The sequence below is a fragment of the Brienomyrus brachyistius genome, chromosome 2 (assembly GCF_023856365.1).
Source record: "Brienomyrus brachyistius isolate T26 chromosome 2, BBRACH_0.4, whole genome shotgun sequence".
Taxonomy (NCBI): Eukaryota; Metazoa; Chordata; class Actinopteri; order Osteoglossiformes; family Mormyridae; genus Brienomyrus; species Brienomyrus brachyistius.
The window spans coordinates 16,544,080-17,682,962 of NC_064534.1; the positions used below are offsets into that span (position 1 = coordinate 16,544,080).

Below are 1,138,883 nucleotides of genomic sequence, written 5' to 3' on the forward strand. Positions count from 1 at the left end.
CTAAAATGCATTACCGACTTGTCAAATTCGTTCACATAGTTACAAATTCAACACGAGTGTGACTTTCACAAGCATTTATTAGAATAAGTACGTTTTAATTTTTTATAAATAATATACATATAAAACTAAGCATTCGATTTCTACATATGCCGAAAAGTACTAATTCGCGGAATGCCAGTATACCGATACGAACTATCCACACATATCGCAGGAACTCGGGATTGCAGTTTCACGCATCTTGCAGAGCTGTCCTCCAGGTATCTGAAAGACTTCAGGGGGAAAAACAGTAGTAGAACTGGCAATGATCTTATTTCGACAAAACATGGAAAAAGAGCATAAAATAAACACTCACGCCAAGAATAATTGGTTAAAATTAGGAATGTAAGCGCTTTAATTTTGTTTTGTAGGATTTACGCGGACAGTATCTGAGTGCATGGTCTTTGCTTGAGCATGCACGACATTCCAATGACGTAATTGCAGCAGATTGCAGCGAGGACAAAAAAAAAAATCACGACGATACAGGCAAAGGAGTAACCGGGACAAGTTATTAGGACACACTTCCATATGGCAAGGCATCCAATAATAAAATAATATTAGTAATATAAAACAACTGCCAAGGATTTTCATACATATAACTTAAATTTGAATGACTAATATGGGTGCACAGAAATTTAAAATATTGTATATATTTTTAAAATGTTGCCGACAACTATGTTTATGCTTTGGAATCCTCAATTAGGCGACAGGAAACGCCCAATTTATGCACAATGTTGTAATTGAGTGCTGCCTGAAAACGAACACCATGCAGGCGAATACTTCAGCTGTAAAACAAAATAAAACCGTGCTAAAATCAAATTATTTGATAACCATTTCGGTAAAACAAAGCAGACAAAAATATCATCGGGAGGAGCCATCGCGAATTTCACTACATAAACTGTCAATTTTGACACATGACTGCCACTTAGCGGCCAAAGCATACATTAGGTAAACTGTGTCCTGCCAACAAACTTGGACGTCTCCTCCTTTTAACGTGTTTAAACTTCATTTAAGCGTCGACTGCCAAAACTATATTCACCACAAGGTAAGAAATAGATCAAACCTGTATTTCTCGTCAGTAGTTTCACATGTTTCCGAATGTCGCGACTTCTATGTATTGGTATGTCTACTACAAAGCTTTCCAAAGTAGATTAGAAAAACTAGCGATTATTTAAACATGAGACCACATTTCCAGTACCAAATATTCGAGACAAACTAAATAATACGTAGTGTATTATCTGGACATTATTTCAGCCCATTAAAATACAATGGGATAACTGAAGCTTTGGAAATTGCCGCCTAAGCACTTCTGAGATGAAAGCAAAGCTGCCTCGTTCTCTTTCAGCAGCGTGTTGGGCTGATATACGAACGGTTAGGGTCACACCGCCAGCCCACATGACTACGGTTAGTTGAAATACGCGAGATACTCGCGATGTATTTCTCTCGGCAAATCTCCGAAAACGTCTCAGGTACATTATTTAACGTGGTATCCCAATAGCTTCAAAATCTTGATTGTTTAACTCCCCCCCTCCAGTATTAGATGTTCAGGCATTTGTCGCATGGTTATCGCTCCCTCATTCTTAGGTAGACTCAAATCGCAGCATCGAATAAGCATCAGAAAATAAGGAATAGCACAATTATGAGAAGACAATGTTTTATTGAACGAAGCAAAGTACAATGAAATAAAATTTTAATGGAAAATAAATAAGATGGTTTTGTCCCGTGAAGATCCAGAGTGTGTATTTTTGTAGTTCTTTGCCATGGAAATACCATTATACAGGAAAATTGATTCCCCTACTTACACAAATACCCTTAATTTAGGTAAAATTACAGTTTTTGGCACAGCGGGGTTAGTAAAAAGGGAGGGGAAGGGAGCGGAACCTTAATGCGCCAAAATCACTGCCGTGAGGGAGCAGACAGCAGGGGGCGCTGTGGAGTGCTGCTGAGCCCCTTACCCTTGGGAGTGACGCTCAGCTTCACTCCCAGTCAGCTCTTGCCCCATTGATGTCACCCCCATTCCCTGTATTCACAATGTACAACCTCTAGTGGACATATTTATATACAGCTACAAATGCAAATCATACAAGTTAGTTTTTTTTTTTAGCCATTCCATATCCTTGGTATTTCAGCCAGGGAGAAAATGTGCACAACAGCTGTTTTGAAACCAGATTTCAAATACAAAGGCATGTTTTTTGACAGCTCCTTGCCACTAGGCAAACCGGGACCATGAAAAACAAGAATGTCATCCAATTAAGGAAAGCCATAAACCTTGAAAAAAAAATAAAAATAAAGCAAAAACAAGTAAAACCTGGCATGGGGAAGCTGGTGGGCTGACAGTGTGATGTAGGAGTGCAGCAGCAGCAGCTGCTAGGCCTGCTTGAGAGCAGCCGGGCCCACGAGGTGACGCAGCTGGCAGGCCTGGGCTATAACACTGCAAGGCGGCGATCAGGAGGATCAAAGCTTTCAAGATGCCTGCCGTGCTGCCGCCGAAAGAACAGAACTCAATTTGTGCCGAGCTCCTACTTCCCACTAACAGACGACAGGGCAGCATAGATACAGCAGGAGGCCACTGGCCACGTGACCAGTCCACGCACTCCCGACACAGTTATTAGCTGAAACGATGGCTACGGCACCTGGTCTGAGCGATGAGAGCAAACGGAGAAGTGGTGAAAACTGCTGGAGGTGGCGCTAAGCATCCACGGAGAAGAGCATGGTCACTGTCAGAGTGCTTCTAAGGGAGACAGCGAGGTGGGCGGGGTGGGGTGGGGCGGGCATTGCCAGTATGAGCAGATGGGACGGATGTGGGGATGTTGAGGAGAAGGCTTCCCTGCAGCCAGGGACAGCGCAGGAAGGACAGGGGGGCTAGACCTGGCCCTTGAAGGCATCCAGGTTGAAGGCAGTGTCCAGGAAGCGAGTCAGCTCCAGCAGGTGGGCCTTCTTGTTCCCGGTGGCAGGCGCAGCTGCAGGGTCACGACCGGCATACCTGTGGTCATGGAGAGACACGCGCACGCGGCATGCAGACACAGGGGTGAAACACACAACACAGAGGCATTTAGGTGCAAGGCATACGGAGTACGGCGTGAATGAGCTGACAGCGCTACCGCAAGGCCTGAACACTGCCGGATAGAAGCTACTGTTAGGAAATGGGACAAAACTAAGTTGTAAAGTTTAGCTACAGGGCTCCACTCGACACTTACCAGACTGGCCGGGTGCGGTTGATGGTGGTGCGGATACGAGGCTTCACGTAATCGTAGTAGCCCTGGTTCTTGTGCTCTTCCTGGCACCACACTAGGTCTGCGTCCGGGTACTTCTCCGTCTCCGCTTTCACCAGGTCGAAGGGGAACGGGGACAGCTGCAGAGACGGGCCGCCGCGTCAGAACGGCGCACTGAAATGGACCTTGGGCTGCATATGGTTAAACCACGTCATTTGTGTCACAGGAGATCACCTGCTCGATGCGAGCAATGGCCACCGTGTCCTCCAGGTCACGGGCCTTGCGCTCCCTGGTGAGCTCGTAGTACACCTTCCCTGTGCAGAAGATGAGTCTCTTCACGTTTCCGGGCGTCTGAGTGGCGGGGCCCTCCTCCGGGATCAGGCGCAAGAAGTGAGTGCCTGCACAAAACGCCCACAGCGCCATGAAAATGACCTCAATCATAATGAATGGAACGGATGCCAATCCTGACTAAGGGCATCGGTGAGCAACACCTCCTCTCACCTGGTAACATGTCGTCAAAACTGGACTTAGCCTCAGGGTGACGCAGGAGAGACTTGGGAGTGAAAATGATGAGCTAGAGGAGACACAAACTGTCAAGGAGCGCAAGTAAAAGCACCCCGCCCCATCAAGGGTACCACTCCGTTTAAGGTTTGGGGTGTCGCCTGACCCCACATACTCACTGGTTTCCTGAACGGCTGCAGGATTTGCCTCCTCAGCACATGGAAGTAGCTGGCCGGGTTGGAGCAGTTCACCACTATCCAGTTGCAGTCGTACAGCTGGCGCACGGCAAAGTCCTCTGTGATTTTCTGTGGTAACAGGACAAGCAGCAAGCCATCACTTCCCAAAAGGCCTCTACATCTTGAGAGCCCCACCCGCTGTGCGAGAACCCTACCGGGAAGACATCCGGGTCATCATTGCACATCTGCAGGAACCTCTCCGGACGAGCAGAGGAGTGCTCCGGACCCTGGAGAGGGGGGGGGGGGGGGGGGGGGGGGGGAAGGATCATTGAGTTGCGGTTCCCATCAGCCAGAGCTAACGGAGCTGTCCCTCACATAGGCACTCAGGCAGTTTTAGGGAATAGAAATTATAATCGATGGGGCAGAACAGGTGACTGATGAAGCAGAGAAGGCGAAGGGGAGCAGGACAGAGAGACGGCACAGTGGATAAGGAACCCGGGTGTGAGTAGAACATGATGCTCTGTTAATCTGTCATTGCTGTCCTCCCCAGCAAGGTGACGGACTTCAGCAACTCTGTAAAATGGACACAGTGTTACCCCCAGAGATCCGGTTACGCTGGCAGCGGACGGAGAGGGAGGTGGAGGGTACAGGAGTACAGGAGCAGTCACTACGCACAAGGGGCAGGGGGAGGTCTGTAGGTTGTAAAGTGGTAATAAAATGGAACTGAAATTTCAACAGTGCCCCATTCACATAACTTTGAAGGGGTCGACGCCTCATACGCCGTACAACAGCAAGCCTTCACAGCACTAGGGAGACCCTGCTGTAATCCGCAGAGATCACAGTGGCTTAGAGGCCCTGAAGAGCGGTAATGAAGCGTGGCCTCACCATGCCCTCCATGCCGTGGGGCAGCAGCAGTACGATGCCGTTCTGACGAACCCACTTGGCCTGGCCGGGGCTGATGAACTGGTCTATGATGCACTGGGCCGTGTTGTGGAAGTCTCCGAACTGGGCCTCCCACAGGACCAGGGCGTTGGGACTGGCCATGGCGAAACCCAACTCAAAGCCTGGGGAGATGGGGGTACAAGGCAGGGGGTCAACCGCGAAGGAGGGCAAAGAGAGGGAGTGAGGAGAAGAGACCATAACGGGGGGGGGGGGGGGGCGGGAAGACTGACCCAGTACGCCGTACTCAGACAGGGAGCTGTTGCACACAGTGTAGGGGGCCTGGTTGGGGGACAGGTGGTTCATGGGTATGCAGGTCCTCTTGTCCACATTCTGATCATGCAGCACATGGTGACGGTGGCTGCCGGGGACAAAAAACACAAATATTCCATTAGGAAATCACCACGGATGGGACACATTTAGTAATTAGTATGGTTTTCGTTGGTGAACAATGACAAAGGGAGTCTGAGGTTGACTGACCCACCTGAAGGTACCCCTCTCCACATCCTGACCACTGAGGCGGACGTGGATGCCCTCCTTGAGCAGTGACCCAAAGGCCATGTACTCCCCGAGGGCCCAGTCCACCATGCGGTTCTTTATCATCTCCCCTCTGCTCTTAAGGATGCGGGTCAGCCCTGCGGCCATATACAGGGGTGTATGGTGAGTGAGCTGAAAACATGACCCTCCCACCACGAAAATAAATCCACCAGGTTATAGGCGGTTCTGCCCATATTAAGGGAGCACAAATATTCATTAAGTGACGAGTCAACCTGCGTGTGAACACCTGTCCTCAGGAAGCAATAAGGTTTTCAAAGTGTTGTAGTGTGTTTGTCTGCCTACCCCCATGGATGGTGAAATCCTCCACAGGCACAGAAGAGGCCACCTGCCCAATGTGGCAGAGCTCCTCCTCACTGAGCCCGGTGGATGGGCAGCTCATGCTTTTGGGCTGGCCATCCAGGGTGAAAAAACCTGCAGGACAGAAGAGGTGAGGGTCCACCCTCCACTTCCCGACCGCCGTCATAGGGAGACCCAAAGGGAGCCCAGGCCTGGCACTGCTCACCTTTCTAACAATCCCGAGTTCTACTCCTGGCAGTGAGACTGAACTCGATAGAGAGTCTGATCCGATTAAATGCTGTAACGTGTCATTAATGTGTACGGTGCCCATAGGTATGATAACCAGTCTGTCTCTTTAAGGCGCTTTATTTTTTTAGGTTAGAGAGAGAAATCTGAGTGCAACAAAAACCTTTCTACAGAAAAGTTTTTCACAATAAACACACATCTATGCCTACAGGAGACATCCTGCAGAAAGGAGAATGTCTAGCGCTCACAGGCATGGTGATGACCGTCCCACACTCACCGGGCCAGGGGGAGTCAAGCCAGTGCTTGATGTGGAGGATCTTCTCGTCTTTAGAGCGTGTGTACGCCTCCTCGCAAATCTTGTCATATTTGGCGATCTCCTCCTGCAGGAGAGCCAAGCGCAGAGGCGATGAGCCAGCGTGTACGTATGAGCGCAACACAGATTGAGATTGGTGCGGTGTGATAGCAAGCCCTCTCACCTCGTACTCCTGCCGGGTGACGGCACCATCCGCGATCAGTTTCTCCGCGTACTTCTGGAGGACGCCTTTTTGCTTCTTGATCTGCTTGTACATGAGGGGCTGCGTGAACATGGGCTCATCCATCTCGTTGTGGCCATTCCTGCGGTAGCACACCTGGGGACACAGTCGTCGTGGGTTCAGTATTCCTCCTCAAGCATCAAGCAAGCCATGGAAGCAGCTTGCTCATCGAACCCCACTGTCACACGAAGTCACCCATCTTTAGCAAATTCTCTCTACCTTTGAGTACATGCCCCTCAGGGCATGGGAACCAATCGGGCTTCAAGCTGTGGCGAGCAGAACCTACCAGATCCACGACCACGTCCTTGTGGAAGGTAGCCCTCCACTCGGCAGCCACATTGCACACATACATCACAGCCTCCGGGTCATCCGCGTTGACGTGGAAGATGGGGGCGTTGACCACCCGGGCCACATCGGTGGGGTAGGGGGAGGACCGGGCCATACGGGGGTCTGTCGTAAATCCGATCTGACAGGGAAAAAAGGAGAAGCTTATGCGCCAAAATCAACAAATATATGAAAAATGCCTGTCTGCATAGGCTTTCCAACAAGTCAGTTGGCCAATTTCCTGCTCTGGTCAGGCACTGTTGCTTTTCCACTCCCACCAAGGTCCAAGCCATAACTTGAACTGACATTATAAATTATGCGGGCCGCACCCCTGCTAACATGGCCTCGCCTGATCTGTTCATCTCACAATTTTACGGCAAACCACATTGTCTGTATTTGCAGCAAACTGCAGGCGTCGCTTAATTGTTTCCAGAGGACGGGTGATTCTGCTGACTTATGTTAAGTGTTCACTCTGGTCGTCCATTTCTAGTTTTTGGATCAACACTAAGCATCCCACATCTGAAATATTCCACAACATGGCATTTCTGTATATTTACAGTTGACCCATAAACATGCACTCAGACAAGTGCAGGTGTTATGCAGAACTTTTATTAAACAGACAAAAAACACAAAGAATCTGAAATCACAATGTCTGGTATAATATCCCACTCTGGGGCTGGTGGAGATCGCTCACAAGCAGCCTGTAAAATGAACCTGATAATATCACTGGGATCACTGCTGTGAAACGAACTGGCACATATTGGACACCATCGTAAAATATGCCACAAAGTGTAACGCTGCGCATGCGCAGATCTGCAAGGTGCAAAGAAATTTCACAAAGCAATCTGTAAACTACGCTGAGCCAAAGCTGGCACTTTGGAGCAGGAGGTAGTGCTATTGTTCGGCAACCGGAGGGTTTCAGGTTCGAGCCCTGCTTCCTCCTGACCCCATCAAAGTGTCCTTGAACCAGACACTGAACCCCAAATTGCTCCCGGTGTGCAGGTTGGCACCTTGCATGGCAGCCTCCGCCATCGGTGTGTGAATGTGTGAATGTGAGGCATGAAATGTGAAGTGCTTTGAGTACTCGTAAGAGTAGAAAAGCGCTATATAAATGCAGTCCATTTACCATTTCACTTCAGGATGTAATATGACAAATATATTCAACAACTTCAAAAGGAAGTATCTCACAACTTAAATATTTTAAATAAAGTTTAAGTCAGCATTTAATTACCATTTCGAAAACAGTGCAATATTATGTTTTAAATGGTGTTAACAGATAAATCCTTCGGCTCGTTTGAATCTGGATATTCTTGATGGTACTTTTTAAAACTGGGAACGGAAATTGCAATTCAGATCGTAGATCACAATTGTGTGTCATAAAGATCACGACATGGACTTTTTGGGAAGATCCCAATGTAGTGATACAATGTATAGTACTTTTGTACTATACAACAGCTGAACAATCAATACAACAGCTGAACAAATGGATGCATAATGCAAATTTATGCAACCTAAAGCTAATTCTGTTAGTGTTTGATGTAGACATAACAGATTATTACAGACATGCTAGCAAAAATTAGCACGTAGTAAGTCATGATGTACATGGCATTAACAGTAAAGTGTCGCTTCGGTTACATCACGGTTGCTCTGCAAACCCGACAACACCTCAACCGAGCAGAGCCATCTGTAGTGGAAAACCAAAGCGAGCTGGAACCGTGCTGTAACTAGTCTCTCTTCACGGTATGAGTAGGGTACGGCTTGGTTCCTGTATGCCAGTAGAAAAGCTGAATTGTGAAGTGGTAGACCACGCGAACAGAAATGGACCTGGTCACTCAGCATTGCCAACTGGAAGGCAGCATATTCCACCAGCAATGTTCCAGCATCCATTGGAAAACCTTCCCAGAAGAGTACAGGCAATTTTAACAAAGCAAGGCCCAACTCCATATCAATCCCCTTGGTTTTGGAATGGCGGTCAAGCTGGTGTCCACATACTATTGACCATACAGTGCATCTGGAAACATGCCCCGAGTGTCAGAGAGGCCGTGCTGACCTGGTTGTTGACAACGACATGCACCGTGCCGTGAGTGGTGTAGGATGGCAGGTCGCTCAGATGGAACGTCTCGTACACGATGCCCTGGCCAGCGAAGGCAGCGTCTCCGTGCAGCAGGATGGACATCACCTGGAAGACAGGCATGCATGTTGAGGGATCATATCCCACACACATATGGGAGACATGCGCAGACAGACGCCTACACAGGTATACGGACCATACAGGGAAGGCATGGCCAGTTCGTACCCTGTTACCCTCAGTATCCCCGCAGTAGAACTGCTCAGCTTTGGTCTTCCCTTGCACCACGGGGTCTGCAGCCTCCAGGTGGGAGGGGTTGGCCACAAGAGATAATGTGATGTTGCGATCCGTGACTCGGTTGATTCGTCGGTGGTACATCCCCAAGTGGTACTTTACATCACCAGACCCCTAAAGCAAGGCAGGGAGAGAAAGAGAGGCATGAATAAACATGTCCTGTATCAAAGGAGATACACCCTGACTAGGGAAGGGCTTTAGAGCCTTCTGCTGAACCCTAACCCAACACGGCATTAAGAGATGGTGAAATGGACACAAAACCATAGAGTAAAGAAACGGACCTCATCTGCTGCCTCCAGTTTGGAGTCGAACTGACAGAAGATCTGCTCCAGCTCCTTGCGGATCACGTTGGCCAAGACATTGAGGCGACCTCTAGCCCAGGTCAAAAGAATGAAGAAGCCAATCAGCCTCAGCAATTGATAAGCACTGACCAGCACCCTGTACCTAGGAGTCACTCGTCTTTAACCCCGAAGCAGGTGTATGAATTCCTAAACAGTCTCTGACATGGAGTGGGGCCGTTACTGGGGCCGTCCTCCTTACCTGTGGGGCATGCCCATGATGACATTCTCCACGCCGTTCTCACTGGATTTGTCGATAATGGTCTTGAGGGCGGGTATCAGAGACTCGCACCCCTCCAGGCCAAATCGCTTCTCAGACGACCACTTCCGCTGCAGGAACTCCTCAAACCTGCAGCACATCACACAGATGCACATGTCAGTAAGCACTTTTGTTCCCTTGAATCATGGAAAACTATTACATACAGCAAAAGCTCAGCGTGACGACCCCTTAGGGGACCCATTGCAAGGGCACTCTTTAGAGAGCAGAACAAAGGGGAGGTGAATGGATGAATGAATGTTACATTTATATAGCGCTTTTCAAGACACCCAAAGCACTTTACAGAAGCAATAGGGAGCCACTTTACCCACTACCACTGTGTAGCACCTACCGGGAAGATGCAACGGCAGCCATTGTGTGTCAGTACGCTCAGCGCACAGTAACTAAGGTGGTGAAGGGGCAGGAGAGAATTCACCAACTTGATATAGAGGATGATTAGGAGGTCAGATCTGATAGGGCCACATTGGGCAATTTTAGCCAGAACGTCAGGGTACCAAGGGATCTTTTATGACCTCGGGTTTTATGATTCAGCACCATTTTTACAGCGCAGTGTCCCCATCACTGCACTGGGGCATTGGGATCCACAGTGCCCACAGGATGGGCTAACCTGTTGGCCACACCAACACCTCTTCCAGCAGCAACCCAGCTTTCTTAGTTGGTCTCCCATCCAAGTACAGGCTAGGCCCAAACCTCATTAGCTTCAAGTGGATTACTTGGTCTGAACTTAGTCTGAACTGGCTGCTTACAACTGCTGAGGTCACCAACCTGGTAGAGCGGACCATGCGAGCCAACAGTGTTCTCTTCTCCTCCAACGTGAACTGCATCACCCCGGGCTTCTCAAACTTCTGTCTGATCCACTGACACTGGTCCAGGTCGTTGATGAACATGAACTCTACCCCAATGTGCTGGCAGTATGCCATCTGAAGAAATAGAAAACCCTTGGTGAAGATGCCCTTCTGCTTAGATGAAACACAATCATGGCTTCATACTTAAGGGTGAATGGTGATAGACGAACACGTCTTTTTTCCTAACTGTACTATAAGATTTTCCCAATGAAATGGGAAACTTCACAAAGACGTTATATTTTAAGGAGCATATTTTAATATCGTCAGAGGTTCCAGGAAAAGAGGACAGTGTTTGATGAGTCATGCATGTTTTTAAGCGCGGCAGATAGGGTGCAGCACCTCCAGCCGTCGGATGATCTCTCTCAGAGGGAGGGCACTCTCATTACCCCCGATGAAGGTAGTGGTAGGCAGGCGGAACACCTTATCCAGGTCGGACTCTTCCAGCCCATAGAACCCTGAGGTCAGCGGCGGTGTCATCACCGGATATGGGATACAAGGACAGGAAGGCGGGGGGGAAGGGAATGAGGGTAATGAGGTTGATGAGGAATTGTGGGAGAGTCACAAAACAAAACAAAGAGCACAGAGGAAACATAACACAAGCCATCAAGGCCACATCACGAGGCGAAAACAGAACGCAGAAGTTCACGAGTTCGCCGTGTGGAATGGGGCGGGGCAGTGCGGAGACGGAACAAGACAGAAGACAGACAAAGAGCAGCAGGGAAAAAAAAAAACCATACGAGGGTTGATGGAGACCCATTGTGAGACACGAACATGACGGACAGATGCGTAAGAATCAAATGGAGAGCAGATTGAGGGGGAGAGTGTGCCAGCGAAAAGAGCAATCAGAAATCAGGGGTTAGGAAAATGCGAGGAAAAATATGAATAAAGTGAGACTTATTAATATTATGATAATCACGTCTGAAGCTTAAAATGTTAATGAAAAGACTGGCATTTTCCCCAAGGCAAAACTAAGCTGGCAGATCCAAGGTAATTATTCTTTTCTGGGTGACTGAAAAAAATGAGGTTTTCATGTCAGGCTACAGACACACAATACAGTTGTTGTGAAAAGCCTGCAGTGTTGCTGTCCCAGCGTGCTCAGTCCTGGGGTCTTTACCAGTGACTCTTAACAATACCACTGCAAAGGGCCAGCATCCTCAAAGCATGGTGCTAGCAGGAATGAGGGGTGACATGGTGCCACATTCAGCTGCCCGTTGGTCTTCACACCTCAGCCAACACACAACTGTGAAGGCCTCACTCTGACCAGGCCACTGACCCCAACAGTCACTCTCCTACCCCCTGTGATGACAGCAGCCCCCCCCCCCCCCATCTGACCCTAAACACCAACTCTCCAGCATCCCCAGACAATCCAGGACCACAACTCACTGTCTGGCTGTTAGTCTGCAACAGGTGCATCCTTTTGCTTTTGACTGGTAGTGTGCAATTCCACATACTACAAAGATTTGATACAGTTAGTATTTTCATGTATCAATACAATTCATTAATTTACTTTTAGCTCTGCTTTAGGATCCTCAGCATGATGGAGAATGCAAAATTCAAGTATGCAATGTTGTATAGCATTTATGTTTACTAAACAAGGAAAAACATTATTACGACATACAGGTAATTCCATCCTAAGTAGTACTGATGGCTGAACGCAATTTAGCAAAAACTCTCCACATCAATACCTTTTGCCACTGCGTTTCGAACAGAACTCACACAGCCAATTCAGCAAGCAGGCAAAGCCAGCACACAGGCAGAACAGCACGTTCAGCACTGCAGGCCAGAGAGCCGAGCAGCTGCATATACAGGTTTCCAAAGACAACTCTGACCTTTAGATATTAGCAGCACTGGCTGGGTAAGACTCAGGTCTGGGGAAAAAATCCTTACAGAAGCCATCAAAAAGGCATCCATTTCAATGACCATGAAAACACCCAAAGTGCCAAACATTTTGATTAAATTTGAGGTCTTCTCCTATAAGTTCATAGAAAAGGAAACCTCCCTCAACATTTAGTGTTCTTTCACCCTTGAAGACGCAAAGTCCTTAGTTTAAAAGCAACTTTAATGAAGACATTCACAGGATGATAGACAACAGCAATATGAATGAACCCAGAACATAAACAGCCCCAAAATTCCCAATATTTGTTTGGCACGAAATAAATACTAGAGAACCCGATTTGTACGTCGTGATATTTTAAGCTTCCAGATTCAGTAGTAAAACTTCAAGCAGCTCTCTGTGTGAACACAGCTGGGATTAAATCTTTAGTGTGATCAGCTACGACCAGAGCACCACATGCCAGGAGACAGAGGGGAAGTTAGACAGGAAAGGGAACATGGGAAAGCAGGAGAACACAGGGTAGGTGGAGAGGAATGTGAAGCATGTAAATATCTCCAAGTACTGGAGCCAAAGCCAGAACAAGTGGGACAAAAAAAAAATGAGAATGTTTTGCCAAATGGAGGCAGTGAGAAAATCCTAACTGATCCTTGTCTCAACACGAAGGAAATAACCATTTATGCATGATGAGCAGATATCACAGGGGTGGTGGTCTTGGATTCTGGCATCTTCTTCGAAGATGAACAGCAGTGATGGCAGAAGAGGACAAATGCAGCCAGTCAACCAGTCAGACGAGCAGAAAGAGTGGCGCTGTCACAGTCAACCACTGCGATGTGCCCGAATTGTTTCAAGGCATGAAGATGGTCTCCAGAGGTGAGGGGGTAGGATACCTGCTCAACGCCAGCGCTCAGCTCGGAAGGGACAGGATCTCCTCAGACTACTCAGCAGAAGCAGACATGCGATGAGAGCAGTGCCTTCAGCAGCAGTGCAAGCCTCACCCTACGGCCTAAAGCGCCACCTTGGACATGGTGGGTTTTTCTGAAGCGGTCCATGTGAACCCAGGTGACTCGCACACAACCAGCTTGGCTGGGTTACACACAGCGCCACCACCTGGGCAGTCACCTAATTAACACATTGATTCCAATGCGTTAATTTTTACAGAGCAGTGGTGACTCCTCCCAGTGTAAGCGAACGCTGCTTCACCGCTGAATTCACACAGCATGTATGGGCTGCAGTCCCAGAAAGCAGGCAGAGGGACCCCATCCAAATGCATTCAAGACAGAGCACACTTCACTTATTACCACTTTCCCGGTGATTCGGACAAGTTTTAAAAAATGACTTAAACTCTGAAAAACAGAAAATGAAACAAGATTAATATGTGAATTGTATTTTGCTAACAGAGCCCATGAACCATTAAACAGTCTTGACAGCTGTAACGTATCTGAAGCATTCCCAAAAATGACAAGCTCCTGGCTGCTTCAAGAGATAATTCTTGACTAGACCATTAACAGAAGACAGACAACCAAGCACAAGGGAAACGCACCAACAAGCACCAACTAGGACATATTTACCCATTTGAAACAATCCGAATCACCTAAGAATGCACAGAAAGGCCAGGGCGAAAGACAATGGCTGCCCTCATGAATGCCTGATTGAGAATAAAGCAGATTAACTATTCTCTATATATGCTATGATACGTCAGTGACTAAATTTTCCCAGTGGGCATAACGATTTGTCTGAGAAGGTACTCTCTCCATGTCAAAACCAGAAGGCGGAAGATAGGGCCATCTATTAATCACCACAGCAAAGAATGCCTGGCCTGTAGTCTGCCACATCGCTCCGCAGTGAGCATGCATAAGTGAACTCCACACCCCCACGAGGACATCTATGCCTGCACGTGTGTGTGTGTGTGTGTGTGTGTGTGTGTGTAATGTGACCGTCAGGCTTCCGAGACTATGAGCTGGCTAATGGTCTTAATAATTCAACAGGACTCAGAAGTGAAGTGTGGATCATTTGGTCTGATGCATTTAAAACCGGCACCACGAACACCAAGTACTTTGTCTACTGACAAAGCTAGACCACAAACAAAACGTGGGAGTAGGCAGTGAAACAGGGAACGGGACCAGGAGGGCGGAGCTGACGGATGTGATTTGTGCGACCGTACCTCCGACTGTTAGAATACTGAGACGCTCCTTGAAAACGCTGAGGTCTGGGGAGAAAGGCAGCACGGGGAAGAGAGAGCCAGAACGGTTAGAGTGCCTTAACCATGGTAGGGGCTCGCTCACTCCAGCCATCTACCAGGGGCTACTCTTGAAGCTAGGGGGTGCCACACAGGCAAAGGTGCAGAGCACTACATCTCAGACATGCAACTCGCAGCTACAGCCTCTAATACGCTAATGGCACTCAGGCCGACCGGTGGGCCTAGTCTCAGCCACTGCATTGGGGACCTCCGCCTGGCAAGCTGGGTGCCATGGAAGCACTGGGAAGGCCAAAGGCAGCAGCGAGCTGACATACTGAGCTCTGCCACGTAAAGCTGAACACCATACAGGGTCTCACAACATGACAAATGACCCCTTCGCTGCAAAACTAGAACTACAACAGCAAAGCGTAAAGTGGGAGGGGGGGAACTACCTCAAGAACTAATCATGCAGCCTAGGGAATAAAAGCAGATCGACAGATGATTTCAGGCACTAGTCAAAGAGGAACTCTGCACGACCAGCATTAACAGCCAGATTCATCAAGGAGGTGAGGATGAGGCAACCGAGGTAACTGGAAGCTAATCCAAAATTATTCAATCCATTTGTACACAAGGCAGTATTTGGGGAAACATCAGCAACAGGAAAAGTTTGGATTCTTTAAAGTTTGTGTGTGGCCTTAAGGAGAATGTAGAACACTTTCTCTAAAAAAAAAAAAACCTTAGAAAAAAATAAGCTTGGGACAGAGTCTGCGAGTTTCAGACAGAACTACCCAATATAGCTGGACTGGCAGCCAGGAAAGATGGAGACCGTGAGAGACTGTTCCAGCGAGATCATCTTGCAGCCAAAGTTCCGGCTCTTAAATTAGAGTCACATACAGACAGTTCACAAATACGGCAGGCAGGAGCGGCTATACAACTCAACTGCAATTGAGTCAGAGCCATTTTTTTCAGGAGGCTTGAGATGGGATTCAAGCTCCAGTGCAGGGTCAACCACTGGCTAGTTTAACCCAGAGGGACGCAGTGGAGAGTGGATTAAACCCTTGGGTGATGACCATGCACAGTAATGACACCCACCATGAGGAAGGAAGCCCAAAGTCTCCTGTAACATCTTAGGAGCTTGAGGTCCTTGGTCACACCAGCATGCTGTACTTGCAAAGAATCCTCACGGTTCCTTGCCATTCTTTTCAAAAGTATGAGTTTTCAGCTGATATGTCATCGGACTGACTATTTCTTACAAGGTTATCCAATAATATGTGCAGTTTTTAATAATGCAGGGGATGTGGGACTTGGTTTGACACAACAGATACAATGAACTGGGCTGCATACTAATGGATAACGAAGGTCTTGAAATTCACTATACTGTGAAGAATTCCTTGCCTACTGGCCTGTCCTCACACTACACAATGACAAAACACACTGCAGGAGTCATGCATATAATCACTGGCTTGTTGGGTGTGCAGGAACAAACCCCTCCCATGATGCTGAATGTGACCCTCTTGCCATCTGATCAGTTTGATTAAGTGCAAGTGAACTTAATGCGTTAAAAGCTATTCTATGGCACTGAGGATTGCCTCATCCAAACCACTCACAGAGGACACCAAAGTCCATCTTAAGCATATCCCACAGTAGCACTATGCTGAAAACAGGACCTGCGAATATCTATAGTAACAGTAAGGATGTCCTGAAATGAAGTGAAGCTCGTTTTATACTCCATAAGTAATGACATTTGTCCCCATGAGTGGAATTTAACTTACATGCACTGTCACCGTTGTATACTGTTTCAAAACAGACACCTTGTAAGTGAGCGAGTAATGTGACAATCCATCAGACTGGCTGTATTGATGAGGATGTACAGGACATATGACCTATTAACTATGAACTATTATACCTTAGATGAGGTTTCACATGTACACTGACGACAGTAAGCAAATGCTCGTTTGTGAACCCTAATGTTCAATGATACCCTCCTCAGGAATGAGCAGTCATCCAAAAGTCTCCCCCATTCTGGAGACCAGCTGGGGATTGAGTAGGTCACCATGTCTGCAGTCATAGGCTTCACCCAGTAAAGGCCCACAGCCCAGCAGCCAGGAGCCATGGCTGTAGATCAATGGCCCAATGGAAACCAGTCATTCGAAAACATCTAGCTAACTTCTTTGCTACAGGAGGTTAACAAGGCATATTGGGGACCAGACCGCTTGCTTCAGAACACACCGTCCTTTATCTTGTACACCACCAGGAGGTCCTGTTACTATCTCCATCAATACAGTCGTGTTGTAAAGCAGGTGAGTAATTGCTGGAAAATAAGCAGGAAGCCTTAGCTGGATGCATGACAGCATTAGCGCAGACTACATCAGCCTAGGGAAGAGCCCCGATTCTCAGGTCCTCCTCTGAAAAGTGCGAGCTTGCACATTTGTGCAAGTCGCAGGGAATTGGAAATCAGCTGTGCGGGCAGTTAGCAGAACTGCAGCCAAAGCGAGGAGGAGGAGCCTGCCTTCCACTGCAAGGTCGAGCACTGGGGCTGGCAGGGTGCACTGCCCAAAAGGGCATGCAGTGCCAGGCACGCTGAGGACCACTATTGCCTGGGAGAACAGGGATGTTTCCAATGGGTAAATGCAGCAGAATGTGAGGCTTCTCCGACCCTGTAAGAGGCTGAGAGGCTCAGTGGGGAGCCCAAACAGCTCAGACGTGGCACAACCCACCCAGAAATGGTGCACGCAAGGGCAACTGGCTGGCACTACAGCCCATGGCCCTTTTCTACCGTCTGACAAAAGGCCTCAGATGAGATGATCAACTAGAAAGTGGTTCATTTACCCTAATCACTGCTCATTGCGAGCAGGGGGTCACGGCTCAATGTCCCAGATGATGTCTAGCAGATGTGGCGTTTCAGCCAGGTTGGCTTAAGGAGGAAAACCCCAGCTTAACCCCGGATGTCTGGGCTGTTTACCCATTGCAAAGTTCCCTGGTGGGAGCAGAAGGTCACAGAGAAAATAGTGCACACACAAAAAGGGGAATGGTGATAAAACAACAGCTGGGATCCAGAGTTCTCCTCCCCAGGGGGAGGTAGGGAGAGAGAGAGAGGAGAAGTGGCCGGCAGAGGTAGGTATGAAGATGCAATGTTCAAGAGGAAAAATGCAGCTGATCGGCTGAGCAGTTGCTAAGGCAACAGGGTCTGGATATTTCACTAACGCTTCCCCGCCCCGCCCTGCCTCTCAGGCGGCCCCCTCACCGAGTTTATCCGAAGATGTGATTATGTCAGCGGGGACGCAAGAATCCAGATCGGCGTCCATGATCCCGAGGGGGTCCAGCTGAGCAACATGGTGCCCGCGGATCTACAGGAGAGCACGCGTTGGAGAAACCGGGGGGAGAATGATAAACGGGGCAGGGGAGAAAGGAGATGGATGGGGTGTGAAAGGTGGGGGGGGGGTGGGTGGATGTTAAGGTGGGAGGGGAGGTTAGAAAAGCAGAGATATGAGGAGGAAAGAGGAGGAGGAAGGAGAGGGAAAAGCTACATTAAACACAAACAACATCATCAGTGCACTGCAGCCATTGGCCACATGGGGGCTGGGCTGTTCTCACCGACTTCCTGGAACCCAACAGTTACTGGGGCATCGTCAAAATTTACACAACTGATGCCCAGTGGGTCCAGATTGGCACTGCGATGCCCCACCACCTGAAAACAAGGCAAGATGGTGATGCGATGACAAGCACAAGTGCGCAGAGCTGGAAGGAAACATCCTGGGTTCAGAGGGAACAGCATGACTACATTGATTACAACTAGGCTATGTACATACAATAAAAAAATCAACTCATCAGGTATACTTACCGGGGGGGAAAACGTTTCTGTGCAAAAACACGTATTTTAGCATGCACATATATGGGTATGTGCAGATGAGGAACTAGATGAGGAACTACACAAACACTGCAGGGCGATGTTTACTTGTCCTTGGTACAAGAAGCTCTAGTAATAGATAACTAGGAAATGAACCCTACGACGTAAATATGACAGAGGCCACATCACAGATAATGATATCAAGGTGACATTGCAGAACAAAGTGGCGCTGAAGCTCTGGGCTGAGGCCCGGAGAGCGAACAGGCCTGACCTGGTAGGCGCGGATGAGGGACTGCACAGCCAGGTGGTCCTCCACCAGCTTCTCCACATTGGGCTGCGCGCTCACTAGTGTCTGCACATGCGGGAGCCCTGACAGGCTCAAGCCCAGCGGAGGGGGGCTCTGGTAGGCCATGCCAGGGGGAGCACCAGCGTTAGCATTGCGGAAGAAGATGTCCCAAGACTGCAAGAGAAAGACGGAGAGATTATGCCGAGGCAGAATGGGCCACAGACTTTCACAACATTTCCCCATTCAATGCAGAAGGTATGGAAGCTCTGGCAAGTGTGCCCTGCCAAACCTTTGCCGGTGTATGGGAGACCAAACGTGGAACATGGGCTGGTAAAGACTCAGCAAGCAGGCCACTAGGGCTGGGTGAAATTATCCGCATTTGACATTATCAGACAAGTAACCTGGTGCTGGTAGTGACTAACCAGCAATTATTGCTTTTGTCAGGGACATAGGCTTAAGCTACACACAAACCAAGGTAGAGGAAGAAATAATAATTTGGCTTTCAGCCTTCTAGTACAAGGTCTTGACTTTTTACTTTAAACATGGCTATTATTGTCCAGAGTTTCACAAACATTGCCTGTTGCAGTTACAGTGTGTTCGCCAGTCTTGGAAGTCTGACACTGTCACAACTTCTATTTTACAATCAGCATCCAGAATGCCAGCCTTTCAGGTACAACTTCCTGGTTTTAACCTCAAGCTTCCCAGCTTGTAGATGAACTTTTTGAAGTTTTGAAAGCTTTTTGAAAGCCTGTCTGTTGTGGTCCGTAGACTGTCCATGGTGATCTGCAAAAATATGCCATTTGTCCTGGAATTATGATGACTCACCCCTACCCTCCACTTGGCAGGTGGCGACCCACCATTTTCATGCATCCTTTAAACAAAAAAAAAAAAAAAAAAACAGTAACAGCTTACATATTACACTCACCAAGCTGCTAGCACTGTCTGTAGTTTCCTCTAACTTGGCTAATGTATTTTTAAGCCACCCTCATCCCTCCTGGGGTGTGCCACATGGAGACCCAAAAAAATAAACAATGAATAAATGAATGAATAAATAAATAATAATAATAGAAAAAGATATCCTGCCGGCCCTGCGGCCCGTGACACCCTTGCTATCTGAGGCTTCCTTCCTATTTGCTCTTTGGCCAGTGATGTCCCTCCTTTGCCGGTGACACCTCTGCTGTCTGGACCACACCACCACTCATCCTGCCATTGGAAGCAGCACCATCACCTCTCTGCCCATACCATAACTGAATTGGATCTTCCGCATTTACACCTGGGATTTGAACAATTCGGAACATATAAATCCGAACTTTGCTAATCTGACTTCCACTGCCGGCCCCTGAAGGATGGGCTCCCCCTCTTTAATCTGGTTCCTCCCAATGCTTCTTCCTACTAGGGAGTTTTTCCCTGCCACTGTCACCTCTGGCTTGCTCTCTGGGGGGCTCTGTGTAAGGATAATGCAAAGCATTTTGAGACAAAGCTGTGAAAATGTGTTCTGTAAATGAAATTTAATTGAATGTGGAAGAAGTGGGGGGGGCAGGTTGAAGATTTTATATTATTTTTCAGATATCGCCCCACCCTAGGGGCCAACGCATCCCATAGCGTATGAGAAGCAAACATGAAAAACAAGAGTGGAAAGAGAATTCTAGGATGCAGAGCAGCCTTTCAGCTTCACACACTTTATTTATGTGACTTTACACATCCCAAAGCTAAGGATACACACAAAACCACATAACAACCACGAGACTGCTTAAATCCTACTGAGAAATTCTAGCTGTTAATGACAATGCAGACAGCAGGGTACTGAAGCCATTTTTGTGGACTAAATATAGATGCATTACAGAATGGTGTACCTTGGATCTGCAGCACTCCCTAACGGGAACTGCAAACAACCCTTTAACCCTGCAGAGAACCGCCTTTGAATAAGCAGAAAGTACATGAGAACTATTATGATAAGATTACTGTACTTTCGCAATGAGCAGACTGTACCTTATCGAATACATAGCGTGACAAGCATTGTTAAATATTAAGAAACAGTACTGTGCGATGGTTTTAGGCACTGTGGGGAAAAAAATGCTGTTTAATGAGGATGCTTTCAAAAGTGTTATGAGTTATCTATTAATATAGTTTTTGCTTGAGTAGCGTTTTACTGGATGACTTGTACTTTTGAGTAACACTTCAGTGTGGAATCAGTACTTTCATTTAAGTATGAGTACTTTTTTCCGGCACAACTGATTAATTCTGACAAACTCCATTTGAAGAAACAGCCACAAACCTGCAAGGAACCACCACCATGCTTCAGCATTCCCTGCAGATCGTCGCACTCCTCTCCAGCCCCTTGGCACACAAACTACCTTCTGTTACAGACAAATATAAAATTTTTTGATTCCTCATTCCAAAGCACCTGCTGCCATTTTTCTGCACCTGGGTTCCTTTGTTTCCATGCATAGGCGAGTTGCTTGGCTTAAACATCAGAGGTACGGCCTTTTGGCTGCAAGTCTTCCATAAAAACCATTTCTGACCAGAGTTCTCCAGTCTGCAGAGGGGTGTACCATGGTACCGCTGCTTTCTGCTAGGTTTGATGGTGCCACTGGACCTTATCTGACAGTGAGGGGGATTTAGCATTATGTCTCCTTGGCTGACCACTGATTTTTTGGTTCTCAACACTGCTCATTTCTTTGTGCTTCTCCAGAAAATCTTGGACAGTATAACTGGAAACATGTGCCTGGCTTGATATTTATGCCTAACAGACCACACCACGTCTGGTTTCTGTGCCTTGCCATGGTATAAAGATTTTTTTCATTGAACAGTGTTCAGCTCCCTCACCTGGTTAGTAAACCATGCCTGTTCCCCACCCAATTTCTTTTCTCCTACACAGCTATTTCTTAGTAATTATGTTTCAACCTATACATCAGATGTTTCGTGCAATTGCTTAATCATGCACTGGACTATACACTTACAGAATCCATAACTGTGCACAAGGCAAAGAGTGGTCATATGAATTACCGATTGCATTTCATGTCGATTTCTGAAAGCATGTTCTCTTTACAGCAATTCTTTCCAAGAATGCCTAAAACGTTTGCATAGTTCTCTACAAAATGAAGTGTACACGTCAGACCCATATTATCAGTGAGGATTTTATGCTTAATAGACGCATTTAAAAATACCAGTGTGTCTTTTTAAGCTTTGATGGGGGGGGAGTTAACAGGTTCATTTTGGTCATGAATGTTAGATTTACCTAGAATGTAAATGACAATATCATGAAATATCTCCATATGTAGGGTCCATATAAAATCTAAACTATTTGTTAACCCTTATTGTGCAGCCCGATTCGTCCTCACATTCTGATCAGCGTGCAGTAGCTATGTTTGCCATCACAGCCAACGTTGAAGCTCTCGGCTTCCAGCTTCATGCTCTTATTGGAAATTTCCGTCTCCAGTCACTCCTGGGCTGCATGATACCATGAGGCTGCACTCCCACCCTGTGTCCTGCCAAAGGACAAAGTGGACTTTTGCCCATTCCCAGAAAAATACCACAAGTACGGTGTCACGTATGATTTCTGTCGGTGTGACCTACTTATACTGGGATTCACTGTTTTTAAACAGTTCGCCATCACTCTGATAGGAGGTACAGCTCCTATGGTACAAGGCGACAGGCTTGTACCATCAGGTCTGGAATGAGGGAGTTGGCTTCGCTGGGTATACATAAGCAAGTGGCAACAAAGGAACGAGATCCAACATTCAATTCTACCAAAGGAAATAGCATTTTTACCCTTCTCTACTCGCATCTACTAACTTGTAATGCTAGTTAGATATTTAGCGACAAAAAAAACCTCCCAGAAATTGAACGTGTCAGAACTACATTCACGTTGTGTAGTTGCTTACACGCATGACCCTAGAGAACAACAGCTAATAAAAACTACTCTATAAAATTTATGCAACTGCATCATAAACATAAACCACACCCCACAAAGCTGACAGGTTTCTGAAAGGTTGTAAATAAACCCAAGACAGAGAGCTTTAGCTTTCTAAAGTGCTATATTTCCACAAGATCTTCCAAGGGTGAAATATGAGAAGGTACAGCCATGATATTCCAGCACTGACACCAAGCTCCTGCAGCTCCTTGGATACATCACGTGGGCCGTCGTTCTGCTGGACTGTCCCACGCTTCACCCCAAATCATTAATCATTACTTCGTGGCATCCTACAAGTCTGCCTCGCCACCCAAAACCGCCACTCCAGGGAGGAATACGTTAGGATCTCACCGACTGAGCACATAACGAGGGGACATGGGGTCATAATTGGGTTGCCCGAAGCAGATTGTGTTTTGGAATGCAGGTTGGATGATGGTTGGTCAGGGTTTAATAGCGCCATGTGAATTCTCACACTGAACAGATTTTCAGTGTCAGTCCGTAACCAGGCCTTCATAAACTTTCACATTTTTTAATTCCAAATGCCAGCAAAGAGGTCCAGCTTGAAACTCACTTCACTCCATACTTACAGCTTAATCAGGCATGTCTCAGTAAGCAGGGCGGGACTCAGTAAGTCTATATTTTACACAGATTTATAAATCACATCCAGCTCTGATATTTTAACTGTTAAGGAGCTGGGTCACTGTTAACGGCTGACATGATACCAGAGCATTTTTGGATATTTATCAGTAAATAACTGAAGGAATAGTTTCATGAAATAGGTTTAACGAGAGGCTACAAATATAATAAAAATGTGAAGTTTTTATAGAAACTGTTGCAGGGCTGATGAAAAGCGCAAATTTACAACCTTACTGCTTGAATGTGCAGGTGTGGTAGCATGGCTTTATTTCTTCAAACAAACCAGGATATAACAGCTTTGATGGAGAAGCAGAAGGCCATTAGCTCACGGCATGTTGCCTTCTGCACTCAGCACCATGCCCGTATCTTTTTTTTTTTTTTTTTTGGGGGGGTGGGGGGTGTAAATAAATCTATTCACACATGGGACATTTGAGCAGTTTGTGGAAATGGTATGAGCTGGTGCCCCCCTCAGGCACACTGATGCCAGCGCTTCCCCTTGGCACTGCCCTTGATTGTGTCACCTGATGCCGTGCTGCAGTCTCACACTCCCGCAGGGGCACGTGGATGGCTGCGGGGTGTGCACACACGGTGCTGAGCCAGCCCAGGGACAGGAGCAGGCTGGTCCAGCCCACGGCAAGAACAGAACACAATGTTAAGGGGGGGCGGGGGACGACAGACCTAAGGACTGATAGGGGAATATAGTCTATTATACGCAGAGAGGGCATCTAAAGCGGAATTCAAACTAGGGACTGTTGAACTTGCTAATCTGTCCTGTAAACTGAAGGTAGAGAGCTGAAGGAATCCACAGTCAGACACACCCAGCATGTGTGTATAACAGGCATCTTTGACTTTAAGACACGTTGCATGAACAGGGCTATGGGTCACAGCACTCCACTGGCACTGCCCTAGCTGTCCTTGGCAGAAGCTTCCGCCCTGGATGCCGGAGCCACCATGGGCCCGCCTCTTTCCCGCACACAGACTGTGTGAACACCTACTTTCCTAACCAGCCTCCCGGGAGGCGAGCGTCACTAAACCCAAGAGGGTTTTCACGGTTCTTCTGAAATAAAATGCTTTGAAAGGAAAAGCTGGCCTTAAAACCAAACTACTTCTGCAGAGTTCAACTTTTTCCACTTATGGGGCAAACATGAATGAAGCCAAACCAGACGGATGCATTTTCTATGGGTCCCCTTGCAGTATGGAACTCGATGTGCGCCAAAAGGCAAAAGCACAGTAACACGACAGAAAAGATGCGGTTCCTCATGTTTACCCTCTACAAAGCATGAACACTCACTCAGCGTTTCAGTGCTTCTTGCAAGATACCTTTCTTTAAAACAGAGACCCTTGGGGCGACATGATCAAGACAAACAGAAAATGACTGAACTTAATAAATGCCCATTTGGCAGAATGAAACGCACATCTATGGGTACAGGGTGATTATTCTGCATATATCACCATCTGCATCTATAGCAAGACACACGGCGATTAATGTCGTGTCATTTGCAATCGACCAAAGTTAATTCACTCAAAGTTGTATCAATCCAAAGATGAAAAATGAAGGCTGTCACCAACTTCTTTTTTAATACACAAAAATGCCATATCTTCAAATGTGTATATTCAAGCAATCCTAGGAAGTGCTAAAAAGAAAGTTGTGTCACATACGTGCATTTGGGAAAACTGATTTCCAAATTCTATGACTGACATCGCTGAGAACCAATACAAATGGTATGGGGGGTGCCCAAGGACCCAATAAAATTCCGGGGAGGGCGGGGGGCAGACTAAGAGACACTAACTCTAGAAGAGAGCAAAACCATTAGCTGGTCTCTGACGCATTAGCTAACAAAAGTATACTAAGCAGCCTTTTCCCTGGGCACGGCTCCAAAGAAAATGAGTGTGTTCCTGGGATCGCTGTGGTTTGCTTTCCATACTGCTGTGGGTGGATCAAGTATCCCTGCCTGAAGCGCTTTTTCATTTAAAACACATTTCAAGTCACTTTCAAAGTTTTAAAATCCGGTTTCATCCTGCTGGTTTAACGCCTCCCTCAGATGTAAAAAACCAGATGAGTAGCAGGAAGCGTCTGAATGCTGACTCCCGTGACCTTGAGCCCTTTGTGATCCCGAAGGAGCAGGCACTGCACAAAGAGCCCGTCTGAGGCGTGCAGCATAGGTGGCCCTTCACACAGGCTAACGGCTAATATTAGCAAGACTGTCAGGCTTTGCGACACCAGAATTTGACACGACCGTCACCCTCGGGCTATTTATAGCACCCAGGGCTTCAGAAATGTGATCTTCACCAGAAGGTCCTGCCATGTGGTCACTGCAAACTGACAGCGAACTCCAAGCCGAGAGCCTGCAAGTTACGTACACAGCTTCACAGAGTTCAGGAGAGCGATTCTGTGAGGAGAAAGCGACTTAAGATGGCAGTCGTGGAAGTGGGCCGCAGTGCACTTTTAGGGGTCCTCAAGAGGCTTGCGAGCAAAAACTGGAACTGACATGAAGGAACGAGCAGTCGGAGGAAACACAAATCTAACCGCACCCCCAGACACACATCATTACACGCAGAAAGCAATGCAGCTGCGTATCATTGTGATCAATCTGAAGGCAAAACAATGATCTGCAACATATCAGTAGCAGCTTTTAAACTCGGTCCTTGAGCCTGGATCTCAGCACCTTACAAAGAGGCATTCTGAGGTAGGAGTGTCCTCTGTGGTCAGACCGACTGCCTGCATTGCTGCAGTTCGGCGTTCCCTCCTTCTGCAGAATGGGGTGGGGATAATCTTGACCGCAGCGCCCCCCCGTGGATGACGTGGGCAAAGCTGAGAGTGCCACACTGCCTCTGTGCATTAGGTGGGGATATCCGGGAGCACCGCAGCACCCCCTGGTGGATGAGGTGGGGATATCCGGGAGCACTACAGCGCCCCCTGGCAAATGGGGTGGAGATATCCAGGAGCACCGCAGCACCACTTTCCTCAGATTTGGCCTTACCTTATGTACACTCTTGGGGTTCTCCAGCCAGGCATAGTACATCTCCTCCACATAGTTGGAGCTAGTCCCATTGAGAAAAGGCTCTGCGGCCACAGGCGCCGTGTAGCACCTGACAGGCCGGAACGTCCTGGGAGTGGCCTGCTGCCTCTGCCATGGCTGGCTCTGAGCAGTTTGTGAGGCCGTGAGGGGCCGCAGCCGCGCAGCACAAGTCCTTAAGCGGTGCATCGCTGTCCGTTAGAACGCAGCTCTCCCCCGCTTCGCCAAAACTGCGACCGTGCACGTCTGAGCTTCTCAGCGCTCACAGCTGGACACCTGGACACCGGAAACGGACCGCTCCTCTGGCCTTCACGTGCAGCGTCCTCTTCCTGTCTCGACCTAGAGGAACAGAGAAGTGCGTGAGAGTCTGGAGCGTAAAAGGCGGGGCAGCGCTGTGAGCTGGTGAACGTGACGCGCTCATCCTGCTAAACCCACCTGACAAAGGGTCACTGCATTTGTAGCGGGAAAGGGGCTGGCTGGCAGCCACATTAAACAGAGTGAGAACAAACTAATGCAAATAAACCACAGAGCTGACCACAGAGTCACATGGGGGGACGGCAGGACCTTCACCAAGAAATTATGTCTGTCTTATAGCACAGGCCTGGTAACGCTTTGGGGGGGTGGGGGAGGGGGGTTTCACCCCACGAATAAAATGTTACTGCAAAACAACACCGGCTAAAATAGCTTAGAGCTTAACTTGTTTCTGGTAAGCCATCTTTAGTCCGACCACAATTAGTAAAAATTACAATACCACCATATGACAAAATCATCTGGAGAAACTTGTCAGACAACGAACAAAGCAGGGTGGAATACATATGCATGTTGAGACTTAGTCAGCACCTCGCCATCATGTGCCCTGGAGGAAGAACACTCTGGAAAAATTATGGTATTTTTTCCCCCAAACATCAATGGAATGTCAGTCCCTGTCAAGTCCTGTTCCAAATGTCCTAAAATGTCAGTCTCTGTACATTAACAAACACTAATGTCATCTACATTTTTTCCATTTCTCTACATGCTTATACAGTCTTAAGCTGTTCAAAAATTATTTAGAAGACATTGCAGAGAAAGTCCTCCAAAGAACACCCAGTCCTAAACCAGGGATTCCCAACAGTGCAGCAGTTTGGGTCGAGCAAAAAATTTATTGACTGGTAAAACCTGATCAGGGAATTGACTGACATGACAGATTTTATGCATTTAACTGTCACCATAAAATCTTGTGCCATGCCTTGGTGAAACAAAAGGTGTACTTGGCACATATTTTATATTACATACATGTACATGTGTGTGTGTGTGCGTGACCCAGTGAATTACTCACATTGACTGTCCAGGAAAAGTAGAAAACAACTCTACCCTTTCTACTTACCCAAGGGATTCACAGTTTATTACTCTAGACAAATCACACGATTCATAAAGATTTACATTTTTAAAACAATTGATACCTACTGGCCTTTTTAGCATATACCCATACTGACAGTGTTGTGTAACAGATTTTTAAAGCAAACACTGAAAATCCCTTTCCTCCATAATTTCAGGACTATAGACTTTACCTCCTGTCTGGGACCTGGAGAATTACCGAGGACGTTCCATTTTAATTCTTGAACAATTGTTTCTTTGTGTCTGTGCATAGAGGAATGTATGTTTACACAGAAAACTGGAAAAAGGAACTGTGGTTTTAACTACACTAAACCATCATATTTTAGACAATCTTAGATCAAACGAAGATAAAGTGAACTTCTTGTAGGAAAAATACAATGTGTACAAAGGGCGTGGCTCTGACGCAGGACTGGAGTGTTCAAAGTGTTCAAAATGATTCAGGGGCGGCGCACAAAACGGAAAGCACTGCTTGGGTCCAGTTTCATGAGTCAGCAGAACCAAATGGAGATCTAATGACCGCAAATAAGGTGTAATTTGACAGCACTTGCAGTGACAAAGGTCGCTTAAACTGGCATCTCATGCGAATCTGGTACCACAGTTAATGAAGTCTGAGGAAAATGAGATGGGACAAAGTATAAGAAAGGAGTGGAACTGTGTCTTCTACCACCTCTGATAGTATTAGAGGCAAATTTACCCTGAAGGGATAAATAAATAAATAATTCCAGCAGGCAGCATGGGCAGTGTGAGAGTCTGACCATCACCCTCAGTCAGTCTCTCCCGTTGCAGGTCCTGCAACACCCAACCACTTCATTTTAAGCCGGTCACACGCAAGCACTCAGCCAGCCTTCACTTCCCCAGTAGATAAGTCATGTGGCTAGAGGGCTCCTGGGTCAATCACTGCGGCTGGCCTGTCGCCACAGCCAGGGACTACCTTGAGGTGACCCTTATTATATATATAAGTTGCTTTTAAGCGAAAACATTTATTCATTAACACATATTCAGAAACATAACACACGTTACTGAATAGAAACATGACAGATCCAAGGTCTAACTAAAATTTTAAAGGTTTCTAAAACAAAAAAACTTTCTGTATAATGCAATTTCTAAGGACAAAGACAATGACAAAGTATCATTTTGTTAATGGACGCCAACCTAAAGCAGAGAGCAAACTGCTTGAAACAAAAGCGACTTATATTTTAAAAAAGCCCAATATTTAAAATAAGATTAATATTATGAACCTCAGATGCACATAGCGAAGTCTTCCTACTGGTGCCGCAGGGGAAAAACGAAACGAAGAGAGCCAAGTGTGACCGATCTTTATAATAGGTTGGGAACTGAGGCCTTGCATTGCATAAATGATTCAAACTAAGCCTTTTCCACTGAGATATGGTGAAGGCATAAAATGCAACCGGACGGTAAATCCAAAACAATCATGCGGTCCACGCGTGTGTGAAGTATGCGCCACCGCAGGACAATGTCGCAGAGCCATCCGGAAAATGAAGGGGTTATGCAAAGCATTTGGTTCGGTGTGAAGATAAACAGCAGAGGCAATGGCATAAAGCCGCACGATTTCGACTTCATTCATGGACCTCTAACTCCCAATGTAGTTATGTTTTGACCTTGTCTTGACCACATTCTAAAATCTCCTTCATGCCCCTAAGCCAAGCCAGGTCCCGCCTTTTTGTGTGACTGCGCCACGCTCATTGGCCGCCTACGTAAGATCCCGCCTGAATGTCGTCACTACGTGGCAACTGATTGGTCTCGGAGTCCGTCAAAGAATTTGTCCTTTTCCAAATGCTAACGTTTTCTAAACGAGCTAATTTGTAACTAGCCAAACGGGAAATCTTACAACCACTACTTTCTGTGTTAGGAGCAAGATTCGTTATGTTTATCATCGCAGCTTGCTATTTATGTCTTACCGTACAGGAATTACTTCCATGCGTACATAATTATATAACGATAAATGGCGTTACTGTTAGAGATTAAGAAAATTAGCTAGTTAAAACGCAGGAAAACCAAATAGTACCTTAATATGTGTTTTAAACACCCCAATACGCATTTTCACTCGTCATACTTAGCCACCTAGCTTGTGCCGAACGTAACATAATGTGCTGCTACCGCACTACTTCTGAAATGCCTACAGAAGCCGAAAATACTTACTTTGTTTTTGTCTTTTTCCAATTACTTACGACGCTGAATCACACAGTTCTTTCCAAATGATATATTTAAGACAAGTAGCTATATGTACAAAATTCTGCAGGACCGGCGTGCCCTCCGTGTCTCCTGACCAGAAACGTCGGCGTGAGCAGAAACTACAATCTCGGGCCTCATGCGTCATGACGTTCTGACGTTAGTGTCACGTGAAGATGACGCTGCCACCCGCGCTCTCTTCCTTTGCTATAGAATTCTTAAATTACGTTTCAAAATTCCTAAATCTAATCTCCGTTACAATAGAATTGTGTTATTTAGATTAAACATACCGCTGCACCCCCCTCTCATCACCCCAGTATCCAGTATACTTCTCGAATTTCAACAAGCACGACCTAATAATGGTAGATTATCAGCTCTATCTTATCCTACCGAAGACTGTCTACACGGCTGGGAGCTCTGTTGCTGCTTCAGGCTTCAGATATTACCACTACAACGTCCTCATGGATGGGCTTCTGATGTATCAGACTTAATGTATCAGATTTTTTTTTTATGGTGGTTGGCCTGTGGTTCTTCGTGTTAAGTTCTACCTGGCCATGTACCAAAGGAACATCAACACCATATGTTAATACGTCATAAAAATACTCTTGTGAAAAATAAAAACAGAAAACATGCTCTTCATATATGGATTAAGATCTCATATTTTGGTCTGGGGTGGCACAGTGGCTAGCACTGTCACCTAACAACTCTTGAGATCAGGGCTTGAGTCCCCCCCCCCAGGTCTGTGTTTTTGTAGTTTACATGTTCTTCCTGCGTCATCTTGATTCTCTCTGGTTGGTTCTTCCCCACATCCTAAGGTCAACTGGGGTTGCCACATAGCTACAAATGGTGTGTGGGTGTGTGTGTCCTGCGTTGGGTTGGTGTCCCATCTCGGGTTATTCCTAGGCTCTGGGTTAGGCTTCAGTCTTCCAAGACCCTGCATGGGACTCCTCATGCTTTGACAACTTTATGTCTTTTAGGATATATACCCTGGGTACCAACTTTGCACTGAATTTTGGCTGTAAGTGTTTAGAATGGAGTCAGACAATACTTTTCAAATAGTATCACAGTTGGATTGAGATCTGGCCCAGTGAAAGACTGTTGTTTGCAGCACATTCACCATCACAGGGTTAGGCTTAGGGTTAGGGAACATGCTCCTGAGGTTCAGGTTTTTACTCACACTGCGACAGGCTCACTGATTGTACTTCCCTATATTTTGCGCCATGAATTCTTTTATTTATTCTAACAAGATGCCCAATTCAAAAGCAACCGTACAGCATACTGTTACCACCACCAGGTTTCACTGGGTGCCATTTTTTAAGTTTTTTTATGCCAAGGTTATATTTGCGCTATACAAATCACTCTGACTAAAAAGCTGTATCTTGGTCTCATTTCACCACAAAATAATCTTCCATACTGCACCTAGGTCATACTTTTATTTGCTTGATTCCTTTTCCATGATGGTTTCTGCCATTCAATATGCATTGATATGCAGAGCTCTTGATAAAGTTGACTTAGGTAATGAATTCTGTGGCTCCTTCAGAGTGAGTCAGCACTGGCCTCCAATACCAGGATAATGTATAGTGCTTAGAGACAATGTAATGTTGTGAAAATCGGTTATACGAGTATATTTTAACTGAATGGAATTGAAATTCATTTTGTTCGGTAGGGAGTGATAAATTTTCCAGGGCAATCCAGGCTTGTAACTAATAAAGAAGGAGAAGGGAGTGGGCTATGCAGAAAATAGCCAGATTTTGGAAGAGGTAACAGGTTATGGGATGCAGGTTTAAGGAGCAAATGGCAATATAGCGGAACATTAGAGGACAAGAATGAAATGTTATGACAGCAACAGTGAGAAATCCATCCATTTTCTGTAACCACTGGTCCCAATCACGGTCACTGGAGCCTATTCTGAAATCTACAGGCACAAGACAAGGAACAACCCAGAATGAGGTGCCAACCCATCACAATTTTGGACTGTGGGGGGGGGGGGGGGAAACCAGAGTACCCAGAAAAACCCCTCAACAACCAATGGAAGAGTTGCAAACTCCATATACCAACCCATGGCAGAAATTCAAACCCTGGTCCCAGCAGAATGCTGTGACAGTGCTAACCACTGCACCACCATGCTGCCTAGTAAGAAATCTAGAAACAATATACTAAATGTAGGCCTAATTGTGTAATGTAAAAATGTAATCATTATTATGGTCAACAAACCAAATGTGATTTATGTGATATAATTATGTATGTAACAGCGCTATAAATAACTGTCCTATCTCATTAAAAGCAAGAGTAGATGAGGCTGAACCTGTCAGAAGGAAGAGTTCAACCTCAAACTTCAAGGTCCATAACAGAGACAGCAACAGCTGAGGAGGACAGAGACAAAGAGACTCAGGCAGGATGCACAGAAGATTCCTGCAAGCTGTGATTATGTCTCCTACACCCAGTCCAAAGACCATGATATATCATCATGTCATGCTGTAATCTCTTGACTGATGCATACCATGTCTTCATCCTGGCCTACAAGCTTCTAATGACCTTATCCATTACTCATGTAGACTGTGGGAGAAGCATCTCCACACTCAGGTTTGTTAAAAACTGACTTTAGAGGACTTTCACCCAGGAGCAGTTTTGGACAACGTCAACAAAGGTACTCTGACATCCTCAGAGACTGATAGGGTATATAACAGTTGCAGAGACAAGTGATTTGATTTTCTATTAGTTTCTCTGTGGGGTGGCATGGTGGTGCAGTGGTTAGCACTGTTGCCTCATACCTTTGGGACCCGGGTTCGAGTCTCCACCTGGGTCGCATGTGTGTGGAGTTTGCATGTCGTCGTGGGGTTTCCTCCGGGTACTCCAGTTTCCCCCCACAGTCCAAAGACATGTTGAGGCTAACTGGAGTTACTAAATTGCCCATAGGAGTGCATGTGTGAGTGACTGGTGTGTGAGTGTGCCCTGCTATGGGCTGGCCCCCCATCCTGGGTTGTTCCCTGCCTCGTGCCCATTGCTTCCAGGATAGGCTCCGGACCCCCCGCGACCCAGTAAGATAAGCAGTTTGGAAAATGGATGGATGGATGGTTTTTCTGTAGCTTCTCTGTTCACTAAGTTTTGAGGGACAACGTTCTCCAGCCAGGGTGTGGATGCTTTGACTCATTTGTCTCTGACAACGCCCCCTAGGACATCCAAACACCCAGATACCATTTTGTTCCCTTTTTATTCCTAGTTTATGCAGTTGATCCACGTTATCTCTAACTCCTTTGGAATACTCTTTGTGCCACGTTCCAGACACTATGGAATGGCTTTAACTTCCCATCTATTTTTTCTGAAGTAGCCTTTGGTAAGAGAGATGACTTACAATAAATGTGGCAGCTACTCAGAGTGATGTAATCTGACACCCCTACAGCTTAAGAACAAATCCAGACCAGATCTTTAAAGTTGCATGGATGTTATCTTATGAGATCCTCACTTTGTTACATGGGAAATAGATGTTCTATCTTTAAAAGGATACTTTGTCCAATAGGTTTCTGAGGTATGTTCTACCCTTGTCTACCTATGGTATTCATTGGATTTCCTTTTTGGGATCATAGGGATGCCATTACAGTATTATGCTACTAATCAACAGGATTTGATTATATGGGAGTAGGGGATGCTGGAGCATACCCTGGATGGGATGCCATAATTGGGGTATAGTTGACCTAGGTCATAAACAAGCATGCACAATGAGGAGGAAAATATACAACTACAGTCACTACTAAACGTTTAACCACAGCAACTATTTTATTAACATGAACAAGCTGAATGGTAATTGTGATATGAAGTGGAGTATGAATGTATGTTAATGTAAATATGGCCAATTTAAGAATGTTAGCATTGCAAACTACATTGACAGGAATGCATTCAATTAATTGTGATTGTGCAGTTTTATTAAATTCCTTCCTTTCCAATATTCTAATTCTTAATATTGTTAATTGCATATGTTAGTGCATATTGAAATTAATATTTTGTGGTTATGTGAAAATTTTAATATGAAATCTGTTTAACTTATATCATTAAAAGTCTCATATCCTAGTAGAAACCTGCGCTACATTTCATAGCTTTATTTTAGTGAACCATGATTTGAGAACATTGTGCATTGAGCCGTTTATACAGGAAATTTCTTGAGGCAGTTCCTGTTAAATGCTTTTTCCCAGGAGCACCGTTTATCATTGGGGATTTAAACCAGCAGCCCAATAATCAGCAAATTTCATTATCAAGTAGATCATGCTAAAAATACTAGCAATGTACTATTAGCATGCGGTAACAGGAAAAAAAGCCATAATCTTTGCATTGTCCCATTGGAAGGAGGAGCCAGCTCAAGCATTAAGCGGAAGGTGCATTACGAAACTAACTGGCCAGTCTGATTGATTGAAGGCAGGCAAAACTAGCACTTGCACAATATCGATTGTTACCAGGGATAAAAACTCAAAACATATAAAATGGCTTCTAGAACACATTAAATGCACATCTTTTTCCAATACTCTGTACAATTGGAAATGGTTAATACTTACTGATGAAACCATTCTGGCACGTAGTAAATACATGCGTCACATATTTCATAGAAGCTGTACTTGTGTTGGATACGCCCGTAGCTTCCAGGATAGGCTCCAGACCCCTCGTGACCCTCAATTGGACAGTCGGGTTCAGAAAATGGGTGCATGGATGTATTTGTGCTAAACCTTGGAGTTTCCAATGACAATAACAGAGCAGCCATAAATGATGAGAGGAGTGCCCGAGTTACTATGTGTACTAAAACAGTAACTGATATTTTCTTGCTCCACATAATGCTCATTATTTTCTACCTACATTTGGATGCAACTCATATTATTAGAATGTAAGAAAATGTGTCACTATGTCTTAATGGTTAAACGCTACGTGCAGCCTGAACAGCTGCAGGCAGCGAGCAGACATCATCTCCCGGACTGACACAGAAAGATAAAAGGCACGCAAATAATGTCTGTCCTTATCTTACCATTCACTGTCAGTATGATCCGTCTTCCTTTAAAACAGAGAGTGATACTTCCATGCATTCACCCTTGTCTAGACAGAGCTGGCCTTCCACTTATAAGTGCTGATAACAGATAACCCATTCCAAGAAGGTTACCTCAGAGGAGACTGAAGTTCATTTCTATCGACTGTCAATGTTTAAGAAGATAATTGAAAAATACTTGTGGTTCCCATTAGCAGTAATAATCTCTGGCCTGACTGCAGGCTGGACCAGGAGAGTGAACAGGGAGTGAGGAATGGTCCGGGGCTGTGTTTTAGTAATTTTTTATTGATAACATCATAATACATTTCCTTAAGTTAGAGAATACAGTGATCACATTGGACAACAGAGCAGTCATCAGAGGACTCAGTGAAATATAGGATATAATGCTCACTAGGAACCTTCAACTGACAGGAACAGAAACACGAAGGTTCAAGTTGAGAGAAAGACTATATACGATTAAAAAAGGGGAAAGTATGACAGAAACATCACAAAGGGTTAAGCTCAGGGCCGTCATGGCAGGTGGGGCTCACTGCGAAAAGGGCCACGGCACCCAAATCTATACACCTCATCTGGAGAACCACCTTTACTTATTGTCGGTAGCGCCGCACAAACGGTCTATTCTATCATCACAGTGCCTAAGCAGACACCGGTGTCACCAAAAAGCCGCTACTGCAACCACAAAGATTCATCTCAGAGACACTAAACCAGCCATAACCAAAGGAAAAACGTAGTAAAAGTTCCTTCATCGAGCTGCATGCTTTAATATTAGAAATAAAGTTTTATAATATCCCTTTAAGAGAACCCAAACAACAAAATCATACTGTTACTTCCATGCTTAAATACTGTGATTTTCATAAGCTAGAAAACAATATACTTAACCATAAACAGATTATTCAATAAAAAATGAGAAATTAAGTCTTAATCTTTCCAAGTGCTGATAATTTAGTTCAATATTATGAGAAACTGCTATCTGGTAGATTGCTTTTGCGGCCAACACTTAGGGGGTGTTCTTGCCAAATGTGATGCGCACAGATTGGAGGGGGCTGAAATCATAGCCATCCATTCTCTAATGTGTCTGTCTGTCTGTCTGTCTGCCTGCCTGCCTGTCTAACCCACGCGGTGCCACCCTGTCTGCCAGGACAACGATGAGGCCTGTACAAAAGCATGCTGTACAATTGTTATTACACCGTCATCGTTGCATTCTTCATCGTCATCACCACCATCAACATCATCGTCGTTGTCATTTTGAGAACAAAATAGTCTTATGCATTTACAAAGAAAATAGTTAAAGATTAAGTTTACCAGCATTCAGTAAAAAAAAAACAAACAAATCCAGCGTCCCACCGAATGTCATGCAGAGAAACGGCATCCAATTAAACAAGTTAACCGTAATTTTGTATTTAATAGTTTTTTTTTTCCATGATTAACACACTGAAAGCAACATAAAACAGGACAGTTAACATGCTGCGGTCACCCCGGTTTGGAAGGCGTCACATGTTCAAGTTGCTTTTTCTCTTTACTGAGTGAACACATCCAGATCAAGTGGGCGGGGCGGGTTTAAACCATGTGACATCACATCCCAGTGGAAAATGGGAGAGAGACTGGGAACAAAGGTCCGAACACAAAGCCCCTCCCTCATGTTCACATGCCGCTTCTTGAGTGGGGGCAGGTCTCCTGACACTGTCCCAGCCTCCTATCTGTATGCAGGCCACCAAAAAACAACCAAAAAAAAAAACAACAGAACAACAATCAGGCAGCTAGAGCAGGAGCAGACGACGACACGCTGGCTGTACAGTAAAACACAGAGGTAGAGCAGATGAGTTCAGCTAAATAAATAAGAGTATAACACTGGCAAAGGGCCAAGCAGCACTCTCTGCAGGCTCCAGCTCACAGCCCCCACTGTGCCATCCCCCCATGCTGATACACGCAGCCTAATTCATTGACAGCCTCCGTTCTGCTACATATATGTGCGAGGAGCGTGCAGAAGTGTGCGGAGGTGCTTCTGGGGGCCAGCAGTGGCACTGGCACGAGGAGCTGGGGGAGGACGGACGCAAGACATTGATCCAAAAGCAGGGTAAGCTCAGGGAGGGCCTTTTCCAGCCTGGTGCATGCTACACTGGGCGTGACCTCTGACCCTGAGCTTTACACACCCACTCTGCAGGCTTATTCCCAAGTACTCAGGGGGGCGCTGTAGTGCCTGAACGCTGGACAGCTGCCTGCACCAGCCGCCATCCTTTCGCCACGTCTGGCCCGGGAACAACAGCATTCACAACAAAAGAAGCGACGCCAACAGCGAGGACTCCGTGAACGTGACTCAGAGCGAGCGAGGGCAGATTTCACAGATATCTACAGAGACCCCCCTCCCTCCCGCATTAACTGAGACACTAGCCAGCGGAAAGGCTCCCTCTAATGCTAAGGCTCTTTAACTGCGACGCATGCAAGCCGCTGCAGGGCGCAAATCTGGCCCGGAGATGCTGCGTTTACACTCGCGGCGAGGGGATTAGCAGCCAGAGGAGCCCCGCCTCCAGATCATGTGACACGGGGGAAGGATGTACAGCAATTGGGCCAAGCGAGAGCCATCAGCAGATCGCCCACGGGGCTGCAGAGCCTCGGACCGGCTGCCTCACCCAAACACCGGGCCGCTGGAGGCTCTCCGCGGGGGACGTAAGCGTATACAAAACAGCCAAGAGGCAGCCTGTCTGTTTCAAAAGCACAATAGAAAACAGCCACTGTGATACTGAAAAAAATCATGCTTTCTCAAAAAGAGTGTGTGTGTGTGTGTGAGAGAGAGAGAGAGAGAGAGAGAGGTCACCGGGAAGTGTGGGAACCACTGGCATCAAGAGTGTGAACCGTACAAAGTACATGTGCAGCAACCAGAATGTTAATTGTAGTTATTGTAATAATAGCGATTATATTAACAATAATGATAATAAGGAGAGGATCCCCTTTAAAATGAGACGAGGGTGGCTGAGACTGTGCTGGTGCTGCAGGTGCTGTGCAGGAAGCCAGAGTCACGGGGGAGCATCGCGGAACTGCCCCCCCATCTAATGCTACCTGAAAATGCTACTGCCCTAGCGAGTGGCACCATGTAGGGGAGTGTGAGCTGCTGGCAGCAGGGCATGAGATGGGGGGCGGGGCGATGGGGGGCAGGGCGGGGCGGGGCGGGGCAGCCAGGTGGTGGTAGCTACAGGGATGTGTGCATGCGTGTGAGGACGGGTGCCCAGCGTGGGAGGCCTGGTCCCTCCTTGGCTGACGGTCTTCCTCGCTCCCTCCCCCCCAGTCGGGCACTCTCCTCCGGAGGGGCTACAGTATCGCTCCTGCAAGACAGACGGACGAGAGGGGAGCCGACCTCAGCGTAAACACTCTGCCCGTGAGCAGAGACACCTCCCCCCACACACACCCCCGTACCACACACACCCGACCCCGCACCTTCACTGGAGCGGTGCCGCCGGTGCCCCCGAGCAGTGGAAATGCACGTTCTGCCACTTGGTGTCGCGCCGGTGCCACACCCGCGTCTCCTCCGACTGGCTGCTGCGCGGGCGCCCCTGGCCGTCCACGAACTGCGTCAGGCGGATGTAAGCGATGCAGGCGGCGTCTTCGCCGATCAGGTGCACGTGTGGGTTCAGGATGGTTGTGTGGATGGGCTTGCTGTTCTTGGAGAGCACTGCGGGAGGCGAGGTGGCAGCATGGGTCAATCGCTCGCTTCACAGCATAACCCGCAACCGCGTTCCCCTCTGCTCCCGACCCAGCTGCACTTACGGTTCTCAAAGTAGAATCTGTGGAAGTCCATCCCCTCCACCAAGTTCCCCAGGGCTTCGGGTTCGAAGGAGGTCAATCCAGGGTCACAGATCTTCCTGTCATGAAGAGACACGAAGGACGTCGCATTCTGAGAGACGTCAACATGAAAAACTAGACATACAGAAGTTATTGGTTGGACAGGAAAGAACAAGATGGGATCAGGAGTGGAGTAAGCAAAGCCGGTGTGTATGTGCGTGGTTGCATCTCCCAGGCGGACCCGCAGGTGACTCACGCATATGCCTCAAAGTCCCCATTGTTGACAGCCTCGATCAGCTGCTCGGTGATCTTGATGATCTCCTGCTTGCGTGCTATGGGAGGAAGCAAATGGGGAATGGTGAGCTCCGCCAGCCGAGACACACGGGAGGTTCTGCTCAGACCCGTCTCTCCTGGTCTCCTCAAAGTACACTATGCTTGCTACACAGTCTGGCTTGTTATGCTGATACTGGGAACATGTACAGATGTGTGGCAGGATGGTGTGTAATGGAGCCTGCGAACCAGCAGCTGGTACTAAGGTTCCGGTCAGCCAGGCGCCCATGACCGGGACACACCGCCACAAGGCGCCATGCGTCTCCGGCAGCACCTCCAGGGGGGTCTGCCATCACGCAGACCCTCACTCTAATGGTCTCTCTACACCAGCCTGTTAATTAAAGCGGAATTCTGTGACTTGTCATTTCACCCAGATTTTGAATCAACCTGAAATAAGAACCAGCGGCCAACTGGCACCTAGACCTAACTCAGACTTGGCACCTGTGCCAGAGACGTCCCGGTCAGCGCTTGGGCAGACACACCCAGCAGGTTTCCACCGCACGCTAAGGCAATCGCCACTCCACCACCAGCTGTTATTAACAGAGTTATTTTTCATTTTCACCACCCAACGGTTCAACTTAACGGTTCAGCGTTAAGCCCTGTCCTCTAAAGCAGTCACACTCCTCACTCAGACCCAAACCTTGGCAAATAATAACAATAATAATTAAAAACAATCATTATTATGGCCACACATGCACAACTTTTACAAGAAAAACAGAAGATAGAAACCTACAGTAGAGACACCTGCATTAGAGAGCCAGCAAACACTGCAGAAGAGAGGCGAGCATAGCCCAGCATCTTCCTGGTGTATTGATCACGGTCGGCAGGCAGAGAGATGGCAGGGTCTGGACAACACGCTAGTGCTGCCGCCCCTACAGAGCGTGTGCGGGTGGGTGCGCGCCGGACCCCGGCGGGGACTTACCTGACACCGTGTCATTCATGGTGGCCGAGCGCACCATTCATTCCGTCTCACTCATGCTCCAGAGCAGACATGCAGCCACATACCTTCCCCTTCCTCTATTTCCTCCTCCACAGCCAATCCATTAACCTACTTAACGAGCCGCCTCGGCGTGGGGGGGGGGGGGGGGACCGTGCATTACATTCCCCATGAAAAAAAAAGTTGTACGCTTAATAGGTCATAGGAGATGAAATGGGAAAAAACTCCCCCCAACATTGCTACTCTTTCTCATGCAGCACTACTTCTCAGGGCATCCCCCCCCCACTACCCCACGGAGACTGCTGACCTCACCATGCTATTCCTGTCCTTCAGCTCAGATCAGATTTACCCCGCCCCCCGCCTGCTTAAGGGCTTGGCAGGGCCAGCAAACGGCAGAGGGGCCTGTAAGCTAATCCCTGTGCCAGACAGCAGCAATGCCAGTCTCCACATCTGTCCCCCCCGCTTCTTGTGATGGGTTCTCTGGTGCGGCAGGGATTTCCCGCCAGGGAATGTGACTGAACAATTAGTCGTGTGCAGAAAGGCCCCACTGCATGGTCATGTGCCCCGGTCTGAGCACAGCGTGCCTCTACATCAGGTATCAATGGCATATCAGTCCCTCCACTCTCCCGCTGCAGACCCCTGGGAATCAATCCACCCGTCCTAGATACACTTACGGATCAGGAATAAATCCAGCAAAGAGCTTGGTGGAATCAAAACCATTAGCGTAAAAGCACAGGGGCATTAGAGCGTCAATTCGGCTAATGACGACTCCGCCCAGTCCTGTACATGGGGCCGACCAGCCGGGAGACCTGGAAGCTCCCAGCCTCTGGGGAACAGCTGGCGCCCTGCACCTTACGCACTAGGAGACCATACTGCCCCGGATCCTTATCCTCCTCCTGTGAACATCCAACAGCGTTTCCCCTGTGCGGGCTAGGCAGGCCAGAATGGGGCTACAGAAAGCAGGGAAGGAGAGACCACTGTCCAGCTAACCTGAAAGGGTGGCCACCAGGAAACGCCTGCTGCGGGGGAGGGTTGGCAAAGACTGCAGACGTTTGGGGGCAGAAGGACACGGGATGAAGGAGTGAAAGAGTCAGAGAGAGATACATGTGCCATACAAACATCCCTACGGGGACAGAGCAGGGAGCCATGAAAGCAAAGTTAATGTGAGCGACCATCAAGGGAAGATGAGAGAGATCAAGCTGCCAGGGTATGTGTTAGGCATGGACCTCCCTGTGTGTGTGTGGGGGGAGGGGTGGCCCTCTATGTAGGCGTGAGGATGAGGGAGGGGGTATAAATAACAAGAGTCGAACACCAGTTCAATACCAGATATAGACTTCACACCTCTTCAGACGCCATTGATAATTAGTTTATGCACATTATACTGTCATAATGGGGTCCTGGTCTACGTGATGAGGATGGTTTCCTGTTTGAGATTCTGCAGGACCGTAACTGGGGAACCCTATCGTAAACCAGTGTGTCATTCTGTAGAGCTGCTGTAATACTCAGGGATGCCCCTCTGCCTATGCATCAGTGATACACTGGTCACTCAGGGTTACATCTACTAGGGCTGAAAGGCTCTCATTTCACTGATGGCCACAGGGTGGCAGAAGGGTCATAGGACTGTATGAAGATGACGACGTGCTGAGGGTTAGGGTTTCCACTGATGTGTGATGATCCCACTCCGTAAGCAGGACAGCAGGAATAGCTGATATGGATAAATTAGAAGGAAATCTTTCAAGTTATTTACCTGCACAGCCAAACTGCTGACGCTGCTTGCAGAGTCGAGGCAATTATCAAGAGCGAACTGTGGTATTTTCTAGACTTTTGTAGAGCATTAACCCTCTATGTGCTTCATCTGTACATATATTTACTGGGCATGATCCTCTGCATACGCCAGCAGGGTGAAGGGATGTTCCTGCACTTAGCATTGACAGCTACGCCCACACACAGCCGAGGCCAGGCTGAGCCCTGTGCTGATCCTGCTTCTGGCTGCACCCCATCACTGGAACAGACAAGGCTGCCATCTACAACACACACACCCACCTGCACAATGTATGACCTACCCTCCTGGACGCGCGCACACACACACACACACACACACACACACACACACACACACACACACACACAGCTGTCAGATGCTTTAAAGCACTTCCATGCTCCCCTGTTGGTGACCTTGTGTCCGGCTCCCAGCCATGGGGTGTGGGACGGAGCCGGCGTGTGCCGGCCACACTGTGACATGCATGCGCGTGCGACCCGCCGGCCGTCCCCTCCTGCCCTGCATCACCCACCTTTCATGTCTTCGTCTTCGATGGTGGTGTTGCTGCTGTCCGACGACTCCTGCAGATGGAGGATGAGGGGGAGACACAGGCGTTAACAGGGGCAGCGTCACCGCATTTTGCTGCGGACGGACAGACGGGGGAAGCCTGCCGGGGGGGGGGGGCTGGGGGACAGTACGCCCACACACAGGACCTCACCATGACGAATTACGACATCCCTCCTCCCTCGCTAACGCACCACTGGCACCAATGGCACGAAGACACCCCATAAGCACTAAAGCAGCACCGGGAAGGGAAGCCCTGATCAGCTTCTCTTCAGGGGAAATTGGGCCTGGGATACGCTGCCTCTGCACCAGGGCTTCCATTCCCCTCACAGACACGGCACCACACAGAGACAGGCGGAGAAGAGGCGGCGGGTGGCCAGGCGGGAAGTGGCCCTGCAGCGGGGAGACACTCTGCCCTGTAGTTCCAACAAATTCCACCATGTGGCAGTAATGAGCTGAGCATCACACTGCACTACATTTGACCTCTGTTCTTCACTCACATTTCCATATTACATTTTTTTCCCCCTTTCTGCTTGCAACGGCTTGTGGATGCCATAAAATCTGTCAAGATTTGTTACTAGTTTCAAACATTTTTTATTTCGCTGATGTCAATAGATGTCTTTTCTATATTTGGACCAGATTTTATCCATAGGCCGAATCATCGTCAGTGTTTACTCCATGTATATATGTATATTTACCCAGGATGGGCTGATCCCAGGAGACCTGGTGAGTAACAGGCTGCCAGGCAGCAGTCACTATAGCCCTGCTCAAGGCAGTCAGACCTTCGGTGTCACGCCAGTGTCCTGAGCTCAGGACAGAAGAAGGTCACGCTGAGACAGTCAGTGCAGACCCTCGCCTCCCTGCGAAACGGGAGCGAGCTCCCTGGGACACTGCGGGACACTGCACTGAAGCTGGCGTCTCTGACAGCACATTCAGCCGGGGCATACCGGCCGGCCCTCTTCCCCAACCCCTCCACCAATCACAGACGAGCCTTGCCTGTCAGCAGGTGGGCACTCCTACCTTGTTCGCAGCTGATCGGGGTTGGGTGGGGGGGGGGGGGGGGGGGAGATGGGCAGATGGGTGGAGAAACAAAAAGACTCCACTGCAAGGTAACATCCTTTTTGCACAGAGTGTGATAAGCAGGGCCGGGGTGACGGTGAGGTCACCGCAGGGGCATGAGGGGGGGCCGAGAGCAGAGGGGGAGGGGGCCTTAAGGAGACAGAGGGAGCCCTCTGTTAAATAAACCTGCCCATGGAACCACTATACGGCCAAAAATACAGTAGAAATGGGTGTGTGTGGCAGTGCAGATGCTCTCCTGCGGTGAGTCAGGGCCTATAAGAGGCTCCGCGGGCTCATCATGGCCATGATGAGGAACCTTTCAGCAGCATTCGGTGCCGCTCATCGGCCGCTGTCAGCGGATGAAAACGGCATAGTTGTCCTCAGACGAAGTGGGTCAGTCTGCTCTCTGTTCCACAAGCCTAGTCTCCTTTACTCAGCCGGATTAACCAGTGATTTCCTTTGGTTCGTCTGTGGGCCTGATATCACATTTTCGTGAATGGACAGGATGAGAGACTTGAGAATGACCTGGAGGGTCCAGGATTACATGACCGCCCCGTGACGTTCCGACCTGGACTGGTCTTCCCAGAATGGCCAGAGAGAGTTCCTGATCCGCGGCGGGGAGGCCGCTGGCCATGGCTGTGCCACCACATGTACACTTACACAGAGGCACACGCGTAGCCACGGAAAAAAGCACCGGAACTGAGAGTCGGCAGAAGCAAGCTCTGAGCAGCGCGGACAGGCACGCATCTGTGCCGCCCAACGGGCTCTCCAGACGCGGGGGGGTGGGGGAACAGACGGGACTGCGGGGGGAGGGGGGGTGTACCTTGGTCCCATCCACTGGCTTATGGATAACAGTGGTCTGAGCTTCCTAGAGAGGGCGAGATGCAGGCGGAGTGAGGATGAGAAAGAACAGTGAAAGAGAGAGAGAGAGAGAGACAGAGAGACAGGTCACAGGTGGAAGCTGAGGGAGGGGCAGCAGGAGACGCAGGTGTCACTTTGTGGGGGAAAAAAAAACCGACAGACACAATTAGGAGCAGATAGCCAGACTGAAGTTGAGGAACCAGAGCCAGGCTCAGATATGCGGGGAGGCCTGTAGCCTCGGGCCCCTGACCCAGAACCAACCATGGACCACACCCAGCTAGACCTGCAGGTGCCCGATACAGCTCATAAGCAGGGAGCACCGCCTTCTGCCGAGCGTCGTGAGGATCTCCCAAGCAAGGGCCAGTCTGCAGCTGAACCCCAACGGCTGTCTGACGCTCCATCTACGTGCGGGACAAGGTGACCTGCCAGGATCCTTAAAGCTGAGCTAATTATCACTCATTCTGGAAGAAAATATGTCACTCCACTGCCTTCAAGGGACTGGAAATAATTACTGAACAACAGTGTTGAACTAATAGACTTTAATCTGACTGAAGCACCACATAAATGCTGTTATTGAGTAACCCACTAAATAAGTGCATTTTATTGATGCAATTAGACAGTGTGAACAACATCCAGTGTAGCCATGCCTCTTCCCAGAGCTCCTTTCCTAAGCCACTAAGTGCTCGATCGATTTTATTTAGCCATGTCCAAAACTTTGTATGCCAGGAATGCTACTTTAAAACGTAGGACCTGCCAGAAATACCGGTCAAATCTCAGTGCCTGTTCACCATTTTTGACCCTTTCTCAGCTTACAAAGCTGATGCGACCATCAGGCTGCGCTCAGAAACATCTCAGCAGGTTCCCTTTGTGTGATCTACTCTCATCTTAGCTTCCATGTGATCCTGCGGCATCACCTAACCGGTGGATACATCTCTCCTTATGCAAGGCACTCGCTCCACACTGACATCTCCAGCTGCAAGTAACATTTCTTCACAATTCTGGGTATGCGCAATTATTCTGTTTTGCGAGCCACGGACAATTAGAGGTCGATCGCCTGCAGAATGCCCCTGAAAATGACGCCCGGCTGGCTCTCGTTTGATTAAACTATAGAGGGGTGGTAAAAGCCGACCAGTCGGGCTGAGGGGGAGACCGGCAGGTGACAGGGAGAAGGACACAGCTGGTTACTAGGAGTGCAGGAGGGTTGTTTTAAGTCTCCCTCCCTTTTTTGTATTCCCAAGCTTGCATTAAAGCCGCGTTTTTCGATCTGGTCCTCGGGGATCCCCAGAGGGTCCACGTTTTTGATCCCTCCCAGCTCCCTACCAGACAGTCCACAACGTGAACTGTGTGGGGGTCCCCAAGGACCGGTTTGAGAAACACTGCTTTAAAGACCAACCCTTAAGAGACATATACGTGGATGAGTCTTTGAACTGGTGCCTGTCCCACCTGTGGTGAGCACCCAGCCCCACAAACTACACAACTCACACATGTAGTCACTCGGGCTGTCATTCAGCTGCACTCGTGTATAAAGAAAGAATCTCCTATTCCACTTACAAATCTACAAGTGTGACAAGAAGTCCTACGGGAGGCACAGCGCGGGTCTCTAGGCGCAGGCTGTTCCACCTACAACAGTAAGGAGATACCCTTGGTTGAGCCTCGGGCACTCCGATATCAGCAGGACCGACGGCTGACTGTCCAGAGTAGTGTTTCCCAACACGAGCCACAGGGACCCCCAGACAGTCGACGTTTTTACTCCCGCCCCGCTCCCGAGAACTGGGAAGGAGCAAAAATGTGGACTGTCTGGCAGAGAGCTGGGATGGAGCAAAAACGTGGACTGTCCAAGGGTCCCCGAGGGCCGGGTTGGGAAACACTGGTCTGGAGGGCTCAAGCCAGAAGCAGAGTGGGGACAAGCAGGCACAGGTGCGAGCTAGGAGAGCATTTGGGGTACAGAGCTTGCATAAACAATAGTTCAGGTAGTACGAGGACAGACACCAATCATGGTTGAAGCCTGTATCAACCAAAATACACAAAGTGCAAGGAAATGCTGAGACAAAGCAGAGAACTGAAAGATTGTACTAGGATCCCAGACCAATAAATCCAGGGTGAAAGCCCACCAGAACCGGTATATGCCTCCTCCAAATAACCTATGGCACAAGGCCATGGTGAGCCTGGAGCCCATCCCAGGAGGCACAGGGTACGAGGCAGGGGACACCCTGGATGGGATGCCAGTCCGTCACAAGGCACGTGCACACATGTATACGCACGCACACTCAGAACAGCGGATGGGATTTGAACCCACAACCCTGGAGGTGTGAAGCTACAGTGTCAACCACTGTGCCACCTTCCTCATCGTAAACTGATAAACAAATTTACATAAGTTATTCAGCATCTGGGAAACACCTCATGACCATTGCAGCATTTTAGTGACAGATTACCACTAATCACTACATTACATCACTAATGTATTCTGTCAGTGATGGCTTGCCCGGGGAGAGGGAGTGACTGCTTAATGAGGCTAACCTGCCTCTGGTGACGTTATCAGCGAATATTATGTGGCTCTTATAGAAATCCTAATTTATTATCTACATCTATCTTGTCTGCAAAAGGCTGTGGCAGCACAGAGCAATCCCCTAATTTATCTCCGCTCCCTCAGGAACTAACCCTCTCCACTGACCGGGTTTATTTGGAATTTCAGTGACTTCATAACCATGGCAACCATTACCATCGGTAACAACAGATAAAACCTAAACACTTGAGACACAGCCAAGGGCTTTGGTTCAGCACAGTGAAAAGGGTCTACAGTGACAGGCCGGTTATTCAACTGGACAGAGATAAATCCTTTAGTGAAATTAAGGATTAATTTAATTTTTGACATTGCCCCTTTCTCCCACGTAAGACCTAATATTAAACATTCCTAATTCATAGTGGAAAGTTCTCCAATAAAACATACAACCTTTTGTAAGTGATCAATTCTGCCCAAATAAAACAACGTAAACCATATCAGAAAACAACCGCACTAGGATTCAACCCAGTACTTACCAACCATCCTTAGTCTACAAAAACACACATCACAGTCCGGTACACAGACTTCCAGCAATCCTGCCACTTAAACAAATTCATTTTATTGACAAGCATTCCCTATATGGCACAAGCCACAGTAAATGGGGTGACAGCGGGGAGGAGCTGTTAGGTGGAGCTGGCTGTCATTCCAGATTAGCTGCAAGTACACAGTGTGGATATCAGACAGACAGACCCAAGAAGGGGCTTTGGGAACACAGGACTTGGGACAGACCCAGGCCCCGGAGGTGTGATGCCAAGTATAAAGAGTCCCACCCAAACACCTCCCCCACCCCCCCCCCCCCCCCACCAGCTGAGGACCTCCAGGGTGTGAGTCCTGCCTCTGAGGCACAGAGAGACACACAGAGACAGAGACAGGACCAGCATCACTTATAGGCAAGAACGAGGCAGAAGAAAAGGACGGCAGGGTGAGCGCACGCACACACGCACACACACACACATAGTCACACGGCGCAGCTCTCTGCACCTGCATGCTGGTAAGACCAGTCAAGTCTTCCTCTCCTAAAATAACTTCCTTATAATCACAAGATGGAGCGCAGAGAGCCAGTGATGATGAAGGCCAGATTAGCCATCCACAGTGAACATAAACTAACTGGCTCACTAGTCATCCAACATGCATTTATTCCTATGTACGAATGGTGCACTCACCTCACTGGTGAAGGATGTGCATGTTACAGGCTGTCTGAATGGGAATGTCTGCGAACACTGATGATGCTACTCACTCGTTTCCCATAAACCCCTAGTAAGTAACACTACCAAGCCAGGCAGTAGGACACTGGCCAGAAGCAAGTGCACTTCCACAATATCCTGGTGGGATCCCGGTCTATGTGGTCAGCATCATCTAACAGCAGACGACATTGCCAAGATGAGTGAGGACCTCAATGAGCTTGTGTCTTAGGTGAAGCATGCATACCCTATGTGAGTCCTCAGTGGCATGGCGGTGATGGGTGTTAGTGATGAAGAAGCACACTGAAAAGGTGGGGCCTCACACGGCACATGCATGCCTGGGCACGCAAAGAGCACGGGGATTGGGGGAGGGGTCACACGGAAGGGGGGGCATGACAGGTAGAGGTATAGAAGGATAAATACCAGAGCGGGAGAAGGGACGTTTCCTTTGGGGCTGGTGACCGTGCTGTTTTTCGTGCTGTTTGACTGCGGCTGCGTGGGAAACACAACACGGAGGTGCGGAGGTGAGACACCATTAGGGTAGGAGGAGGATCACAGTCGTGCACGAGTGCAGGTCACCGTGCGACACGTGGGTCAGGGGTCACCCAGGAACAGAGAATCAGAGAAAGGACACTCCAGGGTGCAGGAATTCGGGCTTAAAAACCACAAAGAAGAGAGGGGGCGAGTGCTGTGGAAGCTGGTGAAGCCCTGGGCCCTAACAAGCATTCATTCTGCTCACTCTGGCCAATAGGATAGCAGATAATCAGATGTGGGAGGGGCCATGGTTCTGACTGCCTCATCAGCCTGACAGAACACTTATTTTTAAAAACCTTTGTGCAGATGACTGATACAGAGCACACAACAGAAACAGATGTGGCACCACAAACAAAACGAGAGCATCGAGGCAGCTGTTTTCTTGCAGATGACAGAGCCTAAGCCAGTGCTGAGCACCTAAAGCCGGATTCAGGGAGGCGTTGTCCAGCCACACGACAGGTGTTGTGGTGGTTGCCTAGCAACCTACCCCACCGAGGAGCTTCATGCACCTCACAACACACACACAGACACGAGCTGCCACATTCCTCCGCAGAGCTGTTGGAGGAAGGGAGGGGATGATGGCGCAGGGGTCCACTGATCTCCTTAAGCAACACAAGGTTGGCTGACTGCATGGGTCGCTGGGGCCCGGGGACATTCCTAATGAGTACGCTGATCGTACAGTCGCAAAACAGGATCTCTGCAATCCTGAGCACTGTCCCCTCTGAGTACATCATCCTTTAAGTAGAACACTACCACCAGTCCGTCCGCGGGATTCTGCCACCGAAGCTCCTCAGCAAGAAGGGAAAGGCTGAAGGAGGTCAAAAAACCAGAGACACGCCACCCTGAATACATGTGAGTTTAGGGGTAACAGTTAGGGGTGGCTGACATGCAGACGGGCGAGCAGGGCAATTTCCAAGTTTAGAGCTAAAGACCAAACCTGGACGAAAGCAGGGCTCTTCACATCTGGCCCTCGATTTCAAATCCAGGCCTTGTTTTCAGTCCTGCCTGGTAGTCAGTTTAATAGCTACGGATTCTGATTGGCCACAGAGACACGGGTGAAGGAAGGCTGGAAAACCAGGAGTGCACCGTGCTAACCGTGAAGACACAGCGCAGAGTGAATGCTAAAAAAAAACATTCAACATCCCTTGTAATGTTACTGACATTGTTCTAACTAAGCAGAACATACATGCAAGGTAGAAGTACAGAGGCGATCAGGGCAGAGAGATTAGCTGCCATGATATAAAGAAAAATAAAAGAGATGCATGTGTGGAACTGGAAGAGCACGCCTGCTGTATACTGCGGGTTACAGGTGGATTTTTGTTCCTGCAGAGGGAGACAGAATTCCAGTGGAATGTTACAAGGAAGGTGGTGACATCACTCAATGCCGAGTACCTCCTCTTCCCTTTCACAGAACATGAGGACTCGTCCTCGAAGCACTAAAGGCATCAGGCTTGAAAGTACAGTATAGGGTGTGCAGTGTCTCACAAGCAGAGGCCCAAACACTTCACCGCAGAATGGGACGTCACAGGTAGGCTGGAGGAACACTTTCGCAGCGTAGTGTGTGCTTAAATAAGCAATACTGGGGATTCAATCATCTGGGTCTCTGGCAAAACGACAGCTCCTTTCTCCTTGTACTTGAACTTTATTTTTGGTCTTCTGCCATAATACAGGCCCCACATCAGAAGAGACTGATCTCCTCAATGACTGAACATAGCTCTGCTGGGTGTGGGGTGGAGGTCACTGTGATCACATTACGCAGAGGTGGGGAATCACGCAGGCAGCCTGCTCGGTCACATCACCTCGAACGGACGGCTTGGGCCCACGTGCTGAGAGGAACGAGAAGCTCTGAAGCAGCATTATTCCTCACCATGTAAGGCCTCTTCTCACCGCCCTTTCAGCACAGCTAAGAGGTGGAAGCTGCACGTCAAACTGGCATTTATAGTAAATGAAAACGACTCACTCAAATAATTCTGAATGAAACATAATGAAAAGCTTGATTCTGAGCCGATGGTGAGAAACAGGTCAGTGACCCCGTCCACACCAGAGGGACGAAGATGGTGCACCAGGCCGCCCCTGTCACTTCAACGAAACGACGTGTGGATTGATTTTGTAAGACCGCACTTCTGGTTATGGGCTCTTTGAGCCACCGTAATAAACACACACTGGTTATACAGTGACACCCCCACCCGTCAGGAAGGGAACAGGATGGTCTCAGTGAGATGTCACGATGCAGATCTGTCAGAATGCAGGTACGCTGCGAGCCTGTTGCTAGGCGATGGGGACGGCACGGTGGAAGTGTCTATTTCTGGCACTGAGTTTGCAGGGTTGAGAGGCACAGCTAAATCTGGAACAGGAGTCACATCCCTGGCAGCACCTCAGGCTCCCTCACTCTCTCTCCTTCTCTCTCTCTCTCTCTCTCCCTCTTTCTCTCACACACACACACACACACACACACACACACACAGCTGGAGACGGGACGGCTGAGGCCGCGGAACGCAGTGTGGCGAGGAGGGGAGAATACAGAGTTCAGGATGAGCATGGAAGATAGAGAGGACAGGCATCCAGGTGAGCATGTGCTCCTGTGGCACTGTCATTGTCACCTGATGACACAGGCCAATCAGACACAGGGAGTCTTTCTGAGAGTCCTGTTTAACAGGATGAAATCCTAACGAAAATCACGCCACTCGCCAAAATCCGAACTTGATGAGGAAAGATCCTTGTGTGTGGTGGAATTTTACATAAGCTGGCACCGGCGACTTAGACATGCCAACCGGAGAGAATCCTCTTTGGGATTTCACCATGTGGGGGCGCACCTCCAGGCAGACGCAGAGAGGCGAAGGGCCCTTCCTTTCAGCTCCTTCAGCTCCCTCAAGATGGCCGCCCCAACCAGAAGCTGATGTCATCCCTACGGCTGGGAGCTTCGAGCTGCTACATGTGTAGAGTTTCTCAAATGCAGCCTACATTCTGGCTCCGAGCTCTTGGCAAGTGGCCCAAGGGCCTAAAATGTAAGATGAGGGCCTGCAATTCACGGATGGGGGCGAAATCTGCTTATGAGGGGGCTGGGAAGGATCTTGCTTCTTCGACTAGGGAACCTCGATTGCCTGGCGGCTCGTGGACAAACCAAGGAACAACCATAGGGGCCGTTGCTGAGGAAGGGGCATTCACCTCCAAAATGGCTGCTTTCAGGGACTCCTCCATCTTGAAGGGTTCGATTTAAATCCAAACTACAGCCTATAAGCTCACACGCTGCAAAGATATCTGACATAGCAGATAGCTCATTGTTCCAGGGGATGCTGGACTGGGTTATTTCCATAAAAGTGATCATGCCAAAGGTACAAAAATGTGAGTCAGCGTAGTAGACTGTACCCAGCAGTGCAGAGGGAATGCACACACGCAGCAGGCAGATCTACGGACAGCCCTCCCAGCAGGCATGGGGCCTGGCTGTACCAGCATGAGTGTAACTGTGCACCTCCCTCTCTCGCACACGCACTCAACAAATACATAGGGTCTGTCAACGGAAGGCAAAAGCAGCCGTGTCATACGTAATGTCACGTGCTCACACCGTCACAGGCGTGGAAATCAACACACAGAAATGGCAGAAGAGCTACAAAACACAGCTATCATGAGGGAAATGGGGGGGCACTTGGTGAGCCTCACCTTGATGTCTGCTTTCTTGTTCAGCAAACTCTTGGCTGCTATAAAAGGGGAAAAAGAGGGAGAGAGATACTGAGTGTGGACAGCGGATACTGCGGTGCCCATAAAATACGAAGCATTAATCTGCAATCTGAATACTCAGCTACCGAGAGAAGCAGCCGGGGGTGGGGTTATTACAGCGGCAAGTGGCCCCCTCCCCCGAGAACGTGATGGCGACAGCAGCCCCCCCCCCCCCCCCGTTAGAGGACAGCACCGCCAGTTAGGGCAAACGAATTTCCGACAGCAGGGCGATCACATGCTGTAAAATGCATTCGCTGCAACCGATGACTGGTGTGAGTGGAGGGGAGCATGTTGGAGAACATGGCAGAAGACAGTGTCATCGAGACAGTATCGAATGACGGAGGCAATTTTAACCACACATTACAGACTAAACCCAGGTTGCGGTAAGAGAGGTAGCAGTGTGCACAGAGCAGGGCCAAGCATAGACACACACACACATACACACACAAAGCCATCTACATCTCCTTACATCACCCACAGACAGTACTCACTTCCACATTCCCTCGTGCACAGACTATATCCGTTGCTAAAGAAGACTGCACACACACTCCCACACTCCCTCATGCACACAGACACTACACTCATTCTCTAACACACACCTGGTCTTGCACAACCATACAAGCAAAAACTATCCGGCACACTTTCAAGCAAACAAAACAACCCTTCATACTATCTCGAAGCTCGTTACAGGGACACTAACATGCACCCACACACGCTTAACAAGGGCTAAAACACGTGCAAACATCAAGAGATATGGGCACACGAGACCAGGATCCCTGGGCACTGGGAAAACGAGGGGACCGACCCAAAGGGCATCACCCACTGCCACGAAGTCTCCTGGCACGGGGCAGTCTGATTGGCTGAACATGTGCGGGGTTGGGGGCTGGACACAAGACAGACAGACTATAGGACCTCGCTCCCATGGAGCCCCGCACCACGCTGCAGGATATTGGAGCGGCCGTGCAGGATGTCCAGCTCTTAACAGATTCCAATTCTCTAACTTCTTATGCAATGCATAAAATACACGTTGGCGATGGCGTGCACTTAGCGATTCACAAAAAATGAAAACAAACAAATGAATTGTCATGCCGACATGACTAGACCCCAGGATCCCCAGATAATCCGCTGACCTTGTTTCACACACATAAACATTCACTCTCACGATTAATGCACCCCAAGGAACGGAGGCGGTTTTTCTTTGCTGGCACTAGTCAAGGCGCTATGATTATCCAAGTGCCCAAGAGAGGGCGCTGTTTGTCTGCAGCACAGCCCCTGACAGTGAGTCCTTACCTTGGCACACATTACAGAAGCAAGAGGGAAGACAGAAAACGGGGGGAAAAAAAAAGATTAAGAGGAATGTGTGAGAAAAGAACACGGGCGTTCAAATCCAGCTTATTTTAAAGACACGAATCGGTCACCATCAGACGCTGGCCCTGAGAGATGCTGCAGCATGATGACTGCGGCTGATGGTACGAGCTGGAGCGGCGCCTCCAGCGCAAGTCCACAGTCCTTCCCGCTAGCCGACATTACAGCCACTCAAACAAACTACATGCAGCATATTCACACAGGCTCCCCAAGCGACGCAGGGGCCACTGCAGGTGGATGGTGCAATCATCACCCGACAGAGAGCATCAGCACAGGCACGCGATTGGTTCAGATGTTCAGCGTTTCCACCTGCGTGGCACAAATAGTACTGCTCTACCATATAAGAGTGTAAGCTTTTATTAAACAAAATAAATTAAGATCAGAAAATAAGAAACTGTCAGATTTTCTGCATATTTGCATGTATTTGGTATCAGATATTCCACCAAACCTGGATGAAAAAGGGAACCGGGGCTTATAAAGGCACTTCTGTACAGCCCACATAATTTATGAAACCACCCCCATACAGCAGCCACACGGACAGCAAGCAGATGCCTCCCGCAGTTATCGATCGCTCTCCCGCAGAGCGCGGGCGGATCTCCAGCCCTCTCCTCTATACACAACTGTTTCATCTCAAACATTCTGGGTATGAACTGCTTCCCCCAACATCTCAGTGGGGTTCAGCTTTCGCTAGATCAGTCTGAACTGTTAATTTTGCTGATCTCCGGCGATTTTGATGCAGACATGTTACAGAGCGTCGTCTTGGAGTACGACCCAGGTGCAGTTCTCATAAAAACACGATCTGACATTCTCATGTATGTTCTTTTAATGAAGGGAAATGGTCCAGGTTCCTCAAATCTCACCATCAGAGCCATCTGCCGATGTAGCTCATGTGGTGAGAGATCCAGTGGTTTTCACCAGACTTAACCGGCCAATCAGCCAAGAAGTACCACTTTTTATGGGTCCATCCATAAAACAGTGTTGGTTTCTGCATTGACACCACTGATTTCCATCAGAGGTCCTACTGATGGAAGATTAGCAGCCTTTGCAGATGCCTGACTGTTGTTCCAAAGTTTTTGGACAATTTTACACTGGTTCTCACAGGATGGCCAGTCTTGAAAAGACTGAGTTTGAAAATGTACTATCTCTAATCAGACTTTATGGCTTCAGTTGTGGTTTTACTGCAACCCCAGAACTACATACCTGCCTTTCAAACTCTATCTTTTTCTAAAGTCACTGGGGATTCAGAGCACAATGTGAATTTGACCATGCAAATATACTGAAAATCAGACGGGAAGCAAATTCATTTCCACAATACTGCATCTAACGGAGACATTTCTGCATCCTCTTGGTCACACAGAAACCCAAGACGATGAAGATGGCAACAGTGCAGGTGGGGCGACACCAGCGTAGGCTTCCACTGTCAGTGCTCTCGGCGTGAGCAAACCTTACCCAAGTGACGGGGCTAATGACAGCGCCTACAAAGGGCAATGCCACAGGGGGGGAGAGAAAGCCTGGGCGCCGGTCAGGGTCTGGGGATGCAAAGTGACACTTTGGAGTAAACAGCTGGCTGGGAGTGCGGCAATGTGGGGACAGCTTAGTGAACCATCCAGGCCTCGTTGATGTCACTCGACCCATCAAAGTGGCCCCCTGCCCGGCAATCCCGTCACCTTCCCGGACGTGAACGTCAGGCCACTCTGTGTTGTCGGATCACAGTGTCACAGCGCGAACTCGGGTGTTACCGCAGCAAACAGGGCGACTGACCTGATGGAGGGACTCGCCCGACACAAAGCTCTTGACATGCAGCACACCTGAGCCCCCCCCCCCCCCCACAGCACACCGCATGCAGCAGCCCTGGCCGCCGCCACGGCCCCAAGCGACAACCAGCAGCACCGCAGAGGGGCGCTCCACACCCATGGAGGGAGATGCACAGGAGGATAGAGACCAGCCTCAAGAACAGGCAGCCCAAGCCAGTGCTCGGGGAAGCAGAGGAAGAGGAGAGCCATAGGGCGCCAGAGAGGAGGACAGCGAGAGCGGGGGTTTGGCGGGGGGCGGCAGGCGGACGCACACAGGTTATTTTCATCTAAGCGGAGTTGGGCAGACAGTATAACATGGAGGGGGACCAGAGGGCCCGATCATGCGGACCCCGGGGCCGTGCTGTGAGGAGAACAGGACAGAGCTGTTAGTCAGAGGAGCCGCGGGGAAGGAGGTGCAGCTCCACAGGGTCATGAGATCCAGGCTCTCCTCCCGGCCGCAGAGCTACGAGGGAAAGAAGGGGGGTGTGTGGTGCGCTCCATGCCTCATGCTCCATGCGGAGGAAAGGTGGGGCGGGGGCGCGAGTGGGGGAGGGGCTACCTTGCTCCACCAGCCCCGCGGTCGTGCCGGCTGCGGCGGCCGCGGTGATGGTGGCGGGAGCCGTGGTCTGCCGGCCCACTGAGTGTCCAAAACGAATGACAGAAAACGTGAAAGAGAAAAACAAAAAGAGAGAGAGAGAATAACCAAGCATTAGTTAGGAGGGGGTGGGGGACCAGGCTGGGGCGGGAGGATTTTTACTGGTAAGAGAGGAAGATGCCCAAAGTGAGTCTCTCAGCTGCTGCAGAAACAGAAGCGGCCGGTTTAAGTGGAACGCCCCCCCCCATACCCCTAACCCTTAAAGGTAGGGCCATGCCTGACATTGCAGCACAGTACGAGGGCCGGGCCGCCCCCCCCTACACCGAGAGAGAGGATGGCAGAGACCGCCGTCGCAGGAAGGCAGGGCAAGGCACGCAGACAGTAGCTAATTAAGAAGAGAGATGAGAAGGATGATGCGATGGGGGGGAGATGGGTTAGGGCGGGGCTCTCCTGATGTGCCCCGCTACTGCTGCACACCAGCCAATAAGAGATTCTCCCACCTGTGACATCATCACCAAGGTCCTTCTTTCTGACACACACACACACACACACACACACACACACACACACCTCATGAAGGCGTCTATCACCAGCCCGGCTGCTGCGCTTCGAGGAGGAAGGTCATTAAATTCCTGGTGATCGTCTGTCTCGGGGACCCGGAGCCATGCCACAAGGCCCCTCCGACGTGGCGACTGTCCCCGCCTCTGCCCAGTCATCCCCGGATGCCAAGTTAGGGGGTCACCCCCTGGCAATAGTGATGCCACCCCCTCCCCCCCCCCCCCGACAATGCCCCCTGTAGAGCCACTCCTGCTGTCTCCTGAGCTTCTTCGACTTACCAGAGAAGTTTCGCGAAACCAGCATGGTGGTGAGGATGGCTCCCTGTGGGCAGAAAAGTGGCAGATGTCACCCTTGCAAATGGCGGAGTGATTGTTCAGAGACGCCGCTGTCCCAGCCTGCCGCCTGCCAGCAGTCTTATCGGTGCCCCCGGCTGACCTTGAGAGGTCATGGTGTAGCACAAGAGCGGATCAGCGAGCTCCGACTAACCTTGAGCTTCCTCCTGGCATTGAATTTCTTAAGGCACTCCACGGTCTCTTGTCTGTGCATCATAGAAGCCACTGTAGAGCGTTGCTGTAAGACAGGGAGAGAGACATATACGTGTGTGTGTGAGAGCCCCGGGGGCACAAGTACATGTCCATGTGAGTGAGTGGCCCTTCTGCATCTGCAGGACACTCACGCAGACCCAGGGGTGCTTCAGAGCCTCCTGGGCAGTGATCCTCTTGGCTGGGTTGATGGTCAGCATCTGGTTGATCAGGTTCTTCGCCTCAGGAGTGACCGTGTCCCACTCTGGAGAGGGGAACTGTGGGGAAGGGACGAGACACGGGGTCAACGTCAAATGCCGAGGCATGCCTATCAGGACAGACCCGAAACGTGCGGACAGAAGGATGCCTCGGAGTCTATGACGACTAACGGGTGATGGTTGCGGAAATAGTCTATAACATAAAGGGAAGATGCAAAAAGAAGGGAAGAAGATGGAAGAGGAGAGGATGACCGCCCGCCCAGGCCACACTCACGTCATAAGCTCCCGCTTTGATCTGCTGGTACAACTTGTGCTGGTCCTCATCCCAGAATGGAGGATACCCCACCAGCAGGATGTACAGGATCACACCTGGGCACACGGACAGATGGGAATGGACACGGTGCGATCATCTACTACGTCATTACACCTAGGGCCTGTTCCCAGACCCCGGGCTCCAGATGGGACTAGATAAAAGCCTGTCACGTGACCCGCGACTGACGGCAAACGGCCACGGGGGAGAAGGTGCGGCGGAGGAGGCGGCTCATGGGGGGGCCAGCGCTTCGTGTAGTTAGCGCGGGGTGCGGTTAATGCTCGGCACGGCCGGCGCTCCGTGGCCCTGAACTAGCAAGCGGGGGAGAGCGGCAATGTGGCAGGTGTCAGTGTGCGCGTGTGTGAGCGTGGTGCACCCGAGTGTGAACGCGGGCAAGCACGTTTCCCCACCACCCCTCACCACATGCCCAGATGTCCACAGGCTTGCCGTACGCCTCCTTCCTCAGCACCTCAGGGGACAGGTACCCCGGCGTTCCAGCGAAGCCTGCCACAAAGGACACACATACAGGTATCCCATCATGCACCAGGAGCCGACTGAAAAACCTTGTTAAGATTACATCACAACTTAAAGCATATGTATAAAAAAATACCCTTAAGATGCCTAAAACTGTTTTATACTGGCAGTTTGAGTCCTAGAGACTTGCAGTTCATTTTGTAGAAGTAAATTCCACTCCAGCCATGAAAGATCATAAGGATAAGTGACCTCCAACTGGCAATAACCTGGAGAAAAATAACGTGCTGGAAATGACACCAGCTTGGAAATCCACCCCAGGAAAACCAGTTGCTCCCCTACTGGTTGGCAGGTCTCTATAGTGAGGGGAAGGAAGTGGAGGGGGTTGTGGCAGCCACCTACCAAACCAGGCCTGCTGGTCCCCCTGCACCTCGATGGCCAGACCGAAGTCGGCCAGCTTCACGGCAGCATTCTTGCACTTGCTTGCCAGAAGCAGGTTTTCTGGCTGAGGAAGAGAAGTGGGGGGGGGGCATCAGATGTCAGGCACCCCATAGCCAAGCTGGGCATGTGAAGGCACACGGTGCCACCCACACACACACCCACACACACCGCCCTCCGAGTACATCGGCCACATGGAAGGCTTGCCCTATAGTCCAATACTGAGGCTCCGCACATGATCTTCGCTGAGCCAGACAACATGAGCCGTCTCCGTTCTGTAAAGCCTGAGGCTCCTCGCTCTCCCATCGCACTCTGCTGTCACACCTGCCGCCAACTGACCAGCACTGCCCACGGAGCGGAGCACATAGATCTGACAGAACGTGTGCTGGTCTCCATCCCTGTGGAGCCGGTATGGCTGCCACCTGCAGGGCGAATGACCTATCAGCAGAAGGCCGGTGCGACCCGGCAGGAAATGGGCTTACAGAAATGATTCAGCGCCTCATGGCATTTCCACAGGCTGCAGATCGACGCTGCTCGACTCGTGCTGTGAAATCGTGCCGGGAAGATGCTCCGTGCTTCTCTCACGGAGACGGCAGCACAGAGGTTAGCGGAGTCCATCTTGTTCCGCCCTGTCTGCCAGGCCCGATGATTCGCGCAGGCCTTGCAGCCTGTGAACACCCCCAGCTGCCATCCCAGCTCCGTCCGTTCTCAGCATATCCATCTTCAGCGCATGGTTCCCCGAAAGGCATGACGGTCCCAGGGCACCGCCGGGTGCCATCGTGCTTGTGTGCTCCAGTCGTGCCCCACTGCGAGTCCGTGACTTTGGAGCAGAGATAGAGAGCCACAGGTTCGACGTGTCTTTCAGACGCTCCACGTCAATACATCTCAGGGTCACAAAGGCTGCATAACAGACACAGGAGGTGTCCAAAGATGCTACGCTCGCAGTCTCTTTCCTGAACCTCCTTGAAGTTTAACCAGCTAGAATCACACCCTCTGTCCCAGCTGTGGTGGGGTTGATGTGGACCACCTCACATGAGATTCCTCTGGGACATTCAGCACTCTGCTTGCTTGGGCAATACAGTCCATTGACGTGAGCTTGCCTTAAAACAATTGAATGACCTGGTTCATAAGTGTTTTTAAGGACAGCAATGAGGAAACTGGTTCTGATACCAGCCCCTCCACAGAACCAGATCCGCCACAGGTGCGAAGGTGACCGACTTCTCATGTCGCTCAGTGACACGGCCATCCTGCAGGCTGATTAATTTCTTCAGACCTCGAATGCCACTTTTTAGCTTTGGCCATTGTGGAATAATGGCCATAAACAGAAGCCTTGGCTTGATATTCGAACAGAAGACATCTGTTAATTGCGAAGTGTACCTCTGAGCTAGGACCCCCCCTGACAGGCCTCTCCGTACTTTAAGGGGTGGAGGTGGCAGTCAGCTGCTAATTCAGCAGAAAGGGAAACCGGAGGTGAAGCCCACAGTGATGGTATGGCATTGGGCCTGAACAGCAGAAACCAGCAGCACATCAAGCCGGCTCCCCTGCTCTAGGTCTGCTCCAGGCCTCTCTCTAGCACCCTTCTCTGGGTGGCCTTTTGCACAGTGATTGTGGGTCACGCGACACCGCAAGGATGCCATTCTTCAACTATAATCTTGCAGTCATTTCAGAAGCATCCCCAAGATGTTCATGTTAACTCATGTCCTTCATGGAGGGGCAAAGTTCTGGGTGACAGACCGCAGTATGGAACACTCCGAAACACCGCACACTCCATGCAGACCAGGGGTCTGAGGTCCTGCCGTGAGGACCAGGCTTTTGGAGACACTGGTCAGCCACATTGCTCAAAAAAAGCGCACATTTACACACACGTATTCACACAGAGATTTGCTGTCCTCCATCAGAGCATCACGCTTCAAATTACGTCTTTACACAAGAGAGTCCGACCAGACCGCAAGGCTGAGACCAAACGGTGGAGCACTGACGCATGCAGAACGAAGACATGTAGTCACACGGTGCATGCATGGCACAAGGCAACACAGCAGCCCACAAGCTTGTCGCATTGCTGCGACCAAGGCTCACTTTACCAAACAATAATATAACGATTACACACACACACACACACACACACACACACACACACACACACACACACACACACACACACACACACACACACACACACACACAGAGCTCCAAGGACAGTGATATTACCAGGCCTGCCACTCACCTTCAGGTCTCGGTGCACCACGCCCATTTGATGGCAGTGAAGCACCGCCTCCAGGATCTGCTGGATGCAATGACTGCATGCAAACACCAGGGGGCGTGTTAGTCAGAGCAGCGCTACAGTCTCGTGCACAGGCCAGAGAGGGGTGAGAGGGGCGGCTGAACACAAACTCCTGCATCTCCCCAAGTAAGTCCATTCAGACAGACAGACACACGCACCTACAAGTCACAAATACCAGCGACAGAGATCTGTGTGCCAGCACCTCAAAACTGTAGCTCCCTATAGCACCTTAACAAGGGAACGATTACTTTTGCATGACTGTAGTGAGCTGCCAAAAGGGCGGTGCTAGAGAGACCTCATGTATTCTGTTGCACAAGTGCAATCGCAGAAATGCACCCGGGGGAAACACAAGCAAGACAGGGACTTCACAAGGACTTCAGTGTCACACTGTGAGCAGTAAAAGGGTGAGGCGAGTGTAGTGAGACAGAACATACAGTCTGTAAAAATAACACGCTCCTGTTTGGGACTCCCCATACCACCAGGGTCGTTACAGCCAATCAGATTGAAGGAGGAAGTGGAAGGAGTGTGCAAGCATGTTGTGGACGGAGATGTGCAGGTAGGGAGTATCCGCTCCTTCCACAACAGGGTACAAAAGGGCTCCAAACCCAACCCCCCCTATGACAAACCTCATCGATATCATGCCAGTGGACACCCGAGCGGCCAACTCTGGGCCGGCACGCCTACGCTGACCCATCCCCCAGCTGAGCGCTGTACCGTGAAACGGGGCCAGTTTGGAGAGGCAGGGCTATGTGCCCATCAAAGGAGGGGCTTAGCATTGGGAGGGCGGGGGCAACAGGAGTGTCACATCCAATCAGCATCATTTCATGGATCAGTACTGCTTCAAACAGGGAAACATCACAGCAGTGCCATGATTGTGATGTTCAATTGGTCAGAGACACACCGACGACGATGTATATGGACTCAGAAAGGTGGGCGGGGAGGAGGGCAGGGGCTGTGGGCAAGCATGTTATGGAACGAGGAAAGACAAAGGCTTGCCCTTGTTGGCGTGGCGACAGATATAAGTGAAGGATTTGTAGCTGGCCAGTAAGGGTGTCAAGTCACCGGCATAAAACAGCGTAACCCGAAACGACTAAGCTGCCTGAGTGAGGGAGTCACAGCTAACGATAATGACATCAGGAATATAGACACACAGCTGCATGTGCAGCACAGCAAAGCTCCCAACCAGGATCAAACTCTTGCTAGGGGGAGGACGTAAAAACTACCGGCAGCCCATAATATTTACCCGTGTGAATCACAGACATTTCCCTCAGAGAGACGGAGATGAAGACAAACGGTGGGGGGTCTGCTTTATACACACACAGCATGTTTGTGCTCTGTGAGAAACTGATAGAAGTACATCACAATCCAGGCAGGATTCTGCAGGGCAGGGGCGGCCAGACTGGGCTGGACAGGGCCGGGATGGGCTTTGCCAGACTGGACTGGGCGGAGCCAGACTGGACTGGGCGGGGCAAGACTACATTGGGATGGGCAGGGCCAGACTGTGGTGGGTGGGGCTGAGAAGGGCTGGGAAAGACTGGGCTAGGCGTGGCCAGGATGAGATGGGCCAGATTGGGTTGGGTGGAGCCGAGATGGGCTGTGCCAGAATGGGCTGGGCGGTGATAGGATAGGCTGTGCCAGGATAGGCTGGGCCATACTGGACTGGGCAGGGCCAGAATGGATAGAGAGTAGTTATGTCTTTATTTAACCATCGCCATTAGAACAGGTGTGATGGTGGCCCTGTGACCATGTGGTTAAACCTGTGAATAACATCTCTGCACGTGACGCCTGCGTGACGAATCTGTGGGGAGGGCCGCTACTAAACCCCCCTTGTGGCAGAACCTGTGAAGCGGGTGGGCAGGCAGGCGGACATACCACCTCCTCGTGCCTGTTGGGACAGCCCTGTCAACATCCCCCCCCCCCACGACAGCACAGCTCAACGCGGGTCTCCCAGGGACTGCAGTCACTCATCCCCACATCCCCACTGTACATAAACATTCAGCTACATGTATGCAAAGTGCCGGCTATGATTAATCGTCTCCCAGGGGGCCGAGGGTGAAAAGGGGGGAGATTCTTACAGCCTCTTAAAGGGAAACACTGCACAAGGCCTGAAGAATCACCGTCAGAAAGGCAGGGCTGACAAAAACAAGGAGGATTAGATCAGCTAGCTGCCATTATGCAGAAATATGCAGGTGTGTGTATTTAAATATAACAGCCAAAGGCAGAGCAAAGGATAAGTGCTGTTATCTGCTACCAGGGTAACAGGCGAGCTGGAAGGGGGGGGCGCAGGGGGGTCAGTAATACATTACAGGGGGGCGGTCAGTCCAGCAGGGGCTGCTCGAGGTGCCACAGACAGACGACACTACAGACAAATGCAGAGACAGGCACTGACAGGCAGACGGACAGGCTGGGACGAGCACGAACGGACAGGGTGGACACAGGCGGGGGGGCGGGGGCCAGGCCGAGAGCATTCACACTACACATACTGACCTTCAGGTCTCTGTGAACTATGTCATGTTGGTGAATGTAACTGACACTGTCTAGAATCTGATGGATACAGTGACTGTGAAGACAAAACGGAGAGTTTGGGGTGGTGAGAGAGCGGGACGGGGGCGGCAGGGGGCGGGTAGTGAGGAGGGACAAGAAACGGCGGAGGGCGGCGGGAAGCCGTGGGAGGCAAATGATGGGTCAAGTAGTAGACAGGAAGGCGGAAGATGGGAGGGATGGGAGAGGAACAAAATTGGGCATTAAAGCCATGGGGCATTAAAGTGGGGCTTATGGGAAAGATGGGAGGGGGTGAGAGATGGGAAGAGTGAACAGTATGAGAAGACAAAGGCGTTAACATAATGAGACCCTGACATCAACCCACCCACGACGGGACAGAACAGTCAGCCGCAATTCCTCAGGCAGAGTAGGGAGGGGACAGAGAGAAAGAGGGAGAGAGAGAGAGAAAGGGAGGCGGAGGGGAGTGAACAGAGGGAGGTAGGAGGTTGAGGGGGGGAGGTGTTGTTGACGATCAGCTTTCTCCGTAAATTGCAGCGCCCGTCTGTCCAAACCGCTGCATTGTATCTCAGCCGCCCAGGGCCTCGCTACAGGCGATGGCTGGGCTGCCTGGGGGCTCAGAGCAGTCAGCACCACCCTGGCCAGGACCCACAGACGCGGGGATCGGCCTGGAGCTTCAGAAGCCGTGAAGCCAGGAAGCCCGTGACTAAGTGCCGCTGTATGCCCCTCCCCCAGCGCTGTGGAGGTGCAAAAGCAGGCTTCTGTGGGGGGCCTGGCCACAGAACCTGCCCACTTTCTGCTGCAGCTTGTTTCGGGGCAGGGCGGCACACTGGGGGTGGCAGTGACCCCCAGCACCCCTCCACGCCAGGCATAGAACAGGCCGTCCTACTGATCATCTAGGCTAATTAAAGCCCCACTTTAGCTGGGGGTCTCCCTAGGTCCCCCAGGCGAGCCTGTCCTGAATGTGGAGTGCCTGGGGAGGGGTGTGCCTGGGGAGGGGCCCGGGCGGTTCAGGTGTGTGTGCGTGTGTGTGTGTGTTTACAGAGTGAGGGGTTTACCGAGCAATAGAAATAAATAACAAAAAGCCAGGAAAGTTGTTAAAGAAAATGACACAGTGACACAGAGGGCCAGAAAAGGAGAGAGAAGGAGGTGGGAAGGAGGGAGTGGAAAGGAAGGGGAAAAAAGAGGGTAGGGAGGAGAGGAGAACAGAGGAGAGGAGGGGAGAGGTGAGAAAGGGGGAGGATGAGAGGAAAATAGGGGAGGAGGGGAGTTGAGGGGAGAGAGGAGAGCAAAGGAGGGGGAAGAGAAGGAGGGAGAGGAGAGGAAAGGAGGGAAGGGGAGAGAGCCGGCAGCATGTGGCTGGAGGAAGGTGTGAGAGCACAGCACCATCACACATCTGATCTGGATTTACAGACAACGGGCTGGCAAAGAGACCAGCACATGGGAGGGTGTCAGTGATGCTCTCTGGGTTTGTTCTTCTTCGGGTCGTTACTGACAGCACTGGCTAGACAAGAAGTGAGGACAGGGGCTGACAAGGAAAAAAGAGAGGGGGGAGAGAGAGAGAAGGAGAGGAGGAGGTAGGGAGAGCAGAGAGGCGTTGCTTGGGGGTGGGGGGGACCTCTCATACCTGGCATCCGCCTCGCTGTAGTACTCTCTGGCCACAATGTCCTCAAACAGCTCCCCTCCTGTCACCCTGCAGACACATCACAGAGCTGGCTAGTGAGTGATCCTCCTGCACCGCAGTGTCCAGCCAGATGGTGGCGTAGTGCTTAAGGAAGCAGACTCAAACTCTGAAGTATCTGGCCCGTTTGTCAGGAAAGGCTCTGCTGTGCAAAGGTACCGCAGATGAACTGATCAAGAAAAACACCAAGCTGAAGCAGGGTAAAAGAAAAAGGAAGCAGAGGGTCAGCGCCGAAATGTGTCAGCAAACAGGCTGAGTGTGCATTACAAACCAGCTCGCGTCGGCGATGTGTGTGTCGCTCCTCCCCGTGTGCATGAGCACAGGCGTGTGTGCATGCACACACCCACATGGGATAAAGCCCGTCCAACCAAGGAGGGCGGGGAAAGCCCCCTTGCAGGATTCCCGTTCAGCGGATGGTCTTGTTGCCATGGAAGCGAACATACCCATAAAGCCCAGAGGAAATAAAAAGAGGAGGAAGGTGGATGAAAAAGATTAAGGGGTAGAGGAGCAAGGCAGTGCAGCGGTATAAAGGAAAATGAGAAGAGGTGGACGGCCAGCAGAAGCAAAGGAGAGGGAAGGTGAGCGTTACGCGGCCAGGGACTGGAACACACACTGCGCACTACTTACAGGTCAAAGATGAGGTAGTGGAAGCCTTCTTCTGATATGCTGTCATGGAGACGAACTGGAGGAGGGAAGGGGAGATGGTGTCACTCATGGGCACGCTTTGAGGGGCAGAGTGTCCGGCCTAGAGGACCGCGGTGAGCATAGGCTCTTTGGGCCTAACGGTGGAACCTCCCTCCCTGATCTCAGCTGATCTGGCTGCCCCACTCCTGTTAGCTGTATTCCCCTGCTGGAGTCGAGCGCCCCACTGACACTCACCGATGTTGGGATGCTTCAGCAGCCGGCAAATACGAGCCTCACGCTCCAGCTTCTGGTGATCTGTGGAAAAAACGGAAGCATGATGCCGTCCTGTGAGCCTCAGAAATGCAGCCTGCCTGGTCATACACACCTGTGATGTTTCACATTGGAAGCTGTTCAGGGCAGTAATATAATTAGGGACTAAAGCGGGCTGATCAGCAGAGGCGGAGCCTCAGGGGCTCAACTTTCTTTGCCAGAATGTGCAGATAAGCAAAGATATTCGTGCAAACATGTTAATCCTAACAGACAGACAGGCTGAAGCACTGAGGTAGAGGCCGCACTGGGGCCGACTCCGACATGCCAGCTCCTTCACAGGGACTGGCAGCACTGGGCTAGGATTCAGCAGCCACACCAGCAGCTGGTAAGCTGTGCTTCACTCTGATGGTCACATGATCAGAGAAACTGATAGCACTATGCTTCCAGTACGGCAGCTTTCTCTGTGAAAAAACATTTCGGGGAGCATGACATGCTTATGACCATCCGGAGGCATTGTGGAATAATGTACTGTAAAATGCCCTTACATGTGGTTACAGAAAAGTAATAACAGGTTTAATGCATTATTAATGGTGTGTATTTATTTATATTACCAAAACAATAAAAAGGACCTTACAGGCAACAAAATAAACTGATGATGCAACTGTATATTATTATGGGTATCAGGAATCACAATCATGACTTCAGCATGAACTGCTTAGAGCAGTGTTTCCCAATCCAGTCCTCTGGGACTCACAGACAGTCAACATTACCGGGAGCTGGGAGGGAGCAAAAATGTGGACTGTCTGGCAGGGAGCTGGGAGGGAGCAAAAATGTGGACTGTCTGGCAGGGAGCTGGGAGGGAGCAAAAATGTGGACTGTCTGGCAGGGAGCTGGGAGGGAGCAAAAATGTGGACTGTCTGGCAGGGAGCTGGGAGGGAGCAAAATCACCGATGAGACCCCGAAGACTGATGAAATATTGCCTTAGAGTATAAAGGTTTGTCGTTAGGGTTGCAAAAACGTTTATATATGATACAGTTTGTATAAATGACCCAAAATTTCCAGTTAATTCCTATTAATTCCCATATATTGCCATTAAGTTTCCAATGTGGAATATTTCCAAAGTTCCCCAGCTTAACTTCCCATGGAATGTAAAGTTTCCAGAAATTTTCTGCCCCTTTGCAACCCAGCTATGAGGTCGGCATATATAGTTATGATGTCAGCACACACTGTTTAAAAGTATCACGGTTCACAGTTATGACATTGCTTTGCATATCATGGCTCCTACTCCTCGCACGGCTGCAGTTTTGTTAAGAGTCACTGTTGCCTGAAGGGAAGTTGTGTCACATATAATTAATAATTTAAAATGAAAAAGATCACAGAAACTTTGAATGACAAACAGGCAAGGACCCTGATTGTCGACGCCCAGGGGCACATGCTGCGGTCGAGCTTCAAGGTTGGGATGTTACGTGCATCTGGCAATGAGGCCCTAAGATGGCACGCTTATAAACACAGTACCCGGAGGCAGCCTCACTGCTGTCTGTCCTACCAGTGTGGCTGTGAAAGGCAGCCAGGGTGCACTGTGCACCAACCGCCACATTTCTGCATGCGGAGACTCACTTATGACAAATGCAGGCCCAAGAGCGTCTCGCCGTCCCCACGGCACCCCACTTAACGCCTTGCCCTGTACCGAAAGCTCCCCCATTTCTCCACCCTCACATCTCAGGCAGCTCCTGAGCTCATAAACGGCAGAGCGCCAAACTGAGCATTGGCAGCTGGGCCTCGATAATTATCACCGACAGCCCCCGTCGGTTAGGGAAGCAGATGAGCACCGGAGCCACCACTTCTGCCCGAGTCCTGGCCTTGTGTAAGGAGCCCCTGCCCAGCCCAATTCGGCAAACAAATAGTTTTAGTAAACAAGTGTGACACATACTTCATCTCGACAGCCATCTTAAGAAAGGAGCGCACGAACCAGAGGCCTCGCCCACATCGCTCTGCAAGCCCTGGACGCCAAGCCTTTCCTCTAATCTGGGATGGCTAATTCAGAGAAGCCGCTAATCTCGTTAAACCAGTCTTGCGTGGTGCGATAACCACTTAACGGCTCCTTATTACAGTAGAATGGCAGCCCGCAAGCTCACAGCTAATCTTCATCCCGTCGACATTTCTCAAGATCACACAAGCCACTTCCCCCAGAATCACAGACATGGGACCAAAAAAAACAAAAAAACCGATTGCATAATGAGACGTCCTCCTGTCGTTTCGGCGGGCACTTGCCTGCCGTGCTTACCTCTTGCGGAGAGCTTTTTCGTGTTGATTATTTTGGCAGCGTATTCTTGGCCCACGCACAGCTTGACACATCGGCGCACGACTGAAAACGCCCCCCTGGGAGAAGCGGGAAGAAGGGAGGGCACAGTTAGCAGGGGAGTCCAGCAAAATCTATCCAGCTCTTTCCAAGGCCCGTGGTCCTCAGACCAGCTGAAAACAGAAAGAGGGGTTACGCTCACCCAAAGAGTAGCACTGTGCGTTTTGCAGATACTGCTGACGCGACAAAAACACCGTAGAGGTAAAAATGAGCCCCATCTTACAGGGCCGAGAGGCACACGGGGCCTGCTTTCGGATTTCTGTGTTGTTTGGGTCACTGCCCTCTTGTTCTCCTGATACTAGTGTGTTCTCCGGCAGAAGGTTACCCCCAGCAAGTGTACACAGAGAGTCCAACCCTACAGGCAGCCCAGCGTTAATTCCCAGCTCAATTCAAACAGCATGCGGGTCACAGCACCCCAGACAACGACGAGGCCCGCCTCAAATTTCAAGTGCAATCCACAGCAGCCCAGAACCAAGGAACAAGAAGCACGTTCCGAGCAGTTTTGTTTAGGTTGAAATATTATGTCATGACATTTTTCTGCTAAGCCCGCGCATTGGCAGAACCCCACGGGACGATGGCAAAAAGACTTCGGTGTCCTTCCAAAGCACGTTAACCTTGACCTACATTTGTGAAGCGTAAAGCTTGGCTTTGTCTGTCTAACTGGCTCCCTTTTTGCTAAATCAGCTAATTCTCGAATGTATGGGACAAGCTACAAGCCTGTAAATGTACAGATGCAAACAGGCACACATATACACAGGCGTGACCTCACACACACACATATGGACACACTGGAAGTTATTTCTGTGGTGTCTACAATTTTCAGAACTTTCTTCCTAATTCACTCCCTCTATTTATTTTATTACTCGTCGCTAAGTGTTAAGGCACCATTCATTTTCTAAACTCTAAATCATTGAAGTGCTATATAGCAATATTACTCTAAAAAATAAAATTAGAATGTATGGAGACACATTTATTTCCTTGTTTGCCAGATAAGTCTTTTTCTGTTTATAGTCTTAAGGACTGAGGGTTGCCAGTTCTTAATGTCAGCTGTCCTGACAGAAATCCCCATGAGTGTGGAGAGAACATCAGGCCACGAACCATGTGAACACCATGAAATTGAACATCTTCGGCGTTGTCACAGACATTATCAGCAGTGCAAAGCCCGACGTGTCAACCGAGTCAAGACGAGTGACCTGAAATGAAAGACTGCACACGCATTGTACTATAAATATCGCTGACATTTTTATCTCTAAGCACCCCACTGAAATGTCAATTGCAGACAATGTTGGATCATTGAAAAGGTCCTCACCGGCTCTCCGTGACAAAGCGGAGGTGCTGCCAGTTAGCACATGTGAGCGATGCCTCCTGATGGCAAGGGTGGCCCTCCGGAGCCCAAAACGGAGAGGCACACCCCCGGATGCTGTCTGGTAACACTCTGCCAAAGCAGACCATGCCTGTCTATAGAGCATGTGCTGGCCCACAACTGGACAGTGCAAACAGGGCCTGTGTAGAAGTCGAGAGTGTGCGGCATCTTAACTTTAGACCAAAGTCCCGCAAAGGGCTGCTCATTTTCCTTTAGCAGCACCCACTGCGAGGCGCACATGCAGCACCCATGCACCGCTGAGGTGTTAAGCTACACCAATGACATCATGGTTCCATCAGGTGCAGAATGTACCATCTATTAAAGACAGGGGAGCTGTGGCTTGGTTCACTCAGAGGAACTGCCGTGATGCAGTAAGGGTGTCAGTAATGCCAGTTAGGCAACACGGGTAGCCGCCTCAAGCACCATCTTCTGAAGAGGCACTGACATACATTACCGTTTAAAAGTTCAGAGTCACTTAGAAATTTCCTTGCTTTTGAGGAAAAGCAAGTTTTTGTCCATTAAAATAACATCAGATCGATCAGAAATACCGTATAGACACTGTGAATGTTGGAAATGACTATCATAGCTGAAACTGACGTTTTTTAATGGGATATCTACATAGGCATACAGAGGCCTATTATCAGCAACAATTAGTCCTGTGTGCCAGTGGAATGTTGTGTTCAGTAATGCAAGTTTATCATTTTAAAAGGTTAATTGATCATTAGAAAACCCTATTGCAATTATGTTAGCACAGATAAAATGATGATTAAAAACGCAAGAAAATGGGCCTTCTTTTGGCTAGCTGAATATCTGGATCATCAGCAATTGGGAGTTCGATAACAAACAAAAAATTGTCAGAAAGAAAGAATTTGCTTCTAAAATGAGAAATGAAGGTTATTCCATGCAAGAAACTGCCAGGAAATTGAAGATCTTGTACAATACTGTGCAGTGCTGCCTTCACAGAGCAGTGCAAGCTGGCTCTAACCATAATAGAAAGAGGTGAGGGAGGACCCTGAGTGAGAGGATAAATATATTAGAGTGTGCAGATGAGAAACAGACGCCTCATAGGCAGAGGTGGAGAATTCAGGTCCAGAGCACAAAATCCAGATTTAACCAAGCAGTTGAGTACTCTGACTATGAGTCTTTATATTCAACTGGTTGGTTGAAACAAAATCTTGGTCTGGATTTGTACCCTCTGGACCTAAAATCTCTACCTCTGCTCATAGGCTGTCAACTAGCAATCGTTAAATAGTACCCAGCAAAGACCAGTCTCAACATCAACAGTGAAGAGGCAACTCCAGGATGCTGGCTTTTTAGGCAGAATTGCAAAAAGATTGGGAAAAAACTGCTATGAATAGACAAATCTGTTTGAGGTGTTGGGATCACAAAGAAGAATGTTTGTGAGACACAGATTAAATGAAAAGATGCTGGAGGAGTGCTTGGCGCCATCTATCAAGCATGGTGGAGGCAATGTGCTTTGGTGATGCCCGCCAACCCCCATGGAGCATGTAGAGTACCATGTATACTAATTCCAAGAATACCTTAATATAGAAGAGAAGGGAATCACATTCGCCATGGCGGCCCCCAAACCCTGGTCCCCCCACCAAGAATGCAGCATCCCCAGCTCCATCACCAATAGAACAAGACCTCTGACTTCCAGGCAAAGCCAGGTCACCAGCCTTACATCAGGTCTTTCAATGACTGCGCATCAACTCGCATCCCATCTGTAAGGCTGGCCCTTATACGCCTGCGTCCCACTCGTCACCAGATCTTAGGATCTCTACACTACACTACAGAAATAACTGAAACAAGTTTTTTCTCCCAACAAGGGAACTGGTAATTGTACAAATCAAGCAGCACAAACTGTGCTGTGGAACACACACACACACACACAAAACACAGACTGCACCAGATCCTCCAAACAACTAAGCAATAATAGCAACATTCAGCTACTACAGGCACTGAGGAGGCATTACTGCATTACTCACCAGCAAACACTGAAAGTGGTCTCTGTGTTCATATCAATCACTTCTATTCCACTCATTAGATAATTAAGTGGATGATTTAATAAAGTGAATGACAAGCACCAGGAACCCTGAAGTAACTACTGTCTTCATTTTTTGTAATGAAAGAGGTTTGAGATCCAAGTGGAGAGCAAATGGTTTTAATGATTCGCACTAAGGAATGACGAGCAAGCACTAGAGAGAGTCTCAAAACAGAGGCTTGGTTCACAAACCAATCCTGAGGATTGCAAATACCAAGGCCAAATCGCAATCAACAAATAAGATTATTTATTTAAAAGAAGTGTAGAAACCAGGGACAAGCAACCAGAAACCCAGCAAGCCACAAACTGAGCAGGCAGCATGCTCGGTAACACACAAAGGGCCACTTCAGGCAGGCTTCATAGATTTCCCTTAGGTTAATCAAGCAATGAGAACTCTGCGTGCCTGCGGTACTGGTGAGGTGGGGCATAGTCTGGTTGGGTGTGGCTGCAGGCCTTACATGTTCATCACAGCGTTTACCTACTTTATGATTTTCTCTCCTGGATGACAATCAGTTTCCAGTTTTGGCTTTAATAATTAAAGTGAAGGGTCATCCAATGTCTGTTTTTCCTCCGTAAGTGAAACCAATTTACAGTAATTTAACTGATGCTTATCCAAAGCCACATTACATTGAAAATGTGCTGTATCATTATCAGAAGGATTTTTGTTACTGGTGATATATTTCTGTAAATGTCCATACATGCATCCATTAATGCACTCAGCCTGGAGTACGGAGTGCGTCGCAGGAGGCACAGGTCACGTGTCAGGAGACAACCCCCGAATTTAACAGCATTTAAATGAAATGCAAATGTGTCAAGTGGATTGCGCAACGATATGGATGTTGTCAGGAATACGAAGGTCTGCGGCGCTTCTGCGTGCGAGCGCACACGGACGGTAAACCAGGGAGAGCAGCATTATCCCAGGGTATCTCCGGCAGCAGCGTTAACGTTTCAATCTGCCTGAAGACGGAGAAGCGGGCTCACACCGCATAGCGTACAGCAATCGGTGAGCCCACCCCCGCCAAACGGCCCGGAGTGGGCGGGCAGGCGGATCGCTGTAGCGGCCCCCCGCCCTCACTCGCTCACGCACGCACGCTGCCAGCCCCGCAATCCTAGCGCGCGTCGTCAGCGCGGTGTTTCATAACGGGCACCTGAGCAGGGCCAAATATTTAGTGAAAATCCTGAATTGATAAGAAGTCATTACATGCCGAGGAGATAAACAGTCAAGCGACGCTGTTTAATACCGGCTGTCGGTTATCTGGCGTAATGACCAACAGGATCGCTTCTCCATCCGACGGTACGGGGGTCGTTTTAAAAGTGACCTAAACCCACCCCGGAGCGGAGGCGGCGTCCATCGTATTAGAGACTCCCCGACTGAAACCGCCCCCCTGGGTCTGGTACCTCGCAGCTGCGGCGGAGCCGGAGGAGCCGGGAGGCATTGAGGCTCACAGTCCCTCCCGCCGATTAGGTCAGCTGCATCCCGCCCGCCCAGCAACGCGCTTCCCCTGGTTGCTGTCATTATCACCGACAGCCGAGCGTCTACGCCGCCGCTCGCCAGCCACACAGCCCCGTCACCACACGGGGTGCCCAGCGAATAACCCACAGCCTTACTTTCCGAGCTCCTCGTACAGCTGGTACTCGTCCGTAAACCGCGTACAGGTCGTGGTAGCCATGTCTTATCCCGCTGCCGAGTGACACCGCCTCCGAAACGCTTTCCTTATCGGTCGGCGACTGTCGCGCCCGTAGTGTCCTGCCCAGGAGATTCGCCGCTGGCCGGTAGCAGTTGGCCGCCGGGTCCGCAGAGCCGAGCTTCGCTGGCGAGCTGAGCCGAGTGCTGCGCGCCTCCCCGCCGCGTCTATCTGTAGTACGACGTTTGCTCACCCTGCGCTCGGGCTGCAGCCAGCCGGACGCCCCCCCGTGAAACTAAAGCCCGCCACTGCCACCGCATGACCGCTCGCCGCAACTGCACACGCCACTCTGAACATTAACTCATGAGATATATACGCACTAACAAATCATTTAGCTAAATATAATTATTGGTGCTATAACGATCAAATAGAGACTGAAATTCTAGAAAAAAAAACATATTTGATTATTATTGAGTATGGAGGCTGGATAAGTCCTCAGGGTCGTCAAGCAACCTATTCAGTTGAAGTTATGTTAATTTAAAATACAGCTTTAAATTTGAGTGCAGAGATAACTCTGAGATGTTTATTGGAAATCTAAACCAGATATTCACAAACCTCCCCCATGGTATCCAGTCATTCTGATATTTGTCTAGTTTTGCAACCCCACTTTCTGATTAAAGTAGTCAACTAACTGCAATACAGTCAACTGCATTTTCAGTCAGATGTACTGCAGATGAAAAACATGTAATCCACATGTTGGCTGGACGTTCTGAGGGAGAGGTTTGGAAACCGCCATCATATATGCAGCTGTTCATTTTATTTCTAATTCTAAAAAATTACATAAATTATCACTATTTCAACAGTGGGGGATTCAAAGAGGGCCAAAATTAGTATATACCACAATTAAAAATTCAGTTTATTGTATGCTATAAATACAAAATATACCAACGGAGTACTCTGCCAAGGATTATATAACACACTTTGTGGCATTGCTCACTATAGCCTGCATTTCATAACAGTTCTAGATTTTACACATTTCAGATTCCTGCGGCAGGCGCAGTCATGACGACACACTGAGCAGGACAAAAGTAAAAGTCTTACTGGGCAGTAATGGCAACCACATCAGCTAACTCAATTGGGATAGATGGGTCAATGATTCAAGGAAAGGGAACAGATAGAAATTCAGAAAATCTACTCTGCTCATTCAGCATAGTAGTGGAGGTATTCGCTCAGCTTGTAACAGAGGCAGATTGAGCTGCAGTACAACTCCCAGGCGTGCCATTCATTTCCAGTCACTCTCCGGATCCAATGATATCCTGCATGTATATATATTTCTTCAAGAAAACAGGTGACGCAATGCCTCAATAACAAGAAGAGAAATAAAACGTAACAATTCACAAAAACAATAGCGTAAAACCATGCAGGCATGTAGCCATATAGTAAAATAACGCTTTTGAATCCCCCCCCCACCTCAAAAAAAAAATTTGCTTTTGGTACCAATCAGGAACATAGCCAGGTAGTAAAATTACAATGTTGAACACCCCGCTAAATTTTTGTCATGTCCCCGGTCTTGTAATGGTTATGTATTATAACAATGATGTGAAACCAAAAAAGTGCAGTGGCTCAAAAAATGTCTGACAAAGTATTGTGCTAAACAGCACCACCCTTAGCTTGATTAAAGGAACTTCTGTGAAGGAAAACATTTTCTGCTTCAATGAGCTTATAGATTTTAGTGTTTTTCATATCACCTTCTGTTTTGTAGTTGATTGGAATATGATGCTTTTTTAAACCCACCCAGTGAAGCAGTGTCACTCCTAGATGTTGAGTTTTTGCTTGTTCTTGAGCCAAAGATGACTGACACAAGTCAGTCATTCAGAATGTGAGGTCAGTCACCTGCCAAACTAAACTCACCCATCCACCAATATTCTTGCTCAGTTTGTGAACAAGGCATTGATCTTACTCCAAGTAAGAGTCAAGAATTCTGTTTTTTCTTAATTATTTGTAAATACTGATTTTGTTGATTGTAGCTAATCCTGTGTATATACTGTAAATAATACATTTTTTGTTCTGATTTTTTATTTTGCAAAAGAAACACGTCAGTGCAGTCATGCAATGAAGTCTTTTGGGAAATGTGAGGATTACAGTTGCCACTCGTACTGTATATTACGGGATTGTCCCATACTAAAAATAAAATGCTATGTTCCTTTCTTAATCAATACGGAATGTGATTTGTTATATGCTCTTGAATCGCACTAGGGACCCTCCCCCTACTAATTATATGATTGTAGACCTGGAGGGATGGGATGGGGGGGGGGGGGGGGGGGTTGGCCTCCATTATTTCTTCAGACTGAAAGTGGGAACCGCAGTGAGGAATGACAGATGTATCACTCACCACAGCGACACACAGTGAGGAAAAACTGTGAGATTTCATTCTTGGGTCGAGAGCAGTTGGCATTTAGGGGACACAATGAGAGTGAAAACCCTGACAATAAATGTTGAAAAATCCATTGTTTCATTTCTCTAGTGCAGTGGTCGTCAACCAATGGATCACAACTTCCAAAACCAAGGAAGACCCCCCCCTCCCCTATTGACAAAATACACCGAGGGGGACCCCCTACGCAAAATATACCATCACGAGTCATTAGCTAGAGTATTTCCTTTGTAAAAGTATAGCTCTCACTGTAAAAAATGGTATGAGACCATGGCCCATTTGCTTAGGCCCTAGTGTCCTCCACCCCCTTACTGGTACTAGATCATGTCTTGCTTGTTATAATAATATAAACATTTACATCAACAGATAAATCACCAGGCATTACAATTGATTCTCTAAATGAAAAAAACAGGTCAGAAGAATCCTTATTTTAGTGTCTACCTCCACATCCCAAATGTAATTAAATGGGGGGGGCAGTCTAGAGTTTGCTTTAGAGAAGATTTTGTTCAGAAGTCACCACTGTAAATGACACACTGTGAATTACTTTTTCCACGGCTGCCAACCTCAAGTGTTGGCTGCAAGCTAAACCTGGGGCTGAATGTGTATGCTTACAGTGAATGAAAGACTGAGTTGGACGTGAGACGATGAAATTGACTTGGATAGGCTACAGAATGTGAGCGTGGTACCTGTCGTGACTGAAATACACCATCTATACTGGTGTAGTACATAGCCTACATGTGCAGTGACTTCCCTTATATTGCAATTGGACTTTAGGGATTAAAAATTTTCACGGTTTAAAACGATTTTAACCAAGGTTCATTAGCATTTGAATTCTTTAGCTATGTGATGAGATGTTAGGCTTACATTTTTAACAAACATGAGTAGCTAAGGTACAATGTTGAGAGACTTAGACTATAATTCGATAACAAATATTATTTCTCGCATGACTTATTTATACTTAGATTACTGCTTAGCACTATTTAGCCTAAATACTGTAATAGATCTATTTCATGCAAACAGGAAGTGCCACTGAACGAGCTGGTGAACGAATCAGAAGGAATTGTTTAGGTGAATGAAATCAAACGAACTGTGTCCCAAAAGAGTCATTTTAGCTATTACTAATATGCACCTTCACATTGACATGGGATCATCCTCCTTTGAAGAACTAAATGCTGTATTCCATTTTTTTTAACCAGTACTGGAGGTGATTTGTCCTCTATTTTCAGTTTGATACCAATGAGCCCCAAAATTGACTGTGGTTAAGTTAGCCTCATATTTGATATTCAGTTTCCCAGCTGTAATACTTTTTTAACAAAAGCAAGCTAGGCAGGTTTTACTCAAAGACTTTTGGTTTGCCTGTACTATAGTGCAAAACTTATAATTGCGGACTGGGTAGGGGGAATGGCCTCCTTGATTTCTTCAGATTGACAGTGGCAACCCTAGTGAGGACTGATCCTAGTGAGGACAAAGATGTGTGTTCAGCATCTAGCCAACAGAACTACAAAAGCAGCTACAGGGAGTTGATAGATGTGCTTTGTGACTGCAAAGATGTTCTGGCTTTTGTTGGTGTGTTGTGTACCACGTGAAAGTGTGGACCAACTTCTCAGAGGACTCTAGGGTGACATGGGGGTTTTTTAGCGACTCGCTTGGCAACAAAACAACCTGTCTTGAAAATTGTCGCTGAAAATGAGATTAACAGACACGTTGCTTTAACTTAAATTATCATATTATGTTACATCCTTATATGTAACTAATGGAAATTCTGTCTTCATGTGGCCCCTAGTTCTCGGAGGCTCAAAACGGTTGCCTACCTTGCTTAATGGTGAAGTCCGCGTTTGTGCACCTGTAACATAAACCAAAAACATTGTAAAGCTGTGTAGCCGACTCACATTTCACTGAAGTCACTCTATCAGTTTCACTTGTTTTTATATAATGATGGTATTTCAGAGAAAAGTTCAAAACTTAAACATTTTTTGTCAGCATCAGCTCACCAGGTTAACCGTCGCTCAGTTGAAGATGTGATAAGAGTCTAAACACTGGACTGAAATTGAATAATAGATACTTTATTGATCCCTGTGGGGAAATTGTCTTTATGCCTCCCCCAACTTGCACTATTTGTAGAGTAAGCTGGCTGTGAAGGACAGCCACCTGTAGCAGCTAAGCAGCTGGGGGGTTAAGGGCCTTGTTCAAGGTTGGGTTTGAACTAGTGACCTTTTGATTACAGCTGTACAGCTTTAGCCCACTAGACCACATGTGCCGTTGGGAAACATTGTACATTACAATGTAATGTACAATTTAATTTTACTATAATATTTATTGTAAAGGTTAATATATGATTAGGTTTTAAATTAAAACAGAAATTAATTTTTTTTGTCAGCAGCTTCAACTGCCAGGAATATCTGTGTGACAAACAATTAAATTAATATGAGGACGAATAAAATAAAGCAATTATCCGTTGACTATTTTTACGAAGCGCAGAATCCGACGATTTCATACGATGGGTTTAAGGATCATCGGCGAACATTGGTGCGGGAACTGGATTTGTGCGAGCAGGAGCATCCCCTGCAGCTATTGGTTGCTTAAAGCCACGCCCATTTAATTTCTTCCAATGAGATCGCACAACAATAAAGATCCGTCCACTTCAAGATGGCGATGTCCTTCGGAACGCGAAGCGTTGTCCTGGCTGTATGAGTTTTCTTTTGTTATAAACAATAATTTAGTGCATTATCTTGATTATTTCGGAATACATTTAAATTATAAAATATGTATATTTTGCGTCTATTTGACATGTTTTGAACTTAGATTGTTGTTGCTGAACGTAATGTACGAATATTTAATGTTTTTCGTGCGGGGTTTATGAATTAGTTAAATGTATTAGCTGGAAAGCTGCATCAACTAAATTTGCTGCTGTTGTTTTTCTGCAGAACTCTTTAGCTCGGATTAGCAGTGCGATCTTCAATACCCATGGGTTACGAGCCATCCATGCAACCGATACATGCTACAAGGTGCCTAAATGCCCGTTTTCTTTTCGCTTCTTAGCGATTTGTTAGCACTATCTGTGTGAATGGTGCAGTTCTTTTAATCTTATGTATTCAGAAGTATATTATGCGTTGTGGGTTTTGTCAAGACAATGGCCTTACTCTCCTGACTATTTTTATATTTTCGTAGTATGGGGTGGAAAAACATAGATACAAGGTCCGCGTAACACGAAAACCTTGCCAGTTATATAATCGTGTCTTTAATCTGCTGCTTCTGTGTCAAACTGGCGCTGAACAGCAATATACTCATTTTACCGGCGTTTCATTTGTCTGGCCACTGACTAGTGTTTTATTCAGGGTCAGTCTTCGCATCTGTGTATTTCACCGTGTTGTTCGATTTGCAGCACCATGCAGCCAGGATTCGTGTTGGTAAAGGGGACAAGCCAGTGACATACGAACAGGCCCTTCACCCTCATCACATAGCTCATCGCAAGGGCTGGCTGTCTCAGCACACCAGTAAGTGAGAGACATCATGCTGTTTGAGGAAACACATGACATAGTTTAAGCATAAAATGACTCAAAAGACCACATCATTTGTATAATGCAGGATCATTGTATAATGATCTTAATCAGCACAGGCTACAGAAAAAGGGGGAATTTGTGAGCCCTGGTCTTTGCCTTTCGGTCTCCCAAAGCTGACTTTTCCCTTTCCGAATGTTCAGGTAACTTGGAGGGAGAGACCGGCGCGGCTGAGAGGACAGTGGAGGACGTCTTTATAAGGCGCTTCATCTTTGGCACATTTCATGGCCTCCTGGCTGACGAATTGGTCCTCAAGCGCAGAGGCAATGTCATGGTGGTCTGTGCACTTCTGCTCCAGAAAGTGAGCCCTCAGAAGATCTACTTCCTTATAGGCTATACTGAGACCCTGCTGTCCTACTTCTACAAGTGCCCTGTCAAGCTGGAGGTACAGACGGTGAAGGATAGAGTGGTGTACAAGTACCTGTGAGGGCCAGGCTGGGTCTCCAACCTGTGGAGATCACCTCCTGGTGACCTGGAGTGCCCTGGATGTGTGACTATGCTGAATAAAGAGAAGGTGCTTTGGTGACAAACTACCACTGGACTCTCCTATGGGACACGTGCACAGATAATTGTAAATTATCTTCTGAGTGATCTAATAGTCTGAGCCCCCTGCAGACTCTCAAAGTGTTGAAATTCCACAATAAATATCTTGTCCAACTGATGCTGATCAGAAGGTGTGTGCTAACGGGGTCCCTGGAATCATTTTAATACACAGCTGTGGAAAAAATTGAGACCACAGCACAATTTGTTTTATTTATTTCTCAAATTATGGGTGTGTGTCTGTGAATAATATTTTATTTTGTAAACTGCAGCCTGGTTTTCCAGTCCTGCTTCTAGGAGCCTGTTATGAACTGTCCTAGCAGTGCACTTCCCACCTGCACTTAATGTTTCCCATTCCTTTGGAAGGTCACTTGATGCCATCCTCCAATTCATGAGAAACTGTTGGATAAGTTAAGTCATCTCTGGCATTAGAATGTCGCTTCAGCACTCTAACTGGCTGGTTTCTGGTCGTTCCCAGTGTCTCCTGTTTTACCTTCTTTTTGCGTTCTGCTATCAGAAATGTTCAACCTGGAAGCATCCTGCTGCTCAGTGCGTCATTCTGCCAGCAGAACCGTGATTAAACCAGGATTTCAAAATGCAGATTTGTTTAAAGAGTGGTCTCAATTTTTCCACGGCTGTATAAAATATGTGTTTGATATAAGGAGGCGCTACACCATGTAAGGGACATCCGAATGGTTGGTTTATTCCGTTGTGGACATGCAGCACAGGTGGTAAGATGATGGAACCAAGGAATCATTCTGATTTCCCATGTAGAACACAGTAGTATTTTGTAGGTGGAAATGACATCAACATTTAGTTACAAAGGACTTGTATGTTAGAAAAATAATTGGTAAAAATGCAAATATTTAATTATTGCTTTGTTCTTGCATGACTGTCCTACCTTCCACATACTGAGATTTGACAACACTGTACTGTTCCAGTGTTTCTTGTTAAATTAGACAGATTTGAAAATGAGCACTTCTTAAACCAAATATATGGGGGGTATATTTAAAGTAAGGATAAAATGCAGGGTTGTTCAACACTGGAGAGAGCTGTGTTTTCACAGCAGCAGGCGCATTGAGTTAACGTGCAGGTGGTACAGGAAGTCTGGGTAGGAAGCCCCACCGTTTGGACTCTTGTCCTCCACTAGTAAGGGCTGGATAACCTCCTCACTGACTTCTCCCTGTTTGGCCACCACCAGCTGAAGAGACACACACTCGGTGAGTTGCCAGTGGCCACCCAGATGGTCCTGGTGGGCCTCGTGTTCAGTGCTTGAGTGCGATTGGCCGTGTGACACCTCACATGGTCAGGACACTAACCTTGAGCGAATGAGGTGCGTGTGACCGCAGTGTCTGGACGAGGCTCCTCACGCTTATGGAGAGGGGCGTGTCCAGCACAGGTAGACAAGCCTAGAGGATGTACAAACAAAAACATGCTAATGCGGGTAGGAATGTGCCTCATCTTTCCTCATGATTAGAGGGACAAGCGTCATTACTATTAGTTTTAATCATTCTCGTGCAACATTAGGGTCTGGGATAAACATCAGTCCATCTAGTAGCTGATATTCTAATCTGGAACAGTAGTCAGACAAGATGGAATGACTGCACCTCCGCCCAACCCCTATTCCACCACCCTGCTGGCCTGTCCTCACCTCACCAGGGGGCAGCAGGGAGAAGGAGGTGATGTTGAAGAGCTGTCTTAAGGCCCCGGGGCTCACACAGCGGCCCACCCACAGCAGCAGCACCAGGGGCCCGTGGGCCAGGTAGAGTCCCGCCGGGTCCAGGCTGCTGGCACTGCAGCGCACGGGCTCGGCCGGTGCGAGATTGGCACAGTCCTCAGCAGGGACTGGCTACAGATAGAAGAAATGGGTCACATCGACGCAGAGTGAAGACCTCGGGTCTGGGGACGGCGCTCACCAGTTGGAGCAGCAGTGGATAAAAGTGCAGGGCCGTACTCCTGGCGTCCATGCTGACCAGACGGCTGCGCAGCTGCAGACGCTGGGGGATGGAGCTGCGCAGCCCGGGAAGCAGCACCTCACTCTTGCGCAGGCTGTTCAGGTAGACTGGGAAGGCCTTCAGGAACTGAGGCAGCACCAGCTGAACACAAGAGGGCGCCAGAGGAAGTGTAGCATGTGCTATATCATGTCTTCGTCGGTCCCCCCTGCCATCTGTACCTGACCATGTGTGACCACACTGGAGCAGCAGTGCTTCCGGTAGCAGGCCAACGCTCGGGTCACTTCCACCTGCAGTTCCTCACGTAGCTCCTGTGGGGGGCGCTCCAGAGCTCTGGCAAACACTGCGACACACACACAAAAAGATGCATCGAGGGATGCTGTCAAACGTGGTGCCGAGTAAATTTCTGGAGTTTTCGATCATGGATATTTAGCCAATGCACAGCGAAACCATGAACCCAGGTATGTGTGGGCGGGGCGTCCTTACTCTTCTTGCAGTAGAATGTTAGTAGCGTCTGAGCCTGGCAGTTACGGAAGGTGTCCAGCAGGTTGTTCGAGCAATTCACACTCATACTGTGGATCTGCGTCCTCCTCTCCCCCTTGGCGTTAGTGTATGACAGAGCAGCCTAGATGCAGCATGACAGCGCGAAGAAAAGGTCACCTGCACCACACAGGCATGTCTCAGTGGGGATTCCTGCAGACGTCGGCCTTCGCTGATACCTGTATGACCACGCCCCTCCCGTCATCCAGCGGGCCGTCGTGACTGAATTCCAGAGCTAAAGCCGTGCTCCAGTCGAGGGCAGCCATGGAGATGTGGGCGGGATCAGGGCCCGGTATGAATGCGCCGTAACAGCCAGACACACGCAGGCCTGCGGAACGGCATGCATATTTAAAGAATAATGCTTTTTTAAGGGTGGCTTAAAAAGCATGAATGGTGTATAATGTTTGCACTGAACCTTTGCTGACAAAAACTCTGAGCTGAGCTTTGTAGGCCGTATTGGTCTCCACACACCTCCTCAGGTCACGATTTAGCTGCTCCCTGTCTACCTCTGACTGAAAAGATGAATTAACAGAGGAAAAATGTAGGAGGGACTTCAATTTGATTGACACTCAATGCCACCAATTATAATCATGCCATTGGCACTGCCGCACCTGAAGGCCGTTATAAGGGAAGAATCCTCCCCCTGTGAAATGCGTGGTATGTCCTGGCCATGCACCGCCCACATCCTGCTGCAAGAACAGGAAGAGGTGCACGGAGCAGCCTTGACTGACACACTCCTTAGCCAATGAAATGCAAGCATCCGGCGGCTGGAACACGGACTGAAACGCAAAGAGAAAAATGACGGTCGGCATGGATGTCTTGCTGTGTTTTTCGGTCCATTGATAAACATGGATGGGATTCACGCGCCTTGGGTTTCGCAGAGCGTAAGAATCCCGAGGGCCCACGTGTGAGTGCCTCTTCGCTTGGCGGTGCCGCATGGAAGACCAGCAGCTTGCCGGGACACCCCAGTGCCTTAGGGGACACGCACATACGGGGACGTGTGAGGTGGGGGGGGTAATCCGCAAGTGTCTCCAGTCTGTGAGCATGGGGATGTGCGTTACCTGGAAGATCCGAAGTGCTGCACGGATTGGCAGCTCCTGGGACCCGGGGTTGTCCTCTGCTTCCATGGCGAGGCGGGGGACCTGCTGCAGAACGCTAAACACCCCCATGCATCATGAGCCTATAACAGCCTGCTTCCATTGGCCCAGCCGCTCTCCATAACAACTTATCCAATACAGGGTCACAGTACCATGTTCTGCTTCTTATACAATAATAAAGTTACAAGTCACTGAATGGTCCTATGAAATTTGTCTTTTTCCCCATTGAAAGTCCAATTTACTTCTTTAAGAAGTAAATTTATTCTACTTTGTTTTTATAAGCAGCTGACCCAAAAACATGAGCCTTTAAGAGGACAAAAATCTTTTAGTTTTCAGAGTGTGACATGTTGAGCTCTGTCTCAATTGCATGTATCCACTTTAGCCTCCTTAAAGGCTATTTTTTTCAGTTCACTGAAAAAAATCTTTAAAAACTTAGTTCTGGGCTCTTTACCTTGTTGACGGTGCATCTCATCACACCTCAGCTTTTAGGCGGGTTTGCACCCGTGGATACGAGTCAAACAAAAAAATTTTATTTGTGTGATTTGCAGGCGGCTCAGTTTTTAAGCATATGAATTCAGGCATGTAAAATCGAAGCATACAAAACAGGTCAGGAAGTGGGTTGGGCATCATTTTCTCTATATTAATATTAGCGTTCAGGTCTTGGTCAGGTTAAATAAAAGTATTGGGCGAGTTTGGGTCACTCATGAACGGACCCCTGCATCACTGGTTTCCTCACCACAGCGGAGATACAAAAGGCTGATAGGGCCAATTAGAGGGCTGGGAACTGGCCCAAGTTCTCACGGTGGAAATGACCCTTATGGTAACTAGCCAACATCTGACCAGATTTGGATGGAAATCACAGGACCCCACAAATACATACATAACTCCAAAAATCCAAAGCATCACAAAACGCAATTTCTGAGAAAATTACAAAAATAAACATAAAATAACGTGATGAGATACCTATCTTGAAACAGCCATCAGTGAACAACTTAATGTTTTAAATGGATTTAAGACTGTCAGCGAGGAAAATATGTCAGTGTAAACAAGATATAAACTAATCTAATTTTATATACACATTTAACAACAATTTTTGTTAAATAACTATACAGATATCAACAATTAATTGTTAAAATTAGCATTATAATATCATGCATGCAAACAACCATAAGAAATACTGGTGAATGTCAAATAGTACAAATATAAATAGTGATTAAATAGATGACATCATAAAGCATCTTTACATTTAGATGTCAAACACTATCATTAGACAGAGAAGAGTGGGAATATTCCAACTATAGTAAAAACTCACAATCATCAAAAAGTGGACATACACAGTTTTCATCAGACAGCAACGATATGAACAAATCTGCAAATAAATATGCAATAATGATGCTCTACTTTGAGCCCAACAGACGACCCTCACCTGTCAAGGCTGTCCCTGCAGTCTTTTAGTGGTACAAGAAGCCCCGACCACATGGGCAGCTCCAGCTCCTCCGTATCCATGACAACCATCATATGAGGGCGAGACAGGGCGGGGCTTAAGTCATAGAGGTGGACCTTCCTGCCGTAGGTCACCAGGCCCACTCTTAGGTCTGACTGGTCCCCAGCTTCACCCCTTTATGAAATAAACACGTAAGACAGCCACGTATGTTGCATATGACTGTTTGCAGCCACAGATTAGGTATAAATTATCACCCTGTACCAGATAAGTGGCTGCTGAATCATGTGAATGTCTAACTTGTATATTACTTGTTAGTTGTATATAATATTATTTTTGAAAACATTCATTAATGTCAATTAAAATGTATGGATGTATAGTGTGCATGCGTGTGTGCAGGTGTCACCTGGTGAGGAAGCCCAGGAACGTGCGCAGCTGCTGGCAGACAAGCTCCAGCTGTCCTCCTTGGACTGCAGCAGATGACACGTCCACGGCCAGCAGGAGCCCTGGGGGTTGACCCTGCGGACATGCCACGGGCATGGTGAGCACAACGCCGCACCCTTGTCTGCACACGCACACACATTCTCTGGCAGAGCCCAGACCTTCTGCATCTCCAGGACCTCGTATGATCCCCAGCTTAGTTCAGGATTCTCCTCACTGTCCACTCGCTTCCCCTGGCAGCTGGTGGGCTGGTAAGACTGCCACGGAACTGGGGTGGGAGGGAGCAGACAGAGAGGCCACCAGAGTGGAGATCTTCAGCAGCAGTACTGTGCAAACCGAATCTGAGCGTAGGCACCATTTCAAAACCACACACAACACAAAAAAAAAAAAAAAAAACACACACACATACGCAGTTAACACTGCATTCAAACATATCCAGCTAACCTCGCTTTGTGCCACTGAGATGTGAGTCTTGAATGTCACTACATGACAACTCGATGATGTGCAGAGTTATCGTAGAAGACAGGAATGATGAGGGACGGGATTAAGAGATGCAATCTCACGGGGGAAGCCAGATTACCATGACCGCAAGTTTACTCCAAGTTTAACATGCTATTCATAGTCCATGTAGGCATGTTATTGGCTGACTGAGTAATTCACTTATATGTTACATTTTTACAAGATACTGGATAGGCACGTGCCAACCAAAATCGATTGGCACAACCCCACTACACTTCAGGACTGCAGAGCCCTGGGAAAAGCAGTCAGGTGAGGGACGTTTCTACGGTATCTGTACCTTCATTAAGGTTTCCACAGAAGGGGCAGTAAAACCTCTGTCCACAGTCTTGCCAGGCCATGAAAGGGCACATATGAGCACCGCAGTCACCACAGTCTGGTATGTGCCCCTTGTCCATAGCGGCGACACAAACCGGCAGAGGACACTGAGGAGAGAAAAAGTCCCAGGAAAAGGCAAGTGACCCATCTGAAAACAACAAAATACTGATTCTGTCTATCAATCCAACTCCTTATCTAGGACAAGGTCATGGGGAGCCCAATGCCTGCCCCAAGAAACATGTTCATGGGGGTTTTACTTGCACAAAAAAATGTTCTGAGGGCAGAAGTAACAATGATTGGTTATCTCTCTGAACCAATCAAATTGCAGAGGAGGTGAGTCCAATCAACTAGAGGAGGAGGGACCAACCAGCCAGTCTTGGCCCCGCCTCCTCTTGTTGCTTGGATTCACCTCCTCTACAATTTGATTAGTTAGCTCTCTGAAGCAATCATTGTTCCTTCTGCCCTCGAAACATTTTTGTACAGGTAAAACTCCCATGACCAAGGAATACAGGGAGCCCTAGGATTGGATGATGTTCATATTGTAAGTTTACGCATTGAAACTGACCTCAGTTTCCTTCAGTCTGGCCAGTGGGGCCACTATGGCACCCAGGGGCAAGTAACTCTGCTGGGCAGCTGCAGCCTGGCTGGGGAATGCATAGGAGGTGCAGCGGATGAAGTGAGGGCTGGCACTCCCTGAGGGAGGAGGAGCAGGAGAGGGAGGTGTCAGAAATGGATGCCGGACAAGAGCTGTTGCCAGATTTCATCACCGTGTGACCTCAGTGGAGGCCAGGGTGTCCCCGAGAGCCATGCGTGCGATGTCACCAGCCACACCTCTGTCCTCCGTCAAGCAGTCAGTGGTGGCCAGTGGGGGAAGGGGGCCGGTGGGCTCAGACACAAACACCTTCCCCTCCCACTCGGCCTTGTCATCCTGCATAATCTGTACCTGGAGGTGGGAAGAGGGAACGTCTAAGGAACAGAGAAATTAGGAGGCCCGCAGATGTTTAACACAGGCCATTAGTAAGGCATGTAAAGAGAGATGGAAGACTTACGGCACTGGGCAGGAGCTTGGGGTCCAGGCCATAGCGGGACTCGCAGCTGGGGCTGGACACACTGTGGTCCTGAGATGTGAAATACTATAAAAATGCGACCCTTCCACCCCTGCTTATGGACGCTCTACTCTCTGTTGCCCGCTTGCTACCACTACTGAACATAGAAATAGAACGGGGGATAGCACTGTTACCTCACACCTCTAGGATTTCGGTGGAGTTTGCATTTTCTTACCATGTATAAAGACATGCATTTAGAAGTACTGGCCTTTATAAGTTGCTGGTACTGTGTGTTTTTCGTTCTACCCTCGGAAAATTTCTGTGTAAGTAAAACTCCCATGAGCCTATGCTGCCATGATACCATAGATGGGCGTCTCACCAGGTGTGGGCTGCCTCCTGCTGGTAAAATAGTGTAGTTTGAGGAGTCAAGGTGAAGCCCATTAAACAAACCTGAGAAGAAAGTAAACAGTAACAATGAATAAGAAATATACCAAATTACACAAAAACGTCATTCAATATTTATCACCTGTTTCCAAAGATAATATAATGAGTTTTTCGTATTTTATCTCTTAGCAAGTGGGTCACAGTTGGTAATTAATATTACAGTGAATTCCCAGTCGTTGTTTCACCAATACCTAATACAAAGTTTACTGCAGTAGTATGTCACTGGAAAAATATCTGTGGGTGACCTTGTCTTTCAATTCACATGACAATATAGGCATGTTAAAAGCTGAATATATTGGTTGACAGCATAATTATAAACTGTACTCTAAATAAACAATAGAAATAAAAACAGCAGAGTCTCCGGCAGATTTTGAGTAAATTTGTGAAAAGTTACAGTTCTTTATTTAAGGTATACATAGTGGAATTTCTGTATGGCAACATTAGGAGCTAATTTTAAACCCTGCACTGTGAGCAGTGAGACAGCCTGAGAGGTACCATTGATGCAGGGCGGTGAGGGAGTCCAAGCAGGCTGCCGCTGGCTCAGCAAAGAGGGCAGTGCAGTCTGCCCTGTCCCACAGAAAGGTGGAGGGGCTTCAGAAGCAGCACCGAATGGGCCATTGTGAGGAGACTGGTACTGAGCGTGAAACTCAGCTGGGGGGCTGCTGGGAAATGCCCCTGGTGTACTGGTTATGGGGGCACTCTCGGGCCACCCCGCATAACCCTGCCAGGGATAGCCATTGTCATATACGTGAGTGACGGCTGGGACGTCCATTCTCACACACAAACCACAGTGGCGCTTAGTGTTTCCGCATATTTCTGCAGAGGCAAACACAAAAACATCATTTTGACAATGTCTTTAACTACTGCATAACTAATATTAAATAAAACAAATTAGGAACAAATGACAATTCCGCAAAAATACATATTTCAATTAGCATGTGTGTACACTCAATGACACTCAGATGTGTCAATCATTTACTGCTTGCATTACAGACTAATATTTGAAAGAAGTAAAATGTTCAATTTACGCATTTAATATTACACAGGACTACAGCGAACTTATCCCGATACATCTTTTATCGAAATCTTAATATTTCATTTCTGAAGGGCGTCTCTGCAATAATAAAATATTGCCGAAGGGGAAAACATTGCCATAAGCATAACGTTACCCCTTAGTGCGAGGGTTTAGGTCCGAGGATACCGCGGACCTCCGGCTTCCCCACACGGCTCGTCTTTTCCCAGCTGAGATGATGATCCTCCCCACGTCCCGGTTATCTCATGGAAATATCCCCTGACTGCAACGCCATGTCCCCGTGTGATCATTAAATGTCGCCGTGTGTTGGTTGGTCTGAGGACTGCGCATGTGTTGACCAAGAAGGAAGATTTGCGTTAATTTTCGTCCTCCATGCCCGCAGCAGATATAATACCCTTATAATGTAGTCTCTCGCAGGAAGCCGCTACGCCTTCCCCACGGCGAGTCTGCCAACGTCACACACCAAGCAGTAAACCAGGTGATTTAGTTAATTAGCATTTCTAAAATGAAATCTATATGATTTATTTTATATATCACTGGTATGAAACGTATAGTTTTACCTATTGTATCCTAATGAAAACCGTCCCGTGAAAAACGGTCCCATTTGCAAAGTGTATACTACGGATATTTTTTATTGTCGCACAAACACGGTCACTACCAAAGGAGTGTGCAAAGAAGAAAAATGAAGACTGTCATCGACTTGTATTATGCGCACAAAATAAAACGGCACAATTAAAGTTATGGTAATTTTAGCTATGTTTTTATCCAGAAAATGTATAATTTGACTAAAAATCAGACACGGACTCAATTTGTTTTATTTTTTACAGTGAATCCTACAGTCTCTCTCTGCTAGGCGCTACAGGACAATGGCCAGTTTCAAAACGGCTGTATTCTGCGGTACCCGTGTCGGCCACTCCAAAGACTGATTAGCTCCATATCCAAGACACTCGGTATCACGTAGTGTTTTTCCCCATGTTTTAACTATAACGGAACAGCTTTTGCCTAGCCATTTGTTAGTGCATTAAGCCAGCCATACTTACACAGCTAGCAAGCCTACATACTTGAAAACTATCAAAATCAAACTTCTCATTCACGTGTGTCTGGGGAAACTGTCTTCCGCATTTTATGATTGATACACTCGCGGCAAATTAAAATTGGGGAGACAGCCGAGATCGACCAATCAGATTGGAGAGGGGCAGGTGCCCCCCCGTGTCCCCGCATTCGGCACGATCCCTCACTGCATATAACTTCGTCACCAATTTTGCTAACATGGCAGAAAAATTAGAAATACACTGGTTAACAGGAAAGGCAACATGGTTTATAATTTAGTTACCGGTTGCGTACGTATTTTTCATTTTGGTTGTTTTACTCATTTTTATATAGCACTTTGGTAAACATTGAGTGTTTTTTAAAAATGTGCTTTTAAATAAATTTTACTTACCAAAAAATATACAGAAAAAATATCGTAATATGCAGGCATCTTACACAAACCGTGCATAATTTTAGCAATGATAAAATGTCCAAGAAACAACATTAAAGACCGTGAATAATTTAATGCAAACACACTTTACTACACAGAGCTGTGTAGAGGTATTTTTAAAAGAAAGACATATCAACACATTGTGGAAGGTATTATTTAGTGACGAGGGGGGCAACAAGACCCCTCTTTTCTAGCTACATCTCACCAGAACCAGATCACTGATCACAGCTGTTTCCCATTAGCAAGTCAATTAAAGACCTATTGTCATAGTTTACTCTGAATCATCACACATTTTCACACTGATTGCAGTCACACCATCATCAAAGCTTTACATTTTGCCAAGACATCTAACTTTGTTAATTGTGTGAAGTATCCCTACTGTCATTGAGTTGTAATTGTGTCGGTACAGGGTTACAGTAGGGAAGAATAGGGCAGGGGACATGCAGGATGGGAAGCTAATCACACAGATTCACACACCATGGACAGTTTACAGGCATCAGTGCGTGTAACCACGTATTTTTGGTCTGCAGCAAGAATCCAGTCCAAAGTGAATCCATCCAAAGTGAAGCCATCCTGAAGTCATTAAATGTACCGGTGAAATACTGTATTGTCTGTATTGAATAGCTATATCTGGCCATTAGGTGGCGATAACATTCTTATATTGAACCTATTGAGCTTCATGCAAAAATGTTTATCGAAATGATTGCTCCTGTGAAAAAGATTAAAGTGTTACATCAAACCTTCTGTTGTTTTAGGTCAGAGACTTTTCAGTGATGCATTTAATTTGTGTATATTTCTTGAAATGCTCCGTAAACTTGTACAGATCAATGCCTTCTCTTCTATATATATATATATATATATATATATATATATATATATATATATATATATATATATATATATACAGTGAGAGAGAGAGAGGTGCAGTAATTTACATTACTGTGAGCTCTTAAGTGATACGAATATGAATTGATCTCCAAAAGGCATTAACTTGAAGATGAAACATTCTTTTCAACATTTTAAGCACAATTACTATACTATTTATATTTGTGCAAATCTAGAGTGAATAATGAAAAGGAGCATCATGCAAAAGTTTGGGCACCGTGAGAAGTTTGAGCTCTCAGATAACTTTTATCAAAGTCTCAGACCTTAATTAGCTCATTAGGGCTATAGCTTGTTCACAGTCATCGTTTGCAAAGTCCAGGTGATGCAAAGTTTTATAAATATACCGACTGCTCCAACCTTGTCCCAACAATCAGCAGCTATGGACTCTTCTAAGTAGCTCTTTATTGTACTCAGGGCAATAAAATAATTGATGCCTACAAAGCAGGTGAAGACTATAAAAACATGGCAGAGCATTTTCCGGTAGCACTTCCCTCACTTCACAGAGTAAAGCAGAGCTGGACGGTTCAGTGTGTCCTCTGATGGGTTGGTGCCCCATCCTGGGTTGTTCCCTGCCTTGTGCCTGAAGCCTCCAGGATAGACTCTGGACCCTTTCTAATCCTGAATAGGATAAGTGGTTACAGAAAATGGATGGATGGATGGATGGATAGATGGTTGAATGGATGGACATACAGATGGACATTTCACGTGCAGAAAGTACAAACCCAGACCCAAGAGTTTGTTTGGACCAACCAGTTGAGCATAAAGAGTCACAGTCACAGAGGACTTAACTGGTTGTTGGAGCAAAATCTTGGTTTGGATTTTTACCTTCTCGGCCAGAAATGTCCACCTCTGGTAATAAAAATGGGCAGTTAAGAGAAATGGTGGAGGTCAAGTAGAGGTCTGGAAGATGAAGAAAACTTTCAAAGAGAATTGCTTGTAGGATTGCTAGGATTGTAGGGTGACTGCAAAAGACCCTCAGGAAGATTTAGCAGACACTGTGGTGGTGCACTGTTGTACTGTTACTTGTTCTAGTTAATGTGCGCAATGACTTTTTCCATTTATTTATCGTTAAAGCCGTTTTTTTTTTGTTTTCTGTGATGAAAATATAAACAAATACTGCTTTTTCTAATGGCTAAATTCCACATGCATCATTTTAAACTGAATAAATCCAAACAACCTCTTTTTTGTGTTCCAGAAATAATTAATTTAATACTTAGACACATTCAATAAATATTTATATATAATAACTATCTTGTGCACACATATGTGAACAATATGTCACAATTATACATGCAGACACAGCTCATGACATTTTACTTCAGTCTTGGAATGTCTTGCAAAGACATTCTTATTTCAGAGTTAGACTCTTATTCGATATCCAGTTTTCTGACTGTAATATTTTTAAGTAAAAGCAAGCTAGGCAGTTTGTAATTGCAGATTTATGATGTCCAGTGGTCAGACAGTGATGCTCACCGATCCGTTTTGTGATTCAGGCCCTTTAACTATTTGTGTTTAGCTTTGATAATAGCTATGAAAATAGGTTATTTCAACTGTAATGAGATATTGGATAAGTGAGCATTTTGAGTTCATGGCGGCAGATTTCATTACAGGTGAATTTTAATACATTTTTGAATGTTCACATATGCACTGCACATTCACTTTGTGTCCATTCGTAGCACATATGGTGTAATTAATGTACCACAATAACCCCAAAACAACACAAGATAGAGGCATCTGGTGTTATTTGAATAGTGGACTGTGTGGGACAATGTACACCCATTGAATTCTTGGGTTACCAATCTCTATATACATTTACTAATTATTATATCCATATAATGTACAATAGGGCAATACATAAATGGCGTAATGGCTCACATTCAGTATTCAGCCATTTTCCATAGTGGAGGACAAGGGTTTTAGTCAGTTCACGCACCCCTGGGTCTAAAAGTAGCGGCCCGTGAAATGTTTATAATTCATTATTAAATCTGGCACATCGATCGATCTTTCATTTTCCACAGAATAAAAAAGGTGATTCTGCTAAGCTGTGACAGAAAATTTGGTGAGTTTCACCATTTATTTTGAATAAAAAGAAAATATGCAGTTCAGTTTTCCTTATTGCGATGCACTTATTCCTTATTCTGATGTGAACTTACAGTTGAAAACTGTATTCGAATCTGTCTTGAGTGAATTTTAACACAGGTAGCTTTTTGTCAAGATCAATAGATTGGAATGTATAGTACTTTTTACTGAAGTACTTTAAAAAACAGGCATTTGTAACTTGAGTAATATTTTACTAGATGAACTAGTAATATTTTAGTGTGGTGTCTGTACTGTTACTTAAGTATGAAGATTGAATACTTGTTCCACAACTGGGGGGAGAAACCTGAAGGAAACTCCATAATGACACGGGGAGAACAGGCAAAGCCCAGACATGTAGCGCTGGGGCAAAGAATCTAATTCTGGTCTCTGGAGGTGTGAATTTTCATCAATCAGCCTTAACCCATCTGACATAAAGAACACAATCCTAAGGCAAGGGCAACCTTGAAAATGACCTCGACCGAAAAAGCCACAGCTCATCCACGAAGAAGCCACAGCTCATCCAGATGTTTTTACCTGAGGAGATTAACACAGGCTGCTCATCTCAAGCATCAAAGCACCTGGAGGATAGGTATCTCAACACATTTGTATGAATCATTTCATCATGGCAGGCTGATGCACAATAGATTTGGAGTATGATGGTCTTTCTTACCATTACATGATACGTACTGCAGAAACAAGTCTATTCTTCCCAGGGCACCCCACAGTATAACCCAGAGAGACCTTATACCTGTAGCAGAGATGGGATGGATCAGACAGATCTGATCCTACATGCAGACAATGAAGGGCTGTAGACCTGCCGGAGGGCAGTTTTCTAATGTCTAATTAATTGACTGCTCTGGTTAATTAATTATCTATGTTGCTGTCATTGATTTGGACTGTTTCTTACTCTATTCTGCCCATGGCCATTTTAACGTTTTTCAGCCTCCTGTCTCTTTCCTCTCCCTAAACCAAATCATCTTCTCAGCCCTTGCCGGGTTCTCCTGTTCTGTATCCTCTTCTTCTTTTCTTTCTTTTCCCGAGCTTGTTCCATCCATCCCATGCTCCCTCTCCTTGTGCCTTTTTGAAACAATGCGTGAACCAGTGAGAGAACCAATGGAGAACGATGGATGGACTGATGGATGGATTTACACCACCTATGCTATTTCTAGAAGAGTGATTACAGTGTTTCTGAGAGACTGGTGCCAGTTTAATCCTGCGCCCGTGACCTGCTGGTCGACGCCATAGTGCCTGAGTGCAGCTTCCCCATGCTCACCTACCATTCTTTGGTCTTCACTCATGGTTCTGCCTTCAGTCCAAAGTGAAGCAGACTTCAGAAATCCTTGTGATTATATATCTAGAGCCAAACATAACAGAGGTCAGCTAATCCCAGACATGGCCCGAGGTCATCGCCCCAGGCTGCCAGCTTTCTCCACCGCTGCCAGAAGTCTGGCCCGGACAGGAGCTCAAAGCTGTCTTCTAACAAGAAGGAACAGCGCACTGATGAATATTTCATCTGCTCCGTACCGTGCCCTTGGCCTCCGTACTGTAATATTGATAGAGTCCGCGACCCAGCAGCGGCACTCCCAGCCCAGTCCATTAACATCATCATGCCCCCCCCCCCAAAACCCACCTTACCCCTGCCTGCTTCCTCTGCGACGCTGACTACTGTCTGGCCACCATTTTATTACCATACTTAACCTCCCATATGATGCACAGACCTACTGAGTGTTTTTATTTAGTGAAGGCTTTTATTTATGGCCCCAATAATGTGAAGACTAATAACAGAGAGGCAGTGTGAGCCTGGGAGGCTTTTCTGTCATCTTAGCATATCACATCATGTGGTTCTGGCCAAATCTGACCTCCATCCCTGCCAGTAGTAGTACCAGACCTTTGGAATTGGTTAACATTAGCAAATTCCATTAAGAATAAGGCATTTTGCTGACCCTTCAGCTACATGATGACACCTCCCCCTCCCCACACACATGGCTTTATACCTTACTGTTACACCCCATGTTTGCCGCCTTACTGCGTTCATAGCGATCCCCTAGAGGGCCCTGTCTATACTCTATAGTGCAGGCTGCATGGACTGAAAATGCAGAGGCAGGGAGCATGAAATTGTGTGGTAAAGACCTGGGATTTGCACGGACCAAGGTGTTCAAACAAATTTAGCGAAGGACTGTATGAGAGGATAGCATGAAAAATAGTAACTCAATTACATCACTTCGGGTTGAAGCTGCCTGCTTAGGAACAAGGTAATAAGAATGTCTGCAGAGGTCTCCTCCTAGTTTGTAGCTGTGATACTGATTGACTTTTGGTGAGATGAGGAGGTACAGATCTATCAGGGGAAGGGCGGGGAGGAGAAGCAGGTAGGGGCCGCGGGGAAAGCCTGCTCATGGTCACGGCAGGTCACGTCTCATTTTTTGAGGTACAGCTGAATTATTAAACAGCCCTTGCAGTTGCAGTGGGAGCTTCACAACGAGGCCGTCTCCGGGACAGGAACTTCCGCTGCTCCAGGAGGGTGGAGTGAAGAAGAGCAGACATGTCTTACAGTATATGGCCATTCATTATTTTGTTTTATCAAAAATGTTTTAACCCTGTAAAGCCTGAATTATTAAGTTATAGCCAGAAAATTCTAATTTTCAAATACTGAACTGTTTATTGGATGCTTTTAACAATACAAAAACAAATTTCAAACATGACCTGGATATATCATTTTTTTTGTATCATATTTGATACATCAGGAATTTCTGGTTATGTACTGATCATATTTTGTCAACCAACAAGATATATTTTCTGTGCCTTTAGAAAACACTTGGCACACTTAACCATGTTTTACATGTTTACTTTTCATGTAAGGCCAAAAAGTAATTTCTGTCTTTGTTTAGACAAAGGTTGACTTTGCATTTTGCACAGTAGACATGTGAGAAGTGACTTCCAGGGCAGTGCCTGCATCTCTGCCTTGTTTCCCACGTTGGCAAATGGTCAACGCCATCCTTTCTCACATCAAGAGGCACAGCAGAGTCTCCTGAATCATTTAATCAGTAATAAACTGATTAAAATACATGCAAGGAGTCCGTTCTGACCTTTCTACAGAGACGTCCTCAACATATCCATCAAACTCAACATTTGGAGGTTCAAATGGTACTTTTCTCCACCTGTACTCTTTCTGTGTCACTTTGCCCTTTGCTGACTGCTCTGTCATGCTTTGTTTTGACTGAACTGGTGTCTGATTCTGCTACACTTTCATCTCTCATATCTTCATCACTACTATCTGATCCCTTTTCATTAGACACTCCCTTAGGACTCCTTTCTTCACTACTGTCATCGTCTTCCTCCCCTAACTGCTCCAGGTCACTTGAATTTCCATCAATTAGTATATTCAAGACATCTTCTACACTGTACGTTTTTGCCATCTAAATGTGTAAATCAAAATAATACACACAATACATTGTTACATTTACAAACTATATACTGACTATTTGGGCAGCATGGTTGTGCAGTGGTTAGCACTGTTGTCTAGGTTCTCTGGGACCCGGGTTCGAGTCTCCGCCTGGGTTACATGTGTGCGGAGTTTGCACGTCTTCCTCATGTTGTCTTGGGGATTCCTCTGATTTCTCTCCATAGTCCAAAAACATCCTGAGGCTAATTGGGGTTACTAAATTGCCCATAGTTGTGCATGTATAATTGAATGGTGTGTGAGTGAATGGTGTGTGAGTCTGCCCTGCAATGGGCGGGCCCCCCTCCTGGGCTGTTCCCTGCCTTGTGCCCATTGCTTTCGGGTTAGGCTCTGGACTCCCTGACGGATAAGCGGTTTGGGAAATGGATGGATGGATGTTGACTATTCACAATTAGCATAAATGTCAATTTTTCAAAATGAATACTAGAAGAAATAATCAAGCTTAAATCGAGCAATATATTAATTGTTGTTTGGTGTATAAACAGTACAAATTTAATCAAGAAATTGACTAAAACAACACCCAATGCACTGACAAATATAATACATTTACATACCTGTAGACGTGATTTCATCACGTTTTTCTATAAAATATTTCATGATATATTAAGTTATTTCGAATTAGTTCACATTAATAAAGGCTCATTTTGAAATATAATTAATTTTCGCTACATTGCGATTACTGTAACTGCTCCAAAAATAGGACTTCTTACCCCGTGAAAATCCAGCCGGCTACAACTTGTGTGCAGCCGTCTTTGATTCTTAAAAAAAAGACGTTTTCCACCTGCAGTACTTAGGTCATCCACTAGAGGCAGAATACAGGTATAGTATTATATACAACGGGTTTTTGAGGAAAGGTAATCCTATTACTGACGTAGAGGTCTTAGAAATATTGGTATCAAATATGACACATGTGGCGTTATAGGATTAAGCGAAGTGGAGTCACAATGAACATAATGCGAACAAAGGTCCGGGAAAGCTAAGAGATTTGAAGAATATAAGATCAGGTGTTAACAGGTATCAGGCTACCTGACAGCTGCTGCCTTAGACTGCACTGCTTGCCCCTGAGGTGAGCCCTGTACCTTTGTGTCATCAGCCCAGGGATGTTTTCAGTCCATGTAAGAGCCCCTCGAAGCGAAGAAAGGAGCCCTTGGCATCAGCATAAGATGCCTCGATTGGCACTGTGCACTCAGCCCCCTGCCCATCATTTGCCAAATGCCAAAAGATCTATCTATCTATCTATCTATCTATCTATCTATCTATCTATCTATCTATCTATCTATCTATCTATCTATCTATCTATCCATCCATCCATCCATCCATCCATCCATCCATCCATCCATCCATCGGGTCCCAAGTGGAATCATGCTGATACTGAGGATGGCATCACACACTGCCTTGTCCCCAAACATTGTCCACATTTAACTCCCACACGCATGGTGGCCTGAGCAGCAGGAGGGACTGGCCCGTCGCACAATTCCCTTGAAGATTAGCACACAAAGCTCTGCGTTTCAGCCATACAGTCGCCTCCACTTAGCCTACAGAGGGAAAGCAGAGCCTAATCTGCTTGTCCGGGGCAGACAGCCTGACGCGTGTGAGGCGGCCCAGACCCGAGGGCTGCGGTTGTGACGCTGCTGCTTTGAGTGTCTCTTTGGACGCCTCTCCGCCTCTCCCCCCCTTACCCCCCGTCATTGTGTTGGATGCTTCCCTAGCAGGCCAGCTGTCTATGCACATGCATGGCTGCACGCTAAAGTCTCCTCATTTGTACGAGTGTCGCATTTTAGCATGGCATGTTCTGGGTATAATTAACACATCCTTTGTCTGAAAAACTGCCTGCCCGGTCACTGCACTCTCTGCCCTAGCATGAGGAGGAGCTGATGGATATGTGACGGTTATACGAAGCCTGTTAGTGTTGGTGTGGCTACCCCACTGCCCTTTGCCCTCTCTTCCCACTTGTGTTTAAGTCCACAATGGGATTGGGCTTTAGTGGTCCACAGGACATCCCTGACAGTGGCCCAGTGTCCGAGCAGACTCCATGCACACCTTCCCTGTCCAGATAGCATTTGGCCCCCACAAGGTGTTAGTTTGGAACAAATGGCACAGCTGTGATTAGCCTCAGTCTGCGACGTCTCCATCCCCACCTGCTCTTCACCTCTTACTCAGTTTTGCTTCATACACTTGGGTGTAGCTCCCACATCTGAGTATAGTAAGGTCTCTGGTCAGTTACTTTGATCTGATCCAGAAACAAGGGACTAGTGGAACTAACTAATGAAAGGTCACATGGTTACACAATTACACATGCAGGTAACGTATCGTCGCTGTCCTATGAAAAGTGCTCATGTCCACTGGTTTTTAGAGTTTTTACTATAGATGCAATTCACTCCTCCTTCTGTCTGCTAATAGCGATGGACATCTAACTGACCAATGAAAAGATGCTTCATGAAGTCAACAATTTAACTAGCATTTATGTTTGTGCTAGTTAACATTTGTATTCATGATGGTCATTTGAATGGATTACTTTATATTGCTAATTTTGACAACTAAACATTGATAGCTAGCTGGCTATCTAACATCATTGTTAACCGTGAATATAAAGCAAGATTAGTTTGCATCTTGTTGACACTAACATGTGTGACCCTCCAGCACAAAACTGTACACTTGGGTCAAAAATTAGAAATTAGGATTATGGTATCAAATGAAAGAGCACAAAAAATCCTCAAAAAAAATCTAAAAATACGGCCATAGTCCGTACAGTTTTGTGCTGGAGGGTCACATATTTGTCTTGCTGTCAAGAATCCATGTAAGTTAATTTAAAAGATCAAACCCGTCACTAATGGCTGTGTCAAAATAGGTTTCTATTTGTGGCGCTCAAGGTGTCTCATTACATTGTTATAGGTTTGTTTTGTAAAACAGTTTTTCATTAGAGAGCAATGACATATTTATATCCTTGTCCATAATGACTGTTCTGTGAGTCAAGGACTACCATTCAAATTCCTCATAGCAAGGGGTCCATCAGACCCTTCCCTCCGTATATATCTGAAGAATCAAGATCCACTGTTGCCTATTGACCACAATACAGTCACATAATCTCACTGACGTTGATGGCAACGCTACCAAATTTGAGCTCCTTGTAGAAAAGCACAGCTGATTGTATCAGGCCATGTGACGCGAACCTGGCTTTGTGTCTAAATGGCAGAATGGGCGCCAGGTTTCTCAGTGGCACAGCAAACCCAGATCATTTTTGCCAGTAAATGACCTCAGTTTTTTACAGTGTCATTCCTGCTCTTTGTGGTGTGTTGTGGTTTGTTAATTATTCATTTGCTTCTAATACAAACAAAACTCGGCTGGCACAATAGGCAACACTGTTCACATGATCTCCATGTGTTGGGCAAGTTTCCTCCTGCAGTCCAACCCATGCAGTTAGGCTAACTGGCGTCTCTAAATTTCCCATAGAATGCAAATGTCTCCTGTGTTAGACTAGCATCCGATTTAGGCCGTACCCCAGCCTTGCGCTCTATGTTGTGTTCCTGACCAGGATAAGTAGTTAGAAGATGGATAAACCAAGCTTAAAATATTACCTACTATTATTTAGTATGAACGTCAGTCAGTTATGCATCCCTTGTTGCTTGAAAAGCCCTGAGCTGCTGAGCCAGGACTGAACAATTTAATGTGTAATAACATGCTCAAAACAGTAGGGGTCCCCTGACGATAGAGTAATTATCACAGACTGAACTAACAAGCGTAGAAGCAGTGAGACTTTAAAAATAACGCGTTCATCTACCTGAGCATCAGCTGGCTGTTCTGCTTTAATGAAGCTGCGGTGAGGTTGGGCTTCCTGCCTTGGTAAATAATGAAGGTGAGCTACCAGATCTCATGGAAATGAGCTGCACGCTGTTGGATGTGAAGGCGCAGAGAGGGCTGCACTCAGGCATGGCTCAGTACTCTGCAAATCTCATTACGTGGAACATCGTGCTGTTTTTTGCTAATTTCTGCTTTTGGAGCAAATTAAACATCTAAGGTTGACAAATCGCACCCGTGTTTAACATGTCTCAGATTAAATGTAAAGACTTGTGAAGAAAGGCTCTCAGTGCTATCATATATCATTTATGAATATCTTCTCTACTCTGATTATACCATCTTCTCTGATGGAGCTCCTGTTTCAGGAGTAAAAATGTCTACAACATTCAGAATGACTTGGAAACGGGTTTCATAATCTGCAGTGCCTCTCCTCTCACTCATCTGTATCTTTACAGGTGACCGGTGTGTTAAGTGTAGCCGCTGCCCATCGGACAGTGCTGGGCTTGGCCACCGCCTGATGCTGGGATTCACTCGACCATCCTCCCCAAAGCACTTCCACACTGGTGACTTTCAGCCATGATTGGTAGTGTCAACTCATGATGAGTCGACTTGCTACTGATCTTAACAAAGTTCTTACCAATTTCTGTAATGACTGCAAATTCAAGAATCTGGATGTTAATATATCTGGATTTGAGTATTATGTCTTTACGTAACTATTGATTCTAAAATGTCAATATTAATATACTTTTTTTGAGTGGATGGATAGGAACCTTTATAAAATCCAACAAATCTTGCAGTGAAAACTGTCCACAAAAAAGAGAAATTATAAAAATTTCTTCACACCTTAATCTCTCTGACAAGTCGAAATCATGACCAAACTAAGGAAAAGGGTAATGTTTTCATTATTTAGCAAACTTACAGTACCAGGTTCCACTCTCACATTAAGCAGGGTTATCTTCCTTCCTACCTTTTGAAATTCATGTGTCTGTAAAATAAAATATGAAACTTTTCAAAAGAAAAGAGAGAATAACATAAGGTAGAAGCTTCAAGTGGGGAATGAAGTTAGCTAGCTTCTTAGCATGCTGCTCAGTGTGGTTAGCTAGCCTCAGTGCAATGCTGAGCGGGGAGGTGAGGTTAGCCAGCCTCTTAGCACAGCTTTGAGCAGGGAGGTGAGGTTTGCTAGCTTCCTAGCACAGTGCTGAGCAGGGAGGTGAGGTTAGCCAGCCTCTTAGCACAGCTTTGAGCAGGGAGGTGAGGTTTGCTAGCTTCCTAGCACAGTGCTGAGCAGGGAGGTGAGGTTAGCTAGCCTCTTAGCACAGTACTGATCAGGAAGGTGAGGTTAGCTAGCCTCTTAGCACAGTACTGAGCAGGAAGGTGAGGTTAACTAGCCTTTTAGCACAGTGCTGACTAACAGAGACAGCATGAACGCTGGCAGTTAGGAGTGCGTGGGGGTGCTCCAGTGATCCAAAATTTCTGAAGTGAATATATTTATAAATATGTTTCTTGGCCTCTCCCTGCAGACTGGAGCTTAGATATAGTTGAGGGCAGCTGAACGACAGGCCGATTGGGAAGCAGTACATTTTCACAGTCCTGTACATTAATCCTGCTGCAGATCACTGCCTGTCACCGTCCTTCTTATTTTTTCTTGGTCAACCAAAGAATGTTGTCCAGTACATGTTAAATGAATGAAAAAAATAATTGTTAAAAGCAAACGCAAAAACCGCCTGTGTAACTTTGAACGGAGAGACAGGGGTGAACTCAGAGACGAGGCTGGGATGGGAGTGGAGATAAGAACGGCGTTTAGAAATTAATGGCACAGTGGGACTAAGCGAGAGAGTGAAAAGGCAGGGAAGTGAATAGAGGTCAGGAAGAGAAGGAATTGGGAATGAAAGCGAAGCAAATGGAAAGAGGGAGAGAGGGGTAAAAGGCGGGTTAGGGAGAATTTCCCCCAGGAGAAGATATGTTTACGCTCCCTCTCCCCCTACCTCACTCACTCGCTCTCTCGCTTTGCCTGCTCAGCAGCACAGTCTGAGGTTCTCTCTCCCTCTCTCAGTCTCTCTCTCAGTCTCTCTCTCAGTCTCTCTCTCAATTTCTTTTTCTCTCTCTCTTACAGTCCCTCTCTCTCTTTATCTCCCCCTCAGTGAGCTGCAGCCAGGTCCACGCGTTGCCTTCCCTTACGAGTCACAAGTCCCCCAACAGGGCCGGCAGCTGGACACTCAGACAGGGGAAAAAGGAAGAGCTGGAACAAGAGACAAAAAGAGGGATCCCTGAAAAAGTGTCAGCGAAACAAAAGACCCCGACTTGGTGGACCGGGACTGAGAGAGGTGCAGAGGAGCCACACAGACACAGGTAAGCCACCCCTGCGCCTCACAGACTCTGGTCTGGGCCGCCCTCGCTGCTTGTGTAGCAGAAAATGCAGGAGTCACAGTCCTTGGACATGAAGATGTTGAAAACGGGCACCATCTCCGAGGACCACTGAGGGAGGGGGGGAGAGATTTGAGATTCTACTCCTTTATTCCCAAACTGTCAGCTGAAAGGCGAAGTTTAAAAGTTATTTATATGATATTTGAGTGTTGAAGAGTTAATGGATGTTTCCGTGGTGACAGACAGGAGTTTAATGTGAACTCAAGATAACAAAGGCTGCATTCATCTGAGTAAGTGATGCTTAAAGTCTTGCGTTATTAAAATATCATATATCGCGGCGAATGAGCTAATCAAAGGCTAGTACCTCTAAGAATTTCTAAACTAAAAAACTTAAATTCACACACAATTACTTTAGATTTCTGTCCTCATATACAGCCAGGTGTGAGCGCTTAATGACATTCTGCTAAGAGAAACTCTTGAGACCTCGGTGATGAAAACATACTTTGAGTAATCAGAGTCTCTCTGGCCTGCTCTCTGAGAATCACGCGGCAGTCTGTCAGGGAAAGCCCACGGAGAACAGCCAGACTGCGGCGCTAACGAGGCCCACTGGTGGGACAAGTGCGCTGAGAGGAAGCTCACTGTCACCAGACAAAGGGGGAAAACGGGGGATTAAAGCCTTCCAGTGCAAAATAAACCCGCCCGGTTAGAGATTAGCCTCTCCTCCCAAATTCACAGGTCTCATTCAGAGCTCACTGAATTATCATATGGAAGAAAAATTAATCTTTTATGATTTTTTTGCAATTAAGTTATATCCAAGAGTTTAATCTCTTTCTCCATTTCACGCTATATGTATGACCACTGAGCTGAATAATTCACATTAGGAAAGTATGAACCTGGAAGCCATATTCATTTAAGACTGGCGTTACATTGATGAGACCACAGCAGCAATAAGGCATATGTTGTTGAATTTCCCTCATTTGAAATGCAAGACTGCTAGCAGTAATGCAAGCAATGCCTTCACAAATTCATCTCGTGCAGTGACTGAATTGATTTCACTGATCATACACGACTGCAGTGCCATCAGACAGGTTCCGAGACTGTTTATGCGTGATATGGAGAAAAAGTGTGTAACTCTCCAAGAAGAAATTAGCAGGAGGCAGGCTGCAGCGTCTTTACAAGACAGGCCTAAGAACCAAAAGGCTAATGAGAAGTAGGATATCTATTTCAGATGTGTGCCGTATCCCTAGATAAAGCAGCCGCTACTGGCAGCCACTACAAATGCAGGCTGACCTGGATGTGGAAGCATTTAGCCTATTTTCAGGAAAAAAAATTTGTCAATTTCACGATTGAGTCAGTGGACGAAGATGAGTTGTTTGATCCCTCTGGCTTCAAACCAGCATGGTGTCGGTTCCGTCCGGAGAAATTTAGCCCAAAACTTGCAAGCAAGCTTCAGCTCTTGGCTTCCGCGTACATATGAGGCTGACTTTGCTCATCACAAGGCTCACGCACGACTTCCATGCTTCCTGCAGGAGGCAAAACTCTTTACTTTAGGACTGAGGAAATGGTGTGCCTTGAAGACCCTCCCCCTGGCAATACTCTCAATTGATCCACATTCTCCAGGTAGCAAAATGATGCAACTGGGGGGCAGGGGCAATGAAGACCCCAGTACCACCCACTTAATAGGGTTTCCAACACCTCCGGGTATCAGTCCATTACAGGTCCTTAAGCATATTACATGGCATTAAGAGGGAGACAGGATGTGTCAGCATTACTTGTGATTACTTATGGCTGCTTCTGGAGAGGACTGGGGGGGGGGGGGGGGCGGGGGGGCTCAGTCTGGCTGGGAGATTGACCATCAACACGGATGACAAGATGATGCAGGGTTACAGCCCTGCTCACCAACACAGCAAGCCCTGAACAGTCAAAATGTGATACTGTTAAAATGCATTCATTTTCAAAATTTCGTAGCGCTACACTCCCACAGATTAGATTGATTTTCCGGTTAAGCTTTTCCTACAACTTGCTACTTTAGCTGGTTGTCTACTTTGTTCTGGGCTGCTACACCAGTACACATCCAATGACGGCCTCTAAACCATGAGCCAGCTTAATTCTCTCATCCATGCATTTATCATATAACCCCTATTAACCTGATGCAACAGTGCCCCAGATATTACTGGACTGCAATGTTTACTTGATATGCACAGGGGTATTGGAACCATGGGGAAGGGGGGGACATGTACCCCCCTTAATTTAATTTGGCTTCATAGGTGTGTGTAAATGGTGTGTGTTTGCCCTGTTATGAGCTGACATCCCATCTTGGCTTGTTCTCTGCCTTGTGCCTGTAGGTTCTGGGATAGGCTCCAGACCCCCCCGTGACCCTGAATAGGACAAGCAGTACAGAAATAGATAAATAACTACATTTTGAACACCCAGTAATAGTAATTGCATTGGATACGCAGTTAATCAATGTTATTCTTTAATAAAAAAAATATGAATATACCCATGTCTGTTATGCAAATACTGAAACAATAATATACATACTGAATAATAAATAGTTAATACAATGTTAATAAATTGTGAAAACACTTCCAATTTTTAAAGACTACAGAACTTCATTCTAGTTACTGCAGTTACGTATTTTATTGTCCAGTGTATGATATTTGTAGACATTCCTTGATTTCTTTATAAACATTACTGCCAATATCATGTAGTCATTTTTAAAGTGTAATCCCAGAAATGCTAGGTGTTTCCACAATTTTCCCACAATAATTAATTAATCAGTGTTTAACACTGATATATTTCCAGTTGTTGGATTAATTTCATTACATTTCACTAAACATATGATTGAATGATTTCCTTGAATCTATGATACATCACCAGCATGTCATGCATCAGGAAAAATGATAGAAGCCTCATGTAAATGCTCTGATTATGCTGAACAAAAGGTTGCTTCTGGTCATTCTTGACCACTGATGTAAGAGGGAACATTGAAGAGTCTACTGTGGGTCTTATGTAGTTACCCCAGGAATATGTTATTCAGTCAAACTGCCCATTATGGTGTGACTTTACTCATGGACTCAGAGCCTATTATATCTGCCCATCCTCACTGTATCTCACTGTATCACCCCAATTCTGTGAGCCAACCACGAGCCCTTTTAAAGGGATACAGTACATTGCAGTTGAAGACTGACAGCTTCATGATACATCTCCTCTGTCCACCTGCAGGGCTTTCTGCCATCCACATGACAGCCATCAGGGTAGGTTTCTTATCCATACTGAAGAGGGGGACAGTTGACTGATGCATTACTATTTAATGTTTGGTCACTGGGAGGGGAGACCATCTTCATTATTAACCCCACTAATGTGCAGTGCCAATCGAGATCACCTTCCCGTGTAATATGACAGATCATGATTGGGTGGGTTTAATTTTACATGCTCACAAAAATGGGACTGCTGAATAGGGTGTAGAAAATGAGACTGGAGTGTAGAGGAATGTGCTCTATCACCCCCTCCCCCCCATAGCAATTCACTGCTATTGGTTTAAGACTTAGCCAAGACCATGGATTTGGGTATGGACAGTAGGGGCATGTCCCTACCAATAATTTGGGAGGACCATATGTGTTTGGGGGAGATGGGGGGTTAGGGATGGTTTGGACCACATTGATGTGGTCGTGTATGATCAGAGATGACTTTAATGTAAAAAATACCTGGTACGGCTATGCTGGGAGCTGGAAGGGAGCAAAAATATGGACCACTGGAGGACTGGGTTGAAAAACACTGACCTATAGGATGCCAGAGCTGCACGAAATAGGTAGTTTCTTTAAAGGTTGTTTTAGGTACACAGGGTTACCACTATACACCATCGCCATTATTACTGCAATGTAGCCTTGGGGTTTGCTGTGGACATGTTTCAACGTGATGCCATACCAGTGTAGACAATCCCAGACTGCACTGAACACAAGACTGAGGTACATCCTGGAGGGATGCCAGTTCCAGGCATGAGCCGCTATTGTTTTTCTAACCCAAGGCTGCTATAGCAAGTGGCATACCCAGCATGACTGGCAGCCTAACAACAATCTGTTCCTCCCCAAACCCTGGGAGATATGGTATGTTCCTCTTCACCATGTTCTCATACATCTTCAGTACTCATCTGAACTCCTCCCCTTAATCCAACCATAAATATCTTAAGTTTCTCCATTTATCTGTTTATTCGCTTCACAAATGTTCATGTTAAATAAAACAAAGAACAGGGGATGCGATGCTGGAGGTGCTGCTGATTACGAAAGACTGAACCACAGGTGCCGGGCATCACTGAGACGTCTCACACATGGCTACTGTGACTACAAGGCAGGGGACCCAAATCTAATTGTCAGGGACATGCAGCATTATTGACGGGCCCGCAGTCCTTTCATCTGGCTTCTGGGTGGTAGGCTGGCACGAGCGTGACCACAGATCATCAGTGCCCGACACACACTGACAATAGGCAGATGTTGTACGGTAACACTGGTCAGCGGGAGTGGAGCCTGGAAGATATGAGCACTGGTGGCTGACTTTCGGTGATAGTGGGCCAGAGGCTGTAAGGTTTACATTTTGCAGAATCGTGTTAGGATCCATCCCCAGGAAACACTCAAGTCCTATGAAGTAATCTTGAACACTCAACATATTCAGATCAAAGGCTAGTACCTCTAAATAGATTAAACTTTTCCCAGGCAGTACAGGGCATATGGCAAGGGGTAGATGATGGGGTGCCAGGATAATTCATCGACAATTAAAACTGTTAGTTATAAGCTTTGCTAAACCTATGATGTAAAATCTGCTCCAGTACCCAGTGCAACAAAGACAAACAAAGCACCTGCGGCAGAAGTTATCCTGTTCACTGGGTCTCCAACATGCAGAGACTGTTCAGATATTTAATACTTTTCAGTACAATAAAACTGAACATGTTGGGTCAGAATCACTGACTAGGAATGTGGACCAGGAGCATATCCAGAAGGTAACATCAGGGTGAAAAGTCAGATTGGCAGGAGATGCACCACTTATCACAGTTTATTATAGCAGACATTCTCACTGGGTGTTTTATATGCATAGGATGTATAGATACTGTAATGCATAATACCAAGAAGTGAAAAAATAACATACACAGTGTCACAAAGTGGGGGTTACGGAGCGGGGAAGTGGGAGCAGACTTACTGTAAATACGTAACAACAATTTACACAACTAGAAACAGCTGGAAACACGGGGATTCCACACGAGGTAGAGAGGGGGCGTGGCACACAGGAGGATCGAAATGATCGGGGCGTGGCACACAGGAGGATCGAAACGATCAGCGCGTGGCACACAGGAGGATCGAAATGATCGGGGCGTGACACACAGGAGGATTGAAATGATCGGGGCGTGACACACAGGAGGATTGAAACGATCGGACGTGACACACAGGAGGATTGAAACGATCGGGGCGTGGCACACAGGAGGATCGAAACGATCAGCGCGTGGCACACAGGAGGATCGAAATGATCGGGCCGTGACACACAGGGTTTTCCAGTGGTAACACTGCTGCTACCAGCTTTCTCAGTTGGTCGCACCAGCATATGACTTGGTCGCACCCTACTTTTTTGGTGCAGCATGGTAAATAATCAGTGACCTTGCATGCTGTCACTCAGACAGCTGAGTGAAGCTGGTTAGTGAGATGTACGGCATACCCAAGCTAAGACCTTTAATGTGCACTTACATTAATGAATATTACGTATTACTAATATTTATATATTATATGATTTTATGTGACCAGAATCATTTTCGTTATTGTTTTGGCTTACGCATCGTTTGAGTTTCTCCAAAAATATTCCATTTAATTGGGCACGCCAACTCGCGAATGTGAAGGAGGTAAATTGCTGTTCTCGTCAAATATTTGAACCTGAACATTAGCTTTAATAACATGACTCTCATCGTCACTTGTGTCTGCCTCGGGACCTCTCTGACTCTCCGTCTCCACCTGCATCCTCTTCTTTGTATTTAGATTTTTTTTTAATTATCAGCCATAGACCGCCTCCTTTTTCAACACCACGGTTTTGCACGTTTTATCATCGGTGCACATATATGTACATTCTCCCCGATGCAGGTAAGGAGAGACCAATTCAGCAAAAAAGACACACTAAACCAGGGAAGAAGAAAAAAAATCACCCACAATTCAAGTACAAAACAGTGCAGGAGCAAAACATCCTAGTGATTATTATACACCATGGTTATTCAAATCTGGACCTCTAGTCCAAATCCAGGCCTTGTTTTCAGTTCTCCCTAGTAGTTAGTTTAATAATTACTGATTCTGATTGGCCAGAGGCTTCACACCTGGCTCACAGGTAAAGGAAGGCTGTGGTTTGAATAATAGGGTTATACACTGACACAGGTGCAACCAAGTGAAATTTAAAATCTTGTATTCTCAATAAAAGGTCGCAGTTTAGAGCCCGATACAGCCTGCACACCATAACTATTCAAGCCCGCGCAATTTTGGCTGGTTCAGCAAAAATCTCCAGCCCAGTCTGCTTAAAATCCACCCAACGGAAGCTGACATTGGCCAAAAATTTTGAAATCCCAATATACTGTATCTCAAAGAAATAAACCAGCATTTTGCATGCTGATCACATTGAAATATTCAATTCAAAACTTAAAACCACAGTTAAAGACAATGCATTCACATAGACGGACACACTCTCTTTTGCCAGGGTTCCCATTGGCTCCGCCAGTGCAGGGAATACTTCAGTCCAGCAATGCAGATTTGTGTTGTTCTTAAGACGATGCTGTAACCACTTGTAATTTTGACAATGAATACTACATCAATATAATCAGGTACTACTTAGATTATTTTGTATCCATAATACACCACGATATTTTTTTACACTGTTAGTGAAGATGTCGTTTTTACCTATTTTGTACACACACAAAGCTTGCCTCATATTACCAACTAAGTGATCAATGAATTGTCCTCATTAGTAATTAAGATGCACACCACTGCTTCAGCCAGTGGCGAATATGCCGGATAGACAGTTTTGTGAATCTGCTGTGTTAATTGCAAATTTGCTGTGCTACTCTTACTGCAGAAGATGCCAGCGTATAGGTGTTATGACACTGCAGTCCAGTGCCTTACTCAGCGTGTTGCTGTGGGCTGTATTTGCACACTTACAGTTCTGGACTGGGCTCATCTTCTCTGGTTATGTCAGGCGGCAGGGCAGCCATTCTGGTGTGACAGTGCTGACTGCTATCCAGCTGTCCATTTCGTGTTCCATCGTTCAATCATGTCAGTCCGTGATTTTGCTATTATTATTATTTAAATAATTCCCAAAGTGTGCATCTTTTGCTATTGCTGTAATTTAATTGCAACACTATAATCGCTAATGTATATCAGAGTCATTAGCATGCAGTCTGCAATGCATATTGACTGCAAGGAGGCTATTTAAACTATTAAACTAGATTGATTGGGCTAGCTTCAGTGCAGGATCTTGATCCTCAAATATGGCTTTGCTGATTAATAACAATACTATTCCAGAAATGTAGAATAAGGGAGAAAACGAGATACAGGAGTCAGTGGGTGAGCAGTTTGGGCTGAAATGGCTTGTCGCAGGTGCACTGGGAAGGCCTCTGTCCCCTGAGCTCGGTCAGCTCATGTCCAGTACACACTGCAGCACTTGCCAAGGTAATGGAGAGGAAGTCGGCCAGACTCTGCAGGCTGACCCTGGGACAGACCGACTCCTTTCAGACCAGGGCTGTGAGAGATGTCTAATCAGATGGAGAGAGAAAAAAAGAAAGGAATCAGAGAAAAAGGCCCTTTAATCAGAGCCCTGCCGTCACTGAGAAAAGCACGGGCCACGGGGGTCTGTGCAGCCGCTTGATACGATTGAAATCTTCCACGGCCTGCCACCTCCTGGGCAATGGAGCATGATGTATGGGGTCTTCACAGGGAGCTGGGGGGAGATGGCTGATGTCTAGGAGCTCAGCCAGTCAGCCAGCTACAAAGGCTGTAAACATGTACTGAAGGTCACTGTCTATAGGATGTCCAGAGCACAGCTTATAAAACTTGGAGGATGACATTCATCTTTGATGGGAGTTTGAGACAATGGATATCGTGGTTTGATGTCCTAGACGTCTCAGTTTGATGTGCTGGATGTCTGCTTTTATACAATGGTTATCCTGGTTTTAAACACTAGATGTTACAGGTGTACAGCAGAAGTGCAGTGCTTGCTGGATATTTGGGCTGATGAGCGTATCCAGCAACAGCTGGATGCCCGACACAAAAGCTCTGAGACATTTGGTAAAATACGAGTCTGCCTTCTTATATGATGTGCAGTATGATTAAATGAAAATCGTTACTTTGCATACTCAATAAATCTCTAAGAAAGTTGCGTGTCACCATACCCAGAAGTTGCAAAATAAGCACATTACTCATGAACTCCATTGTGATATGTTTTCTTCAATACAAAAAGTTGCATGATGATGATGAAAGCATGCTCGGGCCTGGAACTTTAAACGCAACGTGAATGCAGACCAGTGGGGGAGGGGGGAGAATCGTCCTCAGGCACAGTTCAAGGCAACCAGGCCAATGTAAGTATGTCCTAAAAGCAGAGGTGGCAAGTTCAGGTCCAGAAAGTACAAATCCAGTCCAAGGTTTTGCTTCAATCAACCAGTTGAGTGCTCTGTGACTGTGACACTTTATTCTAATTTATCGATTTATCGAGTATGCAACGCAGCGGTTCTGCAGAAACATCGTATCCTATTTTCAAAATCCATAGAATAAAACAATTATATACATTTTCCTTTTATTACCTTTTGATATGTATCCAAACCATGTATTAACCAATTACATCCATACTCATTCAAATTAGCTCATTATTTGCTATTAGTCTTCCCTGAGTCCATGTGTATCAGTGGATATGACTATTAAGCATTAACTTAACACCTGTTATACCTTATATCCCAACTTACTCTCTGCTGTGAACTGATTTCTAATTTTCTTTCTCTGAAACCTCACTAATACTAAGTGGCTGTTTAAAAGCTTCAAGACACCATGAGAAATTCGTAGTACAAACGTTCCCCTGAAGGATACATTCTAGAGTACGCTAAGGCCCACACCGCCGTGACAGATATGCATGCGATTGGAGGACGTGCTGTTAAATGCATAAGGGACACGGGTTAATGCATGGCGCTGCACTGCAGGGTCGCCGCAGAGGTGGGTGCGCAGGTGTGCAGGGCCGAGGAGCTGTTCATTAGCAGTGCTGGAAGTGGTGTGCAGCTCACCAGGGACCAGGGCACCGGGATCCGATGGGGGAGCGTGATGTCGGGCCTATTGGAGGTCTCTGCTCGATCTGACTCATTCAGAGACCCGTGAGTGTAGAAACCCCCAATGGAGAGGGCGATGCTCTCATTCGAATAACTGAGGCTGAAAAATCACCCACTTGTTATTTAAGTTAAAGCAAATTACATTGACATTGATGATGTGGGTCTGTAAACAATGATTTGCTCCTGCCTTACAGTGAAAGGCATGCGCGCACACACACACACACACACACACACACACACACACACGCATGTCCACTAGAGCCTCAACAAAACACTGAACCTGAATAAATACAACGATACTTAGGAACTTTAAGGGTGTTTTGAAACCACTGAAGACCAAGCAATGAATCTACAGCTGACCGCCCAGCTTCCTGATGGCTGGTGCCGAAATCATTCATGCAACGTCCACAGCAGGAAATGCCGACCATCAGCTGAATATTATGTCGCTGTGGAAACATAAAAGATAAGAGCACACAGATTTGGAAACAAATGAAAGGACACGTTAAAGCAGCATAATGGAGAGCTGATGGTGTGTGTAATGGTGATGATGATGATGATGATGATGGTGACGGCGTCGCTTCTCGCACAGATGCAGACAAACACAGAGCAGGAGACACAGAAGGCAGAGGAGCTGCCATGTCTCCCACAGGGGTAATTATGGTGGGCAAAAAGGAAAAAGGGAAACTGGTGAGGGAGGTTTTTTTGTCCGAGATGAGCAGATTGATAAATGCTGCCACGCTGAAGACCCTTTGGACAAAAAAGGCAAAAAATAAAAATTAATACAAATAAAAACATATTTTGGCAAATGTTCTTGTTAATTTCCCAGCTATAGAGTGCAATACATTATTTAATTTTTGTTTCCATAGTCAGGGTCAGGTTAGGTTCAGGTTTCTTTATTTGTACCAGCAAGGTAAATTTAATCAAACATTTCACAGAGAAATATGACAGTGGGTAGAGGTCCTGCTTTTAGCGGGAGACACAGGAAGCAAACTGGAGGCGTTTCCTAGGTGCTGCGCTGCGTGCAGGTTTGCTGTCCCAGTGAGGCCATTAGGTGTCTCTCGGGGAGTTCTGACCCTCCCCCACCCTCCAAGATGCAGAGCCAGGCGGTTGTTTTGCTGAGACAATGGAGAGAAGAAGAAAAAAAATCACCGATTGTAACTGAGATGGCCTGACAAAAACACTTTATATAGCATTTTAAATATTTCATTTAAGACTATGGCTATATTCATAAATAGAACATAACAGTAAAATATTAGGAATTACAAAGATTTTTGAGTCAATTGCAATGATTGCAATGAATTGCTCTATCAGGCCATGTAGAAGAACGAAGAGGTAAATGTAGGCTTTTAAATACTGTTAAATGATTTGCATCTATGTATAACTATCCGTTGTGATGAGGAGGTGTCCAGGACCATAGTTAGCATGGAGAGAAAATGGGGGACAACCAGGCAGCTGAACCTGGTGGAGGTGCTGGGCTAGATGTCGGATCTGGTTCCACTGATATAGCATAATGAAGTTGCATTAAGAATGAAATATAACTGACAGATATACCTCTGAGACTATGTGGCGGATAGAGTTATCCTTTACTGTCTTTCCATCTGCTTTAATTATGAGGCTGAATTCATGAACTGTGTCCATCCTCCTAGGATTCCAAAATAAAGTATTTATAATCAAACCCTTTGGTCTAATTTTACCGCTCCCACATGGCACGGTTGCCTGCAGATCGGTTTTAAGATTAATGTTTCGGTGCTTTAGTACCAACAGAGAGTATGGGCACTCGTATGGGCGTTAAACACTGTCTGAAAGAGAGAGTCGCCCCCCCCCCATTGCAGCATGTCCGACAGGGTGCTTCTTTGCAAAGAAATGATTTGCTGCTCTTTCAGGACTAAAAGAACATGAAGATGTTTATAACATGATTCATTTGGAAGCATTATGAGTAGTAAGTACTCATGATCTCTAGAAAGTATTCATGATCCTCTGTGAGTATATGTAATACTTGCTCATATAAGTACAATGATGCCCTTCTAAATCCTGCCAGGTTCAGTATTTGGGTGATGATCCGGGCCTGATCGGCAGATCCCCCCCGACTGCTGAGCGCCGCCCGGCTGAGGGGGAGGGGTCATGGTGTGGAACCTGCTTCTGGCCCTCCTGCTGCTGCTCCTCCTACAGGCCCGGCTTGCTGTGTGCCTCCGCGGGATGCGTGGGCTGGCATCCCCGCCGGGCAATGCCACACAGCGGCTTCCCGGCGCCATCATCATCGGCGTGAGAAAGGGCGGCACGAGGGCACTGCTGGAGATGCTCAACCTGCACCCGGATGTGGAGGTAGCTAAGGCTGAGGTGCACTTCTTCAATGTGGATGAGCATTACCACCGTGGGCTGGCTTGGTACCGTGCCCAGATGCCGGTGACCCTGCCGGGCCAGCTGACGGTGGAGAAAACTCCTGGGTACTTTGCGAGCCCTCAGGCCCCAGCGAGGGTGCGAGCCATGGACCGGGCCGTGCGGCTGTTGCTCATCGTTCGTGACCCGGCGCAGCGGCTGGTGTCCGATTACACGCAGGTCCTGCACAACCGCAGGGAGCGCCACAAGCCTTACCCTGCTCTGGAAGAACTGCTGCTGCTGGACGGCGCTGTGAACCCTGCTTACAAGGCCCTGCAGCGCAGTCTCTATCACCTGCACCTCAGTCGCTGGATGGCCCACTTTCCCAGGGCCCAGATCCACGTGGTGGATGGTGACGCCCTCATCCGGAACCCCTTCCCTGAGCTGCAGCGGGTGGAGCACTTCCTGGAGTTGCCGCCGCGCATCAGTGCCTCCAACTTCTACTTCAACGCCACCAAGGGCTTCTACTGCCTGTTCTCCGCTGGCCGCGACAAGTGCCTGGACGAGTCCAAGGGGAGGCCACACGCCCCGCTCAGCCGGCCAGCTCTGCGCATGCTCTGCCACTTCTTGAAGGAGCCCAACCGTCGCTTCTTCAGCATGGTGGGCCGCACCTTCGCCTGGTGCTGAGGCTCCACCCACTGCCCCTCCCATACCCCCACCCACCCCAACCGAACGGTTTCCTCCAGTGCTGGGATGAAGAACAAGGAACGAGGTGTCCGACAGAGAGCGTGACTCTTCTTAACCTACCCCAATTTCTCTCTGCTGTGTACAGAGCAGTTACGGGAAGAAGGGAGAGCAGGGCTGTCAGATGGGTTTCTGCCTGGGTGCATTAAAAATAACTTGCTGGGAATATAAGGACCAATCAGCTTTAGTGACACTGGGGTGTTATAACTGTGACTCAGACCAATAAAAACAGAGTGGAAATGTAGAGGAGCAGTTAAGGGGAAATGAACAGCTACGGATTCTGTCATGTTTGTATACCGAGAACACTTAGCATGATCATTTATTCCCAGGTGATGTGCACATTTTTCTGTAAATTTTAACTGATCCCTATGCAGTCACCTCTCCCAAATTAAGTGAAATGTAGAAAGGCAGAATTTCTACACGCAACTGGGACATTTATGTAAACCATTTAAAGTAACGTAGAATTATATAGTATTACATGAAAAGTGTAAGGGATGTATTCTTCACTCAGTACAGAGCGGACACAGTGGCTGGCAAAACAATAATATAGAAAGTATTGTTAAGCACACCCAGAAATGCAAGCGTCGCAGACAGAATTCTCTAGGCGGTTTGAAAACTTACCTTCAGAGAAAATATGTATATTTTACACCTCACTGTGCCCCACAGTTTGAACATTTTTTCATCGTGCACGCATGATTCCTAGAGAGCCTGCAGAGGCCTGCAGAGATACACAGATACACTTGTAAAGTATTTAAGTGGCTATAATAAAGAATTCACAAGCAGCGGCCCCTCACGCACACTGACGTCCTCATACTGGACAGAATTTCTAACGATTTTATAGACATCCCAGCTAATTGAATATTCATGCATCCACAAAGCCTGGGTATCAGATCCTGGCTACGGATTTTACGGTGCTCATGTGTGCACTTCTAAGCATCTGTATTCCATTTACGATTTGTTGTCTTTTTTATGTTCAACATATAAATATTTCATTGAGAGTATCTTTATTTTTAATTTTCTTCTAAGACAGATATTGCAATGATTTGAATGGTAATTTCACAACTTTTGGCACTGCATTGTTTTCTTGTATATTGTATATTCTCAATACAAACAGGACACCATTAAAGTGCTTTCTAAGTCGAGTCTGCGGTGAAGCTAATTCAATGATCAGTCCTTCCTAAAGTACATGAGCAGCCACTAACAGTAATTCTAACTTCAAACCCTCTGCTGGGATCCTTTTCCTCAGCACGGATTCTCCCAAGCAGATGTGACAGACACTTCAGTTCCACCCATTTTTTAGGTTTTGCCTTCTTGACTATTACCAAATGTCCCTGAACATGTGAAGAACCCCCTCCCAATCAGTAATTCCTCATCCCCTCCAGTCGACCTCCTAAACAGTGCATGTGTGACACAAACTGAGTGAAACAGAGCAGAACCTTGGACTTACTATGGTTTCCAGGGACGTGGAACACTAGGCAGAGCCGCACCAACAGCGGAGACATCCAGCCTTTGGGCCGGGGCCACATATACCCCCATTCTTCTGCTTTGCCGTACCCCTAATTCGACGCGCAAGACCTCCGGCTCATCTTGAGCCTCCAATTGGCTGGAATCAACACTCTTCATCGGACAGAAGACACACATAGAGGAGATGAGGTGCACCAGGGACGTTTTTCACGCAGCCAACTCAACGAGCCTGAGAGAACGTTCGGCATTGTGCTGGCTGTTTACATCATCCCACCTCCGCTCATTTTGCACATTGATTCCCATGATGGTGTCCCCCACTGGGTGATCAACAGCCTCGCTCAAATGACCGGGATCCCTTCCAGATCTGAGAATGTCGGCGTTTTCCCCCCTGAGCATCCACACATGCAACAGCTTGTCATGTCATCACAGGAGGTGTCTTCCTACTGAGTGTGATTACTTACCTTTTTATCCTTCACGAGCTGCCATTGGTAGAATGGCCTGTTTCTGTTAGCAACATGTTGTCAATGACATGATGATTGTCTTTTCTTCTGTGATGGCTGTGGCCTTTTGTCTCTCTGACTAAGCTGTCCAGGCAGCTGAGCCCTACAAACAGTGGCCTGAAGGAGCCACCCTCAGCAGAATTCTGAGCCAGGGGCTAATCCTTTCACTCGGTATGTAGTAATGATTGTAGCGATGTGGGTTCAATCCCGGATTCCCTGCGATGATACATACATAAACAAGAGGGTACTGAGCACCTGTCTGGAATTGGCCAGTCAAAACTCTCCACATTCAAGCACCCAATCAAAACTCTCATCCTGAAAAGGGGGCGCAATTAAACACAAAAAAATGGAGTCGCGTGCAGCCTAAGACCCAATCAAAGAAATGAATGCAGGAGATGGAATAGTCAATAGTGCCAGATTCTGGACATGCTGACATCAGACGTAGGATGTTTAGGTAAAACTACTTAATTTAGAGGATGGTTATTATCTCACTCTGATGTCGGTAGATGCAAAATCCCTCCTCCCCCCCACCCCCCCTCCCACAGGTTGTCGGGTTGGTAATATCTTCAGAATCATTTGAGTGAAGCAGGACATTAAACCACAGGGTGAAGGCCCAGATCTGAAGAATGATGATCTGCTCTTGGAAGATTTCATTTTTCATGTGTCCCCCAGTGTTACTCCCATGTCAATATTTTCTGTACCGTTTGCAATCACACAAACTCAGAACAGAGCTGTTATGAAAATGAAACCATAGTTAAGGGAAAAGCTTTGGTGTAACAGAATGAAAAAAGCAGACTGTGAGAAAAGGCGAAGAACTTATTTAACATAATGATATGTCGCTAATTAATCCATAGTGGTTAGACATGGTAAATGTTGGCAGCTTGCTGCAGGATTTCTGGTCAGTTGCCCACAGTTCATTATATTTTTGTGTAACACAGACAGGGGCACCGCTAGCAATTTTGGGCCCTATGACAAAATATGAGGTTGGGCCCCCCTACCACACCCATTCAGATCTCTGGGGGCCCCTAAAGGGCGTGGGCCCTTAGAATTGTCCCAACTTTCCCCCCCTTAGCGGCGCCCCTGAACACAGATATGGGAAGGTGGTTCAGGAACTGACCTGACTCATTTCCTACCAACATACCAAGACCCACTGAAGAAATTTCACCATTTTGACTGAATACTAACCATCCTGATGCATAGCTGAACTACATTTAAAAAGCCAATTTGGTAAGAGCATAAGAAAACATTGAATTGTGTACTGACTAAGTGCTTTATAAGAGCTTTCAGTGAAAAGTGTCTCAAGCCTGAACATATTTCCTGTAGCTCAAAAACAAGACAATTTCCAAAGTTCCACAGCGTGACTAAACTTTAAAAACTATAAATACCACAGCCACGTCATGCACAATATATGAAATGCATTCGTTTTTAATATTTGTTAATTAATCAGCAATTAATTGATTAATTGGATGCTTAATGATTACAGCAATTAAGGTTAATTAAGTATTCCATAGGCTAACAGCCATTGGCCTTGAAACAGCACAATATGTGTCTAGATTGTCTACATTTAAACTGTACTTTTAAACTTGTAAACAGATGATCCACATCTAACCTGCAGAATGCGGTGTTGGGGAAAATATTTTCAAGAACCTATAGTCGATTCATTTCTAACAAAACAAAAAAAAATCTCCCGCAAATATTAGGAAACCTTTCCAGAAAAATGGTTTTGTTACTCTTCTTCTACGGAGAAATTCTAACACAGAATTTCTAATATTTTCTTATATTTGCTTTATATGCATTCTCTGGATAATCAATGTATTTTACACGTTTCATAGAGCAGCAATAAACCCAGACCAATCTGAACTTTCACATTAAAAACACAATCGCGCCCTCTATAGTCAAAATGGTGCATATCCAGTAAACTAGCGTATTATGGCAAAGGGACTGAAGTAGCAACCAACATAAAACGCTTTTGTCTGTATTAAATTTTGCTTGCTACCCGCCCATTAAAAGATGGGCACCTATTGGATAATATAAAAAAATGAGCCCAAGTTCTTATGATTTCCCACGTATTTTCTGGTATTCGATCCTGAAATCTATTTATGGAGTTGCTGGTGTTTGGATCCATACAGATTTTTTGGCAGGGGTTTGCAAGAGAAACAGATGTTTAGATATTATTGTAAAAACTGACAGGACATTGCAGCTTTAACAAAATAAATTATAAAATGCTAAGCAAAAAGGGAAAACCGAACTGAAATTGGTTACTTGTACATGATGAACAATTTCCGTCGGACTTCAAGAGGCCATATGAGTTCCTATGTTCTGTGAAACCGCTCCGATATACAACGGACCTTGCTGGTTGCAGGCATCTAGCGTGACTCTCACCCTCATGCAAGAAATCTTACGATAAATCTATATAATTCCATTAAACCTAAAATTTACGAAATCAAAAGGGGTGCGGCAGTTTGTAAAACCTAAAGACCAAAGTAATGAAACTGTCATATGCATTTAAATGTAATTGAAAATCTCACTCCAGCTAGTTGACCGAAATTAACAACCCTGTGGTAAATTTCACCAAGCTGGGGAAAACCTCCATTTTAAAGTTTTCAACAGTTTATCTAGTAAACGGCACGGGGTAAAAAACTCATTTAAAATAAAAACCTTAACGTAGAAATCGGGGCGTCAGTCCTTAACGGAACACTCAGTCACACTCTGAAAAAAACTTACTGATTAACCCACAGAGCAGCAGCACTAACGCAAACCAACAACATACAACTCAATGGTTAAATCACTGCGTAGGTTACTGCACACCAAATCAGCGATTTCTTTGGCTTGGTGCCCCAAGGGTGACACCAGTTACGACTGAGCTTACAGGGACTATATCCAACCTCGACATCAAAGCCAAGGAAAGAGGTAAAGAGGAATGTCACGTGCATCTAATCTAGGCGATGCAGCTGTTTTTAGGCACAGATTTTCAACAGTATTCGACATTGAAATATTTCGTATAATTAGCATCTTATCTGAAGAACAAATCAAACTGGAACAGAAAAACATATGGGGTTACCCATATTTAAATGGATCGCTCTTCCAATGAAAGAATGGCTTAATTTGCAAATGAGGATCTTCCCTCTGGTGAATATGCAATTTGATTTTGAATTATACTTGTTTTAACAAGTCAGACTAAACTAAATCTTTGGCAAGATTGAAATCTATCAGAGAAAACACAGGGCAAAAAGCAGGGGTCACACTGGATGGGAGACCAGGCCACTGCAAGACGTTCACACACTGTGCAATTCAGAGATGAATGTTCATGTAACATGTTTTGGGAGGAAATCGGAGCATTTGAACGAAGCCTACATAATGGAAGAACATGCTTAGTCCACAAACACAGAGCAGGGACAGGTCACATGACATCACCTACAGAACCACAGCACAACCAAGTTTTCACTTATCTTCCTAAAACTTGCAAACCTATCGGAAAACTTAAGTACTCAGGTTCCCATGTACAGTGTGTCAAAAGTTTTGACACGCCAAGCTGCCTATGAAGGCAAGCACCCGTGTCACATCACATGACTTGGCCACCTGACCTAAATACAGTAGAAATGGTTTTGGAGGAATTTGTCCAGCGTAAAGGAAATGCAGCCAATGAGTGCTTAATATATTACAGGACGTCCTTCAGGACAGCTGGAAAAACATCCCAGGATGCCACCTTGTGAAACTGGTGTAGCCAATAGGGTTTGCAAATCCCTGGAGAAACTCAGGTTAAGGACCTGGCTCAAAGGCCCAGTGATGGGCGAGTGGTACTATAGTCACCCCATACCATAGCAGCAGAAAAGCACCTCTCACAGTCTGCTGAGCAGCATTCACCTCCAGATTCAGTGCAAGCCGTATGCATCTATAGCCACTGCAAACCTTAATTTTGAAAAACATGTTCAACATAAAAATACTTACCTGAAACACCCACTTTGTGACGATAAGGAAAATCTATGCCTGACAGTACAGAAATAAATGTGAAGCATATTAAATCATCACCCCACACTGGACAAGATGAGAAATCAAGTTCTTGAATTTCTTCACCTACAGTATACAGCACATGATCAAAGGATGCAAGTATACAATGCTGAGTAATGCCCAGTAAAGATACGGAATCCTAAAACTTCCTGGATGTCAAACCTTAGAAAAATGCTGAGTGAATGGATCTATATGCTAGTAACTCATGGCTCCTACTCTTAATGGCTTGTGAAGGACACTCAGAAATACCCTAATCAGCAGCCACACGAGATAAAAGGGACAAAAATAATAACGGTACTCAGAACACTGAAAACAGCTGAAGATGAAGAATCGCAGTGAATGAACTTGAATTGTTATTGTAGTATTGCAGTGCTTTACATCATGTCTTGGCATTAAACACAACAGCCGACAGTTCATATGAATTCTATAGACATTCAAAAAATACACCAAAAATAGGCACAGTACTGCAAGACCAATGGAAAAAGTTATTTTTTTCTTTTAAAGGTTAACATTTCCATCTTAGTATAAAACACTTTACAACCCTCACCAATCAAAATCAGTCACAAGAAATTCAACCCCCCCAAACTGTCAATCTAAAAACAAATGATTCGCTTTAGTATTTGCGTAGATTTTGAAATATTACAATGCCAAATCTTAACACTTTAAACTACAACAAATAAAAATGAAAAACAAAAGAATAAACAAAGGTAGCCTGAGCTGGGTGGCATCTCCATCTGCACAGTTTCAGTGGAGGACACACAACCCAGGTAGCCACATCTCTTATGCAGTCTTCTGCTGGCCCTTCTTCCCAATCAGAGACTTATGGATGTGAGGAATGACACCTGCAGGGAGAGAGAGAGACACACAAAAACACTCATCAACCCACAGCAGAGCTAAAGGGCTTAGCATACATCCAACTTACCAAAGAATTAAAACTGCAACCAATTATTTTTCATTCATCTGTATCCATTTGCAAATTGCATTTAAACACATGCCATCCTCTGATGACTGAACCCCAGTGGACTTACCTCCTCCTGCGATAGTGGCCTTGATGAGTGAGTCCAACTCCTCGTCCCCACGAATGGCCAACTGTAGGTGACGGGGGGTGATACGTTTCACCTTGAGATCTTTTGAAGCATTTCCTGCCAACTCTAACACCTGCAACACAAAAACAGCAATGTGAGTGACCAGCTACTCCCCTGAAGAATGCAAACGTCTCACTGTGATGTTACCGTGTGACTCAATGCTTTCGCATTTCAATGAACTGAAAAAATGCATCTAAAAATTAACCTCCTCACTAAAATGATTACAAAACTGCAAAAAAACGGCTATTACGTCAGATGAGTTCCACTGCAAGCATGGAGGTAGGTTCACAAAGTCCAACCACTGTTTCCACTCTAAAGCATCAATTCATTGTTCCGGTTTCACTTTTCCTGCAAACCTAGTCATTAACCCGCCAAAAAGAATCAATCATTCATGTGTTACTTCCAAAGTATTTATAATTATATTCATACACATTACATGCTGTATGCCTAACTTGAATAGCACCACTGTCTGGGACAAGTTTTTCCAGTCCAGTAAATTTGCCAAGCACTATGTGAAATATTAAATGTTCACATCAGGTTTTTTCTCAATTCCGTTTACTTTTTGTCACAGTATATAACAAAAGGTTGCATATTAGAACAGTGAAAACTGAGTCAAATGAAAATTTGACAGATTGTGGCAAAGAGACACCAGTAACAACTGCAGTCCATTTAATTAAAATATATAACTGAAGATTCATCAGCAGAGTGATCTTTGAAATACCTGCAATATTAAATGTCAACACCATGGATTATAGATATCAGCCTCTGAAGCAACCGGAGACAAAGTCAAGAAATGCCCTAGCAAAGCAGCACATCTCACGAGTGGGTAACGTTCTGTGTCATTGTAATTCAATTGAGGGCTATCGCACAAAATGCAATACAGGGAATACAAATCCATTTCCAATAAAGTGGGGACCCTGTGTAAAATATAAAAAACAGAAAGAAATGATTTACAAATCATATAAACTCATATGTAATTGAAAAAAAGAAGACATCAAAAACAAAATTTCTCAATAAATTTGATGCCAGCTACGTTACAAAAAAAGGTGGGACAGGACGATTCTGATCAGCATCACATTGCCTCTTCCTTTAACACAGTAAACATTTTGAAAACTGAGACCAGCTACTGAAGTTTGGAAAGCAAAATGTTGACCCATTCTTGCCTGATATAGGATTTCAACAGCTTAACAGTTCAGGGTCTCTTGTCATATATATATATTTTTTTGTGTTACAATACATCAAATGTTTTTAACGGGTGACAGGTCTGGACCGCAGGCAAGCCAGTCTAGCACCCAGTCTCTTCTCCGATGGAGCCGTGCTGCCGTAATGCACGTAGTATCGCATTTCCTCGCTGATATATACAAAGACTTCCCCGAAAAAGATGTTGTCTGGAGGCAGCATGTGTTGCTCCAACACCCACATATATATCATTCAGCATTAATGGTGCCTTCCCAGACGTGCAAGCTATCCAAGCCATGGGCACTAATGCACCCCATACCATCATGGATGCCGGCTTTTGTACTGGTAACAAGCTGAATGTTCACTCTCCCGTTAAGCCCAGAGCACACCGTGTCCATGACCTCCAAAAAGAATTTGAAATGCTGATTTGTCAGAGCATAGGACAGTTCACCATTTTGCCTATCCTTCTTAAATGAACTTGGGCCCAGAGAAGTTGTGTTTCTGGGCCCATGTTTAGACGTGGTTTCTTTATGATTTATACTGCATTTGTGGATGCAGCAATGAACTGTGTTCACAGACAGTGGTTTTTGGAAGGGTTCATGGGCCCATGCAGTGATTTTCACTATAGAATCCTGTCTGCTTTTGATGCAGGGCTGCTTGATGACCTGAAGATCACGGCTATCCAATATTGGTTTTTGGCCTAGACCCTCACGTAGAGAAATTTCTCTAGATTCTCTGAATCAGATATTACATAGATGAAATTCCCAAATTCATCGTAATATTATATTGAACATTTGTCTTCAACTGTTGCACTATTTGTCCACGCTGTTTTTCCACAGAGGGGAGAATCTCCCCCCATCTTCACTGTACAGAGACTCTGCCTGTCTGGGAGTCTCTTTTTATACCCAATCATCTTACTGGCCTGCTGCCAATTAACAATTAATTGTGTGATATTCAATCCCGTGTTTTGTTGTAGCGTCACATTACTTTTCCAGTCTTTTCTTGTCCCGTCCCAACTTTTTACGTATGTTGCGGGCACAAATTCAAATTCAGCATTTCTGTCATAAAACAATTTCAGTTGATGTGCTGTCTGTATTTTATTTTCAATTAAAAACGGGCTTATCTTATTTTCAAATGATCGCATTCTGTTTTTATTTACATTTTAGACAGCATCCCAACTTTCTTGGAAACAGGGATGTATCTTAACGAGATGGAAAGGCTGGTATTCAGCCCACCTCAGCTGTAAGATACTCAAGGATGGCGGCACTATAGACGGCCGCTGTTGCCCCGACTCTCCCATGGCTTGTGGTACGGGTCTTCAAGTGTCTGTGGATACGGCCCACTGGGAACTACAGGAAGAACGAACAGTAATTCAGTGGCAGCACACATGTAGCTGACAGATGGATGTCTACTTGCTCATACTGTTAGGCAGCTAAGGCCGCTGAGCTTACCTGCAGTCCAGCCCTCTGTGAGCGAGACACTGCTTTGGCCTTGGCCTTCCCACTGTCTTTTCCAGCCTTTCCTCCAGCCTGAGAGGGAGATGACAAGTCAGACTGACGGAAAAGCCCAACGCTATGGTCCATGAACCCACCGCACATGACATTTAGATGGTTGCAGATGGATTTGGACTACTTGCATGAATCTCTTGCAGGACTTTGTGCGTTCCACAAAAAATTGGGTTTCTACCAGCACAAGTGTCAAATTTATATTAATACACAACCACCCGATAACATAAAACTTCACTACAGAATTTATCCAATCCATGTAGATTGATCAAATATTTTCAGAGCTCTAGACTAACTCTTTGCATTGGTTGCACTGGTGTGCCTAACCTTTTCCATTTAGGTGCACTACCACAAAATTTAAGGTGCACCCAATTTTTTTGAGGCAAAGACTGGCCCCTTCTCTGCCTTGGCTCTGACCTTGATGTTCTTCCATGAGTGTGAGTTTCAGGGGGGAAAAAAACCACACACACATATGCAGGGAAAGAATAGAAAAAAACAGACCTGCAAAACGTTAGGTGCACCAGTGTGAGTAAGGAAATACTTTAGTCACACTGGACAGATTTTTGGTTGCACTTATAACCAAACCGGTCACACTCTGGAACCCTGATTTTGCCTTGAAACAAACAAACAAAAACAAAAAACCATTATTAGTTTTGCAAAAAAGGAAACCACACTTAAATTAACTGCTCAGTTTTTCCATTCTAGCGTAAGTGTCACAAAAAAAAAATCACTGCTATGACAAAAAGTTTTAAAAATGCTTTAAATAGATGGAGGGCAGCATAATGACTTTCCATCAACCAGAGCATAACTAGACGGTGGCATTTCAAACATCTCATTTAGCCTTTATTAAGCAGTTAAAGTAAAGAGGACACGGTCAAATTGATTTTAACACGCAAGCAGTGCACCCTAGCTTCCAGAAGCTACACTAAAGCGGCAATTACACGCTCAACTAATGTGCAGATGCCAAACAAACTCATTCTGTGCTTTACAGCAGGGGATTAGCCTTAGATTAAAAAAGGAACTATCCTATGATCGGTCAGTATTGTCCATAATAAACTGTGCAAAGAGAGAAAGTGCGAGTACCCAAAACTAAGTGCAGATAGCGTCATTCTGACAATTTAACTCACTGATAGTGCACAGGAATAATCAGACCACCTGCCATCGCACTACAGGAGTATTGAATCGTAGCCACATTTCACTTTGATCTTAAATGTATTATTTGCATTTAATCTTCAGAATACCATATCGCACATCAAGAAATACCCTTATCGTTAGCTAACACTTTACCCAAGTACTTTGCATCGGAAAACGGTTGTCAACGACACATTCAAAATCCTTTAGTATAATGCGATTACCAAAGCCCGACTTGATACTGGGAATTATCTGAACGGAACTGAATTTCTTACAAAAAACACAAAATATCCACTTTACGTGCATTTTACGCCAAACTAGCTTTTCCCCCCTCTTAACTGCATTTTAAACGTTGAATGTACTAGTTTACAGTGATGAACCATCCAACCGCGTAGCCAAGTTACCCGCAGATCACGGCGCTGTTTTCCCGCCAACAGAGATCTTTTTCAAATACACACAGGTATAAAGACCCAAATGAACAGACTCCAAAATATGGACATTATACAGTGGCTGCGAGTACAATACAGCAAATCAATGCACTGCAATTCATACACAAAAAAATACAGTGCACGCCAATCCAAGGAGTTTAATTAACGGGTTACGGAGACAAATCACTCCCAACGTCAACCACTCAACTCTAGATGATGAAGCTCATTTAACAAATATTAAGCAAATGAGGTGTAGTTAACTAACAGTTCTACTAAAAGAAACCAACCAATTTAATTAATGGAATTACCGTATTACCACCAAAAAGCAGCCCTATTTGATTAGTTCGCAGAAAAAAAGCCCCGTCCTTTAACCATGAGCACTTATAGGAGTGCAGAAGTTGATCAAAGAGGACTGGATTACTAATCACTTGAATGCTAGAGAAGTTGACCATAGCAATATTAGTAAGCAATCATTTAAAAAAATCACAAAATTGAAAAATTAATTAGCGCCGGCTTACGGAATTAGCTTCTTATAACATTCCAAGCTAGCAAAGTAAAACTTCAAAATCAGCATATGGGGAAATCACTGTTACATAAAGAAATGCAATCGATCGAGCGGGTAAAGTAAAATACTACCATTGTAAACCCTTCTCTGATTTTTCTACTTCGGAATCCAGATCTCAGCAAGAAATTTTCCGTTCGCGACGAAGAGAAACAATAAACCTCCTCTCAAGTCTGTTAGGGAGCAACATCTGAACCAGGCAGGATGACCAATAGCATCACGCGGTGCTGGTTTGAATAATTACTCCAGCCAATCGTATCTCCGTTTGTTTAAATGGCTCCCATCCCCCCACTTCAGCTTCAACTAGCGTTTTTTGCGCACGGATCTAAAACGAGGGAGGGATTGCAAAGACGCCGGAATAAATGCACGCAATTAATAATAGGTAACTGATTATGGTACATCCTATAATAACACTTAAACGGCACAACAAGCCGCTTAAAACCATGTGATAAAATATGACATTACACTTCAACGTCCAAAAAAGTCATATAAAACAGACATACTTTTTTATTTTGCCCTCTTGGGGAGAATAATTGGATGGATGGATGGATGTTTCGTTACAATTACATTCAACTTCGCTCCCTATAATACCAAAAGATAAACACACACTCCTTAGAAGCAAACTTACGGGACATGGATTTTGCTGATTATGAGAGTATCTAAACTTATAAAACTCCAGAAAGGTATTCCAAATGACAACAAAACGGTGACCAATAATAAAACACGTGATGACGGCATTGCATACGTCAGCACGGCGAAGCGTGCCAATAGGCCAGGGGAAATTACCACAATTAACACGTTATTTTACGTCCTGTCATGTCGAATGGATGCGCAGGTTTGCGTTACTGGCAACTGTGCTGTACCCATGAACTGGCGCAGTTAGTAGGTTCTCCGGTAACTGACAAGCCCAAGGCCAATGGAGCCGTACTGGGCGGGACTCCATCGTGCCCGCTAAGTGGGTGTGCGCTGGGACAGGGGGGAGGGAAAGCACGCAAGAGAGAGGAGCTGGCTGCTGGAGGCGAAGATGGCGGATGGAGACAGCGGGAGCGAGCGCGGCGGCGGAGGAGGGGGAGGCGGCGGCAGCAGCTTTCAGCACTTCCAGCGTGAGCAAGAGACCCAGGAGCTCGCCTCCAAGCGGCTTGACATCCAGAACAAGCGCTTCTATCTGGACGTGAAGCAGAACTCTAAGGGTCGGTTCATCAAAATAGCCGAGGTAGGAGCCGGCGGCTCCAAAAGTCGCCTGACCCTCTCAATGTCCGTGGCGGCTGAGTTCCGCGACTACTTGGGGGATTTCATAGAGCACTACGCCCAGTTGGGGCCCAGCAGCCCTGAGCAGATCGCGCAGTCCTCCGGGGGCGAGGACGGCGGGCCTCGGCGGGCCCTAAAAAGTGAGTTCTTGGTTCGCGAAAACAGAAAATACTACCTCGATCTGAAGGAGAACCAGCGAGGAAGGTTTCTTCGGATCCGACAGACAGTTAACCGTGGGCCGGGGTTCGGAGTAGCCGGAGGCCCTGGGGTCGGCATGCAGTCCGGCCAGACCATCGCCCTTCCCGCACAGGGACTCATCGAGTTCCGTGACGCTCTCGCCAAGCTCATCGATGACTACGGAGGGGATGATGAAGAGCTGGCCGGCGGCGGAGGGGCAGGCGGCTACGGCGAGCTCCCTGAGGGCACCTCAATCATGGTGGACTCCAAGCGGTTCTTCTTCGACGTCGGTTCCAACAAGTACGGCGTGTTCCTGCGGGTGAGCGAGGTGAAGCCCAGCTACAGGAACTCGATTACCGTCCCCTTCAAAGCGTGGAGCAAGTTCGGGGGCGCCTTCTGCCGTTACGCGGAGGAGATGAAAGAAATCCAGGAGAGGCAGAGGGATAAGATGTACGAGCGGAGGGGAGACGAGTCTGAGGGCGACGACGTGGACGACGACTGACCGAGACCCACTTATGGGTCCGGACAAGGGGCACGGAAAATACAGAAATAAGGGGGGAAAGTGCATGACGACCCGAACATTCATACTAATATCGTGGAGTAAATAAAGTACACATGACTGAGAGTGTCGTAAAAATATTGTCTACAGAAAAAAGTTTAGGTGGATAGCTAGTTAACTGGCTGACCTGTTAAACTTTCGTCGGTGAGACTTGTAATCGCTTAAGATGTTTTTAATGGTCGCATCTAAAATAGCATTTCTCCCTTTGGAACCAGCAATCGGTTTTACAAACTATATAGCTAACGCAGCAGCTTATTATACTTTGTTTCTATTAAAATATATATTTATACATTTTAAGACATTTTCCTGGACCCAAACAATTAGGTAGAAAAGTACTATAAATTATATAAAATGTGACTTATATTTGGCAGATTAGGGAGAGAGCATTAGTTAAAAATCAGCATCCATTACTATTTGTATCAAACACATGAATGTATCGTAACTCCACAGTAGTGAACAGTGGCTCGATTGGATTCGTTTGTAATGCAATGAACCTGCAGAACAGCCCAGTAGTGACTGTAGGTCCCAAACTCAAAGCTCGATGATTTGGCGGTTTAAGTGATACATGTCAATAGTACATAAAGCACACCACTATGTCAAACAGATAGGAGAGGTGCAAGGACTCGGTTCATGTCACTTTCATGCTGGTGGGGCTGCGGTCTGAGTCTGATTCCTAAGTAAATGATGCAGTGAGGCATTGGGGTTAGACTATCTGGGTGAGCCTGAGTCTGACTCAAGTTTAGGATGTGGTATGCCATTGGGTTTATGTCCCAGTGTGTTCAGAAGACACGCAGAAGATCAGTGCCGAGACAGATAGAGCACGCCGGTCCTGCAGTGACTGGGCCATGGATAACTCTTTGCACTTTCATTTCGCGTGGAATTTTTAAGAACCTGTTCCGACTGAGGAGTTTTTTTTTTTTTTTTTATCACCTTTTCAACTGCTATTAGAATCAACAGCCAATTCTGGACATTGCTTTACACCAGTAATCAAGCTACTTTAAAGGACATATTAATTGGGTTCATGGAACAATTTTGTCATACAATGTGTTTTGGACAAAAAGCATGGATGGGTGATTTTAAAAAGTATAAATGGGAAACGATAATACTTTAAAGGAAAAAAAACTGAATTAACCAACATAGAATTATTTTTAAATAAGTACATGGAAAATATATATGAATATGGGATTCTTAATGCTAAAGGAAAAAAAAACATTTATTTAAACAAAGCTGGGATGGAGAAGATTTGACCTGGAGGATTTTTTTCTCTTGAATTTATTTCATTTCCGGGAAAATATGGATGAGTGTAGCTGCACTGTTATTAAAGAAACAAACAAAAACATGACTCATACATGCATACATACATTACTTTACATTCTTTAGTACCATATTACACCTTCCCTTATCGTACATTTACATCCAATCTCTAATTACTAAACTCGTCCAATCCTGAAGTGAGTCGCTTGCTGTTTATTTCAAGTTATTTTTGTTCATTTAGGGCAACAGTGTAAACATCCAGATTTGTGTCCAGTGGTCCTTTTAATATTTTAAATTGTGCATGTTTGTTCCAGTTTGGAGCTGCCTTGTGTTAATTTATTGCATATTCTGAATGATGTATGTTGGTATTGATTGACTCTGCAACATTTTCTCTTTACTTTGTAAAGAGAAAAGTATGTTTTGAAAATAAGCAACAAAAAAAAAATCATTGTCTGGCAACAATTTGGAGTTCTTGGCACCTTGGATACACCATCAATGGCAGTTATTAGAGAATAGCTCTCATTTAATGATCTCAAAGTCCCTAATAATCTGCAGCAGTCCCTTTGTACCAGCAAATGGAAGTGTTTAGTGTTGTCTCCCACGTGTTGTCGCACTTTAAAACATGGTTTACTGTGCTGTTGACAGTCCATTTACCATGGCGTGGACATCTGCATTATATTTTAGTTTTACTCTTTTCTCCCCAGCTACGGATTTGTCAAACATTATGGGAGCAATAGTGTTTTTTTTTCTTTTTTAACTACAGCTAATGTTTATATATACACGTGTATATATAATTTATATATGCACACGTATGTACTGATTACATCTTTATTCCTGTACTTTGTTACGTGAAATGGCAGCTGTTTCATGTGTGTCCTGCTGTAATAATCTACCGATTTCCTTTCAATAAAAAAAATCAGGAAAAGACTTAACACCTTGAGACCAATGAGGACAAGAGCGTTTGTTAGTGGAATTATGCCCAAGGAGGATGATAGGCTACTGCCATTTTGGATCAAAGGCCTGCATATAAGGAAGGAATGATGTGGCTTGGCGTTGTCCTCAGTAGTATGTTGCTGTACATGATAACACAAAGGTGGTCTGGGGGGTGCTATTTATGAAGACACTGTTAGACATTGAGCCTTACATGACATCTTAGGCACATGAGATGGGTGAAAGGGAGTTAAAATTAGTACATGCTTATTAACTGTTATCTTACACTGAGATATTTAGTGCTGATTCGGGGAACACCATTGAATAGCTGCTGCAGACAGAACTGGACTGTCAGGCTAGTGTTTTGGGCATTTGACATAACGTGTTATTACTTAGTGATTTGGGCTAGTATTTTTACATGACACTGTGTAGAGAGATGACAGTGAGGTATTTTGTTTTTAAAACCCATCACCACAGATACTGCTTTCAAATTTTATGTTTGTGAAAAATGGCCAGCTGGTGGAACGTTTAGTTTTTTTCCTCCTTTTAGCTATTAACCATCTTTCAGTCTTGTCTATGAAACCAGAAATTTAAATAAAGTCAAAAAAAAGTTTTCCCTTTCATTTCAGCAGATTTGATATATAATGTGTTCACCGCATTAATTTCTCAGATAAAAATGTTACGGCAAATGTCCATGTGCTGTTTTTGGTACAGATTTTCCTGGTCTCAAATCACTCAGTGCTGCTTTGCATTGATTAGCAACAGAATGTGAGGTAGTTTAACATAATTCGCAGAGAGAAAAGCCGGATGTTACCATTCAGTGGGGAGAGACTCAAGTCTGCAACAGGTGCTAACTGAGAGAATGGCATCCCAAGCAGCTGCTAACAGTACTCAGCCTTTCTACCCTCAGCTGCCATCTGAACCAGAAAACTGCTGATTATTTATAGAGGAGGAACACAGTTGAGAAGTACAGGGTCCAAGCCTAACAATTGCTAACCAACAATTGACTTGTGAGAATCAAAGGAATATATTTGTCAGTTTAACAATGGAGGGGCATGTTATCCAGTGCTCTAGCTACTCTACAACATGCTGACTGCATTTACCTAAAGACAGCATTTGTGTGCTTTTTGTTTTTGCCACTGGGGTTCTCTGGTTGGGGAGCGTCAGTATTTTTTTGATGAAAATGGCTGATTATGTGGCCCCGTTGAATGAATACACATTTGTCCCAAAATGAGACTTGTTATGCAAAAGTGTGGACCATGTGTACTTCTGATAGAACATGTTTTAGGTTGTAATGCTGACAGCTGGATCAAAGAACGACTTTCCTCAGCTGTGCCTCCCAGTCAATGTGGAAATGACTTTTAGGCCAAAGTGACCATAGTTTACAAGACAAGTCCCTCTGACTAACTGGCTGAGATGTACGGTAAAGGCCAAATCTGACCTCCAGAACATCAGGTCCAGCTTCCCTTTCTTTAAAGCTGTGTGTTGGAAATGCTGTTTCTGTTGAGGAGATCATGAACAAAGATCAGGACACATCTACTGATATTTCACATATTAGCGAAATATTTTTGTTTAATGTTGGAGTACTGAGGACATTTAGAACCAGGTTTAAAATAGCAATAGCAAACAATTTGTATCACATTTAAATCTTACAATGAATGTTTAAAATAATCTACAGCTATACTATTTCAATATGCTACAATACAAAGAAAATCAATAATGTGAAACTTATGTACTAGAATGCAATTGGATTACAGCTCACAGATAAGTGTAATGGGTAGGTCCACATAGGTTACATATAGCCCTCTAAGTTGAGCCTTTTAACCTCAGGGTTCAGCATTAATGTGCTTTGAATCAAAGTAGTATATTGTTATTGATTTGATTAGGGGTAGTAATGAATGAATAAAACTGCTATTCAACCCATAGAAATCAAGCTTGCCATGTTTATAGTGTGCCACTACAGTAGGTGTAACTCATCAGCAATCTGTGTCCTGAACAGAGGCCAGTAGAATCACTGGCAGTGAAGGCACCAAAACACCATTTGAATTGAAACCTGTTTAGCTCACAATGCAGGACAATTACCCAGAATGGTAATTTGGCATATTAAATCAAACAGCATACCTGTCATACTTTAATAAGCAAAACTAAAACTAGACTTATCTTTTTTCGATTGGATATTACTAGAGTATAGTTTAAAAATGCAACGTATGTTTGTATCGAAAAAATCAACTAATGAAAAGTGCAGTGCCTCCATGCCTTGTGTTTGCATTTCGGTAGTTATACGACAGTCCTTCACTATACTACCGGAACATACTGTATACATTTTTAATATTCCTATTTATAGCTATATTAGTGTCTGATTTCTCTGTCATCAGTCATCCAAGCATAATGATGTGTCCTGCCACAACTTTACAGGTAATATAAAATCATGCCATATAGATGTTATTTATATTTATAAGATCTCGTGAAAATTTGATTAAGAGGAATAAGAAAGCTATATGCAGTATTTTACATCAATACTACCACTTGTACAACAAACCCAGGTTTATTTAATAGCTGTGACCCTTTGAGGACAATTAATTTCCATTTCTCTGTAAACTGTCGGAGCTCTTGGGATGATGTTCACATGATTTGTAGGTTGATATGGTTTCTATGGAGATATGCTACATATGGTTTCTATGGAGACATGTGGTGTAGCGTGGGATCAGGAGACAGGTATAAATTGGTGCATTTTAAGTCTACTGAAGAAGACATTACTGTCTCAACAAAAATATGAAAGATGCAAATTTGCCTCCTCTTCTAATGTGCAGCCTTCTTCTGAAGTCAGTTTGTGAATCACCTCCTGTGTCCACCCCCTGTCTGAGCTCCAGTGCTCAGACAGATGATAGCTCACTGGCCCCTCTCGCTGGCGAGTACAAGATTGCGGAAGGTGGGATAGAGGGACACCTCAAGGGCATGTAACACCACACCGGGCTCCCTGCCAGCTATGCCAGTGGAGTATTTTGCACACTTTTGTCAGTCCCCATGATTCAGGATTAGATTCAAACCTCTCTGTAGGCCAATGTTGTGGGCCAGACTGCCATAGAGAGCCTGGGAATCGCAAGATTAGCAGATAGAGAGGCAAAAAGCCAGGGGCATTAGCCTGGTGAGTAACCCCCCCACCCCCCACACACACACATTTTACCCACTGTCATTCATTATGCAGCAACAGATTGTAACCACAAGCTTCCCATTATTCCTGATAGACTCACATAAAGACGGTGGTTATCTATGGACGAAGCAGAGGTCTTCAGCACTGACCAGGATGCATCAGAATCCTTGACTGATCTTTGGCAGCAGACAGACACATGCGTCACATTCTTGTCTTTTAATCAAGAGTAGCATTTCTGTCACCATCTAGTATTTCCTGTGACCATCACAGGTTTTTTATTATGAAAATTTACAATATGTAGCAAAAATGACAAAAGGATAATCACAAAATAAAGGAACAGAACGTTTTTCCCATATTCGCGGGAACGGATTAAATATTTTGCATATTCAAAATTGTGAGAAGAAATGAGCTGCTGTGGATATGACGAGTTTATAAAGTTCTGGCACAATGACGATAAACTTTTAGTATAGGCAGTTTTTAAATGACTACTTAAAGTAGGTAAAGTATGCATATAAAATAACTTTTAACTAAATTTTTTGTTTGATGTAATTGTTCTTTTTTAGTGTTGTCATACTCTCCAATATGTTCAAAGAAAGATAAATTTCATGACATTCAATAATTGTGCTTAAGAAAAGTTTGGCAATGCAGGTAAATTTGTACGCGTGAGAACACACTGATCCGTCGTTTGGTCCTTCTCTCTGCACACACTCCTCTCCCCTCTCGTTGCGCGTACTTGTGTGCCTATCTGTGAAATGGATCCGCAGCCAGTAAAAGAAAGAAGCTCAGCTTCCCCGGTACGTAACGTAATATATTCGACGCCAGCCTTGGCTGCAAGTTTGCCTATGCACTATTACGGTAGCAGTACTCTCTGGGTGTATGACAAACAGAGGATGGGGAGCAGCGAGCAAAGAGACGGAAACTGTGCAGGGAAGCGATCCCGCGCTCCCAGGAAGTCGCCGCAATCGCTGCCGGGCTCCTGGGCTCGCGCACTATATTTAGACCATGTTGCCATGTGCACGGAAGCGTGAGCGTACGCTCGCGCGGGTAGCGGGAATGGTGTGTGCATGCAGACCACACTCCAAGAGACACCGATATCCGCTGAAAAAGTGTCGCTAAAACCCTCACGTCTGTCATTTTTTAAAATGTTTTAGATTGATCAATATTTTTTAATGCTTAATATATACATTTAATTTAATGTTAAAAATGATTCCATTTGTTTTGTGTCATGTCGGGGCATAATAAAGACGTTTCACACTGCGGCTTAGGAGCAACACGGGGATATTTTGTAGAACGGTCTGACCCAACGGGAAACAAAAGGGACAAAAAGTCAAAACAAAAGCAGGTAAAGGAAATAATAGTAGTAATGACACTTTATTGAAATTCTCTTTTCGCCTACCACATCTTGCTCTCCTTGACACATGTAGGTGAGATTAAGCTTGGCAGTGAAAGGCAGCCACCTGCAGCAGCACCCATGGAGCTGGGGGTTAAGGGCCTTGCTTAAGGTCCCACAGACATGGCTACCCTGCTGAAGCCAGGCTTGAACCAGCAATCTTCTAATCACTGCCACAAATGCGTAGCCCACCCAGGCACACAGTGAGGATTACCAAGTGCTGGAATTACATGCCAGGAAAAGAACAGGGACAGCAATCAACAAACATCTACAGCACATACAAACTCCACAATGACTAACTGAGGAACAGGGCAAAGGCAAGCACATGTAGTAAATACACTGGTAACAAGGGTTAAGCAAGACAAGTGTGAACCATTACAATGATCCAAACACTAGAGACTAACAACAAGGAACAGGTAAAGGTCATTAGCAATCACTACGGACTCAAACGCTAGAAATGAGATGGCCAGTGACACCTGCTGGCCAAAGAGGGAAACAACAGACAGGGCATGGACTTACCCTGACATTTTATCTTTCTATCAACCCATCTTTGCCCATCCTAATTCCAGTAGTGGCGTGCCCTGCCAACAACATATCTTCATTTATGCAATCTCAGCCTATACATAGTGTGTGTATATACACTGAACAAAAATATAAACGCAACACTTTTGTTTTTGCTCCCATTTTTCATGAGATGGACTTAAAGATCTACAATTCATTCCAGATACACAATATTACCATTTCTCTCAAACATTTCTCACAAATCAGTCTAAATGTGTGATAGTGAGCACTTCTGCTTTGCTGAGATAATCCATCCCACCTCACAGGTGTGCCACATCAAGATGCTGATCTGACATCATGGGTAGTGCACAGGTGTACCTTATACTGCCCACAATAAAAGGCCACCCTGGAATGTGCAGTTTTGTCTCACAGCAAAATGCCACAGATGCCACAAGCATTGAGGGAGCGTGCAATTGGCATGCGGACAGCAGGAATGTCAACCAGATCTGTTGCTCGTGCATTGAATGTTCATTTCTCAACCATAAGCCGTCTCCAAAGGCGTTTCAGAGAATATGGCAGTACATCCAACCGGCCTCACAACCGCAGACCACGTGTAACCACACCAGCCCAGGACCTCCACATCCAGCAGGTTCACCTCCAAGATCGTCTGAGACCAGCCACTCAGACAGATAATGCACGGCCCCATGTTGCAAGGATCTGTACACAGTTCTTGGAAGCTGAAAATGTCCCAGTTCTTGCATGGCCAGCATACTCACCGGACATGTCACCCGTTGAGCATGTTTGGGATGTGCTTGACCGGCGTATACGACAGCGTGTACCAGTTCCCACTAATATCCAACAACTTCGCACAGCCATTGAAGAGGAGTGGACCAACATTCCACAGGCCACAATTGACAATCTGATAAACTCTATGCGAAGAAGATGTGTTGCATTGCATGAGGCAAATGGTGGTCACACCAGATACTGACCGGTTCTGAGTCCCCAGACCCCCAATAAAGCAAAAAACTGCACATTCCAGGGTGGCCTTTTATTGTGGGCAGTATAAGGTACACCTGTGCACTACCCATGATGTCAGATCAGCATCTTGATGTGGCACACCTGTGAGGTGGGATGGATTATCTCAGCAAAGCAGAAGTGCTCACTATCACACATTTAGACTGATTTGTGAGAAATGTTTGAGAGAAATGGTAATATTGTGTATCTGGAATGAATTGTAGGTCTTTAAGTCCATCTCATGAAAAATGGGAGCAGAAACAAGAGTGTTGCGTTTATATTTTTGTTCAGTATATATATATATATATATATATATATATATATATATATACACACACACACACACACACAATTTATTCACAGTACCGACTTATGTATTTCCAAAAAATTATCCAGTTTTACTCTTGAACACAAAAACAATGCTTTTTTTTTCAAACACATCACTCCCATTATGGGAGAAAACAAATTTGAAAATTGAGTACATATATATTGAACCAGTTGTCATAAACTGAGAAGTATAAGATGGGAGGTCGATGTTCTAGGCGGGGGAAAAGTCAGGTGATGGAATCATTTTGTCCCTGTGCCTAATTATCAATAATATAAAGCAATATGTTTGCTCTTGGGCTCCCAGCCAAGCCTTGCTGCCAAACCACAGTTATTATTATTCCCAAGAGTCAGTGGCAGTCTTGTTTGCCTGCGTGTTTCCCCTGTACGGAAACTGAAATATCTGTCTTTTGTTTTTATTCTGACCTACATTTTTGCACAACCTGTACCAAAATATCCATGTTGCCCTTCCTGCCCAACATCATCATCCCAACCAGAGTAAGTCTTTAAAAATGAATTTTTAGTAATGCATGTAAACAGAAACAAGACTGTGAGACTCCCTCAGGTTAGGATGGGGCACAGAACCATGTGACAAGGAATGACAGAAAGTTTGCTAGAGAGCTTAACTAGAGAAGCTAGCCAGAGTAGAAAAATTTGAAACAAATCGTTGATAGTAATCGGCCAACACCTATCTTTTTGCAGAGGTGGCCATCAATGACTGTTGGATGCCTTGACATGCTGCAGCCAGTCATTACTGTACCCTTTACTGCGGTCTTTCAGATGGTCTGTATTATGGTAAACATGAAGACGAAGCTTGTAATGCAATTGCTGAAGCGTAACCGGTGACTCACACAAACCAAACAGAGGTATGTAAAATTGGCACAACCCAAATGGAAATAAGAAGAATCTGTTTTCTTAGAAGATAAGAGAATCTGACAGTAGCTCTTGGTAAAATGTAATACTGGATAAACTCAAGCTATACCCAAGCGATCTGGAAATGAACTGATATGCATTGAAGTAGATGCTAACACAATGGGGCTATTCTGGTCTCTGAGAGTGTGGTCTCTGTGGTGCCCTGTGGGGTCTGTGTGGCTGGAATTGGAGGGGGGGGGGTTACACGTCCAGGGGCCCTTGCTATGGAATAAGTTTCGCATCACAGGGGAACAAAAACAGTTGGTTCAGAGATACTCCCTCTGAAGCGCTTTACTTACATTTTCTGATCCACTTAGTAGCAGATGCAGTAACTTCCCCTTTATGACCTGCAACATCTCTTCAGCCATGTCTTAATTGCAGTATCTTCATTTACTGCGCCTTGTGCTCCAAAAAAAATAAATAAATACAAAACAGACACAAAACCACACCCTTATCCAATGGAGCAATGAGATCCCATCCCAGTATGAATGCAAGGAGACACAATGATGCTGTGTCAATGCCTACAAGACTGACGACTTGCCAGTCAGGATCTCACGCTTAACCATGTCTGTATGATTGCCTGGGTAATGAAATTAAGCCATTAAGCTTTTGTGTTTTTGTCCCCCCAAGGGTCCAATCATTAGTTTATGATGGGCAGACTTCCTGTCCTTATCTTGATGCCTTTCTGAACCAGCAATGCCATGGTTTGTTATACGTCATTGTAAAAGTAAAGATATGTAATTTCCCAGGCTGGAAACCATGTACGCCCCAGACAATGGTGCATGCATGGTAATACCTAGATCAGTGTCATGCTGAGAGTGTCATCCTATGATTATTTAAAATTCCATGCAGAACAAGGAGAGCATTGACTAGCTGATGTTACCCCCCATCCTATAATGAGGGATATCTATGCCCTAGCAGTATGCATACATCCCCATGAACCAGAAGTCGTTCAACAACGGCCCTCCTATAATTTTTTATCTTTTTTATCTGGGAAAGTCTTTTCCCGGAATATTAGAAAATGAAAGACTCAGGCTGTCTGATGCCAAAGCCCTGTGTAAATAAGCAAGACTTATTGGATTGAATATATATAAATATATTTGTACACAGCCTGGAATTCTACAGATTTGTCCATATCTCCATACCCTACCTAGATCACGCATGTTTTTCAAGCTTTGGAGAATGAGCGATGCCTCAAACTACAAGCCCTTATTGATGTCTGAGCAGCTCAGTAGCTGAGCATGACCAGAGTGTGAGTGGAAGTGGCCGAGAACTTGAGAACTAACGGTCCTGCCTTGTGGTTCTTGCTGGAGCTCCACAGGTTTCTAAGGGGGGCAACTTTAGGGCTGAGGTGAGTTTTCCTTATGCATGAATGAGGTGTGGACTGTGAAGCATTATGGAAGGCTTTCATGTGTGATAAGGGAGAAGATGGAGATGAAGGGTCATGATGGGGGGCAATGGAGAAAGAGTTTTGGAGGCTGCCTCATGTCAGGGCAGATGGCCAGACAGGTGGTCCTCAGCGCACTGGAGACGAGGGTGACGGCACCAGGGATAACATGATGTCTCCTTCAGGAAACGAAAGACAGGCTGTTACAGGGCCACCTGCTCCATCATGTCCTTCACAATATGTCAGTAGCCATCACTGCACTTGGGAGGTGCACATGAGGGACATCAGTGGAGAGCCACATGCAGAGTGTGACATGCATGGGCAGAGTCTCCTGCTGCAGCGGGCAAGCAAGCAAGGCCTGTGGATGCTTCCCTGCACCAGTGATGGTAAGGTGTTCCGGGACTCTGATTCATGTGGGGTAGGGGATAGGTAATGCAGGGAATTCAGGAGTCTTGGGCTGTGACCATAACTATGGATGGGATTACTAGGGGGTGGAAATAAAACCGAAATAAAACCAAATGGACACATTTTATATGGAAAAGGGGGCCGGTGGTACAAATAAAAACAAATCATCTGACCCTCTCTCCTGAGATGGCTAATGTGGCCCCCTGCCTTCTCACAGGGATTAACAACAGCAGACGCAGCAGCAGAAATAATATTAATTCATCTAATAATAATAATAACAACAACAACAATAATAATAATAATAATAATAATAAATCTTGACAATTTTAAGTTTTCCTTGAACCATTCCTAAAAATCCCACAAGGGGGTGCTTTCAGCTCATTCCAAAGGTTTGCATGTGACACAATAACAGCTTGCAATTCTCACGTTTGCCACCCAGGTTCCCATGAGTCTCAATGGTACCCTGGGGGGAGTAGGCTGTTCACAGGAAGTAGTCAAGCTGTTATGGAAAGGAACTGTAAAAACAACCCCACCTGTATTATATTTTGCCATTTCATATGCTATTTACAAGTTTATTAAAAAGTGGTTTGTGTTTTTATAATTAATCCACCACAAAATGCATGATAATCTTTGCTGTGATTGACAAGTAACTACTTTTTATTTTGGCTAAATATCTGGTTAATTGGCAAGTAAATACTTTGTGTTTTGGCTAAATGTCTGTTGTAAACAATATAAAACATAAATTAGTACACCCTCCATGAAAGCTAATGAATTCAGTTATCTCTCTTAACAAACTATAGTCTGTTTTTCAATATGTAATATTGATCAGCAGATTTCTGCCTGTTGAACCATGAAACTCAAACAGGTGTAACTGGTTCATCCTCACCAGAGCATTTAGGCCATTTAATAACATCCAGACATAATGCTCACAATGATACCACTTGAGAGAGAATTGTCTGGAGGCTTAAAACTTTTCTTGCACAAAAAGGACAAGTACTGAAGAGGATTTGCAAATATCTGGTATTTAACCAAAACACAGTAGCAAAAGTAAATGAAAAGGTAGGGGCTCAACTGAAAAACAATATTGAGATGAAATAATTTACCATATCGCCAATCCCCACAAGATCCTACAAGAGAGAACACTACCTTCTCCCTGTGCCTTGGGTTGTTCAGCACTTTTTATGTTAAAAAGTGACAATGTCCCTGAACATTCACTGCTGCAATCCAGAGCAGGTATAAAATGCTGGAGTAGGCAAGTATGTCATCTGACCTCAACACCATTAAGCACCTTCAGGGAAATTTGAAGAGGGAAGCTGCACAGCGTTAGCCCTCAAAAAACAAGGGACCTGAGGAGGTCATTCTCCAAGAATGGCACAGGACAGATGTAACTGTAGGCCATGAACTGGTAATATCATTGCCAGGAATGGCTGGTGCAATGCTAGAACGTAATGATGGACACACTAAGTATTAGAAGATTGCTTATTTGTAGAATTTAATCAAGGGTGTACTCATCTTTTCAATGACAGAATTAAGATATGTTATACTATTTACCTTAAATTCAATTCACTTCCTTAATGTCATTGTACACATCAGCACATGACTGAGTGATGCAAACAAAAACACAAGGCATACAAGATATATAACAACATTCACAGGACAGCCAAAAAAAGGGTGCAAAAATACAAATGTGGTAGATAGTATGTGGGGAGCAGTGCATGGGGTTATATGTGACAGTCATTTAATGCCTGGTTATGTCACAGCTGGGCATAATGGACAACGGTCCACTGTGCAGCTTACAGACAAGGAGAGTTTATTACCAACTTGACTCAAAAGAACAATTAACAAAAGGGACCATGGTGGGTCTAAACTAAGGCAAGTAGGCACTCTAAGAACTTAACAAGGCTGAACTAAACACAAGAAAACACAGAGGGAACACATGGACTTGAAATGACTTAGTGGGGAACATCCAACAGAAGTATGTTCAGGTACCATAGATATTAGCAGGTAACACATGCACTGACCAACAGAGAATCGTGGCATGGAAAGGCACATATATATAGAGAGAACAAGATCTAAACAAGGAATAAATCATCATTAACAATTATTCAAACCCAGAGACTAGGAGCTACGAGGAACACAGGAGATGCAAGGATTACATGACTTAACTACAGAAGTGGACAGAGGCAGGGATAATCAGGAATCAGCCATCTAGAATACAGATAACAGAATGGTGACACCTGCTGGCCAAACTGGGAAACGACGACCAGAACTGGACAAGGCAAGGGACCAATCCTGACAGCTTAGAAGGTCATTTATGCTGCATACTACAGTATATGCGGTTTAATTGCTTCACTAGACCTTTGCCAAAGATGTAGTAACAGTGAACCGCTGTATTAGATTTTCTGTAGGATCAGAGTCAAACCTCTCAGAGCAATACTAGGTCAATCGTGTTTACTGTCAGTTTTGCCATAAATTTGAAAATGCTCACTGGTCTGAGGTATCTTGGATTATAAATAGGTCTTGCACTGATGTGTGCACTGTGTTAGAAGATGGTGAACCAGTTCACATCCTGTAGCTGCCTGGGAGAGCAAAGCCCTTAGCCCCATCTTCTCCAAGGAACCTGTCTGATCCTCACTCGTATGTCACTTTGAGTTGGAAAAAAAAAAATCTGCTTAGTAATAGATGTAATGTAAACGTTTATGTGGCCGTCACCCAACATTCATCCCAGTGTATACAGATGTTCGTACACTGCTGTGTCTCCAGCTGTATGTTATGACATTTGCTCCTGCTTTAGAAAAATCTTGGAGTGGTACTTTAAGTCCCAAAATGGAGCTGTATGTGGCGAGCTTGTTTGATCGAGCAAATAAATCAGCACTCACTGAACTCAGTCCACTAAGTATTGATTTGGAATGACGCACAAATAGCAACAGATTATTTTATTCACTGGAGGTAACAAGCTTTTAATACTGTCTCTCTTAGTCATCTTCTCAAGCAAATGATAGGCAAACCATCAGATAACAAGGTACCTATAACATTAATTGAACTGCACTGGTTCCCAGAATAGATATCATATGTGGAAAGATGACCAAGGGGTCTGATATTTCACTGACACCTATCATTCCAAGCAGTGAGATTAATTAGCATGAATGAGATATAAAAGCGTATCACTCCTAAATTCTCAATAGTACCAATGCAAGGGGTTGGACAGGGTGTCTACAGTCAAGCCTTTCTCCCCTGCATGGGAACAATAATGCCTAGCAGGACTCTCCTTTGCAGTAATTGATGCTATTCCACAAAGCCATACCCCGTGAACTCTGTGCAATCATAAATGGATGACTTCAGCTCAGTGGTGAACCTCGCAGGACAATGCTTTATTGATCTCTTGGGTTATTCCTGCTATTTTCGTTGTCTGCTCTTGATAGTGGTTCAGATTTATTTGGCAGTGATTTCAACATCTTGTTATTGACAGAACAGTGCTTGGGTGACACTTGATGAATTTCTTTTCGCTGCAGGAGACAGAGGCCTGCTGTGAGGGGAAATGCATGGCAATCACTATCGGCCCAGTCTGATGCATCAGTGACAAATGTGTTTCTCTATCATGCCACTAAACCAAGCTGATGGAATCGGCCTTTTTCTCCACTTGAACCAGGGAGAGGTAGATGCCAGCGTTATATAGGGAGTATGGCACCTCTAGGTAGGCTGGGCCACAGAAGCCAGATAACCATTGTTTAATTTGGATGCTTAGACCGATGGCCAAGTCTCTTAAAATTGATGACTAAATTGTTTAAGAAAAACAAAAATACATAAATATTTAGCCATTAATTAAAAATAAAACAACTTTATATTTAACTTTTTATTTTGTCGTTATTGCGTCAGACTATAAAAACCAGACAAAGCTAGGATTCAGTCTGATTTGTTATCATCCAATATACCCCCCTTAGAAAAATGAATACTGTTATGACGCTGTATAATAATACTTCACTATATTATATGAAGTATATATGAAGTATGATATAGGCAGTCTCAGTTCCCAGCTCCAGTATTCAATATCCCATTTACATATTTTTTTTGTAGCCTTACTTGTTCTCTCTGGACCTCAGTCCATTCTGGTATGTTTGTGCATGTTGGCTATAGGGGGCTCTGTTCCTGAGCCGTGCAGGTTTCTTGCTGCAGCCCAAAGACAGGCAGTTAGGCGAACTGACATCCCTAAATTGCTCATAGGCTTGTGTGTGGATGCCCCTTCTCCCTCCCTGATATTACAGCTGGCCATGTATCATTTTCCTCAATGCTGTATTGGAGAAGATTAATCTTTTTCTTTATTTGTCTTCAATTTAACACTTGACAGCAGAGGTAATGGAAAACATATTTGATTAATGGGAAATCAAGACAATGATTTATATTGCCGAAGAGCATGTTGGGGCTGTACAGAATATAGAGTATCTAAATGAATGCAACACGTACATGAATTACCTCTTAGGATTTCGTTTCTTTTTACCTTCATGTGTCTGTAACCCACTTGGCGGTGTTACTTGGGAAGGCAAAGGTCACTGATCCTTTAATCACCATGGAGATATCCTAGCACTAATCTGGAGTATGTGGCGCTTGATTGCGCCTGGGGATTGGGGAATCCGCTGAAGTTGCTTTAGGGTTGCGGCGGGGCTCCCGACCGTCGCTTCCTTTTCTGTCCTCATTCATTACTTCGGCTCGCTGTTGTAGGGCGTCACGCCGTCGCCGAGAACCATGTCCGAATGCGTGCGGCTCTGTCAAGCCTTTTGCCGGATGGGCTTTTACACGGTAAGAGCTCACATCCTTCTTTTACAATAGTCGGCAGCAAAATGCGTTCGCATAAGCTGTTCTTGGCATTTTCAGCACGGAGGAGCTCCTGCTTCGTGAATGAACTGAGTAAAGCTTTTTCCCGTCTGTACTAATGTTTACATCGTATTAAGGTGGAACCGTGGCGAAAGAAGCTAGCAAGGTATTGGTCAGATTTTCAGGAACTGTACAGATATATCCAGAAAACATTAAACGACGCTGTAATATCTTGGAAAAAAATCTTGAAATCGCTTGTCACTGAAATGCTTACTTCTTTTAATGAAGGTCTGTGTTGAAGTATTTTTTCCCCATGAATGTGAAGTAAACTGAAAAGATTTTCCACTTAAAACAACTTGGTTATATATATTTGAAATTATTACAGTATATGTATATATATATGTTCTTCCTCCGACCTGAAGATAATAATACAGAAACATGGCTGAAAGTTTGGGCTGTATCGGGTTTCTGTTGATGGTAACGTGGAAGCTGCCGACAGGTGTGTGTGTGTGTGTGTGTGTGTGTGTGTGTGGCTGCGGTCAAGGTATGATGTCTGTGTTTTGGCCTATAGAAAGAAGATCACTGAAAAGCTATTTTTAGCTATTTGGCCACCATGATAATAACCAGTTTCGGACTTTTAAATAGTGCTGCGGAATTTCTCATTCGCCTGAGTTGTGCAAACTGTTTTACAGTTATTTTCTGTGTAAAGTACCCTGAATGTAATGGCTACCTGAAGTAGAAAGTAAGGCTTTTAATAGTCAGGTAGCTAAATAAATCAAGTGTTCCGGTAAAAATTCCAGTGCAGTTGCCTGTAATGCTTCATAAATAAAATCATAGACAAAGCATCAAAACTATTAAGGTAGCTAATTAAACAAATAGTTCCAGAAATCTGTTCTGAAATCATATGAATAAAAGTTATCAGTGTATGTATGTGTATGTACATCTGGTACTGGTAATGCAGAGATCACAGCCAGCATCCACAGCCATTTTTTTTTTGCATTTCTTGTATTGGTTCTGCAAATTAAATACCATCAAACAGTAACTGTACAGAGAAAATGACTCAGCGCTGGGGTGTGGGTGGAAATGAGGATGACTTTCTGTGGAAACAAAGGCATAATGAAAGAGAGCATCCTCTGTTCCCTTAAAAGCAGACATTCCTGTGATTGGCGGCTGCTTTTCCTGCTTCTCACACTGATCAGCATGTTTGGTACAATAGAGCATCATGTAATATTACATACATCATGATGTGTCTAACTGGCATTCTTCAGCACCGCGCAATAGAACCCACAGCGTCAAAATGATAACAGAATGTAAACGATCCATCTGAATAATGAATGAAAATGATAATGGAAAATGGCCAATTGCATAAATATTTAGTAGCAGTACTTTTGGTAGAGATTATAACTCTTTTAATGTTTCATGTTTCTTCCAGAATCACACCTCTCGATGCTGCAATTTTTGTCTGTTCTGTTCTTAAACACAAGCTTTCACGAATTTAGGCTGAAGTGTTAGAGAACAGTCATTTTCACCTGCTGTCATATATATCTCCAAAACCCAGTTTGGATTCTAAATGGAAATTCCCAGTCGGATGCATTATAAAATGTGAAATGCAACAGACTAGGGAGATCTACTACGTACACTATAACACGTGCATCTCTTTAAACAGCACTTATGACTTATTCTCTTATCAGATTCTTATCTTGTGCAGCTATATAATGTCAACAATTATATAGTCATTCAACTAGTACTGCAATGTATAATGTAACATATGCAGTTACTTTGAATAATAAAATTGACTAAACAGCAAAATAAAAAAAATGCATTACTGTGTTTCAACTGCTTCATGTTTGCAGTGTTTTCTACGACAAAATTAAGGCTCGAATAAATGTCTGTCTGCATGCTCTGTGGCTTAGTGGAGACCCACTGCAGTAACGTATTAAATTTCAGCTTATTAAACGGGCTGTTTCGTGGTGAATCACCCAGGATGCAAAAATAATATGCTTATCCTGTAATTTAGCTGCAGTGAAATTGAAATGGGCATAAGGTATTTTTCCTGGGATAAAGATGCTTATCCAAGGTTCAGGTTTGTGTATATGTGTGTTCATATCACGAATGCAATAGAAAAGTACCAGAACACCATTTGCTTTACTCTTTGATAATAAGCCCTAGACTGTCCACAATTCCCCTCTTTGGTAGATAATGTGGCATCAGACAAAGTGAAGCAGAAGCTGGCCTAGGTGGTGTGACCTTGTTACAGAGGAGGAAACTCTGTGGTTGTGTCCCTGTTTTGTAAATTAGTGAGTGTGTGTTTAGCTTTGTAAATGTTGCTTATACCACACTACTACTTTCTAATTGTTGTAAATAAGGATCAATCACATTCATCAGACACAATTAATTCTTTTTGAAAGTCATCGGTATGTTGTGGTGCAATGGAGCATTGTAAGAAACTCAGGAGGAAACCAAATCACATTTTATCGAAATATGATTCAGGATCTATTCATCTTCCTGTCAAGTACAGGAGGCTCCACACACAGACAGCACATGAACCCCCACCTCTGTAGGTGTGAGGCGATAAAAAGCACGTGAACCCGTATTTAAAATATGAGTTTGAGCTGCAACCCCCCCAGCTGCCATAATATATTGAAGGGGATGGGGGGACACCTCTTGTTTTGCAAAACCTACTGAGAAGGACCATCTTTAATGTAATGAGAATTTAAAATTTCATAAAACAATGAGTATTTATGGCAAAATGGTTGTAATGTTACGTAGCCCTCTTTTTTCCCCATTGCATAGTACACCTATGCAAAGCATTAAATGTACAATAATATGATTCACAAATATAAATGTATAATCAAAACAAATGGTCAAATTGCACCAGAGGTTGATGTAAGAAACCCACGACACTCCTGAAGCCTCTGTAATCTGTGAGGCACAGCAACCAGCCTTAAATCATGGTCAGGACACAGATGAATCCATTGACTGCTGCCAGTGCTCTGAGTCACCAGAGTGGCCTGCAGTAAGGTCAAGAGCTGCTGGTTTAAAGAAACAGTCAACCCTCCTACGTACCACTAAGTCTTTTGGCTAGGACAGTATTTGACTTGTGTCAAAAAGGATAATAAGGTTTTTATGTATGTGCTTTAGCCAGGGATTGACATAACTGGTACACATTCGGCATATTAAGTCATATGTGTGGCACTGCCTGCTTATTTTATGTGCATTTGCTTTGCTAGGACAAGAAATTAGCATGAGAAATCTGCTCTGTAAGCTGACATTTCCCCCGTCTTGCACGAATACGAAGGTTGACAGAACGTGGTGTGGTGCTTGTGGACATGATCGTTTGCGTATTTGGTTTGTAAATGTAATGGGGATGTCGTGTGAACATCCAGATGTATACATGTATGTGAACCATGCAGTATCTGGGGTCTCCTTCCACTTTAGCGCATCCTTTAATTGCGCCATAAAACATGGAAAGCAATGGGGAAAATACATTATTTTCTGATTCTTGTATTTTTGTTTGCATTAAATGTAGAGTAAGGAAGTACAATTAAAAACTAAACTAAAAATAAATAAATAAATAAATTCAAGATGGCATGGTGCACGGATGCAGCGGCTCCGAGTTCTCCTCTATCTGTCAGTAAAACATCTATCTATCTAATTATTTTCTTATTCTTTTGTCAATTTATTCTTTTGGTAACACCGGTATTATGCTCTTAGTTTGTGGTTAATTAATACATAATTAAGTGTTAGTTACAAACTGATGTAGTTTGTTCATCATTAATGAATTGTCGCACATCATTTATATCACGTAAGTACTATGTTTAATGCTATATCTGTTAATTCTGTAAACCTTTATGAACTACTGAAAGAACCACTGTAGGAACTCCTGAAGGAAGTACTACTGTAGGAAGTACTGTAAAAACAAATAAGTAATTTACATGTTATTCATTATCTTATGTTTGTTCATTGTTAATGAATTGTGACACATCAGTTATCCCAAGCAGTTAGTATATATTTTAGTATATCTGTTAATTCTACTGAAGGAGCTACTGAAGGAACTACTAAGGAACTACTGAAGGAACGAGTAACGAATGACACAAATGAAATACTGATGTCATGTTTGTTCATCGTTAATGAATGATGTCATCTTTCATCTGAAGGAGCGACTATGTTTGTTCATGATTTGTTCATGTTTTGTACTTCATTAGTAAATGACCTACTACATATTTGTATCCCCACAAATAAAGCATTACCATTCTTTTTTATGGCACTCCTATGACCCCTATATATTACTCTGCTGACCTGGCAAAGGCAATTCAGCAACACCGCCTGAGTGGTTTTAAACAGGAATGGAAGCTGGTTGTGAAAATTAGTCTGTGCTGGGGAGAGACTCTACTGCCATCTAGTGTCAACTGGGTATAACTCGCATGATCTCTGCATATTAATGGCCCTTCATCCATCCATCCACCCATCCATTTATCCACCCATCCATTCATCCATTCTATGGCATAGGAAAGACTTTTACATGGGCGGGGGGGGGGGGGGGGGGGGGGGGCACAACACGATAATATCAAGTCAAGTGAAACAGCTTTTTATTGTCATTTTGCCCATATCGTGCAGTTGATAAAGTACACAGTGAAATGGTACAATGTTCCTCTAGGACCATGGTGCTACATAAAATAACACAGGACTACAAAGCTACAGATAATGACGTAAAGTGCCTGTTTGTGCAAACGTGTATAGACATTTCAGGACAGTGGCACTAACGATGATAGTGCAACGCCGATCACTGTTCTGATATTTACAGGTGAAAAATGTAGCAGGTTGTGCAGAGACATGACAATATACATATAAAAACATGCATAAACATGAGAGTGGAAGAACTGAAAAGTAAAAATATATGAACAAAATGTAAGGAATAAATATAAATGTAAGATAATCAGTCTAATCTCTGAGGGAGTCTGGTGGCTTGAGGGGTGAAACTGTTGCACAGTTTGGCTGTGAAGGTCTGAATGCTTCAGTACTTTTTTTCCAGATGGCAGGAGGGAAAAGAGTTTGTTTGAGGGGTGCGTGGGGTCAGCTACGATGCTGATGGCTTTGTGGATGCAGCGAATGGTGTAAATCTCTGCGATGGAGGGAAGAGAGACTCCAATGATCTTTTTAGCTGTCCTCTCTGATGTAAGGTCCTGTGATCTGTGATGGTGTAATTCCCAAACCAGACAGTAATGCAGCTGCTCAGAGCGCTCTCAGTAATCCTTCTGTAGAACGTTGTGAGGATGGATGCTGGGAGATGGGCTTTCCTCAGCCTTTGAATGAAGTAGAGATGCTGCTGGGCTTTAATGGCTATCGAGCTGGTGTTGAGGAACCAGGTGAGGTTCTCCACTAGGTGAACACCAAGGAATTTGGTACTCTTGATACTCCACTCTTGGTACTCGACGAATTTGGTACTCCAAGGATGAGCCGTTGATTCTGAAGCCAACCACCATCTCTTTTGTTTATGCTCTGCACCGGTCTGTTAGCCGCTGCAGCTCCTCTTGGCATGCTGACTCATTCTTGCTCTACACCGTCGTGTTATTGGCAAACTTGATGATGCGATTTGAGCTGTGTATTCTTGCACAGTCCTGAGTCAGATGAGTGAACAACTGTGAACTGAGCACGCAGCCCAGTGGTGCCCCAATGCTCTCTGTCGTGGTGATGGAGATACTCCTCCCAATGTGGACTGACTGAGGTCTCTCACACAGGAAGTCTAGGATCCAGTTGCAGAGGGAGGTATCTGGACCTAGCAGGCTCAGCTATCCAATCAGGTGCTGAAGTGAATGTGTCCTCCTTGTCCAGGTGGGTGAGGGCCAGATGGGGAGTGGTGGCTATGGCGGTATCTATTGAGTGGTTTTGGCGATATGCGAATTGCAGGGGGTCCACTGAAAGGAGAAGCAGGGTCTTGTTGTGTCTCATGACAAGCCTGTCAAAGCACTTCATGATGATGGGTGTAAGTGCAATGGAGCGAGAATCATTGAGGCAGGACATTGAAAACTTCTTTGGCAGGGGGGTGATGGTGGTCAGGAAGCACGTTGGACCAAAGGTGTTGCTCAGGAAGATGTTATAGATGTCAGTGAGAACATCTGTCAGCTGGGCTGCAGATCTGTGCTCTCTGCCAGGAATATTGTCTGGTCAGGCAGCCCTTCGTGGGCTGATTCTGCGTAAAGTTTTTTCTCACGTCAGCTGAGGTCAGACACAGCATCTGGTCATTATAAGTACAGTAGGGGTGGTTTTCCGTGTCACAGTGTTGTTTTGTGGTGCAAACCATTAACTAATTAAAACATGTACTTATTTAGGCAGTTTTGATCCTTTTTGGGCTGTATAGAATATGTGCTTAGTCATCTTAAAAAAAATCAGCGACGGCTCCACATTCTATAAAGATATTCCATATAATTATGGCTTGCAAATGGTAAGGAGCACACGCTGATTACGGCATGTTGCCGCACCACCTCAGGGATACGAACCTGAGTGCAGCCGTGTGGTGGGTGATACCTCAGCACCACACCAGTCTGAATGGACCAATATGAGTTGAAGTGCCAATCATGCCAGCAACCTCCAAATTTCCCTGTAAGTTGGAGGACCCTCCTTATAGGGCTGGACGTAGATTAACATTGTACCCAGGACAAAGAAATTGCAGATTAAGGACCTTGCTCAAGGGCCTAACAGAGTAAGACCACTTGTGGGATTTATGGGATTCAAACCAGCAACCTTCCAATTGCTGGGACAAATCCCTAGCCTCAGAGCCACCAATCTGCCCGCACCCTTTTGCAAATGGACTACATAAAAATCCTCAATAGTCTCCCAATCTGGACACCAGGGGTGTCAGAAGCTTTTTGAATGGGGGGGGACATTATAAATATTTTAACTAATATTTTATGTTAAATGTGGGGAGGTCCAAATGAATAATTATGAAATGTGAGGGCGACGTGGCGGCCACGCCCATACCGGACACCCATATCAGCTTGGGGGAGCTGAAAGTGATCACATCCTTGAATGTAGTCTTTCTCAAAACAGTCCTCGTTTTTCCGTTTTTGCGAAAATGTGTACTGTGGGCCAGGGAGCTGGGAGGGAGCAAAGGTGTGGACTTTTTGGGGGTCCCTGAAGACCAGGCTGAAAAATACTACTGTAATGGGACTGCTGTTGGTCAGATGTCCCAATGAGCTGTGGACTTCGCTGAGTGATACACTCAGAGCGTAGCTTTATTCACTCACTTGCACTCATAGCTGCATTAACACCAAGGCAACAGCAGGTGTCACCGTAGGACAAAGAGAAGGTTGACAGAAACCCAAACATCTAACCCACCCCACTGCATGCTGCTTAATTTTACATTTCCTAGGTCTCCCAGTCAGACTGACATAGTGGGGATTAATCACATTCATCCATCTTCTATATCCACTTGTCTTGCTCAGGGATGTATGGGTCCAGAGCCTATCCCGGAAGCAATGGGTGCAGGGCAGGGAATACCTAGCTCTAATTCATCTTAGCATATTTTTGGACGCTGAGTGTGGGAAATGGGGGAGGGGGGGATTGGAGTACCCAGAGGAAACCCCAGAGGGAACCCCAGAGGGAGAACAGTAGTGTGATTCACTGAGAATGGATTCCACACACACACAGCATAGGTGGGATTTGACCATATGTTTGTGGTGTGAGACAGTTGTGTGATTCACTTAGAATGGATTCCACACACACAGAGCATAGGTGGGATTTGACCTTGTGTGATTCACTGAGCCACCCCTCAGAAGATGAATCAGAATACTTTTACATTGGTGAAAGTTAGGGCTCATCCAGAATTTGAACCCAGGACCTCTCACACCTTAAACAAGAACAGAACCCCTGCACCAGCACACCATATTCCTAAGCCTGAACTGGCCATCTATGTCACCTAATGCAATAGAATCCATCTGCAGCCTGCAAGACTACAAGATATGCCCAGTACAAGTAAGGCCTACTACAAGACATGCCCACTTGATAGTAAAATCATGCTACAAATCACGCATACATATTACATCATTTTCTAGACCTACATGAAATGAAACAGGAAAGTTTAACGTCAGCTGCACTCACAATCAATAAATGAATGGAGGACAGTCGTATTGATAAAGGTGTTCGGTCTACACCTGTACACTTATCCAGTAAATCAAAATGAACATTAACAATTATTTCGGTTAGACAGGCTAATGGATAAGCTACATAAATAAAACAGCTTTTTTTAGCTGAGTTGAGGTAGCCTAGTTATTACCATTTCCACAGAAGGCTGATTAAAAACAGATGTGCAATATTTTATTGCTGTATTATTTAAAAAACAGCCTCTGCTACATGTTATGCCCCTAGACGTACCACTTAATCCATTTTTGTTACATTTTAAACTCTGCTGCTACATAAATGCCCTCTGATATTATACTTATATAAGTCGTTATACTGTATTTTCACACGTATCATACTGTATTTGCACACAGATATATTGTAATCCTACCGTATTTGCACAAACAATTTTATTTTGCACTTTGCTTCTGCACCAGAAAGCTGTCAGCGTTCGCTTCACTTAAAATGCTTCTCAGTTCATTTGCACTCTTCTTGTCTCGCACTGTTTTCAGTAGCTCTTACTTACACTGTGTGTAAAATTCAATATGTATGTGATCTGTGGATTCTGAGCTTCGCCATGTCGTTTTTCCGTGTACTTCTATGTGTAAAGATGACAATAAAGTTCACTTTGACTTTTCGACTTTGACTAGATGTGCCACCTGTCTTACAATTCACAGACAGATCCTTCTCGCCTAATGGGTTGAAGGAGGTGTATTTTTCTAGTCTCTTATTGCTTATATTTTGTGTCTTAAAAATAACAAAATATATATTTAGTTAAGTTTAAAATGTTTTTATTTGTGAAGGAAGAGCTTGGCCAACTTCCTCACGCCCTACAAGTACTCCTTCATATCACCAGCAGATGGCGATGCTGCCTCACACGTCGTACGCATTCATCGCCCGTGTCAAATGCCTGCATTGTTTCACTTCACTCCTAATCCATTGACATCTGCGTTTCCTGTTTTGAAGGACACAGATGAAGTCACCGGGCTGATTACACACTTGTGCGTTCTGCCTTTGAGCCGGCTTTGACATTTTTTAATAATCCGACTCCAAGTCAGATCTCATTGCTTGTCATGCAATTTCAGTGTGCTGTAGGGCTGTTTACTAGATCTGATATCTTTAGGTGATGTGATTCAGTGTTTGAAAAAGAGCACTTATGGGCCTCACTTAAGATGGGTGGGCTGTTTTTAATTTTCCATTACAGAGTATTTGGAAGTGTTTTAAAGTAATAAAATAACAAGCGAAATGCCTTCAAAATCAAATGTTGTGTGTAAACAGTACAGAGCCGAGAGACTCCATGTGAACAATAGAGAACCTTCCAAACTGTAATGGGCACGTGGCCTATTGGGTACGTAAAAATGGAAAGGATGCTGAGCTAGGAAGGTCATGCAGGGCGGAGAAGAATCTCATGAGCCGTGGTGAAGGAGGACTGTGCAGACAGACCGTGGGTCACAGCGAACCACAGACAATGCTATTAGTGGGTCCCTGTGGCAGTTGTTTATTATGCATTATTGTGCATTAATTCACTACTGTTGTGTGGATGGGTTTTGGCCTGCCGACCGATATGATTTTTTCAGGACTACACCTGACATAGACACTCTTAAAACCACTGCAGGACAGAGGTCGTAGAGCATTAAATTACAGAGCAATACTGGTTTGGAAGAACATCCGTCCCAGAGATAAAATACTTTTAGCTTCAGCAAAAGGAATTCTGGAATCCGTAACATAAAGAGATAATGCTTTAAACCCGCAGCAAAGATTTTGTGGACTTGGTGATGTATATGAAGCCTATGAATTTTTCTTTATTGTTAATGTGTTTTGTTGTGTTAATGTTAATGTGTCTAGTTGTGCATGTGAACGTGGTTGATAATGTAGGTGCTGAATCCTTCAGATTTGTGGAGCCTCCTGTTGGATAAATGGCTCTATGATACGTTTGTCGTAAAATAATTTTAGACCTCAAGCCAAATGGGGATTGTGACAGGCCGGTGCATGGTATAGAACACACTTGTGTTTCTGCTGATGTTCAGAAATGGATTAAGTGGTGCTTTATTGATGTGCACATGTATAAGACTGGCAGGATTTTTAGTAGCTATAACTTCCTGTCCATTATTCCATCCATCCTACACCCACTCAGAATTGTGTCCCAATAGTGAAATCCCTATATTGGAAAATGGGGAAGAGTGGAGGCTGGAACTGGTTTGGGGCTAAGATCCAGCCAGCCTGGCTAGTTTTTCATTGACTGGCTGCTTGCGTTGATGCCCTTCTCCTTCATGCTGATGTGCAGGTGTCTTTGGAGAGAAGTGCAGCCCTCTACTTTAGATCTGTTGCTGTGGGTGTTGAGTCATAAATTAAACAACTTACTGGACACAGCTGTAACTTATGACTGCATGTAAGATTGTGTCTGATAAGAAGATTGCTATCGGGACACTAAACGATTGAGTGTCGTTCCTGAAACAATGTTTCTCCCATTTGTAACACTTTACGGCTCTCATAGCTAGAAAAAGATCAAATGCATTTCGAAGTGTATTTTAATACTATTTTAACATATTTTGACACCATTTTAAGAGCTTGGTCATCCCATGGGCGTTCGGTGGCCATTGTTTTATTTTCTGTCGGACTCCTACGTTTTTGGCGGTTGGCCTCCTCTCTCCTTGCTCCCCCGGCTTTGGGAACTGTGCCGGAGGTCCTCTGTTGCTCTCGTTGGGTTCGTTCCAGGACAGGGTCAGACAGACAAGATCTTCCAAGCAATGAAACGTGTGCGTGCGTCTAGCGCCACATCCTGCTGGAGATGCACGGACACCATCTGCCTCTTAACTCCTCGCACCATCTGTATCCGTGCCGCAGATGCATCCCCTCCAAACTGTCCACGGCACATCTGCAGATTGAAAGGGGTCACCACATCATGTTGAGGAGGTGACAGAGAGCCTGGAGGCCCTCACATGAGGAGCGACAGTGGATTCTCATAGTCTCGGCTTCCTGGTGACCACGTGAAAAGATCCCTGAATGTTTTATCTTTCTCACCCTACTATGACTAGCGACCTGACAAATACTAATTATGAACCACTGAACGTACATACTCTTATACTTGTCATGCAGGTTTATTGCATAGTGTTGTAAGGGGTAGAAGTGTGGCCACCAGCATTTATTGTGGCAGTTGGGTTTGAAACTGTGGCTTATTTTCTTAAGCCTGTGGGTGAAATGCAATAGACAAATCAAATTTAGACTCTAATGTAATTAGGGATGCAACGCATTGAGAGCATGTAAGCTGCAAGAGGGCTTCCTGTTTGGAGTCAGCCCTAGTTCAGGACAAATTCTTCTGCGGTTTCGTGGAAAGACGGAGGGTTTAATCTGTCGCCATCACGCCGAGGCGCGTTGAGCTGTGTTGTAGCATTTCTCACATGTTACTTTTACCGGTCAGTGACTGCATCATACTCTTATATATTCCACCAATATTACCTGGCTCCTCGCTCCTAAATTGTTATTTTAAAAGTCTGAATTTCATCCCATTTTATGTTTATAAGATTTAATAGATATGGGATATTTTTCTAGACTGTCAGCATCGTTTGTTTCCTCTGAGTTTTTCTTTTGTAAAGACTGCTCTCCTCTCTTCAGCAGTTCAGTGCTTTGCGACATATTACAGGGAACCACGTAAACGGAGCGAGAAGAGAAATGACTTACATGAGGGGCTTATTGTTATGAAAAAGCCTGAAAGAGAGACTTGGTAGAGCTGAGCTGCAAGTGGTGGATGCAAAGATAGTACCAGCATTTCCCATATCGCAGCTGCACAGAGTAACGATTCATTATGTCACAGCCCCATAAATGCAGCAGGCAATGTCATACCACAACAATCTGTCAGGGTTAATAAAGTGACAGGAGCTCATATTTAATGCCTTGAATGCATTCAAACAACCATTTCTAATTTCACCAGTCCCCATATGAAAATATGTGTTTTTTTGTAAGGGAATCTTAAAAAAAAGCAGTCAAAATGTACACTTCTTTATGTTTCAGGCCAACCGTGACGACAGCTCATGTCCAGAGCTGTGGTGGTTTTGTGATTAATGGTGATGGTGATTTAATGATTTTGTACTGATTTCACAGGGCATGGTTATGTGTCCATATGAGATGTTTGGTTTTTTTTAAGATAGGAACATTGTTTAAAGCTTCTACAGGCTGTTTTTCTGGCATTTCAGATGGAAATGTTTATAAGGGAAAAAAACACTAAATCTGTTACATATCAACATATTTTATGTATCACATATATTAATATAACTTATTTTTGTCAACAGTGTGCATCTTTGTGCGATGGGTGAGAGTCACTCATTCTTGCTGTTGTCCTTCTGCATTTGATTGCAATGTGTTTACCTTCAAACGTTTTCCCACACTTGTGGGAAGGGGGCCCAGAGATTTGGTTTTATAAAAAATTGGAGCCATCGCCATTAAATGGAGGTTGCGTGAAAACGTGCGCTAAGTGGTCGAGCATTGCCAGCCCCCCACGTCCCAGGACGGGCGCCCCCACCCCAGGCCCCTCACATTTGTATTAGTCAGGGGCTTCAAAAGGGGGCCCCCCAGGCTTTGATCCTCTGTCTCAGAGCGGAAAGCATCTTTCTGCTATATTGTGTTGAGGAAACCAAAGGTTTTGCCGCCTTATGCTAATATGTCCAAGCTAATCACCCTTCCCAATTACAAGATTTATATTCCTAAATGCCGGACTATTGCTCCGGCGTCCCACCCCCTGGGGAAGCAGGATGGCCTCTGTGTCCATGGATTCAACAGGCCTTGATCCTGGATGGCAGGACGAAGGGAGAAAAACATGAAAACACTTCTGTAGGTGGGCCCTTCTCAGACGCACCCGCCAAGACTCTCATAATGAGCTTTTCAAATGAAAGGATGTTTTGGGAAGTTTGCAAGCGTCTTCCCGCGCTGAATAGCACATGGAGCTGCTGTCCCCTCACATCTCGCTCGAAGATGGTACAGTAGCTCCTGCAGGCTTTGCCGTTCTCTCCGGAGTTATCCGAAGAGAGGGCGTTGGCCAACAGAAACACCGGGGGGGTTCCCTGGCGGGGGGTGCCCATCATGCTGTTTCCTCACGTCACGGTTCGGGAGAGTGGGGAATGCGTGTATTCCGGTCACCGTATGAGGGACGTGTAAGACGTAATAAAAAGTCCGGCGGAGACGAGGTGCCCGAGGAATTAGGGCCGGGATTCCAGGGAGGGGGTTGGTGTCGGGGGAGTGGGGGGGGGGCGTGTGAATAAAAGCAGCCAGTAGCGGCGTGTCGGCCAGCGGCCCTGCCGGTGCCCTCAGATCCGCCCGGCTCTCCTCGCATGAACCCTCCGGGAGTGGAGCACCGCCTTTGTTTGGCTTCTCTCGAGCTCCACTTCATTTCAGGACTAATTAGACCCATTAGTGGGGGGTGCATCCGGCCCCGTCTGCGATTCGTGTCTGAAGTGGCCTCAATGGGACCATTCTGTCCTTGTTGTTTGGGTGCTATATTCCCGGTTAAAAAGGGGCCGGTTCTGAAACAGCATTGTCCCCCACCCCCTCCCCGGCTGTGCTTGCACATACTTCACGCGTGCGTCCGGAGCGGCGGTACGTGCCGGGGTAGAAAAAAAAGAGGGGGGGGGGGCCTTTAAAAGTTAGCGTGATGCGAGGAGGGGGGGCCGGGATCCTGCGCGCCACAATGGCGATGGAAATCGGCCACTTTAATCCGTGTGTGAACGGCGGCAGGTGCCCCTGATTGTCACATCCAGATGGTGCCACTGTGAACAAACTGTCCCGCCGCAGGATCTCTCAATAGGCCGTCTAGACTGGCCTCGGCCCAGACAGATACAGCCTCCCATCAAATTAGCGTTTGTCACATTTATGGTAATGGTTCGCAACAGCCTTCTCATCGGTAACGAGATTTACAAGCACGGGGTGGCCCGGGTGAGCGCCTCCCACCTTCCCGCTGCGCCGTAACCTGGCACTGAGCAAAAAAAAAAACCCACAACTGGGGGGTCCGAGCACCTTCACGGCGACGAGTTTCCCCCCCCTGCTCAGCCTGAAGCATTCAGCAAAGGAGGGCGCAGCGGGACCGGATTCGAACGGACCCTCCTTACATTTCGGGCTGTCCCTCTCCCGTGTATGTGAATTAGGAAGGTGCTTTCATACCACGGTAACCTGATCTGCTTCACCACTCGGTGGGAATCGTCTTCGGACAGACGTCCCATCCCTTCTCGGCCCCAATGTTTTTCCAGGGCTTCTCTGCGTCTTTGATCTTGCCTCCCAGACGTAGGGTCACGGCTACTGTGTTCTGCAAAGGGCAGCAGCTTGTTACTGAGCATAAAGAGGGAGGGGCCTTTATTAAATGACAAATCTGTCTGGGCTGATCTGCTTGTTCCACGCATTAACTGGAATGAGCCCCCCCCTCCCAGCCCCCATCCAGGAGTACAGGAGGTATCTGCTTTTTCTGTTGTGTGTTCCGGCTTGTTTCCTATCGCCCAGATGCTGTTTGGTGCACTGCCTGTACTCAGCAACTCGGTACAGCACCGTGTCCCCAGAGATCGACTTTCAACTTTCGATTTCCACACTGACGTGAGAAGTTTAAGCCATGAAGCGAATGTATTGCTGGGTCCAACAGTCTGAAGTAGGGAATGGTCTTTGGCAGTTAGCCATTCCATTGTTTTCTAGGCACCAGCATGTAAAGTGCGGTTCAGCCACACGGAGCCAGTTTGCTGCACGTCATTTATAGTTTTGCAGGACGTAAATTTGTAACAGGAAATGCACATAAATGAAATAGTTGTGGTTCTGTTGTGTGAGTGTAATTATAGAGAATTAACGTGAATTGCTGATTTTATTAGTGTCATTATTGAGCTGTAGTATTTGTATTTACCATCTTACCATTCTTGGCTGTAGAAGAGCTTTGGTACGCCGGCAAATCAACAACTGATTGCGGCGTCCCTCAGTATTTCACTTGGTACAATCGTATGGCTCAGATTTCTTCAAAATTTATATGAATGATATCTATCCTCCTCTACAACGTTTTTAAGGCTAAATCAAATGTTCAAATTTACTATTGACCACAGTAGCCTATAAATGTTTCTGAAATTGCCTCTAAAGACAACAGTGAAGTGGGTGAATCATAAAAGCAGTTGCGCGCACCCTAGCTGGACGTGACGATCACAGTTTAATTGGAATTTTAAGGACGTTAGACTTAACCAGAAGCTGGCTGCCTTAGCTGACATTAATTAGTGGTGACCCACAGTAGTAATGGTCGTGATTTTCTCTGTGATTCTCTTCTGCTTCAGTGCCCCCCCGCCTTTTTCCCCGCAGGCCCTGCAAGTCGTACTGCTTACACCCCCCCCCCCCCAAGCAGAACTCACTGGTGTTGTGGTTTGACTCACCACCTTTTTCGTGCTAGAAGCGTGAGCCTCATCCCCTGTTGAAATTGTCCTGGAGGCTGAACATCGTTTAGACCTCAGGATTTGGGACGTGCGGGATGAAGGCCGTGGTGTGGAATCGACGCACTGTGGGGGATGCAGAGACTTTACAATCGACCGGAGCACGTTTGTTTGCAAGTTGCACTTTAAGAGCCTCGGCCCACATGTAAGGCAGGGCATGGCTTAGCGTGGCCTTACTGCACTGCAAGTACATATGCAGCACAGGGTTGTCAGGGGCTTGGTGCCAATCCTGGGAAGCATGGGGCACAAGGCAGGAGCTCCCTACCAGGATTGAGTGCTCAGTGCTGTTTGGAGAACAAAGGTTGTGTACTGTAGTAACTAAGTGTTCTTAGTAAGCCATCATGTGCAGATAAATCTGGCTTCTTGCAGGCGGACGTTGTGTTTCCAGTGTGGCCAGAGCGTCATGTGCTTGGCGATGCTGTTTACCTGCCTGGTGGCCGGCGACACGCCTCCCTTCTTCCATGTCACTCTTTTTCTTAAGAAGACAGTGGCGCATTAAAGGTATGTGCTTGGTCACATGATGAACATTGGGAGAACCTCAGGAATATGACGTAACCGAAGGAATGCAGAGACCTGCGGAGATCCCCGATGGGAAGCGGGGCAGCTGGTGGAGTGTCAGGAAGGTGACGTTCCCGCTCCATCCGGAACACGTCTCCCCCATCTGGGCAGGAGCGAGTGCGTATTTCGTTATGTCAAGCTCCGCCGCGCTAAGCCTCGGCTCGTACCCCCGTATGCCCCCACCTCCCCCACGAATCACTTCAAAGTGACTGAAGGAAAACAGCATCAACAAATGAAAGGGAAAAAGATGAATGAGTCCTCACCCTCCGCCAGAGCGGTGCTGCAGCCGCCCACGTCTGTGTTATGGCTGCTGCCGGTGTGCGTTACACACATCCCAGCCAGCGGCCCTGCTCCAGCTGGAGACGCATTTAAAGGTCAGAGGTCACGACCGGGCTCCTCAAACGAGGGCGGGTGGCTGTCTGAGTGGACTGGCTGGGAACTCTGGGTACGGTCACCCAACTGCATCTGCTCGCTATTTCCCACCCTAGATTCACGGTGATGTACATCACCCAAACCTCTGAGGCTCTCTGATAAGTGTAACCGGCAAAATCAGGGGGAAAAGCATGTCTAAGTTAACCACTGTATCTGACGCTTTATTAAGGCCTTTGTAATTGTTTTAAAATACATATTTGTAACTAATTGTCTGAATTTGAAGCAAAAAAAAGCAACAGAGCTGGGGTTTCTGATTACTGATGACTGCTTTTGTATATGTGAAAGTGATTTTCCTTTTTTTCTAGTTGTTTTTTTTTGTATAGCAGATGTTCTGGTTTGTTGCCGGTTCCCAAACTATTTAGTTTATTCACATTAGTGTTTAATGAAAATATTATTTTAAACTTGCTGGCTTTCGTAGAAAGAGTCTTAAACTTGTGTTAAGACGTATTGAAGTTCTGAACTTCTCGCTGGTGAAAACAAACCTCCGTAAAAATACACACAGATTATCTCTTTCCATCGCGTCCATGGTAATCAGGCATTTGTCAATTCATCTGGGGCTTTTCTGAACACAGTGTTATTGCTGCATTTTATGGTCTAAAAGTAACAGCAGCACATTAATAAATCCATCCAGTGTAAAGTCGTCTGTTTTGGCAAATTGCACCGAGTGTGTGTGGCTGCGTACGGCTGCATGTGGCTGCGTATGGCTGCGTGTGGCTGCGTGTGGCTGTGTATGGCTGCGTGTGGCTGCATGTGGCTGTGTGTGGCTGTGTACGGCTGCGTGTGGCAGCGTATGGCTGCATATGGCTGCGTACGGCTGCGTGTGGCTGCGTACGGCTGCATGTGGCTGCGTGTGGCTGTGTATGGCTGCGTGCGGCTGCATGTGGCTGCGTGCGGCTGCGTGTGGCTGCATACGGCTGTGTATGGCTGCGTGTGGCTGTGTGTGGCTGTGTACGGCTGCGTGTGGCTGCGTATGGCTGCATATGGCTGCGTACCTCGAGGTTTACACTGGATTCGACCACGATTGAGTGGCGGCAAAACTTGCCTTTGAGCCACAGGTCATTAGCGGTGATTGCCTCCGCAGGCCCATGTGAATGTGACGCCATGGTCACCACCACAGGCTCGGAGCACTTCCTGCCTTATTTATGGGACGCATGCTCTCAGCGCAAACACGTCACGGGCAGAGAGCTGCATTGTTAATTGGACGGCAAAGCTCTGCCTGCTGGCTGGCACCCTCGAGTCCGCACCAGCACCTAGCTGGAAACAGAAGCCCAAATAAAAGGGGCCTGAAGCTCGGGCAGACGACGGTGGAGTTAATGACCCATGGGCAGCGAGCAGACAGGAAGCCCCGCGTGACGCGGAGGAGGAGAAGGGCCCCGTTTCTCCTCGACGCGACGTTTTACGTTGCCTGTGTTCGCGTGTAACCTCGCGTCATGGCGGGGTAGATTCGGCGCAGCTGTGTCGCACGCCTGCTGAGCCTGGGTAAAGCTCAGATCGGGAGCCAGCGCTGGCCCGCGGCCAGGGGTCCTCATTACATCAGCGTTTCATGCCCTTTTTTTAAAGTGAGAAATACCAAAGGGTCAGGCGAGAGATTCAGAGCATGTTTTCCGAAAAACGCTCAATCTAGAATATAGCTTGGCACGTGAGATGGCTGTTTTATAGTTCTGGTTAAGTGTTTTATATACACAATCCAAAGTATTTGGAATGAAGCGCTTTTTTTTTTTTTTTTGCAGGCAGTGAAGTTATTCTTGAAGGAGTGAAAAACGTTATTTTAGAGAAAAAAAAACAGATGCTCTACATTCTGCTGCCCAGGTTTTCAAGATAAGGACTCGGTGTAAAAACATTTCAAAGGTTAAGGAAAGTGTCATCTCGTGGTGGACATGCCTTACAGCCTCCCCTAGTGATCGTCTTCATCTGAGGAGCTCCATGGCTCTTGAAAGCTTCAGGCTGTGGGCTTTGCCTTTGGTAATATTTATTTTTCCCCTTGGAGCCCTTTGACCAAGCATCCTCGTCAATCACCTTGTCAGCGGGCTGAGCGAGCCTGTCTGGTCCCACAGGGGACCTGGTGTGTCCGGGGCCATGGGGTTAAAGGTCAGACACGTCTTAAGCAACTGCTGCTGCAGTCTGTGCTCCCACTGCACTGTAAGTGATGGGAAGGCTGATCGTTCACGGGACCCACGGCCCCTCTGCTTCTGGGACCATAGAGAAGGCCGTGCCTACTGGCTGCATGAGCCGCACATGTTCAGGGTCCCTCAGTCTGGGACACATGGTCGAGTCATGTGCTGCTGTCCAACCACACAGTCGAGGGACCTTAGGTGTGATCCTGAATGCTTTATTGTGTGTGGTTCTCTGGGTCTTGGATAAGAAACTACCAGGTGTTTATGAGCGAACGTAGAGAAGAAAGCTGAAGAGTATCACATGGTGACTCTGAAACCTTTAATAGGCCTCAGAATCCTTACGGATTGCATCTCAATGACAATAAGCTTCCTGTTGATCCAGGTTCCTCTTTTACATTCGTTATGTCCTCGTTTCATGATATCTAAGAGTGCATCTCCTTGATGTTTCATTCTAGTTTGAGCATTGCAGCTCAGGGTGAGGACTTGCATGTTGAAGAGGAACCAGTTTCTATATTTGAATACCTGTTTGAATTACTGTGGAAAAACACAAAACCCTAGACCTGTGTAGAGGGCCCCCGTCATGGAGGTAGCGTCAGCCATGCAGCAGGACCTGCCGGGACCTACCAGATGTATCCTGATATTGGGTTCTTCTAATAATACATATACGCAGTGGGCAGAAGATTCATCCGTAACTTCAAAGAGACACGTTCAGTATATTTAAATATTTCGCCGCGGTTTCGCCGCAGAGCAGGATATAGCAGCAAAGTGTCCTTTGCGTGAACCAGACAGAGGCGCCGTCGCTGGATGTGCGTGGCTGTCCGAAAGGAAAGATCACACAGAAGGACGGGGGACCTGGATCACAGCGTGGGGCCCGTCTCACCAATAAAAAGGAGCCCGTTTTAGTTCTGCATACTCACCTCTTAAGCATCTCACTGGCGGTTCACACCACCTTTTAGCCTTAATGTCTCACAGCAGGCCTGCGGTCACAGACACTGATTCATGGGCTGACAGGGCCGCATCCATACCTGCGGCAAGTGTGCAGGCCGACGGCACCGACCAGCAGTGCACTGCACTTTAAGCGAAGATAACTTTAATACTCCATTCTGAGAAAATACGTTTCTCTGTTGTTTTGCCCCCGTTGCCTGTGAATTTTCTGTATTAGGTGTTTATTGAACTGTCGTCTGTGTCTTTTTTCTTGAGCTATTAGTTAAGTTAAAAACAAGCTTGATGGGCCGAATGGCCTCCTCTCGTTTGTACATTTCTTATGTTATGTTCTTTTAAACAATTCATGGTATCTCATTTATATCCTTAAAAATGACCAAATATGCCTGGTGTTATTGCTGATTCTCTTCTGTTTGTCCTGCCAGTGTTTCCGTATCCTCTGCTGCAGAGCTCCACCGCCGCCCAGACCTGAGTATGATGTTGTGTGTATAGGACTGACAGGTGCTGGGAAGACATCGCTCCTCTCCTGCCTGTGCAACGAAGGCTCTGACGCCATTGTACCCACCACTGGTGAGGCCTTTTTTATACCTGTATAATCATGCAGAGCCCCATGGATTCGCTCCAGCAATCAACTCTCATTCAAAAACAGCTGCATCACTTTTTAAAGTGTCCAAGTAAATTTTTAATTTTTTTTAATGAGAATATAAAATTGAGATCAGTTGTTAAAAAGCCTGCTTTTCCCTGCATTCTCTGTATGAAGTTTCCTATCCATGCATGTGAAGAAAGTCACACAACCTTCTGTTATATTTGGTCATATGAACGAGCTGATGTTGTGCATAGTGTCATTTATGCATATTTACTGAGAGGGAAATGCTCGCGCCGCATGACTGTGTGTCATCTCTCCTGTGCTTGTCGGCTTTATGACAGAATTAAATCTCACCACAAGTGACAACATTCGTATTACGAGAGCCATACCTTTAAAAACGAACAGAGAAACTAGAAAATAAGGGTGAAATTCTGTTTTCCAGCGTGTCGTAACTGCTGTAAAAAAAAAAAAAAAAAAAAAACCTTTTCTTGGAATGACACGCTAAGGTGATTATGCAATTTTTCCTGTTTTGCTTGTGGTTCTGCTTAAGTACTTGGCTGCTTAAATACTTGGGCTCCTGTTATGTGGAAGCAAGGCATGGATCTGTGACTGGAAATACAAACAAGCCAAAGGGAATTCAATTCAATTAAATGTGAGCGAGTAAATATGTCATGAAAGGAACAGTTTCCTAAAGCGACGAAAGCATTAGATTCGAGTGAAAATGAAATCCAGTGACAACGTTTATGAACATGGTGTCTTCCGGGCAAAGAAATGCAGTAAGTGAAAAAATTTGGGGTGCAAGGATATCAGGCAAAACCAGAATGGCTCAGGAGGGTGGCAGAGAGGATCATGACAACGTGAAATACAAACGACAGGAAGTCATCGGCCGTGAACCAATAATAATACAGCAATAATTAAATAGGTGGCAGTTCTGCACCCATCTGTATTGCATTTACAGTACGTTTAAATTACATATTAGAAAACAATTCTTTGAGACTAATGAGTTTATTGTTATATTCCTATTGAGATTGGCAGCTGTGTTTAGTATATTTAGAAAAAAATGTACAAAAAGTATGTGGCCTCGTCATGCTGACTTTCTGCTGGGTCCTCCCCGTCATACGAATGCTAATAACCATTCTTGTGATTTCTCTGTCTTTCAGGATTCAACATCAAAGCGGTGCCCTTCCACAATGCTGTGCTGAACGTGAAGGAGCTTGGAGGTAACTTCATACCACTGGAGAAAAAACCTTCACTCGGAGTTCCATCCATCTATCCATCCATCCATCCATCCATCCTTACATACATACATACATACATACATACATACATACATTCACTCACTCACTCACGCACTGAAGTTCTTCACCCCCAAAGCTTTGTTCTGTATCAGACCGTGAGCAGATCGCAGAGTGCAGTTCATTTTACAGGTTTTCATGTCCCTAACATAAAAAGCAGTTCACTCTTCCTCTTCTGATTCGGGCTGCAAAATACAGGACATCTCGACCTGGCTGTGCAGTTTCAGTCGGTGTCCATAACATCACCCAAGAGCAATTCTTGGATAAACTGGCAGAGTATAATACAAAACGGATCGCAGTCGAGCTGTGTGTGTCTCAACAGGTTAGGATACTGTGCCTGTAATCAGATGGTCACTGGTTGAAGTCCTGGGGTCGGCATTAGGCCCTTGAACAAGGCGCTTAACCCCCAGATGCTCTAGGGAATGTCTGATTCTGATTTCCCAAAAAAATGTATTTTGCCTTTTGTAAAAGCATGTGCTAAATGTACGTGTCAAGCCCCTTGCTATATAAACATAATGATAGGGTTGTATTGATCACCAACATTTAAGAATTATTTGTAAACGGTTTAAATAAAGAATGATAAGTGGAAGGACAGCAGAGTCGCAGCTCACAGCAGCGGATCACCCCCCCCCGTATCTGCGTCTGATTGGTGTTAGCCTCAGGTCACTTTGGATCTACTGCGATATTAAAAAAGGTATTTGTCATTTAGCAGACTGCTGACAATTAATACTCTGTGGTACATATACTTGTATGTCCTTTATCTATTTTGGAAGAGATTTGATGCAGCCTAAAGTGTTTTAAATTATATGTTTGATGCAGCTCATTTGCAGCAAAATTTACCTTGTTCCTTCGTATTTTTTTTTTTTTTACTTTTATCTGACCCAGTCTGTAGCCAGGCCTAACTGCAATGGCGCTGTACAAAACAGGACATTTGTTTAGTTTCAGCTCATACATCCATGTCATTAAGAAGCACTGTGCCCGTAAAGGCAGTGACCGGCAAATGTCACATTCAGAACGACCCCCTGAAATAGAACTGCATCCACAGTGGAGTGGAAACCAGGGTAACGGTGGTACAGAACTAGGCAGGTCCGTATGACATGAAGGTTATGTGTTTTCCTGCAGGACACACAATGTGTGTGCCATGAGAAATGGCTGAAGGTCACAACAGCAGTCCTGAGAGAAAGAAAAAAATAGACCCAGCACATTTGTAAGGAGTGTTACGAAATTTGGTCAGAGCTTAAAATTATTGAATTGACTAGGTCAGAGCTGTCTGGGGGGCACTCACAGGCCCTTAACAGCTTTCATGCAGGGTTTGCTTACTGGCAGAGGTAGAAAAAAAGTTCAGGTCCAGAAAGTACAAATCCAGATCAAGATTTTGTTTCAACCAACCCGTTGAGCATAAAGAATCACAGTCACAGGGAACTGAAGTGGGGGCAGACTGAATTTGGACCCCCATCCGTGTATTTGAGACTACAGTGGTGCTCTGACATGCAGGATATGTTTTAGGGCTAATTGATGTAGCTCTCTGGGGTCTAGGGGTAGGGAACACACGTTCACTTACATGGGGTTTGATCACACATTTCTTTCAATATCATAAACTTAATTCATGGCAAATAAATTATTTCTTATATATTTGTTTTGGCATTAAACTCATCTTAATTTTAATGTATATTGTAAATATGTCAGATTTATGTTAAGTTTGTAATTTGACATCAGAGTATAGACATCGCAAAATCCAGTTTGAAACACCTGCAGAAACATTATAAAAGTACATAGTAAGCAATGGTGGCAGTTTGTTTTGATACCAGATATCTGATCACCAAAGTCTTAGCTACATGAAGATCACTAAATGGTGTAGTTGCAACATTCAGTTGGATAAATAAATAAATAAATAAATAAATAAGAGAAACCTAACTCATGTCACTATTTCTGGCCTTCTTCCATTGAATATGTAGGAGCTCACATATGTATGCATGAGCCATTCACACCTGGCCACATCCATCCCCCCCCCCCTTACGGTGTTGACGCGGATGTATCTGGGTCGCGTTTCACCGTTGAGTTGTATTCATCTAATTACCATGCGAATGCAATTTGAATATGCGCTAATACGCCTATTTAGAATGTGAATAGCGATCTTCAGGTGAGGGCGGTACTACACGCCCCCGATGCAGGTAAAATAAAGAAAGGTGACATGGTTTACTTTTTTGCCTATTTAATCTAATTTAAAAAACTTTAATACTTCCAACAATGGACATTTTTTTTATGATTCTACATAAAGATTTCAGTGAGATATAAACTGAAATATACGAGAAAGGTATGTGGCATCGCTGACGATGCCCTCGTTCGCAGTGGATTAACCTGGAGTTTGGGATAAAAAAGTGGTGTTCCTGACGTCCTTTGGCAGGGTGAATGTGGCTGGTAAGCAGCCAAGAGCCTCTAGATGGCTACCCGGGACGGGGAATCTGAAAGCAGTCGAGTTAGCTACCCGGGATGGGAAATCTGAAAGCAATCGAGTTGGCTACCCGGGATGGGAAATCTGAAAGCAGTCGAGACGCCTACCTGGGACGGGGAATCTGAAAGCAATCGAGTTGGCTACCCGGGATGGGAAATCTGAAAGCAGTCGAGACGCCTACCCGGGATGGGGAATCTGAAAGCAGTCGAGTTGGCTACCCGGGACGGGGAACCTGAAAGCAATCGAGTTGGCTACCCGGGACGGGGAATCTGAAAGCAGTCGAGTTGGCTACCCGGGATGGGAAATCTGAAAGCAGTCGAGACGCCTACCCGGGATGAGGAATCTGAAAGCAGTCGAGTTGGCTACCCGGGACGGGGAATCTGAAAGCAGTCGAGATGCCTACCCGGGACGGGGAATCTGAAAGCAGCCGAGATGCCTACCCGGGACGGGGAATCTGAAAGCAGTCGAGACGCCTACCCGGGATTGGGAATCTGAAAGCAGTCGAGTTGGCTACCCGGGACTGGGAATCTGAAAGCAGCCGAGATGCCTACCCGGGACGGGGAATCTGAAAGTAATCCAGTTGGCTACCCGGGACGGGGAATCTGAAAGCAGTCGAGACGCCTACCCGGGATGGGGAATCTGAAAGCAGTCGAGTTGGCTACCCGGGATGGGGAATCTGAAAGCAATCGAGTTGGCTACCCGGGATGGGGAATCTGAAAGCAGTCGAGTTGGCTACCCGGGACGGGGAATCTGAAAGCAGCCGAGACACCTACCTGGGACGGGGAATCTGAAAGCAATCGAGTTGGCTACCCGGGACGGGGAATCTGAAAGCAGTTGAGACGCCTACCCAGGATGAGGAATCTGAAAGCAGCCGAGACACCTACCCGGGACGGGGAATCTGAAAGCAATCGAGTTGGCTACCCGGGACGGGGAATCTGATAGCAGTCGAGATGCCTACCCGGGATGGGGAATCTGAAAGCAGTCGAGTTGGCTACCCGGGACGGGGAATCTGAAAGCAATCGAGTTGGCTACCCGGGACGGGGAATCTGAAAGCAATCGAGTTGGCTACCCGGGACGGGGAATCTGAAAGCAATCGAGTTGGCTACCCGAGACGGGGAATCTGAAAGCAATCGAGTTGGCTACCCGGGACGGGGAATCTGAAAGCAGTTGAGACGCCTACCCAGGATGAGGAATCTGAAAGCAGCCGAGACACCTACCCGGGACGGGGAATCTGAAAGCAATCGAGTTGGCTACCCGGGACGGGGAATCTGATAGCAGTCGAGATGCCTACCTGGGATGGGGAATCTGAAAGCAGTCGAGTTGGCTACCCGGGACGGGGAATCTGAAAGCAATCAAGTTGGCTACCCGGGACGGGGAATCTGAAAGTAATCGAGTTGGCTACCCGGGACGGGGAATCTGAAAGCAATCGAGTTGGCTACCCGAGACGGGGAATCTGAAAGCAGTCGAGACGCCTACCCGGGATGGGGAATCTGAAAGCAGTCGAGTTGGCTACCTGGGACGGGGAATCTGAAAGCAATCGAGTTGGCTACCCGGGACGGGGAATCTGAAAGCAATCGAGTTGGCTACCCGGGACGGGGAATCTGAAAGCAGTCGAGACGCCTACCCGGGACGGGGAATCTGAAAGCAGTCGAGTTGGCTACCCGGGACGGGGAATCTGAAAGCAGCCGAGACGCCTACCCGGGACGGGGAATCTGAAAGCAGTGGAGACGCCTACCCGGGACGGGGAATCTGAAAGCAGTCGAGTTGGCTACCCGGGACGGGGAATCTGAAAGCAGCCGAGACACCTACCCGGGACGGGGAATCTGAAAGCAGTCGAGTTGGCTACCCGGGACGGGGAATCTGAAAGCAGTCGAGACGCCTACCCGGGACGGGGAATCTGAAAGCAGTCGAGACGCCTACCCGGGATGGGGAATCTGAAAGCAGCCGAGATGCCTACCCGGGATGGGGAATCTGAAAGCAGTCGAGATGCCTACCCAGGATGAGGAATCTGAAAGCATTTATTCCACGTGGCCACAGCAATGTAATAATTTCTGCCGCAACATGGTTTGTATTACTGTAAAATGTGATGCGGTTTGCCTCGCTTATAATGACTGTGAATGAAGCCGTCCTTCTCCATGTAAAAAAAAAAAGCAGAAATTGACATCATTGGTAAACTGCTATTAGTCTCAAAGCAGAAGGAAACAGGTTGCTTTAATTTAGGGTTCTCACAGCAGTGCTGTTTCTAAAAGATTAGTCATATGGCAGGCCTTTCCTCGGTTAATAAATGGTTTAGGGTACCAGGGCTGCTGTCCATACCCACAGGTCAGTCAAATGTTCATTCTCTGAACAGCTCACAACTGAAACCACATACAGATACTGAGTTATGATCACTGACAATTGCTGTCACCATCTCAGCCCCTGCTGTGCATTATTTTGTTTCCCAGTGTCATCACTTTCCTGCCACATTTTTACTTCAGTTGCAAACGGCAAAAGGCTTATTTTTTTTACTGCTTCATTCAACTGATTTGAGAAGACAAACAGCTTCAAGACTTGATTACTGAAAGGAATTCCGTGATTTAAGATTTCATCAGCATCACACCTGTGACTGAGCATGATTTGAAAAATCAAGAAATAGTGAGACGGACATGTGTCGGATTCACTCTCTACTGCATACTCTGCTTCGGGCACTGCAGTTTTGTTTCATGGTACTTTACCTGGCCTATATTTGTAAATGTTTATAAATGTCACACGTCCTACGAGTGCCAGTAAGGAAAGTCAAGCTTCAGGGCTTGTGCCCTATCTGTTTGGTTTAAAGAGACATTGTTGATGCCTCGGAGTGATAAATGCGTCAACAATGGGAATGTTTGCACGGCTTAGCTAGTGCCGGCTATAGGGAAGGGAAACGGTGCAGGAGCTGCTGCTGTGCTTTGGCGAGGCCCAGGCTGAGACGTGGCCGTGCTGCGGACGGTCGGGCCCAGACACCCAGCCGCACAGCTCCGGGCCCGTGTCGGGAGCAAGCAAGAATGCAGGGCTGCAAAATGTCACCTCTGCAGTGACAGAAATTCATCCCCTGCTTCGGGAAGCTGCCCTTTCTACACACGACTGAAACGCTGCAAGCTTCATTAGCTTGAACGCTGTTTTATATTTCATCAAATCTCAAATTACAGATGGCTGCACTAATAACTACATGCTTATGTTTTTTCTTTTCCGTATGAACTGCCAGGTGGAAGCCAGTAAAAAAAGCCTTCTCAGGCAGTCCCTAATGACCGTTGAACATATAATGTTATGTAAGGATATTACATAATTTCCTAAAACAGAATTAATACATTTTGCGTTTAAGCAGCTGTATATACATTATCCATTATGTCAAGTCGTTACGTGTGCTCTGCGTCTCATGATTTTTTCCCCTGTAGGACAATAGCGTGCGTGCCACTCAATAAAGATGTTTGACCAAAAGCTGTTGCGTCCAAAGTGGCAGCAGATGTGAAAAAGGCCACCACAGGCTGATGTGATTATAATAATTGTAAACAAAGAAAAACAATGTTCTATTTTCAAATGTGCTGGTTTCAGGTAGGGGTGTTTTTAAAAAATAAATATACTTGTTCTGGTTTAAAAATTAAGACCCAACAATAAAAATGCTTTTGAAATAGCATTTATTGGCTAATTTTAAAGTATTGTTTAGTTGCACTATAAACCAGTCGTGTCTCCCTAATTCCGCCCCCAGAAACTAGTTACCAAAACGCCTGTAGGCGTGCCTGTGTGAGTGACTGGTGTGTGAGTGTGCCCTGTGATAGGTTGACGCCCTGTGATAGGTTGGCGCCCCATCCTGGGTTGTTCCCTGCCTTGCACCCGTAGCCTCCGGGTTCGGTTCTGGACCCCCTGCAAACCTGAATAGTACAAGCAGTTTCAGAAAATGGATTGATGGATGCTTTGAGAAACAATTGTATTTCAGTGATAAACGGTGGTGAGGAGTAATTCTTAAATCCAACGTAACAGTAAATACACTGATCCTATTCTTTATTGACTTTTTAAAGCACTTTTCTGTTTGTATGTGCATTTAACTGCTTTCAGGTGTCACACTTGACAGATGCCTGCATGCACACCATTGATTAACATATTCTGCTGCCACAAGAGACCACCCCAGACTGGCTGTCATAATTACTAACGTTTATTTGAAGCTGTCCGGAAAAGCCTGCGAGCTGTCTTTGCGGTTCAGTCGGACTGAAGCGCGGATGAGAAGTTTGGACGGACACGCAGTCAGGGCAGCTGCTGGACAGATTTGCCACACGGAGCTGCCCCCGGCATCACTTATGAACACATCGGACCATTAAGACCGAACAGGCCTGCTGCACACATTTCTGCTGTCGCTCTGATACTCGGGTGGTCGGAATGCAGTTGTCCAGCAGAACCATATTGGCAAGTAATTAATCCAATCCCAGAGAGGCGGTTTCTCATCCGACATCTTAAGGAGCCACTTGAGCATATACAGAGAAGCAGAGGAACGTGTAGGTGACTGATTTATGCGTCTGATTTATTTTCTATGATCGTACAGTATTCTTCAAATAGTGGCACACACACGGTTGCAGTGCCACACTGACTAGGTAGTTTGTCAGCCTGCGATATGGTTAAAAAACAGGTAGCTCACCCAGTGCAAGATAGGAGATGACAAAAGCAGGCTGTCATTTTCACTAAAATGTAAAACTGAGATCAAATACCAGTATATCAAGCAGAACTAGAAATGTGTTTTATTTCCTGTGGTCAAATAATAAACAAATAACCAAACAAGGGGGATATCAGTGTGGTCTTCATTATGCCACCAGCTGCTTTGGTTAAAATGTAAGCCTACAAAGTAATTATCATTATATTTTGTTTCTGGGAAACACTAGGATGCCCTGAGCTAACCGGCGATGTTTTGAGAACAATGAGAATCATTTAAGTTTAGCCCCCAGTGCAATATAGCTGTAACATTTTTGTTTAGATATTTCAGGAAGTGATCATCGGCGAATGAGCTTTCTCAGGCTGTTATAGGGCATTATCGCATTCTCCTTCTGACCAATAGGGGGCAGAAACTGGCCAGAGCCAGTCATTTTCAGATTTCACTTAACAATGAATGGAATAATTGGTACAGCTATATAATGCTTTAGTGCCAGTAAGGAGCATCAGGCTTCAGGGCAGCTATATAAGGATGTAAGCCTGAAAAGTACAGGCATGCTAAACTGAAGAATCTTGCAAGTTTAAAATAACAGATATGATGGTATTCTTGCACCTTGAAAATATTATTTTTTCAGTTTGTCACAGCAGAAATGGACGGCTATTACACAAATCAGAGTAACAGTATTTTGGCTGAAATGACTGCTTTTATTAATTACAGAAGAGAATGTGTAAAGGAGGAAGTATGTAAAATATATGGCAAAATGGCTTGCTGCTGATATTGGGAGTGTCGTGTCGACTCTGCTTTGCTCTTTTCCAACCCCGACACACCTGAGTTATCATGACAACCAAACTACGATAGGCGAGACACTGGAGAATAGCTCATTTTGTTAGCGTGTAGGTTTCTTCCCTTAACAAAGCTGCGTGCATAGGACCTCGGTGAGGGGATCCGTGTGCCCGAATTACCGCAGACAAAAGGAACCATATGTTCACTATAAATTGGGAGGCATTTGAACTTTGCTGTAGAGTTTCCCATTGGAATCTGCACTCACAACATAACTGCGTGCCCTGCTTTTAATGGCTCACAGCGTCGATATTTACTTTGAAGAAAGGCTTTATCTTGAGCAGAGTGCGTTTGGACACTCTTTTCCCCAAGGGCCATGCAAGCAGGGGCCAAACTTGGCACTCTAAGATGAAGTCTGTGCAGTATGTAATGCAACTTCCTGCGTTAAAAAAAACACTGAACCGTAAATTACTTTGGCACATTTCTCTAAACAAAATTTTCTTTTTGTTTTGTAAAGGTAATATTATATCCAAATGTTAATATATGCATGTTTAATGCAAACTGAATGTTTCTCAATGTATGAATAACTTTCTTTGATTATTGTGACTCCTAGTTAATCATAACATTAGTTCAATTTTACTAAGAATGTGTAAACATGGTGCTTGATTGATTACATTTGTCTTGGTCTTTTTTAAAACCTGGGTTGTTTATTCAGGCACAAAACAAAAGGCGAAGGTGATCCGTCAATTTAAGATTTGACTTTGATATTGTCGATTTCAGTCTGATGAATAAAATCCAAAAATACATTTTTGTGGAGAAAATTTCTGTTAGTGTTGAAATATTAATACTGCTGGCGCCCTGCAAAGTGATGAGTAGCCTGAACATGGGGTAGTCCAGTAACATACATCTTGGTTCTTCCATTAAAGGAGCCAACAATATCAAGAAGTACTGGAGCCGCTATTACCAGGGATCACAGGGAGTGATCTTCGTTCTGGACAGTGCCTCTTCTGAAGGGGACATGGAAGTGGCCCGGAAGGAGCTTCACGCTGCCCTCCAGCACCCCCAGCTCTCCACGCTCCCGTTCCTCATTCTGGCCAACCACCAGGACAAGCCCGCCGCACGCTCCCCACAAGAGGTAACTTTCCACACCAAATATAGAGGTGGATTGTTTTCATTCGGAGCTCATTCCACTGCTAAACATCTGTTTAAAGGTTACTTAGCTTGGTCTGTTATCTCATTCTCGGGTGTCTATCTGAGATTGGGGAAAGTTTCTTTTTTTTTTTGTGGACGGAGGTCTTCGTTGGTATGGTCTTTGTCAGCGCTGAAGTGTCGGTCTTCAGCAGGCAGAATCTCCGTCTGTTACGAAGGATGTAAACATGCTGGGCCTGACGGATGTCTGTTTTGCACGTGACTGAGGAATCCCTAGAAAGAGTGTGTCATCTCCATGAGAAGGTGGTGATCTGAAAGGCCTCAGCTCTCAGAGACGCCATGTGTTCTGCTGGTTCCTTGCATCTGGTTCCGCAGTGTTTGCCCACCTGCAGGAGGATGCCACAGTACTTGATTAGAAAACAACTTTCGGTTGTTTGTAAAAATAGCTTTTAATAAGTCACATCTTCTTAGATTGGTGTTACATTCTTATTTAAGCGAATATTTAAGCATATACTTGGTGTGGTATCAAGATGTCATGAAACATCGAAGCGAAGACTTTCTAGAAAAAAAACACGGCGGAAAGGAAGATGACTGAATGGGGTCTTTATGGGTTTAGGTTTGACCACATTGGAATAACCACCATTTTCATACCAGCTCCCTTGTTGGGGGTCACAGTGGCAGCAAGTCAGACTATAGCTCATCCCATCCCAGGGAATGTACTTGCATGCACGCACACACACACACACACACACACACACACACACACACACACACACACACACACACACACACGCAAAAGTTGGTCTTCCTATCTGAATGGACCGTCCATTCATTCCTATGGGAAAGACCCGAATCCCAATCATGACACCCTTAACCCCTACCCAGCCCTAACTTTAACCATAAGTAACCAACCCAAATACAAGACTTTTGGTATTTTTACGTTTTTGATTGCATTCACAGATTTTTATAAAACTGAAGTTATCCAGATGGGGACCTCAAAAGATGTCCCCAAAAGTAGGGAAATTTCAGGTTTTACTACACTTTGGGGACAATTTGGTCCTCAGATGTGATCTATGCAAACACACACACACATATACTTTGAGTTCCATGGGGAAAAGATGCAAACTGAATGCGGGAATCAAATCTCCACTTAACCATCAATATAACATTCCATGGAAATTTAAAAAAATGTAGGAAAGCAATTGTTAGAACAGGAGAAGTCTTTCTCTTTGGATTCTCAAGGTGGTTAACATTTATTTAGCCAACAGAGCGTAGGTTTGAGAGAGCAGAGTCAAACACTCCCTGGGGCAACTTGGGTGAAGGGCATTGCTCATGGGTTCAATGGTGAAATGACTCTGCCAGCCACAGGATTTAAACCAGTGACCTTCTGATCACAAGATCAGTAGCCTAACCACTGAGCCTCACACCGCCTCCAGAATTAACAGCCCAAGTCTGTTAATGAGAGTTCGCCATCCCTCAGAGGTAATGCAGCAATATGCAGGGAAACGAGTCGAGAGGGGATAGTAAAACATGTTTGCAGGAGCATTTTGCGTCAGTGTAGGAACGATCAAAGCCTGAGCAGCACCATGGTGAGGTCTGGGATCATTCAGGATGACGGAGACGCTGCCCTCCCCCCGTATCATAACAAGCCAATGCCGTATGGAAATTCGATTAGAGCATCTTCGACAAGATTCAATGAATTTATTTTGAGTTGATCTGCGCTACACATTTAATCCGCATCTAGATGCAGGGCGGGCTAAGAAGTGACTGTTTGAAGCTTTCCAGAAACAGACTAACTAAGCTTGAGTCTAAGGATACAGCAATTACTGCTCCCGTTTGTAATGGCGACAAAACCAGACCATCTGTCACTGCAGATATGCTGTTTTAAGGCTTATCAATATAATCTACAACATGAATGCTATGTGTAGTTGTAATATTTTTACCTCCAACCAGATGGAAAGTGCTGAGAGATCAGTGAGGTGAAATATGTAAGTAGACTCTCATCTATGAATGTCTAGATACCCTTACAGGAGAGCTGTCTAGGCAGTAATGGTGTTTCTGCTCATTAGACTGTCTGTGTTTTTCTACTTGAGGAATTTGCCGATCATACACTGGCTATAGCGTCCTGTTCACTTTCACTTTTGTCCGGGTGCTTGAATGAATATCTCTCCGAGCCTAATCTGTTGTGAATTTCGGGTTTCTCTTCACTATCAGCTCATTAATTCTCCAAATTGAAAGACCCTGTTGGCCTGTTCAACTCTTTGCAGGCCCTTTGCCGTCAGCTGCTGTTTTTGATATCTGACATCAATTCAGGATATTTAAAAAATATTGTGTTTATTTTGTTTCCTGACTTACTTTGCTGGCTCTCTGTCATATGGCCAGATCAGCTGGGCTCTCCAGATTGTCATGAGTAGGTCTTACTGACTCACCCAGTCCAGCCTGGTAAAGTGCTCAAAACAGCATAAATGAGTCATAAATAATTAAGTGGCATATTTTCTGAAACAGAAACCAGACAAAGGCAGTAATCTGCTTTAAGGTGAAGCTCATTTCAAAGCTCTTCTTTTGAGTGCTTGCGAGTTGTTTAAACAGGGCTTCCTGTCCAGAGGGCATCAACTTTTAAAACCATAACGACCTCTGAGCAGGACTGTATTTTACATATGAAGTCTTGGGAAACATTCTCGCTTATTTTATTTTTTGCATTACAGACAAGCCAGGACTTTTTATATTATTACCCATTGACACAACTAAATATTTTTTTATGAATTTGAAGTAGTCTATGAGCTGCCCTCGCATGTACTTGAAACTAGCCTGTGGACCACATTCACTGACCCTCACACGATGCCATCCTTCTTGGGTGGCAGATTCGGTGCATTTCTGCATAGGACGTGGCCACCCGTCTGACTCAACGTGTCCTGTTACTACGGCAGCACTGACAGCAAGCTACGGCACACTGCTGGGCAGGTGGGCCGCAGCGCAGTCGGGCTCTGACGTCAGTCGGCGATGATTTTATGTCACTCTCAAACAAATAAATCATGGTTTGTGACAAGAACACAGTGTATCCGGTGGGGCCCGACATCGTCTCCGTAAGTGACATTCACGATGTTGCCGTGTGGTTCTGTCTGCAGGGGGGGACACTTCACGTGGAATGTCCTCTCGCTCCTTACTCATGTTTCAGATGGCAGACTTCTGACTTCAAAGGAGACAAAATTATAGCCAGTTACTAATAACTGAGTTGTCAGCCAAAGAGTGTGAACATAAACTGGTACACGTCGGGTGCGGAAATGCGTTGTACGAATGCTGTTGTAGATATGTTCCTGTTGCAGGCGTGAATGAGGCCCTTGACGCACAAAAACGAAACTTCTTTTGCCCCTATGTATTATGTATTCATTACATTTTTTTGTAGTATATAGTAAGCGCTACACGTAAAACCTAAACCTGAGTACTTCCTGTTTTTTGAGGGGCTGTGCAGGGGCTGGATCAGGGGCTTATTTGAAAATGTGTCATATTGCTTAAAATGATACATCCTTTTCATAAAAATTCCGAGAGCGCATGTGTTTCGGGATACTGGCTGGCTAAAATGAACAGAGTGTACCAACACGTCAGCATGCAACAGAAGTTAAAAGTTTCGCCATGGAAATGAAGTCCTGATCTATCCAACAGCATTACACAAGATCCATAGTTGCGATATTGGCGTGCGGCGCTCAAAATACCCAAGTACAGTTAACTTACTCAGCATTTATCACAAGAAAATTGTTGCAGTGGATGTTGTTCATATGCAGCATATTAATGAATGAAGAATGGTTATAGTGACATAAAAAAAAATAAAAATGAAAATGCATGACTGTGCCCTTTGGGTTTTAAAAAAGAGTATTGAACACGCAGAAAGATATGGGAAAATGTAATACAAACAATGTGATAAATTATGCAGGCCTTTGGTAAACTTAATAGGATATTCAATTTCAGGCTTTCAGTGGTTGGCCCAAGTGTGAGTGACTCATGTCTTGGAAGGTCTCAGCACAGCAGGAAATATCAAGCCCTTTGATTGGCTTGGAGGTATGGAAATGTTAAGCATATTATTACATCGGTAGAATCAAGTAAGTTTTGACAGACATTTATAGATGTACTGTCTACATAACAGTAATGAAAGGCATATCATATTGGTAAAATATGGTCCCACACAAAACCAAGAGATACTGGAACTCTGTGAGGTGTTAAGCTGGGGTTACAGCTTACATTAGGATGTTAGATGAAAATTATTGACAAGTGCTACTAAATGAATAATATGGCTCAAACACGCAATTTTGTTACGCGGTATGCTAACTGGGTGATCCGTACTGTGCCGAGTACGTTTGGCCCCAAAGTCTAGTTTGTTTGACTATCCTCTGATTGCTCCATATTGTGCCTGCTCATGGTACATTAATTCAAGCCCAGGCCCGCTTGGATAGGTGGGCCCAGGTTCGGTTCCGTTGGACTGAGGTACGGTATGCATGTGGTGTGAACGCTAACCATGCCTGAGCATGGAACTGAGACACGATGTCCATGATGCGACTGGCACGCTCATGCACACATACACAGTGTGCCTGAACCATACCTGGAAGGAATGGATTGGGTTGGCTGTACAGATCAGGTTGCGACATACATTTAACTAACATGGTGCCAAAGGGATCACTTTGGTCTACGGCAGTGGTGCAAGCGTTTGCTGCAAACTGGGCTGATGAGAGTATCCAGGAACAACTGGATGCAGCACACAAAAACTCTGAGATATGTGGTATAATACAGTACTGTCTTCATACATGCAGTATGATTTAAATTAAAATCACAATTGATAAATCCATAAGAGGATCATGTGTCACGAGTTCTCTCCTTGAAAAATAAAATAAAAACTGCTAACTCGATGTTGGTGACATCACCACCACTGCCTTTCACTGTTGACAGGCAAGATTCATTTGTATCTCTTTCAAGAGACTTCAGTGACCAAGGCCCATCTGTTTACAGGAAACAAGCTCTCTTGCATGCCAGTGTTTAGCGTGCCATACCATGTGTGCCTTATGCAAGATTTAATAATTGTGCCTGCTTAGCATTCCCTGAAGGGACTTAATAGTGCTTTGAGGCATGGTAAATCCAAAGCTCTCTCCAGACTCATGTGTAACATGTTTTAATGGGACAGAAATCCATACACACTTCAGTCTGCTGCTTTGGGGACTTTTGTTGCTCTGTATACTGACATAACAGAGCAGGTTTGGCTGGATGGCAGCAGAATGAACTATGTCCAATGTGCCTATCATATTAAGTGTCTTTGGGTTGTGCGTTTTGGGCTGGTCTTAGACAGAGTTATTTCAGGACAGTCTGAGAAACACAGGACCGAAAATACATTGTGAAAACGGGCTTTGCACAACCTTGTCCTTAAGAGAAGAGACCCTTTCACCTGGAGACTGTGGCCTTGGTTACAAAATTTAATACAGAGGCACAGGATGGGTGACTGATGACATTTCGAGTTATATAGGAGATACAAATTATAAAAATTGTAGAATCGCCACACTTAGTGGATATTCATCTCTCAAATTAAATTAAATTGTTTTAATTATTGATATATTTTTGTCCAGATCAAGTAGAGGAAACAAAATTGGAATCATCAAGTAAAAAAAAAACACAATTATTACTTTGTTGCTCCTCCTCGGGCTTTTATGATGGCCTGAATTCTTGGAGGCATGGACTTCACTATCCATCCATCCATCCATCCATCCATCCATCCATCCATCCATCCATCTGTTAGAGAAATATGCACTTTTTTTATTGTCATTTTGCTAGATGCCATTTCTTAGACATAACACCCTTCAACAGCTTGATCTTAATTTAGCAATAACACTTCTTAAGAACTGTCGCTTGAATATTTCCACCCCATACATGGTGATAAACAATGTTGAATGTAATTTGCATATCCTGTTTGTGTACATCAATAAAAGATACTGCGAGGGGAGTTTCTCTTTCGAAGTTGGCTGTGTCAGGCTGAGAGACTGACACCTCAAGGTCGAGACCGGACTTCCCTTGCAGCAAGTAAAAAGTCATTGCAGCTGTCTGTGTTGTTCTGTGTTCAGAGACTGGTTGGTTTCCAGCGTATCTTTAGAAGAAGATAACCCTAACACCATCCATCCATCCATTATCTTTCACTTATTTGAGGTCGGGTTGTGGGGACAGTAGTCTCAGCAGGGAAAACCAGACTTCCCTCTCCCCGGCCACTTCATCCAGCTCCTCCGGGGGAGGAGTTCCCAGGCTAGCTGAGACATAGTTCCTCCAGCTTCTCCTGGGTCTTCCCCGGGGCCTTCTCCCAGTGGGACATGCCTGGAACACCTCGCTGGTGAAGTGTCCAGGAGGCATCCTGACCAGATGCCCGAGCCACCTCATCTGGCGCCTCTCAATGCGGAGGAGCAGCGGCTCTACTCTGAGTCTCTCCCGACCCGGAGAGAGCATTCCGCCCTTTTCTGGCTGAGGACCATGGTCTCGGATTTGGAGGTGCTGATTCTCACCCCAGCTGCTTCACACTCGGCTGCAAACCATCCCAATGAGAGCCGAAGGTCACGGTCTGATGAAGCCAACAGAACTACATCATCTGCAAAAAGCAGAGACCTAATCCTGAGGTCACCAAACCGGACACCCTCAATGCCCTGGCTGCGCCTAGAAATTCTGTCCATAAAAGCAATGAACAGAATTGGTGACAAAGGGCAGCCCTGAGTCCAACCGTCACCGCAAACGAGTCCGACATATTGCCACCCATGCGGACCAAGCTCTGACACCGGTCATACAGGAACCAAACAGCCCTTATATGGAAGCCCGGCACCCCATACTCCTCGAACACTCCCCACAGGACTCTCTGAGGGACATGGTCGAATGCCTTCTCCAAGTCCCCCCTATAATTGGAGCACACCCTCCGGTCCCCCTTCTTAAAGAGGGGGACCACCACCCCAGTCTGTCAGTCCAAAGGCACTGCACCCGATGTCCAAGCGATGCTGCAGATGCATGTCAACCAGGATAGCCCCACAGCATCCAGAGCCTTAAGGAACTCCGGGGGGATCTCATCCACCCCCGGGACCTGACCACTGAGGAACTTTTTAACCACCTCAACGACCTTCACCTCAGAGATCGGGGAGTCCACTCCCAAGTCCCCAGACTCTACTTCCTCACTGGAAGCCGTGTCAGTGGGATTAAGGAGGTCTTCGAAGTATTCCCTCCACCGACCCAAAACACCCCAAGTTGAGGTCAGCAGCACCCCATCCCCTCCATAAACAGTGTTCATGCTGCACCACTTTCCCACCCTGAGCCGCCGGATGATGGACCAGAATCTCCTCGATGCCATCTGGAAGTCGTTCTCCATGGCCTCGCCAAACTCCTCCCACACCCGAGTTTTTGCCTCAGCAACCGCCGAAGCCACATTCCTCTTAGCCTGCCGGTAGCTGTCAGCTGCCTCTCGAGTTCCACAGGACAAAAACGCCCGATATGACTCCTTCTTTACCTTAACGGCATCCCTCACCACCAGTGATTGGCAGCAGGTTCGGGGATTGCCGCTGCGACAGGCACTGGCCACCTTACGGCTACAGCTTCGGTCAGCTGCTTCCACAATGGAGGCGCGGAACATGGCCCATTCGGACTCAATGTCCCCTGCCTCCCCCGGGACATGGGAGAAGTTCTGCTGGAGGTAGGAGCTGAAGCTCCTCCTGACAGAGGATTCCACCAGACGTTCCCAGCAGACCCTCACTATATGATTGGGCCTGCCAGGTCTGGCCGGCTTCCTCCCCCACCAGTGGAGCCAACCCACCACCAGGTAGTGATCAGTTGACAGCTCGGCCTATCTCTTCACCCGAGTGTCCAAAACATGTGGCTGCAAGTCCGATGTCACGACTACAAAGTCGATCATTGAACTGTGGCCTAGGGTGTCCTGGTGCCAAATGCACATATGGACACTCTTATGCCTGAACATGGTGCTTATTATGGACAATCTGTGACGAGCACAGAAGTCCAATAACAAAATACTGCTCAGGTTCAGACTGGGGGGGCCATTCCTCCTAATCATGCCACTATAGGTCTCACTGTCATTGCCCTAGTGAGCATTGAAGTCCCCCAGCAAAATAAGTGAGTCCCCAGGAGGATTGCTCTCCAACACCCCTTCCAAGGACTCCAAAGAGGGTGGGTATTTTGAACTGCCACTTGGCGCATAAGCGCACACAACAGTCAGGACCTGTTCCCCCACCCGAAGGCGAAGGGAGGCTACCCTCTCATCCACTGCAGTAAACCCCAATGTACAGGCACCCAGCCAGGGGGCAATAAGTATGCCCATGCCTACTCGGTGCCTCTCCCCGTGAGCAACTCCAGAGTGGAAGAGGGTCCAACCCCCCTCGAAAAGACTGGTTCCAGAGCCAAAGCCGTGCGTCGAGGTGAACCCGACTATATCTAGCTGGAACTTCACAACCTCGTGCACCAGCTCAGGCTCCTTCCCCGTCAGAGAGGTGACATTCCATGCCCTTAAAGCAGGGGTCTCCAACTCCGGTTCTGGAGAGCTACCATCCAGTAGGTTTTCTATCCTACCTGTCTTCTGATGAGCCACACCTGCTGTCAGATAAATACCAGGAACAGGCGTGGCTCATCAAAAGCCAAGTGGGACAGAAAACCTACTGGATAGTAGCTCTCCCTGACCGGAGTTGGAGACCCCTGCCTTAGAGCTAGCTTCTGCAACCAATGATCGGACCACTAAGGTCCCCGCCTTTGGCCACTGCCCAATTCATATCGCACCTGACCCTTATGGCCCCTCCTACAGGTGGTGAGCCCATTGGAGGTGGACTTCACTAATGAAAAACAATTTTCTACATCAAGCTAGTTCCATCGTTCTCAAATAGCAGTTGAAAGATCAGCTTTGCAGGATGAGGCCTTGTCATGGACTAAGTTTTCCCATGAAAATTTGACATCTTTCTTGGTCTGTCTATATATTATTTCCTTTTATAAACATTCCCATTTTGTTTATAACTGTACCAATTTTTTGACACTTGGAACAGCCAACATCTTTTGCCACACTCCGCTTTGGATTCCCTTCTTGATTATAATCCTTTCTATTGTTTCAGTTGACAGCTTTCTTGTTTAGGCCATGTGTCTTTTCAATTAGCCAAGTCCAACAGCTTGTTAATGTCTCTAAGCACAGTCTTTAAGCTGCAAATTAATTTGTTTACACATTTGCTAGTATTTGTTTTAGAAATGCAGTTTACAGGGTGATTCCATAGTTATAGTTTTTGTTAACCTTGAGTGATTCCATAATGTTTTTCCCGACTTGATCTGGACAAAAATATGCCATTGATTATATAAATTTAAACATAATTTAATTTGTTTGGGGCATATTTCATGAAGCCTGAATGTTTGACGCTTAAACAAGAATTTTCTATCATATCTGTGATTTGTATACTTGCTACAGAGTACAAATGCTAGGTGAGCATCCTCTAAGGTTGCCGGTTCCATCATTTCTGCCAGGGGTTATAGCACCAGGGGAGGCTGCTGGGAGACATCTTCTGGAAAATGGGAGCTCGTTTTCTGGAGGTCTTTATGTTTCAGTCCACAAGGAAGAAAACAATGACTATAATAATGAGCACATCTGCTTTCTGTGAAGCAAAGTTGAAACTTATGTGGCATCGCATGGTGGTGAAGTCGTGCCACACAGGCATCAAAGTATTTGAGCTGGATTTACCTCAAGGAACCTTTTCATGTTCCTGTATGAAGCAACGTTTTGGTATCTTCTGCCAAACGTTTCCACTGCTCAAAAAAACCTTTTTCCCCCATGTGACCCCTCCCCAAAATAAGCTCAAATAATGATTGGATTTCTTGTTTAACTTGTATAATCAATACCTGTGTTTTGCTGAACTATGGAAATCTTCTGAGAACTCATGATCAGGAGGGCAGTATTTTCCAAAAGGGTATTAATGACTTCTGTTGACATATATCTACAGTCCTTTTTTGATTGCCGATGAACACATCAAGTCTACAATACTTTATTTCACTGTAAACTATTGGAATATTAGCAAATTCTGTTTTGAATTCTGGTACTTAAAGCTGCTCACCCTCTCCACTTCGAGTTCCCGGATAAACAGTGGCCGATGAGGCCTCCTGTTCTTCCTCATGTCCACTATCATCTCCTTTGTCTTGTCCGTCTTGAGGGTGAGGTTGTTGTCCTCACACCATGACACCAGACTGGCCACCTCTCTCCTGTAGGCTGCTTCATCCCCTCCAGTGATGCGATCGATCACTGCGGTGTCAACCGCAAACTTCATGATGATGTTGTCTTTGTGGGAGGCAACACAGTTGTGGGTGAACAGGGTGTAGAGGATGGGGCTGAGAACATAACCCTGTGGGATTCCAGTGTTTGTGGTGATGCTGGCTGAAGTCCTGTTGCCGATCCTGACAGACTGAGGTCTGCCAGTCATAAAGTCCAGGAGCCAGTCACAGAGGGCGAGGGTGAGGTGCTCTGCACTCTGAATGGTTTTCAATTAGTAACTTGCAATCATTTTTCGTTCTGCCCTCAGAACATTTTTGTATAAGTAACGCTTCCATGACTGAATTTGGAGCACACAGCCATGTGGGCAACGATGGGAACAGCTCTCCTTCATAGTTGCTCTAATATACAGACATTTACTCAAGGGGCTCGAAATTCTGCAGTTCAGGTGGTAGATGTTACTCAAGGGTCCTACACAAGGGGCAGTAATTAGTAGTCCACTGGTTATGGGCCCAACATTGACCATGACAGTATCTCTCCAGTTCAGATTCTGTGGAAGAGCAAATTACACCTTTCTGGCTAGGCGTGACTATAGCCGTTTTAGGTCCTCCTCATGAATGAAGCTAGAAGTATGTCTCAGAGAGAGAGACAATGCTTGTCTTAAAAGAAATTTATTTCACTGTGCTGCCAGCATCTCTGTACTGGATGACCCTGCAAGTTTTGCTTATACTGCATCTTGATTTTTGACCCCTTTTCCTTTACAAGCCACCAACCCTTTCAATGTATGGCTACACTGCAAATCCGCAATACATTGCGAATAATTAATAAAAATATATATTTATTAAGCCAATATATGCTATATTGTAATATGGTGTGGAATTCCTTTACAAATTTATGCAATTTACATGTTAAAAACTTTTAAAATAAATAACATATTTGTTTTACTTTATATATTTTGTTTTCTTTGAATGTGTACATTTTCTATACTTTCATATTAGTTTATAATGGAAGGAAAAGCCATATATATCAACAGGAATTTCTTTTTCTCCAGTCATAAATGCAAAAGCAATTCCTGGTTGTCAAAGTCGGCCTGTGCATACTTTGGAGCATGTCTTTGGCTTCCAGTCCCTGAGGCAGGCATGCTAGCTGTCACTGGGCTGACGATGGACGCCCCCTGCAGAGGCAGGAATTAGGAGGCCAGGGTCCCGTGTGCTACGTGTGTGTGTTAGCGATTGGTCTGGATTTGGGGTGGTGCATAGAATCTGCTGTCCCAGTCCTCTTAATATGAAAGTTAGTTACAAAAAGCATCAAAAGAGATGTTAATGGATGCATCTAGTATGCATCCAGTTTTAAGCTCCCCATATAATCTGTGTATTTATTTTGATGTTTAGGTTTTTATTTGTTCTGCTGGTAAAATTGACAGAAAACTAAAATATAAATATATGTTGATTTTGCAGACATAATGGTAATTAGGGCAATAAAGCTTCATGCAGATATATTTCAATTCACTGCTGTCTTTGTACAGGGATGCTTCTGAAATGTATTTGATGATTTTGAATAAATGATTTTGGAAAAGGATTTTTATACTTTTAGGTATTTATTCTGTATTCTGTAAATGTTCTTTGAGAAGTTCAGACTGCATTATTAAGCATGAAGATTTTCTCGTTTTCCATGTATAACCTTTTTCTCAGATTTTTCATAGTTTTTTGGTAAACTGTGTTTCGATTTTCAATAAAACAATGTCTGATAAACATGCATCTGTCGAAGGGATATGTGGTTATCTGCAATACTTTCAAAATTCACTTTATTTGACTGATTTACCCTTTAGAAAGTGATTTCTCACATATTCCTTTGGAACCATCTCAGACGCCGAGTTGAAGGAATTCACTAAGGCTTTGTGTTGTAATATAAAGTGCAGACAGTCAGACCTTTAACATTTGATAAATGGCCTCATAACCTGTTGACTCATAAACAGTGGATGGAAATGAATGATAGCAGTATTACGTAAAAAAGAAAATGGCCACGTAAGAATTCTTAAATGTTTCTCCATCTACATTGCTACAATGCAGCTATAGTTCCTTGTGTGGTGTGTAGCTCCCTGGGCTGTGGACCTGTGCCCATGATTGGAAGGTCATGAGTTCAAATCCCATGATTGGCAAAGTATTGCATGATCCTTGACCTCAACTGCTGCAGCAATGCTGGATGGCCCTGCTCTCTGAATCTTATTTGCATGCTACTTTGGACAAAACCATCTAAAAATGTGTAATTGCGCCTTTAATTTAGATATACCAGCTTGATCTCTAAAGACATACTTCAGACACTTAATTTTCATGAGATTCATATAAGTAGAAGCATCATTATGAAGATATATTCCTCTTACTTCAGGAGTCCTGGTGTTTATGGACAGGAATCAGCCTCAGGGAGAGTTTAGGTCTGGGGCTGTCCTGTAGAAATCTGAACTTTAGATTGGGGGTGTCCCAAATGCATGGGCTGGGAAGTGAGCCTCACCTTGCAGGGGAGGCTCAGGTGCAGAAAGTGGCCCATCCTATGTAGTCAGTGGGTCTCATCTGGGCCCAGATATTGCTGAGTCAGGGTTAATGCTGGGTGGCTGCAGCTATTTGTCGCTCGACTCTGGTGGAGTTTTGAAACAATAATTATCTTGTATTGGGTTCATTTGTTATCCTTTTTTTGCCTTGGAGGGTTGTCTGCAGGGATGAACTGGCAGAGAGTATTTTTAAGTCTGTTTCTTTATTCTTTTAGCTTCTTAGTATTTTGATGATATTGAGATTTTTTTGGGCGGGGGGGGGGGGGGGGGGTTGAACTGTGTATGAAGTAGCGGGGTCTGCTTCCTACCTTTTATGGGTTCTCTCTTCAGTGGGGTTTTGACAAACAGCACGTTGTTTCTTGGAACAGGACAGCATATATGATACAGGTGGAACCAATAGTATTTGTTCTCCATAAAGAGGTTGATGAATAACAGTGCGACGCACTCAAAGGCCTTTGCACGCTGAGCTTGATGTTTCCCATAGAATGAACTACAGGTAAAGATTTATTATGGGTAATATAATTTGTCATCTGATCACTATGAACTATGTTGAGTTACCTTTTTAAGAATAAACCAATAGTGGGTAAGGAATTTAATGAGTACTTTCATCATAAACTGTTTTTAAAATATAGCTTTATATAGTACCAGTGTTACATTAAAGATACTTTAGACTTGGCATTTGCAATGTCATTAACAGAATTCTTTAAGTGAAGTATATGAATTTCTATATGAATATGAAGTAGATATTTAAGTTATGTAATAATATTAGGTCATTGTTAGTCTTAGTTCTACTTGACAAATGTATTATTAATATTGTCATTATTGTTATTTGGATAGAGATAACATGCTTTACTCAGACTACTAAAGTGCTTTAGGGATAGCTTGTCCTCCCCGTCCAGATGTTGCACTATGCAGATCTAACTGCCATGGTGTGTTTCAGGAGCATGCAGCAGTGATAGGCATATCGTCTCCATTCAGTTAGAGTTAAGTGTTAAACTGTGTGCTGAGTCCACGCCTCTCTCTCCCTCCCAGTAACTCTGCTGTTCTGCATTTGCTCCCACTGGAGTCTTTGCAAGCTCCGATTATCCTCAGCTGGAACGGTTTAAAGATGCCAACTCACATAAGCCTGGGACGGAAACCATAAAGCATGTTTTTTATGTGAATAGGAAAACTCAGTGTTAGGTGGATACTGATGATGACAGACAGTGTACCTCCTGCTTTCCTATTGCCTCTGTGATCGTGATTTGGGTTAAAGCTTGTTCATTCATGGAATTATATCTGCATATTCCGCAGTTCGTCTTGCACAGAAGTGTCAACACAACTGTTAAGAAATGAATTCTAATATTACGACAGCAATAGAGCTCTCAACCATTGCAATACATTGAACTCGGAGATTCACAAATTAATATTTAAATTCTGTTTGGGCTTTTACCTAAAGAACAGCTTCCATCCATACTGGGATTACAGACAGACAGACAAGTCTTGAACTGTGTGTATTTGGGGACTGGACAAGATAAAGTTGCAGGAACTCAACTTTCCACTCTGTCCTCTAGAATTTACCATGAAGGTCTAGTGATGTTTAGATCTGGTGATTGATGAGACCCTGAGATGCGCTTGACTTAATCATGGTCTTTAAAAAAAATATTTTTGAACTTTTAAACCTGTATTTATGGGGACAGTAAAATTTTGGCATATATGAGATTTTTTGCACCAGAGAGTGCACAGGGTCCTTTAAAATGGCTTCGTAGACCCTGGCTATTTTGCAAACATGCAGCGTAATCAGTGGACCCAGTGCCTTGTATGCGTTGGCAGCCCATAATATTACAGGTCCAGCATCGTGTCTAACAGTTGCCAGCAGACACTGTGGGTTGAAGGCATCGTTTGGCTTTCTCCTAAAGCAAACATGTGCAGATGAGTAACATATGAGTCAACAGACCATGTCGTTATATCCTATTGCTTAGGGGTCCAGGTCTTCTGCTCTTTATACCATGTTATGGCTCTCTGTGCATTTGCCGTAGAGGCAGGAGGTCTCAGAACAACAGCCTTGTCATGAGTAAAAGGCTTGTGAGGTGCATGACGTAGTTGTTGTTCAGACTGAGTCATCGAGATGTTGATTCAATTCTGTGGTAATTTATAGGGCTGCAGTTTGCTGGCATTGAGCAATTATCCTGTTAAGTGTCCATCTACACTTGTCAGCTTTGACTCGTAATAGCTGGTCCTCATTGCCCATGCAAGTCACTCGCATTTGGAATGTGTTATGGTGATTTTCAGCCCTGCCTCCAGCCACGTTAAGTCATTTAGCAACTTTTGTAACTAACACACCTACAATTCGCTCATCGGCTCTTCGGCGCTCCGGTAGCCCCTCGTGTTGTTACTGAAAGTCACATATCTAGCTGCTGACTTCATGCCTGACACATGCCTCTTGGCCTAATATGAGTAGCCGTGCATGTAATCCCGTGCCTCCAAAGTCACTGTCCTTTTCCACGTGGGGTCTCCGTCAATGTGCACAACCCCTAAATGCGAACTAAATTTGAAGAAAAGGGTCCAGCAGAGGTCTTGCACAGGTGCGTAAGGTTTATCAGGCAGGTCCTTAGGCAGATGTCAGTGGGGAACCTTAATAAAACAAAACAGATATAAAAAGAGTAACGGTGGAAGGAAAAACAGAAAAGTTTAGGCTTTAATTTTCTCACAGGAAATGGTCTGTTTTATACACACACACACACACACACACACACACACAAACCGACATACAATTATGTAGTAATGCTCCTGAAAGCAGTCAGATAAAGCTGGAGAGTGTCCTTCTGGCGTCTGTACAGTTCTGCGGCCCTGTCGGGTGGCCGTAAACAGGATGCTGATGTGCACTGGCCTGTCAGCACCCCGACGTCGCCGCCCAGCCCTGAGCGGCTGCTCTCTCCGCCTTCGCTTGAACTATTTTGGCCGAGCAGCAAGAAGTGTGCTTGGACCTGACTTCCCATTGCAAGCACGCCGGGTTGCTTTTTTCTTCCTTAAAGCACTCCGTGTTTTATTGAATGTATTATAATATGGGTCATACTTCAGTAGTGCTAAAAATTGGAGGGTTATGTATTTAAAATTTTTCTGAAATATTTACATTTTTTTTTTTGGTTTCTTGGAATGTTACACAATCTCCACCTTTGGCGCAATGCAATCTAATGGAGTATTTTAAGAATTAGGTTAAATTTGTAACCACTCAATCATAACCGAAATAGTTTTCCTAATAATAAATTTTACTATGTATGTAACAGAAGGAGGAGCAAAAAGAAAGTTATCTGGGGGTGGGGGTTGACTGGTTCTTATTTGGCCAAGATATACCTGTACAAACCAGTTCCCAGTGAGTCACCCCATGTACCCCACAGACCCCAGCAGCCTGGGCTCACTGTGCACTGCAGGCCAGAGAGACATAGAGACCCCCAGGACAATGTCTCACCCGTGATACCCCCACCCCAGGCAGACCGCACCTCGCCTTGCAGGTTGGCTCAGTCCCGGATGAGAGAGATCAGTAGGTGAGAGGGTGGCCACTTGGGCCACCTCCCTAGACCAGCTCAGTGGGCCACCCCAGGTGCACTGGGTCACCCACCCCACCCAGAGGTACAGGGCAAAAGAACCATCCACTGAACCCCAGACAGGGAGATCAGGGAGTGAAACTAGGATCTAAGGGAGGTGACAGGACTGGGGGACTAGTGAAGTCCATATTACATAGAAGGGGCAGTAGAGGGATGAGAAGAAGAAAGAAAAGAAAAAAGAAAAGAGGGAAAAGGTTGAAAAATAAGGATGATTGTATTTATATGTAATTGTTGTGGATAATGAGAGCTGAGGCAATTGCCAAGAAAAATAAATTAGCCAACACATATATTTGTATACATGATGATGCACACACACACATACACACACACAAGTTTACGTCTATACCTTTGTGGGGACCGTCCATTAATTTCTATGAGCATAACTGTAATCTCAAGTATGACACCCTTAACCCCTACCCAGCCCTAACCTTAACAATAAATAACCAAACAAAATACAAGACTTCTGGCATTTTTAGTTTTTTGATTGCAGTCACAGACCAAATGTTCCCCACAATGTAATAAAAACCTGTTTTATTTTTTTATATATTGTGGGGACCATTTTTCAGGTCCTCACAAATATCTGTGAATGCAATCAAAAAACTAAAAATGCCGAAAGTCTCATATTTTGTTTGGTTAGTTATGGTTAAGGTTAGGACTGGGTAGTGATTAAAGTCGTCATGTTGGGATTAGAGTTTTCCTCATAAATATGAATGGAGAGTCCCCACAAAGATATAAGCACACACCTGTGTGTGTGTGTATATGTGTGTGTAAGGACTATGCATTATATGTTTAATGCGTTTGTGGGAATGCACCTAGCATTAGCTCAGTTGCGTTTTTTGGCTAAAGCGGTGTAGAAATGCATTGTCCTTGAAGAGCAGTATGCCATTTTTTGTTCAAAGCTGTAATTTTTCCCATAGACATGTTTTCTATCATCAGACTGGTCCAGTGATTCAAAGCGAGTGTGCTTTTACATTTCCAGTTTCGAAAAATTGCTCTTTTGCTGATAGTTACAGAAATAAGTCAATCATGCTTACGGTAGGTGTCTGCCTGTGTAAGGTCTCCAAGCAAATAAAGTGCTTCTTTCTCCTGGATGCTGCGCATCGAGTCTCTTTGGCTATCTTTCCGAATCCCCCAGTGAGGCTTTTCTCATGGATCCCCCTGCTGGGTGAATTCCTTGGAGCCAGAGCTGCTTTCAGATGCCGGCTGTGCTTCTCCTGCTCTACTTTTCTAGGAAACTGTGAGCTACGCTTGGGCTGCATTTCCCTCGGTAAAGTCACTTGATTTGCCAGTGATGCCGGCCCTGCCGAGAGAGCTTCCAGCGAGGGCTTTATAAACAGCTGGCTCTGGATAACACATTATAACCCAGAGACAAATCTCCACACTGAAGATGACATCTAAAGCACAGACTCATACCCTATAATGTGTTACATAACGTGTTTATACCAAAATAGTCAAGGTTCAGTGAGTTGAAAATGAGAAAATCTACAGATATGCAGCAGAAGATCTACAGTAGACAGGTTTAGCTGTGTATCTGTTTCCTGTGCTGTGCTGTTCTCATATTATTCTCTAATCACACCTGCATGGACCATGATGCTAATTGTGGCTTCACTGATGCAATGCCTTAGACTTCGTATGCTGACACTGTGCACAAAATCGATTCTCTCGAGTTTTCTAACTGAGCCCTCATTGCTCATCAGTGCTTTGCTTCACAAACAAGCCCATAATCCACATTTGGCAGCACCCAGATGCCATAATGCTGCTCGTAGTGGTCCCCCAAACTACAGCAGAAATGCTGATTCACGTCCCTTCAATTAGGCCAAAGAACGAGGTGCCAGAACAAGTCAGAGACACGCAGCCCCTGTCACCCACTGGGCTGTAAATGTCACCTGTGATGTCTTGTTACACGGGGCACGGAGCGGGGAAGCAGCACCGGAGTCAGGGAAATCGGGTGAGCACGGGGTTTAATTCGGGAAACATGAGAACGACGTTAGTGACCAGATTGGGGAAACATACTCTAACGCGGGCTTAAATATACAGGACTAATGAAACACAACTAGAAACAACGGATAACACAGGGATTCCACACGAGGTTGTGATGGGGGCGTGGCACACAGGAAGATCGGCACGAGCGGACACGTGAGGCCTTTTTCAGTAACGTTCTTGTGGCACTATTCAGAACTTCCATCTCTGTCTGAGCGACATCTGGAAGGTATGAATGTTTGCTGAAATTTATTTAGTTTTAACTGAAATCACTTTAAGCGCACGTGTCATTTGTGCACTTGTGTGGTCTCGAATTAGAGCTTCGGCAACACAAATGTGCACTTGTCGTTTTTATACACAGTATGTAATTGTTGCCTTTCTTCAAACTTCTGCTCAGGTATGTCTGTTAATCAGCGATTTCCATGCAAAACCGGCCAGAACCAATCTGCGGTCAAAGGCACACGGTGGCAATGCTGAGCTGGACATCCGCGTTTTAAGTTACTGGTGTCCCTGAACATGAATGTAGGTCTCTCCAGAAAGCATGTTTTATGACAAAGCTCAAGTCTTGCCAGCTGGTCGCTTACACGTACAGGTCAAGCACTTCGGCAGCCGGGACGCTCCTCCGCTGGGAGGCCTCCTAAAAGTCTAGACTATCCCAGCATAAATCGCACTTTCACAATGCAGTCATAAAAATCACTGCAGTCACTAAGGATTCATGGGAGTGATAACAAGCAATACAATTTCTAGAACCAAAATAGAATTTAAAAAATAAAAAAATACTCATAAAATATGATAAAAAGCAAGTTGTAATTACTGAACGTCTTCCTTTGCATTGTAACTATCACTGTATTAACTATTTTGATATTTAAATGCTTTAAAATTTTTGTACTGCCATTGCCTTGCTTCTATGATGACAGGTATGAACCTGGCTGTCTGTTTATGAATTGTGCACATTCTCTCTGCGTCTTTATAAATGTCTGGTGTCTTCCCGTGAAAATCATTATGCATACCCAAACTTATTCGTTGACTTCTGTGCTTTGCTGCATAATTTGCCTTAGTAGTTGGAGAAAGCAGATAGATAAATGGGTGTTTTTTTTCTTTATAAACGTTTTCATCATAAGTCAGAAGAATAAACATTTTTTATAAAGTTTAACAGGATGCAAGTTATTAAGATTTGAGAAGAGACCATGGCAAATAGACACCTTGGACGGCATACAGCCGTGGTTGGCCCTCCTTCATGCATTTAATACTCTGGGGTTTGCCCTTGTTAGTACAGGCATGGGGTCAGCAAAGTTAAAGTTCTGGAAAAACCTGCATTAGAAGTTTGCAAACTACAGGAACCACTATGTGTTTGGATGAGGATGGAATAGATTAATCTAAAATAGTTTTAACTAGACCATAATTTTAACTAGAGCATTTGGAACACAAATCCAAAGAAATTAGATTGCAAAACATGGAATTTGCATTTCTCTAACTTAACATACGACCAATTCTCCAACAATCACTGCAAGAAAAACCAAAAATGACACATTCAAGCATAAATACTGATATTGTCAAGGATAACAATGACATACATGTTTGGCATGTTTGGTACATAGTTCATGAATGCCTGGAATGTGGACTGAACATTAGATACCCTAAAAGGTGTATTTGCAATGTCCCATGGTTGTTTAGAAGACAGTCTCTGTCCCATGTACCCATGGAATTTAATGCACTTAGAAGATCATGATAGAAGATCTTCAGTGGCAGATGTAGGATGACAAGACCCTCTGGGGAGACAATGGCATTAATGGAAACTGGTATCAGTTTTACTGTGTCGTCATTAAGGCCACAATATTCTATTGAACTCTGTAGGCCTCACGCAGTCAGGGAGACCAAACAGAGTCCTTTGTCTTTGTTGCCTAGCTTCTTTTTGAGCTCAGTAGATAGTTTGTTAATATGTGATAATTAACACCCGCACATTGCTGCCACTGTCTGCCGCAATAATTGAAAATCTACGACATGTATTATAGTAGTAAAATGAGCTGAGCCCAGTCTAAACCAAGAAGAACCCACATTCTAACTTGGAAAAACTCCCCAAAATGACAAATGCATATCCCAAACACCAATGGCCGATGCCAGTGCTTTCTAATCCGGTCACTGGGGACCCACAGACAGTCCATGTGGATTGTCAGGGAGGGAGCAAAAATATGGGCCGACTGTAGGCTCCCAAGAATCGGATTGGGAAACACTGGTCTAGGCCAAGGCATGACATGTAGAATTCCTTTTTCCTATCTGTAGCATAATCATAGGCCGTTCAATAAGGCATTAAGGAACTCTGTAGGAGAGACTGTTGACAGAAATGTGGATGCCTATCTTACTATCACAGATTCATGCATACCTCCACCATTCTAGCAAGATCTGTGGTCACAATAAGCTCTATCCCTTCAGCTGCCACTGAAGTAGCGTGTTCACATGCCGCAGCTGATCGTGTAGCAGTGGATCATCATTTCTTGTGCGGACGTGGTTCTCCACAGATGACTCATAGAACTCAGCTGAGGCTTAGTCTTCTGTCAGAAGTCACTATAAAAAAAGACTATTATGAAGCTCAGAATCCAAGATGAGGCAAACACACACATGTACTGAAGTGCCAGGTCTTCTGCCTATCAGTCTTTTCTTCTTTGACAAGTTACCCGTGGAGGATCAGGATGGCCAGCTGAAGCCTCTGGCCACAGGGAACACAGACTAGGTGGCTAGGAAGGACTCGAGCGAGGAGGAGATCATGAACTATGGCAGGGTCAGGCAAACCCCATACAAAATCCAAGATAAGTTAATTCATAAAACCAGATATCTGTCGACAAGTGTAAACCAGAAGAAGTCCAAACGGAACTGAAAAACTGAGATACTGGAAAGAGAAGAAGAAAAAAAAAAGAACAGGAAGACAGATTGAGAAACCAGACCACCAAGACTGTGAAGTTACATGTGACCAAACCCAAGACTGAGCAAAAAAGAATGAACCAGAGGGGGCTTCAATAGAGTGATTGATTGATTGACTGCAGGTGTGACTCAGCATTGAGTGAAACCATCTGGAAGTGAATCCTGCCTGCAGAAGGTAACTTGTGTAGCAGAATCTAGGCTGGATGTGACAATTTGAACAAACATCTCAATCTGCTATAAAGATACAAGAGCATCTTCCTTGTTAACTGGATACTTTTATTTATAAATACTAACATATCTTCCAGTCTTGTTTGGTCCATTTATAAGTTAAGCCTGGAGCATCAACTGAGATCTGAACCTTTTATTGTAACACATATGCTACCTACTATCATGCTCTTTGTTATATGACATTTAATTTATACTTTCAGTTTATATACTATTATCTTATTGATTCAGGTCTCTTGTCATTTGGATGGAAACCGTGTACTATATAGCATGGGTGGCAAACGTCCTCCACATTACATTGCTTGTCAGATTTACGCTGGGTGGGATAGTGACGCAGAGATGGGAGGCAGGAAGCGCGACTTAATTGGTGACAGGAATTGGGTGTCTGACACACTGTGAGTAGGAACAAGAACGCTGGTGTTAGAAGAGGGAAATCAGAGGGGCGTTTTGGCCTGAAAAACACTGTGTCCCAAATCAGGTTGGGCTTCTGGGTCTGGGTACATTTTTTCTTTGCCGGACACCACGGCTCGATATTATGCAACGATTAGCAATACGACACAGTTGAATGAATGTTCCTGTCATCTGATTTTAGTAGTGGGACATTGCAAGATATATTTTTCTGTTTATTTTTTGATCCCTTTGTAAATATAAATGAATATATGTATATAGGCTATGTGTTTAATGTCAGTGTTCTGTTGAAGCGTCACGTGTCACTTATGATGAAATGGTGTGAAGCAGTGGCTCCTAACCCTAAATGAACAACCAAATAGCCTGGTGGTCTCCCTGCTCCGCTGGACCCATATCAGTACAATCAGTACAATCAGTACTTATATGGTGAGTGGGAGAATGGTCAAAAGGCACATTTTCTCTATATAAGAAAGCAATCGAAATGCATTCTTTAATTTTGAAGCTGCTTTTTATCTTTGATGTCGGTTTCGTAATCGCAACATTTCAACAAACTATTTACTGAAGTTAATGGTATTTCTTAAAACGTGTGATTATTATTTCATACTCTGGTACATTTTATTGCACAGGTTTTTTGTTTCCCCCCTTTCTGTTTTTCTTTAGTACAGATTCCGAAAACCTCTGACCTAATAATTCTTCCATAAGATGCTTGCGGGCCACTTCATCCCCCGCTTTTCATACACTGCTCATCAGCTCCCTGCGCAGCGGCAGCCCTCCTGATGACATCGGTAGGGGCTCGGGGTGCATCCTCTGTCTGCTATGTCACTTTGTGTGTGTATAACTCACTGCGAGGAAACTCAGGCCTGTCTGTCGGCCCATGATCTAACGTGCCGCTACGAGACGAGTGCGTCCAGATGAGAAGAGCAGGCAGGGTGCTCATGGCTTGGGATCTGCACAAATGGGACGTACGTAACAGCTATACATCAGGCATGGAGCCATACAGTAAAGTAATGGGCTTAACTCCATCGAAATGTTTTTTGTTGCTGATCAGGCGCATAACCAGGTAGACAAAATGAATCCCTTTAAAATTTGCTTCAGCCCCCACAGTGAGCAAAATCTACCAAGGGCGACCTTTTCGTTGGGTCACCAACGAACCCCCCATCCCCATCCTTACCCTTACCGCGGAAATTGATTTCTACTATACATTAAAATATAACAAAAAGGCGCAATCAAGATATTTTGTTGTGTGACTGCATACTTACGTTTACATTCAGTTTTGACTGAAAACATTAACATCTGAGAAACCTGCACAGAGATGAATGAGGCAATGTATGTACAAGGTCACTGATGTGCCCTGCAGAACTGCACCCATCCTCGGCGTGATCACAGGCTCCGGTGAACCCTGCTGGGATGGACGTGTTACAGAAAGTGCAGGCAGGGTGCACGCGTAGGGTCTTTCACATTTCTGCTCCCAGGACCCACTAAAACAGATGGTTTGCTGATCTCTGGCCACTATCTGAGATTGATAGCTGTGGTAAATGCACCGTTAATGCTTCATTTGACACCTGGGACTGTTCAGCTAGGGAACGTTCCCAAAGTTAAGATCAGTAACAATGATAAGTGTGCATGGAAGGGACCATATAGGTACCTACTGACGACAACATCATTTAATAAGAGACCAACACTGACCTGGACACGAAAGAACAATGTCATCATACCATTCATGTATTTACTCCTTAATCTGTTTTATAACTTTTAGAAAAGTGAAAACAGCATGAATGAGTCACCACTCCATTGTCATGGACTGATAATATCCCTCTTTATTTGTCAGGGAGTCTTGCAGTAGTGATTAACAATGTGTAAAAACTGTCATTACGCGTGGCTGCAACTTTTGACGCTGTGAAACGTCAACTAGACATCCATCGCTGTGCTTTTGAGTGAGAAAAATGTCAGGGAAGTGTTTTGTATCAGAAGAGTGAGTCAAATACATTATAACGATTAGTTTAGAGCTTATTTTAGATATTTGACATTTAATGGTTTAAATGCTGGTAGACCGATATTTGCCATTATTTTGCCAATATTTTTAAGTTTAAGTTACATTGAGTTTGTGAATGTGCCACACAGAGTTTTGTCTGTTGTCCAGTCAATACAATGAAGTTTGAGGCTAATCAAATTAAGCCAAATCCCTGTTACTTCTTACATCTCATGCAGAAATGCCCATTTTGCCTGAGATGTATATCCCCTCATGTCAGAAATCTGAAAAATAATAGGTGCAATTATTCTTACATTTCTACATCTTGATTTTTTCACCAGTATTAAGGTGATATGTAGAATTGACCAATATAAATGAGCAGTCACATAATATTACAGAGGGCTTTAAAAACTGAAAATGAAATGAATTCCACAAGGCCTATGTATGGTACATGCAATGGTGTACTTACATTCTATATAAATTTTTTTCCGCTATATCACCTTTGAGGGCTATATGGAAATTTCCCTAAAAAATAACATTTTAAAGTATTTATTGTATCTCCAAAGAATAGTTAATCTTTTCATTCTGGAGCATATTTTCTAATTTTTCTCAGGTAAGCTGTGAAGACAAGATAAATGTTTAGTAATATATTAAACAGTGCAACAGCTTCGGAGAGAGCACTGCTGCTTCATACTGTGTGTGTGTGTGTGTGTGTGTGCCTGTGTGTATGTGTGTGTGCGTGAGAGCGTTAAATTCACTCAATCTTTTAGTGTTTGTGTGGGTTTCTTCAAGTGCTCTGGTTTCCTACTATACTGCTGAGACCTGCAGCTGTTCAGTAGAATTAATGACTTTGAGTGACCCTTGTGAGAGCCCTGTGATGGACTGGTGTCCCTTTACAGGGTATTCTGCTTTACTCCATATATGCACATGCACTACTCACAAACATACTACTGCACAGTGATGCATTTGAATGAGTTGGGAGTTTTCATTGTATAAACACGCAGCTTTGCAATAGATGCTATGGTTCTTCTGTTTTGTGGATCCTGGTCTGTGTTTATACAGTCACCCCTTCACATCTGCTTAGGTTTGGGGCCAGAAGATCACTGCAAATGTGAAAAATCGTGGCTAATGCTTGGACCCATTATTAAAAATGCAAAATTAGCCTCGGTGAAGAGTTTAAAAGTCGCTGCAAGCTCTAAGAATAATCCCATTTAATTGTTCTTAGCCAACTTGTGAATAACTAAAACCGTGAATGTCAAATTCGTGAATCTGGAGTGGCGACTGTATATAAATAACTCATGGGCATCACGGTGCTGTGTTGTATTAGCAGTGGACATCCTGGCTGCCTTCTTAAACTCATGTCATTAGCCAGCTTTGTCAACACAGCAATCAGCTTCCAAACTTTAGATGCAACATAACCCTAAAAGAAGTTTTTTTTTTTTGCTGATTTTCATACAAATGTTAAAATAAAAAGTTCCCCATCTACTAGGAGATGTACGACTCCCTCTGAACACCGCCGTCAGGCTACTGTTCCCTCCGCCGCCAACGTGCTCATTTACTCCCCTTGTTTTCAAACCAAGGTGGCATACAGCCTCAGAAAGGAGCTGTCTTCATCTTCAAAAACAGCCTCATAGAAACTGGGCAAGGGGTTGAGGCATTCTTTGGCAAGCAGAGAGCATTAAAGGGTAAGTAATCTGTTCTGTCTGGCACATTACCCCTGAATGAGGCCTCTGGGAGTCTGGGAGCTCATGTAGGATGCACTCTGGCCCCGGGACACAAAGAGCCGACACGGTCAGTCACTCTCACACTTGAACGACCCGCTCCTTCCCCACCTTTCATTTCATGTGTTTTTCGACAAATGAGCGCACTCAGTTCACAAAGAGCCCTTGAACCTACTGACTCGCGCTTTGGGCCAGTAAAAGAGAACAGACTTAGGAGCGTCGCGTCTGGGCGTTGTGAGCGTGGAGGATATGTTACCTTTGTTTCTTATGCAAGTAGGAAAGAATATGCTATTTTTACTTAAACATCGCTTTGAGACCCCACAGTGCTGCGAAATACGGGATGGCGGCTCAGTGTTCAGTCAGCGCCGTTGTTTTCCCCATGTGCGAGTTAAAAAGCGTCTGCTTGGTAATGAAGACAGCATGATCTTGCTCCCAGCCAATGTTTTTAATGAACTTCTGTGGGGTCCCCTTTTATTTCCTTTATTATTGATGTGGCTGCCTTGTCAAACTTCTTCCAGGTTAACATACAAGAATTATTAAGCAACTGAAGCTGCATTTTTGTCCTGTCATTAAGCACAGAAATGCCAATTTAAGGGTGACAAGAGCAAGTGACGAGTGAAGCTCTTTCACTCCCTGCTGTTGTTCTTGTAATTTTAATTATAAATCTAGCTTAAGCTAACAGGAAGCACATCCATCCATGCTAAACTTGTCCAATGCCCTTTCAAACAGCTCCACAATGTGTACAGAAGGGTTTCACACTCTTCATTTTCAGCTTTTTACCTTGAATCACCCACTTAATGTGTTTTTAGCAGGTGGCCTGGTGCTTTTTTTCTTGCCGTGTCAGACCAAAACAGAGCATCGCCCCTTGTCACTAACCCCTACAGTTCCTGTTCCTCTCAGGGTAAACAGGCAGAATGACGCTCCATTTCATCTACATGCCCTCTGTGTTTGCTGTTCTACCGTGGTGCATTGAGGTCCCTTGATGGATAGGATGTGTGTGCCAGAGGCTTGGTTTGGAGCTTTGGAAATAAAATGGGCATCTTCTCAACAAAAAAGCCTTGATGGCAAAAAAGAGGAAATGTATGAAGAAGTCGAGGCACGTATCTGACTGGTACCCCATCTATGGTGTACCCGAACCTTGTGCTTTTGCTGTCTGGGATATACTCCAGACACCTCCGACAACCTTGACCCAGAAAAGTGGACATAGAGGATGGATGGATGGACACTGTCCATAAATTACATACCCAGTAATTAACTTGTATTTATTTTTTTTTCCTATATGAGAATTCTGCTGTGTGTTTTGTAATTAGCAGATGTCACTTTTGTAAAATGACACCTCCTTAATGACAGTGAACTCCAACTCCTGCTCTGGGACCTTCCCACTACTGTGTTTGACAAAAATGTCCCAGCACTAGATCCTCACCTACTTACACTACTTACATACCTGCTACACACCTGCTATGTACGTTCTCCCATCTAAGGCTCATGCATATCTTATGTCTGGTGATGATCTCTGTGCTCTAAAGGAGAACATTGCAGTGACTTTCAAGCTACAGTGACTACTCATAAATATCTCTATGTTCTGTGCAGACTAACTGGGGTTTAAATCATAAGGATGGGATTAAATGCCCTGTAATTAAAGTAAGTGGGCACTCACTTAAATAATGTCCAGCTTTGTTGTCGTCCCTTTCAAGGAAATCTTACTCAGTTGCTTTCAGACCCAGATGTTTTTGAGGTCTAAACACAGGGCTTTTGGGAGATTTGAAAAAGATAATGTAATTTGTGAGAGGTCTTCTTTAAGTCAGAGATCTGGTTTTCCGATTCCAGCTGGAGGATATTCCGGTCTCCATGACAATGAGTATCATACTCACATTATTCTTCATCCTTAAGTAAGAGTGTGTTATGTAAAGGAATATTCTGGAAGTGCTGTTAGAATCATTATAATAACTGCACAGCTGTTTTCAAATGGTTCTGTTCCATAGTCCATCTTTTTTTTATTCCTTAGTTAGATCTCCATCATCAGTTTACTGTCGGTTGGAGATTCTCATGTCTAATGCAATGATCCTATATGATGACAGAAGTAGCTCTATGTTATATCAGGGTCGGGATTGATCCAGGTTTTGTGGAAACCGTCATGTTGTAGTGGCTGGCAATAAAGGTGCTGGAAGCTGATTTCAGTTAGGAAATTAGGGACCTGTACTCGAGTTCTGGGTCATGGGTTTGAATCCAGTGCACATATGGACACTGAAGCAGGGCCCCACCTGCTCTGCGGGTGCTGCATGCCCACTGATGCCAAACATTCCTCGCTTGTATGTCAGTTTGGACAAAGATGTCTGCAAAAAAATGTATATAAACGTTTGACATCATTTGATGCAACATTTTAGCGTTTATCACAGTCGGCTGGAAGATAACAGATTTAAGCATGTTGTAATTGCAGGAGAGTGAGTGCTTATTGTATGTATTCATATGAGATACCCTGCCATGGACTTTCACTGATTTATTCCAATACACTTGGCCTCTTGTCAGATTGTCCCTTCTGGGTTTACTGCAGGGTCCCATGGGGACAAGCCAGCAGTGGTCTGTACACAGAGCCTGGCCATAACGTTATATAAAACACAAGTGATTGCTTAAATTCTACTATGTGCCAAAGAAATGACCAGTGTGCACACAAGCCAAAAGTCTTGGATGGATGGATGGATGGATGGATGGAAAGTGCCCATAAATGATATACCTGATAATTAACTTGTATATTCTTATTCTCTTGTAATTCTGCTGTGTGTGCTGTAATTAGCAGATGTCATTTTTTGTAAGACGTTACCTCCGTAATGACAGCAGGACCATCCCACGATTGTGATAGCAGAGAAATGTCTCTGCACATGGAAGAACGTAAGCGGCAGCACATGAGGGCAATGGCATCTGCTGAAGGTCATCAGTCATGTGATCTAACTCCATCCACCCCACTGTGACGCTTTCTGGCTCGTGATTGATGTTCACTTAACGTCTGTCCCATGGCCTTGTCACATATATCATGGAGGAATTTAACTTGACGGCCCTGAACAAATTATATGTTATAAAAGAGGTATGAATATGAGACGTTTGTTGGTCTCTGTTGATTTTGTCATTCGTGTCTGTTGAAAGCGGTGGCATCAAAATCAGAGAATTGAGAATATAGAGAATATAAAAAAATGTCTCTTGGATTTTATAAATATGATTAGCCTTTATCTGAATATGTTATCCATGAATGTTTGGTTAAATAAGCGTGTTTTTTCCACATTTGGAAACATTGCAAGATGCCCATTTTAAATCCTGCAGCAAAAGTATCTGTAAGGTCATCAGTGCTCTGCTTTTTAGTTGAGAGTCTTAGAGTCCCATAGGTCTTTTTTTATGGATAATTAATGGTACAAATTTAAATAACACACATATAAGAGAAGCCCAGTGCTGGAATTTGCAGAAAATGTGAAAAAAGCAATAAAATAAAACACAAAAAAATGACGCGGTGGGCTCTTTATAATATGATTAATACATCACACACTTAACATAATAAAAGTTGCAATGGAATGAGAGTAGATCTCTTGAAGGTAAAAGTACCGATTATGTGGCAGGAAAAATTCCAGGATCATTAACTCTATGAAGAATGGCTCATTTGCTCAATATAATACGGTAAAAATAGTTTAAACCTCGTTTGTATTTTTATATGCATTGATGATCATGGGATACATTCTGGTAGGAACAATCTTCCTAAGATGCCCCTGTGAAAGTTAAAATTGTCATTTTCTAAAGAGATCACAGATCGTTGTATAGTTTCCACAAAACTATGGTAAAGATAGCAAATACATTCTCATTTACCTGGCACATGGATGTCTTCTCAAATCCTCTCCTCTCTCCGATTCCTGCTGTCCAGGGCTGACACAGAGGTGTAGGCAGCAGTTGGTATTAGCATGAGTGTAAACTAGATGACAGACAAACTGCCACAGACTGCTCTAATATTATTCACTCAGCACACAATGTTGTCGTCTTCAAAGTATCACCAAACAAAAAATAAAATCGGACGAGCAGGGGCAAGAACCAGACGGTGCCTCTGTCGCATGCTAGGAAATTAGGTGTCTGTCTGCTTCTGTGTTGGGGTAAAACTGAGACTGTCATCATGATTTATGCAAATCAGAATGCAGCAAAACGCTCACAGTCAGCTTTAATGTAAACATCCTTGCTGTTTTGTGCTCTGTAAATGTGATGAGAAAAGGAGACAATAATTAAAGGTGCACATGGAAGGAAAGATGTACGAAGATGGACGAAATTTGAATCTGATCGATGAAAACTGAGCTAAAACTGACAAGCCTGTGCTTTGTGGGAGTAGGGTGGGAGTAGGGTGTGTTTACATTTGTTGCTGCATTAGCAATACGTCTGTCAGTGCCTGCAGAGTGTGGCCTGTCTGCGTGTTTCTTACTATGGCATCGGCGATCACTTGTAGCTGCAGTGCCTTGGTTTGCGCTTCTTTGAAGTTTTTTCCGTTGTCTTTAATTAATGGAGGTGGTGTTATTCATTGTGAGGTCTAAGTTGACATGGGCTGTAATTTTTATAGCTCTCATTAATAGTATTATTTTCACAACTTGTATACAATTTACATGGACACCTCTATGAAAAAAAAACACTTGCCATTTTATTTAATGGTTCTTCTAAATCTACAAACTCATCTTCAAGTAATAACCAGAAGCATCCATCCATCCATCCATGCATCCATCCCTCCTTCAACCTCATATCTCACAAAGGGTTGCTGATTTGATTAGTAAACCATTATTAGCCTCAGTGGAATCTGTTTTTTGTTATTAGCTATAAATATATCCAGACTAAAGAGGATTTCCCAAAAGGAGTCACATATCAGGCACCACTAAGCACCTCTTGATAAATTGCACAATTTTGACCATCACACCACCTTTTTCTGTGCACTGAATCAGGCAGATATAGTAAAGATTAGTAAATCTTGTCACTATTATTGATATTTTTATTGATGTCATAGTTCTGTTCGTGAATTAAACCTTCTGAAATCACTACTCACTGAGTTTTATGACTCTTTGGAAATGATTTTTGGACATTCGTTTACAGAACACCCAAAAAGGAGTGATCCCTGGCGGAACCACCTAAAGACATGAAATGGAGCAGAGCTGATATAAAGCATTGTTGTAGACCTACATTACTTATCTGGTGAATATTCTTCTATGTATGCTGTAAACTTCATGATTCATTACCATCACCAAGTTTGGCAGAACAGTCACTGTTTTTCAAAATGCAAACTCAGTGAGAATGCCTTAACGCCAATTTGGTCTATATATTTTCATTTTTGGAAAGAAAGATGTTCGGTTGCCCCTCCAGATGCGCAAATCTGACACTGATAGTTTTGGTTATTCGTGACAATTTAAAAATTTTGGATGACAGATGTGACAAAAATGTACAAACAATACTGAAAATAATTTGGACAAAAATCATATAATAAGTCCTTGCAGTAACTTTTAATCTTTTCTGTGCCATTAATTTTGCATTTTTAATAGGGCTGGGAATCTATATTAATCGTGAAGTTTTTTTGATTAATCGCAATTTTACAACAGTAAATTCTGACCAAAAAGTCTGATTGGAACCCCGAACAGTCCACATTTTTGCTTCCTCTCAGCTCCCAGTGCTCCTATACCAGGTATTTGGTGATCCTGATTGGCTGGGAGCTGGGAGGGAGCAAAAACGTGGAGGAAACACTGACTAAATACCCTATATAGCATAAGATTGCAAGGTTTTAATGTATGAGACTTCAATAAAATAAAACAAATATTGCAAATTGTGATTTTTTTATCATATTTATGCCTAGGTAACAAAATAAATCAGCTTCCCCATGAGATACTAAGTGGATGTGTTGATTTTAGCTCTGAATTTTGGGATTCTGTGCAAGGACACGACGTAAACTCTCACATTGTTCACAACCAGGAAAGAATGTTATAGGTCTCTATGAAAATCTAAGCTCAAAATAATGGACCCAGGTATTATTTGTGAATTTTCACATTTGCTGGGATCTTCTGCTCCCACCCCACGCAGATATGAAGGGGTGACTGTATGAGTTATTTACACCATATTTTTGTGAATAATCAATTATGGTTTTGAAGGAGCTTGACCCCATTTGAAACATAAAGCTCTGGAAAAAATTAGGAGACCCAAAGCACAATTTTTTGTTTTACTGATTTCTCAATTTATGGGTATACACCTGTAAAAATCTTTTATTTTTTTGCAAACTGCAGCCTGGTTCTTCTCTATTTCTCATTAATGAAGGGCTTCTTCCTTACTTTATGGGACTTCAGTCCTGCTTCTAGAAGCCTGATACAAACTATCCTAGCAGTGCACTTCACACCCGCACTTAATGTTTCCCATTCCTTTTGAAGGTCACTTCAAAAGGTCACCTTCGATTCATGAAAAATTGTCGGATAAATTGACAGTCATTTTTGGCATTAGAATGTCGCTTCCGCCCTTTATCTAGCTGGTTTCTGGTCGTTCCCAGTGTCTCCTGCTTCACATTGTTTTGTGTGCTGCTGTCTTACAAACTTTGAGCCTTGAAGCAGCTCAATGTAACCTACTGTCAGCTGAACCAGGATTAAATCAGGATTTAAAAAGGCACATTGAAAAACATATATATAGTCTCTTTGTCATGCCCGGCTCGTACGATCCTCGTGTGTGCCACGCCCCCCTGATTATCCTCGTGTGTGCCACGCCCCCCTGATTATCCTCGTGTGTGCCACGCCCCCCTGATTATCCTCATGTGTGCCACGCCCCCCTGATTATCCTCGTGTGTGCCACGCCCCCCTGATTATCCTCGTGTGTGCCACGCCCCCCTGATTATCCTCGTGTGTGCCACGCCCCCCTGATTATCCTCGTGTGTGCCACGCCCCCCTGATTATCCACGTGTGCTTCCCTGATTGTATCCAGCTGTACCCTGTTGTCTTGTCTATTTCAGTCCCTGACTTGCCTCAGTTCATTGTCTGTCATTGATGTTAGTAGATGTCCGTGCTAGCTGTTCTGTCCCGTGCCTTGAATAAACCCCTAGTTTGCCCAGTATTCCGCCTGTCTGCCTGCTTTCTGCCCGTCTGCCTGCCCGAGCGATTCCCCGCTCCCCTGCCATCGCGGCGATCGTAACACTCTTAATATGGTCTCTTAATTTTTTCCAGAACTGTATCAGGAATCATTAGAAGAAAAGATAAGTATCAGGAGATTGATTGGTGACATAAAATGTTTGATTGTAAACTATATACAACTTGCAAATTAATTATTACTATTGTCATGTTTGAGTTAAGGCCAACTGAACTATTTAAAAGATTTATTTCATTGTAAGAATTTCACGACAATTTAAATCAGGTTTGATGCTTGTCATACACATGCTGCCTCCCCCCGAACCTGTTGAAATCAGATTTATTTTATGTTGAAGACTTTTTATCCTCCGGGCGTCTTCATGGTCCCTGCTTTTCTTGTTCATGTTCGTTGTATTAATTTTCAAGCTAATTTTGCAGTAAACACTCATTGTTATGTGTAAAGATCTAAGCATTTTTTAAATAAACACCATTACATTTAAACATATTTTAGGCACAGAAGAGTAAAAATGCTGGTTATAATGTATGACGAGATGCAGAGGGGGTGCAGAGGTGGTGCAGAGGTGCGCTTTAAGTCACAGAGCAGTTCCCAGTCTCCACCTCCTCATCCATGACATCTTGAGGAATGCACCTCCAAATTGGCAATGGACGTCAGGCATAAACTTTCCAGGAGGACGTGCAGATGATTCGGAAGTAGACAGATCACGGATGCTCTTTGTCAGCTCAACATGCTGTGAATGACCAAGCCTTTCTGCGCATGGGGTGGCAGCGAACAGCCACTCACTTCCACCCGGCATCTCACACAAAAAGGCCCCCGAAGTTTTATCAGATGTCTAGCACGTCGTGCATGTCATTGTCAACTGTGACACCCTTGGACCTTTGTGACTCACAGTGGTGCTGCGAACATGGAGCACGACTCTGCAGCCGCCCTGGGAGGTCAGCGTGGCCCATCTGGAGTGGGGGGGGAATGATGTCACCCAAGCGGGATGCTGTGACTGTGCAGCTTCAGCATCATTTAGGGCAGCATGAGTGAAACACACTGCACTCTACTGAACCTGAACCATAAGTAACTGGCACTCATTGTTACAGTCAGTTTCTTTAAGATTAATGCAATAAAATCTGCAGTAACAGTCCCATTTCCTCTATTTTCACTTATTCATAACACATACCTGTTTCTGATATTCAGACAAATTTAGTGTAACACAAAAGATAACCTGGGTAAAATGAATACATAGCTTTTAATGATCATGTAGATTATTGAAAGAAAGAAACAGCTCCAGCACCTTATATCATGAATGTGACAATGCAATCGCCCCCCTTAGTCAGTCAATCAACTAATGAACCTAATCTAAATGATAAAGGGTTAAATTACACTATACACACCCAGAAGACTTGGAAAAAGTAAGTTACTGAAGTATCACTTGGGACAGGATTACAAACATTTTCTAAAACTGGGACTCCAGCAAACCAGAGAAAGAACCTTCATCTGCAAAAGGGGAAAAGGTGGTAAATGTGCCAAAGAGCGGCTGGGCTAGAAAATGATTCCAAGAGTGCTTGGAGGACTCATCTGGGAAGTTACAGAAGAACCGACAGAAGAAGGCGACAACCACTGCTAGACAAGAGGAATCTAAAGACTCCTTTTACATATGCAAAGACAAAGTCAAAAGTGGAACATGGACATGGGCCCCTTTACATCTGCCGTAAAGCTAGCACAGCTTTCTACAATGAGAACATCATGCCCACAGTCAGACATGGTGGCGGTAGTGTGAGGGTGTGGAGATGTTTTACTGCTTAAAGGCCTGGGTGACTCGCCATAACTGAGGGACACATGAAGTCCGCTGCCTACCAGAAAATACTGAAGGAGAATGTCCTGTCATTGGTCTATGATCTAAAGCTCAGCTGGGTTATGAAGCAGGATAATCCAAAGCATGAGAGAAGGTCCACCTCTGAATGGCTGAATAAAAGGAAACACTAAGGTTTGTGGAGTAGCCTAGTCAAAATCCTGACTTGAACCATATTGAGATGTGGTGGAATGCAGAACTAATGCAGCCCAATGATTGACATAACTCTGTACCAGTGGTTCTGGCACTGCAAGGACACTCATATGTGTGCCATCATAATATACAGAAATAAATAGTTCATAAGTTTCAAACTGCACATCAAGCGAATATGGACTGTAATATGGTGATACCCGGCAGTCTAGTTGCATCCAGTTCGTAAGTTATCTCCCTTTTTCGCCACACCCACACTTCCCCACAGAGCTCTCATCCAGACTGCCTCTATTGTTCTCGGTGATCACATTCATTGCAGTGCTATTGCAGTATCTGTTATAGAGAGAGAGAGTTAAGGAGCATGTGCTGATTACAGTGCATTGCCGCACCCATCACTTGACAAACCACCTCAGGGGTGAGAACCTGAGTGCAGCCATGTGGCTGGTGATACCTCAGCACCACACTAGTCTGAATGGAACAGTGTGAGGTTTTTTCTTGTGGTTGAACTGCAAATCCTGCCAACAGCCCTCATGTTATTCCCTGTAAGCTGGAGGACTTGCTTATAGAGCTGGATGTAGATTAACATCCTACCCAGAATGAAGCAATTGCAGGTTAAGGGCCTTGTTCATAAAAAATATGATTTTCTTTGCTTTGTCATCCCTTGTTACATCATATTTTTTATTGCTCTATTGTCTCTTGGGAATTTATTCTAAAACATCAAAATCCCTTTCATTAAAAAGTACTGTATTTATTTTCATTACAAAGTACTGTATAATAATATACTTCACTATTACTGTGTTTAATGTTAATAATGTCTTACTGTGCATAATTTATTAATTAAACTTTAAACTTTACCATATGTATGTACACAAAAATTATCTTATATATGGAATATATGCATACATGTATATATGTACATATATATACACACACTAACATCATATAAATATTCTACATTAATCTCTTCAAAAATGGTTGTAAGATGAATGGATGGGTATTAACCTTGTAATGTTATAAGTTCCTACAACTGGAGGAGATTAAAGATTTTTTAAAAATTAAAGATGTTCATGAGAAGGAAAACATCAGAAGCCTTGAGTTTTAATCACGACTCCCGGGGGCAATGCGGGGGGGTACATCTGCGCGCCTCAGATCACGCTCAGATGGACTCTTTGATTTATAGGAAATGCCATGTGCAGAAATGAGGTCTGCAGCCAGCCAGCGGGTCACCTGTCAGTGCTGGGGCAGTGAGTGGGGGGGGCAGGTAGGGGAGGAGGGGGTGGTGGGGGGACACTGACGTAGGTAGCAGGGAAATGGCCTCACCAAAGGCCTTAGCAAGTAAGAAGGGACCCAGAGGAGGTACTCATGCAATGGGTTGCTGGAAGCGAGGGCGGGCGGCCTGCCAGCACACCCATTCGAGTCATCGGGACCAGATGTTAGCTGTCAGGGAGCTCGCAGCCCTTAATAAATTGGGCTACTGTAAATCTGTAACCGGGCCAAGTGAGCTCAGCGAAGCCTCTTACCTCCCTGGTTGTAAATGTCTGGGGGTCAATGTCGGCCCAGCGGTTACGGCCCCACAATTGACCGTGCTCAGCCTAGCAAAAGGAGCCCGGGGGCCCCCCCCGGCCCAGTGGCAGCTCCTCCAGCGGCCCCCGGCAACGCCCCCGCGGGACCTGCTGTCCCGTAAGCTGTCACTGTGCTTGGCAACCCACTTGGCGGCGACTCCTGATCCCTCACAGGACAGTGACACCGAGACACTGGAGCAGACGTAGACCCTGCATATAAATTCACTGCATGTGGTTTTCATTTTCCTCCCCTTCTTGGAGCAAAGTTGCCAGAGTAGATGTGGCATGCGAAAGCATGATTAGGTCATCATTCTGGACTTGTTTGTTTGTGACATGGGATTTACTAATTTATTGCAATAACAGTTTATTTAGCTAGTGTGCAAAGAATCTAAGATCAGATTCATCCAAGTTTTTGTATTTCATTTATGAACCTAGCAGAGACACGTTCTCATGGCGCTTATCAATTTGGGGAAAAAAAACTGCAAAAATGAAAAGTTAATTAACCTTCTAGTTGTCCAGAACTCGTATCTATGAGGGCCTACGTATTTGTTGTATGCATACATATATATGTCGTCATGGTCTATTTCAGCTGCAGGGATGCTGGTCTGAAGCAGTGTTTCTTTATGCCCTCCAAACACCAGCCTCCCAGGCTGACAGTGACCTCCCATTGGTCAGCTGTCTTTAGGAAAAATGTCTATATCACTTTGGAAGTGAAAGATGCCCTTTGGGATGCCCTCTGAAAGTCTAGGACGGTAAATCTAGACCAATTGCTGTAACAGTTCTTAACGTGGCATGATTCAGTGTAATAAAATTTCTATGAGCATTACTCTCTTTATAAGATTTTATAATGACACCCATAAAGATACTAGATTACTGCATATCTACTTACTTGTCCTGCATATCCAAAGTAAACTGTATTGCAGTGCTGGCCGTTTATTTTCCAGCTTCTCATCTCATAGAGGCATTTCGGTTTGATTTGTATAGATATTCCACAGAGTAGGATTTATGCATGCAGCGGACTGTCTTTTTAAATCTATATATACCATATTAGCCATATTCCTCCTGTTAACTGGAAATTGTTGTCCTGTCAGCTGCAGTCTATTCCCTTTTAGAATCTGTAAAAGAATCTGTGTTTTTCTGTTATGATATTAATATCATTACTGTTCAAAATGTATTAATCTCCCATCAAACAGTCGCCTTAACCTACATTTTAAAAACCCTGTATACCAGTCGTGCAGAAGACACTCTAGTTGCTCAGCAGTGGTAAAAGTAGATTGTGAGTTCTGTAGCAATGGCTGTGTGAGGTGATGTGGCTTCGGTCAGTGCCCAGAGATTGGGATACAGGCTCAAGTCTCATCACAAGTTTCCCTGTTGGGGGAAATCCTGACAGTACGCCTCAGAAGGAATTGTGGCTTTTCCTCATGTCATCCCCTGTCAGGATGCTGGCCTGGAATAGATTTCTCTGACAGAATTACTACAGATGCACCATGATTTGGTAAACTCACATCATGCGTCCAACAGAAATTTTGACTGTATGCTGTGAAATGAAATTAACGCACTAGTTTTGATAAAGGTCACCTGAGTTCCCCATAAGCCCCTTCTACTGTGGACACTTCTGCAATCTCAGTTACATCTATTATTTGTGTTATAAAGAGTAAAAGTAGAGTCTGGATAATGGCTAAATGTCACTTGGAACTTTTCAGCCAGTGGAGCGTCTTGGTTCTTTGGTGGTCAGTAGGTGGCTCAGTGGGTTAGAATACTGTGTGTGTGTTCAGAAGGTTGGGGGTTCGAATCCCGGTGTTGGCAGAGTGATGTCAGTAAGTCCATCTATTATTTGTGTTATAAAGAGCAAGAGTAGAGTCTAGATAATAGCTAAATGTCACTTGGGAGCATCTCTTTGGGGGCTGGTATGTGGCTCAGTGGGATAGAATGCTGTATGTGTGTTCAGAAGGTTGGTGGTTTGAATCCCAGTGTCAGCAGAGTGATGTCAGTGAGTCCTCCAGGCAGCACCTTAGGAGAGAGTTTGATATGAGGGAATGGGACATAATTTAGATACAAATTTAAATCCTGGGGGGGTATATATCGCATCACCCCCCGTATCCTATGCCTCTGGCTCTAGGTGCTGGACCATGCACTCTTAAACAAAATGCAACTTTAAAAGCATCTGCTAAATGAAATGTCCCTGTAGGAAACATATTTTAAAATACCCACTGATCTTCAACAAAGGGGTTACGTGTGTGAAGATCAACAGGGGCTTTTGTATTGGTGTGAGCTCTGCATGTGGAGTAATGAAGCTGTGCAGCCAGACAGACACATGCTATAGTGCCGTGAATGTGAAGGCAAGCGGATCCCTGGCAGGGAAGCTGCGCTATGGCTCTCTTCAATCTTTTCAGCATATTATCCAGCCACTAGAGCTCCCAATGCATATTTCACAGGTAATCAAACTTTTGGAAAAAGCCTCCACCCTATTCTGTCATTCCTGCAGTGAACTGGCTGATAAATGGGTGGCTTAATTATTGAGCACTTGAATTATGTTGTTAACCTTTTTTAACGGCACCGTTTAGTTGTGTTAGTATGTCTTCATAGCTAAGCTCTTATTACTGAATACTGGTAATGAGGGAGCTAATTGCAATGGCAAATGAGGGCAAGCATCATAGAGTTAAAAGTAACATCTGGAATACCAGATTCTTTAGTCTGTAGGACAAGATGGGTGCTTTCAAGGTAATGTTTAGAGTGTCCGGCAGTGTAAGTATAATTGGTGGAAAATAACATCTGCGACAGCCCACAAAAACCTTCCAGAATAAATGTCTATGAAAAGTCTCAGGAGTATTTAGACTCGACAAAGACTCCACATCAGAGGAGGGTACTGGCCGTAAGCGAGAGACTGGGGCCGCTTGACCCGACCCGAGGAGCCGCCGAGGAGGAAAGTCTAGGGCAAGATGAAAGGTCCAGGCAGCCCTAGAGGGATACCGACAGGAAAGGCACAAAAGCAGAAGCCAGAAGGCTCTTTCTTGGCCACCCTGCGCACATCACGCCACACAGAGGACTGATGGAGTGAGACAGTGTGTCCTCCTTTCAGGGCTCTCGCAATATCACAGGGCTTCTTTTGTGTAACTTATTTTTTAAAACTTTATATTCAGTATTTTATTCAAAGTCCTTTTTGGAGGAAAAAAACATGAAATGCTATCAAATTAGATGTCACAAACTACGTGGACCTTGACTTCTGGTTTAAAGTTAACAGTGAGTTTAAAAGGAAAACACGATAATGTGACAGGCAGTTGTGTTTTCATCCACTGTTTATGCCTGTTCTGATAAAAGCAGAGTATCAGGGATAGCTGTAATACTCCCTATCCATATGTATTTGCAGTGTTGATGATGTAGGTCAAGGATTATTGTCAGCCTTGATCTCAAACTCAGTGCCATACAAACGCTCACAGGGCTTGTCCACCATGGCCCACCTGAGAGCTAAGAACTCCACCTTATGTGTTGGACATAAGAACATTAGAAATTTACAAACGAGAGGAGGCCATTCAGCACATCAAGCTTGTTTGGGGAGAACTTACGCTCGTAACTAATAGCTCAGAGTTGTTAAAATCTTATCTAGCTCTGATTTAAAGGAACCCAGGGTTTTAGGTTGCGCTACACTAACAGGAAGACTATTCCATACTCTAACATACTCTAACTGTGTAAAGAAGTATTTTCTCAAATTCAGTTTAAAACGTTCTCTCGATAATTTCCGCCTATGACCACGCGTTCTAGTATTTAAACTAATATTAAAGTAACCATTTGCAGCATCCAAACCTGTTAGAATCTTATATACCTGGATCATGGGACATGGGATGACCCCCGGACAATTGCACCCTAAAAGGGGGAATCCCCTGCTTATGAAGGAAACTGCACAGAGTGCTTCTGGGTCCTCTAGGTAGGAGACCCAAATTAGGACTGTCGGGGTGGGAGTTGCCTCAGCTTCCAATCTGGTTTTATGCCATCTCACATCCTGATTCAATCACCAATTGAATTTTTTTTTAAGTGTTGTCCTGTACAGTAACAATGCAGATGTCTCTTCTCCCTCCATTGACAGCAAAATATTCCCTCATTATTGATGGCTACAGTGGAACTTGGCTTCTATGTCAGAGGTAGGCTGTCCTCCACAACGACTGAATGTCTGACTGACTGACTTCACATCTCTACACCAACCAGCCTGTTTGTCATGAGCCAGACGATCCGACGATAATTTAATTTTACACCCGTTCTTCAAGTTCGCTGTGTCTTACTTACGTACATCTTTAGCCTGATCTTGTCAATATCCTCCCTGGAAAAGCAAACCTTTTAACAGCAATTGATGAATAAGATGGTGAAGCCAGCATACATAGCTGGACAGCTTCCACGGAATTGGTGAAGCAGGTCACTGCCGGTCTTGGTGGTGCTATACACATTGTTCAAAGCAGCCAACAGAGGGGGACAGTTCGGATCCAGAAAGAAAAAATCCAGACCAATATTTTGTTTCAGCCAGCCAGTTTAGTATAGAGTCACATTTACAGAGTACTCAACTGGTTGGTTGAAACAAAATCTTGGTCTGGATTTTTACTTTCTGGACCTGAACTCTGGCAGCCAGGTAGCAGACAGGTTAGCAGAAGGATTAGAGTCTCTCAGAAACCAGACCGCATCTGCTGTGGCACGCTGCTGATTCATATGCCCCGAACACTTCCACTTGTCAATTGTATGGGTGATTTGGTCCATCAAAGCCTCCCTCATCGGACTGTTCATTTCTGTTAAAGCTCTTGGTCCAGTGTGGGTAACATTAATCTTGAGGGAAATGACCATGTGCTGCTTTGCTACCTACCAAGCTTATGCCTCAACCCGAATGTGACCGTTGAAGAACCAGGGTTGCCTAACCTTCTGCAGGCCTCTGAGTGGATCACTGACACTTGTCAATCACGTTTCACTTTTGCGTTGTGGTGCCCAGTATCCCATAATATCTTACAACCAAATATTCTCATGCTATCATTAGTACTATAATTCTTTTGTGCATTACTGGGCAGATCCACTTTTAATACAGTTGCTCAATGACATCTGACTGCATGATTCAACTTAAAGACATTTTAAGTGATTTTGAAAAAATGAGAGCAAATCTTTATATAGGTCTATCATGTATGGTATGAAATACTCTACCAGTCAAAAGTTTTTGCACGCCACAGGTGTTTGACTCTTTCCCATTTATTTCATAAATTGCAGATTTTTTTTCCCTTGTTAAGCATTGGAGAGTTGAGTGAACAACCATAAATGAAAATACAAGTCAAATAAAACAAGTTTCCTTTATAACATGGAAATAGTATATAACATGTCTGACATCCTATTAACTGGTTGTGTGGTGATGGCAGAGTCAAACTCTAGGCTGTCCTTTAAGTTTAAATGCACTAGAAAACTGTTTCATCCCAAGAAACAGAGCAATATGTAATGTTGCTGCTAGAAAGAATTCTTCAAATATCTCTTCTGTTATAACTGCTAGGGGAGGTTACACTGATGAATGAAAGATATGGTATTTTCTTGCTAATAAAGGTACTCAAATGGTGAACATACTGTAGATTTATTTGTTAGGGAAGAATATTGAGTATATTATTAGTAAATGTTAAGTGAGTAACATGCAAGTAAAGAACATCACAGTATGTGCGAACACTATTCATTGGTAGCGTATATCCTGTTGACCTGCCTGATCAGGAAATGTTCTCTTCAAGCTACAGAGTGCAGTAGTACTGTTAGCCAAAAGCAGTGTGCTGGACACAGCCGTCCCTGCATATCCAGTGGGAGCGTCCTTTAGATTTAAGATGAATGGCAATTCAAGGACTCCAAGATTTCCTGGTAGTAACAAAGCTATGAATTAAAGCGTAATTCTGAAATTATTGTCTCATCAGTGTATATTTCTGGAACATGAGGTGTTTGAGACATATTTGTGAGTGAAACATTTCCAAGTTAGAGTCACATGTCAAAGTATTCCCCTTGAGTTTACATCTTCATTTCCACCTCTCTCTCTCTCTCTCTCTCTCTCTCTCTCCTTCCCTCCCTCCCTTTGCTGACTGGCCTTACCTTGCAGCTAACACTAAGAAGTTAGGCCTCTCTCTCCCTCCCTTTGCTACATACCTTTCATGGACATAATTGGCTTCCTCAGCTGAACGGGTCCAGGTACTGGATTCAGATGACCCAGACTGAGTGACCTAGCAGTCATCCACAAAGCCATCTGGCAGCATCCTGTGGGGTTCACATGTTCTAATGACAAATGAGGCCATTAAGCAACATAAACGTGCTTAAACGTTAATCCCAGAGAAACTCCTCGCTTGGCTTTTTTGCAAAAATTTTTAGTGTTAAAGATATGAAGAAAAATCTAATTCTGGAAAACAATATGCTGGATTGTTTTATATAATTAATGCTGCAAATGTAAGAAGTAAAAATATCACACAGTAATATGTGTGGCAGCATGTCTTGACTTCTACTTGCGCTTTTGTCATCTGTATTCTTAGCCAGAAAACATGGAGAGTCAGAGGAGCTCCGAGCACATGGAGGTTCTGTAGCGGCTTTTGAGGGCTGCCAGTGCAGACCCAGAACCCTCCAGAAGAGGGCCCCTGATGGGAAGACGGTGTTCAAGACTGGCCAGACACTCTTCTGGCCAACTACATAGCCATCCATAGATGGCATTCCTTAATATCATTTGTATGCTGATAATAAGTAAAGTTTCAGAATGAAAAACAAGTCATGTTCAGTGTTTCACTCATTGTCTCAAGTTTAGATGATATTAAATTATTTCTATTTAAAAAAGAGATCTTACTGCTGTTCTGAAAATGTAAAAGTAATCTTCCAAACACCATAAATGATTACTATATTGGTATACTATTCGTAATCAGATTGATGATGGCATTTCAAACTTTTTCGGTTTCGTTCTGTAAAGGGATGGATTTGGAAAACTGACTTTTATAACTGAATCTGAATCAGTAAAATCAATGTAAGTGAGTATCAACATACCCAGCTCACCTCTGTTCACGATTCGCGTCGATCGCCTGCCCACTGTGTAATTTATTTTTAGATGCATTAAGATTTTAGTAGGTCTGCTCACAGAAACTAGACGTTACTCAGACAATTAGAAAATCGAAAATTGATTAGGCTGCTGCCTGATAAAATGGTGGTAGGGTCTCACAACGTGTCTGCTTTGAATGCATGTGCATGTATGTTGCACGCTGCCTGATAGCTGCTACTGCTGTCTGGCCTCCGTTCCCCATGTCCATCTGCATCCGCGGCTTCTTCTCCCTCCAATGGACTGTGGCTGAGTGTGAGGAACACCTTCCACCTGCATAACTAGCATCAGGAATGTTCCAGTCTCCTCCCGCAATCAGAAGCGTGTTTCATTACAGAAAGGTGGCATTTACACTGCGCAGGGACGCAGTATTCATGCAACCACATGTTTTCAGGGCTACGTAGGATGCGACGGCTTCAATATTATTTACTTTCTGGTAGCTATACTGATGTACTGTAATTTCCTTAGTTTAATTAAACATGTTTCAACCATTAATACAGTCATAGATCATATTTACTAAGTAAATATATGGCCATTATTAATAAATTTATATAGCTTAACTTTTTTGTTTAAATTCTTAGAATTACTTTAGAATTATATTTAGAATTATAGTAATTCTATGTTTATAGTAAATTTATGGAACCTAAACGCGGATCTTATTTTGAAAATAGCTCGGTTGGTTTAATTGCTTTAATTGTTTTAAGTACACAAGCCTGTTCTGAAACAATTTTTTCCCCCTGACCATTAACCCATCTGTGGTGAAACAGATGGTTTTCTTCTGTTCTTGCTGTAACAACATGCCAAAAACTGTAAAACAGATGAGCTGCTGAACATTAAACTGACATACGGTCATTGCTTTTCTGTATCGTGCTGTCATTAATGGCGCCCAGAGAGGAGTGTTTGCATTAAGTATCCCGTTCTTATTGCTAAAAGTTTATATATTTTTCTCAGTTATTTGGCTGTAGTGACGAAGCTCTGCTTGCTGTGTAGGATGTTATTTTCATCCCCGGAAACCTCATGGAGTCTCAGCCACACTGGGACTATTGCAGCAGAAAACTGACCGAACACCTTGGTCTTCTCTGTCACAAAACATGTAAAATGCCAAGAGGGAAAACCTAATTATTCTTTGTATTTCCTTCTTTTTTAGATAAAGAGATATTTTGAACTGGAACCGCTTGCGAGGGGGAAAAGGTGGATTCTTCGGGGCAGCTCATTGGACAATATGGAGGCCGTGAAGGAAAGCTTCAATCAGCTGATCGACCTGCTGGAGGAGATAAAGATGGAGCCTAGGAGGATATGAAAGAACTTTCAGGAGACATCAAACTAAAACACTCCTGGAAATGTATTGGGTGGAATCTGTTGCCTTTGAAGAGACTTTTTAAAGTCGCACCTAATCACAGGTTTAAATAAAACCAGAAAGCCAGACATCAACTGTAGATGGAAATGATCAGTTATCCTCATCAGATATTCTCAGGCTTTCCTGAATTTTCCAAAACACACAATTTAAAAATACACTTACCTCATATGTATATTTCTCAACTGTATGTTGAGAATGTTGTGTAAGCAATACAGTTTGTCACTGACATACTGAATTTACTTACATATTGAAATTACAATGGGTAACTGGAATGCGGGTTTATCCTAAATGATTTATAATGAATGATGTAATTGTTTCCGGCGATGGGCTGGCCCCCCCATCCTGGGTTGTTCCCTGCCTCGTGCCCATTGCTTCCGGGATAGGCTCCGGACCCCCCGCGGGGATTAGCAGTTTGGACAATGGATGGATGGATGGATGGATGAATCACGGGATAACCGTACCCACAGGACTTGTATGAATTGTTTATAAATAGATGACCGTTCTCCAGACATATTGTATTTTCCCTTAAATATCTAGCCATTTACGATTTCCTCAACTAGAAGCCCACACTGTAGCTGTAGGGTGACTAATGCACAGTGGTTTGTCAGTGTTTTCACAAACTTTACGTGGCGTGTATAACACATGCGTGGATACACCTGCCCTTTGTGTTGGCTACTCCAGCTCACCTCCAAAATGAAGGGATGACTTTACTGCCGTACAGAAGCTTGGACTTTAACATTATGTATGTACTGTCGGGTATCTTAAAGGCTAGAAAATCAATCCAAAGTCATGCTTAATGCAGTAGCTATGGAAACTGTCAGGAATGCCGTGATTCCGATGAGAAAACCCTGCCATTGCTGTAAATGCTCTTTTCCTAAATGGCGAAAATAGAATAGAATGACCAGGGGGCTGAGGACCCAATCTTCGAAATAGCCCATCCGCTATGACACACGGTATATATTAATACAAGCACACATCACGACTAGAGATACCTTTTTTCTCCATTATGGTGTTTTTAGAGTGAAAATGTGTCATTTTAAGGTCCTTTGTTGTTGCCGCTGTTGTCATTTTTAAATTTAAAAGAGCCCCGTATTTGCAACTGTCAGAACAGTTTCATTTTGGACGCAACACAAACACTTTCAATCAACAGCCATGACAGCTGTTAGTGACAAGCTCCTGTCTGGCACTCTAATCCCCTCTGAGTCTGCACCCTTCCTCCTGTAGCCTTGCTACCTTCCCCTTAAAGCAGCTCTCTACCTCTTGGTCCCACATTTCAGTTGCTATAGCTGCCTGTAAGACCTACTTTAAAAATCCCTTTTGAATTCTCTTGGCGTACTTTACAAAGTTTGCGATAATTGCAATACGACTTTTTGACAAAGTGAGCCATTTTAACAACCTTTTTGAAAGTGATTTGTAAAACAGTATCTGTATGATTTTTATATGTATACTTATTCGAAACGTCATATTTGTATTCAAAAAGTTAACCATGTATATATGTTTGCATGTTAGCGAGTGACAAACTGTTTTGTATGTATGTGGGATGTATTGATGGCTCTCCACTGTCTGACAGTGGTTACGGTCAGTAAATAAAGAGCTATTTACGTCACTTTTCACAGTTAATTATTGTTTATTGTATTCTTTACTTAGGGATTCGTCTTCACAAATTGCTTTCAGACTATGTAAATATTTGGCAATTTCAGATTGAGCTCTCACTCAAGCATACGAGATCATGCTCCCATCCAAGACTTACTTCTCTGGATTACGGGCTGCAGTTTCAACACCTCAAAGAAGCACCTGCAGCAGCTAGGTAATAAAATAATGCTAATCTTACTCTTCAGCCAGTATAGCCCTGACACTGTGTAGCAATATAATCCAGAGGCTTCATCTACAAAGTAAATTGCAGAATAAATTATATTTTCTGTAGAATATGCTATTCTAACTAGGATGCAGACTGTATCATATTCACAAGTCAAAAGTAACAAATAACCTCTAAAAGTTATTTCGGAAAACTGTATATTATATGCTTGCAGTGATTTGTAGATTCACTGGGGTCACAGTAATAAGTTTGAAATTATCACAGAGGGCATATCAGGACTTGTATGAATTGTCCTAATAATACATTCTAATAATAATACTTTCAGCATAATAAGCATTCAAATGTGGAAAGTTCTTTTAACACATCATGTGTCTTAATTTCCATACGAAAAATAATTTGTATAAACAGTTTCACAGATTTTTAAAGACACAGTAGGTGAGCTCCAGGAATAAGCTTTAACCAGATGCGTTTTCACCGTGCTGTAGTGAGAAAGTCATGGTGTTGTGTTGAGAGTGGCCCGCGGAGGAACTGTCTGAAACGGAGATGTAGGAAATGAAGATGTGGAGCATAAGTGTTTGTTAAGCCACCAAAGTAATCAAAGCAACTCTCAAAGGACAACAGATGTTCTCCTGACACTCAGCAGGACCCTGTGACCTCATGTCCCTCCCTTTTTTTTCGCATCCCAAATCCATTCTTACACTTTCGAACCTTCACACCGAGAGGTCAGCACCCAGGAATGCGTTACGCAGTGGTTCTGAGCAGTGCCGCCAAGGTAGTGGATTAAAAACAAGCATCATCACGTCCACAGAGGCCGATCTCAGTGTGAGGCCCTGCACTGCAAACTGCCTGTGCTCACGAGCCGCTTTTCTCAGGGGGCCAGGAAGCCCACCAGAGATGCTACGGTCCATTAGCCCCGGGTGTCAACAATGCCCACCAGTAAGACAAACACAATGGTCAATGGGACAGAGGATGCAAGGCGAGGGGACATGCAAGGCAGTGTGTCGGCTCGTCACTCAAAGGTTTCACTGAGGGTCATGGGGCAGACAAGCCTGTACTGCCTAGTAACATTCAGTACAGCCAACAAACGTACATCATTAGCTATGCTGGTGTATTTATTAGTTCTAACACAATTGAGCCAATGAGTCAGTCAGTCTGTTTGATCTATAATCCATCTATCCCTTCTTTTTAAGCCAGGGTAAAAAATCTAATTTCGCACATACTTAATACTGAGGGATGAGATCAGTTCCAGTCTGCCAACAAACACTGCGCATGCCAGACTATTGAGTATCACTGACTAAGAGTTAGTACTACATAACAGTACTTATAAACATCAAAAGTGTTAGCAAACCCTGGCTGTGTCAGGTAGCAAATTAGTCTTGGGCTCCTGGAATCTTTCATGTTTTTTTCATCCAAGGTATGCATTTAGTTTTGTTTTGTGTCGCCTTAACCATTAATGTCACGTGTGGCCATTATGCTGTCATTGCTAAGCACTGTTTGCAGCAGCCATACTGGGAAGGGCCATAAACAAAATACAGTTAATAAAAAATGTATAACCCCAGAAAAAGTGTGTTTGGACTCTGTATAAGCCCACAGTGTGCAAGACAAGATGTGAATACAACAGACAATGCAAAAATGAATATAAACAAGGGTGTACATGTAACATACACAGTCATGAGTAGTTATGCATAGTGTCATTATATGTTTTAAAATGCTGTCCAGGACAGATTTATGGCAGGGGAGGGGGTTGTCCTGTTGGGGGGGCTGGCATTGCAGTACCTGATGGCAGCAGGTAGGAAGGATCCCCATTAGTTAAAGGTGCTCCAAGAGAACATCTTGTATTTACATCTAAAACACCCCAGATCTTCTGATAACCGTGGTCCATACACAATGCGTATTGTTTTATCAAAATGGCACTCAGGATCAAGCGATGTGATTACTGCTAATTATCATGAAGTAACTCTCCTCACACACAGTTTTCCTTATACCTCAGTGTGGGGACATCACACTGACTTATTTCATTAAAATACACTATTCCAAACTCCCCCCCCCCCCCCCACCCCCAAAGCCTTATCAACGTCGACAAGAAGTGAACATTCATAAGAATACATTTTAGCATGTGGTAACCAAACCAGTTATATATTTTGTTTCACTGGTTTTGTGAGGAAATTCCCAAAAATGTCCCCTTACGTTTGGGAAAACCTAAATATACAGACATTTTCACAGTCCCCAGTGCACTGGGAACAGAAGACTTAAGGTCCAGTGGACTGGATCCATGGACAGGCAACTCTCTTACCTTAGTGGCTGCAGGGTGATTAAAACTGTTTAATGGCAGTGTTTCCCAATATGGTCCTCGGGGACCCACAGTCAGTCCATCTTTTTGCCCCCTATGAGCTCCCTGCTAGTCACTGGGAGGTGGGAGGGAGCAAAAATGTGGACTGTCTGTGAGTCCCCAAGGACTGGATCGTGAAACACTGATTTAAGGCCATCAGCTGCACCCATAAGACCCCTTTTCTGCTAAGCACACAAGGGTATGTGCCAAGGGTATGGGCCAGATCCCGAATCACTCGTGCTTTGGTGAGAGACAGCAGTTAGGTCTCTACCTGTGAAATGTCACACCGGCTTTTGTGTATGACTTGCCTCGCTCTGATAGATACACACCTAAAGTAACACTTGGAGGTTAAGTGAACTTTTACCACTCGGTGATTATGGCTCCATTACTTACCCTGTGACTTTGTACATGCGACTTGAGGCTGGTGGGCCTCGACACTTCTTGGGAATTCCATGGATGTAACTCATTCATCTCTGTCAGGAGACAACGAGGAGGTAACCCAAATATTGTCTATCACTGACATCAGTATTAATGCGGTGAGATCACTGTATAAACTAATTTTGCCAGAATGTCTTATTTATAGGTGATTAAAAACCCTGCTTCACTAGCTTAGCTTGCTTTAAGGCACTGCTGTGTCTGGCAGTATTGTTATACAGCAAGGGGGGGGGGGGGGGGGGGGTGAGAGGCTCAACAAGCTAAGCAGTGGGTCATGGGTTCAAGCCCCAGCCTTGGCAGAACAGTCACATGTCTGTGGGCCCTTAAGCCCCAGCTCTGGCGGCACCACACATTGGCTGACCCTACACTGTGACCCCCCCCACCCCCACCCCCACCCAAGCTATGGAGAGCAAGATGAGTTAGGTAAAGAGAAGCATTCCAACGCACTTGTACTTCGGTAAATGGCAAATAAAGTATTTATTGACAAACCCTGAGTTAAACTGGAGAATCAGACCATGGAATAGTACTGCCTCACCTCACTTAAGATAACTTTAACTCAAGAGGAGCTTAAGATCTCTAGAAAGGCCAATGTCCTTGGACTGTATTTCTGCCATAAGATACTTAACGAAGGTGTTGAAGGTAAACATCAGTTGGCCTTCTTCTCTAGGTGGCTCCTAAACTCAGACTCTCCCATCCCCCATTGCTTCTTCCTTTTACTTGCCCCAGCCAAACTTGGTCAATTGAACTGGAAATCATCCAATAGGCTTTCCCTTAGGCCAGCCAAGTATGGATGGTTAAGACTGGTCTGACCCCAGCACCCAGTTCCGCTCTGACTGATAGCTTAAGTCCAGCATCTCACCTCAAGCCACGACGCACTAACAGTGTCAAAGCCACGTGCCATAGCACCGGGTCAATTGCACGTCATTAATTCACAGAATAGCACACATCTGAATCCACTAGCTTCCGTTTCTAAGGATTGGGCGTTTGCTGTCCTGGGAAACCTCACAATAAGTCAATGTCTGTTCAAATGTGCTCAAATACTCTACTATTTGTTAATAGCACCTAAGCAATAATGTTCAGGGACTCATGTTAATTTATTTAGCCACACAAACCACTGTGTCACAATTCATTCCTTTATATGCCTCATCTTATAATTCAGACAATAGATATTATTTACTTTTGGTGAAACATGGACTGTATTACAAAACTTTCTGAATGTGCCCTTTAAATACAGACGAGCGGTACTCAGAATAAAACGTCACGTGTATCATAAAAATTTGCATATTTTTAGTGCTTTGTTGCACTAAAAACCTTGAAATATGAGTTGTAAGGTTTACAGTAACATTTATAAAACCTCTATTGAAATAACCCATAAGCTGTATTCTTTTAAATTTGTGCAACTTATCTTTTGATATCCTGTGGAAAATTTAAGGACGTTCTCTATTACTTTTCCATTCTTAAAAATATATTATCTCGAGACTTAATGAGGCAGAATCCTTCCCCTTTACCTTACATTACCTTGTGAGTTTCGACTGGTTATTGCACAAAAAAATGAGTCGTCCTCTGCCAATTCGATTTGAGTGCCGTGTCGGGATTTACTCAAATGGTTGGTGTCCCTTTGCCAGCCAGACAACCCCGTGAAAGAAAACAGCTGCTTATTTAAAACAGTAATCTGTCTGGGAATCCCTCTATTCCAGAAATAACTGAAATGCTTTGCACGCTGTGATTATTCGAAATGTCCATTCATGCACTCACATGGATGAAAAGGACAAAACAACATGGTAAGAACTTTTAAGCGTGAGGTTCCAATGCATGTAGCCAAGAACAATAGCTTATACATGACACCAATAGGCATTCATAAGGCAGATGAAAAGTTAGCACTTTAACATCAGTTTAATGTTACACTAGGAAGAAAAAATAAAGAACATTTACGTGAGACGTAATTAAGCATCTTCTATAAGGATGAAATTTTCTGCCTTTATTTAAATGATAGATACTGTAAACATTTACATATTTCGTTAAATAACGTAAGAAATATAGCATTAATATCAATATTAATAGTAAATTCAACTTGTATACAGCTATTATCAAGCATAATATTTAAATTTCAGCAATGCATGTCTCTTATTTTTACTGTTGAATTAATCTGAATTCTGATATTGGAAAAAAAAATGTGAGGAAGATACGGGCAGCGATAATCCCGCAAAGTTCCCTTTTATCTGTCTTTCTACTTAATGTCTATACAGAACCGGAGCGCTCGGCCCGCCAGACACGTCAGGTTGTTTCACATATACAAGATTAAGTAGCAAAAGTGACATCCAAAACCAATCGGCCCACCCAGGAGAACTGAAACCGGCGGAAAGGCTGTCAGGGGCCCTCTTTACACCATTAATCTTCAAGGTTTTCCAGTGCTGCCAAACTGCATCTCCTTCAAATGGAGAAGAAATGAAAACCGATTCTGTTTTCGGCTTTCACCTTTCGGAATGGCGCCGAATTTTGGTCATTTTTATTTTGCGGTGGTCAAAAACCCGAAACAAGTCCAGGTGTTTAGGCAATAAAAGTAAAACGAAAGGCGAATGTGAAACGTTTTAAATAAGTTCACCTATTGAGTTCTGGTTCGTTTGCCCGTTGCATTCCTATCAATGTTCGCTGCTAAATCACGTGTAAAATTGTAGCGAGATTTATCAAAAAGGTTTTAACGGTGCATCTAAAATATTATTCCACATTCACCTGGAATGCGCAACTAGGCCTATCTGTATTATAATTCAAATGTATTTAGGTAAACTCTTATTATCTGTTGCATGAAAATATAAATGGAAATATTTACAAGGGTGGTGTAAAAATTCACTACACTCATGCGCATCGAAGTAGCCTGTTTCATTAGTCTCGAAAACAAAACGCTGTAGATAAATGCGAGATTTATGGTGCAGACAATGACGTATTTTTAAAAAGTCACCACTGAAGGAGCAATTTCCCGAAGACTTGTTATACGGATTATATGACGTATTGATTTTTTTTTTTAAACTTGCGCATCCCAATCAGTACTTCGACAGGACAGCCAGGCAAAATATGTAGCTGCATTAGTTCAAGGAAGAGAGATGTTAAGAAGCTGGATCCAAGAGAAAGCGGGTGGACTCTGCTTATGAATTCACCTGTTGGCGACTGCTATCAACATATTCTACAGACAAACAGACATACAAGCATCTGCATAATAAAATAAATCTGCCACCTCCTAATGCAAAAGTAGTTTTATGGATTTTATGTTTTATGGATGGATTATGGATGGATGAAATGTATATTATCATTGTGTTGCTAGTAATGCACAACTTATCTTCAAAGTAAAATGAACAAATCCACACCGACAAATTAATCATACTTTCGTAAGTCGCCATTTTATGCCAAAACACATTTATAGGCTACAAACACAAATATTAACTGCTACACAAACTAAATGACAAATATATGCAATGGCGATTAATCAGTTAGTCTTTCAGGGTTCATTGTCAGTGCTTTTTCGCTGTTTTCCCGAAGAAGGGCAATTCGAATCGGTAAAACACCAAACTGTATAGTCTAACAACTAATGCACCAGAACAGTATGACTGATCTTCTATATATGTTTGATGTATGTGAAAAGGGACACAATGCACAGACTGGAGAAGATGCACTATAGGCAGAAAAAGCTGATTTATCAGTGTTATCCTGCAGGTGTATCTGGCTAAGTGCCGAACTTTTCAAAATGTTGAGTACTCTCAACCACATTTGCTCAAAAGGAGCCTAGTGCAATAGCTTGGAAGAACAACAAGTTATGAAGAAGCTGACGCATTGTAACGTCACCATTTTAAACAATTAAGCTGTATGGTGAGACACAATCGCTGTGCTTGATGTGTCTTTGCAGTCTGTGGCCATGCGGGCTCCCTTGCGGTCCATTGGAACCTGGGCTCTGCAAGTTCTCACATTTATGGGGGTTTTTCCTGAATCATACTGTTTTACTCCCACAATACAAAAACATGCTATACAGATGACCAGGGGATACCGATTGCTCTTAAATGCAAGATGTCCCAGGCAGAGTCTGGTATCAGAGACCATCTGGCGAATCTCTCTGCTCAGTCGCATTGATTCCTGGGAGAAACCCTGGATCGTCGTCCTAGGTGGACATGCAGGAGCAGAGCTCATTTTCAGAACAGCTGTATGGAAAACTGAAGCTTATACTGCAGCTTAAAAGGAAGAAATTCGAGCTTCAGCTGTCATCATTCACAAAACTACTTCAACTCTGTCAATAAATAAAAGTCATAAGAAACACATGCAAGTTAGCAATCAACAACTGCAGGGAAGATCTCCCATTACCCATTGTAAAGGCTTTAGTGCCAATTGCTAATCACAGAAACAGATTCTAAAAATGCTTTTGACCATGATTAAAACATGGCAGTTATACTAATTGTATTTCTCTCTTCAATCACATTGCATTCAGAAATGGACTAAACAGGAAATTGCCACTTAAGATAATTTTGTTTCACGCATTTGAAACTGGTGCACAGAACCCTGTTAGGCAAAACAATTTTCTGGGCCCAAATGCCTGTCAACTTTTTTCCAGATAAACTCATGGACCTGGAGACATTAAAAAAAAAAAAAAAAAGGCATTAAATATAAATCAAGTGTGACAATGAAGCACATTATGATTCACTGAATAAATCAGTAGAATTTTAGCTGAAGAAATACAAAGCCCAACACATTGTAAGTAATTTTATTGAGTCATTAATAAGAATATCGGTGTAATACTATACAACTTTCTGAGACTAGCCAGACAGAAGACTGAAGCTACTCATTTTGTTGACACTCTTGTCCTTTTGTTCCAGGAAAAATTGGCTCCATATGATTTTGATTTCGGAGTTGGTGACTTCTTTTCCATTACTTCGTAACTCCAACCTGAAAAATCAAAAATAAAATTATAAATCATAAAATTAAACATAAACCAATCAATGAAATATAGTAAAGGAAAGCCACAAAGACATGGAATGACCAGATTATGGCTACAAGCAAGAGATTAAATAAAATCTTTTAGTTATAATACAGCGCCGTGTTTCCACACAGAGGAGAATGAAACTGCAGCCTGTAACTCAACACAGCTCCGCGGAATATATATAAGGTACTGGCAGCGACCATAAAGTAATACTTGTCTATTTCAAATCACATGGCACCACAGATTAATCTGACTGAAGTCTTAAAAACTGCCTCAAGATCAGATTGACATGCACCCAAAACAGGAATATAGATTTGTTCAGAAATAAATACTTGAAAGACCACAATATTTGACGCATTTCACAGTAAGTATTGAAAAATGTTGAAAAGTGTCAAAGGAGACACTAGCCTGAATCAGGATGTATTCTTTTTGAACATAAGTATTAGGACGCCTGGCCATTACACCTACAGAAACTTTTATGACATCACATTCTAAATCTATAGGCATCAATATGAAGTTGGGTCTCCCCTTTGCAGCTATAACAGCTGCCACTCTTCTGGAGAGGCTTTCCGTTATATTTTGGAGTATTTCTGTGGGAATATTTACCTTTTCATCCAGAAAAGCATTTGTGAGGTGAGGCACTGATGTTGGGCGTGAAGCTCTAGCTCACAATCTCCGTTACACTTCATCCAAAAAAGGGCTGAGGTCAAGGTTCTGTGTGGGCCAGTCAAGTTCTTACACACCAAACTCACTCAACCATGTCTTTATGGGCCTTGCTTTATGCACTTGGGCACAGTCATGCTGGAACAGAGAAAGGCTGTCGCTAAACTGTCCCTATAAAATTGGAATCATGGAATTGTCCAAAATGTCTTGGTGTGCTGAAGCATTAAGAGTTCCCTTCACTGGAACTAAGGGGTCTAGCCCAACCCCTGAGAAACAACCCCATACCATTATCCCTCCTTCACCAAACTTTACAGTTGGCACAATGCAGTCAGGCAAGTAACATTCTCTTGGCATCCACCAAACCCAGACTCGTCCATCAGACTGCCAGACAGAGAAGCGTGATTTGCCACTCCACAGAAGACGTTTCCACTGCTCCAGAGTCCAGTGTTACACAACTCCATCCGACACTTGCCATTCTGCTTGGTGATGTGAGGCGCAAATGAGGTGAATGCAGCTGCTTGGCCATGGAATCCCGTTCCATGAAGCTCCCAGTGAAGTTTTTTGTGTTGGGGTTAATGTCAGAGGAAGTTTGAGAATCTGCAGTTATTGAGTCGACAGAGCATTGGTGTCTTTTAATACTATGCACCTCAGCACTCGGTGACCCTGCTGTTACTTGATGTGGTCTGTAACTTCGTGGCCAAGTTTATGTTGGTTCTAAATGCTTCCATTTTGCAGTAATACCACTTACAGTTGACCAAACTGACTTATCGCAAAGGTGGCACCCTATGAGCCTGTTCTTTCCCAAATGTTTGTAAACCTGACCGCACCGATAGATGCTTGATTTTATACACCTGTGCCGGTAGGTCTGAACGAAACGCACAAATTCAGTGATCATTATGTCATTATAGTGAATAATCCCTTCATGCATATTCATCTAAGGTTTCTCAAACAACCAGCCTCCCTGCTCTTCAGTCATCACTAAGAATTACATAACCCATAGATAATCCCAAACCTTTCCAAAGGAAAAAAATATGTTTAGACTGGCCAACATGCAGTGTCATGTTCTCAGGTTATGACTTTGCTAGACTTCCATGTTGACATTGGTATCCTCAGTAGTGGTAAGGGCTCATTCAAATGCCCTCATAATCCCACTGCTCAAATGCACTGTGTTCTAGCCACAAGCCCAGCTTACCGTTCTTTTCAGCAAATGCAACAGCATCTCCTTTAGTGCTGAACGTAAGGACCATGTTGGACAACGGATCAGCCCTAAGACAGTATGAGGAAAACACAGCAAAAACGTTAAAAAGCATCAGAGCACATGAAACAAAATAAAAAATTCAATTCCCAAATAAGTAGCCGCACATATGAATCAATCCGAAGTCCAAAACACTCACTTCTCTGGGTGGTGAATAGGGCTGTCACGATCATGTCATGATATAATCGTGATTACAAGACAAGTGCAATTATCACCAGGGCTTTAGATGACGGGTGAAACATATGTCCGGACGCTGGCTCTTTGGTACTACAGTGTTGCTGGTTTGGTCATACTTTTCGCAATGTGAAGTCCAACACCTTTATTAAATATAAGGATACGCCAAATTTATACACATCACTAACTTTTGGGAGTCACAACACACATCTCATTAATATCTTAGGCACAACAGTAAACTGCGTACCAAACCGGGCGTAAGTAAACATCTACATACTACCAAATAACCGGCGTCCGGGCAAATGTTTCACCACTTATCTACAGCCCTGGTGATGATTGTGCATGTGCCCTATGATTGCAATTACATTGTGACGTGATCGCGGCAGTCCTGGCGGCGAAGGTTAAATAGCACCTCAGGTTGTAAAAACAAGAAGGGCGTACCAAAAAGTATGAGCAAGACACCACAAGCACACGTTAATTAGGCAGCAACTAATTTGAAGAAACGACGCTTTCAGGGACGTGTGACTGGGCACAGGTGTGCGCCGTGAGCTGTACGTTAACACCCATGTACCAGGAAGCTCTCCAAACATTACCAGCACTGTTTTTAGCCATTATTACACTTACATAATACTAAATTATTCAATCAGAAGTCTGAGGAACACTACGTGGGTCCTAACTGTAGCGAAAATACACAGAATAAATTCTCAAAGTGCTCTTTGGAAGAGGTGTACTAAGTACATATTAACTACCTAAGGTTCTCTTCGATGTAATACTGAAACTTGTGATGAAAAATTAGAGCATGCACAGTAGACTGCCGGGAATTTTGGCTGCAGAAGGCTTTCATGAAGCAGTGGCTGAGCAGAAGAGTGGTCTGGTCTTGGTCTCCACTTTGAGACCATGAAACTCACTGTTCATATATTCAAGTGTAGAAAAGCAGCTGTTCAAATTAATTGTACATTTTTATTTGGCTATTAAGTCTTTGTGGAGAACAGGCATCCCTGTTTCAATATAAAGAATGGGTAAGGATTCCAATGCACCTGCTGCAGATGGCCAATAAAGAATCAATCTTAAGAGGAAGGTTATACGCCTCTAACACCTCAGCTCTCCTTAGTATTTATAAACAGGCGTTGGCTTTGTCTTATTTCTCTGACATCAGAACTGGCCACTGAAACAGCAACACTCACACAGCTATGTAAATAGCCTCAGGTCTACAATACAACTAATAAACTATGTGTATTCTAGCCCATTATTGCATCAGTTCATATATTTTATAGTGTAAGCACATAGTGTTTTAGGTTTATTTTAAACAAAACAGTAAACATGTTTGCCCACCATTTATTAGTGCAGTGCCGCATATTACCATTTCCTGTGTTCTTTCCATTTACACTCCCTCATCACTCACCTGCACATACCAAATGTCAAGTTATGTGACAAAGTGATTTGCGTGGGTGTGATGCTCGCTGTTAATTTATGTGTGAGGTTGGGCATGCATATTCCCCGTGACTGACTAGACTCCCATCCATGGCGTGCCCCTGCCTTGTGCCATAAGCTGCATGCCATTGGCTGAGGAGGTTGGAAGACAGATTGATTAGATATAATTGTGCTGTATGATCAGCAGGTTTCCTGGTGGTGAGTGACAGCAGGCGAGATGTTCTTACGTGGAAGCCCAGCCCATCAGAGGATTTTCCCATCTTTCCTGGGTGTCAAAGGCTAACTTCCACTTGCGTGTGTTGTTGACCCCAGACTGCATTGCTGTGCGTGCGGGCACGGATATGAGAACCCTGCGCCCCTTCACATGCTCCTCTGGCACTCCTGTCAGCGGCACGATGTCCTAAGGGGAAACAGAACCAAGGCAGCAATCTCAGTCAAGAGCTTCCTAAAGGAGGAACTCAAGCGGGAAACCGCTGCATTAAGTATGACGGCCACAACCGGCAAGACCTGTGTGAATATGCTGCACGCGGGATAGCTTCTTCAGGCAGTACCCATTTCAGGATTAAACATCCATCACACCAGGTTAGCCATCGATGTATGGAATTCCGTTTTACTCACACTCAGTTTTTCATCATTTTATTAAACAGCTGTAATCCTCTGATGACAGAGGAGTGACAATCTGAACTTGTATATTAAAAATAAAGCTAGAACAGATGTTCTTTTCAACAGGAAATCCAGAAATCACTAATTTTCTTAGTTGTAATTGTGTGCTATTTCATATCTTTAAACAACATATAAAGATATTGAAGTTTAATGCTGGTAGGGACATATGCAACGCAAAAGATCAAACTAAGCCTCGAGAAAACATCACGTCTTCAGTTGCAAAACTGCGTTAGACCAGTAGCCATGCTGAACTATGGAGGCCACACGATAACATCAAAAGTCCTTCAATTTGGAGAAAAGCCAAAAAAAAAGAAGGTAGAGCTTATGAACCTTGTTGGAGGAAAGGGTGGGGTTGCCTGGGGCAGCAGACGTCAACAGCTGAGCCTTATAATACTACATGGTACGAAGATCAACATGCCACAATAAAGAGGACAATAATGGCTGATCCTGTCAGACACCAAGGCGTATGGGGCCGTTAAATGTGCAGTCTGATGGAAGCGCACAGATACTCCCTTTTGAATAGAAACTGTCTAGACAGAAGGTTGATTTCTGACACGTGAAATGCATCCTAACAATCTGTTGTTTTCATTTCCTTGGTGATGAAGGCCTCGCTCTTTTAAACAGTATTTATAGGGTAAAAGGGGAACATGGGCAAAACGTAGCAACAGTTTACATTAAAAATAAAAAAAAAAAGCATTTACATTGTGGACTGTTTGAGGACTGTTCTGGGGTCCTCTTCCAAATTTGCATAATTGCAAAGATGTGTGATACAGATGAAACTTCCCTGATGAGATGATGACACTTGTTGACTAAAAGGTATAGTGGATCAGCTTGTGGGGGCTGGGATTGCTTGATGATTGAACTGATGACCTAAGGTGTGGGGGGTGGGAGGCATAGAAAAACAAACTAAGAAAAAAAACTCCCTGTAAATATATATATATATTTTTTTTAAAGATTCCATTCTGTCTATTCAGAGATCTTTAAAGAGAGACCATTTTGGGGACATTCTTCAGCAAACAGGACCTTGGCAGAAGCCCCCTGCCCCCCCCATGTCTTACAGGCCACTCTACTTTCAATACGAGACTTTCATACATTTCAATGGCCATCTGTACTCTTTGAAGTTGTATCTATCATTGCCTGTCATCAGTGTGCTGACTTGTCAAAGACCCGCTTAGTGAAAACAATCCGTCTCTGCAATATGCATTTGTGCGTTTCTCTGATGCTTATGCCTGGGAAAAGACTGAAGCATCTAGAATATCACCACATAAATTCACAACTTTTAAGTAACTCTATTCCTAATAGGAAAATACCTGGACTTCAGCTTGTTTCTGCAAACCCGATTTATCAGAAGACTGCACATTTTTAAACCAGCCAGTTTCTGGAATACAGAAGGAGCATGAAAAGAGCTGTCTGTTGCCCTAATATCTGACTGATGTCTGTAGCCGCAGTGGTGTGAAGCACAAGAAGGGATGTTTATCAAGCTTATTTCTTCGTCAAAATAGGATTAATGAGAGGGCAATTCAAAAGCCCAAATTTATATCATGTGGACTGGTTTGATATAGTTCAGCTAAGTATTAAGGGAAGCTGGCAAATCCTAAACAAAACAGATTCACTAATAAAATATTTAAATCATATAATCAATAAATCAATCATTCGTCCATCTTCTGTACCCGCTTGTCCATTGCAGGGTCGTGGGAATCTGAAGCCTATTCTGGAAGCAGCAAGTACCGGGCAGGTAATAACACAGGGCGCAATGCCAACCTATCGCAGGGCGCACACCCCATTCACACACACACCTACAGATAACTTAGGAACTCCAAATGAGCTTAGCATGTTTTGGGGGTGGGGGGGGGGGAATCTTTCAAAACTAATTGACAGTGCAATGATCAAAGTGAGACAGAAGTATGTTTTGAAAGCTGTCCTGTTTTGACGGAAAGGCAACATCCCCGCGGGTTAGAAGGTAGGTGACCAAGAGTAACGAACCACTGTTTCAAGTCAAGTCATCAGAAACAGATCCAAGACTCTTAACCGAAACTGAGGGTGGGCGGTGGCACCGAGGTCGTTAAACTACAAAATAATAATCAACAGTGCGCAGACAACCGGAAAAACAGCTCAGGGCTGTAGCACCTCTGTTTACTAGGCCAGGAAGAAGTAAAATAGCTGGTTTCTGGGAAGGTAGCAGAATACATTTCAAACATGAAAAATTCTTAGGTAATGGATAAATATTAAAAGGAAATATTTAGGTTTAAAAAAAACATCTTAAGTTCAGTTAAGTTCAGGGGTTTTTAATGTTTGTGTATCCAAGTCTGTTTTTAGCATCAGAGATATAAGCTGCATCAAGAGAAAAGCCAATGCAGCCTAAAATAAGGGTCCACATTTTGGAGAGAAAGGATTTCATCCGCGCCCAATGGAACCAGGTCAGAGAGAAGGAAGAGAGGTGCTTAAAGCAGATTATACTCGCAGGAGAAAAAAAAAGTTACAGAAGCTACAATAAATTATTCTCAGCCAAGTCAGACCGGGGGTAGGAGACAGTACTGAAAGGAACTTAGGAAAGAAATTATGCTAGGTGACGAACGAACAAACATTTGCCCAGCGAGTATAGTCCGTATGAGCCTAGACAACCTGCTTATTATGTCTGTGCATCTATCTATCCGTCCAATCAATGCACTAGCTAGGCAGATGACTATTCTAATTTTATTTAGCAGATTATTGCAGCACTTATGTGAACATTATATGTACAGATATATTGTACTAAATGAGCTCAGGTGAACCGATATGCCAGTATGCTGAAGCAGTCAGGAACCATCACATTCATGGGCTTTGATCCTATGACTTCATTCAAATAACACTTTGCACACTGATATTCACAGGTAAAAAAAGTAAATCAGGAACATAATATTTGAAGTTAACGCAGTAAGTTGATCATAATCAATAAGTCGGAGGTCCATTTCCTGTTCAGAGGACACTCAAATTCTTTCATCGTATGACAATTTAGATCATGAGGACCGAATTAATGCACATACATTTAACAGCTGCCTCTTCATTGAGCACAGTCTCTCCTGAATTTCAGACAGGTATGCAGTGGTAGCCGACTTATTTCCACTTGACTGCTTAAAAACTGACACTCCTCTGCCATCAACAAAGCTTAGGAGCGAGCAACAGACTCCAACAGCAAACCTTACGTCCCGCCCTGGTTGTATGCACCCGACATCACTGTCTTTATGAGACAAATACATGTGCTGTCCTGAGCTGCAAAAAGGTCCGGGCATCCCACGCAAAAAAGGCCGCTAAACATTTAACGGCGCATCCTGAACCTAGAAAGGAGGAGTTTATAGTGTTTAACTGTAGATGCAATTGGGGGATTAGCTAGATAAAATGAGCAGCATCAACTAAACACCTAGAATTTATAAGCAGGTTACAGTAGTTAATGATCCTTCGAAATGCCTTAATTTATTGCAGGATATTTAAGCGATTAAATGTAATAGAACTAAAGCCACTTCATACCTAGAGATTTTTATCAGAAGACATCACACACATTGAACAGTGAAAAGACCAAACGTCTATCATCAAATAAATAAATAAAATGAAACAAAAAGCTGCCACAGATCAGAGACATGGCCCAGGGCATTTTTATTGTTACAGACAACTACAGATAAACGAGATATAAATGTGACATAAACCAGCAGGCATAATTTATTCAAACCAAAAAAACGAAAGCACAGACGATGCAGAAACCACCACCAGGAATAATAAACAAGTTATTACAGCCACAAAAAAGAAACGCATTATAAATTCAGCCTATTATCTGACAGATAAAAAGTCTAGACTTTTATTATGTGGCCGCAAAACACGAGGAAAAAGCCAGGCAGCCTCTCGGAACAACGGACAATGGCCCGGCACAAAGCTCACGACGGTGGCTAGAGTGCGGCATTCCCAGGAAAATTAGGGGCGAAGATGAGAACGGGAAAAGCCACTCCGCAAGCACCTTTCTTCCAGCACGTACAGGAAGCATAATGAGAACTATGAAGTTTGACACTATTCAGAGCCCTACAATACCTGGATATGCAGACAGAATGGCGGGCTTAAGGGATACGGAGGGGGGGAAGAGCCGGCAAAGTCTTCGTCATGTGGAAGCGTGTCTATATTTCTGACACCTCCAGTGCTTCCAGGAATAAAGAGCATGGGAGCTGCCTGGGTACGGCAGCCGTCTGGACCCACCGCGTAATGCATTGTCTCCAAAGCTGCTTCTTACAGTGCACTACTGTGTGGGATGGAAACGGGGCCCAATTAAATACCATTTACCTTAATGAGCCTGAAGCATAAGAACCGCGGCCCTCCCAGTAGAGTATTCAGTGTTCTAGCAGAACCTCATAGTCCAGCAGAAGTAGAGTGACTTTTCAACATGATGGTATCTGCCCTTCCAGAAAAGGTTGCGGAGGAACTGACAACATGCACAGCATAAATGAAGCCACAGTTAAAAGGCTTCAATTTACAATTTCCAAGCACCCACCTCCTCATTAATATTCAACATATCTAGTTCCTTAATCGAGTTGCTGTGGCCTCACGCCCTTCTCTGATCAGCAGGCAGATTCAGGCAAAACCTCTATCTTGCTTAAAACAAAAACCGAGCTTTACTAGCAGTGCCAGAAATTTAATTCTGAAGTCAGCTGCACAATTATGCAAAAAACAAATTACAATGCATATTGCAAATCTACCTTGAATCAATAAATGAGTTTAAACATAAAAAAATTACAAATACAACATCCTTTCCAGAGAAAATTTCTACGCAGTAAAAATGTCCATGAAAATGTTCGCGGCTGTACACTATGCCTAGATATTAACAAGCAGACATAACAGAAAAAAGGCTATGAATCAAGCCTGAATATAGAATCTCGGTAGCTGTATATGCAAATTCACTTAAATATTGTAAAGAAATGTTATATATTTAATCCATCTACGTTACATTCCGTTCTCTTACGAGCTAAACTCTAGGTATTTCAGGTGAACATTCCCCATTTAAAAAAAAGTTTTATATTCGCTTGAACTTTTGAATATTTCAGATGCTGGAAGCCTTTTGTTACGCAACCCGCATCCCAGAAAGCGATGGGACATTAAGAGCAATATGACGGGACCAAGGCAGAGATCAGCAGCGGGGACCTCCATACAGGCAGGGGGAATGTTTTTAAGGACAGGAGAGCCCCACAAGCTAATGCATCAGCCAACAGGCTGATATCGAAACCTCGATCGGTAATATTTTTAAGAACCACCAGTGGAATTTTAAAATGCAAATAAATCACATTTATCACGCAAATTTTACACTAGAAAAGGAGTTATGTAGCAGAATTTTGGCATAGGGGTTAGAGGGAAAAAAAAAAAAAAAAAAAAATATATATATATATATATATATATATATATATATATATATATATATATATATATATATATATAAATCAAACCCAGTCATTGAACCTTAAGGATGCGACGTGACTCATTTGGGTCCTGCATACTCATTGTGCCACGACCGCGGACATCAATGACGCTCCCCCATGGCTCTATGGTAGCTATTTACGATCACACGGTCGTATCTATAACGAACAAGCATGACTGGCAAGTAAGGAAACTGAAATGGCGTGGAAAGCATGCAGGGAGGATCGTGAATGGCATCCACAGGCACGGCAAATGAGATTCATGCACGTCGTCCTCCACAACGTCAGCAAACTTACTGTGCTCTCTCTGAACTGACGGCTAACATGCCGTCAAATCAAACTCCAACATTATGTGAAATCAATTTCTGAATCGATAGTTTGCTTTTTGGGGAACTCCCCTTGTCCTAAGGAATTAATTTCTCAACAACAAGCCACCCTGTTTTAAGTAAACAGCCAGATTGTTAAAAGCTATTTGTTTTCCATTTGTTTTCAAATGAGGTTGAGTTCTGATAATTACAGTATAATAATGAGTATGGGTTTAATATGCCCAGCTGTTTGGATGCTGTCACACACAGTAAGGCGGTGATGTGCCTGCAGATTAAACAGATGGGATCTCTCACACAATGTGCAGAAATGTAACGGTACAATGTGGAGTATCGCTGCATCAGGTCACCATATCTATACACAAGTCAAATCAAAATGTAGCTACTATGTTAAGTTCTGTATCAGTTTACCAAGGATTTACACAACTTCAGCATTAATTAAAAATTCTATGCAGATCCATCCTGCAAGTTTTTTCCTCCTTTTCACCTCAGATAATCAGTATTTTAGACTGGGAATTGTATTCTATTATAAGACGGCAAAACAAAACCCATTCAGACAGAAAATGAAGCAGAAATGGCTGTCTGTTTCAGTCAGAGCCAAATCATTTCCAAATGCAGTAAGGCGCAACTACTTCTGAGCCGAGACCAATTCGGTAACTTATCCAGGTGAACGCATACTGTGAAATTTAACAACCCTTAGAGTGCCCATTTCTCCAGAAGCATAATCCCCCTAAATAAAGGTTTTACTTTCCCCCCAACTATTAAATAAACAAAATTAATTTCGTAGGAAATGTACAGTCTTGGCTAGCTCCCTCTTACAGGCATATCTTCTGACCCAGTGTTCAAGACCGAAGCCTTGAAATTTCTGCACGGGAATGCTGCAGCAGACAAAACAGATACTCGAGTGTGTGTGTGTGTGTGTCTGCGGAGGAGGGGAGCAAAGCCCAATTTGGGACAGACCAGTCTTCCCTGATGGGCCCTTTTAACTTCCCACTCGGAAACGCCCTTGACGATGGCCTTTAGTTTTATCTGCATTTCCATGGGATGGAACTTCAATTATGAAAAAAAAGTTTTTAGTGACAGAGAAACAAAAGCAGTAAGGTTTTCTGCACAATAATTGTTAAAGGGTTAATCTCCTGGACAATTTAAATTTAACACTGATGAATATTAAAGCATGTTTATCTTTCTGTTAAATGACATGCGGGACGGTGAAGCTACATGGGGCGGCTCCCTCACAAGGCCCCTCCAAGGCCTGTTTTTAAATGAGACTTTCCCCTGTAGACTGGCATAACTGGATTATTTGCCCCCACCATGGCGGGTATTGTACGGATAATGAGATGAAACGCTGCTGAACAGAGTGGACAGTCGCTGCATGCCTAATCAGCACGCTGGCACAGAGACGTGCCCTGAATACCTGTCCAACACATCCTCTTCAATGCAGCCCCCCCCCCCCCCCCCCCCCCCCCCACTTCGTCCTCTTCCCACTTTGTTAAACGTCTACGTGCCTTCTGACGAGTGCCATCAAAGGACTTCGGGTGCAGTTGCCAGTCTCCGCTTTGCTCTACTTGGACTATCCTCTTCACTTTGGCGGGGTGTGTTTGGGGGGTAAAGGGATGCCTGCCATGCACAGATCCACGTCGCCAGCTATCCAGACAGCGTCTGTAGCTGCACAGCTCGCCCAATCCAACGGTGACTGCTGGCAAAGGACAGCTAGGATGAACCCCTAGGACCGGGCTGCTCTGACACGTGTCTTTAATCACTAACGTGACGCAAATTGACCATTATATTCCACAGAGGGGGAACCTGTGCTGACTTCATAAACCCACTAGAGAGATAAATAATGACACCGTTCACTCTGGAGGCTGCACAATGCTTTTACAGTCAAGCAATTAATTAAAAACGATTTAGGCCGACAGCAGCGACCGCGCTGCCACTGAGTGCCAGGGGGAAGAGCAGGTCGCCGCGGTGATGGTCCTGCCTGGCTCGCGGTCGCGCCGCACTGTGCGGTTCCGAAAGCAAACGGGCCAACTGTCCCCCACCAGAACACGGCTTCCCTTCCGTTTCTGTATGGAGGGAAAATTAAAATCTGAAAGCTTCACGTCTCATGCAGAAATCCCACACTGTGACCTTTGGGCACAGACTCTGGACTGGCCCCATCTCTCACCACCTCCCCCAGCCCCCCCCCCCCCCGGCTCTTTTTACGCACCAGTGGTCCCAGCCAGGAGCTCAATGTCCAAGACAGCCAAAGCCTGTCTGCCAGTGCTGCCACAGTCTGGGTCTGGAGAAACCACTTTAGCCCCCCGCCCAACTCCAAAAAAATACATCTAAGCATCAATATTTCTCTCTGTCTGCGCACTTGAAAGGTTTCCACCTGCTGTTACCCATCTGAGGCACGGTGGCCGAGCTTAGAGGCTGTGGCCAGCAGCGTGCAGACAGGAGTGACCTGGACAGCAGTGCAAGTCAAGCGATCGCTGGTGACAATATTGAGGTTTATTGCACAAGCAAAGAGGGCTAACACTTCTGAAAAGCTAACATTTGAGAAAAATGGAACATAACTAATGGCCGGATGAGAAACCTGTAATGCTACCATTGAATAGAGTAATTAAAACACCTGCAAATGAAAGAACTTCACAATAAGGTCAGACTTAGGATCTAGGCAGAGAGAACAGCCAGAGGACCTTAGAGACCACCCCCCCCACTCCTCCTATACATGAGGAATATTCTGAACTTATGAGCTTCTCACATAACTGTCACATAACAGCAGACTGAATTCACAGATTAACTGAAAGGTACCATCCCCGTTTGAGAAACATGGATCCTCACCAGCTTCTCATCCACTGTGATGACCTGCGTGTCGGGTCCTTTGCCCTGTGCCAGGCTCCTCCCTGACGTGCTAGCCGCCCTGCAAACAAGTTACGGGCATGAATACACACAAGAAAATGTCATACGAGGATATTTCAAAATAAATGAAAAGAGACACCATAGAGGGTTTGGGGGGGGGTGCACTGCAAATCCATTTTCTCCCCCATTAGTTCTGTCTGCTGAGTTTCTGGCAGGCCCTGTTTGGCCAGCTCACAACAGACTGCAATTTATGCTAGCTGGTCGCTCACCATTACCAGGAAAGTGCCGATGGCAAGGGCTGATTGTGCCGGACCACGGCAGTGTACTGGTGACCAAGAGCAAACACTCGCCATGCTGTGGACAGACTAAACTCTCCTGACTTTCTCCCTCCAGAGTTATTGGAGGACAAGACCGGTTGGGGTTGAATCGACTGAGGAAAGAAAAAACTAAAAATGCTGAAGTTGTAGGACTGAAAGGCATTTGCAAGCAGTAACGTGCTGGGCATAGCTTTTAAAACATTTTTATAGACAAGTTCTCAAATAAGCAAAAATGTTTTAACACTTCACCTGATTTTTTTTTTTTGAATAAACAACTTTATCAAAAGGGCATTGAAGAAAATTCTGTTTCACTACCACAAATATCAAGCTTAATCAGACAAGACAGTCTGATAAAGTAAACCATAAGTCAAAGAGTAATTATTATATAAAGATGATAAACAGGGAAAAACCAGACCTGTTTTGAATATATTTTATTCCTAATGGAATATTAAAGCAGATACGACCAAGGCTTTCCTCAGAAAAAAACTCATGTATCTGCATTTTAAAAAATTCCAACATGGATCAACAATATATATCATCTGATATTAATAGGGTTTCTGGTGTGAATGGCAACTATGTTTCATTATGGGGGGCATTCTTTTCAGTTTGCCTTAGAACTAACAGAATGTAATGCAAATGTTTCTGCTTAAGAGACCCAGCTCTCAAAAATTACATTTGCATCACTACAGAGGGGACCAACAGTGTAACTGTTAAAACAGTGTTTGACAATCGTTTTATTTACTGTTAACTTACAACTAACACTTTCAAACAAATTATAAGTTAGCAAGTGTTAAACTGTTCGCTCAACTGAGTTACGGTACATCATCGGTGTTAACTATTTTATATCGATAAACGGAAATTTACCAAAAATAAATATTTTTAAAAATACAAAACTATTTTACGATAGTTTACTTCTTATACAAATAAAAGGTCGGTCCGTTTAAATGTTACCATAATATCTATAGAAAATGTGTATTTTTATATGTCCATTGCTCAAGATGAAAGGTACTCAGATGTTCGCTTTTAAACTCCATGGCATTTATAAAAATATTCGGAAAAAGCACCCGAGAATAACCGGCATCACCTCGCTGGTGACAGAAAAGCTGGGTCAAAATGCAACAAGGCTTGTTTGTCGGCATTTACAAGTCCTATGTACAACAGTTACAGCTAGCTAGTACACGTACTTGCATATTTAGTGCAATTTTAAAAAGGCACCTTTATTTTAACTATTCAAAGCACCCAACCGTGTAGCATAGCCTAGTGATCAGAGTACACAGTTAGCCAGCCACCTAAAGTAGGTACCGAGGTCGTAACAAGGGCATATACACAAGTCGGCTAACTGGCAGTTATGTAGCAGAAGTTGCATAAACAGTCAACCGAGGCTATGACTATACATCTTTAAACAGTTAGATGCTGTTAATCTGCCAGTAAGTTCTGCATGAAAATGTGCTTGATATTCTACAGCGAACTTCGTCGTTTACGTTAGCCATTCCTAGAGGGCTACTGTAGAACTTATATTGTACTATGAACCACTGCTTTTTCCCAACTCGGTCAGACAACCAAAAATAATACAGTTGACTTTGTAGACTGCACTTACCGGACAGTAGGTAGCAAAATTTTAGAGGACGAATTCACCACAGGGAGCCGCTTCGCAGCCAAATACAACACAGTAGCCGCCATGTTTAGCCGGAACGCGAAATAAAAAGTACGACAAGCAAAGAGGTCCAAACGCAAAACGATGCGTTTTGGGGAGCAGCAGGCACGAAAGCCGGTGGGAAGACTCAGGAATTCAAATCACTCTCCAGCAGGAGCAAAGCTCAGTGATATATGTATAGTGATATACTCAAGCAGAACAATTTTAACTCTTTCTGGTTGCAAGCTACTTACAACTTAATTGGTATTTTATTACATACAGGTACAGAGCCGGTGAAATGCAGTTATTATATTTACAGATTTTCCCTCCTGTGCATTATTACTACCACTAATGTTTGTTTTACGGATTTCTTTGAACCACCTGTTTATGAACCATACCGACATTTACTGGTACTCATCTCCTTCCAGTTTTTGTATTTGTTTCGTGCCGCCCGCGAATAGGACCTCAATAAATGTTTATAACATTGACAGATGGATGTTACTACTGCTTAATAACTTTATATTTTGCGTCGGTTGTGTGGTCAAAACTATGAATAAATATAAGGGAATCTCGAACATTTTTTACTTCTTCCCAACGTGGAAGGTAATCAGGTGGATTAATACGCTATTTTAGTTAAAGGACAGTAATTGTGCTTATGTTTATACGCTGAAGCGTTTATTAAATGTGTAAGTTTAAAGCAAAAGTAAGTGAAAACCAAACTTTAAGGAAAACATTTTATTTTATTTTCTTTCACGTTTCGTATCTGTACAAATTCCATCATAACTTTTATATACATTTGACATTTACATAAAAAATACAAAACTATATATTTATAACTGGATTTGTATTTGCCTTATATGTGAAAAATGTGAGAAAACTAGAGTAGTAAGGTCTGATACATTGTTTCATGACTCTATATTATCTGATTGTTAGCCCTGCAAGAGCAACATGGAGCAGAACATTGGCCAGGAGAAAATACAAACATTGGCAAAAATGGCATATAAAAGCTATTGGCACATTTTTGACAAAACCAGGTATTGTCTAAACTCCATTGATATTCTAATGTAGAAAAAATACTGCAACAGAATACTAATACTGATAGCGCACTGTCTTAGTCCTCTGTTCCCAAGATACAAAAACACATTGCTTACTTCTAGGGAAAATGGCTCATTAATTTCGCTGTGCTACACCACAAAAAGTATATTTGCAGAACCACTGACACAGCCCCTTTGGTCAGTTCTAGTGAGTTGTAAACAGACAATTCTGCACATCACTGGAAAGTGTCCAGATAAATTAACACAAAAGTTAGCATGCGTTTTCCAACATAAATACCTGCAATGCAGAAAATGAACGTGTTAAGCGGATATGTACAGCTCACGGGATGCGATCGGCAGCTTGCAGGAGATGTATACTTCACGTGATAACGTCATACCTCACAATAAATAACACTGCTTATCTTTGGACAAATATAACTCTTCATTACAAAAGACAGAAGCGACAATGACCAAAATCGGGCAATAATACAAAATAGCTTGGTAGATAGTAAGCCTGGCATTGTAAATGTATAAATTATTAAACATGAACATAGTATAAATAAACATCTATCAGACTATACTATATGTATACTTTTTAAAAAATAAATAAGCATACACATTTGTACAGTATGAACAAAAGTCATTGTCCTAGGACTGTCCCACTAGCAGTGGTGGTTTATCCATCCAGAAATGAAGATAAATGGATATAAGCCATGTAGTCCTGATCTTCATCTTCATCGTCATCCTCCTGGTCTTCAGTAATGGCTATATGGGAGAATACAGGGCAGCTGTTGTATAAATAGGGATCACAACAGCCCAGCACTCAGTGCATGTCTTCACAGGCCTGACCCCGCAGCCAGGGATGCAGTGTGGCACCTCAAATTATGCAGCGCAATTTACATAGTCTAGGAAGTAAGAACTGGCAAGGGGGGGGGGGGGGGAGGGGGGGTGGTGCATGTGAAGATTCAGTAGCTCAGGCCCATCTGACAGATTCCTGAAAGCAGAAAAACAGTGCTTTTCTGTTCTATCTTGTTCTCCTTTTAGTCAGCCCTTGTTGCAGTTGCTGATAATATGCTGAATGACACCTGCGCTGGACCATGATCCCTGCAGCAAAGCCAAGGGGCAGCATCGTTTGAGGTATTTTCTAACATTTTTACATAGAAACAAAAAACAGGAGAACCAAAAAAACAAAAGAAAAAAAAGAAAGAGACATCAAACAGCATGAACGCTTACAGGGCAACTGGTAAGAACGGACGCAGATTTGTGTGACAGGTTGATTTCTATCAGCAAAATAAAACAAAATTAACTTGCATACTTTAACAGCAAAATGCCATGTTATCAGACTTGTGGGGTGATCATTACATTGTTCTCGGTTGGAAGCAGATTTCAATGACAATTAAACATGATGGTCAGTTTTGATTCAATTGAGAAGAACTGCAGGAACATTACAAAATAATCGTGCAGGGCTGGTAGAATTTGTAGTGCAGCCAGGCAGCATAAACAGTAAGCCGCCGTTTATTATTCAGGATAAACTAGCACCAATGATGATCACCTCGTGTACATTATGAAATAAATGCACTTGTATTTTTCCAACATTTTTGAGGTGTATGTCGTCATCTCATCATAGACACACTATATTTTGAAAAATACCGTACTGATTACAATCAAAAGAAATTTCACACATACACATTTAACACAACAGTTTGTCTATGGTGTTAACAGGATTTTAAGTAACAGATTCACTGAGTGATAGTCTGTCTTAAGGAAAATAAATACATGGAGTGATTATTAAGGCAACTCACCACATGGCACATAGCAAGTCACTAAGACGACCTCATGCATAGCTATCTAAATTTACGATTGTTCCAAATGCAAAAATTTTATCGGCAGATTTTTATATTTCTGTTAGTTATACAACTTAAGACTAAGTGGTTGGACTGCTTCCAAAAATTAGTCCTTGGTTCAAATGAGTTTCTTTCGTATTCCTTTTGGATTCGAATTATTGCATAAATATGCAATATATATATATATATATATATATATATATATATATATATATATAAGGCAGCACAAGAGGACACACATATACTCCCCTTCCCAAGTCCTTTGTGTTGCTTAAACTGGGGGGTATGTGTGTATGGGGCGGGGTGGGGGGGGGGGGGGTCAGCAAGAATGTAGACGTGTCTTTCACTGGATTACTTACAGTTGCAAGATCCTGAATGCTTAACTTCCAGCAGAACCCCCATAGCACAAGCAGCCCGCTTCATGGTGCATTCGCTGGGATACGTGCTGTTATCGCTGGCACAAACAGACTCGTCCGACCGACTCTCTGGGCACGGCTCGTCGCAGACGGAACAGCGCCCCCTGTTCATCCTCGCGTCCCAGAGACACTTCTTACCCACGCTGCAGTGAATGTCATTACAGGACTTGGCCTCTGGAATAGAAGGAATATCAAAAACACTTAACCTTCAACCAGTTGAAATTAGATGCCACAGATATGGTTATGTTTACTAGTATACTAGAAGTGATCAGTACTTTTTATTAAAAAATGTGAAATGCTCAAATAGCCATCATATTTAAAATGTGAAGTAATGGTTTTCACAGCTGCAGTACCGTTGAAAGTACTGCAAGAGTTGCAAACGTATTTACATAGATACTTGCAAAATGATTGCACTATATGCAAGACTGGCCTCAAGTCTAAAAATAGGACACTGAAATACAATTATAAGTACATTTAAAGCCTAACCTAAAGCAAATATATTCCTGTGAAAATCGAAATGATTATTTGTGCAGTGTGCGTCTGTAGCAGTACTCACTGACGCATTTGCCCTCATATGCGACGCCGATCGATCTGCCCAGGAGGCACGTGGCCCGTCTCAGATGGCAGGCACTTGCATAAATGATGCCATCGTTTCCACAAAGGTATTGTTCCGGTGATGTCACCTCAGGGCAGATACGATTACAGGTCACGCAGTAGGCATTGTTGGTTTGATCCACCACGCATGTAGCGCTTCCAGGACAAAGGACATCACGGCAGGTCTCTGTAAGGAGGAAAAAAAAATAAAATCAACAATTAATTGCAGTAAAGCAATGTTACCCAGTCCAGTCCTCAGGGACCCATAGCCGGTCCACGTCTTTGCTCCTTCCGAGCTCAATCTGGCAAGAAAACTTACCGTAAATGGAAACGCTAGTGTCTCAAATCATTAAAAAAAATACTCTTCCCCGAGGACTGGATGGAGAAACACTGCAGCAAACAGCCAGAGGAGTATTTTTTTTAATGATTTGACATTCTAGTATTTCCATTTATGCACGGGTATATGATGCCTGTCAATCATGGCGTGAGAGCATCCACAGCTTCTTACAAACGTGATTTTAGGATTTTAGTCACTCACTCTTGCATTTGCCTTGGTACTGAATGTCGAGGTCAGGGTGACTTCTGCACTTCGCCTTCAGCAGGGCGCACTCGTCCTTGTACGTCTTGCCGTCGGATCCGCACACAGGGCCCTTCCAGGTGACGTTGGAGCAGTCGGGAGCACACACACACCGCGGCCTGCTCCTCTTACTCATCTTGCACCTCTTGCCCGGGCCACAGTCCACGTTGTCGCATGTTTCTGCAATTCAAATAATTATTAGGTAATTGGGTTAAAAATTAGGTTAAGAATCACATGAGAACGTGCACAGATGAAGAATACTTCACAAGTATTCAGAATAGTAGTTTGTGACTCAACGCGATTCTCAAGCCATCTTTCAGTGTCTCTGAAAAGCCTTACATAGAACTGCTGACAGAGATGGGTGGGTGTGAAACACTGTTTTAACTGACACGATGTATTTTTGCTTCGATTATTACATTTGAGTGTGTGCTTCACACATAAAAAAACTATGCCTGATCTGAAACCATAAAAATCCCACCTTTGCAAAGTATGCAGTTCGGGGCCCCACCATTGAAGATCATCCATCGAAACAGAGTGCTGTTAGGTACATCTTCCTCACTCCACGAGGTCCCCAGTCTACCGCTCCTACAACATTCCTCCCTACTCATTCCAGGCATGTAGAGGACCTGGCACCTTCCGTTCCTACCCTGCTGCAGCCAGCAGTTACCAGCTGAAAAAAAAGGCCAGTGGAATTAATGTCTGAGGCAAATGACCCAGACAGAGCACGTGTAGCCTGTATTAGTTTATAGTCTGCCCCCCCCTCCCCTCACTATTCTGTCTGACTTGGTAATGCAATGCGACTGTAGGGCATTTGCTTGTCTGATCCTTGTCTAAAGTTGATGCTCCATTAAATTTGTGAATGTCAATCCGTTTACAATTCTACAACAATCGTTAAAGTAGCCCACTAAAGAAACGTATCTTCACCGTGCAGAGACTAAACGAATAACATACATTTTAACGAGTTTCTTATTTAAATACAAAACACATATGCCAGTAATTTACATAAAAACGACACACGAGTTAATGTTTAAAAAAACTGACGGAATTTCTGAATAATAATAATAATTCATATTGTTGCTATTATTATGCAGTCACGCAACGTTTCTGCTATCTCACATTGTACAGCTGGTGGCCCTTTCTCATGTTGTCTGATCTACATGTATTGTAACTTTAAAAACTACCAATCAGATAGCAGCAAAGCGACTAACCTATAAACAAAATAGTCATTGATTCAGGTTTTCTATTTTGGACTCTTACGAAGTATTAATATTTAAATCTCGTAAAGTCACACATCTTCAAAATAAGATAATGAGAAAGTCGAAATCATCTATATTCAGGCATAGTTATCTACACTTAATTTCCCGATAAACTGCTAAGAAGTCACATGCAGAACACTTACCACGTGTTATGTCAGTATTAACTAATAATATTGGAAGTTTTTTTCCTCTCTGTTATATCCCAGAGTGAATAAGGTGTTTCCAAAGCTGATACTCACTGATCCGTAATTAAACCTTTACGCATGAATATATCATCCCGTATACAGCACGTCATAAACTTTAACAAAACACTACAATAGAAAGTTTCATGGTAATGTACTCCCAGAACGGTTTTGATATATATTCGTTACATATCCGTTTTAAAGGATGTTCTTATCTTCTTTAATGTATGAATCATATATAATTTACAATCACAACACCGGCTGAATGATTTAACGTGATTTTTTTTTTTTACAATTTGGTCAGGCTGTTGCACTCATCAGCTCTACCCCATAATATATAACATTTGAAAGCAAAATTGTAATAAGACTGCATTATGGATGAAAGATGATATTTACCTTGCACCTTTTGATCTTGTACGAAGTGACAGAGCCATACAAGTAATAAAAGCATGCCGGGACGGAGCTGATGTTTCTTTAGCATCCTTAGCATGGTGAAGGCAACGTGAACTGAAGTAATGAAAAAGACAGCGGAAAGTACTCAGCTTACTTAGGGCCGTGTTGGATGAATGTCAGCCTGTGAATGCAGCCTCTCTTTTAAATCTATAAGGGGTCTAGGGCCGACTGTCTGTTGTGGGCGGTCTCCTAGCTGCTGGGGGTGGGGAAAAAAGTCCCTCCAATCCCTATCAGGTGACTCCTCTAGCTAAAACTTTCCCTCGGTACAATGGTAGTAGCAGCTAACTTAATGATACGACTTAATGATACGATTATGTGTATAAAACCCAGTGCCTTGTGCACAATACACCCATTCGGTGAAAACTAAGAAATTAATACCAATAAAATATCTTCTAAAAGACAGACGAAAGCTTCCATCTGCTTAACATAACTTTAGTGTATTTAGCCGTATAAATCTTTATTATTATTGTTATTATTCACAACGCCAAACAAGCATTTAATAATATCTCCATTTCTATGTCGTTATCCCAGTTTTATGTGTGTTAACAATATTTCTTCAGACTGAGGTTTAAAATAAGACGATTAATATCATGTAGGCTATTTAATAAAAGATCTGCTTACAAATGTACATTTCAATCAACAAATACTGCATAATATTTTATTATGTTAAACTTCATATGATGTACTGAACTTGAGTTTGTTGTGTTCCTTTTTTATATTAACTTATTATGTTAACTTATGTTAAGTTTCAAGGTAATCAAAAAAAAAGTTCACGTACGACTCCCAATGTACTATTTACCGCTGAAATGAATGTCATCGTGAGTGGCAAAAGACTACTTTGTTTTACAGTAGTGCTGTAATACGCAATAAACTGCTAAACATTGCAAAGCACCACTTTGGAATGCAATTATACTGTTTTTAAATGGGTAATCTGGATAACGGACCTGGGTAAAGGTAAAAATATAGTTCTTAGAATGTAAATTTTTCTGTCCCCACATAAAATACAATGTTACTTGTCATTTACTTCCAGGCCTCCAACAAGAGCCGCCAAACAAATCCCACTGTGTTTTCTGTGAAATATTAAAGTGTCGCACCAAAACACAAAAAAACATTAAAGTGTCTGAAGGATGGCGAATTCCGCCGTATAAAGTACGTTTAGATAGCTGGCAGCGATACTTCACCAGCCAGTGCTTTTGCTATGTTTTTGTTGTTTGTATCAGGTTCACAAATTTGCTTTGTCATGATATATCCTCCGCATTGACACCCCAAGTCTAATTCATACAGCTCGCAAGCTTTTGTGGTGCAATTAACTGCATGATGCTGGTATTGGTACTCTGCTCCGCCACGAGCTTTTGCAGGACGGGAGAGCGAAGTGGACGGATAAACGACGGTGCCTCAAATGACAAGAAATTCATGTTCCTTCTGAACGCCTTCTGGTCTTTGCCCAGACATTTTGTTGTGAGCGTCTGCAATAAACCTTATACTTTACTTTGATTTTACTTTGAAAATTTTTTATATTAACAGTAGCTTTCTGGCTCTCCGCAAAATAACTCCTAACGTGCGCAGCAAACTTTTTCAGCTTTTGCTGACAGCTTTTTGCAAATTTAAAATGCAGCTCCCTCTTCAGGCAGACAGAAAACACTGCACCTTGTCTGCACATTGCAATGCATTTTGCTCAAGCTCATTAGCTTGTCTGCTCTTGCCCTGGTCTTTGTCATATTCATTTACTTAGCAATTCTTATGATTTGCCTTTAATTCTGTTTATTGTACGTTGTGTGGTAACATCAGAAACGAGAGAAAAAAAGAGACCCACTGAATATTTGGCACGTTTGTTCTTGTAGCCGGCTTACATAAAACGGGCAAAATCATAACATGCAGTACAGATGTGTGGAATACGTATATCATGCATTCAGGCAGAGTTCGACGATATCACGTAATATACTCGATGATAAACACATATTTAATGCACCGTGCTTGCTAGCAAATTCCTTTCATCATTAAACTCATCTTAACTTACCATTCCAGGAATTGTATTGTTAAAGGACAAGCGGGTACAGACAATATATGGATATGTTACTGTATTTTCATCAACGGATGTGCGGACAAAAATAAATGCATAATAATCGAGTATTTTCTCGCAGTATTTATTTTTTGTTTGATGCAACACTGAAGACTTTGGCGGCGTAAGCGTTATTGAACGATCAGAACCACATTTCCAATTTATTTCAGGAGCAAATACACAGTACAGTGCTATTTTGAAAAGATAGGCCCACTCAGATTAAAAACGGTGTTACATTCCATTTAAATTGTGTATGGATTCACTGCAGATTTACAAATGGCAACGGTTTATGGACAATTTTTGTGGACTTTAGAAAGTATTCTTTAATTAAAAAAACTAAACAAACAAACAAAAAACTTGCTAAAACATAGTCCATTCGAGATCCGCGTATCATCCACGAAACGATTAATGGAGTCCCCCCATTTAAATTACAGGCTTTCTTTAGAAGAATCGTGGTGTTTGTCATCTATTCTCTGCCGTCTAGACCGTAAAAAGCAGCATATGGTGTTATAGCGACACCTGGTGAATTAAAAGAAAGACAACCTTTGGGTGTTCATACTCGATGTTTGTGTGTGGAAAATAATCACAATTTGGGATTCTTGAGTTATGGGGTAGTTTGGAAATGGGGAGAGGGGCAGGTGGCTGTTCCCGGGGGTCCAGGAGCTATGATAAGGCATAATGGACACCCCATGAAAAATGTTTACCGATTATAGATTGTCATGACTTTTAGTTACCCCTTTTTTCAAAGAGTTACTGGTTAGGTCAAACGACGACTTAACATAATTTATGGTCCTTAAAAAACATACAAACTTTACTGTTTCCCTCAGGGTGACTAAATGTGAGATATCTTTTTTGTTCAATCATACTTGCATGTTTGATTGGCTAATGACCTTAATGTATGTGATAATGAGTTTTAGGGTTGTTGTTTCAGGTCAGCCAATCGGAGGCGAGCAGTGTTTTTGGACCTGCTGTCCGCAAACTTTTCTGGAGCTATGTAAGGTCCAATCACGCATGAAAAAAAAACACTTTGAAGAATGAATGATTTTTTTGGGGCCTCCACAATAGATCAGAAGCTGTAGTTTAAAGAGGGGTTGACCATTCAGCCCTATTTACAGCATATGCAAGACAGCAGTAAAGAAATACAAATGCAGAGAGAAAAAAACTTTAATGACAAACCTCTAAGACCCAAGAGGAGAGCAAGCAGGTTTAATGATTTATAGCAAGGGTTTGCACGCACCCAAACATAATCCAAGAATCAGGAGCAAAAAGCGAGTTCCAAATCACATGCAGAAAGCAGTCGAGAGTCAAGAAAACGTCAAATCAGGAGAACCGTTCAGCAGAAAGCAGCCTTAGTGCCTCACATTTACCATGAAGGTAATTTTGAATGAAGGTAAATTTATGAATTCAGATTTAGCCTTGCTCTCTGTGTGCAACCCGCACATTCTCCCAGGGGGTTGTGTTCCTTGGCATGTGCCAGGGGAGGTCCTGCAGACAGAGGTGGCAATTTCAGGTCCAGAAAGTACAAATCCAGACCAGGATTTTGTTTCAACCAACCAGTTGAGCCTAAAGAGTCACAAGTCACAGAGTACTAAACTGGTTGGTTGAAACAAAACCCTGGACTGGATTTGTACTTTTTGGACCTGAAATCTCCACCTCTGCCTGTAGGAATATGAGGTACCTTGGCTGCAACTGGAAGAATAGAGTATTGGTTTTTTTGTCTGCATCCTTGGTGCAAAACTGTAGGTGCTTAGGGTGGTTGTTCTGTGTGCCTTGTCTCTGCTTCTGTTTGTGATTTTATGAACAGGATATCAAGGTGCAGATGAAAGGGCATTCTGTATGGGGCCTGAGGTGGGGAAGACATAGGGCAGGGTCTGCAGTTCCCTGGTCAATGTACATGCCTGTCCCAGTCTGCGGAGCTCTGGGTAAATAAAAGTCCCAAGTACAAATAGCCAAAAAAAAAAACTCTTCCATAGGGTGGCTGGACTTACTCTTTGTGATGAGGTGAGAGATCTTGAAATATGTCGGTTTTATGTACATCAAAGTAACACCTTTACACTTACACTTACACAATTACAGTAAAGGGATAAGAAATATATTATGGAGAGGAAAATGAGGATGTCATATGCTGAACATTTTTCTGCATGAAGGAGTGTATCTGTTGTTTAGCTGCTACATTGTTTGTATTGAAACGAATCACTGAGAATGAGTTTTGTCTATATTTAATGAAGCTTTGTTTTATCATTACTATTTACTTCTCTTGCCAGAGCAATGAAAGATTACTTGAGTGGACATAAAAACAGTTCAGAAAAAACAGACTCAGAGTATGGTTTAATTAGAATAGTAGGTACTTTTATTGGGGGGGGGGGGGGGGGGTGACTGTGATGTTGGTATGTTCTTTAAATTGTTTTTTTTTTTTTTTTAAAAGAAAACAAAAATGGTTTAAGAACTACAGTTCTGAGAACATATTCTCCCTTTAAGACAAATAAGGTTATTTTCAGTAAATATTAATGGTCGATATAACAAATGCCAGAATACCACTCATCAAATCTTACAGCTGGCAACTGTAAAATAAAATATTGAAATTGAGATGGGGTTTATTCCAAACACAGGTAGTCCTTGGCAGGTTACGGTCCGTTTAGGGTTTGGTGCATCAATATCCAATTTGCCACTCTTAGTTAAACATACTGAATTTATTCCTTCCAATGATATTCCATGTGCAGTAAATATGAAGTTGCTGGGATAGTTAGTCTACAAGGCAATTGGACAGGTCCTGTCATCAGTTAAAATGGACATAACTTCAGAAAAAAAGCTATCCATCCATACCAATGCTTATTCTGGTCAGGGTCACATGTACTGCTGTTTTCTTTGTTTTTGAATATAAGATTACAGTTCTTTTTAAATTGGTTATATGGTTAAAAAATACCTACATTGTTTCAGTTACCAAGACGTGTATCATGTATGTGACCTAAAACATCAATTCTTCTCACCTTCCATTTTAGCACTTTTACATGTAGACCTTCCTGTTTAATAGTAAATTTGTCATGTTAACTGTATTTTAATACAACAATAGCATGAGAGAGAAATATCCTAAGAACCACCATATACCATATATTTGTTCTCTGTGCTATGAACATATGTCCAAACCTTTTTTAAACAGAAAAATCAGCCTGGGTTCTGTTAATCTTGTGTAGTCATCTTTATTGGAAAATTAAATGCATTGACTCTGTATAAATAGCATGGCAGCAGTGGCTATATACAAAGCATCTTAATAAACTGTACATGAGACAGGCAGACAGACAATTCAATAATGAAGCGAGGGGACATCAAGTCAACCAGAAGCAGTAAAGAATATTATGATGAACAGAGGTCATAATGCATTACTTCAGATGGACACATTGGCAAAAATGCACTAACACAAACTAATCCGGGTTATGTATTCCAAGGACTTGGATTTGCTACAGTATCGAGATTTCCACATACTGCAAACAAGAACCTTCCAAGGTCACATGGACAAATTCCTTTGTGAATTCATAATAACTCTCACGATTCTCTAGTCCAATGTTTCCCAGCCCGGTCCACAGGAAGCTGGGAGGGAACAAAAATGTGAACTGTCTGGCAGGGAGCTGGGAGGGAGCAAAAAATGTGGACTGTCTGGCAGAGAACTAGGAGGGAGCAAAAACGTGGACTGTCTGGCAGGGAGCTGGGAGGGAGCAAAACATGTGGACTGTCTGGCAGGGAGCAAAAACGTGAACCATTTGTGGGTCTCCGAGGACTGGGTTGGGAAACACTGCCCTTGTCCAAGACCCCTTTTAAAAAGAAATGTTTGCCTTTATTGTGTCGAGAGTTTGCTGATTATTATTGTTGTGTTGTGTCAAGGAATGAAAAGTATGCAGAGTGGGGAAAATGTTTCATGTGTCAACTGAAAGGATCTCATTAGAAAATGCCAATAGAAAATATAGCATCAATAAAAAAATGATTGCAGAACTCATTTGTGCCACATTTTTATAGATTAATGAGCAAAATGGAAGAATAGATTTTTTTCTTTTGTCTTCCTGTTACACCGCAGATGGTCATGGCAAATGTAACCAACTTGTTCCATTTACTTGTGTCAAAGTACAAATGCACCCAAATAAGAAAAAAAGCATTGAGACATTTCAGAGGATGCAAGTCTGCCTTGTCAAGGGACCCATAAGTCCTATCTTGGTCATGTCCCTTTTGGAAAAAGGCGCCGTACCAAAGGCAAAGCTCCTCACTGAGCCACCCTCCTTCATCACCACCTCACCGCCCAAGCTGGGGCGACACACGCACATCTCTTGGACATAGAAACGGTTAAGCCTAAGTGGCAGCTTAAGCGAGAATTAGAATGAAGCTGAGGTACACACATCTTCATAACTGTACAAAATGACTTCTATCTTATATTTACACTTGTCAGCCAAGTTTATATAGGGTCAACTCTATAAATGGAACATCTTTGCGTCGTTCTTGATGACTTACCGCAAAGCTAACATTACATACCCTCCTCAAGGACTTACGAAGAGCAGACTGAAACAAATAGCATTTGTAGCTTTCAGAAATCTCGGTCGTCTTTGCTACCCCTTGTAAGTGAGACTACCATCATGCCTCACATGTCTCAGAAAATAGGTCTTATAAGGGCATACAAAGCAGCAGGATACCCTGAAGATAAGATTGCCTTGTTGAGTCCCTTCTACAGCAAGATGGAGGAGAACATTGCGAAGATTAACTTTGCAGATTTCAGGGGAAGGAGCTCAGCTAGGAGCAGCTGAAAAGTCGCCTACACAAAAGCACTTCCCCGTTACTCCAGTCACCACCTGTTTGCAAAGGCACTGCTGGGCAAAAACACTGAAAGAAGTTTGAGTAATCAATTCAAATAATACCAAGTATTTATAGCACTAAAACATCTTCCAGCTCCTGAGGTCTGGCTAGAGAGCAGGAAAAGCCAGCGTCAAGGCTGGGAGCGCATGCTTCTGTCTGCTGGTCACAGATCAGTGCCCAGGTCAAATATTTGGCAGAGAGCAAAGGTTATTGCCATACTTAAACCTGAAAAAGATTCAAATCTAATGTCCAATGCAAAATTCTTGAGCACCTCTACTCCGTTGCAGAATATTTGCTGCAGCAGAACTCAATGTAGACTAGACTAGTTATTATGAGCCCTGAATGTCTCACATGTTCATATGAGAAACCTTAAAGTCCAAAGACCATCCTGCCTAAATATATTGTGGACTCAAGACAAGACAAACCAAGATCAAGTCATGGAAGAACTTGATCTCTTCCAGGCACAACCTGGGCCACTGTTCCCTACTACCTTCTGGATTTCAGCTCAATAACTTCCACTCGTACAACAACATGCCCGCAGAGAAGACATCCAGTTGACTGTCACCATGTACTTCATCAGTGTGACTCTGCACTCTGTTCACACTCCCCATGATTTTTCACCTTCCAACAAAACAGCGAACTGCTGTAAGACCATGTTCCACCAACCTTCCCCTTTGTAGATGTGAAATAGCAGTCTATACAACAAGTCCCAGAGGACCGTCTAGCCTGCAGATTCAGTGGAGGACCGCCCATCCCAAGTACACCCAGACTGGAAACTTGGCTCAGGAACTTTGCATTTGCTAAATTAAAAAGCATAGCCCAACTGCAATTATAATCTGAGACATAATTTTCATAAATATATACAAATCTCAATATACATGCATCTTCAAGAAATAAGCCAGCTACATGATATACTTAGAATTATTATTTTTTTAAATATGGCAATACTCCATATTAATCTCAAGTCTGTGTCATCAGTAAACAGAGCATACTCAATGGACAATTTATCAAAACTACTGCATGTAGTATTCCCTGTTCAGACTAACATGCAGTCAGGGGAGTATAAATGTCTTTGTTACCAAGGAAACGGCTCCAAACGACTAGAGGGCGCTTAATATTTAACGGTGGGGGTTTCTTTACCATTAACCCGCTGTCCTCTAACGAGAACTGACAGGAGTGCAAACGCAAATGAGTGTACACACACGCACACACACACGCACACACACACATACACACATGCACGCACACACACACGTTTGTACCCATATCTCTGCGGGGACTGTCCATTTGTTTCTAAGAGAAATTCCAACAATGACGACCTTAACCCCTGCCCAGCCCTAACCTTAAACATATTTAACCAAAGACTTTTGACATTTTTAGTTTTTTGATTGCAGTCACAGATTTTTATAAAACCGAATTTCCCCTTGTGGGAACTGAAAAATGCACCCAGCAACATCAAAATAACAGATTTTTATCACGTCGTGGGAAGCAAATGCCCCCATAATGTAATATATACGTAACCATACTTACAGTGAACACACACAGGCACACACACACGTTTAGGAGTATGTGCACATAACACATACTGACAAAGCGCTCCCGCTCGCTCCTTCTCACACCTCATACTTTCTGTTCCTGCTCCATGTCCATAATTTTCTTCTTTTCCTCCAAACACTAATCACAGATTGCACAATCTCAAAAAAAAAAAAATACACACAGGTCCTCACAGCTTTTTAATTTCCTTTAACACACATAATTACTGCAGATCAGTATAGTCGGACGATTCTGCTAAATGAAAGCTTGCACAGAACAAATCCAGGTAGTGTGAAGATAATCGGGCTGGAATCGTTTTAAACATTTCTGACTTATCAAGTACTACGCTCAGCAATGCATTTACTTAAAAGCAGGAAATCTCAACTGTTCCTGCCAGGCTTTCAAGTGCCCTTTAAAGAGTTAAATAGGGGAGAAGGCAAAACTCATTCAATCTGTGAAATAATTAGTTCAGCTGAGTGCTTACGTGATTAGGTAGAATGAAAATGTGTCTGTTGGGAAGAAATTTGAAAAGGTCTGCTTTAAATGATCCTTTTAAAAAGATAACAGAATAGATTTAATTAAGAATGATATTCCTGTCTCTCTAATTATTCCTCTTTATCTATTTGTGCAGGCTGAATTGTATTCGAACATGTTTTGCAAAATCCTCCACAAAAAAAAATCTTTGTGTTGTTCGGTCACTTAACAGTCATTTGACTATAAAAGCACTACAGGTGCATGAGTCCGACACTGCAGCTGGCCTCATTTCCTGATGTCTGAATGTAGATGCTAAGTGAATTACAGTAAGACATCACTGTAACCTTTAAGAAGTGGTGACCTCTGCTCCAATGGAGTTGAAGTCACTTCCAGCCAGTAAGTGTTGAAAGAAAGCTGCCGGATGCTGATGCGTTAAGGTACCACAGCTGGGCTTGGAAACCAGCCTGTGAACGAGTAAAGTAGCCCACTGAATCACGGACACCCATCTGTCCCCTGTTCCTTCTGTGGAACCACAGCACGCTATCTGAGACACATTTGGCATCATCTTTGCTTTCAGCCATACCAGTGAAAATAATCTGTTCTATCCCATTGCTAACATGTTTGCCCCACTGCAGGAAAATAATGAAAGAATAATTACACTCAAATTGATCTCTTTTCCAGTGACCTTTTGCAGAATATTCCCATGTTGGTCTTACACACATGATACCAAGGAGGATAAGTAGATGAGGAGAGGAGAGGTTCTAATGTATATTTCAGGCTTACATTAATCGCTATATAGAGCACTTGGCTTTCAGCTGTTTTGCTGTAACCCTTCTCCCAACAGTGAAGAGCTTAATGTCTCTCTGGCACCCCCTACAGGGCCACATTGAAGTCAGTGACCAGGAACTCGATGTGGTCCCTCTCTTTGGTCTTGAAGGCCTCCGCAATGAGCCGCGCAGCCTCCTGGTGCTCCAGTCCCCTCAAGGACACGCCATTCACTTCCAGGATCACCTGACCCACTTTCAGCTGCCCGCAGTTGTAAGCAGAGCCACCCTTCTGTGGTGGATATGGGCGGGCAGGCCGGCGGTCAGGACCAAGCAGGGAAATAGGGGCAGCAGAGGAGAAAGGGAGTGGAAGAAGAGAGAGAAGGGGTGGGAGAACATGAAAAGGAGAAAGAACATTAATATCACAGCCCTTGGTAGGTTAATAGCCAGTATCCTAGCCTTTATACGGGGCATGTAAATAACATCGTAAAACACAGGTAAGCGGACTGTCCAACAACACAGGAAGAGTATGGAAAACAGGAAACAAAGAGCAAGAGGGTTTAATATTTAGCATCCACCTTCATTACACCTAAACTGAGCAAAGATCAAAAGCCTATGAGATAGAAAACTCCCCCTGAATCGGAGTCTCATATTTCATCCTATTTGGATTCATATACATGCAGGAATGTGCAATATAACCTCAAAAATCAATTTATATTTTTCTCTAAGGTGAATTTTACCATCATTCTGCAGTTCTCCACATATCCGGTCTCAAACCTGGCGGTAAATTGGGGGGGTTCTTTTCATGTTTTGGAGTAGACCAGGCATGATGTGGGAAGGTTTAAAAATGAACAGCTTAAAAGAGAATGTGACGTTCCTCTGCAGGACAGGTTCAGGATTTATAATATAGGAGCAAGAAGCATTTGGTTAAAGAATCCCTTAAACATCACACTTAAAATGAAAACAACCAGACAGGGATATTTATAGCACATATAAGATGTTCCTGCATTTCTGGTCTCAAAGGTGCTTACCTATAGTAGTATGTGTGTGTATACACACACACACACACACACCACACACACACACACATTTTATTCATTCCTGTAGGGAAATTGTCTTTTCTCCTGTCCCATGTTGCTCTGCATAAGACCACAGACATATACAGGACAGAGCAGTGGCCTGTACTACGAAGCGGGTTACTGGCTTATCGGGGTAACTTGTCAGATTTAAGGTACCACAGTTTAAATGGACTTCATATTCGTTCACATTTTGCCGAGAATTTATTAAATCCAACAAGTTACTTCGATAAGCCAGTAACCCTGCTTCGTAGTACAGACCCCCGGTTTGGAACCAGAGACACATATACAGGAGAGAGCAGGTTTGGAACCACAGACACATATACAGGACAGAGCAGATCTGGAACCACAGACACATATACAGAAGAGAGCAGGTCTGGAACCACGGACACATATATAGAAGAGAGCTGGTCTGGAACCACAGACACATATACAGGAGAGAGCAGGGTTGGAACCAGAGACACATATACAGGAGAGAGCAGGGTTGGAACCACAGACACATATACAGGAGAGAGCAGATCTGGAACCACAGACACATATTCAGGAGAGAGCAGGTCTGGAACCACAGACACATATACAGGAGAGAGCAGGTCTGGAACCACAGACATATAGAGGAGAGAGCAGGTTTGGAACCACAGACACATATACAGGAGAGAGCAGGTTTGGAACCACAGACACATATACAGGAGAGAGCAGGTTTGGAACCACAGACACATATACAGGAGAGAGCAGGTTTAGAGGGGTCAGAGCGCAGAGTCAGCCAACATGCAGCATCCCTGGAGCAACTGGGGTTAAGGGCGTCGCCCAATGGCGGCATCAATCTGCCATCAGTCCCAATCTGCAGAGCCAGACACTGCTCTAAAAGAAAACTAACAAAATCAACTCTATAACACACTACAATTAGCGAGCTGTGTTTAGTGTTAGACCTTGATCAGAAGCTAGGCATGTGTCAGTATACCATCCTTTCTGCTGTAGGCTTCTGCAACATCTGCAAGGGATTTATAAGGCTGGATGTCATGGAAGCAATTTCCACAAAGTTAAGTGCAGAAACCGTGGATTAAACTCAATAAAATAAATTCTATTGCAATGTGCCTTTTCAAAGAGTGTCCATAAAAACGATCATGTCCTCCGATGAGTGAGCCTAATGAAAAGAAGATTCATGATAATGAGAATGGTCCAATAAATCCTTCAGTAATAGTAATATAATTTTAATTATCGGGAACGTGCTGAGTGACAGTCGGACCTCTGTCCAGACCACAGTGATCAGACTTTCTGGGGGGATGAATAACTGAAGGAAATCAGCAAAGAAACTGCCAGGAACAATGAGAGGCAGTGCATCTCACCAGCGGACGTGTCTGTTGTCGCATTTCATTAGCATCACCAACAAGGTACATCTATGCCAAAGTCTGTTCTCATTGCTTCTTTGTGATCTACCCACTAACACCCACACATGTAACCTTACACAGGAAACAGACGCTCCCTTCAAATGTGCTGTGCTTCTTTGCCTGTGCCGCATCTCAGATGCATCCCAAAGAACATCTTATATTTCTCATGTAACCATTAACATATCATTAACAGGTGCACTCTTATATAATCATTTATATAAACATTAAAATAAGCATACATACATTAGAGGCAGAAAATAAACAATAAATACTACCCTCATTCGATAAAATATTTCATTTCCTGTCCTCAGCCTTTAGACTAAATCTTCTTCACACAAAAGGGTTTATCAGAAGAAGAAGTTGGCAAAGGGAATCTCTTCTCATATCTGTAATGTCAGATGCCATCTCATATTGAATCATTGCTGAATGGCCAAACAATGACTTTTTACTATATTTCCCCAAATGTTGATTAATCTGCTTTACCTGGTATTAACGTACCATAAATTCAAGATGTAATGACTCGCAACGATATTTTGTCTGGATTTTTTCCGGCTAAGCCTCAGCGGCAGAGCAGCTTCAGGACCTTACATTTTACTTGTAGCCAACCAGATGTGCTTCCTGAGGTAAGGATTAGTGCAAGGTACGAGGATGAGGGCATGATAACCCAGGGCCTCATTCTTTTTAATGTCCACTAGGGGGCCGAGGGCACAAGAACAGGGAAAATAACCCCACCGAGCTGGACAGATTGCCCCCTGCTGGTGCTGCATGGCATGGCGCGGGCCTGAAGCCTACACATGGAGACTGACCTGTATGGTGACGATACGCGGCAGTGGCTGGCGGGTGTTGGCGCCACCTTCGATGGCGATTCCCAGCGTGCTGGCGCTCCTGGCCACACGGACCAGAGAGGAGGTGAGCTCTAGTGTCCCCATCTACAGGAACGGAGAAAAACAAGCAGGGAGCAACATGGTTGGAGAGGGGAATATGGGACAGATGTGATGGTGGTAACAGTGAGTGTTTGAACACTGGCCCAGTGGACAGCCCTGAGCAACCAATGTGTGCTGTATCCTGTCTTTATGTTCATGCAGAGATCAGATGGCATTGTACCGATTTCCCTCTCTCCTCTGCTCTCACTGGGCACCCCCAGTGAAGCCTACAAGCACCCCACTGGGCACCCCAGTGAAAGCGCTCCACTGGGCACCTGATGCCCTGATGTCATTGACATTAACCTGCTGTCACGCCCGGCTCGTCCGCTCCTCCTGTGTGCCACGCCCCCTGCTTACCCACGTGTGTTTCCCGAATTGTACCCAGCTGTTTCCGTTTGCTGTCATTCAGTCTTGTGTATTTAAGTCCTGGTCTCCCCAGTTTGCTTTGTCTGTCATTGATGTTGTCGGTGCCCATGTCCTGTCCTGCCTTGCCCTTATTAAATCCCCTTCTACCCCGTACTCTGTTTGCCTTGCCTGCTCCTTGCCCGCACGATCGCCGCTCTGCTCGCGATCGCTGCCTTGTCTCCCGTGACACCTGCAATCCTTGAACACATAAAGCCGCCATGTTGGCATCATTCCTCATTGCGTCGCGAAGGTGAGCTTTGACTAGCAAAGCCAATTCACAACTGCAGCAAATGCCAATGGCTAAGCTTTACCTGCCTACAGTCTTAGTCAAATGAAATGTTTAACTATTATTCTGGGTAGTAAATATATACAGTATATTGAATATTAGAATACATGCATATGAAGAGCAACACAATAGAAATGAACAGTAATTTCTTCTAATAACTTCTTTGCTCCAAAAAGTCATTGATATCTGGCTGGATGGCTAGACGAACATCGCTTCAGTCCCCCAATCTCTCCTCAGGGACACCGCAGCCATTTCCATGCACAGACGCTCCTCTACTTACGAATGAGTTATGTTCCAAATGTCCGTTCGTAACTTGAAATGTTCGTAAGTCGTTATTCAAAATCATTTTAAGGGCATACGCAAGTACAAAGAACTAGGATGCTGGGAGTACGCACACTACGCTGCTGCGCGGCGGGAGTAGCGGCCAGAGGTCGTACTAGAGGGAATTGATGTTGCAGACAGAAAATAGGAGCCCAAGGAACACAATGTGTACTTACAGTCCTCTTCGTTCGTATGTCTGAAAGTTCGCATGTTGAAAGTTCGTAAGTAGAGGAGCGTCTGTATTTCTTAAAGTTTATCACAAGCTCACTCAGTTAATTAATTTAAGTAGTCTGAAAAGTCGGTGAGGTATTGATTTGCCATATGAGGTGTGCCAGTGGTCAAATTAGTTGGTGTATTGGATGGTTGCTGTGAAAACTGGGCTAAGTTTAGCAGAAGTATTGAAATAGCTAAGCTGATACATTAGCAAAGTTTTACACCAACATGAAGATTATTTAAGCATCATTTTTTATGGCTGCCTACGGCTTTTGTATGGTACTGAACCTGCTGGTATTTGATAGGTTAACCTGATTGGCTATCATGCTGCAGGAGGGTGGGCAGCCAGCTGACCCCGGACCCCCAGAGGTTTCTTCTCCTACTAGACCAAGCTGGAAGGTTTTTATTCCACTCCTCGGCTGTCTTCCGGTTCTTTCTGCTTGCACACTGTGCTTCATGTGTTTCTTAATTACGCGTACAGTAAAGTGAAGTTCATCGTCCGCAGAGGTGCTTCATAAAAATAAACTGAAGTGAAGTGGGATGAATCAAATGGAATCTTAAAGCAGATACAAAGCTAGAAGATATTACGACATTATAAAAAGATTCAGAGAACATTTTTCTTCCTTAATGGAAACGAGCTTTGTTTGTACCGAACTGAGATCAGCAAATCCAAAGCAATTGAAGTTTCACAGCCAATAATCCCGGGCACTGCCATGGCTCTTAGCCGGTCATCCACAATAATACAACCTCCAAACCACGCTGGGAGGCCATGTTCCCCCAGGAGCGCACAGCTTGCTATGCTACGAGTCAGAATCAGAATCAGAATCAGAATACTTTTATTATCCTGGAGGAAATCGCTTAAGTACTTAACTTTACACTGAGCTGTTTATTTGTTCATAAGAAAACAGTCATGACTTCTTAGACATGTGATAGAAATGTACAGGTTTTAAACTGCATGATGTATGTAATGGTCCCCTGCTGAAAAAAACCACTGACCAACTTAAGTTGGTTATGCTGGTTGACCAACTTATGATAGGCCAACTTAAGGTATGTTTTCCTCTGACGTTTTGATGGTTTAGCTGGGCATACTAGCTTATGATGGTCATTCTAGCTGATTTAACTGCTCATACCAGTGTGATCAGCTTGATAGGCTGCCCACACTAACTGGTGACCCATCCAGCTGAACCATCAAAGAGCAGCAAGAGCTGGGACATGACCATCAAAGACCACCTTAGATCAGCTACCGGCATGGTTTTGAGCTGTTTTTTTCAGCAGGGGGTGTTAGGACACCCCAGAGACCATAACTGACACACATTCTGCCCTCGGACTAAATAAGTGAAGAACATCAGCAGCGTAGCTTCCTCCCCTGCAAATGTATAACCGGATGTTTTGCCTGTGCTGGGGGCTAAAGTGTCACATGCCGGACCGCTCTCACCGGCTGGGCCTCGGCCTCCGTCCCCAGCCCCTTGACTCGCTGCGCCTCATGGGATGGCCGTGCCTTGCCAGGCCGGGGGCTGCTCTCCTTGCTCAGGCCTCCAGATTCGGCGATGTCAACCCCGCTGTCCTCACTCAGGGTCTGACCGCTGCCCGACAGCTGAGAGAGAGCGGCCCCTACAACGGCCACAAAGCACATGAACGACACCGTACCCTCACCAGGGGTTAGAACGACAGCCCTATCTACGTTCGCATCTAACCACGGCTCCAGCACCCAGTGGATTTACCCACGTCACCCTCACCTCGCGTCTGTTGGACCGGCTGAGCCCCACTGGTGCCCGGCTCCACGCTGGCCCGGTGCACGTCCACCATGATGAAGCGTGGTTTGGAGGCAGGAGATGTGGATGGTGGCTTATTGGGGCTGGATTGCAGTGCAGCCGAGGCAGAGCCTGGTGGTCCAGACGATGGGCTAGCAGGCACAGGGTTGCCCTTGGCTGGGGCCTCTGGGCAGGCAAAGGTCTTGAGGGGCTGCCGATTCCCCAGGGTCTGCTGAGGGGACGCTTCCCTCTCAGGAGGAGGATGGCTGCACTCTGTGGAACTGCCAGCAGGGGGTGCCGTACAGAACAGTCCCGACTGGGAAGATGCCGAGGAGGGCCGCTTGGGCTGAGCCCGCTGGGTGGGGCGCTTTGATAGTGGCGGGGGAGGGGGTGGCTTGAAGGATGGAGGGGAATCAATGGTGGGCTGCACGTTATCCTGGAGAGAAGGAGACAGGCATGAACAGTGGTGCCCATTCACTGCTTAATCCCTGAACCGTAAAGTGTCAAAACCGATCAGAGCCACAGCAAGACAAAACACTGCTGTTTATTTTTTTTTATTATTTCAGTGAAATTATTATTTGTTATTCAGTTCCATGAAAAAAAAAATTCACAGGTGAAGATTTGTGTACATGCTGAGTTTTTATTAACATTTCATCCACAGTGAATCGCAAAACTCATGAACACAGTCAAATGCACACAGACGTGCAGTGTAAGGGGAATCAATGGGTGGATAAATTAAATAAAGTTCTTCATAAAGCATGCAGACAAAAATAACTGCAGGGTTATTATCTAGATATTGGATCCCCTACAGAAATTCACATCCACCGCCACAGTAATACAATAGTAATACAATATTCATTTCCACTAAGACCATACAAAGTGTCAAAAGTATCCATCGGATATTTTTTATTATGTCATTAAGAAAGACATGTTTACCAAAAGTTCATATCAAGTCTCAAGCATTGCAGTTATATGTTTCCTTTAGAACATTTCCAGTCATCATTGTCTTTTCATGTCAAAAGTACATTTAAAATGTGGATTGTCCCAATAGACTGCCAGAATTATGATAGCATCAGCAATTTAGACTCAAACTCATAAGCAATAACTCAGCTATTACAGACACTGATTTGTTCTGAAGACCCATCCATCCCACAGTAAACAAACATGTAACGACAAAAAACAAATTTCTTTGTATTAACATCAGGCTTTTCTAAAAATATTTGGAGAAAACCCAGTGAAGTAATGTATTATTTACTGATCAAACCACACATTCACATTGACCAGAATGTATAGTATATAACATTATCACCAATTAAAATGTTCTCTCCTCCGCCAAAAGCACAGTGCCTTCCTCTAGCAAGCAGGACAATCTGTGGACTTCACACTTGGTGACAAACCATGACTCTGGGGCTCACCAGAGAGATGTCCGGCAGGGCGTTGTGACTCACTGACAGGGCCTCGCTGCTGCCATGCAGCCTGCTGCAAGTCTGGGGGGGGGCACAAAGGGGACGAAGAGGGGAATGAGGCATGAGGACATGCTCCTGTGTTCACAGGGCTACTGAACACACAACTGTGTACTAAGAGAATACACTAGCAGCCAAAATTGTGGAAACGCTTCCGATTTTTCGATATTGAAGAACTTCATTCAACTCTTGCCCCAGTGTATGATATTTGTAACGTTCTTTGATTGTTTATAAACAGTACTGCCAATATATATATTCATGTAGTAATTTTTAAAGCGTAATACCAAACATGCTAGGTGTTTCTACAATTTTGGCCACTAGTGTACAGGCTGTGACCAATAGTGAAGTTTACCACCTATCCCCTGAGGTTTGGGACACACTAGGCAGGGGATTTTTTTGAGTGACTCCCCCCCATCCCAGAACCAAAAAAAACACCCTTGACAGTGAGAGTGAATATCACAGATTAATATTCTCAAAAATGACTGACATATAATTTATAATATCATAACAATTATGATAAGTAAGTGTTTTGGTTGTCTGCATTTCTGCACATTACAATGTGAATTTGTACACTGACCTCACACACCATCCCCAGGGAAACAGCCCCACATATATGCAACAAACTGAGTAGAGAATTCAAACGGCCACCCAAGATCTCATTGAAGCTCAATGAAATGAAACAGGCTCATGAATTAAATAGAATTATTTGTTCTCTAGAACCGTGAGCTGCACATGGATGTGTTCTGAGAGACTTGGAAAGGGACACCCCGCCCACAACAGAGCCGTGATGACGTCATGGTGGGCGGTGACACCAAAGAAGGCGTACTGTCTGCCAAATTAAAAATGCTACACTCAGTGAATAAGTGGTGTGGTGAGTTAGATAAAGATAGACCTGGGAGTACTATCACACATATGTCGCACGCAAGACAGACTGCCTGCCGCCTACTCAGGATTTGAGCCACAAGCTGTTCTCCAGGAAAATATTTTAGTTGTCAGTAAACATCCCTCCCTCTGTCTTGCAACCACTTTTCCTAGTTTAAGGTCATGGGGGAACCTGGAGCTTCTCTTAACATCCGCTGAAGCTTTTATGATAAGACATAAGGGTAAGACCAGGTTTAGACATGTAGCGAAACACAAGACACAGCGGTAAACAGGTTGGCATTTATATATCATTGTTGTCCATTGAAAACTGCTGGTGATGATGGTGACTGTTTACTATCGATGGAAGACGCCCATTCTCCTCTGTCTACTGTCTACTGCATTCGACATCTAATTGACCAAAGAAAAGATGTTTTATGAAATCATCAATTTAATTAGCATTTATGTTTATGCTAGTTAACATTGCTTTAATAAGTTCAGCACATCTATGCGACCTATTACGGTTTCATGCTGTCAATATTTAAAATAATAAATGCACCACTTTTACTCAGTTAAATTCTTTCTGTGGTATATGGATTTAAACAGTATGCCTACATTCAGAGTAAACAGAAATAATCTACCCTATAGTATATAAATATATATAGTATAACCCTATTGTGGGTTATATAGCTTAATCAGGAAAGGTAACAGTATGCTAAATGTCGCACAGTGATCCCATTAACGTCGTGTTGCTGTTGAAACACATTGCACAGATGTTGGGGGATTGGGGAACCAATATTCAGTAGCACTGACTCTGCAACATACAGATGCTTTGCTGATGGATTTTGCGGAGACACAGTGCCTATGCATGGTAGTTATTACTTTAGTGCTGTGACACAGTGCGAGACAATACAACTGTTCAATTTTGTCTATCACTGTACCTAAAATCACACATTCATTGCGCCACTGTAAGGTCAGATGATGTTAGACCATAAACAAAATATTAGAGAAATAAGCTGCATTTGTCCATTAATATTTTCACGGAAGACAAAAGTAACGAGTAACAAGCCCATTTAAATTTATGTACTTTTTAATTGTGTTATTTAATTTGAAAAGGCAATTACAGTTACATTACTCATTACCGCCAAAAGTATTGAAATGACAGTGATGTGCGGAATTATAAGTATTGGAATTACAGTAACTGTTCATTATATTGTTTTAGGTTTTTTTGCAGTTTTTGAGGAAAATTTGTGGAAATGTTTTTCTCTCACATTCCAGAAAGAATGAATTTTTTGAGATATGTGTTTTTCAGATAACAATCACAATATTAAACTGGGTAACACTTTATTTGGATATTCTGCCTAGGGTTAACAGAGTATTTGTAACATCTGAACAACTTAACTGAGATTCAACAATTCAACTGTTTCACTGTGTCTGTGGATGTTTACCTATGGAGTATATGTAACGATTTATTAACATACCTACATATTCTTAGAATAATTCAATTTGACAGCTCACTCAACCAATGTTATAAGAATCGCTGACTCTCAACTAAAAGTTGTTCAGATATTACAAACAATCTGTATACCCTTTGTAGGCAGACTTTCCAAATAAAGTATTACCTTAAACTGAAGACCAACACAAAGAAAACCCAAAAAGCAATGGATGCGCCTATGTGCTGAACACCAGGAGGCAGCTCGTTTTGATGGCTGACATACCCGCACAGAGCCGATGGTGCTGGACTTCCTTAAGGTTGAGTGGGAACTCAGGCAGCCACGGTAGGCCATTGTGGAGTAGGGATTGGCGTTCAGGGAATCGGCTCCTGCCTGGCGAGCCTTTATTGCCTCGATTTCGTGGTATAGCACCAGCCCGTCAAAGCGCTCTATGTCATGGGGAGCCACCAGGCTGCGCACCTCCGACATTAATGAGAACTAAAGGAAAAAGGGGGAAAATGTGAGGGAGAACAGAGACGAAAGATGGAGGTGGACCACTGGAAAAGCAGGAGAATTGCCATTCTGATGTTAATTGTACTACTGAATTGATATCACCATGACTGACCAAAACACTGCACTACCTCCACACAGATATTTGTTAAGAATCCACACAGTATTAGTTAAGAATCCACACAGTATGCATTAATGGTACACAGTTTGTTAGTAATGGGCATAAGAAGCTTCATGAACCATTTGCTGTATTTTTAACCCACTAGATGGTGCTCTTGGTTTGTTTGGGGTATGCTTTGAGTCCTTTTACGATCAGATAGCACCACCTAGTGGGGTCGGAAAATACAGCAAATGGTTCATGAAGATTCATTTGCCCATCGCTACTGTGCACCCTGTTCACAAGCTGAATAAACAGTGCAGTTGATGAGGATGAAGTTCACCTTGGCGTGAGTGTTGAGCAGCTCGAACAGGGCCATGACGAGCTGCTCCACCCCGATGTGGGCTTCCCGGTACTCCTCCACGTAGTAGCTCAGTGTTTGCCTCTCTGGCTCCGTCAGCAGGAGGCGAGCCTGCTCCTCCAGCAAGGCCCGCGGCTGGTTCACCAGGCTGCTCAGCGTCACCTGTGAGCCGGCCATGCCCTTGTAGAACATGGACTGGAGTAGTAGAGCATGATGCACACACAAGAGGACAAGAACGAGAGAGATTAGCAGGAGGCATCAAGGGTACAGAGGATGCCCTTCCCTTTAACATTTTAATTTGTCAAGCTGTTCATAAATTTTGTTAATTTGCTAAGTACTACAAGGGAACCTAAATCGTTTAATTACAGTGTCTGAATAGTACAAGCTACATTCAGCTGAGCTGGATCTCTGACAATTGTTCAATTGGTAGAGTGCCTAAGTGATAATTACTCCTACCCAGGTGATCTGTAATAGAAATTAGTTAAATACAAGAGTATTTTTTGCCCAGGGGAGAGCCTGTGTAAGCTGCCAATTAGCTACTCAGCAGAAAGTTCATATGCAGTGGAATTTGAATGTAATCCAAGTTTTTTTCAGCACTTGGGCAGATGAGGGACTATTCAGCCAACTTCTTCCCAGTTGCCCTTTGGTCACGTCAGGCGACCTCATCACCGCTGTCGCTACCACGGCCCATTCCTCCGACTTCCCGCCGGGTGCCAAAAGAACGAGTCCAAGCCTTGGATACCTGCTCTGACTGTTCCTCTCCAGCCAAGCAGCCTTTTAATTAGACCCTTAATCAAACATAGCCCTTCAGAGTTATCTGCCAGAGACTCTGTGGAAAACAATCCCTCTGCATTACTGCAGAAGAAAAAAAACCCATTTATGCTGGTTAAAGCTACCGGGCCAAGGTCAAAATAACGGCTTTTCATTAAGTGGGGATATCGCCTTTCTGCCAGCTTATTTCCTTTGACATATTTCACTAATCTCCGGAGAAATAGCACTTCTATTAAACTCACTGTCCAGTCACTTGACTTGCTATTCAAAGAGGAGATTAAGCAGAAAGGAGATGTCAAGCACAGTGCTAGGAGGTAATGACAACACCTTACTGTCTAGTTATGAATTGTGTTTAGTATCATCAAATGGAATTAGTAATATATCTTACAATCAAAACAAGACAAAAATATCTTGTACAAAATGCAAATATATTTCCCATATTTTCACAATGGTTTTGACAGAAAATAAATCTGAAGACGTATATGCAGTAGCATACTAAGAGCCTGAAAACATGGCTGAGTGAATGACAAGGCTGAAATGAAGCGTAATCCAACGATAAAGGCGATATCGAGGGCCAGCAGAGCAGGAAGACGTTAGGGAAAACAAGGGATTTACGGGAAAGACAGAGACACCTGTGGACTCTATTGGAAAATCAATACTTCATAAAAGTGCACAGAATGAACACGACCTTGGGAAGCGACACCTCGAGGTAAAAGGTTTGGCCGGATTCCCACCACATAGAACCACTAGATATTCTACCCAAAACTCAATTACGTTTTATTCTTCATGATTCAGAAGGGATGTAATTTGATCTTTAATCATCTCCTTCCCACGAAAATCATCTCACTATCTCATAAATGTCAGCCGCTTTCAATCCCCCCTTCGCAGTTTCCACAGGTTCCTGTTTTACCCTTAAGGGTTAAACCAGAACAATAATAAGCAGTGAAAAGACAATGGCCCAGTACTGCATTAGCATCTACAAGATTGCAGAGCCCTTCAGGGGTCTCCCTCTGAAAACTGCCATTATAAGCCACTGCAAAGATACATTTTACTTTGCAGTTATTTTTATTTTCATTGTCAGTGCTGAAAAGCTACAGGCAGATAAGCAAAGAAACATTTTCAATATCAATTTCTGCTGGAGAATATATGTATACAAAGGAGCCGTACGACAAGGCTCCCCAACACTAATATGGTGGACACCTGCAGAAAAACCACTACTGACAGTGCCAGAATCACATAGTCAGCGGGCTCAAAACTCCACCTCTTACTTTACCATGTCAAAATAATTTTTTTTTCTGTGATTGATATTTTTTTTGCTGATTTTGCTATTAATCCACCCATAACTTTTAAACTAAACACCCGATGTTTATACTAATATAGAATCATTTCTTACAATTGTTTTGCTAGTCAATAAACAAAATTGCAATATGAACTCTGATGCATTAAAAGGAAACAATATACAGCAGATCTTTAAAGAATTATCAAAAAAAAAAAAAAAAAAAAAAAAAATATATATATATATATATATATATATGAAAATAAAATTTGTATGTGTGTGTGTGTATGTCTCTCTGTGTGTGTTTGTTAGCCATGTCAGTGTGCGGGACCAAATGTTTCCCACAGTGTAATAAAAAACTATTATTTTGACCATTTTTCAGGTCCCCACAAAAATCTGTGAATCCAGTCAAAAAAGTAAAAATACCAAAGCTCTCATATTTTCTTTGGTTACTTACGGTTAAGGTTGCGGCTGGGTAGGGGTTAAAGTCTTCATTACTGGGATTAGTGTTTTCCCCATAGAAATGAATGGAGAGTCCCCACAAAGATATAATTACAAACCTGTGTGTGTGTGTGTGTGTGTGTGTGTGTGTGTGTGTGTGTGTGTGTGTGTGTGTGTGGAGGGGGGTAGTATAATAAACGACGTTTGATTTATTCAAAGTTAATCGAAAATCAACAAATGAAGGGTCCCTTTCAGTAAAGAGAAGCTGTGGAAAACGGTGGAAGATAATAAATCAACAAATAAAACAATATTATACATTCTATATTGTTTTTGCAAAAGCATTTACACGTCCCACAGCACAGTGATATGGGGACAGGGCACATGGCCAGTGGTGTGTAGCCTCCGCTGCACCTGCTAAGCCAAACCTACTCAGGAACCCATAGTTCAAAGAAAGTGATCATGGAACATAAAAATCCTGATGCAAACAATCTGCAAGGCACTTTCTCAGTCAGCATGAACTCAATTTACATTGTAAATATTCTATCGTAAGCAGAAGCGATTGTTGTGGAACTGCCCCTTTGAAAGACAGGGCTTCAAAGGTGATTAATGGAGAGACACTTTCTTTCAATTAATTCTGTTGGACAGCCCATCACGCTTCGTCATGGATGAAAAATCACTGCTGGCAGGCCAACACTCACGGTATTAATTTTATATTCTCTTTATTTATAAAGAGAGACTATAAAGTCAAAACATGTAATGGCTACTTCATCCAAAGCCAAAATTAACCTTACGATCACGTTGCAACAAGCACGAGGGGCCCTGACACAGTCGATACCACTTGAACTGCGTATTAGCTAAATTAAAAAACCAGACAGTTTTGCTGTTTGGTGCCATAAAGGGGGGGAGGGGGGATGATTATAAGGGCCTCTGAGTAACATAATAAAATTGTAACATAATGGGAGTGGTCAGGGTTGGGGGCCCAAAAGCACTGGCAGCACCACTGCGTAGGGGAATTGTAGCTCAGGGGGCTAAGCCTCTGTGCTGATAATCACAAGGTTGCCGGTTCAAACCCCACCTCAGTATGTTTGCGGGTCCTTCAGTAAGGCCCTTAACCCCCAGCTCCCTGAGTGCCCCAACAAAGAGAGCAAGTTGAGGGAGGCATAAAGACAACTTCCCCATGGGTATCAATGAACATTGATTATTATTATAAAACATGTATGACATGAAGCCTATTCTATGTACTATAATCCTTCCATCTTCCAAAACGGCTTGTCCTATTTGGGGTCCAGAGCCTATGGGCACAGGTGGAGAACAACCCAGGATGGGGCACCAACCCTTCACAAGGCACTCTCATACACCACATATACATATACACACCTATGGGACTCACCATGTTTTCGGACTGTGGGGGGAAAACGATAGTACCTGGTGGAAACCCCACGACGGCATGGGGAGAACTCCACACACGCGGAACCCTGGGGGTATACTTCAACTTGGGTCCCAGGCAACAGTGTCAACCACTGCACAACCATACCACCCCCCGATTCTGTAATATTATAGTAATTTTTCAACAAAACTAAGTTACTCCACTGCAACCCGGACAGTAGTAGGTGTAATTAAAACACACACAGCTCATAACAAAATGTTCACAATAAACAAACTCATCATGAATTACTTGGTTAACTGCTTAAAGTCGGTAATAATTGGTCTTTGAGCCAGAACAACATCCCCATAGTGTTATTTCGATAACAACTGCACAGAGAGCTCTACTTAAAGCGCTGACATTGCAACTCCACAGATTCTGGATTTGCGGGTGTTGATGCCGGATAGGAGGCATTAAGAGGCTTTATAAATGCCAGTCGTGTTTTTCCTATGTCAGCTGATGCAGTAGTGGAGGGATTGTGCATTTTCGTCACTCGAGCCATCCATGTGTTTTGGGAAAAAAAAGGAAAACATTCATTCAGGGTGCGTCGAAGCCTAAGGTAAGCAGTCTGTCACAGGTCACAGAATGACACATACACAGTCACAGACAATGGGCAGTTTGAAGACGCCGGTTCACCTAACTGTAAGTGTTTGGACAGAGAGAGTAAACGAGTGAAATGTGGGAATAACCACCATTCTGTCCTGAACGACAAGACACATGTGGTATCTTCCATCGATGCATATGGAAATGAATTCATTTATTTAACAAAAAATAATTTTAGATAGGTATGACCTATTAGTATGAGAATTGTTCTATATACTATATATACACATCTAAAGTTACTGTTCCTGAAATATATGAGGCAAGGCAAAATGACATTCCTGATCAAAAATCCATCCATCCATTTTCTGAAACCGCTTGTCCTATTCTGGCTCATAGAGGGTCCGGAGTCTATTCAGGAGGCTACGGGCACAAGGCAGGGAACAATCCAGGATGGGGCACCAACCCATCGCAGTGCGCACTCCCGATCAAATATGAAAAAAAAAAATGTTTTGATTGGACTCGCTGGGTTATATTCAATGTACTGTATGTTTTCGACATAGTTTGCCAGGTCTGTGAAACTGGCATTTCATATAATAAAATATTAAAATTAGAAGTAAAAGGATTTTTTAATGTTCGGTTTATAACTGTATAGTTAATATCAATGTCTAACTTAGAAAATATCATTCCTCCCAAATCATATTGTTTTTTTAAAATAAATAAATAAAACAATGAGTTTTGCAGTTTTTGACTATGTACCAGAAACCAATCAATCAACCCATCCATCCATCCATCCATCCATCCATCCATCCATCCATCCATCCTTCCATCCATCTTCCAATATGTATCCTGGTCACTGCGCTGGGGGGCCGGGAGCCTATGCCAGGCAGCATGGGCAACACACTGGATAGAACGCCAGTTCCAGCCATTCATCAAAAGACAGGAGTGATTTGTTGGGCTTGTGAAATTCGGCTGCCTGAAGGGATCCATCTGTCCCCAGAGGACAAACTAAAGTCCCCAGCCGACAACATGGGTGACCACACCCACAGCTCGGTGACACTGGGCTCAGCTCTGAACGAAGAACGTCCTTTGCTAACTTTACACTCAGTCCGCATGTGGGTGTTCATTAACGTTAATATATTTACCAGTTATAAGCTGGGAAATTACATGTTCTGACCAGTTTCCTGTGCTTATCATGAATGGCCAGCTGCGGTACTTTACGTCCTGACAAATACAGATTCACTCCTATTAATTACCCTGCAACTGCCTTAATTATTATAACTTTAGCTTGGATTAACTTAGACTGGAATCGTGATGAAGAAAGAAAACATCTGTAATGCAATATCTCACCTGATGGGAATATGATGTTACACAGACTGCAGTGGATAGAAAGATTCAGACTGGCAGTGTACAGTGACTCACTGTTCACAGCTAGTAATTTTACCCCGAATTGAGATTTTTACACCTTCAGCGCTGAGATGTTTCTTCGATTTCAGTTTTACCCACCTACAGACAGTTATGTAATACTGCATGTGTCTGTCCCAGGGTCATGTGAAGTCAGGGAACATGCATGTCATTCCCTTCCCCTGTGCCCCGTTACCGATCCTCAAACTCTCAGATGTTTTTTCCCTTTTCCTGCACCGCGTTCCCCTCCATTCCGATGCCTGGCGCGCATTTTCTCCTGTGCCCTTGTCCTGATGCTGAAATGACTGAGGTATGTTTCATAATCGCCATGTAGAGAGATAGAACGTCACTGCAGGTTGCAGTGTGGGAATTTGGTCGCCATTCTAAGCCATTTGGGGCCTCAAAATCAGCTCCAGTTCTGTCCCGAAAAAGGCCTCATTCTTGTTTTCTACTCTCCTATCACATGGCTCTCTTCACAATTCTGCCTGGCTCTAGTCTTACATATTACCTAACATTTGAAGATGAACATTTCCTTTTCCGTTATTGTAAATATGAGCATCATTCTTTGTGCTCATTCAGCATGCCATATTCGAGGCAAGGCACTACAGACAGACAGGGATAATCATAACTAGAGCGAGCAGCATTGCATCCCCATGGTACTGGAACACAGGCAAACTATGCATGGCTGTTATGAAATGTTATGAAATGGGAATAGTGGAATAGCGGCTGACCTCTCCCCCCCCCCACACACACACACACGAAGGAAGTTCGCACTACAATTCCTAAATTCACCAATTAGATTTCACAGCAACCTAACGATGTTCGTGCCATGACACGCGCATCCATTACTATATTAATTCTTGCCCCTCAAACGTTGAGTCGGGAATGACTCTGCACTCAGCCCTGGGCAAAGAATGACTACAGATTTACTCTCAGCGGCATAAAGGCTTTTAATGTGAATGAAAGACTTCAGAATGGATTAGTGTCAATTAAGTTTGAAATCCTTAATGGCTGCTGATGAGTTAATAGCTTGAACGGTCTGCCAAAAAGACCAGCGGCAGGAACATGGCCATATATGCCGAGGACCCACAGGTGAAAAGTCCTGGCAGTGCCAGTGCAGCAAAGTACTCAAGATAATTCAATGCCCAGAGTGCTGTAATGCAATGGACAGGGTAAACAACAGAATATACACAATCAGGGCAAACCGGCCTCTCACCTTTACTAGCTGAATAAATCATATACAAAACCTGAAATGACATCACAATCGACTGCTCCTGCATTGTAGGACGTTTATAGTGCATGCTGCTCACATAAACCGGAGGAACCCAGCGGACGGGTGGCCGTTTGCCTCGTAAGTCACCTTGGTGATTAACACCCCCCAGAGACCCGGGGTGTTGGAGCCAAAGACACGGACATGGGTGTCGTGAATGAGGTGGCAGTTTATGGAGGATATCGGAGGGGGGGGCGACGTCGGGGGTGGCGCAGCATCACTAGCTGCGGCAGTGCAGGTATGAGGAAACGCGAAGATTAAAGCAATTTCACACTTGTGGAGCGTGACAGTCTTTGAGAGAGTCCCCCGCTCACTACCCCCGCTCCACAGCTGGAGCGGAGCAGGCTGTTGTTGGTGCTCAAGTTGGAGCAGTTCAAAGAGACTGCGGGGGTGAAGACCGATGTGTGCTGTCCCTGAACTGAAAATGACCTTTCACTCGCCAAAGACTGGACAATGTCTGTATAACTGACCCAGCCCTGCCATCAAAAATGAGAAGAATGATGCAATACAAGTGGCCAAAATTGTGGAAATACTTCCAATTTTTAAAGATTGCAGAACTTTATTCCTTTTACTCCAGTTACTTATTTAATCATCCAACGTATGATATCTGTAATATTCTTTGATTGTCTATGAACATTACTGCAAATAATCGTGTAGCAATTTTTAAAGCATAATGCCAAAAAAGCAGGTGTTTCCACAATTTTGGACACTGTCGCTGGATCTGGTTATACGGACTTTGCGGTGTTTTATGTAATAAAGCATTTCCTTTACATCCGCAACTCAGTGATGATCCGCTAACTAAAAACAAACTAAGTGGTGATTAAGTTATACTGTAAACCACTTCAGCCATTCTTGTCACGAATCAGCACATTACTTATGTATTGCAGTTGCTGTGGCTTATCCAGGTGCTGCACCCAAGTCACAGCGCTAATCCCGACATCTTCAGACAGATAATGGAGGAATTTATTCTTAAACGGGTGACCTGCTTGGAATACATATGAAACGCAGACTTTTTAGGAGCTGACAGAGAACGAGATGTCAGAGCAAAAGAATGCACACGCCATACATCAGTGTCACAAAGAGGACATGCGCCCGTTACGGTCTGACAGCAATACAAGCCGCCACAATTAACCAATCACAATTGATCACTGAATTTAAAATGAGAGAGATGCCGCGCCTGTTGAAGAGTCTGTCTCTATAATGTGAGCCTAATAGCAGTGAGGACGACATGTTTGGCACATGATTCAAGCATGATGCATGATGCAAGTATGCATGCCAACACGTAAGAGACCACTCTATATTTTTTTTTAAATCTGCACTTTTAAACCCTGGTTTTGTCATGGTTCTGCTCACAGAGAACTATGCTGAACAGCAGGTTGCTTTCAGGTTCAAGATTTCTAAGACGGCAGCACAAGAAGAAGCTGAAGCAGGAGACACTGGGAACGACCAGAAACCAGCTAGATAAAGGGCGGAAGCGACATTCTAATGCCAGAGATGACTGTTAACTTATCCCACAGCTTGTGTGATAATTAGCACAAGGAGTGGAATCAGGTGTGTTAAATGAGGGGAAACCGAAAAATGCGCAGGGCTCTGGCCCCCCAGGACTGGAGGTTGACACCCCTGGTCTAACGAATACCTCATTGAGTTACCAATTTAGTCAATGAATTAAGTGAGCTGGTGGTGAAATTCAATTAACACATGGAATGGCTGAGGTGCCCCTGTATAGACTTTGGAATTGAAGCGGTGTTCTTCTATGATATTAGTAACATTATGGAAAATGTAAGAAATTCTTGTTAGCTTTTATTGTCTCGTTCTTAATTTGCATATATTGAATTGTTACACTGTTTGCTTTCTGAAGCAAATATGGACTTACTACCCAGATAAATAGCTTTAAACGTGCTCTTTAACTGCCATAGACCTTTGCACAGTACTGTATATATATACACTCAATGGCCACTGTATTAGGTACACCTAGATAGTACCAGCTATGATCCACTTTTTTAGTGCAAATTCTGCATTCAGAGAAGCCTTTCTGCACTTGTGGCCTGTCTGTCAGCTTTAATGAGTCTAGCCATTCCCCTCTATGACCTCTGTCATTAACAAGGTGTTCTTGCCCACAGAACTGCCACTGACTGAATGTATTTTATTTATCACACACTTCTCTGTAAACTGTAGTCTCTGTACTGAGGGAAAACCCCAGGAGGGTGGCACCAACGATCACACTACATTCACACTCACTTACAGCATGCGTCTAGTTCTACATTCTATTGCTTAACCCTTTGCCTCTATCTGTGTTCTGTAAGTATTCAGCCACAGAATTTGTTGGCTGTTTTTGTTAATCAGCAGGTGTGTCTCAGGCACTGGCCAAAGAGAGCGTGCGTATGTATATATAGTCATTACTAAAATCCTCAGGATGGACCATACCTTCCCAGAGGCCAAAGAGCCATTGTCCATGGACAGCCTGCAAGCCAACGAGGGAAAGAAACAAATAGTTAAACCCAGAAAAAATGCTGGTTAGCTGCTAAGCATATAAGGGAGAAAGAGTGCCTTCTACACAGCATGCCTTTCACTGACAGGAGAGCTTCCTGCTACTATTAAACACACGGCCAGGACCAGCATGTGTTCACTGCATGTTCCTCCTGTGTGAAAAAATGGGACTTTTCCTGTCCTTAGGTATGCTCTAATGACAGGGGACTGGAGTGAAGTGAAAGGCTTTGTTGGAATAGAAAACTGAGTGCACAGTGACACAAACAATTATATATAACATATAATGCCTATATAATGTTCCTTTGAGGTCTGTATGACGATTCTTTATGGTCGGTGTGATGTTCCTTTGATGACTGAATAATGTTCCTTTAATGTCTGTATCATGTTTCTTTAAGGTCTGTATGATGTTCCTTTGATGTTGCTATGATGTGGCTTTAATGTCTATGTAATGTTCCATTAATGTCTGTATGATGTTCCTTTAATGTGTGTACAGTATACCTTAAATGTATGTGTCACAATCCTTTAACCTGGAATATTAAAATCAGCTGATTCAGCAGCTCTGTCCACACAGACTAATCTGTGATGTACAGGAGGCAGATAGAAGGTATCAAGCTGGTAACTCGCTGCTGCTGGACACGTGCTTCCTGGGCACGGCCTTTGGGTCGTAATCTCACCCGGTGACGGTGCTGGCTGAGCTCTCTGCGATCTGGGAGCTGGGGATCCAGCGGGTCTCGTCCACGATTGTGCGGGCGTGTGGCAGGCGGCCCACGTCCTTCACCATCATCATGAGGTGCCGGGAAGTCTTTAGCACCTGCACGGCCTCGTCGTGGGGGATGCTCAGGAAGCTGCGCCCGTTCACTTCCAGGATCTGGTCGCCTACCTGTGTGCGCATGGGGGGCGGGGCCGGGGGCGGGGAAGAGGTCAGCAGGCCGACACGGGGACACAGGCAGAGAGCTTTGAATCACCTCCCAAGCCATTTCACACAGACACACAAGGCTGACCCCCCACTGCACCTGTATCATTATATGCCCCTTTGCTGTTGCCACACATTCATCTGAAACGGGACAACAGAACAAGAAACCTAAAACCACATAAAAACTTACAGTACAATTAGCAAAAAACCTAAGCAAATCAAAATACGGCAGCATGGTCAAATGTGAACAACAAGAGCCAAAATGTGCTAAACTTCTCAATAGCTCGCCAAGGTGCTGATGCGCTGTTATCTTGCTGCTCGTACAAAGCGCTGGAGCCAAGCACTGCTTAGGGCTTGACTTACGCTTTGATTAACACCCTTAGTAGAATATAGGTTGAATTTTATTCTACCCCAGGGCTAATAAAGTAAAGGAGAAAAAGCAAGTAAACTAAGTTTTCAAACTTTCAGCCATGGACTTTCAGCTGCTGATCTTTGTGTTTCTGAAAGACAATGCAGGAAAGAACAGCGGACATGTACTTGCCAGTGGCACGAGGCCATGTCAGGCTTTACAAATGTTTGCTACTCCAGCGAGGTGCCTGTGGCCTCAGACTGGAAATATCTCTGCAGTGAAAGAATCACATCTGATTGGCTAGTTGGGTCTGCTGCTGACTGGGTGGGTGGGCACATGTGGGTATGGGTATTTTATTGGTATGTACTTGTTTGTCCCTCCACGGCTGCATCTGCTAGCGCTCTAAGGGGGAAGGACAGCTCAGACAAAGTGGACGGACCTCCTGGGGGTATCTGCGGCTCAATGCTTTATCATACAGCTACTTTTAGCGGCATGGTCATGATGCAAGGCATCACCAAAACTCAAGTTTTCGAAATAAACGGCCTGTCGATCTCTGCAAAAAAAGAGAAAAATCACCAAAAAAGACATTTTTTTTGGTTTCTTGGTTGTGGACACCCTGCCAACTTCTGGTCTGTTTGAAAAGGCAAAATGTTGAGAAGAAAAACCTTGGCAAATTATCGAGCTTCCGCAGGTGACTCCTCATCCCAGCCTACTGTAAGTACCCACTTTCCTGATTTGTTCTTTTCCCCCCCAAATAAATAATTTCTGCAGGTGTCGCAGCTTGAATAAAAGTGTAATTGGATCAATATCTAGAGACACTAAGCTGGAGTGCAGTCGCTGACCCAATAAAGTCAGAACTGAATCTGAATGATATGACCAAATCCAGTCATGCTAAATAAATCATAGGATATGACCACTGTCTATCCTAAAATGATAAACCTCCTAAATCAATCCCCTAGCCATATATAGGCTAACACTTTATTTTCTGGGTAAACGCTCCACAATCATGGCAAAAACACCACGCTACTGGAAACTGGTAACTTCAGGTAAATAAAGCAATGTGTACAGCACGCGTTCTGCTCCCAACTCACCCCACAGAGTGCAGAAACTCTGCTTCCTAACAGACTCCAAGTCTGAGGCTGCCTCCATTTCTGAAGCTTTTTTAGGGCACTGCATTTACATTTATTTCATTTAGCAGTCACATTTGTCCAAAGTGATGTTTAAGTGAGGCAAATAGCACATTACACTCCAAGAGTCAGCTAGGCGTAAAGTGTGGCTAGGCTGAGCTCCCAAAGAACGCTCAGGTATATGTGCAAGTGTAGAAGCAAGAACTACATAACATCTTCCAACCAAACCAGAACCTAATAGGCAATTCAATTCTAAACAACAAACTTAAGTAATTTTATAAGCACAGAATCTTTAGCCTGTGATATCTTGAAGCATTCCTCTTAGGTATGCAGGTTAGTTGCCTGGCTAGCGCTGGAAACGTTTCCTGAACTGAACAGGCAGTTGATTGTGACACACAGGGATATTTTCCTCAATCTGACGTTCTACTTCTCTGCTTTCCCAGGAGAACGTGGGGAAAGAAAACAGCAGGAAAATAGATACTTTGTTCTCCGGTTCTTCTGTCCCTCTTCACCACAGTATTTTAATCTAGGTGATTCAGCAGTGAGGAGGGCTCTCACTGCCAGGAGAAAAATGCCTGGGGGGGGGGGGGGGTGCTGATTTACAGCCACCAATATCCAGAGTGCCAGACACGCACAAGAGAACAGAGCGACGCGCACAGTCAGCTTCTCCTTCGTCTCCCTGATCTCCGCCTTGTACACCCAGGTGAGGTGAAGCCACGGAAAAAGCAAGGAGATGCTGATGAATTGTTCTCCATCCTAGGGTCACTCTACCAAATCATTCCATTACTTACTTGGGACTGGACCTGAATGTCAGTGTTATCCAGACATAAGACTTGAAAGGGCAATTTAAAAAAACAAAAAGAAAACCTCACAATTTCAGCTCATAGCAAAAAAAATCAAATCAGCATAACTAAAGTTGCTTTGAATAGCTCGAAATTTCAAGGCTATCCAAAGGGAAATTACCCTGTAGTCACCGCAACTTTAAATTGTTCTCTTTTGGGTGCATTTTTCACAGGATGATCTGAAAGTCTACCACAACACAGCACTTTGGAGAGCCGCGATTCCCTCCACGCGATCCCATGATTCCCCAATACGCACATTCCGAGCTGCCCCAGCTGTTTAATCGCATTCCCACATCGGAGCTTCAGAACATAAATAAAGAAGAAAGGAAACGCCCGACAGCAAACATCAGATGGTGCTCTGCACTCTACATTCAGCACTATTTCTGGAAAGTAATTAAATACTACAGTGGTTCAATAATATAAAATACACAAAATGCCTGTCCTTACAGTATCTAGCTATGAACATTCCCAGCGTCAGACTCCTGGAGATGTTTGGCAAAAGAATCTTTGGAAAAGTACGCCTAATGGACATGTTTACTTCATTAAAGTTATGAGTAAGAAAAACAAGCGTATCAAACAATGAAATAATTGAATCCATCCTTGAAATTCTCATGGAAATTCTTAGTCTGTGATTATTCCGCAATAATAATCTATATATAATCTATATATTTTTTTATAGCAAATTAAAATAGTATGCATGGAATCTGAATGACAGAAAGAATCACCCATCCATACCCTGGTCAGGGCCGAGGAGGAGGGTGTGGAACCTGTCCTGGGTAGCTTGGGGCAGAAGGCAAAGGTACACCCTGGGTAGGATGCCAGCCCATCACAGGGCAGATACATGCACAAACCGGCATGTCTGCCTAATAATGCAGCCACGCCAATAATGCATGGTGTATACTGTATGTATGTGTATACCTGAATATGTGTATACCTGAATATGTGTATACCTGAATATGTGCTCATACATTTGAATCCTATGGCTGGCAGGCTAATCGTATCACTGTGGGGTCCTTGAGCAAGACCCTTAATCCCTCCAGCGATGTCGGCTGGCCCTCCTCTTGGTCCTCACTTGAACATTGCTTTGGAAATAGCATTTGCTAAATACGCACAAGTTTTTAATAGACAACATCTCAGTGGCCTGGCAAGCACAGCAGAAAAAAAGGAGGCAGTTATTCTCTGTCCCCAGTTTCAGTATGTATATGCCTGTAAATGCCCTTAAAATCTCAGCAGGTCATCTGATATTCCATACAGCAGTGAGCAGGGGGCTGAGGGATGCACAGTTATATTGCATCAAAGGGAACGTTTGACGAGGCAAGTGCAGTTATCTGTATAAAGGGCACGGCAGCCCTCGGGCATGAGGGCGTGTCGGAGGAGCCGTCATGTCTTCTACAGTAAAACATCAGGCGGGCGACAAGGCCAGAAAGTGAACGGTACTGGAGACTCGGCCATCTGTCTTCTTTTTAGTGTGACACTCAGGTGTCTAAGACAGTGTTAGGAGTGACAGATGTGTCTGTCAGCTCGACTCTCGCATCTGCTCTCCCTTCAGGGAGCTGCACTAATTGAGCCTTCCTTCCGTCATACAAGGAAACCGCTGGATTTTAATGACAGGGAAGCTGGTTGAGGAACCGGTATTCAGCACTGAGACAATGGGATTGACTGATCTATCCATATGATGGCATAAACAAGGCTAGGGTTTGTTCTGTACTATTTGCTAATTTATTCCTTGTGACCTGGTTGTTTTTGTATGATTGGCTTACGCGTTACAATCTGCTTCATCTATCCATTTTCCAAACCGCTTATCCTACTGGGTCGCGGGGGGTCCGGAGCCTGTCCCGAAAGCAATGGGCACGAGGCAGGGAACAACCCAGGATGGGGGGCCAGCCCATCGCAGGGTACACTCACACACCATACACTCACACATGCACACCTACAGGTAATTTAGTAACTCCAATTAGCCTCAGCATGTTTTGGACTGTGAGTCATTATGACCTTCTTGTTTGTTCCATATTATCTGCTTGTTCGTTCTTTATTGTTTGCTTATTTATTCCTTATGGTCTGATTGCATGTTCTTTAGGATTTGCTTGTTTGTTCTTTATTATACGCCTTGTGTTCTTTTTGATTTGCTTGTTTGTTCTTCTTGATCTGCTTGTTCGTTCTTTATTATATGCCTTACTCACACTGGGTGATGCATTAACTTAATTACAATACAATTCAAAGCAGCTGAACATTGCTAGGAGAAAATTCCCTCACTCATAAAATAGTGGGAAACCACACAAAATAATTTTTCAGCAAGAACCTGTCAGTAAGTGACCTATATGGATCGACGATTTAATGACTTTTTTTTTTTATTGATTATTCAATTAATAGGGCTGACTTGCATTATTTCCATTTGACCTTCAATTTAGTCACACTTCAAAGAAAATTAGTGGATGGGGGAAAACACTTTGGGCCTGTGCCAATTTATCCTAGCAAGCAATTCATTCAAAAGATCTTTAGCGTTTCTATAACATTTAATGGTTTCTGCATTTTTATTTCACCTGTCCTGCCAGAAAGCCCATCCCTTGCTATATAATACATCAAGCATAGGAGTAAATAAAGAGAAGACCATCTATTCTGAAGCAGAACACTATAATTAATATGACAAACAAGCTTGTGGGGATTGATAAAAGCTCTCCATTGTTAAAGGCATGCATCTGCCTTGATGCCAAACACCACTGTCAAGTTTGGATGCAGCCTCAAGGCCTCAACCCCTCTCAGTAGGGAGCTCTGAGGGAACAAAAACATGGACTGTCTGGCAGCGAGCTGGGGGGGAGTAAAAATGTGGACTGATCTACTGCATTCTTTGCATAGGTGTTATGCATATAACTCAACAGTTACAATAGATACATCAATATAAATATCACTATAAATATCAATATCAATAGAGACCCGTCGTTCCACTCCCATGCAGGAGAAAGGAGGCAGCTCTCTGCAGATAACAGACGGCTACGTAACCTCTCACAGACCAGGGCAAAATTCAACAGCTGCCCCTTACAGGAAAACTGTGTTCTGTTAATCTCTATTCCAGATCCCTCTACGTGGCTTCATAGGATTTCATTAATCCCGCAGGTCACAAGACAAACAATTAACCTGAATTTCACAAAATGATTGCCTTAAAGATTTACCTCTTCTTTTGGCAAGGAGTCTCGGGCACTGATTTTATTGCTAATTTCAGAAGCGCTGTAATTAATGTAGCAATTAAGTTTATTAGGCTATTAAGACAAAGTAACTATATGGGGATGTTATGTTCCCTTCTGGTGGTGTAGTAAGACATGTACATGTGGGAATGTTGTGGGTGCATGCATGAGCATGTAAATATATGCATTGTGTGTTTCTGTTTATTGGTTTAAATTGCATGGTTTGTACACTGCATGGATATGCGTGTATTTGAGTGAGACAGTGACAGCATACTCACAGCACATACTCACAGCACATACTCACAGCACATACTCACAGCACATACTCACAGCACATACTCACAGCACACAGCGCGTAAACACTTACAGTCAAAGCTCTGCATGATGCAGCCATAAATGACAGGTCAATGAAGACTTGCCATGAATTGTAAACATCGGTTTTTGCCAGAAAAAAAGGGGGAAGATGCTTGACACAACATCCCCAAAAGCAATGGTAAACAACAGCAGCGGCTCTGCTGACCGATCAATCATTAAATAAAACGTTCACAGCAGACGCGGAAGATTAACGAGAGCTTCATTCATGGCAGGAATACAGATCCTCCCCATCACACCATTAGACAGTCATTGATGGTTCAATACAACATGTTGTTGAGCAAAATTTGGAGCTGAATGATAATCTTGATAACAGAATGAGACACAATGTTCTCTTCAAACAGACTGTGAAACAGAAGTGAACATGAAAAATATACATTAAGACCTTATTGATTCTTTGAGCTTCTTCCAGTATCGAGATGTTTCTTTGATTTGTCTGTTTATGATAATCGATGTTAATCATGATTATATCTGCAAAGTCTAACCGCAGATACATTAAATGGAATGTGAATGTTATTCTGCTATATCAACAAAATGCCAGTCATGTGGCTTCTTCAGCAAAGCCGACTACATCTTTAAAATCATTGTGTTTCTCATTGGTAAATAAAAGAGGCACGGTGTTGGATTCAGTCTCCCCCAAAATTCTATGAATCCGTTTCCGAATTCGTTTTTCATACGACCGTTTTCATTCGAGGTCATGAGCGGAAGTAATTTAAGGTTTGTTCATCTCCCCCCCCCCAGAGAAGCAGTCACGGGGCTGGAAATGGCCTTTGTCTATTGCGGGGGTACAGGTGCAGTCCCTTCAGCTGCCCACTGCACTGTACCTAATAACATGAAAGCCACTGGATGAGATGCTCCCGGGCTGCACCTGGGCCGTCAGTGCTGGGGGTGGGAATGTGACAAAACGTTGCATTGGAATGGAAAAACACCATTATTTTCAAAGGCCAGCAAATATGCTCAGCGGAGCTATTACATGCACTGGGGCATAACATTGTATGGAAACATTTTTGAACTCTCTCTCTCCGCCCCCCCAAGGAGAATTTTCATCTAAAATTACTAGAATGTATCATTTATCTTCAGTGCTCAGGCCTGCACGATCCTGGCCAAGCCGTCAACGTCCTGAATCTTGCTGACTGTCAATAGTCTGTCTGGCTCCCTGCCTGCCCCAACCTCCCCGGCCAGCTGGCATATTTCAGCCTTTCGTCAGAGATATGGCAGCAGGTATCAGGTGGACATCGAGCATCTGGATGCTGTACATCACTGTCCTTTTTGACAGAACAATTAAAATGCTTTGGCTCACTGACAGAGCCTCTTCAGTCTTTAGTTTTTCCCAGGATAACAGCATCTCAAAATCTAGGTGCCTTAACCATTTTCACATTGATGAAATTAAAAACATACAGTCAGTCCTGTTATAATGTGTGATATCATACAGCAAATCTCTGATTGATGTATAAGTACCCAAGTCCAATACAACGCAGAATAGTATTTGAATTTACTCAGTTTGATCCATTGTATTTAGTGCTGTGTGCATGCCTGGCCACATGGTGCCCCTCCGCATACCGTAATCCCTTGTGTTTGTGCTGTGCGCATGCCCGGCTGCATGGTGCCCCTCCGCATACCGTAATGCATTGTATTTAGTGCTGTGCGCATGCCCGGCCACATGGTGCCCCTCCGCATACCGTAATCCCTTGTGTTTGTGCTGTGCGCATGCCCGACTGCATGGTACCCCTCCGCATACCGTAATCCATTTTATTTTGTGCTGTGTGCATGCCCGGCCGCATGGTGCCCCTCCGCATCCCGTAATCCATTGTATTTTGTGCTGTGTGCATGCCCGGCCGCATGGTGCCCCTCCGCATACCGTAATCCCTTGTGTTTGTGCTGTGCGCATGCCCGGCTGCATGGTGCCCCTCCGCATCCCGTAATCCATTGTATTTAGTGCTGTGCGCATGCCCGGCCGCATGGTGCCCCTCCGCATACCGTAATCCATTGTTTTTTGTGCTGTGTGCATGCCCGGCCGCATGGTGCCCCTCCGCATACCGTAATCCATTGTATTTTGTGCTGTGTGCATGCCCGGCCGCATGGTGCCCCTCCGCATACCCTAATCCCTTGTGTTTGTGCTGTGCGCATGCCCGGCTGCATGGTGCCCCTCCGCATCCCGTAATCCATTGTATTTAGTGCTGTGCGCATGCCCGGCCGCATGGTGCCCCTCCGCATACCGTAATCCATTGTATTTTATGCTGTGTGCATGCCCGGCCGCATGGTGCCCCTCCGCATACCGTAATCCATTGTATTTTGTGCTGTGTGCATGCCCGGCTGCATGGTGCCCCTCCGCATCCCGTAATCCATTGTATTTAGTGCTGTGCGCATGCCCGGCCGCATGGTGCCCCTCCACATACCGTAATCCATTGTATTTTGTGCTGTGTGCATGCCCGGCCGCATGGTGCCCCTCCGCATACCCTAATCCCTTGTGTTTGTGCTGTGCGCATGCCCGGCTGCATGGTGCCCCTCCGCATACCGTAATGCATTGTATTTAGTGCTGTGTGCATGCCCCGCCGCATGGTGCCCCTCTGCATACCGTAATCTATTGTATTTAGTGCTGTGTGCATGCCCGGCTGCATGGTGCCACTCCGCATACCGTAATCCATTATACATTGTGCTACGTGCATGCCCGGCCGCATGGTTCCCCTCCGTATACCGTAATCCCTTGTGTTTGTGCTGTGCGCATGCCCGGCTGCATGGTGCCCCTCCGCATCCCGTAATCCATTGTATTTAGTGCTGTGCGCATGCCCGGCCGCATGGTGCCCCTCCGCATACCGTAATCCATTGTATTTTGTGCTGTGTGCATGCCCGGCCGCATGGTGCCCCTCCGCATACCCTAATCCCTTGTGTTTGTGCTGTGCGCATGCCCGGCTGCATGGTGCCCCTCCGCATACCGTAATGCATTGTATTTAGTGCTGTGTGCATGCCCCGCCGCATGGTGCCACTCCGCATACCGTAATCCATTATACATTGTGCTACGTGCATGCCCGGCCGCATGGTTCCCCTCCGTATACCGTAATCCATTGTATTAGGGATGGGTAGAGGTTAAGGGTGTCGTGATTGGGATTTTTTCCATAGAAATTAATGGATGGTCCCCATTTAGATAAGTAGACCAACTTGTGTGTGTGTGTGATGTATATATTACATTGTGGGGACCAAATGTCCCCAAAATGAAATAAAAACATCTTATTTTGACTTTGCCGAGACACATTTTCACAAGGGAAAACTTGTGAAAAAATATGTGAATACACTACAAATGCTGAGAGTCTTGTATTTTGTCTGGTTACTTATGGTTAAGGTCAGGGCTGGGTAGGGGTTAAGGTCGTCATTGTTGGGATTAGGGTTATACCCATAGAAATGAATGGAGAGTCCCCACAAAGATATGGATACCTAATCTGTGTGTGTGTGTGTGTGTATGTGTGAGAGACATTGCCAATGTCCAGAGACAGACAGGCATTATGTGCTTGCCCAGTGCTGTGTGCTTTTAAACCAGGGTTCCAGAAGGACAAGTGCTTTTTGAAAATGGACGGATGGAATCCAGCCAGGAATACACTCTCCATACATCAATGCTGAATCCAGGGTGAATAAGCACTGTGTAACAGCTTGCATTGCTCAGTCTGCCTGAACATATGCATCAGCAGGGAAATGTATATACACTAAAGATATTATATAAGTATTTTGGTAAATACTTAATTTAATGTATTAGGCAGTCTCCCGAATTTATGACCTTGAAATAGTCATGGACTCTGCTCAGTATAGAGAGGTACTTGGGAAAATGTCTGGACACCGGCTATATAAATTGATGCACGCTTTTATTTTCGACCCATTTGTATTAGAGAAGGTCATCGAAATTATCCTTAAAAGCATAAATTACACAGGTGTACTACTATGTGAAAACAAACTAATAGAAATACGTTATATACAGCCAGACTTATCCTTCTGCGAGACCATGATCCAGCTTAATACTGCAAAAGAATGTAAATCGCACACGCGATTATATGCCAAGTATAGAAGTGTTACTGCAGTCATCAGGCAAGCAAGACTTACATACTCAACATAAAAGCCAACGCAATAAAAGGGCAGCTTGCCATTTTTACATTACTGGGTAAACCAGCAGATTGAACCTACTCCAAACGAAGACCGAATCCATCTGTGTTCGGTCAACCTTCACCTGATGGAGCATTCAGGCAAGAGGAGGTCAGAGTTTAGCCTATGTGCAGTACAGCTTCAGTGCTTTCAGAGTCAAGTGTTCTCTCCTCACGATTCAAGGTCTAGACAGAGATTTAAATCTGTCTGTCTGTGTAAATACATGAACACCAGGAGTTATTAACGCTAAAGATTGAGGTCTAAGAATTATTAACAGGAAAGGAAAAAAAAAAACTAATGGGGATAGAGGGAACATTCTTATAGATACTTAACGCCCTTAAATCTGGTATGCTGAGTTTATATCTTTATAATAACTTCGATTAAAGAATTTGAGATTGAGCACAAAATCTCTTTTTCATGTTTGGTTTAGACGAGGTCATAATCATGCAAAATTCACAGTGAAGGAGGTTGTTTGATAAAAACAGAGAAATGGGAGGTGAAAGTCAGTTAAAACAAAGTATGAATACATCTGTACCTTGAGTCCCCCTAACTCTGCGGCGGAGCCCCGGTCCACCCCGGTGATGTAAATACCCAGGGCATACTCCGCACCTCCCCGGATCATCAGGCCAAGAGAGCGTCCATCGTCCAGGACCAGGTTCACCTGGAGAGATACAAATGCAGGCCTAAGGAGTTGGGTCATGACATATGGACCTCACACCGTTTAACACCATTTCTCCTCCAAAGGCTATATTATTCTCAAGTTTCATTACTCCATTTGCTCTGGAATGAACTACAGTTTATACACAGAGAATTTATGCGATTCTTAGCTTCACCAGACTGGCTGAATGTTTAAATAATCAGTTCAAATATTATATTATCCAGTAAAGTGACTTTTGATCTACTGAGCCAGACTTATTTTTATCATCAGTTAAATTGACAAACCATTGTTAAGGCTTGACTAAAATATGCTGAATGAAAAGGAAAGAACAGGGTTACATTAAGTCTCTGCAGAGACAGCAGAAACAATACATCCTCTTTATTAATACCTTCAATAAACTTGACTACAGGTCTGTAAATTTTCCCATCTTTAAGCTTCTACTGAAGGCAGAATCGAATACGTTCATAATCCTAGCTTTCAGCAAAACGTCCCATCAGTCTGACTAAAGCACTTTACTTGTTTCCATATCAATCAATTCAGTCATGATCCAGCAGATGAAAAACCACCTGCATGGTAAACAATAACTGGACGCATACTGTTTGTTAGGAAATAAGAAGAAAAAGGACAGGAGGATTGTTTGAGCTGGAAATCAAAATAGATTTTGTAGGTTACATAGGGCAACACCATCCTACAGTAAGCAGGTTGTGGGGGCAACTGGAGGCTCGCAAAAAACATAGGGGACATGGTGGAGGAACATACAGTAAGGAATGGCAGTCTGTCACAGGACGCAGATAAACACAATCACACAGAGACACACAGAATCACACAGAGACACACAGAATCACACAAAGATCAACACAATCACACAGAGAGACACAATCACACAGAGATCAACACAATCACACAGAGATCAACACAATCTTACAGAGACACAAACAATCACACAGAGATCAACACAATCACACAGAGACACACAGAATCACACAGAGATCAACACAATCACAGAGATCAACACAATCGCACAGACACAATCACACAGAGATCAACACAATCACACAGAGACACACAGAATCACACAGAGATCAACACAATCACACAGAGATCAACACAATCGCACAGAGACACATACAATCACACAGAGATCAACACAATCACACAGAGACACACAGAATCACACAGAGATCAACACAATCACACAGAGATCAACACAATCGCACAGAGACACAAACAATCACACAGAGATCAACACAATCACACAGAGACACACACAATCACACAGAGACACACACAATCACACAGAGATCAATACAATCACACAGAGACACACACAATCACACAGAGATCAACACAATCACACAGAGACACACACAATCACATAGAGACACACACAATCACACAAAGATCAACACAATCAAACAGAGATACACAGAATCACACACAGACACATAATCACACACAGACACATACACACACCTAAACACAAAATCACACAGTTTGGGCAATTTAAAGACACCAGTCTGCCCAACTGGATGTTTTTGGTCACAGGGAAACATCCTGGAGCCCCATAAATGTGACCAATGAGCTGACCTCAGGGGGACTTTATGGGCAAAACGCAGCATAAAGGTCGGCTAAACTCACAGAGCCGCCTCGCTTTATTAGCTGGCGGCGCTAACAGCCTCGCTCCTGGGTCTAGGTGCTCAGGGACTCACCCGCTTCTCGTCGCCCTCCTGCAGCAGCTGCGAGTGGCTGCGGAGCTGGCTGCCGGCCCGCCTCACAGTGGCACTCCTGTGCTCGGGCAGGTCCGGGGGTGGGGACACGCTACGCCCCTGAGGGTCCACCCAGGTGTAGATGTGGTTGGTGATGTAGCCCCCGGGAATGCGGCCCACGGAACACACAGACATGGTGAGCTTCTTACACCCCTTCAGGACCTGCAATGGAGGGGGGGGTAGCAAGAGATGGACACATCTCCATTAACAGAAGTAGTGTGAGATCTGCATAGGCATGCATGTAAATCAGCCTGGGATGGGGCTCATCGCAGGCTAATTGGCTGCAGGTAAAAATGCATCTTTCTGCGTTTCACACAGCCAGTCAGCCACCAGCGGCGTTTGAAGGGCTCACGCATGCATACTGTACAGATGTGCTGTCATGCAGTTACATGACAAACGTTTCGATTCAACGGCTCAAAAATCTCTCTGTTCAGTCTGTATCACGGTTTACAGCTTGTCATGATTATTTTCAGACTTTTCTCAATACCATGCCCTCTCTTTCAAACACGTAACACTTGCACCATATCAGTAGACCATGTGGACTAAACTGTATATACTCTTGCATTGCTTTCATATAAAATGCATTCAATCACCACTAATTCCAAAATTCACGAATACCTCTCTGTCAATGTTCAAAAAATTCTGTACAACTACGCTATAACATTTGTCAGACATTTAGGTACTCTGATCACAACCGTTACCTTTCAGTTAGAAACCTAACAAAATTTAGATCACTGTAGATGAAATTTAACAGCATTTTGATAAAGGAAACTGTTCGTACGTTTGAAACAGATTTTTCTGATTTTAACAAATGTTTATTCAGCTTTAAGTTTGCAGCTTTGTTACTGTCACGGGAGATCGCGGGCAGAGCGGCGATCGTGCGGAAGGAGCAGGCAGGCAAGCGGGATACGGGAAAACGGGGGTTTATTCGGGGAAACCGGAGCAGGACGGGACACAGACATTGACAACATCAGGTAACATCAATGACGGACCAAGGACTCAGGTAAGACACGGACTGAAATACACAGGACTGATTGAAAATAATCAGACACAGCTGGGTACAGTCGGGAAAGAACACGTGGGTAATCCGGGGGCGTGGCACACACGAGGAGCCGACGAGCAGGGCATGACAGTTACCATCAATATTAAAATGGTTGTATTTGCATAGAAATGTGCATGTATTTATGTAAAATTATATAACTGTCGTTGAAGACATTTTTCCAATATTACTGCTGTAAATGTTCACAATTCCACACTAAACTATGCAAAATTAACAGAACACATAATACATATATTTTGCAATGCCTCAATTTGTTTATGTTTCTTTAGTTGATTGTGCAGTGATTGACAGTAGTCATAATGGACAGAGCTCATGCTATAGTTATGGTAGAATGAACCACCTTTGGGTGAAGTATGAAGTGTTTTGGTGGTCGAAGTGCATTTTGCACCAGAGGTTAATTGATGAGCTCAGGTGTGTTCTGTAAAGCACACTGTGTGAAGAACTTTGTAACGTGCACATGGTATTGAGAGAAGTGTGAAAAAAATTGTAAAAATACGGCAAGAGACAGTTTCAGTTTGTAGCAGCTTGTATTCAATGCATAAAAAACTCCATAGATTTTCTACATTTCACAAGTCGAACAAGTTACATTAAAATTTTAACAAAGATTGCCACCACATAATGTCAAAGTGCTAAAAATAATGTGAACTGTGATATTACCTTACTGTATTACTTTATCGATACTATCCAACCACCAAAACACAGGCATTCTGGAAGAACTGGTGACTGAATGCAGTTAGTGTCAAAGCAATGAAAAAGAATACACAGTTTTGTTCGCATAGTCTTCTGATATGGTGCTCGTGTTAAGTGTCTTAAAAAAGGGGACATGGAATTGAAACAAGTCTGAAAATAACTGTAAAAAACTGTAAGGCCAACAAAAAAAATGTAAGCAGTAGGCTGATGGACACATAAGGTCAAATGTACATCAACACAGTCAGTCGGAGTACGGCTGCAAATCCTTTGCTATAAAACACCCCGGTGGTTTTATTACAGTTTTGTGTCGATCCGAGTTGAAGTTAAGCCGTTGTTTAAAAGTGGCTGCGAGCGTAAGCAGGTTCAGTGTAGCAGCTGGTTCTCCTCTTCTGACTATAACATCTACCGTCACACCAGGGTGATTTCGGTGTAAACAGGCACTCATGTGACCGCTAACATACAGTACATAACACGTGTAGAGCAATGTCTACAGACATTCGCAGTGCTATCGATGGCTCTTACCATTGCTGTCATAAATTATCAGGAAACCAAAATGTTCCCGTGCACCCAACCTGTCTGACGGTTGGGGTGTTAGTAGCTTGTCTTCATCGCTGCCACCACTCACCATAATTGGTTTTTCCTTAAACTCGAAAAAAAACTTTCAAAGCATGAACTAGCTATTCATTGGCTGTGTGATGCCCGCACAAAAAACGCATGTACGTCCTTTTGGGTAATCTAAAAAACTTTTTAAAGCAGAGATCACAGCATCTAAAATTACTAATCATACCTATCAAATCGAACAGTTGGACTTTTTTCAGGAAGCTTTTGCATCCCTAATCATTAGTGACAATGAGCCATGTGTCGTGAGGACAGTTGTGGAAAATCAGGCTACTCGGTTTCACAAACCTGCCGTGGCAGTTGGGCACCTTTGCAGACCTTAACCAAAGTAGATTTTAGACCAAAACCATATCCTCACAAGTTCACCTCGGAACCACTTGCTGTGTCTGGGCAGAACAAGAACAACTTCTGGGCTGCAATTCCAAAAGGCATGTTTGCCGCAAAAACAACACTGCACATCACCAAGAGAACACCATACTCATGGTGTTATGGCACAGCATGGCGCAGGTGGGGAAAAAGATGACGATCCACTTGCAAATTCAAGACAAACAAGGGTTGATTGAATTAAACAGGGCATGCTAGGGAAAGGCACAAATTAAAGGGATCACGAGGGGCTCAAAAATTAACAGGGCGAAATAAGAACCAAATAAAGAAACCATAAAATAATGACACCAGGCAACAGAGGGAGCAGAACTGAGAAACAAGCCGAACTCATAATGCACAGTACCAGAGGCATGAACAATGACAGACTCAAGAACTGAATAGACACAGGCGATTAAATGCACACAGACAAACAAGGCAAACAAGGGACAGGTGTAATAATAAATTAATCAATCAGAGGCACAGGGCAAAAAACAAGCAACAGGTGAAACAAATTAAGATTTACATACACGGAAATTAAGGAAATAAAGATACTGGAACTAGGCAACAACACTAAGGAAATAAACATGCAAAACCTGAACAGAATACAAGCAGGACAATCCATCAAAGGGAGAAAGATTAGAGAAAAAAACCAGGGGAACAGGACCAGCCTTAAACCCATGACTAAGAGAGTTGCACTCTTTGCCACACACTCAACCCACTGAGCCACACAGCAAGCTGGGGAGCAGGGAGTACACACAAGGATCCATCACAAAGACAGAGGAGGGAACAGGATGGCCAGCAACACCTACTGGCCAAACGAGGAAGAGACATGAAGGGCAGGGACGGCCGGGCGCTGACCCTGACACATGCTGAAGCCTGGCGGTAGCAGCATCATGCTGTGTGATTCTTTTTCTTCAGCTGGTACTGGGGCTTTAGTCAAAGTGGAGGGAATTATGAACAATTCCAAAAAAACAGTCAATTTTGGCCCAAAACCTTCAGGTGTCTGCCAGAAAGTTGAAGATGAAGAGGAATTTCACCTTACAGCATGACAGTGACCCCAAGCATACACCCACATCAACAAAAGAATTAAAATAAAGTAAAATAAAGTTTTGGAATGGCCCAGCCAGAGCCCAGACCTAAATCCAATTGAAATTCTGAAGGACTATGCAAAGGAGATGCCATTGCATGGAAGAGTGGACAAATATTACCAAGTCACCATGTGACATGCAGATAGACTCCTACCCAAAAAGACTGAATGCTGTATTAAATCAAAAGGTGCTTCAACAAAATATTAGTTTCAGGGTGTGCACACTTATGCAGCCACCTTATTGTATGTTTTTTTTGTTTTTTATATCCCCCCCTAATAGATTTGTTTGTTTTTCAATTCAATTGTACATCTTATAGGTCACATTCAACGTGGGAAAAGGTCTGAAATGATTTATGTTCTCATTTGTTTACATCACAAAAATCTGGCATTTTAACCTTTCTGAGAGTTTAGGGAGTATGACACTAAATCGGCATTTGATAAGAGCAGGTTCTGTGACTTCTGTGAACATAATGTATGTAGATACTCATATCAAAGTAATTTTTCTTTAAAGTATTACAGTTATATAGTGGCTACACCTCCCGCGACCCAGTAGGATAAGCAGTTTGGAAAATGGATGGATGGATGGATGGATAGTGGCTACAAACCCTGGTCATACGGCATTGTTAATGGCCATTGACGAAGCCTCCTATTTGCCTATTGGAAGGAAGTCCCGCCTCCCTCAAGGAAAGGATTGGCTACTCCTTCAGATAAAAGCAGACCAGCAGGATGGAGTGAGGAGGGTGTTAATGATTTTTCTTGGTTGTGACTAGCTTTAGTTTTACAGATTTTGGTTTATGTGTTAATCTTGGTTGTTTTACAAACTTGCTTAACCTATTTTTTGAGCCACTTTTTCTTTATATTCTGCTTTATGTTCTCCTTTCTTTAGCTATAACACACTTCTTGTATTGTTTCCTCCTGTGGGCAGCGTATATCATTAACTTCATATAGATTAGTTAGTTCTCTGCTATTGTTAGTTATCAGTGCTTTGTTTGTTTTGGCACCACTTTAGCCTGAAGTCAGTAATGCTCTTTATAAGAAATTGCATTTTTGCGTTTGAGCCAGACTTCACATCACTTCTGCACCATTTTATGTTTATGACCAAGTACTCTGAGACATTAGGGCGCAACATATGAATTTTGTCTCTGATGCCAATTTCATGGAGCTACCAGTTACAATAACTGGTAGCAGTGGCCAATATATTTTTACATAATCTAAAAATTAAACCCCAATAATTTTATTTAGGTCATGTTTTTCTGACTAATATAAGTCAGTTTCTCAATGCAGCTAAACAGCAGAAACTCAAAGTCTTAACAAAAAAATAACACAAGCCACCTTATCACTATATAGCTTAAGCTTAAACCGAGTAAATAACATGAACTCTCACAATGATTAACTGTCAAACAAAAGCACAGAAATCCATTCCCAGTTGATCACTAACAAGTCTATGGCCAAACATACTAATAATCCTGGGCAAAGAGTGATTAGCTATAATGCAGGGAGCATTGCCTCTCAGAACTTTCTCCCGTGAGAGCACTCATTTTCTCATCATAAATGTCTAAAGCGACATTATCGGTGGGTTTTACACTGATACCGATAATTTTTGCTCCGGCTTAATATCACTGATTATCAGCCAAACAATGTATCAGTCAAGCCCGACTTGACATGCAACACATGGCACACGGAGCATTAATAACAACATCAGTATAAAGGCTGGCTTTATAAGAATCCGGTTGCCCATTCTTTGGCACACTTTCGCCGAACCCCATCAGAAATAAGTACAATTACACATGCGTGCATCAAGGTTCAAGCTCCTTTCTCATAAACAGTGTAGACATCGATTCACATATTAGGCCACTAGTATTTTCCCATGTCTGCCATTCAACCACGGTGAGGTCATGATCCTGCCAACTGCATCATACACTGTATAAGTCAGACATCGATTGCGGCCTGGGCTGCAGGAAGGTGGGCCTGCCCGGTTTTCAGAATGCAGATGCAGCCTTTGTTGCACACAGACAGATGGCTCATTGTCCTCCTGTTACAGAGCACTGCGCTTGGACTCCCTGCCCTGCTTAAGACATCTGCACTAATCACTCTTAATCAGCCAGCATGGCGGCTGGCTGGCATATTGGCAGACAGGTGAGAAGTCAGGCCACATGCGTGACACGCGAGATCCGGCTCCCGTGAAGAGGAGATCCGCGAGGAGGAGCAGGTGGAGGAAGATAAAATAAGCGTGGCTGTGCAGAGCCGGAATCCACTTAAGGGCTCGTTATCATCCGTTTCTTTGCATTAAAATTAAGTGAGCTGGTTGGAAATCTGTAAAAGCAATGATCATCCAAATTCAGGTGGACTGACTGCGAGCATCCGCTTGAGGCTGATCTTCGGGTCGTTTGAGGACGGTGGGGAAGCAACCCTGTCACTGGGAGGCAGTCGCACGCCTCCTCAATCGCTTCCCGTAAAACCGGGTTCATGGACGTTCTCATTGACAGCTTGCTGCCCCTGCGGTCTTAGCAGTACTTAAGACTGCCCCACATGCTGCTGCTGAATGGTGTGGAAAAGGCTTACAGATAATTACCGTAATGCAACAGCCACACCCATGTGGCACCATCATGTCCAGGGAGAAGATACCACAGAGAGCTACGTGAGAGTGATGGCAAAATTGTATAGGCCAGGCAATAATGAGGATTTGATCAATTCACTGCAGCCATCGCTGAGCATCTTTTGGTGAGCGCCTGCATAATCTGTGTTATGGGGCCAGGCTGATGGGATGCCTGCTCCACTCTTGAGGGTCTCTCATCGTATTTATTCACCTCATCGTTTCCGCTATGCTGCTTCCACTGGACGCCTCAATCGAATTCGGCACGATCCATTTCCCTCTCGTGTTAATCACCCGCCAACGTCTCCCGAGCCTCTGACACCACCCAGGCCATTCATGATGTCCATTCAGATGTATCACGTATATTTATTCATTCACATATTATTAATTTAACTGATGCTTCTATCCAAAGCTTCCTTACAGTAGGCAGATGACCATACGAGACGCACCTGAGCACATGGTCAAGCTCAGGAGAACATATTTCGGTCTGTTGAAGCACTAACCGGCTGCTTACATCACTGCGTCTCCATGACCCAGAAGCTTCTGGATCAGACACAAGGTTTTGACTAGACAGCATGGAGATATGCAGCCATGGTTACAGGATCGTCCTCCAAAAGGCTGGAACAGTGCTTGCATCATGTGTCACAGGTTTCCGAACATCAGTGTTACCCAGAAGGCTCTGATCGGGAGCTCGGGATGATATAGCACACATGCCGTCACTTAACACAGTTTGATCATTCAATAAACATATTAAACAACAGCAAACCCCTGCCGAACACAACCATTCTGCTGTAAAGTTTAAACTTAATAGACCATGGAATATCCCCCCCCCCGACTGTCCCAGAGGTCATAAATCACTGCGAGGGGGATTCCCATCAAAGCGTCACACTCAGACAGGCAGCATTGTGCTCCAGCAGCTCCAGCAGGTGACAGATGACAGCGGAATATCTGGCATGTCAGCAGGATGGCAGGACCTGCCACAGAATATGAACGCATTTTACATATAATGTGTGTGTGTGTGCATATGTGTGTGCATGCATGTGTGTGTGTGTGCATGTGTGTGTGTGTGCAAGCGGGTATACCTATCCTTATGGGGACACAATGGCCCCATACCGTGATAAATATCCGTTCTTTTCCCTTATGGGGACCGGTTTCCTGGTGACACAGCAGAACATACTGTAGATACATACTGTACATAGATACATACTGTACATAGATACATACTGTACACAGTAGATGAGCAGATGAGTGCAGACACTGTATCTTAATTTCTCCATAATAAGTTAAGCAACTGACATGTCCATCCATCCATCCGCCCATCCATCCATCCATCCATCCAGTTCCAGGTCTTAGTGCAAATGCCCAGACCTCCCTCTCCCTAGCCACCTGCCCCAGCTCCTAGGGGTGGATATCCAGGCACTCCCAAGCCAGCTGAGCATGATAATCTCTCCTGCGTATTCTGGGTCTGCCCTGGGGTCTGCTCCTGGTTGGACATTCCTGGAGCACCTTCCAAGGAAGCCGTTCAGGAGCATTCTTGACAGATGTCCAAACAACCTCAGCTGGCTCCGTTCGATGCAAAGAAACAGCAGGTCTACTCTGAGTCCCCCCAGGATACTTAAGCTCCACCCTATCTGTAGGGCTGAGCCCAGACACACGATGCAAAGGAAGCTCATTTCTTCCACTTGTATCCACAATCTCTTTCTTTCCTTCACTGTCATGCCCCCTCGCTACCTCGTGTGGAATCCCCATGTTACCAGCTGTTTCTTGTTGTCGTTAATTAGTCCAGTGTATTTAAGTCCGTGTTCAAGTATGTTTCCCCAGTCCGGTCATTAACTTTGTGTGACGTTTCTGAGTGTTTTCGACCTGAATAAATTCCACGTTAGCCTACTCCACGGCTTATGTCCTACTTCCCCGGCTCATGCCCCAGCAATCATGACACTTCACTACCCAAAGCTTATGAAAACAAGAGAGGGAACTGACACGTCATTAAGGGTAGAGTCATTAATTATTAGAGACACAATGTCACAGTGGGCCCGCCTTCATAGTGGGGTACCCCAGGGTTACATTTTAGGACCACTATTATTGCTAATTTGCATTAACAATATTGACACCAATATATACAGTTAGCTGCTTAAATTTGCAGACGACACCAAGGTGGGTGGTGTAGCAGATACTGAACTAGCAGAACAGATGCTACAGAGGGATCTTGATTTAATTAGCGACTGGGCTGAAACCTGGCAGATGAAATTTAATGTAGACAAATGTAAGGTAATCCATGCAGGGAGCAGAAATACAAAGTACCGATATTTTATGGGTTCCACTGAAATAAAGGTAGCTGACTATGAGAAAGACCTCGTTGTGTATGTTGATGCTTCCATGTCCCACTCTTGCCAGTGTGGGGAAGCAATTAAAAAGGTCAATAGGATGTTGGGTTACATCTTGGTGTGTGGAGTTTAAGTCAAAGGAGGTGATGCTAAGATTATATAATTCAAAGGTAAGATCACACCTAGAATATTGTGTGCTGGTTTGTTCACCATACCTTAAGAAGGACATTGCTGCCTACGAAAGGGTGCAATGCAGGGCTACAAGAATGATTCATCATCTTAGAGGAATGTCTTATGAAGAAAGGTTAGCTGAGCTGAATCTGTTCAGCCTCGAACACAGGAGACTAAGGAGGGACATGATCCAGGCGTATAAGATTCTAATAGTTACTTCAATATTAGTTCAAATAAAAGAACTCGTGGCCATAGGTGGAAATTAGCAGGAGAACATTTTAAGCCGGATTTCAGAAAGCACTTCTTTACACAGCCTGAAGTTAGAGTATGGAATAGTCTTCCTGTTAGTGTAGCTGAGGCTAAAACCTTGGGTTCTTTAAATCAGAGATAGGTATGATTTTAACAACTTCAAGCTATTAGTTGAGTTCTTCCCAAAAAAGGTTGATGGGCCAAATGACCTCCTCTCGTTTGTAAATTTCTTATATTCTTAAGAAACACAGACACTAGGTCAATTATTAGAATTAGACAATTAGTATTTCATTGCATATTTTTTTTACCCAATTCAACACAGATTTGTGAGAATTCAGAATGACACAGTTCCTGGAGCAATTCGGGGTTAAGGGTCCTGCCAACCACAGAGCTTTTGTGAAATTCACTATGTTGTGAAGTGAATGTTCCTTTTCTTTTTGTTCTTTTTTAGAGGGACAAAGTACACGCTGCTGTTCATTTGCAGTTCATAATGCACCTGCCCAAACAGATACTGGAACCCTGGCCCCTCAGAGTAGAAGGCTGATGCTCTACCAGCTGAGCTTTCCAGGTTCAGACTGGCACCACCCAATCACAGTATTCTTCTGCTATATGACTGTAACATGAAAGCCTGTTCCAGAAAGGTTGTATAGCCACATTCTCAAATGAAAACGGGACAGGTGTGGATAACTGGCCAGCGGGGTGTCAGGTCTCTGGGAAGACATTAATCTCCTGAGAAGAAGCGGCCTATCAGCTGCATTGCTTGACAATATCAATCTTATTACTTTGTTTGGGTCTGTAATTATTATATTGCACACATCTTGGGTCCGCCTCATCTCCAAAAGGTGAAGTAAAATACAAAATCCTAATTTCATCAATAAATTGACTAAAAACACATTTTGATAGTTTTAGGCCATCTTTGCCTCACAACAGAAACAATTTCTTAAATTTCACAGGCCATTTATTGCAGTGTAGTCAGTTTATTAATGAAATCGGAATTTTGTCTAAATTTAAGAAAATTATACTTGCTTAGATGTTCATTTTTTTTGTAGTGAAGTTGATACCTGAAATCAGGTATTGTACCTAATTTCAGGTAAGTCACTTCAGCTTTCATAATCACTGCTCCCCCTGGTGGATGGATAAATCATTGCAAGTACTTTACACAGAGAGAGGCAAGGGGCGGATCATGCCGGCCCCCTTGTTCATTACATCATCGTGGGGGATCTCATTATAGTCAAGGTCCCACCCAGGACCCAGCAGGGACCTGTCATGGACCAGCCAAGGACCAGGCAAAGCCCCGTCATGGAAACAGGGGAAAATTCAAGTGGCTAAATCTGTACCTCCCGGCCATTATTCACATACTTTTCTGACTACGCTGTGCCAAGCCTTCTTGACGGGATAAATGCCATCCCACCAAGGCTCCCTGGGGGCCCTCCCCTCTCCCAGCACAGCGCACGCTACGGGAAGAGCTCTGACTCTGGGGCTTGACCTGATGTTCGCGCCTGTAGTCAGGCATGAAAGTGAACACTGGAGCTGTACAGCAGCAGCACTGCCTTCTCATCGTAAAGCAGTGACTGCGGGGCATATTGATTCACATCGACTGGATGGGGCTCACTGGGTTTCCAGACAGATACCAAGGCGATGGGCTTATCGCTCTAAGCACAGACGAGCTATGATACTGTACAACTCCCTGACAAGAGCTGCCGCAGGATCAGGCTGCTTCTCCTGCCCACCGATGGAAGCCTGCACTCTTAAAGTGGTCTTACAAGTAACGATAAATGTGATGTCAAAACTTAAGATGCTGCTTCACAAAGCACAAGCTCCATTGGTCAATGATTAGAGTGTAAGAGCACTTCTTAAGATCTGCAAGCCTGTGGACACACCCACCTCAGACTGTCATGCACATGCAATGATAAACATGAGCACAAGCCCTGAGCAGGCAGGGCACACCACAGACACAGCACAGGCACAGCACACCACAGGCACAGTATTACAATGCATCCATTTAATGAGCATAGGCACAAGTCCTTAGCAAGCACAGCACAGGCACAGCACTATGACGCCTCCAACTTAGTGAGCATGAGCACAAGCCTGAAGCAGACACAGCACAGGCACAACACTTATAATGTCTCCATCGTAATTAGAATGAGCACAAACCCTAAGAAGGCACATTACAGCACAGGCACAACACTATAACGCCTCCATCTGCTACAGGGCATATTGTAATGTTTTCATGGATTCATGGATTTAAATGGAACAGTCATTCATTAAAAACCATCTTTAATCATTAAATCCATAGCATAATTACACTATATGGCTAAAGTATGTGGACACCCCTGTTAATTAGAGGAAATGCCTAATTAAGCCACACTCATTGCTGACACAAGTGTATGATTAAGCACACAGACACACAGTCTCCTGCAGCAACATTAGTAGCAGAACAAATCACTTCGCCACTTTTATGCCCCATTCGAGCTGCCCTGGTCAACCACAAATAAAGTGATTGTCAAGGTCAAAATGTCTGGGTGCAAGTTCAGCTGGGAAGTGGTCGGTCACACAAGCTCACAGAAAGGGATCTGAGATCTGGTCACCCAGTATCAACACCCCACCTGAATGGCAGCAAATCCTACCAACAACATTCCAACATCTAACAGTGTCATGGATCAACCATAGGGATGGTCCATCCCTTCACTGGCCAGTCGGGTACAACGCCTCTCCCAATCTAAAGCCACTGCACCATCGACCCCGCCGATCTGCGAACCACACATTCCTCCGGCAAGACAATACAGTGGAGATCCTGGATCATCTCGTGCATCGCTTTCACGATGATCCATTGCTTTTGAAGTTCAGCCTTTAGCCTCCCTGACGGAGAGGTTCCACGAAGCCTATGTTATGACCGCCTTGACCGGCACAGCCGGAGAATGGGATCAGCAAACTCTCTATGGTGCATATACTGTAATGGACTCGCAGAAGAGATCAAAGATGAATTAACAGCTTGTGAACTACCTGGTTCTCTGCAGGATTTGACTGATTGGACACTCAGATCCACCAACGGTGTTGGCAACAATGCAGGAGGGAAGAGCCGCCACGTGTCCAGGATCCAGCTGCAGATCACCATTCGGAAACAGGAACTAAACTGATGCAGGCCGACTGGACTTGTCTCTCTCCGGCTGAGCGACAGTGGCCTCCAGTTCCTGCAGTATTGTGGACAGGCTGGGCATTTCATCACCAACTGCCCAGTAAAAGGTCGTATCCACCAATAAGGAACTGCTTGGTTTGATCCCTGTAAATCCCTGTTCTACTAGGGGTGCATGGGGCCCTCCTGACAGCTCTTGCTGCATTGATTGACTCTGGAGACGACAGGAGTTTTTTGGATTCCACGCAGGCCTGGCAGTGGGGAATCCCCAATACTTGGGTCCAATCTTCAAGGGTTCCGCTCACCCTACATGGGCAAAAGATGGTCACAGTTACCTATGTTACATCCCTGGTGAGTCTTTCTCTTGGTGGCAATCATGTAGAAAATATTTTTCGATACCTTATTGGGTCTCCTCAGGTACCCCTTACTGTATATTGGGGTACCCTTAGCTTATCCGCCACAACCCTCAGATCAGATTAATTTGGAAGAGAGTATTATCAGTATCTGGGGTCCGTGTTGTCTTTCACAGTGCCTGCATGTAGCATAGCCACCTGAGGCTCCGGAGAAGAGGAAGATTTCCCCGACTTATCTGCAGTTGTATTTACCTCCCCGGGGCGGAATATGCCCAGACCTCCTTGCCACTGTCATCCCCAGGCCTCTCTCCGTTCCACTGTTGTCTGGGTTATCAACCACCTTTGTTCCCCGCCTTAGAGGAAGAGGTTGTCATCCCATGTGTCCACTGCAGTCCTTGCAGCCGAACCTGGAGGTTGGCCTGGTCAGCATTATTGCGTGCAAGAACCAGAATGGAGAAGCATGCGAATAGCCGCCAAACCTGGGGCCTCTTTCTATGGGTCTGGTTGAGGGTCTCCCTTTGCACATCCGGTCATGTAAGTTGGCCCCTCGCTTCGTGGGACCTTTTCCCATTATCAAGTTTGTCAACCCCACTGCTACATGCCTCTGGCTCCCAACCACCATGCGTAAAATTCACCCTACTTTTCATGTTCCCCTGCCGGAACCACATGCTATTAGCCACCTGGCCTCTCCTGCTCTGCCTTCTCCACCGCCGAAAGTCATAGATGGGGGTGTAGCCTTTACAATCCGGTGTTTATTGGAAGTCTGTCTCCGGGGCTGAGGGGTACAGTGCATTATGGGTACGGAGGGGTACGGGCCCAAAGAACGTTCCAGTGTGCAGGCACGGTACATCTTGGACCCCTCTTGCATCTCAGTTTTTCCCCGGCACCTCCCAGGGGTTTTGGTCCGCCAGGGGGGGGGGGGCTACTGTTATGGATCAATCCCAGGAATCCCCAGATGACGTCACGTAGCCCACGCTCCCAGGGAAACCCCGATCAGTCTGACAATCCTGAATGTGCTGCCCGCTCAGGTTACATGTGGCTACACCGCTACTTCTCCGGTTTTGTGCAGCCACATGTACGCCCTCACAACTGATTCTAATTCTTCTTATCAGTGGGGTCTATTCTACTTCATCTGATCTTGCATTCAGATGTGAGATCCTCCTGATTTTTCCGGAGTTTCAGCGTTTCCTGTATCTCTGTTCTGCTTGTACGCCTGCCTGTGTCTTGACCCTGCTTTTTGTCTTGACACCTGTCCAGCCCTTCTTGCCAGATTACGCACATTGTCTGAGCCTCGCCTATTTACTGGCTCCTGACTCTGACCTCCTAGCGTCTGACGCTCATCACGCCATCCTCGCACATCTCTCGACCACGGCTTCGTTTGTGGTTTGGATCCTGTTTTGGCTTTCACTGGCTTGGTCTCAGACTGTGGACTACTGCTTTGGATCCCCCCTGAATAAACTCAGCTCTTCTAACCTGCATCTGGGTAAGTGTCCTCCTTTGCCGGTTGTCATTCTCGATAAACAGAAAGCCTTCCCAGACGTGTAGAAGCTATTATAGCAACAATGGGTGGACCAACTTTAAATAAATACACTTGGTTTCAGAATGAGATCTTGGTCAAGCTGGTGTCCACATACATTTGGCCATATAGTGTAGCTATTAGTAAAAACCAACATCTAAAGAAAGTGTACTTAAGTCTTGTGTCTTGCTGCGTGGGATAGGCTCCAGGTCCATTATTCCTGTTCAGGGTCACCATTTGAAGGATGAATGGAGGATGAATGGGTGAAGGACAATGCACCTAACCACTGCAGGCATAATTATACTGCGGCAACTGGCTTGGTATCTCCGTAGCATCATTTCGGACACCAATGATCAATCCTGGTCTGAATCCTCTGTAACCCAGGTGTCATTTTACCAATGTTCTCAGAGCTGACAGCCTCAGGCTCAGAGGCTGAGGGAAAAACCTGCCAAAGTGGTTATCTGACTAATTATTGATTTCTGAATTCATTATAACTGAATTAATTTTAATTTAGTGGGGGTCAGCATGGAGTCATCACTGGCAATGGGACAGGGCTCTCTAAGCCGGTCACTGCAACACTGCCATCTCACAAACGACTTAAAACCCGGCTCACCACGTTGGGGCGTTAACAAAGCTTTGGTTTATTCACCAATTTAGTAGAAACACACCCTTACATGTAACCCTAACTCCGTTATTAGCATCAGTAATTTTACATCATGGAACTCACTGTGTTTTTTTAAGTTTTTCAGTTTTCATGCCTTACTGTATATGCCACATGTGCTTACTTTCCTCTAAAAAGCAAAATGTACTATGCCTCCTGTTTCCTGCGATTTAGTCCTGGGCTGTTCTCATGTCACAGGAAACCAGGACCTTACAGCAAACAGGGCAGCCTGTCCTGCAGAAGTGTTGTTTTACTGCCACTGCTTACTTAATCAATACTACATGACCCATAATCACCTCTATCCTAACATTATGACTGTTATCAGCGTTATTGTTTCCCGTGACGACTGAACAGGTGGTGTTGCTCGGTGGTTTGGGACTCTCTCTGGGATCAAAAGGTCACTGGTTCAAATCCAGTTGTCAGCAGAGTGTTTTCAATGTCAAGCCCCAGAACAAGGCCCCTAACCCCAACTGCTCCAGGGACTGGCTGACCCTACTCTGTCAAACCTACTGTATATCACATTGAATTAAAGGGCCTGCTAACTTCCGGTGCTGAATCCTTCTGAGCCTAGAACACGCCTTGCCTTTCCAGCTCCAGAGTGCCGCAGGCCCTGCCAGAGCCGCACCGGAAAGTTGAAGGTTTCTGACGGAAACCCTGCTGAGCCCTGCTGATATTCCAGCCTTCCTTCACCTGTGAGCCAGCTGTGAAGCCTATGTGGTCAGTCAGAATCAGTAACTATTAAGCTGACTAGGGAGGACTGAAAACACGGCCTGGATTTGGAATGGAGAGCCAGATGTGAAGAGGCCTGCTGTAGGGACATGCTGATGCAGAATTCCTTGGAAGCCTTGGCTCTAACCAGATGCCTCTCACTGTCCAATAGGACGGCTCACTGGCCTAAGGTAGGGTCACCGGACTACAGTACCTCAATAACGGGCACCCAGGGTCACAGTGACATTCCAAGCCCTCTTCAGGCTCTGTGATATAATAAGGACCCGCTAGCTGGTCACTTTAGTACCAGGACTGGCATTCATATACCAATTTGTGCTCCTTGAAAATCAGCCGCGTTGTCAGATAGCCGTCGGCAGACGGAGAGATGATGAAATGGGAGATGGAACATGCTGCTTTACTCACGTCTGACTGTGAGAAAACAGCTCACCAGCTGTGACCGAGGTGCAGTGTTGGACATTTCAGGTCCAGAAACTACAAATCCAGACCAAGATTTTTGTCCTACCAACCAGTTGAGCACTCTGACTGAGACTCTTAATGCTCAACTGGTTCGTAGAAAAAAAATGTTAAACTGGAGTTGGGGATTCTGGACCTGAAATGCCCACCCAGAAAGTCCCAGTGTCCTAACCTGACCACGACATTTTACTTTATAACTGTAATGTGAACAGTCGACATTCCTGACCATGCAGAAGCTGCCTGAGAACCCCACTGAGTAAGCTGAAGACCGAAATCCATCTCTGGTATCCACTGCAACCCATTTTCCTCAAAGTATGATTTAATTATAACCTTCTGCTCTACTTTCTGCTTTACTTTCCTAAGAGAAGATGGCGGGCCGCTCCAGAACGCTCGGCATCCTGTTGTCTAACACGCTATATGTCCCCCGTAAGGCTGAAGTCCCAGAAACACACTTTAACACTAAAGAAAGTGGGTTTGCTTCGCACCGATGGCCTTCGGTGAAATGATTTAGCATTAAGACGTCACCTGTCCCTAAATAGTTTTTTAATGCCTGCTTAAAATACACAGCAAAGTATACTTTTAGCCTTATTACTGAAATACCCTCTGGGCTGACGTTCATTTTTATTCAGACAAAACCTGGAATCCTGAGAAGAATAAGGACAAGGTGGGTTACATTGCTGTAACAAAGGGGAGAAAAAGCCAGTCTGGGGTCTGGTTATAAATAACTCACTAATAGTGAATTGAAAATGGAAGTCCATGTACTGTACTTACAACCCTACCACAGAGACGGAGATAACGGTTTGCTGAGAACTGTTTTATCATTGTGCCAAAAAGCCCAAGTTTTTTAATTGTAACTCTCTGATAGACACAAATATTCCATCCATCCTACAATCGGCAATTATGGTTGGGGTCACGAGGGAGGGTTATAGGGTCTGTGTTCACACTCTGTGCTGTGGTTTATATTTTCAAGTGTATATATATATATATTTATGGGGAATACAAACACACAGGGGATCATAAAATATTAAATGAATAAAAATGCTGCATTGGTTTATCTCAATTCCACTTTTGGACGAATTAAACTGAAATCCCGACCAAATCAGTCACAGCTACGCAATGGCAGGTTTCATCTGTTTGCAGTTTAAACACGACAGATGTGATGCTGAAAATCTTTAAAAATAAGAAAGAAAGGTATTACACGCATTATTCCCCATACAGCGTGTGACTAAAATCATAGAAAAATACTTTCTCTAATCTATTATGTGTTAGACATATGAAACTTGCCTGGAAGACTGGACACTGCAACAATGATAATAATAAGACGAACAAATGAAGGATGATTCGTAAATATTTTTACTTATCAAAAAGATGACAGACTTGAACATAAATGGAGAAAATAAGAACCTAATTTGCTTTGACCTCAATAAACTGGAGCTGGTTTTTCCGTATTATCATGAGACTGTATGTTAAGGCATCTTTTCCCTGCTTCATGAAATACTAATTGCCCGATCAATAACGGCAAATCTGTCACCCACTTCCTATATACATCAGATCACATGACAACAGCCTACAGTATATAAATACAGTATAGTAGCTGTGCAAACCACCAATGAATAAGCATTCCCAGACGCAAACATAACTCACATCTGCTCACTTCGATTGACGTAGCCAAAGATAATGGCGCTGGTGATGTTTTCAGATGTCACCATACTGATCCTTTAACTACGTCCCATTAAATAGTACTTCTTCCCAACTGGAAGTTGAATCCACACAGATAATTGTACCATCTTGCTGTTCCTTGCCAGTCAATCGAGGTAAAAATCCCATTCCAAGTCAAGACAATATAATTTAGGTATGCCTCTGATAGTTAGAGTGTCGCACTGGGGAGAACAGGACAAAATCAGTTGTTTGTGTGTGTATGTGTTTGGGGGGGGGGGGGGGAGGTCCACTCTGTGCTTAGCCAAGCATGTCCATTAGTTTGTCATGGAAGTTGGCGATGCCCCTCCATTTGACTTACAGCTCTTTGGTTCTGCACTGGATCATTCAGATAGCAGCACATGACAGGACTATGAATCAGAGCAGCACATATCAGCCTATCCCCCTGACAGAACGAGGGTGCCTCTCTGGAGGCTCTTTAGAACTTACTTTTAGATGCTAAACTTCCTGTTAAACAAATGTTTTTGAAAAAAGAATCCAGATCTTTGTGAAAACTAGAGTGAATTGCACCCTCTCACCCTCTAATGCTGCGCCTGTCAAATGCATCAACCGCTGTATAACGAATGCTGTGTTTTGAAAGCTCCCGTTGCTGTGCAACATCACAAGAGTAAAATGCTGTACCTAGAATCTCTTCTAATGGAAAAATGATTGGCAAGGTGCGGCCTGCTAAATGGTGTTTGTTATACTATCTAAATCGTGAACACCTATTTGCTCTTCCGAATGTATTTCCAGGGCCTCAGAGACTGCCTGAAATGCACATCTTTGCAGATACAGTGGAAAACAGAGAGGGTCTTTGTTAAAGCGCTGTGAGTGCCGCACTCAGCAGCACCGACGGTCCCTTCTGTAGCACACAGAGGACAGACTGAGGAAATAACCTCCCACAAGCCCGACTCCATTACTGAATTCCAAAAGCTTATGAGGTATTTATCTGCAGCTCGGCAAGGTCAGCACAAAAAGAACAGCTACTGAAAGAAGCAGTATGAAATTCCTACCTAATGAAAATGAGAGGAAAAAATGAAACACGGACGAGCCACGGACTGACCTAATAGAACACAGATGAATGTGCATTTTGGATGTTTGTGTGGGAGTGAAAGAGGTCACGTGTCAGGAAGTGAATTGAGGCACATTTCAGCTCTTATAAGTTGAACTGTGCTCCCATCGAGCCACGTCACTAGGAAACCAATCGTTGCTATAACTACAGTGTCTGAAATAGCATCAGTTAGTGCTTTTTGACTGAGGTGATTCATCTATTTAGAGTCCATACATTTTCATGGAGATGTCATGGAACTAGGGAGGCATAGTGAGTCACAGCGCCAGGGCTGGGGGTTCCAATCTCACCACTGCTATGTGTGAAGTCTGCATGTGCTCCCCATGTCATGTGGGTTTCCTCCTGTAGTGCAAAGAGATGCAGTTAGGCTAACTGACATCTCTAAATCAAACTGTATTATCACTGTATTATCTCCCCTTTTATGGAGAGGCCCCCCTCAAACTGCACCCCTGCCCTGTGCCATGTGCTGCCTTGGACATGCTCCAGGTGGTTAGATGATGTATGTTTTGAAGCTCCTAAGACAACATATCTCCTACTAATATTTTCTCTGAATGTAAATATACATAAGATATTGTGTTGTGAGGTCCAGCTTCATGAGAACACAGTCTTCGTATAAAATGTCTGATATGCAGAACCCCTAACTGACAAATACGTGTTCTTAGCTGGTTCACATAATCAAACGTCAGGGCAGAAAAAGTCTTAATTAAGCGGGACCATAATAGGATAGGGAGGTGGGCCGTGCAAGATGAACCCCCCCCCCACCAACTCTACCAATCTTTAGAATTGGCCATCAATCACTCTGCTGCTAATTCCTTATTACTTGTTAGTCTTATGTACTAGAGAGAGACCATCAAGTCCATTTGTTCATTCTTCATATTATGTAATATATTAGCGATCTCTTATGTTATACCACTTCATTTTTTGTTCGTTATGGGTTTAGGCTCCATAAATTGAAGCCATAAAGACCATTCATTATATTCATCTATTCATCCTTGTCAGTTACAGTGTTTTATTCATTACTGCATTTCTGTCAAACATAAGTCTTAAGAAAAAAGTGATCTCTGCTAATCACAGAGCCCTGTTCTGTGGAGTCCTTTAAAAACCTGTCCTTAAAGAATCTGGGGTCAACGGCAAGCGGAGCAGACATTAGTCTGAGCAAGAGAAGCGCTGCAATCCTAATAACTGTCACCGTGACTGATTACCATCAGGATGCCGTAAAACGTATAAAGAGCAGGTGCAGCTCTCGTAATCCACTCCTGCTAAAAATGTCATGTTGGAGGGAGTCATCGGTGTCGTCACCACAGCGGAACATACAAGCAGGACCGGGGTGTGGAGCAGAGGGCAGGTTATTTTTAGGCTGCGGGAGTGGGGTAGATAGCAGGGGCATCGGGGACGTCAACAGGGCTTAGCTGGCTGCCGCGCCATTGGCTGTTTGGGCCTGGCTCCGCGGCCTTCCCTTCCGCTCGCTACCCAGCATGCTGAGGCAGGGCAGATGGGCCAGAGGCCCAGGGCTCGCTTCCTCGGCTGGTACTGCCTCCGCAGGACCCACATCCTGCCACATTATTATCGTGTTGCATGGTCGCCACTGTTTTCATTAGATGAGACCATTAAAATGTGAATAATTGCGACCCTTGTGTTAAAGCATAGGTGTAGGAGACATATCATTTCATAACAGCAACGGATAGTAAAAACTGAGATAAACTATAGATATAGAATTATTATGCAAAAAGGAATGACAAATTTCCGCATATAAATCGTGCAATACATGCATGCTATTTATTATATGTAAACACCCACCAAAGATGACCGGCAGGTAGCTCTGGGGTTAAGACCACTGGTTAATACCAAAGGGGTGGATTTTTCTGCTCTTACTCTACTTGATTTAACTTGCTTCTCCTGGTAAATGCCTCCATAACACAGCTACGCGAGTAAACCGGCAGTTTTTCTTGAATGGCTCTCATTAAAGACACAGACGAGGGGTTCATTCGCAGGTTTTTCGGGATTCTGTGCAGTTACTTAAAATTCCCACAGTGTCCCACAAAAGCCCGCAAGAAGAAACAGCAGATTGTGGGGATCTTAGCGTTTAAAGTGTAATCCATTGCTCTCCTTCTGGAAGCAAACTCAGTGGGCGCCCCACACGACAGACGGGAGATGTAAATCATTCCACGCGGGCAGCTCACGGGGCTGGCAGCTTGCTTAGAAGGACCTCATACTACATCTAAGCCACGCACTGCATGGGACGGCTTGACACATCATCGCTTCCATTGTGTAAGGGGGATTTACCAGGGCCGCGATGTTCTCATCGCTTAACACGTTCATCTACACCCACTGTAGATAAATAAAAACGGCTTCTCAGTATGGACTGTCAGCTGAGGATAAGGCTCGGTACATTCACATACGTATAAAAGCTGTGATAATACAGTTTGATTTTAAATGGGCCAGGCAGGTGACAGACATAACCAGTCAGTCTGAAATGGAGCCTCTGTCTGATTTACCTCTTGTTGCTGATCTTCACCATCTCATCTTTATTTCCTACTTCTTCTGTCACCACACGTGTTCCTCATCCACTTTTCATTCTCACTCTGCTCATCCCTTCATCTGATTACCTTCATCCCTTCTGCTGCTGCCGGTCAGGGGGCCCGGATGAGCCCGCGACGGATGTAAGGCTAGCAGCCAGCGTGGGTGCAAAATTATTTATCGGGTTTTTTGTAGCAATCGGGCGGCTGAATTTATATATCCCCTGGGCCGCCGATAAAATTTCTCTTATACTTCTATTAAAATTTACTATGGGTCTTTCTTCTCAGTGAGCTGTTCAGTACAGAAAATATACACAGAACTGTTCATATTCATGGAGCCAGTAAAGTCCTGATGTTCTGAAGAATGCTTGCTGAGATGTCAGTTTCTCCAATACATGATTCCCTGGTTATGTGACACACTGACTCACTAACAAGGGGTCATATAGCATCAATGCACAACCAGAACACTGAATTTGATGTCCTTCAGGCAGGAAAGGCACTTCTCCTTACAGCGGTAGAGCATTCCTCCAAAGCTCTTTTGCCCAAACCACTCCTCAGGGACCCACATTTTTGCTCCCTCCCAGTCCTGGGAGGACTGTGGACATTCTGTGGGTCTCCAAAGACCGGATTGGGAAAGACCGCTCTAATGCAAATACAGTGTGAGCATATAAAGTCCTTCCATCCACCTTCTAACAATCTATCATGGTTATGGTAGTGGGGGTCTTTCAACTCTTACACAGTGTTTCGGTTCCTTAACCTAGACTCCTCACGAGCTACATGCTGGAGTAGTGTAGAGTACTATATCACTAAGAAATTGATTTTTCTTTATTCCTTTAACTAAAAAGAAAAAGTTCATATTCATGATATAAAAAAACAGTTTACAGTGTTCACACACACAGACATCCATCCAGTACAGGGTGACGAAGACACAAATCCCTCCAACCTGACCATCAAAGGCCTGCACTCACATCCGCGAGCTCACACACACCGTGGGCAAGTTAGCGGAGCCAATACATCTAGCCGCATGTGTTTGGACAGTTAGAGGAAAGTGGAGTAAACTGAAGACAGAGCTGGGAAGGATACAGAGTTCCAGCACTGGATGGGTGCAGGGACGGATTATGGGTTGTGTGGCCCCTGGGCAAAACATTCGCGAGGGCCCCCCCCCCCCCCCCCCACCACCACCACCACCACCACCACCACCACCAGCACCACCACCACAAACACCACAATTCAAGGGCCCTTGGCAGCCAAAGCCCTCCCTATAGGGTCAGGGGCCCTTGTAGGCAGAGGATCAAAGAATGTAGGCCCTCTAAAATAGACAAACGAAAATACATTGTTGATAAGCCTTGCAAATTGTTTTGGGCTAGGGGCCTCACGGGCCCCCTGCACCCCAAGGGCCCCTGGGCAGCGGCTCCGCTGGCCCGGTCCGTAATCTGTCCCTGGATGGGTGAGGCCATTGTGCTGCCCACTGAGCCGCCACACTGCTAAAAAAACACACCTGCAAGTTAAAGAAAAAAATCCACTATTACACCTCTAGATGACCCTGCTGTTGTCTCAAATAATGTTCCGGAGCTCCTAAATCCCCCTGGTCTTAATGCTCCTTTGGAACTGAGACATTGGCTTAAGCTCTGGCACACTTTCACCGTAAGGATGTTCTCAGGTAGCCGTGGGGCAGATTATAGCAGTTTGTACAAATAAAACGCTCGTTAGATGGAAACGTGGCTTGGAGACTGGCCGCTGGAGTGGGAGCTGAGGCACGACTAAAGCTGGACAATCGCGAACGGCAGGGGACTGACTGCCTTCAGGGTGCTTAGGGAAACCACAGGCAGAGGAGAGACATCGGCTGCTTGGAGGCTTCCATTACCGTACAGCTGCCGATGCTCTGCTTCACAGCTAGGTGAAGCTCAGGAGAGGAGCTAAGTAAACTGTCTGCCACATGCCACAGTCTGCAGATCACAGACAAAACACAGCTTCAGATCTCTCAGACCAAACAGACAAGCAGAAATAAATAGCCTACATTTTACCCCACTTGAATTTTCGTTGCTGCCACTATTTCATTCTGTGGAAATTATGTTGGAGAGGTTGCCATGTTGAAAGGAACTGCACTGTGCTGAAACTGGCAACACTTTACTTAAATGAGTCATATAGCTACATTATAGATATCTTCATAATGAATCAAAGTCCATTGATTGCTGGGCTTAAGTCAGTTTGACCGAGAGCCCTTAAGACACAGACAGACAAACATACACAGTACGTTTTCCGGTAGGGTGCGATTCTCACACGAATGAACTATGGAAGTAGGAACATGAGCTCTACCCTCGGCCCTCCATACCTCGGCGATCTGTACACAGCGCACATGAACCCCCACGGGCATGAGTCTCAATCAGGCCGTCGATGCATCCTGTCTACGACCCACTCAGGCCAATAATCGTGGCATGAATAACAAGAACGAGATCAATAGAAAGCGTCCATGAAGAGCATATGCACTTTAACGTGCCGCGGTATGCCCCACTCATACAATAGCTCTTCAGCCGAGTGGAAGACGCCTTCGCCTTTTCGTAGCGAGCCGACGGCTTGGCAGGGGGAGGACATCGCGCGTTCTAACCTTCCAGAAACCCAGACAGGAGAATAGTGGGGGGGAGCAGAGACAAGAAAAGGACGCTGGAGACGAGGGAGACAGCTGGTGTCCAGACCACAGACAGAGCCCCAAAAGGCATCACAGCAAGTAAAAAAGCAAAAAGTCAGATGCAGACATTTAGTGCTACACAGCAGCCCCTGGGCACCGCATGCTGGCTGCAGCATGAGCTCACTGCCAACCTGAAATTCCCTCTAATGATATTATCCCACGTACTGACTGGTGTCGTCAGAGATCACTGCCCAGGAAACACACTAGTCGGCGCAAGCCAGCTGATCCTGGGCCAGTTTAATGTCTGATTGAAGTGTTGAGTGTATGTAAGTGCCAGGACAGAACCGATGGTTTCTGGGTGATCTATATTTCTGGCAAAGTGTTTCCGGCAGCACCATAACTTTGGGGTTTATTGCCGAGTTTGGCAGAGTTGGGTGGAAGCCCAGGCTGCTGTGGCACTGTTGGGAAATGCACTCCCGCTTGTCACATTGCATTATAACTCCATGCTAAAGGTGCGAGCCATCAGCGGCCCCTCGAGTCATTGACATGCCGGAGATGCGTCTGCGATCTCCTCCTCCGGACCTCCTCGAGGTCTAAGCGGGGATGTATGTTATCTCAGAGGTAGGACAGCTGCCACGCGTTAGCGTGAAATGAGGCCGTGCAAATGAAAAGCGATCGATTTGGCTCGCCTGCAAGGGGCCGTTCCTTTGCCGGCCAGGGTCTCTGCTGACTGTATTTCCCATCAGAAGGAACTGGATAAATCAACCAGAATTACATTCAAATAACCCCCCCCCCCACTTCCAATAACATCAGTCCATCCACCACCTTCACCCAGAGCCAGACAAACACTTCCTCAAGATGAATCAAGACATGAATTACATCAGAGCCCTTCTGCATGGACGTGGGTGTAATGAGATTGTGCGCACTTTAAAATAATAGCGGTTCCACACGTCAAAATGATGACATAATTTACAACCTTTTCTTGCTTATGTAGCATTGCCCTTTTTTCCAGAGAGCCTTTTAAAGTATTCTTTCCTTTTGCTGGGAATATAAAAATAGTCACCATGCATCAGGTACTGAAAATAGCAGCATTGAGGCCTGTTTGTTCTCGAGCTATGGAGCTTCAGAACAGACCCCCAGCCACTGAGGCATAGACTGCTGTCCGCTTCAAAGGGAGGGGGCTATTTCATTTTGAGGACAGGGGGGTCTCCTCTTATGAAGTGTGTGTGTGTGTGAGGTGGGCAGGGGGGCACAGCCTATATCCTAATGGGAATCAAATGCTAAGATTTGCTAAGAGTGAAGACATCGAACCCCTATTTGTAATTTTACTTGTAACCCCATGAAACTACACTTTTATTCAGCTGCCTCAGCTCAGTTTACCCATTACCATGCAACACCTCATTATTGTGAATAACTTACTGTACTTATTGTATTGTACATTTTATATTTCTCTCAACATCCCTTGCACTGACATACACTCTTGCACTTTTTATACACTGATCAATCACACGTGCAAGTTGTACATACCAAGCAGATACCATGTGACCCTTGCCTTGCGTTAGTTGTCTATGTATCTACAGTCCTCTATGCATGAGTCATTGACAAGTGGTGACAAAATCCCTGTGTGTGTGAACATACTTAGTAATCAGTAATCCTGATTCTTGCAAACTGAACAGAATTCACATCCTTCTGGGATTAAATTAAATTACCAACCAGTAATGAGTGGACCCAAAGCTACATCGTCTGCAACCTTTTGAGTGAGGTTAGGCTCATTTAATCAAGCTTGGCCAAACTGCGCAATCAGATGATCCACCATACCTTATATTAACGAGATTAATGACTCAATGCTTTTCATAATCTGTTGCAGAAATTCCTGTAATGGTAAAAAGATAAATGGAGATACTTCTGAAAATATTTCTCTTTGGCTGCATGAATATGCAAACACAATACAGACACCACAGACTTTTTCATTTCATTACTGATTCGTTTTCATTCATCCATCATCCCTAAGTGCTTATCTAGTACAGGCTCATGCTGTAGAGGGTCGTGCCGAGCCTGGAGTCAATCCCATGCAGCCCAGGCCAGGGACACCCTGGATGGGATTACAGTCCAGAGAAAATCGCTAATGCTAATTTAACACTATTAAAATGACTTGTGTTAGAACATATACAATTTACTAATACAGTAAAAGGATATGATAAGGCTTAGACCTAGAACCCTAGAGTTCTAATCTTTTTGTTCCGATTTGAAGCCAAACCATACTTACACTGTAGTTAGTCCTCAGCACTGTGACATTCATTCAATCAACAGTTCAATCAAGGAAAATGAACTAGAAGTTGATGTAGAACAGAAACCAGCAGACCCAGTGGGGTGGGGGTGAAAAGGTCCATGCTGACCGGGGTCAGCATTGTGCACAGAGTGGATCAAAGTAATGCAGTTGTACCACAAACATTCTAGAGCAGCAGAACATAGTAGACCAAAGGGTAAATACAAAATATTTACATTCCAGGACTGGGTTACGTACACGTTGTATACATTTTGGTGCTTAGGTTTTTGCTATTTCTGTCCAGTACAATTAATGCAACAATTACGGTATTCAATATACTTAATAACTTAAATAACAAGATGTTCGACTATCCGTCCTAGTTGCCTGAATTTGTGTGCTGGTTTATAAAATATTTATTTAATGATTTTGGGATAACCTGGGAAAGCTGCATATCTAGATTATTTGTGATGACATCAATACATCAACATAAAAACAGAGGCATTGAAAGCATGATGAAAAGTACATGACAGAAAGCTGGACTTAACAGCAAGTGGGACACGACAGGAAGCTGGACACGACAGGAAGCTGAACGTGACAGGAAGCTGGACGTGACAGGAAGCTGGACACGACAGGAAGCTGGGTGTGACAGGAAGCTGGACACGACAGGAAGCTGGACATGATAGGAAGCTGGACACGACAGGAAGCTGGACGTGACAGGAAGCTGGACACGACAGGAAGCTGGACGTGACAGGAAGCTGGACACGACAGGAAGCTGGGCGTGACAGGAAGCTGGACACGACAGGAAGCTGGACACGACAGGAAGCTGGACATTATAGGAAGCTGGACACGACAGGAAGCTGGACATGACAGGAAGCTGGACATTATAGGAAGCTGGACACGACAGGAAGCTGGACATGACAGGAAGCTGGACACGACAGGAAGCTGGACATGATAAGAAGCTGGACACGACAGGAAGCTGGACGTGACAGGAAGCTGGACACGACAGGAAGCTGGACGTGACAGGAAGCTGGACACGACAGGAAGCTGGGCGTGACAGGAAGCTGGACACGACAGGAAGCTGGACACGACAGGAAGCTGGACATTATAGGAAGCTGGACATGACAGGAAGCTGGACATGACAGGAAGCTGGACACGACAGGAAGCTGGAAACATGCTTCCAGCTAAAGCACGCTGCCCCTTTAAAGCGGACAGCGAGGAAAAACCACTGACCCAGAGCATAGCAGAGATCGCCTGGGAGAAATGCAGGCTGGTGCTTTAAAATTCTCACAAGCACAGATTTGAAAGTAGGGAGGCAGGGTGGACGGAAAGGACGGGAGCAGGAGGGTCATATGTGAGAGCAGAACAGGAAATGGCCGACTGTCCTTCTCTCCTCTTCACTTCCTAGCAGCTATGGAAATGTCCCCTGATACACATCTTCACACTTGACTGTGTGTATCTTCCCGCGAAGGAGCAGAGGGAGACATGCAGCTCCTGCATCATCTTAAGTGTTGCTACCTAATTAAAACCCTGTATGAATTATTTAGCTGATAACACGAACAGGAGCAGAACCAGCGAACAGCAGAGAACCCAAATTGCAGCAGAGTATCACGGGTTTTAAGCCCCGCTGGTCCTATGAGCGCACAGGAGTCATTTTTCATAATGGGTGATGAACTTGCAAGACAGTAGCCTGCAGACACGTAGTGGGACGACAGAGTGCATTCATGTCTGGCACAGGGCCGACAAAATCCCACATTTTACGACTGCCACTATGTACAGATATGCATATAAAGGAAAACATTGTGCTTTGTTCAAGGCCCTTAGTCTCAGTGGCAGGTTCATGTTAACAGATCGATTCAATTCAATTTTATGTGTGGAGCGCATTTTCACAACATCGTCTCAAAGCGCTTTACATTATCCCCACCCAAAGCCCCCAGTGAGCAAGTCAGAGGCGACAGTGGCAAGGAAAAACTCCCTAGAAGGAAGAAACCTGACTCAAAGCGGAGAGGAGGAACCAGACTCAAAGCGGGAGCCCATCCTCCAGGGGTCAGCAGAAGAAGTCACAACACACCCTGCTCTTGGTTTTGGACAAATCAACCACTCATCTCCTAGTCAAGAAGTTCAAATGTAGGCATCTTCTGGCCTATTATAGGGTCTAAATAACGCAAATACCACACAGAACATATTCATCTCTCCACCTTGCAAACAACCATGTTTTCTTCAGTAACAACTGGTGAATCCCACTGCACACAGGCTGCTGACTCTCTCGTCAGAAGGACACAATCCAGCTACAGCACCTCCCACCTTCACCCTAGGCTCACCTTCCATGCAAAAACATCAGAAGGAGAAGCCCCACCTTACACCTTCCTTTGAACATCTGTTCATGCAGATGGAGTGGTGGCTCTGAGGCTAGGGATCTGTGCCTGCAATCGGGAGGTTGCTAGTTTGAATCCTGGGAATGCCACGAGTGATCCGACTCCGTTGGGCCCTTGAGCAAGACCCTTAATCTGCATCTGCTCTGTCCTGGGTATGATATTAATCTACATCCAGGCCTGTAAGCAGGTCCTCCAATTTACAGGGAAATGTGGGGGTTGGTGGCAGGATTAGCACTCCAGCCACTGGGAAAAAGAAACTGACACTGTTCCATTTGGACTCGTGTGGTGCTGAGGTATGACCCACTGCATGGCTGCACCTGGGTTCTCATCCCTGAGGTGGTGTGGTGGGCGTCACAATGCAGTGTAATCAGTGTGTGCCGCTTATCTACCTTTTCATTAACTGTACCTTCAATAATGCATTCAGTATATATTCACAGGACATTCAGTGCATCGTCGTAATGCATTCACAGAACATTCAGTAGTACATGCTGTACAGTATACTAAAGCTGTTAAGGTATGTTAGGATGTTATGTTATACTTATATACTGCCTATGAATGTTCTATGAATGCATGATGAATGCATTATGAAGGCGCCCTGAATGTTCTACAGATGCATTATAAAGGTATTATGAAGGTGCAGTTAATGTAAAGCACAACCAAATTCTCACTATTTTACTGCCTCATTAAAAGAAGACCCTTCAAATTATGATAACACAAGCAACAAAGAATCTGAGTTGCAAGATACACACAGTTGCACATAGATCGTAGACATGCGTATTTCAACTCTCAGAAATGCGGCAATTATGAACAGCTTTTATGATGAAAGGTAGACGCGTCATTAAATGGTAGAGAAATAGTGACATAGAACTGTCAACAAGAACATTCTAACTGGATTGACATTTCCACTGAGACATGAACAGAAACAGCAAAAGAAGCAGTTTCATCAGTAGTTACAGCACTAGTTATAGTAGAACCAGCGTCAATTCATGCAAGTATTTTTCACTAGTCTTTCTTCTGAGGGATACCTCACACTTAACACGCTCTATCCACAATTCCCACAACACTCGGCAGTCATATTACTACAAGACCTGCGCTACAATCGGCATTCAGGGATAGATTACGCCGTTTTCAAGATTATTTACGCAATGCAGTCAGGTCGCATTACGGACTGGCTGCCTTATTCAGCACAGCGGACAGCTCATCTGACACTCAAGGCTGCTCAGTGACACACACCAAGACACTCGCTAGATGGAAGCCAAAGCCCACAGCACAGCCCCTATAATCATCTATTTTACAGGTTTACACCAGAATAACAATGAGCTTTGCCCACGTTACATTTTGTGGGTATTATTATGCGAGACTATAAACTCGCTCAACATATAAAAGTAATATAAATTATGTTATTGTGACCAATGAATACAATACATAGGCCTAACCAATAAAATAAAAGAATGCTTCTTATATAATATCAAAATGTAGATTATAAGTAAATACAGGATTTAAGCAAGAGTATCTAATCAAAGCTAGCCAGAAGATGAACAGATGTTAAAAATTAATGAATTAACTGTCTAAACAGGTACACGAATAGCACCAAGGTAGTAAACACAGTTAACATATTGTAGTATCAAGTGAACAACATGACTTGTTTATAATTAAGACAGGGATAATAGTAAACTATATACATGCCCAGACCACCCTACTAGAGCATCTGTGAAGGTCCTGACAAAATATTAGAGCATAGATTTATACCAGAGTTTTGGTCGATGGTTAGATTATAAAACATTATCAAGACCCACACAAAAATCTTGGTATTAAAACACAGGCTGCGGCAGTAATGCGTACTCATGTATAATAAAGGGATTTTAATCGGCTTTAAAATAAACCAAATCGTATCTTAAACCGGCTACAACATAATTCGTTTTTAACTTATTACGTAACTTTATATTGTACCAAGTTAGACAGCGCCATGCCACCTAGAACATGAATCAACACCGTTGAAAAACAGGTGTAATTAGATTAACTATTCACTTTATTTTTCATGCTCACCCTGGGTAATAAAGTTTAACTTTTAGAAACGAAACACTACGTCGTCACTTGAAAGCAGACTCACCTTGACCGCCTCGGCATGTGTGACTCTGTCAAACACTTTGTCGTTTACTTTCAGTATTTGATCCCCGACCCTCAGTCCTTCCTTCTCGGCCAGAGAGCCCGGCTCCACCAGCGATACGTAGATCCCGACGCCGTGCTCCGAACCGCCGCGGATGCTGAAGCCCAGACCCTCGTTGCTTTTGTGGCGTTTCATGGCTACTTGACGGACCTCGGCGGGCAGATCCTGCAAGCACGGTCTCCACGGAAGGGGCGAGAAGGGAGCTGTCCCCTCGTTCACGGTGCTGAAACAACCTGGAGACAATCGCGGAGATGCCGAACCGGGACGCTTCTCTTCCGTCTGCGCGGAGAGTCGCCCAGGATTGTTCGCGTTAAGATTCCCATTGCCCGTTTCGCCCGGGTTGTCGGGGTCGTTACTTCTGGCATTAACATCCGATTTCAGGTACAGGCCTTCGGATGTGTACTGATCAAATAAGAGTTGGTCCGACCGAGGGATGACCAGGCGCAACATGGGCAAAAGTTGCCGCTTGGTCTCCGTGTTCAGGATGACTTTGAGAGTTTGCACCAGGTCGAAGACGTTGCGCTTGAAGTGGTACACGTTGAGGCAGTGGATGAACTGCTCCCGCTCCGAGTCGTTGAGCAGTAGGTTGAGCGAGTTGTGCAGCTTTCTGACGTTGGCCGAAAGACAGCGGCCGGCGGAGTCCACCGAGTTGGCCGAGGACGAGTTGAGGGACATGCGCTCCAGCTCCGTGCTCATCCTAAAGCCCTGCAGCGCTCCGCGACCCAGCGAAAGACTGATCAAGCACCGGGGGGCTACTGCTGCGGTCTGTCGCCCCTCGGAGAACAGCGCTGCATTAGGTCTCCTGACGGTAGTCCGCTAGGAAAACTGCCATATTTAGTACGATAATCCCTCTTCTGATCAGTCTAATTCCATGCCATAGCTTTGGAGCGATCACTTGAACTCGATCATAAATTCTACTTACTTTTAGGTAAAGCTTGATGATGGAAACATTTTTACAAGGTAGCGTATTTTGTTGCCATTAAAAAACGTGCATTAGTCAAAAAGTTTAGTTAGAATTCAAAGCTAAACGAAAAATCCTTAAGGACAGAATATGCGCCACAGTTACCCGAACGCGATCTTGATACCTGCTGACCGTGCGTATCTCCATCAACTTTGCATTCGGAACATGCAAACTGCGCGTTTAAACTGCCCGTCGCGTCGTCTTCTTGCAGGCTTGTGGCACTTGTAGCTGATTCTAGTTAACAAATATTTTTCACTAAGGCAACGGTACACCTTGGAAGTTAAGCCTGCTCACAGTTCTACAGAGGACGTGAAAAATAAGTTGCGTTCCTTGAAAGCCATGACACCCTGTACTACTAATCCAGAATCCGAAGGACGACAAGAACGGGCTATGTTTTCCCGGCTCCCATGACACGAGCGAGAATTCTTTTTAAAGTGCAGTCTTCAAGTTTTTATTATTATTTTTTTACGGTAAAAATTTTACAGCGATTAAACAGAGGCGAAGATAGATTGTGCACATCGGATACGAAAGCTAAGCATTTTTATGTAATTTTTCCCCCCGGTGTTAGAGGGGAGGTTCACACACCGGCTCCCGGCTCGGCTTCCCTGCAGATTACACTGGCCGTGAAGGGTCGCTCCAGACTTTTGCTCCTCAGGAAATGACGTAAGAGCGGAACGAAAACGTTGCCTAGTAACTGACATCTAACTATTGAGGGACATAATCACACTCTTGAGATCAGTGTTGCAGTTTTCAGTCAATCTTGTGAATTATTTTATTTATTTGATTTAGCAAAAAATATATTATAATATAATATGAAATGTCACAATTACGCCATAAAACAGCGAAAATATTTTGAATACAATAAAAATATAATTTTATAAACATTAAGAGAGCATTCAGTACAGTACATGTCTTTTGAAGATATTATTAAAGTATTTGGACAATGTGTTTCTTTTTACATTTATCTAACCTTTTTGTCCAAAATAACTTACAGTAGAGGGGAGGGTAACAGGGCTTTTTGAGATTTGAACCAAAAATATGCTACTTGTTGAGCCACAATATGGAAGAAATGTATATAATTTCATCGCACTTTTGTTCAAAGTGATGTACATGTTTGAGAATAAGAGAGCAGGGTCAGTCAATCCCTGAAGCATTGGTGAAATCATCCGGGTCACCCAGGCTTTTGAACTAGTAACCTTCTGATCACCGTAACAGCATCCTAACCACACTAACCTTTTGAACCACATACCACCCCCATGTAGATGTGAGGCTAGAAACACAATTACGTATAAACAGGGGCACTGTAAAGGGGGGGGGGGGGGGGGGGGGGGGGTAAACGATGACGATTCTCGGGGCCCATGACTGAGAGGGGGCCCAGAGAAGCCCCCAATAAACTGTGTTGGGGGCCCTGTCAAGATTCTTTTCATGGGGCCCAAAATCCTTAGCAGTGCCCCTGCGTATAAACTAAAACTCATAGTAATATGCTAGCTGACCAGCACAACTCAATTAACTGGAACCCACACTGCAACCAACTCAAAACATTTTCTAGCTATTGTATTAATAATGCACATACATAATACACATATCTTGTATAACATTTCCACTTTAGTAGCTACAGTATGTGGAATTTCCATTGATAAAAACAAAATCTTGGTATAGTTTAAAGGAATGTTCATTGTTGAAAATGATGCACCATTAAAGCGAATCTGCAAATTATATATCTTCAGGCCCAGGATGCTTTTAGCAGAGATATTATAAGAATTTGCAATGAATAAGTGCATGAAGAAAGATACTATTTGTGCAATAAATGGCTTATTACATTATTCAAGTCGCTAAATCTAGCTAAGAATTTAGTTCAAGCAGCTTGATTTTGGTGAGGAGGCTAAGATTGTTGGAAAAGCATGGCAGCTTATCCAATATCAAAATGTTTAAATTACAGCAAACCCTCAATACCGACTTGAACCATCTATATATCTATTGTGTCTCCAACCAAGACAGTGAGCAGCTTACATGTAACACGGATTTGGCTGGGATGCCTCCATTTCAGAGTTGGGTGGGGGTGGAGGGGAGAGTGACATGACGTCAGGCTAATGTGACACAGACGGAAGCGATGGGCTGCTTTCACTCACAGATGGGTGAAAAATTAAACAAGTGCTGCATAGACGCAACAAGGGTCAACAGAGGGAATGTTTGCTTGAGTGGCAATTATAAAGAAAATGTTAAAATGCCATCATTCGGTATTCAGGCTGTTTGACAGAAACAAACCAGTTTATACATGGAAAAGGAATGGGTGGGACTTGATAATATGGCTATAAATAGCCCTGGATCCTAAAGCCCCCCTGTCACCACCACCCCCTACTCACAGTACAGCTAGACATGTGCCAGCTACCAAACAGCAGGTATCTCTTTTTTATTTCCTGCAATTGTTTTTATTAGAAACATTCATTTTCCTCATGATTGCTTTCGGTATTGGCATAATGGCATGAATGCTGTAAAATTCCTCTTTATTTTTTTCCTAAATCACTTGAGGCCTAGTTTTTTTTAAATGAGGCATTAACTTTTTAAGGCCACCTTAGAAACTGCCATTTCTAACTCACTATATACCATGATAGACATGGACCCGCTCATTTAGGAGACTGGAAGACATCCAAGACCTGGAGCTGATACATGATCTGGTCATTTGGCAACATTTACCACATGATTCTGATTTAAAAAAAAAAAAAAAACACGCTCAATAAATTATGTATTTGAAGCATTTATTTACTTTCATGATGTATATCTTGGGCGGCATGGTGGTGCAGTGGTTAGCACTGTTGCCTCACACTTCTGAGACCTGGGTTCAAGTCTCCCTCTGAGTCACATGTGTGTGGAGTTTGCATGTTCTCCCCATGTCGCCGTGGGGTTTCCTCCGGGTACTCCGGTTTCCCCCCACAGTCCAAAAACATGCTGAGGCTAATTGGAGTTGCTAAATTGCTCGTAGGTGTGCATGTGTGAGTGAATGGTGTGTGAGTGTGCCCTGTGATGGGCTGGCCCCCCCGTCCTGGGTTGTTCCCTGCCTCGTGCCCATTGCTTCCGGGATAGGCTCCAGACCCCCCGCGACCCAGTAGAATAATTTAATTTTAGACTATTAAATTATAGACTATTTTCAAAAAGTAAATAAAAAGAAGTAACACAAAAAATTTTATGTACCCTGTTGCACTACCCTGCAGTACTTGGAAAAATTGAGCAGCTTATCTTGTTTTACGTTATCAAGTTAAACAGAAGAAGGAAACAGAGAGGTACACGAAGAACTTTTACATTTTTGAAAGTAAAGATGAGAAAGCCGTAAAAAAAAAGAAAAAATCAGTGTCTTCAACAGTCTCCTGTGGAAAAATGTCGAGTCTGTTGTGGAAGTGGGTGCAGTTTGACACAACCATTCAAAGTCAGGAATAATGGTTTAAGAAAACATTAGAAGTCAGAGTGAGGCCTAAGATTATTTTTAACAAAAGTGCACATCTCATCAGAACAATGACCTTAAGCACAAAGCAACAGCGCTGGTGGAATGACTCAGCAAAAAGGGATGTGACCTTAAATGTGAACTCAAGCGGTCCAGGTGGATTTCAGCCCTGAATCTAATGGAGATTCCGTGGAAAGACGCTACAGTTCATATGATCTCCAACCAGCTTGAAAGAGGTTGAGGTATTTTGCCAGAAAGAATGGGTAAGCACTGCCTCCTCACACTGTGCAAGGCTGCTATGTGCTTATCTGTCATAATCCATGTCTGTAGCAGCTGAAAAGGGTGGGAAGACTTATGTAATCGGGACCTTTTTGTTTATATTTTTCTTTATTTATTTATTCATTTCTTTGTTTTGACCCGTAAAGTATATTCTTTGCATCAGTCAAATAAAATAGACGTTGCATTTCGAAATACATCTTAAACACATTTTAATTGCATTTCTTGGCCAACGGCGTGTGAGAATTACACAAAAATATGAAAACTTTAAATAGTGGTAATGGTTTTACTATTTGTATAAATGAAGACTGGCTGTTTGCCTTGCCGTCCGGGACACCCCCTGCCCCGTGCCCTGCATTTTCTGGGATTTGCTGCAGCTCACCCTGTACCCCACCTTGGATAAGCAGTTATAGACAATGGCTGGATGGACAGATGGAACCTTAGCTGTCTGTTTCATTGCCAGTGGCGATGCTGCCAGCAGCTCACTTACAGTACGCTGACTCATTTAGAGACTCTGACATTAAAAGAAAAACATTGCAAGTACCGACAGACCTACCCTGGCATTAGTGTATATCCCAACTGATACTTCATGTAAGAGTGTAGCAGAAACTAATGTTCAGATGAATGTAAAGAGTACAGCTCCATAGGTTTGTCTATTAAAGATTAAAGATAGAAATGGAATATTATTATCCAAACAAAACATCTTAAAAATACTTACAGTCAAATACAGAGAATATGGTCACATTCAAACACTCCCCCTTACCAAGACTAGTTTTAATATTATTGAAATATTATTTGATATTATCATGCCTCTTTGCAATATTATGGACTCATAAAATGTTGGGACAAGTATTCAAACATACATGCTAAATGTAAGGTCAGTATATGTTACTAACAAAACAGGCAATAGTTAAACAAGCTAGGAAGTGCTTAAGGAATCAATTTTTGTGTTTAACTTGTTTACAGGAAGTGACTGAAACAGGAAATGACAAGAGAAACAAGAGAAAAATACATTTCAAGAATAAAAATACATCCACTGAAATACCGAAAAAGTCTTAAAAGGTCCCTTGTTAATTGTTGTGCTTATTACCTGAGGAACAGCAAGACAAAGCATGGATGGACAGATGGAACTTTAACTGCCTGTTTCATTGCCATTGTCGATACATTGGATTTAATAATGATTTTGAAACCACTGAATGCATTAATTCTGCAAAAGGGTAGGGAAATGTTATTATGAATAACACGGCTAAATCAGCAGAGTTGGATAAATTCTGAGGCAGGTTCTTTTGAAAAGTCAGTGAGATAATGGTTCAATTGTTAAGAGAAACACAAATGGTCTCTACTGAATGAACTCCCATGATGACTTAAGCCTGGGGAATAAAATGCTGTAGGAAAGAACGTCCCTCTGTTCTATAAACGTTTGGTTAATAATTTTCATTCAAAGTTAATTACATTTTTTCATAGCTTAGTCTGAGTCATGTTAACTGAACTTTCACATTGTTTTACATACTCACTTTTCCAGACACGTTCCTGCTTCTGGTCCTACAGTCTAAAATGCTTAGAACTGCCTGATTCTTCCAAAAATACCTACCCATCATTTGGAGTCGGTTATGCTTTCTGGGGACTGAACCTGTAACATCAGCAGATCACAGAAGTAATTCACCTGACTGTACTCTCTCGGAGGCATTCTCTGGAATGGATGAAAGTCTCCTGAATCATTTCCTCTCTTATTGGTCTTATAAATATGTTTTCACTAAAGAAAAGTGGCCTCTACGTGGGGATTCTTCTGTAGATCACTTCCATATCTAATACATCAGTTACTTGGTGATCCAACAGGATGCAAGTTTACATCCTTCTGAGGCAAACAGTTACCGTTCAGATAAATAAGAACAGCGGTGAAAACTGATTAAATCCACTGCATGGCTTCATAAACAGAACCTAACACAAAATATTTATGTAGTTTATTTTGCCAGTAATAAATGTATTTTTATGTATTTGCTGGCCAGTTGAAACCGAAAGGTATATTATGTTAATTTCTCATCTATATCCTGGTGTGACCTGTGGTTTCTTGTTTATTTTAATTATCATAGCCACTGCACTATATTTGCATATAAGTAATAATAAGGGTCAGTCAACCTTTAAGCTCTTTAGAGGAACAGCATCAGCAGGGTGTTTCATGGATCACAGTGCCGAGTTTACATCTTACCCTATTTATACGCCAAGATATTAATAGCTAACTGTCTACCTGCATGGAGGGATTAGGGCTCTCTCTGCGTCAGTGGGTCAGCGCCGGCCCGCTTGCCTCACCTGCACCTTCCTGGTCTCCTTAGCGTCCATCTGACGGTTTGATCTGGATCCCATTGCAGAGCAGGGCTCTTTGTACACCAGAGATCAAGATACATAGTCAGCAATTAAAATCCAGGAAGCCTAACCAATGGTGACAAAAGCTCATTGAACCATATTATCTGCTGTAGTGTAGTTAGACTTAAGTGATGTGGATTTTTTTATAGGTCTGACATTGAACTGAATGTTATGAGATTAATATAGCGCAACATCTGGCTGATTATCAGATAATTGATTTCATGACACCCCTGAAAAAATGACTAGTTGACTGTTATTAACCAGAATCTTCAATCATACAGAAAAATCCTGTAAATATACGATGTTTTCCTCACAACAATAGAAAAACGGTGTTCAGGTCAGGTCAGGTCAGGTCAGGTCAGGTTGGGGAGCATGCACTGATGCAGCGCATTGCCGCACCCACCACACAGCAAAACTCCTCAAGATCCCGGCCGGGGACCCCCCAGGAAATGGCCATCCATCTGCCGCAGCCAGGTGTTATGTGGGCATCCCTTCGGCCTGGTCCAGCCACTTGGGTCCTCAGCAATGAGGATCCTGTGAGCCGGGTCACCCTCAGGGAAACGCACCACATGGCTGTAGTGCCGTAACTGATGCTCCCTCACAATGTGTTCAAAGAAAACAAGTCTTCCCATTGTGACTGGAACAATTTCAGTCCAGCGTATTACACTACAGATGACTAATGAGCTTAGCAGTGTAGAAATCCTGTAACATAATTTTGGTTACATTCAATTTTAAACAAACTCCAGCAAAGAGAATCAATAGATAGCATATTTCAAAAAGTGTAATAACAACGTGATTAAGCGCTAAGTTAATGACAACAGCCGGAGTGTTTAATATGTAATCCCCTTGGTCAGTACATGTGACATCTTACTGTAAACTGGATCTGTCAGTGAATCCCAGCTCTCTCCATGAGTGCAAATAAGGGTGAAGGATCCAATGACAGCTTACTGGAGACACCTTGGCCCAGCAGAGCCAAACTGTCCCACTTTAAGTGTGGTAAATAGGCCGCCCATAGGCTCCTCCCAGTGAGCCAATTTATACTGCTGACATAAATTCCCAATATCTTTCATAAACTACAACTCTGTAAAACTGGTCATTTGATGTAGCCAATGACAGCATTTTCATGTCATATGACTGGATCCCTCCGAACAGAAAACGGATATTGTTTCTTATGTGAAATATGGAGAAATAAGCTATGTAATCTGAAAATAACTTTGAGAATGTGTATATAAATTGACAAAAATTATAGCAGTTTTGAGTTTTTCTTCAGCAATATCGCACAATTTGGCCTTACTGTATGAGTTACTGGGATGTGCTTCTAAGATAAGAAATAACTTCCCAGTCTTCAGTATTTGCTTTAATTACTTTCTCCTGATATATAGTATTCCTTAAGGAAGAGATGCATTCGTGCACAGTATATTTACCTGTCTTACCTGGTGAGCACGTTCTGCTAAATTAATTTGCACACTGTTCATAGGTGGATCACCGGTCAACACGCTTAGCTCAACCTGTCACTTTAATACCTGACTTTGTGTCAACCTGGGAATGTCACCCCAGACTGGCTTTTAGGGGTCGGTCCCAATGATAAAATTTGCCGAGTGGTTGGATCAATCATGCTGTCTGGATTAAATTGTGTTTTTGCCTGTTGAGTATTTGTCCCCCTGCTATTTTGTTAACATATCCTTAAATCTATTTTCCAACTTCCATTAGCACCGGCAGTTCTCCTGATACTCTTGATTAGCCACTCCTGCATTGGACAAAGGCTCTCTAATGCCTTTTCATCAAACTCATACGGGGCAGGTGGTGAGTTTGTGTGTGATTTTCAAAAGAACCAGTATAGGCACAGAACTGTCGACAAGGCCATGTTTATCTGTGACGTACATGGGTAGGTTTATGCCACTCCTCGTTATCAAGATCTTGAAATCTCGCAAACCACAACTGTAAGTATTGGAACAGACACAGATTTGTTCAACTGGTAAATGTAAGTCGAGGATTTAATTTAAATCTGTCAGAATTAACGAGATCACGATGATGGAGTGAAAGCGCAGTGCTGGACAGCCTTTTCCTTCAACACTGCATCAAGTCTTGACATGCAGACTGCACCAGCTTTTTATTTGACACTATAAAATCACACAAATCATCATGAAACAGTGTAATGAAAGATTACTCGTACTTTTCAATTAGATCAAATGCAGGATATCAATTTTGCCTAAGGAAAAGTGCATTGTGCCCCCCTCCGTAGGGATAGGTATGCGGAAGGTTGCAGGTTCGAATCCCACAGCAGGTGATTAAACAAATGAAAGTAATAAAAACCAAAAAATTGTTACTTTTTGTGCATATCTTAAATACATAGAAACAAATGGTTAAATAGACACACATTATTACGTTTTGATCACTGGATTACCCTTCTTTGCGCAGTCAATCCCAAGGCCTCAGACATTATGCATGACATTGATTTCATAGTGAAATTCTCCTATTTCAATGCGCAGCAAAGCTCTGAAGTGCAGTTCTAGACATAATCATGTAATGTCAGTTGAAGGCAGGTTGGGTGTTTTAGGTATTTTACCTGCATGAATGAGGAACTGGTTTCGATAACAGATTATTTCTCTTTATCACTATATATTGATGATTTACTGCAAGTACACAGTCTTGCAGGAAGGAAGACCACAAGATGATGGTCATGAGCTTTGTTCTTATTGGTGCTCGACTAATGTAGGGATAATTTTGCAAGGAAACGCAATCACTGCTTTATGCTTCCTTCAGGAGATCGCCAGCTCAAAGGCAATAACCTATAATATTCCCACTTATCCTGCCTCGCCTGGACAATAACATATTTAATGGCGATACTTCACGTTTACAAGATCGTTCTTCGATACGGAGAGAGGGCAGTAGTTCTGGTGCTCGAAAGGCTTTTTACAATGTGTTATATATGAATTTGAGAATGGTAGAGTGAAAGACCAATATGTGCTTGACAAAACAAGACAGCGATGTAACAGGAAGCATTTTAATTGCTACCAGTTTACTTGTTAATTGCCTTAGTTTAGGGTATGCAGTAAATGACACTAACAGAGCCATTAAAGTTTGCTGAGCCACTTTTGGCCTGTAGCACACAGCATGCTATCTCCTGCAGAAGGCTCACTTTCTCTGTGCTGCTCCAGCCACCTCTGTCAGCTGTGACACACACACACACACACAAACACACACACACACACACACACACACACACACACACACACACACAGATCAATGGACATAGCCCACAGCAAATACTGTACTTTCCCCCACGGTTTTATTCAAAGCAATTTACAATCCTCACACATTTAAACAGATGGACATTTTACTGCAGCTTGTTCAAGTCCTCTCGCCCAAGGGCAAAACAACACGAGCCATTCTGGGACTCGAACCAGCAACCTTCAGATGCATGTCCTTAACTGTGCCATCTGTTGTGTAAACACACATGGATCCACAGCTGTAGACAAACCCACACCCTATTCCTGGCTCTCTCAGGTGTTTTTCCTGGTTGTGTCCAAAAAGCCCAAATAGATCACATTTCTGACTCATATCCTCCTGTATATTGCATTTTACACCAAGGATGCTATGCGACAGCTGAATATTGTAAGAACTGAGAGGACCTAATGCAGAGCTTCGGAAATCTTAGCTAACATGTCATGGCCCCAATTAAACATTAAAGGGAATTGCACTGAAAGCTAGAAGCCTTCTAATCTGGACTCTGGAGCCCCCTACCTGTCCTGCACTGCAGTGCCTGCAAGTATTGATGTGCATTTATAAACAGAAAGCAGAATTGAAAAAAAATAAACATTTAAAACAAGGACACCGTTTTAAGCTTTAATGCAGAAATGGTATAAATTTTTACATAGTAAAGATGAACTGTGCAGTTTTCTAACTGAAAGCTGGTACGTGGAAAAAATCTGAAGGTATTCTACAGCAAGACTGCCAACCCTGACCTAGAGGATTACAATGAGTAATGGTACAAATATATATAAATGTATGTGAATGAGACCTATCTCTGACCATCGACACTATCACCCAGGTGCAGTGCAGCTTCATGGACATCACAGAGCACCCCCCCCACCCCCCATCTTCAAGCACTGTCATCAGATTTGAGGGTGTCCTGGTAGACGAAACATCTCGGGAAGATGCCGATGTTTCCAGCCGTGTGGCCCTCCAGCCACTCGTCATTGACTGGGCAGAGAAAGAGGTAGAAACAAACAAGCCTGTTTACTGCCACTCAAACTGCAGCATTCCCTGTTTACCCCAAGGGGGCGCTCTTTCTCTCTAACCCCATGCTAACCCCAGATACAGTGCCTGCTTCTAAGTCCTGCTCTATTTCATTCGTCCGTCTATATTTCTTATAACCTCTTATCTTGCTCTGGGCCGCAGGTGCTCCATTTCAGCTTTCAGCATTAACTTCTTTATCAGCCCTCTTGGCCCTTTTAAGCTTTAACATCCCCTTTGCCTGCTTGCACATGGGGAACCCAATTACTGCACAGTGTCATTTCTCAGGGGCTATTTGAGGAAAGCCATGCCCAGGCCGAGCACCCCTCACATCAGTAAGATGCATATAGCACTGCCCCGCCTCCTCCGGCTCTGCTGTGCTCGTCCTACATTCCCACTCCCACCGTGACCTGGTTTGTACTCTTCATGATCTTCTGCTTCCCCTTCTGCTTTAAATCCAAGTCAGTCAGACACAAAAGCTGTGTTACTGAACTACACCCATGTATAAATAACCCAGCATTTGTCACCCAAGTCTGGGCACGACACACAAAATACAACAACCACGTTGTGGTGCAGCGTTGACCTTAATGAGGATCGTCTGCCATTTATAAATGGCCAGCGTGCCAAATAAGCTATGACCTAAATCAGCCCTTAATTAAACACAGACCTCTATGAACATATTCCGGGGTAAACAAAACTGTAAAAGAACAACCAGCTCAGCTGCATTACCAGCTTTTGTGAACCGCAGTTTTACCTTCACTCAGAATATCTATGGTGTCCCCCTCACTGAACTCCAGATCCTCGGGTCCTTGGGCAGTATAGTCATACAGAGCCACCACCTGATACAGAATATTCCTGTTGGAGAGCGGGTCTTCACTCTGAGTAAGAAAAACACGAAACCTGTCAGTTCAATGGCTTTTAAATGAACATATCACGAAATGGGAAAAACTATGCCAAATATAATCATTCTATGTAGGCATGTACCTCAAAACTGTGATATTTTATTATAGATTACAGTCATTTCATTAAATGAGAAGAGTTGCGGCTCAGGAGCCCATTCAGTGACTCCAGATAAGCCCTATTTCCACTCAGAACCTTCTCAAACTGCGTTATTAGGCCTGGTGGTGCTGCAGGATTTCGGTCTCTCTCCAGCATGTTGTCCATGCCGCCGACGGCCTGCTCGTATAGGGGGTTTTCCTCGCACCAAATTTCTATGTGATGGGGAGGCCTCGGAGGCAGCGACCGCTCAGTCTTTCTGACTCTATGTCATTTCCTGGAGTTCTGGATGACTAAGTGACATATTTCATCATAGTTCATCTCAGGTGTGATCAGAACTCAAGACGTAGCTCCGCACAGATCCATCCTCATTGTTGAACACTAACCTTATTATTTTAATAGTATTAAATACTGATGCTGCATCTTTCAAAATGATTATTTTGCAGTTTATACTCAGAATGCTGCATAATTAATAAGAGCATAAAGTTTTTTTTTTCATATATAAAGAGGCATGAAGCATGACCTTCCTTTTCTTTACATTATTTCTGGAAGTTTTACAGTGTGCTACGTGAAGTACATGTTACACAACTAAAGGTGTATGAAAAGTGTATCAACACCATCTCCTTTTTGTCAGGAAGAGCACAGTGGAATGCTTCAAAGCTACTACACTGAAATGATCTGAATACAAATAAAATAACGGTTATATTCATCCGCTGTTGCGATGAAGGTGAGCTTCCAGGGGTACATAGTCATTGTCTTTATCAAAGGCATTGTCCAGGTTCTTATGTTAGCCATGATGAGGTGTTCCATCAAATATATTGCCTAGACTTTGTAGAACACAGCAGATTGATTCCTCTCAAGGTTAACTTTTGCATTTGCTTTAACAACAGAAATGAGTCTCTGGAAGAAATAAAATGCGTCAAACTTCATTCCAAGGGGAGTCGAAACAGTTCATTTTCTGGCTCACTTGACGTTGCCAACAGAACAGACCTCACTGAGACGCACCAGTTTCACACTTAGAGAAGCTGATTTCTTAAGGACGCTGCCATCTGCTCGGTGCGATGGTCGCGCTCACTTGCTGAGTTTACTCGTGGACAAATACGGCTGGTTCGGCCATGGCTCAGCTGCTCACTGTCATATCCTGAGAGGTGCTTTGACCCCATCCCGGATATTGCTGACGTAATCCTTTACAGTAATGCCAACCACCACTCAGAGACAGGTCCTCACGATGACTAACAAGACCACGAGGCCCCTGTTTAAATATGCTCTGCTCATTTTCTTCTCCCCTAACAATTGAATGGCAGAATGCTTTTGGCTGGCATAGGAAGCATAGGCATATAGAACAGATACTGTATCATTCACTGTATCATGGATCATGGAAGCTATGTACTGCAGATAAAATGACACCATTGCATCACGGGCAGGAAAGAGTGTGGCGGAATCTCACAAAGACCCAACACCATCGAGCCATAGTGCTTGGTTTTACTTAAAGGTAGCTTATGTGGTGCGTTTGGTTAAAGGGTACGGATGGACGGACGGTACCTGGCACCACAGCGTAACTCTGCCGGTCTCGGACCCTTCCAGAAGGGGGCAAAGCCCACCCTGCTCTTCCAGGGCTTTTAAAGCTGGGGAGCCCTGCTGCTTGTATCTGGGGTAGGGGGAGAGTGCAGAAATGCGGCCATGTCGGTGGCAGAGCTAATAAATGTCCTGTTTATCTCGACGGTGTAAACTCTGCGGGCCGACTCCTGAACGCACCAGGGCGGACGCTCTCTCGTATACCTGAGGCAGAGCCTTTCGGGCGGCCGCCCAAGCTTGTGTGCAATCCGCTCCCGTAGCTCACCGTACGGTGTCTCCACTGGGACACTCAGAGCCACCGTACACGTGTAGTGTACCTTCACTATCACTGAGCCACCTTCTCCCTCCGGGGCTGGGCTGGGCTGCTGTGAAAGACGAGAAGAACATAAGATAGAGTATAACTTTCAAAACAACACATGGGGCGTCCATTGTCTATGCCTCACACTTATTCTACTATATTGTAATACCATACATTTCCTGTCCATTTATTATTAAAAAATGCCATATATAAACACATCAGCCAATAAAGTAGTACACCATGCAGTTTATTTAAACTTTAAAAATTTTCCAAAAGTTTCTTATGTAACCAAACACAGCCTCAGTAATTACATTTATGACGACTAAAGATGATGAGAAAAAAAATCAATTAATGGGATTAGTTTTACTTTTATATAATTAAATGCATTTCAATTGTATTGTTAGGTTAATCCTTTCTCAATGACCAGTACAATACTGGAGTATGGTTTCCTAAAATTAAGTACAGCTATATTCTCATTAGTGCTACAGGCCCGATTAAGGAGCACTCTGGGGTGTCATACTGAGCCATGCAGGGGGGTGCACATAACTGGCAGGCACAGAAAGCGCTCTTCAGGCAATGGGCAAACACGTATGGAAATAGGTCCAAGTGTTCTTCCCATAAAGAGATCAAGCCATGCATTTTATATCATATAATGTTTATATATGGGATCATTAAACACATCCTGCTATCATTGTTTTGTATATATACATCAATAGTCCTGTCTTACTAATTGCCAGTTACTGTTCAGATGCAACATGGCTATGCTAAGAGCAGACATCTTATATAAATATAGTCGTGCTTTTTTATTCACCAGCTCAGCTCCGCTGCCAGCAGCACTGGGGTATTCAGGTGGGGTCACAAAAGAGAAGGTGGAGCTGGTGCAGGAAGGATCCGACGCAGCAGGTAGAGTCACTGCGGGAAAGACATACCAAACCTCATCAGTCCATCTGCGACGTGCTTTATTCATTATGCGCCAAACCAGTGTGTCTCATGGGCTCGAACAGTGGATTCGTCACAGGGTGACAACGAAGTGATATTACAGAGCATCTGACTGTAAAAGCATTAATGGTGGTGTGACGTACCCGACTGTGCCGACGCAGGGCTGGGCTGCGGCAGTGGCCGAGCTGGGGGCTTGAGGCCTGGTGGCAGTGGAATCCCGTTGGGGATCTGTGGAAGATCGATTTAGTGCGTTACACCCAGTTCAGAAACCAGGAAGTCAGAAATGTAAAATAGCAGCGTTAGTGTACTATCTGCTCTTCACCTGGAATTACTGGAATGGGCAGTAATTACACCGGGAATGTAGAAAATGTGTCACGTGCTAGTTTGAATGTAGCAGGTAGTTTGCCTTCAGCTGTCTTGTTTGATTGTCAAGATTAAAATCTTCCCTGTGGCAAAGGGTTAAACCAGAGAGTCTCTGCTGGCTGCTAGATAAGCGCCACAGTCCTGGCATGCGGGAGATACACTGCAGCCACGGAGACACAAGTGCCTGTCTCTCTGTTTGGGGAAGTCGCAGACTGATACTGTAGTAGGACACAAGCATGGCTGAAAAGGGGGTATTAAAAAGTAACTAACCTTTCCTTTCTTTTGGTCTTTGATTTTGTAGACGTCCAAAGGATCCAGCAGTGAGAAGGGGAGCAGGCCTTTCTAGAGAAAAGCCGGGAGATGGTACAGAATGAGAACGAGGACTTATGGTCCATGTAACAAAAACAGAGAGAGAATAAAGCCCGGAAGCGTCTCTGGTGCCTCCCGTACCTGGCCGTCGTAAATGACGGTGGCGAGTCCATCTGCACGGTCATTGCTGAAGACAAAGACCACCTCCCCTTCGCCTACGGTCAGCTGCTGGGGGCCCTGGGCTGTGTGAGCACTGCGAAGGCGCATGTAGCGGGATTCCCTGTCACACCCAAAGAGAACACTCCAGTCACCATCTCTGAAAAGCTGTGATGCCCAATGGGGGCGCGGGTTGCTTTGGGAACTTTCTCAGGAATCCACCCTCCCTCTGCAAAAATGACAAAATCAGCATTCATGATATTTAGCCGTCAAATGTTAGTGGTGGAAAAAGACGGCACTAGTGAGCTATCAGGAATGTAGAAAATGAGGGATGGACTTACATACATAAACAGTCACTCTCAGTGAAATAATGGCATCTGCATTCATAGTTTGCACAACATTGTCCACATTCACTGATTCAGAATAACCACTTACGTATAAAAACAGCCACACGCATCTCCTATAAAGACCTGTGGCCTGTGCTACGAACTGGGTTACTGGCTTATTGGGGTAACTTGTCATGTTTAAGGTACCACTGTTTAAATGGACTTCATACATTTTGCCCAGACTACCTTAAATCCGGCAAGTTACCCTGATAAGCCAGTAACCCTGCTTTGTAGTACAGGTCCTAGAAGTAAAAAAAAAATCATTTAATAATGTTAAGAGCTATCTGTTTTACAGCATTAGTTGACACATCATAATATGACCCTTTTAAATCCCAATATTATGTAAACAGGCTGCAGGTAGGTCAGTACCTTGGTTTAAATTTTTTTATGATTCATCTTCTAATTTAGGAGTTAATTTAGGGAATCATATAAAAGAATCTTGTAAGGTTATTTTTTTTATTATAATGTCATGAATTTTATGGTATTTTGCTTATGTATCCATTTGCTTCTAAAATGTGACCAGGAATAAATTTCAGGTAATAAATGAAAAGCAAATTCCCAGAACTCACTCAACCCGTTTTTGTTGTTTTTCAGACCTAAAGTCAGACGACCCCATCATATGTTACAGTACTGAGAACCAAGACTCACTCAGTCCTTATGTAATCCAACAAAGAACTTTGGTCACATTTCCAAAATTCCACACAAATTTTCTTCAAAAAGTGAGTTTTGGAAATTTGCTCTTCAAATAATTTACACAGAACACTGGAAACACATTAGCAAGCCTTTCTGACCGATAAACAGGTACAGAAATTATGTTACTGTCTTCATGCAATACATAGATTACAGTGCCAGGTCCATTTCAGTGTGTATACTCACTGGGCTCCGTCTGCCTGCGGCTCATAGAATCCAGGTTGCTGTGGAAGTCAGAAGAACGTTCAGAGACCAAAGAGCACAGATGTAATCCTGCTGACAGCTGCACAGATAACAATGGTCCTTACCTGCATCCTGAGAGGCTCAAAGCCACCAAAGTCATCGTTGGGGATCACAGAGGAAATGACCTGTGTATGGATGGAGAGCCACACTGCGCCATGAGGATGGGCTGTGACACTGATCACCATGCCAGCGTTTACTCCACCAAATCAATGCCATTTCACCACGGCACAGTGCATGTACCTTGGCTTTGCCTAAAAAGTCTCTCAGCTGCAGCTGTTCTACATCCTGCTTCCTGGGACGAAACACCTCTCCCTCTGGCACCAGAAGAGGGGATAAAATGTCTTTTCTCTGTATATGTGAGAGACACAGAAAGTGGGAGACGCATAAGTGCTCGTCTCTAATCTCTCCGATTAACTCTCAAATGCAAAAGTAACGGAAAGGAACCTCAGATTGCATGGAATACATCATTCTCGCTTACCGAGAGGCTGTCCAGCGCCATCTCCACAATCCCTCCACGTGCTCCTCCCTTTTCCTGGGATGCTGTGGCCAGGATGTTCCTCCCCTTTTCCCACAATCCCATTCGACTGTACACTGCCGCTGCATTGTACAGCACCTTTCCAGTATGGGAGACACAGCGTTGTGACCAAAATCCGTAAAATTGCCAAATTTAGATGCACTGGTTCATAATGAAGAGTGAATATTGCCTAACATTTCTCAGTATATGTGTTCCTACTGTATAATTACCTCCATCTGATATCATTGCAACATCACTGACAGCAAGCAGGAGGGCATAACCAGAAAATATTTCTTTTACATACTTTAACCCTTCCAAATAATTTTTTAAAATTATTTTCATTCTTTCCTAATCTCTCACTCTTGCTCCTATACTCACAAACACATGCTCCGGAATAGACATACATATATACAAGCAGAAGGAATCACACAGACATGGCAACGTGCACACAGCCACGCACTAAAGCACACACATCCCCCAAAAATGTTGCTCAGTCAGTCATAGGTCATTGCACAAGAATTAGGAAAAAGCAAACTAATGTCATGGGCAAATATTGTTCGCTGTTGCTCATGTAACGCCGGGATCTGCTTTCTATTAGGCACTGAGAGAAGAATTGTTTTTTTAGAAAGAAATACTTGCGCAACAACAGAGCGTAGGTTTCATGAGTAAAGTAATCGGGCATCAGTCACATTACTTGTATCGGTATTCGGGCCAGCGGTGCTCACCTGCCAGCTGTATAGCTTGTAGCGAAGGCCAAGCTGTCTGTAGTCAATGACAGAATTCTCCCTCATATGCTTCTGAGCCCAGATACAGTCACCCAGAGCTTCCTCCAACCTGACGAGACAAAAAGCGGCACCTTCATGGCATCCTCACTGCCAGCACTCACAGTAAAGACACCCAAGCTACGCAGGATAGCCTCCGCATGGACAGCATTTCACAACTTAAGATCTTGTCAATTAAAGTGAGATGCAAATATGTGCGTATATGTAAAGCATAGGTACCATTTATGCTTATTTAATGCATTAATTAACTAGTAACTAGGTGTTATTTATGTACTCATCCCATTGCTTTTTCATCAATCAATCATGACAATTAATGTGTTCTATTTAGGTACTCTTTAATAGTTAAGAGTTAACTAATTAGTTAATAACGGAAAGATTTTACTTAAAAAAAACACAACTCTTTTACTATTCAAGAACAAATTGTAAACTAATATAGGTTTCTCCAAGAAATATGTGAACTGTCATGATCGATTAATGATGAATGAGCATGGGATCAGCACTTAACAAACATTTAGTTATTGGTTGATTAATGCATTAAGTTAGCATGTGCTACTACTTCATATACCGAAAGGTAAAGTGTTACCGACAACCCATACATTAGGCTTAAGTCATGTGGCTAATGAAGAAATCATGCTTTGTGGAATACCCCCCTGGCCACTGATGAAACACACCTTATCTCAAACAGATAGTAACTCATCAGGTAGGATGGAAATCTGCTGAATATTGACACTCTTTGACCAGGGTTGCCTACCCTTGGTCTAAATTAAATATTCAACACTGGAGCAGCAACTGCGACTTCAAATCGAAGAATTAACATTTTGGGCGCCATTTTCCACCAGTGGAAAGCACAAGGCAAAGTGATTTTTCTAGTTTCGTACCAGCGCATTGCTCATTTTCACACCATGCGTGCACGCGTCAAAATAGCAAAGGATTGTGTGTCCGGTTTCCGCTCAAAGTGTTTTTTTAAGTGAGGCGTAGCGGGACGCATTGTTGGCACGTTGATATTTTAAGGCAGGGAATGTGCTTTTGACTAACAGAAACCACGTCAAAAGTTAGTGGTGCATTGTTAAATGGTATTTTAGCGGGACGTTTCAGAAACGTGCGGGTGCAAGACGCTCATTATGGACACAGTTACTTGCTAAAAGTGCACTAATGTTTCTTTCACTTAATCATACGGACACCAAATTAAAATAAATTGTCCATTAAATATATTAAGAACGGTCCGTATCATTAAAAAAAAAATCTTTTGAGTTCATTATCAGAATTAAGCACGTACTGTACTGTAACTGAAAGGACATTAGAATTGCTGAAAATTCGTTTCGGATATTTGGAGCCTGATGGAGCATTACAATACAGCCCTCAGGAGGTCGCAGCACTCTTTGTGACATGGTGTATGTTGTGTAACATTGCCATGCGTGATGGATGTGTAAATGTGGACACATTAGAGGACTTTAGAAGGTGTGATGCTGAACTGCATGTGTTCGATGCCAACAAAGTAACGTATGCTGGCAGCAGAGCGGGCCAGCCGCTCCTCTCTCGCTCAGCAGCGAGCTTCTGCTTTCACCGTCTTCGGCCATCATTATTTCACTTTTGTCACTGTGAGGATAATCTGGTGATACCAAAAAATGCAGTTCAAAAAAGACATGCTCGCCTCTACCTCATCAAACACCCCCTTAGCCTCGAAAGGCTTTGGTGGAACAATGCTGCTCTTGTAGATGACGCGCTCACGCCTTTTCACGCGAGCATGTCCGTTTCCTCAGCTGAAAAGTGATCTTGCCTGCCGGGCAAATGCGGCATTGTAATATTAATCCACAGTAGATCATACACTACTGCCTTATAAAGGTGAGGTGACACGCCATTCCTATTCGTTCATTGCATGTTATGCCCAAAACATGCCTCTGAAGAATTAAGTGACTTAGGACAACCTTTTCCCTCCTTGCGCAAGTGCAAAGTCTGGTTTTCCCGGCATCAAATGAACTAAATGGATTTAGACACACCTGTGACTGTTAATTCCGCTTTATGCTTTGTGTTAGATCGTCAAAAAAGAGCCCTTTGTGTCAGATTTGAGGAACATTATGAGCCATTATGATGAGTCAGCTGCATGCTGATGATTGATCCAGAATTAGGCAGGCAGAGCTGCGATCCTACCGGCCGGCCAGCATATGGACTCCGGCTCTCTGGAAGAAGCCGACTGCCAGGCGCTCGTCCTTGGCGATGACTTGATCCAGGGTCTGGTTGGGGGAGCGATGACACATGACTGTAAGAATGGCGCATACCTTTACAAGAAGGAATTCATCATTGGAGAAAAACGAATGTACTACTACAAATACAGCTCTGAAGAAAATTAAGAGGCCACATTATTTTTCACTCATTTCTCAATTTATGGGTGTGCTATACACACACACACACACACACACACACAGACACGCACACACACGTAGGGTATACCTATCCTTATGGGGCCCGCTCATTCACTTCTATGGGAAAAATGCTAATGCTAACTATGACAACCTTAACCCCACCCTGCCCTAACCGTAACCATAAGTAACCAAACAAAATGCATTTTTTTCTGCATTGCATTGCAATGAGTTTTTGCATTTTTAGTTTTTTTTCCTGATCCCCATAAGGTAAAAAAAAATGGGTATTCATCACATTTTGCTGACATTTAGTACCCACAAAGTAAGGTATACCTGGACCACATACATATACAAACTCCAGCCTGGCTTTTCCCTGTTTCTCATTAATGAAGGGCCTCTCCTTTAAGGGACTTCAGTCCTGCTTCTGGGAGCCTCTTACAAACTGTCCTAGCAGTGCAATTCACACCATTTAATGTTTCCCATTCTTTTTTAAGGTCACTTGAGGTCATCCTCTAATTTATGAGGCACTACCGGATAAGTTGCTTCACGAGGTTCTTGTGTCCTGCTGTCTTATAAACCTGCTGCTCAGAGTAGCCTTCACCCAGCAGAATCACAATTAAACCAGGATTTAAAAATGCGCATTTACAAAAAAAAAAAATCATTGAGTGGTCTCATTTTTTTACAGAGCTGTATGTAGTAGGGTAAGCTGACCCTCTGGTGCTTCCTGACACTGCCCCCCTCACCCTGATGGCAGGTTCCAGTTGGCCCAGGGCCAGATGCGCGGCTGCAGTCACAAAGAGCGTGCGGGACGTGGGCTCTGTGATCTCCTGCAGCTTGGTAAGAGCGCCCTGCCAGTCCCGTCCATCCACGGCTTGCACGGCCTGGTCCCACAACTGCAGCAGCTCCGTGTAGAGCATGGTCCTCTGAAGACAGGCGAGGGGATGCAAATGAGCAGAGGCAATTCTGGGGACACTGGGGGCCCTAGGCAAAAAACTCCATGGGCCCCTCCAATGCACCCCGCCCAACAGGGTAAAATTTATGACCATTATTTTAGCATGAAGTCTAAATTAATAATATCAACAATAAGAATTTAACAATTCCTTTATTTTCACTTCACTTTGAAAAACAGAATACACAAATACAGTAAAGCGGATTTCTCGTTGCAATGTTCAATGCTTTCGGGCCAGCTCAGGGGCCCCCTCTCAGCCACTGTGACCTCTGCTCTCTGAAAGAGGCAACTTTACACTCTGCTATTTCAGACAAAAACTGACATAAATATACTAAGAAAAAATACATTTCAAATAAAGGAGAAAATGCAGCTACATTTTTGTTTAGAATTAAAATGTTTTTCAATCCCATTCAGCAGAAGTTAACTGCCTCCATATGCAGCATTGAAAACATTTCTATTTGCCAAACACATCTCTAGACAGTCTGTTACAGTCTATTCTGTGTACGAAAAGCATGATTATTCCTGTTTATTTACCTTCAGGCTGTCTGGTGAAACCGCCCTAATAGCTTCTGAAGTGCAAAAAAACAAAGTGGAGATATTTCTGCGCAGCAAAAGTGGTGGTAGGTGATCGTCAGCCAGGTGGACATGAGCTGGTGACGGCAGTGACTTCCACAGATAGCGAGGTACCAGGAAGTCCCCTTCGCATTCCTGAAAGAAGGGGGTGGGAACAAGCCCGACTGGTCTGGCACCAGGAGACAGGAACCGATTCAATAGGAAGTGCCAACAAGGAAAAAAAGTACAATGACTCATGGAGGGAGAGCTGAACGAATAAACAAATCCAGAGGTTTACATCACACTTCATCTATATTACTTTTGTCTGGAATGCACTTCCACAAAGCAATTCGCAGCTGAAAAAGAAAGCTAAGAACTTCATATGTCCAGGAATGCAGTTTCACCAGAACTGGGGTTTTCTATGCTATAATGATTAGGGCTGTCAACCGATAACTAGAAAAATTTAACTGGAAAGATCTCACATATTTGAGCAGGAACAAAAGATTATATGAAAACTGCTGCAAGTTTGAACTGCTGAAAATGAGGACCCAGGTACAGAGTGAGATTCCCTCTTACTTTCTGTCCCATTTTTCACCCCATGATGTTTTCACCAAACATGGTGAAGGATCCTTCCTATGAGCTTCTTAATAATACAAACATGCTGTGTACCTGAGTCATTTTATACATTCTTTTTGACAATCTCCTTGTATGCATTCATCCTGGTAAAATACTGTAAAGAAAATAATAATGCAACTTAAAATGCAATTTTGATGATTTAGTAACTTATTTAGTTAGTATTGCTAAAAGATTAATAAAATGTAAGATATATCAGCTCTTTTAATTCAGCCGTGGCCAAAAGTTTTGAGAATGATACAAATATTAATTGTCACAATTGACTCAGTTTTTATGATGGCAATTTGCATATACTCTAGAATGTTAAGAGGAATGATCAGATGCATTGCAATTAATTGCAAAGTCCTTCTTTGCCATGAAAATGAATTTAATCCCAAAAAAACCCATTAACAATGTATTTCAGCCCTGCCATAAAGGACCTGCAGACATCATTTTAGTGATTCTCTTGTTAACACAGGTGAGAGTGTTGGACAAGGCTGGAGATCCCTCTGTCATGCTGATTGAATTAGAATAACAGACGTGATGCTTTAGAAAGAGGATGGTGCTTGAAATCATTGTTCTTTCACTGTTAACCATTGTTACCAACAAGGAAACACGTGCAGTCATCATTGCTTCGCACAATAGGGCTTCACAGGCAAGAATATTGCTGCTAGGCAGGTGTGAGTGCATCTGCATGCACAGTGATGTGAAGACTTTTGGAGGATGGCCTGATGGCAAGAAGGGCAGCAAAGAAGCCAGTTTTCTGCAAGATAAACATCAGCGGCAGACTGATATTCTGCAAAAGGTACAGGGATTGGACTGCTGAGGACTGCGGTAAAGTCATTTTCTCTGATGAATCCTCTTTACAATTATTTTGGGCATCTGGTAAAAGGATTATCTGGAGAAGAAAGGGTGAGCGTTACTATCAGTCCTGTGTCACGCTAACAGTAAAGCATCCTGAGATCATTCATGTGTGGAGTTGATTCTCAGCCTCACAATTTTGCTTAAGACCACAGCCATAAATGAAGAATGGTACCAAAACATCCTGGAAGACCAGCTTCTCCCAACCATCCATGAGCAGTTTGGTGATGAACAATGCCTTTTCCAGCATGATGGAGCACTGTGCCATAAGGCAAAACTGATAATTAAGTGGCTCGGGGAACAAAACATTCACATTTTGGGTCCATGACCAGGAAATTCCCCTTAACCTTAATCCCATTGAGAACTTATGGTCAATCGTCAAGATGTGAATAGACAAACAAAAACCCACAAATTCTGACAAACTCCAAACATTAATTATGCAGGAATGGGCTGCCATCGGTTAAGATTTGGCCCAGAAATTGACCGACAGAAGCCAGGGAGAATTGCAGAGGACTTGGAAAAAGAAGGGCCAACACTGCAAATATTGACTCTTTGCATAAACTAAATATAATTGTCAATAAAAGCCTTTGACGCTTACGAAATGCTTGTAATAATACTTCAGAATACCATAGAAACATCTGACAAGAAGATCTACAAACACTGAAGCAGCAAACTTTGTGAAAACCAAGACTTGTGTCATTATCAAACCTTTTGGCCACGATTGTACATCTAAGACAAACTTATAATTTCATAAAAGTATCTGTAACACCTTAAAAGATTTAATACTGAGAGTACCTCCAAAAATGTCTACAATGATATATTTGTTATTATAGTAACATGTGAAAGATGTGTGATATAAAGAAGTCAATTAATTTATGTAATGATGTATTAGTGCTAAGTTTTTGCCTCAGATATAACACTGTTTCATTACCCTCCAATACAATCATCTGTCCAAACATAGGTCTGACAGGTACAGACAGAGCAGCTATCTACTGCGGGGTGGAATACGATACTGGCTCCAGTATTTTATTACATGTATTTGGCTCCTGCCACTCCTTGATTTTCCATCACATATAACTTATTATTATATGCTGTCAGGTCTGTTAATTTATGATGACAATAGAGGTGACATTCCTACAGAATGTTCCATCTCCTTTCTGGGTCACCAGGCTTTCAAATGGCATGTTCATTGTTGTGAAGACTTGCTGGTCATCATCTTCCTGTTTTATATTCTAAACATTCTGATATTCTTTGCACTGGGTCTTTTCGCATTATGCCTCTAATGATGTTTAGTTTGATCTTCGTGCTTCAAGGGAAAATTTAGGCCTGATGTAGTCAAGGGTCCACTCATTTGTTTTCATGACGGTTCATGGTATTCTTAGAAGTCAGGGCCAGCATTAGAGTTCAAAGGTGCCAGTACCTTCTCTATCCTCTTTCTTTATGTAGCTTTCACATACATACATAGACATAGGATATTCCATATTCTCCACAATTTTGTTCTTTCATTAGAGCACAAGTGTCAGTCTGTGGCATATTTCTTGACCACTAAGTGTTTTATTGTTCATAATTGTTTGAAATAGTCAAAAGATGTCTATAAACTATATATTCATCAACACCAATCTTGCTCCATAACATTTGTTTTCTTCACATTTATCGACATCAGTCTTTTGATCTGTAACTTTCCTTATTAGTGCCTCTTCCAGCTCACCCTCTCCAAACATACGCATTGTGTACTAGTTCAATACATACAATGACAGCATGCAACCTTGTATAACTCCTTAACCAGCTTCTTCATATTCCACACTGACCGTGACTTCTTGTCCAATGCAGAGATTCTTCACATTGACAATGACATGCTCTGGTACCCCTGTTTTCCTGGGAACATTCCGCTATTCAAATCCCTTCCAATATGTATGCCATTGAGTTATTTTGCAAATTTGTTGGTGTAATCTGGTCAGCACTTTTACTGATTCTTCCTCAGTTGCTTCCAAAATTTATGTTTGGATGTCTTATACCCTGTGGCCATACTTTTTAGCAGTGATTTCTGAAATAATCTGACCTCCTCCACTGCTGCATGGTCTGCCATGTATCTGAGTTTATTAAACATACCGTCATTGTTAATGTTTTCTTTTTTTTCATATTACATTTTCACGACATTACATTCTCTCGAACTGCTTTACGTTATCCTCACCCAAAGCTCTCAGAAAGCAAGCCAAAGGTGACAGTGGCAAGGAAAAACTCCCTAGAAGGAATAAACCTTGGGAAGTACCAGACTCAAAGGGGGAGCCCCCCCTCCAGGGGCCGGCAGAGGGGCAACAGGATAAAGTTACATTTTACACTGTCCCATTTTTATCATTTGAGTCTCAAAGCGGGGGGCAGACAGGTGATGGCAGGCAGGTGATGGCAGGCAGGTCCTGGTGCTGCTCAGGTGGCAGGATGGACAGTGGTACAGCAGCAGGGCATCCAGGAGACACGTCACAGGCAGAAGGGCGAGCAGACCAGAGAGATGCCACAGGTAGTGGCAGGTAGCAGGGCAGGCAGGACATGAATTTGTGGTCTCCAGGCAGCACAGCCCAGGAGGAGTGCGGAAATAAAATGTGTAATTAGCCAAAGTAGGGGAGACCAGAGGCAGTGCGTAAGTTAGGTGAGTGCAGTATGTAAGCTCCAGCAGATGTGGCTACAGCAGCAGGAGTAGGAGGGAGAGGCAGGTGGGAACGCAGGCATGGGGAGTCCCTGAAACATCAGCACTGCAATTCCACAAGGGAGTGTAAAGCTAGAGTGACAGCACTGACAGTTCAGTTCATCCAAAGCCAATGGCACCGATCCCCACCCAGCTCTACACCTCATACTATAGGTCTAATTGGGAGAGAGCAGTTAGCTAGAGTTCCTGTAAGCTAGACTAAACAGGTGTGTTTTTAGTTTGGACTTTGAGAGTGAGTCTGAATTTCACACATCCACTGGAGGACTATTCCACAGCAGAAGAGCTTTATAAGAAAATGCTCTGCAGCCTCCCATAGCTCTTTCTACCCTGGGTACTAATACTGTAGATATCCTGCTCCTTGAGACTGAAATGTCTCTGCTGTATAGATCTGCTGTGAATTCCTTGCCTTTCTGCTTGATCTTTGTTCCCTCGGTCATAGATTCCTTCAGTGACGTCCCTCACCAAACCTACTTAAGGCCTACTTTACTCTCACGAAACTTCCGAAAACAGTTTTTCCAAGTTTATTTTATTTTTCAATTAATAGGTCGTTGTTTTTCATTGCAGCCTTCTGGAATTCACAGTGTAGAACTTCTGACAGAATCTTTATCTTTTCTGATTTTACTGTAGCTTCTCCGTCTCTCTCTTCTTCCATCTACTTTGATTTCGTTGGTTCTTTAATTGTGATCGATTTACCTTTAAATCGAAAAACTACTCATGAGCAGTTTCTTTGGATTCCATCCACAGCTCCCCAGGTTCTCTGCAAAATAGGTCCAGCACCTGAGATCAATTTCTGATGTTTTCCTTTAAGGAAATGAGTGTATTTTATATAATGCAATCCCAAGTTTTCCATTTTCAAATGCACATAAGTAGGCCATGGTCTCACTGCATGTAAATAACTGACCATAAAAATTATTCTTAAAGTCCATATATTCCTGTTATTGATTCACTTATTATACGTTTAAAGTCCAACGTTAATGGTTTAACCAGGGATCACTAAGAAAATGCCATATGGTCAATCCAGCCCTGGGTTTAACAACCAGGCATGCAGTTACCATGCAAATATTGACACTTTTTAATAAGAAGTTACAGTATAACAGCAACAGCAGCACTAAGATACAGATTATTGGTTACCAATCATAACAACACTTAAAGTTTTTCAAGCTTTATGTTTTAATCTGACATGTATTTGGGAAACACAATGAAGTTTTCAGATAACAGTTGCATGGGGGGAAAGGCAAATCTCAAAGCATTAAAAGAGAAGACAGACATATTAATTGGTCAGCCGGCTGATGTGAGATTTTCTATTCCAGGCAAGTCTGCACACGCAGTTATACAGTATGCATGTAACAGTTTTATTACCTTGTATATAGTCTGTAGGGTTTTCAAACTACCTCTACGGTTTTGATGTAGCTAATTTTATAGGTTTATAATGAAATAATATAGACTTGCTGCAAGATTTCTTGCGTGAGTGTGAGAGTCTGAAAGCGTGAGTGTCACGCCAGATGTGTGACAGTTATCAATAGTTGTGTCCGAATTCTGGGGTTGTATCCTTCGAATACGATGGTCTGACCTACAGATAATTTCCTATTTGCATCACCAGCTGTTCCCGGATTTACCCTTGAGTCATGAAGTGCTGCTCCTATTGTCTAGCCAGGACACACCCACTTTACTTCTGCGCAATGAATCTTGGAATATGTTAGGCTGCAAACGATCCATGGGGTGGATCCTTCACAACTTGGCAAAAGGACACATTTCTAGACTGCACTTGAAGGGCCATTCGAAATGGGACAGCCGTGTGACACCGCTGTGATGAATTCAGTCTGAATGCAACCTTCAAAGGATGCAGCACCTGAACTGGGACACAGCCCATGACAGCACAGGATCTGAGTCAACCATGGATTAGAGTTGCGCATGCGGCAGCAATGAAAGCCAGATACAAATCAACTAAAAAATAACAAAAACTGAAAACTAAGTAGAAGCAAGCTAAATACGAAAAAACGTATATGTGCACTTCTTATGAGGGGCTTTGGCAGTGTCAAGGCAGACGATTTAAAGGTAATCATCCATTCAATAAACATGTACTCAAATGCATGAGATGGGCCTTAACTGTCTACAACTGGTAAGGGAGCGCGTTTAGAAAATGTTCTTAAGTACTTTATTACTTAAATAGTTTAATACTTAAATGGTTGACTCATATCGTTAGCGCATGCGCGACTCAAATCCACGGTTGACTTGATCCTGTAGTGAAAGATAACGCTGATACATCGTTGAGGAAATTCAGCTCCCGTATTCTTACGCAAAAATGACGCGACAGCGTCCGTGCATTGTAAACACGAACGTCGCACTGTAAAACGTCACGAAACATTGTAAATACAGACGATCATTGTCACATGGCGACTTTTCACATGACCCACTGAGGAAGTTCTCCACTGATGTTTGACATGTCTGCCCGGCTGCTTTTGATCTTTTTCATACTATTTTTTAGTTTAAATAGAAGCCATGGACTTCCGCGCAGTGGGTTTCAGATCAGTTCCTTTGAAAAAAATAATTTTGGAATTAAACTAAACGAACCCGAAAAAGACCGAGATGTGTCAGCAGAAAGGTTAATCAAAAAGGTAAGGAAGCCTGTAGTCAGTAGTTAAATAATTAGTTGTGTTGTACATGATAGCGTGTCCCTCTTAAGTATTGTTGTGCAACATTTAATTTGACCAAAATAAATCACTCTTGTCGTTCTGTTTATATTAGCTTTCATTACTTTAGATTAAAACACGACCAATATCCAACCTAGCTTATTGGTTATATAATTACGTATTACCACAATAAAGACTTGTTTGATCACCATAGCTTTCTATTATTTACAGGCTCGTTGGAAGAGCAATGGTGACCCTTCGGCACCCCAATTCAAAGAGAAATATTTCTCTCAAATGATAGATCACTTCAACTTCAACAGTATGGGCAACGGCACCTACGACCAGAGATATTTAATTACAGGTAAATCGTATTATATTTGGATTGTCATGCCTTGAGTCTACAATATGTGTTATATTAAAATACATCCCAGAAGCAGAGCTAGTGCACAGAAACCGCTTAGGACTTTAGTTAGCGTCTGTTGTTAATTGCCTGCATTGAAAGAAATCCTTTTTTCTTTTTTTTGCAGATATGTAGCTTGAGCTAGCACGTTTTTAAGAACCTTTTGCTAAAAAAAAGATTTCTGATCTCTCTGGTTTTTGTGTCTTTAGATCAGTACTGGAAGAAAGGCGTCGGACCTATTTTTTTCTACACTGGAAACGAGGGAGACATTTGGGATTTTGCTATGAATTCTGGATTTATAACTGAACTGGCAGCACAGCAGGATGCATTGGTGATATTTGCTGAGCATGTAAGGTCATGTGATGGGACACTTTACTACAACTCGTGACATCCTGTCATATGGGGAGTCTGGGTTAAAAATTAACATAGATGATGGGTGCAGTGTCTCTTTAATGTGCAGTGCAGACCATGAAATCTGAATCCAAACATGCATCTTTCTTCCTTCTGCTTAAGTTTCTTGTTATGGAAGGTAATGCTATACGACTTAGAAGCAGTTTAATGAAACCCTGTAGCATAATACCGCGATGTGCTGTCTCGTCTTGCAGAGATATTATGGCAAGTCGCTCCCCTTTGGCAACAATTCTTTCAAAATCCCAGAGATTGGACTGCTGACTGTGGAACAGGCGCTGGCAGATTATGCTATTATGATCACAGAGCTCAAAAGGGAACTCGGCGCCACAAAGTGCCCAGTCATTGTTTTCGGCGGAAGGTACAGCAACTTGTTTTGGAGCTGAATGTTGTCATTTTAGTCAGTTTTTTCTTGGTGAGTGTGATGAATGGGTAAGATGTATTTGTTTCCTGTTTTCCCCATCAGTTATGGAGGTATGCTGAGTGTCTACATGAGACTGAGGTACCCAAATATTGTAACGGGAGCTCTGGCTGCCAGTGCCCCCATCTTATCTACAGCTGGAATGGGGGATTCAAGGCAGTTCTTCCAGGATGTGACTGCAGTAAGTTCTCATTACTGGGGGAAGGTCTTTGTAATGTTAAGTTCTTTAATACGTCTAGCTCAGTAATCAGCATAACACAGCCCTCCTTCGATTTAGGACTTTGAAAACTACAATCTTTCCTGCAGTGTTGCAGTTAGGGGAGCCTTTTCACAGCTTGAAGTCCTCGCTCAGCGTGAAGGTAATCTTCATTATAGCTGCATTATAGCACTTTAAGTGTTCTTTAAATATACGGGGTGTTTTCTGCCAGGGTTCCTGGAACTCAATACCACAGCTTTGTATTCTACAATGAAGTCCTCTTTCTTTGCAGATTATAGACGTATCCAGTCATCTTTTAATCTCTGCAAAACCCCAGAATCCAGGCAAGACATTCATCAGCTTAAGGGCTTCCTGCGTAATGCCTTTACTGTCATGGCTATGCTTGACTACCCCTACAGCACCCATTTCATGAGCCGAATGCCTGCTAACCCAGTCAAGGTAGTGCACAAGAAGTGGCGGGACTTGTGTTGGTTCAAAGATGCCGAACTCTGTGAGCCCTTTACGTGTGCATGCTCTCCTTTGTTTCTCTAGGTGGCCTGTCATACTATGCTAAATGGACTGAATTTATTGTCTGCCCTAAGAGAAACTGTGGGTAAGTGATGTGTGTTTAAGCAAAACAAATACTAGGGATGAGTGACTGAGGTTTGGGAGTCACTTAAAATGCTGGGCCTGATAGCTGTAACGCCCTCCCAGTATAAAGAGGTGAGAGAGCAAGCTTTTTCTTGGCCATGCAGCATCTACACTGTTTGTCTTGATAGTGTGAAGGCATAAGGACAGTGGTGCACAAGTGGCAGGAGATGTTGTGCCCACTTGCAGGGGGCCCCCTGCTGGTTATGCAGGGCATTTTAGTTCCGGTGGGGCTTTGAGTCTGGTCCCTTGATCAGCTGCTGGGCTTTTTGCTAATCTGAACTCGTTCCTGTGTCTTAAATTGGATAACTTATCAGCGGTCTCCTCTGAGACCGTAACTAAAACAGCTTAGATATTACTTCATGAGACTTTGCTTGTAAAGAATCACTGAGCAGTATATTTAAAATATGATGCTAGTTGGAGAGTAGCTTGACTTTATGTAAGACCTTTGCACAGAATAGACCATTCCAGAGAGTATTTATTTAGTATTGAATATTTTTATATAACGTGTATAGTGGTTTATTTCTCTGAAGCCTTGTTTTAAAGGTATCCAGGTTAACGAAGAGCCGTGTCCCAGTTCTAAATATGCCAGCTAAATGAAGCGTGTTTCAGTTAAAGCATAATGAGGGGAAAATAGGTGGTCAGCTGGCCCCTTGAGACCTTTATTAGGTTTTAGGGTTATCGTTGCTGTTTCTCTTACTATGCAGCCATGCTGTGGTGATACTGAGTGAGCATTAGGGTTTTGCTGCTATCTGGCGTCTCAAGCAGGGCAGGGGGATGTAAAGGTTTTCAGCACTTTTTCATTAGCGAAACCCTGCTATGAGCTGGCAGAAAGTCAGGATTCCGCTTGGGGAGGGAAAGTGTCAGGGTGAAATGTAAGGGCTCTTCCTGTATTTTGTTTTTGAGGATGTTCATGGAGCATTGTTCCTCTGTTAGACAGCACACGGCTGTGTGACGTTTGCAGCTTCTGAATATGTATTAACACTGTATTGCTGTAAATCAAGGCATCTGTTGAAAGTGTGCAAAAGGTTTCTAGAAGGTGGCCTGTGTTGCCTGCAATGTCAGGAATCCCGGGTGGATGGTCCCCGGGTGGTTGACTATGGCTGTAGGTGGTGGACCTGACTACTGATTTCTCCCCTGTAGCAGCTCATAATGGCTATAAGCGTAATCATCAAACTACGCTTGTGGGAGCTTTACTTACACAAAAAATGTTCTGAGGGCAGAACAAAAAATGATTGGTTCAGAGAAATAACTAATCAGATTGTAGAGGAGGTGGGTCTAAGCAACTAGATGCAGGGGGACTAAGACATCTGATTGGTTCAGAGAGATAACCAGTCATTTTTCTTTGTGCCAACGGAGTTCTTTTTTGTAGGTAAAATTCCCATGAGCACTCCACTCAAACATTTAGGTTGTCACTGGCTATATCTCTGAATCAATCGGATTGTGGAGGAGGGGGGTCCAAGCAACTCAAGGATGCAGGATCGACCAATTAGATGTCTTGTTCCTGCCTCTAATAGTTGCTTGGATCCACCTCCTCTACAATCTGATTGGTTATCTCTCTGAACCAATTATTTTCCGTTCTCAGAACATTATTGTGTAAATAAAACTCCCACAAGCTCGAAGGTCCCCATTATCTGAGTGACCATGGCAACTATCACACACCTCAAGTAGGTGGGCTGTTGGCCCCTCTCCGTATAGAGTGAGAGTAAATAATCACAGGAAAATGGCATTAGCTCAGCTGCTTAGATGCCCAGTGGACAGTAGGTGTCACTGTACCGTGAAGAGAGGGAAGGCCGACTCCTTTGGATAGAGTGATGCACGTCAGGGCTGGCTTCCACAAGCACCTACTGCTGCATTCTCCTGATCTGGGAGGAAGAAAGCCTAACCTCGGCGTCTGGAGATTGGAGCAAAGGTGCTGGTTGATGTTTAATATAGTCTCACTACAGAATATAGCTTGTGCCAGATCCAAGAGAACGTACATGGACCGGTAACCTAGATACGCAAGTGGCAACTGAAGTAAGCACTGGTATTACTGTAAAATGGCTGCTGAACTGAAATCTGAATTGTGAATTTTTTCTGTGTAAATGTGTTGCATTAAACTGAGCTGCTTCTGCTGCTTTGACTATAGCCAGTGTGGTTAGTTGAATACTGGAATGCAGTTTTTAACATTAAAAGTATCAAGCATAATAAAAACTGAAGTATACAGCATTATTAATATTGCATTTAGCTAAGTAAATAAATCAGGATTGTGTTCTAATGGAAGCTGGAAGCTTGTCAAACCGCTGGGGCATTATTGAATACTTTTATGATCCATTCGAGAAGTATTTTCTCTGAATGCACGTTCGGGCTGGTGTCCCTCTGATAGCCGTGGATCGGCGCTTTGTGTGGAGCTGCGAATCCTATAGCTTAGGCTAATGTGGAGTGTAACAGGATATAAACGCGCCCACACAGATTCTGTATAATTCATTCTGAGCTCATCCTGCCTTGTGCCTGTGGTCATGAGGACCTTTATATCACTCTCATATCTGTTGGCTCAGAGAATTGTTTTTATCTAAATTATGTGACTTAATTTTTATGCGGGATTGGGATGCTGATGTCACTATCGTCTATAATGTTTGATCACATATTCCTACCAGCATGCTGTTAAACTGCCTTCAGTTCTGCACTGTGCTTTTCTCTCTTACTTGTGGCCGGTCTTCTGCACACTTTGCGACCTTTGATATGGAGTCACTAGTTGTTTTTCAAATGGCGCCATCAGGTTTGTTAGGTTTAAGCCAAAACAGACTCTTCTGGAAAAATACTGGAAGGTGTCCTTGGCTTCAGAAGCTACGGAAGCCTTATCTTTGTGAAGGGCCCCATAATTGGGGAAACACTGAAACAAACCAATACAATCTTCAGATACTAGAGCGGTTATTTTTCCATTTTCTTCTGTTTCTTATTTCTATTGTTTCATGTTTTCCTGTTCCTGTTGAATACTAACAGGTGACTCAGATATAGGGTTACAAACCAAGGCTTCTTCAATGGCCCGAAGGTCAAAGTACCATTACATTAAAGGGTCAAGTATTTCTTAAAGATGCATGTTTTATAATGCCAATTCTTTCTGCAAAGTTTCTGGTTCTGTTGTTTATTTGTGATGAAGAAATTCGACATTATGTCTCACATTAAGACAAACTACCGCGTAAAAAAAGGGATTCGATTTTTCAAAATTTTCAGTCGATGTGGAGGTTCTAAGTCCAGATGGGAATCAGTTGGGTCATGGGAGTTTTACTGATACCAAAATGTTTTCAGGGCAAAATGGAAAATAGAAAGAGAGAGAACCAATTAGATTGTACAGGTGGTGGGTCTAAGCGACTCGTGGCGGGACCAAGACATCTGATTGGCTGATCCTGCCTCCTCTAGTTGTTTGGACCCACCTCCTCTACAATCTGATTGATTCGAGATAATCAGTCAATTTTATTTCTGCCATCAGAGCACTTTTGTGTATGTAAATTTCCCATGAGCAGTCAGCTCAAACGTTTAGGTTGTCACTGGTTGCTCAGTAGGTGATTAATTCTTACTTTGCTTCTACTGACCTATTAATGATTTTTTCACAGGTATAGTGTACAACTCCACAGGAGAGCTCCAGTGTTATGACATCTACAACGTTTATGTAGAGTGTGCTGATCCCACCGGTTGTGGCCTTGGACCTAACAGTCTCGCCTGGGACTACCAGGCAAGTTCTTCCATATCAGCCATGTTGTTCAGTTTTTGACCATTATTAATGCATAACGGTTTGCTAGATAAAAGTGAACTTTCTGGGTTTGTGTTGAAGGCCTGCACGGAGATCGAGTTGTGCTTTGAGAGCAACAACGTCACGGACATGTTCCCGCCGCTGCCCTTTACAGAGCAAGACCGGGAGAGTTACTGCACAAAGAAGTGGAGCGTGGTGCCGCGACCAGGCTGGCTCAAAGCCCAGTTCTGGGGGGACGGTGAGAGTTATGGTCGGATCGCCTCTTCACTTCTGAAGCAGTGCTTTGAAAGAACTTTGTGGTCTTTGAATTACAGTGCTTCTGTGATACTCTGCAGATCTTTCCACGGCTAGCAATATAATTTTCTCCAATGGCAACCTCGATCCATGGGCAAATGGAGGGGTAAGTGTGTTTTTTTTTTTTTTTTTATTTTAGAATTTTGAAGGTAAGATTTCCTGGGCTAGAATGCCACAGAAAACTACAAAACTTCTAGAAACATTCCTGTTTTATAATAAAGGCAGACTTACTAAATTAGTGAAATGACTGAAATGAAGTGATTCATAACAGGAACAGAAGGTGGAATTAGCGTGTGATTTTGTTTGTTTAGGTACGAAAGTCGCTGAGCCCATCACTCATTGCAATCAACATCCCTGAAGGGGCACATCATTTAGATTTAAGGTAGGCGTTCAGTGTAGATGTATCCCGTGTATAACGTGAAGAAAAGAAGCTAAAGATGCAAATCTTAAGCCTAAAACATTTAAGCTAATTACAATCATTTTTGATTGTACTGAAAAATGTAGTTCGTTAACTTTGGGAAAAAATTACACTCCTTTTCAAGCTTGAACGCGCACATGTGCAGTGCAGTGGTCTACACAATAAACATTCAAGTTGGTTTTGTCCATTCTTTTGTAGAGGGTCGAATGCAGCTGACCCCTTATCAGTCACTGAGGCCCGCAGGAAGGAGTCTGAAATAATTGCCCATTGGGTGAAAATGGAGGAAAATGAAACACTCTGAAAATGTACCTCGAAATGACAACACACAGGTGTATACATTCAAATTTATGAACTACAATTTTATTAACCTTTCGTAAAAATTTAATGCCAACGTTTGTACAAATGCAATAAAATCAATAGTCTTTTTCAAAAAAGTTTTGATTCTTGGTTCACAAAACCTTTGCCTATGTACAGATAAAAAATTCAGGGATGGAAGTCTGGTATGGATTACAGTGAGCTTTGTTGTATGCGTGGCAATGCAGAAAACTTGATCAGTTTGTCAGTGGACTGACATTGGGTAGACGTGACATCTGGGGCAACGCTGAATGAAGTTTCTATATGGTCTACTGACCACTGCTATTTCTTAAGGTCAATTTCACGACATGTAGGTTGAACATGAGTCGTCTTTGGAAAGCATCAGGAATGTCTTTGGTTTTTGGAGTAAATTTAAAATTCTGGTCATTGTTATGGATCATATTGTTTTAAACATTTAAACAAATTCTTTTAATCCCATGCATTTATTAAAAAGATACAAAAGCATGGATGCATTGCCACCGATGACTTGATATCAGTAACCCTGTACAGAAGAGGTGATACTTCAGGAACTGTAATTAGTGCAAAGTCATTTCATATGAAATTCCAGTGACTTGTACGGGCACATTTAGAGTAAACTGTTAAATCCCCGCAGCATTTTCAAAGCTGATCTGGATTTAAATCGAGGAAGAAATGTTAACGACAAACCAATTTCTTGTGAATTTCAGACATTATTCCAAGCATTCAACCATGGAAATTAAGCTATAATACAAATATAGTCCTGCTCCAAATATTTTAACAAGAGAAAAAAGAAACAATCATGTACATATAAACCAAAATATAGATCCAAACTATATGCACTTGCAGGAAAACAGAGTCACAGCCAAGCGGACTGCATACAGAGACACTGTACATACCACTGATTCGAAGGCACAGATAAGAGTGAAGCTCCACTACTAATGCAGTAAAACCAGTTACTGCAGACGACCACTCTATAATATTGCTCTCGGCTACCAAGAACCAGTATGGCTCTGTTCCTTGATAATCAAAAACCTCAGCACTTATTTGCAAAAGCAAATTCTTCATCCTTGCTACTTACATAACATGACCCATCTGAGTGTCTGATAAAAGCATTAAATTAAGTGGAATTTTCACTTGCGCTCAACAATCACAACTTAAGCACAAATCAAAATATCACCACTAAAAAAAGAAGACTATGTATGTTTAAGTCCTCCTACATCAAAAGCTTTTTTTAAAAAAAAAAAAAAAAAAAAAAAAGGTAAAACGATAAAGCGCTCTACGGGAACATGAACGCGCAGTTTTCTCACTGTGACAAAACCACACTATAAAGCCACTATTACGTCAAACACAGCCACTAAGATCGGGAAAATAAATGATCAGTGCGGTACACATGCGGCGCGAGGCAGCGGACACGATTTTGCGTTAAAAGCTCACGGCCTCCCTCTGAGCTACTAAAAACTCGCCATTGGCACCCCTCACCATACCCTGAATAACCAGCAGTTTTCTGCCCTCTGGTATCGATTCATCTAAAGAAAATAATACACAAACAAACAGACTCAGTTAACTACTTTGGCTATACTAACAGGGTGTTTCAATTGCTAGACCGAAAAAATAAAAATTCCCAGAAGACCATAAAACGTACCCCGTCAATCATCTGTACAATTAAAATATGTATATATGTACAGGAACAATGGCTGAGATCACATTTAGGTACATCCCGTACTTTTCCTTTTCATTCTAGATTTTCTCTGCAGTCTACTCACAGAGCTGTCTGCCTTGCTGTCCTGCAGGTGTGACCGTACTGCTACGTACTACAGACCTGTTTCTAAGTAAATACCAGCCACAAGCATCTCCCTAAATGCACCACAGACCCGCTCAAGTCACAAGTCTCTGCAAAAAAAAAAAAAAAAGTGTCTCCCCCCCCCCCACTCCCTTAACCACACACACAGAAAATCAACAACAATTAAAATTGTCAACACAACAAAATTAAGTTCTGCATCTTCTCATCACCACACTGTGGTACTTGATGCAGTAGAAGCCTTCATACTGACATAGTAACAAATAGGGATGCACCGATACCGATTATTTGACCGAGTATGAGTACCGATACTCGCTTTATGGTAGTTACCCATACCAATACCAATTAGGGCTGTTTGATGTAAAAAAAAAATGCATCATTTTAACAAAAAAATGTTAGGATGAACAATAATATTGAAACCCCCCCCCCACCACAGCACCATGTGGGGCACTTAATTTTTTGTTTTGCTAAAGCTTGAACAAAACAATATACAGACAATCCACTAAACAGCCCGTTTTAGACTTGCCACTCAGGGGGTGGAGAGGGAGGGGTGATCGTCAGTTTTTTAGTCTCTGTAGAAAACAATGGATCGCTGAGTTAAAGGCATCGGCACGTTGTCATGACAACATGAGCATGGTATCAGATATGATACTGATATTAGTATCAATACCGGTGCATCCCTACTAACAAATAAACTTCAAATATCATTGCAGACATCCATATATAATTTATTATAATAATGGTTCTAGGAATGACAGAAGGGATTGTGGAAGGATTTAAATTTATTATATATTTTAAAAATATATATAAAAATGCATAATTCACTTTGGAATCAGACTGGAAGGGGTTTTGTACTCTAGAGTCAACATGGCAGTATTTATCCATGGGGTCACTTACACCCTGGCTCAGATATCAGCTTTTCTTGTTTTTCATTTTTAACCCCCCCTTCTATTCATCCCCTGTGTCCCATCACAAAAAAAAACAAACACAAAACAAAAAGAAAATGCAGCCTTTCATCACACAGAATCATTACTGGCCATTTTAACACATTGCCGATCAGAGCCACACTGCAATATGACTCCACCAACCATTTCTGTTTTATAGGTTATTTGCAGAACACGTATTAAAAATATATTGCCCGCCCCCTCCCCAAGCCCTTGACATGCTGAAATAACCTGTGTATAATTCTGACACTGTTTTCCATTATAAAAATCTGGATTCTAAACACAGGCTTTCATGTTGACCATAAGCAACGTGTTAAGGTGTCCATAAAGAACTTCTGAGAACGCTTCTCAGAATGGAAACCCTGAGGCCTGCCCTGTGTGCGTCCCGTGTCCGGTCCCGGCCTGCGCCGGTCACGCAGCGGACGGCCAGATAGGCAGGGGGTGTGCCTCTGTGTTAAAAACGTACTTGTCCAGACTGATCAGATTTGGGTCGTCTGAGAAGAGCAGGTAGAAGTACTTGAGGGTCTCGCCCAGGAAGAAGCTCTCCATCTTGTCTCTGGGGTTAGGGTACTGAGGATCTCGCACGTTGTTAATGGAGGTAAAGCCCCCAGAGGGGACCTGGAGGGCAGAGGGGAGTTATTAGCCAGGATATGATAATATCACAGTGCTGGCAGACACCAACACGCAAATCCACCTTGGTAACTGGAGTACACAGACCTGCTCAGGCCTGACGAAGAAAGTTTAGCAAATAAAGACTATTCCGCTTCTCCTCATAATTACCAAATATATCAACACGATCAGGAACTGCTGTAATTCAATCATTTTGTTATATCTGAAGGAAATTTAAGAAAATATTACTTCAATGCAAGTTAAAGCTGTTAGTGTGTGTGGGGGTGTGCCTGCTGGAAGGAGCCCTTCTGCCCACTCACCCTGGTGTACTTGTTAAAGTTCTTGAAGATCTCCCAGCCCCAGTTCTGGTACTTCTTATCCTGGGTGAACCTGTAGAGGTAGAAGAGGCTCTCCACCGTCTCTGGCCGTAGGAGGTTGTGTCTGTCTGCGGGCTGTGGGGGGGATCACAGATGGTGAGGGGGCAGCCAAAGACACGGCCTACATGTAAAGGCGCCCCTGCAGCCGAGCCGAGTCCCCCATCACCTTCACGTCAACATCCTGGCCTTCGTGGGGCGGCATGTTGAAGTGGACGATCTCGGGGCTCAGGCCTGTCTCCATCTGGGCATACATCTGGTAGCAGGTTTCCATCAGCTGCTTGGCCAGCTCCATGTGCTCCTTGGGCAGACCGTTGTGGGCACCGAGAGCCAGCGTTCCTGGCAGGAAGCAGACCAGGTGGTCCTGAGGGAGGAGGAAGGCATGTTCTGTGAGATAACAGCAGCTATTCTGCCGCTACCAAAAGCCCAATTATAATCTATCGATTCTACATGTTAGACCACAGAAGTTATTAGAAGTGTATATTGCATTTCCTGCCATAAAGCTTCTTTTCAATTCAACTTGCAAATTTTCGTTTTGGTTCTGCAAGCATTTCTTCCGGAGGCATCTGGTGTAACTGCCTGTTGTTTACACCTGGATTACCCAGAGCTGTTCCCACGTCATGCTCAGAGCAGGAAGCAGCATCTCCAATGACAGAGGGGCTAAAATAATTTGGCTGTGCGGAAAAACGGCAGCTGATTAAAGTAAAATTAAAAAGGTTTCGCAAATCTGGGAGCTGCAAGCTCACTGGACACGCTCGGCTAGCGCCAAACCGCCAGTGTGGGACTGCAGATGGCCTGCAGCACGTTCTCCCCCAGCTCCCCCTCTTCCTTCCCCTGCAGCATCACCTCACAGGGCCACTTCCCAGAACATGCAGGAGGCCCCCCTGCCACATATGGGCTGTTTATTTGCACGAAAAGCTACAGCTTCAGTTATGTGCTCATTCGGTCCCAGGCTATCGCCATTGCCTACAAAGATTACTGCAAATCACTGCCCGCAACCAAGAGCACGGTTTCCGATCTGAAAGACGCATTTCCGAGCCGTAATGACACACCGACGACTGAAAACAGGCCATATTACAGAGGGTGCACATTTATTTCTGAAATGCATATTAAATGCGCGGAAAGCTCACTGAAGCGTTCACTTAAGGGATGAAAAACATAATCCATGCAGAGCATGCTTTATGAAAAGATGCGTTTCAGAAGGGCTTGATTTTAATACAGACAGTCCTCAAGTTAATGTCTGACTTGGACAACTCGCACTTACGAACATGCTGCCATAAATCCTATCTGAAAAATTTGGGTTAAACAATAACGAATGCACACACTACTTAACGACACTCATGAAAACATTGTGCTGCTTCAGCAGCACAGTAGAGTACCACATATAGCTACTTTCATTTTTACTATATAATAAATTATTATTATTATTACGCACCATATTATTTTTTTCCCTGACCTACCTACAAATATGACTTAGACAGACTTAGGGAATGGATCTTGTTCATAACCTGGAGACGACCTGCATCCTGAACCAACTCTCAATGAGCTGAGCCACTATGTAACAACGTATCTATGTGACTATACAAAGTATCACTATTCTATTCTATGCAAACCATCTGAACGCAAACACAAATGAACCTGGTTTCGAGATAGACAGTGTAGCTGATTGCTGCTGCACAATAACTGGAAGAATAAGGTAGCTGACTTCTGGGATAAGGCTGGGCACAGACCTCCTTTCTGAGAGCACTATAAATATAAAGTAGCCCAAGCTGTTATTGTCACACTGATGTTCTTTGCTGTATCCCATCCCGTAAAACGCGGAGAGGTTTTCTTAGCCGAACTGCCAGCTGCCTGCCAATCTCCCGACGCAGAGCGGCTACCTTAGCCACGCTCACACTGACCATTTTGGGGCTGAAGTGGCCATGGGACAGCTCTCCTACGAAGGTGAGGCTCCGGGGAGAGGACTTCCTAAGCAGGTTCTTCTTCACGCCTTCCACTGCCTGCACGTAATCTTCCAGCAGCCTGAGAGCACACACACACACGCACGCACACACACACACGCACACACACAAAGTGCATTATGGGAAATGCCCGGATGCTAACCCCCTCCCCTCCCCCATAGCAGTTATTCTTCCACCTTTCTCCAGTTCAGGGTCATATCGAGTTAATCTGACACCTCTACTGTATGTCTATTCCAGGAATTAACCAGGACTATTCATCTGTCTGAAGTGCTAAGTGTGGTATGTGCTTCTAGCAGAGATGGAGCCCTGAACCAGATGTGTACATCCAAGCCCAGATTCAACTTGTTTCTGGCTTTTACTTTATCCATTATTCACGAGGTGGGAGCACCTCACATCTGCACAGGGAAGCGCGAGTCTCCAGCTGTGACCGAATCCTAATGCTTACAGCTGCCACCACTTGTTTTATACAAACATGAATGCGCTGTATTGATATACAGGATTACTGTTCTCACTAGATTGCGTGGAACCTGACTCTATTCCACAGAGACCACAGCAAGCTAACACGGCAGCCAGACACATTAGCAATCTAAATGGTATCACACCTTTATATGCAAAGAACAACCTCATGGATATTCAGTTAGCTACATTGTTTTCTAAATTCAGTCAAATACAATTAAAAGTGGATTAATGTTAAATTATAGCAGATTACAGTAAACATTTAGGATAATCCTGGACTTAATCCTTTTATTTTAACAGACACAAAAACTGTACCAGCTACAGAAAAGTCTTATTAAAAGGGGACGTTAAAAGACAATAAAGCCAAAAGTAACGAATCCATCTTAAAAAGAAGCCCAAGTGGAGACTAATTAATGCAGGTGGCATGAGACAAACAGTGGCAGTGATACCATGAGAAAGAAAGGGGGCGCTCTACGCTCAGTTCACTCACTCAGTCTCCTTCTTGCCTCCCTGGATCCACTGCTTAAGCAGGTATTCGTAGTAGCTGTCGGCACGCGCACCCAACGTGAACACACCCAGATGCGTGAACTGCCCGCTGTTGGTGTTGATGAACATTGGCACCAGACCATCCTGCTTGCCGTCCAGCTTGTGCACCAGCTTCATCACTTCGTTCACCACTTTCTAGCCAGGAGAAGGTGAGGCACAGAGGTTCAGGGAAGCCTAAAGAGGCTGAAGCCTCCAGCCTATCGTCTGTACATTCAGCCTCCGGCGGATGCAGGATCAGGCAGAACACCGGTGAATGCAAAATGATCTATCTGCATATAGACGTCAGGGCGTTTCTGGCTTCCAGCGAATACCGAGTATTCAATGGAACACTAAGCACATTTACCTGGTAATGCTGGTCCTGGGTCAGCCGGCTCAGCTCGCGGAATTCCAGCTGAATGCTGGTCACCTCGGCCACCGTGCTGTCCGACGTCCAGCGAGGTGCGTGTGCCGTGCCCTTGCCAATGTTCACATCCGAGAATGGGATCTTGGAAGCGGTGTTAAAGGCAGGCATCAACCGGGACCCTAAGTCCTTCTGTAGGAAGTAGAAGAGAATTCTGAGATGGTCATCTCATCAACCTTCCTTACTGAACAATTCCGCATCAAGGCTTGAAGTACGGATTGAGGGGAGACTCACGGCTTTCTCCAAGAACATGCCGTCACCAGTCAGGTGGTAGGTGCTGAGCAGGCCTCCCATGATCCGAATGGTGCTCTCAAACAGGTTGACATCCACATTCTTGTCGAAAGACAGTTCTGTGGCTATCCAAGTTTTAGCCTCTTCAAATTCTTAAATGGAACACAAATCCAGTGTACCAAAGTGAGAATAAACATAAATACTTTAATCAAATCCCACCATAGTAAATGTAACATACATCTTATTTACTGCTATGATAAGCAAGTGTAGATCAGTACTCAGGAGTTACCTTCTTTTAAGCCCAGGATCCACATGGTGTCCAGAGCATCAATCAGAGTCAGGCCCAGTCCAAACCACTCCCCGTATGACTTGGAGATGGGCTTCAGCTCATCATGACCCCAAGCGAACTCCTTGTAGCCCTTCCAGGCGTGTCTGAAGGCCTCTCTCACGGCTTCAAGGCGGCCTGTCGTACCTCCTGAAGCGACACGCACACGAAAAGCATTCGCGTATGGATTTGAGAGCCTCGGGAACCAATGACCCAGAACACTACTGACTAATTAAAAAGGGCAAAGGATTATCATGTATTTTTTATCCATCTACCTTTCTCACATACATATAGGCAGTAATGGTAGAGCACACAGACCTGGCCCCTGGTTCCCCGCGTTTACCGGCCTTGCCAGCTCAACGTGCTCCTTCCCATCTGCCCTCTCTTTCTCCTTGGCGGAGGGCTGGGGTTCAGTTGCTTGCTCTGCCTCAATCATAGCCCCTCGCCAGCTACACAGACATACAACAGTAGACACGGCATCTGTGTGTTTCGGGAATTACAGGACTGCTTCAAGCATATTCAAGCATACACCAACTTTGACTGGGAAAAGGGCTTAAGGCTCTTACAAAGACCTCCAGCTTACCTCCCCCTCTCAAAGGGTATTCATAAAGCACTCGGACATTATACGATCTATATAAATTTTTCAGTTGTGGCCCATATGGGTATTTACAGATGCCCCCGAGGATTCCGTAAAAAAAACAAACAAAAAACCTATCAAGTGTCTTATAGCACAGAATAGAAACTGCATGTTCAATCTAACCTGATAACTGGCTTCTCTCCCTCCACCTGGTCCCTATTCCTCACCACCGGGTCCTGCTTCTCGTCTACCTGGGAGTCGGACACGTTTTCTTTTTTCTTCCGAGAATAGTTCTGTAAGCTGGGGGGTCCCCGTCTATTGACTGCTTTTTTCTGCTTTGGGAGAGAAACGTTGAGACAACAGAATTCTGAGGGCGTGTGTAAATTGTAGGCTGCTGTGCAGGAAAGTCTATGCGAGTAACGTCTTGCAATATTGCAGAGGTACAGTGCAGAGGACTAGCGACGAGGCTGGACTAACCACAGGGGGGGGTTCAGGCAGGATGGGGGCATTTTGCTTATCAGGCAGGGGGCCGTCCTGTTGGCCGGCACCTGGAGGGGCCCCTGGCAACACATTTTTCAGGGGGCTGTCGTCGTCTTTCTGCCACTCCTTCTTACTAGCTTCCCCAAAAGGACCTGAACACATACATACACACACAATTCAGTAACTGCCCCCCTTCACCTACGCAACAGACATTAAAAACATCAGAGAACATTATTCAGTTGTCTTAACTTAATGTCAAGAACTAAATTTATAAATCCCATGCAGTTAGTGAACAAATTAATAGCCTTCATGAAAATAAATGCATGATTGCATAAAATAAATGACAGTGATAATAATTAAACTGTTCTACTCAAGTACACAGAGAAGCAATATACTTTTAACACTTTTTCCCAATGAGTGTTGCATTTTTTTCTGCAAAACATAGGCTTCAAAATTATTGGCACCCATCCATTTAATAATCAGCGAGGACAACTGCACTGACCCTTCTCCTGTACACTATAGAGCACAAACTGAGGGATCTTCATCATCCTTGGTATTATGCAATTTGTGCTTCTGGGGAGTCCTTTGCAAATCATTTATTTCTGTACCGATTTGTGTTACTAGGTCAACGTACAGCCAAGTCTCAATCTCTGGGCACAGGAAAACAGGTTTTAGGCTAAAATATTCTTATACTTAGTAGAATTCATTATGCCCTTAAGCATTAACAACGGAACACCCCTAACATATTAATGATGCACCTCCATATTTTCCTGCGTCTGTTGGGTGCTTTCTCTTGTACGCAGTCTACTTTTGATACCAAACACGCAGACACTGCGCATCGCCAATGAGTTCGCTCTCGTTAAAACTACAATTCAAATTGTAGTTCCCATGATGCCCGGCGAAGTCATGGCGCTGAAATTAGTGGGTAAGGCTCAGAGAAGGCCTCTTTTGTGCAACCTTCCCAAAGTGTCTGTTGACATGGGGCTGGTTGAGAAACTCGATAACCCCATGATTCCACTAAACTGGGTAGTTCTGAAACCCTGATCCTTGGATTCTTCTTCACCTTATGGTGTTAGCAGACACATGTATTTTCTTCATGCCAAATCTGCAGCTGTCCCAGACGTTCTGAGTATTTCCCTGCTTTGTGGCATTTACAACTGTTTATATATTTTAAAATATCCGTTACCAGACCTGACCATCTCATTTCAGTTGAGAGCTCTTTGGTATTCGCACGGCATTAAATGACAGGGATTTTACAGTCATGCGGCCTCATATTTATACCTCAGGGAAACAAAATACTGAAAAGCACCCAATTAAAAAGAGTAGAATTCCATGAGAGGCCTCTTCGTTTGATTTTAGATATTCTGTTTTGAATTGTTTTTTTAGTGAGAAAAAAAGTGCCACTCAATAATTGTGCTTTAGTCATTATTTGAACCATTATCTGTATAGTTTATTTGATATATCATTTATTTATACTATACCGAGTGCCACCAATTACTGAGCTGGTTGTGTATTTTCTCTGAGGCGACTCTCTCAGAAGGGAACTACATGCACTTCATGTAGGTGAACAACCATTACCTCCCCAGTGCTCCAGCAGGGTGGGGTATGTGGCGATGGCGCACACCAGCAGCAGCACCAGCAGGAAGAGAATAAGACTGCGCTGTAGCCTGGAAAGTTGCTTCCATTTCTAGCATGTAGACAGACAGACACACACACACACACACACACACACACACAAAAACCATCAGCGACTGCAGCAACACCGCCAGATCCTCCTAGCTCGTCAAACATCTGACAGGACTGCGGAATGCGGCAAAAGTCATTATGGATACTTCCTTGACATATCCCACAAACACGAGGCCTTTTCAGACTTTAAGCAGAAATCAAGAGAAGCTACATATATTAAACCGAAAATACCAGGGAGAAAAACAGCAGTGAAGGACAACTAAATTATACCACCTTATTTACAATGATTTTACTCTGAGTGCCACTGTGGCTCAGTGGGTAGCGCTGTAGGCTCACACCTCCAGGCTGGGAGTTAGAATCACACCTACACTCTGTATGTGGAGTTTTCATACTCCTCCTGTGTCATGCATGTAAATGCAGATTGGTTCTGCAGTCTAAATGCTTTGACAGGCTACTTTGTGTCATTAAATTGCCCCCATCATGTAAACATGTGTGTCCTGCCATTGCATAGTATCCCATCCAGGGAACACAGGATAAAAGATGCAACAAGAGCTCTCGGCTGCCTGTGACAGGCGGGTTACGACACACAGCGTTGCAGCTGTGACATACACAAGGCTTTGGACATACATTGCGTTCTTGTGGCCTTTCTGCGTAGTGTCGTGTGACGAGAGTCGTCATGCACTCGCTGACCGAGCACGGCCAACGGAAAAAGAAAGCTACTAACAAAATCATTCATTTAACCTCAACAAAAGCTAAACTAAATCCCCAACCATCCTCCTACCACTTGCGAAGATGGTCATGGGACATACACATAGAGAGCCTGGAGTGGGATTCGATAGTACAACCTGCTGCACTATTGGTATTAACTAATAAACTACAAACACAAAGTTAATGACAGGGATTTAAGATATAACAATCTGATTATGACATCATCACAATCATTACTAGCATCGGAATTTGTTGGAAGCTTACTATAGATCCTTCAACAGAATAACTCAGGATGCGTCCGGCGGAAACAATTGAGGCAGGTGTTCAGATCAGATAACAGGCTATTGGCCACAAAAAGGGGCAAACTCACTCACCCTCCAACAGGACTGCCTACGCCACTGCTTGCTGTTGTTGTAACTGCCCCTGTCCTGCTCAGGGACGGTTAGGGAGACAAAGTCTTTTCTCGCAGGGGGGTACATACTCGATCCAGTCTGAGAAGGAGGTCATAGATGCGATGCTGTGCGAGGAGAGGAGTGGAGAAGGGAGGGGAGGGGAGACACACAAGACAAGGAAAGTCACTTGAATATAGCCTTCATCTGAATTCAGGCGACGCTCCGGCAACACATTTGGAATACATTTACTTTCGCACGAGCCGTATAAGCAATGCGGCGCTGAGGAGCAGCATCAGCAAATGACCAGTGTTTTTAAGTGCTTCCTGCAACAGCTTCATAAATGGAGCTCTAAAGACAGGAGCTGAGCTTTGTTGCTGTAATGCAAAAATGCATCTGCTAGACCTAGAAGTTTATAGCGTTTGAAAAAAATGAGATGCAAAAGGCAGCAATTTTGCTTCTGAGTCCGCAGCCACACAATTCGCCGTGACACGCAAGAACAACACTACCAGAATAATAATAATAATCCATAATACATCCTATTCAAGGTAATTAATCATCTGACAAATGGCGACCAAAATAATTCCCAACGAAGCGTTTAAACGGAGGGTTTCAGTTTCTACGTTTCCTCGATCACTTGATACTCCCGTATCTATATCACACACTGTCACACTACGATCTAGGGTTTCTACCCCACGCATTAACCAGAATAACCAATAAACAAACTAGTTGATGTCACTAGAACCAGTAATCAACAGCGAGACGCTGATTTTCTCACTCTGGATAAAAGAGCGAAGCAGCGGAGGCTTACCAGAGCCGAGGAGGGAGCACCGGCATTCAGAGACCGAACGACAACGAAGACGGGTTATTCCGAAGCACAGCAGCCGAGCAGCCGGCCACCAGAATGCCCGACTTTCTACACCAAGCGCCCGGCCAGCTCTGCGACGCGATCGAGCCCCAGCTCGCACTGAGCTATCCCCGAGCCCCGTACGGTGCAGTCTCCACAGTCTTGCGTCGTGACGAAATGCCGAGGCGTGGCGTGGGGCCTGGGGGGCTGAGCCCAACGAGCGGTTGAACTACAGCTACAGGTCACCCCGCTCAGTCAGCGGGAACGCCGAGTTTTCCTATCCCGACTGATCTAATGGAGAGGCGCGACTACGTGGTTTAAAACCCGGCTTTTATCCAGGTAGCTGTATGCTTACAGCGCTAGTTTAGCCGACAGGTCACGAGACATCTGGACGCTGAGAAAGTATCTAAAGCGGCCAAAACAAGACAAATTAAACAGGATATCCCACCTTTCTCACCGATTACCTGAATGTCCTTCCCCCACACATTAAATTTCAGACAGATATGACACAAACTGCCTTCCTGCACTCGCTGAAGGGATGTTTACGTGATACAGCCCGGGACCGAACTCCGTTCGCCGACCAATGAGCGGTCGGTCCGCCTTACTCATTACGCAGAGTCGCCTCTCCCCCCTCGCCACTGTCTTCCGGAGTTTACCGAGAGGTGCCGAGATGGAGCGCTGTAAGGAAATGTGTGGGAAGTGAGTCTTAATTCATTCGAATGAAGGCATGACGGAAACTGCGATAAGCGGTTGGAAAATATGTGGATGGATGGATGGATGGATGGATGGATGGATGGTGGATGGATGGTGGATGGGTGGGTGGTATAAGCATGCTGTACGGAATTACTCTGTCAAGGGGCACGGTCGGGAACTTACACAGCAATGTTTACAACACCCAGAAATCAACATGTAAATCACCTCCTCTGGCGGGGCATCATTCGTTGACGATACAATATTTTGCTATATCGCCCAGCTCTAGATGGTGTTTCTAAAAAGCATCCAGTTAAGTGAAATATACTGTAAGCTCGTTTTGCTATCTGAAAAAGTCTGAAAAATGTTATATTCTTTCAAACTGATCTTTGAAATAGGTATATCTAGATTTAATATGAGCTATATGTTCAGCTACCGATAGAGGTGAAAATTCCTTTACATAGCAATTTTATTAGTTTTCCTGAAAATCACTAACTCTGACGAATTCCATTGTGATGAATATTAACATATAATAGATGAAAACAATAGAAATATGACACAGAAGAAAATGGAAAGATGCGTGATCTAGGATCTGCGAAAAGTGTAGAGTCCCAAACCATCTTGGGTTCTCCACAAAGATGCTCTTAGTTTCTACAGCCAAGGACACATCCCAGTGTTTTTCTAGAAGACTCTGTTTTTGCTTAGACCCAGCAAACCTCATGGCGCCATATAAAAAACGACCAGTCAGTCCATAGCGAAGGTCACAAAGTGTGCAGAAGACCGGCCACAGATATAGATGGTATATATAAGATATATAGTTATTGAATCTACTGCAGAGATAAAATGTAGACAAAGGTTTAAATGTCAATGAAGAATAACGGGAGGTCATAAAGTTCCCTAGTGTTAAATGGGCCTTTGATTTCAAATAAGGAGAATAACCAACTGCAGCTGCATTTCTCCAGTGAAAAACAAAATGCTTCATGTTTAATAAATGTCCAAATTGTTTGCATTATACGGTAAACACCAGTCCTAAAATATGAATTAAGTGACCTGCACATCAAATGAAGAATAAAAACACTACAAGCACAATGATTAAAACAAAACAAAAGTATCCAGTAGTACATGTACCAATGATTAATCTCAGCCAGCTAAGGCAACCACATTTAAATCATACTGTATGTACCTGTCAATCCCCATCCCAAAATTACCAACAACTAATAGTTTACCTTCATCCTGTGTTAAGTTTCTGTTCCTATCTCTTATGTTAGACGGGTCGGTGCCGACCCGTGTCTTAAATCAGCCATAAAATACCCTCAAAACAATTATTTATCATCCAATTTGTTTATTACCTCTTGGTTACCTTGTTATGCTTCCTTATACATGAAAAGATTGGTTTCAATATCTTTGCTGTGGCTTTCTGGACCTTTCCTATGACAGCATACCTCTCGTTTTCAATAAAAAATTATGGTAAAATAAACCTCAAGAGAATTATATAAATAAACTGAATTGGTCTTATCTTGCCTTGCATGTCTGGGCATGCCTTGCCTTGCCTTGATTTTGTTATAATGTATTCTGTTTAAATAGAGGTTCCTGACAAAGTTAAAAAGTTAAAAACTGAGTATATTTCAACGACAAAATGATTTCTTTTTCAAGTGTAAAATGTTCAATATAGATTTCAATTCTGATTTATTAACATTGCACATGTTTACAGTATATGTAACAGAGTTATGTTGTAAAAGCAAATTTCTACGATTTTTGGCAGATAAGCTAATCTAAGATGTAAGTATAAATATAATCAGAATGTCATAATAAAATCAGTTACAAACATTTGGATTTACAAACATAAAATTTTTTTCCAGAAAAAATTATACGCATGTTACAGACAGTTTCTTTAATTCCTGCTTAACATGACATTGCAGTTAGACATGTTTTTGCTGCAATACAATGACAACAGTAAATTAGGTCACATTACATTTATTGTGGTGAGATGTTATATGTTACTTGGCATGTAGCGTCTTACCTGCAAAACATGTCTGATTATAAGGAGACAACCATTTGGCACAAACACCAACATGTAAAATGTGTGAATTATGTCACAATGACACACAGTCATTACATTACTGAGTTGTTTTTATACAGACTGAATTATACTGTTTAATGATTTTTTTTAGCAGAAAGTTTCATCCAAAGTAACTTGCATAGCAAGACAGAGGTGACATTCCTGCTTTCTCTGACATTTCAGTCATTTGCTCTGTACTGCACTAATTCAGAATCCTTCATTAAAAACTTTCAGGTAAAATCATACAAATAGCAGACTCCATGGTTTTTAAAAATATACCTGCAGCAGAATTTACTGAATAAACTGTACACCTATGAAGTAGCAAAAGATACCAATATACAAAAACATTTGCAGACATCGGCGTTCTTGGGGAAACTACTGCAACCGCACAGCTTTTACAGCTACCAGTGACTTCACTGGGAGAAATCTTAGAAAATACTTAGATAAGTAGTCGAAACGACTTAGTAAAAAAGTCGCTCTGTAAGTCGCTCTGGCTAAGGGCGTCTGCCAAATCCTGTAAATGTAAATGTAAATGTAAAAAAAAAAAAAAAAGTGATCAAACTAGAAATGCAGTAGTGCATGTGATACGAAATTATAATAAAATACTATAATTAAAAAAATCACACGCAAGCAGAAATGCCACTCTGATTTTATTGCAAAAAGTGCCTTAACTTAACTTCAGTTTGCGTCTACACAAATAAAGACACACTTTCTGCCGTAGCATGTCTTTCAGCATGTGTATTAAGCAGACAATTTTAAACATACGTAATGCAGGTGCATGTGAACCTGTGAGTGATTGTGGAAGAGATCTCCAGCGTTTTTCCTCATGCTGAGGCTGAGGTTTGGCAGGTGGTGTTTCCATGACGTTATGCTCTGTTAGCAAAGTGCGATATTAGCTGTGTGAAACAAAGGCCCCTCTTGGCAGCCTGGCAAATGCATTGCCTGGGCATGCCTTCACAGCGGTGTGGATGAAAGGGAAATGGGCCCAAAGGGGGTTCAATTACTAACCATAGAGAAGCAATGGAAAAATAAAAATAAAAAACATCCCTTTACTTTTATGGCCCAAAAGTGTTTGGAGTTTCATTAACTACACAAAAAAAATGGCAAAAAATGTAATCTAACTACTTCAAACACTATGCAAATACTCTTGAAGCTGAGGAAGTACCAAATGTAGTCCTCATAGTTTAATTACATGTAACTCGGTACTCCCCAACATTGTAAATCAGCGTAATTATTTGAAAGTCTTGGTAAGCCGAAAGAGTCATTTGTGAGTCCTACAAAAACAATGTAATCCAACTCTTGAAGCCAAAAGAATGGATGGAAAATAAATAAAGAGATGTCTTGTTATTCTTACTTTTACTGCACTCTGGTTGCCTGAAAGAAACTGGGTGACAAAGGCTTTAGAGAAAAGGGATCTTTGTTCCTTCTTCATAGTTTCTGCAGGTCTTATTCATAGTGGCCAAAAACCCACTGAAGGCCTGAGAAGCCCCCCTAACAGAAGCAGACAGGCCCAATGGTGAATCCATACTTCTGGGTAAAATTACTGCCGCCAAACACAGCCAGGTCTCTGAGGGGAAGGAGATCCAGGTCTTCGCTATCGAAGTGGAACACAGACTCCCGTAGCCCAGACTGCATTGTGTCAGAATGCTGGGGTAACAAACACAATAGTAGATCACAGCTGTCAGTGCCCAGAGGTAACAACCACTTCATCATCATTAGAACTTACTTCATCAATCATTTAATAATGTCAAATACTTCCTGTGAAACTTTCATATAACTATCAATGAATAAAAATAAGGAACAGAAAAGTAGCTCTGCACCACTGCAGCTCTAGAAAAAATGAAGAGACCACAGCCAAGTTTTCCGTTATCATTTCTCAATTTATATTTACGCGCCTGTGTAAAATAGACTTATTTCCGCTTGGCTTTTTCTGTTTCCCATTGAAGAAGAGCTCCTTCTTTGCTCTATGGGTCTTCAGTCCTGCTTCTAGGAGCCTGATATAAACTGTCCTAGTAGTGCAATTCACACCATTTAATGTTTCCCTTTCTTTTGAAGGTCACTTGAGGTCATTCTCCGATTTATGAGGCACTGTAGGATAAGTTGACAGTCATCTCTGGCATTAGAAAGCTGCTCCTGCCCTCCACGTGGCTGGTTTTTGAATACAGCCAGTGTCTCCTGCTTCACCTTCTTCTTGAGTACTGCTGTCTTAGAAATGCTAAGCCTGGAAGCAGCCTGCCGCACAATGCAGCCTTCTGCCAGCAGAACCGGGATTAAACTAGAATTTAAAAATGCAAACTTTAAAAAAAATACAGAGTAGTTCCTTAATTTTTTTCAGAGCTGTATATTGTGAGATGAAAAACGTAAAACTCAAATGCTGCCACCACAACTAGTATCACAAATAGCAGACAACATAAAAGCAGAAGCCGAAAGCTTACCTCGCAGTCATTTAGTACTCTCAAATAACTATGCTTTCGTGTATCAGCCAGGAAGTGAACCTTTCTTTCCTGGTGGCTCTGGATACTGCCTGGAGTGCAGGAATAGGTTACGTTCTGAGTGGCAGATCTGCTGTAGAGTCTTAAGAAGCGGAGCTGCACCACACTTGCTCCTGGGTACTCAAACTGACAGTAGGAGAACACATTAAGAGGACAGTTTAAAAGCAGGATTTACAGTGAAGAACCGGAAGGGAAGTAGCCAAATCAGCAATTCACCTCAAAGCCATTCTCTAAAGTACTCAGCCAGTGGAAGGTCTCTCCCGACCCTGTGTCTTTCAGCCAGGCCTTCTCAGGTACCTACAGTACAGGTAGAGAAATTACAGAAAATCCAGTTGGTTATCTGCTCAGTTCCCACACTGGGTTGTGAGGGTTAGTAACATTCAATAGAGCTATATATAACATTTTTGGTGATTTATTTTGATGCATAACTTTTGTCATGGTAGATTTCTTTATTATTCTTTATTTCTTTATTCTTTATTATCAAATGCAATTTTTATAGTATTTCTTAATTTTAACATCCATCCATCCATCCATCCATCCATCCATCACAGGGCCTGTCCCCTGCCTTATGCTTCCTCAACAAGACGCTATGCTGAGTACGTGATCATGGAAAATGGATGAATGGATTATTATTAAACTTAATAAACTTAAGAAATCCAAAGTAACTAATATGCTAAATGGCACTAAAGCAGATCCCCTCTTGGAATTAGATGAGATCATTCAGTCACAGGTCCAGGTACCTACCCACCTGCATCTCCTGTTCTTTCATCAGAAAAGTAGACCATCATATGATTTAATGCCGAAACATCTTTCTGTCATCGTTAAAAAGCAAAATGCTAACTTCATGTATCACGTGTGAGATCCTTGAGAGAGAATTTTCAGCTTTCACCTTTTCACGCTTTTCTTGGCAGAATGTGCACGTGTTTTTATAGTATAAGAGGGGAATAAGGGGAATTATGCCATTAACCTGAGCATTGCGGGCAGAAAGGCAGGTCTTCACTCCTGCAGTGAAGTTGCAGTAAACTGCAAAGGCATCAGCAGGACTGCCTTGGTTAGGATCAATGTAATAGAACCCTGGAAAATCAAAACAACAAGTCAGTCCCACAAAATGCCATAATTTACTGTAGCTTCTATCCTTCAAAGAAGAACGATCAAACGTGGATGCTCCATTGTGCCGCCTCTCTGCTTTTGCAGAGGGTATTGCTAGGGTGAATAGCTACTGCAATCATTTGTAATGGACGTGGCAGATATGGCTGTAACCGTTGGTGAGGTAAGGATGGCAGAGCCACAACTCCAAGCAGGTGGTAGCCGGGTGCTCTTTGGTGCCATCTGGTGGCTCCAGAAGTAACCGCAGGTCCCGGTGCAAGGTGTTCAGGAACATTTGGACTGTTAGATAATTGAGGCTGTCTGATATATATGCAATTTCCTTGATGGAACAAAAATAAACATTGACAAATGAGCATAAGAACAAGGAAGATCAACAGTGTGTTTAGTTAGATAGTACACTGGTTCCAGATATATACCATTACGCAATATAGTGCATTACTGAATCCTTTTATACAATCTAGGAATTATAATGGTGAATTATGCTGTGCATTTCATTACTATAGTAAAATAACCAGCACGATCTGTTTTAGAGACTGTATCAAATCAAAGTCTTTATACGATAATAGATTTTATGAAAAAATCATCTGTATAAAATTCTGAAAACACACAAAAATGTGTGACATTATAGTATGAGTCTTTGCCTCCAGGTGTGTGAGAGTCAGACTCAGAGAGCTTCCTGGCGGCCCAGCAGCTCCAGGTGGACCCTGAAAGACGTGAGAGTGAAACAGAAGCTTTGTTTTAGTTTATCTGTATGCAGCAATTGTATCATGTGGGTGATAGTGTTGGAGAATTACAGTGGGTTACAGCAGCCAAAAAACCTTTGGCTTAAGAACTTGACCAATGATGTTTGGATGATTTTATGCAAATCAGGAGAACTGCGTACAGGAGGTCCTCTCGCCCCAGCTGGTCCCAGGCGACCAGTAAGTCCCTTTAGTCCCTGAGGATAAATCATAGGAAAAACTGACTTCACACATTTGTAATCTTAGGCTTAAAATGTTTCACTATTCTACTTCTATCCTAGGGGAGGGAGAGAGTGATTTTACGAGCCACCAGACATGATCTGCTTGAGATGCTTGGCACTGTGGCAACGTCTTTTTTAGGGAATGTAAGAGAACAGCCATTTTCAGCAGCAATGAAAGCTTCCGACAGTGTGGAAGGACAGCAAATATCCCTTAAGCCTTGTGCCTGAAAACCTTTTTATCATTGCCTCACCCATTCCATCTCACAAGCATCTCCTCACTACATACAATCCCATCACGCTGAAGGTAGTCCTGTTTTGATAAATGGGATCTCTATGGTAACCACCCCACAGCCACCACTGGTTTTTTTATAGCTGATATATCTGTGAAGTATTTGAGATGTTGTGCTGTATCCACGCTGTTCCACAGAGGGTCTGTCTAGTCTCAATGAATTATAAAATGGATGCAATTCTAATAAAAGTTTCCCATTTTACATACCTTTTGGCCAAATAATCCCTGTGGAAAGAGGTTAGTTAAAATACCATTTTAAACAAACTTGAAGATTTTGTTAGTTTAATCCCAAATTCTAGAATGAGAGGCAGCTCTAAAATGTATTATTACTTGTATTAGATTATTATGTATACATACATACACTTGAACTTTCAGCAATGATCTCTCAATACAACTATAGAAAGACTATATAAATGCGATCCATAGAGCTGAACAGAGTACAGCATCTTAAACCCGCAGATAAATGATTCATTTCTATATCGTTATCTTCCTCTATTTTTTTCCCTTGGGATAATATGAGCTTAGCATTAGCATGCATGCTAATACTAGTGCGCAGTCTTGGAAAAGGGCAAAAATAACAGTGACTTACTGGAAGTCCAGGCAAGCCAAGTGCTCCCCTTGGGCCGGTGGTACCAATATCACCCTGAAGGGGACACACACAGGCATAAGCAAACATGCATGTTGGTACATATACTGTACATGAACACACAAACACATACGACACAACAGCTTAAAAACATCACAGTCCCTGAGCTTTTTAATGGGCAGGAAACATTTTACATGTGACTATGATAACATCTTCAGGGACAGAGATTAAGATCAGTGAAATAAAGAGGTTAATATATGATGTAGATCCCATATGCTGATTATGGCAGAAAGTGCACTAGTAAGGCTCAGTAACCTTAAGAATATATTGTTAATGCTGGCGAAAGAGTATACTACAGTGTATGACCTAATTAATTGTTTGATTTTTTTTAAGGTAGAATTACCTGTTCACCCTTTAATCCATCTTCACCTGCCTTCCCCAGATTACCTGGTCTCCCCTGAAACACATGGTGTGCCTCAATGACTGAGCAATCTCAGTGCACTTTGCAGTCTGTCAGATCCCAGCTGTCTCTGGGAAGCAGCTATGCCGCTCAAAGCCTCCGGGAGGCGCTCATGAGAGTACCTTCACTCCTGCAGTCCCAGGCCGTCCGGGGGGTCCATTTGGCCCTTGGTGCCCCTGATGAATAAAGGGCACCCAATTACTGAAAACACTGCAAACTGAAATGTGAGCGTCTGCATCATTTGCTGCAAGCACACGGCTTCTCACACAGACGGCAATCATTCCATGGCGTACCTCTGGGCCTTTGTCACTTGCCTGTCCCTTCTGTCCTCGTGACCCTGGCATGCCCTGAGAAAGGGGAAGACAACCACAGGGTAGCTATTAAACTCTCATTCCTCAAATTCATTTTTAACAAGAAACCTTCAAGATAAGAACATAATAAATGTACAAACGAGAGGAGGCCATTCGGCCCATCAAGCTCGTTTGGGGAGAACTTAACTAATAGCTCAGAGTTGTTAAAATCTTATCTAGCTCCGATTTAAAGGAACCCAAGGTCTTAGCTTGCGCGACAGTAGCAGGAAGACTATTCCATACTCCAATTACAAGCTGTGTAAAGAAGAGCTTCCTCAAATTCATTTTAAAATGTTCTCCCGCTAATTTCCATTCATGGCCACGAGTTATAGTATTTAAACTAATATTAAAATAGCCATTTAGCTGAACAGCATCCAAACCTGTTAGAATCTTATTCACCTGGATCATGTCCCCCCTTAGTCTCCTTTGCTCAAGGCTGAACAGATTCAGCTCAGCTAACCTCTCCTCAGAAGACATTCCTCTAAGACTGGGAATCATTCTCATAGCCCTATGTTGCACCCTTTCCAAGGCAGCAATGTCCTTCTTAAGGTATGGTGACCAAACCTGCACTCAGTATTCTAGGTGAGGTCTTACCAAGGAATTATATAATCTTAGCATCACCTCCCTTGACTTAAACTCCACATACCTAGAGATGTAACCCAACATTCTACTGGCTTTTTTTATTGCTTCCCCACACTAGTGAACCCTGCAGTACCCCACTATGAACGCAGGCCCACTGCGACATTAAAGTCACAATAAAGTCACGTACTTCATTCTAAATTTGGCAATATCCACATATTCTTATAATATACAGTTTAATAATCACCGGTATTGGCAGTCTTTGAAGGTGGACATTTTCATTTTAAATGATGTTTCCTTAACTTGGTTATCTTATCAGAGAGGTATCTTTGAAAAAAAAATTATAATAAATGTATATTGCAGTTTATTACAAGTTCTTATTTTTCCCGGGTGCTGTTCAACATATAGTAAACATACAAATAAAGTACATTGTCAAACATGCTGATTTGACATTTCATTTCAGGGTGGCCTCAAAGAAATCAGAAGTCATCAGTCCAGCTTTACACAAGAACAAAAAGAGTAAGAGCAGAATAGGAAAGATAAGGACAGTGGTCACCAGCTAGTGCTTTCGGGTCTGCATCTGGACCGAAGTACAATTTAACAATTGAATCCTGACTGTGCGATTTTATTTGCCCGTAGTCTGCAAATTTTATTGTCAGGGGACAAGCCACCCCCCCAAAGTGGACCTTGATTTGGCTGATGGAATTTGGCCCTTGGGGACAAACATTTGGGGACCCCCTGCTTTAGGGGCCACTCCCCTTGAGGTTCCCAGTGCCTCACGCAGCCACTTACGGGAGGACCTTGCCTCCCTGGAGGCCCCTCTGGTCCTGGTTGCCCTCCTTCTCCCTGGAGAAATGATCGCAAACCAATGAACAATATTAAACCCTATAAAGCTTGACAACAAAGTCAGTGAATGGCAGTCCTACTGTGTTTTTTTATTATTTTTTTTGGCAACAATTGTCCCTTGTAGAAATCATATCTCAAAAGCTGAAAATTATATCCAGTGGTGGAATAAAAATTAAACCATTGTTTTTAGTTTTATTGCATGTGTGAGGATACTATGACTACCTGTGTTTGTGTATTTCAGTGTTTAATAAATGCAATGTAATACGATTTTACTGCTTCATCTAGGTAGCTAATAAATATGAACATGTACGTACCAAACCTAAAACCAGAACTGGATAGTTCAAGTCCAGAAAGTTACAATCCAAACCAAGATTTTGTTTCAACCAACCAGTTGAGTACTCTGTGACTGTGACTCTTCACATTCAACTAGTTGGTTGAAACAAAATCCTGGTTTGGATTGTAACTTTCTGGACTTGAACTATCCAGTTCTGGTTTTAGTTTTGGTGCATACAAGTTGATATTATTTATATTATATTATTATATCATTTAATATAAATGCCCTGATTGTTTGTGCATAAACCTATTCTTGTCACTAAAGCATTAACAACCCACCGTTCTGGTTTTAAACTCAAATGAAAGCACTGGTTGTTACATGATGCCATCTAATAAAATCAGAACTACAACCATCCTCTAACCTTCTGTCCTGTAGATCCTCTTGATCCAGTCATTCCTGACCTTCCTTTTGCCCCCTGCAAGAGATACAAGCCATTTAAATTCAGGTAACTGTTTTGGGGCATTCGTGCAAATTCAATTCCTTACTGTAAGTGGCAAACATGCTACACAAAAAGGACAACACACTAGGGTCAGACTAGGAATCCTTACTGTCTTTCCGATATTCCCTGTCGTTCCTGGGTATCCATTTGGTCCACCTTCTCCCTGAAATACGAGAACAGTCCTTTTCCAACAGCTGAGGTTGATCTAATTTTACCTGCTTTACTGCTTTGCTCTCAGGATCCAGAGAAAATATCAGAAGCTGGATATGAGATAAAGACAAAAATGACGACATGTTGACCTTTTCTCCCTTTGGTCCCTGCTCTCCCTCTGCTCCAGGGTTCCCATTGGGTCCCTGAAAACATGAATCAGGGCATTAAAATGTGATACGGCTCATGTAATGCAGAACATCACACCGATAACAAGTTAATGAGGTTAACTTCAGAGGAAAATTCTCTGACATTTTTCTTTATCTCTTAATTAGATTTTTCAGCCTCAGTAAAATAGTCAGCATTAAACTGATGACTTGTGGAGCTGACTGGCATCATCAAGAGGTGCACATACAAAAATCCCGTCTCCCAAATCCTAATATTTTTTTTAAGATTATTACAGTATAAATATCGCTGCTATTTTTATGTTAGTACTAGTATATTATGATGGAGTGAAGAAAATGACAAAAATGACAATGAACAGGAAGCAGAACCTGTGGATATAACTGCTGCAGTATGTGCAACAACTGGATTATAATATAATAAAAAGAAGGGTTATATAATGGACCAAAAAAAAAAACAGTCCTGAAATAGTATTACTATTAATTCTAGATCTTTTCCTTTCTTAGACTCTCCAGTTCTCGTTGTAAAGCCAGTTAAATATGTACACTTTGCATTATATATGCAAGTGATATGGGAACAGTACAAATGTAATTTGTGTGATATTAGAGGGACTGCATACTCCTAGTCTCCATGGCAATTGTAATTTTCCCCCACCTCAGTATCCCTGAACACTAACCTGGGACCCTGGTGTTCCTGCAAGGCCTCGGTTCCCCTGCAGTCCTGGGGAACCCTTTGCATGGGAAAGATTAGAAGTAATTATTTCTTAAGTTATTATTTTTTCTTTGAATTGAGTGAAAAATATTTGCATGTTCTTCCCCAATCTCTTAAAGCTTGAGCTCATAAATGTCTGTTGATTTTTAATCAACCTGAGATAAAAGAGCAATCTGTTCGTCTATCAGTGACATCATACAATTGATTATACAAATAATTGCAACTACTAGTTTTTCATTAAAACGCAATTTTCTGTCAGGAGGAAATCATCTCATGGCTGCTCTTCTCGGTAAATTGTACATGCCTGGATGTACCTTTAATCCCACGAGAGCTTTGGGCCCCATAATCCCTGGCAGACCTTCTAATCCCTGTAAAGGACAAGTGTATTCATGAGATTCAAGGGTACATTACTATGAAGATATTTCATCACATAAGTAAACAAAGGCTTAAGGTTACTAAGCCCCCACACCGGTTCTCCAGGCTGCCCTTCACACCCCGGATCGCCATTAGGACCTTCTGGCCCCTGGTAGCCCTTCAGACCCATAATTCCCTGGGGCCCCTTACTTCCCGTTGTTCCCTGGAGTGAAATAGAGGTACAACACACTGTCTTAATAGGCCTCTTACTTTTTGGTGTATACTGCTGTAAGAGTCAATTGATGGCATGTTTGGGAGTGTGACTAGTACTGCATTGAACTTAGTGCAGTTGTTTTATCGTTTGGAACTGAAAGATCACACAGATTCCAGTGAAATGCCAACCTGAGATCCTGGTAGTCCTGTGACACCTTTGATCCCAGGTTTTCCAACCATTCCCTTTTGGTAGAACAAAAGGCTACTCAAAGGAAGTCATTATATTTACTACACAAATAGACATCCACATTATACATACAGTATCTAATACTATAGTATGGTAAACACACACAGTGGCATGAAATACAAGTTAATTATTTCACCATTTTTATATTGAATATATTTTAAGGAGTAGAAATCTGGAAGGCAGTATGAAGATGATAAACTTCTTAATCTTATAAAAGACAGCACCTAATCTTAGCATAGTCACACTGATGTTATTTAAGAACTAAGTATTTTTAGTTTACCCTTCCCTTCTTAAAATGATTATGTGTCCTATTGAACTGATCTCAACAAACTTGTATTTAACACAATACCGTAGTGCCAGGAATCCCAGACTGGCCAGTCTCACCTCCGTGTCCTGCCTCACCCTTAGGAACAGAGTAGCGTCAAATGTGTTTTATTAGTCAAGCTACAGTGTTTGGAACGTGTGATTGAGATGATTTAACTACAGTACCTTTTGCCCTCGAGGTCCAGCCCTACCCGGCGATCCCTGAGAACCTGCCCCTCCCTGAAGAGGGACACACTGAGTTCACCACCTGATCTTGTTCAGTCTGAACTTGAAATACGGATCATTAAGGCCTGGTGTTACTCTAATAGTCAAATTTTAATGGAATTACAGGGGGTCCAAATGTAGACACACAGACAGAAGCACCCACCTCCATTCCTGGTAAACCAAAGGGTCCAGCTTCACCCATCAGCCCAAGCTGACCCTTAAAAATAATTTTATGAAATACTCAAACTACCTCACCATATATGTACATTTAGAAGAATGGTATTATAACTCCAACTATATTTAACTGTTTTGATCTGTAAAGATCAGGTTTTATACAGTACAATCTACACTATTAAGGCCCCCATTCTTGATGCACATATTAACAAAAAACATCCAGTCAGTGGCAGTTCAGTGGCTGAAAACACCTTGATAATGAGAGGAAACCCACAACTGCAAGAACAACAGCTCGGTACATCGGTGGCATGTAGAATGGCTTGTGTGAATGCATAACCCGCATACCCGTGAAGTGGCTCTTAAGGCAGGACTACGCCAAGGTACCTAATAAAGAGGCCAGTGAGTGCAGGTCTTCTAAAGTTGCACTTGAGCGCCTACCTAATGAAGACCAAATAATAATTACTCACCGGCAGTCCTGTGTAGCCTTTCGGTCCCTTAACACCTCGTTCCCCTCTTCTACAAAGTGTTCCAGAGGGACCCCCCAGCCCTGGTAATCCGTGGAAGCCCTTACCCCCCTGTAACATCACCATAAACAACCCTGATGTACAATGCCAGCGCAAGGACATGCCAACTCGTGTGGAGATCAGATAGCAAAAAAGCACAACACACTGAGACTTACTTCATAAATCCTTTAAGCTGTCCGTGTCCAGCAACCAGAGTGCATGATCAAGAACACATTACAAAAATATGGAAAATGGCACAGGAGTCATAGAGAACAAGCCTAGACCCAAAACCACAAATCTTCAGCTTTTCATGCAGTAACATTTTGTTTTCAGTAATATTCCTTATAGGCACAGAGCATATAAATGTACAATATTATGAATTATTTAATTTTACCTTTGGCCCTTTAAAACCCCTCTCTCCAGTTTCGCCAGGAGTCCCAATATTACCCTAAAGCAAGAAACGATTCAACCATTTAAAATGATGCACCTACAGTATGACATGCCAGTTATAGTGTTTATTTAGAGGATGAAGGGCTGGAATCGGGACTCTCACCTCTTTGCCTTTCAGCCCTGGCTCACCCTGAAGCCCTTCAGCACCCTGTGGTCCTGGATCTCCTAGGGGTCCCGGGGAGCCAGGCATCCCTGTGGGGCCTTGGCTACCCTATCAGGCGTAAAAATGAAACACTAACACAAGAGCCATAATGATTGGTTGGCAAGCTATTCTAATTTATTCAGCAAAATCTAAAGGATTAGGCAAGATAGAAGATCTTTACCCAAGGGTATGGAAAGAGAAATGCAAAATGATTGACCTTTTACGTGAAATGAAAATGTGCCGCTGCCCCACTTCATCCACTCTTATTTTAATTAGAATACTGCACTTATTTTAGCACCAGATGATAGTCTTAAGAAATCATTGATGCTGGGCTGAATGGTCAGCCCTGTCATAATGCACATGTTATAAGCCCTCAGAACAAAGAGTGTGGTTAAGCCAATGCATTACAAGGAAGCACATTTATACAAGTATGTATATTAGCTGGGGCAGCATGGTGGTGCAGTGGTTAGCACTGTTGCCTCACGCCGTTGGGACCCGGGTTCGAGTCTCCGCGTGGGATACATGTGTGTGGAGTTTGCATGTTCTCCCATGTCGTCGTAGGGTTTACTCCAGTTTCCCCCCACAGTCCAAAAACATGCTGAGGCTAATTGGAGTTGCTAAATTGCCCATAGATGTGCATGTGCATGTGCATGTGATAATGAATGGTGTGTGAGCGTGCCCTGCAATAGGCTGGCCCCTCATCCTGGGTTGTTCCCTGCCTCGTGCCCATTGCTTCCAGGATAGGCTCCGGACCCCCCGCGACCCAGTAGGATAAGCGGTTTGGAAAATGGATGGATGGATATGGATGGATGGATATGGATGGATGGATATGGATGGATGGATATGGATGGATGGATATGGATGGATGGATATGGATGGATGGATTAGATAAACGTCCAATTGAAATAATAATAGATACTTTATTGATCCCTGTGGGGAAAGTATCTTTATGGCTCCCTCAGCTTGTCTGTGATGGGCAGCCACCTGTAGTGGCACCCAGGGAGCAGAGGGTTCATTTAAGGGTCTTGCTGAAGGACCCGCAGATGTGCTGAGGCTGGGTTTGACCCCAGTAACCTTCTGATTACAGGCAGACAGGCTTAGACCACTGAGCTACACGCTGCCCCTTATGAAAAGAGCCAGATAAGTATATATAGTCTTTTTGCAGTGACTGTTCTCTGACAAAATTGTGCTTCACTCATTATTTATTGCCAGTAACCTGTTATTAAGTAAGACAGACAATAAGCTTGTGTGTTCAAACAAAATTAACCTTGACATGTAACTTCTATTGCTACTCTTTCGCTCTTCGCTCTGTACTAACCTGCTCCCCTTTGTCCCCCAGTGAGCCCCCAGCGCCCCCTGCACCGGGAAGACCCTGCAAAAGTTAATACAATAAACAGTCATGATAAGTAACACCAAAAAGCCTAAGAAGGTCTCTGTTCTAATGTCTCTAAACAGGGTTCCAAAGGATCTTTGTGTCGCATTCTTACATTGTTTAACATATTATTATAATATTATACAAATAAAACAGATTTATGATATTTGATTCTGATTTGGCTTAGTGCTTTTGTAAAAAAATTGAGCCAATCAATTTCATTACAACCTTATTATTATCTTTGGAGTAACTTCTGAGTAAAAATAATTAATGAACCTGCTGTCCATCCAGACCATTGGGTCCACTGTCACCGGGAGCTCCTAGAATTCCCTACAGGACACCAATAAAACACGCATGTTGTATAATATTATTGACATATTGCAATATTATACACTGTATCAGAAAAATACATGAGAAGTTTAATAATAAAATAAAGGCCTGCGGTGTGGTGTTCATTTCAAAATTCTGATCTACATGTCAACATAATGTTTCATATGTCGTGATCTGTCCCTGTTAGCCTGTCATGTTCCTCTTTGGCCAGCAGATGTCACTTGTCATCCTGTACCTCCCTAATGTGTTAATTACTCACACCTGTCTCTTGTTAAGTACTCATTTTCGGTATATATAAAGCTCTGGAAAAAAATAAGAGACCACACCATATCTTTTAAAAAAATTGCATGTTTAAATTCTGATTTAATCCTGGTTCTGCTGGTAGAAGACTACACTACAGGTTACTTCCAAGCTCAAAATTTCGAAGACAGCAGCGCACAAGAACAAAGTGAAACAGAAGACACTGGAAGTGACTAAAACCAGCCAGGTAAAGGACAGAAACTACTTTCTAAAGGCAGAGATGACCGTAAATTTATCCGACAGTTTCTCATGAATCGGGGGATGACATCAAGTGACCTTCAAAAGGAATTGGATACATTAAGTGCAGGTGTGAGGTGCATTGCTACGATAGTTTGTATCAGGCTCCTAGAAGAAGGGCTGACGTCTGATGCAGCAAGGAAGAAGCCATTCATCAATGAGAACCAGGGAACAGCCAGGCTGGAGTTTGCAAAAAAAATAGATTATTCATAGCCACACACCCATAAATTGAGAAATGCGTGAAACAAAAAATTGTATACTGTGGTCTCAGTTTTTTCCAGAGCTGTATGTACCTGCCCTTGCCAGGCTCCCCAGCTCAGTCATTAGTGTTGATGTGAGTCCTTGTAGTGGTTAGTATATATGATCCCCTTTCGCTGTTAGTCAGTGTGTCTTCTGCTCTATTGGCCTGAACCTCGCCTCCTTGTTAGATTAGCCATAGACTCTCCTTGTTGTTCCTCCCAGCCTTCATTTTTAACCCCTTGCAGTCCTTTTGTTTCTGTTTGGTTGTGTATTAGTGATCCAAGTAAAAGCCCTTCAGTTCACCCCTAGGTAACATCTAGGTTGTCCCTGCTTCCCATCATTGTACATATCATATTGTACATAAGCATCATCATTAGTTCTCACCTTTGCTCCCTTTTCTCCCTCTGATCCTATTGGACCGTCAGCCCCATGTTTACCCTATAATGCAAAAGCAATTTTAAAGACTCCGGCTCTTACAAGGCTTTAAATAGCGCTAAAAGATATCCACAAAAAATTTCAGTTGCACAATTTGTCAGAATGAGCACACCAATGACCTATAGCACTTCCTGTTGACCCGATTTTGATCTTCACATTTTCACTGAGGATGAAAGCGCACTTCAGAGTTATTTTTGGTGACAGACTCACATGTGAGTCTTTGTAGTTATTATATACCTTTACCAAAAACTAAACAAAGAAATTCCACAATTCACTGTATGAAGTGTCCGTGGTATGTGAGGTGAGTAGATCAATTACCAAATATAATGGTGTTTCTATTTTATAAAATATATCAGGAGAATTAGCCTGGCAAAGAATCATGGAAGAAATATGGAAGGCCAGACAAAATGCAGATAGGCTCGATGCAGCATGCAGTTCAGTGTCCTTGAGGTTTTTTAATGCTGAAAATGTTCTTTGACTATTAAGTTTATGTTTTATACAGCCTTGGAAAAACTGGTATCAATGACAATGATAATGTTTTGCATTAATATTTTATGTTTTTATTATTGCATTTTACCATGTCATGACATCAAAAAATAGTCTAAATTTTTTCTAATGTCCTTTTTCTGGAAAATAAAAAAGTCTATGAAACTGTCTTTATTGAGCTTTTATTTGTTCTTCCTGCAACTAACCTTGAAACTACGTTAATCAAATGACTTTTACTACATTATAAATTTGATGTACTTCATACTCTTGGTGTTGCGAAGCATCTTGTTCTCTTAAGTGCTCCCTGTCTTTGAGTTATTAAAACGGCTGGCGCACATTGTGCATGAATCAGAAAAGTTGTCTTTTTTGATGCAACATTAATGAAAAAAGAGCTTTGTTGAAAACTTGACAGAAACTGGAAGAGAACAGAGGGTGTGTCTACTCACTGGAGACCCAGCCGATCCAGCCAAACCCTGTGATCCGTGAAGGCCTCGGATTCCCGGGTGACCTGCTTTACCTGGACCACCAGCAGGGCCCGGGGAGCCAGGTAAGCCCTGAAACATAGCAAAGATTGTTCAGGAAAGCATCGCTCACAAACTGCTCTGTTAATCCTTCATTCTACTAGGGACAGCGTGACTCAGTGGTTTATGAAGAACATGGGTTTGCGTGTGACGCAGCAGGGAACCGGCCCTTTGCACAATGCCCTCCGCACGCTTAAGTGATCAGGGACAACGCGGTCAAGAGCTCAATAGCATGGACGTGGAAGTCCAGATAACCAGCACAGCAGTACTTACAGGAAGCCCATGCATTCCTTTAGGTCCTGGATCTCCTAACCTACCCTGAAAAGAAACATCACGAGACACATTGATCACAAACGCATGAGCCGAAGGAAGGAAACATACAGTACTGTATGTGAAATAAATATAAGAAAATACACCATAATCAACCTGTTTTGCTAAATTTGAACTAACATATGACTTATGAGTCCTGCTAGAGTAGTCATTTACTGTAAGTAAACTATAGTATATCTTATTGCACTGCACCTCCAATGCACTGCGGCATGCGCCCAAGTAACCAAAAGAGAATCTTCTAATTTTCACAATAGGTGAAGCTTAAAAATACACCAGTGATGCAGATGGGTTCTGTGAAGCACTGGGTCTGTTTTTTTAAGAGTGCTATGCTGAAAACAACACTAAGGCTTCTCACCTGAGGTCCTGGAGGACCTGTTATCCCTGGCGGTCCGGGTGCACCCTGGGACGCAATTCACAGTCAACAGGAAATTAACAAGTAAAGTAACCATAGCAACAACAAGTTACCAGGGTCCAGTTACGATGCACATGACGTGTCCTTGTATAAGCAGACAATCAAACATGCGACTAAATGGAAAGATCAAAACCTTGGGAATGGAGACCTTTAATTCTGTGTGCTCTGGGCATCATTTTATATCTGGCCATTGCCATGTGACCACCAACAATCCCTTTTCAGCTTTCTTCCCGTTTCTGCTGAAGCATGAAGGAAGGAACTGAGACGTTTCACTTACTGTAGGTCCGATCTTCCCAGTGGGACCAGGTAAGCCTCGCACTCCAGGTTCCCCCTTAGATAAATACATGCATACACAAACGTGCTGGCCAGAGACCCAAATACAGACATAACCAAGCCGAGTCTCACTGCCTTTCTTCCAGGGTAGAATGAGAGCCAGTTTTCTGTATGAGAAAATCTTACATCATACAGTTATCCTTGCAAAATACAACTAATAAATAGCTGTAATTATTTTTGAAAAGACAATAACCATTAATGCACCTCACTACCTTACTCATACTGTAAATGACTGATATTTTAGGTCAACTATTAATGAGAAGCTCTTTTACTTATCGGATATGCAACAGGAGATTTGTAATAAGAAATCGGTGTTTACAGCTGGTACATTCTAGCATAACCAGGGCAAATGATATGATGTAACTCTGTACCCTCTCTCCAATGGAGCCTGTTATTCCATGCAGGCCCAAGGCTCCTGCATAACCCTTTGGGGAGAAGAGATACCATGAAATACATCGACACAGACAGGAATGACACTAACAATGTGTATATACACACAGTGTTACTCTCGGCAGACAAACAGCAAACATACAGACTCAGTTAGGAGCGCATAAAGTAAATCATTATAATCACATATTTACAGTGTTATGTTTTTTCTCTATAAACTTTTATCAAGGGGAATACAATTATTTGTACCAAGTATACATAAGTCTCCCATAATCATGTACTTTCTTTTACTGGAAAGGGATTATGTGAGACAGTAAGCATGCCTGAATGGTGACCCCACAGTCACATCTCAGAGCTGGCAGAAAAATACTCACACAGACGCCTAAAAATCCCTGAGGACCTTCCATGCCTGGTTGTCCAATGAACCCCTAGTTGAAAAATTACATATAGAAATACAATATAGATTAAATGACATTCTGACCATGTTCAGGTACACAGAGACAAATTATGGAGAATGTGAAAGATTAACATGGAATGATTAACACTGTGAAAGATTAACACTGAATGATTAACACTGTGAAAGATTAACACTGTGAAAGATTAACACTCAATATCATCTTAATATAACGTTATAAGGAATCATTTCGTCTTACCTTTTGATTGAAAAATGTTTTGTTATTATTATGTTTTTAATTCTAGCTGAGAATGGCTCACCTCCCCTCCAGGTGGCCCAGGGCTGCCATCTTGTCCTGGCCACCCTGGAGGACCCTGTTGGACACCACAGAGACGTCATCATAGATATCTCAATAGAACAATAGTGAAAGGTTTCGGCTGCAGGAAGGTGAGCCTTGAGAGTAATGATATCTATTAGGCATTATTCAGGCTTTCAAATAAACTCAGCTAAAGCAAGGATGTATTGATATTTTTACTGGATAGACAATGGACACAGACAGTAAGGTTGTACATACTGGAGTTCCTAGGGGTCCACCTAGCCCAGGTTCTCCAGCAAGTCCATGAAAACCCTAGAAAGGCAAAAGTGTGAGATACACCTATAGTATCATAATTCAATGGGTCAATTCATTACTTAATTACATTACAATATAAATTACAATTTAACAATATAAATTACTATGTGCAGACACTGGATATCCCAGCGACCCCTTGCTTGGGGTTATTATTGTCCGTACTCGTACTGAAAGCCTGCAATCCAGCCTTAAAAGCCGATGGACACTTGCTGAGTCTTTGGCAACTTTCATAGTCCTGTTAATGGGTGTGCAGTGACACACAGGCTTTATTATTTAAACTCTTTTAAGATGACTTTGACCAAGAATCGGCTCTCATAGCTCTCCAGACATAATCAGATTGAACTGGAACGAGGTTGTTTTTTTACTAGATGTTCGCTGATACTTTTATATCCGTTCAAACTAGAGTATGTTCTGCATACTCTTAATCTAAGTTTTATTACCTATCCAGAAATGGACTTTTCCAAGTTGCTACAAGCTAAATAGTGATGGGAAAAATTGGCATAAGGGACGTGACACGTACTATGGGTCCCCAGATTCCTTCATGTCCCATGGAGCCTGGAAGTCCCTGTTGGAGTAGAAGAGCTGTCATCACAAAACTGATCACCTGAACAGCACAAATTCAAATGTGTGTAAAGGTCCGAGTGTCACTGATCAGCGGGTTATTCACTTGGGCACAGATTTATGCCATGATGTCAGATTCCCATTTTCCAAATGTCTAGCAAAGTTTATTCTTCATGCTAGATTACTTGTATTCCCATAATGCATTGCTATTATTATCACTACAGTAGCTAAAGACAGGCCTTGTGACAATGTCAGGACTGACAGTCATTGTAAACCTGAACATTAAAGCACAGGAGACTGGCAATGACTGCCACACAGTGCTGCACTGGCAATGACTGCCACACAGTGCTGCACTGGCAATGACTGCCACACAGTGGACAGAGTAAGCAATGTGTTTATGTTCCATTTCCGCTGTTCTGAGTATTTTTTTGTGTCAGTGACAGACAACTTAATTAATGTACCACAAACAGGTTAGAGATGTCAGATTCTCAGCGCTTTAATAGACATTGATCATGTGATCCACCATAGGAAATGCCCCACAAACGTTAAAATGTAGTACAGTATAAGCTGCTGGGAGGCATTGCAGTGGCTAGTTGCTGGTCTCACTCAGTCACATGTTGCACGGTGATTGATTACCTGCTCTGAGCCAACATGCAGCTCAGGTAATGAAAGTCTGCCGACCTTGACCAGGCTGCCAGCCCAGTCCTGATAAATAGGGTCAGCTGGGTGGCTCGAGAAAGCACTAGGAAATGTGCAATGCTGGCTGGGGAGTGTTGGGGGAAGATTAAAATACAAAGCTAGACCTCCACCTCGCAACATCACACAGTGGTATTTATGGTATGAAAAGGTACAGAATGGGAACCTGTATACCAGGCTTTCCTTCCGGTCCTTCAGGTCCACGACGGCCTCGCAAACCCTGAAAAGATGCCGTAAGGTGCAGACACAACCATATAAAAATCAGACGCAAGATGAGATCTCTTCAAGATAAGAGGAAACTTAAACTGCAGTGCTATGTATTTCATTTAGACCTACATTTATATCTGTGAAATTAAAATGAAACGTGATATTATATACAGGTGTGATGTGCTTATTCCCAGCCAGCCCCATCTTACAGGCATCCCAGGTACACCAACGTGACCTTGCTGTCCCGAGCCCCCCTGCAGACAATGGAAGAGATTTACACATCACGTATTTTCCAAATGTCATTGATTATATTAATACCCTTCATAGCAGATACTTAGATGTGGGCGTTTAAATCTATTCCAAAAAATGTACCAGAACACCTGTAAAGCATTTCATCCTACTCAGACACACGCTACATATTTCATGAATATATTTTTCCTTTTTGGAGTTGATGATACTGCATCATATGGCATCACTCTGCAGGTCAGATTAGTGGAGGAGCCTGCAGCCTGTGAATGCGCTGGACGAGGCAGGATACAGAGGCCTGCATCACTACCTTGGGTCCTCTGGATCCTGCCTTCCCATCACGGCCTGGAGCTCCTCTCAGCCCCTTAAACAGAACATTCAAAATCAAAGCGGCTGTGAAGAGGGATTATATTTATTACAAATGACCAACTGTGATCCCACCCAGATGCGTACCCCAGCCTTGGGTCCTACGCTGCGTGGGATTGGGTCCGCTCCCCCTCCCCCCCGACTGGCATAAGTGGTTGGAACATGAAGGGATGGCTGGATGAATTTTGGGTAGGTGCAGTGCTTGAGATATGTTTTTTAGTTTCTACATATCTGTTAGAAGAATTCATGTCCACGTCAATGTTTCTAAGCTATACTGAAAAAATGTGGCAGCATGCTTAGTGAATCTGAAATAATGCACTTCAAACGAAAAGATTTCTGCATATTCAGTTCCATTGTCTCAGTAGGGAAGGTCATTGTGCTGCAGTAACCATAATTACTTGCCGCACCTGTCCCTCATTTTCAGAGAAAGTATATCTTGGTGGCTTTTGCGTTTTGTCCCAATTAATCCCGGGACAGATTCTGTTGCAGTTTGGGTTTAATTTTAAGAAACCTGCTTTTTTAAGAAATCTTTTATTACCTGCCAATATGGTTACACCATTTTTTACAGTATGTTTATTTTCATGTTGTGTTGATCCTGTCCCGGTCTCCAGGAGAATGCCCCCCCCCCCCCCAAAAAAAAAAAAAACCTTTCCATTCCCTGCCCTTTCCCTGTGCATCATTATGTCATCCACCGTCCCAAACAAAGTGATTCTCACAACATCTGAGCCAGAGCTGTTTGCATTTTATTGCTAATGAAAAGTCCCCAAACAATATCGGAACTTAAATTACGAGGTAACTTAGAGACTGTGCCAGATCTTCTGGAGATGTAGTGCTGTTTATCACTGAGGTCTGCAGATGCAGATGTTTCCATTAGGGATTGTTTTCACCTTTCAATTGCACATAATTACTCAGTTTAGTCACTGTTTCTCAACTGTGGCAGTTGCCTCCTTGTTAAGAGTGTGAAAAAAAAAAACGTGTGAGTTCCTGGAAACATCCACACTTGCATGACTCAACACTCAAGCAGCTTGCACTGCACACTGTCATATTAAATAACAAGCATATATAGCTTTAGTTTTGTATCTGTTTAGGATGCAGGCAGCAAGACACAGAACATCAGGTTCTCTGTTCAAAAGTCTGATGCAGCTCTGACCTTTGGACCTTCTTTGCCGGCGTTTCCCTGGAGACCAGGTTCTCCATTTTCACCCTGAGACAGAGAGAATTCATCAGTGTCTAAGAGCTTGGGTGAAACCCTTCACGCTTTCTGCACGTCATTTAAGATAAAACATTCAGTTAGGTGTGCTCCTGTGTGAGGAACATCTGATCATAAGTTATGTTTACTAAATGTGTGTAAAGAAGTGGGTATGCCATGATCTTCACCTGTAAGCCTTGCCGACCTGCTTGACCTCTGAACCCAGGCACACCGGGTAACCCATATGGACCCCTGTCCCCCTGGGGACCCCAGATTCCTGGAGCGCCTCGCAAACCCTATGGAAAGGTTGGCAGCAGTTCCTGACATTGACAATGTCTCTAATCACGATTAATGAAAGGGAGTTTTTCTTGACTGCAGTGTGCTGAAGACAAGCACAGATACAAAGTTAAACGACAGAGGTTCTGACCTCATCTCCTTTTGGTCCATGATTTCCCTTATTTCCATCCAGCCCTCCGTCTCCCTTGGAAAAAACAATGACGTCAAAGAAGATGTCAAAGGAGCCTAATACCCAGGTCTCTGAGCGTGTGTAAGTAGAAATGGACTGAATGGATCTTACTCTGCCCCCTGGAAACCCAGGCAAACCCCAAAAGCCAAATGGACCCTGAAAGACAGCAGAAAGAAGCAAAGGCATCAGCTCACTGAATCACTTTAACCAGCCGTGAATGCTGCCTAAAATGAAGCCATTCAACCTAACAACAGTCAACCCGTTTTGGGACTGGTGGGTACAAACAGCACAGTTACAATATCAAAACATGTCTCTGGGCAGAGACTCTGAGGTCAATGGATCACAATTAATATATGCAATTATATTAATTTTATTATTAATATTAATAATATAAATAATATAATATTATAGAGCTGGTGAAGGACACAGATTCATATTCAGTTATGTATCACTTGTGAAAAATTGTAGTGTTTGTCAGATTATGAGTCCATGGGCCGCTGAAAGGGAGTGCAATAACAGGCAGGTAAGTGTTAAAGCTTGTTAAAGTGTATATTTCTGTATTGCAGGCTGATGATGCCCACGCGTAAACCACATGGGCTCTTCCTTATCTGGTTACAGTTCCTGAACTAATAATTCTATTTTCAAAGATGTAGTATAAGATTGTCAAACTACAAAGACACCAGTTCACTGCAATTTGTTACATTCCCTTTTATTCCAATGACCTTTTAGTCTTTCAAATAAAAGAAAAAACTTTCCATGGAAATACATACATTTCAAAACAGATGCAATTTAAACATACCCATGCAGGGTTGATGCATATCACTTTCATAGTAAATATACTGAACAATACCGTATGTATATTTTACTGCTAAAAGTGTCTGTTAACACACACGATACATATGATTTCATAATTGTCTTACTGTTTAGGGTTTTTTGCTTGCTTTAGTCAGAGCTGCAGCATTTAAAGTAATTTTTCAGGTTTTTATGGATACATAGCAAATGATATGAATAATTTGAATTGCGGTCTTTCCCCTTTGACTCACCATGAGGCCCTCCACACCACGCTCACCCTGTGGCCCCGCAGGGCCTAATTGGCCCTAAGAAACACAAGCAGGTAAGGGGCCAAAGCTGACAGGGGTTAAAGGTCAGTGTAATTTTTTAAGTCTAAAGTTACAGACCAGACAACAACAAGTCTGCACAAAACAAAGAAATTATGCAAATCATGCCAAACCGAAACATTATACCTGACATTTGCACAACTCACCTTCCTTTCTCCACACATGACGTCGCTAATGTGATATGCTGACTGTGCTCAATACAGATACTGTATTACTCAGATACAGATACTGTATTACTCAGATACAGATACTGTATTACTCAGATACAGATACAGATACTGCATTAGAGAGCACAGAATTGTACTGGAAATAAAATGAAGCAAGTGAAGACTTACAGTATCTCCTTTAGGCCCATGTAGTCCTTCCTTTCCTGGCTGTCCCTGATAAAATAATGTGAATGCATAGTTACTGCCATTAATATTTCAACTGTCAGCTTTCAACGGGGAGCTTTTTACATCCATAAAAGAGCAAGATCACTATGTAACTTCTGTGGTTTTTACGGAACATTTTGTACAGTTTGTTAAGTTGCAGAGATCAGGAAAGACTTACCTGAGGACCTGGGAGCCCAGTGGAGCCCCTCCATCCTTCTAAGCCTTCAGGTCCCTGAAACAAAACAAGAGAAGCACAATAACCAGCCCCCTGTAAGAGAGGACGGAGAGAGCGCCAGACAAACACAACATACCTGAGGACCTCTCTGGCCAGCTGGACCAGGCAGACCTAGCTCCCCCTGTAGGAACCAAAATGTAATAACTGCTAATCACTCAGGTACTAACATTTAAGTAGTTTATGCTGAAGAGGCAGAAGGCGTGGAGAGAACAAAACACTCTGATAGTGAGATCATGACTATCTGTGTGGCAGGAACTTACCAGAGGACCTGATGCTCCCTGGATGCCAACCCATCCAGTGAAACCTGGGGCTCCCTGCAAAAGCGTAACATTTCCAGTCAATTACCATTAATTTCAAATGTTATATATATATATATATATATATATATATATATATATATATATATATATATGAAACAATGTCTGTCTAATTCAAATAGAATTTATGATGAACAATATATATATATTCAATATATATATATATATAGGACCCAATATTCAATATATATATATTGAATATTATATATATATCGGCGGCATCACATATATATGTGATGCCGCCGCTCTACTACTCACTGGTAATCCTGGAGGTCCTGCAGCCCCATCTGACCCATAATCCCCCTTGGAAACAGACCAGGATATGGTTATAAATGTAGGGTGGAGCATGCATGAGATTCACCTTCCCAGGAAACACGCTGCAGAGCGCCGATGCATCACAACCCACCTGCGGCCCGGCTGCTCCCCGCGGCCCAGGGATCCCTCTGACACCCCTTGCTCCCTAAAATGTCAGCACATGGACCATATTACCTAACACCAAATGCACATTTCACTCATAGTACAAAACACAAGAACTACCCCCAAAATTTATTGTCGACTTCAGTTGTAGGCCCAATGTGATACGCTTTCATGGGGCCCAAAATCTCTAGCAGCACTCTGTCAGTAATGATATTACAGGAACACTATGCTGTTGACCCACACTCCCTGACACTGGCATGCCAACAGCGTGTCCCCAGCCTCGTGCCCTGAGAGGGACTGGCATCCCATCAGCGTGTCCCCAGCCTCGTACCCTGAGAGGGACTGGCATCCCATCAGCGTGTCCCCAGCCTCGTACCCTGAGAGGGACTGGCATCCCATCAGCGTGTCCCCAGCCTCGTACCCTGAGAGGGACTGGCATCCCATCAGCGTGTCCCCAGCCTCGTACCCTGAGAGGGACTGGCATCCCATCAGCGTGTCCCCAGCCTCGTACCCTGAGAGGGACTGGCATCCCATCAGCGTGTCCCCAGCCTCGTACCCTGAGAGGGACTGGCATCCCATCAGCGTGTCCCCAGCCTCGTACCCTGAGAGGGACTGGCATCCCATCAGCGTGTCCCCAGCCTCGTGCCCTGAGAGGGACTGGCATCCCATCAGCGTGTCCCCAGCCTCGTGCCCTGAGAGGGACTGGCATCCCATCAGCGTGTCCCCAGCCTCGTGCCCTGAGAGGGACTGGCATCCCATCAGCGTGTCCCCAACCTCGTGCCCTGTGAGGGACTGGCATCCCATCAGCGTGTCCCCAACCTCGTCCCCTGTGAGGGACTGGCATCCCATCAGCGTGTCCCCAGCCTCGTGCCCTGAGAGGGACTGGCATCCCATCAGCGTGTCCCCAACCTCGTCCCCTATGAGAGACTGGCATCCCATCAGCGTGTCCCCAGCCTCGCGCCCTGTGCTGCCTGGCACAGGCTTCTGGCTCTCCATATGTCTTGCTCTGTAACTGCATCTTATTCATAGGAAGATTTACACTCACAGGGGGTCCAACAGCACCCATAAGCCCTGGTTCACCTTTTGACCCCTGAAGAAGATAAAATGGCACATTCAAAATGAATCAAGTTTCGCTAAAGACAGCTTACTTCATTTGCATCTTATTTGAAACTTATACCCATAACATGTACAACTTAATGCATCCAGCATGACAGAATTCAGGCTAGACAAGAACCATCAAGGTAAAACTGTAATACTGCATGATGGCAAAAGGCAGTGCACAGAATTACAGTATCGACAGGTGCATTTACTGTAGAACCCAATGACACGATGTTCTGTGACCTAATCTGTTCAGTGTTCTCACTGACTGAAAGACATGTCGACGTCATTTTCATGACAAATTTGAATTCATGCATTTTGATGTGGGTGGCACCTTGGCTCAGTGGGTAGCACTGTTGCCTCACACCTTCAGTGTTGGAGAGAGCTTTGAAACAGTCTGCATGTTCTCACCATGTTATGTGAGATTCCTCCCACCGTTCTGTTGTACCAGGTGAAGTGGAATTTCTAAATCAACTGTTTTACCCCATGTGGGATAGGCTCCGTACTCCCATCACCCTGCACTGGATGGTACTTAGATGATGGATGGATGGATGGACATTTTTCAGTATTATGTTTTCCAACAACTAGAGGGCAGTGAAATACAATTATACAGACATTTAAAAAAAAAAAAAGCTTTTAATAGAAAACTGATTTAACACTGTAAGCAATACTCTTACTCTACCTTCCAGCCAGGCTCCCCTCGATTTCCGCATAGTCCTGCTTCTCCGCTGAAGCCCTGTAGATCAATGGGAATAAGAGGCTGCCTCAAGTATATTTGTCTTTGTACTTATTTGGCATGTGAGCGGAAAAGGCAGCCCGAAGCTGTCCTTAGTGTATATTACACAGAATTTTCCATGCCAAGTTTAATTTTTCCCCCAAATCACAACCCAAAATGCTCCTTCACCAGGGTCCATGGCTGTTTAGTGAGATATCTTTATCCAAATCAAAAAGCCTTGCAGTATAAACTAAATAAATGAATCACATTGACCCACGTAGGAGGGCGACTGTTTCTGTGATGCCTTGACCTTTGTGTGGAGAACGTCCCTGCTTTAAGAGCATTTGCCATAAAGATGTAATTAAAGCCACTTCTTTACCTTATCCCCTTTCTCTCCTGCTGGGGCAAATTCTCCAGTGTGGCCCTCAGGGCCCTGAAATGAAGGATGGGGAAAGGCCTTATCATTGCACACATCTAGCAAACAGCACAATGGCAGTCATGGATTTTGAGACAAGATTTCAACAATGTACCTGTAGCCCAGGGACCCCAGGTGCTCCTGGTTGTCCATTCAGCCCATGTCTGCCGTCCGTCCCTCTGATCCCAGTCCTTCCAGGCCCTCCCCTTGGCCCTGGGTAACCCTGCCGGGTAAAAGCCGTAAGCAGGGAGAGCTACTGATCCATGAAATAAGGAACAAACTTTGGCTCTGCAAAATCTGGCATGACTGGCAAACTAGATATGGATGGCACAGTATAAGACAGGCTGCTAAGCCTTACGGTTCGCAGGGATTATTTATTAGGATTCTCATATTTTAATGAAACAGCAGCTTTAAATACATTAAAAGTTAACAGAAACCGTCAATATTTAATACAAGAAAATGGTCCTTTTGGGTAGATCTTACATGAAATCAGAAAACCGTTTTATGCAAAGACTCTATATAAACATAACATGTTATACTGCAAAGTAACTATATGTCCTGTATGGGTCATTGCCACTTAAAATTAAGGTCCATATAACAATCCATGCATAAATGAGAAGCTGTACCCGGTCTCCTCTGCTCCCCGGGACTCCTGGGTGTCCGGGATCCCCCTGTTTACCCTGCAGGAAGGACAGCCAATAGTCAAGGTTGGAGTATACCTCCGTAAATTAAACACCGGATAAACAGACGGGCAATTGAGACTTTCTATTACACAACTTCTAAGAAAATGGACCAGCATTTGTGTACTTCCTCAGAGGAAAATGTCCAAGTGAAGTGTGACATTTCTCTCCCTGGAAGGACTCCATAGACGTATTGAAAATATATGTATTTTGGCCTCGACAAACTCAATGTGATCAACAACAGTTCTAAGAATAAGCAGCTGATCGATGAGAAGCCAGCTGGAGAATAATGTACTTGGTATGTGTGAGCACAGCCCAACACACGGTTATGACCCACACCTGCACCCCGGGCTGCCCCGCCTCCCCCCTCGGTCCAGCTGGGCCCTGTTGTACCTGTGAGATGGAAGAGCAATTGAAAAGACAAACCAGCCCTATTCACCTCCTAGCAGGCTTGGGTACATTCAAGTTTGCGCTGTACTTACAGGCCAGCCGTACTGAAGGAAGTGGAAGAGAACAGAATGCTAGAAATGAGAAGGCAGGACAAAACGAGATCAGTGACCCTTCAGAGAAGAACAACATTTGCTTAATAAAAATATAAGAAAAAAAAAGGTTTTTTACGTCTTACACAAGAAAACATAAACCAATAACATTTACAATTCTGCAGACTCTCTGGTACATTAGACTTTTCTGCATTGGAGTAATTCAGAAATGATTAAGGCTGTAACTTCTATTGTTCCGGCTCACAAACACGACCAGTGTGTCAGTACTCCTTTCTGCATAATCGCCATCCCGCTTCCCTATGAATTCTGATGGTGTGCTGGTCTGTTGCCTGATAAATACAGCCGCAGAAAAAAATTAAGAGACCACTTTATATTTTTAAACAAATCTGCACTGAGCAGCAGGTTGTTTCCTGTTTCCAGGTCCAGTACACAAGAATAGGGTGAAGCAGGAGACACTGGGAACGACCAGAAACCAGGTAGATAAAGGGCGGAAGCGACATTCTAATGCCAGAGATGACTGTTAACTTATCTGACAGTTTCTCATGAATCTCATGAATGACATCAAGTGACCTTCAAAAGGAATGGGAAACATTAAGTGCGGGTGTGAAGTGCACTGTTAGGATAGTTTGTATCAGGCTCCTAGAAGCAGGATTGAAGTCCCATAAAGCAAGGAAGAAGCCCTTCATTAATGAGAAACGGAGAAGAACCAGACTGCAGTTTGCAGAAAAATACATATTATCACGGACGCACACCCATAAATTGAGAAATGAGCGAAACAAAAAATTGTGCTGTGGTTATTTTTTGATAAAATAAGGCGGAGCCAAAAAGCAAAAGCAAACTGAAGTGCTGGGAGTTCCATGCATGGGCTCCTACATCCCAGATGCTAAATAAGATGCCTAGAGCAAGAATCACACTGGTTTCTGGAAAAGTGCAGGATGAGTCACATGGACCAACAGTCTGTGACTAATTTACTGACGCTACCAAAGCCTCCATTCACTGTGCTACTTTTGACAAAGGTGACAGAGTACAGGGTGGGTGACTTTCAGATGTATTTTCCCTAATAATACCGATCTGTGGGGCCGAGGAACACGGGGGCTGACAGCGTGTTCAGAAGTTGTGAAAAGCACAGAAACTGCATTAAAGCCTGAAACACAGCAAGCCAATTATTGGCCATCTAAAGCCGCTGGTCTGCCGATGACAGTTGATGACTCACACCTGCATATTGTGGGGTGGTCGGACACGGCCGGTCCCCGCTGGTACTGTTTTGGTCAAATGAACATGTTGAATTGCCGTGAAGGTTAGTTGATGAAGGCAAACTCTCTGATTGGGCTGTATGTTAACCATCACCTCTAGTTATGCATGTGTGTTCCAGCTCAAAATGTCATAATCGACAGGAGCCAATGGGTTCGGATCCTTGGAGGGTGTTAATCCGTCAGCCTTGGTTGCTGATGGCTTGGTGCTTACCCAAGCTTACGAATGCATGCTGTAGCAAACTCATACTGGCAGAGCACACCAGCTCACCTGCTGCACCACTTTCAGACCTTTATATTTCAGACCTCAAGGAGGACACGCTTGGCCCAAATTGCAAGGCCCATCAGAGAAAGAACATTCAGCAGGGAACCGTGGTTAGACTGTGCTAGAAAAATGCCTGCTAAATATATATGAAAAAAGAGAATCTTAAATAAAATAACCAAATACATAGGGCTTTAAATGATGACATACCTTATTCAATGATTTTATTAATGTTCTATAAACGTCAAAATCTAAACGATGTTAATGTTTTATGTATGAACAACTAGCTATAGCTTATTATTGCCAGATCCTGACAGTAAGTACGGTGCATATTGTACAGTATATATGTTACCAAGCATAAAACTACTGAAAAGTCCTGAAAGCTTAAGAACAGAGTTTAATTTAATACACCACAGAAGCGTAATGATATAGAGTATCAAGCAATAAGTATGTCCCAGTTTGCCCTTTGTTCCACTTAGCGAAGATTCATTCCTGTAACTTTTTAATCACTTGAATTGAAGTACATGGCAAATCAAGTCTCCGAAATGTGATATAAAACAACATAAGATGAGTCAAACAGGATACAGGAGAGAAAATTAATACATAAATGTCAGTAGCGTACTTAATAATGCACAGCAGCATTAGCTCTCAGTTTGAAAGCCATGGACGTATGGCTTGTATGACACCAGAGAAGACAGAACTACCTTGGTGTTTGGAAGTTCATGATCAGGTTTGTGCCATATGGACTGAAACTAGTTGTGTGTGTATGTGTGTGTGTGTGTGTGTGTGTGTGTGTGTGTGTGTGTGTGTGTGTGTGTGTGTGTGAAATATACATAGTACTGGTGTACAGGCCGGCCATGACATCCAGCAAATTCAGGAAGATTCCACAAAGTCTCCGGATGTCTCCAACTTTGATCTCAATCAAAGTTGAACACTTTGTGAAAATTGAGAAAGGTTGCAGAGAACCCTCAGTGCCAGGATACGGTCCATGGTAGACTTCTTAGGCGTAAAACCAGACCGCTCCGGTCGCAAGTAGTGCTATGGATCGCCTTGGGGAATCCTTATTGTCATCCCAGCCACGCCCCCCCGGGGATGTGACCGATAGGGCTTCCCTGAGGTGATGAGCCCTATCGCCCTGTTTTCTGGTTTTGCCGGTTGCTCCGGTTTAAGACATGCTGTACCTATACCAGCTGTTTCAAGTTCTCTCCTGATCATTTCTCTATTTAGGGTGATCCGGTTTGTCTATCTACGCGAGATCTTCATGGTGTGCCTTGAGTTCAAGCAATTTTCCCCGTGTCCAATTCCCTGTGTTTTGACTCCTGTTTCGCCTCCTAGATTCTGTGTTTCTAGAACATTCAGTTTCTAGAACATTTCGCCTCCTAGATTCTGCCCATCCCTCTCAGTACTGATGCCGATCGCCCGACCCTCGCCTGGATTACCGACCACAGGCTTCGGCTCTGCCTCCCAGTTACCTTTACCTGAAGCTGCGTATTGTACTGTATCTATCTTATGACCTTCATAACAAGTAGGTGAGTAAGTGATCATGGATCCTGTTGAAGATGACCCTAGCAAGGACCTTACCTGGCACAGAGAGCAGGGTTATCCACCTGTAGTTGTCACAATCCAGGGGATAACCCTTCCCTTCCCAGATAGGGACTACAAGTCCCATTTTCCAGTCAGATGAGATGATGCCTGACTCCCAAATGGAAGCAAAGACTGCCTGCAATACCAGGAGGACAGCCTGACCACCAGCCTGGAGAAGTTCACCACGGACACCACAGATCTCTGCGGCCTTCCCTACCCTCAGCTGATTCACCACCCATACAATCTTAGTGAGACTGTGCAGTTCACAGTTAATCAGAGGATCAGCTTCAAGAATTGTGGACCCAGAGATGTCCAACATCCTAGCTGGAGGATCATCTTTAAACAACTGCTCAAAGTAGCCATCCTAGTGGGTCACAAGTGCAGTGTCATCCGTAAGGACCAGTGGTAATATGTTCAATTATAAATTCTCTGAATGTCTATTGACCTTACTACATCATGTGGTTTCCACCGCAGCAGATAACCTGCCCAATGGTGAAAGGATGAAAGTCATTACAGAAAGATTATTACTACATCGTGCTACAAAAAGTCATATTTTTATTGTGTTTCCTTATTTTAAAGGGTAGGAAAAAGTCATAGACTATATTCCAAGGTGCGGATGGTGCAGTCCTCATACAGGTACAGTGTGAGACTCACCTGGAAGGCAGCCCATTCATCCATTGTATTTCTCCAAAGGTAGAGAGTAGGCATCCCTGCCAGACCAGGAGGGCCTGGCTCACCCTTCCTGCCCTCATCACCTTCTGGCCCTTTGTCACCCTGGAAACAAAAAACTTTATTGAGTACTGTAATCAGTTACCGTGTATCACATTTGCACATACAAACCATCCCTAGCACATGTTCACTACGGTTATAGAATAATTTAATCTACTTTTTGATATTTGAGGATGCAGATGTTTACACCTCAGTTGTTAATAAAGTGGGTGGCACAATGGCTTAGTGGGTTTGAGTCACTGGAGGTTGTAATGGAGAGGAAAGTGAGGGAGAAATTGCTGTCTACTGTGGATAATGAGAAGAAGTTACCAAAGTCAGAGACTCATTTTCCCAGAATGCATGACCAAGCACTTCAGATGAACCTTAATAGAAACAGCAATTTGCCAGTTTAACATCTTGAACTCTAAGTCTAAGAACTGTCATGAATCTCTAACATTATTGTATCCTTTCAAAACCCTATCTGCACTTTATGCTGTTTGCACAGATTCTGTTATACTCCGGTTATATGTACAAATAAATATGCCCATTGTACAGTACTTGATCCACATAATATTCATAATAGCCATTGTCTACTATGTACAATATAATGTCTACATTATATCATATGGCACTGTTTTTTTCCCATTATATAACATTGCATAATATTGCAGGGATGGGAACAAGTCACTCCTTGGCGAGTCCGAGTCAAGTCTCAAGTCATGTGCCTTCAAATCCAAATCGAGTCAAAGTCTTTCCATCACTTTTGCTGTCGAGTCACAAGTCATCAAATTTGTGACTCAACTCCAAGTCGTGAGTCAAGTAACTTGAATCCCTACCTATGTCATTTTTTTACTTCCAGTGATTAAAATTTGCTGCAGCAAAAACCCGTCACAGTACACTGTAAGTTAATGTAAAATCTGTAAATTATCAAGAGTAACCAGATCATGATTTCTGCTAAGAGACGTTACTGTTGAATTTTCCTAGTGTGTTTCTGTGGCACTTTAATCACCACATAAAGCAGAGATGGCCAATCTTATCCGCAAAGGGCCGCTGTGTGTGCGGGTTTTTGCTGCAACTCCCTAATTAGATTACTAATTAGAGGACAGCTTGGTTGAAGAGTCCTCACGCCTGGGTGTGACCAGCTGACCTAAAGGGTATCCCAGAAACCCTTATCCAGCCCTTTGCAGATAAGATTGGCCACCTCTGACATAAAGAATGCGATTCATCATTATATTCAAGAGAAGCCCACGATTTCTAGGGCCTTCATCTCTAAAACTAGGCAACTCCCAGCAGAACAACATAGATTGAGAGACAGCATTAAACCCCCTCTAAAGCATGTAGTTTTCAGTTTTGGGGTGAACTGCCTCTTTAATTTGTAAATCTATTTCACTTGCCATCAGGGTAACCTACAGTATAGTCCAATCTACAGCAAATTATTATATGAAAGCCACATCTAATGCCAGTAACTGTGTCCCTCACCTTGTCACCCTTAATTCCAGGATAGCCTCTTCTGCCCCAGCAGCCCTAAACATTTATATATAAAAAAGAAAATCATTCAATATAAAATAATGATCACAAGATAATATAATGTACCCCCTCTGTCAACATTAGCCGCAAATAGAAAAATCATGAAAGGGTAACTTACTCTTCTTCCTGGTGATCCATCAGGTCCTGGAGGACCACTTAGGAACCTATACATTCTTTCATTTGGTCCAGGTATCTGACTAGCTTCTCTGGCTGCAATCACTACCGTGCCAGCTGCTTTCAGGAGTCGTTGCCCTCTTCGAGCCGTTTGTGGGGGCACATAACTGGTGGGCGCACCTTGGTCACCTGAGCTCTCCATAGCTGACTTGGATGTTGGTGCCGGTGGAGGTGTTCCTACAGAGAGAAGATTCTCTTCTACCAGAAGGCTAGAATCAGCGCTCTTGGATTGGAGTGAGGCCTCAGCCATGTTCTTGAATCCCTTGATATTAATTAAATATTTCCTCAGAGGAATGGAGGATGATGAGTCTAGGTCAATGATATCATCCAAGGGCTTCCAAGAAAATGCTGGGTGGGTTTTCCTTCTGGTGTTACTTTGGTGTTTGTCAGTGGTGAAGTTCTCAAGTGAGACCTTTGTAGCAGGATTAAGTTTCTTGCCATGGCTCCCATCGACCAGGGCGGCATTGGAGGGCACAGAGGCATAGTGGCCGAGTTGGAAAGAGGAGTTAGTCAAGCTTTTGTTTTCCTGCCGGAAGGAATCTCCTCTCCTGGGAAGTCCAGGCTGCAAGGGACCACGAGGAAAGATCAGAGTCCCATGTGGAATCCCTTTCTGGAATAAAATAATAACAGAACCCTTCAGACAAAGGGAAAGATGACAAGATGCAGGAAAAGGAAGATACCAAAGAAGAGGATTTCTACTTCACAGCATAGACTTTATAGATAAAGAAATAAAAAAGATCAATAATTGATACTGTCATGCCCGGCTCGTCCGCTCCTCGTGTGTGCCACGCCCCCTGATTACCCACGAGTGTTTCCCGAATTGTACCCAGCTGTTTCTGTTTGCTGTCATTCAGTCTGGTGTATTTAAGTCCTGGTCTCCCCTGTTTGCTTTGTCTGTCATTGATGTTAGTTGGCGTTACATGTCTCCTGCTCCCAGTTTGTATATTAAACCCTCGTTAATCCCCGACTTCCGCCTGCCTGCATCCTTCTTGCCCGTTCGCCTCGAACGATCGCCGCTCTGCCCGCGATCCCCGAGCGTTCCCGTGACAGAATGACAGACCACAAAAAGAAGCGGAGAGGGAGGAAGAGGCTCCCACAAGAGCCGATCTCTCTCGGCGCCTGCTCGCTCTCCAGGCTTTGGCTTCCGGCGGAGGACGAGAGGGAGGTACCTGCCCTACCTCCAGCCCGGGGGCCGACCACACGCGTCCCCGATCCTGCGTGGAAGTACTGGCTCTCTAGTGAGGACGAGGACGAGGAGCCCTTCCACTACCCGGAGCCAGAAGCCTTTCTTCCACCGTCCGTTTTCACGGACATCGCGCCGCCTCCCGCAACCGCCAGGCGCCAGCGAGGGAGACGGAGGAGAACGGCGATCGCCAGTACGGAGGACCTCCCTCCGTCACTGCCGGCGGACCCCGCTCCCGTGCAGCCGCCGCCGCCTGCGCAGCCGCCTTCGCTGCCGCCGCCACCCGCGGTCCTTGCTGACCGATACTTCACCCTCCAGGGGCTTTATTGGAGGGTGATGGGAGAACCGGCCCCACAGGCCCCCCTGGAGGGGCAAAGACTCGCCGCACAGCTGGGGCAGGACTTCGACTCCTTTACTCCAGACTCCCCTTTTTCAGATCTGGAGAAAATGGCTGAGGACCTCCGGAGGCTAATCCAACTCCGGAGAACGCCTGCAGCACCCGGGCAGGCGCCCCCACTGCAGCCACCTGCAGCTCCAGGGCAGGCGCCCCCACTGCAGCCACCTGCAGCTCCAGGGCAGGCGCCCCCTCTGCAGCCGCCTGCTGCAGCTCCCGGGCCGGCGCCCCCTCTGCAGCCGCCTGCTGCAGCTCCCGGGCCGGCGCCCCCTCTGCAGCCGCCTGCTGCAGCTCCCGGGCCGGCGCCCCCTCTGCAGCCGCCTGCTGCAGCTCCCGGGCCGGCGCCCCCTCTGCAGCCGCCTGCTGCAGCTCCCGGGCCGGCGCCCCCTCTGCAGCCGCCTGCTGCAGCTCCCGTCAGCGCTCCTGTTCCTGACCGCGCTCTAGTTCCTGCAGAGGCGCCCCCTCTGCAGCCGCCTGCTGCAGCTCCAGGGCCGGCGCCCCCTCTGCAGACGCCTGCTGCAGCTCCCGGGCCGGCGCCCCCTCTGCAGCCGCCTGCTGCAGCTCCCGTCAGCGCTCCAGTTCCTGACCGCGCTCCAGTTCCTGACCGCGCTCCAGTTCCTGACCGCGCTCCAGTTCCTGCAGAGGCGCCCCCTCTGCAGCCAGCTCCAGTTCCTGACCGCGCTCCAGTTCCTGACCGCGCTCCAGTTCCTGACCGCGCTCCAGTTCCTGCAGAGGCGCCCCCTCTGCAGCCGCCTGCTGCAGCTCCCGGGCCGGCGCCCCCTCTGCAGCCGCCTGCTGCAGCTCCAGGGCAGGCGCCCCCTCTGCAGCCGCCTGCTGCAGCTCCCGGGCCGGCGCCCCCACTGCAGCCACCTCCTGTTCCTGACCGCGCTCTAGTTCCTGCAGAGGCGCCCCCTCTGCAGCCGCCTGCTGCAGCTCCCGGACAGGCGCCCCCACTGCAGCAACCTGCAGCTCCCGGGCAGGCGCCCCCACTGCAGCCAGCTCCTGTTCCTGACCGCGCTCCTGTTCCTGACCGCGCTCCTGTTCCTGACCGCGCTGCAGCAGCTCCCGAGGCGCCCCCTGACCGCGCTGCAGCAGCTCCCGAGGCGCCCCCTCCGCCTGCTGACCCTGTTCCGGCTCCTGTCCCTGGCCCCGCTCCTGTCCCTGGCCCCGCTCCTGTCCCTGGCCCCGCTCCTGTGTCTCCTCTGCCCTTGCCTCGGCGTCCTCGGCCCCGACCGAGGGGCGTGATGTCCGTGTCCCGTAAGGGGCGGGGACACAGACGCAGGGCTGGGGTCCCGCCCGCCCTGCCCCCTGGCTCGCCCTGCCTCGCCTGCGCTGGGGCTCGGTTGGCGCCTGCGGGTCCTGGCCCTCCGGGTCGGCTGTCGCCTGCGGGTCCCTCTCCGGTGCCTCGTCGCCCTGCCTCGCTCCCCTCTCCGGGTCCTGGTCGGTCGCCTGGGGGTTCCCCGACGGCGGCTCCTCGGTCGCCTGCGGGGCCCCTACCTCCGGCCCTCCCCCGGACATCGCCGCCTGCTGCGGCTCCCCCCTATTCCGGGCCTTCGCCGTGGGCCCCTCCTGCTCCCTCCTGCTCCCTCCCTGGCCCCTCCGCGGGTCCCTCGCCCTGTCTCCTCGCTCCGGCCTCCCGGCCGCCTGCGGCCCCTCCGGCTGCCTCCTGTCGCCCGCTGGGGCTCCCTCGGGCTTCCCCTAGTTCCCCCTCCTTGTCTCCCTACGCCCCTGCCTTTGTCCCGCCTGTCTCTGCCCCTCTGTTTTCTGCTCGCCCTTTCGTTCCGCCCGTCTCTTTTCCTTGTGCCCCGGTGTACCCGCCTTGCACTCCTGGCCCCTTTGTTCCGCCCGTTCCTTCTGTGTCTCCCTTCCTAGTTTGCCTGTCTGCCTTCCCGACCCTCTGTCAGGTTTTGTCTTTTGTCTTGTCCCTCGCTCTGTTTTGTGCCTCGGTCCTGTTCCCTGTCCTGCGTTGATTCTGTTCTTGTTTTTCAGGTCCTGTTTTGCCTCGTCCCGTCCGTCGCCCCCTTCCTTGGCGCGCCCGGAGTAGCGCGCCTTTGGGGGGGGGTTCTGTCATGCCCGGCTCGTCCGCTCCTCGTGTGTGCCACGCCCCCTGATTACCCACGAGTGTTTCCCGAATTGTACCCAGCTGTTTCTGTTTGCTGTCATTCAGTCTGGTGTATTTAAGTCCTGGTCTCCCCTGTTTGCTTTGTCTGTCATTGATGTTAGTTGGCGTTACATGTCTCCTGCTCCCAGTTTGTATATTAAACCCTCGTTAATCCCCGACTTCCGCCTGCCTGCATCCTTCTTGCCCGTTCGCCTCGAACGATCGCCGCTCTGCCCGCGATCCCCGAGCGTTCCCGTGACAGATACATTTTTAAATAATGATTATTAAGTACATTGGAAACAGGAAATGTGATAAAAATGCTACAGTAGTTACAGTATACGTTAGATTCAGTGGCACATACAGTACATGGATTCTTTCCTTCATTACATATTTAGCATAAAGCTGAGGGTAAAACAGTCAGATTTATATAAAATGATGAGAGTGAATGCTTATAAAATCTAGGGTCTGCTGAGCATCAATGCTGTGGAACTGATAAGATCAAACCAAACAGTCAATTTATGAATATCTTGCACTTTATGACTGATAGTGAATTACTACAACACCTGAGTACTGTGAACACAAAAATTCCCCAAAAATATCCATGAAATATAACTGCAAGTAGTTGAAAGCTCTTGCATTGGTTCACAGTTGCTCACCTGAAATGGCTTCTTGGAAATGAGGAACCATTCCAGAGTCATCAGCGGGTGGCTTTAAAGACCCTCAAAGTTAATTTCCCTGCTTCATAACGGGCTTGCTTACAAACCACAACAAAACCTCAGAAGCCAGAGCAAACCAGGCTACCTTCTTTGTCAAAGTAAAGTTTCAGCAAGGGGGGAGCCGCGAGATTGAGCATGCGGGCAGGTCTGTGTGCTGGAGAACAGGCTCATACTGTACATCCGGCTCACTGACAGCCACGTAGCTGCATGTAGGCTGATCGAGGTGTGGAGTTTGGGGCTGTACTGCGGCTTAACAGGCTGAGCAGTCACCCATCATCCCGACTACATCATCCAGCAGAGTACATTACGCTAGGTTCAATACTGCAGTAAATGGTGTCAAGCAAATCAGAGGCATGTCTTTAAACTGCAACAAGCTGGACTGCAGTACATACCTGAGCAGATTACTGCTGGATTACTTTTCGCATTTTTTTTTTCCCACTTGCAACTATACAGTAAGTCACGGCAGAGCATAGGGAATGCCAGGCATGTATTATGTGGACTGGACTACAATGATGAAAAAGATTAATACTGCCACATTAAAAGGTTTTCATCATTAGCATAAGTGCAACATCATAGATAGATGGTCTAGGACACATTCATGCTTCCCTGTATGCTAGTCTGCACAGTTATGCTAATCTGCAACTCATTAATTCAGACCAGTCTGAATTAAATTAAGGAGCAATTGAAAGTGGCGAAAATTTGAGTTTGATATACATATTGAATAGCTGAACAGTTAAATTGTAATATGATGATATTTATTCTACCATTTCAAGGCTTGACATACAACCTCAATATATGGAATTAACTGAAAAACATATTAGTACATTCAAGACAGCAGAGTTACTATACAGTACATGCAAGTGAAAGGCTTTAATAACGTCCCCCCCATATACGTAACTGTCTGCTTGAGCTGAGACCATTCATAGGCGATCCCTGGTGAATAAAATGGCTTGGGCAGCCTCCTGGGTGGGTAAAATTTAGTTGCAAGATGCCAGGTGTAAAACAGGTCCAAAATACCATCTGCTTTCAGGATTCAAATGTAAACTAGCCAAAGTTTTGCAACATGTACATTATTTATTCTGATCCAACTGACATTTTAGGCAAACTTGCAAATATGTCCAAGGCAGATCCTGGCAAAGACAAGATGGGCAAATGGCCAGGACAGCAATTTCTGAGGTGAGCCACCCCCCCCCCCCCCCCCCCAGCAACAACTGTTCCTATTTAAAATTCTATCCACACTTTTGGGGCTTGGGAGATAGGGGTGAAGCTTGCCTAGGGTACCAGAGCATTGACAGCTACTGACAGTTGGTCACGACAATAAGACTAGGTTATTGGTTATTGGCAGAATAACGTTACATCATATTTATTTTGTGGAATACAAAAGATTGATCTGTTGGCCAGATTAAATAATCAATTATAAAGATGTTGTGGGCCGTATAAATAGACATATTATCATAATATATCATAATCATAATCTGAGATGGAAACCTTCATTAGGCAAACATTAAGCATTTGGATTCTCAGTTCATGACACTTAAGTCAGTGTTGACCAATTTTGCCTGCCTTGAATGCAGTCATTTTTCTGATAGATATTTAGCATGACGACTACCATTTACTACTGAGCTATACTCTAAAAAGTGTCAACTAAAAAAGATGTGAAATTTATTGAAGGTATATGGCGATAAAACATCACATGCAAGGTCAGCACCACTAGAAAAATCTTTTAAGTCATTATCATATAAATCGAGCCAAGCTAGGTAACTAGCCCAATACAGTCATGGCAAATGGTGCAGGTTAAAGGCTTCCTCACAAGGCAATAAAACCTGCACATCTGAAAGATGCCAATAAAAACCAACAAAGCATTTCAGGCAAGTCATTGGTGAATGAAAATGAAGCGTGCTGATAGCAAAATGAGGAAATCACTCTCGCCTCTAAAATAAAGGGAAATGATCGCAGCTACCTACGGAAATTGCTGCCGCATATATTGTGTTATTCCTCAATGCTGTACTGGATAAGCAGCTGAAAGATGGATGGATATATTGCATTATGTATACACACACATACATACACACACACAAATGGATGTATGTACAGTATAGGCATTTGAATTTTAAAATCAAAGCAAATGCTTAGCAACTACAGCCATTTAAAGTTGCTAAACAATAATACCAAATACAACTCCTACTCCCGTGGCATATACAGTTTCTAACAAATGCAAATATTTCACAACTACGTTGGAAAAAATGTGTTGAAAAAAAAACGGACACCCAGAAAAGCACCAAATACACGTGTCCCCTGAAAATCAGCAGATCCGGCTTTTTAAAACATAACCTTGCATATGGATCAGCTTGCATTGCAGGACAGGTGGACCTCATTGTTCTGTTATCCTCTTTTCAATCTCACACACCCTCAAAACCACATTCTTGAAATGGTATGGACAGACCCTGGCCTACAGTCATGCATAAACCCCTCAAATCCCGGCCAGTGCATTTCTGTGTGTGAGATGATGCAGTAAGTACTGTATTACTCCCATCCTTAACCTAAGACCCTGTCAGACAGAGAAAAGAGAAAAAAAATATGGTTCAAATGTAAATGTTGGTAAGGCTGATAATAAAATAAAGCCAGAATTACTTGCTGACCCCTTCGGATGTCTTGATAAATTGCCCTTTCAGTCATGCTGTTGATTGACTCTTATTGAGCAATGGTCCTGTAAGCAAACATATATGTCTGTATATTTAGAAGTTTTTTTGCACATATGGAACCACTGACAAGATGTCACACACACACACGCACATGTAGGGTATACCTATCCTTATGGGGCCTGCTCATTCACTTCTATCAGAAAAATGCTAATGCTAACTATGACAACCTTAACCCCCACCCAGCCCTAACCATAACCATAAGTAACCAAGCAAAATACAAGTCACCGATTTTTAGAAAATAGAGTTTTCCCTTATGGGGACTAGGAAACTAAAAAACTGATATTTATCATGTTATGGGGACATTATGTCCCCATAAGGATAGGTATACCTGCTCACACACACACACACACACACACATACAGTACAGTATATATATACACACAGGTTTGCAAAACACTAATCCCAACAGTGAAGACCTTAACCCCTACTCAGCCCTAACCATAAGTAACAAAACAACATACTGTAAAGACTTTTGGCTATTTTAGTTTTTTGACTAAGTTCACAGATCTTTAGAAAATGTCATTGTGAAAACTATTTGCAAAATTAAGGAAGGTTTACTGAAGCTGTAAACAGGAAGTGTAGTAAACAAGATGAATTTTCTTTAAATTGCAATAAGCATCAGCTGCCTTGACAGTAGCATCTGGTGTAATCACTGAACCACTCTTGCAATTGTTGGTCTTTCTTTTCAAAAATCTTCTTAAGCGGATTGCCGGAGCATTTGTGGTTTTTGATAAATTAAAATCCTTTCCCTTTCTGTATCAGTAACCAATATATTATAATCACTTAAGAACCCATCTTAAGATTTCCAAAAAAAATAAAAGAAAAACCCATTTTGATGATTTTAATTTCTCTAAAACCAGAAAACCCTTCCAGGATAAGTAAAAATGTAATGCACTTATACTATGGGATTTGACAGACTTACGCTTCACATTCACTACGCCTCAGGTTGTTTTGCTTTTATTATAATCCCAGATATGCTGATTTAGCTTTAAGTTCCCCAGGACTGAATTCCTGTGGATTTCTAAAGAACGTAAGATAGGAACATGGAGCATCCTGGGACAGTTCAGAGATTGGAACTCAAATGTACTGTCTGTTCCAGGGACACTATTAGTGCATTTCATTGCAAGGCTTGACCTGCAAGAAGAGACAAACCTCACAATAGGCTGGATGTCAGTATGCTGTCAACTTCTAAAAACGAAAAAGAAGCTCTTTTGGATCATAGTTTTGCTGCACAGCTGCTCTATATTTATTATTTGTCAGTAGCAGCAAGTGGCGTGTGCTTTTCCTTGGAAGAACGGTTTATCCAAGTTTGCAATGACTTGCTTTTACTACTCATTGATCTATAGGTCGGTCTTGTTATTATTGATCTATATTACACTCAAAGTTTTCCTTCCTCGAAAATTTTCACAAACCCATTGTATACTGGGCTATAGCTACATCTGCCAAACAAACAAAACAAACATAAATGAATCTGTAAGATCTCCCAGGAGAAGCCCTAAAATAATTATTAGGTTCCTGAAAGAAGCGTGGTAAATACTGCCTGATAAAGCTACAGACTGGGCTGGTTAAAAGGTTTGTAGCAATTTCGTTTATAACAGTAATGTGACAGCACAGTGTCCTAGACAGAATTCACATACTTCATGAACTGGAATGAGGAAAATCTGTGAAATCCATCAAAATCTTTCCATTGGCATTTAAAGCACATGGGAAAACCACAAGACTTGAAAGGTACACATTCCCGATATGATAAGCATGACACGCTAAACGTCTCATCAAAGGCCATGAAATCACTGGGGCTTTCTCTACAGAATGGTGATCTGCCTCATTATGGCAAGTCAACCATAATTTGTGATCTTAGTCACGGTTCTCCTCCGTTTTAAAGTGGTTTCATGTGTCTTGGGTGGAAGATTGTTAGACAGACAGTATTATTATTTCCAATACTCAGCATGTACATCTGTTTTGCATTTTTCCTGCGCTGCCTGCCTGCTCACCCTGTAGAACCATCACCTGTCTTCATACCACACACGCATATGCAAAAAAAGCTTCTACAAACTGTATCAGCGAAGGCTCTCACAGAAAACAGAACATGACAACTTGCTCAGCGCTGCTGGGATCCCAAGAACTCACACTGCTGTTTGTGTCATTGATGTTAAACTGCTAAGGGACTGGAGTCCAAACTAACGCTATGAAAACTAAACCTTTATAAGCCTTCATACTATAACAAAAAAAATGGCCATGTTTATTTAAAAAACCATCAAAAATCTGGTACTTTATTTCAGCTAGACAATAATTCTGCAAAACCTTGGAGGATGATCAGCCTATAAACCACAGGTTTGGAAAACATTTATTAAGCTGCTGAAATGTTCACAAATACTGTATATGAATAATAATTGAGGACAAATTGTTCTATAGCAGGAATATACTGGGCATACACTAAATGCCCACTACAGTACTTACCTGAATAGATGCTATATAAATTTTGGATTATGTAAATCTGGTAGTCAGGTACAGTACTCTATAAATCAATGAGTGATGACAGGTACAGAAATTCCTATAGCAAACCTTATGGAAGACGCAAAATGGCATTTAGAAATTTAGAGTGGTTGTGTAACTGAAGCACTTACAGTAGCTAGCAGAGGGGCTATAGCAAAACACATAAACACAGAGGCATACACACCACAGAGGAAAACCCCTGCGCAGAGCTGGGAAGAGTCACACAGCACACAGGGACTGACACATTAGAGAGACCCTGGAGTTATAAATCAGAACCTCCATCTACAACTCAAACTCTTATTAAAAGTCTGATTAAGTTGAAGTTCTGTAGCTTCACCGGAAGGTTAGAGCTCAGAACTTGGGGTAGTCAGCTGTTATCGCCAGGATTAAATGGATTATGAGTGCCGCTCTGAGCACGAGTCATTCATCTATTATGATTTGAGTGGGCTTGCGAATGCCGATGCTTCAAAATCCTGTGTGAATTTCAGCTTTCCAGCAAGAGAAGGAAAAGTGCACCACTTTCCTGAAGCAATGGCTGCTTGGGACATTAAGGATCTTCCTACTTGGGATGTTCCCCTGTATGTGCGCTGAACATCAGTACTGTGGTTCACATCTTCTGTGCGCTTTAAGAGAAGCGGATGATTTAACTGATCTGGGGACATTAGCATTGATTGTTTACAAACATCATCTAGGTTCATGAGCAGCAGTTTCTCACAGGGACCTTTGATCACACATGCGGGTCTTTAATGGCTATACTGCTCATTAGCTTATATTCAGGCTACCATTTCAGCAGATATGTGCATTTAGGACACATCAGCCTTGCCTAAAAAGTAGTGCCAGACACTTTATCCCTTCAGTTCCCTATGCTTATTTATCCTTTAAGGATGCACTATTTTGTCATTCAGTGCACAGTATGTATTTTTAAATGAGATCCACATTTGTGGCAAAACGTGAGAGATCTAGGCTACATGATTTGATTAGCAGTGTTGAGCAATACTCAGTATCAGTGATAATCCACAATAGATGATTGTATCTTTAATAGAGACGCTCATTTTAAAAATCAGCCTTCCAAAAAAAGGACAAAATAAATGACATTAACTTAAAGCCAATTGCTTCTACACTTGTGAAAAGAACAGGCTACATAAGTAGTTAGACTTGCATAGAACTTGTATGAGAAAATGTACGTAATTTTAATGGCCTATTCAGGCAGCCATTTGAAACATCTGGTGTTGAACCTGTTGGTTAAAAATTCTCCTTGATCATGAAGTCAAAGCTAACAGTGAAGAATTCCGGAGATATCTGGACTGAAACAAAAAAAAAAAGTCAAATAAATCCAACTGTCCTTTTTTTTCGCAACCATCTTCTGTATAAATTGTTAGACAAGTTTCAGTACTAATTATTGAAGTGAATATGTGCTCTTATATGGCTAGATGTTGGCTACTTATCTTGGTGCACATCACTAGACTTTTTGACGCAGTTAAACACATAGGGGATGATTAAAAAAGTGACCGATTATTACTTGAAGCAAAAATAATGTAGTGTGTAAAGACCGTTGGTATTGCAGCGATAATGTCACTATACTGCCCAAGCGTACTAGGGGCTACAACTAAAAAAACATTAGTAGGATGAATTACACACATTTCTTGTCCTGTTATTTAAAATCCTTTAACTCCAATCCAAGAATTTGTAATAGTTATATGACAATATAGGTAACCCATCCATGGGCCCTGCGGAAGAAATGTAAGTCGATCATTTTCCACAGAATAATCTGCACCAGCAAGCTCAGCAAGTTTCACCACTGGAACTCCCCTGGTTGACAAGTGACTCAGAGGTTAACTGATCATCAGTATCGGTGATAGTAGACAGCAATGTTGGTTATGGGTATTGGTCCAAATTTCCACACCTGTGCCCCACTAACAATACACACATTAGTGAAATGGGATGGTCACATCAACAGTGCTGAGTATAAAGAGTAGATTCCTGGTTTTTAACAAACAGATCATTTTCAAATGCAAGAAATGCTAAATGTCAGCTTAAACATTGTCTGCTCTTTATTGTAATACCTGTTTTTCTATCCTGTTCTTCTTCCAGTCTCATGGTGTAACACAGTTAAGCACTATAGGTCACTGGTAAGGCTGGAATCTACCTCAGGGATCACAGGTCACCAGGCACAGGGCAGCCAATATCAAAATGAAAGTGAACAGCACTTTTTAGCCAGAATGTCTTTTCGAAATGAAGTGTTACGTGACCCCTGCATCTTTGCATCATCAGCCTGTATCATGCTGCTCTGTTTCTCCCATTTTGATTCATATATAATCATCAGACACTCGTAGCCCTGACACCTACTCCTTCCTGCAGATGTCATCACAGCCACGCTCACTGTTAACAAAGCAGGATGCCCAGAGCACATTCTGAAAGCTTTATCGAGTACTCTAGGTTTTTGAGGACATTCTAAGGCAGTGCCACTCAATCCGGTCCTTGGAGACCCAGAGACGGTCCACATTTTTGCTCCCTCCCAGCTCCCCGTGGGTCCGGGAACATCGGAGGTTCTGCTTGAAAAAAATATTTCACCATGGGAGGTGGGGAGTCACATAATGGTCCAGCAACCAACATTGGTGTTAAATGTGAGTGAGGAGACAGACTGAAGGGCCCCAGAGCCAACCTCCCCCACACACACACAAACACACCACATGATTGGACCGCTCTTACATAGACTGCCCTTAAATCAATAAAAACACAGAGTTCATGTAAAGCGATTACTGTTTTATTCAGCCTGGTAGCAGTGGTAATAACACCCCATTGAGATCATTAGGGAGTGTATTCAGTCTCCCTTATCTCTGTCTTTAGGTATAAAGGATATCTATGCTATGCCCTGAAAGCAGTAAAAACTGTACACGTTACATTCATACAGAATGGAGTGCAGAACCAAAACATTTGGGTGACATACTCTAATCTGGATCTGCGCTTACGGAGGCATGTTCAGAACTCTATACCTCCAGGTGGTGGAGTGTCTTGGCCGTTGGAGTAGGTCTACCTAGGTGCTCACACACTGGCAGGTGGAGGGTACAGTGGTCCCTTGCTGCGTTGGGGTCACCCATTAAAAAGGTCATCTGCCTTAGGTCTCCCTGAATAGGAAATAAAAGAAGACAGGGCAAAGCTTAATGGCGACTAAAAGGTTTTCCGTATCCAAAACGTGTTAGATTCAATTCAGTTTCAATTTAGTTTTATTTGTATAGTGTGTTTTCACAACACTAAATTGTCTCAAAGTGCTTTACATTATTCCTGCTCAAAGCCCCCAGAAAGCAAGCCAGAGGCAACAGTGGCAAGGAAAAACTCCCCAGAAGGAAGAAACCTTGCGAAGAACCAGACTCAATGGGGGAGCCCCCCCTCCAGGGGCCGGCAGGGGGAGTCAGATGAACAAGACGGCAAAGTCCTGATTTACGCTGACCAGATTTTCAGATTTGAGTCTCAATGTGGGGGTCTGTGCTGCTTCTGATGGCAGGACAAACAGTGGTACAGCAACACTTTGGCTTTTCTACGATTACCAGGACTGGCCAGATTATCGTGAGCTAAAGCAGAGCAGTGTGTACCTAGGAAGGCAGCAGTAGAGGGCAACCAGACGTTTCCATGATCCTGTAACTTATAAGGTTTTGCATCCAATTCAAGGGCTCGCTACACTACATTGGCTCTTCTTCGTGTTCATTCATAAGGATGAGAAATTACAAAAATGTACACTGCTGATGAATTTCAGCTTTGAGAGATGTAAGCATTGAGGCATTATGACAGCACGACAATGCAGACACAGCACATCTCTCCTCAGATGTGGCACAGGCATACCACATTCTCATCTCTCTGCTGCCATCAAGTGGCCGACTGCTCAAATGACCCACCTCTGCTTCAATCTCTGTCAATAACCAAAAGGCCAATGCTGGTACACAAGCCCAGGGTCTCCCATTAATCATCTGCCTATGTACTGTGTTTTCACCCATTTTTTTCCTCGCTGTCAGATTAAACTTCACTGTAAGACACTGCCTGATATTCTTAATGCGTTGCTATCACATAGAGTGAGTGAAAGTGGTATGGATTTAGCAATAAGGAGTCAAGAGCGGGAAAAGCAATTAATATAGAGAGAGCTGATTGGCTGCCAGCATTTGGACAGGGGCTGATTGGACGTCCTGTCTGCACAGTGTGCGAACATTAAGTGAACAGGCCACTACCTCATACGGTATCTCAGAGTCCTCAATGATGCCGCCCACCACCAGCAAACTGTCTGTGCTGATGTCCATGCCTGGGTAGCCCCACTTTACGTCTTCCACCAAAACACAGTCCACGTACAGGGCGAGGCTTCCTGCAGACACGGCCACCGACACACGGTGCCATCGGCCATCTGACAGCACACGGACCGGGAACCTTACGGTACGTCAAACATGGAGAAGGTATCATGGAGCCTGGTGGACCACTGCCATCAAACAGTACATTCAGAAAAAGTAATGGAGTCCCTGCAGACAGTCACATTATAACACATATAGAAATATGCTTTATTGAAACAAAACCGGTATTTAATTACTGCACAAACAAGAGATGAAACAGGAACTTTCTAAATTCTCTTCAACAGCAGAAAATAAAGGAAATAAAACAAGAAAATTGTAAGTTAAAAAAGCAGGGTTCAATCATTAGAATGATATAGTGTGTTACCAAATATTAAAGCAATTGTACATACATTTCATATACTTTGTTGAACAGAAATTTCCTTTCAATCAATGATGTTTAAAGTGGACACAGGAGTGCAGTAAAAGGGGAGGGGGGGGATTTAGGATGGTTCCAAGGGCTCCAGACTGACAGGGGCCCTAAAATATTTCGAGCATGATATGCTTTCACAGAGGCCAACATTTCTGGCTGCTCCCTATATCATACAAATGAGTATGACATGCAGGGCAGGCGCCCTAAGCCCGAGGGAGGTTCCCTCCCAGACTTACTCGTAGAGCCGCTGCTGGGTGCTGATGAAAGTGAAGCTATGGCCGCTGAGGCGGATCTGCAGCAGGACGTGACTGTGGGGACTCTGCACGGACAGTAGGGCTCGCTCTTCCGGCTGGGAGCTGCGCAGCTGCATCAGCAGACTGAACTCATCGGCAAACCTGCGGAGACACGTGGCTCACAGAGGGGTCTTCGAGTCTCACTGACTGCGTGCAAACAGGACTAAACAACAAAATAAGTTACACAGTGGATCCTCCCAGCAGTGGTGTTTACCGCCACTCAAGCCACGCATATGCGTGAGATCCCTGAGGTTTGGATGCCCCCTGTTGGCCACAAACAGTCACTACACTGAATATTAACAGCTCGTGTTCCTTATTTAGGAGATGCCGAAGCAGCATGTTCTGCTTATCAGCTACCTGGCTGTGGTCTTCTGACTCTGCTAACAAGCTCTTCATTTTGTTTTTTAAACATCTGGAGGAGGTGTAGGGGCCCCTGAAGTGACAGGTGACTGGGGTCCCAGGAAACAACAAACCTGCCCCTGACTCTTCCTGCATGCACTGAAATACCTGGGTCCAAAAGCCTGGTGAGTTGGCAGAGTAAGAGCAGCGTATTGTCCAATCTGCAGGTCCATGCACTCCTGCGGCCTCGTCCACACAGTCACATTGGTGCTGTTCAGCGCATGCCGGGAGAGTATCTCCAGCAGGTCTATCTCTTCTGGGAGAGAAAGAAAGCAGGGGGGCATCGGATAAGGAGGTCTTTGGCGTCGCAGGAAGACACTTCCAGGAAGGAACCACCTTTGCTGCCTCCCTGTGAACGTAACTCGCACAACCTGCGACTTCAGATTCCGCAGCGACACTTGGCTGGTCCTTCATAAAATCAACATTATCTGCCAGTAATGCTGGCCAGCTCAGCGGGTATGGGGTCTGATGGCCGGGTCCGAAAAGGTTGCGTATTTCAGTCCAGTGCCTGGCAGAACATTCGTATCACTGACTTGGTTCTGTTACTGCAGTGCGGAGTGCTAACTGCACTGCAATGGCACAAAATTGAGAACACATGAGTCAGAACTTGTTTAACAGCAGCCTCCACATGCGTTCGGAGGGACAGGTCCTTCAAAGAGTCCCAGGCACAACCATCAAATAAATATGACCTCCAAGCGGGCTAGAGAACTTCTTGTCAGAAAACATCCTTGGCATCTGATCTCTACATGATAGTCCTTATTAATTTATTAAGGAAAAATAAATTATAAGGTCATTGTTCTTCTGCCTTCTCTTATTTTAACTAAAATGGCTCCCAAACTACGTGCAATTGCTGTGTGGGATAGGCGACAGGTTCACTGTGACTTATACTGCGTAAGTGGGTATGGACAGTAGATGGATGGTACTACACATTTCAGAGTAAATGCCAAATAGTTATTTTACAGTCACGCATGTCCGTTTTTCTCTGTCTAAAATCACTGTGCAATCACCATAATTGGCACCAGTAATGACTTCATGACAGAGTACATCTTAATAAACTACTGGGAAATTAATCACTATAACAGAGTGGACATTAAATAAATGTCTTCAATGGCCAACTGTCAATTCAGGTAAATTACTGTAACTTAGCACTTAAATAGCTCTCCCAGGATTTATGTTCAGACATTAAAGGCCGTAGGATCTTCAGCTTCTTCACACAACCACAGAAGTATTTGCCGCTGTGTGACTCCCTAAACATGATTACATTCACTACCAAAACAACAGCTCAATATGGTTTATATTCGGGTTTTGACCATACCGGGTCCTAAATAGTATTTGTTCTTCATTCATTCTGATGAAGATTCTCTGGGTTTGACAATAGTCTCTTGTCAAATACCTAGCAGGCCACCTTTACGTCATGGACAGATAGACTTATGTTCTCATTTACTTTATCTGCTACAGAGAATCCATAGTTTCATCTTTAACAAACCTTCCAATCCCTAAAGCAGCAAAGCTTACACAGCCCAGACACCACCATGCTTGACCATTCGTCTAAGCTTCTACATATATAGGTTTTTGTATATGTACCTGTATATGTACCTAGGAAATCCGTCTGAGCTTTCCCAACATTAAGGTTTCCCGAAAATAAGGTTAAACCTTAACCCTAACCACAGTATGTTCCAGGGATGTCACTTTTTAACTGAACATTCTTTAAGACATGATGTGAAAAATTCATATTCTAACTGTAATTAACCCCTTAGGGTGTCCAGTTTACATGGGACTTGACTTTTTTATTTTTTTGAAAGATGACTGGCACTGGGGATAAAATACGCTGGAATTGGACCAAATGAGGTCCATGATTAACCCATTTGAATTTTAAAGTGTCACTGTAACCAATAAGTGCATTAGACCCTTTGTTGTAATTTTGTTGTTTGCCGTCTACGGAACCCTTAAGAGGTCAGGGTGGGAAAATATTTATTTAATAGAATTAAGTTCTCTTGCAATACTTTTGCGATCCCCCTACACTTGCCCACTTGCTATTTGCTGCAACATGACAGCAAGGAGAAGCCTAAATAATACAGACATGACCAGTAAAGTGTGCTTTAGTATTAAACTATGGGGGGCAGTGTGCATCATGTGAACATTATGCCAGCAGTTGGAGCGGAAACTGCCAGACGCGCCACAGGTCTGAAATATATTTGAACAAATTGCATTACATTTGAAATTTCTTCTAACTTGATTCTTGAAAAAAGTGACAGCCCTTGTATGTTCATTTTCGTTTTAACAATCCGCGATTTCTGCCTTGTTATGCTGACTTCTCCCAGCATCTTACTAATGATAAAGCTAAAAAAATTAACCCTGTGGTGGCATGGTGGCACAGTAGTTAGCACTGATGCCTTATATCTCTGGGACCTGGGTTCGAGTATCCGCCTGGGTTACGTGTGTGGAGTTTGCATGTTCTCCCCTTGTCGTCGTGGGGTTTCCTTCAGGTATTCCGGTTTCCCCCCAAAGACATGCTGAGGCTAATTGGAGTTACTAAATTGTGCATGTGTGAGTGAATGGTGTGTGAGTGTGCCCTGCGATGGCCTGGCCCCCCGTTCTGGGTTGTTCCCTGCCTTATGCCCATAGCTTCCGGGATAGGCTCCGGACTCTCCATGACCCAGAAGGATAAATAGTTTGGAAAATGGATGGATGTAAGGAATTAACCCAGCAGTGACCGCGAAGGCCTCTGGATCTCTGTAAGTGGTTAGAGAGCAGGGTTGGCTATTCTTATGCAGAAAGGGCAGTGGCGTATGTTTGCTGCTACTCCGCGATTAGAGGACTGATTCGGCTGAAAATAGATAGTATAATGTATAGTCCTCATATAGAAACCTACATACGCACTGGCCCTTTGTGGATAGGACTGTTTTTCAGTATTTTCTGGCTTTCTGGTGGATATTACACCTTGCTAATGGCGAAATTCTGGCTAGCCACCACTCCAGAAAAGACTCAGCTCATTTGCTGACTTTCTCCATTTGAAAAATAAGTGTCTGCCTGTGGTTAGTGGAGCCCCAGAGTCTCAGAAACAGTTTTAGAATCATTTCCAGATCAGCAATTTTCCCTGTCATCTTCATGAATTTCATCTATATTATAGCATGATGAGCCTATGGTATTTGAGTGCTGACTACAACTCGCCGACCATGAAGGCAAATGTTAGCTGTTTCTATTAGATTCAAATTAAGCACGGCTTCCCAGATTACTAGAGTATTCATATTACCCCTTATTTGGCTTAAATCACCTTGAAACTAAAAACTTTTTACCAAACTTTTTGCTGCCTAACAAATTCAATGTTAAAATGTTCAGAAATACACAGACATCTTGACATCACATGGATAGCACTGTTCTGTGACGCATGTAGGTTTTAATATATTATACTTGGGCTGCTGTCAGATTGGCCTCCTTGGTCTTCTTCATCTCTGCTATAAGAGGCAAGGAACATATGCTGTATCCTGGATTAGTGAAAAACACGAGGCGAGTCAGCCTGCATATGTTTCACAGCTGCTGCGGGCATGCTGCAGGTGACTGGTTTATGGCACAAAAAAAAGCCTACAAAATGAAAGAACACCAGTATTTCTGTGGAATGAGGTCAGCGCACAGTGATGCAGATGAGGGCAGGTCCATCTGCTATACAGTTACGGCAGTTTCTGATGAACCCGCCCGCGGAGATGCAACGATCTGTTCCGCATAGAACTATATCAGCTATTAATGGGTTTTAAAGATGCAAGAGAGAGAGAGAAAACACTCAGCAACTTAATATGAGATTCAGCTTCAATAATAAATCCAGCCATCCATCCATCTTCCAACCTATAGGCTATCCCAGGCAGCATAGGACACAAGGTAGGGGTACAACTTAAATGGGACGCTGTTCTATCACAGGGCACCCATTCAGACACACAACCGTACTCCATTGGGCAATTCAGAGATGCTAATTAGTCTGACTGCATGGATTTAGAAACAGACCTGGATACCCAGAGGAAACCTGCATGACGTGGGGAAAAAACATACAGCCTAGAAACTTAATCCCATTTTCCTGTGCATGTTTATTCAAATATACAGAGAAACAGATAGGCCGAATCTTATTGCTCCTCTGAGTGGTGGAGCACCTATTTCAAAGTGGGCACCCAATTCAGTTTCTCTATTAAACTCTAAAGCAATGTACAAGTGAGAATCAGAGAGCAGAGTCAGACTGTGTCCATGGAGTGATTGGGGTCAAGGGCATTGATCAAGGGCCCAGTGCTAGAATTACTCTCCCAGCTATGAGATTTGAACTAGCAACCTTCAGATCCTAACCCTACTGTCCCCATAACACTGGGGCTGCTCTGACTCAATATCCTTAAGTACAAGGTATCACACAGTCTGAGCTCTACACCATAGTTAGGCTGCTCTTCATCTTGCAGTGATAAATTTAGCTCTGACTCCTGACACAAGCTCACGCAGAATGACAGTGACGGAGTGGCACCAGTCAAGTTTGCCTGTCGCACAGATCTACTGACTAGTTATAATCTGAACTGCCCATGCAATAGCCGTATGACTAGAATGCTAACTGGGGGGATGTCTCTCTGCAGCAAGCTGCTATAGAAACTAGCATGATGAATGTGTAAGTTTATTTACCACACTATAATATAGACTGTATGCAAATGCATCCACATTGAAAACCAAATATCAGCTAAAGTTAATGGAAAATGCATGTAACTTTTCTAGGATACTTTGAGATAATAGCCTCTCGGACTTTATCAGAAAAGCTTACAATTGAGCCTCCTGTCCACAAAATAAACTCCAACTGCACATCTTTTCCTCTTTATTTCTCTGTGCGTAAGAATGATAGTAGAAATGCAATTGGCACAGTCTCACCCAGCTGATAAAAAACCATTATTGCTGAAGAGGCCAAATAAGATTCTCAATTCAGGGCTTCGATCGATTAAACAAATATGTTTCCATGGCTCTGGGTCAAAGGTAAGGTAAGAGCATCCTGGCCCTCTTTTAATTATCTGGGTTAAGAAAGTCTTTATGTAGGGTCCAAATAACAAGGCAATTAAGATTGCTGTGAACCAGATTATGTTTTGACTCAAGACGGTAATTTGCTGATTATAACAACAAGGGCCAGGTGAACATCAAAATGAAACCCTTTCATGTTGAAAAGACAGGTACAGGCATGCGGCACAACGATTCAAGTCATACGAGGTACTGGACAAGGCCAGCTACTGGGAACAGTTAATTGTGGATAAAATGATGCTGATGTTTTGCTAAGAAATTAGCTGGAGCACCGCGACACAAAAAAGTCAACAGGCCAATCACAGCACAGCCCAGCTAACAACACACCTCCTAATGCGCTTTTTGTCTTTAAACCAGTCCTTTATCGTGTTTTCAATTCATCATATTTATATAGGCGTCCTTTCTTGAGACATCTAGTGCAATTACACCTGCCAAAGAAATTCCGACAATGGCATTATCTGTCATTATGCCTGGCACTCCTCGAGCCCCTCCTTATCCAAATGGATCTTCATTAAAGAGAATAAGGAGGAGGGTAAGCAGGCTTAAACCCGGAGACTTTACCCTACAGATGGATGCACACCAGCAGCCTATCCATGAATCTTAAGAGTCTGGCAACCAAAAGTATCCAGAAGTATTTATGGCACAAAGAAATGCTCAACTGAATGTTAATTACCAAGGTTTCAGAAGTCGGAGAGTCTGCCAGGACTAAGAGGCTGCATAATACCTCAAACTCAGACAACTTAAACTTATTTTTTCCGAGGCTTTGAATTAACGAGCGCTCTTACAAATCCTTACATTTTCTGACCACTTATTCAGTGCATGGCTGTGGTACTACTAAGACACGTAAAGGGAAAATGACCTACATCTGATTTTTGCACTATAAGAAATGGGAAGTTGGGGGGTCTGGTGGGGAGCCTTGTGTCCTCACACTTTCAGGGTTGGGGTTTTGAATCTTGTTTTCTTCTGCTGTTGTTCTCCCTGTGTCAACTGGTACCTCCAAACTGACCAATAGAGTGTGATTGGGTCTGTATGTATACAGTGTGATTGGTGCTCTTCTGCTTGGGATTGGCTTCAGCCCCAATTCCACCAGCATTACAATATAAACATTTAAATGGCCAGGTTAAAATCTTATTTTAACATTGTAATTTATTCTCAAAATAAAGCATTTCACTATTCGCACTACCTAGATTGGTAATGGAAAGCTCTGTTGCTCACTTCCTGCCTCTAGTTGATGAACGGGGCCGAGAAGTGAGATATGACGCTCTTTTGATTTTAAATAGAATGGAAATGGTGAACGAGCAGATGCAACAACCCCAGTACGTAAACCCTGCTGCGTGGGCCAACGGATCTCTCATTGACCTTCATTTACATACATTGTTTCAAGATCGTCAGGTGTGTATATTTCAGTGATAATGTTAAAACTATATTATATGCAATTACTGTTGGTTTAATTCATAAATAGCCCTGTTAATTCAATAAAATATTTAAATGGGAAATTTTATGGTACCAGTTTAGCGCTGAGGGCAGTATGGTGGTGAGGTGGTTAGCACTTTCGCCTCACACCTCTGGAATTGGGGTACAAGTTTCCACCATGGCTCTGCGTATGTACATGTATGCATGTTCTTCCTGGGCTGTCATAGGCTTTGCTGTGGGTACTCTGGTTTCTAACTACAGCCCAAAAACATGCTAAGGTGAACCGGAGTTGTCAATTTGCCTGTAGATGGACATATGTGCCCTGTGATTGGTTGGTGGCCCACCCAGGGTTATTCCCTGTCTTACCCTTAGCTTCTGGGATAGGCTCTAAAGTTCCACAACCTTGCATGGGACAAGCAGGTAAAGAAAATGGATGGATGATTTAGTATTGATATCACAGTCAAAATTTTGGTATCGATCCAACTTTACTGTGTATGCAGCATACACATACAACAATAGTCTGTTATGTATTCTGTCCCACACAGTAGGATAATTTACAGTTAATGTACTCTGCCATCCACCAGGTGAATCACAAAACCTAATCGCTTGATGATTTCCCAGAAAACACAAGCCTGCCAAGTGGAGTCAAAATATGCTGGTAATCACATTTTCATCTCTTCCTGTGCTTCTGTAAGTGAACTGAGAGAAAAGCTTCAGCGAGAGCCAAGACACTGTCATCAGAATCGAGGGAGAGAAAAATGGGACAGAAAACACACAGTTAAAATGGGGGGGGGGGGGGGGGGGGGTAACAGAGGGAATCATACCCAGCGTTAAATAGTACTATGGATCATAGTCACAGGAGATGTACCAAAATGCATCTTTATGATTATACTACAAAACAGTCATTGTTTATTAAGTAAGAATTATCAGTGTTGTTTCAGTGCACTGGATAATTTAGATCAAGAATTTTGTGCAGTCAGGGGTCAACCAACTACAGGTGATAAAATAAATGATAATATCAATAAAGCAGTACTCTGTAGTGTATATGGCTTCCCCTGTCAGTTTGGCAGAGACCTTTACTGTACTTACCAGGCCCAAAGAGCTAAGTGTGCTGGGATATCAAACATCCCTAATCCCAGTTTTTCATTAATTCAAGGTTCCATGTTAGGTACAGAATATTGATAACTCCTGGGCAATAAAGCAATTGTTTTTACAGACTGATAAAACACAATAAGTGTGATGGTCACACAATAATATGGACATTGCTGCCTTGGGAAAGGTGCAACGTAGGGCGACGAGAATGATTCCTGGTCTTAGAGGAATGTCTTATGAGGAGAGGTTAGCTGAGCTGAATCTGTTTAGCTTCAAGCACAGGAGACTAAGGGTGGGGGGACATGATCCAGGTATATAAGATTCTAATAGGTCTGGATGCTGGCTACTTCAGTATTAGCTTAAATACTAGAACTCGTGGCCATACTGTAAGTGGAAATTAGCAGTAGAACATTTTAAAATGAATTTGAGAAAACACTTCTTTACAAAGCGTGTAGTTAGAGTATGGAATAGTCTTCCTGCTAGTGTAGCGCAAGCTAACGCCCTGGGTTCCTTTAAATTAGAGCTAGATAAGATTTTAACAACTCTGACTACTGTATTAGTTAAATTCCTCGGCAACGAATTCCTTGGCGTTTCTTATGTTCTTAATAAGTGTGATGGTCAGAGAGACAGCCACGCGATGCAGCAGTCATGTGGAGAAGCATAACAGCTTGCCGGACTGTGCGTGTATCTTTTCAATCTGACGGGCAAACAGTCTTCGTCATCATGGTTCCCTTTAAATTCAGTGAGTGTCAAGTGGTGATATTTGGATTAAAGTGAGCACTAGGTGCATCTAGCAAGAGTTAATTGGTAGCAGACAATATGTAGACCATCTGTATAGCTGAAAAATAACTATCAAAAAAGCTTTAAATGGTACATTGGATGTTGGATAGATAGCCTGGGAACTGTAGAAACATATGGAGGACATCTGTATGGAAAAGTTTTAAAAGACTAATGTAAGACTGTTGGAAGTTTTCCTAAAATGTCCTTAATCCCAATGGACTAAAGTCCAAGGAATTTACAATAAGCACTATTTACCCTACTGTGCACAACATCTCAGCTATTTGTCATGCACATATTGAAATCTGGTTACCAATGCAAGTTGTCTACCCCACCAGAGGGTACAACAGCAGTACGTATAAAGGGTGATGACAGAAATGCGTTAGATTACATAAGAGGTTAGGATTAATAATGATAATGTTCGCAAAGGTATCGTTTTTGTATTTAACTAGCATCTCTTCTGAAAACTTACTATTCTATGAATTTGTTGAGTGAAGTCATGGCACCTTTGGCTTTGAGATGTTCTTCAAAGGAATATAAAGCAATTTAGGCTAAAGCCCTCTTATCTATACCATTTTTGTTACTGAATACAGCAGCTCAACATAACATCAGGCGATGAATCATCACAGTTCATTTGCTAAATTACTTGAGAGAGCCTGAGTCACGATACACATATGTAAGACACCACTGAGGTCACAAATCCCCCAGCTATACTTGCCTTATTAACTTATTGTTCATTAAGTATGATTAAAATTGGATTTGCAGTGCTTATATTGTTCTTCTTTGAAAAGTGTTTTTGTGTAACTGTATCTCCATGATGTACATTTTGACTGCATCAAAAATAATTCCCAAATGAACATGCAGGCGAAATACATTATTAATGTACAACAGGGTGAAACAGGTTGGCTATTGCACATATTTGAATTAACTCAAAGATTATTTACTGTGCTTTTTGGGTGGGGTTTTAAGCGAAATAATAATGGATATTATTTCAACAGGACAATTCGACTTGGAAGCAAACTTCATAACAAGCTCAGAGGATCATTTCACTCTTTTGGATCATGTCTCCTCTATAGCCAGAATCAGGAGCAATGACACAATCATTTATTCTGAAAAACCTAAACTCGTCAAGTTGAGATATCATTAATTTACACTTAAACAGACCGTTAGACTCTTTTTGTAAAAGAACAAAATCAACAAAACTAGAAAAGCATTTGGGTGTATTTCTCTAATCTTAATTTTAATTTTGAAAAACGTATTAATTTTGTGCACAGTAAGCAATGGCAATCTCTCATATGAACCAAAACAATCATCGCTGGAATGTACTGAATATTATGGAGCTCTTGCGATATAATGACACATAGATGCTGCTAGCACACGTGAAAACTTAAAAGCTCTAGGAACAAAGACACACTCTGTGAAGCCCCTGATCGCTGGCAAAAGCAGTAATAGGTTGGGCAATATTATATGGCTATTATGTACCATATCATGTAAGATGGGCTAACTTTCATTTTAGCAGCGATTATTTTAACATACAAGTGTTTTCCTTCACTTTTAATGTTGCTTCCAAAGTGCTTCCACATAACTGATGCTTTCGCTCTATATTTGGACCCTCCTCCGCTACATGCGGCATCTACCTGCTGCCATATGGCTGAGTAATTGAGTAATTAATCGATGCTTTTTGATAATCGAATAATCAAGTTCAGTCAGTACTCGTGAAAGCTCAACAAAACATAATTAATTATTTACACTAAGCATAAAACTGTATTCCATCCATCCATCAACTTGTCATCTACTCTGGGGATGAGAGGAATACATAACAAGATACCTTTAGTTAGTCAAATCCTGTATAACAGCGGCATCACGAGGTAAGTGGTCACATTGAATAGCAGTTAAAAGTAAGCCTTAAGCATAAAAACACATTTTGATATACATATTAATTTAGTCAGATACCTTCATAATTTTGAAGCCTAACTTAGGAAAATTTGCGAAATTACGACCGACATAATTCAATAGGCTAAAAGGATTCTTCAGGGGAAAGGCGTTTAAAAGGCACTATGTACATTTTATGCCAGCACACGGATTTTACAGAATATTTTAAAATGTTAATTAGCTAATTCTCTCCTGTGCGAAGACTAGGCCTAATTAGTGTTCAACAGACATTTGTTCAAAGTACATTAAATTAAGCAATTTGCTGTAACCGCTTGGCATGCCATAATAATGTTTACTATATTTATATCAGTACATGTCGGGCTTAAAATATATTATATTAAAGTAAAACTGAATCTGCTTGAGCACGCATGCGGCATTATTATTGTACCAATATTAATATTAGTGTATTAAAGTCATTTTCATGGTGCACTTGATGATTTAAATACTGAAAACCAGTAGCAGCCTTACAGTAGACGATCACCTGTATGAACCAGTTTCAATTGGAAATCGTCTTACCTGTGACGGGCATCCCCGACCCCATCTCAGCGGAATCGCCCTGACCAGCATCAGTAAAAGCGCTGACTGTAGCAAGCATCGTGGTCAAGAACACCCACGCTGTCCGGATACGCATATCTGTCTTATCATTAAGAAAAACAACGGAAATTTCTTTTTCAAGGTGAAACTTTTCTTGACAGTTGAAAGAACGTCTCTATAGTGCTTATAATAATATGATATTCCTTTGTTTGCAGATCGCATAAAGTAAACCGACTTTCCCGTTGTTGTGTGACCCTTTATGTGCTGCCAGACTTTTGGCCGTGGTCCCCGCCCACGCGCTTCCTCCAGACAGATGAAGGGAGATAAATGCTGTCTCATCGCAAGACCTCACGCTCCACGGCTAATGCAAGAAGCACGGCGGCTTCACTTCCAATTAGGCCATTTTAAATAGCACAATACAGAATAGGCTACTATAAATAATAAGTTATTATATACGGTGGTACCTTGGAACACGAACTTAATTCGTTCCAGAAGACCAGTCCAGTTGCGATTTAGTCGAGGTCCAGGTCGAATATCCCCATAAGAAATAAGGTAAATGCATTTTCTGGCCCTCAAATGATTGCCTATTTAAACTTATTTACCTATCTAACTAATGATAAAAATCATCGACAATCAATGTAAAACTAAGGTGAAAAAACATGAAATAAAAGACAACCCTCTACTCCGAAACGAGAGCAGACACATGCACAAGTTTAAGTTCTAGTTACTCTCACTCTTCCTCTTTGGTTTGCTGCTATCACTATTACTTTCTTAGGGGGGCAATTACTGTATCATTAAATTTACTGCAAATAAAGCACAAAAGTTCACACCGAAAACAGTTTTCGCGCGTCGAGAGGTACCGCGATTCTGAGAGCGATTCATTGGCGTCAGCATGCCAGTAGGTCAGTTTGCCTTTGTTTCAGCCCATCAGAAACGCGTCTCGATCCGTACAAGTTTTAGTAGAAACGGTGAAGTTCCAAGATTTCGGTCGAGGTATAAGACGAAAAAAATTCAACAGAACCGGTCGATGACCGAGTTGGTCGAGTTTAGAGACGTTCCAGTTCCACTGTATAAGCATAATAATCATGAGAGAAACACAGAAGTAAAACAGCGACCCTATATCAGGGCATGTTAATGGGGCCTGATATCTTACGTTTATTATTCCTGTTATACTGATGATTTTTTTTGTATTCATATTACAGCTTTGGTAATTACATGTGTACACGTCATACCCTGTGAACCTAACTTAATTTGTAAGTCTTTTGAAAGCCCCATCCCATGTACGTTCACACTGGAAATATCTCCTGTTTTGTGTATTGCGTCATATTTCTTTAGTGTCTGCAAAGTAATGTAGCATATAATGTGTTTATAAAATGCAATTCTGAAATTATTTCACGAAAGAACAACAGATAGACAAGTTGCTTACAAATGACAGTCGTAATCAGACGAGATTTTTTTTTCCTAACGTTTTATTTTAGTTCAAGGACTTTGCTTCATACAAAATGTAACTGTAGAAACAACTGCAGAATTCAAAGTCTGGCCAATAAACATAAAACAGGCAGCAAACGACTCAATCCCACGACCCACTTGAGGTCAGTTCCATCTCTTACATTGTGGAACGTTAATATCGCCCAACACTGTTTTATAATATAAAGTTTTCTTTTCTTATTCACAAACCCCCTTTATTTATATCAAAGGTCATTAAAAATGAATGACAAAAGAAATACATTGTATCAAAAAAGTACGAAGTTAAACAATGTTTTTGCTCACATGCACATACGTGGTTCACATGCAGACTACTTTTTTAAGTACAGCCACACCTCAACAGGAATTAGTTTGCACAAACAAAAGAGGAGGTAATTCATATTTGGCAACCAACAGTGATCAAATTGTGAAAGATTTTCCTCCTTAAAAAGAAGAAACAACATATTTGTTGAACAGATGAAGGAAATGTACCATTAAGGGCAGGACACTGACGATGCCCCCCCCCCCCCCCCCCCCCCCCCCCAAACCCTTTCCAAACCATGGTGACGTATGGGGCCATGGGTGTACAGGAGGAAAATGATGAAGTTACAGAAATGTGAAGGTCCTTTTTTTGTTGTACAGAAAAACTAATCTTGAACATGGACATGTGATGTCATAGTCTACACACAAGTGTAAAACTATCAGTCACCTGATGGTTGGTAAACCTAGTGGGTTATAGGAAAAACAAATGAGTCATTTACTTTTTCCATATTGTGATTATTTTTTCGTTTTGCTTCAGTGTAGTCAAAGTGATTAAATCTCAAGCATGCAATTTTCAGATATATCAACTTGCGGAAATTCTGTTCAAATATCCTTTTTTCCCCCCTAAATCATTGTGCCTTTATGCATTTTTTATTTGATACTTTTCATTTTATACATTTTATATAAAAAAGGATTTGGTCACAATCATGCTGAAGCCTGAATCTGAAGATCCCAGCACGTAAAGCTACAGAACGGATGATGTTTTTTTTTCTCAAAGTGTCATCTTGTTGCATAGCCCTGCTTTCGTAATGAACCCGGCATCCACAGAGCCCTGACAGATTGTGGTCATGGTAACAGCATCTGGCTCCAACACCTTTCCCTTGACATCCAGTTGATGTGTGAAAGAGTGGAGCGTTTGGATCCAGCACAGTAAAGACAACTCAGTTCTGCTACAGGTGTAGGGAGGACTCTGTGATGGTGCCCCAGGCTGCCCTTCTCCGGAGCGTTGCGTGGAAATGGCACTGGATGGCGATCTAGAGCCTCTGAAAGTCTCCTTGTATTTACTACACCTAAGTACTACTGACTTAATGACTGACTTAGGTAGAGTCAGCAATACATAAGGTAATATAATCAATATATACACAATTTCATATTAAAGCAAGTAAAAAAAAAAAAAAAACAGTTCTGTTTACATGACGTTTATTTATCACTGTGTATGAATATTCTTAGCAATGGACCGATGTGTTAAAAATGTCCCATTGAAAGAATTTCATATGTAGCAGGCAAAGAGACACACACAAACTGGGCCTGGTTCGGAAAGCAAGAAATATCAGCAGCAGGAATCACAGCGCCTTCAACTGGGACGCGGAGGGACCCAGTGGGCTGGTAGCACTGCCTCCACAGGGCGTTACACTATCACCAGGGCTCTGTATCCTCTTCTTATAAAGTACTGCAATCTTAATGACTTCAGAAACTATTTTCCTTGTTCATTCTCAAAGTGTAACATTGAAATAAATAGCAATAGCTAGCAATGCTTTCTCCAAGTACCCTTAAGAGAAAACGAAATAAGCATCATTACTATACGTGTTCATAACCTTTCACAACCAAGTTAAAGACTCAAACATGCAATTGTGATACTCTGGTTACATAGTTCCTGTTGGACTGATATACAACTAATGCAGTTTTCATATTTGTTTTATATTCAAATGTATATACCTTTATACTAGGTTCTCTTATTTCTGTTCAGGATTAATAAAAACAAATAAAAAATAAAACCGTAAAAAAAAATCCCCGTTTCCACCTAAACATCCATTTTGTAAATTCTAGATTACAATCATGAGACAGTTCGCATCCAACATCAAGGACCTGACGTTCTCTATGAGGCCTAGTACACGTCCCTCATTTCTATTAAACCACTCCCTCCCTTAAGTCTTGATGCAGTGAAAAAAAGGTTGAGGTTGCATCATTACTGCAAGATATTTAAAAGGTTAGGCACTTGGTAATTAACAACAGGAGCAGTACGTAGGAAACATTAGACCTGACATGATAGTGAACCGTAAGCCGTTTACATAAAACAGAGTTCATCTTTACAGTTTACAAAAAACACAGATAATGAATAGATAAAAGTCCTATCGTAGCTTATTAAAAGACAAATTACGTTTAACTCTTTTCTTTGTCGGGATAACAGTAACGGTGATTTGGGCATAAATGTAAAACAGCAGCAAATGAAGAATAATCTCAGAATATAGTCTGTAATAAATATGCTTCTAAGAAGGACTGAGTAGCTCTTCTATATAAACAGTGATAGTGATATTCTAAAGCAGAGATGAACGCGGGGCCAAAACGCAGAGCATTTTCCGCATTCCCTGTACCATGAGAAGTCTCCCCTGGAAATGTCCTCTGGGACACCATGAAGGACACTGAACTGACTGTGTTCCTGGGGTCACTGTCTCACACTGCGAGGCCATGTCCATTCACACAGGAGGACCGTGACCCCGGACAGGCGCACTGCAGAGGTACACGGGCCTCTGGTTGCTGATCGACCGGAGGAGAACATTTTCGTCATGTCAGACCCACATGTCACATCCCTGTCCCTCGTGTTTTCGCGTCACCAAATGCCACCCGCCATTAGTGCAAAAAGAGCCAACAAAACCCAAAACACCGACATTATTTTTGATCGCTTACAGATCCGGAAGGCCATTTTCTCTTTTTTTTTTAAATTCTAAAAGCCGATGCTTTTTCTGGATGCATGGTCCCCCCCCCGCCGTCCCGCCTTTCGTTAAAAGGATGCATATACACACACACACACAATAGGAGTGTAAACTACCGCCCTCACAAAAGATGATAAAACTCATCACATTTCCCAGAAAACGCTTTCGGAAAACCCGTCTACAAGAAGTTGGCGTCCCCTCATGTTGAAATCATGCTAGCACCAGTCGTCCTCTTTGCCCTTGTGGTGGTACCTGGGGCCCCTGGCCCTGGGGACGCCCACCAGGGTGCAGTGGTATCCATTGGGAACCCCGCGACTTTGCGCAGGTGGTGGAGGGATGGCCACTAAGTGAGGGGTAGTAGTCAATGAGGGGGGACCAGCGTAGGAGCCCGCCGAGCCCTGGGGAGCAGCCTGCTCCTCCGCGGGGCTGCCCTGCATCCCGCCCTGTACCTGCGGGTCACTGTGAGCCAAGTGGGGCTCGGAGCCAATGCGGGAGACAGGCGGCGGTGAGTCCAACTGCAGGAGGGCTACGTGCTCCGACAGCCCGCGGCTCAGCCTGCCCAGGCACAATGAGGGCGGTCTGACCTGGGCGGTGCCGAACGGCACAGGGGAGGAGTTGGCGGTCCGATAGGTCACACCGGGACGGGGGGTGAGGGGAGTCTGGGGCAGCTGTCTGCGTCCCTGGGGAGAACTAGCCCCCGACGTCAACATCACCGGGCTGCCTTTAGCTGAACCACTGCCCTACATGAAAATTGGAACAAAGCAAAATCAAAACAATAAAAACGATGAATACGACATGACGGGGGGGAGGAGTGCAGGACAGGGGGGTGAGAAAATGGACATATACATAAGAAGGGTTCAATGCGGATGAGAGACAGACAGGATGAGAGAGAAGAAGGGCCGGGTGGTACAGGGCGACGCGGAGATGGGTGTCAGCACAGGGAAATAAAAATGGCACAGCAGACGGGCGAGATGTGGGGGGGGCGAGGTGAAGGAGAGAGTGGAGACAAAGGTGAAAAGCCATGAGTTCCAGGTGCCTTGAACACCAAGGGCAGAGCAAAAAGAGAGAAAGAGTCTGATGCAGCACCAGAGAAACGACATCTGGGCTGAACTCACAGGAGTACGAGACACGGTGGCATCTTCTCATACACAGAAAATGTATTTTTGTCTTTCCTTTTTGCATTCGTTCTCAGTCACGCCTTATTTGTATGTTTATACATTTCATAGTTTTCCTTCTGAGGAACATGTCCTGGTGTAGCTTAAAGCTAGACCTCATAACAAACCCTCTCTATGTCGTCCTAAACAGGTCTGGTCAGGCTTCCTGGCTACCCTCCGATCATGTGCTTACCGGCCCCCTATCAGCCCCCTGCCCGCCTCACGCACCTGCCTGCTGGCGGCCGACTCTTGGGCCTCGTTCGGCGACACTGAGCGGCTGGCGCCTGCCGACTTGGTGTGGCAGTGCTCACGGCTGCCGTAGCGGTCACATGAGTAGTACCGTTGCTTCTCCGAGGACGCGGAGTGGTGCTTCCTCTCGTGGGAGCGGCCGCGGTCATGTGCTCGATCCCGGGACGATGGTGTGGCTGGTAGCTCCCCAGGAGTACCTGAGTACCAAAGGGTTAACAGGGCAAACTGACATCACTAACCCTTATGTTTGTGCGAAGATGATTATTCTGTAAAATACCTAAAAATTAAAAAGACCTCTCTATTATAATTGATAATTGCCATAATACTGTATACGCACACATAATCCAGTGTTTTTCCTTCTGGGATAGTAATTTAGGTTCATTTCTGTATCTCCCGGTATAGAATAGACTTAGACATTCTGGCCTCTGATGTTTTCACACAGACAGCCGTCTAAAACCTGTCCACATTTTTTCACCTCCTAAATTCTTCGTTCTGCCTTCACCGTTGCCCCACTGAGACGTGGTTGTAAATCAGAGGGTTACTGGGTCTGCATGCCGGTCCGGCCTTTTTATCTCCGTAATGGGGGCCAGCTGCAGGCTGCCACACTTACACTTAGCGCCCTGATGCTGCCGCGCAGCAAGCACTGATCTCTCACAGACGAGCCCTGGGAGTCTAAAACTAGACATTCCATTCAGGCTGCATTACTCAATCATACTGTTGACAGGCATCTTACTGCGAATCTCATAACCAATCTGAATTTAAATATCATTAGTTTACTAGTGGTAACTCTATGAGACTCTATGAGAAATTAGCTTGCTTTAGTTCTGTATTACATGAACCAGGGTTTTAGCATGTGACTCAGTAGGTTATAACTCTGTACCCATAATCAGAAGGTTGCTGATTCAAATCCCAGGGCTGGCAGAGTGATTTCACTGTCAGACCTTTAACTCCCAATTGCTCCGGGAACTGTGTGAGCCTGCTTTCTCAGCTGCATGCTGCTTTGGTTAAAACCGTAAGTAGAATATGAATCAGCCACCAGCTATTGATTATTAGAGAATGGCTATGAACACACCAGCCCACTACAGCCGCCCAAAGATTAACCCTAAAAGAAAAAGTGCGCTATTAGGTATAGAGCAGCTAAGTGTTGCGATAACTGCAATCATCAAAAACCAAGGGGACATAATTGACAGGAAAGCAGGGTGTTTTTCAGCAAAGGAGCTGCTCTCCCTCTCTGCCAGTCTAGGACACCTTCCTGCAAAATCAGATGACATGATGAAGGATGTCTCCATCTGAGTGTGGCCTTACTGCACAAAAAGGGGCTCCGTGCAGATGGACAGAGGTACAGGGATCTCGGGGGGGCTTAACCTGGCAGCAGTGTTAACACTCATGCTGCGGCTGATGCACGTAAAGCCCTTGTGGGAATTTCACCAACACAAAAATGTTCTGAGGGCAGAATGAAAAATGATTGGCTCAGAGAGATAACCAATCAGATTGTAGAGGAGGTGGGTCCAAGCAACTAGAGGAGGCAGGATCAGATATCTTGGTTTTTTGTTCTGCCCTCAGAACATTTTTGTGTAAGTAAAACTCCCATGCGCTCGCAAAGTCTGTCACTGCACACTGCGGACCGTGGGCAAAATTAAAGCGGGCTACTCGAAAGTCAGAGGCTTTTTGTAGGCGAGATGGGAGATGGACTGGCTGTGGGGACATGGGTGTCACTGCTGCGATCCCAGTCCTGTTTGGGACAAAGTGTCAGGTCCCAGACACCATGCACTTTAACCTAGCAGTAACCAGATTCAGATCAGGGTATTTTACTGTTGTGTTTATGCGATAGTGGGGGGCATGGTAGAGGGTTAGGATGCTGTTTGGCATGTGATTGTTAAGGCATCAGTTCAGTGATAAAACTTTCATGCAAGGGCGCATCCGAATTTACACTCAGTATGGCCCAGGAACACAGGGCTTCTGAAGCAGGGGCTAAAATCCACCTGGTTGACTGCACCAGTCTAACGTGGACCCAATGAGAAATGGATTCATTGGCTGTTGTTTTACGCAGCTGTTGCCGTGGTGAATGACTCCGATCAAGCAGAAAATCAAAACAGTTTGAAAAAGCAGACTGAGTACGTATGAGAACAGAAATTGCTTCATTGATTATTATATTTCTTTTTCATTCAGTTCTCAGTTGATTTATGTACAGAACAACAACAGCAATACACACGTAGAGATAGCTAATGTAGAGCAGGCTGGCCTGCCATCGTGTCAAGGCCACCGACCTGCAGTGGTGGTAGGCTGCCGACTGGGAGACCTGTCCAGTGACCTCTGCTTCCTCTCCTTCTCCCGGCGGTGGCGGCAGTGATGGTGGTGGTGATGGTGGTGCGACCTCGTTGGTGCCGGCCGCTCATGGACGTGCTCATGCACACTGGCCTCCGGGGGGCGCTGTGGGGCCAACGTGGATACGGAGCGCTTCATGGGACTCCCATCAGGAATAGGCTGCCAGAAACAGGAAGTTGGTCAGAAGACCGGTGATGAGAAATTTCAGAACGAAAACCGGCATGCAGGGGAAAATGCTAGCCTCGGAATGCATGCCTCATGTTTTCTGCTTTTGTCTCTTCCATTAATCCATCATGTGGGTAATATGTATGTGGTATAGCTTTTAACTGGCTTGGTCAAAGGTAGTTTAGCTTTTTAGGCACAGATGAGCCTCAAATAAGCGTGGAAAGAATTTCACTGTAACCTTTTTAAGGCGACTGCTGAGGCAAGGTGAAGCACTCATTATCTCCCCCTAGTGGAGCATTCCTCTCAGCATTCTGTAATTCTCTCCACATACACTAGGAGTTAAACGTTTTTGCAAACCACAGGTTTTTACCACTTTTCCATTTATTTCATAAACTGCAGATTTTTTATTCTTGTTAATCATTGCAAAGTTAAGTGAACAACTATAAATAAATAAAACAAGCAGTAAACAAGTCAAACAAGTTTCCCTTATAAAATGGAAAGAGTATGTAACAGCGCATGTCCGACATCCTGTTAACTGGCTGTGTGGTGATGGCATAGTCAAATTCTAAGCTAACCTTTAAATGCACTAGTTAACTGTTTCATCCCTTAAAACAGAGCAATATTTTAATGTCCCTTGTGGAATGAATGCTGTGAATTTTCTCTGCTGTTATAACTGCTAGACGAGGTTACTTTGATGAATCAAAGACATTACATTTTCTTGCTAATAAAGGTACTCAAGTGGTGAACATAATGTAAACGTATTTGTTAGCAAAGAATATGTATTCTTAGTAAATGTTAAGTAACAGGCAAACGTTGAAAAGTTCACTGTGTGCAAAAACCTGGTACTGTAAGTAAAAGTAAGTAAAATAAAAAACAAACACTGGCATCTTTCCACAGTGCAGAGTTTACAAAAATGAGCCTCTAAAGCATCAAAGCTTTCAAAGCTTCAAGAACGTGGCAAGTGGGCTTAACACCTGCAGCAGCTGACAAGGTCTTTGAGGACAGAGGGAATGAAGGTAGTTCTCGTTAATCAGCACTTCAGGAGATACTGCATTTGGGGGGTTTGTTTCTAACAACATGTTTGGTACCACCAGCTGTGCTTATATACTGTAACGGCTTGAATTTGAGGCTTGCATGAGAGATGAAAGAAGACTTTGCACCTCACTGAAAAGCTCTGCAGGACCGGCTTTGTCTCCTGTCGTCATCGTCAGCTAAATGCTAATCCTGTAATGGCTGGTCGTGTTGAAAAGTGTGCGGCGGCAGTCAGTGTGCAGCTTTAAAGCAGGGTGTGCTTGCGGCAATAAGCAATGCTATTAAACAATGCAATAAAAATGCATTGCGACAGCATTACTACAGCAGTTCTAAAACATTGGCAAAAAGTCCAGAAATGTCTAAGTTCAAGAAAGGCCCCATTTGCATAACAGATGCTACAAGTGCGACATATTTTAAGACTTAACATTCAACAGACAATGGGTCCAACTCACGGCCATTTTAAAAAGTACAAAAATGCATTAATGTTATCAACTGCCATAGTCATTAGGAATTAAGTGAGTTTCATCTGTCTCACTGCATTACAGCTCGATCCCTATTTGAATTTCCCAATTCGGAAGTTTAGTTGGGTTAAACTTGAGGATGTACGTTACTACACAGGTGTAAGTGCAGCACAAGAGGAAACTATTGATGTAAGATGATCTATGTCCTGCCCAGGGGGCACATGAGACATTCAGTTATCTGGCCCCTGTTCATTGCTGATTAGAAGAGGCTGTGTAGCAATTGTACAGAGAAATAAATGCTGCTCATAAGATGATGTGGTGGGACAGCATGAAGGAGGCAGAGAGAGAGAGAGAGAGAGAGAAAGAGATGGGTGAGAGGCAGAGCTGTGGTACATACTGAGAGGCACGTTCCCTGGGGGTATCGGGAATGGCTCCACTGGCAGACAGCACACGATACAGGTGGAGAAGACGTGAACAGCAGCCATGGTGGGCAGGCGGGCGGGTGGGTGGGGGGACACACATCGAACGGGATAGAGAGGAGGGGGGCACAAAAGGAGGTGACAGGAAAAGAAAAGAGCAGAAGAGAGACAAGGGGGCAAGGAGGGGAGTAAAGGTGAGAGAAATGGCAGGGTTAAGACCAAATGAGGAAGAAGACAGGAGGAAAGAGGAGAGACAAAAAAGGACAAAGGATAGAATATGGAAAAGGAGAAAAAAAGAAGAAGACGAATGACAATAAAGGAGAGTGTAAGGAGACAGGTGTGCAAAGGACAGGTTACAGAAGACGTTGGTGGCCAGTTTGGTGCAGGGTTAAACCATGAGAAGAGATGGAGGGGGGGGGGTCCATTGGGGAAAGGTACACCACAGACAAGGATGGGAGGAAAAGGGGGTGGGGGGCAAGATGGAGAGCAAAGCAAAACAAGACAGGAACAACATGGTTAGACGTCAGTCAATCAGACAGCTGGTAAGAAAGAGGCGGGCTGAGTGGAGCTCATAGCGGAAAGGAAAAGGAGGCCATGTGACAGAATGGAGACCGAAGGAGGAAAGGGAACTCAAAGGCAGTGTAAGGGAGCAAGCCAGGCAGTGCGGAACTCAAAGGCAGTGTAAGGGAGCAAGCCAGGCAGTGCGGAACTCAAAGGCAGTGTAAGGGAGCAAGCCAGGCAGTGCGGAACTCAAAGGCAGTGTAAGGGAGCAAGCCAGGCAGTGTGGACCTCAAAGGCAGTGTAAGGGAGCAAGCCAGGCAGTGCGGAACTCAAAGGCAGTGTAAGGGAGCAAGCCAGGCAGTGCGGAACTCAAAGGCAGTGTAAGGGAGCAAGCCAGGCAGTGCGGAACTCAAGGACAACAAAGCTAAAGGGAAATAAGGAAAGGAACTGGAAGCACAACTTTATGGAGCCACATGTTTCATACTGAATTTCTAAAATAAGCCTGTGTCATGCAGACAAAAATCAAGTACATTTATCAACTGAGTTCGAAAAGCAAAATTAAATCCTATATGTCTTTCTAGTATTATCATTCAATTATCAATCACATTTTAAGAATGGTAAATCTACAGACTTCTAAATAAAGTAAATGAACAAAAAGTTATTTGCTTTTTAAAATTCCCATCAGGACCTTCCAGCTGTAGGGTGGTTTTTGTACCATACTGTATAGTAGGATATTACACACATACTGTGTTGATCTGCATCTGTGAGCAAAAATGCGCTCTATCGGCACGGTTGTGGTTCCAGCCTGTAGGATGGTGGGAACAGAGCCCTTCATGCACATGGACATGCCTACAGGACAGTGAAATGGACAATGTTCCCTTGTACTAAAGCCCCAGCACCACTGCTTTCATGTGTGGTGCCTGTTTCAATAGTTTATTATGCATTTCAGCAGCCAGTAATAAAGCATTACTCTGAATTCACAATGAAAAGAGAAATCTTGCTTGAAATCTTGCTTATTTTCTTTGTTGATTCTTTTGGTCTTGTGATACCTGTGCCCATCGAATCCCTCAACGGCCCTGTCCTTTTCCATGTCACCAGAAGAACATTTCTGGACTTCTACTGCACTTTTTATTTGAGATTCCATCCTGGAAACAGTCCAGGAGGTGTGCATCGCAGGTAAGCGCCAGATCACAAGAATAAAAGGGTGACCCCACTTATTGGTAGGTGCTGAAAACAAACGATCCAAGCCCAGTGCCCCTTATCTGCCCCTGCGGCAGATCCGGATGAATGTGGGCTGAGCCGGGAGCTCTCTCTGGCATTTATTAGAAATTAAATAAGAGACCATATATTTTGCACATCTAAGCACAACTGGATGTCTGTGATGGGTGTCACATTTCGGCTGCACATAAAGAGAACATTGAGGAGCTTGGAGCTCCCACATCATAGTCCTGATCTTGGTTGTAGAAGATGCACGGAAACAAGGTCTGTACAGTATAAAAGAGATGAGAGGAAAGCCAGAAGGATGGACAATCCATCCCGACTCAATGACATTCATAACTGTGTCACTGTTTAAGAGTTTAAACTACACTTTACATGATTCTAGTCCAATATTGTAGTAACTGGTGAGAGTGTCCAGCGGTCACTCTGCACCCTGAGGGTACGAGCGGCGATGGTCATGCCAAGGCCCTGAATGAAATGGTTTTCATGCTCGTCTGTCTATTCACTGTAGTCCCTGTAGATCGGAGCCAAAATTCTGCACAAACAAAATGGAACTAATGCTGGCTTCTGTTGCTTTGTGTCGCGCTCCAGTTTCAGTAGGTGGGAGACTGATATATTCTTTTATACGAACATAGGAAAAACCAAAAACAAAAACTAGGCTGTAGGAAGTCTGATAAAAAAAAAAATAGTGACAAGTAAAAAATAAAAAAAGAGGGTATCCATTATGTATATGGACTGTACAGTACATGCAGTGAGATGCCAAACACAGCAGACAGACAAAGCCTGTTAAACTGGGTCTATGAGAGAGTACCTGGATTTCAGCGTTCAGTCTAGGCATAGATGCCGCTCTTCCTTGACTTTCCAAGCCTGCACTGTCATTGTGCTCCATCTTTTTCATCTCCACTGACTCCTAGAGAACACAAGCATATGCGAGCAGGCAGACAGACAGACATACAAATTGTTTCCATAACAGAAGTTCATGTAACACACAAAACGTGTGGCAAAAAGGCAAAATGGCCACCTTTGTCTACCTGAGCTTTGGCTGCGTTCGGCGCCTCCTCTGATTGGCCTCTTTGATCCTTCTTCTTACTTTTTGGTCGTGGAGGCTCTGGTAGTTTATTCGTAATCCATGAATCTTTGGCAGCACTTTCTGGGCCTTGCCTAAGTTTTACGCACACACACACACACACACACACACACACACACACACACACACACACACACACACACACACACACACACGCTCAGCAAACAAAGCCTTTATGACAGTTGTGCAGTTCCTCTGAATGTATTTCCCGAATTGGCTAGAACATGGCTAGATAACCTACAGTTTCCTTCTCCATTTTATCAGTCTTGAGAGTTAATTAGTAAGCTAATTGGGTAATGGGCTTTGATTAATGTGATTACATCACATATTGAAACCATAAACTGTAAACGGCAGTGGCATGTCCTACTCGCCGACTGATGGAGAGTGTAGAGTTTACGTGTGGTTATTACCAGGGAGTCACTGGTGTGGCGCCCCCTGCTGGGTACTCACATTGTGCCACCATTGTTCAGAGACGTGGTGGTGAGTGGGATCTGGGCTTCAGGCAGAGATGTAGTGTTGCTGACAGGGATTTCCTGGTCCTGCATGAGAGCCAAGGGCAGGATCGGCTTGAAGAGGGCGCTCACTTTGCTCTGTGGGTGGGAGAGAAGTGGGGGCTCTTGGGATGATGGCCAAAGCCAAACAGCTTGGGTAGCTTTCCTCTGCACGAGTTCGCCCATGTGCCAAGTGCTAACAGACTCTGCTGGACGCACCTGGTAATTTACCTTTTACTATCAGCTGACTGTGCTTTTCGTTTAATGGTGCAAAATAAGACACAGGCTGTCTCCAAGTTACAAACAAGATCTATTTCCTTAGTCTGTCTTTAAGTCGAATTTGTAGGGAAGGAGGGGAAATAATTATGAAATTAATAATAATAAGAAGAATAATAAGAAGATGGATGCAGTAATAATAAAAGTAATTACATGCAGTACTGTACTGTACCTTGCCCGGAGTCAACGAACCACTGAAACTGCACAATGCTTTCGCAAGGGTGACAAAGTAGCATGTGGTTTTATTATGACGAACCACTATATGTCACTCAAATGTTTAATATAATAGGCTTGTTGGCAGCCTGTTCGTAAGTACGAATTTTCTGTAAGTCAGACATTCTTAACCATCTGCAGTCCCACTGCTTCCATCCTTTCTCTGTAAAACATTTGTCCCATGTAGGACACTGGGGGTCAACCCAGGACGTGGCACCAAGTCACGGCAGGGTTTCTTTTGTGGGTGGGGAACTGGAGTATACAGAGGAAACCCCACGATGACATGGGAAGAACACGCCAAGACCAAACATGGAGCTATGGGAGCGACAATGCCAACAACAGCACCACAGTGCTGGCCCAGTCCAGCTAATTATTTATTAATTATGCTCATTGCATATTTTATGAAATACATAAATTTGAAAAATAATTCAAGATATTTCTACCCCAATATTTGTAGAGACAAACATTTTCCAACTACTAAGCAGCATGTGAGTGTGTGAGACATCAAACCTGGATGCACTGATGGAAACTCAGCATTCCCAGAATCCTTTGGGCTGGAGCCCTGCCAGGTTACCTGTGAGCCGGGGATCGACTGCTGCTGCTGTTGCTGCAGCCTACGAGCCCGGTTCTGCTTGTAGTAGTCAAAGATCATCAGGGCTGCGTAAACCTTTCCCACTGTCAGCTCATTGGCTACCGGGATAAACCAGAAGGAAAAGGCTTTGTCACAGCTAGATGCCTAGTGGCACAGGGCATAAGGAGAGCAATTCTTCATCTATGTGAACAATTAGATATCAGTTCAGTGGTTAAAACACGCAACTTTATAAATGCTGCCTGCAAACACAATGCTATCACTAATATTCTCTTGGTTTAAAGGATAAAACCTGTACATTTTCTATACTAATTTAACTTTACACAATCTAACAAGAATTTTTTTTAATAAGTATATAAACAGCATATGCAATTGTTGTACCAAGGCCATCAAAGGTAATAGTTTTGTTCTCAACAAGAAATTAAATCAGAACAGTCAAAGAAGACATATGGTTTAATAAAATACTGAAGATCCTGCTAAAGGCAGGAACATACAAAAATTAATTAAGCATGAAATTCTGGTACTTTAGAAATAGCTGTGAGATGTAGATGTTTGGATGTTTTAGGAGGAGGACAAGCCACCTGCAATTCCTAGCTGATTTTTAGTTACATAAAGCACGGTTTTCCTTGTCTACAAAGGGCAGCTAACAAAGAAAACATGTTCAGTTTGTATGGGTCTTCTGGCGGATTAAAGCTGAAATCGCAGTTTTTAGGCGTTTTGTTGTCGCAGTCTGTAAAATCCAAAGAGTTGTAAAGCCCCTTGTTCCAAGCACCAAATCCTCTAAGTATCTCTTGACCATCTTGGAGGAGTCATGTCTCCCCTTAAAACTGTCACCGTCTGTCACATTTCCGCTCCTGCTGTTGGCGACATGGCAGTTAGCAGCTGTTAGCATCCAGCACGGCATCAAGGTGAATCAGGTGTCGGCTGAGCCGTTGTGTCGTCTGGGCCGGTGTTTGCCAACATACGATTAATAATAAGGAGCCGACATTACTCAAACATTACTCAGACATTACTCAGAGCCGAAGTGCACTGAGCTGGGTAAATGCTACTTATTCTAAGCACAAATATCTCACGCTACTCTGCAGCAAAACTGAAGCAGCGTATTAGTTTAATTCTTATTAAAATGGTTGTATGAATGTGTACACGTGCACATTAAATTTATCAGGGTAGTCACGTTTGGAGAACAGCAATGCAAAAATGTATTTGAGTTTCAAAGGCCTCTTGTTGCAGTTAATCCTTTTATCAGCGCTGTGCACTTTCAGTAGAAAACTTAAAGGAATATGAGAGAGCACAGCACCGATTACCAAATGGTTATATATATTGTAGTTCCGGCGAGATGGCTCCAACTTAGCAGGAGGCAGCTAATTCGGCACCAGCGGAGCAGTACATTGCTCTAGGTACTTCAGTGGTACTTGATTCGAATCTGCAATCTTTCAATTAGTGTACATCCCTAGCCATTAGGTCACCATTGCCACACAACAGATGAGCGTGAAAGTTTATCGCACAGTTATATGCTACAGAGAATATTTTGTACGGCAAGCGTAAGGACATCTTGTGCCCTAAAATCCTCCCAAGTCAAACCTGTTGTCTATGTACAGTACACCCACTAGATGTCAGTGTGACCGCAGTATTGTCTAGGTGTGTCCAAGGATCACCCTGGATGGGGTGCATGAGGAGCAAGACTGCAGTGTTTGAGGTGGGGAGGCACAGGAGAATGCAAATATAGCTCAGTTGCTGGGAGCAACTGCAGAGGTTATTTGCAGGTGCTTTACTGTGTGTTGTGAGACTGTGGCTCACAGGGAGAAGCCAGGCTCACGGAGCTAGCAGGCAGAGACAATATCCAGTTTAGCACTCAATTAGTTACAAATCATACTTAATACCTCGCTCCAACATTCAGTGGTTACTAGTTTGTGAATGTGTACTTACAAGTTTATTAATAGTAGTGCCGTATGAACCCAACCAAGAAATGCATTAATAAATGTGGTTCTAGTTTTCAATTTGGATCTTAACAATTTTCAGCAATATAATATTTCATTTCAGTACTGATATGGTTTAAATCAGGGGTCTCAAACTAAAATAACCTAGGGAGCACTCTCTGGGAGGCCGCTTGAACTATTTTTGAAGCCAAAAGAGAAAAGAAAAACAATGTTAAAAATGTTGCAGGCGTATTAAACTGCCGGGCTGGTATTTTAAGACCTCTGGTCTAAATGGTCAGAAGTTTTGTGCGAATTAGCATTACGTTTGTGTGGAGTTACTAGCAGGTCCATGGTCTTCTGGGACAGGCTTGGCCAAATAGTAGCAAGCTCCTTCTTCAGGTCAGCATCTGAGAGACGCTGGGCCACGATCCCTGGAGAGAACAGCACACCGATCAATACAATCAGGCCTCGAGCCGAGACGGTCAGCCCAGCTAATTACAGTGTTGTACTGGGATCAATTAGCACTCTCCCAATATAGCACATTCGATATTAGCAGGTAACCTCTTTACCCTTTCTGTAATAATTTCTTTAACACTTGGCAACGAATTGGTCTAGATCAGATTCTTGGGACAACAACTGATGAACTTTGTTTTGCTGAAAAGGCAAATATCTGAATTTTAGCTGAAGGCAAGCTTTACAACTAATCAATAATCATGTAACCTGAAAAATGTCTTCATTATTTATTGTGATTCTGTGAATAAATTCAGGACAGACTTGAGCAGTGCCCCCCCCCCCCCCCCCCCCACTTACTTTGACTTTTACAAAACACACACCTTTATATTGCATTCGTAGAACATTCATAAGCAGCATGTAAGTATACTGTAACATCCTAGGACACCTTATCAGATGTAATATACATTAATAACAAAAATTATATGATTATATGATTATAATGTCTATTAAAATCATATAGCGTTTGTTATTAATGTATTTCAAAGCTGCCAGGGCATGTATACTTCCACGATGCTTATGAATCTTCTATGAATGCATTATGTTATATATGCATTATAAAGTGTTTATATGCATTATAAAGTCATTATGAACTTGTAGTTAATGCAATGCATTACCAATTAAGCTGCGGAATAAAACTGTTGAGTTCATCCATCCATCCATCCATTTTCCAAACCGCTTATCCTATAGGGTCGCGGGGGGTCCGGAGCCTATCCCGGAAGCAATGGGCACGAGGCAGGGAACAACCCAGGATGGGGGGCCAGCCCATCGCAGGGCACACTCACACACCATTCAATCACACATGCACACCTATGGGCAATTTAGCAACTCCAATTAGCCTCAGCATGTCTTTGGACCGTGGGGGGAAACCGGAGTACCCGGAGGAAAGACCCACGACGACATGGGGAGAACATGCAAACTCCGCACACATGTGACCCAGGCGGAGACTCGAACCCGGGTCCCAGAGGTGTGAGGCGACAGTGCTAACCACCGCACCACCATGCCGCCCCCTGTTGAGTTCATGATACATCATTGTTTTCTCCCAAACCTTTTAAACATCCAGCAAAATATCTCTCAGTGTAATCAGGTGGTCGAGTTACTCTTTTACATAATCATGACTATCGGCGTGACTCTGACTCATGGGGTCTCGGAGGGCAAAGCCGTCGCACCTGCACCGAAGTGCATCCCCTCGTATAGTCGCACAGATACATATTCTTTGTACTGTTACTTCTCTGAAAAAAAATTCAGCTCAAAGTGATTTTCTGTAGATTTTTCAGAGATAACTGAGACTGCGATACCACCTGCCAATAGCAGGGGCCGGGCAGTGAAGCTGAGATGCACTCTGCTCTGCGGCAGCAAATGAGATGCACCCTCCTCTAATGAGTACAAATGGGACTGAAGCATAGCTACTTAACAATCGTAAGTCAGGAGCAGCAAATGAGCATCTTTGTGAGACCTGGAGAGCTGAGCTGAGAAGGACCTCTGTCTGTTTACAGCCGAACGGACCCATTGAACCCCTCTCACAACCTCTCTGCTCTAAGACCTTCTGCTAAGACAGTCAGGGTAAAAACTATTTTCTTTGCTGAACCATCTGGCTCGTCACAGCCTAAGACATCCATCCATCCATTTTCCAAACCGCTTATCCTACTGGGTCGCGGGGGGTCCGGAGCCTATCCCGGAAGCAATGGGCATGAGGCAGGGAACAACCCAGGATGGGGGGCCAGCCCATCGCAGGGCGCACTCACACACCATTCACTCACACATGCACACCTATGGGCAATTCAGTAACTCCAATTAGCCTCAGCATGTTTTTCAACTGTGCGGGGAAACCGGAGTACCCGGACAAAACCCCACGATGACATGGGGAGAACATGCAAACTCCACACACATGTGACCCAGGCAGGACTCGAACCTGGGCAGCCTAAAACAGGGTCTGTCAAATGAAGCAATAACACTGGGCTCACATCCCCGAACCTAAATCTATTAAGTTATTGCACATTCTGCTTCCATGCCAAAATTCCGTACCAAATTTGCACAATCCTTTCCCACCAATCAAGTGGCTAACAGTCTCTCTGTTTCTATCTTAATGTCCATGTTTGAAAAATGCCACGATTATGTTGTATGTATATGTCTCTGTATATTAATTCTATTTATTACTTCTTATTTGCACTATGACCAAAATGAATGATTTCACATCATTGTATGACTGCAGGTGTAGCATATTTTAAGCTGACTTCTGACTTTGAGTATGAAGTCAGTGCAAAACAACCTTATTTGAAAATTCCCAATGACCATGAAAAGCAATTTAGTTAAAATAGAATACAATACAATTGAACAGGCCAGCCTTATTTGCCATTGAACAACATGCAATTAAATTTTAAAAGTGTTACCCCTGATTAGTATCAATGAACAACTACAGCGGCAATACACAATAAATATAAAAAAGTCTTAAAATTAAGTCACATATAAGAGCTTAAGATCTCACTATCCACACATGTTGATTCCTGTAATCAGTTCATGTACAATTGTTTGGCCGGTGCACGTTTTCAAGGACTGAAACTGCATCATTCTCATATCAAAACACCCCGGATCAAACTGTCCGCCAAACAATGCAATGGTTCCTAATCAGGCTTTGTGGCAGAACAAATAAATTCTATAGCAAAAGAAAGAAAGAACAAAAGGGTAAAGTAGCGCGGGAAGGGACAAAACTCACCGGACGCCAGCTTTATCTCCAGAGCAGTGCGAATGAGGGCCATGAGAGTTGAGGTGAAGTGCACAGTGTTGTCATCGGCGATGGGCATGTTCATCTTCACCAGCCGCTGAGGAGGCACCAGGGTTGGGGTAGAAGAAGAACACACTTAAACTCAACCAGGTACTGACCACTGAACTTCCATCAGTCACGTTGTGGAGGAACCTTCTGTGTGCTGGACACTATCACTCTTTGACTATGTTTTGCTAAAGTTCTGCTTCACCAACATTCTCTGGACTCAGTGTGCTGGACTCAGGTTGGTCTAATGGATTCATCTAGCAAATCAGGTACAACAGTGATTTGTTGGTTGATTTCTTATTTATTTATTTATGTATTAATTATTAACTGTACAAGTTTATCCCACCCCTGCACACAAAATGGTTCTTTAGATTCAGGTGGAGGAGGTGAGGATAGAATTGCATTCACATCCAAGGCAGACAGTGAGAGAACGTTCAGATTGTAAGAGTAAGTGCAGCTGGTGAGAGACATAGAGGAATATGAGAGTTGGCATGCAAGCATAACCATCATGATGCACAACAGAACAAGCTCAGGAGCCCAAACCTGCAGGTGCTACACCATAAAGACCATGCATGTTAGAGTAATAATACTTGCTGCTAAATCTAGACCAGTGTTTCTCAGATCGGTCCTCGGGGACCCCCCCCCCCCACCAGTGGACTGTCTAGCAGAGACCATCTAGGGGTCCCCAAGGGCCAAATTGAGAAACACTGCTATAGCATATGGATTGAGTCTTAAAATAATACATAAGGCAAGAGGACAACAGATAATCTATAATATTATTAAAACAGACATTTGTTTTATCAAATGGTGCCTGGCTGTGCTGGTGCTTTGCTCCATCTGCCGAACAGGGACGCAAAAAAACAAAAAAAAACAAAAGAAGGCTCCTTGCTTGTTCTGTACTGTGATTCCTGGAGATGTTGTTGTCATTCCAGCCAACAGAGCACTCATAGTACAACAATGAAGAACACCACCTCCCAGACAGCTACCAAGTCTGTAACTTTACACCTCCAAGATGTCATATGCGGCATTACACATTCCAATGTGTTGCCAGGGAGAATGACAAAAAATATGGTAGAAACTCGTCTAGAAAGGTGCATCTCCCCTTGATTAAGCAAACGTGATTTCCACTGCAAAAAGATGCGTATATGTTTTTACATCTACATCAAAGCCGCACAGATTTATAAGCTCCCTTGTACACAGACAGCAAACTGTACATGTGCATATGTATGGCAGTACAGGAGTAAGACACAAGAAATGATGAGCCCAACGCAGAACACAAATACCCTCTCTCTCTCTCTCTCTCTATCAGTCATACACATACACACATTGACACAGAGAATAACTCATGATGGTCACAGAACTGGGGAGACACAATGGAGCCAGAAAGAAGAGAGAGAGAACAATCCCAACTCAGTGTCAAAGATAAAGGTTTTTGCTGAAATATTGCTAAGTCAAAGTGGGTTTCAATCCAGCCCCCATAGCACTTCCATTATGTCAGTTTAAGGCACCGTGAGAAAAAAGTTCTCTTTCCTTAAATTCTTTGGTCATGGTTATGCGAGGTGCTATGGAAGTTTGATTGAAGGGGAACTTCAGTGGAAAGATCCAAAAATAAAATGAGAAATTCAAAAAAGAAAAAAAGAATTGATTGATATTAGAAGTGAAAATAGGTCTGTCTGCAGCAGATGTAGAATCGGTTGATATTTGATCAACTGGGAAGTCAGAGATGGGAGGGTAAAACCTGCCACAATCTACAGATAATTAAATTAAGTTGTCTTTTAAAGATGTCTTTGGGTATAATTCTGCGTAAAAAAATTCATTCATTCTGGGCTGACTACAGTATGTAGTTCTGTAAAAAAAAAAAAAAAAAATTCTCAATGTAGATCAGCAACTTCAGTGCAAACCACAGGTCTCTCAAAAGTGACCTTCAGCAATATTAAAGTTAAACACAGAGAAATGTTTCACACTCCATTTTGGTAGAGAAGAAGCTCCAGCTGAAAGTAACTCCCCTTAACATCACGATTCTCCTAAAATTACATCCCTCGTGAGCTCTCATCCAAATAGGAACATGTCTTTCATTGTTTAATCAGGGTGGTCCCCCATCCTGTCATCTTGTCACCTTGTCAGTACTTGCCTGCACCTCAGTTTCTGCTGGGTGAATCGATAAACAAAGCGAGGCTACATCCAAAAGATCAGAACAGTGGCAAAACAGAACAAATGAGGAGAAGGGGAGGACCGCCACAACAGAGCACAGGGATTGGCCAGACTGTAAGCCAATGAGGGAGCAGGAGAGACACAGGAGTGGCAAAGGACGGCTACCTTGTAGGCGACTCTTGGCGGACATTTCTTTCCCAAACCTAAAGGTGGGGGCATGTGGAGCAGCATCGCATACATATCGAGGTACTTGATGCGGCCACTTCAGGGAGGTGAAAACCAAACCAAACAGATAAGGATGGGGATTTAGAGAGAGAAGAGAGAACAGAGGGAGAAAATGAAACAAATTAAAGGAGAAAAACAAACAAAACAAAAACAGAAATCTGAGTTATTTAGATTTCCAGGAGAAGCATGGAGACGGATGCCATTCTTGTCCGGACTGGACAGGGATGGATCCTAAAATTCAAGAGGAAGAGCTTGAGTGTTCTGATCCCTGAGGAAGGTTATGGGATGGAATAAGGAGGTCTGAGTGAGGACACACTGGATGTGAAGGGTGACAGAATGGTTGCCTTGTTCTGAAGATGTCTGCTTTTGCATGCTAAGAGACATCAGTGGGCGATTACCAGGTGCTTGGAAACAAAGCTTGCAACGTCAAATGAAATTCAAGCCTCTGCTTTCCAGCGCAAGTACTCGCAAGTTATTTTTAGTACCAAAATTAAATAGTCTTGATACTTTTTTTTTTTTAAAACAGTCCGAAAAAAATACCTTCTCAAACAGTTGTAGTTGCAGCTTTGCGGAAAAGCGGCTAATCGGTTTGGCTGCTCCAGTTTGAACGCGACTTTGAAAGCTTTGTGTCCAATAAGGCATCTATACCCACAAGCCAGCCATATTGGTAGGACAGGTGCTAGTTCATGGGCGAGTCATTGAAGCATAGTCATAAAATTAAGTCTTGGGCATATGTCTAAAGAGCCCCCTAGTGGAGGAAATGTCTGGTGTTGCAAACCTTGTATGCCACCCTATTAGGGCAGTTCTTTCCTAAGCCAAGGGGAGGCGAGATTATGCGCAACAAATTGTACATATCCTTATAGCGTATCCGTCCACTGCAAAAAGAACAGGTAGGTTTAGAACAAGACTTCCAGCAAAGACTGAACTGCACAGTGAACAAAAATAGAGAGTAAAATTAAAATACCTGATAAACACTTTCAGCTTTGATGGTTTCAAGGTACAGAAAATCCAAAATGCCCAGTGCTTTAGTTGTCCCACACTCACATCAGTTCAATCATGAAATACAGTAACTACTGAAGTGCCCAGTGATGGACACGAGGGCCCTTTGTGTGAATGATTATTGGTCTGGTGCCAAAGTAGTTTTCAACCATTCCAATTCAATAACAGTATCTTTAAAACAAGTGAAATATACATATTTCAAAAGCACATGATGTCCATTTGGGTAATGTAAGGAGGGGTACATTTAGCTACAGGGAAGGATCGAGCAGGCCATATTAAGCATGTTTCATGTACCAGGTCACTGAATATTCAACAGTGAAGTTCCACTCATATGTTGATATTTCATTTAATTATCATGAAGTACATTTGGGGTAAATGAGAGATTTGATTACAACACTTCATTCACTTAAATGTTATTGTAAATGAGGGGAAAGATGTAGTTCTCTGACTGCAGAAGTGAATAATTGTGATCACCCTTTCCGTGATGTGTACGGGCGTCCCCACCAAAACCAGAATGACTTTATACACAGTGCTCATGTTTCTTGCAATCAGCATGTTTGTTATTCAAAGTGGTATTTCCGCTGCATCTGGAGCAGCTGTCGGAGAAATAAAGGGACGCTCTGAAAGGTGACAGCCGCCATGAATACTGGGAGAGAAAGATCATTGCCCTCAGCGGCAAAGCTGCACCTAATCTTAAACCAGACCGTCATGCTGATGCGACAAGCCACCTGACCTGGGATCAGGCCCCACATTCACTAGCAAATAAATTTCACTTGGAGGTTGGGAAAGTCTCCATACGCATAAAGTCGATCAGAAGCGGGCCTATTAACTTCCTGCTAATGACGTGTTGTAATAAAATGTTCAAACTATGGCTACTAAAGGAGCTAGTACATACTAGATAAAAATGACATACTCCTGAGATCTTTCCCCATATTTAAAATTTCTCATTTAATTATGATTCACTTTGGGAGATTGTTTCCTTCCGGAGATTTAAATAAGGGTGATAAGGATTTTCTTTAGATAATGGGATTTCATATATTAATAAGAAGAGTCATATGATAAAAAAGTAATTTAATCAAGTTCTGTTTTTCTCCACCCAATGTATTTTTCATTATTATCATCTTCCAAAGTAACCAGTCTGTTTCCTATGAATAATATAAATCATTACACTATATATATTGTGTAGCAGAGTAGTGTTATATAATGCAGGAAGCTAATGAAAGGGTCATTAACACAGCCCAATTCCTAATTCCAATATATTGCAGAATATTACAGATATAATTTTAATTTGAGATTATGTAAAAGCAGTGGGGACATACAAAAATACTCTTTTGAATTGATGTGACATTGTCAGTTCTGAAGCATTAGTGTATCAAGGCAAAAATAATAAAAAAAAAATCAACACTTTTACATTTACACAACCAGTTGCATTTGAGTGTATTAGCTGACAAAGACAATTAGGTGGGGTTTCATAATCTCAGATCTGTCTTAACGCCAAGCCCCGCCCAGTACCACTGGGAATCCTAAGCCCGTCTGCTGGAGCAAAGAGAACTTACCAGGCCGCTGGGTCATATTCAGCCCAGACACGGATGAATTCGTCCAGGTGGTGGGGCCCAAGTATGGAGGAGTCTCGGGTAAGGTACTCAAAATTATCCATTATGACGGCCACAAATAGATTCAGCATCTGGGAAGTGCGTCAGGAGGAAATGATTGGCTCCTGGAGAGAGTTTCAATCACCGCCAAAACTATTCCTGCACAAGCTTCTGAGCAACCTGGATAAAAAGGACTACGAAGCACAATGTCCTTTTAAATCATACACTGCAATGTATTATTCATTTGAATTTGCTTATCGGGCAGCCATTGTTATGCAGGCACTGGTGAGGAGTAAAAGAGATAGAGTACACAGACCATTAGCCTGACCAAACAAAAAAGAATCATTCGTACACTGCCCTCCATAATTATTGGCACCCCTGGTTAAGGTAGCACAGATCTCAGTATATTTAAAAGATAGATATACCCTCAATAATTAATATTGGACACTAAACTCATTTTTGACTGACATGTGGGATAGCCCACTTTACCTCTCAAGGGCACAAATATGACGTGACACAGAGGCAATTTCTCTTATCCACTCTTCAACATGGGAAACACAAAGGAACACACCATTCAAGTAAGGCAGATGTGTGTCGACCTTCACAAGTCAGGCAATGGCTACAAGAAAATAGCCACTTGCCTGCACCTGCCCATGTCTACTGTCAGTGGAATCATTAAGGAGTTTAAAACAACTGGAACAGTGGTGAACAAATCTGGACGAGGACACAAGGTTATTATGCCACCACGCACAGTGAGGAGGATGGTAAGAGAAATAAAACGTTCTCCAAAGCTCACTGTTAAAGAACTGGAGCAAATGGTAGCATCTTGGGGTAACAAAGTCTCTAAAACAACCATCAGGCGCTACATGTATCTACATGCCAACAAGCTGTTCGGGAGGCATGCATGGAAAAAAACGTTTCTCACTCACAATCATAAACGCAAACGTCTGGAGTTCGCTAAGCAGTACTGGGGCTTGAACTGGGACCGTTGCTTTGGTCAGATGAGACCAAGATAGAGCTTTTTGGCAACAAAGTCTGGCGGAACACAAAAGATGAGTATGCGGAAAAGCACCTCATGCCCACCGTGAAGCATGGGGGAGGATCGGTGACGCTGTGGGCCTGTTTCTCTTCCAGGGGCCCTGGGAACCTTGTTAGGATGCATGGCATCAGGAATGCTTTGAAATACCAGGACATTGTAAATCTAAATCTGGTGGCCTCTGCCCGAAAGCTGAAGATGGGCCGTCACTGGGTCATTCAGCAAGGTAACGACTCTAAACATGTGACCAAATCTACAAAGAAATGGTTCACCAGACACAGAATCAAGCTCCTCCCATGACCATCTCAGTCCCCAGACCTCAACCCCATTGAAAAACTGTGGAGTGAGCTGAAGAGGAGAGTGCAGAGAAGAGGACCCAGGTCGCTGGATGATTTAGAGAGATTGTGCAAAGAGGAACGGTCGAAGATCCCTCTTTCTGTATTCTCCCATCTTGTGAAACATTATAGGAGAAGATTAGGTGCTGTTTTGTTGGCGAAAGGTGGTTGTACAAAGTATTAACATTGGGGGTGCTAATAATTGTGGCACATATGATTTGATGTAAAAGAATTATTTCTTAATGTGGGATTTTTTTCCCACTGAATAAATGCACTTGAATTAAAGGTTGGATTTTCCTCTTTTTTCATTGTGGTCCTATATTATTTAGAAAACAACTGAATTTATTAGAAGCTAAAGAACACATCTAAACCAGGGATGTCAATAAATATGGAGGGCAGTGTATATACAGCAGAACCTTTATACACATCTACATTTATTGTAACACATCCGAAGTCCGTTTCCGAGTGACAGCTCGGCAAAACTGCACTTGGTGACACGTGTGACACGAAAACACTAGGGTGAATCTAGAGTAACGTGTCATGTGTTCACCATGGCGACGCCACGGGTAGGAGGTGTGGCCATCGGGGGGTGTGCGGGCGGAACGAACCAGGAAGGAGCAGAGGAAGATGAAGGAGACAAAGTAGAAGTAGGCAAAGTCACTGCCGCAGTCCCTGCCCGTTGTGCCCGATCCTGCATCACACGGCCGGTGGCTCAAACATGACAGCATGATCTCGTGCCAGGCCTCTCCAGTGGCGCTCCTGAGGACACGCAGCATGGGGACACAGGGACACGGGGGCACATGGGGGGACAAAGAGACACGGGGGACAAAGGGACATGGGGGACACGGGGGGACAAAGGGACATGGGGGGACACAGGGACATGGGGGGACACAGGGACAAGGGGGGACACAGGGACACGGAGGACATGGGGGGACACAGGGGACATGGGGGGACACAGGGACAAGGGGGACATGGGGGGACACAGGAACATGGGGGGGACACAGGGACAAGGGGGACATGGGGGGACACAAGGACACGGAGGACATGGGGGGACACAGGGACACGGAGGACATGGGGGGACACAGGGGACATGGGGGGACACAGGGACAAGGGGGGACACAGGGACAAGGGGGACATGGGGGGACACAGGAACATGGGGGGGACACAGGGACAAGGGGGACATGGGGGGACACAAGGACACGGAGGACATGGGGGGACACAGGGACACCGGGGGACATGGGGGGACACAGGGACATGGGGGGACATGGGGGGACACAGGGACAAGGGGGACATGGGGGGACACAGGAACATGGGGGGGACACAGGGACAAGGGGGACATGGGGGGACACAGGAACATGGGGGGGACACAGGGACAAGGGGGACATGGGGGGGACACAGGGACAAGGGGGACATGGGGGGACACAGGGACACGGAGGACATGGGGGGACACAGGGACACGGGGGACATGGGGGGACACAGGGACACGGGGGACATGGGGGGACACAGGGACACGGGGGACATGGGGGGACACAGGGACATGGGGGACACAGAGCAGCCGTATACTCTGTTATAACCAGGAAATCCACATCCAGATTTTGTCCAACCACCTCCCAACACTTATCCTGGTTTTGGGGGGTGGGCGCACCCCAGACGGGAGGCCAGTAAATCCTAATTACTGTCATTAACTTAATTTCCTTTTGCAAAAATTATACAGTGTTGCAAAGGGTGCTACATAGAAATGAATTGAATTGAAATGCATTAACATCCGGTAGTAAAATAAAACAAAGCAACTCAAACTAGCATGCCATTCAGGGTGTACCTCATCCTTGTACCCTGTGTTACTCGGGATATGCTGCCGATCCAGACCTCCCTAACCAAACCCCTGAGCAGGATAAGCGCTTATAAGATGTATGGATAGACAACAGTTCAAACGCCATTCACGATTCTTGACTTTATACCATTATGACATGAACAACTCAAAAAGCTCTTCAACTGCACGTGTATGAGATGGAGATGGGGGGGGGGGTATTAGCACAGTGCAAAATAGCTGGTCTATGCCAATTAATTCCTGAGTGCAAGCCACCCACCACAGCCAGGGCTGAATTTTGTACAGACCGTATGATCTTGACAGTTTTCCATTAGCTTAAATTAGCAGTGTGTTTATATCTGCCACCAGGGCAGCTTACTTTAATCAAGAACTCTTTGGTTAGGGTTAGGTGGATGGACATGCCAGCTTCTCAGCGTACCTGAACAACAGCATGAGAGCCTGGAGGAATGTGCGGAAGTTGTTGTGATGGTTGATGGCAGTATCTTCATTAAGCTCGATGTTCCCAAACACCTGGAACAGAGAGATAGACTGTGCTTCTGCCCCCCGCTACAGACAGTGGGCGAAAGCCCAAATTGCTGACTTTCAAAGTCTGCTACACAGGACAAGATACAGCAAAATGATCGACTATGGTTTTATGCCAATTTACTCAAAGTGAGATATATTAATCATGATGAAAACTCATCCATCAGGCAAAATTTACTCAACATAATTAACACTGGAAACTTACTTCTCATAGCGTTTGCATAAATACATATTTGCGTGCAGTCTTTTGGCTATAAGTATTGATACATCGTGCTTACAATGTTCGGGAGCAATTACACATGTACATAGCAAAAGGTCAGATTGTGTGACATAACAAACATGAACGTTGAAGCAAAATGATTACCAGCTGTGTTTCTAACTGAGAACAAACCAATTCAAATGCTTCCCTTAATGTGCCTGGCATGTTTTCTTGTGGCTGGAAGTCAATTTTTTTTCTATATTGATTTATAGGAGTCATTAAATTCTCCTGCGTCATTCCAACATGTTTCTCGAAGTCGATCCCTAACCTTATTTACTTATTTAGGTATCGCAAATGAAAGAACATACTGTTTCCTTTTCTGAATCTGACTCAGCCCTCCACCGTGCCGAACTGCCCCCAAATCAAGGTGAAAGCTGTTAGGTGGTCTCATCGGACAAGCTTGTTACCATCTTTATCGCCGATCGTTCCGTCTATGTTATTGCCTCTGTTAATGTCTCTCACTCACTTGCATCCCAATGATGGCGTAGATGAAAAAGAGCATGGCAATCAGCAGGCAGACGTACGGAAGGGCCTGGGGAGGAAGAAGACAGAGGAAGAGATCAGAGAAAGAGGTCCGAGTCTTTAAAAGAACCAGAGCGAACCTCAATTCGGCAGCTCGGCTGTGCAGATGGTGCTTTCGGCCGCTCACATACTGGTCCTTGCCAACGTTTGATTGCTCGTCCATAATTACTGTTAAATCCTATTATCATACACAAATCAGCTTACACAGTTTAACATTCCACCCAATTACACAAACAGACAGTTTAACTAATGTTCCATATAAACAGAAGGACATCCCTGTGTAGGCTCTGGTCACACCTCTCTGGGTCAGGGACCTGTGGGAAGGGATGACTGGCTAACACTGACCTTGAAGGACTGCACGAAGGTCCATAGCAGGATGCGGATGGTGTAGCCCTGCCTCAGCAGCTTAATGAGACGAGCCGCCCTGAAGAGCTTCAGAAAGCTTAGGTTGATCAGTTTGTGCTGTGGGAAGAAGCAGAGCCATCGCTCAGGACCGGACACAAGCCGAGTGTGACCGCAGGCATCTCTCAGGGCTTAACAGAACCAGAGCAAAACCCAGAACCGGCATCACTGCAAGATGGTTCTATGAATGCTGCTCTATACTAAATAACACCATATTTGCCAAACAATGCATTTCACGCCATACCCTGCCCCTGTAACCTATTTCTGTCAACATTTATTGAACTGTTTATTAAGGGAATTATTATATTGATTATATTAAAACTGATTGATCATTTTACAATAATTACACTTGCTTTTGCCACGCAACTTTTTTTACACAATGAAAAATCGCAGGGCGAACAGATTATTGTCTTAATCCATTGGCTAAATTAATGTGCAATGAATCGATTTTGTTGATAAAATGACCCTAATCAACATCTCAGCTAGACCAAAACATAGTGTGTGTGTGTGTATGTGTGTGTGTATCATTAAAACAGAATACTGTATGTGTAAGTTCCCTGAGAATTCGAATTCACATTCAGGTGTTAAATTTCAGATATTAAGTTACTTAAAGGCCATTTAAAAAAATCACATTAACTTCACGTTAAAAGTATAAACCAATATTGAATATGTTTCTTTAAGGGTAATCTTTAGTAAGTTACCCGGAACTACAAGTTTACATGATTATGTAACACAGAAAGATGACATGAAGATGTTCTGCATGTGTGTGGTTTGTGCAATCTGAGAGGGGGTGGGAGCCCAAATGCTAAGAAGAGATATAGAGTCACTTACCGATGCCTAAAAGCGAGACCAGTTAGGTGATTAGGCAGGACGATATGCAGCAGCCAAGATTGAGTGTAGACAGTGAAAACAGAAGAAAGGTAGATAGATGTAGTGACAGGAAGAGTGGTGAAAGAGGGAAGGAGAGAAAGGAAGAAGAAAACAACAACAACAATCACATGAAACATAAAAAACCCAGAGACAGAAAACACACTTTAGCCAGTCACAGCTGTGAACAGGAAAACGGGAACCGAACAACAGAGAAATGGCACGATGACGGCTCAGCGACTCACCAGCGGTACCCCTGCCGTGCCATTTCAGACATACGTGACATTTAAACCTTTCAAACTCAGAATACAGTCTATTAAAAACCATCATAATTTTTTAATAGCACGACCACAAAATCGAGATGCTTGTGAACTAGGAAAAGAGTGTATCTGAAGTACTGTAATGATTCTGGGAAATTGCTCACTCTTACTGAGAAGCAAGTGGGAGCCTCGCTGAATGATGGCAGAGATTAATTTCCCAGCATCACTAACTTTGCCTCCGGTCTTCCGCTAAAATATCAACTGTTTTCCAGCTCCACCACAGGCAGTAGCTGTGAGTGGAAACACTGGCTGCTTCCAGGAACTCTCCTGTATCACCCCTCCTCCACCCCCCACCTCCACCCTGTCCCTCCCAGATCCGGTGCAGTCGCCTTCCTGATGACAGTTTCCCCACAGACAAGCTTCACAGCAGCCCCCAAGTACTAGGCTTGCCTTATGCTGCATCCTGTAGCTGATGTGGTTGACAAGGACAGATGCTTACCTTAATCTCCGTCACCAAGATATCGGTTATACTTCCCAGGACGGTCACAAAGTCAAACACGTTCCAGGCATCTTTCAGGTAGTTCTGAAAGAGGCAGGAGAGGCCAGCTCATGCTCCCATAACTCATTTAAATATAACGGTGAAGAAACAGCTCTGTGCTCTGATGGTTCGTCAAACACGCTAACTATAATGGCTACATCCCAGTGGAAGTTTTTAAAATGGATCTAACGTGTCTAGTGGGCCGGAACAATTTGTCATTTGCAATGATCGTGACACACCGATACAGTGTCCTTGGTCATTTGTGTAGTGATAAGAACTAACAGCGAAATGCTGGCTAACACTCGCCACGCACGTAATAAATGACTAAAAGGTTAAGCGGGTCATTAGGAGAAACAGCACATGACACGTAGCAGGCGTAACAGATTGCGAAGGAAAGCAGACATGGCTGTAATGAAACGCTGTGGCACAGCATTGGGCACAGATGGGTTGTGCTGCTTGAAGATTTATTCCTGTGCAGAGCTCTGCATCGCCGCTCCCTGGTCCCGCCACCAGGCGGCCTGACACCACCACCGCATTTGTCTCCTCATTTGCAATGCAAAATTCGGGAGCAGCCTTTACTTAGCAGGGTGCACACAGACGAAAAATCCTGCTCAAGATTTTGTTCCTCAGTCAAAATAAGCCTTTTAGGGCTTCCAAGTAACCCAGTCAGAAAGTGTTCGTTCTTAGCATGGGTTGCATGGTTCAACCCTGTACCGGGCACTGTTGCAAAATTACAATACAGAAATTCTGCTTCCAGCTAGGCCCAATGATGCAATATTACAACATTTCCCTAGCTAAAACTATTTGAAAACTCTTTAATTTCTGCCAGAGATATTTTATATTTGGGTTTTACAAGGTTAAACCATGGTCTAAATCAGGGGTGGCCAATCTTATCCGCAAAGGGCCAGTGTGTTTGCGGGTCTTCTCTGCAGCTCCCTAATTAGATTACTAATAAGAGGACTGATTGGCTGAGGAGTCCTCACACCTGGGTTTTACTAGCTGACATACAGGTTACCCCAAAAACCTGCACACACACCGGCCCTTAGCGGATAAGATTGGCCACTCCGGGTCTAAATGTTGCTTACTGCCACCTACAGGACTAGAGCTGCAGTACCCCACCAACTGGAGAATAGCTGAGCGAGTGGTTACAAACTAAAACCTAGTGGACTGGAGCATACATTTCTCTAAGGATTTTCATATTTTTATAAAGGTCACAGTAGAGCTACTTTTGAAAGCCCACAAGGGAAAAAAAACAGAAAGCGGTTCAGAAACGTCCTCCAGGGCTGTGAAGTAACCTTATGCATGTGATCTGCTGACTGACAACTTCAATCATGCTTGTGTCAAAATCCCTCAGTTAAGCCTCTGAGCACAATACAGCAGGGCATTATGGACATCAACGACAAGGCAACACATAATAGGTCTTCTAACACCGTGGATGGATGCTTTTTTGGTAAAGGAACACTCTTTATGTATGCAATGTAAACACCTTATTTAGATGTGCACTGTAGCAGGTTCATATAATGGAGAATGTTTCAAAGGAAATTCACAAGTCAAAAGAATATGCAGGCAGTTATGCATTGCACTGCGGGCACCCACCAATGGGCCGAAGCCAATCATTTTGAGAATGCACTCCAGAGAGAAAAGGGCGGTAAAGACGATGTTTAGATACTTGAGCATGGCCTCGTACAAATCCGGAGCTCCATGGAACTGCAGGGAGGAGGAAAGGCTGATTAAATCATCCGGCCATGACAGTTCCATCCTCGGGTTTTTATAGAAATCCACAAAACAGCCTGATGCATTCCCAAGCATTAATCTTGCAGAATGCACCTACATACACAGAGATGCACTAGTGCATTTACCTACAGGTATATAGTGGGGAGTTCATTCATTCTCAATTCAGTGCAATATATGACCTCTAACTACAGTAAACCCCAAGAAGACTCAACACACACAAAACATCATAGCAAACAAGTCTGCGGCAGTTATGCATATAAAAACAATGATTTTTAAACAGAGGCAAATTACCTCACAAGGGCATCCGGACAAGATCTATCAAGCTTTGTGTGATCATTTTCTCTGTATGCCCTCGCAAGGTTAAGAAAGTAAAACTCAAACACTCTCTCAACACCTCTAGAAATTTCATCAAAAAACCTGACTTCTCTGCCTAATGGGACACAAAACAATCCTTGATTCACTGTTGGGGCACTAGAGTAAAAAGAGCAACTCGATATTAAAAATGACTGAAAAATGGAGATTTACACTGGGAGTTTAAACCTTTTCTTTACATAACCTTCAACAATAACACTTTGAAAAAATATTTGGCTGGCAGTTGCAGCAAAAGAATGGAGGAAATCTCTCAGGAATCCCTGTGAATGAGAACTGAGACGGCGAGCCGCTGACCTTCATCATGAGCACCACGGTGTTAAGGGCGATCATAGCCATGATGGAATATTCAAAGGGTGCCGATACCACAAACTTCCACATCTTGTACTGGAAGGACTGTTTGTTCTCAGGCATGTAGCGTGTCAGAGGCTTGGCGTTGATGGCAAAGTCGATGCAAGCTCTCTACACGAGACACAAGAGCACAGGTCACGTTCATACACACATCAGGCCAATCTCCATGCTTGCATTTCTCTTTCACCTCAGTCTGCAGCATCTCTGCACACTCGTTTTGAAACTGCCATTGGCTGTTTGATTTGTCTTGTTATATAAGCCGAAGTAGATGAAGAAATTACTCAGGATATCTGCCTACAGTATAAAGAGCTTGGTGTTTAGTACTGGTGCCTCGGACCTCCATTTACCTGCTGTGTCCCTGCCCCGTATAAGTCAAAAGGTACCTGCAGCACAATTTATTCCTAGTTAATAGACATTCATCGATCCGTTTTCTGAAACTGCTTCTCCAGTTCAGGGTTACAGGGGGTCTGGAGGTGCAAAGCAGTGAACGGCCCTGGATGGGGTGCCAACCCATCGCAAGGCGCACACACACACACACACACACACACCATATGCACTTACATGCAACTTGGCAACTTCAATGAGTTTTTGGACTGTGGGGGGAAACTAGAGTACCCAAAGGAAACCCCACACAAACTCCACACATATTGAGCCATGGCAAAAACCTCGAAAGGTGGTCCCAGACATGTGAGGCAACAGTGCTAATCACTGAACCACTGCATTCCGAAGTGTGAAATTTATTTCATATGCATAGATCGTTACATGTGAAATTTATTTCATATGCATAGATCGTTACTTGCTCAGTTTTCCCGCACAATTTATTCATTTCTAACTCTTTCGAAATGCCACCACAGGTCACTGGCTTTCTTATTCAGACGGCCAGTCACATGGTTAAGAGCTGTTGAAGAAACAATGCATACTTGACAACTGGAAACCTGCAATCTGCATATATCTTAAAAGGTCAGGAAGATGCACTTAAGCTTAAACCGTCCACTGGAACTCCCTCTGTGGTCCAAAGCCAATTTGGTACTCTGAATCACAATAAAGTAAATTACAAAAAATTCACATTACTACTATTTTTAAATCACCGCATTGCCTCCAAGATATTTTTAGCATTTGTTCAAAAGGTGGTTATGGAACGGCTAAATGGCTTAGGCCCAAAATGTTTTGCTGACATGTTTAAAGAATAGAAACCCAGTAGGTCTCTGACCTGAGCATGTAGGACCTAAAGCTGGTCTCTAAAAATGGCCAAGTGGCCTTTATCCATTATGCAGAAGACAGCCGGGACCAGCTCTCCAGGAACTTTAGGTGTGGCATAATCGGATCTATTTTTAGATATAAGTTTATTATAGGGCCGGCATGGTAATGCAGTAGTTAGCACTGTTGCCTCACACCTCTGGGACTCGGGTTTGAGTCTCCGCCTGGGTCACATGTGTGTGGAGTTTGCATGTTCTCCCCATGTCGTTGTGGTTTTTCCTCCGGGTACTCCGGTTTCCCCCCCCACAGTCCAAAGACATGCTGAGGCTAATTGGAGTTGTTAAATTGCCCGTAGGTGTGCATGTGTGAGTGAATGGTGTGTGAGTGTGTCCTGCGATGGGCTGGCCCCCCATCCTGGGTTGTTCCCTGCTTCGTGCCCATTGCTTCCGGGATAGGCTCCGGACCCCCTGCAATCCAGTAGGATAAGCGGTTTGGAAAATGGATGGATGGATGTTATTCTGTTTTAATTAATTTATTTATTTTTGCTTTATCTTTTTCGCTCTATAACTATTTCTTATATTGTCTATGTATTATGTAAAGCACTTTGAATGGCTTCATGAATCCTCTATGAATAAATTTGCCTTACCTTGCCTACATAGCTATAGAGATATATGATTCACCCTGTGCCAAAAAATACTGCAGTACTTTAATTTGGTTCATATTTTTTTGTGAATGTGCCCACTGTGCAGTGGATAAGGAAATAGGTAGAGTCTCTATTCTATTTTGAAACCAGATGTGCATGAAATACATGCAGAACCACAATGCATGTCTATGACTTCAATGGATTTTTTTTTTAATATCTGTTTTATTTATTTGTATCTTGTCATTATATTTGTATAGTAACAAAAGTTACAGAAAACAGCTTCTGCTAATACTGTACTTTCACTTGACCCTCGGGGAAAAAATATCTGAATCAGAGAAAGATTCAATAGCGCCCTGAACAACTGACTTGTGATGCACAGCTAATTAGTAAAACATTCACCATTGCTTCATGTACTAATTTACACAGTGCAGAGGTAATATATTCTATAGACTGTTTGATACCTTAACAGAGCCAAAAGGATCTGAAAATCCACTCTGTTGCAAATGATTTAAAAAATCTGTTTAAAGAGTCTATCTAAGGTGCAGGTGCATGATGCTGATTGATGGCTCTCTCACAGCTCTGTTCTTGCAGGCATTTGGTGAGTCATACTAGCTTAGCATATGGACGGAGGAGATTTATCTCTGTAGCCTCACACGGCAACTCTAGGTGCCTTATGGGATACGTGTGGAAATGAGGCGTACGCAGCTCATTGGGCTCGCTTCAGCGAGATAAGGCCACCGGAATCGATCCCACCGTCAGCCTGCGTCTGCTGCTTGTGCAGGAGCCCTGCAGCGGGGAACCCTGGCTGTGAAGGTGTCCAGGCAGCCACTGGTTAGCCACTGCCCAGACTTTGGTCTTCTCCGCATTATGCGTCCATGCAGATGTTTGCACGGTGGGTCACATACAAATGCACATCCAGAGGCAGACATTTCAGGTCCAGAAAGTAAAAATCCAAACCAGGATTTTGTTTCAACCAACCAGTTGAATATAAAGAGTCACAGTCACAGAGTACTCAGCTGGTTGGTTGAAACAAAATCCAGGTTTAGACTTTTGTTTTCTGGACCTGAAATAGCCACTTCTGTACACATCAGATGAAGCATGTGTGTGGATTTCCTCTCTACCTTTTCAGTTGCCCTAGGCAAAGCTTTACTTAGGAAACCCCCCGGTCAAGAAAACTGATGTTTATTTTGCTTCCCCTGCCATGCAAGTAGAGTGCGCACTCCTCCATATTTCATCCGGACAGTCTTGTTTTGTAGGCCTCTCTCAGTACTACTGCTGCCCCTCCTTTTAGCCCGCTTGTCCTTTTTTTGCCCTTCCCCCTTCCCACTTCCCTCCCACCACCATCACACAAAAAACGCAAGAAACATGCAGACACATACTTCAGAGTCTGCAATTACGGTAATGAGACAAGTACTTTCCATAGGTGTCCCCCTTTTTGGACACAGTTGTCCTCTTTTTTAGAGTCATGCCAGTGGTCACCCTAAACGCAGGTAATTCAGGGGCCCTAAGCAGTTGCCTTTAGCTAGAGCCGGCCCTGCTCTCTCCACTTCTATTTAGTAATCAACACTTAACAGGTTTAATTCAGGATGACGCAGAACTACATTACCTGACAATGTAAGCTATGGCTAAGCTATAGGGCAGTGCTTCCTAATCCAGTCCCCAGGGACCCGTAGCCGGTCCACATTTTTGCTCCCTTCCAGCTCCTGGCCGTGGAGCAAAAACACTTACTGTCTGTGGGCCTACAAATGTTACACAGATAACCTGACAGGACGTACACAGGAAGGATAGAGCTCAGCCTTCAGGTGGGATAGACCAACATACCTCGTTTTTCTCCAAGCTGCACTGAGATAGTGCCTTGTCTCCCTGTTCCTGGAAGGTGATGATGATCAAGGCCACAAAGATGTTGACAAAGAAAAATGGAAAGACCACAAAATAAACCACGTAGAAGATGGACATCTCAATGCGGAAGCCTGGGCTGGGGCCCTGGTCTTCATAGGTGGCATCTACGGAGTGCTTCAGGACCCTGGGTGAGGCAGGGGGGACTGTTTCAAGAGGGGAAAGGCACTGAACAGACCAAATGACTCCTAATGTTTTATGATAACTGCACTACAGTTCTTAAAGGAGAATGCTATTTATAAGTCCCATTATCAGGCTTAGCAATGCAAAAAAAAACATCTATTGCATAACGTTTCTTGAAAAATTCACCCTCTGACTAGAAGACAATCTAAGAGTATAACAGGAAAAGCTCTTCCAGACATCATTTTGTCTCAGCATCATCTGCTGCATATTTTCCCGCATACTGTTCATGTTTATAAATAATTATGATTATCTATACAAATTAAAGTGTTCTTCAACACAACTGTATATGACCCGACCAATGGATTATTTAATAATTGAAAACTATGAGAGATTCTTGTACATTTTGCCGGACAAAATGTGATTTCTTGTCTGTAGTAGCAAGGCTAAATCTCTTCTTAATCTAAGAACTGTCAAGGATAAAAAGCTGCACACCTATTCATTTCACGGTATTATGTGTCAATTAATAATGCATTATTCTGCTTAATTGTATTATATTTGAAGCACAGAGAGCTAAGGACAGGGGGGAAAGAATCTGAGCCGATACGGAAATGACAGGGCAGAGACTTTCCAGTGCAGAAAGCCGAGGAGCTCACACACTTAGGTGTAATAAGGCACGACTCTAAGCCAACTGCAGGAGTATTGCGTCCTGGGCTGGATTCACTGTTGCTCCAGCGGTCCACCTACCTAACTAAGCACATGTCATAATGTGGCCAAAGATTTTTTTCATTCATTAGAAGGAACTTCAAAAGCACGATACTTCAAATGCGTTGATAGCAAAGATTTGATGAAAGACCAGAGTTAGGAACTGTTGGGGGGGGGATGGTTAGGTACAGTACAGGTAAAAGGACAGGAAAAGAAAATGGAAAAGACTCTCTCAGAGTCCAGGACTCCACACCCTATAACAGGACTGCAATGCTACACACCTAAGTAAAGAGAGAGCTGGAGAAAGTTAGCATTCTTTAGTACAGCAGGATACAAGACTCACGTGGGCCAGCCTTCTCCTGTGGACACGGTGAAGAGGGTGAGGAAGGCCCACAGCACGTTATCATAGTGGAACTCATATTTCTTCCACTCGCGCGGCTGGGCGGACACTTCGTCATTGTCGTAGTCCAGGAACTGCCCCCTGGTGAACGGGGAGATGAAAAGGAAACCTCAGGACTAACGCAGTGGCAAAAAAAAACCATTTAGCTGGAAATGAGTAACACATCAGCAAAGTACAGCTGAACTGCATACAGTATATATACAAAATGCACTCCTCACATGCGATTAACGTGTGTCCCACCCAGGCTCATCGGGCGGGGGGCTTGGACATCCTGCCAGATTCAGGGGGCTCTGCAGTACAGAAAGACCCCAAATCCTACCAGGTCCCTCCACTCAGCAAAATCTGCTGAAGGACCCATGTTTCTGGGTGGGGGGCAGGTGACATTATGTTAGGGGGCCTAGAATCTTTAGTTATGCCCCTGGTGACATTATATTGACATTTGTGATACCAAAAATACTGAAAATTATTGTTTTTTTGGCTGATAAACTTAGCACACTTGCTCCCCCTTCATACTGTATGTTTAATTAATTTCATGAAGGGATGCATGAAGGGTGAGTCTGCACTGCACTCGTGTCGCCAGTGAGCTGCCAGGCTCTGAGCCTGACTGCATCCATGTCGCCTTTAAGCTGCTGGGCTCTGAACCTGCACTGCACCCATTTTGCCTGTGAACTGCCGGGTTCTGAACCTGCACTGCACCCATGTTGCCTGTGAGCTATTTTCTCTTCTACCTGCAATCCTTCTCCAGCTCCTTGGACTCGTCGGTGCAGTAGAAGAACTTGCCCTTGAACAGCTGCACGGCGATGACAGCGAAGATGAACATGAACAGTAGGTAGACGATGAGGATGTTCAGCACGTTCTTTAGGGAGTTCACCACACAGTCAAACACGGCCTAAAGACACACAGACACATACATGTGACAGTCCTGTACGTACTAATGGCTCATCGCACTCAGCATAACATGCTAATAACACACTGCATACAGCTGAAAAAATACACAATGCATTTCTTCTTTAATAACAATGGTGTAGCAATATATGTAGTAGGGTGCATATGTCTAAGACAGTCATAAAACTGTTAAAGATTATTTTTCAGAGTGATATGAATATATTTCCATCCATCTATTTTCTGAAACCGCTTCTCTTGTTCAGGGTCATGGGGGTCCAGAGCCAATCCTGGAGGTTATGGGTGCAAGGTGCGGAACAACCCAGGATGGGGCACTGGCCTATCGCAAGGCACACTCATACTTGCACACCTATGGGCAATTTGGTAACTCCATCATATTTTAGACTGTGGGGGGAAAACCAAAGTACCCAGGGGGAAACCCCATGACGAGAACATGCAAACTCCACACACATGGAACCCTGAGGGAGACTCGAACCCAGGTCCCAGAGGTGTGAGGTGACAGTGTCAACAACCGCACTGCCATGCTACCCCCACATGCATGCATTTGAAAAGGAAAATTAGAATACATGTAAATAAATAGCAATAGATGGGGCGGCATGGTGGTGCAGTGGTTAGCACTGTCACCTCACACCTCTGGGACCCGGGTTCGAGTCTCCGCCTGGGTCACATGTGTGCGGAGTTTGCATGTTCTCCCCGTGTCGTCGTGGGGTTTCCTCCGGGTACTCCGGTTTCCCCCCACAGTCCAAAAACATGCTGAGGCTAATTGGAGTTGCTGAATTGCCCGTAGGTGTGCATGTGTGCGTGAATGGTGTGTGAGTGTGCCCTGCGATGGGCTGGCCCCCCATCCTGGGTTGTTCCCTGCCTCGTGCCCATTGATTCCGGGATAGGCTCCGGACCCCCCGCGACCCAATAGGATAAGCGGTTTGGAAAATGGATGGATGGATGGATGGAAATAGCAATAGACTAAAAACAGCTCCTGTTCTCTAAACAGTTACTGATAATTTGTTGTATGGCAGTAAGAACATCGCTTCTGTTCCCAAACCTCTTCTCAGGGCCCCCTCAGTCATTCCATATATTTGTTAAATTTCACCACCAGCTCAGTTAATCGATTAATCTCAGTTAAATAACTTGCTGAGGTATTGAACAGCCAAACATGGACTGTTAGTGGTCAAGCCAGGAAATACATGAGTATATTGGATAGTTACTGTAAATATCGGGGGGACCTACCTTCAGTTTTGGCAGCCGCTTAATTGTCTTCAGTGGCCGCAAGACCCGGAGGACCCGAAGAGACTTGATGGTGCTGATATCCTTCCCTTTGGTCCCTCTACATGGAGCGAGGACAGCGTTAGCCTTCTCAACACACACGCGCCACAGATATCACACAAACCAAAGGCAGTCAGAGACACACGCCTGTGTAAGTAAGGCATTCACTTCCCAGTAGAGACCAGTGTCAGTGAGACCAGCTGCATCAAAAGGCCAGTGCTGCTCCACTGGCTTTGTTCAGATCTGCTGCTTGGTTACATTCCAGTTGCTCTTTTTCGATTGTAGCTTATCACACTGAACACTGACAACTCCAGAAGTACACAATGTCACGCACACTTTACTTAATCACTGATTTTAGTACACAGTAAAAAAAAAATAATAAAAAAATACATACAGATGCAGACACACACTGTCGGGAAATGGTACTGGAGACGCTTAGAGGGGCACAGTAGCCCCCTACTCATACAGACACCGCAAATGGTAAGAGGTTAGTAATATAACGACGGTACATGCCCCTCTAGAACATTCCACTAAGCAGGTCATGTAATGCTAGATTACATGTGATGGCTGCATGTTTGCTGCCCAGTTATTAGGACATGCATTTAAATAAAAAAGAAATTACTCTAAAGAAACATAACTTCTTTTACCAGTGATCTCTAGCTGTAAAAAGGTTTTCTTTTTATAAAGAAAGCAGAGCTTGCTATGTTTCTGTAGAGTAACCTGCAGATATTTCAGATTAAATAACAAAGACGCTTCCCCCCAAAAACAAACAGTTTCTGTTTACACTTATATTACATACATTTAAAAGCTGAAGGATGCCGCAGGAAGAAATTGAAAATAGAATGTTTGAGAGAATATATTTTAGAATATATCTCTAATAGGGGAACCAATAAATTATTCACTATATCTAGGTAGATTGTTGTGTTTTAGATTTTTTAGGCTTATGCGTGTTCAAATAAAACTATAGTACATTCAAATAATTGATTCAACCTCCCATCCATCCATCCATCCATCCATCCATTCATCCACCCATCTGTCCATCCATCCGTCTATCCATCGTCCAGTTGCATATCCGCTACTGGGGATTTGTCGCAAGGATGAATAATCCTTCTGGAAAACTTCTGCCGGAGATACAGCCTCCAGATTCACCAGCAGTTCTCTGCAGCCTGATGTTGTCATGCAGGTCCATCAAAAGATTAATGCTGCAGTCTGAAGTCCCTTTGCATGGTGACTGAGTGACTCAGGGACGAGCGAGTGTAAATCTCTGCATGAGGCCAGATGTTAATCATGGGTGATGGTCACTCTGACCCTAGACTGTCAGGGGAGGAAAGTCTATTTCCAATTTTCAGAAGACTGCAACTACTGACGAAGAAATTTATTAGTTTGCTTGTTGACTGTGTAAAGCATTTAAATATGTTTAATAATCAACTGATAGTTCAATCGAAAACAAGCTAATCCCTGGTGTTGATGTGACTTCACAATAGACCGGCAGGTACAGTATATCATTCTATATCAGTGTTTCCCAATCCGGTCCTCGGGGAACCACAGTCGGTCCATGTTTATGCTACCTGCAAACAGTCCACATATTTGCTCCATCCCAGCTCCCTACCAGTAGCAGGGTAGCAAAAATGTGGATGCAGTGCAAAAATGGGTCCCCGAGGACCGAATTGGGAAACATTGTTCTATATCAATAGACCTTGTATATTAAACGCATGATGTAGCTCTGCTGTGTATAAGGCGGAAGGGGTTTAAAGCAGACATTATAAAACCACAGCCGTTAGAGCATTAGAGTAAGAAACTCACCCTCACATTGAACCATTGGATTATACAGTGGATATGATTTTACCCTAGAGGCAAACATAAATCTCATATAAAATTAAGTGAAGCAGTCAAGTGAGGCATATGGGCCCTAGTTTGTATTTGATTGGAAACAAAAGTGATTTTGTTTATGATGACATGAAGGTATTACATATTGTATGGTCTTTGAGTTCCTCCATTCAATTCAAGACCCCATTATAGTTTAAAGCAGTCTGCCGAACCTTTAATTTGGGGGGCATTTCTGAGGCTAGAACTATTGTGTTGTTTACAGACAGGCATGACTAACAGTTTTGTAAAGTGAATATTTCACACACATACACACACATACACACCCTCCCCAGGATAAAGCTAGATAAAGTCAGATTAAGTATACTGCTTAAGTATACCATAGCAGTTTCCTCCTGATGCTCAAGGCAGTAACATCTCCACAACCACTGGACCATTCCTATTAGAAACATCTGCAGTGCACTGAACGTTCTTGGGAAGCAGGCACTCTACAGGCTTAGGAAGGAAAACCTGACTTAATCTTGGTGTAAATGGTACGCTGCTGGCGACCCGATTACAGCAGTGGGGTGTTCTTTGGTTCATCATCAACAATAATTAGGGAACAGTCAAGGCTAAACACATCTAAATAAAACAAGTATTTAATTTTCTCATTAATGCTCTATTGTCTCATTTACAGGTCAAGACATACAAGCCTCCAGAGAACCCTCTTTCACAGCATGCCTTACCCATCATGCTGAAGCCCACAGAACAAAACTGCAAATAATTCTAGTGTCTAGAGGATTGCTGTTGCATTTAACAGAGACTTTTTTTTTGTCCAAGTTATGGTAAATGAAATAGAATTTCCTTGGGTGCAGGAATTAGCTACACAATCCTGAAAAGTTGTGTATTTCTGATACTCATTTCTCCACAAGAATTTTTAACATAACAATTTCTGGCAAAGGGAATCTGGGAGTCAGGGAGAGGGCGGAAAATTTCTTTTCATTATTTAAGTAGCATTAAAAGTACGTCCAGTAGAATTTACAAGTGACTACTGCAGAATGGTGTAAAAGGAGCAAAACCTCAGCAACTGGTTCAGACCACACAGGATGGCCTTACAGCGTGTCTCTTTGGTGTGGATTCTTTCCCTTCTGCATCAAGTTTTACTCTAACAAAGTGGCATGCAGGTCATGCTCTGATGCAGACTAGTCTAGCATGCTTTCACAGTAAATAGAGGCCTCGGGTTAAATATCAGACAGCACCGGGCACTGACATGGTAAGAGAGAACGATCGACACAAGACATTCTGACAGCCTTCAAGAGAAGTCCCACAAAAAACCCAGGGGAAGATTCAATGAGACAGGCGTCACGATTATCTATTGTCAACGAAAACCTGATATAGTAAATGAGGAGGCAGCAAATGAAAGAGGACTGTTGGAAGGAGGTTGATTTTCTCCAAATTTTTGTAGAACGCAAAGAGTCACCTGAGGATCATCCAAATACCATATCAATGTTGCCTACAGGTGGCCTGAGTCACGGCATTACTTCTGTTCAGAAAATGCTTTGCATTCTATGGCTCGAGACTAAATCTGAGTGGTGAAACTGCTTGGGAGTGTGATTCTTCCATTTCCCTTCGTTTAGGACTTGAGTAAAGAGTGCTGGTAACTTCTATACAATGCATTAGTCTCCTTCAATGTTAGCCATTGGGGGGAAGGGATATTTCTGGTTTTCATCTAAAACCAAAACTGCATTTGTGCATTTGTTCTTTAATTGGACATGGCTGACTAGCTATACAGACATAGTTTAACGGAAACCAATGAAGCGTGTTAGAGTACGGTCCTAAAGGACACAATTTGAGCGAGCCCACTTTTGATTACTCATGATTGAAGTATCTGAATGAACAACAGAAATGTACACTATAAATGATGATTTCTGGGGGGGAAAAGTGAGCTTCTGTTGAAGGCTATCACACTGACATTGTTGTGACTTCCGCTTGTTATAAAGGAAAAGGTTGGGAAGAATTATCCTGGCCTAACCAGGAAGGAAAGAGAGTTGGGGGAAAGGGGTCCCCACCTGGTCACACTTTGTTGTGATCTAGTAAAGAAAAGCAATGATAAGAAACAAGTACAGAAGAAATTATGGCCACTTTACAGACAAAGGAAACAAATACGTTACATTTAATAACATATAACATGGTATAAATTATAATAGAGAGCATTTGCTTAAAGACTCCAAGCTCAATTATGTGGTAAGAAAATGCTCTCTAAATATTTCTACTTTATAATACAAAATCAAAATGATGGTGGAATGGAAGTCATGATGTACAAGGAAAATAGAAACGCTTCCAGAAGAAAAATTATCATCATCATTTCACTCATTTACAATCATGTCTGAGTTTCTTGTTTTGAAATATGTTCCACAGCAACAAGAACATATTTAATAGAATAAAATGGAGTTCTGGAGATGATTAACAAGAATGCAGCGATAAAACAGAAGTCTGAAGCTTCTGTACTCCAGAATTATGTTTCTGTGTCAACAAACAAAAGCAATATATCATCATATAAAAACACATCTCTAAGTTCAACCATTTTGTAAGTGAATGGTGTGGAGATGTGCTCACTGCATCTGGAAGGCATTTCCAATGACAGTGCCCTCCACTTGCTTCAATAAGCACCACTTGTACCCGTGAGTGTCTCAACAATGGAGAGGATGAGGCCTGGGGATATTCAGGATGCCCTCTAAACTGAGCTAGGGCTGATAAAAGTCTTATAACCTGGGGCAGTAGCTCCAGGCCATGCATAAGACCAAGTAAGGCAAGCGAATACAAGTCTGCAGATGGGAAATAACATGAGTGATGTCTACAGAAAGAAAAGACTTTGCAATATAGCCTTAAACTGTTTTTCTAACCCATGCCAAATCGTCTCTATTGTCTCTTGCCTACTGAGACTTATCCTGACACAACTGACAAGTGCTGAATTACTGAGGCGGATGTTTCTACTCCCTGAAAAGCACTAAGGAGACTTTTGGATATGCAGTTAGTCACCGAACCACACAAGACACTGCATTACGACATTGTGTCAACAATTCAAGCATTATTTTTATAATTCAGAATGTTACTTTTGAGTCACACATTTTTCTGCATCACTTTTGCTGAACTGTATGTTCTTCAGGCAGTTATTTAAAAACAGTCTAGTAGACAGTAAAATTGCATGCTCACATATGGATGGACCAATTTAGGATTATACACAGAAAGGCATCCCCTTGATGAATTACAGGATGAGGATCTCCATTTGATAATGATGGTTAAAAAAACAGGCACAATTGCTGTACGAGAGGTGATGAAGAGCCAAGACCGACTGTTGCACCAACAGATGTAGGGAAGTAAAGTAGGATGAATGGTACGAGTTGGCCCGGACGAATGAGACTGCATGCTGCTCTGAGGCCTATGGGATGACTGCAGCCCCCCCACTGGTGACACAGAGACAGGAAAAGCAGACAGTTCAAAGGAATTACCCCATGAAGCTCCTGTAAGCGATCCCAGCCACCAGGAAGCAGAGGAAGACCTACAGTCAGTAAAACGGACACAGAGGCACACACACACCCTCGCAAACACGCGTCGTGCATCACAGTATCGGAGGACGGCCATTAAAAGCTGCACAGATGGCCGTACTACACAATGACAGGCGGGCCTTTGTGACACATTTACAGGACAAAGCAACAAACAGAATATTAAATATGTATTCCTACAGTTTTTCCCGACGGACAAATTTTAATGGTCCCTGTGGAAAGAAGTAATTGCAGGACAGTTCATGAGGAATAAATGCGATGAGTTCAATGTGGGAGATACATCACAGATTTCTCCTTTTCATTGTCACAGAGAGGCCAGGGGCTGCGAATTTGTGATTGCGATTTCACTTAATTAAGCGCATAGCATGTGTTTCAGTTCTCCGGTCCGGAGAATAAACAGCTGCATTGAATACTTCCACTCAGATGGACTGCACTTTTCCAGGAAGGCACAAAAGCTTGGGCAGCTGTCGACCAATCTAGCAAAATAGTTTCAACATCCGTCATTTAAGCAACAACCTTATAAATGGAGAATTTAAGTAACCCTGGAACTCCAGCATTTCTGTAACAAATAACTAATCTATTAGACAAAAATAACATTCCTACATGGATTTATGTAGTTTCAACAACACCAGTGACACGAAGGGATATTTTACTTTGAAGGCGTTCTCTTAAGTTTTTCTTGTATATTACATTATAAGTATCAATGTGACTATTAGTTTTACATGAACGATTCAAAAAGCCAGACTATAGCTGTCTCTAGAGAATTTTTAAGGTTGTAAACTACGGCTCCAAAAATTAAGCTATACTTCAGGGGGAAAAAGCATTTACAGACCCAGTGAGATAATTCACACAGATGCAGCATTGATTACTCTCAGAAGTTGAACACCTTGAAGAAACACCCACGCAAGAAAAAGAAAATGCTTCCGCGGTACTTACGAAAACGCGAATGCCACAAGGGCTCCGCTAACCACAATGAAATCGAGGATGTTCCACAGGTCCCGGAAGTAGGAGCCAGGATGGAGCAGTAAGCCCAAGTCAACCATCTGGGTGAGAGGGGAGTGAGCGGTGGGGGCTCAGCGGGGGAGGTGGAGCGGCAAACTGAGACCAAGAGTGCTTCTCAATATCAAAAACGCAAAGATCGTACTTGGGGTCTTGGCAAGAGTGGTCTGGCTAACTTGCCTTCCAAGAACAAACTTGGGATGCAATGAATCATGGGATTGGTCTCATTTGGCAAGGATGCATCCGATGAATCCTTAATATTTGGGGCAAAAATGACATCCGGGGATTTTCACCCTCCTCCGTATTTCTGTTCTTAGTATTGCAACTGATGTACAACAGGTATGCGAGAACACAAGTACAGTCAAGTACGCATAGTGAGAAGCACCCCAAGACGACACCTACAGATCAAGTACACTTTTCGGGTTCTGGGCTGGGTTATGTAAGACTTATGAAGCTATACTAGAGTGAATGTTAATTAACCCAAAGACTCTCTGGGAATTTACCCGCATGTTTAATTCAAGAACTAAAATTGAAGCATAGCATATTTCTGTGTGAGCAATTCACCAGACTACATTTAAATTAGCGATATTTTATATTTCATATGTTAAAGATATCAGCAAAGGGCCTTCCTAGTGGCTGGTTGTTGATTTATTTAAGGATGTTGGAACGTGATCTATATATTTTTAGGCATGTAAAGGCTCAGATCATGACTCAGTTTAGTCTTACCTTGATCACCATCTCAAACGTAAACACCCCTGTGAAGACGTAATCTAAATACTTCAGCACCTAAGAAAGGAAAAAAAAATGCATGTATAGTACTGTGCGAAAGTCTTAGACAATCAAAGGAAATGTTTAAAGCTATTTATCTGGGTAGCAAGTGTACATTTGCTCAGGACAAAAATGACAGTTTAATATTAGAATGCATACAAAGTAAGAGTAACACAATAAAAACATAAAAGAATTTCCTCACTTCTCCAGAAAGTTACTGATATCTAGTTGGACGGCTAGATGAACACCGCTTCAGTTCCCAGACCTCTCTTCAGGGGCACCTCAGCCATTCCATGTATTTAAGTTTCACCACCAGCTCACTACTTAATTGATTAAACCAGTTTACAAAGCCCGTGGGGTGTTGCTTAGCCATGAAACGTGTGAGAGAGAGTGGTCATGTAAAAAAAAAAACAGAGCTATATCGTGTGGTTGCAGTAAATAGTGGGGGGGGAGTTCAGGAGAAGTTTGATATGACACTAACTGCACAACACGCTTTTACAGACATATCATGGTTTTCATTTTCTTTAACTGCTAAGACTTGAGGGTGTGGTCATCAGATAAGAAGAAGTCAGGTAATGAGGCTGATTCGTTCCCCTCTCCCATCATAACAAGCAGTATTATCTGCTGGTGTGCTGAGTTCAGTGTAGTGAGTCATAAAACATTGCAGTTTACAACCTTGCACTTGTTCTCAGTCCACAGTCTGAAACTATATTCCTGCTGTCTTTCTACAGTAACTGACCTAGTAAATGACTGCAGGACCAAAACAGCGCAGGACTCACATTGTTGCGCGGTGCGTTGGCATGTACGGGGTCCTCCGCTGCCAGGGCGATGCTGCTCATTGCGATCACCACCAGGATGCACATCTCAAAGTAGCGCAGGCTCACGATGTAGTGGCAGAGACGGCGCACCCTGTGTGTTGAGGCAAATGGCACCTGCTTATTCCCCCAGAACAAAAGAGACGCTGGCCAAACAAAACCATACAGACTCAGACCGACAACCAAAACCAACCACATGTGTTATGAGGCAATATTGCTAACCACTGTGCCACCGCGTAGACCCCATAATGAAACCTACTGAACAATGAAACTGATACACTGCCCAAAATAGAGTTTGAGGCTTCAGGCCTATATATGCGTGGCCTGGTGGCGAATTTTCATTGATTGTATATTACATCAGTAAGAGAGTGAAGGCTGAATTAGCAAAGCAATAGCACAGCTGTACATAAAATATTGCAATCCGCACAACATAACGGAGTCATATCAGAGTTCAAAAGAGGACAAATTGTTGGTGTGAGTCACGCAAGTGTGTCTGTGACCAGGACAGAAAGTCTTTGTGAGGAATCGAGAGCCACAGTATCCAGGGCAATGTCAGAATACTATTATGAAAGGTCCACATCCAATAGAAGTAAATGTGGATGCGAGAAGAAGCCGTCTGAAATGGATGTCCAGGTACCCAGACTGTATCCAAAAATCGTAAAACCATAGCTGGTCAACTCACTGCACAATTAAAAGCATGTCTTGACTCTCCTATTTCCACCAAAACTGTTATTTGGGACTTCCCAAGATCAATATTTATGGTCAGGCTGCTACACCAAACCTTTAGTCACTAGTGCCAATGCCAAATGTCAGATGACAAATTGATGTTGTATTGGCTGCAAAAGGAGCCCTCCACCATACTAATAAATTATTGGGGTCAAAAACCAGGTGCTTCAGTTACATCGTCCGACCCCTGAATATCCATCCATCCATTTTCCAAACTGCTTATCCTACTGGGTCGCAGAGGGTCCGGAGCCTATCCCGGAAGCAATGGGCACGAGGCAGGGAACAACCCAGGATGGGGGGCCAGCCCATCGCAGACCCCTGAATATAAACAGGCTATTGCAACTCTCTACTAGCAAGTCAACCAATCTGAGCTATCAGACCACTGCAGAAGATTCAAAACACATCAGCTCGTCTGATATTCATTCCGCCTGAATGTTCTCATGTCACACCCCTCCTTGTCTCTCTTCACTGGCTCCCTATTGACGCTCATATCAAGATGAAGTCTGTGGTGTTGACTTACAGTATAGGACCATCAATGGATAGACGCCCATCTTCATCAAAAGGCCTCTCAAGACCTACATCCCATCTCACCCCCATCGGTCAACAAACCAATGCAAATGTTTGCAATGTGCTCTTTGCCTTCCTTGTACATCACTTTGGATAAAGCGTCTCCCAATACATAAAAATGTGAATATTGTACATTTGGAATCCCTTCAGGGTTATTCCTCTAGTATTCCCTCAGACACTGCACCCTCAGAACGACGCGGCACACTCACGGGTTGGACTGGCCGAACACAAACATGGAACTGTAGGGCAGGATGGGCTTAGGCCCATTCTTTGTCTGATCCTCCAGACTCTTCTTCTCTTCGTTCATTGGCATGGTCTCACAGTCAGAGTTGTTCACTGTAGCAGAGAGGAACACACACATCAGTCAAACCTTAGTGTCGGCAAGCCTGAGGACGATAGCTGGAACTTTCAACCTCATTTACCTTTTGACTATAGTGTTGGAATACATGTTTAAGTATTAATGGTAATATATGAAATCATATTTACAATAATAATCCTTTTGTGAGCATAAGACAATGGTCATTAAAAAGATCTACTGAACAAACAATGATTCACTTCTAATAAATATGACCTTTCCTGGGACTTTTGTCCATGTTGTAAACATATGGATACCATTCCTAAAGGGTTCACCCAAACAATATGCTAATATGTCTTTGAGATAACAGTATGCAAAATTCCACTATTATTCTACTCAGTTCTAAAGTCTACTATGTTCAATCAAGCATATTTGACAATATGATAAAATATAGTTCTACGGTGCAAATTTATACCCGGAGAGCTGAAACATCAAAGCAGCCCGATCCCCACAATTTCTTGGTTATTACTAACTGGATATGGCCAGGGTCTCTCCTGGGGGGGAGGTGACAGTGACGGGGATGTGGACCGTGTTAGGGCCCACGCCCATCTGCCCCGTCCTCTTGATGTTCCTCTGATTGTCTGAATCCTCCACCTTATCTCCTGCCCACCTCTGGCCAGCAGGGGGTGGCTGGGGTGTGATGGTCAGCCAGTCTCCTTCCATGTCTGTCTGTTTCTCCCTGTGAAACAGAACATTTTATTAGAGCCCGTACACTTTTCACATTAAGTGCCTAGAAGTGTTTTAGCCTGCCACATAAAGGGGGTGTGCCCATCTTACCGGAGCCCAGGGACCCTGTTATCTTCCCTCTCCTTGTGCGCATCCCCCTCCAGGGCAGATGGACTCTTCGGCGGCCGGGGCTTATGCCGTCTTCGCTCCCCGTTGCCTCCGTTCTCGCCACGGTTGCCCCCAGCCCCTCTCTCCCCCTCACGGTTTGCGGACCTCGAGCCCTCCTTGTGTCGGGCCCTGCGTTCGCTCTTCTCCCCGTTGTTGACGGTGCCGTTGCCCTCTTTGTGGTGGTGGCGGCCGTGACGCCGCCGCTGCTCCTTCTCGCCCATGCCCCCTGCCTCGTCCGCCAAAGCCTGGTGGTGATGCCTCCTGCCACCCTCCCGGCTGCGGCTCCGCTCGCCCTTACCCTCTTTGCCCCGGCAGCCGTCATGGTCTTTGCTGCGGCTGTGGTGGACATGGTGTCGACCTTCTCGGCCGTTGCCGGTCTCCCCATTTTCATTGGCCTCGTCCGCCGGCCTCTCACGGTGCCGATAGTGCCTCCTCGGGTGGGCTGGGGCCTCGCTGGGCATCGGCCCTTCCTCGGGAGTGCCTCCCTCGCCCTTTTCCCCACTTCCCTGCTGCTCCACGGGACTGCTATGTGGCTCCACCACGAGAGGCCGGTCCAAATGTGTCTTCATGTCCGGCCGGATGTGCAGGGCGGAGGACATGCGCAGCCGCTCTTCGGGGTCCAGCTCGTTGTACAGGGCCTCGCTGCTGGCACGCAGGTTGTGTCTGCGCAGCTGCGATGCCCGCTGCTCCCACACCGACATCGTCTTCAGAGCCTTATGCTGTTCCTTGCTGGAGGATGACGGGCGGAGGGAAGGAGAGGCCCAGTCAGCGGAGGGAGCGTCAGCCCGTCAGCGCAGCCTCGACTCATTCTGGTGGATGGATTGTTATGAAAGACCACACCTACATCCATGCAAGACCAGCTTTTAACAAGAGGGGGTAGATTCTCAAAAATCATTGGGATAATAAGACAAACTTTGCCCAACCATTTTCATTGTAATTATTCTTTCATCTTAAATCAATTAATACTTCATAATTCATTGATTAGTTTGTAAAAAATTAAACCAAAGTAACCTGGATTTTGAATGAAATGTTTAGCAATGCTTAGGTCGAGGGCCAGGGTTGGGGTAAACGCCCTACTGAGCCCCAGTACCCGTACATGTCAGCAATGAGAAAAGATGGTCTTCATGGATGGCCCATAAAAAGTTTACCATGGTGAATCTGCACTCTGCTGTTCTCACATCATGCTTAGTACTGCCTGATAGGGATGGGCGTATCGGTACTCTGGTATCGATACTCTGGTATCGATACTCTGGTAGCGATGCTTGGATACCCGCAGTTCGATACTTTGGACTCCATACTTTTTTAAATATCGCGATACCACTGCGCTAACACAAAATGTGGAATTTGTTTTCACCTCTGATAGTTTTAGGCATTTCATTTAGGTGAAAATCAGCCCGGGCGTATTTTAGACCGTCTTCTGTGTCACATGGTTTTGTCATCCTATCGGATGTCAGAGCCGAAGGCTCACTGCACAGCCTCAGTCAAGCACGGCCTCCATCCTCGCTCCACTGCAGCTCAGATTGAGCTGAGAGCGGCAGCATGGACAATCGAGAGAGGAAACGAAATGTAGTGTGGTGCTATTTTTCACCCTATAAAAGGTAATGCCTTTACCATTAGCTATTTTCATTTAATTTTCAATGAAAACACTGGTGCCTGCTTAGTCACATGAAATGTTAGTGAAGGGCTGTTCATAATTCATAATAATAATTATTATTATTATTGCATTTTGTTTTTTAGGATAATGATAATGTTATGTTTTACTGGTTTAATGCATGTTCTTAAGCACTATCTTTATCTTTAAATTTAAGACATGCAATTAATTTTGTATTAATTTGAAGTCAAATGTTTATTATGATTTAATAAAATATATCAATGAGTATATTAAATACAAATAAGATTATTTTTATCATTTTATAAGATTTTATTTAAAGTATTTATGTTCAAAAGTTTTATTCATATTTCATATTGCCCTTACAATAAAGTTATTAATGAAAACTGTGCAGTCATGGGATTTTCCTTTAAAGTTTAAAGTATCGTTATCAGTATCGGTGAAAAAGTACCACAAACTAATGGTATCGCATCAAAAGAAAAAATGTTGGTATCGCCCATCCCTACTGCCTGAGGATAGTAACTCACGACATAATCCATGCTTTCTGATAAGAGCAACATTCATGCGGTTCCCTGCTTCGTCATGCTAGACCACGGCTAGCTCATAATCTCGTAAGCATGGACCATGGTTCTTCAACAGACTCAACTTTTATAAGGGCTGTTAACAGCACTGTCAGGAGCCGGGGTTTCCCTCCTGCCTATGCTCCCCTTTTGGGAAGACCGGCTAGTTTTCCAAACTTCATGTACATCAAGCTATTTCGAGACTTTACATCAGGCATGGTTTACAAAATCATTAGCATTATTCACTAGAGACAAACCTCTGCACTATTTAACACTGTTTTTAAATGTCTCGGGGCAACTATTTTGTTAAAGGCTCCACATAAAAATTAATTAAATTGATTTTTTACAGACAGAGTACATATTTACGGACAGGACGGTGGGCCAATAAGACTGGGTTATGAAGCACTGGGCAAAGGACTAGGGTCTGGGACTGAATTTAACTGACAGTCGTTTCTATGGTTCTCCGATAGTAGCTATATTAAGGTGACTTTTGCATTGCCGTAAAATTTGAATATACTTAACACTTAGAGCAGGACTGCAGAACTAAGCATTAGTTGCATTAGTATTGATTTCTTGTGTGACAGATTATGTTTTTAGTCCCATCAGAAGAATCTGACTATTTAACAAGGAATACAATTAATAACATCTATTGACATCTACTTAATTAGCTAGTAGGAAGTCTTACAATGCCTCTTCTGTCATCACTTTTGCTATAAATTTCTTCACTACCTTACAAACGCTCCTCAAAACACATTTTGTGAATGAACACCTTTGATATGCAATAGACGAATGGGGGGGGGGGGGGGGGGGGAGAACAGATACATGGGGGTTAGTTTGAGACAGGGGGTTGGTTTACTTGGCTCAGTGTCGTGTTTCTTGCGAATCACTTTAAGCTACTTTGTCTTGAAGCAGAAGGACACATTTGATTTTTGAAACACTGATCCCAACAGTCAGACGAGGGCACATTATGTTTTCCTTTTCGACTAACTTCTTAATGTTACCAAAAATGCATCATTTTTAAAACCTGAAACACAGCCCCAGTGCTATGAATGTGATTATTTCTGTCAATTAAATATACCATGGGGAATCAAAAGCCTTCAAGCTCCTGGTTGAGCATTTAAGGATGTCACTTTCAATCCTGGATCTCTGTCATCGCCTTGTTGATCTACACAAACATCAAAGCATAGGACAAACCCAAAAACTACAGTGGCTCTCATTAATACAGGAGGGAACCAAAACAGGCTAAAGTCCTGGAAGGGACCACTTTTAGTGGAAATGAAGGACACAAATCAGATAGGAAAGGCAATTTCTGGTTCATTCTACCCCCAAGAAATTAAGGGTAGTTATGAGAAGTCATCAAAAAATGTATAAGCACACATGTAAAAGAATGCACGCATGATGGTGATGTAATGACCACACTGTGAGCACCATTAAATCCTAAACTGTACCAGTACCTCAAGATGTGGCGGGCAGGTGAGCAGACAAAACTCCTAAAATACATACAGGATAATACAGTGTGGTGAAGACAAACATAACGGAGCAGTTAGGAGCTGCTAAACAACACAACAGTCAGATAAGGCATTAGCCAAAGAGTAGGATGGCGGACAACAATAGACAAAGATAGAGGGTGTGAGGTACACGACACAAAAACACACAATTATATGGAAATAAATCGACCGGGATGGAGAGTAAAAGGCAAGTCGGACCACGGAAACATACCCAGATGTTGGTATTGCACAGCTGGCAATCATCAGTACTCCAACCTAAGAGAATCTGTCTGTAACTGGATTTACAGTAGAGCAGTGTTTCCCTCGGGAACCCACAGACAGTCCACATTTTTGCTCCCTACCGGGAGCTGGGAGGAAGCAAAAACATGGTCCGAATGTGGGTCCCTGAGGACCGGATTGGGAGACACTGCAGTAGAGGCCTCAATCAAAAGACCACAGAGGGGGGACAGTAAGGCAGCAAAGCCACACCTGTCACCTCTACCAGGCCCAACTGCAGGTCAAAGGTCAGACAGCAGCCTTAGATTCTGTGCCATGTGCTCTGTGGGAGGTAATGCAGGCCTTTCTTTAAATCACATTTGCCATTGTCTGTCTTTTGTTAACACAACGCAAAACATCATGTTGCAAAGCAAACATTTTAAATATGTTTGACAATCTAAGGCTAACCCATTAACATGTAAAATGTATAGTAATGTGCAAAAGTCTTAGGCAGTCAAAGAGCATTATGTCTAAATGATCTTCAAGTTGGTTTAAAACTATTGTATTGTGTGATAAAGTATGCTAGCTTAGCCGTTTTGATACAAGATACCTTAATACGCAGATAAGTAGTTTTTCATTGACTGCCTAAGACTTTTGCAGTACTGCATTTTGGACTGTGCATATGTTGCGAATGGGTGAGAGTGAATGCATGGATTTAATGAGTGCAGGGGGTGCAAGTATTATAGAGAGTATAGAGGGGTGGGACTTTGCAGGTCATAAAATGTGTCTTCCTGCCACATCCCTATAGCCAAACACTGATGCGCCAAGATTATACTCCAGCCCAATATTTATGGTTTTGAAAACATGCCAAGCATATGGTGGCACTGGAGGACAATTACTCAGATGTACCAGCACAGAGTTAAGCTTGCTGTCTATGACACATTTTCGTGGGTAGAAAATTGAACAGGAAAGAATGAAAGGAATGGAGTAGACAGAACATCTAAAGAACATGGCTGAATGGATGTGCTTTCAGTGCTAGTCACACATACGATGTTACTCATGAAGGGATGCTCCAAAAGCACACAGAGCTCATGAGAGGGAAGCCAGCAGCGCAGATGCTGTGGACCTGCTGTGCTGTATGGCTTTTTTTTGTTCATCCCCTGACTCGTGTTTGAAATTCCAGCTACGTTCACCCCATTTATCTCCCTTAGAAGCCCTGCAATTCCATCCCCTTCATCGAATCACTTTTTACTGATTCCACAGCAGCTAAATCAAACAGACAGTAGCCAAATCAGTTGGGAAAACTGGAGACAAAAACTAGATTTATTTCCCTGTGTACCTGAAATTGCAATACTATTGATACTGTATATGAAACCTGAAGGAAATGTGCAAATTTGACAAGTCGGGGTTATGACTAAAACAGTCCCCACATGGCAGGTAGGAGTTTTGTTATACTACACTACATAGTGCCAACCAGAATGTCTCAATATGCACACTGGGTTCATCCAAGGGAAATCAATTGACACGAAAATGTCTCTTCTAACTGTAAAACTTGGAAAGCTTACAATGAAGCGTTTCAATGAAGTAGGCACACTCCTGGGCTCATTTTGGGTCACTAACACCAATTAACTTTCTAAGCTCCAAAGACTAATCGGCATCTATAATGCTGTGCGGGTCGGTCAGCGTCAGAAACTGCAGAGGAGAATGCTGAGTCACTGAACAGTGAGCGACGCTGGTGCCACTGGCATTCAGAGGCAGGCGGGGGCACCCAGGCCAGCTTCTGGCACAGTGAACCTTAGAGCGAAAGGGGCCAACTGTATTGGCAAATTGTTGGTTTTATGATACAGTGCCTGAGGAAAGGAGCAGGCAGCTGGCATAGAGATTCTGAGATCAATGTGAGGAATTGTGGGGTGGGGGGAAGGGGGTAAACGAGGAAGAGCATACCAGGCGGGGGGGGGTCACTTTAGGCCGACGACATGTGCGTGATGGAGGAAACACATCCAGCAGAACTGGCACAAACACAGCTGAGACATAAGGGACAAAGATGGCATGTGTGTGTCGGCGTGGCCGTGTGTGGGAGGCGAACGCCACGTTCACCCGAAAACTGTGGAGTGGACATTACAGCCCAGCCGACAGGAAGGGTGACGAAGACACTGAGAATGCCAGAGCCGGAGAAGCGAGCGTCAGGACAGGGATGGCTCAGCGGTGAAGAGTATCGTAACGGGAGCAAGGACTCACGGTGAGGGGACGCTGGAGACGGGTGAGCTGTGAGGGGCTGCACCTCGCGTTTGCTTTACAAAACTGCACATGCAGAAACAAAAGATGGGAGAGAAGGAGACGTTTGCACGGGCTCCGTGTTGGGGGGGCATGTGCAGATCGCTGCCCGTCTGGCTCTGCCGTCATTAGGGGCTCCTCTTAGTGTCAATACTTCCAACTCTAAACACTCACAAAACAAAATGTATCACTCCATTATGCCAGACAGGACAGCCATCGCAAAGTCAAACGGAAAGAAGTGTTTTAAACAAAAACCAACAAAGATGCGTGACAGGTTGTGAGTTGGGGCGGGTACTTTGAAATAAACAAACACAGCTTTGTAGTCTGGAAATATAACATGTAGTATTTCAGATCCTTAAGTGAAAAGTAAAAAAAAAAATCCATCTTCATTAACTATAGAGGCATCACAAACTATGAGAATTGTACTTTTAAGTTTTTAAGTACACATACCGGGAAAGATGTCCTTCTTGTCATCAGCACAAAAAGGTTTAAAGTCATCAATCGAAGCTTTTTACAATGCTTCGAGGCACTACTCCAAATATTAAAAATGCATTGTATAAAATACCAGTACCATCACCCATAAATACATCTCACATTTCTGACATCATACATGGATCAGCCATAACATTAAAATAACCTGCCTAATATAGTGTTGGTTGCCCTCATGCCATCAAACCAGCTCTGACCTGTTGAGGCCTGGACTCCACAAGATCTCTGAAGGCGTCCTGTTGTATTTGGAATCAAGATATTAGCAGCAGATCCTTTAAGTCCAGTAAACTGTGAAGTGGGGCCTCCATGGAACAAACTTGTTTGTCCGGCACATCCCACAGATGCTTGGTCTGACTGAGATATGGGGAATTTGGAGGCCAATTCAACACCTTAATCTCATGTTCCTCAAACCATTCCTAGACAATTTCTGAATGGTTCATTTTCTTGCTGAAGGAGGCCACTGCCATTGGGAAATACCATTGCATTGAAGGGGTGTACTCGGTCTGCAACAATGTTCAGGTAGGAGGTACATGTCAAAGTAACCTCTATATGAATGCCGGGACCTAAGGTTTCCCAGCAAAACATTGCCCAGAGTATCACACTGTCTCCACCAGCTTGCCTGCTTCACATAGTGCATCCTGGTACCACCTCTTCCCCAGGTAAATGATGCAGATGCATGTTGCCATTCACTTGATGTAACAGAAAGTGTGACTCATCAGACCAGGCTGCCTTCTTCCATTTCTCCATGGTCCAGTTCTGACACTTACATGCTCTTTGTAGGTGCTTTCGGTGGTGGAAATGTCTGTGGTTACACAGCCCCATACGCATCAAGCTGCAATGCACTGTGTGTTTCACTTTTGGTAGGTACTGACCACTACATCCCAGTTACACCCCATAAGACTTGCCGTTTTGGTGATGTGCTAACCGTTGTCTAGTCATCACAATTTGGCCTTTGTCAACGCTGCTCAGATCCTTACACTTACTTCCAACAATCAACTTCAAGAACTAACTGTTCACTTGCCTGGTATATAATGGCAACCTTCACACGTGCCATTGTAACAGGATAATCAATGTTATTCACTTCACCTGTCAGTGGTTTTAATGTTATGGCTGGTCAGTGAATACCCCCTCAATAAGAACTACTTCATTACTTACCTGATGTCTTGCAAGTCATCAGCTGTCAATCTGTCATTTTTGGTGACAGTCTGAGACCAGACTCTCCACAAAAGACACCTGAACACTAGACTATATCCCGCAGGTCTACAACAAAAACGAACGTGGCAATAGAGCACAGGCACTGGCCAGGAACTGGAGACGACCCTCTACGTCACTGCTCCAACAACACACAAAATCCAACAACAAGGCTTGAACATTAAATAAAAAGGCTAATTTACTATGACATCTTTACTTACTCTGTGGGACATTCTAGTAACTAATATGGCATAAAACTCTAACCCTAACAGCTAACTTTTATACACTTATATCTCATTCTTTTTAAAATCATAAAGGAATTAAAAATTCCTAACTTGGGTGAAGTCAGCCGTCGACAAGTATGTGAAGATTATAATTCCTGATTAATACAGAAATCATAAGATCAGGCACATTGAGTTTCATCAAACAAGTACCAATGCAATGTATGGCTCAAAGATTTTAAACAATTTGTTCATTACTCCTTGTTACTTCCACTCTGTAATTGTATAGTTGCGTTGCTATCGAAACTGTGACAATCCTAACAACATGCTAATAAATGTAGGAAAAACAAGGTTGATTCCCTCGTTCCCTGTACACAACCTGAGGAGACTGACCACACACTCCACAAGCCTGCAAAAAAAACCACTGCTTCAATTTGAAACAGCTGGGACAGGCAGGTGTCGGTAAATATCTCAGAGTACATCTGAGGTGCAGGACCAACAAATGGATAACAATTACAGGGACTGTGGAAGACAAAAGCACCAGGACACACACAGGCAACGGAAGGGGTTAAACAAAACACCTGTATCAAAAAGCAATGCCAGAAACAAACACATATAAAGCCAGGAATACAAGCAGCATCCTCATCTCAGTGAGGCACCACGGGACAAAAGAGTCTGGTGGAGCTATTTTTGGTGGTCAGGGGAAGGGGCAAAGAGAAGTCAGGGAGGGGAGAGAGAGGGTAAGGGGCCAAATGCTTCAGAACTTACGCTGCAATAGAAATGTTAGCTGCTGACAGGGGGCTGACCTCCTTTACCTCCTTGGCCTTTTGGAGAGCTATCTTTTTATTGATGGCTTCCTCCTGCTCTTCTTCATCCTAGACAAGAGAGTAAGACAATAATGGTAATTGCTGCTAAGGTACATCATTAAGTGTGTTGGAACTTCCAACCAGCTAAGAAGCTCATTAACTTGATTGCAGAGAATCTCATCACTGGTCTGCCCAAGTAAAAAGGGTCAAGCAGATTCCTGACAGACTCCACAGACATGATTCAGTCTTTTCAAATGCAAATATTTAAAAATGTTCACCGGGAGGCATGCATAGCTGAAAGAGGATTTAGCGGCTGAAAGGCTTTTTCGGTTGGTTGGGTTAGATACTGTAGGTGATTTATGATCCATGAGCAACGAGATTACCTGAGCTTTGGCTGATTGTACCATACCTTTGTAAGTTCTTGTGCATTTGCCAGGTTGTCAACAGCAATGGCTAAGAAGACATTGAGCAGAGTGTCTGATCAAGACTGGGTTCAGAAAAGCTTCCCAACTTCCCAAAGACAATAAGGTGAACATCTGTGCTGTTGTGTCAAAACTACTCAATTGTATAAAACTTGTCTTATCTTAGTGTAGTGGAAATGAATACCAAACATCTGGCCTTCACAGACATATACAAAGAAGAGGATACAGTTGCCAAAGAGTGTTAGAACAATGAAGTAGATGGAGGAAAACATGCCACGACGAACTCCTCCTTGAGATTCAATCCCATGATACATGACTGCATTCCAGTCCTCTCCTGTCAGAATCTGGACATTAAAGAACACACACAGAGTTTAGTATATAGCAGAGTTTCACTCTGGCTTTCATAAGAAGTTTGAAACTTACTTTGAATGAGTTTTAATGAGTCATTCTTACCTGGAAAACTGTAAGAATGGCAGCAGGGAAGGTGTCAAAGTTTGTTGTAGGTGTCTCATCTTCAAAATTAAACCTTGCAGGAGTAAGAGAGAGAGAGAGAGATTTTCACTGTGTCTGATTACCAATGTAGGGAATGTGAATAACATAACCACAGTGTGAAGAAGGGCTCAGGGCTCCATCCATCCTGTAAAACCACTTATCTTATTCAAGGTTGTGGGTGGTCCAGGGCCTAGACTGGAGGCTACCGGCACAAGACAGGGAACAACCCAGGATGGGCCAGCAACCCCTCACCGGGTTCACTGACACAGGGAGACTTGCAGGCAATTTAGTAACTCCAATTAACTTCATTTTGTGGGGGGGGGGGGTGCCTGGAGGAAACCCCACAATGACTTGGGGAGAACATGCAAATGCCATGGCAAAGAGTTGAACCCCAATCCCAGAGGCGTGAGGCAACAATGCTAACCACTTCATTGCTCTGCCACCCCCATTCCAATCAGTTCGACCCATTTGATGAACAGACTGCCCTAAAACATAAACAAATCGTTGCCTGAGTTATGCTGCCAGCTTTATAAACTTTCCCCCTGCTCTACAAAAGGTTCTGTATAATGCTACTGGACATAGATATCAAGACTAATTATACTGAACAAAAAGCAATTAAAGGGTGCAATCATGCTGAAACAGATTGCAGTACAATTCGACAAAAGGATTTACATGAACAAGCCCCAAAATCAGTGCATCCAGGAAAGATCCTTAAAATACACATACTATATAGATGGCCTATACTGTATATGATCATTTTATTAAATTCATGCAAGGCGCTTAACAATTACAGTATATAAGCTTTTCACATTTTTATAAATACCCTCTCCAGTAGTATAGAGGGCCATCACAAAATTTTCACATCTCTGTACAATACACCTGAATGGGGTCGCAAAACAAAAGAGTGACTGCAATATACTTGCAAAGAAAATAGATCAATCATTTAACAAAAATGTCTGGCATACACGATGAACCATTTGGGAATGATATCACAATTTTAATGAATGGCACTTAAAGGTAACTATCCCTAAAACTGATAGTGAAACAGAGCTTCTGAACTACAAAAGCAAACACACGTCTGCTCAGGGAAACCCAGCAGGGCCTAAACCTCAGGATATGCGTCATAACCTGCTTGTTCGATCCTCCAGTGTGCCACGCCCCCTCATTTCCCTCGCGTGAATTCCCGATTGCTATCAGCTGTTTTGCCATTGAGTCCTGTGTATTTTAGTCTGCGTCTGAGTCCGTTTCCCTACGTCTGTCATTGAAGTCTGTACCGTGTCTCTGTGATCTGCCTACAATAAACCCCTTGAAGATAAACAGCTTGAAGCCACCACAGCTCCAAAATTTAAAACTGATTATCTTGACACTGTGCTTTCTGTCATCACATACAAGGAACAAATTAAATCTTTTCACAAGAGTCATTGGATATTTCTATATGTTTGAAATAAAAGCTCTCCAGAGTTAGTCAATAAAGCAGGTAATGGGGTGGGTGGATAGACAGAACACAGAGACAAACAAGGACCAGAAACCATAAATAAATCATTTAAATTTACGATTAAATTATTACTTTGTGACGTCACATTCAGAAGTTGTCCTCGAAGAAACGTTAGTCTTCGCGGAACTGTTTGCAAATAATCACCCCAAATGGCATCTAGATATTAAGTAACATGCTATAGTAATACAATTACGTAAGATAAAAGGAGAGAGCAAAATAATTTTTGCTGGCATAAAGCATGTAATTAACACGATGGAGTGGATTTGGCTCAAACAGAACAGTAGCCTTTGTCGAATTAAGCTGCTGACCTAAGCCTCACGCAGGCACAACCTCCAAGGCTGGATGACTGCCAAGCTTCTGGACATGACTAGAGGCATGAAAGACTGAATTGGAATGTAAATAATGCAGCACTTTCACCATCTGCTTCGACTGAAACATTCGTGACAGGCTCTTCATAGCCAGATTGTCAATGGCATGAAGTTTCAAAAGATAAAGGAACGTCGGGTGACCCGAAAGAACACTCACTGTCCTCCAAAAAGCTGCATTCCCAGCAGTGCGAAGACCACGATGAAAAGAAAGAGTAGGAAGAGCAGGCTGATGATGGACTTCATGGAGTTGAGCAGAGAGACCACTAGGTTCCTCAGGGAGTTCCAGTACCTACAGAGGTGACATAAATCGTGTCGGAGGAAAGGAAGGAGGGCTTTTGCCGGAAGACTGATCACGGCAGGAGTCAGAATTATGCAAACGGAACAGGTCATCTCCTAAAGAGCTGTTTAGTGTGACGTAGCTTCAAATTGCTCATTCATCTCCAACAGTACTAACTTCAACCACTTATATTGATAAATCTCTGCTGGGCTTGTCTTGCTGTCAAAGTCACATTTTGTATATTCTTCAGTAAAGCTTTATTCATATGGAACAATATTATTTCTTCATAGCTGGTTAGTGATATATTTCCTGAAAACCAGTGTCCACCCCACACTGCAGTAACTATGAATGTGGCCAAAGGTATTGGAACTCTTCCACTTTCTAAAAAATAATCACAATTATCCATGAAATAAGCTGAAACCGACACAAGTAATTGGCATCCTCTATCCTTTATTCAATTTCCCGTAGAGCAGGCACTTGACTAAATACTGTAAGTGGAACAGCACAGATACTTTTGGCCTTGTCTATACAGTAAGTGAGACATTATCTGAAGAGGGCTTTCATGCTGCAGAAAAATACTTACTTTGTAACTTTAAATATCCTAAGCAAACGGAGAGCTCGTAGCACACTGATACCAAAGGAGGCCCCGGGTTTGATGGCTGCCCACACCACTTCAAAGATACTGCCCACAATAACCTGAACAGGGAAGATCAAGGATCCTTTTAATGAAAGGCATCTCATATTCATCTCAGAACTGACACCCTGTATTATCATTTTAATATCAGATAGTAATAAAACAACTAATTCGTGTTATAAATCCAAATGCTGAATGACACAGAAGGTCAGACTGGCTCTTTCCAAAGAAACTCACCCCAAAGTCAAAGCAATTGAAAGAGGAATGAAAGTAGTTTCGGGGTCCCAATCCGTACATCTTCAGGGTCATCTCCACCAGGAACAGTCCCAGGAAAACAAACTCCGCCAAGTCTGCCAGGGCAAATATAGTGGATGCAAGATAATCAATACTGTAGCTTTGCCGGCGTTTAGTTAGTAAGTCGAATACACATCTGCATTACCCTAGCAGAGTGTATTCATATTGTCATTCTCAATGTGACTCTTTGCAAATGTATTCCATAAAATGTGCTAATTATTCCTTAACCTTATTAAACACTGAGGCAAGCCATTTATTTATTTAGTCTTTTATAAAATACATAAAGTAAGCTTCCATAGGAAAAAGCAAAATCATCTTTAAAAAACAGCATCTTTAAAAAAACAACGAAACCTATTTTGAAAAGTATTTGTAAGAATACAGGGTGACGTTTCACATTAATGGCACCTTCATAATGCTTTTGTATTACATTAATAAAACATTCAGTACACCTTCATAATGTATTCCTTAAGTATTCATAAAACATTCATAAACATCATGCATGTATACCTTAACTTCCGAACATCCCTTAACAGCTGTAATATACATTAATAACAAACCATAATTGTATAATCATGTAATGTTTGCTATTAATGTAAATTAAAGCTGTTAAGGGACGTTAGGATGTTAAGGTGTACTTGCATGCTGCTTATGAATGTTTTATGAATGCATTATGAAGGTGCACTGAATGTTCTATAAATGCATAATGAATGCATTATGAAGGTGCACGTAATGTAAAGCGCTACCGAATACAGTGTAAAATTGATTAACTGAGATTTTAAAATTGACTAAGAGGTCCCAGATTAATATGCTAGTAAGGAAACCATCCATGGCAGCTTTAAGCAAATAATGTCACAAAAATATCATGCTTTGACAAAAAGGAACAAATAATACTGCAGGAAGGGCACAGCAGCTTCCTGCAGGAAAGGAACAGTGATGTGAACAGACATGCTCGAAATCGTCATATTCAAGGAGAAGGCGATTGAGAGTTTTGTTTAGGATGAACACAGGAAATATCGGTGCTTACAGAGAGCGTAGGTGAGCCAGTTAGGCTGGTCATAGTGTACGATGGCCACGCAGAGCGTGTTCAGGCCCACCAGGCACAACACCAGCCAATAGAAGGTCTGGGATTTCACCATGCGGCGGATGAAGAAGCGAAGGCGTTTCTCCTTACGCCGGAGATAGGAGGAGCTCTCATTCTTGCTGCTCTTCAGGCTGGCTCGGGCAAAGGGCGATCCTGGGGGTGCAGTGGGAGGGAGGTGCACACACTAGCGATAAAGCCACCACATCAGCAAATCTGGCTCATGCTCACCACTCATAATTATCCAAAGAACATGAAATTAAGTCAGACATTTCAGAAGTTCCTGGCATGGCAGACCTAGTGATCCCGACCAGTCCTTTGAGAGCAAGGAGTATGTTATACAAAAGAATTATGTATTATTGGATGCCTCTTCACCTATCCATCCACCCATCCATCCACCTATCCATCCATCCACCCACCCATCCGTCCATCCACCCATCCTTCCATCCATCCACCCACCCTTCCATCCATCCATCCACCTATCCTTCCATCCATCTACCCACCCACCCATCCTTCCTCCCATCCATCAATCCATCCATCCACCCACCCATCCATCCATCCTTCCATCCATTCATCCATCTATCATTCCATCCATCCATCCACCCACCCATCCTTCCTTCCTTCCATCCATCCATCCATCCATCCTTAAAAACAAGACTTTATTAGTCTCACTGGTGGGAAATTTGCATTTTACAGCAGTAAAGTTGCAGGTGCAGCAGAAATAAGCAGAATGCAGAAATAAGCAATAGCAGTAATATCAAACAATAGAAAATAAAAAATAAAATACAATATATATGATATGATCAAGAACTATACAATATGCCAAAAATAAAGTATAAGTGTAATGTAGGTTATGTTGATTGATAAATAATATAAAATGTATATTTATATTTATGTAAAATTCAGGGTCACAGGGACGAAATTGTCATATATCCTCACACTGGGTCCTCACTAATTTGGGCTCTCAGGTCAGCTGCTGTGCCCTTTATGAATCTGATCCAGGGCTGGGGTACAGCTTTTGTCTTGGGAGGGGGGGGATGAGAAATGCTCAGTGGCCCCGTTATAGTAATGTCTTGTTGAGTAATAAAATTTGAGTGGCATGAAACTTTTTACAGGAATCGGCATATGATACTGACTTTATCTATATAACAGCCATATCGTCTACATACTAGGAGCGACAAACCATGCTGATACTTGCATCCAGCAATCAGAGACACACATAATAACCCACACGGTATACAGAAACGTTCGCTTTGTGGGACCATCACCCTCCTTTTACAACAAAAAGTCTTTTCTGTGGTTTCTCCGTCCGCTGTTGTCGCTTATCGTGCATCACATTAATATTTCTTCATATTTGCTCGTTTCTTGCAGGCAAATATATAAGGAGCTGATGTCCCACTACTTACTGCTCTAACAGGAAATGACAAAACTGTGGCAGACAAATTCAGAAAGAAAATTTGTTTTGCAATGATATTAGAATATTAGAACCAAAACTGGAATATAAATGGTTTGGAGAGGACACTTGATCTATCTGTTTTGTTGCTAAAGAATATTAAAAAGTTGAGATCAGCAGGGGGACCTCTAGAGCATGGGGCCCAGGGTTATCTCTCCCCCACCCCTGATCCAGTCACTAAAAGTACATTCAACTGCAGCATAATACAGGACAGAAAAATGAATGTTGATAAAGACAAACAAAAAGAAGACAAAAATATTTGATGCTAAATGATCAGTTACTGTAAATCCCGTTTCGGTTTTCCGGACCTGGACGAATAACTTCCCTAAGATAACACAGTTCCATATCTGCAAGCTGTAATTTACTCTGTCTGAGTTTAACATTCAACCTAATGCTACATTATTGACATAGTGCTAGCTAAATAAACAATACTTGATTGAAAGCATCATCGACGCCCGGATTTATGAACCGAAAGGCTATAAACATCTGATAATTGTAAGGTCTTAAAGGGCAGTCTCATAAGATCCCACGGACGTGAGCCAGCTGGAAGATAACACTTGTTCATGGGCCACGGGGTAAAAGGTGAAAGGTCAGCCTCACCTACAGAAGAGATGTCAGTGAAATGGTCCTCTCCTTCTTCAGCATTAATGAGGTCATTTTTGCTTTTCTTGGCCTTGGCTCTTTTCAGCACTGGACACACACAGAGATGAAGGACTCAGGACATGGCTAATCTTGTGACCAGCATTTCCCTACAATGCTTGTTACATCACACATCACCACACTGTCCCAAAATGTTTCCATGCTTAGGTTTCAGTCAGTGTTTGTGTTAGGAAAGGTGAGGCTTGGCAGTCAGGAGAGGCACGAACTCCGATTAGGTTCCCAAGTGTCTCGATCCCAAAAAGATTAGTAATGGTTGAGTTGTACTTTGTGTAAGATGGCCAGACCCGAATTCCCCACCTGAGTTAGTGCTTCGTTTATGTTTTCTCATGAGGTGAAATAGTTTTGTGCCGTATTTAACCATCTCTATCCCCATCCATAATATAATGCCTCCAAGCCCAACAGATCCATTCACTTCTCTGACTGACGGGACTTTCACACGGATTATTGGCAAAATATCAATGCAGTAAAAGGGTTTCTTCTCTACAGTACATAAGTCTGATGCACTTCCAACTCAGAAAAAAGGGTGAGGCAACATCTATACTATTTGGGCTCTGTTGCGCCCAACGTACGCTTCTGTGCTTTGTGGCACAGTTAATTGAATTATTTATTTGAATGTTTTTAGACACCCTTAATTTGACCAGTTTATGTGGATTGCATAGTTTATGGTATATTTTGAAAATGCATTATCACCTTGGCTTGCATTATGCACTATCTGTGCATATGTTTTTTTGTGTTTTCATGGTCTTTTAATAATTGAATTGGCTTATAGAATTAGTCACATTATGTTCATAATCACTGAGATAAATATTTCAAAGCTGTTTGTGATCATACATCGGCTACTCAGTCCCATGCAGTTCTCTAGGCCAGCCTGCTTTGGCAGAACTCTTGGTGTAAATGAATGAAGTGAAACAATGCTTTATTTTCCATTTGCTCATGTATGAGCATGGGTACCTCGGGATGCTTCTTTTTGCATATCCCACCTTGCTCTCCTTTCTGAGACATGTCTCAAAACCAGTTGAAAGCAGAGCTGGGGGTCTGAGCGCAGGGTCAGGCCATTGATACAGTGTTTTGGGGACATGGTTTGATTCAAAGACCCAATGATGGTCTGACAATTCTACAGAAGGCCGGGCCTCAAACTAGTGACTTTCTGTTCCCACAGAAGTGTAACCCGCTGAGCAACACACCACCCCCTCAAAAGAGTGGAGCAGTATATGGTCATCTCAAAGACACTTCCTGCTTAACTTCACCCACTAGAACCGGCTAAAACCAGTCATTCTTTCTTAACAGAAGACATACTGCACCCTTCAGATCATGATATTTGTCTGCTGAGCCACTCAACACTCACTATTTACCTCCTAGCATGCTGCTATTCAGCTATGCCCAACATGCAGTTGCCTTAGCTACCCCTGCGAACGCAGTAGCTCTGATGAGGTCCTTTGACTTACTGTGCGAGTCGACTCACAAAAGGTCACTATAAATGGGTATTGCCAGCCTCCATCTAACTCTAACTATATGTGACTTTATCCTTTTTTCAAAGTGGACCCTAATTAATGAGCCAATGAACGCAATGTAACATATTTATTATGCAGCTCTCCATTATCTCTGCACAACGTTTCTGTCATACAATTAGCTGCTCAGAGCACCAGACATTAAGTGCTGATGTAACGGATCCAGGGAATTGATTAAATGCTTCTTCGGTGGCATAAGTTCCTTGTTCCCAGGTGAAAACATCACGGTATATTTAACTATAATCATGGTGGTATCTCACTGCAATACTACAATTAATCATTGATCACTTGCGAATACAAGCTTGTCAAGATAATATCACTGCTTTCAGGTTGTAATATCGTAACCTTCAACACCACATCCTGTAATAAAAAAAGGCACCAATGTCTGAATTGCTGGTTAACCTGGGTTATTGTGTTTCCGCTTGTACCAGGCACCATCTAGGGGTGACTTCTCTTCTGCATTCTTGTCTTCCTCGGCCAGCATGACTTCCTCTGAAACCAGAACACAGAAGTTTTTTTAAAAGCCACCTTCAACTGAGAAAAAGGGAGCAGATCCCTGCTCTGACAGCTAATTTTTTAGCGTTCTGGTTGTGTATCAATGCAAGATTAGAACAAAAAAAAATTAAATAAAAGAAATAATAAAATGTTTAGGATTTCTTCTGGAAAATAATTCCCTAATGTAATCCTAATTATCAGTAAGTCACTGCGCTAATTTTCCCGGTAGCGTAAAATGACAGGATGTGGTGGGTGTGTCCGTGAACAGCCCAGCAAATTCAGAATCTGTCCGTCACTGAGGCTGAGCGCAGTCAAGTAAATAAATGAAAATGGGATGGGCTGTCTTCAGAAATTCATAAGCTGCCACTCATGTTAGTCTTGCAGTACAACAAGAGGATAAAGGTGGTTGCCCCGTATCAGAATTAGCCCTCCAAGAAAAGGCAAAATGTGATTCATAAATGACTGCTTACAAGGGAGGAGACTTTCACTGACTTAGCTTGTTTTTTTGTTTGTTTTGTTATGGCTACGCAGCAGCATATTTACCCGAAGGCGCCCTGCATTCCCTTCTATATGTCAATGCCAGTGCAGACACCAGAGTCCCGGCTTCTCGTGTGCGCAAAGGTTACAGGAAGTAGAGAGCGTCCTGACCCGCCTTGCAGATCCACTCCAGGTAGCCGGTCAGCTCCCTCTCGATCTGCTGCTGCCGGCGGAGCTTCAGGAATTCCTGCCTCTTCTCCACGCGCTCTCGCTCCTTGGCGAATTCCCTGTGAACACAAAGCGCGTGCCGCATGTGCAGTGAAGGGGGGGCCCGGGGCAGCAGTTGCACCGTGATATATATATATATATATATCTAAAGTCACTGATAAACATTTGTTCTGTTCACCAAAACTTGTCAGTAATTGAAGTTATAATTATATTGACCTTATGTGCTGGACATGCTGCTTATTGGCATTGAGGAAAATATCTGTATTTGCATAAGTAATTGCCATTTGCTATTTGTTATTTAGATTTCAGGTAGCTTCAGTATCATTGTAACTGAACATAGACAGACAGTTAAGCTCATGGGAGGCCAGATGGTGAATTGAATGAAAGAGACAACATTAAATATAAAAAAAGAAACAGGACCTTGATATAACCCAAAGCTGTCAGTTCAGCACCCAAGAGATGCTCTGCTGCGGACCCTCCAGCTAGGTATTTAAACCCAGTAACTGCAGTAAAAATCCTTTTAAAAATGCCAGGTTAAGTAAGTTACGCCGGATAAAAGCTGCGAAAAGCAACTGAATTCTGTAATGCAATAATGAGCCATTTAAAGGAGCCCACTTCTGGTCTAAAGCTGCTGAAACTAGATGCATGATTTGTGTTTATATCTTTTCTCCCCACCTACGTCTTTCCTCTAGGTGCCATTAGCCTTTTAAGTGTATCTGGGGGGGGCAGAAGGTGTGAGGGACTCCAGCACATTCGCACAATCCCTGCTCACACTGCCTCCCACGCATCGCTGGAGGAGGAAGACCCCCCAACACACCCCCCCTCCCCCCTCGCCAATACTGCAGTGCCTGCAAGAGGGAGGGAGGCAGAGAGAGAGAGAGAGAGAGAGAGAGAGAGGGAGTACTGACGCTCTACAGGAATCCCTGCTCTCTCTGCAGCCCCCCAGATCACGGCGACCCACCCATGTCTGAGACGCCCCTGTAGGCTGATGTACACAAACAGCGCCACCCAGCTTCTCATTATTTAACTGAGAACATGGAAACCCACCAGGAAAAAAAAGCGTAATTTCATTGATCGAGGTAAATCAAGAGCAAACTGATGACGTTTTACCGTTTTAACAATCGATTCGCTAATGCGATCGCACCTCTCTCAATTCAAATGAAAGCTACAGGAAACGATTCGCCCTTTAACACCTTGAATGTTTTTATGCTGTCCATGTTCGCAGAGAAAAAAGGAGGACATGAAATTTTACTGGCTAACCTGAGCATGGTCTAAGGTGCAGAGGAGTACTATAGAACTGCTATTTTGTGTGTTTGTGCTGGATCGATAACAGCCTAGCCTGAGGATGGAGGCTTACCGGAGCGCCAAGCAGGCTGCGATAGGGCCTTCAAATGGCAAACTCGGCTGGGTAGCCTCCCGCTGCGCCCGATCTTTGAGCAATGACCTTCTACACTAGATGAGTATGCCTGTGTGTGTATGTGTGTGTGTGTGTGTGTGCGTGTGTGTTCGCGATTGAGCCCTTTCTTGTGCACATACAGTACATTTCTGTGCGCATATTGTGTATGACTGATGTGTGTGCATTTATGATTATGCTTTTGCTGTTTGCTATGCTTTTCAGTCTTCCCACATTTTTGACATATTTCCATGCCACCGTAATTTGCACTTATGTGGGCACATAAAGAATAAATATCTCCATAAGGGGTACGATTCCTGAAAAAACAAAAATGTCTTTTTCTGCCTTTACTGCATTCTCACCTGAACTCGTAACAGCAAATGATGTTGCCGTGACTGGGCTGAGAAAGGTGTGTGTGCAGTATGTGTTTGTGTCTCCTTCAGGACCTCGGAGGTGCAGAGGGTACCATTATCTCCCCCTCTGCCCGCTGTACCGTGACTCAGACATCGCCACTGTATAATGCCTCACATGAAAACCTCATGCTCCCCATCAGGATAAGGGCGTGTGACAGTGGACCCAGGATGGCAGCCAGTATCCCCCCGGCCAGTCTGGCCCACGCGCCTCTCATCCCCGCATGCGTCTGTAGCCCCGCCTTCCGATCAGAACCTGCCCTTTCCCTTTCACAATCGTCTAATGTCAGGAATGCTCTGCCGGACCTGCCTGAATAAAACATCCTGACAGCACCTGCGGTGTCCAGCACCATGGAAACGTAAAGGTCCGGCAGAGGCTAGCCATTGTTTGAAGGAGCCGGGGGTTGGGGGCCACGCGGATTCGGAGCAGCGGTCCCAGACACGGCAGGGGAGCATCCCATATGCAGACTCCCAACAAGGGCAGGAAACAAGAGCCAAAATTTTTTTAAAAAAAAGCTGTTGGGGTTTAAAGTGTAGAAATGTTGCTATTTGATGCCCATTGTCTGTTCTTCGCGATGCAGTGACTCCATTACCGGAAGAAAGAGTTTCATAAACGACCTTTGGAGGTAGAATAGCACGCCAGTCTGTTTGAAGTTAGCGCCCCCCCCAGGGAGTACATTAGCCCCGCTGTGATAAGAGCGCAGCCGGCTGCTGGGGCCCTTTGCTTTGCTTACAGCGTGTCACCTGACCCCAGACAGGCCTCCAGCCTTCACAACACCTAAATGTCATGTTTCCCGTGTGTGACTGTCCTTCAGCCCACTCCCCGAGAGCAAAGTGGGCACCTCTGCCTGACATATAAGGGTTCCGTTTCAGCCAGGTGTGACAAAGGCCTCCGCAAACAGCACAGAACACACAGCCATCTCTGTGCATTGGCGTGATGGTATTGAAACTGCAACCGTACATAGCAGTTAATAAAAATTGCTTGATACTGCAGCAGTGAAGTGCACAGATTTTTCAAAGTGCTTGAATGGTGGGGGGGGCATGGCTGATGGGAACGTTATTTTTTTTTTTTTGGGGGGGGGGGGGGGGTGTCCCCTTCGGTACATTTCCGCAATGTGGGTGATTTTGCGTCATCATCGGTTATTGGAAAAGGGCACTTGGAATTGGTCTGCATGCTAGTGGTTAAGTGCATATACTCATAACCTGAAGTTTAACTCTTCAAGTCTTTCACGGCACCCTAAAGAAAAGGCTTCTCTGAACTGACCCAGTAAAAATATAATGTAACTGTATTAATCAGCAAAACAATTAAATGACTTTTGACATCAGGCAGCTAAGTAAAACGTTCAGGTTCTTCTCAGAGGCATATGGCATTTTCCATCTACATCACCATTCTTTTCTTTCTAAACATCCATCCATTAATCCCATTCGGGGTCACAGGGGGCCTAAAGCCTATCCCAACAGGTACGGGTGCAGGAGATTTTTTGTCCCCACAAGGTAAGCTATACCTGGACCACAGACACACACTCTAATTAACCTCAGCATCTTTTGGGTCTGTAGCAGGGAATTAGAGTACCTGCAGAGAACCATATGACAACACAGGGAGAACATGCAAGCTCTACACTCACTGAACCAAGGTGGAGACTCGAACGCTGGTCCCAAAGGGGTGAGGCAACAGTGCTACACACTGCGCCACCATGCCACCAACCCTTTCTAAACAAATAGAAAAAATTCCATTGGGTTCATAACTGAACAAAAGGACAGGCTTTATTGTAACTGCTCTCAATCATGAATAGAGACCAGCGCAGCATTCTTGCTTTCAGAAATTAAAGCACACTCAGAAAGTTTTCTGAGCAATGTCACAGCAGCATCCTTCCAGGTTCTCACTACAATCTATTTCTTGTCACAGGAGATTTTTTTCTACAGTGAGAGAAATAGATTATTTTGCTGTGAGCGGTGAGGTGGGTTGCGGAGGTCAGTCTGGATCTGTGACCGGGAGCTCACCTGTTCGAAGCAGATGTTACCATGATGTGTCTTTGGAACAGAAAGGTTACGAAACTCCGTCGAGGGTCACGACAGAAAGCAGCGCTCAGTTATGCAAAAATCCACACAAGCAAATGTGACGGATTTACAAAGACGCACAGACACAACGCTGATCGGCCATTTGCAAACAGAGCAATCTACGACAGAACCTTCTGGAATCAGTAAAGCTCGGAGTACAGCGCCTCTGAGGGAAGGCGTTCACCTCGACTATGAGATGTGCGAATTAATGAACTTCCTGCTGTGAGACAGGAGGAGTTGAACTTCAGATTAAAGTTCTGATCAAGGACAGAAAGACCCATCGAGGAAGAGGGCCGGGGTGGGACTTTTAATCTTTTCTGCATCACAACAAGAGTGTGCTGCACATCTGGCAAAAGTGTGTACGTCACATTCATATAGAGTAATACAGGTGTATGTATAAACCAATGAAAAAAATATGATTTGATTGTAAGTGTAAACTGGTAAGAGCAAAAAAACTGGAAAAAAGGATGGATCAGGCGGGCGTTATCAAACAAGAACACAACAATAAAAGCTTAATACTACGTCGACACCGCTGAGAACAGGAAAGCCATTTGGGTGGAAAGCAGTGAAAATTAGATTGGGTTTCCGAGAAGTCATAAATTCAGCTCCCTGCAACAGCTACAGTAGAACATAGTGCTTTCATTAGGCACAATGTGTCTGTGTTTCTGTGTGTCTGCGTATGTGTGTGCAGATATATGCATGTCTGTGTGTGTGTGTGTGTGTGTGTCTGTGTGCACGTGTGTGTGTGGATTAGGTTTATATTACATTGTGGGGAGTAAATATGCCAAAGGTCTTGTATTTGTAAGGTGCATGTTTAAATTTAGACTTTCTTTTACTGATAAGCACCCAAACTGGCCTGTCTGCAGCCAAGTCTCTACTCTGTTTAAGTATTGACCACAGAAAAAGAAAAGACATAAAGACAAAGCTCTCACTCTCTCTCTACAGTATATATACAGTATATATACACAAACACACACACACACACACATATATATACATATAAACATACACACACTGTATAAAAGCTAAAGTTCATGTAATTTTGCTATTATTTCATTTCCTCTGATCGTTTCCTGATTTGTTTTCCCAAGCGAAGCCAATTATAAGCAAACAGCAGGAAACACAAATGAGTGTTTTTTGATTACCTACAGTAAATCCACAAATCACTCTTATTTCTTTTATGCATATAATAGCTGTCTTAAGGTCCAGTCACTGGCATCTGCCCACCTCTCCTGTGAGATCATTATTTCATATTAAGAGTAACTGCAAAATGGCCTGGGGTTCTCCAGTAATAGGGTTAGGGTTAGGTGGTATAATACATCCCCCACACGTGCGGGCCTTTCGGCATTCTTAGATGAGCAGATGATTTGCATTAAAAGATGTTTCTGCTAAACAGCATTCACCCATATTAGACACCAAGGACAACGCATGTTCAAAAGTGTCTTCGTTAAGCTGGATAGCTGCTCGTCTGATGCACTCCATTTTCCCAGCAGCCATTTCTTCATGAGGAAACCCAGAGATTTCAGATGCTCCCACCACAATAAAGACACCTAAACCGAGGTCAAGACAAGGCAGCAGCTGGGGCTGGCTGTGCTGAATTTAGACCTGCATGAAGCTGGGACGAGGAATGGCCATTGCGGGCATGCTGGAGACCCCAGGGTGCAGTTTCCTGCCACTCACCCTGACAAGACTCCCAAAACAAGGTTGAGCATGAAGAAGGAGCCAATAATGATGAGAGGGATAAAGTACAGCCAGTTCCAGGTATTCCCAGAGGCATCGTTGGCCTATAGACACAAAGACAGATACAGAGAAGGGACATTAGAGATGACAGCATGGACAGGAAACAGGACAAATTCCCAATTCTAAAATGTATCTGTTTCTATATTTAGCAACATCCGATTGCAGCCTTTATTTCGGCGAAGACCGTTTACTCATCAGTAAGCCAGATAGTTGCTGTAATCATGTCATAACCCAGAGCAGTATGTCTACTATGGCAATCAGATTAGACATCAAACCATATAAATGCAATTTTGTAAGGTGAGGCATAAATAAATAACCAACATACTGCTTCAGTAGATCGGATTTGCACTCAGAATATCAATATTTCACTGCGCGTGATACATTATGTAAAGATTTTCACCTAAATAAAGTAATATATACATTGCAAAAGTTAAAAGAGTCCTGCAGGTTGTGGTTTCTGATTCATCTCAAACATTATGAAACTTTTATCAAATACATATGGCAGAAATACCGAAAAATAGCAGCACGTCTGCATGTCAACTTGGATCGAAGGGCTGAGTCAGTTGGCTGAGGCACAGTCAAGCAAAACAAACCCAACATGACTCACTCTAACCGTAAATAACTAAATAACCACCTGCTGCACTGAGCCACAGTGTTGCGAACAGCATCCCATATAACATTAAGATGCATCATTCATCATTCAAACCCTAAACCCGTGACAGACTCTCAACCTCCCTCCTCTGGCTTAATGACACCGGAGCAGATGAATGGGCACATTTTTAAGAATTAAATATTCGAAAAAATGTCCAAATGATTAAATACACGCTACATTTGTAATTAGTAATATAATTCAGCTTCTTATAAAAGTCCACCTTCCTCCAGTCAGCACTAATAGCCAGATAGAATGTGCCGGATGGAATGTGCCGGATAGAATGTGCCGGATGGAATGAACACAAAGATACAAACAAATCAATCCATGAACCAGATAATCGTATAAACACAAAACGCCAGGCAACAATAAGTCAGATTGTCAGGCTCTGAGGACAGAAATATATTCAATATATTAGAAACACATTCGCCAAAGAAATGTTCAAAAGCAACTATACCTGCAGGGTTGGGGGGGGTGACCATGAGTGATTAATTTCAGGTGGACACAAAAATTTTGGAACTACATAGTTGATCTGGCACTTTGAATGAGCACATGCATTGGGGGGGGGGGCTCTTCTCTCACCTCTTTTCTCCGTTTATAATGACCACAGATATTACATCACATTTGACTCGGTTAAGCTGCACAAATTGACATTTTGCACGTCCTCCCTCTCCCTAACCTCCCACAGTTGTTTCTAGAGCAACCAATTCAGCAGACGAAGCCTCCTGCTTCCAGTCAATTGATTTCTGCAGCGTATTTTTAATTTGAAAAGGCCATTTTCTGTTAGGACGTTGGCTTCATCAGATTAAATATCTTTCCAGGTTTCTTTGAACACCAATTCACCAATGCTGACTCGTCGCTTCGCATTAAACGGTAAAACCCTTCGGTTTCTCATTTCTTCTCCAGTCACAGGATGCAGAAGCTTCTTTTTGTCCATTTGGAAATACATGCTATGCCATGTCTCTGCCACATCCGTACCACGCAGTGAGAACTGTTTAATGTAGTGTACAATGTGTGAATGTAATTTCACATCAATCCATTAAGCATTTACATTCTGCTGCTTAGGTGATATTTCTATCTAAAAGGATAAATATTTTATTCACACGTTTTATGCTGAATATTTGGTTTGAATATCTTTGGCGCAACTCATCCCAAAACTTACAACTTTCAACTCCATGACCTTTGCTACCCTCTTCAACTATCCATCCATTTTCCAAACTGCTTATCCTACTGGGTCACGGGGGGTCCGGAGCCTATCCCGGAAGCAATGGGCACGAGGCAGGGAACAACCCAGGATGGGGGGCCAGCCCATCACAGGGCACACTCACACACCATTCACCCTCACACGCACACCTACTGGCAATTTAGCAACTCCAATCAGCCTCAGCATGTTTTTGGACTGTGGGGGGAAACCGGAGTACCCGGAGGAAACCCCACAACGACATGGGGAGAACATGCAAACTCCACACACATGTGACTCAGGCGGAGACTCAAACCTGGGTCCCAGAGGTGTGAGGCAACAGTGCTAACCACTGCAACACCATGCCGCCCCCTCTGCAACTAATAAAATAAATATATAAAACTGCATCTCCACTGATGTGGAAACAGGGGATTTTTTTTTTTTTGCAAACGATCTATTTTGCAGGAACATTCCTTACATTTTATACTTATGCAACCTGACATAAAAAGTGGGAAACTTCACTTCATCATCCCTAAGAACAATTCCATCATTTTTCCATTAACATTCCAAAAATGTTTTTTTCTTTTTGCTTGTTATTATTTACTTGGATTCCCGTCATGGCTGATGACAGCCGTCATGTGTTCATCCAGCCATGGAATTCACAGGGACTCTCCATGTTTCATGGCTGATAAGCAGGCCTTCATCTGCTGTAGCCTCCTCAGAATTTAGCGAGCAGGATTTCCCTTCAAGATTAGCCAAATATTTCCAACTGTTGTCAGACTGGGACTTTTGTCAGGTCATGTGATCACACTGGTGTATTTCTGAGGGAAACAAACGATTATTGTCACTGCTGTGGCAAACTCGCCATCAGGGGCTAAAGATTTTGGGCCCCATGAAAGCATATCATACTGGGTCCCCAACCCAGATCAATCGGATTATGTTTCAAATATTTTAGGGCCGCAGTCACTCAGGGGCCCTTGGAATCATCCTAACTGCCCACGACTTGCCCACCACCACCCCCTGGCATCCCTGCTCGCCATTACAGAAGTCCAGAACATTTTCTAAATAGCTGTTTTTTGGGAATTTGAGGCAGCTGCCTGCTCAGAGTATCCGTGGGTTTATTCCAATCATCCCATTACAGAAATCCAAAATAATCTCACCATAATGCTGTATATCCGTCCATCCTATAGCATAAAAGACAAAGGTTTTCACAACTGTCTTGTCATAAGAAATAATGTTAGGAAAGGCGCTATATAAAAATGAATTGAATTGATATGCTAATAAGAGAATAATAGGAACAAAGATTCTTAATAGAATGTAATTTCTATACTGATTAAACAGACTATAAAATCTTAATTTATATGGTATTAGAACATGATTTTATTTGTGAGTAATTGCCAATAAATAGTCTGACAGCCCTATTTTGGTCACAGCATGTTACTCTCAAAGCATTCTATACTCCTTTCCCTCACATGGTGTAGCTGTTCTATGTGGGTATAGCAGAGGGTGCAAGTACTTCTAGGGGCACACAAAAGAGAAATCAGCTTGCTGAGTTAGCACTGTAAGCAACTCCCTACATCTACTAAAGCACTGGATGCTATTTACCGATATACTCTCCTGGATGCGGTCAGGTCAGGCCTGGTTGGGGAGTATGCACTGGTGCAGTGCATTGCTGCAACCACCACACGACAAAACACCTCAGGATCCCAGTTAGCAACCCCCCAGGCCAACTCGCGATCCAGTCCCACCCTCCGGAAACGGCGGTTTGTCTGCCGCAACCAGGTGTCACCTGGGCGTCCCCGTGGGCGTCCCCTTGGACTCCAGGAAGAGTCCATGCTGTTAAATATGTGACATATTTACACAATAAACAGAAATAAACATCTTTCACAGATGATTATATCTTCCTCCCATGATCTTTTCCTGGAAGAATTTTGTCCCTCTTCTGATAATGCTAAAAAATAAATATTAATTTTGCCAGAATCGTCTGTGAGCTTCTAAATAACTATGCTTTCAACCCAACTCTTCATCTACCAACTTACTGTGGCATTCATGACTGTAAACTGAGAGACTATAAAACATGTTTTATTTGCATTTATCACATTTATTTAGGATTATGGTTATAGAAAGTATTGCTATATGGAATTATGATAAGGAAGGAATTGGCTAATATGGTTTCTTGTTGAGATAACCAATGGGTTTTCAGATGCCATCAATTATTTAAGAATCAAAGTGTGTCATTATAAATTTAGTTGTGGGACTAATAATATAAACACACACAATTTATGTTGTTTTCTGGATTGTTTTCCTAAACCCATGGTCATTCACATTTCCGTAGTCAAGCAGGGGTGGCCAATCTTATCCGCAAAGGGCCGGTGCGTATGTGGCTTTCCGGAGTAACCTGTAGGTCAGCTGATTAAACCCAGGTGTGAGGACTCTTCAGTCAATCAGTTCTCTAATCAATAATCTAATTAGCGAGTCACAGCAAAAACCCACATACACTGCGGCCCTTTCTGGATAAGACTGGCCACCCCTGCTGTAGTGTTTTAATGAGTTTTTTCTCGATTTCTTTGGCAAATTTCATGAAAAAAGTCTCACGACTATAAGAGCATTTTTCAAAAAAGTTCATGCATAAGACTGGTTTAGTTGTAAAAGCCTGTAACGTACCCAAAACAATTAACCTAAAATCAAATAATTCCACCAATGAATGCCACCAAAAAGAAAAGCATAATCAGTAATGTTTTGACCATTAGAGTCAAAATTCTTATATATTCTTATATCAAAATGTCAGTGTAAGTATGTTCCTGAACGTCACAGTTCTGAATGAGAGTCGGTTCTTACTTTTTCATTGTCACTGACTGATAATTCTTCTTTAGCAAACTGATACTTATGCATATCAGAGGCACCTTTCAACTTTGCTAAGGTCCACATTACAGAATATACACTTCACTGTGGAAAGAAAGCACTCATATGTATTTTCAAAAGTCAAGTCACTGCATTGTAACACAAAAACAGCAAAATGGCTATGCAAGAACACCAAAATCATGCACTGTGGCAGCCAAAAACAAAGCTGTGTCACTGCAATTTATGGAATATATGGAATGTGTGTAAAATTATTACAGAGGGAAGCTACATAATCTATTTTGACCAACAAGACTAAAGCAACTGAAAATTGTGCCAAATGATGGCAATTGTACAAAACAATTTGCATATATGTACTAAAACATTTGGAAATTTGTGTGAAGCAATGAGAACTGACATTCTGCTGTGTAGAAGTGACATTCTGGTATGGGGGTTACACTTGTTGTGCTGCAATTGTTAATTGTGATCTGAGAAAAGATCCAAACAATCGAGAAAAACTGTAATCACACAGTGGGGGAAACAATGATTTTTGCTGCTTTTCTCCTCATTTTATTCAAAAAATGAAAAACGCAGATCAAAATAATGATCTTAACAAATTAAATAAATATTGATTGACTGTAAAGACAATTTTCTCTGATCAAGCGTCGTTTTGCAACAAATTTCTTCTTCTCTTACCGTATAAAGGACCATGCTCATTACTGGAAGGCTCTTACTCATGGAGAAGGACGTTGAGCACGCAAAAGAAAAGCAGGCCATGGTTCAGAATGCGGTAGTGCCCTGAAATCCAGAGCTAGGAATCAGACTGTCACCTCACAAGGCCCTGCAGTGCAAAAGGCCAGCCAGTGTGTTTAAGCCGCAGTAACGTGGGGCTCTGGACAACAAGAACCATGTCCTTGTGCCCATTGCAAGAACTTGCAGCTCATGGTTCCTTGTTGAATGCCTCATCACCTACGTCAATCTCTCTGTGCATTAAAATCTCACTAGTCGCGAGTGCTTGATTCGAAAAACCTTTGTTTTTCTTACATGTTTGAACTATTTTGAGGATTTTTAGAAGGTATCCAAAGTATTCCTACTTAAGTTAGGTGTACAAGACTAAATTAGATGAATCAGGCCAATCAAACCCCTGTAATCCATGACAAGTGTATTTAACTCCAGCTGAACTGAGCTTACAGGAAAACTCTTATTGCACTGGAAACATGCATAAAATGTAATGATACTATATTAATTATTTTTCTCTTGACGTTTGTGTTATTCATTATTAGTATGAACAAGTACAGGTCTGAGTCAGTTTCATGAGGTATATTAAGAAAATGAGACTGCCTTGTGGTTTGTTCAGAAAAGAATTCATATTTACATGTACATTCTACAGTAAGTAGATTTAAATTATGCTACTCTTACTACCAGAAAGTATTTTTATGGTAATTTTTGAAGTTTGGACAGGGTTGAATTTTGAATGTTCTCTAGGGAAACCTAGACAAAAGACAATGCTAATGGCAAGCAGAGGCAGACGCCATCAACATGACATGTGCAGACGTGCCCCAGGTAGCATGTCCATGTGGGGTCCATGTGGGAAAGACATGGGCCATCTGGGCTGGCCCAGCTCACATTTTACCCATGTGGGGCCCATGTGGGAATGCTACCTGGGGCACCTCGGCCAAGGAAACCGATATGGAAACAATGAACAAGTGACAGGAGACAATATTTCTAATGAACTTCTCTGGAATCATTTGAATAAATCAACTTCTTCCTAACTGTAGAAGCAAGGCTGTGACAGTGGTATAATCTGGCAGGAGAGATGGATATGAGAGAGAACTTCTGGAAGAAAAACTATAAAGAATTTGATAGATTGATTGATTGATTGATTGATTGATTGATTGATTGATTGATTGATTGATTTCTTTATATAGACCAGACACATGTCGCCATGTTCTTATGAATACAGCTTTAATGGACAGGCTGTTTTAAATCTCAAAGTCATTAAATTGTATTTATGTGGATCAATCCATCTTCTACTGTAAATGCTTATCCTGATCAGGATCACGATGGGGGAGGAAACCCAGGAGACTGAGAAGGAAATTCCAAAAGACTGGCACCGCAAAACGGAATCATCTTTCTGCACCAGCCACTATAACTCTACTTAAAAGGCTCTTGATGCATCCTTCATGAAACGGCCTGTCTACCAACTGAAACAGTGCAGTTAACATATCTGAGCTGAGAAGTATTCTCTTATTCCAGTGTTTGCTCTGTCAACTCTCACTCTCCTTCGCCAATATCATCTTAAGTTGCTGTTTCTTGCGGAACATCAGCAAGTGGACCTGTCTACAAGTTTTTTACATGACACTAAGCTTAACAGCATGTTAATTGCTTAATTAACTACACTTCCCTAAGGAAACACATAGTTTCGATATACAGTCATGCGCCGCGAAAGGTTTCAGTCAACGGCTGACCACATACACGACGGTGGTCCAGTAAGACTATAATGGACCTGAAAGATACCTATTGCCTTGTGATGTTGTAGCCATTGTAACATCATAACACCACATTACTCACATGTTTGCGTTGATGTTGGTGTAAACAAACCTACAGCACTACCAGTCGTATAAAAGTATAGCACAGTACATGTACAGTACAAAATACTTGATAATAATTGACAACAACGTTACTGGTTTCTGTGTTTACTATACTAGACTTTTTATTGTTATTTAGGCTATACCATATAGCCTAGGTATGTAGTAGGCTATACCATCTAGGTTTGTATATGTACACTCTATGATGCTCACACAAAAATTGATGTTCAGGGACAGTATCAGTACTCTTTCATTTTAGAATCGGCATCGGTATCAGGGTTGCCAGATGGCTGAACGGGCTAAAGGGGTGGCTAAGAATCAAGCTCCCAGACTGGTGAGTGCCTGAGCAGCCCATGCCTCTGTGTCTGTCATTGGAAGATCGCCGGTTTGAGATCCAGCCGCGGTAGAATAGTCACACATCTGTGAACCCTTGAGCAAGGCTCTTAACCTCCAGCTCCAGAGATGGCACACGCCGCCTGACCCTGTGCTGTGATCCCCTAACCGTGGACAGCACAATGGGGTAGGCGAGGAGAAGCATTCCAATGTACCTGTGCACTTGTGCGAATGCCAAATAAATGATTTATTTTCTATAAAAGCAGGAAAAAAAATTGCATCTACCGTCAGACTTTAACTGGCCATTTCACCACACGTGTGAGCAGCTTTTCCAGTGCGACAAGGACGTTACATAGTAATAAACATCAGCATTGTTTGTAAGCCACAAGCACAGTCACAGTGGCAACACACTCACTCTATTGTATCATATTACTGCATATTCACACACAGAAACGGTTTGCATGAAACAGCTTGATTTTCCAAGTAGACAGATGGAACCAAGGAAAAGTTCTTGTCTCCATTATAAGTGGATCATCCCTCGATGGGCCAATTTCTGCTTGACATGCTACAGGAGCATTCAGGTCTCATGGAACTCCCTCCACCACAGCAGAACAGCATTTCTGTTCCAGGAGCTGAAGGACAGGAGCCTCAGTCAGTCGGACGCCTTGTGGAATGGGACGTGTTGGGGGGAGCGGTGAGGTATACATGCCACCCTCCTGAGAGTGAGGCGACCAATAGCAGCTCTCTAATTAAATGTATAAATTTTCAAAAACTGTTAATGACAGCAGAAGCAGCTAAATTTAAAATAGGCATGCTAATATCGCAACTAGGGATAGCAACAGCTTAAAATGAATCTAGGATTCTCCTAATTTATTTATTTTTTGCTCTGTTGAATTTAAACATTAACAAAGTACATTTTTGATGTGCATGCAAAAATATCCATCTCTCTTCTCTTCATGGCTATTTTTAAACACCTAAAGAGCAATTAATCAATAGTGAAATTGGCCAAACACAGCAGCACGGTGGCGAATGGGGTTGAGGTCCTACTACACGGGCTGGATTCGCATTTCGGTGACTCATCGGTTTTTAATGAGGCGCCCGGGCCGCTGGCTCCGGGATTCTCTGCAGGAAGACGAGGTTTGGAGCTGTGAAGCCTGACATCTTCCTCTGCTTTCACTATCTCATCAGCATTCGTCAGCTTTGTACCAGCACCAGACTCTATTCTCTACCTCTTACTAAATATCAGGTCAGAATGGTTTATAATAATCACCTTGCATCAACCATCGGTATCATTAAATGACTGAGAAGGGGAAATCAGCACATGACGAAGCAGATGCAATTCTAGTTAATTCTAACAAAAAAATAAAAATTATCATGCCAGGAAAAAATAATAAATCCAGGCAGCGTGAAATTCACATTATAATAAAAAAAACAGTTTTTTAAATGAAAGAATGAACCATCAAACCAAACATCTATAAAAATAATCTTCAGTAAATATTTAGCAAACATGCCAGGGATTATTTATAGTAAAACTCTATAAACATTTATTTAACACATAACGACAGTATGGATATTCTTCTTGGGGTGCAAAAAGATGCACACTCCTTTTGGAAGCCTGTTCACAGGCTGAGCCTCATTACTAAGGTGACCTCCACTCCCTTGTGTGTCACACTATGGAGTTCAATTCAATTTTAATTAAGTCAGAAAAATGTATTTTCCAGCATGATAACATGTATTCAGGCCTACTTATAAAAGACCAATGTTTTAATTTTATCGCCATTTTGCATCCAAAGTGAATATAACACTTCTTAAAGACATAGGAAAATTATGACTTAAGATCAGATGCTTGTCAAAAACTCTGTTAGCTTTTAGCAGGTAAGCAAAGGTTTCATTTCAGTGTACTTAACTCATTGCAATGTCAAATAAATTATAGATAGATAGACCTCTGAGGGGCGGCATGGTGGTGCAGTGGTTAGCACTGTTGTCTCACACCTCTGGGACCCGGGTTCGAGTCTCCGCCTGGGTCACATGTGTGTGGAGTTTGCATGTTCTCCCCATGCCGTCGTGGGGTTTCCTCCGGGTACTCCGGTTTCCCCCTCCAGTCCAAAAACATGCTGAGGCTAATTGGAATTACTAAATTGCCCGTAGGTGTGTATGGTGTGTGAGTGTGCCCTGCAATGGGCTGGCCCCCCATCCAAGGCTGTTTCCTGCCTCGTGCCCATTGCTTCCAGGATAGGCTCCGGACCCCCCGCCAGCCAATAGGATAAGCGGTTTGGAAAATGGATGGATGGATGGATCTCTGAGCTCTTTTGTGTAAAACCTCAGGGACCTATTATTCAAATTCCTTCTAATGCAGATATGCAGGTGTTCTGAAAGGCTTATTTATGCTCTCAAAACAATTAAGAAATGATACACATAGAAAATCAGTATATGTTTCAGCTGAATGATTTGAATTATCACATGGATATAATTTGGTTAGCAAAATGTAACAATTTAACAATTAATAAATCCAGTGCAGGGGACTGGCATTCTGTCCAGGCTGGCCCCCATGCAGGGTGGTGCCCAGTGCAACCTGGGATAGGCTCCAGGCCCCTTCGTGACCCTGACGGAATGGATAGATGAAAAGAAGTATCGTTTCGTGTGTCTTTTAAGAATTCAGTTTTATTCGTTGATGTAGACGCCCTCTTCTGAAGGGATGTGTAACTTGCATAAAGTGTTAAAGAATCTTTCAACAAGGAACTGCAATAAAGTTATTTGCTATCAAAATCCACCCAAGGGAAGCATGACAGTGACATAACTCCAGCTGGACTCAATGTGACTGACGTCCGCTGTTTCCATGCCCATTATCTCCCTTACATCATTGTTGGCAGAGAAATCGGCGTCTATCATAATACATCTTATGTATTAAGGGGGAAATCTTTTAAATGTCACTTTGATATAAATTTCCCGATTTCCTGATTCTGCTATAAATCTAGTTCCTCGTATAACGTCCGAAGAGGGCCAACACATGCACCATAAGCGGCATGCAGATAACCCATATTTGCAGAAAGCGACCGGAAGACGATCCAGGCCTTGAGAGTAAATCCAAGCCTGGTGAATGAAGACGGCCTTAAGGAAGTCATTAGTAAATATCTGCACTCCCAGGGGCATTGCTGCTCTTCCCCTAGACACACTGAGAGCAGCCATCTGTTCAGTGTTAAAGCATCAACACTGGAACAGAGAAGGGGAAAAAAAGATGATATATCAAAAATGGTCAATTCTCATTGGGATTATAGCAGATACTTCCTCTGCATCACAGTCAATTTATCTATGCTTTCAAGAAGCCATAGTACCCCGTCAATGTTCATTACGGTCTGAGAGGATCACAAACTCCTGAGTGACAAATGACACAGTATCTGACACCATCAGTGGTGACAGAAGCTCAGGAGCTCGAAGGTCTTGGCTAGAAATGTTTATAATGAGTTTTCTTACGATGTCTCAGCACCTCTGAAAACAGGTTTTTGAAAAGTATATGCTTAAAGATTTAAACAGGAAATAGAAGCAAGACATTGTAAATGGTCTGAGATTAATGGTGCTGAGTTTGTGCTGAATAAAAGCATGTTTAGCACTTTGGGAATAATGTTTATAGATGGGTGTAATATTTAAAGGTGTCAAGGCATGTCGTACTACGTCAAAAGTGGCGGAGAGGCCTCAAACTCCAGAGAGTTACTGACATGGTCCAAGAAAACAAAGAAACACACGCCAACATACGTACGTAAAAACAGGTGACTGACTCTTACAAATAGCCAGTGTCAATGGCCATACTGTATGTTAGGAATACAGTATGTGTGCTGTTAAAACAATGCATATTTCTGTCTCTCTCTCTCTCTCTCTCTCTCTCTCTCTCTCTCTATATATATATATATATATATATATATATATATAGTTTATCAATTTTTTTATGATTAATATATTAATAGAGAAACACAAGCTGGACCTTCAGATTCCATTTACAGTTGCTTTCCATACAATATCACTCTCAGGATTCATTTTAGTTTATTTGTAGTGGAGCTGTCAGAGGCTGCTAGCTCAAAAATGTGCTCACAAACAAGAGGTTAGTGAGCAGCTGTTGTGTAGTGCGGCCCGACTCTGAGTCATTGCCGTACAGTACATTTCTCTGTCAGCCTTCCAAGTAAAGGGTGTTCATGGCAGACTGCCAACGGAGAAACACCCATCCTCAGTCTCCATGCCAACACACCAAGCTCAGGTCCATATAAACACAAACATTTTTTCAAAATACCCTTTAATCATACGAAAGAGTGTAGATACAGAGACTGACTTGCTGGCCAGACAAGTATAAACTACAGCTGTCTGCATTTGGTCCCATTAGACATACACACTCATGTGCACCCACACACACACACATATATATATTCAATGTATGTGCACAAACACACATACACACACATATTTATATATATATATATATATATATATATATATATATATATATATATATATATATATATATATTTATAAGTTAGTATATCGTCTGATATATCATCAGTGTTGTTGTTATATATATTGTGTCAAGGTAGTCAATACTGCTCTGAGAATCAGTGTAAGATAAAGGTGAAATACTGGAAAAAAATCCCTAGACAACATTTTTAATGAACAATATCTTCCTGAAAAGCAATTCTGTAGTAAGCAGAACTGAGCAGGGACTATACTGCACTGTATATACAACACCAAGCAAATAAAAAGGTTTGCCGAAACAGAGTGAATATTTGTCCTCTGACAAAAGTACTGACATCAATGTTCTGAACTTTGATACCTGTTAGTCATTACTAGAAATTATGACAGCAATTCTTCATTGATTTTCCAATGTATAAACAAAATCAATACTAGACCAAACAGGTCTCATATTTAAAAGGGACTTCCTCTGTAATTACAATTGTAATTGGGCTGTAGTTCTATATGTCATTTCCGTGTTTACTGGGATGGGAAAAAGTATCAAATAATACTTGGTGGAATAATGGCTACAGACCAGTATCACTCTCCCTGTGTCATGCAGGTGACCTCCATGTACGCCAGTTTCCTCCCTTAGTCAACAGACATGGCTAGATGGCATCTCTAAACTGCTCGTTGTGAGTGCTTGTGCATGTGCCTTGTTATGGACTGGTACCCTCGTTATGGACTGGTACCCTTGCCCCATGCTGCCTGCTGTTGGAATACGGCTCTGATCGGGACAGGCAGTTTCAAAAGGGACACAAAAGGGATTTTTCCTTTTCGTCTGGTAAAAAATCCTTCAAGAGGAAAATATGTGCTAAACTTGTGTAAATATTCACCAAAATAGTTAATCTCCATAATAGCTACTACGGCAACAATCAACAAGCTAATTTATTGCTGCCAAGCTGGCTAGCTAGCTAGTTAGGAAGTCACCAGCTGCAGCCGATTACCCATAGAATATTGTAGCCACAATGCTTTCCTAATGGTCAAATTAACTGGATTAAATTCACAAATTAAGTAGAAATTAACTGCACATTTCCTTTATTTTCAAAGGGAAAGGCAGTGAGTGGATTTTGTTAGTGAGGATTTTCAGGTCTACAAACATCCCCAAAACCCATATGCTGCACTATTCCTCTGACATATTAATGGTTCACATGAAGGCTGTGACATTTTCCATGTCAGTGGTGTATGACTGCTGCTGATGTCTGCCAAGCTGCCAAGACAGTCAGAGGATCTCTTGATAAAAACGACAATATATATATAAAAGAAGGTGTGTGTGTGTGTTTGTGTTTTTCAAAAAAAACCCCAAAGTCCTGTATTTCATTTGGCTCATGGTTAAGGTTTGGGCTGGGTGGGGTTAAGGCTGTCATTAATGAATGGATGGTCCACACAAAGATATGAATAGAAACCTGTGTGTCTGCGTGTGTGTCTGTGTATCTGCGTTTACGTATGAAGTACTGTGCAAAAGTTTGAGGCAGTCAAAGAAAATAATGCATCAGTGATCTTCATGTTGGTGTAAAACGATTATTTCATGTCTGTCAAAGTATGTGAATATCTAGTACTATAATAATGTATCACATAAATGAACTTATTTATACACAGCAAATATAACACATAGAGTTTTCTATTATAGTGATTATAAGCTACCTGCAATTCTCAAAACCTACAATTTTTTATGTTGCAAAAATAATTACATGTAATGAAACCCGGGTGAAGGCAAGGCCTTCCTGAAAGCCGCGAGCAGCTACCAGACCTGGCAGGATGCGGGAGGCGGCACATAGCAAGGCCTTCCTGCCGCTAGCTTGATGCCTTCATTCATTCCATGACGTAATCAGGACTAATTCCTGCGTATCACCATCGTGCACACAGGCTTCCATTAGCTATAACGGCCATTCTCTGGCCGCTTAAATCTTCATCCATGGCTTTCTGGGTTACCATGTAACAAGAGGACGTGATTAACGGAATGGGATCGGTAGACATGGCTGGTACTTCAAGTTATTTTTCAGCAGAAAAGTTTTTTTTATCGATCTCACCACAGCGTGTTATGAAGTAGATCTATTCCTTACAAATATACCGGATTAGACACAATGATACCTGCTAGAAGCATGTAAATGCATAAAGAGGGCATTGTGGGTAAATAAAGCAGTGCATTGTGGGTAAATAAATCAGGGCATGCGGAAATTTAAATGCCTTAATACAACAAACCATGAAAAGAACATTTTAAAGAAAGACTAAATCTATTACAAACGTTGTGTATACATACATATATATACGTCAGAAACATTTTGAATGTGGGGGGACACACTGGCATAAAACAAATATCTTATGTTACATATGGGGGGGGGGGGGGGTCCAAAACGAATAATTACTAGAATGAATATACAGAAATTAACTTTCGATATTTCATCGATCTGTAAGACTTTTATCCTACTTGCATAAATGCAACCAGATAAACAGAATTTCAACTAAGATGCATAAAATGTGAGTAACAGATCTAAACAGAAATGAACTTTAATTACTCAGTTATCTCCATAGTGTAAAAGAGTCAAGCTCACTGTTGGAGCCTGGTAATCGCTTAAATGATTCACAGCCAGCAGTCTGCAAACTTATGGAGTTCCCTCATTAAGACTTGGGTTCTCTACCATAAACCAAGGATAACAAAACAGAGTATTATTGTATTATTTATTGTGGTGTTACTAAACCACTATCAAACATTTTTTTTTGACCCATACGGTCAACATATAACACTGGGCAACATCACATTGGGCATATGTCCAATGCGGGTCTAGTTACTTTTAAAAGAGCTATTGGAGCAGCCCACAGGAGTGCGAGTCATCCATGACACTGTCAAACTGACAAAACTACAGCTTTAGATGCAAAAGTTATTTTGTTTCGGTTTCCTAACAAGTTTACTTACTTAGTTTACTGTTCTGAAACTGACAATTTAATTCAGAAATTCAAAATATTTTACTGTAAACCCCTGATGAAACTTTCAATCGAGAAATATACGCATCCTGCAGAGAAATTCCCACTTCTCCTAATGCATGCCATCTTTTATAAAGGCACATACACACATCTCTTTCTCCGAACTTTGACACTGGCTCTAAAATCCCATATGTTTAAATATGCCCCGCACGTATAACGGAGCCATTAACGACAGGGTAATGATAATGTTAAAGACGACGGCTAACACTCAGGACTCACATTGTAGAGAATGTCCACCCAGCCCTCCATGGTGATGCACTGGAAGACGGTCAGCACAGCGAACAGGATGTTGTCGAAGTTGGTGATCCCGAAGTTGGGCCCAATCCAGTACTCCCGACACACGGTGTCATTCAGCTCGGCACAGGTTCGAGCCGGTGCCTCCAGGCCACAGGGGAAATCTGCCGCCAGCTCTCCTGTAACGACAGGATGCAAACAACAAGAGTGTAGGTTTGGTTTCAGCATTGGCAGGGACCAAATCAGCACCAAACGACCCCACCCCCCTAAACAAACACAGTACTCCCACAATATGAGTAGGGACAAGTCCTTACTGTCCAAACCCAAATCTATGCCCTTGGCAAAGAGCCATGTAAAGATTCAGAGACTGGGAACAGAACCACATGAAAAAATATATTTGTTTCTTTTTTATAAATTGTAATATATTTTGTTCTAAACTGAATCAGCAGAAGGACACAGAACCATATGAAGTGTTTCCCCCTGAGTCTCCACATGCACTCTTGGATTACAATGTTGGTAACTGTAAAAGTGAGACCCCCGCATCTACCAGTGAAATGAATAGTTTTCAGGATTCTTAGAGTGTATTGATTTGGGAGCCTCAGCCAATACTAACTACAACAGCATCGCTTATTGACTTTCATGCTTTACTGCTGTCACTCTGGCTAACAGCTTTTACTCATTCTATTAAGTGCCTGGCTATTTCTGTTACACTGAAACCATTACAGCAGTTTCTCCACCACCTTCTCCACTCTGATAAATACATTGTACTTAGTCTAGACAGACAGACAGATATACCTCTAGCATACAGTGTTTAAATAACTTCCAAATGTTGTGAGAGTGTTTCCATTCCACACCAATAGGGTGTAAATAGCTTGTGAATAACTTCCTTCAGTGATCATCAAAGGTGTCAGCTTGGTAAAGATTATTGCTTCCGATTAGAATTACAATGAACAAAATCCACACTATATAGAGTATGTTTATGCCATGGTAACAGATGATCATAATGTGTGGGGCTGGGTTATCAGTAAGGGTGACCAGGTAACCAGACTCGCCTTTTAGTTAACAATGCCTTTGTTGGTTATAATCAACTCATTAATAAGTTAAGGATACGTGCCTTTTGAAGTGGAGAGGTGGACTGAGAGTGGTAATGGTAAACATCAAGATCCAGTGACAAATGCAGACATGTCTATTTCGTTTATTGGGCAAATTGACTCATCCAGGACTGTTCAGTACCTCATCTTTTGTTTCATTTTTTATATTTAAGAAGCAGCCTTGTGAAGAGTAATAAAAAACAGCTTCCCCTGCTCTGGGTAGACATCAAACTACTTAGACTGCTTGCCAGCTATATTCACATCCACTTCCATGTTGCAAAAATGACACAAAATCCTTTAGGATCTTGTCCCTCTCCCTTGTTTCAGCTCTCACTTAAAGTTGACTTTACTTTCTCCGTCTCTGCCTGTCCCGATGAGGCTTCTACAGAGGCCCCAGTTAGCAAAACGTTTTAAAAGCCTAGAGGAATTTGAAGAGAGCCAAACTCTCCTCCATATGAATCAGAAAGCACCCGTATCATATCTGTGATCTCGGAATGAACAGCTCACTGGCAATCCAGCCTGGATGAATGGGCTACAGCAAGCCTCTCTAACAGTCTGGTGGGCTCATGGACACACACAGGTTTAAAGTTTTCATTCCTAGGGTCTGGCCAGGCTTTTGGAAAATATATTTTCTTACATGGTTTTCAATTTTTATTTCAGCATTTAACTATAGCAGGTACCCTCCCGAGAACTAGGGACACAAGTGGTAACTGTGATTATTCAGTGTGAGTAGTAAGCAGGGCACAACCCTGAAGGAAAAAGCTCCCTGTGTGGGGCCAACTGGAGCCAGAGGAGCATTTAGTGTTAGCCGTGTGCGTGTTTTCAGGCTTTGCTCACTCTGTTTTCTTATATTGTACTCGGTGCCTCTATCACACCAGCAGCCCTACACAGGTCCATAGCCACAAAACATTTCAGCAGGTGTCCCCCTTGCTACATTTCACTGATCAGGGACTTTGTCTGGGCCCTCTTGTGCCAGATGGGCCCTATCGTTTACCAGTCCTAAGAGCTTGCCCTCGATGTACAGAACTTATCTCCGATATGGTAAGGAAAAGAGGGACAGGCCACTGCAAACCAAAAAAAACATATCTACTGGACCAAAAACCGAAATTTGAAAACAGTACTGCATATTTGTTCATTTTTGAAAGTGTGGTAAATGTTATAAACTTCTCCCCCATTACTTATTTACTGCATTCAGACAAAAGACACAGTATTACATCAAACTGCAGCATTAATCCTCTAAACCAGCATACTTATATTTTTTATTGTTACGACCAGTATTCTTAAATATTATCTGTCCTGTTTCTGCATCAGGCCTATGGGCACAGGCCTGTGCCAAATCTGAGAGAGTGCGGATCTATTCCAAATCCATTGTAAAAGTGTTCTAACCCCTCGCCCACTAACCACTAATGACCACTATACTCTTTCTTAGCAGAGCCCCACCCTTCAACAGCAACAACAATCAACATTACTGGGCCTTCATGATTAAAAGTATGTCTGTAACAGGTAAAGGCCTGGCACTTCTTCAGCATCTAGGATCTTTGGCTTCTGCCACCTGTTGGGTGGAGGAGACTTAAACTGTTCAGGTACCTAAGCAACCCTTCTACATGAGCGTTCGATTTGCCACAGAAACAGAAAATAGCACAACACTAAACAGCAAAGCACCCAATTCTGTTCCATCCTTCCTTTTTACCTTTGTTGGACCTGTTCTGATGATAATATAAGAATCGATAGCAGCAACATATTAATGAAAAAAGAAAAAGTGCGCTTAAAGGTTCCAGATGTACTATTGTCAGATGGAAGTGGGACCATTAAGTTTACAATCCCTGGCCTGTCTGACCACTCCAAGACCGGCGAAACATGAGCACCACCGACCGAGCTGTGGGGGAGCCGAACGTGGAGAAATGAGAATGATGATCAACTGCAATTATGTGCAGTATGTTCAAACAAATCTCACTTTGAATACACACACATAGGCCTCATGCAGGGATTGAATCAGTCACACCAGTTACTCTACAGGAACTATGCTCCTACCATGGACATATTACCCTCCCATCTCTAGTTTTATTGTCATGCTAACAAAGTGACCGTACATATTACACTGCAAATTTATTGCTTTATATTAATCTCGTTTATGAGCCTGGAAGGAATAATATGAGAAGGGTTTCAAGCGGTGATAAACGTCCCTAAGTTGCATTAACCCTGTAATTACAAGCTGGCCTTGTCACAGGGATTTACAGATAACACAGAGAATAACGTGCTGCTCTGCTTTCAATGTCAATATGTTAATAGGTGGGTTTGGATGAAGGTTAAATGTCTCAGTAATTCACACAGAAACCACACGTAGACAGCTTTTATATCTCAGAGGGGATGTCCCATTAAGTCTTTCAGTAAATTTCAGAACATATATATAAATTAACCAAATGTGCCAAATATATTATATATATGTTATGCAGATCCTACATGTGCATAATGTAGGTGTAATGATGTTAATGTTTGTGTCTTGGAAGTTAAATAGGGATGTTTGGGCAGCACAGTGGCCTCAGCCCTGTGCATGTGTGCGTGTGTGTGCGTGTGTGTGTGTGTGTGTGTGTGTGTGAACGGGTATACCTATCCTTATGGGGTCCCCATAATGTGATAAATATCCATTTTTTTTAAATTAAAACTCTATTTTATAAAAATCAATGACTGCTATGAAAAAACTAAAAATACAAAAACTCTTGTATTTTGCTTGGTTACATATGGTTTAACGATATTGCATTGTTGTTAAACAGATTCATCGCTCGCACTGCTACACCCTTATTCGAGTGGTGCTTTTCTACTAAATTTTGACTATACGAGTGAGACACGCTGACTGGGACCAAGCATGGGAGACGATTACCCCCAATCCCGCAGTGAGAGAAACAGAAGAACCACCGGCTCAGTTGTGATCACGTAACACTAGGCAGACAAAGCATATACATACTGTAATACTCGTATTGTAAGACCTCGCTCATTTATCAAGTTAAAATTTATAAAAAATTTGTGCTCCTCTTGCAAAACACTCGCAGACCAAGTGACTCACAATCCAAGGTTTTACTGTATTTATATTCAGACCAAGGTTTGGATTTTGTTTCAACTAGCCAGTTGAGTATGAAGAGTCACAGTCACACAGTACTCGACTGGTTGGTTGAAACAAAATCTTGGCCAGGATTTGTACTTTCTAGACTTGAAATGTCCACCACTGTATACAATATACTTTCGCTTTGTAATGAAAGCAGAAAAAATTATAAAAAAGGAAAAAAAAGAAAAATTATTATATATCCTATTATACAGTGTTATAAATATTTTAAAAGTTTGGACTGTTTCTTGGTATTGTGAGAATATGTTCTAAAAAAACCCAAATAACATATTTTGCGTGAAAGTTTTATTTTTGTATTATATAGTCCCCATTAGAGGGACTACAATATACATCTTTGAATGCTTATTCTTCGTTAGTCAAATGAGAGTAGTGCAACAGGAGATGGATTAGGACCACATTAACATCACCGCATCATAAATCCAGGACTACCGCATCATAACTCTATCATGACCGACAAAAATTAAAGTAAATATTACAGCAAGAAAATAACCAGGGTAAAAACCACAAAGCACTTCCACAGCATCACTGCATCACTAAATGTGAGACAGCTGGAGATTCTCATAAGTTTGATTAAATACTAAAAAGTGCTCCTCAGAAGTGAGAGCCATGGAAACAGAGCCGATGCCATGTGCTTGGATCTCTAACCTGTGTCGTCCCTGAAGCAGGCGTGGTGGAACTTGCCCATGTAGAACTCCACACCGATGATGGCAAACATGACGATGGCAAAGAAGAGCAGCAGTCCTATCTGAAGCAGAGGAACCATGGCCTTCATGATGGACTTCAACACTACCTGCAGGCCTGAGAGGGAAGAGACACAGACTCACAAGGACCTTTGCACGAACAGGGGTGACTTGTTTTTTGGAATTACGCAGTGACCAGAGAATTCTACATCAGGAAACACAGAATATTCAAAGTAGACATAAGTATATTCACAAATGCTTATAGCTTTCTAAACGATGTTCAAATTTGTCTTTAAACTAGCTCACTTCTACCATTTGTTTTTACAATTAACTCCAGTTAAAGTTTTTAATAAGCGATATCAAACATTGACATAATCTGATAAAATGAAAGAAAAATACATTTACAGTATGTAGGGTATTTGTTGAAAACAAGAATATAATTTCAGTGAAATTGTACCACTATACATTTACCTTTCAGTAAGATCTTTAAAGTTTTAATATTGCTATTGAAGGTTCACTTAAGCCAGTTTAAGACTATATTCGAATCTCTTTAAAGTATTGTTTTTTTTTTAAAAAAAAGGCCAGTGTCATATACCTTTGGTATGTTGTGTGATTAATTATCAAGGGGTGTAATTGTTTGGGAATCTGGGTGATACTCACTCGGAATTCCGGAGACCAGTTTGAGCGGGCGTAGCACGCGGACGGCCCTAAGGGTCCTCAGGTCGAAGTCTGATCCCACAGTGGCCAGAATCCTGCAAAGTAAAGAAAAAGAACATTTTAAATCTGAAGTGCAGATGCAGAATTGCTATTAATTCTTGTTCCGAAAAACAGTCAGCCACAATGAGGAGGACTGTGATGAAAGATTGTGTAGAGGAAAGGGAGGCTGGAAGAAAGGTGAGTCAGCGAGTGAGTCACAAGATGGATTCTGGCACATTGACTCCAGCATTTCAAGCGAGCCTACGGGGTGACAGATGAAGGCATACGGGTGACCTGCAACTGTAGCCTAATGACCAGAGGGAAACGTTCACTTCTGTATTTTCAGCTTCATCGAAGGAAATTAAGCCGAACAAAACGGTCTAACCTGAAGGAAAGGGAGGCACCTCGGTCACTTTTCCCAGGATTTGGTTTAAAGAGTTTACACCTCCTGCCTTAGTGCATTATTCTCGTGTAAAACGGCTCTTCAGATGCGTCATCAGACGTGAAAGTGGGGCTGTCACTATTTATTATATCAATAATCCAGTAATGCACTCAAGTTGCATGTTTTCGGACAGTGTAAGGAAACTGAGGATCCGGCAAAGAGGCCACGCACTTACAAGGTGAACATGTGAGCTACACAAACATTAACTGGCGGTGAGCAGCAACAGTGCTGCCGAATGTACCACCCTACCAAGTCAGCGAGATGTGCAATGTTAATATCGACCTGGCATTTCATGCACACGGACCTGCACATCGCAAGGATTGCGATAGTCTGCTGCAACTTAGCTTTTTAATGATGGTTCCTTTTCAACATTATCTAGTATATGTAACAAAAAAAAAATGTGTAAAGTTTGCCGCTGTTTTCCATGACCTGCGCTCTGCGAGACCAGATCATAATCATTCTCTGCTTGTTGTTGGATTCAGTCATAGACCGTGCAGCGTATTTGTGAGGAACTAAAAGTATGTGAAGAGGGGAAAAGCGAACCAGAACTGGTCACAAAAAACTTTCATCTTACACTGTATGGAAATGTTTTGTAATCCATAGATAAGAAATGGTGCAGAAGCAAGTGATTTGTCAGTACTGCTTTGGGTCTGCTGGCATAACTCAGGGCACCATCACCAACTTATTATATAGACTCCGTTGTTAGATTATGAGTTATATTTGGAGTTATATATATACACACACATATAACCTATTGTGTATAATGACGTGACTAAGCTACAGGACTTTTTCGTGTTAGCAGTGATCATTTTGACAAATGGGAATCGTAGAAAGTCCGTCGAACTCGAATGTCTTCGTTTCACATGCATTTGCTTTGCAGTCTTTCTGTGGTGATATTTAAGTCCCACTTTACTGACAGACGGCTTCATTTTCTTTCACTTTTAATGTGACGTGCTACTATGATGCTGCCATTCTATATCTGTATCCTCACCGTCTATGCGCCATCTTCCATCCGCCATTTTGCGCGAGTAATCGATTAGGGACATTTTAACTGATGCTTTTATACAATCGAGAAATCGAGTTTAATTGAATAATCATGACAGCTCTATGTGAACGTAATGCACACTGTTTCGTTTGTTTCGTTCGCCTTCCTGGGATACAGTACCCTGCCCAGAGCCTTCTGCTGCTCGTCTAGACCCTCGTGCTGATTCGTCTGGCCAAGCAGCCAGACCTGGATGTGTTTCGAAAGGTCGTCAACCAGCCAAGCCAGGTGCCCCGTGGGTAGCTGCTCGCAATAGCAGCGTGAGGGTAAATGTCCTGCTAAGGCACGCCTGAGAAGGTACAGAGTGATCCAGGCAAAGCGGCGAGTTCAGCACCGAATCGGGGGGGGGGGGGGGCAAGAGCAGGCTGAGAACAGCTGAAAATTAGGGATCCTGCTGTGATTTCTCCTTAGTTTGATTTATTGAGCGACGCTGGTAAAGCCAGTCATGAAAGTGAAAATGCAAAATCAAACCAAAAATCCAAATGCAGAAGTAAGGAAAAACGATTCCCATGTGCATAAGACATCCTTTACACTTTGTCTCCATTTCAGTTCAGACTGATCATCCATATTTTCGCAGGGCGGAATATCAGGCTGTCAGAGGGTTTCCAGAATCTGCTTTGGACCACAGCTCCAGGTCGTGGGAGAGGAGGAGCTCACCCCAGGGATAAAAGGTGTGCCTATGGAGCCTCTCTGCACTGACCACGCACTCCAGATCCGGACCATACAGCCAGCCCCCCAAGGCCATGTCCATGCTAGCATTCAGTATTACAATGGAAATAGCTAAAAACTGCCCGGAATCTCGCCTTTTCCTGCGTCCCAGCCATCAGCCCACCAGACAGTAAATGGAAACCAGCATCAGACACAGGGATATTCCTCACTCTATTTAAACTGGCTTCTCTGTGACATCTGTTAAATTATTGCTGGGGATTCACGGCGGGCTCACTTCTCATTAATACGGCAGGGGTGGGGGAACATGCGGGCGATACAGAGGTGGAGAGTCACGCTGACTCTGCGAGCGGCAGAGATTTTACGGCAGACGTGGCAGAGCCTGCCTGCTCCATGTATGGGCACAGCCACCAAAGGCCCATCTCAGCCTAGTGGGGGTGGGGGGGGGAGCAGCATTCTGTATGAAACAGTTACAGCATTGTCAGGGGCACTGGAACCAAGTGGGATATGTGTACCCCCAATATTTAATGGATTCATTCACCCCCCCCTCCAGTTAATAGACCTTTGCATATAAATTATTAAGTTCTGTCCCCTCCTTATCTAACTCTGCCTCACCATTGAGGCCTGTTGATAATCCATCATCTTCGTATTGTAATGCAGTTGTTCTCGTCACTGATCGCACATTCGGTGTCATTCCATGAGGTTTTTGGCGGGGGGTTTCGTGTTCAGTTACACCTCTTCTACTCAACGGACCACGCAGTACATCTGAATATCTGGTAATGGGGGCAGTAAGGGGGGTCGTACCGAGGGTGGAAAGTTATCTTACTGTATGCTGCTCAGAGCGGCAGGCGGCAAGGAATTAACACGCATGCTGACACAATGAGCCTGGAGTACGTGCAACCTCATTAACCAGGAGAAGCATCCCTGAAAGGCTATTGAGAACCCTCAGCTCCCAGATTGTATAATAAAGGCTAATAGTTTTGCAAAAGCACATCATTCTATGGCATTATGAAGCACGCATAAATCATCACTACAGCTCTGGATGTAACGTTTGTGATTTTTTTTTCTCTATATGCGATTTTGGTTATTCTAAGCATTGGGATTTCATCACCTATTGGGGGGGGGGGCAGCAATACTAAGATGACAGAAATTAAGAAAGGGTCGGTGAGAAACTGGTCTTTTTGACCTCTTTTAAATAAACAAAGGTTTATTTTCCAGTACAGGTCCCCTTCTTTACGAAAGTAAGAGCATTCCCATGAAACCTTTTGTAAGCCAAAATGGCATAAAGCAAAAAAGTAGTTACCATTAATTTATAGGGGAAACAATTTTTGAACATTTCCAGACCCAAACAAATAATCTACCAAATTATACCAACTAACACAAACTGTAAAATGTAAAAACAACACTGACATTTCAGCACTGAAATTGTACGATAAATACACAGCCTACATAATGTAGCAGTAATGTATCAGTGTACTTTCACTTAACAGGATACAGCCTAAATAACGATACATTATAGCGAATACATAAACCGGAAAGGTAGTTATTATCATTGGCTCTGACCATGATCACAGTTTGCACCTTGTTTTTAGCAAGCAAGCCCACCCTTTCTTTTTCTATAATGTTAGCATGCCCAGGGGGGTTAGGCAGTCAGTTGACCTTTGACCCTTCGAGATTTTTTCTTTCTCCCTACTTTTGAGTTTTTGCTCCCTCTCCTCCATTGTCATCTGGCTTTCTCTCTTTCATTTCTCTCTTTCCTTTTCCCTGTTTTCATATTATTCTCACTCAATGTTGTAACGCATCACAACACACCAATGTAATGCGCGCTGAGTAAACTCTGTTGTGAATGGCGCTACAGTATATCTGTAATCTGTACTTTACATAATTGTATGTGCTATTCTAATATACGACTGACAGCGCAGTAGTTTGCGTGAGTAACACGTTGCGTTGTGACGTTATGAAGCCTACAATGGCACTAGGTGATAGGACTGTTTCAGCTCCATTAATACTGTATGTTATGGGATCACCATCGGACAAGTGGTCCATTGTCGACTGAAACATGGTTATGCGCGACATGACTGTACGTCTATAACTGATAAACGAACACTGAACACTATTTTTACTTTATCTCTTTTTTTCGTAACGGTGAAAAAATCTTCTTTGGATTTTTTTTTCGGTTGGCAAAAACAGGTGCTAATGTACGTTTCTCATAAAAGCGAATTGGTGAAAAGCGAGGGACGCCTGTATTTTATTAACCAGGAAAACGAGGATAAGCTCAAACCTGTGATGATATCCTACTGTATACTCTGACCAGGCAGTTTAATTACTTTTAATAAAAATTATTAGAAATGTAATGGTAATAGACAGCTTACCGGCAGGCCAATAATAATTAATAATTATTATGGCGATAAATCAGGAGAGTCAATGCTTCACCAAATTGACATTGCTGTTGTTACTGTTGAATAAACAGTACAATCAGCAATACACAATAGTTCATTTGTCTGGGTGTGAACGAGTAAGGAAGATGTGCTGATTCCAGCAAATTTAATCACAATAATCAGCACAAGAAGGTTATTAGTATCTCACTGCCTCGCTAATGCTCCTTTCGTGCTCCCTCGATTGCTGCTATCAGTAAGATGGAGTGATGAGGAAAAACGGCCAATGCAAATGAGACTGTTTACTTGAGAAGGCAGAAAAGCACCGTGGGTTAATGTAGCAGGAACACAGGCAACAATGGAAGAAAGGCTATATTTAGGGGCCACATTTTTCTAGCCAATAATACTTTTAGAAGCCTAATTTCATTGTTTTAAATAACGCCCACTTGAAAATCTGATTCTGGATTCTTAATGTCGGTCTACATAAAGGAATCTAGCTGGGTCACTGTCAAAACCTGCCAATAGGTATAATGTGAACTGTCCTGTTACAGTAGAGGTACAACTATATAAAGGTGTAAAGGGTTAAATCTGTATGCTTTTAAGCTATAAATACCAGCTTCAGGTACCATGAAAATTACAAATTACGATTTATGTACTCTGATAGGGTACATTCTCTGCATAATCTTGAATATAAAAATGAGTGCCTCAGTTCAATTATTTTAATAAAACATCACATATGCCACAAACTATTTAAATGAATAATTAAACAGAATATAAGATTATATTATACAATTACATCAACCGCACACTGCACCCTTGCATACTTCAGTTATTCTAATGCAAAAATAATCATAATGATTTGATTCATGTTATATTTTAAATCTGTGCACATCGTATTACCCTTGTAGAATAATGTAAATGTTAGAAATTCTTGGACATCTCCCTGGAATAAAGTGACTGCCAAAAGCAAAAAATGAAACCAACCTTTTGATATTTCAAATCTTAATGTATGATTATCTGGCAATGGCTGGGCATAAATAAACAAAAACTGGAATGAACATGTTTACTTTCAACAGTGCGGCATCATAGCAACGAGCCACAATTTGCACAGGAAATGCAGAAGGCCACATATGTATGTATCAGCCTGAGTTTAGACCAGTCACTATGAGCAGAAAGTGGGCAGGACTGATGCCAGTGGTATCAATTTACATTTCTTATTGGCCATTTTATAATAATGTAGAAGGAAAATCCCACAACATCTAAGATAGATCAACATTCTAGAATAAAAATTCCAAACATTCTATACAAAATAAATCCATCCTCTTTTTCATGTACCTTGAGATTTCCAGCAGTCTTAAGAAGTGTATATTTGAACAATGAACATTTTTAGTTGAGTAGATACTTAATGATTACGTTTTCCTTTCATACTTCATAACCAGCCTTGCAGGCATTCAAATTAATGTCAGAGTTTTGTAACTGAATACAGGATTCAATTTGAAAACATCACTTTATGTTTGTTATACAAATTCAAAATTTTGATTACATTTTGACATTAAATTCACCCCATGCCTTTTCAATTTTGAGAGTACAGTGCAAGGAGAAATAATGTTTTCAGAATTTTAACAACTACATTAACTGGATATGGAAAGCAATCGAGTTAAACTGGCTCGGGGTTGTATGCGCCTTGAATGTGGCTCAGAAACGCATCTTGCATAATGTGCAATAAGGCACATCCTTGAGAATTAGAAGCTGCCCCTGGGAAGAAGCCTTAAAAAAGAAATAAACACACAAGCAAACAAAAATCCCGTCTGCTGCATCACATGGATCCATATTGAAATTATTTTCGAAGCATTTTGCCGTGGACTGGAAAGCTGAATTCGCACTGGAGATCGGTGCTGCAGACATGCCGCATTGTGTGATGTGCATGATTTCTCAGGAAAGTAACATATTGTGCGGCATTAACTCTCCCCGCTAATGGAGGGAGTGGATCCAAGAAAATGGGCCTCACACAATTATAGAACCGCAAGAACCTTTTACCGTGGGAACCAGGCACTCAGGGGTGCGCGGCCCGTTGGGCTGTCGTCCTGCTAGCAAACATCCATTTGTCAGGTGCACAGTGAGGGATGACTCATGCCACACCGCTCCACATTCAGAAGCCCTCTGTCTATGCTCATGGCCCATAAATCCCTGAAATGGGATCTGCACCGTTATGGCATCCCATAGCCTGACTGTTCCCATTCCCCCTTTTTTAGCGTCCCTGAATTCCGCTATTGAGCTTGCTTTTACCTCGTATTTTTCTCTGATGCCCATCCGTTAAAGCTCTGGGAATTGACGGCTTTGCATCCGTCTGCTTGCCCCCCCCCCCCCCCCATTTTTTCTCCCCCATCTGCCTCTGGGAAGGACATTTCTGTTGCCATTGTCACTGACTAAACACACATGCCAGCTAAACACACACTCCAGCAACAATACTGCATTCAGATTCCCTGAATGCTCCTTTCACAGCTATGTAGCCTCTCCATGCCCCGCCGCTCATATGTGGGGAACGTGACAACAGGAACTCGGAATACGCAGCCCTGTTAGCCTTGAATATGTTCAATGGGACCTTTCCTTTAGCCATTCTCCTTTTAATCTCCTTTAATTACAGTCACACAAAGATATAGGTTAAAGGTCTCTGAAGTGTTTCACCCAAAACCACCCCAGATGAGAGGCTGACTTGGTCACCGAGTGCCCATTGGGTCAGTGCTCTCAGACTGGGTCGTCTTTGCTACTGCCCCGCCCAATGGCTTCATGCCCGTCTGAGGGACATATCTGCCCTGCGTGTCATTCTAAACTGAGCAAACTGATCATGCCACCCAGACAAATGGAAATACAGGAATAGCAACGGGGGTGGCACCTGTGTTGGTATTTGTTTTAGCCTAGTGTATCATAACTCAATAGGTCACATTAGCTGCCACGTTAGTTGGTGAGTTAGTGCTCCTTACGTTTTGCCTACAAGCTGTAATTATACCTGGTCATTAATAAAACTATTCTTAGGTGGCTGCAATTACTTGGCGGAGGTGAATCTTAATAAACGCTACCGCGACCTGCCATAATGAACCAGGCAGGCAATCAGTAGGTCAGCCAATCAATAGATTTACCCGGGTATCCTTTCAGAGCATTAAAACGTCGCTTCGATGTGAATGAAAGCACATTGTTCCATAACGCGGCCCACAAAGTGACTACTGGTTTCCGTAAAACCAATAAGGATCCAGCTTACAGGCTATGCACATCGATTTCACAAAGACCAGGGGACTTGTTGAAAGGGTTGTACTGCAGGATGTACAATAACAAGTTTTCAAAAGCATCTTAGTTCATAAAAAAGTCACTTTAATTTGCATTAATTAGCAAATAAGTGGATGTCTAAATATACATTTCTGTTCAACTGTTTTGGAAAGTTTTTGAATTTTAAGTTCTGTTCATACTGTACTTCAAGATTTACTGCACATTGAACCAAAATTCTTCATTTATTTTGTAACAAGTAGTAGGATGTGGTATATATTTCCAACCCCTCTCCATGACCCTGAGCAAAAAAAGTGGTTGGAAAATCAATGGATGAATAGGGGTTAAAAAAAAGTGTAGGAATAACAGAAGACAATGTTCTTGACACAACACTTTGTCAAAACTAAACATAAGCGACTGAGTTCAAAATTGCCAGTTGCTGTCTGAGAAGATACAGTACCTTACTCCATGATTCTGTGGAAGAAAGGATCTTGCTGAGAACAAATCAATAACTTCTCACCTTAAAGACTGTTTCCTTAAAACCTATAATGACCCACAGCCCTGCAAAATAACCACAGACATGTGAAACTATTGACACTTCGACATTACAGAGAGCCAGTTTGAGCAAATTGCAGTGTATCATTGTATTTGGGATGGTCTGTGATCTTTAGAAATATATTTCCAGTCCATTCATATCCTTCTTCTTTTTTGTTTTTTTAAGAATTTTTGATCACAGCCCCCATAATAAATGAATGGCTCTGGGGTTGCCCCCCACAGCGACAGCAAACGGCACAAGATGGCATCTGCAGAAATGCGTTTTTTGCACCGAGCCCAGAACAATGCAATTAGACAGACGTGTATCTGGAAAGCCGCTGTTTCCGGCTCATGGACAGCAGAATCTCATTCAGGCCTCATTTACTGTGCGCTTGCATGCAGTAGCTGCGTCCTTTTCTCCAAATCTAGCTTTTCACAGGAAAATTTGAATAGAAAAAACATGATCTTCCTTCTGATACTGTTTTCCCGGGGAAATTCCATCTCATTCATTTTGAAAAAGCCGCATAACGGCATTGATTCTCTAAGCTAAACGTCGTCTTTTTCACTTTGCGGTTGCCGCAGCATCGCCAGGGACATGGGAGTCATATAGTGTTAATTACCATAGAGAACAGAAGGAGAGAGAAGCGCTTATCAGCTTTAATTGACTGAAGTACCTTGCAAAGAGAAAGGCTGAGATTCAAACAGATGGGTGCAAAACTGTTAGCTGTGAAAGCATCAGTTTTCAAGTTACATTGAGCTGTGGTACATATCCTGCGCATTAGCATGGAAAGATAAGATATTACCCCCATAAAGCTGTATAAAATGTAATTAGCTCCTTCTGCATAATTCTCCTCATCGGACCTTAGGGTAACATCTCCATCATCAAAAGCCAGTAACATCAGCGCTGGCTTCAAATATTCTCCAGTGTCACCCTTCACTTTTAATACAGTGCAGTCCTAGTACGCTACACAATGTGCAGATATTCGCTTTGCAATCTTCGGTGGTTTGTAATATAATTACTACCAGGTCAGCTAAATGGAGTATAGTCATGTAGGGGGGCATATTTCACGCTAATCTCAATGGCAGGATGAGTTTATTCATTCCCTTCATCTATAATGGGAATAACGTCTTAGAGACTTCTTGTCTTCATAGATAAAGCAAAAACAATTTTCTCTCTCAATATGCTATTCATTCACGTAGTTAAGCTAAAGGAATAGATGCATTCTCAAGTGAACGAACTGAATTGAATCTAAACTGTAAATCTTGGTCCAAAGGTTTTCAGGAATGAGAGAATCACTTTTGAAAAGTATAAATGAATATATTGTGCGGCTCCCAGAGTGTCACCGCATAAGGCTGCCGTACAAGCAATAAAAGCTACTTACAGTGCGAACGTTCTCTTTAGTGCGGGCTGAGAGATGCGTCATTTGAAACTTCCTAATCAAGATGTGTGTTTGCTGAAGTACGGGTGTTAAAAAACACTCTGAGCGCGGTGGAACATTTTAGCAAACCGCCATCCCATGAGCCACTGCGGTGGATCGTTCAGCGTGCCTGTCTTCATGAGGGTCCGCACTGGGTTTAGGGTTTGCCTGAGAAGCTGCTGAGTGCATGTGATTAAATCAGCCATAATACAGTCTACTGTGGGATTTAACTGATAATTTTATAACAGCTCACATGTATACATTTACATACACACACAATATTAGATAATGCAATCCACTTGCAAGAATCCATCTTTTAACTGCTTATCCTGGTCAGGGTCGCCTGGAGACTGGCACTGGGCTCAGGCACATGCACACGCACACATAATGGGCAGTGAATTAAGTTCAATTGCACTTCTGTGGGCTGCAGGAGTAGCTGGTGAAAACATAAACACACTGAGAAGCAGAATTCATGCCTCCAGCCTTCAAGGTGTGAGGCAACAGCATGACCCACTTAACCACTGTGTCACCAGAACTCATATTCAAAGATCACAGCAAGATTCCAAGAAGCCCAACAAACACGATTTAATCACAACTCCCTTCCTCTAATACGAAACATCCAGAAAAATAAGAGAACTCGAACAGCATGTTTCGCTTCAAGAATTCCAATCCCAATCACACAGTCGATCCTTCCAGTCACTCTGAAGTACCCAACAATATTGCCTCTGCAGCCTGGATCAGGTGACTGACTGGGTGTCGGCCAGCTGTAGCCATCCCCGGGTTCACTGGGAATGGGAAGTCACATATAGTAATGATGTGACGAAAAATGGTTCTCCAAGCTTTTCAAACTTCTCAAACTTTGCCCAATTTGTAGACCTCTGTAAGCTTAAAGCCAACAAACGGCATTCTCAGAGCACTGTTAATGGAATGCAGAGCAAGACAAATCGTTTAAAATGTCACCATAACGTCCCTGGCACAAAATACAAAGCAGTGTTTATTGTCCTGACCTGTGCGTCCAGTCCTCGTGTGTGCCACGCCCCCGATCATCCACGTGTGATGTCCCGATTGTGCCCAGCTGTTTTCTATCAGTCTGTGTATTTAGTCCGTATTCCCCAGATCTGTCATTGATGTTCGTCACCGTCTGCCCTGTTCGTCTGAATAAACCTTCGTATCCCGCATTTTCGCCTGCCTGCCTCATCCTTCCCCGCTTCCCACCTGCTCGTCTACCCCTGGATGTGACACTTATTCTCTGTATATAGACAAAATTACTTACTTTGATATTGTCTGTCTTCATTACGATCACATGCATTTTCTAATGATCCAGACGAGCCACTCAAAGCACTCACCTGTCAGCAATGTCTATTGATGAGAGTACTTCAGCATTCATACCATATGCTTAATATCTTAAAATAGTTTGACAAAAGAAATTTACAGTGTTCTTTTTATTTCTGCTTATTAACAATATGAGCCATTGGTGTGATGCTGGGCCGGCATGGTGGTGCAGTGGTTAGCACTGTTGCCTCACACCTCTGGGACCCGGGTTCGTGTCTCCGCCTGGGTTACATGTGTGTGGAGTTTGCATGTTCTCCCCATGTCGTCGTGGGGTTTCCTCCTGGTACTCCGGTTTCGCCCCACAGTCCAAAAACATGCTGAGGCTAATTGGAGTTGCTAAATTGCCCATAGGTGTGCATGTGTGAGTGTATGGTGTGTGAGTGTGCCCTGCGATGGGCTGGCCCCCCATCCTGGGTTGTTCCCTGGCTCGTGCCCATTGCTTCCAGGATAGGCTCCGGACCCCCCGTGACCCAGTAGGATAAGCAGTTTGGGAAATGGATTGATGGATGGTGTGATGCTGCTATTGGTTTTTTCAGTCCGCTCGAGAGTCATCCTCTGAGTTTTAAAACTGAGATGAATATTATGAGACACAAGAGCAAGAAAAGTCCATGGTACGCAAACATACACTACATGGACAAAACACCACAGGAACTTATATGACATCACATTCTAAATCCATAGGCATCAATATGAAGTTGCCCCCCCCCCACCCTTGCAGCTATAACAGCTGCTACTCTTCTCAGAAGTCTTTCCACAAGATTTTGGATCGCGTCTGTGGGAATTTTTGCCCATTCATCCAAAAGAGCTTTTGTGAGGTCAGGTACTGATGATGGATGTGAAGGCCTGGCTCACAATCTCCGTTCCAATTCATCCCAAATGTGTTTAATAGGGTTAAGGTCAGAACTTTGTGTGGCCAGTCAAGTTCTTACACATCAAACTCATGTCTTTATGGGCCTTGCTTTGTGCTCTGAGGCACCATCATGCTGGAACAGAAAAGGGCCTTCCCCAAACTGTACCCACAAAGTTGGAAGCGTAGAATTGTCCAAAACGTCTTGGTGTGCTGAAGCATTAAGAGTTTCCTTCACTGTAACTAAAGGGTCTAGCCCAACCCCTGAAAAACAACCCCATACCATTATCCCTCCTTCACCAAACTTACAAATGGCACTATGCAGTCAGGCAAGTAACATTCTCCTGGCATCCACCAAACCCAGAATGATCCATCAGACTGCAAGACAGAGAAGCGTCATTCATCACTCCACAGAACACATTTCCACTACTCCAGAGTCAAGTGGCAGTGTGCTTTACACCACTCCCTCTAATGCTTGGCATTGCACTTGGTGATATGAGGCTTGCATCCAGCTGCTCAGTCATAGAAGCCCATTCCATGAAGCTCCTGGCAAAGAGTTTTTATGCTGGGGTCAATGCCATCGGAAGTTTGGAACTCTGTAGTTACTGCGTCAACAGAGCTTTGGTGACTTTTACCCACTATGTACCTCAGCACTCAGCGACCCCGCTCTGTTACTTTACATGGTCTGCCACTTCATGGCTGCATTTCTGTTGTTCTTAAACACTTACAAACACTTGTAATAAAACCACTTACAGTTCACCCTGGAATGTCTATCAGGGGTATTCCTGAACTGACTTATTGCATAGGTGCCATCCTACCATGCTTGAATTCACTAAGCTCTTCACAATGACCCATTTTTTCACAGATGTCTGTGATCTTCACTTCATGGTTAGTTGCTTGGTTTTATACACCTGTGACAATGGGTCTGAATGACAAACCTGTATTCAATGATTAAGAGGTGTGTCCCAATGCTTGAGGGAGTTTTACTTACACAAAAATATTCTGAGGGCAGAATGAAAAATGATTGGTTCAGGGAGATTAGACTGTAGAGGAAGTGGGTCCAAGCAACTAGAAAGGCGTGACCAAGACATCTGATTGGTTGGTCCCGTTTACTCTAGTTGCTTGGACCAGCGTCCTCTACACTCTGATTGGTTATCTCTCTGAACCAATCATTTCTTGTTCTGCCCTCAGAACACTTTCGTGTAAGTAAGACTCCCTCGAGCAAACAACATAACCATTCACTATACTCTTAACCAAAATTACAATGAGGACATATCTAATAATTCATTTAACCACCAGATTGTGGAACTTGCTTGAAAAACATTTTAACAGTGGGCACCAGCATTATTTTTTATTCTATTGTATATTTAGTTTACGATTGACAGCTAAAGACACTGCAACATCGAAAAGACAAATAGTCCTACAGCCATTTACGGAAATTTTAGTGGCATTATAATTTACTGATATAGAAATATGAATCAAGTGGCCCTTTGCTGGTCTAATCAGAGAGAGGGATTTCATTAAGACTTCTAACATGGCGTTCAGCACCCTAGCGCCTGCCCCCCCGTTCTTCAAACGCAGTGAAAATTATCTGATAATCTAAATGCCGCTATGAAGGCAATTTACTATTAATGTACAATTTCCTGCTGGTGTATCGAAATACCAAGCGCTTTTCTCCTCACATGCATGGACAGCGAACCTTATACTGAAATTAATGATCCGTAACGCCCTAACCTTACGCTTAATTTTGAAAGCTAACGTTTCCGTGTTAGGAGCCAAGCCACTGTCACCGGCAACATATTAACTGAACACCAGCTGAAGTACTGCTACGTGTCCCTTTTATATTCCTAGCCACTTGAGGGTCCCTGACAGATGCTGTGTCATCCCAACAAGCAAACAGACAACAGCTGGCCGAAGCAAGGGCGGGGGGGGGGGGGGGGGGGGGGGGGACCTTCCCCCAGCAGAAACACACGATAAGAAATTAGTCACTTAATCGACCCTCAGAGCCAAGCCCCATCATTTCCGTTACGGCATTTTCTGCCTGCATCTGCAGTCAGCCAATTTACAGCAAACCACCAAATTGATTTCCATAGTTTAGTTTGCTCATATGTTACTGAAGCATTAGGAAAGTAAACAGCCAATATGTTACTCCATACATGCATCTTCTTCTGTTCACTTCGGATATTATAATTGGGGACTTTAACTGGGTTTAGAAAATGGACCAATATTTTAAGTTTCAAGTGATTAAATTAATTATGAGTTAATAAAATAGATGGGAAGGCAAATATTTGTGTTACGGGAACTTGTAAATAAATATGCAATGGACAATTATACTGTAAGTAGTTTTGGATTCCAGAGAATAGAAGAAACATGCCAACTGCCGGGCAGTATTTACGGTTTCCGATTTTAATAACGCAAAGTGGAGACCAAAATGACACGAGAGATTGGTGTTGATGCATTACTGCCTAGCTGGAGCATTAAACCTCTGGATGAGCTAAGGGTGGAAACTTTAGTCTTCTCTGTGGCCTGAGAATATTGATTTGTAGGAAAGGGTTAATTCTCACATTAATTTAATTACTGTCTAAGGGATAACAAAGGATGATACAAAGGACAGAACAACCCAGTATTTCCTTCCTAATATTCCATGTCAATGCGTTAATTGCATAACCATATACATGGATGAGAGCACATTTCACCAAGAGGAAAATTATAAATTGAAAAATCAAATCAAGAAAAAAACACCCAGGAAAATATATTAAACCACTGTATAACTACAGATGAATATGTTCCCAAAGATAGGGAACACACTTTAACATTACTGTCGCCTTGAAAATCACTGGTGTTCCATTATCAGTATCAATTATTGGAAATATAACGTTTTTAGTAATGAATAATTTTGGTTGGAACCCTATACTGGGTTATTCCTTGCCTTGTACCTGTATCTTGTGGGACAGGTTCCACACCTCTGTGACCGTGCAGAGGACAAGCAGGTATAGAAAATGGATGGATGGGCGATGAATAAAGTTTCGATATAAATATAAAATTTAACAAATATGAAGACTGGAATTTTCTTTGTTTATGCACGAATAAATCTGAGGTAAATTAGAGCATGTGTGAACTGTATACTGTATGCAGTGTTTGTATGTGGCACCAAAAATTTTTTCGCCCTTTGAAGGTCAGTGATCAAATGAATATATCTGTTCCTCTAACGACACATGGTCTGAGCCCAACACTGATTTGGAAAATGGTTTTAAGATGCGAATTGAAAAGAGAAAAAAGGGAAAAGTGACGCACACAAATTGTCAAACACTTGGATGACATGCGAGTTAGATCCCTGGGAGGCAAATGCATTAGCGTAAAAGCCTGGATCATCATCCTGTCTGCATCTGTGTCCCTTGAGTCTGGTGAGATGGGAAGGCCGTCCTCCTACTGTGAGAAGTAATGTAGCTGTTGAAAGCAGAGCCCGTCATGTAAATGATCTCAGAAAAGCCAACATTATAGGAAAGGTGCCTGGCGCACATTCGATTTGTGAGTAAGCACTACACACCACCCCGATGTCCGCATGAAGAGCACGTGTGACACTCGTGGGCCCCGCGTGCATGATAGGAAGTGATATGCGCTGCCGTAGTGTTCCATAATGAGGCGCTCTGGTGCCTGCACAGCGGCGAGGAAGCGGATAAAAGCAGGGGGACCAATCAGGAGTGGGATACGTAGCGCATCGAGACTCGTGTTCAGATCATTGGAAGGAGAACCGGCAACTGTGGATTGGTGCTGACATACAGAAAAACTGGCATTAGCATATGGCACTAATATAAGTAGCTTCCTGCTCTTGGACTGTGGCCCCAAAGTTCAAACTGGGGGTTAATTTCTTATTGTACACCATATACAAAAACACTGTCACATCAGTAGAACGAGCATTTGGGGGGGGGGGGGGGATTAGGTGTCCACTTATTTAAGGGGATCAAGGGGGTTGTATTGGCAGGTTGTGATTACTGGTGGAGTTACAACTCTCCTATCCCCACATAATTTACACCCATGGTAGTATCCACACCTCGTCCAGCAACAAAACCAATACTTCGGAATCGAATGCCACCTTTGAATGTACTCCCCGACAGTCTGGTCGAGACGCTGACAATCTGCCGCATTAGATACATTTCTCTACATGGTTTTACTCAACGTGACATAAAACTGAGAGAGCAGGGTTCGCCAGTCCCTGGAGCAGTTGGGCTTATGGGCCTCGCTCAAGCGCCCAACACCATATATAATTTAAATACTCATAATTTATTCACATGCAAGAAGACAGAGTCCTTTTTCTCAGTAAAACTGCTGGCCATTCGCAGGCACGTGGTTATATCTTACAGCTTCATCTGTGCCACTGACATCAACCAGACGATGTTTCTCTGTGTTATGCATAGCGGTACCTGTGGTAAACATAAAGGCGGCCATTTAAGAACGACATCAGAAACTGGCGCCTGGCCCTTCGTTTTCAGCTTGACCTTTTGTCACCAATTAGAAGAGATATGGAGCTAGCAGACCTGGCAGAATGAGCGCAGGTTTACCGTGTGGCCTTTGCAGTCTGTGTCATGTGCGAGGCAGATGGGCAAAGCTCATCAAATTGAATCATCAAAAGCGTTTTGTTCAAACCCCATTGGCAGGTGCATCCCATTGATTTTTAGCTTACAAGCATGATCCAAAAGAAAATGTTCCAAGCTTCTGCTAACAATAACAGCAAAAAAGACGGGGGAAAATGCAGCATCAGCACATTCAGTAATCAATCTAATATGGCTCACTGCAGGGGGGTTTACTAAATTGATACAGTCACTGCTTTGTAATTTATTAAAAATTTCTAAGGCTGATGCATTATACATTCTTAAAGGCAGCCTCAGAATGTGCTGGAAAGCAGGTTACATTTCTTGTGAAATGTGCACCAAATACTTCCCGCTTTAAAATGACCACGCAGCATTGCTGAATTGTCTCTCCCTTTTCCTTGTACCACAGGGAACAGATGCATGCAGCCAGTCTTATTTTTCACTGTATAGTTAAGGTAATAAAATAAGACTGAAGCACAACTAACCACTCCGTTAATCATTTTTTGATTGAATGTAGTAACACAGTCATTTTCAGGCTGAAATACCGACTCTATTAGGTTCTGCTTAAACATAAGAGATGATTCCTCTACTTGTGGATGCCTCTGCACAAGCTGTGAGTCACTGCTGGGGCTGGTAGTGCCCCGAGCCCCCACTCGCTCCACGGGAAGGTTGATGACCATGCTAACATCATGCCAACACGGGAAGGCAAGTAAATGCTCACTGAGCACAAATTAAGCAGGCGGAAGGGTCCACAGCCTTTCTGCTGACATCACCGTGTTTACTTCTCTGGCAGCCAGAATAACAGAGCTGAACACATGGGCCATGCTAGAGACCACAACAGTGTTCACTCAGCACTAGATCCTCGACAGTGAGACACTGGATGTTATCCAATACGAAGATAGTACAGTACACATCCTGGAATAGTCACACCACCCCTTATATATTTATCTACATATTTTCTTATGCTTCATTTAGTTGATAGAATTTTATGACGTTATTTGCTATTTGCTACATCTCAAACTAGCATCCTTCTGTTCTATACCATCCAATTCTGTGCATGTGTTTTATTGTGTAATAAATTTAAAACTAGCAATATGTTTGAAAATAAGAAAAAAAAAACACCCACATTCACCCACAAGTACAAAACTTTTTTTGCATACAAAAAAATTTAACTTCAGAAAAGAAATCATGCATTGACTTTACGTGCTATTTTAATTTGAAATATTAACAGGCTTTATATAGAGAACACAAAACTAGTAGGGAATAATATTGATTTTCTAACTGTTACCTCACATAGCGTTTACATTAATCACCTGTATGGAGCATAGCATGCAGTCATTTGCATACTCATTTGCATTTTTTACACGTTCTAAGCCGATCAGCAAATGTGCTTATGCATGTGATTTTCAAGTTCCCCACATCCGCTGGAGAAAGGCCCAGTCTGGCGCTGAGGAAATGGGCCAAGCCCAGGACAGTCTGACACTACGGCTCCCTCCTGCCAGCTCAGATAAGGGCCCGCAGTTCAGCCCATGTAAAGCACACCTCTCTTTTTCCTACTAATCTAGGCAGCCCTGTCTCACCCCCTCCTTACTCTACTGCTTAGTCCTCACCTGGACTGGGAGCAAGAAAACACGATTCTCAACATATTTAAAGAGAAGTCCTTCACAGCGAGTGGTTTACAGGCAGGCATGTTCTCTCTTCAGGTAAATAGCTAAGAACTGCTCCCGTGTGCAAGTGCTTATTACAGAAAAAAACCTCAGGGCTACCAAAAGAGCAATTCAGCTTGCATATTACACTGCATGTAAAACAACTATATATGAATTTGCTGTTCAGACTTTCTTTTAGTGGATCATGGAAGCATTAAACATTAAATACCTCTGTACCAACCTCTGCTATGGACAGGTGAAAATCCTTAAAGTAGGCATATATTTCTGTCTGAAACGCATAAGTCATCTGTCACAAATGTCAAAGAACAGCATCCATAAGTGTTAGTCTGGCACATAGAGGCAGACGGTAACTGCATTCAGAAACACATGGGCTTACAGTACATGATAATAGCCATTCCCCCATTAAAAAAGAGCCTTGTATAACTGCACCTTTATGATGCATTTATTATGCATTGATACAACATTCAGTGCACCTTTATAATGCATTCATTATGCATTGATACAACATTCAGTGCACCTTTATAATGCATTCATTATGCATTGATACAACATTCAGTGCACCTTTATAATGCATTCATTATGCATTGATACAACATTCAGTGCATCTTTATAATGCATTTATAGAACGTCCATAAGCAGCAGGTAAGTACAGTACCAGTCAAAAGTCTGGACACACCTACTGAAAATGAATGGTTTTTGAAGAAGATAACGACCCTAAGCACAGCTCTTATGAACAAGGAAAGAGATGCATTACTGTGACAGATGACCTGGCCCCCACAATCCCCCGACCTAAACCCTACAGAGCTGGTTTGGGATGTGCTGGATCAAAGAGTAAGAGTATCCAAGACTTATGGAAAGTCATTCAGGAATGTTGGAGAAGCATTCCAGGTGGCTACATCTAGAAGCTGGTTAAAGGAATACCAAGAGTCTGCAATGCCGTCATCAAAGCAAATGGGAACTATTTTGAAGAATCTAATATATGAGAAAATTGAGATGCTGAATATTCTTAGTCATTGGAATATTTGATATGTATTACTTCACTGCCTTGAGGCCTTTTACTATAAGGTGAATAACAAAGCTAAAGCTTCTGACTGGTACTGTATAACTTAACATGTCTTAAAATACTGCATTCATAATTCTTTCAATGAACAGGACATGACAGCTACAATTTATGTTAATAACAAACATTATATTCCAATAATCATACAATGCCTGATTATTAACATATATTAAAACTGTTAAGGTGTGTTAGGATGTTAAGAATTTACAAAAAGAGATTGACACACTGCCCAAGGATTCTTTTCGTAATTACAAAACAACGTGTGTTTTGCCAGTTCATCAGACATAAATAGATCGTATGAACGTAGAGAATCCAAATAAATTCAGGGTATGTATTCTGGCAGAGATGTGAACATTCCCTGAGTGAAGCACAAACGAGTCCTCTGCATTTCATCATTTATGGGCTAGACAGAGACACCAGACAGAGTATATGACCGTTTAACCCTGAATCATCATGGCTGACTAGGACCATGTGATCATAATTAACATGTGCTGGTTCCTATACAGTACAAACCTACTGACAGCACTACAGACACGAGACTGCTGAATCAATGTCAACCGCTCTCCTCAATTGGATCAATACACATCCAAAAGCATTCTGGGTGAGATGACAATCAGGCTACGCTAGAAAACTAGCATAAAGGGAAAGGTGGCCCATGAGTGATCAGCGACATGTCCCTCATATTTGTTTCTTTATCTGTGCTCTCCAAAACAGGCTATGCATATTCAGCCATTCTTGTGGTAGGAACATTTCAAGGAGGGTGATATACCAATGAAATGTGACTGTACTGCCTGTGTGCTAACGGTTGTCCCCAACATTAAAGTAAAAATACCTTCTCTGATATCGTCCTGGGTTTGGTAGTAAGCTGACCCTATAAACTGAGCAGGGCTGAGTGGTGGTTAAATGAGATCAAGCTGGATCTGTATGCCAACCATTGGATTTGGTGTTGTCCCAAGCCTTTATCATCATTCTTCACGTCCCGCATAGTAATCCACAGTAGTGGTACTGTAGCATCATCTGGGGTCACTGAATTAGCTGCCCCCTGTTATGTCACACTGTCACATATGGGTTAAATGCAGAGGACACATTTCGTTGTTGTGCACTGTGTGCTGTGGTGTGTCAACAATGACAATTCTTCACTAAATTCTAAATCTTATGGCGATTCTCCTCTTCGACCCATAGAAGAATGCTTGCTAGGATTCATGGATAAGTCAAATGAACACAACTTCAAAAGGTTGCAGTCAATGAGATGCATTTTTGCCATGAGAGTAATTGAAAGAACAGGGAAAGACTGTTCCATCGCTTCCACAAGAAAAAAAAATACCCTTGGAAAAGCCTTGGGAAAAGTTGTCTTGTAGTTACCAAGGAAACCATAAAGAAAAATGCCATGAAAAATGGAGAAACGTCTTACACGTGAAGTCTTCGGCATTCATACTTTTAATAAAATAATACTATGCAGTATCTTGCAGGGGACTGGATGCAGCCGCTACCTTTATGTTTACATTTAAACATAAACATGACTTTCTGTTTACTAAAGGCTCGTGATTATGCATGATATCTAATTTGGCATCCCAGCGCAGCTTCAGTCCCTAACTCTTTACGCCGTTCCAATTGCAAATGAGCTGTTGTGTAGTGACATAGCGAGAGAAAAAAAAAGGTATGAATAGACAGTGAGTCAAAATAGTTGGCATTCATATTTAGTTATGGAAACATCTTATCCCAATTCGCTTGCTTCATTATACAAACACAGTTCTGTTCCATTTTGGCAGGAATAATACATTCCACCCTGTGTGCATCAGTACAGATTTCCATAAGTCATTCTGTTCTTCCTGGCAACCGGAAGAAAATATCGATTCCGGACCTGAGAAAACCGGCATAATCGACGGCAGAAAGGTGCCGCTGGAGTGGCAAGCACATGCAAGCAACGTTGAGCTCTGCTCTTTCGCTCAGCGCAGGTAACAGAAAAGTAAGAGAAACTGACCAGACCATCAGGACAGCGTGGCAGCTACAGGAGTGTGTAGGCATCAGGCTGGCACTGGTGGGCCCTGCCCCAGCGGGGAGGGGGACGTTCTGGGTGCCTGTGGGGGCTCGTTATTTGCCATCGTCAGGAGAGTAGACCCATACTAGCTAGTCTAGCTAAGCTAGAACCAAACTACACATAACTATATACTTCCGCTGTTAGTCCATCTCCAGAAGTCGTCCAGAGGAACATCGCACTTTGCAGAAAACATCATCTGAGGTGTCTTCTTAAGTGTTCTATGACTAATTGTAAATTAGTCAAAAATTTATTTTGACTGCATGTCATATTTTTGTCAGCGCAAGCTGTGGGCGTTTATTTCTGCGGGGTTTGCATGCTCGTCCTCTCTGTTCCTCTTTGTGATGGGCTCACATTCTGACAGGCTTTACCCGGCTGAGAGAAAAATGTAAAATCTGCTGTATTCCTTAGTGGTACTTTAGCAGTTCTAGAAAAACCTAGTAGGAAGTATCAGTAGTTTAGGGTTTTAAAGAGTGATCCATACATCTAAATGATTATATTTTTGATGGTAACACTTGTGGAGATACAACTCAGTTACTACTCAAGTACAAACAAATCTTGAACAAATATAGTAACTGCATGAAATGCATGAACAGTTATGACTGATTAATAATTGACAAACATGGGATCAGTTTGTAAGTAATACTTTACTAACACATTAGGAAAGAGTGTACTACTACATTATTTGTGCCCCATCGAGTAAAGTGTTACCTTTTTGAGATTTATTCCATACAAAGGTTAACTCGTTAATTAATAGAAATAAAAGATAGATAATCATGAGTTACAGAAACATTGATTTGTGGTAATGAAGAACTCGGGGTTGGCACTGGGTGGACGCTTAGCTGTTGCCTGGACATACATTGAGCTGATGCCTGAGGAAGGGGAACCAATCAGAATTGTCTATGTTGACCTGGGGTGTGTCAGGGGTGTATAAAATTAACTGAAGGCCTGAATTGTGATTTCTTGAATAATCAAGGTGAGATCAAATAACTTTAAGAAGAGATGTGTAAACCATGCGGAGAGACACAACATTCCCAGGTCTGGGATCGACTCCCCCTTAGATTGATCAAAAGAAAATAAGAGAACTCAAGACGCGCTGGGTTGTTTGTTCCTTCTCCCGACAGTGGCAATCTGAAGCTTCCTCGCCTGACTTATGCCTTCCGCTTCCTCAGACAAGCTTCAGCTTATGAAGTGGTTGAGGAATGTGGATGAAATGGATATAACGTACTAGTAGGTTTTATATGTAATATTCTATGTCTGTGTATACTGCCAAACGCAGGATTTATCTAATGGATGCTCACATGTAGACCCGCGATTTTAGAATTATTAACTATGGGTTTTAACGAATTGTACAAATCCTATTGCATTTAGCTGAATTTCGCATTTTGGCTGGACTCAGTGAGTCCTTTTATCTACTATTTGCACGTGTAGCATATGTCTTTCTTACTGCCTGTATCGGTTCAGGCCAGAGGCTGCCCAGGGCCCAGTGTGAAGCGGAGCCTGCTGTTGCCCTGCCAGATGCATAAAATAATGCATGGGCATGTGCGTCTGTGTACCACACCAGCATGTGTGTGCGAACCACTTCCACTACATCACCATAGAAACAGAAGGGCAGCCTAGAGATGGCTCTTTGATCTCATTAGAATACAACAGCAAGAAAAAGTGGAAGGAGAGAGTAAGAGGAAAAGATTTTTGAAAAAAAGATAGTAAGAATGCATAATGAAGGAACACCACAAATAAATGTAAACAGGGTTTTTTTTTACGCTGGGTTTTCGTTCTACGTAAGAACACTGTCACCTCATTTGACTCTTGCTAATACAAACTTTGCCAACAGCTGTATGAGTCTTGATGGATCCGATCCAAAGTATTAAAAAGAAAATTTAATGAAGTACTTTGCTTGTACACCATTTGCCAACATCAACATTGAGTGCTGCTTCTGTGAGAAAAACGGCCTTTGCATATTGTCTTGACCACACACCCAAACACACAGGTTTGTAATTAATTTGTGTAACCTTAATTTGTGGGGACTCTCCATTCATTTCTATGGGGAAAACTCAAATCACAACATGACGACCTCAACCTCTACCCGGCCCTAATCTTAACCATAACTAACCAAACAAACGTGTTGATTTTTGACTGCATTCACAAATCTTTATGGGGACCTGAAAAATGTTCCTCCAATGTCAAATTGACAGGTTTTATTAGATTGTGAGGGATATTTGTTCCCTCCCCCCCCCCACCACTCACACACAAGCACACACACACATAGATATAGATATATAGATTGTTTGGCTGAACAGAAAACCATTACCTGTGTTCGGTAGCTATTCTAATCAGACGTGATGTGATGAGATAGATTCCATATGTTGATAAGGAACGCGGCACCAAGCTGAAGGACAGCATGCAGTGAAACATTCACAAGCAAGCAAACCAGCAGCAGCAGAATGGAAAAATATACATTAATACCACAGAGGCCACTGTATCATTCACTGAGACCAGCACATCCCAGGGTCACCCCGTCCTCCTGCAGCGGCTCTCCAAATCAATCAAGCTCCCTCCAAAAAGCAGGGGGAGACCTACAATCGTTGATCACCATAAGTCTCGAATTCCCGAACACCTAATAATTGTGCTTCTTGTGTAGCGTTTCTCCTATTGGATCCCATTTATCTAAGCCTTCTGACATTTGTAAAACATACATGTGGATAAGGTCAGTTATCTTGGCTCCACAGTACATTTATTAGGATGTCACATAAAATAACCTGAATTGAGATCGTTACTGTCCAACGTCATGCTGAAAAGAAAACCTAATTGGAAATGGATCCATTGATTACAACTGCTATTGAATACCATCCAGAAGAAAATGAGGGCATATATTTTTCTGTATAACTTTTAAGCACGAGAGAATGGACTTTAAAAATTCACTTAAAAAAATCATATAGGATAATTTCTTGATTGGTCTCCTTCTTGTCTATGTAGACTAGTCATGTAGAATGACAGAAGAAAAAGGAGGGAAAGTCAACAAGCCCGAAACCCGTCAGCCAGCGATCATGCCGACGTGTCGCTTTTTGCTTTATCAGCTGTGAGATCAGCCCTGCCAGCCCTGCCAGCCCTGCCATGCCCTATGCTCCCCGGGATGGGCACTGCATCACCATGATCCTAATTGGATAAGCGGTTATTCAAAATGGATGGACGGCGCTTCTTATCGGCCGTACATTGCTGTATAACCAATTGTGAAAGCCTGATACGGGCAGTGGAGCGGCCAAACAGTACCTTAGATGCATTTTCTACTGGAATTATTCATTGGTGAAGAGTGCTGACTGAACGAATGTAAAAACAGTCTCCAAAAAAATAAAAAGGTGGGCCGATTCTAGATCCTCACAGCTTATCGTATCAAGACACTGGTATATGTTCTAACCTAAACCAGTCCCCAACTCTTCATCTATGGCCTGATCTGTTTATTAGTTCCCAGTTTATTAGTTATCAGTGAAATATTAAGCAGGTCAGGATGGCCCACATTACCTATTACTTCTCTGTCATCCCCACTCTATCATTAGCACTGCTAAACTGTCCTTGCATGGGATCCATTTAACATTATCATTGCCACTTAGATAAACTCATTTCCTTCCAGCTAGTTCACTATATGCCCACAATCTATACCCAACAGTGCTGCTCATGGGAGTTTTACTTACACAAAAATGTTCTAAGGGCAAAAAGGAAAAATGACTGGCTCAGAGAGCTAACCAATCAAATTGTAGAGGAGGTCAGTTCAAGCAGTTAGAGGAGCCAACCAATCATATGCCTTGGTCCTGTCTCCTCTAGTTACCTGGACCCGCCTCCTCTATAATGTCATTGGTTATTGCTCCGAATCATTTTTACTTCTGCTATAAGAACATTTTTAAGTAAGTAAAACTCCCACAAGCAACAGTGCTGTTGACAATTTACATTGAAATAATTTGAAATTATAGTCATCTGGAGAGGGTCATGGTATACAGAAGCTATACATTTTTAGTACGGTATATCCCTAAGCATTAAATTAAATATTTACACAGAAATATTATAACGTCTGAGTATATATCATTACTGTATATGTAATTTTCCATCATAAGGGGCATCAAATGTCATTGGAGGGAAGTGAGGGGGAGGTCCTCCGCTATTAAAATTTCAATGACACCCCTTGCTGCAGACATAAATGACAACTGTGCAGAGTCATTCTCACAACAGGAGGCTCTTGTCATTACAGCCAGGATTACCCCAGCATGGGTGCGTCAGCGCCCGCTTGATTAGCATGAGCCTGGCAGGAAGGCACCAACGCCATCAGGCAAGCGGCTCCGCCGAAAGAGCCAGCCGCCCGGGGGGAGGCCATGAGGGAGCCGTCTCTGATGCCACAGGAGCTCTCCACCAGCCCCCCTGGCCACCCCCCGACCCACACTGCGCCAAGAAGACAGCCACAGAGCTGAGACCGACCTCCTGGCGGATTGAAACATGATCGTCGGACTTTCACAAACCTCGGCGAACACACTGGGACAAGATATGCAGGCTCAGTTCTGAGGGAAACGTCTCAGTCAAAGCTGTGGCATATGCAAGGAATTACTGCAAGGAATCACTGCAAGGAATCACACTGTACTCCCAAACTACCAGGGTTATTATCATTAATGAAAAACAAAACTATAACACATTTTCATAAACTGAAATAAAATAAGATATGAAAATAAGATTTAAAAAAAAAAACTAAAACTATAAATTTTCCTACTAAATTAAACAGAAAATAAAAACAAACATCAGTTTAAAAAATTATTTAAAGTAATAGTTTGTAAATCATGTTAATCATTCGAGGGAACGTATTCCAGCATATTAGTTTTAGACGACTATTATTAACACCTGGAATGTGTTTTGGACATTTTCGAGGACATTAGTACATGATGTACACTGTGTATTCATGTAGGATTCTGCAAAGATCAGACACAGAAAATAGCTCTGCAACTTGTAATCTGTCCCTAGAGATAAAATTATTAAAACTTAACTGAAATGAAAGTATAAATAAACTAAACAGAAATATATCTAAAAAATAGAAAGTTATAAAACCACTCTGACAATTGCGTAAAACTGAACTGGATTATATATATATATATATATATATATATATATATATATATATATATATATATATAAACTAAATTTTAAAATATAACCTATAACAACACTGCCAACTACCTTTAAACATAAACAAACTGCAATAACTTCAGAAACTAGCAGCCCAGTACAGTATAGCATTTAACGACAGAAGGCCATCCCCTTCAGTCTATGACTTCTGGCTTGCCATCAAATAGTCTATGATGTATCTGCTGCTATGCAAACATCGCATGAACACTGCAATTTAATTTACAAAACATACTACGCTGCTGCTCCGTGCTGTGATTCCTTAAGTTTGGAAGATACATAATGATATTTCAGCATTATTTTTTCTTTCAAAGCAGATATGTACGTATTACTTTGCTATGTCTCCTGAAAATTAGCTGCAGTAACCTCGAGATTTCTGCGTCTTTGTCAACATATCATTTCAAACATCCAAAGTTCTCCTCAGATGTTAAACTTTGGAAGAATTATGGTAAGACTCGGCACGGTAAACGCATAAGCACAACATATATAGCACTTCCATTTTTGAAGGCTTCCAGACTACAGCACTCCAAACCTGCTGAAAAAGGAAACATTTAAATTTAGAAAATCAAAAAGTTACACCCATTACACTGGAAGGAAACCAATTAACACCAATCTCCCACTGAAGTATCAAGTCTCCCGTTCACTTGCAATGTCAGTTATTTACTCCCAATTGACGTAGCCACACACCCTGTTAAAGATCCTGAATGACAGATGTTTCAACAGACCCAACCACATCATTTGGCAGGGTTCCTCTGATGCATCTCATCCTCCCGATTCATCATGTTAAATTGATGGCAGTGTCACCAAACGTCCAATATGCTGAAGTCTTTGACAGTTTTATGACTTCTAACCTGTAATGGCTTGGGCAGGAGCCCTAAATAAACATCGATAGCCCAACTGCACAGATGTAAACACTGAGCTCTTGTCATACCTTGACACCTGCAATCTGTTTGGCTTTTCTTAACTTTCACAAAGAGACGGCAAAGGGAAAAAGTACATTAGTGCGTAGTTACAATGTTTGTTTGTCTGTTAAACGTATTGTTACGCTGGTCTCCCAGAGACTCAGCACAAGCTTCCAGTTAAGTCTGTTTGACTTTATGTGTCCTCAGTTCTGCAGAAATTTCACATGTTGGACTATACATCTACCTTAGTATTAAATTTTTAAGATCAAGCTTGTGTTTCCAGTTTTTTTTTCACATGGAAAATGGCTGCCTTATTTTTCTGGTACAATCTGTGTTGGATTGATCCCTGCCTTTCTCCCCTCCTTCCTAAAAGTACAACCCCAAAGCATACACATCCTTCTCTCCCCAATCCCCATGTCACAATGCTCTGCCTCTCACATCCTCAGCAGTCCTTCCAGCTTTGTATCCTGCTTTGTTTTGATCCCAGTAACCCAGATACCAATTTGAAGCCAATCCAAGACTCATAATATCCTCCTGTGCAAAGGTTTCCCTGTTCAGCCCTGATGCACTGATTTTGTTCCCCTCCTCCATTCACAAAGCCGTTTATGTCTATGCCATCCTGTCCCCATCTAACCCCACAGAGGCTAAACATTCAAACCTGCTCCCTGAAGTCGAGTCTCTATGCCACATGTTTCCAGTCCACTAGCATCACTCTGGCACAATGAGCTGGTAAAAAAACACACAAACCTGGGGAGGAGGCTTACGTTTTTTTGACAAGTTTGGGAGGACAGATTTGCCAGCCCTTGTATTACTGAGACACGCCAGGCAGTGAGGCGAGCTCTGCAGTTAACAGCATTCTGGTACGATTTTCTGCTGACATTCACGAATGACTAAAGAGCCTATTGTTAGAGTACAACGTGTAATAAATTAATGGTACTCCCTGGGATTTAAAGGCTGTGAATTGTTTTTGTTTTACGCTATCATTTATATTAAAGAATATACTGGGGACAAAACACTATAGTATACTTTTGCACTGAATGAACTAAAGGGAAATGAAAAATTTGAACAAGTAGGAAATCATCGCTGTGATAAAAAATGCAAACCGCTCCAAATTAGGTGATAGTCATTATGTGAAATTTTAAATTAAAGTCATTACTCAGTGTCAGGGAGAAGGTCACCGTCCTTTTGCACTGATAGTGCACAGTGACGTTGGTAGCAGGTGTCTCTGTGATATAATGTGCACCAATTCTGCTGAGTCACACAAATAACAGTCCAAGCAGGCGGTGCAGAGATTATACTCTCTACAAATGCCATTAATCTGAGCTGCACAGATCAGGCAGTACTTCATCTTTAATATAATATCCTCTCGAAGAATTCTTCAAACAGAAACACAAAGACTCTTACTAAGCTGCACACGAATGGTCGATCTATCTGCCTGCATGCATCTTGTACACAGCTCGAGATTGTTGTTAAACCAGATATAGAGTAAACTGCTACTTTGACAAATTAAACAGCACATGTGCAGAAACATTTATGATTTAAAAGCGTTTTAAAGCTAATAGTCATTTTTCCCTTATAATGCACGTGCTTTCCAGCTTGCGATTAGGCTCTCTAGGGTTGTATTTTTATGTTTTCTCAAGGGCAGCGCATTGTATGGACTGTTTTTGTCCAACCTAATAAAAGAAAACACATCCCTATTTAAATATTCTGCGGCATTTTGTGAGTGGTTAGCTGTACTGTCTTTAAGCCGTGAGACATTTTACATACATTTTTGTTTAATTGTTTTATTTTTTCCTTTATTGGTGTGCTTCAGAGCTGTTTGAATATGCAGCTGGACACAGAATAAAGACTAAGCAGGAGAATTCAGGAAGCAGTGAAGCCCCGCTAATCCTGCATGTGCTAGCAGTTGAGCGCAGTAGCCTGTGTAGGCACATTTCAAACTGTGGGCGGAGAGGTACGCTCCTTGTGGGTTTCGGCAGAAGGAGCGCCAAGCCATCGCCTTGCAAGTTTGCGGTGGGCGAGCGGATTTCTAACCTGCTGGTTTGGTGCTATGCGTTAGCCGTCGCTAACAGGCCCACACCGGGGAACACAGCGCTGTATCGTACACATGTCAAAAGGCCGGGCTGATTTATAACCGGGAACGCAGGAACAAAAAAAATGCATTAGCGTTGACAATGGTGCACCTGCTGCCGGCGATAGCGCTGAAACAGGTGCTACTATACAAATGTGTGGCTAGGGGTTGACGGTAACTTTTATCATGGGATACAGCTTAAACATAGGCTCTGCACTGGCGTGACTACGACGAAAACTGAGCAATGATAGGTCGTCTGGGTCTCCCTCCCAGAGGGGGCTGCTGGGATTAAGTAGCTCTTTGAAGAACATTCACACAGCATTTATGTCAGTAGGGCTTTTAGCGCATAAACCAATCAGAAGACACATGTTGGCAAATAGATTACCATGGGTTCTGTTGTGCTTGAATAGGAAAAGAAAAGTGGTATGATGCAAAGAGTGGATGAAAGCACATGGACATCAACTGTATATCAACACTTTAGTACAACAGTGTTACATAAATTGCTAAAAAAGTCTAGCTATTTTCTTCTCATCCAACAAAACTCAAACAAAAAACACAAGTGCATACTGTTCCTTTGCAAATGCCCCACTGTTACATTGCAACTGTGTCCCACAGCAAGAAAGGAGAAACTAAAACTGTGGATATATTCACATTAATTAATACATCTGTTTAGGTGTGTCATGCCCGGCTCGTCCGATCCTCGTGTGTGCCACGCCCCCCTGATTATCCACGTGTGCTTCCCCGATCGTACCCAGCTGTCTCTTGTTATTTTGATTGATCCTGTCTTTTTAAGTCTAAGTCTTGCCTGTGTCCGTTGTCTGTCATTGATGTCAGTCAGTGTCTGATGTTCCCTGCACCCTGTTTTGGAGAATAAACCCCGTTTCCCTGTACTTTGCCGGCTTGCCTGTTCCTGCTCGCTCGCCTGCCTGCACGCTCACCCAGCGATCGCGAGCGAGTCGTGACAAGGTGATATTCTCAAAAATATCCTCACTCATGAGATCAAATTTGAGATAAATTGAGAGCTTCTGTCAGGATTTCGCCCTGTGACCTGCTTTTCTCGCACATCAGAATCTGTTCACAGTCTGATTGACAGTCATTAACCATAATTCTGTACATACTCTCTTTTATTTGCAGTTGAGTCACCATTCCCAGATGTTCTTTCTATTTATGAAAGGGGAAAAAAAGCCATAAACCAACAAAGTGAGTCAGGTATCGATGGAGAATAATATGACTGCATCATAAAAGCACAAGAACATGAAAGATAGGATATGGAGAGGAGGAGAGGAGATCAGCAAAGGAAAAGAAACGTATTTCCTCCGCAGTATCACCAGTGTCACCACAACACACATCATCCTCAACATTCATCCACGATTCCTTGTACAAGAATGGCTGTAATTAAGTAACTGTGTATAAGCACTTTGCCTCCAGGAGACAATAAAATAAATGTCACTCAGAAGAGACATGGGGGGGGGGGGGGGGACACTGCAGAGCTGAGTCCTTTCTAGTAGAGACTTTGGCACACTGTAGAGCACAATAACAACGATAAGACTGTGGTCAGTGTCCGTATAGATTACTGACACTTTTTTCTTACAGGTCACTGCAGATAACAGGTGCATTAAGCAAAAGAGCATCAATCCAAGCAGAAGATCCCTATAAGGTCAGGCAGTCTACTGCAGCAGGAATATTACTCTGTCGTGCAGTAGTGCAACCAAACATAATACCGAACATAGTGTGGTTTTATTTATATTGCTTTATATATATATATATATATATATATATATATATATATATTTCACTTTTAATAAATATGATTACAATATGTTGATCTTAGAACACATACAACTAGGTGTAAATAATAAGCCTACTATATGGCTAGTAAACAAAACTAAAGATAAACAAATATACTTGTAAAACGGCCGGCATTGGCATAGATAAATTAAATCAATGTTTTTTTTGTTTATAGACACACACCTACTGGAGATCAGCAATGAACTCCATACTTATGAAGCTGCATAGAGGGGCGCTACACGAGTTCAATGCTGAAGTGCAGTTAGTTGGATTTACCACAATTCGAAAGTGGAATGCCTGTGCGCTATTTTGCGTAGCTATTTTAAAGCATTTTCACCAGTCGACTGGCTCAGGTTCAAAGATCTAAATAATGTTTTCTTTGAGCATGAAAACTGGCAACGAGATCGAACATCAGGCTGAATTCAGCGCTCAAGCGCTTTTCTTGCACGGGGTAACGACGAGTCGGTCCTGTGGCACGCTTTGGATGTATAGAGCTGAAAGGCACCTGCTCTACTATGAACCGTGACACACAGCTCATCCCTCCTGGGGCAGGAGAGGCAAAGAGCAGGGATGGTCCGAACTGGGGAAGTGGGAAGCGTCCGACCCGGCTCGATAAACAGGCTGATGCTCGGGCTGAATATACACAAGTAAGATCAGCCACTATTCGAGCCGTTTGTTTTACTGAAGAAGTATTTCACATCATTTCCCGGGAAACCAGAAAGAATGAAATGTAAAAATGTTCTAAGCTGAATATACATCTCCTCTGCTTTGCTGGTGCTGAGGAACACTGCCAATTATTCAGGCGGGGGGGGGGGCGCTCTGCAGATCCCTGTGAAATGTATGGTTTAATCAATGAGCAGCAATAACAGAGAAAGCCACTCTGTGCTGCAGGAGGCTCCTAACTCAGAGGGGCGGGAGCCGTTCCCCAGTGACTCCCATTTCTGTGGCACCGCAGCACAGACACCTGCCTGCTACCCTCTGCCGTATCTCACACGGCCTGTTTTACTTTTCCATTAACCAGCCTGAAGGGCCACGATTGGTGATCGTCGCTGTCTTGTTTTTTTCTCTGAAACTCCAGCCTGCTTTTGTCCAGTTTGTTTTTGCCACACATAATTATTGCTTACATAGAGAACAAATCAGTGTCATTTCAATCCATATGAAAAGAATAATGAGGTTTAATTATCTAAATTAAGAAATGTTTAAAATGTATGAAAATCATTTTCATAATCTTCAATGCCTGTATTTATATAACGGATTTATTTACTGCAATCACCCATGATCCTGACCAAAGTAAGTGGTTGGAAGATGCAGAAAGTGCCAAAAGGATGCAATGAGACTCAGTGGAAATGCCTGTGTGGGATTACAAAAGTGAGGAAAAAGATGCAGTTTGATTAAACGGAAGTGGCAGCGTAGGATTACAAAAGTGTGATTCAAGGGAAATGTCTGTGCTGGATTATAAGACATGCGAAAGTGATTCAGTGCAATTGAACGGAAATGCCTGCGTCAGATTGTAAAACCGACGCAACAGCAGTTTCTTGTGCAGCTCAGATCAGGCTCTCCTGTAATGTGAAGAGAAATGGATCTACTGCAACAGGAAGGCGACAGAGTCAAACGCCGAGGGACACTCTCTAAGAATGGAGCTACTGTGTCAGCAGGGACCTGCTGTCAGGACGGTGCTACCCGCTACGCCAGGAAGGTGGCCTGCTTAGACATAATAGCCAGGCAAAATGAGTTAGCAACTCGCAATCTTTTCCCCAATGCTAGTAAAGAAGACTTAGCCTGTGCAGCTGATCTATCCCGCATGAGTTTAGCTCAATATCACGATCGATCTAGCTGTAAGCAGAAAGGGGCGGAGTTATACTCTTATTAGCAACTCCTAATGTCTGATAGGGAGAGATTAAAGGTCTGTTACTGCCCGGGGGTGCAAAATCATCTAAATGCCTTCATTAAGGAAGCTGAATATCGAATTACCGCAAGACAAGACCGACCCTTTTAAATGAAAGCCTGGGGGGAGCAGGGTGGGACAGACACAGACAGCATGGCGGGCCTGTACGTGTTCCTCATGTCATACAATATCACCCATGCAGAGATCTTTAGCTGAAGAATATGCGTGACTGCTGCATGAACTTTCAGCAACCTCACGAACAGAGCTGCAGTATTCAGGGAAACGAAACGTCTGTGAATTTTGTCATTTTAAGATGCATCAGATGGTTTAACATAAAAACAAACAAAAATCTGAACTAAAACTATTTGCAACTAATGTTATGTATAATTTCACTTACAAATTATTCCATCAATGAGGAGATTTTCAGAACAAAAACAGATTCATTCAGCCATAAAACAAGCATCTACAAACTGAAATAAAACATGGATCAGAATGCTATTGCCAATGTTGTCCATAGTCCCCTTCTTTTACTTGTTTTTCCTTCTCATTTGAGTGGGAACATCTTAAATTTGCCATATGATACTCATTCTGTCTGCTTCTTTTGAATTAATTTACAGGTATCATCTGGATCAGTGGTAATTACAGAACTGATGAGTTTCTTGGGAGAACACCTCAAGTCTGGTTGTGGTAGTGGTGGTGGGGGGAGGGGGTGGTGGGGGGAGGGGTGGGGTGGTCATGCATAACACACAGTTTTTCATAAGTCTTCTGGGACTGACATAATTCAATGGCTCACTTTCCTGTGACACTGATAGCGGACTGATCCAGTAATAAGCCGTACAAGGAGCGAGGGCCTCAATCATAGTTATCATGTCATACTGCCTCACTCCAGTGAATAAGCAGCTTAATCATGTCTATGAGCTAGCAGGCCACACCCACTCTATGCCTGAATTAATGTCCAGGCTGAGCCATGGCCTGACATTCTGTACGTTATACTCAAAGGGGTGACACAGATCCTATACACACACCCCCTCCCCATCTCAGAAGCAGCATACTAACAAAGATCCCCTGAGATTGCCCCATAACATGTTCAAATGTTTCATCTTTTCAAGAAAGAGATTTCAGATTCACCCCAATTAATTACATGCATTTTCTGGTAGTTATTACTCTATTACTGTTGCAGTGACTGCTTTCTTTAAGAATCATTTCAGGGCATTTTTTAAGTTTCACGGAGGTTTTCAACATGTGAGTTATTGTGGCAGATATTTAGGATTACAGCCCAGATATTATGCTAGATGGATGAACGCAATCTTGTTAAATTTGAAAGAAAAAAAAAAATTGGTGGGAAATCTGTTAAGCGAAAACTATGTATAGTTGGATTGATACAAAAATTTTGACTTTGATACCAGCATGGGTTCCTCAACATCAATAGTAAATAAATAATGTAAAACACTCCTATTTAAATATTATATTGCTTTGAAATAAATAGAACTTTTTATGAACCAACAGCAATAGAATGTAATATATAGGTTTAACATTATCAGTGAAATATGCATAAAATAATTAAATTCCATTCAATACAAAGATTTGGATATTAGTTTCGGATATAAAACATTATAATACCATATCTCACTTCGGCTGCCCTGTAAACGATACACAAGAGGCACGTGAAATGATTGCGACTGTCTCTCTCCCAAAAAAATTGGAATTTGCAAAATATCATTTAAAATGTTTGGTATTGTAATAGGATGCTGAAACTCTAAGCACAATGCACAGGTTAGATTGCTACACTGTACATGTAGGTAGACTATACAGGTACAGCAGCTTCACTAGTAATACACAGTTGTTACACTGTATAAATCCATACAGGAGCCTTTTAATCAAAGCTAAACTCAGTGAATAGGAAAATAAGTTGAAAGCACATTAGCATGATAGATACTTTCTGTAGGGAAGAATATACCACACATGGAAACTGCTGCCTACAGCAGACAATTTCATATAGTGATGCAACATCTGATGTAAGCCTCTGAAGGGGGCTGCTGGGTGCAGAAGCCTGCAGAAGCCTGGGACCTACGGGAGATATCCACTGCCGACCAGGGAGCCCCAGCTTTGCAACATCTCTGGTGCTCCTCAGCCTGGTTTTCTCGCAACAGCTAATCTATGTCTACAAAAAACTCTACATCATTTCACAGGTCTTTGTTTTGCCTTTAAACAAGTACAGTACTAGTCAAAAGTACATTTACAGGTAGAAAACTGCAAAAACTGCAACACTTAACGTTTACTAAAAAATACACTCAATATTATTCACTAACAAATACATTCACAGTATGTTCACCATTTCAGTACCATTATTAGCAAGAAAATGTCATATCTTTGATTCATAAAAGTAACCCACTCTAGCAATTATAACAGCAGAGAAATCGGAGGCATTTTTTCTACAAGGGACATTAAATATTGTTTTGTTTCATGGGATGAAACCGTTAACTAGTGCATTTAAAGTTAAGGGACAGCCTACAATCAGACTGTGTCATCAACACACAACAAGTTAATAGGATGTCAGACATGCACTGTTACATACTCTTTCCATGTTATAAAGGAAACTTCTTTTATTTGACTTATATTTTCATTTATAGGTGTTCACACAACTTTCCAAAGCTTAAAACAAATAAAACATCTGCAGTGTGTGAAATAAATGGAAAAGTGGGTAAAAGCCTGTAGTGTGCAAAAACCTTTGGCTGGTAGAGTACATCAGAGCAGTATAGATGCCTATGAGGAGCATAATGTGATGCAGAAGAAAATGTGAATCATTTCACGCTGCCCTCTTTTTCTGTTTTGCAAAACCATGAGATCTATAGGACATTAACAGCACCATTGCAAAGTTGAAATGGAAGCAGTCAAATTGTACAAAGGCTCTGCATTTCATTGCTTATTCTTATAGCTGATTTTGTTACTTATTCATTCTGCTATAGTGTTTCTAAAGCTGAATAATAATTTATAGACTGATTGATTGATTGATTGATTGATTGATTGATTGATTGATTGATTGATTGATTGATTTTGTCCACCAGGACAGAAAAGTGTTCCACACATTTTATTCTACACATTCCGAAGATGAAGATTACATCAATTGCCTTATATTCAGAGTAAATGTATTTTCCATGAACTATACACTCATTAAAATAATTTTTGAAAATAGCATTATTTAGCGAAAAGCTGCACCAATTTTTAATAATTTCTTTAATCCAGACTTACCCCGTTAAGACGACCACAAAATCCATGACGTTCCAGCCATTTCGGAGGTAGGAACCTTTATGAAACGCAAACCCAAGGGCGATGATCTTAATTCCAGCTTCGAAACAGAATATTCCAATAAAGTACGGCTCTGTGTCATCCTGCAAAGGAAGGGACAACTTGTTTAAAAGGTACAGTGAGGAAAAGCAACTGTAATGACAAAAAACAGAAGGAAGATGAAAGTGCACCCTCTATAGTTGTGCCAAGGCATACAAGGCATGTTTTTTGAAAACAAGCGGGCATACGTACAACAGATATGGCTTATTTGTATTACAGTAACCATGTATGTAATACGCCAGACTAGCTTCCATACAACATATTGCATTTGTAGTCTCATGCATCTTGTAACAGATAATGATATATACATGATGATGAAAAGCAGATTCTCACTTCCATGCTCTCATCTCTGCTCCTACCATTTTTTTTCCTTTTGTGGTCTCTCTGGGATAAATCCTGGCTATTTAGCAACAATCTCACCCTCGCTGCCCATTTCAAGGGAGTTCTCTCAACTAGCAGTTCTAGACACATTCCTATTGGCTGCCAGTTCTCAACACCCACCACATGCATACAAGCACTCCCTTCATTTACCCATCTCCCAATCTCTGATATCTCAAAACCTCTTTTCACTAACAGATCCGCTTACTTAAATGATGAACACATAGGTCATGACTGGTATATTCTCCACTGAAACTCAGTTTCTTAAAAAACCCACACGACACAACACAAGCTGGGAACTACAGACCACTACCATCTAATTTATGTCTAGAGCTTTTCAGTGTGCTGTCCTCAATCAAGTTTCCAATTTTCTCACACCTCCGCTACAGTGTGGCTTCAGAGCTGGACACACTACCTTCCTGACTATTGTGGACACCCTGAGGTCTACAAGAGCTGCATCTGGCCATTGATTGCTGTCCTGCTGGAGCATTCAGCTGGCTTCATTACAGTGAAACACCAAATCTTCCTGTCTGGCCTCTGTCAGCTTGGCATTATGGGGTCGGCTCTGAGTTTATATGACTTACTAGCAGTTCTAGTACCTTCAGCTCTCATCCGATCATCCAGTCACATGGCTTCTCCTACTACTACTACACTGATTATATTCAGTTCAACATGATCTTCCCTCCAGAGAAGCCCACAATCTCATCTCAAATTTCTCATTGTCAGTGCAGCCTCGATGAGGGATCACCACCTCCAGCTGACACTGAACCTCTTGGCTTCCCTGCCAACTCTACCATTCATCAGAATACCACTTTCATCTTAGATCATCGACATAGTCTCTTTCAAAGGTTTGCTAGGAACCTGGAGGTAATGATAGATGACCGGCTATACTTTACTATAGACATTGCAGCTATTTCACGATTTTCATACTTTCCCGTTGTATAACATCAAGAAGACCAGACTTAATCTGTCAGGATTATGCAGCTCAATTCCTTGTACAGACACTTGTCATTTCACAATTACATTACTGTGACTTTACTGACGAGACCGCCAACATGTTCTGTGAAACCACTGCAAATGATGCAAAATGCAACAGCACTTATTCAATCAGCTTACATTTTACACCTCTCTCTATCTCTCATTGGCTCCTCATAGACGCTGACATCAAACTGAAGTCTTTGGGGCCGACTTTAAGCGCTGCTAAAGGAATGGCACCTACCTACATCAAGTCACTCATCAGGAGCTATGTTCAGTCTCACCCTCTACAATCAGCAAGCCAAGCCTGGTGATCCATCATTAAATTAGTCTCACTCTTGGCATTTTACATGTGTGGTTCCTTGATGGTGGAACAAGCTATCCATTCATATTCAATCAGTAGAGTCATTCCCAACCTAAAAGAAATGTCTCAAGACCCATCTCTTCTAACACCACCCGAACTAACAGCTTACTGCTCATCTGCTCTCTATCTTCATTGACTCTTCCGTTGCTATTGTCTAATCACAACAATGCATACTAATTTCTTGTATTTCACATTCATCCAGCAGAACCTAGTCCTTGTGGTATTTTAATTCAACTAATTTGGCTTTTAAGAGTGTTTTGTACAGCTCTTGTTCCAGTACTGTCTTGCATTTTTTACCTGAGATCCCCCTACCTGCCTATATCAATTTGGATGAAACAATCTACTAAAGAAATGTAAATGTAATCATTTCACACAAATCTCTGGTCTCATATTTGTAGCACAATGGCCAAGGCAGCAAAATAGAAAAAAAAACTGATGCATTTTTAAATAACTGCTCAGGTTTTTCAAGCTATACTAAATCAAAATATCACATTAACCATTTTATTGATGTGCAAAAGGTGCCAACTCAATGTGAAATAAGATAAATGAATGAAGACAGCAATACTTATTAGTGTGTATTATGCCATAGATTTTCTGTTGCACAGACCTGACAAACATGCATTAATGTACGTTGATTAACCAGAAAAAGAGCCAACAATTAGCTGTTTAAATGAATACCTAAGGGTATTTTATTTTTTTAACCTTACATATTTTACTGTGGAGATCTTCATGCCATGCATTCAAACTTCTGCTGCTACACCACTCATGCAGCATTACACTATGGGAACTGTAGTTTTGACAGCATTGCTGTCTAAGTAGTGATTCAGACTGCAGCTCAAACCACTATACAGGGCACATACAAACCTTGCTATCTTAATTACCTTGCAGTAAACACACACACATGCAAGGGCAACTATTTTTGGGTGTTTTGTGGACAAGCAAATTAATTTCTACAGAACTGGACACAGTCTTCCTGGCAATGTATGTCCATTTCCTGTCCTGATTTATTTTATTTGAATAAAGGAAAATAAATGCCATACATAATTGCACATAACAGTTCTGATTTCACTACAGCCACCCATCTTCCAACTGGTTAAAGTTGACGCAGCTGACAAATGCATGGCAATTCACTTAACCACACATCTTTGGACTTCGTGAAGAAAACTGTGCACCTCGAAAAATCCCACACAACACCGGTAGAACATGTAAGCTGCGCACACATTGAGTGGTGGGCGTGGCTTAAATCTCAGGCTGCGGAGGCAGGAAGCCGCATCCCAACCCACTCTGCCACCCTTCAGACTTAGTCATTCATAGAAATGAATGTTTTGTGTTATCTTTTTTTGTGCTGTAATCACATTTACCAGCACCTCCACATAAATACACATGATTATATAAATTACAGGAAATGTAAGATTTCTCATGTCCTATTTACGAGGGCTCTTCATAACTTGCCGCCTCGCAACCCCAAGGCTGAAGGTCTTACTCCTGCTTGCACTCTATCTCCAAAGATGACATGTTCTCTGTTTTCACAGCTGTTTCCTCCCACAGTTTCCCTGCAATGCTGAGCAGGATAAGTGCTTAGAAGATGGATGTCCATCTGATCGCCGATGAGTCAACTCCTCTCAGCATCCCGTCTTCAGATGTATGACAAAAACAGGACTAAAACGTCAGAAGTGACGACAATATGCAAGTCAAACTGCAGGCTTCACAAAATCTCAAGTCAACCAACTAAGGTTTTATAGTTAATATTGTTACCTGTCTTAACCAGGTTAACCTGGATAGGACTTTTGAATGTAGGTCAGTTCTGTGTTCCACATGTAAAGACCACTGTAATTGTTTTATTGATGTCTTCTAAAATTACTCTAAAGAGCAGTTCCTGGCGAAAGAAATTAATGTCTGAAAATGTACTCCTGCTCTTTCCCATCATAATTAACTGCATGTATTACAAGGTTTTATTTTTTTCGTCCATGTATTTACTGGAAATGTAGATTAAGAATCTAATTTATAAAGTATTTCTGCCCTAGTTTTTGATACATAAATCTCTTTAGGTGCACAAATCTTATATACATATTCATAAGGAAAATATACAATAGAATTTCATTACATGTGATGTTAAAATGATCTTTATGTTATTCCTGTCCTTTACCTAATAATCAATTAATGTAGCTGGAGATTCTGAGTCTACTTTTATAAATTATGCATTCCTGTAAAATGTTAATGGTTTTCTTGAAATCACTCAGGTCTATTTTAAGTCTGGAACGCCGGAACGTTAAAACAGCCACAACCTGAAAATGCTCACTAGACACAATAAGCAATGAGAGTTCTCCCTTTTCCAGCTAAAGGGATATTTGAATAGTTTTTTTTACATTTTTTATGTAATATAGTATATTAATGGCCGGACCCTCTTCCAGCAACCTAATATTAAATAACAAGAAGGAATACAATAATATTATAAAGTCACATCATAATGTCAAATTAAGCTCATTTGTCACAGACAATCAATAAGGTAGCTGAGCGGCTATAATATCCCCAGCAGTGTTGACACCTCGTCTTTAAAGGCCCTGGTCATAATGTGCTGAATAATCTGCTCTAGACTGGGCTAAACATACCACAGGCATTTACTGTCCTAGTAACACCAATCAACAGCACAATGCAATTGCTAGTTCTGAGAGTTGTGAATTTGGCGGGGGGGCTAACCACACTCAATGTGTGTAATGCCGGTTGACTTACAAGGCTGAGCTGGTGAGAGACCTCCAGCTGTCAGAGAAGCAGGTCGGGGCTCCCCAGTGACATTACATAACTGCTTGGCTAAAATATTACGAAACAGACATCTATAACATCTATGTTTCCTTTTAGATTCCCAACTAGGACCTGATTATCGTGCAGTAGTCACCTCCCTTAGATCTCGAAACAGCATCATCTGAACTTCGCACGAGCCGGTCATCAACACACACTGAGCTACTTCTCTCTTGCGGGCACACAGTACAACCTCTAAAGCGCATGGATGCAAATTGTAAACAGTGGGTAACCTTTAGGTAACACTTTAATTAAAGCAATCATCATAACGCATTAGAAATACCTTCATGATGCATTATAATGCATTCATGAAGTATTTTACTCACGGCTATAACTATTTACAAAAGGGCATAACACATTATAGCCATTTTATTATGCATTATGAATGTTCAATGAATCTCCCATCTATAATGCACTATAGATTCCTTCATAATGCATTATAATGGACAGTATAGGGTCACAGGTGGCTCATTCACTCACCAGTCGCTCTGACATGGGGGTCTTGTCACAGGCAGGCAGATGTTGCTCCAAAGCCAAGACGATGCAGTTTGCTATAATTGTCGCTAAGATCATGTATTCAAATGGAGTATGCAAGTCAAGGAAAATTTTAAGGAACATTTGCAGAACCACCGATGTTCCAGGAATGTCTCACCTAAACAATTAGAAGAGGGTAAGAAAAGCAATTGATCATATTTTGAAGCTGGGCTCTGCTTCGAGACCTCAATTTTAATTAAAGCTAAATAGTTAAAAATACCACTGGAACCACAAATATATCTGGTATGTGGTAATAGTCCGAGAAAGCTAGAAAAAGCATATCAGTAATCTGAAAGGCTAAGTGCAAATATCAAACCGCAACGCCAAATATCACCTGTAAGATATGCTTTCTGGTTCACTCTCTGTTGCATTGTGTGTAATTAGGCCATTGTGTTGTTTATAGAGACCTTCTCAGGGGTCTCAGGAGGCTCTACATTACTGAGGAGATGATTCTCATCCCACACAGGGATGCTGAATATGAGCTAAATGTGGAAACAGACAGGCATCAAACAGGTGTCTGGCTGGACACAATTCCTAATTCTCTTTGCCAAATTTGTTCTCTAGAAATCCCTTTCAAGTGAAAATGTTTCCTGGGTAACCTAGGCCAGTCTCTTCTCTGTTTAGACTTCTAAGTCTGGTAAATAAGTCCATTTTTGCTTATTTTACCAATGAAAAAAAAAAAAGCTTTCGACAAATTTCAAGAGCATCCCACTTCTGTGCTAAACATAAAAAGAGAAGCAGGCCATTTATGTTTCTACTTGCACTGATTTCATAATTATTCTTAGACACAAACTGCACATAAGGCAAATAGTTAGCCCAAACATGGAACAATAATATTGTAATAAATAATTAAATAAATAAATAAATAAATAAATAAATAAATAAAACTCTGACAACTGGACGTCAAACATCTATCAAGCAAAACATCCGTGTAAACAATGGATAAAAACTGCGAGCTGCTCTTATTGGTTCAGGTAAGGAACCAATTGAAAACACCCGACAGCTCAAACCAAAACATGCGCAGTAATTACTCGTAAAATCACAGCAGCTAAAACAGTGGTATGACCATAAAAATGAATAAACCTGATTTAGACTACAAAATATTTACGACGCTTCTGGAAGCTATTATTGTAGAATAGTGTAGCATGTGCATGTCGGTGACATAACAAAGTTTCTTAGATCTGTGGTTGGAAAAGGGTTGACTAGAAAAAAATACTACACGTCACTTAAAATGAAATATAAATAGTTGGCATCTACAACATCAAAGTTCAAGCTACATATCCAGGACTTCACAGGCCCGTATTGGATTCACCATAATCTCCACAAACACCACAGCGGGTTTCCTCTGCTGCCCCACAAACACCTAAGGCCTCCCACATTGGATCCCTTCATTGAATCGGAAATAAAATTCATTTCATCTCAACTCTCTCTCTAAACTGGTTATGGAAAAATTCTGTAGAGCAGAAGCAGATTTCAGGCACACCTAATGTTAGAGACAGGTTTGTGTTACCCATATTCCAGCCAAACAGTGTTCCACATAACTCAGTATTTTATGGCTGTTACAGATAATCCAGATGGAACAGAAGTGTTTGGGTCGTGACTGGCTGTGAACTCAAAGGTGACTTCTCACATCTCTTCTGGCATGGAATGTTGTTACATATTGCTCTTCTGACTTATAGAAGTTTCCTACCTCTTGCAAAAAGATCTCTGTAAATGATAATGAGATGGCAAACTTTGATCCAGTATCCAAAAAATAAACATTCCTAACTGGTTATTCAGTTTAAACATATACGAAAATTTTATCCATATCAAAGCGACTAAGAAAAGTATTAATTGATAATAGATATATATATATATATATATATATATATATATATATATATATATATATATAATATGATATATATATGAAAATTACCTGCAATATTTTATTTGTATATTTTAAAGGACAATAAATACTCCATAATTTCCTACATCCTCCTGAAAGCTACGCTAAAGCTAAGCTCTTTGTCCACTTAGCTTCTTGTGAGTTCATGTCTCATATTAGCTTCGAATAAATGTCTCTTATTTGATGGTATAAGAAACGCAACCGACTTTGCCCTGACAGCGACACGAGAAACCCCGCTGTCTGCTTGTGTTTATTCGAAGCGGGTCTCAGCGTTTAGTCCGGAGCAGGACTTTGCGTGTGGGTGAGTTCAGGACCCTGGAGAGGGGCTCTCGCTGCAGGCAACTCGGGTGGGGACAGCGCAACGGAACTCCCCTATAACATCATACAATCACACGCTTGGAATTCAAATCTACTTTTACGCTTCATTTCATATATTGCCATGGTAGATTTTGGAAAGTAGTAGAAAAAAATGAAGTTTCAGGGATGGATTTAGCTCCGTGTTGACTCGTTGAATATTCATTTCCAGGTTGTCCTAAGAAAACAGCTGTCACAGGACAGCAGTCACGATAAGCAGCATATAGGCTTGTATAGTTCAGAAGTTGGAAATAATACAGAACGCAAGATTTAACAGTAATCCACCGTGTTATAGAATACGTAGACCTACTTTTAAAAAAACCACGACGATTTTCGTTTGTTATTATTATTTTGTTCGTTTGTTTATTGTCTGCTAAATACTTCAATGCTGTAAAGCTCAGTATTCAAGCGCAATAGAATCTTTACTGTTATGATGTGTTTTCCCCCCATGTGCACGGAGGCGGAAAATGTCTAATGCTGCTGCAAGCTTTTACCACGACGCTACTATCCTACGAGTCTGCCATCCTTTTACACTGGGCGTCCTTTTAGGCGGCCCCAGAGACCCGAGGGCCGATGCTCCATGTAAAAACGTAGCCGGTTGCTAGGAGCGACCGGAGACCTGCTGCTCCATACTGAGGGGATCGATACGGCGGTGATTTGATATGAAAAGAAAACAGCGGCTTCCCCGGGGATGCGACAACAAGGAAGCATGATAGACCAGACCGTACTCCGTCTGATACTGCAACTATATACTCGGGAACTCGAGCTGTGTATTCCGTTAATGTAATGAAACAGTATTGCAATGTATGCATATTTCTCAAAGTCCACTGACGCAGCCAAGTCTTCCCACTATTATAGGAGTGCAGAAAGGAAAAAACCCTACCCATCCTGTCCAATGCAGCTTATACCCATAAATGTCCCTATACACGGAGCTACAGCGGTGGATCTCTCATACTGTGCGGCGCAACGCTTGTTCATTCAAGGGAAGCTTCCACAGTAATAAAGGATCATTATTTTCAACTAGATTTTACTATCTGTTATTTACTTCCCCGTGATGTTTCGCCTGGACGCTGGCAGTAGTGGAAAATAAACTTGTCAAAACAGCTGAATATTTCGCTTTTGCTGAGGATACAATATGCGTCACGTGTAACTTACGGTGTAAGCATGAACACTTTAAAGGCTGGTTAATGGTGATGCAACTTAGCAGTGCCGTAAGTATATGTAGTAAGTAAATACGAACTATAATTACACATAATCATTAAGATCAATCAGATCACGGTTGCTGTTCTCAAACCACTGTAAAGGATATGGCCATTCGGTTATTTTCTTAGCATATTTCCGAATAATGTTATCTTCACTAAAGATGAAAAGAGAGCGATTGACGGTAAAGCAGTTTTGTTTGACGGGAATAGGATTGTATATGGCCATTGTCCTGGCTCTTTGAGCCATCGATTGTTTGTACATCCTTTGGCCACCCGGGGGGCCTCCCTGCCGGCTTGCCCCTCTCCCTGCACTCGCTGGACTACCGCCTCCATAGCGGGTAGGTAGATCGTCTCCGAAGCGAGCCATTCTAGAAACGTACAGATCCGAGAGAAAAAATCCAATTTGACATCAGATACGACAGAGAGGACAAGCATCACAACACAAGCTGTTATCCTAGTTTAGAGTTTGCATCTGTTTGGAGTCTGTTCAACAAACATAGAAATATTGGTAAATATATTTTACAGTTTTCCTTTTTGTTCTGGCCGGTAAATTCCCACTCTCGGCTGCCTTCCTTTGTTCAGTCTTCCAAGTATAAGCAGAAAAAGAGAAAGTTAAATTCCGGTGTCGCACAATCCGTGCAAGGTGCACTTCAAAATACAAATGAAATAACTGTTCATTTTGGCTTGAGGAAATAAAATACCGAATATTCAAAAAAATATCGAGCAAACATTAAAAAAAAGAATAAATAAAGACGATTCGATTTCACAACCAACATACAACCCACCAGAAAATTAAAATAAAACGAACTGGACAAAGACTCCAGATGTGATCTTCTCCTGTGTTTTTTCTTTTTTTCGCTTTATCCGAAGTGAATATGATGATGACTCAGGATTTTCTTTTATCCATTCCGTTCGCTTCCACATAATTAAAATCAAGGAACAGAAAATCCCACTATTGCCACTTCCCCGTTTTACTTGATCATTAGCTTTCAGCGTATAATGTAACCTATTTCTACCGTCTCAGCTCCTTATTAATAAACACACGTGACCGAAAGGAACCTATCAGTAGCACCACCTGTGCCGCTACAGAATATTCAGTAGCAGACTAAAGCGACAAACTATTTAATTTATAGCAAGTTTCATAAAGCCGCATATTCGCGGGTTACACCGATTCTCATTAGTTTCCGTATATCCTTATGTCTTGCTCTGCACAAACACACACACTCTGTGTGTCTCTCTCTCTCTCTCTCTCTCTCTCTTTCTCTCTCTCTCTCTCTCACACACACACACACACACACACACACACATATATGTGTGTAAAATTTTCTAAACGTGTAAAATGTATGAATCTTTCACTTCCTCTGTTCTCAGGCAGTAGGTTTTGCTTCTACTATACAGTACGCTAATAATATTCGAGGATGCATTTGGCTGGAATGAACGGGTTAAAACAATTTCAGAAAGGTGTATTGTACGATGACAGTCTGCTTTTTGTAATTTGTGAGATAGATTATAATGTAATGAAACATCTCAGGCTGATTTAAGGTAGTACATTTAACTACCTCTGTTCAAAACAATAAATCGTTCCTTTTGGTACAGCATTGCTTTTCCGAAGTCATGCTTTCCCATTTTTACTCATTGCATACCGCTATATAACAAGAATATTCATCTGAAAAATATTTCATAATTTTATGGATTATTATCCACATTTGGATGCACTTTGTCTCAACATAATAGGTCGTGTTTTTTGGGAGATGCTCACAGATTCAACCCAAGACCAATGGCCCGATGTTGTGTTTATTTTCAACACAAAAATGTTTGCATATCCATGAAACACTGGAAATAATTTCAAATATCGATTTTTAAAGCCTTGTTTAATTAGTGTGTGTATTTCAATACTAAGGCTGATATTTTTGCTAATGTGGATGATAGCGGATTTGTATTTAATTTAAAATTCATTAAATATGATTGAGATTACACAGAAGGGCGTTCAGTGCAATGCTATACCTTTGATGTTAGAGTGTTAATGCCATTTATTCCTTTTTTTTTTAAATTAAAAGGGAGGTTAAGGGTATTTTAAAACTATTATCTACCATTGATATCAGTAACATGTCAGCACAGTTTGGGAAGTATGTGGAACAAGTATCTTATTGGGTCTGGAGTGCAAAGATAAAAAATTTAATTGACAGATCGAAGTACAATTATCTTAGAAGTCTAGAAGATCAGAGGTGGCAGCTATTTCACTAAAGATCCAAAGGCTCAACCTATTAGAGAAATGCGAACGAATTCGTGCTTCTATAAAGTCAGCAGCTGTCCTTTGGGTGGTTCTAAGTGCCCCACCCCTGGTGAGCATTGTCAGGGACAGTGTCCAATGCAGTCTTGCCTGGAGACACACAGTCACTCAGCTTTCCATGCAGAGCCCCAATGCAGAGTCATAAAGCCTGCAATCAAACAACCAGGCAACACACCTTCATTAAAATCTCAGTCCCAGATCCCCTGATTCCCACCATGTCTCTGCCACTCCAAAGACACACACTGTCATACTGCTCCCTGTACCACATGGGGCAGGTCACCCTAAACAATACTGAAGCTAAGATGGCACGGAAAAAAACAGAGTAGATGGCTGCATCTCTGCAAAGTAGCCGACCTCCCCCTCCTCCAGTCAATCAATTCACACTTTCACTCATAGCTCTTTGAAACAATGACTCATGCACAGACTACAGCTTTAAGAGGGAAACCCTGGAGAGCTGCAAAGCGGAGTAACTGGAGGATCTTAAATGTTCCGCACAGTCTATGAGCCACGTAGCACAAACGAAGGTCTATTCTCACCAGGCGTGGTTTCTGCATCTCCGCCGGTTCTCCAACGCCATATCATCTCCAGCTTATCTGACACGATGAAAAGAGGACTTTGGCAACGAGCAGACCTATGGATTATTCCAATAGAAAGGCAATGCAGAACATATAGAAATAAAAGAAGAGGTGGATAGTCGGGATCCAGATCCAGAAAGTAAAAATCCAGACCAAGATTTTGTTTCAACCATCCAACTGAGTATTAATAGTCAGAGTCACACAGTACTCAACTGGTTCTGGACCTGAACTTTCCACCACTGAATAAAGGTAGGTATGAGCTTTATTACAAGTATCTCCCACAAAGATAACGGGAGTGTTCGGCTTCACTAATACTGTTGTATTTGCAGCATAATCATTCACCTTAACTGAACGAGAGATACGAGACGCTAGTGAGGATAACGTATCAGAAGTCATTCAGAAAGAGCAGGGATGAAGTACAGAAAAAAACCACATACGTGTGAAACAGGTCATATAATACAAGTCAAACTCCATATTCAAAAAGGTCTTTTGCAGTTTTCAGGTGTTCTTGCTGTATACCTACTAAAGCTATAGATTAATTATTCCACCATCTTATTTGACATCAGCTTTCAAAGCATACTGGATTTAGTCAACAATTAAAATGAGAGAAGTAGTTTGCTTGTAAGGAAGGGCCCCTGATTTTAGCAAGACGGAAAGTTTGACTGGACATCAAATCATTCGGCATGAGGGGAGAAAAAACTCAGACCAGAGTAGTTAGGGACACTTATGGAAAAAAATCGACATGCATTCTTTATAAAATCAGTAGGAGAAAACTATGTTTCCCCAAAGCCAAGGACTGCTATCTCTGTACTTTGATATTCATCAATCCATCAAAAATTAATCTTGTGTGAGTCTGCTTTTAAAAGGAGGGACTGCTTCCTTCATAATTATTAATAAAAGATAATTAGCTCCCGAGAATGGCAAAAAAAAATAGCTGCCTGAATGTAAACCACCAACCAGTTGAGTGTCACTTCATATGAAAGGACCTTAAAGTAAACAACATCTAGTAAATAACCAACTATCCCATAAATCAAAGTTGGACTTGCTGTTAGGAGTCCAAACCGCCTAACCAGATTACTTTGAAAAAAAATTAAACTTTTGTTCTTTGGGACACAACTGGACAAGTTAATTAAATAATATGAAGAACTAAATCTTACCTTTGACTCAGAGCTACAGATTACTGCACTTTAAGTCTAGAGTTAATTTAAAATGTTTAAAAGATGCAATTAACCAAAACATACCCTGGGATCCAAAACCACAACCTATAAATGTAAACTTTTCAGGAAGCTTCCTTCCGTCTTCTCGTCGCTTGGCCAGGTTAGAGGGAGAATCAAAGTGGACTCCGCACTTTCATGTTGTTAGTCTACACAGGCACTACAATAACCGCGTCATATTCAATGATCATTCTGACTCTGCTCGTTATTCTGATCTATACTAGCTGACTGCTAAATTTCGCAATAATTGTCCTCATTTATGGTTATTAATCATTCAGCGATCGGACTAAAAATATATTCAGCCATATAATACTACAGTATACATCCTCTTACGGCTACACCTGACAGTGTGGACTGATGGACTGAGGTCTGTTACTGATGCTGTTCCTTTACCTTTTAGAGATACACTAACAAATCAGACCTGCAATTTAAAACATCATCAGTCAATGACTGTATTGTCTGCAAAATCACTCGCTTTGATTTTGGATAGAACCAAAAGGTGATGCCAACGACAGCACTATATAGAACCAATATTTCATACTTTAGTGAGCATGAACTGTGATACAATTTCTAGAAAACTTGGTCTTTGCTGCTAGACCTGTGATATGGGCTTTTTGATTTTGACCATACAGCCTGTCTTACTGTGGCCTCCAGCGAGTTCCTCCTCATTTAGCAGAACCATTTTCAAAACTTGCAGACATCTGGTTGTGATCAATCTTCATCGTAAGTGATCAAATATGGAGATCTGCGCGTGTCAGGATCCACTCTATTCTCTTTAGACTATAGACAGTGAAAATGATAACCACTCTTATTCCCGTGTTTATCTACATTAATATACACAGCAATGCCTGCAGTTTGAGTATCTGGTCATGGAAGACAAGAGTGTGATCACATCTAAATTAAGATAAAACTGAAATGCTGGAATCAGCTCCTTATTTCCAATTTAAACGAGAGGTCACATTATTCAAGCAACAATTGAACACTCCCATTATCTTCCTTCCCAATATATGTTTTTAACAGCTGAGAAGCATTTTTAATATAGTACTATTACAAGAACATTAATACATTCATAGATTGGTAGCAGAGCAGAGTATTGCAGTGTACTGCACTTTCAGGGAGAACAGACCACGACAACAAATTAGATATGCTGCAGAGAGCGGCACGACTCAGAGATACAATACAGCACTTTCCATGTCCTCCCTTTGCCTTCTGCAGAAGTTTAAGATGGAATTTCTCTAACATAAATAAAAAACTCAATTTACTCAGCGGAGCTCATTACCATGTGCAAGCTGGAAGGCACAGCATTCTCAGATTTCCTGGTAACTCCTAGTGCGTGGAAGATGACCACCACTCCCACAAGTAATCAAAAGCTTAGGAATAAACAATCGCGATCCCTTTGGTTTACGTTTATAATTAGCTTCAGGTAATGCCAAGTCTTAAAAAAGAAGCTTGTTTTGTTAGCCATCCCTTCTGTTCTGGTTTGACATTGTCATCATAAAAATGATCAAAGGGGTCTTCACATTTCTGAAACAGGTGCTGTTTATGGGGTAGTTTGTGACTCAGTGGGTCAGGACACTATGCCTGGGATTGGATGATTGTTGGTTCAGGTCCCGGGTTGGCAGGAAGGGTTCGTCCCTGTTGTGCCCTTAAGCGAAGCCCTTAACCCCAGCTGCTCCAGGAGCTTCCTCAAATTTACGCAGCTTTAGATGGGAGAAAGTCTGCTAAATACGTAAATGTTTGTCTCTCCTCCAGATAAACCAACACTAAGAGAAACGTACCACTCACAGAAGAGCTAATAAAATAAATCATAGGGTAACAAGTCACACAAAAAACAACATTAAAACTAATAGGAACTTTACAATAAATGAAAGGCCGTAAGTCATACAGCTATAAGCAGGGACGGATTATGGGTTGTGTGGGCCCCTGGGCAAAACGTTCGCGAGGGCCCCCCCACCACCACCACCACAACCACCACAATTCAAGGGCCCTTGGCAGCCAAACGCCCTCCCTATAGGGTCAGGGGCCCTTGTAGGCAGAGGATCAAAGAATGTAGGCCCTCTAAAATAGACAAACGAAAATACATTGTTGATAAGCGTTGCAAATTGTTTTGGGCTAGGGGCCCCACGGGCCCCCTGCACCCCAAGGGCCCCTGGGCAGCGGCCCCGCTGGCCCGGTCCGTAATCCGTCCCTGGCTATAAGGCATATTGAAAATATGAGCTCTGCCGGCCACAGCAAAAGGAAACCCCTAGGCGTCAATACTTAAATATTAACAAACCCAGCAACTGCATCCTGCTGGTGCAGTACTCCATGCAGCCACCTGCCAATATCTGCAGAGTGCCTGATTCGGGATGATAGCATGCACCGGGGATTAGGCAGCCCACTGACCTTTGACCTCAAAGGCCCACTCTCTTTTTTTCTTATTCCCTGGACCTGCATTGGGAGATTGTTTCCTTTCCTCTACTTGCTGGGGGGGGGGGTTATTTGTTTATTTTAAAGGTTGTTAAGCTACTGTTTTCAGTGATTATGCTATAAAAACTGTAATTGTTTCATGTCATGGCATCTCTGAAGCCACCTACGCTACGTCAAATAGGCTAAACTGCTATATAAACAGGTGCGGCGTTTGACTTTCAATGTAACTATATAGTCGGCATGCGATAGCTGAAGGTCTGTCACTGCAGCTGGCATTTTGCTTGGTGTTCAAACTGGGCACCAAACTTGCATTAAATTCTCAAGGACCTCTTTTGTCAAGAATCCCAAAACACACTTCGGAAGCTTTATAAAAATATACAACAATGAATAGTTCAATCATGAACAGGCACTCAAAACACTAGTCTTATTACCAAAACCTGACACTTTTAAATGGTGCATCTACTCCCCCTAAAGGCTCCCTATATGTATTGCAAACCATTTTACAATCAGCATGTAATGTTATAGAAAATTTCAAAATTGTGTGTGGATATATATATTACACACACACATTACATACATACATACACACATTACATCTAAAAAAAGCTAGGACGGTTCTGGAACAGCATTCTTTGGACAGATGAAACAAAGATCAACCAGTATCAGAATGATGGAAAGAAATAAGTATGGAGAAGGGCTGGAACAGCTTATGATCCAAAGAACACTGCATCATCTGTAACACATGGTGGAGGCAGTGTGATGGCCTGGGCATGCACGGCTGCCAGTGGCACTGGGTCTTTAGTGTTTCTTGATGTGACACAAGATGGAAGCAGCCGAATGAATGCTGAGGTTTTCAGAGACATCATGTCTGCTCAGATCCAGCCAAATGCAGCCAAATTGATTTCATAATACAGATGGACAATGACCCAAAACACACAGCAAAAGCAACCCAGGACTATTAAAGCAAAGAAGTGGAATATTCTCGAATTCAGTTATCTGATCTCAACCCCATTGCTAAAGACTAAACTACAGACAGAAAGACCCTCAAACAAACAGCAACTGAAAGCTGCTGCAGTAAAGGCCTGGCAGAGTCTGGTCATGTCCATGAGTTCAACATTTCAGGCAGTCATTGTCTGCAAAGGGTTAACTATGTATTAGAATTGAACATTTTATTTGCAGTTATATTCGTTTGTCCAATTACTTATGAGGCCCTGAAAGGAGGGGATTTTGTAGAAAAATTACTTTAGTTTCCCCACATTTTTACTCAATGTTTTTGTTCTACCCCCTGAATTAAAGGTGAAAGTCTGCACTTCAGCTGCACCTGACTTGTTTCATTTAAAAAGCATTGTGGTGATGTACAGAACGTAAAAATTTAAAAACTTTGTCTCTGTCCAAATATTTATGGTCCTGACTGTTTGTGTGTGTATATATCAGGGATTTAAAGTGAAGAACATACCTGAGTGAAAAGGAAAGGAACCACATGCCTAAATGAAGCTGTAAGGGATCATCGACATGGGTCATCGGCTGCTTGGTAAAATTATTTGTGGCAATACCCATACTAAGGGGTAGTTAACCTCAAATACACAAGCAAAATATTCAGTTGTTTTATAGGGTGAAGAGGGGGTGGAGAACCAGCATAGGATTTATTTACATAATTAGCCCAATGGGATGCATATAACCTGAAACATGACATTTAATACCACATACAGCCAACAGTTCATGAAACTTCATTCGCCCATCACTAAATGCCAAGCTCACCCACCAGCCAGGCAGCCAAACCTGTCTTGCTAAAAATGTCGGTCACAGAGTGAGGATAAGGAAATCACCCTGCATGCTTCAGAGTAGCAAATTTATTGAAAAAATGAAAGGTACAGCCAATGGCATGAATTATACTTTACTCCCCTGAAATACATGACAATAAAACTTAGCTTGCTTGGATATCCTGTATGCACATGGAAAACACACCAACCAAAATAAACATTCTGGAAATAGTTTGGCTTGCCAAAAAACGTAGAATTATGGAAAATGGATGCTGACGCTATATTAGAAAACTGGCAGTAAATTGTAAGGTAAAAAAAGAGCTCATCTTTCAACCTGAATGCTAGACCAGTATTAAAAAATAAACCACTGTCAGCATCAATATCTTTTTATACTCAACTTCATAATGTGCTTCCAGGCAAAATGGTTTCATGACCCTAATCTCATGTGCCTTTTTAAACCTTTAATTTCATATTTGGAGAGACTACTTGCCTGATCCTGCCATTTTATACAGTTTTGTTCTGTGCTAGTAACAGTCAACCACACCTGCAAGCAGACAGCTTGACGTGCTACACAGCGTCACCTTCACTGTCATGTGACTCCTCTGCCGCTAACAGGAGTATTCTCCATGTTTCTACCCACAATGCACGGGCATGTGCAAGGTGACGGCTTTACCTGTAATTGCAGGCAGTCGGATATGCAAGTGATCATATAACATCTGCCATAAATACTATCAGTATTCATACAAGGAGCCACTGAACGCTTCATATCATTTCCACCAAGGAAATCGATGCTTAAGAAAGCCTGAAAACTGGGGTGGCTTATGACGTTTTTAAAACAAAACAAAAAAAAAAACCTACTGCGTTAAAAAATATATATATACACACACACTAATAAAAATAGATGTACCCTCTTTTCCATCCAGAAGTTTCCACCAGGAATGCTAATGAATAAAGCATTATGCTATAATTCCTCCACTAATAAGTAATCAAGCGCAGCGCATTGTTCCCAAGTCTTGTCTCCGTTGGCAGGAAACAAATGAACTGCGATCAGGACCAGATTAGTTCAGAAGTCTCAGGTCTGTCATGGTCCAGGTTAGACAGCGAGACCTGCAGTGGGACTGGTTTGAGCTTCTGTGCTTGTGTGCGACTCCTGCTTCACACTGCAGGATATGGAGACCTTCAGCAAGGGCTGGAGGGGGCAGTGGAGGAGCTGGTGTCAGGCACGGCACCGGCCGGCCGGTTCCCGGACGTGCCGTCCGCTTGTCTTTGGGTGATAGCGGCTGCTGAGTGTCTACATTTCGGCGAAGAGCACTGGCAGGCAAAGTACTTGCTCTTGATCTCCCAGAAGTGATTACCGTAGTCAAAACTAAGGAAAACAGAGAGGATTGTGTGTGTCATCTGTGGCCAATAATTCAGGTATATTCATTACATTAGACTCATTACAAGTATTTAGTTAGCAGATGCTTTAGTCCAAAGTGACATGCAAATGAAGATCAGAGTATTTAGCCAGGGTCCCTGAAGCAGTTGGGGTTAGGGCCTTGCTCGTGAGATCCAAGGTGAAGTCTCTCAGCCAAGGGATTTGAACTGGCAACCTTCCGATCATGGGCATAGAGCCACGCACCATCCCTCTGGCATCCAATAAATCTGAGAAATATTTCAGCATAGATCCAATGAAAATGGCTACTGTCACCTGGTGTTTGGAAGAGAGGCCTTACCCCAGCTCATCTCCGGCACCGATGTGCTTGCTCGCGAAGAAGGCAATGTGTGGGAAGCGGAGGTCCTGGTGCGTGGTGAACACTCGCACGGGAAACAAGTTTGGCTCGCACATGTGGTTGATGAATCTGCTGATGTTGCCGTAGAATCGGGCGTCGACGCAGTAGACGTCGCCTACCTGCGAGGGCAACGGCCAGGTAAGTGAGAGTACGAACTGTGGAGATTCAAGATCTACCTCCGGGACCGAAACAACCCACAGCCTCAGCTTTTATGAAGTGGACCTTCCAAAGATACACCGAGTTGCTTTCTGATAGGGTTTCGACAAATATGGGCTGTCACAGGGAACGACCAAGCCAACCAGCTTAGTAGGTCTACCTCAGCATGGCAATTATTCAAGATATGATAAAGGTCACCCTATACATGTTTCACCAGACAGCTTCAGCCTGAATACTTATGTTTATGCAGCAAAGCAAAACCGTATCTCCAACGTAACATTCCAGATATTTCTTTAAGAATTTCAAAGTAACACTAGAAAAAAAAACAGAAAGGCAATACTTCAAAAACCTTTGAGAGCTATAAAGTTTGGCTTGAAAAGCACAGGGGTGCAGTAAAGTGCTGACACAGCCGAATCGTGCATATGCGCCTATCACAGGGAAAGCTTTGTTAACATACTTTATCACCATGAATCTGTGTTACAGGAGAACTATTTGCTGTGCAGGGCTTGCAGCAAGAGCAACAGATAAATAAGCAAGTCAGAAACCAGGAGCAATGCCAGGAGCTCGAATAAACGAAGCTCTGCTGTTACTTTCACAAAGGTTAAAAGGTTACATAGCACATCCCTTGCATTACATCGAATAAAGCATTTTAGTTCCTGTAGGCAAATTAAGGGAGTTGGCTATTTTGTGAAAAGGTTCTGATGTACGTTTCAGGAAAAAAAAAGTCCTGAGACCATTCATTTCTCAAAAAAAGAGCTTTAATTAAAAGGACCAAACACATGCTAGCTGCACTATAGAAGGAACAGAAGCCAAATCTGTATAGCTCGCTCCCGTCAGAGTGTTACAAAGCAAGTCCGGGAATTCTCTGGTATTTCCAGCAGGAGCAACACTCTCGGGAAACGGGTGCAAACTGAAACAGACTCTTCTCAGAACTTCAGCCTAATCAATAAGTCATGCTATCTGAAGGAACAGGAGAACAAAGGCAGAGCATAAACCAATTTAAAGGCCCCGGAGTGAGTTGACAATAAAATCTCATTCAAAAGGTGAAGACTAAATCGTTGCCGAGTTACCTACCCGGACGTTAGACAACACGAAAAATTCCTCGTACCTAAAACTACCCTTTAAACATATTTTGACAGACAGTATGGAGAAAGAAAAAAAATCTCCGCTGCGTGGCAGCTATGTTTATTTTCCAAGCACTTGTACTCCACATAGTAAGGTAGATGATGTAATCTAGGGCCACAGGCTGGTTAGCTGGAAGTATGGGCTTAAGAACCCCCCAAAAAGATAAGTACCTTATTGTCCAGGTTGAACAAGTACGAGTCATCTTCCCTGACATCAGCTTCAGCATCAGAAATGATCTCTCCCACATACCTACACGCAACAAAAACAGCACAATGCCATCAATGATGCTATCAATGTACATCAATCTGCAATGAAAACGCAAAAAAAAACAAGATGCTAGTTTCAGATACTAGGTACCAGGAAGAGACTGAAGATGTACTGAAATGTAACCATGAAAATCAGTTATGTTAGTCAGTAAATCCACTCTAGTTTTAATCTGAACACAGACACCTGCATCTGCTACTCGTCTTATCTATGAGGTCTTCAAACAAACTACTAAAAATTCTCCTTCAAAGCAAACTCCCAAAAAACAAAATACAGACTCAGATGTGATCATTTCCATCTCATCATCTGAAGTTGTCAGACTGCTGTGTAGCACATAATCAACAGTCGGGCTGCGATTCCAAACAGTTCAGTACACCCAACACGGCCGAGCTTGATGGAGACTCACTCGCACACGAAGGCTCCCTGGGGGATATCCTGCAATGTCTGCACCCCCCAGCCCATCCTACTTGTGCGGAAGAGCTTCAGCCGGACCCTGGGAGGAAAACAAGCCGATGTGGTGTTCCGTCACTGCCACTCCAGGGCCGCACAGTCAGACATTTCGGTGAACGTTCTCCTTGATTTAGGTTAAGCGCCACAGACTTGCGTGGCTCTCAATCCACTCAGGCTACAGTAAGCAGCACACTGACAGACTGGCGGAAGAATTCACTCTGTCATACCAGCAAATATTTCCCAGTCATCTTCAAAGAGCTCGGGCCCTGCTGAGATGCAGCAGAGCTGATCTGATGAGCATTAATTGCACAGGACTCATGGGCGAGTTATTGGGGGGGGGAGAGGAAGACTTACCTGAGCCCATTCTGCACCACACGGTTCTTGCAGGTTCTCCAGCAAGAACATGCATGGTTGCATTCGAAGATGAGTGGGGGCTCCTCCCGGCTGAACTCACTGAGCAGCCGGCCCTCCTGGACACAGACACGCAAAATGGGCTTAATGGCTGTCAGCCTTACTGTTGTGGGATGGCAAAGCAAGCTTCTGGCAAAGCAGTTACCGAGAAGCATAAGGACATTTCCATGCACAATAAAATAAGCATTAATAAAACAGTATTAAATGACCATAAACTGACGAGAATGCTTCTAGGCAACACTGCTTACATTGGGGGTGCGGATCTGATCCATGATCAGGTTCACCACCCACAGCTTACATTAAATAAGATTTTATTAAACTGAATTTTACCTCTCAGTTGGATGTGAAGCTTCAGTAACCCACAGGTTATACAATCTCTCTTCAGCCTCCAAAAATCTGACTTTACATTAAAAATTTGCTAGTGTGTCTGAACACTGCAAGGTCACGATCTTACAAATAAGATCGCATCTAAAGGTGACAGTGTATTTGGCAGCATGGCTCGCCTGCGTCGGAGTGTTTTTTAAAAAGGCAAACAGAGTAGCTTAAGGACAGCCAACGGGGGCGACGGACAGCCACTGAGGCCTAGTTTGGCAGCTGCCTTACCTTGTCATACCAGCAGCCCAGGCTGAGCTGGCCGCACATACAGTGAGCAGAGGAGCAGTCGTCTTTGCACACGCAGTACTACAAGACGACAGGAAAGAACGGCCGTAAATACAAACAGAGCTGCTCAAAGAGCTAAAGGACTAAACAATACACTACATTAGCGTCCCTGATTAGTCTCAAAATTAAACACAGGGCAACATTTAGGTGCAAAAATGACTTTGGTACCTGTAGGTGTGTGATGTTCTTGTCGATGTTCAGTGGAGAGGTGACGCAGTTGCCCGGCATGTACCTGTAGTTGTCTGGACAGGGCTCAGAGTCCACCGCATTTACGCAGGGGATTGGAACGTTCTCATAACCCCGGGAGATGTCCCTGGAAGGAAAAGCGAGATACGAAATATGAAGATCACATGGTACTTTGCTTTAACAAACACAACAAAAAATATAGACATTACTACTTCATTCATTCTGAATCAGTTCTTAAAATAACTGCTGTTAAAGCAGCTGTAGGAGGTGGCATGACACCACCCAAAATGCAACAGCAAGGTCTAAAGGCCTGCCCAGCCTGTGACTGACAGCCAGACAACCTGCAGAGGAGCCTCTCCTGCAGGTGTCCCGTGCTACTCCCCGCCTCCTTCAGTCTCTTATTGGTCTGCAAAGCCAACCACACCATGGAGCCCGCACTGCAGCATTCCAGAGGGGTCTCCCCCTCTTGGTTCTTCAGGTTAACGTCGGCTCCACGTGACAGAAAGAGCCTGCTCAAAAAACATCAAACACGTGTCCAACACATTGCAGGGATCGTACAACCCCAGAGCTCCCCCTAGTGTATAAACCAGGTTGAACTACTGTGGACATCAACTTTAATCAGAGACACAGACGGCAGCAGTCCATGCACCAGACAGCACTCACTCTACGCAGTCCAGCCGGTTCTCTCGAGCTGCAATGTGCAGTGGCGAGTCCCCGTGCACGTTGACGGGATGCAGGTCAGACTTGGCGTCCAGCAGAACGTGGGCGATGTCCATGGAACCGGAGAAGGCCGCCCAGTGCAGGCAGATGTTCTCCTCCTTTAGAAACAGTCAACGTGTAAGAAGAAGAAGAAAAAGGACACACCAAAGAAATGAGTGTGTGATACTGACCAGCACATCACACGCTTCAAAATGTGCTGCGGAGTAGAGACAGTTCATGAAAACTAACAGTAGTACTACTGCAAACACAGGAACTGACATGTGCTACAGCTTTCAAGATGCTTAACTTTGTACTTCAAACTCTACTATTAAGCCTATAATTAACTGTCAGCTCCACACAAAAATAAATTCACTATCAAGAAACAGGTTCATTATGAAGGTAAGTCCAGGAAAAAGGTGAATTGGGCGGAGCGGCGAGCCAAAACATATGGTCATGGGAAGGCTGGCCTGGGCTCCCACCTTGTCTCTGATATTGACTTCGGCCCCCCGAGAGAGCAGCAGTTTGACTTGATCAATGTGCTTGTACTCCGTGGCCCAGATCACGGGAGTCCATCCGCCATCGTCCTGAAAGCCGCGACAGGGTTTGCGTGCGTGATTTTTGTATATCACTCTGCAGTACGACACGGACAGGAAACGCAAACCTGCTTCTTTAGCTGCCAGACACAATACGAATGAGTCCGAGTCTCAGCTTTCACGTACACCTGTCGTCACCCGATAAAGTGAAAATAACAATAAACTGCTCACCATTAAAATATGAGGGCAATATACAGATTTTTATCTTTATGTGTGTTAGCTAGTCAGTTATGTTATCTTTCAGCACCATGCCAGTGGCCAGGGCTATATTCATGGCGAGAAAATGGACAGTAGAACAGATCGAACAAATAAAAAGGTTTGAACGTTCTGTGTTGGCAAACATTTGTCTATTTCCCAATGCACCTGAGGGTAGAATCCCACCAATCATCATTCAGGGGATTGTTTTAAGGTGATAAATAAACCACGCTGGCATCCTAACAGTCGGGGATGCCCCAAAAGGAAGGTGAAGGGGGGAAGCCCCAATTACAGACGTTGGGGTAGGAGATGATCAGAAAGGGACAAGCCCAGGAACATCCCTGTGCTGCACAGCGACGTCTGAGGGATAGACCGAGGCTTCAGTGCAGAAGAACCCAACAAACCGCGAGTTTCAGTCGAAATTCCTGCTGACACTGATTTGTAAACAGATGCGTGTTTACCTGACAGTTGATGCTGATCAACCCTGTGGACAGGAGATGTTCCACAATCTTGTGGTGTCCTCTTTTAGCAGCAAGGTGTAACGAGGTAGAGCCGTCCATATCCTGCAACAGGCAAAGTGTCATGAATTTCCCCTGATCTGATACGTACTGCTTAGGGGAGAAATTTTGACTGATACAGATGACAGCTGTTAGTGTAAAAATTACAATACATGATACCTAGCTGCTCAAGAGCACTGACTCCGTACATGGCTCCTATCTCACTTCAATGACTACAGAAATGGTTAAAAATGATCAGCTGATTATACAAGTGTTTCACATCACCAGTGTTAAAGATAAAATGAAATTATAGCCAACAATGGCGGAGACCATTGTGTCCTGGACTTCCGGGGTTCAGTCCCGGGCTTGCAGTGATGGCTGGACACACAAACTTAAGCGGATAGGAATAAACAACAAGCATACTACTTAAGGTATTACAGGGTAAATTCTTGGATTCCATAATTAATCGACCCCGACTGACCTTATGCTTCACGTTTGCTCCAGCTCTCAGCAGATACCCAACCGTCTCCAGGTGGTTGTTCTCGCAGGAATCCATCAGGGGCGTCCTTTGGTCCTCGTCACACATTTCCAGGTTGGCACCAGCCTAGAGAACAGACAGGAGACTGATCACTTTACAGAAGATCACCGCCATTTCAGCAGTTAGCCTGCCAGACCTTTCTGAGAGACTATATGGGTGTGAAGCTCTGCAGCAGATTGTTAGCATGTACATTAGGCTCAGCAGCTCCATAAACTCGCACCCAAAAACTGACTCACGAACACTACAAAGTTCATGAAAGTTCAGGCCATAATAATGTGGAGCGGGCTCTACTTCCCTGAGGTACATAAACTTTATTCCAAAGCACATTTTTCAAAACTTTATTTTTGAGTGATTTAAAACTCATTCGGAATACTAAAACCAGCAACTGCTGAACCTATCATATCATTTAATAAACATCGGAAAACTTGGATAGGGAGGCGTGTCTATCGTCCCCGGTAAGCCAGCTGCAGCCACACCTGAATCAGGACGTGACAAACTTCATGGTAACCAGCTTCTGCCGCCGCATGCAGGGGCGTGCGCTTCCTCTGGTTGTCGGTCCTGAAGTTTGGATCAACTCCGTCAACTAGGATGAGACACCGAGCAGACGCCCAAACTCACCACACGGTTCACTTACACCTAAAATGCATTCAGTATTTCAGAGAGTCGTGATCATGGCGCTTGAGTACAAAGACGTGGACGGCCACAGAGGCCAGACATGGTCCTACCCAGCATCAGAATAACCTTATGGAGTTCCCCCTGCTTGGCGGACAGGTACAGCTGCTTTGGGTGAAACCTCAGCTTTTTAGGCCTGCCCCATAAGAGAAACACAGTAAGACTTAAGGAAGACAGGGTGCCCACAACAGAAAAACACCTAGACCAGGGGTCTTCGACTCAAATCCCAGAGAACTACTGTCCAGTAGGTTTTCTAATCTACCTGGCTTCTGATGAGCAGCACATGTTCTCAGGAAAATACCAGGAACATCTGTGGCTCATCGGAAGCCAGGTACAATAGAAACCCTACTAGATAGTAGCTCTCCAGAACTGGAGCTGGAGACCCCTGACCTAGACTGTGGACACATTTGCCGCAGAAAACTCAAATGTTACACTACACTACAGAATGGATAATTTGACATTCTAATTCATTCACAATATATCATTCAGTACTGTATCACTCATAGCACTGGTACTGGACCAGGGCGTCTCTGCGACAGAAATAAGATTAACCATCCTGGCAGCCACTAGTGCCCAGTAACCTTACTTCTCAGCATCCAAGACCAGGAGAATGTTCTCCAGATTTTCGTTGCCTGTTCCCAGTGCTGCCGCAGAGACCAGAGACTCGACCTTTGACCCATTAAGAGGAGTGGTCTCAGATGTATCTGGGGTCTGGGGTGATGGGCTGGCAGCCTTTTCCTCACTAAACAGTAGAGGATGAGACACAGGATGTGTGGTCTTTAGAAAACAACAGCTGCCATTTCACAGTTTGGACCAGATACAGGGAAGAACACAACTTGAAAATAAATCGCTGAAGTACTGAGTCATATTTGTATGTCTTGAAATATAATTACACCTTACAGAAAATCAGATACATTATCATTATTAGAAAGAAAATCCTCTCATGCAACCCTTGGCCAATGCTTGCATTTAGGTATGAACGAAACTGCCAAAAACAGTGCAGAAAACCCCAGATCCAAACCACTCTGCTCGGACTTACCCTCCAGTGGTGGTATCAGGCTTGCCTTCAGACAGGGTGCCCTTCTCAGGGCCAGGGGCTGAGGGTATCCTGGAGGTGGTGTCTACCTTGCTTTCAGGGAGGGTAACTTTCTCAGGGCCAGGGGTTAAGGGCATTTTAGAAGTGGTGTCTGCCTGACCAATTGTAACCTCCTTGGCTTTACTGGCCTCCTCTCCGCAGTGAGGGCAGAAGGTCTGGCCGTTCATCACGGAGGCGCACGTCCGGTGAAAGCGGTGCGAGATGTTGCTGTCTGGTTGGCACTCTACGAATGTTCCCTGTGTCATCGACAAAGCAGCAATAAGCCAAAACCAGACGTTTCTATTCTGTGCTTCCACATTCCTGCTCTGACTTCAGGTTCGTTTTGGAAGAAAACAAATTCTCACAGGAAGTGACACGGACCGGCCACCATGGACTGTGATTAAACTACAACAAAGGATGAAACGAGCAACAGCAGGGGCTGAATAGCTCACCAACGGATGGGACCGGGCGAGCATCGGTCACACTCACCGCCCTGCAGAAGTAGCCACAGCCCGGGCAGCACTGGTGCTTGACCATACCAGCACGGTGGTCCTCGCACAGCACCAGCAGCTGGACCATGTTGGAGGGCCTCATCATCTCAGACTTCATCACAGTACTCTGACACAGACTGAGCTAACAGGACGTGAAGGGAGACAGACAGAGCAGGGTTGGTCACCCCATCCCAGGACATGTGAAGGAGCTTCCGTGCCACAGAACTCTACCTTCCCATCCATGCTCTCCGTGGCCATGCACTTCCTGTCGGCCAGCGTGAGAATCTCACGGCTCCTCGGGGCCTCCATGCGGCAGCTGCACAGGGGCAATTCCTGTGCCATGTCCTCCTCTATGCTCTCCACACCACCGGGTAAATCTGCGTGATACAGCAGCCTTCCTTACCGTCAGTAAGGAAATTACAGAGACTGACTAGGTGGCCACCAAGCAAATGCTGAAGATTCTCCAATTACCCATGTTGCTACTGAGCAAGCAGACACAACTGTTCAGCTAGATGGACTAAGAATATCACGTTTATGGCTCATTCAGCTCTCTGCTTTTGGTGTTCTAATGATTTCTAGAACAGTTTACAGTGCATGGCAGTCACACAGCCTCAAGAGAATGCTGAAAAGTAATTAAGAATAACTCCTGAGTAGGAGCAGTTTGACTAGCAGCAAGAGAACAGTCTGGTGTCAAATAAAATAAGTCATGGTGTCCTAATGTTTCACTCCCTTTTTTCTTAATTGTGTACTATCTTACAATTCTAAATGTGGAAATGTTTTTCCGCCATCAAGCAGCATGCTGCCAATTTGCTTCTTTGATAGTTTCTAGATAAAAATTTGCCATATTTACTGCTCGCAAACAATGCGACATTCCCAGTGCAAATCCTAAACATCAGTCTCTTAAAAACATATTATATTACAAATTACAGAAGACAACAATTGGGCATTCCTTTGACATCCCAGACACTCTCCATTAATTAGACGCAATTCCGAAGCTCAAAGATGCGAGAAACATTTGAATCAGAGTGCAAACAACATGGAGTACCCCCCCCAGGAGAAAGTAACCGGTTGTGACCCTTTAAGCACGTCTTTCCCACCTGCCCGCTGGGAGAGGAAGAGCTCCTGAACTTTCAGGTCCAGTGATTCTAAGGGCAGCTCTGTGTATTCCTTGTTGCCACTGACTTCGGCCTGAGTTTCAACCTCATTTCCTGAATGTGTCCAGAGAATAAATAAAACCAAACAGAAGCAAATCTTACAAATGCTGACAAACCAAGTCATGGCTTATAGTAATGTATTCATTGGCCAAGGTAACATAATTGGGAAGATGTTTTAGTACCAGAACTGCCTTCAGTCTTAGTTTTGAGTTTCCGCTTGCGCTTCCTAGATGGTCTAAGCCAAGGATTGTCACTCTTTCCTTTTTTCTTCAGCTTCTTCTTCAGGAAAGTCTCTGAGCTCTGCAAGGGGACAGTGGGTAACAGGAAATGATTTGAACTTTACTATCACCAAATGCAATCACCATCAGTTGTCCTTCCTCTATCTCACACATTTTGTCTAAATGCCTGGATTACGAGCCAAAAAGGCTGCTGGCGTCCTGCTCACATTCCTACAGATCTCATAACCAGTTCTCATGAAGCGCAGCTCCTGCTGTCTTACCACGTCTGAGTCGTTCCCTTCCTCATCACCATCTTCAGCAGATTCTGCAGATTTTTGATCTTCTCCACCCAGCCCCTGGTATGGAAGTAAACTGCATGAAAGGGTTTTACGACGGTAAAACCAAAAAGATCCCCCATGGTGGAGCTGCAGTTTCGACCTGCCAGTTCGCACTCCGCTGGCTAACCTGCTGTGCACTCTCAGCTGCCCCACTGCCTTCTGGGAGAGCAGCACGTCCCTTCTCTTCCCTGACCCCAACATGCTCCCGTGTTTGACCTCCTGCCTCCGAATCTTCTCCATCCTCAGACTCCTCATCAAAATCATTTTCAGCCTCGTCTCCATTGACATACAAGCTCTCCTTCTGGAGAGGAATAAACAGAAACGAAAGCCAAATGGGACCATTGTATCAGGAAGGAACAGAACTGTGCGATACTCGAAATGTGATACTAAGGTACACCTTGCCATTACTCTTTAGCAGATGAAAACCCGTTTATATGCAAGCAATAGGCAGTTGAGTGTGTGTTTGTGTCCCAGGACACACCTGAGTAGGAGCAGAGGGCTGAGCAACGTTCTTGAAGATCTCTATTAGAGAGCACTGCTTCAGCGCTTTGGTTTTCTTCTTAGGTACCAGGCTGTACGTCCCCATCTTCCTCCTTTTCTTACGAGTCACAGCGGCTGCTGTGGGAATTTTCCTGGGGTTGTCTGTTCCTGTGTGTGTGTGTGTGTGTGTGTGGGGGGGGGGGGGGGGGGGGGGGGGTAACAGTTCAGAAGTGCACAGATTAACTTTTAATACCTCTCCAACAAACATTTATTATAATAAAAATTATAATTAAATATATAAAAATATATTAAAAATTATATAAAATATATATAAAAAATTATAATTAAATAAACCAAAGTCATGCGTTTTCCAAGTATTAACCCATTACCTATTTACCCTGGTACTAAGGTGAAAAAGTCACACACCTGTGTGAGTCTTGCCGGGGACGGCAGCCGGGTTCCTCTGGTTCTGACGTAGCTGGTTCTGGGAAGCAGACATCTGCTGAGGCCTCCCCAGCTCCAGCTGCAGCTCCAGCACCCCTCGGCCCTCCTCTCTGCTGCTGTTTGACTCTTTTGGTTCCTGATTTAAAAGCTTCGCATTTTCCAAGCAAGGAATAGATAGACGTACAATAAATGAAATGGATATGAAAGGAAAGATGAAATTCAACAGTAAACAAATATGCAGAATCAACAATCAAGCTGTAAGAGGTGAGCAGAGATGGGAATTTTCGTTTTAATATTGTGACTTAACTTCTGTGATGTTACAGTACAGAAAGAGTGAAATCTGGCACCTTATAACCTAATTTAAAAAACACAGTAATGTCATTTTAAAGCCAGTGACAGAAATGGCACTCAGAGTAATAAATGAGTACCTTAAGGGTGGTCTGGTTGCAGGCAGGTCTGGCCATGGTCTTCCGTGCTCGATACACCCTAACTGGCGGTACGGGCTCCTGAGCACCTCCGTTCTCCACTCTTGCTTCCTCCGCTCCTCCCACGACTGCCCGCATGCCCGGGTCAGGGCCTGGGGTCTGCACTGAGGGGGACGAGAGCAGCGACTTGGCAGCACGTCCGGCCAAGCAGATGGCCGCAGGCGAGTGAGCGCTCCTGGGTGGGGTGGCCCCATCCTGCGGCTGGCTAAGTGCCAGCCCGTTGCTGCCTGTGATGGAACCGTGGGGGGGGGCATTCTCCCAGAGGTTGGCCTGCAGCAGGGGGGAGCCCTGCCCCTCTCCCCCAATCTCAGGGGTCACGTTTCGCTCCACCTCGCTGCTGGACATGTTCGCTCACCTGTCCACACCTGGTTTGGCCCAGCTGGAAACCAATGTTATTTATTAGAAATATCACACTAATAAAACATTTCTTATAAAAAAAAATGTATCAACAAATACTGTCATGGTAAAAAATAAAATGCTCTTGGGGGGGGTTGGGGGTAGAGAATGGGGGAGGACTGGCTTTGCAGCAAAAACATATGCTCTTTTCTATCTGTGAAGTTCTCCATGACATCTTACATTCTCTCTTTCCTATTCTGAGCGAAGACACACAGACACAGATGTAAATACTTTGCAGTGGCCTTTGGTTCAGGTCCCACTGGTTTTCATTAAGGCTGTAAAGCCACACCTCAGGCAGTCTAAAGATTAGTTTACTGGTGTGCCATCCATCCATCCATCCATCCATCCATCCATCCATCCATCCATCCGGGGAAGGACTGAAGCCTATACCAAGCAGATCAGGGCACAAGTCAAGGATACGCCCCAGACAGGTCGCAGCCACTTATGACTTAAAACATCATGCTAAACTTCACCATTCCGGGTAACACGGTGTTGTAATTCTGTTGGGAGTGGAAAACGACTGAATTACAATTATCAAGGGAACGATTCGATGAATCAGAAATCTTTCATTTTGTTTATGATTCAAGATTTTTTATAAAATCGAAAGACTGATCAGTGGGCCAGAATTAATTATAAATTATAATAAATTATACAAGAAATTATAAACGTGGCCAGTTAGGACTCTGTAACTTCTTGTAAATGGTGAATGAACCAAAGAGATCCCTTATCCTTCACTACAGGACGTGGCTGATCATCAAATGCAATCACCTTTATCTCTAGTGTTACTAACTTTCAATACTGATGAAGTTTAAATATTGATCAAGACTAAGAGATCTATGTCGATATATCTATATCTATGTTGAGAATATTGCCCATTACTGGTATGTTAACCAAAGGCGCTTTTCCACAGCACCAGGTACTGAATACTGGATACGGAAAAAAAAACACTTTCCATTGATTTCTAGTAAGACTCATGCTCATTGTCGATTGGTTATGCAAATAACCTGCCTCTGCCATCTATAAAAAAAAACCATAGTTACAAACTCAAAAAACAAACAGAATATATAACTGATGCATGGACAAATGAAGAGACCCAAGCTTTCATTGATCTGATCAAAAGAAGAATGAAATTTGGATGGTCCACCCGTATCTGCTATAATACTCTAAGCGGTGTGATACTGGAACATGGTAAAACACTGTGAAGTGATTTTGCTGCAACAAATATCGGAATACTTAAAAAGCAAAAAAGGACTTCAGAAATACCATTTCTCACAAACCCCTATGAGTGATTTAAACATCAAGTATGAAAGTGATTGGATTGGAGAGCACATGCAAAAGCAGCAGCAGGAAACTTTACTTTTTTTTCCAGACATATACTAGATAATCTTGAGAAGAAAACTGCAGAGCTTGCTAGGGTTTGTTTCCGATGACAGAGTAAAAATCTTTTAACAAAAACTCCCCACATTATAACGTCCAGACAGCATGAAGGTATAAAAAGCCTGATCTCAACCAAGCCGACTATCACAGTCCTTCTGGTGTGAGAATTGCATCTGCATAACATGCAAGGCCGATACCAGTATCGCAATCACCCAACCCTATACTGAATGCCACACAAAACACCACGCCTCACGCTGCGATGACATCATTCCACACTGGTACCAATTTTTCACGCCGTTTTTCATTGGTACTGTTTTGAAGTACCAAAAGTTCAGTGCCTGGTGCAGTGGAAAAGTGGTCCCTCGTTAATTTTTAATTAGCTAGCTTGTTAGCTATCTCAGAGTCTGGTCTACTGCTAACAAAGTTAGCAAAAAGATTCATTTTTGCACAACAAAAAACAGGCATTTCCCAACAGCGTTCTAGGGCAAAGATCATTAGATAGTGCATCCCTTATGAAGATTAATGAACCTTCTCCTGCTATCCTATGTTTTGGAAATTCGCATGTTGGTGCTGCTACTTTGTGCATCTAGCTGCAGCATGTTAATGCAACAATGCGCAACCTAGAAGAAGGAGTATCTATATTTTACCCCAAAAAAAATCGATTGTTTTCAGATTGTTACATTGAATCATTACCATAATATTCAATTCATCAAGATGCATCTTTACACCCCTAACGTCTTTAACCCTTTACTACTGTGAGGTTGATGGAGGAGACAGCAGCCAGGCCAGATGTACCTTGGCCATGTTTCAGCACATATTCATTCCTAAACGACCTTTCAGATAGCCATTTGACAAGTTTCCTGGACTTAAGTAGCCATTAGGGTCTCACTGCTTTATATTTATGAAGCAGATTAAAATGTATTCAGCTTCTGGCAACAAAAAACATCAATTTCCTTTTCATTGCTGGTCTAGGCTAGAACAGCTCATAGTGTCACTTTCCTGCTTAGGTACAGACACTCCATAAAGGAGTCATACAGAGCTTCCTTCACAATTCTGACAAATATTCTGACACTTGTCTGTTCAACTTCAGGACACAACTTCTCAGTAACTCAGTAATTGGTGTGGAGGTGATGCAACATCCATCAAACACAGATCTAGCTTTTTGCAGCAGTTTTCAAGCTGAAGGATATTTCTTACATCCTGGGTTTTCCAAGTCACCTCCTGTTATGAGACTTTCCACTCTAAAACTTCAACAAGATGCTGACTGACTTCCGGAAAATACAGTACAGTTTTAAAAATGCATTTTAGAGATTAGCAGCTGAAAACCAGCAAATACTTTAAAAACCCAAAAGGCGTGGCATTAAAACCGAAAGAGGCCCATACGGGAGATTTATAAACTATTTTGCCAGGATACGGATCTGAGGGCGGCTTCCCAAAAATGACTGATAACAATGAACAAGATAATGAACGACGTAAATAAAGAACAAGTGAGATCTGTGAGAGTTTCCCAAAATGTATGTTATTCCAGAATTAAACTTCAAGTAGCACTTTCTCTCCTCCACAACCTCTGTGTAAGAAAAGCTCAGACCTCAATCCCACACTTCAATGCTGAAATGTTATATGATTTGTCACACCAGACATATGCAAATATTAAAAATATATACAAATAAAAAAAATTTAAAAAATCAATAAAAACACAAAAAAGCAACCAAAATTAAGTTAAAATTAAGTTTAAATTATTCAAATAAATTAACCTTTTGTTGAAAATATAAAACTGGTCTCAAAATGTGATGTTGCTTCCTTGTAAAAAAGAACAATGGCGAGCAGCAACGGGACAAGGAAGTAACACTTCTCAAAAAACATGTTGAAACCACTTTTTGAGGTGGTGGCCAAAATAAATGTTTTAATAAAATAATTACTGCAATACTTTGCAGGATACCACACACATCAAAAACGGCACAGTAACATCCAGGGGAAATTCTTAGATCTCCGAAGGACTTGTGCAGGCACCAAAATCCACATGCCCAGAGCGCACTCTACAGCAGTGTTATGTTCTTTAGTGTGCGGTACAATGGTTTAGGGATTCAGCACTGGAGTCAGCAGGTATTCTCTAAGAGGGTGCCTGGGGTCTCCCAATTACCAGCAACCAGCAAACGCACCATCCTTTGCCATCTGACACACTCCAAAGCTGGATCTAATTTAAGCGTCATGTATATTCTCAGGCCACTTAGTCGCAATGTTGATGGTTGCATATCGGCAACATCGTAATTTTATACTGCAACATTGACCTTATTATGATGTCTTTATCAGCATTATGATGTATAAAAAGAGCGTCAATGTGCTTTTCTGATATATACTGGGCAAAATTTATGTCTCTGTAATAGCACAACAGGCAAGTGTTCTCCCGGACAGCACAGCAGGCAATAGAAAAATGAAGAAAATAAAGAGTAGGTTGGAGTACTTGTAAATTTATGAGCAATATAAGCTACTTTTGTTACAAAGGGTTTCAACAAACACTCGCTGCTTTACAATTTACGTGACAGATAAACTACTTGGCATTACAAAGCTTTCGGGATACTCATAACAGAACTGCAGTTTTCCATAGATTTGTGCAAGAACTCAAAGATATAGAATAGAGGTACTTTATGGATCCCGGAACAGAGACTATGTAATATATAGACGCATGCACGCACACACCAACTAAAGAAATCTTGAAGCCAGAGAGCAGGGTCATTTAGTAACCAGTTCCCATAGAACCATTATGATTAAAACTGCAAAGTTTTGTTTCCTATGACAGAGTAATGAGGCCATTTTGGTGCCGAATGATTTTGTGGACACGAAACCACAAAGGTACACACCACCCCTACAGAACTAATATATCTGTGGTAGGCAACCCTGAACCAGCAGTGCCAGTATCCAGCAGATTTTCTTTTCTACCTGGACTCTGATGAATCATACTTGATCTCAGGTAAATAGTGATTCATCTGGTAGGCCAGAAAACCTGTTGGATACTGGTTCCCCAGGATCAGGCTTGCCTACCCTTGTAATATGTACAAGACTCTGGGTGCGTGTTAAACTTGGCATTTACGTAATGATATCCAGGTCAGATCTGGTTTAGGCATTAATAATTGTGAGGGTTCTGGCTGGTGGGTTGTCACTGGCTAGTGATTCCAAATGCCTCCATCTTGAGGGATAAAAACCAGATTGAAAGGACAGATGGATGTAATTCCTTCGAAATGTGCTGGTTTTGGAACTGTGATGAGAAAACCCAGGCAATTTATGTGCTTTGTTCATAAATCAAAACAATAATAATAATAATAAATAATGTAAAAAAATTTAAATCGGCAATGCAGAGTGCCTAATCATTCAGAGGCATTTTGCAGCAAAAGTGGAGGCTAGGCTCCAAACAAAGGCTTAGAGCAGCATTTCTCAAACTTATTTGTTCGGGAGACCAGTCATGTTAGGCTTTGGGGCTGCGGGGCCCTGCAGAAACGACCACCCCCAACCCCCCGGAGGAAGCTGTGAAAGGTATCAGGGAAACAGCTATGGTCATGACAAGGTCAGGCATTTAAATGCCCTTAAGTAAAATTGGCTTCAATCTATTATTTTAAAACTTACTTTAACAAACCATTTGTGTTCCTGTGTGCCATGCATTTTTGGCAGCTTGTAAAAGAGGTTTGACCTAATAATTAAGGTCACACAAATACTCATGCTGGATCAATAAAACTGGAAACTCCGCGCTCAAGGATGAAGATACATCAAGCAGAAAATTTCAGGAAGATCTTACGGTATTGTCATAAACTAAGGCTGGCCAGGCTGTGGCTGAATCAGAGTTACAACAGATGAGAACGAGACAGACTTTGTTTACATTGGACAAAAGAGGAAAGATGGGAAGAAGAATGTAAATAAACGTGCACAGGAACAGATTGGAGGCTCATGTATGAAAGAGTGGGATGAAGTTTGAGGAAAGGCTCTGATTTCAGCATAGTATCAGTAGGAGATACCTGCCATTTGCATTTATCAATCTGTTTCTCTCTGTGGGCATAAGTCCTGCACACCTCCAGTTGGTCTGAATCCCACCTCCTCTCTGTGTGTATGGCATTGACATGTTCTTCCACTGTTGTGTCTGTCCCCAGATCATGCAATGAAGAGAATTCTCCAGAATCTACCCAGCCGAGAAGCAACTTCTAAAGCCGCTTTGATAGCACCATCCCAACGTGGATGACATGTATAAACAGCTCAGACAGGCGCAGTGGGATTACATGGGCTGCTCTCATTTGACTTCATACATGAGGCTTCTTGTTAACATCATTGTAAATAACTGCATGCGCTTGTTTGTATTTATGTGTAGCTATTCATATTCCATTCTGGGTTTACCGGTGTGTCCCAGATGAATATGGATTTATTTTAACCAGTGGTGGCTGTGAGTTTAATTTATAAAGAAATTCTGCATTTATTTAAGATTTCAGTATTTTCAGTGTTTTCTGGTAATAAAAATTAAATATACTAAACCGAGTTAAGCTGCAGGGAAATTAAAGCTACAGCTGGAACACAGTTCATTACAATCACTTATGAGCGCGCCAATTTCTTATTTTATTTATTTATTTTTACAAAATCTGATGTATTTTCAAATTCTAATTTGTACTTGTATATTACACAACACACAAGTATTTTTAATATTACACAGCATTGGGACAAAAAAAAAAAAAAACCGGCAGAGACTGAAAGTCCATGGTCTCAGATCAGGCCTTGTTATTGTTAAATTATGAGAAAAGATCAATGTTTTTAGTGAAAAGGACAGTGAACGCGATTCAGAGAGCACTTTATACACATCAGCAAAAGCCTGTGCAGGACAGTGGCAATGCTACCCTGATGAAGGAAGCCAGGAGGCAGACATACGGGGTCAAAGACTCAGTGCATCAGAGCTCTGAACACAACAGCAAAATTACAATATGATGTCGGCCTTTTGTTGGGATTTTTGGAATAAACCACCCAAAATGGGAGGTACACATTCATCAATCTGTTCCTTTTGGGCTAAAACTGGATTCAAACAAACTGTGTTATATAACTGTTAAGACTTATGTACTAGTAGACATAACATCAACAGTTAACTATTGATGTTATGATGTCTGGTGTTAACCAGATAGGCTACACACATACACAACAAGATAACCAAAAGATTTATGACCTGGCCTTCGGTTCTGCCTTCTAGACTGGTGTTTCTAATGCAGTAAAAAAAGAACACATTACTATTACTAAAAAGATTACTTTTTTTTTTTTTACTTGCGTGGTACACACAGGTATTAGTATATGTAAATGGTGGTTGAATACAATGTGCTTACAGAAAGCTAGATGAGATAAGAGAAAGTTTGAGATAAGCATCACTCCAAACCCTCATGACTTTCAATGTCCCTTCTCTGTCACTCCTTCTCATGGAATATTAGAGGGGAGCTCTACCAATAAACCAGAAAAGTGCTCCAAAGCAGCACAACTCACCCGTGATGATTTCCTGGGAGGTCGAATAATACACAGCACAGCACTTCCATTTAATCTCATTTCAGCAGAGATTCGGTGGCAGCACGCACTGATTCCCTGTATGGCATCCAACTGGAATAAGGACCTGTCACGCCAGTCGCAAATTTATCAACTGCTGAGAATATGTAGCCTTACCCAACAAGGAATCAAGAGCTGCAGATTTCTATGCGAAAATGTTCTACGCAATTTTCAAAAGTCAATTTTACCTCTGTTCCGCACTCCCATCGAAAACATACAAATCATTCAATGGCAGACCTACTGTGTCCACTACTACTCAGCAAGCCACAGGTGAGTATTACGAGTGTTGGCAATACATCTCAGATGACTCTCTGCCCCCAAGATGTATCTATTAACTGATGCTACAGAAGTTCTACCACCTTCCTCATGCTTGTTAATTGTTGTCCATACCATCTGGTGTTGCTGCATATTTGATGAAATTACGTCACAATGCCATTTAAACGTCCACCATCCCCCTACACTGACAAACCTGTATGGCCCATGTTAATATTCTTATTTATCTGGGAAAGAGTAACACATCACATATATAGCAAGTTTAAATCACTGCTGTAGTCCAAATTAGAAGGTTAGACACTCAGTTTCTAAGCACTTGAAGGAAAGGCAGCGGTGACATCCATGCCTGCTGATGGGAAAATATTTCATCTCAAATTACAACTTTGCTTCTATCGGAATCAACATGCATCTTTTTCTGTGTTTTAATTCAACCTGATCATTATTTTAAGACACATGTGTCTCCCAACACCCACCCCATCCCTGCTGTACTGTCCACACCAGGAGTCCTATTAAACACATTGGGGTTGGATAGCGCAAGACACCCTTGATTATAGACCACAGACAACTGAGGCATCAAGCCGAGAGCTTGCAGGTGGGGAACGTCGACAAGAAAACTAGAGACAGACACACAGACACACACATGCATTAAGTACCTTTTCACAAGACAAAAATGGCCGTTCCTGGAAAGACAACTCATCGAATGAGGCGGCTACATTTCACCACATACCCGTATTTCTTCAGAAACCCACAAAACCGTTTAGCTGAAACGCAAAAAAAAGATCTCAGATCTAAGCAGAACTTACCAACAGGCGAAGGGGTGCGACTGCATACAGACAGAGGGTTCGCTGTGTAAAAGGCTCCTAGACACACAGCTGCGGAAACAAACACAGATGCACAGCATACTGTGAGAGCTTAAAACAGAAGAGTCAATTTATACTAAGTACTTGTGCAATTCATTTGAGGGCACACAAGAAAAACCAGGACACTGACATGCGACACTTTCCTCCTAAAACACTATATTTAAATTATATAAATATCTTAAGGCTACATAGGTTAAGCTTCAATCCATAAACATATCAACAATTTTTAAAAAGCCTTAGTGAATCAGAAGTTTTACAGTTTGTATCTATAGAATAAAGGACTTAGGGTGCTTTGTGAGGAGGAGAGACAAAGCTTTTCCAGGAGTCCGAAACAGAAGGGTGGTTTCTCAGGGTTCCAAATTACAAGCGCATTAGATTATGTGGACAATAAAAAAAAAATTAAATCAAACATCTTTAGTATACATGCATCGCCTACATATCAAAGGAAACGTACTGCCCACCACCAAAGGGATCAGGAAAAAGTGTCCAAGGCAAACTTCTTACTATAAAAGTCTTCATCTCGGTTTTGTCAGCATACAGGTTTACTACCAAATGCCAGTATAGCTTTGCTCTACATAGAAACATGGCCTCTCTCTCCACTCACTGAACATCCAATAAGCTTTGCATACAGCTTTCTCCTTACATGAATCCCAAGTGGAATGCATCTCAGGCTGTACAAATCCTCCACGTTTCTAGCAGATGTACTGAGAGAAGTTTTAGGCCTGTTTATCAGGTAATGTTTTAATCTCAAGTTGTCATTCAGGGCCCTGCAGTACCATTATTGTTTGGTATCTTCCTTTCAAAGGTCTCTTTTTCTGGCTTCATCCTACTGCTAACAATCCCCTGTCACAAATGATACAGGTTAATTCCTTCGATATGTTGACCGTTACATCAACTTCTGCAAGATTAGTGAATGTAGTAGGGATGTCTTGATCCACTTTTTTGGTACCTGATCAATTAAATATTTATATCTTCCGATTTGAAGTGCCGATTTGCTCTTTCAATAAATACTTAAATATACATACACATGCAGTATGTGTTGTATTCTTCTTCGGACTAAGCCTTGCATTTTCACAGTATTCTTCCTTATGACGTTTCTCCAAGTGTCTAATTAGATCCTTTGTATTAAACAACACTCTGCAATGCCATCCTTTCGAGAGGAGGTAGCAGCAGACATTGCAGATAGCTGTTGGGCTACTTTGAGTTTCCAATTTAAAGGATTTCCACACGGCCGACACCTTGATAGTATGTGGTTTCAAGCCACATGACTCTAGCTCCCTGTAGCATGTGATGGAACCATACAGAACTGAACAACAGATGTAAATCGGATGGATGCAAAATTAAACTTGAAAGTAAACAGATTGGGCTTTTGATCGGGCTGCCGTGGCCGACAACGATCAATTAAAAAATATGCTGGATTGGCCTGGATTCCAACCTTTGACATTAGCCTGGAACATCTCTAAAAGGTACAGAAGACGAACTACCAAAACCGGATCCTAACTAAGAGTCTTAAAGCTCAGCAAAGTCACAGTAAACATCTATAAAAAGAAAAACAGCAAAGCATCCAACGAAGCTTGAGAGAGACGTGATACCAGTACGGAAAGCAACAGTAAAGTGCAGGGTAGTCCTAATTCATGAAGGGGTTCAAGAATATGATGTCTTGTTACCTAGCCCTTCAGATACTATACCGCAGATAAATATAAAGTCAAACGAAAAAGTGTTATTTGAGGAAAAAAAAAACATGGATTCTTTTTGCAGAGAGCTCTAAAATTCAACCTTCTCCACATAGATAAGAAAAAGCTCCGTTAATGGTACCCAAGGTAAATCAAGTCCATTTACATTCTGACAGGTCATCTCTTGACAAAAAGGGAAGCAGTTTCCAAGAACATCACTAAAACAGGACAAATATATGGATTTCAGCTATAACCTGCTTCTCAGCAACAAACACAGATATACTGCTTTCAAATTCAACCTTCAGGTTCACATGGCCTATGAAGAAACCAAGCAAGAATTCAGCAAAGGGTGTTTTCTGACCACCAGAGGGAGAAAGAGCTTCAGTAAATTGTGATCTATGATTTTCAGCACAGATCTTTTCACCAGGTTTACTTACAGTAAAAACACTGACTAGGCTAGGAAAAAGCAAGTCACACAGGGATTTCGGTCTTCGGTTCCAATACAGGGAAGGCAAGCTAGTGATTATTTATGGCGCAGCTAATCTGAGCATGTCCACTGCTGCTTTCTGGCCCTCCCCCTACAGGCTGACTTGGGAGCATGCTCAGTATAGTGGTAGATCATGGCATCCTGCAGATCACGGCCATTTCATAACCAGAATGTCTACTGCAGAAGCCATCCCAATTCTAGATTTCTTTAAAAGGTGGCATGAGTGGTGTGCAGTGGAGGGTGGAACGCCAAGTAGGGCTGGATTTCCTAAACTGTGCGTGGGCAGATTACAAAAATCACAGCAAACAGTTAGGTCAATCCACCATCCTGAAATATACTGACAGTTTTTAGAAAAAGATGCGATTTGCATTTGCTAACCCTGGCACATTCAGAGTCACTCAGTTGCTTTGGAAATTTGTAACTGAAACCAGTTGCTTTTCCTGCTGTACACTCATCGAGAGTTTTCTGTCGCCCATTCCGAGAACACACTTCACCCAGAACATTATTACATTTATAAACACTAAAAGCACTCCATCCACAAGACTGGGGAAATGCTACAGTTGTTCCTGAAGACATACCAGCTGCATCTCAGCGCCAGTATAGACTCAGTGATATAACTGGTGTGAATATACTATTTAAAGCCAAACCTCATATGGGCAATGCGGGGTTGTTTTCATCTATAGCATCCAGATCTGAAGGCAGGCATAACAAATCGTCCAATGAGACCACAAGAATCTTGGTTTCTCCAGATTTCTCCAACCTTCTCCTCTTCAGTGGTCTCATTATCAGTTTCCTAACTGAAGTTACCTCTTACCTCAGCAGGGGTGCTCAGTGTTAAAGCTGTGTCTCCACAGCATGTTCTAAACCCCAGGTGGCTTCAAGTCTACACAAGTCCCAAAAGGTCCATTAAAAACAAGCAGCGATGCACACTGAGGCTACAGTAGGGTAAATACTTTCCCCAGTGTGTGTTCATGTACTGTTCCTTAAAAATATACTACCAAGTGTGTTGTCACATGACTCTGTCCCATCCAGTCTGTGACATGAAAGGAACATAGGGGCGAACTCAAACACCAAGCCAACTGAGCAGCTTCTACCAAAGAAAAATGCCGTGTGTCATTTGATCACATTGTGGCTTTAGTGAAGAGGACACTGAACAAAGAGGTCAAAAGTCAATACAACAGAATGGAAAAACAGTTTCAGCTACCAAAGGTAATATCACCAGTTGGTTTCAACACTAGCGATATTTAAAATACATTGAAACCCACTTATAGTGAATACGGTTATAGCAGTCAACCACCTACATGGATCGAAATCTTGGGATACAATCATTCCTGTACAAATTATGTTTAAATAAATTGATATAGTAATCAAGTAGTCCATTTACAGTGTTCATTTTGGGTCTTTAATTTTTTCTATATGTTATGTACAAATTACAGTAATTTTTTTTTTTTTTACTTGCTTACGTCACCCTCCGGTAACCCATCTACTCCTGGCTAACTATCTGCCGTGTGCACAGAAAACTAGATGAAAAAAAGTAATTTTCTCTCAGCTACAGATATAGACTCAAAGTTAATCAAACTGCCAAAAACGAACAGAGATGCAGCAGCGAAACTACAATAAACTATATTATGTACTGCACTGTACTGTATTAAAGCATATTTGAATTATACACAGTTCAGTAATGTGTGCACGTTTGGAACAGCTGTACCGTATTTTGAAAGTCAATAAAATACAGTAAATAGCTAAGCTAATTTTTGTAATAAATGTACAAATGTCAATTAGATGTTAATCTGCCTGAGACAAGGAAAAAAAAATCAGATAATGATCATCTGCATATAGTGATCAATGACACCCAGACAGACGTGATAAATGGTTTATTTTGTTTGCAAGAAATGCAAACTACTTAATTTCTACTTTTTCAGGGAACTTTTTACATTAAAACTAAAATGTTACCTTTTTCATAAGATGTCATTTCAAGCGATTTGTGCTTTGATTTCAGTTTGAAATATTCAATGAATAATCAATAAATGGTTCATCTCCGCATTTCCTTCAATTATTTGAAAATCAAAGATTTCATTATATATTCATTATCCCAGCTTTAACAGTTCAGCACATTTACAGTACAAACCTTAGCAATGCAATATGAGAGCAAAAAAACAAAAAACAATAATTCGTTAATAGTAAGAGGTCAAATGTTTAATTAATCGTGATATTGATTTGAGGTCATATCGCCCAGCCCTCCTTCTCCCCTAACTCACTCAATGAGGCTGCTAGTTTCATACCTGCTGTCTGTTGGTTGTGTCCATTGATCAGCATTGATGAGAGCAATAAAGATGCCGAGAGAGAGAGAGGTATTCCTGTCTCCTTCTCCGGCCCACAATGCATTCAGCTGTGGTCATGTGACCAGGCTGCTCCCTCTTTTGGTTCCTTTGCAAGGCTTGAATAGTACATGTTCAGTGAACACGACACTTATGATTGCACTCAGCCATTTCATGAGCTGCCAATGGCTTATGGCACAGTGCTCAAAAGCATCCCAAAAAGTAAACCCTCATTCATAAAGATAGACAAAAAAAAACACAAACCATCTTAGAACATCTTTAATCAGCGCAGGCAAAGATGGCACTTTGATGCAGTGCATACAATGACTCTGTGCTGAAGCCCATTCAAAAAGCCGAAGTCTGGAATCTAGGATTTTTCTGTGTGCTACACAGTACCTGAAATCATCAGGCCTCTCGCATGTTAACCCCTTGGAGCAAAGTAGGATCAAGCAGATTATGAAAATGTTAACACTGCCAAGAGAGTTTTAAACCAAATATATGCATTACTGAAAACAACTTGTTACTTTCAGGGTTTGGAGGCTGATACAATCCACAAATTTGAATACCCAACCATACGTCTAATCGGCCAAGTATTACCATCAGTATCCCATAATTATCAAAATTATGTTATTTTCTTTCTTTTCTTTACTTTCTTATCCAAAGGACATTGTACCAGGCAACATTGTAGGTTCCCACAACTATCTTGCATACAGTCTTATTCAATCACTGGAAGTTTAGCTTAACTGAACTTGCACCAAAATTAGGTTCTTGACACCTGTCAGCTTGTTATGTTGATCTATTATCTGCCAAATAAGCTAGCTTTTGGAATAATGACAATATATTCCCCAACAGACCTATTACCTCTTTCCCCCATTGAAACCCCTGCTGCTTCCACACATTGCTTCAATTTTGGTATGTCCCAGAACACCACCTATGCAATGTTCCTAAGAAGTAAAAAAAGATCCATAAAATAATTTGACTGTTAATAGGTTCACAACATCAAGGTTTTTCCTGCAGCCACCCTCTCCTTCCTTTGCTATAACCAAGCACCACTGTTTCAGTTTTAGTGTAAATGTCCCACACTAAGGATCAGTCAGATGTTCATCCATATAATGTTTCTGTGAAGTGGTAAACAGACCCAAACATTTGAGATATTGAGTTAACAGAATTGTGTCTGAGGCTGCTCTTCTCTTTCCTATCACTCAGCTCTATTGCTTCCATTCTAGTGTGATTTGACTCAAAATTAGCTCAAAATTGCAAAGTTTGGAAAACACTTGACAAATACTTTTTGAGTTATCATACTAATGGAACACCGTTAAGACCAATGTGCTGCCTTTTGCACAAGACAGCTTCCTGACCAATAGCCGACATTTCAAAACAATAATTCAAACAATTTGTAATAATGGGAGATTTACCATAACTAAATTCAGATCAACAACAATGCAGGCCAATCGAACCCGAAAGAGAGATGCAAATAAACCGTTTTCTGAAAGTACAGCTCATCCCTGCTCAAGCCCCCAGCTGGCACAGTGCATACACATCCAATATAAAACCCAGAACATACAGGACTGAAAAAAATGTAATGTGTTCCACACAGATACCTGGAGAAAGCAGTGGTCACAGCACATTTACCAAGGGAGGCTAATGCATTATGCATGAGAGCACAGCTTGAAGAGCTCTAGCCTGGTAAAACACTGATCATTTAAAAAAAAAGAAAAAAACCGCTGGGTGAAACTCCCGCCATAAACTACTCTGTAAAATGAGCAAGCAGGTCAGAATAATTTTTATCACTCCAACTAGAAACATACAAATATAAAATCAAGTAAAAATTCTCAAGGCTCCAATATTAGAAACATGACATATAACTTTTACTAAACAGGACTCCATGACCATGATAATAAATTACTGCTTCCTCTGATAGCTAAATACATTCGTGATAAGAGGCACCAATTTGCAGAGCATTCTACAATTTAACGAGTTAGAGGTTACAAACACTCTCTTAAAGAGGGTAAGATTATTTTGTCATTTTTTTGTAGACATTTTAGGTTTTAGAAGCCATTACAATAGCAAAAAGCATGTTTCACTCTCACAAGTCTCAGACTTCTTCAACCATTTTTAGCAATATCTAAAAAATACATTAAAAGAAAATCAGATAAAAGAGTGTTGCAACTTTTGTACCTTGCGAACATAAAGCTCTCAAACATAATGAATTGAACACAAAGTTATACTCATGTTCTGCGGAATATTTTGAGGCCAAAACAATACAGTTCACCAATATAACCCAAACGTCCATGACTAACCTATGAGTAGAAAGCAAAAACCAAGACACGAGGAACAAAACAGCCTGCCTCTGAAATGAACTCCTGAAGAACAGATCAAGAGCAAGGAGAGCATAAAAAAATATCCTTACCTTTTCACCCATTTACCTATAGCACCTGGTTTATCCAGAGACTTTCTATTGATTGGGGAAGACAGGGGAGCACTACACACATGCACAGAGCTCGCTAAGGTCACATGACTGAGCTCTCCAACAAATCTTCCCTGACATAGCACTGAGCATGCTCATTAGCACCACTACTGCTGCTGAAAGAGAAGCAGCCATTTTATGAACAAGTTGCTCTTGTAGGAACACCCTCATGGGTCACACTGCATTAATGCGTACTTGGGCGTCACGTAAATCAAAGTGCACTTTTCACAGATGCGCACATGATGTCACCCATATTTTTTTAATGTAGTATGAAATTTCCCACAGTATAATCTTTCATTTAAAGGCAAATCAAAGTTCTTCCTGTATTCATAGGTAGATCATAATTTTAAACCATCCAATTTCAAATTGCTTATCCTAGTCAGGGTCATGAGATTTTAGATTTTAAAATCTAAAAAAAATTAATAATACAAAAGGTTATTTTTAAGCTAAAAATAACAAAGATAATTCTGAAAATTTACGAATTAATCTAGGTGATTAAACTGATTTCAATTTAAAAACCCAAAAGGTTCCCCTAATCTGTAGCAGTTGCACCTGAAAGACACCCAGCATGAACCCCTCCACAAATACCTAATGGTTCCAAAATTAACAAGTGGCGGTTCAGTCATTACTCAAATGCACCAAAGCACAAAAGAGAATCTGCTTTCCACAGCGCCTCCGTTCACAAGACAGATCACTGTCCTGCACATACAATTGCCCCAGAATTCACTGCAGCTTCTGTCAGAGTGATGCAAATATTTTTACGCCGAAACACTGCAGTTTTGCAAGCCAAGGGCCGTATTTGCTGCTTGCATACAAATATTCTCATGATCATTTCTGCTGGTGACTGTCAGCTAAAGGGAGTCCTGATATTTGTCACTACACATCCATAACACAAAACAACCACATGAAGCCCACTTCAAAAATCAGCATGTGACTTGTATAACAAATCAAACTGGTGGGGGGGGGGACAGATCTATGGACATTGGCTGGGTATCATCTATGGTGTTGTCATACATCATCAAGCCATGATTTAAGTATTCAATAATAATCTACAAAACCTGGGAAAACACACGGGCATGTAAGAGAAAAAAAAACTATTTAAGCTTCCAGCCTTTGGAACCCCTATGTGCTAAATAGCATCATCCCCATCACAGACTTTCCTGCTGGCTCAGCTTTGTCCCTCTGCATGTTTACAGTTTCGGTCGATTATGAATACGCTTTGATGCTAAACCTCAGTCCCAACCTTGGCCCTTCTCATGCATGGATTATCACGTATAGAGCAAGGTCTACTCATTTTTACTAATGTTAAAACTGCTTTTAATAACAGAATGAATCCTTGAGGGTCGGCACGGCGTCTCAGTGCTCAGCGGTGCTGTCAGTTTGAACGACGCCACTGATTGGTTACTGTTTGCATGCTCTCCCCATGTCACATGGGTTTTTCCCCACATATACTAACTGGCCTCTCTAAAACGTCTCTACATTCCATGGAGGGTATACTCCGGGCCCATTGCAACCCTAACTTGCATAAGCAGTTTAGTTCCTTCGAATTTACATTCACATACAAGCTGGGCTGCCAGTGTCAAAGAGGAAGTTTAAATGATGAAAGCCACATGTCGTTAGTCAGGTTTACTTTATTGGGTGTCTATATCCCTTCTAAAGTGCTACAGAATTGCACTATGGGCAAATCATGTATATTTTAACAACATGACAATTGACCACTGCTTCTGCATGTGCAAACATGTTCTGGAGTGTGTCCTGAAATGTCCACACAATGTGATAAAAACCTGTTATTCTGACAGTGTGAGGACCATTCTTTCGGTCCCCACAAAGGGAAAAACTATTTTATAAACATCTGTAACTGCAATCAAAAAAACATCTCGTATTTTGTTTGGTTACTTATGGTTAAGGTTAGGGCTGGGTAGGGTTTAAGGCTGGCATTATTGGGATTAGGGCCTTACCCATAGAAATGAATGCACAGTCCCCACAAAGATACAAGTACAGGTCTCTGTGTGTGTGCATGCATCCAGCATCATCCTTTTTGCATAAAAGGGGTATATTTTTATTGCATTTGCTGCTCTACCTGAGATCACATGTATGAATATTTGACAGAGGTTAATAAAGGACTAAACCATCATTTATAGGGGTTCAAACATAAATGAATGCACACGTTAAATTTCATCCTAATTAAGTCATACAATTTATTAACTCTCAGGTACATTTCTTCTATTGTTTGAATTGTGATACAAAGTGAACTGGGTAGATCGGTCTTCGAACAAATGCAAGTTGCAAATTAAGGGAGAATCCTTTGTTTTCTGAGTCAAGTACTTTGTTGTTAACCTGTAATCAAAACAATGCCATGATTGTACTGTGGAAGAGGATGCAGAAATAAAACGGGTACTTAAAAAAACAGGAACTAATACCACATGCCTGAGATATTTCATGATTTATTTACAATAATTAAAATGGTGATTACAGTGAAGAAAAGAGCTTATTTAATATGCAAATAGTGTAGATGTTGCAGTGCATACATCAATCTAAAGCCTCCATATATGGAATGGAAAAGATTGAAAACTGCATGTGTGGACAAACAATGGTTAGTAGTTACTGATATGAATCACTTGCATATCAGAATACAGAAGCAATTGTGTGAAGCCAGGTGTGGTTGATCTCAGGGCTGACTAAGGAAATAGAAATGGCACTTTAATTCTGGCAGGCTTTAGCCCTCCCTCAGACACTCACTTTGTCAGGCTAGCCATTTAGCAGCATTTCACATTCCAGGAAGGGGTCAGCATCAAGATGATCAGTGCCAAAGGGACAAAGTGACTATTCTACCAAGGCCAGGGCTTGAACCGGCCTTGAACCGACAGATCATGGGCACAGAGACTTAGCCCAGTGAGACACTCACCTCAATAATGACACTCTATTGGTCCCAGTAGGGGAATTATCCTTTTGCCTACCCGATCTTGCTCACCATGACACAAAGTAGGGGCAGCCACCTATAGCAGCACCCATAGAGCTGGGGTTCAAGGGCCTCACTGAAAGGCCCACAGAATTGATTATTCTGCCAAAGCTGAGCTCAAACTGACAACCTTCCAATCACAGGCACACAGACAACCTGCGAAGCCACACGCTGCCCAATAAACACAAGAATGTCAATTTAGCGGCATTCTCCCAAAACAAAAGTCCCACTGCATAGAATTAAAATCAACAGTAGCACTTAAATAGGAGGCGATGTCAACTTAATAATGAAAATATCCCAAAGAATATCTACTGCCCAATACAAATATATAAATAAAATGAAAATCCTGTATAATTCAATATTTTATCTTTCATGTGGGGCAAGAATACATCTGCAAAAGAAAAACTAGAGATCTGTCTCATTCTTTTCTTCGAGTAGCACAACAGGAAAGACCAAAAGGATTAATATGGTGACCAAACAGTTCGATACACATCTGGAATGCTAAAAGGTAAAGTTTCCCCTACCTGAAGGAGGATTCCACTGTGCCCATTTACAAATTTAAAATTTAAAAGTGAATAAACAGTGGCACACCCATACAGCTCACTGATGTAGCTGATCTCTCATTCTGAGACACATGTGCTTAGTGAGTGAGTGAAACCTACTTCACTGTGCTGCAGCCTGTTACACCACTGTAGCAGGTGCAGTGCTGAGCATGTTCAGTGAAGCATGGCCTGACCCAGAGCTGGAGAACCAGTGTGTTGTTCTCAGTGACATGGCACTTATGGGTCTGGACCCAGGAAGTTACTGGAATTTGGAATTCAACTACCAGACTATTGAGGACATTTCATATACCATCTCAGCTCAATTTCAAGTTCCCCATTTTATCTCTTTCAAGTCCTGTCTTGAACGTTTGAAGCGTGTAACCAGTCTGATTTACATTTCTAAAGTCTCTACTTCAGGCTATAAGTACATTTACCAATTAGATGCTGTAAATTTAATTGGAGATCACAAGAAGATACGGACACGTCTCATACTGAGTCGCTAGCGACTCATAAGCGCCATCTGTTGAGCCCCCCCATTCCAAAAAAAACAATTAAGTAAAAAGACAAGGTGACCAAACTTAGCATGTAAACCGAAAAGCAACAAATGTGGCTATAAGAGTATTCAGCCAGTCTAAGAATTTGAGAAAACAAAAAAAAAAAAAAACACACATTTTCATTATATTTTCAAAAACCTGGCACCCAGACTAGCATTTTAAGTGTACGACTTTCATAAGGAGAAAAACATTTCAAGTTTTATCTATTCCCTAACCGCCTGTCCTGATAATGGTTGGGGGAGTAGCCGGATCCCTGCAGCTATACACATCTTGCATATGTAGAAAATACGTAAAAGACGTTACATAAAATTCTGTACTACTGCATCGTTTGTAATCTTGAAACAATCTTAAAACTACATGCAGTTATATATCCAAAAATCGAGCTCTACCACAGCACGTTTAGGGCAACACATACCCGTATCGGCTAACTATCAATGCTGATTCTGCAAGGATTGATAACTTCGACGAGTGACATTTCCTCGTTAGACTAAGGTGCGACATGGACCTGCTACGTTCATCTGTAAGCTTTTTAAAATCACAAATCACTGGAATGTACAAATACAAATCCCACAAGTGGGCATGTTTTAATGCAGTCGATGCGGCGCTCAGGGGTGCACACAAACTCTTTTACAAATATATACATATCTGCCAGGGTGACCTAATGGTTTCACCGACAAAAGCTGGATGTTCATCTCTTTTTCTGTAGAAAGTGAACTAGTGTGCAACAACCAGCCAGCCACGGAAATCATTAACAATCTAATGAAATCATTCACAACACGCCCTTAATTCAAAACGATCGAATAATAACGATGAGCGTCCGTCAAGCGAGCCAGCAAGCTGATCATACATTAACTCGAGCCTGTTTTGGGGTGACATTAATTCGGATTTCGATAGTGAAACAGAAATTGCATGGCCGGATACTACCGGGGCCCTGGACACTGGATGTCCGAAGCAGTCTCCATATTTTCACATACTTATATTATGTTCTATACATGTGACAGGGCCCCATAAATCGCTCTTTCGAGTGGCCACCCTAATTTCGGTAACAATTCCCCGAAATTCAGTAGCCAAGTGCACAGACAAAAAAAAGCGGAGTTTTGAATAGAGGAAGGCAGGCGGGCACTTTGAAAACCAGAGCCCCCCCATCTAAAAAAGAAAAAAAGAATCGCGCCGCACGGTTCCCGGCACCGGCCAAGCGCTAAAGCTGGACCTCAAGCGCGGCACCACGACCACCCCGAAACCACGGCGAAAAACGCAAGCCGTATCGACGCGGAAAAGTTGGCGACGACGGCGGCGGCGGGGTCGGCGCTTCATTGCGCCTTACCTCTGCTCGGAGCGGGACCATGGCTCCCGAGGCTGCGCGCGGTCGCTGCCTGCTTAAGCAGTGACGTCAGCGCCTCCGTGTGCGAGCCGCGTGTTTGGCTTGGGGGAGAGGGAGGAATGAATGGGTTGCTGTGCTTCCCCCTACGTACAAGACTTACTTATTTGTTTGTGACATATATGAAATATCCGTTTGTTTAGTTCGTTTTACCGTGCTATAATATTTGCTTATCCGTATCTCAGTAAAGAGACATTATGCGCAGGCTTGTGAACTTCGGTCAGCTGGCTGAAGTGAGATTTTCAATTTGAGACAAGACTGCACACACATTTACATGTTTATAACAGTTTTATTACCTTGTAAATAGTCTGTAGGGTTTGCAGATCAACCCCACGTTTTTAATGTAGCTATTTTTAGGTTTATAATGGAATAATATATATTTGCAGTAAGATTTCTTGCGTGTCACGCCAGATGCGTGAGAATTGGCAACCATGTATGCGTAAGATACCGCATAAAAAGACTTGCTGTGCCGAATTGCAGAATTGGAATTTTTACAAACTTTACAAAATTATGCACAGTACTAAACACGCGTTTGTGGATAATCACAGACACTTAACCTGTATTTTTAGTACTAGTGAATAGTTTCTAGAAGTTCAGCTGTTTAGCGTTATAGCTTAATTTTTATATATATAATTTAATCCATTTTATAAAATTAATTTACTTTTTTTGACAGCAATTCGGTAGCAGCTGTGACTATATGCAATGACCTACATAACAGTCAACATGCAAAAAATACCGATGGTATTTGCATTATTCAGAATGCCGATGCTTTTTAAAAAACAAAAAATGAATGCATTTAAATGCGGTCCTGTATAGATACATAGTTATTTAAATTTGGGAATCCGAGATGCATTCTGAAGTCTGCATGGTAGAAGTCTTGTGTCGTGAATTTGCCATCATAACAGTTGTTGGAAGCTTCTTCAACCAATGGGGGGCAATGATAGCAAAGGAACAAGCTCAAACAATAAAGCACCGTTCATATTTCACTTGTCCGCCTGTTGTGCCATTGAAGCAAATACTTGAATTGTGCTTTCGACTCACTGTTAATGGGAAAATGAAGGTAAGATCGAAGCAAGCTACCGAATTGTGATCCAACACTAAAAAGGGCTACAGGTCTGAAGTTGCTGACCAGCGTGGAATAATTGTCAATATAACAACTGATTACATAGTTCCTGGGGTCCATTAGTGAAGGTTGAGCTGAAATGCAATAGCGACTGAAAAGGTGAGAAGCTGAATGCTTTGTATGTCACTGCTTAGTGACTTTTCAAATAGTAGCACTTTAATTGCTATTGGGAGCACTATGGCTGTGGGTTAGTTTTCATACTTTATTAGTCTCCATGAAAAATTCTATTTTATCTTACCCCATCTCACAATTCACGAGAGACACATACAGGTATGAGCTAGCTTGGGGGGGTTACAATGCAGGATCAGCCAACATGCAGCACCCCTAAAGCTGGAGGTTAAGATCTTTGCTCAAGGGCCCTCAGACATGTGACTATTAAGTCAAGGCTTGAACCAACAACCTTCTGTTTGCAGGTGCAGAAGTTTAGCCTACCGAGGCACACACCATGTAAGGCAGTATGGTGTCTCACTGGGTAGGATAATGTGTGTGTCCTCATGCATCTAAATCTAGTAGTCAATGTCTTGTATTAAAATTATTAGATTAAATTAGTAGCTCACCTAATGCACATTTTGAGAATAAAACACACATGATTCACAGAGCTGGGAATTAAACCCACAGCACTGACTCCTAGACGTCACAGTGCTACCCACTGGTGTACACAGATAGTATCAGATAGTATAAAATTCACATTTATTTAGCAGATGCTTTTGTCCAGAGCAACATACAAGCAAGTATCAGAATGCAGGGTCAGCCAGTGTCCCTGGAGCAATTTGGGTTAATGTAGATGCACAGGAAATCTCTGATGAAGGAAGGAAGTCACCTGACAGGAAGTCACCTCACAGGAAGTCAGCTGTTCCAGAATGGAAATGAAGTGGTTACTGTCAAATATAAAACTTGTAGTTTAAACACAGGCTCAACATAATGGACAATGAATAAGTGACTATTACCAATAGTCCATTTTCTAAGCAGAGAAATATGACACTGTATAAAAGATGTGACAGGTTGGTAATGAGTTGGTGGGAGTTCATTTTAACCTTCAAAACATATAAAAGACTGACAGAGGCAAGCCTAGAAAGAGCTTAACTGGAGTGTTTAGCTGCAACCCAGGTAACATGCAGCAGTGGTGTTTTATTGCCTCTCCAAATCCATATTAGTCCTGCATGCTCAACAACTACACAATGAGCTGCATATACATAATCAAGGCCAGGCAGAAGTGCAGTGACAGACAAGAGAATCCAAGGTATCTCTTATTTTGGTTGTGTTGGTCTCCCTCCAGCTGTTCTTTGTGATGTTGAGGGTAAAAAGGGCCCATTAACAAAGGACAGCAATCACCCTCAGCATCAGTAAATACCCACAGTGGCTCAGAGAGTACCATTATACCCTCCCATTTCCAAAAGCGGGGGCTTGAATCCCATCTTTGCTCCTTCTGGACACTGCATGTTCTCGCCAGGCTGAGCAGGTTTCTTCCAGGTCCCCATACCCCACAATCCAGAGACATACAGCCAGCTGAACTAGAATCTTTAAAATTGCCCACAAAGCAGTGCTTTCCAATCTGGTCCTCAGGGACTCATACAGTCCACATTTTTGCTCCCTACCATAAGCTGGAAGGGAGCAAAAGCAAGGACTATCTGGCAAGGAGCTGGGAGGGAGAAAAAACATGGACTGTCTGGCAATGAGCTGGGAGGGAGCAAAAACATGGACTGTCTGGCAGGGAGCTGGGAGGGAGCAAAAACATGGACTGTCAAGCAGGGAGCAAAAACATGTACTGGCTATGGGTCCCTGAGGACCGGATTGGGAAACACTGCCATAGAGAATGACTGTTTGTACTGCAGCCTTCACTTGCATGTTGATGGGGATAGGCTCCAGGTCTACACCCAACTACCCTGACTGATACAAAACATATTAGTGACTCACATGGGGTTCCTGGGAAGTTTTGCTTCTAATGCTATATTAGTATGTTGAGAATATCTTTGAAAGTTGTTCTCTAGTTTAAAAAACCATTCAGCATTGGCTGCTCTTAAAACTATGGGATTCCTATACATAAAAGATGCATTTTTATTGCATTATATTAAAAATACACCCAGCGTACAGGGGCATATTAATTCCCCAGCCCGAGGACCTCAACAAAAAAGGTGCTTTATTAAAATGTTAACTCCCCCCACCGCGGGTCAACAATCATACCATCATAGAATACAGTAGGAGGGTTCCTGACAGCTTAAATAGCACAGGGGCCTCTAACCACGATAATCTGTCTCTGCTGGCATCTTTAACCAGTTCTCCAGTTCTGTGATTTGTGAATTGCTCTTCATGTGTTTCACAAGTGCAGATAAAATTGTTTCGCAGTTTCAGTCCAATCCCTTACAATGTAAGGAAGGCAAGTCAGTCTGGATGAGAGACGAAGCATCAATTTTCCCTGTTTTGTGTATAGGAGAACATGTTGTGTACAGGTGAAGGCTTCCCTCAGGCTAAGGCTGAGCAGAAATACCCCTGTACTCGCAGAGTATCCCGCCGCTTAAGCCTGCAGCTTGGATCAGCTGGAGCCTCAGAACCCAACTGTTGGTCTCCTTCCTGCGCTGAACCTGGGATCATTATCACTGCAGCTCTCCTCATATGTGGGAGGGGGGTCTGTGAACAGGGATAGGAAGCGTTAGATGGCTGGCACTTCTTCATGGCAGTGGGTGTGGCAGCACAACAGAATGACTCCAAAAAAAATGTGATGTATTCGATAAGCATTTGTTACGCGTAATCACCTTGTGGGTGGTTGCTTGTTCTGTTCTGCATGGCTGATGCCCTGTTAGTAGGTGCAGGTGTGGAATTTCTTCCTGAGAAGTGGATGATGTCCTCCATAGGCCCAGCGGATGAATGTGCACGGTCGCGGAGTCTTTGGGAATGCCCCTGGTTTGGGGTATGCCGGAAGGTCCTGGGGGAGCCTGGGGGCGGGAGGCCGGGAGAACTATGACAGGGCTTGACCTGGGGGGCTCTTGTCTTAGCTGCTGCAGGGGTTGCCAGTTCCTCAGCTGGAGGAGCAGTGGGGGTCACCGTGTGAGACCTGACCCTGGGCTGTGGAATAGGGGCGTCTGCTGGGATTGGGGGGGGGCGGCCTAGTTGGTGCCACAAAGGAGCTGCTGATTGGTTGGTTCCCAATGTATATGGGCAGAGTCACTAACACCTCTGGACATTTTAGAGATACCTGCAGAGTAGCAGAATGACAGAGCTTAATTTAACTTTTAAAATGTTAAAAGTCAAATATCAAAGCCACTAATCAAAAATGGCATTTTTGTTATTTGTCCCCTTGTTCCTTATTTACAGTGACACATACGCGTTTTGTTTTGCTATATTTAGAAAAGGAAACTTTTCTCATTTAGAAGTAAAACGATGCATCACACAAATCCATTATATCCATTTACAAATTGCATCCACTCAGATTAAGATGCTACAGTCCAAATGTTCCAAAGTTAAATGAATGAATGCAGAATGACCTGAATATAGTACTCAATAGCGATGAGGCTGCAGCCAGCCAGTCCTGACTGCGGGAGGCTCGGAACCACGATCTGCTCCTTCCACTCAGTGTGGTCTCCTGCCTTGACGCCCGCGGCCTGCACCTCCGCGATCATCCGTGTACTGATTATGGGCCGTTTGGTCTTGTACGTGACTTTCTGTCGAGGGACAAAAGCAGAGACACCTTCTGGTAATTAGGCTCCTCGATATAATGCATCTCCATGTGATTTTATTTAATTGGAGATTCTGCAACCACGGACGCAGATCCTTCCAGGTGCACCTGTATGAGAGCGCCGAGCATGTGGCCGGTGTCTTTCCCTGAGTCGTTCTGAATTTTGGTGGTCAGCTCAATAACCTGGCCAGGGATGTAGCCTCGCATGCTGGATTTAGCGTTCAGCGCGACTGTCCCGGTCTTTACCAGGAGGTAGGTGAACTTCTTTGTGACCTGAGATGAACTGGGTTTCTATGGAGTTAATATAAAACAAGAATAAATACTCTGATTGGTTAGAGGAACACACATATGAGAAGCAGCCATGTTTAGATTCAAAATACTCAAACAATCCACCATCCATCTTCGAACCGGTTATCTAGTGCAGGGCCACAGTCAGAAAAATTACTATAAATTTATATTGTTGCTTCACTAAATTCTTTATGGACTGTGTGCAATGGGATGATAAAACTATACAGGGAAACAAATATGTGAATAGGGACAGTGTGTGGCTCAGTGGGCTAAGCCTGCGCGCATATAATCAGAAGATCACCGGTTCAAACCCAACCTCCGTATGTCTGCCAGTGACTACGTAAATGGAAAGATTGGAAGAGAATGCATCTTCATGCACCAAGATTACTTTTACTTATTTCTTTACTGTTTGCATTATGTGTAATGTCTTTGCATTAAATGTATGTTTCCCTGTCCTATGGATGAAGAGACAAACATAAAAACTACATTCGCAGTGATGTCCAACTGTCCAGCTCACTGCGGTGTGACTGCGATAAAGGCACCTCAAATCATAGTTTATTAATAAAATGCACAACATTACACCATACAGCATTAGATGCAGACAATGAAAGTGTCTTCAGCTACCTTTGTCAAACAAAACCTATTTCATTTATGTTAATTCGCAAGTCATGTGTTACTAACATTATGCTGACATTTTCATTCATTCGAGTTTCACGTACCACATCAGTATCTCCAAACTGTTGTGGCACAACACCACATAATAGGGCATTCCCTATTAGAGATGCCACACACATGGTCTGAGGACGAAGATGTGGGTTTACCCTCGATAACTGCAGTCATACTGACCCTGTCCACGGAAATTCATTTTTCTATCTTCAGATCCAACCACTTTCTTTATCAGGGCATTTTCTAAAGCTGAAAGAATTTACTGCGGCAGTGATGTGTTGCCATTCAAGACACATTTTTAGATTTAAAGGGGCCCAATTATGATTTTCCAGTCTTTTCTTTAGTGTGTTACATAACTTTACGTGCATGTAAATGGTCTGCAAGGTCTTAAGGCCCAAAGATTACATCAAAGGGAGTAATTCTCACTGTAATTGTCACTTCTTCTCTAATCTGCATGTCACACAGTTCAAAATTACCCTTCTAGATTTTTTTATTTACAGTTGCTTTCGCCAGACTTAACAACCACAAAGGCTTAATTTAAATATTATATTCGAATGCAGTTTATTAATCATTTATGGTCATTTGTGGGCGGCAACTGGCAGGATCTCAGGGTCGTACAGTATGTGTATTTATTAGAACGTTCCAACATTCCCGAGGGAAATGTGTATATGCCAGGTTTGATAAATCTAAAGTTTTTGTGTATATGCATTTTTTTACATGGAAACTTACGCAAAGTTTGGTGAACAAGGGCCCTGGACTGTAGTGTCTGCTGGATTCTACCTCACCCCCTATTGGGGGCATAGTGGTTAGCACTATTGGCTCACACTTCTGGGACCAGGTTTGAATTCTCTGCTATGGCTCCTGTGTGGAGTCCTCCCCTTGTTATTGTGGGGGTCCCTTTGTATTGGGTCTTTTGGCCCTGCATGCCTGAACTGTAACCCTTAGATTTACAGGTCTCGTCTGGTACTCTGCATTATTACTTTCCATATTTGTTGCAAGTGCACTGTTGTGCTTCATATCTGCTTTTCCAGTAAGATGCAGCACTGGGGCATCCCTGCTGAAATCATGCTAATTCAAAGTGCATCCTCACCACTTTCAGTAATGAACAAGATTCTGTCGTTTCTTTCCGTCAAACTACTTCTTCACGTTTGGCCAGAATTGTTCTGTTGTTAATGACTGGCTGTTTTTTAATTAGAAGAACCGATGTTTGCTAGTGTGCCAATTAAAATCAAAGGAAAGAATGAATGTTATAATGATATAAAGTAAAGTATCCATGGAGCTTATTACCTCAATATCTGGAACTTCATTGAGGTTGAGGGGCTTAAGCAGGTAGAACGGCTTCACGGCATTGTAGTCCTTCGAGAAGCGAGGTGTTTCTATGACTGATTTCAATCGGTAAACAGTTCTTCCAAATTTCCCATCGAAGGATGTCGGAGAAGACTCTACAATGGATTAGAACATATTGTTCATGCCAGTGAAACATTTTGTGCAGAAAAATTCATCTATAACAAGGAACAAAAAGGTTTCCCAATCCCTACCAAAGCAGATAACCACCTGTCCCTTTAAAGCACACAGTATTGAAAGTCTATATCTACACGTGGGCTACGGCTGAGAAAAAGTACAGAGAGGTAAGAGCAGATGGATGGCTGTCAATGGCCAGGAACAACTATGACCTGGCACTAGCAGACTGTACACAAACACATAGGAGAGTCACATTGAGATTGAATGAGGTATGGCTGGCCTTTTCCTCCAACAGATTACAGAACTATAATATCCATTTTTCATTTACTTTATCCTTGATGAGTAGTACAGCACCCAGTGATAAAAACAAAAATAAAACACTAACATGGAAAATTAAGCTAAAGGCATGAAATGGATTTTTTAAAACTAAAGAACTGGCTAAATAATAAATAAATAAAATTTAAAAAATAGATACTTTATTGATCCCTGTAGGGAAATTCTTTTTACGCCTCCCCTGACTTGCTCTCTGTAGATGAGGGCAAGTTGGCTGCAAATTAATTCAATTAAATTCAATAAATAAATAAAAATAAACAAATTAATTACGTTTAAATATTCGTAAACATGGAATTCAAAAAAAGCTATCAGTATATTTCGTTTAATAAAAGTGAATAGAACAGCAGCTCTCTCTGTGTAACTTACTGATCACAAATCAGCCTGAAACAGGCAGGATAACGCAAGCGGCACCTGAAACTGTGGCAGGGCGATGCCTGAATCGTAACACGAACGTATGCAGAACAACAAGTCTGTCATGACTCATGTGATCTCACCTGGAATGAGAAACTGGAAAGGAAAGTTGTGCTCTCCAGGGGCGAGTGTGTCTGAAGAAAAAAACAAAAAGTAAAAAAAAACAATCAGGCAGCTCACGTTTCCTCCAGCACCGGGACGCAGACTTTAGTGTGTTATTAACAGAACAAAGAACCAAGCATGTCGAAAGACACACAAAGGGAGAAAAACAAGGGAGAAATAACAACAGATGTAATTATGTGTAATTAATAACTGAAGGTCTGAAGGTTCAAACCTTGAATTATAACCAATCATATGCAGAAAAAAATTAACAAAAAATATTGTTAATCCTGAGAAACTAACTAAATACAGTCACACTCGTTCATCAAAATATGGGCTTTTAAAAAAAAAAATAAATCTTCTTGCAAGATCTTGCAAAATGATATAAATTCCATCTTACACCTGTTCTACAACCAACGCCTAATAAAAGATCAGATTCTCTCCAGAAACTCTCTCATTCTAAGGAACTCTTTTTGCACTTGACATCATATGCAGCAACCATGCTGAATGTAAGAACAGGCCATGACACAGGAGACACAGACAGACAGATAAATGCTGAGAGATAAACAGAGAGAAAGTAGGTCAGTTAAACCAGACATCTGTTGTGGTTTGAGATGGTGGCACTGAAGCTGAGGAGAAAAGCATTTTTTTTAATCCACTTTCTTGACAGAGCTGAGTGGACCACAGTTGTCCTGAAGGCCCCAATATAAACACTATAGGTACAATCCATATACTTGTTAGATACTAGTATTATTATTATATTACTAGAGATACTGTAGCTGAAAGAGTTACTATAACTAGTGTCATTTTACAGTACAATCTCCCTTGATTTACAGCATTTAACGAAGTCTTGTTATTCGCTCCCCTCACTTGGAGCCCAGATCAGCGACCTACCGGTGCTTTGCGGGTCTAATGAGATGATTGTGACTCACCTGTATCCGCCAGGGACAGAGTGCTATTGAAATACTGTTCCTCCAGGACCCAAGTGGAACTGTTTTCCTGATTGGACACACCACAGAAGCCAAGGCAATTCACCTTAATGGCTGCAGGGAATTACAAGGGTTACATTGTTACATTGCAGTACCACGTCCCGCCTTCGGCAGCAAATTGTATAACTTCATATATCAAGAATGTATTCACAGGGTTCAGATATCAGCTATTTTTGACGGCATGTTACAGCGTGTATATTCTTAGATTTACACTCTTTGGGTATTCAAAGGTATAACATGGTTTTATTTTTTTTAGACAAGACACACTGTTGCATGAGCAGAGCCAAAGCACTGCTGGAGAAGTTCAATTTCACATACAGAAGGCAGGTCTCTATGAAGGTGGATTACTGCATTGTAAGAGTCTCCGATTCAGCGAGATCGGTCTGCATGTGGTTAAATAAAAACCTGCCATAAATCCTACATGCAAGGCTTTATCCAGCTCATTTGCTAGATATAAAGCACTCCCCATTAACCACAGATGTGTGACTTCAGATGAGAGGTGGCCCAGATGGGCAGATGTCTCTGTTTCAGCTGTCTATTAATATTTCATGGCTATATAAATATGCCAGATACATTTCAGGAGAAGACAACAGGGTTACTGTGAACCATAGCAGTATCTCAACCCCCCACCCCCAAGTGGTTTACCCCTGCTAGAGGACCTCAGCCACGCCAAGCTCAAAAAGGTCTTTATGGAGATAGAAAATTAACAAAATGAGAAACAAGTTTTGCATACTGTTTACATAAACCACAACATCACACGCATACATACACAGGCTTTAATTTGGGATTATCTGACAACGGATTCCTATATTTTCTCCAGTTAAAATGAATGGAGGTGCACGAAGCATCATGACCTTTGCATGGGGGGGGTTAATTGCTTAAACAATCCTCAGAGCTACGGTACTGTGTGAAAGTCTTTGGCCACCAAAGAAAATTATGTATAGAGCCCACTTTCCTCACAGAGCATATACAGTACTGTGTAAAAGTCTTAGGCAGTCCAAAGAAATGTTTAAAGCTGTTTATCTGGGTAGTAAGTGTACTTTGGCTTAGAACAAAAGTCACAATTTAACATTAGAACATGTGCAAATTAAGAGTAACACAATAAAAGCTAGTAATAATTTCTTCTGTTTTCTAAAAAGTTACTGATATCTAGTTGGATGGCTAGATGAACACCGCTTCAGTTCCCAAACTTCTCCTCGGGGGCACCACAGCCGTTCCATGATTTTGTTAAATTTCACCAACAGCTCAATTAAATAATTAAATATATTGGTTTAAAAAGTCAGTGACAGGTTGACTGGCTGTATGAGGTGTGCTAGTGGCCAAGTCAAACAATACATGGCTGCACTGGACGGTCACTGAAAATACTAGGATGATTTTAGCAGAGGTTCTGAAATGGCTAAGCTGACACACTTTGACAGGCATGATATCATCACACCAACACGAGGATAATCTAAACCTAATTTTCTTTGGCTGCCTAAGGCTTTTGCACAGTATTGTATGTACTCAGGAAAAAAAAACACTGCTTAACATAACAATACATACGCATTAACCGAATTACAATAAAAAGCTACAATAATTTCCTCTGTCTTCCCAGAAGCTGCAGAGTTTTTGTAGGGTGGCCAGAACAGCACTACTTCAGTTCCCAAACCTCCCCACAGGGGTACTCACCATTAGCTCACTTCATTAACTTTAATAAATTAATGGGGTACTGATCATCACAGCCAAACATGGTCTGCTAGTGGTCAAGTCCACAAATGCGTGAGTATATTGGATAGTTACTGTGAACACTGGGCTGATTTGAGTAGAGGTTTTGAAATGATTTAAGTAACACACTTTACGGTTTATCAGTTGTTCTTTTATGGGTGCCAAGCAGGCCCATGAGGGTTAAAGGGGTAGTCTGGCCATACTGGGGGGTTTTATCATCAGAAGAGACTAGTGGTTTACTGCCAATGTATGTTACTGTCATTACCTATGGCCGAGAGTTATGGGTAATATGTAAAAATACAAGTGGCTAGAATGAAGTTTCCGCACATGGTTGCCGGGCTCAAAACGAGTCTGAAGGGAACCTGAAATAGAGCCAAAGCTTCTTCAGAGAAGTAAGAGTTTACTATGATTGTCTGGGCACATCATCAGGCTGCCACCTGATTGGCTATTCCTGCCGCATCCCACTGAGTGGAGGCAATGGCAGACCCAGGAGTAGCGAGGGAATACTGCAACTGGCTTGGGAATATCTGGGGATTCCCCACAATGAGTCAGAGTCTGTGGTCTTGGGAAGAGAGAAATGTTCTGGCCTGCTCAGCACGCATGGCTGCAGCTCTCATCAGGAGGAGTGGCGCCAAGGTGGCGATAACGATTATATATGAATTATATATAAATTACATATAAGCTACTGGTCTGCACTCTCTCAGAAATGGAGTGTATTTCAATAATAGCCAAGTTATGAATAGAAGTAGTAGCATATTAGCCAAGTTCTGGTTTAAAGATACGCTTTATAAGAAAGGCTCCTCATTTTAAAGCAGACAAATCTAATATCTTGTAACAGTTCGACCCAGAAATGTCCTCTTGGGTGTCGAAACTGCAGTGCCCCATCTTTGCAAACCAAATCATTTCTGAGAATCATAATTTCAACGCATATATTCTTTCCCTCATTTATCTTCCTGTGGGCAGAGATGGTCTCTTGGTAGTACAGTGTGAAATCAGACTGAATCATAAAAAAACATTTACTTTTCATGGTACATCGTGGTACTGTTTAGCAGTTTTTATCACTTAAATGTTTATTAAAAAGGAAAGGCTCAAAATCCAGATTGTTTCAACAGACCCATTATCTAACAAACTTAAAGAGCACAATGAAAATCTTACTAAATTTGATGTCACTTCATTTTCAGCTGCAGAACCAGCAAGTCCACTCTACTCTAATCAAGGCAAAAACAGAAAAGCGACTGATCTATACTGAGAACACGGGGATTATCACAAAGTGTACATCCATCCTTCCATCCATCCATCCATCCATCCATCCATCCAGTTTCTGTAGCCCCTTATTCCATTCGGGGTCGCAGGAGGTCCAGAGACTATCACGGAAGCTACAGGCACAAGGCCAAGAACAACCCAGGATGGGGTGCCAACCCATCACAGGGCACAATGCAAGATGTACAATTCCAGATTAATATTTCACATAAGGCCTGGATTATCATGATACCTGCACCTTAACTATGAAAAGGAAAAGTGAGAGTTCCAGTGTACTGTTCCACAGCGAGGGAGCCACGCATTTACATACATTGTTTGGTCTATCGAGTTTCCTTACTACTCACAGAGAAAACAGACAATGGAGAAATGAATAGGAAGCTATGACTACATTTACCCTCAAAGTCAAGAAATCTTCCTGTTCGACAGACAATCAAACGTGCGAAAAGCAGCACATCCAGACACAGAGGAAATTCACGTATTTGACAATAATACGATACAACACGATACAAGATGTAAGTCATTGCCTACAGCTTCTGTCCTCATTTCCGAAAAGCCTGAGAGGATGATGGATGATGTGTGGCTTTCTAGAAATTCTGCAGTCATGTCCTCCACCACACTGGGAGGTCAGGCATCCAAGTGGAAATGAGCTCCAGCACCAAAATAAAAGATCACCAGCGAATAACAAAAGGGAGGAGGCAGGAACTTCAACTCGGCAGTAGCTGGCGACACTGTGATGATGTGAGAAATATGTCATTAGTAAATTTAATGAGATAGTTAATGTTATATTATTACATTAATGTGACAATGTTACATATCAAAAAAAAAAAAAAAACTAGAATAGTGGGACTGTATTGCATAAAGTAAAAGTGGCTCAGTGCTACCTTGACACAGGCACTAGATGTCAAATAGGAATCAGAGATTCATAAAAGCACACAGGTAAGAGGAAGAACACTGGTATGCATAGTGGAGCCGAGGCAGCCTCCTTGCGGGGATTGGAAACACACAGAGGTGGAAATTTCAGGTACAGAAAGTACAAATCCAGACCGTGATTTACTTTCCACCAACCAGTTGAGCATAAAGAATCGCAGTCACAGAGTACTCCACTGGTTGGTTGAAACAAAATCCTGGTCTGGATTTGTACTTTCTGGACCTGAAACTTCTACCTCTGGAAATACAGCACAGCAAGCCGCGTCCAGAGGTGGTGGATACTCCAGGAAGAGCTGGTTATGACGGAGAAATGAATCATCTGCACATGCCAAACTCCATGTCAGAAATATGTACACACAGGTCCAGTGTCAAGCTAATTCAACTAGACAACTTTTTATAGACAATATCACACAAGGAGATAAATACTTTTGAATACTGCAACATTCATTTCACATATTAGAAGAGTTAACCAGACAAAGTGGAACAGCTATTCACTAACATAAAGCTTACGTAAATTGCTAAAGTTCCGTAGTGACCAAATGGGCACGTCTGTGCGCTCTGTAGGCTTTTGAAAACTTAACTGGGGCAGCAGAAATAAGGAATGATTATTTTGGCAGTCATACAAAGTCATGTTTAGCCAAGATATTCAAGCGACAGCTGACTGAAGCACAGTGTTTTTGAGGTGACTAGAGTTATAATGGAAATGAAGAGAAAAGGCACTAGTTGCATTTTCTCCACCTATAAGAGAATAAATACCGCAAACAAAATATGCAGTGCCCCATGAAAACTCCTTAATGAGACATCTCTGAAACTGAAACTCAATAAGCCTCTTTGTTTATCCCAGTCTGCCTGTTTGTGCTACTTGCTGAAACAGCAGCTATGGCTAACATGTTACAGTATATTCTAAGAAAGACTTTCGCTCTGAACACAAAGTCAAAGGCTACTTTAATTACCTAAATACATAACATAATGATCACAGACAAAGTCCATCTCAAGACGAACTTGGATGACTGATGTAATGTGAGCGCGTAGTTTCATTTCCAGCTAAACATCATTCCGCAAATATATCCACCATGTATTTGCTTATTGTGAGCAGACAAAAAGCGATTGGTCTACACTGAGAAAAACAGGGTGGAATGTCTCCCAGATCTCTCAGCATACCACACGGCCCACCAAACCTGTCAGACTGCTCCGCCACTGGAGACAGAAGCACTGCCCCCACCCCGTTTGTCTGATGCACGCCATCTGAATGACTGTGCTCAAACGAAGCTGCGCAGTGGCCATGACAATGAGGAAACAGGGTTGGGGTCCCTCGGATGAGCCACTGTACCCTCCATCAAACGCCACCTACTTAGGGTGCTCTCTTAAAACCTTTTATTTTATATTAATTGTAAAAACATCCATCCTAAAACAAATAAGACCCATCTCTCCCAGGCCAGTGGTTACCAATTTTCTGCTTATGATAGGATGGCATCCTGTCCATCGAGTACACCAGTCCACCCCCCACCCCCCCCCCCCAACTCAGACGAAAGCACATGATTAGAGGCTGCATAGGTTACTAATAACAAGAGCAGCATTTTCCAAACCAGAACCTATTACACATTAAGTCACCTTGCATTAGCAGTAAAGGATATAGGAGATATTTAAGTCTTTAGCTCTCAACTGTCTTCCTTGTCCTGCAGGGGCCAGTTGTCCCGCAGAGCAGCATGGAATAGCCCAAATTGTGAGAGAACGGCAAACCGGACGCACTAAAGGGGTGCATCTCTCTGCAGACCACAGCCAATGCAGGGACTTACCAGTATCACAGACACTGGACAGAACGACAGTCTATAACAGGGTACTGAGGCACACAAATTCACAAAGCAAGGGCAACGTCTTGTCATGGCTAATCCCAACTAAAACACATGACTATGTCCCAAGTCTGAACACTCAAAGAAAACTCTTGTGAAAATGGAGAGAACATGTCCACGCACAGGGACATGGCAGGAATCAGCCCAGAGCCCAGAAGCTGCCATCCTCCTCCCATAACCTTGGCTCATCTCCATCCATCCATCCACCCAAATCTGCTTGTCCTATACAGGGTCGCAGGGTTTCGGTCCATCTCCTAAAAGCAAGGGGCACATGGCAGGAAATAACCCAGGATGAGGAGCCAACCCGTCTCAGCTAGCCACACCGATTTATATATAACCTAACTGTCTGTCACTTGTTGGAGTGCACCCATGTGTGGACACTTGCTTGACTTGGCTGCTCTCTTACTGTGACAGGAGTAAGAATAGATCCAGCATTCACATCCACCTCGGCCCCTCTTTACATCAAGAGTCTTGGCGCTATAGCTACTCCATCAGAGGCTCAGGTCAGAGTTGACTGTTCCACTGACGCACTGAGACACGCGTGCAAGACCCTAAACCCCCCAGCTGCTCCACAGACTGGCCTGCCCTGCTTTCGCTACTGTACATCGCTTCAGATAAAAGCATCTTATAAATCAATAAACGTAAAGGTAATGTGACATAGCAGCCATACTCTGTGGGTATAACTTATGTGTTTATGGTACGTTTCAGAAAACACATCCGTGAAACAGCATCCCAAGACAGGGGCACATTAGCCTATGATATGTCTGGTTTATACTCAAAGAATGTGCTAAACGGTGTCATTTGTCTGAGTCTCCATACTATGGAATGATAATTTTTCTGGCTAAAGGCACTGACAGGTGCTCTACACACAGCAACATGCCCAAATGAAATGCTGGTATTTGAGCAAAACAACCCAGTTCATGTCTTATTACATACTCAGCTGTCTGCTGACAAGCGCGGCCCTCAGGAGATGGGACCCTCCTGACGGTGTCAGCCAGGAAGCAGAGCTCTCCAGAGTGCAGCCGCCAGGAAAAGGTTACCCTGCTTTCTTTCCAAGACTTAAATTTCCCCTGGTATCTGACAGGCTTTTACCATTTAAAATATCAGCTCCTATTGCTCTAGCTTTAAAATAAGCTGTGCGGTGCCTTGGAATGTTGTGTGTATAAAGTCAGCAGTATGTCTGAATAGGCTTCGTTAAAATGATTAAAAGACTCAGAGCTGTGAACCAGCCTGTGTGCAGACCAGTCCGATCTCCATGTCTGAGACGGTCTTCCTTATCAGCAACAAGTACCAAAAAAGTTATGTTGCTATGGAAGAGTGTCGACTGGGGAGTCTCCAGGAGGAGTCATGAGTCAGACATGGAAGAAGGTGGGGGGGAGGGAGGGGCGCATTTCATGAAGTAACAACAGCCATATTGTTTCCGTTTTTGCACAGCAGCTGGGACAGGCCTCGCTTCCTTTCCAGGGCAGCTTATCTGTGCACCATCAATGACACAGACTTTTCGCTGAATGTAAAAGCAAGGAAAGTGACATAAATAAAACCGTACTAATAAAAATATGGTGTCGATTTTTGAGATTTAAATAATTCTATGTGGACGGAAACCATACAGCGTTTCAGGAGTCTATTGTTATAAGCTTGTCAGCTTGAATGTGCTAAACAATCCTTCCAGGAATAATCTAGCAAACTTTAATGAGAGAATAATAATGAAAGCGAGTCAGATGATTGAAACTGTACGTTACTCACTGCACCTATCACTTGTTCTGTTTCACTAAGATTACTGTGCTCTGCTATGCTTACTCAGTCAACTTGTGCTCTCGGGAGTTTTACCATAATGTTCTGAGGGTAGATTGAATAATGATTGGTTCAGAGAGGTAACCAATGAGAGTGTAGAGGAGGTGGGTCTAAGCAATGACAGGAGGCAAGACCAAGACACCTGATTGGTTGGCCCCGCCTCATCTATTTGCTTAGACCCAGCTCCTCGATTGGTTATTTCTCCGAATCATTAATTTTTTTGTTCTGCCCTCATTTTTGTGCAAGTAAAACTCCCACAAGGCAACCTAGTGCAAGCCTTAGTATTCATAACATTTCCTCTGTTCCCTCAAACAATCCGACAATTCCTCACCAAAACAGACTCTCTTAAAAAGACTCTCTCAAAAAAGACTCTCTTTATCTATTCTATTTTCCCTGTTGCATTAATCACTGCCCAGCCCCTGTACACTAAAGGAGGAAATCCTGTCCCTGCAATAAACATTTTCCATGTCCACCCTATGTTACAATCAAATATGAAGGTGTATGGTATCTAAACTATTACCACTGATGCGCCAATGTGGAAATGTTGCCTAATACCGATATATTTTTTCTAATATTACCAATAACCGATATTTGCTAAATTAGTGCTTTTAAAAATATCAGCATAACAGCAGATGGAAAAACAACTGTTCTGCTAACTTTGAATACTGACTAAACATGAGCTAGCAATTCAAACCAAGATCGACACATCAGGCCAATGCTGATGTTCTGAGATTTAATGGAAATCAGATGATACTGATATATTAGCCGATATATCGCACATCTTCATTAAATTAAGATTACGGCACACAGCTGAGAGACCGCAGGTCCCCTTGCGAGTTCACAGCGGGTCACTGCACAAGGAGGAATATGTCGCTCTCCCAACTGGCCGAGTGGCCTCCCGGCCCACACACTGCCTGCTCTCACCATGTTTTCACATCCAGCTGGCTCAGCATTCTCTCTCAACCTGACACCCACTTCATACTGGTTTCTCGAGGATAGTGGGCTGCGTTTAGCCCAAACCTGACCAAGTGACACTTTTGCTGCATGTGCAATGAAAACGAAAGCAGCAGATCGATTTGTCAATTTGCAAAACGCATGCGGTCAAAAAATCTTTCCTGTACGCAGCATTCCAGGAAACGCAGGGGTACAAGCATGAAACATTCTGAACTGCCCCATTGATCCATAAACCCGCAATCACACACTAAGGACAATACAGAGAAGCCAAACCATCTACACTGGCAAGCAAAGAGGAGTAACCAGGCGAAAACCATGTGAACACGCTAATTCGGTGCACAATGAGCAGAGCTACACACAGCAAAGATATGAGAACACAGGGCCACACGTTGAAGCATCATGACACTAGAAATGTACTGATCCGATATTTGGATCGGTATCGCCGCTGATCCAGACTTATTTTATGGATCGGGTATGGGTCATACGTGACCGATCCACGTCAGACACTTACTTATTTATGTTTTAGCAGTCTCTAAAAAGATAGATTTAACAGGAAATCGGAGCTATTTCTACAATCGCACAGCAGGTCTTTCCCATTTTAGCTGTGTGTTTTCAACATTCAAGATGAACGCTAACGCTCCCACTCAGTGTTTTTGCCACTCAGTGGGCGTGAGCGCAGTGACTTCCACCTGTTGTGACATCATGCAAATACCCTTTGCAGTACGAAGAGTGTAAGAAAATCAGATAAAAGGATGACAGTCTGGGAGTATTTTATGCTTTTAACAACAACTAGTGGCACGGTGATTTGAAATCTTTCTAACAAACATTTTTACATTTTCAGTGAACTGAAAATATAGCAATATATCACAATATGTACATCACAATATATCATGATTTAATCGTATCGTGACTCATGTATCGTGATACATATTGTATCATGAGATCCTTGCCAATACCCACCCCTACATGACACCCTTTAGTACCCTCTCTCTCAGTCTGAAATCAACCAAGCACAGTTTATCAAGTCTATATATTTTCATTTCCACCATAGAATGATACATCAGAAGAGTCATTCCATCTTGGCCTAGCTAAACTAAGAATAAACAAAAAGATGATGTTTCCAATCTATAAAGCTGTGGTTACCTCATGACCCAACACAGTTAGGATAAATGGATGGTTTTAGTTTGCCAGAAGCTGCAATAACCTGCTAGACCAGTCCACAGTCCGCCATTCCACCAATTTGCAGTCATCAGAAAGCCAATCAAAGACAGCCTTACAAGGATAGGCATGTCCTCAATATCAAGAATGTTCTAAATTTGTCCACAAATACAAAGCATCCCCTTTGGAACACTTCAATTGACACGCCATTACAGAAAGAGAACCGTTAAAGAGAAAAAAACTTCATTATGGCATCACAGAGTAACACTTGCGTAAGAAATGAAGAATAGAAGAGTGGCTGTTTCAAACTGCCCTACACAAACGCACAAGTAAACAATACGACAGCCAGATTGTTAGCAAAGAATAATTCGGTCCTTGCTTCTTGTTGGTTAATTCACTGAAAACCATGCTAGCCAAAGTGCTTCTTTTCAATAGCCAGTGAAGATATTCTTCACAACGTGGCATGACTTCAAATGTCTAATTAATGCGAGTGTTTCAATCCTATCTTTGTCTATATGGAAACACATTTACATTGTTACAATAGACAGGTCAACTATCATTCAGGTTCTACAACCACTGGCTCTGACCTCCTACAGTTCCAATCCTCTTACGTCTGCTATTGTTACAGGAGGGCTGAGAGTATCATCACAGACACTGGCCACTTCACCCATGTCCTGCTTACTCCACTACACCCCAGTAAACAGTATAGGAGCATCTTCGCCAACACCACCCACTTGAGAGGCGGCTTCTTCCCACAAGAGATAAGAACTGTAAACACCCTTGTATATACTAACACAACGCCCTACAATTTTTCTGTATTTACTAGTAAATCTTCTGCACTGGTTTTACATACTCCTCTCATCCTATTCCACCAATGCTTTGTTTGTACCGCTGCTGTATCATACCTAACTTGCATTTATTGTGCCATTACACTCTGATGTCTTCATATTGCATTACTGTCTTGTTGAATAATTTAACTGTCTTGTGTTACTGTGCTGCCAGATCTTGGAGGGGCAGGGACTTTTGTTTTCAAGTGTGACTTTTATTCTCAAAAGGAAGAGGAAATGGATTGTGTTCTCCCAAAAGCCACTGACAGATAAAGAAATATACTGCTGAGCAGTGAGCTTGGTGGGACCAGGTTGCAGAAATTGTTGTCGAAAGAAACAAGGACTGGGATAAACTTAACTTACTGGCCAATTCCAGGGAAGCTACTGGTGGACAAATGTTACCACCAGTTATTACCATTTGTTGGCACTGTTTAGGATTGTACAGCACAACCTGTAGTGAGGGAGTTTTAGAATGAGGTTTAGAATGTTTGTTGGCAGTACTGACAAAATCGTTTAGCTAAGCTGTTGTATCTTATTTCTTGTTAGCTTTGCATGCTATGCGGGATGCTTATATGTTTGTGTGTTAGCTCATGCAATAGCTATGAATGTTTGGTCTTGATGTGTGCTGATGTTTAATGCCCGGCCTGCAGTGTTGTGTTGTTGGAGATTGCAAAGGTTGATTCTTGTTTGGAGAAGAGATTAATGTGCCACATGTAGAGAATTAATAGTAATGTATTATTTTTGGATTTTCTTTGCTGTTGTTTTTGAAGGTTTTCAACCTAACTAAACTAAGCTAAGGAAATTAAGGAATTTTTCTGAGTTGAGCCTTATAACCTTGAGGTTGGCCAATGCCGTTTTCAAGTTTGGGCAGATGTTAAGTGAAAACCCTAATAACTTGACAGTTACACTCCCTCAACACTATAAAAGGAGACTCTGTATGTACTAAACACACATAACAAAAAAATATTACCTGAATCAATGCTTTAAGAAACAGATTTTGGTTTTAATACAACTTTCTGACAACTTTCTTAACCTATTTTGTTAAATTTATCCAATGATTCATTTTACATGAAATGAAACATACAGTTCATGACATATCTTTGTTGATTATTAACATGGCATCTAACTCATTTTTAACACTGAGAGCCATGCACAGTAATCTGTTATCATCCTAACAGTACTGGCAAAGAAAAGTTATGACAAGAAATGGCGTACAGGCCATGCATTAAACCACACTGTGATGAAACCTCTGTGACTATCGGAAAGAAACACAAGTAATTCTCAGGCTTCTCTCCATCGTCTAAATGCTTCTATTGATCAGGGTCATGGGGTTGTCTGGAGCCTATCCCAAGCAGTCCTGGATGGGATGCCAGTCCATTGCAAGGTGCATACACTTTCACACACAATCATACTCTATGGACGATTTAGAGATTCCAATTAGACTAACTGTATGTCTTTAGACAGTGAAATGTAACTAGAGTACCCAGAGGAACCCTTCAACAACAAAAAAGAAAAATGCAGGATTCAAACCCCCAACGCTGGCGCTGTGAGGTAACAGGACTACCCATCCAGGCAGGTCCAATTCGCGCACGGCAGTAACCAAAGCTCTCAGCAGTTGCTTTATAAAGCACACCTGCCTGTGGCGTCAAACACAGATTCCCCAAACAACAAATCACGCGGATGCGACTGAATATAGTATACTGCATGCAGACAGGGTCGAGAGGTCCAGACACTGTACCGCTAAGATGCGTGATTCAAGTTATTTTTAGATCGTTTGTTGCTGCCGAACGCGGTGGTTCCAGCATCCCAGAAACAGCTACCATCGTGGGCTTTTCACACACTACAGTGTTTCCAGAGAAAAAGGTGTGATGAACAAAATCCACCTGGCAACTACTGTATTAGGCACGTATTTAATATTATTTTTGTCCTAAACTAATTAAGCTGTTTCAAGGCGATGGAAAACAGACCGAAGTTGTTTCTTGGTGAACAGAAACCTTTACATATAAAATAAGATGTTCCGGTGACGCATCGGGTTAGAAAACACTGCAGTTTCAATATTCTGTTTCAGCGAAGACACTAAATTATTTATATGACTGTCAAAACAGATGCTTTCAAATTTCTTGAAAGTAATTTAACCTGTCTATCCAAAAGAATACTTTTAGATTAAAACAAATAGGTGGAAGATTTTTAAAGTACGTAAAAGTTATTACATTTAACTGAAAGACCACGGTGTATACTGAAAGCGCACAAGTACATATCCGACATCAGTACAGTAAGAAACAGCAAACAGTTTAAGCTAAATAACAGTAAGCATCTTGCCTTACTTTTATATTGTAGAGTTTGGCCAACTACGATTTTCACGGTGCCCGAAATGCATTCCCCTGGGCTGTAGACCGCCTTATTGCTGCCGAAACTGATCTCAAACACTAAGATCTTGCCCATGTCGCTCCTCTGTCGCTGCCGGCCGTCTACAGTTGGGAAAAAGAAAGCGCTTCTCACCGCTATCGGCCCATACGCACTTCTTTCGACACGCTTCTGGTTCTAAGCCGGTGAAGTTTACATCAAAACGAGGCCGGATGAGGGCTCCCTTTAACCTTTTTGTTTGTTGTGATTCAGTCCACAAAGGGGCGACAATGTAAGTCTAGTGTCATGTTCACTTTCCCAGTGCGAAAAGTTACACTGAAACAGGAATTATAATTAGCCCTAAATGGCAGTTGTGCGTACATTTATTTCAGCCTGAGTACCCGTAAATATGTGGTGTCTTTTGAAAAGACCAGGCAAGTCCAGGCAAAAAGATTTTGCTACCTAAGGTTATTGGAGAATCAGGGAAAATGATCCCTTTTCCGCTTTAGTGCAGATCTAGAAGAATGGATTTTTATTAATCAAAATAATTCTTCTGTCGAGGATAAGGTGGCCTATTACCTCCAAAGTTATGAGTTTCATCCCTGTTCTCTGTGTGTTGAGGTGGCATGTTCACATCGAAACAGTATTGGTTTCCCTCCCAAAAATCCAGTCACTTCTCTAAATTTTTACTGGAAATGGATGAATAGATCACTTTTTTCACACTATCTCTGGGACATAGGAATGATACATTATGACTGAATTTAATTTTTTCAGTACACATTGTACTTGAGTCGATTAGCATTTTTAGGGTCACTCCCTGGGGCAAATCCTCAGCATACTGGGTACACTGTCATTAATAAAGACAAATGTATAGTGAGAAGGCTATTATCTGTTGGTAACGGTTGACTTATTCCAGTGTTTTCCAATCTGGTCCTCGGGGACCCACAAACGATCCACGTTTTTCCTCCCTCCTAGCTCCCACATTTTGGGAACTGGGAGGAAGCAAAAACATAGGCCATCTGTGGGTCCCTGAGGATCGTGTTTGGTTACACTGGCTTATTCTGTTCCCCGAATGGAACCCATCTGTCGCCTTGTTAGCACAACAATTCAAAAGTTTTTAACAGATCTTTTTCAAAGACAAAATATATAGGCAAATACCTGGAACTGATCAAATTTTGAGACCGATCACATCAAAACTGAAGTCGCTTCATTTAGTGGCAGCAAATGGAAATGTGAATGTGACAACTCAAAAAGTATTTGATGGGTCATATTTCATCTGCAGAAAAAAAATTTATGAATGAAGATCTAAGTCTGATTTCATTTTAATACAAATTGTACCAAAATTGAATCAGCAGCGCTAAGTGGCAGCAAAGGAAATAAAAGGCAGCAGCAGAAGACACTTCATCTTGTGAACACAGTAACTCTACAAGTATTTGATGGATCTTTTTCAAACTTCCCATGAACATTGTATATCTTTAGCTTATTTCATTTTGACACACTTTACACCAAAATTGGGGCAGTATCACTTAGTTATGGCACATGAAAGAACTGCCGCAGATGCAGATCTGATGAACCTGGTTACATTTAGACAATTCACAAAGTTGGGATTTTAATAATGATTTTTTTAGAGATAGGGAAAGAATTTGGGGTTAGAGACTGTAGAAGTTGGGGGTGTGGGAGGAGTAGGGATTAGAGGGGGGTGCCAGGGCCATCCAGGGAGTACGTTGATATTGTTCTGACAGCATGAAGTTTATTTACTCTTTTGGTTCAGCACATCTTGGAGGAGTGATCTCAGCTGCAACACATATATTAAGCCTGACTTTATTTATAATCCTTGTCTAGATGGTGTAGGTTTCTTAGGGCTAGTCACTACTATACATGATATTAGCAGCTGCCTAGGGTGCCAACTTCTGCCAGGTGTCCATTTAGCCATGCAGTGTGCACCATCAGAGGCAAAGGGATACTGGCTTACTTGCCGCACTGTCAGAATCAATTTGTACCTTTGAGTGTACAGTTACTTTTCACTGGGGTTGTACCATCAAAGGTCTGCCAGTTGTACTCTACCTGTAGGTAAATGTACCCTATAAGGTGCATAAATAAACTTTGAGTAACATTTTTATAGCATTGGGGATACACTAATGTTGTTTGTACCTTTGAGAAACAAATTGGTCCCAGAGCTGTACCCTTTCTTTCTGACAGTGAGCCCTAGAAGTACTTGCACTCTCCAAACAATTACACGATGTGGGGCACTGACTTGCCAGCCAATTTCACTTAGGCGCCTGGCAGCACCACGCTGGGGGAGGGGAACCGTGTCAAGAATGATGTTAGGTTGCAGGGTGTGACCAAAAAACACAATGTAAGTGAAGTGGAGACAAGATGAAGAGCATTTCAAAATGAGCAAAGGTTGATAATAGAGCCCTTAAAAAATATTTTTTCAACTGCAGTGCATTGCATAAACAAGCGTGTTGCAACACCATCAGAGAAAATATTGCCTGCATGTGGTGGATAGAAACTGAATTCTATTAATAATGCCTATACTATTTTCCCATTGGGGTATCAAAGTTAACGCTACTAGCGTTAACCCATTCAAAGAAATAATTACTTGTTATGATTTCAAAGCACCAATTTAATAAGATATATTACCATTATTTTCATTGTTTATATAAAATATGTTTTACATAATTGTGTTTTTGGGAAATATATAATTGTTTGTCTATATGTTTGTTTGTTTGTTTGTGCGACGGCTGTGGCAGTTGGCAGGGGGGAGCGCAGTGTCGGCCTCCTGCTCTGATGTTTTCACATCTCTAACAATGTTTATATAACTTGCCTCTTCCAGCATTCTGCTTCAATATGACTTTCCCTCCCAAATTTAATCTTAGTTCTCATTCTCAGTCTTCCCTTCTGTCATCAGCTGTTTAATTCATTCAAAGACGAAAGCTCTAAACATTAATTGTATTGTCAAGTCCTTCCTCAAGAAGGTTGTAGTGCATATATAATAATGAGCACTTTCCCGAAATAGCGTCTCAAACCCGGTTTGTCTCTTGCAACTTGTTTGAGTCTTCTGGTGCATTATTGTCCAGTCTTGCTTGGATTTTGTGAAACTTTGCAAGATGACCGTCATGCAAAGGCTAGATTAATATGTAGTATGAAGTAAGAATTCAGTGTTGCAATTGCATTGTTATCTGCATCTCTGTGTCTGAAAAAGTACAGAAATGCATGCGTGGTGCAATCGTAGTGAACTCCAACATTGAAATGCCTCAACTGCGGTATCCTTGTTGACAGGGATTGACATAACTGGCACGCAAGTACGCATTCACCTTTAAAAGCGATACGTGCGGCAATCGATTGTTGTAACGGCGTGAATACATACGTATTTTATGCATACTTGTGTACCAGTTATGTCAATCTCTGACTTTAAGTCCCTTACAATCCACAAAAGTGTAAAGGACATGAACCATCTTGTCAGGTTAGGTGCCTACTTGTCCTCCACCCAAAGCCTCATCACTTGGGTACCACAAAGCTTCGTGCAGAGTTTCCCACTTTACTCACTCTGCATTTAAGACTGCATACCTGTCCATAACTCTAGCACCATCATCACATTTGCTTTGATCTTTGACGATGATGAGTCAACAATTACCGACACCACTAGCAACCTGACTCTCAAGCAGTATCAACACAAAGAAAAGACAGCAGCCCACTCTGACCGCAGGTTAAATAAGAGTGTGCATCCCCCCATTTACATGAACCAAGATGTCATGGAGCATGTCATCATCTTCATTACTCATTATTCATTTTACCATTAATTTAGAAAAGCTTGCATCATAATCTCACAGTGAACATCACAGCTTTGCATTCATGTTAATCATGTGGGTTACCTAGCTAATTATGTGGGTTTTCCTGAATTAAATCAGTCACACGTGATTTCTCCAGTAAACCCCATTTTCTTGCATTATATAACCCCTTAATTTTCTAGTAGCATCATCCTGTACAAACTCAATGTACAAGCAATGCCTTCAAATACACAAGTCATCATTACTCCTTTGAGATAAAGGGGTGCCGAAGTGCAGGTGCACTGCCCCCTAGTGTCCTCTTTGAGGGTATATGGCTTTAGAACATTAACTATTTAACTGGCATTACTGCTCATTTAGTGTAAAAAATAACTTTTTCCTCTGGTACAATTTAATAATCAGTATTGTCAAGTCAGCTAAGTGAGAAATAGCTTTGCTGTCATGGCAACCATGCACAATGTAGAGTGTGGCACAAGGTGACGTTCTACCTGAATCCATAGTGCAATATTTACGACAGGGCAAACAGACAGGGCTTTGAAATAACTATCATAGTGCAAAAACGTCTGTACACAATAACAGATGGATTTATCTACATTTCCCTATTACCTATATTTTCTACCTAACTAAAACAAAGATTCCACATTAGACAGACAATGAACAGGCAAACTAAATAAATCCCGGCATATTAGTGCATGGATGTACTGTCTCTGCCTAAAGTGGCAGTGAAATATTAATCTGTATTTTCCAGTAGTTCATCATATGTGGGCAACATGGGGAGTGTGGCGTTCAGTCTGACAGACTCCGGGAAGAAGCTTTTGCACAGTCTGGAAGATTGGGAGCAGGTGCTGTGGAACATTTTGCCAGACAGCAGAAGGGCAAGGAGTTCGGGGGAGGGGTGCAAAGGGTCCTTGAAAATACTGGAGGTGAGAATGTGGTAGATGTCCTGGACGTAGGGTATAGACGCGCCGACGATGCCTTCAGCTGTCTGCACTGTCCTCTACAGGGTCTTGGGGCCTGTGGTGCTGCAGTTCCCAACCAGACAGTGATGGAGCTGATCAGGATGCTGTCGTTGGTGCTTCTGTAGAATGTGGGGGGGATGGCTGGGGAGCGGCAGATCTCCTCAGCTGCCACAGTAAGTGCATGTGCTGCTAGCTTCGTTTGTTCAAAGAGCTGGTGTTGGTGTGGTCCTTTGTGCATACCAAGGAACTTAGGGCTCTACAGTCCCTCCACCGGGAAGCTATTAATCCTTAGGAGGAAGAGGTCAATCCGGGACTTCCAGGAGTCGACAATCATCTCCTTTGTTTTGTCAACATTCGGAGAGAAATTGTTGTTCCAACACTAGTCTGTAAGCTGCTTCACCTCATCTCTGTACGCCGCTTCCCCACTGGCACCAATGAGTCGCACTACTGTGGTGCTGTTGGCAGACTCTGTGATGTGGTTTGTGTTGGATCTGGCAGAGCAGTCATGAGTCAGCAGTGTTAACAGCAGTGGACTGAGCACACAGCCACCAGGTGCGTCAATGATCAACGTAATGGTGTTGCTGCCAATAAATGCAAACTGCAGTGGGTTCGCTGTGTTGGGGAGTCTTTATGTCTAGTCACTTGAAGCGCTTCATGATGAGTGCAGTAAGAGCCACAGGGTGGTAGTGATTGAGACAGAAGCCTGTGGCCTACTGTACTTCAGCATTGGTATGATGGTGGTGGTCTTGAGTGCACTGTAGAACAACAATAGCCACATGTCTGTGGGCCCTTGAGCAAGGCCCTTAACCTCAGCTACCAGGACACTGTACACTGGATGACCCTTGTTCTCATGGAGAACAAGATGGGGTAGGTGAAGTCAAGCATTCCAGTGTACCTGTATTTGTACTTGGCGTATATGACAAGCAAAGGATCATTTCTTTGAAAAAAATAGGAAGTGTTCACTGCTGCAGTGAGGGTGTTGTCAGCATCAGCGGTGTGTGACGTGGGTCCGAGATTGTCTGGATGCTCTGTGTCTCTCATGTTACTGAAGTGAGTATTTATTTGTTTTGTGCATGCTCATGTTTCGCTCAGTTGGCTGCTGCCGTTCAGTTTGCTGACTTGTTCTCTTTGCTAAAACCTTTGATTAACTCTGTGTTTTGTTACTGCATGGCTTCCTTCATTCTTGGTAATCAAAATATATAAAACCATTTAAATAGGAAGGTATAAAACTGGAAATTAAGTTCTTTCACTAAATGTTTCAGAACCCTGTGGAATCAGTGCCCACATTGAAGAAGAGGATCTTGTGGGTGTTGTGTGTCTGTCTTTGTTCTGTATGATAAATGCCACTTGACCAGCTAGGTTGTTTAAACAGGATCTGAATGTGCCCTGAAAGAGCATTGTGGCTGCCAGCACTGGGCCTGGCTCTCTTCCCCTTCTGAGTGCTCTTTTCCATACTGTGTCAGCCTACATCTCTCTATGTAGAATAAGACTGGAATGCATTACTACTGCATATCAGAATCATAATTTTAAAATTGCAAGCAGATACATCTGTACTACGAATCAGACATGATGTGCCATTGCAGTTACAAGATTTAAAAAAATACAAACCACACATATGACAAAGCATACGATAACGGCACTAGATACAACACTCAATATTATCATTCAGAAAACTGAGTGATACAGATAACAGGCTGCAGCTGCCCATTGAAGCTATCTATTTTCATTACCCGTTATTCATTGACGCGGTGATCCAGAATAACCCAAGATGGGGCCGCCAACCTATCACATGCAATCACACCTAGGAACAATTTGGGAACTCCATTTGCCAGTTTAGGCTTTGTCTGTGCAGAATAAACAAAATTAAAAGCATTTGCACATCCCTCCTCCAGCTGCAAATCCGGCTTGGGGTTGCCCGGGGGGGCACTGGAGCCCATGGGCAATTTAGAGATACCATTTGACTTTGGACTGTGGGAGGAAACCTGTCTGACTCGGGGAGAACATGCAAACTCCACACACAATTTCATGTAGCTGTTATTTGGAAATTAGTACTAAGTGCTTTGGGCAAAGATGTTGGGATGACTGGTATATGAGAGGAAATTAACGATATGTAAAAACATGCAGTTTTACTCCTCAGGTCATCTCACAGTGACCTCACACCTCTAGGGTTTTTGGTGAGATTTCAAGCCCATCCTTCTCCCCGGCTATCCTGTCACTGTTCAAAGACATACAGATTAAATGGACTGGTGGACAAGTGTATGTGTGTGTGTGTGTGTGTGTGTGTGTGTGTGTGTGTGTGTGTGTGTGTGTGTGTGGTCCAGTGATACCTTACCTTGTGAGGGACAAATGTCCCCAAAACATGATAAATACCCATTTTGGACAGAATTCATTCCCTTAAGCTTAACTCATATTCTCATATGTTACAATGTATTACAGCTCTCTTCTAGAATTGGTGGAGGAGCTGAGGTAGCTATTAGTCGATTGACACTGTGGAAAAACATGTCAGGTTCAGTTTTCCAGTAGAGAACAGTTGTCATGCTATATGATAGAATGTTTTAACATCTAGGGCAGTGTTTCCTAATCCAGTCCCTGGGGAGCCCCAGACAGTCCATGTTTTTGGGAGTTGGGAGGGAGCAGAAATGTGCACTGTCTGACAGTGAGCTGAAAGGGAGCAAATATGTGGACTGTCTGGGGATGACCGTGGACAGGGCTGGGAAACACTGATCTAGTGTGTACCTGTTAAAATGGGAAGTTTTCTAATAGAACACATATATACATATGATGGCTCCATGATGGCTTGATGCCTGACTCACAGTGGATTTGATTTACTAGTATTTTCTTCACCTCACTTGTACATCGTTTTGGACAGTGCCTGCTGCAACTTGCAGTAAGACAAATGATAAATGATAAATAAAAGATAAAAACATAAGCAAACCACATATTTAGTAGTGTAAGCCACCCATCAAACAAAAACACATTTTTAAAAATTGTTGATTTTGCAATATTTCTTCATTTTGTCTACTAAAATGGCATACAGAATCGCAGTAGCCAATGTGGCACTCCAGGTAAGCATTATGGTCGGTATCCCTGGTTCGAAACTGGCAGCTAAGTTGGTGCCCTAGGCAGCCGCCTACATCGCCTATAGGATTGACCGGCCCTGCAGAATCATTCTCCTGCCAGTGTCTTCTAGACAGAATTATAGGTTTTTAAAATGATAAATCCCCTTAAACAAGTAGATAAGCGAAATTTAACCCACTCAAGAGTTTATTACAGCATACCCAGTTTAATAAACGAACTTACAGGGAGGTTGCATGCATAACCAAGTCAGTTGTTTCAAAGGAGCTTCTGTTCTAATGAAAACTAACAGAATGATAATGAAAGGGTAGATTGTTGCCACATTGTAACAGAAAACCATGAACAATCAGTTGTTAAACTTTTTATATGCTTTTGTATTTATGTTTTAAACACGGGGAAGTGAAAGGCAGATATGACACATAGTTTCATGGGTACATTACATGGCTGAAACTGTCCACACCCAGCCTGCCTGACATCTCATTCTGGAACTTAAGAGTGTTAATGTGACATAGGTCCTCACTTGTGGCTGTAACAGCTTCTGCTCTTTTGGATGTTGATGAACATTGTTGATAGGATTTGCGTCCATTGACCAGAAAAGCATTAGTGAGCTTGGCTAAAAAAGGAAGCACAGAAATGTCATAGCACACTGTAATGTTAGGGTTTGTTTCTACTGTTTACATCCAGCCTCAGCACACCTGAACGTCCTAGTGCAAGGCCCTTAACCCCCAGCCCCCATGGTACTACAACAGGTGGCTGCCCTTCAAAGCCAGCTTGCTGTCATCTACGGAGAGCAAGTTGGAGGAGGTGTAAAGAGAATTTCAATCAATAAAAAGTATCAATTACTATTATAATAAAAACCACGTTGTTCCAAATAGTTCTGCTGGAATTGTTTTCATGGACAATTTCTGATTAAGTTCGCTTTTGGCAATTGCATGCTTAATTATACATGTCAGCAATGTTCAGCTTAATTAACCAGTTACACTAATTAGAAGGCATGTTTGGATACTTTTGGCAAAACAATGTTCATCTGAGCCCACCTGTACCAGCACTGCAGCTGTTAGTTCTACTAAATATACTTGGAAATGCTTGAGCTTTTTATTCCACAATATCTTTTTCATACCCAAAGTGTTAGTAGGATAAGTGAGACTTTGTAAAAACAAATAATGGTAGAATACTTAGGTCAGATGGTAGGTTGAGAATTGAATGTCGAATCTTGATCATATAACTCATTCTCATTACGCTTCTCTTGAATTTTGCCTCCAGTTTTCAAGGATGTGCGAAGACACTTGTTGAAATCCCGTGAAACAAAGCAGTAGAGTAGAGGATCCACACAGCAGTTGGCACCAGCCAAAATCCAACAGATGTAATAAGCTGTCTCCAACTTCACGAGGAGTTTGCACTCATTTGGGAAGAACATCTTGACCACAACAGCTATGGTGCGAACCAGGGCAATCGGCATGAAGCAGAAGCCGAAAATCGCCAGGCAGATAGCCACCGTCTTGTGTGATTTGGATTTAATGGCTTGTCCTTTCGTGGTGGTAGTGTTGATGCGAGACACGGAGCTGGCCAAAAGGAAGTAGCACACCATAGTCACGGCGAATGGCACAAGAAACCCCAGGATAAGGATGAATAAGTTCACTGTGAAGTAGACTTGCGTGTATTCATCTTGGTGAATGCTGAGGCAAAGAGTTTGGTTGCCAACGTTACTGGTGTTAAACATACTAAAGATGGCTGTCCCGCTAGCCAGTAATAACAACCAGATCCCACCGCAAAGTTTGTGAATGAATTTCACTTGTTTCATAGGTGAAGTTTTCTTGTATTGGACCACAACTATATAGCGATGGATGCTAATGAGCATGAGGAACAGAATGCTGCCATACAAGTGCATGGTAAGTAGGGCGATCTTCGTCTTACAGAGGAAGCTGCCAAAGGTCCAGTGATTGCTTTTGATGAAGTAGGTTGCCATCAAAGGAGCTGCTGGGGTGATAATAGCGTCGCTCAGTGCCAGGTGGAACTGCAAGACGTTACTAGAGGTCCAGTGAGAAATACGATAGCAGAAGACCCATAAACTGAAGCTGTTCAGTATGAACCCCACTAGAAAGACCAGGCAGAGCAATACAGTAATGGTGAGGTGCTGTGGCTCCGGACTACAGGATTCTAGGTGACTGAGGTTGACAGCAACACTGTTCAGGGGTTCCACAGAAGAGCTGTTCATCTTGAAAGTATTTCAGACAGAGGATGATCCTGATCACCTTCAGGGGACTGAAAGGGTCACGTCATTAATGACAAAAAAGAAAAAAAGTTAAAATGCAAAGATTTGAACAACATGGTAAACTCGACTGAAGCATAAGTGCGTGGATGATCTAGCTATCAAGATATTAATTTGCACCAAAAGACATTCCACTCTTACTGCAAATCTGAGAACCTGATGATTATTTAAATTTAATTAAAAATGGAAGATGGTAACGCAAGGAAGCAAACAATTTCTTTTGGCAAGTTTTAAGCAGGCAAAAATTTAAACTGGTTGAACACATAGAGAGAGATGGATGGGTGAGTACGAACAGTACTGTGCTTCATTAGTGATGTCATAAAACTTAAAGAAAGACATTTGATTTTAATTAAATATTGCTAATACAATGGATTACAATTTTATGATAAAAATGATAAAATCCTACATCTTAAAACTATAAAAAACAGCCATCCTTTCTATTGAAATAGTAAAGGAACATTAATGTGCAAAAAGTTTTCATTTAATTAGCACCTAGAACCATTTTTGTAACTATAAGCTAAACTGAAATCTAATACAGTACACCTTTTCTAATGCACACAAAAACAAGCTCAGTGATTAGTTCCAAATGCAGAAAACAGTACTGGGCCTCTATTTAAAACATCTCTTTATGTCATTTGTTTTAGGACAGTTGTTGTCTACTTACATATGGTTTTAGCTCCCCAGATATCCAGTAAGATATGCTGATAAAGAAACAGCTCTTTTACAGTGTCTGAGTATAGCTAGAAATAAAACCAAAAACCAGGAACTGACTCAGTGGTTAACCCATTAAGTGTACAATCTAATACAGCGAGCAGACATAACAACTGCCGGATATTGTGTAGGTCCCTTTCATCCTTCCATCAAGGCATGGAATCCAGAAGATCTCTGAAGGTGTCCTGTGGTGTCTGGCACCATGACATTAGCAGCAGATCCTTTATGTCCTGTAAGTTGCAAGATGGGGCCTCCATGGATCAGACTTGTTTGTCCAGCACATCCCACAGATGCTCGATTTAATTGAGATCTGGGGAATTTGCAGCACAAGTCAACACCTTCAACCCTTTTTCATGTTCCTCAAACTATTCCTGAACAATTTTCGAAGTGAGGCAGGGCACATAATCCTGCTGAAATAGGTCACCGCCGTCGTGGAGGGGTGTATTTGGTCTGCAGCGATGTTAGTGGGTTTAATAGATATGAGAATGAGTCAGTAGCATCAAAGTCGCTAGCACTAGCCCACACAAAATATGCAACCAACCCCCGCGAGATGTGATTAAAAAAAACAGATGTGTTTCATTGAAAAGCATATAATGTTTGTTTATGCACATCTGTATGTCTATATAAGGACAAGATAATTTGGTTGGTTTTACTGCAACAGCTAAAAATGAAACCAAAACGAGAAATGACCCCAGTGGTCTCATCACTAACCGTATAAGTCCACAGGCAAATATATCTTACCCCAGTGCTGTCAGACTGTTCAACATCAGTTGCTACATGTGTTTTCATATAATGTTCATAAGGTGCAATGTAACATGCAATATATGTTAACAGTGTGTTCAACATACTTATGTGCAGTATTGCTAACACACAATACACATACTAAACACTGTTTATAAATACTTGCCCTCTTGTGGTCACTTAGTCAATAAAACACGTTATTTGTTAGCTGTCTTTTTACGGAGCCTCTCTGGTGACACAGGAGGAAAATACATATATTGCGTGGCCACGAGATAATTAAGTGAGACCACGTCTTTCTTAAAGCGTGGGAACGAGTTAAATTTCCGCGATGTTGTACACTGGTCTAATGCACTTGTCTATAACGCCTTTAGGAAGTTAACATCACATCACAATTATGTTATCAATTTAAAAAAATTATAATTTCTTTATAAAAATTATACTTACTTTAATCCACTCTCGAAGTTGTCCACGTGTTTCTAGGGATTCGGAATCCTCGTGGCCACGCGTTATTGTCTCGTGGCCAGCATTTAATTATCTCGTGGCCGCGCGTTATAATGCTTGGCCACGCATTATTTTTTTTCTCTCCTATATCACCAGGGCCTCCGCAGTTTTTTGTCTGATGTTTATTTAATGTTAGTTATTGGAATGTCACACTGCTTTAATTGTCTAGTCTTTGAAGAAGGTATTCAAGTAAGAATTTCATTGTACTCTGTAATTTGTATATATGACCATAAAACGTTTGAATCCTTGAATTTATGTGCTTCTTACAGTAAGTTATTGTAACACCATAAAACACCATAAAACAAAGAAAATCATTATTATTAGTTTTTTTTTCCAGAATGTTGGTTAGTGAAACAAGTTGAGGCCCCTCCAGTAAAGGGTTACCCAAATAACTGTGTGCCGTTGATGAAAGCGACAGGAGAATGTTACCATGGAGACAGCTGGCCTTGCTAGAGGTCTTAACGCTTAACACAATGAAGGACAATATGAATAAGACGCTAAACTGCGTCTTCCAAAATAATTAATTTGCATAATTCAAAGGCAGATGTGTACGAATAAATAAATCATCTGAAATATATCTGGATTTCTGCAATGAAAAATATTTCTACACATAGGACCCCTCGCGTAACCACGGGCTGATGATTTTGAATATTATTCTTATGAGTAAATCGTTACGTGAACAAACATATAATATAATGTTTTATAGCATATAAGTCTTATTTAAGCAAGTTCAGTAGAGCACTTAATGTAACCGGTTTGACGAGATCTCCGGTGTGTTCTAAATAACAGAGTTTGACATGTTTCCATGGTGATGTGGGCACTGTAAACACTGGGAGTCTCAGTGTTTTTGACCGTGGATAAGAAATGTCTTATACTTAAGAGGTAAGATTAAATAAAGATAAGCAGCGTTAATAGCTTTTTTTATGTGATTTTATTTTGAAGTTAATTTCACTGTTACCTAACAGTGTGTAAATCATGATCCATGCATTTGCTCGCTTTGGCTCTTGACAAGAAACTTACAATAGAGATTGTGGTGCATTTCTGACGCTGTCTCTATAACAAATCTGAATTATTAGTGGAAAAAATGAAGTGCTAAAAATTAAGTTAAAAGTTAAGAATCTGAGTGTTTCTTGTGTTAGTTCATTCAGTTTAGGTATTTAATTAGTGATTTATTGTTTGCAACATCCAACTCATTAAGCAAATGAACAATAACTGTGACAATCATGCTGAAAACTGCTTCGTAGTGCCTTGTGTCAAGCCCAGTGCTAGCAGAGAACTGCCCCGTGTGACAGAGATAACAAAGGACCTAACATCATTAATCACAGACGAAACAATGAAACTGACTAAATGAACTGTGTGTGTCCAAAAACTGAGTTCAGCAGTGTTCTTTTTAACTCTGACAGTGTATATTTGAAAATTACAGTACATTAACACTGAAAGTGTCAGATATACCAATTCTTTGATTTTTATTTTCTAAGTTTACAAACTAATTAATCCAGTTTTTAACAAAGACGCAAAACATGTACCCAAGTGAGGACTGGATATGCAAGCTGTAACACAACCTTGAAAAACTCCCTTGCAGATTAAAATGTCGGCGTTATGGAAATTGTCAGCTCCACTGTCACCCAAAAAGGACCCCAGCCAACCTCTGGAGTTAGTGAGATGCATTGGGAAGGCCATATATAAGACAGATTCAGGAATCACAGGAGCTCATATGGAAAATAGCAAATTTGCTAAATTAACGAAAAAACAGGTATGGGTTTTTTTTCTGAGGTTAAATACAAACTACAAAAAGTATTAATTATTAATTAATTACAGAAACTGCAAACTGCCATCCCAGTGACCCTGACCAGGACAAGTGGTAGGAACATGGATGGATCTGTCGTAATAACTTTTAATGTCCGAGTTTCACACCTGGGAAAATGCAATAGCACGTCATTCAGCTTTGGATGAGGAGTATTAAATGTAAATGTTGTTTAATGCGTTGGAGATTGGCTGTATGCTGCTATCATAATCATATGATCAAAATTTCAATTCATGTTGAAACAGATTAGCTTCAGATCTTCTTTTTAACTGTTGCATGGAGTGAAAATACTTTGAATCATTTGTTCTTTTCAAACAGACAAAAGGTTCAATAAGAAGTAAGCCTGGGAATCTCAGACCGAATTGGTCATACCAAAGTATGTCTCAGCTTGCAGTCTATCCAAGGTAACAAAAAAGACATCTTTTAGCATTAAAGCAGAACGACCGTACTTGAACTAAATAGTATATTATTTTGCAGTTTGCTTCTTTGTATAAGATATTGTCCTTGGGAACATATAATGGTTACATTTTTGATGTTAAACTACAATATTTAAGAATAATTTTTGAGTCCCCAGCCTGAAATTCTCAGGTCGTTTTCCAAAAATTTGACCTTGCTGTGCTGAATCTCTTAGTACCTTACGGACTACATTAAGTGTTCTCTGCGTTCAAAGGCTGGGGACGGTGAATGCAGAGAAATGGTGGAGCACTGAAATGTCAGGGTGGGATTTGTCTGAGAGGACAAAAAGCTGCCACAGATTTAAATCTCCTTCAAGGAGACCCAGTCCAGCATTCTGGGTATGGTGCGTGATATAATTCACTTTCCCTTGACAATGTTTATGTAAATCACGAAGACAGCAATTGACCAACCTTCAGGCTTCCCACACATCCCGGGTCACCACTGCCCGGACTCAGCATTCCCAGGATTCAAAGGCTAGTAGGCTGCGGAAAAGCATGAAGCATGAAAACTATCAATCCAGTAGGGGCAGCATTGAGCCATTAAACCGGCCAATGCAGGGTAGAAGAATCCCACTGAAGAGAAGGACATTATGGTACATATAAAGATGAACAATCATTTGAACTCTTAAGACAATTATTAACTGTTGGAAATGTGCTCTTTTCCATTTTAAACATTTCAGCACTATGTTTTCATGATTTTCTATAGACAGGCTATTTGAAGCAGTCTCTTTGTGTGAGGAGTCCAATCAAATGATGACAAAAATCTTGGAAACAAAACTGTAAATGTTGTATTGAAATGCTATGAAAATAACCATAATTCTTTGTGTGATAGTCTGAAAACTCCAATGGCAGCGGGCCTACATGGTCCGTGCGTATTGCAGTGTGTTGGCTTCGCTACAGGTAAGGGCTGGGCTCTTCACAGCTGCCTCATTCACAGTGTCTTGCTGAGTCTCAGTAATTCATGACCGCGCGATCTTTTCAGTGTCAGAGATCATGTAAGCTGCAAAGGGAAAAGGTGATTTCTGAAGCATCTGTTGTCTCACTAACCCAGGGCGGGGTGATGCTGAGCAGGAAAAGAGCTGCAACAGTGACATGAACTCCCAGCATTTCGGCATTTTCGCAAGGGGAAGCTGCAGGAGCCGACATGGTGGTCAGTTTGGCTCTCTCAGAAGCAAAGGTCAGGAACATGCATGTGTGCAGCATTACCTTTCATGCTTTTCTGAGCACATTTGCTGTTACTTCTGATATCCACCTAAAATGACATTTTTGGTCAAATGAAAAAGACAATGCATCTGCTTTGTGGCAGCACAAATATTTTGCTAATACACTGTAGTGGCCAGTTTATCGGGTACACAGACCAGACTCATTAACGCCAACAGGATGGCCATGTGTATGGGGTCAAGCACCAGAGGAAAGCCTCCAGCCTCTTGGTCAACCCATAATGCAGAGAACTCAAGCTGTTTTGGAGGTGTGGGGATTCCACCACCAACTAGGCAGTGCACCTAACTAGAGGGGTTGGACAATAAAACCAAAACACCTGGTTTTAAACCATGGTCCTGCACATGGTCAGAGGGACTTTGAGCCATTCCTAATGCAGAATAGTGGTCAGGTCTCTATGTGAGGCTGGTGGAGGAAAACATTTCCTGACTCGCTCCTCTAAAACACCCCAAAGTGGCTCAATATATTCAGATCTGGTGACTGTTCAGGCCATGGCAGATGTTCAACTTCAGTTTCATGATCATCAAACCACTCAGTCACCAATCTTGCTGTGTATGGGTGCATTATCATCCTGATACATGTCACCACATTCAGGGTACAATATTCAAACCACTGGGTGAACATGGTCCTCCAGAATGGCTGTATAGTCCTTGGCAGGCCTAGGGAATGTTGCAGCTCAAACCATCACTGATCTATCTCAATGCTGCAACGGTCTGGGTGGTAAACCATAAATCACCCAGATGTGGGAAAGACTGTAAAGGCAGATTCATCAGAGAACAATACATGTTTCACATTGTCCACAGCCCAAGATTTGCACTGCTGGCACCATTGAAACTGACATTGGCATGAGTGACCAAAGGTTTGGCTATAGCAGCCTGACCATGAATATTGACCCTGTGGAGCTCCCAAAGAACAGTTTTGGTGGAAACAGGAAAATTGAGGCGCACACTTAAATCTGGGGGCGGCATGGTAGTGCAGTGGTTAGCACTGTTGCCTCACACCTTTGGGACCCGGGTTCAAATCTCCGCCTGGGTTACATGTGTGCAGAGTTTGCATGTTCTCCCCATGTCGTCGTGGGGTTTCCTCTGGGTACTCCGGTTTCCCCTCACAGTCCAAAAACATGCTGAGGCTATTTGGACTTAAATTGCCCGTAGGAATGCATATGAGAGTGAATGATGTGTGAGTGTGCCCTACGATGGACTGGCCCCCCATCCTGGGTTGTTCCCTGCCTTGTGCCCATTGCTTCAGGGATAGGCTCCGGACCCAGTAAGGACAAGCGGTTTGGAAAATGGATGGACATTTAAATCTGCAGAGTTGGGCGGCTGTGGATTTATGATTTTTGGATACAATCTGAGTACCTGGACGTCTCTCTCAGGCAGCTTCCTCTTGCATCCACGGTTACTCCTGTTGGATGTCGTCCATCCTTCGTGGTGGTATGCTGACATTATACTGGATACCGTGGCTCTCGATACACTTCAAAGACTTGCTGTCCTGGTCACAGATGCACCAGCGAGACTCACACCAACAATTTGGCCTTTTTTGAACTCTGATACGACTCCGTTATGTTGTGCGGATTGCAATCTTTTAAGTACAGCCGTGCTATTGCTCTGCTAATTCAACCTTCGCACTCTGCCTGTACTGATGGATTGTGCAATTGGTGAAGATGGGCCACCAGACCATGCATATATAGGCATGAAACCTCAAACACTATTGGCCAGCTGTTTCAGTTCTATTGTCCATCTCCTGAAAGCGGCCGCTGAGTCTATTCCTCCAAAATATTTCTTATCATGAAGTATTTTTCACGTTCCAATCTATTTTCTATGATGATGTATTGAATACTTATGCGATAATAATGTCATATATAATATGATTCACCCCTATTTTGATGTAGTGAGATGCAACAGGATTTGATTCAACACATTGTGATTCGATGGAATATGAAGCAATGCAAAGGAATAAGATGCTATGCAATTCAATACAGTACAGATACAGAAACAGTTTACAGAGAGGGAGCCAATCTAAATACAGAATTATTGTTCAAAAATGCTTTGTCACATTTCTAACTATTCAAAGCTACTAATATTTTGCTGATGCAATCATGTTGCAAACAATGTATCCTGAGGTAATCTCAAATTGTATCTGGTGCACACTATTTGAATCGGGGCAATCACAAAGATTCATGCCAGTGCACTGATGTCAATCAATGAATCTCACACTCCTTAATTTGCATATATCAGGTAAATGTGCAAAGATCCATAATGAACATGTTGTGATTCTTCCTGCAGTTGCCCTCACAAGTATGGGAGCTCCCAGGCAAAGTACCATTAGCACTATTGCCCACAGAAGAGCCTGCTGCATTTCAGACATGCAAGGCCTCCATGTGGAGGAGAGAGGTAATGCACTTGTGGATTGTAGATATACAAACTGCTAAGCCTAGCAGATTAGCTCAAATGGTGGATGATAATGTATGATAAGCTTCATATATCAGGCTTAATGAGACACACAACCTTTCAGATTCATCCTTATTCAAAGGGACCAAGCCTTCTGGCTCATCACCAGCTGGAAGCCACACAGAAATCTCCCTGCTAAATTCCTAAAATGCCACATGGGCGGAAAAAATATTTAGATGCAAGGTACACATCAGAAAAGTAAGAATTTAGATAATCCAGATAATACTGTCGCTATCATGCAGCTAATAAAGATTATGTGTTTTTTTATAATCACTTTAATCACATATATTCTGCAGTCTATTTACAAAATAAAAATATATGTTAGTCCTAGTTCCTATTGCAGCATTTTCCTTTTGTTATCCTTTGTTAAGGAACAAATCATTTGTATGTAAAATATTTGTTTTCCTGGTTTATCAAAAATAAATAAAATGAGTTTGCCTATTAAGCATTAATGTTTTATGCACCATATTTATGTCAAGAAAGGCAGGGCTAATTTCCTCTAGGCTTTCACTCTACAAGAAGTATGATAATGATGAGTCACCGAACACAAACTGCATCCATTTTCAGCTAAATGGGGGTAAAGAACATTAATGGTCCGTGGTCAGCAGTGTGTCTGTCTGTGAAGAGATTATCAACCTCGAGAGGTTCCTTACCTCAGGAGTGACATTCACATCTCTGGTGACTCTTTCTATGAAGTCAGTAAATGGATTGTGAGAGCATGGGGGGTTATGAGGTCACTGGAAAGGGGTGTGTGATGCTCCTGATATTTTTGCAAGAGGAAGAAGGTCCAAGTCTTTAGAGTCCTGGCGCTCCGTCTTGCCTTATAGCTGTGAGAAATGGACGCCATCCAGTGAGCCGAGACAAAGGCTGGACTCCTTCGGTACTGTGTCTCTTTGAAGAATCGTTGGGTGCCGCTGGTTTGACTTTGTGATGAACAAACAGTTGCTCAGGGAGTCTTGAATGAGGCACATCACCTGCATTGTGAGGGAGCATCAATTACAGCACTATGGCTATGTGGTGCGTTTCCCGAAGGATGATCTGGCTCGCAGGATCCTCATTGCTGGGGACCCGAGTGGCCGGATCAGACTAACGGGACGCTAGCTGGGGGAACAACAACTGGGATCCTGATGCGTTTCCTCGTGTGATTGGCGCTGCAATGTGCTGTATCAGTGCATACTACCCAAAGCGACCTGACCTTATAACAAAGGATCATTTCAACTAACTGTGTTACTACTGAATTATAGCATATAAACAAAGACCAGTACAGACACATAAAAATAAAATGCCTACTATGTTCAGCCATATCCTAACCAAATCTTTTATTTACACTTTGTTTTATCACACACAGCCAACGAAGGTAATCACATTCAGTCAAAAATAAAGGACGATATACCATGAAGCTTGTACAGTTATGCAGAAAGACTGCATTTTGTAAAAAAACAATTTACACATTTCAATGTTGGTCTTTAAACACTGATTTAAAGCATGGTACCTCATGTTTTAAAATATGAGAAGGAAACACTAAGCTGTGACCAGTTATATATAGATTTTCGTGCTCCTTTAAAGAACCTGTTTTGTATTAAACTGCTCTATATACATAACTATAAAAGGTCAACACGGGCATATGGGAATCAGGGTGGACAGAAAAGTTCACTGAGCCTGGAGGCATGTCCTCTATCACAGGGGCGTGCTGGGAGCGGAGGTGGGGGTAGGCACTGTGACAGGGTGGAGACCCAAGTCCAGTGTGGGAGCTTCGGCAGGCTGTGGAGGGCTCTTCTTCTGAGCCTCCAGCTTCTCCACCAGCTGGGTGTAGAGCTCTTTAACAGGGTCACTGCTCTGTGGACACAAACAGCACGCTAGTTATCAATCATCACTGGCCACAATTCAATGGGCAGGCTTGACAGATGATGTCACCTTGGAAAGGTGCCTAAGGACATACAGCTGACCGTTCCCTATCACGGGAGACAGGGGCGCAGGCCACCCGCCATCTGGAAAAACCAGCTAAAACTTTTTGCTCCCCTTGGCGAGTGGAGCGAATGTTAGCAAAAACAGAAGTACCTTATTATTAAAATATCTTTATTAAAAAAAATTACCACAAAAGGTACACTATATGGACATAAGTACTAGGAATGGAGTCAAAGTAAATGTTTAAAGCTATTTATCTGGGTAGTAAGTGTATATTCAGAACAAAAAAAACTATTTAACATGAGAACATATGCAAATTAAGGACAACAATAAATAAAACTAATAATAAAAAGTAACAGGCCGAAAAGTTGAGTCTAGTTGGATGGCTTCAGTTCCCAAACCTCTCCTCAGGGGCACCTCAGCCATTCCATGTATTTGTAAATTTCACCACCAGCTCATTTACTTGGTTAAACTGGTTTAAAAAGCCTGTGGGGTGTTGATTAGCCACACAAGTTGTGCTAGTGGTCTTGTCAAAAAATGCCATGTTGGACGGTTGCTGCAAACACTTGGGTTACTTTAAGAGAGATGGAAATGTTAACACTCTGACACGTAATATCAGTCTTACACCAACATGAAGGATCATTTAGATATTTTCTTTAACTGCCTAAGATTTTTGCACAGCATTGTTCATTGTTTTTTAATACAAAAATGTTATATTTCTAGATTATGAGCATAGTAATTCAGGAGCAATTTATATATTCTATAAATTTTTTAGAGAAACAAAATTGTCTATATGCGAGACATTTTGATATTAGCTAACTAAAATAATTCAGCTACAAAATTAGTTTAAAAAAAGTCACAAACTGCTAAGTGACGTCACTGTCAGATGGGCACAGGCTGACCTGTTTAGGAGGCTCAAGGGTCTTCACCAGGGCCTCCAGGCGGGGTGGCAGCAACTTGTGGTGCAGGTGTAGCAACAAGCGAAGTGTGTGCCGATGTACATTCTCCTTACTGGAACAGGATGAAAGAGCAAAAGGGAAACCGCCGTTTAAGCAAATCGTGACAGGTTTAAAGATCCACCTCCCTTCGCTATAATGGCTTAAGGAAAAAATGTGTCATACCTTGAGAAAGAAGTGAGGAGGAAATTGTCGAAGACGGCAGAGCAGAACTCCTCCGTGCCAAAGTCGTCAGACAGCAGGGTAAGGTGTCCCGTCAGCAGGTGTAGGAAGATGTCCCCGAAAGCCGTGTCATTATAGGTTTCAACTGCAAGGGAACATTGACGACCACATGCTTCAGACAGCTGCCCTGGTAGGTCATGCTAGCTTCTACCCCTGGGTTAGGGACGGGCATCCAACAACACCAGAACCAAGATGGATGTCAGCAGTGAAATATTCCAGGACTAACACTTATTTTACAACTTCACACAATTTTTGGAAAATCAGGCCTTCAAGCAGAAAATAGTGTACAGACTTTAACACAAATTAATCTCAACAGACATTTTTACAGATCTAAGGGCTGAACACACTCGTGCCGTGACACTGGCATATACTCACCCAGTGCAGGCAGCAACCTCTGCAGAGCGTTTTTATTTCTCTGCTTGGCAATGTGAAGAACATAGTACAGGCCCATCTCACAAGCAACTCTGTTTTCCTGAAGATATCTAAAGTGCATTAGGAAAAAAACAAGTCTATAAACACACATCTGACTACTGCTTTCAAATACAGCTTCAAGATTATACATCAAAGAAGCCGCAACCACGATTTGCCGAATGGGCTAGCTTTCAAGCGGATGCTGCCAGACCCGCATCTCTCCTACGTGCGGTTACCTGTTGAAGGCGTCCGGCAGACTGCTGGGATAGACCAGGGACGTCTTTTCCTCACTGGGTAGCTTCTGCTCTACAGTGTAAGTGTAGTCGTCAACCACCACCGACAACATAGCAGGTAAGAAGCGCGTCACCACTTCCAGGTCCTAAAAGGAGAGGTGAAAAATGGTTAAAAAAAAAAAAAAACAGCAGATGGATGTTTCAGTAATATAACAAGCTCATAGTGCAAACTGCCAGACGGGATTATAGAGACGGCCGTGTTGTTCACGTACCAGGCGAGGTTCTTTGAACACCTGGCTGTCAATCATGTCCCAAGCTCCTTGGCCAAGTGACAGCATCCTCAGAAGCAGAAGCAGGTCTGGACTGTCCTGTTGTCACGCACACACACCGAATTAATCAGAAACCTCAACACATCGCACCAGTGCCGAGACTGACCCTTCCTCTATTCCCTCACCCTGGGTAAAGCATCCTGGCCCAGCAGCTCCTGCAGATTTCTGACGAGGCTCAGCACCAGGGTGTTACTGGCAAACGGGTCACACAGGATCATAGAAAGGTCCCTGGAAGAACAAAGGGGAACCTGTCAGTTAATTCTTTCATCTTCTTAGACCACAGCCTTTAAGAAGAGTGCTGAAGATAAAAATGCAAGTAAATGTTACTGATATTCTAGCTTAACCTAGTCATATGATACCATCTAGCTTTGCTCTGTTATTTTATAGTGATGTTCATGCTGTTTGACTGGCACACATGCTGGCCCCCCTCCTCCTCCAGTGTCCCCCCCCCACCTTGTACCCTGCTCCACTCACCCCAGCACTTGCTCCTGACCCTTTTTGACTCCATCCAGGAAACCCTGCAGTTCCCTGGCTCGCTTGGCATCCACAAACTTCTCCCGGATGCAGGCATCCAAGCACCAGGTGAACTAGCAATAAGGAGAAGTAGAGTCAGGGTTCCATTCATTAAAGCACAAAGGTAAGAGACAACAACCACAGATCACTCCAACAAGTCAACTTCATGGCAGCAATCTGCAGCTTTCATTCGGCTCAATGATTCCCTTGAAACTTGTTGACTTTAGTACTTGAGTGCAACAATTTCAGTACATTTTTCTACGGTTCTTTGTGGTAACTTTCTGGTAAAACACATTATTAGAAATAGAATATTGTTAGCTAAACCAGGCATCTCGTGCTTCCCGGTTTACCCTGACCGCACTGAGCCTGAGGAGGAGTCACACCTACCTTGTGGCACGGGTCAACAGAGCAGATCTCGCTGATGTCCAGGTCGTGGAGGGACATGAGCAGCTCAGCGCGCAGCGTGCAGTAGTGGACGTTGCGCGTGCGCAGGAAGAGAGTGCGCAGGAACTGCAGGACCATGTCGTAGAGCTTCACATTCTTCCCAATCATCTGTGTAAGCTTCTGCACCACCTGCGGGGAAGTCGGGAGCCAGAACGAACGTGAGGGACAGCTAACGTACCAGCTCACGTTAGTCACGTAATATACTTTCATCAGTGTACATTACAGTATCATTTTAATTTCCGCAACATATAAATAGCTGAAAATGAAGACCAGGAATGGAAAAAAAAGACAATCTGTTGGCCCACAATCTGCCCTTCTTGCTCTCACAAGACTATTAAATCACTCTCCAATGAAACACCATACTGAAGATCAAAAATATAAAGACATGTTGGCCAGACACGGAACCGAAGCACATTATAAGTTGAAGGCTGACCTCTCCCTGTCGGCGTGTCTTGGGCGAGGGGCTGAAGAAGTTGTGAAGCACAGAGAGGTCGCTGCTGAACAGGGCCGCCTCCTTCTCCACAATGTACTGCTTGAGCAGTGGAGACACCTCATCGCCGAACAGGGCTTGGTTGTCCTGCCAGATCTGCCGCTTCACCTCCACGGCGCACACCTTGTACAGCTCCTTATCTGCCATTACCTGCTTCAGCTTCTTCTCTGGTACCTGAGGAGCAGCCAAAGGAAGAAATTGGCCACAGCAGGAGGTACCATTGACTACGACTACTTGACATGATTCACTAAAAATTCCACTTTATATACAGAGGTGGAAATGTCAGGTCCAGAATGTACAAATCCAGAGCAAGGTTTTGTTTCAACCAACCAGTTGAGTCCTCTGTAACTGAGTCTTTATACTCAGCTGGTTGGTTGAAACAAAACCTTGGTCTGGATTTGTACATTCTGGATCTAACATTTCCACCTCTGTTTAAATAGATTGAGAAAGAGCACTTGCCTTGGGCAGGTGTTTCATCACCTGCATAACCACTGGCTGGATGGACGGCATCTTGACCAAAGGAAAGCTTTTCTCCAGCAGCTCCTCCAGCTTCACATATCTGAGTAACAAATAAGAAAACCAGTGAACAACCCCAGGCTGTCAGAGCAAAGGCATTTCAGCATTGTTATAAAAATGGACAGCTCACCGGTCCTCCTCCTTCCCTTCCGCGATAGTGGCAACACGCTCCATCAGCTTCTCCCGAAGCTCATCAAAGACAGACTGGTGAAACTCCAGTCGGGGCGTGCCGTGGAGGTCCAGGAAGGGGAGTGCCGACTGAAGTGTGGGTAGTAAGATGCCATTCTCTGTCTGGATGTAACACAGCACAGATTACAATATTATCCATTATTAATTTACTGTTTTTCCTGCTGTTGTAAAATTTCTGATGACCAAGGTAGGACTGAACGATATCGGGGGGGGGAAATATTGCAATATTTAAATTTTTGCTATAAATATTCCTATATTTATAAAACAAATAAGGGGTTGAAAATTTACCCAAGAACTATAGCCAAATACAACGTCATTAAGTTTGCATTTCACATTCTGGTTAACTGACTGAACATACAATCTTTCTTATTGCGATTTTCACCAACAACGAATTTCCCAAAACATTTTTAACGACGACCGACATCATATAGTATCGTCTCCATTAAGTTCTTTAGTGACAAGGGGTGGGTTTCCCGAAGCCTTCATAACGCTATAATATTGAACTGATGAATGTCGTAGCGTTATGAAGGCTTCGGGAAACCCACCCCAGTTCTGGTTCGCTTTTCCCCAATTCATATATTTTTAGTTCCTCACAAACGCGCCGCACCGTCTATGGGTGAATGCAATAGCAAGCAGAGAACGATCATGATTGTGTTTGAGAGCGCATGCGCAGCTCATGTAAAACAGCGGCGGCAAACTATACACTGATTTTTAAAATGTAATCTTGAAAACGAACAGTCACTGAATCTGCAAAGCATAGCACCGTTTGCCACGTGTGACGAAGGAGAAATGTTTTAGCATAATAAACTTGTCAGAGTTGCAGACTGATGGACAGCATGCATATTTACACCTACATTCCCACGGCATTCTGACACTTTTCAACAGAAAATGTCCAATTTCAGAGAGATGGTTAGAAATGCACTTTACTTCTTTACAAAACAACCAATCCCTTTTGTAAGTTTCGCAGACTATATATGTCAGCATAAAATGTAGTGTTACAAATTGGCGGTAAAATTACTTAACATGTTTCGAAACGACGACCTACAGGTAGCTATAGGGGAATAAAATTTTTAAACAGCATCTAAAGACAAGGGCTTGGCAAACAAGTTCACAGCCTAATCCGAATATTTTAGCTAGCTAAAGTTACATTTCAGCGTGCTCTGCTTAACTAGCACACTACACCACAATGAAACGTTCGTAACATGTCACAATATTTTCCTAGGCATGCGATACAAATGCCCTCTCGGCCCCCAGCATTGTTCGCAATGTTAACAGCAGACTAATCAAAACAAATCTGATTAGTTACAGACCAAAGGCAGTTCATTTTTCTGTCTTAGCTAAACACCTGAAATTGGTCGATTGCTTTCAGAGGCTCTGTGCAGTTGGTGAGAGTTTCTTTTAGATCTTCGCCGTTGGAAATTCCAAGTTCTGGTAATCCCGCAAACATTTTACTCGTTTTTTTTTTACACACACAATTTAATTCTCCAATTATCCCGCTTCCAAATGCACAGGGAAAGGGGAGAACTATCTATGCGACACACTTCCTGCGTGTGCGTCTGCATAAACAGTCCCCTCACACTGGAATACGAGGCTGACGACATTGCATCCTCTGCCCAAGTAGGCATATCCGCACAATATTCAACATAATCTTCTGTTCTTAACCGACAGAGAAAATACAGTGGTGGAAAAAAGTACTCAGTTTTAAACTTAAAAATTCAGATACCACACCAAAATGTTTCTCAAGTAAATGTCATCCAGTAAAACAGAACTCAAGCAAAATATCTTTCTTAAAAGTAGTATTGCAATAGTATTGTACTGCATGGCGCTACAGCTAAAGTCTCTAGCCATGAGCTGACGGTGATGTGTGAGAAGCAGAAAGAGGTGTGAACACCCAGCTGTCTTTTTAAATCCATTAATAAAATAGCATTCTTTTCATCCACACCATGTCTAACCCGTCTGTTTCACCAGTTTCATCTCAGTGCTGCCACTGGGACGCCTAAGTCTGCTGTGCACTACAGTGCTTTTTAAAAACGAGTGACTCATGCTGGCTGTGTACAGTGTACCAGAGTAAAAACAAAATATCATTATTTGGCTCAGAAAAGTAGCAATGCAAAAGTAGCAATAATAGATACTTTTTTGAGGAAATTCTCTTTATACCTCCCCCAACTTGCTCTCTGTAGGTGAGAAATAGCTGGCTGTGAAGGGCAGCCACCCACAGCAGAGCTCAGGGAGTTGGGGGTTAAGGGTCTTGCTGAAGTACCTGCAGACGTTACAAGGCCCAGCTCAAACCAGCAACCTTTTGATCACAGGCATAGATGCTTAGCCCGCTGAGTCACTTACTGGCCCAGGTAACAATTTAAAATACTCAAGTAAAGACCAATTTGCAAAAAATCTACTTAAGTACAGTAACAAAATATGTCATTTTACACCTCTGAAATTAAATGTTAGTTACACATATGAACATCCATCCATTTTCCAAACCGCTTATCCTACTGGGTCACGGGGGGGTTCAGAGCCTGTCCCAGAAGCAATGGGCACGAGGCAGGGAACAACCCAGGATGGGGGGCCAGCCCATCACAGGGCACACTCACACACCATTCACTCACACATACGGGCAATTTAGCAACTCCAATTAGCCTCAGCATGTTTTTGGACTGTGGGGGGAAACCGGAGTACCCGGAGGAAATCCCATAACGACATGGGGAGAACATGCAAACTCCACACACATGTGACCCTGGCGAAGACTCGAACCCAGGTCCCAGAGGTGTGAGGCAACAGTGCTAACCACTGCACCACCATGCCGCCCCCTACACACATATGAACAATAAAGTGGAATTGTATGTGTCCTCAAAAACTCTATTGTATTTTATTCCAAATGAAAATAATTATACATATTTGCATACATGGTATGCATGTATTTGGTAGCTGAATTTGAATGAAAGACTTGCATGTACAGGAACAGTGCACCCTCTGTAACACACAATACAGGTCAAATCAGCTGGGCCTATCAGTGAGCTTTTTGAAAATTCTTTAGAAATTTCAGCTGAAGATTTAAAAGTGTATTTTGGTAACCATCCCAGTTTATTTCTGAAAAGTTGTCTATACCACAATGAAATAACTACTTGCTCTCTGTATTTTATTCTCTTACGTATTTTAACAAACACCCATCATATTGCTTATATAGTATTTTTGTATTTGAGCTACAAGTTCATAATTAGGCAGAACGATATTATACAGTAAGTCCTTCACATTCACGAGGGATAGGGGCAAAAGATCCTTGTGAATGTGACAATTCATGAACAATTCTTTGGATCTGCTAGCCGGAACGATGACACAAGTCGATTTATTACTAATTTATAAATAAACAGCATTGTACTGTACACTTTGCGTGTCAAATCACTTTGTCATTTCTTAGAGACTTTTTTAAAAATATACAAGCTAGCTAAATTATGATGAATATATATAATATTACAATATTAGCCTACACACTGGGAGCACTACATTTTGGAGCCATGATTCCATGGTCAGAAAGACAGCTAACACGTGAGTGAGGCTGGACGCCAAGACAAAGATGCGGCATACCCAAGCCAAGATGCATAGATACCACAGTCCATCGAAAATAACTTTTAATATTAAACACATAGCATGTGCTTAGAAAAACAAATGTTAAATAAAACTAATATTTATATATTTTACTATTTTATATAATCCAAATAATTTCCAGTATTGTTTATAGACTTTTACTTACACGTTGCACAAATATATTCCCATTTATTTTTCTTGGGCAGCCAAAGGAAGTGATGTTTAAACATCTCATTGCCTTTTTATTTAATTAAGTTGAGCTGGCGGAGAAATTTAACAAATACAAAGAATGGCTGAGGTGCCCCTGAGGAGAGGTTTGGGAACTGAAGTGGTGCTCGTCTAGCCATCCAACTAGATATCAATAACTTTTTGGAGAACAGAATTTCTTTTGTACTAGTATTTATGGTGTTACTCATATTGAATATGTTCTAATGTTAAATTGTGTTTTTTGTTCAGAGCACATGTGCACTTAATACCCAAATGCTTTTTTTTTTGACTGCCTAAGACTTCTGCACAGCACTATGTTCTAAAAACGTTTCCAATAATAGTGACAGAAAATAGTGATAGAGAAGTACAGAGCCCCACTGTTGAAAAATGTTTGACAGTGCAAAGAAAACATGATTGACCTGTATGTTATCACATAGAGCATCAAGGCTGAAGAATTAAAATAAATATAGAACAACAAATATAAAAATCACTGCAGATATGAGAATAAAGATGCAGTAAAAACAACAAAATCTTTAAACGCAATAAAACAAAACATGAATTCAAACTACTGTACATTTTCTTTTATTGGTTTAAACAGTTTGTCCCTTAATGGACTTTTGTAAACAATGTAAATCCAATGATAACATGTCAAGATGGTATTAACTCTTTACAGGATTACTCAAATAAAAAAAATGTTACCAGAAGTCAGATCTGATCCTGGCTTATGTTACTTTATCTAGGCTGTGGTTATATTGCACCCTATTAACAAACTAAACAAATAAATAACACATTTTGAAATCTGTGGGGGATAATGTCTAAAGCTGGGTAAGAAAAATGTTAACCTGACTGGGGAAACGGTCAAATTTAGAATCGACTTGCCAGCAATTTCCAGACCTCGCTACCATGTAACCCTGCTTTTCATTCTGAAAAGACTGACAAGTCATTTAATTTCAGATGTTCTCTGTGGTTGTCTCAGACAGTTGTGCCATCGCAATCAGTATCCCTCATTAGACCATGTAACTTCATAGTCTGTATATTTAGATTTCAGCTTCTCTGTAGAAACCGAGTGGTCTGCCCTTCCAAAACCCTAGAAGAGAAGGGAGAAAAACAAACGTGTAAAATTCAGTTTGAAGAAATGCAGAAACCAATAACTAACAGCAGTGCGAGTCTCCAGATTCAAAACTACAGATCTAAACGAAATCCTTACCTACACCCTAGAAAACTAAAATAAAGTAAACAAATAAAATGCCAGACATAATATAGCAGACAAATCAATCGTTCTAAAAAGATCACAATCTCTAGATCAGATCAGCCACTCTAGAGACAACCAATCCAAGTCAGCATGTTCAGTAAATCTGCTGCATAAATTTATTTATACCCTGGCGTTAAATTTTGCCTTACCATTCAAAATTATGAATCTTATTCTAAGAGGAAGCTTATTTTATCACTTTCAAATGTTTTAATCTACCCCACCCAATAATCCCCTGGCAACTCACCACAGAGTAACCATAAACGTGGATCTTCCTGGCTTGGCTGTCATGACTGATCCGACCCCCTCCTAAACATTCGCAGTCCAACTCCCCTGTCTTCTCCAGCTCAGCTGTAACGTGGTCGTATATATCAGCTAGATAGGGCGAACATTCAAACAGAGCGAAACACTATTGGGTAAAGCAAATTAAACGGTACGAACTTCATATGAACTGGCATCCGCTCCATGATGTTTCGATGGATGGATGGATTGATGGATGGATGGACGGATGGATGGAGTTTTTGCCATTATATATCGAAATGTCCCTGCGACTCTTTACTGGATAAGCGGTTAGGAGATGGACGTTTGTCCATAGATTAAAACCACTTACACCATGATTTGTATGCACAGCACACGCATTCGCGCCCTAAAAGAGAGCATATTTCCGAACTACTGCAGAGGGTTGCTAACTCTTACGCATATGGCGTGACACTCATGTTTGCAGAATCTCACGATCACGCAAGAAATCTTACGGTAAGTCTATATCATTGCATTATAAACCTAAAATTAGCCAAATCAAAAGCGTTGGGATAGTTTGCAAACTCTACAGAATATTTACAAGGTAAATACATAGTAAACTGTTACATACAAGTAAATGCATGTACAAACTTGTCTGGAAATGAAAATTTCACGCCAGCCAGCTGACCAAAGCTGGCAAAACTGCACTGCCTTCTGTTAAACAGACGGAATTCACTTCCTAACCATCGTTAACATGCTGTTTGTAAAACAAATTCTAGCTGAGTAGTAACTTCAAGTTTAATGAACTTCACAGTTGGCTGACGGCATGCGATTTAGTCAAATTTGTGCATGAACACAAACGCTCACTAAATGTATTTAGTCTGCTAATATTACCATTGGTCCAAATTCTGAACAGCTGGAAAATCTCAAGCAATACGCCAGAGCTCATACAGTCAGAGAGCATGTGTACACATAAACTATTACCCCGCAACTTACCGTGATATTCTGCCCAAGAATAACCTCGGACTATATCTACACTTGAGTCGTTGTTCTCCTCAGTACTACGGACTCGAATAAGTACGTATTTAAATACGCCACTGGGGTCGATATCAACCACAGGGACAGCTGCAAGTTGTGCAGCAGCCATCGTGGTCCCAACAATTCTCGCTCTCTCTACTTTGTCAATAGCAATTTTGATGCTATGAAGGATGTATCGCCACCTAGTAGACTGGAGGGCGACCGCATCGTCTGAGGCACATGCTATGTCTGAATTAACGGAACGTATCAGATTACATTGTAGTGCAGAGCATGATTTAAATCACATTACTGAATCCATTATTGGAGGACTCTTCAATATAATTATAGTGTAAACTGTGCTTTAATATATGCGCTTATACTTACTATTGATTATGACAATATTTAATTTGAAAGTACTGCGTATAGGAACACACTATTCAGTTTGTAATAACCTGGGTCACGACAGAACTAACGGATGAGAAACGTAAGTACAGTACTTTAGTAGTAAAGTGGTTAATTGTCTATATGTCTCACTCCTGATGTCTCGTTACCACCCAGTTCAGTTTTCGTATTTAAGTTCCTGCCTGAGTTCAGTTCCGAGTGGGTCATTGTTCGATGTCAGTTAAGTTAGTTATTTGTAGACCCCCTGTTCCTGCACTCACCATGCCTTGGCCCTATGCCAAACCCGCACGCATCCCTGACTTTTAGGTTTGTCATGCTTGTGTCCTGTTCTCTTCTAGTGCTGATTGTATTTCTATTCCTTGTTATTATCTTAGTGCCCTTTTCCTAGTTTGTGGTTTGTGTTTTCTAGGGTCAGTGCGTGTTAATTGTTCCATTGGTTGCTTGTTGTCCTGTACCCTCTGTTATGAGTCGAATGTCTGCCGTTGCACACCTTGCCTATTCTATTTAAATGCCTACCCCTTCTCAGTTTTTAACTTCCTATTCTCTGCATTCTTGTGAGTTGCGTGACTTGATTAATCGGGCCATTCCCAGCATTGCCATCTGTTGCTCGCACAGCGCTGACCCCCATGCGCCTATGCTTTTACACAGTGAAGCATCGTGCTGTCGCCAACACTATAACACGACTGTATAATTAAAACCATACAACTTTGTTTTGAATACATCATTTATTTAAAAAAGAGTATTATTTAAAAGGAGCGTACAATCGACACAATATAAGTATGGCATTTTTCTTGTGCATAATTAGTACAATTTAGTAATCGATTAAAAACAAAGCTAGAGCACAAAATACATAAAATGAGCTAAACATTACTTTTTAGATCTGTACCTGCACTTCATTAGCGTGACCGGATAAAATATACACCCAGAATGTACATTCCACAGTTTCCTATTGAACAGACACTCGTACCTACAGACAAGCATCACTGGTATGACCTTTTGTAATTACATATAATTGAAATGTATAAAAGGCGTGTTGGTAGTTTTACCATTAAGTCTAGGTTAACAGGCCACAGTATGTCAAATGCTGAGTTAAATGTGAATTTAATAATATGACATTAGTAATACTGCATGGATGCCCTTGTAAGTAACTAATGCAGTGAATATGATTCTGAAAATTAAAACTAAAATACATTATGAAGCTTCTAGAAATATTTCCAAATGACTCTTACTAACAACTATACTGATTTTGCTAATTCATATCATATACAAAAACATAAAAAAGATCTACAGTTTTCCGAGGTAAGTGTAAGCTGTTTGCATTTACTATGCCGGTTGTGAGGTCCTGACCCTATATGAACAGTACTCAGCTGTTGCAAATGCTAAGTAATAATGCTTAAATTATGAGTTCAGGTGTTTTTTTCTCTGGACCACGGACAGTCTTTTCGCTGTTTATTCTACACAATATGAAAATTTTATATTAAATGATCACATTGAAAAAAACAGAAGTATTTTAATTAAGACGCACATTGATACTGATATTTGCTTGTGTAGTGGGGCTGAATTTAGCTGGCTAAGCGAACAAACAAAGGTATTTTAACGGCTGTATTCACCATCTCTGTCGGCTTGTATTTTAATTTCGCCATGTGTCATATGAAAGCTACCCAGTACAGAGACATGCTGAGCCTTGGATGGGAAGTCGAGAAAATCAGAAAACGTAGGCCGTTCAGAAATAGCAGTTTGTGTAGCTGTGTGTTGGTGGGCTGTGAGAGGATACCGGAGGACAAGATAAAAACCACGGGAATCCCGGTATGAAATATATAAGTAAGTATTTGTCAAAGCTGATTTGTTCTCTCAGTCAGATAAAACACCTACAGTACAAATCAAAAGTTTGGACACACCTTCTGGAAATCAGCTGTTTTTCAACAAGATGACGACTCAAAGCACATTCTGAGGTTATCTAAGTTTTGTGAACAAGGAGAGAGATAGATTACTGCGACAGATGACCTGCCCCCCACAATCTCCCAACCTAAACCCTATATAGCTGGTTTTGGATGAGTTGGATCCAAAGAGCAAACTTGTGCCCAGAATCCATGGATAATCCTTCAGGACTATTGGGAAAGCATTTCAGGTGGCTACATGTGGAAGCTGGTTGCCAAGTGTCTACAATGGCGTTATTGAAGCAAAGGGGCTATTGCAGAGTCTAAAATTTGAGAAAATCTTGAGATGTTGAACATTTCTCTTGGCTGTTGCAATATTTCATATGTATTACTTCATTGCTGTAAAACCTTTTCACTATAGGTGAATGCCGTATCCAGAGACAAATGCACTAAAAGCAGGTGTGTCTAGACTTTTGACTGGTACTGTATGTTAATCATAGCGGACATTTTTCTTATTTTATTGAATTTGGGCCAAGCAGTGCTGCAAACATTAGTTGAGGTGCTACATATAAAACGTTGATTTCCAGGAACTCCTTCATGGTTTCAAAAACGCACCTGATGTCACCAGATTAATACCCTTTCTTTGCTGTCAAACGGAGACATCCTCCTCACCTGCGTGTCCTTCCTCCATTTTTCGGCAGAAAACTTTGAAACAGCTCTGATTTGGGGTGTTTCTCAATGTGTACTTGACCATTGTTGTATTCTCGCCCGTTTTACGTCGTTTTCCATTGTTGAAGACCAGTTCCAATACTAAGAACAGAAGTACAGAGGACAGTAAAATTTCCCAGATGTTGGCCATGCCCCGCCCCAAATATCAAGGATTCACCAGTTGCATCCTTGCCAAACAGGAACAATCCTATGATTCATTGCGCCCCAAGTTAGCAAGACCAGCTTTGCCAAGACCACAAGTATGATCTTTGCGTTCTTGGTGTTGAGAAACACCTTTGTTGTTGGCTATGTCATTTAGGAAGGTTAAGTGAAAATTCGACATTAAACAAACCATGCCAGGGCTCTCTAGGCCCAATTTGGTGATAATTATTAAGATAATGGTTCTAAGCACATACCTAGAGCTGGCTAGAGTGTATGCTGCAGATGATGGTAACTAGATGATGTCTGCGCTTCCCTTCTTACGCCGACTGACTTGCATCAGCAGGTATCCCAAAATCAGGAAGAGGAGCAGAGCAAACAGAACAAGCAGGCAAGCCCAGGCTTCTGGCCGCAGAGCCTTCCGGATTCCCAGGCTTTCCGCTGGCAGAAAGCTGCTCAGACTCAGCATGTAGCCCAGGGCCCAGCCGATGGAGGCGTCCCCCACCTACACAGCACAGGCACAAATACACAGCAACTACCCAGCGGCTCCACCCACAAAGAGACTCTTATTATTCATAACAATCATAGAACCTCACAATCCTCACATGCAATTACCTGTTGCAAAGATATTTGGGTAGGAAACATTTACAACAGTGCTGAGAGTGTCCAATCATTTCACAATTATTATGGTAGTCGTTAAACAAGGCTGATAACGCTGTCGTGATCCCCCCCACCGATTCTCTGAAATGATTGCCGTGTTTTACATTCTGATGGCATGGCTGAATCCAGCCAAGCAGACCTATACATGAACTCTGCGGCGGTACAAAGCGCCCACCTTTTTCTGGAAGGACACGCGTGGGAAGGAACGCTCGTCGAAACCATAGCCTTCCAGCATTAACACCTGGATATACACAGAGGCTGTGCAGTAATTGTGCAGCCGTTTATTCAGCCCTGGGGCCTTGGCCAGCATCTATTATGCATAGAAATAAAGACAGAGAGGTAAAGACAAATAAGGGAGGGAGAATTATATTATACTGTATACTGTACTATACTCAAGTAATCAATAACTGGCACGCAGGTACGCATTCATTGTACAAAGCAATGCACGTGGCAATTTCTTGTAACAGCGCTGATCTGCTATGGCAAGAAATTACCATGTATTTTAATTAACCTTTATACCACGAATGAAGTACAAATTAGCCATATAAAAGTTAAAATACATGGTGATTTCTTACGGGAATAGCAGCACAAATGCGCATGAAATATGTGAGGATCTGTGCTGTTATGACAGGAAATGGCCACACATATGACTTAAGATGAATTAAGATGGCGAAAGCATATCCGGTCTGCCTATCCCTGACTTAGACACCTGCTGCCCAGTGCAGACGTGCCTCATTATCATCAGGTGCCATGCAGTCGAGGTCTCCTGACAATCATACATTCCTATTGAGTCACAGTTATCTTCTTCTAGTCCAGCCTATCATTATATGTGCTGATTGAATAGGTATTACAGCCATATGCACTCCTGTGTAACTCCAATCTGGAACATGTCAGTTTCTTCATATTCCATCCTGACTGTTGCTTCTGGTCCAGTGCAGAGATTCTTCAAGAGGCAATGGGGCCTAGTATACCCATTTTCCCGATTACATTTCATAGTGTGACAAGGTCATTCCTGTCACAGTCTCTTTGAAAGGGTCAGCTAGAATTCCGCTGGTGTGCAGTGTTTAGCTTTGTGTTCGTTCTGGCTGTCTGGTTTATGTACTTCAGCTCCACTTCCTGGTTTTTGTGTCCTACTCCCTGTTCCTACTTCCATACCCTTCTCATACACCATGTACTCAAGCCGCACTTCCAATCCCAGGCCCAAATCCGTTTCCTGCAGCATATTGTCCAGTGGTCCCAGGGACCATTCAGCAGAAAACCTGGCATGGTCTGGTTCTCAATGCCCTGTTGTGTTTGTTGTGGAGGTCAATAAATATATTTTAACCAAGTGCTCTTCATCCTGGTTGTGACAGCCTCCGAAAGGAAATCTACAAAAATTCTCTGTGCTGTGAGCACCGGTAACCATTAGATGAAATGCTCAGGTCAGACTTACATCATTGAAGGTCATGTTGCAGACAGTCTGCGCCGCCCCTTTCAGAAAAGCAGGAGTACTGGCTGTGATTCCCGTGGCATGCTGCAGAAAAGAGTAGGTGTAGTAGAAGCCAGCGAATGCCTGAAATGGAGAGAGGAAGTGAGCTGTTGAGGAATATAAGTAGCTTTGAACTGACAATTAAACACGATTGTCAGGTTCTGACAAAACTTCGTAGTTCCTTTGGGTTTACACAGCCAATACACCTTGCTAACTTCAAAGACTCATAACATTGAAACCTATGTTAGCTGGAACAAATATAAGCTTTTTGAAGGATCAGAGTGGTAAGCATCCACTGATGTCTCTCACCATGTAGCTGCCTGTGACATTGGGCTGAAAGATGCCATCAAAGGAGCACTTGGAGAATCTGCATTCACTGAAGGATAAGATGTTGGATACATTGGCAAGGCAGTGTTGGTATTCACCTAGGCCTTGCACCATCACTCTTCTATAGGGATTGTAGGCTTGGGGTTTGTCCTTCACCGTACATGGGGAGTCAAAGACGTCACCCAAATTCACAGAGGCATTGTAGTCTGCTGGATAGCAGGGATGGTAAATGAAGTCGCTGTAACCCTGAGACTAACAGAGATGACAGGAAGAGGAGAGCAGTCATGGACACATCATGAGAAAGATCCCTTGTCCAATGATATTGGGGCTTTATCACGATATGTATAAATGTTATAGCTCTTACTCATGAAAAGTGCCTCGTGTTTATATCTGAGTCTTTAGAGCTTGTACTGTACCATAGGTGGATAGTTCAAGTCTAGAAAGTAAAAACCCAGACCAAGATTTTGTTTCAACCAACCACTTGAGTATCAAGAGTTACAATCACAGAGTACCCAACTGCTTGGATTTTTACTTTCTGGACCTGGACTATCCACCTCTGATCTGTACCTTCTCTCCCCTTTGTTTCTTACTGCCACTCTTCTGACTATTTTCTTAGGTAATCAAGCAGATGTGACCTTTGCTCTTAGTATTGACCCAAGGCTATAAATGATGGCATGCTTTACACTCTGAAAATCTCAAAAACCTTGGGAGAAGCAGCCAATCACAAGGCAGTACACTTTCAAAAAAAATCCAAAACCAATAGATCCTAAGTCGTAGACGCTAACTGGTTGCCATAGTAACACTGTAGCAAGGAATTACTGGATTCTTGAAAGGTCAAAGGTGTAGATGGTGTCCAGGCACTGCGTCTGAAAGGATGCATTAATCTTCTTCGTGACCGGGGCTCCCGTACCTTGAGGAGTCGGGCGAGGACCCTGAGTAGGACCTGGTCCTGGCCGTAACACAGGAAGCTGTGAGTGTACAGAATATAGTCCTGACCATACAGGCGAAGTTTCATGTTGTTCCTCTTGTCCTCCACTGTGTCCTGTGTTGCAAACGTGATCTGGGTGGACGCACCTCCTAAATCCAAGGCGCCCACTGTACCTTTCCCTGGGTTCAGCCAGCGACCAATAAAGCCATACTGGAGAGGAAGAACAGTGCAATGAGGAACATGAACACGGACTGACTGCTCAGGATGCACCAGAAAATGCTTCCTTATATCTTGTTCCATATTCACAGGAAGCACATTTCACATTAGTTTTGCTTTTTTGTCAAGTTGCCTGAACAAGTTATGTTTCAAAAGAGCATATTGGTAAAAGCTGATGTCATGGGGTATTCGTCTGTGCAGTGATTTCTGCCGCTGTGCTAAAAAACTTCCACCAGAGGCCCTACAACTTTCACCACACTGTTTGCCAAAACGCTAGTTGAAAGTGTACCATGTCTCACTGCACTGACACTTCTCAGTGAATGTTTAACTATTGCTGCACTTCATATCCAATCCAGCTTGCAGCGGTCATGGTCGGGGGAGGACCTGGAGCCTGTCTCAGGTAGCGTAGTGCTCAAGGCGCATGTCTGGGTATCATAGGGAAGACACATACATACCATACACTGATGTGGGGGGTGGCAAGGGCCGGCCGTGGCTCGTATTTGCATCTTGTGGCATTTTTCTCTCAGAATTACGTTTGTTTTCGAAGCGGAACTTTTCTCTAGAGCCGCAGGACACATGGGAAGCCTTCGGCGGTTATAAGCGATGTGGAGATATGGTGTTTAAGTACCTTAAATATTCCCTTACTTTCTACATGCCTTATATTCATATTCAGATTTATGTGCCCCCCCCCCAAAAAAAAAAAAAAAAAAATGCGGTCTGGTCCCACCCTGGCCACCCCAGATTGTCTGGCTCTGCCACTGATACACACCACGGACGATTTAGAGACATCGGTTCACTTAATGTCTTTGGACTGGGGGGGGGGGAGGAATCGTACCCAGATGGAACCTGCGTATGTTGCAAGGAAAACAAATGTGCCACTGCATTTTACCGTCTACCCTATTCGTTGTGACACTCTTTTTCTGATTTATCTGTTATGCTGTCAGGTCGTGATAGGCGGGAAAGTCCGGACCTGCAGGGTGTGTTAAGGATTTGATGGGCGTTTATTCCTAAGCCAGGGCATTTATCTCCTCCAGTCAGTCTCCATTTCATCCCTTTCTTGCATATCACCACATATTGTCTGTTCTTCATTTCATATCAGTGATTCAACTATACAGGGAGTGGCCCCAGGTCCAGTGATGGCGGTCATCATTCACGCACATAACAGCACAACAAAGGTGCCAGGTGAAATACAGAGAGGGAAAAGTACCAATTGTGCTCGCTGCACCCCGTGGGAGTCACATGAGTGCCGCCCCAAGTCCCACCTGCTTTGCTCGAAGACCGGCTGAGGTACCTTTGCAAAATTTTCTAGCAAATAGTTGACTGTGACCCAACCATATGCCCCCTCTTCCTGGCCAGTCAAAATGGACGCTCCCTGGAAGTTGAAAGGGTATGACTTGATTTTGCTCTTCACCTCCAGCAGGATTTTCTCTGACTCCATTGGACTGGACATGCTTAAATAAACAATCAGGTTAATATTATTATAAATATGAAGGAATCTCTCATGTTTAAGGAAAGTACAATAAAAGTGCTACACCGCACAATTAGGATGCTTGCTTGGAAGCTTTTGACTGTTAAAATAACCGTCAAGAGACGATCGGGCCTAGCCCCCTACCCAACCCCCTTCAGGCTTGTTTTTATAACTGCACTGTGACTCACTTGAGTAGCCTCATGCCCGCTGTAGCGCCCAGGTACACAGGGGAGAGCCGGTGTCGGGATTGTGGAATATCCCGCACTGCCTGGTTCAGACACACCTCCAAACTGCCCCCCGCACCTCCAGGTTCCCCCGCATAGCTAGAGATCCCTCCCCCTGTCAGGGAACACATCAGGGAGGTAGTCGGCATGGTTACCGCCAGAATGTCCGGCCGCGCAGCAGAGCCCTACAAAATTAAAGGGGGCAACCTAGAAACACAATGCTGAAGCAAATAAATAAGTAGCAGAGCGAATAGGAAACAGTCCAGGGGTTATGAAGTGTGCAGGCTGACCGCAGAAAAGGGGAACATAACATGTATTTCAGGTTGTGATGTTGAAATGTGCTTCTGCTGGGGAAGCAGCAGCCTCTAAGGAAAAGGGGACACGGCATCAGCAAATCAGTTTCCCCAAAAAGCTCAGCTCAGTCATCCGTCATCTTATCTGGTAAAGGACTAGTGGTCGGGGAGAGATTTATGGGTGGATAGTGTAAGCTGAGGCTGACAGGAGAGGCTGTTCTCTCTCACCTTTAACATGGCACTCCCCGTGCTGGGTCACTATTCCCGTTCCGTTCTGCTTGTCTGCGGGCCACTTGTAGATGTACATGGCAGTGTGCGAGGAGCCGGCATCCAGGACGATCCCATACTGAATGGGAAAAGAATTCGGGAGGGTTACCAGCGTAAAGCGATTGAGGACATGGCAGTGGAACCTGTACATAAACACCGAAGGCGACAGGACAGTGACAGTCTTACAGTCAGTGCTCATCTGTGACTGTCAGCCCACAAATGAAACTCTTCGTTTGTTAGATATTCTATAGAAGGAGGTGGAAACCTGATCCATGGAGGGCCGCCGTGGGTGCGGGTTTTTTGGGATGGCCTCTCAATCAGCCAATAACAGTGGGTCCCCAGGACTGGAGTTGAGAACCACTGATTTCTTATTGGCTGATTGAGATGTCATCACAAAAACCTGGAGTGACCCTCCATGGATCGGGTTCCCCACCCCTATTCTATAGATGACATCAGATTAAACATCAGACTTTTGAAGGTGGGGGTATGTTTTACACGCATCTGTAGGATACAGTAAGCCACCAGAAAGTTCCAAAGGCTTAAACACCCCAGATTGTAGCAGCAAATTTACCTGTCAAAACTGGCTAGTCTTGGTCGTGCTGTTCCTGAGGATTCGAGTTTTTTGTCAGTTTGACCAGATAATGTGACTGCTTATGTTTTTCCAGTGTATTCAGTGATGCATTTCAGTTTGTCTAGTCATGCGGTGACAATGCGCTAGCCATGTATGTATATTTTTCCTGGGCAAATCAACCAAATATTTCTGAAAGGCATAAAACTGCTTAGTCAATTAAATTCTTTCTTTAAAAAAAGGAAATAAGTTGTACTGTACAATAAACAGCATGTGGACCTATTACTTTCAAACTAAAAACAATGTCAGTATGCGATGTTATAAACCATGTATATGCACACATTTAAGCCCCAATTACCTTAATTCAAATTTTAAATGATCTCTTGTCAATGATTGTGTTGCATTCACCAGGTTTTACGCAAATGTAGGAAAATTTAAAGAATTTTATTAATTATTTCTCTGCAAATTTTTAGCAGAATTAAATGTCTAGTATTAAATATGCAGCTTTAAAATACAGTTTTTTAGTTTTTAAAATGCAGTTTTTTAGCTACAGATTTTGCTCTGCCCAACACAGCTTGTCCGACATTTGGTATAAAAAAGTGATGTTGAAGATCCTCTTTTGTTTTGCATGGAAACGTGGCCCCTCCAAAAATATTGCAATAAAAATGTGAAGGTCAAACAATGATGGTGGTACTCTGTCTACATATAGCACAGTATTGCAACACTTGACCTCTCTGTTGGCACCTTAGAATAGCTCTGTATCCATGCTAGATAATCATGTTATTCCCTTAGAGGTAAGAAAACAGCTTAGTGTGCTGAAGTGCAGTGTGTAGCAGTGCTGTCTCTAATGAGCTGTGCTGTGTAACTAAAGGCAAAATTATAAGTGTTACTCCGACTGTAACCTGGCAACCAATACAGGTAAAATTCAAGCAGTTTTATCTGCTACAGTAAATGGCTTCTGCAAATTACACCAATATTTATGTTTCACTGTCAGCTAAAATAATGCAGTGCAGAAATCGCTATACAGTACAGAAACTGCCTTAGCCTTGAAAGATCCAGAAATTATCCGGCTCATAATGCTGCCCTTTGCCGCAATTTAAAAATAACTGTGCCGCAATTAATTAAGCATTCTTTAACTTACAATATAAAAACCATTTTTTATGCAGAAATTTAAATATGCATTATAACAAAATAACACTAATACATTACAAAGATGCCCACTTTTGAACGTATCAGAATTCAGAGTAAATCAATGGCCTATAATGACTCTATCTACCCCATATTAACAAATCATCTTTGCTGAGATGCTTAATCATTTCTGTAGCGTATCTTACTGTTCCAAATCATTTTCACACAAATGTGTGCGTACAAAAATGAGTATAACGCTGTGAACACTCTGCTATGCCAGACTTCACATGCAGGGTCTGCTGAAGCTTTCACAGCCATTACTGACTAACAGACATAAACAGTCATATCTGTCAGCCGGCTCCTTGCCTCCTGCATCAATGCTTACTGCCTTTTTCTGCTGTTACTGTCCTATTGCAAAAGTAATCCAGTTACCAAGGTAAACTATTTGTGCATAATTTTCCTTTAAATATAAAGAAACCTTTGTTTTAATTAGTAATTTTTCTTTTAATCGCCTGCCTTTTTTAGTTATTTAGTTATTAGTTGAGTTCTTTATTTAGCGATGCCCGAGAAGAGTTATGATGCAGAAAACGGTTTAACTGGTTTTAATGATTTTTTTTTGCGTTGCCTTCCAAATCCTCATATCCAATATAGAATGTGGATTCCCATGACCCTACATAGGACAAAGTGGTCCAGGAAATGAATGAATGAATGAATGGATAAATGGCATTAATGATTTTGGCCATATGACCATTTAGCTGAAATTCAGCTTCATTGATGCGACTTTACCGAACCTCAAAACTCAAACAGAGACATGGCTGTGAGATAGAATATCGAAAACCTGCTCCTCTCTGCACACCACATATAAATATCAAAATACAGAAAAAAAAGACTAAAATACATTAAACAAAACTGCAATAGCTGTTTGACAAGCGGACCGTTGAGATCAGGGCTGCCCAGGGCTGTCCTGGAGATCCCGCACCCTGCAGAGCTTAGCTGCAGCCCCAAATTAACATACCTGATGCAGATTATCAGGCCCTTCAGTAATACTTCAATCTTAGAGCCAACTGAGATGCTACTGAAGGGCCTGATTATCTGTATCAGGTGTGTTAGATCAGGGCTGCAGCCTAACTCTGCAGGGTGCAGGATCTCCAGGAGCAGGGCTGGGCAGCCCTGATCTAGATATTTCAAGTTTCATTGTTTTTTTTCTACTGAGAGCAAAATATGAGATAAAGTAAAGTAACTACCCAGTACTCATGGAATACACCCAGTACTTGCTGGATGTATCTGTGAAGAGCGATCTAAAGCAGAGATGCCACGATGCCTTCACAAGGTACATTGGTCCATGTATGTTAACATTTTCATTACTTCAGAGGAGAATAAATTTCCACTTGTATACAGCTTGATAAATTTTGCACTACATAAGACAAATGCATGAGGAATATATGAAAAAGTACTGCTGTGTGTGTTTAAAAATGTAAAAAAGCCCACCTACCACCTAAATTCCATATCAACTTATCCATCATCGGATTGTCATTGGCTTTGGATGAACTGAACTGTCAGTGCTGCCACTCTAGCTTCACACTCCCTTGTGGAATTGCAGTGCTGATGTTTCAGGGACTCCCCATGCCTGCGTTCCCACCCGCCTCTCCCTCCTACTCCTGCTGCTGTAGCCGCATCTGCTGGACCTTACATACTGCACTCACCTAACTTACGCACTGCCTCTGGTCTCCCCTACTTTGGCTAATTGCACATTTTATTTCCCCACTCCTCCTGGGCTGTGCTGCCTCTGGCATCTCCATTACCTGTGGCGTCTCTCTGGCCTGCTCGCCCTTCTGCCTGTGACATCTCTCTTGTATGCCCTGCTGCTATACCACTGTTCATCCTGCCATTAGAAGCAGCACGTGCACCTGCCTGCCATCGCCCGCCTGCCCTTTGCATTCAGACTCAAAACTTAAAATTTGAACAGTGTAAATTAGAACTTTACCATCTTCCTCATTTGACTTCCTCTATCGGCTTGCCCACTGAGGGATTTGGGTAAGGAAAATGTAAAGCGCTTTGAGACAATGTAATGTTATGGATATGCGCTATACAAATAAAACTGAATTGAATTGAACTGAACTGAACTAAACTGGCAGAGCAGGACACCCTGGACAGCCACAAACAGTCACACATACATACTGTGGGTAAATAAGACAAACCAATTCTACTATCTGTGTGTTTCTTGATTGCAGGAGATCTGCATGGCTTTGGGAAGGACACATAAACCCCACAGACACTGAGCTGTTGGCAGAAGTTCCAAATGAAACAAACGCATCAAGCACAAAACCTCAAACCGTCTTGATCTCATGGCTCTGCCTATGAGGACTTTCATGCGGCCACTTTTTAAACACATACCAGTGAACGTACATTTCACTTTGATGTTTCCTAAGGCTCAGTCAGGAACCCTTTATGCTAATACTGAGTAAGAGGTCCAACAAGGAGACACGCCAATGCACCGAATGGAGAGAATGATGGACGGAGAAGAATAGGGAGGACATGGAATATAGAAGGCATTGTTGGAAATGAAAAATGGAACAGAGATAAGAGGCACGCAGAGGGTTGTCAAGTCATATTCCAGCCATATTGAACTCCACTGATGCACGGACCGAACACAATGATTTACTAGACCATGCAAATAAATATGAAATGTTAACTCCCTAGTTAAATTACACACTTGTGTAGTGTGCATTTCCAGATGCTGTGTGATAAGATATGTTCTTCTATTTGCTGCATCTATCAAGTGACTCAAAATTTGATTGTCATCTGATTATTAACATGCATACCCTTCTGTTTTCATGTTCTTATACACTTTTGAGGGTCAAACAGAGGATTGATGTTTTCAAGGCTATTCTATTACCATGTTAACCAAAACCCTGACTCTTTTAGGAGTCCATACATCTTCTAACAGTTTATCCTGGTCAACTTCACAGAGGACCTGAAGCATAGGGCACAAGGCCAGTGGAACAACCTAGACGGGATGGCAGTTCATATACACTCACACACAGTTAAAGCATGAGTAGGTTTGAGGCACCAGTTAATCTGCCTGCATGTATTTGGACTGATGGAGAAAACCTAGGAGTACCACAGGGAAACGCGGAAAACAAAGTAAGAATATGCAAACTCCACACAAAGAGAGCAGAATTGAAATTCGACCCCCCCCACCCAACACCGTCGGTGTGCACATTATGCTTCTCCTCGGATTTACCTATTCTCTTCATATTCTAACTTTTCCAGGGCATGGTCGCGATGAGCCTGGATGCCCGGAGCCTTAACGAAGGACCAACGTGGGAGGTTGCACCCTGGACGCAATTGCAGCGTTTAATACAACTTAGTGTTCTCAAAGTGCCTTGGTCGATTATTTAAAACAATATGCATCTTCATACTTTGCAACATACTCCGGAAGTAACTAATCAAACTTAATTCAGCGTAAAATTTCGTTCTCCGCCGTAAACCTACAGAATCGTCAGTAATGACGTTGCCGACATGATTTCATGTGCTTATCATCAACAAATCGATTCAAATTCCTCTAAAGAAGTTGTTGAGTTTATGGTTATCGCGCCTATCGCTTCCCGTTTTCGCTGTGCAGCGCTAACTTTACTAATGAATTATTTAAAATGATTTTACCATATAGTCCGGAGGCTCTTTCATATCTTCCATGGGAATAACAAGCAGAAGAATTCCCAGTATACCCAGTAACAGGAGCACAATCGGGACAAGGAACTGGCACCACTGCTTGCCCATGAGGTAAACTGTGACCGGGAAGTAGCAGAATGAGGCAGCAGCTTCAAGTGCCAACAGTTGCACAGACGTTATAACAAGTGCATCCGGAGATACAGTAAGAGATGATAACTGGGCTGTACCAGCCAATTATCCGCCTGTCACCGTTTCTGCAGCAATGCAGTTCCAGGGCCCCCTACCACGAAACGCACGGTATTTTGAAAAACGTTTAATAGGTACGATGCATCGATATAAGGGGACAGCTGAAAAGAAACGAAAAGAAAGGTCCGATTTCTAGGAGTTTTAATATTATCATAAAATAAATAGATATGTGTATTAAACTAATGCATCAATTTAACATGAACATTTACGTAAAAAATAATGAAAGAAATACTAAATCTACATAAAAAATACTAAATAAATGATGGTCTCCGCAAATAGTTCCGTATTAACCCCCAGCACACATATGTTGAAATGACATTGATTCCATATCAAACAAAAAGGTTGAAACAACGTTGATCTTCAATCTTTCACTTTATATCAACATTGAATCAAGGTAATTTTAGCACCATCGATTTTTCAATATTGAAAATCTGACCAAAAATCAATTCGGTTTCACAATTTAACATTGACCATAACTCAACGCATTTAACTATAATTCAACGTCGAAACAATAACATGATGCTATCTGGTAACATTATTGCAGGTTTCTGATTGAGAGTCAGAGAAATTCATGTTCCGTTGCTGCATTAGATTTTATGGATGTGAATATTCAACTTGGACCCTTACAACCTGTATTTGGTTCCGTCTATATTTCTATTTCTATGTTACCGTGATATAATCAGGTTTTACTTACAGCTGTAGTCAGGGACTATACATATAGCTGCAATGAACCGATGGTTTCATCACAAACACAACATTTAAATCTAGGACCAGTTTTTGCCAGACTGTCAAAAAAGTACCAATTTGTACCCTTCAGGGAACAATTTTTTGTCACTAGGTCTGTACCCTCAAGGGTCTACCAGTTGTATACAAGCTGTAGATTGGGGATAATTTAATATTGTTTTTACCTTGGGGAACAAAACTGAACCAGGGCTGTACTCTTTCTTTTGACGGTGCACTTCGCGATACTGTTGTCAGGGAGGAGTAGCGGGGCAGGCGTTCACAAGCAACGTTTGATTCAGACAACCACCAATGGTTCAAGTGACAGGGAGAAAAATAGCACCATTTTCTAAAAGAAGAAAGAAAACATGCCCTGCATTTAAAACCTTAGGGAAATGGATTCTTTCCCACAGTTAGAAAGGCATACAAGTTTTTGTAACATATTAGAAACACGGTACACCGTTATAGTATCCAATAAAGAACCAAATGGAATGAAAACTCACTATTTGGGAGGAAAATTCACTGTCCAGTTGCGTTTTTATTTTCTTTTTAAGTTTGCAGAAGTGCTATGCTAATTGAAAGCAAGGTTGTATAGCAGCATGTTGTAGAATACTAATCTGCTTAACGCTGTCTTTGTGGCCAGAAGCAAGACATGCAGCTTTGCTCTGAAACTCATGATAAAAGCGAAGTGGTAAAAAGCAAAGCCTTCACAGGACCTCCTTGCCGGACGCGTTTGGTTTTGGATGCCGTATTTCAACATGTGCAACGCTGGCCAATGTGGAATCCCACAAACACGTCACGCTGCAGATACCCCCGTTACTTCACCTCTTTTGTTAACTAGTTTCTTAAACGAATCTATTCATGACATAATCAGTTATTCTCTAAACAATATAAAAGTATGATTGTGAGTATAAAAATAGACATAACATTGATAATTACAGTCATCTGTGTAATTAAATATATCTCAACTGCTATTAGTGTATTGACCCGTTTTTTTTTTTTTACTATAGTTATCGTGCATTTTTTTGTAATGACTTCAAACCATGTAATGTATTGCACACTCTTCAATGTTCTTGCTTTGAATCATTCAGTTTAAAGCAACCCCCTGACTGAGAAAGACTGAGGGATTCCCCCTGATCCACAATACCACTAAGGCTGAGAGGGAAATTCTGACAATGACTGACTTCTAGATGAATGCGACCATTTCTGTCCACAAGACAGAAAAGCTCTATGTCTCTGCTGTCCCAGTAGTCTGACCCAGATGACCCCTTAGACCCTGAGGGCTCGGGCCCTTTGTGTGCCCCATCAGCCCCTGCTACTGCAGACATGATCTTGCCCAGAAGGCCTGAAATGTGCCTCCAGACAGGAGAGAGCTCAGCATAGGCTCTGACAGCAGGCCCTGTCTTCTGCGGTACTGCCACACAAGGACATCAGTCAGTGCTCAATCCCATGCTTTTGTTCATCTTCGCAGTGTTTCCTGCATCAGGCCACACTGCAGAGATAATTTACTGCCCATCTTCTGCAGCACTGCCAGGCCTGCATTGGGATTTAACTGCTCAGAGCCTGATAAATGGATTCTTTTCAAGCATGCACGCACACCAGGACACAGAAGGACAGGGACATCACTCAGAACGCCTCACTTCAGCGGCTTTGCAGAGGTGCGTCCGGCCTCTTATTTCACGTACAGATGATCTCATGTCTGACGGCTGGTAAGAGTTACATTAATTCCCACGCGTCTACTGAGGGAATCACTCACGTTTCTGCGTTAATTGTAAATTCTGGATTTATCATTCGGTCTCCTGAAACCTGCTTAGATATTATGAAAGTGTAACAAAAAGAGCAAAGGAGAAGTTAGCAAGGGACACATATTGGCAAGATTTAGGCCTTTATTTAACATATGTAAACCAACCCTAATCATTGTTTTTATTGCAACAGTAAAAGAGAATGAAAGCAGCACTACATCTCTTTTTATTACTTCCTTTATAATAAAGGTAATTGTAAATAGCTCATTGCATTAACTGGCTGCATTGATAAAAGGAAAAAAATAAACAAACTATAGAACTTGCAATTAAACTCTTTGTATGACAGCTGGGGCTTCAAACACTGATATATTAATGCAAGTGATAAAATTACCTGCAAACCAGACTGCGATAAAAACGTAGTTTGGGCGACTTATCATCATGATGAGCTATATCTCCCTCTGGTGGCAGAATCTTGGAAAGATATTGTACTTCCGATGCAGTTTACATTCATTTATATACATTTTTTTTATCAAACTGTTTGAATTAAACTGCGAAATAAAACAACAAAAGGTGATTGGGTTAGTAATAACCATTTTCCACACTTATTCAGATTTGAGCCACTTTTGTTGCATTTAAATTTTTTTTTTTAGTCACATTTATATGTATTCATTCTCCCTTTGCAAAATGTTAAGACACTCTATGAACCCATGTAGGGTATTACTGTCCCAGAGTCTCTACTCCAGCAGTATCATTCATTCATAAATAGTTAGTAACACAGCCAGGCTTCCGGACAGTGCATGATACACTCTGTGAGGTCAATGTTAGTTAGTGACTTTAGAGCATTGCGCTAATGACGCAAAGATCGTGGATTCAAGTCCCAAGGAGCAGATATAAATTGTGACCCTTCTCTCAATTGTGAGTCCCTTTGGATAAAAGTGTCAGACAAAGTAGCAAATATACACACATCTTTAAATATAATTCACATTCTTTAATACAGCTGAATGTATAAATGAGCTTATTCAAAGTTTAAAAAGCCTGTCTACAAAAGTATAGAAACCAAAGACCTTATTATTTATAAGGAGATATGCATGGCATTCAAATATCTCCCTATTAATCACTAGCTTGACGTATGTACACATTTTTTTCCCCCCAAATTTGTTGATAACCAAAATCTTTTGTCTAAAATGGTTGCCAACTGGTGGATCTCTAAAGCATTCCTAGTTGATAGTGACACCCCCATGCCTCCCATCAACCAAACCTGCTTAGGGGGGAATCAGGGAAGCCCTCCACCAATCAGAAAACTCTACTGAGTGGGAGCGCACACCCCTCCTTATTTGTCAGTATACACCGTTGCAACTTCGTAAATCTCCAGATTATTTTCTTTTCGTAAAAACTGACTCACATTATAAAAAAGGTCGGAGGCCACTGGTCTACTGCTGCTAAGCAGAGCAATATATGTTAAAGTAGCTAATTCAGATGTCTAAGCACTGAAGGGCACATTTACTATTACGGCACTCCATGGCGGAGCCACAATTGTACCTTAAACACCAGACATCCAAGGTGCCTTTCTCAGGGTCACTCCCACGTATCAGAGAATCCTCACCTGCTGTGTTACATCAGCGGTCAAAAGAGACAGCTGACCAACAGTGATAAGATGCGTCACCATATGAAGGTTTGGTTCTATCAGACAAATTTTCTGTTGGGGACTTCTCCGAGTGAGCTAAAGATAGACAACTTTTCAGCATTAATGAAATGTCCACATATCAGTTACTTTCAAATCTGTGAGGCTGACAGAAATCAAGCTGCAGAAACCTAGTAACTGGATCTGAACTGTACATAGCAACAGCAAGCACTGCAGCGAGCGCAGTGAGATTGTAGGCTGCAGAGCAGGGATGGCAGGACCAAAGGCCGCCTCGCCTCCTTAGACCGGTTTCTGCGTCATGTGACTTTCCTTGCCATCCCCAAACAGAGGAAACATTGAGCTCTCCTGGCCAGTGCACATCTTCTCAATGATGATGCACTTATAGTTCCAGAGAAGCAGCAGCACCATGAGTGTCAGTGCTAGCAAGACGAAGGTGGTCAACAGCAGCCACTGCCAGGAACGAGGCTGAGGGTCAACCTCGCCGTGCGGTCTCGAGGATCTGCGATCCCAGTAATACCGCAGCCACTGCTTCATCAGAGAGTGAGGGTGATCGCAGACGTGGACCTTTCCTTCTTCATCAATCCCTCTGCAAACCCTCTTCTCTGCTTCACTCATCTCTCAAGAAAAGTCGAACAAAAATGGCTCCACAGCAGGGTCCTGTACTTCCAACAGCAGGGACACATGAGAAACACCACTCATTGCTTCACATTACTTAGAAGTGAGCTTGATAACAAATAAATCCATTACTGTGCTGTGATTTACACATCACAATTTCACATTTAAAAATAATATTATCTTAATCCACAGTACTAAAAAGATTCTAGGTTTAAAGAATACAATCTAAAACAGATTTTCTGAATAACAATCACTGTACTTTAGCAAACACAGAGGTTCATATTGTTGAAATAGCTTGAAACTGCACAATAACCTTCCTTATAACTTGTTTCCTTAGAAACACTTTGAAGCACTGGACAGTTACTGTGGTAACGCCGCCGTTGGTCGGCAAAAGCATATTGCCATGGTATTGAGTGAGTGCTTAAGAGGTTTTCAGTATCTTGCAAAAAATCCTGTTTACTTTTATATCTCCAGGCCCGGAAGTCCTACACCGACAATAAGAAAGGCTTCATTCCAAGCTATTTCAATAACCTGTGTCTAAAGAAGTAGAGTAATAAAATCAATCAATGACAATCATGCTGGTGTTTTTTTTTTACTAACCACAATGGGAACTTAAGTCTAAAGAGGCACAAACTTTTTTTCGCCAGTTCATTGTGCAAATGAAGTTTCAGTTTAAAGTGCAACGACATACCTTGGGAGGTAATATCCCGACGGATCCTCCTTTTTCTCAGATTATATGCAAACTCCTTATTTTAAACGAACAGCGCTATATTCTCACTGCCCGATACCAGAAGGTTGGGGACTGACGGTCACCGCCGGCTTTTTGATGCGCCGTATTTAGCGTTTTCGTTTCCTGGCTTCTGGAGGCGGAGTTTGTTCCTGCAGATTGAGGTGGCCTTCAGGTGATGGGGGTGTCGCCAGGAGTTATATTTGGACTCGTTTATTTGGTTGATTGTGTGAGTTTAACAGGTTACATATTGAGCAGCGGCAAATCTAAATAAGACACAAGATAAATTCGAACGAGTGCAAACGCAAGGGATATGAAATTTCAAAGTATATGAAATTGATGGCTTCTTATGCATTTTCACTCCTTTACTATCGACATAAATCATTCACATAAATCCTCAGGCTGTTAACTTGCACGAATACAAGAACGCCAGAAACTAGAAAAACCACCTATACAAAAAGCCGAACTTGATACTCCGATAAACACTGGCAGGGTGCAGGTCTTCACATGTTTTATTTGCTTAGAAAATAAACTCTGAAAAGCGTACAGTTTAAACAGCACGTCAATGTCCAATTAAAAGTCAGTTCTTATAACAAAAATACGCATGCAGCGTAAAAGAATAACAGTTTATGGGGTGGGGTGTTAAATTTTTACATTAATTCTATTTTAAAGAGGCTACTTGTGGAGATAAATGTTATGTTCGTTTGTCTAATAGGGAAAGTGGGTAAATATAATTATAAGCATTTTCTGACATAGAAAGTTGAATCGTTTGGAGACACTTAGTGAAAATTAACATTGATATATTTGTTTTTTCCTATTTTGTTTTACAGTGTAAATCTTGTCCATGTTTATGTAAGACCCACCGTTAGACCCCGCTCGGTGGGACGTAGTAAACAAGTGGATGGCCTGAGGGAGTGAGTGATGACCTTAACGCCTGCTGCCAGACCTACGGGAGTCTTAAGGCCTTTCAAGAAAAAAACAGCCTTGTTTGACTTGTTTGGCGTTTCGTTTTTTCTAACACCTCCCCTCGTCTATCCAGAACTCTCCCATAACCTAAGTTTAAACTTGAAAAATTGATAATATAGGCCTACAAATGTAAATAAATCATATTAGAAAATATATGTGATTTAATTGTTAGTATCTGATCACGTTATACTCTGATAAACATGGGTGTCCTTGACTGTTGCACCTCTTTTTAGGAAATAGTAAAATCTATTTATACATGAGGTCAATGTGCTGTTGACATGTCTTGGTAACCTTCAACAAATGGTTTAACTGTGAACCATTTTTCTATTGAAACCATAAAAGTGCTTTCATTCAGACTGTCCAGAAGATACAGCATTTAATAACAAAATAACTGGCTGAATTACACATAAAAAATACAATAAGACTATTTCTGAGATACAAAAATCATTTTTCAATTTATCATTTATCAATTTTTCAAGTATGTCTGAAGGAATTGGTGATAAAAACTGCTTTGTTACTTTATGCATTTCAATTTATCTGCTGCTCAGTATGATTTGCTTGTACTGCACAGGAAAGAACAGAAAAGCAAGTGAATAATGCAGTCATGGTCTATTTTGGTGGGTAACGTTTCACTGCTAGACCCGCAGTATGAAGGTGATCACCAATTGCTGCTCGGCCTTGGCTAGTTCCCCTCCAGAGAAGGAGTACAGGCCGGTTAACGAATTAACCACTCATTACCTCATTAGCATCCGTGTGGACGTAAGGAATTGAAATAAACAGCATGCATTATTGTCCTTATAAGATATCTTTAGATGACTTGATTCTTACTGAAATGTACACAAACCCAGATAAACATGCACTGGATTTAACTGCTATCTGTTTATAAGTTACGAATTAATAAATGTTGGGAGATTTCTTCATTTTTATCTGATTTGAAACTGACTGCCAGTTTATCCAGCAGTTTATTCGTGCCCAGCTGACTGTGAGGCCAGCAGGTCCAAACCTAGCAATTCCGTGACGGTCTGGATATTATACCGGATATTATATTAAAAGAATTAAGTAAAACTGCAGCTCCATGATTCAAAATATTTCTTAATGCAAAGATTCAGGATGCAGTCTGTGTTTTTTTCTTCTTCTTTTCTTCACACAAAGCAAAATAAACCAGACGGCTTGCAATGGCAGCCGTTTGCGCAGCTGAAAAATTGATTCATGCATATGAGGTTTCTAATTGATTGTAAAGGATTGTTTTCTCACGGGGGCTTCAGCTGCTGGGGGGTATAACTCCCTCAGAGAGCCAGAAAGTGAAACATTTAGGTTAAACTGGAGCATCATGTATACATGTTGGCCTATTAATGGAAAATTAATTAGTAATGATAATGTTTACAGCGGACATTATGTAAGAATACAAAGACGTAAATGGAAAAGTCCAAAAAAGGCTAACCTTGGCGATGATATCCCATGAAATCTTTAAATGGGGGATACAACCACTTGTAGCTTAACGCAGCATTTTATATCTGCATTGAGTAAAATGTTCAAATCTGAAACCTTGACCCAGAGCTGATATGAGTTTGATGTCCTCTAGAAACCTCCCCTCTATTTACTTAATTCAGCCACAAGTTATCAAATGACCAAGACTACTACAATCTGTTCCAGCAGTTTGTGAAATGTTAGTTTTAATCCACAGTGTAGAATTATATTGAGAGAAAAAAAAACAAATGTGACATCCTATTGTCTGTATATCAAAGAGTACAATAAATCCAAAGGGAGCAAAGCTATTCACAGGGGATTTGGTGGAGCTGCTGAATATATAGGCACACATGCACTACTTTGGATTTTGGGCCTTTCGGTAGGGTACAGCATGCCACAAATTAGGTCATGGTGCAACAGCATTGCCACTTGTTTTAATTTTTTAATTTTTTGAAAACACGAGCAACTGACAAAACAAGAAAATGGTGGACATTTGATGTCTTTGTTCTTCTGAAAGTCCTCAGTTTTCAAGCTTTAGTGGTAACCGTCAGATCAATAGCATTGCGAAAGTCCTGTACAGAGTACTGAGTCCCATACAAATATGAAGCATTAAAGGTAAAATGAAGTTATTATTTGTATCTAAATGTATGTTTTATACATAAGTACAGTGCATGTTTTTCATAATGTTTTATCTTACACACATATATAGGGATTGGACAATGAAAATGAAACACCTGGTTTTAGACCAAATTATTAATTAGTATGGTGTAGGGTAGAGGTGGGCAGTCTCATCCAGAAAGGGCCGTTGTTTGTGGATTTTCTCTGCAACTCCCTAATTAAATGACTATTTAGAGGATTGACTGGCTGAAGGGTCCTCATACCTGGGTTTAGACAGCGGACATAAGGGTTATTCCAAACACCTGCATACACACTGGCCCTTTGTGGATAAGACTGCCCACCCCTGGTGTAGGACCAGTACTGTACAGCATCAGTTCATCTTGGGAATGACAGATATATGTCCTACACATGGCAAAGGGGGTTTTCGAGAAATTCCTCTTGCCGAACAGTGGCCAGGTTACTATGTGATGCTGGTGGAGGAAAACGTTTCCTGACTCGTACCTCCAAAACACCCCAAAGTGGCTCAATAACATTCAGATCTGGTAACTGTGCAGACCATGGGAGATGATCAGCTTCACTTTCATGTTCATCGACCCGCTCTATCACCAGTCTTGCTGTGACACATCCATCTAGAATCAGTAGCAGGCCTAGGGAATGCCATGAAATTTCAGCTCAAACCTCTTTCGAGCTTCTCCACACTGTAACTCTCCCAGATGTGGGAAAGACAGTACAGGTGGATTCATCAGAGAACAATACATGTTTCACATTGTCCACAGCCCAAAATTTGCACTGCTTGCACCATTTGTACAAGTGATCAAAATTTTGGCTACAGCAGCCTAACCATGATTATTGACCCTGTGGAGCTCCCAACAAAGTGTTTTGATGGAAACAGGAGAATTAAGGTATGCATATAATTTTGCAGTGAGTTGGGTGGCAGTGGTTTTATGTTTTTTGGGTACAATCCAGTCTCCGCCTGCGTTACATGTGTGCGGAGTTTGCATGTTCTCCCCATGTTGTCGTGGGGTTTCCTCCGGGTACTCCGGTTTCCCCCCATAGTCCAAAGACATGCTGAGGCTAATTGGACTTGCTAAATTGCCCGTAGGTGTGCATGTGTGAGTGGATGGTGTGTGAGTGTGCCCTGCGATGGGCTGGCCCCCCATCCTGGGTTGTTCCCTGCCTTGTGCCCATTGCTTCCTGGATAGGCTCCGGACCCCCCGCGACCCAGTAGGATAAGCAGTTTGGAAAATGGATGGATGGATGGGTACAATCCAGGATAGTACTTGGACATCCCTTTCAGGCAGCTTCCTCTTGCGTCCACAGATACTCCTGTTAGATATGGTCCATCCTTCGTGGTGGTATGTCGACATCATACTGGATACCGTGGCTCTCAATAAATGACAAAACAGTGTTCCTCTTTTGAACACTGATATGTCTCCCGTTATGTTGTGCGGATTGCAATATTTTATGCAGATGTGCTATTGCTCTGCAAACTCAACCTTCACACTTTTACTCTTACTGATGGATTGTGCAATCGGTGAAGACTGGTCACCAGGCCACACATCTATAGGTGTGAAACCTCAAACACTATTGGCCAGGTGTTTCAGTTTCATCATCCAACACCTGTATGTATTTGCATGAGATAAAAATATAATATACAAAATAAAGCAATATTCAGGAAAAATTTTAATTGTCCCTCAGTCTTGGATCCCTTAAGATTTCCTTTCACAGCAAGTTTTAGCAGGAAATTACCTGGCATGTCTTCACAGCTCTTCTGCAGCAATTCCCAGTGGTGAAGGTTTACTTTTGAGTTAGGCTTAACTATTCTGGCCAGTCTACATTGTGGTCTGGAAATTGGGCCAGGCCAGGTCAGTAGCTTGAATTGTCCTTCTTCACCAGATACGTCCTGTAGTTTTGAGGTGTCTTAGATGAGTATCTTGCTGAACTAAGAAAGACTGTTCTATTTGCCTTAATCCTTCTGGAATGGAATACTTTTTATGTATTCTGCGATAGCAATTTTGCGTGACAAGACCTTGGTAAAAATCACCAAATAACTAGCAAAGCAGCCTCACACCATGACTTACACACACAAAACACGTGCTCACAAGCTCTCTGTTTTATAAATATATGGTGGACGGAATCCAAATATTTCAAATTCCTTTTTTCGTGACAGTAAAAATAACTACAGTTTCAGGCAAGTGTACTTAAGGGTTTTTGTTTGTTTTCTTTTTTCCGGTCCTGAATAAACGCACAGAATTAAGGAGAATATAAGTGTTGATGCTGATAAATATAATTGTGGAAAGTCATCAGCTCAGTCGAAATATGTCACTGCACAGGTATCTCTCTCACAAGATTATAATTGTTTGTCATTTGCTTTTACACACAAGTATGACTGTTAAAATTGAGATGATGCTAAATGTATCAAAACATATTGCTGGCACATACTGTTTAATAACAAACAAGCTGAACTTTAGCAATATCGCTATATCCCAAAGTAATATATAAACAAAGCTTCAGGTATATCACCTCCTCTGATATGCTGACTTCAGTTCCCAAAACACCAAGCAGTCAGTTGTTCTGTGTGGCCTGTTATGGGTAAATGCTTTTTAACATTTGTAATTTTCAGAAATACAACAATCATCCACAATGGCCAAGAAAAAACATTCATTCCACACAGGGGGGCCGCTGCAGATTTATGATCCCATGAAATCATATCGTGCTGAACCCAACCCAGAAGAGTCCAATTTGGTCTCATTCCAGAAACATCAAAATGGAATGCATAAATTAAACTCATACTTCAACTATTTCTGTAACAAATTTAAGACATTTACATTTTGGTTATTTCATAGTAAAAAAAAACAAAAAAAAAACACAAAACCTCAAGTTAATTCATTGGTACTTCTTGCTAACATAGGAGCTTTAAGCACTATTATTAGGTGTAATGACTGTAATATGACATTTATGTGTTGGTAGAAGCTGACATACCTATATATATGTGTTCCAGCTCACAGAAAAAAGTAATCATGTAAAAATGGTCTACATCAAATAATATTTACAGATATTCATATCAATGTATTTATTGTCACAAGAATTAGCAAAGCCTTCATAATATCTAGACGAAACGAAAGCATTTTACAGTGGACCTTGTCTCTGTCAAGATGCGGCATCAGGTCTGTGGACAAGATGTATTAGGCAGTGAAATAGTTTCTTAGATTCACAGCTTAGTAAATTGCCTGTTTTTCATCCAGCTAATTTTTGTACATTACAGCACAGTACAAATACTGGACAACAAACTCACTTGTTGCCCTTCATAACTACTTCGACTACGACTTTCTCGCGCTTTGTGGTTGATGCGAGCGGCAAACAATCACTAATTAAAGGAAAACTGTGGTACTTTTATGGGGGCTAGATATAAGGAATAAGTTATAAGGATATAAGGAAGTTTTCATTATGCAGAAAAACAATATAGATGAGAAATAACATATAGAAAATTGGATTAATACAACAGCCAAGTACTAAAATAAAACAGCAGTAGGTAACGCATATGTATATAAAATATTATATAGTAAAACCCCCTTTGGAAACAAACTTATGCATCCAGAGATCCTATGTAAATATTATGTGCCAAACGTACATAAAAAAACCCATTGGATATGGAATGAGAACAATAATTATTGCAATTAAATTCAAAACGCAATAATTTTGTTAAAATGGCACTAAATAGCACTAAGCAGCCGAATAAAGGGAAATGATATAAAAATGCCCTAAAATTAGGTAAGAGGAGGCTACTGTATCAACAGAGCTCATATAGTTAATAGCTATGGATTTACTCTGTTCCACACTGCTTTTAACGTTATAACTTGAGATATCATACATATTGCACAAATCTCATTACTAAACCTTTTCAAATTAGCAAATGGGACACACTCAAAATATATTACTTCTGTAGTGTATCAAATAGGTTAAATATCTAAAATAAAATGTATTTAAATATGGAGGTAGTAAGAAATATAAATTAAATGATAGATATAACAGAGATTTCCAAATAAATTACGTAGCTATACTGACATGAGCAGTCCTTTCTCAAAATGAGTACTTCATTCATTTGATCTAATCAAACTTTATCCATTTTGTACAAAGAAATATCATATACATGTTTAACACTTAATGTACACACAATTATAACATCTGGAGTAGGTTGAAGTGAATGTATATGGGCTGTTGCTCTCCTGGGTTGGGCTTCAGTCTGGGTGAGGCAGTGGGTGTGGCACCAGTGCTCTGGCTTGCCGCTTCGTGCACCCAGCCCAGACGGACCCCTACTCTGGACTGACCCAGGCGTGGTGATGCGTGGTCATTTCAGGGGTTCAGATGGCTCAGCAGCGCTTGGGCATTGTGGGGAAGGGGGGCGCGTTGGGCTCCTCCTGGTCCCCTCTCACACCACTGTACTGACCGACGGGTCAGAGAGGTTCAGTTGGCCCGTGATGTCTGTGGGGTAGGGCTGCAAGGGTAAAGACATATAAAACATGGAATTTAAATAATTCTGTAAGGATTTATTTGAAATAAATATGCAGTTTAAAATGATTTAAAAAAAACCCAACTCTCCTCCACAAAGAGCAGGCAGTGCGTGACTCCAAATGACTGTTTGTCCAAAGAATAACACCAACATTTGTTGATCAACCTCCAGTGGTCTAATTGGTGGCCTAATCGAGGTCTCTTTGGTAAGAACTGAACAGTGCATCATGATTACCAATCAGGCAGGTTTTACCTGCCTCAGGACGAGGTATATTGGTGGTTTTCTATTCACTTATTTCAGAAAGGTAAATGAATAAAGCATTTTGAATGCAAACTTTGTAAATTCCCAGTGCTGATGTGTAATCGCTATGAAGAAAATCTCATTGAATTTACAGAAAAGATATGAAGCAAAGAAAATCTCTGATCTTAATGAATTCAAAAATGTTCTACAAAGCCATATTTATTTGTGTCTTCTGTTTTAGTCTTGAGCCATAAATATTTTAATGGATGAAACACAAGGAGCTCTTTGGAATGTCAGCCTCCTTCCCTGTGTTACTCTGCACAGTTTTGGTTACAATAAACAAGAAGTGGTGATCATCAGTGACATTTGGCAAATTGCATATAGCTGATTAATAAATATATAAACCATATAAACTTGATTTAAATAATGCCATTGATTTATAAAGCATGTGTGTTCATACATGTATACAGTGTTTACAAAAGGTGATTTAATTTTTCAGTGCAAAGGATTAGTTTGATTTCTCGTATACTGTAGAATTTTTAAAATCTCACACAACACAATGATTAGCTGTCAATTGCACCAAAGGCATTAATTGAAATATAACTCTTTCCACATCCCCAAAATGAAGAATTTTTCTAATTGAAAAACCTACAAAATAAACACAGTTGTATTGCTCATATTTTCAGTTTTTTAGCGTGATGATTTGAACAATGCTAAACAATGGATTTTGAAAAGAGCTTGGTGTTTCGTATTGTTTTTAAAAAAAGTTTATTATATTATATTTACCTCTAAAAGCAGCTAAGATGCATCTACCAGCCATTTGCTAACAGAACAATTTGTAAGAACAGACCTGAGGTTTTGTGGAAAAGTACAATATGTATCTGTGTCCCTTCAGCCCCAAAGGACAGGAACTTCTCTGAAGAAAAACAAATTTCTTTGGCTGGGAGATGCATCAGAGTACTTTTATATCCTGTGAAATCTGTGGCAATGAGGCTGGTCTTTGTCAGGGGTCCTAGGCCACAGCGCCTCCTGCTGAGAAACAGGTGAACAGCAAAACAGAAGTCTACTCTACCACAGCCCCAACAGTCATGCTGGCAGAGGAAGATAGAATGTAGGCATGTAGTGAGGACACCAACACTCAAAATCCATTGAAATCCATTTATAAAAATAAACAGTGATATAAAGTAAAAGAATGACTACAGCTGAAAATGAGCCCTTCAGACATTTTTTAGTATTCTAGCTCATTTGCTGAGAGTTTTCAGACTGTGACACTTTCATCCACTTAAGATCTAATTACTAATAACCCAAGACTGACACTTAGATCATTAAGCGTGAGAGAGAATAACTCTCAAACATAATTATTTCTTGGTGTCCAATTCTTTCTATACACCACGGACTCCTTCAAATTGATTCTGGGACTGTGGTGCAAATGACACAAAGTTGAACCGCATGTCTCTTCCCAGCAGTCACTGGCTGGAGTTGCATTAGCTTGTCCAGTCTGTGAGGCCTTTACATGTGTGTTTTTAAAGCTTAAAAGGGGGTGTGATCATGGGTAGCACTGTGCTCCCCATCTACCAGAAACAATGAATCAAGGACATTCCTGTCAGGGAACACTCTGACGCATGGCAGGGAAAGCGGAAGGAAGGAAAGGTGATTCCGGAACAGCTGTCAGACGTAAACCACCTAAAAAGAAACCTGGAGGATTGCATGCAAAGCAATTTATAAAAATGGAAATATATGTCACTACACGTTTGTGGTCCTGGGAGAGACTGCCACTCCAATCTTTGATCAAATCTACGGGACATGTGGTGTTCTCTTCGGACAACAATGCGCTTCTTATTCGAAATATCTCGTTCACCAGTTTCAGCGCGACTCTGCATTAATTTCAGCCCTTTGCTGAAAACTGCGTTCTGTCAGAGAATAAAAGGCTGTTGAAGGGCAGGACATCTAGACTCTTGGTGGGTGTAGCATTTTAGACATTTCTTTGTTTTCAATAAAATTAACCATGAATTACAAACCACAAATATGACATGCAGCACCTATCCAAACACTTACAATGCACTTGCAAGTACAACCCTAATTAAAGCTGTGCAATTCAAAAGTATTACGTAAAATGATTACAAAGCTTGGGGGGGGGGGGGGGGGGGAGCTTTTAGGCAGTGATGTGGCAGCAAGTAAATCAAACATGATAATCCTGAAATAAAGTCAGCTGGAAAAAAACTGGGCAGTTAGTTTCCCTGAGATGCTGAATCCTGTCAGTATAATTTCTTGTTATGTTCTCTGTGGTATAAGTAGCATGTGTCATTAGAAAAACCTTTAGGAAGGAAAAGGCAAACGCAGCACAGAATGGGCTTTAGTAAAACCCTGTGACTGAATAAGAGGCATCATTAAATCCCGAGAGTGTGGCACCACAACAAGCAATGGGAGGTAGGAAACACTGAAACCACAGCCGGGTTAGTCAGAGAGAGACAAGCCAGCGCTCCCTGCCTCAGAAGTGCCGCCCACTTCCTGTAGATCACGTCTCAGGCCTGTCCAGACCCGCTGTCCATTACTATCATGGGTCTTTTCAGACACATGTCTGGATGGTGCAGAGATGGCTGACTGACAGACACGTGGCTGAGACGCGAGCTCCATGTGTGAGAATGAGGAAGCGCTGAAATGGGACGTGGCTGGCAGTAAAGATGGCATGACAGGAGAAGGAGAGAAGGAGAGAGAGAGAGGGGGGGAGAGGAAGAGAGAGAGAGGCTGAGAGAGGGAGACAGCCAGGGAGGAAAGCAGTGATTGTAAGGGGGGGGGGAGAGAGACAGAAAGAGGGTAAGAGGGAGGGTGTAATTATCTTCATCTCCTTACCGTGTCTTTGGAGGACCTACGTCTGTTGATGCTGGAGGCCAGGGTGGTACTGATGGACCTAAAAGAGGCTTTCTTTTTGGGCTCGGGCTCTGCTCTACCACTTTTCCTATCCTAAAATAAATATATATGTAGAAAAATTATTCACGTTCTCCAGTGGAGTATATTTGGTTGCAGTGTCCCAGCCCCCAACTATCTCCCCTTGTTAGGTCTGGGGTTGGAAGGAGCTCCATCCAGAAGGGGCACAGCAAAATGCCACGGTCTGTCCCCTGCCAGGCCTGCCCAGATGGTTTGACCCGAGAGGTCTTTGAGGGTCTTTTGGTGGCCATCAGATCTCAAGGCTCAGAAATGGGCGGAAAATGTCCCATTTCTCACTCATGTCTCAGCTTTAAGCACAGTGGGACCCCAACCGTCACCTCTCTCATTGTATAGTGAAAGGAGGAGCCCACACACTCACATTTCAAGAGCCCACTGTATTTCTCACAAGACCCTAAATGAAGTAACACATCCAAAGGATTACAGGGTAATACACCTGTGCCCCTTTGCCCCCCACATCCCCAACCACTACGCCTGATCCATCCCCCTAATCCAATCCAGAGGCTACTGTCCCTGACTTTTACCCATTAGTGATATTACCCCTATCAGAGCTCCTCCACAATGTGTAGGACTTGAAAGCATGCGTGACTTATCTGGCAAAATTTGAACACTTTCCCCATTTCGCGTCTTGTGCATGTCCCGGAAAGCCTAGTCGGGGCCAGCAGTCGCTCTTTACGTTTTCATGTGCAAAAACATAGGTCGCATCATTGACAGGACGTAAAAGGCATGCACTCATTCCCTTCCTTTCCTCCCTTTATTGCTCTGTTACAAAGAACTATGAAAGAGCTAGGAGTCACATGGGACGTGCCTCCCATAGCACTGGTAGTAACTCTTAAGGTTTTGGAAGGCAGCAATGAAGAGAGTGTAAAGGGTGAGGTGCATTTATACCAAGGCTACTGAAAAGGGAAACACATAAGCATGGCCCCTTAACATTTTAAAGCAAAGAAAGAGTATATGAGTACAAAGAAAACTGAAGAAACTAAGTAAAGGCCAGAATCAAGAATTAAGCAAAGGCTACAGTCACTAACTGAGCAAAAAAAAAGAAAAAAATGTTACAACTAATGCAGGACTTTAGTTGTACCGGAAATCCATCCCACATGGTGAGGTGGGGTGGGTGTGGGGGGGAGGGGGGGTCAGGGGCACATGAAGAGAATGTGAGATTGGAGGAGGGCAGAGACAGAGTGAATTCCACCAGAAGACATGCAGCAATAGAGAAGCAGAATGAATGACATGACCGTCCACCTATGTCACAATCGTCCCACTGGGCTTACGTTTCTTACGTCTCTCAACTGGAAGGTTTTACTCTCTGTAACAAAGACAGGATCCATGAATGGCATATTAATTTATTTGCAGTTTATGGTCATAGATTTGTGGCATACAGAGTAAAGGAATGCATTACTCCAGGATACGCGTCTGGCCGGAGGGTTTTGAAAAAGACATGCAGGTACAATATTGTGACATGGGCCAGTTTTACAAGACAAAATTCACTTCAGCACTTCCAATGCCCACGTATAGCCTGCTTATTCTCCACTGTTGTCTTGGAAACTAACCTGGGTCTTTCAGCCCCTGTTACACATTGTACTCAGTAGCAGCTTATGGCAAAGGCAGGCTAAGATTTAATTCCAATTTCACCCCTTCATCTTATTCTTTGCAACCTTTTTGCAAAACGGTTTGTTCCCATGTGGAAGACAGCTCTTCGTTTGTTAGGAAACTCGATTCGTTTGTGCCCCTAACCTGAAAGATGGCATCGACTCGTTTTGTCTGTCACAAATAGAGCAGACTCCAGGTCTTTTTCTCCAGTGAAGAAGAACAGAAGCGGCCAGGGAATGAAGTATATTGTTCCAAAACCTCCAAGTAAGTGAGCTACCAACAGGACGTTAACCTGTACAGCACACATTGAACACCAGATAACACATCATATAAGGTAACACAACAGCCACATATTGTTAAGAACACTCCATATTTTCTTTATATTTCTCCATTATTAACACATTAGCCACAAATGCACATTTTGTCTTTACAGTCAAATAACACATCCAGCTCCTACAGGAAAGAAATGCAGTCAGACAAAAGTTATTTATATCCAGCTTCAATGTACTATCCAGGAGTGACGATCGTTCGCATTAGCGTTTCCTGACTCTCAAATCACATGTCATAACCCTGGCAAAGTCTCGGAACGGACATTTTTATTAGATGATTTCAGGTATAAGGCTATCCTGAGCCTCAAGATGCACCCACGAGATTTCAGATGCAAAACCCAAGCTGGTACTGACAGGCTACATCTGTTTCCACTGCCTTCCTGCTGCCTGTCCTCCATTTCCATTCTCCTCAGGCACATTGTACCACCCACCTTTCTGATCAGCACTGGCCCGCTGCTGACTACAAATAACAGCGAACACTGCAGCCAGCCTACACCTGACCTTTCATGCTCAGTTTACAAGCAGCCCACTTGGCGGGAGAGGCTGAAGAGCCCAGGCACGCCTATCCCCAGTGGTCGAGCAGTCTGTGGGGGCATTGGTGACTGTATGAGCTGTCGAGAGCCGCCCAGATGGAGAGTGGAGGATGGAAGGTGCTCATGTGCTCATCAGGGAATGCGAATGAACGCATCCTATAACACCGTTATAGTATGAAATGCTTTGGTCTTTTGTTCCGGACAAAATGATCATTTACTGTCAAAACTTCTTATAATATTAGAACGTAAACCATTTTGTTTTCATCTTGTCAGTCAACTCCGAGTACAAAGCTAATAAGACAGTAAACAATACCTGACTGCAGATCTCTGGAAGCAGCATCTCGGCTGTGTGATGCTGACCTTGGACTTGTGGGTGGCTGGTTGGTAGGCATCTCTCGCATAAAGGCTTCAGCCTTCCACACAAGTAGGAGGCTCTACATGCAAATTGTGGCAGCAGCTACGCCCCTGAAGTGCTCCCAGTTCCCGATATATCCCTTACAAGTGGGTTTATCATCTGAAAGTGTAACTGGATTTAAAGGTCATATCTGTAGTCGCATTCATTACTGCCAATCCCATGTTGCGCGGACAATGTTTGCCCGCAAACAGAGCAATGCCGTGCTTTAAATGCAAGGTACTGCCTCTCAGAATCACATATTATATGCATAGTACATCTGCTTTATTGGGACCTGATTAATTATTTTATACAGCAAAACATCTATTTGCTTCAAACATTTTGGAAATCCTACTGTATGCTCGTTTTTATACTGCGAATAGGATCCTGACATTAGAATGCAAGGACACTGATTGTATTTCTAACGTGACGCATAAATAATGTTTTGTTTTTTCTTTACAGAACAGCCAGTTTACATGTCAGAAAATACCGCTTATATGCATTTCTCGTCTACTTATGCATGTAGATAAATGCACCATGAATGCGGCCGTCTGCCTTAGCCGCAGCTCTGAATACGGGCACATTTATTATGCGCAGCTCCCCAAGCACGCAAACGGCATTTGCATCTGAGCACAATAATGTTCGAGATGCACGGGGAACGGGAAACCGCATTGGGGCAGGAGAACATGGGGTCATCCCATTGCCTCTCCAATGCTGAGGTATCACCACACACGACGCATCACGTGGACACGGATCTGCACGCACAGACAGGAGACAGTGACCCCTGCCTGCCAGCGACGGCTCTGCGACTCACAGCAACAGCACTCTTCGGAAAAGAGCACGGCCCAGCATGCACCTGGCCGGCACCACAGCAACATCACAGCCTTACAGCGCTTACTGCTGGGAACAGCACCAGACTCCCCTGTAGAGACAGGGCCCTGTCTTCCTCCCTGCTGCTGGGGCTCATGGCCAGGCATGGGGGCGGGGGGGGGGGGGGGGAGCAGAAGGGGGCCTATTCAGTAAGCTTTAGCAGCAGAAGGCAATGAGAAGGAGTCAGAGAGAAATTCTGCTTTTGGCAGAAAAAGAGAGAGTGGATGTCACGTGACATGGAAAGCCATCCACAAAGTGATTATGCAGGGAATTAAGACATGGTTTTCTGTAAAAAGCCATGTATCGTAACCATCCATAATTCCTCCCATGATTTATATATTTTTTTTTTGCTCATGTAAATTAAAATACATTTAAGTGACACATCGCCGAAACACGAGGAGCACTGAGGGATAACAAAAGATGATCAAAATCAATATTAATGAGAACATGGGCTGATGCCCAAAAGCAAGACCCACGCATATCACCCCCCACCCATCCACGAAAACAAAGTGGGTGGATGAAAAGAACAACACCTGTTCCCTGAAATGCCCTAGTAAAGCTTTCTCTTCTGTAAATCAGGACTGAATTACCCCTCATACTCAATCCATCTGTATCAGGCTCAACATATGTCAGAAGGTAACGGAGAAATGCTTATCGTTCTATTATACAAAACATATTTTCCTGATGTCTATTATGCACATAGCCAACAGCTAAATCATCATCAAATGCCATGAATTATTTAAATAAGCTTATATTGATTTTCTTTGAATGTTTTTAAAATTAACACAGCGATCAGCAACACAAGCGCGATGCATTGGGTAAAGGAACAAACACGCAGCGTTTATTTCAAGAGTAAGATGGGCTGGTCTACAGCACCTGAGAGAAATATTGCTGGAGGGGTTTGGCCTGCTTGGGACCAAACCGCTGGAAGCCCTGTGCTGTAGCTGCTGAAGTATGTCCAGACATATCCTACACCATTTACACTACTTGATAACGCTCATTAGCTTATAATCTCAGAGTTGGAACAGAGGGAGCGACGTCCTAAAAGTGTGGCTCCACTCCAGTCAGGTGACGCCATTGCACCAGACTGTCACCAGCCCAGCTCAATTCCTCCTCTGCGGCTGCCATACCTGCAGGTTCTTCCTCCAGACGTTGACCGCCGCGAAGGCCAGCTGCATCTGTTTCCGCCGGGCGTCTTTGTGGCGTTTGTAGGCGATTTCGATGAAGATGAGGAAGATACCAGCCACGATACCCCCAGCCACCAGCATGAAGACGCCTGTGTGAAGACGCCAGTCAGCCATCGGGGGGCACTGTGCTATTCACACTGACCTGCTGCTGAGGGCCTGAGCAGCTTCACACTGCCAGAACACTCCCTGCGTCCTGCTTAAAGTCACACTTACTGGGTCCATTTTATTCAAAGTAAGACGTGTGCCATCTAGAGTCCAAAAGGAGAAGACATCTACCTGGACATTTCTAATGGGGCATTCAAGCCATTAAAAAGCAGAATCCCCCAGTGTGAAAAAAGACAAAATACAACAGATTACAGAACGTACCCGCCATGTTCTCAAATGTGAGGGTAGCTGGGGCGTTGCTCCTGGAGTCGCACTCCTGGTATCTCACCCAGGTTTTGTCAAGGTCCTCCATGAAGCCATTTTCATGAGAGCTGCGGGGATTAAGTTAATGTAAACAGCTGATGCATGGAAAAAGAAATGAAACGCTATGAGATCCATCCTGTTGGAAGAGCTGTGACTGACCTGAGGATGGCCAGAGACACGTTCTGCTTCCACGGGCTGTCCTTCCGCATGCCGATGCCAAAGCCAGAGCGGAAGAACAGCTCTCCTGTGGTCACCAGGTCACACTTCTGCGAGGCTTCAAACTCCAGCACGGCGGAGTCCCAGATGAAAGCGTGGAGCTTGCTGTGGGAAGCACAGACCAGGGGGCAAAAAAGTCAATATATGCAAATTCCCATCGCATGCTTTTATGATGTCTTACTGCTTCTCTCCCAGGTTAATGAGACGTATCACAAATGAGACAGAAACTCTACATCCCTGCAGCCACGCATCCAAGGTCACCCGGCGGTCGGCTGGCCCGCTAGCCACCCCCTTGCTGCGGGGCTTTCACTCACTTGTCCCGCACGGCCTGGATGGCCTCGGCCGCACTCTCGTAGTTGTGCTTCTCCATGTGCCGGTACATGGTGCTCAGCTCCACCTGCCTCCTGAAGTAGATGTCCACTGAGCTCTGCTTCACCGTGGCGTAGATGAACTTGTCGGACGGGTTCCGCAGCTGGTGGGCAGCCACGGAGTGTGCAACAGTTTCCCACTAATGTTTATGCTCTGCAAACATGCTGTCCATGTCATGTATATTTTACCATGCTCCCCCTGCCATTATTATAGTACTCCCTGTATCAGCTTAGATCTTCTATTTCCATTCAAGTTCATTCCCCAATTCCAGTCCAGAATCCAACACAGACTGCAGACTTCCATATCCAAGCTTACCTACTATACCTATTAATCAGCTGTTAAAATGGATTTGAGCAAGGAAATAGGCAAACTGTGTTGGATTCTGGCCCTCCAGGACAGGAATTGGGGAACCCTATCATAGACCAAAGCCATCTATGATAGTTTCAAAAGCTGAACCATTATATTAGATACCAAACAGCCAGAATACTGTTCTTGATGAGTGTTTTGGGCGATGGGTGAAGCTGGGGGGCAGGGGGATCAATCAGTAATTATATGAAATAGGTTTGCTATGCGTGTGTTTGACAGAGAGTGCGGGGGTGTCAGACAGGCAGACAGGTCCCACTCCCCTTCACTCTCTGTTCATTTTACTTAGAGAGAATGTTTACAGTATATACATTATTTGGTTCCCGCACCTGTTACATCCTGCTACATAAGTTCTCCCTGTCCCAACCTACAGTTCTCCTGACTTGTGCATATGTGGGTTTTTCACAGGGCTATACACAATGTCTCACCCTTGGGTCATTGATGCCCGTGATGCGCTCTTCAGGCCGGTCCAACACCAGGAAAGCAGCCAGGTTGGCAGTGTAGGATGCCACGATGATCATGGCAAAGCCGGCCCAAACCATGCCCAGGATCCGGGCTGAGAAGCTGCGTGGTGCGCCTGAGAGTGCACCGACATCTCATTTTCATGCATTCTCACGGCACAGTGCACACAAGGCGCACAGGCATGCAATGGCAGCAGCTGGTGCAGTGAAATAGCTGTGCCCGAATGCACCAGATCAAATGAGTTCACAGTCAGACATGCGATCAGACACACTGAGTCCAAATTACAAAAAAGATGAAGCAGAACCATATGGTGCAGCCATTTGCATACATAGACAATGTCACACTTCATGGTACAAACACTCCGTAGACTAATAGGGGAGAAATGAAAAGCAGGAGATCGGGTTACCCTCCCCAATTCCAGAGTTCAGCAATACTCCCCAGGAGAACCACATTGCTGAAGATAAGGTGAGGGCATCTTCTTCCTCCTCCTCACTGTTGACTTTGAACCTTCCAAACGGACTGTAAGATAATCCAGAGAATCCATTTGGGAGAACTCTCAAACATCAAGCATCCCACCATGTCTGCATCCACTCTCCTGCGATATGTCTATCCTTTCTGCCACCAGACGTCCCTTTCACACACACAGAGACGAGACCTTGGGAATCTATTGAAGGTGTACAGTGATTTGGTGATTTCATACAAAAACATACAAAGATGACAGAAAAGCTCATAAAACTTTACATTAACTGCACCTTCATAATACCTTTATAATGCATCGGGAGAACATTCAGTGCACCTTCATAATGCAGTCAGAAAACATTCATAAGCAGCATGTAAGTATACATTAACATCCTAACATGCTTTAACAGCTTTAAAATACATTAATAACAATAGCGATCTTCAGGTGAGGGCGGTACTACACGCCCCCGATGCAGGTAAAACAAAGAAAGGTGACATGGTTTACTTTTTTGCCCATTTAGTCTAATTTTAAAAACTTTAATACTTCCGACAATAGACGTGTTGAAAAGAACACAGATAACGGATTTAGTCTGAGTTTTTTTTCATGATTCTACACACAGATTTCAGCGAGATATAAACTGAAATAGACGCGAAAAATACGCAGCATCGTTGAGGATGCACTCGATCCCAGAGGGCTAAGTAAGAAATCCAACTTCGAGATACAGGCCACAGGTACAGCGCACATGTCAGGTTGTGCATAATGGGCTTTCCTTAACAGCTACAGAATGTAAAAGATGTTAAGAAATTAGAGGAGCAGCAACCATTACCAGACTGAAGAGGAGACAATTAGTACTTCACTATTATCACCACACTGTACCTGAAGCGATCAAGTAGGTAGAGCATGACTGCCACGACATGCACCGAAAGGCCCACCAGAAGCCACAGAGTGCTCTGGAAAGGCTGCATGAATGAGTCCAGGGTGCTGCGGGGGATTTCCTGAAAAATACACATCGCACATTAATGGACGGATTTATTCCGTGTGCAATATACCATTCTGTTTGCAAGTATTTGCACACAAAGAACAACTGGATCAAATGGTTTGGAACATTAAATATCAGAACGCTGGAGAGAAACAGTACTTTAATGTATAAAGAATCTTACCTTCTTGACCAGAATTGTGAGTCCTTGGTACTTGAATGGTTTGGAGAACTCTATGTACTGGGCACGCTCATTGTTTATCGTAAGCGGAGCCACAATCATGTCGGCTTGGCCCCCAAGAAGCTCTCCCATCATGCCGTTCCACTCCTTCTTGTTGCTGTTATTTACCTGGACAAAGGAACAGAGAAATATGCATTTGAATTCATTTCACTTCATTTTCTTCTAATATTTTTCATACTGTTCTCTGGGTGAAGACATCCCTATTTCCAGGATCTTTAATAAGCTTAGTAGTTTGATTATATTTCTTCTTCACAGATTGTCAACAATTATATTTTTTGGAATATAAACGTAAGACGATGACTCATACATGCAGTAAACTACATTAATTTTAAATATGATAAATAGGATTAAGGACTCAAATATTGCTTGACAGTGCCAGCCTGAGAAGGATATATAATTGTACAACAAAAGGACAATTAATTATTCCTTTTTTGCAGTGAAATGCTTTTTAATCCCTGCAAGGTTAAATACTGCACTAAATAGCTTTCAAAAGGAGAACAAATGCAGCATATGGGAATAGTGAAACATAGCAGCCAGTATGTTTAAAGCACTCTGGCTACTGGAGAGGGTGAAGGGTATCCTTGAGGTAGCCTGAAGGGGCTCACCCGTTCTTGTGTCCCAAATTTACCATCAGCCACCAAATGCACCTCATATGTGAAGTTCAAGGTCATAGCCAGCTTGATTAGTAGGTCAATGCAGAAACCATAGCAACACTGCGGCACAATTGGGCGTCCTGAAATCCAAGGGACAGAAATGAAGGTTCAACAGCATCCTTAACACCTATGTTGAAGAATGTTAATGTTTTAAATGTATGTTTCTATATGCCTATATAGCATGACACAAAGAAATCACAGAAGCAAGGAGTCAGAGAAGCAAAATGTCACGTTCAAAATATCTGTTACCTGGAATAGTTTCATTGGGTCCAGTACAGATGACCTTCTTTATCAAGACACCATTGACAGTGTATTCCTCCCTGCAGGTCCCATCGTGCAGGGTGGGTTTAACATACACAAAAGGTTCCTGGTGAATGGTGACTATCTGCACCAAAAACAGAAAGGCGGGTCTGTTTGTTACTCTATACATGCCTCAAACTAAGTTGGGCCTGGCCAGCTCATGAATTCAGCTTATGTTTGGAAAAAGATTATCAGGATGGATCACTGCCATGTCCCATTCTATCTTGTTTCCCTGTTTGGCCAGCAGGTGTCGCTGGTCATACCGTTCTGTTCCCTGTGTTCCTTTTGCTTTACCCTCAGTTATAGTCCTCACAGTTTAGCTGTTCCCTGGGCTGCCATGTGGCTGAACGGACTGAGCATGCGGCTGCGAACCATGCATCCATAGTCGTGAGTTTGAGGCTGTCCTGTATTCCTTGTATCTCCTGTGTTCGTATCTGCTGCTGTTTGAGTTCCTAGTGCTTAATGATTGTTAATGGCCTTCACCTGTCCCATGTTCAGGTTGCATTCTCTGTATATATATATGCCAGGCCATGCTCTGTTCCTCTGTCACCTCTTTTATGAGTTTGAATGTGCTCGCATGTGTTCTTTGTGGGATGCCCCCACTGTAAGCTCTGTTCCAGGTCTATGAGATTCCTACGAGTTTCCTCATTTCCAGTTTAAGTCCTAGTTAGTTCCAGTGTTGCATCCTGCTTATGTTTAGATCCCTCATGGTTAGCTTTGAGGATTTAGTGTTTTGTTTGATAATGAAGTACCCTTTGTTCTAAAAGCTGCTTCGTGGACCATCAGTTGCCCCTCATCATAACACTAATATTAAGCTTCAGATATTAAACAAGATGACAGCAGAGAGTAAGCCCACACCATGTCCAGCTCTGGCTTTTACCTTAAGTCGAGTGGACATTTGATAACCTCTAGGTTTCTCTGTCTCTCCCCCAGGCCAGATGATTTTCTTCTGATTGTTTAACACAACCTGCAAATCAAAACACCAAAAGCACTTACAAAATATCAGTACCACGCTTAACTGTTCTATTCACTGAAACAATCCATGGTCTCTCCTACTTGTACAGCCACATTTGTGATTACATAATTAATTGAAAGGTCATTTAGTAATTCATGCCTTCCTTTTCATTAAGTAGGCTTCAGCCTAATTCATAAAATGAAAAGTCTCTGAAAAGGATGCATTATTGATGAGTTTGATCTTTAATGAATTTCTTTGAATAAAAACTGTAAAACCTATATCACCAAAAAAGCACTAATGTGTCTAACAAAGCATAAGCTAATTGTACAGGTAAAAACAGCATGTCAGCCATCAAAGTGTCCACACCTGGGTGCCATTGAAAACGCCCACTTGGATGAGCCTGCTCTTCTGATAGTTCAGAATATTGTAGTGTGCAAATTTCCTGTCCCCATCATCATTAAACTCCACACGTCCTGTCAAACCCTCTGGAAACTTAGAAGACATCAGCACCCTAAGACATCAGGATGGAAAAGTTATATTTTTCAGTTAATCAGAATAATGAATTAAAGCGCAATGCGGTTGTAGGAACAAATTACATGTTAGCAATTATTCATCTTTGTAGAAACAAATACATGCCTATTTTTATAGTGCAATGACATTGCTTATACATTTCAAAATGCTATATACAGTGGGGCAAAAAAGTATTTGGTCAGCCACCGATTGTGCAAGTTCTCCCACTGAAAATGATGGCAGAGGTCAGTAATTTTCATCATAGGTACACTTCAACTGTGAGAGACAGAATGTGAAAAAAAAATCCATGAATTCACATGGTAGGATTTTTAAAGAATTTATTTGTAAATTAGGGTGGAAAATAAGTATTTGGTCAATAACAAAAATTCAACTCAATACTTTGTAACATAACCTTTGTTGGCAATAACAGAGGTCAAACGATTACTATAGGTCTTTACCAGGTTTGCACACACAGTAGCTGGTATTTTGGCCCATTCCTCCATGCAGATCTTCGAGAGCAGTGATGTTTTGGGGCTGTCGCCGAGCAACACGGACTTTCAACTCCCTCCACAGATTTTCTATGGGGTTGAGGTCTGGAGACTGGCTAGGCCACTCCAGGACTTTCAAATGCTTCTTACGGAGCCACTCCTTTGTTGCCCGGGCAGTGTGTTTGGGATCATTGTCATGTTGGAAGACCCAGCCACGTTTCATCTTCAAAGCTCTCACTGATGGAAGGAGGTTTTGGCTCAAGATCTCACGATACATGGCCCCATTCATTCTTTCCTTAACACGGATCAGTTGTCCTGTCCCCTTAGCAGAAAAACAGCCCCAAAGCATGATGTTTCCCCCCCCATGCTTCACAGTAGGTATGGTGTTCTTGGGATGCAACTCAGTATTCTTCTTCCTCCAAACACGACGAGTTGAGTTTAGACCAAAAAGTTCTACTTTGGTTTCATCTGACCACATGACATTCTCCCAATCCTCTGCTGTATCATCCATGTGCTCTCTGGCAAACTTCAGACGGGCCTGGACATGCACTGGCTTCAGCAGCGGAACACGTCTGGCACTGCAGGATTTGATTCCCTGCCGTTGTAGTGTGTTACTGATGGTGACCTTTGTTACTTTGGTCCCAGCTCTCTGCAGGTCATTCACCAGGTCCCCCCGTGTGGTTCTGGGATTTTTGCTCACCGTTCTCATGATCATTTTGACCCCACGGGATGAGATCTTGCGTGGAGCCCCAGATCGAGGGAGATTATCAGTGGTCTTGTATGTCTTCCATTTTCTGATAATTGCTCCCACAGTTGATTTTTTCACACCAAGCTGCTTGCCTATTGTAGATTCACTCTTCCCAGTCTGGTGCAGGTCTACAATTCTTTTCCTGGTGTCCTTCGAAAGCTCTTTGGTCTTGGCCATAGTGGAGTTTGGAGTCTGACTGTTTGAGGCTGTGGACAGGTGTCTTTTATACAGATAATGAGTTCGAACAGGTGCCATTAAGACAGGTAACGAGTGGAGGACAGAAAAGCTTCTTAAAGAAGACGTTACAGGTCTGTGAGAGCCAGAGATTTTCCTTGTTTGAATTGACCAAATACTTATTTTCCACCCTAATTTACAAATAAATTCTTTAAAAATCCTACCATGTGAATTCATGGATTTTTTTTTCACATTCTGTCTCTCACAGTTGAAGTGTACCTATGATGAAAATTACTGACCTCTGCCATCATTTTCAGTGGGAGAACTTGCACAATCGGTGGCTGACCAAATACTTTTTTGCCCCACTGTATATGTACATATGATTCCAATCCATATAATTTATCCATGTTTAGTACCATGTCATTATCTGTCCACCTGCAGATATCAAGACACTGATAATTATAATTGAAATAGTTTTCCAAAGATTCTGTAGATGTTGATATAGTTGGACACCTGAAACTCATATTTTTTTGCAAATATCAGCCATTATATAAAAGCTAATGTTTAGTTAACCTTTACTTATGGTGTTCTTAAAAAAAATCTCCAACACATCTGAGAACCCTGAGCTGAGAACCCTGAGTGTGATTCACAAATTTACCTAAATGAACAAACTCACCCAACCATATAGAGGGATGACCTCTCAGTCAGCCAATAATAAAGCAGCGATTCTCAACTCCAGTCCTTGGAATCCACTGTTATTGGCTGATTGAGAGGTCATCCCAAAAACCTGCACCCACACCAGCTCTCCATGGATCAGGTGCCCTACCCCTGATATAGAGGAATCAACTATACTACCCTATATTTGCATAGGTGTTTCACACCTGCGTGATGTTGTTGCCCCCCCTCCATATGTTTCAGACTTTAACCAAACCGGCCTCTATTGCTTGTGAATACAACTTTCAAATTCAAATCAGATGCAAATGGGGGGCTAACTCCATGGTGATGACATCACGATGTAAACAAACATTTTTACCTCAGAAATTAAAGCAGCACAAATGAAAATTTCGACAGCACAAATGTGGCACAAACGATTAACACTAACTTGTGTAAAATCTGAAACATATGGGAGGGCCAACTTCACACAGGTTTACTTGTGCATGGATAATGAATGAATCAAGAACTAACATCTTTGACATTTTCCAGTGCCAATCAGGTTATACTGCAAGAAAATGTCAGTAAGATTAGTTCCATTGGTTGTTACTGGGTGTCCATGAGAGGTGGTCAAAATGATATGGGCAAACGTATTTGCTTTTACCGTTTGAAGAGTGGCCCGGTCTTCCAGATGTTGGTGTTGCCCACGCAGCCTCGCGGCGGCTCTGTGATGTTCTCCTTCTCAAAGAGCTCCTGGATGGATTGTGCTACCACGGCCACAGCATCATTTATATGTGCCGACTCATTCTTGCCATTGATCAACTGGAGGCCAATCAGACCTACCCCATCCACATAATATTCAAATTACTGTCACAAAATATCACTAGCGCCAGGTGGGCTTTTACACGATGAAGTTAACCAGTAAGAGTGCAAAACTGGAAAAAGTCTTGTTGAAATCTGCTAATAAAAAGTTACACAGCTTACCATTTTGTTTCAGTAACATTTCCAGAACATGCTTTGACAGAACAAAGATTTTAAGTTCATTAGTAAGTCAACATGAATTATAGGTAAAACCATCCATCCATCCATCCACCCACCCACCCATACATCTATATTCTGTAACCACTTGTCCGAGACTGGACCCTATCTTGGAGGACGGGGCACAAATACATCTCAGTAGCTAAAACCACACTCACCAAATTTAAGGCCACAATGTGAATACTATCAGCAGCTATGTTCAATGAATGGCCACAGTTTAAACAGTCAATAGCCCTTCATTTGTTACATACTTTAGGTGTATTCTGTAAGTACTGTTTTTAATACCTTATACATGATTTTGTGTTTGTTTAATCTGTAAATTTAATGTATGTGACCCTGTACAACACCTTGACCTAGGCAAGAGGTCAGCAACCTTTTTAAAGGCATTTTTTCCTAAATGTCTGACCCAAGATTTACAAAGAGCCACAATAGGTAAAGAAGGGGATAGAGACACGATTTTAATGTGATATATGTATATATGCATTTAATACAAAATAAAAGTTCAAGTACTTACAAAAACTATTCTAGAAAAGCTTTTTTTTGGGGGGGGGGGGGGGGGCATCTCAGACGCGTAACAGGGCCAAGTTGACTAACAGTACAACACTGATTAGCTCTGTAGCGATAGTCTCATCCCTCCTTTTGTTTGGCTCTGCAGTCATCTGCCCTTCGCTCTCCACTTCAGTACTGTAACTCTGCTGACCGAGCAGTGAAAATGTCCTCACCACTCCGAACTCAGCTGGCTATAATATGTAAATCGGAGGAAATATTTTTACGAAGACCTGGGAAGACGTTATAACAATTGACTATAAAATATATATATATGAAAGAATTAGGAATCCAAATAAACGTTGAAGCGTAATTCCAATCTCAGGTGCTTAAGAAACACCCAAAAGCATATCATTTAACCAGAGAGGTAGTCTTGTTTTAGCGAATGACTTTGAGGAAGATGTAAATTATGCAGTTAGGACGTAACAGAAGCGTGCGACGGACTGCCTCATTCGCATATAGCTAAAGAAATATCTGAAAGAAAAATAATATTAACCCATAAATAAATTATTTATTTTTACTAAAGTATTATCATAATATGTTAAGACATGAAAATATCAATTTGTCTATCGTTATGAAAAGAGCCACAGCCACGTGGTAAAAGAGCCGCAGGTGCCGATCCCTGACCTATGAAAGACATAACAATGAAGATTCTACAGGACTTAAAACATAATATATATATTATCAGAGTTCATAGAAATGTCATTTTTGAGAGACATTATCATTTAACTCAGATGTGCCATTTTAAGTGACGTGATGATATCCTTCTCAAATGGAAAAAACTGAGAATTGTCATTTCCGTGACTTCCGGGAGTCACGGTCAGGATTAGGATTAAGGAAAAGCATCTAACATGCCCGCAGCACTTGAAGGTACATACCATCTGGCGCTTCACTCAGGGCCTTTCCGGACATCTCTCGCTCTCCCACCATCCAGACATAGCCAGAGCCAGTCATGTTAAGCTGTCGCGCAGCTTTGTACACAGCTGCCGCGTCTTCCTCACTACAGCCAGAAAGAACGTTTTAAGACGTTTCCCCGTGTACTTACAGGGTCCGCTATGTCTCCTACCCTCATCACACTCACGTCGACAAATCTCCCCGACAGGCGAATCGCTTCCGATCTTCCTTATGGTGGCTGAGCCCATATAAACAATTTTAACAGTGTAATTTTACTATGTGCTAGAGGCGGCTCGATCCTATATTCCATACCTATTAGACGGATCGGGTATCGGCCATATGTGACCGATCAACGTCTAATACTTACTTATTTAGTTTTCGACAGCCTGTAAAAAAATAGTTTATATTTGTTGTTAAATCGATTTGTACAATCAATCACACAGCAGCTCTTTCCCATTTTAGATTATTTTTTGAGATATTCAAGCAGACCGCTAACGCTGCCACTCAGTCAGTGTGAGCGCAGTAAATTCCGCCTGCTGTGACGTCATGGGCATACGCTTTTCAATACGAGGAGCGTAGAAAATCAGATAAGACGGGATGATCTGGGAGTATTTTAACAACTAGTAAAGAGGGATTTGCAATCATTGTTAAAAACAAAAAAATAAATTTTTGACAAAAAACAATGGATGTTCTGGGCAGTTGCTCGCTTGGGCTGTTTTGTGCCCTCGCTGAAGCTTGTAATACAGGGGTGGCTGCTATTGCAACGAAGTGTAAGTGACGCTGTTGCCAGTGGGAGGAAAATTGTGGAGCATTTTAATCATTCGCCACTTGATAATACTCTCTTGGAAGATATTCAAACTGAACTGTAAAATGCCTCAAACGCTTAAAACAAGATATAGAACAGTACGTTATGTATGTCTTTAGTAGTCTGATTAAAGATTTTTTTGTCATACATTTTTTTCATTTGTATTTCCTAATTTAAAAATTGTACTTACTGAAAAAATAATATATAAAGTATCAGTATTTATATTACATATATTTATTAGGTTAAAATATTAGCGTAAAAAGAGCCCTAGTATTGAAATCTGTATCCGATCGGAATCTGATCAAACTAAAAACATATGGTTCAGCCCATCCCTACTATGTGGGATGCCATAGTGTAAATAACCCCAGAATGAGGCTAGCAAAGGGCCAGAATGCCGCTGCTTACCTGGCGGAGAGGATGAAGACCCTGGCCTCCAGCTCCTTGGCCTCCTTCAGCATTGCAGTGATGTTTGTGTCTTGGCTGAAGAGTAGGACTTTCTCTGCCTGCGATTGAGGTGAAAGAAATCAGTCACGTACACTGTTTGCACCCTGCCTGAACCATGCTCTGCTTAGCTCTTTTGCCTTGCTTGGTTCTTTATGCTTTCGGCAGAAAAATGGAAAGAGCTCCAAGAATTTCTTTAACTAAAAAAAAAAAAAAATTTAAACTTGGAAGGGGGAAAAAATTCTGCATTTTTGCATGCAAACTGAAGGTTATCAAGACTCCAAAGAAGGGCGTGCATGTTAGAGGTAGAGAGGGAGAAGAAGATCGATGCAACTGGAAATCAAAAAACGGGTGGAGGGGAGAGCTTTTTTTTCCCAATGGAAAAATACTTCAAAGTAAGAAATGCGGCAGAAAGGTGGAAGATAGTATTTGGGTATTTCCTGCCCTACATGGCCAAATCTCCACAAAGGAATAGACTTGCAAACTTGTTGTTCTGATCGCATGCATTCCTTCACAAAAACAAAAAGGTGGGGGCATTTCTTTATTAAAATCATTTTTTCTCGCATTAAAAACAGTCTCGATTCAAATCATAAAAAAAAGAATCTCAACATAAAAAAAGACGTGCCATCAGGATAAGAATTTGAGGTTTGGCGCTTGTCTGATTCATTGGATTCTAATTTCTACGTTCAGAGAATTGGTGGGCGGCGTGCATTGACCATGCAAAATATACCTTGGGTCCTCGCTTGTTGTCATAGGACAGTTGGTCGAGGTTTTCATAGTTCCTGTTTTTATTCTGATGAATAATGTGCACAGAGAAAATATGCAGACACAGAAGAATATTATAAACAGTTGAAAATGGTGTGCAGTAAAGCATTCCAACAAATTTCCCATTTCCTGCTTCAAATTGGAATCGCTAACACTGGGGCTTGCAAAAACATCAAATCGGACCAGTACCTCCTGCTGCACGACATGCCTGCTCGCAAAGACACCACTTCAGGTCCCTCTTGCTGGGCACCGAACGGCAGTACATTCTTTTCCCACATCATTGTGTTTTGTTTCCTGCTTTACAGCTACTCATGCTGTTTAAAGACAAGCAGCGCGGCCAAATTCGAGGTCAGTTCAGAAGGACAGGTGGCCTGTTCTTAAAGGTTGCTGGTGGCCCCACTGCTGTATCTGTGAGCAAGGTCCTTAGAAGGAGCTGCTCCTGTGAAAATATCCAGCGGGCAAAATCGGCGGTTGCGCGACTCAGCAGTTACAGCATCATTATAAAAGATTTCTCCATTGTCAGAGTTGTGGTTCCTGATACTCTGTTACAGAGCTAAATCTACACAAGGACTTAGCTGGACAACTTTCATGCAGCCACACATCACCAGAAACATTCTAGTATTTGAAGAAATTACAAAACATATAATCTGTTTTAATTATATAAAGCAACATGATTTATTTCATTCCTCACCTGCATGACAAACCTTTTAAAACCCGTTTACACAGTCCAAGTCTGTAAATAAAAGATGCAAGCATTTCATTCTCCAGAGTGATTATGAACTGAACTGCCAGGATTTGTAAATAGTGTTTTTGATACAAACGTGAAACCAATCCTTGAAAAAGTGTGCAGAGCAATATGCTGAAAATCTTTGAAAATTTTAAAGAGAATTTTATTCACTGCTTTCTGAAATTAGTTTGATGCTATTTCTGCATGGGTCTTCAGTTTTTAAACACCACCCCTAAGTATTAATCTGGATTGCAGCACACACGTGCACGTCTGTGAGAATCTGAGTTTGCAGCAGTGTGCAGATTAGGCGTGGCCATGCAAGGTTTGATGGCTGCAGCCTTGCAGATGGCGGAATACATTTTCCTTATCGCCTGATTAACACCTGAAACACCACTTATCATTGAAAGTAATAAGTTCAACAAAGCGATAAACAGCTGGGCAGAGTGAAAATAAGCAAGCCCGGCAGTACTAGGGAGCTGACATTACATAACCTGTAGACGTCAGAATCACAAACGGAATCCAATAATATCAGCCACATTTCATGCGGGGCCACCTGGTTCGAAATTTCAGTACATGAAACACTACAAACAAATCTGAATCAATTCTAGTGGTGTGGTGGTGCATTATTCATAAGAAGGCAGGTCACAGTGTATAGAGCAGCACGACTGTAGAATCACAGCTACCCACTCAATTTGCATATCTGAGTGCTTGTGCTTGTTTTGAAACTAGGTGTCATATAATATAATAAAATATATAATAATATAAGGTCCTTCCATGTCTGAGAAACAATACTTTCATCTGTTCTATTTAATATTTAGCCATTATGAAGTCAAAGAAAGAGTAAAACTGAGGCTGCAAAGCTGCAATCAAGTTTTTTTGTCTCATTGTGCTCTGGCCTTGTGTTACAGGAATGGAGGCAACATTTTAGCTTCTAATGGAAATTCATCTGAACAAATCTGCACTAAAAATGTATTTTCCTGATGTGCTGTGACTCGCAGCACACCTGAACGGAGTGACCTCATTGTGGTGTGTTCCGGAGCTGATCACCAGTTTTCAAGCATCACATTTCATTCTCAGAATTGTAATTCAAGTGCGATGCTTCACTCTTGGCTGGCAAAGAACCTGGTTTCAGAGTAGGCCACAATCAACAAAGGAGAAGCAGACTGGAGAGCCAAAGCCAAAGGAGTGTCGTAGGAACATATTTTTCTCTGAAAAAATTAAACTGAAGTACTCAGTTAAGCGCAATTCAGTTGAGGCAGACAAGCTAAACTGCAGCGACCATAGGCAGCTGTCTGAAAGCGTGACCTTGAGGACTGGGAGTGAGCCCCACGTTGCTAGGCAACAGCAAGGGAAGGTTTTCAGAAGTTGACAAGAATCATTTGAATGGAGGTTAAAGGGGAGCATCAGATGTTCACCTTTACTATGGATCATGTGAACCCAGACATGCAGGAAGCGACGAACAGCCAGACAAGGAAGCCACAATCTCTATATTATAAAACAGGAAAGGTATCTTTGAAGTGAAATTCCAACCAAGTAGTATGATTTTTGTGTGTTTTAAATTTACACAAGTTATTAGAATATGAATGAAAATAGTACAAAAGATGCCCCTAGCTCTTACAGATTTATAATTCTCCGTGGTACAATAAAAACATAAAGCAGCCTTTCAGTGATGGTAGAATATCACTGGTACATCTAGGGAGCTGAGATCTTCAGACAGGAAACCACACATCAAAAATCCTGAGTTTGCTAGTAGCTAAAATATTCATCTTCCTTAACCACTTATTCTGTTCCGGGTCTAAATTACAATGTATTAAGTGTTATTCTATGTAAGTTTCAGCTACAGGAAATATTGGGGGGAAAATTAGATATAAATGTTGGTGGTATTACCCTGGAATTGGCAGATGCTGTGAAAAATTCAAAATAGCAAGAAAACACCGAGCCTCACATCACAGCAAAAGCTACATTCTGCCCTCTTCTCTTAGGGCTGTTAACTTTGGTCAGTTGGCTGGTGTGAGATTTTCAATTCAAGACAAGTCTGCACACTCATTTACATGTTTGTAATAGTTTTATTGTGTATTATGTCTGTAGGGTTTGCAAACTACCCAGACGCTTTTGATGTAGCTAATGTTAGGTTTATGATTGAATAATATACATTTGTTGTAAGATTTCCTGAATGAGTGTGAATGTCTGAAAGCCTGACTGTCACACCAGATGCATGGGAGTTGGCAACCCTGTTCTTTGTTACCAAAAACACAGAAACCAAATCTTCCCGGAGATGGAGACATTCAATGGAGGCTGCAGTGCAGCAGTCAAGTGCCTTGTTGGTGTCCCATGTAGTTCTCAGACTGGTAGCGATGGCATTACAGTGACAGTCAATCTGGTCTGTCGGAAATTTCGAGCCACGTGCTGCTCCGACAGGGCATGCAAACGTCAGGGCATGCTCCACGTGAGACATGCCTCTAGCGTCACACTGTGTACTGGGAGTGGAATAGGCAAGGCAGGTAAACATGTCAAAGGGCCAAGACAAGACTGACAATAGAGTGCAGTGTACAGAGCATAGGATGTTTAGCAGAAAACATGGGCTGCAAAGAAACACCAGGGTTAGTGATCGTTTTCAGACGCAGACACCGTGGAGGAAAGAAGGCAGCGTGTGAGTTTGTGAAGGCGGCGCAGACCGGGATGCATGGCGGATGCGCAGAGTGATCGGGGTGCGAGCTGGAGAGAAGAAGGGCTTTTTCTGTGCAGCTGAACTGCAGCCAAAATCCAGAGAATCGGTTAAAATCCATCCCAGTTCTATGCACTTAAACCACATTAAGGCAGGACCCTGGTTAGGATCGAGGCTCTCATATGTTCCTTCTCATTATATTTGTAAACGCTCCTTTCTGACTGGTTCACAGCCACGACAGGAGTAGCAGATTTAAACAGGCTTGACACCTACAGATGCCTTCTGCAGGCACTAAGAAACACAGCTAACAACATCCTCTCAAATTCACCAGCCCTAGAAGTCACGTCTGCATGCTTACTTCTGCATTATAGGACTACTCATTAACTTAGTATCATGGCTCAGCTAGGGAATGAGTCATAATCCATCAAAATTATAGTCTAATGTATCAAACATAATCCATTAAAATCTTGCATCAGTAGCTTTGCCTTTGAAGGTATGACAGAGAAAGATAATACTTATCAGCATGACATGGTCCAGAAAATTCACTCATAAAGAATGGCGAAAAAAACATGCAGTAAAAAATGCAGTAATCAATCACTCACACGTAAGGCATTGTGTCATACAGAATTTGTTGTTGCACTGATACATACAGATACATTTTACACTACACATATACTGTATATTATATGGTGAACTTTAGGGCTATCCCAGAAATCACAGGGCACAAAGCAAAGGATTGCAGGGTAAATATATGTATCAGCACAATGGAAGAGGCATTCTGCATGCACAACAGAAACTGCGGAGTTTATCCCATGTGCATCTATCCACGTCTGCGATTTCTTTCTCCATTTTTAGCATGCATTAGCAAACCTGCTACTCTCAGCAGTCACAAACGTAACACGCGTTTGCTCCTATATGTTTTCAGTTCATTGCATATAGATTTTCAGATCCATTTAAGCCCACACACAGACAAAGTCAAGTCAAAACATCAAAATGTGTTGACTGAAAACATTCAGCATTTTGCAGAATACATTAATATATGACTAAGAACACGGCTATAGACATATGTTTATAAACACTAATGAAGATGGTCCCATATTTATCTTGATTACCTTATTAACATCTCAACCATTCAAATGCCCATCAAATGAAACAAATTTTAAATGATGAAAATAGGGTTTCATGTTTCCTTTATCTATAGAAAGTATTTATACGTAGTATTTTTGGTTGAACCAGAGAATTTAAAAACAAAACAACACTGAAAATTTGCTGTAATCTCCTGCCATATTAAAGTGCTTTTTCACTAAGTAGACTCATATCACTTGTAAAAATCATACGTCATACATCAAATAACTGCAAGCCCATCTGGCATTCAGATTCAGCAAAACAACTGAAAAAGGAAAGCAATACCTTCATCCATTCCATATGGCAATATAAATGTTCTGGCCATTTATAACGTGCAAGTTAGCCACAGGGATAACAAACATGTATCCTGGATAGTGACGATTCAACAAATTCACATCAAGGAAAAGAAAATCAATAGGACCAAACTCTCAGAAATGTTCAAAATAACCTGCCTTCCAAACACCCACCCATCCAAAGACCTTTCAATGGCTTATCCAGGTCAGGACTGAGGAACCATACAAACAACCAAACATAAAAACTAAAGTATGTGGGCTTAGTATTCAAACACTAAACCCAGAACCAATAAAAAACACAAGCTAAGCTAATCCATTCCAGTGTACATACGAGGTCTCTGCTCTCCTGGTTGCTATTCCGCTGACCTTTTGGCTTGTGTTTTCCTGTTACAGTTCAGTTAGTACTGACAAGCGCCAGCGGTCATGATTAATCATGACTGATAGGCTTGGTACTGGCAGCAACTATTCATTTTAATACCCTTGCATTCCACCTTCACAGGCTCACAATAGGCACATGTATTGCCAGAAAGCATGACCCTTCCAAAAATCTCAACATTATTCCTGTTCCGTAACCACGTATGGAGCTTGGAACCTATCCCAGAAAGCAAAGGGCACACGGTACACCCTGGGTAGGATGCCAGACCGCCGGAGTACACACACCTTTCGTAACATCCTGCAGGAGGAGACCCACATAGACATGCGGAGAACGTGGAGAACAAACCATGTGCATAAATCCAAAGGCAAAAAGAGAACCCATGAGGACCTCTCACTTGGAGTAACATTTGCACCTAAAGATTTGTTATTATTACAAGCTGTGGCTTTGTGGTGCCTTTTAATTGTAAAATATGCAAGTTCTTTAAATGTCTTACCTCATTTGATCACAGACACACTTCCACTAAAGAGAAACATGCCACCTTCCCAATCATCCCCCACAAGACTGCCCAAACTCCGTTCGTAACATGCCGATACAAAGTACGCCTAATATATATACACCAATTGGTACCATTTAGTAGTTAACAGTATGGAAGAAATATCTTTCAACCAGTAATGGCCACTAATCCAAAATTTGCTCAATTGTTTCAAATTTGAAATGAAAGCTGAAAAGCACACCATGGATCGCGTCAAAGGAGGGTTAGGGAGTTTGTCAGATTTGGAAGCCATTGATTTTTTGCACAGCCCCAGGTTAAGTGCGTCATTTTGCTCCCGTTGTGGATTGACACATAGGAGAATTTGGACAATGGCTAAAGGAACGTGAGATGGATAGAGAGTACAAAAGTCTCGTCAGATAGCCACTTAAGACGTGTTGATGTCTTTAGCATAGGAAATGTCTGCCAGTGTTACAAATGGAGAGAGATGTGTTAACATAACAGAAAAGAAAACAGTTATATACATAAAAGACCTTTGCGATATTAAATACAAATTACACATATACATGCACGCGCGCACACGCACACACAGGAACACACTGAAAGCCTGCAGCCCTAGACCTTGGTTGTCTCACCTTGGTTTCCCTCTCTTCCAGCAGCGTCTCCAGCCTCTTCTGGGCGGCGCGGCCCTCGTGGTCATCGCTCACGATCAGGATGATGTGGCTCCAGCGGAACTCACGCATCAGGTCGAACCACACGTTGGCTTGGTGGGAGTAGGGAGGCACCGTGCGCAGGAAGGAGAGGTGGATGCTCTGGAGGAGGGAGAACCGGGGAGCGACAGTTAGTGCGTCATCAGGAACTTTACCACGACTGCATGAACTTCGTGGCAAGCGGCACAAGCAAGAGCATGAAGGGGAATTTATAAAGAAGCTGGATCCTGCTGACCATGTGTTCAGGTAATGTCATGCCATCTAAGACCTCAGATTGAAGTGCATGGAATCATTAGTCCCCTCAACACTAATGGTTCTGATCAGGTTCCTGATTGGGTGCACCAGTCCTGCATTACCAGTCAGACACACCCGCGGGAGTCTCACTTTATTGCAGTCTCATCTCTCCTCCCCGAGTTGCAATCTGAGAGAGGGTTTTGATTTTGGACTCTCTAGTGTATGACCCTTGGCTGGATTTCTCGTTTTTCGATTCTTGATTTCTACCCAACACTCGGCTTCCACCTGACCTACCTTTGCGTGGCTATCTACTCTTTGATCTTGGAATAGTTATTTGCCTTTCGGAATAAATATCCACAACCGACAAGCTTCTTATCTCTGTGACAGGTAACATCTTCACATCAAGGATACAAGGTGCTTAATTACAGTCACAATAAACACATTGCTGCATAGCTGGAGAGAATCCTAGCTGAGCAGAACCAGATCAGTCACACATATCTTAGCAAAAGGATAAAGCCAAAGCGAGAAGAGTTACATTTAAATACAGACTTTTGTACTAGGGGTGGCGTGGAGGCGCAGTGGTCAGTACTGTTGCCTTCCACCTCGGGGACTGGCGTCCAAGTCACTATCATGGTTCTATGTGTGTGGAGTATGCATGTTCTCCCATTACATCATAGAGTTTTCTCCAGGTACTCCAGTTTCCTCCCACATGCTGAGGTGAATTAGAGTTGCCAAACTGTCCATAGGTATGAATGGTGTGCGATGGGTTGGTGTCTCATCCAGATTATTTCTCTGCTCCCTATCCCTATCTTTTGGGCTCCAGACCTCCTGCAACCCCACACAGGAGAAGCAGGTGCTGGAAATGGCTGAGTGGATCTTTGGCACTGTTGCAAAGATATGTACTTGTTTTTTTAAATAACACAAATGTACATATAAAGTAGCATGGGCAGTAATAATGGGTTTAAAACAAATAATGCTTTAGATATTTCCTTTTTAGTCATTAAAAATATTAAAGCTTGATAAATTTGACCCTAACCCATTCATATTAAAATCTTAACATAAGAAGCCGTAGCTAAAAAAATGATTTGGATTATCTGGCAACTAAAGAGTCCCTTCAACTGAAATGAAACTCAATTTGTATCATTCTATTTTTAATGTGTAAATGGTGCGTGAAATAATCACATAAGTCAGGCCATAAATGTAGACAGATATGCAGAAGACAGTTAAGCTCACTGTATGACGTAAGTCCCTGAGAGAGCCACATACATCTCATGCTGCTTGCCAGCCACAGAAAGGGCAATTTTTCTAGAATCCCCAGGCACGTGACAAAAAGCCCCATGCCTTGGAGACACGTGACTGTTTGGTCATGTATATTTAAAATGGGCTGTGCCTTGTATTAGGAGCGAACAGTGATGGCTGGTCAATTATCATTATGCATTTAGGCAGTGCATCACTGACAAGGATCTAGGGACTGTGTATTCATTTGGAATTAAGTTCAAGGTGGCATCAGCCTGAGAAAAAAAGGGGAAGGAATCCTTAATCAAGATTCTAAAATCCACAGACTGCTGTTCACAGGTGTGGCACAACGGTGCCATATCATTAAAAAGAGCTGGAGGCTTGTCGACAGAGTGCGTTGCTACTACGGGCCTGTGTTGCTATGCAGAAACTCCATTGCTGCCATTTTCTTTAGAGTAACGCCAGTGGGTGACACACAGGGATGGCTGATGACGCATTTGCTTTGAGCAGGGACGTCGTCTCTTAACTCCTCCTGCATGCGCACATTCGGTTGTCAATGAGCCTCTTCAATTTACCTGCGTACGTGTGTCTGAGTTTTATTCATTTTTCTGGTTTCAGAATGACATTGCATTTCATTGGCTGACCACGCAGTATGCTGGTTCCCATTACAGTGTGCCATGGGATCCTCACCTCCCATGTAGAATAATCATCCCAACAACCTGTACTACTATATGATGGGAACAGAGTGCTTTTCAGGGCAGCCATGCTCAAGAGGAGTGTAAAAATAGATTGAGTTACTCATGTGGGGTGCCTCTCCAAATCAATGTACCTCAATTTGTGACAGTGCCTGTAAATCAACACCCTCACCCATCCGACATCTACTAACCGATGAGCAACCTCTGGAAAACAATGGCATGTTATTCCGTCAGGAATATTTTGGACTTTTCTCCAATGAGCGTGCGCCTTGCAGGTCTTAGCTCACCTTGTCGGAATAAATGGACATGCGAGTTGTGAGTCCCACCACTGGGATGCGGTAGAAGCCGGCAGTGTAGGACACAGGTGTGGGGGTCAGGTGGTCGTTGGACTGTGGTGGATGGCTTACAAGGATCGCATACACCTGTGGATAAAAAGGCCGCGTGAGAGATTTGAGGATTCAAGGGCCAGGTTTCAAGGTGACTCATCATTTAGGCAAAAAAACAATAATAACTGTAGGACTACAAAAAAGCAGGATACAACACTCCAGTATTGCAATGTGACACAATAATTGGTAATGCTTTGCATTAAGTGCACCTTCATAAGGCATTCATAATGTATTCATAGAACACTCATAAGCAGCATGCAAGTACACCGTAACATGCTAACATCCCTTAACAGCTTTAGTATACATTAATAACAAACATTACATGGTTATACAATAATAATGTTTGTTATTATTATATAATGCTTGTCATTAATGTATATTACAGCTGTTAAGGGATGTTAGGATGGTAAGGTTTACATGCATGATGTTCATGAATGTTTTATGAATACTTAATGAATACATTATGAAGGTGTACTGAACATTTATGAATGTAATATAAAAGCATTATGAAGGTGCAGTTAATGTAAAGCGTCGCCCAATAAGTACTTAGGCTACTAATGCGTGTGGGGTCAGTGATGCGTCACTGAAGCTTGCTTCCTGCAATTGGTGTTTCGTTTAAATAATGCCATGTGATAGGCTCTCATTATGCCCCTTTATATCTCTATTGCTTTAGAAACAGTAGTAAATCCACACTGATATGAAATTCAAAGTTAATGGCGTCCCTCAAATAATCTCAGCTTCTAAGCACCAAAAGCGACTGAATGGTCCTCTGGTGCAGTGGGAGGGATGACCGACATCGACACAGGGCCTGGGGGGGCCTGTGAACCATTTCACTTCATAACTCCTGTGCCTTCCTGCACACGCTTATTAACCCATTATACTGAGTTGGGTTAATTAATTTGAAATGGAGCCAGAACACGTGCAGCACCCTTCCCTTCCAAAACAATCCAAAACAGGTTTGAATGATGGGCTTTTCTACTGCCTGTGAGAGAAGTATCCACATGCCATTTTGGCGTGAGCCCCAGAAAGTTTTAATGACAGATACAGAAAAAAACACGCTCTTGCTTGGATTATATCCATATTTAATGTGATATTTATTAGGAAATGTACTGGGTTTTACATGTATAAACAGAAATGATCTATTAAATATTGCCTTAAATGGCAAGTTTCTTCTGTGAATGAACATTCAAGAAAGAATACTGTATTTTATAAATAGCATTATTTCTGGAACATTTAAGAAATGTTATAATAAAGAATTTATTCTAATCTAAAATGATTAATTTTATTAAATAATGAACTATTAGTTAAATTAATTTGGTTGATAATGGGCCTTATCTCTTCTTTGGCTTTTATAATTGATTTTTCTTATGCTCTTTATATATTTATATATCTATATATGGTTTGATGACTTCTCACTGGATACGAGATAAAATGTGATACTCGTAGTAAATGCAAAAAAAAAAAAAGATTCAGAAAATTGAGCATAATATGTTTCGCCGTATTTGGCAAGCTATTGGAAAAACTGAGTATGTCTTTCATAGAATATTTCTGCCATAATATTCTAGAACCTCGAATTCATCCAGAATTTTAATTATGTCAGTTGCGTAGTTCCCTCTCCTATAGATTTACATTTGCAATTCATTATTAACCCCACGCTTTTCCCTAAGATGGCTTGTTTCATAGCAATAACAATAATGCTGGCATTCGAATGACGTTATTGATGAAACTACTGACACCAGTGAAATCAGATGATCATATTACTACACATCATAGTCTGATCTGTCAGTCCTTTCGTTCGCATTCGCTGAAAACTGCTGCTTTAAATTGCAGACATTCCGGGTGTCCTAGATGTTTCAATGAAGACTCTGTTGCATTCAAACTACGGATGAATGGCACAGGCGAATGCAATGCTACAATTTCCTAATAATAATGAAAATTTACAAGAAAATTGTCGGCTAGCAAACTGTTACCTTTTCATCCTGAGAAATCAATGTATTGTCTCCTCATCGTGGAAATATTTTGTTCGATTTATTTTCGACTGTCGGCATTATATAATGGTATACTTTTTTTAAATGGTGTGCTCACAAAAGTAGTTTGAGGATAATTACAATTAGCCTATATTTACACCTTTCCATCTCGTTATGAGAAATTTATTGGCGGAATTGGGTACCTCGCCTGTTCTACAACGGTATATAATATAATTTCTTAATGAACAATTCCGAGGAAACCAAAAAGCCGGTCACAAACAAACCTCAAGTAAATACAGTCAGGGACGGGGAGTGTATGCATGGGATCATAAGGGGTCTGCAATGACGCGCATATATACGACATGTCCATCATGTGTATAATGCCAGTACATTATTCTTTCGTTAAACAATTCTATACAGCTGATTGAGTTTTTAATGCAGAAAAATAAACTGCATTTTTAACCCATCATCTGTCATAAGTGCATTTTTTTCAAGCTGTCAGGTCGCGCCACCACGGGATTAAAACCCCCGCTGCTGAATTCAGGAACTGAAATATTTATTGAACGAAACAAATGCGGTTGGCGAATAAACTAATGTGAAGTCCAGAAATAATGTCTATACACGAGATTTATTACGAAACTTGCATGAATGAATGATAAATCTATTATCGATTTGTGATTTAATTGTTCCTTGCCATGTTTCATTGCCACGCAACCGGTTTTTGGTCAAATGGCAATACTGAACCAAATTTTTCTTTAATCTTGCCATATAGGCTATGCTATAGACTAAATCTCGTCGCGTCTAAATCAATAAAACATCATTAAAATAGAAGCTTCTCAAATTCGTTTGAAACAATGTTTATCGCAACAAATTAGTTTAACTGATGATATGTCTGCTTAAACCATGCTGCTAATGTTTTATGGCCTCACATTGGAACATACAGTATGCATTGCTTGGAGAGATACACATTTAACTTCAGAAGAGAAAATTTGTGTTTGTTCAAGCAGAGACTTAAGACTTAGTTACCTGGTTGGAGATGAGGTCTTCACAGACGGAAAGTGCCATCTGAATTGCGTTGGGTTTGTGGGTGACGGAGATGGCGTTCATCTTGAACTTATCTTTTCCGTAGAGCTGGTTGGCTTGGGAGACCGCGTCCTTGAACACCTGCTCGTACCTCTTCTGACTCAGGACAGCACCGATATTTACTATCTTCGGCTCACAACCGCCCCGTGCACAGGAGCAAGAGAAAAACACCGCCAACAAATAAAGGCGCATCTTGTAGATGAGGGAACAGCGCTGAGGTCTCGGGGTTTTGTCTGTTCCTGTTGCAAGTGCGCTGGTTTGTTGGCGTGTTAGGCAACGCAATTCAACCTGGTGTTCACTGACCACCCCTCCAGTTCCTAACGAAGAGCTGTACTGCCAGAATGTGAAAGAATCAACGTGTATTGCGAAGGAATGTCTACACTTGTTTAACCTGACCTGCTGTTTGCAAGTGAACACATATTCTGACCTTTTAGATCTTTCACATTTCCCCCTCCGGTATCGTGATTGCCTCTTTCCTTATCAGACGTAGCCTAGATCCTCCATTCTGGTTGTACACATAATCGGTCTTGTCCGCGTACTCGCAGGTTGTGCCCGGAGAGCACGGGCTCTGTCCAGTCTCCTGCTGGGATGCGATGCCAGTGACCTGATGCTCGGTATAAGCTGCTGTCCACGGTGCTGAGAGCCGTGCCCGCGCGACAGTGCGCGCGCCCGTACAGCGTCTGCCTGGTATCGATTTCGTCTTTTCCTACAACGATCTCGCAATAATGGAAATTAAACTTGAGAAATATTTACAAAATAGTCTGTCAGTTTTGCTGTAATGACAATATTTGCTTTCTAGTTTTTACCAGATATATTTAAAGATGCGATTTCATCCATGTAAATTAGATTCTGATTAACATTCAGTGTTGAAAATGACAGACGCATGTCAATATATTGGTTTTTGCAGAACAAATTATAAATGTATCTACTGCGAAAAACAAAAAGCACGTCAGATCTAATTCATAATGTTTGTTATCAAACTTAGTTCTGTCAATGCGTGTGATCGTGGCATCCTTCACAACCATGCAGAAATGCATATGCGATTATTCTATTACATTGACTGTGTCTGTACAAAATAAAACGTACATTGTTAAATATCTCAAGCAAAACAACATACAACTGTTCATCTCTTTATCAAAGACACCGAACAAACACATTGCTCTCTTCAAGAAATCCACAGAAGCACAATGCTGAGAGCACGGGGAAATGAGATGGAGAGGGGAATTCAACTAGACCCTGGTTACCAAGGAAACAAGCATCTCAGGCTGTAAGATTAAGCTAGGTTTTAACGATTTTATACCCAACATCCAGGATTTTCAAAAATCACAGCATGGAATTATAAACAGTGAAAAAAATGTTTGTATTTACAAATTTTGTATTTAGCAAATAAATAAACAAGTTCCATGTTAACGTTTGTAAAAATCTTAGCACAAGTTTTAAAAAGGAAAAAAATACAAGATATTTTGAACCATCCTTTGCAAACGTACGAGTATGTAACTTAAAATAACACAGTCCTGAAAACCATGATGCATATCGGTGCATGTTCAACTGCTCGTGTTTATTTATACAAGGCGCATTCATGGGCAAGTGCTGCCACAGATGGCATGTGCAGTCATGCTGACCAGATCAGCGAAGACCTGGACCCCAGCCTGCTAGGGCTCGTACAGTCAAAAATACCTGACATAATGTCCAATAGCTGTATTTCCGGCCCCTCCCCACCACCACCACTACCCGGGAAAATCAGAAGAAATTGCAGTCTTTTTTGCGCCCATTAATACTTTGGGTTTCCACCGAGAAGCAGTAATACACGCTCAGCCCCCCGAGTTCACAAAGTCACGGAGATTCTTCATTTTGGGCATTTCAGTATCGTGACGTCGGCAAGTACTCACATCTGTTTTTAATCTGAATAAATCTGAATAAAATACATTACAAATAAAAATACACGTACCTTGATTCAAACGTAATACTCATTTATTGACGTCTTTCACATTATCCATTTGAGCTATACTTCAAAATTCCACTACCAAACCAAAGTTAAAAGTTGCAACAACTTGAAAACTTGCGCAGCATCAACTTACCACAGGCCATACAGATATGGATTAACAAGATCTAATGTTTTCGCACTATATAATCGCAGTGCCGTTCAGACTTCACTTAATCGGAGCAATGAATGCAGGGCCGGCCACCCCCTCAGATGCTAAGTTAAACAACGGGATCATTAGGAAGCAGAAGTAAATCCACGGGAATCAAGTACGCCAAGATGTGAAATCTTGCAAATAAAAACAAAGCCGACCAGTGGTACTGTAAAATGCTCCAGGCTGTTATAAATAATGCCGGGAAATCGTTATAAAACAAGCCAACACAGCACCGGTTTACAGCGTATTATCATGAGACGCTTTTAAAATATTTACATCTCGTAAAATAAAACGCTGGTAGGAGTGAGGCAGCTTTGAAAAATATGAGGCAAATCTAAAAAGTCTTCTATATCTTTATCGACTGTTTAATTTTAACATGTAAACATATTACATACATGCAAATATTTCGGGATTTTTTTCGTGATAACAGTTCCATTTATTTAGGCCTATTTGTTAAATGATTATTCCGTATTGACTTTATAAATGATCAGACTTGGGTGGCACCATGGTTCATTAGATTTGCATTTTTCTAATGCTTTTACCCAAAGCAACTTACAGTTGAGGGAAGGGTTACAATTTATGTGTGCGCCCTAGGATTTTAGCCAACGACCTTTGCCTTGTTATCGGAATGATTTGTTGAGCTACAGGAACTATTAGATATCTCAGATGCCTCTGACCTCCAGGGTTTGTATCCCACTTCTGTTCTGTGTGTGTGAAATCTGCACGTTCTTTCCCATGTTGTGTGGTTTCCCCCAGTTACACATCCCACAGTCCAAAGACATGCGCTTATGCTAATCAGTATCTCTAAATTGTCCAGAGAGTTTCTCTGTGTGTGTGTGTATTTGTGCCCTGTGATTGGCTGGCATCCTGTCCAGGGTATTCCCCAGCATCATTCCCTGTCTCAATTGTTGGGTGAATATATACATATATTCTGAAAACACCTTTCTTGGGCATCTGTGAATATTAAGACGCATATATTCTCATATGGCACATTCCGTGAAAGCCAGTGAAGAATGGAAAAGGAAGCCATCTAGCCACACCGAAAACCAAACGTATACCTGTACATACCACATGTCAAATTACCACAGTAAATTTCACCGGTCAGATCTTAATATAAGCCATTGCTAAACACAGTCACGTGAGGATTCTCTTTGGCTTGGTCAAGAGGAAGCCTTTGTTCTTGTCCTACTGACCATTGTCACAGGAATTTGGGATAAATTTCAAAGATTCAGATAATTTGTAACACCAGCATCAACGAATGTCCTGTTATAAAGTACCTTTCCACTGCACTACAGTTTCTTCCTAATTGTCTTGTGCTGCTCTTTCACTTGCATACAATCCAGTGTTGTATAGTCTTGTTACAGTTTGTAGCATGAAAAAGGATTTTTCTTTCAGGTAATATTTGTGGGGGTTTCTGTTCTACACTCATCATGCCTTCAGCATACCAAAATATGAAACAGATATTTTCAACTGTTGTGAATCTTGCATTTACATTTATAGCTTGACTGACACTTTCCTACAAAGCCACTTAAAATTCAGGCTATGTACCTTAATTAAAGGAATAAGAGCAAGGCCCAACTTTAGATTAATCCATCACTTTCTAGGTTGCTAGTCCATGTACGTAACATACATGTCACTGGCTGCCCTGCTTTGAGTGTATGTGCATTCCACATAGTGCAGACTTCCTTAGCACATCATTCATTTTATGAAGCAAATATGCAGAATGGGAGGTGCATCACAGCATTTGAGAGCTGTCTGGGAAATCTTCAGTAGCCAGACAGCAAGGTCTTACAGCTCTACACAGGCGTGCACCACTGGGGTTTAAAGCACTTCCTGCAAGACTAAGCCCAGGATATAAACCATTATCACACTGGTGACAAAAGCTGAAAGTGGACACTGCCTCAGCAAGATCTATGGTCATTGATGGCTTTTCACAATAAATTTTGAGAGCTGCTTACTAGCTAATAACAGGGGATAGGCAAGATTTTTAGGTAAGTCTGTAAGAAAGTTACTCATGAAACCTGAACAGTAGCACTGTATGTGTCACTCATGTTTCATATATTAAGAGGTGTTAATATTTTCATATAAAACAAAATAGTTTCAAGAAGAAGGTTAAAGCATTCTCCAAATAAGGATAATTATAATTAAGACTAGATCATTAGCGCAAATTAATTATGGATGGTTTTCTTCCTTTCTTGAGTATATGTATGTGTGCTATGATGTACTGCAACAACCACTTGAGAAAAACATGCAGAAAATATCTCACACGCTTACTATTTAGCATTAATTACGCTGTGGGATTCTTTTGGACAGCAATAGCTAGGCACAGCCTCTCATCTTGTGTTTGAGAAGGAGGCGGGCTGTACTGCCAGAAGGAGGAGGGAGTCGTCATACCCTCGCTGACTGGAATCACTGTGCTGGTTCTATTCAAAGTGATAGGCAAGGGCCAATTCGCAGCACTCCAGAAGTTTGCGTTTTTTTCTGTTTCCGCCTGTTTGTTGGTGCTGTTCTCACAGCAGATCTGGCTGACTTCTCCCTCATCCCTGGAGGCTCATCTCAGAACAGCACGTCTTATTCTAGATTATCTTGTTCCAGATCATCACTTACTATACATATACTATACATATTTCTACGGAGAATTCAAAGTAAACTAGCTCAAGGCAACAGTTCAAGTAGAGTCTGCGCCATATTAACAAGGATAAATATACAGGCATGTAAAGAAAACCACTTGTATTTTGGTGTTATAATCGTTTACCACATGCTGCAATTTAAGTACCTTACTATTAAAACCAGGTAAGAGTTGCTGTAGAGATGGAATCACATGACACTAGGAAGGGAGGAGAGAAAAGGAACATAAAAGCAGTCATTTTAGTTTCAGCTCAGTGGAAAGAAAAGGAAAACAAATGAGGACCATGTCTTATGAAGAACCACAGCTGGCCGTGTGATCAGGTATCGAGAGCCTGTGGTCTGAAATTGGAGAGAATCACCTCCATGAGAGACGTGAAATTTTTAATTACCAGCCCTGACTTCACCCTTCTGTCGCAGAAACAAATCAGGGTGAGTGTTGTCTAAAAGCGCCGTAAATTATCACGTATTCATGTCACTTTCAGTGATCAGGGTCACTATGAGAATTGGGGTCAGATTCAAACCCACATCCCAGCTGGTGTGATGTAAAAGCTACCAACTGCTAATTTCCCCCAAAGTGGCTTTTTATCTCCCGATCTGAAGAATCTTAAACATAAGGCTCAGAGATTATCTGCAAAACTATAGTTGATTTGAAAAAACAGACAGTGTGTGATTTATTAGATAAGTATTTTCTGAAACAATGGCTTGACAATTAAGTCAAACTATTATGTCACACATTTCCTGAATCATTAAGCTTGAAATAAACATTTCTTGCACATTTCTGTCACACTCTCCCCCAGCATTACCCTGAGTGGCAGCACTGAGGCAGATGCAAGAGGACAGACTTACTTAAGCTCCTGCATGCCATGTAAGACCTTGAAGTCGCTGGTCTCTTCAGCACTGCAGCTGAATAGGCAGGCAGGTTATTAAGTCAAAAGACAACAGTTATGCAACAGGGGGGTTTATGAGGGATTTACTGAATTGCATTTCAAGGTGTAATATCTAAAGAAAGGCTGATAAAATTAATTGTGGCTTGTCCTGCAGTTTGAATCTGAGGCACACAGACAGAAGTCAGGAAAGCTTATTTTAAACATGTTGTTTGTCTGAGTGTTCGGGCTGTGTGGGAACCTAGTGCTCATAGATCCAGGCTAACAAACTGTCAGGCTGAGAGGGAGGCAGGCACAGAGCAGAGTATCGGCCACAGCTTGCACATGTGACCCAAAAACCCGAGATTACAGTGAGATTAAATCTGAAAGTGACAATTCCCAGCTTTCAGATGGAGCCAGTCGATACAAATCTCTCTCAGAGAGACATGGCATGGGAGCACTGCTAAAACAAAATGTGGTGCATCTTGGTAACGCACACAAAGCTGATCTATTCAAAATTATTCAGGAACACATCATCAAAGATGCATTAGATCCATGGGGGTAGATTTGGGTATGGATGGTAGGGGCATGTTTCTTCTAATATCGTGGGAGTACCGTGTGCATTTATGGTAGTGGGTGGTTGGGGCTGGTTTGGTTCCTACCAATGTCAAAACCAATCATAAACCCCTGATTAGATCAGATGGTTTTGGTACAGGTGGCTGGAAATGTCTCTCAAACAGAACCCCTAACCCTACCATACAATTAGAGAGGCATTGTCAGCGTACAGGTTTATGGCTACCAGCTACTGCATATTACAGTTATGTGTACAATAATAGAGGATTATAGCAGTGCAACCAGCATCAAAGATCCAACTAAACTGGGATGGACTTTAAAGACCATCTATCCATCTTCCAGCCATTTATACCAGACAGTATGCTGGGGATCTGAAGCCAATGAGGGTCTGAAGCCAATCCCAGGCTGTGCAGGACACAAGGCAGGGTACATCCCGGATGGGATGCTTGGTCTATTGCGGGGTGTACACACACACACACACACACACACACACACACACACACACACACACAAACAAACCTGTACTCATATCTTTGTGGGGACCATCCATTCATTAGGGCAAAACCCTAATCCCAGAAATGCCAGGTTTTTATCACATTGTGGGGACCATGTATACCTGGACCACACACACACATACACACACTACAGGCAATTTAGAGACCCCAGTTAGCACAACTGCATATCTTGTGGGAGGAAACTGAAGTAATTACTGCAGCACTGAGAGAACATAGAAACTATAAGCACACAAAAAAGAGGCAGGATTCAATTTTCCAAAAGTGGCAAGTTCACCATAATGCTACCTATCTGCATGGCTAACTGTAATAACACATAGTTATTGTATTATTATTCATTTTTAGAGAAGGACACTGCAGAGACCCAACCAAGGGAAATTAATTTTGGAATGTTCAGAATCTGTCCAGTGGGTGCAATATGGCATTTTGATTGAGGGGTAAAAGGCTTGCATGGTCAGACTGATACTTTTCAACATTATAATCAAGACTTGGCAGCACCAGGAAATAAATAATGATCTCCTGACAGTAATTAAATTGTTTTTATGAACCACACGAGGTAACTGACCAAGCCAAAGAGATGTCCTTAAATTATACATTAGGATTTTACTTGTACTGTACTTGTATAACTATTATGACACCTAAAAAAAAATTCCTGATACGTTTGCAGTTTCTGGCTTGACATTCTAACGCTACGTATTATATTCTGTGTCATTTATAGCATCTTAGCCCTTGTACCTTTAGCTATTTTTCAGACAGAAGACTTTGGTATACTGTACGTACCATTAGTGGGGCATATAAGCCTAGCGTTTCTCACATAACATTTAAAGGAGAGACGTGCCAGACAGAAGGATGGGCCACGCGGACACAGAGAGGCATGGCGTCCTGCCTGCGTAGTTCATTATCAGCATAAACACTGCTTTCAGTGTGGGTGGTGATGTCGTGCTGTGGCAGAGCTTTGGTAATGCTTGGGGCACTGTTATAAGGCAGGCATTGTTTGTTGTTATTATTAAAAAAAAAAAAAAAGCAAAGCAAGGTCCGTTATGTGGGTGGGGATACGTTATTTTTAACTCGAAAGCCTACGTGTATTGTAATACGAGAGGTTTTTTATGGTCAGGGAGGTGGGACATTCCTCTTACATCATATTCTACAGGTAACCTGTGAATGCAGTGTTGGTGATGGCTGTGCATGTGTTTAATGTTATGGGCACGGATATAAAGCTTTCTGGCCACAGGTGCTGTGATGGGTTGCTGCCCCATCCTGGGTTGTTCCATGCCTTGCACCTGTAGCCTCTGGAATAGGCTCTGGACCTCCCACAACCCTGAATAGGATAAGCAGTTTCTGGAAATGTGCACAGGTGATTGTGTCTTACTCCCACTGTAGCTAACTCTCTATAATTTTTATATTCTTTTAATCTTTCACCTTGTAGTTTACTTTTAAGCTTTATGGCAGTCTAATCAGACAAAGGTTGATCATATGTGACCAAAAACAAACTACTCAATAACCAGATTATACATTATATTTAATATATGGATGTAATCTGGAAATTAAAACTAAATTTTACTAATCTGTAATACAGTAAACTTTTACATGGCCAATCATGTGCAGGGAACAGTCCATATGGTTTGAATAGAATAACACACATCCTATTCCACAGCCAGTTAATGTTTTCCCTTCATCTCCTGTGACTTAATCTAAGCCCCGCTGGGATAAGCACTTCACACTGTCAGGGGCTCTAGCCTCCAGCCAAGTCTGTGCGAGCAGAGCTGAACTGAGCAGGCCACCGGCTGGAGATACGGTGATGACTCATTAGCATTGATTGAGTTGGAGGTCACTGAGATCCCTTGGCCTACAGTCACAAGTGGCAAGGGAATTGCAAGGTTTGTTGCACACTGTGTAGGTAGCAAACCGTCAAACATCCAAAGTCACAACCCACATCTATCCCCAACTACTACTTATTCAGTTAGGACTATGAGCTGAAGCCTTTCTCTTAAGCATAGGGTGAGATGGAGGATTCACTTCAGACAGGAGCCTGGTCTACTCATGCATAAATACACAGTCATTTGTCAAAAGCTATTTAAAGTCACAAAACTGCGACCAGCAAAAATATCATTCATCAGTATAAAACTGCTTGCATATCAGGTGGCAGGATCTGAAACGTTCTGCGCTGTGAATGTACCAGAAAGATTGTAAATAACAAATAATGTGTTAAATCATGAAAATGGCAGACTTGTATATTTAGACATCCCACCATAGGGTTACTGATTTCAGGGAGGCAGACGAGGGGCATCTGGGAGGGTGGGGTGCCAGCCAGAGCTTGGCTGCTCTTTCTGTAATAACGTATGTAATATATAATTGCCAATTTGGGTGGGGGCGGGGGGCAAAATTTGTTGACCGGGACTAGAGAGTAGTGGTAAAATTTGGGGTGTGGATGCAGCAGTAAAACTTCGTCAGCTCATTTTACCACCGTTGAATAGCGGAACGAGAGATTTCCGAAACATTGAGCATAATTTGCAGGTGTCAGGGAGCTGCTGTCAATTTTTGGGAGACTCCCAGAACTTCCATGAGAGGTGGGATGTCTGTATATTTTATTCAAAATGCACCAATTTATGATTTATATTCTAATGCATGTTTAGAGGGAAAAACATGATTCCTCATGACTAGTTTCTTGAAATAAAAAATTCTGAAGCATGTTCACGGGCAGGTGAAACGTCTGCAGGCTTTACGAGTCTCACTAACCTCCTCAAAATGTCAAGAGTGATGAGCCAGCGATCCTAATCTAATTAATAACCTTGCTTAAGGGCCCTGTGAGAATCAATAAAATTCTTCCACGCACTATGGCCCATCGGGATCAGGGCAGTAAACATGAAATAATCCACCTGCAAATGGCGCAACATTTTCTTGCTGAAGAAAGACACATGGTATTACAACATAGCGTGTTTTTTGAAGTGTGCTATCATTCCTCAAGTTGAATATAGCTGTTTAAGGCCAGGGGCCTGACTACAGTGATATAATTAAACCTGGGGAGTTCAATTAATTTGTGTCAGTCTATATAGCCAGCCCAAACGGAGCACCGACACCCCAGTGAGGATGCAGGCTACACTGTAAAAAAAGACATTTTTTTCAGAATTTTAAACTGTTTTATATCAGTCAATTTGACTGTAATTCGCATTTTTTTCCTGTTATGTTAAATGACAGAAAAATTTTATTAAAACTACATTGCATAAACGTATATTTATGCACAGTTTGTAAAATAACAGAGAAATCCCTTCAGTGAAACTGGACCATTTCTTTTCTGTATTTTTACAGAAATTAGACTTATGGTTACATGCTTTATCTGTAAAATTTTAATGTTTTTACTGTACCAACATGTGCTGTTGTTTTATTAAAGCGCAACAGCACTTTTTTGTGAATTTTCTTTCATTAACTTTAATTTTGCATTCAATGCATATAAAATCTACATTAACCGTTCTAAAACCTGTTGCACGTTTCATTCTTAAACATATCCATCCACCACAATTGCACTGTGTTGTTGTATATATATTAAATGGTTTGTGTAGAGTTAAGGTTACAAACATTACAAAAAATGATTAAAAATTAGATAATATGGGGAATGTACGAGTCACCGAATTGGTATTTAGTGTAATTATATTATTAAATAATTACTCATCGAATGCTTCATTCTGAGTCGGCAAGTAGATAAAAGTAGATTGTCATAGCTCAGTTTATAGCGTGTTTATCTTAACATGAACAATCAGTAGCGTTTACATTGGACTTAGACTTTTAGATTTATAACTTCTACATTCACAAAAGGTTTATACTGTGCTGGACCGGACGCTTCCGGTCGCAACTGGTTTCAAACTTGTGCGCATACGCAGAGGTCAGTGGAAGGCTCTATTTATCTGTTTAAATAAATAAAAGGTTTGCAGATCAGAACTGATGGGATCACCTGAGAACTGATACAAGAAAGCGCTACGAAGTCAGAGAAGGACTAAGACACATATTAAGGTATGTATATTTAGACTTTTTAAAATATATGCTTTGTTTGACAGTGTTGCCACCAGGCACATTTCGCGTATGCACCGATTGCAGACGAACAGACCGTTAGAAGTCATAGAGGTTTTAGATTTGAATGGATTAGATAATTCGCCAAATAATAAAAGCACAGCTAAACTCACAGGTCAGATAAGGACCGGGGAAAACTGGTCAGTGTAAGATATAGTTTATTCCTTAGTATTAACGGTTGGTTGCGTTGTTTTATTTTTCAGATAGTCTTAATATAATATTATCTATTGTAGACATAGCTATTGTTAAACATGTTATAATTAGCTAATGTGAAATACTAGCATATCATTTGTAATATTAACATAAACATGTAACATTATGTAGATATTTTTAAGAAAGTGTCTACCATAACCCTGTTACGAAATATATTGTCATACCCGGCTCATAAGATCCTCGTGTGTGCCACGCCCCCCTGATTATCCATGTGTGCTTCCTTGATTGTACCCAGCTGTGTCCGATTATTTTCAATCAGTCCTGTCTATTTGAGTCCCAGGGACGGATTATGGGTTGTGTGGGCCCCTGGGCAAAACGTTCGCGAGGGCCCCACCCACACCCACCACCACAACCACAATTCAAGGGCCCTTGGCAGCCAAACGCCCTCCCTATAGGGTCAGGGGCCCTTGTAGGCAGAGGATCAAAGAATGTAGGCCCTCTAAAATAGACAACTGAAAATACATTGTTGATAAGCGTTGCAAACTGTTTTGGGCTAGGGGCCCCACGGGCCCCCTGCACCCCAAGGGCCCCTGGGCAGCGGCCCCGCTGGCCCGGTCCGTAATCCGTCCCTGTTGAGTCCATGTCCTGCCCTGGTTCCTGGTCTGTCATTGATGTTAGTCTGCATCAGATGTTTCCTGCACCCCGGTTTCCCGTCTTTTGCCTGCCCACCTGCTTTCTGCCCACATAGCCGGCCCATGCGCATTACCCGCACTCCCGGAACCTGACATATATATTCATAGTTGCTAATTATGCATTACAAAATGGTGATTTCTGCATTTGGTTTCTGATTTCGATTTTTTTTTTCCCCTCAGATACTCAGATTCCATCAGATACCATATTGACCATCTTGTCTGAAGTAAGTTCAATGTAATGAGCAACTGTTCCTTCAACATTTTGAGATGTCAAGTTTGCAGCATTCAAGTGCCGTTTTTGTGACAGTGCATTTACATCCTTAAAAAGATATGTAAATCACCAAATTAACCCAGAAAGGGGCTTCAAGGTGGAGAAAGGAGCAAAAAGACAAGCTGTGAATTCAAATGTTCTGTCTCTCATTTCAAAAATAGCTGACTTTGAGTGGAGGGAGTAACATAAGTTGCCCTCACAATGCGACCTCTGAACATTGTAAATAACAAAAGTGGTTATACTTCTTTTGTTCTGCACAAGGCTTTTGCCAGTTTATGTAAGCATGTTTCTGTGCTTGGTGTTTTTGAGCTTGTTTATGTGAGCATTTTTATGTGAGTACTTTATTTAGATGTTAAAATGTGTTAACACATTTGAAGACCGTTAATGTCAGTTTTAATGTTTTTGAAAGTTGTTAATAAACCGGACGTAACTGAATATCTGTGTAATGTGTCATTCATTTCCCCAAAAACATGTAATCTTTTAATCAGTATGCTACCAATACAACAAAATGTATTTTATTGGTAGCTGAGCATTTGTAGGTTTATGTACACAAGAGGGGGCAGCATGTGGGTGCAGTGGCTAGCAGTTCCAGGTTCAAGTCTCCGCCTTGGTCACATGTGTGCAGAGTTTGCATGTTCTCCCCATGTCGTCGTGGGGTTTCCTCCAGGTACTCTGGTTTCCCCCCACAGTCCAAAGACATGCTGAGGCTAATTGGACTTGCTAAATTACCCATAGGAGTGCATGCGTGAGTGACTGGTGTGTGAGTGCGCCCTGTGATGGGCTGGCCCCCCATCCTGGGTTGTTCCCTGCCTCATGCCCATAGCTTCCAAAATAGGCTCCAGACCCCCTGCGACCCAGTCGGATAAGCGGTTTGGAAAATGGATGGATGGATGTACACAAAAAGAATTTTGCTATCTTTTAAAAACTTTATGCTGTCATTATATATGTAAAAACCTACTTAATTTGTCCGTATATCCATCCATCCATTTTCCAAACCGCTTATCCTACTGGGTCGCGGTGGGTCCGGAGCCTATCCCGGAAGCAATGGGCACGAGGCAGGGAACAACCCAGGATGGGGGGCCAGCCCATCGCAGAACACACTCACACACCATTCACTCACACATGCACACCTACGGGCAATTTAGCAAATTCAATTAGCCTCAGCATGTTTTTGGACTGTGGGAGGAAACCGGAGTACCCGGAGAGAACCCCACGACAACATGGGGAGAACATGCAAACTCTACACACATGTAACCCAGGCGGAGACTCAAACCCGGGTCTCAGAGGTGTGAGGCAACAGTGCTAACCACTGCACCACCATGCCACCCCTTTGTCCGTATATTTGAAATTAAAAAGCGTTTTCATTATCATATTACAGTGATCTATGTTAAAACTGCTGCATTTTTTTGTGATACAGCAGTTACATTCTGTTAATTTACACGCTTTAATTGGTATTTTTATTGTGGAATTTCTTAAATCCCAAATACTTTTTAGTATTCTTCCAGTGATGATCTGTTTTTTTACAAACTTAAATCTGAATATTAACATTTTTTTGTGGTACGAAGATATTTAAAAAAAAAAATATAGAGTTTTAATGTTATTTTACAGGAATTATTTGTATTCACAGTACTGGAAAAAAATGTTAAGATTTTTTTACTGTTATTAAATTTACAACGATTCAATGTTTTATTACATTTTTTTTCTGGCACCCCTGCTGCCAGAATTTCTGTTTTTTTTTTTACAGTGTGCAGTTCTGCCTGGGGCCTGGCGGGCGGCTCCCTCAACGGAGTACCTGTGTTCATGAATGTTGACAGTCACCTCTGTATTTGGCTGTCCCAGTGGGTAGCACTGTTGTCTCACACCTGCAGAGTGCTGCCTCCACTCTGTCTGTGTGTTTGCATGTTCTCTTTGTGTTGCGTGGGTTTCCTCTGGGTACTCCAGCATCCTCCTGCAGCCCAAAGACAAGCTGTTAATTGCTATCTCCAAACTTCCTATAGTGTATGATTGTTAGTGTGAGTATGTGTATGTATATGCTCTGTGCTGCCTGGGATCTAGGTCTACCTAAGTCACTTACACCAGGATAAGTGGATGAAGATGGAAGAATTGATTATGGTGGAAACTATTATTTTAATTTCCATAATTGTGAAAACGATAGTTCCTGACTTTTGACTTAAGGGGGCTGCAAAAAATCTTCACAAAATCATTTTTTATTTATTAGAGTCCAATATTAATCCTGTGCATATAATTGACTTAAAATTCTATATATGAGTCATAATCACTTTAAGTTATGTATTTGATTTTTCTGTTGAAAAGAAGTTACAATGCAAATCATAAAAACTAAACTAATCAGCTCACTGAAGCACCTTCTTAGCCAAAGCCTGTGGATTTTCTTCCATCACCCAGCAACTAAGTGCCATCCCAGACTGAGATATTGTTCAGCAAATCATGAATCATATACTTAGGCTGCGGGAAAAGACAATCTGGAATAAGACACTGAAAATATCATGTAAAAAACGTTCCACTCTTGTAACTGACTTCAGGGAAGAAAATATGTTTAAATATTAAAAATCTAAAAGCCTCAGAACATTTTCTTTCCAGAGGCTATTGTCTACTTAATATTGTAGAATGTGAGACGGATGTGCTCATGTGAGACCTGGCTGACCTTTGTCCAAATTTAGTGAAGACAGGGCAATTTCCACCAGCTACAGTCAAAGAAGAGGTTAGTGAAAGACTTCCATTCATGTGTTATAATTTCAACTCAAAAGTAAAAGTATCTTTAATAATCGGCTTCAGATATATGAGGATTGGAGTCACACAGTGAGCTGTAATGTCATTCTTGTTGGTCATAGTGCAAAAGAGAAGTAATAAATAAATGGAATACTAAGAATAGGTCTAAGAATGTAACTGCTGTATCACAAAAAAATGCAGCAGTTTTAACATAGATCACTGTAATATGATCATGAAAACGCTTTTTAATATCAAATATACGGACAAAGGGGTGGCATGGTGGTGCAGTGGTTAGCACTGGTGCCTCACACCTCTGGGTTCCAGGTTCAAGTCTCCGCCTGGGTTACATGTGTGTGGAGTTTGCATGTTCTCCCCATGTCGTTGTGGGGTTTCCTCCAGGTACTCCGGTTTCCCCCCACAGTCCAAAGACATGCTGAGGCTAATTAGACTTGCTAAATTGCCCGTAGGAGTGCATGTGTGATTGACTGGTGTGTGAGTGTGCCCTGCGATGGACTGGCCCCCCATCCTGGGTTGTTCCCTGCCTCGTGCCCATTGCTTCCGGGATAGGCTCCGGACCCCCCGCCACCCAGTAGGATAAGCGGCTTGGAAAATGGATGGATGGATAAACATACCACTGATATGACATTTTACGACATTAACATCAAGACAAAGAGATACAGTTAACATTAACCACCTGATTAGCTCGGAAAAATTATGCAGATTCGTACAGAAGTTTGGCATGGAACCAGATTTATTTGGCTGCATTTTTTGCATATTATCTACAAAGAAAGAAAAGGATAAAATGACACAAACATTTTCCAGCACAGTGAAAAATGCAACAAACACACACACATATATATATATATATATATATATATATATATATATATATATATATACACACATCCATAGTTGGTTTCCCTAATCAGGTTCTACAGGGACTAACCATCATAGAGTAATTTCCAGTATGGAAAAAAAATTTAGACTTCGGCAGTATGTCTAGAGATAGGGCACGTGAGAAGGACTGACCAAGTTCACCAGAATATCTTGTCAAGAATGGGACATCGGTGGAATGAAAACATACAAACAAACCTGACTATGCGTTCTTTATAGCGATCTTTTAGCAGTAAAAGTGGGTCCGACAACCTTTTTATAAGAATCGCTGCTGCTTTGTCCAGGGTCATGGTTAGATCTATGTGAAGCAGTATAGGGTACCAGTCCTTCACTGGCAGATATAGGTACACACTATGGTTAATTTAGAGATGCCCATAAGCAGGTCTTGGGACTATGGCAGGAAACCAGAGTATCAGCAGCCCAGAAGCAACATACAAAAGTGCTTAGAAAGATCATGCAATAAAAGCAGAAAGTTACAGAATTTTGGACCATCAAGAGCATCAAGGACTGGCATATAACGGATTTTCTATTAAGTCAATTCTGCTAATTATTTTTTCACAATTCACTTACAATGTAAATGATAACCAGTTACTCAAGTAACTAGTTACTTGAGGTTTCCATTAGTACTGGGGACCCAGGTAAATATGGCATTTTATTTTGGGTACTTCAGAGAAAAAAAATCTCAGGGTAAATAAATGGTGACAGGGAGAAATGGAATAAACATCCTACGAAAAAAAATGATGTTATGCAGATTAATTTAAATGAAGCAGAGCTACACCTTGGGCTGTCTGTAAATCTGACAGCTTAGCCATGCAATGCTAAGCAAATGACTTTGCACTCAGAAGACCTATATCAACTTCAAAACACCACCAATGAAATGGATTACCCTCATATTCTAATATATAAATCAGATTTTCTATAACACCTAAAGCAATCCAACATCACTGGAAAGCTAGACGGCCAAATAAAACAATCCCCTTTTCATTAACGTTTAATGTTGTCTCTACAGTACACCCTGCTCTTGTATTCAGATTTCACCTTTTTCTAGATTGTCCTGTTTCCTATGTAAATAATCAAAATCACACCCTCGTCTGTGTCTAACTAAACAATCCTGAAATTATATACATACACCCACTGGCCACAATTTTTTTTGGTATTCCCATTGTTTTGGAAGGACACTGTGAAGGACAGATGATCTACGTCGTAGCTCACAAAGAAGGATTTTATTAAACCCAAAACAGAACAAAGTAGCAAACAAGGCAACAACAGGTACAGACATACAATAACTGACTAAGGAATAGAATAAGGACAAGCACTTAAATGTGACCCATCACCACGAAATGAGTCTTAAGTCGCACTGGTAGAAATACACCCATAAGACTCACAAATACACTGAACAAAGGTTTCAACAAGGGACAGGTGTGAGTAGTAACAAGTACAAGGAACACAAACACAGGTAAGGGCAATCAACAGATAAAGGATCGAAACTCCAAGGAGACTAGAAAACAAGGGTAATTGAACATTCCCAAAAACAGGGAACAACAAGTAATCATAACACAAATTCATAGATCAAGAAAATGAAGAAATATAAATGGTCAAAATTTCCACCATCAACAGAAAGGGAAGCCTGGATGACACAGTGCTGGCTCAGCCTATTAAGCCATGCAGTGGCCCAGGGAGCAAGGGAACATATTTGAGTGCTAACTACAGGAAACAAGGGGAATGCAGAACAGGATGACCTGCAAAATCAGCTGGCCAAACAGGGAATTGACAGGCATAATGAAAAGGGGGCGGGACAAGGGCTGATCATAACATCCAGACCCTTGTAGAAAGAATCACGTCACTCCAATGGACTATGTTTTTTTTTTTTTATATCAATGGGGGATCGTGGAGCCTCTCAATAGTCCCTGGTGTCACGATCGCAGGCTGACGAAGCGGCGATCGTGCGGGTGCGGCGAGCAAATAGCAGGCAGACAGGCAAAGTCGGGGCAAAACCAGGGATTTAATCATGGAAGGGAAACCGGGGATCAGGAAACATAGCACACCGACTGACATCAATGACGGACGAAGGACTCGGGTAAGACACGGACTGAAATACACAGGACTGATTGAAAATAATCAGACACAGCTGGGTACAAATCGGGAAAGAACACGTGGGTAATCCGGGGGCGTGGCGCACACGAGGAGCCGACGAGCAGGGCATGACACCTGGAAGTTAGCATCAAATACTAGCAGAGTTGCAGTAGGATAAACCATTTGTGATGCACTTTAAAAGGCTAAGAAGATTAAAAAATCTGATTGCATATTATCAGTGCATCAGTATCAAATTAAGATATGCATTTGTTAGTGGACTATCGCCCACTAAATTAGTAGATTCAGGGAATGTTTACAGATAATAGATACTGGAAAAAGACAACAGCATGTAATATTAACCACGAACAATGTACTAATATTCTGTTGTCTTGAGGCTATTTCATCCAATGTTCACCCTCACCCTGCACCTCAAATCTCAACTCCCTGTATTTTGCAAGCCATTCCCTCCTTATTTTTAATATACAAAACTTTATGCTTCCCATGATATGGTCTTTGTGAAAAAGTGTAAATACAGTGTTTAAATACGCTTGGAGCATCCTCATGCAGCACAGCAAACCATGCTGGAGACTATATGCAAGGACAACGTAGAGGAAACGGCACAGACAAACTGCTTGACACACCATTCACATTTCTGTGTTTATTGGTTTATTAGTGATTAAGTCAAGATTACCTAGGTCCTCAGTTACCACAGGATTACTGAAACACCATAAATTAAACAAGTGTTAGAACATTAATCTGATCTGTCCCCAATGGGGCAAACCTAGCTAATCTTAAATCATTTCTTCGCTTCCCCTCCCTCTAAAAATATCAGTAAACATTAGGATATTATTGCTCTTGACTACCATATAAGTTTAAGATTGTAATAATGAAAAAAACTAATATAACACCAGTAATATGCTCTTTAACCAAGGTAATCCTAAAATATGTCAACCAAGCAGGTAACCGTAGCCATTACTAATACCGCATTTTTATGTCAACCAAGCAGGTAACCGTAGCCATTACTAATACCGCATTTTACTTTTTATCACTAAAGTAACTACATACACATGTGGGTGTGCTGCATAAATACTGTAAATCAATGCATTTATGGACTGTTAATTACTAGAAATCACTGTTCTGTCTCCTTGTATGTAATGCCTTCAAATTGCACGACAAACACTTTCTGGAGCTATCTGAAGACTACATGAACCATGTGATGATTAAGCATTTTGAACTTCCATTTATGTGACTCTATGTGGCTCTGGGTACACTTGTTCAACTGCTTGTTAAAGCAAATATCTAATCAGGCGATCATATGTCAGAAGCACTATATATAAAATCATGCAGTTACAAGTCAGGCGCTTCAGTTAATATTCACATCAAACACCAGAATGGGGAAGAAATGTGATTTAAGATGAACTGTGATTGAATGTGGTATGGTTGTTAGGACCAAAAGAAACTGCTGGTCTACGATTTTCACACATAACCATCTGTAGGGTTTACAGAGATGTGGGTCAAAAAAGAAAAAACATCCCCTGAGAGGTGGTTCTCTGTGTGAAAATGCCTTGTTGATGGCAGAAGTCTAAGAAGAATGGTCTGACTGGTTCAAGCAGATAGAAAGGCAACAGTAAATCAAATAACCACTTGTTACAACCAAGCTACATGGAATGGCATTTCTGAATGCACAAGACGTTGAACCTTGAAGCAGACTGGCTACAGCAGTAGAAGACCATGCTGGGGGCCACTCCTGTCAGCTATGAAAAGGGAACTGAGGCTACAGTGGACACAGGCTCACCAAAATTGGACAATGGAAAATTGGAAAAACGTTGCCTGCCCAGATGAGTCTCGATTTCTGCTGTGACCTTCAGGTGATAGGGTTAGAATTTGGCATAAACAACATGAAAATAAGGCCCAGACCTGCCTTGTATCAACAATTCAAGCTGCTGGTGGTGTAATAGTGTGGGGGATATTTGCTTAGCAGACTTTCGGTCCCTTAGTGCCAATTATAAGCATCAGTAAAATGTCACAGCCTACCTGAGTATTGTTGTTGACCAGGTCCATTGCTTTATGACCACATTGTACCCAGCTTCTAATGGCTACTTCCAGTAGGATGACACACAAAGCTCATATCATTTCAAAGTGGTTTTTGAATATGAGAATGAGTTCACTGTACTCAAACAGCCTCCAACACAGCACCTATGGGATTTGAAGGAACAGGAGATTCACATCATGAAGGTGTAGCAGATAAATCTGCAGCAACTGTGTGATAATATCGTGAACATGGACCAAAGTCTCTGAGGAGTGTTTCAAGCACCATGTTGGATCTATGCTACGAACACACAAAGAATTAAGGCAGTTCTGAAGGCAAAGGGGGTCCAAACGAAGTGTACTTAACAAGGTGGCCAGGGAGTGTGTGTGTGTGTGTGTGTGTGTGTGTGTGTGTGTGTGTGTGTGTGCGAGTTGGTATACCTATCCTTATGGGAACACAATGACCGGTTTCCTGGTCCCCATAAGGGAAAACTCAATTTTATCAAAATCAATGACTGCTATGAAAAAACTAAAAATGCAAAAACTCTTGTATTTTGCTTGGTTACTTATGGTTATGGTTAGGGCAGGGTGGGGGTTAAAGTTGTCATAGTTAGCATTAGCGTTTTCCCATAGAAGTCAATGAGTGGGCCCCATAAGGATAGGTATACCCTACATGTACGTGTGTGTTTGTGTGTGTGTGTGTGGGGGGGGGGGGGGGTAGTGTGTGTATCAACATACAGATATTTAATCTTCATTTCAACAATATTCATAGATAAAGGTAATATAGCAAACATCATGCACCAGATACAATTTGTACTTTTTGCATTCTGTATAATTTAAATACACGTAAATGCAAATTTCACATATGGTAAGAGTAAGAATATCACTATATTTATCATTTCCTCAAATCTAAACCTAAAATTAGAATCAGGTGAGAAAGAAGGTTATACATGCATATGAGTCTGAAAAGGGATTTAAAAAAAGCTCTTAAAAATTGGAAATCAACCATTCCAACGTCTGGAAGATTATGTACAAGTGAAGATTTCAAACAAGTGCCAACTTGTCCAGCTCAGGCCGCCCAAGCAGGTTCAGCCTGAGAGCAGAATGCAAGATGCTGAAAAGTGTCTAAGAACCCCAAAATGTCATCACAGGACCTACAGGTAGCATTACCACTGTTGATGTCAAAGTGCATGAATCTACCACCAGCCTAGAAAGAGATTGCACAAATTAGATCTACGTGGGAGGTGTGCTAGGCAGACATCACAAAGGAACGGAAAGTTCTGCAAAGGGGAAGTCAAACCCCCCAGTCACAGCACAGACTGGTAGACAGTTGTAAGAAATGCCTACTTGTGGTTGCTTGATACTGTATGTCCAGCTACCAAGGTAAAAAGGAAAAAAAAAAAACTTTGCATGGAATGTATTTTGTTCCAGGACTCCAAGTACAATGCAATTAAAACTTCAAACTTTTGCAACTGAAAATCAAGCCATCTTTTACCTGCTTATCCTAATCAAGATTGCAGCGTCTAGTTTTTAATTGAAATAGATTTTTGTAATCTATATACTACGTAAGTGGCAGTCAGTTCAACTCAGTTTTACAGTATATTTAGTCATTTAAAGGAACACGGCTATCTGGTACCACGCCGGTCTCGCTGTTGTGCTCCATTCAAATCGGCATAAAAGGAAATTGTTAAATGACAAGTACGTCAGGTTTAGTACACATTCCAATAAGTCCGTGACAGAGCTGTAAATGGAAAGACACTACGGTGAAATTATTTAACACAGTAACATAGCATGAATGAGACAGGTGCAACCCGTCACTATTGTTATTTGGCAGAGTATGAGAATAGGGACGGCACGCTGAAGTTTCCCTGCTGACATTGTCGCGCATGTGATCGGAGGAGTGCCCTTTCTCAGCCAGTCAGCTCTTAGCATTCATAAATCCCATATCTAAGGCTGTAGGTTTCTGGTTACTCCTGCTCTTACTTGGGTTTGCAGCTCGGCTGTGCCATTGTAAAATATGCTATCTGGTCTACATTTAGTCTTAGAAAATCTGCTATGAGCCTTTGGAACTAAAGATTCCCTCTTTGGGAAGGTAGGAGGGAATCTATGTTAGTTCGTCACTTTCACCAGTACAGGATGGACTTTGGATTTTGTTGTTGATTATTAAATATAAGCAAACCGATTACATCTGGCTGAATAAGAAAGTATTGTGTGGGCTTAACGAAATGCGCATTTGAGTTATTGCAGGGATGTTACTTATTAATAAATTCTATGTGATTCCAGTAAAGTATCAAGCGCGTTATTATTAAAAAAACAGTGACAGTCGAATTAGCTTGCCTCTCGGTGTTCATGGGGATTTAGCCTTGTTTTTGTCCTTGAAAAAAACAATATATATCATTCTTTCACTTCTTTACGACTTACAACATTATTTTAAACTGCTAAAAGTAAATACTTTTTTCATACTGGTTCTATTTCAGTGAGGCGCCTGCGCGAGGCGTGTGAGTCACGCGAAAGCCGCCTCACCATAAAACACATCCTTCCACCTTTCGAAGAAACAGTAAACAGTTTTTAGTGATAGGCACATATGAATTGTTTTTATACTTCAACACAATCTATTAAACAAGCCAGTGAATAGAAACCACTATTTTCTGCAGTTATATTTCTGCTATTTGGCTTCTCGTTGTATAAGAAGTAATATTGGGGACTTTGGGGATTATTTTGTCTTTGCTGTGGCGGACGAAGATTTATGAGGGAGGGGTGGCGATGTGGTCAAGATGGCGGCGCCCTGTGGAGTAGAGCTACTGTAATAGGTAAATAGGTATATTTATTTAATCTGTTCCACACTGTTTAAGCTTGTAGCTTTACGTCACAGCGTACATTCAGAATTATTCTGTTAGCAGTGTCCATTCTCTTTTACTAGAGTTGTCACAGTGGTTTTTTTAAATTTACACCCATCTTTTCCTTGCTGACTGTAGCATCGTATTGATAGGTGCTGGACTTGGCTACGAAACAAGTTAGGTGGCAGTGACTGTAAGCTAAAACGCACGATATTTTTGTCTAAAGGTAAAAACCATTTAATTTCAGTTATGAGGTGTTGTGTATGGCTCGTGCAATGCATAGCGTTGGTAGGTCAGGTGAAATGCTTGTAGTTCACAAAGAAGCAAGTTATGTATTTTCTGTATCATTTAACAAAAGCAAAGCAAAGTTAATTAAATTATTTGAAATATATTGAATAATGTTAACTGTTTACTGCATCACGTGTCGTCGAATCGACTCCTGTTTAGCTGTAGCAATGCGAAGTGGTCAGTTCTAATTTGTCCTTTTAATGTCAACCTGGCTGCAAAATTCGGCTGTTCTACTCTCCTTTTCACCCATTTTCAATGTCTAAGCCTGTTTTGATAAGCGTGAAAGCGACATGAGCAGCCATTTTTTATTGACCTAATATTTTGAAGTAATTGCCTGTTAATTCTCATTACTTAAAGAGACAGCTAGCTGTGTTAAAGCAAATCGATAATTATCATGGTGTTTCTAATGTATGACAGTGTAACTCATTAAGATAGCATCAACATAATGTCATATCTAGGTGTTGCATACTCCTTGTGCAGGTAGGAGCATTGAAATAATAGTATGCCCCTGAAAATGATTACAAACTGAAACACCATCTTTACCCTGATACAATACAGCTGAATCTGTGTCTATACTCAGTATTAAACCACTGAACTTCTTTTTGGGTTCATAGGCTTATGTCTGCACATTGAGTTCTAGTATTTGTACGGACTTGTATGGACCAAACTTTTAACATTCGAGAACTGTACCAGATTTGCATAAATTGCCTTCACTTCCACCTGTAGAGGTCCACGGTATGTACAAGGCTTAAAACAACCTGATGGTGAGTAATCTCAGAAGAATAACAACAGGAATAGCTAAGGTGTTCACTTGTGTTCCAAAGGGTTGGAGCTACCAGTCCCCACTGATTAGATTTCTCTGTATTTAAAACTGACATTACAGTAGTTCTTCTGGCTCCAGCAAACCCTGCAAACAACATAAAATAATAGTGTTTTCAATATTATGATTTTTATATTCAGAATCGAACGTGTGGGCAGTGTGACGGCTCAGTAGGTAGCATTGTTGCATGACTCCATCAAGCTTGAAGGTTTGAGTTTGTGGAGTTTGCAAGTACATCCTTATACTGTGCTGTGTGTGTGCGCGTCTATGTGCCTTATACCATGTACTGCCTGGGCTAGGCTCCAGACTCCCCTGCTACCTTGTCCAAGGTTAGTGGGAGGAAGGTGAGTGGGATGGGCTCTAATCTGTGCTCAGGGTCTGAGCATTAACAAAACTAAATTTAACTTGTTCACATATTTAGCAGTTAAATGATCAGTACCCTAGATCCCTAGATATGAAAACTGACTGGTGGTGGGGGGTGTTAACATGGCTAGAACTTTGACTTCCCATTAAATCGTAGCTTTTTAAACTTTAATCTGTGATTGTACTTAATGTATGTGGTGATACATTTATGTGCATATCCAGTTTTTAATATGGCAGCTGCATAAATTTCAGATTACAGTGTTTCCGTGAGGGAGTGTCACATTGTCTTTTACTTGTAACTGAGGATCCTCTGCGTTTCCAAGGCCTGTCACTTTGTTTGCTTACCTTCAGGTTTTTTTTTTAAAGTACATGAATAAATGTATTTTATGTCCTGTTCAAGCACTAGTGTGGCTACATACAAAGGAGAGCTTTTCTGTAACCCCCTACACCTTGGCTGCTCTTATTCAAACAGCAGTCTTTAATTTTGAGAATTTACTGTGAATGTGTATTCAAAGGGCTCTCAATTTTTAGGGAGTCAAATTATCTGTTTAGTGGGTGTAGCTAATTTGACCAGAAAATGAAGCATGTGATTTATGCATATTTGGTAAATAATTTCATTTGTGCATGAATAAGTTAAGCCAAACTAGACAGAGGTATTAGATTTTGGATGTTTCTTTGGCCATGCGTGGCAAGTGTCTTGAAATACTCTCCTGCCCAGCCACACCCTGTATAAAGGACCATCGATATACAAATAATAAATGTACAATTAGTTCAATAGTGCAGTGCAAGGAAAAAATATAGAGGTCACATACAGGGCAGGGAGTGCTTGATGGGTCCAGATTTAGCTACTGATGTTGACTGCTTGGAGGAAGAAACTGTTCTTAAATCTGGCACTCAGTGATCTAATGTTGTGGGAAATCCTACCAAGGTGAGAACAGCTCATTCCTTTTTGCTTTATTCAGAGCTTCACAGCAGTTTATGGAAGGCGATTTGGTCCCTGGGGTCTTCTTGGTCGACCTCATCACCCTCTCTCTGGCCTTCCTATTCAGAGCTTCACTATACCATGCTGTAATACTGCTGGTGAGGACCCTTTCAGTGCTATTGTGATCGAAGGTTGTTAGTGTGGCTTAGCTGATCCTCCACTTCTTAAGGCGGCTTAGGGAGTAGAGGTGCTGACAAACTTTTATTGGCGATTGATCTGATGTTCTCTCTCCAGCTCGGCCTCTGTCATCCATTTATCATCTATACTTATGACATCTGGTGGCATGGTGGTGCAGTGATTAGCACAGTTGCCTCACACCTCTTGGTGTGGGGTTTGAGTCTTTGCTGTGGCTCCATGCATGTGGAGTTTGCATGTTCTCCCCGTGCCATTGTGGGGTTTCCTCTGGGTTCTCCAGTTTCCTGCCACAGTCCAAAAACATGCTAAGGTCAATTGGAGCTGCCAAATTGCATGTGTGTCCTGCGATGGGTTGGCTCCCTATCCTGGGTTATTTTCTGTAGGTTCTGTGATCAGGGCACCTGCAGCCCTGCATAGGATGAGTGTGTATAGAAAACGGATGAATGCTGATGTGCTGTTATTGACCCAAACTCCAAGATGCTTGTCCTCTCTTTTTGGTTATTATTGAATGGGGAAAATGCTGCAGTGTGATTGTGCTTTTGGGGAGGATAAAAAGTTTTACACTTTCCAGGTGAGCACACTTGTTAACATGATGCTGTTTGGAGGTGTTTGTCTCCCCCTCTGGCAAACAGGAGAATATGTAGCTCAGTATGTTTTGTAATGTTTGGGTGACAATTTGTAAAAACATCCATTATTGTAATTGCAATACTGATAAAATTACCTGAGCATAATGTTTCTTTTTATAAAATTTAGGAAATCTGTGAAAATACCGGTCCGTAAAAATTAGTTTGCCGCTCGGTGGGGATGCTGCCTGCTGCTGTTCTTGCGTTGAACAATACAGTTGAATACAGTGGCATGTATGGCAGAAGCTTATTGGCAGCTTGAGTTGGGAACGCTCTATGCGAGCGCTAGGCTAATGCTAGGAGTTTATAATGCATCTCTCAGAACTTCTCTGGTAGAAACTCTGCTCTGATGTTTCCAACTCTGTTTCCCTACTGCTGCTAAGAATTAAATCCAGATATCAATGTACTGGCATACATGACCTTTAATCTTTATCCGGCAATACAGTTTGAGAAGTGTGGCTCACTTAACTATGTGCATGACATCCTTTCTGGGATTTAACTTAGCTGGATTAACTGATCATTAATTAATAAGGCTTGCTTTTGCCTGTTTGGTGCACTGGAGTGGAAGCATTGCCTTTCTGATGGCTGTAGTAGTCTTTGTGTTGACAGTGTTTTTAACTTTCCGTCCCAGCAGTGGTGCCTGGCCCAGGGACTGGGACTCGCCCCAGTGGGACCGGAAGCTGCAGGACTGGAGCCTCCCCCCACCCCACAATACACTTGACCACAGTTGCTCTTGCGTCTACTCCACCCCTCCCGCCCCCCCTTTTCGGGAGCCATGTCCCGGGAGCAGTTCAACATCGGGGATGTCCTCCCTCTTCTGGAATCCTCTGACTTGCATGAACTTGATGAGATCAAGAGTTTAATTAACGAGCACCTCAGCACAGGTCGGTCCCCTTCCTCCTTCGCTTTTGGGGTAATTCAGTCGTTAACTTCATTGTTTAACTTTGGGTCCTCTTTTGCCTTATCGTGTGTGTGTGTGTGTGTGTGTGTGTGTGTGTGTGTGTGTGTGTGACAGATCGTGGCTCTGTGCTCCTCAACAGCCTGGTCGATTACTACCTAGAAACGGGCTCCTCTCAGACCCAGCACATCCTGTCCTCTGTGAGGGAACCACACGACAAGGTAATTAGCAGTCAGCGGCCTGCCATCCAGTCACCTGCCTCTTAGTTGGGTCGCTGCCTTCATGATGAGGGACCAGGACACCAAAAATAAGCCTGTAGTGCAGTACATCCCTCCAGGAGCTTACAGTTGTCATGGTGCTTTGCTGCCACCTCTCCCAGTTACAACCCCAGCTTCCCTGGCCAGTAACCACACCCTCCTTTCATCTCTTAGCATCTTCTGGAAAAGATAAACGAATGCATGAACAAGCAGGCATGCCGCCTTCACGCGCTCACCCTGCTGGGGCACATCATCCGCAAGCAGCCCCCCTGGATCCACAAGATTGCGCGCTTCCCTCTTTTCTCCTTGCTACTGAAATGCCTGAAGGTAAGCAGGTCCTGTGAGTGAAAAGGTCCCAGCAAAGTTGGTGTGAAACCCAGAACAAGGTTTCTACTCACAAGTATGCTGGTCAGCTAGAGACCAGCTTATGGCGGAGGATCTTTTATTGTAGAATCTTCTATTCTGGCATATAGTCTCGCATTCTCTTCTCATGGCAATGACTGTCTGTCCTTTTCTCTCTTTTGCACAGACCGATTCCAATATCGTAGTGCTTATAACCGGGGTCCTGGTGTTGATCACCCTGCTGCCCATAGTCCCGCAAGTCGGCAAACAGCACCTTTGCGAGTTCTTCGACATCTTCGGCCGACTGGCAGCCTGGAGTCCGAAAAATCAAGGTCTGCGACTCTGGTTTGATGCTGTTGCCGTGGTGATGTGTCAAAGTCATATTTTAAGTTTGCCAGCCCTTATTTTGGACTGTAGAACCGAAGGCTTGGACATAATCTGTATGAGAGAGGAGGAGATTTTGGGGGATGATGGTGGGATTATAGCGGAAAAGCGAGACGAGGCGGCACGCTGATGTTTGCTCGCGCTCTGGCCATCTGTTGCATGCAGGTCACGTGACAGACGTTTATCTGATCCACCTGCATGCGAGCGTCTACTCGCTTTTTCACCGGCTCTATGGCATGTACCCCTGCAACTTCGTCTCCTACCTGCGCTCTCACTACAGTATGAAGGAGAACATGGACACATTCGAGGAGGTGGTCAAGGTGAGTGCAGGGCCTGAGTTGGCACGGTCAAACATGGCAGAATGGTATTTAACATTTTGTACATTTAGCAGATTCTTTTCTCCAAAGTTATGTACAAGAGAGGCAAATAACATTCATGCTGTCAAGGAGTCAACTAGGCATAAGAGCAGCTATGCTGACCTTCCAGTGCATGCCCAGTGTAATTAGTATTGGAGCTAGAACTACACAGCAGCTTCTAACAAAGCAAGAACTTAGTAAGACTATTCAGGGACTAGAAGTGCAACATAAGATCATTCGAGGAACATAACGCAAAAGCTGGACTCTGTTCACTTTCAGCAGACAAACGATGGGTTTCCCTCTGTAATGTTTAGTGAAGGTGTGGATGATGATTCTGTCTCCGTTTTTGTGCTTTCATTTACTTCATAGCCCATGCTGGAACACGTACGGATACACCCGGAATTAGTGACTGGAACCAAGGACCATGAGCTCGACCCCACAAGGTGAGCAACACACTGATGCTGACCATCAGGAGAGCACTTTGGTGCCAAACGATTCTCGTTTTCTCAGAACCGTATCGCTCCTCGTGCTCCTTGGCAGGTGGAAGCGGTTTGAGGTCCATGACATCGTCATCGAGTGTGCCAAGGTGTCCCTGGACCCTAAGGAGGCTTCTTGCGAGGAGGGCTACGTGAACATTCCAGAACGCAGTCACCCTCCCTTGAAGCTTCGCTCCCTGGACTGCACCACCAGCCCCTACTCTGACCTCCACACCAGCTTCGGTCAGGCCTCACCCACAATCCTCGGCACCTGACAACTCCGTGCCTTTACCTCTCTCTGTAGTAATTGCCTTTTCCTTCCTTATTTTCCCTCTTCCTCAGGAAGCTCTTCCTCAACTTCTTTTTCTGCCCTACGCCAACCTGTTCCACTACCCCTGACCTTACCGTTCCATCAGAGCCCCCAGAGCTCCCACCGGCAGGTAAGAGCCCTCTCCCCACTGTACAGGGGTGGAAATGACCAAACCGTATTATAGGCCGTTCATGCAGGGTGTGATGATATGGTGCCGATTCTGCTTATGACCTGAATGCTAATCACTGGTCTGTGAATTTCAGCTTGATATTGCTATACCAGCAATCTAACTGTGGTGATTTATAATTTTTAATACTTTATCATTTAAATCTTATTTTTATTTAGCTTTACTTTGTCATATCTGTCATGAAGGCATTCGTTATAGGTAAAAGTGTGTTATGTGAAATCCTCTAAATTTTCTATGTCCGTCAAGACTGAAGGTAGCATTCGGAAGTAGCATTAATTTTTGAGGAGTGTGATAGCCTGGTATACTGCCACGTGAATGAAATTGACACTTCTCTTGTTTACTCTGACGCTTCTCATCTTCCCTGTTCATTTTTTTAGTTCCTTCTCAAGTGTCTGTTATGTGTAGTGGGAGATTTAGTGCTAATTTTCCTGCCCCCACCATCATGCTCAATCACATATTCGAGTGTCGTTTCCCCACTTGGCTAACAGACCTTGGAAATGACATTGACGCACCGACACATTCATAGAGCTTGTTGAGCTCCATTTTCCCATACTAGCTTTTTTATTTTTTATTTTTTTAAAAATAAACCTTGCCAGTATCGGTTCTGTTCTGATACAAGTAAAGCAGTCACACATTTTTTTTTTCTTTTTCTTTATTTTCTCTAAAGTTTTGTTGGCTAGTTGCTAATATTAACCAGCCTTAAGTCGAGACTGTGATCGCATGATTTTCTTTGGAGTTGTGCTGCTGGGCGAGGTGTGTTTAACAGAGGGAGGCCTCCTCTCTCCCTGCCTGTACGGGAACACTGGATTGTTTATGCAAAAACTCAAAGGATGAAATGAGGGAATGCAATGCAAACACTTATTACCGCATGACTGCTGTCTTGTCATGTGACCTGCTGCCATTCAGCTTTGGATTCCTGAGGCTCTGTGTCCTGCTCGTTTCTGATCGATTTTGTCTGCGTGTACGATCGCCTCATTTGGAGCAGAATGGTGATGTTGGCGCCTCCTCTGGGGGGAAGGACCTCATCTGGAGCCCCTCCTCCGTTTGCGGCATGACCACGCCGCCATCATCCCGCGGCATTTCTCCCACGAACATCAATGACCTGTCCCAGAGTGCCTCCTACCTTCAGGGCCGTGTGCACGGCATGCTGGGTGAGCCCTTTGTAGCTGGTCTGATGGGCTTCTGACTTTTAATGCGTGAAAGTTTGCATGTCCAGGTTCCTTACGAGTCCCTTTGACGGCAGGTGGCAAACGTACCCCTTGCTCCAGTACCCCGGGTACCTCCTCTTCAACGCCAACGCTCTCTGATGAGTTTATAAATATTTCTCTGGCTCCCAGTGTACCGGTGCCCCCGAACAAGGTACAGTGCAGAATCACACTGCATGCCAACAGGTGGGGGGGTGTTGGGGGGTGTTGGAGAAGAGTATTAAGGGTCTTGCAAGTGGAACTTTGCTGGAGATTTAACAGAATTATTAAGTGTTCCGGAAATGTGTATTTTAACATGCATTGTTGGTGAGGGTATTATATTGTACTCCCTAAAAATCTGTGGTCCAGTTTTATGATTATTTTTCAAGTGGACTTCAAGTTACTATCTATGCTCCCGAGGAGGGCTTGTGTTCTGGAAAACTGAAGTAACTCACAAATCTACTCCATAACAGACAGAGGTGGAAAGGTCAGGTCCAAAAAGTAGAAATCCAGAACAAGGTTTTGTTTCAACCAACCAAGAGTCACTCGGGCACAGGTAGTTAATTGAAACAAAACCTTGGTCTAGATTTCTACTTCCTGGACCTGAACTTTCCACCTCTGTCTGTCAGGGATTAGTCTTGTAACTTCCCCAACACTGCCTGTGAGGTCTAAAGGCCATGTTCATCTGTAGGATGGGCGAGCCATGGAGCACCCCAGACCCACCCTGGTGAGACAAGAGCCTGTCAAAGAGATGGAGAAAAGCAGGCCTGAGGTGGCACCCCCTAGAGGTCAGCTGCTGAACACCCTTTGCTTCACCATTTCAGCCCTTTCAGCAAATTCCAAATGGACATAGTTTATGCAGTGAATACTTGCATGATTTGGACTATATAGGAACTGTTTTAATTTGTCTGGCTTGTTTTCTGGAATATACAGAAGATGGCTGGAGAATATTCCAGATTGTCTTGAATATTGTAGACCATTTGCTGTGCTTGTTGACAGATGGCTCCACAGAGAGCATGAAGACGATGACCCTGCCAGAGCTGTCCATGTTCATCAAGAAGCAGGAGCTGGAGCTGCGAGAGCGCACAGAGAAGGAGCGAGAAGAGGGTGAGTGACCCCTAGTGGCAGGGAGGGGGACGGCAGCGTGAGCCATCAGTCTGCATTAGCACCTCTGCCAGGTGTGCGTAGCTTCAGTGTGTGCTTCCCTGTTTAGCATGGCTGTGGAATGCTTAGCGAACAGGTTCTATAAGCAGGTGTCCCTGCTCTGCTAGTTGTCTCCTCCCCCCATCTGCTCATGTCATCACGCTGCCCCCACACTCTCCAGACGCCATCACGGAGGAACTGCAGAAGATAACGGCAGAACAGTGCGAGCCACCCATCCTCCGTGGCATCGACTCCCCTTTCTACCGCACTACAGAAATGCTGACTGGCATCAGGGAGAAGCCGCAGGTTGCTGTGCTGCCCAGCCTCCCCGCTGAGCTCCGGCACGCAGCCTCCACCCCAGATCGGCCCGATGGGCTTCCGCAGCCCTGTGAGCGTCATGTGCCTTGGTCCTTCACCCCCATCGACCGCTCCCTTCCTGGCCATGCCCCCCACAGCCCATTGGTCCCTGATGAGGAGGTAGTGGGCCTGACCAAGTGTGAGCTGTTGTCCCCCAGTCCATGCCGGGGGGGTGCCGTCCCGGCCTACGAGAGCCTGTTTGACCTGGCTCTTCCCAGGGCCGCCCTTCTGTATGTGGCCAAGAGAACATTGGAGGCCCAGAGGGTAGCTGGTAGGGAGGTGGAGCCGGAGGAGAAAGAGGGGGAGGGTGCGGCGGCCACATCGCCCCTCGAAGTCCTGGACCGGCTCATCCAGCAGGGCAGTGACGCCCATGACAAGGTGCTCAGGAGGTGAGCTGGGGGGTCGGGGGGGCGGAAGGCAGCTGTGGGGATGTGAGTCTGTGTGTGTCTGTCTGTCTCTCTCTCTGCCCATATCTCTGTCCGTGTGATTGTGACTCTCTCTGTGGCGGTCTGTGTATCTGTCTCTCTCTCTCTATCTCTTTGTCTGTGTGTCTGACTGTCTCAGAGACACACACAGGCATAGACAGAGATGCACAGACAAATACAGAGAGAGAGAGACAGCTCTCACTTAATCTGTATCTGTCTCTGTGGTGTCTCCACCTGTGTGCATCTCTGCCCCTCTCTCTGTCTCTGTGTGCATCTGTGTGGCTGGAAAAGCACTCCCTGGACGTGCTCTGGGCGAATCACTTAGAGTTTAAGAACAGTTGCAGTTACTGTCCTCTTTGCCCCATTGTGTTGAGAACGTGCCTGGAATCCCAACAGTGGCTTTTCTGTTCAGTTCTCCACGTACAATCCTGCTTTGGCTGTTTCTCTGTCCATGAAAAACAGGGGACTTGCATCACTCCTTTTAATGATAAAATTGAATGAGATGGGGTTGTGCAAAGAGGTGTCTGTATGCAGTCCCCTTTGTTGCGGAATGGGAAGGACTGAACCATCAGGCAGCAGGTGTGGGGGTGTGTGTGTTGGCCTGCTCTGTCTGTCTTACAGTTGCATAGTTGGCTGCATAGCACAGGTCCCTCCCTTAAACACTCTTTCATGTTTACTTCTTCCAGACTACCTTTGCCAAGCAAGTCAGCTGACTGGACGCACTTTGGAGGTAAACAACAGAGTATTAAAGTGAAAGGTATTGCAAAATCGGTGAAAAATTGTGCTGTAGGCAGGGGAGAAATTGGAATGTGTTTTGTTTACACTTCTGTAGCTTCAAATGCACACCCAAACTATTATGTGGATTTACACCTGTTCGGGTTTTTTATTTTCAATCAGCGTATTTACTTAGACTTTTTGCTTCCAGTGTTTAACACTGGAATGGCGGAGGAGATTTATCAGTGCTCACTGCAAATATCACATAAATAGGCAATCTCTACATCCGGCTTGCCGGTTCTGTGAAGGCAATCCCTGCTGGGAGAGCCTGGGTCAGTATGCAGCATGTCAGCTGGCTTCCTCTCCTCTTTCCTCGTGATCCGGGCCAGGCTCCGCCCCCCTGGACGAGCTGCACACGCTGCGGAGTCAGCTGCTCCTGCTGCACAGCCAGCTGCTGTACGAGCGCTACAAGCGGGAGCAGCACGCCGTCCGCAACCGGCGCCTCCTGCGGCGGATCATCAAGGCCACGGCGCTGGAGGAGCAGAATATCGCGATGGTAACGTTTGGTCGGGGGCGGCCCACTGCTGCCTGCGTTTTTAGCCCACATTTACTCGGAATATAAAAACACTCCTGAGCAAAAAAAAATTTCACAAAGCTTAATGTTGTGCAATTTTGGGTTCAGCCCTTTTTGCCCTGCAGTGTAAAATTACTTAATTTAATTTTTTTTTTTTAAACTTTGTCGGAATCTTGTAGGTTGTAAATTCAGGGACTGTCTATCTTCCCCTCTTGGCAATGAGCGAGTGTTTTGGTGGTTTTTGTAGTACTCTGTACCAAGCTACTCATCCCCCGCCCTGCTCGCTCCCCTCCCACAGAAGGACCAGCTGAAGCTGCAGGACGTGGAGATCCAGTCGCTGCAGGCGAGCCTGCAGGTGGAGCAGCAGCGCTACCAGCAGCTGTGGGAGGACCGGGAGTCAGTGGTGACGCGGCTACACAGTCAGGTCCGGCAGCTGCAGCAGAGCCGCGACGAGCACTACGCCAGGCACCAGGAGCTACAGGTACGCTACCGCTGCCATGGTTACGCAGCATGCCGCTGCCATGGTTACGCAGCATGCCGCTGCCATGGTTACGCAGCATGCCGCTGCCATGGTTACGCAGCATGCCGCTGCCATGTCCAGCTGTGAAAACGGGTGCGATACCCTTACCGTGAAGGGGTGCCTGCAAGTAGCGTTAAATAAGTGTAAAGACTTGGATACAGAGGGGTCATGACGGCCACTACATTCCTGACCGGAAGCTCTGGCTGCCCCAATGAAGCTAAGTGCAGGCCTTCTGTCTAATGTGGTGCCACCAGACCAAGCTGCAGGAGTGTCAGAGGAGGACAGGCGAGCTGGAGGCCGAGCTGCAGAGGGCCAATAATCGGGTGTGCAACACGGGGCACCAGCTGAGCCAGCTGTCCGTCAAGGTGAGGCCACCTGCGAGCCGTGGTGATGTCATGCCTGGGTCTCCTTCACCATCACTCTCTGGTCAGGACAGTGTGTTATGGCTTTACAGATGTAAGAAACATGGTGTGGCTGTCTTTTGGTAAAAATTATACATGTACATGTTTCTGGATACTCTATTCTTCTTTTACCTAAAAACATACATAATAATTCCAAAATGGTTGATTTTTTTTTGATGGAACCTACTATATCATCTGGGTTGATTGAGCACCTGCCTGCTGAATTATTATCCATTTGTGAAATCTGTTAAATGTCTGCTTCAATTCTCTCTCCCTGTGTATTAGCTGACAAACAGCGAGGCCCTGCGGCGACAGATGGGCTTCCTGAGTAAACAGCTGCTACTCTTGGGTGAAGTCAACAAGTTTTGTGTGGAGGAGTTGCAGCACTTGGGCCCTGACACAAGAAAGGTACAGAACTGGGGGGGGGGGGGCGGGGGGGGTGTTCGATCTTCGGGGTCAGGAGGGGCAGGCTGGATCCAAGGATTAGTGTAGGTCCCCATCTTTAGAGCGCTGGAGTTTAACTCATTTACAAGCTTCATCGGGATAGGTGTGGGCTGGGGTTGCTTTTGCTAAAACACAGAGAATTAAAGCTTGTTGGATGCTTGTGTAGTAGCAGGAGATGGCTTGATCGCTTTGGCTAAGGACCTTTTACAAAGTGATGATTTTGGCGGCAGACTTCAGCGCTCCTTGAGTACCTGCCTGCATCGGCATTACCTCGCACGTGATTCACAGCTGTGCATGCTTGTCACAGGAGGCAGAGATGCTGCGTGCGTCGACAAGGAAGGAGATCGATAAGCTGCAGCAGAGCCTGCTGCAGCAGAGCCAACGGTTGGAGGCGGCGCAGCAGCGCATTGGGGAGCTGGAGGTGCAGCTGACCAAGAAGGAGCACCTTGTCGTAGAGCAGAAGCTGTTCCTGGAGGATGTCAAGAGCCAGGCCAAGTACAGCTTTTACCGTTTGACATCTGGGGAAGGGTTAAGAGGATGCTAAACTCAACTGAGGATAGACGCCTGTCTTTGTTGCCCCTCTGATGGTCTCTAATTCATTTCAGCTCATTTTTATACAGTGTCTTTCACAATGCAGTTGCCCCAAGGCACATAAAATAACAGGATATTAGTACATAGATACTTAATGGTTCTTGATATAGGAAGAACAGAAGAAGGAAACATGGTCAAGGAGAGGAAACAAAACCACAACATGGAAGAGAAAAATCTCTAGGTGTCCAAGGTCAACTGGCTGCCCAACCACCCTAGCCTTGCAAATGTTAAATACAGGTTCTATGTTAAAATGTTAAAAACATGTTCTAATGACCGGGTGTCTACGTCTGTCTTCTAGAGGGCAGCTGCAGGCCTCAGAAAATAGGTACCAGGCCCAAAAGCAAGTCTCCCAGCTCCTACAGATGGAGCTCCTCCAGCTCTACAGCCGACTGGAGAAGGAAAGCCCTTCTGCTGGCAGCCTACCAGCGGAGAGTGGTGCTGAGCCTCTGGAAGCCACAGAATTCAGGTGAGAGTAGAAGTAGAACTGGCCAATATGACCTGAAATTGATATCTCAATTAATTAAAAATTTTACCTCGATTGAGATTGAACGTTTTTTTTTTTTTTTTTTTTTGCTTTTTGCCCTCATATTTCATTGACACGGTTTGTAGTGCAAATACACTCCAATATTAAAGCTGGGATATTTTCCCTAATGAAAGACTAAATATCTCCAAGCTTTTTAAAATAATTGGGTGAAATACAAACAGATGAACCATTTATGGTTATTCATTAAATGTTTTGAGCAACTGAAATCAATGCACATATCGCTTTAAATGAAAATGTCTTATGAAAAAGGTCGCATCTTAGCATTTTGCATTTCTTGCAAAACAAACTTTCTAGTGATCACGTCTGTCGGTGAAATTGATCGTTATAAACGGATGATCATTATGACACATTTCTTTTTCTTTGTCTCAGGCAGATTGCTATCAAATTGACATTTGTATATTCATTACATGAATATAAAGTAATAAAAAGGACAGCATCACTATTTACTGAATTTGGTCCTTTCAAAATACAGTGCAGCTGTTTTTTAAATGCTTTTCAAATGACTGTACTGTACAAATTACTGAACTGTGTATATTTCAAATATGCTGCAATACAGTACTGTACATAAAACAAAGCTTATTATCATTTCATTGCCGTATCTCCCTCACTCGTTTGTGGGAGTTTATCATAAACTTTGAGTATACAGTGGTACTTCGCTTTGCAAGCATAATTTGTCCCGGAAACGTGCTCGTAATCCAAGGCACTCGTATATCAAAGCGAAGTTTCCCATTAGAAATAATGGAAACTCGGATGATTCCTTCCACAACCCAAAAATATTCATATATAAATGATTAATACAAAATATTAAGTAAAAATATATAAAGCAAATTAACCTCCACTTTAACTTTGAAAAGAATCGTGGATGGTGTGAGGGAGGAGAAGAGGAGGGTTATTTTGTAGGACAACTTTAACAGAAATACTGCTGTCTGTTGGCTCACTGGAATCTTTTTCTTTTCGTGCGACTAAAAACAAAACTATCCAATGATAGCTGCTTTTGCCTCCTTTTTCGATTTCTTGGAAATGTGGACATTGCATTGTCGTTAAACAGATTTATCGCTTGCACTGCTACGCGCTTATTTGGGTGGTGCTCTTCTACTAATTTTTGATTATATGAGTGAGGCATGATTGACTGAGACAACATGGGAAAATCCTGCAGCGAGAGAGAGAGAGAACCACCATCAGCTCGGTTGTGATTACATGACACTAGGCAGACAAAGCGTATGCGTAATACTCGTACTGCAAGACTATGCTTATTTATCAAGGTTACATTTATTTTAAAATTTTGCTCATTTTGCAAAACACTTGCAGACCAAGTTACTCGCAGTCCTATGTTTTACTGTATTTGTCATTGGAAAAAAATGGCTTTTTACCGTCATGTTTTCTGGGCAAGTACCATTAGCCTCAGCTAGTTAGCCAGAAGCAGGCAGGTTACTGCAAGACAAAGTAGGCAAGTGGAAAAAAAGATGCAATTATAACTTTTTCCATATGTTATTTAGAAGACCAAAAAATTAACACTGTAAGCAGACTACTTGATTAGGATAAACAAACTTATTTAAACAGTATTTGCACAGGAATGATTCTAACTAAAGCTTTTTGATCCATATAAACAGTTGATCACTGTAACCGTGATCACTATAAGCAGTTTCCACTGTATTTTAAATATTGCAAGTGTTGAAACCGATTGGTGGTATTACCATTGGTAGCTGAAACTGTTTTTCCATTCCGTTGTATTGACTTTGGACCTGTGTTTGTTTGGTGTCCTCTTCACTAAAGCCACAATGTGATCAAACGACAGACATGGCATTTTTCTTTGGTACAAGCTGCTGGAGTTGCTCAGTCAACTCAGTGTTTGAGTTCTCCATGTTACTACCATGTTGCAGACTGGTTGGGTCAGAGTCATGTGACAACACACTTGGTAGTATGTTTTAAGGGGACAGTACATGAACACACACTGGGGCAAGTATTAACAGAATAAAAAAAAAAAAAAAGTAACCGGCCAAGATTATGTTGGAGGTTCTGAATGTTGGTTTTATTTTTCCATTAATTTCCCAGCTCTAGGTGAGAGACCATCCATTCATTTTGTGCGGCCTTGAGATGGACAGGGCTCCTCACATCTGGCTATACTATATTGGCTCTTTTCACCCATTTTTGCATTGATGTAATAAAATAGGGATGACCTTCACTGAAATGGCAGCGTAGCGAAGTGTCTGTATTTACGGTCATTCTTTCTGTGTGCCCAACAGTGATGGCATCCCAGTACCAACTGGTCAAGTGAAGGCAGGCACAAGGGCTGGGACGTGTAGTCCCTTTGAGCCTCCAACAGACAATGGTTGCACTTTATCCCCTGGGAAGACTCAGCCCGGCATGGCAGCGAGTCTCAATGGCGTCCTGGAGCCGAGGGCTCAGGCCCCGGGGCCGTCCCCTTCCCACCTGGCGTTTCTCACGCCTCTCTCCGGAAACACCCAGCTGACCGTGGGCTCCTACCCCAGCGCCAAGAGCTTCCTGGGGATGCGGGCCAGGGAGCTGTTCCGCAACAAGAGCGAGAGCCAGTGCGACGGGGACCTACCACCTCCAGCCTGCATCCCGCAGGGTTCAAAGACTGAAAAGGGCGTGGAGCTCATGGGGAACCCCACCCCTTGCCCTGTAGTGCTCTCTGCCCTTCAGGGTACAGTGGCCACACAGGTTCCCGCACAGGCTGCTCCCATAAAGGGGACCCAAGCGGATGGAGAACAGAAGGCCAACATCCAGGATGCACCCAGGCTCAGCGGGACCTGGCAGAGGCAGCAGCAGCTACGAATCATGGACTACAACGAAACACATCACTAGCGTGGCTGGAGACACGAGATGGGGGTGGTTAACTGAACTGTGCGTGAGTGAGTGAGTGAGTGAGTGAACGAGCGAGCGAGTGGGGGGGGGGGGGGGGGGGATGATATGTAAGGAACTCCAGTACCTTTCCCATTCCCGGGGTAGACAGCAAAATATTGGCTGAGTCTAGGCCCTGAGAAAGCAAAGAGGTTGAAAAAGCAAAAAAGCGGATACAGACAAAGCTGTCCCCCTTCAAGTCCTACTTCTCCTGCTTGAGCAGTGAGCCCCGGTGCTACTTTAGAGCAGAGAAGCGAGCATCGTTCCCCAGAAAGGGGTGTCTGAAGCGGGGTGCTTTACCATTTATCTCTCATTAACAATGGATAGATTAAGTATTCCACATTTTATGAAAAGTTTGAACTAGGGCACACGAAACAGGACAAAAGCAGTGAAACCGAAATTCAAAGTAAGATTTTCTTTTTTTTTATTCAAGACAACTGTTTGCAGCAAAAGTGGTCAAGAAAATGAGAAATAAAAAGCTGATGTTGCTTCTGTTAGGACTAAGGATCACACTTGTGGTTGCGTGATTTGTGTCCAAGTTACGATAAATCAAAGCTCTGAACTCAGAGGTGCTCTTTTATGATAAGTAAACAATTTAAAAACCTATTTATTTTTGCACTATTGTCATCTCGTTGCAACCTTTTTCCTGATGCTTTATGATAGGGCTTTTCTGCAGGGATTACAAGAACAAGCCACAAGTGCAATGTCTTTCATAAACACTTTGCAAGTAAATGGTCTAAACATTAGAGAGAGAACGTTTTAAGCAATTAATTCAATGGAAGGTGGGCTGGGGGGTGGGGCTTTCTCTCTGAATATTAAGAACTATCTTTAATATCAAAATAAGAGCCCTTTTGAGTTAAGTCAGCTGGTCACGCTCCCAAAAGCTCGTGCCTCTTATTTTGTCATATATATGAAGACCAGATTGTCTTATTGGTTTTTTTCTGTTGTTTTTTTTTCCCCTGAATTTGACTTTGTAGGAGCTCTTATATTAATGACGAGAGGCATGCAAGTTGCAGAAAACCGGTTTCACAGACATTTTTTAGTTACTGGTAAAGTAAATGAAATTAAGTCCCATCTGGAATTCCAGGCTAATGATTAGCAATATGTACCTAGTTTTCACCAGTAAGGTCAGAGTGCCATTCTTTGAATCTTAGAAACAGTCCAGATTGCATTGCTGGCAGATTTATCTGGGAATGTCTATAGACAGTCATTGCACTAAACTCTTGCAGTATATTTTTCTGTTGATGAACCAGTTTACCAGATCATTTATAATGACTGATAGATATTGTGAGCCCCACATGTTGAAACAATCGGGCTTATTATTGTGTGTCAGACTGCTCCAGCTGCCTGCTTTTCCACCACATTCCCCATTCCTCTCCAGGTCCATATACATGTGTGTGGAACTATGAGGAATCTTTTGGAATCTTTGTCCCTCCCCCCAAAACAAATAATAGACTGTTGTCTCACAACATGTCAGTGTGGAGTAAGGACCCAAAATTCAGGAGAACGTTTCTTTCTTTGGATAGCATTTGTTTTTTGTTCTTATTGAAAACTACAGGATGTGTAATTGGGGAGGTTTTAGCTGAATGCCATTCCGCTGGAAACCGGTGTTTCTACTTGATTCTGAGGCACCACCACTGTTATCCTGACTGATGATAATTCTCATTCAGTATTTCAAGGATGTTTTTCTTCATTCTTTGGCCTATCGTTTGTGTTTTTTTGTCCATAATGGCACAACTCAACTTCAATAATTCAAAACCCACCGCTTAAGAAAATATATGTGAACCTTGTGAAGAAAGCAGCCCGTTACACCTTACATGCCTGAATCTTGAACTGCCATGTATTAAATATCCAGTCATCTTCTGACTTTAGCCCAAAATGAAGCGTCACTCTCCGCTTATCTTGGAGGTGAGTATGATGCCAAAATGTATTAATACTGACAAAAATCTATGCCCTCTTCAACCGAATCTGTAGTGGTCATCGACAGAGTATTTTTTTTTCTTCAACGAAATGTAATGTTAAAAGGTATTTGTGTTTAAAATGACAGTATTCCATAATTGCTAGGTTCAGAATTCAGATTTTCTTTCTTAATCCTGTTGTCCACTGAAAGTTTGCTGTTACTCTGTCTGCTTTGCTACTATATGCATGTACAACAATCCACTTTAAATGCCAATACAACTATGACAAACCAAGGGGACTGTGGTTTGGTACAATCTGTCAGAAACTGAATTGGGGTTGAAATGGAAATTCCATTGGAAGAGATACTTCTGAAAATTCTCAAAAGCAGTTGCTTGTGTTTAACTGTGAACAATTAAAAATAATTTTAAAATAGTGTTTGGTGTTTTGACTTCAGATTTCCTACAATATATTTATCATTAATTTATTTTGCTACATCTGTTTCACTGCATCCCGCGTAGAATATTCCCAGTCTTGCGACATGTGGCTTCTGGGATATGCTTCCGGCTCACTGAAACCCCAAACTGGACGAACAGTTGTAAAAATACATGGATTGATTTTTCCAGAACTCATCTACTTCAGGGTCTTGGCAAGCGAATCTCAAGAAACACAGAGCAGGAGGTGGGATACACTCTGGCCTGAACACCCATAAATAAAGGGATAAATCTTAGGCCACACAGACACAGATCGTAATACATAATTGATCTGACATTTTCTTTACTTAATTCTATGTTATTCCAGGTAAGATCACTACGAGAAGAATATAGACTAACTTGATAGCCTGGGATCATCCATCCATCCATTTTCCAAACTGCTTATCCTACTGGGTCGCGGGGGCCTGGGATCATGAACACAAATAATCTAAATGGATGATGTGATTTCTGTGTCTGAGTATATACACAACACTTTTTATATCCATTATGGTACTATGCTATTTACTTATTAGGTACTTGTGTCAAAAGCAACAAGTGAGCAAATCTGGCCTCCTTCAAATGCCCAACAGTAATGTAATTAAACTAGTGACTGCAGGGTTTGAGTCCACTACAAACACATTACGTATTTATGTTTGTTACATGTTTTATCCACAAATGGTGAATCTATACAATTTGAACATGTCATGCTGTTAGGATTCCTGCTGCTTTCATATTACTGTTAAAAATTACCGTCATACTTCTGCAGCTGTGTAGAATATGCTGGAAAAGAAAAAAAATAAATGCACTTTCATTTCAATATCTTGAATAGAAGTGAATCGTGCATGTAAACCAGTGACAACTGTCATCCGATCTTTTATGTAACTCCCCCAAAACCCACTATTGCCGGAATTCGTTCCATTGCTAGGTAACATAACTCGTCCAATTTCCTGCGACTTTGGCTGAGGAAAATGCGTTGCTGTATGTAATGACCAGATTAAAACAACATATTTTTTTGTTTATAGATTTATTAACTGAGCCTTCCAATCATCGGATATTAAACTGTCTATTATTTTATATGTATTTAGTTAGCTAATATAAAATCTGATTTAGGCTGTAGTTTGTCCGACTCTATGGCGCATAATAATGACGAAACCCTTAGCGACGGTCTGTGTTCCTAACGACGGCGACGCAACGTCTAAACCTTAGCCGAACAACAGAATAAAGGCAGTTTATTCTTGCTCATTAATTGCAAGATTATTGCAAACTTTTGACATCGTGTAAAATATTATTTATTTTTTTCTCTCGTAATATAGTAGTTCACTATTTGACTGAAATGGACCCGACAGCAAACACTTTGAGGATTCCTCCCGAAATGCTACTATACGCCGAAAAGCACGAAATATTTGATTTAATGCAGGTAAGGAGGTAAGGGTCAATATCATGTTCATGTCAGATAGATATACGTCCTCTGGCTGTGTCTGGAAAAATTAATGAACTAAAATAGTAGCCTGACAAATAGTTCCATTGTTGGGGTGGAGGGATGTTATTTGATTATCGAAAAATAAAAATGTTATAAAGATATATATATATATATATATATATATATATATATATATATATATATATATATATATATATAAATTGTCAAACACAAGCAGAATATGATGGTTATGTTAAAACGTAACTTAATGTCCTAAAACAACTTAATAAAACCTGAATGGCTTATTATTCCGTACAGAAACATGCAATTAGGGAAGATGGTAACTCTGAATGGATCATGCTTAGGCTGTGTGTGTGTGTGTGTGTGTGTGTGTGTGTGTGTGTGTGTGTGTGTGTGTGTGTGTGTGTGTGTGTGTGTGTGTGTGTGTGTGTCGCGCACACAGATTAATATAACGATAAGTCTAATTATGGAATTACTGTTTAGTCTATGTTGAGAAATCTAATAGTGGACAAACCGGAAGATCCCATTCAGTACCTGATTACTTTGCTGAAGAGAGACAGTATTGGAGGTGAGTTAAAATCCACATCACTGTTGAACACTTAATAGCTGTGGCGTTAATACAGTTTTGTCAACAACAGTGTACATACACACGTGATGGCCACCAGGTGGCACTCTGTTCCTTATAAACCTTGCAATTGTTAAAGTCTCCATCAGTGAAATATGTTCCTTTGCAACATCTTTGTTAATGCAAATTTCACGTTAATATTCTAATAGGAGTCTTAGAAATAGAAATGTTTGTAATACCAATATATTTCACTTTCATTTTTAATTCTGTATACATTCTATATTGCGTATATGAATGTGCATCATTTCATAATGATGCACATTGTGATGCACATTATCTATAATCCGACATGGCATGTATGAATGACCGTAAACATTACTTCAAAGACTTTTATATTTCATATTTTATATTGATAATTTATATTTATAGGTGATTTCTTTATGATTGGGTATTTGGCATGTAATGCTTTTGGTCAGTTTTGGCTGCACTGTGGAGTTTTTAAGTGGCTGGTATAACTTCCTGCAAGGCTGACTTCTTGCCATTGATGTGCAGCACTCACATGTACTAACATGTACAGTGTCAGAAGCAGAGCCCATGTGCTCAGGTGCAGCCATCACTCTCAGGTGTGTTTAAAGGGGCAGTTAAACAAAATCATAACATACAGGAAGTTCTCATTTAAGTAGCCATTTTGGTTATTGCTATATAAGTAATGACAAACGGAAGCTCAAGGAGAAAGAAATTTCACGCCTCACTTGCATGACCCGCATATGCTTTAAAATGACTTTTTTACCTCCCGGATTATGCCATTACAGCATTTCTCTGCTGTTAGACTAAGTTCAACATTGAATTCCTATATGGTGGCTATTGTTAAACCAGGTCAATTATTGTCATTTTTAACTTTCTCTCTCACTTTAAAAATATTATCCTAATTATAAATATTAAAACCAAAAAATATCACTAAAAGCTCAAGAACAGAGCTTAAGATAATAAACCATATATAGAGTATCAAACATATGTGTCCCAATTTACCCTTTGTCCCACCTAACCAATACTCGCCCAGTAGAGATTCCCGGAGAGGTATGTTTCATTCGTGCACATCGCTGTGCTCTGCGCATGTCTGATGTATGCCTCTTTACACAGTGTTTCACTTCATGACCTTGTTACTGCTGTTTCCACCTTTTTTGGCTCTTCGGTTCAATTGACAGAAACAGCATGTTTTGGGGCAGGGCGTTGTACATCAGGAGAATGGTACTTGTCAGGCACTCAGTAGTCAACAACCAAATTTTACACAGGCATGTATATATTATTACTGTATTATTCTTAATACAATACATTGATTTTTGTCAAATGAATGAGGATTCAGTTTGAGATTGCCTTTTTGATTCCCTGAATAGTCATTGTTCATTTCCAGTTCCCAGGATTATGCTGCTGGGTCCTCCAGCTTCAGGCAAAAGAACCATTGTAAGTGAAATTTATGTTGTTTTACCAAATGATAGAAAGAGCGACTGAGTCAAAAGGTATGATTTATTTAAAGGAATACTAGTGATTAGAGAACTGATGTAAGATAATTGGTCATCAGGGGAATTCGGGATAATTTGAGTATTCTTGAGAATTGAATCTTGGGACAAATATGAAATTATTCTTCAGATTTTTTTCAAAGAAATGTATAAATTTTACATGTGCGCAATAAAAAGGAATTCATGTTCTTTTCCTCTTTTTTACTTCTTTAAAAATATTGGGAATAAATGGTAAGAGTTTATATGAAGTTATACACGCTTTGTATTGGAAGTGGATTTGGCTTTGAAGGGAACGTCTCTCATCAGTTTTGCCAAGGGAGGTGTCTATTAAAGAAATTTCTTCAATGTTTTACTGAATTATTTTACAGCACTCTTTGGTAACATGCAGGCCTGCATGATGTTTTTGTGACTGAAGATTTTTAAAGGAGGTTTAAAAGAGACATACATGGGAAGATTGTATAAATCTATATTCTGGCAAAGTAGGTGTGAAATGTCTTAATAGACAAGTTTTTTATTAAAAACGACTCATGTAATATGCAAAAAATAAATATGGAGATTGCTGACAGTAACAGAATGCGAGAACATAACTTAAATGTGGCATTCAAACGCAAGTCTTAAATTCCCCATGGTCTCATTGCAGCATATGGGAGAAGTGTATTCCCACTCGCTGTCTGTAAGAATCATAGCCACAGTCAATGCGAAGAGTCCCAGCCAGTGGCCGTGTGAAGCCGGTCGGCGCGCAGGCAGCCCTGGAGCCCGCAGCTGTGAAGTGACAGCTGTCTCTTTTGTGCTCCGTCAGGCCAGACAGCTGTGTGAGCGCACCAGAGCCGTGCACATCACAGAGCCCGGTGTATTGGAGGGGGAGACGGAGCTGGCGAGGGAGGCGAATACGCACACGGACAGGCTGCAGGTAAGGCAGGGCCGGGGGCCCTGGGGAAAGCTGGCTGGGTGGGGGGCTGACGTTTACATACAGCCCCTTTCAGGAAGACCTGTGTGTCAAATGAGAGTGCACCGAGGCCTCTGCCATCTTATTTAAAACACTTTCTGGGTTCCTTAATTACTGTAACGTTGTGGGATCCATTCCCGCTCCCCATTCTGCTCTTGTGTGGCATCTACATGTTCTTAAGATGTATAACCAGGTCTCCCCTAGGCACTCTTATTTCCTCATAGTGTGTGTGAGTGTGGGCCCTGAGATAGACTGGTATCCCATCCAGTGTGGGCCCTGACATAGACTGGTATCCCGCCCAATATAAGCCCTGAGATAGACTGGTATCCTGTCCAATATAGGCCCTGAGACAGACTGGTATCCCATCCAGTATGGGCCCTGAGATAGACTGGTTTCCTGTCCAATATAGACCCTGAGGTAGACTGGCATCCAGTCCAATGTAGGCCCTGAGATAGACTGGTATCCTGTCCAATGTGGGCCCTGACATAGACTGGTATCCCGTCCAATATAGGCCCTGAGATAGACTGGTATCCCATCCAGTGTGGGCCCTGACATAAACTGGTATCCCGTCCAGTGTGGGCCCTGAGATAGACTGGTATCCTGTCCAATGTGGGCCCTGACATAAACTGGTGTCCCGTCCAGTGTGGGCCCTGAGATAGACTGGTATCCTGTCCAATGTGGGCCCTGACATAAACTGGTATCCCGTCCAGTGTGGGCCCTGAGATAGACTGGTATCCTGTCCAATGTGGGCCCTGACATAAACTGGTATCCCGTCCAGTGTGGGCCGTGCTCTATGCCCTCTGCTTCCTGGGATAGGCTGCAAGCTAAGCACGATCCTATACTGAATTGTTGTGGTCAACTGCAGAACTGGTTATGGGAGAAGGGTGGATAATTACTTTCCTAAAAGCATAAAAGAAAACTTATTTTGTATATTTTGTAAAGATGACTACATGTTCCATGTATACTGTGAGTACAATATGTGAGAAGACTTTCTATACTATGCTAAATATTACATAGTTCCTGCAAGATGTCTGACCTGTGATGTCAGATGGTTTGGCTTTGAACTTTTTCCACATGGAAAACAAAACTTTTTAGCAAGCATGCCTCCTGACAATCTTAAAAATTAGTTAATTTGTCCTCATTAAAAGCTTAAAAATAAATGAATAAATAATGATTGAAGAGAAAGCGTTGTTTTTATGTTTCTAAAATAGCCTAGATAAGTATTCTTTAAAAAGCTTGTTTGTACATTTGCCCTCCCCCAGTTTCCAATATAGACAGTTCACAAGCTCTTGGAGATCAGGCTGAACGCAGGGAAAAGAGGCTTGTTTAGTTAGACGTTTGAGGCAAAAGACGTTATGGCTTAATGAGGGTGGTGTTGTATTCCCTGCTCTGAATCTGCATGCAAGAAGAGCCCCCCAAAAAAAACTAGATAAAGAAGAGAGAGAAGAACCACAAATGCCAATCCCTGTGGTTTAATTATTTTAATTATCATCTTCTGTTTGATTCCACTCCCCCCCCCCCTCCAAAAAAATTTAATAAATAAATATGGTCCATTAAAAGATGCTGGTTTGGGTTAATCTGATTAAAAACTCTGCTGGTGAGGAAGATAAAAGGGCAGCGGTGTCAGAATTAATCAACAGACTTAAAACTGACATTTCTGACGGGGAACTTTGGTGCTTCATCTCTCCACTTTCTGCTGAAATGATCACGATTGGTAGCTCAGAGAATTAACTGTGGTTTGAATCAGGTGCAGTAGCTCAGAGAATTCACTGCCGTTTGAATCGGGTGGGGTAGCTCTGAAAATTTGGTGCTGTTTGAATCGGTTGCAGTAACTCTGAGAATTCATTGCCGTAAATATCAGTTGTGGTAGCGCTGAGTCCACTACCCAATGAATCAGGAGAGGGTGGAATTCATTGCTGTATGAAACAGTTACAGTGGCTCTGAGAATTCACTGCCATATGACTCAGGTGTAGCATCTCTGAGAATTCACTGTCATATGAATCAGGTGTAGCAGCACTGAAAATTCACTGCCATATGAATTAGGTGTAGCTGCTCTGAAAATTCACTGCCATATGAATTAGGTGTACCTGCTCTGAAAATTCACTGCCATATGTATCAGGTGTGGAACAGGCCCTTAATATATTTCGTATTTCTGGCTGGTTGATTTCACCAACCTGGGAGCAGAAACAAATTTCGGGGGGGGGGGTTCAAACCTGTAATTTTACTTTGTGTCCCTGTGCCTGGTGTGGTAGCTCAAAAATACATGTGTTGTACATCTGTGTATTTGAGAATGCATCATGGATTCCCATCACTTTGGTCAGTTTCTCTTTTATTAAGCCGTTCCCTAGTTCGAAACATAAATATCTCTGCTACTGTACACTTGTACAGGAAATAAAGCTATCAGAAAGATACAGAAGGTAATAGTAAACAATTCAGAGGATTTGATGGCAGAGTAGAGTCTGTAAATGAGAGGATTGCATTGAACTGAGAGGACCTCACGTAGCAGCAAAGCCATTGAGAGCTTCAATGGAGGGAAGCGGGAATGCAGAGCCTGGCAGAGCGTCTGATGATCTGCCCCCCGCCCCGCCCCCGTGGCTGCGCTCCCCTGCTACCGGACATGAGCTCTTTCCTCAAGGTGATACTTCAAAGTGGCTCACAGACAGCGTGTGCCTGGCAGCCGGTGTGTAGGCCCCTCCTGATCATGCTCCAGCCCCATGCCTCGCGCCCCACTGGGCCAGGTTACTGCCAAGTTTCACGCCATTTGGCCTGAGGGACCCTCATCCCTTCGCCCTTAATGCACTAAATCCCATCTCATTACCAAATCAAGCTGAGAAAGTCAAGCTGCAGCATTTTACAGCATTGAAATGTACACTGATGTCTTCCCAGGTGAAAGACAGGGCGGATAAAGGTAGATTGACAGGCAATACCACAGAAATGGATTTCCTTCCATGCCATGAGATTTTGTATTGTGCTTCTCCTCCTCTCTAGGCAATCCCTTGTGAGCTTTGGGTCAAGTTGATTCAACTGCGCCTTTCAAAAGTGGACTGCATTCGACGAGTAAGGCCGCCCCTAACTTCCAGCATTTTGGATCTTCTACACATACAAACACATCCCATAATCGCATTATTCCTTTTTCAATTTTGTGCTCCTCCAAATTGCTACCTATGTCAGTGTAAGAAAATGAAGGATCGGGATAGTGAAAGGTGGGTTTCAAACAACTTGTGAGCTTCTCTGCACAATTCTTTTTGTTGGAGATGCAGTAGCAGTAAACCATTATATATTAGAATCTTTGAAGTCTTTATAGCTTCATTATTTACTGTATAGTGTGCTTCCATCATCCATCCATCTTCCAGAGTCTTGGGATTTTTTTTCAAAGTTCAATTAATTACATGTGGACACAAGGTGGTCCCTACAACTCCTGTGACTGTTTGAATTAGAACCTAGTCAACAGTAATTTTTGACAAATTTGTGCAAAAAAAAAATATTTTCATGAAGTGAAGTTCTCCTCAGTTGCTACAAGAAATGGAGGTGCTGTTGCACTCCCTTGGCTTTAATAGTGGCGTTGAAGAACCAGATGAGGTCATCTGTGATGTACTTACCAAGAAACTTGGTGTTTCTGACTGTCTCTATAGTAGATCCATTGATGGAGAATGACGAGTGATCAGTATGGGCCTTCTTGAAGTCAACAGTCATCTCTTTCATCGTATCCATCTTTAGAGACATTGTTGCTCTTGCACCAGCCCACTTGTCACTCAATGTCCACTCTATACACTGACTCATCATTGCTCCTGATCATGCTTGGTATCACCAGCAAACTTGATAATGTACTTTGAATAGAACTGGGCAGTGCAGTTCTGATTCAGCAATGACCAGTGGCCTGAGCATCTCCCTGGGGGGTGCCAGTGCCCAGTTTGGAGATATGGAGATGTTTTGGTCGGTTCACCTTCTTTATCTTCTTGCTGAAATACATTGCAGGAAGAATTTTCTTGCATAAGTATCTTTTTTTATCCAGTCAGGTCCAGGGGAAGGCCAGAGGAGGATGTTCTTAGTGAACCACTTAAGGCAATATGCAAACTGTAAGCTAGGGAGTCTCATCTCACATCAAGCATGGATAGACTGAGTACCTGATCATCAGGAGGAGGGATGGTCTTCCTCACAAGAACATTGTTTCCTGCATCAAACTGTGTGGTAAAGTAGTTCGGCACATTTGGGAGGAAAGCATCACTGACAGCGGTGTCAGTGATGATCTGAATGCCCTGCAACGTGCTCCGTGTGTCCCTGTTGTCTTGGAAGTGACCATGGATTTTTCATGTGCATGTATGCTTAGCATCCCTGATGCTCCAGGACAGGTTGGCCCTCACAGTCCCATCTGAAGACATGGCAGGTTTTCAGCAGCTCGTGGACCTGTGTAGTCATTCAAGGTTTCAGGTTGGCTGATGTGCTAATGAACTTGGAGACCGTTACATCATCTGTGCAGTCGCTGGTATATCCAGTCACAGATGCTGCATACTCTGAGGTGACCGTAGGAAGCAGCCTCCTTGAACATATAACAATCTGCATGATCAAAACAGTCCTACCGTGCCAAAGTAGCGCCTTCTGGCCGTATTCTGATACTCTTCACAGGCGGTTTAGCGCGTTTGATCAGCGGTCTGGATGCTGTAATCAGCATTACAGAAATGTGGTCTGAGTGGTTGAGGCAGGGGGCAGTTTGTAGCCTTGTATGTGAGGCAGATGTTCGTGTAAACAAGGCCCAGTGTGTTCACCTCTCTGTCTACAAAGTTAATATTGTGGTAGGTGAAGCTCACTCGAGATTTGCATGATTGAGATCACCCGTGACGACTAAAAGCTGCCGGGGTAACCCATTTGCAGTTGGCTAATGGTTTCACAGCGAACATACTCCCTCAGTGTTGGCGCTGGTAGGGATGAACGCTGCCTGAACTCTTATATGGCCGGCATTTTTAACTTTAGCAGCAGGGAAGAGTGTGATTAAGGAGTTGCACCAAAAAAGCTTAATGTCTCTTGGGGGGTTACTTCTGTTGTACCTTTGAACAGGCTATTTAAAGCAGGCTTCTGTCTAATTGGGTAAAACTAAGTTATGCAAAGTTTTGCATTTAAAGTACTTATATCCATCTGTCTTCTGACCACTTATCCTGGCCAGGGTCATGGGCTTATAGAAATAGTATTATAACCATATAATACAGAGATATAATGGGTTATTTATGAGTAGCATCTAACTGCTGAGTGTCCGTAATTAGTTGTTTAAATGCATCAACAGCAATGGCAGTTAGCAGCAAAGTACATCACTTCTCTAAGGCAGCATAGATGGGTGCCTTTTAAGGGGTATTTTTGCGCGCTGATGCGTGGTGCAGGAATCAAGCAGCATACCGAGTGACCCGTTCATCTGATGCCCTCGTTGATCACTGGGAAACTGGGGAGCAGGGGTCTTCATTATCAGGAGCATGTGCATATGCTAATATACCAGCCAAGTGAAGATCAAAGTATCCAGCGAAGGGTAGGCAGTGGGCTGCAGCGGTGACGGGAGCCTGTGACGGAGTAAGCATGGTGAGGGGGTAGAGGGGTTGGCACCGGGAGGTCGAGAGGGACACCTGCAGTGTGAGGGTGCTGTGTCTTCTGAAAGCATATCATACTGGCCCCCTGACCCAGACCAATCCAGTCATGTTCTAAATATTTTAGAGCCCCAGTCACCCAGGTTCTCTTGGAATTGGCTGAACTCCCCCCCATTTATGGTGACCTTGGTGCAGGGGTACCCACTGATGTGAGCAGCAGGGAGAAGCTCCTTGGTGTTGGATTAGTGCCTCTCATGAGGCTTCACTTACACCAAAATGGCCTCTTCAGTCCCACCTTGTGGTGTAATCAGTGTTTGTGTGTGTGTGTGTGTGTGTGTGTGTGTGTGTCGGTCTTTCTGTCTGTGTGGAAATTATGTTATATTACATTGTGGGGACTAAATGTCCCCTCACCATGTGATAAAAACCTCTCCTTCTGATGTTGCGGGGACCATTGTCCAGGTCCCCACAAAGACACGTGAATGCAATCAAAAACCTGAGAAATGCCAAAATCTTATATTTTGTTTGGTTACTTATAGGTAAGGTTAGGGCTGTGTAGAGGTTAAGATTGTCATGTTGGAATTAGAGTTTTCATGTTGGAGAGTCCCCACAAAGATATAATTAAAAACCAGTGTGTTTATGTTTGTGTGTGTGTGTGTGTGTGTGTGTATGTGTGTGTATGTGGTTTTGAATAGATCACATTTGGGGACCAAAATGCGGTAAAACCTGAAACTTCCTTACTTTTGGGGACACTTCTTCAGGTCCCCATTTGGATAACCTCAGTTTTTTAAAAATCTGTGAATGCGATCAAAAAGGTAAAAGTGCTAAAAGTCCTGTATTTGGGTTGGTTACTTATGGTTAAGGTTAGGGCTGGGTCGAGGTTAAGGGTGTCGTGATCGGGATTATGGTTTTTCACATAGAAATAAATCGTCCCCATTAATATAGGAAGACCAACAGACTGTGTGTGTTAGACAGAGAGAGAGAGATAGAGAGAGGGAGAGAGGCTGCCGAATCAGGCTGCAGAAACAGTGTGAAGTGGGTGTAAAGCAAAAAGTTCCTGTGCGAGGTTTTCTCCAAACTTATAAATGATGCACTTTTAATGAATCTCCTAATTATAATCCAGTAGCCCACTGAATGACTCACTGCAGTGTAAGGAAACCAAAGAACAGAGCTGGGATCAAATGAAAGGAGGTTATAGGAGATTTAATGGTATTGGTTCATACTGTGTACTAAGTCACAATTAGGAAAACAATCCTGTGAGTGGCATGTGATTTGGAATTGTTATAACCGTTGTAATGCAAACCAACACACAGGTACTGGGATTTTATTTGATTGTTGATTGTATTAATGTGATCTTTAACTACATAGATGAACTTGATCCCACTGATTTTAGCAGTAAATGTAACAGAAGGGTCCCATGTAAAGTACCCACACTGACTCCTCCACAGTCCATAACCAGAAAGGTCCGATGTAAAGTACCCCTCACTGACTCCTCCACAGTCCATAACCAGAAGTGTCCCATGTAAAGTACCCTCACTGACTCCTCCACAGTCCATAACCAGAAGTGTCCCATGTAAAGTACCCTCACTGACTCCTCCACATTCCATAACCAGAAGTGTCCCATGTAAAGTACCCTCACTGACACCTCCACATTCCATAACCAGAAGGGTCCCATGTAAAGTACCCTCACTGACTCCTCCACAGCCCATAACCAGAAGGGACCCATGTAAAGTACCCTCGCTGACTCCTCCACAGTCCATAACCAGAAGTGTCCCATGTAAAGTACCCTCACTGACTCCTCCACATTCCATAACCAGAAGGGTCCCATGTAAGGTACCCACACTGACTCCTCCACATTCCATAACCAGAAGGGTCCCATGTAAAGTACCCTCACTGACTCCTCCACAGTCCATAACCAGAAGGGTCCCATGTAAAGTACCCTCACTGACTCCTCCACAGTCCATAACCAGAAGTGTCCCATGTAAAGTACCCTCACTGACTCCTCCACATTCCATAACCAGAAGGGTCCCATGTAAAGTACCCTCACTGACTCCTCCACAGCCCATAACCAGAAGGGACCCATGTAAAGTACCCTCGCTGACTCCTCCACAGTCCATAACCAGAAGTGTCCCATGTAAAGTACCCTCACTGACTCCTCCACATTCCATAACCAGAAGGGTCCCATGTAAGGTACCCACACTGACTCCTCCACATTCCATAACCAGAAGGGTCCCATGTAAAGTACCCTCACTGACTCCTCCACAGTCCATAACCAGAAGGGTCCCATGTAAAGTACCCTCACTGACTCCTCCACAGTCCATAACCAGAAGTGTCCCATGTAAAGTACCCTCACTGACTCCTCCACATTCCATAACCAGAAGGGTCCCATGTAAAGTACCCTCACTGACTCCTCCACAGCCCATAACCAGAAGGGACCCATGTAAAGTACCCTCGCTGACTCCTCCACAGTCCATAACCAGCAGTGTCCCATGTAAAGTACCCTCACTGACTCCTCCACATTCCATAACCAGAAGTGTCCCATGTAAAGTACCCTCACTGACTCCTACACAGTCCATAACCAGAAGGGACCCATGTAAAGTACCCACACTGACTCCTCCACATTCCATAACCAGAAGTGTCCCATGTAAAGTACCCACACTGACTCCTCCGCAGTCCATAACCAGAAGTGTCCCATGTAAAGTACCCACACTGACTCCTCCGCAGTCCATAACCAGAAGTGTCCCATGTAAAGTACCCACACTGACTCCTCCGCAGTCCATAACCAGAAGGGTCCCATGTAAAGTACCCACACTGACTCCTACACAGTCCATAACCATAAGGGTCCCATGTAAAGTACCCACACTGACTCCTCCACAGTCCATAACCAGAAGTGTCCCATGTAAAGTACCCACACTGACTCCTACACAGTCCATAACCATAAGGGTCCCATGTAAAGTACCCACACTGACTCCTCCACAGCCCATAACCATAAGGGTCCCATGTAAAGTACCCACACTGACTCCTCAACAGCCCATAACCATAAGGGTCCCATGTAAAGTACCCACACTGACTCCTACACAGCCCATAACCATAAGGGTCCCATGTAAAGTACCCACACTGACTCCTACATAGTCCATAACCAGAAGTGTCCCATGTAAAGTACCCACACTGACTCCTACACAGCCCATAACCATAAGGGTCCCATGTAAAGTACCCACACTGACTCCTACACAGTCCATAACCAGAAGGGTCCCATGTAAAGTAGCCATACTGACTCCTACACAGCCCATAACCATAAGGGTCCCATGTAAAGTACCCACACTGACTCCTACACAGTCCATAACCAGAAGGGTCCCATGTAAAGTACCCACACTGACTCCTACACAGTCCATAACCATAAGGGTCCCATGTAAAGTACCCACACTGACTCCTCCGCAGTCCATAACCAGAAGTGTCCCATGTAAAGTACCCACACTGACTCCTCCACAGTCCATAACCAGAAGTGTCCCATGTAAAGTACCCACACTGACTCCTACACAGTCCATAACCAGAAGGGTCCCATGTAAAGTACCCACACTGACTCCTACACAGTCCATAACCATAAGGGTCCCATGTAAAGTACCCACACTGACTCCTACATAGTCCATAACCATAAGGGTCCCATGTAAAGTACCCACACTGACTCCTACATAGTCCATAACCATAAGGGTCCCATGTAAAGTACCCACACTGACTCCTACACAGTCCATAACCAGAAGTGTCCCATGTAAAGTACCCACACTGACTCCTACACAGTCCATAACCAGAAGTGTCCCATGTAAAGTACCCACACTGACTGCTACACAGCCCATAACCAGAAGGGTCCCATATAAAGTACCCACACTGACACCTCCACAGTCGATAATCAGCCTTTTATCTTGAAATCTTATTCTACAATTAATATGCCTGCAATCAAAACACACCAAATTAATTTTCCTGATGGGTTTTTTTTCTTTCTGAAGTGTCAGTTTCTGTGTAGCCAGAGGAAAAAAGTATGTATATCATTAAACTGCAAGCGGTCCTTTTCCTTTCTAAACTCTGCAAATTGCCTTGCTCAAGCTGAATAAATTACTAAACTTTTTCACTTGGCATCCTTTAACTCTCATCTTTTAGGCATAGTAGTTTATGATTATAATTTCCTTTAATCTAGTAATGGATGTTTATCCCTTCAGGCTACATGTCTGATGATATTTATCAATTTATTTCTCATTAACGTGGATAAATGCGGGGGATTCGGCCTGAAATAGTGGCTATTTCTGCATAGCTGCAGGGCACTTTCACCTGCTACACAAAGCCACTCGGCACGCTTCACTTCTGGGCGGAAGCCGCTCTGTCAGAGACTCAAGGCCCTTCATCTCCCTCCACCTCCTTGCGCGCACACATTCGCCAGGCGTCATATTGGAACTGCAGCCGCCACTCCTCTGCTTAATTACTGCGTTGTTCGTCTGCATTTGTGTTTGCGTGTACGTCTGCTTATGTGCCCCCCCCCCTCTCTCTCTTCACCTGTTTTGCAAATTAAACAACTTTGAATGTTGATCATTTCTAATCTAGGTCGCGGGGTTCATCTGTCTGGCAGCACTTCTCTAACTTTTATGTGTCTTTTTCCTCTCTCACGAGGCTGTTGTTTGTAAAACTTTCGACTGGTATTCTACCGGGAAATCACAGAAGAGGGAAAACGGTAGGAAGCATTATAATGAAGTGAGCTGAGAGGTGAAGTGAAATAACAGCTACCTTCATACACAGGCAGACCGAAATTAGCAACAACCACTAATACAAAAAATGCAGCTAGCGACCTTTGTCATTCATGTGTCTAATGAGATTTCTCACAACATTGTGCATTCAGGCACGTATGACTATAAGGATGTCTATAATTCTATCTTTAGTTTCAGTGCAAGACAAAGATTAAAAACTATGAGTAATTGGTTTCTGAAAGTATGTTCGGTATATTATACTGTATTTTGATAATTATCCTTTATTCAGTGGCTTTGATTATTGACACATTACAGTTACGGTTGATGCACTGTAATTCTGCTCATAATTCATGCATTAAAATGTATTTCTGGTCTGAAGTCACCACATCGGTATTGTTACATAAAATATATAATTTTTATGTATCACATTGACTGGGAAATTTTCATATTTGTATTAATGATGTTGAAAAAGTTTTTGCAGTGTTCTGTTTTGGGACGCAACTTTGGGACACGCATGCAGAGCACAGCTTAATAAATAGCTGCATTTGCCTGTATATTCCGGAGAGCCCTTACATAAGGCCGGCCCTTAACAATAGTTTGTCCCTTGCTTGGTGCCTTGCTGTTTGTACCAACTGCATGGAGATAATTAAGTGAAATAGAAGTGAAACAGGAAAAGGCTGAAATTGAACTGTGAAGGAGAAAGGCACCTCCTCAGAGACCGCCTGTGGAGGACATGTCTTTTTAATAGAAAAAACACACAGACAATGATTAGCTGATTAGTGGCTGGGTGACTAATTGCCTAATTGTACAGTCAAAAGGGGGGCCACCAGTGGGCCCCAGAGCTGGGGGTTAGCACTCTCCACGCGGGAGGTGTAGCAGACTGGGAGGGTCTCTCTCCAGCTTGTCAAGCTCTGCTCCCCGTCGCCTCCCCAGCCTGCTGTTCAGCTCCCTGCGACATCTGCTCCACGCGTGTCCCTCCTGTGATACAGCACCCCGCTGCAGATGTTACGGTCCCGAGGTCCTGTCTGGGCCCAGAGCCCCGGCCCTTTTGATGTGTGATAAAACGGAATGGAGTGAGCCGCCGTGGGGCTCTGGTGGCTCGAGGGCCGTGTGTCTGCGTGCGTGCGTGCATGTGCGTGTGTGTGTGTGTGTGTGTGTGTGTGTGTGTGTGTGCGTGCGTAGGACGGTTAGAGCAGTGCGATTGTGAGTGCAAGTTCATTAGAATTTCAATGAAGCCTCAGCTCTGGGCTGGGACCTGGGACACCCCCACACCGCACATTGGGAGAGCTGCAGAGAAATGCCCACAACCTACTGCTCACTACTACATTTAAAATATTTCTCTCTGCTCATTGTGTCTCTGCTCCTGTCCTTCTTTGACTGGCTGTCTGGCTCTTCACCATAATATCCCAGAATTCCCCCACACTGCCTGTACTCACCAACAAAATTTGATACCTCCCATATCTTGTGTCCATTATGGAATTTTGAATATAAATGGCACATTGTTCTTTTAGATTATATAAAAGTCTAATAATAGGACACTATTATAAATGCTGGCGATGCTTAGTATTCGTGTGCCTCAGTGCCGGAGGAGATGTCGGCCCGTAAGTATACACACCATCACAAACGAAGATTCCCCTCATCTAAATGTGTCCGAATCTTGTCTCGTTATTATCCAGGCCAGCCCACCTCCACAGCTTCAGGTCCTCACCGTCGTATCGGAATGCAACACGTCCCGCCATCGGCGCTCGCTGCGTGGGTAGCCGTGCCGTGTTGGTGGCCCGCGTAGACGCGTACTTAATGGCGGCGTTAGCGCGGGATGGCTTGCGTGTGCGATCAGGTGAGGTGTCGGATAGGTTAACAGGCGAAGATCAAAGCGGGACACAAAGGCAGATTTCAAACGTACCAAGGGTGCCGTGCAACAAGCCAGCTACTCCTCTGATAATACTTAGATCTATAAATGTTTGTTTGAGATATTTATTTATTTCTAAGATTATTCATTGCGATAATAAGTTGGGCCTAACAAGCACTTGAGGGAAATGGCTTCTCTCTCTCTCTCTCTCTCTCTCTCCCCCTCCCCCTTTTTTTTTTTTAACTTTCCCGCTCCATTGCACGGTAAGCTCTGGGAGTTGGGGAACTATTAAAGAGAATTTCTTTTATTTGCAGCTAATGAATGATATGCATTCTGTGTTCCTCCTTCTTATATTCTTTTTATGGCTAAGTGGGAACAGAGGATAGGAACTGGAAAATTAGGCACATTTTCAAGGTTTTATTAATTTAACCCTCCCCATTCCTTGCCGGATAAAATGCACCATTCTTCGTTGTTTGCGCTGAGATATGTTCTGTCTCATTTGCAAATAAATAATACATATACTGCACATTTGCTATTTGAAGAGGCTATCATCCCAAATCCAAAAGATTTAAAGTTGGCATATTTTATTTTCCTTATGCCGTAGTTTTCTATGTTTAATGTATAAATTTCATGTGTTGTGTTTTTGTAAAGATCTTCTAATGTAACCCATCATTGACGTGATTTGGCATCGCTTTCTCTGGGATTAAGAAAGCCTCGCGTGAACCATTCTCTTTTCTAATTCTTTGTACAGTTTTTTTACACTTTATGTTCTGAAATTTGTCATTTTTTCAACCCAGGGAAAACAATGATAATGATATAGGCCTATTTCTCATATTTGCAGATAATTAGATTGCTTCACAGAATGCAACTTCACACAGTCACACAATACCTAAGTACAATTGAAATCCTTAATTTGAAAGTATTGGGATGTATCAGAGAAGATAAATCTCGTTAATGAATTAAAGTAACTGAAATGTATCGGCAAACTTTTTTGCCTCCTGACATGATTCTCCCCAGTACCAGAGACAAGACCTCGCTGAACTTCCATATGTGGAATTGACACCTTCTGTGTATATAAAGAAGTCTATAACACATTTATCAAAGTGCAAAGATACGTTGAACAGGAATGTTATTTCACGGCACATTTTTAAACAGTCTTAGCTCCTAAATCCCCCTATGCAGTGGTGACCCACAGTTTTATGTAAAGTATAATGGCCTTAAGCACCTGGACATTTTCATGTCACTGACTAGTGTCCCTGTGCACCCCCAGGGCTGGGTGCTGGAGGGGATACCCCACAGTCGACAGGAGGCCCTGCTTCTGCAGGAGTTTGGCATTTCCCCTGACCATGTTGGTGAGTTCCGTTAGCCCAGGCCTTTCACACCGGTTCCACAGCGGACTGGCCCCTAATGAGAGCTCTTAAGCCAAATCGCAGTGAGGATATCTCTCCAGTATGCAGTGACAGTCAGTTAAATGTCTGAATTAATGTATGCCCTAGTAATGGTATGTGGGCTATATTTAGGAGTAGATCTACAGCCTAGTCTCTGACATGGTGTCCATTTTTGTACTGACTAGTCCTGCTTGTCGAGATTAAGTGACTCTAGCCTGTCTGTTCTTTCCTGCCGCATGAAGCTACATGAGGGTTGCAATAAGAGGACTTTTTTTTTCCTAGTGATGCTGGAGGCACCTGATGAAATCTTGATTAGAAGGAACCTGTGCAGGAGGGTCAGCGTCTCCCCAGAAGGTAAAGCTGGGGGCTCACCGTTAACAAGATGGTTATCTTCAGCGCAGGGAGGCAGGAGCCAGGGAGCTGCATTACATGCTAAAGTGCACCCTTGTTGTAATGCATTTCATTATCACCAGCCCTCTGCAATATTGAACATGTTTGCTAAGTCCCAACAAAGGCTCTCTGTATAAAAATCTCCATTGGGTGTAGCGAAGCCTAGCTATAATGAACAAAAGCCTTGGGTCCCAACAGATTTGTTATAGTGAGAGGCTGCTGTATCCTATAATTGCCATCTCAGTTTGCATTGTGCTGGCATCTCATTTTGCCTGTCTCTGCAGATGGCTCTGAAGAATCTCAGTATGGTAATACTGAAAATATTTATTTAAACTGACCTCCACAAATTCACACATTGCTAGTAAATAATACAAATGTTGCAACTAATTATTGCTACTAAATTATGCCAGATTTGTACTTTAGTAGTTCTGTCAGGTTCAATTATCAGTCAAATTTACGGCATTCTAATGTATCGCGTACCTCTGCTTCTCTTTGTTCTCCAGATGAGAACAGGGTTCTCTCAGATGACAACACTGCCACCCGGCTATTAAAATACCACCAGGAAGTGTCTGCTTTGCAAAGAACATTTCAAAACTGTCTCAAGATTATTAAAGCAGACCAATCCCATGAAGAAGTCTTCGCTCAAGGTAACACTGTTAGTTTCTGGCCGCTCCAACAAAGACACACTTTCAAAGCAAAGAAGGTGGTCATTCCGCAAACCCTTCTATTCGTTAAACACACAAACATGTATATACTCAAATCTGTGAGTATATACGATTTCTCACTTGTAAGTCGTATGCCAAAATGTACCACTAATGTCAACCGGCCATACTCAGCATGGTTTACAGCACCATCTACTGGTAGGAGGTCAGCATTGCCAAAAACCCTCTGGGAGGCCAGATTTACCCTCCTTGTCACCCATGCTGACGGTTGAGGGGATTGCCCTAGGCAGAGCCACAGGCAAGGAGCGCCCCGTGTGGCCCTTAGCTAGGATGAACAGTCGTCAACAAGGCCATTAGAGTCATCTGAATACAACCTGTCTCTGTATTATTCCACTTCACTTGACAAAATAATTCTGTCACTTGCTCTGCTCTTGTCTCCGCTGTTATAAAATGAGACAGGTGTTGACTGTGGATCCTTTAGGTGTGTAGTTGTAAAATTCCAGCCTTCCCTATTCTTGAATTTCCTTCTCTGACCAAGTCTCAAGTGTATGATTTTCCTAGTGTGCGCTTTGTCAGTTTCCTTATACATCGCAGGTTCCTTTTGGTCGACTATAAATCCTGCCCAATTTCACTCACTCGCATTATTTTATGGAATCATTAATAATTTTTTACTCATTCTGCCGTTACTCGATGTTCTTAATGGAAATTCGCAATGAGATCATACTAGCTGGCATTACATTATGCTTGTTATATGACACTGACAGCATTCTCCTGTAATAGCTGTTGTTCAGAAATGTAGTGAGAAGATCCAAACTTAGACACCCCACATGAACATCAGGCACAGATAGCACTTTAGCCAGTCACGAGGGCGAGTGTTTCATTCTAATTTTTTTTACGAATTTGTGTTTTGATTTGCAAATGTGAGGTTTGGGCTTTGCAGTAATAGCTCAATTTATAATTAATAACATCTGATTTGCTTGATTGCCTTCACCAGTGTGAATAAAAAAATTGGTGGGATTTTTTTTTAGCATTAAGTATTTATGGGTCTGGATTGAAATACAAACTGTGATCAAACTGTCTCCTTGAATATTGGTTACCGCTAATTAATAATGCTGTTTGAAGACGACATTACTCCAATCTTCTGACTCATCCATTTTCTACATTAACACCCCCCCCCCATTTCACACCGTTTATCACCGCTTGTGGTTTGGTATACAAATTAGCAATGCAGGGCCCAGAGATGGAGTCATTAGTTCTAATTAGGCTGTGGTTAATTACTATACACTAAAGAAGAAACCCATCATATTGAATAACGGCATTGTTGTAGCGAAACCCAACTGGAAACAGCTGTTGGCTTCCTTCAGAGGGTCACACTACAAACAAACGCTCCCCTGGAGTCAAGGGGGAGCCTCTCATCATTTATTGATTACCTGCTTAACTTCCAGATTAGCCAGCCACGTTTGTCATGTGAGGGATTCAGGCTGGTAAAGGCTGCTCTGCCCCTTGTAAGCGGTGATTTATTTGGTACGATCAGGGATTTATTCATATATTTAATATTTTTTACCTTCACGTGGATAGGCGCGCAGGAGTTAACGTGATGTTCATCTTCAGGTTGCACGAAGAAGCCCCCCCCCTCTTACAGTGTGCGTGTTGGGTGGGGGGGCGGGAGGCTCTTGCAGCAACCTCCCCAGATTTATAGCGCTCTCAGGAGCCGATTGAAGTCTTTTTTTAATCTTCGCTGAAGGGATAGGACGCCCCGGCGCGCTACAGTATGCATCTGCTGCTTCTTTGTTTTTGACATGGGGGATTATAATTAGAGACATTTATAACGCTTTGCCCTTAGAGAATTTCCCTTTTGCAGGTAGGCTAGGGGAGTAAGGCAAAAAAAAGTAGTTCACCGGCAATATAATTCAGAGCAGCGGCGGAGGTGACGCCCGCCGCCTGCGTGCCATTAGACGCCGCGCTGCGCCCAAGCGAGTCCTTAAAATGGGCTGAAGCACCCACACGCGCGAGCAGCAATGTGGCCCCACGTGGAGCATCCTTCGCTGTCAGCCCTGCCTTCACCCTGGCCTTTGGGATGCCTGCTCCTCGGGCTCTTTTGGAGTGAATGTTTCCCGTCCGCTCCCCCATAGTCGTAACCATCGGTAGGCATTTATACTGCTGAGATCCACATGTACTCATTCTTGTGCAAATGGCAAATAAATAAATATCATTATATTTTTGTTTCATTTTCATTTCATCTGTCCCCACAGCGCTGAGCTACATCCAGCACCGGCCCCGGTCCCTGGCCCCCTACATGCCCAGGGTCCTTCTGTTTGGACCCCCAGGCTCTGGAAAAAGACTGCAGGCTGCGCTGATCTCTCAGAAATACAACCTTGTCAACAGTGAGCTCTCAATTATCTCCGGCACTTCGTCTCTCCCGCCGCCGCCGTTTTCCTCTCTGACTTACCCCTGCCCTTCATGTTCCGTTCAGTGGTTACCGCTCACCTTTTTAACAAATCCTCTTTCTTCCCACCCATAATCTTTATCGCCTTTCTCGGTCGTTCCGCCTCGTTCTCAAGATTCATTGCCGTGTTCTTGCCCGTTATTTACCCCACGATTGTGGATTTGGAGGGCGTGATTGCGCCATATGGCTCCCAGGTAGCTACAGTATCTCTAAGGGCAGGTGTGCGCAAATTTTAATTATGCTAATTATTTGGCATCTGTAACTGTTTGCGCTTTATTCTTCAAGAAATGTCACGGCTATAATTTGAGAGATGATCTAATCTTGATTTAGAATTCATGCGTCAGGTATTTACATGGTAAATATTTTATTTTGAGTCTCGGAGGTGAGCAGGCCTGTGTCCAGATTTTGCCAATAATTTTCATTCTCTCTGATTCTCCTCTGTGCCATACATAATCTTTGTTATACTACTCCAACAACAAGCATAGGATATTTCTTTTTTTCCTGTACTGTTTACTTTCACAGCCTGAAAGGTTACATTGCATATTCTGTTTATTTAAACTTTAATATCCTACTTTCTCTCTTTCTTAACCTCTCTCTCCCTTGTAGTTTGCTGTGGAGAGCTTCTGAAGGCAGTTTCTGCAGACAAGACAAGTATGGGAGAGCTCATTAAACCTTACCTGGCATCCGGAGAGCAAGGTACAGCCACGAAGAAGGTCTGAGGGGGTTGTGGAGTAGGAGGTGCATGTGGGGGGGGGGGGGGGGGTTCTTAGTGTCACGTGAAAGGATATTGGATACCCTGTTTCTGCTTAGTGGAGAGCTACTGTGATTTTTTTGACGGTCACAAACACGATATAATTCAGTGCTCAGGCACCTTCCTTTCTCGTAAATCCAATAGTATGTCTTTTACACCTGGCCACTAGTGCGTCCACAAGCACTGTAAGGTTTGCCTTACAGAAATTAGTAAACTGATGTAATCAACAGGGCAGTGTAATACCCACTAAGTGTATAACATGTTGTGTTTTGTCTAGCTGGGATCACCGCCCAGGTTATGTACATGCAGGTGACTGGGGTGTTGTCCTTTTGCCCCTGCCATCCATGCAGGAATGATCCATTCTCACAAGGCTGTAAAATGTCACAGGGCGCAAACACTTATTTTAACTCAAAAGTGAAGCTTAGTCAAGACACTTCAGAATTTCAAGCAATTTGCACATGTGACACCAATTCTGTGCAGAGCTGGAATTCTGCTTTTTATGGATTGGTGACACCCCCCCCCCCCCCCCACCGTTTTTCATGATGGTTTGGAGCTCTCACCATCACGGCCTGAGCCTAAACAGCCTGCTGGCACGGTCAGAATGGAAGTGTCCGGCAAGGTAGCGGGTGAAACGTGTGACCAGGCGGCAGCATCTAGCTGATGAAATAATAATGAACGGCTGTGGCCCGACTCTCATTTGCACATGAAAATGGACTCTTCTCACTTCCCTCCGTTTAATGTTCCGCGATGACAATCCTTCCCCCCAGTTTACATGCTAATGACTTAGCTGCGACTTCCCCCTATGAGACTCCCCAGCTGAGAAAGAGTAGCTTTTTTGTCTTGTTTTGTTTTTTGTTTATGTTTATTTTAAAGTTTGTGTTTTAATCATGTGGTTTCATTTTTTTCTGGAATATGGCTAAGTACTTCCTCGTCTCCAAAAAAGTTGGAACGCTGTGCAAAATGTAAATTAAAACAGAATGCAGTGATTTGCAAATCCTGTAAACCCATATTTAATTGAAAATAGAACAAAGACAACATATCATGTTGAAAACAGAGAAATTTTATTGCTTTATGACAAATATATGCTCATTTATTTTGATGCCAGCAACACGTTTCAGACAAGTTGGGACAGGGGCGACAAAAGAATGGAAAAGTTGTGTGATGCTAAAACAAAACACGTGGTTGAATATCTCACAACTAATTAGGTTAATTGGCAACAGGTCAGTAAGATGACTGGTTATAAAACAAGCCACCCAGAGAAGCAGAGTCTCTGTGCAGTGAAGATGGGGAGAAGTTCACCTCTCTGTGAAAGACTAAGTGGGCAACTAGTGCAACAATTTAAAAATAACGTTCCGCAACATAATATTGCAAGGAATTTAGGAATTGCATCATCGACAGTGCATAATATCATAAAAAAAAAATTCTGAGAATCACGGGAAATCTCTGTATGCAAGTGACAAGACTGGAAACCAATACTGGATAGCCGTGATCTCCGGGTCGTCAAGTTGCCTTGTATTAAAAACAGACACAATTTTATAGTGGAAGTCTCTGCATAGGCTCAGGAACACTTCAAAACCCACTGTCTGTGAACATGTTCATCACTGTATCCACAAATGCAGGATGCAGAAACACCGCAAAATTCTCTGGACTCAAAGCAAAATGGAGAACTCTCTTGTGGTCTGACAAATCAAAATTTAGAATTATTTTGGGAAATTGGGGGCAACCGCAGCCTCTGACCTGAAGTGGAAAGGGACCATCAAACTTGCTATCAGTTCAAAAGCTACCATCTGTGATGTAGGGGGGGTGCATTAGTGCCCATGGCTTGGGTAGCTTGCACATCTACGAAGGCACCATTAATGCTGAATGATATATACAGGTTTTGGAGCAACATATGCTGCCATCCAGACAACATGTTTTGCAGAGGCCTTGTATGTTTCAGTAAGACAATGCATGGGTCCGTAGTAGAAGAGTTCCAGTCCCGGTGCCTACAGTCCAGACCTGTCACCCACTGAAAACATTTGGTGCGTCATGAAACAAAAAATGCAACAACGGAGACCGAACTGTTGAGCATCTTATATCAGGAAAGAATGGGACAAGAATTCACTTTCGAAACTCCAGCAACTGGTCTCCTCAGTTCCCAAATGTTTGCAGAGTGTTATTAAAAGAAAAGGCGATGAAGTACAGCGGTAAACACACTCCTCTCCCAATGTTTTTGAATCATGATCCTGGCATCAAATTCAAACTGAACATATATTTGTCACAAAAAAATATAATTTCTTAGTTTCATCATTTCATATGTTGTCTTTGTTCTATCATCAATTAAATATTGATTTATATGATTTGTAAATCATTGCACTCTGCTTTTATTTACATTTTGCACAGCGTCCCAAATTTTTTGGAAATGGGGTTGCACGACCGTTAGGAATTCAGTTATTCGTGTTTATGTTTAGCAAAATTATGACTTGTAGGAAGGACGGTGCAGATTAATATCATTATTAAATGCATTTGGGAATGCATGTAGGCGCACACCCATATTCAGGGTGTGTTCTTTGGATATGAAAATGTGTTGGACTTCTTTGTGTTCCATTCCCATCAGTCACTCACATATCATTTCATATTCTGTTTTCGCATTTTATTGTCATTGTAATCCCAATATTATCCATTGTAAACTCCAGATTGCTCACTGACTCTCTTTCTGTGAGTAAGACGGCTTTGATGCCACAGCCAAGAGGGTCAGCCAGCAAAGCCAAGCGTGGTCTTCTGGGTAAACTGGCCTTTCTGCCGGAAAGCCTCAGTACCAGGAAACTGCAGCTTAAGCATGAGCCAGATGTGCAGAATTCTCTTCACGGACGCTCTCATTTCATTCCTCCAGTTTTATATACTATTAATACTCTATGAATGAGCATGTGTTTAATAGCATCCGGCTGGTGTGGCTGTTGTTGCACACCTCTGGCTTTGTTAGCGTGTAGCTGTCGCCACCCCTGCGCCTGTCGCATGTCTTCCCCGTGTTCAAGCCAGTTCAATCCCACTGTTCCCACAGTTCCGGTGAATAGGTGGTTCAGTACCACCGCAAGCGTATAGAAATGTTAGCGTGAACGCCCAGTTCTAGACTGGCACCCCTCCCTGGCCGTATGGAATCATGTGACATTTTGTCACAGTTCGATTGGACCAAAAACAAGGAGCAGCGTTCACAGGTGAAGACATATATAAACGAACACGGGACCAACGCATCAGGAGAAATCATCACATGGGAGGAGATTACGGGTGCAGGGACTGATGTCATAGTGGTATCCGGGTTACTGGGGCGGTCAGAGCCAGAACAGAACGGAACACACCAATTTATACATATCTCCGAGAGCATGGGGCAGGTGGAATTAATCTATGTGAATAACCCTTTTCACCTGGCACTCCCTCCAGAGACGGCCGAAGGCCACGCCCCCCACCACCTGCTCACGCCCTTTGTTTCCTCAAATAGGCTGTGTAGCGCCATGACCCTAATTGTATAAATGTTTGCTCAAAATTCAGGGTGAAAAGTAGCACATGTTAAATTAATGACTTGTTTGATTTTGTCAGCCAGGCTTGTATCAGTCAATAAAAATTTTGTTAATAATCTATACACACACACACACACACACACACACACACACATGACAGTACCATGAACAATTTATTGAAGGAGGGAGCTGCATTGTATCCATTCTTCATACTGACAGACGAATAATCCTACAGCTTGACCCAAATGTGGATTCTGACTTTTGAGTAGCTGGGTGTCACAGGAACCGAGCTTCACCCAAACTGTCCCCTAATCATAGTGTCTTTCCCAGGGGTGTGTGAGGGGGAGGGGGGTGACACCTTAAATTACACGTGTGTTGGTTGAGCACAAGCTGAAGCTGTGAGTTTTCCCTCTAACTGTCACTTCCCTCCTTACCGTCTTTTCTTTTCCTTTATCTCTGCGCATGGAGCCCTGAGCCCCTCATCCCACATAATGGCGTGCAGTGTTGCGAGAGCGGGGGGGCAAAGCTGGCCGGCCCGCAGTGCTCCGTCACGGTCAGTTTGCGAACGTAGCGGCCCCACCACCCCCCGCACCCCCACCCCCCGGCCCCCCAGAGAGGTCGCCACCTTGCCGCGGATGCCAATCACTGAACCATCCTCGGCCTCCGTCTGCGCCATTTGCCTTGAGCAACTTTTTATTAATTTAATAAACATCCCGCGGAGACCTGCCACTCCACCGAGAGCGACGGGACTCCACTGCCGATGCACGCCAAGTCCGGGCCTAATGAGCGGGGTGCTGACCGGGGGGGGGGCGAGGTGAGGCTGGCTGAGGGTGGGCCGCTCTCACAGAGAACCTTAGGAGAGCTCTACAGAGTACCTACAGAGGGCCCCCATCTTCACTGTAACCATGTCCCAGAGTCCTTATTTTTTATTTGCTTTATCTCTGTGTTTTCATTGGACACTGCCACCCTTGTCCTTTTCTAATGCATAGGGGAAAGGTTCCACAATATGTAGAATTTAATGTCATCTTATCGACCTGGAATACATTTTCAGGAACTTAGCGGGGGGAAATAGCTGTAGCTCCAAATGAGTGGAGCATCCTTTAGAGAATATCTGTAGCGTTTGCATGTGGATCAGTGCCGGCCTTCTCTCTTCTCCATGTAGCCCTTTGTTACCTGAAAGCTCTCACAAGATAAGACGAGCAGATGCTTTTGCATGCACTTTTAAAACCCCTTTGATTCGCAATTAATTGGTAAAATTCAAAGAAGGCATGTCTTCTCGGGACAATGAACAGGAACAAGATGGGGTAGGGTCTGACAAAGCCGGGAATCCATTCATGCCGCTAAGGAGCCGAAACATGAAAGGACCTGGAGATTGGCGAAATGAAATTCTGACAGCGGATGATGATTTCATTGGACAGTCGAGGCGTATGAAAAAATTATGAAAAGAGCCACTGTAGCAGTTAAAATGAAATTCATGCGTCAAGGCACATAAGAACCATAAAAAATAAAAATTATATCAGAACCCGCGCAGTATATTATAATCAAGAGGAACCAAGCATGTTATAAAAATAATTATGACCTCTGCTGTACTATAAAATTCATTTTTCTGTGGAAAATGGTAGGAAAGGAAGTCATTAAAAAGGCACGCACCTTAAAGTTGGCATGCAGTTGAAACAAAGATACGTAGCAAAAAGATTCAAACTACTAACAGGCACATAATTCCTGCACAAGGGAACCGGGCTGGCTAAAGTTTGCAATCCCCAGGAAAATAGTATGTGATAAGAGTATCCACATTGCTGTACATATTTATGTATTCATAATACTGAAAAATGTTATGTATAAAATAGAAGTAAATGTTGAGCGAGTTCTGTCTCACTTGGGTGCTAAAACACCAGAACTGATAGATTCTGAGACCAGAGTGATTCTGCCAGTGTCATTTGAAGGCCCCTCCTTCTCTCTCTCCCTTTCTCTCTCTCTCTCTCTCTCCCCCTTTCACAATACCACCCCCCCTCCCTCCCAGTGTCAGTGCAAGTGGCAGGCAGAGAAGCTCTCCCTTAAATAATTTACAAGTTGATTAATAGACTCACAAGGGTATAATTAGGCAGAGGAGAGACAGTGGCTACTGTAACCAGTACAGTGCTTTGGGGATTTGGAGACCAGGATTATGAAGGAAATAGAAAAATAGTGTTATGAATAGAGGGGGTGAGAGGGAAGCATAAGAGCCTCTTTCCAGGGCTTCTGGCGTTTGAAGCCGCTTCAGCAGGAGCAGGGAACCGGGGCTTGTTTGATGTGGAAATTGGACAGTTTGAATCCGTCTACGTTAATTTTTCACAAGCTTCAGGCACCCCTTGGGTGCTGCTCACTTTTCTTATAGAAAAATGAATTTTCTCCTTCACCCCCCACTCCTAATTCTCCCCCTCGCTATTTTTCAGTGTACCTCTCCTTCCATTTCCCGTTTATTAACCCTTAACCCTGTGATGATTTTAAAAGCATAAACACCTTCCTTGCGACGCCACTGCGAATTTCGTCTGGTAACTTTGTTTTCCATTAAACTGAATGCACATGGAAATTTACTGTGTTTTCATGTCCCTTTGTTTATGATATTAATATTCATATGCTGTATGTCTCTCTTGATCTGATGTAGGATGATGTATTTAACACACATTTAAGAGTATTAATGAAAATGAGATTCTTGTAAACCATTTCTTACCGTCCATTAGCCTCCTGTCACTCACATCAGGATGTTTCCCTTATTAACAACAGATATTTAATTATATATTCGTCTCCAGTCTTTCTGTAAATAAGAGATTGATGTTTCAGAAAATATCCACACACGCACAAATGTGTCTGTGTTTTAATTAATTTCATGATTTTTAATATCTAATGTGGAAATATTTCTTGATTGGGGAAAAAATAGTCAAATATATCTATACATACACCTTGAAATACAATATTATTATGTTATAAGATCTCAGATGGGGGAAAGTGTAATTCACAGAAGCTTGATCTTTTGATTCTGTGTAGGAGACTGATTTATGGCAGTGGGTTTATCAGAAGGAAAAATAGACAATTTTATTTATTGAAGTTCTTGTTCCTATGCCTTGTGTTGAAGAATGCATATTAGATTGGGTGGGATGCATGTTTATACATGCATAATTGTACTTGCACTGCATGTTTGCCGTGTGCTGGTCTATAGCGCAAGTGATCACCCACTTTGAAATCTCCAGGTGGTTATTTTTCACCAGCCAATCAGCATGGTCCCTGCCCTCTCTCCGTTATTGCTCCCCACCACCAGATGGAACCAGTGATGCCAGTAGCTGTGTTGTTTATTTATCTGGGTCTGCACCAAAGCGTTAGTGGGGCTGTGGGGGGTGGGGGGGGGGGGAGGGGGTTTACAACTAAGCTAACAGGGTTTATACAGTTCTGCTGGTGCACTAATTAAAAGTTTCTGCACTACCTTTGATGTCTATCAGACTCTGAAATACTTGATAGGTTTTTCCTAGACGATCCATTGGCAGGTGCTCGCATTTCTGATCAAACTTTATTTCGTTTATTGTTAAATGCAAGACATTCATGCACAAGCACAAAAATCTAAATGTGACTTTATTAGTTCTGTCAGGTATGTACCAGTGAGCAAGGACTAATACGTGTAAAGATGTCTCATACAAATAAGAGTAAAAGGAGTAAATCCATGAGCCTTTGCTTTTCCAGATGAACACGATCCCCCCCACCGTCCTGTTGCATGTGCAACAAAGTTGGTATTCTGTGGCTTTTTCAGTGCCCAACGACATGGTTCTCCAGATTCTGACTCAGAGGCTCGGCCGGCTGGACTGTACTGCCCGTGGGTGGCTGCTGCATGGATTTCCTCGAAACACTGAGCAAGCAGAGATGCTCAAAGAAACCAACTTCATCCCTAACAGGTACCTTCAGTATACAACTTTTGTGGCCATCCTTATTATCCCTGTCGCACTCAGTCCTGTCGCCTATGATGGCGTGGAATCACATTTGTACCACAGTACCTACATTCAGTAGGTATTTTTAGAAGAACTTACACGTCACTTGAACTTTTGGTGGTATTTAGTGTTAATTATTACACCAAACTCTCTAAATATTGGCCAGCGTACAGAAACCTGGAGAGGGTCTTTTCTGAGGTTTTGAAATAAACACAGCACCTTGAGTGGAACTGAAGGGCAAGAGAAACGTGAAATGCAGGGAATGAGCATATTACACGCGGAACCTCTCATAACTGCTGTCAGCGTGAAGACATTCTCAGTCATAAAACAGGCGGTCAGGACCATCATAGCTCTAATTGGATTCTGGGTGGATGTGGAATTATTGTCCCAGAGGGATCGTTGTGGGGGACCGAGTGCAAACAAATCACTCGTCATGCACAGAAAGTATGAGGAGGAAAAACAAACAGTGCAGGAATAACATACCCATTGTAGGATGCGAGGAATGCTTGATGAGGGAAGAGAGGCTCTTCTCTGGGGTTCCGTGCGCCCAAACACGCTGAATAGGTGCATTGTTCAGGTGTGCTGGAGCCAGCTGACTCTCCATCATTTCTCCACACATTTTTTTTCTTAGTAACCTGTGCATAGTGTTCACTAAATAACATTTTTGTGTTTAACTGTGTTAAAGTTGGTAGTTTACTTATTTATTATGCAGATATAGTGTGAGACAAAAAGTGAGAGACTGGGAATTTGCTCAACGAAATGTTTCCTATTTTAATTTCTCTCTCTCTCCTCTCCCTCTCATTCTGGTTTTGGAAGAATTATCAGAAATGGAGGGATTTTTATAGCAGAGGAGAAGCAGGGGGAATAAGGTGGGAGGGTGTGCAGGGGTTAATTACTCTATTACTGGGCAGCTCAGCCAGGAGCTGTTTAAACATGGGGGTGCAGGGGGGGATTAGGTCTCATTACTCTGGATAAAGTAACACCAGAGACCCCTCTCAGTGCCTTTTACTGCACGTTTGTTAAGCGTGCTGAAGAATATTCATATAGCCTGGCACTAGAAGAACAGAGAAGGAGAGATGAGAGGGAGGAAGCAACACGGAGCGGATTCTTGAGGCTTAACTCTCTTGATCTGTCACATCATACCTGAGCTCTGCACGACTGCAATTATCCCAAATACATGAGTACAGGTAGACTCAGATCTCTGACTCAGATTACCCTAAAGCATACCTTCCCCCTGGAGATCTGATGGCACTCTCAGATTATGCAGCCCATTGGTTGTGAGCAAAATTGGGTGCTGGATGGAAAGACGTGTGAGGTCATCACTGGAAGGGCTTCCTGTGTTCGTAATAATGCCTGTCACCCCCCGCCCCATGTGCTCTAGGCCAAAGGCCTTCACTCACTCAGCTTTCATTTTACTGTCTTAAACCACGTAACGCATACGTTGATTTACTTAGTATTGCTTGTGTGTGTATTGGGTAAATGGGTGTATTTATTTTACCTTCAACCATTATTATAACAGATGTGAGGTAGGTGTACATCATCACTTTGTGCGCTTAACTTGTCTGCTATGCAACCCTAGGGGGCGATAAGGGTGAATTACTGTCAGCAGACATGCAAAGAACCAAATCTGTTACTGGAGGTCAGAACTAAACACTATGAATTTTAAATTCAAATAGTTTTAATAAATTACCTGGCAAGTGATTCTGACTGTGTCCTATAAATATAGTATAATTGGAGAAAATATTTACTTTCTCATTTTATGTGATTGGGATGCCAGTGCTCAGCCATCCATCGATCATCCAGCTACCTGTCTAGTACAGGGTAATGGGGTATTTTTACAAGTTATACTGATTTCATGTAATTGTGGCTACTGCTTAGGTCTGGACTGTGAGTAGAACGACAAGAAACATGAACTGGAGGACAGAATATTATAAGTTATAAGTTATAAGTTTAAATAAAGTGTAAGAAAGAGGAATGAAAACAAGGTTTTTGGCTTCAGCACAGTAGAAAGACACCAGGAACTATAAGCTTGGGGCCTGAGGAAGGTTAACAGCTAGGGTCAGATAATAATGCATGGGCATGTATTACCTTGAGAGAAAAATACATTGATTTTATAGTATTGGTTGAAGATTAGATGTAGCTTATGTGGTGGGCTCCTCACCTGTCGATGTCCCACCTCAAAATACCTAAACACTTCCCTGGCTTATGGGTGCTGTTTTATTACTCTCAACTTAAATAATTTTCAAACAAAACTAAGATTAAGATTAATGCGTCAGCACATGACACCAATCGGTTTCCGCATGTTCACAGGGCAGTGTGTGTCCCCAGGTGCCTCTGTTGAGTGTTACCAAAGCATTTCGCTCTCCTCTTCCATCACCCAGAAGCCTCTATTGCAGGGGTGGCCAACCTTATCCACAAAGGTCTGGTGTATATGCAGGTTTTCGGGATAACCTTTAGGTCAGCCGTTCAGGTGTGAAGACTCTTCAGCTATTCAGTTCTCTAATTAGTAATCTAATTAGGGAGTTGTGGCGAAAACCCGCACACACCGGCCCTTTGCGGATAAGATTGGCCACTCCTGCTCTATTGTTCAAAGAGGATATCAAGGAGAAAGGATACAAAGGAGCTGAAAATAGTGGAGAGTTAATAGAAAACAATAATTTACGAGAAAAAAAAAAGAAAAACGTCAATTGCGATTACAGTGAGATGTCTCATCAATTTGAGGATGGTGGGCTTTATGCCGATCTCTAGGAAGCATACTAACTCATAACAAAGCGTATGCGGGCTAATCCCATACCTACTTTGGATTCTAGTGTGTCGCTTGTTGAAAAATGAGGTTTCTTCAGGCATATTATCTTCATGCACATCGAGATCCTCCCATGACAAGCCTCTTACTTTGCCTCAGTCACAAGACATGACCTTCCACAGCATATTATATTCTTTCTGTGATTTCTTTTAAATTGATTCCTCACAAATTACATTCGCACTGCAAACTTTCTGTAACATGCACGTAATAGATGGACCAATTTTTCTGGTTAGTTAGGTTCTTTGTGAGACACGTCTCTTGCATTGGGCACAAGTTGACTGGATGTTTACCTATAAGAGATAATTGTACCCAGGCCACAAAATGATGTTATTCATGAGGGGATCAGCATTTGGATCTCACCTCCTGTAGGCTCCTCATCCCTTGTTATAAACAGTATTTTTATGTTCCTGCTGCTAACCCTTTACTTGAGGGGACACAAGTAACTTAGTTACTGAAGTACAAATCACGAGCAAATATAGTAACTGCATGAAACACGTGAACCGTTATGACTGATTATTGATGAGCCAGCATGTGACCAGTACATTACTAACACTTAGTTTCTGGTTAATTTATGCATTGAGTAAGAGTGTAGTACATAAGTAAAATGTTACCATACCAATTATTAGCCAGGATGGCCTCTTCCAGACCTACAACAGCCAATCTTCAAAACATGTTCTGTTTCTCTCTTAATGTTTATTCCTAACATGACATTTTTGACTACGCCAATCAAGCTACATTTTAACACACACAAGGATAAACCAAACTGTGCCATAATTCAAGTTCATACAAGGCGTATTAAGGATTTTTCATGTTAGGCTGAAGCATGACAGTGGGCCTTTGGTGTCTGTGTAACATCAGTTCCTCAAAAAACAAAAGTTGAAGTTAATGAGGTGTTTGGTTGTGTTTTGGCGATGAAGGGCTGGAAGAAAAAAACTGTTCCGCTGTCCATGTATGTCATGCTTCTGAGAACCTGGAAGGAGGTGGGAAAGAATGAGCCCTCTGGCTGTTGCTCTTTCTATAACTCCTTCCTTTCATAACTTAAATAACATTTACTAAGATACACTAGCAAGTTTTACTCTTAAACATCCCTAACGGTTATTGGTGTGTTGAATGCTGAATTGCAAGTAACAAGGCACATCAGCTGATCTGATGAAGACTTCTGTAATATTGCAAAAGTCATCAAAATTTGACCCTACTCTTGAATCGGGTATCTTGTCTTTATTATTTTCTCAGAAACTTCATTCCTCAATTAAATGGCGTGCCTCTAGCATAAATACGTCGTTTGAGTCAGATAAAGAAGCAGATTAATGCATGGCTTAACTGGGGCTTATATTATATGAATATCACACCACACAATATGTAAACACAAGCTGGCTGTTCAGTAAAGGTGTCCAAGATGTGTGTCTAGACACAGAGAAACTGGTGATTATGGATAAAACAAGACGGGAAAACAGAAAAAGTGAAGAATGCGCAGTGCCTTTTTTATTTAGAGTTAGCTAATTGCGGAAGCGGCTTCCCTGTGAATAAAATGATTAATGTGTGAAGCTGCAGTTCTATACCTTTCCACTTAGTAATCGAAATAAAAACACACACAATCGTTTCTATCAAAATACAGTTATACGAAAGGGCCGTGCCTCTGTAGCGAGATTTTCTTTTTTTCAAATAGCTCTCCCATTATAAGATTGAGGGAAATCAACAGGACCATCTGGCTGTGAGTGTATGGAGCAGGAGCACATTAATATTGAAGGTTTTCAGGTCAGGTCTCTCTTCAGGAGTGGCTCAGCTTCTCCGCCCTAATGGCACAGAGCAGTCTGTCATCGATGAGGAGCACGGGGAAGGAGGCAAGGAGGCATCTGTCCCGCCACGGTGCCAGCGACGGAGGGCAGAGAAAAATCTCAGTGCTCACTTGCAGGTTTTTTTTTCCCATCCCCTAAAACCTGCACCTAGAACTTTCCAAATGAATTCTAAAATGAACTCCAAGTGGAAGTTCTCAGAATAGGTTTCATCGGCCAAGTTGAGCATAAATTCCGATTTGATTAGATTTTTCCCATATTTTAATCCTTAATCATTGCTCTCTTTGGGATCTGCTCAGATCATCCCCTACTTACAGGTTGGCTGGATGTTTACCTGTATCTCAGAGTCGTTTGTATCATAGATACAACATTACGTTCATCCTGGGGGGCTTCAGCGTTTGGATCCCCCCCCTGCCCCCCCCCCCCCCCCCCCCCCCCGCTGGCACCTTGCCCTCTGATATTAACAGCATTTAGAAATGTTGGTTAATAGCAAGAGTGGCCTTTTACATTGCCATCCGCAAAAGCTCAATTACTCCATAAAGAGCCTCTGGCGCTGAAGCTAATGGCAGGAGACCCCATTTGCATAACATTATCTTAATTGAGCCAGAGGGCCATGTTTGGACCTGGTGTGATAGAATGAGGAGATAATATTACTGATGGGATGCCGATGGGCGAGTGGTACAGTCTACCTGACAGCTTTATTAATTAACAGCTATCTAGTTACTTGGGCTATAAAATTGATAAATAAGTCAGTCAGTGATGGTGTAACGTGCCAGCGCATTGGCTTTTAATGGGGTACCTCTCAGAAGGTCGCCACGGTGACATGGCACACGCTGCCAGGCACCAGGATCCCTCTCCTCATTTCCTAGAAGGGCTCCTCTAACCAGCGCGTATCCTGAACCACGCACTCGCCACCGGCATCAGAATCTGAAAGCCGAGCGCCTGTAGGGTGTACTCACCTTAAACGCGCCTCTGGCAGTTAGGGACCAAAGAGGTTGTGGAAGTGCAGACTTTGTGCTTTGAGTGGTTGAGCTGAGATGTTCATATTTCTGCTAGTTGGCGGGCGGGAGCCCAATTGAGCAGGGCTTGTTATTAATGTGTAACAAGTTCAGCAAGAAGCAGATGTTCCAGAAGAACAGCATAAGCTGGAATCTGGTTGATATATTTTCTGACTTGAGATGCTTGAGATGAGCTTATTGTAGCAGCTCATTTGTCTTGAAAAGCAGCAGCTGTATCAGGGCAGGGGCGGGACCTCTGGCCCCTCACGTATCTCCCTGGCTCTCTCCTGCATGCTGTACGGAGGCTCGCCCCGTGTGCTTATCACCAGCAGGGGCGCTCTGACTACTGTAGGACAGTTGGCAGGGTTTTGTGGAGAAGCTCAGTGTGTCATTTTAGGAGCCAGGCTCCAAACACAGACTGAAACCCATGAAGGTAGTTTCAGGTAGACTAAATACAAGACACTCTTTTGTGCTTTGTTATGTAAAAGCCGCCACCCAATCCATGTAAAAGAAAAATAAACAAAAAGGAAAACAGACCCTTCAGATAAACTTCCCTCATCAGATAATTAAGGATGCGATCGCTCCAGTTTCCTCCTTTGCATAACTGTCCGATCGGCTTTCAAAAGCTGATCAATCACTTGCAGATACTGTCCTGCAGTTTCCGCTGGACTGGCCTCTGCCCTTGAGAGCTGTCACTCATGGTCCTCGCTAATGTAAGCGGAGAGGCCTCAGTCACCTTGGCTTCTGTTTAACGATAGAAGTCGGACAACTCACACAATGCGGAGATTAAAAACCAGAGAAACTAGAGTATGCTCATACAAGACAGAACACACGTAAAAGCAGGCGGACATCTTCACAGAGCTGCTGGTCTTCAGAGGAGTTTATAAACTTTTGCCCTCTGCGTATCAGTGGGAAATGTCATGCTGAAGGTCACCAGCCTGGATCACATGTTTTTCTACTGAATTTCTGAGTTTTAGCCTGAATGAGCGACATAATTAAAGTCTACAGAGTATATAAGCTTCCAAGTTCTAAATTTAAATGCAAATGTCACGTTTCTCAGTTAGAGGCACCTCATTTGTGCATGTTAATAAGAACGGTCCTGGTAGAATGGTTACTTTTACCAGTTTGTCACTATGTTCCCAGAATTTAATGAGATTTTAAAAAAGAAAAACATTTAAGTCCTCTTTTTACTATTATTGATTATAATTATCGCAATATTAAAACTGTAATATTGTCATTATCTCCTAATTGAGTGAATGAAATGACCAGATGTATTTCATTGCATTTAATTGGTGTGCAAGAAAAGCGGGACATCATGCAGCGTTTAGCCTATTGTCCGTCTGACCTTGCTTTAATAAGGGGTGACTGATATATGTGCAGCCCCCTGAAAGCGGCCCCCCACCCCTATCACCCCGCCCTGCCTGCTGCCCGTCTTTAACTACACTCCAGTTTGGCTGCTCTTCTGCTTGTTACAGCCGCAACACAAGTGCAAACAATCAAAGACTTTGGGAACAATGAAATATGCATGGCAATCCGTGACAGGCAGATAAAGCAGAGCAATTAGCCACGTAATCCTAGAGAGTTACGGCCAATCGCCAGGTTCGGCCATCTTATGCCACCCCTATCTGCTTGCTCAGTACTCTCCCGCTCTCTATTAGTTAAATGTATTTTGTGTGTCCGCTCCCCATCAAATCAAGCAACACTTCCTCTAATTGGCTTATAAATAATACAACAGGGCCCGAATTATAATTTAATCAGTGGTAAACATTGCAGGGGCCATCTGTAAAGAATCTATCCCTCATTAATTTCTTAATTTGGGTAGATGGAACAGGAGGGAAAAGGAGTAGAGGGGGCTGAATGTTTGTGGTAAGCAGGGAAGGGGGTTCACGCTAACTCGGGCAGTCACATCATCTTCACTAAAGAGGGACAGCCGAAAGAATGGGGAAAAAGTAACTTTGGCACAATGCATTCAAGTCTGTGCCACCCGCTATCCATATCGTACACACATGCCCCATCTCCCCTATCTACTGTGTCATTTGCTAGTGTCAGCTCTGTCAGTGGTACAGGAGAGTGTGATCTGTGTCAGTACCATCAGTCGTACAGGACACTGCAGGTACAGGCGAGACATAGGATCACAATCAGCCATGTCAGTGGTACAGGAACCAGGATCTGTCTTAGTACTGGTACAGGAACCGTAGGTACAGTAGAGATGTATAGGGTTAGGGTCAGTAGTGCCAGTGGTACAGAAGCCTGAGAGATAATCACAAGTTAGCACATATCCACTGTAAATTCCTTTTATGCCACCCGAACCCCCAGCTATAATATACAGCACGCAGCACCCCCAACACACCATCTCATCCCAAATCATTTTTTTCTATTACGTTTATGAATATTTCATAATATGGCATAAATATTAATTCTAATAGCTTTGCACAGTAGTTATTTATTTTTTCAAGACAAATATTCATAAAAATTTCAGGAAACTGTTTCTCTTGAAATAATTACATATTCTCACACTGCAGTTACGACGTACCAGGTTACCTAAAAACACAAATAAAAACCTTAACTTTAAGACAAATAAACCCACAAGAGCTCCATTCACTTTGCACTCTGTGACAGGGTAAATTTACATTATTGTGAATATTTGGGTGTAACTGTTGATGATTTTGTAACTGTTGTAAATAAAGATTACGGTGCATTCGTCCTACGTCTTCCCAGACCGTCCCCTACCACAGTCCTCAGGAACCCATCAACCATTATTAAAGTGTTTCTGGCATCCTAACAGATGAGACAAATATGAGGGAAACGGTTTTTTTTCAACGTCTCAGTACAGGATGCAGTTTTGTAATATAAAGGTGAAAGCCATCTGTAACGTGCCAGTTATAATGCAGGGCTCACCTTTTGCAGGAGCTTTGACTTTGAAACCCCTGTGAAGTTTGCAGCATGTTCGGGAGGCCGTGTATTGAGCGTGGTCCAGATAGCCCATGCATCAGTGAGCTGAGAGGATAGTATCACAGTGAGGAGCACTTTCCCACAAGGATCCGCAGTCCTTCAGCAAGGACCTTTATTGCTTTCTCATCCATCTCCAGCAACTGCTTTTTTTAAACTCTTACCTGCATTACTGCTGCTCACCTTATGATTTTCTGCCATTAGGAGTATACATTGCTGAAGATATACTACTTACACTAAGTACATACGCTAAGAACATGCCAGTGTCTTAACGTATTCACGTTAAGATAGAAGTGAAGAGGATCTTCCTTTCATGCAGCTGAAATACAGAATGGAGACACACATCATCTCTGTCTTCGCCGTATCTCATCCACGTGGAAGAGAGGAATAAAAAGATATCAGAAGTGTCATATGAAAGATTTTCAGAAAAGCGGAGGTATTCCCGCACTGCCGAGACACATCCAGTGTTTAACGCTGTCATTATTAAAGCAGATTCACACCGATTTGGACATGTTCTACCTGAAGGGAAAAGCAAAATCTAGAAGACTGGTATGTTTCTTCTGATGTGTGCAAGAAGTTATGGAATTCCTGCTTGTGAGCTTGAGTATGGAGGCAACAAGATCCCAGTCTGATAGAGCCATCAAGCTGCAGATTTTGTAGGGCCTGTCTGATTTGTCTTATATAAATTATATATCTCATATCTGATCCCAGGTGATTTTATCTAATTAGCAGACATGGGTAGAAGCATGATTTGGAGCCGTTTAATAAAGCAGTTGCTGATGAGATCAGCCGGAAGCATTAGGCTGCACTGATCGCTACATACTGCGTTCTTCTGGCCTTACATTTCTCCTGTTGTCATGGACGTGTGTTTCAGGCTGAATGTCGCAGGACCCTTTTCTACATGGAGGTATGATGTCTTAGTCTTGAGGGCATCCAGTGGAGCTAAAATGAGAGAAGATCCTAGCTTCAGCATCGCAGATATTCTAGCTCTCCCACAAATTGACAGCAGCTCCTTGACACCCACAAATGACGCACAATATCTCAGAAATCCTTTGTTAAAATGACCTGGCAAGGAGTTTTACTGCCACAGTCCTGCTCAGCACCACCCCTATCACTATCTAATTTTTAATACCATCATAGCTTCTAGACCTCATACTATGGTATTCCAGTATTTGCCAATAAAATTTGAAGAGAAGTTGGGGATTTTTTGAATACTTCCCATAATACAGTCTAATCCTAACCACCTCACCACTCCTGGTTGTCCTTCATCCGCTTCCCTGAAATCAATGTGCCTGTGTTTCCCAATCCGGTCCTGGTCCATGTTTTTGGTCCCTTCGAGCTCCCTTCCAAACAATTTTTGCACCAGGTAGGGTGCTGGGAGGGAGTAAAAACATGGACTGTCTATGAGTCCCCAAGGACCAGAAGATGAAACATTGACCTAAGGAGTAACATAGACTGCTTCATGCATCCTTGAAGTATCAGGGTGGTGTAGTAAGAAATCCTGCCTCTGATTCTTCTGGCGGTCCTCCTCTGCAGGGTTTTCTTCTTGGAGATGCCTGACGATGCTGTGAAGGAGGTTGTCACCTTGAGGGCCATTGATCATGTCACGGGCGAGAGGTAAGCAACAGCACTTCAGTGTGCCTGAACGCCTGGGATTCCTTGCTCGTCATTTTATTTTATGGTCTTTGTCCCTGACCCCGTGCTCCCTGTAGGTACCACCCGCTGTTTAAGCCGGCCCCTGGCCCGGAGGTGCAGGCCCGGCTCTGTCAGAACCCCCGCGACTCTGAAGCCCACTTGCTGAAACAGCTGAGCTGCTATTCGGCTCAAGTCCCAGCCCTGAAAGCCATGTATCCTGATGCCGTGCATGTCAACGCCGACCAGGACCCCCATGCCATTTTTGAGATGCTGGAGAGTCGGCTAGTAGACCGCCTGCCAAAGTGTTACTCTGTGCGCCCAGACACACAGGAGGCTGGTTCTGGGGAGAAGGTGGGGGAGTAGCAGGCATAGAGTGGGAGCACAGCAGAGTAGCAGGTGTACAGAAGGAGCGCAGGGGAGTAGCAGGTGTACAGAAGGAGCGCAGGGGAGTAACAGGCATACAGGAGGAGTGCAGGGGAGTAGCAGGTATACAGCAGGAGCGCAGGGGAGTAGCAGGTGTACAGAAGGAGTGCAGGGGAGTAGCAGGTGTACAGAAGTAGTGCAGGGGAGTGGCAGGTGTACAGAAGGAGAGCATGGGAGTAACAGGCATACAGAAGGAGTGCAGGGGAGTAGCAGGTACACATAAGGAGAACAGGAGTGTAACAGGCATACAGCAGGAGCATAGTGACAACCTTTCCTCAAATAAAGCTCCTCCATAAATGAAAGTGATCTCTTTTTTTTAATTTATTTTATTACAGGCTTTTAGATTTACTGTAAATGAAACATTATTGGATTTTTGGTTACAACATAAGTTTCTCCCCAAGTTTTACTTATTCCATTGCATTAATATGTCATATGCAGTTTATTTGAATAATTTTTTGCATATATCCCATTGTCTGCATTTAATCATATAGAACGGACTTCCTGCTAGGGCAGCCAGAAGTCCCATGCTTTCGTGGGAAGCCATTCGTTTCATTTTTTTCCTGCAGGAGCCAACAAACACTGCAAAAAGGCACTAAAAATCACCCTCTAACACAACCCCCCCCCCCCCCCCCCCCACTGCCAGCCTAAAGCCCCCTGACCCACGGCTGTCACAAAGGCAGACAGGACCCTCGTTAATTCTGAGTTTGTTTAATTAATGTAGCAGTAAAATACAGTCTGTTTGGACCTCGTGTGCATGGAGGTATTAGTTCCACTCCAGCGATCACATGCTGGAGAACAAGCAGCACTGCGGTTATTGACATCTTCTGCCAGTGCTCCTCCTCCAGCCGCGCCTCCCGTCATGGGTCACTGCTCCCCTCCCACTGGGACAGGGCGGTTAAGTAAAGCAGTTAGAAAAACATGTTAACCGACACATTTAAAACTCCCCTCAGATGGATCTCTATGACAACCCCGGATCGACTTAATCACCACACATGAGGCTTGGGCCGTGGCAGCCAGCCGCATGCTTTAGCACGGGGACAAGTATCTTCATTAAAGAGGCGAGGTAGGAGGGGTGTAAACTTGATGAAAGTTTAGGCTCCTTTTATTTGCAGGGTATCTATTTCTGCTCCCCCCCCCTATTCCTGCTCCCAGATTCACTGATTTATTTAGCAGCCTCAGCTCGGCTTAATGTCAGGCATTAAATGTTTGATAATTATAATGTAAAACGCGCTCATGTGTTGAGTCTCAAAACGTGAGATAATGAAGCTAATAATCACATCCTTCCCTTCTGTCCGTCAGTCAAAATCCCTTTTCGGCTTGGAAAAGCAGAGCCCCCCCCCCCCCCCCCCGAACCACAGGCTGCGCTCACACCGTTTCCGCATCCAGGTCGTGCACCAGGACCATCCAATCAGCTACCGCTCCCCATCTATCATCTCATCTATATGAACTTCCATATATGTGTGCTTCATATATATCTTACAAGCCAAGCCGTAAATGTTGTTTGTAAACATTGCAATGGTCAGGAGAGCAATAAAAAGTAGCGGTGTGGCTATCAGCAGACAAACGTGCCTTAAAGCTGGTCGGATCTTAAGGCTGATTTTTAGCACGTCGCCTTTTAGCATGTGGACACACACACACCAAAGCTGCATCTTTGCAGCGTTTTCCTGCTTAAAAAAAACCACAGACATCAATATCTACTGTGTACTGAGACATCGTATTTTTCATAACGTGTGTACATGGAGACAAGTGACCATATAATAATTGTACAAAATACTTTAAAAATTTATTTACAAAAGAAGCAAAACAAAAAAAGAAAACAGCACACACAGTTTCTTGGCTAAGATACATTTCTTCAGACCATGCAGCAAGGCAGGGCTGAATCCAGAAGAGAGAAACCATAACACACACCCTAGCAAACAGCACTATTTACGGGGTAAACGGGGCTTGGAGATTAAACCAGGACCACTGGAAGCCATCTATACATCTGTGAAAAAATCTTCCATTGACAACCAGCTTTAATTTCACATATATACTACCATTATTCAGCTATATCTAATAAACGATTATAGGATTCCCTATGTTATAAGAAAGAGCGAGATTATGGGTGTCCCTAATTCAGCACGAAGCTTTCACCATCCAAGGAAATGTGACGATGCACCAAAAGGGAAATGGATCAACGGTTTTGGATCAATGAAATGTTAATACAATTAGCAGACATAATGGTGTATCCTTCACATTTTTTATGCAATTAAGGAAAATACTTTGCATTTAAACGGCAGGAGTGTCCCTGACCCGTTTTCCCATAATCCACTGTGCGGCGTCAGCACCACAGTGCTCAGAAAAATCAGCTGATGAGAAATAAGTGCACAAACATCCACTACAAGCCTACAAATTCCTCCGGTTTCTTTTCATCTTTGCATTTTCTTAAGAGCTCTTTGAGACGGAAGGGCGCTTTTGGTTTGCAGCGTTTCTTGGATACGCTGTTAAAATATAACAAAAAAAAAAAGGAAAGCGCTCACATGTCAAGCGCCAGCAGGGCAGGGCCGTCCCCCCCCCTAACCCACCGTAAGATGAGGTGAGGGTGATGCGGCTCAGCACGGGCAGCCGAGGAGCCGGCTATCATTCGGGGTCTTTGATCAGGAGTCGCCGACCTCCGTGTCGGGCAGCCAAGGTGCAGGGAATACAGGGCCGGTGCAGACGCACCGCACCCAGCCGCTGTTCTCCGAAAAGGGTTAATCATATTTAACAATATGCACTCTAACCTCATTAATTAAAATTAGTCTCACATCTGCCAGCAGGAACTGTCCCTCATTACAGTGGAATCTCATTAGAAACCATACCCTTGGGAGGGACTGGATCTTTCCTGCTGCCCGTCTCTCGCCTCATCTATATGAAGCCCTCGTCTCAGTTCTTTAAAGGAAGGGTTGCATAACTAAGGGAGCGTCGGACATGAATTTTCCAAAGCCAATTTAGCAAAATATGTATTTGAACAACGCCGCGCAAGGAAATTATAATGATCCTGTCAAACTGCATGACGACAAAATAAAGTAAAAGGCCTAAAACTTTACATTGCTCTATTTTTTTTTATATATATATATATTATATATAAATATGGAGATCTGTAATGTGAAAAGCAAGATAACAAAAAAGAAGCTGGGGCCAACTACCTGGTTCAGGTCCTGTGCTGAACACAAGATATGGAACAATGACAGAGGTATGTAGTGAAGGTGAACCGTACAGCCTTTACCCAGGCTGAAATTCTGTACATTGTGGAAAAAAAGATAGTATTTAACATACTTCCTCAGAATGAGGAAGGAAACTATACTCAATAATTAATAAACGATACCAAATCAAATTCATAGTAAAAAGCTGCATTTACATAATAAAATAGAGTCCATGTAGTCTGAGCAGGCTTGTGCCAGCCTGAAACAATGCAGCCGTTGTCTTCTAACTAGCTAGAAGAGTGGGGAGTCACAGAAGGTACAAGGGCCCTGCAATATCCTCTTGATCCAGTCGGGGTCTGTGGAGGGTTTAGGAGGAGAAACTGACAGTTAGTTTTTAGCTGCCTGACCCGTCTGAGCAAACGCGCATCACGAGCGGCCCGTCACTTAGCCAGCCGATTCGCGCTAACTTACAGACGCGCTTACATTTATCGCCGGTGCCAAGAAAAAGAAGAAATAAAAACTGCAGGCACTCATGACACACGGAAAGCCCTGTCCTTTGTGTTTTGAAAGCCTGCCTTAGAGAACAGCGGATTAGCTCCCCGCCATTCCGAGTTCAAACGGCATAAAGTGAAACCAAAGCCAAAATTGGGGTGGATGGGGGGGGGGGGGGGACACACACCTTCAGGCACGGGGTATCTGGCAATGCTGTCTTGCAGGAGGCAGCGTCTGAACGTGAGCGTTTGACAGGCCTGGTACGACAGCACACACCTAGAGAAAGAGTGAGAGAGAGAGAGAGAGAGAGAGAGAGAGAGAGAGCACGTTTCACACTCGCGGCACCAGCGAGCCCTGGCTGTTCGAGGCATTGCCACTTAATAGGCCAGGATACCTCACGACAAAATGAAGAACTATTTGAAAAATCCCACATGCGAATGCAACAACAAAAAAGGTGTTTGCCATTAAAATACAGTCAGCCCCTGATGTGAACAAAGCCCATGTAAGATGACAGTTTTGCATGTTGCAGCGCTGAAAGGACAAGCTTGGAAGAACGGGGGTATGGAGGGGTAGCACAGGAGCTGAAAGCTACAAGGAAATCACTTAAATCAGAGCACTAAGTGGGGGACGAGCACGAGTGGGCCGCACAGCGACCCCCAGAGGTCAAATCCAGCACCACCTCCACCATAATTATCCACGGTGAAAATAAATGTTCTGGGCCTGGCAACTCATTTCAGACATCTTGGGTTTCATTTGCTTAAGTTGCAGCCCACATGCCACGTCACCAAGCCTAATCAGCTTTAACATAGACAAATCGGTCGTTTCCCAATTGAAACTGTACACCGTCCAGTAACACTATATTTTAAGGTGAGGGCAAATGTTAAACCAGATATTTTTTTAAATGTGAGGTTTGTAAAAGGAGGGCAGCAGTGGCTAGCACTGTTTCCTAACATCCCCAGGGTTGCGGGTTCGAATTTCTCCTCCACTCTATGTCTAGGATCCCTCCCAGGCAGCAAAATTTACCAAGGGGGACCCACGCATTTGAGCATCTGCCCTTTGAAAAATTTGCATGGCCCGTGCCACCATGAGCTAGAAGATGGAATTTTTTATAGATCAATTCAATTTGGTGTTTTGCCGGCGCAAAAAGAATTATTAGCGGATGCAAAGATTCAAGAACCGCAGAAGATCTACCTCAAATGATCTAGCGGGTCATTTTGCAATACAGACATTTGCACAGTGGTTTTTAATTAGCATGAATCACATCATATTTTTTCGAAGAAAGCCATTAACACGGAGTACAGATGGAACAGGAAAATTAACCGTGTGCAAAATATACCCTGGTCTCATGTGGGTAAGACCACAAACAGGCATGACACAGATAATGGAGAATATGGGGGGGGCGATGTCAAGCTTTCCATAATAAACGCACATAGCACGAGAGTGCTTTTTTTAAATGCAGAAAAACACAAATAAAAAAATAACCAACAACAAACAGGTCACAGGACAATAGCTTCACACTACAGATACGACGTATTACTCGCCACCAAGATCTGCTCTGATCCACAGATGGACCTGTTAGACTCATTAGCGAACCAAGAAGAAACTGAGCGGCATTCAGACGAGCCAGTTTGTAAGGGCTAAACGTTCGACCAACGAACGGAGCTACACACCTCAGTGTACAATGTCAACAGTCAAGAACAGTGATCATTAAGATACAAAGGGCTTGACAAAATCATAGCAGCAATTCATAAATGTCTCATTTTTACTTACGGAGCTTTACTGCTTAGTATGAACTGCTTTGCATTGGAAAACACAAAGAGCCTGACATCCACGCTCTAGGTATTTTAGCATAAAGAATCCTTGTAGGGCTTCCTTATAAGTGTGGGCCATCACATTAGTGAGGCGCTAAGCAGCTTAGAAACGTGCTTAGTACTTGGCGCCCTGATCAGTCAGTAACCCAGAGCCAGACAAAATAATTACCGAGCAAAAAACTCAACTATAACAGAGCTTGTCTCAACTTCAAAATTGACCAACTTTAGGCACTTTCTACAATAGCTAGCAAAATCACATTTATAATACAACTGATTACTGCTGGCTGCAGGAATTCAAGCCAAGTGTAATACTGGTATAGACGACTGGTCTGGTAGCTATCTAATAATATCACTGCCACTCCTCAAAGGGGCTTTACTTTCGCAGCTGTGGGTTATTTAACGTGATTCCAGACTCTCACTGGTGCTGAGCGCTTGCTGTTCTGCTGCTCAATTAGAGCAGAACATCAGATCATTTGAACTGTTGTGCCTGGTTTTCGGGGCTATTCTCACAAAGGGCAGTTCAGTACCACGTCTGCTGTGGGCCCGTGCTAAAGCCCACTGTACAGATGCCAACCAATGAGTCAAGTTATCGAAAATACTACTTCAATCAAGTATTCATATCATAGCAATAACTCAAGAAAATGCAGAAGGCTGTGCAAATCCATTACGAAGGCTTTAGGCCATGAAATAAGGGTGAGTATATTCATATTACAGAGTTTTGCCTGGTTAAATGATACAGTACATCTGACAGCTGAAGCTCCTTGTACAATGAGAAGGGAGACTGTGTTGGTTAAAGCAGGTGAAGGACACGGGGCAGATACCTGAGCCATATGTGCCCGTTGCTGCACACGGCCTGCCTGCGGTCAGTAAAGGGCAGCACTTCTTTGCAGAGGCTGCAGTACTCTGGGAAGGTCTGCTTGTTCATCTTCTTAAAGATATGCCCAATGAGTACCTGGGAAGAGGAAATCCAGAGGAGGTCAATATCAGCTTTAGAAGAGCCTTCGCTTCTTCGGGGATGATGTCACGATTACCGAATGGAAAGAAAAAAAAAAACTCAATCAATATAAGATCATTCCATACTTCATCAAGAGAAACTCTTGGTCTAAGACCCATAGATATCAAAACTGGGTCAATGGAATAGTTCCTAATTCCTAGGAACTTGTCTGTAACCTTAGCTGCCTCATTTGGGACCACGTTTAGATTGAAAACAATAGATCCACTTCATTTTTTGTCTTCTGTCCGCCGTTATCCTCAAACACCCGGCCGCCTACCCCATGCTTAGCCCCTCATGATGGCATAAACTCCTTGAGTGTGAGGGTTTTGCCATTTTGGAGGATTCTTTGCCGATCAAGACAGAAATGCTTCAACACAGATCACCCAGGATGACTTCGTGTTTACTGGTGTTTAACTTGCCCACTAAGAGCTTATGCAAAGCTCATCTACACTAGCAAAATGTACCCTACACCACTGAAAGAAGCCCCAGGGAAAGACTCAAGCCTGTAGGCCTTTTCTGGTGCGCACTGCAAACAGACTCATCTGCTTGTTGAGAACGGGGTGAATGATGAGTCAGTTTTGTGTATAGCAAGATCTTTCTGCACTACCGTATTTTCCACAAAATAATCGATTCATTAAATAAAACTGACATTTGCACTCAGCTGGGTGAGTTGCTGAGTCTGTTCTTGCATTTTGAAGCTGCATCACAGTGAGGATGTGCATTTACATACAGTTGTTGCTGGTTGATGCAGTCTATCCCATCAGATTTCTATGCTATCATAATTTCAGCCGCCGGCAGGGCTGCTCGATTATGGAAAAAAATCACAATCATGATTATTTTGGTCAAAATTGTGATTATGATTATTTAGCAATGATTAATCATTGACTTTGGAGATATCATGCATTGATTGAACTTTTGAGAAAAAAACATGTGTGGATTTCTCTAAACTCTAAATATTATTCAATTGAGAAACACAAAAAAGGGTTTGAAAGGGGTGAGCAGGATCTGTAACAAAAAAGACCTGGAGCATCACAACGAAATGAAATGTAGCACAATAATTGTTTTATCTAGATTATTTTGCTTTGATAACTTTGGAAGCCAAAATCATAAATGAAATTAAAATCATTAGCAGCTCTCTCTCTTTCTGAGATGATTTTTCTATGGCTGCCTCGCATTTTTAAATATGGCCTCAGGCACGGTGGCATGTCTGCTGTTGTTAATCGTTAATGGTTTTCATACACACTGTCTTTCTAATTTACTCCAGTGTTTCCCTTATTCTGGCAATGATTCATGTGTCATTAACCGCAGCTTACATTTCAATATTATGCTTCAACACAGCCATATCCTTTAACACGCAACCATTTCCTACTGAAGACCACATTTGAAATGGGGCATAAGTGTTTTTGTTTTTTACTGTCCTTTCTTACCCTGGCAGCTCTGTCTTCATAGGTAGGGTCACTCATGAGGAAGTCACACACACCACGGGTGGGGATGCTGGTGTTCTCGGTGATCCAGGTGTGGAGATACACCTCCCCCAGCACCCTCTTCATATGCTCACGTGTCAGGTGAGATTCCACCGCCTCGATCCAGGCAATGACCTCACTCATCTGTTCATCTGAGGCCCCGCCCCCAGGTCCCTTTAATCCCACCCCCCCTGAAGCAGAGGCTCCAGCAGGGGAATCCTCGCTATTGTCCTCGCCCTCTTCGTCCACAATGAACACTTTGGTGTCCTCGTGTGAAGGAAGCCAGTGCGATTCCGCAGATGTCTTCTGCAGGGACTGGTAGAGCACGCGGAACAGGAAGAGCTTGAAGCGCCACAGGTAGGTGGAGCCTGTGGCGTGCACTTTGTCGTCCAGCTCCTCCTGCAGCATGGGCGGAATCCGCCTATCCCGCAGAACCTTCCAGCGCACTAGATCCAGCAGGTCCGTCTGTTTGAAAAGGTTCTGCACCATGGACTCCAAAAGCTCTGCTGCCGCGTCATCTGGGGTCTTCAACGTGATAAACTGGACCTGGAACACCCGGCTGACTGGGTGCTGGCCGTTGGTCACACCTTCTGTGGTGACCAAGGCCAGATAGGCACCGTTGGGGCTGACAGCTATGCCATGTAATCTGCTGCCAATCACGCCCTCAGGCATGTTGATTTGCTCCTGCTTGAACATGACCGCCATGTCAGTGAATATGGGCGTGAGCTTCTTTACTACGCCGTCAGCCGAACATGTGAATATCGAGCCTCCGTAGCGGCTGGCAGTCATCGACATGATGGGTGTGGTGTGCAGGCCAGTCACGTGAGAGTTGTGCACATTCAGGCCGGCCTTGGAGATCAGCAGGAGGCACCAGAAAAGGTGGGAACCTCGGGCTGCCACCACCAGACTGCAGTTACACTTCTGGTAGGGGTGAAAGAGCGAGATGCACTTGATGTTGTGCACTGGAATCTGGTCAGTCTCCTGCCACAGTACCACAGGCTGCCGTAGGGTGAAATAGCCCTTCACGGCCTTGAGGTTGACCGGAAGGATCCTGACGGGCCCCACCGAGCTGCCCACGATCAGTCCACTCATCTTGCGCCCGCTATGCTCATACTCCCACCAAGCCAGCACACTGGGTGCAGACACACCCGACTGGATAGTGTTGCAGGAAAGCACCGAATCTTTGCCCTCAAAAGGGAGTTTGAACTGCCAGATGGCCAGGTCCCCATTTTCCATGAGCACAGCCAGTAGCACCGTACCTACATCCTTGCACTCGTTGTTCATCTGCACTTGCTGCGTGGTGCACACGCTGGACCACTCCATGCGCACGGGGCTCTGCATGCGATGGCGCCGCTGACGCTCGGGCAAGTCCTCCAGCGGGCCCAAGGGGGGCTCGGCCCCCGGCAGCGAGTAGCCCTTCTCCTCCAGCATCTCACCGTAGAGCTCAGTCAGTTCCACCAGAGCCGTCCACTGCAGCCGGTTCAGGTTGCCGTACACGGTGAGTCGGTTGTCCAGCGTGAGAGAGGCCAGCAGACAGCGCCCGTTGGTGTCACAGCCCAAGGGGGACCAGCTGGTGTACTTGAAGCCAGTCTGAGGGGAGACACTTGCTGCTTCTGGGGTTTTCACACTATCCAGCAAACACTGGCTCTCTGGTGAATCTAGTGTTTCCTTGCCTTCCCCGCCTTCAGATTCTCCTTCCTCCAGGCCCACCTGCAGATAAAATGCAAATATATTCACAAAAACAATAGAAACAAAATTCACGAAAAATTAGTAACAAATCAACCAACTAAGCTACTCATTATATATTGATGCAAATATAACGATAAAAATGGCCTTTTATCAGATTATTTTTCAAGACCACGTTTATAAATAAATAATTATCAAAAAGAACATTTTAGACCATATATTTTGGTTGCAGTCCGTGGGTTATGTACAAGAGCGGAACAGGCGGATCTAGCAGCAGGTTTGTAAACACTGCCACATTTCCGTGCCGGCTCACGCAATAAATCGGGCATTTATCCTAAATCGGAGATTAAAACACCTCATTCCCCGGCCAGATTATAGTCAGTTAACGGCGTGTAAGGTTACAACACCCCTGAAAATGATACTCATTTATAGCTACATAACCGCAATAAAATCAGCCACAAAATAATAACAATGAAGCGATGGAACAGCAAAACGACATGTGGCCGCTTCGTCAACCAGGATTTACCTTGAGTTCACAAATACTGTCCGGAAAGGGGATGGAGGTCCGCTGCATGACCAGATCCTGGTTGCAGCCGTGGACATCGCACAGGATCTCCATAAGAGAAATGCTGCTGGTACTGGAGGCCGACAGGCGATGGTCTTCGGACCACGAGAGCGGCTCCAGACCGCTCACCGCACTCGGGAGCTTCACCGCTGGCTCCCGGTTAACGATCGGGCCCAGCCCAACCCAGGGGTCCGTGTCGGGTTCGGATTCGGTGTCGGGTTCGGTCTCTCCATCTGGAGCACGATCAGGACTTAGGGCCGCCATTTCCCTGGGAAAATGTGAACAGGAAGTTACGTGATTCGGGGCGGGTCTACGGAACGGACGCCGGGGAAAGGGCGCAGGCAGGGTTCCCCGTGATCCGCGCGCCGTCCGTTCGCGTAGCAGGCATCCCCTCGATCCACCCGCTGTCGGCTCGCGCAGGCGTTCCCGGGACACTAGGGATCCACATACCGGCGTTAAGTGACGGGCGATTCGCGGCGAGCTGCTGAGTCAGGGACGCCGGGCGGCCGCGGATCTTTTTCCGCCGCTTGCTGATGGTTTTACGCCGCCGCATGTTTAGATACACATGGCTGATGGCTGCTGTTTATCACCAGTCACGCGTGTTCGCCACAAGTTGGTCGCTAACCTTGACCTAAACGTACATAAAGTAGGTAGAAAATATCATTTTACAAAACGTGAGGCGTACGAGTGTAGTTGATTAATATAGTGGTTAGGAGTTAACGCAGAGACTTGTGAAGGATTAACGCCTGAATCCGGTGTTGCCCGGTCGCACACGTGTGCAGTGACACAGAGACCCCCTGCTTTAATCCAAGGTAGGTGGGAAGCTGTTAAAGCTAAAGTCGTGTTTTTGCGTTCACCAGTGCATTACCAGCCCGCTGTTATGCCCAGATAAACTACTTGAAACCACTTCGATTCTTCTTATCCAGTCTCATTGCTATCATTCTGGTTACATCTGAAATGCAAATACTGCACCAACCATAGCTATTTAAATCTGACGTTTTTCTAGTTTACCTAAATGTCTAGAACCGAGATTAGAAATTCATTACACTGCTTTTAAAACCGATTGGCTGACTATAGTCCGTCAAAACTATAGACACGAATACCGTATCACTCCAGATAGTAACAGTGTTTGTGGCTGTGCGCTGGCATTTTGCAGAGGACTTGTGAACGTTCACCATGGCTGAAGACACGTTGATGCTGAATATGACTTTAACCCCAGCTGTCCACACGCACAAGAAGCGGCACACACCGCTCAGGACCTCGGACAAATGGGTACGAAGTGGCCTAATGTGCATTTTCTGCATTTGTACTATTATCAGAGGCGTTTCTAGGGACTCTGGGGGCATGCATGCACTGCAACCCCCCTCCCCCAGCATGGTAAAATGTATTGCCTTTATTTTTCTGTGCTGTGTAAATTAATATCAACAAAGAGAATTTAATAAACACCAGACCTGTATTTTGACTTTACTATGAAAAACAGAACACACAAATAAAGCAGATTTGTCGCTGCAATGTAGTATGTAATTGGCTGCCCTTAGGGGCCCCCTTCCAGCTCGGGGCCCCAGGCCACTGCCTGCCCTGCCCGTCCTGTTGCTGGGCCTCTGACTATTACATCTTGTTTAATGCACTTGCTGGCCCGAAAACCGCTCATCACAGCATTACCACACTCAGAACTAAGTGTTTAGTTCATTTAATACTATACTGTTCATTTATCCCTTTTTATATATCTCAACAAAAGGTTTTTTTTTTTTTTTTTACATAACCTTATTTGTTTGTGCTGTGACTCTGAAAGCAGTATTGTGGTAGGGGCCAGAGGTTACATGATCACCTAATTCTTATGTGATTTTTTTGTTCAAAAAATAGTTTCACAGTCATGTTTAAGTAATAGAATGGTAATTTATAATTTTGTGTTTATTATTGATGGACATACGGAAAGCTTCTGGTAGGCTGGGTGTTCAAAATGGACTGGGCCTGAGTGCTTTGTTTTGGGAGAGTCTGTCATAGCGATCCAGAAATCTTTGTTACTGCTGGCAGCCATCTGGGTAATTTCCCTGAACGTCAGAGTGGATTAGGTCATATGTAGTGATCCGTTTGGCGGTGTATCGTTCCGTGGACACTTACTTATGACAATTAATTTTGTTCAATGGCAGAAAATGAGAAAAGCAGAGAAGCGGAAAGCTCTACAGGGGGCTCAAAAAAGCCCCCCCTTCAAAAAGACACGCGTCACTTCCGAAAAGAAACCTGCCCACACTGACCAGCAGCCACCACACCAGGGTCAGACCAGCCCCCAAAAAAGGAACTTCAAGAGTCTGCCGCAGAACCAAGGGAGGGTTGAAAAACGTAGCCCGAAATTGCCAAAACCCCCTAAGGTCAGTCAGAAGAGTCACCCAGACAGCCAAAGGAAAGAAGAGAGAGGGTTCATGAAGACCTCATCCTTGTTCAGAAACAACCCAGAGATCCCAGAGATGCAGAGGTGGGCTAATGATGATAATAATCCATACTTTAATGATCCCCATGGGGAAATTGTCTTTACACCTCCCTCAACTTGCTCTTTGTAGAGTAAGCTGTCTGCAACAGCCACCTGTAGCGGCGCCCAGGGAGCTGGGGGTTACAGGCACACAGGCTTAGCCCACAGAGCCACACGCTGCCCCTTTTTTATTTCATTTAATTTAATTTAATTTAAAATATGTATGTCGCAGTATCAGGCGGTGACTGGGGCAGTCTGCCGGCCTTTTGCTGATTTAATGATCATTTCTGTCTGAAAAGGTAGTGGGGATGCTGGGAAGGATAGCTGACATTGTGTATGTGTTTGTTTCTGGGCTGTTCTTTTCCCCTAGGCCTACAGTGACTCGGCTAAAGGAGAAGGTCTTCACCAGTTGCTCCTTTGTTGATCTTGATCTCCATCCACACTTGGTGAGGGTTATAGTTCACGCCTCAGTTGGTGCTCATTGCTGATGTCCTGCCTCTGTTTGACTGGATCCTGCTGTCTTTTCTCTTTCTCAGGTATCAACTCTGAATAATGTCTTGAAGGTGACAAGCATGACAAGGTATGTTTCTGTCATTCTGTCGGACCTACTTGCCCTCTAATCGCTAGACTGCAAGGGCACTTTTCCAACCACACCAGGTACTGGACCAAAAGTACGGTTCTTCAAGGTGTTGGTTTTCCACTGGTGTAAAAACTGGTACCCGGCACTGAATGACATCACAACGTGAGGTGGGGTATTTTGTACTGAATTTGAAAAATGGGTGTATCATACTGTAGGACTGGGCAACATGTGATATTAATACCAGCATTGTGTGTTATGCACATGCAATTCCTACACTGTTGGTCAGCTAAATTAAGGTCAGACTTTTTCAGACTTTTGTACTGTAAGGACACAATAGTGCAGGGGGTTTAAGTTTTGCTAAAACATTTTTACGTAGGAAAAAAACTTAGCAAACTTTTTAATGATTTCAAGATTATCTAGCATATGTTTAAAATTTACCTCCATTGCTGCATGCATTCTTCAAGACAGTCATAATCATTTTCATCTTTGCATCCTTCCAATATTTATTACAAACAAAATTACATCATGATATTTTTCAGTACCATGCTGCCCTAGTATATTATACTAAATTCTTTATTTTTTTCTTGTCATGTCATCCTGATATCGTTGTATCTGTTCTACCAACCACATCAAAATTTGAGCTTGGGTCTTCATTTCTCCACACATCTATTATTATTACTTTTTTTAACCCCCAAAGTACCAGAAAAGTATCCCAGCTGGTTCGGTACTCTAAGTACTGGAACGTTTGGTACTGGTAGTCAACCAGAGGTCAATGGAAAAGCAAAAGTACCAAGAGTACTGTACCAAAAGTATTGTATTTGGTGTAGTGGAAAAGTGCTTTTATATTTTAGTTTTGGTTAGTTAGTAGGTCTATCCGATCTTTTAAGTATGTAGTAAGATGTGCTTTTAATCACATAAATGCATTAAATGGGAGTACGTCCAGAACACCGTGCTTAGATGGCTCATAGAATGCTGCAGTTAGAAGATGAATCTGCTTCCTGATTGCGTGTTGACTCTCATCCATGATGGTTCGCAGCGTTCAGAAGCAGACGATCCCCGTGCTGCTGGCAGGGCAGGATGCGGTGGTACGCTCCCAGACGGGGTCAGGTGAGGGGTCCTGCTCTGTCTTTTCTTTGGACGCCTCGCTTTTACGTTTGCCATCTAATCTGCATGTAATTTAGAGAGGAACCACGGTAGGAGTTAACCGTGCTCTTCTTCTGCGTGCCGAACGTAGGTAAGACCTTGGCTTACGGGATTCCGCTGGTTCAGTCTCTGCAGGCAGTCCAACCAAAAATCAAGGTAAGCCAGTCACTCTGGGTAGATGGGGATTAAACTCAAAAAAATAATTCTGCCTAATACCATAAACAGACATTTGGCGTCTAGTTTTAACTGGATTATAAAGAAAGTCAATAGATGTGTTCTGCTTTTTTAAGCCTTTTTTTGTTATTGAGATGCAAGTCCTGCTATTTATACTCAGAACGTGAAGTTGGTTCACAGTAAAGCTGTGACTGTTGTAACATTTGTGTTTGGGATAATGGTTACTGTAGTGTTTCCCAAACCAGTCCTCAGGGCACACCGGCCAGATCCACATTTTTGTTTTATCCCATTTCCCAGAACACCTGACCCAGGCAACTGGAAGCTCTAAACACCTTACAGGTGTGCTGGAAACTGGGATGAAACAAAAATGTAGATATGCCCAGTGTGCCCTGAGGACTGGTATAGAAAACACTGGTGTAGTGATTTAAATAATTAATTTTTTTTATTTTTTTTGGTGTCTGGCTTTAGTTTGGCAGGTGTGTTTTTAAGGCTACATAGTCTAGGCTGAAAAGTAGGTTTGGGTCTTTGGTGTCCTTTCAGCTTCAGTCGTAAACGTGCTTGTCATAGACCAATGACAATTAACACATGGCTAATTTGTAACAGTGAGCGAACGCGTCAGGCGATGATGAGTGACATCATCACCCTAAGACAGGAAGGACCGTAGTTTTTCAGTTTTCAGTGACTTTTTAAATCATTTTATAGACACAGCACTTTTGTCGCTAATTAGAGGGAATTTAAATCGGAGGGTAAAGTGATAGCAGTGGGGCTTTTAAAACAGGCTCTCTTCTGCCACCTAATTATCAGTTTCCGGGAAACCCTCGCTTCCTGGGAATTGCGTTAAACCCGCCAAACGCTGGCGCTCGTCCACCTGCCGGGATGCACAAATGGAAATGAGTATCATTCGCGCCGCAGGGAGCCAAAGAAACCGCATTCGTGACTGTTGGACTGTGACAGAAGCCCCCTTTGAGGGAACTCTCTGGAACAAAAAGTTTTTTAGTGAACAACTGTGTCGCAAATCAGTGCTTATAAATTTGGTATAAAAATCTAAATATCCCTCCCCTCTTGCAAACTGATATCCAGCACTTATTTATTCACTGTTGGGGGAGTATGGGTCAGTGGCAAAGGAGAGAGTTTGGTATTGAGGGACACAGCTTAAATTTAAATGTGAGTATCTGTTTTTTATGGGGAGGGGGGTTGAATGAAGTCAAATGAAATGGTTCAGACACCCCTGGTATGGTTATTAACATGACTGAAAAAAAAAATTGAACTTCAATGAGTAAGTGTAAGAGTAAGTATTTAAAACCCCCGTTGTCTCCGAGAGAGAGGCACTGGGTTGATCGTACTGGTCACCAGTACTGGCACCACCCAATACCTGTAGATGCCCAGACTGGGTGGCACAACACAGGAGTGATGCCTTTAAAAGCTCGGTGGTGTTCACTCTAGCCTGTCTTTGTCTTATTTTTTTTCTTCCCTAAATAGTGACAGGGCACCACTAAATAAAAGTAAATACCCAGTGGGCCTGGATTAGGGGGGCTGTAATAAGGAGACCTGACAGATCTGCTCCTGTCTCCTGAAGCAGCCAGTCCCCAGCGTAGCACCGCTAAAAACACTGACAGCTGTCTGGTCCACTGAAAGGCGGGCGCTGAGCCTTACCCCGAGCGCCGAAGCACCCTTTCATGTCAGCGTGATTGCCACGATCCCGGAAAACAAATCGCAGCAAAATATGTATGAAAAATACTGTGTGCGCGTGCTGAATTTCTGTTATCCTTCCCCTGAGTGTTTTTGACCCGTTTCCCTCAATACTGCAGTTAATACACACATGGGAACACCGATTTACGATGCATGTCAGTTGAGAATTTTTCAGAAATGTGCCCACTGATGCTTCCCTCTCCTCCGTCTTGCAGAGGGAGGATGGTCCGTTTGCGGTCGTCGTGGTCCCCACCAGAGAGGTACGTGGGGGCCTCCCTTGTGACGAGGCCACCTCTGCTTGCCCCTCCCTCTTCCTGATTCACGTTGAATCGTACTCTGCTAGCCCCTCTCGTCATTCTTCGATAAACACTAAGCGGTCGCTTTGCTGTCACTGTTGGGCTATAATCCAGCAGCTGTCCCCGCTGTCCATGCAACATGGCCGCTATCTGTCTCCTCTCTTTACATTATTTATCGCTGTTCCTCCTCAGTTGGCACAGCAGAGCTTCCTGATCATCCAGAAGCTGCTGAAGGTGAGATCTGGCTGTAGACATCAGCGCTCGCCCAGCACCATAAACGTACTGAGAAATGTAACGTCTCCTCACATCTGCTTCATTTTCTTGGGGTGTTTGTCAGCCCTTCACCTGGATTGTGCCCGGAGTCCTCATGGGAGGAGAAAAGAGGAAATCTGAAAAAGCCAGGTTAGGGCTCTTGCATTGTTTTGACGCCGTGGTGTCATGTGGCGTTGTCCATCTTTCCAGGAAAATAATCACAGGCATCTCATTGCTAGTTCTTAATATCATGGTGTCCCCCAAAATCCGCAAACCACACAAAGATTTCTTGTAGACCGATCTAATATAACGCAATTTACGGTGCAGAATGTTTACATAAGGTTTTAATAGTCAGGTGTCAGCTTAGCGTTTTGTACAGGAGGATATTCAATCCCAGAATCCTCTCCTGCATTGTTGGTATCCGGTGAGCAGGTGTCCACTTGCACTGACGTTTTTCTTCCTGTCAAGCGGCTTGAAGGGCGGAGCAGCTGTGCTGTCAGTCTCCACATCTCATTACCTGCTTTTGGTCCTGCACACAGATTTTTGGCGGTTTTACCATTTGTGAAACCAGGTGCTATGGTTAACTGGGAACCTCGAGCACCAGCAGGCACTTCATTATGCTGAGATCCCTTCGCCCAGTGTTAGGCACTCTGTTCTCTGCAGGCTTCCATATCTAAAGCCAGTTGATGATTATGATGATTATGATCATGATGATGATGATCATCATCTTCATGATGGTTGCAATAATAATACATAGCAGCACTCATAGTATCTTCTTGCAGTCGAAATGCTGCTGATTTTGCAAAATTTTATTACCAGTCTTGTAATATACATTTTTTTCTGGTTATAAAATATGGATTCATCTGGGATTTAAATAAAATGAGATATATCAAGATGAAGGTAAATGTACGTTGTTTTGAATGGATATGCTTTGTAAGTCAAAGGTTTTATTAAATTTGTGCCTTTTAGTGCACTCATTATAAATGGTCTTAATTGCGGAACCGAATGAATGTTTTTTTTTTTCCCCTAATTATCTCGTCCAGGTTGCGTAAGGGCATTAATATCCTGATCGCCACTCCTGGCCGGCTGGTCGACCACATCAACAACACGCTGAGCATAGCTTTCAGTGCTGTGCGCTGGCTCATTCTGGATGAAGCTGACCGGTATGTGCATGCCCCCCCCCCCCCCCCCCCCCAGGGTTCAGGGACTTGCAATAAAGGAGAAATGCGGATGTCAGGTTTTGACTTGACCAGCATTATGAGGCTTAATTCTGGGAGTTAAATAGCTACAGACAGTATATGTCCTGTCCTGTACTGTACTGTCCTGTCCTCCTGTCCTGTCCTGTCCTGTCCTCCTGTCCTGTCCTCCTGTCCTGTCCTGTCCTGCATGTGCAGTGTCTCATCACAGCTCCTGTGTGTCCAAACAGGACTCTGGACCTGGGCTTTGAGAAGGACCTCACGGTGATCCTGAATGCCCTGAATGCCTCTGGCCCCCCCAGACAGAACGTGCTGCTGTCAGCCACCCTCACAGAAGGCAGGCTGTCTCGGGCCCGGGTGCTGGGGGGGGGGGGGTTGCAGCAGACATCATCTTGGGGTCCTCTGGGGATTCCTTGGTCTTCGCTTGGCTCGGTATTTAGGCGGCAGGCATGTCAGTGCACACTCGCTCCTTTGACAACGGAGGACTTTTTGCAGTTCTCGTCATTTTTGGCAAGTGGGGGGGGGGGTGATGTCGTGGGCAGCCTCTTGCTGTGAACCTTAAATCCCGCCCGATTTCCCCCCCACCCCCAAAACCAGTGTTAGCAGAGCCCTTCACAGTGCGGAAGGCGGTGATTACGAGTGTTCGGAGCCCGTGGAATGTGCCGGAAAGTGGCCGACAGGTGTTTCTCTCGCCACGTTCGGTGCCCCTTTAGCTACCAGGGTTGCAACGGCAGCTGGGAGATGTTCCCTCAGCCGGGAGATCACAGGCTCTCATCGACCGGACACATGGTTCTCAAGAGCCCTTCGCCACGTGCTCCACCTGAGGAGAAATACTCGGCACTTACCCGCCTCAGTCTTGTTATCGTTTGGGGGTTGGCGGCTTATGTTCTCATCCTTTTCTGTGTTGTCATGGGCCTGTGTTTGGGGGGGGGCAGGTGTTACTAGACTTGTGGGGATCAGCTTGAAGGACCCGGTGAGCATCCACGCCTGCGAGGCCCCAGAGCAGAGTGGGGCCGAGGCGTCCGCGATGCTGCCTGACAGCTTCGCCGTCCCCGAGAAGCTCCAGCAGCACATGGTCCTGGTGCCCAGCAAACTGCGGCTGGTCTGCCTGGCGGCCTTCATCCTGGCCAAGTGCAGGGTAGGGCCAAGTGGCAAGGGGGGGGCTTGGGGGTGGGGGGTAGGTGCTTTCTGGTTTGGTTTAGGCAGGTAAGAAAATAGTGATGTTGCATGTGATAGGGATGTCATTTCATGTAATCTCTGAGCGCAGAAGCCAACAGGACCTGGCTGATGTTCTGCCCCCCACCACCCCTGACCCCCTCTCCTTTCCCGCATCACCGTAGTTCGAAGGTGCCCACAAGATGGTCGTGTTCCTGTCGAGCTGCGAGGCCGTGGGGTTCCTGCTGCGCCTCTTCACCACTGTACTTGCTGAGCAGGAGGAGTCCTCAGCCTCCGCAGAGGAGCAGGCACGCCCCCCCCTGCGCTTCCTGCAGCTCCACGGCGGCATGGTCCAGGAGGTGAGCACATGGCCGTACGTGTGTGTGTGTGTGCATTTGTGCGTGTGTACACGCATGTGTGTGTGTGTGTGCGTGTGTGTGCATGCGTGTGCCGTGGGCAGCTTGGCCGGCTTTAACTCCGCTGAGCCCCCTGGTGATCCCACATGAGCCCCCGGCGCCGCTGGCTGGACCCCACTGGGACCCCCGCTCATCTCAGCTCACAGCTGCCGGTGAGCAGGCTGTGCCTGGCGGCGGTGCTCTGAGGGGGGGGCAGGGGACAGGCGGCTTGCGTCCAGGCCTTGCCATCACCCCTGCCTCGGGAGCACTAATGGACCTGGACCGGCCGCGTCCATATGGCACTTCTGGGAGCAGGGACCCTGGGGGCTGGCACACTGTGCTGCCTGTCCACCCCCCCCCCCACACACACACACACATTAGACATTAAAGAGTGCAAATCCAAAGTAGGACTCGCATTATGGATGTGCTTGGTAATGGGACCGCGCCGGCCGGCTTGGGCACGTCTGCTCCGATGAGGAGGTCCGCAGGAGATGAGCAGGAGATCGCATCCCGGCAGCGGTCTCCGGGAATGTCGCCCCCTGTCCGTCTACATCTGACTCCCCAGTCCCCAGATTTCAGAGCCTACCTCTCGCCTGCTCCTCTGTTCTCTATTTCTGAAATCATCTGTATCCATCCATCCATCTCCTACTGCTCACCCTGCTCAGGGTCATGAAGGTCTCTAGGGACCTGACCCAGGGTCAGATGTTAATCCCGAAGGTGCTTGTTGTATTTTAAGCTGTCATGCCCCACTGTCTGAACACAGCACTCTTTTCCACGTACACTTTGACAGTTGGGTAACTTTGCTTAATATCTTAGTGTGAGATACAGTTGCACTCTCAGTTGCTGCATTTCTTGCTGGACCTTCTGTAGGTAATTACTCTGTTCAAGTAAGTGTTTAATAAGTTACCCTTTCCGGGGTTAATCAGGTGTCCACTGACTGACCCCTGACGGCTGCAGCTGTGTGTCCCTGACTCAGATGACGTACCTACGGAAAGAAAACCACTTGATGCAGTACCCAGAATGCACTGCATTTGACTCCAGGCATTTATACAGCTTGACAGTTCAAAGTTAAGCTCTTTGCTCAAGGGTACAAAAAAGATTTTAATTCCTGGACTCGATTCCTCAAACTCTGTTATTTAAACCTACTACAGCATGTTGGCCCATTTTTTTAAAAGAAGAACAAAAGCAGACATCAGCTTTCTGAAAATGTCAGAGGTAAACTGTCATTACCTGCGGTTTGCTGCTCTTCTTTTCCTAACAATACGGCACCAATAGCTTCTGATCCTCTGATCAGTCCTCCTCTTGTGAGGATTAAATGCCTTTATGGGCATCTAGCCTGTGCACATACAAATTAATTTTTTCTGTATTGTAACTTATGTAACATTTGCTATCCCTGACCCAAATATTGGATTAGTGGATGGATGGATGGATGGATGGAATTTTACCATATTAACTGTGTAGAATGCTCAGTGTTATTTGAGAGCGGGGTGTGTGTTTGTGTCAGAATGCCCCTTTCCCACTGACCGGCTGTTGTTTCATCTCTGGCACCGCTTAGAGGTGTCTTTGCCTTCCTTGGACACCTTACAAAGAGTCGTGTATGAATAATGTTGGGTGTTGTAAGGGGAGCTTAGCATCGCCATGTCAACAAGTGAACCTTCTGTTTTAAAAAAAAAAAAAAAAAAAAAAAAAAAAACCTTGTGTGTGTCTGCCTGGGCAGGAGCGGACGGAGGTGTTTCAGGACTTCTCCGGGAGCACGTCTGGCATCCTCCTTTGCACGGTGAGTCTGTTTTGAGAGCAGGGGGAGTGGGAACTGTAACAAAACCACAACCGAGAGGACGTCCTTTTGCTGTAGGTCAAGGAAACGCTGGCTGCCAGAGTCCATCAGATGATGACTCCGTGTGAGGAGCAGCGTGGTCCTGCCGAAGGCGGCGGGGCGTGTGGGGGCAGAATGGTGCCGCACCCTGGCACTGGGCCCTGCTGGCTGCTCACCCAACCTGTGGGGTGGCGTGGAGGGGTGGGGGATGGGGGATTTACGGCTCCCCACCCAGAGAACCTCGCCTTTGGACAAAACTTCCACTCCGTCCCACATGCATCGATGCTCTTGGGCAGGTGGATAGTCCAACCACTCCCGGCATGTAGCGGCTGTGAGGAGGATGCAGGGAAAACCCGGGTTAGGTGAGGGACGGGCAAGGCAAGATGAGGGGCAGAAAACCAGAATGGGCAGGGTGGGGTTTGGTATAAAAAATGGGAAAGTACAGGGTGGGGTTTTGTGTTAAAAACAAGGAATGTGCAGGACTGTATTTAGTGCTAAAAAGTGGGGATGTGCAAGATGGGATTTAGTATTTAAAAAATGGGAAAGTGCAGGGTGATATTTAGTGCAAGATGCAGGAATGTGCAGGGCCGGATTTAGTAAAAAAAAAATGGTCATGTGCATGGTGGGATTTAGTATTTAAAAAGTGGGAATGTGCAGGGTGGGATTTAATGCTAAAAAGTAGGAATGGTGAATAGCGGGATATAGTACTTAAAAATTGGGAATGTGCAGGGTGATATTTATTGTGAAAAGCAGGAATGTGCAGGGTGGGATTTCATATTAAAAAAGCAGGAATGTGCAGAATGGAATTTAATACAGAAATCCAGATTGTGCAGGATGGGATTTAGTGTAAAAAAGCGGGAATGTTCCGGATAGGATTTAGTGCAGAAACCCGGATTGTGCAGGATGGCATTCAGATGCTAAGAAGTGAGCCGGAATCCAGAACAGCTGCCTGTTGTTCTTCCCCTGAGTTAAAAATGTTTAAAAAGTGTGTCCAGACTGTTAAGCAGGTCACTCCTCGCCCCTCCCCTCCCCGCCCCTCCCCTCCCCTCCCGCTTCACCGGTGACAGCTGCCGCAAAACAAACTTGCGGAGCGAGAGAAATGATGTGTCACTGGAAGGTCCTTTAGCTCGCGCCGCTAATCCGTCACGCGCGCTGCCTTGTTTACCGCTCTCCCCGCTCGCCGACTGGCCGTCGCCGTGGCCGCGCCGCCATGGCGACAGATGCTGACCCGCGGAAGCGTGCGTCTTGCCGGGATTTTCGCCCTCCCCCCTCCCCTCTTCCCTGCACCGCCAACCTGTAAATTACAGCTATCGGGAGTAATTAGGCCCAATAAAAAGCCTTTTGAGCTGCGCCGCTTGGCAGCCGTGGAGGCGCAGGGCTGGGGGGTGAGGGGGGGGGGGGGGCAGGGCTGGGGAGGGAGCAGTTTGCTGGCATAGAGTTCGCTTGGCGCTAACCCTACTTTAAAAAAAAAAAAAAAAACTCTCTCCCCTTTTCCTCTGACCTTTCAGCACCCAGGAGAAGTTGAACAGGCCGCCGGTCATAAATCTTTTCTGCCGACTTTGCTGTCGTTCTTGTTCGTGTCAAACCCTCGCGGGCGCCCTGTGGAAGGCAGGGGGCGCCGCGGGCGTGTGTGTGTGTGCAGGCAGTCCCGTCTTCCCTCTCCGCAGCCGCTACCTGGGCTGTTGGGTATACAGTGATTTCTACAGTAGTTTGCTTAGAGACTGTAATATCCTTGGGAGTTTTTTTTTTTTTTTTTTTTTTTTTTTTTGCTTTTTTTCCAGGATAAGTAACTGTTCGTGTCTCTTAAAGGCAGTTTCTCCTGCCATATTGCCAAGGTTTAAATCATAGCTCTCGTGTATCTCTGCCCTCACTGTTTCCCACGCGGTGGGTCTTCGACCAGACTGCCAGTTTCCCCTGAACCACGCGCCACCCAACGATTGAAATCCAAATCTTCCCCCACGAAAGCCTGGGCTTGCCCCCGCTTTAGAAGACTCCCCGAAGTTGCCGGTGCAGATACCAAACCCGCCGTGAATTTACTTAGCTGGCGGATCGCCGTGTGTTCCTCAGATTGAAGATGGAGCCATTAGTTCCATCAAAGCTGGATCTGAGACTGTGAACAGTAACTGTTTTGGGACTAGACTGAAGATCAGACCTTGCAGCTATGTATATACGCTTGAAAAATGTATACAATGGTGATAAAATATCGTATCTCTAAGTTTCCTGTTAGTCCTGGAGTCTTTCTTATTTTTATAGAGGTCGATATAAAGGCATGCGAGTTGCAGCGATGGTTATTCCTGCCACCATGTCCAACCTGGCGTGGATGCTGTACTGCAGTCTGGGTCGTAAGCGCCGGTGGCTTTAGGGCAATTTTTCTCCACCAGCACCCTTTCGAATGGGGTGAGGGGAGGGCTGGTGTGCAAGGCTTTTCCGCAGCCTGTATCCTGATGTTGCAGGACAGCGAGGCCCATGGGAGGGAGCAGGGGGGTCAAGCCCAAGACTCACCAGCGCGTTGACATCTGTGTAAAAGCTGGTGTTGGCAGGGGTGCGCTTAAAAACCAGAGCTGTGGCCTCTTTAAGTAATTCACCTGGTGCAAAAGGTCGCACAGTTAGTCCTTGTCATCCCTCCCCTCTGTCTTCTTCCTGCTCTGGCCCTCGGTTCTGGCTTCCTGGCCGTCGGAGCCAATCCCCTTTCATCCTCGCTTCCTTCGCTGCCGTTTTTTTTTTTTCCCTTGTTTTTTTTCCACGCTGCAATCTGTCGCCCGGCCTCTGGGGGGCGCCTCCCCGTCGGCAGTCTTCTGCTCGGCTCTGTAATGGCTCCTGGCAGCCCTGGAAATGCGATAAAAGGGACAGGGGCAGGGAAAGGAGGAGGGTGGGGGGGGGATTGAGCGGGTGTGGCGGGGGTAGTTAAAAACCCCGCACTCCCTCCAACTCTGCCCTCTTCCTACCGCCCCCCCCCCCCCCACCCTAGTCTCTGGTCCAGTCGCTTTGCAAGATCCTTCAGTGAATAAATGAGTCGTTTTAATCCGACTGACAGGCTGGCATTGCCCGGCTCTGCCCTCCATCTGTACTAGCGGCCAGCTCAGCGGCAGACCGCAGGCAGCCCCGTGTGCCAATCCAAGACTCAGCTTATCCTGGCGGCAGCTTCAGGGACAGAAGGGTTATAGCTCTCTGCAGCAGCTCCTCACTCCACCAAGAGCTATTTATACAGGGAGGAGATTACCATGCGCAAACTGACTTAATGGCCGGGAGATAAGCACAGCCCTCGCCGGCTCTGTGTGCGAGTGAGCGTGCCCGTGTGTTTGTCTGGGTTTTTTTTCATGTCACTTATTTATTTTTCCTCTTACTGCAGCGCTGTGGCTCGTCCTGATGGGCTGTTTGCGTTGTATAAAGCGCACGGTAAACATTTTACAAAGAGAGCGACTTTAGTGTCTCTCTGCAGCTGTGCGCCCCACAGCGTGGGTCTGGGTGCCTCGCTCACGTCCCTCTCTCCGCTTTTGAAGGACGTGGCTGCCAGGGGCTTGGACCTCCCACATGTGACTTGGATTGTGCAGGTGAGGCCTCTTCTAATCCTCTCTGAACTTTTGTTTTGTGTGCGAGACCCCCACCCCGGTCCGAGCGGAGTCGGCCTACTTTTACGCTCGTAAGCCGAAGAGGCCCAAATGTACAGCTGCGTCGAGCTCGGAGGTGACTGCTCTGTCCTGGGCCGCGCCCCATATCGACCCCCCTTAACTGTATGTGTCTGTGTTCCAGTATGACCCCCCGGCATCCCCCGCTGAGTATGTGCACCGGGTGGGCCGCACGGCCCGCATAGGGGCACGGGGCAGCAGCCTGCTCTTCCTCACGCCCTCAGAAGCAGCCTATGTCGCCGCGCTGGCCGAACACAACATCAGGTCAGTCCTACCCCCCACTGCTGCAAGGCTCGCACCACTAATCCCAGTTAAATGCCACGAAACCAGTCATAAAACAGGCAGTTCCTGTCACAGCCCATCGAAAAGGTAACCATGTAAAGTCTTGTATAAGCAGATACTCAGTTGAGCTTGTGCTGTTAGTGTGACGGGGGTGCGCGTGCACCTTTGGAGGACGTGGCTGTGGTCTCAGTGATGCTAAATAACATCGTTTCGGGAGGCGGCGGGGGCTGTTGGTTGGGGGCTGCCTGAGCGCTGTAACATGTCCAGATTGGCGGCACACGGCGCCTTGGTGGCATCCCGCTCCTGCCTTCCGGCCCCCTGCGCAGCCTCCTTTTGTCTCGGCCCCCCCGCTGCTATAAACACCGGCCCGTTCGGGACGCGCGGCGTGTAATTAAGTGTTGCCGTGCGCAGGGACCCCTCCTGGCAGCCCTCGGATGCCATCGCAGGTGGGAGGGGCCTTGTGCCCCGCGCCCCCTCCCCCCTCCTTGATTATGGGCCCCCACCAGTCCCGCCTGTTATGTGCTGCCGGGTCGGTGCTCTGCCACTCTGTTAGTACTGGGGGGAGGGGGGGGGGGGGCGCTACCCTCCCTTTCCACTTACAGGAACTGGTGGGGCTTTTTTTCTCTAATCTTTTTTTAAATCGGCTCCTTTTTTGCTTGTAGATTAAAGAGCGAGCAGCACTTGCCAGCATCGGGCCGCATGCAGACGCGCCATTGCGAGTAGGTTACTGAGCACGTCCCCCCACCCCCACGCCAGCACCGGAGCCCCGATATCAAACGGATTCCTTTAGAACGCAACATGTTTATTACTCAAGGAAACACCTTATTGTGGAAATCGCAGGACCCCGAATTGCCACCACTTCCCCACCCCCCATTAGAGGGGCAGCAGCTGTTGGACGTATGGCTTGTGGGCGCAGGTGCATCTCCAGTTCTCCCTCCAAGCTGACAGAAGGTGGGGTCGTGCCCCCTATGCCAGTCCGGCCCACCTCTCACCCTGGCGTTCCCTGGCGGCAGCGTTCCGAGGCCTGTGGGGCCACACCGATGAGCGCCCCCCCCCCCCCCCCCATCCCGTGCAGTGCTCCTCTCCTCCGTTCCTCTTTGGAAGGTGATCGGCGGGCTGATGAATTACGGAGCCGATGCGGAGCGGCAGCCGCAGGGCGGCCCCAGCGAGCGCCGTCACGCCGCATGGCCGCCTGCCTCCCTGACGGGCGAAATCGGCGAGACGCGCCTGACAGCTTCATTTACCGTGAGCCACACAGAGTGCGCCGCACACCCCGCCCCACGCATTGTGTGCCGGGTAATTGATAACGCCGCCCATCCTCTGGCGGCCCGCGGGGGTGGGGGGGCAGCCCAGGGTTCCTCCCGCGCCGCCTCCTTGCGTGTCCGCGGCCTGCGGGGTCCGGCCGCCGCGCTGACAGACAGCCAGGAACAGCTGCTCCATTTCCTGCCCCAGTATCAATCAATTACAATGTGTTAATTAACTAATCGCCTCTCGCGGGCGACTCTTACCGCGATGCGGCGGCTCGCTAATTCCCCCCCGCTGCACAGAGAAGGGAGACGCCGACGTGTCACCCTCAGAGCCCTGTCTCTGTCTCCATCTCTCTGTCTCCGTAGCATGTCAGAGATGAAGATGGAGGACATCTTGGCGGGCCTCATGTTGGATGAACGCTTCAAAGGCAGGAGTAAATGGGGCAACAAGGTAGGAGACCATTGGGGGGTGCTGTTCACAATCCAGATACTGATATTACCACATTTCATCAATTGTATTGATGCGTTTTTTTGTTTGTTAGCTTGTTTGTTTATTTTTAAGTATTTCAGGCCTAACGTGCAACTAGAGAGCTGAACTGATTGTGGAGAATTGCAGTCATTGCCCAGCTGCCATATGTCCCATCCAGACCAAAAAACCTGCTTGTCCGTTTTCTTTAGCCCATGTTCTGTTTCGTCAAGGAAAATTGCAGCAAGCGTGAACTGTAAAGCTGATAGTGTCTATCTGCCACACCTGCGTTAGCCTGCAGCCTACGCTCCTTCCACGTGCCGAGTTTAGTGTACGTCCGTTACGCCCCCCCCCGCTGGCCCCTCCCCTTCCCTCCTCAGCCCTGAGAGCGCAGTACTTTGGGGGGGGGGGACGCCCTCCAAAGTGTCAGCCAGCCCTAATCCCCCTTTAATTTCCTTTTCGTAGCAGCAGCGGGGATCTCTAATGCCTGCCGATGGCTGCACTGCAGCCCAGTAGTCTGTATCAGTGGGGGGATTAGAGCGCGACCAGGAAGAGAGGCTGCAATAATAACTGTATAATATAACTGGGGGGGGGGGGGCCCTCGGCCTGTTTGCGTTGCGCTTAATCTGATTTCAGCCGCGCCCGGAAGGATCCCCACCCACGCGCGTACATCACCTCTGCGTGTCGATTAGCGGTCAGCTACCGGAGATGAGCCGCGCAGGAATGTCGCGTCGCCATGGCCGCCGCCCGCCGGCATCAGCCGTCGAGCTTTCGGCTTTACCGTCCCTGCGGCCGCATGCCAAGACGTCCCCATGCGACCTCGGGACGGGGACCAGATAGCGGGGAGCACCTGCACACTCGCAAACCATAAAGTTTTTATTTCTTATTAAAAAATAAAAAAAAGAATCAAAAATAAAGTGAATCAGAATTAGCGTGACGATAAGCGTTGCCCTGGGTGACAGCATCTGCTAAAGTAAATGAGTAATGTAACGCAGGGACAGGCCTAACCAGGGAGGGCGGCGGTAAACTGCTCTGACAGATGGAACCTTTGGCGGGTAGCTGGCACCCGGCGTTGTTTATAAGTACCGGCAAAATGTGTCCGCGAAACGGCCGCTCGCCATGCTACGCCACACCACGCCGCATAATTAATTAATGTCTGTCGAAGGCAGCAATAATTAGCCAGCAAGCTCGTTAGCTTCTGTTTACTTTACTCTGGTAATTGGACCTGAATACGATATTTTTTTTATTGTTGTAAGTTTATCGCATCAGTACAATGCGAGGGGTTATTTGTGCGTGTGTGTGCATGTATGTGTGCCTGCCTGTATATGTTTGTTTATGAGTACATGCATATGTGTATGTGTACATGCGAGTGTGTGCGCATGTGTACAAGCATGTATGTGTGTCTTGTACTGCATGCGGCATGTGAACGCATATTAATTGCGTGGTTCTGACACAGCAGTATAATTGGCCTGGGGGGGGTGTGGCCCATCCTGACACACACTAGAGATCTTGCTCGTTCTCCTCCCTTAGTAATGGAGGAGCTGCCCCTGTTATCCAGCCCCCTTTGCTATACTCTTATTGATGCCTTACTATGCTCCTTATTCCCTGTGACGCCCCTCCCTCAGCACCCCACACACACACACACACACACACACATACCCCAGTGATCGTGTGTGCCGGCTGAACATCCGTTTTCTGTTTTCTGTGTTCCCATTTTGCTGTTTGTGCCCCCCCCCCCATATGCAGAAGTCTGCCGGGGCCTTACAGCAGGAAGTGCGTGTGAGAGCCACAGTGCTGCAGACAGAGTTTGAAAACACTGTGCACAGCACCAAAGCCTGCGTTCAGGAAGCAAAAAAAGGTTCGTTCTCTGTTACCGTACATTTGAATCCTTTTGTCCTGGGAAGTAGCAGCCAGAGTGCCTTGTAGGACTTGGGGGTCTGTATTTAAAGGCAGTGACAGTCTGGGAATAGGGAGCAGACGTTCTTGAAATGTAAGTTTTCATGACTTGGATGGGTTTTCTTTTTTAAACGCGATGGATCGTGGCTGTTTGTGGTAGACGGAAAGGCTCAAATATGTTTTTCCTCCATATTTCTGGTGTTGGAATTAAAAAAAAAATGTAGACAGGTGTCTGATCTCTGTAATTAACATTAATCCGTCCACAATAATTAAAGAATTATGACATATTAGTAGAGCTCAGCCAAGCGATGCTGGTAATGTCAGCGGCGTGTAATAATTGATTAGTGGCATTCAGCTCGCCGTGCGCGCACATGCCCACATGCGTGTACAGAGATTATATATATGATTTTTAGGGGCAGGCGGCTGTAGCAGGTAATTAATCCTAATTGCACCAAGGCCTCTATGTAACTGGGTCAAATTGACAAAGCAGCAGCTAAACAATAAATTGATGATACTATAATGATAATGAAATTATGCAGTAGTTTGTGGTAAATAAAGGAAGCTGTTTATAATTTTTTCCTCGTGATTTAAATAATAAATAAACATTCTATAAATAATTTCAAATCTGTGTTCTGATTATGTGCCGGATTATGGCCTTGATTTTAGACCACGTGGCGCGATTTGTTCTTTATTTCGAATGCCTCTTGGGCTGAGGTGGGGGGGCTTCAGTGAGTGGGGGACGTGGCCGAGCCTCACTGGGTGACCCTAATGCCACAAAGACTCCGCCGCAGTTTGGAGGCTCCAGCCTCTTGTGTGAGCACAGAAAGTCTGATCAAACAGGCGTTAACCTCCGAGCCGTAACCGTCCCCCTCTGTGCGTGGAAATGCCGGCCGACAGAGAGAATGTGCCATCGGAGAGCAAACACACGGGGAACTTAGCGAGGGCAGGCGCGCGGCGAAGCAGTCCGATGTCCGCTGTTTAAACACGGCTTTCCTGTGTTTGCGGTCCCAGGCTGAGACCTCCCACGCAGGAGCACCAGCCTCGATCGGGCCTTAGCAGCGATGTCTCCCTCGGAGTCCGATTTAAAGGCCGTTCGTCTTTAAGGATTACGCGGTCGCCGTGACATTCGATCCCGACTAGTGAGTAATACCAGCAGCTGATCTCCCAGAGCTGTAGGGTTATGGGAGGGGGGGGGTGCTTTAGCTCCTCTCCCGACTTCCCGCTTCAGCTCCCGAGCTGTGGCCCCTCACTGCCAAAACCTGAACCGCTCTGATTGGCCGGGTTCACCAGGAGCGAGCGGGATTTCGTCAGTTCAGGACACACGCAGTACATGGGTGGCCGTTTCCACTCCTCATAGGTGAACATCTCAGCGGTGTCTCTATAAAAGGTTCCGGCTCATTCTCCACCCATAGAGTGTCCCAGGCCATCACATTACTCATTATTTTTGGTTTGTCAGATTGTATGAAGTCCTATTTCTTCCTGTATGTTTAAGGGTAAATCTGTGCTTTGATCCTCAGTGTACAGGCCTCCTCCACCACTGTGTTTACCAGAGTGCAGAAAGGCAGGTCTGCTAATGCCGATCTGATGTCGTGGGGCCCGGTTGATGACTTTCTGTTTGTTCCTACAGCTCTGCAGTCCTTCCTGAGGGCGTACGCCACCTACCCCGCCAGCCTGAAGCACATATTCCACATCCGTAGGCTGCATCTGGGCCATGCCGCCAAGAGCTTTGGCCTGAGGGACGCCCCCCAGGGCCTGGGTGCCGGGGCGGGGGGCGGGTCAAAGGCTGGCAAGAGGGACGACCGCGGGAGGAAGCGGTAAGCGCCCTGGGGGACGTCCTTCACCTCCTTGGCTGCCCCTGATTGGTAGAAGCAGAGGTCGCCCGCTGCCCCTGGGCTCGCCACTATCCTCCGAGCAGCAACAGTAGCCACACGCCTGTAACCCAGGCACTCAGTGGCTGAACACCACCCCCCCAACCCCGCCCCCGCCGGTGGGTCCGTCATCGGAGAGCCTGCCGCTTCTTTCCGCACTTTTTGTTGCCCCTTCGACAGACCGCCCACTTCCCAGATCATCCGTAATTACGGCCCAACCTCCCCATTGTCTGTCCCGTGAGCCTTTTCTGTGTTACGTAACCATGTATCTCACCAAAACCTTTCTCCTTACCCCTTAGTTGGGGGAGTTCTTTAATTACCACTTTCTGGTTTTCCACCCTGAGACCACCTGGCCCCCCCTACAGCCTAAATGTGCCTTTGAGTCCCGCCCATTCACCGTGGCTGCAGGTTAGGTTACAGGGTGCGTTTAGCGACCTCCCTGATAACGTTATAAACCCTGTGAATCACGCCCCCGTTACCCTGTCAGTGGCACACCCTCAGTCAGACAGCAGATACGAGTCGATGTTTCGGGTCTGCGCCTTCGGTGTAGGGTCAGAGAGCATGCTGGTGCCCCCCCCCGTCACCCGGGCATAGTTGTCGGGCATAGCCAGCCCAGTGTGGGTGGCGGAACAGCAGGTTGTCAGCCGCACGGGCTCGGCTGCCCTCGTCCTGTGGCGGCCTGCGTGCGACCGGCGTGTGGCCTGTCCGGAGTGTCCGGTGTCCTGCGTGTGCCGTGTCCGGTCTGCTTCCACGCCAGGATCCTGCCGGCGCTGCTCCAGTTTGCCGAGACAGACGTCCATTTTCAATTACCCTTAAATTAGCATCCTTTTTCTCCAAAACGTTGTCCCTTTTCAGAATCTAATAGCCTAAATATTGGATAAACACGGCGCTTCCTGCTGTACTCCTGGGACTTTTAACGCCGGTCTTGCCTGGATATCCCCCAGGGCCGTGTCAGGGTTGAGGAGGTGGGGAGGGGAGAGGATAGCTAGCAGCAGCAGCATTGCCCTGGGGGGTGGCGGGGGGGTCGTTCTCTGGTGGGTGAGCTTGTGTAGCAGGAGGCCGGGCTGGCTGCTAGGTGTCACTCTGTAATGAGTCTGCCACCGGACCTGCCGCCCGGCTCCCGCCATTAGTGGCCGTGTGCGCCGGTCCCGAGAGGGGAAGTGAGCGTGTCACGGCCTGGCCGCTGTTAGCGGAGGCTCAGTCCAGACCGGTCCCTCTGTGCCGGGTGGGTCAGCCTGCGCCGCGGGGCAGCGATGGTGTGCCCCCCTCCCCCCCCCCCAAATTAGCCTAGCAGTCACCTAGAACACAAGCACATGAGCTTTGGAGGGGTGTTGGGGGGGGGGGGTGAGGCAATCGGCAGCTGAGAAAGGGGGGTAGTGCTAAATCAGCGTGCGCCATGCGGGTACAAAGCCACTTCTGCCGCTGACTCATTCGTTCTTCCCCCATTTTTCCGCTCTGACCCCCACAAGCCTTGTCCGATCCACACCTGTGCTGAGCCTTAAATACCCAAAATCTCAGCCACTTTTGCTAATAAAAGACCTGCATGAAAGCAAATGTGTACAAGCGAAAACTAGGGAAGAATGTCACGTCCTGTCAGGGGGACCCTCCCCGGCAGAGTGGCATCGCTGTCCTTCATGGCACAAGCTGTTAAACTCACAACCGTCTGAAGTCTGTCTCTCTCATTCTGTTTCTCAATCTTTATTCCTTCTGCCACCAGTAACAAACGTCAACAAAATAATTATTTTTTGTTTTTGTTTTTAACAAAAGCTCTTTTCTGGGACCTGGAGAGGAGGAGGTGGGGGGCTCCCTCTCCTCTCCTCCCCTCCCCTTGCCTCCTGTGTCTCACAGCCTTTAAGTGCCGCTTCCCTCATAATGGGTCGCACTCGGATGTCCGGGCTTCCCGCCTGCTCCTGCAGGGGGCGGTACCTCCTCCCTCCTTTGTCTTGCACGCGAGCTGAACATCGCGCCGCTGATGCTTTGGAGTTTTACCCGCTTCCATCGGCCTCCCCACCACTGGGGTGGGTATGTTCTCCTGCATGGGCTGCAGTCAACAAGCAGCCACTCGCTCTATTCATGAGATGAGCATCGCCTCCGTCTTGCTGATAGCACAAATTGACGGTCACTTGACCCTGCGCCAGCCCCCCCCCCCCCCCCCCCGAAAAACCCAGCCAGGCTGCCCTTCCTTCTCAGATATCGATCGGTCTGAGCACTGGTAATTGGCCTGGTGACCCACAGGAGCGTGTGAATGGGGTCTGGTAAGGGAGGTGTGCGGGTTTGATTGGCAGTTAGTCGGTTAGCGCTGGGTCAAACCAGAAGTCGCTGCAAGAGGGACTGTAGATCGATGAGGAGATGCGATGCCAAGTCCGGCATCCTTGGCCTGTGCCGGTGCTCTGTCTCACTCCACCCAGCCTGTGTGCCCCCCCAGCTGGCCCCCGTCTCTTTGTGGTGCTCCTGTGGTCTTAAGCTGCCATGTCCTAAGGGTCCTATTGAAGGACCCCCCCGTTAGACACTCCTGCTCCTAACACCCAAGCTGTCAGCACATTGCCTAGGATTTAGTCCCCCCCCCTCACCCCCACCCCGTCAGCAGAGACTTCATTATCAGAGTCTGTGGCTTAAACTCCCCCAGTCCAGGCACATACTGGCTAATGAGCTAATTACACCCAGAAAAACATAATCAAAATCGCGGACACATAAACACACCTGTGCTGAGCCTTAAGCTCGCTTCTTTCTCATGTATAAATTATCGTCCTTAACAGCTTTAAAAATAGATGTTTACCTCCTTCCCTGGTTATGCGTCTTGCCGGTGTCCTTATTTGAGGTGGCCACCGTTAGCCATTTTATTTTATTTTTTTTTTGCTTTGTCTTAGAATATTTGAAATGTTTTTCATAGCTCACCCTATTGGAAGCATGATACTGAAATGGTACACAAAATGTTATGGTGTGTTTGTAAGTTATGAATTAATGTATGAATTTGCAAGCTTTATTTATGCTGTATCCTTACGTTTTTCCATTTTAATGCAGTAGGCTTTTAGAAATCTGACCGTGGTTACATTTATTCAGTCTATAATAAAATATATGATACTGCCAAGCTGCCAAATACCACAGGCTGCACTTATACCTCCCATCCACTAGGGTTTCCCATTGAGCTTAAAGAGGGGAGGTGTAGCCCTGCCCTCAGACTGGACTCCCTGGTCCATCAGTGTCGACATCGCCTTGGGTTAATGTCTGGTGCCCTGGTGTACTACATGTTCCCTCAGGCTTGTCAAGGAAGATTTGGTGGACGGGATTCCTGTGGGCAGGTCCCTGCCACCCGCCCCAAGGAGTTATTGATTAGATAAAGGGAGCCTGGTTTACATTGTCCCCCTCGCTATGGGGGGCCTATCTGTTACTACTAGCAGAGGGAATCCTTTCCCCAGTACCTTTCATTCACAGGCCTCGTTCTGCCAGCTACTGGTTCGCAGTTTTCATTTGGAGCTCCGTGATTGGTTAATTGTCAATGCCAGTCTGGTTGTAACACTGTTCTTGATTGGGGGATCAATGGCCGTGGGCTGCGGTCTTGCCGCTGCCTGCATTCTTTCCTGTCGCATGCCTTCAGGCTAGCGGAGGGGGGCTCGGCGACTCCCCTGTCTGGTTTAGACTCACGCCGCTGCATCGCCTTCCTGTCTTCCAGACCCCCCGGGAAGCCGAACCGGAAGGAACGAGTAGCGAGCCTCCTGTGCTCAGAGTTCGCGAGCGGCCTGGACAGCCGCTCGGCTCCCCGGAAGAAGAAGCCGCAGCAGATGGACTGAGGGAGCCGGAGGGTCGTCGAACAGTCAGCCAAGGCCCTGCGGCAGAGAGCCATGGCGCGGTCCCTGCCCTCGTCACCTGCGGCTGGGCCGCAGGGGTCGCATGTCTTGCCATCCAGGTGCTCTAGGAAAGGCTGGGGGCCTCCTCACCTTGACCCTGTCGTCACGCCTTGGCCCCGCCTCTGCCCCACCATGGCCCCGCCTCTGCCCCACCATGGCCCCGCCTCTGCCCCACCTTGGCCCCGCCTCTGCCCCACCTTGGCCCCGCCTCTGCCCCACCTTGGCCCCGCCTCTGCCCCACCTTAGCCCCACCTCTGCCCTGCCTTCATGGTGTTCCTTGCATCTCAATGTTTTCACTTCCCTATGTGAGGATTTTTATATAACCATGTATATAAATTGGCTGTTATTTACTTTTATGGTTTGCTACTTCCCAAATGGAGCCTGTATTAAATACTAAACAAGCCGGCCCCTTTAACTTGTAACTCTGTGTGTGGTGTTTCATTTCTTTTTGTTTTTTTTGTTTTTTTTTTTTTTTTTGAGGAATAATTTTTAGGGTAAGTGTTTGCTCCCCGCCTGTGGATGCACTACTCTAACCACTCAGGGGATGGGATGGGATGGGATGGGATGGGGGGCATGGTCTCAGTGGCAGCCACAGCGCTAGCTGGTACCAGCAGCACACAGAGGGCCTGTGGTGGAGCCCCCGCCGCAGGGGGCCTGTCTGTGTTCACTGACATTGATCAAGTGCAGTTCTCAACGCCACCGCCCCCCCCCCCCCCCCCCCCCCAATCGGAGTCTATGTGCACAGACTCATTAGCTGTTACCGAACGCTGCCCTACATTCAAATGACAGAAATGTATATTAACAAGTGTGTATATATATTTTTTCGTCACATTTCTCACGGTCAGCGGGGTTGTGTTAATTAGCGGGCCACGCCGATATGACGGAGAGCGAGCTCGGCCTTGACGCTGTAAATAACGCGGGCCCGCTGACACCGGGGTCCTGGCCGCCGTCCGCTGGAGCACTGTAAATCAGTGCTGATTACACTGGCGTAAAGCTGTTTATTACGCTGTGTTTAATAGGCGTTGCAGTGACAGTCTATAAACCTCTACCCCTTTTAAAAAAAAAAAAACACTCATTTCTCACGTGTGTTTAAAGCTCTTGAGGATTTGTGTGTCACATTTTTTTTTCTCACTCAGGACTAATTTGCATTTTTTTAAGCTAAGAATTCCTGTTGTTGATATGCAAGTACCACGTAATGAATGTCGATGTAAACCTAAAATTTCTAACTAAAGAAAGATTTGGAATTCGGGGGACTGCAAGTTAATTAGTGCGGTGATGTATCTGTGTGGATCTGTGCTTACTCTTTCCCATGTAACTACTCTCTCTAATATATATATATATATATATATATATATATATATATATATAAACTCGAGCTGTAAAGGAATATTGAATTCTGCCTTATCGGGTGCTGTTCCCCTGAACTTATAGTGAGACGTTAATATTTAAACGGTAGCAATGGTAGATTGTTCGTGACGGAAATGGTTATCTGCCTTTGCTTGCTATCATGACCGCGACGACAGCATCCCCCTAAAATGTCCATTTGTTTACTTGGGCAGCATAGATAGTATGTCATCTTATCTTTACCGTGATCATCTACATGGAGAGTAAACATGAACTGCTTTGCGGCGTCGACTTGACAGTTTGATGGTTACAGCACCAGATTAGGGTTTGCGCTCCTAAATCCAGAGGCCAAACTCTAGATGGATTGCACTGCCAAATGTGTCTTGCTTTAGCACCTAAATCCTAGTGGCAGGGAATGGCATTTCTTCAGAGCCCTCATTGCGCCTGTTAACGGAGATGTATGTGCCGCGTAATAGGTTTCCTAGGGTTGGAAGAGCGCTAACATTTTAAAAACGATTAGTGTCTAATTATCGAACAGTGGATCTAATACTGCCGGAATATCGCGCAAATGTCTGCATTTTTCCCAGGGTTACCTTGAGTTATAACTTTGGACCTTAATAATATATTTCACCTTCTCCTTACTAAATACATGATACAAGCAGTTGTGTCAGCAGTAATATGTTTTCTTGGTTGCCTTTATAATTCTTGACTAGTAAATAGAACGTCAGCGTTTAGTTTATTCTTTTTCAGTTGTGATCCAATATCACATCAAACGATTATCTGTGAAAGCAGAAAGTCTGTACTGTTTCGCTAGTGGTGGCCTTTGGAGATGTTTATATTAAGCAGGCTTTTGTTTGTCGCATATTTAGTAGAAAAAAAGTTGAATTCGGTAATTTGTAATATACCGCAAGATCAAATCACGTTGCTTCTCTTTTCGGCGTACTGTGAAAGAACATCAGCATTTCTTCCACTGACAGGTTCACAGTCCGCAGTGCAAATTGGCCTTTGATTGACTCCTAATTTGATTTGAAGGCTGTTTTGTTTGGTTTTATTCTGAATGAGATTAATCAGAGTCACTGATCCTCTGGGTTTAAGTCTCTTCGTGTTGTGTTTTTGTTTGCTGGGAGCTCAGCAAGGCTCTATCCGCACTTCATTAAGCCTGAGCCGGGGACAATCCGCGGTATGATCTTGGGGTTTACCAGTATCTTTTCACATGCAAAAATCTGTGCGCCTTTCAACAAGACAACGTAGCTATTCAGTTAATCAGTTGCGCACTTCGCACGAATGAATCTTTTCATTAATATTGAGAGGCTATCTTCGTCATTCGGGCCGGACACAAATCCTTTTGATACTATTTGGTTGTATCATTTTCTGGTCGGCAGGAATAGAAAAGTAGATACGCGTAATCTATTTTCACTCAGCAGTATTTTATACGTTTGTGACTCCAACTAAAAGCGGGTTCCGTTTATAGACGTTTAAAGGGCGCACAGCGGACCGCGCACTCGAGAAAGTGGCAATTGCTGAAATCTGAATGAAGCGGTCTGTAATAGCGCGAGCCGACAGCGCGAGGCAGAGCCCGCGATCAGGGGGAGGTGAGGCGCGCGCTGTAACATGTGCGGTGCGGATGCAGCAGCGGGGGACTGAGCGATCATATCGATGTATCGACTTCCGATTAAAGCCATTAATGTCTTTTGTTTAATCGCTCGCAACCCTTTTATTCATCTTTGTCAGCTTGAACTCCCCAACCCCCAGGTAGGAAAGGGACTGATATTTGGGCTTTTATAACAGGCTACAGGCGCACGGGGAGGAGGCGGGGGGGTTGTCCTGCCGTACCGCTGACCAGCTGTCCGCTTGCCTGATCCGACGCACAGTCAGTCTCGCCCGGTCACCAGCTGTTGGAGCCGTTTGGCGAAGGCCAGACAACCAACACTCTTAAGAAAAAAAAGGTGGAAACAATCCATTTCCAAATAGGATCGTTTAAGACACTTAAACAATTACACACTTGGGGAGCTATTAATATTTCATCGAGTTAATGTTTATGAAAATGTAATAAAACGGAATAATCACGCTATATTCAGTTTTAAAACAATTCACTCGAGTGCATCTTTTGTTTCCCTTTAATGCGGTTGTCAGCCGGTGTTTTGTGCCACCGCTACTACTCAATTAAACCAGTGTTTTCAATGACCTGGACATATTTTGTCGAGACACACACACATATATATATATGAACAATAAGTGTCAGTTCTTTAACTTTATCATGAAGTCTTTTGTTTTTCTAAATTTTGTTTTATACAGTGTAGCGTGAAATAACAGTAAAATTAATTTTGTTTTAACGTGCGTTGATTTTTTTTTCCATTTATTTTTGTTATATGTCACTATATAAATGTAGAAAATAATGTATAAAATTGTTTAGTCATGAAGAAAGATATTTTATCCGAGAGCCAAATACGAGAATTTTACTTTAAAAGAACCATTTCCACGTTAGGGTTTCTAGAAACACTGTTGTCAAATTGCATAGATTGATTAAGGGGATTCAGTCAAAAATTACAGGTTTAATGGTAATGATTATTTAATATATTTAACGTAACTCAAGAGAATTAGTAGCTAGAAAAATTAGTCGACGCATACCTATAGTATACGGTATAAAATAGTTTTTAAAATACCACAAATCTTTTTAGATACGTATAGAAAAGTTTTTTTATAATGTGTTACGTGTTCTGTACATTTTCCTCATTAACAATTTCCTGCGATTTCCGGGAAACGCAAAACTCATCCAGTTAGCGGTATAATTCAGTTCGCCTAAGTTGTGGCACGGTGAAAATCCTCATGACCTGTGCCGACTGTTGAATGCTGCATCATACTTAGCTCTTACCTAAGAAACCAGCAGCGTATTCTAGAAACAAATTCTGAAATGCGCGCCGATGCTGCAGCCTATCAACTTAGAAACATTTTCAGCGTATGAAAACAAAACCCAGTTCGTTTGAGCCGGAATTACGGAACTTGTCGCCACTCGTTTAATCAGACAATGCGTAACAGTTATCTTGCGCATATGTAAAATATTTTTTCCAGCCTAATAATATTGTTAAACGCATAAATCTCACGTTACATTTCCCCTTTTAATGATATATATCGAGCATGCATGTCTGAAACAGTACTTTGGTTTGTGTAAGAACTTTATTCATACATGATGAAAATAAAAACTATTCCTACATTTCCTAATCATTTTGGCCTTATCTTAAAACGGAGCAACCATCAAGGCAAGGGGAGGGAGCAATATCAAATAATACAACTACTTCGCAATGTGAGGAATCTCACAAGTAGTTTTACTATACATTTTCTACCATAAGGAGTTACAGTGTTGTCCTGTAGTGTTTGTATGTCAAGAAGTATCTGCGCAGTCTCGAGAAGAACACACCAGGTGCTTCTACTGGCGCTGGTCCCAGAAAAGCGAAAGGACAGACGCCATTCTTATTTCGTGTATTTTAATATGCCAACAATCTGTTGGTATCTAATCGCACTAATTATTTCTGATACCAATGCGAAGTTCATTTCAAATCACTACACCGCGAGAGGAAATTGTGCTACCAATGTTATTTCTAAATTCCCGAACAATGAATTATAGTCGCCTACCGTGCTTCTGAAAATTGTATACTTTTGTTCTTGCACGCATGGTCAAATAAAAAGGCGGATCTCTTACACTTTAAAAGAACATTAAATTGAATCGAGGGAAAATGTAAAAATAAATATTTAATCCCCGAATATTACTGTCGTTTAGCAACGAAACGCACAATTGTACGCCACAATTAATTACAAAACGCGCTGTGCTGCAGCCAAATTTTATTGTACATATGTTGCTTCTCTCAATTTTTGCAATTGACGAAGCTGCAGGAGCAAAATTAGAGCACTACAGACAATGACATTGCTGACACCATTGCAAGTTTATTATGTAGGTAGAATACAGTTTGAAAACAGTCCAATGAAATTACCGTGTCTATACGATTCGTCATGGCCATTGCGTGTCACTTTCAGTCAATGGTCTGAATGAAAGAAAATGCATTACTCATAATGCTACTTAAAATCATGACGTTTCTTTGAATAGATGAATACTTTATTTACAGTGCATTATGTGTTTACTGTACATAAACGGTCCATACAAGTTTCATCATATGAATCCATTCTTGGGCAGAAGATCGAATTAATGGCTTTTCATACGAAAAATACGAACTTTTCATACGAACTTTTTCATTTTCTTTCCATAGGTCATGTTCACTTTCCGCACGTTCCACATATAAACAGGGTCTGATGCATGATTCGAATTTAGCAAGTGCTGCTGTCACGTAACAAACTTCGTTTGCTGGAAGTACTATTTTGAGATACCATACAGGAAATCGAATAGCTCTTCTGCAATTCTCCCGGAGAGACATAAAGAAATCACGTGAAACATCTCTAGTTCATTTTGACAGTTCCTCTAGAGAGGAAAACTGTTCGATATATAAATATATAAATAAATAAATAACAGTGGCCTTTTATTCGTGTTAAAATCAAACAAGAGTCCATATACTGAAGATCCCAGTTCATTTTAAATAAAACAGTATTTACTGGTCACTCTCATTAAAATGCTCCGTTTTGTTCGCGTGGAGGTTGGCGTTGTCTGGCTCTGAATCTGGAGGTGCGGCTCACCGTTGCTGTGTCGCCCGAGGTAGCACGCCGGACAGAGATGACATAGGTGGCGGCTCGTTTCCTCCTTGCAATCCGTGGAGAAGGATCCGTGGGACCAGGGGTCGCTGCAATGGCGGTGGTGGCGCGGAGGGTCCCCTGTACAGATACAAGGCTGCTCCAGGGTCCAGATTGGAAACCAGGTTTTGTGGATAGAAATACGGTGAAGGAAACATTCTTTGCAAGGCAGAGTAATTTCCGGCTTCGGCAAGAAGTTCCAGTCCAACTGCGGTCTGCCTCTTCCACTTTGTCCTTTCCCAGGAAGAAGAATAGCACAATCAGTAGTATTTCATAGTAAAAACGAATGCTGACAAGTTCAAAATGCTAGTAGTTTCCGTGAGAAAATCTTCGTGTATGGCCATTAATTCATCAAAGTTTCACTTTCATCACACATATATATATATATGTATATACGTTTTGTACGTTATTATTCGGGATACAAATAATTTCTGTTTATTAGCCTTGCGAAAATTATTGCTCTAAACAAACTTACGTGGAGCATTTCACTAGCAACTAATAGCACTTAAAAAAAATCGTTCTTCAGTTCAGAGTAAAAGTGATCGTTTACTTTGTGCATATTTGTTTAGATCACATAATCACATACAAAGTTATAAACATATACAATGTAAACTTGGGGCTGAGTTTAAAACTGAATTGCTACACTTATAGTAATTCGACTCCGCGCTGACAACCTATGAAAGGTTTTAAGTGTTTAATTTCCTTTAATTTAGATAAAGCGCCGTTGAACTGTTTTAAAACGGCCCTCATTCGTTATTCATTTTTAGTTACCAACCAGAGTATCCTGGACAATAGGCAACCATTCTTATGGATAAATAATTAATAATGATAATAATTGTGTTCTTACAGTATTGTGGGTAAATAATTTACATCTCTCTTAATGTATTATTTATCACCAAATGTGTTGCGCCGTATTTGTTGCTTATTTGAATAGCGTTCCTTTTAAAATATCAACGTTAAAATATTATAGTGGAATCATGGAAAACGAATTCGTATGCGATATAATTTGTTTAAGAAACGAATGGAAAGTAAAAACCCTAATGGTCGGTTGCAGAACTGAAATTTGCAAAAAAAAAAAAATAAAATCCATATAAAACATTCACAGTGAGGACAACGTAAACACAGACGCAGGCTTTTGCAGTTTCTATTTTTGTATGTGCAGGAAATGCATTTTTGACTTTTAATGCTCTGTTATCGTATAGATAAAGAATGAATGGGGACAGGCGACGCTCTTCATATATGTTATATACATAAATAGCTAAAAATTATTATACCAATGTAAATGTATCAGAAGGAGGCATATCGACGTATTAAATTAAAAAAGAGAGTACTCTACATAATAATGTGGACTACATGTTTTAGAAAATAAGTATACATTAATTTACAAGAAAACAGCTTCTATTCGTATTGGATAAGAGTCTGTGTGTGTGTCTGTGTGCATTAATACATGTACTGTACTTCAGGGAAATGTATTTTATACTTTACTACCCAACAATCCTTGTGTTCTTGAAAAAGTTTTTTTTAAGTCCATGGATTTTAGATTACATACGTTAAATGATTAACAAGACTCTACAGGCCTATTTTAAAACTTGAAGGCAGATTCAAATTGCTAGATACTGAACCATCTGTTTTTTTATTGAACGTTGAAATGTAAGCGAAAATGGAGCTTTGGGTGCTTATATTCTTGATCTCACCTCCTGTTCTGGTACCATGTTTTGACCTGGGTGTCGGTAAGGCTCAGCGACGCCGCCAGTTCCATCCTGTCTTGCACGCTCAGGTACTTCTGTCGTTCAAAGCTGCGCTCCAGCTGGGCTAGTTGATGGTCCGTGAACGCCGTCCGCGCCTTTCGGGGCTTCTTGAGCCGAACTGGCGGGCTGTCCCTACTGCTCGAAATCTCCCTGTCTCCCTCCTCTTTCACTGAAACCCAAAAAAAAAAAAAAACACTGAACCGCTGGCAAACACCACAAATTAAAAAACACAACCATAACCGACGCCGAATGACAGAAACAAAGAAAAAAGGCCGCAACTCCAAGGATATATTTATATATTGACCTAAAGTAGCGATTGTTTTCGAGTTGTGCATCCATGTTGTTCGAACTAAAATATGTGATCATAAAATCTATTTATGAAAATGCACGTGTATGTTTTGTATGCTGACGAAATCTCTGTGTTGTATGATAAAAAATATATTTGAGTACTTAATAAATTACCTACCTGTGTCCTACGTACAGATTTTATCGTGAAACACACAGGTATACCGTGCGCAAATTAAAAGGACATTTTTCGCAGCAAGACCAGCTAAAATAATGGTATTATAAGAAATAATGTTTTTAATTTTCAATCACTTTATATGATAAAAATCCATAATTTCTTTTATAAGTTTGACGTAAATGTGGTAATTGGAAGACTTGCATGGGTAACAACTTGATTGGACAGTCATGAAGCATAATAAACCGTCTAATTGGGCCACGCGAGATAAAAAACCCTTTGAGCATGACTGGCCAAACTTCACATTATTGGTATAAAACCGGAATAAACACCTGACTGATAACCCCGCCTCACAAATACGCAACTTACAAATATAACGAGAAAACTAAATTACTGTAAATATTGCAGATAATATAGAGTTTCACATCCTAAATATTTTAACTATACTTAGACCGGGTCTAAAAAAATCTGTCAGAATATTATAATCTTACAGTTTAAGTGCATTGCATTTTTTAAAGGATTTTTGACATCAGTTTAGAAATAATTCAATAGAGTCTGAAATGTGTTAACATCCGGTGGTTATGTTCTAAACATTAGTACTAATTGATATTTATTCTATACTTGGTTTTGGTGTTTACCGGTGGATTTTTAAAACTGAATCAATAACCGTCCAATTATTTGTTCACTGATAACACATTTTCATTAAAAAGCATATCGATCAAATAGCACAATTCTTAAGTTTTCGTAAACCGATTCGGTCTAAATTTCATTTTTCATAGAAGAAATAAGCAAAGCTACCCAAATTAACGAGTACTGCTAATTTCGGTTGTTTTCTTTATTATCGTAGGCTACGAAATTTCGACGTCTCGAATGAACTTTTCTGATTAACTATATTATTAACTACAATTACGGAGATCTCTGTTGGAGAATATAAAGCGCAATTTACATTAAAACACTGCTTGCTATGACAGAGGATAAAACGCAATAAGAAGTAACAACTTGTGTAGCTATATTCCATTTTTAAAAATTAAAACACACATATTAGTATATTTATATGTATGAATATAATAATAACTGCGCCTGTAAATTATTTTGACAAAAACCCACAGCACATACCGGTCTACTGCAAATTTAACACATAATATTTAATTATATACTTTTATTGATCATGCCAAGTGCCAAGGTAACGTTAGCATGTATTATTATTATTATCATCATTGGTATTATTTTTATTAATAATATTATTATCGTCATAACTATTACATACTACGTGCTATTATAATTCGTAGTCATAACAAAATATTTTATTTTTACTCGAATTGATAGAAAATACACCCTCTTTAACCTTCTCACATAAATCTTACCCTTATATTCGCTGTCCGAAGATGAATTGCTGTGGATTTTGTCTATAAAATCGTCTGACATTTTAGAGGCAAGTCTCTCAGTCTCCTGAGTCGGCTGTCCATTACTGGAGTATGGGGCACAGGCAGCAAGCGGTTTGCAGTCCGCAAGAATGTCTCGAATGAGGAAGGACGAAGTGACTGTCCGAGGCTGAGAACCGGCGGAAATCTGCCCGTGCTGAAGATGGGACTCCAGTCCGAGAGCATGACCTTGTCTCTGCACCGCTTCTTCGACACAATCCCGCCGTGGAGAAGGGGGAGACGAGCAGCCGCTTTCCAGGTCCGACCTCGGGCTTAACTCCAGAGGAGATCTGCATTCGCCCATCAAACTGTCTCCTTTCGAATTTATCGGACTTCCAGGTCTATGAGACAGTAAAGAGTCGATTCCAAAACTAGACCCGTTGGTGGACGCCTCCATTGCCATTAAGTACAATACAGTGGCGTCTCTTTTATTTTAATTTACCATTTGTATTCTGCCAACTTTTACTTGAAGTGCGGTTTCAGAGCTGGAACGACTATCCAGACGGAAAATCCAAACAAGATGCCGCATACAGAATATTCCTCCTCTTTCTTCCAGTAGTTCTTCTCTTTTAGTACGGTTTTCAGTTTTCAGATATTTTTCGAGATCTGCACGTTCGCCGACAGCGCAAAAAAAAAATCTACGTTAAATCTCCTGTCTAAAGTGTTTTGCTACACAAAAGTATTTCAAAGGTCCGCTGCTATTGATTTTTAGAATCCAACTATATGCGACTGAAGTTTGATCCTTTTATACATGTACTTAAATCGTATTCATAGTTCTGTTTTAAATATAAGTAACAATCATAAATCCCATCTTATCAAAATTACATAGCATAGCTCCAATCAGGAGGCCAAGTAATTTTCAGCACCACGGACAGACACGTTGATCAAAGCCAATGAAATTCATGACCTGCACCTAATAGAGAAAGAAGCCAAAAAAATTTTAAAAATTAATGAGATTAAACGTAATTTGCTACAGTAGCGCGAACAAAGAGAAAGGGCTGTTTAAGAAAATCTTTCACGTGTCAGCCAAGAATGCAGCATAAAAAACCGCTGGACAGTTGAGAGAAGAATCCAGAGAGTCAGAGGTAAATCAGGTTAAATGCAATCATCTGGTAACTAAAGCTTCCCAGTGACACTTTCACTAAAATAAACTTGTGTCATATCCAGGAACTAGTTTTTAAAGGTGTCTGTTCCACGTGCGTTCCCAGCCATACGATTTCATTGGCTGACTGGGCTTTTTGGGTGATGACTCGTGCACAAGGAGGCGGGAACTCCAGCGCCTGTCACGAGACTCCCTCCTCCCCTTTAGTTTGAAAAAAAGACACGGGGCATTAATTAGCAGGCCCAGACCCAAATATTTACAGTCAATAGCACTACTGTTTGTGGTAATTACAGTATTTTGAATTTAATTACAGTATTTAAAGTTATCTGGTAAGTGTTGGTGATCTGTGCTTCCCTGTTCAAATTGTGATTATTTAGGCATGTTGTTCACTTTACTTGCATACATTTACATGCAGTTTATCTGGGTGAAAAAAACTGACTGATAAAAGGAATGAATATCAGATGTTAATGAATAAAAATCTTACAAGTAAATATGGAAGCATATATAAACACAAACCAGTATCATTCATCTTAATTTTACCAGTTTATTCTCATTTACATAGTATTAAGGTAGTATAAGCATATACGGATGATGTCTGTGTTATGACCGAACAGAGAGGAAAGCCAGGCAATGTCACAAAATAGTGAGAGAAAACTTTACTGTGTAGTAAGCGGTCTCCTGTTTCACGTATCATTTACACGGTTCGCAACATGTGAATTTTCGACAAGCCCTAACAACTGAAGGCAAGACTGGAGATGTGCACCTTGATCCCTGCTCCCACTGGGACCGGGTCTGATTGCGAGCTGCCACTGGGGGGATGCCGCACGGGTCGGGGGCAGAACGTGCTGCACACACTGCAGCGCCAGGCTGTGTGCTCTCCGTCGCTGCAGTACAGGCCCGTTGTAAACCGCTCCACTGCTCTTGCGGAAACTCCAGTACCAACAATCCATAAATGTCACTGTACGTAAATGTCACCGATTTTAAACTTTCCCAATTGGAAGCTGACTGGCTTAGTTGTTTATTTCTGTGTCTTTGTAAGCCTGATTTTATGCCAGTCAGCACTTAAAGTTGCACTCTTCACACGTGTGGACCTTGTCATTGCTTCTCCACATAACACTCACCAGCAAATACAGCTTAAATAAATCATCTTCAATTTATGGTTACGGGCTTTATCAAAGTTTCGTTACACCTACTGATACCCGCAGAATAATATGGCGAAAAACAAGATGAATGTGTACGTGTAGATTTTTATTCCTCGCCCCCCTCCCCCACATTCTCACTCCCCCCCATCTTTTCCTCCCCCCTGCTATCTTTGCCTAGCCTGGTCTAGTTCACGTTGTAGGTGCCCTGGCCCAGAAGCCCTCGTCGCGCCGCCGAGTCTGAGAAATGGGCATGAAAGGCCTTCTTCCGAGCTCCTGGATCACGGAAGGTGTCTAAGGCAGGTCCCACCTGCAGCGAAGAACGGACACAACAGAAGTGTTTCAGGTAAGCCTGCTAGAAGGTATCCACTTATCACAGAAAGATGAGAAAAGCACATCTAACTGCCCTGATGCATCATTAGGCATGGTGTATTATGAGTAAGGCATTCTGTTAATGCTTTGCCCACTGCACGGCCAGCTGTGGTCTCCCTTCTCAGGCCTGAAGGTACACTTTTGGAACAGGCAGCTAGTTTGGAGAACCGGACTTGATTCCTGTTTTGACATATTTTTTAAGTGGGCCGGCATGTTCCCATAAAGAGCATTCAACATCAGTCTGATAGACACATGAGCTCCTTCCGCACAGGTTACAGATGCAGGCGAGATGAGATGGTCCTGCAGGCGCGTGTCAGCTCTCAGGTGGGCCCTGGGGCCTGGAGGAAGTGAGCTCCTTTAACCATACAGATCCAACCCATCCCGGAGCCTCATTAACACCGGCGCGGCGACAGCAAACACCGCGCACCGTTATGCATTCACATGCACTATAAATAGCATGAAGGCAATAGTCGTGAGCAGCAGAAAAAGCAGAATGCATCCTTGTACATTAAAAAGGAGGGAGATTAACAAAAACAAAAAAGCCCAGGATTACTTGGCACATGTCAGTCACGTGTTGTCAGAGAAGGACAGGTCCGGAAGCTTCCGTGTGCAGACAGGACTCTGGGATTTCTGAGTGAATACTGTCAAAGGTAGAACTGCCAAGAATCATGTGCGCCACCAATTCATTCTCACTCAAGTTTTTATTCTCCTTCAGGCATTTTGATTTGATACGATGTCTGGGAATCTATCTTGACACAAAATCATAAAATGTGTTTTGTCACAAAACTAACTTATAAATATATATAAAAGTTTTAGCCCACAGAAATCTCTGTCAGCCACTCACTCCTCGACGTGAGCTGGGTGTCTTTTCTCCCCTAACATTTAACACGTAGCAAAGTGCTCTTAGGAGGATTCAAAGAGCAGGAAACCGCTTAGAATGGTTCACGCCACCCCAGAAAACCGAAAGAAAAGGCGCAGTAGATTCTTGGCTTTTTATTTATTTATTAAGTAGTTTGTTAAATATATATTTTCTTTTGTAATAAGCACGTTGTCTTTGGAAGAATTTTGGCATCTCAATATCTTTTTGAAATAGAGAAGAAAAACATACGTTTCAACAAAGGGGAAAAAAACAGGGAGATTAAAAAAAAATATGACTACACAAACAAACAATGATGAGAGAAATGAAAGAGGCCCACTCCGAAGGAGTCAGGGATGCAAATGTCTAACCTACAGCCATCAGATATGGTACTTGACAGAAAATAATGAGAATTGCTAAATCTTTTATAAGGTTAACATTCGCCTTTCACAGTCAGCTGTCATACAAGAAAGAATTTAGCACATGCATGCAGCCAAAATAAACCTTCATCATCTCATTAAAGTTGACAGGCTTGGACGGCAGGCCTTGACGGCAGTGTGCCATCCCGTTTTGTGTTGGTAATTTGCAGAGGAGAGACATACAGGAAAAAAGGAGAGATGGGGGAAAATGGAGCAGGAAAAAATGTGAGGGGAAGACAGCAACACGCAGTGTGTGTGTGTGTGTGTGTGTGTGTGTGTGTGTGTGTGTGTGTGAGTGAGAGAGAGAGAGAGAGAGAGGGAGACATTGGAGGGGGGCACTTGAGGGAGGAGGAAAGATCGTTAGCGCACCAGGAGTCTGATTCTCCCCTAATTGGAAGCGTTGGGCATTGTCAATGGAGGATTTTCGGCAGCTCACTGTCAGGTAGAGCCGTCAGGATGATAGCCCACTTGTCAGCGCAAAAGACCAATAAAAACAAACCGCTTTTGATTTAATTGGAGGCTTGTGCGAGCCATGGGGTGGAAGGGGAGAAAGAGAGAGGGAGAGAGAATAAGACAGTGATCGTTCAGAGAGACAGAGGGACTGGGACGGAAATCATCACTCCGATGGAGCCCATTCACCAGCATCTCCATCACCTCCTGCCCTCACATCCCTCTGTATGTCTGTATGGATGCAGCAGTCAGTGAGTCACAGTGCAGGGGCTTTTGGCCCTCAGGAGGTTAAGCCTCCTGATTAGAGTTTCAGAGGCAGCGCGTGAGCTTGCTTAGCACCAGGAGAAACCCGAATGGGAGCTACAGAGAGAGATCCTGGGTGCGTTAGGCTAATGATGCTGTCTAACTCAAGACTGACTCGCTGAACGCCTCAGTCCCGGCTTCCTCACCACCGCTGAGGCATCTCCAAGGACAGATATTTAACTGGGCCCCACATAAGGTTTTGGCTCAGAGGAAGGAAGATGGGTGACCGGGGATGGCATGAAGAACGGCATGCTGGGTGAAGGCGGGACCTCGGGCGAGGGATGCGGAGGACGGTGGTATAGAAGCCCCTCCCCAAATGAGTATGAGCCCCATGTCCCTGGACCCCTCCAAGTGCCCCTCTCTGGGTTAAGCTGCTTGCCGCCGCACGAGAGCCACTCAAGCACGGAACCGTATCGATCGCTCAGCGGGAAGGAAACTTTTAATTTGTATGCTCCGCTTTACGGGGCCCCAGCGTTAAGGTGCCCATGGGCCAGACCAACACAGCCAGCTAACAATGTGGGCCGTGCATGATAAGGGACAGGAACCTCCCCCCCCAGGTGTACTTAAAACATCCATGGCTGGAAATGCTCAAGCAGGGAGACGTGGTGCTAGCCGATGTCACAAGCAGAATCAGAAATGGATAATGGACAAGCAGAAGCCAGGGAAGGTCGCGGGGAGCCGGGAGGACGGGGAGAGGCCTGCTTGACGGGGAGAGGCCTGCTTGACGGGGAGAGGCCTGCTTGACACATTCCTGGCCAGGCTAGCGGGGTTCTTTAGAAACGATGGGGGTAGGTCAGCTAAGACCTCCTCCAGCTGCTACAGGGAGACCCACACAAGCTGTCAGACTGCGCTGGAGCGACCCCCCCCCCCCACACACACACAGCCCCCCCCCCACCCAAACTCTAAGGGGCCATTATGGTGGGGGAAAAACATGACAGTAATAAATCAGCTCTCAGACTTAAGAGGGATGTAAGGTATGATCTTCCACTGCCTGGGAAGGCATTCTGTCGCTCCTAAAAGGAGCCATCCTTAATGGCGTCATTATCTTGATCGAAATAATACCTCCAACATGGCTTCTTTGATGAATGCTATTTCATTCAGCCAATATCATCCATCCATCTGTCACCCTATCTGTCTGACTCTGTCACCCTGTCTGTCTGTCTGCCTGTCTGTCTGTCTCTGTCACCCTGTCTATCCGTTTGTCTCTGTCGCCCAGTCTGTTTGTTTGTCTATCTGTCTCTGTCACCTTGTCTGTCTGTCCGTCTGTCTATCTGTGTCTGCCTGTCTATCTTTGTCATCCTGTCTGCCTGCCAGTCTCTGTCACCCTGTCTGTCTGCCTGCCTGTCTATCTGTCTGTCTGGCCTTTTCTTACCTTCTGGAAGCGGGGCAGTTTCCACAAGGCCGCCGGCTCCTCCAGGGGCTGACACTTCCTGAGCAGGGTCGTGCATGTCTCTGGGATATGGCCCAGCTGTCTCTGTGGAAACAACCAGACCGCCACACCAAGCATGATGGGCAGGCGGGCCATAACCATCCCGCCTCAGCCGGCCAGTCTTTCACCTCGGCTTACACATTCACACTCTTAAAACAGCTGAAGGTGGCTGGCGATAGCATGCGATAATACAAAGGCTACCGTCCATCATTCCCAAGATGTGCCCAGTCATGCTCTCTGTTGCCCCTCATTCTCAGGGTTGATTAAGTCCCCTGTCAGCTCACTTAAGATTAGACCGTCTGTATTAAATAAATATAATAATACCAAAAATAACAAGCATAATAATAGCAAAAACACTAACTGAGTCACATGCTTCTCAGTCTATGCCTCCTTTGATCCTCTCACCTTCTTCCGACGTTCTAGAAGGTTCCTGTCCTTAGCCTGCTGATCCTCCAGCCAGATTTGAGCGTACCTGTGCCCCAAGAGCTCCGAGATGGGGGTGGAGGGGCTGGGAAGGAGCAGAGGGACCTGGGTTACTGGCACTGGCCCTGACTCTGGGCTCTGGATGCAGGCCGCATGCAGGCGGGGCTGGGAGGAGCCCGCTCGCTGCCCGCTCGCTAATCGGCGCGGTACACGGGAAAGATGTGGGCCTGGGACGTCTCAATTATCACCTGCCTCGTCACTTGCGTGTTGGGGATGTGAGCCCGTGACCCCCCCTCCAAGCCCCCACCTACGGTGACTTTTATTGCTTCATTAGTACACTCCACATGCCTGAGCACACGCCCCACCCGGCAGCCAGCAAACCCTAATGAGATCGGACAGCGCTGATGTGGAGGGGCGGGGGGGGGGGGGGGATGCCCGTCCCCATCCCGGACTGCAGAGCTACAGGAGCCAGGCCACTGGTCCTGGCCCGTCCACTCACCGGCACCCCCTTCAGCTGGCCCCTTCGGAGGACTGGGGAACGCGATAGAGGGTAAAACAGAGTCAAGCAGCAGCCGCCTCTGCACCTCGCTCCGCTCCCAGCTTACGTACTGCTGTATTTATATGTGAATATATGTATTTATGTGGCTAAGCACCTTGATGTAAGTAAACATGGAAAGGGCACTGAGCGCAGGATCCAACGCGGGAGACGGGGAAGACCAGCGCATCCCTGCCGGACTCAGATCCAATCAGTCTGTGCATTTTACTACACGTGCGCAGTGACATTATATTACCGTCACAAACAGTTTGTGTCTGTGTGCTTGCACATGAAACACGTGAACACGCGTGTGGGCGCTGGCGGGCCCGAGCGCGTGCCTGTGTGTCTCCGTGCCGGCGGCGTGTGGGGGGTGGGGGGCGCACTGAGAGCTACACCCCAGCACAAGCTCATTAGGGCTGACCTTGGCATGGTGAGCTGGCGTTTGATGGATAGGGTGCAGGGCCAAACAAGCCCCCAGGGAGCCATGATCTTATCTTATATTGTACACTCACCTCCCCTCTCCTGACCCTGTACCTGCACTCTCACACAGCCGCACTCTGCACGCGTCACCGACAGGATAAATCTATGCCTGACAGGGGGGGGGGGCGGGACGAAGGGAGCGGTAAGAGAAAAACACACAGGTGCAGAAGGAGAGCAATGGCACACAGGGGCGTTATTGGCGAAGTAATTCAGCTCCGTTTTGAACAGTGTCAATGGCTGCAAAGGATGGGATGGGGGGGTGATGGGAAGGGAAGGAAGGAGGGGGGGAGGGTGACGTGTCCTGGGGGACACAGGGACATGGCTGTGGTGAAGACCGGCGCTCCTGTGCCACCTCCGTGGACGTGGAGAAGGTGGTATTAAACAGGCTTTGGTCACTTCTCTGCTACTGGGTTACTTATGCCTCCCCCACCCTTTCCCATAACCATAACCCCCCCCCAGCCAGCCACCCCCAGGAAAAGTCAATGTGAGGGACACACTCTCTGGGTAGGATGGAGCACTGTGTTCTGCCACCAGATAGAAACGCACGCCCCCACCATGCCTCACCTTGAATGGCGATGTTTGGCTGCATTTACAGGTGTTTCATGAGAACGCAGGTGCCCATATTTTAGGTATAATAAAAGTAAGCCTGGGCGTGTGCTGTGAGCTCCTGCTTCTATGCACGATCTGCTGGTTCTCACTGTCATGGCTCCAAGAGGCCTGGTTAATGGACAAGAGTGTCTTCTATGGTGCCGTGAGTCTTCACCTCGCCTGCTTTATAATCAGCTTAGGCGCCTGCTATGAGCACGGCGATCTAGCAGCGCCTCACGTTCTGCTACACTAAACGCTGACACTCATTCTGCTAAGTGCTAATGGTACTTTCTAAAACATTAGCAGTAAACGGCCATTCTCTCTGCTTCTCTGCCTCCCGCGTAAGCTAATAGCGCACCCCCTGGTGAGTCAAACTGAATAAGTGGGGCCATTTATTCGTGCCTCTGAAGTTGTGATATTGTTTCAATAAAGGCTCCCGTCTTTATACCTAAAAATAACATCTCCCCTGTCGTCGAACTGAAAGAGACCACTCCGGAGACCGACATGCGAAAGCCTATGGCAAGTGTCTGTATGGGAACTGTGAGTATTGCATGTGTATTAACAGGCAGATAGCGCCGATTTCAAGTCATGTGACCTTTAAGGGTCGGTCACAAAGGGAATAACTTTGAGTTGAGTTGAGCATGGGGGGGGGGGCTGAGGTCTCTTCCCACTTAAGGGGGTCCAGGGGGTTGTATTGGCCAGTTTTGATTATTGGAGGGGTGGTTACAATAATTTACACCCATAGTTGGTCAATATAACTTGGGTACACACGAATCACATAATTGTGCCTATTTTAATACTTATAGTTAACGTTTTGACTATTGACATGAATGAAGCGTTATTTCTTTACAGGTTGTTTCGTGCTGTGGGAGCAAGCTTCGGTAGGTGCAGGGGGACGGGGATGTGGTGGGGTTCGGGGGGCTGCTCACCGCGTGGCGACGCCAAAGGTCATGTCCAGGGGAAGCCGCGAGGGGGCTGACATACGGGAACCTCCCTTGGACGGGGCGAGACGGATGTCATGCGTGGCGCGGTACTGGTGATGCTCTTTGGCTGTCACCAAGCCAGACTTGACCCCCTCCCGATTCAGGGCCACGAAATCCTTCTCCACTCTTCTACGGCAGACAGTGCTGGGAGGAGAGGGCAGGTGCCAGTGGGAGATGGCTGCGGCAGAGAGGAGGGTGGACACACACGGGATGGTTAACTGACAGCAATGTGCGCGGACAACAGGACACCCGCATCCACTCCATCAGTGACGTGTCTACTGTCACTGCACACAACCCAGTGACAGAACTCTGTAACGTGACACAACACGCCATCATTCAAATGACAAAATCGCTTGGTGAGGGGCTTAAATAATTTTGTGGTTTGAAGAAAAATCTGGCCACTGCAAGATTCACGTCTGCATCTGCAAGTTTTTATCAGCTGTAGAACAATGACATCTCTGGAAAGGTTCGACACAGTTTTTTTTCTTCTCTCCTTCTCCCCTCGATTTCCATCCCTTTGACAACATGGAGGTCTACTCTCCCGGGCTCATTAATACTGCCGCCGCTCGTAGCATTTGTCATTCTTGTCACAATTATTGAAGTCCAACCTTTTTTAAAAAAGCAAGAATGGATCCTGAGTTGTTTCTTTTCGTCTCTCAAGTAAGTAGTGACAGATCTGAGGGGGGCTTAACTTGAGGAAGCAGGGTGTTTAAACAGTTAGAGGGGCTCACAACTGACAGTTCATCCTACTCTAGAAACATTCCCACTGGGTCTGGTTGGCACAGCCACACGAGCTCACGGGGGTTCGGGGGAAAGCTTGACATTTTCAATGTTTGTCGGTTGTTAGAGGTGCATAATTAAAACAGCGGAGAGAGGAGCTGAGCGAAAAGGCCCAGCAGCCAAATGCGGTTCATCTGAGTCTAGCAGCCGCAGGCAAGGGGCAGCTGCCTGAGGGAAATAACAGGAAGTGACACGGCGGTTTAAAATGAAGCACGGGAGTCATCCCTATCACTCCACCATTACGCACGCTTAAATTATGTTTCTAATGAGGCTCACGGAGGAGAGTACAGGAAGGGCCCCCGGCTTTGATTACCGGCCGGTCTGACTCCTCAGCCGAGCGGCGTAATTAACGGAGAATATGACTCTCACCTTCAGCGACGCCGCCGTCGTGGGTGACAGGCATGGACCCATACACGAAGTCAGGGCCTGGCAGCGACAGACCTTTCGACGTCGTCTTCCCTAAAGCTGGCTGCAGAAGCGGAAAACAAACAGTGATCAGGCGCTCAATGACTTACTAGCGTCTTATATACAGGACTCGTTCCAAGTGGCGAAACACGAAAGGACATTTATATAACTGCAGTTAATGCAACGTTAAGGCAACAGGCTCCAGTATCTAGCTATGCTGTGTCAAATTAGATTTCCATCATGAGTCATCGCCGCAAAAATTACTGATGGGGACCTGGTAGGGATTAAATGCTGCCTTTCTAATTCCTAGCCATCTTCCTCTCCACGCGCTCCTGGGGGATGGTCCAGAGACCCAGACTAGGTGCTGCTTCCCTCTGTCCCCGTATCAAACCTCGATTCTAGCTGGATGTTCTGGAAGGGGGGCGGGGGGGGGGGGGGGGAGTCACCACAGCAATGGTGGAAAGTGAAAATCAAAAGAGAGCGAGGATGACACACGAGGACTGGGAATGTGAGCTACGCAGCATTACCTGAATACTAAAGAATGCACCTTTGATCTGGAATCCCGTTTAATGAGTGACGGAACACGGAGGAGCACAGCCTGGATGTCAGTCGCGAGGCTCTGCGCTCACGCCTGCCACCAGCTCTCTTCATGTCGTCTTGTACGATCCATAGATAAAGATGAAACGGGGGAAGGATGATTGCCTGTTTTGTCAGAAGGCATGCTTTTGTGTTCTTTATTTATGTGGTGTAAGCAGTTGTACCATTAAAGAACCAGGACTTCAGGTCTTCAAGCATGATTCTCTGTTTTTTTTTTTTTGTTTAGTTTTTTTTGCAATTGATACATTGGATTCCAGAATGTCAGAATTACATCACAGGACAGAGCGAAATGGAGCTTGTCTGCACAGCTGCTCTGGTGCCACTCAGCTATATGACCCCTGCATTGTGCCGTGGGGCCTGGAGACCTTCAGAGTGCTGCAGTCCCAGGGAGATTCTCCCAGAACTCAGCAAGAGTCCAAGTCGCCATAGTACCTCCAGGATGGGAAACTGGTGGCCAAGAACTGCTCATCACCGTCTCAGCCCTAACTCACGATCCTGGTAAACATGCTTGTGAAAGCACAATCATTCCGTACATATTTTTCCATCCCTAACTCCTGTTGTTATTTCAACCTGGACTCCTGCTTCTGCGACATCTAGGGGATGGCTAAAAAAATGTGGTGACCACTACCAAAACATTCTTCTTCTTCTGCCATTTTTGTGTTGTTTTGGTTTCAGAAAGGGGGCTGAAAAGAAGAGGAAAAGCAGAGGGAGAAAAGCAAATGCTCATCATACAAAAAGGAGATTATGTAAACCAAAAGGTCCATTATGCTCTCATTTACTGATGACCTGTTTCTTTATTGTGCTTTAATTAACCAGCCAGAGACCCCCTCAAAAAAGGGAGGCCCACCAGGAGAATAGAGCTGTTTTTGGGGGAGTCCCTGGATGGGGGAGTCCCTGGATGGGTCAGCCGGAGCAGATTGTTCACACAGTCACAAAGCGTGCGAAAATGAGGGGGCATAATCATCCCTTGCATCATGATCTCCCCGTCTCTCTCTTTCCTTTTCTCCCACCTCTCTTTCATTTCTTCTGAGCTTTCATACCATTCTGGTCTTGTGTGCTTTTCGGATTTTCGGAGTTGCTGAGATTAGCCGATCTGACCCCAGGGTTCATCTCTCTGTTACATCACTTCCCCTGTTCTCTCCCACACACAGACGCAGACTGACACCCTTGCACTAGGTCCTCATTTAAGCAATAATAATAACACAATTTTATTTATTTATTTTTGGTTCTGAACTGCTGGCACTCGTTAATGATGCTAATACGTTTACCATTCATCCCTGACCTCTGATTGGTCTTCCTTCACCAGGGTCATACTTTAAAATCTTCGGGGAGGTGCATGAAAATCATCATCGGCCGGGGCCTCTGCCTTGCAGCTGACGCGGTGTCAGATGGCTCAGGGGTTCACCCCTCCTACTCCCTCAGTGGCATTTACCCTTTCTCATTTGCATCGGTACACCGTGGCTGCGCAGCTCATAAACTTGCAGGGCCGGTCGGAGACGAGTCCGTGTGTTAAATCATGTCAGCCTCCCGCGCAGGCCCCCGACACGGCCACATTCCCGAAAAAAACGTCTAGAAGAATCTTGAGTTTGTGATCCAAAAAGCAGGCGCTCACACCAGATCAGACTGAGAGAGCAAAGCGTTCAGGCCCAACCTCGGTGTTCCGCATTAAAATACTGAGACCCGGTCGTGGTCTGGTATCATGGCACCCGTTGCAACGTGTCGTCTAAGAAGCATGCCCGTTTCAGGAGAGGATTTCCAGTGTAGAAAACCTTTGACACCCACCAGTCTGCAACCCCATCTCAGCACAAATTTATACTCTCCCCGAAGAGAAGGAGAGTAATCCTTTCCTTCAGATAGAATGCTGAGCCAAGATAACTGGCTCCTTCCACACGGCTAACGGAGGCTCACCGTGCCATCATTTTACAGAAACTTAAGGATAAGCGCATCGCTGAAGAGTAATTAGAAGATAATAGGAAGTAATGCTACCCGATCTGTCTCGATTAATTATCTGCTGGCTCCACCAGCACTGCGCCATCTGGTGCCTGATCTGGGGACAGCAGGTCCACCATCATTTCAAAAATATGGGGCTTAAACCTAATCTTGCCTTCCTGCCCATTCGCAGACCCAACATGGAGATTGTTTGTGTGCCTGTGTTTGTACGTGCATCTGTGTGCGGTGTTGTTTTAAGGATGATGTGACTTTACACAACCCTCTGCAGCACTCCAGTCCGTGTTCACATGTAGCTTCAAAAACAATAAATAAATGGGCTAAAGAACGGCAGGGTGCTGGTCTTTTCTTGGTTCAGAGACACTTGTCTGTCTGAAGCAAATAAGCCAGCCGACTTTCTCGCGGCGCCCTGCGAGTTCGGCGACGTCAGCCACGGGGCGGACGCTGTACGTGGCCATCGCCAGCCATCGATGAGCTCGTCTGCCCAGAGTGCGGTCGGCCAGTGCAGTGCGCTCAAGGTCCCAGTCACACATACTGGTAGCATTCTTTGGTGCTCCTCTGCCTATCCACATAAACTACCAGATGTTCTAATCAGTAAAATCCCCCAAAAACTACCCAAGTAACTGCATTTGTTGTTCTTCAAAGGAAAGAACACCTGCATTTCAGCCCCCCCGGGAAGAGATCGATATAAATAAAGACATTTACCATACTTCCAAACGATCATCAAAGTATAAAATGAAAGAGTGTAACTGCAGGATAGTGTGAGCTTATTTAGACGTCGACACGTGGTTTATTCATAAGGATTAGAGCAATGTGCTGATAAGGGAAAAAACAACCGGCTCCTTGCTTATTTATCACTGCTGTCCTATTACTTTCAGGCACTCCGGTTATGGTCGCAGCTCACCATGACTCCCATCTCCTCCGCCATGCCGTCAAAAAATATTCCACATCTCAATCAACCAATGAAATATAATTTGCTCCATTGCCCGAGCACATTTTTTAAAAAGTGTTATGGACCCCTTGTGACCAAGTCAGTTATGGTACCCTTATACCCCTGCTCATCAGCACTCCACACCCCTCCACTCACCCACCCCACAGACCCCCCCCCCCCCCCCCCTTTGTCTAATTCGCTCTCCCCGCTCAACCTGGCTGTTTATTGAGATGCTAACTCTCTTTATGAGAGCCTAATCCTGGAGCATTGGGGATAATTTATGAAGCATTTACATTAAGAAGGCCAGCTAATTGGGAGCATGTGTCTGGGTAAGCCTCTGCGACGCTGGCGCACTGCAGATGAGCCGTCGGCACTCACTTCCTCTCCTGCAGAAGGAAGCAGCCGACACGCAGACATGCAAGAGCGTGATTAACGGCCCCTTTCCCTTAGCAAAGCATCTCGGCCAAATGAAAGCTTTGGAGTGAGACGTCATAAGTCACCAAAAAAGTAAGCTGGCCATTTGTTATACTCTGTTGTTGTGTGAGGAGACTAAAGCGAATGAGTGTGTGTGTGTGTGTTGGGGGGGGGGGGGGGCATATAGGGTATCGGTGGGATGGTGATGGCAGGCAGGTTTGAACAAATCCTGGCTTCACTCTCAATGCTGGGATTTTTGATCGTACTTCAGAGACGCGGCCCCAGAACAGGCTTGCGGGAACGACGCATCATTGTCGGGTGACAGACCTGATCATTCTTGGTTAAAAAGTACAAGAGGAACCTTTCTGAAAAAAAAACGTGCTGCGTTTTTTCGTTAAAAAACAGTCAACTGAATTTCACCTTGATTTTATTAAAAACTTCCAACTTCACTTTAAAGTTGATCGGATTATAGTGGAACATTTGCTTACTACAGGGAGGGTGAAGCTAATTTGTTTGTAAACACCAGATTAGACTCAAGTTCAAAAAAAAAAAAAAAACAAACAAAAAAAAAACAAAAATCCACACTGCTGTCAGAGAATCAATAAATCATAAGTAGCTGGCCAGTGTTTTCCTCACCATGACTGATTTGCTTAGTATGCTCGCCGCATATCTCACATATACCGTGGAAATGCATGAATCCAGTTACTGTCCCTTCACTGCGCCTTGTCCTGACTGCTGAGCGCTCAGCTCCACACCACGCACGGCACCTCATTTACATGATTATTCTATGGTTATATATTGGGCTTTGTCTGGCAGTGCTTGTACCTGGACTGGTCCCAGCTGGTTCTCATCAATAACAAGTCTGGACGTTCCTGCGCTGACAGGAGAAGATAAAGGAGCTTGTTACTGTCGTAGCAGGGCGCTGTGTGGGTGCAGACGGGTCTGTGGGAGAACTCAGCGCCGCACGGCTGCGTGAAACCGAGCAGGAGGCCCGAGACAGACACGAGCCCAATATAGCCAAGTCCATGTAAACCTTTAGCTTTTGCGTTAAGTTTACCGTGCTGCTACCAGAATTGATGGCGAATATAATGGTATGGGTAAATCCAGCACCACACGGTTTACAGTGCTTTGCCATCAGTGATGACCAGCACTAGCTATGCCTTTTAGCATTAAATGTTAGCATAAAACGCTCAGCCGATACGCGCGATATGTAGCATTAGTATGTTTACGCGTGTGCGCCCGCGTTGCTCATTCCATGTCGCTTTGTGCTCGGGGGTGAAGAGGCCCTTGTGTCCCTGCCAGGCCGACACTGGACGTGAGGAAGTGCCTGTTAATGAGGCTGAGTGGAGGGAGGGGCCCCATTGTGACAGCACACGGCCACAGCGGCGGCCCCCGAATCTGCTCCCCTGATCTCTCGTTTAGGAGCCAGGAGGGAATAAAGGCATGAAAATAGGATTTATTTGGCATGCCTCATCAAAAGGGAATTAAGAGAGTTTGGGTAAGGGGAGAGGCGGCGAGCACTGGGGGCGGCTTCACTCAGGCTAAAGGTACCGCTGGCAAAATCACCGTCACACTCAGATATAACTAAACAGCACGCTATATATTCCTGCTCTTTTATATTCCTGCACGTTTTCCATAGCTAGGAGCTCTCCATTAATTGATATTGCACATTATCCATAACCCTGACAACTAGTGCATTAGCAGCCGAACCCAAAGTTACATATTAAAAATGGTTTTATTACAAATAAAGAAAATGGGTAAAAATCTGCATTGGTCAGATCCAAAGGACCAGGGTTCCTGCTGGGTTCCACGTGCTCTGAATGCACTAGTTTCTCCTTCCTGTCTTCTAGCCTCCGCTCCACACAACAAGTGTAATAAACACAGTCATGTTAACCAAAACAAACAGCTTTTCAAGATGTTGCAAGGTCTCTCCCCCCCCCCCCCCCCCCCCCAGCTGCCACCTCGTAGCAGCAACAAAGACTAACTGGGTGACGAGTGAACGGTTTCCCACCAGAGGAGCGACTGCCATGTTATTAACATCATGCCCTTCTTGGTAACGATCAGCTCTCTCTCTGACTGGAGCGACACTCTCCAAAGTGATTGTGCTCCGTCTCATCCAGAGCCTAAAGGGAACGTTTAAATAAAAGAGTAAATGTTAACTCCCCCCCCCCTTCAAACACGCACATACACCTTAGACTCCATGTCACAGCCTCTGTCCTCGCCGTCCAGATTTCAGCACCTTGCCTCCCCGGTGTGTGACCCCATGACCGCCACACTCGAGGTGATGACTCGCGCTGCTCGGAATCACCTGTCAATCAACGCAATCTCAGAAGCAGTATTATCATTACGATGTGTATTCTGTCAATGTTTGCCATACTCTCACAGCCCCTACGTGAGTCCCTGGGCAAATAATCCATAACTGCAGATAATCAGCTAACTTAGCAGCCAATTAGGACAGGCCTTGTCGGACTGCTCTGTGAAGTGTAATCATTTCCATAGCACATTCTTCCTAGCACAGATAGCACTATTAGTCGTATGTGAAGCTGCAGCACATGCAAACTCCTTTGTGCTGCTGTCACTCTTCTCATCCACTCACTGCCACCCAGAGATGCACTGTCCTCTTGGCCGTGACCCAGGCAGGCTACGGTCCTGCACCCTCTGTCACCAGGTCACACCCTAGTCACACGCCCCCGCTCCACCTCATGCACATTTCCTAGCCACCAGCGCTACTTCCTGGCTAGTCCATCTCTCTTCTCTTCCATATCCCCCCTTATCACACCTCCCAACCCCCCCCCCCCCCCCTGCCACGATTACAGCTAATCGATCAATGTAGTGCCGGGGGGGGGCTCGCTATATTAGCAGGGGAGGGAAGGACAATGCTGGAGTGCGGAAAAAGCCCCCGATGATGGAAGACTCCATGGTCCCACAGAGGCTGTTTGTGCTGTGAAACACTGAAGAGAGCCAGCCTGCCCCGGCCGCCCTCCTTACTCTTCCTCCACCTGTTTACGCTGCTTTCTGTTCCCTGTTGGCTCACGGCTGAGTTTTGCTCTTGTTCTTGGTCTACAGCTCAGATTTTTGCTGCTGTTTCCCTGGCAAACCAAGCAATAAGAGGAGGCAAATTTCTATAATAGAGGTTCCCAACCATGGGGTGTAAATTATTGGGGGGGGGGGGGGGTTGTAACGCCCCAATAAACAAAACCAACCAATACAACCCCAAGGACCCCCTTAAATGGGTGGAGACCTCAACGCCCTTGTCCCCAACCCCTGGTCCATGATCAGTTTTGTATGGCTTTTGCAGAGAAGTTGGGTCGATTCAAAATATTAACCAGATCTTTTCATTTTGTAATGACCGCTCACAGTTGCACATTCTGTTCACATTTGAAAAAAAAGATACAGTTGTACTTATCACATTGCTGATCGATCCTCTGCCCCCCAGCCCATTTTACTAATCAATGAAATGTTGAAATGTTAGTGTGACGTAAATCAGTTGGCGAAATCGAAAGGTTGGGAACCCCAAGTCTAGAAGGATGGCACTATGTGCCCTTTCAGTGCCCTTCACAGTAGGGGCAATCTCTCCCTCCCTGGTGCGCCATACACACCGTGGCTGCTTCTCCTCCGGGTATCCCACCCAAAGTTCGCCCGCGGTGTCAATCACGGCAAATAAAGTGGAAGCGCAGCACGCTAGTTCTCCGCATGGCGGCCAGACGCTGCCGCACGTCCCACGCTAAGCCCCTCGTTCCACCGCATTCTGGAAGCCCAGACGGGACAGGTTTCCGTTCCCCCACGGGGGAGCTGGTGTCCCGAAACAGGTTGAGCGTGTCCGATGCCTGACGTGGTACGGACAAGCATCTGGGGCGTGGGTCAAAGGGTAACGGAAACCCCAGCACACAGCGACGGCGGCGGGGAAAAGAGCCAGAGAGCGAGAGAAAAGGAGATGGATGAAAAGAGAGTCTCACGGGTGACTATGCCATTGTGGCAGAGCAAGACAAGCAGAGCCAGCAAAAGCACAAACAATATAAGGAAGGAATAATGATTTATCCTACAGCTGTATGGCTGTGAATGTGCTCTTTATTATCATGGTGATTTAAATACAGTAATCTCATTTTCTGCATCAGTCTAAGGGGCATGCAAAATAACCCGGAAAAAAAGAAGGCAGAGCAAGGCGGGGGGGCACATTTCGCTGTTTTCTTTTTCTGTCAAAGCACAAGGAGGACTTACTGTGGGGGGGGCTTGTCTCTCAGCGGGGGGGGGGGGGGGCAGAGGGAAATATAGAATTAAATCCAGTGACAAAAAGGGGAGCGGGAAAAATAAATAAAGTGACAATCTGGCTCATTCGCCTCTTCTTCCGGTCCACTGGAAAAGTTGATGAAGTTTAAATGAAGCAGAATTAGGAGACAAAGAGCGCAGTGAGCGTCAGGCGTGTCGACATGGCCCCTGCGTGCCGGCCGAGTGGCCCTATAGCATGTGGGGGGGGGGGTGTAGGGGGATGCTGTGTAGTGCTGAAAGAGGAGAGGGAGGGGGAGCGGGGGGGTGTAGGGGGATGAGGCACCCTAAATGTGATAATCTCCAATCACATCTAACATCAATTCTGACAAGGCTCCTGTTAATGAGCCCAGCCGATGAAGCGTGCCGCCGGTCCCTCTCTGTTGTTGTTCTATGATTTAATCCCTCTCACTTCAGCTGGTTTGAGCAGGGGATCGAGGGGTGGAGAAAGCCCATTAACTAGGCGTCCATGCTCTCGCCTATCTAAATGCTAACGACGTTAGGGGAGAGGGCAGCTAGAGATCAGGCGGGCGGCGGGGGGGGGGGACGTTACACGATGAGAATGGCATGCTTATTTGGTGCAGAAGCTTATTTGAGAATAGCGATCCCTTTGAGCAGGTGGAGGTAGGGGAAGGTGTTTCAGTCTGTGCCAGAGAAGCTGGTCGCTCATCCAAGAGGGAAGGAGGCAGGCTTTAGTGATGCCAAGTGAACAGGGGCACAGACTCTGCTCACCGCTCAGACACTCCTCGTAATTGTGCTAGCTTATTTCACACACCTTCCCAAAGGCCAGGCACAATAATCATTTCTGTAATTCCACGATGAAAACAGCTTGTGTCCCAGACCAGGATAAGCAGATGGATTGATGGATGGATGAATGGATGGATGGATGGAAGGAAGGAAACAGCAAAAGATTGCAGTGCTGCCTGTTCATTTTTCTTTTTCATACTATTTTTCTTCAAGCAAGTTTTTTAGGAAAAATTAGCCATGCAGGAATTTGATTCTTCCTGTCAGGGGTAAATGAATTTAGGGATTAGTATGATGTACTGTAATTATTCATTAGTATGAATTATAATAATGTAAAAAAATGAAACTATTTCAGCTAAATAAGTGTATTGTAGCATGATATTATGCATTTTATATACAGCTATACCAATTTCTAGCAAATTATTTTTATCTGTTTTTTCATGCACGCTTCTGCGCACATTATTCCTACTCAGTATTTCAGAGTAAGAGATGCTTGGATTTCTCTTGCTGATAAGCTAGGCGTATGCCATAACCTTTTAGGCTACGGAAAACGCACAATGATATCACTGCTGTCCCTGTGGAACCATTTCCTTTTTCTTTTCAAAAAGCCTTTCATTATATGTTGACTGAGAAAGCAGCAGTAGGTGAGATGTGAGCCAGTGATTTATCTGAGCAGTGTGATATTCGGATGTGTTACCAAAAAAAAATCGTTCTTGCAAGCACCTCACTATCCTCCCCCCATTCAGCATTTATCAAATGCAGATCGGACTTGATAGCAGTTGGCCATCTAGCATGGTGTATTTCACTGCACACTGCAGGTTTGTAGGTGCAGTTTTGTCGCCACTGTGCAATACCGATAATGTAATTCAAAACCCCTGGAAGATACAGGTCACATTTACTGGGATAAGATGGGAATATTCACAATACCAGGGCCAATAAGGGTATGAATAGAACCATCTATTCAAATCACCATCACCACCAAGAGTAACAAAAACAGTAACATTTTCATTAACATTAACACACGCAGACATTACCTGGATCACTCTGGTGATCATTGCATCACACATCATTTTGCATCGGTTCTAAAATATTAGGGGTTTGTTTGATCCTTTATCAAAATAACACGAAATACACCCTAAAGTACTCATCCAAAACACATACCGCTGATGTGGTTTTAGCTACCTCAGGAAAGGCTTTGCCATTCTAAAAAAAACCTAGAATGAGCCTCCCTCAACCCCCTAAGCGTCCAGGAAGCGTGTCTGATCAGAGGCAATGGATAAGAGGTGAGGAGACACCACACGATGAGGAACAGGTGCAGAAAGCAGCGAAGGCGGTCTCCCGCAAGCGCTCTCGCAGAGACAGGCATCTCTTCGTTATATATGGGCAGGACGCGGCGCGCCGCCTGATGGTGGTTACCATCCTCTGTCTACCGGGTATTTTTAGCCCCATTGATCATTAAACACAGCATTTTCTGGGTCAAACAGTGATACTCGACACCTCAGAGCTAGACACAGGCCCTGAGCCCCATCTTCATTTGCATGGTGGCCATCTGCCATTTCGCAATATGTTTCGCTCCAGACTGATGGTATCGGGAATGCAATATGTTTGTATGTGTCAGCCAGTATCAAACCTAATGGACATCAAGCTATACAGCCAGCACTAACCATTTAGGGTAACACAGAATGAAGGAATGCATAGCAATTGTTTTATGGTTCCATGCAACATCTCGGCATTTTAAACTGCACCTAAGCATTCGTTCATGTTTAGTGTTTTCCTGTCAGCCTTGTTGTTCTTAGAGTGTTGCACAGAATGATACTATATTACATTACAATAAAGTGTATAGCTGAGTACAGTGTTAAAACTCTTTTCCTGTTTACATAGCAATACTGCCCTCTAGTGTTGGACAACCAGCTAATGATCAATTAAAGAGGCATAACAGATATTTTGCCTACCTAACTACATTGCTAACGTTTATTGCTAAGGTCACACGTTACAATATTATATTACAAATTACGACTTAAGTATTGAGTATAAGATACTTTAAAATATCTTATAACATTTGTTATTACTTGTTTATACGCAGGCGTACGCCCCACTATTTGATGCCTCAAAACGCGTATAATTTTCCTATTTTAAAAAAATCGTGTTAGCTTATTTGCATGCTAAGGCAGCAAAGTTAAATAGCCTACTGTGTCCGTGTAAAAATACAATAAAATAAAAAAAAAACAAGTGATCATGTATACTCACAAATTTATCAAGCATTATTAACATTTCAAAACCCAAAGCTTATAAGATAGTGATAAGATAGTGATGAAGGTAGTAAGTTATATAATATTTACCTTTCAAAAATGTCATATGTAGCTAAATATAGGGGTGGTAACATCAAAAGGCGCAGGTAATATATGCTTTAATTTAGTGATCAAAGCTGGTTATTTAGTTAAACTAAATGCTGAAGACAAATTCGCACAGTGGTCTCTGAAAGTATAATACGCGTTGTTTGGTTGTTTCCTAGGAACAAGATTTGATGTTTTCGCCATTAGGTGCCATTGCTAATTAAAAACTACGTGCTTGTAAAAGTTAAGATTGAAATGCACGTGACTCATTTCAAAAGCGATTAAGTTACAGTTATCAGACCTGAATTTATTTCCTCCAAACCATGTAGCATCATAATTGTTTTCCTTGCAGCTGCTGAAACTCTTTTTTTGTTGGCGCACGCACAATGGAGCAATACACTAATAAATTAAAATAGACATAAACAAGAGAACAAAATACATTTCCGCGACTTTCTCGTTGTCACCCCATTCAATGCTAATTAATAAAGAAAAAGCACACATTTTTCTATGGAGAGAAAGAATATAAAATGGCTTTTTTCGCGCATGAAAAGGTGATATTATCCCTATCTGGTTAGTGCTGGCCAAGCGGTGCACTTGTCCCAGCTTGATGCTTTGTCAATGTACTGTGACTAATCCAAGAGTAACTCCATATCCCTGCTCCTTACCCTAATTAAAAGCGGATTAGCCCGCATGGAGTCCCTGACCACTCCGACTTGAGTAGCCTCCATTCCCCTTGGTTTCCAGGATAATCAGGCCTCAAGGAATGGTAGGGAAGATCATATGCTGGCCTTAAGCCTAAAAAATAGTGCAAGAGTGAACAGAAATAAGAGTCACTGCCCTTGACTGCGGCTCGATGTGAGAAAGTGAGGTCTGGTGATGTTTAATGAACTTTTCACTGCAACTTTACAACATTCTGTATCCAACAGTTATGAAACCATCTTCAGAGATGTAAGAATATCATACCGTTTTTATTATTCTGTGAAAGGCTTACATTGTTCAACACAATTAATTATCGCACTAATTAACATTGTACAGTTATTGTAAAACATGACCAGGTAGGCTATAAGATATAAATTTAGGTAGGTACTGACGTTTTTTATTATTATTCTGTATTGAGAATTACAGCAAATATGTCTTGTTCAATAAATACACAAAACAGGTAGCCTAACTTCTGACAAGTATCCTGCATACACACAACACAAGTTACTGATTTAATTCATTAATACAGTTTGACACATTTTCTAAAGAACCTCAAAAGACAATGTAAAATATTTGTAGTTCCGTCGTAGGTTAGCTTTATTCGGTAACATTAATTTTTAAAGACATTCGAAACACCTCACCTTAGTTTGAAGTTTCAGTTTTCCGATGGCAGCGCCAAGGATGCCGATCTGGAGCCGACAGTCTAATTTGAAAGTGCTGTAGTTACTTTTTGTGGATGGATATTTTCTCATTAAAACAAAAAGTTTTGTTCTTCCTAAGTTCATCATACACAGTTGGTTTGTCTGTAGAAATGTATAGCATCAAAACAGAAAATACATGCATGGTACCCCCCCCCCCACGCATTTTTCTGGTATGTTCCGTTGTTATAGCATTGAGACACTTCATGGGACCAATAAAGAAACAATAACTTTCAAGCTTAATGCTTCCGTTTCGTTTGATCGCTACGTTTCTAACATAACGAGAAATGTTAGCCTATATTTGTTATATATCATGCATAAAATATTTCATTAATCTTGTACGAGTACGTTTAATTTTTCAAGATTTTACTCATGAAAATTAGTACAAGTTACTGAAACACGCTTAGAAATTACATTTAAATAATTTATTTTAAATTAATTGTATTGTACATTAACCAACATGAAAACAATTTAATAAAAAATAACTTGGGTACTTACATTAACTCAATGCAATCCTTAAAAGCAAATTTTAACAAACCTAGGATTGGTGTGGTCGCCAATATTGATATCAGTCAGACGTGATTCTTTAATAACATCCTTTGTACTCTTCGTATTAGCAGGTAAATATTTTATAGCTTTTTAAGTAAAACCGCAACGGCAATTTTATGTAATAATTTAACAAATCACACCGTTCTTTCAAGTTCGTCTTTTAGTTGTTGTTGTTGTGCGCTACCATGGCAACAGACAACTTCCGGATGATGTTTGCGTTGCGTCGGGTTTCTGCGGCTTCCTTATAGAAACTATATGTAAGCTAGAGGGGAATCTGTTATTATCGCTGACAATAGTGAATTAAACGCACATTAACCACAGGTGTGCCTTAACAATTAACACAATTAACAAAGATTAAACCTAAATGGGTCTATTTAAAGGAACGTATTTAAAGGAAAAATAGGTGAAACATACACGTTTAAGAATTTAAAATCGGAATAAAACTGTAACACCGTACAATGGAACTGCGTGTCACGAAGTTAATCTAATAAAATAGTTTTATCCTAGTGAGTAAAGCGGTGTAGCTATTAGATTAACTGACTTTTCTAAATTGCCTATGGTGTATGGTAGTATGTTTCTGCGTGTATGTCAAAGATAGGGAACCTGATCCATGGAGGCCCTTTGTGGGTGCTGGTTTTTGGCATGGCCTCTCAATCAGCCAAAAACAGTGGGTCCCCAGGACTGGAGTTGAGACCCACTGCTTTATTATTGGCTGATTGAGAGGTCATCCCAAAAACCCGCACCCTCACTGGCCTTCCAGGGAACAGATTCCCCACCCCTGGTATATGTACTGCCATCCTATGGTATTTGGAACCAGTGCTGAATTTCCTGGTGTAAGTTTCCGGCTCACCGCCGCTGTACTTTAGATGGACGAGTAGATTTACTCAAGCAGAAATTGCTTCTAGCCTAATAAAGAACATACATTCTATTTTAATTATCATGAAGCCATTGCTTAGCTGAATGCAACACTCATGTCGCCGAATTGTGACAGAAATTCAGACTTGGCCTCAATTATTAGTAATTGCATAAGTTTCTTACTATGATTCATACTTGATGAATGATCAATAATTTGCTTGGTTTAGTAGTAAACGTGCATAGCAGCCCTAAAAAAGTCATGTGAAGTCGCATACACAAATTGCATATCTCACGTCATGTGTAAAACATGCAAATTGACCTATTACACTTCATTTATAAAGCTTACAATACAAAAATAATTCAGTTATGTACTTTAACACATGAGCTGATTCATATAAGGGTAAAATTACTTGCATTGAACAAGAAGCTCTGACAGATTTCAATACAAGTAACCCTAGCCGGCTAACCGTTGCTCTGGATTCACCCCCATTCACACAGGCAGATTGGGGAAAACAGTAGGACAAGCCAATGTCTGGAAACCTATAAATATGAATATTGCACCTGGTCCAGTGGTTACACCTTATAAATACATAGAGAAGTTAAATGAAATACATAGTCTGCTGTGTATCAGTTAGAACCAGTGTAGCTTTTCTGAATATCTGTTAGCAGGGATTCCAGGCTCTGCTGAGAAACCACTGCAGGTGTTCCAAAATGCAGAAGTATTATAGCATTTAATCAGTCAAAATGCATTTATGTTACACCTCTCCTTGTTTCCCTGCAGTGGCTCCAGTGGTACTTGCATCCAGCTGCAGATGTTTGCCAGCAACAATAGAACAGCACCTACATTAAGTCACTCACCAGGGCCTGGTTTCCAATCCGCCTGCTACAATCAGCAGGTGATTGGTACATGGTAATTCTTCCACCATGTGGAAAAAAGTCTCATACTAAACTTGTTAAATATGCCATTTCTGGATGGCAGAACAAGCTACCAAAATCCAACTGATCTGGAGAGTCCCTCACTGCCCTCTATCGCTTTTGGGAACACCTCATCATCAAACTAACATCATCCCCTGCCGTAGACTCTTACTTATTCACTGTGCAGTTGCTTGCTTGGGACTTCCAGACACTTATCTGTGTATTAATATTCCACATAGACATCGATCCCCCATCCATCCACCTGTTTTCATGTCCTATAGTTTCTTAAAATAGGTATTATGTTGCATCCTAGTTTGGGGTAAAGGAAGCTCCTTTAAGGTTGCAGTTGGACTCTTGATAGCACACCCAGTTGACTTGGAAGCAGGATTGCCAACTCTCATGCAAGCTTTCAGACTCGCAGCCTCAGCCAAGAAATCTTATGGCAAACCTATATTATTCCATTATAAAGCTAAAACTAGCTACATCAAAAGCATAGAAGTAGTTTGCAAACCCTAAAGCCCATTTACAAGGTATAAACTGTCACATACGTGTAAATGTGTGTGCATGTGTGTGCAGACTTGTATCGAATTGAAAATGTCACGCGCTGTGGAAAGATGTTCTGACCTTTGCATTATCCTGACGGTGCTGTATTACTCTTACCGATGATCTTTACACCATTCCGTGATCTTTGAGAGTACAGTTTTAGTACTGCCCTGATCTGTACCTTTCTGAAATAGGTTTATAGCACTCTTTTAATAGTTATTCTTTTTGACCTTTGTGAATTATATAGAAATTATCAGTTTTATACTGTGTTAAACATAATCGCTTCAGTTTGTTTTTACAGAATCATAATGATTATGAAAGGGTCTTACATGATATCTCTTGGTTTTATCTGAAATTTCAGTAAGGTTGTAAGTCACTGAAAAATACGTAATTATGTTACGGGAATAACGCCTAAACGCCCACTCCACGCAAAGTACGTAAGACATTTTCGATGAGCTGTATGAACTGTACAGAGTACACAAGATGCGTTTGTTACTTACAGTTCTGTCACGCTCGAAGAAAGTTCGATTACAAGTCGAATCATGTGGAGGAACTCTAGCCAAACACATGTAAAATACAATAATAACATGATGTTGTAATAAGAGCAGAATTTGGGCTACAGCGGTGTTTTTAAATTCTTGTCCCGACTAACCACTAGATATACTGGTTTTTGTTCCAACCGAGTTCTTTAAGTAATTTTGATAGAAGAATTCATTTAACAAATTGTGCAATTAATATTCAGTTTTACCAGCTGCATTAACTAAATACTGCCCTTAATTTTTGTGTTCAACTTCACACTGTGTTAAATTATCAGGAAGAAATACTAAATCACTTTAATTTGCATTATTTATTAATAGTGGAGTCAATAAAACAGCGTTCGTTTTAATGAAGTTTAGTTCAATTCCATTCAAGCTTATAACAACTGTTCAGTTCCACATCGTGAGTAACACCATACTTGTAATTACATTTGAAATCACCCTCATTAATGATGAACGCAGCTTGACCGAAGACCACACTAGAACGCCTTGGGCAGCTGTGACCAGTACCAAACAAGCACTGGTATTTGGCAGTCTGGGTGTAATTACCGCCATATTGGTATCTTCCGATTAACGTGATCTCCCGCTTTCATGATTTCTACAACTTCCGGTTGTCTATGCGATTGCAGTGGCCGGTAAGTTATTCAGTTAAGTTTAACTCGTGTATTTTTCAGATTAATTAATAGTACGTCGTGTATCGACACAACAGCTTTTAATAAAGGGGCATTCATTGGCTTGAATAAGGTTAGGTTACAAAACGGAGTTGCTGTTTTATTTCGCGGCGTTATCTTTCCAGACAGCTCGATGAGGTAGCTAGCTAAATAGCTACGTGTTTTGCTAGTGAGGTAGCGTTACACATGGTTAGCTAAGCAGGTCGGAGTTAAAGCGTTTTAGATATCTTTACGATATGTAAACTTTTTAATCATACCAGGATTATACGTACGAAGTCCAGATTATTACTCCACTTCGTGGATGTAACACCACAAATGCTATCGAAGCTAGTGGAGATTGTTCGCATGTCGTTCGGCTAGATATTTTATACATAGAATACTGTGTGGTGTCGTTCGCCCTTGATTTTAGCCACATGGTTGCGCATTGGCTATCTGCAGCGAACTAGCGCAGACCAATCCTAAAGCCTATTGGATCTCGCCGTTTAGCCTATTTCGTGGCCTGTACATAGCAAAAAAATGGCCGGTTCCTGACAGCTGGCTAAATCTAATAGACTGCAGACTTTAAAATAAATTAGATAGTTATTGCACGGAAAAATCCTTTTCCGATGTGGAAGAATCTGTCTCCGAAGTAAAAAATCCTTCTCTGTGCGGTTAAATATAACTATATAGACCCAATGTATACTGAAATATACTTTTGAAACTTTTCAGTTGTATACTTTTTTTTGGTAAAATTTGTTGAAAAGTTTTCCAGACTATGCTTGTAGCAATAAAAACCTGAATGACTGACTTAAATCTAAACCCTAGTTTTGGCTTTATTTACAGATGTTATATGGAAGTATATTAATGACTTCGTTAGATCTTGATCTGATGTCTCCCCCCCCCCCCCCCCCCAAATTGCGTTAGGTACTGCAGAGTAAGCAGAGAACATGCTGGAGAATGAAGCAAACCTGCAGGAATATCAAAACAGGAGGAAGAAGAAAAAGAAGATGATGGTATCCGGGAGTGAGAGTGATGGATATCTTATGGAGATATCCTCAACATCAAGCCTGTCACTGGAGCAGCTACATGAGAGTTTGGCTGCCAGCTCAGAAATGCAGTCAGGGGAGGAGAAACGCAGAAAAAAGAAGCACAAGAGGAAAATGGAAGGTGGCATTGCTGAGGAGTCTGTGTCTGAATCTATAACGGTAGGACAAGGAGAAGGAAGGAAAAGGAAAAGGCGGCGGCGGCGGCAACAGCAGGGAAACGAGGAGGAGGATGGTGCCCCCGTGGTTTCAGAGACAGAGGGGGCACTGGTGGAGGAAATGGAAAAAAAGAAGAAGAAGAAGAAAGGGAGTGAGGTGAGTGACGCTGAAGAAAATGCTTTAGAGGTGCCTGACAGGGAGACTGTAATTGCAGAAGAAAGAGTGAGAGACAAAGAAACGAAGAAAAGACGGAAAGATTCCAAAATGGAGCAAGACAACAATATAATGGGTGCAGAAGAAAGAGTGAGAGAGAAAAAGAAGAAAAGACGGAAAGATTCCGAAATGGAGCAAGACAACAATATAATGGGTGCAGAAGAAAGAGTGAGAGAGAAAAAGAAGAAAAAGAAAAAGCACTGCGAGAGGGAGGAAAACAGCGATGGGGAAAGTTCCAGTATGATGCTGTCAGATGATCTAGAGGAGCAAGGGATGCAATATAAGCTTAACAGTAAAACACAGAAACTGACCACTGCTGATGCTGTAGAGAAGGACTTGAAAAGTGTAGATGATGATCTTGAGGGTGAGGAGAAGAATATGTCCACCTGGTGAGTGTGGTGATTTATTAACTTAGCCAGTGTGCTGGGAAAGACATGTACATGTTGCAGTTAGCGTGACTGGGGGACCTCAGTTGAGTTGCACAGTTATTCCTGACCCATTAGGCATGTTGGGTTTTGCAACAGTAGGATTTCATTGGTTTTAACAGCTCAGTGTCATTCAGTTGTAAATCGACAGGCTGAAAAGTGATCTGTAGTCCTGTTTGACTGCCCATACTCATTTTTGATCGGATAAAACCATATTTTTGACCATGAGTTGCACTTTTAAAGTTGCACCTTCAAATGAATCCCTGAGGAAAACCCTTTAGTCCATGTTTAAATCTAAGTGCACAAGTTTGAATTTGATCCAGCATGATGGCTTCATGCCTTGTTTATATGTCACATACGGCGCTCACAGAAAGTCTTGAGATGCTTGCTTAATTCTGTAAGAATGTGGCAGATTTATTGGACTCATGACAAAAGTTCATCGACAAGCATTGTTTAAGATATCCGCACTTACATTCTGAATGGGCATTTTCTTTTTATTACGTGTCATAATGTATTTGACTGACCCATTCAGTTCTGTTCTTGCCATTTTGCTATCAATTACAATTATAATGATTGGCTCTCAAAGGGACGCTAAGCACAGATGTTTGCTGCTTTATGTTATTGCAAAGGTGTTAATTAAAAAGCACCCAATGATGCTTCTTGATTAACTTTTTAACACAGAATTGCTCTTTTAGAACAATGATTTCAATTTATTTTTAGTTGAAATTAATGTTTTACTTCTAAAAACTATTCCGCTGTTTCTAATGTGATATATGCACAAATGAGTAAAGTAATTGTTAAAAAAAAACAATACATTTGCAATATTTTTATTGAATTACGCAAGCGGTATGATTTTATGTGAGTGTATGTGTACACATGAATTGGCCACCAGATAGTCTTGAATATCTTTGAGATGTGCTGAAGACTTTACGGAGTGGTTTAAATTCCGTCGTCAATACAAGATCTCAATGAGAAGTTAATGGAAATTTGGGTGAAAAAAATGTTGATGTTGCTTAACCACGTAGAAACAATGCATTCACAAATGTGAATAATCGACGCTAAAGGCAGTCCAATGAAATATTTAAGTATACGACTTCTTGTTTTTTTGGTCATGCAGTGTATGTAGTAAACTACTTCTTTAGTCAAAGAACTTATCTTGCTGGTTAAATGCCATTTTTTTTAACAGTAGTATTTTTATATTCTGTAAACCTTCCTATAAAATGGTAGTTCACGTCACAATATAGTTATTCTTTTTACCATTATATGTACTCTGACTGATCCTAGTCTCTCCATATTATTTTAAAAGTGCGCAGTACTTTATGGATGCTGGCATGCAGAGATGCATAGAAGAGCTGAAAGAGTTTATCCCTAATGTGGAAATGAAATCTCCTTCTGTTGTTCACCACTTGGTAAAATATGACCTGCCGAGATTCAAGACATTAAGGCAAGAAGGTAAGAATGACTAATGAGCTGTATTTAAGGGTGGGAAGGTGCTTCTGTGGTTGGCATCATCTCACTTCCAGAGTGCAGGGTTCAGATCTGATGGTTGTGTGGCTCTGCTTATTCTCCCTGTGTTGTGTGGGTGTCTTCTCGGCCTTCCAGTCTTCCCAAAGACCTGCAGTTAGATGTATTGCCATCCCTAAATTGCTTTTTGTGTGTGTGTGTGTGTGTGCGTGTGTGTGTGTGTGCGTGTGTGCGTGTGCGTGTGTGCGTGTGCGTGCGTGTGCGTGTGCGTGCGTGTGCGTGTGTGTGTGTGTGTGTGCACACTGTGTTGCCCGAGAGGCTCGTTGCCTCCCTGCAACCCAACACAAGGAAAGCAACTAAATGGATGACTTGACTGAAGCATAGATTTGCTTGCAACTTCTCATTGGACAATAGGATCTAGAACTGGCAATTTTTCTTAATGGAAAGAGAGAATGTGGTATTTTCTGTTAATTTCTTTTCCTTCAAGCTTGTATTGTTTAGTTTTTAGTTTTGAAAGCCAAATTTAAGTATGACAAACTACTAAGTGAATACCGTTACATATTTGGATGCTAGCCTTATACTTTCATGTTAAGTTTGCCTACCTCATTTGTGCTATTCCCCAACCAGATGCACATGTATTTATAATCCTTGATTGCAAAGATATGATTCATTTACAGGAAGTTTATAAAATGCCAGAACAATTGAAACGAACTTGCTTGTGATACAATGGGTGAATCCCTAAGAAGCCATTCAGTAGATCCCTGTGGTACGAGTTGGAATGTCAGAATACTTAGATTCTCAAGAGTGAAATTTCTTACAAGAGAAGCTCTTATTAAAATGAGTGAGATTCACTGCCTCGGCTTCTTCTTTTAATCAGGCGAATCTTTTAAAAGTGGAAGATTCAGCGCAGAAGAGAATGGGAAATTACTTCAGAATATCAAGGACTTCCTGGCTCTCACGGGCATTAGCAGTGGTGCCAAACTCTTTTTCCCCAGCCGCTACCCTGAGGAGGCAGCTGAAATAAAGAACATGAAGAACTTGCACAAATTCCATTCACAAATCGGTGAGTATCTTGTAAACTAGCAAGTTATTGTTTCTTGTCTTTAGATGCATTTAATTCCGCTGAGTTTCCGCCTGCCCATAGTTTTACCAGCATCATGCCCATTTCTTTCTGTAAATTTGAAAGCACTTTGTCACCCTCTACGTTTCCCATTCCAGCTGTCGGTATCTTCAGGCCTTGGCATGAGATCTATTCCCGTGGGAGGAAGGTCTTCGATGACTTTAACTACAAGGGCAGGTGAGCTTCTCTGTCAACCAACCCACTTAGGGATGATAGCAATATTCCCTTTTTGTATATATACTTTGAAGTTGATCTTGTACCAAGAATCCCTAATATGTGATTTAATTTTATAAAACATATCTGAAGTAATGAGTGGCTTTTAATGCGATTGCTGTAATTCTCCCTCAGCCAGCAAAGGTTAACGTCAGTACACTTGTCTAATAACCAGTAAATTCAGTTGTTTTCATTTGTGGTATTTATGCATTGGCTCATTCAAATAGTTATACTTTGTTGAGAAGAAAGGAAACTATACTTTAAGTGTCTTCAGGTTAGGCTAAGAATGAGTTTTGCCAAGTATGAGAAGTCGGATAAGGCAAATGAAACTTGAAATCAGACAGTGTTTGAAAGACACTAGTGTAACATGTCTCCTTCTCTTCCGTCAGGTATACAGAAGATGAACTAAAAAACCTGAATAAACTGCAGAACTTGTATGGCAATAACTGGATGAAGATTTCAGAGCTGACTGGTCGTAGCAACACTTCCTTGGAGAAGCGGTTTTCTCAAATCGGTTGGTCCACATCTGCAGGGTCTGCTGCCAACGTTTATTGGTTGCTTTTGGTCAATTTGACAGTAAAGTGTAAATAATAGAAAAAAAAAATTACAGTGAAGCTTGCAGCTGGAGAATATTTAACAGTAACAATACGAGCTACTTTTGTGGCACTTGGTTCGGTGCATTCAGTCAGGTATTCGCTTGAATGCCTTCCAACAGTGGGAAAAATGTTTTCAGTTATTTCCAGATAATTCTATCCACTGGTCCCAGATTTTGTCTAGTGTGGCTTCATTTATTCGACTTGTCAATTAAATATTCCATGGCCACAGAAACTCTGTGTTTGCAGGGTTTAAATAGCAGCATGAGCTTTCCTCTGAAGCAGTGTTTCCCAATCCAGTCCTTGAGGACCCACAATCAGTCCAGTTGGTCCATGTTTTTTTTTTTCTCCCCCCTCAGACACAGTCTGGGAGGGAGCAAAAACGCGGACCGTCTGTGGGTCCCCAAGAACGGGATTGTGAAACTATTTCAACACAATTCATTATCCTGCTTCCCTACTGTGCCAGCCCAATATTTCTCTATTGTCTTTGTAGCACATCAGAAAGGTGAGTGGACAACGTCAGAGCAGAAGAAACTGATGAGAATTATCAAAGAATACATGGTGACACAGGTGGAGCCTAAAGGTGGTACTTCTGAGCCCACCATACGGAAGGAGAAGCTGTACAGCAACGTGCCCTGGAAGAGTGTGTCTGAACGCATGGAGAATCGAAACTGGGTTCAGTGTAGGGTGAAATGGTAAGCTGCTCCTTTTGGGTGAAGGCAGCCGTGGGCTACAGTGCTTTCTGCATAATGGTTGTCATGAAATTGCTTTTAATTGGAATAGGATTAAGCTCCTTACTGAAAAACACAATTGCAGGATGGCAATTCTGAAACAGAAGATGACATCTGGAGCTGACATTTATAAAGGAAGAAAATCGCTGCAGGCAAAGATCAGGTTGATCCGTGCGTAAGTATAGACACTTGCTAATGACGGCAATAACATGGAAGTTTTTAGATAGCGGCTGAGCCTGCAGAGATTTAAGTTTGTGATTTGCATGCTGCCATTTCAAATTGTCTTGCAAAAACTGTCTTGTAAAGTGTAATTTCAGGGGCTATCAGGGCTGTCTTATGATTTGCTTAGACTGCAGACCTCGCTTACCAGGTAATGTCATTCCAGGCTGTATGAAATGGACGTTGAAGATTCATCAGATGTGAAATGGGAGGACCTCACAGTCACCGTTGGGTAAGATTATTCATCAGTATCAGTGGATATTTAGATGCGTTGTCTCTTACAAATACCTAAACTTCATCTTGAATTCATGACAAAAACAAGTCTTTGTTACATTTATTTACAGAAGCTGGTTGCTAGTGTCTCTGGTCAGACCCAATATTGAAACCATTCTGCTGACAATGTCATTTTTAACTAGTGCTCCTCATTGTGCTCAGTTTCCTAGCTGTTTCATTAGGCCAAATGTTAATGGTATTTGGAATTTGAATTTTTAATTTTTCTTTCTCTTCTGATTCTTAAAGAAATGTTCCTCCTGCCTACATACAAGCAAAATTCTACAAGCTGAAAGTCACGCAAGTGCCACTGTGGCAAAGCATGTCTTTCGGTGGTAAGTTTTTTGCCTCTTCCCTCGCTGTTCCCTTGCATTTTTAGCTTGCAGACACTACTTTTGTGACGTTATGGTTCCCTCTACAGGGTAGTTTAGAAAGTGCAATTTAAGCAAATCCTTAAAAGACTGTTATCCATTTCAGATATCATTGACTTCCTGTACAATGAAGTTCTACCTAAACTGGAAAAGGATCTGAAGAATTGTGAAGAAGACTCTGTTCTCCCGAAAGACATCTTCCGTCTGTCTGAGATCTTTGATACTGATGAAGAGTGATAAATAGTCCAAGCTGCAGAATGATGATGAAACTTCCCACGTGTTATCCTAGCTTTTTGGTTGTAAGATGTGCTATTTTGTAACTGGTTCTTTTTTCAATGACAGCCGTATTTAGTATTATTGAACATATTGTATGTACATACTGCTTTCTCACGGGTATTGTCTTTTTAAGTGCTGTTTTTGCTGTATCAAAAAAAATACATTAAAAAAAACAAACGTGAATTTTGAGGGTTGCCAGAAGCAAGATCTGTTGCACTGTGAAGTCAGCAGGAATCTGCTTCCACTTTCTCAGCTCCTTATTAGCATGCAAGTCCTAATTGTGCTTTTTGAATTATAGGCGTGTTTGTACGACATGGGCGAGGCGGCTCGTGAACTTCAGAGAGCCACGCTAGAGAGGGGACGGTGTTAAATTATATCAGTTTTGTTTAATGGGCATGAAGTTAATTTTAACTACAAAGTTCCAAAACGCATCCAGAGGCATGTGTCTGGGCAACAGCACCAATCGGACCTAATTAACAGAGAGCTCAACTCTCAGAAAACACGATTATACATCAAGGAAGCTGGGGTTTTCAGTGATTTGATGAATGCAAGTAGTTCTGCACTTGCCGAAGGTATTTTCGACATTTGATTAATGCTTTTTTTTTTTTTGCTAATGCTAGTTGAGAAAAGTCAATCATCCTGTGTATGTGAATCTGGCATTACACTGAAACGGTGGGCTAATACTATCTAGTAATAACTAATCAAAATACCAGGTTAGTCTCCCCGACGTCTTTTCAGAGGTCAGGAATGCCCTACACAAAACTCGTTCTGATGTGTTCACGGTGAATAGTACATGTCTTACTTTAGGAAATTCATTTGAATTAAGAAAGGTTTTCCATAATTGGTTGTTCCAATGTGTATGAATATAAAAATGCCCCCTAGGTATGCAATTTAGCGTCTCTAATATGCTCTTAACGTGCTCTTCCATTGTGCGGGGTCGGCTCTTATTCCTGGGGGAGTTTTCCAGGCTCAGAGTGTCCTTGTATTACAGAGGAAGTTCTGAATGCTATGGGTGATTAATATAAAACTAAACTGTAGCAGCTTTGTAAGATATAAGTATTTTATCCGTCACTACGGTGCTTTGCATAGTTTTTTTTCCCAGGACATAAGCTCTCAGCATTAGTACAAACAACAGACTTTCAGATTTAAAAATAGTGTTGTAAAATTATACTTTATTCAATTACTGTAGAAAGGTGCAAAATGTGTTACTAATAAACATGATTTCATATGAATTGCATTCTTGGGAATATCTAGGTATCGATTGAATTTGGCAGTTTCTAGTGTGAAATTATTCACTTGAATCCTGCCCCTGTCCTTCCCAGGATAAATTGATGGACAGAACTCTTGTTAAACACACGTCCGAAGCGACAGAAAGTTGCTACCAAAGCAGCCTCCCCTTTCTCCCCTGCCTTTATTTGGTGCCCGGGTCTCGTGACGCGTGGGCGTGGGTCTCGCGGCTCGACGTGACGTAACGCAGAGCGAGCTGCTTGTCTTAGTGCGGGGCCCGTGTCACAAATTTTAATCGACAAGTATTAAATTAAAGCCATGGAGGTCAATAAAGAGACTAGCGCAATGCGAGAGACTCAGAGACGAGAACGTCAGGCTGGTAAGCAATACGGTCCTTATTTGCCAGTAAAATGCTAACATATAGACTAGCCTGATGTTAAAAATGCACTTAAATTTTTCTGTAGCGATACAGATGTGGCTGCAGGGTGTTCAACTGATAAACATACATTTCTTTAATGTTAATAACTAACGGAATATCTTGCATAATTGATGTTATAAAACGTAGGATGGTTTTGCGGCTAAACAAAAAATAATCTATTGAGAATATTGCTGTCTAGGTTACTTGTATCTTGCAGTAGTAAGGTAGTTACATGGCATCGGTGACGCTGCATGGCGAGGGCGTGTCCCGGTCGCCTGAAGGAGGTTGCTGATGGCAGCTATGGTGCTGCGGGCGATAATGCACAGCATCGTCATCATGGAAACCATGTGCGGCGTCAGCAGCAGAGTGGAAGGAAACTTTCCGTTTATTAAATATCAGCATTTACTATCAACGGTTTTTGGAATGAGTGCATCATTCCGCATGCGCAGTTTTCTTTCTTTTATCAGCTCATTTGAATGGACCATATTTTTAACTTTAAAAGTATTCAAAATGATTTTGCGAACCTAATATAACGACATAGTTTCCATGTCAAATATGAAATATGAACTTAAATATTTTATGTCGTTTCCCCGTGTTGCTTCTCAACTACGAAGTCACGGGCCGTACTGACTTCCTGTGCCGTGCTGCCATTATGTAAACATAGTTGGTGTTCCTGAATTTATCCACCGGTTAAAGAAAATTATTCACACGTATAATAAAGGTCCCAATATTTAATTTGGATTCATTCGCCTCCGCAATAAATAGACCTTTATATTTCACTTGTGTCTCCTCTAATATCAAACTCTCTCTTATGCGATTGCATGTGTGCATGTCTCCCTAAATTCTTAACGGTATATTATACATTGTTCTAGCGAAGTGAAGTAATTAGAAAATTTATTTATAATGTGAGTGTAGATTGTTGTTTAGAATGGTTTAGTATAGTTCTTTTTCCTAAGAATGGATGCACTGTTTGTCAGCTTGGGTAGTTACCCCGATCAGCCATAACATTATAACCTCCTGCCTTGTGTAGGTTTCCCCTCATGCCACCAAAACAGCTCAAGCCCGTTGAGGCCTGGACTCCACATGACCTCTGAAGGTCTCCTGTGGTATCTGGCACCAAGACATTAGCAGCAGATCCTTTAAGTCCTGTAAACTGTGAGGTGGGGCCTCCATGAATCAGATTTCATCGTTTGTCCAGCACGAAATGTGACATGTCAAACCAGGCCTCCTCCTTCCATTGCTCCATAGTCCAGTTCTGACACACATGTGCCTGTTGTCGCCACTTTTGGTCCCACACGCAGGAAGCTGCAGTAGCTCTCCTGTGGGATTGGACCACATGGGCTAGCCTTTGCTCCCCACGTGCACCAGTGAGCCTTGGGCGCCCATGATCCCATTTCCAGTTCACCAGCTGGCCTTTGCTGAACCACTTTTGGTAGCTACTGACCACAGCATACCAGGAACACCCCAGAAGACCTGCTCTGACTGTCATCTAGCCATCACAATTTGCCCCTGGTCAAAGTCGCTCAGATCCTTACACTTGTCCATTTCCCTTCCTTCCATCACATCAGCTTCAAGAACTGACTGTTCACTTGCCTAATATATAATGCCACCCTTGATAGGTACCATTGTAACAAGATACTCAATGTTATTCACTTCATCTGTCAGTGGTTCTAATGTTATGGCTGATTGTGCATATAGCAAGGTTAATATGTATAGTTGATCTAATAGCAATGCAGATTGGCAGTTAAACCCTTATAATATCCCCACACCTGTTTTCCATAAAGATAAACTGACCAGTGGCATATGGGGAGTGGATTGTTTGTGTATGATTAAAAAACATTACTTTCACTTGCAAGAAGCTGAGGGACACTCATGACAACCGTGATGCCCATTGTTCTGCCTCTTTAAATGTCATTGTTGTGTTTCTGTATATCCTGCAGCTCTGGAGAACCCAGACAGTAACATAGGAGTTTGCGGTTGGCTTATAGTGCTATTTTCCATCTTGTTGACTGTGCTCACCCTGCCCATATCAATATGGCTGTGCATTAAGGTACCCTCATTGTCTCCAACTCTGATATTTGTCTGAAAGTAATCTTTGTGTCATTTTTAGTTCAACGTAACGCAGTATACCTTTCGTGCATGTCGTGCAGATTGTGAAGGAGTACGAGCGGGCCATCATTTTCCGTCTGGGACGCATCATGCGCGGAGGAGCCAAAGGACCAGGTAGCCAACTACCCTCACTCACACCGTGCACGTCTCTGTTTGCTTTCAAGTGCTGGGTGAAGAAAACCAATTAGTAAATGAGACATTGAATATTTTGCTACAGAGGTGGTTGTTTAAATAAGCTATATTCCTGCTGAAGTGCTACAATTTTTAATTTTTAAAAAGTATTAAAATTAATCTGTCTTTAAAAAGTCTTAAAATTTAAGTCTAAAAAACGGATCTGATGACAGGAGTGCAGAAATGCGTATTTCTGGAAAGTACAAAGAGGAGTTTGTCCATGCTTTACTGTATCGTCATGGTCGCCGCATCCAGCCTGCGACAGCTCGCCGCGAAGATGCCGCTGTGATTTATAATCCTGCAGCTAGTCTCAATCTCGCAAATGAACAGTGGTGGCGTGACCCTCCCTAGCTACGGCACTGTGTTGTGACATGCGCTCTGCTGTTTCCATGACATTGAAAAGCTTCTGGATAATCGTCTCAGCCCTGAACAGGTTCCAGCTGTTGTGCAGTTAGAAACGTACCTTGTAATGGACTGGAATCTAATTAGCTGGGCATCCCCTGCCTTGTATAAACCAGCTTGAACGTTAATGCATTTAGACTGTGATATGTTTTTTAAACAGTGTTTCTTGTCCTTTGCACAAGTAAGTAGGTCATATTCATGCTATGCAGAAGGATGGATGGATGGATGGATGGAAGAATAGTAACATTATCAAAATGCCCAACATTAATCAGAACATGGTTGTATTGTAATTTCAGTACGTGGCTTGTTTTGTCATGTGGAATTCTGCCTGTAAAAATACAGGCCCCAGTCAGTGACTCTTATCCATCAGGCCTGATGCTTCTTTAAGTATCGTGAAGCTGGTCACCACTGAGCAGTGAACGTGTGCAGCTGGATTTCAAAGCAGTTCCCCCTTATGAAAGTTCACATAGCTTCACTTGTGTGGCCTATTAAGCTGTGTCTTGTACAAACAGTGTGTGCAGTACACACAGTCATGCTGCATTACGCAAGCTAAGGCCCTCACTCTGATAACCGGCATTAATCTGGGAGCGAGTGGGTCACGGCAAACAAGGAGTCATCCTGTTAACACAAAAGGTTGCAAATGTTTAGCATTTCGCAAAGTCATGTCTTCCCGAGGGAGACTGCTTACACAGATTTAACAGATAGCGTTGCGTTAGCAGAAGGCTAAGAATGTGTAGAATCTGAGAAGGTTTCAGCGGCTGCTGTCGGAGCATATCGAGAGGGACAGTCTTCTGGAGCTGATGTGTGGTTTCGTCTTGCTTGGATTAAATCAGTCACTGCACCGCTGTGTGAACTCCTGGGAAAGGGGGAGCGGATGGGAATGTGTACTTTCCAAGGTTAAGTTCAAACATGACTTCTGTCCTTAAGGAGTGAAATGCTATGGAGATATAAGCATATACTATAATATAATATCATGAAATGCATTTAGCCTGCTGCAGTACCTCAGGAATACTGGGTACCTACCGCGGAGCATTGTCATTATTACCTCCTGTTTTGTGTTGTTATAATGTTTGTGTAGCTGACTGAATAGCAGGTTGCTTTCCAACACAGTTTCTTTGTGTCCCACACAGGTCTCTTCTTCATCCTGCCCTGCACTGATAGCTTCATTAATGTAGACATGCGCACCATCACCTTTGATATTCCCCCCCAGGAGGTGAGAAACACCGGACGGTCACCTCTGCATTCCTGCCTTAGTAAATCCCTTTAGCCTTACCGTAATGGCCACCGAATGCGTGATAGTTCCTGTCTGGTCACATGTTCAAACCGCTGTGTAGGTCATGACATTGGCAGAAGAATCCAGCCTCACAAACACGACACTGAGAAGCTTTCTTAATAAAAAGCTACAGTAAATACAATACATTGAAATTGACACGTGGATTATTTAGTTTTAACGGTCAGATGATAGTAGTAATTTTAGCTTGCAGATGTACAGTCAGATAAGATTCTCTTGTGTGGTTTTCTGTAAATAGATGGTTCATTCATATCGCTTATCAGAAATGGTTTTATGATATTCTGCAAGGGCATTAATTTCTCGGACCATTTACATGAGGACGATGGCTGAATTTGTCCTGCACAGCTGAAGAGTTTGAAGAGAAAACTGACAAATTTTCAAAAGAGAAAGCTGGATGCATTTTAACAACCAGAATGAAAAGCAGTACAACCAGTACAAAGGACTTGTCAAAAGGACAATTGTTTTTTTATTGTGAGATTCCATACGAACAGGGCTTCATTCCTGTTGCTCTGTTGTGTGTGTTTTCAGAGTGATTTTAACTCAGTTGCAATTTAACACCAGAATTTCTGTAATCCTTGTGGCATGGCGGCTAAGTGGGTCATCATTGTCCCCCTGTCACCTCCAGTTTGAATCCCGTGTCTTTGAGTTGGGTCTTATTCTCTTTGCTGCCTCGGCACTTGAGAGATGGATTGATCGCCATCTTTACAATTAACCTTCATTTTTTTTTGGTCTGTGTTCACACATCGAACAAACGGGAAAAGAAAGTCATTTTACCTATGGGACTGTACCTCTCCTGTTCAGGTTTTAACGAAGGATTCTGTGACTGTCAGTGTGGACGGGGTGGTTTATTACCGGGTGCAGAATGCTACGCTGGCGGTGGCCAACATCACCAACGCTGACGCGGCCACGCGTCTGTTGGCACAGACGACCCTCCGCAACGTGCTGGGCACCAAAAACCTGGCTGAGATCCTGTCCGATCGCGAGGAGATCGCCCACAGCATGCAGGTGAATGCTTAAAAGATTCCTAGCACATTTAGATTTTTAAAAACTCATTGGCATATCTGGATATATTTCATGTAGTTATTCATTGATCATTTGTCCATATTTTACCAAAATGTTGTTGATCTTTTGATCTTGAATATCATTTTTATAGTTTTTATAGTTTTTTTTCATTCCTGATTTTTCCTGTTGCTTCTGTAAGTACCAGCAGGAAGCTGAAATTAGTGTTTCACCTTTCTTTGTAATTATCTGAACTGATTACAGCTGATAGGGGCAGCACGGTGGTGCAGTGGTTAGCACTGTTGCCTCACACCTCTGGGACTCGGGTTCAAGTCTCCGCCTGGGTTACATGTGTGTGGAGTTTGCATGTTCTCCCCATGTCGTCGTGGGGTTTCCTCTGGGTACTCCGGTTTCCCCCAACAGTCCAAAGACATGCTGAGACTAATTGGACTTGCTAAATTGCCCATAGGACTGCATGTGTGAGTGAATGGTGTGTGAGTGTGCCCTGCGATGGGCTGGCCCCCCCATCCTGGGTTGTTCCCTGCCTTGTGCCCATTGCTTCCGGGATAGGCTCCGGACCCCCTGCGACCCAGTAGGGAAATGGATGGATGGATGGATTACAGCTGATGTGTAAAAAATTGCCAAGGCATCTGTTGTGTAAAGCAGATCTACAAACAGTTCTGATAAAAAAAAAACATGTGACTTTCAGAGCTTCTTATTGGTCAGGACTGGTAATGGAACTGATGTGATTACTAGACTGTATTTGGGGGTACAGTGTCTGTGATGAGTATCAGCATGGAGTTTCACTGAAGCCTTGATGACGATAGATGTGTGTCCTCTGCAGTCCTCTCTGGATGATGCCACAGACGACTGGGGCATCAAAGTGGAACGGGTGGAGATTAAGGACGTCAAGCTTCCACTGCAGCTCCAGAGAGCCATGGCAGCAGAGGCTGAAGCGACACGCGAGGCCAGAGCGAAGGTATGAGCTCATGGAGAAACTCATGTAGCATATTTAGATGGGCAAGAATGACCAGGCACACTGGGCAAAACCATGCTTTCAAAGTACCTCATCTACCGATATGGAAATGCCTGCAAAATGACTCACAGCAATACTCACATTGGCAAAACAATTCTGTTTTATTTAGTCTGCCACTTGGTGGGCATTTTGGTGGTCATGGGCAAGAACAGTCAGCGTCTACCTGTGAACATGGCCTCCCAAGCAAAAAAAGGCCCCACAGTTGTTAAACTCTATTGTAATTAAGAAGGTTTCAGGTTCAGTACCACAAGAAGGTACATTTATCTTGCATGTATGGAAGTTTATCTTTCTGCAGTCATAAATCGGTTATCGTATGCCTCTCCCCAAATTTTTAGGCACACATTTTCATTCCATTGTTTTAATAATATTATTGATTTATGGATCTCAGTGAACAAACTACTGACTGCCAATAACAGGCAAGGAGGACTGAATGTGACACACAGGTTATCAGAGATCAAAAAATAGATTATTAGCTTACTGTTAAGCTGACAGCGAGATCAATTAGTATTAGACATCATATGGCCTTGATAATAAACCTTCATTATAGGATTGTATCATTTACTCTGCCCTGGATGACTGTGCGTTTCTTTGTTACACTCACTGCCAAGCCTTTTGTATCAACTTTAAGCTAAAGAGAGTTTTGTTTACACAAATGTTCTGAGGACAAAATGAAAAATGATTGGTTCAGAGAGATAACCAATGTGATCTTGTACAGACGTCAGACCAACCAATGAGATGTCTTGGTCCTGCTTCTTTTAGTTGACTGGACCCGCCTCCTCTGCAATCTGATTGGTTATCTTTCTGACCCAATAACTTTTCGTTCTGCCCTCAGAAGTAAAACTCACACGAGCCATCTTTAATCACCAGGTCACATGGCACTGTATCGGATAGCCAGCATTGACTGTAACATGGGCATCTCACTGCATGCTGGCAACCAGTAATCCGCAGCAGAGCAAAGTCACCTTCACCTTCTTTCCATCTCTCAATCTCTCTTGTTCCCCCCCCCCCCCCCGCAGGTGATCGCGGCAGAGGGGGAGATGAACGCCTCCAGGGCACTAAAGGAGGCCTCCATGGTGATTGCCGAGTCACCCTCTGCCCTGCAGCTCCGCTACTTACAGACCCTCAACACCATTGCTGCGGAGAAGAACTCTACCATTATCTTCCCCCTGCCTATAGACATGATGCAGAGCTTCCTGAAACGCTGATGTATGTCCCAGTCACGGCCTTTCTGCTTCAGGTGCACCGGACTCCAGTCACTGCGACTTACAGAATGTGCTTGTTGTCATTGCAGCTGCAGTGTTAATTAATTTACCTTTTTTATCTATTGACGAAATGAATAACATAATCAAAATGAAATTCAAAGTTGCCTACCCTACTCTCGCGTATCTTGGCGTGACACTCACGCTTTCAGACTCTCACCCTCACGCAAGAAATCTTCCAGCAAATCTGTATTATTCCATTATAAACCTAAGATTAACTACATCAAACGTTTTTGGGTAGTTTGCAAACCCTGCAGACTATTTACATAGTAATAAAACTGTTACATACATGTAAACATATGTGCATGTGTGTGCAAACTTGTCTTGAATTGAAAATCTCACTCCAGCCAGTTGACCAAAGTTGGCAACTCTGAAAATCAAACTTGGACTCGAGCAGCGTGGTGGTGTTGGTAGGTGTGGTACATTTCTGCAGGTTCTCCCATCTTCATGCAGACCTCCTCTCACCACTCCAAGTTTCTCACACAGTGTAAACAGAAAGTTTTCAGTTGAGGAAAGACTCATTTTTCAAAGTGTAAAACCAACTTTATTTTTTAGTATAAAACAGCTACGCTGAAATTTTCAAATAATATACGTTTTTGATATTTCTGAAACCTTAAAAGGCTGTAATGTCAGTGTGGTGATACACGGGGCAGCTTTGTGGGTAGTGTTGCTCAGGCACTTATCCATTGATTCTGGGGAATGAATTTCTACATGGAGAACTTTGATCACGATCATGCGGAGGAGTTGCCCTTTGTCTCACCTGGCTGGCAACTGCCCGGCAACATTTCTCAAAAATTTGCCCTGTGTATCATAACCTTAAGTGTTGAAATTACCTGCAAGAAGCAGATAACTTTCATTCATTCTTTTATTTATAGGTTAAGATGTGTTTTAGAAACATTATTTTTTTGTTATTTAATACTTTTTGTAACTTAAGGTGAATTAGTTATAGTTAGCTCCCTGTTATGGTTGGCACCCCATCCTGGATTGTTCCCTGCCTTGTGCCTGTAGCCTCCTGAATAGACTCCAGACCCCCTGCGACCCTGAATAGGATAAGGGGTTTCAGAAAATGGATGGATGGATGGATGGATGGATAGTTGTAATAATCATTAAAAACCATGTTTAGTTAAATATGATGATCAAGTGGAAGAAAGACCATTATTTGTGGTCTGATAGGATTTAGGTTTAAATTGTCCTGCTCTGACATCATCAGCATCCATTTAAGACACACGTGGCTACAGTCACTTATTGGTAGCTGGTGTACTGAGAGAACGAGCTTTTCAGTAGGTCGTGTCTTTTTACTGTAAAATTAGTTACACTCACCATTTACTCTCTGCAGCCTAAATATGACCGGCATTGACTGATAAAACCGACAGCCTGGTCACAGCCAAACCAATACGCACGGAATGAAACAGCAGTGAGCACGCACTGGGTTTGCTATTCTCCTTCAAGCCATGCCTAAACATCTTTTCAATAATTTTCCGAAATCCCTGGCCCACATGCAGTTAGAATCAGTGCTACATTTAGTTCATTTGTCTGCATTTAACCTAATGAGCCTAGTATTTACATTAAAGCTCAATAATTAGGTATAAGTCTTACCTCTGTGTAGCTACATTTGCTGTGCGTATGTGTTGTGAATTTGCAGCCTTTAATAATTGCCATCTGTGATTGCTAATAATCGAAGCCTTAAGTTAGTGCCATGAAACTGAATTTTGTGCATTCCAAAACAATATTAAATATGCAAACTCATTACACTTCAGGACGTATAGTACAAATGAGTATTTTAATCTGTGGGAATTCCTTATGATTACATGGATATTGTCTGAGTTAGTTTAATTATCAAATCATCTTTGGTTAAGTCAGTTGTTTGAAGATGAATTTTGGCTCTTTATTCTTAACTTTATAGTCTGTTCCAGTCATTGCATCAATTGATATGTATGTTGCATTGTATTATAGTCTAATGGTACTGAAACTTTGATCCAGCACAGAGATGAGACTCTGATGCTTGATAGATCACTGGGTCTGTAATTCTGTAATAATAACTAGTGCCAAAAAGCAGATGCTTTTCCTCGGTTACAATGCCGTTGTGATGGAAGCTCCATTTTTCTCATCCTAAAATGCTCAGATGGCCTTTGTAATGGCAAATACACCAAACTATGCATTTCTACTAATGTTTTACTTAAAAAGTCAAACTTAATCATTTCTATATTCCAGAAACAGTTCTAAACACATATTGCACGTGTTGTGTGTACTTAACATTGAATGCTTTAATAAATCTTTAGACATAATTTGTGATACGTTCATTTGTTTCTTCGGAAACCCACCATGAAATCGCTAACAAACTGTAAGCAAACCTCTAAGAATATTATGGATGCTGCACAACAACTAATGGAAAATAATGGTTTTCTGGGGAAAAGATGTAATTATTTTTAACGATTGACAACCATGACCTGTACCTCATATGGCAAATATATTTTTGGATTTATACAAATATTGCAAGTAGTGTTCATTAAGGCAGTGATATTTGCCCCTTTCATTCAGAGCTTTTATCAATTTTTAAATTGCTATTTATGAATAAACTCAGAATCTACACACACTTACAAAGATACACACTACACCAGGACAAGTGCCAGTAAAAGCCATTTATTCCACACAAATAATGTGTTTATTTGACAGCGTTGCCATTTTCGGAATTTAGATCTTGACAGAAATCCTTCATCTACTTACAGTATCCCTCTGTGTTCATTTAACTGCAATAATATCAATTTACTAAGGTCTTCTCTATTTCATGTCTCATAACTACAGATCTTTCCTATAATAAACACATGGCCTATACTAATAGTATTTACATAACATGGTGGAATATGGAGGAAGGCTTGAAAATATTAGGGGTATTATGTCAAGCTGGGATACCATGTGTATTCATCTGGTTTTGTGTGAGTGAGACTTAAGGTCGAAGGCTAAAGCTTAGGGCTCATATTTCACATCTCCAGCTGAGCGATGGCCCGGTCCAGTGGGTCACTGCTCCAGTGCTCATGGTCCCACCCCAAGAACCAGCCAATGAAGGTGGGTGGCTCGAACCCTTGCTTGATCTGTACGATGGACGTCCTGAGATCCCGGTTAGCAGGATCCGTTTCAATGTAACGAGTCGCTGAAGAGAAGGTCAGTGTTAGAAAATGCTGATGTTGTGTCCAAAGAACCCCCTACAAATGAATTTGTATTCTACAAGCATGCATTGCTTAACTGAATCCTTGACTTTAGCAAATATTCACACTTCAGCGTATTTCAAGAATGCCACAAACATTACAACACAATGTAAAAGCATTGCGCGGTGTTGTTTACCAGAAGTCATCGCCTCAGTCTTCTCCTCTTCATGAGCTTCATTTCCAATCCAAACAAACACCTTCACCAAAGAGAAATGACAATGAAATACCAAACAGATATGACACTTGGGATTCTCTTTATGCCACATGGCAAAACCCCTTTTCACATAATTTTTTTAAACTTTTCTGATTCAATAAATGTAACAGTTATTTGACCATTTGGCTGGTGCTCCTGTCATTGTGGTGATCTTGTTGACTACCTGTATGTTGAAGCCACTATATCACAAGGCTGAGACATGGAAAAAGTCCAATACTACTGCACTATAATGCACTGACTTACTTGGTCCCAGGTGTCTAAGATCATGACATCGTCAGTTGCAAGATCTTCCTGGGTCATTTCCCCTGGTACTTCTTCAATCTGGAATGCATAAAAATGTTTTACTGACCCAGTACAAATAGGACAAAGAATGCTGTAACCAAGTCAATCATTTTCAAATTGCTTGCTGAACTAGAGCAAACACTGCCTGAGTGTTCTCACTTTTCACATATGCCAACCTGGACCGAATTTTGAAATCTCTGGTACCATGAGCCAATATTTGACATATTTATTTAGCATATGGTTTTGTCCAAAGCGATGCACAAGTAAGGATCAGAGCAAATGGGGTTAAAGGCCTTGATCAATGGTCCAGTAGCAAAATCACTCTGCTAACCACAGGATTTCAGCCAGCGGCCATCTGATCGCAGAGCCACACAATGAAGAATTGCCAGGCAGACAATGAGAGTCTTGTGGTCATTTTTAAATTTCAGGATGCACCCTGGCCTTGTGTCTTATGCTGCCTGGCTTTGGCTCTAGGCTGTCAATAGCCCTACTTAGGCTAACCGATAACAATATTGCCTGTCCTTTCACTCAGTTAAATTCATTTTCAATACTGAGTTAATAGTTCAAAAGTAAGTGGAATGCTGCTTTAAATATCAGTTGACTAAGAACAAAAGCATGCTCTCCTACAGCACAGCTGGCTGGTTTCTCTTGATGTGTAGGTCAAAAGATTTACGCAAACTGCATTTTCACAATAAAAAGACAAAAAGCATATTACAGTACCAGCAAATATTATTAAATACAACATGATCTGATTTGCCACCTCCTTATAAATAACCCATAAAAATGGTCCCATTTCCCTAATGCAGAGGAAAATGTACAGTGAAATTAAGTATTCCAGCCCGATTCACCCTTATTCTACTTCAGTACACTAGTGAAAATGTACAATACAGCTTAGACGTACTTAATTTCACTGTACATTTACCAATGTCAATTTTGGCAATATGCAAAGAAGAGTCGTACACTACACAGTACAGAATGTTATTCCCTTGACAGTAAAAAAATGGCTGACAAAAACATAAACCCTGATTTATACAGATTCTGTGTATACAGCATGAAAGAAGCTGGGAAATACTATGAAGCTGTAACCAGCTGAGGGAGCTGCGCCTTCTTGTGGACATAAACTGAAGTGCAGATTAATTAAGCTTGATTGCGGTCACTCACTACGAAGCGTCCTGTCTTGTTGGAGCAGGCAAAGAGGCGAGGGGGATGAGTCACCATCTTGTCCTTCAGCCTCGCGGAGGTACGGTATTCTGCCTGTCCTCCCAGAGCCTCCCAAAAATCATCTGTACCCACAGAAAGAAAATTGTCATAAAACTTATAATTTCACAAGTGTATTAAAAAGTGGCGACTAAGGCACAAAACATTTTTAAAAAGTGGTTTTGAATTACCTATAGAATTGTCACATTAAGGATGTTATGAAAAACAGAAACAACATATTTTCATATGCTTACACGATGTCTGTTCAGCTAACACAGACATGTCCTTTTGGAATAAAATGATTAACCTCATCACTATCTGCAGTGCAATCAAGTCAGTCATCCATGCCAGGGATAAACTGCCTTATCATCAATCGTGACGTGAATCATTTGATCTTTGAATGTTTGGCTTTCTGTGGCTCAAATGATAAAACACCAGAAAGATTTAATTTTCCAAATATACACAGGCAGTACAATACTACCTACCTTGTTACATTGCCATAAACACTAATAAAGACCCCTTTTCACCTGTTTCTGCACCTTCCACCAGCTCAGATGCGGACACCCCCAGAACTTCACACAGCCGCTGGGCACCATCCCTCTCAGGGTCACTGGCACCTTGCCCCACCCACAGGAAGGAGGCGGATGGGGTCACCAAGACAAATGCGTCACTGGAGTTCAGGTTGGAGGCCGTGGCGTCCACCTTGAAAAGAGGGATCGCGCAACTCTGAACATGGGTGCAGGGGACAATCGTGTATGAGGGGACAATCGTGCATGAGGGGACAATCGTGCATGAGGGGACAATCGTGTATTAGGGCACGCCGAGTGCCGGACACAGGGATCAGATGTATGACATGTAGGCTTAGCAGACTATGTTCCTGCCACTTAAAATCGACAACAACCTGTCATAAACTACAACCTCTGATCGATTCTTTTCTTGGGAGCAGCCAGACAGTTTTTATCCCACTAGGCCTTCCCTCCATGCCTCCTCCCCAGCTCTTACCCCCATTTGCTCACCTCCACAGCATGCGTGCAGCCGGCAGAGGTGACGCGCACTTGGAACAGCCGGACATCCTCGGGTGCCGTCTCACCCCCTTCTCTTGAGGTGCCACCTCTGTGCACCACCATAAACCCCCCGAAGAGGCTAATGAGGTGGGGGGGCTCCTTGCCCTGGATGACCCGCACCTTGGCAAGCATGAGAAGCATACACTGAAGGCCTCTTAATACAAGCTAATGTGGACCTATATTTTCCAGTTCCCCGGGTGACCTCCATAATCCCTATGGCACTGGAGCAGATTTGTAATGAAGACAAAAACAAACCAATAAAGCGAAACTAACTGGAAAAATAGCACTGAACTTAAAAGGTAACTATGACTCACTAACTGCAGTTGTCACTCTCCACCAGAGGCAGTGTGCATGAATGCAGAATAGGAAATAACATCAGACTCTCTGCCCAACAGCTTTGTATAGTGTCCTGTCAAGCGTGATTGTGACACAGAAGGTCTGGATAACACATCTTAGTCTACGGACCCCGGAGCATCGCAGGAAGGTGAAGCCCCTGTCTTTCCAATGTGCTTCTTTACATCCATATTAAACAAAAGTCTATGAATTATTGTAAGAGGATCAGGTATCTGGAAGTGATATGAACCTTGGCAGCTAATGACAATGACAGTCTGTACCTGTGACACTTAGCTGTGTAGCATAACACAGAGCAGAAAGAAAGACAAGCCCCCACAATAACCATACTGTTATCCTGAAGATGTGCTGGTGAACGTGACACTGAAAGAGGAGACTGGCAGAGCGTTCGTGACAAGGGTATTCATACAGAAAGGGGGCTCCCACGAACAGCGACACCCCAGCCCACACGAAATGCTAAAGCTTAAAAACGATCTTGCATGCTGTTTTCCAGATAAATCAGAACAAAGACGGCTTCCTACTCCAGCTCGCATAAGTGGCACCAGAAAAATATACTAGATGTCTGGCTTCTCATGCGTTTCACACATTTCAGGCAAAAACACAAGACAAAAGCCTTAAATCGCATCCTGTTATTTTTTTTGTAATTACAAAACCATATGTATGTCCAACTTTTAATATTTATTGACAACACAAATGATCAAACGGAATATTCTTCAGGTAAAATCAGCTTTGAATGGGTTTTAAGCATCTGCATTTGTCAGCATTACCTGCACTGGTGCCCCCCCCATCTCTTCGTCCAGCTGGGCAGCCAAAATGGCAGACTTTCCAATTTCATCCTGAGTGGAATCTGTCCCCTGCCTTTGAACAGCAGTTTTATTTTATTGCCATCCTGAGTTGCAACTATGTAAGTATTTCTGTATTTATAATATTGTTAAGGCATCTAAATATGCATGTTGGGCTAAGCCTAGCAAGCTATATGGTTAGGTTTAATAATAACATTCACATAGCCATAACCCTTTTAAACAACTGTCAGTCTTCTTATACAGCCTGTGATTAATGTCCTTTACTTTGATAAACATTTGTACTGTTAACTCTGAATATGTGAGGCCAGAGCGCTAAATTGTCTATCCACTGTCAGTAATAAGGTAGAAAGCAGTGGGCACCCTGAGCAGAATTCCATTCCATCGCAGGACACACGCACACGCGCATGTAGGGTACACCTATGCTTATGGGGACCGCTCATTCACTTCTATGGAAAAAATGCTAACGTTAACTATGACAACCTTAACCCCCACCCTGCCCTAACCATAACCATAATTAACCAAGCAAAATACAAGAGTTTTTGCAGTTTTAGATTTTTCATAGCAGTCACTGATTTTTATAAAATAGAGTTTTCCCTTATGGGGACCAGGAAACTGGTCATTGTGTCCCCATAAGGATAGGTATACCCGCTCACACACACACACACACACACACACACACACACACACACACACACACACACACACACACACACACAGAGTCATATACTAGGGGTTGTTGTTCTGCTGCCATATTGATGAATATATGATGAATATATCATGCATTGGACAACAGGCAATGAATTTGAGCAATACATATTTTAGGAATGAATGCATTCAAAATATATGATATGGATTTACAGAAATGCCCACTTTCATTTCAAACAAAGTGAAGAACAATTTTCACCACAGCTCTCACCAGATATAGATGATTTGTCCGCAGCGTCCGGCATGCTGGTAGTTATAAAGGATGATGTAACTGTCTCCTCCAAAGAACTGACCATAGAGAGAGGGGTCTACAGGAACCTTGTCTGATTCTTCAATACGCCAGATCTATAGACAGAGATAAATAATATGAAAGAGGGGCAAGACCCTTCGTGACTGAATTCTATGTGGACAAATGGCTTTTTCTTGCATGCTTCTGTAATTTCATCTGCTTCTTCAGAGCGTGAACGCCATCCCAGTCACAACACAGGAGAGCAGTGAATAGGCAGCCCCCAAGGAGCCAGTAATCACTTTACCTGTTTCTGCCCACAGCCCTCGTCCACCATTCCATGCTGAGCTGCCATGGCCGTACTGCTGTGCAGAGTGGAGGCATCGAAAGGCACCTTCTCAATTCTCGCAATCTTGTTGGAGACGTGGGCCAAGCCCAAGTCAACGGTATGGTCCACGTCCCTCCATTTGTTGAAGAACTGCTTGAAGAGCGGCGTCTCCCCTCTCTCAGGAAGGATTTGGACCTGAGTGTGCCTGGGATAACCCATCTTCCTGATGAACTCATCCGCGGCCTTCATCGCTGCACGCCGCTCCTCTGCGTTGGACTCCTTACCTGTACAAACATTGCTATTTATTTGACCATAAGGGCGACTTTCTGAAATACACTGGATTTTAAAAAGTTCATCACAAATCACAGATTCCAGCAGGACATTTGCTCTGCAGTTGACTGTCCCCTGCAAGTTACTTGCTGCATACCTTCGTCAAAGTACAACAGTTTTAATGGAATGCGATCTTTGTGCTGAATGAGAACTGCCCTTCAATGTCTAGTACGAGAAGTGCCTTTTTGACCCATTCTGAACCACAGTGCCCATGGGACCCTCTACTGACCTTTCCACACAAAGATTCTGCCATCAGAGCCATGGTCTAGAATAAAGCAGTCACTGGATTCCAGTGCACTCTGGGAGAATGGGTTTTCTGCTGCCACCATGGCAATGGCCATGTCTCCACCGGCGTTGGACACCTGAGTGAGCAAGAGGGTGGCAATGGGCAAAATTCTTCAGTTATTTTACTATTGTGACAGGAAATCCATCAATCCCTGACTGACCAACAACAATATTCTTATCAAGTTACACTTTGGGCAACAGGTATCTCAATAAATTAAAAACATTGTGTATAAAAAATGTATCTCAAGGAATATTTGCAAATGAAATGCTACACAATAATTAACATATCATATCACCATACAGTTAGGAGATTGTCTAGGAGATTTTTCCCAGTTCTCATACCTTGTATAATTTTGCCAGTTTTCTATTTGAAGTATCAGCTGTGACATCATCAGACTGCCCTTCGGACAAATCTGGTTTTGTTCCAAGAACCTGGAGATGTTACAATGTTTCTGCTAAATATCTACGTTCAAATGGAAGCCAACCAGAGGACAGTATTGCACAGTATTGCTTTCAAGAAAGCTTCATTAACATTTCATTAACTTATATTTTGTGATAAGTTTTATATTTGTATATAATTGAAAACAAAGTACATAAAGTTATGAATTTAAAAAAAATTAACATCTTGTACTTTTTGACCAAAATAATTATCTCAGAAGCATACTCTCCTGGCTGACTTTTTACCTCTATTATTTTCTCTTTCTCTTCTCCCTCTTCACAAATGAACAAACGGGCCCGCCCACTTCGCTCATTGTCACGAATTCCCTTGGCAACCTGAGTCGCTTTAAGTCTCTCAAAGCGGTTGCTCTGAGATCCACACCATTGGTAAATTTCCTTTGGTGGCGAAGACAAAATAAAACAAAATATCAATATTTTGTACACTATACTGACAAAAGTACTGGGACACCTGGCCATTACACCTACAGAAAACTGACATCCCATTCTAAATCCATAGGCATCAATTTGGAGTCGGTCGCCCCTGCAGCTATAACAGCTGCCACTCTCTGGAAAGGATTTCCACAAGATGTTAGAGTGTGTCTGAGGGAATTTTTGCCCAATTCATCCAGAAGATCATTTGCGAGGTCAGGCACTGATGTTGGATGTGAAGGCCTGGCTCACAATCTCTGTTCTAGTTCATCCCGAAGGTGTTTGGTAGGGTTGAAGTAAGGACTCTGTGTGGGCCAGTCAAGTTTTTCCACATCAAATTTACCCAGCCATGCCTTTATGGAGATACAGTCATGCTGGAACAGAATAGGGCTTTTCCCAAACTGTTCCCAAAAAGTTGAAAGGACAGATTTGCCCAAAATGTCTTGGTATGCTGAAGCATTAAGAGTTCCCTTCACTAGAACTAAGGGTCCTAGCCCAACCCCTGAAAAACAGCCCTATACCATTATCCCTCCTCCACCAAACTTTACAGTTAGCACACTGCAGTCAGGCATGTAACGTTCTCCTGGCATCCGCCAAACCCACACTTGCCCATCAGACTGCCAGACACAGAAGTGTGATTCGTCACTGAACTTTTGCTTTGTGCTTTTTATGCGAGTCTTGCACGCAGCTGCTCAGCCATGGATGCCCATTCCATGAAGCTTCCAGCTCACAGTTTTTGTGCTGGGGTTAATGCCAGAGGAAGTTTGTGACTCTGCTGTTACTGAGTCAACAGAGTGCTGGGAACCTTTATGCACTATGCACTTCTGGACTTGGCATCCCTGCTCTGTTACTTTACGTTGTATAACACTTTGTGGATGTTCCCAAGTGCTTCCGCTTTGTAATGATACCACTTACAGCTGTGGAATATCTAGCAGGGAAGAAAGTTCACACACTGACTTATTGCAAAGATGGTATCCAATAACAGCACCACACTTGAATTCATTGACCTCTTTCACGAATGTTTGTAAACCTGACTGCATGGCTGGGTGCTTGATTCTATACACCTGTGGCAATGGGTCTGCATGAAATACCTGAATACAAAGATTAAGAGGTGTGTCCCAGTAATTTTGTCCATATAATGTATCTGGTCTGCATTTCCGATGCGGCATTGGCGATAATTTACATCACATGCAGTGTGTTTCACCAACGAATCTTTTCAATATCTATGGTGATATTGAAAGAAAGACAAGGAACAGTTTTCAAAGAAAATAATATTACTCAATGATTTGCAATTTGGAGAAAGATGATTTTGACATTGTTCATTAAATGTCTTTTTAAAGTGAATATGTATTGTAACCAAACATTTAAATATATCCCAGCCTCTGTTTAACTAATGACCCAATATAAGTTCCAGTCAAATTCAGACCCAAGAAAGAGTCTTGTTCCGCCTCTTTAAATGGACTCACAGAACCAAAGTCCAGGATGTAGCAGTCTCCTCTGTTGAAGCTGGCCCAGCTGAGAGGCACTTCTATCGCCCTGACAACACGGCGACCTTTCACCTGCAGTAAACGCTGAACTGCAGCTTCACTGGACACTATGTGTCTGAACCCTGAAGCGACGCCACCTTCCTGGGACAGGAGGAAGGTAAAAGTTTACTTTTGTTTTCTAGGGACACATACATACCAGTATTGTAACAGCTTTATGGAATAAGAATTATAATGAGTATATATAGTTCTCACCATGTATTTGAGTCCAGATTTAAAATAGCCTAGAAATGTTTGTGACTCGTGGTCCTGGATCTCGCGGTACTGGACGGGCTTGCCTCCCAAATGATCATCCATTTGCACTGTAAAAATAGCAGCCGCTCCACACTCATCAGGAGAGCAGCTATCTCCTGTAATAGTGAAATGGCAGACAGGACATCTGAATAAATTATTAAACATCATTTAAAACCAAAGTTCAATGAGAAAACAAACTTTGGTAACACTTTACTTAAAGCAGACATAATGCATTATAATGCATTCATAAAGTGTCATAAGCACTGCTACAACTAAAAAGGCATGTTTATTATGCATTATGAATGTTCTATGAAGCTCTCATTAATAACTCACTATAAATACCTTCATAATGCAGGACAAAGCATCCTTAATTATTATACTGAATATTATATGCATGATGAAGGTATCTATAGTGTATTATAGAAGAGAGCTTCATAGAGCATTCATAATGCATAACGTATTATGCCTTATAAATGATTAGCCTTATTTATAATACTTATTGCTTATAATGCTTATTGTTTATTAGTCATGTTTATGGTACTTTATGAATGCATTATAATGTAACTGATAGATAATTACAAACGAGGGACAGCTTTGTTAAACAGGACATGGATGACCACTAGAAGAGGGTCTCCTCAGTGGGTGCCCTTCTTACCGAGCCAGAAGTGAAGGTCGTATTGCAGGTAGCCAGACTTCTGCTTGATGGTGTTGAGGATGAGGTAGGCATCCCCAGTGTAAAAGTCTCCATGTAGATTCTCTGGCACTTCAACCAAGTTCATGTTTTCAATCCTCCATACCTGGAGACCTGGCTTTCGGCCGGCCTGTTCAAACTCCGTGTAGTAGACCATGACGCCTAAAGGGTACGAACACATGCACTATGTCAAACTAGAAGCTTTTGTCTGGCATCTTAATATTAGCAGTGTTCCTTTCCTTGGAACAGTGCTACTCGTGGTCGACACTGTGATAGACTTGGTAAATGTCTCCAGTGTCACTGCTATATTGACGAAGCAGCATTGTTTACAGATTTGCATAATGTTCTCTTTTTATGGTGAATTATGCTGGGTCTCAAGACTCTTGTGTCTTGAAATTTATTCTTCATCGCTGCAGGTTCAGCAGAAAAGACAGGCAACAACTGTCCTCATTGTGTACACAGGCCGAGACATCTGAGCAAAACAACAAGGGAACCCTTTCAGGTCCCCAGCAAGTCGGCCCACAACACAAAACATCAAGTGACTCAGATCTGCCGTGCGGCTCAGCACTCCCACCTCCAAAGGCTCATCCCTGCAGACAAACAGTAACTCTGTCTGGACTGCTCTACTCTGTTTACAGCTAGCATACACTCAAAAGAGAGGCGGTACAACAGACGCAGAGGCACTGACTAGCTCCCTAACAGTGCTTATTTGTCCGGGACACATCTACAAGCTCCTCCTTCCCTGACCAGGAATCGAACACATACAAAGTGTGTAATCCATTAAATCAACAACTCCCCCTACTCTGGAGATGTGCTTTTATAGAGTGTAAGCCAGAGAATTTATAAGGCTATAAATAACTCATCTCATCTGAATGATAAAAGCCTGCCTGCCATTTCAGCATCGTATTCTACTTCTGGGTTTTAGACGTGGGTATTTTCAGGATTTCAGAACCTGATGCACAGAAAAGGAGCTAATTATGCAGTAGGCTTAATTAGCAGGTGCTCTCCACTTACGAAGTCATGATGCAGAAATACCACTCGAGTTGTTTACAAAGTTTTTCAGAGGGTCTCTGGAGCATACTGCCAGGTAATTATTTCAACTCCAAAGGGAATAATATTAACCGCAGGTATTATAAGGTACAAAACAGTCAAGCGGTGCAGATTCAGGCACATATCAACTTATCATAAACATGTTATGCTAATTTTCAAACAGTAATGTTGCCTTCCCCTGAAATTCACATTCAGCTAGCATATTTAAAAGTTATGTGGAAAGTTTTTAATTTTCAAATTACCAGAAAATTAGCTACAAATATTACACAAGAGTGATTTTACTAACTTAGTCCATACAAATAAAGAAAATATAAATAATTACATTTAAAACATAAGCTGTCTTTTCGAGTTAAAAGATAAGGTCCAAATAATTGATTTCAACAGTAAAGGGTTTTACAATAGTGCCACTAATGGGGAGTATTGGCTCGTTCTGGCCTCATGCCTTCTATCACAAGGCTAAAATGATGCATCATACAACCAGGGTCAAAGAACTATTTTCCTTTTTCACTTCAAATGTTTAAAATCCATGCTAGATTGCATTTAAATTTATGTGCACTGCTGTTCACCCTCTAATCTTGGCGTCTATCTATCTATCTATCTATCTATCTATCTATCTATCTATCTATCTATCTATCTATCTATCTTAATTGCTATTGCTATTTTTTGATACAAATGTCTTTATAACTAAAAAAGAATTTTGTATAAAAGGATTTCTTGATAATTTTCTAATTGTTCATATCTCAGTTCTTTGTAAAGAATTGCCTATGTTATTGTTTAATAGTTAAAAAAAAACTAATTCGTTTAGAAGTGATCTACTTTAGACATTAAATGCACCAATGCATCTGAAACACTTCTCTCTTAATTAATACACACGAGTAGAAACGGCATCTACATCTGTATTTCAGTTCATCAGTTCACTCAAGCTAATGATGAGATTGGCTAATGGAAACCTGTAAATACAGCAGCCTCCCAGGACCAGGACGGGAAAACCTTCTCCCATCACACCGAGGCTTTGAACACTAACAATATCCTTGCAGAGCAGAAATGGGCTCCTGCTGACATTGTTCCAATGTTCCAAATAATGATACGGTAGACAGAACGGCTACATACATCATGATTCCAGAAAACATTTATCAATGGTCATTTCTGGCTCAGAGTTACAGGGAAAGAAGGTCATGTGACACAGTAGATCGTGTGTCCGTCTGTTTAGCATCAGTAATCACTTCGGACAAAGACAAACAAAAGAAACTGATACCAGTGAATATCAAAAAGAAAGCCTGCTTACAGAGTGCTGAGATGCATACCAGCTACAAGGGAGAAGCATATTGTGCACAGATGAATTGAGTCTTACTGAAATGCATATTAATGATACCACTTTACATACTCAATCAGTGTACATGTATAGAGGCGGTACTGTACCGCAAAGTCACAAGTGTTATTTAATTTAATAGTCCTCTAGGTCACGCCATAGTTTTTGTACATAATAGTCGCATCCTCCTCTAGGAGTGTCAGATTTGCTCAAGATCCCGCTACTTAAGTAATGACAACGTTACCAAATGCATTTAAAGAAATTAATTAATAAAAGTAGAACAATGTGGCAGGTGCAAATGTGATAAGAGGACAAGAACCCTATAGATCAGGACATGCATTGTTTATTAACACACTTGATGTGCTTACAGTTAAAAAGATTAAATGATTAAAGACAAAGTCAAAATAATTCATATGATATCAGTTCACATTATTTTCCTAACAGTGAGAAAGGATAAATGTTAATTCTATCATATATTACATATACAGACGTGGACAAATTAGTTGGTAACCTTCCACCAAAAACAAAAAAAACACAACTATCTCTGAAATAACTTGAAACTGACAAAAGTTTAATGGAATCCCTTATTGTTTAATCCATATTTAACACAAATCAGACTTTGCTTTTGATTATTGATTCAGCTGAATATTTTATATAATTAAACAAATGAAAATGGCAAAGGCAAAAAAGATGGTCGCCTTAATTTAGTATTTTCTGGCAGCACCTTCTGCAGCAATCACTGCCAACGAGCGAATCTCTGTACCTCACAATGAGACTCTGCACTTGCCAGTCAGGAGTTTGTCCCAGTCTTTCTGAGCAAACTGCTCAAGCTGTCTCAGGTTTGAAGGGTGGCGTCTCCACACTGCAGTTTTCAGATCTTTCCATAGATGTTGAATAGGATTAAGATCTGGGCTCATGGAGGGATATTAAAGAATAGCTCTGCCTTTCTTTCCTCACCTATTCTTGAGTGCTTTTAGCTGTATGTGTTGGGTCATTATCCTGTTGGAGGACCCGTGACCTGCGACTGAGGCTGAGCTTCCTGACACTGGGCGGTATGTTTCACTCCAGGATGCCTTGGTAGTCCTGAGACTTCATTGTGCCCCGAGCCAGATGCAGCAGAGCAGCCCCAAGATGAAAGTGAGCCCCCTCCATGTCTCACAGTAGGTATGGTGGTCTTTTCTTTTAAAGCTTCATTTTTTCCTTCTGTAAACATAGATCCAATGTGACTGGCCAAAAAGCTCCAGTTTTGTCTCATTAGCCTAAAGGACATTCTCGCAGAAACTTTGGGGCTTGTCAATATGCATTTTGGCTAATTTTTTTATGTTTTTCTGTCAATAGTGGAGCCCAGTAAGGGTGCCAACAAATTTATCCACGTCTCTGTGTGTATATATATATATATATATAATCTATTTTCCTCTAGAAAATAATGCAAAATAAACAAAATATTTCAACAAGTGACTAACGTAAGCGCAATTCCAGATGACAAGAAAATCCCACGATTTATAAAGGACTTTTAGACGAAAACTAACAAATCCACGTCATGCATCAGCGTCACCAAATTGCTAATCGGATTAGAGAGTGAACAGCAACATTCATTTTCTAAATGAGTCGGATCGGAATAAAAATTATACATAAAATATCTGATATATATATATATAGTGCTGCCTACTCAGCATGAGAAAGTGTTTCAGGCAGCAAAATCATAAATCACACATAAAGCACGTTACCAGTTTTAAATGACTGAGTTCATGCGCGCACAAATACGAAGCGTAAAGATTACGGTAAGCTGCCGAGTTTTGTAAGAACAAGCAAGACAAGACCAGTGACAAAAGGGCGTTGAGTTTGTCTACCTTTAGTAGTAATCGGGTGCTTGTCGATCGAGCAGTACGACCGGCCTGTCCAGAGTGCGTCTCTCAATGCGCAGCACTGCGTCCTTAGATAGCAGGTTTCACCTTAGCCATGGCCAACTCCCCTAAGAAACGGATTGACGGACAGAGGGGCTCGGATCCCGCTGCACGGGCAGAAAAAACGCTGGACAGCGACTCCGACCGCCCTCCTTCTGTTACAAACACGGAACTGCATGATCCGTCCCACTCTGGATATGCAGTGTGTGTTGGAGGAAGATATTTAGCTTCTCTTTTTATCGCATTTCGCTCTCATTGCCGGTTTCTCGCCTGTACATTAATTTATTTTAACGTTTTAAATGAGTATTAAATAAATCCAGATATTAAAGGGGTTAAAGTACTTAGGATCATTCGAAACATCTGCATCAGAAACTCTTTTTGAAAATAATCTTGTCGGGTATTTGATACTAATCTAATACTTTATATTTTCTACAAACATTGAGAATGCGTATTTAATTTGATTCGGATATTAAAATCTATGACTTTCTTAAAATTCGCGTTGGATATATACTTTTTTTAACCATACAAATAACATGTTTGACCTCAATGATCATCATTTAGTGCAGTTATTGCTGGCTTTCTATACTCCAATACATTATTTATTTTAAACTGTCGTTGATGGAAGGCTTAGCCAGTCTTTAACAACGTATTTCTCAGCAATTTTGCGCAGAGATTTGAATTTGCTAATAACATCGAAAATACACGCTAAATAATAGGCCTATCTCACGCACCAAAGTGTTAAATCACTATTTAAATATTAATAACAAAAAAACTGTTTTTTGGATTCGTATTTTCTTAAACAGTCTAATCTAAATTATGACCGTCTATATCTTCTTATATAATTTTTTATCCTCTTTTATTATTATTCTGTTCTCTTTAGATGAATTTTCCATAAACATTTCTCTTTATTTTCTACTTTACTCTAGAATTTGTAAAACGGTACTTCTTTAATAAGGTTTCAAAGGTCCTTAGTCCATAACATAACGTACTTCATGTGTATTTTGCTAGTTTTCTGTAACCATAACAAAATCTGCCTATTGTCCAGTTATAAGAAGTCTGGCTGTTGTCTAGACAGGGATATAGGTTAAAGCAAGATGTCTAATACTGGACATCAGGATTTGGTGCGTGTCATGCAGTATTAGCTCTGTGCGATGTGTGAGAATGGTTGCAATCCCTTCCTGCACAACAATCTCTGAGGCACAAAGTCACTAAGTACTTTTAGGACTTCAAGTCGAAACAAATAAATAGTGTGTCTTTTGATGATGGCCATATAGGTGAAACATTACTACATATGACAGAGTAAAACCATCTAAAATGTTAGATTATGAATTGGTTCAAGAAGCCTTGAATGCTCATCTCCTGCCAGACAATCACACACTATGTGAAATGAACGTAAACGTAACCTATAAACGTAACTGAATTAAACACACATGAACATGCAAACACAAATGCAAACTCAACAAACGGACAGCTATAGACGGGAATCAAACCCGTTTTTTTGCTGTATCCCATTCATTCATGCTAGCATCCATCTCTCAGCCTGTTATTCTAGTCGCAGGGGGTGTGGCCCGTTCTAGGCAAGGGAGGACACATGGCTGATGTACAGGGAGACGGGACGCCACTACATCACAGGCCACATATACACGCATTCATACCCTGTGGCCAATTAAGAGACACCAGTTATATACAACATCAAATGCATGATTATACTAACAGTTCATCAGATATCTCCTAGTCTAGCTAGTAATGTTATATTTTATGCAAGCTGTCTCTGAGCCATCTGCTCTGTTACAGTGTCGCCCAGCATTCTGCCGCTGCTTCTCATCACAGTTTCATATTCTTCCTTTCCTCAGCCTTTTCTGCTTCGACCTGCTGTCACTTTTCTGCTGTCAGGCTGATTAAGGTTACTGTTCCAGTGTCTGACCTCAAAACATGGAAGAAAGAATGCATGACCAGCTGTTCTTTGACTGCAAGGGATTGCAAATCTAAGATCAATGCCCAGATGTCCAAAGATTTCTGCTGTGGCCCTGTCAGCGTCCCAGTAGACTCTCATTTACAAGACCGACGCTACATTTACATGACCACTGCTACTATCCTCATGTAATTCTCTCATCGCCAGGCTACAGCGCTGAAGACAGGGAGCTCAGTGACTTATTTTTAAAGTTACCTTTACAGAAAGAACAATATCAGCTCTGTGAAACCCAGTGATACCTGTTCCAGGGATCCTGAGTACACTTTTCCTTCAAAGAACGTTAGATTGAATCCTTTGATTGCTTCTTAGTTTAACAATGGCTTCCCTCCAGTTCTGATCATCAGTATTATATGAAGTAAAGGAAGAAACCTATAAATTCCACACAATCAGTCAGATAAACACAGACAGACAGACAGACACACACACACACAATAAAGGAGAACACTGGGATATTTTAAAATATAGCTTGTGCATTAATACTGAGATTATTGCTCTTTTCATCTTGCGAGAATTATTTAATTATTTTTCACTGGCTCCAAATGTTTCCATTTAAATATTACTACTACAACTATTATTATTAATAATAATAATAATAATAATAATGATGATGATGATAATAACAACATAGATATGTCCGTGTACATGTATTTTTAAAGGCACAACGTCGTCTATTTATATATAATTTCTATTAAATATACATGTTTTGAACTGAACAGGCAGTAAGTTTTCAGGTGATTTGTGGCTTTTAATGCATTTGCGGCATGTCAGCGTGCGCGTGCCCTTTGTCCCACGCTGCAGACGGCGGAAGACGCACAGTGAAGGCCGCCATCTTGGATAGGACGCCTACCTTAGCTAGGGATATTCCTCAGATTCGCCTGTAAACCCGGAGGGAAGCATTGCTGGAAAAGCCAAGCCGCGGTGAGTAAACACACGTACGTGCCGTGCCTGCTATAGGAGAAGGTTGTTTAATTCATGAATGATGTGTAAGTGCAAGCGATCTCAAGCTAATGAGACAGTTTATCAAATTTGCTAGTTTTCAGCAGCTAGCCATCAAGCTGCATCGGGAAGACAGTAAACCAGTGGCTTGTTAATAACGTGAAATGTGGAAGTGGCTACACCCACTTCTCAAACGTGACGACTCGTATATCTAACCGTGTATCTCTACGATATGTCGGGCTTTTTTCCCCGTGAACGGTACATCTGTCGTTCTGTTGTTATCTACCTCAGTGGCAATGGTGCAAATCATGTTATTCGCAGCTGTGTGATGACAAGAGAGCCAGACAAAGGCGATATCGCCCTAACTTCTCTCTTGTCTGTCATGTGCTGGGGTAAACGTCAAAGTAATCTTCAGGTTACCGGGAAAGGGCCACTGTCGAGCGATTTAAAGAGCCCGTTTCGACCTGCCGGTCATACAACTTCTGTGCATCTTTAGGAAACTGGCCACACTGGTTAATAGTTAACTGGATGTCTGGCCAGTTTGCAGAATGTTTGTTAAATCCGCCTAGGGTGTAGTGCTCCTGGTCTGCGGTAGCGACGGTGCGCTTGTCTGGGTGTAGCGGCGGGATGACATGGTGACTGGGAGTAGGCCACCAGCGAAGTGCTTTTGTGACAGGCCGTCACCTGCTAGTTACTGTAATTACTTAACCAAAAATGTTCATCCATTGCCTTGTAAGTGCATAGTTTGCCAGCACGGTCCATTTAGCATCCTTGGCGATATCTCGTTAGGTAGCCGTGACCGGCTGCTTCTGTGTCAGTATGGCTGTAGGTACATCAGCAAAGCCCGGCTGTCAGACCGCATACACCGCTGCAAAGCACCGGCCAGTCATTTCCATTTCATTTACGCGCTACCCACTAAAACTCAGCAACAAGCTAGCTAGTTAGCCGGTTAAAATACCTTAGCTAGCGAGCCAGGAGCTGTAGTCAGTTAACTTGTTATTCTAGCTTTTCGTTTACGCTGTCAAAGTAAGTATGTTATTTTTATTAATAAAATGGCTTTTTGTGTCGTTATTTTAATATCAAATGGATAGGTTGCAGGTAACTTCCCATCTTCTGTGGGTTATCCAGTTAGCTAGCTGACTAGCTACTGTCATGTGACACCTGGGTGTAACTGAGCAGTTAAAAGATTTAGCGACCAGGTCCAGCTGAGCAGCTAGTAAAATCAGAGAAGGAAAGAAGACACGCTGTCCAAGTAGCACGTTTTTGGCCTACAAAATGAAACAGGTATGTGGGTAAACTGGGTGACACAGCACCTGTACAGACCTGTATAGACCAGAGCTACAACTTTCTAATCATGTAGCTTATGTCTGAATATTTAAGATATTTTACTGCTGATTATAAGATTAAATACACAAAGAAATCAGCTGCCCACTGGGCATATGTAAGTAGTTACACTGCAGTGTAATTATTTTCTCGTGGCCTGTCTTTAACAACACACTGCCAAATATAATGTTTTTGCTTGAAAATATGTCTGCCAGTATAATGAAGGCAAAGTACATTTGAACGAAACTGTATTTTGCCATTTGTGTATCTTTAATTTTCACATATCCTGTCTTACTTCCCTGTGTGACACGCCTGTGCGAGCGAAGCTGGGGGTCAGAGTGTGGGGTCGTTTATGTGCCCCCCCCACCAGAAGCTTTTGTGTTAAGTGCGCAACAATGATGTGACTGTTATTCAAGGGTCCCACAGTGATGTGATCACTCTACTGGCCCTGGGATTTGAACCAGCACCATTCGAACATGCAGAGCCAGATGCCGCTCCATTGTTGGACAAATTCATAATTTCATATGTAAATTATTGTAATTTATTCCCATCAAGCATTATAAAAATATGTAATTTACCACAGCATATACATGTACCGACTGTTTGCACATATTGAGGGAATGTGTGCTCCGTTTACGGTTTGTGTTTTGACCTCAGTATTATCACCATCCCCTTCATACAGTATATTTTCATCTTTGGCAAACCAAGGAAAATAAACTTGATGTGTTTTTATTTTCCCCTTTAAATTGAGTGTATTACAGCTTTTTATCCATCCATCCATTTTCCAAAGCGCTTATCCTACTGGGTCGCGGGGTCCGGAGCCTATCCCGGAAGCAATGGGCACGAGGCAGGGAACAACCCAGGACGGGGGGCCAGCCCATCGCAGGGCACACTCACACACCATGCACACCTACGGGCAATTTAGCAACTCCAATTAGCTTCAGCATGTCTTTGGACTGTGGGGGGAAACCGGCGTACCCGGAGGAAACCCCACGACGACATGGGGAGAACATGCAAACTCCACACACATGTGACCCAGGCAGAGACTCGAACCCGGGTCCCAGAGGTGTGAGGCAACAGTGCTAACCACTGCACCACCATGCCGCATTTTTATCCTCTATGCTCATTTTTACAGGGCAAAGTGGGAAGCTATGGCACCATGTCTGCATGAGATCTGGAAGAATTTTTTGTATAAATTACTAGTTAAGGCCAAACTGCAGGCAAGTATAGCCCTGCACTCTCATATCTCCACAGTGTGTTTGTGTGTAAATCAGTGACATCTGTGTTTGGTGTTCAGCAGTGTAAGGGCAAGTACTTAATATATAATAATGCTATTAAAACTGAAACTCATAGAAAGCTCTAAGGCAAATGTTAAAATGGTTTCAGTACTGCAGAAATTTGAAGAGAATTACACAAAGAATAAATACACTGGCATGATGAGCCTGTACATGTCACACATCACAAACCTTATCTACTTGTTGCAGTTTTTAATCTGTTTTATCTCCATCTGTTGACAAAGGGATGAGTTGGGGAGAGGCAGCTCCCTGGTGCTGTGGCTGTCATGCTTTCATTGGTTATGCAGCTTTTCTGGAGAGCCAGCTTCATAATAGTAGCACTTAGACAATGACATGCTTAAGAAAAGGGAAATTGGGGCAGCTAGTAATGGTTGGGGCAGTGTGAATCTAAGATGCGCTGTAATATGAATTAAATGTTTGTATGGTTACACACATTCAGTACAAAATGTAATGATGGGAAAATTGTGTTATTTTGAGTTTTTATTTTGTTTGTTTTTGAGCGTGCTTTTTAAGGAAATTCCCTTAGATCATGGGTAAATCTCAACACCAAGTACGCAAAGACTATACTAATACTAGCAGTCTTGGCACGACCGGTCTTGCCAAGTTGCCTTTCAGGAATTATCTCGCAAGATCATGAGGGCAAAGAACGCACTAATAGTGGATTGAGACAGATGTGTACTTGTGTACCTGCTGTTCCACTATACTGTATGCCCAGCAGATTACCCCAGCCGTAATTTTATTGTAGTATTAAATAAATGACACAAAATCTAAATGTTCGGTCTAAATGACTGGTCTGATTACTTGTATTTTTTTCACAAGTAAAGTTTAAGGTTAAAATAATCATTTATTTCAGCTCTGCACAGACACTATAGGTAGGTGTTAGCCATTCCAGTTCAGCAGTCTCACAAGCCAAAGAGGTGAAAAACAGCAGGAAAATACTATCTGACAGAAATGTTACTCCAATTAAGGTCACTCCAATTAAAGTAGTACAGTTAATGGCCAGTTATTGCCATCACAACAACACGCAATGAATCATGGGATTATTCTCGCTTGGCAAGGATGCACCCGATGCATCCTTGATATTTGGGGTGGAGCAAGACCAACATCCGGGGGTTTTTACTGTGCTCTGATCTTGTGGTCTTAGAATTGGAACTGGTCTTCGGTAATGACTGGCGATGTTAAACAGGTACATGAGAAGACAAGTACGGTTAAGTACACATATTGATTCAGCCACTGCTAGTCACTACCGACTAGTCTGGGGACTGGCTACAAGGTTCATAATCTGCAAAAAAAAATCCCACAAAGTAGGTGTATTTGATCCTCTCACTGTGGTATTGATAAGTCATCAGTATGGTGTCTGTCTTTGTCGATTTCAGAGATAATTGTAATTCTTTTGCTTTGAAGTGCTCACTGTTTCGTAGCATCTTCTAATACAAATTTCAGAACAGCGCTTTCATGTGGTGACGCTATTGAGAGAACCAACATTTTGACGGCTGTCATTATGTGACCCAGTGCTTTAACAATTATGAGAAGACCTACGGTCGAACACTTTCACATCAGCTTTCTTTGATAACAAAGACTTCTCAGAGGGCTGCTGTTGCAGTACATACTAAACAGAATGCACAACCTGAGATTCTGTTATGGCCATTTAAACTTTAGTGTTCTTCATTCCTTAACTGCATTTTCATCACATTCCAGCAGAATTCTCATTGCGAGCAGAAGGTGAATTTTAATCATGTATTTTAATACATGAATTGTAATACAAATATATGTATTGTTCTTTGGGGTAGAGTGGGTTTTTGACCATTGTATTTAAAGTTGTTAGTTCTTTTGAAACGTATACTAATATGTAGTCTGGCCTCACGCATTGCAAACTGAGTGCAGAATGGATGGACTTTATCAATTTACATTAGGCGCAGAGCCAACTCCTCACCAGCTGTGGATTTTGGCATTGCACTGTCACAAGACATGGCTCCTGTTTCTTGCCTGGGTATCATTTAACAGGCTAATGAGGACTTCACGATGAAACCCTAGTGTAAACACTGTCCAGATGAGTCGAGTAGCTGGTGTGAGCTAACATGTAGTTGATAGAAATTTACAGTACTTAAGATGATTTTAAACTAGTTTTGTCTGTGTTTTTGTTGCCAGTACATGATGATTTATTTAATTATGTACTTGTTTGTGAAATGTGTAATCCATAGGCAGTCATAAAATCAAATGTTGGTAGCTTTAAGATAATATCGTTACTTTTACAGCTTGGTTTTTAATGCTCGCTCATCATGCATATTGCGATCCAGCTTGGTCAGTCATCTTTCTTGGCTTTCCCTTTAACTTTCTCTCTCGTTTTGCACATCACATCTCCTGATCTTCTCCACTTTTTCTTAAGTGTCTTTGCTGCTTATGGGGATACAGCCATACATCCCCCCATGGTACCACTCAGCCTTTTTCTCACACAGTAACTGATTTAAAAATGTCAGTTTATTGCCTCATTAACTCTCCTTTTGATACAGGCACAGCAGCTGTGAATGGCATCTCTAAATGGCATGTATTTGAATTCCGGTCATTAGATCAGTTGTTTTTAAGGTAATTTGTACTTTGAGATTTTTTCTTATTAGTGTCCTATATAAACCGGTAGCTGTGCCTGTTAAAACCCCAAGAATTTCTTTAGAGACAGAAAATATTACGTGACCAGCCCATAGTTTTGCGTCTGAAAAAGCAGCAAATATGAAGCAGATTTTTAAACGATTTTTGGTTAAGTACCAGGAAAAGGCTGTGATTTAGCTAATATTTTTAACTCAGGCTGGTGTTTTCTTCTTTTCTGTGCATAAAGATGGTGTATTGCTCTTTTATCCTGATGCTGTAAAATGAGATGGAGTGGTGCTTCAGCAGTTAATCATTTGAACTGATTAAGCCCTCTGACATAATTTTCCCCCTCCCTGTAGCATTGCATCACCATCCCAGCCCAGTTTCTCATTGCAATAGTAGGAAAACACAAGTCCAGTGTAGTTCATCCTTGTTTGGCCTTGTTCTTGTCTGGCTTGAGGCCAGGGACAAGAAGCAAATACTTCCTGGGTTTAATGCTGACTCTGTATGTATATTAGGTCTGCACAATGTGCGATGTTAATATTGACAACACATTATCCAAATGCAGTTATGTCATGTCGCAGGGACTACAGTAGTCAGCTGGGTTGAGATTAGGCAGTAGCTAATTTTTCATATTGTCCAGACCGCATTACATGGTACTTTGAAGGTATTTTAAAATCTCATCAAGTGAAATCCAAAATATCACGCATGTTCATGAGAAATTTATCAAAAATGAATGAGGAGGAGAAACAAGAACTGGTCAAATACTCATACGGAAATGTTCTAGATCCTGCAGAGATAATATTGAGCAAATCAGGTGATCAGGCATGAGTCATGGCAACGTCACCAACTTATTTAACAGACTCTCTTGGTAGATAATAAGTAGTTCTGTTTCACTATAGTTGATCTTGATTTGGAGCTGTATTGTTTGCATACTGTTGTATAAAAGTACAGTTTGGTTAAGAAACCTTTTATGTTGGAGTTTCAATAGTCACTTCAGTTTCTTGTTTGGTCAAACAGTGTAATGTGTGGGAGTTCTTTTACTTCCTCTAGTGAAGTCACACATTGATTTTTGGATATTGTTCATTTTGTGATACTATCAATACCTTCTGTTACTAGTAGAAAAAAGCAATATAGTGTAATTACATAAGCATAGCACAATAGGAATTTATAACAACATTTTTAATTGTGTTCTTGTGTTTTTTTTGTGTTTGCTTTTTTCTGTAAGAGCTATATTTAGTGTTCGGTAGTGGCCACTATTAATTGTGAATGTTAAAAAAACAGAAGGTGACACGCTGTAGCAATGTACACTTTTTGGCGTGAGCTATGGTATTCATTTAGTATTTTCTCACAAGCCAACCACACCTTGTAGATCTCTATCAGTAACACAGCAGGGCTTCATCTAAAGTAGATTAGGTGTGACTTAAGTTTAGCATAATCCCATTAAGATTTTTGTAGCAACTTCTCAAATTTAGTATGTCAAAGATGGTTCCCTAGATGCTATAACACAATTCTTTCATTTTCCCGCAGAGCCACAATGGCCACAGCTCCCTACAACTATTCCTACATTTTCAAGTATATCATAATCGGTAAGTGCAGATGTTTTACGTGTCTGTGGATCACCAGTTCTGCCCATCAGGCATGGAGGCCTTCAGTTCGTGGCCTATTAAAATGCGGCATTGATCATAACAAAAGTTGACATTTGGCATTCATTCTTTCCACAGGTGATATGGGTGTAGGAAAGTCATGCTTGCTTCATCAGTTTACAGAAAAGAAATGTAAGTGAATTAGCTTTAAATACTTGAATCCTGCAGGACTACCATCCATCATAAGTGAATGTGTATTTGTGTTAATTTAACTCAACAATAATGTTGTATTTTTGGGGTAGACTGCACATACTTTACTTTCTGTACACATAGAGTAATTTAGAAGTTTTATATTTATAGCAAACATCAGCTTGCAAGAAAAGCCATTTGTTGGGTCCGAATTGGCCTAATTCTACCCAAGTTACCTCCTTCCTGGAAGTTGTCCAGTTCCCTTTAATCATTACTGTAAAAGTGAGAGGTTCCTCGTTTACATAGGGCCCATCTGTTATTCCTTCATTTGTCCTGTAGGTGTGTGGGCCAGCTGCATTTTGTAAGGAGAAACGGAGTGATACATGATCAGTCTTATCACCATTCTTTTTTGTGAACTGTCTAGAAGTATAATAATCCAAAGGGTTTATAAAGTGTTTCTGAGTAGACAGCAGCAAGTTGGTTATCTGTGAAACAAACTGCATTTAATGCTTCCACTGGTATGTTCTGAGGATGCTGGTTAATTACATGGCCCTTTTGAATTATTAGGCACCTGGGCTGTCTCATAAGCAGCTTTCATTGATATTACATCTTACGTTTGCTGTTATTTTAAGCGTACTGTCTGAATTTCTGCCTGTGAAAACATCTGTTTCAAGTACGATTAAAATAGATTTGTTCACTTCCCTTGTCAGTTATGGCCGACTGTCCCCACACTATTGGTGTAGAGTTTGGTACAAGAATAATTGAGGTGAGCGGTCAGAAGATCAAGTTACAGATTTGGGACACGGCGGGACAAGAGCGCTTCCGGGCTGTCACACGCAGTTACTACAGGGGGGCGGCTGGAGCACTCATGGTCTATGACATCACCCGGTAAGCCAAGGACCCATCCCCTCCACTTTCGTCATTGTGCACAAGCTGATGGACTCATTCTTTTATTGTGCGGTTTAGTGAGTGTTTATGTTGGCATGCCAGTTTAAGAGATTGTGTTCTCAACTTAAAAAGTGCAATTATGAACACTGGAAAGCCTTGAAGTATGAGGGTACCATCATCTGTGCAGTTCCAGGATGATGTCATTTGTTTTTTTTCCTTCCCACCTCTCTCTCTCTCTCTCTCTCTCATCCCAGCTCTTTTTCATGTAAAAGATAAAAGTTGAGCTCTGACTGATCTGACGATTATCCGTATGTTTCATTTTGTGCTTCTGTAGGAGAAGCACATACAACCACCTCAGCAGCTGGCTGACAGATGCCAGGAACCTCACTAATCCCAACACTGTAAGTGACCCTCTGCTTTATTATTCTCTCAGACAGATGACGGATAGCTGTGACTAATGACTGTTTAAGGGCTGCATTCATTATCACATTATGAGTCACTGTAAGTCAGTCTACTGAGACGGTGGAGCTCTGCACGTAGGTGGGTGGGTGTGGGCGGGCGGGCATGTGCGTGTGGGGGTCTCTGCTTGTATTTTTGTGGCTGTTAATTAGTGCTGTGCTTTTAAGAAGCAATTTGTCATGCACCTTTAATGCTATGGTAAGAGTTGTATTTCTTTTTTGAAACGTCACAGAAAATTCTGTTTTAGGTTGCTGTGACTCTTGTTACTAAATAGTCATTTTTTTCTATCGTGTATTGGGTTCAGAGGTTGTTTTGTAAAGCATATAGATGTAATTAACTGGCATTTGTAAGGAGAGCTGTGTGCTGTGTTGTCTTTTTAATGGAATGTTGTCATGTGTGTAGTGTGTGTACAAGTGAGACCTTTGCAAGCAGTGTCTTCTGTCTCGTTCCCCCAGGTGATCATTCTCATAGGTAACAAAGCAGACCTGGAGGCCCAGCGGGATGTGACGTATGAAGAGGCCAAGCAGTTTGCAGAGGAAAACGGTGAGACAGTACTGAGGTTAAAAGCGAGTCGTCGCCCAGGCCTCCCTCCCCTGCCGTTATCCCCTAACGTCATGCGAAGTCAGGCAGCTTTCTGTCCACCTTGGCGGTAAGGAGCCGCGAGGCTGTATGAGTAAGACAGAGCAAGGTCTTTGAATGGACATTTCTCTCCAGGTACGTGTGCTGTACTGAGAGCAAATAAGGTTTATGTAGTGGTGGAGAAAATGTTTGTGAGCTGCATTATCTGTATTTCTGGATGGATGGCTGTAAGCTGATAGTGGCTGGTAAGACCTGCTCATTGGGTGCAAGTGGGACCTTTTTAAAAAAGCTGAAGGTACTGGGTAGTGTTGGTTTTCAGTATTATCAATACTTCTTGATACTAGTAGAAATAATAAAAAAAAACAATAGAATGCAATTTAAGTGTAGCGCAACAGAAATTTATAAAGTTTCTATATATATATATATATATATATATATATATTATTAAAAAAATGTGGTGTTTGTTGCTTTTCCTTTTTTTGTCTTGCTTTTTCCCATAAGAATGGGTGTAATGCTGACTATGTATATATTAGGCCTGCACTCATCTTTCACTTCATGTGTATTTTCGGGATGTCTTGCTTGAACACATTGCTCCAAATTGTATTTGATCACTTCAGTGGGATTGAGGTCAGGAGCCTGGCTTGGCCATTCTTGAATACAGGATTCCTTCTGTTTGAGCCACTCCCTTGTTGATTTACTCCAGATCACAAACAAACTGCCATTCTGTTGTAGAATTCCCTGGTACAGCTTGGAATCCTCTGCCGTCAGTAATTGTAAGCCATCCAGGCCCTAAGTCCGCAAAGAAGCCACACACCATTATACTCCCTTCACTGTGCTTCACGGTTGGGATGAGGTTTTGGTGTTGATGTGCATTTTATTTTTACTCTATAGATAATGCTGTGTGCATTTCTGAAGAAGCTCAATTTTGTGTTGCCCAACTACTGGGCCTACATTATTCCTGCAATGGTGTGAAACATTCTGGTGGTACACTTATCTTGTGATACTCACAGATACCGATGTTACTAAGTGCTTTTCCACCATACCAGGTACCATACTTTTGGTACTTCAAGAAAGTACCGTACTTCAAGGTGTTAGTTTTCCACTGGCGTACCGGTGCTGAATGACATCACAATTTGAGGCAGGGTATTTGTACTGAACTAAAAAATTGCTGTAGTATGTTATAGGGCTGGATGATGTGGGATATTAATACCCACATCACATGACATGCACACGCAATTCTTACATTCTTACAGCTGCGTTTAGATCAGGCTTTTTCTTTTTTTTCTGTACGGACATTATAAAATACTAAACTTACTCTGACAGAGGAAAGAACAATTGGCGAGTTTTGCCATTTTAATTATTATTCTTTTAACCCTCTGGGGTCGAGTGCATCGTCAACGATGCAGTGTATTTTTTGCATTGATTTCAGTTTATATCTCGCTGAAATCTTTATGTAGAATCATGAAAAAAACACAGACTAAATCCATAATCTGTTTTCTTTTCAAAACGCCCATTGTTGGAAGTATTACAGTTTTTAAAATTAGGTTAAATAGGCAAAAAATTAAACCATGTCATCTTTCTTTGTTTCACCTGCATCGGGGGCGTGTAGTACCGCTGTTACACAAAGATCACTATTCACATTCTAAATGGGGGGTGGATGTGGCTAGGTGTGAATGGCTCATGCATATACATGAGAGCTCCTACATATTCAGTGGAAGGAGACCTGAAATAGTGACATGAGTTAAATTTTTCTTATTTATCCAACTGAATGTTGCAACTACACCATTCAGTCATCTTCATGTAGCCAAGACTTTGGTGATCAGATATCTGGGATCAAAACAAACTGCCACCACTGCTTACTATGTACTTTTATAATGTTTCTGCAGGTGTTCCAAACTGGATTTTGCGATGTCTATACTTTGTCAAATTACAAACTTAATATAAGCCTGACATATTTAAAATATGCATTAAAATTAAGAGGCGTGTAATGCCAAAACAAATATATAAGAAATAATTTATTTGCCATGAACTAAGTTTATGATATTTAAAGAAGTGTGTTCCCTACCCCTAGTCCCCAGAGGGTTAGTAGATAGTCTAATATGTTTAAAAGTCAGTTTAAAGTTTACCCCCGCTGCTTTTGCATGAGTGCTGCATGCGTTTTCTGAAACAATCATTTTCACCCTTCTTGTTTAAATCACTCAAAGACAGGTTTGTGAGAAACTTATATATTTTACTTGATTTATTGTTTTCTGGGGCAGTATGGTGGTGCAGTGGTTAGCACTGTTGCCTCACACCTCTGGGACCCGGGTTCGAGTCACCGCCTGGGTCACATGTGTGCGGAGTTTGCATGTTCTCCCCATGTCGTCGTGGGGTTTCCTCCAGGTACTCCGGTTTCCCTCCACAGTCCAAAAACATGCTGAGGCTAATTGGAGTTGCAAAATTGCCCATAGGAGTGCATGTGTGAGTGAATGGTATGTAAGTGTGCCCTGCGATGGGCTGCCCCCCCATCCTGGGTTGTTCCCTGCTTCATGCCCATTGCTTCTGGGATAGGCTCCGGGCCCCCCGCGACCCAGTAGGATAAGCGATTTGGAAAATGGATGGATGGATAGATGGATGGATTGTTTTCTGAGTTCACAACTGTTTTAAGATAAGAGCCTCCACGGGTGGGAAATTTGCATTTCACAGTGGCATTGGTATTGTGTTCCAGCAGCAGGCTATTTGCATAACCAGTCGACAAAGAAAGCGTTTCAAGCCCCACCCAAAGTACCGAAGTACTAAAGTAGTAGCCCAGTTCGTTTGGCACTTTGGTACTGGAATTTTTGGTACTACCCTGTTGGTCCCTAGTGTCATCATCTAGTGTCTTTTTAAAGGGTGGGGTCCTGCAGGGGTCTATTCTTCAGTTGTGTATCGGAATCGAATCGGAACTGAAAAAATGTGGCTCAGCCCACTACTAAAATTGCCAAATTCAAATTGATCGCAACACTTGGCATCAGCTTCTCTCTTTCCCAGAGGTCATTATTCTAGAGGTTTACATACTTTCCTCACCTTTATTATGACATTGATCGGAAAATATTTTAAGAAATCCAGATAATTTCAAAGGGGTTTGCGTAGTTTTCATAATTTGTTTGTTTAGTACTAACTGGTGTTAATTTCATTTGCAGGCCTGTTATTTCTTGAAGCCAGCGCAAAAACGTAAGTTTTATAAATTACCATAACATTGAACATGTATCTGTCAGTTTCAGTGCTGAGTATGTAGCGGATTTCACTTCCAGCAGGAATCTGTCTAACATTGCTGCCTGCCTGACTGATTTGGCAGAGGTGAGAACGTTGAGGATGCATTTCTGGAAGCGGCAAAGAAGATTTACCAAAACATTCAGGATGGCAGCCTTGACCTCAACGCAGCCGAGTCAGGAGTGCAGCATAAGCCTTCGGCCCCCCAGGGAGGCCGGCTAACCAGTGAACCACAACCCCAGAGGGAAGGATGCAGCTGCTAATGATCGCCATTACCTCCCTGCACTCACTCGACCCCCCCCCCCCCCCCCAACTGCTCCCCATCTCCCTCTGCCCAGGAGCCCTGCCTCACCTCATCCGTGCAAGCGTGGGGGCCTGGAGCGCCAAATGAGGCCTGGGCAGTGGCTATCGGCACCCCCCCGTCTCCATTTCTTCCCCCCTCTCCCCCCAGTCTCTGATTCTGATTCCCTGTTCGTCTGTCCTCTCCATCTTGCACAAAGGTCACTGCCCTTGCAACATGTGACACAGGTGCTTCCCACAGGGTACAGATAAGTCAGCATAACAAGAAAAAAATCAGACAACATGGACAAAAGTAGAGCCTTTTAAAAATGTCTAAGTATATGTAGTAACTCCACAAAGATGCAGAAATGGCCAGCTCTTTGTACGGATTCCTCTGCAGCTTAACTGTTTCATCATTTCCAATTAAATTAAGTAAGATTCCATCTGGCCTATTTTTTTTTTTTTTTTAATAAGTTTTTTTGCGTGTTTGTGTGTAATGGATAAGGAAGAAGGTCATGTCTGATGACCAAGTGCAGCTTGGTTCTTCAGCCAGTATGAAGAAGGATTCATCTTTAATGTTGAATGATGTGTGCACGATTTCATGAAACTTGAGGCACATGCGTCCATTCCAAACATTCAGTGAGGAAGTTGCTGAATTTGTACGTTACATTCCAGAAAAGATTTAAAATATTCCTGTTTTTCAACAAAATTAACCAGGGACTGTTAAATGTGTATAAATTGCTGTTGTTTTTCTTGAATGTCAGATAAATATGATTTTAAGATGAAAAGTGAAATTGCGTACATTTGAAAGCAGTTTTGTTACCAGCCTTAGTTGTACCGATCTCCTCTATAGCCCACTGCTCACACTGTGGGGAAAACAGCTGTACTCTGACCACCTGTATAGTGAAAATGTGAGCATCCTCTTCATGCAGTACTTCATATCAATTTGTTTTTATCTGATGTTTTGTTTGCTTTATTTTTTATTATCTTTGCTGTTCTACACAAAGAAATTGAACACATTTGTTTGAACTAAATCACTTTTACATTGATATTTATTGAGACCCTGATTTTTTTATTTTTATTTTTTGAAAATGTAAGGAGTCCTGAGCAGCCAGCATAAACCGGGACATTTGGAGATGTTTGCAGTTCATTCACAGGAAGTGTAACTGAGGCTTTTATGTTTGATCTGTCCGGAATTTAGAGAAGGGGGCTATTTTCATAAATCACTGATTAAAATAACTGTTAGGATCATCTCTCTCCTGTATGTTGATGTTGACTCCATGGCAACACATATTGGCTCGATTTGTACTGGGTGCTTTGTGCAAGGTGGGCTTTTTTTAAGTGGAAAGGGGTCTGAATAGACACACTCTTTAAAGACCATCGCTATTAGTTTTAATTATGATCTGCTGTAATTCTGGCTGTACCGTAACAGGTGAGTGGAAAGCCCCTTGTGTTACACATCAGGTGTTCTTGGCTGCTTCAGTTGCTTGCTGTCCCATCATAATTTTGAGGGTTAATAGTGTGGAGGAGGACAGGGAAGCAGTGGAGCTTCATGTGGTCCGCTTTTCATATTCATTCTCATTACTGTCATGGGTTACAACTTGACCATTTATGTCCATAATTAAAAGCAAAAGGTAAATAAGTATAATATTCAAATCAGTTTAAGTGATTTTAATGATTGCTCTTGATTTTAAATCGTAATAAAAAGATTTAGATTTTAGAAATCAGTAATATCACATTCAACATTGTGGCTTCTTTGTCATGTTGCCTTCATGAATTTAAGTGAAATTTGCTGCATTTAAGAATGGGGGAAAAATGTGAAACCGTTTGACGGGTGTTCCAAGAATGAAATCGCTTTCATTAGTGTCACTTCTGCTTCCCACAGTTATGGAAATTAACACGTTATCACTTTCCTGTAAGAATAAGCCAACTATGTCCATCTGTAAGTGCATTACAAAAGCAGTCGCAAGGCAGGCTGTGTTTTTCCACTCTAAGTATAGTAGCCTGCTGACATTAATTCTTCACTGGTTAAAACATTTGCTATGAAACTTCAATAAATCATTCAGTTATGCATCGGAGTATAATTGCAGGGGCATTGCGGGGCTATAGTTAGGCTAATGGTCGTTTTATCAATAAACAGACAATATGCAGCTATAGCACTGGAGTCGATATGTGGAATGTAATCAGTGGCCTGGAGCTTGTGTTGGCATTTGTTCACTCTGATTTTACTTGCTTTGATTAGCTGTTGCCAGAATGAAAATGCACAATTTAACCAAATATTAGACAAAATCCTGTTCCTCAGTTTTGTTAAACTAAAATGCTGTTAGACAAATACATTCAAGTGTGGGGGGGGTTAGGGGAGAATGCCAGTTGTATTTGTGCTAGTAAAATATTTTTTAATGAAAACTACAAAACCTAAAGTATTTGTATTGAATGTACCATACATTAAAAAAGTTTAAAATCATTCAAAGGGGAAACAAACGATTAACTACTGCATTGCCACCTCTATTCACCTTTTCAATATGATTTGACCAGTAAAGCATAATCCTCCGTGAAGCTGAATTAAAAGTTCAGTTAAACTCCACATATGCTCCATCCTGCAAGGCACCTCGTCTGGAGAATGTAACAGTCTGCTTAGGAAAAATGACTGCAGCGAAAAAATAATTATGCCCCCGGGCCCTGCTGTCTGCAGAGTGTACGCGTCCCTCTAATAAGTCCTGTGCATGTCACCTATGCTTTATATCTCCGGCTTCTGTAACAGGAAGGAACCTCGACACAACTAAGGGTATAACCGGTATCAATGAGTTTGCTGTGATCCTTTATGTATCCCATCTTCTCTATAGGTCTAGAGAATTACTTGTGCTTTTCAAGTAGATTTTGTGTACTCTCAGTATCGGATGTAAAATCATTGCTCTTGTTTCAGGAGATCATTAAATCTCATGTCATGCCATAGACTATAAATGACAAGCTTGTGTCCTGGGACCACGTTCTGCTAATACATGTATAAGCTCTGGCCAAACCAAACAGTTAAAACTTGGCTTTACCTTTTGCTTGGTTGATCTCTCTCCTGCCTTTTTAATCTTCGTTTTGTTCTTTTCGTGTTTGACCACCTAACTACATGCACTTGGGTCTTATTTATATATGTGAATATTTTTCTGTACTTTTCGGTTTATGGGCCACAATGCTATTGATCTAAATATTTGTAAATAAAGTACATATCTAGAGAATTGTCTGGTTTGAGTTACAGTAATGCTGTTCCAACAAATTATAGAAAAATGTGTAGAAACATATTTTACATTTGACATGGTATAGGTAATTATAAACATAGCTCAGTATGTATTATTTTTTCATCTCACAGATTCGTGATTTTGCTTGCCTTGAATTCCTTAATGTACAGATCATGTGAAACTGATACTTTTAGTGAAACTGCATTGACAAATTGTAAAAATAAAATAGGAGCACAGGACACAGAATTAAACATGCTTGGTTTTGCATTGGCCACTGCTGGGATCATCACATTTGAAAGACTAAGCGTACATCCGAAATCACGAACGTACACAGTACATACTGGTTTTCATTAAAATCTACTACTCAACTGTTAATGTGTGTGTTGTACAGTGTGTATGCATGAGAACAGTATGTCTCATATCACCTAACCTGAATGTTTACCGATGTGGCTTGTTCCCCAAAAAAGTTTAAAACTGTTGAAAAGAATATCAACGGGGGGTAAAAACCAAAACACATTTGAGTCAACTTATGTAATTGGCTGTTGTTTTTCACTTAAATTTGTTCAGAGATCGCACTTCCTCCACCTTGACAAAAATTTCTGAGCAAATGATGATGGTTGTAGCTCCACAAGTGGCCCTGTGGGACAGAGTAACATCCATTGGTTGCACATTTCAGTATTTTGCAGAATGTAGTACGTCTTCCAGGTACCGTTAGCTTACTGTCGTATCCATACTGAGGATTCAGACATGTCACATGCTATATTTTGCCTGTTGCTTAGCAAATGAGTATATGATATTGGACATCCCATAATACTGTCAAACAGCTTATCCATTGTTTTGAAAAACCACCTGTTGTACGGTTTCTTTTTTCCTCCCAAAACTCCTACCAACAAAACAGCCCCTAGGTTATTGTGAGCTTAGAATTAATTGCCTCAGGAAAATAAAAATACATAGTTCTTGAGTTATTACATTAAGACTTCAATCAAACAGACATAACTTAAAGTAGATTGGTTTGTTAAATAAAAACATACGGGGAATGCTAATACGTTGCGTAGTTCTAATTAAATAAGCTGCTAACATTGCTAGCTACTAAGCAAGTCTGTAATACTGAGATTAGCTTCTGTACTTCCCATAGCCTACTATTGGTTAACCAAACAAGTATCTATTCGATCGTGCAGTAAACAGAAAAGAAGTAGAACTCCAAATTCATTACAAACTATACATTTACAAGCTGCTCAGCTTGCTGTTTGGGGTTCTTCATAAAACTTGCATGACTAAGCTAGTATCGTAAAATTATTTGTTGCATGAGATAATGAAAATAATTTCAGTGTCTTTGTTATAATCCTAAAAGCAGAGTTATGATTATGCTAACATTGTGCATGTAACAAGTACTTACCTGCGGCAAATAGTTCCAGAAAACATTAAATGACAAACTTACCCCTCAGAAGTGTTCGTTTGCAATCTTCAAGTAACTGGCTGTTCTTCAGCATCCAATTTCTCCTATGATACAGGCTCATACATATTTGGATGCCTAAACACTCCCATGTTTCATCTCCATTGTAGTGTATATTGGTTCTGGGTGAACCATTGCAATGCCTCACTGTAAACCAGCCAATCAGAGCATGGCTCATGCGCATATTAATGAGCCCATCTAACATCCATTTTCTGCTACTGGTTATCCTATTCGGGATCACAGGGGATCTGGAGCCTATCCTGGAGGCTACAGGCACAAGGCAGGGAACAACCCAGGATGGGGCGCCAACCCATCACAGGGCACACTCATATACCATTCACTCACACATGCACATCTATGACCAATATGGTAACTCTAATTAGCCTCAGCATATTTTTGGACTGTGGGGGTAAACTGGAGTACCCGGAGGAAACCCCACGACGACACAGCAATAAATTCACACTCTGACGACTTTCTATATACTTTCTGCCTCGGCACTCGCCAACACCTGTTACTTTACATGGTTTGCCACTTCATGGCTGAGTTTCTCTTGATCCTAAACGCTTCTACGTCTCAGTAATACTACATACAGTTGACTGGGGCATATTGGACAGGAAAGAAATTTCATGAACTGACGTATTACAAAGGTGGCATCCTATGACAGCACCACACTTGAATTCACCGAGCGTTCAGAATGATCCATTCTTTCACGAATGTTTGTAAACCTGCCTGCATGGGTAGGTGCTTCAATTTATAAACCTGTGGCCATGGGTCTGAATGAAACACCAATTCAACAATTAGGAGGAGGTGTGTCCCAATGCTCTTGCCTATATATTGTATAACATACAAAATACTGTGTGTATATATTATACAAATAAGTGTAAAATGTGAAAATATTGATCATTTTCAGGAACACATTAAATTTCATACGTAAATGACCACTTGAATCATGGGACTGCTTTCTGCCAAAATGTGATTAATTATAACTAATTAATCCAAACTAATTAAAACAGGCTTTATCTATTTCTCGATCAGTTTCTCCCCTGCTCTTCAATCTCCATTACTGTTCATTGCCTAACTGCACACACTTAGGTAATCTTACTTAAATATGTGAATCTTTCTGTACTTCATAGGCCATATTCCTTTTAATCTAACAGGTAAGAACATATATGCTGCAGACACAGATATGGTCTAAATGTAGGAAGAGGCAGCATATATAGAAAAATATAATTTATTCCATTTTTAAATATGAAACAAACAGTATAGGTAGCCATAAACAGCAAAATAAAATGACACCTTTTCTATTCATGCAAACATTTCAGCTATTTCGCATGAATCACATAAGTCCACACATATTTAATGCATAGTAAATATGTGAGTAGATCAACACAGTAAGATTATTAGTTTTATAAGGCAAAAAGAACTGTCAGTGACACAAATGATTTCTGATTCTGAAAGACAATGTAAGAAAAAAAGCATAAAAACCATCTTGCTCTTATAGACCATCTTGCTAAAAGAAGTTTCTTTACCAAACTCTATCAAATCTGCTACCAGCCAAAAGAATCAAGGTGTATCGGGTTGGGAATCCATTGGCTCCAAAAAGAAAAGTTCTGCAGTTCTGGAGTCACCAACTTTTATCTGCATGACAAAATAGCATTAAAACTCAATGGGTTGGTCAGAGACAAAACAATGCACAGCACAGATGGCTACATATCAATGAACTACTACAGCTTACCCAGACTTTTCTCTGGGAGAGATGAGACCAGACGCACTGGCCTACAGGAATCATTTCCTCCACTCTGTAGACTCCAGCTCTGAGACGGTGTGGCCTGAAGAGATCCAACATTTTATAGAGAGCAGTTATTGTGTTGTGTGCTAAAGATCCAACAGTAAAATGAGTCTGGTCGCATACGCACACAGTCATTTTTAAGAGGATGCTCGTTGAGGTTTATGGATGCAGTATCGGTGGAAGAGTGGCACAGCAGTTCATCCAGCTTGTCCACTCGTTGACGCAGACCTTGTAAACTGCCCACTGTTTGATGCCTTCGTTGGCTCAGAGCCTCCTGTTGAGACCACATCCTCCTGCGAAGCTGAGTCTGGGTAAAGACAAGAGGTCTCATGGGGCCGCAGTCCGAGGAACTTCAAGGTGCTACTTTGAGAAATGTCATGAAATAGGCTATTCTGCTTAAAATACAAAGGCCAATAGTTCAGGTCCCGAAAGTAAAAATCCAGAACAAGATTTTGTTTTGACCAACCAGTTGAGAATTAAGAGTCGCACTCAACTGGTTGGCTGAAACAAAATCTTGGTCTAGATTTTTACTTTCGGGACCTGAACTATCAGCCTGTGTTAAAATACATCCAGCTTTTACATAACTGAAGTTCATCTAATTAGGCTAGGATTTAAACACCATCAAACTTTTCATATTATGTGACAGATGGGCAATGCAGGGTAAATACTCTCAGGGCGCTTTTCCACCACACCAGTACTGTACCCTGGTACAGTCAGGTACCAGTATGAAAAGTTCCAGTGCCTAGGTACCAAATCAGCTGGGGTACTGTTTTGGTACTTTGTACTTTGAATATGAATATCGCATGTCATCCAGCCCTAGAGTCACTTTCTGTACTTGTGGTCTTGAAGTACCAAAGGTACGGTACCTGGTGCGGTGGAAAAGTGCCCTCAGTTCCTTTGAGGAAAACGTGACTGGTTTTATATTTTGCCTTCGGTACCTTGAGATGGTCCCCCTTTTGCCGCAGTTTCTCCCTCACAACCTCCCCCTGCAGCTGTTCATCCTGTTAACAGACATGGACAAACGATCCAGGTGTTTGTTCAGTTACATCCTAAGGTAACACATTCCTTACCCCCTTTCTTACTTAATCAAACAGGAGTCGGAAAGACGCACCTTCGCAATGAGAGCAGTTTTCCTTAACGAAGCCACCTGAGGGTAGTTTTCCTTGTGACTCCCTGAATCAGAGGTATCACTGGTTGGCATCTCCAACTCTTCAATGCCAGTATGGAGCACTGCCTTCACCTCCGATTTCAGGGAGTGCATCGTTTCCCTGATCTCTCGCCGGCGAATGTCTCCATCCCGCTGGGCACGCAGCTGGGCAGGGCACAGAGCACATGACAGGTTGGCATCACACTGAATCTGGTCTGCCATCAGGGGCCTTATGTGTCTCATGTTACCAGCTGTGGTACCTTTTCCTTGAGGCTCAGCATCTCCTGCGAGGTCAAACTTAGCTCCTTCTGCAGTCGTCTCGCTCGCTGGTGGTTCTCCTGGGCCACTCGCTCCACACTGACCAGCTTCCTCTGTAACTTGGCCCGTTCCTGTTATACAAGCCTTGCGTTTACAATGTTGCACCTTTACAGTTCCAGGCATCTGCAGTCACATTACTCAGCATGGTAATGAAACACAAGTTCGAAAATCCAGACAGACCTCACATGGACTTGGTGGGTAAACCTGACAAACTACCATGGCGAGAGCTGAAAGCTCAGAGTGTTGACTTTGATGCAGACCATGCGATATGAAAGTGACCCAAACAATTCCCCCGTCTGAACAGGCCCCTCCCTCAACTGGCGCCTTTCACCTGCTCCATTTCCTCCATCTGAGCCCTGAGGTCAGTCTGGCTCTTCTCTGCGATTCTCCTCTCCTTGAGAAGGGCTTCCTGCATGCTCTGTAGCTCCACACGCAGGATCTTGGATTCTTTTGCCTGGACCCGCAGATGAGAGTCCCGATCTGACAGCTCCTGGCCTGTAAATAAGAAATTGGACATACCATATCTCACATGTGTAACGTTAACATTTATATATTAACTAGACAAGTGGTTACAGAACATGGATGAATGGATGAAGTTATAACAACAGGTTACATGCACTTTATGGCATTAGAGCAGTGCTTTTTTTAGCTGATAGTGCCATTGATTTCCAATAATCAGATTCTACTTTCACTTGGTACTTGGTCATGCCTTTAAAAAGCTTGAGTAAATTCCTTATTTAGAGGACTCTGAAAAAAGCACAGTGTAGAAGTAAACAAACCAGAGCAGCAATGACGCTCACCCATTTGTTTCATTCTGTCCTGAAAGCCCCTTTCTTCCATTTCAGTCACCCGCTGCAGCTTCTCTCTATGCTCAGCCAAGGCGCCCTCTAGTGCCCGCACCTGACTCTGCAACTTGTGAAGCTTCTCCTGCTTCAGTTCTTCGGTCTCCACTGCTTCCTGCTTTAATGTCTGTATATGCTGAATAAGCAATATACCCTCAATACCACTAGCACTTTGTTCCTTTACAGTTACAGATTGACTGGTAATGCTTTTAGGGAACTTTCAGAGCTCCAGTGAATCAGTGGTATTGTGTTAAAAAGACTGACAATAACAAGACATCTAGAAAAGCAAATATAATTAGGATATACATTAGTGATTGATATAAATTATTGTCTAGAGGTGCCCTGGTTTTAATTGGCTTGTTATCTGTACTGTGACCTTAACTACCAACCTGCTCCTGCTGCTTAAGGTTCATCCGACGCTTAACCAGCTCCTCCTCCAGTTTCTGGAGCTCTTGGCTCAGCATCTCCATCTGGCCCTTGCTTTCCTGTAGCCTCCTCGCGCCTCCCTGCAGCTCCTCCTCCTGCTGTTGTTGCTCCCCCTGCAACTCGTCATGCCTCCTAGTGGCACCTCTGATATCCTGCACAAACGTGACACTTTATGACATGACATTGTGGCAAAGACAGTGAGGCAGCCAGCCATCCAGCGGGTTCTGCAGCCAACCCACAGCCATAAGTCCAGTTTACCTCTCCTATCTGTGCCAGCTCATGTCGAGCGCTGTCCACCTGCTTCATTAATTGATTCAGCTCCTCTCTTTTCTCTGGAAGCAAAAACAACCATTAAAACACTGTCTCAAAGCGCTCTACGTTATCCCTTCCCAAAAGCCCCCAGTAAGCAAGCAGGGGTTAACACTGTCAAGGACAAACTTCCTAGAAGGAGGAAACCTTGGGAGGGGAGCAACCAGATTCAAAGGGGGAGCCCACCCTTCAGGGGCCGGCCGGGGAATTCAAATGAACAAGATGGATCCTAATTTACACCGTCCAAATTTTAACATTTGAATCTAAATGCGGAGGGCAGGCAAGTGCTGCTTCTGATGGCAGGATCAACAGTTTCATGAAATGCTACATTTTGTTGAATTGACTGGAACGTCACAAGGAATAAAATAGAGACAGCTGAGTCAGCAGAGGGCGATGTGTCGGTACCTTCCAGTTGTTGTTGAGCTGCAGCAGTGTCACTGCTCACTGCCTGCTTTAAGCTTCGCATGCGCCTCTCTTCCTGCTTGACCTGCTCCAGCTCTGCCTCAACACGAGTTCTCTCTGCCTCTGCAGCCCGGGCTTCCTGCTCCGCGACCTCCAGGCACCTGAAACGTCACAAAAACATGGAGGTCTGGAAAGTACAAATCCAGATCAGGATTTTGTTTCAGGCAGCCAGTTGAGAACTCTGCCAGTTGTGACTGTGACTCTACAAATCCAACCAACCAGTTGAGTATAGACTTTCAGCACCTGAACCTTCCATGTCTGCAAACATGCGAACCACATGTAACCTCCTATCCCAGACATGCATGGACTCCACGGCCAGTTATCACCCCCCTGATGGGGCCCCTCATGCCTCTTCCAGGCCGTTACCTTTCAGCATGGCTCCGTCTGGCCTCCAGGTTCCTGGATTGGTCTTTGAGCAGATCCCTGTCTTTCTCCAGTGTCTTCAGCTGTTCCCTAAGTCCTCGTGTTTTCCTCTTCAGGACCTCCAGCTGGCTGCGCTCCTAGGTGAAATTTCATCACATTGTCATCACTACAAAATTTACAGACAGAGGCAAAACAAAATTAAGCCTGTTACTGACGGTATAGTGAGAAAGGACAATAAAGTACAGTTAAGAATGTAAAAACACTGATGCACTCTGGGCCTGCAGAGATTCCAAGCTTCAATTCAGAATAAATCCTGACCACCTCAGTCCAGCAGCACCTCTCCCTCTACCCCCCGACCCCATACTCCTACAGCTAACCTGCATCAGGGATACCTGGTTTCTCTCCAGCGGGTCCAAACGCTGGTTGTGCTGTAATTTCACGTCCTGAGGCTCCTTGCTCTCCACATGGACGCGCTTCAGCTCTGAAAGAAGGGAAGAGTCAGATGAAAGGCCACACAGCCTGACCTCAACCATAAGTAACCAAACAAAATACAAAGACTTGTTTACTTTTTTGACTGCATTCACAGATTGAAAAATGACATGAAAAATGTCCCCAAAAGTAAGGAAGTTTCAGGTTTTACCGCACCATATGTCATCTATGTAAACACACACACACACACACACACACACACACACACACACACACACACACACACACACACACACACACACACACACACACACACACACACACACACACACACACACAAACACCTGATGATTTTGGGCCATGGGGGGAAACTCATGCAACCCTGTATGTGTCAAGCTACCGTTCTAACACTGGTTAACATGTCAGCCCACTGTACAACCATCTGCACACATGTCAATACTTCCATTTATACAAATTTCAGCTAATATGTTAAAAACAAAATCAACCGTAGCACTATTTACACCCTGAAAACTGATGAATCTTACACTATACCAATGTTTCCCAGCCGGGCCCTAGGGCACCTGCAGACAGTCCAAATTTTGTGCTCCCTCCCTGCCAACTGTCCCCAAGGACCAGACTGGGAAACACTGATACAGAATAAGGAACTAGATTAGTACGGTTCTCAGACTCTTAACCTGTTTTGTGCTGGTTGAGCTGGGACAGAGTGCCTTGCTGGGTATGGTCCTCCCACAGACACTTCTGGCTGAACAGGGACACTTGTGGTTTCCTCTCCTCTAGCTGGGAGCCAAGCTCACTTTTCTGGGCACTCAGAACTTCAAGGTCCATTCGGAGCTCCTAGTGAAATAAAATGAAATATTATGCTAGTCGCATGTATGAACTATAAGGATTACATGAATCTATTTCCGAATAACAGGTTTACTGTTAGCATCTCTATCCTGAGTCATAGTGATACATTGCTCCTTTATGAACACGTCGATATTCTACGCAATCATCTCCTTGAAATACTGCCAGACGTCATGGAACAACAGAATAACTCCAGGGGCCGAAGCGTCCACCTTTATGTGCGTTTGTAGCTCCCTCGCCTCCTGCTCGCCATGCCGCAACACCTCTGCCAGACTCTGCCTCCGCAGCTCCACACTCTCCAGCAGGAGGTGCTCGTCCTTACGACGCTGCTCCAGCTTTCTGTCCAGGGAACTTACTTCCTCCTGCTGCAGGGCCACCTTATCCGGAGTCACATCCACCAGTGGAGAAGCATCATGTGTTCCCAAAAGAATTAGGGGAACTGATTTTGGCCGGGAAACCGAAGCTAACTCATCTGGTGTATTTATTCATGGTGAAATGGTAGCTGATGTCATCAAACAACGAGAGAGGCGCAGATGTGCACAAAAAATATGGTAATACATTGTAATTACTTTAAAAAAACACAATACAGGATTCAAATGAGCACAGGATCCCAGCAGAAACTTCCATCATCAAAAGGTTTATATATAAAGAGAATGCAATGAAACGAAATCCTACTCAAACAGTGTAATTACCTCTGTGTTCAGCCTGTCAAGCTCGCTTCTGCGCCGAAGCAGCAGGCTCTCCAGCTCTTTGAGATTCTCTAGGTGTTGGTCTTCTCTTCCCTGAGCCTCCTGAAGGCTGCTCAATAGAGTCTCCAGCCTATGAAGGAACACATGCTGGGATGTACAAAGCTGCATCGCAACTCTTATTACCCTTTAAAGCCTTAATGAGTTAGCTCTGCCATCATAAAGTAACGATCCTTTATCTCGATTATAATTCATGTTTTTCTGCTGTGTTCCAATCAAATTGCAGACTTCTGAAGAGAATAAGAATTAATTCCATAAATGGGGCCCCTCACTTCTTAGCCTTTTGATCCACCTGGTTGCTGATGTTCTGGAACTTCGTATCCCGAGAAGCAACCACATCCTCCATGTCTCGCAGGGTTTGTTCCTGCTCCACCCGGCGCCTTTGTAGCTCGTGCACCGCATGCTGAAGGTCTCTGGTAGAGCACACCAAATTCACCAATATTCAGCATGAGCTTCCCAGCTCTTTCTCATCTCAAAGGCTTCTCTGGAATTAACATTTACAGATGCTAAATTACTGCAGAAAACCTGACAATAAATTGGGGCATTACTGCAGATTAATGCAACATCCTAATTTTGGGTATATTTACACATTAAACAGGAATTGCTGTCTGCACAGAGGTTCCTTAGGAGAAGTAGAAGTAACAGGTGGCCGTGATGGACTGCACCTGAGCGTCTGGCTGGCTTGGACCAGGTGGGCTGTGGTGTCTTTGGCACGACGCTCCATCTCTTCCAGCTCCTGCTCCGTGCCTTGCAGCCTCTTCTGGGACTCACTGTTCTGCTGCAGCATCTCTCTGGTCTGCAGGGTCATCATGAACATAGACTGGTCACACAGCACTACACACAACTGACAGCTTGTGCTTAAAATACTAGAGGAACCAAGTTCAGGTTTGCTTGTAGGACTCCTGCAATCTTCAGATGATGAGTTCATGACCTTAACAGGCACTCTACCTCTTGCCCAGGCTCTTCACAGCTATACAGTATTAGTCAAAAGTGTGTACATGCCAAACTGCCTAGAAAGGAGGATGATAGGGTCACATCACTTTACCTGGACACCTAACCATAACCCAGTACTGAAGGTTTGGGAAGAGTTTGACCACAGAGTGAAGGACAAATGGCCAGTGAGTGCTCAGCATATATGTGGGACCCCCTTCAGGACAGCTGGAAAAACATCCCAGGAGGCCACCTCATGGAACTGATGTAAAGGAGACAGTAGGGTCAGCCAGTCTCTGGGGGAACTGGGGTTAAGGGCCTGGCTCAATGGCCCAATGGTGGGATCACTCTGCAAACTACAGGATATGAACCCACAACCTTCTGAATCCCAACCCAGTAGGTGTGTCCAAACGTTAGACTCGTAATGTATACTGAATTTAACGTGGCCCAGAGGAGAGCGGGATATGTCGGCCGGGTGTGACAGACCTTTGCCCTGGCCTCCTTCAGGTCATCTTGGGCCTGCATCAGCAGCCGGTCAGCTTCCCTGAGCTCTGCCCTCCTCCGTGACAATGTCTTCTCCACACACTGCACCTCCTCCAGCACCTCCCCGTGTTGCAGCTGCCGTGACTCTCCCAGCACCATTTCCCCACGCATGGAGCTCACACTGCTCTGCAGGGCTTCCCTGTTAGGAGACACAGCCCAGGCTCACGCAGCGGTACCGGCCTCACCCACAAACATACTGTACGCAGGGGGGCAGGAACCAGGTGGACCTATTCCCCCCATTATTTAATTTGGATTCATTCACCACCTCCCCAATAACACCATTGTATTTAAAATATTAAGTTGTGTCCCTCCAATATTACTCTTTCCTACGCTATTGGTTGAACATTGGATTGAATCCATTTCCATTTTCCTTATAAGCTTACAAAGACCATCCTTACTTAACCACTAAAACATTTAAAGTATTATAGTGTATTGATAATAAAAATAAATATAATGGTCAGTGCTTCATAAATGTAATTTGGTCCTCAAAGTGAAAATTCATAAGTGGATAGAACGGTTGTGCATTTAATCTTCTACACAGGGTCTGCCACCCATTAAATCATCAAATGACCAAAAAAATTAATAAAAGCTTGTACCAGCATTTACTCTTCTGTCTTACCTTACAGTTACCTGCTACCTGATCTAAGCACCTTACTCTAATCTTTCATATGCGGTGAAATAGGTACAATTTACAAATCATACATAAAAGTATCATAATACAGATTTTTGCATTTGGAAGGTCGACTAGAAAATGTACCCACTAAAGATGCTGCTTGGTTTCTATGGTTACTGGAAACAACCCAAGTGACAAATATTAGGCATTATTGGGAGAAAAGTCACCTGCGCCTGTGCAGCTGACCCACAGCTCTGCGCAGCTCCTGCAGCTCCTGCTCCAGATCTTCGCGCAGCTCTTGTAACCTCTGCACATCTCCACCTAGACGTTCCTCCTTCTTCCGCTTCCTTTTCAGCTCCCGCACCTCTTCCACCAGCATGTGATGCTCTTTCTCCTATAGGGAGCAACCTTTACCGTAAAGAGTGCCACTCCAGCAAAAAATATACACAAAATGCACAATAAAAGTTGCTTGCGATCATAGCAGGGCTTGTTAACTGCAGTTTCCTGCAGGGTGGATTTCTGTCACACTCTAGGGGCCTCCCACTCTACCCCATGGGACACGTCCATCACCCACCATCTCCTTGTGACTGGGCACGTTGCAAAGTAGGATGCCGGCTTGGACGAGAGGCACTGTCAGGCTGGAGGGCGGAGGGCCATATACCAGCTGGGTTCCGGGCGGCGCAGGTCCATAGATGACTGTCCCAGGGCAGACGGACAGGCCTGCAGCTGGAGGAGCATAGACCACGGTGCCGGGGGGGAGGGGTGAGCCATCGGGCAGCGCTGTGTAAATGGCAGAACCTGGCGGGGGCACGAAGGACCGCCCTGAGCTGTCGCTGCCCCCGCCGCCACTGTCCTCCCCACTGTCGGGCTGATCACCTGGGAAGACAGGCAACATACAGTCAACTCGGGAATGACACAGAAAGAAAAAGAGAAAGGAAGCAGAAGAAAGGAAGAGAGGGGGAGGACGAAAAAAGAGGAAGAGGAGGAAATTGGCTGCATGTATCAAACATTCCAGATTTTTTTTTTTTATTCTATAGCTTTTTCAGTGTTTGCTCCGCCCCCCATTCCTCCCAACTTCAGTTTATTTAGTTATATGTCACGATACCTTTCGCCCTGCAAGCCTTTGAATGCCTACGTCTGTGTGGGGAATAAATCCAATATCCCCTGGCAGCAGGGTTAGGAGGCTCCTCTTTGTCCTTCCTGCCTCTGTGGGTCATGTGCCGCCCCCTGTCAGGAGACGGCAGGTACTGCAAGCCAAGACCAGAGTCCTGTGTGCCCTGGGATTGAACACTAGAGGGCTGGTGAGGAGATGGAGCAGGGAAAAGAAAATATTTACATCTTTGATGACATCTGTTGGACAAATTTTCATAACTAGTACAGTGATCCCCCGCTATATCGCAGTTCAGCTATCACGCCCCCGCTATATCGCAGTTCAGCTATCACGCCCCCGCTATATCGCAGTTCAGCTATCACGCCCCGCTATATCGCAGTTCAGCTATCACGCCCCGCTATATCGCAGTTCAGCTATCACGCCCCCGCTATATCGCAGTTCAGCTATCACGCCCCCGCTATATCGCAGTTCAGCTATCACGCCCCCGCTATATCGCAGTTCAGCTATCACGCCCCCGCTATATCGCAGTTCAGCTATCACGCCCCCGCTATATCGCAGTTCAGCTATCACGCCCCCGCTATATCGCAGTTCAGCTATCACGCCCCCGCTATATCGCAGTTCAGCTATCACGCCCCCGCTATATCGCAGTTCAGCTATCACGCCCCCGCTATATCGCAGTTCAGCTATCACGCCCCCGCTATATCGCAGTTCAGCTATCACGCCCCCGCTATATCGCAGTTCAGCTATCACGCCCCGCTATATCGCAGTTGAGCTATCACGCCCCGCTATATCGCAGTTGAGCTATCACGCCCCCGCTATATCGCAGTTCAGCTATCACGCCCCCGCTATATCGCAGTTCAGCTATCACGCCCCCGCTATATCGCAGTTCAGCTATCACGCCCCCGCTATATCGCAGTTCAGCTATCACGCCCCCGCTATATCGCAGTTCAGCTATCACGCCCCCGCTATATCGCAGTTCAGCTATCACGCCCCCGCTATATCGCAGTTCAGCTATCACGCCCCCGCTATATCGCAGTTCAGCTATCACGCCCCCGCTATATCGCAGTTCAGCTATCACGCCCCCGCTATATCGCAGTTCAGCTATCACGCCCCCGCTATATCGCAGTTCAGCTATCACGCCCCCGCTATATCGCAGTTCAGCTATCACGCCCCCGCTATATCGCAGTTCAGCTATCACGCCCCCGCTATATCGCAGTTCAGCTATCACGCCCCCGCTATATCGCAGTTCAGCTATCACGCCCCCGCTATATCACAGTTCAGCTATCACGCCTCTGCTATATCGCAGTTCCGCTATCACGCCTCCGCTTTATCACAGATTTTACCCTGACGCATCACAGTTCTCTGCCCTTATGGAAGAAAATGACGTACATTTGGAGGTGATGGCACATAGTACCAGAATCCTCTTCCTCCAGGGTAGCCTTCTAGGTTGGAAACAAAGTTGCTCTGCTGTGAGAGGGTGTTCCTCAAAGCACTGATCTCAGCCATCAGCTCATCCAGGTTGCCACTGGTATCTACAGTGAAGATCACTCATGAGACAGATGTGGTATTCCCCTTATTTCATAATTACAAATTCCCGCAGCTGAATACATATCAGATTATTATAAAACAGAAGCAAAGAAAGTATATTTAAAGACCAATCTAGATCATTTAGTGATCACAGATACTGCTCTGAACCCTTAATACAGCGATTACAGCTGCAGGATCACAGACTGGTGGGGACGACGGCCCAAAGCTCACCCTGCTGGACTTGGGCCAGCTGCTCCCGTAGCCGCTTGGTTTGCGAGTGCTGCCTGCTCAAGGTCCGATACAAGCGATTCAGCTCCTGCTGCTGTCCCTGCTTACTGTGGTCCACTTCATGTACCTGTAGCATTGACATATACATCTGAAAGCTTCTGGTGGGCTTCTGCTGAGGGGTCTTACACTCAGCTGCAGCGTACGTATGCAAACAACTTCTCTAGTGAAAATCTCCAACACCATGAACAAATTAAACTCTAGTTATACAGCCATAATTATTTATACAAAAGACAAACCTTTACGGGGGGGGGGAGTAGGTGTGCAAACTATTGTGCATCATACATTGGATTAGGCTCAGACAAAACTGTGCTACAGCAATACGGCAGATGAAGGTAGAGGTTGCCTCACCTGCTGTTCCCTGTCCCTCAGCAGCGCCTGCAGCAGCTGGATCTCAGCCTCCGACCTGGCGAGGTCTTCAGCTGCAGCTGCAATCCGTCTCCGGGAGTGTGCCAGCTCCTCTGCATCCTATGAGACGCGCAGGCCTCGAATCACTCAGCCAATCAGCATGAAGCATCTGAACCCATAAATCAGGGAGCTAATGGCTTCATTCTCTACTAAACACAAGCATAAGCGTGCAGCTCATCATCAGTATATTAAGAGCTTATTGTGAGGCTCAAAGTATCAAAGTAAAATGCTAAGAGGCGCAGAGTCCGGGTGTCAAGTCGAGGGGCAACCACATTACGCAATAACATTAATACATATGGTGCTGTAACCAATCAGAAATCAGGCGCCCACTGCACGTGTGAGACAGACGCTCACAAATGCAAGTGACTGCAAACTGGTAAAAACTAGTGGGATGCAAAGAGGGTTCTCAAAACATTCAGACTTTATTCAGTCTACATCTTAACAAGACTCAAGGCTGAGGAACCATGCATTAGGATGCCTTCTTTAGAGAAAAGGCCTGCAATGTCCACCAGGACACTTTCCTTATCGGACTGTGATGTCCACTCACATGCATCTGGAATCTGCATCCAATAAGCACTTTAACCTGCAGCCTACATGTAAGGAATAACCTACAGCATGCGATGATGAATTAAGCACAAAGTAAATTTCACGTCTGATCACTATAAATCCCCAAATGATAATAATTGATCATTTATTGTCCCCATGGGGAAATTAATTTTACGCTTCCCTCAACTTGCCCTTTGTAGAGCAAGCTGGCCACGAAGGGCAGCCACCCGTAGTGGCACCGAGGGAACAGAGGGTTAATTTAAGGGCCTTGCTCAAGGAGCAAGGTTGGGTTTGAACCGGCGACCTTGTGATTACAGGCACACAGGCTTAGCCCACTGAGCCACACTAAGCTCTCTAACTGATTAGACTAAAATCACTGACAAAAAAGTTCCACGAACTATTGGTATCTATTTACATTTGTATGTCACAGATGCACTTAATAGGTTCCAAATCCTCATATTAACTGAAGGTGCTACAGCAAACAATCTAATACAACATAGAAAGTGCATGCCAACGGTCCTGGTACGCTCTCTTTACAGTGTAGCCCACAGTGCTGTCCCCATACAGACCTCGGCCCGCTCCTGGCCGATCTTCCGCACAGTGCCCTGGAGGGAGCGCAACTGCTCTGTGGCTGCATTCAGCTGCTGGGCTGCCAGCTTATCCGCAGCTGCCCTGGACCTCTTCATCTCCAGCAGTTCCTGTTCCAGACACTGGAGCTGCTGCTGGTTGCGAGAGTCCTCCAATTTCACCTGGCAACATGTTACAGCACAAACAACTTACCCATACTGGCTGTATTTGGTTCATGGGATTTCATTTGGTTTTGACAGAATTTTTGTTTCAACCAACAGGAAAAAAACCATCAATATCATATTTTCCCTGCAGTTAACATGTTTCTGATACGTATGACTGCGGTTCTTTTTGCTACAATCCCCTTCGGACCTGGTCATCTTGGTCCTCCAGCTCAGCCAGCAGATGGTCTCTCTCGCTCTCAGCTTCCCGGAGCCGCCGTTCCGCCAGGCCCTGCAGGTCCTGTGATTCTAGCAGCTCCTCCTTTAGCTTCCCGAGTTCTTCGGCCTCACGCTCATTCCTCTCAGCATCCTGGCCCAAAAAAAAGGCACATTCATGTTGTTCCATGCCCGTAAATGCAACATCAGCAAGCCCAGCAAAGTACTGAAGAGGTGAAGCCATCTCTTCATCAGAGATGCCGGTCTGTCCATGATGCACGCACCTTAGCCCGGAATGACCGAAGCGCCTCTTTGGTATGCTGCAGCTGCTCCTTCAGCGAGGTCATCTCCTGAGTGAGCCTACGCTGTTCGCGGAGGGCCTCTTCCCTGTCTGCTCGCGCACTGGACACCGCGCTTTCAACCTCAGCCTGCAGTTGACCCAGGCCGTGACCCAACACATCCTCATCATGGATCGGCCTGTAGATGCCATAAGAAAGCCTCCTGAAGTTGTCTGGCCAGGAGGTAGGAAGAAACTGGCAGGTTCGGTATGTGATCTGACCTGAACCCACTAGCCCAACCCAAGTGAGACAGCTTTAGTAAGTTGAGCTCGTCAGTGGCCCGCAATGCTACTGGAGTTTGGGAGCACTGCAACCAGTTAAAAATGACTGAAATCTCAACCTGAAATTCATCTAACAAATATTTTTCCCATGATTAACTGATTACTATAACTAATTTGATGAATAACCTAACAAAAAATGATTACGGCATTAAAAAAATTTTTACTTTCAAATGCAGTCATCAGGGGCGGCACGGTGCAGTGGTTAGCACTGTTGCCTCACACCTCGGGGACCCAGGTTTGAGTCTCCGCCTGGGTCACATGCGTGGAGTTTGCATGTTCTCCACGTGTCATCATGGGGTTTCCTACGGGTACTCCGGTTTCCCCCCACAGTCCAAAAACATGCTGAGGCTAATTGGAGTTGCTAAATTGCCAGTAGGTGTGTGTGTGAGACTGAATGGTGTGTGAGTGTGCCCTGCGATGGGCTGGCCCCCCATCCTGGGTTGTTCCCTGCCTCGTGCCCGTTGCTTCCGGGATAGGCTCCGGACCCCCTGCGACCCAGGAGGATAAACGGGTTGGAAAATGGATGGATGCAGTCATCCCTCCGTATCCATGGATTCAACCAACAGTGGATTGAAAATATTCAAATGAAATTCCAGAAAGTAACAAAAAGCTTGAGCTTGCAGTGCTAAACACTACGCTGAATCCATGGAAACAGAGTGATATGTAGTTTTGGGTGTTGGTGAGTCTTAACCCCGTGGTGTGTGAGGAGATAGAGAGAGAATTAAGTTGTATTTTTTCCATTTATAATTTTCTAAATGTACTACAATGGCTGCCTCTGTACTGAACACGAAGACATTTTTCTTGTTTTTATTCCTTAAACAATACTGCACAACAACCATTTACACGACACTTACATTGTACAGTAAAATCCCATTATAACGGACTTCAAGGGACCTGGCAAAACAGTCCGTTATATCCAAAGTCTGTTATATCCAGAGTTGCTGTATGCCCAGAACACAACTGCAGGACACCATTTACTCATGCCTCACCATCAGACACACTTGAGGTATAGATTATTATATTGTACATGTAGTAATCCAACTTTACCTGACCAGATGCGTGACTATTAATAATCCCAAGTACGTGCGCTGGATATCACCGGCACGCCACACGCCTTGTAGGCGGACCATGCATGTCCGTTATAGCAAACAAAACTACAGCTGGATATCACCGGCACACCATGCGCCTTGTAGGCAGAGCCTGTATGTCCGTTATAGCCAAACATAACTGCAGCTAAAAGCGGCCCTGGGGATCAAATGGTTTGTCTGTTATTAGCGAAATTCCGTTATATGCGAGTCCACTATATCCGATGCTTTTTCTGCATGTTCTTAAAGGTGCATGGCCGGGACCAGAGGACCTTATCCGTTATAGATGATATTCCGTTATAAGCGAGTCCACTATAACAGGATTTTACTGTACTTGGAATTATGAGCAATATAGAAATTATTTAAAATATATGGGAAGATATGTGTAGGACATATGCAAATAGTACAGTTTTGTATCAGGGACTTGAGCATCTGCGGATTTTGGTATCTGCTGTGGGTCCTGGAACCAATGCCCCGCAAATATGGAGGGCCGACTATACCAAAAAGTAATACAAACATTTGTACTAAAGATGCACGATATATCGTTAACATATTTGTATGGGTCGTATCTAGGAGGGATCCATCTCGTGGTCCTGCCTATAACCTCTAGTTTTGACTGAAGCTCCATGATGTAATATGAAAAGGTGACATTTCATTACGAGACGGGTACCTATACTCCCCCGACCCGATAGCCCTCCTGAGATCCTCCAGACACTGCATCACTTCCTGTGGGCTGAGCAGCGTGGCTCTGGCCTGCTCCAGCTGTCCCTGCAGGGTCTTCACCTGTCTCCGCAGAGATGTCTTCTCCTCCTTCAGCAATGGAGAGAGGCCTGACCATTATAATAATACCAAGATACATATGTTCTCTGACACAGACCCATAAGCGATATACTTAGACTGTAACAAGGTAGCGGCAGGTTTTGCATGGCTACTGTGGCCTGGGCCTGAATTAGTGTTCATTCAAAGAAGAGTTGCGGGAAACTTTACATGTATATGCATCCAATTCGACAAGGCAAAAAACAGAGAAGTGTACATAACAACGGGAAAAGAGAGGCACTTTCCCAGTGCCCCCACTACGTCTGTGTTCCCACCTGCAGCGACCTGCACTGCTCCTGCAGCTCCTCGTGCTCCTGGTCCCGGTCGGCAGCCAGCTGACCCTGGGCCAGAGCGTTCTCCTTTGCCTGCCGTTCCTTCTCCAGCTCTGCCATCAGTGCTGCCTGCTCCATCTGCAGCAGACGCCCAACAACCCTGCTCACAATCAGACCATGAGGGCTACTCTGCTTAGCAGCAGTTAAAAAGAGATCCATTCATCACAAAATGAAGCCTTTCCTGGTGGCACACCTGACCGAGCTTTCGCAGTCTGCTTAGCTCCTCCTTCAGCCTCCCAACTTCTGCGTTATGTTCCTGCAGCTGGGTCTCCAGCTTTCCTTCAACGGCGCTCATCTGATCCTGGGCCTCAAGGAACTCAGCATTCTCCCTCTGGAGTCTGCTCACCTCCTGCTGTAAGTGCTCCACCTCCTACGACAGCCATGTTGGACGAGCTAAATCCTTTAGCATATATATCTTCATCATCAGAGCTAAACGTGTCACATGTCACCATGACTGTACCATTAGGTTTTGGCATCCATAACCAATCTAAATGTAGCCCCCAAAATTTTTGACTGACCTCCCTGGGACTTTTGGCATCAGTTAGAATGACCTCCAGCTGGTTGCGTTGCTCCTCACTGTCCTGCAGGCGGCGCTGCAGTTCTTCTTTCTCATTTTGCAGCTGCTGGGATTCTGTCTGGGCACGTTGGGCCTCAGCTTTCACCCCATGCAGATACTGCTGAAGCCCATCAATGATTCCTTCCAAGTCTCGCTTCAGAGCCTCATTTGATGCAATTTGACCTTAAATGAGCATTCAGATGTCAAGAATTAAAAAAAAAAAAAAAGATTACAGAGAAACTGGACTGCTCATTTGTTGTGGGAAAGTTTTCCAGAACCAAAACATAAAGGAAATAAACAAGAATAAAAAAGATAAATACCACTTTTAAAAGAAAAACTGAAAACTTGATTCTTGATAATCAAGTGGAAATGAGCAAGAAGGTTTCTGATGGTCACAGCCAAGAGTGTCCAGTTACCCAAGGTGCCTCTCACCATCTGTTAGCTGCTGCTCTAGATCTTTGATCTCATCCGCCTCATGGTCAATCCGACAAAGCACATCTTCCAGCCTGGCTTCCAGCTCAAGGTACCTCTTGCTCATCATGTCCAGCAATTGGTTCTTACTGGAAATCTGAGCCTTCACATGAGCCTAGGGTTGGTGATGTGGGGGAGGGAACAGTCAGGCTCAGTCGCATGAAAATCACCCTCACCCCAAAAGCACAAAAATCTCAGATTTCAGACTAGCCTACTTATCTGGACGTCACTATAATGGTCAAGTATTCCTTCAGAAATCTGCAGCTGTTCAACCAGGGTATTTAATATAGAACTTGCTGTTAATTGTATTGGCAATTTCCACTGCATTTGTAAATGTGCAAAACATGTTAAAATGAAAAAAAATGTCTTTGACCTGTAATTCATATATATTAATGTAATTTCACATATATTAATGTATCACACACACACACACACACATATATAAAATCTAAATGTGCTGACAAACGGTGGAAAACTGTTACATTTAACACTGTCAAAGGCAACATCCATTATGAAAAAGAAAAAAACAAACAGAGCTGTGCTAATCTGTAACACGAGGAAGCACATGGTGTGAGGTTAGTACATCAGACAGTAGCAGGATGCTGATGCATACAGAGTCACTCACAGGAGCTCGCTGTGTGCAATTCATATGTCCCATATTTTCCGGATTGTGCGAAATCAGAGTACAGAAAGGACCCCATGCCAAAGGGGCTGAACTCAAACCCGGGCACCACGCTCATTGTGACACATCAGACAAAACCAACTTGAGGTCATGTTAAAAACTGCTTCTTGCCGAGCAGTAAGACTGTAATATTTATCAGATCAAGTGATGTTTCTTCCAAGCATTTAATTATTACCATACAACCCTGACCAGGATAAGCAGTTAGAAGATGGATGGATTTAATTATTACTCATATAGTCCTTGGTAAGACCCCACCTAGAATAGTGTGTGCAGGTTTGGTCAACATTTTAAAATGAATTTGAGGAAGCTCTTCTTTACAGAGCGTGTAGTGAGAGTATGGAATAGTCTTCCTGTTAGTGTACCACAAGCTAAAACCCTGGGTTCCTTTAAATCAGAGCTAGATAAGATTTTAACAACTCTGAGCTATTAGTTAAGCTCAAATACAGGGAAAATACCCACTTTAAAATTTGATGGTATAGTATATGCATGCTGTGAGACAGGCCTTGCAAATATGCCCCACAACATATTGTATGTGAGGCATTTTTATGGTGTATAAATAGGATTTCCCCAAACGATATTGATGTGCCAAATGGCCTCCTCTTGTTTGTTAGTTTCTTATGTCCTTATGCATATCTGACAGTTGTCACAGGGAACATAAATTATTTTGCTTTGGATTAATTTTGCCGCCTTTGAGACTTTGTGTCCTTATTTTTGATGTAAGCTTTATTGACAGAGATTTTAAGCTTGAACCTTTAAGAGTAAATATTATCCCTCTCTAGACAAAAGATTTTAGTTCCATTTCTCTGATCTCTGCATATTGATTTACTGTAGTTTTCCACTTTAGCACGACAAGGCAAACATAATTCACCTTAGCAACGAACCACAAAGGTCTGAGATAATGCAAAGCTGCAAATAACAGGATACATTAAAAAAAGTACTTTTTACTGCACAGCTAACACATTAGTTCTTTGCCATAAAAAGCAATAATACAGTGAAATGATAGCACATTATGTGTAACACTTAAACCTCAAAAGCTCAGTTTATTCTGCAATTTAAAAAGAAACAAGGAAATACCACAAGCTATGGACTGACAGGTAGTATTGAGAAAATTCTGCATTGTACTGTTATTTCCAGATGGGTAGTGAACTATGACTTATTTGTACAGAAAACTGCTGATGTGCAAATACAAAGAGTGAAGATCAATCATTCACAATGACATTCTGAACTAGGATGACATGGAGTATCTGGGAGTTCATACACCTTCCAAGAACTTCCTCCCAGTCATTTTAAATCAGGGACACTGTAAACAAAGCAGCAGACTAAATAAAGCCAAATACTATGCTTCTGTTTGTATATGACCTCTGATCTTGTTATTTGCATCACCCATCTAAAGCCTATTCCAAAGAGTCTAGGTCATTAATTGGGATTTTCGAGGAGCAGTTCACTGGAAATAATGACAACTCAATAAATCTATTCATACTCTGCTCCAGCACTAACATGCGATCTCTGAGGTTGTGGTAGCCTCACAAAAGGTCATTTTAAACCAACTTTTGCTTTTGGTGAAAACATGGCATGTGACCTTTAAATTTAGGGCTGTAATTTCTGCAGAAAAAAAAAAGTAGAAACAAGTCATCGCGGACCAAGCAAAAGCTGAAACAAACGTTACAAGCCACAGCAACACACAGAGTGAACAGTAATTATGTGAACACGTCAGAAACATCCACATATTGTCAATGCAGAAAATGTCAGGCAGATGTTCTTCAGTAGCTGATAGTAATTTCCCCTACATTTAAAAAGTTTCTCTGTAACTTTTTAAATGCATAAATACTGTTTTACAAAGACTGAAAAGAAAACATTTACGCATAAACATATTAAACCAGAAAGTTTCAATCTTTAATCCATTATTCCGAATAGATGATCTTCACTCCAAAGACTACGATATCTGAAAACAGCACTCAACCCCCCCCCCCCCAAGTTCTGGACTGGTACTCACTAAATCAGTACTGTTACTCTCTCATTTCCTTATCAGTACTTATCCACAGTTTGCCTCCAACATCAGCTGCTGCCACCTTCGCAAAATGCCTCAGAGCTGAAAAGAGGGAGTTTTCTGGTTCCCCTCTTCATTTCCTTCTCCCTCACTCTCATAAGCACATCACATGCTCAGAACACAGCTGCAGAGCTGTCCTCTGCCTCAAACTTCATTCTCCCTCTTCACTTTTTCTGTTCACCATCTCCCTCCCTCCAGTCCCGCACCCTTTGAAAAAACACAGGAAGCTGCCCCCTCAGCCAATCAGGATGCTGCCCTTGGGTGAGACAATGGCCCTGGTATGTGTGAGGGAGGCAGATCTGTGACTCCGCCTTTTTGGAGACTTCCTTTCAGGAGCAGACATATTTCTTAAAGGCACAGCTGCACACTGCTCACTTGTTGCTCAAGGATATTTACACCTTCAGTGATCCCTAAGATACAGACTAGCGAGCTCCCATGAGGTGTTTCTCATGCTGCTCTTCTCAGCTGTTTACTGGCACTATAGCAACATCCTGGGTGGCAAGGATTAATTAGGGGGGGAAAAATCATCTGTTGGGTTAAAAAAAACAAGCCGGGGAATTCATATATGCGCATACAAGGCAAGCTGATGTCAGGTGATCCGCACACACATTCACTTAACCTGTAAATAGTTAACAGTCATATACTGTAAGAAAGGGCTGTTTACTTCTTTCAGTCCCCAGCAAAAGCACACAACTGCTGCACCCAGTCCTGGCCCTTTGAGACTATGCCTGCTTTGATTTCTGCAGCATTTGCCCAGTGCTGACACTAAAATGGGTGTCCTCTGCTTTCATTCCGTCCTCCCGAGCTCGTGCTGACTGCCCCATTTGCCTTTCCGCCTGGAGCAAGTCTCAGTGACATTGTAATTCAAAGCAACTAGAACTGTGGTACTTTTCCTGGCCCCGGCAGACCCGGGTGTATGCCGGCCCTAATTCCTGCAGAACTCTTAATAAATGATACTTCCCTGACCTGATGACTGAAAAGAGATGTAAACATTTCTGTTTGTAATTTCTGCTCCTTAAGATGAATAACACTATTCAGTATTTCAACTCAGGGATGATAATAATGGTGTTAATTGTTTAGCCTTTGTACAATTGCATAATTAAAGCTTGTATCACAATCAATCACAAATGTAAAAATCACAAAAACTGTTTGACAGTTTAATACAAACTAAACAAAAGTAAAAAAAAATGTGTATACACACACACACACACGTTTCTATTCATATCTTCGTGGGGACCCTCCATTCATTTCTGTGAGTATAACCCTAATCCCAACAAAGACAACCTTAATCCAACCGTAACCCAACAGCATAAAAGACTTCTGATGTTTTTAGTGTGTTCCAGTATCATACTTAATTTATTATATTTTTTAGTCTTGGTAGAAAACGATCGATATGGGGGCTAGTTTTATTTAGGATTTTAAAAAACATGTAGAGGACTGTCTAAAGCACTGGATCACAAACTTACAATAAACCCTAGTGGGGTACCACCACCATAAGTGATGTTTACATACATGAATACCTTTGCATACCATAAGAGTAATTAAACAACAGAAATATAGCTTTTAAACCACGTCAGACACATGGCATAAAAGGCTGAACTGAAAGCCAAATCTTAAGTCCTTCAGCAATAATCACTGGTTAGTCACTGTCAGATATGGTTACTTGTCTGATATCATCGATTACCAATATCACCCAACCCTATTAACAAGTCAATTATGAGAATGAACCATAACAAAAACCCAGCATAAACAGGAGTGCCCCTAAAGACAAAGGGCAGAACATCTACTGAAGGAGAGACTGATATTTATAAATATTAGGGGCAGAAGAGGGGTCAGATTGATCCCAACGTGTGGCTTTAGAGTAAGATCTGATTCACAAAATCAGACGGATGGTCACTTGAGTTTATTCTCCCATCTGGAAGCACTTTTAAAGTGCTACAGCCTGAGCAGGTGCATGGACAGAGGGGGGAACATGTGCTACATACGTGCTGCGGGTCACTGGGGTCTAAGATTTCCAGAAGGTTCTGCAAGGAGTCCAGCTCGGCCTGTGCCCGGCACATCTCGGCCCGGTGGTGCTCCAGCTGGCCCTCCAAGGCGTGGGCCTCGCTCCTCAGCTGGCCCTGCAGCGGCAGCTTCCTGCTGAGCTGCTGCCTCAGCTGCTCCTTCTCAGCCTCAGAAATCTGCACAGACCACAACAGCTATCTGATGTCTGAACTCTTCCAAAGCATCCACACTCTCTCCACCTGCGATTCACTTTCAATGGTCGGAAGAACGTCCCTGAAATGTGAGCCAGTCCTTCAGCGTTTCCTGCACTCACAGGATTTACCATCATTTGAACCAGCGCGGTCTGTGTAAAGTCTCCCCCGCACCCCCCCACCTCCCAGACGCTCACTCGTCTTTGAGACACGGCATCTTCTAGTTTCTGCAATTCAGTGCTGGCCCTCAGCATCTGCCGCTCTGCGTTTTCGATCTCTGCATGCAGCTGTTGCAGTCGCTCTTCGGCTGTGGAGACAGACAAGAGCAGCAGTACTCAACTACCGACCATTACTCTAATACCTCCAAAACCCCATACTCTCCTCTTCAGCCAGAAGACTAAGTTAACCATGTTTGGTCCATGACGTCAGACATTAACCTAATCTCTAGTACCTTGCACTTGTGCAAAGCTGTGAACCTGAGGGCCTGGTGTTTCTGCCCCTGAATCGACGTCACAGGTTGAGCCGCAGTGCTGCTTCAGATCCTCAGAAATAAAGACGTTCCTTTTGTGTCGCGCTTTACCGATGTAAGGACTCTCCCCAGGTGCCTGCTCTTCCTCCGGTTCCTGTACCAAAAGCAGAAGAGATGACCACTGTTTAACACAGAAAACAGCATCCATGTTCTCTCCGCAAGACAACATCAGTCATTCTGCTAATAATTCTGTAAATGTTCAAAATAAGACTGTGGTCTGAGTTGAAAAGCCAAGAATCTTGCCCTGATTGTAGTAAGCACAAAGAAAGGAATCACTGAGAAGCCCAGAAAATATTCCTCCAAATGGACCACACCTGGTCAGGATAATAAGGCAAGGGCTCAAACTTGGCATCTATTTTCTGGAACGCCAACTCCTGCTCCAGCTCGTACTGCTTCTGACAAGCTCTTGTCAGCTCCGTCGTCTTCCGCTTTAGCTGCATGATAAAGAAATCACTGAGACACTCTCATATAGCCTGACATCAGCACATTACAAACACATCACAATCAAGGAGTTATCACACTCTTACCAGTGATCACCCACTGGCATTCAAAAGCCATTGGGCTTCACACGAATGCACACTGTTCACAATATTCTTAAAATTAATCATTAACTGAGAGTATGAACAAGAAAAACATGCCGAGACCGCAAAACATGCTTCCAAATGTGGGTAATCGTACCATTCAGACAGCTAAGTGCCTAGAAAAATGGGAGGAGGTGAAAAAGACGCACAAACACAACATAAGGAGACGGTTTTAGGTAAAGGCAGATTTATGGGGTGGGGGACTCGTCTGGCTTCAGAATACCTGACAGACAACGTCCAGCAGAGAAGCAGGCAACGGAGGCAGAAACTGAGGCAGAAGTGGAAAAGAAAGGAAAGAAATGCAGCCAAAAATTCATGCGATTGTCATACAACTGAAACTGCTTTAAAACGCAAAAACAACTGATGACAACCTGTTTAAAATTGTATTTGAAAAACCAGAAGACAAAACTTCTTAAAGTTTAATACCCTTTATGTTTCTACCACATTCATAACCTTCCTCCTTTTGCTTAGGAGCCTACAGACAAAAAAATGTGAGAACGCACAGTTCAGTTAGGATGCACCACCTACAATCTTTGTATAACCCATTAACTCATACAAAATCAAATGATTAAATATGGAAACAGGTGCAGATAAAAACAATTATAGAAATGCTTCTTACATATTGCTATTTTTTAAAATAGATAACTTAAAAATTAAGCTAAAACTGAAGTAGCAGAGTTAATATTGATTTTTTTAAAAAGAACACGGTAAGCACTCCTCCCGTACATACCTGCATGGCAGTAGCTAAGGACAGAGAAATGTAATTGATGATCAAACCACCTTAGGGATGACACTCTCTCCATGAATCAAAGTTACAGTGTTCCCTCGTTAGCGGTTAGTGACAAACCTGATAATTCTGGGAGTGCAGCAAGAAACATTTTTGTCCAATTAACCTGTTTTTTTTTTCTAAAAGCAAAGATCAATGAGGAAACGCCCACACAGAGCCTTTCATAAGGCGTGCTAACACACCAATATACACCTTACCATGAAGACAGAAAAACAGGAAAGGAATGTTCGCAGAGATGTTGAGAAAACTGCATGTGTAATGATCAGTGTACATCGATGGCAGTAAACTGTACCACCTGAATAAGTGTAGACAAAATGGATGTATAGGGAGATATTAGTGAGCAGGACACAAGGTAGAGGCAAGGGGGGGGGAGATAACAAGGTGGGAAAAAAAAGAGTAAAGGTTAATCATTAGTCTTAATTCACCTACTGCCTTTTTATTAACCCTTACTAATTGTGACCTATAAAAGTAAAAGGTAAATATGTAAATTGTTCCGCAACATAGGTGCGTAAATAATGAAAAACTTTTTTCGGCTTGTTATATTTATTACTGTATTTTGGCTTATAAGTGATTTTTTTAAATTAAAGTAAACGTGCATCTTTCATGCACTATCTGGGCTCCTGTGTGGGTGCCCATACCGCAGGCTGCATGCCCACCAGCTCGTTCTTGGTGTTCAGCTCCCTCTCCATCTGGTTCTGGCTGCGCAGCTGTTGCTGGCTGCGAAGCTGAAGGCTCTGACTGAGAGCCTCCTGCCTCTTCAGCTCCTCTGCTGTGGCTGCCTGCGCAGCCCTCAGCTTCTCTATCTCCGCCAGCTGACATCCCAGCTCCTGCTCCAGCCGCTCCATCTCCTCTGGAATGATCACATGTGTGTGTTAGAGAGAAAATGTCACCCAGTGTATCCACACGCAGACGTTATACATTCTTACTTGATCGCTATCATCTGAGCCTTTAAAACATAACCCCCGCTGAATGAGATTACAAAAATCTTGGATATTACACCGCTGGGCACAATGAGGATAAATTCTCTCAACTGTCCAACTTTTCGTTTCAGAAGTTTGTTCTGAACAGAAAAGCACCTAGATTCTTATAGCAGTGCAGCAGATATCTGTGTAGCTATAGTATGTCTATGCTTGTACGCTTAATTTAACTGAGGTGGCTGTCTATTTTATTACTGTAACTATACCTACTGCATCAGATCCGAGTTTAATGCTGCATCAGTCCCAGACAGATCTTACCCATAATTACTGACCAATAACACTGGGGGAAAAAATGCTCTCAGCTATTCTTAAGACGACAAGAAACTTATTTCATAAGGCTATACCCATCTGAAAGCGCTGGTCAGCCATCTCCCTTTCCTGCTGGCTGACAGACATCTCATCCAGCTTCTCCAGCGTCCTCAGGTGAAAGACCAGGAAAAGTCGACAATGGGGCAAGTTGGACATGGGGTTCTCGGCCACTACTAATTCTGTCAAGTTCTTCAGTGACTTCAGCTTGGCCACCTCATGCAACTGCACAAAGAACGTGAACCGTTATGCGTACGACATATCCATCAGAGAGTCCCACAGATGCTGGCTGTGTCAATTAAAACTTAGAGGAAATTTATAAAGTGCCAAATCAAGTGACAAAGTAAATTTAGTCAAAAATATTAAAATGTTCCATTGATATACACATAAAACAAACACCGTACTGAAGAAATGTTGTTGTGCTGAAGGTTAAGGGATTGGAGAGATCGCAGTTTTTTGGCCAGCCAAAGAGGTATATGCTCTATGTTGTTGTTTGCAAGATTAAGGACTTGAAGGTTCCCCATGTGCTCTAACCCTTCGATTTTTCTGCAGAAACAAACAAAAAAAAAAGATATACTGCATTATAAATGTATTTTCCTGAACACTAAAAATTGGGCCTAAAAAAAAAAGCACCACGTGCTTGGTGTAGTAACTAGAAACTACATAATTATATAATTCGGAAGCACAGAAATTATTTGACATAATCAAAGTAATTGTGAACGCACAGTGAACATTACAAACTACTGTCTCAATGAGGAGGTACTACTGCAAGCAGAGTAAACAACTGGAGAACCTGACTACATACAGGCATGGAAAAAATTAAGAGACCACTCTTTATTTTTAAACAAATCTGCATTTTTAAACTGTGGTTTAGCTGGCAGAAGGAAATGCTGAGCAGCAAGATGCTTTCAGGTTCAAAATTTCTAAGACAGCAGTACATAAGAATAAGCTGAAGCAGGAGACACTGGGAACGACCAGAAACCAGCTAGATAAAGGGCGGAAGTGACATTCTAATGCCAGAGATGACTGTTAACTTATCCGACAGTTTCTCATTTATTGGAGGATGACATCAAGTGACTTTCAAAAGGAATGGGAAACATTAAGCACAGGTGTGAGGTGCACTGCTAGGACAGTTCGTATCAGACTCCTAAAAACAGGGCTGAAGTTCCATAAAGCAAGAAAGAAGCCCTTCATTCATGAGAAACAGAGAAGAACCAGGCTGCAGTTTGCAGAAAAATACATATTATCACAGACGCATACCCATAAATTGAGAAATGAGCGAAACAAAAATTATGCTGTGGTCTCTTAATTTTGTTACGTGGCAGTATTTCATCACTAGATAAGATGAGTACTGCTTAATCTCACCTTATGCATTCCCAGCCGTTACATATTTCTGTAACATTTCACCTCTAGCATACCCATTTCAACTAATCACGAATGAGAATACAAAGATTTGATCAACTTGCCAACTGGTATAAAATACATAAAATGTCTGGGGATTTGAGAGAGGAGCTTTGGGAATAAATGAGCACTACAGAAAATAGCTAATACAATGCTTTTACGTCCAGATATTTTAACCGTCGTTCATACAGATCTTAGAAAATGCAGTACAAATCTTTACCATTGATGAATAACAAAAACATCATCTATTCTTTGACACAACATATCTTTTTAGTATGAAGAATTTTTTGAAGTATTTTTTCGATGCCAACACAAAACTGCAAAGAAAGAGAATGAATTTGTGCTCATTACTGTATTCGGTTGTGGGAGAGGTGGAGCTCCAGCAGTCGGTGTAGTTTGTCAAGCTTCTCAATCTTCTCAATGAGGTTATGGTTCAGGTTGAGGACCTGCAGTCGATCACACTTATCCAGGCATTCAATGAACTAAAATAAAGAGCAATACACAGAATCAGAGGTATATCCTCGTTGAATGACAAATTTATTATTTAGATCAAATGCTTGAATACGGTTGCAAGGCACTAAGGCAGAATAGAATGTCCATCTGCATTATGTTTAGACTGAGAAGTCTATGCTACCTTGAATTTCTTGCCTCCGGTCTTTGAAAGTGACAGGTTCAGCGTCCGGACAAAGGCCAGGTTTTCCTGCTTGGTTAACTTTTTTATGATGGAATCCGTAATGTAACGTATTCCAGGACTTTTTCCTTCTCCTGTGCAAAGACACATTCAGAACTGAGCAATGACAATGTTGCTCATTTTAATTTGATATAAAAGAATGGTATTCAAGCTCTGAGTGGCAGACAAGGGGACTTCCATCACCTCCGCCATCACTCTCTTCAGGGTTTCCTAACCCAGGATGAGCTGTCGGAGTATATGGGCCGTAGGATGGAGATGAGCTCCATGGTTCAGGCGATGATAATCCAGAGGCCATATTGCCAGACGCAGGAGCTGTGACCTGTGCCACTGTTTTCATTCTGAAGCTGCCAAATTAAGAACAGTGCAATATTCAATACTTCTCTATAATGAACACAGAGTTTTCCATATAATGATAATTTAATATGCATAATAAACTCACTCACTTAAGCTACTGTTAATTGGCACTGATGTGCAAATATGGCTTGAGTTCATCACGCTGGGACGCCTCATATGAAGACTGACTATATTGCTTGAGTTTATTCAGCGTCGGGAAAATCAGAAAATCAGAGTCTACGCCGCCTTCCTCATATCTATTCAGTAAAAAAGCAGCGTGCCTAAGTTAAAAGATGTAATCTCACTAACTAGGTCATCGACAATACAGCAGCATGTCTACAAGCTTTAAGACATGACATTTTGGAGTTATTTTGATCACATAACCCAACAATTTAGTTAAGTAAATGTAGCTAGCTAGAGAACTTGATAACCAGCTAGGAAACCATCCACTCTATATGTACATCCGTGTTAAAGCCAATATTTGTTTCACTCGGACTGAGTAGTGTATAACTATTAGCCAGTCAGACACATCCATAAGTCTGGTAGTGGCGTGTTCCCGATTTTAAGCAGATCGCAACATGTCAAACAATAATACTTAGTCAGATAGGCGCTGAAACTAGGCATTGTAAACTAGTTGTCCTGCTGAGTTACTTACGAACACTTAGTGGCTGCTCAACGACGTGTACCGTCTTTGAAAGTACGGAATTCTTTTTTGATTGCTCGTGAACTGCGTTAGTTACCATAGTAACCTCGTTTTCAAACGACAGAGGTAGCTTGCCCGGGGATCACTTTCGCCTACGTAAATACGACATCAGCTATCCTATCATGAATTGCAAAATTAGGCATCCTTCTTGTATGTTCAAACTCGCGTAATTCGGTGTACGAACATCTTAATAAACGTTAAGCCGAATACAGAGTCACTTCCGACGGCGAGGTGCGCACGCAACAGGGGGCAGGGCCACGGAGAGCGGCGAGTACACGCGGCTGCTCAGGCGCCTCCGGGTTCTGGACTTTCATTCAAACGCTCCCGCTCGCCGATACGAAATTGGCGGGATGTATTCGCAGCTTTGTGATTTTACCAAGCAAGAAAGACTCGTTAAATCTATTCACTATAGCCAAGCTGTTAGTCAAAAAGCTATGCATTGCAATAAACTACATGCGCACAATAAATGTGTTGTCAAATCATAGTTTCACTTGTTGAACGGGAAACTGTTAGTACACCCGGCTATTCTCACGGTTGCTTCTGTTACCCCCCCTTAGTTTTCACAGCGACCATCCTCAAAATTACGTATTTTTGACGTTACATCCATCTTTCTAGATGGCGAAATTTTTTGATGCATGTGCTGCTATACGGTTGTGTCTACATTTGTTGTTTGAAATGGAATATTAAAAAGCTATATAAAATAGACAGATTCAAGTTCAACATTGCCTTCGCAAATTTGCTTCGGTAAGTTTAGAATTTACAGTAAAAAGTACAAATTGCACAGTGTCTTGTTTGCGCAAATCGTGCCGCAGCGACATTTAAAGGCATGGCAAAGGGAGGTAATTCTGGGAGCCTATCATTGTTTGGAAACGTAGAGATGGAAATCGTGATTATATTAAAATAAGCGATTCCTTTGCTTTCGTCCACTTCCAATATGTTCTTTTTTATTTCTTTAGGTTGCTTTGTCACAGACATATTTTATACTGTATTTAGTTGTGTGACTCCTTCAGACGGCGCTATGGCCAGAAAAGTACGCCGTCAATTAATTTCCAATTGTTTTCTTTTTGTTATTTCTTAACTTATCTTTACCTCCTCATAATTTGCACAGTGGTCCCAGAGAAAAGACGCTTCATGGTAGCCACGTGGGGCATATTACACAAAAAGTGTCTGTGCGCAAAGTTCACTGGAGCAGGAGGGTGCTGTATTAAGCAGGATTTTTCTGCAGGGTTACCTTCAGCTAGTAGGATTGTCCAATAGGAATGCTTCTTACCTAAGCTTACCTGGCTATGGTAAGTACAAGCAGGATATCCAGATTCAGGAATGTCTTGTGAAACTATAATTAATATAAATTAATAGCTTAATCAGGCTGTCTATGGTTGGACCAGACCAGAATCATTATATGCACCGTCTATGCTTTTTTCACTTTCTGGAGGGGGGGAGCAATATTTCTTTGAGCTGATTATATGTTTGTCCAGCACATCCGAGTTATGCCTGACCGGATTAAGAGTTGGGGAATTTGGAGGTTAGGTAAACACCTTGGTTCATGTTCCTCAAACCATTCCTGTAGAATTTTTGTAGTGTAGGGTGCATTATCCTGCTGAAAGAGGCCGCTGGCGTAGGGGTGTACTTGGTCCGCTACAATTACACACACGCACCTGGCTCTCCACGTAAGGTAACAGAGAATGTGACTCATCTGACCAGGCCACCTTCTTCCATTGCTCTACAGTCCAGTGCTGATGCCCATCGTACTGAGGGTGTTTTTTGGCAGACGAGTCTTGCCACGGACACATTTGTATGTACGGACAGTTTTTTCAGTCTCTTTCATTTAAGTGACATTTTTGTCATTTAAGAGCACAGTCCGGCACTACAATAATGAACAACTATTGTAGCGTGTTTTTTTTTAATATATATAATTGATCTTAATCCATGGGATGGGGTACAGCCAAGAGAAATGCTATTCAAAAAGTAGAATTATATCCATTAATCTGCCTTTCAACCACTCATCCAATAACATGTACATACAGAGACAACTATTTAAAATAATTTTTCATGATTATATTTGCTCAGGACAAACATATATACTATATATACACATTCATACATGCCCATTTGTCTTCAATAGTATGATAAATGCCAAGTAGATCACTGACTCGGGACAGAGGCCCTGCTGGGGATTTTGGGCCCCCAATATCCAGACCAATAAAATTCTGTTTCTAATTTCTTAGGACTTCTGTCACTTAGAGGCCCTTGGAATCTTCCTAACTTGATAACCCCCCCCCCCCCAACACAGGGCCCCTGACTCAGGGTGTTCGTTACAAGTCATGGGCAGCCCATTAGAAGGAAGGTCTCTGAAAAATCCTCCAGGACATCCAGAAAACCAGAGCAGGAACTCCCCTCGCAATCACTTGAAGGCCACCACTCTACCCATGCCTGGGAGTCAAGGGGGAACCTGTACCTGTAACAAGTAGTTTTGTTTAACTCCAAGAAAAATGTAGACAAATGCATAAGGAAATACATACTAAGTTTTCAGAATAAAAAGTAATGTAAAATAAGGATGGCCAATGTTATCTGCAAATGGCCAGTGTGTACGCAGGTTTCTGGGGAAACTCTTCAGCCAAACAGTCCTATAATTAGGCCGCATATACAGTGGCCCTTTCTGGATAAGATTGGCCACCCCTGTCCTAGACTAAGGAAGGCTGCACAAATGCAGAGAGAACATGCAAACTGCACACACACTCAGCAGGGATAGAATTCTAATCCCTGATCCTGGTGGTGTGAGGCTACTGAGCCCCAGTCCCATTCCATTATATAAATATAACAAGCACTTACTGATATATCCGCTTCACCACTCTCTCCATTCCCTCGCCCCCCATGATTAGATAATAGTTCCCTTTTTGCAGGTTCACATCCATGCAAGTTGCCTTCTTCACAAACGTTACCTCACTGTTTCTCTGTACATGTTCAGTACCTGCCACAGATAATACACACAAACAAAAAAAAGTTTATCCGGCCTACTATTCTTTATGCACAGACAATGGTCAGAATATAATTATTTCCAATGGCTTTCTTTGTACTTATGATGCCTTGTGCAGAGTGTCAACTTACCCTTTTTTAAAATATCTTCTATTTTGGCAACATAATTCACAAAATCTCCTTCTTCCGATGAGGACTCAATTTTCACTTTAAAGGCTTAAGAAAAGCACACAGGATGTATTAGTTCTGCCGTGTTTGCCATATGAGATCACGTCCTGCTGACTGAGGATAATTTTTCTCTATCATCCTGCCCAGAAACAAACTGAAAATTTACGTAAAACCAAGTTTAATTTTAATCATTTCACAGCTCTTTTTATTAAGAAGTGTACCATGAAGTGGAATCTAGACAGTACCATATTTTATTTTGTCTTCGCAAGCTGCATCTAATCGCATTTGGGCAGTGATGGTGAGATCCATGCTGCTTTTGAAGTTGCTGCATTCAGCTAGGGCCATAAAGGAAGACAAGAGTCGTATATTTTACACAGACAGGAGTCCATAACCTTGACAGTTGAATGCAAAAACAACATAATGCAACATATTTATTCTGGCACCTAGCCTGATACAATATCATCAACAGTGTTGGGGAAATTACTCACAAAAGTAATCCATTACACACAGAGGTGGAAAATTCAGGTCCAGAAAGTACAAATCCAGACCAAGGATTTGTTTCAACTAACCAGTTAATTATAAAGAGTCACAGTCACAGAGTTCTCAACTGGTTGGTTTAAATAAAAACTTTGTTTGGTTTTGTACTTTTTGGGCCTGAACTTTCCACCGTCTGGGATGTAACTTCCCCAACACTGATCATCAAGCTGACCGACTAGATTTTTGAGGCCTACCTGCCATGCATTGGCACTCGTCCCCTTCACACAGTCTCAGAAATCTACGCTCCACATGTGGGTTGTAAAGCTTGGAACACTGGCTGTCTGTGGGAAATGGGGAAGGGTACTGATGTTCTGTATATGGTGTCAATCCCAATGACATCACGCAAATTGCAGCGTACTGGGACCTGGTATACAGCAATGAGCACAGGGAGGTGAGGAGGACGGGTACCTGGGTCATGGTACTCATACACTTTAAATAGGGAGGAGCTTGTCATGCCAGTGCGGAAGAGTTCTTGTATCCGAAATCCCACACACTGAAGTTTCGCTGAAGGAATCTGCCAAAATTGGACAAAATCAACACAAACACAAGTAGACATACATGCATACAAACAAACAACAAGGGACTATATTAGTGCTGTCTCAAATGATTATTCTTTAAATGATTAGTCTAGTGATTATTTTTTTGATTATTCGACTAATGTAGCAACTAATTTTTTAATTGATCTGATGATAAATTTATTGATTGAGCAATTATTTTCAAGTTGGTCATTTAATACAACAATTCACCCCCCCCCCCACACACACACACACACAAATCTTAAATTCTCATTAACATTTCAATTTATTAAATTTCCTTTTTACAGGGTGGTAGGAGATGTCTCATTAATATTTATGAGAGAAGTGCTACATGATTGGCCAGTGCATGCTTTACAAAATAGTGCAGCACTCCTGGCACCGGCGATATTAGACTAAACTATATCGGAATTCAGTCTATGATTGATATAGTTTTAATGGTGCCAGCAGTGAAACAACTAGCCAGCTTATTAGCGGATAACTTTTTATTGTAAATGAAAAGCATGCCGCAGGTCCAATAAATAAAATATTGTAGGTCTCGAGTGGCGAAGAGATCATCAGGTGGACAGTAAAGTTCAGTTATTAACAGACTGTTTTATTACTCTATTCTTAAAAGGACATCGTTAACGTGCTCCCGAGGGAATAAAGTACTTTTCTTTACAATATTTTTAGATTGTCATGTAGTGCATTGCAGTTGTGTAGTTTTACACAAAAATTCCACGTCGATGGATTTTTATAATCGACATCATCGATTACGTCGAATAATCGTCCCAGCCCTAGACAATATACATGGCTGCTTGTGACATGTCCAGGTGAAGTCACTTGCCGGCGGAAACAGTCACTGAAAGACAACAGGCAGGTATCATACTTACAGAGTCCAGCTGGAGAATGACCTGGTCTCCCTTAATTTCATAATGGGACACTAGAGAATCCAGTGCATTCTGCATCTGTAGAGAACCACAGCCGGAAAACACCTCATCAGGGTACGAAACGCTGCATGTATCTGATTTGGACTATACTGCATACCAGGGACAATGCTTCAAGAAATGAGATCAATATTTTCACTGTGTCTATGCAAACACAGACCTTGCAGTGTTAACTTTTTAATTACCATGTAATTTAGTATCTCATGGGGTCCAGCTACAACAAGTAAATTTATCCACCAACACTATACTGCTGTTCAATATCTGCCATTCTGACCCTCAGTTTTTCCCAATGAATATGGTATTACTTGATATTACCCCACATTTGTACAAATAAAAGGCAGGATTTTTTCTTGAAATTGTCACTGGAAAACAGGATCACCATATTCCAGTAATCTCACAAATCATCAACTGATTTAATTTAAAGTACTGTAATTGCTTGGTGAATGGTGTACAGCAGGAAATACAACATAACAGCTTGCACTGCTGTAAAGCATGCTAAACACAAAAATGAGAACATTGTCAGGCTTATCAAAAATGGTGTGTTGTATACGGCCGTAAAATAATATTTTAGATGCTTGGTAGTTGTAGTTTAGGTAAACAGTAAAATACATAACTTCTGCATAAAGTTTTTTTTCCACAAAAATGAATAATTTCCTTCTATATTCAGACAAATATGGTAGTTCCAAATGCTACACTCGCAATTGCTACCAAATGCAAAATTCGGATTTGGCATTAACCTACTGAAAACTGTATACAGTGGTCAACTTTTATAAAACCCTAGAATGTCAAAATAGGTTATGATATTATTATGCATGTAAACCCATTTATTTTAGAGGACATGTGGACATTTTTTTTCTGTTTTCCATAACTAGATTTTCTTACTGAAGCTATGTGAGATACTTGGACTAATTCGAATGTGGCTTTACTCATACCATATCCAGGTCCTCCTGTAAGGGCTGGATACCTGTAGGCAAATGGATCTCCATGACAGCGTGTGCTGACTCCATAAACACTTCATTCTCCAGAGGCTTGTACCTGGACAGCACAAATAAACCACATACATATTATATAATACATTATAAATAATGTCTCTTATCTGCTTTGGCACAAAATTGTTGTAAAATGCAGTTGCTGTATATTGTTCTTGGACTTTATATATGCAGAAATATTGTGTACAGATGCACAAATAGCATACAATGAACAGTGCTGAGAGTGGGACATTGATTGTTAAAATAAACACGTAAACTTGAACTTACTTGGCACAGGCGATAAGGCGGGGTAACAAGAACATAACATCTGGGGAAAATGCGGGACCACGGTTAAGTACTGGGCAAGTTACACTATTGCTAGAAACTCATCTGCACAATGCACAGTGGGCTGCCCTACCTGTGGAGCCCTGAACAGCGGGCTGAATTTCAATGCTCAGATCAAAGTGACAGTTCTCATTAGACTCTGCCATACTGTAGTATACAGTTTTCAACTGCAATGAAAGACACGTGCAAATCATACATTAGAGAGTAGAGAGAGAGAGTTTTTAAACCATTTTAAAAACATGACATGGGAAGAAATGCAAAAAAACATGTATAAATTATATTGAATATGTGTATGCTACATTTATATGAACAGAGGGAACAAACTTACATTTGCAACTGACACTCCAGAACTACTTCCTGTGCTTAGGATGACATCGTCAGTTTGCCCGACCTGTGAAAACAACTTAATATTTCATCCTCTGAACTCATGAAGCGATAGGTATTTGATTTCACATAAAGAAATTAATACAATTGTGTGTACAGATACTCTTTCTTGTAAATGTTTTTGTAAAGGTAACATAATACTGAAGATTTAAACAATTAGATTGTGCTGACAATATTCACACATTGATTCTGATGTCTTAGAGAACTCAACGAGAAAAAAAGAAACTGGATGTTATGGGTGTATGTATAAAGAACTGGCATAAGAGTAACCTAACCTGCAATTTTCTAAATGTTAACCACACAATGAAGACTCCATCTCTCCTTCAGTTTATCTCTTACACCAAAAAATATGATAGAGGCCACATGAGGGCAATGAAAGGGGAGTGAATAGGAAGCAGTCTTACCTGTATTGATCTGCTCACATGGTGAATCTCTGAGAGCCTAAAAATGTTCAATTCTCCCTTATTTCTGTAGCTGGCACGGATCTCCATATCAAGCTTGGAATGCTGGACTAGTTGGCTGTATTCTTTCAAGGCCTCCAGAGTAAGAATGGTGTCCTAGGATGAGGAGGGTAGAGAGTAAGCACTGGATTACGGACAGTCTACTTGGTCACTTGGCTTTGATGCATGATGATTGAGATCTTTGCCATGTAATATTTAGCAGGATCTCAAGTTCCTTAGATTAGCGTTTCTGTGACAGGCTGCTGAGCACTTCCCAAATATGTTCAGGATTGTATTGCATGATTGGCGATGCTCAGAAACCTGTGTTGAGTGGAATCCTCCTCCATAGCGCTGGTCCTGGGTCAGCCACCTGAGGATGGGGGCGGCATATTCTTTATGCCCAAAGAGCATAGCAGTGAGCAGGACATACACCGTGGTCTCCACAGTCTGTGTGGAGATCCTATTGGGCGTCGAAGGGTTGAGAGGCTCCTTTTCCTCCTGCCAGAAGCGAATCACAGGAGGATTTCCTGTGCCACCACAAATTAGACATTTGAATGTTAATTTAGCATTCATCTGTGACAGATGGATGCAATCTAACAGGGTTTGATATGCTTTGTGTTTAAGATGTGAAGCAATAAAGTAGGGTTGCCGACTCACACACATCAGGTGTGACACTCAGGCTTTCAGATTCTCACGCTCACGCAAGAAATGTTACGGCAAATATATGTTATTCTATTATAAATCTAAAATTGGCTACATCCAAAGCATCGGGGTAGTTTGCAAACCCTACAGACTATTTAAGGTGATGAAACTCTTAGATACATGTAAATGAGTGTGCAGATTTGTCTCAAATTGGAAATCTCACGCCATCCAGCTGACCAAAGTTTGCAACACTGGTAAAGATGAGTATGACATTGCTACACATACCGAGATATGGTGTGCCTTGTGTTTAGCTATAATACCCTTAATGGTCATAAATAGTTTGTCCTAAAGATTTCAGGTTCTTTTGTCTGAAACCTATGGGTTCTCATTCACCATCGTACCTTTCACTTGGGCATAATTCTGCAGTCTCTCATACAGTTCACGTGCAGGCATGCTGCCAGGGTCGACCAAGGCCAAGGCATAAGCGGTGATCGCTCGCACATACAAACTCTTCAGAGACTGGAAATTGTCAGATAGGTATCTTGTGGCATGTTTCAGGGCATTCTTAAATTCCTGAACACAACAGAGGATGAGAATATCACTGCACCATTCATTTTGAACAAAAAAGAATAATACAAATAAAATATGAAAAGTTTCCAAGTGAACTCGCCCACTAAAGCACACATACAGGCACATAGGTCAGATAAGTAATTAGACACATCTGGGGCAGCCTGTAGTGTACACCAACAACACATTTGGCAATGTGGCTCTCAGAGGACTTAAGTGTGTGAGTGTGGGTCCCATGGACCATGGAATGCATGTGCACCGGAGGGGCCATGGGGGGTGGAGGTGAGGGGGTGACATTAAGTCACGCCCACTTGTCTGTTTGCTTTCGAAAATCTCAGATGTAACCCTCTGTCTCTTCATGCTCCTTCTAAATTCATTCGATTTTAGATATCAAATCACTTAATGAGTAATCAATATTGTTAACTTGATCTATTTTTGTTTTTAAAAGACATGGATATAACTCAAGTTTTTATTAATAAAGTGGAACCCTTCTCCCCCCACCCCAGCTCCATGGTTCATGGTGTGTTCTCTGTGATGGACAGACATCTGGTGCAGGGTGGGGCCCTGCCTTTTGTCCCCTGCTCCTCGGGATTAACTGCAAACCCCCTCATGGCCCTGCACTGCAGAAGTGGTGGATATATTAAATATGTCGAAATAGTAAAATACATCTGATACTAAGATACTAGATGAAACCATTCTGCATTGTAAGCACATTTAAGTGAGAGGGGTCATACCATCAAGTTGCATGCTGGAACTGCCATTGCAGTCTTGATACCAATTACGACAAAGGAGGTGATGAACACAGTCTGCTCCTGGACGTTTGCTCCTGCACCCTGTGACACCAAAGTCAGCCCAAAAGCAAAAAAAAAAATGCCTTGGGATCAGGTTTCCACACTCATTATATAAAGCACACATTTTATTTCATGGAATTCTCATTCTTAATGAAACAGGCTATTTACTGAGATCATTACCATAAGTTTAACTGGCTTGTAGTCAGAAAGCTCTTTGAAGGAGCCATCCATATTCTGACAGGTAGACACCAGCCAAAAGATGGAGTTGCAAAATGACTTCTCATCCACAGCAACGTATTTGTTCACCTGTCCAAGAGTCTTCAACACTAGAGCAGTCAACCTACAAAAAAGGGGTAGATGACAAAGATATCATCCAGTGCCACTGTGAAGTAAAGACAACCAGATCTACCATACTTGTTAACTTGGTGCTGCCATTTTCCAAGCAGACTAACCATGTGCTGGCTTCTCTGTGTTTCCACATGCTGTAGCCATTCTCAGTTTTTTTCTTGAATGACATGAGGCTGGTGACCCCTATACCAGCCATAATATGGGTGGGGGGAGGACAGAGAAAACAGTGACAGAAAACCTGTTAATCAGAGCAACATGTCGCCAAAGCAGCACCCCCGTGCACATGCTTCCAGGACCGATGGGCCTGTGATGCACCCACCTTCTCTCAGCTTCTGCTCGAGCTCCATACGGCTTTTGGCTTTGTCATGCCCCAACAGCTCCCACCTGTCTGTCTGCTCCAGGAATTGGAAGACGTAATAGATGGGGAGGATGCTCATAATCTCTGCTTCAGCAGAACCACGCGGCAGGCCAGTCAACTGGTGCAGACCGTTCGGATCATTCACAAAGGCCAGCACCTCTCCAAAGAGTTCACCTACACACAAGTAGTGGGAACAAAACAAATATTGCAGACAGTCAAGGTACAAAAGAAGGTACAAAATAATCTCACGTAGCTTGGTTAAATGTGACAGTGCAAAATGCAGAGTGTTTTAGTGTGAAATGTATGTATTGTTTTATGAAGATATCTGCATGACAATCTCACCGCTGATGGTGAGGACACGTTCCACGCTGGACTTCGGTACCAGCCTGGCAGGGGCACTGTTCTTGAATTCCAGCCTCTTTTTCAAAGTCCCTGCAACACAGAAGTTTTGGTGAAAAAGGCAATAGTTGCAGTTCAGCATACTGAACATGGTGGGAATCTTTGCAGAGAGGTTTTGCAAAATCGATCAAATGCAGGCCATGTACACTAGAAATATTCTGATTGGAATTACTGCATATTAAAATATGCACCGTAGACAGCTTGTGGATCCAGAGTTCCTGCAATGTTCAGTTCGGTCTTGATGCCCTCGGGCTGTAATAGAGACCACATACAAATGCTCAGAACAATATTGGTGTAGAAAAGTATAGATAATATTAAAATACTACTTATCAATATTAGGCTGCAAAGGTAACGGAAGTCATCCTTATGTGTTTACCACCACACGGAGGGTCTTGATTACAGTTTCGGAGCCTAGAGGACTCTGTAGAGTAAATTTAAGTGAGTGAGACCCCGCCTCCAAGGCCATGAACGTGAAGGAAACCCTGTTGACAGAGGTACTCTTCAGGTCCTTCTTGTTGCATGGTGTCCTTTGTGCCCCGTCCTCTCCAAAAGGGCGACCATGAACCAGACAAATCTCCTTGGGTGCTGTGAGTGTCACGCAATACTAGCCATGGAAGGAGAGGAAAAGAGCAAGAGTCCGAAAAGTTAGTGCACACATGAAACCCGAAGAACACAAATGAAAATGATGGATACAAAATAACAGATTATTGTATTAAAGCAGTGATTCACAACCCGGGCCTCGGGGAGCCCCCAGATGGTGCACATGTTTGTACCTTCCCAACTCCCAGCTGTATTACAGATTTCATGAACATTCTATGATGTATCTTAGAACATTTTAAGATGTTTCATTTATATTGAGACATTGCATAGCACAGCTAACTGGTCATAAAGAGATAAGTGCACTGTTATGGTTAAAAATAGCATTTCAATCCAGGACCTAAACCAGTCCTGTTGCGGCTAAGGAGGTAACAGCACTACTCACCCATGAATCTTTACTAAGTTGGTTATAGACAGAACCAAGCAGCTCCAAATGCTCCCCACGGACCATAGAATAAGGCAGAGGTACGTCCAGGCTTACTTGCTGGGTCACCTGAACCCTCAGTGGATCTGATACACATATTCCTGCAGGCACAGGATAACAGAAATTTCTGGATTCCAAAGGAGTTTTTTTTTTAATTTTGTAATAGGTACTGAAATGAGACACAAGCATCCCAGTGTTTGTGCAGGAACCGCTTGCGTCCTTTTTATAGTGGGTCCTGCTGCTTTTGCGTTCTGCTTACCCTCACTGAACATCCCCACAGCTCTCATCTCCCAGGTGGTGAGAGAGTCTGGTAACTTTCTGTTCAAGGTAATCAGCCCTGACCTGAGAAACACATTGCGTAGCACTTAAAACTACCATAACATTCACACCAAGGCAGACCTTACCGTGGAAAAAGGAATAATGTTACTTTAACACAAACAGTACTTAGAGCACAGGATATGAAGTAAATGCTTTCGCCGAAGGTCTGATACTCTGAATGCCGCGAGATGGAGGGGAATCAAATCTTGTGTATGAATGTGTGCATGTGTCAAAGTTTGTGAATGGTGTTTCCCTGAGCCGAATTGACCATGTGGGCATCTGGGCTCCTGCCCAAGGGCACCACATTCCCAGGTGGCACTAAGCAGAGCAACCCTCCATAAGCACCCCCCCCCAGTCCCAAGCATCCCTTAACAAATTAGTGTGATTTCATATCTAATAAAATTAATAGATTGTATATTGTTCCTTTAACACGGCACTCACTGAAAAGCCTGTGTAACGTTTTCCCTGTATTAGATGCATTTCTGAATTTCGAGAGCCACCTATCAGCTCCATTTCTTTCTGAAGTGATGTCATGTGTGCCCATACGCTTAATCTGGTCCTGCCTGATGCGCAACGTTCACGTTAAAGAGAAAAGGAGATTTTAGCACACTATTTACCTGTAATTCTAGATACAAAACTAAAAAGTGGAATTACACTTTTAATTACAGATTTAAACTATGTAACATTTATTCTTCTGATAAGCCATAACCGATGTCATAAGAATGAAGTTCACAAGTAAAATCAGGCCCAAAATAGACTCACTACAGTAAATACACGTCCTCTTAGCTATAATTGTCAACCTCATTTTTCAGAGAATAGCTTAGTTACTTAGATGGATCACTTGATAATAGTGACATAAGTGAGCAATTAGATGACTGTTACATGTCTGTGCTCTCACCTATCAGTGATGCGATGAGTCTCCCAGAGCAAGCTCTCTGGGAAGTAAGTGCGTATTCGTGAGGTGATCCATCCCAGGTAAACTTCGATCTCTGAAAGCGAAGATCAGGGAAGTCAATAACTCTGCATGTGAGAATATACGTGTCTCATATATCCAAAACAAGCCGCAAACCAGGGTGCTGTTACATTTACATATTTCCCAGCTACTTATTGAAACACAGACTCATAGTATACACTTCAGATGGCAGTTAGGATGGACACGTTTGCTCACCCATACGTGCAAGAATCTGATCGCCGGCGTGTGTTTTCTGAAGTTTAATGTGAAACTCGCAGCAATCTATGAAGATTTCCTTGCATCTTGGCTCGTTGTACTTGTTTCGGAGCCCATCAGCCCGGGATGTGCAGGTGTCCAAGAAGGGACTGCTTCTTATTCCCATTATGCAGCATATTTGCTTTTCTTTATAGGACATAACTGGAAGTAGAGAGAACCTGCAGGTGAACAAATATCTACCCCCATAAGTTCTCTGATGCCTACACCATCATACATGCCCTACGTTGTTCTAGTCCTCTGCATTGTTTTGTAAAAACACCCTGGGTGACAAGGCACGCACAGCAGAGTAATCCACACATCTAAGCATGGTGCTAGGTTAAATGCCCTTAACTTCACAAAACTTGTTGTCTACTCAGTGAACTCGCCTTTCTGCTTAAGTTCCGGATGTATGCGGGTTTGTCTTTTTGACCGTACCAGAGCTGAGCAAGTTTCACCTGCAAGACAAAGGCCACCTCAGTCAGAATGCATTGTAAGTACATCTAGACCAGGGTTATTCATAACACGGTCCTCAAGAGAAGAGACACCTTCAGACTGGGTGGCCCGAGCGTTGGCATTGGTCATGAACGTCAAGCCAGCGAGATGAAACACATCAGAGTTATCTTTCCCTCCGCCACCCCCACAGCCTTGGTCACTCTTCTCAAAGTGATGCAGAACCTATGGTGAAGGGAAAATATTTATGCAAATGCAAAGGAGTCATACATAGGCGGTAAACACAAACTTATTCTTTTATTTAATGATGCCTTCCTGGGATCTTGAACAAACTACAGTTCCATACAATCAGCTTGTTCCAGGACAGCAAACAAATCCACATAACAAGCAGAGTGGAGGCTAAAAAGCACAACGACAGCTTTTGTAAGAAAACGAGGAAATACGCGAGCTGGAAAACCGACATCCTGATCTCTCTAGTTACTCCTTCCCATCCATCCATCTTCTGTATCCACTTGCAGAGGTGGAAAGTAAAGGTCCGGAAAGTACAAATCCAGACCAAGGTTTTGTTTCAACCAACCAGTTGAGTACTCTGTGAATGTGCCTCTTTATGTTCAGCTGATTGGTTGAAACAAAACCTTAAACTGGATCTGCACTTTCTGGACCCAAATTTTCCACCTCTGCCAATTTGTCCTATTTGGGGTTATGGGGGGGGGGGGTCTTGAGCCAATCCTGGAAGCTACAGGTGCAAGACAGGGAACAACCAAGGATGGGGTGTCACCCCATTGCAGGGCACACTTACACACCATTCACTCATCCAATTAACTTTAGTGAGTCTTTATACTGTAAGGGGTAAGGGGACCCAGAGTACCTGAAGGAAACCGCAAGGTGACACCAACTCCACAGACAGAGCCATGGTGGAGACTTGAACATCCCAGAGGTGTCAGACAAGACTGGTAACCACTGCAGCATCACACCACCCCTACTACTTTCCATTCAAGAGAAGAGAATTCCACTTTATATCATTAATAACTAGTAACTAGCTGCAGATGAATCAAGGCACTGATCCTCTGACTTCACCTGGCCCCCTGTTAAATGATCTGCAGTGGGTGGGACAGGATGATGAGGGCCTCACCATGGCCAGAGGGTCTTTATTGGGAGCTCTGAGATTGTAGACAGCGGTGTCAACTGAGGACAGGGCTACGAGGGAGTTAAACCTCGCCTCCACCTGCAGATCAAGGTTATCCTGGGGACTGTACTCCCGTAGAGGAGCTGAGAGCTTCACCTGGGAGTCAAAGCAGAAAACGAAGAGAGCATTTCACGGCCTGCTGAACTTCCCTTCTTTTTAAGTTCAAACGGGAGGTATTTACCTGGAGATCATTGACACATTTATCTTTCACGCCCATCCACACGGAGTCTGCTACAAGCTCGGCCATGGTTTCCCCAGTCATGATGTAATAGACCAGCAGGCGGGCAGAAGGCACCATGTCCGACGTCACCTTAAAGTTGATAGGCTGGAAGGTGGTTCCATGGTGATGAGGAATAGTATCAAACTTCACAATCGTTCCCTTAGAAATAACCTAGAAGAGGATAATGAAGAAATAAAGGAGAAATTGTAGTCTGTAAGAAGGTTAAGGGAAATGTAATCGGGGGCAATAAGATGCCCTTCCCTAGGCATTTAAGTACCTGGTAGCTGAAGGATTCGAGTGGGATATTGCTATAATGCTGGAAGTAGATATTAATGCTGACCCAATCTCCCACGGTCAACTCCTGATTATGAGAAGCCCAATCAATGTAAAGATAGCGCTTGTTGGTAGAATAATAGGCTACAGTTTCATGTTTTAAAACAGCCTGGTTGTTGGGAGGCAGGCTCTGGTCAGCAGTTTCCAGCTGAAACAAGAGGCACACAGATAGACATACATATATTAGGTTTGAACGAATGGTTCATGATTATGAAGTAGTCATACAGTGTTTTACAATACTAAATTTAGGACAGAAGTATATGCAAGCATATCAAGTTGTGAGATATAAAATGAAGTACAATTAAGCATTTTACACATGAGAAGACATTGTTTTCTTACAGTAAAAACAGCAGATTTGCAGTCAGAGGGTATATTGTAAACAAAGTTTGTGGTGCCATCTTTGTTCCTCGTCTGCCCATGACCCTCTTGCTTTCCAGAGTATTCAAACAAGCCCTCTTCTCCATCATTTTTGGTTATCAAAGCACGTACTTTCACTGGTACCCCACCTACTGGCTTCCCCAGAGGATCCTTCACAAGAACCTGCAGACACAGAGAAAATACCAGACAACCACATTCTTAGGACAAACATCTACAGTATATAATATATTGAGATGCCTCCAGCGTAAACACAGGCATGCAACACAGCTGTCAAATGACGGTGGCGAAATGAAGAAACTACAAGACACAAGTGTTGTCTACCCTTATAAAGTACGGCAGTCCAGGCTTGATGAATGGTGGAGTTGCAATCAGATTTAGGGTGAAGGGTGACTGAAGGAATTTAACGGAAGCCAACTCTGCCTCCTGAGAAATTCCACCTAATGCAAAGCAAACAAGTAGAAGACAGGGTTGTGTACTATTCAGAATTGAATTAAGAATAGCCCTGAAAGTAAATGTATTATATAATTATTTATGTTTTACTAGATTAAATGACATTCCTGTGTTATGTGATTGCATTGAATTTCTTTGAATTGCAATTGCTTGAATTCTTCTTTCTGTTATTCCAATCTAACATCCAGTGGAGTGTGGCCAATTCAATTCAAATTCCAATTCAAGATCCTGTGGGGTGTGGCCAATTCATAAATGGAATGGAGTAGAATTAATTAATTTTGAATTTTGCACAGCCTTGGTGGAAGATAATTAGATAACACTGTTATGAATTATAGACGCAAATTTTGAACAAGGTTATGTAAGATGCAAACCTCCTTGTGGTGTTGTACCTCGCCTGTCCAATCGACTGTAAAAATATTAATATTCCCAAGAAAAATGGACTACTGTTCCTTACCATCAGTCTCCTGTACTGTGATGGCCACATACAGAAACTTCCCATTCATGTCTTGCAGGGTTCTGGGCCCATCGCTGTTCTGTTGTTCCAGTGCTTCTTTGGTGTTGAATAACACTTCCAATGTTCCATCAGTCAACTGCAGAGAAATAGAACATTATACTCCAAACATATTAGGTCACAATATACTTCAAAATTTGTGTTTTGAAATTTTGAATAGCAAATATTGGAAAATGTACAACAAGGACATCAGATAGGTTCACAAACTCTGGTCCAGCTATGATGGGAAATGGAAAAATGAATCTGTTACCACTTCTCTTGTGATGGTGTGCGGCAACAAGACAGTGTTGGGCCCATCGATGTAGCCATATCTCAGGAACACGTTTGCAGTAGACACTGGAGACCCGTGGTTGTACCTGAAATGTAAACCAGTCACAAATCACTGAAGGCCATATTGTGTGCATCTCTTTTTCAGGTTTACAAAATTATTTTATGCCATAAACCACTGTTCCCCAGTCCGGTCCTTGGGGATTCACAGTTGGTCCATGTTTTTGCTCCTTCCAAGCTCCTCGAGGACCGGATTAGGAAACACTGGCATGAACATAAAAAGGATGAAGCCGTTCTCATACCCACCCAAGCAGCACTGTTACATGGATGTATTACTGTGTGTCTGCCATCTTATGTGCAATTTATTTATTAAAAAAGGAAGACCGTCTGCTTTTTTCACACAAAACACATTATAAAATTGTTATAAATATCAATTTACTCATAATTAAGTATAACACTGCAACATTTTGTATTTTTTTAGCAAAATTTGTACCTGGCTGTTACTGTCAGCTTAAATGATTCAAAGTTGGCAGAAGAGATGTAGTTGAGTTCTGGTTGAATTAGCACAGATATGCTAGGTAAAACTGCAAAGAAAGGGATGCTGGGTGAGACCCAAGAAGAGGTTCTGCTGATGCATTCATCAGAAGCTGTATGTCTGTAATATAAGGAGGCTTATAAAGTGGTTTTGTAGAACATTTAGCAGTAAAGTAATTACTACAAATTGAGTGCACTAATCTTTACATAATTATGCTAAAATGCAAAAGGACACAGTATACAGTTCACATTTTCTGAAAATAAGACATAAACCCTGCAAGTGATGGTTAGAGGCTGCAGTGATCTTGGATGGAAATTGTTTCAACCTAATTAATGACAATGTGGTCCACAGGAAATACACACAATATGAACTGTGAAAAGGGAGTAGTTGCTGTTGATATACCATATTCCTTAACCTCAAATTCAGCTGAGGCCTGCGTACTGAAGTCATCTGAATAAGTGGCCTCAATCCTCCAGACACCAAATCTGCAACATGAATTACAGTGACTCAAACCTGATCCCACATTAGGCCATAAACTCATGATTTAAAGATGTTACAAACAGGAAATGTGAACCTTCTGAAGCTTCACGATGAACAATACCATGTGCTACCGGAGCTTCTGGCATTAGCACAGTCACTGGACATCCAGGGTGAACTCTTACTTTGGTTTTAGGGGGATCTTAAATGGTGCAGGCATTGAGAGAATTCCACTGACATCTCTCATCTGCACAATGTCCACTTTAACTTCCTCCGGATCCTTTGAAAATCAAGTAGAGGAACAACATCAGCAACTGCGTCCAGCCTCCACTGGATTCAAACATCATAGTCTTGAAAATAAGAAGTTATTTACACCTGATATTTGCTTTCAAGTCTAAACAAAATATAGAGCCAGTGGCCACTTTATTAGGTACACCTGCTGTTTTAAACAGCAAATCATATGGATTCAACTAAATACATTCAGCATGAAGACAGGGTCAAAAGCTTCAATTACTTGATGTGTGATGTAAATAATTCTGAATGTAGTATGATTGTTGGTGCCAGGTCTGAAGGTTCCAGCATTTCTAAAATGAACGTCACAACTGGAAAGATACCACAGTGGTGTGCAGAAAGTCATCTCCAAACGCACAACTCATCAACCCTTGAAGTGATTCTCATTGGAACTACGTAGAGGTGGCTAGTGTCATGACTGGGGATCGAAGGAGCTGAGGGCAGGCATAGGGATGAATGGAAAGGGCTTTATTCAAATCAAAACGGGAGCAGGACAAAACAAAGCATGTCACAAGGGGTCAAATGGGAAGAGCATGGGAGCACGCAGGGAATGACATTAATGACAGGACTGGGGCGAACAGAACTGAGAAGCACTTTATTCAAGGACTAAAGAAGGGGCAAACATGAGGCAGCTGGAGTGAATCACATCAGGGCAGGAACATAAGACAAACGATGAACATGTGTGGCTTGTTAGGGCCATGGAGGAAGGAAACTGGAAGGCAGTGTGTGACAGGGTGGGAGTGTATGATCATTTTCAGAAATACTCAGGAAATTAAGCTACTGCAAAACTACATTTTAATTATTTTTCTGTTTTAACATCACTGTATTGAGTGGGTCAGTTGGTAGCACTGTTGCCTCAGGGTTTGAGGTTCAAAACGCACCTCTGCATTTTGTAGGTGGAGTTCATATGTTTACTATGTATTATTTCCTCCTTCAATTCAAACACATAGAGTTAGCTGAACTGGAATTCTTAAACTGCCCATTGTGTGTGTGTGTCCTGTAATAGGTTGGTATCCTATATAAGATGTTCCCTTGATTTATGCTGTCTGGGATTGGCTCTAGGCTCCCTGTCACACTCTACTGGATATGCAATTTGGAGATGGATCAATATAATGTGAAAGTTCACAATTATTGTACTTAAAGGTATATTCCCCAGCTGCACTCACCGAAAAAGTGAGAGTGACAGGCCTCAGGGCTGGCTTCAGTTCCTCATTGAGAGAAAACACTCGCACCTTCACTGCATGACCCAGAACAGAAGATCAAAACCTTGAAGCTCATACAAACAGATGTATATCACTATTATACCTCACAAGGATCTATTGGTGCAATCCACACAAAAAGCTGCACCTTGCCGTATGTGTATGCAGTGAAACTGTCACGCCAGCTCACATCTGAAACACTAATCCAGGGCTTTCATATTTGAGAAAGGCACAAAGCGAGAAAGGGTCAAATAGTGTCAAAGAATCAAGGAACAAGCTTCCCAAAAAAGACACTTAAATTCCCTAAGCTCCCAGCTCACACACTAACACTGAAATCCTATAAAGAAAAGTACAAAACTGTAAATTCAGCAGCATATCAGCTGCATACAAAACTTAGTAATACTGAAACTATATCAGCACTTCCTGACTGTAATAATTCCTGAATACTGCTTTTCACCTTGCGGCTCTGTCTAACCTGACTGCTCAGGGTTATACAGTGGCTTGTCTGTCTGGATGAACATGAAGCCGTTTTCACGGGTCACCCTCAGCTTCTCCTCCTTCGTGAAGTCCCTGGAGCGTGCCTCCAGGTAGACGTGCTGGGCTTCCTTTGGGAAACTCGCAGGTAACAGCTGGATAAAAGGAGCGAGATGTGTGTCTTTAACCACAGGAAAAAAACACTTGTTTAGTGTTAATCCTGCATGATTTACATCCAAATACCTAACAATCATAAGTGTATGGACAAAAATACAATTGTTATTAATAAGTTCAAGTGAAAAATCAAGTGAAACTGAATCGATATCTTAAACTTAAAAAAAAATCTTCACTAACCAATTATTTTAAATGGACTGGTGCAACTTGTCATTGCTCAATACAGGAACAATGCAATTACCATGACTATGGGTGCCTCAAACAGAAGAACAATAACAAACACAAACAGAGGAGGATTTACAGCTAAACATCACAACCTCACTGCCTGGCTACCAAGTGGTATAGCTACAGTAAGCAGAAACAAAAGGGTGGATGATTGACCGACAGCACCTAGATTACGGTCATTGCTGTGTTAGCATTTCAATTAACGAGAGGTGGCTGACAGATTGCAGTAGATAAACTAATTTAAAATCACCAGCATGCCTTCTATTCCCTAAGCCTATATGATTGGAAATTAAACATAATTCTGTTCATATTCTACTTCCCAAGTTAAACTGAAATTATGCTTTGACTAAATCAAGTCTATAGGAGTGCAAAAGTCTTAGGCAGTCAAAGAAAATGTTTATGGCTATTTATCTTGGTAGTACGTGTATATTTACTCAGGAAAATGAACAATTTAACAGTATAACATATGCAAATTAATGGCAACACAATAAAAATGAACAAGAATTTCTTAAGTTCCCCAAAAAGTCACTGATATCTTGGTGGATGGTTGGATAAAGTCTGGATAAAGTCAGGAGTGATACATTGGTGTATTGGACGGTTGCTGCAAATACTGTGACAATTTTAGCAGAGATTTTGAAATGGCTAAGCTGACACAGTTTGACAGACATAATGTCATAGTTTTACACCAACATGAAGATCATTTAAACATCATTTTCTGTGACTGTCTACGATTTTTGCACTGTACTGTATATATTAATCATTGTGGTTACCCCACCAGAGTGTGTCATTGTGAAATATCCTTAGGGTTTAACAGTGACAAGGCTGTGAAGAGCAGACAGATAAGTGAAGTGCTCTTTTTTTACACCTTGACCCTTGTTCCTGAATGGTAGCCCTTAATTTATGATTCTGTGATTGTTACATTGTTATATGCTATTATTCAGTATAGCAGATCTATCTGTTTCTATCAAATCATTATCCTAGACACTATGAATAGGCAAGGGCCAACCCTCAGTGTGACAGCATCTTGGTAGCGATTTTCTGCTGTGAGTGTCACAGACTGGGTGGAGTATGTCTTCTGCTTATCTGGGTAGCTCTTGAGGGACACAGTGAAGGTTACGCTCTCCTCATAGCCGAAGAGCTGCACGACCACTCTCTCTGTTGCATCTAGTCGAAGGGTTTTGGGTGCAGTGATCAGGTACCTGAGGAGCCAGGAGATCATCTTACAGTACATGTAGACTTGATGTTTTATGTAATGAAAATATGTTCCATAAAATGGACTTCACTGATAAAAATGTACACCCTTGTGTAAAATAATTGAAACAAGTTGTCGTGTCTATATGCAGACAGACTGACCACCGTTAATATGGACATCACAGTCACATTAATTCATACTTATTGCCTTAGGTACTGGTGGATTGATTAAAAAATCCATGGAAATAACTCAAGATGGGGCACCACTCCATTTTGCAGCTCCAATTAACTTTAGCATGTTTTGGACTGTGGGGGGAAACCATAGAACTAGAAGGAAACCCCACAATGACACAGGGAGGTGCCCTAACTGCACTTGAAATATACATGGATGGCTGAAGCACAGTCATACCACCCAGCTCTAACCCCATCCGAGCAGGCCTGCCAATCTCTGGGCACAGTGCCTCCTCTGTCCATCCACCCAGCTCTAACCCCATCCGAGCAGGCCTGCCAATCTCTGGGCACAGTGCCTCCTCTGTCCATCCACCCAGCTCTAACCCCATCCGAGCAGGCCTGCCAGTCTCTGGGCACAGTGCCTCCTCTGTACATCCACCCAGCTCTGACCCCATCCAAGCAGGCCTGCCAATCTCTGGGCACAGTGCCTCCTCTGTCCATCCACCCAGCTCTAACCCCACCTGAGCCGGCCTGCCAGTCTCTGTGCACAGTGCCTCCTCTGTCCATCCACCCAGCTCTAACCCCATCCGAGCAGGCCTGCCAGTCTCTGGGCACAGTGCCTCCTCTGTACATCCACCCAGCTCTAACCCCATCCAAGCAGGCCTGCCAGTCTCTGGGCACAGTGCCTCCTCTGTCCATCCACCCAGCTCTAACCCCACCTGAGCCGGCCTGCCAGTCTCTGTGCACAGTGCCTCCTCTGTCCATCCACCCAGCTCTAACCCCATCCGAGCAGGCCTGCCAGTCTCTGGGCACAGTGCCTCCTCTGTACATCCACCCAGCTCTGACACCATCCAAGCAGGCCTGCCAGTCTCTGTGCACAGTGCCTCCTCTGTCCATCCACCCAGCTCTAACCCCATCCGAGCAGGCCTGCCAGTCTCTGGGCACAGTGCCTCCTCTGTCCATCCACCCAGCTCTGACACCATCCAAGCAGGCCTGCCAGTCTCTGGGCACAGTGCCTCCTCTGTCCATCCACCCAGCTCTAACCCCACCTGAGCAGGCCTGCCAGTCTCTGGGCACAGTGCCTCCTCTGTACATCCACCCAGCTCTAATTACTCCCAAGCAGCCCGAACATACACCAAAAGCCATTCAGTCTGTATAACAGTCTAGAAATATGTGACAGCTCATCCAGGAGCCATTTGTGAAGCTAATATGAATTCGCATGCCCTGCATTCATACATTCCAGAAGAATATTTTCAGAAGAATGAATCTCACACTCACGTTCCACTCTGTGCCACAGTTCTCCTGCAAAAGAACAAGAGCCAGAAGAGTGGCAGGATTGTCATCTTGTAGTACAGCTTTCTGTGTTTCACAGAAGTGCAGAAAAACCCCAACTCCCCAAAGCACCTATGATGGTATACCTGGTCTTATCCACTTAGCTAGAACAACCACCCTGTTTATTTACAGTTAATTATTACCCTCCCCCCTGCCCCCAGCTTAAACTGCTGGCAAAATTTCATTAACAGATCCTAGGGGGAAGTAGCTGCTTTTGACAGTGGATTGTGTTAATAATTCTAAATTAAGAGAATGTAACTAGTGATATAGTATTATAAGAAGTCTTTTCTTGTAATGAACATCAAGATTAAGATTTAAGATATAGCCAGAAACATTAGACAGCATGTTACATGTTATTGTTCTTGGTAGACATACCCAGTGATGTGGCTTGTTCCTGTACAACTAAGAACTATTCACAGATTTGACATGCCAGTATTTCATAGCAGACCTATACAGACACATCAGAAAGCAGAACATAATAAATGTAATCCATAATTTATTTAGAAATTTTTAAGTTATTAAATGCCAAGGAACAAACTACAGAACTCACAAAAAAGTAAAACATTTCATTTCAGTGAAAAAAGTATTATTAACATTAAAAACGTCAAATGAAAATAAAACATATACTCCTCAGTAAAAGACACATAATTACAAGACAAATATTACTGTGGAAATTCAACAACTAGCAAATTCAGGAATCTTTGCACTGATATGTGGAAAGGAGGCCAAAAGTCAAAATTTGAGCAAGCATCGGACTTTGATTCCTTAACTATATTAGTTAAGAGGACGATCAATATATTATTCTAGTAAGTCACATGACATGCCTTATCCAAAAGGGCAGTGGAGATTACAACGATAAACAGGCATAGAAAATAGTTGGATGGATGGATGGATGGAAGGTAATCATCCTTGGTTATTTGAATATTTAAAGGGCCCATATTATGCTCATTTTCACTCCGCAGATAGGCCCTTCCTGGTTGGTGGCCAATAAGGATTGTGTTATGAGGTGACTTCAGGATAGTCCATAGAATGACAACTACCTATATTTATTTTACAGTTAACATATGAATGGAAGTTTACTGCATAGTGAGCTCTGTATGTAGATTTACAGACATCATGTTTACCTCAGACTTCTGGCTACCAGAACACCTCTTGTGATGGAGCTCATCAAATTCTGCCCCAACTCTGTTTTGTGGAATCTGTTTTGAATGTGTTGGGTTCTTCCCACAGTTCAAAATCACATGCAGTTAGGGTAAAACTGGTCATAGTGGGTGATCATGTGTGTGTACATTCTTGATCCCTACGATGGACTGACATCCCGTCCAGGGTGTACCCCAGCTAGAGATGGGTACTTCAGGTCCAGAGAGTACAAATCCAGACCAAGATTTTGTTTCAACCAACCGGTTAAATACTCTGTGACTGTGAATCTTTACGTTCAACTGGTTGGTTGAAACAAAATCCCGGTCTGGACTTTTACTCTACACACCTGAATTACCAAACTCTGACCCCAGCCTTGTGCCCCGTGCTGCCTGAGATAGGCTCCAGTGACTCCAGCAAGTGTGTAGAAGACGTAGAGACAGATTATGGGAAAGGACCTTGCTTTTGACTTTTCCTGGATATAGCAAAATATTCCCAGTTTTGGTGATCACTTGCAAACTTACTATTGTTTTCACATGCAGAGAAGACAGCAGTTAAACTCCATGACAACAGCAGATGCAGCACACCTTTACGGGCTCCGTGGATACGCAAAACCTCACACCATCTTCATTAATAGAGAGACTGAACAACCTTTGTGGTTAATGGAGATGACATTTATGCAGTCTTACCTGAATATGTCTTACTGAGTTCTGGGGAAGGCGAACATTTTCTTTCACATTTCCCAATTGTGCAAAAGATAAGTGTACCTTTCGGACATAATTTTGCAGCTAGCTATTAATGAAGTTGATCATTCCTTTAATTTGTCTTTTGTGATATCTGACCTAAATAAAAAAATCAGCAAAACATAATTTCCTAATAGTAAGCTACATAATTACATTAACATTACTGAGCACATCAATGGCTCTGATGTATTAAAATTGTCTAGTAGTTCACACTGTATCATCACTTGGCATTTTCTGGTTGTTCTTAACCTTTTTCTGTCCACAAAGCAGTGAATGAAAAGTCATGCATCAGACTGGACAACAAAACCTGCACTTGAGTATGTCTGATACTCTTAATTGCCATGAATAACTATTTGAAGAGTCCTATCCTATAGGAGAGCTTTGCACATGGTCTGGAAAGTTCATAATTGTGTTGCTAGGCCCGTTCTTCTCATCACCATCACATAAAAGATCCAAGTAAAAAGAATTCCTATTATATGGATGTAAGACACAAAAAGTCAGCTTTGACGTATGAACAGGCAACACCCCAGATTATAGGCCATCATCTGACTATATAACTACAACTACTGGCAGTTTCTGGGGTGAATCTGGAACCAACAGAATATTTGCAGAAATTTCACTGCTGTCAAGCCAAAGACCGAGGTAAGCCAACATTTTTAAATGCTATTAATTAACGTTTACATAAAGAAATGTGAAAGCTTGTTCAGATTGTGCTGATTATTGCATTATGCAACACAGCACAACAGTCTTAATATAGTTTTCTCCAAAAACCCCAGCTTTGGGGTTTAGTGTGACTTAAATAAATACGCTGTGGGGATAAACTGAATTCACTCTCGTAAGAATAAAACAGATAATAATTTTGGGGTAATTTGTGCATTGGGCAATTTAAAGACATGCATCTCATTTGAAATGATATTTCTGTTTATGCAGATGAAATCTACTTCTCCTCTATATGTCCTGCTTCTCCTAGAGGTGGGGAATTTTTTTCAAGTAGATGGAGCACTTAAGGAGGGAACCGACTTTAGACAGGCTGTATGGAGCACCCCAAAGATCCAGAAGGTACAGCAGTCGGTGTGGTCACCTGGAGGGACTCTGCGTGAGGCAGAATCGGACTATGCCAATCTATTAATAAATATGTTAAAGGACTTTGATGACAGTTATAGGCATCACGCCGGATTTTGGTTTCTCGTAGGACCAGGTTATGCGGGGGAAAAGTCCTTGAAAGAGATCCTTGGCAAACAGGGTAAGATGAGAAGAACATCTCCTCAAACAGAAAAACGAACCAATGACTTGGAGAACCTTGCTGAAGGTCTAAATGGTTACAGGAGCAAAGGGGGGTTTACCTTCAGGTTTGGATGAACTTAATTTTCATTTTCCCTCCCCTTGGTTGACGGTCAGATGACTCTAATGGATGATTCAGCTTATCAGCAGATATTTAACACAAAAACTTACATGTGTATTTTTATCTGATTATTGTATTAGGCCTAACTGTGATGAACAAATAACCTTGTAGATAAAGTTACTCTTTTGAGCTGTAACTTATTTTTCTGTCGTTCATGCTGTAAACTAAAGCAGTTCCCTTATTAACATGTGATAGGTAACACTACTTTTTAAACCATTCTATATCAAGGGTGCAGATGGTGGGGGGACATATGCCCCCCAGTTATATAGGGTCCCTGACCTGCATCCCCACCCCTACTTTTGAAGGAAAAGGAAAAAAAAAACTTCCGGAATAGAGTTGGACGCCTAGATATCTGAACTACCCACAGCATGTGGCTCAGAAACCCCTGTGCTGTGATCGCACACACACATTCTCAGTGCCTCCCTTTTGTCTCCCTTTGTATGTAGATACAGTGAACTGCACACGTTCCTACTAGCCTACACATGGCTTTAAATTTTTCCAGGATGACCTACTGATTTAACGAAGGATAAATAACTCAAACATGGAAGTCACTTTCTAAAACATCTTTCTCAAAAACATATATACATATATACTTGCCGCATTTGTGACGTTGCGCCTTCTGTTTGTATTGTATAGGTTTTGGGTCCTGAGCATGTTTGGAACTTAAGTTGCTTAAGTTGTGCTGGATGCAGTTTTGGTCACAAGGACCAAAGCAGTATTCAATACAGAAAAAAAAGCATTTGGGGAAAAAAACAAAGATCTGTCACAATGTTCTTACAATAGATGTTAATTCTATATAATTTATACCAAACTTGTGTTGGATGCAGTTGTCCACAAAATATTCCCTATATCTCTGATAGGCTAATGTATGTTAATGCAACAAGGAGAACGACATCTAAGTTTGACCTAAACATGAAATCATGTCTATTATAATAAAGCAATAAATCTAAGACTGTGTCCTAACTTAATATGTAACATTATAGTGTACTGGTGCTCAATAGACATAATCTTACAATGTATTGTAGAGAAGGACATTTATTTGTACTATTGACCATTAGGCCATTTGTGGATGTTTGGCAATTCCATCCCAGACGACAAAGTAATGCATGTTAGCCAATGTCAATCAAAATGTTTAATGCATTAAGCCATTAGCCCAAATCACGCCAAACGCCTGAAGCATGGCTGGGGCAGTTTAAAAAATGAGACCTTTTGTTCACTGTTTGGTCCCCCTTCTTCTAAAATCTCTCATATGTCCCTGTTCTATATAGTAGGTTTACGTTTCTGTTAAAGTATAACATGTTCAGTCCTCATATCGCAATTTGATACCATTTAAGTCAATTTACAATAATAATCTCTTAAAGCATTTATGCACACTTTGGCCCACAGGTGGGGTTGCAGTGCTGCAACCATAAATTCAGAGAAATGTATTAGGTAGAGAACAGGATGCCCCAGCATATTATTTTCTGTGTCCTTTAGCTGAACTGATTAAAAAAAAAATATATATAAAAAATTAGCTGAGAACGTTTGAGCTATATGGTTTTCATTCTGCAGTGAACAACAGGACACATGCTACTCACCACTTCTTTTTTTAAACACATGATTTCAGAATTCTGATAAAGAGCGCCACCTACCTAGTGTTCTAACACAGAGCACATGGGTATCTCTCTTGATAGGATCCTGATCTCTTTGGGAACCACGTTGCGTATACGTTGATGAATCACTCTCTGTGGCTTTGTTCTTTCCCTTAAAGTAATTTTTGATGAGTCTATCCTACTTAATTGTCAAAGATTTAAATACACTGCCAAGGAGTGATAATGCTTTTAACACAATCACTGCATTACTCCTAACTGTCTTTATCTTCAATATCACATTCTGGCTCTTGTCTCACATATATTTAGTATATATTTACCTAGTTATAAAAGCTGCCATTCTTTTTTTTTTTTTGCAATTACCAGTTCAAACGAGGCTGAATGGCCTCCACTCGTTTGTAAATTGCTCACGTTATGTTCCCTAGACTTCCCCGCTACCCCTTTGCCTACTACTCCCACACTCCCTAACCTCTACAATTTCTAACTTCAAAACACTTTCCCCACCTCTCCAAAAATCATTATTAAAAAGCCAACTTTGTGTGACTTGTCTCAGTATAGATTAATCAGATGCCACCATTAAGTTACACTGCTCAGATTTTGGTGTGATTCATTTAAAAATATTTAAAAATGTATGATGGAGTGCTGACTCTGAGGCTAGGGCTCTGTGCTGGCAATTGGAAGGTTGTAAGTTCAATTGTAATCCCTTGAATGCCAGGAGTGGTTCTACTCCGTTGGGCCCTTTAGAAAGGCCCTTCATTTGCAACTGCTTCATCCTGGGTATGAGGTTAATCTACATCCAAGCCCTGCAAAGCAGGTATAATTCAACAACGTCAAAATGAAAAATTCCCCATATCATCACCTATACAATGTTCCTGGAAAGTTTGAAAAAGATCCAACAAATACTTTTTGAGGTATTGCATGTGTGTCTACATGGGACCGGTCCCAAAAATATACACATTCCACATGTGGGGAATATAATTACTTATCAAAATACATATGCTGAGTCCATTAAAAGATTAAAATCGTGTGTGGGATGAGCGTTTCGCTATGAAAATGAAAACTTACCAGGTGAAGAGCTTATTTGAGCATTTTAAAACCACAGCTCTGCTCTGTATTCATGTACATTCTGTAACTGTCATCATAAACCATGCTGCAGCCTTTGTCATTTACCATTATTACTGAATCATTTGGATTGTGTCTGTTTATCGGACAAGTCATTATCACACCACACAATGGCTGCTGAAACGATCATTTTCTAGAATGACCGGATGGAACAGCTGTTGATTACACACACAGTTACACGAAGTTTTGAAGAAAGGCCAAACTGTTTGTCAGTTTCACAGATCGGGTGAGCTCCCTGAGCTCTGGTGGTCAATCTTGTCATCAAAACTATGAATCATTTTTGTGTGTTAAATATTTTTTACAGCCACATGAAAATAAGAACGAATCACCGAGTAAAAACTCAATTTCAAGTGATAAATCACTGTATTCATATCAAACATAAAATGCACCACAGGGTTTACTGTGAAGATATTAAGAGAACAAAGATATTTACAAAGTGAAAAAATTAACAGCAAATCTACAAAAAAAAGAGAAGGAAAGAAATAGTGGCATTGTGACTACTGGAAATAAAAATTAAATAACATATTTTAAAGGTGAAAACAGTACCTTAGTGTGACAAAGGTATAATTAGGTAGAGCGTGACATCCTGTCACTGCAGTCAGAGAGGGCAAGGCGCTGGAAAGTACACATAAATGCAGGGAACACATCTCATTTAAAGTATCAAGAAAAGGATAATGAGTATTTGGATTGGTATATAATAAATGATCAGTTCTGATCAAGTTTACTTCAGGCAAAAAAAAAGTTTTATAAAACAATGTAAATGCATGAAACAAAAGGTGCAGTCCCATAATTTTTTGTTTTAGATCCATAACGCATCATTATTGTGTATCTCCAATAAAGCAGGCAAATGCTGCTCTCTTGCAAGCCCTTGCCCTTCCAGGAACACTTGCCTTGCTTAGCATACGTTTTTACACATGCCTACTTAACACCCTGTCGACAGGAAGGCAGACATTCTATCTGTAACTCTGTGGTCAGTCATCTCTGATGTGTTGGTCCTCTGCTACAGACCAAAGAAGAGCAACAACAACAAAACAACACACTTTTAATCTGTTAAGACATGCAGCTGTATGCTAAGACTAAACGGTTCATTAACGAAGATATTTTGGTACATAAGATTTATATGACTGGTACCGCAATTCCTGCAATACTCGACAATTCGAAACCTACATTTGTCTTAAAATGATAATGTATAAAAAAAAACAAAGATCGGTGAACAGAAAAAAAAAAAAAATTCAAGTGATGCAGAAATAGATCCATGGTTTTACACTGGGTGTACACAGCTGCATTTGCATTTTTAAATGAAATTAAGAATGTAGTGAAGTAATATCTTTTGATTTTAGTGCACCAAGTTTCATTCTATGCACATGTGTCCTCCCCACTGCAGTGAGGACAGGAAGGACACTAAGGCTACGGACATAAGACAGAGGTCCTCTTTACTCCGGTCTTAGTTAAGGAATTTGGCATTGTCTTTAAACTGCATTCACTGTTCATTGTTAAAGACATTAGGGTTCCGTCGCTAGTCTGCTACCTCTGAACAATGTCGCTGATCTCCTTGACAGAAGAGAGCAGCTTGGTGAAGTCCTGCTGGGAGGCAGCGCCACCTGTAGCCGACGGGCAGATCTGCAGCTCCCGCAGACTGCTCTCCAGTTTGTTGATGGCTTCCCGAAATGCGAACTTGTTCCTCATCTGTTGGATGGATTCCACGTAGCTGACGCAATACTTGGACAGATTCTTTCCTGCCTCGAGCACGGCGCTGTGGCTGCCGGTCTGCTCGGAGCTCCTCCCGATCGCAGCTCGCAGCTGCTCGGTGCTTCCGAGGACCAGCTCTTTGGTGACGGCCGAGTTGGGGTGCCTCTCTTGCGGCTGTCGGGTCTTGCGCAAGGATTGGCGTGTTGTAATGAGGGGGATGAAGGCTGTGGCAGATGTCTGCTCACTGCTGGAGGATATGGACTGTGTCCCCAAGGACGGTTGTCCAGATGCAGACACCGGCGGTGAGGCCTTAGTCGGCAGTTTAGTGGAATTGGTAAGAACAGTTCTCTTGGAGCCCTCCACCGACCCAAGGGGCTTCCCTTGTTCCGTTGAAGGTTGGCTAACTGGGTGGGAGTCAGAGGTCTGTGGAAAGACTTTTGTTTTGGAATCCGAAGGAGGGTCTGGAGGAGGACTGCGGGAGATCTTTCCAGACTTTGAGGATGAAGGGAGAGGTGGAGCTGGTTTTGCCTTCTGAAGCTTCCCCTTCTCTTTGGGTGCCAGGTGCTCCATGCTGCTCTTCTGCCGACGGACATGGCAATCCCCTCCCGCTGGCCCCACCGTTGGCAGCGCGGCGGCCTTGTGATGTTCGGCCTGCGGCCCGCTGTTCTTGCTTAGCTCTCCATGTGCTTGACGGCTCAGCTTTGGTGTTAGATTTTTGGGGCTGGAACCAGGGCTGGACTCTGTGTCCTTGAAAACTTCGTCCATGTCCTCTGTCTTTTTGGGGAGCCTTGGAGGTGGTGTTAGAGTCCCAGCGCGGGGGGTACATTCTGGCTTGTGCTCACTGGCTCTCTTACGGGGCAGGGCAGGTCTATCGTGCCGACCTCCGAAGGTGCCAGAATCAAACTGATGATGACCCGAGGACTGTGGATTACGAGGCAATGTCACGGACTTCCACTCAGTCTTGTCAGGCATGCTGGAGGCAGAGGCAGAGCGGTGGAAGCGTTTCGAGTTAGATGCAGTGTCTTCATCGCTTGGTGGAGTGGTGGCTGCCCGCGCCACAGCGCTGGACGCTAGAGGGCTGCCTTTCTTCCTGCCACACAAGGTCCCTGAAGAACCTGCCATCCCGTTTGTGATGCTTCCCACACCATTGTTGTTGGCACCCGGAAGCTTGCTGGGTTCAAAGCTGTTAGCGGCTTCACTGAAGAGAGAGGCACTGATGTCCTCCCTGAGCTCCCCCCCGGCGCGACCTGCCGTTCCTCCCCAGCGCTCTGTGTGCCCATCCTCTCTGAAGGAGCTGCTCCGTTTAGGGGGCGTTGGGGCTGTGGTCTTCTTCTTCATTTTGATGAGGCTACTGATGAACATGCTGGTCTTGGATCTGTCTTTAGGAAGAAGTCGGTCGTCCTCATTCAGGTTGCTGTCTAGGTAAGGCCTCTCCTTTTTGGGGAGTTTGGGTGACACTGCTACAGGGTCCATTGCGTCTAAAACAAACAAGAGAAGCACACACTAAGAGTATGTTTTCCGTATCAGCTTTACCCTGATTCACTCAAACAAAAATGTAACTGAAATCCCAGTCAGAGAAACACATTTTTGGTTGCTTTGGAAACTGACATGACCAGCATAAGCTTCAACTAGGACACTTACTTGTACAGTCCCCATCCTTGGGGTCCACGTTTCTGCGAAGGCTCCTGATCTTGGTGGGCAGCTCGGGGGCCTGCAGCATTGGGCACATGCTTACCTTCTTCCCTTTCTTCCCCAGTTCCTTCTCCACCTCTGCAGGAGAGACAGAGTAGCACAGAAATAAGCGTCACCACTGACAGATACAAGCACAGGCCGGCTAGACATAGTCTGTCTCCACGACCACTTCAGAAGTATATCCTCAACTCTCAGGATGTCAAATGTAAAAAAATTATGACTGCGAGAAGCTTCCTGCAAGGTCAGTGAGTTCACAGAAAATTACACACTGTTTAGGTAAAAGCCGATCAGAGAACGTAAACGTTTTGAGCACTAAAGGTGAAAGAGCTCACTGTGCTTCAGCCTTTCACGTCAGCAGACTGCACTCACCGTCCGAGATGCTGGATTCCTGGAACATAGTTTCAAACGCTTGATGGATTTCGGCAAATGATGGACGCTCCACAGGGACCCACTTCCAGCCTGGATGGGGGTGGAGGGGAGTTAACATAAAAAATATTGTAATATACAACAATGTCGTCTGAATAGTGTCCGAATGTACCCTATAGAATTTCTCGCTGCCACGGTTGCCCTCTCTAACAGGCACTCCTCATATACAGCACAAACAGTAACACATTGAGAAGGTACCACAAAGAGCATGGAGTATTCAAACTGAAGGGTGAAACAAGAGAGAACTGTTACTGAGAAAGCGGAGAAACAGAACCCGGTGAGGTAGCATAGCGGAAGTAGAGAACTTACAGGCTCGCATAAGCTCATAGACCTTCTCTGGGCAGCCCTCGGGGCGGTCCATGCGGTAGTCCTTCTCTAGCAGCTCGTACACCTGGGACAGATCAATACCCGGGTAGGGGGAGAGACCATAGGTCGCAATCTCCCACAGCAGCACTCCAAAGGCTGGAAGTTTGACGAACAAGCAAGAAATTACAAATGCAGCATTTTAATTTTGCTCTAATACTCAGTATCATCCTGGATAGTTAGATACAAAAAATCTGACAAAATGCACAGGATGTTGTCTTCCCCCCTTGCAGTATAATAAAAAAAAAAGCTTTTTAAATCATACCATGCTACAGCTGGCTCACAGACCACACCTACCCCAGACATCTGATTTAATGGAGAACTTGTTGTAGGCCAAGCTTTCGGGCGCAGTCCACTTAATGGGAAACTTAGCCCCAGCGTGGGCTGTGTACGTGTCTCCCGTCATCAGACGACTCAAGCCGAAATCTGCCACCTTCACCAAGTGGTTCTCTCCAACCAAGCAGTTACGGGCAGCCAGGTCCCTGAGAAGGGCAGAAGGCCATGAGAGAGGAGCTTCCCGCCTACCAAGGTACTGACACCGCATTCTGCTTAGACCATGAAGATAGTCACCTATGGATGAAGTTCTTCTTCTCCAGGTACTCCATAGCAGAGGAGATCTGCGTGGCCATATAGAGGAGCACCACGGCGTTCACTTCCTCGCGGTTGCACTCGCGCAGGTAGTCCAGCAGGTTGCCATGCGTCATGAACTCCGTGATGATGTAGAAGGGCGGCTCTCGCGTGCACACGCCTGCCGGGACAGGAGGGGTACGAGGACCAGCGGGCCGATCAGTCGGACAAGCAGGGATAGACAAGCGCGCTGATCGAATGCGTCTTACAGCAACACAGATAAAGCACAGCAGAGGGGACAGTGCTGCAAAGCAGCCGAGAGGAGGCCATTACAGCGAAACATTTCTGCTCGTAAAATGACGCGTCCTTTAGACAAAAACTAACCCAGGAGCTGCACCAAGTTGGGATGCTTGATTTCTTTCATGACTGCCGCCTCTTTCAGGAATTCCTCCACTTCCATGGTGTCCTCCTGCGGGAAAGAAACGGGGACAGTGGTCAGTTACCCCTGTAAGAGGGTTACTGACAGGAACGTCTCAAGGCTTGTTAGGAGGTTTAACCGAACAATTATTCAAAACCCAATGACAGTGATGTTGGTGTTTGGAGTTGCTGTTGAACACCACCTACCCTGATATCCAAAGACTAGTACAAAAAAAACCATCAGAGTCTCACACAGTACCCACATGAACTAGTTAACTGACACATTTGCAGGAATGCAGCACTAGATGGCAGCGTAGCACCGATAACGACTCTCATGAGAGAGCAGCAGCTCCTGTGGATATGCAGAGGTGACTTTCAAACATAATTTCAAAATCTCTACCACTTGAAGGCTTTACTCCAGCAGCCTCTCATAATAAAAGTCTGTTGCAGAAGAATAGCTACATCATAATTACCTCATCAAAACAGATGTGAGGCAATTATTGTTTCAATCATGTGGTTAAAAGTTGAGGCAGAATTAAAGCCTTGCATACACACTGGAGTGGACTGGGCTTGGCCGCACCATAATCGGAGACCAAGTAGGGCCGCTCGATTATGGTATAAATCATAATCACGGTTATTTTGGCCCAATATTGAAATCACAATTATTTAGCACAATTACCCATTGACATGTATTTCACGAACTTAAAAATGGTCTTTTTGACAGTAGATTACATAAATTGCATAAGATTGAATAAATTTAATTCAACTGAGAAACAAATAAATAGTGGCTGGAAAGCGGCGTGTTGTATTTATAGCAAGAGAAAACGGGACCATCATTGTGAAACTAAATGCGGCACAATAATTGTTCTATCTATTTTGTTTTAATGATTGTTGGAAGCTAAAATGGTAGCTGAAATTACAGTTCGATTGATTGCTCAGCCCCAACACCAAGTATCTAGCAAATCTGTCAGTACATGAAGGTCCCGCCACTCTGTAGGTGCCTCACAAAGCTGGCATGCTTGCCTTGAGAGTTTTGACTGCCACCGTCAGGCTGTATTTCTTCCAGACCCCCTCGTAGACCTCCCCGTACTGGCCCCCGCCCAGCTTGTGCTTCATGGTGATGTCCGTCCGCTCCATCTCCCACTTGTCGTAGTTGGGCGACACGCCGTAGACGGTGGGTTTGTTGCGTTTCGGCGCGGGGTAGTGAAGCGTAGTGATCAGGCCGTCGGCCACTATGGAATGGTGATGCACCAGCTCTGCCAGCGTGTTGAAGCGACTCTCTGACGACACATACAGCTTTTTGGAGGGGGGTTGGGGTAGGGTGGCACAGACAAAGGCAAACAGGAGAGAGAGAGAAGCATTAAAGCTCTTCACAAAACATTTCCCCAATGTGCATGTCTACCTGAAAATTAATTGCACATTGAAGGAATGTGCAGAAAGTACACAGTTAAAAAACATTTCCTGAGTCTCTAAAAGCACAAAAGCAGGTGTCACTTAGTCAAGTAAACAGGTCAGATTCAACTCCATTAATGTTTCTTGCCCCAGATTAACAACGCAATCCAGTCCGCATCTCTCATGCTGCTCGCGGCTACAGACCAGAGTGGCAGCCCAGACGTCACATTGAAGCAGACAACCTGACATCCAAAACTGGTAACAATTACCAACAGAGGCCTTACTGGGAGACAGACAGAATTACTGTCCTTTCCCAATGGCTAAATGTTCTTTCACAGGTATATACCGAAACTCTTCTGAAACAATCAATCCAATTTCCCCATGCGGTTTTCACTCTCACAGTTATAATGTTTACGACCGAAATATTTGTTTAGTTATTGATTTCTCTTTTATCTGGTTGGGTTTTCTGCTGGTATATGTAAACAGGGGTGTAGCAACCAGGGGAGGTGAAGGGGGTGTGTTCCCCCCGACAGAATTGGGTAATTCAGGTTCAGAGAGTAAAAGTCCAGACAAAGATTTTGTTTCAAGCAACCAGTTGAGCATAATGAGTCACAGTCACAGAGTATTTTTTTGGGTTGGCTGAAAGAAAATCTCGGTCTGGACTTTTACTCTCTGGACCTGAACTACCCAACTCTGCCCCTCAATATTTGATTTGGCTTAAATCGACCTCCGCATTGACATTAATACCCTGTGTTCCCTCCAACATCACACTCTCTCCTACGCCACTGTATGTACAGTATTAACAGGTCATTTTTTACTCTGCACAATACCAAACAATTATATGCACAAAACTTGTAAAACAACCTTCTGCCTGCTTAACGGTTTCCATGTTTTTTCCCAAAGCGTCCATGCTTTCATGTGCTCTCTGCATACAAGCTTTCCCGTACCGTTACTGCAAGCAGGTCCCGCACCACCAGCTCTTACATTTCTGGAATTCAGTGTTATCAAGGACAGAGGCGGCAAGGGAAGGGTGTTTACAAGAATGCCTCTGTATCTATAGGGGGAGACTGATTTGGCTTGCTGAGAAAGCACATCAGCATTCTTTTTTAGCTGTGACATTTTAGGTGCACTCTAGTCTGGCAGTCAAGTTAAGCAGCCACGCTGCACAATGAACAGATAACGGTGAAAAAAATTTTTGTTAGAAAACTGTAGGGGAAAAAAAAGTCAGTTGCATAAGGGGGAAGGTGCAGGAATGGATGGGGAAAAGAAAGTAAATGATATCGGGGAAAACAACTGCAGTCAAATGATCTCACTTGGACTGAATGTCAGCATTCCTCAAACATGCAATCACATCGCACCCCCACCCCCCCCCCCACCCATCAGAGAGAAACCACAACAGCAGGGATTTCATGTAACAAGGCTGGAATTTAGATTCTCCCCACTAACAAAACATTCATCATGCAACGAGCATTTGGTCAGCAACCATGCCGCTTTATCCGATGTGTTTCGCAGCTGAATGGGTGGGAATGCAGGAAGAAGCTGGCAAGGTGACCATGGAAGGAAGCACTCTCGCTTTTGGTGACCTGTCCCCAACTTCTCGGCCCTTGATGTAACTGCGGTTACCGTACTGAAACAAGCAACCCTGATCTCCAACGGTGATCCCAGAAGACTTCCATGGTGTCTAAAGGGATGGGGAGGCGGGTCTGTTGTCTCCTTAAGCTATCTGGCATTGAAATGACTCTGTTTCCCATCAAGCATCACTAGGCATTAGTACAAACCTGCTTCCCTCTCATCTACCATATTGTTCTCATCCAACGGTCACTGTCAACCAGTGGTTACTAAGCTGTGGAAGCCAAAGAGACTGGAACTTAATCCGAGGACAAGCTAATGCACCTCGAGTGAGCTGCTTTTTCCAGCCCACAGCCCGGCTACCACGCTAAAATAAAACTGGTCACAGTCAGCACTGTGTTTCCAGGGGTATATTCTATCTAACCAACACACGTAGTGTCTATGAGGGCTTCCAATTCGCTGCACCTTCAAGGGACTCAAATGTAGGTGATGTCATAGAATCGAGAGGACTTTTCCTTTTAAGGACGTCTTCACTCTGTTGCAAGTCAAGTGGGCAGTAGATACACCACGGTAAAATTATACTAATATCCTCCAGCAAAGGTAAAAATGAACGACGGCAATAGTAGTTTTTGCGCTAAATATCGTGACAGCCGACTTATTTTATGCATTTAATGCTTCGAGTCAGATTTTCACACCATCAAGAGATTTATTCAAGGACACCGTTTCCCAGAAGCCCAAGAAAAGGCTCCTCCTCCCCCCCCCAACTTTGCCGGACTTCTCCCGAATGACGCCCCCTACTGGCTGAGCGCCGTGGCACTGGCGGCCGTACTGACCTTGCCGTCGGAGGCCGTGTTGATACGGTAGTGGTAGACGCGGCCCTCGTAGCGCAGCGAGATGGACCTCTGACCCGGGCTGCTCTCGCTCTCGCGCACCAGGAAGCTGCCGTTGATGCCGCTGCTCAGCAGGTACTCGGCCGCGTTGCGCGACACCGGCCCATGGTACCAGCTGTGCTTCTCCAGGCTGTTGACGGGCGTGATGTAGTTGCTGGGCACCCAGCCCTGGCCATTTTTGCTCTGCGCCTCACACCACTCGCCATTGTGGTTGTAACCCAAAACACGGAGCTTTTCTCCTGAATAATCAAAGTGACAATCACATCGTATTACAAGCAAGATCTCAGGTGATGTAAACTCAATTCCATTAAATGACTAACTGTCCTACTCACTAACACCTCCATTGTTTTCAGGCCAATGTGAGCTAGACATTAAGTTTTCAGGTTTAATTTTGTATTCTTAATATTTAGCACTAGTTTAGCACTGGTGACGTGTCACTATGTAATTTTTTAAAAACACCAATCTGGCAGGTTGCAGACCTGCCTAAAGGAAATCCAGATCAGCTTTATTAGCTGTTTTTACAAAACACATAGGAATCGCTAGGTTTTGGATATCCCAGTTAGGGCTGGGTGATATCACTTAGATATTATATCGCACATGCACAATAATCACCAGGGCTTCAGATAAGTGAAACATTTGGCCGGATGATTGCAAGACATTTATTTACACCCACAATTTCTTAAGCAGATTAGTTGTATGGCTAAATGAGATGCATTTTGTGAGAACTGGCAGAGGAGAAAGGAACAGCTCAGCAGCCACAACATCTCTCGTGCATAAACAAGGCAAAATGACGTAGGTGGTGTGGCGGTACTGTTTGCAGTTTAAAATCCGACACATTTATTAAACACATCGGTATGCCTAATTTATACTGGTTATTAACAACTGTGTGTCATATAATACCTCATTAATATTCCAGGTGCTGTGCTAATCTGCTTACCAAATTGTGGGAGTCAATAATGGTCCATACAGTACCAAAAAGCTGGTGTCCGGCCAAATGTTTTGCCCATCATCTGAAGCCCTGGTGATTATTGGGCATGATATGATATCAATATAAGATCGACCCCAGCCCTAATCACAGAGAGATGAGACAGTAAGCATGTAGAGTCCTTGGAAGAATTACGGCTAAAGTCCTTGATTAGCAGTCCAACAGCGAGATGATTAGTCTGCCAGCCACGGGACTCAAACCCATGACCTTCTGGTGCAGAGACAGCTAAGAACTCGGATAAGATGCCCAACAGGGGACTAGCTGTAACATGACATGAAGGATCTGATTTTTCTTTGATCTGCTCAAAGAACATTTGAGCAGCAGGGACCTGTCTCTATAGTGCAGTCCCTGGGACGCCACCATGTTGTTCTTCTGTCTGGGCTATGAAAACTGCACGCTCGTCAGGGAATGCTGCCGCTGTGTTAGAAGCGGAGGGAGCTGCTTTGACGAGTCCAATCTGCAGCTTCAACTCTCAGAAAGAACCTCTCAGTCTAATGTGGGCCAGAGCAGCACAGAAGCAGGCCTAGTGTCCAACCATGAGGAGCAACTGCTGGTAAATGCACTACAAAACATGAGTCCATGTTGACCAGGATTGAGTCAACAAGTGTAGCACTTTTTTTCCAGCTTTTAGCAGTAGAAAAACCTTATTTCTGATGTCAATATGAAAGGTATTATTAGCATATCTGAGATGGAACCATTACAATTACTACTACTGGGTTGAAAATTCAAAGGGCATTTGATTACAGCTTGTGTTTATTGTTTTTTCAACAAGTGACTTGATGTGAGAACAACCTGCGTTTCAGTTCCATACCTTTGGTTATGCTGAGAGTGTTGTCCCCACTCGCCACAAAGTCATACAGTGCAACAAACAAGTTATGGTCATTTTCACTGGGCCCCACCAGAAGGTTCTCCTTGGAGTTCCAACGTGCCGCCTCCGTCAAACTCTGTGGCTCCAAGTCCGGCTTCTGCAGGGCTTCTGCAATGGGGCAGAGGTGAAAACGGACGTGAATGACAAGAGAGAGACTAAAGCATGCAGCAAGAGAGGAAGTATTCTGTAAAACTGCACGCTGGAATGCGAGTCCGCGGGGACTGACGGGGCACTGACGGGGCACTGACGGGGATGTAATGCGTGAGGCACAGGCCTTGGACCCGACTTACTATTCCAATAGCAGCACTGGTGCTCCTCACTGAAAATTTTTGGCGCATCAGCCAAAAATTGAGCTTAAACTGACATGCAATGCTACACATTCATATTTTTTCCATCTTAAAGGAAAAAGTCACAAAGCAAAGTAGTGCTTAAGAGAAAAAAAAATCGTTTTGTAAAATGGTATGTTATGGTTTTAAAAACATAACCACCAAATAAAGGTAAACATAGGATATGTGGTCAGCCCCTATTCTGTGAGTGCATCAGTCCTTGCATAGATTATGTTGTTGTTCTGCTTTACATGTGTTTCATGTGGCACTCTCCCACCGAAATTCAGGAACCTGGTTCCTGATTCCGAGTTCTTGGACCGTCTGGAACGGGAACTTTTGTAGCTCCGGCACACTTTCGTGTTGCTTTCCTATCCACACAACAGGGAACTGGGACCTTTATGCTAAACAAGCAAAGGAGATGAAAAAAGCTCGTAGTTCAAACTTCACCCAAACTTTCATAGGAAACTGCACCGCCACCCCAAAATGGATGATGAACAAGTCGTTCTATTGGCTATTTGTTAGTTACTAGGCGATCAATCGCGATCATAATGGGACACAGCCTTTTATTAACACGACCCCACGACATGAATATAGTTCATTAGTAAACCTGGCCACCATATCAATCTGATTTTCCACAAAATAAAAACAGAGTAATGTTACACCACTATTTAGGCAATATTAGGCAAACAGGTATATCAGTTTTTGATAGAATTTTACGATGCAGAAATATGGTGACACAAGCAAAGAGGTATTTGTTAATGTCTTAAATGTAAATGACGTACAAAAATAATTCCATCTGCTTCTATTTCTCTTCGCTGCACTTACGCATAACTTCCATGATAGCGCTGCTGCTTGTGGTCAACCAATCAGCAAGTTATTGCTGCAAGCGTCAGACCCAAGCAGTGTGTCTGAGGAACTATAGTTAGACCGAGTTCCTGCAGTGGCAGCACGACAGTTTCTGGTTGCGGAAAGAAGTTCCTACAGTGGGAACTTCTCTCTAGCACACGCACATTCTCAGGTCTCTTCAGGTGTTTCATCTGATATACGACAAAGGTTATAAATAAATAAATAAATAAATAGATGAATAAATGAATAAATAAATGGAGGCATATGTGCAACTCATACTGTCGTATCTAGTGTCGTGTTTAATCTGCCTCCAAAATTCCAACGAAATGTTTGCAACCTAGAGCTCTGATATGACTGAAAATGATCACAGTTAACCGTCATATTAGTATTTACTGCTTTTTGCACTATATTTACTACCTGAAAGCAGATGTGAACTAAGAAAATGTTCCAGCAAAGGAAGGAATGACATTTCACCAGTCTAATTCAAATACGAGAGGTTTGGGAATGGACAGGCTGGCATGGTCTTCGGCATGGCTTACATTCACTTCCTGTGTCTAGCCTGGGAACATCAGCCATTTATCTGACATGGCTTTCCACAGGCATGCAAGCCTTAAGAAGGTCTCACTCAACATCACGGTCCGTTAAGAGGGTCAGGATAATTCTTAATGAAGTTCCCAGGTCTTTTTCAAGTCACTGCGCTTCCCTCTAAGGCTTGACTCACACTTTCGCTAAGCCCATGTTCTCGAGGACTCTCACTGCTCCATTCCTTGGCTCCCTTATGCTCCTCGTTCTTGAGGGTCAGCTCATCTCAAAATAATCCTTCAGGGGGAATTAAGGATGTGCAGAGAGAGCATGAACTGTGAAAGACTCCACTGTTCTCATTTCCTCAGAGTGCATATCACCTATATTTACGGGTCAGCACACCACGGCAAATTGTCAGACATTTTGATCAAAAAGCAACGGACATAGTGCAGACGTGGTATTTAAAAATGTAGCCTACACAGCCCCCCCACCAAAACATTTTACCACAGATAGGGATAAGTCTCACAACAGACACATTTGTCTGTGTATGAACAGGTAGATGATCAGTGGCTATATTTATACAGTGAATTTGGTGGGAAACAAGCGGGCTGGCAGACAGACAGAGACAGACACACAGACAGACAGACAGACAGACAGACCGACCGACCGACCGACCGACCGACAATTAGGGCCGCATAGAGTGCGCAGCAACGGTGCCTCAGGAATGACTGGTTATAATAAACGTTCCTGTAACAAAGGTCTCTCCAAAAAGGATTATACATCTATACACCTAAAAACATACAGCACCACATCACTCTACGACATGGAAAATTCAAATGAATCGTTTGTATATCACAGCTACGGGGTATGATTAAATATAAAATAATTTTTGATATTTAGTGAATGAGCCAGCTGGTTAGTAACGCTTATATCGATAAATGTAAATCAAATAAAATACCACCTGTAAAAACTGAACAAAACTGAAAGCCAACAACATGCCATGTTTCCTAGGAAAACGCAAAACTTAGGTCAGGGGCAGATACCCCCTGTGCCTCGTCTCCTGTGAAAGAAAAAAACCCAATTTATACCGCCACTAGGGGGCTCCCAATCACTCTAGCTTTACTTTTTCAAATGATTCCAGGTTATTTCAGTGTAGACCTTCTTAACAAAAACTGGAACTGGGTCAGCAACATTTTGACTCTGTTTCCATTTACACTCCAAGTGGGAGATAATAAAATGGATAATCAATGATCCCCCGCCCCCCATATTCTCTTAGCACTGCCGAAATATCGGTGAATTACATTATTCAACCAACGGTGATACATTCATTGGCTACATTCGACAACAACACATGCATGAATGAGAATCTCACACATTGTTGAATGCTAACGTGGCGTTCTTCAACCAGCGTGCCATTTGAACTGGCCAGCTGTGCTGTGAGTTTATATTATACATACAGAAACAAAAAAATAAGCTTTTCCATTAGTAACTTAAACGGTGAATGTACTTTAAGTGGCTAAGATGAAGGAAAAGCTTTGCGCATGACTTTTTGCGTACAACGTTTTTAAATGCAATTTTCCAATAGGCTTTAAGCTCACTTGTCGCCTGATGGAATGCAGTCGAGACCATTCATCTGCACACATGTATGCAACTTACAAACTGCCCTGCAGTAAAAGACAAGATCACGAAGAAATTTTTGAAAAGGAAAATTTCAGAAAACATACTTGAAAGAAGAGGGTGTGAGCAATGTGATATGTGTTACTGGTAGGAGCCAATGAGCAGTATGTGTTAATCAAAGGAATGCTCTGGGATAATTATCCCATATTAATTATATGGGATGACTAATAGCACAAGTGTGCCATGGCAGAGAAAAGTCTGGGAGACGGGGATGGTCAACGTCAGGCTTTACACACATACGGGATTAGCTATTAGCTCTGACATGTGATATAATGGAGGCTACTATTGAATGACTAGCTTCATAACCACTTAATGCTACCGCACAAATTCAAATAGAATATGATTAACTTTGAAGGTTTTCATATTTGATATGATTAATGACAAATGCAAAAAAAAAAAAAAAAAAAAAAAAGGGATTGGAAAGTTTTTCCAAAGGAAGTTCAAGGGATGTTTTCTAATGCTTGTTCTTTTATTCAAAAATCACTGCCTTCCATGAGAATGCAGCACTTTTCATTCTGTCAGTAGCACCAAGGCCGCTGCTAAGATGGATTCCACACAATCAGAGATGCAGTGCAGCCTTGTCTTAGAATTCAGAGATCAGAATCATTGTAAGTCAGGTAATTAGAAGGATTTTTTACTCCATGTTAAGTGATTTTGTCAGAATAAAGCTAACAGAAATGTTAACCGAGTAAAAATATGATAAAACTCAGTAACTTAACCTTGGCTGCACATCGTTTCTTAAATTCTAGGTTCTTTGGAAATGACTGTAAAGATAAGTATGGTTGGTTTGCGTTTGCGAGTATCACTGAAACATGAAGCTGTGCTTTCTGTATTTTACCATCCTTACGGTCATTGTGGTCGTACAATGGCAGTGCTGCTACAAATCAGCAGCTACATCCATCCATCCAGTCAGTCGAGGTGATGCGAAGTCGTTCTGTTACATCAGAGGTGCTACATAACATCCAACTTCTTGATGATAATTCCTCAATCAAAATGAAAACTGACAGGTATATTTAAAAAAAATAAATTCAAACTTTCCAGTGTGCTATGGGCTTATACTGAAAGAGAGAAAATGTACGAGTTGTACAAGACACATATCTACGTTAAGGAGTCATTTACAGGCTTATCGTTAGAGAAGCATAACCAGCATGCTCAAGCCAAAGCTACTGGTATTATAAAGAGTCTGACTGCATCATTTGAGAGGCTTAAGGGCAAACATTAGCTAATGGAATCAATACTCTCTTGTTGCGATGAAGCCCCATAACGCACTGAGCGGTGATCTCCCATGGGCCGTGTTTCAGCTTTCATGGGCCAGACCACATTCACGTAACGCTTAGTACACCAGCACTTTGGCCTTTCGAAATCAACTGCATTACGGACAAACAGAAACAAACATTTCCAGCTGTTTGTTTAAATTCTCCGATGTGATGTTTTTGGTCTGCTGTCCCATTAACTCCCAATCTGGACCGACTAATCAATCCCAATCCCAACAGCGGCTTGACATGCAGGGAGGTTGGCACATGTCTCACACACACACACACACACACACACACACACACACACACATCTACTCAATCCCTCTCAGACGCCTGCAGCGGAGGTTACAGGGGCCAGATGAGGGCAGCCGCCCCGACTGGGAAAGCTGGGGAAGATACCAGTCCTGTGACCCACCTGTCAGAATGTGGGCCTGCTCACCAGACTGCTAATGTGGCACAGTGGTGATGTACCAAAAGTGCCAAACACACCAGAAACTGACCAGGAGTCCTCTGACATGGGATTCAAAAATATTTAGGAAAAAATATGTCTTTGTGGAATCTAGTTGTTGGACATAATGTAAGTAAACAAAGGGGTAACTCACACAGACTAGCAGCAAGCAGCTTATTCTAAATAAGCTTTTGATTAAAACTTGTAAAAGTGTCTCTGCTTGGAAAAAAATGTGAACAATGTTAAGCATACCCCACCACTGCAGCACTGTGATTCTTGGTAATTAAAGTATTTACTGGGGCGAATTTCACTGGCAAATTGCGCTGAATGATTTACTTTCCTTTGTCAGAGTGATAAATAAGAAAGACATCCGTAACAAGGCTCATCAGTCAATAAGGTTTGGCCATCAATAGCAAAGAGACCTATGGCTTTTCACCGACTCTCAACACTTATATCCACTTTTAGACCGACTGCATCTCCAACTTGTAACAGCAGATGTGAATTATTCTGTCGTCTGGTAATGTGCCATACTTTCAGACTTAGTATGAGATGCAAAGAAAAAGCCAGCAGAGGGCCAACAAGCCCTGCCTGAGGTCAGGTAAGGGCCAGGAGTCGCTGACTAGGAGAAACTGGGGCTATGCACTGGGGCACAATCGACCTCCTGTCAGAGATCAAGCTTAATGAATAACTGCAAGCTCACATAGCGGCCATGAGCAAGGAAACTGCACCTCAAACCAAAGAAGAAACGAGAAGAATGTAAGAGATGAAAGCATTGCAAACTAACAGAATAATACATTTACCCACATACTTCTTGACTTGGAAAGCTCCTCAAGTTCCTCACCTACCAACTGACCGCTGAGGGAAGACTACAGATACTGTAGAACCTCAGCCAACCAACGGCCAGAAATCCTTAAACCATTAAAACAAACAGCAATCAATCATCTATTGAAAAAAACTGAAGGCTTTAATACTGTGTGCTATTTAAGCTTAGAGACCACCTAAATTCACATGTGTAATTTGAAACACAGGACTGGTAGCTTTCTTCATAAGGAAACAACAGATTTACATAACTGAGGTACAAACAGGCATGTTTTCATTTTCGCCTCAATCTGGGTTAATTACAACCACAGAGAAAGAAAGTAACATAATCAGAGCAACATAACCAGGTTAAATACATTTTTACAAAACACGTTCTTTCATTTACGCTACATTTACAAACCTAAATCTGAAGAGCACATTTAAGTTCAAACTCTCTTTTTGCTATGCATATGCAATTAGGTATGAATTTTTGGGCAATTGATAAACGATCAAAGGAATCGCTCCAAACTAGCTTTATAGTCCAGCCTCTGAACATCTTTTGCTTATTATCCAACTGAATAAACTTTTATAGAGCTCTCAAACATGACAGCAAAAAACAAACATCCTACAAACAGCCCTAGAATGAAGGGCAGCACACACGCTTGGCTAAATGTCTCTATACAGAAAATCAGCTAATGAATAATGGGTACGTTACGGACTGGTGCGATGTGGCCTTTGGTGTGCTAATTAGTTAGTTTTTTGCATGCTCCAAGTTAACATCTGTGACAAATTTCTGTCAAATTCAAACTGAGCTGCTTGAACTAGCCTGAAAGATCAGTATTTGTACATAACAAGCACTGTGTACCGACACTGTCACCTTGTATACACTTCATGATCTAACATCTGTTAAGATGTCAGCATCGATTACATACTGATGACACATATTGTAAAGCATCCATTTTTTCCTAAGGACACAGTCATGGGATTTACACTAAGCGGCCCGAAAGCTGGCAGATTCCCGAGCAGTCCCACATACTCCCAAGGAAGGTATCCATAGTGACCAAATATACACACAAAAACAAAGAAACCATCCAGCAATGCAAAAATTATACATGCACATTTTAATAAGTGCATATTTCAATGCTTAATGCAAACATAATACACTAGAAGACAATAGAATAAGACATGCGGCATTCCTTGACTACCCCCCCACCTAACTTTCAGCACCCCCACTTCTTCCTCCCCGAAGTCGTGAGGAGATTGTGGCCTTGCTGTGGAGCGGCCAAAACTTTCCATTCCGGGAAGCCATCTGCGTGCCTGCAGCCTTCTGTAACGCAACACGCCCCGCACCCCCCCATCTCCCCCCCCCGATGCCCCCCTTTACCATTGCTGCTGCCCCACGCTCACCTTCGAAGTAACAGCTGGACGACGACGACAGGCCCTTCTTAGATTTACACCCCACCAGCTTCAGACAGATTTCCAGCATTTTCATTTGATTCTTTTCAGCCCCGCTATAAAAATCCAGCTTTTCCCTCCCGATCCGCTTGCTTTTCACTCCCCTCCCCCCTAACTGTCTTTTTCCGTTAGTTTTTTAATGTTTTATAAATCGCATAAATTTAACACATATGCAAAAGCAAACTAAAAAACAACAAAAGCAAACTTTTACATCCTTAAAGAAAGTTTGTGTATGTGCCCCGTAACCCTCCGGCCCACGGAGACAGAAATCCGGGTCCTTATTGTTTAAGATGTCTGCCGGCTCTTTAATCCATGGGGTTCCATTTAGATTCCTCTTTGCCGCTCAGTCTTTGTGGGAGCCGTTAAAGCGTATCCTTCCGTAGGAACGGCACATGGATGCGTTAGCTTAGCAAGGGCTACGGCACTCTTCTGTCCAGCCATTCCTTTCCTCTCTCCCCTTAAGCGTCTGTTAGCGGGAGGAGCCAAGGGACTCGCTCACGCTCCACTCCACTCCGCCAACAAAGGGCCCCTTTCAAACGCAGCCTGTTTGACTAAATGACATCAGCTGTTTGGATCCACCCACTTGCGCGCGCGCGCGCACACACACACACACACACACGCACACACACACACACACACACACACACACACACACACACACACACATGCACACAAGACACACGCAGCACATTTCTGAACTTTACACTTTTCAGATCTCAGGGTGTAAACTCTGTCACTCTCCAAAGGGATCATAATATACAGTTTTCCAAAAAAAAAAAAAAGTAAAAAATGTTTTTTTTTTTAATCCTCTCATTTCTCTCCGCAGTCTGGGATATAGTGCCCACCATATAAAACTTTGATTTAGTCACAGAATCATAAAACCAATAACATTAACCAATATAAACGTACCCTTTTGGAACTAAAGTTTACAGATATTGCTGTACGAGACCATAAGCAATGCTGATCACTTTTCTGAGGCAGCATCAACATCTGCTGAATAAAACACACTCCATTTTACAGGACATCCTGACACCCTGGGGGTATCTGCGAAGGGTCAGAATGTACTCATAAGCCCCAGAGATCACAGCAGCAGAAACGATTCTTCAATGTACTAAAATGTTTTTTTTTTTTTTTTAATGATTCCTTGACTAAAGCACTAGCCTATGGGAGCCATTTTGGTTTGTATACAGGCTCTTCTGAACGAACGAAAGCAATCACACAGTATGAGTTTTCCCTACGTTCTTCCATAGAATGATCTTTTGGTTCCGGAAAGCCATCTGTAATGTTCGCGGCAGGCCTCAATAAACGCTTTTGCGAGGGAAGTCACAATTTGTAGAACAAGAATAAGACCGAGAGGAGTAAGACATGCAGACATTAAAAAGCTGTTTCAAGACAGAACGACCAAAAAGAAAATCATTTCACAGCCACAATACACTGTCATTTGTAATCTTGTCTGTCAATTCTCAACAGATTAGGAGGACCAACTTGGTGAAAGTGTAGAGCCCTTTTTTTTATGAGAGCAGCAATGGAATGTATAGAGAAGAATTGGCCTCATTTGGTTGAGATGATCACTTGATCCTTCCTAAATAACACTGCGCAGATCTAATGGACACCCGGAGCCCGGCCAGTTCTGTGAAGTCACAGGCAGCGGCCGTTTCCAGCGTTGTCCGGGAGACCAGCTGCGGCTTTGCGATGCAGGCGAACCTCCATGGGGACAAGCGACTTAGATCATGGGCTCTAGCTCGCTCCGGCTAGCGGCTCCAGACTGGCCGGCCCCAGGGTCCAGCCCGCAGCCTACAAGCCTGCTGGCTTCCGACAGCGTCTCTGGGAATTTCCAAGTGCAAGGGAAAAAAATCTTAATACTGTTGCCTGGTGGGTCTGCTATTGTACTCTAGATTGTTTATGGAAAAATGAACTGCAAGATACCTACCTACACCATCCAAGACAAGAATGCTAAGAATCTTGGGGGGGGGGGAGGGGGTGGTCATTATTCACCTTAATCAATCTGTCACATGGGTGCTACATTTTGACATTTGTCCCCCTGTCCTCTCTCCCCTCAACGACACAAATGCAAGAAGTTCTCAATCTCAGCGATGTGGAAATGACTAGGAGGCCGACTTCTTGCCCCGACCTCGGGGGGGGGAGGAGGGGGTGCGGGAGAAGAACACGAGGCACATAATTCTGCAGTGAACTCATATGGGAATCAGTCAGTGCCGCGATTTATTACACAGCTCCTGGTATGTTAACAGCTAGCTGACGTAAACAGGACAGTTTGAAGGCCCCCCCCCCCCCAACCCCAAATGTCTCCACAGAACAGAATAAAAAGAAGGTGAAAATGTGCCTACGATTAGGAGCGACTGTGTTTTATGTTGGTCTGATAGCCTTTGGGGGCTCATAAAAGCTTGTGACTGCTAGCGAAGTGGATAAGGGACACAGGCCCAACGTGAAGGTGGCTGGTAGCTCAAATCTAGCAGAGGGCCCAGTTCAGAAGCAAAAGTCCTCCATCTGAATTGAGAGCTAACAGGAAAAAAAACTGTCAAACTTTCAATCGCTTTGAAAAAATGAGCAGAACAGAAACAACAGGGGGGACACGCTTATTTAGAATCAAGTTACAAGAGACAGTGTTGCCCCCCTACCCTGTACACCATGCGAGGAACCACCCATGGGCAAACATCACCATGTTTCACCAAAACAAACAAGGTAACGGAACAGTGCGTTCCTTCAAATGGCAGACCTACCGGAGGCTGGGACTGCATGTTTCAATGGCAACCACAATGTTTTGAGCTAATCAATTTGTGTAATTTAAGTCGTAATTTTATTAATCTAGTAGACAGACCATAAACCTGTCACACTGGCATTGGGAAAACAGAGATTTATCAACACAAAATGGTTTCCTGTGTGATTACACATACCCCTGCCCCACACACTGCTGATTACCTGGATCAGGTGTGTTCAGTCAGTCAATCAGAAGCTGAAAGACAGCTGGGACTTGTGTGTGGGGCAGGGAGTTTGAGAACCACTGGCTTAAGGAAACCACAGAATTACAAGTTCTCAAAGTGACATCTCAACAAACAAGCCAACGTCTGGTAGGAGGTCTTGAAATGTAGAATGAGTTCAATCCAAAAGACGTGCGGAATGACACACGGTGTAGCAGAGGAGCACACACAGGCCTAGACACAGACACACGGCCCTCCTCTTTGCAGAGTAGCCTTTCAGAACTGGGCTGGCTCTCGCTTCAAGGCCAAGCGGAGAGAAACAAAAACACAGCGAGGCTAGGACACATTCCTCTGTCACATGCGGGTCATGTGACCCCCGATCAAACGCGAGCGATACTTCTACACTGAAAAACAAACACTACGGACACACTCAGAGCCAGCAGCTCTTTATTGGCATGACAGCAAAGACAACTTTTGCGCAAGAGTGCAGTTAAAGTGTATTAAATGGCTTTAAAGAGAGCTGTATGGTAAGAACTGTAAACACCTCACCCTTTACCATACACTCACAAGTAAAATCAGCAGGAGACTAATATTACATGAACAGCACTGACAACTGGGGTCTTCCTCACATAGCCTGTGTTCCTTTTACAGGTTTATAGCATCTGTAACTTGCCAATCAAGGCAATTCTCAAACTTAGCACCTTCATCATTACGCTTCCTGAGCTTATTTTTCCACTCTGCCAAGAAGCTTGGCATTTAGAAGAAGCCAGAATACTTCACGTTTGTCTCTATTTCTGCAGCCCCAGCATTTGCCCTCAGATGGTAAGCAGTCACCCTGCCATTGTCTCCTCTGCTTCAGTAAGGTCCCTATCCACGGAACTTGTTTTATATCAATATGGTAAATTTACCATATTGTCCCTTAGGCAAAGTCAGTCTGACAAAAATGTTCATATGTGGTTGAATACATCAGTGGCATTATCTATCCTCAAACATCTGCATTTCAGGCTTTGGCTGCACTTTGTATTAGAGGGAATTACTTTTACTTTTATTGCACAGGCTTCAAGCATCCGAGGCCTTAGAAAAACAGTACACCCACCAGGAAAAAGCCAGGACCTAGGTGGATTCTGGAATATATCAAATTTCAAAATAGACGCCCGCAAATTCTTAGTGATGACTAACGAATTAAGATCCCTTCCAGGCCTGGTATAGCTGTACCTTCTGCCTCGTATTATTTACAAGGTCTCCGGCGTGTTCCAGTAATGTGTACGGTGCCTGCAGATATAAGGGAAACAGAGAGATGCAACGCAACAACTGCTGATTTAGAAGAATGGATATAAAAGAGTTCTGGCATAAATGTGGCTACTGGACTGCATGTGATGAAAATGACAGACATACAGGCAGGCGTCTGCTGTACCGGGCCTGGGGGGGTTTGGGGGGGGGGGGGGGGGGGGGGGGGGGAGAGCAAGAGAGCACAGCTGGAATCTCTCCTGAAAGCAGACGCCCACCCCCCCAAGTGGCCCCCGTTATCACCCTGCCTTCTCTGCAGGGCTTCCAACAAGCCTGGGTCTGGCCACAGATCCCGCCCCCAGCCCTGCCTCCCCCCCGGCCGCTGAAAGTGCCAAGCCCAGCACTCTTAAAGCCCATACATAAGGACTGCAGCGAACACATCTGTTAGGCTTTAAGATCACTGAAATATGGGTATACTGAGAGCGAACCAGGCAGCCCTCTGTGGGCGATGTGCACAGGAGCAGCAGCTGCTAGCCATGCTAATGCTGCTAATGCTGAGTTCCTGGCTGGGGGTCACACTTGACCCACCTTACAATGTCCTTTAAAGGAATAAGGAACTCTTTTCATTCACACAGAGCACTTAACTTTCTTACAGACTGACTTTTCTCCTTTTAGTACTTTTCTTACATGTATAGTAAACCCAACTAAACACAGTATGAAGTAAAAGTATAACTAAATCCAGATTTTTTTTTTTACAGCTGGTTAGGGAGAGAGAGCAAGAGAGCGATGGCTCTGATTGCAGAAGGAGATTCCCAGCCACGGTATTCGCAGTGCCGTTTTAGAGGCGAAAGCCGGTGTGCCGTGAAGCGCCCAGGCCGGTGTCGGCAGACGCGGTCGAGCTCCTGCTCCGATGTTCACTGGAGTGTTCAGCAGGTTTAAGAAGAGGTGAGGCCACTGGAAAGACGCCGGGAGAGAAGCGGCTTTCGCTCACTGTCCACCAAAATGGGCCCTGCGCCTTCAAAAGCAGACCTACATGAACCGTCCCACTTTGTTTCCTCCCCACCAACACAGGAAAACACGCACCCTCACCTAAGCGGCCCGGCTCAGTGTCCCCCCGTCTCTGGGTCCATACCACCTCCCCCCTTCGTTGGGCCCCCACGCTCCATGTTGTTCTACTCCCTGGCCTAAACTCCACCCACAGCACGAAGCAACATCTGCCTTCTATACACACAAAGCGGGGCATCGGATAGTGATCGCGCTGCCCAAACGCAAGAGAACCGCGGCAGACTGGAGGTTAGGATGTCTGAGAGTGCAATGAGTGAGCGAGCAATCTGGCAAAGTAAAAGTGCCAGGCAAGATATCATGTAGATATTTCACTATCCCCTGTGTAGACTTTAATATCCCCTGCATAGGTTCTAAAGTAGAAAAGATGCAAACCATTGCATAACAGAACCAGGAAAATCCAAAAAAACATGGAAAACAGACGTTATATGTCAGATGTGAGTCACTTGCTGCCAGGCGGTTCCTTATGCCAAGTCAGATTGTGCAGAGAGTACAAAGGAGCAGATTTCAATAAAAACGTATAGTGAGTGTATAAACTAATATAGGGAGCATTAAAAAAAATGATTCATCGATACATTAGGATGTTATTTTACTGGAGAGGAAACAGTGTTCTAGCTAGTAATTTGTGTTTAGTTTCCTGCCAGACATTGTTAGAGAAAACAAGCATGGCACGTGGAATGTATTAATAATTACATTAAAACTGATAATGCGCAAAGTGCACAAACCTAAACTCACTTTAAATATAAACTCTGACAAATATTCTTCTGGTAATATCAAAGAACAACAATTTTGAGAAAGTTCAATGTTTGGATTACATGCAACTCACTTTCCATAAGATATACAGTCTGAACAAAATGAACTTATCAATCTTGAGTGGAATTAACGTTTCAGTCTGCACAACATCACCCCCCCGCCCCCAGCGGCCTCTCAGTGCTCTAACCTTCCCACAAACACGCTGGATATTCTCTCTTCCGCTAAAGCCGCCCTTTACCTAGACTCCGTCCCTCATTTCCAGGTATTGTGGAAGCTCGTGCTTTGGGGATTCCCTATGGCTGTGGAGGGAGCCCCAGGCCATTATGCACTCTTGGGTTAAACATCCTGTGCACCTCACAGGTGCCTCTATAAATAACACTGTCCAAAGCATTGAAGGAAGTACCTCACGGAAGAAGCAGCTATTTAAGTGCACAGTGAAACGTAACAACACGATCAAACACACACCATTATATATAGAAACAATGGCTACATCAATCCTCTGTTTACGTTATAAACTTGACCACAACACTAACAATTTATTGGGTTCTTAGCTGTTATTGTATTCCCTGTATGGGGAATACATATGGTTTTTTGACATTGAGGTGGTCCACTGCCTCCGGCACAGGCACTTCCGCGTTAGCACAATAACTCAAAAAGTATCTTTTTCAAACTTCACAAATGTATTGTATGGGTGAACAACTGGAACTGATCACATTTGAAACGAAGTGCTACAAAACTGGAACGGCATGGCATAGCAGCACCAAAGGGAAGGGTGACTGCTAGGCATGTAAAGATGAATCGCGCATCGGTTAAAAATCGATGTAAATGTGTGACGATTTAAACCGGCTGATGTGGAAAATGAATCGGCGAAGAAAGCACAGACAAGACAAAAACTGTGTGCAAACATTGTAAAAGACCGATAACATTCACAAATGGCACAATGAACATACTTCAGCATGTCCACCAGCACCACAGTGAGCTCAGTTCACCACCGCCAGAGTGAAGGTTATTAAAAGGGCAAACCATTCTAAAAAGCTGCACATGCAAGCCTTAGTTTATTTGGTAATGCTTTATATTAAGTGCACCTTCATAATGCATTCATAGAAGATTCAGTGCACCTTCATAATACATTCATAATGTATTCATAGAACATTCATAAGCAGCATGCAAGTACACCTTAACATCCTAATACCCCTTAACAGCTTTAGAATACATTAATAACAGAAATTACGTGACTATACAATTATAATGTTTGTTATTAATGTATATTACAGCCGTTAAGGGATGTTAGGATATTATGGTTTACATGCATTATGTTTATGAATGATTTCAGAATACTAAATACATTATAGTGACTGCTGATGACATTTGACATTCTGAATGTGATAAATCAAAAAACAAGTCTTACTAATGCTCCAGAAAAAAATTATATGGATTGAGATTTATGAGACAAACTATGTGGTAGCAAAGCAAGGAAAGGGACACACTTGGTCTTATGAACAAAGTAATTCAAAATATCTGACCAATGTTTTACACCCTTTGAAGACACATTGTAAATGTGAAAATCTGGATCTGTACTCACCAAATTTTGAAACAAATCAGACAAACTGAAGCAGCACCATATAATGATAGGAAAGATAAGGGCAGCCTCAGACACTTGATCATCAGGATGATAACTCAAAAATTATTTGCTGGAACTTTGCAAACACATTGAATGGGTAAAGATCTAGACCTGATCAAGTTCTGAGACAAAACTGAACCAGTGCAGCTTAGTAGGAGCAAAGGGAAGGGTGAATGCAGAAGCAGCTTGCACTTCTGAACAAGATAAAGTAATAAGATGAAATGCAATTAATTACCGAATTTGATTCTTATTTTGAAAGTTAAAACACTAAAAACAACTTTGTTTGGTAGTGTTTTGGTTTCCTACATTTGGGATCTGGTACCTTATGCAGATTTTATGCACACCACACTGTCCTGTGGGGCAGTTCCTTTGCCAGCTAACTGGAGCTTGTGTGTCTGCAGTCAAAAACAATCTATATAGCAGTAACAGTTGATCTCAGAAGAAAATTACAACGGCATCTATATGTGTGTGACATCACATGGAACGTACTTATAGCACTTTTCCACTGACATATAGGAACCAGATCATACCCAACCTGTACCGCCAAAAGACACTAGACCACGGATCCAGTTCGCTTTGAATTTTTATTATTCGATTATTCATATGGTGAACACCGGTATTTACTATGTGCTAATTTCCGCTAGGACGTCTGTATAATCTCCATGTTATGACAGCATCAAATGCTAGCGGAACTGGAATTAGCTTGTTTAAATTTGCATCATGAATGCATTCCTCTCAGCTATTGTATTGTACATTTTCAAGTATGTGTGCTAATCCATGCATACTGGCGCAGTGCATTTCAACCAATGAGATGGTGGTGACACGGCTTTGAACAGTAAGCGCGGGTACGGGTCGGGTACAGCTCACATAATTTACAATGCAGTACGGCTTGGTTATGGCTTGGTTCTTTGCAGCAGTGCCATTAGTTATACCATTGGTGTGTGTCACAGATTTTCCTCTAATGTCATGGAAAATACTGGTCATGGTGCAAATGAGAAATAAATAGAATATAAATATATTTAGACATATAAAGAATATATGTAGTATAAATAACATTTTAAGACATGGACATTAAAACATACATAAATACAGTTAACCACCTAACTGGTGGGAAAGTTCAAGCAAATTGGTATGCAATTGGAATACGCAATAACTGAATAGGTTTCGTTTGAGAGCTACATGTCACAACTAGGAGTTAGAGGATTCAAGTAAAAACACCTTTATTGAGTTTCACATTATCAGTTGTTCAATCTATTAATTATAGAAAATGTAGTGGTTGGGAGAGGGATTAGACAGGAAGGAGGAGCTGACCGGTCTATCGGGGGACAACACTGCTGTCGTCCCGCAGCATCTTTTGTTTTAGTTTTGTTGTCGTTCTGAATGTTGACAAACTTCAGGTCAATGAAAACAATGATGCTTAGCGAGGTCATTAGCCTGTGAGCAAAATATTTCTAGCTAGTGAGACTGAACTCACAAAAAACAGGGCAGTTCTGTAATGTACATTAACGAAAGCAAGAAAAGCTGCAGAAAAAAATCTTTATCGTGCCAGAACAGTAAGAAATAAGAAGATGCAAGGCTACAGAACAACAGATGTACGAAACTGATAGACAATGGGAGAAGAGAAAATGGCTTTAATAAAAAAAAAATGCACTTTTTTAAACTTTAGATGATGCAAATAAAACCACAAAGTCCAGGGATTCATGTTCTGTGTGTTACATCAGAACATCAGAAAACAATATACAGCAGGGTTTAGCTACAAGTAGCAACATACCAGGAACCGAATGGTACAGTCACTTCAGTAGCTGCTGATAGGAGTCTAATCATCTTCATAAATCACTACTCACAGATTAGAAAATAGCTTATGTTACACAAATCCACAAAAAAATGGGAATGGGACCAACCCTATGAATTATAAAACAATTACAGCTCTCTGTCGTTTAGCTAAATTCAGCAAACTAATTACTGAATACTAACTTTTTAAGATGAAGATTATTTCTGGCAGATTGGCAGATATTACAGAATGATATTACACCAAGTATTTCAATGCAATAATTTAACATATTAGAATCTGTTGAGAGCTTGAAAGCTTTTTTTTCCAAAGAGCCATTCCATAACATTCCACCTGACAGGTCCTTCTAGAAGGAGCTGGAATCCGTGGCTGTAAACAAGCAGAGATACTCATTTCGGTTTCTTAAGGTGCCATCATGTCATTTCGAAAGGCCAGCAGGGGAAAGTGCACGCAGGAGAGTGCCACTGAGCCTGGTGATGGGCCCAATACTCGGAGGTCAGGCTAGCTCTGGCATACTTAACATTTCTGACAGCAGACAAAGTGCCACAAAACAGCTAAATTATGGAGTGAGTATATGGCAAGGAATTCTGTAAGAATTTCTGTAAAAAAAAAACTGAAAGCAAAACATACATTTAAAAACAAAAGAAAAACTTACAAGTTCAAGCCATGAAAGACACATATGAGGCCAACACTGCCTCTACCCTGAGGGGTTTATATAACAGATCTCTACTGCCACCTATAAGGAAAACCCAGGGAGAGAAGCAGCACTGCACACACCTACCTGCAGTCAGTTAGCGAGAGCCAACAGGCGTGCGAATCACTGCTTCAGAACAGCAGGGAATGACAACTGGAAGGAAGACTTTCCAATAGACATACTTCAGTTTGCTATGGACGCCAAGGCCAAGAAACCACATTAAGGGGGAATTTCACCCATAAATGTTACTTTTACTTTGCTTACCACAGGGTTCACTAGGCATTTGAAAACGACTGCAAAACATGTACAAACTGGCCCTTCGTTTAATGAAAATGGATCAGGAGGTTCTTTACTATTCATACAAAGAGCAAACTGACATTGATCTCAAAAGCTACCCCAGCAGCTCCGTCTTCTCTCCGCATTTGTATTCAGCTTTGAAAAACAAAACTGACTTTACAGAATAGTGTCCCACACCTTTGTGGCGTCACCAAAGAGCCAAAATGTAAACATTTTTGAGGATTACCATCTTCTCTCCTCCTTCCAGTTTGGCTTCCTGTCTGTACTGCGCATTACAAACAGCCTAGCTACTTGTTACAACACATTTCTTAACACTGGAAAAAAAAATTAAACTTCAAATCTTCAGAAGCTACCGACTTCCCGACATCGTCCAAACTTCTACTTACGATCTTTTTGATCCGACATCTAAACTTTTGTGACTTTAATTTGGGTAAATACTAATTTCATGGAAAAGGACAAGTAACCAACTAATACGTCAAGATGTTTCACTAAGTGACATAGATTAATAAAAGTATGTTAACATTCCTAAATTCACAACCAGAGACTTGCTGGACGCACAGTGTTCCTAGCTGCAGTTCCGATATCTGCAGGTTAAAGGCTGAGAACACTATTGAAAGAAAGGAAATTCATAGAGGCCTTACATTAGTGCATTCTCACAAATGCATTTCATTATCAGCTTTGCCATCTCTGCTAACATATACGTAGGACGTCCAATTCAGCTTTTACTGCTCCAGTATAAATCAGGGCTTTGGGTTTAACTGCCCCCAGTAACCAGGTCAAATGATGTGGGGATTGCACAGTGCCAAAGAGAGGCTAGAAGCACAAAGCCTGCTGCTGGAAGCACCCGTCTCAGGAAATGTCTGCGGGAAAGTGAGCAGGCATGGCCAAGCACTGGCACGTCCTGGGCTAGTGCAGTGCTGGAAAGAACAGACAGATTCTGGAGCTCTGGAAGTGCAGCTGACAGAGATAATGCAATGCTTCCTGAAAATCATCGCTTCTGTGGTTTTAAAGAAAATTATCAGCTTAGATCACGTTTACTGCAGTGTTACCGACTTGATTTCAGTGGCATTAAATTTAAAAGGCGGCACCATTTACTAGAGGCTAGACTGCCACAATCCCAGTAATCTTCCTAAACACACGGTAACACACTCATTTATTAGAACAACCCAATTAAGTGATTATAGAGAAGAATGAAGGGTTCTCTGGCATGTCAATTCATCTTAAAAGCTCAGAAGTGAGATATATATATATGAAATGTATACTTAAAAAATAATTTTAAATTGTGAGGCAACCCATGAACTGAACTGCAATACTGAAAGTAGCAGATTAAAGCCCATTTTGAGAGTCGGAATAAAAGGGCAACGTGGAGGTATTCACAGAACCACATAAATATGGTATGCTAGATATTCTCACAATTCACGGTTGCAGATGAAAGCCCTGTGCGTCAAATGAACAAACAACACAGTGACTTTCATCTTTAAAACAAACGGTCATCACAGCTGCATTCTGTCTCTACTGAACTGCTAGAATAGAATTTTTCTTTAATCAGCAACGTACAGGCGAAATCACAGGAAGAAAAAAATGTCAGTGATGAACATCTCTTTTGATCTTTTCCACACATGTGTACACCTTGAAAGTGAGCTTTGCAGTCAGAGCAGGCCTTAGCGATAAGGACAAAAATTTTCAGATCAGCCGGTATCGATAATTATAATTGTGTCAAATCATTATTTCTTTCTGGTTTTAAGGCAGATTTTTTTGCTCCAGAGGGAAAATTAAACAAGAAGATGATTAATTGTGGAAAAAGTATTCTTTGTCGTCAGATTGTGACAAACGTTTGCCAAACAGAATTTCACGCGTCACAAATTTGCATTTGCATTCTTCCTAGCTTTTCCAAATTCTCTGTGGATTACTGCTGCGTGGATTTCTCTTCAACTGAATTTTACTGTGGACTTTCATTTTGGATTTAGCTGGATTACCCTTATTAGAAGGGTTGCTTTGGACTTGCCCACTTTCCTGGTGAGTTGCCATGTTGTTTTGACCGTGTTCTCTTTTGTCTGCCTGCCTGACCTATTATACTCTCTTATTTTTCAATAAATCCCCCGTTTGTGTTCTTACATCCGTGTCTGTGCTTGTGCTCTATTGCAAGTTCTGACAAGCAGTCAGAGAGAATGTTATGTTTTTTCATTGCGATGCAGAATGTGCCACTGTTGACACATTGGTTCTTAAATTATATTCAACTTTTATCGAGCATTTGTTATATTGATAGATGAAGATTATATCACAGTAATTATAATTATCGTTTTAGCGTCCGGCCCTAGGTTAGAGGATAGGGTCAGTTGTTTACCTAGCACCCCTGCAGTAGGGTTTGCCGTTAAGGACCTTGATAGACAGTGATTTGAATAAGCAACCTTCTGCTCATAGGTACAAAGTCCTAACGCTCACAGCCACACACCACCCCAATGCTATATGGCAGTGTTTTCCAATCCGGTCCTTGGAGACCCACAGACAGTCCACAATTTTGCTCCCTCCAAGTTCACAGTAGGGAGGGAGCAAAAATGTAGACTGTCTGGCAGAGAGCTCAGAGGGAAGAAAACCTTGGACCGACAGTGGGTCCCAGAGGACCGGATTGGGAAGCACTGCTCTAAGGTCAACTTACATTAAACACCAAGACTGATGGTAGCTCAAGCCCATCCAGACAAGCCTGAGCACACAAACGGAGGAAGCAGCAAGACTGTGTTCTTCCTGTCAGACTTTATACAAAACATCACATGAATGACACACTAAATATAGAGGAGAAATAATTCATGAGCAGACTCAATATATTTGGGATGTATTCTAATGCATAACCATTACAAACAATTAAAAACCAGCATTCATTTACCATAAATCAAAGAAAGCAAGTAGGGGCATATATCTGATGAGAGAGATGTACGAAAACGTGTTTTGCTCACTCTGTGCATGATTGCCTCTGAAAACGGACAATTATGGAGGAAAGAGCCTCAAGCACTAAGGTTTATCAAGACAAATGTTACAGAAATAATTTAAACAAATTGTAAAAATCACAGAACGTAAACATGAATCAAATCTTTCAGAAGAATACAGGACTTAAAAATTTTGAACACTGTCTATTGGGCAAATTGTGTTAAGGAATTCATTTTAAAGTGGGTTCTAAAATCACATAATACTTTTTAAACTAGTCTAAGAATCACAATACATTAGAATCCACTTATAGTGATCACAGTTATAGTGATCAACCACTTATATGGATCAAAAAGCTCAGGACATAAGCATTCCTATACAAATACTGTTTAAATTATTTGCTTATAGTAATCAAGTAGACCACTTACTCTGTTCATTTTTGGTCCTTTTAAACATGACAACATATGGAAAAAAATTAAAACTGCAGTAATTTTTTTTTAAACTTTATTTGATCGCCCTACTTTGCTTGTGGTGACCCGTCTGCATCTGTCCAGCTACCTGAGGCTGATGTGGTGCACATAGAAAACATGATGGGAAAATGAAACTCATTTTCTCTCAGTGACAAATACAAACTCAAAGTTTATGACAAACTGCCAAAAGTGAGCCACCGAGATGCAGCAAGGAAACTACATTCGCTTTGAGACAATGTAACGCAATGAAAATGTATAAATGCAGTGAATTGTATATTATGTGCTGCACTGTTCTGTATTATAGCGCACTTGAATTATACACAATTCAGTCATTTAATTTGTGCAGATCTGTAATTCGAAAAGCGTTTGAAACAGCTGCACTGTATTTTGAAATTGGGAATAAAATTAAGTAAACAGTGACACTGCATTTTATTACCTTTTATTCATGTAATAAATATACAAATGACAATTAGATGGTAATCTGCCTGAGACAAAGAGAAAACACATAGGCTATATTTTGCATAGCTGACTTGGTTAATGGATAATGAGCAACTGAATGGGAACCTTCTAACAATAACAATAATAACAATAACAGTTTCTTATTATTACTGTTATTTATTAGTTATTATTATTGTTGTTGTTATTATTATTGAGTAACTGCTTATGTTTAGTTTTATACTGATACACTGGGCTGTCCAGGGGCTTAAACTCCTGGCCAGAGACCGAGTCCCACTGCAGCTCTGTGTAAAATCCACCCACGACTTGAGGTAAACAGGTGAAAATGCAAAACGTAAAGCGACGTCAAGTTCAGTCGGTGTTACAGAACGTCAGTTTTAATCAGACATGAAAAGTGTTAGTCACAGTGCCGCTGCTTGGGAAAATGCCACAGCTAATGCTATTAAACCTGCGCAATTTGCCTCCAAATGAAACCAGGTGTAGTGCGTCATCCATACGTTTTTTTTTTTTTTTTTGAAGCAGTAAAAAATACTTTTTGACTTATCACATTTACAATGTCAAACATTGTTTGCTTTCACCTATCCTTTCGCTGTCATTACAGTGGATTCACTTCAGATTTGGGGAGATCCGTCTCAAAATTTAATCAGTTTCATTCCGGCCCCTCTACAATGCATGCAGTTATCGTCTTAATGGGATCTAATGTTTTTCGGATATCACTTTATGGCCCAAAACTGAAGGAGCGCCAATCTGCAGCACCTTTAGTTCCTCCCCCACACACAATGTGTGTGCAAAGATTGAAAGATCTGTCAAAGTATTTCTCAGTTATTAGCTTGCATACCAAAGTGTCTGTGGCAGTGGCGGACCAGTGCTAAAACCCGACGTATTCCCCAAAGGCTGGGGAATGCAGTAACTGCAATTCACTTATAAATGTCAATTAAGCAATTGCACAAGCGATGCAAAAAGCCCTTTCTGGTATCTGGCAAAGACTGGCTTTTCAAGCTTTTGTTCTCTGAGGAGGTGACAAGCCAGATGGAGAGAGAAGATGATCTCCTGTGTCTACAAGAGAAACTGCAAGCTAAATAAGCAACCTGAATACAATAAATCTGGGCATGAAGCTTATTCTGAACCCAGAGCACTGAGGGAGCACCCTGAAATAGACGGGTACAGCAGGGAGCAGTGTTCTTTTTCCTCTTCCTCCTTTTTATTCCTTCTCTCTGTTGCAAACCCTCTTCCTTCTCAGGAGAAGTGGCAATGGGATGAGGAAGAGAAGGGTCATGACCTCACAAACAATCCTGTTTATACACATCCGCTCAGATGAATCATTCTCCCCAAAAGAGTCAAACACCCACATAAGACACAGCTCCAACCTGTCGAGGCACGGACTCTGCAAGACCTTTGAAGGTCTCCTGTGGTATCTGGCACAAAGACATTAGCAGCAGATCTTTTAAGTCCTGTAAACTGTGAGGTGGGGCCTCCATGAATCAGACTTGTTTGTCCAGCACATCCCACAGATGCTCAATCGGATTAAGATCTGGGGAATTCGGAGGTCAAGTCAACACCTTCAACTCTTTTTCATGTTCCTCAAACCATTCCTGAAGAATTTTTAATGTGGCAAAGCACATTATCCTGCTGAAAGAGACCACTGCCATGAAGACATCTTCATCTAAGAGGTGTACTTAGTCTGTAAACACGTTTAGATAAGTGTTATGTGTCAAAGCAATACCCACATGAATGCCAGGACCCAGCAGAACATTGCCCAGAGCATCCCACTGCCTCCTCCAGCTTGCCTTCTTCCCATAATGTATCTTGGTGCCATCTCTTCCCCAGGTAAATGAGGCACACACACCCAACTATCAACATGACATAACAGAAAACGTGTCTCATCAGACCAGGCCACCTACTTCAATTGCTCCATGGTCCAGTTCTGACACTCACGTGTCTTTTGTAGGCACATTTTGGTGGTGGACAGGGGTCTGCATGGGTTCTCTGACCGGTCTACACAGCAAGCTGCGATGCACTGTGCATTCAGACACCTTTCTATCATGGCTAGCATTGACTTTTTCAGCAATTCGTGCTACAGTAGCTCTCCTATGGGATCTGACTAGACAAGCTAACCTTTGCTCCGCTCATGCATCACTGAGCCTTGGGACCCAGGACCCTGTCGTTAGTTCACCAGCTGGCCCTCCCTGGACCACTTTCAGAAATCTGTCGCCACATTGTGGAGAAACAATGAAATAATTATTACACTGTGGAGAGAGATTTCTAAAAATCTGTCCAAGCAGGGCCAACCAGTGAACCAGCAACAGGGTCTTGGGTCCCAAGGCTCATTGACGTGCATGGGGAGGCCATTACTATGGGAATTAGCCAATATTTTGGTCTCCTCGCCCCTAAATAATATTTGTGAAACATTCATTAAATTACTTCAAAATAGTGTCATAACAGCACATCCTTTTTTGTTATAATATGGTTCCTGGTACTTATTTACAAAAAAGTGTAATGCAAACAGCATTAATCCATTTTGAAAAAATACAAGATCAAAATTCCAGACATCATCTGAATGATCTCATTTATACTCAGCATGAACTTCAGCTAAATCCGTCACGATTTGAGCTGTTCATGAGCTTAAACATAGACAATATGGACAAAAGTATCGTGACACCTGGCCATTACACCTACAGAAACTTTTATTACATCCCATTCTTAATCCACAGCCATCAACATGGAGTTGGTCCTGCCTCTGCAGCTATAACAGCTGTCACTCACACTTCTGGGAAAGCTTTCCACAAGATTTTGCTTTACACCACATCATCTGACGCTCGGCATTGCACTTAGTGATGCTAGTCTTGCATGCAGCTGCTCAGCCATGGACACCCAATTCCATGAAGCTTCCAGTGCACAGTTTTGTGCTGGGGTTAATGTCGGAGGAAGTCTGGAACTCTGCAGTTACCGAGTAACAGAGTGTGGGCGACTATGTTTACGCACTTATGCACCTCAGGATTTGGCAACCCATTCAGTTACTTTACACGGTCTGACACTTTGTGGCTGTTTCTGTTATTCCTAAATGCTTCGACTTTGCAGTAATACCGCTTACTGTTGACTGTGGAAAATCAGGCAAGGAAAAAATCTCACAAAATTACTTATTGCAAAGGTGGCATTCTATGATATAACCACGCTTGAATTCACAGAGTTCTTAAGAAAGACTTATTCTACAAATGTTTGTAACCCCGACTGCATGGCTGGGTGTTCGATTTTACACACCTGGATGATGGCTTTGAACTCAATGATCAAGAGGTGTGCCCCGATACCTTTGTCCATAGAGTGAATCCACATTCAGAATAGCAAAAAAGACTAATTTTAACAATTTGAAACATTTAACACAGAAAAACTACTGGGTGGACAGTCTTAGGATTTTGCACAACATTATTATAAAAATAGGTCAGTTTTATAGAATTTCTTTATGAAAATCCATGGAATGACCTGCAGGGCTCTTGGTGAGTTGGAGGGGAAAGACCCTTTGGCCCCTGTCAGTCACTCAGATCCTTACACTTACCCATTTCCCTCCTTCCAACACATCAAGTTCAAGAACTGACTGTTCAGTTTCCTAACAGATAATGGCACCCCTGACAGGGCCATGTTATTCACTTCACCTGTCAGTGATTTTAATGTTCTGGCTGAACGGTGTATATAGGCAATACTTCAGTGTGCCCAGTAGGAACATCATGTCATTGGAGAAGGTGATGCTGAGATGCTACAGAATGGCAGTTTCCAGATCACCCTACTGCTTTCCTCACCATTTACCCTGCAAGAGTGACTTGACACCATTACTAGGTAATTAGACATTACAACCCACTACATAGGAAACCAGAAATTTTATTCCATGTAATATCATCAGTAATGACAAAAAAAATCAAAGCTAGGCCTTGTTTCATTTATACTATGCACAGGGAATAAAGGAGGGTCACTAAACAGTTTGTGAAAGCGATCAGTACCAGTCAAGCCAGGAAACTGCATAAAGGCAGCATTTATCTATTAGATAGTAAATGATAAAAGTGTACACTCTCCATTCAGGTAGCTGCTCATCCACATGCGCACCACAACGTAGAACACTAGCCTTCTCCACCAAACAGCAGAATTCGGAGAACACACAGATGGCACCCAATCAATGAGCAGTAGACTCAGAATTATACTGAAATCTTGCAAAAATGTCCTCAATCAGCATCAGCAATACACTCAGCAATAAACCAACGGGTTTCCTTACGGTCCCACAACCATCAACTCTCCAGAGGTGTAAAATGATGCCAGGAGGATGACAATGAGAGTGAAGCAGTGCTTCAGAAGCAGAGGGTATACCGAAAACCAGCAGAGCCTGGCGTTGTGGTTCTCGGACAAATACAAAAACGCAGTGAAAAGGGGAGTCTGTGCAATGCAGCTGGACCCTAAGCTGAAGAGAAAAGGCGACCACACCTACCGTGCTCCTCAAAGACATTGCAGTGCTGCAGGCCGTGTCGGGCCAGCTCTCTCCTTCCCCCCTTGATGAAGTGCAGTGCTGGCAGGCTTGGTTTCCTCTGGTCGCCAGCGCTCTTCCCTGGCTGTTGCCCCATAAAGGCAGTATGCTGGCCACGGATGGGTCACACGCAAAGTGTCACGATGGGCCGGCACCCCGATACGGGCCAGGGCTAGCTCCTAGCAGCAGATCCACCGAAGCACGCCGTCCGTTGTTTGGCCGTTAGAGCGCATGGGAGCTTAAGATTGCATCCTATACTTAACCCTGACTAAAATTTGTGCTGCCAAGATGCAACAGACAGAGCGTAAGGTCAGTACTTACACCACCTGTACATCGTATATTAAATCTCCTACTGTGGTCTATATGGCCTCATTTAAGTCAGTAGAAAAAAAAAAAACAATCAAAAGCGGTCTCCAAAACTGTAGTGTTTCAGGAGGTAGAAGGCACTGATATACACCAAAAGGCACTTAGTCAAGTATCTTCCAAAAATTGTCTGTATATATTTTGGCCGGATTTGAAATTTTCATTATATTAACATAAAATAATCAAGAACCATACAGAAGCTTGCTTGAAAATAATATTTACCTATGTATACAGAGCACACTGGGCTGACGAGGATGTGTTTGAAAGTCATATTCTCCAGGGCTAAAGAAAGGCACTGTTTGGACACATTATGCGGAACCAAATCACTGTAATAACTTAAATCAGTAGTGTAAACAGTTACACAAAGTTAACTACAATAAAACGGTTTAAAGGATTAACTATTGCTATGCCTTTAGTTTTCACCACTGAACATCCGAGGTTCTATTCAAGATGTACTCACAGTAAAATCCTGTCTATTTGGAAGGAATAGATAAAGATTCTTGATTATAATGACGCTTGAAATATTTCTTTCATGGAAGCAGTAAATACATAATATAAACCTATTCTCTTCTGATAAGCAAATAAATATCCAGTCGGCCTCTTATAGCAAGCGTACACACTTATGTTAATGTTATAAAAAGATCATTCACACATATGTGTGCGTCCTGGAGTCACAGTACCGTTCCTCGGAGTGGTTTTGACCCAGCAGTATCTCGGCCTGATGTTCGCCTAACAGCACGGATCCTCCAACCTCGTACTCAACCCAAAACGATCATTTCGTTACCATCTACCATCTAGCTTCCAGAAATTCACGACGGTGTCCGCTCGTCTTTCCCGTGAAATCCTGGGTTTAGGGTCATTTCTGATGAGCATTATGAAACCCATCATACCGCGCAGTACACAAGGCGCACCTATACTGGCGTGCACAAACCTGCGCTACTAGCTCGCTGAACTCGCCGATCAAGTACAGATAAACGCGATCTACCACCAGAAAAGCTGATCCAAGTGTGGCCAAGAGTGGGCTGTAAAGTCACTCTAAGCATAGTTCATTTAGATAGCTGACAACAACATTAGAAAAATCCACCCCCCTGCGTGGATAAAGCACATAGGTGTCTGTGCACCTCGCCCCCTTCACACGCTGCATTATTGCTGGGTAAGGACTACGTGTAAATACGTATACTCCTTAACTGCTTCCCTTCAAGAAACAGCGAAGACTCTTCTACCAAGACAAAATCGGTGTCTGTAACACAGGGACAAGACGCGATTTTCGTCTGAAAAAGCCTAAAAAATCAAGAGGAACCCAGTGTTTCAGACCCAAACGTGCAGGGCCTGAGGATTTGGAGAAGTCAGCTCCACCCCCTCCAGCACTTGTGATTTTCTTCAGATGTCTTATGTCTTATGTCCTCCCGTACTCCGGAGCCAGCCCTGGGCTCGCAGTACCTGGACCCGGAGCGCTCTTCAGAGATTGTGCAACTGCGTGTCCCTTTATCTACTGTCTAACTTTGCGATCAGAAAGTTGTGCCACTTCTTGTGAATGGGCCGATGAACGGATCGCATATTTAGTTCTTTCGTTGTTCATTTCTAAACCTTTTAAAAGTAAAGGCACCGGAGGCTTGTTTGACTCGCAGTACTGCGAACCACCATGTTCCCGTTGAATAAACATCAGGCAGCGTGACGTCCGAAGTCAGCCAACGCGTTTGGCGCATGCGCTGCACAACCATTGTCACGTGGATTTGTGACAGCCGATGGTGTCATCTCGGTATTTAAGAATGCTTTATTCTCATTATATATAACGAGTACATAAACAAATTTACGAGATGTTTTGCAGATATTTGGCATACACATCCTAAATCGGTCTACTGAAAGGGTATATTTTAAAAGTTTCAGTCATGGATAAAATATTTATGATGACTTTTTAAAACATATTTGTTTAAAAGTGAACTTACAAGCACCATGGATTCAATAATTTAATATTATAAATAAAATAATTCAAATAAAGCAATGTAATTGCGAAGATTAATGACTATTAATTATGACTATTAGCTGAGTTTAATATGCACTTACAGAATCTTTAGCTCCCTAGATTTTAACTGGATCAACCCACCTCGGATTTCGTATATCCCTGAACAGACAAGTCAACGAAGTACTCATTCACGGGTAACTAGCCCCACCTCGTGGACAGAATCTTTATTAATGCTGATATCACGGGAAATTCTCTAAGCCAGCTGTCCTCACCTCAGGACCCAGGTTATTCATTGGTCATAATAATAATAATAATAATAATAATAATAATAATAATAATAACCTCATTATGTAGGTGCATAACGCCTTATTCTTTCTTTGATCACATTAACTTTAATTGCATTCATTTTGATACCTCAAATGATAGTAGTAAGAGCTGTAGTAAAGTTTAATTTCAATACTGAACATGCAGACAATAAAATCCTTTAATGATATTAATAGATTAATTGCGATCAAAAAGTATTGACACCTCTATTAACAATCTTTGCTCGTCTTGAAACTTGGTCGTCTTCTCCTTCCTGCCACTTTACTTACATTGCTGTTCTCTCTGGCGTCACTCAGAAGAGCATGGATACCCTGACAGATTCAGGGGGCCCAGCACCTTAAAGGAGCCCTTGAATACATAAAATAATATGACTGTATAATGTGATGGGGGCGGGGGTCCAGAATGTCTAGCTAGTCCCCTCGTGATGCTGTGCAAACCTAACTTGGCCCTTGACACCGTTCCCCTCCCACCACATTGCAGTGTCCTCCCGCCTAAGACAAAATGAAATTAGCTGGTAGCTTTCGCGCCCCCCAGAAGTTGGCACCATGCATCGCATAATGGTTCTGTGCTGGCACTGCAGGGGGCCAGAGTACTTCCATGGGAACAAGCAGGCCAGTTTCACTTTGTGTAGGACAGCGCCTCACCCTGGCTGCCTTTAGGACTGACCGGCCCTGTGCTCATCAAGTCCAGGACTGGCCTGTTTAAATAAGGCAACACCTATAATATTTTGGCGTGGTGGTGCAGTGGTTAGCACTGTTGCCTCACACCTCTGGGACCTGGGTTCGAGTCTCCGCCTGGGTCACATGTGTGTGGAGTTCATGGGGTTTCCTCCGGGTTTTCTGGTTTCCCCCCAAAGACATGCTGAGGCTAATTGGAGTTACTAAATTGTGCATGTGTGAGTGCATGGTGTGTGAGTGTGCCCTGCAGTGGGCTGGCCCCCCATCCTGGGTTGTTCCCTGCCTCGTGCCCATTGCTTCCGGGATAGGCTCTGGACCCCCCCGCGACCCAGTAGGATAAGCGGTTTGGAAAATGGATGGATGGAAAATAAAATGTTTGCTTAGAGTAACTCTCTATTACTATAATTCTTACATATTTCATTTGGCTGTGTGGTTCACATCTCTTTACCACTGTGTGAATTTCAACTTTTTCCATGCATCTCTGGAAATGAACTTTGTAGCCAATTGCTTTGCAAACTAAAATACATTTTAGTATTTTTAGTGCTGTGTACATTCATTTCTTACATTACTTGCACAGATGCACAAAAATACATAACTGTTTACCACAAACTCATTTATTTTTCTTTTATTCATAATACAAGGTGAAAATACAGTTATTTACATCTGCATACATAGTATTCATAATATATATAATACCAAAGTTTTGTAATAAAGTTTTACATACATGTACAGGGATAAAGTGACTATTCAGTATTTGTGGAAGTAAAGCACGAGTTTAAAATTATATTTACACTGTCTATATATTCTTTTATTTACATTTATCTGAAATTTCTTATTCATCTTCGCTAACAGCGATGTAATGACACAGAGTGTACACAAGGGGGCATACAGTTCCATGTTTATAGAATCCCTTGTGTCACTCCACTAGGGGTCGTTATTTTTCACTCAATGTCAGCAGGTCGTTGCTCCTTCTAAATAAGTAACCACTTGAATCACTTAATAATCGCTTTCCAAAAACCTAAGCTTTCTAAATTTCATAACTATTTCAGACTTTAAGAATGCTTCGGAAATTGGCATGGATATGGCGCCAAGTTCAATCGATGCCATAACCAATAAAAAAATTTGTTTGCATGCAAACGAAGAGCAGTTCAACAATAATTCTTAGAAATGCATGGCCTGGCGAACCACAATTGTCTCATGCATTGGGAAGTAACAAATAGATTTTGCAGTGACCGTTAATCATTTTTATCACCCAAATCTGAACCATGCTGCAATTACTTTGCATGAACAATGCTAAAATCATGTTCTTGTGAGGTTTTTGGTAAGGAGGTATATAATGATTATATAAGGATTACAGTCGACATTCTTAACATACTAACAAAACAACAGACTGCATATCATCCTTAATGACACACATATCAGTAGCCACTTAGCACTGGGGCACAGGAGGGGGCTGTTCCTGGTAAGTCATACATTAATTTGTCCATTGGAGTAAATTCTGAAAATGTGTAGTGCATTCCATTAATCCCCAAAATGCAACCTAACTTGACATATTCTGGTTCATCAAATTACTCCTGCTGAACTGTTGACTTAAAATGGAAAAAAAAAAATCTCTGGTTGTTATGAAAGAGTCAGGACCTTAAAAAAAACAGAGCTACTGTGAACATATGACAGACATATCAGAGATATAGAAAGATATAGCAAAGCGCTTTATGTTCTGTTTTTGCAGCAGTCTGCACACTGTAAGTGGCTGCACTCTTCCATTACAGCACCATTGTGGGAATGTGGTGAACCAGGGTGGCTGGGTGGGGAACAGGTGCCATCTGGGGGGGAGGTGGGGAATGAGCCTGTAAGGCCACCACAGAGGCTGTCCCTGCCGGCCGGTGCCTGGCGCTCTTCTGGTGCGCCCGCAGTCCCGCCAGCTGCGAGTAGGCACTCTGGCACACGTGGCACTTGTACGGCCGCTCCCCGGTGTGCAGCCGCACGTGGTTGCGAAGGGTGGAGGACTGGCTGAAGCGGCGGTTGCAGAAGCGGCAGACGAAGGGCTTGTCCAGCGTGTGGATGCGCATGTGCGAGCGCAGGTTGCTGCGGGAGTTGAAGCCACGGTGGCAGATGACGCAGCGCATGCGGCTAGCCGCTGACGAGGAGGACGAGGACGAGGAGGACGAGGATGAGGAGCCGTCGGACAGGTGGAAATCATCTGTTAGAGTGGGGAAAGAACCGGGGAACTTTAGTGCATTATTGGATATCACATCTCCTACTGAACCTAAATGCATGAGGCTCATCTGAAAGAAGACAAAAGCATTTTTATATCCACAGATTACAGACTGTAAGCCCAACAATTACAGTATATATATACACTCTTCTGTATGGACTGTAGTAGACTGTAGTGGACTGTATTACACTACACACCGCAGTTTTACAGACTAAGGGCTTTGACTTGATAGTGATCTTCCTCTTTAAACAAACTCTGCCTATGGTGACATCTGAAAAGGGCTGAGAGGTAACGACCGCATGCACTAATGAAGTCTATTGTCCCGTGAATAGCCGTGATAATGATCAGGGCAGCCAAATCCCTTATCTCCTCCCCACCCTTGCTCCTGGCAACTTCAAGCAAAGTGCCTCACCGGTCTTGCTTTTCTTCTGCTGCTCGTCTTCTATACCAGGGACACCAGGAATCCCCAAGAAGGTATTGTGAGAGTTTCCATACCACACCAGAAGCTCCTGATCAGGGGGGATGGTCTGTGAAAACAAAGAAACATTGTGAACTTAAGCGGTGCAAAATAATAATAATTTTAAAATGACAGACATGTTAGTGATACAAGTGTTTGGGATGTTGTGGAAATCAAGATCACCTCCACAGCCTTGTAAAAGATGCTGCTGCCGATTTGCACCACTTCGAGGTTTTGCTCTTGCTCATTACGGGCGCACTTAATGTATGTCATCCAGCTGCGGTGGTCCTCCTGGCTGGCATCGATGAAGTAGCGCACAGTGCCGTCCTCGTTAAACACCTGCGAACATCAGGGTGTACTTCATTCAGAACGATTGATCCAGCGCAAATACTGAGGCTGCGCATGTCCATATCCCCGGTAATAACATTTTTACGTCCTTTTCCTGAAAAATCGAATTTGGTTTGTCTTGAATATGCTGCAGCTTACCTCCCACATTAGATTATTGTTCTTGAAGAGGTCCACGTGCTCTGGCGTGATAACTCTGCCGGTAAACGGTCCCATTTCTGTGCCAGCCTTGATCCATGTTTTGGAGAAAATCCCGAGACCCTCTCCTGGAATAGAGCTCTGGGCGATGATTACTTCACTCGGCAGCACCAGACTCGACAGCTTCTGAACTTCTGCAGAAAGAACAGGGTATCAGAGAAGTACAGAATTCACGCGAAGCGTCGCCAAGCCCACAGCAACAGGCGATGTCGCAGCTTGCTCAGCATCGCGATATGCGCGTAATAGAAAGCAACTTTTGCCTGCAGTTGTTACGCAAATGCGCATTTGGCCAAAATTATTATAAGTACATTAATATATAAAAATACTCAAAATTAGTGCAATTTATATTTTTACCTCAACATTTTTCACAATGACGGTGTTGTACTGTACCAGTAATGATGTGCAATTTTCTATGAAAATTTTTAAACATTCTAAAACTGATAATACGGTTGGCCTACGTAATTGTTTTATTGTAGCATTATTTCAGAATAGTAACAGGGAAGTGGCTATGATCCGTTCAGATAGTCTGCGAAATATTTTTTCCATCAGATAATGAGATTATATGGATAAGGTTAAACATTGTTCAAGGGACTGAGTGCTTGGAATACATTTTCCTCTTTTCAAGCAGCTAAGGAAAAAACTTTTTATGGTTATTTAATGTTAAAATCAAAGGAATTATATCTGAGACGGGAAAATGGGGCCAAGATTGGGGTTAAATGGTCCTCTATCACTTCGCATCCAACAATTCGCCATGCCTTAGATGTGATATACATTCTTTAAACTCGACTGGAAAGAAATGGCTAATTCCAAATTCATTATCCCTTTAAGAACTTTGTAGCAATAAATTTAGTCTGAATGAAATGAGGACTTGTTTAAAAGGAGAAGGAATTTCTCTAACAAAAATGGAAAGGCGATTAGATGGTTGACATGGTGTGAATGGCAATAGAATTAGCCTTCACGGTGTATTAGCGGAGGAACAGCAATCTTTTAAGGAGAGAGAAAGGGAAAAGTGCAGGCGCGCCATAGCTGCCAAAGCAGGGGAAAAGAAACTGTCCGGAGATTGATGAATGGGGCATAAAACCTAGGACATCTTAAAGAAAGGGGACTTTTCATTCTCTATAGTGCTCGGTTTAAGTGGAAAACTTTCTCAGGTCAAGCACAACGTTAACCAAATGAATTTAATTCCCTTCTTCTTTAAGTCAGCAACAGTTACACGCCTAACAAGCTTCTAAATGCGAGGTATCAATGTGCTAAATGGGTTAATACGCTAAATGGGTGGAAATAAAGGAGAAAGTGGGAAAAAACTGGAGAACAGTAATGGGAAAGTCACGGGGACCTTGGGAAGAATTTTCGAACAGTGAGTACCGTGTACGTTTTTACTTTTAAATCCATTCTGTATGTCAGTGGGAGCCACAGAAAGTTTATTGAAGTTTTATACCTTGTCGATTATAAGAACGATTTTTATTCGAATGTTGTTTATAGCCTAATTCACGTCGGTACCATGGCAGTACAAATTATTGAGTAAATTAACGACAAAAAAGACTATGTGTTTACCATAAGAGGTAAAAGCGATAAGATTAAGCAAAAACTACAATGTGTCTGTGCAGCGTCTTTATATAATGTTACATATGCTGTATAACATCTCACCACGCATATGATCCAAAGTTTGATTAAACGTAATTATAAACAGTAAATACAAATGATATTATAAGTAAATATTCCATGTTTGACATGGAATACATCAACACACTTATTAGGCTCCAATATCATATAGGCTAACCCACAAAAATAAAGGCAAAAACAATCAGACAATCATTTATCAAATACGATTTTTCCGTTGTTCGACTCACCTCCTGAGAAAGACTGTGCCAGAACTTCTGCGGTGAACGCTGTCTTGGGACTGATGTTGTTGGTCTTCTCTTCAAAAAGGTGTTCTCCGAGCACGTTTCTCCATCGACCGTAGAGAAAGCTGTGGAGGATGTCGGATGTAATGATTTCAGACAATGACAGACTCTGCTGTTTAAATCCAGACTTCAATACCAAAGCCTCTGCGGGCAAAACCGAGCCCATGTCAGTAGTCTAAGTAAAATTTAAATGGAACAAAATAAAATGTTAAACCCGACTTATTTAGTTTATAATAATGTAGTATACTAAAATAACTAAGGATGAAAAGCTAGATATTCTCTGTAACAGTAATGTAATCTTTATATATGTATAAATATATGGTGCCAAATAGTATTCCTCTTTGGCGTACGGCTTGGTTGAGATGCTCTGTCTCAGTTCCCTTTATATGCCGCCGGTTTGACCCTCTCTAATTAGTTATTAATGACCCACCCCTTATGTTCTATAGACTTGTTCTACCAGAAAAAAAGAGCCAAGCCTTTATTGAGTGGCCACTCCTTTGGGGAACGGAGGTGGGAGTGTGTGTGTGTGTGTGTGTGTGTGTGGGGGGGGGGGGGGGTGTAGGGGGACTGGGGGGGGGGGTGTCCAAGATACAACAACCACCTTACCGCAATAATAACAAGCCTCCTCTCACCATGCGCTCACCAGTGAGGCATCCTCACCCGCTGCTGTCTCCACTAAGGAGCCTAATGCCTCCGCTTAGCGCGCCGGCGGCAAAAACCCAACTAACTAAGGACAAAACCAGCTACCAGCATGACAACAAACACCTTTATTGGATTAATTGTAAAGGATCAGCACATATGCATAGTTTATTTTGTATCCAGTTTACTCTACGCATTCTACATAAATACACGAGAAAAATAATGGAAGCAGATTTGAGGCATTTTAAATGTAATAATAAAAAAAAAAAGATTCCCCCAAAAAGTCGTAATAAAACTGTGGCACTGTCCTGCTATTCCTCTTAAAATATGTAAGTATTATAATCACATGATCTTAAATACAACAATCATTAAGCATATCAAGTTTAAATTTAATTTTAAATATCCTTACGCTTGTATCCGAAGAAAGTAACATTTGATGGAGCGAGAAAATCAAAATCAAAATCACCCGGATACATGTACATTCAAACACAAAAAACATACATATGTTTAATATAATTTGGATGTATATATGCGCGTATATTTTTGTGTCTTCAGAAATCAGTTAGGGAAAAAAGTCCGTTAGTGTGTCTTCTTAAAGAACAAACATCCTGAGTAATGCATTCAGTTTCCTTTAAAAATAAACTAAAAAAAAAACTATTACCATGCTATTCATATATGATATATGGGAATAGACCTTTTGCGAATTATTCCCTTGCCTAATGTTACAGCAAAACCTTAATGACTTAATGACGCAAAATTATAACGTGTATTTCGGGTCGAAGATAAATTGTAATGAAAACATATCGTCCGGTTCAAACTGTAAAACTGAACATTTTAAAAAATATATTAAATATACACCATAAAATATAAATAAAATATTTCGGTGCGAATACTCCATGCAGTAATGTCTCCCGTTTTTGGTTAACAAAAGGCTTCCCGAGATTTCATTAGCTTTTCATCACATTGTGAACATTAATAATATTACAGTACTTGAAAGTATAGTTTGATGTTATTTAACGTATTGTCCGTGGTCACAGAAATATGTAAAGCTCACTTGGCGAAGTATATATTTTCTATTCCTCCTATTTTGTGCCACTAAGCGGTTTAATATTCATTGGATATTAATAAAAGGCATAAGTATTGTGTCAGTGTTTAGTGGTGTATATAGCTCTTCTTTCAATAGGCACAGTTCTTTCTATTTTCCTCTCTTTTTCCTGGGTTGATGGACTGGGAGTAAATGGGCAGTTTCCCCCCTTTTCCTGCAGAGAGAACATCTTTATTCCATCCCAGGCTCGCGGGTTTCCTATTCAGGTTTCTCCGAAATAATGTCAGTCGAAAGAAAAGTGCTGCAAATCAATCTTTCATGGTGTTTTTGAGGGCAATTTGACATCCATGCACTCTTCTTTTATTTGGATAACTACAAGGGGATGGTCCAAAATCTGGACAAGGTTGGGGTCTGACGAGTAGGGACTAGGAATGAAATGAAAGTGGCGAAACGGCTCCGCAGTGAAACGGCTCGTATGGAACGCGGTGACGAGCTAAAATGAAGGTGAGTGACAGGGCACGAAAAAAGATTACTGCTCAACAGCTGCTTTTGGGGTCTTCCCCCTCCTTCATTTTTCTTTTTTACTGGGGATTTTTTTCTCTCTCTCTCCCTCCTTGAATAGGATTTGCACACATTGAGATTGATTTATATTTATTGCAGTTAAACATTTATTGCACTCAAAGATGTTTCAACTTCGAAAAAAGTAAAAGACAGAAAGGGGATGACGGGGAGGGGGAGAAGAAAGGGGTCTTTATTAAAGAGGTATTAAATAAATCCTTTTGAGAGAATATGCGTTGGCCAAGTTTAATTTGATCTGCTTTGCGGTAATGAACCCATTATTTCTCAACGTTCTATATGTAAGATAGATCCTCGGTTTTAACAGTAACATTTTTAACTAATGGTTACTTAAAGCGTTTTTCCATCAGTTTTTAAAATAATTTAAATAGATTTATCATGAGAGCTTTTTAGTAGCGTTCGCGTCTAGTGACATTAAATCAAAATTTATCCAAGGTCACCACTTAAGCAGATGCGTCAAATGTTTCGTTGCTATGAATTTAAGCGTAAAACATTCCATTTACAGTACAATGTGTGAGTAAAATGAAGCAACAATACAAACCCGAAGTTGTTTTAGTTCTAATAAAACAATCGTTTAATAAACTACGCAACACAAAAAAAGAAATATCTGCGATAAGCGTAAGCAGCTGTCATGTTTTATAATTTAACAGTGACCTTAAAATTTAGGTAAAGTGAAGAAAACGAACGGCAAAACAGAAGCAAATTTTAAATGGGCATCTATTTAAGACGTGTGTAAAATGGCCCCTTATAATATCAGTTAATTTACATATTTTTTTAAATAAGTTGGAGGTTTTCAACCGCATAAAAATCATATGAAATCGAAAACATTATATTTTTAAGTGTGTATATAAATATATTCATAGCTAAAAACTGGCAATAAAGAAACAGGACAAAATCAATTTGGAAAAATTTAGGACTGTTGAAGCGCAATCATTGCACCTACTGGCTCATTTCTGGGGAATATATCATTATTTCGAAGCCAATTAGTGGGGATACTTGCAGGACATCCGTTTCAGTTATCGGTAAACATTACTTAATAGACGAAGAGCAATTTGTAAGGCAGAAAAATAAAGCTAATGTTAAAAGAACTTAAAGTTACCCCAGTGCGTAATTTATTTAACATTCATGGCTTTCCCCTCCTTCCCAGCGCAGTTCTGTTGCACAAAGAAGCAAGCTGTTTCGGGAGCTTTTATAATAGGAGAAAGGACAAGAATCCTGGAATAATAGAGATCTGCAAATGTTTTTCAATAGATTTGACTCAATGAACAGTGGATTTTTCCAGGGTAAGAAAATAGACGAGTTTGGCTGGAAAGCCGCGACTGAATTTAATGGGGAAGAGCGAGAGAGCGATGGTTTTTTATTTGATAGGATAAAATTTAATTAGCTTAGTACAGCCCTTGAAAGACAAAGGGAACTCAATATGTACCCAATCTGAATCTCTTTGGGGAAACAGACTGCTGAAAGTCAAAAGAACTGGGGAGAGAAAGGCAAGCTTTTTCAACTGGGGACAGAGAGAATGAGGAGAGCTGAGGGAGACGGCAGGTGACTGGCACGCGTAAAAACAAGGGGGACACTTTTGGCACAAGGCTGATTATTTGAAAGAGAAAAAGGGAGAGACAAAAATAGAGGTTTCTCCAGGTTTTGCCCACTTAGACCAGCTGAAGACGTGGAGATGAAAAGACCGAAAGGAGCAGAGGAGGTTCTAAAGCAAACAGAAGCCATTAAAAAGCTGTTTGGGTAGAGTGCAACACCAGAGAGGTGGTTATGGGAATGTGCCCAAATGGTGTGCTAGAAATTGCCCATGAAAACAGGCATCAATTTTGTCAGACATTTATACATATTCATAGTCTGCATGCAGACAATTCTTAGAGCACTTATTCATATAGCACTAATTCTTTTGGTACATCACAAGCACGCATTTGCACACGTTCAATAACCCGGAGAGCAGCGTTCGTCTAGTGCGGTTCTTCATTTTGCGGCTTTACGCCGTTTGTTTTAGGAAATTACATTTTAACCGAAACGAGTGCTTTATTTAGCACTAGTTTCAAAATCGGTGTAACTCGTCATAAAAGGATTTTTTTATCACTTCATCAAACACAAAAGGCATGAGAGCCATAAGCGTAAAGATTTCACAAATGGTCTAAACGGCTGGAAAAAAAAACTTAGCTCCGGCTACTTATGGTTAAAAGAATTACCATATCGTACATTAACTGGCTTCAACAATCTGTTTAACACACAAACAAGAATTGAACTATTAAACAAACTGCACGACGATTAGGTTATAGACCGAAGGAAAAGTGCAAATTGCAGTTAATCAAGAGTTGGCGAAATCATGTCGACACCAACATAAATTATTCCACGTTTATCTGTGAGCATCGGTTTAAATATCAAAGACCACTTATAAGAAATACCAAACATCTTCTCGGCCAACAAACGATCTATTGGCTGTGGAAGGTCAGTGTCCTCACTCTTCGTGTCTTCACATGGGCGCGCTTAATATCATTTTCCGTACCAAAGTTTTTCTTCCCCCACCCCCCCTAAGGGAAGAGCTTTCAGGAATCAACAAAACATAAAAATACTTAAATTCAATTCCTACACAACATTCAACAGGGTCAATTTGCTTTTTTTCTCCCCAAAGCCATCAACATTAGTTGGCAACATACATCAAGAAACCTAATATATATATATTATATATAGGCCAATAAAATTAAAATCTGTTGAGTTTATTTCACCGTTACAGATTCACAGTTGTTCATAGGTGTTGAACTGTAGGCTACCAAATCTCTCTAAAGCAACTTTAAACAAGTGAAAAATATATGCAGGCGAGTTCCATCTTTGGTAGGTAGGTGGCAGGACAAGGTAGCTCCAGTGATCGCGAAGTCTCTCACCTGTGTCGAAAACGCAACTACACCAACGCAGAATCCCATAGAAGGCTAATGATGCTTTCGTACGTTGCTAATAAATTCGTATGTATACGTTTAACACGGAACGTAGTACAGTCACTAACCATTGTAATTAATTTTACAAGCAATGTAAAATGATCAAACATTTGCAAGCAATATCGAGGTATTAAATCGACTTAAGACCAAAATATTCTGTCATAGACGATATGACCGGAATTGTTTAAAATTAAATTGTATTCTCGGGATAAAGTAGCCTATACCTCATAGTTGCCCACTTATTGTAGTATAATCCCAATGATCGCAATCTCATACGTGCGAAATATGTAAACTACTATTAATAGGGCCATTCGAAACGTCAGATTCTCAGGTGATGAATTATTCCTAAACGTTACGTTTGTAATTATTTTGTGCAACCTCACTGCACAAAAATGTATTTGTTAAAAACAAATATTAGAAAGGACAGAATTTGGCACAATCTTTACTATTCGATTTACGGAATGTTTCCGAAGGATTTTAATTATTGTGGAAAATGACTGAGACCCTTGAAAATGTACAAGGTCTATTTAAAAAGATTAGAGTGGCTATCCAATATGAAACGTTTTGCTGTCATAACCATACCAGAGGAAGGCGGGAGGGTTGTTGAAAAATCTATGCAATTTGTCAAATAAAATTCTCATGAGACTAAGGCCGCACTCTAGGCAAATAGTTGTTGGATAGCGAATGGGTGGGGAAATAAACTGCGAAGAAAATAAAATGGAAAACTTCAGGTCCTCGTCACAAGTTTCCATAAAAGCGTATTGCACATCCGTTTGAATTGGGAATAAGAGATTAAAAAGTCAATTGATTGCGTTAACTTCTTACGTTTGACTAATTGATCCGTTTAGTTTGTTGCTTTTGTACTATTTTACACTGAATATATTAAATTGCACACGTGACTTAATAAACAAAAGTACCAGATGACTTGCGAGTACTGAACAACTTTGTTTCGTTTTTAGTAGTAGGCAACAAAAAACAACAGAAAATCCTGAAGTACTTTTTCCACATTCCATCAAAATCGTAACATTTAGACTTTGGGCTTAAATCTTCCATCCGTCTACACGCAGCTCCCAGTGGGAAACGTAACTAGGTTTTCCTTATAATTCTGCTGAATGGCATGCAATTAAGTGCATTCAATTAGTATGCCTTGCGCCTGGAACCTATCAAAATGTCAGCCTCGTAAATCAATAAGATGTATCAGCAGGCAGGTGGTGATCCAGCCCCACTGGTAGAGGATCGCGGGCACGGGGGTTGAGTGGGCTACGCTGGTTATCTGGGCCAGGCAATATGTCTTTCCCAACGGAAGAACGATGAGCCGACAATGACAGCGGCAGCAGAAGTCCACTTCGGCTCTGTCTGACTTCGAATACTATCGATCTGCATAATTTACCGATAATTTATTCTATTACGCACTAAGCGCTCTACACCTAAGTCATACTCCCAAATCATTTTATTTATCTAGTTAAGCACCTACACGCAGTGTTACGGTTTCCCCCCAGAACAAAATCTACACACAGCTACCTGCCTGTAACAGGTGAGGAGATCCATCCCCGCATCCGGCTTCACGGAGCTGGAGAGCTTACACAGCTTAATTAAAACCTATCACGAAGGTTTAATGGTGTTGCACTAATTGACATGGTTAGTAAATAGGGCTCTAATTAAGCACATCGAGTGGTTGCGCCGCATCGCATTATTTCTGGCACACCGGCTGTAAGCGCCTGCGTAAGGACCGTAGACGGATGTTTTTAGCGACCCTGAAGCAACAATGCAACGAATAAAACAGCCTTAAAGTCCAGTTAATAGAACTAAACTTTGCCTATTCGCACTTGTTAAGTCATAGAATTAGACGAGTCTTTTCAGAACTTGTGCTGCTTCAAAACATTATCAAGGATAGGCTATTACTTGTCTTCAGATAAATTGGAAAAAAAAATAGAAATAAATGAAAAAAAGAAGGGAGTTGAGAGCGCGAGCCTTTTTTAGTGCTACGGGCGTGGCGATTTATGCATTTTAACCATAGAAAATAGTCAGCCAAGATAAAGCCTCACTGCTTATAATAAAATCAAAAGTAGATTCGGTTTTGGTAAACTTAATGGGGGAGAATATAATGGAATTGAAATCAATTGCAGAAGTATCCCAATTCTCGAATTAATCCGGTAATTAAATCATCAGCTCGCTGTAAACCTGTAACTTGTCTTTCCGCACAGCACCCAGGCACTACATGCCTGTTTCAAAGTTTGGTATAAGCGGAGTTTATAAGGAAGCGCACCTACAGCGGAGGATTAAAAAAAACAGCTGCAGATTGAGTCAGTGGGAGACAGACAGGAGCTCCGGGAAGCCCGGGCTGGGGGCCACACCTCTCCCGTAAGTGCAGACGTTTTAAATGACCACGCTCGATATAGCTGTATTTGGCAGTAGCTTTTCACGAGGAAAGGTGCAACGGTGGATGATATGACAGCACAAGGAAGAGCTAAATAAATAAATATGAAAGAAATCCCAACGCATGGCACGATGCGTGCTGACACTAATGACTCATTGAGACATGAAATGGGACCTGTCTGTTTCCCACCGGAATTTCTCCACGAATCAAGCCACCGAATGGTCGCATTTCACTTGGCTTCAGAGGAATGACACAAGAGACCGAGGCTGCCTGGGGCTTCTTTCGGGTATGATGCTGGATGGCGCCGATTATGGCATTATTAAGGCTTAAATGTACCGCTGTGGGAGCGTCACGGACTTCCAGCCACATTGATTTCACAGGCTGGCCTCACAGATCGGCGTAAAACGGCCGAGAAGATCAGAGCAGCAGATTAATTCATAGGTTTAAAGTCAGGGTGTCATGAATGAAACAAATTAAGCGACATGTCCCAGGCAGAAACTTTAAGGAAAAACACATTATCGAGGAGTCATCGTTAAATTAAAAAAAGGAAAAACATCAATCGCATTTAAATTATTCTCCAAATCCCAGTAAGCTTATACAAACCTTGTCTACATACTGGTTTTCATTAATCAAGAGTTACATTCAGGTTGTATGGGTGACTGTATTGGGAGCCAATAATGGTAATAAAACAGCACCTATGATATTAGCAGCTAACATATTTGGTTGCATGTATGTCTGAAGAATAAATGGTGGCGATTAAGTAAAAGGTGGCAGAATGGCATTTCAGTCTCATGAAATGAGGACGACGTCAGTGTGTGGTTTAAGAAACCACATCTGGCAACACAGCTGGAGATCCCGGCATTAAGGGTGACCCGGGCCTGTAATTATGAGAGCTTTCAAAAAGGGTCACACGTCTGCTGGTGCCCTCTGCTGAGCCTCCCCGCAGGGTGGGGCGACGCGGCACTACGCAGCACTCGGTCAGAGCCGCCGTACGTGAGCCGCCGTACGTGAGCCGCCGTACGTGAGCCCCACTCCAAACAGAAATGTATAAACACGCACCGGTCTTAGCCATCACCAAAATAAATAAAGAGAGAAAGAGGGCTGATTCCAGGAGGGGGCCGGCTGACTTGTGGGGACGGGCGAAAGCCTTAATTTCACACCATGAATGGAGGATACAAGGGACCCCTGTGGCTCTCCATCAATGTAGACAAGGCCGTTCTGACAAATGACTGACAACCAGCACAAAAGGATGGGACAATCTAATCCCACCAGGCTTCCTTCACCTGCACAGAGCAGAGTCTGGATTAAAGAAAACCGTAGAAGTCAACCAATCAAAACCAGCTTAGCATATATTTGTACTTTAAAAAAAATCAATCACTTCAATTGAGTGGAGTTTCCTCGTCCCGTGTTTGAAAACAGGTACAATTCCTGGTTCAGGAGCATGGATACTAGAGCACACAGTAGTAGTAAACAGTACTACGCTTCTCTCAGTTCACCCTTTCTGTACACAGTGTAAATAGGAAGACACAGGCCAAATAGGCAGAATGTCAAACAGGTATCAGACATGGTGCTGCTGCAGTCGGTGGAGCTTGCACTGTGTCAAACGGGAATGGCTAGACACAGAACTGCAAAAGGAGAGGTCGTCTTATTAAATTATTAGCAGTAAATTTCAATAACGTACAGCGGTTTAAATCAGCTTGCAGATTACCGTACAAAGGGGCATGTTTGTCTTTCTTAAGCTTTACGTCGTCATGATGCCCGATATGTAAACGCAGGGCAGAATCACATGGCTTGCAGTCCAAAGGAGACAAAATGCGAGAGCAAAAGAAAATTTACACCCTTATTCAGCTGTGATTAAATAGATTCTGCTTTTAAATCATTTCAATTTGAATGCGAATAATAGCTGCATATATTAACCATGTCAACCTCATCATAGCTGCAGTTCTTTGAAAGGGGGAGGGGGGCCTAAAGAAAATAAAAAGCCCAATGTCATTTAGACGCCGAAAGCCAGTCATTCCCTAACAAACGTACATTTGCCCAATCACTTTAAGCAATTTCACCGATAAAAAAAGCCTTGAGATGGAATATAAGAGACCTTGACAAGGATAGAACTAAATGTACGTATATAAAAACATTTTTCTAAAAACTAAAAGCAAATGCTCCCTAGCCCCACTTCTTTAATCTTTAATCTGTGGTCGGATGCTTCAAGGCCACAGACACAAATGCAGGCTCATCTGTATTTACTGTTCCACTTAAGAGGAAGCTTCCTCTGCCGATATTGTTGCTTTTATTACTTCTGGCACCGCTTTGCTACACTCAGTATTCAATTAGTGGGCACCTTCCAGTTCATTACAGAATAATTACTCTTTGCCATTGATGCCAAATGCTGTTTTGGCACGGCAAGCTGCACATCTATTAGAGCAACAGAGGCACAATATTGTCCCTGCAGCAATTCCCACGCCGACACGCAACTCTCAGCCCCATCTTCCGCAGTCCCTTCCCGTCCCACCACCAACTTTTAAAACGCCCATTTAGCGCTCCCATTTTTCAGCATTAATTTTCTGTAGCGGTCATCTGATGTGTAATTACCGGAAGGTTTTAAAGAGGCTGATGGCATCCCCAGCTGTGTATGCGTCTGGGGGCAGTGGGGGGACGACCATACTGTAAACCTTGCCCTTCCCCCCCCCCCCCCCGTTCAGTGGATTATGTCAGCAGTGTTGTGCGTTCTCTCTTCGTTTTCTAAGCTAGCAGAGCAAGGAACGGCATGTATGAAAGTGAACATGACGCATGTTGCTCACTCTGGCTACTCACTGGCCGGCATTTATGCCGGGAGACAACAGCTTAACGTGCGAAGAATTTCATGGTTGTTTCATTTCAGTATAATGATTTCCTCACTTGCAGAAAAAGAAAATCCCCTCAGAACTGTCACTTAGCAACTGAGCCAAACCTCGTCTCATTCATTTCACACAATGATCCAGTATTACATTGCACATCCAATTCACCCAAAGTGATGTGCATTTTCAGGTCAAAATATAAACCTAGTATTTATATCAAACAAATAAAGCTATATGGGTTAAAGGAAAAATGCCTGAGAGTGAATTTATATACAAAAGCCTGGAATTAGGATTTTCATAGATAGGTACAACAATGAAAACTTTAAGGACTCACAGAAAAAGATAGGACCATTGCAATTGATTTTAATACAAATACAAAACACAAAAGATCTGAGGCCAATTTATTAGAGTGAGAAGTAAAAGTAAAAATTAACTAGAGAGAATATATTTATATATTTTCTATATACAACATATATAAATTTCTATATATTGTATATTTAGTCAGTCCAATGAAAGCAATCAGAGTAAATGCAGATTTAAAATTATTCGCAAATTAAAAGCAACATTTTAAACTGGAATGTACTAAACCCTATTCAAACATTGATAATAAAACTCCAATTCAGTTGCAACAAAACTTACTCTTGACACTTAATACATGTTAACTGTACATGAGGGGAAAAGCAACAAATTAAACTCTGAAATTATAATATCCCTTTTCTTTAGGTAATACAATTAAAACCGGAGTCATTTTGTAACTAACCAATGTATGCTTGTGTATATAATATCACACAAAATAGACAGAATAACAATTAAAATGGTATTAGCATCAGACTCTGGATGAGTCCACAGTGTGTACTGGTTTGGGTGTTGGCTGAGCTAGTTAGTTTACAAAAAGTATTAATTACACAGGTAGAATCAAATATAGGCTTAGCAGTCTTCAATGGTTAAGGTGCAGAGCACGAAAATACATTTTGTCCTTAGATGCAACATCAAATTTCAAATCACACATTTACAATCTTTCAAACAATTTTCAGCATGAAAACGGTACATTAACAAGGACATTTTTGCCTGTGAATATAACATATAAAACTTCTGATGCAATCATATATATTTAAAATAAGGTATTTAGTCAAGTATTTGAGAACACGCAGTTTAATGTGGTAGCAAATCCATGTAACACCACTTTCACCCTCATCAGATGATTGCAATAAAACATATACTCATGATTACAACTCCAGATATCCAACAAACGATACAATTTATTTCAAGCTACAAGTTAAACATCTGTTAAAAATGAAATAAGATATTGCACCTTACAAAAATCTGAGTAGAAAAATGTCAAACACGGAAATACCAAGGAAAACAACAATTATATTACGAATTGACTGCAATTGGCTAAACACCGTCCTTGATGTTCTGTAACAAACGAAATACCATTAATGTAACAAAACAGCTTCATCTCACAGAATCAAAAAGTCTCATATAAAAGTGAAAATAAGTAGAGCACAAACATACTTCAAAAACTTCTCTTGATGAACACAACATTAATCAAGACTGCTAAGCCCATAACAATTTATTGCAAAGAAAGAATATTGTTGCTGAAATGTTACAAATCCAGGATATATTAGTTTTCTTTAAAAAAAATCTCAGACCAAACAAGGATTCCTGGATATCGTCCATTCAACCATACTGGTGTCCATGTTTTCAGTTACAATGACAAGTTCCTGATTCAGAAAATACATTTTAAACATTCTTTAGATTGTAGAAGTCATCCTATAGTTAGTGTTTCGCTCTAAGAAAGGAAGAAAGTCTTAAGGCATTGCAAATTTAGAAACCTCATTTATATAAAAGCTTGTTTTCATTCAATGATTCCAAAATCTTCAGCGAAATGAAATCCATTAATGTTCCTGGAAGGCAAGCAAATGTTTAAATGTTACCAAAAGACCACAAGAAGTATGAATAGTTTTATAAAAAAAACGGCACTATATATTTTTTTCCCCGTTTAATGAGGAAAACATGAAAAGAGGGAATTTTTAATGCAGAATTCTGTAGTTAGTAGAGACATGATTTCACAACCGTGGGTGTTACTTCAACAACTGTGACAAGTAAATGAGCTGCAAGTGAAGCCCTTCAAGTGAACGGACCCCCACGTGCTGACAGACACACTGTCACACCACTAATGTGCCAGTGAGCGTCATAATTAAGAGGGCATGGACTCAGCGTCACGGAGGGTGGTCATGGACCAGCGTGGCGGGGCGCTGGGAGGGCATGGGCCCATCAGTCCGTAGAGGCAACATTTACAGAGTAACTGGGCCCGAAATGAGCATGTGACCGGTCACAGGCAATACGAACTCTGCGGCGTGAAGCGCATTGTGGCGAGTGGCGCAGGCCGTTGCCACGACTCACTGGCACTCAGGGTTTGTTGACATCCTGCGGCTTGCAGCATAAAAACAAATGTTTTCCAACACAAAAGGGTAAATAAGTACCTTTTGGTTGTTAAATAATCACTGCACAGGAATGACCTTCATTCAGCCAATGCTGGGTGATGAATTAAGAATATTTTGTGCAAAACGTATCACATTTACTGCTTATGAGAGAGTGAATCGTTCCCATGGGCTTTACTGTAAGCCAGTGTTTCCCAACTCGGTCCTCGGGGACCCCCAGACCCCCAGACTGCTCTCTCCCAGCCCCCTGCCAGACTGTCCATATTTTTGCTCGTTTGCGGTTCCTGGCATGTGGACTGTCTGTGGGTCCCCAAAGACCAGACGGGGAGACACTGCTGTAAAGCACCGTGCCCCCAGTGCACACCCAGCCTGGGTGATCAGCAGGCATGCTGCCCAGTATCTTTCCTACCCCCCAGCATGGGGAAAAGGGGGCATGTGTAGCTCATGGAAGTTTGCCCTGCCACAGGACGTTTCAGCTTGTTACTTCATCACATTATTTCATTATTTTTCCTGCCACTTTTGCATGTCAGAGGATCTGCTTGTGGGTTATTAGAATTGATGTTATAAAATCATATGAGCATTTAGGCCTGTATCTATTCTAGAAAAGAACAGAATGAAATCGAGGGTGACGATACACAAATGAAATCCTGGAGGACAGGAGACTAGGTGCAGTGCTGACTAGCGGGAAGCAGAGAGCACTTCTGAAAATCAATATTAGGAAAATCGGCAAAAAGGCTGATCCTTCACAAAGTAGCGCCCCACATTAAGTAAACAATTTCAAGGCTTCAAAGCAGTAACAAGAAAATGTTTCACCTTTGTGTAAAGGCCTACATTACAAACAGATTATCCAGACAAGATAGTGTTAAAAAGGGTCAGGGTAAGTGGGCACTCTCAGGGAGGTGGGCTGATGCTCGTTTTACCTGAAGGCCTGGTCCAGCTGCCTGCTGGGTGCCCTGCCCATAGTACGCCCCCTGCTGGCGGTAGTATTCTGCCCAGGCTGCGCTGTAGTCTGGGGTAGAACTCTGCTGGGGGGCGTTGGCTGAAGCATGACCTAACGGAAAGGATCAGAAAATGGACAAAACTGAACTGACAGCAAACACATACATGCATACTATTTAGAAACATCCTATTTATATATAATTACAAAAAAAAAACCACTTGACTGCAATGTACGTCTTTTCTTCATTTGCAAACATCACTATAAAAAAATGTAAACGAAGCCTGAGAAAAGCCCCACAGTTTGATCCCGTCTGGTCGTCTTGGCACCTTGCAGCACATACCAGTTGCCTTTTCCCTGCGTTCCCTCCATGTTGTTCCATCGCGATGGAAGTAAGAAAGTGTAAAACAGTAGCTGTTGCAAACACCGCACAGGCACCGACTGACATACTATAATTAACGCAGGACAGGAAAGCCGCTTTCCTGTAAAACACCAGTAAAGCTCCAGACAGACACGCCAGAACTCTACTGACCCACTGCAAAGGGAGCCTCGGGAAGGATTCGGACACCTTCCCTCTTTACAAACTTTTCGGGGTTGTACATTAATTGCAAAATGGAGTGGAATTATTAATTTATTGTACATCTCCTAACACACGCTAACCAGTTGTGACAAAAACAAATACTGCATTCATATAAGTATTCTGGCGCATAAAAATTTCTAAGGATGTGTTTTTGCTTATAGGGCTGGTATGGGTTGATAGTCCATTCTGCATGTCTGTTTTAATGACGGTGGGACGGAGGGGTGGGGGGGGGGGGGTGGGGGGCACTGAATTCTTTCTGAAGGCGCCGCCTCTATCCTGCGGGGGCCGTCCCTCAGTTGTAACACCTCAGTGGGTACATGAACCAGCGTGCTACAGGAACCAGCGTGCTGGGGACATGCTGCTATCCTTCACTCCAGGCGCCTGAGCGAGTGCCTGTGAGTGACGCTTTCGTTCGGAGGGGGTTGTTGGATTGCGGCCGCGAGTGACCTACTATGCTTCTTGTAGTACTCCTCCCACACCTTACTGTAGTCAGGACTAGTGGCAGGAGCATGACTCTGCTGGCCTAGACAGACACAAATAAAGATGTTAGTGCGTAATAAAAGGGCCGAATGCTGGGATCGGTGATTCTGCATGACCTGGAGCTTCCTGGAGGGAAGCGCAGAGTGATCACACAGACACGCCACAGGAGATAGCCCTGTAGTGTCGGCATCACAGCAGGTCGCGTGACCATTGTGGGACTGCATCCCGTCAGAGTAACTTCAAAGCAAAAGTACAGGCAGACACTGGCCTAACCAGTTATAGAACGTAAATTAAAAAAAATGTGTGATATACGAACCGGAAAGTTTCACTACCATGTATCCTTTCAGTCTTATTTGTATAAGAAAAAGGTTTGGAGGATTTGGGAGACTTCAGGCATGCTTTAGTAGAGTAGGTTCAGGGCCCAGGCCTGTCCTGAGAGCACTTTCTGTTCCCTTCTTAGGAAACTGCTTTGGGTGTGTGTATGCATGTGTGACTGTGTCTCACAGTGAGTGTGTGTGTGCATAAGCGCACGTCAGAGGGTGGCCTACAGCATTAACAGAGCTTCAAAAGAACAGCAACCGGCAACATGGTGGTCACCAGCCATGTATGGAGCACTAGAGGCAGGCCCTGGGGGGGGGGGGGGGTGAGGCGAGGGGGCGGGGCGAGGGGGCGGCAGGCATCTGCATGAATGCGGGAACAAAGCGAGTCATAAGTCAAGCCCTTATTTGACAGGTGGGTCATGACGGCATCTCCCCCACACTGGGAGCCAGGCTGGACGACAGAGGCGGGGAGAGAAGGGTGGTATGCAGCCTTTTTCCTTCTTAAGCTCCGGGGGCCAGGGCAGGTGACTGATATGCTGACCTATGTTCAGAGCAATCTGAAGGCCTCCAAGAAGCCATGGACCTGGGGTCTGACTGCAAAGCGTGCAGCGTAAATACAGAGACCTAGACGTCTGTTTGTAGCCCTAGACTTGCCTAGCTTTTTGTAATACTGCTCCCAGGCTTTAGAATAATCCATCTGTCCAGTCTGGGATCCATTGTGACCTGAAACAAACACAGAGCAAGATGAGAAAAAGAAAAGCTGAACATGGATGTTGCTCCACCAACTTTGCTGACATGCTTTCATGTTCTAGGGGCCAGAAGACAGAATTTCAGAGCATGAGACAAGGTGCCCTTTCCACAATGCTGGGTCCAGAATGAACGTGTCTGAAATTAGTGAGGGGGCACGATCCCCACAATCATGTGGCAGTCATGCACTGACTGACTTCCAGAGGGGGCACATTATTCGTTTGAGGCTGCTATACACTCTTAGGTGCCCTTGTGAACCTGGGTCAGCCACTTCAGCTCCGAAAATGAGCAAGATACATGTATTAAAAGAGGCACCTTTATGTCACAGCTTTCTTAGTGCCGCAGGTTTAAGCATCCAATCCGAACCCATCACTATAGAGTCACAGGTGAGCTTAGGAAAGGACACAGCCATTCTTTACTTCTTCCATGACACTTAAATTCAAGTGTGAGCTCTGAAGGTAATGCATACTAGGGTCTTGCTGGCCCTGTGCCTGCCATGTCTGGTACGCTGACCCCCATCCTCCAGTCATAAACGTCTGAGGTCCACTGCAATGAAAGGAAGTGCAAAGAAAATGTGGTTAAAAAGTGGTTAGTTCAGGTCCAGAAAATAAAAATCCAGACCAAGATTTTGCTTCAACCGACCTGTTGAGTGACTCTGTGACTGTGACCCTGTATTTTCAAACGGTTGGTTAAAACAAAGTCTTGGTCTGGATTTTTACTTCCTGGACCTAAACTATACACCTCTGAAAATGGAGGGGTGGAAATGAACTAGAAAGGACATTAAAAATACTGCCACATTAAAAAGGGATATTTAATGGAATGCCGGTAAATGCTAAATGGTGCTTACTTTTGGTGAGGAGTACCTGGCCCTTGAGAGAAGGGGCTCAGTCCAAAACTGCCGCTTCCCCCAATTCCTGGCCCCTGACAAGACATGAGATTGGAGATGATGGAGAACAAGTGAAGGGCTGCAGGGCTCAGGCCAAAGAGGGAGGGGAGCAGTTATCCAGGCAACCATCACACTGCCCCCATTGCTCACTAATGTAAAGGGGAAGCCTAACTATCTAGAGCAGCGTTTCCCAATCTGGTCCTCAGGAACCCAGAGACAGTCCACATTTTTGCTCCCTCACAGTTCCCCTCTGGTAGGGAGCTGGGAGGGAGCAAAAATGTGGACCAACTGTGGGTCCCCAAGGACCAGATTGGGAATCACTGATCGAGTATTGTGAGTGAGTATGAAAAGTGAGCGCGGAGACAGCGTACTCCAATCTTCTCGTCGATGAGCTGTCTGGCCAGCTCCGTTTGCTGAGAGGTGCCCCTGATGGAGAAGATGCGCACGTTTGGGTCGGTGTTGGCTGCTGGGTTCCTCTGCAGCTCCACATGGGCTCCAGACTGCTGGTTTATGTTCTTAATGGTCTCTCCCCCTGGAAGGAACATTTATGAGTCTTAATTAATATCACACTGCATAGGGGGTGTCCGTAGGCAACTAATAACAGTGAATAAACCAGTAATCACATCTTTCTCAACTTAGAGGTTATAAAAAAAATCCACAGCACATTTAACAAGAAATTTCTGAAATTCAACCACTAAGAACACAATGTGAACAAGACAAGCCATTGATCACCAGAGCAGACATGTTTCAAATGAGGTTCAATACCAGGATGGGTATGTGTGTACGAGGTGAGGTTTGGATTGGATGGTTGATCAGACTGATATTCCACTTGCTACATTTCATACTTATTCTAGATCCAGTGTGAAACAAGGACTAATAGGATTATGACTGCTATATGTGGAATTAAGTCAACCCAAACATAAAACATGTTACAAGCTCGTCACTAAAGATGCAGGTGCTTTTAAAAAAAACCCACACTCGGAATTTGATATTAACAGTAGTAAAATTTAGCAGAACCATCCGGAAAGTATTACGACAAAAACTTGGTCTGCAAACGAAAGCACGCGGATGTGCACGTGTAACTGCGCACATGACCATAAACTTCGCAGTGTAGGATCTTGGTCTGGCCGCTGCAAATTAAAGGTTTATTTATCGCGTCCTTACTCCCGCTTTAGACGCGCACCACCCAGATGCAAGTTTGTCCGGAACTAACCGAAAAGAGGACGGAACGAGGGCTTTACTACCCAAACACAGGCCGATAAAAGGCCTACAACACTTGCCCGCATTTTCTTTAAATCCGTGAAAATCAGGGACAAAGAGACCCCTTCCCACCACACAGGAGAGGGGGTTATCTGGAGAACACCAGCATCCCAGACAACGTTCCTGCCCCTCAACCTGTGTCCCGGGAGCAATTACACGTCAAGAGTGAAACAGAAACATTAAAGCTGTAGAGAGAAAAATTAGAGCGTAACCCTTTTCTGGTTAGCCAGTCTGAGCTTCCTTTTCAGCCATGCATTCAGGGCTTGGTCCCCTTCGTGATAGGCTTTCTAAGAGCCAGGACTGCCCCCTCTTCTGCTTTCCTGTTCAAAAGACTAAACAGCTTTCCAAGGCGTTTTGGGTGGGGGGGCAGCCAGAGATGTCCGAACATCAATTACATGTTTGTTCACTTCTGGGTGACATTCGGTTGACCCCAGCTGACCCCATCTTGAAAACACTTCTCAAAAAGGCTCCTCCCTCCACTGCCCCTGCCCGGGTGCCAATAGACTACCCCCGGGCCATTAACCCATTGTAAACCAAATTAAACTTCTGCATTAATGAAGCTATTATTAGGTCTCCAGTCAGGAGGAGAGAAATAAAGACAGTGACCATTCAGTTCATGGAGTTGGCCGTGCTGAAGAGAGATAATCAGCCCTCTCAATGAAACTGGTTTAGTGAGCTGGAGACGGGGGCCAGAGAGGTTCAACCGGAGAGAAAGTGGGCCGAGAGCGCGATCGCAAGGGAAAGAAAAATGAGCCAACGCATTCACAAGCGATGCAAATCGCATAAAGACTAATAGCTGGCTTATGTTGTGGTTAAGCAGGTATGTCATAGTCAATATTGGGCAGACCGAAGGCATAGAACACAGCTGTGAAACTTGGGGTTGCATGCATGACTGAAAACACCCCGTTATACCCAGATTAAGGTCACCAAGGCCGCGATTCCCAAAGATCGTCTTTGTGGGCCACATACGAGCTCTGACAGAGACACAGGAAATCCCAGGACTGCCTACAGAAAACGAGACTGACGATAAAGGAAACCGAAGGGAAGGACCTAAAAAATGGTGCCCTTTTCTACCCAAGAAAAACGGCTGCTGCAGTCGCTGGGCAAGGGGTAAAAGATACCGCGGGCCAGTCTCAGATAGAAACCAGCCCTGATCAGAACTGCTGGCCATTTCTTTTATTCTTTGTGGAAAAAAAAGAAAAAAAAAAAAAAAGAGTCTGAGAGTAGCGGGACGACAGGGGCCCTCGGGAGCGATTGGGTTTGGGAAGGCGGGGATGCTGGGGTGGGCGTGGACGAGGGACAGGCTGCCCCGACAGAGGGCCGGGATGTGGCCCGGCTGCGCGAGGCATCGTAAAGACATTAATCACGCAGGCCAAAAGGCACGGCTGACAGCACCCAGACCCGCTGACTTTGCCATCCATATTGGCCCGTTTCTTATGGTAATGCAAAGATGGGGCCCTCGCACCCAGGTTTATCTCTCCCTCTCGCCCCCACACAGAAGGCACTTGACATTTCTATTGCATCATTTTTTATTATAGGTGGAAGCAGTCCCCCCCCCCCCCAACACAAACACCCCACCCGCAACCCGCACACTCGCGGCTCCCGGCAGCCAATCTTTAAATGGTCAATGACTTTTAAATAGCAGGCAATAGAGTGAACATGAATAGCCAATAAGCTAATTTGACTCTGTCATTCCCTCATTCGACTCCATTGGCTTGAAAGCTGCTCTTATTAAAAGCAAGAGGCAATCTTCCACATGATTGAGGGCTGTTATTATGAACCTCTAACAATTAATGTCACATTACTTTACACACATTATCCCCCTCATTAAGTCCTTTAGGAAGGGACATAATGGCACTTTCTTTTAGAAGCAATATATATACATGAGAGGAGAGGAGGGGGGGGGTGCAGGGGCCACCCAGGTGTTCCTGACTCATTATAAAACTTAATACGACTTCCTTTACAAGAAATAATGAAAAAATTGTTGCTTAGCATGAAAGATTAACATAATAATGCAGCTTCACTGTCCCTCCTGGCCCACGTTCCATTCCTCGATGCGTGGCTTCAAACAGAAAACTGCACCGGGCAGTAAAGACGGTGGTAAAAGGCAACAAAAAGCCAGACCAGGGCCTTTCAAAGCCACGCAGGGCATTTTCAGCGGGATAAAACCTACCTTTCCCAATCACAAGGCCACACTTGTCGGCGGGTATCGTGTACGTCACTTCTTGCAGCCCCCCCGATGCCCCCATGTTCCACTCCCCATGACCTCTGACCCTTACTCGGGAGCCTCCCGCACCCCCGAAGCTGTCGCGCTCCTGGAAGAAAAAGAAAAAAAAAAAACAAAAAACTAAAAACGACAGCTTAAATACGTTGGGAATTTGTTAATCTCTGCAGAAAAAGGAACCAAGTTGATAAAAAGATACCAGCAGACACAGGGCACTGCGGCGTGTAACGGCCGGCTATCTTGGCACGAGAGAAAGGGATTTTAAATTCAATTCTTTGAAGGACAAACGCAGAAGTCACGGCGAGAAAGATGCCACAAACAAAAAAAATATGACCACAATTCTTCAAGTAAAAGTTCAGATGTAAAACCGCGATGCAACTTGGACAAGAATTTCTGCCAAACAGTCAGGTAGAAACAAACAATAATTACATTTTCTTCACGGGGTAAAACGTCAGATTGTAATGAAGCTTTCCTAGTCGCACTCCCGTTGATCGGATCCTCCTGCAGACATCAGTTCCATCAGGGGTCTGATATGACATCCCTGACGATCGTGCCTAGCGTAGGACTACACCAGCTACCACAACACAAAGCAGACCTTTCGATGGTGGCCACCTGTGTTGTTAATAAGCCCTCAATAAAGAAGACTTTAGGGTCTTCAAAGCACCCTGCTGGAACAGCTGCTAACTGTGTTAACCAGGTACCATCAACCCATAATAAAACAAAAACACTGTTCCATTAGGTGATGTGTAGTGATGTTATCCTTCATCGACCTCTGTGTTCTCTGGTCACATCAAACTCTTACCACTGAGAAGCGTTACACGATGGAAAAGAGGAAGGACAGGAACAGCTCCATGTGGGCTTAACAGTCAGAGGAAGTGGGAAACATTCTGTGTACATAACACACCTCAGCAACAGGTCCCCGTAATGACACAGCAAGTCTTCCTGTACAGGCCACCTCTACCTGTACATTTCAGTAAATCTTGGTGATTCTAACTTGGATCATTTAATATAAACTGAGGTCTCTCATCTGTCTATTAAATATCATGTAAAAAAAAAATCACACACATAGCACCATGTGGAATTGCATACCATCAATCTTACACTTGTACTGGATGTTTGTAGCTCAAGCTATCTGGTGGATGCAGCGAAATGCTCAGTGCAAACCCAGGCTGGGGAATCCTTACTCTTCACTGATTTTATGGAGCTTTTCAGCGTCCTGGTAATCTACAGAAAGAAACCCCTTTCTGCTCAACCCAGAGGAATTCCAGACGGGGCTGCTGAGGCAAAGGCTTTGTGCTGCTGCATCTGCCACTCGCTATCTGTACCAGCACAGCACAGAATTAATCTGAAACAGGGCTGTGTGGTTTTAGAAACTTCCCAGAGAGCACGGCAAAAACAATATGGCCGTCTTCTGCACATAATCTACAGAATATTTAATTATTTAAATTTGACTAATTTTGATGCTACAAGAAATTTCCAGAGCCTATTTACAGGTAGGTGTAAACAAGCATCACCTGTTACCATTTAGCCATAACTAAAAATGTAATTCAATAGCACATAAAACTTGCGCTTTGAATGATGATTTTAGATCAGAACCCGCCCCCCCCCCCCCCCCACTTCCCTCGCCACCATCCCACCCCGAGTGACTCATGTCATGTTGATTTATTGCTGGCACTTTAAAATGTCTAATTTTTCTAAATTACCATTAAAGGAGCCCAAATTAATACCTTTAAAAGCAACCGTCAATCACGCAGAGGAATGCGACCGACGCGCCGCTAAGGGGAAGTGTTCCAGCCCAACGGTCCCCGACACGGCAGCAGATGCCACTCCGCAGTGTGGGGGGCCCACGGGGCAGGTGGGGGGGCACAAGCAGAGACTGTCGCCATCCCACCTGTCTGAGGCAGCACCCCCCTCCCCCCCCAGGAGTCCAAAACACTGCCTAGGCCACGAATGTGGAAAGGAACCTGCTTCAACTGTTCAACAGGGGCGGGGGGCACCATCATAAGCAGTAACTGACATGATAGGAACCCCCCCCCCATCTCCATAGCATGTATATCCCAGTGTCATTGACTGGTTACATACGAAAGGCAGGAGATACGTGGAACGTACCTGCGCGGTGTGGACGAGCTCGTTGATGAGGTGCAGGGCATGCTGGCAGCGCTCGGGATGCCCCATCACCTGCGCCACGCGTTCCGGGCTGATGCCGTCATCTACCGTGAGGGGGCAGGGAGGACAGCGCCATCACACACTGGGCTCCAAGAGCATCCAGGGAGTATAACCCAGTAAGGCGACAACATGGACCGCTTAGGCCAGGGATTGGATACATCACAGGGCTTTAAAAGCTCCAGCTGGTGCCAGTAGTGATCACCATGAAAACCATGTGAAGCACAAGGCAGCACTGCACAGTGAGACAGAGCCGGCAGCTGTGAACAGCACAAGGTTTAGAAGAGCAGAACTGCTGTAATAAAGGGCCTTCAGAAATTAATGAATTAACCCCAGCTGCTCTGGGAGCACCACCTGATCTTGCTCTTATCCTCACTTGCAGATAGAAGCATCAGCTACATTAATGCAGATATTTATTTTTCCGTAAACTCTAAGGAGTTTGCCCAGATTGCATCCACAAGTTATGGACAGAAATGTGTTGAATTTTTCCGGTCTTGTTTGGCTAAAAAAACATTCACGCAACCGTTTTTTGTATTGAGGCATCACATCCAGCAGTTTGACGAAATGTCATTGTGGTTGGGGGGAAAAAAAAAATCACGATTTTATTAAACCTAACAGCCACACCACCACAAAATCACCTTCGACTACAGACCTGTTGCTCTAGGTCAGTGAAAGCACCTCATTTAAAGTCCCGTCTGAGACCCGAACGGACTGCTGTGCACGTAAATGAAGACATGCTGTGTCTGGACAATCGTGTGCTCAGGGACACAAAGGATGTGTGTATATTTAACACTGTTTCCACACCTGGTTTGAACTGGATTCTCACACCAGCGTCGTTCTGGATCTTTTTGATCATCTCGCCGTTCCTGCCGATGACTATTCCCACTGCAAACCTCGGCACAGACACCTACATGGAGATGCAGCAGGGAAAGCTGGGTGTGAATGACCCAGAAATTCCACTGCATAAACCTCCCTGAGACTGCATCAGAAAAGCCCTTACATCCAAGCTGCTTGTCCCCAGCCGAGACGCGAAGTCATTCCTTCCTAACCGGAAGTCTCCCTGCTCTTTTTCCCGGATGATGTCCAGCACCAACTCTCGAGCTTGCTGCAGCGGGAAAACAACACACATATACCCAGCGGGTCTCATAAGCAATTTTTGCATTTTTCATTTTAAAAGTAACAATATTTCTTCCGGACATAACACACAGGGTGTCATTAAAATATCAGCTGAGCTGAGGTGAACTTTGAAACGACACGAAAGTGACGAAAGTGGTCTGACCCTAAAAGGCACAGGAAGTTGAGAACCTTGAACTTTCACCCGAGATTCACATGCCTCCCCCCTGAATGTCACTGCACATCATCACCACCTACCTGCACCTTGTACGCATCCCCCGTGATCCGCAGGGGCTTGTCTGCGCCCGTCGGCATGGGTCCGTCCTGGATCATGTTCATCTTCACTCCTGTCCTTTCCTGGAACAGATTGGACAGACAGACTGACGTAACCTTGTCCTGAAACATGCCTAGCAGGACAAATATACACTACTGGTGCTATGCCTTTAAGTGACTTTAACAAGCCAGTCACAAACAAGTATAATGACAGAGGGGCCAAGCCATGCGCTGGAGATGCACCTGGAGCTGTTTGATGGTGTCCCCTCCCTTGCCAATGACCAGGCCCACTTTGCTGGCCGGGATGAGGATCTCCTGGACAGCGCTGTTGCCCTCCAGCTCGCCGTGGAAACACGGTCCATTGCGGCAGCGCTCCACGATCTGACCCAGCAGCCTCTTGGCCTGCCTGAGAGAGGGAGCACGGGGGAGCGATATCACTCTATTCCGGACAGAACCCCCATGCATTTCTTGCACATGCTTTATTCTAGCTTGTCGCATGCATTAGTTTCTCTTTTGGACGTGGTTCACCACAGGAGCCGGCGAGCTGCGGCACTCACTCGATGCTCTCTGGGGTCCCGGTCAGAGTACAGGGCCTCTCCAACAGGCCGCCGCCGTCTGCCAGGACAAACACCGGCATTTTACCAAACCAGTCATGACCACAGCGCAGCTGCAGTGCATGGAGAGAGCGCTCCCTTGTCCTGAACATCGGTATGTAAGTGGCTCAAACCAACAGGAGACCTTGGATAACAAACAGTACCCCCCCCCGCTCCCCCCGCCCCGCCCACCGGAAAGTTCCAGTCTTTTTGTTTGAAAAAGGTCTTACTGTGTGAAGCAGGAGAAAACACAGGGCTGGTACCTGCTGCGATCTGGATCTTGCAGCCGGACTCCAGTTGAATTTTTGTAATCTGCTCTCCTCCTCTGCCAATAACTGAAAGAAGGGAATTAATCAAACTGAATGACATTTTCAAGGGCAAATTAAAAATTAATTAAAACCTTCAGAAAAAATGGCCACCTCAGAAGTAAATGCTGAAATAGACCTATCAACAGAAGCGGATGAATAGGAAACAGGCAAATGTGAAAACTGAATCAGACATATTGGATAATCCACCTAGCAAGGACAGTCCCTGTGCCTTATAAAAATTTAAAAAGTAAAAAAAAAAAAAGTAAAATTAACCCTCTGGGGTCTAGGGGTAGGGAACCCACTTTCACTGACTGGGGCATTTCATTCAATATCAAACTTAAATCATGGCAAATAAATTATTTCTTATATATTTCTTTTGGCATTATACTCATCTTAATCTTAGTGTACTTTGTAAATATGTCAGATTTATGTGAAGTTTGTAATTTGACATCAAAGTATAGACATAGCAAAATGCAGTTTGGAACACTTGCAGAAACATTATAAAAGTACATAGTAAGCAATGGTGGCAGTTTGTTTTAATCCCAGATATCTGATCACCAATGTCTTGGCTACATGAAGATGACTAAATGGTGTAGTTGCAATATTCAGTTTGATAAATAAGAAAAATTTAACTCATGTCACTATTTCTGGCTCCTTCCATTGAATATGTAGCAACTTCCATATGTATGCATGAGCCATTCACACCTGGCCACATCCACCCCCCCCCCCCCCCCCTTACGGTGCTGATGGGGATGTATCTGGATCGCGTTTCACCGTTGCGTTGTGTTCATCTAATTACCATGTGAATAGCGATCTTCAGGTGAGGGGGGCGGTACTACACGCCCCCGATGCAGGTAAAATAAAGAAAGGTGACATGGTTTACTTTTTTGCTGATTTAACCTACTTTTAAAAACTTCAATATTTCCGACAATGGATGTTTTGAAAAGACAGATTATGGATTTAGTCAGTGTTTTTTTCATGTCTCTACAAGAAGATTTCAGCGGGTTATGAACTGAAATACACGGGATGCCGTCGACTCCAGAGGGTTAAAGCCTAGGATTCCTACATATGTGGTGGTTTCTGTCAATATTTAACTGGGTCACAGGCCAGGCCAAGGCAGGGCGGGATGGGCGGGATGGGGGGGGGGGGGGTAACCTGGGCAGCACGGAGAGGGCGGGGGGTAACCTGGGCAGCACAGAAACTCTTACCTACAAACACTCAACTGACTTTCTTTTTCTTTAAAAGGGAAAGAGTGTTAAATTGTAAAAGTACCAGTCTGGGTGGGTGGCGGCCATGTCAGGTGTAACATTAATAAGTGCACCCTGATGTCACGTAACTCACATAATCACCTCTTTCAATCAAGGACTGCTGTCCACTGCCTGCAATTACTGCCAGTTTTTTATATCCATAACAAATGTAAGCTATGCACTAGCGAGCTGCAGTAACGCCCGCAGTCCGCGTCTCCTGGCCTTTCCGGGGAGCCGGGCAGTGGTGCCCAAACCTGCATGCGCACATTCTGCATACTTACTGAAGCCCACCATCTTATCAGGCACTCTGAAGTCTTCTGTAATAATAGCCCTGGAAGGAATGGAAAAAAATGGAGAGAGTGCGGCAGCGAGCATATTAAGGACCGCGTTCTCATTCCTTTGTACACTGCAAAATGAGAACATGGTACTAAAGTAATGTCAGCCTACATACCAATACGCAAGACCGCGGGCGGTAAGCTGATGGCTGCACACACACGCACACACACATTGTTAAATCAATACTTACTTATAGCCTGTCAATACGAGGCAAAGTGACAAGCCTGCTTACCTTTGATGTACCATTCCTCCAAGCTGGTTACCTACTGTGAAGGCAGGGGAAAATGGAAAGGGGGGTGGGGGTACAAAAAGGGACATCATTAGGGGATAATCTAACTTTCCAGTTGTCTTAAAAAAAAAGAAAAAGACAACGCATTCAGGGGCAGTGCTGGCAAACAGAGAGATTGAAAATGTAATGACCCAGGGCAGGCGGATTGAAAATGGAATGAGAAGGTTCTGTCGATACTCTCTGTAACGAACACACAGCTGGAGACTTTTCTTTTTGGGGGGGGGGGGGGGGGGGCACAGACGGGGCACCTGGCTATGATGATCGCGTATCGGAGTGCCCCCCTGCTCACTAAAGCTCTGCCTGAAGGATAAATCGACCGCCCCCCCGCCCCAAGTGACTGCAGACCAGGAATACAACCTGATGAAAACAGGCTGGCAAGGAGTGGGGTGGGTTTGGGGTTGGGATGGCGTTGTGGCAGAGGACAGGAAGCTCAGTAAAGGACCGCGATGCCCAGACAGCTGGGTATACGAGAACTAGTATCAGGCATAAAATGGGCCACACCCCCAACATCCCATAGTAAGCTGGTCAGTAAGTTCATCACAGACGAAGATGGTGGAGCTCCCACATAAACAGAAGAGAGCCCCCTGTAGGCGAGTAGTCATATTAGGTTTTCAGGTGATTCAAATTATTCTTAAAATCATGCAAAGTAAAAAAAAAAAAAAATGGAAACAAATAGAAGTCGGAACCAAATAAATACAAAAGAAATGGAGCCCAAAGTAAAAGAGAGAGAGAGATACAGCTGGAGAAAGTGCCAGGCAGCCAATGGGAGCAGCTCGTCCACTGGAGAAGCATCCAGGTTAACTCAGCCATGACACAAACTCAATGCAAGCAGTGTCAAGAGGAATACGAGCAGACTCACGCTTCCATGTCAAAAACACAAGTGGCCAGATTAAATTTCCTTCTTGCAAAGCACCCATTAAACATACATTATATGTTTACTCTCAGTATTCGGATACTGTACTTTTTGCAATAAGTAAACAAAGAATCAGGTTAAATTATTTAGAAGTCAGAGCCCTCAGTATGAGAGTAAACTGTAGAAGAATTAATGCACAAGCAAACCCTTAAGGTTGGCCATTAAACTAGCCTGACTGAAAATCTGTCAACAGCAACAAAGCTAGACTTGAAGCAATTCAGGCTGGTTTTCAGGAAAATTATCTAATGCAACTTCATCACTCCACATCCTTTTAGTTTTCAAACCAAAAGTTTTAATGGTTCTAAATGATTTCATCAGGTTTCAAAAGGTTGTGGTAAAGGACTGATTAAACCACAAACCACAGTGGCTTCTCCACGGCAGAAAGCAGAGAGATAAACCTGAAACACAAGCCTGGTTGTACGTGCAGCATACAGAAAGGCTGAGATGTTAAACTGCCCGGAATGCCATAACTGCGAACGGCAGGAGGCAAGAAAACAGCCACGGCGGCCCAGTGTCAGGCCCGAAGACACCAGAGACAATTCAGCAGCTTTCTGCGAGCCACAGATTACTGCCGGAGAGAGGAAAATGAAGTGGAACCGGCTTGCAAAGTATTAGTCACTGCAAACAACTTTTTATTTGGTTAGTTTTCTGATAAACTGTCTTTAAAGTGCATTTTTAACCCTCTCATTATCACGAAGCAGGGATTCTTCGAAGTGGTGTTTTTTATATCACCATGAGAGTTAAAAATGTAATCAATTTAAATGTAGGCTACTGTAATTATGTTGGTCACATTGCTTACTTTTAATGTATCTGCCCAGCTGCAGAGGGCCCAAATTTGTTAAGGGATTAATATGCCCGACCCTGGCTCAGTGCTATTATGAATGAGCAAGTGTGTGCAGACACTTCTCTAGCACTATCTCAATTTAAATCCAAATTAAAATAATAAAAAAAAATCTTCTGTATTTTTATACATTTTAATAAATGGTAAATTACAAATTTAGAGAAAACTGGTATAAACAAATATATTTAAACATTTTTCTTCCCCCAAAGAAGTTGAAAGCTAAAGTACATCCTCCACTGGACAATAAAACATTTAATTAAAATTCTACATATTGAAATGCTATTCCTGCAAGCTGGCATAATAAATAGTTTTTGCAGAATTTCTTTATTTTTCCACAGTAACACGGTCATCCTACTGACTTCCTAAGGATGGAAAAAAGGGACATGATGTGGTCGTCTAGGCCTCGTATATGTTCCTGGCATTACTGCTAAAATGTTAGATATTAAGTATTTCTAAAGAGGAATTTGCATGGGTTTAATGTACATAATTAGTTCTCAGAATGTCAATAATTGGTCATGAGAATGTCCTTAAAGTCCATAATTGGTCCTCTAGCTATCCTCAGGATACCTTAATATTGTCCCCAAAGCAAAACGAGGTCATCCTAAGGATCACATAAGGACATACTGCAGTTTGTCCTTGTTGCCATGAAGACACTTTTTAACTGGTAATAAAAAAAGTGGAAGTGTTTAGGAACAACAGAAACTCAGCCATGAAGTGGCAGGCCATGTAAAGTAACACAGTGGGGTCGTCCAGTGCTGGGGTGCATTGTGGGTAAAAATCCCTACCGCTATGATGATTTTAAATCTCTGTACGAAGCAGGCCGGAGGAAGAAAATGCTGACGGTTTTAAACTGCAGAGTTGCAAACGTCCAGTATCATCCTATATCTCATTTTGAAAATACATCAATATACTGTAAGAATTCTATGCGCAGCCCTAGGAGACTGTAAAAGTGGTTGATGGGTGGGTGGCAAAGCCACAGGTAAGCAAACATTTCGTAGCCACACCCCTAACAGATTTCAGGGGCATTCTGAGATTTTTTGATTGAGTTTTTGCCCTTTTCCCCCATTCATTTCTGATGCCAACTGTATGTACCAGGTGCACTGTTACCTTTACATTCCCATTCCTATAATATCCATACCACACTTCAGAAACGTGACTTAACAGCGGCTTTGCTCTACAGAGGTTGCCTGGCATGTTAGCATTAGAAGTATTGAAAGAGGACAGAACTCACACACCACAGGAGAAAGTCGAACATTGTCCTGTCGCTCTTAAACCAGTGAGACTTCAGAAAAGACTTATACAGAAGGTTAAGTCACTTATAGCTAAAACATCGATAGCCTAGAGCATGGGTGGCCAACCGTATCCGCACATGGCCGGTGTTTCTGCGTGTTTTTGGGGTAACCTGTATGTCAGCTGGTAAAACCCAGGTGTGACGACTCTTCAGCCAATCAGTTCTCTAATTAGTAATCTAATTAGGGAGTTGCAGCAAAAACCCGCAAACACACCGGCCCTTTGCGGATAAGATTGGCCACCCCTGGCTTAGAGCATGGTGTGACAAATAAGTTAAATGACTGGGACCTGCAGCAGCAAAATGTTCTCCTGAAATCTTTCTTTGCTTGAGGAAGACAGGTTTCAGCCAAAAGCTTGTTTCCATACCTCGACCAAACTGTCTTTCCACAGTTCAAACCGCAATAAGGTTTAATCTTACATCACCAAACCTCGCCGGAGTGGGTAGGAAAGTGAGACCCGGGCAACTACTGGGCCAGTGGAAACACCACACTGGATTCAAATCAAGACGCAGTAAAGATGGACCCCCCACTGGCCCCCACGGCAGATGACTTCAAGCTTCAAAGCCAAATAACCGAGGTTGCCTATCTGTTCCCGGTACGACGAAAGCCTGTGTATCCATGGCAAGATGCGCTGACGAAACAAGGTATTTCATGCATTATTTCTTTATGGCCCACAAAAGACAAGATGATATCATAATTAAATAAAAAAAAAAAAAAAAAAAAAAGTCAATGTGCGAGGAGTTAATCGGGGGCAGCGCAAACCGGATTGGCGTTGACACAAACTCCGACACTCAGGAGCCTGAATGGCTCCCAGAGAAGGGCCCCTTCAGGACAGCACCATATGCCAGGCGACTTAGACGACTCGAGAAAATGAAGTGCACAAATGCTCCCGAAAAGGCAAGGCGGCAATCGCCGTTAACAGGAAACGGGTTTGGAAACCGTCCCGTCTTCATAAACCCCCTCCACACACACACAGACACACACACACACACACACACACACACACACACACACACACACACACACACACAGACACACACACACACACACACACACACAGACACACACACACACACACACACACACACACACACACACAGACACACACACACACACACACACACACACACACACACACACACACACACACACACACAGACACACACACAGACACACACACACACACACACACACACACACACACACACAGACACACACACAGACACACACACACACACACACACACACACACACACACACACACACAGACACACACACAGACACACACACACACACACACACACACAGACACACACACACACACACACACACACACAGACACACACACACACACACACACACACACACACACACAGACACACACACAGACACACACACAGACACACACACACACACACACACACACACACACACACACACACACACACACACACACAGAAGGAGAGTCTGGAGTGCAGGAGATGCGGGCAATGCCGGACAAGGAGTCGTCTGGGGCGAGACGCTCCCAATGTGGGCTGGGAAATCGATGAAAGGAGGAGCTAGGAAGAGGGAGGGATGGAGCCAAAGCCCCCAGGCCTGTTCCAGGCGGCCCTCCGGCGTGGGGTGCCCCCGTCGTGCTGCGAAGGAGAGCCAGTGGGTCTTAAACAGGCTGGCTGGGGGATAGGAGGTGGATTTAAGTTGCCATTGAGTGACAAACGCCTTTGTGTGGTATGATGGCACTGCCCTGCTGCTCCTCTGCAAAGCGCCGTTTCTTACAACACTCAGACTGTCTGAACGTGGGAAGATTCATACGGGGGTGGGGGGGGGGGGATTAATACTTTTTAAATATCTAAACCCCCGTCTCTAAAGCAACCAATGATTGTCTCTGGCTTAGCTACACTTTGTCTTCAGTCACGGGGGAGGAAAGTTTTTTTTTTTTTTTTTTTTTTTTTTATAAAAAAAGCAAAGACGTCTTTCGAGTTGCAGTTGCTCGACAGAGGGGAATTCGAGACTCCAAGCAGCTTTCAAAGGAAAACTTACACAAAGAATCTAAATCCTGTATTTTTTTTTTTTTAAGTTAATATTCCCAACAGTATGATCCCATCACACTCAAACCTTCTTTATGCCTAAAGTTACATTTTCCCATCCACTCAGAGAATATCAGCGTCATTGCAGACATAAGAGCGTAAAGTATATATCAAATCAGAACACCCAAACATGAAGGACTTTAGCATTTATACACAATAACGAAAAAAAAATCAATATCAACTATTTACGACAGGAAAGACGAGATCCACAAACATCAAAACAAACAGCACTCAAACAGTCCCAACTTCAACCAAATCTTCACATCACAAGCTGAATAAAACTGACAAGAAGGTAACTCGGGAAAGGGGGGGGTGGGCTGTTCTCTAGCAAAACAAAAACAAAAAGTCGTTCCATACACAAAAAAAGCTGCAAGGCTGAAAATGTCATGCAGTGAAGTCTTTCTCCCGGTCTATAGACGGGGGACGGGCAGGAGCAGAGACAGGACAGGTAGGCGGGAAACACGAGGCGGAGGCGAGGCAGAACACCTACTTACGATCCTGGGTAGTTGCTATTTTTTTAAATAATCCGGATGGTCTGTCACAGAAAGGGGGGGGGGGGGGAGAGAAAGAGGGAAAAATGTGTGCATTTCAGAGACACTTCAGAGGATGCACCTGCAGCAAGTAAAAGTACTAGAACTTCTCGATGCACCTGACATTAAAACTGCACGTGGAGAAGTTGGCAAGCCCCCAAATATTTTATTTACAACCCCAAATCAGAAAAAGTTGGGACGGTATGTAAAATGAAAATCAAACTGAAAATAGTACTTTGTTAAATTATCTTTGACCTGTATTACACTGAAAACAATATAACAGCACATTATTTAATGTGTTCCTCATGAATTTCATTGTTTTTCTCAAAATAAAACACGTATTCCAATTTTGGTTCTTGCAACACATTTCAAAAAAAGTAGGGACAGGAGCAATTTAGGGCTAGTAATGAGGTAAATTGGTTAAATAACGATGTGATTTGAAGCAGGAGATGTCAAAAGGTGATTGTAATTATGATTGGGTACAAAAGCAGTATCCAAGAAAGGTCTAGTCCTTCAGGAGCAAAGATGGGCCGAGGATCGCCAGTTTGCCAACAAATATGTGAGAAAATTATTGAAATGTTTAAAAACAAATGTTCCTCAAAGAAAGACAGGAAGAGATCTGGATATTTCACCTTCAACAGTGCATAACATAATTAAAAGATTCAAGGAATCTGGAGGAATTTCAGTGCGTAAAACCATGATCTCCGATCCCTGAGGCGGCCCTGCATCAAGAACCGTCATTCACCTATAAGCGATATGACCACATGGGCTCAGGACTACTTTGGCAAACCTTTGTCAAGTTACATCCACAAATGGCAGTTAAAACTGTACTGTGCCAAAAGGAAGCCCCACGTCAACAGTGTCCAGAAGCCTTCTCAGTGTCATCGACTTCTCTGGGCTCGGAGGCATCTGGGATGGACCATCAAACAATGGAAACGTGTACAGTGGTCAAATGAACAAGTATTTCAGGTATTTTTTGGGAGAAATGGATGCCGTGTGCTCCAGACCAAAGAAGAAAAGGATCATCCAGACTGTTACCAGCAACAAGTCCAAAAGCCAGGGTCTGTGATGGTATGGGGTTGTGTCAGTGCCCTTGGCAAATGTAACTTGCACTTCTGTGATGGCATCATTAATTTTTGAAAGTACATAGAGATCTTGGAGCACAAAATGCCGCCTTCAAGAAGACATCTTTTCCAGGGACGCCCATGCATATTTCAACAAGACAATGCAAAACCACATTCTGCACACATTACAAAGTCCTGGCTGCGGAGGAAGAGGGTACGGGTACTTGACCGGCCTGCCTGCAAAATTACACCTGAAACACTTCATCACTTGGTATCTTCAGTCCCTAAGTGCTGTGAAAAGGAATGGCAACATTACAAAGTGGTAAATGCTTTACTGTCCCAACTTTTTTTGAAATGTGTTGCAAGAATCAAAATTGGAATACGCGTTTATTTTGCGAAAAATGATAAAATTCATGAGGAAAACATTAAATAAAGTGCTGTTGTACTGTTTTCAATGCAATACAGGTCAATTACATTTAACAAAGTACTGTTTTCAGTTTGATTTTCATTTTACGTACCGTCCCGACTTTTTCTGATTTGGGGTTGTAAATCCTGCTCTTTCTGCAGTGCAGCAAACTGGTGTTAGCATTTGCCCACCGCCTGGGAAGGCTGTAGGTCATGGCAGAGATGCCGTGGACTGAGGCTGGCACTTAGCCTCCCGGCAATCCAGCATGAGCCCCACCATTCATCACCGCAATTGCCTTCCATATGTTCAGCAAGAACTAAGGCTGGCCTTTCAGCTAAACGACTCGCACAAAGGCCCCAGTGGGCAGCGACCTGACGTCAGAGATATCTGACGAGCAGCTCGGCTCACCTGGGCTTCCAGGTGTAAATGAGCAGCTAAAAGGAAGTCAGAGCCAAAGGACAGGGGAGCTCTTCAGAGGTTCGCCAGCCCACCCCTCACTTTCTGCGAAACATCAGAACAATCCCGTAGTGAATGTGATACAAGCCTTACGGGGCCGCGTACTAACCCTGGAATTACGACTCACAAAGAAAGAAAAAAAGAGGGGGGGGGGGGGGGGGAGCACAACAAAAACAACCTCTGCCTCAACCAGCGAAGGGATCTGCATCTCTGTACAAAGCAGGAGGAAGAGAATGCTGAAGGTTTTAACATGGAAAAGGGACCAACACGTCGACAGCCTGAAGCATGGAAAACAGGACAGATACGCAACGAGAGCAACCCGTCTCTCACAGCATGTGAGCAGACAGACAGACAGACACACACAGACACACCACACACACACAGGAGGGAATCATTTACACACTACCTACTGATTCGTTTTCTAGGGCAGAGCATGTTAAAGCGTTCCTTTGTACAGTACAAAGTACAATACAAATACGTTTATGAACCGCAATACACAATAGGGCCAATAAGAAAAATTCCACTTGGAATAAAGCACAGCAGGATAGGACAGGTACAAAAACACTAGCTTGCAATAAAAATACATAAAGAAGGGGAAATAGAAGACACTGATATTCTTTTGCCTTAAGCTACAAAATGAACCAGAATTGCATCTCTCTCTCTCTATATATATATATATATATATCCAGCAATGGCCGTATACTCAGAGGGACACCACGACTCCTTTCAGGAATAAATATAGATAATTTTTGCACGGCACGTGTTGTTTTTCAAATAATTCAATGAGCCTAACCTAAGTCTGCAGATGGCAGAAACATTTAGGGCTTGAACAGATCAGAGCGGGCATGAATGGAGCATAAGCAAAATGAAATGAAGAAAATGACAAGATACAGCAGATCAGCTGCATTACAAACTGGGAAAAATCCGACATGGAAAAGACAATCAGTCGAGAGTTTACATCATTACAATAAATCACATTTACCCAGTTTTGAAGCTAAATCACTTCACTGTCAGTGCTGTTCATTTGTATTTAGCTAACAAAGGAAAGTCTCTTTCCAGCCCATTCATTTATTTTTTAAAACCAACATATGGAAAATTTTATCAGATTTCTTCAATGAATATTCATAAATGCTCATAACAAGGGGAGCTAAGTGCAGATAAGCCAAATCCAACCCACATTCATGACCTTTCTGGTATAAACATGTTAAATTACAGCTACCCAAGGTGAAAATGGCATTTTAACATTATCCGTCGTGTATTTTTTTGGTGATCACACCGTCCTTTAGTGGCCCCCGATGCAGTGGATGCTGGTCCATCTGCCCAGTGGCATGGAGGCTCCCTGTCTGCACTTTATGTCTACATTTCCCCCTTAATGAAAATCACCACATTAAGTACGTATATGTACACAGCCAGTACAGCACGGGCTACGCTTCATTAAAAGCTGTGCATCTGTTCATGGTAGAGACATAACCAACCATCAAATATGTCATGCTCTACAGGTGTCCGAAATTTGGCTTTAAGTACAGATGTGCCGCAGTTCATTATGTCCTGTGAAGTTTTACATTATAAGATTATACAGCAGTATTTCCATTCTAAACTAATTCAGTACAGAAGAGATTAGGGAGCAAGGCTACAATGAATCAATATTGGCAAGTATTTGTGAAACTGCTGCTGTTTACCGTGTTATGAACACCAACGTAACCATCGGGTCTATCAGTTCAAATGGCTGACACAGGCCAAACGGGACACTGCGACCCTACTACTGTAAGTCTGCACAAAAGGTCCTGAAAATGGATCCCGTAAAAACACGAGAAATAAATATTTTATTGATTCCTTTGAAATACTTCATCAGGGTAACACCTTGCGTCCTTTTGGACCCGGCCTGGAGCTCAGGCGTATCGCTGGCTGCCTGCCGAGCTCATCTGAGAGCAGGCCGACCTTTCGCCGCAGTATCAGCTGGTAACTCGAACGCGGCCGTGTTCAGAAAAGGGCTTTAAATGAAGAATTCGCAGGCAGCAAAACAGGCCAGGACAGAGCGTACGTGTGCAGAGCGGATGGGATTTCAACTGAGCCAGGAGTTTACTGCATGCCTTGGCTGCGGTTACAGTTAAATGACACCTCGTCTGCATCCAAACTGTGGTGTTAACTACAGAATAATTATGAAACCCAACAACAGGCATGGGGATCAAAGCCCCAATCCCAGCTATGGTTTGCTCTTCAACTGACATTTAAAACTGCTAGCAAAGATATGAAATCCTACCATTCCCATACTAAAAAACAGCCTCTCGTATAACAAACCAAGCAGAACTGTTGTATAATCCACATATGACACCATAGAGAACCCAAAGTCTAAGCACGATGCAATCAACCATCTTACCTCCGTCCTCTAAGGTGCGTTTCTGACTTCCGAAGCTGTAGAGGGAAGCGTCGACAGCGGACGACGAGCTATTCATGTGGGGGTCAACACCCATTCTTGCAGCAATCTGAATGAAGAAAGACAGGATTCTTTGATGTATCAGGCGCCATTACAAGGTCTTCACACAATACAAATTCTTCTCGTATCAGCTGGACATAATGCCCATTTTACAAGATTACTTCAACACATTAAGGTGGTTAAGGACAAACATTCATACCCGAAAGGTTCAAGGTCCTTAATGCATGCAGCAGGAATTTCTCTAGTAAAAGGCTAGAAATGGGTAAAAACTGTATGTGGCTTCAGCTAAGAGACAAGAACTATTTAATAATAAAATAAAAACACGGCAGAAGGTGCGTAAGCTACAGCAGCAACTGGAAAGCCGACAGGATTTAAATCATCGAGGATGTTAAGTTCAGTAAGCACGATTCAGATGTCGAACAAACCTAGTGCAAAGATCGACAAGAAAAATGTAACTTGGTGCAGAATTGAAAGAATAAAGAATCATCTAGTTGAAGGCAAATATAAAGAACTTATACTATTCGGTGACCAGCTGTGTCTACATTTTACTACTTATGTACTACATATGTATTCTCCGACATCGCTACTGTGCCCACCCAGTTCTTATAGATGTCTGAATGCCCTTTCTATGCCAGAAGATCTTATTCCTCACTCCTACTCCTGCATAGAAGGACCAGTTAAGGAATCTTCCAGTATCTCCATTCCATATGGCTTCCAACCTTCTCCAGTGCCTCATCATCTGTGCCTTTCCTTGTAGTTCACATCTAACCAGCACAAGATTATCCTGTAAAGATCACCATGAAGTCAGACATTTTGTTCTCTCTTTCTTCCAATTTTCTGACCCTGCCCTCTAACTATTACTGTGAACAATGTCACTAACTCAGTGACGTCATCCCAAGCACGTCAAGGTCCTGGGGACACTCTCCATCATACGTGTGCTTCATAAAAGCACCAGTTTCCACACAGGCATCGTGGAAACACCATAAACAGATCCCCCGAAACTGCTTCTCACTCACCATCAATGTTTAATATACTCCAGCACCTCAGTTTAGAGTTTTAATTGCACTAGATTCGTAATGCATGATATAGGAGGCCAGAGACAAGGTGCTGTGATGGAAAGCAATTAAATAAAAAAAATGATAGAATGACATTTGAAAGTAGGCCTACTTTGGCATTCATGCTTTATAGCAGAATCTACGTTCTGCTTCAATTGCCGTTATACTATATCTTTTCAAGGCATCTGAGAAGCTTTTTAGTATAATTTTACTATAAGCACACTTCAGTCACAAACCACTAAATTGACATATAGTAATATATGAAACACGTCTGTGTCATAGGTGTCAAAAATACTTAAAATGCAGCTGGGTCACCTCAATTCAGGGTTAATACTAGTCTGGTAAATATCTAGAATTATATTTTTGCATAATGAATAAAAAACTGAATATTAATACCTGGTTCCTTTAGAACACACATATCTGAACAATAAGACACACTCAGAAAGAGTATGTTCTGCTTCAGTTTATTTCGTGACACCAATTATGAAGGCCGGGGAAGGAACATTTAAACCTGAAAGATGGTTCAGTAGAAAAACCAATGATTATTCTACCTTCAAGTGTAATTAGTCACTGAGGACTGCAATTAAAATTTGATACTGTGAGCTTTTGTAGCTACTGTACTGCCTTCTCCCCTTCACACGGGTTTTTGGAAAATTACAGAAAATTGGGTTCTTTTTAGCTCAAAATAAATGGCATTTTTAAATATGACATATAAAAATAAAAGCTACAATCGTGCTTAAAGATGCATGCTATTATTCCGGCACACGCAGACAGGAGAAATCCAGCACTGGAGTGAGACAGCAGATTGCTGCGAGACCAGCAACGGGATGTACCAAGCTATAGCACTGCCCCCCTTGAGCAAAACCACCTTTTTCAGGTATGCACTAATGGAATGTTAGCAATGCAGGAGTACTGACCAAATTATGCTCCGTAAGCCAAAAAAACACCCTCAAAAGGTAAACAGGAGCTAACTGAGGACTTGCTGTGCGGAGCTGCATCACAAGAAGACAGAAGTGATATTATGTGGCTTTGAGCAAGTTCTTTAAGCTGCACTGCAGAGCTGCAGGCTTTCCTGATGTATCACACCAAAGCAGAGAAACAGAGTGGCGCGCTTTTAGGAACTTGACAACAACCGTTTATGTCAAGGACATTACTAATAGTACACCATCCGCAAGGACAAAAAGAACAGTAGGATTTTTAGTTACCAACACTGGCAAAATGTAAACCTTGCAAACTATTTCTGGCTCGAAGTTCTCAATCGGTGATGGTTCATGAAAAATGTGAAACTATCCATCTATTTTCAATACCCACTTGTCCTACGTATGACTCAAAGTGATCTGCCTACTGGCTATACAGAAATATCTGTTTACAGATGAATACTAGGTGAAATAAATAAAATGCAGAATGCAGAATAATTTGAGGGCCGTAAAGTGCTTGTATTTTCCTCCCACTCTAATGAAACCTGAACTGGAAATGCTGATATTAAATTCATACCCTTTGACACTCAGTTAATGATCCCATTCAAACATCTAAATATTGTTTTTCTTGGTTGGCATAAAAAAATATTTATAACCAAAAATTGGTCTGAAAGCCTTGTACATCATCCATTCACAAGTTCAATATCTGAAGATATTAAGGTCACGGCACTTTATAATGGCGACGAGCATAGACGCTGCGCCTACACTGACCAAAAAATACATTTAAGCATAAATGAAGGTATTAACACATCATGAAAGCACATAAAACCACACAAAGAAAAGCATATCTGTAATGGCTGAAGCCATGAAAGAAATGCAGAGTCAGCTGTACAGCAACCTTCAGCAACATCAGACCTTTACATTCAAAAGGAAACAAGCCATTAAGGCACTAAACCAGATTGAAATAGGTTCTCTCATCCTAGATGCTTCAAACATAAACGTATCTTTATAGTTGACTGATTGTCACCTTCTGTGACTGGTACCGAATCTTTTTTCTGTTCTTATATTCACATTACAGTTACTAGGTTACTAATAAACTCCAGAACTACTTAGAACAACGCTGAAGAATAAAATTAAAATTTGGTATTCCCAAATAACTATGAGTCGGCACACAAGCTATGCTGAAGTGCTGGGATAGTCAACTTGAAAAAGTTGCCCTGTGCTACGAACTTCTGCCCAGTGAGGAACCACGTTCCGAATATTTTTTCCCCAGAAGTCGTCAAGACCTGTAAATGAGATCATTTTTGTTGCCAAAGAAAATCAGCATCATAACTGTCAGATGGCCATTGTACAATACGAATAGCCGAGCAATACAAATAACCTACAGGAGACGCCATACTAAAAGCTAGAAAATAATGCTGATTTACATCTACTGCCATGTGCTGTAATTATTATATGAAAGTGCCTAAAGAAAAATGGTGCTGTTTAAGTATGCAAAGTACTATGGACTGCATGTGGACTGCAGCTAGCTGTTGCTCAAATAATTCACAGTATGAACGTCACCATGTAGACTGCAGGTTCATGGGTTTTGGTTCTGCACCTACTGAGCTCTTAATAATGTAATATTGAGCTATTGATTCGACAAACTGCACCTTTAAAACACCATCAGCTGAGTACTTGTTTGGAATGAATGATACAGCGGTCATTATTTCATTTAATCAAAAACTAGAAATTACCCCCAATAACTATTTTTAAGTGTTAAGCGACTAACTGATGCCAAAAACATCTAAGGTACTTCATGTACATAAGAGTATCAATACTGATTTTTCATAGTTTCAATTCTACAGCCAGCATTTCCTATTCACTGGAAATAACTGGCTTTGTGCCAAATGAAGACCATATGCAAGCCTGTATGCACGTTGTGCCACCACACGATACTGACGAAGGGGACAAACACCACGAACTTAGCCAAACATTTAAAGGGCCAACACATGAGGCAATACAAAGACTGTCACGATACAGGTATCTTATTTCTGAGTCAATGAAATATTAATCTGTATGAGTCTGTTGCAGTGGTAGTAGAGATGTGACATGCACTTTTTTCTATGGGTTTTGTAGTCACAAACATTTCCACATTAAAGACAGAATGCAAAAGGAATGTATATCTGGACTATTATGAATTGTACTAATATACAGTAACATCTCATTTTTAATGTTACTGCTCACGAATGTCTCTGAACACAATTACAGTACTATTACAAAGGCTACTACTGTGCATAACATTATTATGCTTTGACAATGCAATGCAAAGGTTTATATAAATACGGTACAGTGTCATGCATTTACAAAAGGTTGTACAGCTTTTACTGCAAACAAAATTGAAATAACATTTTTACTGAGTTACATTATCCATCTGTGTTGAGTACACTTTTCTTGGTATCATACTGAAGCTGGAAATTTTGGCATCGATGCAACACTAAAGCAAGCTCTGTGAGAAATAACTTTTCCTCAGACACAATTTTTTTTCCACAAGTGGAGCAATAGCAGTGGTGAGGGCCATGATCAAGGTTATGATCTGAGCTATGACCAAACAAGTATGCACAACAGTCCAACAGAAAAGATTTAAGAGTCTCAGGACTACATGACTTTTTCATTGCATATGGTATTTATTGAAAATGAAGGGTCATGAAATGTAATGAGGGATGAGGATGGCAAACATTAACACCATGAGAGAGAAGAAAGTGCCCCACCAAATAAGTACAAAACAGATTAAATCCTAAAAGATTTAATGAGTATGATTTAAAAATTGCTCGCATGAAAGTGCGACCAAGAATCAAAGCACACAATGTTACATTTGTAAAACATAAATGCAAATGTTGGGTTAAAAAAATTTATATTTTCTTTTAACCCATGACTATTTCAAGGGGTTGAACATTATGTAAAAAAGCCTCAAGCACCTATACAACCATGCTAGAATACTTGACAACAACTCTAAAGAGAATAACAGCTACAATTTGCAATAAGGAAAATATCACTCATTATATACCACCTTTGCGTAAATTCCTCCCTTGCAAATATGGTAAAACAACAGTCCTCAATACAACAACTTCATGCATCAATATGAGATTCATTAGACAGTGAATCTGAGCAAAGTCGACTAAAACGTGGATATTAAATTTAATCATGGTGCCAATCTTCACACTTAAAATGAAACTGCTAGTAATTACGTTTTGCCTAATTAAGCTAGCTAACATTTCCAGGTGGCAAAAACTATGCTTGAGGAGATAATTTGATGGATAGATGTGGTAAGCTGGCTTTTCCAAATGATTTTGGTTATTTTTTTGTAAATCAGAATAATGGCACTATTTACCTGACAACTGTTTTGAGAAACTGCGATCAGGGTACAGAGTTAAGTAACGGACATTTACTGTCATCACGTTTCTTCAGAAATTTATAGAAAGGGAAGGATGTGATCTGCAGGGATAACTAACAAATAACAGGCTGAAAAGTACCCTATTAATAAAGGATAACTTTTAAAAATAAATCATGCGTTTCAAGACGAGCTGCTTCCAGTTAAGACTGCCCATCCAGTCTGTGTACAGACAGTGACACCTTTCCTTGCAATTCTTTCACTTTAGCCAGACTGCTTTGCAAGGTACCACCATCTTTCTGTAATGTAACATGCATCCAAGAATGTTAAGGAGCCTGGTGTGTTGTCCAGGTTTCAGAAGTGGCCAAGCCTTGTGTGCCAGTACCTTCATAATTTTATCAAGACAGACACAAAGTTCGATTTATTGTAATGATAAAACAGCAACCTTTCAAGAAATACAAATAAAAAGTTTAGCTTCCTCCTATGCGAAAGCATGAATATAACTCCCATTTAGACTGAAACTGACTGGGATCGTCATATATTCATATCTGCTGCGTGAAAATGGTGTATATGAACAGATGGAAAAGAGCAAATGATCGCTGGAGGGATGCTCAAAATCTATCTGGAAACCTTGAAATAAACCAGTGTCTGTAAGTAAACAAGTTCCTGTTACTTGACTTTAGGAATATAGGGCATTATATTCAAAATTCACAAAACCCTTATAAAACCCTTACAACACTCATCCTTGGGATGTATGACACTGGTGACATATTGGTCTTAAGGGGTACGTTTTGGACAGCCCTTCCCATTTTCACAAATATCTTAAGTTTTCAGTTACTCTAATTAGCAAATTAACAAACATGTCTTAATGAAACTTCCAAAAAAAATATTTGAATTAGAACTGATTCGTACAGGGGGGGGAGACGACTTCTTATAGTTATTAGCGTAATAAAACATTAACTATACACATAAGGATGCTTTAAAACTTATATGATTTTTGTTGCTTTTCGTCTGTCCTGTCACTTCTTGTACCACTGTATTTTACCACACTCGGCAGCATAATGGCTGGTTCACAATCTAACAAACCATGTCAAGAGTAGATTCCTTCATTTATTTTCGAGTATATATATATCCTGGTTAAATTTGTGACAGCAAGCAAGTTGAAACGGTTTCTCTGACCTAGGCCACGGCCATCGGTGCATGCCCCATGACTTTGCCTTCATATTAACAAACATGTCACATATTGCTTCGCAAGTCACTGATATTGCCGTTAACACCAGCTAACCAGCTATGGATCCGTGTTCCCTGAGCTCATGAACATGCTGTCCTCGCTGTGTCATGAACTCATGACTAGTTAACTAAATCTGCATACACAGCATGCGTTCTGTGACTGTGACTTGTCAGACACACTTACGAGCTAGTTAGCTAGTTAACGAAATGTTTTCCAAATTAAAAAAGAAAGTATGTTGGATACAAAAAATCCAAAAGTCCTGAATCGGGGCGCTATGATTCATGCGGTAATTTCCCTGCGTGTTTTACCTGTCGAGCCCGGTGTAAAGCGTCGGCGAAGCCGTCTGCTTTCATTCCGGACTGAGCCACCGAGGCCTGCCCCTGCACCAGCTCCGCCATCATCATCATTCCTACAGCGAAGACCAGTATCTAAAAAAAAAGACAAAAAAGCAGCACGCGCCGACCCAGGAAACGGAAACGACTCCGGAACGAAAAGAACGCTACGTCACAGCACGGCATTGCCGCGAGAGTCAAACACAGGCGAGCCAGCGCGAAGTTCCGAAAGCTGCGCTGCTGCTCTTCAGTTTGTACAGGATTAAAGAAATGTTAAGCCTCCGTGTTATCTGCAGAAGTTTCAAACTAACAGTTTTTTTCTCATCAAATAAAATAGATACAGATATATCTGTTAGTTTATTTTGACAAATATAGATCGATTCAGATTGATGACAAATTGATTCAGTACATATCGGAATTAGGCAAATATGCTAAATTGGAATTATTTAATTAATCTTTCTCAATCGATTTTTTGTCCAATATATATTTCAACAAATATTTATTATTATTATTGTTGTTGTTATTATTATTATTGATTAGCTCATATTTATTGACTATTCCAAATTTGTACATTTTTGTTAAATGTTACGAATCTTGTGTTAGTCTGCGCCACTCGGGAGCTGCCATCCCAATCTCGTTGTACCATTAAGTACAGTGACATCAAAAGGATTGAATATATTATAATTATTATTGTTATATCGTGGCCACCCCTAATTTTATTTGTAGGTTTTGACTGGCAAGTCTGAAATCGCTTTAAAATGCTAAAATCTGTTTGCCATGGATGGCCCTAATAGAAGAACTCCAGCCATAACATTACAACCACCTGCCTAATATTGTGTAGGTCTCCCTTGTGCCACCAAAACAGCTCTAACATGCCGATGCATGGACTCCACAAGACCTCTGAAGGTTTCCTGTGGTATCTGGCACCAAAATGTTAGCAACGGATCCTTTAAGTCCTGTAAGTTGTGAGGTGGGGCCTCCATGGATCTGACTTGTTTGTCCAACACAAGATAGAATTTGTAAAAGTAACATCCTCAAGAATGCCAGGACTCAGGGTTTCCTAACATTTCCTAGATCATCACACTGCCTGTACCAGCTTGCCTTCTACCCAGGGGTCAGCATGGGCACTCTGACCAGTCTGCGGCGACACAGCCCTATACACAGCAAGTTGTGATGCAGCGTATGTTTTTACACCTTATATCATAGCTCAAACATTTTTAGCAAGTTTTATTACGGTAGCTCTCCTGTGGGATCGGACCACATGGGCTAGCTTTTGCCCCCTACGCAGATCAATGAGCCTTGGGCATCCATGATCCCTTCTCCAGTTCACTGGTTGACCTTCCATGAACTACTTTTGGTAGATACTGACCTCTGCATGCTGAGAACACCCCACAAGACCTGTTGTTTTTGAGGTGCTCTGACCCAGGTGTCTAGTCATCACAATTTGCTCCTTGGCAAAGTCACTCAGATTCTTACGCTTACCCATTTTTCCTACTTCCAACACATCAGCTTCAAGAACTGACTCTTCACTTGCCTAATATATGATGACACCCTTGAAAGGTGCCATTGTAATAAGATCAATGTCATCTGTCAGTGGTTTTTAGGTTATGGCTGATCAGTGTTGCAATTAGCTTTCTTTGAGCATATAAGCCTCCTCACCTGGACAAGCTACCATGCTATTAAGACGTGGCCACTCCAATTGTAGCTTTATTCAGGGAACATTCTCCTTAGATGATAATGTTAGTTATGTTGTCACATTGTGTGCTAAGACTATCTTGCAGCCTGACAAAATGTCAGAGGGATCACTCCTCTTCGATGTCATACCATTGGGACTGGTTGTCAGGGCTGGGGAGGGTATTATACCTACAGGTCTCTACAAAATGTGCCATCCTGGTTGTCCAATGGCCAAGCAGTCACTGGTTAACTGCATTGATCTTGTATCATTCTTCCTCCATCCTGGTTACTTTTATGATCACGTTTGCTTTCTTCTCTTTTCTGGAGGCTGCTGTAGACAGAAAAGGAGTTCCTTCCCATTATCGGCCTCCTCTTTTAGCTACTTTCTACTGACAATCTCCTACTGCCTCAACCTAGCAACAGCCTGGTTAAGCACTTCCGCTGCTTTCCGAGCACAACCAAATCAGACATGGGCATTTCTAAACCTCACAGACTGGTCCATTTATTCCTGTAGCTCAAACACCAGTCTAACTTACTCCTGCTTGTAGCCCTGACTTCAGTGGCAGCTGTAATGCATTCCTCCCGAACATCGTCGCATCTGAAAAACATTAAGGCAAACCCAGCCATATCCTGATGATGTTGCTAGAATGGTGTACGGATACAGTGTCGTTTCCTGGACTCAAAGACATTCCCATTTACTGTATCTGTGCACAGAAAATTGCACCAGCACTGATTCTCTCAGATTACATAATTGTACGTCACTTTTGTATTTATTGCTACATTGTTCAACATAATTTAATCTGGGACTTAAACAAGTTACATTTAACCGTCTCCATGATTCAACAACAGAAAACCCTGTTTTGGGATCTCATATGAGATTATGGGAGCTCACGTGAGACAATAATTTGCACCTCTTAGAGTACTTTGGTTATAAAAGGAAGGTTTGTGATGGGTCTGTAGCATAAAAATATGTTGTGATCATGATTTGGTTTCTTCAGTAAGTGATTGGTATCAGCTACTTTGAACAGAGATTGGATTTCACTCATCTCAAGAGATTTGTTCATCAAGACTGGCAATACACTGCATCAGTGCATATGAGCATAGTTTAAGCAGCAAAGTGGAAATGGAACCCAGAGAAAGACATCCAGTGTACTTATAAAGTTTATAAGAGTTTGTCTGTAGCTTAATCAAAAAATATTTTTAGTATGCTTGACGCATGGGCGTAAATTACAGAAGGATGGGGAGTTGTAACCCTCCCAGTCTTCAAAACCAGTCAACTGAGCCTCCTTAAATGGGTGAAGACCTCAAGTTCCCCAATGCTCAACCCAAAGTTAAGCTCTTGGCTTGACATATCTGGTGCATAAAGTGTTTCTGAGTCTGAGTCTTTACAGAAGGCTGCCATCATGATTCAGGTGCTTGGCATGCTGATCTTTTCTGCAGCTGGTGAATCCAGAGATTTACTGTTTCTGTTTGAACTAGCCTCATACATCAAATGACCCCCCCTGAAATGGAAGCAGGGAGAAGGAGAAAGCTGCAAGTGTCGACTACTACTTCAGCAGGATAGACACTTTGTAATGGAAACTCTCCAGTGTGAAACAATTTCTAGTTGACTCCAGCTGTTGCGTACATATGTTGGGAAATGTTTTTTAAATTCAAGACTTGGTAGAGAGGAAAGCTGGGTTTTGGCATCAAAGACTGAAATTGGTGTGAGGTGTGATTATTACTGCATCCGCAGATGTGTGACGGCTCAGCAAAAAGGCGATATGGAAAGCAGGTGTCAGTTTCTGGAGGACTGCCAGTAAGGCTATGGTGGGTCTCCAATGACCAGAGGCAGGGGTGAAGGGGTAATTGAGGTGCTACCTAGAATGTTTGCAAGTCAGTCTGATCTAGTGTCATATTTCTGAAGCCCAGATTTGAAATGCGCTGCTTCGAACTCAAATATAAGGCAGCAATTGAATTAGTCCATACTTCAATATTTCCACTAACTATTGTCTGTACTGGTCTATCAGGCATCGTGCAACAGACTTTTTAGTGAAATTTTTATTATGACAAAGTAAAGAAAAATATGTTTCTGCGTTTTTGTTGATTTTGTTTTTTTTTTTTTTAATTCATTGTATTTTTATGCTGCCATCTCTGCTGATATTCATTTCCTATATTCCTATATTGTGACTATAGACTAAGGTGCTCTACCTGCAGCATGTCATCATTCTGTATCATCACTCCATATAATCACTACTCTTGCGCTTCTTCCTTTTAAATAATAGGTCTCCTTCCCGTCTTCACAAACACCACCCGTCAATTTGCTAAGAGGCAAGGCATATTTAGCAGTCCACTGACATTTTCAGTTATTTCTGAGTGATTATGACAGCAAATAAAAAGCAAAACATTTCATTTTCCTTGTAATCATTGTAACACCTGAACAGGCATGCGTATTTCTGAACTTTCAGCTGTTGGCAAGCTTGCGTTTACCTTGTCGCTTAAACTAAGAAACCCTATGTTGAAAGTTTATGAGAAGAAGCATTAATTGTATGTTTCAGGCCTACCCCTCAGGCGCTTTGCTATCAGTTAGAGACATTAGTCCACTGTTTTCTTGATGACAACTGTGATTATGGCTTTGCCAAAAATCAGTGTCCTTTCTTTTTATCAACTTCTCACTGATTCAGCCTTCAGCCACCGTAAAACTGCATCAGCCACAAGGTATCTTGGTACAGAAAACAATAAGAGTAGAGGACATAATACAGCCCTAGTTCCTTTAGTAAATCAGTTTCCATCATGAATTTCATCTCTAGAATTTGTTGACCAGTGTCTTGAATAACAGGTTTTGAAATGTTTCTGTGGAAATTTTGCACGGCAGGTTCTCAGCTGCTCTCGCACCATCGTGAATCGTTTCCACTGGGACAGATGTGAATATGGTGCACCTGACTACCTTTAAAAAATCGTGAAGGAAAATATACTCTGGGGCCAATTGAAGCCATAATTGCTGCATAATTGAGGTGACACTTTGCATCAAAATGCAGTTTCAAGAGCTGGACATGGGATATTGTTTCATATCCAAATTTCCTCGTTCCTTCCCTCCCTCACATTCATTAACAGGAACAAAGATTTGATTTCACACTCAAAGGCATGAGTGACAGGACCCAGACTGCGTGGGTGTCACTGTCTAACCACACAACTACCGTGATCCATATCCTGTTTCACTCATCACTTACAGATGATGCCGACTACATAAAGCAGCCGTCTTTGGTTGGAGGATGCTGACATTTGCAAAAAAAGTGTTTTCCTGCACAAATGCAAGAAAGTTTGAATATCAAGCCATAGCCTCTGATAGTCATGAGACATAAATCTTAATGTAACTTAGAATCCTCAGCACAGCAGGACGGTCCGTGTGACAATGATGCCCCAAAGGCATCTTTCACCCTGAAACCCAAGCCCAGATTCTAGTGCCCGCTCGGCTGCCTGTTCTGCCCACCATTTCCCCTCGGTCAGGCCTGAATTGGCTTGGTGTCACACACCTGGCTTGACCTTTAGCATCAAGTGGCTGATAATGAATCAGTGGGATTGAAGGGAGGGCATGCCCAGTGGAGAGGGCCGGGGAGTTAGGAGTGTTTAAGGAGGAGCTCAAGGTGTATACAATTCCCCTCTCACACTAATCGACACAGAACATGACTTGTTTTCCACACAAAGGTCATAGAACCCTTGCCAACAGTCTCCTCCCCTTCATCCTTAACATTCAGACAACTGATGTGTTCCAGGGTCTCAAGCCAAAAGCCAGTGGCTGTGCCCATGATGCGAAGCTCACAGCGCATTAATATTGTCTTCGCTTAGATGGGAACATGGCGGCTGGAAACAGAAGGTGTAAGTGTTTCTCTTTCTGATATTATGTCTCTGTTGGTTGGCGATCGAAAAAAGGGTCAGAGAAGAAGTAAACTCAACATACATTAAAGTATTAACATAATAAGACAGCAAGGTAGATAAAATTGAGTTTGAAACCTAGAGCTCAACATGGCACATCGGAAAAAAACACGAGAAAACCTGGAATGGGGATGAGTGAAAAAAATAAAGAAGAAAAGATCATTCTTACAATCACTTTGTGGAATATATTACAATTTTCTGTGCAGTTATAATGCATCTACATAGGACTGAGTGTAGAACAAAACATTATTCTAAATAAATCATGGCGTAGGAAAGGGAAGAGACAATAAAAGAGAGATAGGGGGACTAAAATTAGTTGTCATAGGTCACTTCCTACAATGACAAGACAAAAAAGGCACTTACAAATGAAAAGAAGAAAATGGTCTCTCTTCTTGTAGGAGATGCACAATTTGGATTTGTCTCCAACATTTTACAGCCACCCCCCCCCCCCTCCCGTTTATTCATCTATGTATCTGTATTCTAAATGACTCAATTACCCTGGAGCCTGTGGTGAAAATTATGGATGTTTTCCACTATTTGCCTTTCTCTACCGGGACATCAGGACCTCCCCTGCAAGCCCCCCCCCCCCACAAAAAAAACCCTCTCCATCTCTTTGCCTTTTTCCTCCCTCCATACATCCCTCTTTTCCTTTTTATTCTTCATCCTCCAGCAAAATGTGAACAGATTACCGTGTGTCTGACTAGACCGGGGGAATAATAGATAAATTGGTTTGTTTGTTAGATCCCTTTGCTGTCAGCTGGCACAGCGTGTCTGTCTGCTCTTCCCCTATTGTCTGCCTTCCATTTCTGTTTATGCTGCCTATGCCAGTGATTCTGCTAAAATCACAGAGTGTTGGATTCTAAAGGCATCAATGTAGAAAAATGTCATTATTACGTATATATATACGGTTCTGGAAAAAAGTGAAACACTGCGAACTGACAAACTTATGGAAGACCATCAATCCTGATAAATCAATGATAACAATACTGCTTCAATAGTTACATGTACGCAAATTTATGTTATATATTATAAAGTAAGTTTTACAGTAATTATTGGTAAATATGTCAAAGGGGCCGCAACCCAGTAGGACAAGCGGTTTGGAAAATGGATGGATGGATGGATGGATGGATGGATGTCAAAGGGAAAACTTCCAAGTTCATTTTTTTCTTGGTGAGCACGACAGAAGGGCCTCTCTGCTTGGTGTGATATATTCAGTGATGCTCAACACCAATTAGAGTTTGCTTCTTAAACCTCGTCTAGTCGAGTTTTTTTATGAGATTAGGCTTTCAGTTCCTTCTACATTAATGAGTAATTGATTGAATGAGCATGTTTTAATTATTTTTAAAATCTTTAGGTGATCCCAGAGGTTACATAAATGTGTTCAATAAAATTCTAAAAAAAAGAAATTGTCCCTAAATGTTTGTGACCTTGTACTAAACTTTATTAAAATTGTGTAAAAAGCTGAAGTATGATCAATTTAAATCATTTAAGTATTAATTTTAAGCATTGTGCCAAAAAACAATATGAGATTACATTTAAATTTAAATACAAGAATTGTAATCTGAACATCTATAGCGATATCATATTTTTTAACAACCGAATAAGCAACCAGAATCTAATTGGTTTAGACGATAACAAGAACGCAGTCTAGCCAACAGCAATTCTCCAGTACTAAGGTCATCTTAAATTCTGAATTTGTAATCTATTTGCCCTCTGGTGGTGCAATTGGGAAATTGCAAGTGTTTTCTCTAGTTTACTGTTGAATGGCATATTTGTATAGATGTATATATGGATGTTTATATCCACGATGAGAGGGGGATTATTTATTTAAACAAGCATTAATTCAGAAGACATTTGCAGTTCATCACAAGGCTCAAACATGCAATACAGGAAACTCCACACACACAGTAAGGGGCAAGAATTAACACCACAGCCCTGTAGGAATAGGGTTGTAGTGCTACCAGAGAGCTGGCGTGCAATTCTTTAATTTTAAAAATTTGTTTTGTGACATTTGGATGTGTCAAACCAGTAACAAAATTCTCAAGTGCTTCATTGTTTCCTCATCATGGATTAAAATGTGATTATCCACAGGATAATCCATAGAAATTAACATATTATCTAATGACATTTTAACATTTATTTTTCTAAAAGTTAATATGCTGGCTCATCGAGTAACACTGTGATCTCAGCGCTGCCTTTGGCCTGAGTGGCTTTGGTGTATGGATTCTGTACTTTATAGCACCTAAGTATAAAGCCATAAACATCATCACAGATAATTAAAATGCAGCTTTGTACTCACATCCCTATATTTAATACTGCATCAAGTCAGACCCATGAGAAAAACTTCTGCTCATGTAAAAATTAAACTGCTGCCCTTTTACTTGTCACGAACTTGTTTCTGTTTCATTCTTAGCTTACTAAGATTGGGGAAACAATGAAAAGCCATTTAAAATGCATCGTCAATGAACCCTTGGATCTATAGTACCCATTACAAGTACTCAAGGTATTCTTTTATGACCAATCTATCTTCAGAGCTACCCTTTTTTATTAGATTTTCTTTTTTGTCCTTGACTTGTGGTACTATTTTTTAAAAGCCAACGCACTTTACAGAGAAATGGTTTTTAATGGGATCATTACCGCCTCCCTTTGTAAGATCTACACATTATCTTAATTCTAATTTAGAAAATCCTGTCAAATAATGACCCTGTCGTTGTGACTCAGTGCTGCACAGGCACAAACAACAGAGGCCGTACAAATCTGTTGATATGTGCATTCACAGAAAAATTCAAACACACACCTTGAATCGACCAGTGTGAACACATGGCTGATATTGAACGCCTCCGATCTATCCTTTTAATGGCAAGCATATTCATTCACACACATTAGAGAAAAATAATGAGTGCCATGTTTTGACCTAGATGTAGAAAAGTCAACTTGGCTTGTGACAATTATTGGAAAATAAAACACAATCAAGACCGCCATTAAAATACATTTTTATTAACTGGGATCAAAATAACTTTTCTATGAATCTTCACTGTACATGCATTAAAAGATCCTGTTTAAATATACTAAACAGTATGTTTTCCCCGTCTGATGGTATTTTTTAAATAACAGGCTTTATTTTCAGAATGATTTCTTCATAATAAATATTAAATTACACCATTAATAACTATTACAATAGATAACATCACTACTTCCTTTTGCACTCCCTGGGGAGAATTTCATGTCAAGCTCTGATGTGTATCTACATATATTTTGTGGCAATTATTGATTTGCCCCATCTGCAAACACCTGAATGTTTTCAGCTATAAAGGGCACACTTGCTACTTCTGTTTATGTCATTATTTTCATTTCGACGAGAAAGAGAGAAAAGCGAGAGGCTAAGTGGGGAAGAGTTGAATGGAGGCATGTCAGACGCGCTGCGGACACTCCTAATGCACTCTCCAGGCTGTAGCTTCTACGGCTTTGTTTGAAGAGCTCTTAAAAAATGTCAGCTTGGCAGGACTCACATATACAAGCCTGCAGGAGGCGTAGGCAATTTTTCGGGTAGCACACGTCAGTTTCCCGAACACTGGGCCAGTCAAACCAGCGCACCAAGACTGTATAAAAAGTGGAGATACGTATATATTATATGCAAAAATAAAAAGTTAACTAAACATGTATCAGCATAAACCTATTCAGTACTAGTAATTCTGAGCATGGAAAGTGAAATATAATATATACTTTATTATAGAGAACAGAACAGCATTAAACTGAAAAGCTACAGTAGGTTCAACAAGTAGAGTTTTGTACTTACAATCCAAAGGCTCAAGTCCCAGGGCACAGACATAAATAGTAACCCTTCCCTCTACTGTAAGTCGCTTTGGAGAAAAGAATCAGACAAATGAATATATCTAAAATAACATGTAATAACTGAATGTATTGGACTGTGAAAGGTATTATTGATATGTGACACTTTTTAGTAACCTAGAATAAAAGACAAATGGAATTACTGTACTGCAATTTACAAAATAACTCAGAAAAATCTAAAGCTTGACTTTTCAATATGAAATTTCAGAAAAAAACATCAACAAACAAAAATCCATTTCTGATTAAACAAAACAGGTAAAAAAAAGTGTATGGTTGTAAAAAAAAAGAGTACACTGCAAATAATTATTTAAATTATTAATTAATTGCAAAAGAAAGACTAATCACAATAGAATAAAATAGGCTGAATTCACAAGCCAACTGTGGGGCACATTCTGAAATCCAGCTGGGTCAAAGAGGGTTAAAAAGAGAGTGTCCGACCCAATAGGTGATCCAGTCTTATCCAGTCTATTACAGAAACAAATCGAAAGACATAATGAGTATGCTTGCAAACAAACTACTGGGCTCTAGGGAAGGAGAGATAGAGAAGTCACAGTCAGGAAAATAAATATATTGATTGAGATAAACTGGGTTACATTGCTGTTACCCTGGGGCGCTGAGGGAGTTTGTGTGTGTGGAGGGAACTGAATGGCAAGACAGATGCTTATAGGTTAGAGACTTGCTGAGCTCTGACTGGAATCTGGTCAGATCGACGCTTTGGTTCCTCTCCCATGCATTCCTTGCAAAGAAGAAGTGACCAGAAGGCTGGTGTCTGAACCCTCGATGGTGGAAATGAACGGTGGAAGACAGAAGAAAGGGTGGCATTTCGGTTTATTGCGTCCAACTTATTCTGTTAGACAACATCGCAGTGGTAGTTAATCTGATACGGTTTGGTAACTTTAAAGAGAATTGTAAAAAGTTATTGATTGATTGTTCCCCATAGAAAAGAACATCTTAAGTACGACAGTGGGTGACTGCTGTAACAGGAGATGTGGAAGGAATAACTAAAATCATTAACCCCTTCAGATGGGTGGCATTAAGCTGGCAAAATATTTCTATTTTTCCATCAATTATTCATCACTCATGCCCTAAACAAAGAGTATGGCTTTGGGTCATAATGGCCCCCCATCTGTTTATAGATCTGGAACAGAATGACACAGGAGCCCTTTGACATGGACGTCGAGGCCTCATGAGTGTGGGACAGCCCCAACGGCTGAGTTCGAAATGCCAGAAGTAGAGTTTCTTCAAATGGAGACCTGACCCTTAAAATAGAAGATGCATTGTTGACCAAGCTTTATATATTGCTACCACAGCATTTACTACAACCACTCTACAGTTTTGATCCATTTCCTTCTGTTTATTCATCTTTTTTTTCTAACCATGAGTCACCCTTACACCATATAAAAGTTTGTGCTGTTGTATCGCCTGTTTCATGTATGCAAGGCCAACCTTCATTCATTTTATCCATAATTGCCCTTCCAACCCTCTGAAATTCCCAGATGTCCCACAGTGCGATGAGTCATGCAAGGCCACACTGATGCGGTTTCTTAATATCCTCTGCAAATCTATCCATGAAATCATGATGAGGCAGTGTTCAAATCACATGAGGGTGCCCTCCAGAATGATTAGCATGTAGCACGTTTGTCACAGTAAACCTCTTCCTCTCCTGCTGCTCAAGCTACACACACATACTTGCTAAAAACAGATTAAGTAGAATACAAGACGAGTAGCAGTCTTACTAAAGCAGTGTCACTTTCCCCTCCCTGCGCAGAAAATATCACTGTGAAGGACTCCTCAACTCACCGTTCCCCAGTACAGACACCAAATCATCTCACTTGCATTTGGGAGAACTGTCATTAGGCAATGCATAGTAAAAACAGTCATCAGTGCTCCAGGACATTCAAATCACTACAGATCTAGAAAGTGCCAGAAAGAAAAATGGCAGCCTCCTCAAAAACAAACTCAGGCTTATTCATCACAAACACTGGCTCTTATCTTAGATCATAGTGATAGAGGGGCTCAAGAAGGTTACTGCAGAGACGAGGGCGCCTGGCCACATACAAGGCAAGAGCTGGGCGTGGGAAATCAGAAACTTCAACTCTGACCCACCTGGTGACCAGGTGAGCAATCTGATGAGTGGTAATGGAGAGGGGCTGGGGGTGCCGATAACATCTGCCAGGAGGTGGAACTAGGTGGATGCAGTGAGAGCGGAGAACATTGGGATACTGTCAGGGGTTCTGAAGGGTCCAGGAGGTGGAGATCTTCTGATCCAATAGTTTCTGACCCCACCATTGCTCGCTTCCCCAGTAGGTCCTGTAAGGTCAAGGACAGGGGCATTATATTCCTGATCTTCCATGGCCATTATTCAACTCAAACGAGGCCTTTAACCCTGAACCAACTGGGTGAAAATTCTATCAATGCCAGTGCTCAGGCTGTAGCTTTTATCAAGACGCAAACACCGTTTGCCTTTCATCTGTTTTGTGACTGTGTGAGTGTACTTCATTACCATCCACCAACAGTGTGTGATCTCATTGTTTCTTCAACAAATTTTGCACTGGGGTGTCTTCACACAAAAGCCAGGCCAAAGCTGAGTGTCATGGTCCCACCTCCCAGGGTGCTTCTCTACATGCACAGCACGAGGCCCAGTGTAGGCCTGAGGGCTTGGGTTACAGGTGACCAACACTGAGGTTCCCTAATTGGTATTTGACCGTCTGTGGTCATTGTTCGGGGTTCTTTGTGGAATCTGATGTTCAGCATGGAGGTCAACAAGCCATGGACCCCTACGCAGGCAGGTCAGCTGGGATTGAATAACCACAGGAAGTCTGCTCCTTCTGTTTGAGAATCCTCTTCTCCTTCATTTCGCTTCATCTCCTGTCCTCCCACCACTGAATGTAACCCCTCTGGAGAATGCATTTTTTTTCCATTACATATTTAACAGATTTTTTTTTACCAACCTACAAATTTGGTGGGTCAGAAGGCTAACAGTCCTTAGCAGTCCTCGGAGATATTGAAGTTAACAGTGTGAAAACCATTTCTACTTCAGTTAACAGATGAGGTACGGTTGATATTCATTCAGAATGTTATAACGCTTATAATCTCCATAATGACTGTGATTGAAATCACAGTTTATAAGCAGTGATTTTTTTTAAATAGTAGCAAAACAAGCTGTAACATTTCGCAAATTAAGCAGAAGTTGGAATATAAATGGATGAGGCAGAAGTTCCACATCAAAATCTACAATACTCTTTTTTTAATAAGTAAGAAATGAGAATTCATTTCATTCAAGGCATTTCAATGAAGTTATTCATATCAGATGAATATTCTCAGATTTATAAATTATTCTGATTAGAGCATAGTGAGAACCCCTAGTTTATATTGTAAGATATTAATAAATACGTCTTACAATAACTATTCTTAGATTTACAATGCACTTTTCTACATCAATCATGTGTTCAACAATATGCAATATGATTTTTGTAATAATCAGTCATATAATGCACCCATTATCGATTCACTTATGCTAATATGGGGCAGTTTTCCTGGTTTCCTTTATCTATGTGTATATAGATGACCACTCATGTTCATCCCTGCTTTAAGCTGTTCCATCAAACAGAGAAGTGAATCACGAACGTGCGTTTAGAGCTACTGCTGCTACGTAGTGGATTGTGGATACAATGAAGGCAGCAGAAGTATCGAAACACAATGGCTCTCTTTGTGTGATTTTCGAGAGTGAGAGGAAGAGTTTCAAAGTGGAAGAAAGTGGTTAAATTAGGTGTTCTTTCCGTGACAGCTTAGCATCTTTATCTTCCCTGTGAAATGGGGGGGGGGGGGAGATTCCCAGTGGAGATTCGCAAAAGTCTAGTGGGGTCATTAATGAGGGATGATTGATGTTGGTCAAGCATCATTACTTCCCTGGTTTTATGTCCCAGTTTCAAAGCAGTTCTAAACATCAGTCTGACAGGTACCTCTGTAAGCCAAGTTTAGCAGGGAAAAAGGCCAATTTTCACTGAAACCGAATAATGTCTTTCTCTGGAGAATGATGTTATATAAGAATGTCAACATTATGCCACTCTGGTTGAAGCAGGCTTCAGTGGAACTCTGCTGTCTTGCTTATCACATCAAAAAGAGCCAGTAATACAATGCTGTGAAGTTTTATATAGTGTAGCAGAAGCTACATAAATGTATATACAGCTATGGAAAAAAATTAAGAGACCACTCTATATTTTTAAATAAATTTTAAAATCCATTTTTAAATTCTGGTTTAATTGTGGTTCTGCTGGCAGAAGGCTACGCTGGGCAGCAAGATGCTTTCAGGTTTTCTAAGACAGCAGCACACTAGAATAAGGTGAAGCAGGAGACACTGGGAATGACCAGAAACCAGCTAGATAAAGGGCGGAAGCGACATTCTAATGCCAGAGATGACTGTTAACTTATCCGACAGTTTCTCATGAATCGGAGGATGACATCAAGTGACCTACAAAAGGAATGGGAAACATTAAGTGCAGGTGGGAAGTGCACTGCTGGGATAGCTTGTATCAGGCTCCTAGAAGCAGGACTGAAGTCCCATAAAGCAAGGAAGCCCTTCATTAATGAGAAACAGGGAAGAACCTGGCTGCAGTTTGCAAAAAAAAGGTATATTATTCACAGACGCACACCCATAAACTGAGAAACCAAAAAATTGTGCTGTGGTCTCTTAGTTATTTCCGTGGCTGTATGTATGTGTCAGGACTTGTATTCACATTTATTGACAAATGTAGGGGCTGTCTATCATTGGACCTGATTAATAACTGCTGACCATACTAACCAGAATGTTGCTCCTGTCTTGCAAGTAAAGCGACATCTGCAAACTCAACCACCCCCTTCCTAACAGTGCTGAACATAGGGCGACTGCTAAATATGATGCAGGCACAGGCTGACAGGGATTACTAGGTTACTGATTAGGACTGTTTTCCCCACCACACCATCCACAAGTCTAATAACTGCAAATGACATTCAATAAGTTCCAGTACATATATATCCATTCTTATTTGACTGAATTTCATTCTCTTATGTACATTATACAATGTCGTGCTATGGATTGTTGACATCTACTTATAATTAATATCAAAACCTATAGTCATTCTGCATGTAGCCCTATTTAAGACCCCAAAGGACCCCCTACTCCTCAACCCAGCCTAGGTCCATGCAGGTCACGTGACCAGTCAGCGCACACCTGCTGAGTCCACTCACATCTGCACCAGATTAGCCTTTTTCCTTCCACTAGAGAAGACCCATTTCATCTGAAATGGTCCCATCACTTCCGCTACAGCTCCTAGGAGATTGCCTATCGACCAGGCCTGACCCCTCGCGATTCCCTCCTTCTTCTGGAACACATGCGATGCAGCTGGCCAGTGGTCCCCCCACCTCCCTGGCGTCAGACGACATCCTTGTGAGACTGGGCCAGTCACCGTAGAGTGAATTGTAAAAGTCAGGGGTTACCACCCATTTTTCCCCCCTCTTGTAAGTGATAATGGAATCATGCCGCAGTATGACATGCTAGTTTACATTATCATACTACTACCAAAAAATCCTAAAGCGAATCCTTCAGATATTCTGGGTAATCACTGCTCATTCAACAAACATCGTTCTTCCAAGCGCTAATTGCAAGGTTTTTAACATTCTTTAACATATTTGAGCTGGTAATGGTTTAAACCTGAATGGATCGGCTCAGATAAGTACTCTTAAAATACGCAGAATGTTATTACGTAAAAGTAATTGAATGTAACACTTGATTTTTAACATTTATAGCTCTGTAGTCATAGAATTTCCTTTGTGATGTAAAATGGCACCATACAAGGGTTAAAAGGAATTTTAATGACTTTGTGCAGAAACGTACAGTATACCAAAGAGAAAATATCGAAATGTCGATGAACAGGAACAAAATACAATAACTGCCATTAAATGACAATGTAAGACTATGTAATGTTAATGTAAGGTGTGCAATGTGCATTTCAACAAAGTTAAATTGAGAATCTCCACAGGACATATTAACTGATACGAAAGAACCACCCTTACAATTCTATTTAATTACTGCCTGAAATGAAATAAATATTTGTAACAAAACACTGTTATTGTTTGCATACTTCCAGAACCAGAATTCACTTAACTAACTCTGTGAATGTAAGTTAATTTAATTAAGTTAATTTAAAATTTGCAATAGAAGGAAAATACACACAGTACTGCATCGACACATAGATACTGATGTAAATTGGTGCAAATTTGTCACAGATTTTAAGCTGTACTAGTAGCATAAAACCCTATACTCCTCTCTAGAGAGCTGTGCTCTTAGTGACTTCAGAAAGTTCCCAATGCTCACCCAGTCAGGGACACAGTACCACAGCCAACCCCCTGCCATTTAATTGCTTTATTTTAATTCTATTTATTTCTACCTTCCAAGGAACAGGTCAGGCTCTCACAAATTCATTTTGCAGGAGTTCTTGTTTTCTTGGCACAGCTTAACATGATGAGGCACTCGCAATTTCTCTTTATTACCCTCGACGTTTGCGCTGCGTGAATGAAATCAAGGACAGAGAACAAAACAGCAGTTATGAAAATGACAGCCGTACAGTGCAGCCCCCTCCTCTCCATCCTTAGTCCGATCGAAACAAAGACTGTTTTCATTTCATCTTTTTTTTTATGATGTCCGTGTCCGAGTTTTTTGGTCGGAGGCAGGAGAAAGAACAGCGGGTACCAGGAAACATTTCTCTCTTTACCAGCGGAACCATACAAACTAAGACACTGAAAAAAAAGAGGGAAAAAGAGAACAGAGAAAAAAGGTTGGGTTTCCATCCCAGCATACGCCTGACGATGTGTCCTTCAGACTCACTTAAACTTCTCTCTGTGGACAATGGCTGCCAGAGCGGGGGGGGGTTTAAGCAGATGTCTCTAACAAAAGCCACCGAAATGACATTGCTTGAATGTTTTTTTTTTTATCCCTCTTAATTTCCTCAAATCATTAGTGGGGGCTGCCTAACCTCCACGCCTCTTCTCATACTGCATGCAGAAATGTTTAGGTATAAAAAAAAATCTCTCAAGGATCAATGCATATTGCATAAGTGATTTGGTACTGAATGCGAAGGAACACTGTCGGATGTAAAGTGGCAGAATTACGAAAACTAAAAAGCTGCCCCCAGCCATCTATAGTAAGGGATTAAAAATATGAGCAACAGAGCGATGCTTCTCCAGCTTGACTGGAAGAGGCACTGGCCTGCCTTTGGCTATGCTCCCTCAGCCCCAATCGTAGGCAGCGGGGAGAGGACAGTGCAGCTCAGAAACCAAATCGTACTTGATGGCCACAATGGGAAATTAGAGTTCAAGTTTGAAGAGGGAAGTCAAAACAATTAGTGTCAAATGCTATGAACGTGAACTAAATTAGTAGTCGAAGAGACGGTCTCCTGCTGCAACCGCTGCTGTAACTGCCGAAAAGGACCCTGATAGGACTGTTTATGCTATAGATCATATGAATGTTTATGATGCCATGGTACATATGACTGTTTATGATGCCATAGTACATATGACTGTTTATGATGCCATGGTACATATGACTGTTTATGAAGCCATAGTACATATGACTGTTTATGATGCCATGGTACATATGACTGTTTACGATCCAGTAGTATGTATGACTGTTTATGATGTCATGGTACATATGACTGTTTATGAAGCCATAGTACATATGACTGTTTATGATGACATGGTATATATGACTGTTTATGATGACATGGTATATATGACTGTTTATGATGACATGGTACATATGACTGTTTATGATGCCATAGTACATATGACTGTTTATGATGACATGGTATATATGACTGTTTATGATGACATAGTACATATGACTGTTTATGATGACATGGTATATATGACTGTTTATGATCCAATAGTATATATGACTGTATATGATGCCATGGTATATATGGCCACTTATGATCCCGTAGTACATGTATGACCATGTATGACACTGTGGTATTCCATGGATTTGGTATGTACTACAGGATCATAAATCTCATATATCTCATAGTACATATGACTGCTCATGATCCAATAGTAGGTATGGCCATTTATGATTCTGTATACATATGACTGTTTAGCATCCTGTAGTACAGGGGTCTTCAAATCTGGCTCTTGATTGAATCCAGACCTTGTCCTCTGTTCTACCAGGCAATTAGTTTACTGATTCTGATTGGCCACAGAAGCTTCTCACCCGGCTCAAGGGTAAAGAAAGGTTGGAAAATCAGCAGGGCTCGGACCTTGAAGACCGTGATTTGAATAACCCTGCTGTAGTACATGTAGCCATCTATGTCCCGTAGTATATGTATAACTGTTTATTATGCCATGGTACATATAACTGTTTATGATCTTGTAGTACACATGCCCATCTGTGGACCAAAGTTCATTTGACCAGCTATGACTGTTGTCAGATACATGGCTGCTTCTGGGAAACATATTCATATAACTATAAGAAATAAATAGTCCATGATCTGAATCGAGCCCCATCTCTCAACCAAAACCATCGTAAAACTATTGCCACTAACAGGTTTGGGTTCCCATGGAAACACCAGGGAGCACAGACAATGCCTTTTTTGACTGCGCCTGTCATCAGGGGAGTACGAGCTGAAATGTTTCCAGGACTTACGAATCATAACTCGTTTCACCGTGGGCCTAATTGTTGAATAACACAAAAGAGCTTCTTCACTGCATCTGCAATTAAAAGCATAGATCAATACAAAACACATCCATGGAAAACATATTTAGAGACGTCCCGTACAAGTACCGTATATTTTGAAATATACCGTTTTACCATTAACTGCTCATTATGATCTGACTCTGTCGCCTGTCAGTGAAGCTTCATTGTTAATAGGAGGCCAAATGTGCGCTTGAGTTTCCACTTCTAAGGCTGTCCTGCTTTTGACGCGGTTTCACCATAAGGTTCAGTGCTCTCTCCTCAACTCTGCTCTCTGTTAATGTAGTGATTGCACCTCCTGAACCCCATTTGTCAAAATATAAAGTTTGTGAATTGTTGCCCCGCCCCCCCCCCCCCCCCAAACAGTAGAAATGATCATTTACTTAACCAAATCCCCTAAACCTCTCGCTCAAGAAGTCATTGGACCTGAATCAACAGATTTGTAAAAGTTTAATTGATTGATTTTATCTGAATTATTCTTGTTGCATTTTAAATAAATTACACATATTTTAATTTAGTTACCAATGTTCGCTTCAGATACAATGGAGCTAGTTAAATAATAATAATAATAATAATAATAATAATAATAATAATAATAAAAATAATAAGTTTCCATAGCACTTCGTGCTTTGGAACCTTAATAATCCATCCATTTTCCAAACCGCTTATCCTATTGGGTCGCGGGGGATCCGGAGCCTATCCCGGAATCAATGGGCACGAGGCAGGGAACAACCCAGGATGGGGAGCCAGCCCATCACAGGGCACACTCATACGCCATTCACTCACACATGCACACCTACGGGTAATTGATCAAGTCCAATTAGCCTCAGCATGTCTTTGGACTGTGGGGGGAAACCGGACCCGGAGGAAACCCCACGACGACACGGGGAGAACATGCAAACTCCGCACACATGTGACCCAGGCGGAGACTCAAACCCGGGAATAATAATAATAATAATAATAATAATAATAATAATAATAATGATAATAATGATAATAACATTTCAACAACAAATCAGCTTTATTTTTGTATTCTGTTATTTACAAAAGTGAAAATAAAGGCCTTGTGTTTATGAAATTGTTTTTGTTAGTATTATTAATTTGGACTTCATGTTAAAATAATGGTAATAAATGTTATCATGTAGAGAGAGGGTGAGGGTGATTTGGAGGGCCCCATTGAGTTTTCTTTTTTCTTAAAAGCCCCCTAGAATTGTCTCTGCATAATCCTCGCCCCCCAGTCAGTATTTCGTAACTATATATAACAAGCTTTGCTGTTTGTTTACAGTTCTGTTCCATCTGTTCCTGCGGTTTGCTAGACATTGGTGTGCTCTAACCCCCAGGGACCGGGAATGGAGGCTTCTTGGTTCTGACACCACAAAAGCTGGGAGTCTTAGGTGATTGCCTCTGGGGACTCTTTATGTTGTTGTGTCTCATCCATACCCCTCCTTTTTCGTACCCCAGGGCCAGGCATTCCATAGGTCACATAGGCAGCTGCCTAGGGCGCCAACTTACGAGAGGGTGCCAATTTGCCGGGGGCACCGGCAGTGATGTTAGCCCTGGGGCACCACATCTTTTGGCCTGGTACTGTCATACCTTAGCATGTAGCTCCATTGGCCGAATCTGTCTGCCTACTTCCCCCAGGTGTACAGACAAAACCCTCAAGTACAACAGACGTCTAAAGATGAGTGAGCCAGCAATGCCTTTGAATCTCTTTGACACACTTCATACAGCCACATCGTGGCTTCACACTTAAGAAGGCCGCAGTTTAAGCCACTTGTACACGGCGCAGGAAAGCAGAGACGCCCGTACTCAGCTTCCAAATCCTGTGTAACATCAGTACACTGACATTATCGGCTCACTGGCACATTCTGAATCAGTTTGAAATGGAGGCCTGCTTAAACTATGGGATGTTAAAAACACCTTGGGAACAAGGTTAAACTGCAGTTGGTTTACTTGTGGTGAAAATGACAGTAGGAAGGTCATCTGGCATTTTTGTCACAGCCCTGACAGGTTGTACCCGGAGGCTGAAAGCTGGACCAGAGCACGTTCGACATTACAGCCGAGCTGAACGGCTGCAGCCTCTCACAGTCGGCACAGGAAAACACCACACAATCAGTACAGAGCACTCACAGCGTTCCCGCATCAGAACCTCTATCCTTTAATATTATTATGTCCATTAACATTATTAAATGAATTTCAAATTCACAAATATGACACTCGCAATATCATGAAAGGAGAGCACATAATTAAGCATATTAATGCAGACGTAACAGACACAAAATAACAGATTCGAGTCCTTCATAGTTCTGTCCCTCAAAAGACAGTAAAAAAAATAAATACTCATTAATGGCATTTAGTATTTATCTGTTTTCCTGAGTCTTCTCCGTTGGAGCTAGATCTACGCGCCTTTCGGGACCTGGCTAACGGTGAATAGAGTCGTACGTACTGACATGCTCAGGTGTAGCTGGGGTGCCCTTCACTGCTGTGTTTCCCCTTTATGAATTTCTGAGGGCCCCTCAGGACACTCCATCCTCGCTTATGCCATCCATTCATTCATATAGCTGCTTTGCCATGAAAGGGCTCCTTTTGTGGTGAAAGGTTTGCTAATGTAACGTGGCCCTGCATTACAAAGTCAGGAGAATGTTTAGAGGGTCACGTAAAAAAGACCGAGATACGCTACCATTATATCTGTTTCTGTTAGAATAATGTTATAGGTTACAAGGCTAGGAAAATAAGCAAAACTGGCCAACTACTTTCTTTCCGCTATGTTTTATTGGAATCACAATTTTCTCACTCACATATAAAACAGCTATTTCTAACACACACATATATATATATATATATATGTGTGTGTGGATTATGTACTAAATAAGAAATATAATAATACATTTTTTAAAACATGCAAGAAAATATACAAAAATGTTCCGAAATCAGAGGTAAAAATATACAACGCTTAAAAAGAACCAAAAATATTCTATCTGACCCCCCATTCCAAGCCAACACAGAAAAATAATCTTTACCAAAAAAAAAAAAAAAAACACAAATTATAGCAATAGCTCTGAACATGTAAGGTGATACGTAGCGGCTTGAAAATGCGAGTGATTCCAGCACATTTGAAATGCAGCTCTCAGAGGAATCAAAAATTACAAGCATGTGGCTTTCAGGCAGGACGGCACTACCAAGCCTTTTTCTGCTGAGTTACCATGCTTAAAAAAAAATCTTACTTCCCAACCCCACCCCCCCAACACCACCTGCACGGGCATGAAACTGCTCTCCGATAGAAGAGGCTCATATCGAAAAGAGTGTTTTCCTTCCCCTACAGCTCCGAATACACAAGTGTGGCTCCCAGTGATTGAGATGCTCAACTCAAACAATGTGCGGCTGTAAGTCCAGCATCAAGCACACGGCACCACTTTGCCGGAGGAGAAACAAGCCATTTCAGACTAGTTTAATCTTTTTCTTTTTCCAAATCTGGATGTTTTTCTCTTTAAACTCCCCCTTTCCCTTTATTTTCAATGAAACCTCTTGCTTTTATTCTTTTGCTTTTCTTTTTAATGTGTGCTTCCTGTTCTTCTCCTTTCTCCTCTTCGGCGTGTCTGCGCTCTATAATTACGGCAGTTTATACCTACTGCGCCGAGGCGCTGCTGTCCTCGGCTCGGGCTCGCCAGTGTCCCGGCGACTAATGTGACACTGTCACTCAACGCTTTTAAAAAGCGCTGGTGTAGAAATCAGAAGGCAGGCACTGCAAGTGAGGGGAAGGAGATGTAGGAGCCCGAGAGCGGATGCCATGAGTCACCAAGAGACTCGCGCTCTGCTGCCCCCGAAAACTTCTGCTGCCCACCCATCAGGTTCGCTGTGTTGTTTTTTTTGCTTTAGATGATGGAATAAAACCTATAAAGTCAAGACAACCGAAATTTACGGGAGGGGCATTTATCTGTTCAAACCATTCTGGTGATAAATACCAACATCTGACCCTTATAGATTGAACCTGTATAATATAATTTCCTTCATTCATTTAATTGTTGTCAGTGCCACAAGTGCTGCAAAACCTTTGGGGATGGATTTCAGGACACAAGTGGTATTGACAGGACCAAGGGGAGGTGTTGGGGGAGTGTTTCTGTTATTTCCCACAAATACAGTTTGTACAGGATATGGTGATGTCACTGTCAGTGCACTGGCACAAAGTCAGTGAGAACCCTCACGCTAAGAAGCTTCACAGAGAACTTCTGTCTTACTGGGCCATTCTGTCATTTCCTGATTTGTTCCATGTCTTTCCAAACCAGTCTCTTTCACTGGTCATACTCTCTCGTAATATACTGTTCCAGGTCTCTCTAGACCATTCAACACTAGTGGCCAAAACTGTGGGAATACTTCCAATTTTTAAAGATTGCAGAACATTGTTCCAGTTACTCCAGTTACATATTTAATTGTCCAACGAATGATATTTGTAACGTTCCTTGATTTTTTTCTAAACATTACTGCCAGTATTCGTGTAGTAATTTTTAAAGCGTATTGATTTAAAAGTGCTAGGCGTTTCCACGGTTTATGTCTTATCGCACTGTTCCATGTGTTCCAAGTCATTCCAGGCCATTCTCTTTCTTTCCAGACCATGCTGTGTCTTACTATAGTACCACACTATTTCATGCCTTTCTAAACCGTTCTGTCTCTTAACCAGACTATTCTGCAGCTAATATCACATACTGAGCCACACAAGCTCGACGTGTCACTCCCATACTGTGATGTCCCATTAAGTTGCAGTAAATGTCAGCCAGGCAGAGGAACAAGCTTTCATCTGTGCCCTTCACTTCGTAACTAGCATGAATTTTCCAAAGAATCTCATTTTCCAAAGCCAGTCTCTCATCTGAATGTTAGGGTCATCAGGAGATCCATATTGAAGAGCAGGTTGTTAAGCATATGGAGGCCTTACTGTCCCAGCCCAGAGGCAGGAGAACTGTGGCCCTTGGGTGGGTTCAGTATTACAAAGTGAGGGGGGGGCAGCCATGGAAAATTACAAGGAATTAAACATATGTTCAAAGACACATGTCAGCACTAATGTCAGCTTAATGTCAGCATTGTAACAGCCAATGAAGCAGGCCAGACTGCCTTATCTGATAATACACTGCTTCACTCATATGAATGAGTTTCCTTATCCCACAGATTAGGAACAAAACATTAACCAAAGGCTCGTGTTTAAATCCACTTGCAGATCAAGTCGGTGTTAATCCTAAGTAAACATTTCAGTGAAAATATAATCCGTCATGTGGCCAATCTGTACGCCGAACATGAACTCATGTGATAGTAGCTAAGCATATACAAGTCAATGCATTTTTCACCTTGTGCCAAAAATATGCATCCCTAAGGTAATTAATGATTAATGGAAATGTATGTCCGGGCATATTTTTTCTGTTAATTTGAATTATTGCACCTCGAACGCAGTAAATATTGTTGACATAAGAAATGCAGAAAATCGGAGGAAGTGGCACAGCGGCCAGTGAAGCAGGCAGCCGCCCTGCAGGGTACAGTACAGGGACCCTGTAATGGCTTTGAAGTGTAGCAATGAGTTCACAAAGGACACTGTACACAATGAGCGGAGCAGTGGGAGAGGAAACCCAATGCCTTTTTTTTCTGAGAAGTGGGATAATGGCAAAGCAAGAGACCCCCCACCCCCCACCACAACTTTCATCCTGGTGCCCCCAGTGATCCAGCTCACAGGGGAGGTTTAAGTTCTTAAGCTACCCCCCCCCCCCCCCCCCCCTCCTCAAACCTCCAGCACGCCCCCCCCCCCCCCCCCACACACACACGCACACACGCACACACTTTTAACACATATGCCGCTCTATGCACCCAGATGCGTCCGCCGGCTCTCTATCTCCAGGTGAGGCTCACCTTCCCTCCGTGAGTGACCCTGCCGCGCTGGGCTGGGGGACAGCTGGGACCGGGCCCCGGGACGGCCCCCTCAATGGGGAGCTTTCACTCCGCACATCTGTCCCATCCTGCAGCCTTGTTCTCTCTCTCACCTTCTGATGTCGCCCCGGGACAGAACTAGAGAACAAAGTTGCGAGATGGTTCGCGCCCCCACCCCCAAACGCCGAGAAATGCCGCCATGTTACCATCCCGAAAAGTACCATCAAGAAAAATGTTCGGTGAAGTTTTTATCGTATGGATGGAGGAGAACTATATCAGCGTTCAGAGAAACAATGCCTGGAGAAATACCTTTGGCACAGGGACTCTCGTTCGTTACTGGTTTGGACTCGCAGGACTAACTTGAATGACTTTAACCTTAGTCACCCCTGCCCCCAGACAGCCTTTGTGCATACCCCCGCACAGTGCACGGCTCATCCCGCAGCCTTTTGTCCCTTTTGGGTTTAATTACTGCGGCTCTATAATCAGCCCCTAATAGGTGAAATCCTATTATGTGGATGAAGGGGAGAGCACCGGTAGCCAGTCCGATGGGATTAAAACACCTGAGCTAACCCTAACCCATATGGATACGTGTCCACCATCCCAGCCTGGTTTAAAGATCAGCTGGTGACTAAGCCCCCCCAGTTAAAGAAAAAAGAAACAGGTTTCATCCACAATGAAAAAGGAGCTAATGCAAGTGGATGGCAAATGAAATGGAAGCTGACTAATAATACAGCCAACAAACCCTCCATTATAAGACAGAGGCTTGACACATCCACTCATATAAGACAATTAAATGTCGCAAAAAGGTGAACAATAATAATATCAACAACAATAGTTATCATTGTTACAATCATTATTGTTGTTTTTGTTGTCATCACCTCATTGACCGGTTGAACTATTATTATTATTATATTACGATTGCTAATAGTAATAGTAGCAGTAGTAATAGTGGTTGCAAACCAGTGCTCAGCTCTAGTCTGTCCAGGTCAACATGGAGCAGGATGGCTTCCCTACAGGCATCTGAGGTCCAGGAGAGGCATGCCTGGATGAACGATATAGTGCAGTAACAAAAATACACAATCTCATACAAAAAAAAAAATATCCACATGTATTTGTGCCCATGCGCACACCCACATATGCACACGCAGAAAGGAGTCAAAAAGGAGGGAGGGAAACAGTCAACCGCCCATGACAAAAAAGATCCCCCTTCAAGCTGACGAGCCGCCCCGTGGTTCAGCACTCGCCCCTCTCAGTGCAGCGCTAAAAGGCAGCTGTCATTATTGCCCCGCTGTGGCGCAGATGAGTCCACTCCACTCTGGGACCTGCCGTGAAAATCTGCAGCTTCCCCATGGCTGAGAAGCGCTCGGTGCGGTTAAATGACAGGGTAGGGGCCGCACGGCCGCCCAGCTTCCAGGGGCCCGGCCTCTAGCAACCCTGCAATTAACACACCGCTGCGTTGTAAGGGCTAAGGGAAAGAAGGATGAGCACCGGTGGGGGAAACGAATCAAAGGAGAAATGAAGTAGTGACACAAAGCAGGCATATAGGTGTCTTAAGTGGAGGGGGGAAATGAAGATCATCTACTCGGGTGGAGGAGGATGAGGAGCAAGAGAGGTTCTGCTTTGGTGGAGGATGAAGAGAAGGAGAGGTTCTGCTTTGATGGAGGATGAAGAGAGGGAGAGGTTCTATTTGGTGTAGGATGAAGAGAAGGAGAGGCTCTGCTTTGATGGAGGATGAAGAGAGGGAGAGGTTCTATTTGGTGGAGGATGAAGAGAGGGAGAGGTTCTGCTTTGATGGAGGATGAAGAGAAGGAGAGGTTCTGCTTTGGTGGAGGATGAAGAGAGGGAGAGGCTCTGCTTTGATGGAGGATGAAGAGAGGGAGAGGCTCTGCTTTGATGGAGGGTGAAGAGAGGGAGAGGCTCTGCTTTGGTGGAGGATGAAGAGAGGGAGAGGTTCTGCTTTGATGGAGGATGAAGAGAAGGAGAGGTTCTGCTTTGGTGGAGGATGAAGAGAGGGAGAGGTTCTGCTTTGATGGAGGATGAAGAGAAGGAGAGGTTCTGCTTTGGTGAAGGATGAAGAGAGGGAGAGGTTCTGCTTTGATGGAGGATGAAGAGAGGGAGAGGCTCTGCTTTGATGGAGGTGAAGAGAGGGAGAGGCTCTGCTTTGGTGGAGGATGAAGAGAGGGAGAGGCTCTGCTTTGGTGGAGGATGAAGAGAGGGAGAGGTTCTGCTTTGGTGGAGGATGAAGAGAGGGAGAGGCTCTGCTTTGATGGAGGTGAAGAGAGGGAGAGGCTCTGCTTTGGTGGAGGATGAAGAGAGGCAAAGGTTCTGTTTTGGTGGAGGATGAACAGAGGGAGAGGTTCTGCTTTGGTGGAGGATGAAGAGAGGGAGAGGCTCTGCTTTGATGGAGGTGAAGAGAGGGAGAGGCTCTGCTTTGGTGGAGGATGAAGAGAGGCAAAGGTTCTGTTTTGGTGGAGGATGAACAGAGGGAGAGGTTCTGTTTTGGTGGAGGATGAAGAGAGGGAGAGGCTCTGCTTTGGTGGAGGATGAAGAGAGGGAGAGGTTCTGCTTTGGTGAATGAGAGGCTCTGCTTTGGTGGAGGAGGAAGAGCAAGAGAGGCTCTACTTTACTGGAGAATGAAGGACGAAAGAGGTTCAGCTTTGATGGAGGATAAAGAGCAAGATAGGCTCTGCTTTAGTGGAGGATGAAGAGTCAGAGACTCTGCTTTGAGTTTCCCCCCCACATTGCTTTCCTGTGTTGAATACCTTCTGAGGATGCTTGTCAACAAACACAAATGTTAAAGGTGCACTGATTGCAGTGCTGAGTTGCCAGAAAATGAGCAGCAGAGGTGATCAAACTCAGAAAATGCATGTGGCAAGAGGACTGTACACACACACAACCCCAACACTGACAAATGACATCGTCCCTGATCAATTCACCTCTACCTATTCAGTCAAGCACACCTCTTTTACTCCACAGAGCACTCTCTCAGGGAATTTCTAAGGGTGGAAAACCAAGGTAACAGCACTGCTTGTCCCGGGAGACATAAGAAGTCTGTGTCACAAGCTGACTAGCCCTCCTAATGGCCATCGCTGTAAATGGGTGCCCCTTAATAAAAATGTGGAAAGAAACACTGCAGCATGAGCAAAAAAACTGCTAAACAGGCCAACCTCAAATACCAAACTTAAGTCCTCTCATTTTCAGGAATTACTCTTTCAGCCAGTTTCTCTGTGGTTCTGCTAAATGGTGTAAGCTAATCCCTAAGGGCAGGCTAAGCCTAAGGCAAGAGGGCGCCCCTTATGGGTGGGCCTGGGTCACTGTGGGCCGCACACTAACCCTGCTTCACATTCCTGCTGCTGTCCCTAGAGAGCATGTGGGCAGCACGGACTGCATGCTGCTGGAATCCCAGAAACACGTCTCAGTCTGTCGGGAGATCCAGCTTGATGCAGAAAACTGGGCGGATTCTCATTTTGTACATCACATGGTTAAAAGAACGTTACAGGACCAGCAGGATGGCTAGTTCTCTGTATACTGCAACATGCTCAAGACAGCTGGGTCAGATAATGTTTAATTATGGATAGACTCACATAGAGCGTCAAGCAGAGGGCAAGGGTTAGCTAAGCAATGGGAGAACAGTTCATGCAATTAGATAACAGTTCATAGTCCGAATATGATTAATCGATTTTCTGTGAGATATTGAAATTCTAAAAATAATAGTGGACAAGGGGGAAAAAAAGACAGGAAGGAAAAAAATGTAGCGGGAATGTCTACATTTAGCTTAATTGCTCGCTTGGTGGTTTGACTCTTGGAAAACGTGGTCTTTTCTGTAGCGAGGCTAACTGCGCTGCGGGAGCTAGATAATGGAACAGGTAGGAAATGCATTTATTACGTTTGCCTTTATTAAGAGGTGAATTTTAATGGGCAGGGGTAGCAGTCCTGCTGTGGAGACAGCCATTACAGTGGATACACTTCTCCCCTCCCCAGGACAACAGCCAAAGTGCATTCAGCCTAGGCCTGGGCTGTGCCCACCCCAAACGCCTCTCTCGTTAAAACATCAGCCCTCCACACCTCTGGAGCTCGGGTTCGACTTTGCCTGCCTGCCGACGGCTACTGACTGTTACCTCCATTACTACTTCCACCCCTCTGAGATCCTAACTGGGGACAGTGAGTTTCTAAATCCTGCCAGTCAGAGCAAGCCTCTGGGGTCATGTGATCAGCAGAGAAGCGTACCGGGATGTCATGGAGGTCGGGCCAGTGGCGAAGATAGATGTCAGGAACTGTCAAAACTCATCCTCACCACCCTGTCCTTACATTCCACCCCCTCCTCCAGGAAGACAAATATAGCCAAATTCATCCCTTTTCCACTCTATTCAATCTCTGCTTTGCCGGTTTTGTCATGAAAGGGCTGCCTATCAGAGTCGTCTTAGATGGTGCTAGTTATGTATTTACTGCATTTATATAAAGAGGAAGAGTGAGGGAAAAAGGCTGAAATAAAGAAGAAAGGCTCCGTAATCTCTTGAGCAATCAAGGGAAAAGAGCGTTTCACATTTTCCAATTTATACCTGCCATTCTGCATCAAGGCTGGAGCGGATCTGCTTGGCAATTTGCCAATCAGTCTGTTGTACGGCACAGAGGGTGCCTGACATGCTACTGTGAGTCACACGCCACCAGAGTCCAGGCTAGAGGTCAGCCCTGCCCCCCTTCACAAGTCGCTGTGGTGTCATGACACTGTCAGGGAGGGAACAAAGGGGGCTCACTTCCATTTAGAAAAATCACATCTGTGGAAGGAACTATCCAGATGAAAATTATCTTAACACTCGTCAATGCGAGTGGGTCTCTAAATGTTTTGCCTACTTGAAGGCAAACGGTAGGGATGTGTGTGTGTGTGTGTGTGTTCTTGTGTGTGAAAACAGCCACATCGACAGCACAGTCAGGCCGGATGAATACACTTCGTCGTGAAATGACAGAGCGCTTATGTTTTGGACGACATGGCAAACAAATAAGTTAATGAGTTTGGGCCCACGGCAGCGCGCTGCTCGTGCCGCATGCATCCTCTACAAAAAGTCACAGAGGGAACCTGTCTGCTCTGCTCTTACTTCCATTTCTAGCACTTAATTGTCCCTCCTGCAGCGTGAGAAGGGATAATTTGATAACGAGGGGGCGGGCTGTTCTGACAGACAGGAAGGCATGAATGAGGCATGAAAGACAGCAAGATAGAGTCTGGTGTGTGTGTGTGTGTGTGTGTGTGTGTGTGTGTGTGCATGCATGAAGTGTGCGCATGTGAGTGTGTATTTGTGTAAATATGCCCCGTCGATATGCTTTTGTACATAGTTGTGTATAACGTACATGAGCGAGAGTGTAAATTAGCGAGCGCTTCAGTGTGAAAAACCGCATACGAGCACATGTGGTATGTCTCTGTTGGCCTGGAAATGCATGTTACATCAGAGAGAGCACCGACACCCACATCCAACACAGGACTGGTTTACCAGGGGAGGCAAACACTAACAAGGGGCTTTAGGATCCACTTCTCATGGGGCTGATTTAAGGTGATATTTTTTTCCTGATCTTGCCCCTTTACTTAGAATACCTGTAAATTTGATCATATTTAACTGGCATGTTGCGAAGCATGAGGATAATCTGAACTAATCTTTCTGAAAGTGCACTGCGGCAGTATTCTGACCTATTCTTTAACAGATCATGACCTACTTAAATTAGCTAGACCTTTCCTTTGGATTTGAGAAATGATTATGGTGCTTTTGCTGTTCGCTGTCACCATACAGACAATACAATGATTTTTAGAATTTCCTGCTAAAATGTCCACCATCCATCCATCCATCCATCCACCATCCATCCATCCATCCATCCATCCATTCTATGCTGCATCCAGCTAAAATATCCTATGTAAATCAAGGGCATAATAACTATAGAACTATGTTTCTCTCAGAGAAGGTGACTATTAGCTGACCTTTATATGCTGAGCTATTGAGCATCAACTGAGTGTATTGCAGCCATGTATCGGCAGAATGTAATTTTTGCTTGGTAAGCCGACCTATCACTGTTTGTTCTGTTTAAAGTAATAAATGCAAACTATATTAATGTACTGCTGCACCCCAGCCATTTAAGGACAAAAGCAGAGAACTTCTCCAACAGTGAAGCGCAGATCTTCCATCACAGAGTAACTGTGAATCATACCTTCCTGTCATTTGCTTGATTACAGCAAAATGATGTGCTAAGTGCTTCACACATAGCAGACCCGCCTCAGGATCCTGCATGGCTCAGTTTACCAAGCTTCCCTACTGGGTCACACAGCATTACATTTGGACATCTTGGGGCGGGCAGTGGGTCCATTGGTGCATGGGTCACATCTGCTTGGCATGTTAGCAATCAGCTAAATTCATCACTTGGTTATATGTACCTAGCTTGCTAGATAATCATGTTAAGCACAAAATGCCACCATACAGTCAGCGACTTAAATTAAATAAACAAATAGGCCTTGTTTAAAAAAGGGCAGTGGTAGCTACACTAAATATCATAACCTACATTTTATACTAAATGTTAGACTAAGAAAGAATGCATTAAAGAATGTAAGAATGCAATGCCATATTCTGAAAATGCATATTGTTATGTAATCCACTGATTTTTCATAATGCACATAACAATAAAGGGTGAAAAAATAAACACAGACATTAATCATAATTTTGCAATATTATGGACAATTTAAAAGCATTTTTGAAAGTGAATAGTTTCTATAAAAGTATCTCTTTGCCTAAGAAATAGTTTATTCTGTCTGCTCTCCCAAGGACACGTGTTCTATGTATGGAAGGCTGCTGAACGCTAAATGATTCTCCTCACAGCCTTGTGTGAAGACGACATAATGCCACAATAATCGTTGACATTAAGTTCAGATAAAGGTAGCTAAGCAGGACAGACACAAGGACCATTCTGCTCCGACACGGGAGCCTGGACGCTCCTATACTCCTGCGCTGAGGCTGCGACGGAGCCGCACAAAGCCGGCCGCCGCCATAATTAACCGCTCTCATTAAAATGACAATACACCGAGATTGCCGTCGCTGCGTTTGCCGAGTCGCACGTGGTGCCGACAGCAACACGTTCATAAATGACGATTCAGGAGAACCGTAGCGCACACAAAGACATGGAATAAAAAAAAATTAATTAATGTTTTTGTCCAGGTGAAGAACCGTTTTTTGCATGTACCGTTACCTTGATGCGTTAATGCCTTTTCTGCTTATTTAAATCCCATTTCGCTGAGACCCTATTGTGTTTTCCCAGGTTGTTTACAATTTTCATAAACAATATGCTAATCGAGGCGGGGGGTTTGTATTCATTTTTATTTCAGTATTGCGTGAATGTTTATTTTCCAGACAAACAGGATGTTAAAAAAAGTAACCCTGCATTTATGTCAGAATGGAGGAGAACAATGTCTGTCTGTGTGTCTGCCTGTAGATTTAGCTGGCGAAACAAAGGTGGTGATTTTAAGATGTTAATCAACTGGCCGATGAAAGGCATGCCGTAGTTATATCATTGTCATACAGTGTGAATTGGAAAACAATCATTAAAGGGGTTTGTTTATGACCAGTGGGATGTGTCGCGCCCATACAATACAACATGCCTTGTGGCAGGACTGGCATGAGGGAACATGAGCTTAAGACTGCCCTCAGACACTCCTCCAACCAAGAGCAAAGACCTAGGGCCAGAGATAAACAGAAAGCCTGCCCAAACATCTGGGATCTTCACTACTGCTGGACAAAAATGCAAGAGCAATCTGTTCTCACTTTAACACCGCCAGAGTGGGGGTGGGGGGAATGCATGATGAAGGCATGGTAGGGACTGGTCTTCCAGGATTTAGCCATCTCTGGAAGGGCTTCCACAGATAGCCCCACCCGAGAACCTGGGCAGGACATCATAGCTCCGCCTGTGGGCAACAGACCCTCAGGTGACCTCTGACCTGGCAGATCTGTTCTAGCTTTGTTCAGGCTTCCACTCGCTCTTGTGGCCGGCAGCAAAGTAAAACTGGGCTGAAGTCTACTTCATGCTGACACTGGACCATTGTCATTGGTGGAGAGACGGGGGAGGGGGAGGGGGCACAAGACCTCTCCACAGGTGTGTCATTGAATGAGACTTTCTAATCAGCCATGACGATCTTTAACTCAGGTCTCACCTAATAGCACCTCATTCATCAAATGCTTGGTCGTTTGGAATTAGTTTATCAGCAAGATCCAACAGGAAAGGACGGAAATAATGGCGATAACTTGATTGGATACTTAAACCAATGATTAGGCACTGCTCAACTGTGGAGAAGGGGAGACTCCTTTTACTCATTTTGTTAACCTCGGAATTCCTGATAACAAAAGCGGTGCTTCTATTGGCCAAATACAGGCATACCTCAACCATGTTCTGTCATCTCATAAAAATTGGGATATCATCATTTACTGAAATACATAATCAGCCAAATGAAAGCTAGTCTGCTCATGCAATCAGTGCCAAAATGCAAACTTTACACTACAAGGCCATCATCCAGATATTGGGCTACATTAATAATGTGTGAACATACATAAACATGCAGGCTACATTCCTCCTGACAACAGTGTAAGCTCCAGTGTAAACTCCAATTGTGGAGTCAGTCATGATGAGAAATATGAACTATGGACAGACACCGTAGTCAAGGGCATCAGATTAAGCTTTCTGTCTCCACATGGATCCTTGGAAATGCAGTACATGTAGTACAACATCTGTTGAGCAAACAGCCAAAGGACTGAGGATGGTCTTTTAAAACATGGCAGACCTGCCTGAAAAAGGGCTCTGAGACGTAAGGCACTTTCATACCACTAAAACTTTTTTTCTGGAACCAGAACCTTTTTTCAGAACCAGGAACTTTTGTCATGTTCGCACTGCAGGAAATCGGCTCCATTGTAGTTCCTTATAGGCAGGCCAGGAACCCTTTGTTAGTATCTACTCCAGACTAGGTACTTTTTGTTCAAAGACAAACTGCTAGGGAGGCGTTTGCAGCGATAACTGGATGATAGGTTGACCACAAGCAACCCCGACTTCAGAAATAAAGCCCTTTATCAACAGAAGTGAAAGCTGTAATTTTACACTGTTTATTAACACATATCAACTGATATTGCTAACAATTAACCAGGTTAGAACTGGGGCCCATTTCATTAAGCAGGATTTCTTGCTTAAGCGGACAACTTGTCGGATTTAAGGTAGTCTGTACTAAATGTAAGTTAACGAAGATAAAGGCCATTTAAACCGGGGAAAAAATAAATCCGACAAGCTATCTGCCTAAGCAAGAAATCTTGCTTTTAGAAACAAGTCCCTGATATTGCTAAATGGCTTTCCGACTTGCTGTACTGGAACGCAGTTAACTCATGCGTGATGTCAATCCCAATTACAAGTTTTGACTTCCAAGGTAAATGGAACTTGGATGTTATGTAGATGTGCAGAAAAAGAGATGTGATGGAGCAAAAACTGAGCAGATGGAATTATTTTTGCACCCCAGTTACATTTAATGCATCAATTGATACATTTTTTGTTTGCCTCTCTATATTTCTTCATCGGAAAATTCATTCACTAACCAAAATACTTTTATCTAATACTGCTGGTCCCGGTGGTGAAACTTTCCAGCTTTCATTAGCAGGTTAACATTACATATTTGTTTATTCTGTAGAAAAACTAATGATTGATCTACTGGTCAGATTTAATAAGAATCATGAACACGTTGCGGGTCATATAAGCAAAATATAAATAAAAGGCTCTGTCCCATTCTGATCGTGATCGATCCCCCTAATAACTAACAAATAACTAACAAAATGACTTGTTCATCTTCCATTGTTTTGGCATAGCATGCCAAGTTCAGCGCGAAATTATGTGTGAAGCTTAACCCATGAGCTTTTTGCGTCTTCTGTGCTCATTTAGCATAATGGTCACAGTTCCTGTTGTCTGGCGTGAAAGTGACACGAAAGTGGCCAGGAACTACAAACGTTCCAGGTCCAGACAGCCCAGGAACTTGTAAAGTGGGACCAGCTTGTGGGACTTGCTATACTTGCTCAGTGGTAGAGTCCCCATTAAAAAGCAGCTGTGGCGAATCCCCTGGAAATGCCGCCTATCTTCCCCGTGTGAGGCTCCGCCCCCTGCACTGCACTGCCCATTGTCCTGATGACTTCTCCGGAGGGGCCAAGAGGGAAACCCGTGAGGGAATGGCGGGGAACCCCAGCCTTGCCCTGCACTAAATGTATCATTTATCTCTTTTATGTTTCTTCTAATGAGCCGTTCACAAAGACAGAGGCTACATAATGCAATTGGGATTAATTACTATTAGTAGGCTGTCACTTAATTAGCAGTTAAATAAAAGCCTTAATTACAAAGTCTGAGTCAAAACCCCCTTCCTGCTTGCCATCAAGACTCGCTCGTACACACAAGCACCCAAGCACATCAAGCACACAAAGGAATAAAAAGAATCCATTTGTCAACCAATAAAGAGAAATGAAATCTGTTTAATTCTACCTTGTCAGGCCTACAGACAACACACATCCTACTGCCATTGAACTGTAATCATAGGCAGAGACAGGCGTTTCCACAACCGCTAAAGAAAGGAAAGTGATAAATATCGCAGGCTTTATTTAAATATTTGAAATCCATGAAGTGCAGGCAGGAGCATGCATGACGATGATGATGCGATACAGGACTCTGAATGACAAGCGAGAAGCGAATTGATTGGCAGGTGGAGACTCTTACAGAGAGAGACCTGTGGAAGTAACAGATGACTGATGGGTATTATGGGTTTTCCTAAAAGACTCCAGCAATTCAATTTTAACAACAGGTCAACAGTAAGGTGGATTCCTCTTGTCAGCTTTCAGTATGTGGGGTCCTTAAACTACGAGAACATTACAAAGAGGTATTTAAACACTTAGGCTTGAGCTACCACACAGATCAAACTAACCTGAGCATTATGGAGAGCATATTGTTGGTGTTAATCTTTAGGTTTAGTGAAGCTTGCAGCCTAATGAGACTGATTAATGCAGCATGAGAAAGCTGAAGGGGTTCTGTGCACATTTTGTGAAAGTAGAAACCATACGTCTGCGAGCCCCATCTGACGCTGAAGTGGACACATCGGACACGCAGACAGGGAACGTACTGTCTGCGAGCCCCATCTGACGCTGAAGTGGACACATCGGACACGCAGACAGGGGACGTACTGTCTGCGAGCCCCATCTGACGCTGAAGTGGACACATCGGACACGCAGACAGGGGACGTACTGTCTGCGAGCCCCATCTGACGCTGAAGTGGACACATCGGACACACAGACAGGGGACGTACTGTCTGCCAGCCCCATCTGACACTGAAGTGGACACATCGGACACACAGACAGGGGACGTACTGTCTGCCAGCCCCATCTGACACTGAAGTGGACACATCGGACACGCAGACAGGGGACGTACTGTCTGCCAGCCCCATCTGACACTGAAGTGGACACATCGGACACGCAGACAGGGGACGTACTGTCTGCGAGCCCCATCTGACACTGAAGTGGACACATCGGACACGCAGACAGGGGACGTACTGTCTGCCAGCCCCATCTGACACTGAAGTGAACACATCGGACACGCAGACAGGGGACGTACTGTCTGCCAGCCCCATCTGACACTGAAGTGGACACATCGGACACGCAGACAGGGGACGTACTGTCTGCCAGCCCCATCTGACACTGAAGTGGACACATCGGACACGCAGACAGGGGACGTACTGTCTGCCAGCCCCATCTGACACTGAAGTGGACACATCGGACACGCAGACAGGGGACATACTGTCTGCGAGCCCCATCTGATGCCGTTTCCTTCAGCGGCCTGGGGTACACAGCTATGGGGGTTCAGAGAAACAGATGGGTGCAGTTTGACCCATTCCAACCTCGAACCCCCCTCCCTCCACACATAGCTACCCCACACCCCTTTTCATTCACTTCTTTTATCCTCCACACACACACACACACACACACACATTATGGTTTGCACAAAAGACAGCTGCCAATACCTGCTAACATCCAAACGAAGCCTAATTACTTCCCAGTCATCAGTTATCCAGTGGCCCCCCCAGACAACAAAAGGGGGGTAACTGTGAACCAATTCATTAGGGCTAACTGGGGGATAACTTCACGGCTCTTTACAAAAACACGCTAATTTGTCACTCCCAACAACCCCCCCAAAGCAGCCAGTCTGTACTAACGCAAATCATTGATGAGACCAGGCATCACTGCCTTACATAATGGAGAGAATCACCAGCACAGCATTCGTTAAGTTAATGCACTCTGCACATTCATTCTGTACAGTTACACAAAGCGGACTTCATAGCTTGCAGTTCCCAATGCTTATATTTATCTTCATCTTCATCATACCTTTACACACCTCTGGTGATGTTTCCTACTGCCCAATTCCAGTGGACCTCAATTCAGTTAATCACCTTCCCCCATATCTGGGTTTTAGACATATTATGTTCAATATATATCTAACTATATGCTTTGAAAACATTTAGATGGATAAATATTGGCCATGTATGTATGGAACTTTTGCTTGTGGAGGGAGTTTGTCACATTATGACTACTGGTGCCGAATCATTACTCCATGGTTCCCTTGTTATCATCTTGATGCAGTGTTACTGTTAGCCACACAGAATATACATTTATTTTATTTGCTTGTTCTTAAATATTCAGCTATGCTACATGAAAATCAAGAGGATATCTGTGAGCCTTTGCATGCAAAGGAGTGGAAAATGATGAGGGGAAGGGCAGACTAGTGCAGTATGGCTAAGCCCATCTGTGTGCGACACAATGAGGCAGGGGCTGGGGCCCCCATGAAGGCTCCAACCCGGCCCTCTGTCTCACTCTGAGGAGCACGGCCATTGCACTGTAGATACAAGCTCATTGCTATGCTAATCCCGCTTTCATCTCTAGCCTTGGTCCACACCTCGCACGGCGTACAGCCCACGGGAATTAGGGGCCTCGCAAACAGGAAGTCATCTGGACCGTGAGAGGGAGACGGCCGCCTCTTTGGTGGAAGGTAGCAGCTGTATTCAGAGCAGAGCTGGGTTTGGGCATTGACATGGGGCAGACGTATCCAGGGCAGCTGGGCCAGGGTGCTAGTGGTGGGGGCGGGGGGGGGGGGGGTGGATGGGGGAGCGGTGTCACAGGCACGAGCAAAACATATTCAATGTGTGCGGTAGACGATCAACAGCAACAACGTGATACAAATCAGGCTGCATGTTTGCAGAAAGACTCCTGTCAGTGCTCCGCATCACACCAATGCTCATCTCCCAGGCGAAATCGGCCTCCTCTTCGGAAGAAATCAGTTATCGTGTCTGTGGGAGCCAGGTCACATCTAATGCAACGGCAATGAACTTAGGAAGGTGGCTTTCTTCCAGTATCTGTGGACAGAGAGTCTCCTAAATGACCAGAGAAAGGCCCGACTTTTGCTACAATTCAGCATCTTTGCATATGGAATGATCATTTTGCTAAAAATAGTGTGTTTCTTTCTGTTCCGAAATGATGTACAGCGGGAGTCCAAGGTCCCGCTCTTGGTGAGCCAGGAAATATGCAAAATTGAAAGCCTAAATTTAAGGAATTGAAAATTACTCGTATGGCGCACTTAAAAAGCGGCATGTACCTTCGTCAGATGGGCCCAGGATCGGGAGGCCCCCCCTGCACACAGAGTGTTTACTCACACTTTTACAAGGTCTGCACCTAGAGCGTGAGTCAAGGATCTTGTTTACTGACAAGCACCACTGACACATGGCTCTGCATCCACGGCGAAGGACTTGGGAAAGTGGTCGCGATGAACGAGTCACAACAGAAGAAGGGTGTAGAGGGGAAGAAAGAGTGTGAGAGTGGCGGGGGGGCGGGGCATCTGCTAATGAGGGCAGCGCCTAGATGGCTCGTAAATAGAGGTACCAATAAATTCAAACGCTTTTCTCCCATTTGAAGGCTGTGAAATCGTGAGCAGGCCCTTTGCTAATTGAATTTCACGCCCAGCCTTTGTCATGAGCCAGTGCACCTTCTGTCTCCTCAGCCCCGCACAGCAGCAGGGCCCTGGTGGGAGTGGGTGTGTGTGTGGGTGTGTGTGCGGGGACCTGACGGCGAGAGGCGAGGCGCTATGAATCGCCCACGGCAAATGGGCCCATCCTGGGAAGGTACCCGCACAAACACATAAACTCACACTCTCACCCCGTCTGAACTTCTGGCAGGGGCGCAACTCTGCCGATTAAACCCCTCCCTCTGCTTCGCTCTCGCCGTCGCTACCACCGCAGACCAGATCAAGGAGCCGGATCCCATGAATTAATTACTGTCCTCTTTCAGCATGAAAAGGGGGATGTCATTAGCTGGGCTTATTAATAGTATAAAATGAGCAATAATGGAACAAGGGGTGGGAGCGAGGGCAAGAAACTGGGGAGGTGCTGGTGAAGGAGAGGGCATCGGGAGAGAGAGAGAGAGAGAGAGAGAGAGGGAGAAAACTTTTGGATAAAGAAAGAAAAAAGAAAGAAAGAGATGGGGTAAAAAAAAAAAAAAAAAACGACGGTGATAATCTTCTATCCATCTGGGTCTCATTAGCATTTAGCGCGCTTGCAGTTGCCAATCAACCCCGAAAAGACCCTTTCTAGTTGCCTTTCAATGGCTAAATGTAAGCCCTGTTAGAATGACACGTAAAAGACTTGACAAATATTTTTGGACAAGGGCTTTGTCAAACCCACCCCCCCCCCACATCACCATCCCAGCCCCCACCCCAAACCACAAGAGTGCACCGATATCACCAGGCTATTAGGCTAACAAAGCCCCTTATCCGCCAAATAGTTAATAATTAGATTAAAACTTCAAATAAATGAAGTGCTGGTGTGAATGCAGCAGCCAGGAGAAGTCTCTCTCCTTCCACTAGGGCTCAGTGTCTATTAGTATGGATCACAGCGCTTTTTTCTGCCCTTTTCTTAGTCACAGGCGAGCGGCTGCACAATGGGGCAGTAGACACAGTTGTAGGAAAAATTACAGCTTTACTTTTTTCTTTCTTTCTTTCCCGGGAATGCCTGGTCTTTAGAAGATAAATGGAGAAAAAGGCTAGAGAAGGAGAGTGTTTTGTGGTTAAATGGAGGTTTTAATACTTCTTAAAATTCTTTTTAATTGTAAAAAGAAAACAGGCCCTGCTAAGAGGCCGAATGCGAAGGAGAAAAGATGGGGGGGGGGGGGGGGGGAAAGAACGTTCAAGGCCAGATTTTTGGGATTTGTCGTAAGTCAAAGAGCAAAAGAGCTTCTCATAAACAGAGAATCGGAGGAGAATTCAGCAGAAGCTCCGTCCAGAAACAGCAGGGATGGGGAACCATTCTGCTTTTACTCGCCATATCATCCCAAGTTGCTCCTCTTAAGCAGCCTGCAACGTGTCCACATTGTAAATGGGTCAACCAATCAAACGGAATTTTTTGGTTGTCATAGGAAATGTTTCCCCTGGTGACAGATTTCTAATTAAAACATGGGGTAAGTACCTTGGGATATGGGGGTGGGGCTCGGTGAAGAGCATGGCAGCCAATCAAGTCTAATTTAGGAGAGTTTAATGTGACACAGCACTATTTATCATTACAAGATGGCATCAGCCCATTACTGAACAGCAAAAGATTTTCTGTGTGAAAAAATCTCAGTTTCTGGCAGGATCCACCTACTCAGAATTCTGCTATAAGATGGCCAATTATGTAAGGAAATTAGAGCTGAGATATTCCTTCAGATGCTGTCCACCCCATTAACAACTGACTGGGTTTCTACCCCAGGTCACTGATGGACGCGTGGAGGAAGCCACAAGGGGAGGCGCTGCTCCTAGCTAACGTACGGGCATATTTCTGGGCAGCCACTGACATCACCACAGCCTGGCTCTCAGAAAGATGGAGAATAAGATGATCATATACTTTGTAATGCACTTATGTAAGGTGTGCAGGCATCAACACTCCATTTGAAAAACTAACTAGCTATTGACAGCTTTTATCTGAATTAGAAAGCAAAGAAATCATCAGTCCGAAAAAATGTGAAATGGTTACCTGCCTTCATATTGCCAAAAAAATATCATTCGCCAGTGACAAAAATCATACCAATAATATGATCAGACACACTATGACTATCTGATCTGCCTGCAGGCTGGGCGAGATGCAGTTTAAGGCTCAGGGAGACACGGTTTAATGCTCAGGAAGACACGGTTTAATGCTCAGAGAGACACGGTTTAAAGCTCAGGGAGACACGGTTTAAGGCTCAGGGAGACACGGTTTAAGGCTCAGGGAGACACGGTTTAAGGCTCAGGGAGACACGGTTTAATGCTCAGAGAGACACGGTTTAAAGCTCAGGGAGACACGGTTTAAGGCTCAGGGAGACACGGTTTAAGGCTTAGGGAGACGGTTTAAGGCTCAGGGAGACACGGTTTAAGGCTCAGGGAGACACGGTTTAATGCTCAGAGAGACACGGTTTAAAGCTCAGGGAGATACGGTTTAAGGCTCAGGGAGACACGGTTTAAGGCTTAGGGAGATGGTTTAAGGCTCAGGGAGACACGGTTTAAGGCTCAGGGAGACACGGTTTAAGGCTCAGGGAGACACGGTTTAATGCTCAGGAAGACACGGTTTAATGCTCAGAGAGACACGGTTTAAAGCTCAGGGAGATACGGTTTAAGGCTCAGGGAGACACGGTTTAAGGCTTAGGGAGACGGTTTAAGGCTCAGGGAGACACGGTTTAAAGCTCATAAAGACACGGTTTAAGGCTCAGAGAGACACGGTTTAAGGCTTAGGGAGACACGGTTTAAGGCTCAGGGAGACACAGTTTAAAGCTCATAAAGACATGGTTTAAGGTTCAGGGAGACACGGTTTAATGCTCAGGGAGACACGGTTTAAGGCTCAGGGAGACACGGTTTAAGGCTTAGGGAGACGGTTTAAGGCTCAGGGAGACGCAGTTTAAAGCACATAAAGACACGGTTTAAGGCTCAGGGAGACGCAGTTTAAGGCTCGGGGAGACGCAGTTCAAGGCTTGGAGAAATGCGGTTCAAGGCTTGGAAAAATGCAGTTTAAGGCCTGGAGCACCGTGGTTTAAGGCTTGGGGAGACGTGGTTTAAGGTTTGGGGAGACGGGGTTTAAGGCTTGGGGAGACGGGGTTTAAGGTTTGGGGAGACGTGGTTTAAGGCTTGGGGAGACGGGGTTTAAGGTTTGGGGAGACGTGGTTTAAGGCTTGGGGAGACGTGGTTTAAGGTTTGGGGAGACGTGGTTTAAGGTTTGGGGAGACGTGGTTTAAGGTTTGGGGAGACGGGGTTTAAGGCTTGGGGAGACGGGGTTTAAGGTTTGGGGAGACGTGGTTTAAGGCTTGGGGAGACGGGGTTTAAGGTTTGGGGAGACGTGGTTTAAGGCTTGGGGAGACGTGGTTTAAGGTTTGGGGAGACGTGGTTTAAGGTTTGGGGAGACGGGGTTTAAGGCTTGGGGAGACGGGGTTTAAGGTTTGGGGTGATGCAGTTTAACACTCAGGGCACTTTAAGGCTTTGAAAGATACAGTTTAAGTGTAGGCAGTCAGAAAAATGTGTCTTCCTGTTTATCTGATAACTTCTGTGTGTCTGGCTTAAAAGGAGAAGAAAAATGTGTCCAGTGTGCCTGAGGGTGGAAGCAAACAGGAGGTCGGAGGCAGATGAGAGTGAGGCCATCGGGATGCAGGAGAGAAACACACAGCAAACACAGCGGGCCATTTTCCACCCCTCTGCGGTTTCATTCCCCCCATGAGCATCTTCACAGCTGGGGGTGAAACGATGGCAAAGTGAAACAGAGTGAGGGGGCCAAGGCAGCCCCGGGGGGGTTGGTCGGGAGGGCGGTCAGACTCAGCTCTTTGCGGGACGTTGCTTGTGAGGTTAGAGGTACCTAACGTGGTGTGTGCATTTCGGCACTAGCTGGGGAAGCGAGCAGGCCAGGCACGGTGACCGGGCTCAGCACTGTGTGTGGGGGGGGGCACACTCCTTATCTTTCTGCTTAGAAAACACCCCGGAATCGCTGCACTTTCTGTTCCCTGTATCCTGAGCAGTAAGATGGAACGCTATACTCTTCACCCCTTTCCAGTTTTCACTTCCTCACAAAAATAAGAAGAGCAAGAGATTACAATGTGTTTGCCATGGGAAGCCATGGATGCCAGGCAGGGAATAACCCAGGATGGGGCGCCAAGCCATTGCAGGCCACATACTCACACATACTCACACATACTCACACATACTCACACATACTCACACACGCACACACACACACTTACAGAAAATGTGACAACCCCAGTTAACCTTAGCATATTTTTGGACTGTGGGGGGAAACAGGAGAACTCAGAGGAAACCCCATGACAAGATGGGGAGAACATGCAGACTCCATATGTGTGGAGCTGGGACTGTAATATACTGATATATGTAATAGAGGGGCACCAAGCAGGTGTTGGAGATGAAGGAGGGATGCCTGTCTGATTGGTCACACAAATAATGCAGGTTGGCTGAATGAAAAGTACCTGAGCCCAGCAGCTCTATAATGTCAAAGGAGGACAGACAGCAGGAAACTCTAACCGTCCTATAGTTTATGGTAAAACATTCAAAGTTGTTCTCAGATAACTGGGAGACCGGAATATAACACAGACAAAGAAGGTATGAAGTCAGGAAAAAAGAAATTTGTTGACAATGTCCGCTTCTAACATCAAATTCTAATGGACTCCTGCTAGTGTTAATGTACCATTTTTTTGTGCGAAGACTTCAGTTTTCAAGTCCAATTTCCTTTGCCATATTTTATAACAAGCCTCTTTTCAAAATAGAGTTCCAAACCATTTCCTCCTCTATTTTTCCCCGCAACATTGTCCTGTCAGGCAGAGGAATCATCAGTTGCAACTTCTCATCACCCCCCGATAGAGCATAAGATGGCGATTCCCTGTAACAGCCGCTCTGCCTGTTTCCACCTGGGGGAGCCGGGCGCCCTGTTCCCCGAGCCGTGAGGCTCCTGTAAACCCTGGCTGGCGCCGATCTGAAGCGTCTCCTGCCAATTACAGTAGCATTAGGAGGAAATGGCAGCCAATGTCTCCTGAGCTGAGACAAATTGCAGGGGAGCTATGCAAAATAACCACCAGGCGCATTTAAACGGAAACCTTTACCAGACAAATTGTGATACAATAACTAATCTCCACGCACATACATCCAAAGTCCAATCTTTTCTTTCCTTTTAACTAAACACTGAAATTGACTTTGAAGCTACTCTTCCTTTCTGACTCGGCACCCGAGTGCAAAACAAAGCGAGACTGAGAGCGGGAACAAAAATGACGGAGGAGGAGAAAAGCCGGGGGCCGCGTGCCGCTGCGCCGGGCAGAGAGGGGGGCATGCGGGGCCTCGCCGTTTTCTGCCCTGCGGCCGCATGGTCCCCCTTTGAGCATCTCCTCCCCCCTCCTCGGAGCGCGCCTACAGGCCTTTTGCAGCCGGCACGTTCCCCGGGACGGCGTCCACAAGTCTGCCATCACACATCTCCTTCAGTTTGGCTTTCTCAAGGAACCAGGATTTGTACAATGGGCCAAAATGGACGGCCTGACAACTAAATCTACCTGAAAAATAATCCACCGTCCATGAAGGGCAGATCCAGGTGGAAAGCGGCTCTATCAGTATTCCCTGATTACATTGTGTCATTTTTTCCCCTCCCTCTACTCTGTTTTCTCTCCCTCATTTTTTTAAATACACGAAACAGTTCAACAGACAAATTGTTTCTTGTGCTGTATCAATGCATTTCATTTAGACCTCCCTGCAGGAGGGCCTGGCCCAGAGATGTCATCCTGAAAGAGAGGAAAACATAAAGATATGCGGGAGAGAAAGAGGAGCACATTGGAGGCAAATGGGCCGTGAACTGAACCGTCATGTCGCTGCACAGAGCCCACTTGCGGGCTTTATTCAATTGGCCCATATTGTTGTGCTCTGGGCAACTGAATGTGCTCTTTGAAAGCGCTGCAGCATGAACTTAAAGCAAGTAAATTTCTATCTTTCTGCACATTAGCTGCCTCATTGGCTTTCAATTGAGTCGGCGAGAAGCTGAAAGAAGGAGACGGAGATGAAGAGAGGAGGCAGAGTGAAAGAAGGAGCAGAATTAGATGGAAGGGGGAAGGAAAGACAGAAAGAGAGAGAGAGAGAGTAGGAGAAAGGCAGGGAATGTGTTCTGTCAAGGTGAAAATGACACTGAAATTGACAAGCCTTAGGTCTTGGCCTATGAATCAATTAATACAGCTGACAAGGCCTGATGGGGAAAATGATAATGAAATATATGATTTGATATGTTTATGCACACACACACGCGCACACACACACGCCCATTCAGCTCATTTTAACACCCCTATGTACATATTCATCGCACAGTCAAGAATAAACAAGCTGGTACCACAATTGCTGCCAATGGACCCTCAAAAAATCGGCCTATAAGCGGGTGAACATTCAGCCAGAGTCTCAATCATCTGGGAAATTCGAACCAAAGGAATTTAGGAGGTAGATGAGATTTACTCAGATACACTTTCCTGCAGCATAAACTAACACCTAAATCAATGCAAAACATCAACAAATAACACAGTTATTCATGTTAAACGTAAAGCTTGTGCTGGGCAAGTTGTGTTTTTCGCAAGCAGTGAACTTCACTTCTTATATAATAAGAACAGAGATGCAAAGCATGGACATTAATTACCCCAAGATCTTTACAATCTGTTTATGTTGATTTCTGTTGATACATATCTGAGAGTGACACAATCTTATTTACGTTTTGTGTAAATGCTATCTGAAATACAGTCACAAAACACACAAAAAAGCATACATACAAATCTGTATATCTGTCTGTATATATGTGAACTTGCATTGTTGAATTTTTTTGTGACAGCATCTTATATTTGAAACTGCCTGATAGTAGTATAAATATTTTCTATATTAATTCGTTATTGGTTACAAAAAAAATCAGCAGACTAAATGAAGTGCTGAGTGTTTTACCAAAAGTTAGGGATGGAGGAAGACTAAATAAATATTTAGAAGTAACTCTTTCAAGTAATGTAATTGAGCCTCTACTACGTCATTGCCACTGACTGCACTGGTAAGTCCAGTTTGTCAAATAGCCCTTGAGAGACAACAATAACGAAACTGCGGCAGGTTGGATTCATTTCCTGAGTGACACTAAGGCCTTTGTCAGCCACCCCACCCCCCCCACCCCCCGCAGCCGCTCATCCTTCCTTTCCTTCTCTCTAACACCAACAGACTGACCTGGCCCTGATCAAAGGGCCCCTTGTGTTTATCCAAAACTAACAATGAGAGAAAATGTTACTTTTCATTTTTTTTTTTTGGTGGGGGTGGGAAGTGGTGCTGGGAGAGTGGCATTGGGGGGGGGGCAGTGATTTGGTGCTGATAGATGCTTTAAGACCTTGTCATTACTGTTGCAGGGCCACTGGGCTGTGACCCGTCGAGTGGCAGGGTGGGAGACGGGGGGGGCGCTCTTTACCTCAGAGACATACTTAGGTCTGCAAGAGATCAAACCTTCAGCAGTTATCTGTCTTTAATTCGATGACAGAATCCTTGCATCCAAACACATGTAAATAACAACTTAAACATTTCTCTAGAATAGAGTTTTGTATCTGTGAAGATAAAATCATTACTTTAAACCAAGGGTATGACGTGAAAGTGAGCTGTAAGTTAACCCTCACAACGTCCATCCGTCAGGCCACCACATAACATGTAATATTAACATACATTTCTTTTGTAATACCAATGAGATTAGTGACAGCAAATCATTATCAGTATTTTCCTAAAAAGGAAATTGCATAACAATTTGAATTAAACGCATTGTATTTCGTCTCATACAGAAGATAATGACTATTACATATCAATGACACAAACGTAGTAGATATCAACTTAAAATCCAGCAAGATTATACATCTATAGACTTGTGTTCTATATTCTCTAGAGCTCAAGGATCTACAGTATGCCAGGAAAACAATTAAATAAAAGTTTATGTGTATTTTATCCAGCATTTGAACATCTACCATATTTTTATGTAAAATACATTTATTTATATGACGCAAAGATCAATTAATATATTACAGACTAGTCCCACCGCAACACTTCTTCCTATAGCGAAAGAGAGTCAATCGGAACAAAATTTTGCTCCAAACTTTTGTAATGAATGGATGAAAGAGACAATTGGAATGAAAAATGATCATAAAAACCGGTTGAAATACATTCTCAGAAATGTAGGCTGTACCATGTTCACCAGCTGAACTTCACTGAACTTTTGCTCGTTACAGAGAAAGGGAGACTTACGGGTCTTGGTCGCGGTCTTTTCATTGGTCTTATAATTGTCTTTGTAGTTTACTGTTAATGGGGACATTTCAGTGGCACAGTGTCACGACTGAAACTGTCCCTGCCAGACTCCTGCCTGCGGCGGAGAATAAAAACAATGGGCTAGAGAGTTGGGTACACAGGAGGCCCGGCTGCCCTTAATCACCTTTACCCCAACCCGGACTGCCATGAAATTGGAAATTACCAGGACCCTTTTTGACGACAAGTCAGTGACTGTGTGGCCTTGGCTCTTCCCAGGCCCATATTCTACTGGACATTGAGAGAGGAACAGGAAAAGGCTGGTCGACAACTTTGTCTTGATGCTCGAGGGGTAACACGGCCATCTTGCCTCGACCTGTGACCTCTCTGGATCCTCACTGTGTAAAGCTTGGACCTTACGTTCTCTTTGATCGGAAACACTATGCCCAAATCTGTTAGGCTCTCCTCTGAAGTATCCTCTTCATTGTGCATGACGCCTCACAAGAACTGATTTCTCACAGTTTTCTATGGCTCATCTCACGTCAAATTATAAACGTAGATTTATGGGAGGCCAGGCTGCGAACAGAGGTCTGGAAAGATCTAGCATCAATACTGAATACAAACATTCAAAGTGTCAAAGCAAAAGCATTGATCATCCATAGACAGGATAGCGTCTAGGACAAAAAAACCAACGTCAAGCTCATCAGAGGCTGCTGAGAACTAGACCATGTGGCACAAAGCTTTACTCATTATCACTCATGTCATTAAAAAAATTGGTTTAAGACATTTCTGGCTTTCAAGCTATAGGAAGTATTTATGGCATACAAAAGACTCTACAAAGTGTTCTAAAAGCAAAACCAGAAAGTAAACCTTTCAGCTCCACAGGTATCCTTAGCAGGGTAACACATTGTTTTCAAATAGATCCAAATATTCAGTTATAGATACTTTAGGTTTTATGTCTCCACCAGTACTGACTCACCTCTGACTAATAATGAGAATTAATCTGGTTGCCAGGTGGGGAATTCTACGAAGCGGACTGATGGATTCACTCTGGAATGAGCTGAGTCTCACAGTCAGTCTGTCCATTCACCCATCCATCCATCCATTCATCCATCCATCCATTCATCCATCCATCCATCACCACTGATCCTCACAGACCTCATGCAATATTAAAGGTAAAAATGTAAATGATGACTGTGAGTTAATGAAGACACATAAGCAAAGGATGTCATTTCTCATGTTACTCTTGGAGCTCCAGCACATCATATGTAGAAACTGGTGTAACTCCACTCTGCGGCATTATGTAAAGTCTGGCCAATCGCTCTCTCACAGTGCCTTTAGGTTCACAGATGGTGGTCTGATCCCAAACTGACCTGGCTTGTTTTATACATTTAAGTGATTCTCAGCTGAACAAGTGCTCCATTGTCAACACAAAAAATACATCTCCACTTTCTGAAACTTGCCATTTCCACGGCTGGCCCCAGGATATAAGGGGCAGAGCTGATCTTTTAGAGTTAACTATTCAAAAGATAAAATCGCTCCAAACTGAAAGAACTGAAGTAGTTTTTGCACATTTAAACTGTTATTTCTATATCATTAGTCTTCTAGAGAATTAACATCAAATTATCAGCCTTCAATACATTTACTGAAAAACACACTTTTCCCCGTTATTTGTAGTCTAAAAACTTAATCTAATTACATCATGACTAATGAGCCATTTCACAAATTCATAAACACATGTGTGAGGTTGCATAATTAAGTGCCAGGAAAAGATTTCATGATGATGATAAATAGAGGTAGTAAAAGCAGCATTACCATACCATGAGCTAAGTGGAGGTCTAAGCATCTAACCAAGTGGCTGAGCAAAGCGGGAAGCTAATTCTCTCGCTCTATTCTGCTTAATTACTGGTGTTGAATAATTGCCGTTAATGTAGGATTCCTATGCCATTCCATTCTGGAAACTTTTCTAGATTTTATTTGTGGCTAGGTGTTTGTTGCCTAGCAGCATAAATTAATTAGCAAAGGTAGGTTATTTTACCATCAGAAAAAAAGGAACAGGGTTTTAGGTAATGAAGATGACTGAGCTAGGAATGTGTATTACTGTCAGCCCTTTGGGCAGAAGTATCCACTGCTAACTATCTGCTCACCAAACTGATGGACAGGCAGGATGTGGGGCCTCGCCTTAATGGTCGGGGGAATTAGAGGCACATAAGGCTAAATATATTAACATAAATGCACATCACAGGAGCTGATGGTGAGGATTTCCACTGGCCTGTCAATACTCATTCACCATGTGGTGTGTGTATTTCTACAAATATGTTGTGTTCCTGCTAGCACAGTGCTTGTAAACCCCTCTGAGCTCCACCCCCCAACCCCCCGCCCTCAAGGGCCACTCCATCACCTGTCGCTCCCGTGTGAGTGATGAGACCCTTAGTCACTGACACACTCCATCAGGCTGCCGTTTAGCCCGGAATGACCAATCACTGCACTTAAGGGGTCAGGGAGAGAAGAAGAGTGAGCTTCTCACTTTTCGGCCAGGTCTGCCAGCCCCCTCCCCCGAGGCGCTCACACCAATGGCGGCGACCAGGTAGTGCTTCTGGCCCGATTCGGGCCGTTGGAGCTCAGTGGAGCAGACAGCCCCGTGGGCCTTGTCCAACTAGAAGGAAGAGGAAACTCTTGAGAGGAAGAGGAGCGTGCTGAACCGTGGTGACACTCCCCCCACGACCCCTGCTCCCCTTTCACACTACGCTTTGTCCTCCTGAGTGGGACACTCTTTAAATTATTTGTTTACAGGCTAATATGTTTCCTTCAGAGACCAATTGGGCCTCGGTGAGCCCCAAGGCAATGAGTCTCAGCGCCTGGGAGGGAGGAAGAAGAGGGAAGTAGAAAGATGAGCCAGAGAAACGGCATAGCTAATAACACAGTACTGCAGCACAGTGACAGCTAATAACACAGTACTGCAGCACAGTGACAGCTAATAACACAGTACTGCAGGACAGTGATCGCTAATAACACAGTACTACAGCACAGTGACCGCTAATAACACAGTATTGCAGCACAGTGACCGCTAATAACGCAATACTGCAGCACAGTGACAGCTAATAACACAGTACTGCAGGACAGTGACAGCTAATAACACAGTACTGCAGCACAGTAACAGCTAATAACACAGTACTGCAGCACAATGACCGCTAATAACACAGTACTCCAACACAGTGACCGCTAAAAACGCAGTACTGCAGCAAAGTGACTGCTAATAATGCAGTACTGCAGGACAGTGATCGCTAATAACACAGTACTACAGCACAGTGACCACTAATAACGCAGTATTGCAGCACAGTGACCACTAATAATGCAGTACTGCAGCACAGTGACAGCTAATAACACAGTACTGCAGCACAGTGACCGCTAATAACGCAGTACTGCAGCACAGTGACCTCTAATAACTCAGTACTGCAGCACAGTGACAGCTAATAACACAGTACTGCAGGACAGTGACAGCTAATAACACAGTACTGCAGGACAGTGACCGCTAATAACACAGTACTGCAGGACAGTGATCGCTAATAACACAGTACTTCATCACAGTGACCACTAATAATGCAGTACTTCATCACAGTGACCGCTAATAGTGCAAATTAACAGCACTCAACATATATGAAGAGTGAGATGCCATCAGGAAATAATCAGGAGTTACAAAAACATGATATCGTCGTATTGTCATCAAAGTACAATCATAATGGTTCAAAATTAAATCTTTTGTCTGGACTGTGGCATTAGGCACTGCATTACACCGAGGCGATCCAGAATAGTGTTTGCACTCAAATGGAAGATTAACCCACTCAACTTACATTGTTCTGCTCTCTGAAAACGTTATATATTGTTGAGTTTCTTTTCTTCATCCATCGATTTCCTGACATTTTTACAGTCTTGAGGGGCAAATATTGAGGGCCACAAATCTGAAGGTCAATGTACAGAGACATGTTGTCCCTTCAAATGGAAAAAAACTAATTTAGTTCAAAAATCAATCAAATACTTTGTGAATAGAATTTTTTTAAAAAGGATTGGTAGATGAGTCTTCAGTTCAAGAGAAAGCCTTGTTTTCTCCATTGCTGGAATTTATCCTCTGAGGGCCAACACAGGAATAATTTGAAGGTGACGAAAGTTAAGTGCAATGGCATACAATGTATTAAAGTGGGAAAAAAAGAAGCTGAGAGACGGAAGTAGATGGGGACACGTGCATTTTTAGGAGATGGGGAAGATTCCATGCTGGCAAGAGAGGGAATAGAAATGCAAAAATAACAACCATCTATCAGATTTGCTGGCCAATAAAGTTACCCAGCTTTCTGCAGCTGTGTAAATTAACAACACGTATGCTTGCGGAGGTGGGCACACTCCCAAGCACCTGCACACACGCAGACATACAGAGGCACCCACTAACTCACTTCGACAGGGATATTAAGAGAAACACTGATAAGAAATCCTTTTCCTGCACATTTTTCTGTTTCTGAGAGTTTTGTTCCAAACATTCAACTGACAATACAAACCAATCAGCATTAATTTAATAAACAATTAAGACACTTCGGATTTGTGTTTTCAGGTTTTATGGGATGGTAGTAAGGATGTTCCCAATCATGTGGTTAGGTGCCCCAGCCTTGTGCTGCCTGGGATAGGCTCCAGGTGTAATCTGGACAAGGATAAATGGTTAGAACATGGATGATTGCAGTTAGTGTGGCCCTCAGAATTTAAATTTTATTGAATAACCCATTTGAAGCCATTTTATTATGAATATTTGCTATGAATATTTCAATCTTCTATCTTAAAGTCCACAGCTTCTAGTATGTTTGATTTGCCCATGTTGTGAGTTTTAACACTTACATGGAGTTCAGCCTCGCAGAGCTGCCCTAACCAGAAAAAGAGACTATTTGCAAATATAGTGAGTGCCCTCCAGTGGACAAAGCAGAACACAGCATGGCACTGAATCTTGCATCATGTGACATTTTGCTGCTAATGTTAAGTCTCCAAATCAGCTTCAGCCATAGGCAGCGATACTCAGCACGCTTCAGTTCAGTATAACATGGCCTGTATAACACTACATGACTGCAAATGCATGTATGCATGCTTAGGTCCGTTAATAAGGTTAATGTAGAGGCAGATGCAACATCTAAATTAAGTTATTACAACTATGAGAATAACCATGTTTTATGATTATTAAAATGATTCATGCTTATTAAACCTATGACAAAAGCCATGATTGATTCTTATTAAAATGAGCCTTAGATTCAGTAGTTCTGATATGCTATGATATTATTTTATTCATCGACAGCCAAAACTGTACCAGAATATTAACTGAGGATGAAACATTATCTATTTTTTGACTTATTGGTACCAGAACTTGGCTTCTCATACACACACGCAGGCAGGCACGCACGGACACACACACACACATGTAGGCATGCACGCAAGGACACACACACACATACACACGCGCAGGCATGCACGCACGCATACACACAGTCATGTAATCCTATCTTTATGGGGACCGCTCGTTCATTTCCATGGAAAAAATGCTAATGTTAAATGCTATGACAACCTTAACCATTACCCAGCCCTAACCATAACCGTAAGTAACCAATCAAAATACAAGAGTTTTAGCTTTTGCATTACAGTCATGGATTTTTATAAAAATAGAGTTTTCCAGGAAACTGGTCCCCATAAGGTAAAAAGGGGGTATTCATCACATTGTGGGGACATTTGGTCCCAACTAGGTAAGGTATACCTGGACCACACATACACACACACACTGAAATCAAGCCACAGGCCAAACTCTCCTGATAACAGGGGAGGCTGAAGTTCACTGTACAGAACAGACATGTCACACTGCACTCAGCTGCACTCACAATTACATGCCCAGTGCAAAAATACAGCAACTCATACTTTTCATATCTTCCTGAATGGATAAATTCCTATTTTTATTGTCTCATGCCCTTTCTTTGAGATTCCGTCCCCCTTAAAGGCCATCACCTTCCCTAGACTGGAGAGGACCTGGAAAAGTGACTTCCCCATTGATTTTCACACAACTGACAAAGAGAGGAGCAAAAATGAATAGAGCTGAAGTGCAGAAGCCAGACAGGTTAATGGTGCACTCGTCGCTCTTTCTTTTCCTTTTTTTTGTAGAAGAGGGCATTTCTCAAGTAACAGAACTCGTCCTCAAACAATCAGGTAGCTACGGCAGCATGTTTCCATACAGCATCGAGGGAGGGTGGGGAGTGAAAGAGACAGGTAGGTAGAAAGTGAGGAACAGAGAAAGACAAGCAGAGACAATCAGAGCCAAAAAGAGCACTCATAAGGATAAAGGAATCAAATGGCTTCTATTCACAGATGACCTATCCCTGCTATTGCCTGCTAAGAGTAAGGACTGTGGCTGGGCATGATTCTAATGGAGAAACTCTGTTAAGTCTGGGCCCAGACAGTAACAAGAGACAGTTATGATATGATGAGTTACCCCAACCATCTTCCATGACTGCTTATCCAGTACAGACACTCAGTGAACCTGGAGCAAAGCACATGGGAGGTACGCCCCCCCAATGCCGATAGCCCAGTCACCTGACTGACATCATGTGGCCTCCCTAATTATTTTGAGTAGAACCTCATTTCCCAAAACAAAAAGGCATCTCAAGTTTTTTAGGGTAATTTTTCAAAATCCTGCAAACATAAAAGCAAAGCATTCTTCAAACACTCAACGAGAGTGGTTTGTTGGTGCATGTGAAAACCAACAAAGGCTAAACAGATGACAGAACGACATCACACATTGGTATTTACATTAAAAAAATATATTTAGATATGGCACTTTTGAATTTCATTCAGCTAAATTTTCGGGCAACACTACGGTTATGAATTTGTCAGTAGGTCTAGATATTTGCTAAATAAGACATAATATATAATATGAAGAAATTCAATAAAGAATAAAGGTGTCCAAGAATTCTCAATGAAACACGTATTACATACCGTTGAGCCGATCTTCGATCTCAAAAAGAGAGATTTTAAGTAGCTTTGTGACACCTAGTGGCCATATTTCATATCACAGACGACATTTTAGATTACGTGCTGCAGAAAGTCGTAATTACTGCTGATTTCTGGGAGTAAGCTGGTGGTATTGCGCTCATAATGAAACGTCATGTTAAAATCTTATTTTTAAAAAAATATTGGTCATCTCTAAGTATTGTGAATGTACGTCGATCACTTTAGGGATAATTAAAATGAAAAACACTCATGTACGCAAACCTTTTGTTTTAAAGCTACAAACATTCAGCATCCAAAAGCCCGATAAAATCTCGAGTACCTTATGAAATTTGCAAACATGTAAAGGGACTCTCAATAAATAAATATTTACATTTTTATAAGAAAATACTAACGTCCTAGAGCACTATATTTAATATACATATATATTTATAACAGAGAAGGCCGGATCAAGTGTAATAATGGTCTGATTTCGCAGTGTCAACTTTTTTTGCCATCACATATTTGCGTTGCGTTATTAGACAGTACTGCAGCCTTCTTTATTGGAATGGATTTGTTTTGCAGAAACTCTTGATGCTCTTCACTCTCTGGCCTGAAGGTGAACAATCAATTCTGACGTGTTGAAATGTTGATGAATATATCATTTTTTTAGCGACGTTAAAATAATTCCACACAACAGATTTTTTCTGTTTAGTACACAGGCGATTTTAAAGGGAATTATCGGCGGTAAATATCGCCCCCCACCCCCAAAACAATCGAAACGACAAAACCAGCCAATACAACCCCTCAAGCCCCCAGTGTTCAACCCAAAGTTAAGCCCTTGGTGCATCTCTAGTTTCTATTTAATGCTTGACTAAAAGTGAGAGAGATTTCCCACATTTTTCACTATTCTTTCTGGTGTAGGAAGCATGTACAACATTGAGGGCTGGAGTTTCATTTCTAGAGGGACCAGTTATCCATTTGGCCAACCCTGGCACGTTATGCCCTTGTTACCCTTTCTGCAACACCTGCTCTGTAGTGATGAAAATTTGTCGACATGATGTTGTCAGGCAGCAGGTGAAATGTCCAATACCTGGATTCCCTGACTTTCATCCTTCTTGTCCTTTAGTGGGGATTGTAGTGGTGTTTTGGTGTTTTATATATATATAGTATTCTTAGGACATGTCCCTACCATCCATACTCAAACCCATGTCTTCGGGGAAGCGCCTCCACAATAGACTAATTGCTCATGAATGATTTTTATTTTTTAAATGAATCGTCCAAGTAATCAAAATGATCTGTGCAATCCCCCCTGCACTTTTTATCAGGGGAGCCTCATTTTTTGAGCGCAGTGGACCATGGCTTTGTGTTGATAATGGAATTTGGCCCTTAGGGA

General features: G+C 43.3%; 41 protein-coding genes and 3 long non-coding RNA genes across 119 annotated transcripts; 13 read left to right on the forward strand and 31 right to left on the reverse strand.

The window, feature by feature from the left end:
• Positions 1–1,673: 1,673 nt before the first annotated feature.
• LOC125711764 (2-oxoglutarate dehydrogenase complex component E1) lies at positions 1,674–30,046 on the reverse strand. 5 transcript variants are annotated; one of them, XM_048981030.1, is made up of 25 exons: positions 29,867–30,046; positions 26,297–26,671; positions 18,752–18,940; positions 17,878–17,980; positions 14,619–14,663; positions 13,756–13,800; positions 10,963–11,078; positions 10,544–10,698; positions 9,704–9,850; positions 9,445–9,535; positions 9,098–9,277; positions 8,852–8,980; positions 6,764–6,943; positions 6,421–6,573; positions 6,222–6,324; positions 5,705–5,833; positions 5,349–5,499; positions 5,098–5,225; positions 4,811–4,989; positions 4,141–4,212; positions 3,929–4,054; positions 3,750–3,822; positions 3,483–3,646; positions 3,234–3,388; positions 1,674–3,019 (listed from the first exon to the last, which is right to left on the reverse strand). In XM_048981030.1, exons 2-25 carry the CDS (start codon positions 26,519–26,521, stop codon positions 2,899–2,901), a joined length of 3,159 nt encoding a protein of 1,052 aa, XP_048836987.1. In that variant the 5' UTR covers positions 26,522–26,671; positions 29,867–30,046; the 3' UTR covers positions 1,674–2,898. The 5 variants fall into 5 exon arrangements, with proteins under 5 accessions (XP_048836987.1, XP_048836996.1, XP_048837006.1 ...); XM_048981039.1 differs by lacking the exon at positions 13,756–13,800; XM_048981049.1 differs by lacking the exons at positions 13,756–13,800; positions 14,619–14,663.
• Positions 30,047–35,184: 5,138 nt separating this feature from the next.
• LOC125714672 (calcium/calmodulin-dependent protein kinase type II subunit beta) lies at positions 35,185–73,496 on the reverse strand. Of its 10 annotated transcripts, none has more exons than XM_048985497.1 (21): positions 73,191–73,496; positions 68,101–68,195; positions 65,802–65,861; positions 65,550–65,604; positions 64,869–64,934; positions 60,686–60,758; positions 58,426–58,528; positions 57,973–58,056; positions 57,517–57,611; positions 57,180–57,302; positions 56,990–57,073; positions 56,782–56,824; positions 55,910–55,987; positions 52,136–52,173; positions 48,368–48,436; positions 44,166–44,210; positions 42,252–42,300; positions 38,950–39,025; positions 38,679–38,773; positions 38,349–38,583; positions 35,185–38,236 (listed from the first exon to the last, which is right to left on the reverse strand). In XM_048985497.1, exons 1-20 carry the CDS (start codon positions 73,250–73,252, stop codon positions 38,351–38,353), a joined length of 1,626 nt encoding a protein of 541 aa, XP_048841454.1. In that variant the 5' UTR covers positions 73,253–73,496; the 3' UTR covers positions 35,185–38,236; positions 38,349–38,350. The 10 variants fall into 10 exon arrangements, with proteins under 10 accessions (XP_048841454.1, XP_048841463.1, XP_048841472.1 ...); XM_048985506.1 differs by lacking the exon at positions 60,686–60,758 and adding an exon at positions 63,230–63,302; XM_048985515.1 differs by having other exon boundaries at positions 52,136–52,170; positions 73,191–73,495.
• A 4,761-nt stretch (positions 73,497–78,257) lies between these two features.
• mrps24 (mitochondrial ribosomal protein S24) lies at positions 78,258–79,856 on the forward strand. The gene is made up of 4 exons (XM_049002451.1): positions 78,258–78,323; positions 78,563–78,643; positions 79,021–79,132; positions 79,339–79,856. The coding sequence occupies exons 1-4, from the start codon at positions 78,285–78,287 to the stop codon at positions 79,620–79,622; spliced, it is 516 nt and encodes a 171-aa protein (XP_048858408.1). The 5' UTR covers positions 78,258–78,284; the 3' UTR covers positions 79,623–79,856.
• A 557-nt stretch (positions 79,857–80,413) lies between these two features.
• On the reverse strand, positions 80,414–89,639 carry si:dkey-13n15.2 (protein transport protein Sec24C). Of its 2 annotated transcripts, XM_049002440.1 has the most exons (23): positions 89,604–89,639; positions 89,124–89,217; positions 88,700–88,885; positions 88,026–88,346; positions 87,466–87,536; positions 87,090–87,158; positions 86,872–86,983; positions 86,606–86,733; positions 86,003–86,147; positions 85,368–85,474; positions 85,172–85,284; positions 84,751–84,942; positions 83,289–83,382; positions 83,095–83,199; positions 82,839–83,006; positions 82,643–82,739; positions 82,407–82,555; positions 82,174–82,312; positions 81,909–82,030; positions 81,652–81,831; positions 81,387–81,584; positions 81,055–81,144; positions 80,414–80,936 (listed from the first exon to the last, which is right to left on the reverse strand). In XM_049002440.1, exons 4-23 carry the CDS (start codon positions 88,300–88,302, stop codon positions 80,796–80,798), a joined length of 2,697 nt encoding a protein of 898 aa, XP_048858397.1. In that variant the 5' UTR covers positions 88,303–88,346; positions 88,700–88,885; positions 89,124–89,217; positions 89,604–89,639; the 3' UTR covers positions 80,414–80,795. The 2 variants fall into 2 exon arrangements, with proteins under 2 accessions (XP_048858397.1, XP_048858387.1); XM_049002430.1 differs by lacking the exons at positions 89,124–89,217; positions 89,604–89,639 and having other exon boundaries at positions 88,700–88,993.
• A 10,602-nt stretch (positions 89,640–100,241) lies between these two features.
• hs3st1l2 (heparan sulfate (glucosamine) 3-O-sulfotransferase 1-like 2) lies at positions 100,242–116,150 on the forward strand. 3 transcript variants are annotated; one of them, XM_048987711.1, is made up of 4 exons: positions 100,242–100,317; positions 100,715–100,842; positions 102,401–102,608; positions 113,987–116,150. In XM_048987711.1, the coding sequence occupies exon 4, from the start codon at positions 114,070–114,072 to the stop codon at positions 114,949–114,951; it is 882 nt and encodes a 293-aa protein (XP_048843668.1). In that variant the 5' UTR covers positions 100,242–100,317; positions 100,715–100,842; positions 102,401–102,608; positions 113,987–114,069; the 3' UTR covers positions 114,952–116,150. The 3 variants fall into 3 exon arrangements, 2 of the variants coding, with proteins under 2 accessions (XP_048843668.1, XP_048843659.1); XM_048987702.1 differs by lacking the exons at positions 100,242–100,317; positions 100,715–100,842 and adding an exon at positions 102,127–102,292; XR_007384182.1 differs by lacking the exons at positions 100,242–100,317; positions 100,715–100,842; positions 113,987–116,150 and adding an exon at positions 104,969–105,191 and having other exon boundaries at positions 102,312–102,608.
• A 5,160-nt stretch (positions 116,151–121,310) lies between these two features.
• Positions 121,311–127,093, reverse strand: LOC125715788 (histone H2A.V). The gene is made up of 5 exons (XM_048987733.1): positions 126,945–127,093; positions 124,696–124,773; positions 124,480–124,593; positions 122,009–122,138; positions 121,311–121,822 (listed from the first exon to the last, which is right to left on the reverse strand). The coding sequence occupies exons 1-5, from the start codon at positions 126,945–126,947 to the stop codon at positions 121,761–121,763; spliced, it is 387 nt and encodes a 128-aa protein (XP_048843690.1). The 5' UTR covers positions 126,948–127,093; the 3' UTR covers positions 121,311–121,760.
• A 591-nt stretch (positions 127,094–127,684) lies between these two features.
• LOC125715775 (transcriptional activator protein Pur-beta-like) lies at positions 127,685–131,652 on the forward strand. Its single transcript, XM_048987691.1, has one exon. It carries the CDS (start codon positions 127,895–127,897, stop codon positions 128,795–128,797), a length of 903 nt encoding a protein of 300 aa, XP_048843648.1. The 5' UTR covers positions 127,685–127,894; the 3' UTR covers positions 128,798–131,652.
• A 13,067-nt stretch (positions 131,653–144,719) lies between these two features.
• LOC125727218 (ADP-ribosylation factor-like protein 15) lies at positions 144,720–220,559 on the forward strand. 3 transcript variants are annotated; one of them, XM_049003997.1, is made up of 6 exons: positions 144,720–144,916; positions 164,954–165,098; positions 166,275–166,334; positions 175,222–175,430; positions 177,398–177,432; positions 219,914–219,983. In XM_049003997.1, exons 1-5 carry the CDS (start codon positions 144,863–144,865, stop codon positions 177,425–177,427), a joined length of 498 nt encoding a protein of 165 aa, XP_048859954.1. In that variant the 5' UTR covers positions 144,720–144,862; the 3' UTR covers positions 177,428–177,432; positions 219,914–219,983. The 3 variants fall into 3 exon arrangements, with proteins under 3 accessions (XP_048859954.1, XP_048859950.1, XP_048859951.1); XM_049003993.1 differs by lacking the exon at positions 177,398–177,432 and having other exon boundaries at positions 219,914–220,559; XM_049003994.1 differs by lacking the exons at positions 177,398–177,432; positions 219,914–219,983 and adding an exon at positions 218,219–218,294.
• Positions 220,560–229,428: 8,869 nt separating this feature from the next.
• On the reverse strand, positions 229,429–244,502 carry ndufs4 (NADH:ubiquinone oxidoreductase subunit S4). Its single transcript, XM_049001042.1, has 5 exons — positions 244,351–244,502; positions 242,419–242,497; positions 233,411–233,583; positions 231,516–231,589; positions 229,429–229,626 (listed from the first exon to the last, which is right to left on the reverse strand). Exons 1-5 carry the CDS (start codon positions 244,431–244,433, stop codon positions 229,523–229,525), a joined length of 513 nt encoding a protein of 170 aa, XP_048856999.1. The 5' UTR covers positions 244,434–244,502; the 3' UTR covers positions 229,429–229,522.
• Positions 244,503–245,106: 604 nt separating this feature from the next.
• Positions 245,107–250,869, reverse strand: LOC125728027 (follistatin-A). The gene is made up of 6 exons (XM_049005068.1): positions 250,686–250,869; positions 249,330–249,521; positions 248,813–249,031; positions 248,237–248,461; positions 247,624–247,854; positions 245,107–246,185 (listed from the first exon to the last, which is right to left on the reverse strand). The coding sequence occupies exons 1-6, from the start codon at positions 250,777–250,779 to the stop codon at positions 246,097–246,099; spliced, it is 1,050 nt and encodes a 349-aa protein (XP_048861025.1). The 5' UTR covers positions 250,780–250,869; the 3' UTR covers positions 245,107–246,096.
• A 6,499-nt stretch (positions 250,870–257,368) lies between these two features.
• Positions 257,369–326,721, reverse strand: whrnb (whirlin b). Of its 2 annotated transcripts, none has more exons than XM_049003570.1 (12): positions 325,085–326,721; positions 294,374–294,592; positions 292,542–292,667; positions 281,774–281,979; positions 281,037–281,073; positions 271,470–271,682; positions 270,805–271,017; positions 268,181–268,252; positions 266,751–267,201; positions 266,450–266,625; positions 263,673–263,795; positions 257,369–260,694 (listed from the first exon to the last, which is right to left on the reverse strand). In XM_049003570.1, exons 1-12 carry the CDS (start codon positions 325,835–325,837, stop codon positions 260,515–260,517), a joined length of 2,769 nt encoding a protein of 922 aa, XP_048859527.1. In that variant the 5' UTR covers positions 325,838–326,721; the 3' UTR covers positions 257,369–260,514. The 2 variants fall into 2 exon arrangements, with proteins under 2 accessions (XP_048859527.1, XP_048859520.1); XM_049003563.1 differs by having other exon boundaries at positions 257,369–260,697.
• Positions 326,722–335,442: 8,721 nt separating this feature from the next.
• noxa1 (NADPH oxidase activator 1) lies at positions 335,443–347,736 on the reverse strand. Of its 3 annotated transcripts, none has more exons than XM_049001158.1 (16): positions 347,503–347,736; positions 346,763–346,942; positions 345,811–345,919; positions 343,606–343,714; positions 342,845–342,979; positions 342,607–342,714; positions 342,432–342,491; positions 342,307–342,347; positions 341,033–341,177; positions 340,853–340,924; positions 340,363–340,447; positions 340,092–340,192; positions 339,187–339,347; positions 338,950–339,055; positions 337,166–337,289; positions 335,443–336,378 (listed from the first exon to the last, which is right to left on the reverse strand). In XM_049001158.1, exons 3-16 carry the CDS (start codon positions 345,915–345,917, stop codon positions 336,278–336,280), a joined length of 1,455 nt encoding a protein of 484 aa, XP_048857115.1. In that variant the 5' UTR covers positions 345,918–345,919; positions 346,763–346,942; positions 347,503–347,736; the 3' UTR covers positions 335,443–336,277. The 3 variants fall into 3 exon arrangements, with proteins under 3 accessions (XP_048857115.1, XP_048857098.1, XP_048857107.1); XM_049001141.1 differs by having other exon boundaries at positions 345,811–345,893; positions 347,503–347,735; XM_049001150.1 differs by having other exon boundaries at positions 341,033–341,171; positions 342,310–342,347; positions 345,811–345,893; positions 347,503–347,734.
• Positions 347,737–353,393: 5,657 nt separating this feature from the next.
• Positions 353,394–361,273, forward strand: dpp7 (dipeptidyl-peptidase 7). Of its 2 annotated transcripts, XM_048987679.1 has the most exons (13): positions 353,395–354,309; positions 354,556–354,685; positions 354,934–355,073; positions 355,330–355,493; positions 355,599–355,734; positions 355,831–355,912; positions 356,042–356,208; positions 356,302–356,362; positions 359,991–360,109; positions 360,209–360,365; positions 360,463–360,527; positions 360,733–360,803; positions 361,038–361,273. In XM_048987679.1, the coding sequence occupies exons 1-13, from the start codon at positions 354,127–354,129 to the stop codon at positions 361,138–361,140; spliced, it is 1,578 nt and encodes a 525-aa protein (XP_048843636.1). In that variant the 5' UTR covers positions 353,395–354,126; the 3' UTR covers positions 361,141–361,273. The 2 variants fall into 2 exon arrangements, 1 of the variants encoding a protein (XP_048843636.1); XR_007384175.1 differs by lacking the exon at positions 361,038–361,273 and having other exon boundaries at positions 353,394–354,309; positions 360,442–360,527; positions 360,733–360,747.
• On the reverse strand, positions 361,178–374,098 carry man1b1b (mannosidase, alpha, class 1B, member 1b). Of its 4 annotated transcripts, none has more exons than XM_048987655.1 (14): positions 373,968–374,098; positions 372,642–372,784; positions 371,452–371,560; positions 369,871–370,025; positions 369,577–369,728; positions 369,135–369,265; positions 368,781–368,966; positions 368,495–368,643; positions 368,204–368,392; positions 367,805–367,995; positions 366,799–366,919; positions 365,067–365,261; positions 364,844–364,975; positions 361,178–364,532 (listed from the first exon to the last, which is right to left on the reverse strand). In XM_048987655.1, the coding sequence occupies exons 2-14, from the start codon at positions 372,744–372,746 to the stop codon at positions 364,326–364,328; spliced, it is 2,022 nt and encodes a 673-aa protein (XP_048843612.1). In that variant the 5' UTR covers positions 372,747–372,784; positions 373,968–374,098; the 3' UTR covers positions 361,178–364,325. The 4 variants fall into 4 exon arrangements, with proteins under 4 accessions (XP_048843612.1, XP_048843623.1, XP_048843594.1 ...); XM_048987666.1 differs by having other exon boundaries at positions 369,577–369,725; positions 373,952–374,092; XM_048987637.1 differs by having other exon boundaries at positions 373,952–374,092.
• A 1,399-nt stretch (positions 374,099–375,497) lies between these two features.
• LOC125728302 (collagen alpha-1(II) chain-like) lies at positions 375,498–380,137 on the reverse strand. The gene is made up of 5 exons (XM_049005295.1): positions 380,005–380,137; positions 379,712–379,818; positions 378,961–379,041; positions 378,688–378,870; positions 375,498–377,899 (listed from the first exon to the last, which is right to left on the reverse strand). Exons 1-5 carry the CDS (start codon positions 380,123–380,125, stop codon positions 377,744–377,746), a joined length of 648 nt encoding a protein of 215 aa, XP_048861252.1. The 5' UTR covers positions 380,126–380,137; the 3' UTR covers positions 375,498–377,743.
• Positions 380,138–380,410: 273 nt separating this feature from the next.
• LOC125718703 (collagen alpha-1(I) chain-like) lies at positions 380,411–398,501 on the reverse strand. Its single transcript, XM_048992690.1, has 38 exons — positions 398,448–398,501; positions 398,209–398,316; positions 397,982–398,035; positions 396,776–396,829; positions 396,429–396,473; positions 396,187–396,232; positions 395,276–395,320; positions 394,699–394,752; positions 394,445–394,498; positions 394,105–394,158; positions 393,288–393,341; positions 392,954–392,998; positions 392,542–392,586; positions 392,194–392,301; positions 391,211–391,264; positions 389,996–390,049; positions 389,666–389,719; positions 388,309–388,416; positions 388,150–388,203; positions 387,720–387,827; positions 387,242–387,295; positions 387,040–387,093; positions 386,900–386,953; positions 386,493–386,546; positions 386,206–386,313; positions 386,051–386,104; positions 385,702–385,755; positions 384,995–385,048; positions 384,805–384,858; positions 384,618–384,671; positions 383,869–383,922; positions 382,441–382,494; positions 382,270–382,323; positions 382,091–382,144; positions 381,691–381,744; positions 381,309–381,326; positions 380,735–380,788; positions 380,411–380,555 (listed from the first exon to the last, which is right to left on the reverse strand). The coding sequence occupies exons 4-38, from the start codon at positions 396,802–396,804 to the stop codon at positions 380,421–380,423; spliced, it is 2,082 nt and encodes a 693-aa protein (XP_048848647.1). The 5' UTR covers positions 396,805–396,829; positions 397,982–398,035; positions 398,209–398,316; positions 398,448–398,501; the 3' UTR covers positions 380,411–380,420.
• LOC125718712 (collagen alpha-1(X) chain-like) lies at positions 397,945–408,180 on the reverse strand. Its single transcript, XM_048992701.1, has 18 exons — positions 408,103–408,180; positions 404,335–404,373; positions 404,192–404,245; positions 403,799–403,852; positions 403,288–403,395; positions 403,137–403,190; positions 402,725–402,778; positions 401,990–402,034; positions 400,934–400,987; positions 400,786–400,830; positions 400,471–400,524; positions 400,287–400,331; positions 400,154–400,207; positions 399,940–399,984; positions 399,530–399,583; positions 398,598–398,642; positions 398,209–398,402; positions 397,945–398,035 (listed from the first exon to the last, which is right to left on the reverse strand). Exons 1-18 carry the CDS (start codon positions 408,154–408,156, stop codon positions 397,945–397,947), a joined length of 1,143 nt encoding a protein of 380 aa, XP_048848658.1. The 5' UTR covers positions 408,157–408,180.
• Positions 408,181–422,234: 14,054 nt separating this feature from the next.
• LOC125724053 (collagen alpha-1(V) chain-like) lies at positions 422,235–436,297 on the reverse strand. Of its 2 annotated transcripts, XM_049001001.1 has the most exons (6): positions 436,119–436,297; positions 435,637–435,757; positions 424,987–425,134; positions 424,423–424,581; positions 423,664–423,856; positions 422,235–422,571 (listed from the first exon to the last, which is right to left on the reverse strand). In XM_049001001.1, exons 2-6 carry the CDS (start codon positions 435,749–435,751, stop codon positions 422,434–422,436), a joined length of 753 nt encoding a protein of 250 aa, XP_048856958.1. In that variant the 5' UTR covers positions 435,752–435,757; positions 436,119–436,297; the 3' UTR covers positions 422,235–422,433. The 2 variants fall into 2 exon arrangements, with proteins under 2 accessions (XP_048856958.1, XP_048856948.1); XM_049000991.1 differs by lacking the exon at positions 436,119–436,297 and having other exon boundaries at positions 435,637–435,904.
• Positions 436,298–437,657: 1,360 nt separating this feature from the next.
• On the reverse strand, positions 437,658–578,252 carry cacna1ba (calcium channel, voltage-dependent, N type, alpha 1B subunit, a). Of its 6 annotated transcripts, none has more exons than XM_049001113.1 (47): positions 577,237–578,252; positions 573,632–573,737; positions 568,543–568,682; positions 532,190–532,281; positions 531,495–531,647; positions 526,626–526,819; positions 511,286–511,389; positions 505,688–505,803; positions 504,947–505,036; positions 502,977–503,066; positions 500,870–501,079; positions 499,789–499,901; positions 499,501–499,613; positions 498,798–498,929; positions 496,739–496,811; positions 496,512–496,629; positions 496,273–496,340; positions 495,826–495,932; positions 493,121–493,183; positions 486,954–487,739; positions 486,650–486,855; positions 486,031–486,157; positions 484,493–484,622; positions 483,672–483,731; positions 482,883–482,989; positions 476,545–476,641; positions 475,143–475,303; positions 474,358–474,495; positions 473,115–473,316; positions 469,400–469,564; positions 468,596–468,706; positions 466,961–467,044; positions 465,278–465,394; positions 464,877–464,942; positions 464,048–464,139; positions 462,410–462,560; positions 460,395–460,522; positions 457,780–457,876; positions 455,410–455,515; positions 452,510–452,617; positions 450,256–450,371; positions 449,152–449,291; positions 448,646–448,775; positions 448,426–448,524; positions 443,761–443,977; positions 441,473–441,690; positions 437,658–440,830 (listed from the first exon to the last, which is right to left on the reverse strand). In XM_049001113.1, exons 1-47 carry the CDS (start codon positions 577,494–577,496, stop codon positions 440,306–440,308), a joined length of 7,026 nt encoding a protein of 2,341 aa, XP_048857070.1. In that variant the 5' UTR covers positions 577,497–578,252; the 3' UTR covers positions 437,658–440,305. The 6 variants fall into 6 exon arrangements, 5 of the variants coding, with proteins under 5 accessions (XP_048857070.1, XP_048857068.1, XP_048857069.1 ...); XM_049001111.1 differs by having other exon boundaries at positions 500,870–501,088; XM_049001112.1 differs by lacking the exon at positions 457,780–457,876 and adding an exon at positions 458,618–458,714 and having other exon boundaries at positions 500,870–501,088.
• LOC125724232 (uncharacterized) lies at positions 506,051–508,561 on the forward strand. Its single transcript, XR_007387186.1, has 3 exons — positions 506,051–506,230; positions 506,437–506,823; positions 506,970–508,561. It is a non-coding gene; the product is annotated as an uncharacterized LOC125724232 (long non-coding RNA).
• A 7,200-nt stretch (positions 578,253–585,452) lies between the features above and the next one.
• On the reverse strand, positions 585,453–619,203 carry ehmt1a (euchromatic histone-lysine N-methyltransferase 1a). Of its 3 annotated transcripts, none has more exons than XM_048985433.1 (27): positions 619,064–619,203; positions 606,683–606,751; positions 598,224–598,659; positions 597,778–597,943; positions 597,353–597,519; positions 596,999–597,172; positions 596,815–596,889; positions 596,498–596,615; positions 596,259–596,369; positions 595,393–595,538; positions 595,160–595,303; positions 594,635–594,927; positions 594,182–594,337; positions 593,649–593,731; positions 593,400–593,506; positions 592,867–592,989; positions 592,350–592,451; positions 591,580–591,684; positions 591,065–591,219; positions 590,743–590,910; positions 590,384–590,528; positions 590,159–590,236; positions 589,499–589,614; positions 589,101–589,187; positions 588,601–588,679; positions 587,093–587,268; positions 585,453–586,743 (listed from the first exon to the last, which is right to left on the reverse strand). In XM_048985433.1, exons 3-27 carry the CDS (start codon positions 598,623–598,625, stop codon positions 586,557–586,559), a joined length of 3,663 nt encoding a protein of 1,220 aa, XP_048841390.1. In that variant the 5' UTR covers positions 598,626–598,659; positions 606,683–606,751; positions 619,064–619,203; the 3' UTR covers positions 585,453–586,556. The 3 variants fall into 3 exon arrangements, with proteins under 3 accessions (XP_048841390.1, XP_048841400.1, XP_048841411.1); XM_048985443.1 differs by lacking the exon at positions 619,064–619,203 and adding an exon at positions 613,628–613,905; XM_048985454.1 differs by lacking the exon at positions 606,683–606,751 and having other exon boundaries at positions 619,064–619,114.
• A 1,710-nt stretch (positions 619,204–620,913) lies between these two features.
• LOC125714663 (arrestin domain-containing protein 1-like) lies at positions 620,914–641,277 on the reverse strand. Its single transcript, XM_048985468.1, is given in 9 exon segments — positions 620,914–622,865; positions 622,991–623,337; positions 623,339–623,430; positions 623,720–623,896; positions 624,019–624,201; positions 626,152–626,306; positions 627,153–627,203; positions 628,101–628,211; positions 640,953–641,277. Coding segments are annotated over 9 exon segments (1,317 nt in total). The 5' UTR covers positions 641,071–641,277; the 3' UTR covers positions 620,914–622,782.
• Positions 641,278–649,139: 7,862 nt separating this feature from the next.
• On the reverse strand, positions 649,140–651,802 carry LOC125728343 (P2Y purinoceptor 4). Its single transcript, XM_049005327.1, has 2 exons — positions 651,727–651,802; positions 649,140–651,055 (listed from the first exon to the last, which is right to left on the reverse strand). Exon 2 carries the CDS (start codon positions 651,006–651,008, stop codon positions 649,974–649,976), a length of 1,035 nt encoding a protein of 344 aa, XP_048861284.1. The 5' UTR covers positions 651,009–651,055; positions 651,727–651,802; the 3' UTR covers positions 649,140–649,973.
• Positions 651,803–653,812: 2,010 nt separating this feature from the next.
• LOC125720556 (uncharacterized) lies at positions 653,813–659,371 on the forward strand. Of its 8 annotated transcripts, none has more exons than XR_007385500.1 (9): positions 653,813–653,897; positions 654,598–654,768; positions 655,138–655,223; positions 655,490–655,618; positions 655,692–655,867; positions 656,107–656,174; positions 656,326–656,451; positions 658,778–658,885; positions 659,007–659,371. XR_007385500.1 is itself a non-coding variant. In XM_048996111.1 (9 exons), exons 2-9 carry the CDS (start codon positions 654,604–654,606, stop codon positions 659,087–659,089), a joined length of 822 nt encoding a protein of 273 aa, XP_048852068.1. In that variant the 5' UTR covers positions 653,813–653,897; positions 654,598–654,603; the 3' UTR covers positions 659,090–659,371. The 8 variants fall into 8 exon arrangements, 6 of the variants coding, with proteins under 6 accessions (XP_048852068.1, XP_048852058.1, XP_048852096.1 ...); XM_048996111.1 differs by having other exon boundaries at positions 655,692–655,748; XM_048996101.1 differs by having other exon boundaries at positions 655,490–655,613.
• Positions 659,372–660,236: 865 nt separating this feature from the next.
• nelfb (negative elongation factor complex member B) lies at positions 660,237–666,733 on the reverse strand. The gene is made up of 13 exons (XM_049002578.1): positions 666,496–666,733; positions 665,092–665,252; positions 664,905–665,004; positions 664,389–664,619; positions 663,899–664,084; positions 663,473–663,585; positions 663,124–663,226; positions 662,942–663,037; positions 662,673–662,815; positions 662,401–662,507; positions 661,969–662,110; positions 661,750–661,858; positions 660,237–660,778 (listed from the first exon to the last, which is right to left on the reverse strand). The coding sequence occupies exons 1-13, from the start codon at positions 666,595–666,597 to the stop codon at positions 660,620–660,622; spliced, it is 1,752 nt and encodes a 583-aa protein (XP_048858535.1). The 5' UTR covers positions 666,598–666,733; the 3' UTR covers positions 660,237–660,619.
• Positions 666,734–669,505: 2,772 nt separating this feature from the next.
• Positions 669,506–671,613, reverse strand: phpt1 (phosphohistidine phosphatase 1). 2 transcript variants are annotated; one of them, XM_049002952.1, is made up of 3 exons: positions 671,422–671,613; positions 670,436–670,539; positions 669,506–670,026 (listed from the first exon to the last, which is right to left on the reverse strand). In XM_049002952.1, the coding sequence occupies exons 1-3, from the start codon at positions 671,570–671,572 to the stop codon at positions 669,934–669,936; spliced, it is 348 nt and encodes a 115-aa protein (XP_048858909.1). In that variant the 5' UTR covers positions 671,573–671,613; the 3' UTR covers positions 669,506–669,933. The 2 variants fall into 2 exon arrangements, with proteins under 2 accessions (XP_048858909.1, XP_048858908.1); XM_049002951.1 differs by having other exon boundaries at positions 670,436–670,563; positions 671,422–671,610.
• Positions 671,614–672,550: 937 nt separating this feature from the next.
• LOC125724154 (ectonucleoside triphosphate diphosphohydrolase 2-like) lies at positions 672,551–685,984 on the reverse strand. Its single transcript, XM_049001110.1, has 10 exons — positions 685,799–685,984; positions 680,401–680,518; positions 679,844–679,994; positions 679,479–679,638; positions 677,954–678,181; positions 677,026–677,295; positions 676,681–676,800; positions 675,424–675,558; positions 674,846–675,093; positions 672,551–674,531 (listed from the first exon to the last, which is right to left on the reverse strand). The coding sequence occupies exons 1-9, from the start codon at positions 685,913–685,915 to the stop codon at positions 674,884–674,886; spliced, it is 1,509 nt and encodes a 502-aa protein (XP_048857067.1). The 5' UTR covers positions 685,916–685,984; the 3' UTR covers positions 672,551–674,531; positions 674,846–674,883.
• Positions 685,985–688,641: 2,657 nt separating this feature from the next.
• Positions 688,642–691,933, reverse strand: LOC125727239 (uncharacterized). Its single transcript, XR_007388623.1, has 2 exons — positions 691,464–691,933; positions 688,642–690,814 (listed from the first exon to the last, which is right to left on the reverse strand). It is a non-coding gene; the product is annotated as an uncharacterized LOC125727239 (long non-coding RNA).
• Positions 691,934–697,608: 5,675 nt separating this feature from the next.
• grin1b (glutamate receptor, ionotropic, N-methyl D-aspartate 1b) lies at positions 697,609–732,069 on the reverse strand. Of its 2 annotated transcripts, XM_048999368.1 has the most exons (20): positions 731,537–732,069; positions 728,445–728,579; positions 725,918–726,094; positions 719,572–719,634; positions 718,806–718,903; positions 717,580–717,701; positions 715,782–715,956; positions 712,913–713,057; positions 712,472–712,558; positions 711,541–711,676; positions 711,244–711,371; positions 710,582–710,746; positions 710,298–710,416; positions 709,368–709,480; positions 708,928–709,076; positions 708,082–708,239; positions 707,711–707,872; positions 707,510–707,619; positions 707,087–707,232; positions 697,609–699,045 (listed from the first exon to the last, which is right to left on the reverse strand). In XM_048999368.1, the coding sequence occupies exons 1-20, from the start codon at positions 731,783–731,785 to the stop codon at positions 698,980–698,982; spliced, it is 2,703 nt and encodes a 900-aa protein (XP_048855325.1). In that variant the 5' UTR covers positions 731,786–732,069; the 3' UTR covers positions 697,609–698,979. The 2 variants fall into 2 exon arrangements, with proteins under 2 accessions (XP_048855325.1, XP_048855334.1); XM_048999377.1 differs by lacking the exon at positions 719,572–719,634.
• A 10,202-nt stretch (positions 732,070–742,271) lies between these two features.
• LOC125723544 (uncharacterized) lies at positions 742,272–743,917 on the forward strand. The gene is made up of 2 exons (XR_007386922.1): positions 742,272–742,309; positions 743,392–743,917. It is a non-coding gene; the product is annotated as an uncharacterized LOC125723544 (long non-coding RNA).
• A 9,233-nt stretch (positions 743,918–753,150) lies between these two features.
• tsc1a (TSC complex subunit 1a) lies at positions 753,151–772,553 on the forward strand. Of its 7 annotated transcripts, XM_048994884.1 has the most exons (23): positions 753,151–753,296; positions 753,947–754,014; positions 757,884–758,136; positions 758,268–758,371; positions 758,582–758,734; positions 758,937–759,081; positions 759,299–759,453; positions 759,859–759,932; positions 760,030–760,208; positions 760,308–760,405; positions 761,448–761,613; positions 761,706–761,821; positions 762,338–762,434; positions 762,646–762,753; positions 762,971–763,535; positions 764,258–764,301; positions 764,675–764,841; positions 765,158–765,340; positions 765,634–765,744; positions 766,066–766,188; positions 766,532–766,719; positions 767,114–767,281; positions 769,603–772,553. In XM_048994884.1, the coding sequence occupies exons 3-23, from the start codon at positions 758,028–758,030 to the stop codon at positions 770,183–770,185; spliced, it is 3,636 nt and encodes a 1,211-aa protein (XP_048850841.1). In that variant the 5' UTR covers positions 753,151–753,296; positions 753,947–754,014; positions 757,884–758,027; the 3' UTR covers positions 770,186–772,553. The 7 variants fall into 7 exon arrangements, with proteins under 7 accessions (XP_048850841.1, XP_048850834.1, XP_048850856.1 ...); XM_048994877.1 differs by having other exon boundaries at positions 753,151–754,014; positions 757,887–758,136; XM_048994899.1 differs by lacking the exon at positions 753,947–754,014.
• A 1,195-nt stretch (positions 772,554–773,748) lies between these two features.
• Positions 773,749–813,254, forward strand: ak8 (adenylate kinase 8). Of its 8 annotated transcripts, XR_007388526.1 has the most exons (15): positions 773,749–774,007; positions 774,515–774,599; positions 776,008–776,057; positions 776,913–777,023; positions 780,048–780,116; positions 790,473–790,554; positions 790,873–790,944; positions 791,484–791,627; positions 793,895–794,026; positions 794,695–794,784; positions 802,112–802,253; positions 812,366–812,446; positions 812,542–812,860; positions 812,981–813,010; positions 813,041–813,254. XR_007388526.1 is itself a non-coding variant. In XM_049003599.1 (14 exons), exons 1-13 carry the CDS (start codon positions 773,924–773,926, stop codon positions 812,825–812,827), a joined length of 1,428 nt encoding a protein of 475 aa, XP_048859556.1. In that variant the 5' UTR covers positions 773,749–773,923; the 3' UTR covers positions 812,828–812,860; positions 812,981–813,254. The 8 variants fall into 8 exon arrangements, 4 of the variants coding, with proteins under 4 accessions (XP_048859556.1, XP_048859538.1, XP_048859578.1 ...); XR_007388522.1 differs by having other exon boundaries at positions 812,542–812,950; positions 812,981–813,254; XR_007388525.1 differs by lacking the exon at positions 812,981–813,010 and having other exon boundaries at positions 812,542–812,980; positions 813,101–813,253.
• Positions 813,255–814,645: 1,391 nt separating this feature from the next.
• gtf3c4 (general transcription factor IIIC, polypeptide 4) lies at positions 814,646–823,357 on the reverse strand. The gene is made up of 5 exons (XM_048993415.1): positions 823,024–823,357; positions 820,776–822,521; positions 819,176–819,306; positions 816,731–816,819; positions 814,646–816,407 (listed from the first exon to the last, which is right to left on the reverse strand). The coding sequence occupies exons 1-5, from the start codon at positions 823,324–823,326 to the stop codon at positions 816,343–816,345; spliced, it is 2,334 nt and encodes a 777-aa protein (XP_048849372.1). The 5' UTR covers positions 823,327–823,357; the 3' UTR covers positions 814,646–816,342.
• Positions 823,334–847,855, forward strand: ddx31 (DEAD (Asp-Glu-Ala-Asp) box polypeptide 31). Its single transcript, XM_048993428.1, has 21 exons — positions 823,334–823,874; positions 824,219–824,334; positions 825,213–825,535; positions 825,900–825,975; positions 826,066–826,109; positions 827,146–827,216; positions 827,344–827,408; positions 829,331–829,375; positions 829,604–829,645; positions 829,749–829,813; positions 830,707–830,826; positions 831,090–831,196; positions 831,795–831,997; positions 832,200–832,373; positions 834,127–834,186; positions 837,723–837,773; positions 837,973–838,112; positions 839,744–839,828; positions 841,590–841,701; positions 843,367–843,553; positions 847,278–847,855. The coding sequence occupies exons 2-21, from the start codon at positions 824,239–824,241 to the stop codon at positions 847,393–847,395; spliced, it is 2,184 nt and encodes a 727-aa protein (XP_048849385.1). The 5' UTR covers positions 823,334–823,874; positions 824,219–824,238; the 3' UTR covers positions 847,396–847,855.
• Positions 847,856–852,676: 4,821 nt separating this feature from the next.
• Positions 852,677–858,298, reverse strand: barhl1a (BarH-like homeobox 1a). Its single transcript, XM_049005290.1, has 3 exons — positions 857,103–858,298; positions 855,225–855,447; positions 852,677–853,764 (listed from the first exon to the last, which is right to left on the reverse strand). The coding sequence occupies exons 1-3, from the start codon at positions 857,560–857,562 to the stop codon at positions 853,473–853,475; spliced, it is 975 nt and encodes a 324-aa protein (XP_048861247.1). The 5' UTR covers positions 857,563–858,298; the 3' UTR covers positions 852,677–853,472.
• Positions 858,299–858,785: 487 nt separating this feature from the next.
• cfap77 (cilia and flagella associated protein 77) lies at positions 858,786–884,536 on the reverse strand. 8 transcript variants are annotated; one of them, XM_048980446.1, is made up of 8 exons: positions 884,391–884,517; positions 879,993–880,054; positions 879,318–879,447; positions 867,388–867,487; positions 866,185–866,416; positions 863,635–863,737; positions 863,173–863,274; positions 858,786–859,710 (listed from the first exon to the last, which is right to left on the reverse strand). In XM_048980446.1, the coding sequence occupies exons 3-8, from the start codon at positions 879,378–879,380 to the stop codon at positions 859,588–859,590; spliced, it is 723 nt and encodes a 240-aa protein (XP_048836403.1). In that variant the 5' UTR covers positions 879,381–879,447; positions 879,993–880,054; positions 884,391–884,517; the 3' UTR covers positions 858,786–859,587. The 8 variants fall into 8 exon arrangements, with proteins under 8 accessions (XP_048836403.1, XP_048836384.1, XP_048836393.1 ...); XM_048980427.1 differs by having other exon boundaries at positions 884,376–884,500; XM_048980436.1 differs by lacking the exon at positions 884,391–884,517 and adding an exon at positions 880,588–883,825.
• LOC125711443 (stomatin-like) lies at positions 883,938–902,391 on the forward strand. 6 transcript variants are annotated; one of them, XM_048980337.1, is made up of 11 exons: positions 883,945–884,082; positions 885,022–885,901; positions 887,244–887,389; positions 888,279–888,464; positions 888,620–888,698; positions 889,124–889,248; positions 889,821–890,022; positions 890,111–890,233; positions 890,444–890,509; positions 890,797–890,882; positions 891,025–891,377. In XM_048980337.1, the coding sequence occupies exons 2-11, from the start codon at positions 885,045–885,047 to the stop codon at positions 891,153–891,155; spliced, it is 2,001 nt and encodes a 666-aa protein (XP_048836294.1). In that variant the 5' UTR covers positions 883,945–884,082; positions 885,022–885,044; the 3' UTR covers positions 891,156–891,377. The 6 variants fall into 6 exon arrangements, with proteins under 6 accessions (XP_048836335.1, XP_048836294.1, XP_048836318.1 ...); XM_048980361.1 differs by having other exon boundaries at positions 883,946–884,082; positions 890,144–890,233; XM_048980353.1 differs by lacking the exon at positions 883,945–884,082 and adding an exon at positions 884,086–884,191.
• Positions 902,392–902,730: 339 nt separating this feature from the next.
• On the reverse strand, positions 902,731–916,839 carry gsnb (gelsolin b). 3 transcript variants are annotated; one of them, XM_048980326.1, is made up of 17 exons: positions 916,640–916,839; positions 915,553–915,992; positions 912,395–912,592; positions 911,701–911,855; positions 911,428–911,589; positions 909,779–909,928; positions 909,437–909,526; positions 909,039–909,171; positions 908,459–908,763; positions 908,137–908,270; positions 907,185–907,275; positions 906,019–906,186; positions 905,530–905,704; positions 904,967–905,088; positions 903,767–903,844; positions 903,446–903,506; positions 902,731–903,254 (listed from the first exon to the last, which is right to left on the reverse strand). In XM_048980326.1, the coding sequence occupies exons 3-17, from the start codon at positions 912,585–912,587 to the stop codon at positions 903,085–903,087; spliced, it is 2,187 nt and encodes a 728-aa protein (XP_048836283.1). In that variant the 5' UTR covers positions 912,588–912,592; positions 915,553–915,992; positions 916,640–916,839; the 3' UTR covers positions 902,731–903,084. The 3 variants fall into 3 exon arrangements, with proteins under 3 accessions (XP_048836283.1, XP_048836275.1, XP_048836266.1); XM_048980318.1 differs by lacking the exon at positions 915,553–915,992 and having other exon boundaries at positions 916,640–916,838; XM_048980309.1 differs by lacking the exons at positions 915,553–915,992; positions 916,640–916,839 and having other exon boundaries at positions 912,395–912,611.
• A 2,624-nt stretch (positions 916,840–919,463) lies between these two features.
• Positions 919,464–935,240, forward strand: LOC125711508 (ras-related protein Rab-14). The gene is made up of 8 exons (XM_048980472.1): positions 919,464–919,583; positions 926,333–926,391; positions 926,527–926,580; positions 927,288–927,465; positions 927,800–927,866; positions 928,380–928,467; positions 931,665–931,695; positions 931,820–935,240. The coding sequence occupies exons 2-8, from the start codon at positions 926,340–926,342 to the stop codon at positions 931,995–931,997; spliced, it is 648 nt and encodes a 215-aa protein (XP_048836429.1). The 5' UTR covers positions 919,464–919,583; positions 926,333–926,339; the 3' UTR covers positions 931,998–935,240.
• A 2,668-nt stretch (positions 935,241–937,908) lies between these two features.
• cntrl (centriolin) lies at positions 937,909–967,486 on the reverse strand. 5 transcript variants are annotated; one of them, XM_048993353.1, is made up of 45 exons: positions 966,359–967,486; positions 965,814–965,960; positions 965,554–965,714; positions 965,314–965,444; positions 965,031–965,161; positions 963,683–963,824; positions 963,317–963,503; positions 962,652–962,845; positions 960,942–961,061; positions 960,550–960,721; positions 960,296–960,405; positions 959,889–960,083; positions 955,136–955,289; positions 954,666–954,886; positions 954,341–954,517; positions 954,091–954,225; positions 953,670–953,809; positions 951,580–951,772; positions 951,291–951,449; positions 950,921–951,100; positions 949,749–949,865; positions 949,344–949,467; positions 948,975–949,117; positions 947,580–947,772; positions 947,049–947,350; positions 946,702–946,868; positions 945,805–946,000; positions 945,054–945,184; positions 944,661–944,801; positions 944,335–944,461; positions 943,855–944,019; positions 943,474–943,633; positions 942,727–942,830; positions 942,353–942,486; positions 941,930–942,087; positions 941,474–941,547; positions 941,179–941,367; positions 940,748–940,925; positions 940,279–940,442; positions 939,890–940,018; positions 939,594–939,794; positions 939,349–939,483; positions 938,610–938,789; positions 938,429–938,522; positions 937,909–938,331 (listed from the first exon to the last, which is right to left on the reverse strand). In XM_048993353.1, exons 3-45 carry the CDS (start codon positions 965,705–965,707, stop codon positions 938,318–938,320), a joined length of 6,615 nt encoding a protein of 2,204 aa, XP_048849310.1. In that variant the 5' UTR covers positions 965,708–965,714; positions 965,814–965,960; positions 966,359–967,486; the 3' UTR covers positions 937,909–938,317. The 5 variants fall into 5 exon arrangements, with proteins under 5 accessions (XP_048849310.1, XP_048849326.1, XP_048849334.1 ...); XM_048993369.1 differs by having other exon boundaries at positions 942,742–942,830; positions 966,359–967,485; XM_048993377.1 differs by having other exon boundaries at positions 939,421–939,483; positions 966,359–967,485.
• An 803-nt stretch (positions 967,487–968,289) lies between these two features.
• On the reverse strand, positions 968,290–989,287 carry c5 (complement component 5). Its single transcript, XM_048993402.1, has 41 exons — positions 989,142–989,287; positions 987,508–987,700; positions 986,104–986,257; positions 985,596–985,666; positions 984,324–984,418; positions 984,064–984,146; positions 983,620–983,710; positions 983,110–983,215; positions 982,803–982,938; positions 982,220–982,335; positions 981,860–982,060; positions 981,465–981,668; positions 981,149–981,358; positions 980,914–981,063; positions 979,877–980,006; positions 979,718–979,786; positions 979,293–979,493; positions 979,023–979,113; positions 978,066–978,148; positions 977,768–977,907; positions 977,162–977,389; positions 976,977–977,037; positions 976,729–976,818; positions 976,348–976,560; positions 976,133–976,211; positions 975,861–976,020; positions 975,624–975,722; positions 974,724–974,895; positions 974,002–974,207; positions 973,645–973,797; positions 973,185–973,247; positions 972,930–973,023; positions 972,800–972,839; positions 972,476–972,578; positions 971,490–971,564; positions 970,493–970,598; positions 970,279–970,365; positions 969,793–969,882; positions 969,512–969,595; positions 969,236–969,374; positions 968,290–968,861 (listed from the first exon to the last, which is right to left on the reverse strand). The coding sequence occupies exons 1-41, from the start codon at positions 989,204–989,206 to the stop codon at positions 968,726–968,728; spliced, it is 5,067 nt and encodes a 1,688-aa protein (XP_048849359.1). The 5' UTR covers positions 989,207–989,287; the 3' UTR covers positions 968,290–968,725.
• Positions 989,288–995,532: 6,245 nt separating this feature from the next.
• Positions 995,533–1,034,121, reverse strand: LOC125713347 (tyrosine-protein kinase ABL1-like). 2 transcript variants are annotated; one of them, XM_048984374.1, is made up of 11 exons: positions 1,032,067–1,034,121; positions 1,005,990–1,006,154; positions 1,004,137–1,004,432; positions 1,001,366–1,001,638; positions 1,000,310–1,000,394; positions 999,929–1,000,106; positions 999,656–999,840; positions 999,305–999,457; positions 998,939–999,028; positions 998,519–998,647; positions 995,533–998,355 (listed from the first exon to the last, which is right to left on the reverse strand). In XM_048984374.1, the coding sequence occupies exons 1-11, from the start codon at positions 1,032,197–1,032,199 to the stop codon at positions 996,713–996,715; spliced, it is 3,330 nt and encodes a 1,109-aa protein (XP_048840331.1). In that variant the 5' UTR covers positions 1,032,200–1,034,121; the 3' UTR covers positions 995,533–996,712. The 2 variants fall into 2 exon arrangements, with proteins under 2 accessions (XP_048840331.1, XP_048840340.1); XM_048984383.1 differs by lacking the exon at positions 1,032,067–1,034,121 and adding an exon at positions 1,013,327–1,013,918.
• A 1,977-nt stretch (positions 1,034,122–1,036,098) lies between these two features.
• prdm12b (PR domain containing 12b) lies at positions 1,036,099–1,040,887 on the reverse strand. Its single transcript, XM_048995641.1, has 5 exons — positions 1,040,495–1,040,887; positions 1,038,588–1,038,778; positions 1,038,285–1,038,440; positions 1,038,057–1,038,171; positions 1,036,099–1,037,629 (listed from the first exon to the last, which is right to left on the reverse strand). Exons 1-5 carry the CDS (start codon positions 1,040,712–1,040,714, stop codon positions 1,037,193–1,037,195), a joined length of 1,119 nt encoding a protein of 372 aa, XP_048851598.1. The 5' UTR covers positions 1,040,715–1,040,887; the 3' UTR covers positions 1,036,099–1,037,192.
• Positions 1,040,888–1,051,304: 10,417 nt separating this feature from the next.
• LOC125716714 (far upstream element-binding protein 3-like) lies at positions 1,051,305–1,084,217 on the reverse strand. 2 transcript variants are annotated; one of them, XM_048989341.1, is made up of 19 exons: positions 1,084,060–1,084,217; positions 1,077,122–1,077,227; positions 1,067,102–1,067,135; positions 1,066,815–1,066,864; positions 1,065,242–1,065,313; positions 1,064,943–1,065,000; positions 1,064,629–1,064,791; positions 1,064,371–1,064,469; positions 1,064,000–1,064,104; positions 1,063,804–1,063,906; positions 1,062,946–1,063,046; positions 1,060,786–1,060,927; positions 1,057,724–1,057,884; positions 1,057,314–1,057,387; positions 1,056,936–1,057,012; positions 1,056,374–1,056,442; positions 1,055,371–1,055,442; positions 1,054,323–1,054,453; positions 1,051,305–1,052,865 (listed from the first exon to the last, which is right to left on the reverse strand). In XM_048989341.1, exons 1-19 carry the CDS (start codon positions 1,084,156–1,084,158, stop codon positions 1,052,857–1,052,859), a joined length of 1,725 nt encoding a protein of 574 aa, XP_048845298.1. In that variant the 5' UTR covers positions 1,084,159–1,084,217; the 3' UTR covers positions 1,051,305–1,052,856. The 2 variants fall into 2 exon arrangements, with proteins under 2 accessions (XP_048845298.1, XP_048845306.1); XM_048989349.1 differs by lacking the exon at positions 1,055,371–1,055,442.
• Between the last annotated feature and the right edge of the window lie 54,666 nt (positions 1,084,218–1,138,883).

Bases quoted from the DNA above. Each gene is read 5' to 3' on its own strand.
- LOC125728343 (XM_049005327.1), bottom strand. From the start codon at position 651,008: ATGAACAGCTCTTCTGTGGAACCCCTGAACAGTGTTGCTGTCAACCTC.
- prdm12b (XM_048995641.1), bottom strand. From the start codon at position 1,040,714: ATGGGCTCGGTTTTGCCCGCAGAGGCTTTGGTATTGAAGTCTGGATTT. The intron at 1,038,779-1,040,494 runs GTGAGTCGAACA...TTCTTTCTGCAG, and splicing joins GGCACAGTCTTTCTCAGGAG to AAGTTCAGAAGCTGTCGAGT. The intron at 1,037,630-1,038,056 runs GTGAGGCACTTT...CCACTCTAACAG, and splicing joins GCAGAAGAAAAGCAAGACCG to ATGATTTCCACCTGTCCGAC.
- LOC125718712 (XM_048992701.1), bottom strand. From the start codon at position 408,156: ATGCCTACTCTCTACCTTTGGAGAAATACAATGGATGAATGGGCTGCC. The intron at 404,374-408,102 runs GTGAGTCTCACA...TCTCATTTCTAG, and splicing joins ATGAATGGGCTGCCTTCCAG to CATTCTGTTCTCTTCCACTT. The intron at 402,779-403,136 runs GTAAAGAAGTGG...ATTGATCTACAG, and splicing joins CAGGAGAGAAAGGGGATAAG to GGCTTCAGCGGAGAAGCAGG.
- LOC125714672 (XM_048985497.1), bottom strand. From the start codon at position 73,252: ATGGCTACCACGACCTGTACGCGGTTTACGGACGAGTACCAGCTGTAC. The intron at 68,196-73,190 runs GTAAGGCTGTGG...CGCTTCTCCCAG, and splicing joins CTGTACGAGGAGCTCGGAAA to GGGGGCGTTTTCAGTCGTGC. The intron at 65,605-65,801 runs GTGAGTGTCAGT...TCCCTCCTCCAG, and splicing joins GCTGAAGCATCCCAACATCG to TTCGTCTCCATGACAGCATA.
- grin1b (XM_048999368.1), bottom strand. From the start codon at position 731,785: ATGCGCCTTTATTTGTTGGCGGTGTTTTTCTCTTGCTCCTGTGCACGG. The intron at 711,677-712,471 runs GTAAAAGCCAGA...TTTTTGGTGCAG, and splicing joins AAATGTCCACTCGACTTAAG to ATAGTCACCATTCACCAGGA. The intron at 707,233-707,509 runs GTACGTTCTGTA...GTCTTCACACAG, and splicing joins CACATTTGAGAACATGGCGG to GCGTCTTCATGCTGGTGGCT.
- man1b1b (XM_048987655.1), bottom strand. From the start codon at position 372,746: ATGTACCCCCCTGCGAGAAAAGACTTTGTCTCCCTAACCGTCCCTGAG. The intron at 368,967-369,134 runs GTCTGTGTGCTC...GTGTCGCTTCAG, and splicing joins CGCGGGGAACCAGGGGCCAG to GAGGTACGACAGGCCGCCTT. The intron at 365,262-366,798 runs GTCAGTGTGAGC...CTCCTCCCTCAG, and splicing joins GCCACTTCAGCCCCAAAATG to GACCACCTGGTCTGCTTCCT.
- nelfb (XM_049002578.1), bottom strand. From the start codon at position 666,597: ATGTTTGCGGGATTACCAGAACTTGGAATTTCCAACGGCGAAGATCTA. The intron at 663,227-663,472 runs GTGAGTGGAGCA...TTGTTCTTCCAG, and splicing joins GGTCAGGAGCAAGTGCTGGG to GGACCTTTCTATGATCCTGT. The intron at 662,111-662,400 runs GTGAGTATATGC...GTTCCCTTGCAG, and splicing joins GAGGTTGCTGCCTGCACTGG to TTGAAACCTATAATGACACG.
- gtf3c4 (XM_048993415.1), bottom strand. From the start codon at position 823,326: ATGGCGGCCCTAAGTCCTGATCGTGCTCCAGATGGAGAGACCGAACCC. The intron at 822,522-823,023 runs GTAAATCCTGGT...TTTTATCTGCAG, and splicing joins ACAGTATTTGTGAACTCAAG to GTGGGCCTGGAGGAAGGAGA. The intron at 819,307-820,775 runs GTAAGAAAGGAC...TCCTCTTCCCAG, and splicing joins ATGAAGACAGAGCTGCCAGG to GTACTCATTGGGCATATCTT.
- ddx31 (XM_048993428.1), top strand. From the start codon at position 824,239: ATGGCTGAAGACACGTTGATGCTGAATATGACTTTAACCCCAGCTGTC. The intron at 826,110-827,145 runs GTATGTTTCTGT...GATGGTTCGCAG, and splicing joins AAGGTGACAAGCATGACAAG to CGTTCAGAAGCAGACGATCC. The intron at 831,998-832,199 runs GTAGGGCCAAGT...GCATCACCGTAG, and splicing joins TCATCCTGGCCAAGTGCAGG to TTCGAAGGTGCCCACAAGAT.
- LOC125720556 (XM_048996101.1), top strand. From the start codon at position 654,604: ATGTCGGCGTTATGGAAATTGTCAGCTCCACTGTCACCCAAAAAGGAC. The intron at 654,769-655,137 runs GTATGGGTTTTT...CTTTTCAAACAG, and splicing joins CTAAATTAACGAAAAAACAG to ACAAAAGGTTCAATAAGAAG. The intron at 656,175-656,325 runs GTAAGGGCTGGG...TCACTAACCCAG, and splicing joins GTGTGTTGGCTTCGCTACAG to GGCGGGGTGATGCTGAGCAG.
- tsc1a (XM_048994877.1), top strand. From the start codon at position 758,028: ATGTCCCGGGAGCAGTTCAACATCGGGGATGTCCTCCCTCTTCTGGAA. The intron at 759,933-760,029 runs GTGAGCAACACA...GCTCCTTGGCAG, and splicing joins CATGAGCTCGACCCCACAAG to GTGGAAGCGGTTTGAGGTCC. The intron at 767,282-769,602 runs GTGAGAGTAGAA...TGTGCCCAACAG, and splicing joins CTGGAAGCCACAGAATTCAG to TGATGGCATCCCAGTACCAA.
- c5 (XM_048993402.1), bottom strand. From the start codon at position 989,206: ATGACAATCCTGCCACTCTTCTGGCTCTTGTTCTTTTGCAGGAGAACT. The intron at 973,024-973,184 runs GTAAGTTTGTTC...CTTTCATTGCAG, and splicing joins CTGGAGTGTCAGTTGCAAAT to TTGAAAACTGTATACTACAG. The intron at 969,375-969,511 runs GTAAGTTGACAC...TATCTGTGGCAG, and splicing joins AGAAGATATTTTAAAAAAGG to GTACTGAACATGTACAGAGA.
- hs3st1l2 (XM_048987711.1), top strand. From the start codon at position 114,070: ATGGTGTGGAACCTGCTTCTGGCCCTCCTGCTGCTGCTCCTCCTACAG.
- LOC125715788 (XM_048987733.1), bottom strand. The intron at 124,594-124,695 runs GTAAGCTCAGCG...TTCTTCCTGTAG, and splicing joins CACAGAGGGCTGGACTGCAG to TTCCCAGTGGGCCGTATCCA. The intron at 121,823-122,008 runs GTAAGTCCACTG...CTCTCCCTGCAG, and splicing joins GGCCACTATCGCAGGAGGAG to GTGTCATTCCTCACATCCAT.
- LOC125713347 (XM_048984374.1), bottom strand. From the start codon at position 1,032,199: ATGGGGCAACAGCCAGGGAAGAGCGCTGGCGACCAGAGGAAACCAAGC. The intron at 1,001,639-1,004,136 runs GTCAGTACGGCC...CCCTCCAAAAAG, and splicing joins ACACGGCCTCCGACGGCAAG to CTGTATGTGTCGTCAGAGAG. The intron at 1,000,107-1,000,309 runs GTTAGTTTTTGT...CTGTCCCGGCAG, and splicing joins CAACTTGGTGCAGCTCCTGG to GCGTGTGCACGCGAGAGCCG.
- ehmt1a (XM_048985433.1), bottom strand. From the start codon at position 598,625: ATGTCCAGCAGCGAGGTGGAGCGAAACGTGACCCCTGAGATTGGGGGA. The intron at 591,220-591,579 runs GTGGGAGCCCAG...CTGTTTCTAAAG, and splicing joins AAGTCAATATCAGAGACAAG to GAGGAGAACATCTGCCTGCA. The intron at 586,744-587,092 runs GTAAGGCCTCTC...TGTTTTCCTTAG, and splicing joins GGTGCCGGAGATGAGCTGGG to TTTTGACTACGGTAATCACT.
- ndufs4 (XM_049001042.1), bottom strand. From the start codon at position 244,433: ATGGCGGCTACTGTGTTGTATTTGGCTGCGAAGCGGCTCCCTGTGGTG. The intron at 242,498-244,350 runs GTAAGTGCAGTC...ACTTGTTTGCAG, and splicing joins ATTTTGCTACCTACTGTCCG to GGCGGCTAGCACGTCAGGGA. The intron at 229,627-231,515 runs GTAAGCTGGGCT...TTGATTTTTCAG, and splicing joins TGCATTTGCTGAAAAGAACG to GTTGGAGTTACGAAGTAATG.
- phpt1 (XM_049002951.1), bottom strand. From the start codon at position 671,572: ATGGCTGCTGCACAACTTGCAGCTGTCCCTGTGGTTGATATCGACCCC. The intron at 670,564-671,421 runs GTAAGTTGCGGG...CGCCCTATCTAG, and splicing joins TTCTTGGGCAGAATATCACG to CTGATATATACGACCACGTT. The intron at 670,027-670,435 runs GTGAGTTGCCAG...CTTCTCTTCTAG, and splicing joins ACGTTTATGGTTACTCTGTG to GGTTTTGGAAGGGCAGACCA.
- LOC125724053 (XM_049001001.1), bottom strand. From the start codon at position 435,751: ATGCGTATCCGGACAGCGTGGGTGTTCTTGACCACGATGCTTGCTACA. The intron at 424,582-424,986 runs GTATTTCAGTGC...GTGTCTCCGCAG, and splicing joins CACCAGGCTTTTGGACCCAG to GTTTGCCGATGAGTTCAGTC. The intron at 423,857-424,422 runs GTAAGTCTGGGA...ACGTACCGTAAG, and splicing joins ACCCAGCAGCGGCTCTACGA to GTTCCCGGTCCGTGTGCTGT.
- LOC125711443 (XM_048980337.1), top strand. From the start codon at position 885,045: ATGCTGGAGAATGAAGCAAACCTGCAGGAATATCAAAACAGGAGGAAG. The intron at 887,390-888,278 runs GTAAGAATGACT...TCTTTTAATCAG, and splicing joins CAAGACATTAAGGCAAGAAG to GCGAATCTTTTAAAAGTGGA. The intron at 890,234-890,443 runs GTAAGTATAGAC...ATGTCATTCCAG, and splicing joins AAGATCAGGTTGATCCGTGC to GCTGTATGAAATGGACGTTG.
- LOC125727218 (XM_049003993.1), top strand. From the start codon at position 144,863: ATGTCCGAATGCGTGCGGCTCTGTCAAGCCTTTTGCCGGATGGGCTTT. The intron at 165,099-166,274 runs GTGAGGCCTTTT...TCTGTCTTTCAG, and splicing joins CGCCATTGTACCCACCACTG to GATTCAACATCAAAGCGGTG. The intron at 166,335-175,221 runs GTAACTTCATAC...CTTCCATTAAAG, and splicing joins GAACGTGAAGGAGCTTGGAG to GAGCCAACAATATCAAGAAG.
- LOC125711508 (XM_048980472.1), top strand. From the start codon at position 926,340: ATGGCCACAGCTCCCTACAACTATTCCTACATTTTCAAGTATATCATA. The intron at 926,392-926,526 runs GTAAGTGCAGAT...TTCTTTCCACAG, and splicing joins TTTCAAGTATATCATAATCG to GTGATATGGGTGTAGGAAAG. The intron at 928,468-931,664 runs GTGAGACAGTAC...TTTCATTTGCAG, and splicing joins GCAGTTTGCAGAGGAAAACG to GCCTGTTATTTCTTGAAGCC.
- cntrl (XM_048993362.1), bottom strand. From the start codon at position 965,707: ATGAAAACAGTGGCACAGGTCACAGCTCCTGCGTCTGGCAATATGGCC. The intron at 961,062-962,651 runs GTGGGCATGCAG...TTTATCATGCAG, and splicing joins TGAACACCAAGAACGAGCTG to CTAAAGCGGAAGACGACGGA. The intron at 960,406-960,549 runs GTACTAGAGATT...CTGTCTCCACAG, and splicing joins CAGCTTTGCACAAGTGCAAG to CCGAAGAGCGACTGCAACAG.
- LOC125715775 (XM_048987691.1), top strand. From the start codon at position 127,895: ATGGCGGATGGAGACAGCGGGAGCGAGCGCGGCGGCGGAGGAGGGGGA.
- LOC125716714 (XM_048989341.1), bottom strand. From the start codon at position 1,084,158: ATGATGATGATGGCGGAGCTGGTGCAGGGGCAGGCCTCGGTGGCTCAG. The intron at 1,064,792-1,064,942 runs GTGAGTGCCGCA...TCCCTCTCTCAG, and splicing joins GGGACCCCAGAGAGCATCGA to GCAGGCCAAGAGGCTGCTGG. The intron at 1,060,928-1,062,945 runs GTACGTTCCACG...TTTTTCTTCCAG, and splicing joins AGCTCGTCCACACCGCGCAG to GAGCGCGACAGCTTCGGGGG.
- LOC125728027 (XM_049005068.1), bottom strand. From the start codon at position 250,779: ATGCTAAGGATGCTAAAGAAACATCAGCTCCGTCCCGGCATGCTTTTA. The intron at 249,522-250,685 runs GTAAATATCATC...CTTTTTTTTCAG, and splicing joins ACAAGATCAAAAGGTGCAAG to CTGGTAACTGCTGGCTGCAG. The intron at 247,855-248,236 runs GTGAGTACTGCT...CTTCTATTCCAG, and splicing joins ATATGAGGGCAAATGCGTCA to AGGCCAAGTCCTGTAATGAC.
- LOC125718703 (XM_048992690.1), bottom strand. From the start codon at position 396,804: ATGGGAAGGCAGGATCCAGAGGACCCAAG. The intron at 394,499-394,698 runs GTATGTACAACC...GGTGTCCAACAG, and splicing joins GTGGACCCCTAGGAACTCCA to GGTCCTCCAGGGTGGCCAGG. The intron at 386,314-386,492 runs GTTGGCATTTCA...ATTTCACTCCAG, and splicing joins CAGGACTACCAGGATCTCAG to GGAACAACGGGAAGTAAGGG.
- noxa1 (XM_049001141.1), bottom strand. From the start codon at position 346,936: ATGCTCTACACGGAGCTGCTGCAGTTGTGGGACCAGGCCGTGCAAGCC. The intron at 343,715-345,810 runs GTAGGATCGCAG...TTGTCTCGTCAG, and splicing joins GTCCATATGCTGGCCGGCCG to GTTGGAGGAAGCTCTGGGTG. The intron at 339,348-340,091 runs GTGAATAAAAAA...CGTCTTTCACAG, and splicing joins CTGGCAGCGGAGCTGAGCTG to CAGCCCAGCCCAGCCCCGGA.
- whrnb (XM_049003563.1), bottom strand. From the start codon at position 325,837: ATGAGCACGGAGCTGGAGCGCATGTCCCTCAACTCGTCCTCGGCCAAC. The intron at 271,018-271,469 runs GTGAACTTCATC...TTTTTCCTTTAG, and splicing joins TGCTCAACACTCACGCCAAG to TTCTCATTAATGTCGGAGGT. The intron at 266,626-266,750 runs GTGAGGGTGACG...TGGCCGTTGTAG, and splicing joins GCCGGTCCAACAGACGCGAG to GGGCCGCTCTCTCTCAGCTG.
- barhl1a (XM_049005290.1), bottom strand. From the start codon at position 857,562: ATGGCAATGGAGGCGTCCACCAACGGGTCTAGTTTTGGAATCGACTCT. The intron at 855,448-857,102 runs GTAAGATTTATG...TTTGGGTTTCAG, and splicing joins TTCGGACAGCGAATATAAGG to TGAAAGAGGAGGGAGACAGG. The intron at 853,765-855,224 runs GTGAGATCAAGA...TTCCTGGGAAAG, and splicing joins ACATGGTACCAGAACAGGAG to GACAAAGTGGAAGAGGCAGA.
- gsnb (XM_048980309.1), bottom strand. From the start codon at position 912,611: ATGTGTTCGTACCCTTTAGGCGTCATGGTCTACTACACGGAGTTTGAA. The intron at 909,929-911,427 runs GTGAGTCCATTT...TCGCCACCAAAG, and splicing joins ACATCCTGGACTTTGGTTCT to GAAATTTACCAATGGTGTGG. The intron at 905,089-905,529 runs GTGAAAAGGGGT...CTGTGGGTACAG, and splicing joins GGTGGAAGGTGCAGAAACAG to ATGATTTTTGGGAGGCTCTG.
- LOC125728302 (XM_049005295.1), bottom strand. From the start codon at position 380,125: ATGTTCCTGAACACCTTGCACCGGGACCTGCGGTTACTTCTGGAGCCA. The intron at 379,042-379,711 runs GTTAATGGCATA...CCTGTACTGTAG, and splicing joins TTTCTGCCCGCAATGCTCAG to GTACCTGAGAAGGCCTGGCT. The intron at 378,871-378,960 runs GTGAATTGCTGA...TCCTACTGTCAG, and splicing joins CTTTAGAGAATGGCTTTGAG to TTTGAGTACCCAGGAGCAAG.
- LOC125711764 (XM_048981030.1), bottom strand. From the start codon at position 26,521: ATGCACCGCTTAAGGACTTGTGCTGCGCGGCTGCGGCCCCTCACGGCC. The intron at 11,079-13,755 runs GTAATAAGTGAA...CGCTGACCTCAG, and splicing joins TCCGAATCACCGGGAAAGTG to GGTTCTATGGGCTGGAAGAG. The intron at 8,981-9,097 runs GTACGAACTGGC...CCTGTCTTCCAG, and splicing joins GGGATACTGAGGGTAACAGG to GTGATGTCCATCCTGCTGCA.
- ak8 (XM_049003599.1), top strand. From the start codon at position 773,924: ATGGACCCGACAGCAAACACTTTGAGGATTCCTCCCGAAATGCTACTA. The intron at 777,024-780,047 runs GTAAGGCAGGGC...CCTCCTCTCTAG, and splicing joins CGCACACGGACAGGCTGCAG to GCAATCCCTTGTGAGCTTTG. The intron at 794,785-802,111 runs GTACAGCCACGA...TGGCTTTTTCAG, and splicing joins CCTGGCATCCGGAGAGCAAG to TGCCCAACGACATGGTTCTC.
- dpp7 (XM_048987679.1), top strand. From the start codon at position 354,127: ATGTTTGACATGTCTGCCCGGCTGCTTTTGATCTTTTTCATACTATTT. The intron at 355,735-355,830 runs GTAAGTTCTCAT...CCTTCGATTTAG, and splicing joins TCTTCCAGGATGTGACTGCA to GACTTTGAAAACTACAATCT. The intron at 360,110-360,208 runs GCAAGTTCTTCC...TTTGTGTTGAAG, and splicing joins GTCTCGCCTGGGACTACCAG to GCCTGCACGGAGATCGAGTT.
- LOC125724154 (XM_049001110.1), bottom strand. From the start codon at position 685,915: ATGGGCAAGCAGTGGTGCCAGTTCCTTGTCCCGATTGTGCTCCTGTTA. The intron at 678,182-679,478 runs GTACCTCAGCCG...CTTCCTCTCCAG, and splicing joins TGCTAGAAAATTTTGCAAAG to TATGGCTTTATTGGTCGCTG. The intron at 676,801-677,025 runs GTGAGAGACATC...TCTCCATTTCAG, and splicing joins ATGTCACAGGCAGCTACATG to GCATTCGCTGGCTTCTACTA.
- cacna1ba (XM_049001111.1), bottom strand. From the start codon at position 577,496: ATGGCTCGCTTCGGAGACGATCTACCTACCCGCTATGGAGGCGGTAGT. The intron at 501,089-502,976 runs GTGAGGCTGACC...TCCCTCCCACTG, and splicing joins CACTGACATCTCTTCTGTAG to CACCCCCAGGATCGCCCTTT. The intron at 457,877-460,394 runs GTAAGTTCTCTT...ACCTCCCTGAAG, and splicing joins GAATATGACCCAGCGGCCTG to TGGCCGCATCAAGTACCTCG.
- cfap77 (XM_048980390.1), bottom strand. From the start codon at position 880,139: ATGATGAACTTAGGAAGAACAAAACTTTTTGTTTTAATGAGAAAATAT. The intron at 863,275-863,634 runs GTGAGAGGATCA...TTGTTTCCACAG, and splicing joins TTCTAGAACGTCGGAAGAAG to AGACAGCTGGGCCATATCCC. The intron at 859,711-863,172 runs GTAAGAAAAGGC...TCTTCGCTGCAG, and splicing joins AACTGCCCCGCTTCCAGAAG to GTGGGACCTGCCTTAGACAC.
- mrps24 (XM_049002451.1), top strand. From the start codon at position 78,285: ATGGCGATGTCCTTCGGAACGCGAAGCGTTGTCCTGGCT. The intron at 78,324-78,562 runs GTATGAGTTTTC...GTTTTTCTGCAG, and splicing joins CGCGAAGCGTTGTCCTGGCT to AACTCTTTAGCTCGGATTAG. The intron at 78,644-79,020 runs GTGCCTAAATGC...TTCGATTTGCAG, and splicing joins CAACCGATACATGCTACAAG to CACCATGCAGCCAGGATTCG.
- si:dkey-13n15.2 (XM_049002440.1), bottom strand. From the start codon at position 88,302: ATGGACGTCCCAGCCGTCACTCACGTATATGACAATGGCTATCCCTGG. The intron at 86,984-87,089 runs GTAAGTCTTCCA...TCCCACCTCCAG, and splicing joins CCAAGCTCCTGCCCAGTGCC to GTACAGATTATGCAGGATGA. The intron at 80,937-81,054 runs GTTAGTGTCCTG...GTGTCTCTTCAG, and splicing joins ACGCACCTCATTCGCTCAAG to CTGGTGGTGGCCAAACAGGG.